This window comes from Schistocerca gregaria, chromosome 2 (genome assembly GCF_023897955.1).
Source record: "Schistocerca gregaria isolate iqSchGreg1 chromosome 2, iqSchGreg1.2, whole genome shotgun sequence".
NCBI classification, from domain to species: Eukaryota; Metazoa; Arthropoda; class Insecta; order Orthoptera; family Acrididae; genus Schistocerca; species Schistocerca gregaria.
Genome location: NC_064921.1, coordinates 216,175,338 through 217,328,770, shown reverse-complemented (window position 1 = coordinate 217,328,770; position 1,153,433 = coordinate 216,175,338). Strand labels below are relative to the sequence as shown.

General features: G+C 42.0%; 3 protein-coding genes and 1 non-coding gene across 9 annotated transcripts; 2 read left to right on the top strand and 2 right to left on the bottom strand.

Annotated features, from left to right (window-relative positions):
- Positions 1-120,826: 120,826 nt before the first annotated feature.
- On the bottom strand, positions 120,827-258,198 carry LOC126336712 (uncharacterized). The gene is made up of 5 exons (XM_050000686.1): positions 258,138-258,198; positions 185,579-185,780; positions 142,679-142,998; positions 136,250-136,460; positions 120,827-122,620 (listed from the first exon to the last, which is right to left on the bottom strand). Exons 1-5 carry the CDS (start codon positions 258,149-258,151, stop codon positions 122,342-122,344), a joined length of 1,026 nt encoding a protein of 341 aa, XP_049856643.1. The 5' UTR covers positions 258,152-258,198; the 3' UTR covers positions 120,827-122,341.
- Positions 258,199-313,535: 55,337 nt separating this feature from the next.
- On the top strand, positions 313,536-413,519 carry LOC126336710 (zinc finger protein 501-like). 2 transcript variants are annotated; one of them, XM_050000679.1, is made up of 7 exons: positions 313,536-313,677; positions 329,146-329,323; positions 339,807-339,933; positions 356,504-356,677; positions 381,033-381,259; positions 389,897-390,124; positions 411,794-413,519. In XM_050000679.1, the coding sequence occupies exons 3-7, from the start codon at positions 339,919-339,921 to the stop codon at positions 412,353-412,355; spliced, it is 1,206 nt and encodes a 401-aa protein (XP_049856636.1). In that variant the 5' UTR covers positions 313,536-313,677; positions 329,146-329,323; positions 339,807-339,918; the 3' UTR covers positions 412,356-413,519. The 2 variants fall into 2 exon arrangements, with proteins under 2 accessions (XP_049856636.1, XP_049856635.1); XM_050000678.1 differs by lacking the exon at positions 329,146-329,323 and having other exon boundaries at positions 313,541-313,677.
- Positions 413,520-452,207: 38,688 nt separating this feature from the next.
- Positions 452,208-971,106, bottom strand: LOC126336711 (lactosylceramide 4-alpha-galactosyltransferase-like). 5 transcript variants are annotated; one of them, XM_050000684.1, is made up of 7 exons: positions 970,994-971,105; positions 748,061-748,136; positions 671,841-671,896; positions 551,764-551,953; positions 523,739-524,058; positions 494,123-494,342; positions 452,208-454,882 (listed from the first exon to the last, which is right to left on the bottom strand). In XM_050000684.1, exons 3-7 carry the CDS (start codon positions 671,879-671,881, stop codon positions 454,817-454,819), a joined length of 837 nt encoding a protein of 278 aa, XP_049856641.1. In that variant the 5' UTR covers positions 671,882-671,896; positions 748,061-748,136; positions 970,994-971,105; the 3' UTR covers positions 452,208-454,816. The 5 variants fall into 5 exon arrangements, with proteins under 5 accessions (XP_049856641.1, XP_049856642.1, XP_049856637.1 ...); XM_050000680.1 differs by lacking the exon at positions 452,208-454,882 and adding an exon at positions 473,209-475,873 and having other exon boundaries at positions 970,994-971,085; XM_050000685.1 differs by lacking the exon at positions 748,061-748,136 and having other exon boundaries at positions 970,994-971,106.
- Positions 860,848-860,920, top strand: Trnaa-cgc (transfer RNA alanine (anticodon CGC)). Its single transcript has one exon. It is a non-coding gene; the product is annotated as a tRNA-Ala (tRNA).
- Positions 971,107-1,153,433: the final 182,327 nt, after the last annotated feature.

Here is a 1,153,433-nt window from a genome sequence, read left to right as displayed (position 1 = left end):
TCACAGCCATATAGAACAACAGGCTGGAACAGGGTTTTGTACAGTCGAATCCTGAACTGTCTGGAGAGATATTTGGACCGAAGCAGTTGTGCTAGGTTGTGGTAAGATCGGTTTCCTGCTTGTATTCTGTCATTGATCTCTGCTTCACATGACAAGTGCTCTGTGAAAAGTGCCCCTAGGTATTTGAATTTTTGCACTCTCTTGTAGAAAGGGTCCCCAACCCGAAGCGATTGTAGATGATCAGCAGTCTGACAAAACTAGGAAGTAACTTCTCATCCACCCTGTGTAAAGAACTGGAGCAGTCATACATATGGTCTCAAATCTGAATATCAATTTCAAACAAAATTTAAAAAAAGAATTATTATCTATTTATTGAGTTTTTCCTCTATACAAAGATTTTTCTCCAGCATAGCAAATACCCAGAAATTCTTACATCTTTTACATAAGATCTTAATTTATCTCATCAGGATGTCACTCCAGGTATTACGATCATGTATATTTTCTTCCTCTGCGCCAAGTCTTCTCATTGTTAATCCTGCATTTTGGAGCGAGGTAATCACACGGCGTTCTCTTCTCTTCTCTGGTTCCCATACCAGGATCATTTTCGGAATTCTAGCTTCCTTCATTCTTCTTACATGCACGTACCATTGCACCCTTCCACCCATCAAGTCTTTTATTCTTTTTCTTGCTGCCATTCTCTTTTCTAGAAATTCTTGCTGATCTTCTCCAGAAATCCATTTCTACTGCTTGCGGTTTTTTTTTTTTTTTTTTTTTTTTTCAGATTTGTAGTGCAAGTCCCCACTCCATACGTATCTACGCTCTCCGGAATCGATTTACATATGATTTTTTTGGTTCGGTTTATTTCGTTTCTGCTTCATAAGATTGAGTTGAGCATCCCAATGACTTTCTTCCACTGCTAATTCTTTCATTAATTTCTATTTCTAATTTTCCGTGCAATTCTAAAATGGATCCCAAGTAACAGAAGGTACTGACCTTCTTAATTTTCTTTCCCTCTATGTGCAACTCATCTACATCACTGCTAATTGGTTGCACATATAGTTTGCATCCTCCCCGTCTTATGCTATAACTACTTGATCATCGGCAAATAGTATATAAACTGCATCTTTAATTTGTATCCCCATCCCACTGCATTTACGAGACTATGTCTTAAGACTGATATCTATATAGGTTTTAAATAATGTTGGTGACATGGGGTAGCCTTGTAACAGATCCTTGCTTCTTCTAAATTTCGGTGAAAGTGTACTACCAATTTTCACTTCACATATGTTATCTTCACACATTTCTTGTATTATTTTCATTAAGGAATCCTTTATGAACGCCAAATGTAATACTCTCCTAAGTAGTTTTCTAGGGACAGTATCATATGCTTTTTCTAAATCTATGAAAATTAATTCCATGTTTTTTGGTACTCCCCATGTTTCTCTAAGATATGTCGTAATGTGAAAATATGGTCTACGCATTATCTACCATCTGTAAAGCCACATTGTTCTTCCTCGGTGTTAAAATTTATTTTCAGCTTATTTTTAATTAGTTTTCGAAAGATTCTCGTTAATATGTTTATAAGACAAACTCCGCGGTAGTTCGAGCAGCTTTTGCGATCCCCTTTCTTGGATACAGTATTAATATAGCCCAGCTTCATTATCTTACGAAAACATACTTGTTTACAATACGGGTGACTCCAAAGTACTTTAACGAAGATTCAAGTTATTGGTCTGAAAAAATGAGAATTCAGGATGCTTCAGACTGATAACGCATGCAGTTAACTGTCTGCTCCCGTGTTAAATCTTCCGTGTTTAGCAATATTGAGGCTCCAAATCCAGCGGAATAACGGCAGTGAATGAGAAAGTCGAAAACAAAAAGAAAAGAAGTTAACAATTTCACTTTAGTAGCGATATGGAAATGGGGGACAGGCTCAATTAATAAGCGCGAAAAGTGCCTGCTTTTAATATTTCCCGCCATCAATAACGCTGCAAAATTTTTGTGTATTCAATCAATACAGTTTTAATTTGAAACTGCTGCGTGGCGTGGCATGGTGTGGTGCGCCGAGGGCCCGCAGCAAAAAGGGGCGCATTGTGTCGGCAAAGCCGGCTGCGGACCTTTAATATCCCCGCCCTCTCGCAGGCCCATTTATCACGCGATTCAGTAGCAGCAACGCTAGCACGCCGTCGACACAACAGCGCGTGCTCGCAGCCGCCGGACATAAAAGCCGCTAACGCCCTGCATATTTAATCTGCCGAGCGACTTACTAGCGGATCAAATAGCCGCCGCAGGCCCAGTGCAGCATTAAGAGGCACTTGTGTTAAAGAGTTGCAAATCAAGTACATATTCAGACATGCAGAGAGTTTTTTTTATCTCTTTATTGTTATTTAAACACCTTTACAGAAGGTTGGCTGGTTGCAGCATACTACGCCGCTCTTCAGCCATAGGTTTGACAATGAAAATACAAAGAAGACACATAAGATACTGAACAAAGTGGCGGGCAAAAAACAGTAGATACAGAAACAAATAACACGAAGCCGTTCACACTCGACGAAAAACACACTAAAAAAAAAGAAACTGTCGGCACTGCGGACAAACACTGGCGACGTAGACGGTACAGGTGAACAAAGGAGCGTGACAGCGAAGAACACTAAACCACAAACACGATGGCACACACACGAGAAACTGATGGCGATGATCTCCAGCGCGCAAATGTCCACTTAACGTTTCCAAGTCTGGGGACCTGCCGAGAGGGGAAGAAGGGGGAAGGGGGGGGGGAGACGGAGAACAAAGATGCCAATGGCAGAGGAGATGGTAGGAGGAATGGAGGTAAGGGGGCAGGGGAAGTCCGGAGGAGGAGTGGGGAGAAAGGGAGGAGGGAGGGAAGGGGGAGAGAAGGGAGAGAGAGTGCCAAAGGAACAAACACCAGAAGAGGGAGGGAGGATCAAAGATGGTAGGAGGGGTAGATGGAGGGAAGGAGGGCAACATCAGGGAGGGGGAGCTGGCAGAAGCCACCTTGGGAGAGGGTATGGAGAGTAGAGAGATGGAGAGTAAGTGGGATGTGGAAATACAGGCGCGACAGCAGACGTGGGCGGGAGAGGATGGGAGAGACCAGTGGGTGAGGAGGATAGAGTTTACAGGAGGTGTAGAGGATCCATATCCGTTCGAGGAAAAGGAGGAGGTGGGGGAACGGAATAAGGTCGTACAGGATCTGCGTGGGGGAGGGGAGACAAATGCGATAGGCAAGGCGAAGAGCATGGCATTCTAGGATCTGAATGGATTTGTAAAAGGTAAGGGGAGCGGAGATCCAGGCAGGATGGGCATAGCAAAGGATAGGGCGAATGAGGGATTTATAGGTATGGAGGATGGTGGAGGGGTCCAGACCCCATGTACGGCCAGAAAGGAGCTTCAGGAGACAGATTCGGGAGTGTGCCTTGGCTTGGATTGGCCAAAGATGGGGAGTCCAGGAGAGGCGGCGCTCGAGGGTGACGCCAAGGCACTTAAGGGTGGGGGTGAGGGAGATAGGACGGCTTTGCAGAGAGTATACCAGTAACGCTTTTATTCCTCTGGAATTTTCCAGATATGGACGATCCGTCTTCACGTAGGCAACCAGTAACGAGAGCTGCATTTCGAAACTACTTACCCCCAGTAAAGATGTATAATATGACGACAAGCAGACGTAACTGACGACTGCGAGAAACGGTATAAGTGACGGGATACATCATTTTGAGATTTTGCACTGAAATAGTTCTATGTACTGCTACTAACACTTTGGGAAAGAATACAAGTCCCAGGCCATTCTGTTCAAAGTCTTTTCCAGAGATGGCACCTCAAGTATCTCCATCACAGAGGTATATAACCAACATGGAGAGGGCTCTGGTTGACAGCAACGAGCAACGCTGGCCGCCATTTTTTGTAATGTCAGGCACACAGAATATTTAAGTTGGACAGATGCAGAGGAGGAGGAAGAGATTAGTGTTCAACGTACCGTCGGCAACGAGGTCGTTAGGGACTGAGCACAAGCTCATATTACAGAAGGATGGAGAAGGAAAGCGGCCGTACCCTTTCAAAGGAACACTCCTGTCATTTGCCTTAAACGATTTAGGGAAATTACGGAAAATCTAAATCACAATGGCCTTACGTGCTTTTAAAGCGAACGACCGTCAAAGGAAGTTGTAACAGTGGGGAGGCTCTGCTGACCATTTTGTAGAAATAACGTCCCTTCACATTTTATCCTGGCCTGAGACTGGCTATCCAAATAGTACACAGGTATGCTTAAACGTTTTCTCTTATTTTTAACGTTTTATTTTTATTTTTATCCTTTTTTATTTTTACGACATTACAGCAGAAAATGATTAAGTATCTCGTCATATTTTATAAATTTTAATTTCTCAGTCCATTTCTTGTAAAAAAAAAAAGTCAGAGATTTCAAAAGATCTTACACTGAAGACCCAAAACAACTGGTACACCTGCGATCACGCAGAAATGCAGCAACACGACGTGGCATGAACTCGATTAATGTCTGAAGTAGTACTGGAGGGAAATGACAGCGTGAATCCAGCAGGGCTGTCCATAAATCCGTTAGATTACGAGAGGGTGGGGTCTCTTCTGAACAGCACGTTGAAATGCATCCCAGATATACTCAGTAATGTTCATGTCTGGGGAATTTGCTGGCCAACGGAAGTGTTTAAACTTAGAAGAGTGCTCCTGGAACCAATCTGCAGCAATTCTATACGTATGGGGTGTCGCATTGTCCTGCTGGTCCGTCGGAATGTACAATGGACATGATAGATCCAGGTGATCACACAGAATGCTTACGTACCTGTCACCTGTCCGAATCGTATCTAGACGTATCAGGGGTCCCTTGTCACTCCAACTGCACACGTTCCATACCGTTACAGAGCTTCCACCAGCTTTAACAGTCCCGTGCTGACATGCAGGGTCCGTGGATTCATGAGGCTGTCTCTATACCCGTACACATCCATCCGCTCAATACAATTTGAAGCGAGACTCGTTCGAGCAGGTAACATATTTCCAGTCATCAACAGAACAATGTCAGTGTTGACGGTCCAAGGTGAGGCGTAAGGCTTTGTATCATGCAGTCATCAACGGTATACGAGTGGGTCTTCGGCTCTGAAAGCCCATATCGATGATGTTTCGTTGAATGGTTCTCAAGCTGACACTTACTGATGGCCAGCAATGAAATCTGCAGCAATCTGGGGAAAGGTTGCGCTTCTGTCACGTTGAACGATACTCTTCAGTCGTCATTGGTTCCGCTCTTGCAGGATGTTTTACCGGCCGAAGCGATGTCGTAGACTTGATGTTTTACCGTATTTCTGATATTCACGATACGCTCGTCAAATGGTCGTACGGGAAATCCCCACTTCATCGCTACCTCCGGTTGCTGTGTCCCATCGCATGCTGATAAGCTGCCGTTGTAGAAGCAGTAACCGATATAACAACTGCACTAGACACTTGTTGTCTTACACGGGCGTTGCCAACCACAGCGCCTTATTCTGCCTGTGTACATATATCTGTATTTGAATATCGTTGTCTATACCGGTTTTCTTTGGTGCTTCAATGTAAATCCAACGAGTCATTACATATTCTTTTATTGTCTTTTAACCTTTCGTCTGGATATATCTCCAAGTGAATAGGATCTTCTGTGTGTGATTTTAGGTTTTCCTGTGTAGGAAAATCTTCAATGGTTCTCGGGTATTCAACCACGTGGAGTCATATTAAAGATGATCCATTTCGGTGCGATAACTTCTTACCATCTTCAGACGCTCCTGATGACTGGGTGAGATCTGCTGGGTTCTACTGCGGCTGTCGTCAAAAGCGGAGGAAGATGACAAGAAGTCGGCTTGCCGAAATATCGCACCTTTATACGATACCACCCGGCAGTGTGTCCGAGAACTATACAAGATTCAGAATGTTTTTTTATTTCAAATACAGTACTAGTGTTTTCTCCTTCAGCTTTTTATCAGAAATGTTGTTGCATTTTTTCACTTACTGCATAGTTTAGTTTCCTATGCCAGTCTCCGACAGCTTTGGTGGTCCTGTGTTACTGGTTAAGAATATTCCACATTTAAACTGGTAAGCTAGGATTTTCCATCCACGGATTGATAATACAGTCAGCGAATTTCATGGTCTTTTCTACACTGGGCATTTCCTCCATCCACGCTTGATCGACACTATTCGATGGAAGATCTGACTCTGCAGCACACATGCGGCTTAATAATAGGACTTTTTCTCAATCCCTGTATTCTTCCAGTAAGTCCAATTTTATCACATGCATCCTCAAAATTGCAACCTGACAGGGATGTTTCGGGGAACACTGTTTTCATAGCATTAACACCTTCACTGTTGAGTACGTCATAACACTGCGCAGATGCGTGTGCAGTCGGGACGCCCCATTCAGCTGTGTCAGCGGCGCCGGGCACGATTGGCAGTCACCGCTGCAGCATCTGTTCCTCTCACTTCACAGGCTTTTCTCTCCTTACTACTCTCACCAGTAACTCTTAAAATAAATTATACTTTGAATGTTTTCTTTATTGTTGATGTTCCCAGAACAAGATATCATTGCAAAAAAACACATTTCAGAAAGATTATTTCTCATACACACTGACAGGGAAAAAATTGCAAAACCAAGAAGCAGTTACGCGATGTAAACGGAAGTTATGTTTCTTCCTATGAAAGATTACGTCTCCAGAATGAGATTTTCACTCTGCAGCGGAGTGTGTGCTACTATGAAACTTCCTGGAAGATTAAAACTGTGTGCCGGACCGAGACTCGAACTCGGGACCTTTGCATTTGGCGGGCAAGTGCTCTACCATCTTTTTTCTTTTTTTTTTTCGTTGCAGTTCGTTGCATTTGGTGGTCTGGGCGGACGTCACAAGACATCCGTTCAAGTTGATCGTTGATTCCTTGACTCAGTTTTGTTATTACAGAGAGCACACAGTCTTCTGACCGAACACGCTGAACTACTGTGCCGGCTACCATCTGAGCTACCCAAGGACGACTAACGCTCCATCCTCACAGCCTTACGTCTGCCAGTATCTCGTCTTCTAACTTCCAAACTTAACAGAAGCTCTCCTGCAATCCATGCGCAACTAACAGTCCTGGAAGAAAGGATATTGCGGAGACATGGCTTAGTTCGCAGGAGACATTCTGTGAAGTTTGGAAGATAGAAGACGAGATACTGGCAGAAGTAATATACACTACTGGCCATTAAAATTGCTACACCAAGAAGAAATGCAGATGATAAACGAGTATTCACTGGACAAATATATTATACTAGAACTGACATGTCATTACATTTTCACGCAATTTGGGTGCATAGATCCTGAGGAATCAGTACACAGAGCAACCACCTCTGGCCGTAATAACGACCTTGATACGCCTGGGCATTGAGTGAAACAGAGCTCGGATGGCGTGTACAGGTACAGCTGCCCATGCAGCTTCAACACGATACCACAGTTCATCAAGAGTAGTGACTGCCGTATTGTGACGAGCCAGTTGCTCGGCCACCATTGACAAGATGTTTTCAGTTGGTGAGAGATCTGGAGAATGTGCTGGAAGGGCAGCAGTCGAAAATTTTCTGTATCCAGAAAGGCCTGCACAGGACCTGCAACATTCGGTTGTGCATTATCCTGCTGAAATGTAGGAGTTCGCAAGGATCGAATGAAGGGTAGAGCTACGGGTCGTAACACATCTGAAATGTAACGTCCACTGTTCAAAGTGCAGGCAGTGCGAACAAGAGGTGACCGAGACGTGTAACCAATGGCAGCCCATGCCAACACGCTGGGTGATACGCCAGTATGGCGACACCGAATTCACGCTTCCAATGTGCGTTCACCGCGATGTCGCCAAACACGGATGCGACCATCATGATGCTGTAAACAGAAACTGGATTCTTCCGAAAAAATGACGTTTTGCCATTCGTGCACCCAGGTTCGTCGTTAAGTACACCATCCCAGGCGCTCCTGTCTGTGATGAAGCGTCAAGGGTAACCGCAGCCATGGTCTCCGAGCTAATAGTTCATGCTGCTGCAAACGTCGTCGAACTATTCGTGCAGATGGTTGTTGTATGGCAAACGTCTCATCTGTTGACTCAGGGATCGAGACGTGGCTACACGATTCGTTACAACCATGCGGACAAGATGCCTGCCATCTCAACTGCTAGTGATACGAGGCCGTTGGGATCCAGCACGGCGTTCCGTATTACCCTCCTGAACCCACCGATTCCATATTCTGCTAACAGTCATTGAATCTCGACCAACGCGAGCAGAAATGTCGCGATTCGATAAACCGCAATCGCGATAGGTTACAATCCGACCTTTATCAAGGTCGGAAACGTGATGGTACAGATTTCTCCTCCTTACACGAGGCATCACAACAACGTTTCACCACGGAACGCCGGTCAACTGCTATTTGTGTATGAGAAATCGGTTGGAAACGTTCGCATGTCAGCACATTGTAGGTGTCGCCACCGGCGCCAACTTGTGCGAATGCTCTGAAAAGCTAATCATTTGCATATCACAGCATCTTCTTCCTGTCAGTTAAATTTCGCGTCTGTTGCACGTAATCTTCGTGGTGTAGCAATTTTAATGGCCAGTAGTGTATTTATATGGATATGGTGTCTAATCTTTCAGACATGTCCGAAAGAACAGACACCATTGATGAGCTGCTGCCGTCTAGAACGAAAGTAGAGTTATAGTAATCCCTTCAGCTGCTGACGAACGTTGATATATATCAACGAGGATAAGTGAAATTGTGTGCCCGGACCGAAACTCGAACTCGGGATCTTCTGTTTACATGGCAGACGTTCTATTGAACAGGGTTTTTAGTTCGTGGTTGCGCACAGTCACGAACACCCAGATTCCATAAACGGCGCCCAGCTGGGCAGCGACCCCCGGAGTCGATCCTTTAAACCCTGTTATGCCCGTATCGCTGCCGATCATGACCCTCGATCCCTTATATTTGTTCTCATGTTAGTGGTGAACCTATTTGTGCCCTTTTGGATTCTGGTAGCTCCTTTTCATTGTTGAGCTTGGAATGGTTTCTTGAATTTAGTCATCTTGCGAGACTTAGACAGGTCTCTTCTTCGGTGCATAGATGGGCTGCAAACGGGCATGTGTTGTCTCTGCATCGTTGGGTCCGAGGGAGTATCTCGGTTGGGGATTTCTCGTGCCCCTTGTCTTTGGCCTTGGTTAAGGAGCTGCCGGTCGATTTGATTTTGTGATGTGATTTTATCGGTAAAACTGGTCTTGTCTTGGATTATTCGGGGTACACCTTTTTCTTTAAGTTCGCTTCTGGTCAGAAATTTGGGTTCTGCGAGTGTACTAAACGTAAGGTGCATCGCGATGTGGGAATGCTGGCTGTCGGTACTAAGGTTAGTGAGTTTGATCTCACCCATCTTTCTTACCAGCAGGACTCTGAACTAAGGGGTTTGATGGAGAGGTTCCCAGAGCTTCTCTGTTATAGACTCGGGGTGCTAATGTTCTTGACTACCATATTCGTCTGTCTCACCTTATTACCGTCAAGGTTCTAGGCACGCAGTCCGGAACCGTGCGACTGCTACGGTCGCAGGTTCGAATCCTGCCTCGGGCATGGATGTGTGTGATGTCCGTAGGTTAGTTAGGTTTAAGCAGTTCTAAGTTCTAGGGGACTGATGACCACAGCAGTTGAGTCCCATAGTGCTCAGAGCCATTTTTTACCGTCAAGCAGGCCCCATATCGCCTCTCACCACCTAAGATGAAGATACTAAGGGAGAAGATCTCCAAAATGCTTGAGCAGGGAGTTATTAGGCCTTGTACATCCGCTTATGTCTCCCCTATATTCCTCGTCCCTAAGGATCAGGGGCGGGACTTTCGGCCTGTAGTTGACTACCATCGCCTAAATAAGAAGGTTGTCCTCGAATCGGTTCCCTTACCTGATCTTCATAACTCCTTTACTTGGTTTGCCAGGGCTAATTGGTTTACTGTGCTCGACCTGAATCAAGCCTATTATCAGATTCCCTTAGCCGAAGAATGTGAACACGTTACAGCGTTTGCACTGATTGGAATTTAATAGCGTCAACTTTGGTTTGTCTACTGGCGCAGCCGTTCTTACTCGTTTGCTGGATAATATTCTTGGAGACTTGAAGTTAGTCTGTGTTGACAATTACCGGGACGATTTGGTAATTTATAGTCGTACGTTTCAGGAGCATTTGGAACACTTCCAGCAAGTTTTTGCTAGGTTGCAGGTGGCTGGTTTGATCGTTAAACTCAATAAGGTGACATTAGCCAGGCAGCAGGTATCCTCCTCTTAGGACATTTAATATCAGGCGAGAGTATTCGCATCGATCAGGAGCGGACTAAGGCCTTGAGAGCCCTTCCGCCGCCCACTGATAAGAGAGGGATTGGAAAGTTCATAGGGATGGCGAGTTATTTTAGGCGTCTTGTCCCTAATTTTGCTCAGTTGGCGGCTCCTCTAAATGAACTGCGCCGAGAAGGGGTGCGTTTTGAGTGGCGACCTGCTCAAGAGGCCGCGTTTGAGCATATTAAGACGGCTGCAGCCAATCCTCCCGTTCTTGGAGTGCCCGATTTTAATCAGAAATTTATTGTCCAAACTGACGCATCTAATGTGGGAACTTCGGCAGTTCTCCAAGAGGAGTTCGAAGGTCAGAGGTATCCATTAGCACACGCGTCTCGTCGGTTAACCAGCGCCGAGCTTAAATATCCTGTTTACGAATGTGAGGCATTTGCCGTCTTGTTCACGCTGGATAAGCACCGGTTTTATCAAGAATATAGAGTATTTCAGCTAAAGACTGACAATAAGCATTTTGCGTAAAAGGGTGGGACATACCGAGGAGGTTAAAATTTGGCGGGCATTTAGGTACCTATAAGATCCTGGAGAAGATTAAGGAGCATCTGACTTGGCTGTCTATTGACCGACACCTTAGAGAAATGGTTTCTCGGTGTCTGTTGTGTCGTGTGGCCAAATCGAATAAAGCTCTTCAACAGGGGTTCCTTAGTTCTGAGCGTGAATCTTGCCCCATGGACAAAATCTATATTCATTATGTGGTGCCTTTACCTCGTACCAAAAGAGGCCGTCCGTATGTATTAGTTATAATTGACGCATTTTCGAGTTTTACTTGGCTTCTTCCGAGTTTGTAATGTGACTGCTGGCATCACCATTGCGCATTTAACTTACGTAATTAGTGTTTTTGGACCCCCGAAGCAAATCCTTAGTGATAATGCCCCGGCCTGTCTTTCGGCTCACTTCAAGGCCTTCTGTATTCAAAGCGTTGTTAAGCATGTAACTACCACTCCGTATTATCCGCAGAGGTCCTTTGCAGAAAGGGTCAATCGTAACCTTAAATCCGCACTGATTGTCTTTCATTAGAAGTTTCCTAGTAAGTGGGATTCTAGTCTGCCTTGGCTTAGCTTTGCCTTCAATACCGCCGGCCATGAGGCTTCGAAGGCTACTTCTTGATGTTCGCTTATCCTGTTAATTCCTACCTTTTGACCTTATGGAGGATTCAGGACCTAATTCCTGCGAAGATCACCCCTGAGGTTGTCAAGAGAAACTGAAGTCGTACGAGGCGCAATACTCTCAGGGCCCACAACGAAGAAGCTGGCCTTTCTAACTGTAATCGACGAGCCTTCAGTGATAAGCCGGGAGATCAGCTGAATGTCCATAATTTTTCCGGGAGAGAGGTGCTTGTTGGCAACCTTGGTAAGTTTACTCCCCATTTTCTGGTTCCGTATACGACAACATTGCCAGTAAGCAATACCGCGTCCACCTTAATCAAATTCCCCGTCCCCCCGGATATCTCCTTGAGAGGGGTAGGTTGAGCCGTGCTATTATATCTCTTTGGTGCTCTTTGTAGGTTTCCGTCCGCTGTTGAGGCCAGACCGTATCTTTTAGTTGACATTGTTGCCGTTGTTTGTCTTCTTCCTGGTTGTCTGGCGACACTTGGTTTCGCAGGCGGTGCCTGTCCGCTAGTAGCAGCAGCAAAAAAATTGTTCAAATGGCTCTGAGTACTATGGGACTCAACTGCTGTGGTCGTCAGTCCCCTAGAAGTTAGAACTACTTAAACCTAACTAACCTAAGGACATCACACACATCCATGCCCGAGGCAGGATTCGAACCTGCGAGCGTAGCAGTCGCACGGTTCCGGACTGCGCGCCTAGAACCGCGAGACCACCGCGGCCGGCGTAGCAGCAGCAGCAGTTATCGATATGTGGTAACTGAGGCCCTATCTTTGTGGCGACGTCGTGATTCTTCCGGGTCGAGTCAGTGGGCAGTTCGGTTGGGGACTCAGGAGGAGCCAGGTCTGCACAGTGCGAGAACACGCTGGGACCGCTGGCGGCGCTCATGGACTGCTGGATCAAAGGCCTGTGGTCACGAGGGTGCACGACCTCGTCGTAAACCGGACTCCGCAAGCTTTTAATGGAGTGCATTTGGATTCCAGTAGATAAACCTCCACCATTGTGAGATCATGCGAGTCTCCAGTGACTTGCGTTTGTGTTGCTGCTCGTAGTGTTGCCAAGGCAAAGAGCAGCGAGTGCTTTGGGAAGGCGGATATGGTAAGTTTTCCTGGACTTCTAATTACTATTTATTGATTTCAGTTTGTTACTATTTGCTAAGTTCAACCAGTGGTATTTTTGCTGCCTCCTGGCCGCTAACGCCCCATTTACCTGCCATGGGGATTAGTGTATGTAACAGCAGTGTACATTTCCTCGCCTTGCCTTTGCTGTCCGGTGTGGCGAGTAGTTTTGACAGCTTTCTTGATTGTAGGTTGGTTGGTTATTCTTCTACTCTGGTGATAGTGATTCCTTTCTCATTCCGTATTCTGCACATGGAGTCCAGACCGCCGGTTCCAGCTTTGGCGCATTTTTACATCCTTGCATTTGGTTTATTGCAAGTTAGGTAGCCTCAGCAAGATTATCGTTAGTCATTCGTTAGACTGCCACTAGCCTGAGTTACCATCTTGTGAAGTGAATGCAACTCTTGGCTTCCTCTCTCATCACCCGCGAAAGTGTTTTTGCCGGACCCACTAAGAGGTCAATTCCTGGTGCACCGTCTGGACTGGCCGTTGTGCTTTATTACTATATTTGCTGTTTTATTGTATCTTTCTAAAATTTTTATATAATTACCATTCTGGGCGTTACAGCAGGTTTAAATGATTCTGCTACCAAGTTTACCATCATTTTGTCTCACCCGTTTGGTGATCAGTTGCCTGTCTTTCTAAATTAACCTTTGCTATTGCATTGCTGTTTTGCAGTATGTTTGTTAACCTTTTATTATCGCCGTCCTTGGCGTTAAAGGCCCTCAGCCGTGACTATGGTTACTTGCCTTAAAATTCTAATTGAGTTCACATTGGCTTGTTTTTAAAACATTATTTGCTCTGTCTGTACTTTATGCTCATTTGGTAAATTGTAACGCACTCAAAGCACTTTTAATTACACGGTTGTTTATTCTTTCATTAATAACAAGTGATATCTTTATTTACTACTGAGTCTGGAACGACCGTTTTAAAATAAATGTGTGTAATAGCAAAAGGGAACCAATAGTTACTGATTACGGCCCCGTACACAATGGTAACCGAATTCTGCCTTCCCTTGGCTACCACGTTTCAGAGACAGCTCGCATACTGCGACAAAAAGCGAAGGAAATACGTAGCAGCTTAAGCCAACAGATCTGTAGCAACAAGAAAGGGACACCAGTTTCTGAGGAGCGTTCCCCTTCTGCGCTGGAAAAACGAGACGTCCAAGAAAAGCCAACAAAGAAAGCATCCACCCACCTCCAAGAAACAGCCTCTCTCCTGAAGATTCACTCGTCCCACACACGACGACAACGTCATCCAGCTGAGCAGACGAAAGCGATCGTAACAATGCGGATGAAGAAATGAAAGAAGTTTCCGAAACTAAAACAGACTATACGATAGCCCCAAAGGTGGCTGATTTCTTCAACGAAGACGTCTCCGTGAACGAACTTTCTAAAGAACAAGGACACACCACTGAAACGTTTGCTACCGGTGAATATTATTACAATGGGTTTTAAAGCTGACGCTTGCGAGACAAAATGGAAGAATGTTTTTTAAGTTTAATCAAGTAGAACGAACAATGTCAGACATACAAGCATACAAGACCGCTACAGCAAATCTTAATAAGATTCATAGTTCCTTTAAATTAAAGAAATTAAAAGATTTTATATATGCTTCTGACAGTGACATTCTCCTTTTACAAGAAGTGACTGACATTGAGCTTGGTCGTACCTGGCTTCAAAGCCATAACAAACCCAAGGCATGGAACGGAAATGGGCACAGCTCTGCTCACGAAGGCGGGCATAGTAGTCCAAGATATAGTAAAACTACCAAACAGTAAAGGCATAGAGGCCACAATAAACAAAATACGACTCATTACCGTGTATGCCCATTCAGGGTCCAGCAGCAGGCTTTAAAGAAGAAGTTGTCCCTCTATTTGGAACTCGATAAAAACACTTTATCCTCGGAGGACATTTTAACTGTGTTTTGCATGCCAAAGACCAAAACCCCAATTTCAAAAAATGTACTGAACTGGAACGTATAGCTACTGACTTACGACTAATAGACTCATGGAAGTATATGCACGGTATAGCCCCTGGCTCCACCCACACCTCAAGTCACTCGGCGAGCCGTCTAGACAGGACATAAGTAACGCACAATTTGAAACACCTCACTTTGCAGTCCGAAGTATGGCCTACCGCTTTTTCGGATCATGCTGCGTACATATGCACAATCAATCTGATAAAACAAGGGACCTGCCGAGGTAGTGGCTCATGGAAAGTCAACGTGTCCATCTGGAAGACCATGCTTGTCAGGAGGCATTTTACAAACTATGGAGAGGATTTGAAATCAATTTTAGCTGGAACAACTCCGGCATTGACTGGTGGCTGAAACATGCCAAACCTAAAATTAGGAGGTTTTTCATAAATTACTCAAAAGACAAAAACTTTTGGAACAAATCAACTATAGAATTCTACTTTCAGCGTCTAAGGGATTTGTACAAGTCCGATGCAACTGTTGTGAACAACTACGAAAGAATCAACAAAATTAAGGCAAAAATTTTGGCACTTCGGCGTCAAGAACTGGAAGGCTACCAAATAAGGTGGCGTGTCCAGAATATAGCACAGCACGAGGTCACTTCCATTTATCATGTCATTCGTGAAAGCAAAAGGGCGTCTCAAAAGATATTATTTGAAATAACAACTGATGATGGAAGGAAGCTGACGAAGCAAAGAGAGATTCAAGAGGCAATCGTACAGTATTTTGAATCCTTAATGTCTAGTCAACCAGTTGACGAACAGCTTCAAGACTAGTTAATGATCAACCTCCAAGGCAAAGTATGCCACGCGGAAGCACAAACTCTCATCTCGGAAGTGATTGAAGAAGATGTCGAAGAAGCTATACATAGAAGCATGAAAAATAAGGCTCCAGGAGCAGACGGAATTCCGGCAGAATTTTGTCGCAGATTCAGTGACCTCGTAAAAGCCAAGTTTTCTCTCATCTACAACAGACTACTAAACCCTGAAAATGACAACCCGAAAGAATTTAGTGAGGGACTCGTAGTGTTAGTGTCAAAAAATACCACAAAAAAGCGCTCTCAGTCCAATTACGCTTTTAAACGGCGATTACAAAATCTTTGGTCGCATCCTCTCTCGCAGGCTGAAAACCACAATGACCAGCGTCACCGGCCCTTATCAAACAAGTTTGGGCAAAGACAGGAAAATTCTCCAGACCCCTCTGTGATTCCAGGGACCTAATCTGAACGGCCGACGTTTGCCAAATAAAATGTGCACTCATCTCACTCGACTTTGATAAAGCCTTCGACACGGTTAATCATCGTTGTCTTCTTCGGACCATGAATGCAATGGGATTCCCAACTAAATTCATTGCAGTAGTAAGCAATGCATTAACAAACAACTCAGATTTGTCATCAATGGACCCATTAGCCGCCCGATTGAAGTCACCAGCTCTATTAGGCAAGGGTGTCCAATGTCAATGGCACTCTTCGCCATCGCCATCGAACACCTGCTTACCTCCATTATGACACATCTACAAGGACCACAAATACATGGAGAAAAGATAGAATGTAAGACGTGCGCTGCTGATGTTGATTTTCTAGTCGTGAATGGCACTGAAGTAGCGAGCGCACTACAAATAGTAACAAAATATGAACAGGCATCTGGTGCAAAACTTAATAGGAGAAAGTGGGACATTTTCAACGTAGTACAAATTCCGCCACCATCTGCGACTTTGTCTAAAAGCATCACATCTGCACTCGGACACTTTGTGAGCAGCGGATGTATTTTCAAAGTCAAATGTGACAATCTGATGCTCCCTACAAAATGTGGTGGGTTAAATCTCACCGATGTCAGAATAAAAGCGCACTCCTTGTACCTTTCTACCACATTCAAATAATGGAAAGAACCAAGTGGTACCCTCGCTGCACATTTGTTAAACGAAATAGCTCCTGCCGACATCAGTGCACCTATAAATATCCGACGCATACCCAACGGCTTATACCACTTGAAATACAGCTACATACAGACAAGGATCCCTGAATAAGACATCTTGAAAGTGAAAGAACTTTACAATAACTTGATGAAAGACAAACCCAGAAACGATGTAGAACAAAAGTATCCTTGTTATAACTGGGAAACAGTATGAGAAAATATCCACTGCCGGAACCTGTCAACGTATGTCAAATCGACCTCGTACTTTGCCGACAACAGGAAAATTACGCCCAACACTAAACTTCACTCTATTCGATTGGCAGAGTCACCGCTGTGTGCATTATGTAATATACCAGATATCGACGGTTCAATCCCGTCTCCGGCCATCCTGATTTAGGTTTTCCGTGATTTCCCTAAATCTTTTCAGGCAAATGCCGGGATGGTTCCTTTAAAAGGGCACGGCCGATTTCCTTCCCAATCCTTCCCTAACCCGAGCTTGTGCTCCGTCTCTAATGACCTCGTTGTCGACGGGACGTTAAACACTAACCACCACCACCACCACCAGATATCGAAGAGCATAGATTGACGAGTGACAGGGTAAAAGACATATGGCTCTACATAAGACAAAAGCTAGCGAGCGTCAGCAGAACCACGCCCAACGCCTCTACGCCTGTTGAATTTTTAAACCCTGACAGTATACCTTACCCTAAAACAAAACGAAACGCAGACAGTATACCTTACCCTAAAACAAAACGAAACGCAATCAACCGGTTGAAAGGCCAAACGCTGCATTACACCCTAACAAAGGAAACAAGCAATAGGGAGGACTTCTGGGTATACCTTACAAGTGAGCACCACAAGTTGACATGTACTAACAAACACAAAGAAAATTACGCAAATTTTTTAACTAAAACAATACTGTAAACAATAGAAGTGACTAATTTACATTACACAACCAAACATTTCGTACATGGACGAATGATTTTTGATTAAAGTTTGCACTTCATGTAGCAGGAAGAGGTTTTCCAACAGCAAGTAAACGGAGAAAATCACCACTATAGACCAGTTAAGCTCATGATTATATATTACTTTGTTTTGAGGGAAGCATACAACACTGTGATGAAACTGCCAAATACCTTTTATTTCGTTTCTTTCTTTCTTTCCTTCTTTTTCTTTTCACAGTAAGACATATGTTATGTTAATTATGTGTAATATCAAGCAGCAGAAGCCTACTTTACATCATTACCTTTGAGAAGAAGAAAATTTTACGTATCTTCAGTAATAAGTGTGCTTCTTTCCGTTTTTCCAACACTGAGAAAGAAATTTATAGATGCAGTTGCGTTTCCATAACAATTATGTGCATGTCTTCTCAATGGAATTTACATTTATTTTTATTCGAGCTATGTTGCAAACAAAATGCAACAGAACGGGCAAACTCAGTTTGCTGTTCAGAAGAAGCGCGTTTCCACATCATCAAGTTACATTCTCTCGCAGGAGAAGCAGGGCCGAGAAGGCAAGAAAAAGAAAATAAATAAGATAAAAAGATGGTAGTGCACTTGCCCGCGAAAGGCAAAGGTCCCGAGTTCGAGTCTCGGTCCTGCACACAGTTTTAATTTGCCAGGAAGTTTCAGATTACGTCAATTCAAATTTCGCTCCAGTCGCCTAAAAGTGGTCCCAGTGGCGTCACTATGAGGATAGAAATTAGGTTTGCTTTACACGCTGTAACTGTCGTGAGCGTTAGTCACCTTTGAGATTGGACGTGGTGGGTTGATGTTAGTCAAGAGTGCCTTTAAGGCGACAAAGAGTGCCGTTATCAACACCTCATTGAGTTTGAACGAGGTCATGTAACAGGGCTACGAGAAGCGGGATGTTCCTTGTGCGATATTGCAGAGAGACGTGGCAGGAGTGAAGCCATTGTACGTTATTGCTGGCTGCGGTAGTTACGGTCGCAAGAAGACCGGGCTCTGGACGGCCGTGCGGTTCTAGGCGCTGCAGTCTGGAACCGAGCTACCGCTACGGTGGCAAGTTCGAATCCTGCCTCAGGAATGGATGTCTGTGTTGTCCTTAGGTTAGTTAGGTTTAATTATTTCTACGTTCTAGGTGAATGATGACCTCAGAAGTTAAGTCGCATAGTGCTCAGAGCCATTTGAACCATTTTTCTGGACGGCCACGTGGCACTGCCGAGAGGGAAGACGATCGTTTTCGACGTGTGGCTCTGGCGTATCATACTGCTTCTGCAACAGCCACTTGAGCAACTGTTGACATCACAGTGACACAACGAAGTGTTGCAAATCGGTTACTTCAAGTACAGCTCTGAGTCAGGCTCCCTGTGCCAAGCACCCGGCTGGCTCCAAACCACCGTCATTTCCGACTACAGCGATGTCAAGCGAGAGCTCATTGGAGAGAAAGGTGGAGGTCTGTTTTGTTTTCTGAGGTAAGCTGGTTCTGCCTCGGTGCCAATGATGGCTAGGAGAAGACCAATTGAAGGCCTGCAACCAACCAACCTGTCTGCGTGCTAGACACACTGGACCTACACCTGGAGTTATAGTCGGGAACGCGATTTCATATGACAGCCAAAGCACTCTTGTGATTACCCCACCCACCCTTACAGCAAATTTGTACGTCAGTCTAGGTGACTCGACTTTTTGTACTGCCATTCATGAACTGCGTTCCAGGGAGTGTTTTCCAACAGGATAGCGGTCGTCCAACCACTGTTGTTGTAAGTAGACTGTTTAGGTTTTCTTATTGGTAACGCCATGTAGCGCTCTGTATGAAAATCACCGGCTGTGCTGTGTGCAGTCTGTGGCTGGTTTGCATTGTTGTCTGCCATTGTAGTGTTGGGCAGCGGCAGCTGGATGTGAAAAGCGCGTAGCGTTGGGCAGTTGGAGGTGAGCCGCCAGCAGTGGTGGACGTGGGGAGAGAGATGGCGGAGTTTTGAAATTTGTAAGAATGGATGTCATGAACTGATATATATATTATGACTATTAAGGTAAATACATTGTTTGTTCTCTACCAAAATCTTTCATTTGCTAACTACGCCTGTCGGTAGTTAGTGCCTTCAGTAGTTTGAATCTTTTATTTAGCTGGCAGTAGTGGCGCTCGCTGTATTGCAGTAGTTCGAGTAACCAAGATTTTTGTGAGCTAAGCGATTTGTGAAACGTATAGGTTAATGTTAGTCAGGGACATTTTTTTTGTAGAGATTTTTGAAAGTCAGATTGCGTTACGCTAGAAATATTGTGTGTCAGTTTAAGTACAATCATGTATAAATTTTTCTAAGGGGACGTTTCATATGGCGACTCTGCCAAGGGGTACACACTTACTTTGTGTACCATGTGTTTGGCAAGCACAAGGAGCCCTAGCTAATATGGTATTTGCTTATACAACTTTACATGTCGGTACCACATTTCTCTGACACATAAATTACACAGCTATCTGATCATTTAACTGAGAGAGACAAATATTTATCTTACTACATCAGTGACAGATGTTTACATAATTACACGGTTGGATAACTTCACACTTATGAAATTGTATTTTGTCTGTACTTTGTGAAATGTTCATAGTTTTTCGGAACCATTGTGATACTATGAGAGCTTTGAATGATGTATTTGGTATGGGATCATGGTTTTTAAAGTACGTTTGAGGCAGATGACACTTTTAACATTAGCAGAGAATTTTTTTTAGGTTTTAAAATGATTGGAGGAAACTACGACGATTTTGAGAGTTTACTGAGGTGTTATGATGTTATTATTACTATAACTATGTGTATTATGCTGTTGCGGTATGTTTATAATCAATAAGCTGATGCTATATGAGTTATTTGATTATGCTACGTATCTGTTATGATGAAATATTGAAGATGTGTTGACGAATAAGGTAAGGAATAATAAGTAGTGGTTAGGGACTCTGGTTTGTAAAAAATGTTGTTGGAAACCAAGAATCGTACTTTAATAGTTACGAAATGTATGTAAATGCGTGAATGTAGTGAATGTATTACAATGCCGACGAAAATTTTTTGGACACTGTTATATCAATAGGATTTTGTTTCTAGAGATGAATACCGCAAATTCTTGACCTGTGAAATTTTTTATATGAGACTGCCACTGTAGCGGAACCTGGTGTCGTAAATATTTCGGTAAGACAGTTAAGTGACCACTTGCACGTAATGCGTCGTGGGCACCCAGCTGCGGGACAGCCACCTGACAAAAGAAAGCCATTAGGTGAAAAAAGAGGCCTATTGACATTCCTTTGTAGAAAGCATCGCAAAAACGACAGGCTCATTACTTGGAGAGATACTTTCTTACATCTGCACACCTGATAATGACAAGCGTCTTTCTACGAGAGTTGAGAGAATTTAACTTATGAAATGTCACATGACTATTGAATGATATTTTTATGCTTTGCCTTTCATAGTTGCTTATTTCATTTGATATCTGGTTTCCAGCTGTGTTGCAGCATTGGTTTTATAAAATAAAATTAAATGCATTTGCTAATGTGAACACTTTCTGTCAACAGATCTATTAAATAATCATTTTATGATCCACGTTCTTCGAAAAAGGAGCACTTGGAAAGGAAAGAACAATAAAAAGGGATTAATAACAGTTACTGCATACTTAATTTTTTTTCAACTACTTGGTAATATCTTTTGTAGAATTAGTTTTGTGGTGCACCATTTTAATTACATAGACATTAATATGTGAATATACATTTCCCTAAACTGCATTCTTATCTTTAGTGTAATATTTTTTCTGCTTGAGCTTTGTCATGTTTAGATATAAGTTATTGCATTTGCTGCTGCTGTTTCCCAGGCATAGTGTTACTGAATTTCACTTTGTATTACTGTGTTAAGCCAGTTTTACTACTGGTTTAATTTTCTTGTTGCTACACATTGGCTCATATTAGTTGTAATGTTGCATTGCTTGGTATATTAGATTTCCTGTAGCTTGCTTTGCCAATTTCCATTTTTTTGTCATTGCTGTTTAGGTTAATTGTTTTGTGCTGCTGCGTTGCCTCGTCCCTTAGTTTAGCATCTGAGCTCAGTAGATTTAAGTTAGCTTAAGAGGGGGTGGACTATATTAGAAACTAACTATGATGAATTGGAGGAAATGCACTGAGAAGGTATAAGAAAATCGTTTGGCCAAAAAAAGTAGTGTACAGTGGAGAAATATTATTTTTGAAAGAGTATGTGAACAGAATACAGAAAGCATGCTTGGATAGGATTTTTTTTGGCTAGAGCTAATGTTGAAATAAGAGGGACGATCTATGGAATGAAGTTTTGGGTTGGACTGCAGTACCAAATGTTACACTGAAAACAAACCCTGTCCTTTCCTTTGGTTTATCCCACTATGTATTTATGGACCCTTGTGTATTTGTTTTCTTCCTGTCTCTGTGTACTGTTTCATAGAATTTTTTCTCTTCTAATTCTAAGCTACATTCACTACAATGAGGAATACTGTTATCCTCAAATATAATTTGCACTAATAACATGTTATTTACTTTGTAAAGATGTTTACACATTATTTATTCTGTTTTGTTCTAATGCTCATGTGTGAAGTTGATGTTTCAAAAGTTATTCTGATCTTTTATTTATGTACTTATATCCTAATTTTTGTAACACGGATGTATTTGTTATTTGGATTCTTTTGTAAAGCCTGTATTACTGCAAATGTTATCTGTACTATTATGTTCTTCAATGATATATTTTGTACCTTTGTTATTGTATTCTCATGTTGTAAAATTGTAATTGACACCAGTTCATCAGATTAAGTAACTTGTAAATTACATTTCACTGCACACATTTCTGTTGGTCATAGTATATGGACAATATGTGAGAAGTAGGGACTGATAGTGTTTGCACGTGTGTTAATAATTCAGCAAGGGACTGGATAACAGCATTTCTGGTTCTAAGGACATTTCAAAAAAAAATTGTGAGTGTACAAGTGGTGGTTTATGGACTTGCTATATTCTCAGCAAGACTCTTCGATGGTGATTGTGCACTGCACAGTTGCAACAGATGGCTGCTAGCCATTTCTACAAGGACTGCAGTGGGTCAGCACCTTTGATGACCCACCAATACCATTATTTCCACAAGGACTACAGTGGGTCTACACCTTTGATGACTCAACAATACCATTATTTCTACAAGGACTACACTGGGTCTGCACCTCTGGTGGCCCACCAATACCATAATCTCTAGTAGGGTCTGCTCTGAGATGACCAACCTACCAATATTTTTCAAAACTTCGACTGACTCTGCTATGGGTTTGCTCTGTTGTGGCCCATTACCTGTCTGCTTGTCAAGAGTCAGCACTGTCTTTCCGTCGGAAGGACAACACTACTTCTTCAAGACTGCATTGAAATCCACTACTTCCGTGTGCATTCCCTTTTGCTGCTCAAACATTGAGAAAAACACTGCAATTTTATTGTGATGAACGATCAGGACTGTCTTTATGGAATGTGAGAAAATTTTAGTTTTTGACCAACATTGTATTAGTAAGTGTGTACATTTGAGATCTTTATTACTGTAATTATGAAAAAAAAAATTCAAATCTGTATTGGCCAGTGCCCAAAACAATTTGTAAAATTTTTTGTGGGGAACGTGGGGGCTATGTAAGTAGGCTGTTTAGGTTTTCTTATTGGTAACGCCATGTAGCGCTCTGTATGAAAATCACCGGCTGTGCTGTGTGCAGTCTGTGGCTGGTTTGCATTGTTGTCTGCCATTGTAGTGTTGGGCAGCGGCAGCTGGATGTGAACAGCGCGTAGCGTTGGGCAGTTGGAGGTGAGCCGCCAGCAGTGGTGGACGTGGGGAGAGAGATGGCGGAGTTTTGAAATTTGTAAGAATGGATGTCATGAACTGATATATATATTATGACTATTAAGGTAAATACATTGTTTGTTCTCTATCAATATTGTGTGTCAGTTAAAGCACAATCATGTATAAATTTTTCCAAGGGGACGTTTCATTGTAACCCAAAATGCTCTACAGAGTGTCGACATGTGGCCTTTGCCTGTTGTCATCTGTTGCCTGTGCAACACAGTAAAAGCACATCTGCATGCTTACATTCAACATTCTGGCAGTTGCTCCGGTTATTTATGTACAAGGCGCACTTGGTTTATTCGCCTGGAAACCTACAAGGTGCATTCCACTGACCCCTGGTCACAGGAGAGCCTGTAAAGCCTGGTGTCAAGAATAGAATATATGGCCATTGGAACAGTGGTCTCAGGTTATGTTCACGGACGAGTCCAGGTATAATCTTAACAGTGATTCTCGCTGGGTTTTCATCTGGTGTGAACCAGATACCAACCCGTTAATGTAATTGAAAGGGAGCTGTATGGAGGTCGTGGTTTGGTGATGTGGGTTGGGATTATGATGGTGCACGTACACCCCTGCATGTCTTTGACAGAGGAACCGTAACAAGTCAGGTGTATCGGGACGTCATTTTGCACCAGTATGTCCTCCTTTTCAGGGGTGCAGTGGGTCCCACCTTCCTCGGATAATAACGCACGGTCCCACCGAGCTGCAGTCGGGGAGGAGTACCTTGGAACAGAAGATGTCAGGTGAATGGAGAGGCCTGCCTGTTCTCCATACCTAAACCCCATCGAGCACGTGTGGGATGCTCTCGGTTGACGTATCACTGCATGTCTCCAAAACCAACGATACTTCAGGAGCTCCTACAGGCACTGGTGGAAGAATGGGAGGCTATATCCCATCAGCTGCTCAACCACCTGATCCAAAGTATGCCAACCCGTTGCGCGGCCTGTGTACGTGTGCATGGTGATCAATCCCATATTGTGTCGGGGTACATGCGCAGGGCACGGTGGCGCTTTCTAGCACATGTGTTTCGGGTCGGTTTTCTCCACTTATCGCCAATACCGTGGTCTTGCAGATCTATGTCGTGTGTGTTCCCTATGTGCCTATGCTATTAGCGCCAGTTTTATGTAGTGACACGTTGTGTGGCACCACATTCTGCAGCTATCCTTAATTTATGAGCAAGAGTGTACTTGCAGGTCTGTGTTGTTTTAATGACGATTGAAGGTGCTCAGAAAGCGCCTTTCTTGAGTTTCAATGGATTTTCCTCTTCTGATTTAATGTTATGTCACTTAAAACTCTATGAGTGGCGCTGAGGTGACATTCGGTGATTGAAGAATTACTTCCGGTAGAACTTTGTAAGTAACTTGGAATTTTAGCACGCACATGTCTAGAGAGTAAAAAAGTTTTTTCTTTTTTCTATTCTATTCCAGTGTCTTCTGAAATTATTCTGTTGAGCTAGGTAACATATCACATCCGCTGCACCCATAGTCTTATGGTAATCGAGCACAAATTTTGGTTTAATTTGTTAGGGTTTAATTTGTTAGTATTATAAGGAACAATCTATAAGTTTCCGTTCGACGGCCGTACATTCCAGAATTGGTATGATTGTCAGGAAAAATCGCCTTGAGCATTGAGGCAATGATCGCACAACATAACCTTATGCTAAAATACTGTATCCTGCTCCGTGAAGAAGTCCGTAACTGCCTGCTGCACAGCCTCTATCGACAGGAATAGTCGACCCTTCAAGATCTTTATTAATGGACCGAAAGCGTGATAATCACATGGGGAGAGATCAGGACTACAGGACTTGTGCTCTAGTGACACCCATTTGCCCGTAATGGATAAGACACGCCCCGCAGGTCGATGGCGTCTTGTGTCGAACCGCTACCAACACGGAATTTAGAGCACCATCCCACGTTCTTCATTCTCCAGTAGATGTCTACCCCAGTGTTTACTCTTCGCCAGCCAAGAAAGGAATTGGATCTGGCTGGGCGCATCTGGCAGCAACGGCGCCGTAGCTTCCGCATTTACCACACGCACGCAGGAGTGACACGAATGCCACGCTAACCCGGTGCTTGTATATCAGCATCGAAGTAGCGCTGAGTAGCATGTACGTTGCAGCAGCACCGTCAGACCGAAACTTTTTGATCATCCCTTATAGTCTGGCATTCCATTTTCCCAGTTGATTTCATTTCAACTGTACTGCATGTCGTCAACATATACAGGCTGGGCGGTCCATCGTTAGTGACCGGGCCAAATATCTCACGAAATAAGCATCAAACGGAAAAACTACAAGGAACGAAACTCGTCTAGTTTGAAGGAGTAAACCAGATGGCGCTATTGTTGGCCCGCTAGATGGCGCTGCCATAGGTTAAACGGATATCAACTGCTTTTTTTTAAAAATAGGAACCCCCGTTTTTTATTACATATTCGTGTAGTACGTAAAGAAATATGAATCTTTTAGTTGGACCACTTTTTTCGTTTTTTGATAGATGGCGCTGTAATAGTCACAAACGCATAAATACGTGGTATCACGTAACTTTCCGCCAGTGCGGACGGTATTTGCGTCGTGGTCCACTACCCGTGTTAAAATGGACCGTTTACCGACTGCGGAAAAGGTCGATATCGCGTTGATGTATGGCTATCGTGATCAAAATGCCCAACGGGCGTATGCTATGTATGCTGCTCGGTATCTTGGACGACATCATCCAAGTGTCCGGACTGTTCGCCGGATAGTTACGTTATTTAAGTAAACAGGAAGTATTCAGCTACATGTGAAACGTGAACCACGACCTGCAACAAATGATGATGCCTAAGTAGGTGTTTTAGCTGATGCCGCGGCTAATCCTCACATCAGTAGCAGACAAACTGCGCAAGGATCGGAAATCTCAAAAACGTCGGTGTTGAGAATGCTACATCAACATCGATTGCGCCCGTACCATACTTCTGTGCACCAGGAATTGCATGGCGACGACTTTGAACGCCATGTACAGTTCTTACACTGGGCACAAGAGAAATTACGGGACAACATGATGGATGTCCGGCACATAGCTCGCGTGCGGTCGAAGCGGTATTGAATAGCATAATTCCTGAGATGTGGATTGGTCGTCGAACTCCCATACCATGGCCCGCACGTTCACCGGAACTGACGTCCCCGGATTTCTTTCTGTGGGGAAAGTTGAAGAATATTTGCTATTGTGATCCACCGTCAACGCCTGACAATATGCGTCAGCGCATTGTCCATGCATGTGCGAACATTACGGAAGGCGAACTACTCGCTGTTGCGACGAATATCGTTACACTTATTGCCAAATGCACTGAGGTTGACGGACATCATTTTAAGAATTTATGGCATTAATGTGGTATTTACAGGTAATCATGGTGTAACAACATGCGTTCTCAGAAATGATAAGTTCACAAAGGCACATGTATCGCAGTGGAACAACCGAAATAAAATGTTCAAACGTACCTACGTTCTGTATTTTTATTTAAAAAACCTACATGTTACCAACTGTTAGTCTAAAATTGTGAGCCATATGTTTGTGACTATTACAGCGCCATCTATCAAAAAGCGTAAAAAGTGCTCCAACTAAAACATTCATATTTCTTTACGTACTACACAATTGTGTAATAAAAAAATGTGGGTCCCTATTTTAAAAACGCAGTTGATATCCGTTTGACCTAAGGCAGCGGCATCTAGCGGGCCAGCCATATCGCCATCTGGTTTCCTCCTTCAAGCTAGACAAGTTTCGTTCTTTGTAGTTTTTCCGTTCACGCTTATTTCGTAAGATATTTGGCCTGGTCACGGTCAATTGACCACCCTGTATAAGTCTCTTTCGCGACGCCATTTCAAAGCCATCCTGTTGTCTGTTGACCAAAACACTATCTCTCTTTGCTGTTTAGTGTGAATTTCATGCGAACTGCTCATACTGCGTTTGTTCTTCATACATGCAAGCAGTAAAAGGAAGCTAGACTTGCGTGCTAAATGTCCACATATAGGCGAGGACTACCAAGTCATAATTTGCACCAGTACAAACTAAAACGTCAAATAAAAATTTCATTTCACAACCATGCAAAAGAAATGCCTCGGCGAATGCCCTCTTGTTTCCATACATCAACAGCATTCTGTTTTTGTTTTGCCCGAGGCGGGGCGCCAGCCACGGTTCCGCTCACCTATATTGTGGACTAGTTAAGCTATCCAGATTTTGACATATCGGTTTTCTAGGTACTCCATGAGTGTCAGCTTCCACCCTTCTTGAGGGGTCTGACGATTAACCGGTTTAAGTGGGTCCTCATCCATTCTTATAGCCGTTTTGTCACGTCTAAATTCGTGTTTAGTTTCTCTGAAAGCATATGTGGATACTTTCTCTAAGCATACGGATTTAACTTAATTCCTTGTTGATTTAAAACTACAATGTTGAGCTATTATTTATTTAAATCAAGCCGAAAGTTTCTGTTTTAAAGGCTTTGTTGGAAAACAGCTCATTTCCATCGTTATCTGAAAGTACGTTATGAAATTTGTACTGCACATTATTGGATACTGTGTGCTCATATTTTCCAGGGGCATTTGCATATTGGTAATGCAACAGTTCTACGTCATTGCTCCTGTCGAAATTGTTAATAATTTGTATTAAAAAATCTTATAATTTTTTAAGTAACGTCTTCCTTGGGGTAATGTCTCTGTTTATTACAGTGTATTTCTTACCTTACCGTGGTATTGGGTTGTCCACCGAACCTGCACAATATACTCGTCCATCCTTACACAACCCCCAATCCCTTACCTCATGGCTCATACCCATGTAATAGACCTAGATGCAAGACCTGTCCCATACATCCTCCTACCACCACCTACTCCAGTCCGGTCACTAACATAACCTATCCCATCAAAGGCAGGGCTACCTGTGAAGCTAAGCTGCAACCTCTGTGCTGCATTCTATGTAGGCATGACAAGTTGTCTATCCGCATGGACTACCACCGATCATCAGTGGCCAAGAAACAAGTGGACCACCCTGTAGCTAAACACACTGCTAAACATGATACCCCTCATCTCAATGACTGCTTCACAGCCTGTGCCATATGAATCCTTCCCACCAACACCAGCTTTTCTGAATTGCTCAGGTGGGTACTTTCCCTGCAATACATCCTACATTCCCGTAGCCCTCCTGCCTCAACCTTCGTTAGTCACTGTCCTCACCCATCCAGCCCCCTCCCTGTTCCCATTCCAACACTACACAGCGGTAATTTCACCGCCACACCCAGTCTTTTAATTTCTTTTATTTCTCTCCTTTCCACTACGTACCCCCTCCCCCCTCCGCACCTTCTCTCCTGCCCTCCGTCTAAACTGCAACACTTGACTGTCCGCCACTCCCACCATACTATCCCTCACTCTCCCCACCCCAGCCTCATCCTTACCCCCACCCAGTCGCCACTCCCATCCTGCACTGGTGCTGCTGTTCCCAGTGTGGTCTCAGCTCTCTGAGACTGCTGATGTGTGTACAAGTTACGTTTATGTGTGTGTGTGTGTGTGTGTGTGTGTGTGTGTGTGTGTGTAGGTGTGTCTACTGTTGACAAAGGCCTTAATGGCCGAAAGCTTTAATTCTGTGAATCTTTTTATTGTGCCTACCGCGACTCAGCATCTCTGCTATATTGTTAAATTCCATCCCGGATTTTCCATTGTTTGATTTTTCCCTTATATTAAATTTTATTACAAAGTTTATGAATTTTGTAATAAAAATTGATTCATGAATTATATGTATGTGTTAAACCAGTGAATGAAGCATTTTAACTCCCTTAGGCCCAATCCTTACCATAAAATCTTGCCGAAACTTAAGAGGTCGTAATTTCCCATTACAGAATCTACCAAAGGATCCTTGAAAAATAGGAGAACTTCGCCAATACAAATCATTTGGGACTGAATGTGTGCTGTTCTGTATTTCCCTTTCAGGTATGAGACAACTGAACTTATTTTGTACAGCCAATTATCTTCAGCAGGAACCTTGTTACTGCAAAAATGCAGCACTCGGGGTAAAAATAAATATCTGTTCCGAGACATTACTTCACCAATATTCGTAGTTTTGAGGAGAAGATCATTTGACCAGAATATTTCATCACTTAGTTCTTGCATAGGAAGTGTTATTCCCAGCAAGCAATATATTTCTGCCAAATACGTATCTTTCCAGACCTTCAAACAGCTTTTCTCAGAAAGAATAGTACTCTGAGTAGTGCAGTAACTATTAGTCTCGTCTACAATAATTGAAATTAATTCCTCTGCCTCCAATCTTTGAAAAAATTGCAGTGCACTAGAGTTTTCCGAAAGTGCAAAAGTCAACCTGAATGTGCTATATCAAAACCATGAATGATGGGATTCGGCTCCTTCCTGTACCACTGAAATGTCTCCATAAACTTGCCTTTCTTTACTCGAACACATCATCTTCATCTTCAGTATCGTTGTCAGTCGTATTGTAAGTAGTACTTCTGGCAGGCGAAGGTTTGTAGGCTTGTAATGAGAAAAATAGTTTTCCGTCCCCTGATATGTGGAAGGATGAGAATCAAGGGGCAGACGCTCCTCAGTTTCAGAAACAAAAGGAGACAATTTCCAAGTGCTCAGTATCTGTTTCATCGTCAGGCAGCATGCTCTTACATATTTTTAAACACAAAGAAACAACACAAAGCACGTCATGAAGCTGACAAATTGCCACTTCTGCCACCAGAGTCACAACGACGAAACACCAGTAATTCTATAAACTGCCCGGAGCTCTGCAAGCGACGTCGTTTACCAGGTCGCTAGCTTTTATTAAGAAAACATCGCAAGGTTTATCCCCAACATTAGCACTCCCGGCAGCATACGTACGTCATTAGCCCAGGAGGCACAATAACTGTGTAGGGATATATACGTCGCTAACAGTTAAAGGGATAACTGCAGCAATTTCAAAGTTTTGCATTGCACTTTTTAATGAGCACCCTGGAAGCTTATTTTTCAATGCAGAAAAAACTGAATAGCTACCAACCTTTTCCCTGCACACTGCGTGGTTCAAATTAAACTGATGTTGTTATGAGTGCTGCAGTGCGGGCTGTATATGTCGGTGGACGCTGAAGCAGCATGGGTATAATAGTACGAAGGTTGTCCAGAAAGTAAGCTCCGATTGGTCGCGAAATGGAAACCGCAGGGAAAATCCGGTAAAGCTTTGCACAGATGTGTTGGGCAGTGTCTCTAGTACGCCCGTCAATCATGTCGCGTCGCTCTTTTCAGTTTTGAGTGAACAGTGAACACACAACGATGCGTAGGGAATAGTGTTTCCCGCCAAGTATGAGGGCCTATTTAGAGATTTCACCTGTGCCAGTAGTTCCTTCTTCATGCCAATTCTCGGCCGCAACGTAGGGCAATGTAGACGCTCTTGCAGCGTTTCCGATGAGAAATGTTTGATCACCCACAATACAGTTCGTAATTGGCTCCCCCTGGGTCTCATCTCTGCTCACAAGAACCGCTGGCTGTGAAGACAAAATTTTTCCACTGACAACGAGCTGCAGACTAGCGCAGATAACTGGCCGAAAGCACAGGCGGCTGCTTTCTATAACGAGGATATTGGAATGTTGATACAACACTACGAGAAAACTCGAAGTTGGAGCGGCGATTATGTAGAGAAGTAGGTGTAGGGTGTACCTAACTGTTGCAAATAAAACGTTTATGGTTTTCACTGTGGTTTCCAAATCGCGACCGACCGAAACTTTCTTTCTGGTCAACCCTCGTATTAATACGTGAAAACGAAAATTGAAGTACCGATTTTTATTAGTAATGGTACAAGGAGGACAATGATCCTTATATAGTTCTTAAGGTACTTGCCATATATGTGCACAAAGAAAAAATAATGTGTGAATGTAGTGTTTAACATTCATAGCTCTGATGTTACATTCTGTACCTTGCATTAAAATCTCCACTACGTGAACATCGAAAACGGAAGGGCTACCAAACTCTCTCCTGCAAACCTATAAGGTACTATGGTAGAAATTACACACAAAACTAACATTTCTTAAATTGCAATCTAGGAGTTTTCATGTTTACATGGCTCATTTGCAGTAAAACATGCGTACCGGGCAGCTACAATGCGACAACTGCTAGGTCGATGATGTTTTCAGCGGTGAAAATCAACATGCAGTAGCAACGAAGTGCATAAAGAACGTTGTACCGAGTGGTTATAATGAAACTTTATCTATTTATCGCATTATAACACGGAAACTAATTACAGTACGAGTACCTAACTTGGTAGCATTAATGTCCAAAGTATGGGGTGCGTCACAGCGCCACCGTCCAATTCCAACTATAACCACCAGGTGCCGTGATCGATCATCGTGATTTATAGCTTCACACACCTGACCAGTCGCAGTGCCCTCGTTGATATGTCAACACGAACTTTGTCAAAAGGATCGGGGCGCTATTGGTGAAGCTCTGTTATCAAAACAACAGTAAGGCTGCAGCTGCACTTCGAGAAATCGTCGGCTGGAAGGATTACGGAAGGGTCTTCATTCTCCACCTTCTGGGCGGAGCATGATGAAATTTGAATCAACTGGGGACATGGGCGCCGCTCCGAAAAGGGGGCGATGACCGGTTGCACAGCAGGTGGTCGATTAAAACGTTGTTGCTATGGCAGATAACGCTGCGTGCAATTCCCGGTCATCAGGGATTGCGCATACTGTGGTCATGGCAGTTGAACATCCCGTGGTCCACTGTACGGAAGGTGCTTCGAACCATTCTCCAATACTATCTCTACAAAATCAATATCTTACAGCAGCTTGCACCAAAGCACAACGACTTGCTGACTTCGCTCTCCACGTTCTCGCAAGGACTGAAGTTGACGAGGGCTGGCGCTGGACCATTCTATGGACAGACGAAGCTTATTTTTCTCTGATGCGTGAGGTAAAAGAATAGAATTGCTGAGCGTGCGGATCTTCACCTCCAGTGTGCGTGAAGTTCCGCTGAATGCTGAACGTGTCAACATATGATGTGGCTACTTTCATCATTGGCCCACTCTTATTTGAACAGGTTGGCGCCGAAGGACCAAAGACGTGCAGTGTGACTGCCGGCGTTACTGCGATATGCTTCGCCAGTACGTCATACGCGCCCTGCAGTAGAAAGACGCATTGAACTCAATAGTTTTCATGCAAGATTTGGCCCCACCACACATCATTCGTGTTCACCTGTTTCTCCGAAATCTATTTGGAAACGATCGAATCATCAGCCGATGGTTTTCAAATGTATGGCCGGCATGATCACCTGATCTCACTTCCTGTGATTTCTGGTTGCGGTGCCACCTGAAGGACAAGGTTTACCAGGGGAGCATTCACAAATGTCCTGATCTGAAGCGCAGCATAGCAAGCGAGGTAGCCAGCATACCTACGGACATGTTCTTTTTGCAGAATACAGCCTTGCGCTTTCAGACGCTTCTGGGCATTGATGGGCGCTGAATGGAGCCCTTATTGTAGCAGTAATGGTGTGAGGTACCGTAGCAGCATATTAATTGAATTGATTCTGCATTATTTCTCTTCCTCATGTCCTTGACATTAATGCTACCAAGTTTGGTCGTCGTACGGTAATTAGTTTTCTTGTTAGAACGTGTTAAATAGCGAAAGTTTAATTATAACCAAACGGTATATTGGCATTATTATTGCTTTTGTGTAAGAGTAACTGTGTTGTTATTCGATGCCATTACCAGAAAATTTGAAGTAAGTTCCTAATTTTTAGTTTCTTCATTTTGAAAAACTACGACTTCCGACTTCCTTAGTATGCGGAAACTATATTTTTTAGGGTGTGCCTAGAAGGAGAAGGCCACCGGATCAGAGGGAAAGACGTAGTGCTAGACAGACACAATTTTCGCGTAGAGAAAGTAATAGCAATGTGGACATTCGTAATGAAAATGCATCTGTTTTATTTAACGATTGTAATTTTAACACGTAACCATCGAAAACTGAAGTACCGATTTTAAAATTAACTCTACAGGTAGCCATACGAAACTTATATAATTCGAGAGGAATTTGACCGTAGATGCCCATAAATGAAAAAAGTCGTGTATATCCATAGACAGTAGGACAGCTAAAGGAAGCCGACACACACACACACACACACACACACACACACACAAGTGCTCGCGCGCGCGCGTGCGTGCACACGCACAAGCACTTTGTCCCTGACATTGCTACCAACTTCCACCACTCCTAGCGATCGGGTGCTGCGGTAGAAACAACACACGAAAGTGAAGTTGCATTCTAAGGAAGTTAATGTTTAAATGTTGCAAAGAGTTCATTTGCAGCAACACATGCATACCGGACAGCTACAATGCCGCAACTGCAAGCCGTTAATATTGTCGACAGTGGAAAACGAAACACTGTAACGAAGCTGTCGTGACAATAAACGTTGTTCATTAGTTCCGTTTTTTCACTTATTTTGCTCAAAGTTTAAACGAAACCAAGTCTGTGGTCGTTTGCCGCCATCAACACAAAATTTAGAGAGTTCCTAATTTTCACTATCTTCGTTTTGAGTAGCTACAACTTATAATAAGTAAACTATATTTAGTTTACTCTCTGTCACGGGTCGGTCTGAAAAACGAAGAGCTAGAGAGACACAATTTTTGTGTAGAGGCAGTAATAGGAATAGAGCAGAGGCTGATAACGATAATTCTCTTGTCGTTCTGAAATATATATTTAAATGTGCACTGAACGTAATTACAAATAATATTGAGAACTATAACTGTGGTTTAATGAATTTACAGTGCATATTTTGTAATGCAAATCATTTCGCATCTGAGGTGACTTTACGCATTACAACGGCATCCACAATGTGTTGTCGTAAAGGAAATATTAATTTACCGCTATTAACATAAAATTTATTTTTCAGCACTGCGTATCAAAGATGACTCCCTTCAAATGATCGGACAATTAAAGAGAAATCAAAGAATTATTTCAAGAATACACGTAGCTACAACGTAGCATTTGCCACGCTTCACTTCTGCGGCGAAAATTTCATATTCTTCAAGATCCATGACATTTGCTATCACAGCTCATGTCCACTGACGCAACTGGTCGAATTTCGACTACAGGCGATACTAGCGTTCATTAATCGGTGCGCCAGCGGAGTATGCTGAAAAAAATTATAATTCAACTTTCTGTCACGAATTGAACGTACGGCGCTGTAAGCAGTCAAATGTAAAATATAAAGGGCGTTCAAAAAGAAACGAGCCGGAGGCATAATTACAGAAACCAATACCTGTATGTTAGAAGTTTTGACCCTGGCTGTTGAGGCACTTGTCCCACTGTGACACAATGGCTGCCTCATAAAATTCTGGGGTCTGCGATGTGAACCAGTTCCGCACGTACAGCTGGACGTCGTCGACCAAACGGGTGCAGGAAAGGTTATGCTGACGTTATTCTTTGACCAGATGGCCCCCTTCTGATTCACTTCCTGCAACACATTACAAAAGTGAATGCCCAGAGATACTCGGAAGCATTGACCACCCCTCGCCAAGCGATCAAATCAAAACGACCAGGCAATCTCGCCCCTGGGATCATTCTGCTCCAAGACAATGCAAAGCCTCTTACGCCGAACACAGTCGCGGCACTCCTGCAGAAATTCAAATGAGAGGTTCTCGGCCACCCTCCATACAGTCCGGACATCTCTCATGTGATTACGCCATTTTTGGTCCGCTTAGAAAGACTCTGAGGTGTAAACGATTCACCTCGGACGACGACCTCCAGCTGTACGTGTGGAACTGGTTAACATTGCAGCCCCGTCAATTTTATGAGAGAGCCATTCACAGCCTTGTGTCACAGTGGGACAAGTGTCTCAAAAGCCAGGATCAGTACTTTTAACATACAGGTATTGGCATCTGTAATTATGCCTCCGGCTCGTTTCGTTTTGAATGCCCCTTATATTTTCTGTTTTGAAGCCAGCATGTTTTTTGTCGCTTTGCGATGTGAGTTGATTTCGTTTGTGAAGTGACTGTTCATGTAGAGGGTTAAGAAAGTTGAAGTGTTCCGTACTAAACACAGTGGATATTGAGAACCGATCGTGCACTGCTGGTAAAGTGTTTTACCAGCAAGGCAGCAATAGTAATGTTGCACTGTGGGAATATCGCTGACAGAAATAGCTGCGAAGAGGCCCCATATCAACAAAAGGGCTAAGGAATATCATCAAGAAATCTGAAGGAACAGGTGAATTTGGAGGTGCAGCAGGGAGATGGAGGTCGCTCATTCCGATGGCAGCTGTTGATGAAGTTGCTGTAACTAGAGGCGCCCCCGCAGCAAGTGTCTCAAATTCCGCAGACAGTGCTCGAGCTCAGTCTCAGGAAATGTTTCTCACTTGTCAACAGTTCAAAAGAGTTTGCTACTCATTTTACACTATTATCCTTACAAGATTCATAATGTGCACCAAAAGAAGCTCCAAGATAGGCTACAACGCCGTGACTACGCCCTCCGATCTTTGGTACACATGGAAGTAGATGACATTTGGAAGGAAGAGCCACATTTTATGCTCCACTGTTCCGGGAATGCACAGAACTTCTCCGCTACTGGACTTAGATTATGTGACTATGTGGTGTGATTTCAGAAGCACTTTCTTTTTCGGTTCACTTTTATTTCAGATGACATCTCACGGGCCAGTTATGTTTGCAGCGACTTTTGCACGTTATTAAGGCCTCCATGTGCAATGCGCGACTCCAGTTCTGCAAGAACGTAAGTGTGTCCACATTACTACACTCCTGGAAATGGAAAAAAGAACACATTGACACCGGTGTGTCAGACCCACCATACTTGCTCCGGACACTGCGAGAGGGCTGTACAAGCAATGATCACACGCACGGCACAGCGGACACACCAGGAACCGCGGTGTTGCCGTGGCATACGGAGCTCCATCGCAGTCTTTAACACTGGTAGCATGCCGCGACAGCGTGGACGTGAACCGTATGTGCAGTTGACGGACTTTGAGCGAGGGCGTATAGTGGGCATGCGGGAGGCCGGGTGGACGTACCGCCGAATTGCTCAACACGTGGGGCGTGAGGTCTCCACAGTACATCGATGTTGTCGCCAGTGGTCGGTGGAAGGTGCACGTGCCCGTCGACCTGGGACCGGACCGCAGCGACGCACGGATGCACGCCAAGACCGTAGGATCTTACGCAGTGCCGTAGGGGACCGCACCGCCACTTCCCAGCAAATTAGGGACACTGTTGCTCCTGGGGTATCGGCGAGAACCATTCGCAACCGTCTCCACGAAGCTGGGTTACGGTCCCGCACACCGATAGGCCGTCTTCCGCTCACGCCCCAACATCGTGCAGCCTGCCTCCAGTGGTGTCGCGACAGGCGTGAATGGAGGGACGAATGGAGACGTGTCGTCTTCAGCGATGAGAGTCGCTTCTGCCTTGGTGCCAATGATGGTCGTATGCGTGTTTGGCGCCGTGCAGGTGAGCGCCACAATCAGCACTGCATACGACCGAGGCACACAGGGCCAACACCCGGCATCATGGTGTGGGGAGCGATCTCCTACACTGGCCGTACACGTCTGGTGATCGTCGAGGGGACACTGAATACTGCACGGTACATCCAAACCGTCATCTAACCCATCGTTCTACCATTCCTAGACCGGCAAGGAAACTTGCTGTTCCAACAGGACAATGCACGTCCACATGTATCCCGTGCCACCCAACGTGCTCTAGAAGGTGTAAGTCAACTACCCTGGCCAGCAAGATCTCCGGATCTGTCCCTCATTGAGCATGTTTGGGACTGGATGAAGCGTCGTCTCACGCGGTGTGCACGTCCAGCACGAACGCTGGTCCAACTGAGGCGCCAGGTGGAAATGGCATGGCAAGCCGTTCCACAGGACTACATCCAGCATCTCTACGATCGTCTCCATGGGAGAATAGCAGCCTGCATTGGTGCGAAAGGTGGATATACACTGTACTAGTGCCGACATTGTGCATGCGCTGTTGCCTGTGTCTATGTGCCTGTGGTTCTGTCAGTGTGATCATGTGATGTATCTGACCCCAGGAATGTGTCAATAAAGTTTCCCCTTCTTTGGACAATGAATTCACGGTGTTCTTATTTCAATTTCCAGGAGTGTATTTTCATGCAAGATGGGCCGGCACCACATGTCACTTGCCAAGTGAAAGATTTACTTAGAGAAACCCTCGGTAACGGCAGCGTAATCTCTAGACCATTTCAGGAAATGTAGTCTTTCAGATCACCCGACGTAACTCGATGTAACTTCTGACTGTGAAGATATCTGAAAAATCACTACTATCAGCGATCTATGCGGACTCTTCCTGATCTTAAGTATAGCATACGATGCCATATCGCTCTGACTGTACTGTGTATCCTGCCAGCAACTGTCGACCATACTGTGTTACAGTGGCAGCATTAGCGAAGTTGGGAGACGATACTGAAATCCTGCTGTATCTTCTGACAATATCCCAGCTAATGTGCCAGAAGCACAGTTATCATGTGTTTGATCGTTTCTCCCCTTTCCCTGAATCCACAATATATTCTGACTGATTAATGGTTCGAATGGCTCTGAGCACTAACCGACGTACCTTCTGAGGCCATCAGTCGCATAGAACTTAGAACTAATTAAACCTAACTAACCTAAGACATCACACACATCCATGCCCGAGGTAGGATTCGAACCTGCGAGTAGGGGTGGCTCGGCTCCAGACTCTAGCGCCTACAACCGCACGGCCACTACGGCCGGCTCTGACTGATTACAGGGCCATATTTTCACCTGGTGGCAGAAAGCGAAACTATTATATTTTCAGCATACTCCGCGAGCACACCGATTAAGGAACATACCTACGATATTTCAGTGTTATGTAATGTATACAAGACACACTGCAGCACTCGGAAGATTCAAATGGCTCTAATCACTATTGTACTTAACATCTGACGTCATCAGTCCCCTACACTTAGAACTACTTAAATCCAACTAACCTAAGGACATCACGTACGTCCATGCTCGAGGCAGGATTCGTACCTGCGACCATAGCAGCAGTGCGGTTCCGGACCGAAGCGCCTAGAACCTCTGCGTCACAGGGGCCGGCTCACTCGGAAGACGGGCAATTTAATTACAACTACGCAGTATTTTCATTTTTTTTCTGGTAGCAAAGAAAATAGAACAGAAAATACCTTTGTCTCTTCTTTTGTGCTTCCGTTGTGAACGTATATGCGTACACTTGTTTGAATTGTTTCAAAAAAAATGTTAAATGTCCCGTCCATACGGAAAGTTTCATTTGCGCAGAGGATTTTTTCAACTGCTTCACAACTGACCACCAGGACTCTTCTTTCAGGAACAGACACATCAACAATTACCTTCAGTTAATTTCAAATATCTTCACTCAGTTCAATCTCCAAACTAGTGCTAAGATTCTGAGTCATACAAATAACTTCGTTTTAGCTTTACCCAAATGCGTCTTGAAGTTCTCATAATTTGGCACATTTGTGACGAATCCAAACATTTTTCTTTAAAATCTTGAAATTTCTCTTTAAAAATTTACGAAACAGGAACTGTCTTTTCTTTGTGGACTCCTTTTCTGCAATTACGCATTCGTTTCTTAATCTTCATGTCTGCTTCGTCAGGTGGTCAATAATGTTGCTGTTGAGCCATGTTCTACCGTTTGCAACTTTTAAACCACCTTTGGCAAATGCTCTGGAACTCATTCGCATCTTGTTCATATACTCATCACGTTTTCTGTGCACCCAGTAGTGATAACCATCCTTGGGAAGTCACGTCTTCCCTATCGTTGTTGTAATTATTTCCATTACTCATAGTATATAGAACTGAAGTAGTTTAGGCCAGCGAAACTAGAGGGAATCGAAAGCTGTCAGCGACGGCACTGTCTCACTAACAATGGCAACACATCCGCTGGTGTTGAACGGCTGGCGTAAATCAGCAGTAGTGGGGGCGCTGGTCGGAAAACCCAGTGTTCAAAAGTAGCTGTCCGAAAGTCCACGGTACACGCGGCGCCTACAGCCACGATCGGAAAGCCCAAGTAGCTGGTCAGACAAATAACGGTAGCGACCCCTTGAGCTTACGTTGGTCGTTCTGAAGACGCGCCAAACGGGTATCCCAAAGAAAAACAGGGTCTCCTTCCCCAGAAGCGGGTCTGCGAACCGAATTTGAACGTAATTGTTTTCAATGGATACGCTATCTTGGGACTATTTTTCGCATTTGACTTCTAGATAAGACAAAATTGTGCGGACTTTCGACTACAGTAGTTTTTCAGCTCGGTTCTTTTATTCTGAGGTTTTTTTTTTTAATCATCAGTCTACTGACTGGTTTGATGCGGCCCGCCACGAATTCCTCCCCTGTGCTAACCTCTTCATCTCAGAGTAGCACTTGCAACCTACGTCCTCAATTATTTGCTTGACGTATTCCAATCTCTGTCATCCTCTACAGTTTTTGCCCTCTTCAGCTCCCTCTAGTACCATGGAAGTCATTCCCTCATGTCTTAGCAGATGTCCTATCATCCTGTCCCTTCTCCTTATCAGTGTTTTCCACATATTCCTTTCCTCTCCGATTCTGCGTAGAACCTCCTCATTCCTTACCTTATCAGTCCACCTAATTTTCAACATTCGTCTATAGCACCACATCTCAAATGCTTCGATTCTCTTCTGTTCCGGTTTTCCCACAGTCCATGTTTCACTACCATACAATGCTGTACTCCAGACGTACATCCTCAGAAATTTCTTCCTCAGAGTAAGGCCGGTATTTGATATTAGTAGACTTCTCTTGGCCAGAAATGCCTTTTTTGCCATAGCGAGTCTGCTTTTGATGTCCTCCTTGCTCCGTCCGTCATTGGTTATTTTACTGCCTACGTAGCAGAATTCCTTAACTTCATTGACTTCGTGACCATCAAACCTGATGTTAAGTTTTTCGCTGCTCTGATTTCTACTACTTCTCATTACCTTCGTCTTTCTCCGATTTACTCTCAAACCATACTGTGTACTCATTAGACTGTTCATTCCGTTCAGCAGATCATTTAATTCTTCTTCACTTTCACTCAGGATAGCAATGTCATCAGCGAATCGTATCATTGATATCCTTTCACCTTGTATTTTAATTCCACTCCTCAACCTTTCTTTTATTTTCAATCATTGCTTCCTCGATGTACAGATTGAAGAGTAGGGGCGAAAGGCTACAGCCTTGTCTTACACCCTTTTTAATACGAGCACTTCGTTCTTGATCATCCACTCTTATTATTCTCTCTTGGTTGTTGTACATATTGTATATGACCCGTCTCTCCCTATAGCTTACCCCTACTTAATTCTCGCACTTGTCAGCTCTTTCCGTCTTCGGAAAGAAAGAAAGAAAGAATTGTTCGACTCAGAATCGCCGGAAAAAGTATTATCACAGTCAAAATTGTCTATCAGATTTACCAGATCCCTAATTATGCATGTAATGCATCCGTATTTTCGATCATTTGGTTCGTCCTCTCTCTTATAGTCCGAATCTGCACATGAATTTTGAATTACTCAAATGTTTCGTATCTCTTCTTTGTCATGATGAACGAACGGTCATTGCGACTTCTCACGTGGGTGCGTGGGTGTGCTAGGAAAGTCGTTCCCAAGGTTTCAGGGACAAGGGCAGCGAAGATGTGTTCTGAATCAGTGGTTCTCAGTGTTCTTCAACTCAGCGCCTCCATGCTGCATTTGGATAATGACTTGCGCCAGTCTCAGCTGAATAGTAATTATAATAATAATAACTCTTAAGACAAATACATGAGTCATTGTCATTAGTGGCTCCCTCGATGCTGATCAGGGCCTATCTGGTTCGATTTTCATATTCATAAGTCTTACTTAAGTTGTTCTGGCCTCATTTGAAGTGATACAATATATTTCAGTAGTGATAACTGAAATATCAGTTTCGTGAAAGGTAACGGATTCAGCTGTCATGTATTATGTTACCAAAATATTAAAATTAAATTCGTTTCCATTTAGATTGCACGCAAGTAAAAGAACAGTCTTCAATGTAAAGCAAAATGCTCTCTCAGGTCTTCCTCCAGTGCTCTTTTTCTTTCAACTGCCAAGCAGTCAACGTTCCCTACCTAATAGGTGATGACATCCTTGTTGGGAACTGCTCATCTTAGCCTAATGACGCCTAAATGGTACAGAACTCTGATTTATCTAACAGCTCCAACCAGCCTTGCACGGGGAATACCTTGACAACTGTGGAGTAAGATGTTTTTCAGTCCTACCAAACAAGTTCGTTAATAACGTGCCATGAAGTACAATATTCCACTTCATACTTGGTTATATACTTTTATCTTTCACTTCACACTTATTTATAAACTTCTCCACTAAAAGAAGATTTGCAGTAGCGTTACAAAACGCAAAATATTTTACTAAGACCGTCCCCCATAAAAGTGCATTGAAGCATCTAGGACATAACATTTACAGGCTGAACACTTGTCTGGGGCACCTGCTGAATTGAAATTTCTCGTTATGAGAGTCCTGAAGGGCAATTTGTTTTAATTGTTAAAAACCATTCAAAATCCAAGCTCGCCCAAAATATTTCTTATGGAAGACAACCGGTTTCAGAACTCTTAGCTTTCATCTTCAAGTCTCTAAGAAAATCCAATACATGGAATATGTCTCACTTGACATAAAGGTTTTAGTTTGGTATTTTTTTAAAAAGGAAGAAGACAACGGAAGTGGACCTGTACATTTACATACCTTAAAGATTTTTTAAACATGTGAATTTTAAGCCGACCTCATGCACAAGAAGTCAAGCGGATAAAACTCAGCTTGTCACAAACGTTTGTCATCGCTAAAACATTTAGAAACACACAGTAACTTGTCCAAAAGGCAATATCCATATATATATTGCTCACAGATGCTTGCTGCATGATACAAATATGGTACACAATAGCACATCTGTTTACATCTTGACACATACTAAACAGTTCAAATCCAGTTATGTGGCGTTCACGGTACAACTGATGCACTGGCGTCCAAGGTACAACTGGATTTTGAATGCTTTTTGACCTGTTGAATTGTTTCACCACTAGCTACAGCTACTGTCTAGTCTCCTCCCCATGCTATACTGGGGGATATCAAGGCTCTCAGGTATCTATTGCCTGCCGAGATGCACCCCTCCCTACGTTCTGGGCCTCCCTGTATAGAGACTGAAAAGTACAAAACAGGAAATCAGTGCACGACCTCTAGAATGATAAGCTATGTACCAGTATTATCTGTTTTCTTCAAACGCTTCTTTTATAGAGTTGATATAAGTCAACTATTTTGTGGTAGAAACAGCAACTTCATTAACCAGGATATTTTAAACTGTAGATGTAGGACATATCGCCATTCAGAGGAATATACTTGATACATGTCGGAACTACTTTTGGCAGCTGATGCTGATATGGAAACTATCTTTTGCTTGTGTGCAAAGTTCACCACAGTTGAGGTAATACAGGACGGGTAAGTACTTCTAAAATATAATACTATTTCCAGTATACGCAAGGTTTTCATTAAAACTCAGATGATCGTGAATCTTACTTGAAATAAAACCCAGACGTGAGATCAATGTGGATATAACTCCCATATTGGGAATAACTTGCTGAAACGCGCCGGACTTGGACAAAAACAGAACTGGAGCAGTGACTCATCTAGAATGAAATGTTCACTCTGCCGCGGAGTGTGCACTGATATGAAACTTTCTGGCAAATTAAACCTTTATGCCGGACCGAGACTAGAACTTTGGACCTTTACCTTTCGCGGGCGAATGCTCTACCAACTGAGCTACCCAAGCACGACTCACGCCAGGAAGTTTCATATCAGCGCACACTCCGCTGTAGAGTGTAAATTTCATTCTAAAAACATCCCCCAGGGTGTGGCTAAGCCATGTCTCCGCAGTATCCATTCTTCCAGGAGTGCTACTTCAGCAAGGTTCGCAGGAGAGCTTGTGTGAAGTTTGGAAGGTAGGAGACAAGATACCGGAGGTATTAAAGCTGTGAGGACGGGGCGTGAATCGTGCTTGGATAGCTCAGTTGGTAGAGCACTTGCTGGTGAAAGGCAAAGGTCTAACTTTCGCGTCTCGGTCCCGCACACAGTTTTAATTTGCCAGGAAGTTTCAGTGATTCAGCTGTTTTCTATCTGTATTACTCAATTGTAGAAAGACGATAACAACATGACTGGTAAAACAGAAGAATCCCTGTACCTTAACTCTTATGCCCCTCTCTGTGTTATTCGCGGAGTCCTTTAAACCTCCTGTGGTCCTCCCAACATCTGTCTCTGTGAGGTCGCCTCTCTTCTGCATCCCACTTCCTCACTTACGCCGACGTATCTCATCGAAGCGACCCATCCGGTGGCAAACACCGACTTTACATCCGAACTCATCTGAGTTCCTTCTTATAATCCCGTTGAAAGTCTTGCATTTGTCTACAGTAGGCATTCACCCTCAGGTTTTTTTGTTCTGAGTATAAGACGTCCTGGACGACGCACAAAGGTTTAGTCAATCAGAATTAATTCTGTCCAGTCATACATTTGAAATTACACTAGGTATACTGGTGAATGTGCAACTACCCGACAGTATGGTAAGATGTCCAACGTCTTGAGGAAATTTATTTGAATAGAATTTGACTTCTTACCTTGTGTGCTCGATACTCGTGATGTCTAGTGCTAAGAAAGAGAATTTCGTTTTACACAAGAGTCAAACTTGGGGAATAGCGCCTGCTATATGAACGGTGATTATCCATCACACCATTCTTTTGATCTCCATTTCAGATTTCTGGGACTTAATTATCTAGAGAGCTGTGGATATGCAGATGTCTGATGATCTACGTAATTCTGATGACAGTTTCTACGTAGGTAATTCATACGTAGGTATTATTTTTAAAATAAGTGAATAATCATCTCGTTTTAGTAAAAAGGGCATCTTAGCGGCACATTCTTGAAACTTACATCTTAGCGTGGAAAACATACTTGTGTACGCATTTAGTAATTAATCTCTGTTGATCCATTGTGGACGCGGGACAAAATCTGATCAAACGTTTAACAAGGAAAATACCCAAACAGCCGTGCGATTTGAGAAGTTATTTTATTTTGACAACCAATTTTGGCAGTTCAATATGACACCTTCAGGTCCCAAATGCACATCATGTATAGACATCCAAACTTATCGACATTGGCACACTGGAGCCATCAGCATCTGGATACCATGAATTCGCATTTAGATTTTGCGGCAGTCGTATTATCGTGAATTCGTAATTAGAGTTTACGGCAGTCGTATGAGATCTTGACGCCATGCGTTATAAAAAAAGTTATCGTTAGTTGCTACATAGTTTCTCTGTAATCGCCGCTTAAGTTTCGAACAGAACTGTGCGGTCATCATCTATTACTGTAGTGAACGTCATTGTTCGTAACTGAATGCCTGGGAGACGTCGTGTGCTATGAGCGAATGAGCATCGCTGGCCCTGAGGAGGGCAGTCTCTGCCTATTGTTGTCAGCCACAAACAGTAGTGGCGTCTCCACAGAAACAGTTAATTAGTGGAACCGAGGATGTCCACGGAAGATAAGGCGCGACTGCTGATGCTGGGTGCCAAGGCGACCGTGTCTTTCGCGTTAAGTGTGGCGCTCGGATTCGCGCTGGACGCTCTGGAGAGGTAAGCAACAGCAAGCGGCGAAGCTACGTCTAGAGCGACGCCCAAATATTCGAGGTTGATAGTTTCTATTCTGTTTCGGACACAGTACTGGTTGGTTTCATCGAATGAAACAGCAATTTTACTGTTGTCAGTTGCTGTTTATTTATTTTCATAACTCGTTTCGGAAATTCAAACCTTCGTTAACAGGTGGATTTATATTGATTAATATAATAATTATGAGTTTCGATACGACTTTAGAGTAACGCGTAGCACTGTAGAAAAAAACAAATACTATTTCTGTACGTGGCTCAAAGTTTTGGGGAGGTCTTTGATTTAAAAGATAAACGAAAACATAAATGTAAAAGCAAAATAAAAAAAAAATATTTCCAGTGGTCATTCTCTCATTTCGTGGGTCACAGCTAGGTACGTGTCCACCCGTCAGCTTTAACCAGTGACTTCCTCTTTAACGTCATTAGTCTACGATGCAAAGGATTAAGTGGTCTGTTATTAAATTTTATCTATGGTTCCCTTAGTAACTGACGTAAACTATGCTGCTTACTATAAAAATGTCGCAATTTCCGGGAGTGTTGTCAGGCAGAAATCTGAGACGCTAGCTTAAATTGCTTAAATTTTCAGTTATATATATAATCTTGATTCTCAGAAATAACTGGTTACTTTTTTCCGAATGTGGAACGATTTCCGAGAGTAATATTAAGCAGGAACCTAAGAGGACAGCTATGTAGGTCAGTTACGGTTCACCATTCTACGGTTCGTTTTTTTAGTGATTTCTCGTTAACTGTGTATTGTTATTACTTTTGAAATTTATTTCGGTGGCTCTTGTCCCGTACTTGAACTGTAAAGGTCATGTCCGTTTGTCGATGCCCACGTTTGTTATTTTTCGCGTTTTTGCAGCAGCACAGAAAGTGATCAGAAAACGTTAAATCCTTGACGAAATCATTCACAGTCAATAAAGACCATTAAAAGTAACGGAACGTGGAATTGAGAATTAGACTGATGCCATGCATGACAATCCTGAAAGAACGCACAGTACACAGGTACTGCTTAGTACTCAAAGTAACGCCCGAAACAGGAATCCTGCAACAAACCAATGCACACACCTACTGCCACATACCGTTTAGTATAACATAAGAAAAGCCTTCAGTTCTGTTTTTTCCGAAAATAAGCCTCAACAAAATAACTTACGGAAATGCTTGTATGTGTTAAACATTGTTACGTTAAAATACTCAGTAAAAACACTTTTCATTAGTTAAAACAACGCTAATTCCATTCAAGTCAATCTATTTGTTTCAGATTAATTTCAATATCTTATTACCTTACAAAGGAAATTTTATCCTGACACTGAAAAACACCCGTTTATGGCAAAGAATAGCCTTTTAATTCCACAAACACTGCTTTCCTCTGAGCAATCTTTATAACGAGACGCTGAGAAATTGAAAACGGCTAAATAGATGGTGAAATGGGAAAGTGCGGTGAGAAGGGAGGTTATTTCAGAAACCATCTCGCGCAATTTTAACATCGCAATTGATGAGCAGAGAGGTGCTTTGTACTGTTGCGCGAGTTCATCTGTGGTCACTTCTATATTAAGTATCTACGCAACACCTGCTGAAGCGCAAAGTAATAACAATTAGCGAGTGTTTTGCATTTTCTCATTTGTTGATCATAACGGTATCTTTAGATACAGGGAAACAGTCTTATAGCATAATACAGGTTTACTTAACCTTCACATGTGACGCGTTTCACCTGTTCTAGGCATCACCAGACAATCTGCAGAAGCTACAAACTGGTATAATTATGAATTGCTATTAAAGACAATAATTAATAAATAAATTAAAAATAACAGAAGGAAGACAAACGTCGATTGGTCTCTGGAAAACAGGGTCACATTTATGTTTAAGGGAATCGTGAGGAGTATAAATTATAAAATATTGCACCGTAACTGAGCTTACCGATAAAACCTCTTGCTAATGGTGACCGAGGGGTCGAACGTAATTAATAGTCACATAGAACGTGGAAGTAACAGCCAGATAGCCGTAGTCGATGCTTCATTACCTCACCTATAAAATTCTTCCTACTCGTAACCGAGGCGTCCAACGTGATTAACAGTTCCAGAGAACTGGCGGGAAACAGTCAGATAGCCACTGTCAACGCTTCTTTACACCACCTATAACCAATACAAAAAAGGTAATGACAGTAGGAAAAAGCTACTAAGGCCTTTTATTTTATCTTTATTTACACGTCAAGTTCCGTTGGAACAAATTGCGGAGCAAATCTCCAAGGACTTGGAACATGTCAGTACATGAAATTACAACATAAAAGCAATAACGGATAAAAATAAAATGTTCATGAACAAGAAAAATGTTAATCTATAAGTTTAAGTAAACGCAATCAACAACAAAAAAAAAACAAGAATATTCTTAATTTTTCAAGAAACTTCTCGATGGAATAAAAGGAGTGACCCATGATGAAACTCTTCAGTTTCAATTTGAAAGCGCGTGGATTGCTGCTCAGATTTTTGAATTCGAGTGGTAGATTACTGAAAATGAATGTAGCAGTATTCTGCACACCTTTCTGCGCAAGAGTTAAGGAAGTCCGATCCAAATTCAGGTTTGATTTCTGTCAAGTGTGAACTGTATGAAAGCTGCTTATTCTTGGGAATGAGCTAATATTGTTAACACAAAATGTCAGTAAGGAATATATACACTCCTGGAAATGGAAAAAAGAACACATTGACACCGGTGTGTCAGACCCACCATACTTGCTCCGGACACTGCGAGAGGGCTGTACAAGCAATGATCACACGCACGGCACAGCGGACACACCAGCAACCGCGGTGTTGGCCGTCGAATGGCGCTAGTTGCGCAGCATTTGTGCACCGCCGCCGTCAGTGTCAGCCAGTTTGCCGTGGCATACGGTGCTCCATCGCAGTCTTTAACACTGGTAGCATGCCGCGACAGCGTGGATGTGAACGTATGTGCAACTGACGAACTTTGATCGAGGGCGTATAGTGGGCATGCGGGAGGCCGGGTGGACGTACCGCCGAACTGCTCAACATGTGGGGCGTGAGGTCTCCACACCACATCGATGTTGTCGCCAGTGGTCGGTGGAAGGTGCACGTGCCCGTCGACCTGGTACTGGACAGCAGCGACGCACGGATGCACGCCAAGACCGTAGGATCCTACGCAGTGCCGTAGGGGACCGCACCGCCACTTCCCAGCAAATTAGGGACACTGTTGCTCCTGGGGTATCGGCGAGGACCATTCGCAACAGTCTCTATGAAGCTGGGCTACGGTCTCGCACACCGTTAGGCCGTCTTCCGCTCACGCCCCAACATCGTGCAGCCTGCCTCCAGTGGTGTCGCGACAGGCGTGAATGGAGGGACGAATGGAGACGTGTCGTCTTCAGCGATGAGAGTCGCTTCTGCCTTGGTGCCAATGATGGTCGTATGCGTGTTTGGCGCCGTGCAGGTGAGCGCCAGAATCAGGACTGCATACGACCGAGGCACACAGGGCCAACACCCGGCATCATGGTGTGGGGAGCGATCTCCTACACTGGCCGTACACCTCTGGTGATCGTCGAGGGGACACTGAATAGTACACGGTACATCCAAACCGTCATCGAACCCATCGTTCTACCATTCCTAGACCGGCAAGGGAACTTGCTGTTCCAACAGGACAATGCACGTCCGCATGTATCCCGTGGCACCCAACGTGCTCTAGAAGGTGTAAGTCAACTACCCTGGCCAGCAAGATCTCCGGATCTGTCCCCCATTGAGCATGTTTAGGACTGGATGAAGCGTCGTCTCACGCGGTCTGCACGTCCAGCACGAACGCTGGTCCAACTGAGGCGCCAGGTGGAAATGGCATGGCAAGCCGTTCCACAGGACTACATCCAGCATCTCTATGATCGTCTCCATGGGAGAATAGCAGCCTGCATTGCTGCGAAAGGTGGATATACACTGTACTAGTGCCGACATTGTGCATGCTCTGTTGCCTGTGTCTATGTGCCTGTTGTTCTGTCAGTGTGACCATGTGATGTATCTGACCCCAGGAATGTGTCAATAAAGTTTCCCCTTCCTGGGACAATGAATTCACGGTGTTCTTATTTCAATTTCCAGGAGTGTATATTGAGAGGCCAATGTGAAAATAACAAGACTCATGAACAGGGGTCGACTTTCACCACTTATTGCCCGAACCACCCATTTCTAAGCCAAAAATATCCTTTTACGATGGGAAGGGTTACCCCAAAATACAATACCATATGACATAAGCGAATGAAAATAAGCCAGGTAGACTAATTTTCGTGTCGAACAATCACTCACTTCAGGTACAGTTCAAATAGTAAAAATGGCAGCATTAAGTCTTTGAACAAGATCCTGAACGTGGGCTTTCCACGACAGTTTACTATTTATCTGACCACCTAGAAATTTGAACTGTTCAGTTCCACTAATCATATGCCCAATCTGTAACATTAAAACGTAAGGTTTTGTTGAATTGTGTGTTAGAAACTGTATGAGCTGAGTCTTACTGTGATTTATCATTGGTTTATTTTCTACAAGCCATTAACTTAGGTCATGAACTGCACTATTGTAAACCTAGCCAATGTTGCATACAACATCCCTTATTACCAAGCTAATGTCATCAGCAAATAGAAATATTTTAGGGTTACCTGTAGTACTAGAAGGCAGATCAGTTATACAAATAAGGAACAGGAGTGGCCCTAACTCTGATACCTGGGGCACCCCCCACTTGACTGTACCCCACTCAGACTCCACATCACAGCCATTCTCAACATTGAGAATAATGACCTCTTGCTGTCCGTTACTACAGTAAGAGGTGAACCAATTGTGAGTTACTCCCCGTATTCCGTAATGGTCCAACTTCTGGAGCAATATTTTGTGATCAACACGGTAGTTAAATCAAAAGATATGCCTAGCTTTCGAAACCTTTCGTTTAACCCATCCAGTACCTCACAGAGAAAAGAAAAAATAGCCTTTTCAGTTGTTAACCGACTTCTAAAACCGAACTGTACATTTGACAGCAAATCGTGTGATATAAAATGATCATTTATCCTTAAGTACACGGCCTTTTCAATAACTTTAGCAAACACTGATGGCATAGAAATAGGTCTAAAATTGTCTACATTATCCCTTCCTCCCCTTTTATAAAGCGGCTTTACTACTGGGTACTTTAATCGTTCAGGAAACTGACCCTGCCTAAAGGAAAAGTTGCAAATATGGGTAAATACAGGGCTAACATGTGCAACACAGTATTCTGCTAGGAACTGCATCATATCCGTGAGAGTCCTTAGTCTTCATTGATTTGATTATTGACTCAATCTCCCCCTTGTCTGTATCACAGAGCAGTATTTCACACACCAATCTTGGAAAGATATGTGCCAACAAAGTTATATAATCTCCTGTAGAAACTAAATTTTTATTTAATTCACCATAAATGCTCAGAAAATGATTGTTAAATACTGTACATATATCTGATTTATCAGAAACATAAATATTTTTACTACGAAATGACTTTATAAGGTCGACCTTGTGTTGCTGACCAGGCACTTCCTTCACAACTGACCATATGATTTTATTTTTAACCTGTGTATTAGCTATTCTATTTCCATACCACATACCCTTTGCCTTCCTAATACCATTATTAAGCACCTTACAATACTCCATAATGAGATTTTCACTCTGCAGCGGAGTGTGCGCTGATATGAAACTTCCTGGCAGATTAAAACTGTGTGCCCGACCGAGACTCGAACTCGCGACCTTTGCCTTTCGCAGGCAAGTGCTCTACCAACTGAGTTACCGAAGCACGACTCACGGCCGGTACCCACAGCTTTACTTCTGCCAGTACCTCGTCTCCTACCTTCCAAACTTTACAGAAGCTCTCCTGCGAACCATACAGAACTAGCACTCCTGAAAGAAAGGATATTGCGGAGACATGGCTTAGCCACAGCCTGGGGGATGTTTCCAGAATGAGATTTTCACTATGCAGCGGAGTGTGCGCTGATATGAAACTTCCTGGCAGATTAAAACTGTGTGCCCGACCGAGACTCGAACTCGGGACCTTTGCATTTCGCCGGCAAGTGCTCTACCAACTGAGCTACCGAAGCACGACTCACGCCCTAAGTCTTAAATAAAACGTTCAATATATCTAAATCTACATGAATATTCTGCAAATCACGTTTACGTGCCTGGCAGAGGGTTCACAAACCACCTTAACAATAATTCTCTGTTATTCCAATCTCGTACAGCGCGCGGAAATAACGAACAGCTGTATATTCAGCGCGAGCTCTGATTTCCCTCATTTTATTGTGATGCTCATTCCTCCCAGTTAAGGTCGGCGTCAATAAAATATTTTCGCATTTGAAGCAGAAAGCTGCTGATTGAAATTTCGTGAGAAGATTCTGCTGCAACGAAAACACCTTCGTTTAAATGATGTCCACCTCAAAATCCTGTATCATTTCACTGACACTTACTCCCCTATTTCAGGATAATACAAAACGTGCTGCCCTTCTTTGAACTTTTTCGATGTACTCCGTCAGCTCTATGCGGTAAGGATCTCACACCGCGCAGCAGTACTCTAAAAGTGGACGGACAAGTTTAGTGTAGGCAGTCTCTTTAGCAGATCTGTTACATTTTCTAAGTGTCCTGTCAATAAAACGCAGTCTTTGGTTAGCCTTTCCCAAAATATTTTCTATGTGTTGCTTCCAATTTAAGTTGTTCATAATTGTAATTCCTAGGTATTTGGTTGAATTTACGGCCTTTAGATCTGACTGATTTTTCATGCAATCGAAATTAACGGATTCCTTTTAGCACTCATGTGGATGATCTCTTGCTTTTCGTTATTTAGGGACAATTGCCATTTTTTGCACCATACAGATACCTTTTCCAAATCGTTTTGCAATTTCTCTTGATCTTCTGATGAATTTACTAATCCATAAACGGTAGCATCATCTGCAAACAACCTAAGATGGCTGTTCAAATTGTCTCCCAAACAGTTTCTATAAATAAAGAACAGCAAAGCGCCTATAACACTACCTTGGGGAACGCAAGAAATCGCTTACGTTTTCCTCGATGACTTTCCGTCAGTTACTACGAAATGTGACCTCTCTGACAGTAAATCACGAATCCAGTCACATAAGTCAGACGATATTCCATAAGCACGCAATTTCACTACAAGTTGCTTGTGTGGAACAGTGTCAAATGCCTTGTGGAAAACTAGAAATACGGAATGAATTTGAATTCCGTTGTCAATAGCACTCAGCACTTCGTATGTGTAAAGAGTTAGTTGTGTTTCACAACAACAATATTTTCTAAATCCGTGTTGACTGTGTGTCAATAGACCGTTCTCTTCGAGGTAATGCTTAATGTCTGAATACAATATACGTATATTCCAAAATCCTGCTGCATATCGACGTTAATGATATGGGCTTGTTATTTAGTCGTTACTTATATATCGGTGTGACCTGTGCAACTTTCCAGACTTTAGGAACGGTCTTTCGTCGAGCGAACGATTGTGTATGATTCTTAAGTATCGATCTATTGTATCAGCATACTCTGAAAGGAACCTAACTGGTATACAGACTAGACCGGAAAACTTGCTTTTTCAAGTGATTTAAGTTGATTCGCTACTCCGAGGATATCTATTTCTGCTTAATTCATGTTTTCATCTGTTCTTGATTCGAATTCTGGAATATTTACTTTGTCCTCTTTGGCGAAAGAATTTTCGGAAGATCGTGTTTAGTAACTCCACTTCGGCAGCACTATCGTCGATAATATTTCCATTGGTATTGCGCAGAGATGGCATTGATTGTGTCTTGCCGCTAGCATACTTCATTTAAGCCCAGAATCTCTGTGGATTTTCTGCCAGGTTTCTAGATAAAGTTCCGTTGTGAAAACTACTATGAGCATCTCACATTGAAGACCGCGCTAAACTTCGAGCTCTTGTAAAAGACCGCCGGCCTTGGAGATTTTGCGTCTGTGTAAAGTTGGCATGATTTTTTTGTTGTTGTTGTTTCTGCTGTAGTGTTCTGCACGGTTTTGTGTAGCTAGGAGGATCATCTCCGACGTTTGTTAACTTATTTGGTATAAATCTGCCAATTTCTGCCGATACTGTATCTTTGAAATCAAGCAACATCTAGTCTCATTTACATTATTAATTTGGAAGGAGTGGAGATTGTCTCTCAGGAAGGTATCAAGTGAATTTTTATCTGCTTTTTTGAAAAGGTTTATTTTTCCTTTATTTTTGGATAATTTAGGGTTTACAAGCCAACGTCTTTGCAGCAGGGGTAACACCGGTTTCCGTCAGATCTCCGATGTTGCTGTCGGGCTTGGCTAGCACTTGGATGGGTGACCATTCGGTCTGCCGAGAGCTGTTGGCAAGCGGGGTACACTCAGCCCCTCTGAGGCAAATTGTGGCGCTAAGTGACTGAGAAGTAGCGGTTCCGGTCACGAAAACTGTCACGGCTGGAAGAGCACTGTGCCGACCATCCGCCCCTCCATATCCGCATCCAGTGACGCCCCTGGGCTGAGGATGACACGGCGGTCGGTCAGTACCGTTAGGGTTTTTCGAAGCCTGTTCGGACGGAGTTAGGGGTTACAATATTCAGTCTCGCTAAGACAACCCTGTTTTCATTAATCCCGGTATCCGTTTTGATGGTTGTTATTAGCTCAGGGGTATTTGTTGCTAAGAGGTCAAGTGTGTTTTCACATCCGTTTACTATTCGCGTATGCTCATGGACTAACTGCCCGAAATAATTTTCAGAGAACGCATTTAGCACAATTTTGGATGAAGTTTTATGCTTACCTACGGATTTAAACATATATTTTCGCCAACATATCGAGGGTAAACTAAAGTCACAACCAACTATACTTGAATGAGTCGGGTACACCTTTGAAATTAAACCCAAATTTTTTTGAACTTTTCAGCTATTGTAGCATCTGAATTGAGAGGAGGGTAAAAGGAACCAATCAGTATTTTATACCAGTTGCCAAGAATGACCTCTGTCCATTCTAACTCACAGAAACTATCTACTTCAATTTCGCGACAAGATAAACTACTTCTAACAGCAGCAAACACGCCACCGCCAACTGCGTGTAGCCTATCCTTTCGGAACAGCTTTAAGATCTTGGCGAAACTTTCGGCTGAATTTATCTCCGGCCTTAGCCAGCGTACAGTGCCTATAACGATTTGAGCATGAGTGCTTTCTATTAGCTCTTGGAGCTATGGTACTTTCTCAACACAGCTACGACTGTTATGCCGATGGTTCCTGTATCTACGTTCTTCCTGTGTTCGACCTGGACACTTTGAGATTGAAGCTCGGTACAGGCTTTTGTTGAAGTTTCGAGAACATACCTTCACCGAGAAGTCAAGCAGTACATTGCTCCCTCCTACATATATTTCGCGAAGAGACCGTGAGGATAAAAGCAGAGAGATTAGAGCCCACACAGAGGCATACCGACAATCCTTCTTTCCACGAACAATACGAGACTGGAATAGAAGGGAGAACCGATAGAGGTACTCAAGGTACCCTCCGCCACACACCGTCAGGTAGCTTGCAGAGTGTGTATGTAGATATAGAAGCCCTTTTTGTGTTCTCCCGAGACATTCTAACCTAAAAAACTGCCATTCCACGCCACACAGCCCTTCGTACCCGTGTAGCCGCCTCCTGCGTATAGTGGACTCCTGACATATTCAGCGAAACTCGAAACCCAACCAGCCTATGGCTCAAGTCGAGAAATCTGCAGCCTACACGTTGGCAGAACCGTCCGAGCCTCTGATTCAGACCTTCCGGTCGGCTCTGTGCCAGAGGTCCACAATCGGTCCTGTCGACAGTGCTGCAAATGGTCAGCTGTGCTTTCATCTTGCAAGCAAGACTGGTAGCCTTTACCAATTCTGTTAACCGCTCGAAACCAGAGAGAATCTCTTCTGATCCAAAATAACGCACATCATTACCGAGGTGAGCCACCACCTGCAGTTGGCATCACCCTGTGCTCTTCACGGAATCCGGGAGGACCCGTTCCACGTCTTGGATGACTCCAGCCAGTATGCACACGAAGTGCACATTGGTTTGATTCCTCTTATGGTCAGCCACGTCCCTAAAGTGCTCCATAACGCGCCTAACGTTGGACCTCCCAGCTATCAATAACCCCACCCTTTGTGACTGTCTGAATCTTGTAGGCTGAGAGGTTCCCTCTGAAACAGGACAGGCGACAGCATGTGGCTCAGGGACAGTGTTAGCCACAGACAGAACCCGGAACTTGTTTGACAGATTAACGGTGGAGGCTTTACGTGCAGCCACCTGGGGAGTCTTTCGCCACCTTCTACGCCCTGGGGTGACCATTAACTCGACCACAGGTGAGGGTTCAACCTCAGTGCGAGCAGTAAATGAGCTGGCCACCGGTGAGGCCCGATCACAGGACTCGGACGTGCTGGACGTCCGTTGGATCGCCACGGCCGGCCCACAAAAGTGGTGCCCATCCACTGCAGCCTCAAACTGTGTAACCAGCCATCACAGCCTGAAGCTGAGAGCGAAGTGTCACAAACTCGGCTCGCATCTGCACACAACACTCACAGTCCCTACCATAATAAAGACAGTAGAAAACTACACTAATCAGTAAAACGGACTCTCATCATGTATAGAGGAACTCTATTTTAGGCGCTGACGAAAACGCAGAAACTCTGTCCAATAAATCAGATTACACGCAGAGATTCAAAAACGTAACTACTGATGCACTCAGAAGAAACTAAATATTTCGCCCCTGTCTAGAAACTTGTAATATGTCACAAAATCGGTTTACCTTGCGACGCTAACAAAAACGCGAAAACTATGTCTATTAGGTATTAAAGTAACACGAATAATTTCAATAAACTAAACTATCAAAGCACATAGATGAAATTATACAATTGACTCCTGGTTTGGAACTAGTAAAAGTCACAAAATCTCATACTACCCTGTTGCTGTTTCTGTCTCGGCCGGCTGCTGCTGCCAAGGGTTAACCATCATTTAAAGATACGCATCATTATATGAAAAAAATGTTTGGTGTTTCTCACAGACTTGTTCATTATTTAGATTCGGAGATTTGAAAAATATATCCTAGGAAATTTTAAACTCTTCCAATATATTCAGTTTCTTGGTTTTGTTAGCCACGTGAAGGATTTTAAGTTTTTCTTTAATCTGGGGGCGATGGCCAGAATATTTGACGTGCTGGTCAAAGTTTTAGCGCACCAGCTTGTGAGCCTTTCCTCACTAGCGCTCCATGGGACCTTCACACTTGCTTGACGATCTAGTTGCCGACATGACAGCACGTGCTCACACTGTTGTAAACAGACCACATGTGTGTTCGTGGTGCGCTTTCTACATTGGTAACTTATCATCATTACTGTCAGTTTTCCGATGTAGAGTTGTTTATTGCTTCGTTGCTTCATATTTTTGCTAAAATTTTTAGCTGTTTCCTTATTCTTATTATTGTTCATTCGCACTTGAGGGTTTTTTTTCTGCTGACTGAATTTGCTTGTTTGCCTGATATATGCATCCCTTGCAGGTCTTAGTAGCTTTCTTTTTACTGCTGCCATTACCTTTTTTCTTGTTGCTTCTAGGTGACGGAAAGAAGCGTTGACAGTGGCTATCTGGATGTTTCCTGCCAGTTCTTTGGGACTCTTAATCACATTTTATGCCTCTGTTACGAGTGGGAAGAATTTTATCTGTGATGATGTAATGAAGGATTGACTATAGCTATCTGTTACCCCCCTGTTCCGTGGTACTTTTAATTACGTTCGACGTCTCGGTCACGATTAGGAAAAGTTTTTATCGGTAGGCTCAGTTATGGTGCAGTATTTTATGAGTTGTAATTTATACCCTTTACTGGCTCTTGAAACATAAATGTGGCCCTGTGCTCCATAGTGCGATCGACATTTGTCTTCCATCTGTTATTTTGAATTTACTCAAATATTGTCTTTAATAGCAATTTGTACTTAATACCCGTTCGTAATTTCCCCGGATTGTCTGATGATGCCTAGAACAGGCGCAAGACGTCACAGGTGAAGATTAAGTAGACTTATCTTGCGCAATCAAGACTGTTTTTTCTGTATTCAAAGCTCTATTACAGTTGCCGTTCCAGTGTCAACGCGGTAGATATCGCGTGGAGTGATTTTAATAATGGTATCTTGCGATCGCCATTGCCAGTGGTTTTCAAGACGACTAGACGGTTTTCGTTTTATTCGGTACACTTTCACGTGTGTCATGCCACAGGTTTTGCTTTAATTTCTCTCTTAAACGCAATGGTGGATACTCATTTCGTCAACACTTCCACAATAGAGCAAGCAGTCCTTCGCATATATTTCGAATTTTTCCAAATATGGTTTCGAAATGACTATTCTCGAGCGACTTCTCTTGGGACTCAACAAATGCATCTCTGGTTATGCACTAGTTCGTGCTATGTACTAGACCTATAAGGTGCTTATCATTTCGTGAATGGCATGAATCTTAGAGGGATTGTCCTCTGTACAAACCGTTTTATCGGCTATTTTCTTAGGAAATCTCTTTTCAGTGTCTGATGTCTTGCAAATGGTCTTCTATGCTATTTTTATTGGACCTTTCCCTTCAAGAAACCGCCAGCGAACGCCCCAGACGTTATAAGTCAGTGGTAATGTGACTAGAATTAAATTCATTTTTTCAGGTGTACTTGGACTTCAGTTCGGGTGAAGAGCCCCTGTTTTCCTCAGACCGTCTACACTGCCTCTAAACCTGTTATAAAAGAGTGTTTCTTCAGCTTCCGATACTACTTTCATTCATGTTAAACAAACTTCTAACTCTCACTACTTAAATACAGTCGCAAACGAACAACTGCTCTAAACGCCAGCAAAGATTACGGTTTCCAGTGTTACTGACAACAGAGACCAAATCTCAGTATTTCACAGAAATTCGAAGAATTATCAATTCGTCATCACACAGCGTCTCGTATGTGATGTTTCTGTGACAGTTAAATACGCCGTATATCTGAAGACATGGGCACCGGTTTAGGTGAGAGTGAGGCAAACTTGTTGTAAGTTATAAGGCTTCCTGTGCCATGTGTCTCCTTTCACAAAACACTACGGCGGCGAGATCTACGCTTGTAGTTTAGTCATTTATAGGAGACACAATAGCCCAGAACACATTTCGTATTCACTGTTACCACTTTTGTTCTACAGGTTTAATAGGATTTTATTGTTTCTTTAAAAAAAAGACCATATTCAAGGTTAAGCACATAGTGTACTTGGATGTTACTGATTTTCAGGCAATATTACGAGAGGTAATCTTACATCTAGCTTGTACCATTAACTCATCGTGTGTAAAGTCAGACAACTAAGAACTTACGGATGGTCGCCTGTGCTCTCTTTTATGATTTTCAATAATATTCTATTCACGTCGTCACATTAATATTTATTTTAATTATTTAGTCTATTGAATATTTTCATTTGTTTTTATAGCCAAATTACTGCTGTTTATTTTTCAGATGGCTGAGGGAGCACCGACCTGATCAGCAGTAAGCAAAATACGTTACTTGTTTTTACTCTAAGCGCCATTTCGCAAATACTGTGTTCTACGAGTAATGGTAACCACTGTGGCTGATTTTATTTAACCTAACATTTTGTGTCACTCCAACGGTGTGCAAGAAAACTCGAAATGGCTCTAAAAATTCATTTTGTGGCCCTTTTCCTTCACGTAATTTTTTGGGAAGGTCACCGAGACATCACAAGCTCTCCATATCGGCCTGTTGGTGGTTCGGTTATAGGTCGTTATTTTCATTTTCTTCATGCTTTATGTTCAGAGTGATTATTATCTATCAGCTATTGATCGTTGGATAGAGAATGAGGTAGTAGGTGTGGGGGACAGAGAGATACAAATCTGTCACCTTGCTGGAGCAACCATTCTGCTACATTCCCAAAAAACTTAAATCCATGTGCATGAATAACATTATTACTATACGTTATGTAACTAACTGTAGTTGTTTAAAAACAAAACTGTTGATTAAATTTGCATTTCTAATCTGATGTTTACCTACTGCTGGCTATTGCTCTACCATTTCCAAATGATAAGCGGGAGGTGTGGCTTCGCCATTTTACAAAATCAGACTCTTATGCTCCACATGAATGCCGATGAGGCCATATAGACTTACTTTTTTATGCTGTCAACGAGCAAAGGGCCAGGAAGGTGCCGAAGATGTTAACTGTATCATGAAGTGTTAACAGGTACAATACTATCAATTATGAGCTCATAAATCGGCTTCCGCTATTGCGCGGAGAAGCAACAGTGCACCGTAGATCTCTTTGACCGTAGCCTATCACAGATCCTAAGTTGTTTGAAGGGGTAAAGCTTACAATGTTAATATTCTAAGGGTGAAATTGTCATCGAGGTTACTAGTGGGCACAAACATTAGCCACCACTGACGTAGTGCTCTGGATTACACAACGGATGGTATTTTCGAAACTACGGTACTCTAAATAGAAATCGTTGAGTTATGCAAGGAAATTTACGACCTGCGAATGAGGCGTTATGACAGCGCCTCACAGCGAAAACGTTCGGTAAGCGGAGACAGGCTTTCAGCTGTCAGAGGTAGGAGGGACCTGTTGGCTGCAGAAGAAACTAGCAGCAGAGGCTACTCATTACCGTCCACCCTGTGGTCAGGGAAACGCAGCTAGGACTCAGTAGGGACAGAGCCCGACTTGAAACGAGACAGCTGTTGCCTTTTGATATCACTGCGTTCGAAGAAAGCGAGAACTGGTAGCCGTTAGTGGAGCTGATGAATGTGTTCACGTTTCACCCCGTGTTCCACAGCTCAAGATTGGCGGCAGCTACACGTGCTCCGCAAATGGGTCGTTTATAGAAACGTGCAGTCACCATCTGTTGACCTTCACGTTCGTGACATTTTTTTTATTTATAAAGGGTGTTCCGTAAGTCTTTCTCTGTTTATAAACATGCATAAGGCATAAAATATGACACCTACACATATACTTTACCTTGCAGTCCAAGTAACATATTCAAGTTTTTGTGTGCACATACAAATTAATAAATTTCGACTTGGTTCTCCTTTCGTTGTACGAAGGACATTCAGGCGACATTCCAATTCCACCCCTGTGTTGGTCAAAATTTCGTGAGGGATGGATGTTATGACGTTAGTAATTCTGTGCCATACTCCTGCGATGTCATTCACTGGTCGTTGGTAAACTTGGTACTTGATATGGTGCTATGTCCGGTGATCGCGATGACCCGATCCATCTACCCGGAAATGTTGTATCGAAATAGACACAAATATCTAAACCCCTCTCATGCCGCGTCTGTGTTGCAACATACAGCTTTCTTCAGGTGCTGTTGTACCCAATGGAACACCGACAAAATAAGTGTTGTTGTCAAAGAATTTCAATATAAATGCTTACGTGACAAATGATTCCGTATGTGTAAACATTATTTGGTTAATTACGCTAATTTACAAAAACTTAAATTTATCTATTGAACAGCGAACAGATGGTGCCATAGACATGTCAACTCACATGTGTACATAGTCAGTGCAGCAAACAGAGAACGAACAAGAGGAAAAAATATCTACACGTATAGCTTTAATGTTAACAGCACCAAATAGACAAATGTAACTTAACTGGCACCAACACGGCTATCGATACCGATAATATGAAGTTATGTTTCCCTCACAACACTTTTTTTTAATATTGAAGGAACTTAGGGGAAAAAGAAAGTCCTTCGGGTACCACATGGGTCCAACGAAGAATAAAAGAAAAATTCTACTGATGACTGACAAAAAAATCACCAACATCGTTTAGTAGATTTAGTCTAACATAATTATGCTCTCTTACTCATTCACTCCAAAATTCCAAAAATTCACATGAATGTTTAAAACCATACCTCACAAAACATACTACAATTCTTTCTTGAAGTCTAAAAGTCTACATTGCGGCTGCATAACACGAATCAAGAATATAACGGCAAGGGAAAAAAATGACAATAAAAGGACAAACATGAAATGGAAAACGAATATAATTCTCAGAGCGCTGATACACACAAATCGTGTATGTAAAATAATAGCAAAAGAACTCAATTTCTATAACAACATACTGGCGTTGCTAAAACGCCGTTCATACACTCACCAAAATTAGAAATAACAGCCTTTCGTCAGCACACATGCTTCACTACTGCACCAGTGCTCGACGTGTACAATGACCTTGATACACTTACGTATCGTGAAGGGATAGGGGTGATCGCTGCTCTGGATCACTTCTTCGGTGGTGCGACGCCACAGATGGCAGGTGCGCCGACTGCTGAACTGTACTGTAACACTTTACTCTACGTTACAGGAATGTGCTCCAACAGGCCATGAAAATCAAACTGCGCCATATAAGTGACTGTTCTTCCTTAAAGGCAAACGCAAAATTAATGGCATATAACCAGCTGTGGATACCTATACACCTGTAGACGTATAAAAAAATCACAGCGTAAAGATATTTATGCCTAAACTATGTACAAGGAGAGTCATGAGACTGATTTAATTGATACCACCGTCTAAAGCACATTATCCACTCGAAACATGCAAGGTTACGGAAAATAAACATTTCAGAGTGAAGCACACTTAGTTCCTGTATGACGTGGGCATAACAGTGCTGGTAAAACAAGACAAAATATAGTTTAATGATACATACACCTCAATATCAAACATTTTGCGTCACAGTACACAGAAGCATAATATACAAGACGCAAGCGAATTTGTTAACTGTCTTTGCTGCAAAAAAAAATTATCAGATTCATAACTTAAGCTCATATTATGCAGACCGAATCACCTGAAACTTGCACCGCAAACACTGCGAAAATGGGGAGTGCTATTGATGTGCGGTTTTCACAGGATGGATTGGTGGTCAGGGACTCGTATTGTTGATCAACCAACAGATTGTAGAAATACTTAGAAAATACACTCCTGGAAATTGAAATAAGAACACCGTGAATTCATTGTCCCAGGAAGGGGAAACTTTATTGACACATTCCTGGGGTCAGATACATCACATGATCACACTGACAGAACCACAGGCACATAGACACAGACAACAGAGCATGCACAATGTCGGCACTAGTACAGTGTATATCCACCTTTCGCAGCAATGCAGGCTGCTATTCTCCCATGGAGACGATCGTAGAGATGCTGGATGTAGTCCTGTGGAACGGCTTGCCATGCCATTTCCACCTGGCGCCTCAGTTGGACCAGCGTTCGTGCTGGACGTGCAGACCGCGTGAGACGACGCTTCTTCCAGTCCCAAACATGCTCAATGGGGGACAGATCCGGAGATCTTGCTGGCCAGGGTAGTTGACTTACACCTTCTAGAGCACGTTGGGTGGCACGGGATACATGCGGACGTGCATTGTCCTGTTGGAACAGCAAGTTCCCTTGCCGGGCTAGAAATGGCAGAACGATGGGTTCGATGACGGTTTGAATGTACCGTGCACTATTCAGTGTCCCCTCGACGATCACCAGAGGTGTACGGCCAGTGTAGGAGATCGCTCCCCACACCATGATGACGGGTGTTGGCCCTGTGTGCCTCGGTCGTATGCAGTCCTGATTGTGGCGCTCACCTGCACAGCGCCAAACACGCATACGACCATCATTGGCACCAAGGCAGAAGCGACTCTCATCGCTGAAGACGACACGTCTCCATTCGTCCCTCCATTCACGCCTGTCGCGACACCACTGGAGGCGGGCTGCACGATGTTGGGGCGGGAGCGGAAGACGGCCTAACGGTGTGCGTGACCGTAGCCCAGCTTCATGGAGACGGTTGCGAATGGTCCTCGCCGATACCCCAGGACCAACAGTGTCCCTAATTTGCTGGGAAGTAGGGGTGCGGTCCCCTACGGCACTGCGTAGGATCCTACGGTCTTGGCGTGCATCCGTGCGTCGCTGCGGTCCGGTCCCAGGTCGACGCGCACGTGCACCTTCCGCCGACCACTGGCGACAACATCGATGTACTGTGGAGACCTCACGCCCCACGTGTTGAGCAATTCGGCGGTACGTCCACCCGGCCTCCCGCATGCCCACTATACGCCCTCGCTCAAAGTCCGTCAACTGCACATACGGTTCACGTCCACGCTGTCGCGGCATGCTACCTGTGTTAAAGACTGCGATGGAGCTCCGTATGCCACGGCAAACTGGCTGACACTGACAGCGGCGGTGCACAAATGCTGCGCAGCTAGCGCCATTCGACGGCCAACACCGCGGTTGCTGGTGTGTCTGCTATGCCGTGCGTGTGATCATTGCTTGTACAGCCCTCTCGCAGTGTCCGGAGCAAGTATGGTGGGTCTGACACACCGGTGTCAATGTGTTCTTTTTTCCATTTCCAGGAGTGTACGTTTCTTGAATGGAACAATGCCTATTGACATTAAAAAACTAAAAGTATGGTAAATTATAATGATAGTGGTGTTTGTTGGGTGATTCTAGTGTGAGTCGTTTGCGAGTAATCGCATTTCGAAAAGTTTCTACACTGACACCTGTTTCTGCCATTCGGCCTGCGTAGTTGCTGGTAACATATTGTTATGTTTGCTTACTTTGTGTTTGTGTGTTCCTTGAGCGCATTCCGATCGCTAGTCAGTTAGTGTGTGACAGTCTACTCTAAGCATTAGGTCGTGAGTGGATGATGGGATTTACCAATTCGAAAAAAAGCCGACCTGCTCATAGTTTACCGAGAGAGTAAGAAGAGCGACCGCAGTTCGTTCTTGTGGAACGTATGCGGTAAGTTATCCCAACAAATGTCAACCACCTCGGCAGTCATTTATCAACCTCCTTAACCAGTTACGTTAAAGTGGTAGTGTAACATCCAGACAACGTAACAGAAGGAAACACGTGATGACAGAAGAGAGGGAAATTAATATTCTCTTAGCTGTTGCAATTGATACACACTTTAGGTCCCGCGCAATAGCACGAGGAAGTGGTGTTAGTCAGACAAGTGTCCCACACATTCTCCAGCAACATAGGTCCCATCCCTATCACATCTCTCTCTCTCTGTCAGGAGCTGCACCGAAACGATTGTTGAGAATCGTGTTAACTTCTCTACATGGGCATGAAAACAGGATACTCCAGATGTATTGCATATTTTTTTTAGTGATGAAGCAACATTTACTACTCATGGCCAGGTAAACCGCCTAGACATGCGCTGTTGGTATACAGTCCCCGTTGGCTTCGGAAAGTGGAGTGTCAGCGTCCATGGAGTGTAAACGTGTGTCGTGGGATAGTGAACCATCAGCTAATAGACAGAGCACTGAACACGCATAAGTATCGCAGACTCCTAACAGACCACCTTTCACGGATGCTAGAAGAAGTTCTTCTGCAAAGACTAGGAAGAACCCGTGGTATCAACATGATGGCTGTCCAGCACATAGAGCACGAAGTACCACAGCATATCTTCACGAATTGTTTCCAAATTGAATATTGTTGTATCCTGTCCGGCGCATTTCCAGGATTTTACGCCTGTAGACTTTTTTTCTTTTTGTATTGCTGCACCTTGCCCGGCACATTCCCCGGATTTGATGCCTGTAGACTTTTCCTATGGAGGAAGCTGAAAGACTCTGTTTACAAGGATATACCAACTACACCCGGTGATAAGCAACGATTTATTAATGTAACTTGCTCGGAGATCCCCGCTTAAATGGTAGCACGTCTGCAGCAGTTGGTCCATTCCACACTGGAAGCGTGTATTGCCGCTGCCGGTAACTAATTCAAACACAACTTGTGATGATCAACTGTCTCGTTACCGGTCAGAATCCACATAACGCGTGTAAACACTTGTGTTGTTGTTTAGTGTATTCTACCAGAGACATTGTACAAGTGTCGGTGTGGGAACTTTTCAAAATACGATACCTCATAAACGACCCCCACTAGAATCCGGCAACAAACTCCACTGACATTCTTATTTACCGTTCTTTTAGTTGGTTAATGTCAATAGGCATTGTTCCATTTAACAAACACGTGTGTGTTTGCACAAAAAATACAATTTCTAACTATTATTACAATATCTTGAATTTCTAACAGTACGAGGCCCTGACTACAATACATTCTGTTAAAACCGCACATCAATACTCCTTTCCATTTCCGCAATATTTACGGTGCAAGTTTCAAGTGAGTCACTCTACATGCAGGGTGAACCAGAACCGACATGTAACAGGTCAGCCTCAGTTGCAAATAGAAACCAAACTTTACCCAGGTTTCAGCAAAAATAATTTGGCCTTCTTCAGAATCGAGTGACACTAAACTAATATAGTTCATTAGTTTAATAGCCTTCTTCAGAAGCGAGTGACACTAACCTATAGTAGTTTAGTAGTTTAGTGTTACTCGCTTCTGAAGAAGGCCAAATTATCGTTGCTGAAACCTGGGTAAAGTTTGGTTTCTATTTGAAACTGAGACTGATGTGTTACATGTTCAATTATCACAGTTGTTGACAGGGCTGCACAATGTTAATAATTCTTGAACCAGAACGCCACTGACAAACTTTCAGAGATGGTAAAGGTCCAAAACAAGGAAGAACTTTCAAGTAAACATGGGCTCTAAGATATATACCTTAAGCACTATGAACCCTTGTTCATCTTCGCTACTGTAACACAAAACCACATCTACTGAACAAGTGTTCATAGCACTTAAGGTATGCATTTCAGAGCCCGTGTTTACTGGATGATATTTTGTTCTTTTGGTCCATACTACCTCCTCCCAAAATATGTAAAGCAAAGAGGTTACAGTAGAAGAGATCTGTTCCACAGAATCGAAGATGAAGAAATACTCATAGCTCTTAAGGTATGGATTATAGAGCCCTCGTTTAATACATATTTTATCTTAATTTCGTCTACAGTGCCTCCTCTGTAAGCTTGTCATTCAATATCTGTTTCACCCTGTGTAATTGAGGACATTATCTAACGTATAGAGGGGAAGTTCTGCCCATTAGTCATCATTATATGTCTTAATATTCTCAACAAGGTACTTTCCTTCGTATTTGATCAATTTTGACAGCGTCTAACTCCACCACTGTATTCTGATACAGCCGCGGCGGATGCTGTATTTGCTTTATAATCTCGCTAAGTCCGTTGTCTAGAATCTTCTCCCAACTGCTAACCACCTCTACTGTCGGAGGTCACACTATCGACAACAAATTATCCCAATAACTGTAATCAATAATAAGCTTTTTCTCCTTTTTCTGATTCAAAAAAATCCTTTTCTTCCCCCGAGATGATGTGAGATTTCCTCTCCTTAAGCGTAATGTGAACATCCTAAAGATTTGCTAAGGCCAGAAAAACTCCTCCTTTTTCCGGTTCACAGTCACATCTCTTTAGCCTCTGCAGTGCTTACATGACATATGGCCGGTTTGCCGACCGCTACGTGTTAGTCCTGATTCAACAAGTCACTTTTTATCTGCCTTAAGCAAACACTAGTTCCAGTTGAGAGTATTCGTGGATTGAAATAATTACGGGTGTGTTAATATTCTACAGGAAACACCTTATGACTATTTTCTTATATGTAACTTCTACTCGTATTTATCCACGTGTGATAACCTTTCTTCAACGAATTTCATTTCAGGTAGAGAGGAAACTGTTCGCCAGGTAACAGTGGTTAAAAAGTGAAATTTACTATCATCTCCAAACCAAGCAAGTTTTGATTTCGGCTTACAGTATAAGCATTATTTTCTTCTTAAATATTTGTTGCCTACATTTCTACCTGAAAATGAATATACTCAAATACATTAAATATCAGTCTCAACATTCATATGGTTTTCTCTTCTTTCTTGTTTCAGATTTTGAAGTTTTAGATAAAAGGGAGAGTTAAATTGAAACGTGTATAATTTTTGGAGCGGTCGACAATTAGATGGGCAATATAATTGCACTAATAAATAGTGAATCTACGTTCTATATAACCCTTGGTTGCTAGTGATCTAACTGAATTACGTACAAGACCAATAAACTCTATCGCAAGTCAACAAAAGAAAGGTAACAAGTTGATAATATTCATCTCGCACTAATCACTAGTAGGCAGAATATTTAAGACTTCATTTCGAATACTGGCTTGTTTGTTTCTTGTATTTGCAGAAAGCTGGACTATTTGAGCGTGATAAAGTTGCATTAGCTGCAGGTACTTCTTCAGCATGTTTATTAGAACAAGAAAATGTTATGTAAAAGCATGATTACGAAGGTAATGGAAAGAAAATCTGTCTCAGGCTCAGTGTCCACACGAAGATTGTATTTCATTACTAGTTTACGACTGCATACGAACTGCATTAAGTTCCACGTGGAGACAAAACTATGTAAAAAATTTCTAGCGTAGTTTACATTCTGCGGATTGCAAATATCTAAAAACCGATAGCGCTACATAATTACAATTTCTCTGTATCAATAATATTCTAATAAACGTTATTAACTGTGTTGTTCACCTTGGCCCTATTGCTTCATTGATTATTGTGAGAATCAGACTTCTGTTACTCAAGATGTGGTGTATCTTGTGGATGAATGACGATGGGCTGCCATGATTTTTTTCCACTATTAGCAAATACTGGTTGTCACTGAACATGAGTTGCATATCACTGACTACGGTGACTAATGACACTAGCATTTCAGTTGCACTTTTATCCATTCCAAAACTAGTTTGTCCAATGGGCAATATATTATGGTTCTCAGTCCAGCATTGTGTTTAATCATCCATGTCAACATGTTATTCACACATTGAAGAAGAGTGATAGGCCTGTATGACTATGTGCAGCTAGGCACCTTACCCATTTTATACAGGGTATAAAATGTTATTTATGCTGCATTTTGGAGTGTTTAGAAGGGATAAATGAAACGTGTTTTCATTTGACAAAAATGCCTCTGGTGCACCGTGTCCTTGCTAGAGGTCGGCACGTGAGTGCAGTGGTGGTAGTGGCTGGAGTCCAACGGTGCACCATCAGTAAAACATCCCAGGTTAAGAAGGTCTTTTATTCATGCCAAGTACAGAGATGGAAATATAACTGGAGAGTAGGTTGGTGAGCTCTTTCACGTAGTCAGCCACGGCCACTGGAGCGCGGCATCAGCGGTTGTCCACCACCAATGCAGCACATGCTGTTGGCAGCACATGCTGGGGTCAACGCAGCCAGAGAGTCCTGACACAAGGTGGCGTGTTGTCGGCGACAAAGCAGCCCTGGCTACTAGGCTGTTCCCGCAGTGACAGCATGCAGTGAGTGGGTGAGTCGTCAATACAAATGCGCCAAGTTGACTGCATACTGATTTTAGCTCAGACAGAGGCCTGCAGCTAATAGGGGAAAAGCCTTCGACGACGTATGGTTGCTTCATCCTGACTCTAGGCATACTCGTACTGTGCACACCTGTATACTACCATGCACAATGAGCATACGGAGACACTGATGCAGGCTGGCGTCTTCCCCATCGCCCGATTACTGAATGATTGTATTAGCATACTGAATATGCACTGGTGCTCTATAGCACCCGGCCATCGGACTCTTCTGCGCTTCCGTCCTTATGACGTCATTCTGCTGAATCGATATAAGGTGTTTCATTCCAACAGACTTGACCATCACGTAACCCGCCTCCTTCCTTCGAAAAGCCTGGTCTCTGGATTTTGACCTGTTTACATTTCTGGACAAAAATGATCTTGAAACATGTTTCATAGATTGACACAAAAATTAAATATTTGTGCTCCTCCTTATTCTAGTTTTGCGTAAACCACTTGGTTCATTGACTGTTCTCTTCTAAAATGTTGTTTTATAATGTTAACCCAGATTGTTAGTACCTGGTGCACTGTGAGCTTAACTGGTCAGGTAGTTTTACACCTAAAATAGATACAGGTTACGCAAAGTACAGCCAGAACCACAACCACATCAGAAACTGAGACACTCCGGGTCATGACTTCACTGAACTGCTTCTCATTTCTCTTGCTGTAAATGCTGAAGCACTTCCTCAACTTTCACAAGTCCTTTCTACAGAGTGACAATTATTGGACGGTATGAATCAAAATCGTCATAACTTCTGAACGGTTTTTTTAAGACGTCCAAACTGAACTGCGCAGTAGGTCGCGGAACATGATGGGAATTAGTTTGAGCACGCATGGTTTGGTTCAGCGACGGAGCCCCCTTTCATTTGGATGGGTTCGTCAATAAGCAAAACAGGCGCATTTGGGAGACTAAGAATACGCATTTCGCGATCGAGAAGTCTCTTCACCCTCAATGGGTGACTGTGTCTGTGCACTGTCCAGTCCCGGAATAATCGGTGTGATATTCCTTGATGGCACGGTGACTAGCGAACGGTACGTGAAGATTTTTGTAGATAATTTGACCCCTATCATCCAAAGTGATCCTGATGTCGACAGGATGTGGTTCATGCAAGGGGGTGCTCGGCCCCGTCGAAGCAGAAGTGTTTGATGTCCTGGAGGAGCACTTTGGGGATAGCATTCTGGCTCTGGGATACCGAGAGACCACTGGCATAGGCCTCGATTGATCACCACATTCACCGTATCTGAACATATGCCACTCCTTTTTGTGGGGCTATACTAAACACAAGGTGTGCAGCAATAACCCCAAAATCATTACTGAGCTGAAACCGGCAATTCAGTAGATCATCTACCCATCTTTGTTCCGGCACTTCAGTGGGTCATGCAGAATTTTGCTATTCGTCTGCCCCACATCATCGGCAATGATAGCCGGCATATTGAACGTGTTGTAACCTAAATCCGAATGTCTATAGTGATGTGTACATGCTGAATAAAGTGTGTGCACGCCTTAGTGTGTAAGAAATTTAGGTTTGTTGTCATTTAGTTCAATAATTGTAACCCTGTATGTAGCTATAAGTTCATCCCACGAATGGATAAAACTAGGTTTCAAGGCGTTGTTTAGGGAAGCTGTACTCCGGTTTTGTACCACCTCCGATGGTCTTTCTGGTCAGCAGAGCTAAGGCTGTGTCAGCTTCATTATAGTCGTCCCAGTGACAGTAGATCGAGGCAAAAAGTAGTTTCTGCTACATCAGGGGTTGTACCAGTAACCAAAAACCCACTACTTCGTAATCCCGGCCTCATCATTCCCTTTATCACTCTTCCTCGTAATAATTTTTAATCATTATTTCAGGTGTAAACATAGTAAATTCAATTCATATTGGCCCATTAAAAACTAGGGTGCGGCATCAGGAAATCCCTTTGGCATTTTACTTCATCTGGTTTCTCTAGTAGTAGTTCTATTTCAAATGCTTTCGTGTCAATCTGGACCATCATCGTTGTCCATACAGTCACTTTATACTTCTTGCATCGATGGCATCAACACGTGGCTTCCCGTTTCTTTGATGATGAGCATTACCTTCACTCTTTACCTGTGGGGATTTGCATGGAGCTTACCACTTTACTGGATGTGCATCAACGCTTGCAACTGAGCTGGTAAATGAAGTCGGTCTCTATTTATGCTAATTTTTGCTGTCACAACACGGCAGAATAACGACAAGCACTACTATGTCGCTGCCACTATGTGATGCATCTCCGCATGTAGGCCTTCCTGGAACTTCCGTAGGCCATTCAGGAACTTATCAGCAGTAGCAACGTAGGACTCGATTGCCCATGTACTGCTTGGTATACTGCCTCCGGTGATGCAGTTAATTCCTCCTAAAACATCCACTATGTTCTCCACTATTGATTGTACGTGTCTTGCCACTGTGAATCTAATATCCAATAGATTCAGTTGGGTCTGTTTCATACGAGGGTCGCTCCAAAAGAAATGCACACTATTTTTATAAAAATACAGTTTTCATTCTCCATGTGTGGAAGGTTTACAGTGTGTAGATCCATCCTTCCCGCTTGTTTTCAAACGTAGTTCAACCTGTTCCCGTGAGTGGTGCTGTCACAGCATGTCTTTAAGATGCCTGCTACACTTGACGTTCGTCAGAAGCAACGTGCTGTAATATAATTCCTGTGCTGTGAAAACGAGACTGTGGGAAACATCCACAAGAGGTTGAAAAAGGTGTTTGGAGATGCTGCTGTCGATCGCAGTACAGTTAGTCGGTGGGCAAGCAGTTTACGTGATGAAAGCAGGCGCGGCAATATTGAGGATTGTGCTCGCAGTGGCAGGCCTCGTACTGCACACACTCCAGACAATGTGCAGAGAGTTAATGAATTGCTGACTGCTGACAGACGCATCACAGTGAACGAATTGGTGACAGCTGAAAGACGCATCACAGTGAACGAATTGGTGACTGCTGACAGACGCATCACAGTGAACGAATTGTCACGCTACGTTGGGATAGGGGAAGGGAGTGTTTGCAGAATACTGAAAGTGTTGGCGTTAAAAAAGGCTTGTGCCAGGTGGGTTCCCAGGATGTTGACAGTGGCTCACAAAGAAGCAAGAGAAACGGTATGCAGCGAACTTTTGTAACAGTACGAGAATGATGGAGATGAATTTCTTGCAAGAATTGTGACAGGTGATGAAACATGGCTCCATCATTTCTCACCAGAGACGAAGATGTAATCAATGGAGTGGCATCATGCAAATTCACCCCCCAAAAAAATTAAAACCACATCTTCCGCTGGAAAAGTTATCGCTACAGTGTTTTTCGATTCCGAAGGACTCTTGTTTGTGGACATCATGCCAACGGAACCACCAGAAATTCTGATCCATATGTGAAGACACTGAAGAAAATTCAAGCTCGACTGAGTCGTGTTAGACCACATCGGTAAAAGCAGGATGTTATGCTGTTTCACGACAATGCACGGTCGCATGTCAATCAGAAATCTATGGAAGCGATCACAAAACTCGGATGGACAACACTGAAACACCCGCCTGACATTCCTGACTGGCTCCTTGTGACTATCCTCTCTTTGGGAAACTGAAAGACTCTCTTCGTGGAACAACGTTTGAAGATGATGACTCCCTTGTGCACGCTGCCAAACAGTGGCTCCAACAGGTCGGTCCAGAATTTTACCATGCGGGTATACAGGAGCTGGTTCCAAGATGGCGTAAGGCAGTTGAGAGGGATGGAAATTATGTGGAGAAATGAAAATATTGTTCATAAACGAGGTATCTACACACTGTAAAACTTTCAAATATGTAGAATAACAGATGTATTTTTTAAAAAAATGTGTGCATTTCTTTTGGAGTGACCCTCATATTTAAAGCCTGATTCACTGTGACTGTAGTTTTTTCAAATGTCCTGTTAGTTTTGCACTCAACGTCTACAACGTGAGCGTTTTTCTTTAATATGACCTGCTCCAGTTTTGTTAATTGTGTGGTATGCACTCCACAGCAACTCTACTCCTTTTTGCTATTTCTTACACTTGTCCCAAAATATCATTTCATTCCCAGTTACCGCCACTATCCGCTGTTCCAAATACTGACTTCAATAATTACCCGCCTTTGCCTAAGTATCACCAGTTTTGATACTTGGTACAATTGTTCCCTTAATCTTTTGTACGAGCGACGCAATCCTTGGTACTTTTGTCGTGTCTCCTCCAGTATTACCTTCTTCCCGGCCTCGAGCTGTGATTTACTGAGAATCACCTCTAGCCTCTGCACCTCATGCCTTACTTTTCACGCATTGTAAGTAACCTCAGTGTCCAATGATGGCTTGTTAGTATTGATTCCTTAGTGTGTCCACCAGTCCTCCCTTGAAGAGTTGCAGGAAAACCAGAATTACCACACACATCAAAATCGTCTTCGCTGGCAACGCCACCTTGAAGAAAGGAATCCAGATATTTCTCCCTCCCTCTCCCTAATAACGCGGATGCCTGAGGTCCATTCTCACACCACCAACAATAACACAACTCATCTTGTTACTCTGACATACCTCTGTTCCATTTATGCATTACACTATTTTAAAGGTAAATGCAGAGTTCCGCATTCTGACCCTAGAAGGATCAATCAGGCCTGACCGAACCCCAGTGTCATCTTCTGCCAGTGACGTCATCGGATTCAGTATGGAGGAGGCAAGTAGTCAGCACACCGCTCTTCTGGTCGCTATTCTTGATGTTGGAACCTCTACTGATCAGTAGAGTCAATTGGTTCAAATAGCTCTGAGCACTATGGGACTTAACATCTGTGGTCATCAGTCCCCTAGAACTTAGAAGTACTTAAACCTAACTAACCTAAGGACATCACACACATCCATGCCCGAGGCAGGATTCGAACCTGCGACCGTAGCAGTCGTGCGGTTCCGGACTGAGCGCCTAGAACCTGTAACGTTCCCTCTTTCTGTTTATTTAGGTTTGATTTGTTTGATTGTTATTCTTTATTTCTACACTCCTGGAAATTGAAATAAGAACACCGTGAATTCACTGTCCCAGGAAGGGGAAACTTTATTGACACATTCCTGGGGTCAGATACATCACATGATCACACTGACAGAACCACAGGCACATAGACACAGGCAACAGAGCATGCACAATGTCGGCACTAGTACAGTGTATATCCACCTTTCGCACCAATGCAGGCTGCTATTCTCCCATGGAGACGATCGTAGAGATGCTGGATGTAGTCCTGTGGAACGGCTTGCCATGCCATTTCCACCTGGCGCCTCAGTTGGACCAGCGTTCGTGCTGGACGTGCAGACCGCGTGAGACGACGCTTCATCCAGTCCCAAACATGCTCAATGGGGGACAGATCCGGAGATCTTGCTGGCCAGGGTAGGTGACTTACACCTTCTAGAGCACGTTGAATGGCACGGGATACATGCAGACGTGCAATGTCCTGTTGGAACAGCAAGTTCCCTTGCCGGTCTAGGAATGGTAGAACGATGGGTTCGATGACGGTTTGGATGTACCGTGCACTATTCAGTGTTCCCTCGACGATCACCAGAGGTGTACGGCCAGTGTATGAGATCGCTCCCCACACCATGATGCCGGGTGTTGGCCCTGTGTGCCTTGGTCGTATGCAGTCCTGATTGTGGCGCTCACCTGCACGGCGCCAAACACGCATACGACCATCATTGGCACCAAGGCAGAAACGACTCTCATCGCTGAAGACGACACGTCTCCATTCGTCCCTCCATTCACGCCTGTCGCGACACCACTGGAGGCGGGCTGCACGATGTTGGGGCGTGAGCGGAAGACGGCCTAACGGTGTGCGGGACCGTAGCCCAGCTTCATAAAGACGGTTGCGAATGGTCCTCGCCGATACCCCAGGAGCAACAGTGTCCCTAATTTGCTGGGAAGTGGCGGTGCGGTCCCCTACGGCACTGTGTAGGATCCTACGGTCTTGGCGTGCATCTGTGCGTCGCTGCGGTCCGGTCCCAGGTCGACGGGCACGTGCACTTTCCGCCGACCACTGGCGACAACGTCGATGTACTGTGTAGACCTCACGCCCCACGTGTTGAGCAATTCGGCGGTACGTCCACCCGGCCTCCCGCATGCACACTATACGCCCTCGCTCAAAGTCCGTCAACTGCACATACGGTTCACGTCCACGCTGTCGCGGCATGCTACCAGTGTTAAAGACTGCGATGGAGCTCCGTATGCCACGGCAATCTGGCTGACACTGACGGCGGCGGTGCACAAATGCTGCGCAGCTAGCGCCATTCGACGGCCAACACCGCGGTTCCTGGCGTGTCCGCTGTGCTGTGCGTGTGATCATTGCTTGTACAGCCGTGTCGCACTGTCCGGAGCAAGTATGGTGGGTCTGACACACCGGTGTCAATGTGTTCTTTTTTCCATTTCCAGGAGTGTATTATTCGGAATCTTTTTTTTTTATTAAATTGAGCCTGAAACTTACGTAATAAATACTTCGCGTGAAGTACGATTTGCAGCATAAACAAAAATTAATTTCGGAAATGTAATCCACTGAATATTAAAAGTAAAGCTTTTGAACAACGCGCGTGACTGACTAGATACATTCAGAGGGTACGTACATTCGCGTGCGAGTGGTTGCGGTCTGATGAGAAATTTTCATTGTGAAATAATTTCGTCGTAACACACTCGGAGATTGCGAACGTACATTCAGAGTAGAGGCACGTACGTTCTATCATTCCCCGTGGCCTGGGTAAAAGAATGGCAATTATTTAAATCTAAGAGTATTTCTTTTGCATCGGACTAGTATTTTTATAAGAAAAAGAAGATTGCAGGTTCTGAATGTCTCGGCAAAACGAATCGGAAGTAATTTTAGCGGCCACGAAAGGAAAGTAGAGAGCACAATCACGTACCTCTATTGTTGAGCAGCGCCGTTTTGAAGATCTTCGGTTCCATCTAAAACTCGCCTTCTCTGCTTAACATAAATACTCCATAGGCATGAGAATAAGGCTTGTTGTGCGATGAAAATAATATAAAACACATCTTGCGTCTTTTAACTCATTCATTTACCACACACACACACACTAGTAATTAGACAGTACGACATCCCACCAGCCCATCACAACAAAAAGTAGTCGTTCATACAAGAAATAAAAAACGAAGGGCGAAATTGTTCCTATGTCTCTCAAAGATAAAAAGTTACCAGATATTTCTCTGGTGTGTCACTGGAACAATTTTTCAGCACCTCTGCGATTAAATCACAATATTTTCAGTTCCTTTACAAACCGCGAGACCACGATCAGTCGCTCCTCACTTGGTCTCACTAGGCTGACTGCACCCTTTACCAGACTTGCCACCAACGAAAATTCCCTCCCAGTACCGGGAATAAAACCCACATGGCAGTGAGCCACGCTGACCACTCATCGACAGAGGCTGACATTATTAGCCCACCGGAACACACATGAAAATGAAAAGATTAAAATCTCCCTATATTAATAAAACAGAACAACCCCAACAAAATAAGAGAAACATATGAAACTAACACAATTTACCACAAAGCTTTATCACAAATTCTGTAAACCTCTTTGCTTATATGTGCAACCTGAGTGTATAATGTACTTTATGTACAGCCTGCGCATTAGGTTTTGATTCTTCCCTTCCATCCTTGCCCTCTGCTTTCTTTGCAGGAGTCTTTGGTAAAGCACCCAAAGTACCCGTAAATGGTCTAATGCACCCCATGGGGAAATTGGTGGTCAGCCTCAGAAATTTTAGCTTCATGTTTACTATCGATGACATTTCTATGACTTGGTACGACCCTCGATATCACATAACAAATTTGGCGTATAGGCCAAAGTTAACATTATCCACCGACCAACCCTGTATTCTGGCAACTTAACAAGCACTACACTGTCCCATTCCAGCGTCTGGAAATTCGCCATTTTCGCTCGCTTCCACATCTTCATAACTTTTCCGCAGAATTTCGCTTCGATTTTCTGTTTTGCCCTATTTTAGGTTTAATAGCTTCAAAAAGACATGGTATCTTCCTTCTGTTCACCACCTCATTTGAAGAGAGGCCAACGCTATTATGCATTTTCGAATTATTAGCAACTACGACACAGATTAGATAGAAGTCCAAGTCTATGTGGTAACTATTGACGTAAAAGCTAAAAAGATGGAAATATCCTGAACATACAATGTTATTTGGAGGCGACTAATCTACAGAGTATACACTGCGCCCTCTTTCGATTCATTGCAGGTAGTACCTCTTTCTGAAGTACTTTTCAACACTTTTTCCGAAAACTGCCATGAGCAGCTAATTCGACAGTCAGCACAAAATGGAAATATTTTAGACCTTGTAACTTAAAACTGGCCTGAGCGCATAGACGATGCCAGAGTAGTGACAGCTATTTATAATCATGATGTCATAATAGCGACGATCGGTACCAAAGTTAATAAACCCATGAAGACGGCTAAAAGGTTATTTTTGTCAGAAAGAGCAGATAGGCAGTTGTTAGCATCCCACTTAGACAATCAACAGACATCATTTAGTTCCAGTATGTTACACATAGAGGAATTGCTGTCAAATTTTAAACTGATTTTAAATCGTGGCATGGATATGCATCTGCCGACTAAATTGATGAAGGACGGAAGAGACCCACCGAGGTTTAACAATAAAATTCGTAAAATTCTGAGGGAGCAGAGACTTTTGTACTCTCGATTCGAAAAAGAACGCGCAGATCAGGTCAAGGAATATCTAGTAGAAATTTGTGGGCCGTAAAAAGATCGATGTGCGAAGTGTAAAACAACCACCACACGTTGGCAAATCATCCTGCTGAGAACCCGAGAAGTTTCTAGTCCAACGTAAAATCAATAACAACGGAAACCTTGAGTGCGAGGTCGCAAGTTTACTCTTTAATAAGGCTCATTTAAAAATGTGTTAACAATTATAACAGGAAAAATAGTAGCTGCTAATGAGTCACCATATTCAACAGGTGGGGACAGAAATATGTGTCTAGGAATTGCAGAGATTAACCTCCAATGGAATGTATGAATTATATTTCACAAAATGGACATCATTGACATTCAAGAAATGTTCAAAACAAGCCAATAATTTGCACCATGAAAGAATGGCGCGCCGCAGTCACAAAGGTCTGCAAATCAAGATCGAAGGTGAACTCGTTGGTATTACATACCGTACAGGATACTCAGCTACGTATCCACTCTTAAACAATGCATATGGGATCATGTTAGTGTAACGGGGTGATGAGGACTGATGGAACGTATTCCCACGCAACCGAATGCAGAACTGTTCGTCGTGCAGCTTATCGTGAAACAGGCGATTCTTCAGGGCATAGCTGCAGATACTGCGATAATATGTTTTATAGGAAAGAAAAAAACAAACGCCCAGAGGCTAAATTTGTCGAGTGGTTCCAGGTGGTATGACCTGCAATTTCACACATTTTTCAGGAGGGGTAGTATGCTCAAATGAGTATGATTCTTATATGCTGACCAAGAATCAAGAAAAAGCAAGTTATTTTGACCAGCTTCTCGCAGCACAATAAAGAGCTTTCGAGAAAATTTACCATCAAGATTAACAGTAGGCAAAACTGAATACGAATGCATTAAGGGATTGACGTTAGTTGATCTTGATGCAACTCTCTTGATACCTCTTATTACCAGGGTTATATTCATAGGCATTTCCTCTTCAAATCTCGATTCGTCGAAATTGAAAACAAAGTCCTTACTGAACGATATGATAAGTTTGTTTATCTCATCTACAAATTTTCGGGACGACTCCGCAGTTTGCTGTGCATTTGAAGCTTTGTTTGAAATTTCGTTATCCTACGCCTTCCATTTCTGTAGCACTGTCTGAGATTGTACAACCATACACTGCTTCCCTCCAAATCACTGTAATCTCTGTCGAGCGCAGCTTGATGCACGTAACGTAATAGATCATTATTATGCATATCCTATAAATTGTATCAAGCATCCTTGATCCCCTGTAATAAGCATCACTGACACAGAGGAGCAACTGCAAATTTTGAAAACAAGTAAGCTGACAGGTACAGATGGAATCCCAATTCGGTTTTAGAGAGAGTACTCTAAGGCATTAAGCCCTAACTTAGCTTCATTTCTCGCGAATCTCTCACCCAGCGCTGATTGCTGCTCATCGGCGTCGAAGTCTGGAATTTGTACGCCAATATGGCAACTGGACATCCCCTCAATGACGACGGATGGCTTTTTCAGATGCATCCCATTGAATGATCTCGTCATTCTAGAAAACATAACGGATCAACATAAATACAAACATCAAAAAAAGTTTTGCATCACCCCGGTTCCAAGAACTCCTGAGGATAAACGTTGACTGTGGATACTGTATCACAGACACAGTCCCCTTCACTGTTCAGAGACGTCACCAAACCCGCCAAAAGATGTAAACAACCATGCATGAGCAGCGCCTATTACATGGAGGGGTCCGACAGCCGATCAGTTCCAGTCATTTCACCAGGAAGGAGGTAGACGTCTCGTGTTGTCTGTAGTTCAACCATGCCTAGACGGTTAAAACCGCGGTTCGATCGCGTCCGCATTGTTACTCCGTGCCTTGATGGGCTCTCGACAAGGGAAGTGTCCAGGCGTCTCGGAGTGAACCAAAGCGATGTTGTTCGGACATGGAGGAGATAAAGAGAGACAGCAACTGTCGATGACATGCCTCGCTCAGCCCGCCCAAGGGCTACTACTGCAGTGGATGGCCGCTGCCTGCGGATTATGGCTCGGAGGGACCCTGACAGCAACGCCACCGTGTTGAATAATGCTTATCGTTTAGCCACAGGACGTCGTGTGACAACTCAAACTGTGCGCAATAGGCAGCATGATGCGAAACTTCACTCCCGACGCCCATCGCGAGATCCATCTTTGCAACCACGACAACTAGCAGCGCGGTACAGCTGGACCCAACAACATGCCAAATGGACCGCTCAGGTCTGGCATCACGTTCTATTCACCGATGAGTGTCGCATATGCCTTCAACCAGATAATCGTTGGAGACGTGTTTGGAGGCAACCCGCTCAGGCTGAACGCCTTAGACACACTGTCCAGCAAGTGCAGCAAGGTGGAGGTTCTCTGCTGTTTTGGGATGGCATTTGTGAGGTCGACGTACGCCGCAGGCGGTAATGCAAGGCGCCGTAACGCTTATACGTTACGTGAATGCCATCCTACGACGCGTATTGGCGAGGCATTCGTCTTCATAGACGACAGTTCGTGGCCCGTCGTGGACATTTTGTGAATGACTTCCTTCAGGATAACGACACTGCTCGATTAGAGTGGCCAACCTGTTCTCCAGACCTGAACCCTATCGAACATGACTGGGATACATTGAAAAGGGCTGTTTATGGACTATATGACCCACCAACCGCTCTGAGGTATCTACGCCGAATCGCCGTTCAGGAGTGGGACAATCTGGACCAACACTGCCTTGATGAATTTGTGCATGGTATGTCACGATGAATACAGGCATGCATCAATATAAGAGAACGTGCTACTGGGTATTTGAGGTACCGGTGTGTACAACAAGTCGGACCACCACCTCTGAAAGGTCTCGCTGCGTGGTAGTACAACATGCAGTGTGTAGTTTTCATGAGCAATGGAAATGATGTTTATATCGATCTACATTCCAATTTTCTGCTAAGGTTCCGGAACCCTCGGAATCGAGGTGACGCAATTTTTTTTTTTTTTGTGAGTGTATATATCTTTCCTTTGGGAACATGCATGTAGTTTGTATTTTCCTCTCCCCAATGGCATCTACCAGTATGACAACGCAACGTGTCACTCCCCTGGGCAGCAAACTCCTCGGATTTAACCCCAATCGAGAACCAGTGGAACCGTCTCTATGAGGCTGTTTTGCGCCATGGATCCTCATCTGAGACACCTAGCGCAACTAGCTTTAATACAGGAATCGGTATGGCTGCATATTCCTTTCAGCAGCTTCCAGAATCTCACTGATTCTCTTCCTGCACGCCTCCGCAGATAGAGGTGGTTATTCAGGTAATAATGTGACTGGATAGTGTACATAAATGATCTGACGGACAGGGTGAGGAGGAATTAGCGTTTTTTGCTGATGACGCTGAGGGTACGGAATGTGTTGTTAAGTGACTATAGGAAAATGCAAGGTGCGTTGGATAGAATTTCTAGTTGGTGTGACAAGTGGCATCTTGTTCTAAATCTAGGAAAATGTCAGGTAATGCAGACGGGTAGAAAATTCTATCCTTTAACGTTAGATTACTGAGTTACTAGTGTGCTTCTCAACACAGTAATGTTGATTAAATACCTAGGCGTAACGTCGCAAAGCAATATGAAACGGAATAAGAGCATAGGAACAGTATTAGGGAGGCCTGTTTATTAGAGGAATTCTAGGAAAGTGTAGTTCATCTATAAAGGATATCAGATATAGAAACCTAGTGCAACCCATTCTTGACTACTGCTTCAGTGTTTGGTATCCCTAACGGGTCAGATTTAAGGAAGACATCGAAACAGTTCAGAGGTGTGCTTCCATATTTCTTACCAGCATCTTTATTCTACCTGTGGTCTAGGGGTAGCGTTTCTGATTAGTAATCAAAATGTCCTCAGCCTACTGTTTGAATCCCGCCACTGCTTAAATTTTGATTAATAATCAGCACTGGTGACCGAAGACTTCCGGCATAAGAAGTTACCCTCATTCTGCCAACGGCCTTGTCAAAGAGGGCGGAGGAACGGACAGATTTTCAGAGCACACTCTTGTCCTAGGGATGGGAAATTACGCCAAAAGGCGGAAGAATCAGCAATGATCAGTGGCATGAGTATGCAAAAGGCAATGGAAACCACTGCATTAAAGACACATAAAGTGTATCTGCAGGACATGTGATCTGTAACTGAAAAAGTGTCGTGATGATCTCTCCATCGGCAAAAGATTCCGGAATAGTCCTCCATTTGCATCTCCGGGAGGGAACTGCCAATGGGAAGGTGAGCATGAGAAAAACATCGAATAATCAACGAAAGGATAACATTCTACGAGTCGGGACGTGGAATGTCATAAGCTTGAACGTAGTAGCGAAACTAGAAAATCTCAAAAAAGAAATACAAAGGCTCAATCCAGATATAGTAGGGGTCAGTGAAGTGAAATGGAGAGAAGACAAGGATTCCTGGTCAGATGAGTAATATCAACAGCAACAGAAAATGGTATAACGAGAGTAGGATTCTTTATGAACAGCAAAGAAGGGCAGAGAGTGTGTTACTGTGAACTCTTCAGTGATAGGGTTGTTGCTATCAGAATCGAGAGCAAACCAACACCGACAACGATAGTTCAGGTATACATGCCGACTTCGCAAGCTGAAGATGAAGAGATAGAGATAGTATATGAGGATATTAAAATGGTTCAAATGGCTCTGAGCACTATGGGACTTATCTTCTGAGGTAATCAGTCCCCTAGAACGTAGAACTACTTAAACCTAACTAACCTAAGGACATCACACACATCCATGCCCGAAACAGGATTCGAACCTGCGACCGTAGCGGTAGCGCGGTTCCAGACTGTAGCGCCCAGAACCGCTCGACCAGCCCGGCCGGCCTGGGGATATTAAAAGAGTAATAAAATAAATAAATGGAGTAGAAAATCCAATAGCCATGGGGGACTGCAAAGCAGTTGCAGGGGAAGAAGTAGAAGAAAATGTTACAAGAAAATATGGGCTTGGGATAAGGAATGAGAGAGAAGCAAGACTGTGTTCTGTAATAGATTTCAGCTAGTAATAGCGAATACTCTGTTCAAGAATCACAGGAGGAGGAGATATACTTGGAAAAGGCCGAGTGATACGGGAAGATTTCGGTTGGATTACAGATCAGTTGGATTGGTCAGACAGAGATTCCGAAATCAGATACTAGATTGTAAAGCGTATCCAGAAGCAGATATAGACTCAGAGCACAATATAGTAGTGATGAAGAGCAGGCTGAAGCTTAACACTTTACTCAAGAAGAATCAATACGCAAGTAAGTGGGATACGGAAGTACTAAGGAATGACGAGATACGCTTGAAGTTCACTAAGGCTATAGAACAGAGATAAGGAATAGTTCAGTAGGCAGTGCAGTTGAAGAGGAATGGACGTCTCTAAGAAAAAGGGCAATGACAGAAGATGGTCAGTGGATACTATTAACCAACTCATATACATCAAAAAGCAAAAGCAAAAATATGTTTACTGAATATCATGGGCCATAACAAGTCATTGGAAGGACAATTCCGGTAAATGTTGCTTGAGCTACCTTGGTTATGGAAGCAACCACCATACAAGCTGCATCAGTTTGCCTACGTTCTGACCACGACTAGCCCTTGCAACGTGTTTAGGATAATGCACAAGTGCTGTTCGAAGTCAACACAACAGAAGAACGTGTAAGCTTATCCAGCACCTGCACTTATTTTCAGGCATACATTTCTCGGAATGTTTTCATATTTTTATCGAAGAGATGAATTACCCTGCCATCGCTACGCCTAGCTCAACATGGCGGCGATAAGACCTCGCGACGTTTGCTCGCCCATTGAGACGGTGGTGCTGGATCAGCTCCAGAATGAGGTCGCACTGACGGTCGTGGTGGCCATAGTTGACGTTGGCTGACGGTTTGCACGAAGAGAGACGGTAGAGACATCCTCTTACGAAGCCTGGATCTGCCTCTGTCTAGCGGCTTATAGCGCTGACAAGCGCCCAGTGGCTCATTGGCTGGAACGGCCACAGTTCGACCCTCGGTCCATCAATGCTGTGGCTGGACCAACTGGCAGGTGATCCTGCCAGGATAAGAGTTGAATAGTGAAGGCCTCACAGCAGAAGTCCACACTACAATGGACGTCTACTTGATGGCTCGCCGTTCGATCACTGGCCTGATTATACGGCCAATTTGCACATCGTGCTACTAACTTTCCAGCACCTCGTCACAGAATGCAGCCGCCTCTTCTTACCGCAAATTCTCCACGCTGGGCTGCAATTCGTTGTCTGTGCCAAAATTCTGCCCTCATCGGCAGCCGTACATGTGAGCAAAGAGATGAAAATCAGACGGAATCAAGTCAGGGCTCTATAGTGGGCGACAAAGCACTTCCCATTGGAACCGCTGGAGGAGCTTCTTTGCTGCAGTAACAGTGTGCGGCCAAGAATTGTTTGATGACAACATCCCTTTTCGCTTGTTCTGACAATTCGCAGGAAATTTTCTTGATTGGCCTCATCCACTCGCTGGACAAGATCTGCAGTTGACACTCGCTTCCTTTCACGACCACTGCTTCATGAACATTTGTACATCCTGCTTCAAAATTCATGCACCACTGCTGTACTTCGCTGTCACTCATGACAGTTACGTTATGTGAACAGCATGAAATCAGATGGAAGCCCTCGGCATGAAGAAATCGAATGACAGCACGCACTTCATACTTGGCAGGCATCTTTACGTGCTCATTGTGCGTTCAGAACTGAAAAGCGGGACGTGACTCTCGCGATGAGAATACTATTGACACTGTGCAAGTTGTCTGCGCAAAGCTTCATTGAACTTTTATTGTTGTTTTAATTTCATGACCGATCGGACCTTGAAAGAAAAATAGCCCTCCTACAAGCACCAAAGCAGGTCTGTTGTGGTGTGGCCACTCCAGATGTCAACGTGACAGAATGCTGCGCCAGTGTGTTACGGCAAATGGCTCTTTTATTGCAATGAGCCCTCTTGCCTTTCGTTCGCACCAGTACACAACAAAAAGAAAAACCGTGCCCAGTAGTTGCGAGAAAGCACACACTAGACCCTTCTCCAAAAAAGATAGAAGAAGTGATCCATATAACTACCGTCTAACACCATTGGCATGCATCTGTTATACAGCCGAAGAGCATTACCTCCTCCACGCCGGTCTGCATGGATTCCGAAAAAGTCAGTCACACGTTATCCAACCTATAATGTCGAAAATGTGTTTCAAAATGTATGTCAGTCTTTAACATGCCAACGTTTATTTTGGGGTATTTAAAAGAACTTGTGACTAGATTGACAGTTTATTGGTATGGAGAGCACAACATTATATCTTGATTGAAGAATAATCGACAGATGTAGTAGTATCACGTCTATGTTAATGATCGGGTAGGCTACCTCTAAACACAAATAGTTTTACGCCCCGTCTTACCCACATTTCACCCCTTCTTTTGACGTCTCTGCACTGAACATCAGAATCGCGACACCCAGCGTTAAAACCAAGCAGTTGTCTTATGGTGGCCGAGGTAAGCCTTCCAGACACACAGCCGCTCATAATCGACACGAAAAGGCCTCAAGAGGTGGCATAGTGGGCGTCAATGAAATTACCCCTTCCCTTGGTGCGGTGATTCCCACACATTTCGCTGTCGAAAACGATCATTTGCAGCGCAATGAGCAACAGGACGAAGTAGTCGACGCCGTTTGATGCGTTACAGTAAATAATTTCAATGATCTCAGTGGAAAAACAGTAGATATGTTAACGTTGATCTTGTTTTGTCACATTAATGTGACCTTTTTAGCGTTGAATAGATCTTGAGATCTTGGGCATGTTGGAGTATGCTCGTTCATTTTTTAACAATAACCGTGAAGACATCGGTATAAACATTTTTTTTTTTAGAGAGAGAGAGAGACGGGGAAGTAGTTTAGCTGTTATTGGAGGCTGTAAAAGGAGGTAAGTGAATGCGCATTGATTTCTTGTTGGCGTGGATTGTGTAAAAACGGCCGCTAGCGCGGTACGTAAAAATTAAGCGTGTATAATTCTCACCATTTTCAAAAGCTTTAACCTGCCAATTTGAGGGTCAAAACATAAAAGCACTAATAGTTTTCTCCGGGTCAGCTCATCAGCTCTCCGCCTCCCGCGTACAGATCTAGAGCGAGACGGGCTATTTTTTCTTTTTTAGATCGTAAAACTAACCATAATCATGAAATATGGCACTATGAAATAACCCGTTCGTAGCTCCCTCGCAAATGTCAACCCCTTTCTTGTGCTGTGACAAACGATTCCATCAGTATCATCCTCAAATTGCAGGCGTACCTGATTTCCAAAATTATTAAACTACTTTTCTCTCAATAAGCAGCGACAGTTTTTTATCTCTGTCAGTAAACGCAAGGCACACAGATGGAGCTTTTACACGTTCAACACTGCTGCCACCTCCTGGGCGTTTCAAAGCTACTGTAACGATTTCGTGGGGCTACAAACACATTAAAGTGATCAGACCCCTTTTGAGCGTACAGTGGCCTCAATTTTTGCTCTAGTATACAGGGTAGAACCATTAGTGACCATTCAAAACCGTTCGTCTAATTTTGAACGTGATAGGAAGTAGCAAAGGGGTTTTGTGCAGCAAAGGATTCCTCTAAGTCTCCTAGTTCGGCAACACACTCTGTGTCACCCATGCACCTCTGCTGAGCACTTTAGAAATGAACCTGCCATGAACTTCGACACTGATTCAGCTCGTGCCTGATCTAACGCCGGGGAGTTATGCAACCCTTTCGACAACCCGTAGATGCGTCTGCCTACCTTCAGGCGCTAAAGCAGATAGGAGACTAAACTGGTGTCGAAGTTACCGAAAGGTACATTTTTAAAGTGTTCAACAAAGAATCGTAGGTGGTACCGAAGGCACTGCCGACCTAGTGGGACCCTTTTCCGTTTTATTTACGCACTTGATGAAACACATTGGCTACTTCGGAACGGTCCCTCGTGAGTAGGGCTGAAATGCCCATGGATTGGCAGCGATATCTAACGGTGTCAAGAACGTTGCCCTATTGCTCATCACACAGCAAAATGTCTTTTTAGACAACGAAATGTGTGGAAATCAACGGCCTAGGGGAAGGAATGATTTCACTGACGTCCTTAATGTTACCCCCTGAGGCCTTTTCGTATCGATTCTGAGCCGCGATGTGTCTGAAAGGTTTCTCTCGGCCACCCATAACAAAACCGCATGATTTCAACGCTGTGTTTCGCGATTCTGACCTCCATCAAGGGGTGAAATTTGAGTAAGAGGTGTGACACGCCCATAATAGAGTTGATCAGAATTTTTGTGCAATTTGGTGCCAATGTAACGTCATTAATCCACCTTAAAGCTCACATGAACTTTTGAACTGTGGCCCTTTTTCCATTCTTTCACATTCGTCGACACCTTGCTGCCTGAAGCGTCGTTGAGCTCGAGGATGAAGTCACAGAGCGCTAAGCTTTTGCACCATGACAGAGGAAGGTTGTAGACACTTAAGAGTCAAATTTCGAGCTTATGCGTCGGAATGGGAGACAGTTACTTCAGTTAGAAAAAGTGATCGTTTAATTTTGTTGGGTACTTTATTTATATTTTAATCTCAGCACAATTGCACTATAGCCTGGTAAAACTAGAGGCACCGCGCCGGCCCCTTCAACTTCCCATCCCGCCCCGCCTTTCATATGACTCTGTTTTGCGCAACAATCCTCCAGTTTTACCAGGCACTGAGCGCGCTATTGCTGCCAGGCCGGAAGCTGATAAGGAGCCAGCAGCGGAAGTTGCGGTTAGCGATAAGCGGTGTGTATATAAGTGGTGTGTCTGGAAAGACGGCGTCAGTCGTCGTGCAGCTGCTCGTGCAACTACATTGAAGGCTACAGAGATGCCGCGTTATTACACGAGGAGAAGGCGTTCGCTCCAGACAGGGTATAAAACTATCGACAACATTGTGATAAGCACCACTGCTGGTGTAAATGAACAATTGTTTTTGCATGGACCTTCAGTGATTTGTAGATGTGTTCTTAATTTCACTTTAGATAACAATGATGCCAATCAGCATGGTAATGGTTGGGTTACTGTGGCTATTTTACGCTATCCAGGGGATAAAGTGGACGAGTCTGTGAGTGTGTGGCTGAAAGGTGGTCTCAACTGTGCTAAGATTAAAATTACTGGTGATTTGACACATTATTTTAGAAACTGAAATAAAGATCCCTTCCTCATAACTATCCTTATTGCTTATCTAGGTGGGGAAGGGATCTTTATTTCAATTTCTATAATAACGTTTCAAATAACCAGTAATTTTAATCTTCGCACAGCTGAGACCACCTTTCACCCATACACAAACAGCCTCATACTCATTTACTTTACGATGATTCGTGGTCCTAAGCATCAACGGCATTATTTTGGACCATGACAGAGAAAGGTTGTAGTCACCTTCGAGCCAAATTTCAAGCTTACGCGTCGGAAAAGGAGACAATTACTTTGATTAGTAAAAGTTATCCATTAATTTTGTTGGGTAGTTTGTTTATAGTGAAGTACTCTGTGAAAAAGTCTCACAAATATCCAGGCAGAAATTGATAAAAATTTGTAATGATGATTTGGAATATGCAGGGCTTTGCCCCTGCATATTCGGCCACCACACTGACGGATATGCTTCGCGGGTGTGTCACACATCGGAAGGTTGTTTGTCAAAGAGTATCGGTGAGCTCTTTATCGCCAAGTCTCCCGCAGCCGAAAGAGCAGGGGGTGGAGGGGGGGGAGAAAAGGGGCGCAAGCGCGACGTAGAGAACGCGATAAACAGTGCTGCAGTCGCAGGCACCTATTTGCGTCCTCGTGGCCACGTGTCTACTTAACACCGCGCCCCTATTCCCCCGTTGGCGAGTGTTTTGATGGCCGTTCATCCCCTCTATGGCTAGTTCAGCTCCGGGCTACGGCCGATCGCTGGTCACTCTCGAGCGCATCGGACACTATGGATCACGAAGGCCGTTACTGCTGCTCGCCAATCGACATTGCCCACTCGCGCCTTCTCCAGGAACCCGGTTGCTGCTCACCGAAAGCTGCTCTCGAAGGCGCCACTTCCTCAGCTCATCGTCACTGCCGACGATCGTGGACTTCGCACAGTTGGCACCTGCTACACGCGGTCACAGAAGGACATTTGATTTGTGTCCTTGTGTGGACCTTCGTCCTTGGATTATCACAGAACGGAACTTCATTTTTATTCATGTGTGCGCCGTTGTCCCTGAAACTAAAAAGGTATGCAAATTCAGTTCACAGAGCGATTTCCTTTATTTCCATATGATCGGTTACTGGCCAGCTGCGCTATTACGAAAAATTATTTTATGATTGCAACTCGTGCAAATTACAAATGGTTTAAAAGCTTCAAGATTCTTAACAAATTGGTTATATCATAAATTTGTTCAAAATACTATCTCTTAAGAATCTTGAAGCTTTCCAAACTTAAATTTTAAATCATTAGTAATTTGCACAAGACTGTAATCATAAATTAATTTTTCGTAACAGATCGGAGACGCGCAGCTAGCCCGAACCCGGTTAAAACGAACGCGATCTCCTGGCATTTATCCCACATTCCGCCCCGCTTTTATTCCTACATTACATTATAGGCAGCAACAGTAGCCGGTAATCGGTAGCTTATTACGCGACTCGAGACGGTCACGTAATGTGGAAACGTGGAACGTTCAAGAAGCTTCCTATGCTGGAGCAGTGTGGCGCAACAGTTCGGACGGGGCGCCAAGCCGCATATCGCTCACAATTTGCTTTTGCAGATTACTATTAAATTTTAACTTCGAACCATACTGGTGGTCTTGCTTGTACTGAGAACAATCATTTAATAATTTAAACAACTTTATCGGTTTTATGAGAAAAGTTAGTTGTTTTAATTAAGGCGAACTTTTACTAGATGTTGAGATAAACCAATCAGAAGCGGAAGATATATGAACTAAATGTTAAAGAACATTGGGTGCAATAAAACTTTTCGCTGTGTGCTTGTTATTGCTCGCGTAACAACCAATAAATGAGATAAAATATGTTGCTACGAAAAGAGCCCTGAAATACTTTTTAGGGATGCTGTGATGTGACTTTCTTTGGATCATTAGTTTTCAACAAACAAAATATATTATGTTCTTTATATTCTGGATCTGGCTTTCTATAAAAGGAACATTGTTTCGTTGCTGTAACTCGCTATAAAGTTCAACAAATCTTCCTTACTTCACAGTTATTGAAAAGGTTACTAAAAATTATTTCGTTATCAATACTGATGTTACACTACGCAATCTTTGTTCAACATCAAAATTTTGCAGTGGATTTTTGTTAACAGTAAAACACCAATAAGTACCACGACTAACACGAGAACATGAAACTATCATCAGAGAAAATATGTTTTTACTATAATGTTTGCCAGACCAGAACTACGCACAGCAAGATTTCTTTTATGTCATGAAGGTAAATTATGTTTTTGTACTGTTAATAATATATCATCCGTAGCCCGCGTCCACCTGTAAAACACATCATAAAATCTGCTGCACTGCCTGCAATACCGAAAGCTGAAAGAAATAATTTTAGTTCACTATTACCTGTTCGCTTCTTTGCAGTATGATTGGTTTCATTTAATGCAGTTTGAATGTGCCATGGCAGTGGCTCGTTCGTTCGTAGCGCAGCTCTGCACCACGAATAATATTTAAATAGCTGAAAATGCCTTAAAAGTATGGGATAAAATACCAGGCAAGTAACTTTATTCAAAACATTTAGACAGATTAAATTCTTACACACCTTTAAAAATCAATGCCTAATCAATGTCCTTCTCTCAGTCTTGACAAAAGAATGCTACACAAGCATTTAATATAGCGTCACAGGCTCTACCTGCTCACGTGACTCCAAAAGACGACAGACAAATTAATACTCGGTCACTACTATTTGTACTCGTTGTAACATATGCTCATCTTTGTTTGATATTTAATAAGTATCGTCTGTGGCGGTTTCATTACTCGCCTACGCAGATATTATCTTTAAAGAAATCGGTACATAATTCTATACAAGTATAAAACATGACACATAATGATTTCTCTTTATTACCTAAAGTTTCACAATCATTGTCCACGCAATTACAATCTTCCAGTTCAGTTATTCTTTTCTCTTTTTTTGCCACATATAATATGTGTTTTGCCAGAAGACGTTACAAACTGTTATTCACGGTGTTCAGGCAATATTTCGAGTTTCAAAATTTACTTCTACTGGCTCTATAGGCCTGCAGACTGTTCGCGGCAAAGTATGAATGAATTTTTGGAAAGGCATTTGTGGCATCCTAAGTCAGTGTTCGTTCCTTTATTTCGGCATAGACGTAGTCTTGAATTTTATTTTGCACTGTTGTTCGTTCTTCTAGCATTCAATATAGAGACAACGAACTCGCGACCTGTTGAGAAAAAGAATCCAATGGGGACATCGATAACTACAAACGGCATCCACGAGACATCTATAGATGACTCCAGGTGAGAAAAAGCACCTCAAGATAATAAGTGAAGATACTAGGCGCAAATGAAGAACAGTGTCAGGGACTTTAATTTTATAGCATCCGTGTTATCTTCATGTAACCAAAAAGGTGAAATTCAGTGCCGGCTGGTGTAATGCGTTGGAGCGGAAGTCTGCATACCAATTTTCCGCAGTCTTCAGTATTCACTGAGCATATACCTTGAAGACCACCGGTCAGGTAATAGAAAGGCTAAATAATCTGCAATGCGCATCACTTTCCACTGCTTATTTTCACTTCGCTATTCTTTCACCGTGTTTGTGTTATAATGTGAAGACTGAATTTGGACACTTATTCATAACTAACGAACACTGTATGTCCATCAAGACGAATACGAACGGTTTTGATAAACAGGGTTTAAATTTTCAGAAACGCAAGATTTTCACTTCACAAAACGCTACCAATTCTACCGTTCGGAAGTAGACAGCAAAAAATTTTAAAAAAATCCTAGGAAACTAGCTCATTCCAGGATTACTTCCAAGAAGTGTACTCGTTCTTGATAATGCTTCACTTCACAATAAGGAGGAGAATTTATCACCTTCTTCTAGTTCGCTAGCAACTAAAACACACTCTTGACTCGCCAATAACCTCATACATTATGAGCCAGATCTTGGGAAATTTACGCCTTTGTCATAAGTAAGTTAAGGAGCACCAGCGTTCTCTTGTTTATTGCATTGACAAAAATTTGAAAGGAAAATGGATTTGTTTCTCTGGAATGCTACCCTTATCATCCAGACCTAAATCTCATAACAGTGACCTGGAATACTGCAAATGAAATTATCTATAGCCGAAATATGTAAATAATATTGCTCTAGGAGCCCAAATAGAAAACAATTCATGCTTTTACTGCTGTGACATTAGAAAGTGAAGGAAAGTGTAATGATACTTTAAAAGTATCTATTGAAGACGAGACGCTTTGGTGGGAGAGAGAATTGTGTATATAATAACTTACTGACATGGAGCCAAGCGGAGAGTGGTAGACAGATGATACGACTAATACAACTGGGGAACATAACTTCTCGGTGAAAGGTAGTTCTACACGCACTGCCACTGCCACATCTCGAGCAGATAAGGTAAGAAAATATACTCCTGCGCAGTGCCCTTGCGGAATTGACTGTGGCTCTTGAAGCGCTACCGATTCGGGGGCGCTACCGCTTTATACGATTTTAGCTAGGTATATACAGTGTCATGTCGGACATGTGACCTTCCTGTAGTGGTGGCTACCTAAATGGAAGGCGAGCAACGACCATTTTGTAACAACGGAATTCCACGAAGGCGACCGTCGGCAAGTCATGTTTGTGGTTATGCGCAGGTGGTACGTATCAACAAAAGGTGAATTTCAAGCAAAAATGGTTTGACAATAAAGTCCATACTCTTCTACCAGAAAACAGGCAAAGAAAAACGGTCTTCCACGAAAATAATAGACAGTAATAACAAGTTTTATCGTAATGCGCTCATTTTTGTTTTGACTTGAAGTGTAGTTTCGAAACGGATTTAGTAACTGATCTCCAATTTCATTTTTTCTACCAATAAGAGTTGTGATGCCACAGTTCGAATATGTTCGTCAGACATTTCCATAGGACGTTCGGTGGGTCACTAAGGAGCTGATAATCACAAGGATGAGACAAAATCTGTAAACATATTTAATTGCTCGGTATCTGAACCATTTTATGTCTATATGCTCACCAGGCCATTGTGTCACTGTAGCACTCGTTGATGCACTAAGATCCAGACAGTTTTTTCCTTTTCCTGCTGACTGTCAGAAGCTTCATTAAGACTAAAACCTCTGAGCATCTGGACTAGTACTAAAAGCATTTCTGCGCTGGCGGGACGGACTAGAGGGATCCTGGTCACACCCTCTGTTACAGAGCGCATGAGGCCACAGAGCCCAACTGGTTTTGGACCTACCACGTCCACCGGCTCTGTCAGGCGCTACGAAGGCTACAGCTGTTCTAATGGCGGTTTGATGGTCGTTTTCTCGAAGGTGAAAGCTTGATTCTGCTTGTCATCTCCATTAGTTTCAGCGCTTATGGTCGACTTAACAACTAAAATGTTAATTGAAACGTAACACAAATACGTACTAGCTGTGATGTCATTACTGACAATTTGCTTTATACATGCATACTGTGGTGTCACCGCCAGACACCACACTTTGCTAGGTGGTAGCCTTTAAATCGGCCGCGGTCCGTTAGTATACTTCGGACACACGTGCCGCCACTATCAATGATTGCAGACCGAGCGCCGCCACACGGCATGTCTAGAGAGACTTCCTAGCACTCGCCCCAGTTGTACAGCCGACTTTGCTAGCGATGGTTCACTGACTTCTAAGCTCTCATTTGCCGAGACGATAGTTAGCACACCCTTCAGCTACGTTATTTGCTACGACCTAGCAAGGCGCCCTTATCAGTTACCATTGATATTGTGAACCATGTACCATAAAGAGCGACGTTCACCATTAATGGATTAAAGTTAAGTATTCCACCAGCTACGTCCGTTTTTCTCAATTCGAATTCCCTTGTCATGTTCCAGACCTCACGCCAGCCTGCGTGAGCTTAGACGAGTGAATTTCGGCCTCCTTTTTGTAACCCTGTGTTGGCTCTCCTGCCAACCACAACACATACAATATACAAAATCATGTAATTATTTACTTTCTTAAGCGTATTGCATACTGGAAAGCTCATTCGCCAACTGTAGTCCTACAGAGAATAGGTTGCACCATTATAACCCCACACGTAATCTCCGACAAGTAAGGAATTGGTCAGCCGTATGGCAGTTGTACCGACACCAAAGAACCTCATATGCTACACAGGCTCTCCATCTTGGTTGTTGGATAACTTATTCATATGTTACCTGAATCTAATTCTCTGTTCGAACCAAACTTCTTTGTTAATGAAATGTTATAGAGAGGATTAACACTGACAGCATCGTTAATTATAGTTTAACAAAATCCATGGACTACATGCGACTTATTCAATGTAATTGACGAAATAAAAAGTATAAAATTGATCAAAGAAAAAGACAATGCAGACATCCAGAAATGAGACCGATACAAAGTGCGCTGTGGCTACGCGGTAGGTTGCCGAGCAGAATAAAAGGCTTTAGAAGTCCTCATGACCACGGGAAAGATAGACGCTGCATACAATAAATTTAAAGAGACCTTTGTAGAGAAGAGAAGTGGATGTATGATAGATGTATGAATATCAGAAACTCATAACACAAGCCAGTAGTAAACAAAGAAGGGAAATCTGAAAGGAGGATAGAATACGTATATAAAGGCTACACACTGGAAATAAACTTTTTAGCACCGGCAATTCTCTCTATAACATTACCACCGTTACTATACCAGTGCCACGGAGTTTGGAAATGGAGTAGAATGATCTTATAGGACGAGAAGACGAAGTGAGATGAGAGAGACAATAATATGATAGGAATTTGACAGGAACAGAAACACCTAAGATAGAACGAGGACAAAATTCCCTCAAAATTATTGAGATCCTTCGGAGAAAATACCAAGACAAAACTAGTCCACTTGGTATGCAAGATATATTATACAGGCGAAATACTGTCATACTTCACATAAAAACGTAATAATTTATATTCCTATGGACGTAGTTACCGGCATATGCAAATATTACGGAAGTAGCAACTCAATAAGCCATGGTTAAACGGTACTTACATGAATGATTCACAGAGAAATGAAAAAAATTTTAGAAGCTGAGCATTGGGATGATCAGTTTCGGTTCTGGAAAAATATAAAACACGCGACTTAGAAGATAGTTTCAGGGAAGGCTAACTTACGTTTCTCTATTTGTAGATTTTGAAAAAGTATTTGACTATGATGGATGGAACAAATTTTGAAATTCTGTTAGTAGCAGGGGTAATATAAAGGGATCGAAAAGTTATTAGTTATCAGCTAGTATAGAAACCAGACTGCAGTCGAAGGAAATTAAATGGAGGAGGGAGCAGTAGGAAGTTGGAGTGATTATTCAATCTACGCACTGAGCAAGTTAAGGAATGGCATTAATGTTAAGGGAGAAGAAATAAAAAATTTGCGGTTGGCCGATGACATCCTAAATCTGTCAGAAACTGCAAAAAGTTTGGAAGAGAGGTAGAATGGAATAGACTGCGTCTTGAAAAAAACCTGTAAGATGAACAATGACAAAAGTAAAATGATCGTAATGGATTGAAATCAAATTACATCGCCTGATGCTGAGGAAATTAAATTAGAAAATAGGACGCTAAAAGAAGTGATGGGTTTTGTCATTTACACAACAATATAAATGAAGATGGACGAAGTATAGAGGATAAAAAAAGTAAAGTGGAAACAGAAGTAAAAGCATTTGGGAAGAAGATAAACTTGCTGACAGGTAGTACAAATTCGGGTGTTAAAAAATCATTTTGCAAGGTATTTGTGTGGTTTGTAGCCTGGAATGTAAATGAAACGAAGACAACAAACAGTTCAAACAAGAAGAGGAAATGTGGTACTTCAGAAGAATGCTGACCGTTAGAGGGGTAGATCGGATTATGATGAGGTACTGCGTCAAAGTGGATGGAGAAGAAATTTTTTTCACAAGCAGACTAGAATGGATTCTGAGACATCAAGGTATCAATGATTTGTTTATGTAAGAGAGTGTTTGGTGTGAGGGGGGCAGGGGAAAAAATTTGAGGAAGACCAAGGCTTGAAAAGAATAAGAATGTCATAGTGGAAGTAGGTTGTAGTAGTTATTTAGAGGGTTGGGTTGGGTTGTTTGGAGGAAGAGACCAAACAGCTAGATCATCGGTCTCATCGAAGCAGGGAAAGAAGTCGGCCGTGCTCTTTCAAAGGGTCCATCCTGGCATTTGCCTGGAACGATTTCGGGAAAACACGGAAAAACTAAATCAGGATGATAGAACCGTCGTCCTCCCGAATGCGAGTCCAGTGTGCTAACCACTGCGCCACCTCGCTCGGTAGTAGTTATTTAGAAATGGAGGGGATACGCGGGGTGGATTAACTTGGAGAGCTGTATCAAACCATTCTTAGGATTGAAGTCTTCAAGAACAATAATATATCCACACTTCTATAACGAAGATTTTTGGCATCAGTCTTGTCGATGATTTGATGCTGCCACCACGATTTCCTGTCCTGCGCCAACCCTATCTTCTTAGATTATCAGCTGCACCGGAAGCTCTCAATTTTCTGATGCATTTAATCCAGTCTCTGACTCCCTGTACAGCGTATGCCCTCTACGGTTGTCTCTAGTAGCATGGAAATTTATTCTCTGACCTCTTAACATGTATCCAGTCATCCTGTCACTTCCTCTAATTGATCTCCTCCATGTGTTCCTTTTGTCGCCTATTACGTACAGAAACTACTCATTTCTTATCTTATCAGTCACTTAGTTTTTATGGTCCTTCTGTAAAACTACAAATAAAACTCCCTGTGTCCTTCTTTTCCTATTCCAGTGAAGATGTAATTGTTCGAAGGGCTTTCAATAAGCAACCAACAAATTTCTTTTTTTTCTGAAAGCAGGTTCGTTTTATTGGGGATTCCTACACACCTTATTATTCCCCACTCTTTTGGCTACAGAATCCAATTTTTAAACATAATCCCTATTCAATGCGACGGCCTTACGCCACCTTACAAGGAGGGCCTGCGTGCGCTCATGGTACGACTCCAGTGGTCGACGTCGGAGCGAACGTCTTGCTGCATCAATAACCTCACCATCATCCACATACTACTTCTCGGCATGGGTGTGTGTGTTTGTCCTTAGGATAAATTAGGTTAAGCAGTGTGTAAGCTTAGGGACTGATGACCTTAGCGGTTATGTCCCATAAGAATTTACGCACATTTTTTAAAAATTCTCGCAGGGTACAGACAGAGGTCGGAAGGTTCGAGATCCGGGCAGCAAGGTGGATGAAGAAAAACAATGCAGTGAAGCTTGAAACCTTCCCGTCTCCTCTATACCTCATTTGTTACGCAACCTTCCGTTCTACAATAACCTATGAAACCTTCCCTTAGGATTTCTATCTCGTGCTTAATAATAACAAATGAAATCTTCCCTTTGAAATTAATTCTCTTTCTCAACCTTCGCATGCAAATTTAAATGCTGCTTATTAAAAGTGATTTTCTGCTTATTTAGACGAAACATAGAATGTGTCGTCGTCGTGGCCTTCAGTCGTTACCTGCAATAACCTAAAACTATTACTTACCTTTTTTACTGTTACTATCTCGCCATCTGACTGCTACATCGAACTGCGACATGAATATACTTACTCTATTTTATTATACTCTGTTAGCTGCTGGTGGGCTGTCATAATAAGTGGCTGTATTTATTACCAAAGCTGACGTTATTCTTCAATAGCAAAGCTGACGTTATTCTTTAATAATTTTGACTGAAGTTACGTAATTTATAGTTAAACTTTTTCTAGACAACAATAAAATTTTGCAAAGGTTTACGTTGATGGTTTTTGGGATGGATTATAATCAGTAATGCAATATTACTGGGAAAAATTAATTATATTCTGAATGAAATGGTTTTACAAATGTTCAAATGGGACTTACTTTTTACAATAATCTTACAACTAGCATTGCGCAAACATACCTTCAGTAGTCTTGAGTTGCTCAAAAAAATAATTCAATACTATTAGTTCATATTATGATAATAGTTAGCTGATGTCTTAGTATATCCGTTTATAATCTCTTGTAAATCATAGCTGGTGGCTATCAGGGTCTATACAAGGGCGATGTACTTCAGGACAATATTATGGAAATGGAAGAGGATGTAGATGGAGATGAAATGGGAGATACGATACTGCGTGAAGAGTTTGACAAAGCACTGAAAGACACGAGTCGAAACAAGGCCCCGGGAGTAGACAACATTTCATTAGAACTACTGACGGCCTTGGGAGAGCCAGTCCTGACAAAACTCTGCCATCTGGTGAGCAAGATGTATGAGACAGGCGAAATACCCTCAGACTTCAAGAAGAATATAATAATCCCAATCCCAAAGAAAGCAGGTGTTGACAGATGTGAAAATTACCGAACAATTTGTTTAATAAGCCACAGCTGCAAAATACTAACACGAATTCTTTACAGACGAATGGAAAAACTAGTATAAGCCGACCTCGGGGAAGATCAGTTTGGATTCCGTAGAAATACTGGAACACGTGAGGCAATACTGACCTTACGACTTATCTTAGAAGAAAGATTAAGGAAAGGCAAACCTACGTTTCTAGCATTTGTAGACTTAGAGAAAGCTTGTGACAATGTTGACTGGAATACTCTCTTTCAAATTCTAAAGGTGGCAGGGGTAAAATACAGGGAGCGAAACGCTATTTACAATTTTTACAGAAACCAGATGGCAATTATAAGAGTCGAGGGGCATGAAAGGGAAGTAGTGCTTGGGAAGGGAGTGAGACAGGGTTATAGGCTCTCCCCGATGTTAATTAATCTGTATATTGAGCAAGCAGGAAAGGAAACAAAAGAAAAATTCGGAGTAGGTATTAAAATCCATGGAGAATAAATAAGAACTCTGAGGTTTCTGATGACGTTGTAATTCTGTCAGAGAGAGCAAAGGACCTGGAAGGGCAGTTGAACGGAATGGACAGTGTTTTGAAAGGAGGATATAAGATGAACACCAACAAAAGCAAAACGAGGATAATAGAATGTAGTCGAATTAGGTCGGATGATGCTGAGGGAATTAGATTAGGAAATGAGACACTTAAAGTAGTAAAGGAGTTTTGCTATTTGGGGAGCAAAATAACTGATGATGGTTGAAGTAGAGAGGATATAAAATGTAGACTGGCAATGGCAAGGAAAGCGTTTCTGGAGAAGAGAAATTTGCTAACATCGAGTATAGATTTAAGTGTCAGGAAGACTTTTCTGAAAGTATTTGTATGGAAGTGAAACATGGACGATAAATAGTTTGGACAAGAAGAGAATAGAAGCTTTCGAAATGTGATGCTACAGAAGAGTACAGAAGATTAAATGGGTAGATCACCTAACTAATGAGGAGGTATTGGATAGAATTGGGGAGAAGAGGAGTTTGTGGCACAACTTGACAAGAAGAAGGGACCGGTTGGTAGGACATGTTCTGAGGCATCGAGGGATCATAAATTTAGCACTGGAGGGCAGCGTGGAGGGTAAAAATCATAGAGGACGACCAAGAGATGAAGGATGTAGGTTTCAGTAAGCACTGGGAGATGAAGAAGCTTGCACAAGATAGAGTAGCATGGAGAGCTGCATCAAACCAGTCTCCGGACTGAAGACCACAACAACAACAAGTAACTTTTAACGTTAGTTGATGTTTTTCGATTCGTCTGCTAGTTACGATATTACGATAAAACAGGTTGAGAATCGTGGAGCACAAGAATAGTTAATTCTGGCCTCATGCGGACCGCAATCCCAATTTGACAGCCACTGCTCTAGCATATAAGACAATCCGCATGAGAATTATCAAGATGCAATTGTTAGAAGAAGCTGCTATGTTAAATAGCACTCTGCTTGAGCCTGAATGTGACTTGTTGTTAGTTGGTGATATTAATTTTAGTTTAATTCAATCTGATGACAGATGCAAAATGAGTTCCAAACTGATCTGAATGTTGTGTGTTTCCTGATTTGTGTAAATCACCAAGACATTCTTGGGTCAGAACAGTGCAGACAGGCGCACTTCTCTTCACTGTTGTACAGGATTCTCACTTAGCAACTTGTCACTCAATATAGTAATGCGTTCCTTACTACAGTTATTGTTTTAATTCCATAGCTCACCTGCATGACAAATCTTATCCTGTAGTATGCAACTAAAATGATGGTCACTTCACATGTTCTGTACGTTACAAATAGATAAATAATCAGTTCGTGGCCATGCATCTTTCAATGTCCTGCATGAACGTTCCCAAGAATATAAATACTTCCCATTGACAAATCACTTTGGAAGCATTACCTCGACAAGTTAGCACCTCTTAGCAAAACCTTAAAACAGCTGCCGGAAGCAGAGATGCTGGCTGCTGTTCAGTGTTTTGTAATAGTAAACACAAATTATGTTTACAATCTGAATGGTTCATTCTAAAACTTTTACACACGCCCTTTCACCTTTGGTAATCTTTCTTTTGGTAATTTTTTTGTGATGAGGGGCGTACAGTAAGTAACGCAACAAATTTTTTCGCCTAAATTCGGTTGAAAAAAATGCAGAATTTGTTGTGTTACATCGTGGAATATTCCCGCTTTAGCCCCCATAACCTCAGGAAGTTCCGACAGGTCGTAGCGCTATACATGGCCTTCAATATGGCATCTGTAACAGAGGTGCGATGCAAGCAGAGACCTGTCCTTGAGTTTCTTCCTGCAGAAAACCACAGCATCACAGGTATTCGAAGACGCTTGCAAATTTTCTACCTAAACGTGGCAGTGAACAAAAGCGCAGTGAGTCGTTGGGAGAGGCGTCCGTCGTCATCGCAATGAGGTAACGAGAACCTGTCCGGTCACCCGCTCGCCAGCCTGCTGTAAACAGATGCGACCTCATAAAATGGAAGAAACGACCTCAGCGTGTTCGTTGTCAAAAAAAAAAAAAAAAATGTGAAAGAACTTCTCCTGCTTCATGGCAACGAAATACCTCACACAAGTCTGCTCACCCGAAAGGAGCTCACAAAGCTTGTAAGACGTGTATATTTCTATTGTCTATTGTCAAACCACAATTTATGAAAAATGTTTATATTTTATTAATAGGATTAAGTAGGAATAATTAATATTTGTCATGTTGGAAATAATTGTGGTAGCAGGGAGTGTCTGCAGTATTGTATTGTTGTTTCTGCTTTCCCTTCTTTGCTCAGAATTGGGTTCCCATCTCACCTTTTGGTATTCATACAGGTGGCTCTCTTTTCTCCAAAGGTCTCTTTAATTTTCCTGTAGCCAGTTTCTATCTGGCCTCTAATGAGATAAGCACCTACATCCTTACATCTTAAGTTACTTAAGAATGTAGTTTTCCTGCTCAGCAATAAACAAAAATACTTACAGCGATAGAAATGTTATTTTCAAAATTACTTCTGGAAAAGGGTTTAGAATCTACACATCACCCAGATGTCAAAACGTCGTGCATCAATACTCGACTTCTATGACTACCTCCGTCCACATGCAATATCTGCCAAACCGAAACACGCAATTTAAAATTCTTATTCGCTTTATTGGACGATGGTAATATCAAAAACGTGGTTGATCATCGACAGCAATCACACAGTAATTCATTCGACGAAGGAGTAAGCTGCAGCCAACAGTTTCGAATGCTATAGGTTGGGTTATTTTGGGGGAGGAGTCCAGACCGTGAGGTCATCGGTCTCATCGGATTACGGAAGGTCAGAGAAAGAAGTTGGCCGTGCCCTTTCCAAGGAATCATCCCAGCACTTACCTGAAGAGGTTTAGGGAAATCACGGAAAACCTAAATGAGGATGGTCGGACGCGGGATTGAACCGTCGTCCTCCCGAATGCGAGTCTTGTGTGCTAGCCACTGCGCCTCCTCGCTCGGTCGAATGTTATGTATTTGCTCTTTATCGATCACGAATATACATTGTTTTTCATTTGTAACAGGTGCTAATGTTTAATAGCGTCTGAAAGAGATAACTTATAAACCAGTAAAGAATAAATACCATTTTCAGCTGTTGGCTGTACCTGACGCGTTCGTCGAATCAAAAATAATATAAAAAAACACCGTCCAAACAAACATTGAAGGCCCAACGGCACCGACTGGCCACCGTATCATCCTCAGTCCGGAGGCGTCACCAGATGCAGATACGGAGAGGCAAGAGGTTAGCACGCCGCTGTCCAGGTCGCAGTCTATTTTCGTGACCGATGCCGCTACTTCTTAATCAAGGAGCTCCTCCAATGGCCTTACAAGGTTTCAGCACGCCCCGCTTGCCAACAGCTCTCAGCATCCCCGGACGGTGACCCATGCAAGTGCTAGCCAAACCCAACAGCGCTTAACTTCGGTAATCTGACGGGAACAGGTGTTACCACTGCGGCAAGTCCGGTGGCTGAACTAAAAATGTAGAAATTGTGGTAGGCACGCGGAAAGTCGGACGGCCACCTCAGAGGTGAAGCTGTGTGATGAGGCAGATAGATATGTCATTGAAGGGTTGGGGAATGAGATACGACGGATGTTTTCTTGTTTTTCGTCCAGTGTTGACAACTCATGGGCTTGTGTGCATCGTACCTATCAGTTACTATGGTATAATCTTCAACCGGAAATAACATGGATTCGTGAATGCTCATTATAGTGACGGTCATCTTCAAACGTGGTACATATTTGTAGCAAGGAATATGAAACTAAATTAAGGCTGTTGTAATAGAACGCAATGAGAAAAAGAAAAACCACATTCAAAACACTCATATTGCATAACTTATTTAAATAAGTACAATTACAAGTATTAATCAATTAATCATCCAATCACACAGACAACACAACATTTCATCAGGCAGTTACAGTGTCACAGCTTTGGACTCGTGTGGGTGGCGGCAGCACGAATCAGAGAACAGGCGACCCGAATTGTTCCGAATGGTATGGTCTATGAGACGTGTATCCGTATATTTCACTTTGTAGCCAGAAGTATTCACTGCAGGCCAATGGCGTTTATGACCGGGAGTAGCCTAAAGTCTCGCATTGTGTGCTATGGTGTTTTGATCGCGGTGGGTGGGAGTCGGTTATTGAGGATGGCAAAAACTGTAATGCCAACGTAATTATAACGCGCTGCCAAGACAAATTGCGTGATGTAATCTCTGCCTAGAGTTTCCAGTTTGTGATACAACGAGGCCTTCGGCGCGTGGTAAAGTATCAACTCATTACAAAATGATTATATGGAACGAATGCACAAGAGCAATAAAAAAGTTTTGAAGCACTCGATACAGTATTATAAGATCTTCGGAAAAACGACAGATGAATGGGGGGAGTTTTATTGCTACTATAAGACGACTTTCGTCAAACATTACCGCTAATTCCAAACCCAACACCGTCAGATGAAATAAACGCAAGTTTAAAGAGATTAATACTTTGGGATAAGATTGAAAGTTATCTTTGAAGGAAAATATGAGTGCAAAAATTGACACGAGATCCAAAATCTCACATATTTGCCGAAAATTTTTTTATACTTGGATTTGTACTTACCCTCGCGATGTGTACTCTGATAAGTTTCAAGAATTACGCAATGTGGTAGAAGAAGAGGAACAACTTATTGGTAAAGTGTATCCATCGATAGAAAAGAACAACCGAAATAAAGACTGGTAGTGTGAGCGAACAATTTTAACACCAACGTATAACGTACTGCAAATCAGCAAATACAGAAGGTGATTTCAGGAGCAGAAACAATATATAAATCTATAGACACAAAATCGGATCAAGAAGAAAGAGCCAACTTTCCAAACGAATTTTTAAACTCGTTAAATCCATCCGATATGCCTCTTCATGCACTGAAACTGAAAATTAGATGACTAGTAATACCCAAGTTATGTAACGGCACAAGACTCACTGCCAAGAAGCTACTTCGCAGTATTATTGAAGCAATAACATTAACTGGTAAACAAAAAGGAAAAATCGATGTTCATATCAAGAATCTCACTGATCTCAACTCATTTGACATTTTCTTTAAAAAGATTACTATTTTCTGTGAAATTAGCTTATAGTATGACAATCAGTAATGCTCTGGGCCAACCATTTCACTACTGCGGACTTAATTTGAAGGAATGCTGTTTCTCAAAGGGTCAGCTGCACGCTGCGCTTTCACTTGTGGGCAAGCAGAAAATATTTATGTGTATGCGCTCATAACCTAATATCAAATATAGTATATATAAGAATGTAATTTAATATAAGTACTATATATGTAAGTTATTTGTCCGAATAAAAAAAAACGAATCGAAAAAGTCTATCACTGTTATTTCTTTTTTGTCCCCTATTACATTTATGAATCTACTGACAAAAAACTAAAACCCCAGAGAAGCGGGTTGTTATCAAGTAGTTAATAATAGGATCGGTATACATGTGGCTCGATGTGGTCAGCAAAAATGTTTGACGGCCCCTGGCATAGTGACTACGCTAGTATGAAACCACCAGGCATTTAATTAAGAACAAACATCGGCAGCTGCGAGCCACTGCATATAAAATTCACCCCAAGCTACATTCATTCACCGGCTTAATTTCTTCGCAAGTTCAAAGCATAAATTACAAATAATCTCGTCTCTTACCTATACGTTGCGAATAGCCCGCCTTAGTCCTCACAGGGGTAATAAGGGAACACTGACTATCGCCGTTATTCACTAGTGTGGTGGCATTCGAGCATCAGAGTGCAGGATGCAATAGATGGCGGTTCTAATATCGCTAGAGATGAAATTTTTACCTCTTCAGTGACAGAATTTTACGTCTAAAGCTAAATCTCTTGCAGAGTTGCTCATCTGTTTATGCCTACATTTTTCTCCTTCCGCCAAGATAATTTTTAGTTTTCTTTGAACACGCAATTTTTTCTGACTGCATTTCGGCAGCAAATTATTTTATATTTCCGTAGCAAATTATTTGTTATGTGCTTATTGCCACTGCTACATTTCAGTACTTTCGTCGTAGTTACAAGTACTTCATTACGGTTATAGATAGCAGGTAGACACTGATCGTTTGGAGGCCAAAAGTGCGTAACTGATTGCTAATTCGACGCGATTTGTCCATCCGCGTGTTACGGATACATTTTTTTTATAAAAATAGACTGTCATCGTAAGTTTATCATTATGTTTTACTTCATTTGTAGTAGTACTTTATAGCGTTTTTACCCTCGTCAGTTGAGTAAAACAGAAAAACATGAGAGAAATTAATGTTGAACACTATATTATGCCACATTACCTAAATCATTGTGACAATCCTCTGATAATTCGAAGAATGGCTGTAGAATCTTGTTAATTTGGAGTTAAAGACGCCGCAAATCCAAGTTTGTTTCTGGTGACTGTTTGATAAAGAGCTTAAAAGGTAAACATTCGAGAACACAAGATCAGAAGCTCTTTTGGTGGTACCAGAGGAGTGCCGTGGCAATATCTGATGCAGTCTTCTTGGTCGTTTTTCTTATACTGCGACCGCAAAGCGTCTCAGTTGTTGACAACAAAGGCCAACTGTGATGGACACACCTCTAGAAGCAGTTCGTAGAAGACAAAACCTTCTTTGTGCCACAAGATACGTAACATTATTCTTTTGGACTCTCACATGCCATTGACTGAGATGTTTTTTGTTAGCCCTCAACCCTTAAGTATTTGAAATGAGATTAACATAAAGGCGCCATAAATCGTCACCAGTTAAGATATTCGAAAGGTATATTCGATGAGACAGCTAATAACATTCGAACAAAAATGCACACATGGTCACTGACTGATTTTTGTTGCTTTGAATTAGAGTGATGGAAATCACTGTCTGACCATACTGATTTAGATCTGCCCAGATTTCACCAAGCTGCTTTAGGAAAATTCTGGAATGACCTTCTTGTCCACAGAACGTTAAACCCTAAATATCATACCTTCCTTTGCCCTCAACTTTTGAATTTTGCCTGTTGAATATGGCGAATGATTCACGTTAAATCGAAGCTTGAAATGACACAAATGTTATGAGGAATATCCTCATTCTATCACCTTTTCCATATCTGTCCTATCATTACAAAAAGATAACAAATTATTGCAAATATTAGACTTTCCCTGTTTGACACTCAGCTTTCTAACGCTTAAACAACAGTCTTCATAACCTTCAAAAATGCAGCATTTCGTATGTTGTGACGATACTGATTCGTCACATGTCGCCGTGCGACCTTTGATAGTTGCATTGTGTGTCGTGTTGGCCGAAAGTTCCTGAGCGGAGGGCAGAGCAGATGTAGGATAAAATCTGTGTTTGCTAAAATTTCCTGCTGGTGGGACGAAAGTCACATAGTCAGCCACATGTTTGAGGCTTCATGTGCTTGAATAGCGGCGTCTCGAGATGTTCTCAGAATTTTCCACATGGGCGGGCTAAGCCGCGTGAGACAGCCGGCCGAGAGGGCTGTTCTCTGGCCGCTTGTACGACTAGCTACCTTTCCGCTGCGTGCTGGGCTGTTCTTCTAGTGGCTCCTGAAGACCTTGAAAAACACAGTTGGGCGTTTCCTGGAAGCATATCAGAGGGTAAGCCACCGCCATATTTTCGCACACAGAGCAGGAAACGAGCGACTTTTCGCACAGTAAACGTGCGGCAAGTGAGGAAGAAGAGCGCCTCCTACTTTTAACTTTTGGTTGGTCTGCTGGAGTGATGTGGATGCAGGCTGGAAGACTAAGGAGGGCCTTCCCTGCAGGATGGTGTGGAGAAGGATATTCACGCTTGTCATGATAACAAACCCGGGTACTGGCTCTCTCCGTGTATGAGAGCAGAGGAAATTGAGTTGGAAAGGCGTCGGATAGCAGACAGGTTGCTGGGTGGTCTTGCCTGGCACCACCAAGCGACGTCGCTTTCGCAAAGGTTACAAGTGTTGTCCGGTCGAACCTGGCACTCCTTGTTGCTATTATGAGTAAATGTCACGACCGGGTTTGAGCTACTTGTAGTATGCGCAGCTCTCAACTTGTGGGTGCTCTCCGCAACTTGTGTTGTTGCTATTTGGTTCACAGTTTGTGTTACGAAGATATTGTTCTAAGCTTCGCCAATTTTGCTGCGTTTTTGACCTCTCGAGGCTTTGATAAGTTGTTTGGTCAAGACGTTAACGGTCTTCCAAACAGCTTTCACATGCCTTCTGCTTTCAAATGTTAATTCCGAAGTCAGTTTTTAATTAATTGGAATTCATCGTTGTTCTTCATGCTCAGTGATTTTAATTGGTTCAGAAAAGAACTTGTATTTGCCAACACTTGATGTGTGAATCAAAATAATCTGAATCAATAAATTCATATTCGTTTTAATCATTATTTTCATTCGAGCTGTCCTATATCTCCTTTGATGAGGCCACTGTCCCTCAATTTGAAACAAATGTAATCAAGTGGTTTTATATTTATGAATTGTGCGCTCACTGTTCGGCGTTCCAGACCTACACAGGTACCACTACCTGGAACATTACTGATTAACCAGTGGAAGGTAATTGCTGTTTACGGTTTATATAAATATTTTTATTACTGTTTCTTATTGATAAATTAAAATTGTCGTGATTCTTAACGTAACAGATGTATTGTTCTGCTTTTTCTGTAGCATTCCGTGGTGTGATAATTTCACAAGGTACTGATTTGCTGGTGGAATTAACCGTGCTCCGAGTTCGGGGATGTGGCAGGCAGATAGCACTAATTATTGCTGGACCCAAAGGTCTCACTCGCTCCACAGTTTAGCTTATTAGGAGTGAATTTGCTGGTAAATTTAACTGTCGTTTGGGCTCGCGAGTGTGGCAGGCAGACTGCATTGATCTCTGCTGAACCCCAAGCGACGCCAAACGCACAAATAAAAGACAAAAAAAACTAAGTGGGACTTCTAATGTCACCACAAGAACTATGCTAGAGCCTCAACCAAAGAATGACAGTTGATGAACACAATTGTAGCAACATGTATTTCAACACGACAATATAATGCTTCTTTAATTTTTTTTTTTTTTTTTTTTTTTTTTTTTTTTGCATGACCGGCCATCATCGGCAAAGAAGGGAAGTTGTTCAGGCGATCAGTTACTGCAAATAACAAAATTACTGTTGCTTCGTTATGCAAAAACGTTCACCAGGTGTTCAGATGGGTTAAAACACGCACAAGCGTTTAAACAGTTGAAGACCTCCTAAGTAGACGTTAAAAACAAAATAGAGCGAGATTTTCCCGCGTGTAGTTAAGTAGTGTTACAAAGAGATACAGTGAATCGGTGGGAGCTTTTTGTGACAGAATACATAAGACTAATGCTCAAACGTACGAATTCGGGGAGAATTACGACGAAAATAAGATTATATTGCAAGAAGCCGAACATAGGTCATTTCAGGCGTTCCTAAGGTGCTTATGACCAGTATCTCTAGACAGGTGTGGACTGGTATACCGAAAGACCAGTACGCTGCCGTCAAGTTAACTACAGTTTGAAGAAATTGATATATCAACAGGTGTACAGGACATTCGAGCAGTGTTTTCCACTGCTGTGAAGTGTTATAGGTGTGTATGATCATGGAATGTGCGGAGGGAGGTAGGCAGCCTCAACTGGGTAATAGTGATGCGGGTGGACTTCGTCAATGGGAATGTAGAGTAATGATGCGAACATGGAACTGGAAAGTGGACTAGGATTAAACACAAAAGGGAACCCCACGTTCGCGGAACGGAGTTCCCGTTACGGAAGTGGAATGAGGTAAAATAGGAATGGAGAGTGGCAGAAAACATAAGTTTTTGTTCAGTACAAAGACACATACGTCAATGGCAAGTCCGAACCTCGTAGATTGGAAGCAATTAAACTCACCATTCTGTATGTTGTGTGAGATGGGAGACAATGATGTCAAGTCAGTGTTATTAAATTTTCAACTTGATGCTCTGCAGTTTGAGAAGTGTGTGGAGGCAGTGCCTCAGGTGAGTCTGGTTACTATATGATCCTGGGGTCCACTTTCTGTTAAAACATAATGCCAAAACCGACCTTTGACAATCTACGCTGGAACAAAAAGGAACAACGTTGCAGCTAGGGGAAACTATCGCCAGTGGACTACTGTCACAAGTTTCGTCTATCGTAAGGGGTAACTCAGTTAAACTGCATATAAAAATACTAAGGCTTGATTGGAATGATATGGTGCCAGAGGGCACTGGGAAGACGCTTTGGGTAAGTATAGAATATCAGTTACCTGTTGATGTGTTGAGCACAATAGAGCCACTAGAAGAGTATAATGCACTGGATATATCACATTGTTTTATAAGAAGAAATATTCTACGGGCATAAGGGAGAGATAGCAGGAAAACTGTACCCGTGGATGTAGACAATTTTGGGGCCGATTTTGTAAAACTAACAAAGGGATTGTTAGTAGCGAATCTGGCCAAACTGGAGGAGGATGACTGGATCACGTCGGATATGGACCATGATCAAATGCAGGCTACCAGGAAAAATGCATTATGTTACAAGGTAGGGCATCTGGAAAGACTGAAAAGGGTGGAGACGGAGAAATTGCTCGTAGAGCTTGATGATTTATTTTATCCACGGAATTCACTGCCAGCAGCGCCCATAGCACAACACTGAATTCCAACAGAAAATGAGGCAACGGTATACCACAAACTGTATCATGTACCTCAGGATCTTACAACCACTTACGAAAGATTTCATTGACCAAGAGCTACGTGATGTGATAGTAGAGGAGAGCACTAGTCGATGTGGAGCAGCTATCACGGTCGTCTGTAACTATTGACATCTTATTAGTAAGACAGTAATCGATGCATACCCCAAAACCCTTATCACAGAGCCCAACGATCAATTTGGACACTGTCGGTACTTCTCTACCACCTACATAATGAGTGGATGCCATCAGCTACAAGTGCTGTACTTGACAATGCCTAGTGTATCTTGTCTTTTTTGTGATATAATTGTGTTCTTGAGTAATATGAGGGAGCTTCTACAAGGGTTGAGAGAGATTTTTAAAAGATTATGTGCCATGCATCTTACATTAAGAAGAGAAGAGTGTGTTTTTTCCTTGGAGGAAGTTGGGTACTTAGTTCATGTAATAAGTAAATAAGGACTAAGGACAAATCGAAGATTAGTACGTACAGTTCAGGATTTTCTACCTCCTAAGTCGGGGAAGGAGCTACAATCGATTTAGGTCTCTCCAATTATTACAGGAAATTTATGAATGGGTTCACAGATATTGGACAGCCACTCAAGCAACTACTGAAAGAAACCATGAAATTCGAGTGAATGAGGCAGGACTGAGACACCACCGGGAGGTTGAAAAAAGCTCTCAGAATGAGCTCAGTGCTGATTTTCCCAGTATATCAGAAGGAATTTGTGGTGTCACGTGACGCTTCAAGTCAGGCGTTGGGGTATGTTTCAAGTTGGGTGGTAAATGATGAAGAACATCCTGTGTCCTACACTTTGTGACAACTGAATAAGGCAGTAACAACTATTCCAGGAAAGAGAAGGAAATTCTCAGCTTCATACATAGAGTTATGTATTTTCAGTGCTATTTATATGGGAAAAAATTCAGACTACTGTCTGATTATGATCTGTAATGTGGTTATTGAGGTTGGATGTCTGTTCTAGCAGGATCACAATGTGTGTGTTGAGGCTGAGCTGCAGTTGGTTTCTCCAGAAAGCAGTGGTACAGGAACAGGGTGATGGCCTTGTTGACTAGCAAACAGCTGAAACTGCTGATGCCACTTGCAAGCTACACATAAAGCAGCTGTGGTTCAGCATGAGTGATGGCCTGTTATATGAGACAACTATTTAAGGGTCATGTATGGTGGCACAAGCTAACCTCAGGGATCAAATGTTAATGAGAACAGACCACAATATACTCTCTGGGCATGGAGGTAGAGGGCAACAAACTGGAGAGTGTCAGAACGGTGCTGGTGGAAAGGCAGGAATGGAAACATGGACCAATATGCAAAAAGTTGTATAAGTATGCACAGAGAGTAGACATGCATTAGAGCAAGTACCATTACAAATGGTACAAAAAGCAACAAAACCATTTGAAATGATGGGGATTGACGTCCTAGGTCCATTAAGTGGACACCAGTAGGAAATTGCTTTGTTTTAACCATTGCTGACCCGTTTTCACCATATGTAGAAATGATCACTGTCCCGAATCAACAAGCAGTTATAATGGTGCAGTCCATGGCCAACAACTGGTTCCTCAAATTGTATATACCTGGGATGGTAATCACAGCCACATTAACAAATTTCATGTTGGACTTGAAACAGTTGCGTCATTTACTGTGGATTCGAAATATAAGAGCAACAAACTGGAAACTAATGGTAAAATAGACCATGTGCATCATACATTTGGTAACATGCTGAGTTACTATTCAAACGCTCACCACAATGACTGTGGGTACATACCTGTCAGGGCAGCTTACAACTCGAGGGTTCACAGTGGTACTGGGCTATCCCATATTGAGCTGGTGTATAATACAAAGATTCCATGAACATTTGATCTGATTAGACCAAAGATTTGTAAGAATGGGGACCCAGTTCGCAATTTCGCCAAGACGGTAACAGAAATATTGAGGTGTATGCAGAAAGCAAGTACCAAAGCCCTAGAGCAGCAAGAGTAATGGGGAAGCACACAGGAAAGTCACTGCAGCATTGGGTAGGATAATGATTATTGTTGTCAAGTCCTTATAAAAAAAATGGCTCTGAGCACTATGTGACTTAACATCTATGGTCATCAGTCCCCTAGAACTTAGAACTACTTAAACCTAACTAACCTAAGGACATCACACAACACTCAGTCATCACGAGGCATCCCTGACCCCGCCGGGAATCGAACCTGGGAACCTGAGCGCGGGAAGCGAGAACGCTACCGCTCGACCACGAGCTGCGGACGAAGTCCTTATACCTGTAAGGGTGAAGCAAAGGTCATGACAAGGTACCAGGGGCCATACTAAGTGATAGAGACAATATCACCATTCAGTGTCAAGATCCACTTGCCAGCTAGAACAATGATAGTTCATGTCAGACACTTATAACATTTCAAGGTGCTTAAGATTCAATGCCATTTGGAAAAACATCCACAGTGAAGAGAAAGGACAAAAGGTGGGACAAAAGGTTGACCTTGAAGATTTTGTGCGATCTGTGTGAGAAATGTCGTACAGATTAAGGGTGAGTAAACGAGAAGTAATGCTGTGGTTATACTGTGTTATGTTGTAGTGTAATTACAAAGTTAGATAGACTGAAGATGCCGATGGAGTGATTATTGGAAGCAGCATGATACAATGAACAGGACGTGGAGAATTTATTTATGAGTGGCATGATAATGATAGTTTTTGTCTAGAGATTATGAGAAATAGAGGTGTAAGAAGAGAGTTGGGTGACAGCTGACATTTCCAAAGGGGGAAGAGAGAGTAATGGTGGCTCTCTATTCTCAAGTTGCTGTATACCAGGCAAAAGGATATAGTTTCCACTAGTCAACAGTGGGTGCTGAGAATTGTTTTCAATGTGTGGGAGTACATTGGAGGGTGTGTGGGAGTACATTGGAGGGTGTGTTAGCAGGATTGCAATTTCAAACGGAAAAAATGTGTATTCAAATAATTTTGATTTGATTGCCATAGATTTAACAAATCATACAAACGATTATGGGAGCAAATGCAACAAGCAATGGACGCGATGCCTCATACCTTGCAGCAACACAAAAGAGATTGGTTGGATCCTGATCCTGGGGGAAAGAAATTGAAAATAGTGTTCAGTACTGCAGATGAAATCGAAATTAGAGAGCTAAACAGTACTATAGAAAGAGTGAAGGAAATCCGGCAAACGGTAAAAAGCGGTGTTGGTGTGATATACCGTGAAGCTGACAAGAGTGGGCAAGGAGGTGCTGTACAATATGCGTGCATTACGGAAATTAACGACAGAGTAATGGCACACCTAAAGTCATCAGCTGACAATATGAATAGGGATCTAGGAATTATATAGATTCTAGTGGATGTATTGGACACAAGGGCCCAGTCGAAAGACTGGTACAATCATTGGCCAATAGTATTTGGGATGTACATGTGGTGATTGTGACTTTGAAAGAAACTGTTCAACATCCCATACACGGACATGTTAGACCAACACTCTTAGCACCAGAACAGTAACTGGTTGGGTTATGGAAAGCGCTAGAGTTGCTACTTGAGTTAAAGCTCTTTGCATAACCGGCAGTAGAAATTAGAATGGAACAAGTACGACCATGTGCGCTGATTCGATTCATGGTTGCGAGTGAGGACACATCATTCACACTTGCCCATTAAGGTGAGGGGCTCTGTGGAAGTGTGTACAGTTCAGGACAAGAGATATCATGCCAATATTGTATGATAAGGTAAGCATATGATAATGGCAGCGATGTAACTCGAGCACTGTCAGAGGGCAGGATTAAAACACGCCCGACTCAAGAAATCCAGATTGGCACAGGAATATGTGAAGTTCAGTTCACCTAGGCAAAACACATGTCAGAGTCGTGTGTGTGACGTCTTGGAGTTTCAATCTTACTTCTAACTAGTGGGGCTACACTGTATATATGCCATGTTGATATCTTAGAAGTGATAGCAAATTGCTATAAACTGCATAGACTCGTAGGGATGAATATACTGTTTTATTAATTAACTGGACACCCTGTAATGTAATGGGACCAACAGTCCACGTGACTTTCATTGCTGGAAGGAACCAGACTGAATATAACGCAGTCACATCTGTACTGGCCAGAGAAGCTGATGGGAGTTTTTTGGGCACAAAATTTGACCTGTCTCAGTAACACCTTGACACGAGACTTAATCCTCCTCCTGAACCAGCTTATAACGACCCAAGGAGGGCGTATTTGGAGGAGGAATTTCGTTGGAGCAGGTGATACAGCGCGTGCAGCGTTATCCAGAAAAACAACATCATCTCGTTGTGACCTTGAGTGTGTGGCACTCTAACAGCCTCCATCTGTCTGAGGTGGGCAGCCGTCCTTCCAGCTGACCCCCTGGTAACACAATCCTTAGTGAACTGGATCTCCAATTGTGTATGAGTGACGGATAATGGAAATGAAAGGCGTAAACATGGTTTTGTGTGTGGATACTGCAACATGAATAATGCAAACAAATTTATTGCCTTGCATTTTATGATGTTGTGAAGTACTATTATGTAGTGCATGTGGCCCGTGGTTATGATTAACCAACACATGGAGAGATTCCCAGGTAATGGTAGCTGTAGCGAGCTGTATTGAAAAATTTCATGGGGAACATCCTATCTGTTCTAAGTTTGAGTGGAAAATATAGTCGACTTGTTGTAAAGGACGACGTAGGACAATGATGGACAATTCAAATTTTTAGCCGAAGGCCTAACACCCAAGGAGGAATATTTGTAAATGTTTCACATTGTTGCCCAAGTGGACGCCACCGCCGGCGCTTGCCGTCCTCGCCACGCGTTGCAAGGGAGTGTGACTGCCACCTCCACCAAGACGCTGCGATTGTACTACTGTGAGTGTGAATAAAATGTTTCGACTTTTGATGCTGTTTGTCTAAGCTAACAACGGCCTGCTCTCTCTCCAACACCTACCACTTGAACCGAATGCCAAACAGGAGAGACCCTACATCCAGCGGCCACTGCACGAGCATTTTAATCCGATCACTTCCTTCTTGGTTTTCCATTCTTATTTTACCCTCTTGGTTCTTGTACATTTTATATACTACCAATCATTCCTTATTGTTTACTTCTACTAAGTGAGATGGTGCAGCGGTTAGCAAACAGACTCGCATTCGAGTCTGACCATCCAGATTTAGGTTTTCCCTGATTTCCCTAAATCGTTCCAGGCAAATGCCGGGATACTTGCTTTGTAAGGACACGGCCGATTTCCTTTCCTTTCCTATCCTTGGCACAATTCGAGCTTGTGCTCCATCTCTAATGACATCTATGTCTACGGTACGTTAAACCCAGCCTTACTTACTTACTCCAGTTTTTCTCAGAATTTCGTTCATCTTGCACCATTTTACTCTGTCAAAGGTTTTTTTCTAAGTGGATAAACCTATTGCAATATTTTGGATTTTCTTATTTCTTGCTTCCATTATCAACAGAAATTGTAGAATGGTCTAAGTGATGCCTTTACGTTTCTTATAATCAATCTGATCATCATGTAACAGATTCATGATTTTCTTTTCCATTCTCATGTATACTACTCGTCACCGGCTTGGATGCATGAGATGTTAAGTTGATTTTTCTCCCATTTATTCTTCCTTGCGATCTTCAGGTTTGTGTGGATGTATTTTTCCGAAAGTCTGATGGTATATCTCAAGTCTCATATATTCTACACATCAACTTGATTGGTGTAACTGTTTTGTTTATTTTTTGTGTATGAGAACTGGTTTCTTATTCTTTACTTTTGTGTGAGCCTGTGTTGTAAAGTGAATCTGAACAATGCAGATGGTACACTTACATAAACGCTATCTGATAAAAAGAGTGGCCGAATTCATCAGAAACTGTGCAGCCTTTATTGCAATTTATTTTTACCACAATCATTAAAAATTCTAAAACTGTACAAAAAAATATGCTATTCTGTGAAATTCCCTTCTGTTCAGTGCAGTTAACAGTGCTATATGCATGATTTCACAGAACGCGTCTTGCGATTCCAATACATGAAACTAATAGAGTAAGAACTCTGCATGAAATTACAAGCTGAATTTGTCTTGTGATTCCAACATGTGAAACTAATAGAGTAAGAACTCTGCATGAAATTACAAGCTGAACTTTGACATGACAACTGTACAAACTGCTTCTATTAAAATGCACTGTAAATTTACGTATGCAGACTAACTAAATAAAATTCCAGACATTAGATAGTACTCACCCGAATGCGACACTGTAGTGCAAGAAAATGAATAGCTGCATAAGAAATGAAATCTGAAGTTTACCTAACCTGACCCCCGAAGATAATTTTGAAAAACAGTGCGTCATTGTGAGCGTTGTTGCCGTCTCTTAACTGTGGTGTTAAGCTGTCACTAACAGATTTTGATGACCGACCTTGGGGCAACGGAAACACGGTACTGCTCGAAAGCGGTGAAAAATAAAATGCAGGGCAGCAGTGAACTAGCTTAAGAAAATAAAAAGATTCACCCAAGTGCAGTACATCGGGAAGCAGCCATGCTAACCACATCATGCTTTATGTTCTGAGAAATTGTGCTCTGCAACTTTCGAGACAAGATAGTGGCAGAAACTGAATTTATTTAAGGATATAGAAGAGACTAGCATTAAAAATATTTATTGTGAATTATGAAACTCATTTCTTAACAATTCAAAAGTTTTTGATTATACATTTCTTATTAAAATTACTCAGCCATTACTTTACTGAAGTATTAAAGGAGTAGCGAATTATAACTCTGAGGGAAAGCCTTGTGAGTAGGTAACTTTGCATTATCTCGTCTCGACAAACAAACTAACTGACCCGAACCAATAAATAAAAATCATATTGAAAATTTGCCTCTTTCAAACTCATCATAAATTATGCAGCGATAACATTACCTGACTACCTTCACACTTCCCAAATCAGTCTTCAAAAAATCTCACTTCCAAAAGCAACGTCCTCTACAATTACACATCTCTGTTCCGCTAGTCATCTCCAGACGCTTAGAAGTGTGACCAACACCCAACTCTCTAACTTACTTCTCACTGAATGCTATACAAGCAACAATGCTACTGACAGCCAACGATCACATTGCTTGTAGTCAGAACCTCTGTGGTGTAACGTATCGACTATTGAAGACCTCTGTCTGAAAAAAAGTACAAATATCACTTTCATTGAATAACAAAAATGAAAAAATGAGCTGGAAACCTTAAAATATTAGTTTGGTTGCCGATTTTGATAATTCCTAAGGCATGTTAGCTACATATCTATCCCTTCTGCCATATCTGACCGCACGTTTAATCGCTGACTCTAATATTGGCTTCTCTGTATCTTCCGTATAGACTCTCTTTTCTTCTTTTATCACGTCATCAAACAAGTCCTCCCTCTCGTAGATACCTCCAGTGTACTCGTACCATCAATCCGTCCTTACGCTACTCAACTCGGGTTTTACACTCTGGTTTCCACATGGAATGGAACCAAACTAAGGAGAAAATGTCGAAAATTTTAGGAAGTGTCACATAAGAGCCAGCCTAGTTTAATAGATATTGTTCTTTCAGCCATAGCTGACCTCTTGTCGACAGATGGCAACGTCCTCGAGGACCAAGTAGGCGCGTTCACTACTCAGCACCAGAGACGGCCTCGTCATACGTCAATCCGACCTTGAAAACCAGATAACTGGTTAGACGATATTATTGTGTTCCAAACATCGCTGATCTTTGCAGGTTTTTGTACCCTGGTAACTCTGCCTAGAAAGTGTTTGTACGTTCCATTAACGTATATTTCGTTCGTAGTGCATGTTTTAGAATGTGCTCAGACGACACATTTTAACCAAACCGAAAAGCACTTTTAACCTCTGTTGTTCTTACGCCAAAAACATGTGCCTAAGTAATCGATAATTTTAGGGTGAAATCTTCAAGGTAAAAAGTTAATCTTAACAGTTTATGTAATATTAGCTTACAGTCACCTTTCCTTTCTGGTGAGGTTTACCATATTAATAATAACGCAAGATATGCAAAAAAATCCACTCTGTACTCACTAACTGTGCAACTTGTAATTTTAGATGTTAAATGCTGCATAAGTAATTAGAAATATGAGTATTTGAGACAATTTCCAAAACTCACTCTATTAAGTTACCACACTTTCAGAGTGATACAGCAGTAAAAAAACACACAATAATATAAAGTCTTTTTAGTGTGGTGACTCAATATCCGAACTTAATAGTTCTGTTTTGGTATGTAAGACCAGAAAACAAGATAATTTGTCCACTTTGAGACACCCAAGTGCTGCAGCACTAACGTGACAAGACAAGATACAAACAGGATACAAACTTCTTGTCGCTGTAGAGACAGTAATCATCAGAGATAGTTTATTTCAGTTAAATATTTCAGAATAATTTACACGCTTATGTGATTGAGCAAGAGGTTTCAGTTGGTTCACTTTCATTTTTGTGCCTTTGGTCGTTCACGGTTTCACTAATTCTGAGGATAGAAGAAGAAATAAAACTGTGTGCTACATCTAACGTCTGGAACTTAATTGTACATTAGAGCAATTCACGCAGGTATCCCATTCAAAGACTATTTTAGTGTAAAAAGATTTAATAAACGAAATATGTAGCACAAGCACATAAATAACAATAAGTTTGACTTCAACATTCATAGGAACAACATAACATGTAGAAAAGCTTGTCGTGGTTTTCTAGTAACGTAGTTAATAATTATAAATGAGCAAATCGTTAGTGGATTAGTTTCCTTAGTACATATATAGAGAGAAAGTAACAATATTTATATTTTTTTGTTTTTCGTAACTTACTTTAATCTAAGTACATAGTAACTTTCGTAAAATAAAGGCAGTTTCACTAGATAATAACGGCTGAGATACGTAATTAAATAAAACATGAATGATTGTGAAACTTAATTAAATGCATATGACGTCAACGTTAAAAAAATCGCTAGCGTTTTTGTAAGACAGCAAATAACAACGGAGTCTAGCGCGAATTAGCTATTGCTTAATAATTTTAATATAACGAGCCTGCCGAGTTTCTGAAATTCTGAAGTGAACAACCTACAATTCCGAGTAACCTTCTGACTTTCTACACGCAGATTCGAATTCACTGATCTATTGACTTCCTAAACCGTAGTAGTGTCAAGTCTCACACGCAATCTGTCCGAAAAAAGGAAATGGGAGCACTACCACGTATTTTATTTAGCAAACCTTCTCTGGATTTTGCTCTAATTATTTATCGTAACACATAATACCAGTTATTTGCCTTCAGTCAATAATTTAGTTATGAATGAAACGAACACATTTTGGTTTCAGTCCAGATTTGTATCGTGAAACCCTTGAAGTTAGTGTAACTTGTTTACTGCTTCTTCTGAGGAAGCAAATTTAAGGAAGAGACAGTCTCCCATGAAACGCGGTCTGTGCAGGTAAGCAGAATCTACATCCGTCGTATTAGCCGTAGATAAACACTAAATTACGGACATTGGCTCACATTTTGCAGTAAGATTTGGTTGCTTGTAATTATTTCTCAGTTCCATCCATTATTTTTAGTAACGCTTTGCGCATAAGAACTTGGAAAGAAACACTTCATTTCTACCAGCCACGATTTTCCACCAGGAATGATTCCATTACGATTCTACTTTTAACAGTAAGGAATGCTGTTTCTGTATTTCTTTGCCATATGGTTCATTTAGTATCCACTATTTATCTTCCCTACAAGGAATGTAAAGAAACCGTGTACACAAATTTGTACAGTTGCTAGAGCAGATATTTGTGACGTGACACAAATGTGACAGGGACACTGTTTCCTTGCTAGGGGCCCTTGAAGAGTTTTACGAATGACTTCCTTTGCTTATTTCGTATGCAAGACGCTGACATTTAAATCCACTCTGAAGCACAATTACATCTTACTGATAGGAGGGTGAGTTTTTATTATTACTGGCAGTGACTACGTACCTGGATAAAAAAATCACGTCATTATTGTTTATATTATGTTGCGTTTACATGGGAGTTTCTCACGGCGTTTACGGGTTCTTGGTGGATTATTATGTTCTAACTGCGTTAGATTACCTGCACCTCATTTATGGAAAGGCACGATACAAGAGTCAAGCAGTCAGGCACCAGCATGCACAACGATTTCCAATGAAAAGGTTATATTTTAAATATTTGATGGCCATCTTCATGAAACAGGACGCCTTACATCCGACGGAAGGGAAACAGAAACACCTCGCATTGTGCGAGGAAGCTTCCGTTTGAGGAAGTTGTGTTTCCGCGAACTGAGGCCAACCTCAGCGCTAGAACACGATCCATAGCCAAGCAACTAAGTTTCTCCAAAGAAAACCTGTGAAATGTCCTGCACGAGATGGGGATGCATCTTTTCAAGTATCAGAAGATACTAGTCCTATCAGCTGATGACTTTCTCCGGGGTGTGGAATTCTGCCAATGGTATCTGCATCGATCTGTAAACATCATTGATTTACAAACGTTGTTTTGTCTACTGTCGAGACTGACTACACAAAGGACGAACTGTTCAACTGCCACTATATTATCATTTGGAGTTGGAAAATCCTAAAGCAACTCGTGTATTCCACCATCAACAGAGATTTTACATAAGTTTTTGGGCTAGTATTGTTCACGACCACCTGATTAGGCCATATCTTCAGCCTAGCACGCACAGCGGGGGACGTTACCGTATCTCTCTCCGTGAAGTACAACCAATATGTTGGAGAGTGCCCCGCTAACAGTCAGTTAACGATTATGGTTCCAGCATGACGAGATATCACCACACTTTGCCTTTGATGTCAAGAGAACATTTAGGCGATGTTTTCCCCAATTGTTGGATTGGGAGGGGTGGGCAAGTACCGTGGGCACCACGCTCCCCCAACCTCATTTCTATGGCTTTCTCTGTAAGCAGAGAGAAGGAGTGTTTGGCGTACGAGACACCAGTACACATTCCAGAAGAGCTGTTTATCCGTTTCGGTTACACTACGCGTATTATTCGTGAAACACTTGGTTGTTCTGATCGTGTCAGACAGTCATTAGCAACCAGATGCCAGTTGTGTATTAGTGTAAGAGGACTCCGTTTACAGCAACATATCTAAAACAATATTCATCACACGGCAGTTTCAACATCGTTTCTGCACTTCACTAGCTTCAAAACCCTTATGGACTCCAAGCTCCGAAACGGTGCACCTGTATCATTTTTGTTACATTAAAAGTGTTCCCTTTCATCTTCTCCAAACACTCTAAAATTTTGCATAGCTTACGTACTTCTTTTACACCATGTACTCGCTAGACTTAAACATCAAGAGTTTTGTTGACTTTAGATGTTAATCTAAGCGTCTTTATATAACTGAACTTGCCGCTGAGTGTCTTCTGCTGTTTAGCAGTTGGATGCATCTTTCAGTTTCATTTCTGAGATCAAACTGCTTTGCGACGTTAAGAATCTCATTATCATTACAATTTTATTTCTGAAAATTCTTCTAGCATATCCACGTGTTTAGAAGTACTATACACTTCTAGTAACTGCATTATGTAGATTACTTTTACTTATCGGCAATTAACGTTGCATTTTATACCAGTTACATCGTAGGTTTTAATGAAAGATAAATTTTCACGAGAGGACTTACGACATCAGGGCATTCTCTATTGCTATCCTTGTTGTATGATGACCAGTACGAACGAGAAGAGAATAGGAACTCTTGAAATATAGTGCTACAGATGGGTAATTTGGATAACTAATGAAGAGGCTCGAAATCGAATTAGGGAGAAATAATTTATGGCACATCTTCATTAGAAGAAGAGGTCAGCTGATACGACTCATTGGTGGTGTAGAGAAGTGTATGTTGGACGGGAGGGGAGAAGGAGGGGGTAGGGGAGGGTGAACATTATAGAGCTATGACCAAAACGTGACTACAGTAAGCATGTTCAAGTGAATGTAGATTGCAATAGTTATGCCGACATGAAGAAGTTTGTAATGGATAAACTAGCCCGAAGAGCTGAATAAAATCAGTCCCCAAGACAGCAACAACAACAAAAAAATGAAATAAGAATCAATACGTGGGTTTACAAGCCCTTTCCCTCCGAATACGAATCCAGTCTCTTAAACTTACTGAGTTCTCTTAACTGTTAGTCATATTTCTGCTCGCTGGAAACAAGTGATAATGCCGATTGTACCACTTGACCTGCTCCGTCGTCTTTTTCTTTCTCTTTTATGGTAAGTAACAGTTAGTGATATTTTTTTGATAATTCGTATCCAGAGCAAAAAATAAATTTAAGTCCGACATCGTTAACTTTTGTTGAATTGTCCTCCTCAGGTGTGTGTAACGTTATGCCGATAATGATCACGTTAGGCATGTCTATGTGCAACTGAATAAACTAATTTTATCATCGTTCCGCGTTTATTTCTTAAAATGCACCATCAGTGGCCTAAAATATAAGCTAATAAATAATAAAAAAAAATAAGTCAACACTATTTTGTTTTACGTATTAAACACTCTACTTCATGGGTAAAAGCCGTTCTGGCATTTTCTGACGTATTACTCTGTGATAGCAATCCAAAGTCTTTCACATTATCACTATTACGGCAATGAGAATATGAACATATATTTTATTCATCTTTTGTTCCGAATTTTGTTATTAAGTATTGAACGTTATTTCCAACCATTAAATGTTGCTGCCAGCTGTCGAGTGTGTGTTTGTGGTATCTGTGGTCTGTGTGTCGTGTATGTGTGTGTGTGTGTGTGTGTGTGTGTGTGTGTGTGTGTGTGTGTGTGTGTGTGAACTGGTATGTGCTTCCGTATAGTTAGATAGGTATGCATTTGACCCGTATTTTTAATTTTTTAATTTTTCGTTTTTTATTAGTTTTTCTTTAACACTTGTTTGTATACTGGGTGAACCACAACTCCACCAACAAACTTTCAGAGGTGGTAGAAGAACCAAAACAAGGAAAAAAAGTCTAGTAAACATAGGTTCTAAAATGTACGCCTTAAGATCCATGAGGACTTTGTTGTCTTTGATACTGTGAAATACATCTGTTCTACAGCGGCGCTCTTTGCTTTCAATTTTTTTGGTGGAGATAGTATTGACCAAACAAGTTAAAATTCATGCCCTAAGAGCTACTAGCACTTGTGCAGCAGAAGAGACGTATTTCGGAGTAGCGAAAATGAACAAGTGCTCATAGCTCTCAACGTATGGGCTTTACAGTCCATGTTTACTGGACACTTTTTTCTTGTTTTGGTCCATACTACCATCTCTAAAAGTTAGTCAGTGGAGATGGGGTTCACCCTGTGTATCTGAGGCCACTGAAATGTCTTTCAAGAAATAAAAGCGAAAGAGTAAGGAATGATAACACTGGTTTTACTCACACAGACCGACCTACAGTGACAATTACTAAGATAATACATTTAATTTATTTTTTTCAGGAGATTTGTAATTATTAAACTTACAGCCAGTGACAGTAAGTTGGAAAATTTCACGTTTAATTCCACCAGAAACAACTGGCGCAATGTGAAATAAATACAGACCCTTATAGTACCACAGTCAGGAAACGTCACTTTTTAAGACCATGAGTAAGAAACAGCAGTTTTAACCTTTCAAATGACCGTTAAATGTGTCCTATGTACAGAACTGTTGGCAGTGCTCTGTCTTAGAGATAGTGGACTGTGGTCCGACGCCTCGTCACCGTCGGCTTTTGGACGAATCATTCCCTGTGGAGCTGAAGAAGATTGAAGGACAATTCCACTGGCCAAGCCGACCGTAGGCCGAGTTGGGACTGGGAAACAGATCCTCGTTCATCTCGTGGTAAAAGCAGACGCCGTACGCGTCATGGACAAGCGAAAGCATGTCGTCAGCAAGGTCCTCCATGTACAGGTTCTGCCACAGGTCTACAGGTACCGGCAGAAGCAGCTCCCCGGGTAGTATCGAGATGCCTCTACAGTCCTCCACGCTGACATCGGTCTGCAACACAAAAACTCTCATCCCAGTGACCACACCACTAACGGTACTGGCGGAACAATACGATGGACACTATAAGAAATAATCACAAAAATATGTATAACGTGTTCATTTTATCTCAAACAACCTAAACAACTACTCTTTCAGAAACAAAATTAAAATGTATCAAGCAAATGTTGCTTAGCTATAAGTGGGACATTCACCAGTGTAATTGTCTTTATTTTAACTTCGTTCGTTACGAAGATCTGAACAACAATTAGTCATTTTTTAAATAGCATCCTATATTTTCGTTCAAGTAAACATGACGTCATTAAATATTTAACACAAAATTGACTTTGACTCTCCTCTATTAGCACATACTGCAGCTATCCAGGATAATGCAGCTCGTTCACTTACTGTATTGACAGTAAACAAATGGAAACATAAGGAAAACCCATACTGGTCATTCATCCAATCGTCTCCAGTTGAAGTGTTGTTTGCGTACAATTTACACCAACGAAGAGAAGATAAGAGCACTACTCATCTATTGAGAATCTAAGTTAGCAGAACAGCAATGATAGGTGTGCATTTTGCTCCTGCTTCCTTTTGTTTACTTGAATAGCACACTATTACGTTTTTGAACAGATTTTCAGATGATCCAGTGAATTACCCAACAAAAAAAGGAACTGTATTAAAAAAATGTGTCAGACATGCCTACAGAAAGAAGTAGTGGTCAAACCTAGAAAAAAAGTTACTATATCGATATTTCCGAAAACCATTACCTGTTGAGATATGCCCTAATTTGTCCCCTTATTTCCATCTGTCTGTTATGTAGAAGTATACTCTAAACTCAGTGTCGCAAGTGAATATCAGACATCGTGACACAGCCTTCAGCCCTTCTTAAACAACACGATGTCAGTAATGAACTGGTTAAGAAATGCATAAGTGTCAAGAGGGGTGCTTACCTGTATCTTGCTCAGGGTCTGTCCTCCATGGAAAAGAAAAAACGTTTGCAAGAACTGAGGTAGAAATACGAATCTAAAATAAGAACACTCAAGGACAACTGGTGACAACAAAAGTCCAAAGAATTTCAAAGTCTATGAGATTCCAGGGACTTGCGGAGTTTTGATGCTGGAAGAAAAAGGGATACATGGCTGCCGACAGTATGGTCGTCCTCACCAACGGACAGGACATCGTTAAGCTATGGAAAGAGCACTTCATCTCACTGTTAAACAGTAACTCTTCTACCGATGACGACTCCTTCGGCGCGAGGAGTGACTGCGTGGTTTGAGGCGCCTTGTCACGAACTGCGTGGCCCCTCCCGCGGGAGATTCGAGTCTTCCCTCGAGCATGGGAGTGTGTTGTTCTTAGCATAGATTAGTTTAAGTTAGTTTAAGTAGCGTGTAAGTCTATGGACCGATGACTTAAGCAGTTTGATCACTTAGGAATTCATACACATTTGAACATTTTTGAATGACTTCTTCAAACACGTCGCACAGTATCCAGTACAACCTTGGATGGCAGTTCCTGCGACATTTAATGAATTTAGCAAAGCCCTAGATACTACGAAACCGAGAATGGCATGCGTACTTGACAACATCCCTATGAAGATCATTAAAAATAGCGGCTTGCCTCTAAAGACGTTCTCCCTGTTCCTTCTAATGCGGGAAACTCGTAAGGAACTAGCTAACATGATGATCTTAACAACTGTCACCAACTTTAAAAAAGGCAACCGGAGCATCTACGGTAATTGCCGTGGTATGTGTCTGCTCTCCGTAGCTGGTAAAAGTTTTACTCGAATTCTTATGAATAGCCTCCGGACTCATTCCGAGGCTGTACTTCCCGAATCTCTGTGCGTATTTCATCCTTGATATGATCTTCTGTGCAAGACAATCAGGGTAGAAGGACAGGGACCAACACAAGCCTTTACTATTTGTGTTTTATGGCCTAGAGAAGGCTATGTGTAAGTTCTTACATTGTTTTGGCTGCCCTGGATACTTTGTTTGGATTATGCAAATTCTGCTTAATGACATGCCTGAGCGAATTCTATACCAGAATGAAAAATCTGATAAATCACCTATCACTAAAAGACTCAAACAAGGTTGTGTCCTCACGCTAACAATCGCACCTGTCCTCACGCTAACAATCGCACCAACGTTCATTGCCCTGAAACTTGCAGTCATGGTTTCTAAGACATCGTCTGTAAGCAATACAGATGTAGAAATTAAATACAGATTTTACAGAGGACTGTCTAATCAGTCTACATCCCATTCTAAAAGGTTCACAAGCCTGAAGTGCAGTATGCAGACGACTGCACTTCTCTCATTGATACGCCCGAACAGCTACAGCTATTTCTAAATTGTTTCTACAGTACATATGGACGGTTTGGCCTCATCAGTGTCCCAAAAAGAAAAGTATCAGCACATCCAGTTCTTGAAGCTGTCTTTCTGGATTTCAGTCTCTCTGTTTCTAGCACACCTTTGGAACAAGTAGACCACTTTGGCCATCTAGGAAATATATTATTAACTAACTGATTCTCGGAAAAGTATGTGGAGAACAAAATACTTGCTGTCCATTTGGCTTTTGGACGTGTGCTATAACGGATCTTTCTAAATAAAGATCTAACATTGTGCACCAGACTAATAGTGTATCGAGCAGTTATTTCTACCCTGTTCAGTGGTTGCAACAACATGTGGAAATAAGAAACAAAATGAGTTAAATCGTAGACCCACAGTACACTACACTTATATCCAAGAACACTGACTATGCTTACATGATGTTTACTGTTAACACGAAGCCTAACGTTTCATGATGATGATGTTACCTCACTAATCGCTCCTTGCTAACTAAAATCATTTCTTATCGATATATATATGCCGTCGTAGTAGATATACAAATTTATCCAATCGTTCAGTAAGGAATTTGTTTTCAACTCCGACCAATGTGGATTTGAAAATGAAATTCATATGAAAGAAACCCTGGAAATTAGAGGTACCAAGAGAGTTACATGAAGATCAACTAACATCAGTCCCTTAAGGAATACTTATACAGTTATTCCGACTGTTAATCTGCATGGTAAACTGGCTGAAAAGTTATTCATTGTGCTGCGAGAAGCTGAAGGTGCTCTGTCCCCTATGATTTTTTCTTGTGTACGTTATTTTGCAAGGGCAGTAGATAATAACTACGCGACAGCAATCAAGAGTGGGAAAATGGGCTAAGAGAACTACAACTATGGTATGAGTACTGCTTCTGTGCAATCTCTGGTCTGGTCTGGTCTGCGTATAAAAATTATATTCCTTTCGAGCAAAGTATCCCTTCTGAAAAGTATGTAACATGGCAGTTCATTCCACCTGGAATCACTGAACAAATTCAGCCTTTGGATGTTTGCTTTTCCGTGCCTGCAAAACATGTTGTCTCACTGTCTGCAGCCACCCTTAAAGGGTAGGCAGTTTCACGATAAGCTCAACGACAGACTGTATCGCATTCGGTCGCATGCCGTCACATTAGATCAGTTCTCATCACCCCGTTACACAAACGTTGTTCTATATGTATTCTTTAAGAGTAGATACCTAGCTGAACGTCCTGCATCGTTGGAACTCCAAAGAAGTTTGCCTTCGATCTTGATGGTGTGAGTCTTTAGGATGACTATGGCGCGCCTTTTTTCATTCGGAGTTTTTGGTGTAAACTAAGGGTTTGTTTTCATCATCTCTTAGATGTCGACGACGTCTATTATGTGAAGTGTAATACATACCTCCTACAGGAGTTTGACTCATTTTCTGCCGCTCTCCTCATGCACTTGGTGAGTCATTAGCAATTAATGTTTTTCCTGACATAATTGTTAATACAGCATTTTCCGACAAGCCTTATTAAAAAACTAAACTTGCGACCCCGCACTCAAAGGGTTCCTTGTAAGACAAAAGAAAAAGCGACGCTCCACGAACTAATTATCCTAATGGGTCGGAAATCGATAGATGTGACTTACTTGTACAGATGAACAAATTATTACAGAAAAAGAGCTTCACATACTGAACGAGTCATTAACGCCCTGGGCAACCTCTGACCCTTATGCAAGCAGTTATTCGGCTTGTCATTGATTATAGAGTTACTGGATGTCGTCCTGAGGGACATCGTGCCAAAATCTGTCCAAGTGGCGCGCTAGATCATCAGAATCCAGCGATGGACTGACGGCACTGCCCATAGTGCTTCAAACGTAGAGGGTAGAGGAAGGTGTGGCTTTTCACATAAAGACGATTGCGTGATTTTAAGAAGAGAAAGCTTGTGATGTCATGTGTTTGCCCTTGCCAAGTTGGGAAGCTGCACCACCACTTTCCCTCATCGTCAATGATATCTCAAGACTCAATAAAGTTTACGTACAAAGTATGCTAGAGTCGGCATAGAATACTACTCTAGAGTTTATGCCAAGAAGTACTGAGTAAATGTGTGTGAAATCTTATGGGACTTAATTGCTAAGGTTATCAGTCCCTAAGCTAACACACTATTTAACCTAAATTATCCTAAGGACAAACACACACGCCCAAGCCCGAGGGAGGACTCGAACCTCCGCCGGGACCAGCCGCACAGTCAATGACTGCAGCGCCCAGACCGCTCGGCTAATCTCGCGCGGCCTAAGAAGTACTGATTTATCACAATCACTACTCGCAGTTGACAAAGGTCGAGCCCGCATATTTTCAATCGTAAGTTCTTTACCTACCGTAGGTCAGGACTACAGACTTCTCATTGGCACGTAAGAGCTGTACACACCCGCCCCTGCAAATTTATCAATAAACTGACTTAGATCAGAAAAACATAATTCAAGGCACGAAAGAAGAAGAATTCCCAAAGTTCCCGCCTTCCCCCTTGCGGGAAAGGACTAAAAACTGAGGCGTGGCTTACTCCCAGCCATCTACAACGGATTAACCACCTTACACCTCATCTGTGGTAGTCTTAAGTGCACTGTAACATTAAGACAGGGTTTGTTTACAACGAAATCATCTAATTTTACGTGCTACACCAGCGTGACTGTATTACTCTTATCTCTGGAATTGTGCACGCAAAGAAATATAGAAAGAACAATTTATTTGTTTGCAAATAATGCGTTGTACGAGGTTTCTTGATTTTGTAGAAGCCATACAGATTCTGAAAGCTTCTCAAAACAAAACAAAATTATAATTTCCCACGTTACAATAGAATTCAATTTCTTACTGTTATTAGTCGGCGCTGGATACATGGTACACATTGCCTCTGTTTGTTCACGACTACGTTTTCATCGTTACATCGTACAAAACACTTTCATGAGAAAACAATTCATGGAAATGACTTTGCAGTGCTTTACAAGATGCGTAGCGGATCTTCTGTGTGGTCGAAAATAAAACACTGAAAGGGGCCGCTAAGTATAACTAGCGTACATGCGGCAAACTGTCTGTTAACAAACAACTTTCGACAACTTAACAGTGTATAAACTAACTGCCTCATGTATGCTAGCACTAGTCAGCAGCCTCTTCCAATGTATTACTTTCGACCATGCAAAAGATCTGTTACGCATTGTTTTGTAGGAAATACAATTTTGTAAAACATTATAAAGTTATTTCCGCGAATTGTTTACTGATAAAGAAGGCGGTGTCGTGTGGCGCCACGGCCTGGTGCACGTCTTTCAGCTGGACGCCTCTTCGGTGACTAGTGTCTGCTTAAAACCAACGAGAGCCGGTTTTGCCCAAACGGTCACCCATCCAGGTGGTAACGGCACACAACTTTGCTTAACTTTGATGATCGCGTGAAAACCTGTGTTACTAATTTGTCAACGCCGTTGGCTTCTTTACTGACGATAGTTTTAGACGATGTAATGATAAAAATATATTTGTGAAAAACAAATGCAGCATGTACCATGTATATAGCGCCACCTAGCTATTTAGTCCACTTAGCTTCCAATTCCTTGATAGCAGTCTGCACTGATCTCGTGATTGAGAATGTTGACGATATATATACTGAACAATTTTACATAACTGTCATAACACTGGTAAGCTAGAAAACCATACTACACTCATTACACTATGTCTCTAATCATTGATAAAATATAACACTTTTTCATATTTTTATACCAGTTTTGTCTTGTATTTTATACACTTTGTAAATGACGGAATGCTGAAACGTGTAATGTTATTTTGAAATTTATTTATGTATTTATTTCCTATTTTATTTTAGTCTGTCCGCCCACGTTAGGTGAGTGGTCAGCGCGGCGGTCTGTCGCGCCAAGGGGCCCGGGTTCGATTCCCGGCTGGGTGGGAAATTTTCTTCACTCATGGACTGGATGCTGTGTTGTCCTCATTATCATTTCATCATCATCAGTGGAAGGCAACGGGAAACCACCACTGGAATCACTTCCATATACGTCCATGTGGTGAACCTCTCTTACAAGGCTTCCCCCATGATAAGACCTGCCGTAAGGCAGGACACAAAGTTTACTTTTTTTTAGTCTTATCTATATAAAAAAACAGACCGAATGGTGGACACGGACTGTCATGAATGAAGCACATAACATTTTACATGATTTCAAAGATGTTAGTAGTAACTAAGCATAATGCTATTTAAGGGAAGATCTGCATAGAATAACTACATTAAAAAAAAATAATAGCAATAATAACTAAAGAAAAGTCTGAACACTATCATTTGGCGATTTGACGCACAGAAATCTGTTCGTCCGGAATCCAGAAGGTACACACTACTGGTCTTTAACACTATACAGCATTGGTAGATCACAAATTTTGTAATGAATATTCTGGACTACACTGCTACAACACTACACTACACAGCACTACACTACACTACTGTACGTGGTATTGGGACCAAGCTGGATCTCTCTTTTTTCTGGATGGTTAGCCCCCGGCGCGCTGAGGTGCAACTCAGGATTTACAGGGGCTGTGCTGCTGCGTCACCCAAGGTGTAGAGACTGCGAGATGGCTGTCAGGAAGTCCTTCCTGGCCCTCCGCGAGGCCCGTCTCCTCGCTGTTTTCAAAAGGTTATTGTAGGTGGGTGTTGTGCCTTGGCGCATCTCGTTATTATGACGTATGGCTTCTCCTTGACGGACTCTCACCTATGTAGGCTTGCAGTTCATAACCTGATATCTTCGCTGTAAGCGAGTTCTGTTTACGTCACCGTTTCTCATTCCTATTTATATTACAAATTGTTGCATTTCTAAATGCTTTCCTTTGCTGGTCTGTAACATCTTGTCCAACGGCACATTTCAAGACGATGTGATCCGGGGTATCAATTGCTCTACATTCACAAGTGTCTGTGGTGCACTGTTCCATTTTTAGTAATTAGTTGGGATACGGACCATCTCCAGACAGGTAGCGCATAGCTTTCTTGGTCGGAAGGAAATATGTCATTCTTGTTCTTTATTTCACGTCAGGAAAGAACTGGTAGGTTCTCCTAGCTGTTCCTGCCCTTTCCCAGATTTTTTTGCCATTCTCTCTTAATGTATGCCTTTATTTCCTTATTCGATAAGGCTCTTGTGCCCAGTATCTCATTATCTTATCATAACCGCGCTTTTTGAAACAATATTTTGCACCTGTCTTCCTTACTGCTAGATCTAGCGATAGCAAGCCTAATATCACTAGCAACGCCTCAGTCGGTGTTGTTCTATATGCGCTTGTGAGAAGCAGGAGTACAGTTGTTGCTATTTTATTTATGATTTTAATGCCTCTCTGGCAGACGATTTCTATATGTGCATTGAACTTATGCTTTCCGTCGATGTTAATTGCAAGGTACCTATATACTACTTTTCTTTTCACAAATAGGTTTCTGTGGGATTTTTATTCTTGAATATGTTCCTTTTAGTAATATATATAAACTGTCTTGTGCACTGCTATCGTTAGTATTCTACGCACCAGTTGCTTAGTCTTTCAAGAACTACCGTACAGTTTTCCTCTAATTTAACCCTTGTGTCAGCAGATACTATAATTAGCAGATCGTCTGCGTAGGCGATGCATCCTCTAGTGTTAGTTACACTCTGAAGCTGCTATGTGCTGTGACACTCCCTACTACAGCTTGTTGCGTGCTGTCACTCCTTGCGTTTATTGCACTTTCAACTTTTTCTGAATTTGATAGTATGTCCTTTAACTCTTTCTTGTCTGGAGGTAGGCATGCTGTCCGTTCCTTGTTTTCCTTTCTTCTTAGCCTCTTCTAGAAACCCCACTCTTTCTCTCCATTATTCTTACTAGTGGCCTTTGTATTGTCCATTTTGTTGTCGCCATTGTCTATATGGTTAGTCACGTTTTCCGTTTGTGTCGCTATGTCTCTTCTCGTTCTTCACTTTAGACCAAAAAATTTTGGCTCCTTATGCATCTCGCTTTCTCTTCAATGGAAGTTTCCGTTTCTTACAAAAATGACAGATAATCTTATAATCCATTTGATCAGTGGGCTCGAGTGTAATAGTTTTCTTCCTGGACGGTGTTTCACCTTCTTCGACTGCCGACATGATATTTGCACGTTTGTATTTACTCTGTGGCTCCCTGTAATGTTCACCACGGATTGCACAACGGTTCAGAATCCATTTCCGGTTCTTTGAATTTCCCGCTCCAGGAATAGTTGGTATGTCACGCAGTCTTTACCTCCTTGGCTGCATGATATCTTCCTTTTCGCACATGGAATGCACACTGGAGCTCGCTTAATATTTTTACAGTTCTCTTTTAGATTGTCACACTCTACATGAGAGCATGTCGGTTTATTTCCCTTTCAGTACTTAGCAAAGTGTTCATAGTCGTGGCAGTTATCGCATTTGGTGACTGGCTCGTAGTCCTTCACAGTAATTGATCGAAAGCCAATGTATATTCTTTTACGCGTAACCAATTGTGCTCTGACTTTTGGATTTACCTCCAGTAGCTAATTTACTCTCAGCTTCCTCCGTGGGTCTGTTTTAAACACGACTTTCGTTCCTTCTAAGAATTGTTTTCTATGTGTCGTTCCCTCCAAGTTCTGCTCGTACAGTGACTCAGTTAACTCACTTTCTGGCATGGTAACTGGGAAACCATACACTATCACTTTCAGCCTACGCTTCCTAGGTGGTTCGTATGTTATTTCTTTATTCAACTCCGAATTTCGTTTCAGTTTCCTGATTTCCTCTTCTATTTCTGCTTCAGTTATGACTACATTTCTTGCTGTCTTCATTTTCTTGATTCTTATCTTTTCTGTCTTCTAATCAATTGGTTCTGACTGACGTGTCCGTATTTCCTTTGCATCTTTCTTGTCCTGGGATTTGATGAATAATGTGCTACCTTGCTTAGCCTGTGTGGTCTTAGCCTTTGATTTTGTATCGACCGTCCCAGCGAATGGAGCAGTAGCTGCCGCACTAGCAAACGAACGATCCGACCTGTTTTTGTTTTATCAAAAAAAATGGTTCAAATGGCTCTGAGCAGTATGCGACTTAACTTCTGAGATCATCAGTCGCCTAGAGCTTAGAACTAACCAAACCTAACCAACCTAAGGACATCACATACGTCCATGCCCGAGGCAGGATTCGAAGCTGCGACCGCAGCGGTCACTCGGTTCCAGACTGTAGCGCCTAGAACCGCACGGCCACTCCAGCCGGTTTTTGTTTTATCCCTACGTCCGGCATTTTCTTTTTCTTATTGTTCTGTAGCCTCAGTCAGTTTTGCGTTTGATGTTGCCCAATGAGTAAGTTTGTACTTCAACTATAGTACTTTTAAGGCAGTAATGCGGTTACGTGGAATTCCTTATCAGTGTATTGTACTATGTCCTCATGGTCGTCCGACTACACGTTACTTGTTTCTGGGGGCTCGGAAGTTTTTGTGGAGGGCTTTGTTGCGCTCTTTGTGTCGCTTTTTATTCAAAAATGGCTGAAATGGCTCGGATGACTATGGGACTTAACATCTGAGGTCATCAGTCTCCTAGAACTTAGAACTACTTAAACCTAACTAACCTAAAGGCATCACACACATGCATGCCCGAGGCAGGATTCGAACCTGCGACCGTTGCGGTCGCGCGGTTCCAGACTGAAGCGCCTAGAACCGCTCGGCCACACGGCCGGCGCTTTTTGTCCCACCCATGTTTCATAATGTGCGCATGAGATACGCCTCCCTTGCTGTGTTGGTGCTCAGCTATACGTTCAGACGCCGCTGTTGCTAACGCAGTCGCTGACGTCACACGCCTCCTCCGCAGGTGAAGACTACGCCCCCGGTGGCAGACGGTACGATAGCTGGTGCCCGTGTCGCGGCGGATGTAAGCTGCGCACCACATGGCCTGAACGCTCACGCTACACAATCCGACACCTCGCGACGCGGCCCGGGCTCCGAAGAACGATTATTACACGCAGACGAATACACGAAGTGTATTTATACGTCTCTTATTATCACAGTAACATCCGAAGACAGCAATAGCTGACAAGTATGAGAATTATCGCACAATCAACTTAACAGCTCATGCATCCAACTTGTTTACAAAAATAATAAACAGAACAATGGAAAAGAAAACTGCGGATGCGCTAGATGACGATCCGTTTGGCTTTAAGAAAAGTAAAGGCACGAGAGAGGCAATTCTGACGTTACGGTTAATAATGGAAGCAAGGCTAAAGGTCGGCCGATGTGGCCGAGCGGTTGTAGGTGCTTCAGTTCTGAACCACGCTGCTGCTACGGTCGCAGGTTCGAATCCTGCCTCGGGCATGAATGTGTGTGATGTCCTTAGGTTAGTTAGGTTTAAGTAGTTCTAAGTTCTAGGAGACTGATGACCTCAGATGTTAAGTCCCATACTGCTCAGAGCCATTTGAACCTAGACTTAAGACAAATCAAGACACGTTCATAGGATTTGTCGACCTAGAAAAAGCGTTCGACAATGTACAATGGTGCAAGATGTTCGAAATTCTGAAAAAAAGTACGGGTAAGCTATAGGGAGGGAGGGGTCATATACAATATGTACAACAGCCAAGAGGGAATAATAAGAGTGCACGACCAAGAGCAAAGTGCTCGAATCAAAAAGGGTGTTAGACAAGGATGTAGCCTTTCACCCTTACTGTTCAATCTGTACACCGAGGAAGCAATAATGGAAATAAAAGAAAGGTTGAGGAGTGGAATTTAAATTCAGGGTGAAAGGATATCAATGATACGATTGGCTGATGACATTGCTATCCTGAGTGAAAGTGAAGAAGAATTACATGATCTGCTGAATGGAATGAACAGTCTAATGAGCACACAGTATGGACTGAGAGTAAATCGAAGAAAGACGATGGTAATGAGAAGTATTAAAAATGGAAACAGTAATAAACTTATTATCAAGATTGATGGTCACAAAGTAGATGAAGTTATAGAATTCTGCTACCTAGGCAATAAAATAACCAATGACGGACGGAGAGACATCACGAGCAGACTAGCTATGGCAAAAAAAGGCATTCCTGACCTACAGTAGTCTACTAACATCAAATATTAGCCTGAATCTGAGAAAGAAATTTCTGTGATTGTACGTCTGGAGTAAGCATGGTACTGAAACATGGACTGTGGGAAAACCGGAACAGAAGAGAATCGAAGCGTTTGAGATGTGGTGCTACAAACGAATGTTGAAAATCAGGTAGACTGATAAGGTAAGGAATGAGGAGGTTCTACGCAGAATCGGAGAGGAAAGGAATATGTGGCAAACACTGATAAGGTGAAGGGACAGAATGATAGGACATCTGTTAAGACATGAGGGAATGACTTTCATGGTACCACAGGGAGCTGTAGAGGACAAAAACTATAGAGGAAGACAGAGATCGGAATACATCCAGCAAATACACTACTGGCCATTAAAATTGCTGCACCACGAAGATGAAGTGCTACAGATGTGAAATTTAACCGACAGGAAGAAGATGCTGTGATATGCAAATGATTAGCTTTACAGAGCATTCACACAAGGTTCGTGCCAGTGGCGACACCCACAACGTGCTGACACGAGGAAAGTTTCCAACCGATTTCTCATACACAAACAGCAGTTGACCGGCGTTGCCTGGCGAAACGTTGTTGTGATGCCTCGTGTAAGGAGGAGAAATGCGTACCATCACGTTTCCGACTTTGATTAAGGTCTGATTGAGGCCTATCGCGATTGCGGTTTATCGTATCGCGACATTTCTGCTCGCGTTGGTTGAGATCCAATGACTGTTAGCAGAATATGGAATCGGTGGCTTCAGGAGAGTAATACGGAACGCCGTGCTGGATCCCAATGGCCTCGTATCACTAGCAGTCAAAATGACAGGCATCTTATCCGCATGGCTGTAACGGATCGTGCAGCCACGTCTCGATCCCTGAGTCAACACGTGGGGACGTTTGCAAGACAACAACCATCTGCACTAACAGTTCGACGACCATTTCAGCAGCATAGACTATCAGCCCGGAAACCGTGACTGCTGTTACCCTTGACGCTGCAGCACACACAGGAGCGCCTGCGATGGTGTACTCAAGGTCGAACCTGGGTGCACTAACAGCAAAACGTCATTTTTTCGGATGAATCCAGGTTCTGTTTACAGCATCATGATGGTCGCATCCGTGTTTGGCGATTCCGCGGTAAACGCACATTGGAAGCGTGTATTCGTCATCGCCATACTGGCGTATCACCCGGCGTGATGGTATGGGGTGCCATTGGTTACACGTCTCGGTCACCTCTTGTTCGCAATGACGGCACTTCGAACAGTGGACGTTACATTTCAAATGTGTTACGACCCGTGGCTCTACCCTTCATTAGATCCCTGCGAAACCGTACATTTCAGCAGGATAATGCACGACCGCATGTTGCTGGATGTTTCTGGATATAGAAAATGTTCGACTGCTGCCCTGGCCATCACATTCTCCAGATCTCTCACCAACTGAAAACGTCTGTTCAATGGTGGCCGAGCAACTGGCTCGTCACGATACGCGAGACACTACTCTTGATGAACTGTGATATCGTTTTGAAGCTACATGGGCAGCTGTACCTGTACACGCCATCCAAGCTCTGTTTGACTCAATGCCCAGGCGTCTCAAGGCCGTTATTACGGGCAGAGGTGGTTGTTCTGGGTACTGATTTGTCAGGATATATGCGCCCAAATTGCGTGAAAATGTAATCACATGTCAGTTATAGTATAATATATTTGGCCAATGAATACCCGTTAATCATCTGCATTTCCTCTTGGTGTAGCAATTTTACTGGCCAGTAGCGTAATTGATGACGTAGGTTGCAAATGCTACTCTGAGATGAACAGGTTAGCACAGGAGAGGAATTTGTGGCGGGCCGCATCAAACGATTCAGAAGACTGGAAAAAAAAGATCTGGACGGATTAGAGTCGCTCATGGCGAAACTGATGTCATTACATGCACTCGATAACCTAACGCGAACGTTAGTGGATTCCTTTTCCCAGCGCAACTACGTAATAGGAACGGAGCGGACAGTGACCCACTACCGACACGATGGCCATCTGGAGACGTTACTTTGGAGAGAAAAAAAGTGTGGTTTAAACACCATGAAATTATAAAAGTACAGCTTGTTTAGGATGTCGTGGTGCACGTGCCATAATACGATCCGCCGTAGCTGTCAAGTAAATGTGTTGACATTCGTAACAAGATGGAAAGTAAGTCTAAAGCAAATGAATCTGATATTTTCTCGTCTAATTGCCCACTTCGAACTCTCGCGAGCGTGACTCACCTGATCGAAGGCGCAGCGTTCGCTGAGCACGCTGGTGACCAGTGCGACGGCGCCGTCTGGAGCGCCGCCGTCGACGTGCAGACGCCGCACTATCTCGATGGCCACCTGCTGGCCGGGAGACAGCGGCGTCGCAGACAGGGACATGGCACGCAGCGACACCTCTTTCAGGCCCGCTGCCGCGATCCAGTCCTCCCCCAACCCCCAAAGCGGCCTGTAGCAATCACCATCAACAGTTATCCAAACACCAAGCAGTAGTCTCCATACCGGGGAGCATCACGTAAGACATGCACCGCAAATACTGTGGAAATGGAAACTGCTGTTGATGTGCGGTTTTCACATAACCTATGGGTAGTCAGAGGCTCCAACTGTTAGCCAATTAACATTGTAATTATACTTCTAAAGTATATTTTTTTGGAAACATACAATTTTTAATGGGATGATGCCTATTGTCATTAACAGACTAAAAGTAGAATAAATTAGAACTTCAGTGGTGATCGTTGCGGATTCTAGTGAGAGTCATTTGCGAGATACCGTGTTTTGAAAACTTTCCATACCGAAAATTGTTTGTGACATTACTCACTCGCTCATTTTGTGAAGCTCTTTTCTCTTCTCTCTTCTCGTGAACTGATCATTCAGGTTTTCTGAAATTGTAATCATTTCTTTGGTACTATTGTAAATTATATTTGCCTATTTTCGTCCCATTCGGATAATTTCTTCGTGATGGATCTTTTCTTTCTTAGAGTGTATTTATATCACAACAAGCAGGTATAAGTCACAGTATTCAGATGTATAATTCCATATAGCTCACATAGGTACATAGGTAAATGCAATAGTTAGCTGTAATACATTTTCACCAGTTGTAGAGTAATGGAGTAGAGGATAATGGAATGTAGTCGAATTAAGTCGGGTGATGCTGAGGGAATTAGATTAGGAAATGAGACACTTAAAGTAGTAAATGAGTTTTGCTATTTGGGGAGCAAAATAGCTGATGATGGTCGAAGTAGAGAGGATATAAAATGTAGACTGGCAATGGCAAGGAAAGCGTTTCTGAAGAAGAGAAATTTGTTAACATCGAGTATAGATCTAAGTGTCAGGAATTCGTTTCTGAAAGTATTTGTATGGCGTGTAGCCATGCATGGAAGTGAAACATGGATGATGAATAGTTGGGACAAGAAGAGAATAGAAGCTTTCGAAATGCGTTGCTACAGAAGAATACTGAAGATTAGATGGGTAGATCACATAACAAATGAGGAGGTATTGAATAGAATTGAGGAGAAAAGGAGTTTGTGGCACAAATTGACTAGAAGAAGGGATCGGTTGGTAAGACATGCTCTGAGACATCAAAGGATCACATATTTAGCATTGGAGGACAGCGTGGAGGGTAAAAATCGTAGAGGGAGACCAAGAGATGAATACACTAAACAGGTTCAGAAGGATGTAGGTTGCAGTAGGTACTGGGAGATGAAGAAGCTTGCACTGGATACAGTAGCATGGAGAGCTGCATCAAACCAGTATCAGGACTGAAGACCACAACAACAACAACGCAGAGTAGTGGATAACGGTTTCTTGGTATTTACTTTATTTTATTGTTACATCTGAATAAATTCGAAACTAGTCATATCATAAAAGTAAATGTACAACTTCGTCGATAAAATAAAAGATAAATTTTAAAACTGTGTTGTTATATTTTTTGATTCTTCATCTAACGTAAGTAAACAGGTCCTGTTTATTTTAACAGATTTTCTAGCTGAAAAATACCTAACACTAGTTACTGTGCATCCACATTCACTTTAAATGTCATAAATTTGTACTTTTCTGTTTCAGGACAGCATTAAAACACGTTGTACGAAATGAAATAATAAGAATGAGAGAAAGGAACTCCTAATGTTTAAATAAACCAATTTCCCATTAGTGTAAACACTATTACCTATAAAATTGAGAAACTTATAGTATCATCATCGGCTTCTTAAGAGTTCCTAACATTCGTCTGGTTCAAATGGCTCTGAGCACTATGTGACTTAACATCTGAGGTCATCAGTCCCCTAGAACGTAGAACTACTTAAACCTAACTAACCTGACTGAAGCGCATAGAACCGCTCGGGCAACCTTCTCCTCTCACTGAGTATATTTCCGTGGAAAATTTCCGTACCACCCCACGAAAACCACCTTATTACCAGAAAATAATGTGGCAGTTTCACCTCAAAAAAATTGTGTAAGGGTATTGTCCTAACTTTTTGCTTCAATAAGAATTGCATTTGTTTTAAATTATCTTGATGTGTTATTATGATCCCTTCCTATCATAAATTATATATTATTTATTCAACAAGGTGCTCGGTGTAAGGTACAAGCATCACGCTCCAATAAATGATGTTGCTGTTGTGGTCTTCAGTCCTGAGACTGGTTTGATGCACCTTTCCATGCTAATCTATGCTGTGCAAGCTCCTTCATCTCCCAGTACCTACTGCAACCTACATCCTTCTGAATCTGCTTATTGTATTCATCTCTTGGTCTCCCTCTACGATTTTTACCCTCCACGCTGCCCTCCAATGCTAAATTTGTGATCCCTTGATGCCTCAGGACATGTCCTACCAACCGATCCCTTCTTCTAGTCAAGTTGTGCCACAAACTTCTCTTCTCCACAATCCTATTCAATACCTCCTCATTAGTTACGTGATCTACCCATCTAATCTTCAGCATTCTTCTGTAGCAACGCATTTCGAAAGCTTCTATTCTCTTCTTGTACAAACTATTTATTGTCCATGTTTCACTTCCATACATGGCTACACTCCATACAAATACTTTCAGAAATGACTTGTTGACACTTAGATCTATACTCGATGTTTCTCTTCTTCAGAAACGCTTTCCTTGCCATTGCCAGTCTACATTTTATATCCTCTCTACTTCGACCATCATCAGTTATTTTGCTCCCCAAATAGCAAAACTCCTTTACTACTTTAAGTGTCTCATTTCCTAATCTAATTCCCTCAGCATCACCCGACTTAATTCGACTACATTCCATTATCCTCGTTTTGCTTTTGTTTCCTTTACTGCTTGCTCAATATACAGATTGAATAACATCGGGGAGAGGCTACAACCCTGTCTCACTCCCTTCCCAACCACTGCTTCCCTTTCATGCCACTCAACTCTTATAACTGCCATCTGGTTTCTGTACAAATTGTGAATAGCCTTTCGCTCCCTGTATTTTACCCCCGCCACCTTTATAATTTGAAAGAGAGTATTCCAGTCAACATTGTGAAAAGCTTTCTCTAAGTCTACAAATGCTAGAAGCGTAGGTTTGCCTTTCCTTAATCTTTCTTCTAATATAAGTCGTAAGGTCAGTATTGCCTCACGTGTTCCACACTGATCTTCCCCGAGGTCAGCGCCGGCCGCGTTGGCCGTGCGGTTCTAGGCGCTTCAGTCCGGAACCGCGGGATTGCTACTGTCGCAGGTTCGAATCCTGCCTCGGGCATGAATGTGTGTGATGTCCTTAGGTTAGTTAGGTTTAAGTAGTTCTAAGTTCTAGGGGACTGATGACCTAAGATGTTAAGTCCCATAATGCTCAGAGCCATTTGAACCCGAGGTCAGCTTCTATCAGTTTTTCCATTCGTCTGTAATTAATTCGAGTTAGTATTTTGCAGCTGTGACTTATTAAACTGATAGTTCGGTAATTTTCACATCTGTCAACACCTGCTTTTTTGGGGATTGGAATTATTAAATTCTTCTTGAAGAGTGGGGGTATTTCGGCTGTCTCGTACATCTTGCTCTCCAGATGGTAGAGTTTGTCAGGACTGGCTCTCCCAAGGCCGTCGGTAGTTCTAATGGAATGTTGTCTACTCCCGGGGCCTTGTTTCGACTCGTGTCTTTCAGTGCTCTGTCAAACTATTCAAGCAGTATCGTATCTCCCATTTCATCTTCATCTACATCTCTTTCCATTTCCATAATATTGTCCTCAAGTACATCGGCCTTGTATAGACCCTCTATATACTCCTTCCACCTTTCTGCTTTCCCTTCTTTGCTTAGAACTGGGTTTCCATCTGAGCTCTTGATGTTCATACAAGTGGTTCTCTTATCTCCAAAGGTCTCTTTAATTTTCCTGTAGGCAGTATCTATCTTACCCCTAGTGAGATAAGCCTCCACATCCTTACATTTGTCCTCTAGCCATGCCTCCTTAGCAATTTTGCACTTCCTGTCGATCTCGTTTTTGAGACGTTTGTATTCCTTTTTGCCTGCTTCATTTACTGCATTTTTATATTTTCTCCTTTCATCACTTAAATTCAATATTTCTACTGTTACCGAAGGATTTCTACTAGCCCTCGTCTTTTTACTGGGTGGGGGACTATTTTACCTCCGGAATATTTTACCCAAGAGGACGCCATCATCATTTAACCATACAGTAAAGCTGCATGCCCTCGGGAAAAATTACGGCTGTAGTTTCCCCTTGCTTTCAGCCGTTCGCAGTACCACAACAGCAAGGCCGTTTTGGTTAGTGTTACAAGACCAGATCAGTCAATCATCCAGACTGTTGCCCCTACAACTACTGAAAAGGCTGCTGCCCCTCTTCAGGAACCACACGTTTGCCTGGCCTCTCAACAGATACCCCTCCGTTGTGGTTGCATCTACGGTACGGCTATCTGTATCGTTCGGGCACGCAAGCCTCCCCACCACCGGCAAGGTCCATGGTTCATGGGGAGGCAATAAATGATAAGCATGATAATTACAGTAACATAACAATTACCATTGTGTAATTGGCAACGTAACCTCAGTAACGTCATCATCATCAATACCATTCATCATCACCATCACTAACAATTTTTAGTCTTGTTAAGACTGTTCTTTCTTCAAGGAACTCAGAATTGGCCTTTTTCATTTTTTATGTGTCTTTCAGTATGAGTTAATTTTTTTTTATTTTTCTGTCAGTGTCTAACAGTCTACTCCCTAATGCATTGTAAGAACTACCATAATTGTTTAAAAGTTTATCATTGACGCTACTCTGTCTTTTTCAGGTACGGTCCTTTAACTGCGTCGCTTAAACTGGAGAATAGTTTCTTTAGTTAACGTCATTGGACATATCTAAACTCAAGCTAAACACAAAATATTTAAAAACAATGACCTGTTACACGCATTTGTCCCCTAAATAATTTTGTTCTTGTCACCCATTGGAACTGAATGCTTCTTTTTGTTTTATTAAATACAGTTCACGGACTGTAAATCATCTTATGAGTCCGATATAACTATTTCGTTTTTCGCAAAGAGAAAGACCATCTTTCATAGCTATTTATTATACATCAGAGCCAAGCATTTTTTTTCGCTTATGAACAGTGTCATCAGCATAAAAGTTGAGTAATTCAACTGATAAAGGATATCCTTTAATGACAACTTGCTTTACATTCATTTGCTTCCGTTTTTGCCCATTTGCTTCCATTACAATGTTTCTTTGCGATGAAGACTGCTACAGCATTTGTTTGAACTGGTACTGAGACATAATCTTCTGATTATAGGTTGTGTTCCATAGTATGGTACAGAAATCCTCCGCAGAAATATACTCAGTTATACAGGGTGTTTCACAATTCATGTTACACGCTTCTAGAGGAGACTTGATCTCAAGTTTTGCATAGGAACCCGTGTCCAGAAACGTCATCCAACGACGCTACACAGTGTCAAAGTTATAGGCACCGGCGCCTGTAGATGTTTGTACATACAAGATGATTCCGTCATGATGTTGCACACTTTCATGGGTGGTGGCGACGGACAAATGTATGAACTTGAGTAAGGGTCCCTGGTTCGGAAACGAACGAATAGAAAGCTACAAGAGAAAAATCATTACAATACCTCTGATAGTGGAATTCATGTAACGGTACTGTGTTTGCTGATGAGTAAACGGTGGCGGTACTAGTGGTAAGTGGGTCTGATCGTGTAATATCATGATAAATTTTGTGGAAGTCTTTTATAATAGACCTGTAAAAGCAGCATATAGCAAGATTAACATCAGAGAGGAGAACTGAGTATTTGATTTAATACAGTGACAAAGTTAATGAAAGTATTTCACAATAGCCCTGCAAAAGCAGCGTATACCAAGACTAACAGCGAAGAGGAGAACTGAATACTTGAAGTAAATACGAAAAACATAAGAAATTTCCTGGCAGATTAAAACTGTGTGCCGGACCGAGACTCGAACTCGGGACCTTGCCTTTCGCGGGCAAGTGCTCTACCAGAAGTAAAGTTGTGAGGACGGGGCGTGAGTCGTGCTTGGGCAGCTCAGTTGGTAGAGCACTTGCATGCGAAAGGCAAAGGTCCCGAGTTCGAGTCTCGGTCCGGCACACAGTTTCAATCTGCCAGGAAGTTTCATATCAGAGCACACTCCGCTGCAGAGTGCAAATCTCATTCACGAAAAACATAAATTATGAAGAGATAAAAACATCAGTCACTCACCTTTGAATGATGTAGTCCAGGGTGAGGTAGATGCCACCATACTTCCAGAGTGTCACAAGACTCAGGACCTCCTTCGCGTGCTGTACAGAATACTCTGTACCAAAGAAGCGGTACAGTGTTAAGATGGACGGATCAAGATCAGTGTCCTTGAAGAAAAAATCTGTTGGAGCGTATATCGCCTTGGCGCCCTCGGGGACGGTGAAGCCTTCTGCAGGAGGCGCACACGTGTGGAGCACGTACACGTGGTACTCCGAGTTGTGGCGTATGGCAGACTCCACAGCGCACATTTGGAGAGTACCGAGGCCGAACCACGGCACTTCCTGTAACAAAATTGAAGAAGATGATGATGATGTTTGGTTTGTGGGGCGCTCAACTGCGCAGTCTTCAGCGCCCGCACGAAGTCCCAATTTTTGCACAGTCCATTTTCTTTTCACAATTCAATCTAGTCACTCTCACAAATGACGATGATGATGAAATGATGAGGACAACACAAATACCCAGTCCCTGAACAGAGAAAATCCCCAACCTGGCCGGGAATCGACCCCGGGAGCCCGTGATCCAGAGGCAGCAACGCTAGCCCCTAGACCACGAGCTGTAGACAAAATTGAAGATGTCTAAATCATTGACTGCGAGATAGAAAATAAAAAAACAACAGAAGAAGGGCGACTGGAACTGACGGGATGCATAGAATGTTCGAAAGAACTTGCTCCTTTTCCAGCAGCAGTCTACAGAAGGTCGCTGCAGAAACTAGGCTTTGCAAGTGATTGGAGAAATGCACAGGTTGTTCGCTTTTTTTTTGTGAGCTTCGTCGAACGTACAAAGGCATACAACTATACAACTACTAGCACAGAAACCCGGCGTTACCCAGGTATTTATTTATAGGTGTGTGTCCACGCAATATCCGAACTTGTCCTTAATGTTTACGACGTCAGATCTCCCAAGATAGTTGTCGTACAATTATATAATTTTGTAGGTACTCTCAGTGGGATATGTGGATACTGTGTGCGAAATTTACTGCGTACAGAGTTAGCAGTCATGCACGATGTGGCAGTTTTTCACGCATTTCATTGTTTACGACGTCGTACCTTGTGAACTACACTCATGCTCATATACACTCCTGGAAATTGAAATAAGAACACCGTGAATTCATTGTCCCAGGAAGGGGAAACTTTATTGACACATTCCTGGGGTCAGATACATCACATGATCACACTGACAGAACCACAGGCACATAGACACAGGCAAAAGAGCATCCACAATGTCGGCACTAGTACAGTGTATATCCACCTTTCGCAGCAATGCAGGCTGCTATTCTCCCATGGAGACGATCGTAGAGATGCTGGATGTAGTCCTGTGGAACGGCTTGCCATGCCATTTCCACCTGGCGCCTCAGTTGGACCAGCGTTCGTCCTGGACGTGCAGACCGCGTGAGACGACGCTTCATCCAGTCCAAAACATGCTCAATGGGGGACAGATCCGGAGATCTTGCTGGCCAGGGTAGTTGACTTACACCTTATAGAGCACGTTGGGTGGCACGGGATACATGCGGACGTGCATTGTCCTGTTGGAACAGCAAGTTCCCTTGCCGGTCTAGTAATGGTAGAACGATGGGTTCTATGACGGTTTGGATGTACCGTGCACTATTCAGTGTCCCCTCGACGATCACCAGAGGTATACGGCCAGTGTAGGAGGTCGCTCCCCACACCATGATGCCGGGTGTTGGCCCTGTGTGCCTCGGTCGTATGCAGTCCTGATTGTGGCGCTCACCTGCACGGCGCCAAACACGCATACGACCATCATTGGCACCAAGGCAGAAGCGACTCTCATCGCTGAAGACGACACGTCTCCATTTGTCCCTCCATTCACGCCTGTCGCGACACCACTGGAGGCGGGCTGCACGATGTTGGGGCGTGAGCGGAAGACGGCCTAACGGTGTGCGGGACCGTAGCCCAGCTTCATGGAGACGGTTGCGAATGGTCCTCACCGATACCCCAGGAGCAAAAGTGTCCCTAATTTGCCGGGAAGTGGCGGTGCGGTCCCCTACGGCACTGCGTAGGATCCTACGGTCTTGGCGTGCATCCGTGCGTCGCTGCGGTCCGGTCCCAGGTCGACGGGCACGTGCACCTTCCGCCGACCACTGGAGACAACATCGATATACTGTGGAGACCGCACGCCCCACGTGTTGAGAAATTCGGCGGTACGTCCACCCGGCCTCCCGCATGGCCACTATACACCCTCGCTCAAAGTCCGTCAACTGCACATACGGTTCACGCGGCATGCTACCAGTGTTAAAGACTGCGATGTAGCTCCGTATGCCACGGCAAACTGGCTGACACTGACGGCGGCGGTGCACAAATGCTGCGCAGATAGCGCCATTCGACGGCCAACACCGCGGTTCCTGGTGTGTCCGCTATGCCGTGCGTGTGATCATTGCTTGTACAGCCCTCTCGCAGTGTCCGGAGCAAGTATGGTGGGTCTGACACACCGGTGTCAAAGTGTTCTTTTTTGCATTTCCAGGAGTGTATTAAGGATAATTCTGATACATGGTGAAACAACGCTCTGGTCGGCGGTTTGCGGGTTTAAATCACCTCGGGGTATGACCATGCGGTGCTGTTGACTTGCGGTCGTCGCACGGTGGCGCCTGCAGCAGTCCACACACGCAGAGGTGTGTTGGTGCATGTCAGAGAACGGTGCAGCGAGTAAGTGCGCAGAAGTTATTAGACGTGCTAACGGTGACTGTGTGTTGAAAATGGCTCAAAGAACGCATATTTATGACGTTATGGGGGATATATTACTAGGGCGACTGTAGGCTGGTCAAACACAGCAGGTCGTAGCACGCGCCCTCCGTGTGCCACAAAGTGTGATTTCAAGATATGGCAACGATTCCAGCAGACAGGAAACGTGTCCAGGCGCTACAGTACGGGACGTCCACAGTGTACAACACCACAAAAAGACCGATATCTCAGCATCAGTGTCCGCAGACGGCCACAGAGTACTGCAGGTAGCCTTGCTCGCGACCTTACCGCAGCCAGTGGAACAGTTGTCTCCACACACACAGTCTACAGAGGACTCAACAAACATGGTTTATTCGCCCGGAGAACTGCAAGGTGCATTCCACTGACCCCTGGTCACAGGAGAGGCTGTAATGCCTGGTGTCAAGACCACAGTCGTGGTAATTGGAGCAGTGGTCCCAGGTTATGTTCACGGATGAGTCCAGGTATAGTCCGGGTTTTCATATAGCGTGAACCAGGAACTAGATACCAGCCCCTTAATGTCCTTGAAAGGGAGGTCATGGTTTGATGGTGTAGGGTGGGATTATGATTGGTGCACGTACTCTCCTGCACGTCTTTGACAGAGGAACTGTAACAAGTCATGTGTATGGGGACGTCATTTTACACCAGTATGTCCGCCTCTTCAGTGATGCAGTGGGTCCCACCTTCCTCTTGATGGATGATAACGCACGGCCCCAACGAGCTGCCATCTTGGAGGAGTACCTTTAAACAGAATATATCAGATGAATGGAGTTGCCTGCCTGTTCTCCAGACCTAAACCCCATCGAGGACGCCTGGGATGCTCTCGGTGGACTTATCGCTGCACATCTTCAAACCCCTAGGACAATTCAGGAGCTCCGACAGGCACTGTTGCAAGAATGGGAGGCTATACCCCAGCACCTGCTCGACCACCTGATCCAGAGTATGTCAATCCGTCGTGCGGCCTGTGTAGGTGTGCATGGCGATCATATCCCGTAATGATGTCGGGGAACATGCGCAGGAAACAGTGGAGTTTTGTAGCACTTCTGTTTCAAGACGGTTTTCTCAACTTATCACCAATACCGTGGACTTACAGATCTGTCTCGTGTGTGTTCCCTGTGTGCCTATACTATTAGCGCCAGTATGGTGTAGTGCCATATTGTGTGGCAGCACAGTCTACAATTATCCTTCATTTATGAGCATGAGTGTATGTGTCACACAATGATATAATTTTGCTCTTACATTCAGTGGTGTATGAGCATACTGCCTACAAAACGTGGTGCGAATACAGCTAGTAGCAAGGAAGTACTAAATTACAACGTCATACCTTATACAGTACTCTTACTACATGAACATCGGCAAAATGGTAAGCGATATACTTTTTTTTTTCCTTCCATCATTTCGTAGGGGTTGTCAGGGTGAAAAACTTTAGTAAATCCGTGAAATTACACTGCCGGAAAAAATTTGTACACCCTTGGAGAGGTTTCCAATTCACTGAAGATTTAATGGTGGAATAGTGCATATGAAGTACATGAAATTATTACATTTACAGATCAATAGCACCAGCGGTTATGAGGTACCAGCCAAAGACCCACGCTGCAGCGCCCGTTTTAATACGTGGGGTAGCCTCCATGGGCAGCAATTCAGGCGCTGACTCTGACATCCAGTGGACAGTACAGATGGCGAATGCTGTGCCATACCTGCTCGACCTGTTCACATTGTTGTGTAATATTTGTTGACTGATGATTCGGACGAGACATTTCTAGTTCCGTCGTAAGCCACACGTGCTCGATTAGAGGCAAGTCTAGAGATCGTGCGGGCCAGGGAAGTTGCTACACGTTTTGCAGAGCAGGTTGAGTTTCACGGATAGTGTGTGGGCGAGCATTATCTGGCTGGAACAACACATCACCTTCTTTGTCCAAGAACGGCGAAAGGACGTGCCTCACAACATTCTCCACATACCGAGCGCTGGTTAGAGTGCTATCCATAAACATCAAAGGTGCACGTGAGTAGTGGCTTGTTGCATCCCGGACCACACGTCCGAGGGTGGAACCAGTGGGTCTTCGATGAATGCTTTCTGCGAGACAGCGCTCAACAGGTCTACGTCGTACGCGTGAACGACCATCACTTGCGAGCAGGCAGAAACTGCTTTCAGCGCTCAAGATTACGGTGCGCCACTCCATGTTCCAACTGATCCTCGAACGGCACCAGTCTGGGCGTGCATGTCGATGCTGTGGCGTGAGTAGAGGGCGGACTAGAGATGTGCATTCCCATAGTCCCTCAGCTAGTAATAAAAAAAATTGATGTCTATGAATTCCCAAGTGACCAACTACTAAGGTCATCGGTCCCTAGACTTACACACTACGTAAACTAACTTTTAAACTAACTTATGCTAAGAACAAAACACACACCCATTCCCGATAGAGGACTCGAACCTCCGGAGGGAGGGGCCACACAAGCCGTCACATGGCGCCTCTAACCACGCGGGAACTCCGCTCGGCGGCTAATAATCAGTTCGCAACGGTTCGTGTTGACGTCTCTGGGCTCACAAGCCATCTTGTCTCTGCTGTCCGATCTGCCACTGCTGCCTTAAAATACGACGATTCTGGCGGGCGTCTATGCTGCGTGGACGTCCGTAGCCTGTGAGAATGTTCACACGTGACGACTGATACCAGCATCTTTGCACAACTGACTTCCAGCATGTGTGAAGTTCTCGAAAAGCACATCCCGCCACTCGGAAGGCCACAATTTGGCCCCTTTCATACTCGCTCAGTTGGCTGTATAGTCACGAGTGCGTCTCCGTGGTATGGTTGCCTGCTTGCCTCACGCATTTTCACCACACTCAGTCCCATGGCTTTGAGCATTCCGTATTGAAGGGTAGACACAGAAGTGTTCTGGTAGCTATGCCTCTACGCTGTCAATTGGCGGACGACGCTGAAACTGTTGTCAGTACATCTACTATCCCCCAGGGGGTATATGCCCTCATCAGGTCAAAATCGGCGCCCTCTGTCCAGGTGCATTATTTTTTTTTCTAGCAGTGTATGAGTAAAGTTTGTTGCAAGTCACTAAGTGCTGCCGGCCAGGGTGGCAGAGAGGTTCTAGGCACTTCAGTCTGAAACCGCGCGACAGCTACGGTCGCAGGTTCTAATCCTGCCTCGGGCATGGATGTGTGTGATGTCCTTAGGTTAGTTAGGTTTAAGTAGGTCTACGTTCTAGGCGACTGATGACCTCAGAAGTTAAGTCGAATAGTGCTCAGACCCATTTGAACCATTTTTTGAACAAACAACAAATGTTTGAAACTTATCTCACCCCGTCAGTTCACGAATCCAGAAGCTGCATGGGGCTGTATACAAGTGGTGCTGTTGTACAACGTGATGTTGCTAAATGCTCACAATCTGCGGGAAACGATTCCTGAGATAATAAGGCACAATAAAGGTCATATAGCCATATTGTCTTGCTTCCCAGTGACGAAAGTGTTGCTGGTTCGTCGCAAGGCCCCCACGGTGCTGGAATTACTTTTATCCATCCTAGTTACAGACGAGGCTACCTTTACGGGGGAATGGTACAGTTGACCTTCACAATACCCCGGTGGGGGTTCGAGGAATCCCCATGGTAAGGCGGCAGCGAACTGTCAGCCCCGGTTCAACCGGTTGTGGCCGCGGATTACTTGCGGCCGGTAATTAGGAGTGGCTGAATTTTAAATGGCATGAATAGCGACAGTTATGTAGAATGTTGCATGCAGTCATCTAACTACATGCTGGCGGGCCACGTGCCTTGGGCTAACACTGGTCTCATATTCTACAGTGCTCAGCACCTGTTCTACACTTACATTATACTCCGCGAGCCAACTAACGGTGAGTGGTGGAGGGTGCTAGTAGTACCACTAACTGATCCAACCATTCCCTGTTCCACTCGCAAATGGCGCGTGGGATGAATGATTGTCTGTAAGCCTCTGTATTAACTCTAATTTCTGAAATTCTAGCTTCGCGGTCGTTTTGCGAGATATATGTAATAGGTAATGGGCAAATTACTCTCTCGAAATTTCAATAGTAAGCCTCTCCGTGATGCACAACGCCTCTCTTTTAACGTCTGCCGTCGGTGCCATCGTAGGAGGCTCAGACAAAGAATGATGTCTCCTATTTATTTCTCCTTAAACAAGATTAATTTGACGACATTACCCAAAGCTTGGGCTCAAGTGCACTGCAGTAGTAACTTTTTGCTATATGCTAGATGCCATAACTGCAGTCGCTTGAAAAATGGCCGACACCGGTTTTCGTATCAGACAGAGGTAGTGCATTCATGAATGATTGAAAAATGGATACAATGATGCAACAGTGACTGTCAGCACTGTTAGGCGATGGGATCGTTGCCTTAACGAAGCTGAAGGGCAAACGGCTTTGGCTGACAAAACGCAGAGCGACATGCCGGTGATTGTAGTTACTCCACACAACATTCGGCGAGTCGATGACCTCATTCGTGGTGACCGCCGGGTGACAGCAGATCTTTTGCGTTGCATTACCCCCCTCAGCAAAAACAGTGTGATGACGATTATTCAGCTGCGATACTCAAAGGTCTGTGTAGCTTGGGTATCAAGAATGTTAAGTGACAAGAATAAAGATACAAGAAAAAGAATTGCTCACCAAAAAATGTGGCTGGAGACATGGGTTCATTATATTGAAATAGAATCAAGGAGGTAGCCAATGGAATAGCATCATCGCAACTCCCCGGAGAACAAAAAGTTCAGACCTCCGATAGGCAGGGAAAGGTACGACTATAGTATTCTAGTATGCAAAGTGAGTCATGGTGGTTGGTTTTTAGGAGCAGAGATGCACAGTAAATTCTGAGGTATTGTCAAAAGCCACAAACACACATTCATACGCGACGCTAAATCAAGCTCATCATGGGATTCTCTTTGAAGAGGAGGAGACTATGAGAATGTCCGTGCGTCAGCGGCTTCAGAAGTACGACCGTGCCTTTCACCGTACTGGAATACGTGCCTCTGTAAAAGATAAACCGCAACTGTTGGAATGGACGGACATTATATTCAAAAGTCATAAATTGGTCGTCATAGTTGTGGTTTCCATCCTATGCATTTCCATTTGAAATTCTTGAAAACATAAAAAAATTTTAAAGGTAAAGAGAAGGCGTTACTTTTTGACTGATCGTTGTACACGTAATGCACCACTACATAACATACGTCATGAGCAACCGCTGTACACATTACACCTCAGAAAGGACGAAAGGAAGTTTAGGGTTTAACATCCCGTCAATGACTACGGCACTCGAGACAGAGTACAAGTTCGGCTTGGAGAAGAATGCGGCAGAATATCCACCGTTTCCTTTTCAAAGGAACCGTTGCGGAATTTGCCTTAAGTGATGTGGAGAAGCTACTGGGAACCCACAAATGAGGTGTAGCAGACGTTAACTTGGCAACAGCAGGAAGAGGACTGGACAATGCGATGCCACCACGCAATTCAGCGCTGCCTCTGTGATGGCAGCACAAGAATATGAATGATTATTAATTCATGTGATAATATCTAGTGACGATTTTATGTAATTTTGACATTGATTTCTGCATTAAAATTTTTAAAATAATTACGAAATAGTATGTTATGTAATTTGAATAAACACAAAACGCATTACTCATACAAATAGCAAGCCTTTCTCTGCTTTTCCCTCCACTCCAGCTTTTTGTATATGACTACTGAATAACATTCTGCGTTCTCGTAATTATGTAATATTATTAACTAACGCCTTGACTTCGTGCTACCATCACTTTCATTGACATGTGGAAGTTGCTTAGCTCCTCATCTGAGAAGTTATTTTCTTTTAAATGGATACTTATGATTGAGTTTGTCACTAGTGTATCATTCAGCTTGGTAACCTAGTGTACGTAAATACCCTCTTTACTTTTTTCTAAAAAGGAGTTGAACATTGATTCTTTGTAATCGAAATCGATAATATCTGGGTAAACTTTGCGATCCGAGAACTGACACAGTGGTAGTATTCTTCACGACATAAAAATGACGAACTTTAGACAAAATCTGAAAAGGGGACCATCAGATATGTTAATCACGGATTTCGATAAGTCTATCTACACTCCTGGAAATGGAAAAAAGAACACATTGACACCGGTGTGTCAGACCCACCATACTTGCTCCGGACACTGCGAGAGGGCTGTACAAGCAATGATCACACGCACGGCACAGCGGACACACCAGGAACCGCGGTGTTGGCCGTCGAATGGCGCTAGCTGCGCAGCATTTGTGCACCGCCGCCGTCAGTGTCAGCCAGTTTGCCGTGGCATACGGAGCTCCATCGCAGTCTTTAACACTGGTAGCACGCCGCGACAGCGTGGACGTGAACCGCATGTGCAGTTGACGGACTTTGAGCGAGGGCGTATAGTGGCCATGCGGGAGGCCGGGTGGACGTACCGCCGAATTTCTCAACACGTGGGGCGTGAGGTCTCCACAGTACATCGATGTTGTCGCCAGTGGTCGGCGGAAGGTGCACGTGCCCGTCGACCTGGGACCGGACCGCAGCGACGCACGGATGCACGCCAAGACCGTAGGATCCTACGCAGTGCCGTAGGGGACCGCACCGCCACTTCCCAGCAAATTAGGGACACTGTTGCTCGTGGGGTATCGGCGAGGACCATTCGCAACCGTCTCCATGAAGCTGGGCTACGGTCCCGCACACCGTTAGGCCGTCTTCCGCTCACGCCGCAACATCGTGCAGCCCGCCTCCAGTGGTGTCGCGACAGGCGTGAATGGAGGGACGAATGGAGACGTGTCGTCTTCAGCGATGAGAGTCTCTTCTGCCTTGGTGCCAATGATGGTCGTATGCGTGTTTGGCGCCGTGCAGGTGAGCGCCACAATCAGGACTGCATACGACCGAGGCACACAGGGCCAACACCCGGCATCATGGTGTGGGGAGCGACCTCCTACACTGGCCGTACACCTCTGGTGATCGTCGAGGGGACACTGAATAGTACACGGTACATCCAAACCGTCATAGAACCCATCGTTCTACCATTCCTAGACCGGCAAGAGAACTTGCTGTTCCAACAGGACAATGAACGTGCGCATGTATCCCATGCCACCCAACGTGCTCTAGAAGGTGTAAGTCAACTACCCTGGCCAGCAAGATCTCCGGATCTGTTCCCCATTGAGCATGTTTGGGACTGGATGAAGCGTCGTCTCACGCGGTCTACACGTCCAGCACGAACGCTGGTCCAACTGAGGCGCCAGGTGGAAATGGCATGGCAAGCCGTTCCACAGGACTACATCCAGCATCTCTACGATCGTCTCCATGGGAGAATAGCAGCCTGCATTGCTGCGAAAGGTGGATATACACTGTACTAGTGCCGACATTGTGCATGTTCTGTTGCCTGTGTCTATGTGCCTGTGGTTCTGTCAGTGTGATCATGTGATGTATCTGACCCCAGGAATGTGTCAATAAAGTTTCCCCTTCCTGGGTCAATGAATTCACGGTGTTCTTATTTCAATTTCCAGGAGTGTAGTACAGGAATCTGTCCTGAATATCTAGGTAGTGGCTTTTAATCCAACGGCCTCTAGTTTCCGAGGAAATCGATGCTGAAGATTTACGCGTACTTCCTACATCCATAACGTCAGTTACGTTTCGACCAAGGGAGCGTAGCGCAGGGGCTATGATTGACGGCTACCACACTGGCAGTACGTATTTAAATCCTACCCAACAGTTTTTTTTAAGTTCCATTGTACAGAATATCATTAAATAGTATGTCATACAAAATTATTCAAAAGTAGTCGTTTCCGGCATAGTAATTCCATCAATAAATCAATCATTACAGCAAACGTCCTTAGGGGTGTATTCCGTTGGTTATAGAATAGAATCGTCTTACTCACTTTTGCTTGAATCGCTTGCTGTGCAGAAATCCGGATGGTATTTGTTGCAGAATCAACCGAAGCACAAATTCATAGAGCACCACGCACATGTAATGGACTGTCCTGCAGGCATATGGATTTTTCAGAAGCGATACTGGACACACACAGTTCATTTAAATCAAAAATATTGTTCTTTCTTCCATCAACTCTGATGGAAACCACACATATTTGAACATTGCTATGAGGGCAGGTGCACTAAACTCATGCGGAATTAAGGAAAGTATTTTTATGGAATCTTCCCTCGAAGTGTTTTATCCTTTAGACTTAAGCAAGTTCGAGCTTTTCGAATTTGTTCGTCAAAATTTTGACGTGTGCGTTAAACAGACATCAAAGGCCTAACAAAGTGCAAGGACATACTTCTCTTTCGTCTATAAAGGTTTGATGGTAAAGTGTCTGATTAGTCCGTCCTCCCCACAAATCAAGAAATTTTTCTTGTCCTACTGTAGCAAATTATTACGAGTTGTCACTGAAAGCGTGGCTTGCGTGGAGGCGGGAGGAGAACATATTTTGTTTCTCACGCTAGCACAGCTGACGCTGGCTGCTGGCCCGAGTGAGCGATGTACTTAATTAACACTGCGTGCAACACGTAACACACACTCTCCGTGAATCTGAAGAAGTACTATTAAATATTAAACGACTATTTTCATATTTAGTGCACCAAATCCTATGGATAGCACAACCACTTCTAAAATTTCAAACCAGTAACTTCAGCACTCTTGGAGATATAAATTTTTACCTAAAACACTTAATAATCGTCCTAGCATTGTGGAACAAACAAGAAGATAAGTTTATATAATTTAATTTCTGGAATTTTCATTACCACAGGTTTCTGGCGTAATAAAAAGCGTTTTGGAAAATTAATGTTTCATCGTATGTTGGTTGTGTGAGTGTTTTGGAGAGACTGAGAAAGTTAAGGGAGGATACACGTTAAGTGATAAAACGATATTTTATTAAAATCATGAAAACGTAAGCGTGATAAAGTAGTAGTGCAACAGGGGAATTTGTGATTTCTGTCCGAGTGAGCTTGATTTTGTAAAAGGCAGCCAGAAAGAGCGTTGAGTATTAAATTTATTAGTAATTTATTTTGTGGAAAGATATTGTATTTTATTTTTATCAAATTTTCCTTAGTTTGGGACTTACGAGATTTTTAGTCTATATTACTTGTGGTAATCTGATTGACTGGCATTAGAAATACTGCGAGTACACAAGTGCTCGAGATGATCTGATTGGCTGCTTAACAAACCAGCTAATAGGAATTTAGCATTTCCTGTGCGTTTGAATAGGGCTTTGTGCCTCATATCTATGAGTCGAGATAGTCGCTCGTAATCCATCTTCTGGTAAACACTTATGTTAAATCGCACTGATTAAATTTGTACCAAAATGAAGAAATTTTCGCGTTTGATCAGTACTCTTGACGTTGACAAAAAGCCACTATAGTTTTGTGAATTTTTGAAATTTTGAGCCTTGTGAGCGGTTTATTTAAGGAGATTTTCACGCGTGAACATTTTATGTCGTCCATAAACTCCGCGTGGCATGTTTCACGCAGATAACGAGACTTTAATACGCGCACTTCTTTACAGGAAACCTACTAAGCGACTGAATGTGTCATCTCGCACGTAGTCATACGTCAGCAACTGTTTAGGACGTTTAAAATGTCGGGTCAGACTAAATATCTTCTAGCTGCTTTTCGGTGTGAACTTGTAACAGAGACCGTCAGTTACCTTACACGACTGATGTCAGGGTATTAAATACGGACTTGATAGACATTTTCATTGTTTTAAAGGCAATAAACCAACTACAAGGAAATGTCTGACTTTTTTTTCAAACGACTCTTGCAAGAATCCCGAACGCTCGATAGTCTAACTTCCAGCTATTACCGATGGAATGGAGTTATGTGGCCTTTGCTTGGTAGATATTTCATCGAATTTTCGTCAATGCTGCATTTGTCGGCTAAACCAGTGTCTACCGTCGCAGAGTGAAGGGGCAAACAACCTGAAGCCTATCGATGTAGATGTACAATTTTTTGAAGGATAACTAGAGACTAACCCACCCAGCAGCACACATACGGGAGAATGGCAGATTTTTAAAAAATCTTCGTACATAATTTTCGTGAACGTCCTTGACTTCGTGCGGGACACAGTTATATTCTTTTTAAATTTGTGAATTAATTTGCCAACTCTTTCTTGAACAATCCTACCAAATTTCACGAATGGCATTTGCACGCATAAGAAAACACAAGACATTATCTTTCCTAATGCCGTCATAGCTTACTCTGCTGCGAAGGGATGGCTAATCTTGGTCAACTCTTTCTTCTACACAGGGACGGTTTTCGCAGCTTCGTACAGCATTTTCGTGAACCTCCATCACTTTGTGCAGGTCACAATTACTTTTTTTAATCTATTAGTTAATTTGTCAACTCTTTATTGAATAGTCCCACCAAATTTCCTGAATGGTTCCTGCGTACATGAGAAAACACAAGAGATTATTGTTCCTAATGCCATTTAGTATACTTTGCTATGAAGGAATCTTTAATCTTTTTCGATTCTTTTTTTCCTGCACAGCGACTGTTTTCGCTTCTTGGTGCGTAAGGAATCTGCTGTACGTCAATTGGTACTGGCAGCCGGTTGATCAGTAATAATTATACAACCGACGTCTTAACCTGGGATTCTTCTGCACCGGCTAATGCTTCGTCCATCGTTGCTAACCCTTTGGAGCTGACCAAATATTTGAACAAAGAACTACAGAGGTAATACACATATGAAGAAACTGTACTGTAATGCTTGATTTATTAATGAAATTAGTACGGCAGAAATGACCATTTTTTAATAATTTTGCATGGCACAATTTAATGATATTCTATACGATGAAATTGAAAGAAAAGGTACACGGGCAGGATCTGAACACGTACTTCCGCCATGGTAGCTGTAAACCGTATACGCTGCTCTATGTTTTCTTTGTCGAACGTAACTAACGTTATGGGTGTAGGAGCTACGAAAAATCTTTAATATCGATTTTCTCCGGAAATAGGGTCTATCCCATGAAAATCTGCGAGACAGATACTAGGGACAAGTCCTCTACAACATATCTTAGGCTCATTGAAACCCGTGATTAACAGGTCTGATGCTCCTTTGTATGGGGATTGCATTACAGATGGAAACAAAGGCAAATCCTTGAGACAAAGTCAAAGCAAGGGAAAGGACAGTAAGTCAGGAAAAGTTCTGTGAAACTGTAAACAATAAAGTACCTGTCGAGTTGTAAAATAAATAAAACTATGGAATTTTAATCACACCAAAACCCAGCTAATTGATCGTAGTCGTCTGTGCAGATGCTCATTCATTATGATGGCATCGAAACAGATCTGATAAATTAAAGCTTATGTAATAAGTCCCATATTATGAATTTGCTATATAGAAGACCAACATGCGGCTCCCAACTTCGATTGTCGATTGGACAGACATAAATAAAAATAAGTGAGCAAGGAATAGAAAAATTAATGGCAAAATTACTAAATAAACTCGACAAAAGAAACAGAACAAGACTTGATGGTATACCTTTTAGATTCCATCGTGAATATGTGGAAGAACTGGCCCTTCTCCGAGGCACTGCTTGTCTTCGACCTTTCAAAACAGTCTAGTGGCCGTCAATGATCGCCTGCAATAGCTTGCACTGTTCGTTCGCAAGAACGTTAATGTTTTAGCCGGCCGTGGTGGCCGAGCGTTTCTAGGGACTTCGGGCCGGAATTGCGTGACTGCTACGGTCGCAGATTCGAATCCTGCCTCGGGCATGGATGTGTGTGATGTTCTTAGGTTAGTTAGGTTCTAAGTTCTAGGGGACTGATGACCTCCGATGTCAAGTCCCATAGTGCTCAGAGCCATTTCGTAATTGTTTTATGTTCTACATATTAGTAGTAAGGTTGATTTAGAGTATCCCGACTTCTAGTGAGTCTTTGTTATAGTGCTACACTATTTAGAAAACGAAATACGGGACTTGGGAATAAGTGCTATAGTGGACTGAAGCCCTCACAGCTAACAGGATCCGTCACGCTGTTTTTAGTGGAGAGTCATTGTCAGGAGATAAAGTAGCATTGAGTATACACTGTTGACCATTAAAACTGCAGCGCCATGAAGGATAACAAAAAAACCGAACTTAACTTATGTGAGTATACTGTATTATATAACAGGAACAATACATTAAATCTGTAGATGATATGCGGTACGCGAGGCTGCAGATCTCCGTCCGCGATAATGGCTCTAACGAACGAGGATTGTTCAATAAGTAAAGCACGACATTTTTTTCTCAAACAATTTCGGTTGAAAAAATGCGGAATTTGTTGTGGGATATCATGGAATATAATCGTCCATCAGTTGGGATAATCGAAGGTGTGTGCCCGCTGCGTTCCTCGTCGTCTAACAGAAGACCATCTATGCGGCATTTCTCGCGCGTTACGAGTCTGATGGTGTCAATTTTTTGTCGAACATTGTAGCAGGCCACGAAGCATGTGTTCATCACTTCGAACTGCGCGTTTTTATTGCTCATAAAAACCAGACAGTGCATGTTTTACCACCATTCAGCGAGACCTTCAGAGGTTGTGGTCAAGATCTCTGTGCACATTGGTACCTCTAATACCCAGCAACACCTCCACTTGCATTGATACATGCCTGTATCCGTCGTGGCATACTATCTACAAATTCACCAAGGCACTGTTGGTCCAGATTGTCTCAGTCCTTTTACGGTGATTCTGCGTAGATCCCTCAGAGTGGTTGGTGGGTTACATCGTCCATAAACAGCCCTTTTGAATCTATCCCAGGCATGTTCGATAGGGTTCATGTCTGGACAATATGCTGGCACTCTAGTCGAACGACGTCGTTATCCGAAAGGATGTCATTCACAAGATGTGCGTGATGGGGAGCGAATTCTCGTCCATGAAGACGAATGCCTCGCCGGTATGCTGCCGGTATACTATCGGTCGGAAGATGCCATTCACGTATCGTACAGCCGTTACGACGCCTTCCATCACCACCAGCGGCGTCCGTCGGCTCCACATAATGCCACCCCAAAACAGCATCGAACCTCCACCTTACTGCACTCGCTGGACAGTGTGTCTAAGGCGTTCAGCCTGAGCGGGCTGTATCCAAACACATCTCCGCCGATTGTCTGGTTAAAGGCATATGCGACACTTATCAGTGAAGAGAACGTGATGCCAATCCTGAGCGGTCCATTCGGCAGCATGCTAGGCCCATCTGTACCGCGTTCCATGGTGTCGTGGTTGCAAAGATAGACCTCGCCATGGACGTTGTGAGTGAAGTTGCGCATCATGCAACCTATTGTGCACTGCACAGTTTGAATCGTAACACGACGTCCTGTGGCTGCACGAAAAGCATTATTCAACATGGTGGCGTTGCTGTCAGGGTTCCTGCAAGCCATAATCCGTAGGTAACGGTCATCCACTGCAGTAGTAGCCCTTGGGCGGTCTGAGCGAGTCATGTCATCGACAGTTCCAGTCACTCTGTATCTCCTCCAGGTCCGAACAATATCGCTTTGGTTCACTCCGAGACGCCTGGACACTTCCTTTCTTGGGAGCCCTTCCTGGCACAAAGTAACAATACGGGCACGATAGACCATCAGTAGTGACTGTCTAGTCATTGTTGAACTTCAGACAACAAGAGCCGTGTACCTCCTTCCTGTTGGAGTGACGGGAACTGATCGGCTGTCGGACCCCCCTCCGTCTAATAGGCGCTGCTCATGCAATGTTGTTTACATCTTTGGGCGGGTTTAGTGACATCTCTGAACAGTCAAAGGGACTGTGTCTGTGGTACAATATCTACAGTCAACGTCTATCTTCATGAGTTCTGGGAACCAGGATGATGCAAAACTTTTTGATTTGTGTATATTTCGATAAGGAACAAAAGGTCTTTGTAGTTAAATTGCAGGGTTAAGGAATATTTTGTTCGTGGTGCTGAAGTAAGGTGTTGTGTCGGTATCACAGACTGGAAACGTGTGCTGACAATCAACGCTGCTCTGTGTACGGATGACAGGCTCTGAGGTCTGCTTGAAAACACACAGATTCATTCGCAAGAATGACCGCTTGTGGCAACAACGGTGGCTTCCTTGTAAACATACTAGTTCAGTCGGGATAATAACCGCCTTGTGACAACAGTGAAAATGGAGCGGTTAACGTACGCTGAAATGGCTGACCTGCAAATGGTATATGTGTCTGTGAATGGAAATAGAAAAGCTCCAGTGAGACAGAATCGACAGCGCTCTCTCAACCAACGGGTTCCACAACACCAAACATTCGGACGTCTGCATCACCTGCTAAGTGAAACAGACGCTTCCCGTGCAGTTTCATCAGTGTGTGAGGTACTATGACAAACCCTCGCCAGTCGATACCCAACAAAGTACGTCAGACCGTTTTCAGAGTAAAGACACTTCGACTGTCAAAATGTTATTAGTAAATCGTCGAAGTATTCTTAAAAAAGTTCCCGGAGTCAGTACCCTCCCGGAAAGTTCTTACGCTGAAATTGTTCTTGGGACCGAGAGCTGGCTGAAACCCAAAATGGGAAGCTCTGAGATATTTAGCGAGTCATGGAACACATATCGGGAAGACAGACTGGAGGCTTCAGGAGGAGGGTGTTTATTGCAGTTGGCAAAAATATTGTCTATTGAAGTCCAAGTTGAGAGTGATAGTTGTGAGGTAATGGTAATGGGCGAGTCGTCGCGCCCTGAAAATATTCTTTTAAGTTCGGAGGAAGCAGTTGCCGCACGGGAGCGCGGACCGCTCGGCAGGCTCACCACGTGGTGCCAGATGCTGTCCGAAGAAAGAGGGGTCCAGCCGCGTGGCTGGGAATTCCATGGTGACGCTATGTTGATGGAGACATGCCGGGAGTCTAAAAGATGGCGGACTTAGTGAAACCTTAATGACCGACATTTCACAGTTGGTATAGAAATTAATAGTAGCCATATGAATCATAATACCTCAAAAAGAAATATGTACATTACTATATTTTGCACGAAGATTCTGATGGTGTAATCAGATTTTCAATATCTTTATTAGGGTAAAGTTTAGTATCTGATGGTAACTTATACAAGTAACGCCCAGCAACGAATTCCCAAAATATAAACGCTTCATCCTAGTTTGTCGATCGCTATGTTCTTAGAAAGCTATTAGTGTAAACCAAAATTGGTGTGAACTACAGGCATGTAACTTAAATAGTGCACGAGTTATTGGAGGTCAAAGTGGCCAATTACTATCGATCGCGTCAGACCATAAGTACTCCACAGTTACACGAAAAAACGGTAGGAGCATGCTTGTGAATATATTTATTTGTCTTTGTCTTGGTTTATATCCGATATATACTATTTATGAAGAAATTGGTTAAATATTCACTGTGTTTTAGAAAGCACAGAGACATTAGGCAACTAGCCTACCTGATGTTCTGTTCCTTTGACATATATTTATTTAATTTGTTTATGTATTTAATAATATGTGTTTATGATCTATCCGTAGGAATATTTATATAATTTCAAGTTATTTAAATGTAAATCCAGTATTTCGAATGTGTGTCATTAAGTTTGTGTGGATACGTAGGTTTGGAGACATGGAGGGAGCGCTCTAGCCAATCCCAGCGCTCGTGAATGGGGAGACTGGATGGAAGCGAGTTCGGGTGAAGAGTGCTGGGAGTACGGCACAGGTCACGGAAAGTGCTGACGTAAGGCGCGACGTACGGTCGCGAGAGGGACTTGCAGAGTGTGGATCGGTAGATAGAAATATTTCGTTGTGCTGCCTTTTGAACTTGTGAGATTTCCGTGGCTTCTACAGTGAAGACGTAGTGTGCGTTTAGGTGGATCATAACTAATTACGTGCAGTATGAATCTATTGTTTCCCTGTTATTCAACATATATTTCATTTAATTGCTGGACCATCGACACCAATAAGTGTTTTGCAGAAATATACCACACTCTTAAAAGTACTACTACTATCGTACTCATCATTTAAAGTCGTTAAGATTGTACCTGCAGATTTTATTTAATCGCAATCTTTCATTTATAAATTTATATGTTTCTTTCATAATTCGCAGTTGCCAAGTGATAGAAACCTTCGGTCATTCCATTCATGTGTGTATTCTTATCGTATACTGTGGACTCAGCAGTATTTGGCCTGTAATGCGGCAACTACGCATCGCAGCCATAGACAGCGAAACCAGCCAAAACTGTTAATATTTCAACTCCGAGTCGGAGGTTGCGTAGTTACTTTTGAAAGTCCGCATAGTGAAGTTGTCTGGACGCGTATAACAGGTCTAGGTGAAAGCAAGTTAATTGTTGAATGTTTTTACAGATCACCGGATTGTGCTATGACATTTCAAGAGTCATTGAAAGAATGTTTACGGTCAGTAGCGCGTAAATGTGTGAAATCCTAAGGGACTCAACTGCTAAGGTCATCAGTCCCTAAGCTTACACACTACTTAACCTAAATTATCCCAAGGACAAACACACACACCCATGCCCGAGGGAGGACTCGAACCTCCGCCGGGACCAGCCGCACAGTCCATGACTAGCGCGTAAGTACCCATGCATTACCAGCTGGAGACAACTTTAACCTACCGAGTACACATTTGGATGTCTATGCTTTCATTGCACGGGGTATAGACAGGTAGTCATACGAAGTACGTTTGAACAAGTCTTCTGTAAACTGTCTTCAGAAACTAGTACGGCAGGTCACACGCAATTGAAATGTCTTAGACCTTGTAGCTACAAACAGACCGTTCCTAATCGACAACATAACTAGAGAAAAGGGGCTTAATGAACATGATGTCATTATAGCAAATATTGTTACTGAAGTTAATAAATCGGTCAAGAAGGCTAGGAGAGCGTTTCTGCCAGAAACAGTAGGTAAGCAGTTCTTAGCATCTCACTTAGACAGTGAATTGACATCACTTACTTAGTTCCAGTTAGATGTACTTAAAGGAATTATGGGCAAACTTCAAGATAACTGTAAACCGTGGACTGGAGAATTATGTGCCTAGTAAGTTTATTAAGGAGGGAAAGCACCCACGATGGTTTAATAACGAGTTTCAGAAAATGCCAAGGAAACAGCGACTATTGCAGCCTCGATTCAAAAGAGAACGCGCAAATGACGACAAGCAAAGGTTAGCAGAGATTCGTGTGACTGTGAAAAGATTTGTGCGCGAAGCATACAGCTACTATCATCGTATTATCTTAGCAAAAAATCAGGCAGAGAATCCGAGAAAATTCTGGTCCTATCTAAAATCCCTAAGTGAGTCTAAGACTTCCGTTCAGTCACTCATTAACCAGTCTGGTGCGGTGGTAAAATGTAAGTTAATGCTGATGAGTAAAAAGATCAAACCTGTAATGTTCGGTTGCAGTGTCCTGCTTGACATTGTTTAAATATCTGGGCGTAATGTTGCAAAGCGATATGGGGTTGAACGAGCATGTGAGTTCTCAGATGTAGTAGGAAAGGCGAATGGTCGACTTCAGTTTATTGGGGGAATGTTAGCAAAGAGTGGTTCACCTGTAAAGGAGACCACATATAGGAGCTATTCTTGAGTATTGCTCAAGTGTTTGGAATCCGAACAGGATCTCATTAAAGAAAGACATCGAAGCAAGGTTTGTTACTGAGAGGCTTGAACAACAAGCGAATGTTATGGAGATGGTATACGCGAGCTCAGATGAGACTCACTAGAGGGAAGGCGACGTTCTTTTTTAGGAACATCATCCAGAAGCTGACTGCAGAACGATTCTGTTGCCTCCAACATACACTGCGCGTAAGGACCACGAAAATGAGTTACGAGAAACTAGGGCTCATACAGGGGCATAAAGATAGTCTTTTTCCCTCGTTCTGTTGCGAATGGAAAAGGAAAATATATGTCTGGTACTGGTAGAAGGTACCCTCTGCCACTTGCCGTACGGTAGATAGCGGAGTTTCGATGTGCACGTAGCTGTAGATATATGTTACACAAATTGGAATCGAACAGCAGGAATTTCCGAAATGGAAGACGAGATTCTGCGACACTCCATCTACAAGTACGCAACGTATTGCACACATCCTTGGCGTCAGACATATCCTTGTGTGGAATGTGTTCCATGACCAGTCGTTTCATCCTTTCCATCTTCATCGCGAGGTAGCACTAACACCTGGACATTTTCTCCAGTGCGTGAAATTCACCCAACTGTTTTTTACAACAGACTGCTCTACATCCCTTACTTCTTGCCAAGGTCCTGAACACCGACGAGGCTTTGTTTTCTACTGAATACTGTTTCAATATTCACATTTTTCATGTTTGGGCACATATGACTCCACGAGATTCTCTATCTCATGGTCATTCAGTGTTAGTGTGCGGGCAGACATTTTCGGTGACAGTTCATTGCACCATTCATTCTTCCATTCCGCCTCAACGGACGGAGATGGAATCTTCGTGGAACATGCATTGGCAGAACTGTTCGAGGATGTACCTCTGAATGTTGGACAAAAGATGTAATTCCATCATGATGGAGTTCCCACTCATTTCCGCAATTCTGTGAGGAATCATCCCAGAACCACCTTCGGTAATCGGTGGTTCGGCAGAGGTGTTCCTGGCCACACAGGTCACGTGACCCCACATGTCTGGGTTTCTTCCTCAGGATGCGTATGAAGCAGCTCTGCATGAATTCGTTGTGGAAACTTAAGAAGACCTCATCACTAGAATTTCCGTCTCAGTGAGGTACCACTGTGGACAAGCCAGGAATCTTTGAACGTACCTGGCAGTCAATGGTCCGGCGATGAACTGCGTGTATACAGGACAATGGTCGCGCTTTCTAGTAGTTCCTGTGAATGCCATTATTGTAATGAGCATTCTAAACTACTGTCTGTGTAAATCGTCCCAAGTAATCAAGAATTTTTGACAGGTACCAAATATACCATAACTTAATATATTTGTTTTGATGTGCTCTTAGACTTCAACGGTCGACAAGGCAACGTGGAGAAGGCGCTTCCTACAATGACTCGAAGAGCGGAGGCAGCAACCCTCTCTGCTGAGTTTTATTTAACAGAGAAGAAAAGGGGTGGTACGTCTCTTATGTCCTGGCCGGCATTCTACTTAGAAGAATGTACTCTGCTTTAAAACACAGTCCCCTAAGGTGGGGGTTATGGGATAGGCTGGTTACCCACCCATATAAAAAGACCATAACTCATAGGTGTCTACGGTATAAGCTGGATAGTCTCAAATTCAATGACAAGACCATGCTAAAGGAAAACATGTTGATGTTTAAGACATATTATGTGTAGGAACGTAGAATGTAAGAGGAGGTTTTAATACAAAGGAATTAGAGGTTATAGAAAACAGAAACGAGTAATTTCAATCGTTGATGTAATATCAGAAACAAGGAAGAAACAGAGGAGCAAAAGATTTAAATAATTATGCATTAATCGTACAAACGAAAAGAGCACCTAGTGAGGTAGGCATTTTTATTTATGAAAAATAGAAAAGAGAGATAGATTTTTACGACTACATAAATGAAAAGAAAGTAACTGCTACATTAAGAATTGACAGAAGATATTTATATATCATAGGAGTATCCGCACCTGAAAAAGGAAAACGCAGACATTATGAAATTTTTCATGAAGAGGTGCTAAAAAAGCAAATAAGTATAATAAAACTGACCATGTGTTAATATTAGGAGACTTAAATCCAAGTACTGGAAAGGTACCAATAGCAGATACAGTTAAGTACATTTGGTGACATGATTTTAAATGAAAATGGCAAGACATTTAGAGATTTTGCTACATTTAATCAGATAAAAATTGCAAATACCTTCTTCAGAAATAACTAAATACAATGGACCACAAGAGGCTCACGCTCAATAATTGACTATTTAATAGCTAATAAAAATATAAGCTCTCAAATTCGATGTACTCATGTGTTTACAGCTAATCATGTAGGCTCTGGTCACTTCCTAGTTACTTCTAAGAATTAAAATAAGGACGAGATGGAGGAAACAAACAAATGTAAAGGTAATACAAAGCCAAAATATGAAATATATAGAAATGAAATATGAACCTCATCTTCTGCAGGAAGAGAGCATGAGGAACTCATATCAACAAAAACATACACGAATTGCAAATGGTTGTAACTAGAGAAGAGTGGGAAAGATTAAAAACGGCTGTGTTGAAAATAGCTAATGAGATACTAGGAAAAAGTAAAGCATCAATGTGGAAAGGGGGTCTGAAAATACGGAATACAGTAATAACTAACAACATTAAAGAAAAACAAATCCTTATAACGGTTATTTACAAACACCAACAAATGAAGCCTGGGCATCATAGAAACAGAATAGGAATAGTAATTAAAACTTCCGGGCTAAGAGGCCGTGTTCCAATAGTAGAAATACTTCTCCCTGACGTTTCGTTGCCAGCTGCGGGCAACATCATCTGAGGTGAGTCTACGCCGGGCGTGAAAGCCTACACGCTAAGGATGGGAATAACAAAAAGAATTTAATAAAAAGATACCATAGTGAATCCTAGGAAAGATTAATTGCTAATATTGAAAATGACATTCACAGAAGACAGAATATACAGCTTAAACTTATGAAGCATATCACTAAGAGGGAGATAGATACTGCAAACATTAATATAACAACAGAAAATCGGTGGATACACAATCACAGAAATTTATGATACGATGACGACGGCGAAGAAGGTTATTCTATAAAAATTGGCAGTAACTCTGTAAACCAAATAGACATAAAAGAATCAAAAGCAGCCATAAATGTAACAAAATACAGAAAAGCTACTGGTCTAGATGGCATTAACACTGAATTAACCAAATATGGAGGAACCATATTAGAATTTTGCTTCCCTCATTTTCTAATGTGTATTGGAAAAATTGTACTGTGCCTGAAGAATGCAATAAGCTAAAGTAATTTCTCTTCTTAAAAAGGCAGTAGGGAAGACACAGAAAAGTATAGAAGACTGAATTTAGTAAATGCAGGATATGAAATGTATGGGAAAATTCCTAATCAAAGGACACAATGATAAGTATTCATTAGTTGATACATTTAACTCCTATTTGTCATTGTCTGTTCAATGAAGCCTATATCCCAAATATCACGCACTATTTTATAACATTGTTCGTAATTGAAACTTCTGCTACAGTTGTACAACATTTTTATTACAGAAATCTTACACAATCCTGTTTCGGAGCCTCAGCCTCATCTCAGGTGCAATGTAGACAACGATGAACATACCTAAAATCAGTTCAAAGTGTACATGTCCGTCTTTAGTTAAAAGGCAGCACATTTGCTGCGCATGGGTAGTCAGAGAGAGTACGAAAATGTGACCACGCTAAAACCACCTTTCCAAAGTGCATCACGTAATTCAACCATATGTTGCAAGCGTCGACGAGGGCCTAGAGTCGAAATAAACCAAAACAGACCCGGATTAGAGACTGTATGAGAAGCCAAGATCTACACAGTAAGAATAAAACTGAGCTATTGATTGCTACAGTCATGGAAGGTCAATCAGTGCCAATTTTCACAGCACTTTTTTTTAGCACTATGGGACTTAACTGCTGAAATCATCATTCCCCTAGGACTTAGAACTACTTAAACCTAACTAAACTAAGGACATCACATACATCCATGCCCAAGGCAGGATTCTAACCTGCGACCGTAGTGGTCGCGCAGTTCCAGGCTGTAGCGCCTAGAACCGCTCGGTCACAAAGGCCGGCTTGACAGCACTGCCATTGATAGTCAGCACAGAAACTGACATAATGTAACAAAAGAAAACACTATTCAAGTATCCATAACGAGTCAACTACATGTCTGAAAAACGACCCGACCATAATGTCTGCTGCTTATGAGTTACCCGTAGAAAGCTGCAATATGTCCCCCCTACTAACAGAACAGGGACAAAGTAATGTGACAACATACTGAAGTACGGTGTCTTTTCTGTTGTGGTACAGCGCCCGTAAAGATTCAATATTACAAGAGACAGGATTTTAGCTGCCTGCACGCAATGAGATAAATCAATGGTGAAAGCTGAAATTTTGTGCCGGACTGGGTTGCCTTAATCTAGGGTTCGCCGTGGCGTGTCAAACTTAACCGTAAAGATTCAATATTACAAGAGACAGGATTTTAGCTGCCTGCACGCAATGAGATAAATCAATGGTGAAAGCTGAAATTTTGTGCCGGACTGGGTTGCCTTAATCTAGGGTTCGCCGTGGCGTGTCAAACTTAACGCGTGCGGCGTTTGCGGGCCGCGGGCGTGTCAAGACCCGGCCTGTCATTCGGCTTTGTTCGGTCCTTCTCGGAAGTACCCGAAACAGCGCGAAATTTCGTTTAGCATTGCGGTGCGGCATTTTGCGGTCGGCACAACTCTCTGAGTTCGGCAAAATCGTGATGTCAGCGACCTGTTTATTCTTCGCTAGTTGTCCGTGGTATGAAGGACGTTCACAGATCCAGTGGCTGTTTGGACAAAAAGAGACCGTCTAGCAGTTTATTGTCACAGTCCTTTAAAATGAATGGGAATGACAGAAGAGAGGGATGAGAATTCTCAGTTCTCGTAAGCGACGGGTATTGCTCATTTGCTGCGAAACCAACATTATAGTACCATGCAGGAAGAATTTAGAGCCGGCCGTAGTGGCTGAGCGGTTCTAGGCGCTACAGTCTGGAACGGCGAGGCCGCTGCGGTCACAGGTTCGAATCCTGCCTCGGGCATGGATGTGTGTGGTGTCCTTAGTTAGGTTTAAGTAGTTCTAAGTTCTAGGGGACTGATGACCTCAGAAGTTAAGTCCCATGGTGCTCAGAGCCATTTGAACCATTTTTTAAAGAATTTAGACTTTTATATGACAATAAAAGAGCAAAAAATTACAACGACTTCAGACGGGATTCATTGTTCTGTACATCAAGTAGCACTTCGTGCTAAATTTGCAGATATGGAGCACTAGAAGAAATAGTTGGTACGAACAGTAAAATTTCTGAAGACGCACCCATTACTCCAATTTCAGTTGCAACAGCTTTCAATAGTAATGAACGAAGAGTGTTCAGACTTCATATATTATTGCAAAGTGCATTTGTTCAAATGGTTCAAATGGCTCTGAGCACTATGGGACTCAACTGCTGTGGTCATTAGTCCCCTAGAACTTAGAACTACTTAAACCTAACTAACCTAAGGACATCACACACATCCATGCCCGAGGCAGGATTCGAACCTGCGACCGTTGCAGTCGCACGGTTCCGGACTGCGCGCCTAGAACCGCGAGACCACCGCGGCCGGCGTGCATTTGTTAATTCAAGGGACGTGCCTGGAATGATTTTCGATTTAAATTTCGATGTTGTTGAATTTATTAAGGAAAAAGGAGTGCAGGAACGGAACTTAGAACATCCAGAATGTATAGCAGATTTTGCATTGTAAGTGGACTTGAATGTGCACTGCCCATGTAAGACATTTCAAGGTAACTTCTTTCCGATTTGATGGGGATGTATCTAAAAGTAAAACCGCGTTGTAGAAGGGACACATTATGACGAAGACGACCCTGCTCCTTAAGCTCCCTAGCTGTAAAGAAAACACAATGTTTGAAAAATTCATTCTGGTGTTGCAAGAATTACAACTAAAGTTTTATAAATGTTTCGAAGACACTGTCAGTCTCACATCTGGTTTCTACACCAGTTGACTTTTAAGTTAAAAGAGTCCCTGTGCATTTTCAGACGTAACTGATTTACCTACAAGTTAATACCAGTTTTAATTACAAATCTTTTTACGTTAAACTGTCCACGACGTCTACATTGCTTTTCGCAGGTAGATTTTCCAAGTCTCCATGACGAGGCTACGTAATTGCTACAATATTTCGATCGACATATTTGTGTGAAAGATCATTTTTCGATTTTGAAACTAAATAAATCACGAATACGTATTAACTTGAGTGTGAAACTTCGTGAAATTGTCTATGACTCAAGGTTTGACGAGAGTTTGCACCAGATAAAAATTGTAACATGTCTTCATTGCATTCAGCACTCCATCTTCAGGCCACGAGTGGCCTACCGGGACCATCTGACCGCCGTGTCATCCTCAGTGGAGAATATGGATAGGAGGGGCTTGGGGTCAGCACACCGCTCTCCCGTTCGTTATGATGGTATTCTTGACCGAAGCCGCTATTATTCGGTTGAGTAGCTCCCCAATTGGCATCGCGAGGCTGAGTGCACCCCGAAAACTGGCAACAGCGCACGGCAGCCTGGACGGTCACTCATCCAAGTGCCGACCACTTCCGCCAGCGCTTAATTTCGGTGATCTCACGGGAACCGATGTAGCCACTGCGCCAAGGCCGTTGCCCATGTCTTCATTGCGCTAAAAATAATTAACTAATTTATACTGGAAACTTGTTTTGTTTCTGATCTGCGTTGTTGGGAAACGTGAAACATAAGAACACGTCGTATGCATTATGAATGTATCCCCATTTAAATGCAGCGTGTTCGCAGTTTTCCCCTTTTCCCCCTCTTCGCGGCATGGTGGTGGACGAAGCGTGCCAGAGCGCCTTGGCACTCGGCTTAGGCTTGCCCACGACCCGAAATCGGATATGTCCGACTAAACGGACACCACATTTCAAATACAGTGTATACACCTTTCACCATTTATATGGGATGAACATTGATAAAACCAACAAACTACAGGGGCTGATTCCTGTTTGGAAATATAAGAAAAAGTGACTTATCAAAATGTATCCACAAATGGATGGTGTGTGTGTGTGCAACGACAACAAATCGTCCTAGAACTCAGTACAGAAGAGCATCGTATTCCTCGTTACAACAGATGTTTGAAATTGCCTCGATACGACTGCAGGTGATGGGGATAGTAGCCGTTGTCATTCGGGAGGCACATAAACGTATTTTGGCTTAGAACATGCTGGCAAGCCATTTCCCTGGAGCTTGTAATAGGGATAATCTCAATATCCTGTACAGCCTGGTCCTCCAAATCTGGTGCACACACAGGCCGCCGCCTCCCTTTACATTCGTCTGTCTGAAAGGGCCCATGATCACATAAGCATCCTAAAAAGGCTTGAAATGTTGGTATCCATGAGGTTACTTGTTTTGGTACAGCTGTGCTGTCTCTCGACCGTTTTCATTCGCATAGCCTTACACAAACACCATGTCAGCTTGTTCCCAACATGAATATTGCACCATTATGATGTTTACGTTACGCTGCGTCAATAACGCACCCTGCCGTACATAAAGAACACACACTCCATATGGTCAGTTCCGTCTCCAAAACTTATAAGTTTGTAACTGGAATTCCCTAACACCCTATATACAGGGAGGTCCATTGATCGTGGCCGAGCCAAACATCTCACGAAATCAGCATCAAACGAAAAAACTACAAAGAACGAAACTCGTCTAGCTTGAAGGGGGAAACCAGATGGCGCTATGGTTGGCCCGCTAGATGGCGCTGCCATAGGTCAAACGGATATCAGCTGCGTTTTTTTTCTTTAATAGGAACCCCTATCCAGAATGAGATTTTCACTCTGCAGCGGAGTGTGCGCTGATATGAAACTTCTTGGCAGATTAAAACTGTGTGCACGACCGAGACTCGAACTCGGGACCTTTGCCTTTCGCGGGCAAGTGCTCTACCAACTGAGCTACCGAAGCACGACTCACGCTCAGTACTCACAGCTTTACTTCTGCCAGTACCTCGTCTCCTACCTTCCAAACTTTACAGAAGCTCTCCTGCGAAACTTGCAGAACTAGCACTCCTGAAAGAAAGGATATTGCGGAGACATGGCTTAGCCACAGCCTGGGGGAGACGAGGTACTGGCAGAAGTAAAGATGTGAGTACCGGGCGTGAGTCGTGCTTCGGTAGCTCAGTTGGTGGAGCACTTGCCCGCGAAAGGCAAAGGTCCCGAGTTCGAGTCTCGGTCGGGCAAACAGTTTTAATCTGCCAGGAAGTTTCAGGAACCCCTATTTTTATTACGTACGTAAAGAAAAATGAATATTCCAGTTGGACCACTTTTTTCGCTTTGTGATAGATGGCGCTGTAATAGTCACAAACGTATAAGTACGTGGTATCACGTAACATTCCGCCAGTGCGGACGGTATTTGCTTCGTGATACATTACCCATGTTAAAATGGACCGTTTACCAATTGCGGAAAAGGTTGATATCGTGTTGATGTATGGCTATTGTGATCAAAATGCCCAACGGTCGTGTGCTATGTATGCTGCTCGGTATCCTGGACGACTTCATCCAAGTGTCCGGACCGTTCGCCGGATAGTTACGATATTTAAGAAAACAGGAAGTGTTCAGCCACATGTGAAACGTCAACCACGACCTACAACAAATGATGATGCCCAAGTAGGTGTTTTAGCTGCTGTCGCGGCTAATCCACACATCAGTAGCAGACAAATTGGGCGAGAATCGTGGATCTCAAAAACGTCGGTGTTGAGAATGCTCCATCAACATCGATTGCACCCGTACCATATTTCTATGTACCAGGAATTGCATGGCGACGACTTTGAACGTCGTGTACAGTTCTACCACTGGGCACAAGAGAAATTACGGGACGATGACAGATTTTTTGCACGCGTTCTATTTAGCGACGAAGCGTCAGTCATCAACAGCGGTAACCGGCAAAAATTCGTTACACGTATTTCCAAATGCATTGAGGTTGACGGACATCATTTTGAGCATTTATTGTATTAATGTGGCATTTACAGATAATCACGCTGTAACAGCTTGCGTTGTCAGAAATGATAAGTTCACGAAGGTACATGTATCACATTGGAACTACCGAAATAAAATGTTCAAACGTTCCTACCTTCTGTATTTTAATTTTAAAAAAACTACCTGTTACCAACTGTTCGTCTAAAATTGTGAACCATATGTTTGTGACTATTGCAGCGCCATCTACGACATAGCGAAAAAAGTGGTCCAACTCAAACATTCATATTTCTTTACGTACTACACGAATATGTAATAAAAAATGGGGGTTCCTATTTTAAAAAAATAAATATATATCCGTTTGACCTATGGTACCGCCATCTATCGGGCCAACCATAGCGCCACCTGGTTTCCCCCTTCAAGCTAGACAAGTTTCGTTCTTTGTAGTTTTTTCGTTTGACGCTTATTTATTGAGATATTTAGGCCTGGTCACGATCAATGGACCATCTTGTATATGCAAGGATGGCTCTAGGTACTTTCAGTGAGGACCCGTCATATTCTCTGAACCCCTGTGTGGCTTAGAAAACGCTACAAGTAGTGTAGCTAACAAAGGTGATGGACAGAGAGAGGGGTAGAGAGAGGGGGCAGGAGCAGGTACAGTGAGAGGTTAGAGGAGAAAGAGATGGACAAAAACAGAAGGAGGAGGAGAAGCATATTAGGACTTATATCCAATTCCCATACATAATATAAACGTGTGCTTTTCTTTTCTTTCTTTTCCTGTTAACCAGAGTGAACAACAGCAATGCGTGGCTGGAAACAGCTAGTTAGTAATATGTATTCTTGGATATACAGGGCGATTCAAAATCCCTGTTACATACTGCTACTAGCTATATAGGGGACTTAGCGTATGAGTTTTGCTAACGAACCCACGACTGTTAATGTACAGTTTGGATGTAAAATCAGTTTGATGATCGGACCACTTTCAAATTTCCTGGTTCATAGTATGCACACACAATGGTGCTATAGGAGCACATGGCATGGGCAGTGTTCCGAGTACTTGTCCTTGGATTCTCTTCTATCGACGAAGGATATCCTCTTCAAAGTCGAGAATGCACTGCATCAGCGGATACCACAGCTGACTCGCCTAGTTTCGACCGTACTGATTGCTAGCAGCAGTTGTTGTAGTCGGTCGAAGATGCTTCGTGAAGAGGTATTTACAACAGGGACTACTGACGGCGCCCACTTCTCAGTTACTGTGTGTAGCATGAAGTGGGAGCTGTGAAAGTAATCACATCTTCAAGCTTCTTTTAAATCCAAACGCTACTTTTCCAGACATGGATTCCCCGACATGAATATCGCACCATTCTGCTGTTTACATTACACTGCGTCAATCACGTCATACACAAAGAACACACACACCATGTGGCCATCCTCTACAATCTTGTAATAAGAATTTTGAATCACCCTTTATTTTCCCTACAGATCTGAGGCCAAGCAGCATCAAAAGGAAGAAGTTTTGTCGGTAAATTCTCGTGACAACTTGCCCCGACTCCAGGTTGGTTGTCACAGACATTGAGATTTTTGTCCTGGGTTATTTAGCTGGGAAAGAAAGAAATTATTTATTTAAAAAAAGGTGCATTAATAACAGAAAAATAAAATAGCTGTAAGGATGAAGGATACTCAAGACCAAATTAAATACTAAAGTAGTAATTTAGGTAACCATTGAAAAAATGTTCTATATTGGCTTAGTCACTTTCGAGAACACTCCCACGATTTTATCATATATAACTGTTATTTGGCCTTGGTGTGCATAATTAGCGAGCCCCCGTCTTACGTTCTACACACAGCATCCTTTGTTCCTTAGTTCATAGTTAGCAACAGTTCTATCTGGCCTAGGGTCTGAAGTAATGTACATATCGTCCATGTTGCTAATTTCATACAGATGAAAATTATTTCCTTCTAGAACTGTTGTCGAATTACAGGGAAAAGGTTCCACATTTCTTCGGTTGAAGCTACAAGTACATGCTAACCTAGTCGTCTCTAATTTTCTTACTGGAAGTTCTTTTAAAAGAAGTAGGGAACCTGTCCTCTTTGGCACACCCATTATCCTGCCAAGATTTAGGACACTTTACAAAATTTGCTTCATAAGGTTCGTAAGCCTAATATTTGATTTCTTTTTGCGTTAAACCGTAGAAAACATTGATTGCTTCAACAACGTACTGTTTTAATTCCTACTAGTCATATCAGAGAAAAAGTGACTACCATCCTCGAAATTTTTGTGGTGACCACCAGTCTCGAACATATCAGATAAAAACCACGATGTAAAAATAAACCCTGAGTCAAACGTTAATCTCGATACCGAACAACACATTTCAACTGTTGTAAAACGTAAATATTAGTTAGTGGGACATCGATACTTGGTGTGCAAACAGCTCGTAACTGAAACTTTCGCTCCTGTTGAACAAAATTGTCACGGTTGCTTCAGTGCTGTTATTTTAGCAGCTATTTATTTGAAGTCTATAAGCGTCTTGCATAGTGCGCAGGTTTGACATCAGATGTGATCTGTGGAATTTTCTATTCGTTCATTTTATTGGTTTTACCTCAGTTTTTTTATATTTTTTGGTGACTTTGGTCTTGGTGCATTATACTTTTTATGAGGTGCTCTCTCCCTAATAGAGGGTTTTAATAGATCTAAATTTCAAAACCACCCCCTGGAAGATAACCGTACTGAAGCTCTACTTTTTGCAAATAATATATACAGGGTGCTTCCGTAAGACGGTGCAAAAATGCTACAGGACATAGAGAATACTCCACTGAACAATTTTGGGATAGGGAATCTGAGATCGGAGAAGTCAGCTTAAGGAGATATGGAAGTGAACTTGTCTATCGCTTTGTCTAGCATTACTGTTTTCCAGCTTATTTACAACCAACATTACACGTACTGTGCTGTTTATTTACATGTACATTCTTTATTTTCCACAAGGAAACAGGGAGAACGAGCCTTATTACCTGGAAGTCATGATGCAGGTTTTGTTTACCTTACTCGTCCATGAGGTGACTCTGTTGTATCGTATTTACATTGTCCCATGATAGAACACGCTATGAGTCAACGACAAACCCATTCATTATTCAGTGCTATTCAGAGATGCACAGTACAGTAGAATGGAGCAGTACCGGTACAGTATTTCCTGGTCGCTGGATTGGAAGGGGAGGTCCCATTCCATGGCCTGAGAGGTCACATGACCTGAATCCCCCTTATGATTTCCCATGGCAATATCTAAAGTCACTTGTGTATGAGAGCCCAGTGGATTCGAAGTTGAAATTAGTTGCCAGAATTGTAGCTGCCTGTGATGTGACTTGAAACACACCAGGGATATTTGTCAGGGTGCGTCAGAATCTTGTTCGCCCACGTCATGCTTACATTGAGGTGGATGGTCGTCAGTTTCAGAACATTTTGTAAGATACAGTACAAATGGTACGTTCATTGTGTCTATGATGGTCTTTACAGTTAACTAATGAAGTAAAAAGAAAAGTACACAGTAATGTGATTTTATTCCTATTATCTCCTTAAGCTGGCTTCTCCGACCCCAAGTACCTATCTAAAACTGGTGAGTGGAGCAATCTCTATGTGCTGCTAAATTTTTTCACGCTCTTACGGTGACATCCTGTGCAGCGAATTGCGTCCGAACGTTTATTACAATCACTAGTAAAAAATTGAAATAAGTCGTTCGAGTACTTACTGAGGTTTTTGGCAACAACGTTTTCTCCTGTACATGTTAAATACATACTTTATATACATACTTTATATAATATATATACTGTATGTACATCCGAATGTTCATTAGTGTGTTGTGTAAAAACCTGAAGTAAACAAGGCAAGACCTTTTCGAGAGATTTTTGGTAACAAGGTGTCAGGCAGCTGTAGCCGACCGAGATATACGCAGCAACAGGGAAGTAACCGATTTTGTGACATTTACGAGTTCCTAACCAGGAGCGAATTTTATTATATCATCTGTGTGCTTTAATAGTGTAGTTCCTTGAGTTTATGCGTGTAAATTTAATATCTGATAGCCACAGTTCTCGCGTTTTCGTTTGCGTCGGAAAGTAAACCGATTTTGTAACATATTACAAGTTCGTAATCCGGGGCGAATTATTTAGTTTCACGCGAGTGCTTCGGTAGTTAGGTTTTTTAATATCTGCATATTATTGGATACAGTTCCTGCGTTTTCGTCAGGGTCTACACTAGAGTTGCGCAGCACGTGTCGATACTCCGTTAGCTGCATAGATTAGTTTTCCACGGTCTTTGGTATGGACAGGGACTGCGATTGTTGTGTGCCACTTCGCCCTCAGCTTCAGGCTGTGATGGCTTCGGTTACACAGCCTTAGGCTACAGTAGATGGGCACCACTGTTGCGGGCAAGCCGTGGGGATCCAACGGCCGTCCAGCACGTCCGAGTCCTCTGATCGGTCCTCACCGGTGGCCAGCCCAGTTGCTGCTCGCACTGAGGTTGACCTCTCACCTGGGGTCGAGTGGGAGGTCGCCCTGAGGCGAAGTAGGTTGTGAAAGACTTCCCAGGCTCAGGCACGTAAGGCCTCCCTCGATTGTCTGACAAAAAGGTTCCAGGTGCTGTCTGTGGCTGACACTGTTGCTGAGCCAGATACTGTCGCCTGTCCTGTTTCAGAGGAAACCACTCACACTGCAACATTCGAGCAATCACAGAGGGTGGGATTATTGGTAGTTGGGAGCTCAAACGTTAGGCGCGCTGTGGGGCTCCTTAGGGACTTGGTTGACAAGAAGGGAAAGAAAACCAACGTGAACTTCGTGTGCATACCTGGTGGAGACATTCCACATGTAGAAAGGGTCCTCCCAGATGCCATGAAGAGCACAGGGTGCAGCCATCTGCAGGTGGTTGCTCACGTCGGTACCAATGATGTGTGTCACTTTGGATCAGAAGATATCCACTGGCTAAGGGCGGCGAACAAAAGAGGTAAAGGATGCCAGACTTGCTTGCAAGATGAAAGCAAAGCTGACCATTTGCAGCATAGTCGACAGGACCGATTGCGGACCTCTGGTACAGAGCCGAGTGGAGGGTCTGAACCAGAGGCTCAGACAGTTCTGTGACCATGTAGGCTGCAGATTCCTCGATTTGAGCCAAAGGGTAGTTGGGTTTCGTATTCCGCTGAATAGGTGAGGTGTCCACTATACGCAGGAGGCGGCAACACGGGTAGCAGGGACTGTGAGGCGTGGACTGGGCGGTTTTTTTGGTTAGAGGGTGTCGCTAAAACACAAGGGCTTCAGTCACAAAGGGTGCAGGCCGAACACAGGAAGAGGGTAGATACAGGAACCATTGGTATAACAGTTGTAAATTGTCATAGCTGTGTTGGGAAAGTACCAGAGCTCCAAGAGCTAATAGAAAGCACTGATGCTCAAATCGTTATAGGCACTGAAAGCTGGCTAAAGCCCGATATAAGCTCAGCCGAAATTTTTGCGAAGAACCTAACGGTGTTCCGAAAGGATAGGCTAAACACAGTTGGCGGTGACGTGTGTGTGTGCGTTAGAAGTAGTTTAACTTGTGGCGAAATTCATGTAGGTACTTCTTGTGAGTTAGTATGGGCAGAGGTCATTGTTGGCAACCAGAATAAAATAATAATTGGATCCTTTTACCGACATCCCAATTCAGATGATACAGTTACTGAAAGGTTCAAAGAAAACCTGAGTTTTCATATGATTATAATGTATGGAAGTGAAACATGGACGATAAATAGTTTGGACAAGAAGAGAATAGAACCTTTCGAAATGTGGTGCTACAGAAGAATGTTGAATATTAGATGGGTAGATCACATAACTAATGAGGAAGTAGTGAATAGGATTGGGGAGAAGAGAAGTTTGTGGCACAACTTGACAAGAAGAAGGGATCGGTTGGTAGGACATGTTCTGAGGCATCAAGGGATCACCCATTTAGTATTGGAGGGCAACGTAGAGGGTAAAAATCGTAGATGGAGACCAAGAGATGACTAAGCAGATTCAGAAGGATGTGGGTTGCAGTGGGTTCCGGGAGATGAAGAAGCTTGCACAGGATAGAGTAGCATGGAGAGCTGCATCAAACCTGTCTCAGGACTGAAGACCATAACAACAACAACATAGCTGGTGGTGACTTTAATTTACCCTCCATATGTTGGCGAAAACATATGTTTAATTCCGGAGATACGCATAAAATATTTCCCTAAATTGTGCTAAACGCATTCTCAGAAAATTGTTTCGAGCAGTTAGTTCACGAGCCCACGCGAATAGTAAATGGTTCTGAAAACACACTTGACCTCTTAATAACAAACAATCCTAAGTTAATAAGGAGCATCAAAGACGATACAGGGAATAGTGAACACAGGGTTGTCGTAGCGAGATTGTATACTGTAATCCCCAAATCCTCGAAAAATAAGCCAAAAATATACCTATTCAAAAAAGCAGATAAAAATTCACTTGACGCCTTCCTGAGAGACAATCTCCACTCATTCCAAATTAATAATATAAATGTAGACCAGATGAGGCTTCAATTCAAAGAAATAGTATCTGCAGCAATTGAGAGATTTATACCTAATAAATTAACCTCCTTGGTACACAAAACGGGTTGGAACGCTGTTGCAGAAACAACGAAACACACATGCTAAATTTAAACACAAGCAAAATCCCCAAGTTTAGCCGTCATTCACAGAAGCTCGAAATTTAGCGCGGAGTTCAATGCGAGATGCTTATAACACGTTCCACAACGAGTCTTTGTCTCGAAACCTGGCAGAAAATCCAAAGATATTCTGGTCGTATGTGAAGTATGTTAGCGGCAAGAAACAATCAATGCCTTCTCTGCGCGATAGCAATGGAGATACTATCAAAGACAGTGCTGCCAAAGCAGAGTTACTAAACACAGCCTTCCGAAACGCCTTCACAAAAGAAGATGAAATAAATATTCCAGAATTCGAATCGAGAACAGCTGCCAACATGTGTAACGTAGAAGTAAATATCGTCGGAGTTGTGTAACAACTCAAATCACTTAATAAAAGCAAGTCTTCTGGTCCATACTGTAAACCAATTAGGTTCCTTTCGGAGTATGCTGATGCAGTAGCTCCACGCTTAACAATCATATATAACCGTTCACCCGATGAAAGACCCGTACCCAAAAACTGGAAAGTTGCACAGGTCACTCCAATATTCAAGAAAGGTAATAGCAATAATCCTCTAAATTAAAGGCCCATATCGTTAACGTCGATATGCAGCAGGATTTTAGAACAGAAATTGTGTTTAAACATTACGAATTACCTCAAAGAAAACGGTCTATTGACACACAGTCAACATGGGTTTAGAAAACATCGTTCTTGTGAAACACAACTAGCTCTTAATTCACATGAAGTCTTGAGTGCTATTGAGAAGTGATTTCAGATCGATTACTTATATCTGGATTTCTGGAAGGCGTTTGACACTGTATCACACAAGCGGCTTGTAGTGAAATTGCGTGCTTGTGAAATATCATCTTATTTCCTGTCAGAGAGGTCACAGTTCGTCGGAATTGACGGAAAGTCATCGAGTAAAACAGAAGTGTTTTCTGGCATTCGCCAAGGAAGTGTTATAGGTCCTCTGCTCTTCCTTATCTATATAAACAATTTGCGAGACAATCTGAGCAGCCGTCTTAGGTTGCTTGGAGATGACGCTGTCGTTTATCAACTGATAAAGTCAACAGAAGATCAAAAGAAATTTCAAAAAAATTTAGAAAAGATATCTGAATGGTGGAAAAATTGGCAGATGGCCCTAAATAACGAAAATTGTGAGGGCATCCGCATGAGGGCTAAAAAGGAATTCGTTATACTTCGGTTACACGATAAATCAGTCTAATCTAAAAGCCGTAAGTTCAATTAAATACCTAGCTATCACAATTATGAACAACTTAACTTGGAAGGTTCAAAAATGGCTCTGAGCACTATGGGACTCAACTGCTGTGGTCATCAGTCCCCTAGAACTTAGAACTACTTAAACCTAACTAACCTAAGGACATCACACACATCCATGCCCGAGGCAGGATTCGAACCCGCGACCGTAGCAGTCGCACGGTTCCGGACTGCACGCCTAGAACCGCGAGACCACCGCGGCCGGCTAAATTGGAAGGAACACATAGAAAATGTGGGAAAGGCTAACCAAAGACTGCGTTTTATTGGCAGGACACTTAGAAAATGTAACAGATCTACGAAGGAGACTGCCTACATAACGTTTGTCCGTCCTCTTTTAGAATACTGCTGCGCGGTGTGGGATCCTTACCAGATAGGGCTGACGGAGTACATCGAAAAAGTTCAAAGAAGGGCAGCACGTTTTGTAATATCGCGAAATATGGGAGAGAGTGTCACGGAAATGATACTGGATTTGGGCTGGACATCATTAAAAGAAAGGCGTTCTTATTGCAACGGAATCTTCTCACGGAATTCCAGTCACAAACTTTTGCCTCCGAATGCGAAAATATTTTTTTGACACCGATCTACATAGGGAGAAATTATCACCACGATAAAATAAGGGAAATCAGAGCTCTCACGGAAAGATATAGTTGCTCGATCTTTCCGCGCGCTATTACGACATTGGAACCCTCTGCCACGCACTTACGTGCGATTTGCAAATTATCCATGTAGATGCAGATGTAGATACACTACATATTTACTTATATATCAGATATATTTTGAAATACGGGTATGTAAAAATCCGCATGTATTAGAACGTAACGTCGAGTCCAAATTTCGAAGCAATCGGTAGAAAATTTTCGGAGGTTTAAGATTTTCCACACATGAACACTTACATTTTTGTTTATGTGGGTGTAAATGTTTGTTTGTTCAAAATCTTAAGTTTCAAAAAGTTCTTCAGCAATTGCTTCGAAATTTTGAGATAACAATGCATCCGACTACGCACATGTTTTTATACGCCTACTGGAGTGCCATATTGTATATAAATATGTATATAATACATAAAGGGGATAAATTGTTGGGAACAATCACATGTTCGTTAGTTCAAAATCTTAATTCTACGAAAGCTCTTCACCGATCTCTCTTAAATTTTCACTCAGCGTTGTACTGAATTACACACATGTTTCTTTATACCTACAAGAACGCCATATTATATTTATATATACATATATAACATTATTACTTATTATATCTCTAATAGATATAGTTATATACCATATGGCGCTCCAGTTGGAATATGAAACACGTGCATATCCGAATGCGACGTTGTGTCAAAATTTCGAAGGAATCGGTGAAGAACTTGCGAAGATTTAATATTTTGAATAAACGAAACTGAGATTTTTGTTAACGACGTATCCTCTTTATATACAATATACGCGTATTTATATATCACACGGCGCTCCAATATGTATACAGAAACACAATAATATTCGAATGCAACGTTGTGTCAAAACTTCAAAGCAATCAGTGAAGAACTTTCGGAGATACGCGATTTTGTAGAAACGAATATTTACATTTTTATTTTTTATACATTAGCTGAACCTGGCCACGCTTTGGTGTCGCTCGGTATGCTCAAACAGAAAAAAGAGAAAAGCTAAAGCACACGTTTCTAATATGTGTGGGTATTAGATATACATCCTAATCTCCTTCTCTCCCCTGTGTCTGTCCATCTCCCCCTACTCCTTCCTTTGTCCATCTCGTGCTCCTTCCCCCTCTGTCTGTCCATCACCTCCCACCCTCTCTCCGCCCATCACCTTCTCATCATCTCTCTGTCCATCTTCTCCTCCATTCACTCTCTCTCTCTCTCTCTCTCTCTCTCCTCTCTCTCTCTCTCTCTCTCTCTCTCTCTCTCTCTCTCTCTCCATTTAATCCTGCGCTCTCTCTCTGTGCATCTCTTACTTCTCTTTCCGTTGCCGATTTCCTTTCCTTCCACACCACAGTGCATCTTCTTTTCCCTCCTTCTCTCTGAAATTGTGCCTTGTTTATTGTTATTGTAATTTCAGATTTCGTAGTAGTATTCTAATAATAAGCCAATGAGCTGTAAACACAACTGCCTATTCGGCCACACCACTTTGCTGGTGTATATTTTATACAGGGTGGTCAGAAAATGTGTGAAATGCTTGTAGGGATGTTACAGGGCAGGTTGTACTGAGACATAAATGTTAAGAAAGAAATTCGATACGTTACTCCGTTCCCGAGTTATTTAGCATAGAATTTAGCCAATCTGGGCGTCGCGGGCTCACATTCGAGCGGCCTGTCAGAGGCGGTGTTGCCCAGCGAGTGCTTTGTCTCGTTAGCTGAAACTGGTTGGGTAACTTCAGTGCTAAATAACTCGGAATCGGCGCAACGTACCGAATTTTTTCTGTAACATTCTTATCTCAGTACAACCTGCCCTGCAACATCCCTACAAGCGTTTCAGACATTTTCTGGCCACACTGTATACAAATTTATATATTACAAAGTGGATAATCTATATGTGTCTAAACGTTTATTATTACAAAATTTGAAGTAAATTGGATAGGTGCATTTTGAGATGTTCGGTAACAATTTTTCCTTTTACGTACTACACACATATATTTATAAAGTATATGTATTAAAAATAAACATACCTTTAAGAGCTAGGTACCTAGAAACACGTCCATATTAGAATTCAACATTGTGCCAGAATGTCAAAGCAATCAATCAAGAACATTTGGAGACTAACGATTTTGAACAAATCAACATTTACATTTTATAACATTTCCCATTTTATTACATATATATTACATTTATACCAGATGTCGTTCCAGTAGGTACATATAACATTTGCATGTTCGAATGCAATGTTGCATCAAAATTTCAAAGCAATCCATAAAGAATTTTCGGAGATTTGAGATTCTGAAGAAACGGACATATACGTTTGTACATATATAGAAACTGTAAATGTCCCTAAGCGCAAATCTCTGAAAATTACCGAGCGAGGTGGCGCAGTGGTTAGCACACTGGACTCGCATTCGGGAGGACGACGGTTCAATCCCGTCTCCGGCCATCTTGATTTAGGTTTTCCGTGATTTCCCTAAATCGTTTCAGGCAAATGCCGGGATGGTTCCTTTGAAAGGGCACGGCCAATTTCCTTCCCTAACCCGAGCTTGCGCTCCGTCTCTAATGACCTCGTTGTCGACGGGACGTTAAACACTAACCACCACCACCACTGAAAATTTTTGACTAATTGCTTTGAAATTTGAATGTGTGTGTGTTTGTATATACAGGGTGGTCCATTGATAGTGATAGGGCCAAATATCTCACGAAATAAGCGTCAAACGAAAAAACTATAAAGAACGAAACTTGTCTAGCTTGAAGGGGGAAACCAGATGCCGCTATGGTTGGCCCGCTAAATGGCGCTGCCATAGGTGAAACGGATATCAACTGCGTTTTTTTTTTAAATAGGAATCTCCATTTTTGTTACATATTCGTGTAGCACGTAACGTAATATTAATGCTTTAGTTGGACCACTTTTTTCGCTTTGTGATAGATGACGCTGTAATAGTCACAAACGTTCATGTACGTGGAATCACGTAACATTCCGCAGTGCGGACGGTATTTGCATCTTGATACATTACCCGTGTTAAAATAGACCGTTTACCAACTGCAGAAAACGTCGATATCGTGTTGATGTATGGCTATTGTTATCAAAATGCCCAACGGGCGTGTGCTATGTATGCTGCTCGGTATCCTGGACGACATCATGCAAGTGTCCGGATCGTTCGCCGGAGAGTTACGTTATTTAAGGAAACAGGAAGTGTTCAGCCACATGTGAATCGTCAACCACGACCTTCAACAAATGATGATTCCCCAGTAGGTGTTTTAGCTGCTGTCGCGGCTAATTCACACATCAGTAGCAGACAAACTGCGCGGAATCGGGAGTCTCAAAAACGTCGGTGTTGAGAATGCTACATCAACATCGATCGCACCCGTACCATGTTTCTATGCACCAGTAATTGCATGGCGACGACTTTGAACGTCGTGTACAGTTCTGCCACTGGGCACAAGAGAAATTACGGGACGATGACAGATATTTTGCACGCGTCCTATTTAGCGACGAAGCGTCATTCACCAATAGCTGTAACGTAAACCGGCATAATATGCGCTATTGGGCTACGGAAAAGCCACGATGGCTGCGACAAGTGGAACATCAACGATCTTGGCTGGTTAATGTATGGTGCAGCATTATGAGTAATGGTTCAAATGGCTCTGAGCACTATGGGACTTAACTGCTGAGGTCATCAGTCCCCTAGAACTTAGAACTACTTAAACCTAACTAACCTAAGGACATCATACACATCCATGCCCGAGGCAGGATTCGGACCTGCGAGCGTAGCAGTCTCGCGGTTCCGGGCTGTAACGCCTAGAACCGCACGGCCACCGAGGCCGGCTGGCATTAGGAGAGGAAGGATAATTGGCCCCCATTTTATCGATGGCAATCTAAATGGTGCAATGTACGCTCATTTCCTACGTAATGATCTACCGATGTTACTACAAGATATTTCACTGCATGACAGAATGGCGATATACTTCCAACATGATGGATGTCCGGCACACAGCTCGCGTGCGGTTGAAGTGGCATTGAATAGCATATTTCATGACAGGTGGATTGGTCGTCGAAGCACCATACCATGAGCCTCACGCTCACCGGATCTGACGTACCCGGATTCCTTTCTGTGGGGCCGGCCAAAGTGGCCGTGCTGTTCTAGGCGCTGCAGTCTGGAACCGCGAGACCGCTACGGTATCAGGTTCGAATCCTGCCTCGGGCATGGATGTGTGTGATGTCCTTAGGTTAGTTAGGTTTAACTAGTTCTAAGTTCTATGGGACTAATGACCTTAGAAACATGGTTCAAATGGCTCTGAGCACTATGGGACTCAACTGCTGTGGTCATCAGTCCCCTAGAATTTAGAACTACTTAAACCTAACTAACGTAAGGACATCACACACATCCATGCCCGAGGCAGGATTCGAACCTGCGACCGTAGCAGTCGCACGGTTCCGGACTGCGCGCCTAGAACCGCGAGACCACCGCGGCCGGCAATTTCCTTAGAAGTTGAGTCCCATAGAGCTCAGAGCCATTTTCTTTCTGTGGGGAAAGTTGAAGGATATTTGCTGTCGTCATCCATCGACAACGCCTGACAACATGCGTCAGCGCATTGTCAATGCATGTGCGAACATTACTGAAGGCGAACTACTCGCCACCTATCACAAAGCGAAAAAAGTAGTCCAACTGAAACATTCATATTTCTTTACGCACTACACGAATATGTAATAAAAACGCAATTGATACGTGTTTGATCAATGGCAACCCCATCTAGTGGGCCAACCATAGCACCATCTGGTTTCCCCCTTCAAGCTAGACGAGTTTCGTTCTTTGTAGTTTTTCGTTTGACGCTTATTTCGTGAGATATTTGGCCCGGTCACGATCAATGGACCACCCTGTAAATATGTAATCTTTTATATATTTGTAATAGGGAAACATCCATTGGCTGATGTTCATGAACTATTCTGCAGTGTTGGGAAACATGGAAAAATCAACGCAAATTAGCTTGCCTACGGACATCGGAGGCGACGCACCTCGAAGATGCACGTGGGCTCTATGAAGAAGATGTTGGTGTCCCCACTGACTGGCCGCTGGGGGGCGCCACCCGAGTCGGATGTGTAGAGTGGCGGCAGCATCATGGGCTGCGCCCGTGAGTGGGACAGCTCGATCAGCATCAGCTCGGCCCACAGGACGACCGCCAGCAGCGCCAGCACCAGCACCACCCTCCAGAACACCCTGCGCAACAGGTGAGAGCGGCATTACATCTCGGCTGCAACAACGAACTCGATATCATTCATCGTATTCGATGTTTTACGAAAGCCTGCAACTGTCTCATTCATGCAAGTACATTACTCGGGTTTGCCGCCGGATCATATGGTGCATATCCCTCAATGCAGGGTGTATCAAAAAGAATCTTCCGATTTTAAAAGTCTCGTACAGATTCTCGTTTGAAGGACATGGTGATAGACATCCCTGGGGTTGTTAGAAGCAGCTAAATGGGCTGAAAATAAATAAATCGCCAGGTCATGATGGGATTCCAAATCGGTTCTACAGAGAGTACTCTACTGCGTTGGCTCCTAACTTAGCTTGCATTTATCGCTGGAATTGCCCAAGTCCATCGTAATGCACAATGACATGAATGGATGCAGGTGATGAGACAGGATGCTTGCGTACGTGTCACCTGTCAGAGTCGTCTGCGTCAGGGGTCCGGTACCACTCCAACTGCACACGCTCCACACCAACACAGAGCCAACCCCCTGCTGACATGCAGGACCATGAATTCATGAGGCTGTCTCCATACCTGTACACCTCCATCCACTCACCGAGCGAGGTGGCGCAGTGGTTAGACACTGGACTCGCATTCGGGAGGACGACGGTTCAATCCCACCTCCGGCCATCCTGATTTAGGTTTTCCGTGATTTCCCTAAATCGCTCCAGGCAAATGCCGGGATGGTTCCTCTCAAAGGGCACGGCCGACTTCCTTCCCCGTCCTTCCCTAATCCGATGAGACCGATAACCTCGCTGTCTGGTCTCCTTCCCCAAAACAACCCCCCTCTATCCGCTCGATACAATTTGAAACGATTCTCGTCCGACCACACAACATGTTTCCAGTCATTAATAGAACAGTGTCGGTGTTAATGGGCCCAGGCGAAGGGTGAAACTTTGTGTCGTGCAGGCTTCAAGGATACACGAGTGGGCCTTCAGCTCCGAAAGCCCATATCGATGATGTTCCGTTGAATGATTCGCACGCTAACACTTGTTGATGCCCCAGCATTGAAATCTGCAGCAATTTGAGGAAGGGCTGCACTTCCGTCACGTTGAACGATTCTCTTCATTCGTCGTTCGTCCTTTTCTTGCAGGATCTTTTTCTGGCCGCACTGATGTCGATCTGATGTTTTACCGGATTCCTGATATTCGCGGTACACTTGTGAAATGGTCATATGGGAAAATCCCCACTTCATCGCCACCTCGGAGATGTTGTGTCCCATCGCTCTTGTTCCGGCTATAACATCACGTTCAAACTTATTAAAATCTTGATAACCTGCTACTGTAGCAGCAGTAATCGATCTAACAACTGTGCCAGATGTTGTTGTCTCATATAGGCGTTGCCGACGGTTGCGCCGTATTCTTCCTGTTTACATATCTCTGTATCCGAATACGCATGCCTCTACCAGCTTCTTTGGCACTTCAGTGTAATTTTATTATGCAAGATGCGAATATATCCATAGCGTTATCTGAGGAGTGCCTGCTCCACATCCAGCTCTGGTTCTGTGAGCAGTGGTGCGTCTAGTTGATGTATATATCATTTCCTTTCCGCTTATCAATCGCAAGCAATAACGCGAAAAGTCTTCCCGTCGAGCGCCACTAGACTCATGCAATGATAAGAAATCTCTTACCTCAGGTCAGTGCCAGCAGACACAGGGCGTGAAATCCGTAAATTCATGATCAGTATATGGTAACAATCTGTATAATGTGATTCTTGAGTTTCTCCCGGCGTATTTGATAATCAAAATATCCACGGGTGTACTGCCGGTCTATAGTGTCCAACTGGCACAATATTTCGGTGATCAAACATGTCGCCATCATCGGGTGAACTGACGGACTGAGCTCCTGTGAACGTGCCGGCACGGAGATCCGTACGCTATGGCTGCTCAGGGGGAACTGGGTTCGGTCGCGGCGGCGGCCGATTTAAATACCCTCCGCTCCGCCAGAATCAGCCGAGGAAATACGTCGTGAAACTTGTCGTGCGTTGACGAAATCCAAGCCGATGAAGTCAAATATCAGCAGTAAAGAGAGGGCGGCCATTCGTGATCTGAGGGAACGCTCTGAAATTGTTGTCTTACCGGCTGACAAAGGCAATGCTACAGTTGTTGTCTCCCATAAGGACTACACTGATAAGATGCAGAGCCTGCTAAATGACGATTCCTACCGGAAGATCAGCGTTGACCCTACAAAGAAGGTGGAGAACAAGACGAGGGTTCTTCTCAAGGACGCAGATTTACCGGAGTGTGACGCTAAGAAATTGTTACCCCAAGGTCCGGTACCGCCTAGACTATATGGACTCCCGAAGGTTCACAAAGAGGGGGTACCATTACGCCCCATTGTCACCAACATCAGGGCACCTACATATTTGTTGGCCAAATACCTGACGGGAATATTAAGTCCTTATGTGGGTAAATGCCCTCATCACATCCGCAATTCCGTGCATTTTGTTAAACGCCTTGATAGCTTCAGGTTGGATGAGTCAGATATCATGGTGAGTTTTGACGTCGTTTCCTTGTTTACGAGGGTACCCCTGCGAGAGTCGCTAGAGTTGATTGGTCAGAGGTTTGACGAGAAAACCACTGAACTTTTTAGGCATGTCTTGACTTCCACGTATTTTCTTTTTAATGGAGAATACTACGAACAAACGGAGGGAGTCGCCATGGGTAGCCCACTCTCACCGGTGGTAGCGAATTTGTACATGGAGAACTTCGAGGAGGAAGCCCTGTCGTCATCCGAATGGAAACCTACTTGCTTTTTCCGTTACGTGGACGACACGTTCGTCATCTGGCCACACGGTATGGATAAACTCCTTGACTTCCTTACACATCTAAACTCCATACACCCCAACATCAAATTCACTATGGAGACAAACGGAGGGTAAATTACCTTTCCTTGACGTCTTGGTCAGGAGAAGGGCTGACGGCACCCTAGGTCATGGGGTGTATCGAAAGACAACACACACTGATCTGTATTTCCACGCAGACAGCTGCCACCAGCCAGTCGTTAAAAGTCCCCTGCAGTAGTACTAACCCATGCTTCTCTACAGCCATTCATAGTTGCGGAAGTGTTGCCTGTGCAGGATTGTTCCTCATAAATGTTCGATGGGATTCATGTCGGGCGATCTGGGTGGCCAAAACACTCACTTGAGTTATCCAGAATGTTCTTGAGACCAATAGCGAACAACTGTGGCCCAGTGACATGGCGCATTGTAATCCATAAAAATTCCATTGTGTTTTGGGAAGATGAAGTCCATGAATGACCGCAAATTGTCCCCAAGTGGCCGAACACAAACATTTCCAGTTAATGATGGGTTCAGTTGGAATAGAGGAGCCAGATCATTCCATGTAATCGCAGTCCTCACCATTATGGAACCACCACCAGCTTGCACACTGCCTTGTTGACAACTTGGGTCCATTACCTCCTGAGGTCTGCGCCACACTCGAACCCTTACTGACAGCTCTTACTTACTGAAAGCGGGGCTCATCTGACCAGGCCACGGTTTTCCAGGTCTAGGATTCAACCGATATGGTCACGAGCCCTGGATAGGCACCTGCAGCCGATGTCGTGCTGTTAGCAAAGGCAATCCCGTCGGTCGTCTGTTGTCATAGCCGCTACACGCAAAATTCCTCAGCATTGTCCTAAAGGATTTGCTTGTAGTACGTCCCACATCAATTTCTGAGGTTACTTCAAGAAGTGTTGCTTGTTTCTTACTACTGACAACTCTACGGAAACGCCATTGCTCTCGGTAGCTAAGTGAAGGCCATTCGCCACTACGTTGCCCATGGGGAGAGGTAATGCCTGAAATTTGGTATTCTCAGCACGCTCTTGATACTGTGGATCTCGGATTAAACTTCCTAACGATTTCCGAAATGGAATGTCCCATGCGTCTAGATCCAACTACCATTCGGCATTCAAAGTGTGTTAATTCTCATCGTGCGTCCATAAGCGCATCGGACACCTTTTCATATGAAAAACTTGAGTCCAGATGACTCCTCCGCCAATGCACTACCCGTTTATACCTTGTGTACCGAAACTACCACCATCTGCATATATACGTCCCAGTTATATATTACAAATAGCACTCTACTGTATTGACCCCTTACTTAGCTCGCTTTTAAAGTGAATCTTTCGCCCAGCACAAGGTCCCAGCGACTGCAAAAAAGCGCAGGTAATTCAATAAGTAGGGTAAGAGAACGGACTCGCAAAGTTACAGACCAATATCCTTAACTTTTATTTGCTGCAGAGTCCTTGAATATATTCTCAGTTCAGGTATAATAAACTTTACTGAGTCTGAGAAGATTACGTCCACCGAGTGAGGTGACGCAGTGGTTAGCACACTGGACTCGCATTCCGGAGGACGACGGTTCAATCCCTCGTCCGGTCATCCTGATTTAGGTTTTCCGTGATTTTCCTAAATCGCTCCAGGCAAATGCTGCGATGGTTCCTTTGGAAAGGCACGGCTGACTTCCTTACCCGTCCTTCCCTAATCCGATGAGACCGATGACCTCGCTGTCGCCGGCCGGTGTGACCGAGTGGTTTAGGCGCTTCAGTCTGGAACCGCGCGACCGCTAAGATCGCAGGTTCGAATCCTGCCTCGGGCATGGATGTGTGTGATGTCCTTAGGTTAGTTAGGTTTAAGTAGTTCTAAGTTCTAGGGGACTGATGACCTCAGATGTTAAGTCCTATAGTGCTCATTGCCAACCAACTTCGCTGTCTGGTCTTCTCCCCCAAAAACAACCCAACAACCCAAAATTACGTCTATACGAATCAGCATGGTTTTAAAAAAAAAACTCGCTTGCCCTTTACTTACGTGATATACTGAGAACTAAGGACGAAGGTCAGCAGGCAGAATCCATATTTCTAGATTTCCGGAAAGCATTTGACGCTGTGCCCCATTGCAGGCTCTTAACGAACGTACGAGCTTATGTAATAAGTTCACAGATATGTGAGTGGCTCGAAGACTTATTAAATAATAGAAACCAGTACGTTGTCTTCGACGGCGAGTGTTCACCAGAGACAAGGGTATCGTCAGGAGTGCCCCAGGGAAGTGTGATAGGGCTGCTGTAGTTCTCTATACACATAAATGATTTGGCGGATAGGGTGGGCAGCAATCTGCGGTTGTTTGCTGAGTATGCCATGGTTTACGATAAGGTGTCGAAATTGAGTGACTGTAGGAAGATACAAGACGAATTATACAAAATTTCCAGTCGGTGTGATAAATGGCAGTTAGCCCTAAATGTGGAAAAATTTATGTTAGTGGGGATCAGTTGGAAGATGAAACCTGCAATGTTCGGTTGCAGTATTGCCACTGTCCTGCATGACACAGTCAAGCTGTTTAAATATCTGGACGTACCGTTGTAGAGCAATATGAGGAGGAAGGAGCATGTGGGAACGATGGTAGGAAGGCGAATGGTTGATTTTGGTTTACCGGAAGAATGTTAGGGAAGAGTGTTTCACCTGTAAATCAGACGCATGTAGGACGTTGGTGCGACCTGTTCTTGAGTACTGCACGAGTGCTTGGGATCCATACCAGGTCGGATTGAAGGAAGACGAAGCAATTCGTAGGCAGGCTGCTAAGATTTGTTACCGATAGGTTCGTAAAACACGCAAGTGTTACGGGAATGCTGAAGACCTCAAATGGGAATCCCTGGAGAGAGGACGACATGCTTTTCGAGAAAAACGTTTGAGAAAATTTAGAGAACTGCCATCTGAAGCTGACTGCCGAACGATTCTACTGCCGCCAACATACATTGTGCGTAAGGACCACGAAAATACGATACGAGAAATTAGGGCTCATAGGGAAGGACACAGATAGTTCCATAAGACTGTAGCTATGAAAATTATAAGTCATTGATTATATTCATAAAACCACTGTATTTATTCAAAATGGTCTCCCCCTGAATGAATACACAGCTGAAATTGTTTTAAAGGTATGTGATCGGAGATTTTGAGGTGTTTTGAAACAGTCGCTGTGGTCCTGTTTTGGAATTGCACTTCACTTAGGACGGGCGTATAATTTTCTTGGATATCCTTAACTGCGTCGTAATGGTGTCATTTCATAGCCAACTTGAATCTGCGGTACAATCAGAAGTGGGCTGGGCCCAAATCCCACGAATGTGGCGTGTGACCCAGGACTGTGATCCATTTGCTGGCCAAAACGTCGCGCACGATATTCACAATGTGGGCTGGAGCTGTTGTCGTGAAGGGCTACCAGGTAGCTGCCTCTCGGTGTTTTGATTAAATTCGACGAATTCCTGCCCACAAACGCAAAACTTTACACAAAACTTGATGTAGCCTCTCTGCTCCGCCACCGTTTATCCGACGAATGTCAGACACGTACTATTACATTCACGACCAGCATTCCTGCTGATCTTTCGCAAGACTGTTATTGAAGCCTGAATGATCGTAACGCCACAACTCGCTACGAGATAGTATTGCAGTTTGGAATTTTACACAAGTAGTCCTAACGAAGCTGAAACACTTTGTGTAGTTCTGTTCCTGAGTAGTCTCACTCGAGTGTACAGGTGCGCGGATCACCGGCGTCTCGTGGGTGTCTTAAGTGCGTCGGTGAGACTGCTGCCTAATATAATGTTCAGGCGGGTGAGAAACGCTCTCCCTCCTCTGCGTTGCGATGTACATGAGGCACGTCGAAGAACCTTCAATCTTGTGCGGAATGCAGTAGCGAGCATAATACAGGGTTGGACAAATAAAAAGTGGCCCAGAATACAGAGTTCCATGCTACAAAGAAACAGAGCAGAGGAAAGGAAATACAGAAAATGTTGAAAGTGACCACCATTCATATCTTGGCACTTCTGGGCCCTGGTCAGCAAGTTGTTGACGGCGGGTCGTAGTTGGACTCCTCAAATTGCTGTAGTCTCATCCAGATGTTCTGTTGTTGCTCTTGAAGACTATGAGGGTTATTGCAGTATAACTTACCCTTGAGGGTTCCCCACTTAAAGTAATCATACACTGACTGATCAGATGACCTGGTTGGCCAGCTAGGGCCGTGACCAGACTGAGCTACGGTAACATATCTGCCACGTGTGAAGGTCTTGTAAATGTGTTCCACGGTTTGGCCGGCTGTATGGACAGTCGCTCCATCCTGTTGGAAGTAACGGTAGGTCTTTTCCTCCTCCATTAATGCTGCCAAAAATAGTTTCAAAATGTTGGCAATGTAACGCGCCAAAATAAGCGTCTGATGAAAGAAGATGGGACCAATAATGCGGCATGCACCTTCTGTTATGCAGTGGTGTTTTGTAGAAGTCGGACGGATACTCCGCTGCCCAGAACCTGTGATTCCGTAAGTGGACAGAACCACTCAGATGAAACCAGACTTCATTAGACGTAAAAAAACAGATCTATGTCCAAGCTATTCATTGTTACATCAGCGAACAGCCATTCACAAAACTGGAAGCGCTGAGGCGCATTTGCTGGCTTTAATGCATGAACAACAGACACGCGTTACGGATGCATCTGCAGGTCCTAGTAGAGTATTCATCCACATGATCGATGTGATACGCAGATCTCATGCGACAGGCGTCAGTTTCTGATGAACTGCAGTCACATTTTCTGGTGTGCTGGCACGTTTAGGAATGTTTTTTGAACTAAGCGTTGCATGGCACTCTTTGCTGGCACTATGACACCATTAGGGTCCTCAGCAAACAACTGACGCCGCGCGGGGTAGCAACGCGATCTTGGGCGCCTTGTCACGGTCCGCGAGGCTCCCTCCGTCGGAGGTTCGAGTCCTCCCTCGGGCATGGATGTGCGTATTGTCCTTCGCGTAAGTTAGTTTAAGTTATATTAAGTAGTGTGTAAGCTTAGGGACCGATGACATCAGCAGTTTGGTCCCGTAAGACCTTACCACAAATTTCCAGTTTTCAGACAAATGACCACACTGTTTCCACGACTCTGCTATCACGTAATTTTCCCCAATGTATAAGAACAGTTTTCTGCTTCGAAGTACAAATTTCGTCCAATGGTTTTGAATGAACCCTGGAGGTTCCACCCTGTGTATCAGAGAAACGATTGCGGTCATGCTACACTCTAAAAGGGGCGAAATAACATTCAATGGTGTTCTAGCCCGTGGTGTCCGTAGGGAGACGTTGAATGGTACGGGTGTGTCGGTAGTGGCAAACTTTGTCAAGAACGTCCTTCTGTTGCTCACTGCACTTTGCACTGTTCGTTTTCGAGGGCAAAATGTTTGGGAATCAATACCCAGGGGAAGGGATGGTTTGACTGACTCTCTTTATGCCATTTTCTGATGCCTTTTCGCGTCGATTCTGAGATAAGGTGCGTCTGAAATGGTTTCTCGGCGAGCGTGGTATCGACGTTAGGCGTCATTGTCCTGACTTCCATCACAGACATGTCAAACAATTGGGTGTAGTCTGGGTAAGAGGGGGTGTGACGACCTTCCCACCATGTGACACGTATACTTTAGTGTTGGGCTGAATTTCGGTGAAATTTGGCGCCAGTGTGACATATTAACCATCCTCACACCTCACATGAACATCTGAGCTCTGGCCCTCTTATCGCATGCGTCTTGCTGTCTGAAACATCACCGAGTCGGAGGGTGGCGTTTCAGGGCGCCACGTCTTTGCAGCATTACACAGGAAGATTGAACATACCTTTGAGCCCAATTTCAAATTTCTCAAAAAACGAGACTTTTATCCATTGTGGATGTGGAACACTGCGACTGTGGTGTGAAAAGGTTTTCAGAAATTACTGCAACCAGTCACCTTTTATGTAGATGTATTTTATTTAACCATGACCGGTTTCGAGCTGCCTAGCAACTCATCATCAGATGGTATATACATTCAGTGCTTTTTTTTACCCATTGTGTGGGTGGTTGAGTATCTGTGGAGATAAATCTTTCTGCAGGTATATATATCTCTTTTAGGAGGTATTCTTGAAACCATTGTTGTTCTTGTTTTTCACAATTTCACAAGTTAAAACTTTCTCTAGATGTATATTACTTTTATGAGGCACTGTTGGAAACATATATCTTGTTTTTCGTAATCATCACTGAACACACTTAGCCACAGATACGAATACAGGATTTACACATTATAAACAAGCCAAAGATTGCAATATTGCAATCTTTGGCTTGTTTACAATGTGTAAATCCTGTATTCGTATCTGTGGCAATCTTTGGCTTGTTTATAATGTGTAAATCCTGTATTCGTATCTGTGGCTAAGTGTGTTCAGCGATGATTACGAAAAACAAGATATATGTTTCCAACAGTGCCTCATAAAAGTAATATACATCTAGAGAAAGTTTTAACTTGTGAAATTGTGAAAAACAAGAACAACAATGGTTTCAAGAATACCTCCTAAAAGAGATATATATACCTGCAGAAAGATTTATCTCCACAGATACTCAACCACCCACACAATGGGTACAAAAAAGCACTGAATGTATATACCATCTGATGATGAGTTGCTACGCAGCTCGAAACCGGTCATGGTTAAATAAAATACATCTACATAAAAGGTGACTGGTTGCAGTAATTTCTGAAAACCTTCTCAAAAAACGTTCATGAAAAAGTGATCATTTAATTATGTTTCACAGTGTAGATGAAGATGTTCCAGGGACCTACTAACGATGTTGGTCTCACGTCACGTTACCCGAACTGCTCTATGTACATCTTAAATAACTACCGTCGGGAGACGTATTCTTGTCTGCCACTACCGGCAGAAATTCTGAGAACACTCGGGCTACCAGCCGCCAGTCAGCGTCTTTTTATCAGTCTGATTTTCTCCGCTCAGGGAGTGGGTGTTGTGTTGTCTCAACCATCATTTCATCCCCATCCGGCGCGCGGGTCACCCAGTGTGGCGTCGAATGTAATAAGACCTGCACCAAGGCGGTAGGACCTGTCCCGCAAGGGGCCTCCCGGCCAATGACGCCAAACGCCCATTTCCATTATCAGTCTGATGCATCTTTGAAGCTACAGCAGTTTATAAGGAAACTGCACAAATGAGGGTAACACTCACCCTCTAAAGGTTTCTTAAAAACTTAAATTATGTGTATAGATAATAATAATATTTTAGTGTGTTTGAACGGCATTGTGCAAGTCTTTCTATTAGATGGAACTTCGGCGACTTGTGCGTCCTTAACCTACCCCAGATATCCAACTGGGCAAAGGGGACCTACAGATTAATGTGGAATCCGGACTAGGTGTCGTTTCTGACGTCTCCTCACATCACTGAGAGGTGAAGGCTAGGTCAAAACGAAGACTGAAACATCCGTGGACCGATAAATATCCCATCCCATGATCTCTCTGTTTCCAGTCGCGCGCTTTCCTGCTTGAACACCAGGCCATATATAGGTGTGGATTAGTGCGTCTGAGAATATCAAAACATGTGACACATATGGCCATATCTTTCGATTACACTGAGTTAGGAGCTTAATTATTTATGTAGCCAAAGGACCATGTACCTTGGTACCTATTAATTTGAACCCCTACAGCTATACCCGTTCCTGAGGAAGAGCGGTCTTAACAGACGGGCACACAAACAGACGGACAGAAACTGAAAAAAAAATTATACGACATAATTGCAAATTAATAATTGTCATATTTCCCGCTTCACTTCTGCTGTGTCGTTCGAACAAGACACAGCCAGGGCAAAAGCACAACAGGCGCAAAGATGCGAGCTAGTGTGAGTGCCATAGACACTAGCCACTTGCGCGAGATCTACCAGCGCCACGGGACGCGCTGAGGACGTAGTTATCGAATTCGCCTTGGCCAATTCCCGGCCGAGTACAATCCGCCAATGACGGACGGGAACGGGCGGAAGCCTACTTGAAAGATAGTAGAGAACTTCTCGCCCACTTGGTTGTAGATCATCGTCCAGAGCTCACCTCATTTGTGTAACATTGTTACTAATTTGTGGGATTGTTGTAAAACCTTCGTTTTTGTATGCTGTTACCTGACTCTGGGGTACAGCTGTGTAACAGTGGCAAGGGGAAATTGTCTTAGCAGTGTACTGCGTCAGATGCCGTTTCCCGAGCTCACAAACTCGGCCTGTCGTAACAGCAGTGGCAACTCGGCCTCTACAGCAGTAGAGACGAAGACTTTACAAAAATTTCCACTGTGAAACGTTGCTTCCTGTCTAATTTTATGATTCTAGGTCAACACTAAAGAACTCTATTGGTTTTTATGAGGAGTTTGAGAGTATCAACATATGTGACATATATGGCCGTATCTTTTGATTGCATTGACTTAAGACCTTAAATTTCTTACAGCGCCAAAGGACCATAGATGTCAGTATGTGAGACACATACCAATTTGATATGTGTATCCGTTACTTAGAAAAGAGGGCCTTAACAGGCGGAGAGACAGACAGAAAGACAACAAACAGGAAAAAATAACTTTTTGTCGTGAAACAATTACAATTAACAGTTTTCGCATTTTTTCTTCTTTACTTACACCGTGAGATCTTGTTTCTTGCCAAATTTCGTGATTCTAGGTCAACGCGTAGTACCCTATATACACTCCTGGAAATGGAAAAAAGAACACATTGACACCGGTGTGTCAGACCCACCATACTTGCTCCGGACACTGCGAGAGGGCTGTACAAGCAATGGTCACACGCACGGCACAGCGGACACATCAGAAACCGCGGTGTTGGCCGTCGAATGGCGCTAGCTGCGCAGCATTTGTGCACCGCCGCCGTCAGTGTCAGCCAGTTTGCCGTGGCATACGGAGCTCCATCGCAGCCTTTAACACTGGTAGCATGCCGCGACTGCGTGGACATGAACCGTATGTGCAGTTGACGGACTTTGAGCGAGGGCGTACAGGGGGCATGCAGGAGGCCGGGTGGACGTACCGCCGAATTGCTCAACACGTGGGGCGTGAGATCTCCACAGTACATCGATATTGTCGCCAGTGGTCGGCGGAAGGTGCACGTGCCCGTCGACCTGGGACCGGACCGTAGCGACGCACGGATGCACGCCAAGACCGTAGGATCCTACGCAGTGCCGTAGGGGACCGCACCGCCACTTCCCAGCAAATTAGGGACACTGTTGCTCGTGGGGTATCGGCGAGGACCATTCGCAACCGTCTCCATGAAGCTGGGCTACGGTCCCGCACACCGTTAGGCCGTCTTCCGCTCACGCCCCAACATCGTGGAGCCCGCCTCCAGTGGTGTCGCGACAGGCGTGAATGGAGGGACGAATGGAGACGTGTCGTCTTCAGCGATGAGAGTCGCTTCTGCCTTGGTGCCAATGATGGTCGTATGCGTGTTTGGCGCCGTGCAGGTGAGCGCCACAATCAGGACAAGGCCAACACCCGGTATCATGGTGTGGGGAGCGATCTCCTACACTGGCCGTACACCTCTGGTGATCGTCGAGGGGACACTGAATAGTGCACGGTACATCCAAACCGTCATCGAACCCATCGTTCTACCATTCCTAGACCGGCAAGGGAACTTGCTGTTCCAACAGGACAATGCACATCCGCATGTATCCCGTGCCACCCAATGTGCTCTAGAAGGTGTAAGTCAACTACCCTGGCCAGCAAGATCTCCGGATCTGTCCCCCATTGAGCATGATTGGGACTGGATGAAGTGTCGTCTCACGCGGTCTGCACGTCCAGCACGAACGCTGGTCCAACTGAGGCGCCAGGTGGAAATGGCATGGCAAGCCGTTCCACAGGACTACATCCAGCATCTCTACGATCGTCTCCATGGGAGAATAGCAGCCTGCATTGCTGCGAAAGGTGGATATACACCTAGTGCCGACATTGTGCATGCTCTGTTGCCTGTGTCTATGTGCCTGTGGTTCTGTCAGTGTGATCATGTGATGTATCTGACCCCAGGAATGTGTCAATAAAGTTTCCCCTTCCTGGCACAATGAATTCACGGTGTTGTTATTTCAATTTCCAGGAGTGTATTTTGATGCGTGAGATAGAAATAATGCATTCGCAGTTGCGAATACTATTAGATTCCAGTTGCACTATTTATTAGTGACATATGAAAATTTGTGCCGAACCGGTAGTCGAACTCGGATTTTCCATTTCACGCGAGCGATCGTCTTAACCACTTCGGCTATCCGAGCACAGCTCCCAGGCCGACCGAACACGGTCCTCCAATGCAGGCTGTTAACGAAGGTTCGAGAAGACTAAATAAGTTCACAAGTATGTGAGTGGCTCAAAGATTCCTTAAATAATGTTGTCCTCCAAGGTGAGTGTTCATCAGAGACAAGGATATCGTCAGGAGTGCCCCAGGGAAGTGTGGTAAGACCGCTCTCGTTCTCTATATATATAAATAATTTGGCGGGCAGGGTGGACAGCAATGTGCGGTTGTTTTCTGATGATGCCGTAGTGCACGGTTAGGTGTCGAAGTTGAGTAACTGTAGGAAGATACAAGACGACTTAGGCAAAATTTCCAGTCGGTCTGATGAATGGCAGCTAGATATAAATGTGGAAAAATGTAAGTTAATGCGGATGAGTAGGGAGAGCAAACCTGTAATGTTCGGATACGGTATTACTTGTTCCTGCTTGACAAAGTCAAGTCGTTTCAATACGTGGTCGTAAGCGATGTGAGGGGAAACTGTGGTAGGGAAGGCAAATGGTTGATATGAGTTTATTAGGAGAATTTTTCGAAATAGTAGTTCAAAATATGTTTATATCTCTAAGTCAATGCAGCCAAGAGATACAGCCACCTATATAGTTCACCTATAAATGAGACTGGTTTGACCTATTCTTGTGAATTGCTCTAGTGTTTGGGATCCGTGCCAGATCAGACTGAAGGACTACATCGAAGCAATTCAGAGACGGATTGCTAGATTTGTTACCGGTACGTTCGAACAACACGTAAGAGTTACGAAGTTGCTTCGGGAACTCAAATGGGAATCCCTGGATAGAAGGCGACGTTCTTTTCGAGGAACGCTACTGAGAAAATTTAGAGAACCGTCATTTGAAGCTGTCGCCAACATACATCGCGAATAAGGACCACGAAGATAAGATAGGAGAAGTTAGGGCTCATACGGAGGTGTACAGACAGTCGTTTTTCCACCGCTCTATTTGGGAGTGGCAGAAGAGGGGAAATGACAAGTGGTGGTACAAGGCACCTTCCGCCACACACCTTACAGTGGCTTTCGGAGTATCTATGTAGATGTAGACGTAGATGAACCTACTTATGTCACTGAGTGTCCATGTTGTGCACTCGCACTCGTACAGCTGTTGTGTTTTCCGCACAGGGGGAGACTTATTTGTAACTTGGCAATATAGTGGAACTGTCCTTTTGATGTTATTTATGATATAGCTTCCTTTCTCGGTTATTCAGACATCATCTTCAGGCCTTATCTGAGGCTGAGGGGGTTAACTCCCATCGTATACACGATGCCAACAGTGGTCAACGTCTATGAACTGGTTTCCGTAGACTCTAACAGCAATGGTGTGTCCGCAAACCATCAACTCCTAATTGACTATATACAAAGGGAGTTCACTCTCTGAGGGTCAGTTAAGGACTCAAAATGGTGTTTTGAATTACCGAAACTGGTAACTATATAACAACAGGAAAAGGACGGCTGCAGGTGTTCCATTTTATTATGTAAGTAAATGACCAAAGTACCTCGAACCTTCAGTCAGAAGGATGGCCATACAAAAACTTATTTGTAACTGTCGCGGCCTGCCTAGTCATGTAATACTGTTTCGCAGTGTCTGTGTATTACGGTGTACGACGTAGTGTCCTACAGACAAGCATACATGTCTAAAGGACATTACGTAGTAGACCGTAAAACACACACAGTGCAAAATAGTATTTGATGAGTAAGTTTGCGGTTATCGAAATATATGACGTAAATGACTGTATCTCTTGGCTGCATTGACTTATAAACGTAATCTTCTTATCTTCGAACTTGATTATGAAACGTGAAACATATTTTGAACAGATCCATTTCACGCAGGAGGCGCCGAGGTAAAATTAAAAGTACACTGAGCCTGGAAATTTTATGTTATATGCCTCCAGTTTTACACATCCTCATTAAATGACCTTTTCCTTAATACATTAAGAAATGGTGTTTGTGCTTCTAACATTCTTGGTACCTAACCTGCTAAGATTGTTGTAAATAAATGTAAAGAATGTGGAATATCTAAGAATATATAACAATGGGAATCAGGGTGAGCGGTTCTATTAGAAACATATCTAGCAATAACTTTTCAGTTTCTTAGGAACTGTTGTCTGTTAGATCAAAAAACCTATAAATTGTTAATTACAGTTAAAACTAACACGGTAAACAGATAACTACGAAAACTGAGTATGTAGCATGGATAATACATTCTTTTGTGGTGATATAAGATTTTTACTGCTTTCGTTTTTAAAAAAATCTGAAAGCGAGCGAGCGTAACGTAGCATTAAGCGCATGTAAACCCGCTCTTGGTTAGCGAGCACAGCAAGGGGAAACTTCTAGAGGAGTGTAGCAAGACCGCAGTTCCTTCTGCTCATACTGTTGTGCTCTGATTTTTAAAAGATTTAAAGCAACCGCCTATTGGAAATACATAATACTCCTTTCATTTACAGACAGAAATCTGACTGCTTTTGATACTAATAGCCTTTCTATGCACCTCTTCACTCAATTATGCTTATTTTTAGGATAGTATTACAATATCTATCTTTCAGAGCACATAGATTCTCTCCTACAAAGAAATATTGCCTGGATATCCGATCTACGAAAGTTCTATCACTCTAGCTTCCAGATACTTTGAAAAACGTGCACGTGTTTAGAAAAGCAAATACTACTCTCACAAGTAGTGATAATACAGTCCTGATGCTTCCAAGATAGGCGTAATATGTAATTCCAATGCCACAGAAAAACAAATTGGTTCAAATGGCTCTGAGCACTATGCGACTTAACTTCTGAGGTCATCAGTCGCCTAGAACTTAGAACTAATTAAACCTAACTAACCTAAAGATACCACACACATCCATGCCTGAAACAGGATTCGAATCTGCGACCGTAGCGGTCGCTCGGTTCCAGACTGTAGCGCCTAGAACCGCACGACTACGCCGTCCGGCCGAAAAAAAAAACAAATTGAAAAAACTTTTTACTTGTAATGTTGAATGGAAATAAATACACAAACACATACATATGCTCAGCAAACGGAAAGAAATACGCCTGTTCAAAAAATGGTTCAAATGGCTCTGAGCACATTTGAGGTCATCAGTCCCCTAGAACTTAGAGCTACTTAAAACTAACGAACCTAAGGACATCACACACATCCATGCCCGAGGAAGGATTCAAACCTGCGACCATAGCAGTCGCGCGGTTCCAGACTGAAGCGCCTAGATCCGCTAGGCCACAGAGGCAGGCAAATATGCCTGTATATCTCGTACTTACACATTGCATAATGAGTGCTGTCTCGTAAAGACAATGACCAAAATAGCCTTTTGCTTACACTGAGGTGGCGAAAGTCGTGGGATAGAGATATGTACCTACCTGCCTACGCCTACATAGGTACTCCGCAAACCACCGTACGGTGTGTGGCGGAGTGTACCCTGTACCACTACCTGTCATTTCCCTTCCTGATCCACTCGCAACATGCAGAGCTTCCGAAGTAATCTCTAAAGATTCAGCTATCTGAAGTAATTCACCAAGACTAGCATCAGATTCAGCTAAAGCTTCTGTAGCGACTTCCCTGTCAGGGGTAAGGCACACAATGACATCTCGAATTAATGATTGTGCATAGGAGGTTAAATTGCACTTGCGTGCGAAACCATGCTGTCAGCAACTCTAACTATCCAAGTTATTGAAGCTATCGCGAACGTATCACTGTATACACACTAAGAACGACAGCCAGAAAGTGAGTGTCCAAAGCACGATCGATATCTGAATAGCAGCTAGACGAGAGTAATCTGAGCTCATGTGGCGTACTGAACAAGACTATCCATGTTGTTCATCACACTGATTAAACTGTAGTCTAGATACGTCTGCTGACCATAGTACTCGTTAACAGAGCATTGAGACCATTGAAAGACAAATCACTGGATCCTAGAGTGCTTTCAATTTTTGCACCACTTCATATAAACGACTACTAGAAGACAAAAGCGAAGTATTTTGCTGCATGCCAGAAATGTTAAACGCAGACGACAGATGTAGACTTCCCAGCTCTCCGTCTCGTCGAATGCAGCGAATGCTCGTGGGGGCATGGCCACGGCAAACATCTGACTTTTTTCCTGATGAGACACGAGCTAGAGAAGAGCGGCCTGCTGCTTTTTGTGCAGTTGCCCATGAGCCGAAAACTGTTGCTCTTGTAGCTGCTGTTGGAGTCACAGTTCCATAAACTTGAGGTTCATAACACAGGAACCAGAGGCGAAATCGGTGCCATAAATACTATATGGTAAGAATTCGTCGCTGTTAAAGTGACCGACCTGATAAGAACGCGTTATCCGTGGACAAAGCTGAGGTTGTCGTGAGCGAAGCACTGTTTAAATAACAAGAACTTCAGCCAGAAAGTCAGTGTCCAAAGGACGATAGATATCTCAATAGCATAAAGCAGCTAGACGGGATTGAACTGAGCTCATGTGTCGTGCTAAACAAGATTGGCCCGCAGTCGGTCGCTTACATAAAGCCCTTGTCTACGAGTTTTGTGACGCCAGTTCCTGCTATATCGCTGAGCAGCCATTTCGTCACTTGAAACACTTACGATATTTCGGTTACGTGCCACGTAACGTAGATCCAATAAGGAGCAAGAGCGCTCCCTACGTCACAAGCAGAAAGCGAGCAGCCATGTTGTATTTGCCGTGTTAAGTAGAAGCCCATATTCGGTGTGTTTTATGTTATACCTTACACCCTATGAACATACGCTGTTTCTAAGCGCTAGCACACTGGATGTCTCGAGAACGAATAGCTACTGATACTATTTGTTGTAATGAAATGATGGGAAACGTCATATAATTGGCTAAAGAATTATCGTATTTAATTGCTATCGCGTTAAAACCCGCGTGTTATGAAGTTGAGCCATTTTAAGGCAACGGTACATTGAACAGTGTCGAAAAACATAATTTTTTAAGTTTTGTTATAATTAAATATCAGTTAATAACATTTCGGCTATTAAAGCAGTTGATAATCGTAACACAAAATACAAGGTCGCTATTGTTCACCATTAGTGTAGTGTACTTGGTAAAGGCGCCAAAATACAGAATTGAGAGAGAATTTGTAGAGTGTTCGCGTCCTGGTAAAATGAATTTTTTCACTTTCGCGTTTTCTAAAAGGTTGTGAAATAATAGCAATAATTTCTGTAACATTTGTTGTTATGTAAATATAATTGCTCTCTTTGTCAGGAATGAATTTGTCCTTACTGTAGGGCATTTATTTTCGTTTTTCATCTTATTGCATATTCACGGATACTAATGTTTTTATTTACGTATATCACAGACAGAACAAAATAACTAGCTTAGGGACAAAAGAGGAAATGTGCGTTTTAACGGAGCTAACGAAGTAATTTTGCGAGATTCTATTTTCGTGAACAATCTGTATGGTTCGCGAACCACATGAAGCCGTCAACTGCCGCTGGAGGTCACTGAGATCGCAATATCGCGTTCCAACTTGTCCCAAGTTCCGACGGTGCTGTGACTCCTGACGCTGGGTATCCCATCTACGCGACGTCAACGTTAGCTGTCTCGTCCCCTGTAACGACGATTTAGCTTCGTGCTGGTACCGTGCAGCACCACGAGACCCGAGTTTGATGTCTCTAGTGCCGTCGCGAAGATGTTGACTGTAGTGCCTTAGATCCTCTATCGATGTCCTCCACTGGTGGTGATGTTAAAGCTGTTGAACAGTAATTTTCTTTCCACGTAATCTAAAAATCAAGATGACTTTCAAAGAAACCGTTTAATTAAACTTTCTGCATCACTTATGAAAAAGCTAAGACTGAGTTTCCGGCAATAGTTCCAAATCTACGTAATGCTTAACCTTTTTCATACAGAAGTTGTCACGCAAAATAAACTTAGTGTATTTTTACTGTTCTTTACCTTTTCTCACCAACACACCAAAAGAATCTAACTTGTCATCTGTTACCATGACATGCTATTACGACCTACACACATCAAAAAAAGTCGTAACACGTGGCTGCACGAAAAGCATTATTCAACATGGTGGCGTTGCTGTCAGGGCTCCCCCAAGCCATAATCCATAGGTAGCGGTCATCCATTGCAGTAGTAGCGCTTGGGAGGCCTGAGCGAGGCATGTCATCGACAGTTCTGTCTCTCTGTTATCTCCTCCATGTCCGAACAACATCGCTTTGGTTCACTCCGAGACTCCTGGACACTTCCCTTGTGTGACCCATTCCTGGCACAAAGTAACAATTCGGACGCGATCGAACCGCGGTATTGACCATCTAGGCATGGTTGAACTACAGACAACACGAGCCGTGTACCTCCTTCTTGTTGGAATGACTGGAACTGATCGGCTGTCTGACCCCATCCGTCTAATAGGCGCTGCTCATGCAGGTTCTTTACATATTTGGATGGGTTTAGTGGCATCCCTGAACAATCAAAGGGACTGTGTCTGTGACACAATATCCACAGTCAACGTCTGTCTTCAGGTGTTCTGGGAACCGGGGTGATGCAAAACTTTTTTTGATGAGTGTGTCATCAGCTGTTACTTGCTCTGTTTATAGTTATATAAAATTGTTTCAACGTACAACTGATGTAATATGCTGCTGCCTTTGGTTTTTACATCAAACATCAATAGATAAACAAGTGATATTGCTATAATGAGCACTACATTCGTTTCACGACCCAATATCATTAACAATCAGACTATATACAATGTGGCCGATAACATGTGTTTTTTGTTGTTGTTGTGTTCTTATGTCTGACTACTGCAACCTATATTCGTTTGAATCTGATTACTGTATTGATCTCTCGGTCTCCCTTTAGCATTTTTACTCCCTACACTCACCACTATTATCAGACTAACGATTCCTCCAAGCATCAGAATGTGTCCTCTGAATCGATTCCATCTTTTAGTCATGCCATAAATTTCGTTTTTCCCCCAGTATGACTCAGTACCTCCTCGCTTGTTACTCGATCTACTCATCTAATCTTCAGCATTCTTCTGTAACACCATATTTCAAAAACTGCTGTTTTCTTCTTTCTGAGCTTCGTTCATGTTTCACTTCCTACAAGCAGCCATTACAGCAAACACCTTCAGAAAAGATTTAGTGACACTTAAATTTATGTTAGATGTCTACGGATTCCTCTTTTTCAGAAATGCTTTTATTTCTATGCCCAGTGTGCATTCTATATCCTGTCTACTTCGGCTATCATCAGTTACTTTGGTGCCCAAATAGCTAAAGTCATTTGCGACTTTTAGCGTCTCTGTTATTAATTTAATTTCGTCATAATTCTCTGATTTTATTCGACTGTATTCAATTATCCTTCTTGTACTTTTGTCGATGTTTATCTTATAATCTCTTTTCATGACACTGCCCATTCCGTTCAGCTGGTCTTGCAAGTCCTTTGCTGTTTGTGACAGAAATACAATGTCGTCAGTAAACCCCAAAGACTGTTTTTCTTTACTGCTTGCTCGATGTACAGACTGAGTAACATCGGCGAAGGATATAACCCTATCCACGCCCTTCATAACGATTTCTTCCATTTCATGTCCTGTGACACTGTGTGGTTTCTCTGTCTGGTTTTGTGGCAGATAACATTTCTCTCCTATATTTTGTTCTTTCAAATTTTAAAAATTCGAAGGGTGTATTCTAGTCGACATTGTCAAACACTTTTTTCTAAATTAAAAATACTTTAAATGTAGGTTTTTATTTCCTCCGTTTATCCCCTACGATGAGCAGCAGTGTCAGTATTGCTTCGCGTGTTCTTATATTTCCCCGGAACTCTGACTAATCGTCCCCCAGGACTGCTTCACCAGTTTTTCCATTCTTCTGTAAATAATTCGTGTTAATACATTGCAGAAATGATTATTTAAACTGACTGTTCGGTAATAATTACACCTGTCATGTATAACGTTACCTGCTTTTCGTGACTCTTCATTTTCACTGCGCTTGTTTGTGCACCTGCCTCCGAATTATTTCTCGAAACTAGGAATATTTCACGTGATCTAACTGCTGTGCAAGAAGAAAAAACTACCGATATTATGAAAGGACACATCATAATAATACATCTACATTTACTTGGATACTCTGCAAAGTGCCTGACAGAGGGTTCATCGAACTACCTTCACAATAACTTTCTATTATTCCAATCTCGTACAGCGCGCGGAAAAACGAACACCTATATCTTCCGTGCGAGCTCTGATTTCCATTATTTTACTATGATGATCGTTTCTCCCTATGTAGGTCGGCGTCAACAGAATATTTTCGCATGCATAGGACAAATTTGATGATTGAAGCATTGTGGAAGAATCTGCCGCACCGAAAAACGCCTTTGTTTTAATGATGTCCACCCCAAAGACTGATCCGTTACAGTGACACTCTACCCTATTTCGCGATAATGCGAAACGTATTGCCCTTCTTTAAACTTTCTCAATATACTCCGTTAGTCCTATGTGGTAAGGATACCACACTGCGCAGCAGCATTTTAAAGGGGGATGGAAAAGCATAGTGTAGGCAGTCTCTTTAGAAGATATTTTACATTATCTAAGTGTACTGCCAATAAAGCGCAGCCTTTGGTTAGCCTTCCCCACAACAATTTCTGTGTGTTGCTTCCAATTTAAGTTGTTCATAATTGTAATTCCTAGTTATTTAGTTGAACTTATGGTCTTAGATTTGACTGATTATGGTGTAATAGAAGTTTAACGGATTCCTTGTAGCACTCATGTAGATGACCTTACACTTTTCGTCATTTAGGATCAATTGCGAATTTTTGCACCAGACGTATACATTTTCTAAATCGTTTTGCAATTTGTTTTGATCGTTTGATGACTTTACTAGTCGATAAACGACAGCATCAACTGCAAACAACTTTAGACGGCTGCTCAGATTGTCTCCTAAATTGTTTATAGAGATAAGAAACAGCAAAGGACCTATAACACTACCTTGTCGAACTCCAGATATCACTTGTGTTTTACTCTATGACTTTCCGTCAGTTACTATGAACTGAGACCTACCTGACAGGAAGTCACAAATCCAGTCACATAACTGAGATGATATTCCACAAGCACGCAATTTCACTACAAGCCGCTTTTGTGGTACAGTGTCAAAAGCCTCCCAGAAATCCAGGAATACGGAATCAATTAGAAATCCCTTGTCAATAGCACTCAACACTTCGTGTGAGTAAAGAGCCCGAGGCAGGATTCGAACCTGCGACCGTAGCAGTCGCGAGGTTCCGGACTGCGCGCCTAGAACCGCGAGACCACCGCGGCCGGCCTCTTAGGTTTAATTGGTGAAAAAATAGACGACTAAAAGCCTAGTTTGGTGTTCTGAGAACCATTTGGATGTGTTCACTACGTCAGTTGAAACTATGTTTACGTCTCATAATGGGTATTACATGCATATTTTACGTACATTTGTACTATAATTTTGAATCTCTGGGTCTCACAACGAATAATATAACGAAAAAAGTGTCGAAGTTCCCAGAGAATAACATCTTAAGAATGTATGGGAAAAAATTCGACGATCTGCCATGTAGAATAACTACAGAAGCGGCCATCCCCACAATTGGCGACTTTCGTACAAAAAATCGTGGTTTTTCGGGGTTTTCTCAGGCCCCACCCATGAACAAATGGTGATTTTATAGGACACAGAAGTCCCATCCTAGATGACACCTAATGCAAAAGAACGGACCGATGTGCTCAATTTGTGGTGGAAGTGTGAATTGTTTAAATTCTGACCCCGTGTAAGATAGCTACATTATGCCCGTTCTTCCGATAGGCCGAGGGCTATCCAAAATACTTGATCCCTTATCTCTGTGGTCAATAGAATCCGAGATATGACCCCCTGAAAAACTTCATTTTTGCGCGCAGCTTTTTGGAACACATTAGTATCACTCACTGTCATGCTCGGACCAATGAAAGAATATCCTCTTCACACTTTAGTCTCGTTCGAATTTGAAAAATGACCCTCTTAGCATATTCCTCTGAACGGAAAGTGGTAGCTAGGAATCCCAGTTTGGTGAATGTGTGGTCTCACTCACAGTCTGTTGTAGGGCTGTACCTGTTACACCTGGTCGAAGATGGTTGGAAAAAAAAACCTTAAAACTCTCAGACGCAGAGATAAGGTGTTTCAACAGTTGATTCAGAGATATATCTGATGGCCTGATTCGACTTGCAGGTGAAAATATACATTTCCAGTGTCAAGTGACGTCACCAGTTTGATTGTTGCAAAGCATGTGTGGGATGAACTATGGAGATAAAATGTAGACCTGCTACTAAGGATTCTTCCAAACCTCCACTCAGCCCTGTCTCAGAAATGCCATTGACTGCCATTATAACCTTTGAACTGCCTTGCAGAAAGGTTTTGTCTTCACGATGTACTGCAGCCTTTATGAGGGTGTATATGGACAAGGCTGCTAATTTTATTGTGTGTTTCCTATTTTGGTCGGATCAGAATCAGCCTACATGCCCTTCTTCAGCGGCCCTAAAGAAGATACACGTAATATATACAATACATAATTTTATATGCTGCAGGATGAGTTCGCCATTCTGCGTTATATTGCTCTCCACTTGCGCTTAAATTTTTGATGAGTCCTCACAGAATTTATGAACTTGTTTAAAATTTTTATTTACTGTTATAACAGGTTTTCAGTGTGTCGTCACTGTCTTACAGATGAGGGAGAGTGCTTTATATTACGAGCGATTTGTTTTCGTACCAAAGATATCGATGTTATAGATTCAAGCATGGAGGTATAACAAGGTGAGATGGCGCTACAGACCTACACGTTGATGCCCCAAAAAAATTAGCAAGTGGTTGCCTCTTGATCTTAATTTCTGTCGTATGCACAGAACAACTGTGTTAAACAGAAAAAGTTACACTACTTTCGTAAATAACACGGTATCAGGAAGCCATTTGCAGACGTTTTTCTAATCTTAATTGTATATTTGATTGAGTAATAAGACGTAGTTTATGTCGTTTTTGTTATGCGTATCGACTAACCAAGAGGAGAAGTATGTGTCGCTTCAGTGAGTTCACATAAGAATGAAATACAGTCCTTTGCGCTTTAGACTATAATCAGAATGATCAGTACACACGCAAACGACGCAGTCTGGCATTTTGGATCAAACCATTCCACCAGAAGCTAATGTTTGGATCAACTGACAAGGCAGACGTCGGCTTCAAGTTAGTGACGCAACGACAACTCCCTTATGCTATACCTCCATTGATTTAAGCGTGGAGGCATAATGAAGAGAGCTGTCATACGTCGCTAATTTGAACCTGATGTCTGCCATGTTAGTTGCCCCAAACATCAGCTTCTGATGGAAGTGTTTTGATCCAAAAGTACAGCATCCGTCTCTTACAGATGTACTGTTAATTTTGTTTATAGTCTACAGTGAAAAGGATCACATTTCGTTCCAAAGTGTACTCGTTCAAACGATATTTCCTTTTATATCTATAAATTTTAATTGTATTGTTTAATTTTAATGTAGTAATTTTATTTCTGTCATTTGACCTTACATTTCCTATCAGTCTGTGAGCTCTCTTGGTAAACATTGTCATAAGAAAAGACTGGAAACCGACCAAACATAGAAAAATATGTTCTCAGTATTTTCGGGAAGAGGACATAGACCGAACATCAGTTTTGTCAGTCCATATTAAGGAAATTGCTGGATTACGAAAGTAGGCTTTTCACCTCACATATTTCCCTTCTTTGTTATTCTGAACGTATAACAAACAGAAAGTTACACTGATGAGGTGAAATGCATATTATTACTGGATCAAATATGCATTTAAGACCAGGAAACATCTGAAAATTCCTTCATGAAGCTGTGTTATTCACAAAAGCACTGTAACATTATCTATTTAAAACGATTGTTGCGTGCAGACGACAGAAATTAGGAACAAGAAGCAATACAGTAGTCTGTTAACGTTATTGGACATCTAACGTGGCGGCGCCGACTTCAAAGCAACGTACAGTCTAAGTATGTAGCGCCATCTTCCTGTAGTATCCATCCCTGAGTTCTTGCGTGTTGTTTCTGTGACTCGGATAATGTGTGTTTCGTTTTATTTTGTTACTTTGGTCATTTAGATTATTAACAGTGAAAAATTCATAACCTAAGAGCTAACCTGACCTGAAAGTGGCCCTGGCTTTGCGTTCTTTAAATTTCGTATGAAAATTCCTATCCCTCTGGCCGATATATTTTACTCTTTTGATACGGAGCTTTTGTTCCATGGTAACAATGGGGCAAGGATGACCACGACTCTCTTCAGGCACTGATTGTTCATTTCAGTTCCATGTCATTGCCTCGTTGTATCCTCTTCCAATGCCTTCCAAATACTTCATTTTAGACCATCCTCTTCTTTTTTTTCCAGCACTTTCCCTTCAAGAATGACGAATCTTTTCTGCCTCATGACGTATCCAGTAAAATTTAATTTTTTTTGTTTTCCATTTCCTTTAATAATCTCCTCTCTTCGTTGACATCTCTCAAGACTTCTATGGCGGTTTTTCTTACCATTCGGCTCGTTCTTGTTATTTTCCCCCCTTCAAGTAGATTCCTTTCCAATTTATCCGTAGTCCATCTTTCACTTTCATAGAGCAGCGTATGCCATACGAACGATTTTGCAATTTGCATTCATATGTTTGTTGGTTAAAATGTTTTTCTTAGTCACAAACGTCTGATTTCCCAATGCTACCCTTCTCTTTTGTTCTCTGTAATTACACTACAGAGATAACAAAATTGCTTCACTTGCTCAGTTCTGATGTTATCAATTTTTAGTTTTAATTTCTCCTACATTTCCCCGAGTTACCATTACTTTTGTTTCCCGCTTGTTTACTTTTAATTTCGATAGATTAAGAATGACTGATAAGACTTGCAACATTCTATGCATTTCTTTTTGGGAGTTTGCCTCTATCACGATGTCATCAGTAAATCTAATACAATGTATCCTTTCCTGCAGAACTGCTGAAAACTATAGGTAATGACATGAAAGACCAATTATTCAGAATAATAAATGACTGCCACGAAAGAGGAATCATGCCAGAAGACTTCACACAATGGAGAACTATTATCTAAAATAGGAAAGGCAATTGACTGCATCAATTACAAAAATGGTTCAAATGGCTCTGAACACTCTGCGACTTAATTTCTGAGGTCATCAGTCGCCTAGAACTTAGAACTAATTAAACCTAACTAACCTAAGGACATCACACACATCCATGCCCGCGGCAGGATTCGAACCTGCGGCCGTAGCGGTCGCTCGGTTCCAGACTGTAGCGCGTAGAACCTCACTGCCACTTCGACCGGCCTGCATCGATTACAGAACGCTGTTATCGTCATGACATGTCTCCAAAATACGTATGAACATAGTCAAGAACAGAATAAAAAGAAAAATAGATAATTACAGAGTCATTCAAAACGATCTATACACTTTGAACTGTTTGTCAAAAATGTTTGTACTTAGGTGAACAACTCAAGAAGTTTTTGTTTGAGTGATCTCCAGCAACATGCCTGACAGACCAACAGCTTCTGGTGAACAGTCTTTTGCTGCATACACGACCGGTTTCGGAACACTTTAAAGTTTCATCAATGCTGTAAATAAAATCACTTAACCATCTGAGGTCATCCTCGCTCCAATGTTTTCATCTAACGGAAGGTCCGTGTCAAAGGACTGAAATATATTGGCCAGATGCATAAGAATTTTCATATGATATTTAAATAACATAGAGACCCGACCAATTTCAGGTCAGATTTGATAGCACATTTGATTAACAACCAGAATCAGTTGCAACGGGTTAGCGATAACTTAACTATCTTACACACTGCAGAGAAAGGTCAGATTCTCAATGTCCTGCATGAAACTGAAATCTTAAGAAGTCTCCATTCCCACCCTCTTAATAGTACTAATGAACGCACTGACCTCTATCATATAAATATTTTAGCCAGTTATGGCATTTTTCAGGCAAGTTAAGGTGTGTACGAATGATAATATTTTTCCTTTTTCTTAGCTGTACAGTTCTGTTCCCTCCTAATGTTGTGATGGTTCCGCCTCCTCCTGCTTTTGTTTCGCTCTTTTCTGGTTTAAACAGTTTACCAGTTGTGGTGAGCGTACTGTAAGACATTCGGTACACACACCATCAGATTATTTGACTTGTCGCTCTAACGAAGTAGGCGAGTGTCAGCAATATGTCTCGTGGTCTTATCGTGGCGTGTTTATCTTCTGCCATTAGGTCAGACAATAGAAATGCCACTTGCACGCTTAGAGTAGCTGATTGACGGTGACCAACTTTAAACAGAACTGGATTAATTTTCAAACACATTTATTAAAATAGTAACAAGCATAGAAATAACTTGGTTCTGGATGTTATTTACAATTGACAATCTGAAATTCCTTTGGTCTTGGTACGTTAATCTTATTCTCACACATCTCTGATACTTGGCAAAGTGTCTTTACATTTCTCTTCATGGCTATGTACAGGAATATGATAATCTTATTAGGCGCAGACTGAAACTTGTCTACAGACTAATGCAGACTAATGCAGACTGGTGCAGAAAAATGCAGACTAATGCAGACTCATGAATCGGAGGTCTGTACACATGTTATAATACCTCGAGCGTTCAGGTATCACTGCGCCAGTGTGATACGTGAGGAGAAAAGGTTCTACGTTAGCAGCAGTCTCATTGGATGCGAAACATATTAATACACGGATTGGTTGAAGCAGAATTTGGTCCGTCTCTAAGACAGCGCCATCTCGTAGTGCGGAGACGGACGAGCGCTGCGCCTGCGTTGTTGTGCTTAGCGTGGCGCGCTCTTGTGGGAAAGTTGTGTGCGCGCTGACTACACGGAACTATGTACACAACACCTATCACGTATCTGTTCCATACCACGCCTGTGTTATGGGGCGCATATTGAGTATCTGACCTTTATCTGCAATGTGTAAGTCGGTTAAGTTATCGCTAACCTACATCTGATTTTAGTTGCCATTCAAATGCGCTGTCAAACCTGACCTGAAATTCGCCCGGCCTTTGTGTTCTTTAAATCTTGTATGAAAATTCCTATCCCTCCGCCCAATATATTTTACCCTCTTCTGGCACGGAACTTTTGTTCCATGGTAACATTGGGGTAAGGATGGCAACAGATGGTTAAGCAATTTTATTTTTTTACAGCAGATGGTAGAACTTTAAGTCTTCTGAAACAGGTCGTCTATCCAATAAAAAAAGTTATTAATCAGCAACTGCTGTGGGGTTTCTTCATTTTACAAGATGCATAAAATATAATTAGCATAAATTTTGTTGTGCGTAGTTTGTGAGGTTATAGTTCCTGATGTAAAAATCTTTTTATGTGGGAAAAGATTTCTATGTCTTAGAGGATTTAAGACGTCTGCGTTTATCAGCTGCTTGAAAAATCGATATGTACTGTGATATGTCTGTCACTTCATAATCTATCAGCGCGCAGTACACACCTCCGGGGAAAAAACGTAGAGTGACAAACATATTACGGTGGCTATCGCTATTACACACAGCTGAAAAGGCAGATATCTCAACGTCCTTGAAGACATATAAAGTTTTACCCACATGACAAAAGAGCAGAATAATATTGCAAATAAAAGACCTTCGAAACAAGAATTTTATCGAAATTTCACAGATGTTGTCCTACATGAACATCTCGTCAAGAGATGAAATAACCTCATATACTACAAACAGTACACTTAACGTTAACTACATTTTATACAATTTACTTTTATGCTACTTGTATTTTATTTATTTATTAATAACCGACACAACCAAAGCAAGTAAACGAAACGAACACACAGATCACTCAAGTCACAGAAAAAATACACATGATCCTACAATAGAGATGTCCTTGACGACAAAATACATCGCTGGCAATGTAAGTCATTCTTCATCAGTAACACGCTGACCATATGTTAAAAACTAAATAAAATGTTGAAGTAAAATTTCATATATACCATGTGTTAACTTTGCAGAGAGCATTTTAATTCCAGTCATGCCTGCCCGATATGTCTGATGTACGGCAGCTAAGAATAATTACATATACGTATTCTTCTTCTTTTCATTCTGGCCGTCTGAGCTCTTTTTTTCCGTTCTTCATCTTTGTCCAGTGTTATTTGATTTTCATACTCTGCAGCTTTCTTCGCTCTTCTGTTCATGATGTTTTTGCCTTGGGTATAATTCTGCCCTGGAAGGCTGTAGCAGTCTTAGTTTCGTATCTGAAAGTTCCCTGGTCTAATTTCTGTTTCCTGTTTACCCATTCTTGCCAAATCCCTTTGTACCTCTTGGATCCGGGATATTACGTTTCACTTGTTTAGAAGGTACTTCAGTATCTTATACGACAAGTTCCTGTGGTCCGTTGTAACGATTTGTCTGAAGAATTAGTCTTTTGTTTCCTGATAGAGGCCGAAATCGTCTGTATCTGGGTATACAGTTACTGGTTCGCTCATCTTTTGTTTGAACTGTCTCTCGCTCTCCTTGATCTCAGCGTTCTCTGGAGAAAACTTTACTCCCCAAATTCTAGCCTCCTAAGTAATACCGTTCTCTCTGTTACACATAATACTTCGCCCGCATCAGGGGATTTTCTCTGCCTCGTGATAGCTGGGTGTTGTGTGTTGCCCTTAGGTTATTTAGGTTTAAGTAGTTCTAAGTTCTAGGGGACTGATGACCATAGATGTTAAGTCCCATAGTGCTCAGAGTCATTTGAACACATAACACTTCAGGGAGGGTTACTGTCTATATATTATTATTCCCATGTTACTATCTTTTGAAATATGTACCTACATCTTCACATGCATTTTGTGTATTATCATCATCGTTTCATGGCAAACATTTAGTGATTAAGTTTTACCTTGTTCTATAATTCCCCCCAACGTCCTTTCCGGGAAATATTACCTGATCATACTTAACTTTTGAATACTTGTATAAGGTGCTGCTTCACGTTAGAATGATAATCTGTGTTTCATTGTCTGTATCGTACAGTCGTAGTTGCGACACTATACACGTAATATTGATTAATACATGCTCTGAACACACTTCCGAATCCAAAATTTCTGATATCTGTGAAAAGGAAACTTTCTTGTCAATGCATTTTGCCAGTTTCGACTTGTGGCTGTGAGACGTAGAGCTTTAAGGCGAAAACTGAGGATTGTTCAGCGACCAGTTGAGAGGTATACGTTGGGGTTTACTAGGACAGACAGCGTAACAAACAGGTGGATTAGTGGAGATATTATAGTGGACTAATGGAATTGAAACGGATGCGAGAGAAATATGCAGGCAGGCGAATCGATGGTAGATGGAACAAGGAAGTTCATTACCGGATTCCAGGAGATTAGAAATGACCGAGACGGTCACTTAATGGAAGCTGCACAACATTAGAAAACTTGCGGGACCAACATGGATGCAGATAGTTCAAGGTCGTAATCCTTGGAAAAGTCTAGAGGAGGCCTTTGTCCAGCAGTGGGTATCAAAAGAATGATTATCATCATCAAGAACGTATTCTGGCTAGACATCCTTGCCCGTCCCGAAACCAAGCTATTTAAAACTGATCGCGCGATCTTTTTCGTGGTCATCCTGTTCTTCTTCTACCCTTGGGTCTGTACTCGTAGCTTTTCCCCAGGTACTGGCTTTGATTCATTCGTAGTAGACGGTCATGCCATTTCTTTCTCTACTGACAGAGCCTTTTTACTAACCCTGTGACTTGTAGGAGCTCCTCTCTCATCTCACTGTCCCTCTTGTGCTCTTTTAATTTACGCCCAGTCAATGGTCTTAAAAGACTCATTTCTGCTGCTATCTTAAGTAATTTGTTGCTCCAATTATTCTTAGGTCTTTTCATAGTCCTGGTCGTCATCGTAGTATCAGTCCGGCATTTATTTGCTTGGTTGTCAAGAGCAAGGTATTAAATTCCTCTATTACAGGTTACCGATCTGTAGCCAGCATAGCTAGGTAGTAGGGATGCCACCTTTATGCATCCTAGCGCACCTGTTTTTCTCCTAGGGCTGTATCCCTTAGCTGATTGCCTTCCCTCTCCAGATTTTGTTGGCAGTCCTTCCCTGTTCTTGATTAAGGTTTTCTCCCGTAAGGAGGGTCGGCCTCCCTAAGCCTGAGCCCTCTCTGCCATCGTACAGAACGGACTACTCTACTTCTGACTCCTGACCAAGAGACAAGTATGGCTTTGGTGGCCCTGAAAGTAACTTAGGCTCCCGCCAATCTAGCTCTCTGAGTCTTAACAGAGTACATAGATCTCCTCGCCTTCCTCAGAGGGGAAGGATAACAATGACATTCATTATTTATTGAGGGATACATCCTCCTGCCAATGTCATACGTTTACCATGATAAATCCGTACAATTTTGTGCCACTCATTATTTTTATCATTCTGTTAGGGTTTAAATGTTCCTCGAGTACGGAAACAAGAACCACTCTAAGCTGACGGAGGTGCTGTACTGCAAAAGAACTGGGAACACGTAGAGCATTATAAAACTCCTTGAGAATTTTCCTTGAACACTTTTAAATACCAAACTGTCACCCTGATGGCTGCTACGCGCACAGTATTACGGAAAGGTTATTGCGTGAACTTTTTATTGGATTAATGTTAGAGGAAGTTGCACGTAGCAAACAGACATAAACTCTGTCTTGCACAAAGAACACCTTTATGAGAGGGCTAGCTACGATTGCCTTCTTAGTGGTATTAACGTCTACAATTACATTCATATTCCACAAGCACCATTAGGTGTGACGTAGAGTATTACATGAACTGTTGCGATTTGCCCATTCCCTGTTCTAGTCGCAAATGGTGAGCGGGAAGAACGACTCAGCGCGCTCGAATCTCTCTGATTTTACCATCAAGGTCTTTTCGTGATATACGTGGAGGAAGTACCATGAGGACCTCGGCTGTGAACAGCGGTAAGAGACAATTAGTTATTTTGGGAAACTGCGTAGTCAAGTTTCAATAAAATATCATAAAACTAGACATTTCTAGTGCATCCACAGTAATCTACACTACTGGCAATTAAAATTGCTACACCACGAAGATGACGTGCTACAGACGCAAAATTTAACCGACAGGACGAAGATGCTGAGACATGCAAATGATTAGCTTTTCAGAGCATTAACACAAGGTTGGCGCCGGTGGCGACACCTACAACGTGCTGACATGAGGAAAGTTTCCAACTGATTTCTCATACACAAACAGCAGTTGACCGGCGTTGCCTGGTGAAACGTTGTTGTGATTCCTGGTGTAAGGAGGAGAAACGCGTACCATCACGTTTCTGACTTTGATAAAGGTCGGATTGTAGCCTATCGCTATTGCGGTTTATCGTATCGCGACATTGCTGCTCGTGTTGGTCGAGATCCAATGACTGTTAGCAGAATATGAAAACTGGGGGTTCAGGAGGGTAATACAGAACGCCGTGCTGGATCCCAACGACTTCGTATCACTAGCAGTCGAGATGACAGGCGTCTTATCCGCATGGCTGTAACGGATCGTGCAGCCACGTGTCGATCCCTGAGTCAACACATGGGGACGTTTGCAAGACAACAACCATCTGCACCAACAGTTCGACGACGTTTTCAGCAGCATAGACTATCAGCCCGGAAGCGTGACTGCGGTTACCCTTGACGCAGCAGCACAGACAGGAGCGCCTGCGATGGTGTACTCAAGGTCGAACCTGGGTGCACTAATGGCAAAACGTCATTTTTTCGGATGAATCCAGTTTCTGTTTACAGCATCATGATGGTCGTATCCGTGTTTGGCGACACCGCGGTGAACGCACATTGGAAGCGTATATTCGTCATCGCCATACTGGCGTATCACCCGGCGTGAAGGTATGGGGTGCCATTGATTACACGTCTCGGTCACCTCTTGTTCGCATTGACGGCTCTTTGAACAGTGGACGTTACATTTCAGATGTGTTACGACCCGTGGCTCTACCCTTCATTCGATCCCTACGAAACCCTACTTTTTTTTAAAAAAAATCTTATTTTATTCGCTTTTTTCGTTGTATCTGCTCGGGGTGGACGTCGTAAGACATCCGTTTAAGTTCGTTGATGATCGATTAACTCAGTTTTTTTATCACAGAGGGCACGTAGCCCTCTGACCGAATACGGACATTTCAGCAGGATAATGCACGACCGCATGTTGCAGGTCCTGTACAGGCCTGTCTGGATACTGAAAATGTTCGACTGCTGCCCTGGCCACCACATTCTCCAGATATCTCACCAACTGAAAACGTCTGTTCAATGGTGGCCGAGCAACTGGCTCGTCACAATACGCCGGTCACTACTTTTGATGAACTGTGGTATCGTGTTGAAGCTACATGGGCAGCTGTACCTGTACACGCCATCCAAGCTCTGTTTGACTCCATGCCTAGGCGTATCAAGGCCGTTACTACGGCCAGAGGTGGTTGTTCTGGGTTATGGCTTAGGATTGACTTACCACTGTTTACGTGATGGGCGAGTTAACGAAACATTGCTGTGAAACCTCTCAGACAAATTTGAAAGGTAGGAATTGTTTCAGTTTATGATACTACGATTTGCATTAAGAATTTCCGAAATAACGAAGCGTAACAGCGCCAGAAATTAATCTAAAATTCAGCACAATAAGATAGTAGTATTACTGCCACATTACTACAGCACGTAAAGGATATTAAGGATGATCCTTAACATTTCTCATTACTACCAACACATTGTCACTTAAATCCATGTAAATCATGGTAAGGGATGCAACTTAACATTGTTTACTTGCTTAAATATTCATTCAAAACCAACTGATTCACAACAACTTTTTGAGGCACATTTGCGTTCAAGAACGTATTTAGGACGTTATTTTGTCATAGGCCTAGTAATTCACATTATCCGCGGATTTGCAAAAATTTCTGAAAAACATTTTTCTGCGACGAATATCAAACACTTTACGACAACTGGCTGCCATGTATTTGGTACTTACCATTGTTAACAAGCAGACATCCTGACAAAACTGCCATTAATGATAATCCGAAATTTGAGACAGAACTGCATTTCTCGGTCTATCGTGGAACTGTCAACTAATATGAATAAAGCACCTCTCTCACCATGGTTAACATGCAATAACTCTGTTGCTCATGGAGTGTCCCTTAATATTGTTTACAGACAAGGTCTTCATATTTAACACCACAGCACATGTCGATGGACAACGCGGTTCTTGTAGCGTCTGCACTGGAGTTGGATGAGCATTTGCATTACGCTTTCTAAGGAATAATACTCAAGTACCAGTCCAATAAGAGTTTCGTAACTTATCCCTTTCGTGGTCAGATTAATAGTCTGGCGGTAAACCGCTTGAAACAGCAGACAAGTACACATATCTTGGGTGCGCCATTTCTAGCAATAAGAGGATACAAAAATCAACTTAGTTATACCATCAAGCTCGGAATCTACTTTAGAACGAACAAGCCCCCTTAAGATCAAAAGAGACTCTCCTTTCTTCATACCTTATCGCCATAATAATATACGGCTCAGAAACCTGCGCCGACCGCTGTGGACGAGTGGTTTTAGGCGCTTCAGTCCGGAACCACGCTGCTGCTTCGGTCGCAGGTTCGAATCCTGCCTCGAGCATGGATGTGTGTGATGTCCGTAGGTCAGTTAGATTTAACTAGTTCTAAGTCTAGGAGACAGATGACCTCACATTTTAAATCCCATAGTGCTTAGAGCGATCTGAACCATATAAACCAGAAATCCGCACAACGACCAGCCACACAGACACAAACAAAATGCGAGCCGCAGATATGAAGCTCTTACAAATAACTATGATCTAGAAAACTGGGAAAGATGAGATAAGAAATGAAAAAGAAGTGCGAGAAGAAGCAGTAGTGAAAGAAAAAGTGGCAAGAGCTCGTCTGCAGTGGTTTGACCAACTCAAACAAATGGACGAGAACAGATTGTTAACGAAGATGCGAGCATTTGAACTGGATCCCAATTATGTGAGTGGCCAGAAGACCTCTTAAGTAATGTTCGTTGTCGAGTGATCATCAGACACAAGGTTATCGTCAGGAGTGCCCCAGGGAAGTGTGAGAGAGCGCTGTTATTTTCTACATACATAAATGAACTGGGTGCGCATCAATCTGCGTTTGTTTGCTGATGGTGTTGTGGCGCATGGGAAAGTGTCGAAGTTCTGTGATTGTACGAGAATATAAGACGACTTAGACATGATTTCTAGTTCGTATGGTGAGTTGCAGCTAGTTCTAAATGTAGAAAAATTTGAGTTAAAGCACACGAATAGGAAAAACGAACACGTAACTTTGATATAGAGCATTAGTGGTCTCAAGTTTGACACAGTTAAGTCGGTTAAGTACCTGGGTGTAACGTTCCAAGGAGATATGAAGTGGAGCGAGATCGTGAAGACTGTGGGAGAGAGATTTTCGAAAAATGTGGTTCATCTGTAAAGGACACAGCACATAGGGTATTAGTGCGACTTATTATTGAGTACTGCTCGAGTAATTGGTATCCGTAACAGGTCAGATTAAAGAAAGACATCGAAATAATTCAGAGGAGGGCAGCTAGATTTGTTACCGGTAGGTTCGAACATCACGCAAGTATTACGGTGATGCTTCGGGAATACAAACGGCAATCCCTGGAGGAAAGGTGACATTATTTTCGAGAAACGCTACTGAGAAAATTTTGAGAATCAGCATTTGAAGCTGACTGCAGAACGATTCCACTGCTATCACATACATTTAGCGTTATGACCACGAAGATAAGATATCAGAAATTAGGGCTCATACGGACGCGTCTAGGTAGAAGTTTTTTCCTCGGTCTGTATGCGAGTGGAGCAGGAAAGGAAATGGCCAGTAGTGGTACAGCGTACCCTACACCACGCGCCATACGGTGGCTTGCGGAATATGAATTAAGATGTAGATGTGGAGGACGTAAATCAAAGACTACACCCAGATGTGATTGCAGAAGACCAATAGGAAGACCAAGAAAGAGATGGCTGGACCAAATGGAGGAGGATATAAGCCTAAGAGAAAAATGACACAAGTGTATAGCACTCATAAGCCACACCTGGGTAACCGGTGTGGAAAGTCGGTGGTTGTGTTCATTATTTCAATGAATCTCAATCTGGCATCTCTCTGCTACGATTAGTCTCATGTTGTCGGTCCACTTCCAATTGCGACCATCTGTTTAATGGTTTAATGCATCTATCTCTTTACTGTTTCCCGTATTTGGTCGACAATCGTGTAACCAAATAATAATATATCTTACCGCCATTAATGCTGAGTCTCAACTGATGATCCCTGCACAAAGCTTCCATCCTCTGTAGATCTTCCAGATTTTCGCTTCAATTTTCTGGCGTTGCGTCTTCTCTCTATAAACAGCGTCATCTGCGAAAAGCCTCATGGCGGCCCACACGTTATACGAGTGGAATATCATTCAGAGATAACGCTTAACAGTTGCATCCAGCTGAAATTCAAATTTCCTTTTGAGATATTAGATAAGCGTAACTGTATATATTACTACATCATAAATACCTGTTTCAGCGAAATTCCTAAGTTAAAAATTGGAAGACTGGGCAACGGTTTAGTTTCTCATCTTGTTCTTCAGCGTTTCTTAACAGCAAAGGTTATCCAGTCAAAGACTTTGAAATCACGGGGTGCCAAGAAGAAATGCGCAGGCTACAGTGTATATAAGTAAGCGCAGTGCCTGACTTATTAACACTGAATCGTACTTCTTAACAATACAGGCTCAGCGATTTCGTATTTATTCGCCAATACCGGGCTCTCGACTCTGAATAAATACTTCCTTCGTGGACGAGAATATACGTAACGTACAAGTGCATGTGGTGACACATGGATGAGGGCATACGAAAGTTTGGGTCTGACCGTAATTCGTTCACGGTTGGCCGAAGCGTTTAAGGTGACCGTTCGCGTAATGCAGCAAGTGCTCGTCCAGAACGTATCTTCACTGTTGCCATTCTAATATAGAGCCGTAGGTAGTTCATATTCATTGCTACGAATACATTTCCTGTACAATGTATTTAATGACGGGGAGCAGGACACCGTACATTCCTTTGACTGAAGAACATGAAAACATGTAGCAAATTGGCAATACTGTACGGGAAGAAATAATGTCAACTTCACACTTACATTAAACGTGCACCGGAGAGCGCGATCCACTCACCACGCCGTCACCAGGAACACTGTCCTAATCCTCATATATTCTACATCTACATACATACTCCGCTGGCCACCAAGCGGTGTGTGGCGGAGGGCACTACTCGTGCCAAAGTCATATTTCCCTCTCTGTTCTAGTCGCGGATAGCGCTAGAGAAAAACGACTGTCTGAACGTCTCAGTACGAGCTCTAATTTCCCTTATTTTTGAATGGTGGTCATTGCGCGATTTGAAAGTTGGTGTTAATAACATATGCTCTGCATCGTCGGCGAAGACCGGATTTTGGAATTTAGTGAGCAGCCCCGTCCGTTTAGCGCGTCGTCTATCTGCAAGCGTGTCCCACTTCAAACTTTCTATGAGATCTATAACGCTCTCACGATGGCTAAATGTACCAGTCACGAATTTTTTGACATTCTCAATCTCTTGAATCAGATCCAACTGGTAAGGGTCCCATAAAGACGAACAAACTCTAAGACTGGACAAACTAAAGTATTGTAAGCTATTTCCTTTGTTGAAGGACTGCATCGCTTCAGGATCTAGAGTTCGCCTTGCCCGTTACTTGTGTAATCTGATCATTCCATTTGAGATCATTTCGAGTAGTCACACCCAGATTCTTGACGGATGTTAACGCTTCTAAAGACTGGGCATTTATTTTGTACACGTCCATTAATGGGGATTTTCGCTTTGTTGTACGCCGCAGATAATACTTACTTACTAATATTGAGAGATAGCTGCCAGTGATTACACCACGCTTTTATTTTCTGCAAATCCTCATTGATTTTTTCACAACTTTCGTGTGATATTACTTTCCTGTAGACTATAGCATCATCGGCAAACAGTCTAATGTCGCTGTCAATACCATCAACCAGATCGTTTATGTAAATCGTGCAGACCTACTAGGCTGCCCTGCGGCACACCTAATGTTACGCTTGTTTCTGTTGAAGTATCCCCCTTCAGGAAGATATACTGCTCTCTGTCTGTTAGATAACTTTCTATCCATCCGTATATGTTATCGGATAGACTGTAAGCGCGCACTTTTTGGAGCAAGCGATACAGTGCGGAACTGATCGAACGCCTTTCGAAAGTCGAGGAATATGGCATCAACCTGGGAGCCGGTATCTAGAACCTGTTGCATATCATGTACAAAGAGGGCCAGCTGCCTCTTGCATGGCCGCTGTTTCCTAACTGCGCACGTACTAGTAGTGGTCAGGGTAGTTATTCTGCTTCTGTTCGTAGAGCCCTGGGAGTTTTCAGTTCAATCTTGTTCAAACTGACTTGTGACCGCCGTTGCCAGTGCATTTTACAGAGTGCGGTTTGGCGGATTAATTGCAAAAACAGCCAACGAAGTGCCAGGCGTTTGCGCAGCTGCGACGACGAGAAACAAAGTCATTGTTCTGTAACCAACACAAGTTTACAGGGTAAATTTTTGAACGCATTACGGTGGAAAATTTTCAAGACTTCGCGCGTTGTTCTGCTAGACATATCGCGAACGTTAAAAAGTAAGGTCCGTAGTTCCCGGTCACATCAGACCACAAACCAGTTTGAACGAGAATTAAATGAAATTTCTCTTCAAACAGAAGCAGAAAAACTACACTGATCACTGTTATTGCGTGCGCACATGCAGCTACCCGCACATCAACCAACTGCACAACTTATTCATGTTGGGGTTACGGAAAAAGGGAAAACAATTTGCTGATGTGAGGCACAAAGATAATAATGAATAAAAATGGGTCCCTACGCAATTCTTCTCCCAGCTCGAAAATACACACATCAAAAAAAGTTTTGCATCACCTCTGTTCCGAGAGTTCCGAAACATGTACAGAAAATTGGAATAGAGATCCACATAAACATCATTTCCGCCATAGTTATTGCTCACGAAAACCACACATTGCATGTTGTATGCGAGACCTTCAGAGATGGAGGTCAAGATTGCTGTACACACGGGTACCTCTAATACCCAGTAGCACGTCCTCTTGCATTGATGCATGCCTGTATTCGTCGAGGCATACTATCCACAATTCTTCAAGGCATTGTTGGTCCAGATTGTCCCACTCCGCAACGGTGATTCGGCGTAGATCCCTCACACTGGTTGGTGGGTCACGTCGTCCATAAACAGCCCTTTCCAGTTTATCCCAGGTATGTTCGATAGGGTTCATATTTGGAGAACATGTTGGCCACTCTAGTCGACCGATGTAGTTATCCTGAAAGAAGTCATTCACAAGAGGTGTTGTTGGGGGCGCGAGCTCTCGTCCATGAAGACGAATGCCTCGCCAATAAGCTCCCTATATGGTTGCACTATCGGTCGGAGGATGGCATTCACGTATCGTACAGTCGTTACGACGCTTCCATTACCACCAGTAGCGTACGTCGGCCCTACATGATGCCACCCCAAAAGAGCAGGGAAACTCCACCTTGCTGCACTCGCTGAACAGTGTGTCTAAGGCGTTCAGCCTGACCGGGTTGCCTGCAAACACATCTCGAACGATTGTCTGGTTGAAAGCACATGCGACACTCATTGGTGAAGACAACCTGATGCCGGTCCTAAGCGGTGCATTCGGCTTGTAGTTGGGCCAGTCTGCACCGCACTGCACGGATTCGCAGTTGCAAAGATGAACCTCTCCATGGACGTCGGGAGTGAAGTTGCGCATCATGCAGCCTATTGCGCACAGTTTGAGTCGTAACACGATGTCCTGTGACTAGACGAAAAGCATTATTCAACATGGTGGCGTTGCTGTAAGGGTTCCTCCGAGCCATATTCCGTAGGTAGCCTTCATCCACTGCAGTAATAGCCCTTGGGCGGCCTGAACGAGGCATGTCATCGACCGTTCCTGTCTCTCTGTTATCTCCTCCATGTCCGAATAATATCGCTTTGGTGCACTCCGAGACTCCTGGACATTTCCCTTGTTGAGAGCCATTCCTGGCACAAAGAAACAATGCGGACGCGATCGAACCGCGTTTCTGACCTAGGCATGGTTAAACTGCAGAAAACATCAGCCATGTACCTCCTTCCTAGCGGAATGACTTGAACTGATTGGCTGTTGGATCCCCTCCGTCTAATAGGCGCTGCTCATGCATGGTTGTTTACGTCTTTGGGGGAGTTCAGTGACATCCCTGAACAATCAAAGGGACTGTATTTGTGATACAATATCCACAGTCAACGTCTATCTTCAGGTGTTCTGGGATCCGGGGTGACGCAGAGCTTTTTTTGATGTGTGCATAATAACAAAAAAAATAGCAGGAGGCTGGTCTACTAGACTAACTCACAGTAAGGTAGGAACTACAAATGATAGTTACATGGAAGGATGCTGGAACAGACAGCTTTCAGTATGATAATTGATTACTAGTAATGATTACAAACAGACTTGCAACACTGTCACCTCTTCCTGCTACTTCGCAGACAAATTGTTGCTTAACTACAAAATTGCCTGTTTCGAACGTTCAGAATCGAAGCTCGCAGCCTACAGCAGGTGTTTCGATAGTGGCTTGTGTGAGTTTCTAATAGACAGTGTAACATTGTGATTGTCCTACCATTTTAAATCATTCACTAAACGAGCAGTCGCTCGGCAACAGCTACAGTTAGCAAATAACGTTGCGAGAATATAAAAAACAAACGTCTCTTGACGTGACGTGTTTATTGTGGAAGCCCTGTCAGAGATACAGTGAACTATTGACTTTGAAAGCAGCTGCGCGAAAGCCGGACAAAAGAAGAATATTTTTACACAATCTTTTGATGTACTAGATATTCTCGATGAACAGTTACACTCACTCTTCTGTCTCTGGTAATTTGTGCCGGACACGCATGTCTTGCCACCGTATTATTATTGTTTAAAAAATATTATTTTAGTGTAATGTGAAAGTGTCATACTGCATAACAGTAGATTTATATGAGAAGCTATATTGTGCGACGTGTATCTGGAAATGTCGAAGGATGTAAGTTCGTTATCTAGTGACTGCCATAAATTCAAAGTTAAATGGAAGTTGTTTATGGACTAATTACTTAGTATATAACCTATGTCTCTCATGACCATACGTACTTAATTTCCTTTTATGTTTCTGCAAAGTTTGATGGTTCACAGTCACGAATTGTTTCGTCGAAATCGGACGTAAGTTGCGTACGGCGAAATATTTTTCCCGCTCCTTATACTACTGGTAAATTTGTGATAAACTTCGGTCGCTTAGGAAATTCGTGTTGAGCTATCCAAAAACAATTATATTTTCAATAGCCATTTACCCTCTTCTGCAAAGCAACTTCCGACTGATCTGACGATTCAACAAGAAACAGCCGCACACAGTCGGCATATAATTCGTGACTAGTAAAGGTATTCAAAACCACTACAATAACTATTTATGTCAATTGGCCTAAAATACAATATATATCATTATGTGCTTTTTTCGGCAAATATATTTCCACCGCCAATTATAGCTGTAATTTAATGCACAAAAGTAAACGTATTGTTATAATAGATGGAAGGGCTAAAGATGAGTTACGAAAGTGCGGCAGTTTAATTCAAAATTCGTAGTTTGATCTCAAGCACTTGTGAAATGATGAGGCAATCTTCACAATATGGGAATGGCAATGAATTCAACTTTCTCTAGTACTATCGCCACAAACAAGCTATCGCCCAGGTAACGAATAAATAAAACAAATGAGAAAATAACAATGAGAGTTCGTTCTAGCCCTCAGCAGAAAAGTGTGTTAATGCGTCAAGACCTTGTTGAAGATCACGTCAAACAATTTATTCTTGATAATGAGGCAGTAAGATCTATTTCGCATCGATCAATATTATATTTTGTTTTAGTCGATACATAAATCACGCTTGGGAAGCTGGGAGAATAATCCACGAACGTCTGTTCTCCCGCAATGTCTGCAAGTTTGGCCTGCCACTAGATGTTTAATCAGATTTTGATGAGTATAATTATTTTTGAACAGCTGTTGAATGTATTTCAACGTTCAGGTGGTTTTTTATTCAACGAACTGTTGCTTATGGTAAACATGGATCCACTATTTTACTTTTGGGACTAAACGGTTGGTTCCCCTCTAAATACCGAATAGCCGCAAAATGCTGTCTCAATTTCCAAGTCAATTAATTCTGCGAGTAGGCTGAGTGCCTACTGGAACTGTGTTCGTCCCACTATGTAGTTGGCCGGCTAATCGCAAGACATGTGGCCCCATTGATACTGACGAATCCCAATGTAATGGGATTGGTCGGACGTAGTCGGACGTTGGTTGCTGCAGAAGTTCATAGCATTATTCCATAAGTTTAAAAATACAATAGATACACATAATAGTGACTTTAGTCATCAATAACATATTCTTCTTCACTGTTTACAACAGTCTGCCAACGCTGGGGTAACTATAGAAATCATGTGATTTTGAGGCGAAGAACTCGTAGAGCTATGTTCATACGAAAAGAGTTCCTTGAAAGTTGTTCGATAGAGAACGGGAAAGGTGAAAATCTGAGGGTGCAAGACTAGATGAATAAGGTGGGTGCTGAATGATTTCCGAACCCAACTCTTGTATAGACTTTTTAGTCAGTCCACTAGAATGCGGTTGGGCGTCATCGTGGAGTAGCATCAATTCAAGCAGTTTACCTGGTCGTTCTTCTTGGATTGTGTCTGGAAGACGTCTCAGATGCTGACAATAAGTGTCAACGGTGATGGTTACACCTCGGGGAAGCAATTTGTAGTACTCCAGACCGTCGTTGTTCTACCAGATGCATAACATTATCTTTTGTGGATACGCACAAGCCTTTGAACGGGGAGTTGCTGCTTGCCTTGGGCTCAACAATTGTTTCCTTTCCCTAGTGTTAGCATAAATACACCATATCTCGCCACCAGTAAGTACACAGAACAGAAATGGTCGGTGTTATTCATGAGCAAATTTATGCCGAGCAAGCAGAGATGGCCGTATGGCCAACCGCTGATTTTTGTGATTTTGGCTTAGCGCATGCGGTACCCACACACTCGATTTTTGAACCTTTCCCATTGTATGCAAATGTCACATAGTTGTGTAATGATCACATTTCATCACATTTGCCAGTTCTCGAGTGCTGTGACGTGGATCATTGTAGATCAATGTGTTTAAACATCTACATCATTAGCAGTTAGGACTGACGGAGTACATCGAAAAAGTTCAAAGAAGGGCAGCACGTTTTGTATTATCGTGAAATATGAGAGAGGTGTCACAGAAGTGATACAGGATTTGGGCTGGACATCATTAAAAGAAAGGCATTTTTCGTTGCGACGGAATCTTCTCATGAGATTCCGATCACCAACTTTCTCCTCCGTATGCGGAAATATTTTGTTGACACCGACCTACATAGGGAGAAACGATCACCACGATAAAATAAGGGAAATCATAGCTCGTATGGAAAAATATAGGTGTTTGTTCTTTCCGCGAGCTATACGAGATTGGAATAACAGAGAATTGTGAAGGTGGTTCGATGAACGCTCTGCCATGCACTTAAATGTGATTTGCAGAGTATCCACGTAGCTGTAGGTGTAGATGTAAAAACGATCTTCATCAGAACGCGAAGGTATTTCTGAAAATGGAGAGTCGCTAATGTGAAAACGATCCTGCTTAAACCCAGAAAACCATTTTATTGCCGTACACTATCTAATGATATTATCCCCAAACACGGGCACACATGTTTCTGGCTGCCTCAGCTGTTGTCACCCCTCTACTGAACGCCGATAGAAGAATATGTCGAAAATGTTCCGTTTTCTCCACTCGGCATTACATTTTCTAGCGTCCACAGTTCCATTCACTATCTCAAAATGACAAAATCACAATCTATATACTCAAGTAGCAACAGTGAGCTACAAAGAAAAATAAATGAAGATCTATAAAGAAACTCATAGCAACCGTGATACCAACATGCAAAACAAAAACGCTATGAGTTGATGTACCAACCTAATTGTGGCTGCAAGCAAGTGCCCGTTGTTGTTTGTAACTGGTGCGTTTCGCACTTAATTACCAACTACGTTTCCCTGTGAATGAGAACAGATTACTGTGAAATACGCAAGACAAAAGATATCAGCACCGTGACTTTCTTGAAAGTTGCAGAGGACATGACTGTGGAAGTTAAGTTGAAACGCTAATCATAACGCAGCAAAAAATATAATAATGTGTGACAGACTTACTGAATATTTTTTGCGTGACGTACAGTGTGCATTCAGTAAAACTATCTAAAAAATTCTAGAACTGTATTTAAAAACAAAATTGAGGAGAACTCTTTCAACCATACGTTCACATTATGTAACTATTATTCTCTAAAGTGTTGAAATCGTTTTCATTCGTGCACTTCCCATGAGCGGAAGTGCGTCATAAATTTATCTCGTATCGAATACGCATCACTGACTGCGCGGTTCTCGCAGGCAGATGAGGTAGCACGTCAATGCAGTTGCTGGTTCGCCCCCCTCATTGTCAGTTATTGCGTTGCGTAAACAGCATACACATTTGAGTATAACGTCAACATTATCAGGCTTACCAATTTCAATACCTTTCTGCCAAAATCTCCGTTTGTCATTATGCAAAATGCACATTCTGTCGCCGAGTCTTAGATAGACACCTGTTGTTGATAGTAGGTTGCTCTGGGCCAAGTTTTGGCACTAGATAAGCTCAGCTCGGATGTTACTCGGTTTTAATGGACGAGCCTCAGCGGTCTGCAATAGTCGTACGATTCTATAGACAACGTGTAGTCGGACAAATACGGCCCCAGAGGAAGTCCAGGCGTAATATCAGTAGTGAAATACGGAAAACTTTCTCCAAACACTTACAATAAAAACCGTACATAATTCAAACGCCATAACGTAAATATGTCAGGTCAGTTTACCACATCCAGTTCAAAAAATAACTTCTGTACCAGTTGTTGCCATATCATTGATCATGCCTCATACTGGTTTGTTGCAGTGCGTTCAGAGGAACTGCTCCTGCGAGTCACGTAGATTCTTTTCTGCATTTGCAACTTAAATGTTGTCCATGTCGAAGAGGTTTTGTTAGTGCCAGGACAGGTGGAATACAGAATTGATTTCAACCACAGATAACATAGGGAGAGGAGGATGATTCATGATTGACTGCACGTAGATAACTAGGTTATAAGCGGTGTAGCAGAAGTTGAGATAGGATGAAAAAGAAAATAAACTGTGTCCATATTAAGAAAAAATTACGACATTCGCCTGTGAAACCGGAGGATTACTAAATGTGAGATTCGTACTTCACTTCTCCCGAATACGAATGCAGTTCTTTCACCACAAAGTCACCTCGCTCTGTAATATCACCTGATTGATATGCACATAGGAAAGTCTTTGTAACTGCAACACGCACACGTACACACACACACACACGCGCGCGCGCGCGCGCGCAATTTGTTTTTTTGCTTTTGACAAAGATCTAGTGTTTCCGGGACTTTCCCTTTGGTCATCAGGTGGCAGATGGGCCTGGTAATCTCCTCTCAAATGTTCGCAGTTGAAATCCTGTGATCCCTACTCCCAGCCTACGGGTACATTTGGCTCAAAAGAACAGTCTGTTCTGCAGCGCATAGCTCATCTCTCAGGAGCAGGGAATGGAAGATGCTAACAACAACAAAAATGATACCACCGTTATTACCAGCGTTGTGTATCACAGGAAATTGTAACTCACTCGGTAATATCAACTGAAAGGGGCATGCTTACAAGAACCGTTTTTAAACTAAGTACAGTTTTTGATTAAAATTAAAAACAAAAACATATTACATGAAATCCTGTCCCTCGATTTAATTTTGAACCTAATTTCCACCTTTACGCATCTCAGAATTACTGTCTTCATTGACTGTGCTACCCGGAGGCAAGAAATCGACGAGCAGAGCATCATACCTGTCCCAAACCATATGCTTTTCGGGTTTAAATTTGTTTTCTAGAACTTACGTTTTTTTTAGAGATGTTTAATGCCACTCCAGTGAGACGTGAGCGATTGATGTTGCGCTTCTAGTGACAATTTGGCTTAAAAACTTATTCCCTTCGATATATCATCTCTAGAGGAACGTCATTTCAGTGACTAAACGGTTTTCCTTCTGCAACACATCAAATTTGGAGCACAGCGTGCGCACAACTTCCGGTACTGTAGCAGTTCTGTTACAGTTTCACATGTTGGTACATGAGGAAAGGCTCTGGATAATACATGGAATGTGCACTGTCTGTCTTCTCGAATCTTTTTATCAAATTCCTGCACCAGGTGATCAGAAACGCCGCACGGTCACTCACTTCCTTTTTCACTGGACACATTTGTGCAGCCATCATTAAATCCTCCACACCATTTTCTACCCACTGCAGCGCTCAACGCGTTTCACCTGCTGTCAGTGCGGCCCTTTTGTGCCAATGCTCCAACTCGATGCTGGACAAATAATTAACTAAAACTGAAATTTCCACTTTATTGAAATGAAGAAAAATCTGTTAAATACACTACTAGCCATTAAAATTGATACACCAAGAAGAAATGCAGATGATAAACGGGTATTCATTGGACAAATATATTATAGTAGAACTAACATGTGGTGACAATTTCACGCAGTTTGGGTGCATAGATCCTGAGAAATCGGTACCCAGAAAAACCAACTCTGGCCGTAGTAACGGCCTTGATACGCCTAGGCATGGAGTCAAACAGAGCATGGATGGCGTGTACAGGTACAGCTGCCCATGCAGCTTCAACACGATATCACAGTTCATCAAGAGTAGTGACCGGCGTATTGTGACTAGACAATTGCTCGGCCACCATTGACCTGACGTTTTCAATTGGTGAGATATCTGGAGAATGTGCTGGCCAGGGCAGCAGTCGAACATTTTCTATATCCAGAAAGGCCCGTACAGGACCTGCAACATGCGGTCGTGCATTATCCTGCTTAAATGTAGGGTTTCGCAGTGATCGAATGAGGGGTAGAGCCACGGATCGTAACACATCTGAAATGTAATGTCCATTGTTCAAAGTGCCGTCAATGCGAGCAAGAGGTGACCGAGACGTGTAACAAAAGTCACCCCGTACCATCACGCCGGGTGATACGCCAGTATGGCGATGACGAATACACGCTTCCAAAATTGCGTTCACCGCGACGTTACCAAACACGGATGCGACCATCATGATGCTGTAACCTGGATTCATCCGAAAACATAACATTTTGCCATTCGTGCACCCAGGTTCGTCGTTGAGTACACCATCGCAGGCGCTCCTGTCTGTGATGCAGCGTCGACGGTAAGCGCAGCCATGGTCTCCGAGCTGATAGTCCATGCTACTACAAACGTCGTCGAACTGATCGTGCAGATGGTTGTTGACTTTCAAACGTTCCCATCAGTTGACTCAGGGATCGAGACGTGGCTGCACGATCCGTTACAGCCATGCGGATAAGATGGCCGTCATCTCGACTGCTAGTGATACCAGGCCGTTGGGATCCAGCACGGCGTTCCGTATTATCCTCCTGAACCCCCCGATTCCATATTCTGTTAACAGTCATTGGATCTCGACCAACGCGACCAGCAATGCCGCGATACGATAAACCGCAATCGCCCTAGGCTACAATACGACCTTAATCAAAGTTGGAAACGTGATGGTACGCATTTCTCCTCCTTACACGAGGCATCACAACAACTTTGCACCAGGCAACGCCGGTCAACTGCTGTTTGTGTATGAGAATTCGGTTGGAAACTTTCCTCATTTCAGCATGTTCTAGGTGTCGCCATCGGCGCCAACCTTGTGTTAATGCTCTGAGAAGCTAATCATTTGCATGTCTCAACATCTTCTTCCTGTCGGTTAAATTTCGCGTCTGTAGCACGTCATCTTCGTGGTGTAGCAATTTTAATGGCCAGTAGTGTAATAATCAACGGATTCCGAATTATCGTCACCAAAATTATTTCTTTGGTTTATATACTGTAAGTGGGTTGCTTCTGTGTAGCGTTTTGCATTGGATCTCTGACTGCACTTTCTTTGTAAGAGACTCTGTGGCTGGTTGTACTCGTTGTTGGGAGTAAATCGCCAGTAGTGTTAGGCAGTTGGAAGTTAGTCGCCAGCATTGATGGAAGTACTGTTGGTGGTGAACAGCCAGCAGTGGTAGACGTTAAATGTGAGAAGTTAGCATTGGTGGAGGGTAGAGGTCTGATGTGTTAGCGTAGGCTAACGATCTGAAAGTATCCGACTTGGAGACTGAGAATTATTTATGATTATATATCTTTGTATTGGATGTCAATGACGATTTATATTCGTGTTTGAACTAGATGTCACATTATTAAGGTAAATAAATACATTATTTGGTATGCAACAAAATCTTTAATTTGCTAGCCCGAGTCTCGTGGTCGTGCGGTAGCCTTCATGCTTCCCACGCCCGGGTTCCCGGGTTCGATTCCCGCTGGGGTCAGGGATTTTCTCTGCCTCGTGATGGCTGGGTGTTGTGTGATGTCGTTATGTTTAAGTAGTTCTAGGGGACTGATGACCATAGACGTTAAGTCCCGTAGTGCTCAGAGCCATTTGAAGCATTTTTTTTCTTTCATTTGCTAAGCACATGGCTATTAGTAGTTAGTAGCTTTGACGCTCGCTGTATTGCAGTAGTTCGCATAATGAAGATATTTGTGAGATAAGTGCTTAATGAAATGTATAGGTTATTGTTAAGATTTCTTTTCAGTCAGGACTATTCTTTTGAATTAAAAAAGCTGCACCAACAAATATCTGAATACGAACTTTTCTATTCACTTTGAGGGATAACGAACTGGTTAGTTATCAGTTTTTAAGAAAATCAACTCGAATGCGCTGTGGATTAATCACCAAAAATGAATCTCTAGTATTACGCAGTAGGTGAGCGCTGATCAAACAAAGACTTTGCATTATATTTACTTTATGACGCCTTGATCACATTAATCACACATTTATCATATTTTCACTAAACGGAAAAAGCGCTGAATGTCTTACGTGCTGTAAGTCATGTCAGATACGGAGCCCAATCTGACATCATCCACATCTTATATTACGGACTGACACGCTCTGTAATGAATTACCGAAGTTTTCTGTTTGGAAATGCCTCATAAGACGTATTAAAAAAACTAAATGTAATTCAATTTCTGGATATTAGGCAGTGCCTAAGAGTAATCAAATCGTCACCAAATAATGCTCTTCTAAGAGAAGCCAAAGAAATGCCTCTTGACATCCGAAGAGAACTACACGTTAAATAGTTACTGCTTCAAAGATCGGCAGTGATTAATCATCCCGTCATACTTAAAAATAAGCCACTGACATTGGCAGAAAGAGGATACTCAGGAGAAGGCTTACGAACACCGCTGTTAGTAAAAGGCTTCAGACGCCTCAGAGGACCGAATGTTACCAGTGTTCAGTAACGAATATGGCACAACAGACTTGCCAACGTGAAGGTTTTTTATCTACCTGACAGAATGTGTCTAGAGTTCAGAGCCAACAGTCTGTAACAAATTAACTGGATATCAAATGGCCAGATTTTTTTTCATTTATATACCGACGGATTTAAAACAAATGAGGGATTTGGTTGTTCTTATTATTGCCCTAGGTTGCAGGTAACTGAAAAGCTTTGATTGCCATTATTAAGTAGTATTTACGCACTGCAGAAGTAACGTCAATTTAAAAAGAGATTAGATTTGGAACTGAAAAAGGAAACAAAAGATGAATTACGTCTGACTTTTAAAGTCTATCAGTATCTACAAGTGTCTTTCGATAACTTGTTGCTCTGTACATATGTTTCAAGTACCTGATAAGCCATCTCATCACTCTTCACTTGGCCTTCTAGTTATACTGGCTTTGCAGAAGACGAATACTTTCATATAAATGCCACTGATGTACACTCAAATTTAGATCGTCATGTTATGACTCTGGATTTCAGGCTACTTTCAGGAGAAACAAACATCAGCTTCCTCTCTTTTGTGAACGCTTTAAGCTGATGGCCATATTGCGAAGCATACTTTCATGTTTTCTAGTTTACCCACTGATGTGAGAGATAGCCTAGTTTTAAATCATTTCACCGTAGATAAAATGGTAGCTTTCCTGTTGGCAAGAGGGGTGCAGTTAGCCCTTGTGAGGCCCATTGAGGAATTTTTTTTTTTTTTTTTTTTCAGAAGCGCCAGTTCGGGTCACAAAAGCTGACAACGGCCGGGAGAGTGGTGTGCTGACCATATGCCCCTCGATATACGCGTCCAATGACTTTTATCATCTGAGGATGACACGGCTGTCGGTCGGTACTATTGGGCATTCACAAGCGTGTTTGGACGGAATAATATTCCGTTGACCTTTGAACTTATTCAGCCAACCATTTACTCGTATAAGAGGTCCTACACTTTAACGTGGACACTCTATCAAGGTGCAGCTCGGCGTTTTTCAAATTAATAAATCATTGCCAGAGATGAGGGTAGGAATAAATACACTTCTTCAGGACATGTCGACCCCGCGCCGCTCTCACTATTTGCCTCCTGTTCTTCTTTTTTCGCACCGCTCCCTTCCATCTAATGATACTCTGCAGTCTGAGATCACCTCACCTTTCCATCTGCTTGTTGGCCGTCCAGGCATACGGATAGTATACAAAACTGTGTCTACAAATTCAGCAGTAAGTCAACGATAGGTGAAGTGTGGTAGGAGAATGATGTCAACCATTCAGATCGGTAATCATGTGTAGTCTCATCTTAAAGAGTCAAAAGAAAGTGTTACTATAAAAAGTTTTGTCAATATACAGGTAACAGGAACAGAAATGTACGCGTATAAAAAACAGCACGATGCATCCACTTCACACCAGACGACATAAAAATTAAAAAATGGTAAAAGGGAACTATAAGCTAGAACTAGGGCAGTCGAGTAAGGAAACTTAGCCTATGTGTAGTCGATGAGAACACTAAAACTCAGCTAAATTAGGATTAATGCAGTGACTGGATCGTTAAAATGAAACTACGTAAACTTCATTAAATACATGGGGGTATCACTGTTAAGAGACTAAATACCATAATATATAAACATAACTGTTAGGCAAAAATGTCTAAAAGTCAACATGGCAGGATGCATAACAATAAAAATAAAAGATAAAAATGCAACTGAAACAAAGAGTACTGATATTATACAAAAGCACATCTAAAAATTAAACAATTGGACTACGACAGGTGAAGGGTGGTAAGAGAAAGATTGCAACTGTTGAAATCAGTAATCATGTATAGACTCCTCTTTAAGAGCCAAAACAAAGTCTTAGTATATAAATTTTGGTCAGGATTAAACTGCTGTACCTGAAATGAATAGCAGTGTAAACGAAAGAAACAGATCGGTGCATCCACACAGAATCAGACGTAATAAAAATTAGTGAGAAGTAAAAGGGGCTATAAACTTGAACTAGAGCAGGCGAGTAAAGAATCTTAGCCCGCGTATAGTAGATGAGAAAACTGAAACTCGGGTACAGTTGAATGAATTCAACGACTGAATCGTTAAAATGAAACAACATGTACTGTATTAAATACATTAGAGTATCAACAGACATTAACAAAGAGACCATCATCCTTTTCTACCATCATAAAAGATGTGTCTTTGATATCCTTGAAGAAACAGAAATTCTGTACAATCCGTAAGAGAATTCTGAGTTTATCTAAACGAACAAAATATACTTAAACACATGTTTATTCTAAATAACAATGAATTCTTCAAGTACTAAATCAGTGACACTTGTTTAACTGTTCGATGTTTCCATTCTTTAGTAACTCTAAATTGTTTTAATGTTGATACTGCCATGTATTTAATTTAGTTTATGTCATTTCATTTTAACGACTCAGTCGTGCGTTATCCTACTGAACCCGAATTTTGGTGTTCTCGTCTAATAGATGTATGGTGTTTCTTAACTCGTATGCCCAAGTTCTAGTTCATAGCTCCTTTTACTTCTCACAAATTTTTATTATGCCTGATGCTGTGTGGATGCGCCGTTCCTTTTTTATTTGTTTATACTGCTATTTCTGTTGTGTATATCAGTTTAATCCTGATTAAGCTTTCTGTACGAAAACATTCTGTTGCCTCTTGAAAATATGTCCAAACACGATTAACAATCTTAACGGTTGACATCACTCTCCAACAACATTTCACATCATCATCATTTCCTTAAGGCCCACTGCAATGCGTGGTCGGCCTTGTTACTATTGATTTGGCAGTGTTAGGTGCAAAGGGTGGTTTGATGCCCTTCCTGCCGCCAACCCAATTCCCACAGGATGGAATTAGTGTACCCCAGCTGTCTGCGTCTAGTGTAAGCCATGAAATAGGGTGAATGTTTTTCAGATATCTGCGATAAGTATAACTGACGCGGAAAGTGGGGACCAGCCAGGTATTCACCTATCAGTATGCGGAAAACAGCCTAAAAACCACATCCAGGATGGCTGGCGTACTGGCCCTCGCCTTCAGTCCGCCAGGCGCATTCGATTGAGGGCCAGGGCACCTACCCGGGTCCAGGAAGCAACGCATTAGTGCTCTCGGCTACCCTGGCGGGTCCCTAACACACTTCACATGTCGTTGTCTTATTGCTCAATTTTTAGATGTATTTTTGTATAATATCAGTAACCCTTGTTTTAGTTGCGTTTTTGTCTTTTATCATGCTCGTGGTCCCGCGGTAGAGTTTTCGCTTCCCGAGCACAGGGTCCCGAGTTCGATTCACGGCGGGGTCAGGGATTTTCAACTGCCCCGAGATGACTGCGTGTAGTTGTGTCGTCTTCATCATCATCATTCACCCGCATTACGGTCGGAGGAAGGCAACGGCAAACCACCTCCATTAGGACCTTGCCTAGTAAGGCGGTGCGGGTCTCCCGCATCGTTCCCCATGCTCTGTCAAGAAGCATTGGACTTCATTTACATCTTTTTATTATAATCCACTCTGTCACTTTGACTTTTAGGCATTTTCGCCGAACATCCATGTTTGCACGTTATTATACACTAAAGCGCCAAAGAGGCTGATATAAGCATGCGTTTTCAAATACAGAGATGTGGACAGGCGGAGGACAGCTCTGCGGTCGGAGACGCATATATAAGACAAAAACGTCTGGCGCGGTTGTTAGATCGGTCACAGCTGCTGCAATGGCGGGTTATCAAGATTTAATTGAGTTTGAACGTGTAGTTATAGTCGGTTCACGAGCGATGGGACACACATCCGCAGAAGCGATGAAGTGTGGATTTTCCCGTACGACCATTGGACGAATGTACCACGATTATCAGGAAACCGGTAAAAAATCAAATCTCTGACACGGCTGCGGCCGGAAAAAGATCCGGCAAGAACAGGACGAACGACGACTGAAGAGAATCGTTCAAAGTGGCGGAAGTGCAGCCCTTCCGCAGATTGCTGCAGATTTCAGTGCTGGGCCGAGAACAAGTGTCAGCACGCGAACCATTCAACGAAACGTCATCGACATGGGCTTTCTGAACCCTTGATGACTGCACGACACAAAGCTTTACGCCTCGCCTGTGCCCGTCAACACCGACTTTGGACTGTTGATGACTGGAAACAGTTTGCCTGGTCGGACGAGTCTCGTTTCAAATTGTATCGAGCGATGGACGTTTATGGGAACGAAGACAACCTCATGAATCCATGGATCCTGTATGTCAGCAGGGGACTGTTCAAGCTAGTCAAGGCTCTGTAATGGTGTGGGATGTGTGCAGTTGGAGTGATGTGGGACCCCTGATACGTCTAGATACGGCTCTGACACGTGACACGTTCGTAAGCATCCTGTCTGATCATCTGCATCCATTCTTGTCAATTGTGCATTCCGAAGCAATTTGGCAATTCCAGCAGGACATTGCGAACTCCACACGTCTAAAATTGCTACAGAGTGCCTCCAGGAACACTCTTCTGAGTTTAAACACTTCCACTGGCTGCCAAACTCCCCAGACGTGAACATTATTGAACACGTCTGGGATGCCTCGCAATGTGCTGTTCAGAAGTGATCTCCAGCCCCTCGTGCTCAAAACGTTGTATGCACAACTCTGCAGGATTGATGGTGTTCATTCCTTCCAGCACTGCTTTAGACAATAGTCGACTCCTGCTGCGTGCACGCGGGGACCCTACACGATATTAGGCAGGTGTACCAGTTTCTTTGGCTCTTCAGTGACAGTGCCCTTTTCCCGCACATTTTCTGTTATCTATTTCCGTTCGCCGCTTCATTGTCTGCTACGTCATTCGCTTCCGTCGCCGCGGTCAGCTGGTTCCCTGCCCGTCAGCGCCTGTCACCTCGGTGTCGCGCTGTCGAGGTGAACGCCGCAGTTGTTAGGTCCTACGCATGAGTGCGGCTACTTAGTTATTCATTTATTTTTAAGATTATCCTCTTCCAGATCACTCCCTCTATGTTAGCGTCTCTGTCCCAGTCCTATGCGTTTGTTTTACATGGGTGTGACCTCCCATCACTGAGTAGGCCGACCGCCACACATTTACGTCTCCATAATTAGGTGAGTACGCCATTTTTCACATCTTTACCTTTGGTTTTGGCATGTCATCTCCATAGCTCTTGTGCGATAGTAGCTTCTTCTCTTGTCTGCAGTTGGTGGCACCTGAACAGCAAGTCTCAGGCTTCGAAACGAGGTTGAATAATAATTAAGTAATTACTTGCATGCGGTCGGCCTCCATAGTGCAGCGATAGCGTTACCTCCTACCACGCAAGGGGGCATGGGTTCGATTCCCGCCAGGCGACTGGGTGGTGTATGTCACTGATCATCATTTTCATCTTCGCTGACACACAAGTCGCTGAAGTGGAGTCAACAAGACTTGCAACACGGCGGCCGAGCCCCGAAGGTGATATCACGGCATTTACATACAATCATTTCATTCACCGGCAAACGTATAGGATTATTAATTTTATCAATATGTTCCTCATTTGTGGACGGTGGCCTCATCAAACAATATGTGCATAATTTATGGATTACTGAGTGCACATTAACACTGCAGAATCGTAGGGAACTACAGAAGTGGAACCTGGATGTTACTGAGGGTTTCCAACGGAGCCTTATGCAACTACTGACTGTAACAGAGGTAAGGAAATAGCAGAAGACGAACGGTTAACCTTTAGAGATCCAACAGTGAAGGCAGCAGAAGCTCAAATGAGCAAAAAGAGAATGTCCAGAAGAAATCCTTGGACATGATGCACGAGAATCTAAATCTACTATAGCCTAAGTGCCGGCACCACAAAAATTTAGAAAGAAAGAAACTTTGTTGTAACGCTGTGGTATGGGCCATTACATAATCGTAAAACCCGTTATTGCTTTACATGGTCTTATTCTGCTGAAATGTTCAATGGACAGCAGATGTGAATTGGGTCAGCATTCCCCCTTCAAATACCACGCCCCCAAGGGCGGTTCTGTCAAAAGCGTAGTACCCCACGGGGAGAAAACCCTATTTCCCAGAAACTTTGCGCAGTGGCAGAGGAGCCAAAATAAGTGAACGCTTGTGTCGGTTAGTCCGTGGATACTCGACCGTTTCTGAGAAAACGACAGTCAAAGCTTTCGTCGTCATTCAGATGTCTTTTAGCGCTCAATACTCTCAACCCGCCTGCAGGCAAAATGGCCAATGTCACCGTCTCTTATTTTTGCATCCCGTTTTCGAAACCCGATAGTTGCTTTTATTTCATTCATTTATATATTTTTTTCATTTATCTACCCCTGTCTGTAGAAGATTTGTACACGAATGTTCTTATCAAGTTAGGGGATATAAGGACGTTATATTTACTGTAAAGTTACAACTGGAGTTCATAATAACAGTCGCTTATTTGTTATATAATTACTTGTTTATGTTAATTTGAGGGATTTTGACCTTTTTAAATTCTCTTATTCTTACATTACATTCTTAAGTCAGTTTTTATATAAATTCTTACATTTTATTCCTGTGTTTACTCTTCAGGTAGGTTTGTTGCGTTCTCTTGGATGATACTGATGGTGGAAACTTTCGAAACATAGAAATTCCGAACACCGCGAGTTTCGCACGAAGGCAGGTTTGCCACAGCGATATTTCTTTATATGACTCTCACTCGCGAAAGCAACGTCATTAATATTGCTAAAGATTTCGCGCGTTGGCAATAATTTCGCGGCAGACCACACATACCGGATGAATTTTACGAAAACTTGCGCCTGCAACTGAGTACGAATCAAGGTACACTACAGCAATTTCACCGAAAACAATTGCGAATAATTTTTCCATTCAATTATTGTTTTTCTTCTAATTCATTCACCAGATGTACAATTAGCAGGCGAATAAGGACAATGAATGGAAAAAATTAGAGTGGTGTTCTCCTAAGGACGTGGGTAGATAAATTAAAAACAAAAATAAAAAAATTATGATAATAATAGGGTATCGAACATGGGGCGCAAAAGCGTCAACCCGAGATGATAGCCACTGTGCTACGCTGCGGTTGAATTATTTATTCGCTAAAAGACACATAAAGTACGTCGAAAGCTTTTACGGTCCTTTTCTCAGAAAGCGCCGGAAATCTATCGATAATCCGAGACATATGTCCGCTTATTTTGACCCCTCTTTCACTGAGCGAAGTTCCTGGTAAATAGGGTTGTGGTACTTGTAACACTTCTAAAAGAGGGTCGATTAAATTTCAACTATCTGAAGACATATCACTCTCACAGAAAGCCTGTTTGCTCCACAACTAATGCCATGCAAAAAAAGAGCTATATTGTTTTTATTTCTGTCTCCGAGAGGCTCTTGGAGGAAAACTAACTGCAGATAGCTTTGTTCATTAACGAGATATTGCTGCAAACGCACAACGTATCTTAAGATCCATATCGTCTGACACATAGCTTACTGACAGGTGTCGTTTTAGCAAAGTCACGCGACCACCGAGGACCTTACAGCAAGAAATTAAAACCTCAACTAACTAAATTCGTTTTAAGAGAAAATAGCAATGTATTTTTTATAATCTCTTACCACGTAGTAATGCTCCATTATCTAATAATATTGACCCAATGAGTCAGAAATTTTTGATTTTAATCGTGTATTTCACGCAATAGGAAAACGCAGTATGACAACAACGCGAGTAAACAAGGAACTGCCAAACAAACAAAAAAGAAACAAAGATAAACATAATAGCAATAAGACGTGCCTACAGTCCAAAGCAGACGCTTTCTACACAGTCCCCCACCCCACCTCTTCTCCTGTCGTAGACCGGTGCTCCCAGAATGTGCGAATACTAATAACGTACTCGTTAGCTGCTCTTCGGCCCCCTGTGTTCCTTGTGGTCTTGTTTGCTACGATCAGGCTGCCACTGACGTTTCACCACCAGCCCCGCCACCGGTTTTACTCGAAGTGGCTGACCAGAGAAGTTGGTTGGCTTTACTCTTTCGTTTGACACCGTCAGCGGTTTGTATATATTATCTGCACTGTATGCTCATCACGCTTTAAAACTTTGAATGGCCAAGAGTATGTTGCTTGTAATGATGGGCGAATTCCATCAGTTCTTAACATTTTGTGAGTGCGCATTTAAGGTCTTTGTGTACAAAAATTCCTGTTATCCTTAGTGGGATGCTGGTAAATGTTGTGGTAAGGGCACATGGACTTTGATTTGCTGCAGCAAATAAGGCAGTACTGTCTGTAATGGTAGCAGATATGTTGAAAAAACACTGACGGTAGGAGTAATGTTTCTCCATAGATCATATTTGCCGTGGGTGCCCCAATGACTGGCTTACATACTGTCCGTGGGTCCAGTAAAACCAGCGCTGAGAAGCCGGCCATTGTAGCCGAGCGGTTCTAGGCGCATCAGTCCGGAACCACGCGGCTGCTACGGTCGCAGGTTCAAATCCTGCCTCGGGCATGGATGTGTGTGGTGTCCTTAGGTTGATTAGTTTTATGTAGTTCTAAGTCTAGGGGACTGATGACCTCAGATGTTAAGTCCCATAGTGCTTAGAGCCATTTGAACCAGCGCGGAGATCCAACTGTTTCCATGACACGTATACTGAGGTTACAAAAGTCATGGGATAGCGATATGAACATAAACAGATGGCGATGGTATCGCATATACAAGGTACAGAAGGGCGGTGCATTGGCGGAGCTGTCATTTGTGCTCAGGTGATTCGTGAGAAATGGTTTCCAACGTGATTATGGCTGCACTATAGAAATCAGCAGACCTTGAATGCGGAATAGTAGTTGGAGATAGAGGCGTTGTGCATTACATTCCGGAAATCGTAAGGGAATTCAGTATTCCGAGATCTACAGTATCACGAGTGCGCCTAGGATACCAATTTTCATTAATTACCTCTCACCACGGACAACGCAGTGAACGGTGGCCTTCACTTAACGACCGAGAGCAGCGGCGTATGCATAGAATTGTCAGTGGTAACTGACAAGCAACACTGCGTGAAATATCCGTCAAAATCAATGCGGGATATACGATGAACGTATTCGTTGGGACAGTACGGTGAAATCTAGTGTTAACATGCTGTGGCAGCGGACGGCCGACGCGAGTGCGTGCCTTTGCTAACGGCACGGCAAAGCCTGCAGTTCCTTTCCTGGGCTCGTAACCTTATCGGACTGGAAGTCTGTAGCCTGGGTCAGATGAGTCCCGAATTCAATTGGTAAGAGTTGTTGGTACGGTTTGAGTGTGTCGCAGACCTCAAGAAGCCAGGGCTTCAAGTTATCAACAAAGCGCTGTGCAAGCTGGTGATGGTTCCATATTGGTATGGACTGTGTTTACATGCAATGGACTTGGTTCTCTGATGCCACTCAGTCGATCATAGACTGGAAATGTTTATGGTTCAAATGGCTTTGAGCACTATGGGATTTAACTTCTGAGGTCATCAGTCCCCTAGAACTTAGAACTACTTATACCTAACTAACCTAAGGACATCACACACATCCAAGCCCGAGGCAGGATTCGAACGTGCGACCGTAGCGATCACACGGTTCCAGACTGTAGCGCCTAGAACCACTCGGCCACCCCGGCCGGCGAAATGTTTATGTTCAGGTATATGGAGACCATTTGCAGTCATTCATGGACTTCGTTTTCCCAACGGTGGTATTTTTATGGATGATAATGCCCCACGTCACTGGGCCACAACTGCTCGCGATTGGTTTGAAGAACATTCTGGACAATTCGGACGAGTGTCATGAATCCCATCGAACATTTATGGGACATAATCCAGAGGTGAGTTCGTGCACAAAATCCTGCACCGGCAACACTTTCACAATTACGGACAGCTATAAAGGCAGTATGGCTCAATATTTCTGCAGGGGACTTCCAGCGACTTTTTGAATCCATGCAACGTCGGGTTGCTGCACTATGCGGCGAAAAAGGAGGTCCGACTCGATATTAGGAGGTATCACGTGATTACTGTCACCTCAGTATATGTGCAGCTTTTAATGTTCTATGCCGGCACTCTACCATCCCGTTACTTTCCAGGTGGTATCATCGTGTATGGAGGTGCTGGAGACCGCACAACTGAGACAGCGCAATGAACATCGTCGATTGGAATTGCGTCCCTCATCCGTAGTCACGTGAGCTGGACAGACAAAACGGGTTTGTCCAGTCCGTTAAAAAAACGCGTCCCTACTGTTATCTCTGCCGATATGTCATTGATTGGAATCGTCTTTGCCCACCGAATGTACCTGTCAATCGCAGTAAATATATAGCGATATCATACTGATGGCAGTAGCGGAGCCACGATATTTATGTGGACGCGAGAGAAACGCCTTTTCTGTGGGAACTCTCCTACTGGATTGTGTAGATGTCTGATCACTTTGCACTGCTGGCATGCTATCCACGTTCTCGTCCATTGACGATAGTCTACCTTTCTACTGGAACTCACCGACCGCTACGGTCGCATGTTCGAATCCTGCCTCGGGCATGGATGTGTGTGATGTCCTTAGGTTAGTTAGGTTTAAGTCGTTCTCAGTTCTAGGGGACTGATGACCTCAAAAGTTAAGTCCCATAGTGCTCAAAACTTTTTTATCTTTGTACTGGGCCACACATAGCTACCCATCATCGGATTAATGCTTGCTTTTGCGCTAGGGTGAGTGAGGTTATGGATACTGTATAAAAAATGTTTTGCGCAGCAATTTTAGGCGCAAAAATACTGGTGTGGTCTAGAAACATCAAGACAGATAAGGTCCTCAACACCTAACGACTGCACTTTCTTAAGCTGCAGAGCGGTATAATAATAATATAAACATTCCTGGAGTTATCTGTCCTTAGTGTGCGCTGCACTGAGCTGTGTGTAATTAAAGATACAGGGGACGGTCCCAATTCTTTAAAAAAATGCGCTACCATGTTTTCTGTCTCTTTTGTATGTTATTGTAAACTGCCCAATAGATTCTAGCTAGCGAAATTGTCGTGGAGAACAGCCATCCTTGAGTTTGGATTGGTTCGTGGTCTGTATAAATTAATTGTAAATGGTCCGGCCTATACGTAAGGGCGCAAATGCCGCACTGCTTCATAAGTGGCTAACAGCTCTTCGTCGTATGTGCTCCACTTGGTCTGAGCCTCCGTGAGCTTGCGAGAGAAAAAAATCCAAGGCTTTACATCTGTTTCCGACATACTCGTGGAGAGCTGTGCCGATACACCGCTGGCTAGCAACTACCATTATCGCTAACGGCGCGACTCGGACTAGGTAGGACAACAGAACAGCTTTCTGTGCATGTGCTTTTTGCCCTTCCGATGGCACGCTGCATCTGCGCTGTCTGTGGCAGGGAATGCTGACACGTGGTGTCATTGCCTGAGAGTTCTGCTCTCAGCAGTGCCAGAATCTTTGCTACTCCTGATAGGTGTCATCCATAGAAGTTCACTATTCCAAGGAATCTTCGTAATTGCTGGAAATCCATTGGGCGTGGTATATCCTGAGTGACCTCGATCTCCTCCTTTAACGGACAACTGCCAGCTGCCGTAATTGTGTAAGGTGTCAGGCAAATCCAACACCTTACATGAAAACCCTGACATGATAAGCAAATCCAGTAGTATGTCACATAGCTCCGAATAAATCGTGACATTAAATTAACCAAAGTAATACGAGTAACGAGTGAGCAAATGGAATACCACAGACTAACACAAGAATGCCTAAATGCATGTCGTACCTTCCCACCGTGAGGCAGACGCAGTTCCGAGGGGAGAAACGAGGACAGAAGCCGAGAGCAGAACCGTGGGGAGGGGCTGGGCACCCACGCCGCGAGCCTACCTGTACAACTATACAACCCGCACGTTTTAGCGTCAGGCTTTTTCGCGTCTCAGGTATGTCAAGGACAACCCCCAACCCATGTTAAAAGCTAGAGCCCTCCAGAAAAGCAGTATAGATCTTACGATAACACAAAAAGGGCCACTACCACCCGCAAGTTTTAGCGTGAGACTTTTTCGCGTGTCTGTTACATTAGGATCACTCCCCAGCCCATGTTAAAAGATAGAGCCCTCCAGAAGAGCAGTATAGATCTCACGATAACGCTAAAAGGACCACACTAGTTGCAGGTTTCAGCGTGAGACTTTTTAGCGTCTCTGTTACGTTGCAAACTTTAAAAACATTGTCCCACCACGAAAAGTATAACGTTTCCCATTGGATAGACAGAATTTTTGTAGGCGGAGCGTAAGGTTAACATTGAGACCCTGATTGGTCAGATGAAAACACAGCCAGATAGCTTTTTTAAACTTCTTCGGTAAATTGTAGTAAGGAGAAGTTCGAGAGTTAATTCCGAGACGGCAGGCTGGATGGCTGCTGCGCCGGCCGCTGCCGCCCTGACGCTGCTTAGACACCGACAAGGTAATGAACTCACGCGATGCCGCATTTTTGAGCGCATAAGGCTTCACTCAGAACTGCAGAAGTCTCATCTGTTACACCCCTTTTTTCCGTAAAACTAATGGTGATCGTTAATTAAAACTCATGGTGTTCACATTTGCCACTTGAAGAACAGATCTGAAACGCGATGATTTTTCTTTTATATAGTTATTGAGAAGCAACATCAGCCACTGTAATTTACGACAAGTTAGATAAGTTATTAAAGATAATTGAGGGTCACTGTAGACCAACCATTTTGATAGTTTTCTCTTTTGTGAAACTTAAATTAAACCTAGATTATAGATGTGATATGGCATAGGTCATCCTTCGATCGCTTATAGAACTTGGAAACCCATTTAGGGAATATTCGTTCACATTTTTGTTGAACGCTGTTGGTTTTTACCATCCTGTATTAAAACATTTCCTTTTATCAATAGTGCAATTTATAAACGATGTTTTGTGATTAGAATAAATGTCCAATGGTAAACTTAACTGCTTTTTCGACGTTATTTTACCAGCTAACTAAAAATAGGAAAGCCTTAAACCCTTTCCACTATATTTAGTTAGAGCGACTCGGTCTAGGTGGGACAACAGAACAGCTTTCTGTGCATGTGCTTTTTGCCCTTCCGATGGCACGCTGCATCTGCGGTGTCCGTGGCAGGGGATGTTGACACGTGGTGTCATTGCCTGAGAGTTCTGCTCTCAGCAGTGCCAGAATCTTTGCTACTCCTGATAGGTGTCATCCATTGAAGTTCATTATTCCAAGGAATCTTCGTAATTGCTGGAAATCCATTGGGCGTGGTATGTCCTGAGTGACCTCGATCTCCTCCTTTAACGGACAACTGCCGGCTGCCGTAATTGTATGCCCGAGTAATGTTACCTGCTTCTGGTCCAGAACACATTTTGCTTCGTTTATCATTGGACCATATTTGCCCTTGATGCCAAACGCTGCTCTGAAGTGTTTCTCATGCAACAGTCAGCCACGCTGAAGGTCCTAGCTCTAGCTAACACATTTGCGAAACCTCTAATATTAGGGACAGGACAGCAGTCCAAGATGGCATGTGCGTTTAATGTGCGGTAATCTCCACAGCGCCTCCAGGACCATCTTTCTTTTTTTATTACGAAATGCGATGGTGAAGCGCTTTGGCTGTCAAGTCTGCGTATAACCCCAGTTTGGAGCATCTTTTTAATCTCTGCTTTTGCTCCAGCAAAAGGATCGGATGCATATCGCCATGGTTGGCCAGCTTCGATTTAATATGGACTACAGTGGTATACCGCAATTTACCTGGTTGGCGTCCGCCCCCGGTAGCTGAGTGGTCAGCGCGACAGAATGTCAGTCTTAAGGGCACGGGTTCGATTCCCGGCTGGGTCGGAGATTTTCTCCGCTCAGGGTCTGGGTGTTGTGTTGTTTTAATCATCATCATTTCGTCCCCATTGACGCGCAAGTCGCCGCAGTGGCGTCAAATCGAAAGACTTGCACCAGGCGAACGATCTACCAGCGGGGAGACCCTAGTCACACGACATTATTATACCTAGTTGGCCATCAACTTCCTTTCTGGTCTCCTGTGAGATGGAGCTACGGGTTGAAGAGAGAGTATTTGTAGCGCTTCCGCCTATAGTACCTGTAATGACTTCACTGTCCATCGCAATCGGCGTCGGACTGGTGTTTTATCTCCAGCCTTTGTTGACTAATAAAATCTTCTTCTGATATCGGTTCAGCCTCACTCGCGAGCACGAAATTTCGCCTGAACTTGCTGCTGAAACCAAGGTCTATCTGTGCCTCGCAATTACCGTACGTCATTACAGACGAATTGTTGACTGTCAGTTGATTGATGGGCGTGGCTGCCACTGCGATCTCGTCCTGGATGACTTGATGTGCTTGCGTCAGAACCCAAGTCGCTTAGATAGCAACGGTTTACTTTTTACCACATTTATATAACCGGTGCGATTATGTAACCAAGCATTATTGGCTCTTTGCGTATATATGGTCGAGCGGCCGTTAATGGAAATGGAGATGCCGTGTGGCTAGGGTAGACCGTTTGCCTGGTGCAAGTCTTTCGAGTTGACGCCAATTCGGCGACTTGCGTGTCGATGGGGTTGAAATGATGATGATAAGGACAGCACAACACCCAGTCCCTGAGCGGAGAAAATCTCCGACCCAGCAGGGAATCGAACACGGGCAGTTAGGCATAACACTCTGTCGCGTACACTACTCAGCTACCAGAGGCGGACGACCGTTAATTACTGGGTCAATCTTGAATAATGTGCCTTGATTAAATTTGGTTACGTGGTTGACATTGCTTCTCGAACCCGTGTCTTTTCCTTCATTTAAAACTAGGCACTCTCGTGGAATTCCGCAGCCTTCTGCACCCACTCCACTCCACTGAGGCCGTTTGTGTAAGCGCGTGCATCTAGTGGACTCAGCACCACAACGACGGCTTGTGTCGCTTTCTTTGCGCCATTTGATCATCTTCTTGCTTCTTCTGGAATGATGGACGCCTGTCTTTTCCGTTTTGTCTGGTGTAGACCCGTTTGTCAACTGTCAGCGCCGACAGCTGTTTCTGCGGCGCTTCTACTTGACATTGTAAACTTCTAAGCTGATCCTTGACGTCAGTTTGCTGCTCCCTCCGAATAGCGGCTGTCTCGCTCGAGATGCCGTCGTTGTCTACATGCGTCACTATCGAAGTGCTTGCTTGAGCTTTCACCTCGTACACATTGTCCGCTACTGCAAGTACAGAGCTGCTTACGCTTGTCCCACACGCCACCATGACGATTATTACTGATAATGGTAGCTGCGTCAATCATACGTGACGTAGTGTCACAGTAGATAATGCCTCTTCTCCAATGAAGCTTCTGAGGTGAAGCCAGAACTCCGATGCGCTCTGTCGCCGATAAGCTCACTCTGTATTACCTGCTTCATGCGTTGGTCTAAATATTTGCAGATTCGTGTGTCAAGCCTTTTCCACAAATGGAGATATCGTTGCTCTGAGGGCGCCTTCAATATAATATCCGAGATCATTTTTACCGCCGGAGCATCAAAGCTGTTGACAGCTAGAGCAAACTTTGTGCAGTTGCTGGTAACATCATTTTGCATAAATGCTAAGTCCATCGCGAACCGCAACTCATGCTTTTCCGGTACAAACTTAGGAATCCGCACCTTCGTGCGTTAGAAACTGCATTAGACACGTCGAGCGGACTGCTTGTCGCAATTTCCGGCCTGTCTCGTCGTTCCGGAGATCACAGCTCATGTCCTTTCGTGTCCCGATTTGAGCATGAAGATCGTGTATTTTCTTTTTCAGATATTCGTGCAGCTGTAACAGCTGCATCGTCGTCTGAAAACATTTGATGTTTTGTCGTAAAGTCACTGTTTGGCTTTGCACGTTTCCTGGGGTCTCTGCGGTCTTCAATATTCGTGGGATAACCAAACTGTAGAAATGATCCATTATTCAATAATGCTGATCCAATGAGTCAGCAGTATTTGTATAAATGTTTTATTCCACACAATTAAGCAAACGCACTTTGAACAAGAACGCAGGCAAACAAGGAACTGTGACACATAAAAGTAAAGAGTAAACGTAACAACGATAAGCTGTGTCTGCAGTCCAAACAACAATAAAATACACTTTGAATCTTTATCCGAAGTCGATTCTTTTCACAAGCTTTGGTTACAGTATGTTAATTTTTAAATCTGAAATACTGACTTTTGCATGAACATGAATATCAACTTCAGTCCTTTTTAAACATGAATTTATTCCAAGCGATGTCCATAAACTATGATGAACAGCTGCATGATTTGAATTCTTTTCATTTTTTAATATCACCAGTTAATTAAATCATACAACTGCTATGAAACGCCCCCTTAAAAAAATTATACATGACTGTGATTAAACTGACACACAATATTTTTAGCGCAACGGAATCTGACTTTCAATAATCCCTACAAAAGAATGGCCCTGACTAACATTAACCTATACCTTTCACAAATCACTTACCACACAAAAATCTTCGTTACTCAAACTACTGCAATACAGCGAGCCCCACTACTGCCAGCTAAATAAAAGATTCAAACTACTGAAGGCACTAACTACTGATAGGCATATTAGCAAATGAAAGATTTTGATAGAGAACAATGTGCTCCCTGCCGCCGTTGGATAAGCAGCTGCCAGCAGCAAGTCGTATACTCTTAGCTCACTTATTTGTTACATAGTTTAATTCTTAATTTCCTTGCGTGTTTTTGGTACTTCCATTGTTTAACTCATAAATTTCGGGCGTATTATACTATTTGAGAGTTGTAGCATCGCGTTTTAGTACCTGAGTAGTGTGTCGGCAGTGCGCAAGTAGCAGCATTACTGCATTTACTAGGCAATCTTGTATTTTAATAACCGTTTAAATTTTGTTTTTAATTGTTTGTGCTCTCTGTAGATTAGTTCAGACGTTCTTTGCACAACAGTTTTTAGCATGGATAGGGACTGCAACTGCTGAGTTCGGACGCAGGCTGAGTTGGCATCGCTTCGCTCCCAGCTTCAGGCAGTGTTGGCTTCGGTCACACAGCTTGAGGCTGTTGCCAATGGGCATCACTGTGGGGGTCCGGATGGGGGTTTGTCGGGGACGGCCAGCTCGTCCCACGCATCCCCCGATCGGACTACGACTGTGGCTGCCCGGGATACTACCCACATTGAGGCTGATCCCTCACCTGTGCTAGAGTGGGAGGTCGTCTCGAGGTGTGGCAGGGGGCGAAAGACATTCTGGAGGGCTGAACGGAAGGCCTTTCCAGTTTGTCTGACGAACCGGTTTCAGGATCTGTCTCAGGCTGATACTGATCTTCGGCCGGACATGGCTGCTTGTCCTGTTCCAGAGGTTGCCCCTCAGTCTGCAAGATCCGGGCGGTCGCAGAGGGTGGGCTTACTGATAGTTCGGAGCTTCAACGTCAGGCACGTAATGGGGCCCCTTAGGGATATGGGAGCAAGGCAGGGGAAGAAAACCAATCTGCACTCCGTGTGCTTACCGGGGAGAGTCATTCCAGATGTGGAAAGGGTTCTTCCGGATGCCATGAAGGGTACAGGGTGCACCCATCTGCAGGTGGTACCTTATGTCGGCACCAATGATGTGTGTCGCTATGGATCGGAGGAAATCCTCTCTGGGTTCCGGCGGCTGTCTGATTTGGTGAAGAATGCTAGTCTCGCTAGCGGGATGAAAGCAGAGCTCACCATCTGCAGCATCATCGACATGAATGACTGCGGACCTTTGGTACAGAGCCGAGTGGAGGGTCTGAATCAGAGGCTAAGACAGTTCTGCGACCGTGTGGGCTGCAGATTCCTCGACTTGCGCCATAGGGTGGTGGGGTTTCGGGTTCCGCTGAATAGGTCAGGAGTCCACTACACACAGGAGGCGGCTACACGAGTAGCAGGGGTTGTGTGGCGTGGACTGGGCGGTTTTTTAGGTTAGATGGCCTCGAGAAAGTACAGAAAGGGCAACAGCCTCGAAGGGTGCGGGGCAAAGTCAGGACATGCGGGGACCAAGCAGCAATCGGTATTGTAATTGTAAACTGTCGAAGCTGCACTGGTAAAGTACCGGAACTTCAAGCGCTGATAGAAAGAACCGAAGCTGAAATCGTTATAGGTACAGAAAGCTGGCTGAAGCCAGAGATAAATTCTGCCGAAATTTTTACAAATGTACAGACCGTGTTTAGAAAGGATAGATTGCATGCAACCGGTGGTAGCGTGTTTGTCACTGTTAGTAGTAGTTTATCCTGTAGTGAAGTAGAAGTGGATAGTTCCTGTGAATTATTATGGGTGGAGGTTACACTCAACAACCGAGTTAGGTTAATAATTGGCTCATTTTACCGACCTCCCGACTCAGCAGCATTAGTGGCAGAACAACTGAGAGAAAATTTGGAACACATTTCACATTAATTTTCTCAGCATGTTATAGTCTTAGGTGGATATTTCAATTTACCAGATATAGACTGGGACACTCAGATGTTTAGGACGGGTGGTAGGGACAGAGCATCGAGTGACATTGTACTGTGTGCACTATCCGAAATTTACCTCGAGCAATCAAACAGAGAACCGACTCGTGGAGATAACATCATGGATCTACTGATAACAAACAGACCCGAACTTTTCGACTCTGTAAGTGCAGAACAGGGAATCAGTGATCATAAGGCTGTTGCAGCATCCCTGGATATGGAAGTTAATAGGAATATAAAAAAGGGAGGAAGGTTTATCTGTTTAGCAAGAGTAATAGAAGGCAGATTTCAGACTACCTAACAGATCAAAACGAAATTTTCTGTTCCGACACTGACAATGTTGAGTGTTTATGGAAAAAGATCAAGGCAATCGTAAAATGCGTTTTAGACAGGTACTTGCCGAGTAAAACTGTGAGCGACGGGAAAAACCCACCGTGGTTCAACAACAAAGTTAGTAAACTACTGCGAAAGCAAAGAGAGCTTCACTCCAACTTTAAACGCAGCCAAAACCTCTCTGTTTGAGAGGTCAAAGTTAGCGTAAGGAGGGCTATGCGTGAAGCGTTCAGTGAATTCGGAAGTAAAATTCTATGTACCGACTTGCAGAAAATCCTAGGAAGTTCTGGTCTTACGTTAAATCAGTAAGTGGCTCGAAACAGTATATCCAGACCCTCCGGGATGATGATGGCATTGAAACAGAGGATGGCACGCCCAAAGCTGAAATACTGAACACCTTTTTCCAAAGCTGTTTCACAGAAGAAGATTGCACAAGTTCCTTCTCTAAATCCTCGCACAAACGAAAAAATGGCTGACATCGAAATAAGTGTCAAAGGAATAGAAAAGCTACTGGAATCACTCAATAGAGGCAAGTCCACTGGACCTGACGGGATACCAATTCGATTCTACACAGAGTATGCGAAAGAACTTGCCCCCCTTCTAACAGCCGTGTACCGCAAGCCTCTAGAGGAACGGAAGGTTCCAAATGATTGGAAAAGAGCACAGGTAGTCCCAGTCTTCAAGAAGGGTCATCGACAAATGCGCAAAACTATAGACCTATATCTCTGACGTCGATCTGTTGTAGAAATTTAGAACATGTTTTCTGCTCAAGTATCATGTCGTTTTTGGAAACCCAGAATCTACTCTGTAGGAATCAACATGGATTCCGGAAACAGCGATCGTGTGAGACCCAACTCGGTTTATTTGTTCATGAGACCCAGAAAATATTAGATACAGGCTCCCAGGTAGATGCAATTTTCCTTGACTTACGGAAGGCGTTCGATACAGTTCCGCACTGTCGCCTGATAAACAAAGTAAAAGCCTACGGAATATCATACCAGCTATGTGGCTGGATTGAAGAGTGTTTAGCAAACAGAACACAGCATGTTGTTATCAATGGAGATACTTCTGCAGACGTTAAAGTAACTTCTGGCGTGCCAGAGGGGAGTGTTATGGGACCATTGCTTTTCACAATATATATAAATTACCTAGTAGATAGTGTCGAAAGTTCCATGCGGCTTTTCGCGGATGATCCTGTAGTATACAGAGAAGTTGCAGCATTAGAAAATTGTAGCGAAATGCAGGAAGATCTGCAGTGGATAGGCACTTGGTGCAGGGAGTGACAACTGACTCTTAACACAGACAAATGTAATGTATTGCGAATACATAGAAAGAAGGATCATTTATTGCATGATTATATGATAGCGGAACAAACACTGGTAGCAGTTACTTCTGTAAAATATCTGGGAGTATGCGTGCGGAACGATTTGATGTGGAATGATCATATAAAATTAATTGTTGGTAAGGCGGGTACCTGGTTGAGATTCATTGGGAGAGTCCTTAGAAAATGTACTCCATCAACAAAGGAGGTGGCTTACAAAATACTCGTTCGACCTATACTTGAGAGTTGCTCATCAGTGTGGGATCCGTACCAGATCGGGTTGACGGAGGAGATAGAGAAGATCCAAAGAGGAGCGGCGCGTTTCGTCACTGGGTTATTTGGTAACCGTGATAGCGTTACGGAGATGGTCAGCAAACTCAAGTGGCAGACTCTGCAAGAGAGGGGCTCTGCATCGCGGTAGCTTGCTGGTTTCGAGAGAATGCGTTTCTGGATGAGGTATCAAATATATTGCTTCCCCCTACTTATACCCCCCGAGGAGATCACGAATGTAAAATCAGAGAGATTCGAGCGCTCACGGAGGCTTTAAGATAGTCGTTCTTCCCGCGAACCATACGCGACTGGAACAGAAAAGGCAGGTAATGACAGTGGCACGTAAAGTGCAGTCCACCACACACCGTTGGGTGACTTGCGGAGTATAAATGTAGATGTAGAATGTAGATGTAGATACCTTAATAGTATATATATATATATATATATATATATATATATATATATATATATATATATATATATCAGTTCATGATAGGGGACGTTTCATTGCAAAGTAAAATTTTATACAGTGAAATAATAAACTTGGGAAAGAGAAGTTATACCAGAAGAATAGAAAACAGCATCGATTAATCCAATCCACAAAAAAGAAGATAACCCTGAACCAAGAACCGTGCAAGAATTTCTCTCGTACCCTTAAAACAAAATTCTTTCAAAATCGTTGCAAAAGAGGCTGTAGAGCCAAATGGATAAGCGAAGAGCATTGTATCAAGAAGGGTTTGGAAAAGGAAGATCAAATTAGGAACAAAAGTTTTAATCTTAAATTTGTAATCAGTTTTAGAACGAACGCCAAAAGCATTTATATAAAATTTGTAAACCACAAAAAAGGCATATGATTCCACTGACAGAGCAACATTATACAACCCCTTAAGAGTTTGGAACAGACAACAAATCGGACGCAATCATAAAACGAACAAATAGCAAATTAATTTTTTTGATTAAATCTCCAAGTCTTCTAGGATCATAATTACTGTAAGACAAGGAAATGGGTCGTTCCGACTACTGTGGACAAGAACAGAAGAGGTAGGAGGAATTTTAAAAAATCATAATTGTGATAAAATGGGATAATCTGAGAATTTATTGTTTGTTATTTGCAGACGATTATGCCATCTTAGCTAAATCTAAAGAAGATGCAACAATGGAGATATATCTCCTACTGATTATAGAAGAATAAAAAGACTACAAAATTTAAATATCTACGTGAAATAATACAAATAAATGTCTTGGACAAGGAAGCTATTTTAGCAACGGCAAGGAAAATGAAAGTGCCTATATTAACAAAACATTTCTATAACAAGAAATTTTGATTCAGAAATGCAAAACACTGACGCTACAGCGCTGTCATTATAACAGAATGTCTTCATGCTTCAGAATTTCTTTTGTTAAACACAGCCAAACAATTAGATGAAATAGGAAACAAGGAAAGGAGAACAGTCAGAAAAATTTTGAGAGTGATAAATGACAATGGGAAATGGAAATTAAGAAGTAGTAAAAAAGTTATGAAAGAACAGAACAAACACTGGACACAGTAAGAAAGAGAAATATGTATTTTACGGACGCCGAAAGAGGCTAGATGAGAGAAAAACAATACAAAGACTTTTTAACTTTTTTTGGCAGAAACGTGAATCAGATAAGTTAAAACAGACATTAGGAAAATGGAAGTAATGGAGAAAGAAATAGGGAAAAGGCGCATGCTCGAAGTAAAAGTAAAAAGTTTCGAGGGCTACCTAGAGAAAATAAAGAAAAATACACGCTGAATATGGACAGGAAAAAGAAGAGACCGACATAGAGAAAGAACGAAAAACCGTCCACAGTAGGCCAAGCCAAAAAGAAAACACATAAATGCTGCATTATAGGTTTCTAAAATTGCTATAAAATTCTGTTTTTGTTAGTTGGTAAACAAAAATTTGCGCGGAAGGGGCTGCACCACAGATTTAAACTGGCGGTCCAAAGATCTTTTAACATGGCACGTCCTGTTCCCGCAGTCTTTGAGATTGGAGGTCACGTCCAGTAAATTTCTTAAGGTTGCCAGTTTGACGACTGGCTTAAGCGCTCACATCATCGCTAACTCTTAATTCAACGCATGCATATTCTCCGCCTAAGTCTCTTTCTGCCTATGTTTGAGGCTTTTTGCAAGTACGCCCACACCAACTCGCTAAGTTCTCTGACTCATTCTGACAGGAAATATGTTTCTCATGTTGTCACATGTTATCTGCACTTATGTACTCCCCGATGCACAGCTCGACAGACTGCGTTGAATCCAAGAGGCTTTCGACCACGAAGTACACGTAACAATGAGAAAAAAATGTGTGAAACGGGGATTTTGTTTCTGGGTGGCGTAAGTCGCTCACAACGGCGCTAGAATACTCTCTGATACTGCAGAAAATTTCTTGGGTTGTAGTCTTATTTCTCTATCATCAAGCCAGTGTCTACTGCGAATTCGCTAACCACGCGAAATTGTGTACCTGCCTGGTTCGTGGAACTCACCTGCCAGTGATCATTCCGGATGATAGCGACGGCCGCTGCAAACTGCCAAACTGTTGTCTACTTTCTTATCGCAAGAGCGATAAGCAAGATAGCGCAGGAGACAGCTGCAAAACGTAAAACAGAAAAGTGCCGAGATAATCAGCTGCACGCGCCATTTGAGACGGATTTGAAATGCTGTTTGTAAGAAATGTCGAACATATAGAGTGTACAGTGTTTTAATCTTCACGTCGAAAAAAATAGTCGCGTAATAATATTTCGTTTGTGCGCAGGTACATCTTTGTAGTTTTTGTACACATCGAAATCTCCGCGCGATATTACCTCAGTACGCCGTTAGAGGAAACAAATCAAGATGGCGCAGCCCATTGACAAAACTGGAGTACCGTGCGGTCATTCGTTAACTGCTTTTGAAGGGAAACCACGCTGCAACAATCTACGCATATTTGGTGAAAATGTACGGCAACAGTACAGTGCTGGGAAAAAGTAGTACACCCTTTTCGAGGTTTCCAATTCAGTCAACATTTACCGTTGCAAAAGTGCATGTGGAGTACATGAAGTGATTACATTTACAGATCAACCGCACAAGCGGTTCTGAAGTACCAAATGCCGACCCATGCTGAAACACCCGTAATAGTACATAGTGTACCTTCCACTATCGGAATGCGGGCGCTGACTTTGATATCCAGTCGATCGTGCAGATGGCGAATACTGTAATGTTATACCATGCCTACTCGACCTGTTCATGTACTTCTGTAACTGTTTTTGGCTGACGAGACGCATGAGTCACTTCTCGTACCATTAGACCCAATTCTCGATTGAAGACAAGCTCAGAGATTGTGCTGACCAGGGAAGTTGCCGCAGGTCTTGCAAAGCACATTGAGTGTCACGGGCAGTGGGTGGGTGACCATTGTCGTATTGGAACAACACATTACCTTCCTTTGCAAGAATGGGAAAAGAACGGGTCTAACAAGAGTCTGAACGTACCGAGCTCTGGTTAGCATTCCCTCCAGAAACGCCAAAGCTGAACGAGAGCTTATAGCTCATCGCACCCCAGACCATAAGGCCTGTGTTGGGGCCAGTGTATCCTGGACGAATGCACTCTACGAGTTCAACCAGGTCTGCGTCGTACGCGCAAACGACCATCACTTGTGTGTAGGCAGAATCTGCTTTCAAACGGGAAGACCAGGGCATACTATTCCACCTTCCAAGTCGAGCCGTGCACGTCGAAGCTATTGTGTGAATGGAAGACGGGCTAGAGGTGTGCTGATAACCGGTTCACAACAGTTAGTGTTGACACGTCTGGGTTCGCAAGCCCTCTTATCTGTGCTGTGGTACCTGTACGATCTGCCACTGCTGCCCTTACAATACTAAAAACCTGGCGGGCGTCTGTGCTGTGTGGACGTCCAGAATCTCGTCTGCGGGTGTGTGAATGTTCAAGTGATCACAGATACCAGCATCGTCGCGCAAGTGACGCAGCACGTCTCACTTGTGTGACTATTCTCCGAAAGGACCATCCTTCACTCGGAAGGCCACAATTTGACCCCTTTGAATCTCGCTCAGTTGACTGTAGTGTAACGAGTGCGTCTCCTTGGCCTGGTTGCCTGCTTCCTTCACACGTTTGCACCACGATGAGCGTTCTGGTTGCGAGCATTCCCTATTAAAGGTCTGGTAACTATGCCACTTCGTTATCTGTTGGCGGAGGGCGCTGAAACCATTATTAGTACATCTCCATCCCAGGTGGCACATCCGTCGTTGGAACCAAATCGAAGTCGTCTTTCCAGATGCACTATTTTTTTCCGTCAGTGTATGAAACAGTACTTCAGAGGCGCAGGCGTTTACAGCATGGTCAGACAAGTCTGAATGACGGATTGCGAAGTCGAAGACTCTCAGTGAAGAACCGAAGACTGCAAGAGAATTGAAGGCCGTATTGCTCGGTGACCAGCATATCAAAGCCAAGGTGACGGCGGAAAGAGTGAAGCCCGATCCTGAATAAATTTTTAGCACCTTACGCGATGTTTTGAACATGACAAAGCGTATCAGAAGCACTTATCTTCTTTGTAACGTATGGTATGTATGGCTCTTTCTTTTCCATTCAAGGATTCGAGACGAGCTGTAACACCATTATTGTCTCATCTAAACCTCCCCATGGATTAGGTGTTCAACTAAACTCATTCATGTTGTTCTTGCATGATTTCTAATGTTTTCTACTTACCTGCCTATACATTGTCGATTCTATCTTTCCTTGCGTCTTGATATCCAGAAGAGAACTCCCTTGGTCCATCACCAGCCCATTTGACTGCCTGTATCTCCTATACATTTCCTTACCATTTTCATTATAGTCATAACTGCATCTGTTACTCCGATCTGTTGCGTATTCCATTCGCTCGTTTCCCTGCGCCTCAGAGTAGTTTCCATCACGCATAGCTCCATTTCTCGTTGATTACACTCAGTTTTTGAATGGTTTTTCCGCTGAAAGTCTTTGCTTCACTATCATTAAGTCGAAATTTGGAACACACACTGTTTGCAGGGCTTCAGTTTCAGACATACCGTAATCTCACTTTCGAAAACTCGATAATGTTTATTAAAAGTCTTTCAGATCAGTTTTACTCCTTTACTTATTTCTTTTATTGTCTCTCCAATTTTTTTCAGTTGCTCTAAATTCAAAACTAGTCTACCAATTCTGAGATTCCATTGCTGAGTTTGTACAATTTTCTACTCGATGTGTTGTCTATAGATTACTTTAGTCTATTAGTCATTGTGTTCCAATCAGTAGCTGCTACCACGGCAACAACAGCAATATTGACCTTTTTTCGTGTACTATATGTTAATACTGACCATAAATTCTAATTCTGTAAAGGAAAAAACAGAGCATTTTAGGAACTCTAAATGAATTACTGTTACCGCTATTCTTCATCGAACATCATTATTTTATTCACTTACTAGCTGACAAACCCGGCGTTGCCTGGGTGTTCATTTTGCCCTTTTTTCTGTTAGAAACGGAAACAAAATATGAACTGTGTTTGTAGTGAAATATCGAAAAAAATTTATTTCAATGATTCGTGAAACCACCTTTGAAATTTTGAAACAGTTGTGCAAAGAAAAATGCGTAATGTACAAATGTATAAGCATTGTATCCAAATCAACAATCATAGCATGCAAAAACCAAACTGTCTACAGTATTTATTTAACTCAGAACTATTTCTAGCTACATCTTCAGAAGCTACGATGAACAGAGGTAGAAAAAACGAAGTAATAAAACTCAATGTCATGCATGATACGGCAATTTTTCACGCATCTCAGTGTTTATCGCATCATATCTGCTGGTCTTTGTGCCATGTACTGATATAATTTTGTAGGTACATTTAGCAGTATATGTAGATACTGTCTGCAACATTCGTTGCGAGTAGAGTTAGGAGCAAAGAAGTAATAGATTTAAACGTCATGCTCAGTTCTATAGTTTTTTTTTACGGCATCGCATTGTTTATGACGTCATATCTAATGAATTATGCATGGTACCGTGCTAAATTTTGTAGGTGCATTTAGTAACATATTTTTACACTGTCTGCGAAATGTATTGCGAATAGAGATAGTAGCACAAAGGTAATAAATTAAAATCTTGTGCATGAAGTGGCAGCTATTCACGTGTCACATTGTTGATGACGTTATATCTCCTGAATTATAATAGGTAGGTCTCCTTACTCCCGTTGCCTGACAGTAAGGAATATAAGTGTGGCTGAACTAGGTCGAGTGATTTCTAACGAGCTTGGAACACACACTCATACAACAGAGTTTCCATAATTAAAGTTCCAGTTTCAAAACGCCGTAGAAAGAGAACCACTGCTCAAAATATTACCAGATTTGAACAACGTATAATTGACTCACAGGCGAATGTCATGGAACAAAAAATTAACGAAAATTTTACAAATATATGGCGCTGTAAGCGTCTTAACGTAAATGCGGTCGGCTACAAACGACAGATGAATCGCAATGCAACGGGTGTGGTTCGAGTTGCACATTATTCAGTGTGCATGACTGGACAAGTTCGGCCGGCAGCATTTGTGGCAATGTTAGGTAACCCCATCCACCGCAGCAAGGTCGAACCACATTGGATGGGAAAAATCGGTTTTCAGTTGTCCCGAAGCAAAAAAATACGCAAAAAAGCAAAATGGCATCGATTTATAATTGTCGTGGGACTGGTGCAAGGCACCGGTTCCCGTGAGATCACCGAAGTTAAGCTCTGTCGGGCGTGGTCGGCACTTGGATGGGTGACCATCCAGGCCACCATGCGCTGTTGCCATTTTTTGGGGTGCACTCAGCCTCGTGATGCCAATTGAGAAGCTACTCGACCGAATAGTAGCAGCTTGGTCAATAATACCATCATAACGACCGGGAGAGCGGTGTGCTGACCCCATGTCCATCCTATCCGCATCCTTCTAGGAGGATGACACGGAGGTCGGATGGTCGCGATGGGCCACTTGTGGTCTTAGATAGAGTGGTGGTGGTGGTGGTGGTGTGGTACAAGGCATGTTCAAATTGCTGTCCACCGTTTTCTCCCACGAGTTGAAATCGAGAAACAGCATGTTTCACAACTGCACGGAATATCTCAGGGATCACGTTCAGAATGTCTCTGCGCAGTGCTTGCATTCAATTCAGCTACGTACGTAATTGGAACACTGAACACAACATCTTTCAGATAACCCACACCAGAAGTCACATGAATAAAGATCAAGTGATCTGGACGGCCAGGATGTAGGGAAATGACGGCTGAAAATTCTAGCATTTTCCAAATGCCTCTGCAGCAGCCGCTTCACTGGAAAAAAAAAAAAAACTTCGCCCCTACGATAAATGATGTCGTCAACCCGCACAACACAGTCATATTTGCAGAGTGTGGTGTCGGTTGATGTGCGTGCGAATTTTTCGTTGCCCGTATTCTGCAGTTCTATGTATTGACATGTCCTTGGAAATGTGTTTCGTTTGTTCACAGAATTTTCTATGGCCATTCATTATTCACTTCCATGCAAGCAAGGGATTGCAGAACAAACGTGTGTCTTGCTAGTAGGTTAGTAGGAAGAGACTCCTGAACATGGATGATTTTGAATGGATAATGGATAGCAGTGGAGAATGTTTCATAGGATTTTATGAAGCGTGCCCGCAGGAATGTCCAACGTTCGGACAATTCCCCATGCAGTGAATGTTTTCGCACCACCGCTCGACTCCTCCTGCAATGTTGCTACCACATCTTCGACAGACGTCGGATCCACTACTTTCCTCCCTCTGCCACGCACTTCAAAAGAGCTTTTATTTTCGACTTTTGTTATCATTTTCTCGAGACCCTAAGCAGACATGAACCAACGCTTTTTTTTTTTATACGCTTAAGTGTCCGGAACTTCTGCAAGGCTACTGGTGCACACTGTTCTCGTTAAAGAGCTGCACCAGCAGCGCGCTATCGGAGACAGTGATGTTGGACGTCTCGAACGTAAACTGAGGAACAGCTCTAAATTGTTGTAGCTGTGTTGTGAAAGTACCATAGATCCAAGCGCTAATAAAAAACACTACCGCTCAAATCGCATAATACAGTTGACGGTGGCATGTTCGTTGCTGTTAGAAGCAGTCTATCGTGTACGGAAACTGAAGTAGATAGCTCCTGTGAGTTAGTGTGGGTAGAGTTCATTCTTGGAACAAAAAGAATAAGTGGGTCGCTCTACTGTCCTCCCAACACAGATGATAGAATGGCTGAAAGGTTCAAAGAAAACTTGGCTCTAACTTCAAACATATACCCTACTCATACAATTATACTTGGTGGTGGCTTCAATTTACCCTCGAAATGTTAGCGAAAATACATGTTTAAATGCAAAGGTATTTTTAAACCTCATCCGAAAACGGATTCTCTGGAAATTATTTCGAGCAGCTAGTTCGTGAGCCCACTCGAAAAGCAAACGATTGTGAAAACACTCTTGACCTCTTAGCAACAAATAATACTGAGCTAATACCGAACATTAAAACGGCTACAGTGGTTAGTGAACACAGGGTTGTCGTACGAGACTCAATAACGTAACTCTCAAATCCTCTAAAAATAAATGAAAAATATATCTGTTCAAAAAAGCAGATAAAAATTTGCTTGACGCCTTCCTGAGAGACAATCTCCAGTCCTTCCAAATTAACAGTGTAAGTGTAGACCAGATATGGCTTGAATTCAAAGAAATAGTATCGCAATAGCTCCACCGAGCGAGGTGGGTCAGTCGTTAGCATACTGGACTCGCACTCGGAAAGACGACGGTTCAAACCCGCGTCCAGCCACCTTGATTTAGATTTTCCGTGTTTTCCCTAAATCACTTCCTTTGAAAGGGAACTGCCGACTTCCATCCCCATCCTTTCTTAATTCGATGGGACCGATGGCCTTGATGTTTGGTCCCCTCCCCCAAATCACCCAGCCAACCACGCAATAGCTCCATGCTTAACAATCATATACAACTGCTCGCTCGACGGAGATCTGTACCGAAATACTGGAAAGTTGCACTGCTCACACCAATATTCAAAGAAGGCTATAGGAGTAACCTACTAAATTACAGACCCATATCATTAACGTCGATAAGGAGCAGAATTTTGGAATGCATATTGGGTTCGAACATTATGAATTAATTCGAAGAGAACGGTTAATTGGCACACAGTCAACGCGGATATAAAAAACGGCATATTTTAAAAAACAACTGGCTCTTCACTCAAACGAAATGTTGAATTCTATCGATAAGGCATTTCAAATCGATTCCGAATGTCTAGATTTCCAGAAGGTTTTTGATGCCGTTACTCACAAGCGGCTTTTAATCATATTGCGTGCTTATGGAATATCATCTCAGTTATGATACTGGATTCGTGATTACCTGTCAGAGAGGACACAGTTCGTAGTAGTTGACGGGACGTCCAGTAAAACAGATGTGATTTCTGGCGTTCCCCAAGGTAGTGTTATAGCCCCTTTGCTGTTCCTCACCTATATAAACGATTCAGGAGACAACCTGAGCAGCCGTCTTAGTTGTTGGCTGATTATGTCGTTTATCGCCTAGAAAAGTCATCAGAAGATCAAAACAAATTGCAAAGTGATTTAGAAAAGATATATGTATGGTGCGGAAATTGGCAATTGATCGTAAATAACGAAAAGTGTGAGGTCGTCCACATGAGTGCTAAAACGAATCTGCCAAACTTCAGTTAAACGATAAATCAATCAAATCTAAAGGCCGTAAAGTCAACTAAGTATCTAGGAACTACAATTACAAACAACTTAAATTGGAAAGAACACGTATAAAACTTTCTGGGAAAGGCAAAACGAAAGACTGCGTTTTACTTGCGGAACAGTTAGAAGATGCAACAGATCTACTCAGGAGACTGCTTACACTACACATTTCTGTCCTCTTTTGGAGTATTGCTGTGTGGTTTGTTAATCTTACCAGACAGGATTAAGAGGAGTACATCGAAAAAGTTCAAGGAACGTCAGCACATTTTGTATTATTGGGAAATAGGGAAGAGTGTCACTGACAAGATACAAGGTTTGGAGTCGACTTCATTAAAACAATGGCGCTTCTCTTTGCGGTAGGATCTTCTCGCGAAATTTCGATCGCCAGCTTTCTCCTAAAATGCGAAAATATTTTGCTGACACCAACCTACGTAGGGAAAAACCACCACCATAATAAAATATGGAAAACCAGAACTCCCACGGAAAGATATAGGTGGTCTCTTTTTCTGCTCTCTGTTCGAGAGTGGGAAAACACAATTATTGTGAAGCTGGTTCGATAAACACTCTGCCAGGAACTTAACTGTGATTTGCAGAGTGTCCACGTAGATGTAGATGTAGATGCACATGCCAGCGTCACAAGTAGAAAAAGACGATATAGAGAGAGTGTATGATGGAACTGAATGGACAATTCACGATGTGAACAGATAATAATCCAATAATGCTGGAGCATTAGAACGCTATATAAGGCGTAGGAACAGAAGGAGTTAATGGAGAACATGGGCTCGGCAGTAGGAATGAGACAGAAGAAAACTCTATGGGATCTGCAATAAATTTCAGATAGTAACAGGAAATAGTTGTTCAGAAATTATGAGAAGAGCAGGTATACTCGGAAAAGGCAAAAAGATGCCGGTAGATGTCAGACGGATTGCATTATGATAAGACTGAATATAGATAGTAGATTTTAATACATACCTAGGACGAGATGTAGAATAAGATTACAATTTAGCAGTCTAAAATTCAAAAGAATAGTAAGGAACATTAGTTTTCGGTAGCAACAGAAGTAATGCAGATATGTGAGGCATTCAGATAACTTCCTTAAACATCTACCAATAAAAGTCGAAATTCAACAGTGGCAGGATCATGATTATATGTATTTTCATCCAGATGATTCGTGGGAAAGTCCTCACTAAACAACGTATACTACCTCTACACCGCTATATTAATTACAGATATGTCGGTTTAAACTTCGCCTTTTCAAATGCAACTATAGTGATTACAGATATTAGCATCACAGTACTGAAAGAGACAAATTCAATGACGTTTCACTCTTAAAATTGCGATTACTTGTTTCCGAGTAATTACAGTATTTATGACTTGGGGCTTATCTGTTTTGAACATGAAACCGATTTCTGTTTTCTGCGGAAGTTCATGATTTCATGCCCAAATAAGGAAATGCATGACATGAATAATAAGGAAGCAGGGAGTTGCTCTGCTGCGAAACCTATATAAAAGGGGCACACAGGAAACGTAGCTTTCATTGTATCTGCGTCGTTCACATATGGGCCGCTTAAAGCCCAAGTGGTGTACCTCCGGTTTCCCTTATTTTTTTAATAGGCTCGGGACCTTGTTCGCCGTGCGGCAGTCTCTTAACGGCGCAAATGGTATACTTCATAACTCGCGAAGCAACCTCATAGGTAGCAGCACAGGTTCGAATCCTGCCTCGGACATAGATGTGTGTGATGTCCTTAGGTTAGTTAGGTTTAAGTAGTTCTAAGTTCTAGGGGACTGATGACCACAAAAGTTAAGCCCCATAGTGCTCAGAGCCATTTGAACCATTTTTTGAACTGGTATAATTAGGAGTTACACCAATGTGACAGCTGTTGTTTCGAGTTTCTCAATTGGCTGTGGATGTTCGATTTTCTAACTATCCCAGTAGAAGGTTTCTACTTGTTTAATTGTTTGAATGGTGTTCAAAGTGATTCACCACGAGTTAAAGGGATAAGACAGCATCGGGGAACCAGTTATTTAGGATGATAATGGATCTAGCGAAGAATATTTTCCATCACACGCCGAGTATCCAGTGCTTAGTGTTTGTTATCGTCTCGTTACTTTGTTTCCTTACATCAAAATTAATATAGTTCATTGTGTATAAATAATAACATCTTGGATTCAACAGCTATAGGTACCAACAGCTATTAACCAAAATTCTAAAATGAGAAGCCCCCAAGAATAATACCAAAGCACAGATCTGTTTTAAACGATAATGTCACAAATAATTTTCATAATTTTACTATATTTACTAATAATGATTATTTCCTAGTAAGATGGGGTGGAAGCATGCATTAAAAAATTTGAAAATGAAGTCTCTGCTCAAAATACATTGTTATATGGCCTGATAAAACAGAAAACGCCACTACTTCAGCGGTCAATAAATGGCAGTAAAAATAAAAAAACTGAAACTAACATTTTTCGTGTGACTATTCATTTAAGAAATGAAATAATACGCAAAAATATTTCTTGCAAATATTCAAAATCTATGATTGTACAATGACCTAAGCCATAAGAAAGATAAAACTTACAGCTGAAGTTAAACGAGGTGAGGAAGTGAAGTTCCCGATAACAAACCTCCAGAGGAAAAAGTGATAATAGTACGTGACCACATAGCATCATTCCCTTTTTATTGGTCACACTAACCAGATTCCACTACCAAAATAGAAAATGTGTATATTCGACTGTTCTGTAGTTTGTACAAAGAACATATTGAAAATCAAGGAAATAAGCAAGTTGCAATTAACAATTATCATAGAACTTTTATTAACGATACGTTCTACATCTACATAGATACTCTGCAAGCCACTGCACGGTGCGTGGCGAAGGGTACCACGTACCACTACCAGTCCTTTCCTTTCCTGTTCCACTCGCAAATAGATCGAGGGAAAGACGACCGACTATATGCCTCTGTATGAGCCCTAATTTATCGAATCTAATTTTCGTGGTCCTTACGCGCAATATATGTTGGCAACAGTAGAATCGTTCGGCAGTGAGCTTTAAATGCCTGTTCTCTAAAGTTTCTCAACCGTGTTTCTCGAAAAGAACGTCGCCTTCCCAACAGGGATTCCCATTTGAGTTCATATATGAAGCACTTACATGTTGTTTGAACCTACCAGTAAGAAATATAGCAGCCCTCCTCTGAATTGCTTCGATGTTTTCCTTCATTCTGGCCTGGTACATATCCCAAACTCTCGAGTACTACTCAAGAACAGGTAGCACCAGTGTCCAAGGTGCCGTCTTCTTTACAGGTGGACAACTCTTCCCTATAATTCTCCCAATAAACCAAAGTCGATCATTCGCATTCGTTACCACATTTCTCATCTGCTAGTTCCATTTCATATCACTTTGCAGCGTTACGCCCTGATATATAAACGATTTGACTTTGTCAAGCATGACACTTCTAATACTGCAAAGAACTTGTCAGGTTTTTTCTTCCTGCTCATCTGCTGTCACTTACATTTTTCCACATTTAGAACTACCTGCCATTCATCACACCAACTAGAAATTTTGTCTACGTCGTCTTGTATCTTCCTCCAGTCACTCAACTTCGACACCTTATCGTACACAACAGCATCATCAGCGAACCGCTGCAGATTGTTGCCCACCCCGTCCGCCAAATCGCTTATGTATACAGAGAACAACAGCGGTCCTGTAACACTTTCCTGGAGCACTCTTGACGATACCCTTGTCTCTGATGAACATGCGCCACTGAGGACAACATACTGGGTTCTATTGCTTAATAACTCTTTTAGCAACTCATATACCTGTAAACATATTCCACATACTCGCACCTTCGTTAATAGTCTTCAATGGGACACTATGTCAAATGAAAACAAACACCCGTTAGCCCTTAGGCGTCACTGGATTCGGATACGGAAGGACATTTGTTCAGCACACCACTCTCCCAGCCGTTGTCAGTTTTCGTGACTGGTGCCCCTACTTCGCAGTCAGATAGCTCTCCAATTGGCTTCCCAAGAGCCAAGTGCACCCTGCTTGCCAACAGCACTCGGCAGACCTGAACGGTGACCCACCCAAGTGCGAGCCCAGCCCTACAGCGCTTAATTTCGAAGATCTGACTCGAACCATTGTTACCACTGCGGCAAGCCAATTGGCAGGATCTTAAATGCTTTCCAGAAATCTAGAAATATGGAATCTGTCGTTACCCCTCATTCAAGTTTGCAGTGTTTCATGTGAGACGAAGGCAAGCTGAGTCATGCAGGAGCGATGCTTTCTAAAACTGTGCTGATTCATGGACATAAACTTCTTAGTCTCAAGAAAGTTATTATATTGGAAATTAGAATACGTTAAAGGATTCTGCAGCAAACTGGAGACAGGGATATTGGTCTGTAATTTAGCCATCACATTAATGGAACTAGCTTTAAATGAAACGAAATTTTAGAGCAAAAATTCATTTCAACATCTACATCTATACTCTGCAAGCAATCGTGATGTATGTGGCAGAGGATACCTCCCATTGTACCAGTTATTAGGGTTTCTTCCTTTTCCATTCACGTATGGACCGTGGTAGAATGATTATTTGAATGCCTCTGTGTGTGCAGTAATTATTCTAATCTTATCCTCACAGTCCCTATGTGAGTGATAGGTAGAGAGGGTTGTAGCATATTCATAGAGTAATGATTGAAAACCGGTTCTCGAAACTTTGTTAACAGACATTCTTTGGATAGTTTAAATCTATCTTCAAGAATCTCCCAGTTCAGTTACTTCACTCTGTGACACTTTTCCATGAATTAAACACACCTGTGATCATTCCTACTGCCTTTCTTTGTACACATTCAGTATCTCATGTTAGTCCTATCTGGTATGGGTCATACACACATGAACAATATTCTAGAACTGGTCGCACGAGTGATTTGTAAGCAATCTCCTTTGTAGACTGATTGCACTTCCCCAATATTCTAACAATAAACCGACGTCTGCCAACTGCTTCACCCACGACTGAAGCTATGTCATCATTCCATTTCGTATCAACACAAAGTATTACAACAGGTATCTGTACGAGTTGGATGATTCCAACAGAGACTCATTGATATTACAGTCATAGGATACTACGTTTTTTTCGTTTTGTGAAGTGCAATATTTTACATTTCTGAACATTTAGAGCAAGTTGCCAGTCTCTGTACCACGTTTAGAACTTATCAAGATCTGACTGAATATTTATGCAGGTTCTCTCAGATAGTACTTCATTATACATAACTGTATCATCTGCAAAAAACCTGCTTTTACTTTTAATATCGTCTGCAAGGTCATTAATATACAACATGACTAGTAAGGGTCGCTGGAGCACACCTGAAGTTACTTTACATCTGACAATGACTCTCCATCCATTATAACATACTGTGTCTTCCCTTCCAAAATATCTTCAGTACAGTCTCAAATTCCACATGATACACCATATGATCATACTTTTGACAATAAGCGTAGATGCAGTACTGAGTAAAATGCTTTTCGGAAATCAAGAAACACTGCATCTATCTGGTTCCCTTGATTCAAGGCATTCAGTATGCCATGCGAGAAAAGTACGAGCTAGGTTTCACATGATCTATGTTTTTCGAAATGAGTGCCGCCTGGCATTGATGAGTTCATTTTGTTCAAGACACTTCATTATGTTTGAGTTCAGAATATGTTCTAAGATTCTGCAACAGATCTATGTCAAGGAGATTGGACGGTAGTTTTGTCGATCACTTTTACTTCTTGTTCACGGTTATTATTTGTGCCTTTTTCCAAGAGCTGGGCACGATTTTTTGTTCCATAGATCTACGATAGATTATAGTTAAAAGAGGGGCTAGCTGAGCCGCAAATTCAGTATCGAATCTGACAAGGATTCCATCGAGCACTGAAGCTTTGTTAAGTTTTAATGATTTCAGCTGTTTCTCAACACCACTGACACAAATACTTATTTCGTTCATCTTTTCAATGGTATGAGAATTACATTGGGGCAGTTCTCCTGGGTTTTCCTTTGTGAAGAAACTTTTGAAAACTAAGTTAATCGTTTCAGCTGTTGTTTTGCTACCTTCAGTTTCAGTCCCTGTTTCATTCGCTAGGGACTGGACACTAACTTTGGTGCCACTAACAGTCTTTACATATCACCAGAATTTCTTTGGGTTCTGTGAAAGATCACTTGACAGTATTCTGCTACGGTAGTCGTTGAAGACATAACGAATTGCTGTCTTGACAGCCAAATGAGTTTCATTCAGCATCTCTCTAACTATTTGTTTTATACGTATTATGCAGTAATCTCTGTTTCTTTAGAAGTTTCTCAAGAGTGACTGTATACCGTGGAGGATCCCTCCTATTATGATGAACTGTTCTACCAGGTACATATCTATCCAATGCATGGTCAACTATTCTTTTAAACTTGAGCCAGAGCTCCTACACATGCTCCTTCCACATGCTGAAAGTTTCAAGCTCCTCATTGAGATATGACATTACTGAGTTTTTATATAGTTTACTGAACACATAAATCTTTCTGGTTGTTTCAGTTGTCTTTTGTACTTAAGTAATCATTACCGCAACAACGGCATCGTGGTCACTGGTACCAGTTTCGATGAGGACATCCTCAAAGAGGTCAAGTCTATTTGTTGTCATTAGATTCTAAATACTTCTGTCATGAGTGTGGTTCCTAACTATCTGTTCTAGGTAGTTTTCAGGGAAGGCATTTAGTACAGTTGCATGGGATGTCTTATCACGCCCATCAGTAACAAAACTTTAATTTTCCCAATTAATTGTTGGTTGATTGAAGATTCCACCGATGATTACAGCCTGATTAGGGAACTCACATACAAGTGAACTGAGGTTTTCGCTAAGGCTTTCGGTCTGGTGGGCGATAGAAGGACCCAATTATCATTTTATGCCCACTCCTGATATTGAATCTTGCCCAAACAATCTCACATGAAGCTTCAGTTACCTTCTCCATGGATTTGAGTTTGTAGTCTAATGTGACAAATACACCACGTCCATTTCTCATTTCCCTATCCTTTTGATATACGCTTTTATTTTCCCAAAAATCACTGTGCTATCAATTCAACTTTCAAACAGCTTTCCGTACCTAGTATTATGTGAACTTCATTGCTTTTCATGAGCGCTTCAAACACTGGCACTTTGTTGCGAATGCTTCTGCATTGTATCACAATGATTTTAATACTCTCACCTGTGGAAGGCATTTCTTTCCTTCTTACAGTAATACTTCTAGGTTTCCTACAGCTACCGTTCGTTGTCTGTATTGGATGGACAGTCGCCTAATCTTAAAAACCCTTGTGTGCACCCCTCCACACGGCCAGCTACCTGAGCAACAGCCTGTGATGTAGAGTACGCACCTGATATATTTAGGGGGACCCTACAGTCCTCAATCCTATGGTGCAAGTCCAGGAAGTCGCAGCCAAACTTGTCACAGATCCTTCGAAGTCTCTGGTTCAGTCCTTTCACTCGACTCAGAGCCAAATGACTACGATCAGTTCTAAGGACAATGCTGCAAATTGTGAGCTTCATTGAAACTCCACACACAAGGCTGGACTTCTCAACATTCTCTGCCAGTGGCTGAAATGATCCAAGAATGATCTCAGAGCCCAGACAACAGGCGTCATTTGTTCTAATGTGCGCCACAAAGTACAGTGGGTTGCACCCTATTCCCTCAATGGCTGCCGGAATAGCCTCTTCAGTAGTTGAATGAGGCATCTGAAATATGACATCTATTCAAATTTCGCACCAGTCGCGTAACAGTGGTGCTGGTAGCGCCACTACGAGGATGCAAACAAGGTTCGTTTTAAACACACACATAATGGTCATGAGCATTAGTTGGATTTCAGATTGGACTTGGTGAGTTGATGGTAGTCAAGAGTGCATTTAAGTCGACAAAGACGCCATTATCAACATTTAGCCTGAACGAGGTAGTGCAGTAGGACCACGAGAAGCTCGATGCTCCTACTTCGATAATGCAGAAAGACTTGGCAGGGATGTAACCACTGTATATGAGGCATGCAACTGTGGTCACAGGTATGTACAGTCGCAAGAATTGGACAGTTACATGGCACTACAAAGAGTGAAGACTATAATGCTTGGTGTATGCTCTGGTGCATTGTACAGCATCTGCACCAGCAGTGTGAACAGCAACAGGCAGCACAATGCTACTTCTCATTATCTTCGTCTGTCTTCCATTTACTCTCAATTCATACTCTATACTCATTAGACTGTTCATTCCGTTGAGCAGATCATGTAATTCTTCTTCGCTTTCACTCAGGATAACAATTTCATCAGCGAATCGTATCATTGATATCCTTTCTCCTTGAATTTTAGTTCCACTCCTGAACCTTTCTTTTATTTCCATCATTGCTTATCTACAATTAATATTTGGGAGTAAGGATCAATGGATTCAAAGGAAATGGACATAGGCTATGGAACAGGAATTCAGGAGATGGAAACAACAAACACTGCTTCACATTTGGGACATGGAACGTTCGTGGTCTTAATAAACTAGCTGCAGCAGTGACTTTAATATCTGAACTAAAAACACGCAAGTCAGACACTGTAGCTCAACAGGAAGTTAGGCGGCTTGGAGAAGGGATACATATGGAGGCCAATTGTGCCATTTTTATGGGGGAGATGAAAAACATCATGGATTTAGTACTGTTTTTGCTGTTAAGAACAGGATTGTTAATCGGGTTAAGGAATTCCATCCCATTAACAAAGGCATGTCTTACATATCAATCAAACACCAGTGGTAAGTTATAACATTCATAAATGTCCATGCACCGACTGAAATTTCAACTGAGGATGAGAAAGACGAGTACTATGAAGAATTAGAGAGAGTAGTTAAAAGTATTCCAACAATTATCTTAGGGGACTTTAATGGAAAAATAGGTAAAGAGAATATGTTCATCCCCACAATAGGAAAACATAGCAGGCACTCGACCACAAACTAAAATGAATTTAAAATGATGAACTTCGCATTGTCAAAGAATATGAGAATTTGCTCAACGATGTTCCCTCACAAAGATATATACAAAGGTACATAGTGCTCTCCAGATGGCAGAAGAGTAAATCAGATTGACCATGTTTTGACAGATCAACGTTTCACTTCATTTATAAGAGATGTCAGAACGTACAGAGAAGCTGAAATTGGCTCAGATCATTTCCTAGTGGTAGGAAAGATGCAAATCAATATGATTTGCAATCAACAACCAAAAGTCACACCAAAACCAAATGTAGACATCGGACGACTGAAGGAATTGTCTGTTAAAAAGTATGGTACATGATTTAGTTAGTTAGTTATTTTTATGTTCCATGGAGTATTTTGCACAGTAAATTGTAATGATGTGGAACGATTCGTTGTACATTCAATTTGAAGATTGATTTGTAAATATAACTGTATGCTGAACATTTTTTAATATGCAGATGTTTGTTTGTAATTCCCACCAACAGCATTTTACATATTACAATAACAGAATTTTCTACACAATAGAAGGAGCTGTTAAGCAAAAACTTTTCCAGCTTGTTTTCAAATTTTACTTTGCTGTCTCTGAGACATTTTATGTTATTGAGTAAGCGATTAAAATTTTTTATTGCAGCATTGTGCAACCCCTTCTGTCCTAAACACAACCTTAATGTGCAGTAATGAATGTGATTTCTTATCCTGGCATTGTAATTATTTACATCATTGTTCCTTTTGAACTGCAGCGGATTATTTACAACAAACTTCATGAGGGTATAAAAATATTGTGAAACGCTAATCAGAATACCAAACATTTTAAATAGATGCCTCATACATGATCATGGGCGAGAACTACATATTAATCTTACAGCATTTTGTCTCTCTCCAAGATTTTCTGCCAATCTAAGTGCAAATGTGGCAGAACTAAGTTGTTTTATGAGCTCCAAAATGTGCTTTTCCAGGTTAAATTCTTATCAATATAGATACCTAAGAATTTGGGAGCTTCCATCCTCTTTATTATTTTCTCATATTGTGTTACACATATCACGTGTGTTGTACTCCTAGATATTCAGAACTGACTATGTTGTGTCTTTTCAAAACTGAGGCCGAATCCAGTCACAAAGAATGGTCAATGAACTTTAAGGATATGGTTTACCATTTCTTCTTTTTCTTACATTGATTGCAATACTAATGCCATATGCAAGAAGAACTAATTCTACTTATTGTACATTAGACAGAAGATCATTTACATACATGAGGAAGAATAGTGGGCTTAAGAATAAGCCTTGAAGAATGCCATACTTGGTTACTCCCCTGTTAGAATAATGCCTCCAGACTACATTGGCTGAATTAATAAGTACAACTTCCTGCATTCTTTTAGTTACTTGATAAATTATCCATTTGTTGGGTGTATCATCAGTCCCTCAAAACTTCAATTTACCTATGAGAATACTGTGACTTACACAATGATATGCCTTATGTACAAGCTGGAGTTATTTTGTTATTTATTGTTTGTAAAATATGGCGGGTGAACATGTAAATGGCACTCTCAGTAGAGCAACTCTTCTGAAATCCAAACTGTGGTTTGTTAAGGATATTATTGTTGCTCAGGTGAGATACTATTCTAGAATACATCACCTTCTCAGAACTTTGGAAAATGTTATCAGAAGTGAAACAGGTCAGTAGTTACTGACATCTTCCCTATCACCTTTCTTAAATAGGAGTTTAAATGTTTTTCATTAAATTTAATTGGTTTAAAGTAAGTTTAATTAGTTTAATTAAAAGTGTTTCAGAATACAGATATTTTTATTGTTCTTGAACTATGTGAATGTGTGGAAGCTGTCAAATCCATTCTCAAAACGGCCTGTAGAACCGAAAATTAATAGCCTAGAACTGAACCAATATCTTCTTAACATTCCCAATATTACATCTCAATATACAGTCATGCCAATTGATTTACAAAATTTGCAGCTCAATGACCATTTATTGTAGTATGTTGTCACCCACAGAGATTGATAAGTTGAAAGGTTCTAGAGACGACATCTGTTCCACCTTGAAATTACACTATTTTCTCTCATTTTTCAAGGTGAAAATGACATTTTCACATTCCAACTGCTGTATTTGTATCCATACATGATACATAGATGACCACACCTCCAGTAATACACTACAATCACTGTACCCTAATAAATGGACTGTAGCTCAGCACACTGTCATTGGTTTTGTTTGTCCAAGGACAATATGTACAATACTAACACAGCTGGGGAAGTGGGTGGCATTGTGATAAATTGGGGATGGCTGTCATCAAGGTGTAATAGAACCACATTTATATAATGTTAGTGAGAAAGGAAATAGTGTTCTAGCAACTGGCGATGAACTCCACTTTGAGTTCCTAATCAGTCCTTTTCTGTAGCTCACTAGGAGCTGAATGAATGACTGACAGAGAAAAGTTTTAGAATTCTGTTTTGGCAATGTGCTGTAAATGTTCACACCCACCCTGACTACAGAATAGCGCAGCATAAAGAAAAAGATATAATTTCCTGTGTTACACTAAATAAAACAGGATTATACTTTTTACTTAAAGAACAGATCAGTAGTGGGGCTACAGGGGTGCCACCCCACATTCCATTGTTGCCAGATGATTTCAAGATGGCAGCAATGACATCATACAAAATGGCTGCTTGTAGAATTGGCAACAGTGCATGACATCATCCAAGATGGCAGCAGTGACGTAATGCAATATGGCGGATTTTGGTGGGAAGATAGGTCAATTGGGCTACCTCCACCAACCTATGCAATACATCTAAGAAAATTGCGGGATTGAAAGGGCAATTCCACTAATCTAAGTTACCCGAACGCCACCTCATCCTAGGAAATGGTGGGGAGAGAACTCGACCTGTTCTGGACATGTCTTTTTTATTTTGCATCCACTATCTATTTAAACAATGTGATGCAGTACAGCCATCCAGTGGGTTCTCCACAAGGTCCAGACTCCAACTGACCTAGTGTCACAGTACCACCACCAGAGGGCACTGTCATCCGTTCCATGATGTAATCCAATATGGTCACTGTGACATCAGCTGATGACGTGAGTACTGATACCCAAGATGACGGAAAAAGTGTGTTCGCCATGAGGTTCGGACCTAGTACACAGTACCACCAACAGAGACCGCTCTCACCTGTGATGTAATCCAAGATGATGGTCCGGGGACGAGGGAAAATGCCGGACCAAATAGGAACCCATAATCCTGTCACATGTTAGATTTCAACCAGTAGGATGGCAGTATCTGATGATGTCATTGGAGGGGATGTAGGGGAGGCTCAGCAGCTCTAGGACCTCACTCTCGCTTGGTCAGTCAGCAACAACAGAAGAAGAAGAACTATGAAGCGTCAACTGCAGTCGTAATCCAACATGGCCTGCAGAACAGGAGGAAATGGAAAAGTATGTATCCCATACCACATCTATCTCTGTGGTTAGCAATATTACTATTATTATTCATTGTTTCCTCGTATTGGTCCATGTTTAATGCTTCCTCGTCTTTGTCCAGCTGTAGCCATTGACACATCCAAGCCAGCAAGGTCGAGCGCCAACATGCCAATCTCTGCTGTCACGTCTGGACATGTAGCAACCTCGGCTGCCATCCTGTCGAGACCTGCAGTTGCCTCTAGAGCTTTGGCAGTAACAACAATCTCCAGCGCATCTGAATCAGTAGTAGCCCCATGGAATCCTGTAGCGCACTGAGCCCACTTTCTGGAGCAGGACAAGGAGCTGCTGCTGTCTGTCCCGCTCATCAATTTGTTTGATGAGGACACATGATCTGACCCCCTCACACATGCTGTCAGTGGCAGTGTTAAACAACAAGATGGAGATCAATACTGGCCACCGACATATGACCCATCCCAGCAGAACATCCCTGTCATAGTGCAACCACAGAGTGCAGATGCTGTGGATAAGAAGACATCGAGTGCACCAATGCTTTTCATCTCCACATACAATTTAACTCATAGTGGATCAAAAGGTGTGAACATTGCTATAGAAGCGCTTCATGACTGGGGCCTGTATGCGAGAAATGTGTGAAATCGGGTGACAACTGTGTATATGTGAGACACGCCTCAGTTATGAAGTCATACAATCTGGATACTGCCATATGTCTTGCATTGGAGAGACTGAATCGTTGGCTGCCTAGCGTGGACTCTGCATACAATAACGTAAACTCCCTACGTGTGCATAGTGTAAATGTTGATGATCTTAAGCAGCACCTTTGTTTGCACATGAACGCTGAACCTAAAGAGAAACAGATTAAAACTGTGTGTGAAAAACCTGAATACTGTGAGGCATCTATTGACTTGAGTGAGATACGCACTAAATTAATTGCATCTCAGAAACCTTTATTTGGCAAATACTGTACAGGTATGAAGAAGAATATACATACAGATTGTAATGATATTCCTCAAATACTACACCCTTTGTATGATATTTAAATAAATAAATAATTGATGTAAATATACACTCTCACACAGTGTTTGCATTTTATTTCTTACCTCTCTCTTTACAGTCAAAGTATTACAATTATTAATATTTTTTTCAATGCTATATCAGTTATTCACATAATGAACGATTAAGTTACTCTTCATGGGTAAAATATATAGCTGTTTTGTCTGTGTAGTAAATATAGCTCAGTCGGTTAAATGATGGAACTATAGTGGCTACACATACTATTATTATCCTTTCCAGTGTATCATTTTATATTTGTTGACTACTTGTCTGTACCTAGGGTAGTTAGTATCATGGCAGGGTGGGTGAAACATCCCCATCACAAGGATTTTGTTGTCGATGACTGGTCCTGTGAAGATGCAAAAGAAGACCTAAAAAAGAACAAGAAGAATGAAATTCTCCTTCCTGATAATATACAAGCGATTATTGTAGGTCCATTCAATTGTGGGAAGACTAATGTCGTCATGACGCTACTAACACATGTAGATGGAGTCCGTTTTGAACATGTTTATGCATTCTCTATAACACTTTCAACCCAAGTATCAGCTATTGCAGGAGACATTTCACGGCGTATATGGCGTTACATACACGACATTCAGTGAAAGCGATGATATCCCTCTACCTGAAAAAGCAAAGCCAAACACTGTCTTCATATTTGACGACGTTGCTGTGGAAAACCAGGACCAAGTTCTAAAATATTTCGGTTTCGGTCGTCATAAGCGAGTTGATGTATTTTACCTAAGTCAAACATATTCCAGAATCCTGAAACAGTTGGTTAGGGATAATGCAAACCTCACTATAGTCTTCAAACAATACAATCTGGTTTTAAAACACAATTACCTGGCACGTCTCGGAACTGACATGTCGTTCAATGATTTTGTAAAGATATACGCTGATTGCTGGAATCATTCACAGTATTGGTTTCTCGTTATTGATGAAACAGGTGAGACTTTCAAGAGTTTTTGCATATATAGCACGGTAAGAGAGGTTATTACATCAGTATACACTGCATCCATGGACAAATTCGCGCGTATGTCTAGCTCTCAAACCGAGAGAATGGGTGTGCATAGACAGAACATTCGCCTGTACATGGATGCGAAAATTCAAGCTATTGTGCATAAAGTTGGAGGTATGCGCAAGGAACTAGAGACATATTACCAGACTCTTTTGAGAATGGTAAATGCGTCAAATGAGTTAGTTAATGAAGTCGGTAAGAAAGTAGCCGACTTAACTGAAAAGGTCGAGGCTATTGGGGGGAAAATAGATGTAGAGTTCCTTGCTGTTGAGAAGGGAGAGCAGGTACATAGTAAGAGGAAGAAGAAAATGACCGGATATATAAAGCCTGACGCTGCGGAGATGTCTGATTAGTATACACCGACATGTCGACGAAGCAGAAAGTGATTCAAGTGCAGAAAGCTGTTCGTGAGAAATTACGTTTGCTGATGTTGCGGCATATCGATCGACAGCAAACACTAAGAAAGACCTTTAAGCCGGTTACTGAATCTCTCCGACAGCTCTCAGAAAAAACAAAAACACACGAGAACGAGGGTGTTGTAAATGACGAATTCATTATCCGTCACACCCTGGTCAGACAGATAGAACACTCAGCGTTAGCAGGAGAAGACCATATATGTTGGGTATGCATCCTATAACCGTAACTGATGACACAATACAGATTGGTGACACGTGGTTTGAGAGAACACCCAGCTTAATGAATCTTATTTCCTTAAGACCTACCAAAAAACCTATAAATTAATCAGTTAATGATAGGGAAACATACCGTGAAACATTGAAAATGACTGGTGTACATAAGGTCACGAAAAGCCTAAGCAACAAGAAATATAAAACCATTATAAAACCAATACTTGAAGGCAAAAACAACAGAACCAGCAGCAGCGGTGATGGTATTGACATTGAGCATAAAGCAGTGAACAATCGAATCTTGCAGTATATATATTATGATGACACCAACGAGCTAATAGATCGACTACAGCTGGTCATGGCATCAGCATCTGTAGGTAATACAGCTCATTCGAATGAGGTTGTTTCAATAATCCTGGAGCTTGGAGAGGGTGGTATAATTGAATAATTATGGAGACAGTAAGAGGTGCCTCCGATTTTTTTTCTAATTAACTACTCACCCGAAATCGATGAAACTGGCTTTACTTCTCGACGTAATCACCCTGCAGACGTACACAACTTTCAAAACGCTGACGCCATTATTCCATGGCAGTGGCGAAGGCTTCTTTAGGAGTCTGTTTTGACCACTGGAAAATCGCCGAGGCAATAGCAGCACGGCTGGTGAATGTGCGGCCACAGAGAGTGTCTTTCATTGTTGGAAAAAGCCAAAAGTCACTAGGAGCCAGATCAGGTGAGTAGAGAACATGAGGAATCACTTCAAAGTTGTTATCACGAAGAAACTGTTGCGTAACGTTTGCTCGATGTGCGGGTGCGTTGTCTTGGTGTAACAGTACACGCGCAGCACCTCCCAGACGTTTTTGTTGCAGTGCAGGAAGTAATTTGTTCTTCAAAACATTTTTGTAGGATGCACCTGTTACCGTAGTGCCCTTTGGAACGCAATCGGTAAGGATTACGCCCTCGCTGTCCCAGAACATGGACACCATCATTTTTTCAGCACTGGCAGTTACCCGAAATTTTTTTGGTGGCGGTGAATCTGTGTGCCTCCATTGAGCTGACTGGCGCTTTCTTTCTGGATTGAAAAATGTCATCCACGTCTCATCCATTGTCTGAACTGACAAAAAGAAAGTCCCATTCATGCTGTCGTAGCGAGTCAACATTGCTTGGCAACATGCCACACGGGCAGCCATGTGGTCGTCCGTCAGCATTCGTGGCACCCACCTGGATGACACTTTTCGCATTTTGAGGTCGTCATGCAGGATTGTGTGCACAGAACCCACAGAAATGCCAACTCTGGAGGCGATCTATTCAACAGTCATTCGGTGATCCCCCAAAACAATTCTCTCCACTTTCTCGATCATGTCGTCATACCGGCTTGTGCGAGCCGGAGGTTGTTTCGGTTTGTTGTCACACGGTGTTCTGCCTTCATTAAACTGTCGCACCCACGAACGCACTTTCGACACATCCATAACTCCATCACCACATGCATCCTTCAACTGTCGATGAATTTCAATTGGTTTCACACCACGCAAATTCAGAAAACGAATGATTGCACGCTTTCAAGTAAGGAAGTCGTCGCCATTTTAAGTATTTAAAACAGTTCTCATTCTCGCCGCTGGCGGTAAAATTCCATCTGCCGTACGGTGCTGCCATCTCTGGGACGTATTGACAATGAACGCGGCCTCATTTTAAAACAATACGCATGTTTCTATCTCTTTCCAGTCGGGAGAAAAAAAATCGGAGGCCTTAGAACTTGAATGAACCTCGTAGTTCGAGAACAGCACAAACCAGCACCCTCATAGGCATGTTATGATTAAAGGGTTGGATGACTTATGGCAAGCTGATCTTGTAGATATGAGGGAATATTCACATGAGAATAATGGATTCAAATATATTTTAAAGGTTATTGATACATACTCCAAATTTGCCTGGGCATTACCTGTCAAAACAAAAGCGGGTAGAAACGTTGCGGATGTTTTTGAGCGTTTGCTACAGACATGTACGAACCGATGCCCAAGCAACCTCCAAACCGATCACAGTGGGGAGTTCTCCAGTAGGGATTTCAAGACCGTGATGGAGTGGTACGGAATACATCACTACTCAACATTCACACACCTGAAGGAGCGTCTGAAGAGAACAATAAAATGTCGAATGTGGATGCGTTTTAACCTTCGCGCCTCATACAAATGGACAGATATCCTTCCAGAAATAATTGCTCAGTATAATCGAACCAAACATACCACAATAAAAATGAGACCATTCGATGTTCGTGATAATGAACTCATGGATATGGTGTATTATCGCATTAAAATGTTGGATGCACGCAGACAGAAATTTAACGTAGGTGATTTGGTGCATATCTCAAAACACAAGAGGGCATTTGAGAAATCATACCTGTCTAACTGGTCATCTGAGATATTTACAGTTCCAAAGGTGCAAAGAACAAATCCTAGGACTTATATGTTGAAGGATAGTAAGGGTGAAGAAATTGCAGGCTGCTTCTACACAGAGGTGTTGCAGAAAACCTCGGAACAGGATGTTTTTCTCGTGGAGAGAGACATAAGACGTCGCGGAAATAAAACACTAGTCAAATTGCTTGGTTTCCCTGCTACACAAGACAGTTGGGTTGATGCCGATGATTTGCTATATAATGGGAACACATGGTCCGCAACCACCGCAGTAGCATAACATGCATGCTAGGAAACGCTAATGCGTTTCCTAGCATGGTATTCTAGAGAAACTGCCAGTGGAATTACACATCCCTGGGTATAACTACTGTGGACCTGGCACAAAGCTTCGGAAACACTTGGCATGAGGTGCTAAGGGGGTTAATCTGCTCGACGAAGCGTGTATGGAACACGACATTGTATACGCAGCAAATAAAGATCTATCAAGTCATCACATTACAGATAGGATTTTAGCTGATAAGGCTAAGGCGATACAGAGAAGAAAGGATATTGATATAGGTCAACGCATCGCAGCATTTTCGGTTGATAGAGCCATGCAAGGAAAAATTAAGTTGGGTTTAGGAGTGATGAATTTCAAGCGACTTATAATGTTGTGCGTTGAGCGCTAAAGAAGAAGAAGGACAAGGGAGGGGAGCAGAGCTGTTTGAAGAACTTTATCCTGCCAACGATGTATGCAGATAAAAATCTACTGATACAGAAAAATCTGGGAAGAAGAAGAAGAAGAAGAAGAAGAAGAAGAGAATCGGTTAAAGCATCTCGAGTTCTACCAATACCCAAGACATCTGGCGGTTTTATTCCATTTCTCATCCCGGCCCTCTCCGCGCTCTCGGCGATAGGTTCCCTCGCTGGTGGTGCTGCAGCTATCGCTCGAACGGTCAAGAACGTGTAAAACTCCCAAGCACAGTTAGAAGAGTCAGGAAGATATAACTGCATGATGTAATCTGCAGCCATTGGATGGGGACTGTACTTGAAACCGTACAGGAGAGGTCTTGGTCTATTCATTAATTTTTAAAAAAGCCCATTAGCGGTCCTACCAGATCGACCACTCACAAATACAGATCTTCTTAAGTTTGTTAGAGACAAAGTCATGATACATGGATACGGTGGTTTGCTTACGCGGGATACATTACCGAATACTACGTGGAAAACTGGTGAATGTGACATCGTGAATTTAGACGTTGCTGTAGGCCCCGGCACCCACCGGGTATCATAAGTTATGAAAAATGCGGATACTGTCTACTATTTCGACTCATTTGGTGACCTGCAACCGCCAGAAGAGTTACAGTGATACTTCACTCACAAAAGACATGTGTTCTACAGTTATCGACGCTATCAGGATTTTAATACACACCTCTGTGGACATCTATGCATCGTGTTTCTCTTGAGGTTCACAAAGAAGAAGAAGGAGGAGGAGCTTTAAACATTCCTTCATCAGTTGAGGTTTAGATGCAATGTCATGCGCTTTGACGTTAAAAGAACGATCATGTGTTTTGCATGCAAATTATTTCCCGCCAATTGATATGAGCATTGGTGAATCGAGTATTGCATTGATTGGACTGGAGACGTACAACAGCGTCCCAAATATCACTAAGACTAACAACAAACTGCATCTTGATATTAATGGTGAAAACCATGTAGTGGAAATAGAACTGGGTGCATATGATACCGACAATTTAAACTGAGTCTTTAAATAGTCTGGAAAAGGTATTGAACTATGTGCAAACATCAACACACTTGAATCTGAAATAAGGAGTACAAATGCAACGACTGAGTTAACCAGTAAAGTTCAATAGGGCGCCTGCTGGGTTTCAAAACAGGGCAGGTTTTGAAGAAGGATTCAAGTAAATTTTACATGTCAGATCAGACTGTGGACATACTTCCTGTCAGCAAAATCCGAGTCGAGTGTAACATTGCAACGAACTCCTATCTCATCGATAGTCTGATTTACACTCTTTACAGATCCTTCCCCTCAGTTTCAATGGGGTATAAGATTGTTGAGACCGATGCCAATGCAATATACCTTCCAGCAACAGCTCAGATATTGGACTATTTGGAGCAGCGTATCGTGGACAAGAATAATCAAGTTATTGACTTTCGTGGTGAGTAAATCATTGTACGATTACATCTAAGGCAGGATGGGAGTACGGCATAAAACAAGAGCACGCAATCCACAGCATGCCACTTCACTACCAAACAACAAAGTGATAGCTAATATGTGCGACCTATGAGTTTCTTAAATCAGCAGGCCTGAAACTGTGCAATGATGTCCTCACTCAATGTAACCAGTCCAGTAGAGTATGATGAGAGAATTATACATCAGGAATACTTGTCTCAGAAACCTGATGCTTCAACCACATTTAACAAGAACGATGAAATCAGCATTGTCATCCAGCACCAAGACGCACTCATGCTTTCATGAAAGATTTCATATATTTAGAGGGGTCATTCAAGAAAACCGACGGCAGCGATACAGTGAGATCCAAGCTGACACGTAATGCTTTAGAATTCCTATTTCAAGAGATACGCTATGAACTCAGTGGGTCTGAGATCGACCGTACACGCAATGTCGGCATAACATCAACGCTTAAAACATATGTCTCAATATCACCCACAGATTTGCATAGTTTAGAAAATGCGGGATGGTTCATACATGATCCAGAGAATATAACAGTTGCAAAGTACAATCGATTTACTGCATGCATACCTGTAAAAATGCTGTGGGGTACTTTGAGGACATGAGACAGATTATTAGAAACACTAAACAAGAACTCATTCTGGTACAGAGTCCGACAGATAATAATTCATACATTCAAGGAGCCCAAGAGGAGAATATGATCACAATGAGCAAGATAGTATGGAAAATGCCTCACATCAGTGCATCTGAGGAGAAGCGTTTGAAGCTTTTAAAAATTCCAGTATATTTCTGTCACTGACATTTTGCTCGTGGGAGATTTTCGAGTACCCAGTGTTACCGACTGCGAGGAGACAAACATGGGCTATTAAAACCTCTTCACAGATAGAGAGACCTAGATTCATCATACTTGCGTTTCAGACTGATAGAAGAGCTAATATGGCAAATGATTCCACCGTGTTCGACAAATGCAAGTTAACTAATGCCAAAGTCTACCTCAATTCAGAATGCTACCCATATGACAATTTATATCTGCAGTGAAATCAAAATGAATACAGTATAGCTTATGACATGTATGCAAGGTTTCATGCTTCTTACTATGAAATAGCTGAAGGAGAGGGAGAAGGGTGTCTACTCAGTCCACATAAATTCAAAGAGCTTTCACCAATCATCGTAATAGACTGCTCAAAACAGAACAAGATAATTAAGTTTGGACCTATAGATGTGCGAATAAAATTTGAATCATCAACAGATATCCCAGAACACTCTGCCACATATGCTCTAGTTCTACATGACCATGTGATCAACTACTGCCCGCTCACCAGTGTTGTGCAACAAGCTGCATGAATGAAGAGGTGCTGCATGATACCTAGAGCATTTCACAATGAGATCTCATGGTGTGAACATAATTGCGGATGCTCAGGGTTTCTATGATGGTGATCATAGACAATTCATATTTAAAGATGTTGCATTTGTAGGATACACACAAGATGCTGGTATAATAGAGACATTCTCAGCAAACACTGAATTACCAAGGTCTTTCAAGTATGTGAAGTGTGCTAAGACATGGAAGAGTGTAAACTGGTTAACACATTTCTATCAAGGAATTCAATGGGATGATCCTGGCATACCCTATAAAGATATGGTGACTGCGTTTAAATTATTCAATCAAACGGATACCATAGTCTACATGAAGGGGAAGGAGAAGATCTCGTGGATGCAACGAATCTTTAACTTTGCGGCTATTCAAGACCTGGAATTCTACGAGTGTCCTTCCGTCCATCGACTCCGCAACATGTATAAAAAAAGTGTAGCTGTATCTGCTTATGAAAATGTAAAATTAGTTTTAAGTTGGATGGATTCTTACCTCACAACCACTATGTTCTTTTTTTTCCATCCCTGTTCCCGATTTGACAACGTATAGTTTTTCCAACCAATGCTCGCATCTCGTGGTCGTGCGGTAGCGTTCTCGCTACCCACGCCTGGGTTTCCGGGTTCGATTCCAGGCGGGGTCAGAGATGTTCTCTGCCTCGTGATGGCTGGGTGTTGTGTGATGTCCTTAGGTTAGTTAGGTTTAAATAGTTCTAAGTTCTAGGGGACTGATGACCATAGATGTTAAGTCCCATAGTGCTCAGAGCCATTTGAACCATTTGTTTTTTTCAACCAAGTGCTACGTCTGTTCTTTTCTTCAAGTATAGGAGATATAATTTTAGACATGTCTGCTATATATCTTTGGAAGTGAACACGGTCACATGCCTCTTGCTCCCATAACCCAATTTGTGCTGTATGATAAGTGTAATTCCATGTAACTATTCCATATATTTTGTTATCTTCCATGTTAAACTTCACTTCCTTAATAGCACGCATCTCCAGCAAAACTAATGTCATTTGAGACATACAGAGTCTTTATATATACCGAGCGAGGTGGCGCAGTGATTAGCACACTGGACTCGCATTCGGGAGGACGACGGTTCAATCCCGAGTCTAGCCATCCTGATTTAGGTTTTCCGTGATTTTCCTAAATCACTCCAAGCAAATGCCGGGATGGTTCCTTTGAAATGGCACGGCTGACATTCTTCACGTCCTTCCCTAATCCAATGAGACCGATGACCTTGCAGTTTGGTCTCTTCCCCCAAACAACCCAACCCCAACCATATATATATATATAATGCAATAGGGATAGGGTTTTTGTAAACAACAACAAGAAAGATGTATGGTAACTAATTTTTTCCTTGCTTTATTCAGTTCATACAAATACAATATAGTATTATTGAGGTAAAATATAGTATTCTTGAAGTAAAATATAGTATTCTTGAGGTACAAATTGACTCTACTATTCCAATGAAGAAATACTTTTAACTTAAACGCTACAACAGTAACAGTGGCATGAATTTTTTTATAAATCTATACTAAAAACTAAAGTGGAGATAATTTCTTTACTACTACTACTACTACTGCTACTACTACAGCAAAATTCGACAGCCCCAGTAGCATAGCTTTTACAATAATTCTGATGGACTGCACACTCTTAGAATCTAATTTCAACAGTTCACAATAGCAAAGGTTTTTTTTTCTACAATAAGAATTCTGATGGACTGTGAGCTATACACATAGACTTAAAAACTATTCTGTCTTGGATGGCTAGTGGCAGGTGAAAAACTTAAAAGCTATTCTATTAAAAAAAGATGCACATGGTGCATAGATATATATTTTTACAGTATAGAAATACATTGTATATCAACAAATAAACAAATATATAATTTTTTCTATTTTTGGGTTTTTTAAAATATGTTTAATTAGACTATGATAAATGGGTCATACTACTACTCTGCAGACACTCTTTCTCTTCACATGCATGGTGTGCATATATAAAAATAAAATTTTATCCTTTTTTCCATTTTACCCTTTCATTTTCACACATTCTCTCTCTATGATACACGTGTACATAGTACACAAAAATATTACACTCATTCTTTCTCTCTCTCTCTCTCTCTCTCTCTCTCTATATATATATATATATATATATATATATATATATATAAAGTACACAAAAATATTTACACCACAATCACAATTAATTATACTATGATAAATGGGTCATACTACTACTCTGCAGACACTCTCTCTCTCCCCCTCACGATCGCCCTTTCTCTCGCTACAAGTGAGCAGTGTGAGTACGGGCGAGTTTCAATCCCATCATCACAAATGACCCTTTTGTTGTCATGAGGCGACAGGCTGATTTGAGGCTGTAGTACAATGTACACTTTGTGTCCTCCCAAAAGAATACTGGTCTTCCAAACCATATGCAGTGGCGGCGGTGCAGCACCGTGAACACAACTGCACAGGCACTGCAAATAGTCTTCAATTGAGAGGGCTCTTGATGCCATGCAACACACACTCTTAGCCCACCTCTGGGTGGTACCTTCCAATGTGCAATAGGCATACATTTTTGAGCATAGACATACAAATTCCACCATCAGCAATCCATTCGACTCGTCCTTCATAAAACTGATAACCTTCTTGTTCTGCGGGATAATAGCGTAAGGATTGTGGCTGCATATGAGGACATGTCGAATTCAATACTGTGGCACCTAATTACTTCATATGGCTTGCAGTTCGTCACTCAATAGATGTAGCTATCTGTATCCATATAAAGTAATTTAGGATCTGCGAAATGAGTTTTTGCAAACTCATAATGAAAGCTGTACATGTGGAGTTTGGATAGTTCTAGTATGCACATCCGCCCATAAATAAGTTTTGTAAACTCTACTGCAGTCTTTATCATCTTGACAGCAACAAAGTCCTTATTGAATATGATGACCCACTTAAAATTTGGTCTGGCAATGCATTTTCTTGCGCCGTAACTCCCATCTCATTTGGTTCTAATAAAAATTTCACCTCATGCCCTCAAATTCTCCATTGTTTTAGCGAAGATTGAATTATTTATTAATTTATAAAAATCTTTCTCAAAGTCACACATCGCAGAAGCTCTCTGTCTTGTATTCAAATCAATGTACTCCTTCAACCAGGGGGATTGCTTGAAGGAGATAGCCCAGGTGATTCTGACCAGCTCCATACACAAGCTGAGGCATTGCTCGAGGTTACGATGATGAATAAGATATCTCCGCTTACCCCCCTCCCCCCACATAGTCATCAGTTCTGGTGTACAGTCTCCTCACAGAACTAGTTGCTCTGGATACAGTGACCAATCGGTATGTGCATCATACAAACTAATAGGGCATGAGAGTTCTGCCTCTGCCACATACCCTACATCAGAATCAGCTGCCATACACCCCATGACTTTCCACCTAATCCCTTGCATTCTTATTCGGACACCCATTGGAACTCGCCAATCGGCAGTGATTGCTGCGTGGCATGCCCATATAAGTTATTCACGCCGAGGTACATTATATAACTCGAATCAAGGGATGCTTTGAACCTGTCACCCATTTGTGCGTTATTTACCTTCACATGCCTATGAACACAATGACAAAGTCCTTCATGGATCCCTCTCCCAAAGAAAAGAAGCACGTCTGGATCGGTGAATAATTCGATGCTGCACTTCGTTTTCTTGAGCGTTGTGTCCCAAGACAACCCAGGTGCCATGTAATAAAAGGTGGGATCCAGAGAATATGTGGTCATACATAGACTCTGGCACTTCTCGAAAACGTCCACAAGCAAGCGCACTTCTGTGTCCATGTAAAGCTGTGTGTACTCTCCTAAAGTGGAAATATTGAATTCCCACCAGACATTCACAACATGCTCATACTCTGCACCCATTATAGCAACACCTGTGAGGTTGCTGGAGAATGCAGTTATGTCAGGTAGCCCAGTTTCGTTGAGTTTCGCCATACTATCCACATACTCATATAGGAAAACCTCCTTCATAGTCGCAAGTTGAAAGTTTTCCTCGTCAGCAAATGCAGCTCGAGTGATATGCATATCCCCCTAAGGTAGAGTGTCAACGAGCTTCTGGAGTGGTGGCTGCATAAAACGTAGCATATCAAGAGAGCGGAGCATAATTCTTGACGTAATTTGTTTGGAGAAAGAAATATACTTCTCGACGCTCTCAAGTAGGACATTGGCCTGATCTTTCTCCAAACAGAGATCAGCCAGGTGCTCAACTAGAAAGTGAGCGTCATACCCACTTAAATTGTGGAAGAAAACTGGCATTTGTCTAGATGTCTGATGCTTCAAATTGCAGGCATTGTCAGCTGCGCCATGGAACTTCCCCATAAGATGACAGTGGTCCCTACGAGGTGTTTCCGCTTTTCTTTCTAATGGCAGCCTACAAATATGACAATCAATCGCGTTATTATACAAATCTTCATTCTCTTTCAATTTGCTCATGGGCATGTTGCAACTGTGAAGCATATAAACATCCCACGAAATTTTTCGAGCCCAGTAAGCAGCCAAACCGCAGGAATATCCCTGACGTAAGTTCTGTAGTGGTTAAGACTTGAATCATATGATGATACAATTTAGTACGCTGCTGCGTTTGGTATGTGTTTCTCTGTAAAGGTGGTATGTGAATTTGTAGGGTCACAGGAGCAAGGAGGTATTCAAAGTCAGTGTACACTACAAGTGGGCATTGCTCCTGGTGGTGAGCGTTCTTAAACGTTATGAATTTGTTGTCCTCAGTAGGCATAATAACATGCACCGGTTAATTGGAAGTGCAGTCTACTAGATACGTGGCTAATAACTTGTCTGATGAGAGAAGATTGAGATACTTTAAGCAAATATTATTTTTACACTTATAGTTATTCAATTGGATGTAAAGGACTCGGGACATGTCCTTGATCCAAACATAGTGATACTTGTCACCTTCAGAGAAGAGCAGCAGGCTTACACGCAGCTCATGCTCACTGGCAAATTTTGAGAAATGGAGGAGCCCAACGACTATATGCTTGTCTTGTTCATATGACTTACTTTTCTTGTCCAGCTCATAAACATGAACTGATATGCGCGTATTCCGGGCCTCAAATTTAGGTACGTCCTGGATCTTCATGGAGAACTCTATACCATCAAAGTTATAACACAAATTAATATTATCACCTACATAGTATGTACTGGGACGCTCAGGTGATCTCTGTAATTGTGCTTTCTTTCGCAAGCCAGGGTTTACCATGCAAAACAAACCTGATCCTTTCTATTTTCGACATTAATGCATGCCTGTTTATTAGCTATATCTTTAGGGAGCTTGATAGAGCTAGACCCTCCATTCACTGGATCGTAGACATGTATTTGGATGTCCAGGTGTGGAATTCTGCCGAGTGCCTAGCTGAGCCTTTCACTTCCATCTCTGAAAAAATATAGCACTCAAGGTGGATTTACGAAAACACTCAGTGATTGATGTGCCCCTCGCCATCACCCCATTTCCCCACCAAAGATAATGAATACTCGTCTCTCCAACACCAGACTCAACTTTGGGGTGGTGCGATAATTCAGTGCAAAGCACAGTACTGCATTTAATGGCGGTATACAGTGGATCATTGGCTACCTTGAGGAGCTCTGTTTCCATGACAGGAAGGCACATGGTGAGAAATCCAACAGGATCGCGGTACCCTCCTGCCGGGTTTTCGTTCCTGGTGAACGAGATGCGCTCCTCAAAGGCGTCGGCAATCACCGAGTACTGCAACTGCAGTATGGTATCACTGACCTGATGTCTTTCACTAAAACGACGGGAGAGGGAACTGCCACAAGGCACAGGATCTTCACTAATACTATAACTATAACTATTCGACGGAGTTGGTGGTGTGGATGGGCATGAGTGCTGTACCTCATGTGATGGTGAAGGAGGAGATGCTGATGATCAATCGAGCTGCTGTGAGAGGGTGGCCTGTGGAGGCCAGAGCGATGATGAAGTGACCAGGGTAGCGGCAGCTGCAGTGGTGCTGGCGGGGTGGGCTGCGGTGGCCACTTCCCAGAGAGAGCACCCTGGGACAGGGTTGCCTCAGGTGCGGCAGCCATGGCCGCTGTGGCGCGCGCTTCCCCCGCAGCGACTAGCGACCCACTTATAGGAGAGCATGCCTTTCTGGACGCCGCTTTGATGATAATGAGGATGGTTTAGCCGCCACCAGTATGCGCTCGATGCCGTGTTGAGATGTGATGGCTGTGAAGAACAAGTAGAGATAAAATAAATAATAAAAGCTAAGTACATTGTTTACCGCTGCTGGTGCGGTGAAAGAATGAATTACAACGATCACATGGTTATAAGCAGACTGAGTAATTACCTTTCTCGCTCTGGCTCCAGGACATAATTCATCAGGTGACTCCACCACAACGGCAAAAAAATCATAATAATTCTCATACAGGAGCGAGAGATACGATTGAACTTATCGGTCCTCGCCTAAACAAGTAAGATATATAAATGGATTTGTTAGAGAAAAAAACTTCCTATACTACTACTACTACTACTAGCACTACTATTAGAGATAGGTAATCCTTTTTTAAACTTACAAGTATGCTGCTTGGCCATCTCATTATTATTTGCTGGAGGCTGCTCCTGCCTCCAGCTGCCTGTCCAGTAAATCCAGATCATCTAGAGCCGTTCCTGTAAGAGGATGAGACATAATTTTAGTTATTTTGAATGCCTAGTTACACTGAAAAATCACACACATGGATATTTTTCTCTATACTTATGTGAGCGCTGTTAACGGTTATCTACAGGGGGGAGGGGGGGTGAAAACAATTATCTACTGCAGCATTGCTACGTCGAACATCCCCCAGCTCTTCCTCCACCTGATTCTGAATTTGTTTCAGATGATCTAGAAACAAAAAAAAAGATGAGTATGAAACAAGAAAAATTTTGAATTGCGAATACAGAAGAATTACAAATTAGAATGAAAATTATACTCACAAGGCAATTCCGACTGTACATAGAACATAGGAGGCTTGACTTCCAGAGCCTGTGGCAGTCCATCCCAAATCAGCGAATTGTACTATGACAAGGAGACAGAATTAATAAGGTGAATTTAGCATAAACATGAAAACTCACACTCAAAATAGAAATTATTTACTCGCTTGGGAATCCCGTATCCTGACTCTAAGTCTCTTCCCACTAGACTCTGAGATGTTGTTGTTGGAGTTAACTCTCTTCATCTTTGCAGTGATAAAAGAAATAGCGAACACACACATGAACAAACGAACGATGCGACAAACAATGGATAACTGAGAAAGACATATAGATGTGATGATGTAGTATCACATGATCTGAGCGTAAACCAATGGGTGTTGAACATCTGGGGAGGGGGGGGGTAGGGGGGTAGCTCACTAGCAGTCCTAGTGACTGAAAGCTGAACTAGCCAGATGCTTTCATAACATCAAGGAGAACTGAGTCTATGATAATTTTTCGATTTACAGCTAAAGAATTCATACTATGAGTGAAGATGCTATTTAGAATACGCACTGGATGATATTGAATTCAAACTTTGAATCTGAAGTCATTATGTGTATCTTACGAACTCATCTGAGGAGAATGCAATTAGATATAGTCTTGAGGAGCTCGCTCAAAGTCTGTGAGCTTAGTGATTTTTCGAATGTGAATGCTATATACATGTAATTCTAGGTTCCTGGTATTAAGACTAGTGTTTGTTAGATTTAGTTTAGCTTCATAAATGCTGAAGCAAATCTTTTAGAAAGTCTTGAGATGATAAAATGGAGAATTTTTTTTATCATTTAGGAACGGTGTACAGCTTAAAGATGACATTCTGGGCTATTTTGGTAAACAGCTTATGTTAGGGCATAAATGTTTCTTTGGAGAAATCAAGAAAGTGAACGTTAAGTATTTGTGGGACACTACACAAATTGTGAGAGTTCGACTTGATTCTTATTTTTTATATAGTGATGTGACTTGAGAACTTTGTTAGATGCACGATACGTCAGCTACAAATGACACTTGTTCCATTAGAATGGCTAGCATATTTCTAGAACACGATCTGTGATGTCATTATGCACTTGCAGGCTAGATGCTCTGTGGTCAGTACGCGCATGCAGATTAGACACTGTAATGTCAATATGCAGGCGCATGAACTATACATGCCAGACGTGTCCTGTTAGAATTGCTGGAGAGAAAAAGCAGTCGAACAGATGAGAGGGATGACAGCGCCCTCTGGTGGTGGTACTGTGTACTAGGTCAGTTGGAGTCTGGATCTCGTGGAGAACGCACTGGATGGCTGTACCGCATCAAATTGTTTAAATAAATTGTGCATGCAAAACAATAAAGACTTATGTCCAGCACAGGTCGAGTCCTCTCCCCAATATTTCCTAGAACGAGGTGGTGGTCGGGTGACTTAGGTTAGTAGAACTGCCCTTTCATTCCCGCCATTTTCTTAGGTTAGGAGAGATAGCCCAATTGACCTATCTTCCCTGCAAAATTCAAACTTCCCACCAATCCTTAGGAAGAGGTGGCGGTCGGATGACTTAGGTTAGTGGAGGTAGCCAAAGTGATCTATTTCCCCGCCATTTTCTTAGGTGTGCTGTATTGTCCTGATGGAATTTGAACTTCCCGGCATTTTCTGCCAGAGGGGGTTTAGGTTAGTGGAGGTAGCCCAATTGACCTATCTTCCCGCCAAAAACCACCATGTTACATGATGTCACAGCCACCATATTGGATGATGTTATGTGCTGTTGCCAAGTCTACATGCCGCCATCTTGGATGATGTCATCGCCACCATCTTGGATACATCTTGCAGCAATGCAATGTGGGGTGGACTCCTGTAGCCCAATTACTCAGACCTTGTCTCTATTTGTAATATTGTCTTCCAACCTAATTTCAGTGGATTCCTTTAGCTCATAGTCTCAGCAGTGAGAAACACAAATATTGTGTGAAAATGGCTGTGTGATCTGTCTGCAGACCTCACAAACATATCCTATTCCATAGATAGTGGACCAACAGAATACTGGCTGAATCATTAGAGTGTGATTTTAGCGTTCTTTCCTTAGACATTTCATCCAAACTCTGAATTGGTTCCTTCAGGAAAGGTCCAGTTATTTCTTTTACTTGCCTATGACAGAGCAGATGGATTCTCCATCAATTTTGATCTAGTCTCTGCATTAAGGATAGACACTAATTTATTGATGTCTGTATGTTAATGTAGATACTTCTCCTGATGCCAAATATCATTGGAAGTTTTAATGTAGTGTTTATAGTTTTTTATGTAGGTCAATAATATGTAGAAACGTAAACATAGAATTATATGTTGTTACCAGTCTGTCAGTTGCATATGGGGGACATTCAGGACCAATTTTCCACACAAGTCACTAATCATTTTTAGACACCATTCCCCCTTTCCCCTCATACACTTAACCAAATCTTGCACTTGGGTGAATCTGGGGCCCCTCTCACTTTGTCAACCCAAGCAGCCGCTACTAATAGTGGTATGTCCATACAGAAATCTTGCAGTTGTAGCATCTGTGGAGCCCCACTCAATGTTATGCCCAAGTGGCGGCTACTACAGTTCGAGTCACATTCGATAGTGCTAGAGTTTAGGTTCGTTCTGCACACCTACATCACGCGTTCTCTGATAGCCAATGAGCACTCAGTACCAAAGTTATTTAAAAATAGCGTTGATCACAGTCGATGTCAACTTTTGACTGGTCTCGTCCTTTTAATTATGGGCTATTTTCAGATTTTGCACTGTAATAACAAAAGAACAATGCAATGCACTGTAATAACAAAAGTAACAATGCTATGTGACCCTAACATCACATAGCATAAAAGTAACAATGCTATATTACATTCGTACTGAAACCAAATGTATGGTGTATTAATATGAAAGATCTACACGTCACCTTATTTATATTAGTCGTCAGTATTCATTATGAATAAATTGCAGTAGCTATGGTACTAACGATCTTATAGTGCTAATTATTTCATCCAGGCGACGCTATGGACGTCAGTAACGAATTACACTAGATTGTCATGGATTTTATGAAGCTGGCTGTAGCACAGGTTATGAACCATAAATGAATATAAACTCGTTTTTTGATTAGTTAAATTTAAAAGATAAATACTTAAAAATGAAGACTCAAATGGTATGTAACTCGTTCCCCATTGGCTGACGGGGATGCCTTAAGCTCTGGAGCGCCCTCTCCCTACCCTATGTAACTCGTGGCTGCTTAGCCATCTGCATCAGTTACAGTGACTGAGGCCTCCAAGCGGGTCAGGCGCCATCGCCGTCATCCAGATGGGTAGTAAAACATCTTTTTGATTACATGTTTACGACATTCGCTTCTATATGTAATATAGCACTCTTGCTTTTGTTATTACAGTGTAAACTCTGATAATGGCCCATAATTAAAAGTCCGAAAATGGTCAGAAGTTAACATCGACTGCGATCTAGGCTGTTTTTAAATAATTTTATCACAATAAGATCGCTGTTCTCCGACAATGTTATATGCAATTGTGAGCACTCTGTAGTGTTCTGAGCGCTCTGCTGTGAATGTCACACGCAGTGCAAGAATTAAATGGCATTATAGCGAATTTTTTGTGAATTTTAGTGAATTTTTATTCCAGTTGATGCGAGCTATCGCGGTGGTGATTTACAGGATACACGTTTTCATCAATTGCAAAGCACATATATGCACATGCCGCAACCGTTGCTTCGAACTGGCAACACTTCAGTCCGAATCCGTTTCTCGATCTGCGTGAATCGCCATCGTTCATGGAGTATAATGTATGTAAATCTTACAGTTGTAGCACCTCTGGCGCACTTCTCAGTTTGGCCCATCAGGTGGCCGCTACTGATTGCGATACATTCTGTATGGAAGTCTTATTTTATTGTAGCACCTCTGGCCAACCTCCCAGCTAAGCGCCTCAAGCTCCAGCTTCTGCTGCATTAGCCTTAAATTGGCCCTGCCTAACCACACAAACCCAAGTAAAGTAGAGATTACTATTGTCATTTATTTTTACCATAGCTAAGCCGTTTGCCAGTCATGACTGGACAGACTGCAACAGACTGGTCACAGTAGTTCCTACCACACTTGTCTGTACTCAATCTGCGGTTTTTAGAACCACCATTATTTTTAGAAACACTTCCGAGATCTGAAATGTATGAAAGGTCTATACCTCAAATCCAGCAGGGGGCAAATAAGCTCTTGCCCTCCCCTTCCCCTCCCACACCATTTAGACATCTATGAGTACATGCTAGAGCAATGGGAGGATTTTGATTTCTTTACACTGAAGGGAATGCTTTAGTTTTCAGCGTAAAGAAGTTGTTTCTTAAAGCTTCTTTGACACTACATCTTTTCAAGAAGCTTTTACCACAAATATCGCTGTCCACTGAACCTTTTCAAGTAGATTAAGGATACGATTTTAGGCATCTTTGCAACGTTGTCACTACTTGGAAATACTGTAATGTTACATTTTCCTTGGTAGGCTTACAATAAAATGTTAAACTAGTCTAGTCAGCTTGTACAGTCCCAGTTTCAACAGCATTATCAGTTTTAAAGCTTTAAGAAACGTTGGAGCGAAATTACTGAACTTTCCTCTCACATCCATAATGATTAGTTGGACCAAGACTTTTAATCCAATGTGCGAAATGATCCCTAGAGTGAATTGTGCTCATATCCCATGGTTATCGTTTACAGAGAAGCAGTTAATGAAACTATAGACATCTGTAATACTAATTCTATGTATTTTACATATAATTAGTTGCTGTGAACCCAGTGCATTGAACAATACTCAGGATGGCATTACAATATGGGGCTAAGCCAGGATTCAGAGCCATTACTCATACAGGAAACCAGTCACCAGTAACCCTGCACCAGCCATCAGGTAAATGATAATTAGGAGATCGTTCCATGCTGTGACAATATATAGTTCCATTACTAAGGAACAACAACCTGGTAGTGTTGGAGGTAATACTTAGTACAATAAGTAATGAGGAACAAAATATGTTTCTAAGCTTTATTTGTAACGTCAGATCAGTGATAGCTGGTTAATTGTAGAATCATTTGGAGGACTATTCTCCTAGGAATATGAATCTGATAGATCCAGAGTTTGACAGTATGTAGACAGCTAATAGTGGTATGTTGCAAATTAAACATTTTGTTTTACATATTAGATAGTAACAACAGCTGAGTAGTATAGGAGAACCAGTATTTTTTTTAGTGTGCTATTTTCCTTAAACGCACACACACACACACACACACACACACACACACACACATATATATATATATATATATATATATATATATATATATATATATATATATATATGTGTGTGTGTGTGTGTGTGTGTGTGTGTGTGTGTGTGTGTGTGTGTGTGTGTGTAAAGTAATCTAGAAGTAATTATCATAACTATCAGTTTGAGTAGAGAAGCATGAGCTATAATTTGTTATTAAGTTTACTTTACAGAAGCAGGTAGCAGTGGTTGCTTCTGCTGTTAATGTTTAACTTGACTCATTCAGGATTGATGAAACTTTGAAACATGAAGTGTGAATGAATGAATTGTAGGGAGACTATAGCACTGACATTCTGCTGTCTAAATATATGAAATGGAGAGATTCCTTAAAAATAAAAGTACCTTCTCACTAGCAAAAGAAAGTAATTTTTCCAGATAAAATAGCTTCTTTTTAGTAATCTTTTGTGACAGACAGAATTACAGGTGTTAATAAGGTAAAATTATTAGAGTTGATACTAAAAATTGCTAATAGATGTTCTTTGTGTATTGGTTCACAGTTGTAATATAATTTCTGAAGGCTAAACCATTTTTTATGTTAGAAGTTTCTAATTTGTATTGATTCAGTCTTTTAAAGTTTATTATTCGTCCATTTTTAGTGCATTCTTGTCATATTGCCAAGCATATCTTTGATCATTTTAGTGCATATCAATCTGTACTCAAGCAGTTATTATAACACCTTTGTTGCTTTACAGCCAAGTGCTTAACTGACTTTGGACAGTTCACAGTATGCTGTCCTCAAATAATTTATTTTTGTTATCACTGTCTTCCTGATTGCTGTGTGTGTAATATCATTATTTTTTCAGTCATTCATTCACACATGATGTTTCAATAAATCCAATTATGATAGAGAACCACCAGGGATGGGAACAAGTCAAGTTATACATAAACAGCAGTCAATGCTGGCTATTTGTGTAAAGTTGCAAATAACCTATTGTGACATTGATATATCTAAGAATTACTGTTAGACTACCTATCCACTGAAAGAAAGATTTATAAATCAGATACTTCATTGTATGGTGTATCCAGTAGGCAATTTAAAAATGATAAAGAGTAAGCTGAAGTTTAAGTGGATCATTAGGAAGAATCAGTTTGTAAGGAATTGGGATACTGAGATGTAGAGGAATGATGATCTCCTTTTGAAGTAATTTCAGACTGAATGTTCAACGAAAATTAATAACACAGAAAGAAATTCAGTTGAAGGGGCATGGAAACCCCCAAAATAGGCAAACACAGAATGAGCAGACAGGCATAGGTAGACAGATATATCTGTGAACAAATATAGGGTAACAAAAGAAATAAGCCAGTCAACTGGCAAAAGAGGGAACACAAAAATGTTCATGAACAGAAAGAGATACAGCGACATTAGTTCCTTGGGAGTCAAATCAGTCTGAAGTTGTGGGAAGCTAAAACCAAATGGCTGCAGAGAAAACCCGAAAAGGAAATGATCACTCTAGGAACAGAGTCAAAAAATAGAAAAGTCAAAATATCTTTCAGAGAATTTAAAATAATTAAGAGTGATAAAATAATTCCACTTTTAAATACAAAGCAGTGAGCAGATAGTTGGAAAGAATAACCTGAATGCGTTTAGGATAGGAAGGACGAATTGAGTAAAAATTTCGAAAATACAAGAGATCCAATATTAGAGTTAATGTCTGAGACAGCTTTGGAAGACTTACAATCAATTAATGTATAAGAGATATTTAACATTCTTTCAGAATTTCTACAATCATTGTTAGAAGTGGCGACAAAATACTTATTCAAGTTCTCTTCATTGTCTAGAATCTATGAGACGAGGAACATATCATTGGACATTCAGGAGCATATCATCCACATAAACCAGAAAAAAAGGTAAAATAAATGCAAAAACTACTGCACAATCAGCCTAACAGTTCATGCATCCAAGTTGCAGACAAAATGATATGTAGGAGAATGAAAGAGAAAATTGAGGCTCTGTTAGATGATGAGATTTGCCTTAAGAAAAGTAAACACACTGGAGAAGCGGTTCTGACATTATGCTTGTTAATGAAACTAAGACTTAGAAAACAATCAAGACACATTCATAGCAGCTGTTCACCTAGAGAAACTCTCTGACTACCTAAAATGCTTAAGCATGTTTGAAATTCTCGGAAAAATAGGATGATGATGATTGCAATATTTGGTTTGTGTAGCGCCCAGCTGCACAGTTATCAGTGCCCGTAAAAATTCCCAACCTTTACACAGCCTAGTCTCGCCATTTCACGAATGATGATGAAATGGTGAGGGCAACACATGCACTCAATCCCTGCGTGGAGAAAATTCCCTACCCAGCTGGGAATCAAACCCAGGAAAAATAGCTCTCAGGGATAGATAACACAGGCCATCATGTCGTGTCACATCATGTCACATCACTTAAAAAATTCCACAATGCATTTGAAATGCCGGCATTGACACAGGCCGTCAATGGAGTGTTACATCATATCATGTTAAGAGTTTTTGGGAAGAAAAAGTTCATGGTGTCGTCGTTTCTAAACATAAGAAGTTTGTTTTCACCATGCTCAGTCATGTGATAGTAGCAGATTTTGTGCATTTTCTTCTGAATCTGTATTTTATTATTATCCTTGTTTCTATGGCAAATTGTAAATGTTCCATGATAGCTTGAGTATTTTTTCCATTGAGTGTTCTCCCACATGCGAAATCAGATATCTGAAAGCGGAAAATTATTTAGGTTCTACAGTAACAGAATAGAGCTGATTCCCACACTACATATAAATACAAATATTAATTTGATCAACCAATTTAAAGTGAAAAAGTCAGTTGTAATGAAGAAGGAAATACAGCTGTGTATGGCATTACTGGTTATATGAAAATAACATAATGACTAAGGTATGTGTGATCTATTTATTTACTTATAGATATTATTTGGTGTGTATGTATGTATACTGGGTGGTCCATTGATCGTGACCAGGTCAAATATCTAACGAAATAACCGTCAAACGAAAAAACTACAAAGAACAAAACTTGTCTAGCTTGAAGGGGGAAACCAGATGGCGCTATGGTTGGCCCACTAGATGGCCCTGACATAGGTCAAACGGATATCAACTCCATGTTTTTAAATAGGAAACCCCATTTTATTCATTACATACGCGTGTAGTATGTAAATAAATATAAATGTTCCCTTGGACCACTTTTTTCGCTTTGTGATAGATGGCGCTGTAATAGTCACAAACATATGGCGCATGATTTTAGACGAACAGTTGGTAACAGGTATGTTTTTTAAATTAAAATACAGAATATAGGTATGCTTGAAGATTTTATTTCGGTTGTTTCAATGTGAAACATGTACCTTTGTGAACTTATCATTTCTGGGAACACATGCTGTTACAGGGTGATTACCTGTAAATACCACATTAATGCAATAAATGCTCAAAATGATGTCCATCGACCTCAGTGCATTTGGCAATATGTGTAACGATATTCCTCTCAACAGCGAGTATTTCGCCTCCCGTAGTGTTCGCACATGCATTCACAATGTGCTGATCCATGTTGTCAGGGGTTGTCAGGGGTTGTCAGAGGATCGCAATAGCAAATATCCTTCAACTTCCCCACAGAAAGAAATCTGGGGACGTGAGATCCGGTGAACATGCGGGCCATGGTATGGTGCTTCGATGACCAATCGACCTGTCATGAAATATGCTATTCAGTACCACGTCAACCGCATGCGAGCTATGTGCCAGACATCCATCATGTTGGAAGTACATCGCCATTCTGTCATGCAGTGAAACATCTTGTAGTATCATCAGTAGTACATTACGTAGGAAATCAGCATACATTGCACCATTTAGATTGCCATCGATAAAATGGGGCCCAATTATCCTTCCTCCCATAATGCTGCACCATACGTTAACCCACCGATGTCGCTGATGTTCCACTTGTCGCAGCCATCGTGGACTTTCCGTTGCCCAATAGTGCATATTATGCCGGTTTACCTTACCGCTATTGGTGTATTACGCTTCGTTGCTAAATAGAACGCGTGCAAAAAATCTGTCAGCGTCCCGTAATTTCTATCATGCCCAGTGGCAGAACTGACCACGACGTTCAAAGTCGTCGCCATGCAATTCCTGGAGCATAGAAATATGGTACTGGTAAAATCGATTAGCATTCTCAACACCGACGTTTCTGCGATTCTCGATTCTTGTGCAATTTGTCTGCTGCTGAAGTGCGGATTAGCCACGACAGCAGCTAAAACACCTACTTGGGCATCATCATTAGTTGCAGGTCATGGTTGACGTTTCACATATAGCTGAACATGTCATGTTACCTTAAATAACGTAACTATCCGGCGAACAGTCTGGACACTTGGATGATGTCGTCCAGGATACAGAGCAGCATACATAACACACGACCGTTGGGCATTTTGATAACAATAGCCATACATCAACACGATATCGACGTTTTCTGCAGTTGGTAAACGGGCTATTTTAACATGGGCAATGTATCACGAAGCAAATACTGTCCGCACTGGCGGAATGTTAGGCGATACCATGTACTTATACGTTTGTAACTATTACAGCGCCATCTATCACAAAGCGAAAAAAGTGGTCCAACTAAAACATTCAAATTTCTTGACGTACTACACGAATATGTAATAAAAATGGGGGTTCCCATTTAAAAAAAACGCTGTTGATATCCGTTTGACCTATGGCAGCGCCATCTAGTGGGCCAAGCATAGCGTCATCTGGTTTCCCCCTTCAAGCAAGTCGAATTTCGTTCTGTGTAGTTTTTTCGTTTGATGCTTATTTCTTGAGATATTTGGCCTGGTCACTATCAATGGACCACCCTGTATGTTTCTGCTAGCAAATAAATGCATATGTTTTGCTGTTTCACTTCTCAGCACTTTATCAAATTAATCTGATGAAGTGCGTACATTATGATGATTGCTTTGGCTAGTAATGAAAGTGACCACTGTTGGTTCCTCAATTCCAACATTATATGAGAGTGTTTCCCACCAGTAAAACGCCTGGCTGTATTGACATTTAGGACCAGAAACCAGCATCATATAACTAACGGTTTTACACCATATACAGCTGGCTGCATCAACAGATGAACAACTGATGTTGAACTCTATACTCGAGTGGAACATGATCGTATATTCGTAGCTATAACATTTATGTGCTTTTGCTCATTTTGATCTCTCAGTTATCCACATGCAGTAAACCAGTTTACATATATACTAAAACGGCTGAATGCTATCAAAGGAAAAAGTATGGTGCTAGTCACATTTCAGTTGTGCTTTGCCTCCAGAAAGAAAGCCTAGAACCACTCGGCCACACCATCCGGCAGTCTACAGACAAAATCTAAATTACTAGCATATGTAGGGGCGCATCTGTGTACATCACGACTTTCTGATAAAGACACTCAAATTTTTATTGCTTATGGACTAAGACTTTTTAGCAAACAACAGTAATACAATTAATGTTGTAAGTCACTGAAAAGGGTGGCCTATATGATTCAGCATGGTATTCGGTATTTACTGTAATAAGGTCTTTACTGGGGCAGAAAATAACTGTAATTTACACAGGGTAATTACTGTTGAGTGTCAAATGGCCTGAAAGTTTCGCCGTGGTTAGTTTTTGAAAGATTTTTTTGTTCTTTTGCAGAAAAATGAATTTCACTCACGAGTCCCACAATTTGAAACAGATTTCTATAAAGATCAGCTTGAAAATGAATGTTAATTATAATTATTTCCATACTAAACCTATACTTGTTCTCAGTATTGCGTATTAACTGTAATTATGTCCTTAACAGTTTCCACATTAAACCTATTCTTTTCATTGGTCAGTAAGGGACAATTCCATAAAATATGGGACATTTGGTCACCCTATGCTATATAAATCCTGAGTGTGTGTCTACCACGTAAATTTCAGATCTAGATGTATGACTAGCCATCTGACTGAGCCTGCTTATTAACTCCATCACTGAGATTTTAATGGAAAATCTAAATGGCATCAGGTTCGATTTTATTTAAAATATGAATGTTATGCAAAAAAACAATTAAGATTACCTATTATGCCTCTTTTCCTTCCCACATTAAATATGGGGTCACATTCTGAGGTAATTTGGTAGTACTTAAACGAGTTTTCGCATACAAAAAGGCGCCACTAGACTCATGAAGAATTAGAAACTCTTGTAAGCCCCTGTTTAAGAGTTTAGGTATTACTGTGTATTTACATTATGGAGACTGTTTCTTGCAAGTAACATAATGGACAATTAATAATAGACTGTTTAAACAGTGACAATCATCACCATACAAATGTTGTTGTTGTTATTGTTGTGATCTTCAGTACGAAAACTGGTTTGATGCAACTCTCTATGCTAGTCTATTCCATGCATACCTCTTAATTCAGAAATAACTATCTAACCTAACTTGTTTCAAACCTGCTTATAACTATCTAAGTTACATTGTTTCAAACCTGCTTACCATTTTCTTTTCTTTAATAGTTCTCAGCAGCTACTCTCAGATTGGTAGATCACACAGAGCCAGGTGTTTCCTGAAGCTGGGCGGGTATGGTCACCTGATGTCACTTTCCATTTCAAAATGTCAGCACATTCATAGGTTATACTGGCATGAGACACTCCCAACACTATGCTCCGACTTTTCTACCAGAAATGCTAACTTGTAACCTCACATTCACCATTTGGTACTGGGTTAAGTGAAATGAAATGCCACGAGGGACAGTATAAATATATGCTGACGTGATGTGACAGCAAGTGTGAGTTGGTCTTTAGAGATGGTGTATTGTTTGGACTGTTCAAGCTGCTTGTTGAAGATGCAATGATGGAAATAAAACAAAGGTCTAGGAGTAGGATTAAAACTCTGGATAAAATTATATCAAAGATAAGATTCTCTTGCGACATTCCTATCTGCAGCAAAAATGAGGAATCTGTACAGAAATTTTAACAGAAGAGGAAGTCATGGCATGCAGCATTAAACCAGTCCAAAGACTGATGCCCTCCCAACCCACCCACCAAAAAATCTAGTTTCAGACAACATATATATCTACAATGGAAATAAATTGTTCAGGATCTACATTCTCAAGTACAAAAACTCTGATAAATTATGTTCTTCTTCTAGTGTCTGTCCGTTTCGATTGTTGGTGACAATCAGAAACATATCACTTTTGCTTAATCTTAAAGTTTCCTCACTTGTGTATGATGACCATGTCCTTAAGTTTCTGAAAGAGGATATTTGTTTTCTTCTTTGTCCCCTTTTACCTTGTATCTTCCTTGAAGACTCTTCTGCAGCAGTTTATACATATTTCCATTTATTTATTTATAAATCCATCTCCAAGCATTTTTCATTAACTGATGTCATCTTTTTACCCACATTGAATAGCTGCATAATACATCATACACATTGAACATGTTGGAGGAATACAGTGGACACATGTAGTAATCATTAAATATAAATGCAACATGCTGAATGAAACAGTGTATCTGACAATACACATGCTGAGAAAAACATTTTAACAAATATAAATGACATAATATTGGTATTTGTTTATTGTCAAGTATAAATTCATTGTGACAATAAAGCACAACAGCATGACATAATAAACATATCCTCATTACATGAATTTTTCTGTGTTTAGGATTTCTATTTCTTTCTTCATTTTTCTGATAATGTCATTGTTAGTAGGTAGGGTAATTTTATTTGTCCATAACATCCTTAGCATTCTTCTGTGCAGCTACATCTCAAACATCTCAAGTCGTTTGCCCTTCATCTTTGTTGAAGTCCAGATTTCAGCTCCATAGAATAAGACAGGAAATTTGCAGCAATGTATTAATTATACTTTACAACTAGGGTAGGGATAGCATTAAGGAAAACACATGGAAGGTGGACTTGACAATGTTATCAGTACAATTTAAAAAATTGTTTATAGAATCTCAACTCTCACAGCCTTAGAAACTTGAACAGACTCTGCTTGTTAAAAACAAATTTTAACCATTTATACCATTAAGAGTACACCTTGAATCTAGAGGTATACTGTTCCCAAAAATCAGGAAAAGTCACACCAGCTGGGCGTGGCTGCAAGCAGTTTCCACAAACAATTTTAGCAACAAAATGAATTACAATGAAGGCAATTAAATGTACTAACAATTTCCAAGCTTTAGTAACAGTTACCTAATTGGTTAACACCCATCCAAATACACACAGAATCACAACCAACACCACTGATTGTGGTTGTTGGAATGCTGCTTAACAATGTGTAAGCCTTAATTTTTAAAAAATCCTTTAAACAACAAAATACACTATCCCTCAAAACAGAAAACTGTAAATATCTAAAATTTGAATATCAATCGCAACTGGTACACTACAACAAAACATTGAAAATGACCCTTAAATGAAAATACAGTTGCCCACAACGCAAGATAAGTTGGGAGTACAGGCAATTTAAATGTAACTCCCAACTGGCACAGACCAGCAAAAAGTTGAAAATGAGCTTTAATAAGTAAATTGTCCAAAATTCATAATAGGTTGAGTGAACATGCAGTTTAAATGTAACTCCCAACTGGTACAGTCCAGCAGAAATGTTGACAATGACCTTCAATAAACATACAGTTGCCCAAAATTCAAGGTAGTAGTAGTAGTAGTAGCAGTAGCAGTCGAGGTAGTTCTAAATATCTCTTTCAAAGGATATAGGACATGTCAAAGTGTTCACAAGTTTAGACCAATTTTAAATAAGCTAATTCGTATACACATATATTTACAGACTTCTAGTTAGAGACAATCATTAGATTTTACTCCTGGTATACAATACGTTTTTTACAAATAACGTATTAAATATTGTAACGCCACGCTGTTCACTCATATCTCCCTATCAGTCACTGTACACACTACATATACACGTTGTTCCACAACAGTTAACTCACTATGAAAACACACACACACGCACACACACACACACACACACACACACACACACACACACACACACACACACACACACACACACACACATTGGTGATCTCTGTGCCATTTTCTGTACCGCAACTTTCCATTTCCTATCCTGAAAAACTGAGTCAGCAGCCCTCCATAATGAGTGAGATGTTGAGCTCAGGAAGAGAATGAGGTATTAGTGCTGTGCTATCCATAGCTTGAGGGGAGAGTGTTTCTAGTAAGAAAAAAAGAAGTAAAAAAACATAAAGTGAAGATGTTATGTGGAATGCTGGATGTTTTATAACCATTATTATTATTTCTCTCTTACTTATCTCGGACGTTACGTCTGGTCAAAAGTAGAAAGTGACGCGGACCTTGATCAAGCGTGACTATCTTTTAACTGTATGATATATGTTATATTGCATTTAGGAACTTTCGGGTAATTGAACATGTATCAATAATTACGGATTTCTGTAGTTGTATATATAAGTTTGGATGTAGCTGTATTGCATTGATGTACTGGTGGATATTGTGTGGTATAACTCCTGTAGTTGATAGTATAATTGGTATAATGTCAACTTTATCCTGATGCCACATATCCTTGACTTCCTCAGCCAGTTGGATGTATTTTTCAATTTTTTCTCCTGTTTTCTTTTGTATATTTGTTGCATTGGGTATGGATATTTTGATTAGTTGTGTTAATTTCTTCTTTTTATTGGTGAGTATGAAGCCAGGTTTGTTGTGTCATGTTGTTTTATCTGTTATAATGGTTCTGTTCCAGTATAATTTGTAGTCATCATTCTCCAGTACATATTGTGGTGCATACTTGTATGTGGGAACATGTTCTTTTATAAGTTTATGTTGTAAGGCATGCTGTTGATGTATTATTTTTGCTACATTGTCATGTTTTCTGGGGTATTCTGTATTTGCTAGTATTGTACATCAACTTGTGATGTGATCTGCTGTTTCTATTTGTTGTTTGCAAACTCTGCATTTATCTGTTGTGGTATTGGGATCTTTAATAATATGCTTGCTGTAATATCTGGTGTTTATTGTTTGATCCTGTACTGCAATTATGAATCTTTCCATCTCACTGTATATATTGCCTTTTCTTAGCCATGTGTTGGATGCGTCTTGATCGATGTGTGTCTGTGTTAGACGACATGGGTGCTTGTCATGTAGTGTTTTCTTTTTCCAATTTACTTTCTTCGTATCTGTTGATGTTATGTGATCTAAAGGGTTGTAGAAGCGATTATGAAATTGCAGTGGTGTAGCCGATGTATTTATGTGAGTGATTGCTTTGTGTATTGTGCTAGTTTCTGCTTGTTCTAGAAAGAATTTGTCTACCTGTCCATAATGTAGGTTTTTTTATGTCGATAAATCCCCTTACTCCTTCCTTTCTGTTTAATGTGAATCTTTCTGTTGCTGAATGTATGTGATGTATTCTATATCTGTGGCATTGTGATCGTGTAAGTGTATTGAGTGCTTCTATGTCTGTGTTACTCCATTTCACTACTCCAAATGAGTAGGTCAATATTGGTATAGCGTAAGTATTTATAGCTTTTGTTTTGTTTCTTGCTGTCAATTCTGTTTTCAGTATTTTTGTTAGTCTTTGTATATATTTTTCTTTTAGTTCTTCTTTAATATTTATATTATCTATTCCTACCTTTTGTCTGTATCCTAGATATTTATAGGCATCTGTTTTTCAATCGCTTCTATGCAGTCGCTGTGGTTACCCAACATGTAATCTTCTTGTTTAGTGTGTTTTCCCTTGACTATGCTATTTTTGTTACATTTGTCTGTTCCAAAAGCCATATTTATATCACTGCTGAATACTTCTGTTGTCTTTAGTAATTGGTTGAGTTGTTGATTTGTTGCTGCCAGTAGTTTTAGATCATCCATGTATAGCAAATGTGTGATTTTGTGTGGGTATGTTCCAGTAATATTGTATCCATAATTTGTATTATTTAGCATGTTGGATAGTTGGTTCAGAGCAAGGCGGAACCAGAAAGGACTTAATGAGTCTCCTTGGTATATTCCATTCTTAATCTGTATTGGCTGTGATGTGATATTATTTGAATTTGTTTGGATATTAAGTGTAGTTTTCCAATTTTTCATTACTATGTTTAGGAATTGTATCAATTTAGGATCTACCTTGTATATTTCCAATATTTGTAGTAACCATGAGTGGGGTACACTATCAAAAGCTTTTCGGTAATCAGTGTATGCGTTGTGTAGCGACCTTTGTTTAGTTTTAGCTTGATATGTTACCTCTGCATCTATTATCAGTTGCTCTTTACATCCTCATGCTCCTTTGCAACAGCCTTTTTGTTCTTCATTTATAATTTTGTTCTGTGTTGTATGTGTCATTAATTTCTGTGTAATGACTGAAGTTAATATTTTGTATATTGTTGGTAGGCATGTTATGGGGCGGTATTTAGCTGGGTTTGCTGTGTATGCTTGATCTTTAGGTTTCATATAAGTTATTCCATGTGTAAGTGTATCAGGGAATGTGTATGGGTCTGCAATGTAACTGTTAAATAATTTAGTTAGATGTGAATGTGTTGAGGTGAACTTCTTTAGCCAGAAATTTGCTATTTTATCTTTTCCAGGGGCTTTCCAATTGCGAGTAGAATTAATTGCTTTGGTCACTTCATGTTGCAAAATTATCACTTCAAGCATTTGTGGTATCATCTTGTACGTGTCTGTTTCTGCTTCTATCCACAATGCATGCCTGTTATGTTGTACCGGGTTTGACCATATGTTTGCTCCAGAGGTGTTCCATGTCTGTTATGTTCGGTGGATTGTCTATTTTAATGTGTGTGTTATCTATTGTCTGGTAAAATTTCTTTTGGTTTGTGTTGAATGTTTGGTTTTGTTTCCTTCTGTTTTCACTTTTTTTGTATCTTCTAAGTCGTTTGGCCAATGCTTGTAATTTCTGCTTCTTTTCATCTAATAGCTCTATCGCGTCTTGTTGTGAGATTGTACCTAACCTTTTTCGTTTTTTCCTGACATTTGATGTCTTATAAATTGTGTTAGCTGTCCAATGTCTTTTCTCAGTTTTTCTAATCTGATCTGTAGCCTGTGTTGCCATGCTGGTTTTGTGGGTTATTATTATTATTATTATTATTATTATTATTATTACTTATCTACATAACTTTTTTTATCAAACACATATTCTGTTTTATCTAAGTAATCCCACAATATATAAACTGTATTGCATAACAGGTACATCTTAGCTGCCTTTTTAAATAAGAGTATTTTTTCAGTTTCTTTAATATCTTTTGGTAATTTACTGTACAGTTTTATTAACTGGTAGAAAATGCTGTTTTGAATTTTATGTTTATTTTTTTCTTGATAAATGTAGGTTTAGTCTATCTCTTGTTGCATTGCCATGGACACAGCTGTTTGTGCAGTAATTACCAATGTTATTTTTGATATGTACAACTAACTGGTAAATGTTTTCACATGGAGCAGTTAAAATCCCCAGTGTTTTGAACAGATGTTTACAATGAGCTCGACTAGTATTTTTGGTTATTATTCTCATGGCTCTTTTCTGGAATTTGGAAATTGCATTCATATTTTGTGTGTTTGTTCCTCAAAAAAGAATGCCATAGCTAAGAATTGAGTGTAGATATGAATAACATGTAACTAAAAGACACTCCATGTTACACACTGATGATAGGATTCTAAGAGCATAATTGATGACATTCTGTTTGCAAGTACCTTTGTGTGTTCACACCACTTCAACTGAGAATCAGTATTCATTCCTAGAAATTTTGCATTTGTTAAACAGCCCATAGAGGGACCATCTACATTTAATTTAACATTGGCATTTTTTCTCTTCAAACTGAAATTCATGGCATTAGTTTTCTTTATGTTCAATGTCATTTTGCTGCTTATTGACCAATCGTAACTTCCTTGAGAGTTTTATTTGCTTTCACAGTAAGGAGTATTCTTGTTTTCTCACTGACTATAATATTGCTGTCATCAGCGAAGAGAATTTTGTGGCTATGAATAACACTAGTGGGAAAGTCATTGATGTATATCAGGAACAGTATTGATCCTAATATGCTACCTTGTGGAACCCCTATATTAATCTATTTTGGTTCTGGTAAATATTTTACTAAATGTTTGGATCTATTTGAAGTAGGTGTTACCTCTACTCTTTGTATCCTATCTGCTAGGTATGATCGAAACCAGTCATTAGCTACCCCTCTGATTCCTAATGCTTCTAATTTATTTAATAGAATCTTGAAGTTGTATAAACCCTATGCATAGTTTCAGTACACACATTGGCACTTCATCTAAACCTACTGACCTTTTATTTTTTAGTTTTTCAACAGTTTTATTGACTTCATTCTCTGTGGTTGGAAGTAACATCATTGTATTTAATGCAACATTATATGCAAGTGTTTTATTTGTTTTGGTGAATTTTTGCTGTAACTTCTCTGCAATACTTGAAAGACTCTCGTTTACATAGTTTGCTAAGTGTTGTCAACCATTTATTACCTTATCCCCCACCCTTAGCAGTATTTTATTGTGCATTTGTTTGCCTCTCCCCATTTCCTTTTTTATAACATCCCAGACTGCTTTGCTTTTATTCTCAGCATTGTATAGTATTTTGTCATTAAATGACTTTTTTTGCTGAGAACTACAGCAGCTGACAATCACAGCCAACAAGGAATGAGCAGCCGAGATTCACAGTGAATGGAGTTAGCTAATGACAGTGGATCAATGTAAGGTTTGACAGTTTACATTGATAAGGAACAGACCTTAAACTTAATACAGTGAGAAGTAGTAATAAGAGTGCAAGGTTTCAATGAGTAGTTGAAGAGACACAGTGCGGAGGAACTTTGGTCTTGCCAAAGATGTCTTAAGCCTCCTGAGCTTATTAAGCTCACCAAACAGAGTGGACTTCTGGTTCCTGCTTCATCAATGGCCCTCCACCATGGCACAGATCAAACGATCAACTTAACTTGAGCCACCATGATGTGACTGGTAGAGAATGCCGGCCAGCCCAGACGCCATGCAATGACGGAAGTGCCGCTATGGTAAAAAGCAAGCACACTTCCGTTCTGGGCCCAGGGAACAGAACACGTCATCTGCCGCCTAAGCTACCCTGACAACACACATCAAAAGTGAACAGAAATATGCGCAAGTAAGGCTACACACAAGAATACATACAGAGTAAAAATATCTGAACTAATCGCACAAGCAATTGCCGATATAAGTTACAAGGTTAACACTCCGTAACATTACTATTATGCAGTAACTGAAACATAATCATGTACAAAGATTGAATTGCCTCCCACACATATTATGTTACAATTAATTTCATCTGTGGAACTTATAACAGGGAATGCTCATACACTTGCTTGACATATGGCCTGGAACACAATCTGCGATCAGTAACACTGACCGATGATATTGCGCTCAATCACTCGTAGGCGCGTTAATATAACAGATCAGTTCAACATAACACAGACGTGGACTTACAGTATCAAGTACTCAAAAATAAGTATTTCAGACAGGATGTTATTTTCTAGTGTCTGTCCAGGCGGTCATCAAGGTGCCGTAAAGTTTAAGCTTGAGGAGTACGCTAGGATCTTGCCGACCAGGTTACACCCGACGTCCATAGGTCTTCCAAGTCCCTGAAGAATAGTCTTTCACTTCAGTGATCGACCTCATTCATACACCACACTTCGTAAAAGAAATACTTTTTTATCTATTTATCGGCGGTGCTATGTTAATTTTTTGAAGAAAAGTATGAATTATTTATTTATTTGAATGAAATTGATACCAGAGTTAACAGAGCGATATTAAGTATATTATCTGAGACCGTTTAGAGATCAAAGTACTTGCGAAGATTGTGTGTTAGGGGGGCGCGTAAAGTGGTAATGTTTGAATGTTGTTTACGTTTTACTATCTGATGTTGATAGGATTATTAAACATCTCAGTGGATTGAATCGACAGTTATGAAAAGGTAATACCGCGAAAATCCATTTCTAAGTCTTTGTTAGGAATGACAGACTATATAGATGTGTTAAACTATAATTGTACGAGACGAAAATGTTACAGTGCAACAACCTGGCATTGCACAACGTACAGTTATCCCTATTGTTGGACTTTATTCCGATATATTTATACGTTTGCAATATTGGCAGTAACAAAAGATTGTGCCATGCACAGTGCCTCCAAAGTAAGAGTCTCATTTCTAAACTAACATCCCAAGGATGTTGAAATTGACGTTCTTCGTACTAGGCTATGTTTTTTGAAGTAAAAAAGGTTATTAATTTTAAAGATATCACAGGAAATAGACTTAAGTACTTGTCAGCTTTTACTTCTTGTATTGGCTGTCTCATACGAACGGCCGAAGAAAAATATTAGTTACGTTATTTTGGTTCTGTGGCATCCCGTGCAGGTATTGGACACTCCAGTAAAACACATAAATAAACTTTATGTATCTAAACCCGTAATAACATTAATATAAGAAATGACGTAAATACTTAATAATAGCAAATTGAGTTTGACATTAAATATGTGTGACAACATTAATGGAATAGTTTAAGGTAGTATAATTTAATTTTAGATTATTAAAGTTTCCCTTTATTTGCAGAGTTGTTAAGTTATAATAAATCCAGAAATAACTTGAGCCTTTTTTTCTCCAGTAGACTTCATTTCTTTAGAAATGAAACAGTCATTTGTTTGGATGGTGGTTGTATATTTGTGTTCCACTGTGAAGGACACTGTTCTGATTGGCTTAAGTCATGGTATAGGAGATATGAATGTTGTTGCAGTTACCAGCTCAGTGCTGTTTTTCTGAAAACTACTGAATGTTGAGAGGAGGAAGGGCTAATTTCTCTAAGTGCATTTCAGTAATGTCTGCTCGATGTTTCTTAGATTTATTTTAATTCGCATACCATAATGTTTAGTTAATTGCTGTTGACTGTTGTAGAGCTCTGATAAAGCTTTGGGATTTACTACTGTCCTTTTGCCTTATTGTTGTTAGTTGGTAGCCTATTTTCTGTACCATAAAAGCATCTCCATAAAGGGAGTAAAACATGTAGGCACTAACTCAAGAAAGTACAAAAGTGCAAGAGATAGAAGTAAAAAGATTGTCATTAATTCCATGTAATTTAGTGTCCTCTTTGTCTTTAGAAAGTCTTTTGCATAAACTTCAGTTATGGATTTACTGCTCATTTTTAAAGTTGAATTTTTAGTTTTTGCTTTAACTGGTAAGATTTTTTGAAGTAACTATATGCAAAATACAGTGGTATTTTTAGTTGCATGGTAACAGGAGGGGAATTAGGCTAATTTGAATGTGATAATTTATAAACACGTTGAAACCTCCTGGCAGATTAAGAGTGTGTGCCCGACCGAGACTCGAGCTCGGGACCTTTGCCTTTCGCGGGCAAGTGCTAAAGCTGTGAGTACCGGGTGTGAGTCATGCTTCGGTAGCTCAGATGGTAGAGCACTTGCCCTCGAAAGGCAAAGGTCCTGAGTTCGAGTCTCGGTCGGGCACACAGTTTTAATCAGCCAGGAAGTTTCATATCAGCACACCCTCCGCTGCAGAGTGAAAATCTCATTCTATAAACACGTTGATTCGATGTTAGTTTTTCACTTCCATTAGCACCCTGTTTTACACCTAACTTATACGGTTTTCCATCACTTCTATGTCTTGCTGATCTGAACTGATCTATTTGTTAGATGTTTAGATAATATATAGGCTACATTTATGTGCCAGTATGATCGGGAACGGGAAAAGAAACTTACTAGTTAGCAGCTTAGATATTTCAAATAAGCCTGACAGATTCTTATTTCAGGAGGGTGGCTGGTTGTGGTCACAGATTATATTTTCCTCTAGAGGAAAACTAGTATACATCCATGCTATTTGTGGGCAGAATTGTGCCTAAGGATTAATAAAGCAAATTCAGAAATAGTTAAGGATAGATGAAACATGAGTTGCAATATGTTTAAAATCAGGAAATGGGCGAGAGACCATAGAAGTTATAGTTCTGCTGTCTAGGAAGCAAGACTACTGAATCAGGACAAATTAATACAGGCAGAGAGATCATTACCTAATGTACTTTTCTTTTCATAAAGCACTAACTTGCAGTTGAGATATTTACACAGTATTTTATATAATTGAGGTTCGTGCTTTATAAAAACTGGAGAGAAATGAACTGAAATCATTTAAAATGCCATGCTATAGGAATAAACTAAAAAGACAGATGAAGTATGAAATTAAGAGATGTTGGATAGAACAGGTAGGGGAAATGAGTGTATAGAAAACCAGTTCTAGAAATGACAGGTTAGAGGGCTGTGCTAAGTAATTTAGAAGTTCTTAGCGTGTCATAAATCTCATTAATACTACTTGTCCCATATTATCTCTATCGTATTAAATGTCTACGCTATAGGCAATGATAGGTATAAGAGAAAGATTAGCATACAATAGAAGAAACTGACAGTTTCTAAGAAGTTGAAAGAATTACAACCATAAATTTCAGTAGAATGAAGAGAGTGCAGTCATGTACAAAATTAGACAGGTTTTGTAGAGAAGAAGGTGACACAGGATGGAACAATAAACTGATGGACCATGAAGAAGATAAAAGGGGAAAGGAATTGTCATGAGGACAAAATCCTATAGGTGGTTTTCAATATAGTGTGTGGCTTTATATGATGCTGTGAATGGTACAGCAGGTAGCTATGGTTTTTTATCACAAAGATGTATGGTTTGAGCAAACCCTGTGGTTAAGCCATTGAACTTATATTTGCAAGGCATGGATCTTTGTATTCAGTAATTTTTCACTGCATGAAGTTCTGTGCATATACACTCCTGGAAATGGAAAAAAGAACACATTGACACCGGTGTGTCAGACCCACCATACTTGCTCCGAACACTGCGAGAGGGCTGTACAAGCAATGATCACACACAGCGGACACACCAGGAACCGCGGTGTTGGCCGTCGAATGGCGCTAGCTGCGCAGCATTTGTGCACCGCCGCCGTCAGTGTCAGCCAGATTGCGGTGGCATACGGAGCTCCATCGCAGTCTTTAACACTGGTAGCATGCCGCGACAGAGTGGATGTGAACCGTACGTGCAGTTGACGGACTTTGAGCGAGGGCGTTTAGTGGGCATGCGGGAGGCCGGGTGGATGTACCGCCGAATTGCTCAACTCGTGGGGCGTGAGGTCTCCACAGTACATCGATGTTGTCGCCAGTGGTCGGCGGAAGGTACCCGTGCCCGTCGACCTGGGACCGGACCGCAGCGACGCACGGATGCACGCCATGACCGTAGGATCCTACGCAGTGCCGTAGGGGACCGCACCGCCACTTCCCAGCAAATTAGGGACACTGTTGCTCCTGGGGTATCGGCGAGGACCATTCGCAACCGTCTCCATGAAGCTGGGCTACGGTCCCGCACACCGTTAGGCCGTCTTCCGCTCACGGCCCAACATCGTGCAGCCCGCCTCCAGTGGTGTCGCGACAGGCGTGAATGGAGGGACGAATGGAGACGTGTCGTCTTCAGCGATGAGATCGCTTCTGCCTTGGTGCCAATGACGGTTGTATCCGTGTTTGGCGCCGTGCAGGTGAGCGCCACAATCAGGACGAGGCCAACACCCGGTATCATGGTGTGGGGAGCGATCTCCTACACTGGCCGTACACCTCTGGTGATCGTCGAGGGGACACTGAATAGTGCACGGTACATCCAAACCGTCATCGAACCCATCGTTCTACCATTCCTAGACCGGCAAGGGAACTTGCTATTCCAACAGGACAATGCACGTCCGCATGTATCCCGTGCCACCCAACGTGCTCTAGAAGGTGTAAGTCAACTACCCTGCCAGCAAGATCTCCGGATCTGTCCCCCATTGAGCATGTTTGGGACTGGATGAAGCGTCGTTTCACGCGGTCTGCACATCCAGCACTTACGCTGGTCCAACTGAGGCGCCAGGTGGAAATGGCATGGCAAGCCGTTCCACAGGACTACATCCAGCATCTCTACGATCGTCTCCATGGGAGAATAGCAGCCTGCATTGCTGCGAAAGGTGGATATACACTGTACTAGTGCCGACATTGTGCATGCTCTGTTGCCTGTGTCTATGTGCCTGTGGTTCTGTCAATGTGATCATGTGATGTATCTGACCCCAGGAATGTGTCAATAAAGTTTCCCCTTCCTGGGACAATGAATTCACGGTGTTCTTATTTCAATTTCCAGGAGTGTAGATCAATTCCTCATCCAATTGCAACTTTCAAGGCAATATACTAAAACTGCTTTATATTGTAAAATGGAAAGAACTTCTACAATAAATGACTGAGGGGGCATTTAAACACCTAAAAGTCTGCTGGTTCATACTTGTGGTTTTGTCCCTCAGAATCAGACTGGTTTCCTTCTCAAAAGGATTAATTAATGTTTATGACAACTTAAAATCCAAAAAAATGTGAGAGCCAGCCAGTTGATTCCTTCCTCCAGTCTTCCCCAACTGGGCTGACCATACGAGGTTTCTTATCTGTTCCAATTCGCTTAGTGTTCTACAAGCACTTCACCAGATGTATCCAGTAGACCAATTGATTCAGCCAATCCATGACTCCTTACAGTGGCTGCAACACCATGGCAAGGAGGTGATCTTTTGCTGGATACATTGCCACATCAGAATATGCGGAAACAACATGGCCAACAAAGCTGCCAATGAAGCATGTCGTGATGGTGTTGTCGATCAGTGTCCCATCCCATTGCACACTGCCATCTCATTTTCTGACAGGCACATCATGTGTCAGTGGGAGACTGCAATCACTCAAATAGACCACACAGGCATGGGCATGTCAGCCTCACCACTGGATCGAGGTTGTGCTTACCAGACTGCACATCGGACATAGCCCTTTAACACGTCTTCATCCACCATTCTGTTAAGTTCATGGTGTCACTTTCAGTTCAGCATATTTTGGCAATGTCTTTCTTATATACTGATATCAGGGCAGCCCTCAGTCCTGATGGAGAAGAGCCCATCATCCTCACCGATACTGATTCCAGTGTTACAAGAGTGGTGACATTTTCTGAACTATAAAGCATTATCCCAAAACTGCTGCGGAAAGGATGCAGACTTTAATGCATTATAAATTGCTATGCATGAGATTGGCATGCTGACTTTTTGTCGTGGAACTGATGACCATGATGTTGAGCGGCCCTCACATCTAATGGGTAGGATAAGCCTGTGATGGGACTGGGGTATGTGGTGCTGGGTGGGTGGATTGGGCAGGTCTTGCATTTGGGTCTTCCATGCAGGTACGATCTCTGTGGTAGGGGATTGTAGGTGGGAATTGCATAGGGGTGGATTAAGATGTTGCAGAGTTTGGGTGGGCAGCAGAACAGCACTTTGGGAGGGGTTGGATGTGTCTTGCGTGGGATGGCCCTCATTTCATGGCATGGTGATAGATGATCAAAGCCCTGGCTCCGTCATTCGAGTCCGGTGTGGCATTGGGTGACAAGGGGGGCAATTCTTTGTGGTTTGTTCGAGGGATGAATGTGAGGATCCAGTGTGTGTGGCGATATGGCACAGGAAATCTGTTTGTGAATTCGGTCTGGAGCATACTACCTGTCTGCTAAGGCCTTTGTGAGGCCCTCAGCATACCAGGCAAGGGAGTTATCATCACAGATGCATCTACCACAGGTGGCCAGGATGTATGGGATAGAATTTTCGGTATGGAAGGGGTGGCAACTGCCAAAGTGTAGGTATTTTTGGTGATTGGTGGGTTTGATGTGGACTGAGGTGTGTAGGTGGAGCCATCTGAGAGGAGGAGAGTGACATCTAGGAAGGTTCGGTCGATGGTTGGAGGAAGGTCAGATGAAGTGGATGAGAGAGAAGGTGTTGAGGTTGTGGGGGAATGAGAATAAAGTGCCCTGGCATTAGGTCTAGATAATGTCATCAATAAATGTGAACCAGACCAGGGGTTTGGAGTTTTGGGAAGCAAAGTCTGTTTCCTCTAGGTAACCCCCCCCCCCCCCCCTCCCGAATCCCCAATCGAAAAAGAAAAGAACTTAAATGTCAATTCTATTATAACAAGACAGTAGCGAGCCAGTGTACTGATTGAACTGTCTTCTGTTTCAAATGACTTCAAGAACAATATGGTTCTATTTTTAGCCTACCCTAACTGAAATTTGGGGTAGAAGTTTGTAATTGTATTCTCAATGTGGATTTTTTTTTCTTTTCTTTAGAATTTTGTTTCCTTATAATGTATTTTAGCAGTAATAGCAGGGCTGCATCACAAGCAGAAAACAGTGGATAGAGTATATGTGGGAATTGAATGGGTAGTTTAGTATGTAAAATTGGACAAGAAACTAAAAATCATGGAGGTGTGAATGCTATAGAAGAAGGAGGAGGAGGAAAGGCCTAGTAATGAAAGACTCTTTGCATTCTGCACGAAAAAATTTCTTCTTTTAATAGCAAATTCAAAATTTAGAAGAGGACGTAAGTTCCCAAAAGGCTCATGAGAGAGTACAGAGCCAAAAGTCATAAATTTAATTGAAACATTTTCATTACATAGGTTAACTTTATGTAGGGTATCAAATTAGCATCTTTAATCAACAATTATTCTAGCCACACTGATGTTAATGTAAAACATGTGTGTTCAGCAGTGAAGATCCCTGAAACTATCAATGAAACTTCTTAAGAGCATCTCTGTTTTTAATCCACTGTGGAAAATTCTATTATGTTAACTTCACAACTTTTTCATTAAAGTAATACATTCTACCTAATGATGTTATTTTAGGTACACCAATAACACAGAGAATGTTTTCCAAAGGCACAAGACAAGAATATTTCTTTTCAGAAAGATAAAAAGATAAAAAATAGTTCATTGTCTCCTCCTTCATCACAGACATTTCAGACGAAGGCGAAGTACCACCTGTCAACATATACAGCTGCTCCAAAAGAATATTGTTGAGGATGAGTACATGTCTACTGTGTGGCATTTTCATTGAATTGAAAAATCAAGGAAGGCTTTTCAGAAGAAGTTATTCATCTAATTTCTAAATAATTACAAGAAATTGGTTTCTAATGATGAAAATTCATGGTACCAGCTATTTTGTTGGTTGTCAAAGATCTCTTCTCAAGTTTCTTGTGTAGGAAATCTACATTGACTTTCCCTAAGGAGTGAAAAAACATTTGTCAGTATTAGCTTTGTAAAGATTTCATTGAATTGAAAAATCAAGGAAGGCTTTTCAGAAGAAGTTATTCGTCTAATTTCTAAATAATGACAAGAAAGTGGTTTCTAATGATGAAAATTCGTGGTACCAGCTATTTTGTGGGTTGTCGAAGATCTCTTCTCAAGTTTCTTGTGTAGGAAATCTACACTGACTTTCTCTAAGGAGTGAAAAAACATTTGTCAGTATTAACTTTGTAAAGATTGTAAACACCTGATGCAGTTGTTATCTGTGCATCATCCACTAGTTGAAGATTAGTTCTTCTTAGTATACATTTTATAGTTCCCCACAATCCATCAAACACAGATTTACCATGCCAAGTAGCAAAAAAGGAATGCTCAGCATCAATAGAAAAGTTGCTTTTGTGCTCACACAAATTTTTAAAGCCTTTTCTATTCTTATATTGAGCTGCACCCGCCCCGATAGCTGAATGGTCAGCATGATGGATTGCCGTCCTATGGGCCCAGGTTCAATTCCCGGCTGGGTCGGGGATTTTCTCCACTCAGGGACTGTCTTCATCATCATTCGCCCAATGTGGCGTCAAATGTAATAAGACCTGCACCAAGGCAGCTGGACCTGCCCTGCAAGGGGCCTCCCGGCCAATGACGCCAAATGCTCATTTCCATTGAGGTGCGCATCCATCAGTGGAATAATGCACTTTCTTCACTTGTAAGTAATGCTCTGCCAGCCAGTTCTTTCTGGACAGCATTTACAAATCCTACATCATGTTCCACATCATCACTTCTAAAGCAGTGGTTCACTATTACCAATTTTCTTTCTTCGTTTACCACACAAACATGCATGGGATGGATTGTACAGCTGCTACTTGTCAAGTGGTTCTCTGAATTTCACTTTGAGTTACAAAACTGCGGTTTTCAGCAAAGTCCATTAACAGAACTGCTTGTTCTGGGGTTAGATTTTCTTTCAGTTTTTTCAAAGATTTTGTCTGACACTTAGACACAAATGAGTGTGGTTTAAGTGCCTGTAATTTTGTTACCAACAAGTCTATGTATTCATCAAGAGTTGCAGACTGCTTTATCAATTCTGCCTGATGATCTCTGTTTATCTACTGGCTGAACTCAATTTCATCATCAGCGTCTTTGTAAGCTAATTTCTGTTTTAATAATTTTGACAATTTGTCAGCACAGTACAATTATAATAGTGATTAAGAATGCAGACGTAGTTTTCAAGTCACATACAACAAGAAATTTTATAAGTTCTTTGTACGTTTCTTCAGTGTGTTCCGCATCAAAAAGCAGTTTTACATTTTGGTGGGAAACCCCCCCCCCCACGCTCCCTCCCCCTCCCCTCCCCCCCCTCCCCTCCATACACACACACATCCTGAATGAGTGCTGGCACAAAATTTACAAAGACCAATTTGTTCATGTTTGGATTCCCCCATTTAAAACAACAGTACAGTTCTCTTAAGTTGCGAAGGATGAGTATTTTCTTGCATATACACATTCTTCTGAATGCTAACTTTCCTTTGCTCCTGGTAACATTTGAGAATATTCATCATTTTGCTATAAATCCGTGACAGTCTTTATCATTTTGTGAGCGCAATAGCCACCAGAAAGATCGCGGGCATCGCACATCGGCACGGCGCGGCACGGACGATAGTTGCCGCAAGTAGAGTCCCGTCCACCAGAGGGCACGCGAGAATTCAGATGTGACCTCTGCCAGCATGACAACAACTACTCAGGCAGCACGGGCCGTACCCAGTCAGTTAACATCGGGCATGCCTAGGACACAGTCCCGGTCTACGCTAAGTGAAGTGCAACGTAAGCATGAACAGTGTTACTACAGTGAGCAATAACTTTGCCCCATTTTAGGTATTGGAACTGATAAAATACCCATTTCTGTTTTCACTTTCCTTGCTTGTCCAACCACATACTCACTAACATTGAGTTCTCACATTGTTGGTTATTTTTGGTTTTTTTTTTTTTTTTTTTTTTTTTTTTTTTTTTTTTCAGGTACTCTCACATTAGCCACTTTTTCTTTCATTAACAGTATCATGACATCAAAATCATTGGCTTTCATAAGAATTTCATCATCAAATTTTTCTTCTCTGAGTCAAAATCTTTAATATTGCAATCTAATGCTCAGCACACTTTTCTTTCCAAAACGTGCTTCACTTTTTCTAGCTGCTTTTTGCCATGTGCAGCTCTGCTCTGATATGGAATGGAATGAAGTTTCAAGGGAAAGCATCCCGATTCATCTTAATTTTTATTTGCGTCTTCAGTACTTTGGCTTTCTAGTGCCAATTCGTGACATGTCACCTCGGTCATGTGCATCAGTTTCATTTCTACCACTGATGTCAGTGGTCTTATGACATTTGTGCACACTTTTGGCCTGGTTTTACGTATATTTTTTTACCACTTAATGTTTTAGACAAAGACAAGCAAACTGACATCAAAGATTTGTTAGTGATTTGCTTGGTGTGTTTTGAAAAAGGTCACACCAGGTTCTTTGTTTGATGACTCTCAAAAACATCTAAGTTAAAGTACCTGTGATGTTCACATACAGTAGGCACCTTCTTGATCTGGTGGAAAGCTTATATTGGATCGCATATCAAATCTTGTTTATCTTCACTTTTTACTAAGATATAGTTTGTCTAAGGACATGGCGTTTTTAGTAATTCTCCGATAGCGCTTGAATTCACATTTTCCATTGCAATTAACTGAACACTAGTTTACTTAAAACATATTTTATAGAAGTGGAATGATAGGGCCACACCACAAACAGATATGACCTGCCTCACAGAAAGACGAAGAGCAACTGAGGCCAAATAGACTAATTGTTGCTTGCCAGTTACTCTCAACAATGAACTTTAGCAACATTTGCATTGTTTTTATGCCTATAAATGTTTCAAGCAAGCTACTACTGTCTAAAAACATTTTTTATATCACTGTGAGCAGATGATTGGCTGAAAACATAAATCACATATATTATACTCTTTAAAAAGTTACTGAATTGAAAGGAAATAAATTTTCACTCTTACAGTTAATTTTCCTGGATAGAATGTGTGATACTTAAATATGCTAATTTGATACCTTTGCATCTGAGGCAGTGAGACATTGAGTGGATGAACTTACTTAAAATTATCCTTTTTCATCACAGCAAAAAGTATTTGACGTGTGTGTCAATTAACAGAATAACCATTAAAATTTAATTTTATTGGAAGGCTTATGACCTGGGGGGCAATTTAAGGCCAAAATCAGGTTCCTAGCAGGTTGGAGAAATGTGGTATAAGCATTATTCCACATCCTTGCAATTTTTCTGAAATCAAAAATTGACATACATTAATATTTATAAAACTTTTCTGTCTAACATTACTGCTTCAAAAACTGGATATCTGTTAATTACATACCTTACTTAACATCTGAAAAAAAAATCAAGTCAAAAGCTTAGTAAATGTCTGAGTTATAGGCATTTACGTAGATAAATACCATTTTGCACTGTCTTTCCTGCAGAGCCCAATTGTAAGAATAACACTGAATTTAAAATTCAATATAAAATAAAGTTGTAGCCTGGTACTATTTAAAAAAAAAAAAAAAAAAAAAAAAAAAAAATCGGGAGCTCCTATGTCATGATTATAAGCAAATGTGCAAATTTTTATGAAAGTTTGAGATGGAGGGTTACAAATCATTGGATTATTGCATGTTTTGGTGTGGAATGACCCAACATCCAATCAGCTTAACAACTCATGCTGATCAGAACAGTGTACAAAAGAATTGTTTGGTTAAATTAGTTTGGCTTTAAGAAAAAGACACCAGAGATGCAGTTGACAAGGAAGTAGACAGTTTTATAGGATTTGTACGGTGTGAAAAGTGTCTGACAATGTAAACTGGTGCAAAATGATTAAAATCCTCAGAACAAATAGATGCAGAAACAGAGAGACGTGTAGACTTTATATACTTACCAAGCGGGAAAGTGCTGGTTGATAGGCACAGTAAAAAAACACACAAACACACACACAAAATTTCGAGTTTTCGCAACCGGCAGTTGCTTCGTCAGGAAAGAGGGAAGGAGAGGGAAAGATGAAAGGATGTGGGTTTTAAGGGAGAGGGTAAGGAGTCATTCCAATCCTGGGAGCGGAAAGACTTACCTTAGGGGGAGAAAAGGATAGGTATACACTCGCACACACACACATATCCATCCACACATATACAGACACAAGCAGACACATTTAAAGGCACAGAGTTTGGGCAAAGATGTCAGTCGAGGCGGAAGTGCAGAGGCACAGATGATGTTGAATGATAGGTGAGGTATGAGTGGCGGCAACTTGAAATTAGCGGAGATTGAGGCCTGGTGGATAACGGGAAGAGAGGATATATTGAAGGGCAAGTTCCCATCTCCGGAGTTCGGATAGGTTGGTGTTAGTGGGAAGTATCCAGATAACCCGGACGGTGTAACACTGTGCCAATATGTGCTGGCTGTGCACCAAGGCATGTTAGGCCACAGGGTGATCATCATTACCAACAAACACTGTCTGCCTGTGTCCATTCATGCGAATGGACAGTTTGTTGCTGGTCATTCCCACATAGAAAGCGTCACAGTGTAGGCAGGTCAGTTGGTAAATCACGTGGGTGCTTTCACACGTGGCTCTGCCTTTGATCGTGCACACCTTCCGGGTTACAGGACTGGATTAGGTGGTGGTGGGAGGGTGCATGGGACAGGTTTTACACCGGGGCGGTTACAAGGGTAGGAGCCAGAGGGTAGGGAAGGTGGTTTGGGGATTTCATAGGGATGAACCAAGAGGTTACGAAGGTTAGGTGGACGGAGGAAAGACACTCTTGGTGGAGTGGGGAGGATTTCATGAAGGATGGATCTCATTTCGGGGCAGGATTTTAGGAAGTCGTATCCCTGCTGGAGAGCCACATTCAGAGTCTGATCCAGTCCTGGGAAGTATCCTGTCACAAGTGGGGCACTTTTGGGATTCTTCTGTGAGAGGTTCTGGGTTTGAGGGGATGAGGAAGTGGCTCTGGTTATTTGCTTCTGTACCAGGTCGGGAGGGTAGTTCCGGGATGCAAAAGCTGTTTTCAGGTTATTGGTATAATGGTTCAGGGATTCAGGACTGGAGCAGATTCGTTTGCCACGAATGCCTAGGCTGTAGGGAAGGGACCGTTTGATATGGAATGGGTGGCAGCTGTCATAATGGAGGTACTGTTGCTTGTTGGTGAGTTTGATGTGGACGGATGTGTGACTCTGGCCATTGGACAGATGGAGGTCAATGTCAAGGAAATTGGCATGGGATTTGGAGTAGGAGCAGGTGAAGCTGATGGAACCAAAGGAGTTGAGGTTGGAGAGGAAATTCTGGAGTTGCTCTTCACTGTCAGTCCAAATCATGTAGATGTCATCAATAAATCTGTACCAAACTTTGGGTTGGCAGGCTTGGGTAACCAAGAAGGCTTCCTCTAAGTGACCCATAAATAGGTTGGCATACGAGGGGCCCGTCCTGGTACCCATGGCTGTTCCCTTTAATTGTTGGTATGTCTGGCCTTCAAAAGTGAAGTAGTTGTGGGTCAGGATGAAGCTGGCTAAGGTGGTGAGGAAAGAGGTTTTAGGTAGGGTGGCAGGTGATCGGCGTGAAAGTAAGTGCTCCACTGCAGCGAGGCCCTGGACGTGCGGGATATTTGTGTATAGGGAAGTGGCATCAATGGTTGCAAGGATGGTTTCTTGGGGTAACAGACTGGGTAAGGATTCCAGGCGTTCGAGAAAGTGGTTGGTGTCTTTGACGAAGGATGGGAGACTGCATGTAATGGGTTGAAGGTGTTGATCTGCGTAGGCAGAGATACGTTCTGTGGGGGCTTGGTAACCAGCTACAATGGGGCGGCCAGGATGTTTGGATTTGTGAATTTTAGGAAGTAGGTAGAAGGTAGGAGTGCGAGGTGTCGGTGGGGTCAGGAGGTTGATGGAGTCAGGTGAAAGGTTTTGCAGGGGGCCTAAGGTTCTGAGAATTCCTTGAAGCTCCGCCTGGACATCAGGAATGGGATTACCTTGGCAAACTTTGTATGTAGAGTTGTCTGAAAGCTAACGCAGTCCCTCAGCCACATACTCCCGACGATCAAGTACCTCGGTCATGGAACCCTTGTCAGCCAGAAGAATGATGATGGATCGGTCAGCTTTCATATCACGGATAGCCTGGGCTTCTGCTGTGGTGCTGTTGGGAGTAGGATTAAGGTTTTTCAAGAAAGATTGAGAGGCAAGGCTGGAAGTGAGAAATTCCTGGAAGGTTTGGAGAGGGTGATTTTGAGGAAGAGGAGGTGGGTCCTGCTGTGATGGAGGACGGAACTGTTCCAGGCAGGGTTCAATTTGGATAGTGTCTTGGGGAGTTGGATCATTAGGAGTGGTATCAGAATTATTTTTCTTCATGGCAAAGTGATATTTCCAGCAGCGACTACGAGTGTAGGACAGTAAATCTTTGACAAAGACAGTTTGGTTGAATCTGGGAGTGGGGCTGAAGGTGAGGCCTTTGGATAGGACAGAGGTTTCGGATTGGGAGAGAGGTTTGGAGGAAAGGTTAACTTCTGAAATGGGGTGTTGTGGCTCCAGATTGTGTTGACTAGAATTTTGAGGTGTTGGGGGGGAGTGGAGCTGGAAGTGGGAGATTGAGTAGATGGGAGAGACTGGGTCTGTGTGCAATGAGAGGAGGTTGAAGTTTGTTGGAAATGTTGTGGAGGGTGAATGAGTTGCCTTTCCGGAGGTGGGAAACCTGGAGATTGGATAGTTTTTTGAGGTGGAGGGTGGCATGCTGTTCTAATTTGCGGTTGGCCTGTAGGAGGATGCTAGGAACAGCCGGTGTGGATGTGGGAGAGGAAAGATTGAGGACTTTGATTTGGGATAGGAGTTGACGGGTGTGTTCATTGGCCGAGTCGATGTATAGGTGAAGGATTAGGCGGGTGAGGGCTATGGATTGTGCAGTTTGGAACTGGTGTAAGGACTGATGGAAAGAAGGATTGCAGCCAGAGATGGGAACTTTAAGTGTGAGGCCTTTGGGGGTAATGCCAAATGTCAGACAAGCCTGAGTAAATAAAATATGGGAGCATAATCTGGCTTCGTCAGACAATTGTTAGCCTCATTTTCATAATCTGCCAGTACATAACCAGTCCTTTGAATACATTTACACACAGTTTTCGAAATTTTCCTGAATTTCCCCACCCTTTAACGTGTTTTGGAGACAACACAACTACCTAACCTTTGCACCCATTGTTGTTCACCAACCTAAGTTCAGCACAGGATCAACTTAGCTCATCTCAAACCAACACTTTTCGACTTTTTTCCACCTTCTAATACCATGTCAACCTCACAACATCCCCATTAAATTTTATTTACATTCCCTCCGCAAACATGCCTTCACCCTAGCCAGATTACGCTCCCATATTTTATTTACTCAGGCTTGTCTGACATTTGGCATTACCCCCAAATGCCTCACACTTAAAGTGTCAGATGCAAAGTGATCACTGTGAAGGACACACTCACACACCGCATACACATGTGAGACAGCATTATTAGCATCTGACAGTGTTTGAAAGGGATATCATAAACTGGTGGAATTGTGCAATTTCCAATTTTATCAGGGTTTTGGATGTGATAGTGTCAGGTGTTGGACTGTGTGGGAATGTGAGGGCAGCATACATATCATCCACTTCTGATCACCACAAAGGGGGATCATTGTACAGCGCACAAAGGATATTGTAACCTCTTCCTTCTGCATCTACCATCCACGGACAAGTAATGGACTGCATTTAACATTCTGCATCATCCCACACCACTGATTGGAGACTAACAGCAACCAGACTAGGGAATTATTGTCCCACAGGCTGTCATAACATTACAACACATATGTATGACTGTGTTTCCAGTGATAATGGGATTGGAAAGCACAGGTTGCTGATAAATGGCATCAAATTGTGTTGCTGCACGGCCACCAATGATCACTGCAAGTTTTGCTGTGACCCAGGGACAGGTCCCGCTTGTCCAGTGTTTTGGAACAGTGTTACATCATTGCACAGGAAGCCATTGGGTATGACCAGGTCATGGCTGGTAGTGATTGAGGGAACTCTGATGAGACAGTGGTACATCATGGACATCTTGCGAACTCATGTGTTACCTCTTATGTGACACTTTCATTGTACAATTTTTCAACATGATAGTTCTTATCCACGTATGGCATGAGTCTCTATGTACTTTCTGCTTGATGTTGGAGTACTCCCGTGGTCAACCAATCATCATATTTGTCCCAAATAGAATGTGTGTGGAATCAGCTTGGGCGTAAAGTCCATTCCAGTGCCAGTATTGAAGATATCAAGGACCAGTTACAGCAGTCGTGCATCAGCTTGGCTCAGGAGAGGATATAATGGCTTTGACACCTTTCCAGACCAGTTCATCGGTACATTTAGGGCAGAGGGGGTGCAGTGTCATACAGGTAAGTGTGCCCATGCTGCCAAATTCTTCACAAATTTGACTCTAGTTTGTGATCACTCTACTAACATCACCTACTCTCTAAACCCCTGAAGTTCTATTTTCTTTCTTCCTGCTTCCTGCCCTTCTGAGTGTATATTTTTATCGATGTTTTCATTCACGAAGTATAATTAAAGCATTGTCTTTTAAGATATTTATCAGAAGTGAGGTATTTTGACCTGCTTCAACTGAATCATATTAAGTTGCTTCAAAGATGAGCAGTGATCTCTTATCAGGCTTTTCAAGATCAGTTGATGGAAGGATTCCTCCACTAAACCTATTATGTTGTTGCAAGTAAGATGTGGTTCTGACTTCCAGTACATGTTACTAAAGTTGGGGATAATTTCTAAAAGATGAATCAAATATCAAAATTTGAAGCACCTAAAGAAAGATGATAAACTAAATGTGAGTAAAGATATTTGTATGTTATGGGACAGATAATTACAAGCAGTTTCACGTTGTGGCTGAAAGTGTCTTTTGTGTTATGTCAGAACAAACTTTTTATGTAGAAGTTGGGTTGTGACGAACAAAGCAATTATCATTTGAGGCATTTGATTTAGAATATATAGATAGGTTGAAATAGATACCTAATGTGTAAAAGCATAGCAAATTGAACAGAACTATATCACAATGATATAGAAGGATTTTTAGAGTACAGAAGACATAAGATATGAAGGAGTTCAAAGCAAAGCAGTAGGGAAGTTTAATTTTAAATGCGAACAGTTCAGGTTAGGCCTTTCGTGACTGTTATTGACATTACTGACACAACAAGTTTACTGTTACCAGTCACTGTTTATTTATCTCCACTGTATGAGAAACACTATCTAGAAGGAACATGCTGATGTAACTCATACTAATGCAAAACAGAATAACTACCCTGATACTAGAAGGAACTAGACAGTGCAAAAAATGTAGAAATTACAGATTGTAATTGGTCCATGCAGGACAGTGCACGGTACCAATATGTTCCAAAAAGCCATGCACAGAAGTACGATTTTTAAGGCACTTGTATCTTGAGTTCTGTTGGTCACAGAGAAAAGGGTCAAGGGTTCTGGATAGCCTTTGACCTAGCAAACATTTTTATGCTTTTCAGAAGAACAGGCATACTGTAGCTATCCTACAATACAGGGACAAAATTTAAATGTTACACACTTCCTTCAGCCCAGGAAAATTGAGCAAATTGGTTGGTTCTTGTACATTAGGTGTGATCTAGCGTGGACCTTAGGTGGCTTATAAAACCACCATTTGTTCACAGATGGTTCTAGAAAACCCCCAAAGAACCACAGCTTTTTGATGACCAATTCTAAAATTCATGGCAAATTTTCAAAACATTTACTATATGTTCTTAAGATGATGATCTTGGGGAATCTTGAAACCTTTTTTCTATGTCATTATCCATTACCTAGATCCAGAGGTTCAAAGTTATCGTACTTATGCATGTAAAGTAGCTGTGTGACATCTGGTCTGAGGCGTAAATGTTTTAATGTTTTGAATCTTCCTGGCAGATTAAAACTGTGTGCCCGACCAAGACTCGAACTCGGGACCTTTGCCTTTCGCGGGCAAGTGCTCTACCATCTGAGCTACCGGAGCACAACTCACGCCCGGTACTCACAGCTTTACTTGTGCCAGTATCTCGTCTCCTACCTTCCAAACTTTACAGAAGCTCTCCTGCGAACCATGCAGAACTAGTACTCCTGAAAGAAAGGATATTGCGGAGACATGGCTTAGCCACAGCCTGGGGGATGTTTCCAGAATGAGATTTTCACTCTGCAGCGGAGTGTGCACTGATATGAAACTTCCTGGCAGATTAAAACTGTGTGCCCGACCGAGGCTCGAACTCGGGACCTATGCCTTTCGCGGGCAAGTGCTCTACCATCTGAGCTACCAAAGCACGACTCACGCCCAGTACTCACAGCTTTACTTCTGCCCGTATCTCGTCTCCTACCTTCCAAACTTTACAGGGCGTGAGTCGTGCTTCAGTAGCTCAGATGGTAGAGCACTTGCCCGCGAAAGGCAAAGGTCCCGAGTTTGAGTCTCGGTCGGGCACACAGTTTTAATCTGCCAGGAAGTTTCATATCAGCGCACACTTTGCTGCAGAGTGAAAATCTCATTCTGTTTTAATGTTTTAACTGTCACAGTGAACACAAAGTGGGATTATTCTAAGCATTCTGAGGTTACCAAACTATAAATGATAATTAATTGAAACCCTCAGCTGCCAACAGGTGTTGTTGATATACCTCGATTTGGACAGCCGGAAATGTGTGCCTTGACCAGGACTCGAACCCGGGATCTCCTGCTTTCATGGCAAACACTCTATCCATCTGAGACACTGAGGACACAGATGGGTAGCGCGCGACTGCAGGGACTTATACCTTGCACGCTTCCCGTAAGACCCACATTCCTAACTGTCCACAATCTACATGTGTAATGCTCCTAACAGATATTTGCCCATCCACTCATTACTCACATCAACCAGGTGACAATTCCCGTAACAGTTCCCTTTAACTAGAAGAACAGATGCCATTGATGACCGTGCAGCTTCTCTTAGAATAAATGATAATTAATAACTCTCAGCTGCCGACAGGTGTTGCCATGCAAGCAGGAGATCCAAGGTTCGAGTCCCGGTAGAGGCGCACATTTTTGGCTGTCCCCATCGAGGTATGTCAACAACACCTGTTGACATTTCTTCATTTCTCCTCCTCTGGGTAACAACTCAGATTCACAAGATGTCCATGGCATCTTCCTCCACGAGGCTGTGACAGAGATGATGTGCTGATACTGGGGCGTGTGGTTTGAAGTGCTTGCAGTACAGGCAGCATTGCAGTCCACCATCCTTTGTCAACCCATATGGTAGGATGGGTGACATCGGTGCGAGCTCCATATCCATGTCAGGTCCAGGGCCTGATGGTGGTGGTGCCCCCACATTTGGTGGCCGAGGCAGAGAAGGTGACTCCAGTGTGGATGGCGGCTGCATCGATACTGGTTGCGATATTGGAGAAGCTGCACCAGGTTCATCCACCAGTCAAGGGGGCCCTTCATATATCGTGGCAGGGACCCAGCTGCATCATAAAATCCATCAAGTGACACAGACTGGTGTGGCGACATCAGTGTCCTGGTTGGGGATGTCCGGTCATCCACACACAGGTGCAATTGGTCATAATGATGTGCACAGAGGCCTTCCTCCTTACGGCCATAGCAGAGACGGCAGCTGTGGCATCTGGAGATAATGGTGGGAATCCATACTGGGTGACAACCAAACTCAAATGCCCAGACAGCCACCCCGGGCTGAAAACATGGCTGCATGGGTCAGCATCCCTGGCTGAGACACAGGAGCTTGCAGGAGTGTCCGGGTTGGCGCCTATGGAGCAGTCCGGCAGGGCTATTGTCGCTGAATGGTGTGAAGTGATAGGAACTGATAGGAGGACAGAAATTGATCCAAGGCAACGTCATACAGGGACCTAGCCACATATTTTTTCATTTAATTTTGAATCTTCTGACTAACATTTCGGTCTCACCGTTCGACTGCAGGTAGAAGGGCAGGGCAAAAATGTGGCGAATACCACAGGTGTTGCAGAAGTAGGCAGACTCCTGTGACATAAACTGAGGGCCGTTATCAGAGACCGGCATTGCTAGAAATCCTTCAGTAGAAAAAATTTTTGACAGAGCTGCTATGGTGACTAAGAGAATTCATCGTTACTAACGGCTCATGTTCAGTGATAAGATGGAATTCTAGCCCATACAGGAAAACATGAACGTTCATTAAGGCATAAACATTGGCGAGGGCTTCTTTCTCTATTTGTGAATATCTAATGCAATAGGCCGCTTAGTGCCATCAGAATATTTATGACCTAACACTGTCCGCAGGCCATGCTGGGACACATCTGTTGCTGACACTAAATGTTGACCCTGTTGATAGGTTATGAGGCAAGTTGCTGATTGTAACATAGACTTGAGTTTGGCAAACACCATTTCACACACCTGTAACCAATTGAAAGACGTCCCCTTATGCAACAAGACAGTTCCTTGACTGATGTAGGACATGGAAGAGCCACAATGACAGAGACATTCTGATGCTGAGGTTTGATACCAGCACTAGAGACCATGAACCCAAGATAAATGATAGAAGAAGTGACACTTTTCCAAATTGCTACAGTATGATCAAGCTAGTAGGTACAGCCATGCACAGACCTCATGAGTTCTTTGCGAAACTATTGAAAAATTGGCGGGGCACTAGCCATGCCAAATCGTAACATCTCTATCTGTAGATATTCACAGTAGTAGCATGTGAACATTCAACCAGTTTACTGTTTTTGGGATACTTATTTATAGGCGGAGTGTAATAATAATATGCCCTTTGTTATAGTTGCTTTTCTCAATGGATTTTCATATTTGTAGCAGTATCTTTGCTAGGGCGATACCTCGGTTGTGTCTGCTCTGCCTACATACTCTTGTTTCCACGTCATGTGCACACACTACCACCAGGCAGCATTCAATCTCACGGTGGGCAGTTGTCATAATGTTTTGGCTTATCAGTATCGACAATTTTATGTAACTTTACTTGAAACAAAGTCCATGTTAATAAACATCATCCCTTTTGAACTTTTGCTGCTTGATGGCCCTTGACAGTTGACAGAATGTTCCCTCAGATACAAAACCTGAAACACAAGGTAGCACTAGCTTCTTATTGAGTCAATTCTTACACCAAAAGAACACCAGAATGGATTCTTTCAGAGGACATACAAACTTAAAGGAAGCTTGTTTCAAATTATTTTATTGATTACAACTTCAACAGAAAGCATAAACTAGGCCTACCTACCATCAGTTTGATGTTGACACCTTATAACTTTTTTCAAGACACACCAACACTGACCATACTGCTAAAACTTGAGTGAATGCTACTGCTCACTCACTTCATGATTAGATTAGTGGAATAGATCTTGAAACTTCAGTAGTGAAATCCAATATACATTTCTATTTTTTTGAAGCTTGCTTCTTGATCAGATGCGATACCACTTTATAGTGAATCGTGTTATAAAAATTTATTTAACAGGAGCGTATCTGTTACATTACAATTCTTGTTCTCCCAGAGTACTAGCAGATAGTGTGGTAGTAAAGGACTGGACTGAGATCATACAAGGAGATGCCTGTCACAAGGAAGCATACAAGGAGATGCCTGTCACAAGGAAGAATCAGTAACCCATGTGTAATGAATAAAGCACTGATGCTGAAGTGGGCAGCAGTTCACATAATGGCCTTCTCACATCCTAGCATCTGTACCAAATCTGCATAGGCATACTGATTCACGTTATCTGAGGTTTTCCTGAGATGATTACATTGGCTACAGCGATTAGTTTGATTTCTTTTCCCTGTCTTTGATAGTAACAAATATTATCCAGTTTCATCCCCCAAGCTTCTGCTCTGCCTATAATGATAACAAAGGCAAGACTAACATACATGTACAGTAAGATTTAGTTAGTTTACACCATCTTGTTCTGTGGTGCAAAAAACTTAACGATGTGCAAATAATAGAGTATTTTGAGCAGAAATTGAATTTATTTTCCTTTGTGTGCCCGCACTACAGTTTTCCCAAGGGAAAGAAAAAGAACTATCCCTATACTATTTGATATGTATTCACAACATCTGTTGTTAGGTGAGCAGTTGTTGAACATTCCTCTGGTGATCCGTTAGACCTGCCATGGCAGTAGCAAGGTCAGTGAGATAGTGCAAGCTATTGTACACATCAAATAGCTGCTCCAAAAACATTGGAATTAGGCATGTGCTGTGGGTAGACTGAAAGGTAGCTGATGTAGCTAACCCGTCCACAAAAGGTACTACTAAAAGTGAAACTTTTTCGCTATGTGGGTTGGATATCAGCCAATCGCAAACCACCTGCATAATACCATAAGATTTCAATGCCTGTTAATGGATACTGCCCATGGTATTGTCGGATGCTTCGTATAAGCCGCCGAAGATATTGGGTAGCCTTAGATTGCAATTCAAATGGTGTATTGCAAGTTGAGAAATGGCCTGCCCTGTGGCCCCTATGATAAAGGCATCATGAATGTGTGTCTGAATACAAAATATACTTTTGATAGAACATAATTTTCATTATTTATGGCAGAAGTTACCAACTTACTTTCTGCATTTAGTCAATACCATAATGTCTTGAAATAAAATTGCCAGTCTTTTGAGCACTTGCCTAGTGATTTTTAGAAATGTCTTAATTTACAACCTGTATGATAATTTGTGCAGCCAACTGAGTGTGCACCTGTTATTTGGAGATCTGCTTCTCATTCAATAGTCATATGGATTGAGAGACACCAATGACATCAACCACATTCAGGCTTAGAAGTAAACCAAAGATGACAGGTAAAAGTTTATGCTGAACGAGAACTCAAAACCCTATTTCCTGCAAAACACAAATGGTGGCCTTGACCACCTTGGCTCTCCTGGCATGCTTCCCATCTGCTCCAAATTCACATCCTGTCATACGCATCCCATTCTCCTCGTGCTGACAATTCACTTTGATTCCTACAGGAGATGTAATGTACTTCCGCACTGACATAATTGTGAAAGCCATCAATGTCTCTCTCTCTCTCTCTCTCTCTCTCTCTCTCTCTCTCTCTCTCTCTATACACACACACACAGGGCAGGGTCAATGCAAAAGTCATGGCTATAATTTTTTGTCTCAAAAATGCTAAGGAAATAAAAACTTCCAAAATATGCAAATTGAAGATTAGTTCATACATATAGACATTACATGTAGGGAGATTTTTTTTTTTTTTTTTTTTGGGGGGGGGGGGGGGGGGGGGGAGGTGGCAGTGCCATAAGGATATAGCGTGGGAAGAAAGAGGAAACAAATTTTGTAATTTCAAACATGGTTTACTGTCAGTGGGAACAGTACATAATAGTACAGGGCAGGAACATGAACCCGTGTCCCTCAAAATAGTCTCCCAACAATTCCATCACATACCGCAGAAGACACTGAATACCTGAGGCCTCACCACAAGCGAATCATCGGATCTCATGTGTTACTGCTGTAGCAATGTCTTCACATGTTCCAAAGCAAATTCCATGCACTGGCTCTTTCAGTTTTGGTATGAAGTCATAATCGCAAGATGATAAGTCTGGTGAATATGGAGGATGCTCCAGTACTTCCCACCCCCACACATGAGTAGATTCTGTGCACGTGCTGCCTTATGGGCTTTCACGTTGTCCTGAAGAATTAATGCGTCATGCACACTTTTCTCCCAAATAGCCCATTGTAGTTTTCGTTGCAGGAAAGTGCGACAGTAGTACAATGCATTATCAGGTTGTCCATGTAGGACGAAATGGCACATAATCGCTTCTCTAATATCATAGACCATGATGAACATTAACTTGACAGATGAGGGATTGTAATGAAATTTCTGCCTGCATGGCAAACCTGAATGAAGCCATTCTGCAGACTGGCATTTCAGTTCTGGCTCATAGATCCTGGCCCAAATCAATCTGTGACTATTATTCTTGCAAGCATGTTGCCACCTTCCTTCTTGTAATGCACTAGGTGCCCACCACAAGTTTAATATTGTATCCACTTTTCCACTTCACTTAGTGCATGATCTGGTACCTCGCACCGCGGAGTTTGAATCCGCACCATACATAATGGACGTCGAAGACCCATAGAGGTCTCTGCACCATCGCGCTGTAAGCTGTGGCGGCGCGTGCCTCCTGGCCTGCTTTTAGTGTGAGGGTGCCACAGTGGAACACGTGGTTCCAGCGGCCAATAGCGTCGCTCCCGATAGCGTACTTAAGCGCCTGCCGCTCACTCAGCCAGCCAGTCTAATCTCGCGTACGTCTGTTGACACATCACCTAGCGTTAGACAGCTTCCTTACTTGTTCTGTGTACGAGTGGGCGTGTTTGTTAGGTTTCCTTGTGACACCGTTGTTCAATCTTGCTGTTGTTCGTTCTGTCCTTTGTTGGTTGTGTCTGTCCTCTCCCGTTGTGTTGTTCGCGGGCTTTCCATCATTTCTACCCCGTGACTGTCACGGTCGCAGTTACAACACATGAGGCACCCATTTTGCAGCAACTTTACACAGGTGTAGCACATTGAGAAAAATCCTGTAGATTGTTGTATTCTCAATACCAGTATTGCACTGTAATTCCTACAGCATCGTTCTTCAATCATTGGTTCATCTGAATACGAGCATAATTTATATGCATACTGACAGGCTGCCTGATAGGTGCATGTCGGGCATTGCAGCTCTACCACCCACAAATGCATCTACCCACCAAGCAACTGTTCAGTACAGTAGAGCAGCATTTCCTATCGCTTCCACAACCTCCTTGTGGCATTGTCATGCATTCCTTCCACGATTATCTGCAATCTTTACACAAGAGTGCTCGTCAAGCTGGGTAACATCCATCCTGAATAACTGCTAAACTCACACTGTGCTTTCTCTTCACACTTCGTTCTCCTGGAAGGGACTGCCCTCTAGCATCACATCATGTTACTGTGGTAGATTCTTAAGGAGACTTGTGATGCCATAGAATGAATGTAGTTTGTAATATCACTCGCCCCCCCCCCCCCCCCCCACCCAAAAAAAAATTAAAAAATAAAAATAAAAACAAAACAAACAAAAATTTGCAACCAGCTTTTGAGGCAGTTCCGTATACCAAAACAAAGAAACAAGCCTAGAAAACATGGGCTTCAAAATGCGCACCTTAAGATCTGTGAGCACTTGTTCATCTTCACTAATGTGAAACACATCTCTTGTACTGAAAATGTGGTCATAGCTCTTGGAAGGTATGTATTTTAGAGTCTACATTTTTTCTTGTTTTATTGTGAGGGACCGGACCCTAAGACTCGTTTGTGGTTTTCAAGGACACCCTGCATATATAATACTAGCTTAGCACCCACTTCTTTGCTCTCGTACACTGTATGGGGTACAGATTTTTTTTTATTTATTTATTTTTTTTAATTCTGTAGTCAAATTTTATGTTGTTCGCAAATTACAACACATTCTAATTAAGGCCATATAAGCATGGTCTACTCTGAATGTATTCTGACCAAAAAGTGATTCTGCTTGTAGGAGTTAAAGTCTTTGATAATCATGCCTTTTGCACTCTTGTGGTGATATTTCTGTAGAAACTTTCATATTTGTTTATATCTAACCAAGAAATGAAATAGCAGTTTCCATAAATTTAACTATTAAAATTTTTTAACATAATGAAGTATGTTCCTAAAATTTTCATCACATTAGGGGCTGAATTTCCAAAAAAAGTGCAACACATTTTTTTTATTTCTAATGGAGAAGCCAAATACAAATTTTCACAGATTTGGCTTCAAAAATGCTTTCACAATGAAATGTTTTTGTAAAACTTTTCACACCCTTAGGTATGAATTTCCAAAAAGAGTGAAACACTTTCCTTTTTTATTTCTAATAAACAGGCTAAATACAAATTTTCATAAAGGTTGTGTCAAAAATACTTGCCATAATGATTTTCATCCTCTATTTCACCACTTTAGGGGTTGATGTTTCCAAAAACACTGAAACAAATATTTTTCTTCTATTTTCTACTCAGAACTCCAGTATCAATTTTTATAGTTATAGCTTTAAAAATGTTTCAATAGTACTTTAATAATAATTTATTTTCAAAAAACTTTCATTCACTATTTTACCCCATTAGTGGTTGAAATTCCAGAAATACTGAAACATATGTTTGTTTATTTGTGACTGCGAAACCAAATACAAATTTTCATAGTTCTAGCTTCAAAATTGCTTTAGTAACGAGACATTTGGAAAAAAAACTTTCATACCCTGTTTCACCATCTTAGGGGTGACATTTCAAAAAATCCCTACCTAAAGTATAAGATCATTCAGTATAAGTTCAATACCCTCTCCAAATTTCGGGTTTCTGTCCTTAGCGGTTTAGACTGTGCGGTGATGAGTCACCAAATCTTATTCTGCAAATCTTTGTCATGTATACAAATTATATGAACTGATTGGTGCAGTGTTCGTGGTTGTGGCCTGCAGTATGTAGTATCCCAGAACAACTTTAAAATGAAATATATCAATCAGAAAACATTTCTATCTAAGTGTGAAGCTCCAAACCTCATAATACATTATATTAATAATAAAAAATGTGACGGGAACACCTTTTGTAATTTGTTTTCTTTTTAATCACTATATTTTCTGTAATATTGAAATCCTATTTTTTTTCTTTTTTCCTAGTCCTAGTTGTGGATATAAATGTTTCCCATATTCACTTAATTTTATGCATGACATGGACCCTTATTTATCTTTCTCATCTTATTACTTGTATTAGTGTTGTACAATACTTATTGTAAAATAGAATAAATCACACAAGTTTTCTTGTCATAACAATTACCGATTATTTTTTTGATATTTTATCAAGTCTGTACGTCATTGCTTTCTGGGATTATAATAAATTTTCTTTCTTGTAGATCAGGGAGGTCAAGCAGAACAAACCAGGGCACAGCAAATGGTATATGTGACCCTGGACCTCAAGTAAATGAACTAGGTGATAGAAATATCCCACAAATTAAAAGAGAAGAGATGTTCATCTCACAGGTAAGTTAAAGTTTTAATAATTTACATAACTGACATTTAATCAGAAACCTTTTTTCTTTAACTTTTAAAAAGTATTCTACATGTACATCTACATGGATACTCTGCAAATCACATTTAAGTACCTAGCAGAGGGTTCATCGAACCACCTTCACAATTCTCTATTATTTGAATCTTGTATAGCTCATGGAAAGAACAAATACCTAGATCTGTTTATCAGATATGTTTCACTTGCTTATAAAGCTTCACTACAGACAAGTACTTTCAGGAAACAGTCTCATTTTGTCTTCTTCACTTCTCCCATTGTCAGTTATAGCCCAAATAACCTGACTACTGATTAGATTTGATATGAATAGATAGATAAAAAAAAGCAGCCACAGCACACTGTTGCCCACATCGAAACCCGGCTTATAGTGTGAATTCACTCCTTATAGTAAAGCCAGTCAGTAGGAGGTCCTTTACTAGTTCTTAATTAGAAACTGTTTCTTCAGGACTTGATGCAAATATTTTGGGATTTGATCTCCAACACTCCGCATTGGAGGATTGTGTGTTGTGGTTTCGTCACCCTTCCCACACATCTTACACACGGGCTTTTTTTCTATACTCGTGTGTGTGTGTGTGTGTGTGTGTGTGTGTGTGTGTTTTTCTTAAAGTTCCCACAGCCTGTCATTAATGTTACCGTAAGTTTAGTCTGTTTCCTGTGTGATCCAAGAATTACAAAACTTTTTTTTAAATCGTGGCCTAGTCATTTATTTGACATACTGCCTTGTGATCTAGTTTCATAGTTTTGATTTAACCATTGCCTAAGTGATGGTTAGGACAGGTTCCAGTGCAAAAAACAGCTATGGCACCCATCCTGGACAGTGTATCAGCTTGTTCATTGCCACAGATTCCTGAGTGGCCATGTACTGACAGCAGACTCACCCTGTTGCTTTCTCTTAGTCTCACAGACTTCGGTGTTCTGCAATGATCTTTGATATTGGTGAAAGGGCTGATAAAAATATTAGAGCAGTGCTGTCTGAATAAATGTAAATGCTACAATCTCCGTACTGCCTATGCAAATTCTTCTCCGCACATACCCTGATAGTGGATATTTCCTCGTGGAGTACCATGGCCAGCTTCTCTAGAGAGACTGCACTCTATTCTAAGCTGTAACCCATGTAACTTGGACCTGGTACCTTCATCTGTTTTCAAACTGTTTGTAAACCAGGCTATGTCCCCTCCACTGTGTCATGGTTTGTTCTTCCACTGCTCCCTACCCCAATTGTTACATTGAAATGTTTATCGAAGCAGCTAGAAGTTATTTTATAGTCAACCAGCATTTCCCCAACCAGTCCTCTATGGGTCATTCCATGTCAGTTCAACCAATTTAAGAAAATGTTCCAGCTGATAGTCTCAGATTTGGCTGAAATTTAGCACACCAATGCTACCAAGTGTGGAACACTCGTGTACAAAATTTTACGTTCCCCTGCCAATTAGTTCCAGAATTATGGCTTGTGAAAGAAGGTGGCATGACCCGGAAATTGTAATGCGCATCTGGCAATCTATCTTCAGACCCAACTTCAGGACTTAATAATTTTGGAGCTATTCCGCACAGTCCAGTGAAATTTTTACAACCCAGTAACACTTAGGGAACACACTCTGTGAATCAAAACACCAATAACATATTTCTGAGGGAAAATAAAAAATGTAATACGTTAAAAGGTACATATTGTAGGTGCCCTCTATGTCAAATATAATTCACTCAAACGTCCACTGTATTTTGCTTTTTTTTCAAGACTTGTGTGATTCATGTGTGTCCATTGTTTATAAGAAACAAGTTCATCGTCATCCATAAGGAGTTCACCATACAGTTTGTTGTTCATGTGTTCTGCAAGATTTGCCTTACAAGGACACTTTTCACACCTGAGTATCATGCACTGGTAGGAACTGATGTCACACACTAGCATCTTCAGTGCACCTTTGTAATCCAGACCAGAATCCTTTATAGCAGCAAACATCAACTTAGCATTTTGATGGGTCTCACATACACTTACAGGCACAACACACTTAGGCCGAAGATTGAAAAAAGATGATAAACCTACTTTGGTATTGGGATACTTTTCCTTGAATTCTACATATAGTTCTGATATGTTGCATAGCAACAGTATTTTTTGCATCTGTTCACGTACCTTTCCCATTTTCACCATTAAATAGTTTTGTTTCCAGCGATTATTTGGCTGTAGTCATTATTTTCATAAAATTCCGACACTAGCACCTTTATTTCTGAACTCAATTGCTTATGCTGAGCCTGCTGAAGTTGTGAAAGCATTCCTTGGGTTGCTTTTATTTTCCTAGCTTGCTTTACCACAAATGTAGAAGCACTGAATTCCTTTGCAGTGTAGTCAGTAGACCAGCTGGTAGGTGCATGGGTAAGAATAGCTACTTTTTTCTGGCGTGTGGATATGGCACATTTTTCTTTCAAACCATGTACAATTTTGTCCAAATCAGAGCATTTATGGCATGATTTCTGTTCCTTTGGAGCAGATAGTTCTTCCTCTTCCACCATTAATCTGTCAGCTATTTTGTGTTTTAATCCCATTTGAGCTTCTTGTAGTTTTCTTGGGAGACAAACCAAGAGCAGTCACTGAAGTATTTGATTGTTCATCTGGTGTGGTTGTAGGTGGCTGATTCTCTTCGTCACTGTCATGTAATTTATCAGAATATTCTTCATTTTTTAGCAGTGTAACACACAAGTAACATAATTTTTGTCCTAGTTTCATGTTAAGCCCCATGCACTGATTAACTTTCAATACTGATTTTATATCAATTTCTCTGAGGCCACACTTCACTGTCTTCATTTGAATCCAAAACGGGTCAAAAGAACTTCTTTGTAGGAAAGAATACTTATCCAGAAACACTTTCATATGATGATAACAAACACTAAAGTTTCCTGGAACTGTACTTCTTGTGCCCACAGGGTGTATCCCGGATCTCCATGGTAACAAATCTTGGTCCGATTTATCCAGATCATACAGTACAAGTACAAAGCGAATGCCACATTTTGTTCCATATATTGTTTTATGGCATTCAGATGCTTGTGCTCTACCAATACTGCAACTTTTTTGAACAAAATCACCACTAGTATGCTCTTCTGCCTCCATACTGACTTTCCACAACAGTACTGACCAGTCTGAACTAGAAACTTAAAAACATGAGTAGCCTGTAATTGTTGCTTGTTTCCTTTGTTGTTCCTGCCTAACAATGACTCATTCTGTTCCTCAAAACTACCATTGTTTAACTTTCTGTTGCCTAATGGTTCCCAACAATTGGTGCAGCTTTATCTGAAACAAGCTGTCTGCATCATCACTATTACTTGCTAAATCGTGTTAAAAGAAACGTAACCAAATACATCTCTGTCAACTTCTATTGTACACAAATGCCTTGCAATAACAAGTTGAAATTTTGCCACATATTATATTATGGTCTACTTATGCAGTGTTTGAAATGTGACTTCAATATCACTCATCCCTTTTGTGCAACCACACTTAGAAAATCCATGTTTTTCAGGTAATTTTCCAAATTTTTGTATTTTCGTGTGTATGTAACTCTGTGTGACTGATATGGGCAAGATGAGTTCTGTGTGTGTTTAGGCCACATTATGCTTACCACAAAAAAATTTCCACCCTTTTTGAGTGAATTATATTTGGCTTAGAGGGCACCTACAGTATGTATCTTTTAACAAAATACATGTTTTTAGTCACATTTTGGAATTTTTTATTTTCCCTCAGAAATATGTTGTTGGTGTTTTGATTCATGGGGTGTGTTCTCTAAATGGATGTTACTGGGTTGTAAAAATTTCACTGGACTTCGTGCAATAGTTCCAAAGTTATTAAGACCTGAAGTTGGGTCTGAAGATAGATTTCCAGATGTGGGTTGCAATTTCTGGGTCGCACCACCTTCTTTCACAAGTCATATTTTTGGAACTAATTGTTGTTGTTGTTGTTGTTGTTGTTGTTGTGGTCTTCAGTCCTGAGACTGGTTTGATGCGGTTCTCCATGCTACTATATCCTGTGCAAGCTTCTTCATCTCCCAGTACCTACTGCAACCTACATTCTTCTGGACCTGCTTAGTGTATTCATCTCTTGGTCTCCCTCTACGATTTTTACCCTCCACGCTGCCCTCCAATATTAAATTGGTGATCCCTTGATGCCTCAGAACATGTCCTACCAACAGATTCCTTCTTCTGGTAAAGTTGTGCCACAAACTTCTCTTCTCCCCAATCCTATTCAATACTTCCTCATTAGTTATGTGATCTGCCCATCTAATCTTCGGCATTCTTCTGTAGTACCACATTTTGAAAGCTTCTATTCTCTTCTTGTCCAAGCTATTTATCGTCCATGTTTCACTTCCATACATGGCTACACTCCATACAAATACTTTCAGAAATGACTTCCTCACACTTAAATCAATACTCGATGTTAACAAATTTCTCTTCTTCAGAAACGGTTTCCTTGCCATTGCCAGTCTACATTTCATATCCTCTCTACTTCAACCATCATCAGTTATTTTGCTCCTCAAATAGCAAAACTCCTTTACTACTTTAAATGTCTCATTTCCTAATCTAATTCCTTCAGCATCACCCGACTTAATTCGACTACATTCCATTATCCTCGTTTTGCTTTTGTTGATGTTCATTTTATATCCTCCTTTCAAGACACTATCCATTCCGTTCAACTGCTCTTTCAAGTCCTTCAACTGCTCTTTCAAGTCCTTTGCTGTCTCTGACAGAATTACAATGTCATCGGCGAACCTCGAAGTTTTTATTTCTTCTCCATGTATTTTAATACCTACTCCAAATTTTTCTTTTGTTTCCTTTACTACTTGCTCAATATACAGATTGAATAACATCGGGGAGAGACTACAACCCTGTCTCACTCTCTTCCCAACCACTGCTTCCCTTTCATGCCCCTCGACTCTTATTAACTGCCACCTGGTTTCTGTACAAATTGTAAACAGCCTTTCGCTCCCTGTATTTTACCCCTGCCACCTTTAGAATTTGAAAGAGAGGATTCCAGTCAACATTGTCACAAGCTTTCTCTAAGTCTACAAATGCTAGAAAAGTAGGTTTGCCTTTCCTTAATCTTTCTTCTAAGATAAGTCGTAAGGTCAGTATTGCCTCACGTGTTCCAGTATTTCTACGGAATCCAAACTGATCTTCCCCGAGGTCGGCTTATACTAGTTTTTCCATTCGTCTGTAAAGAATTCGTGTTAGTATTTTGCAGCTGTGGCTTATTAAACAGATTGTTCGGTAATTTTCACATCTGTCAACACCTGCTTTCTTTGGGATTGGGATTATTATATTCTTCTTGAAGTCTGAGGGTATTTCGCCTGTTTCATACATCTTGCTCACCAGATGGTAGAGTTTTGTCAGGACTGGCTCTCCCAAGGCCCCCAGTAGTTCCAATGGAATGTTGTCTACTCCGGGGGCCTTGTTTCGACTCAGGTCTTTCAGTGCTCTGTCAAATTCTTCACTCAGTATCGTATCTTCCATTTCATCTTCATCTACATCCTCTTCCAATTCCATAATATTGTCCTCAAGTACATCGCCCTTGTATAGACCCTCTATATACTCCTTCCACCTTTCTGCTTTCCCTTCTTTGCTTAGAACTGGGTTTCCATCTGAGCTCTTGATGTTAATACAAGTTGTTCTCTTATCTCCAAAGGTGTCTCTAATTTTCATGTAGTCAGTATCTATCTTACCCCTAGTGAGATAAGCCTCTACATCCTTACATTTGTCCTCTAGCCATCCCTGCTTAGCCATTTTGCATTTCCTGTCGATCTCATTCTTGAGACGTTTGTATTCCTTTTTGCCTGCTTCATTTACTGTATTTTTATATTTTCTAATTGACAAGGGAAAATAATACTTTGTACATGATTGTTCCACACACGGTAGAATTAGTGTACTGAGTTTCAGTCAAATCTGAGACTATGAGCTGGAGCCCCTGGTTGAACTGACATGGAATAATCCCTATTTATCCTCCATTGATGGGGGATTCAGGATATCCTGAGGGTACCCAGTCATTTCCAGTTTTTACCCTACATGTCCCTTCTGCTGCCTGTATTTTAACCGACAGATGTAATAGGGATAATAGTTTTGCTTACTTGATTGCAAGGTTGTGTTTGGTAAGGACCCCCTGATGTTTTTCCCTTTGGCCTTTCCTTCTTCTAGGTTGAACAGTCTTCTTTGCAATTCCAGGTTATTGTTCCACCAAGGTACATTGCTGTCTGTGCACTTCTTGGTGATTTGGCAGTTTTCTAAATGAGAGGTCATAATGGCAGAAGTCACTGCATCTGATATTTACTGAAACCCTGCAGGATTCCTTATCAAAGTTCCGATTTCAGTTAAGTGTGAGTTAAGGTCTATCTTATGAGTCCCATTGTAGACCATTGTCTGTTTAACAGCCATTTCGATCTCAAACATAATATACATGTTGTCAGGTAAGAATGGCTCCAATTCCACATGCCATTTCTTGACATAGCTGTCCATTACAATGGACACAAAAGTTATGTCAGTTACTTCCTCCCTTCTTTCTTACCATCCTGAATGTTGCATCTCTGCCTCGGTTCAGAACTTATAGGTTGCTTTTGTGTAAAAATTCAAGTAGGTACTCACCACTGCTGTTGGTGTCGCTGTTGCTCCGCACCAGGTTGTGAGCATTGGCATCACAACCAACAAGCAGTTGTTTGTTGTGATGTGAGAAGCTGTCTACCAGTCTTATGACTTTGTGGGAAGTAGTAGTTCTATCCATGTATGGAAGGTACGCTGAGGCCAATTCAATTTCCCTCGCGCTTACTGTCTCGCGCAGTTCATCCTGATGCTCCCTGGAACAAAACTCAGCCATCAGGATAAATAAAATTCCATTGTTTTCATAAATGCATGTTCTGGAGTTCTTCAGGTTTACCCTAGTATAAATCACTACCTCCAGTTCCTCTGATACCTCAAACGTTGCCCTTATATAAATATGGTTCCTGGATCATGTTCACATCCACCTTCTGTCTTCCCAGAAGATGACATGGTGTGGCAGTTGCTCCTTTACTGTGTTGCAGGTTTATGTGCAAAACTTGCAGTCTCCATGTTACTGCCATGGCCAATTACATTGTGATTACCCTGATGGTTACCTGTGAGAACCCTATGTACAATCTCCGGTCATGTTCCTGCATTGTCCTCAGGGAGTTTTCACAAACTTCCTCCACAAGGGTTTGGCCATTCATTACAGCCTTTCAAGAGATTACCCTCCACTCCTCTGTTGTGACCTGCTGGTTCTTTGAACTTATTTTCTTGGACAGAGTCTTTTAAGGTTTTGATACCCAAAGAGGTTTTGGTACTTAAATTAATACCTTTGAAGCAGTCTTGAAGAGCTCAGCTGCTGTCTTGAACAGCAGCTTTGTCTCCTCCCACAGTGGTATCTTGGGCGCCCTCTCCTTCAGCCAATCCTCAGATCACATCCCCTCACAGACAAAGATAAAAGCATCTTTGTCTAGATAGACTATGCTGAATTCGGTTGCTGCACTAGTGTCCTGCCCCCACTCTTCCCAATTAGATCCACATGAAAATGCTCCATCTGCTGCAGGCCGATGTTGACCAATGGATATCCCTGTTGGTTAACTGCCATCCTAAGAACAGGGACTGCAATAATATAGGCTTGTTTTCCTACTCCCTGCCTCAACGTTTTCTAGCTGTGATCATCCTGAGAAACTGGAGTATTAGACTCTTCCATTGTTCTCTTGTTTCGTGTCTTGGAAGTGGAAGTGATCTGTTTATTACCCACTTCACTCTGAGACACTCTTTTTTTGGAAGTCTTTCGTTGAAGATCTTTTAGTTTGGGAAGTTTTCTCTTATGAACCCTAGACAAGGATTTAATCATCACCAGTTTCAGCATATCTGTGGCAGTTTCCACATCTTGCACTAGTCTGTTACATGATCCAGTTGCGGAAACAGTTTTCATGAGTTCCAACTTCAGTGTTTGTGGCCTCACGAGTCCCTCAGTTTTTGTTTTTTTCTTGTTCCATGTTCTCCACTTCGATCTCACAAGAACTATGGCTACATTCAGTCAACATCATGGAACCCCATACAGTGCAAGTCTAATTACTCAGGAAGGTCGTCCAATATTCTTGAGACTCTGTTAATGATATATGTCTCACATGCCTTGCACCCATTGGCATAGATTGCATCACACCTAGGATTGGGTATCTACATCTACATATATACTTCACAAGCCACTGTACTGTGCACGGCGGATGGTATCACATATCACTATTAGTCATTTCCTTTCCCGTTTCATTCACAGGTAGAGCGAGGGGAAAAAACAAATGTCTCTAAGGCTCTGTATGAGCATTAAATTTCTTCAGCTTATTTTTGTGGTCCTTATAGAAAATGTACATTGGTAGCAGCAAAATTGATCTGCAATCAGCCTCAAATGCCAGTTCTCTAAATTTGTGCAATAATGCCTCATAAAAAGAACATTGTTTTCCCTCCAGGGATTCCCATTTGAGTTCATGAAGCAAACAGTGATTCAGCGTAGATCCCTCAGAGTGGTTGGTGGGTCACGTCATCCATAAACAGCCCTTTTCAATCTATCCCAGGCATGTTTGATAGGGTTCGTGTCTGGAGAACATGCTGGTCACTCTAGTCGAGCGATGTTGATATCCTGAAGGAAGTCATTCACAAGATGTGCACAATGGGGGAGCAAATTGCTGTCCATGAAGATGAATGCCTCACCAATACTGTTGCACTATCACTCAGAGGATGGCAGTTGGTATCATACAGCCGTTACGATGCCTTCCTTGACCACCTGCAGCGTACGTCGGTCCCACATAATGCCACCCCAAAACAGCAGGGAACCTTCACCTTGCTGCACTCGCTGGACAGTGTGTCTGGGCTGCCTCCAAACACATCTCTGACTATTGTCTGGTTGAAGGCATATTCGACTCTGATCAGTGAAGAGAACGTGATGCCAATCCTGAGCAGTCCATTCAGCATGTTGTTGGGTGCATCTGTATGACTCTGCAAGGTTGCATGGACGTCTGGAGTGAAGTTGTGCATCATGCAGCCTGTTGCGCACAGTTTGAGTCATAACATGATGTCCTTGCTCTAGATTGAAAAACACCAGGGATAGGATACAACCATGTCTCATTCCCATCTCAAGTGCTCACTCCCATGACCTTAAACTCTCATAACTGCTATCTCGTTTTTGTTCAATTTGTAAATAACCTTTAGCTCTCTATATTTTATCCCTGCTACCTTCAGAATTTTGAAGAGCATGTTCTAGTTAACATTGTGAAAAGCTTTCTCTAAATCTACAAATGCCTCTCTTTAACTTAACTTTTAAGAGAAATCGTATGGTCAGCCATGCCTAATGTGACCCTACATTGCTCCGGAAACAAAACTGATCTTATCTGAAGTTGGTGGGTACTATAGTCCAATGAATATTACTTGATAGTTGAGACTTAACATGTTTGACCTGGTTTCCTCCAATCAGAGCACTCACCATCTTGCCCAGATTGTTTAGCATTGTCATACTACCACAACAATTAGTCAGATCACTTTCAGTTCCTTGTCCAGCTTTCTTTCATGATGTGTTTGGGTCCTGAATCCTAGGTCTGGATCTTCTATTTTGTATTTTATCACACATTGTAACCACACCAAAAACAACACATATTCATAACAATGCTAATGATATACACACATTTCATACACAGCGCTAAGCAAATGTTACTGGATCCTTTCCCCCAACACTTGATTCAGTGTCACATATACAGTTATTATAATCACAGAGATCAGCATACATTAGGTAAGCTTCATACAACATGCATGAAGTTGAGTTTTTGAAGGCTCAATTCATTGTAGCAGCTGGTTGACCAGAGTTGCAAATACAGTATAATGCCACAACACAGCATACTGAAGTAGCGCACTGGTCGGTGCATAAACTTGATTTGCAGAAGGTTGTAGGTTCGAATCTTGTTGAATGCATCAGACCTTATTTTTTTCTAAATCAGATCAAAAGACATTTTTATTCAATTACCTTTTTTAAACGTAATGCTATATTTCTAATACTTTCGTGTGTCATTTTCGTCATCATATTGTGTTTTTTATTTGCACTTTTCTTCCTATCATTGTTTATTTACTTGGACTCTGTCTGTGTTACCTAATATAATCTGCAACCAAGTGCCAAGGCGGACTTCTCATTGGTTAGTAATGCGGTACTTCATGTAGCCAGTGTGAGGATAGTTTCAGGTAACCAGTGATAGTGAGAAATTACAGTTTGCTTTAGCACTCAAACTTGAATTTTTCTGTCTTTAGTTTGCAGGTTGAGCTTAGCTTTAATTGCCATGCACAAAAGAGACATGATTTTAGTTCTGCCGTAAATTGTTGTCTGCTGTTTTCTCGAATACATTGTGCATCTCAAGGTTGTGGCTAGATTAGGAATTGAATTTAAATTTAGGGCTACAAAGGGCATTGTTGGCTGCAGTTCAGTCACTTAAAAGCAGCTGCTGACAGAGCATCTCGCATTCCCATCATACCTCATCTCGCATTCCCATCATACCTCGTGGGAGGCCACTTCCAACATTGCACAGAGATACACATTAACAGCATTTGTGAAGTGATCTGCCATGTTTTCATGTGTCACCTATGACCAAACAAGAGCCAGCAGCAACATTATAGTATCAAGTGACATCTTTCACCTGTCAAGTAATTTTAATTGGCCTAGAGTCATTCCATTTTGTGTGTATGATTAATGTTAGTATTTGCAGTGACAACTTCTTAAACAGATGTTTCAGTAATATTCATTCTTGTCACCATATACCTTCACAGGAATTGGAATTCTGATGGTCTTCATGAAGGCTGAAGGTATTTGGTCTGTCTCTTGAGAGTAATTATGTCATGGTATGTTCTCAAAAGGCTCTCAATAATTCTGAGATGTATGCTCAAGTGGATTAGTTTTGATTTAAATCTCTCAATGTTCTGTCACATTTTTCGTGCAGTATTATATCCCTCATCATATCTTCATCTACTTCCACTTTTAATAATAATGTCTTCATTAATTTCCTTTTTATAGCCCGTTATATATTCATTCTACCTTTCAGCCTTCCCTTCTTTGTTTAGTTCTATCTTGGCAAGTTAGTTCTTGATATTCATACAGCTGCTTATCTTTTCTCCAAATGTTTCTGTAATTTTTCTGTATGTGGCCTCAATCTTTTCATGTAAACTTCTATGCTTCATATGCTTCACTTTTCTCATATAATCTTTCCTGTTTTTTCAAGCTGTGCTTTTTGTCAACCTGGCTTTGTAGATGTCTTTTTTCTTTTGCCTCCTCCATTTGCGGCATTTTTTTATATGTATTCTCCTTTCGTCTGTTAAATCCCGTATACACACATTAAAAAAAATCACCCCGATTCCCAGAACTCCTGAAGATAGACATTGCCTGTGGATATTGTATAACAGACACAGTCCCTTTGACTGTTCAGAGATGTCACTAAACCCACCGAAAGATGTAAACAACCATGCACGAGCAGCACATATTAGGCAGAGGGGATCCAAAAGCCAACCAGATCCAGCCATCCCACCGGGAAGGAGGTACACGGCTCCTTTTGTCTGTACTTCAGCCATGCCTAGATGGCCAGTACAGTGGTTTAATCGCATCCACGTTGTTCCTTTGTGCCATGAAGGGCTCTGAATAATGGAAATTTTCAGGTGTCTCAGAGTGAACCAAAGCGATGTTGTTTTTGACATGGAGGAGATACATAGAGACAGGAACTGTTGAAGACATGCCTCGCTTAGGATGCTCAAGGGCTACTACTGCAGTGGATGACTGCTACCTACGGATTATGACTTCGAGGAACCCTGACAGCAACACCACCATGTTGAATAATGCTTCTCATGCAGCCGCAGGCCGTGTTACAGTTCAAACTGTATGCAGTAGGCTGCATAATGCGCAACTTCACTCGCAACATTCATGGTGAGATCCATATTTGCAACCAGGACAACATGCAGTATGGTACAGATGGGCCCAACAACGTGCCAAATGGACTGCTCAGGATTGGCATCACATTCTCTTCACTGATGAGTGTCGCATATGCCTTCAACGAGACAATCATTGGAGACCTGTTTGGAGTCAACCCAGTCAGGCTAAATGCCTTAGACACACTGTCCAACGAGTACAGCAAGGTAGAGGTTCCCTGCTGTTTTGGGGTGACATTATTTGGGGCTGATGTATGCCACTGGTGGTCATGGAAGGTGCCGTAACAGCTGTATGATACATGAATGCCATTCTCCAACCAATAGTGCAACCATATTGGCGATTCATTCGTCTTCAAGGACAACAATTCGCGCCCCGATTGTGCACATCTTGGAAATGACTACCTTCAGAATAATGACATTGCTCGACTAGAGTAGCCAGCATGTTCTCCAGACATGAACCCCACCGAACATGCCTGGGATAGATTGAAAAGGGCTGTTTATGGGCGACGTGACCCACCAACCACTCTGAGGGATCTATGCCAAATTGCCGTTAAGGAGTGGGACAATCTGGACCAACAGTGCCTTGATGAACTTGTGGATAGTATGTCATGACGAATACAGGCATGTATCAATGCAAGAGGACTTGCTGCTGGGTATTAGAGGTACCAGTGTGTACAGCAATCTGGACAACCACCTCTAAAGGTCTCGCTTTATGGTGATACAATGTGCAATGTATGGTTTTCACTAGCAATAAAAAGTGTGGAAATGATGTTTATGTTGGTCTCTTTTCCAATTTTCTGTACAGGTTCTGGAACTCTCTGAACCAAGTTGATACAATACTTTTTTTTTAATGTGTGTATTATGTGTCATCCAAGGATTTCTGCTGGGCCTCATCTCTTTGCCCATTTGATTCTTCACAGCCTTCACTATTTCATCTATCAAAGATCTCCTTCCATCTTCTACTTTACTGCTTTTCCCTATTTCAGTCACTAAGTCAAAGGCCAGGTCCCATCTCCTTAATACTCCATCTTTCCGCAATTTCTTTGATTGTTACCTGCAGCTCAAAGTCAATAAATTACTATCAGAATCCACCTCTCCACTGGAAGTAATTTTTAGTTTAAAATCTGGGTTTGAAATCTTTGTCTCACCATTATATAATTAATCTGAAAACCTCTGATGTCTCCAGGTCTCTTCCATGAATGTAGCATTCTTTAATAATTCTTAAACCAAGGGTTAGTAATGATCAAATTATACTCTGTGCAAAATCCTACCAGGCTGCTTTCTCTTTTGTTTCATTCCCCCAGTCCACATTCTCTGGGTAATGGGGACAAAAAAATTGAGGAGGAGGATCTGCACCCCCACCCTCAGATTTTAATTGACAATAAAAAAAATCTCAGTTTCAAGCCTAATTGTAACATTTGAAAATTTAAGATTATGCTTTGCCCCATAATAAGGGAGACAAGAAAAAGTGCTGGATATTTAAAAATTGGATCTCAAAGTTACGTTTTTCAAAATATATAATAGACATATTGTTTTGAAGCAAAATGTTAATGTAGTATGAAAAAGATCAGTTTTCAGAGAAGTAAAAGATTAACTTCAGTCATGACTCTTGTATTAATAAAAGATATCTTCAGAACTGTTAGTGATGCAAAGACTATCCAGACTATGTTAAAGGGAGAAAGTGTAACACGCAAACCAAATGAAAGTACAAAACAACACTTTAAACAGAAACATATTGCAGTTGCTAATGATGATCAAAAGACTTTTGACACAATTGTGAAGATACAAAAAAAGTGTGTAATAAAAATTACCCTGGCAGAGTATTCATGGTGTTTAAAGAAACAATTACATTAAACTTTATATTTGTTTACCTATGCCCAAAAGAGCCTAAAAAACTGCAAGAGTTAGTTTAAATACTACTCACTTGCTTTACACTCAATAGTGGTGTCACAGCGTTAACGTCAGTTCGCAATGTAACAACTAGTTTACACACCCACAGTGTTAGGTGTATGTTATATAGTTTGTGCTAAACAGATGATAAAATGTTATTGCATTGCTTCTGAAACAGTACTGGTTCAAAAAAATGACCAAACAAGAAATATTTTGTTGTCAAACTGCTAAAATAAACCAAACAACAAATTCTGTAATTTTAGCAGAGGCTTCTATAATAATAGCCTAGAATTCATGATAGTTATGGACAAATCATAATACTAGGTTGGTGCATAATTTTTAGTGTTTTTGTTTTGCGTGTTGATGTTTTAGTTGCTACGTGTTTATTTATCAGTTGTTATTTTTTTATTTGTAATTCGCTTTTGCTGTTCGAGTTTGCACGTTGTCATTTTGTCGTTAGGAGATAGTGCATGGAGCTGTGGGTGCTGGAAAATGGAGTGCCAAGTGGAGAAATCAAAACATTTACAATGTATTCTTCTGTTTGAGTCCAGTAGAGGGTTACAGCTGCAGAGGCAGCCAGAAACAGTGAAACCATGTATGGGGATAATGCCATTAGACAGAACACAGCAGGGAAATGGCTTTCTCATTTTAAGGAGGGACCATTTAAATGTATTACTCCACACTGATCGTTGTGCTTGAGAACTGACAAATGTGGTGAACTGTGATCATTCCACCATTGTGTGACATCTCCATGCAATGGAGAAGGTTCAAAGATCATGTGTACAGGTACTGCATGCCCTAAGGCAAAATCACAGAAACCAGTGGGTGGCCATATGTTCATCTGTACTGTTTCATCATCAGTTGTTCATGAACAACACTGACCATTCCTATCCTGCACCGGTGATGATTAACGGTGTCTTTATGCTAACATATGGAAAAGAAAAGAATGTTTGAGACCAAAGAAAGCAGAAACTCCCTGTAAAAAGACCTGTGTGCATCCACAAAAGATAATTAAAAAGAAAGAAATGGTTGAGCCCAAGCAAAGCAGCAATTCCCTGTACAAAGACTTGCGTGCATCTGCACAAGGTAATGTTATGTATCTAGCGGAACAGCAGCAGTGTGGTGTATTTCGAACTGCTTCTTCAAGGTGTAACCATAACTGCTGAAATCTTGTAAAAGTAGTCCAAGAACAATTGTCAGAAAGGTTGCTTGAAGTGAAGCTACTCCACAATAATGCATGCCCACGTTCTGGTAGACTGACAGGAAATGCTGTACAGGAGTTGGATTGGGAAGTCATTCTGCACCCACCTTATTCACCTGATCTTCAGATTTTTCACTTTCTGTTAAACAACCTTCAAGGAACTTCCATTTCGGATGCTCTGAATGTAGCTCGATAAGTTCTTTCCCTCAAAACTACACGATTTCTGCAGTTACCCCAGCATTAGCATGCAGTTGTAAAAAGTGAAGGATAATATATTATTGGTGACGAAAGTCACTGCTATGTATATCTGTCGTTTTTATCTTAATTTTGGAAAGTCGCTATGAACTTTTACACTGACCCAAACTTCACATATCCACATACAGTATAGTTGCATGTTCTTGGGAAACACAGTTTCCTCATACTTTCAGCTGTTCACAACAACAACAACAACATAGCAACGCCATGTTAAACTTCCATACAGCCATTTGTGTTGTTGAGCCATGCAAACGAGATGTACCAACAAAGTTTGTCAAATGTAATGTCACTTTTGAAGCAGTTCTGCATATCATGTCATGAAGAATTTGGACACTACTGGGAGTAATTATGCTGACAAAGCATTTGTTTTATTGGCTTTTGCACTGTGTTTAAAGAAGAAAAAGAAGAAGAAATACATAGAAGAAGAAAAAAGACACTCAAGGAATGGTTGAAGTTGAGAAATAAATGTACCCTTGAAAATCTGCTAAAGGAAATATTATACTCAGAACTTGATTATTACATGAGCTTTTTCTGAATGTACAGTCAAACTTTTAAGAACTTGTTAGAATTACTTCACACTCACATTGGAAAACGAGACATAGTTACATGAAAATGTGTTCTTTCTACTTGGTCCTCAAATGAAATTTATTAAAATACAACATGGGAACATATACATTGTCTGCAGAAGAATATGAGAGTTGTTATTTTTTTTTTTTTTTCCTTTTATTGGACTCCTACTTATATGTTGCGCATAGAATATTGATTTTTATCCTTAATGTCTTCCTACATAATATTTGGTTGGGAAAGACTCAACACCTCTGCTGTTTTATTAATCACCTGTGCCATTTTGGTTTTACCTTTCGTTGGCTTAGTTTTTTTTTGTCGCATCTGTGTTCACTTATTTCTCAACCTCAGATTATGACAGTCGTATGTTAGCTTATATCATGTTAGTAAAGCTTGATCCTTGCTGCCAGTAGGTTTTAATAGGTAGGTATTTCCACAAATATGTGCTGCTTGTGTATAGAGTCTTTTTTAAAAAAATATGTATTACTATGTCTTAACTCGCATGGGTGTTTCATTGTTTTTTGAAGTTGCATTTGTAGCTTGTGTCATACTATGTTGCAGTACTATCAAGAATGACTGTTAATTTATTTTTTCATAGATTTTCTGAGTACTGAGATATATAGTTCAGAATAATCTGGAAATCTCATTAATTTCCTCTACAGGATTGTGAGAGTAACCTCTCTGGTGAAGATAATGCCTCTGGATCAAGTGTGCCAGAAGAAGCTGAGTGTCGGACTTTGGTTTGTGGAGACTGTGGGAAAATTTTTTCACAAAGACACCTTCTTACTAGACACAAGAGAGAAGTACACCGTCCAAATCATAACCTTGTATGTAAGGTAAATAATCAAATTTTCTTTCTCTATCAATCTTCCTTCATATCAGAACAACAAAGAATGTTGATCCATATACTGTGCGTGCAGTAGTAAAAGATGCTTAAAATGAAAATAGGTTTTAGATCCCTAGTCACTTATCAAGTGTTAAGAGAATGACTGTTCAAATGTCTGTGTGCTTGCTGTAATTAATGTAATGTTGTCCTCACTGTCTCTCTGGGAGGGATAGTTACAGGATACTAGTATATTCCATGAGTCATCATCTAAAGCTCGTTCTTGAACATTTCTCAGTATAGTGTAATCAAACAATAGAAAATCCAGGATGGAATGTAACATTATCATGAAAAGGAAAGTTGCAACTCAGGCCAGTAAGGCCTTTGTCAAAAATAGACCCCTACCCCCCTACACACACACACACACACACCATTGTGGTTCACCTCTTCAATAAAAATTAATAAATGTGTATTTCCATCTGAATTAAGTCACAATTGTCAAGCCATATCACAAGAAGCATAAGATTGACAAAGCTGAAAACCACTGACCAGTCAGTTAAATTCAAATCTTAAGTATTTAAAAAAGTTATAGCACTGAGTTTAGAAAGTTATCATATCAAATAAAAATAACATCTTAAAAAAAGTGCCATATTTAAACAAGTAATTCAGTATTAATGAAATCAGGCAACAAAAAAAGGATGACATGTTTGTTCTTAGATCTGTCATGAGCATTAGATGTAATTTTTCATGAGGTTCTAGGTCCAACCCGGGACATATCTTTGAAATTATTAAAAAAATTTAACAATTTACTGAAACATTAAACTTTATTTATTCACTTGTATTTTTCACTAGTCATGACTTTTTTTTCCAGAATTGGTTTGCCTCCTTTAAGTAAATCGTAAAACTGATAACAAGGAAGTTCTGAATTAATTTTGAGACTTCAAAGAAATTGTATTCCTGTTGCAAGTTAACATTAAACACACATTTCGTTTTGTTCATTGCTGACTGATGAGGCTAAAAACCGAATAGAGATAAAATGATTAAAAATGTGTAGAAGAAGTACTTGACACCCAGATACAACATAAATACATTGCCACTATTGTGTATCTTAATGAATGAGTGAAACTGATAGTCATGCCTCCCCATTGATGACAGCACTTGCTCAAAGGTTGACTGAGAGGGACATGACCATAAAAGAATGTTTAAAAATACAATGTTGAACATGTAGGTCTAAAATTTAACGACATCCCCACCAGTTATTAAATTTTAAAACCCTAGATATTACCAAAAACATATGATAGCCCTATGCCATGGGATGTTGTGTCTGAAGATGGTACAGAAGTAAAATTGAGTGACACAACTGTCTTCCTTGGTGCAGTGTTAAACATCTGTCTTTGGAACATCACATCAGTCTTGTATGCCTAAATTTAAGAAAATCTGTTTATGTAGTGAGAACAGTGTCAGAAGTTATGAATTGTGATCAATGTAAATGGTACATTTCATACTAGTGTACCCATACCTCACATGTGGAATTTTAAGTAAGGATGTGTGCTATTGCCAAGCACATAAATATAGTATTAATCCTTCAATAAAAAACAGTTCGGATTTGTTGCAATCTCAAATATAATGTCTCATGCAAAGGGACATTAAAAAGATAGAAATTACTCATACTGCCATCGACATATATTTGTAAAATTGTACAACTAATTTTAAGATAAAAGCAGTCAAATAGTTTAAACAAAAATCAAAAAATTGAAAATCCAGGATGTATTGTAACAATATTATGAAAAGGAAAGTTGCTACTCACCATATAGCGGAAATACTGAGTCGCAGAGAGGCACAACAAAAATTGTTACAAATAGAGCTTTCAACCATTGGGGCCTTCGTCAAAACTAGACCCCCCCCCACCCACACACACACACACACACACACACACACACACACACACACACACACACACACACACGTGCAAATGCAACTCGAACACACATTACTGCAGTCTCAGACAACTTAGCAATCATTTCTACTTTATCCTTTCTTACTTGTCATTTGAGTACCTATCTATCTTTCCCTCTTTCCATATTCAGCTACTTCTATCGCAGAAGACCTTATTTTCCATTTTCCTTGGCTTCCGATAACCTACAACTTATTTCATATAAGTAGGCCGAAGAATCAGGCTGCACAAACACACATCAACACACACACAAAGATACCCTTAAACACAAACACAAAAATTACAAATTAGAAAACTGAAGCGATGTCAGAATTGCAAAGGGATGTAGGGGAATAAGGATAGATGTACATATGTACATCTGGGTAGATGCACACATTACATTGTTTTTATAAGCATCGTTTCTACATCATTCCATAATTCTCCCCCGCCCCCCCCCCCCCCCCTCGTCACTTCTTATATATACATACAGGTATACAAAGAAAGGAGGATAGCAATCAACCCATGGACCTAGAGAGACAGGAGCAGGAGAGCTGGGGTAGTATTATAAAACAGAGAAAAGCCAAATTGGAGTTAATCATGATAACCATTTGAGAAAAGTCAGGGTAGCAAATACTCTGATGAGTTGCAGAGTAGTGGGACTTGATCATTATGTATAGACATAGTATCTACTAAGAGTTGGTTAATACAGGTAGACATAGCATATGCTATGAGTTGAACAATTTGTGTAGGCATAGTATTTGCTTATATGATAGAAGTGAGCAGTGGAAGAGGACTCTAGAGTATTAGATGGAGTTTTAGAAAGTGAAGATGAGGTGTAAAATAGATTTCAACATTACCAGAAAACATTTAATTATAGTGTAAATAAAGATGTATACTAGGGCAATGAACCATGATGCCTACTCAGGAAGGATAAGAGGGGTGCAGATAGGCAGACCTAAGAAAGGCTGACCTATACTGTGCAGACAGAGGCACCAAGAAGGGGACTGACCTGTATCATAGGAGAATAGGAATTAAGAGGGGGCGTACCTACTGAAACGGAAGGAGGGAGTGCACTCATAGGGTCAACCCATATGTGAGTTATAGGTACTGTTCCTAAAGGGGAAAAGGACAGTATCATAACAGAAGTCACACGATTTATAGGACTTAGTCTGGTAAGTTTTAATTTTATGCATCACCAGCCTTTTATGTCTAAAAATGTCCACAAAAAAGGAACACTTTCATTTTACCCAGAATTGCTCCAAACTACAATAAGTAATGAATAAGTACATACTTAGGAAAGGTAGTTACGGAAAGTTGGAACAAGCAGTAGATTACTCATGGGTGAAGTACACCTGGAATTTATGATTGGAAAAAGAGTAGAAACAGAAAAAGTTGGTCCTCGTGATTTTTAGATATTGCAATAGCTAACTCCAACATGGATTGAAAGGTTCACATTTTGTAATTTTAGTAAAATGGAAAAAAGGAATGACCAGGCAATAAGAACAAGAGTATTTACAATTATTAATAGAAAAAGATGTATTGTTGAGAAATGAAGTGTTATCCTATGTGATATTAATTTACATGCTGATTGTGTATAAAATATCACGTGTTTGAGCTGAAGGAAGGGATATTTAGTGCTTTGAGAATATCCGTGTAAATTCAAGAACCACTCGTCCTTACACTATCTTGAACACACAATATTTTAAATATAAGTGTGAGAGTGGAAGCGTATTTACTGCGCCACCTGTTTCTGTGTGCAGGTTGGAAGTTTGTTATGAGAAGACTGTAAGAGTGGCAGTCCACTGGCGACGACAAATGTTTGCCGCTAGTAACTTACTTCATGTCTTAGCTCTGTACAAGGCAAGACATATGTGATGTCCATAAATCATTTGATTGTTAGATCAATGTTATTATAAATACGTTTAACAGAGTGTAATGTTTAATGACTACGTTGACTTGCAGAAATTGTTGTCTGTGAAAGTTGAAAATATATTATGATTGAACTGAACGTATTCATCGAGTACCCAATTATGTCAAGAATAGAGAAAAAGTCTAATTCATTCCAATAACCAGTGAAAATCGTCAGAGAAGAAGCTCTTGGGAGATCGATGTAGCTGAATACCCAGAGAAGAGGATTGGCTAGTCACATCACGTAAATCATCTGTAGAGAGTGAGGCGAGAAATGTGAATGCAATCCAGTTTTGCACCGCTTCTCGTGTCGTCAAAATGTTAGAACGCCTGTGTACTGTATCATTTGACAAACGAATCTTGCTTACTTTCATAGCTGCTTCATTTCCTAGCATCGTCATCACCATTTCTTTGCAAGCAGGCAGAAAAATGTGACTCACCTATAATATGAACTTTTACACTCTTGTGCTAATAGTTCAGAGGCTTGTTAGGAAGCGATCAGAGCTTTATCAGTAACAGACATAACACTTTTAAAAGAATTTGCTGTTAAGACAAACTCTCAAAATACCTTACGGGTTTATCTTGCAAATGTGAATGCATTGTTTTAAAATGTTTGCTCAGTTTACTAGGAAGCAGAGATTCATTTGGCATTTTATACACACACACTAAACGTAGTTGGAAAGGATAATCTTCACTTCCAGTCAAAGTGAAGCTATAGCTTAAGTATCTTCCATTGTAATTATGAGTAGGCCGCTGTTTTGCTTTTTTTAATTGCACTTAGCGTTTGTTCAATTCCAGAATTGGATTCTGCGATGGCATGTATAAAAGTATAGCTATCACACCTGACAGACAAGAATTAACTGGTTTTCAGAAAATCATTAAGTGGTTCTCTACAAATGGGCTCTCATTAAACTTTGACAAAACACAGTATATACAGTTCCACACAATAAATGGAATGACCCCATTAATAAATATAGACTTCAATCAGAAATCGGTAGCTAAGGTAGAATATTCAAAATTTCTAGGTGTATGCATTGATGAGGGGTTGAACTGGAAAAAACACACTGAGGATCTACTGAAACATTTGAGTTCAGCTACTTATACTATTAGGGTCATTGCAAATTTTGGCGATGTACATCTGCGTAAATTAGCTTACCACGCCTTTTTTTCATTCTCTGCTTTCGTATGACATCATATTCTGGGGTAATTCATCATTGATTAAAAGAATGTTCATTGCACAAAAGGATGTAATCAGAATAATTGCTGAGCTCATCCAAGATCATCCTGCAGACACTTATTTATAAACACTTATGAAATTTGTTATTAACAATCCAAACGAATTCAAAAGTAATAGCAGTGTACATGGCTACAACACTAGGAGAAAGGATGGTATTCACTACTCAAGGTTAAATCTAACTTTGGCTCGGAAGGGGGTAAATTATGCTGCCACAAAAGTCTTCGCTCACTTACCTTATAGCATCAAAAATCTGACAGATAGCCATATAGCATTTAAAAGGATATTAAAAGAATTTCTTAATGGCAACTCCTTCTACTCATTAGATGAATTTTTGGATATAGTAAGTGGGTAATTTCCCAACCCCCACAAAAAAGTTATTGAATGTCATATAATATTTTGTCTAATGTAATATGTTGTACAGACACCTTTTATTAACCTCACACGTTCCACATCATTACGAAGTGTTGTATTCATGATCTATGGATCAAGTACTAATCTAATCTAATAATCATGCATGTTTTTCAGAAATCTGTCTGTTTTATTCAGTTGTATTATGCATATGAGACTTACTTCTAGCACTTTCAAAATTAGCAGTATGTTGTACACAAAAATGTGCACAACAATGGAAATGTGTTTTCTTTCTGGGTCTGGATTCTTGTTCCTCCATGGGTTAACAGTGCTGCCAACAATAATTTTCAACTTCCATTAACCATGCTTCTGTCATGAAATAGTTGAATCACTGAACTGCACTGGAAATTACACTCGGAAGTAGCAAGGCTTCATGAACAATGACAGTCCATGTTCACATGTGCTACTCATCTGTAGCAAAGAAAATGAAATGAATTTTTTTTAGTCACAGACAGCTCAAGCGAATGTTATTTATAATCTTTTGACACACTGTTGCAGTACCTAACTTGGTCAAATGGGCAATAATAATAATAATAATAATAATATGCAATTCACTTCCTATGTGCTGTTGCAGCACTACTCGGAGTAAGGTGGAATAGATTCGCAATCACTGGGAACGACACGAAACCTTCTGATTCTGTGGACAAGTTGTGATCACATGTACAGTGCACAAGGTTTAATTTCAGCATGGCTACCATCATAAAAGAACATAGTCCATAGGCAGAACAACTGCAAAACTAAAGCCCAACACGATCATATAATATCCGTTAAGAGTTTCTGTCGGAAAAACCCTTCAGTCATCAAGTATGTTTTCACAGTTTTCCCCTGATTCTGAATGTATAGATCTGACCAGAAATCCATTAATGCTTGACAACCCTGTGGATTAACTCCATAATTATTTACAAACTTTAAGAACAATACAAGTGTCGTACCGTTTGGTTATGGAAAGAAGGCATGGAACGAGGTGAGCAAAAATAATTTGCATGGCGCCTACAGGGTGAAGGCTGGTGAGGGGGGGGGGGGGGGGGGGGGGATGGTTAGGAAAATTTCACAACCAATGCTAGTCATCCACGGATGCCTGTGCACCTGGTACTGACCAGTGACTAATACAGGTACACACAAAAGTAGAAAGGGATCGCTAAAAGCAAATTATTTCTATTAAAAATTGTGAAATTAAGGTATGGCTGTTGTAATGCAGTTCTAGTGCAAGGAATTAAAGAAAATGGCATTTGAGGCATTTATTAATTACGAATGGCCATGAAGCATTGTGTTTTAAGAAACTTACAATCCATGGTTGCATTCTTGGACTGCAAGTTTTTTTACAAAACATCAAATCGGTTGCTGTGTTGGCCACACCAAACTTTACCGTGAATATCAAGACTTACCAAGCGGGAAAGCGCCGGTATATAGGCTTTCCCGCTTGGTAAGACTTGGAATCTTTGTTTTTAATATATTTTTCCCATGTGGAATGTTTCTTTATATATGATGTCTGCTTGTTTCTGTATATATATATATATATATATATATATATATATATATATATATATATATATATATATATATGTGTGTGTGTGTGTGTGTGTGTGTGTGTGTGTGTGTGTGCGCACGCGCATGTATATACCTATCCTTTTTTCCCCCTAAGGTAAGTCTTTCCGCTCCCGGGATTGGAATGACTCCTTACCCTCTCCCTTAAAACCCACATCCTTTCGTCTTTCACTCTCCTTCCCTCTTTCCTGAAGAAGCAACCGCTGGTTGCGAAAGCTAGAAATTTTGTGTGTGTTTGTGTGTTATTTTATTGTGCCTGTCTACCGGCACTTTCCAGCTTGGTAAGTCTTGGAATCTTTGTTTTTTAATATATTTTTCCCATCTGAATAATTATTTTTCTCACCCCAATGCGAATTACATTTTTCCTGGAATTCCTTACACTTCTCAGTGGTGTAAGGGAGGACCTCGATGGGCCAGCAATGGCTTTATCATCACTCATTATTTTTGAAATACCTTTGTCCAGTTCCCACACAGGTGCTACTGATGGATAGCTAAGATTAGCAGCAGTGCAAGAGAGAAGACAGTCAGCATGAAACATTCCGAATGCTGTCAACACTACAAGGAGAATAAGCCACCTTATTTCCTTAACCAAACTGAACTATTCGACAAAACTGAAGGACTTGTTCCGTATTACACCTGTTGTCAAATGGATAAAATTGAGTAGCTATATTTTCTTTTATATTTGGACATATGTTTTTCCAAAATATTACAGGGTGCACCAGTGCTCCCTGGCAAACACTTTGAGAACCACTAAGAAGCTTAAATTTTTAGAGACCATAGACCTTGGTAAGTGATATAAATTTCAACTTTATAGGTCTATCCATTCCTGAGAAAAAGGTGTCTTAATAGATGGACAGAGAGACATACAGACAGACAACAGTGTGATCCTATAAGGATTCCGTTTTTACCGACAGAGGTACGGATCCCTACAAAATGGGAAGAACTGTTTTCGGAGCTGAGTTTGTATGGAGCCTCAGTGTGTGTGAATCCTGGCTGCACTTAACCAGATTTTCTTGTCAAGTGCTTAACACTTTGACATTATGAATTGGCAAACTATTTAGTTTTATTCTGTGGAAATGACACAATATTTGGTAAAGTCATATAATATTGTATCACTTAACAGTAAAACTAGTACAGTGAGGCATGCATAAAATTGGACAAACTCCTCCCCATTTCTGCTCAAATCTTACAATCTTGCACTAGTATTCTTGCTTTTTATTTGTTTTAGAAGCTCCTGTAGTAGTGGCTTCTACCTCTACCAGTCTTTCTTCCCCCCAGAGACTAGTTTGGAATATGTAGAGCAGAATGATTCTGACTACTTATTTTGCGACACAGTCTTTTTGCAACATTCACAAATTTTAATTGAAGACACTTCAGCTTTAGTTGGTCCATTCATAATAATAGCTGCTTTGGCATCCTCACCTGTTTTGGGTCCTCAGAAAGCACAGTAATGGCAGCTGTTAAGCAGGGGGCCAAGAAGATAATCAATTTATTAAATGCAGAATTGCAGGGACTGATTTTGTCATTCCAGGTAGACTTACTGAAGAGGAAACAGTGGAAATCGATGAGAGAGGAATACGAGGAAAAATAAATTCCTATTTCTGATGTAATGATAGAACACTGTTTTTTTATTAATTAAAACATTTTCTTAATTAAATGTTTGTTTACATTCTTCGTTTACACAGCTCCATAGCTTCTTAAAGAAATGATTCAATACAAATTTCTTTTCAGTGAAAAAAGAAGAGTAACATGTTTCAGTTTGAAATTTCGCAGGTTAAACAATTTGTGCACTTATTTGCCATAATATCTGACATATCTGAGTTCCAGAAAAAATCAGAATAATACGGAATTACACAAATTAGGTCAATTCTTAAAAAATTGGGAACAAATCCCCCACACACTACAGGTTGCGTATGGTAGTAACCATTTCTCATATTTTGTTCGTACCACAGATACATATGTTTGATGCTCCTTCAACTCTCATTACTGGGAAGTTTATTGTCGTTGTCATTAGGTGCCTCAAAATCTTCATCCCCTGTCTGTTTTATAAAATGATTCAAAACAAAACTGGCTATGATTACATTCGGGATTTTTGTTTGAGCATATGTTATTTTGTTTTGCAGAACTGTGAGTCACTTTTTATCTGTCCAAAACACCAGTTGGTTATGAGACTTTCCTTGGAGTGAGATGAGGCCCACTTCTCAAGTGTTTGTGGATTCTGAGATGGTGTCATTAACTGTGGTGCAATGCCATACCTTTCATCTACTAAAACTAAAGTATTGTGTTGTTTCTGTCTTAGGATCTGGCGTACATCATAGTTTCACCGTATCCTAGCATCATGTACAGACACAGGCCATGAAACATTGATACTAGCAAAGCCCATTCAATAAGGACAGAAGGTTTCATGATGGGTATGTGCATACAATTCAGGAACCCCCAATCCCCGCGGTGGTTCACAACTCCTACAAGCACTTGCTTGGCCAACCTGAGGCACTGGCCTTCATAGAGCTCTTTCCTTTTCTGTGCAGCAAGTCTATCCTTCTACTATTCTTTCTCCTCTACATTTCCACTGTATGGTCTCTTTGGTGCCAACATCACTTGGATTTGGTTTGTGATTTTGTATACTCATTTTCTTTCCTTCCAGCACTTTCTACAACTTTTCATTCTGAAGTGAATGGTCACCATTGTTGGATACAACCTGCTGTTTCTCTTCAAAATTTCACATTAGTGTGGATCATTTATGGGAGGGGGTGCTCTATCTTTGCACCTTTCCTTTCTGGTAAAAGTAGTACACCCAGCAAGGTAGCCATTCCACTTTGAAAAGTCAAGTACCTTCACAGTAATAGCCCTCTAACCACCCAGGGTTCACACTGTTGGTACCTGAACTGGAAACTCCCCACAAATACCTAAGAGTATGTGCCTGTCATGGGTGGGGCAAAGAGACTCTGGGCAACAGTTTGTGAGGTAACTGGCGGGCTGGTGCCCGGAAAGTATTCTAAGTTCGGAGATAGCGTGGCCAAACTTGGGGCCTCTTGGTGGGTCGCAGCCCGGCAGCCACCATGTGGTGCCGAAAGTTAGCTTAGCAGCCGCGTGACGCCGCACAATGGCCAGTCCAGCCATGTGGCTGGGAATTCCATGGTGACGCTGTGTTGATGGAGACATGCCGGGAGGGCCAAAGATGGCGGACTTCGTGAAACCTTAATGGCAGACATTTCACACTTCATATAGGAATTAACAGTAGCCAGATGAATCGTGATACCTCAAAAAGAAACATGTACATTACTATTATTTGCACAACAATTCTGATGGTGTAATCAGATTTTCAATATATTTATTAGTTAAAAGTTTAGTATCTGACTGTAAATTATACAAGTAACACCCAGCAAAGAAGTTCCGAAATCTAAACGGTTCATCTAACGTGTCTTTAGAAAGCTATTGGTGTAAACCTAAATTGGTATAAGCTACAGGCGTGTAACCTGAATAGTACTTGAGTTGTTGGAGGTCAAAATGGCCGATTAATATCTATCATGTCAGGCTATAAGCACTCCACAGTTACATGAAACAACGGTATCAGCATGCTTATAAATATATTTATATCCGATATATGCTATTCATGAAGAAATTGGTTAAATATTTACTGTGTTTTAAAAAGCACAGAGACATTAGGCTATTGGCCTACCTTATGTTCTATTCCTTTGATATATGTTTATATAATTTATTTATGTATCTAATAATGCGTGTTAGAGCATGTGTATGGTCCAGACATAGGAATATTTATTTAATTTAAAGTTATTTATTTATTTAATTTAAAGTTATTTAAATGTAAATCCAGTATTTGGTATGTGTTTCAATATGCTTGTGAGTGCACATTGGCTTGGAGACATGGAGCCTCTAGCCAATCACAGCCCTTGTTACTAAGAGAGAGAGACGTATGGAGGTTGGGGAGAAGCATCGTTTCCGGAGAAGAGGAGATGGGGGAGTTCTGGGCAGTGCGGCGCGGGGTAGGTCGCACAGGACATGGGAAGTGCTGGACACAACGGATGTGGCGTTGGCAGAAAAATTGGATAGTGGAGCAGTTTGCGCATGGTCGCGGAGGATGGAAATATTTTGGAGTGCTAGCCTGTGCTCTTGTGTTATTTCTGTGGCTTCTGCAGTGAAGTTGTAGTATACATTTAGAAGCAAATATCTCACAAGCTGTTTTGTTGTTCATAACTAATTACGTAAAGTAGGAATCTATTGTTTCCCTGTTATTCAACATATTTTATTTAATTGCTGGACCATCGACACTAATAAGTGTTTTGCGGAAATATACCGCATTCTCGAAAGTGCTTATACTGTTGTACTCATCATTTAAAGTCGTTAGGATAGTACCTGCAGATTTTATTTAATAGCAATCTTTCATTTATCTATTTATATGTTAGTTTCATAATTCGCAATTGCCAAGTGATAGAAACCTTCGACCATTCAATTCATGTGTGTATTCTTATCGTTTACTGTAGACACAGCAGTATTTGATCTGTAATGCAGCAACTACGTATCGCAGCACCTAGACAACGAAACCAGCTAAAACTTTCAATATTTCAATGTTGAGTCGGAGGGTATGTAGCTGAGGGCCACCACATCATCATTCAATTATTATTTTGATAGCCAGCAAGTTTAATGGCCAGGTAGTTGCTGCTGTGGTTGGGTGGCGTCCATGGGGAAAGCCCTCATTCAGAGTGGCGAGTGACTCGCAAATAAAGGGTATCAAACTTTCTTCCACTGGTGGCCATAGGGCTCCAACAATTTCTTCTGAATTGACTTTGCTATCTACTGCAGCTCTCAGCAGATGTGTTAACTTGTGTGATGCTTGCAGTGATGTCTCAAACATCTTTACTCATGGAGCATCAACAATGGCTTCCACTTTTCCACCGAAAAAACTGTCTGGACTTCTGGTAACATAAGGAGTTTCTTCCACCGTCCTTAGATCTTAGTCCTGTTGCTCTTACATTTGTCAAAACCACTAAATTCTGGGAGCCCACGCTCTATACAAAACTGTTGGTCCTCCCTCATACATTTTAATGTATTTGCCATCTGAATTATCAGATTATTTTAGCAGATACAGCACATACTGTAGATTACATTTTACTTTTTATTCATCGTTTCAATATGATGAAAGAAATATAATTTTCAACCAAGTAAGTGTCCTCCTCAAAGGGGAATGATCATTTGTAGCTATCCCTCTATTCCAGTCGATTAGCTCTTAGTATTACTGACTTCAACTTCATCCAGTAATTGACCATTTAAAGTTGTGATATGAGCACATATGACTTCAACTGTTTTGTGCCCTGAAGCAATAAAAACACAACCGTCTCTTCTGAAGAAAGACTTATTACAATGTGAATAGATATGACACCAAAATGCTTCCTCCCTGGCTGTGGCATGGGAGGAACATAGGGCTAAGAGACAAGGGAAAAAAATAGGCCCCCCCAATACTTAGTTTGCCTTAGGACTGGTAGAGATTTCTTTTTTGACTATGAAGCCTTTATTCATTTTTGTTCACCATGAGAACAAGTTTGAGGAAGTGACAGTGATTTCAAAAATGGAAAAATGTTTCATTTCATATTCAATCATCATCCTCTGCTCTGTTACAGGCACTGCTTGCCTGTGACAAACTGGGTGACATTCCTGTTACTTAATCCCCCCACCCAAAAAAAACAGTCTCAATATGGTACCTTCCACTGCAATTGACCAGTGCAAATTAAATCATCACACTTAAACTTTCATGGTCATGAAGATACAAAGCCAAGCCAGTTATTCTGAAAGGATAATATTGTGTGCCTCATTATTTTAAAATCAGTAGACCTGTCATCAATTTAACTCGCTCAGTTCTTATTAATATGAGTTAAACTGGTGAGTTAAAGTGTCAGTCAGGGATCAAAGGTTGATAGATTTGATTCTGGAGTCTTCATCTTGGTCTCTGAAGGCAACTCATTGCCTGAAAATGTCAAAGCCATAGTGTGTTGATGTGAAACGTATGTTTCCCATCCCATGCAGATACAAGCACATGTCTCCATATTGCAACACCAGTCCCATCTGTAGACATTGTGGACATCAATTCCACACAAACATCTTTATGCCGCCTGCCATCACTCACCCCACCCCACCCCACTTCTCCACCCCTTTCTGTGTCAGTTGCGGGGAGCATTTCTTCTGTTAACTAAACTGCTACAGTCTTCAAAGAGAAAATCCAAGATGATGATGACGACAACGACAACGTATGTTATGGCTGTGACAATGTCATCGTCTCTTGTGACTGTACCATCACCTTCCATGTTTTGTATGCCGGGTTCTCCGTTTGACTACACCCGCTAATCTGGTAGTTGGGGTCCTCCTCCTACTGCTTCTACCCAAACCATTTGGGATTGTTGACTCCCCACCTGCTGGGGATGTCAGTCCCCAACCTTGGCCAGAGAAGCAACGTCGTCCTTCGACATCTCTTAGCAGGAAGGGTTCCCTTGGGATGCTTCATTCCCAGGAATCTACTGAGACTAGATACCACCCAGTGACTGAAGGCGCCACAGAGTCTGGGTGACAGGACTTCACATTCCTCCTCCATCCCATAAACTGGGTAGACAAGCTCCTGCAGGCAACTAAATCATCTGAGGAGAAGGAGGACGAGAAGTAGTCCCCAAGAAGAAAGCAATTCTGGTGGCTGCTGGGCCCCTCATGTTTTGCCTCTGGAGCCGAGGTGGTGTTCCTGGTGACCCCTTTGCCTCCAGACCCCACACCCTACCCACCTTGCCTTAGAACCAATATATGTTGATGCCATATCCTTGCAACGCGTGGCAGCAGGTGGCCCTGGGGCATGACCTGCCTTCTTGGTCCCTTCATGTTGAAAGCGTGATCTTCCAGTGGAACTGCAGCATATATATATATTCCACCTGTCTGAAGTACGACGTCTCTTACGTTTTCAGGGTATATATGCAGACAAGAAAAAAAATCCCGGATTGCCCGGTTAAAAATACACTTTCTCCCGGGTGAAAAAATGCTTTTTCCGTGTTAAGTGACAGTATATTTCCTTCTCAATACTTTGAATTGTTATGGTTTTATACACGGGCGTAGAATTTCCCGGCACTTTAGAAAACGAAACTCAGGGGAAAAGACAGGTTTTGGAAACATCTTCCATGTGTAGCAACATGTCCGCTGCTGTTTTCGTATTACGAAAGTATACACTGAAATTCCACCAAACACTGCATGTTACTTTCCGAATCATTTGCGATGAGCTTTTGTACGCCAGTCTTAGCTCATGTCACGTGATCTCGCCAGCCGATGACAGCGGATGTTCAGAGCATAGTACACGTGATGTAGTCAGCCAACAGCAACATCACTGTTAAGTAGTATGAACGTGCACAAACAGGGAAAGTAACCAGTTTAAGCTAATATACATAGTGTAGCTACAAGAAAAGCAAAGCTTTCGCATATAATATTGGTCTCTAAGGTTAATAAACTGCAATAGAAGCTAAGCTTTCACACGTAATGTTGATATTTTTTGCGCATGTTACACTTTAAGATGTATCACACAAATGTGCCAGTAAAATTTTTAATAATGACATAAATGTCTGATCTTCAGGGTTCGAAATTCTTCTAAATGGCTTGTTTTCAAAAAGTTGATTTTTAAGCGAGAGTCAAACGCTCTGTGATTTTAATAAATTCATGGTACATTCTCGCACATAGTTCAACTTACGTAAAAGGATATTTTCTTTGAAAGTAACGCTTTTCAAACCACCATTCGCAATATTTTCCCGCGACCTGTTAGAAATAGGTTCCTTTCAGCAGTTGTCTGAGAGCGCAGATAACAGGCGACACATCGCTCATGCGCAGCTATCATGACGTAGAAAGCCCATTTTGAAGTACGTACTTGTAAAACACTGAAAAATCATACATTGTCATAAAAGAAACAAGACATCAGAGGATACTCCAAGAGCATCGGAATTTCATGAACCATACTAAAATGTGCACATTTAATGTGCATACTTAAAGTGCATATTCGTATGTACAGATTCCCAATGAAGTAGACCTCAACCTGATATTAAGCATTTAAGTGTGGTTTTCGAGATGTAAATTTTCTTGGAGCACCAGTACTGTATTATATCATGTTTGGTTCTTTATTATGGCATAATGCCATACGTGCTAGACTATGAAAACGTGCACTTGAAATGCAGCGAACAGTTGAAACTAGCCAGTACTGTGGAATTAAACATTTAGTTTCAAATACAGTGACTGCCTCTGCGGGAAAGGTTGATAAAAGTCAAATTTCTTATTACTTCCTTGTTCCGCAAGGCTATTAACGCTTGACTGTCAGAAAGGTGGAAATAAAATAAAATCTGAAACTAATGGCATAGGCTATTTTAGCCTTCCGTAATTATGTGAATGTATTTTCACTTGATAGCTCCCGGCGGCCACATATATCCGTTTTGTTTTCATTTGACGTGAGAGTAAACGAAGGGGAAACAGCAAAACCACTAAATGTAAACACGGGTCACGTGGAGACTACCCACTATAACTCAGACTGCTCTGCACATCAACCCCGATCTACGATATTTGCGAACTGCGTCAATACTAAAAAAAAAATTTAATTTTCAAAAAATATGTTCATCTTGTAGCGCATATATTTCTGAAACATGAAACAGCTGGACGGAGTGGTCGTGCGGTTCTAGGCGCTACAGTCTGGAACCGAGCGACCGCTACGGTCGCAGGTTCTAATCCTACCTCGGGCATGGATGTGTGTGATGTCCTTAGGTTAGTTAGATTTAATAAGTTCTAAGTTCTAGGCGACTGATGACCTCAGAAGTTAAGTCGCACAGTGCTCATAGCCATTTGAACAGAAAACAAATGTGTATGCGGAAATGTAAGACATGTTATTTGGTCTTAAGTGTGCCAAAGTGCAGTGCCACGCCTCTTCATAAATCATTCTTCTATACCACGTCACCGTATTTCGCTCTGTGGAATTGAAACGTGTATATTTTGTAATGGATGCCATCATATTATATTCAGGGCAGTGGAAATTGAAATGTCCTGTGGTGCCTCTCCTGTTCCCAGTCGGCCGGTTTGACAGCCTGCCCCTTTTTAAGAAAAAATCTCGCAATTAATAGCGTATGGGATTATTCCTAATCGAGAGAACAAGAACGCTTCAGAAAATTTGCACTCTTTATTGCCTATTAGCTAATAACTTACTGTTTTGTGTTGCATAAAATTAAGTATAGGATACATAAAACCAATAAAGACAAGATATAAGCAAGGAATTACACATTTCTTCAATCCTTGGCTCCTAATTTCTCTTTAATCTTGCTACAGCTTTACATGGCGTGCTTTCATTTCTGCTAAAGGATCTATTACCTCATCAAAGTTCGTCAAACGTTTTGCTACATGAAAAATCGAAATGTCGTTATCTAATACTGAAAAAGCTGTTAACACAAATAATACCCAAGGCTGGTGTGGTTTCTCGATCTGATTACGTCTATTTTGTCACTGTCTGCTAGATAAAACAAAACAGGCCTTTCTAATATTGCAGCAATTTTGTAACACACACACCAAATAAACGAGACTGTTTTGGCACAAATGGCCATTTTTATAACATAACAGAATATAATTCACGAAGTACCAATATCAAATGCCTACTACAAGCAAAAACCTTTATGTTAGGAAATAGTTTCACATTTCATTCACACGCACCAGTTTCTCTCAAGCACGAGATCGAAAAGTAGTATTACGAAATTTTTATACAAACTTGGAATCGCCTTATTCTTCCATAATTTGTGTGATGTCCCCGTTTGTTCTCCTTCCTCGTTCTAACAATCAATCTTGTCACCACCAATTCTGTAGCTATTCCTGCCACTATCAAAATTTGTTCGCTGCATTAACTTCACTAACCTTGTCAGAGTCACAGGTTTAGTTAGCCCGCGCTTATTTTCCGGTTTGGCGCTGTTACGTGTTCGTACAACACGTTTTCCGCGTTACTTCCGGAATAGAACTTATGTAACTGCTAGCCGGGGACTGTAAAACTGGTGCTTACTAGTTTAGCGACCTGGCCAAAAATTTTGTCAAAATTTCATTTTCTTGGATACACCGAGAAGAGAATACTTCATATTTCTCACCTGTTATTCTTGTCAGTCGTTTATTTCCATTCTGGTAGTCTGAATCTATGGATTTTGCTAGTAATTATAACAATGCTGATCATTCGCAAACCCAATCAACCACATAATCAGACAGCGATTGGCATTCATCCGTTCGGCTTTACTCCGCTCAGCTCTTATAGACCCGTCCCCTTTTGTCTGGGGAAAGTTTATTTCTAGATGCGACGAGGATTCTCCTGCAATAGACATCACGTACTCTATGCACGCATTCAAAAATCAACTTATGCTTCATTCAGAAATCAACTTAAAATGTGTTCAAAAATGTTCAAAAACCAACAGGGAATCGTTTCAAAATCATATGAATAATAGACAGACAAACGTGCGCTCTATGCTAGGCTCTTTGTCAAACTAGTTTTTTTTTTTTTTCTCAAGAATATGAATTTGGCGCCCCCTTTTCCCAGGTAGCACCTAGCTGCTTGCACAGCCAACAGCCACATTCATTTAGCCAGAAGCGGGAGAATCTACTATTCAAATGCGGCTCGGCTCAACTGCGCATGCGCGAGAGCCCGCTCGTAACTGTTAAAAGGAATTTAAGTTAAACAATTGTGACTTCACGCTCACCGAAGGCAATTTGTTGTTATGAAACATTGTATAGTCTTCCTAAAGCCTTTGACACATTTCGCTGTTGGCAGATTTTGAATGATCACTGTGTGTCGTTGTTGTAAATGGCGCATTTCCCTTGCAATTTAAGTTATTTTAGTTTTTTTCTCTCGTTTATGTTTCACTGTTGAAGTGTTATTCTGCAGTGGCGTGATACATTAATATCCTTTGTCAGAGTAATCGGTTCTTACCAGTCAAAATTACAAAAATGTAACTGAAAACTAAAACAATGAAAAATTCCCAAAATTCTAAAAAAAAATGCCCTGGTTTTTCCCGGTTTTCTTCCGGATGAAAATATTCCCGGGTTTTTCCCGGATCTCCCGGTTGTTCCGGGTTGTAAACACCCTTGTTTTCCGCTGCTTTTTTCATTGCCCTACAGGAAACTTGGTTCCTAGCAATGCGGACCCCACCCTCCATGGCTGTCAAGGCTATTTTAAGAATAAATAAATAAAAATATAAATGTTGTGTGACTAGGGCCTCCCGTCGGGTAGACCGTTTCCGGGGTTTAAATTTTTCGATCTGACCTCACTTCTGCGACTTGCGCGTCGATGGAGATGAAATGATGATGATTAGGACAACACAACACCCAGTCCCTGAGCGGAGAAAATCTCCGACCCAGCCGGGAATCGAACCCGGGCCATCAGGATTGACATTCTGTCACGCTGACCACTCAGTTACCAGGGGCGGACATTTTAAGAATTGTGATGACTATGAGTGTTGGGCTGTGTTTGTACGTATGTTCTGGACCCTGTCTGCAGCACACATATGCCACTCAATAAGACTTTGAAGGTTGTGTCTATCTGACTGAGGACATCCCTATAATTTACTGTGTGTAACGTGTATCCTGCTCCCAACAGTGAATTGTCCAAGAATGTGTTGCCAGCACTTTTTTCTGACCTCCTCCCATCCTTTCTAATTGTGGGTGACTGCAATGCCCACAGCACTGTGTGGGATGGGATTATGACCGCTGTCAAACACTTGCTCTCAGAACTTAGTATTTGACTTTCAGTTGTTTTGACTCTTCCTCAGCATCACACTCTTGGCTGTTGGCGCAGATGGGCTCTCAACAGAGCCGACTGTGATGCCTTCACCTCTGCTGTTGCCCTTAGCACCCTGTCACATGAAGATATTGATGTGTCCATCCAGAGCACAATTTCAGCCATTCTTTCTGTGGCTGACGTAGTAATCCTATATTCCTCAGGATCTCCCCTTCGGAAGCGAGTAGTTAGGTGGACCCCATAAATAGCTCTGGCCTCCAGAGATCGCAGTGGGCCCTCCAGTGGCATACGCACATCATGCCTGTAAATGACTCTGTGTCCGGGGACTGCCACCTCATAAAACAACAGAAACATGAATGCTGAGAACAATATGTTGCTACCTTCGGACGACATACCCTCCCTTCACAGGTTTGTGTGAGGATTCGATGTCTCTGTGGACACCAGTCCCCCACAGGTGTACCTTGTATCTCTCTGAATGGTTGTCTCTACACTGACCCACATGTTGTCACCAAACATTTTGCTTTGCATTAGGCTGGAGCCTCTATGACTGAGGATTATCAGCGGGAGAGTGAATTCACTCACCCTTCACTGTATGTCAGCTGAAGCCTGTAATTCTCCATTCAATGAGTGAGAATTCCTCAGTGCTCTAGCCCTTTGCTGTGACATGGCTCCAGGGCCAGACCATATCCACAACCAAATGCTGAAACAGTTATTGTTGGATTGCTAACATCACATCTGTGCCTCTTCAACAGTATGTGGAGTGAGGGTGAGTTCCCATCTCAATGGCAAGAAAGTGTGTCATGGTGGCACTGAAACCAGGTAAACATTCCCCCTCTTGAGATAGACTGCTATCAACCATTTAGTCTCACTACTATTCTCTGCAAGTTGTTAAAATGTATTGTAAGCAACAGGCTGTGTTGGTACCTTGAGCCTCAGGATCTTTTGGCTCTGCCCCATCTGCTATCCAGTCAGATTTGCCTGCCATCAACACCGCATCACTGTCTTCTTCAACACGAGAAAGACTTATGACACCACGTGGCATCACCACATCCTTTTTGTCTAGATTTGTGTGACCCACCATACTTCTTGGGTTCAAGGTGGTACTTACAGTAACCCCCCCCCCCCCCAATGTACTAAAGAATAGGTTTCCACAGCACTTAGAACTGCCTGTGCCCCTTGTTCTTGTGGCTATTAATGGTATAACTGCAGCTGTGTGGTCTACAGTGTCACCCTTCCTGATAATTTATGCATTTGCTGTTGGTCCTCAACTGTGGGTGTTGCCGAACACCAACTGGGGTGCTATATGAATGGCACAGTCGGTGCCCTGACCTATGACTTCCGGTTATCAGCTGCCAAGACATGCCTCATGCCCTCCTATTGCCATCTTACTGTTCATACACAACCAGACCACTATCTCGATGACAATCTTTGAATGTAGTGAAGTCTTATCACTATGGTCCAGATTAATACATACATACAGATTTTCGTTGCAATTAGTTTTCATTCTTTTTGTAGTTTCCTACATAAATCGTGGCATTTGGAGTCCAAAAATTTAACTTCAATTTTCCATATGACAGAGTTTAGTCCATATTTTTATATCAGAATTGCATAAATCCATATTTTCAATGCTACATTATACAGAACTGATCTTTTAAAAGTGTAACAGCATTGAAAAATTCATCAAATGACATTTCAAAGCGTGATTAAAAGTACAAGCTTTTGTGAAAGCACGTTTATAAACATGCTGTTATGAAATGTGGTACTTGTTTGTAGTAATGAACATGATATTAAATTAAGGCAGCTAAAATGCAATTTTTTCAATGGCAAAGGTCATTGGTACCGTCCACGTCCGTGAAATCTACCTGTCGAAACTAGGGTGCAAGAGCTAAGAAGTTTATAGATGGTACCTTATATGCCATGCCATCTTCATCATAGATATGTTACATGATTTCCATTCCTCCACATTTTCTGTTTTGCCACTCAGTTGTCTTTTGCATGGAACACACAACAATTACACCTTACAGTTAAGTGGGTGATTTTATGCTAGTGATGTGAATAAGAAGGCTTCAGCATTTATAAATGAGTGTTCCATTCAACACACAATGTCTGCCACGCACCTCCACAAGTAGTACATTAGCCATATGTATAACTTCATGTCTGTGTCATTCACTGTTGATAATGATGAGGTTAGCTGCTATGTGTCATTGTGTATTTTACACACCTATGGTCTTGCAAGTGTGTTATTTACGCATCTACATTCTTTCAAATATATGAGTCGCATATATCAGTCTGTGTGCATGTGTTTTTTTATATATGCATAAAATGCCGAAAGATGAGTAACTGTTGTGTTTAAAATTGCAAAAATATATTGAAGATTTCCCAAACCAGTCTTTGAGTACAGATTGTGAAGTACTGTTTTGTAATGCTTGTGAAGAATCCGTGTTGACTGAGGAACAGTTTCCAATATCACAGCACATGTCTACCACAAAACATAAGGTACGCATTACAAAGAAGAATAAATTCAAACAACATTTTTTTCTGATTTACAGCCAGTGGCTCACAAAGTTCTACCTTCTCGAAAGATATGTATTATGCCATGATTTGTGCTGATATACCTTTATTGAAATCAAATAACCCAGTGATTAAAAGCTTCCTAGAGAAGTATTCAGGCAAACGCATTCCTGATGAATCTACGCTTAGAAAAAACTGTCAGCAGCATTTACAAGGACTGTTTGGAGTTGATTCAAGACATACTTCAGGATGGCCTTATAAGGGTCGCATTAGACGAGACTATGGACAACCAAGGGCAGTACATTGGCATGTGAAGAACTTCATAAACGTAACTTCCAAACATTAACAAACCTCTTCAATGATGCTATTAGTATTTTATGGCCTAATGACGTAAAACATGACTAAGTTTTCTTGTTCGTTACCAATGTTGCTCCTTATATGGTTAAAGCTGGAGATGTCCTGAATGTGTTATATCCTAAAATGATCTGTGTAACCTGCTTGGTACACAAAATAAATAGATTAGCTGACTGCATAAGGTTAAATTACAAAATTGTTGATAGTCATCAGATGTAAAAAAATGTTTTTGAAAGCTCCCAGTAGGATCTCAAAATTTAAAGAGATGTATGCCAATATTATTTGCCACCAGAGCCACTACTGACATGTTGGGGTACATGGCTAGAAACAGTTGCATACTACATTGAGCATTTCAATGACATTAAAACAATTATTTTTCAGTTTGAAGATGAGTATGCTTGTATTTTGAATGCAAAAGAACTTTCTGAAAATGAAACTCTACAGAGTGATTTGCAATTATTGTTTTTTGTTGTGTTAGATTGACACCGGAAAGCCCTTCAGCATTTTTGAAAGACAGTGTAAAGATTATTGAAGGCATAAAAATGAAAATTAGTGAAGCAGATGGGTTGCTGAGTTATTAAAGCAAAATTTGAGCTATGTACTTGAGAAAAACAGAGCTTTTAATCTGCTCACAAAAATTAACATTGCACTGTGCGGAAGAATAGATGACCAACTTGATGCCCCATACTCACTTCCAGATTTGTGCAATTTAAATTTGCTCCAGTCACATCCTGCGACATTTAAAGATATTTCAGTCAGTAAAAAGTACCGTATCATTCAAAGAGAAATAGTATTAATTTTGAAAATTAAAAAAAATGTGATTATATATTGTAATAATACAAATAATGTCAGTGAGACTGTTTGTTTTTTGTATAACAAAGTGTGGTTTATTTGAAAATAGTACTTTTTTTTTGTCTGTCTATTTTTTCCATATTTTATATTTCTGAGTCATATTATATGTACATATTGTGTCATTTTTAATTCATATTTATCTGAACCCTAGTTATCATCATTTGGGACTGGTCTTCAATGTCTTGTAGACGTGACTTCCCCATCTTTGTCAACTTAAGCAAACACATTGTTCACCGCTAAATACTGTTCGCTGCGTCAGTAACACCAGCTGGAGCACAGACTGCTCTACATTTTTGCGATCCTACAAACCACGGATCTCGTCCCATCTTATCTATGGGAATGTGGCATATGGCTCCACACCGCCTTCAGCCCTGTAGATGTTGGATTCTATATATGGTTGTGGGATATGATTTTCAGTAGGTGCCCTTTGGACTAGCCCTGTGAACAGCCTTCTTTGGTCCCTTCCAAACAGATTGGATGCCAACAACTCCTGCTCAACTATGGAATACATGTTTTCTGTTTGTGTGAGCATCCAGACTGCTGTGGCCTTTTTCTTTGTAGAGAGATCCACCTCCCGCAACCGAGGCCCAGCACTGGAATTGAAGTTGCAGTTTGCACACAGGATTTCCGCTCTGAAGTCCTACTTCCACCATTGTTGCCTCTTGTTAGCAAGCAACTGCTCCTGGTGTGTACGCCTTCCTCGGATCTGTCTCTACCTCTCGTCGTGGCCAAAAGACCCTGTAGATCCCATGGTTTTTCACTGCCTGTTCCTGGCCATTCTTGATGTATTTCAGAGTTCAGATTGGTACTCAAATGGTACTGTGTGGTGTTTTACCTTGGGCAAGATATGTTCTATATTTTTAAACAGTGTTGTTCAGTATTTTTTTTTATTTTATTTACTTATTTTTAATATGTTCAGGCCTGATAAAAATTTTTCTGTTTTGTCAGTTGCCTTTATGCTATGCTCCTTTTAATCTGTCTTGTTGCTTTATGCCCATAACTGCTTTGGATATGATACAAGGTAGGCTTATAACAGAACGATACGAAATATTTTTTTTTTTTTACCACTTTAAAACTGTGTGCCAAATCAAGACTCGGTGGTTATTCCTTGCCTTTTTTGTGGGCTAGTGCTATTCTTGACTCACCTATCCATGCACAACAGGGGAACCATTTTCACAGATTTGGAATTGTGAAGGCAATGAATCATTACTACAGTAGATAGCTCAGTTAGTAAGAGCACTACCTGTGAAATGCCTGTTAGATGAAAACTGTTGGCTGGAACAAAATTTTATGTCATACATATTCCAGTGTAGAGTGAAAGATCAGTTCTGTGGTATGAAATGTACAGGTACCAGATAATTTTCTTGAGTCTTGGACCTACTGCATAAATACTGCTGAGGTTTGATTTTTCGCCATATACTGTAGGCATGTGATACCATAGTTGGAGGCTTACTTGTGTCCAGTGTTGTTTAATCACTCCTTGTTTTTGAAGTCCAGATTGTAGCAAACACATGCATAAGCTGTGTGGAAATTCAGAAAAACCTGGATACTTGGTCAGTAGTGCACTTGCCTGCAAAAGGCAAAGGTTCTGGTTCAAGTTCCAATCTGGCACACACTTATAACCTGCCCAGAAGTTTCAAATTAGTGCACATTCTGCAGCAGAGTGATATTTTTTCTAGATCCATCTTAATTTCCCATCCCTTTTCTCCCCAGTATCTTGGAACTGGTTACAATTTCTGTTTTGTATATTGTCTTCCACAAGAAAAATAATGGCATCACTTTCATGTTTTGTCTCACATGACTTTATAACTATGTGATTAATATTGATTAATATGTTTGTGATGTAGGAATGTGGCAAAAAAAGTAGCAGTAGTGGTGGACTGTATCATCACATGAAATCTCATTTACCACCAGCTTACGAATGTGCAGAATGTGGTAGAAAATTTGATAGGAAAAAGACACTTGCATCACATTGGCACAGACTACATGGTGACAGTACCCAAATTCAAAAAGAAGTTCATGTGAGACCTAAATCGCCTAAATGCAATACTGGTACTGATCAGGTGCTTTTAAAGTAAGTACCATAATGGAAATTATATTCAGTAAGAAGTGTTATAAATTTATGTTTAGTTCATACTTTTTAAGGTTTTTATTTTACCTAATATTTCAGTATGCATCTGGTACAGATGCTGATGGGGTCTCTTAAGATTTGTAGGATGTACACACTGTTGAGGGGGTTTTATTAGGTCCTAAGCTTCTGTAAAGTTTGGAAGGTAGGAGACGAGGTACTGGCAGAAGTTAAGCTGTGGGTACCGGGCGTGAGTCGTGCTTCGGTAGCTCAGATGGTAGAGCACTTGCCCGCGAAAGGCAAAGGTCCTGAGTTCGAGTCTCGGTCGGGCACACAGTTTTAATCTGCCAGGAAGTTACAAGAATGATGTGGGTTTCTGAATGCAGTTGTGTTAATACACTCAAAATATGTCGTGTCTTTGGATCCAAGACTACTCCGAATGCAAGATGACCTTCCTTTGTTATCAAGGGATTACAAAAAAAGGGATATAAATATACCACATTTATTTTGGAAACTTAAAAAGGTTCCTTACTCCATGTAACTGAAGGAGACAATAAAACTAATGATACACAGAAAATAAAATCAGTTACGTAGCTCACTCACTCAGATATAAATGCCGCTTAGTCATCCTCACTGGAATGGTCTGCAGAATATGCAGTTTCACTGTCATTGTCATGGTTATTGTGCACCATTTCCCACAGTAGATTGTCTTCATTCCCATAAAATACATTTGTTACATGGCAGTTCTTAAAGCTGTTCACAGTTCAAACATCATCTATGCATGTTCAACCAGTCTGGATCCATTCTGTAATCACAGATAGTGAAGGCTTCATCAACTGACAGGGATCAGGGCCTTGACCACCTTGAAGTAACCAATTGCTTTGCAGCTGCTTCAGATGGTTTTTAAATGGCTTATTGGTCAGCACATCTAACACTACTAGTTGCGAAGTCATACCTTCAGGAATGACGACAAGATCTGTGTTTAAATTCAGGATCTCTGCTTTCAGTGCTGGTGTCAGATGTCCCTTGCAAAAAGCAACAAGAGTCAGCATCCCACAGTTTGTTAGAAGAGCACCACCTGCTGCAGACAGTATGGAGGAAATCTGTAACCATCTCATTGGTCATCTATCCTTTTCCATTGCAACAAAATATGACACTGTCCAGCAACTTTTCCTTTTGGAATAGTTTTACGATTGAGGATGACGTAGGACCACATCTTCAAATGCACACATCATCATGGTGATTTGCAATTTCTCATTGCCGGTAGTGTGAACCAATACACTTCTGGCACCTTTCTCCTCAACTGTGTTACTCTATGGCATGTTGAAGTAAACAGGAGTCTCGTCAGTATTTCCAATTTAAGAGGTAAGTAATTCTTTCTCAGTCTTATAATGTCTCGCTGATACTCGAACTGCCCCAGATACAATGTTGGAAGACATTGAGCAAGGGATGTTGAGTGTCACAGCACAAGTTCATTGCGTTGCATCTTCCTTGTACACCACCCAGAGCTGGCTTTAAAGTGGACACCGTGCTCTTGTGGCAGTTCATGTGCTTTATTTCGTATATTGTGGGAGACTGCCATTCCTTCTTTAGGTTTCTTGGGCCCAGATATCATTAATTAAATTTCAGTATTTTCAAAATATTTACTGTGTGGGCTACTGAAAGCTTCTGTAGTTGACTTTGCAGTTTTCAGAAAACCTTTGTCCTTTTGCCACCTTGGATTGGCTTCTGTGACTCCATACCTCCTTGTGGGCACACAATAATTTTATTGCTTCTGGATGCCAAACAACCATGATTTTGAAGTATATGTCCCATTGAAAAATTTGGTGTTGAATCACATTGTTCCACACTACAATCCATTCCACACTTTACTACACAGTTTAGAAGTGGGATCTCCAAAGTTAAAAAACAAATGACAAAAAAAAATTGTCACAGCAAACCCTTCCTGCTATCACACAACAGTCCTCGAAGCATGCGCACTAGCTCATGGTTAAAGCAGAGAGTAGAGAGTTTCTAATAGGTAAAGAAAAGGAAAACTCCACATCATATGCTGTGAATGCAAGACACGCCCCAACTTCTGGGCATAGAATTATGGGAAAAAAGACCATCTTTGATTTGGAGATACATAGTATTCTTAGAACATGCGACCAAATGATGCAGTATAGTTACATGGCATGAAACTCGTATTTGGGAGGATGTCAGTTTCATCCTCATCTATCTAATCACATTTAGATTTCTGCAGTTATCTTAAATTAATAATCCCTTGAGGAAGAAATGACTGATTTCCTTGTCTATCTTTTCCCAATCAGAGCTTGCTTGTGCTCCACCTCGATTGACCGCACTATCATCAGTGTATTAAATCCTGATCTTTCTTTTTTCTTTTTGTAAAGCTTGAGCCCTTAGTGATAAGCAAGAGTTCTGAGCCAACTCCTCAGTTGGAAGAGTTTGGCAAGTTGCACTACCTGACTTACCTATGTCGTAAGCTTATTAGGCAACCAAATGGCCACTAAGTCTCCAGTGACCTGCATGGACTGTCATTTGACAAGGATGAAGTTTAACATCTCTGGCACCTGTGTGGAACTGCAATGAGTGACATCAGACAGATAATAAGCTGCAGATTGCTATCTGTTTATGCAATCCAATCTAATTGTTCGGTCTCCCCTCGTTTCTACCATTTTTGAACCAGTGTTCAGAACTAGTATTTTATTCCACCAATAGTGGGAAGATGTTCTAGTGCATTCAAACTTCTCGCTCCTCCCATTCTCTTTTGCTCCCAGAGCTCATTAGATATCACCAGGGCATTTAAAAATATCATAGGTACTTTCCATCCACTCCCAGAATTAAGATATTTTACATTACATGAACACTGTCTGAGCTTAGTTTTGTTTGGAGAAGGCTACCTTTTAATTGCATCCTAGAACATCTTCTCTCACTTGAAATCAGGTACAAGATGAAAGCAATGCAGCAGACTGTCCATGACTCCAAAAATTTTTGGAGGCGGCCAAGTATTTAGAAATGGACAGTAGTAGGCCTGTAAATGCTGCTGTATCAAGGAATGTTCAGGAAGATTTTTTGGCTACCTTGCTTAAACCAGATCTTACACAAGACATATGCAATATTATGTCAATAATAAGCAGAATTAAATTGACATTCCTAACATTACTATAAAAATAAAATGTGGATGAATAAATAAGTAATCAAACAATAGCTTTTGTAAATAGATTTTGATGAAAACATACTGTTGAAAACTGTATCCACTATTTTTGCTGTATAAATAACAACACACTTTAAAGAACATTAAATGTGAAAATTAACTCATTTTGCACAATTTAATGCTGTAAGACAGGATGTCTTCATTTTTTTAAAAATTGGCTTCACACAATTGGATTGTGCAGGAATCTGATTAAGCGGTTAATTTTATAATTATTATCTCTATTTATTTTTCAACTGTTTATTCTTGAAGGAAAAATTATTAACACTGCCCTGCAGGAAATCTCCTTATTATGACAATTGTTCACTTCTCTCATCTATTGTCGGTGTCAGGTACACCATGTGCTCTCTCAGTCCTTGCCCAAGTTCACAAAATTCTACATATATATACTCTTGCACATTATAGAACTCTTGCAGTGGTGAAGCTTGTTGCACGATTTTATCACAGCTGAATTCTTCAATATGCCTTTGAAAGTAGAAAGAAATCTCTAGTAGAAGTGCGTTTTTATCAATTCAACACTCCTACAACAGTGTCCAAAGCCCTTTGTTTCCACTCCTTGAGAAGTGAAGTTCATATGTTTCCAAATGAAAAAGACTTCTCACAAAAGACATGTTGTGTTAGTGCTAGCTTGTAACACTTTATTGAGGTTACCTCAAGGCAGAATGATTGTTGGACCTTACTTGTCAGGTTGGTTGATTGTGCTACCCAGTAATCCCACCTATACCACTAGGTTTATTTTTAATATAGTTAGCAGGAAAATGGTCAGAAGACCACATACCTGAGCAAACCTAAGAACTGGCAATTGTCAGCAGCACTGACCTCAGAGTGTGTGGGTTTCCTTGCATGTACGCAACCAGTACAGGAAGTGAAAGGACAGTTTATTAAATGGGAAGTGCTTAGTAACAAATTGACCATATATACATGAGTGTATATGAACATGACATGTATTTATTTATTCACTCATTCATTATATGTAGAGGGTGTTTCACAATTCCTGTTAGAGGCTTCACAAGCTGTAGAGTTGAATTAGTAGGTAAACCTCCCACTTCACAGTATGCACGCAGCAGGCATAATAAGCTGTGTACTCTACAGGGGCTACTCCACATGGAGACCATGCAGTTCATTCCAAAAGGTGTATCAGTAACACCTACTTTCATTCACACAATCCACAGACCCTGGTGTGAGTCCATGAGTTAACCGTCTTTGTTGTGAACATACCAGTTTCTTGCAGTTGTTGTTGCAGTCAGCTGAAAATTGCATGTGATGGATTAAGGTGATCCAGGGAACATTCTAAATATATGTGTTATGTAGCTCTACCATTATACACCATACCTGAAGTGGGAGACTTGAAAGTAATCCTATCTTTAGACTTATTTTATATGGTACATTTCTGGACTTACGGTCCTTGTTGTTGTTGTGGTTTTCAGTCCTGAGACTGGTTTGATGCAGCTCTCCATGCTACTCTATCCTGTGCAAGCTTCTTCATCTCCCAGTACCTACTGCAACCTACGTCCTTCTGAATCTGCTTACTGTATTCATCTCTTGGTCTCCCTCTACGATTTTTACCCTCCACGGTGCCCTCCAATACTAAATTGGTGATCCCTTGATGCCTCAGAACATGTCCTACCAACCGATCCCTCCTTCTGGTCAAGTTGTGCCACAAACTTCTCTTCTCCCCAAACCTATTCAATACTTCCTCATTAGTTATGTGATCTACCCATCTAACCTTCAGCATTCTTCTGTAGCACCACATTTCGAAAACTTCTATTCTCTTCTTGTCCAAACTATTTATCGTCCATGTTTCACTTCCATACATGGCTACACTCCATACAAATACTTTCAGAAGTGACTTCCTGACACTTAAATCTATACTCAATGTTAACAAATTTCTCTTTTTCAGAAACGCTTTCCTTGCCATTGCCAGTCTAAATTTTATATCCTCTTTACTTCGACCATCATCAGTTATTTTGCTCCCCAAATAGCAAAACTCCTTTACTACTTTAAATGTCTCATTTCCTAATCTAATTCCTTCAACATCACCCAACTTCATTCGACTACATTCCATTATCCTTGTATTGCTTTTGTTGATGTTCATTTTATATCCTCCTTTCAAGAAATTATCCATTCCGTTCAACTGCTCTTCCAAGTCCTTTGCCGTCTCTGACAGAATTACAATGTCGTCGGCGAACCTCGAAGTTTTTATTTCTTCTCCATGGATTTTAATACCTACTCCAAATTTTTCTTTTGTTTCCTTTACTGCTTGCTCAATATACAGATTGAATAACATCGGGGAGAGACTACAACCCTGTCTCACTCCCTTCCCAACCACTGCTTCCCTTTCGTATCCCTCGACTCTTATAACTCTGCCATCTGGTTTATGTACAAATTGTAAATAGCCTTTCGCTCCCTGTATTTTACTCCTGCCACCTTCAGAATTTGAAAGAGAGTATTCCAGTCAACATTGTCAAAAGCTTTCTCTAAGTCTACAAATGCTAGAAACGTAGGTTTGCCTTTCCTTAATCTTTCTTCTAAGATAAGTCGTAGGGTCAGTATTGCCTCACGTGTTCCAACATTTCTACGGAAGCCAAACTGATCTTCCCCGAGGTCAGCTTCTACTAGTTTTTCCATTCGTCTGTAAAGAATTCGTATTAGTATATTGCAGCTGTGACTTATTAAACTGATAGTTCGGTAATTTTCACATCTGTCAACACCTGCTTTCTTTGGGATTGGAATTATTATATTCTTCTTGAAGTCTGAGGGTATTTCGCCTGTCTCATACATCTTGCTCACCAGATGGTAGAGTTTTGTAAGGACTGGCTCTCCCGAGGCCGTCAGTAGTTCCAATGGAATGTTGTCTACTCTGGGGGCCTTGTTTCGACTCCCAATTCCATAATATTGTCCTCAAGTGTATCGCCCTTGTATAGACCCTCTATATACTCCTTCCACTTTTCTGCTTTATCTTCTTTGCTTAGAACTGCGTTTCCGTCCGAGCTCTTGATGTTCATACAAGTGGTTCTCCTATCTCCAAAGGTCTCTTTAATTTTCCTGTAGGCAGTATCTATCTTACCCCTAGTGAGATAAGCCTCTACATCCTTACATCTGTCCTATAGCCAACCCTGCTTAGACATTTTGCACTTCACTTCCGGTTGATCTCATTTTTGAGACGTCTGTATTCCTTTTTGCCTGCTTCATTTACTGCATTTTTATATTTTCTCCTTTCATCAATTAAATTCAATATTTCTTCTGTCACCCAAGGATTTCTACTAGCCCTTGACTTTTTACCTACTTGATCCTCTGCTGCCTTCACTACTTCATCCCTCAAAGCTACCCATTCTTCTTCTACTGTATTTCTTTCCCCCATTCCTGTCAATTGCTCCCTTATGCTCTCCCTGAAACTCTGCACAACCTCTGGTTCTTTCAGCTTATCCAGGTCCCATCTCCTTAAATTCCTACCCTTTTGCAGTTTCTTCAGTTATAACCTACAGGTCATAACCAATAGATTGTGGTCAGAGTCCACATCTGCCCCTGGAAATGTCTTACAATTTAAAACCTGGTTCCTAAATCTCTGTCTTACCAGTATATAATCTATCTGATACCTTTTAGTATCTCCAGGGTTCTTCCATGTATACAACCTTCTTTTATGATTCTTGAACCAAGTGTTAGCTATGATTAAGTTGTGCTCTGTGCAAAATTCTACCAGGCGGCTTCCTCTTTCATTTCTTTGCCCCAGTCCATATTCACCTACTACGTTTCCTTCTCTCCTTTTCCCTACTACCGAATTCCAGTCACCCATGACTATTAAATTTTCATCTCCCTTCACTATCTGAATAATTTCTTTTATTTGATCATACATTTCTTCAATTTCTTCGTCATCTGCAGAGCTAGTTGGCATATAAACTTGTACTACTGTAGTAGGTGTGGGCTTTGTATCTATCTTTGCCACAATAATGCGTTCATTATGCTGTTTGTAGTAGCTTACCCGCATTCCTATTTTCCTATTCATTATTAAAGCTACTCCTGCATTACCCCTATTTGATTTTGTGTTTATAACCCTGTAGTCACCTGACCAGAAGTCTTGTTCCTCCTGCCACCGAACTTCACTAATTCCCACTATATCTAATTTTAACCTATCCATTTCCCTTTTTTAAATTTTCTAACCTACCTGCCCGATTAAGGGATCTGACATTCCACGCTCCGATCCGTAGAACGCCAGTTTTCTTTCTCCTGATAACGATATCCTCTTGAGTAGTCCCCGCCCGGAGATCCGAATGGGTGACTATTTTACCTCTGGAATATTTTACCCAAGAGGACGCCATCATCATTTAATCATACAGTAAAGCTGCATGCCCTCGGGAAAGGTTACGGCTGTAGTTTCCCCTTGCTTTCAGCCGTTCACAGTACCAGCACAGCAAGGCCGTTTTGGTTAGTGTTACAAGGCCAGATCAGTCAATCGTCCAGACTGTTGCCCCTGCAACTACTGAAAAGGCTGCTGCCTCTCTTCAGGAACCACACGTTTGTCTGGCCTCTCAACAGATACCCCTCCGTTGTGGTTGCACCTACGGTATGGCTATCTGTATCGCTGAGGCACGCAAGCCTCCCCACCAACGGCAAGGTCCATGGTTCATGGGGGGAGGTTAGGGTCCTTATCAAAACTTTATCTACTGACAGCCATGTACAACTCTTAAGAAGCCTCTAATACAGAGAAAGGTGGCACTGTGGTTAACACATTAGACTCTCATTTGGGAGGACAACGGTTCTAACCCACATCCAGCCACCCTGATTTAGGTTTTCCATTAATTCCCTAAATCGCTTCAGGCAAATGCCAAGACGGTTTCTTTGAAAGGGCACAGTCAACTTCCTTCTCCATCCTTCCCTAATCCAATGGGATTGATAACCTCATTGTTTGATCCCAACCCCCAAATCAGTAAGCCAAGCATCTAATAGGAAATTTAAAATGTTAATCTTCCCCAACGTATCCCTCTCCTTCACTTTAATATATGCCTGTTAGCAATAATATACATTTTGTCTCCTAAAGGTAAAAATTGGCCAGCAGTTGTCTCTCGTAATTTATTAGTTCATGCTTAACACCCACTAACAAAATATTTTAATAGATCCACACCCAGTTGCCACCAATACTCACATTCATGTATACAAAGTTCACTATATATATATATGAAGGAGAACTGAATAGAAGTGATGAAAATAATGTTTGTTGTTTGGTTTTAATTTGAACAGCAGATGATGATTATTTGCAATACATTTGTGAAAATATATTATTCCTTTGCTTTTTTCTTGTAATTATATAGCCACATTTAAAAGTCAGTAAAATCCTGCCATTAAATTCTTCATAATTAAAACAGACTGATAAGTTTTCTCTGTATTATTTTGATTCATGACCTGTATGTGTTCATGGTAACCTGTTCTTCTTTCAGATGTTGTGATTGCGATAAGACTTATATGTCAGCAACAGGCCTAAGTAGACACCGTGCTACTGTTCACTTACAAAAATTTCCACATACTTGTATCACATGTGGGCAAGCCTTTACACAGAAATCATCCTTGTTGCGTCACCAAAAAGTACACACTAAAGTACGTCCATTCCAGTGTGGATATTGTGTTGCAGCCTTCAAAGATAAATGGCATCTTACACAGCATGAGAGGTATGTACTTTTTTGCACAACTGTACCTACCATCCAAGCAAAGTGACACTGTGGTAAGACTATGGGTTTGCATTCCTGAGAATAGCCGTATATAATCGTGTTTAGCGTCCAGATTGTTTTCCACGGTCTTCATAAATTGCTTAAAGCAAATATGTTGGAAAGGTTCATTTGTAAAGCACACGACACTTGTTCCCCACCTAATAACCTCATCTTCGACTAGACACTAAGCCCTAATCTTCCTTTCTGTAGACCTGCCAGTTTCTCTCAAATGGCTGTTCTTCAATGTAGTTACATTAACTGACATTAAACTGAAAATAATTAATATTGTGAATAGTTTTGCCCCAGCTGGGGCATATTTTTCATAAAGTCTTAAGATTAAGACCGATTTAATAGTGTTTGGGACGTGAGCAATGACAGCTTTAATTTGTCTCCTTGATACATTTTATCTTCTACAAGAGTAATATGGTTATTGTTTCTGAAAATACATTTCAGTAAACCATGATAGACTGCATTCTGTTTAGAGACTGTCAACTCTAACATCCAGTATTCTGTTGTGTAGAACATGGAAGAAAATACCAGGGTCTTGGATAATGGTTCCATCATAAAAATAATTTGCACCCACCAGTGCTTCTAAATGCTGAGTTGAGAATGGATTACTACATCGACTTCCATACTCAGCAAACCACTGTGAAGTGCATGCTCTGCCAGAGCATGCATAACTTTACCAAGTTATAACGGTGTTTTCCTGTTCCATTCATGTATGGATTATGGGAAGAATGATTACTTAAATGCCTATGTGTAAGCTGTAATTAGACTAATCTTGTCTCCATGATTCCTTGGGGTGTGATATGTATGAGAGTTTGTAGTATATTTCTAAGAGTCATCATTTAAAGCTGGCTTTCATGGGATAGTTTTCATGTATCATAAACTGTTTTTTCAGTTCAGGTCTTTCAGTATCTCTGCGATGCCCTCCCATGGGTCAAAGAAACCTGTGATCATTAATACTGTCTTTCTGCATATATGTTCAGCGTCCTCTTCTAACACCACTACACAACTATAGGGGGCAAATAATAATAGTTCAGAAATTGCTGTGTTTTTATTAAATCAGTATGTCTTTGTGCTTCTGTGAGAGATTGTAACATCAAATGCTACCATAGAATGAAAAACATTTTGTATAAATACTTGGCAGTGAGGCTTGAATAAACATTGCGTGGGTTTCCCATATGAGTTAATAACCTTACAACTTCGCTCACTTCATCTTCCTTCTGTTACTTACGTTAGGACCAGATTAGAACAAAAGATTTTACAGTCTTCGTTTAACCTTAAAAATCATAACATAACTTATTACAACTTCACTGGAAACCACTTTTACAAACTCACAACTAATTGTTCTTGCCACATCATCATCATCATTTAAGACTGATTATGCCTTTCAGCGTTCAGTCTGGAGCATAGTCCCCCTTATAAAATTCCTCCATGATCCCCTATTCAGTGCTAACATTGGTGCCTCTTCTGATATTAAGCCTTTTTTTTGTCATCAGTCTACTGACTGGTTTGATGCGGCCCGCCACAAATTCGTTTCCTGTGCTAACCTCTTCATCTCAGAGTAGCAGTTGCAACCTACGTCCTCAATTATTTGCTTCACGTATTCCAATCTCTGTTTTCCTCTACAGTGTTTGCCCTCTACAGTTCCCTCTAGTACCATGGAAGTCATTCCCTCATGCCTTAGCAGATGTCCTATCATCCTGTCCCTTCTCCTTATCAGTGTTTTCCACATATTCCTTTCCTCTCCGATTCTGCGTAGAACTTCCTCATTCCTTACCTTATCAGTCCACATAATTTTCAACATTCGTCTATAGCACCACATCTCAAATGCTTCGATTCTCTTCTGTTCCGGTTTTCCCCCAGTCCATGTTTCACTACCATACAATGCTGTACTCCAGACAAACATCCTCAGAAATTACTTCCTCAAATTAAGGCCGTTATTTGATATTAGTAGACTTCTCTTGGCCAGAAATGCCTTTTTTGCCATAGCGAGTATGCTTTTGATGTCTTCCTTGCTCCGTCCGTCATTGGTTATTTTACTGCCTAGGTAGCAGAATTCCTTAACTTCATTGACTTCGTGACCATCAATCCTGATGTTAAGTTTCTTGCTGTTCTCATTTCTACTACTTCTCATTACCTTCGTCTTTCTCCGATTTAATCTCAAACCATACTGTGTACTCATTAGACTGTTCATTCCGTTCAGCAGATCATTTAATTCTTCTTCACTTTCGCTCAGGATAGCAATGTCATCAGCGAATCGTATCATTGATATCCTTTCTCCTTGTATTTTAATTCCACTCCTGAACCTTTCTTTTATTTCCATCATTGCTTCCCGATGTACAGATTGAAGAGTAGGGGCGAAAGGCTACAGCCTTGTCTTACTCCCTTCTTAATACGAGCACTTCGTTCTTGATCGTCCACTCTTATTATTCCCTCTTGGTTGCTGTACATACTGTATATGACCCGTCTCTCCCTATAGCTTACCCCTACTTTTTTCAGTATCTCGAACAGCTTGCACCATTTTATATTGTCGAATGCTTTTTCCAGGTCGACAAATCCTATGAACGTGTCTTCATTTTTCATTAGCCTTGCTTCCATTATTAGCCGTAACGTCAGAATTGCCTCTCTCGTGCCTTTACTTTTGCTAAAGCCAAACCGATTGTCGCCTAGCGCATTCTCAATTTTCTTTTCCATTCTTCTGTATATTATTCTTGTAAGCAGCTTCGATGCATGAGCTGTTAAGCTGATTATGCGATAATTATCGCACTTGTCAGCTCTTGCCGTCTTCGGAATTGTGTGGATGATGCTTTTCTGAAAGTCAGATGGTATGTCGCCAGACTCATATATTCTACACACCAACGTGAATTCCAGAGGTAAAATAGTCCCCCATTCGGATCTCCGGGCGGGGACTACTCAGGAGGATGTCGTTATCAGGAGAAAGAAAACTGACGTTCTACGGATCGGAGCATGAAATGTCAGATCCCTTAATCGGGCAGGTAGGTTAGAAAATTTAAAAAGGGAAATGGATAGGTTAAAGTTAGATATAGTGGGAATTAGTGAAGTTCGGTGCAGGAGGAACAAGACTTCTGGTCAGGTGACTACAGGGTTATAAACACAAAATCAAATAGGGGTAATGCAGGAGGAGGTTTAATAATGAATAGGAAAATAGGAATGTGGGTAAGCTACTGCAAACAGCATAGTGAACGCATTATTGTGGCCAAGATAGATACAAAGCCCACACCTACTACAGTAGTACAAGTTTATATGCCAACTAGCTCTGCAGGTGACAAAGAAATTGAAGAAATGTATGATCAAATAAAAGAAATTATTCAGATAGTGAAGGGAGGCGAAAATTTAGTGGTCATATGAGACTGGAATTCGAGTGTAGGAAAAGGGTGAGAAGGAAACGTAGTACGTGAATATGGATTGGGGCTAAGAAATGAAAGAGGAAGCCGCCTGGTAGAATTTTGCACGGAGCACAACTTAATCATAGCTAACACTTGGTTTAAGAATCATGAAAGAAGGTTGTATACATGGAAGAACCCTGGAGATAGTAAAAGGTATCAGATAGATTATATAATGGTAAGACAGAGATTTAGGAACCAGGTTTTAAATTGTAAGACATTTCCAGGGGCAGATGTTGACTCTGACCACAAGCTATTGGTTATGACCTGTAGATTAAAACTGAAGAAACTGCAAAAGGTGGAATTTTAAGGAGATGGGACATGGATAAACTAAAAGAACCAGAGGTTGTACAGAGTTTCAGGGAGAGCATAAGGGAGCAATTGACAGGAATGGGGGAAAGAAATACAGTTGAAGAAGAATGGGTAGCTTTGAGGGATGAAGTAGTGAAGGCAGCAGAGGTAAAAAGACAAGGGCTAGTAGAAATCCTTGGGTAACAGAAGAAATATTGAATTTAATTGATGAAAGGAGAAAATATAAAAATGCAGTAAATGAAGCAGGCAAAAAGGAATACAGACGTCTCAAAAATGAGATTGACAGGAAGTGCAAAATGTCTAAGCAGGGATGGCTAGAGGACAAATGTAAGGATGTAGAGGCTTATCTCACTAGGGGTAAGATAGATACTGCCTACAGGAAAATTAAAGAGACCTTTGGAGATAGGAGAACCACTTGTATGAACATCAAGAGCTCGGACGGAAACGCAGTTCTAAGCAAAGAAGATAAAGCAGAAAAGTGGAAGGAGTATATAGAGGGTCTATACAAGGGCGATACACTTGAGGACAATATTATGGAATTGGGAGTCGAAACAAGGCCCCCAGAGTAGACAACATTCCATTGGAACTACTGACGGCCTCGGGAGAGCCAGTCCTTACAAAACTCTACCATCTGGTGAGCAAGATGTATGAGACAGGCGAAATACCCTCAGACTTCAAGAAGAATATAATAATTCCAATCCCAAAGAAAGCAGGTGTTGACAGATGTGAAAATTACCGAACTATCAGTTTAATAAGTCACAGCTGCAATATACTAATACGAATTCTTTACAGACGAATGGAAAAACTAGTAGAAGCTGACCTCGGGGAAGATCAGTTTGGCTTCCGTAGAAATGTTGGAACACGTGAGGCAATACTGACCCTACGACTTATCTTAGAAGAAAGATTAAGGAAAGGCAAACCTACGTTTCTAGCATTTGTAGACTTAGAGAAAGCTTTTGACAATGTTGACTGGAATACTCTCTTTCAAATTCTGAAGGTGGCAGGAGTAAAATACAGGGAGCGAAAGGCTATTTACAATTTGTACATAAACCAGATGGCAGAGTTATAAGAGTCGAGGGATACGAAAGGGAAGCAGTGGTTGGGAAGGGAGTGAGACAGGGTTGTAGTCTCTCCCCGATGTTATTCAATCTGTATATTGAGCAAGCAGTAAAGGAAACAAAAGAAAAATTTGGAGTAGGTATTAAAATCCATGGAGAAGAAATAAAAACTTCGAGGTTCGCCGACGACATTGTAATTCTGTCAGAGACGGCAAAGGACTTGGAAGAGCAGTTGAACGGAATGGATAATTTCTTGAAAGGAGGATATAAAATGAACATCAACAAAAGCAAAACGAGGATAATGGAATGTAGTCGAATTAAGTCGGGTGATGCTGAAGGAATTAGATTAGGAAATGAGACATTTAAAGTAGTAAAGGAGTTTTGATATTTGGGGAGCAAAATAACTGATGATGGTCGAAGTAGAGAGGATATAAAATGTAGGCTGGCAATGGCAAGGAAAGCATTTCTGAAGAAGAGAAATTTGTTAACATCGAGTATAGATTTAAGTGTCAGGAAGTCACTTCTGAAAGTATTTCTATGGAGTGTAGCCATGTATGGAAGTGAAACATGGACGATAAATATTTTGGACTAGAAGAGAATAGAAGCTTTCGAAATGTGGTGCTACAGAAGAATGCTGAAGATTAGATGGGTAGATCACATAACTAATAAGGAAATATTAAATAGGATTGGAAGTTTGTGGCACAACTTGACCAGAAGAAGGGATTGGTTGGTAGGACATGTTCTGAGGCATCAAGGGATTACCAATTTAGTATTGGAGGGCAGCGTAGAGGGTAAAAATCGTAGAAGGAGACAAAGAGATGAATACACTAAGCAGATTCAGTAGGATGTAGGTTGCAGTAGGTACTGGGAGATGAAGAAGCTTGCACAGGATATAGTAGCATGGAGAACCGCATCAAACCAGTCTCAGGACTGAAGACCACAAGAACAACAACAACGTGAATAGTCGTTTTGTTGCCACTTCCCGTAATGATTTTAGAAATTCTGATGGAATGTTATCCATGCCTTCTGCCTTATTTGACCGTAAGTCCTCCAAAGCTTTTTTTAATTCCGATTCTAATACTGGATCCCCTATCTCTTCTAAATCGACTCCTGTTTCTTCTTCTATCACATCAGACAAATCTTCACCCTCATAGAGGCTTCCAATGTATTCTTTCCACCTATCTGCTCTCTCCTCTGCATTTAACAGTGGAATTCCCGTTGCACTCTTAATGTTACCACCATTGCTTTTAATGTCACCAAAGGTTGTTTTGACTTTCCTGTATGCTGAGTCTGTCCTTCCGACAATCATATCTTTTTCGATGTCTTCACATTTTTCCTGCAGCCATTTCGTCTTAGCTTCCCTGCACTTCCTATTTATTTCATTCCTCAGCGACTTGTATTTCTGTATTCCTGGTTTTCCCGGAACATGTTTGTACTTCCTCCTTTCATCAATCAACTGTTACCCATGGTTTCTTTGCAGCTACCTTCTTTGTACCTATGTTTTCCTTCCCAACTTCTGTGATGGCCGTTTTTAGAGATGTCCATTCCTCTTCAACAGTACTGCCTACTGAGCTATTTCTTATTGCTGTATCTATAGAGTTGGAGAACTTCAAACGTATCTCGTCATTCCTTAGAACTTCCGTATCCCACTTCTTTGCGTATTGATTCTTCCTGACTAATGTCTTGAACTTCAACCTACTCTTCATCATCACTGTATTGTGATCCGAGTCTATATCTGCTCCTGGGTACGCCTTACAATCCAATATCTGATTTCGGAATCTCTGTCTGACCATGATGTAATCTAATTGAAATCTTCCCGTATCTCCCGGCCTTTTCCAAGTATACCTCCTCCTCTTCTGATTCTTGAACAGGGTATTTGCTATTACTAGTTGAAACTTGTTACAGAACTCAATTAGTCTTTCTCCTCTTTCATTCCTTGTCCCAAGCTCATACTCTCCTGTAACCTTTTCTTCTACTCCTACCCCTACAACTGCATTCCAGTCGCCCATGACTATTAGATTTTCGTCCCCCTTTACATACTGCATTACCCTTTCAATATCCTCATACACTTTCTCTATCTGTTCATCTTCAGTTTGCGATGTCAGCATGTATACCTGAACTATCGTTGTCGGTGTTGGTCTGCTGTCGATTCGGATTAGAACAACCCGGTCACTGAACTGTTCACAGTAGCAGACCCTCTGCCCTACCTTCCTATTCATAACGAATCCTACACCTGTTATACCATTTTCTGCTGCTGTTGATATTACCCGATACTCATCTGACCAGAAATCCTTGTCTTCCTTCCACTTCACTTCACTGACCCCTACTATATCTAGATTGAGCCTTTGCATTTCCCTTTTCAGATTTTCTAGTTTTCCTACCACGTTCAAGCTTCTTACATTCTATGCCCCAACTCGTAAAACATTATCCTTTCGTTGATTATTCAATCCTTTTCTCATGGTAACCTCCCCCTTGGCAGTCCCCTCCTGGAGATCCGAATGGGGGACTATTCCGGAATCCTTTGCCAATGGAGAGATCATCATGACACTTCTTCAACTACAGGCCACATGTCCTGTGGATACACGTTACATGTCTTTAATGCAGTGGTTTCAATTGCTTTCTGCATCCTCATGTCGTTGATCATTGCTGATACTTCCGCCTTTAGGGGCAATTTCCCACTCTTAGGACAAGAGTGCCCTGAACCTCTATCCGCTCCTCCGCCCTCTTTGACAAGGCCGTTGGCAGAATGAGCTGACTTCTTATGCCGGAAGTCTTCGGCCGCCAATGCTGATTATTTATCAAAATTTAGGCAGTGGCGGGGATCGAACCCGGGACCGAAGACATTTTGATTATGAATCAAAGACGCCACCCCTAGACCACGGGTTAAGCCTATTACTTCAAAATCATTCTTAACCGAATCCAGGTACCTTCTCCTTGGTCTGCCCCGACTCCTCCTACCCTCTACTGCTGAACCCATGAGTCTCCTGGGTAACCTTGCTCCTCCCATGCGTGTAACATGACCCCACGATCTAAGCCTGTTCGCCCTGACTGGTACATCTATAGAGTTCATTCCCAGTTTTGCTTTTATTTCCTCATTGTGGACACCCTCCTGCCATTGTTGCCATCTACTAGTACCTGCAATCATCCTAGCTACTTTCATATCCGTAACCTCAACCTTTTTGATAAGGTAACCTGAATCCACTGAGCTTTCGCTCCCATACAACAAAGTTGGTCGAAAGATTGAACGGTGCACAGATAACTTAGTCTTGGTACTGTCTTCCTTCTTGCAGAAGAGAGTAGATCGTAGCTGAGTGCTCACTGCATTAGCTTTGCTACACCTCGCTTCCAGTTCTTTCACTATGTTGCCATCCTGTGAGAATATGCATCCTAAGTACTTGACATTGTCCACCTTTTCTAACTTTGTTCCTCCTGTTTGGCACTCTTTCCCACTGACATTACTTTCATTTTGGAGATGCTAATCTTCATACCATAGTCCTTACATTTCTAATCTAGCTCTGAAATATTACTTTGCAAACTTTCAATCGAATCTGCCATCACAACTAAGTCATCCGCATATGCAAGACTGCTTATTTTGTGTTCACATATCTTAACATCACCCAGCCAGTTTATTGTTTTCAACATATGATCCATAAATAATATGAACAACAGTGGAGACAGGTTGCAGTCTTGCCTTACCCCTGAAACTACTCTGAACCATGAACTCAATTTACTGTCAACTCTAACTGCTGCCTGACTATCCATGTAAAGACCTTTAACTGCTCCCAAAAGTTTGGCTCCTATTCCATTATCTCATAGAACAGACAATAACTTCCTCCTAAGAACCCGGTCATATGCCTTTTCTAGATCTATAAAGCATAGATACAATTTCCTGTTCCACTCATAACACTTCTCCATTATTTGCTGTAAACTAAAGATCTGGTCCGGACAACCTCTAAGAGGCCTAAACCCACACTGATTTTCATCCAGTTGGTTCTCAACTAATACTCGCACTTTCCTTTCAACAATACCTGAGAAGATTTTACCCACAATGCTGATTAAAGAGATACCTCTGTAGTTGTTACAATCTTTTTGTTTCCATGTTTAAAGATTGGTGTGATTACTGCTTTTGTCCAGTCTGATGGAACCTGTCCCGACTCCCAGGCCATTTCAATTATCCTGTGTAGCCATTTAAGACCTGACATTCCACTGTATTTGATGAGTTCCAACTTAATTTCATCCTCCCCAGCTGCTTTATTGTACTGCAATCTATTGACCATTTTCTCCACTTCCTCAAATGTGATCCTATTTCCATCATCATTCCTATCCCATTGTCCCTCGAAACCTGAAACATTACTGATCGTATTTTCATCTACATTGAGAAACTCTTCAAAATATTCCCTCCATCTGCCCAAAGAATCCACAGGATTCACCAGCAGTTTTCCTGACCTGTCCAAAATACTTGTCATTTCCTTCTTACCTCCCTTTCAAAGACTGCTAATTACACTCCAGAATGGTTTTCCAGCAGCTTGACCCAAAGTCTCCAACCTGTTTCCAAAGTCTTCCCAAGATTTCTTCTTGGATGCTGCAATTTTCTGTTTGGCTTTGTTTCTTTCTTCAACATAACTTTCTCTGTCTACCTGAGTTCATGCCACTACCGACTATATTACAAAAAGGTTAGACTGCTGCTCACCTTATAGCAGAGGTGTCAAGTCACAGACAGGCACAACAAAAACCCTATTAACCCATAAGCTTCCGGCCAGAAGGCCTTCTTCTGAAACACACACACACACACACACACACACACACACACACACAAACACACACACACACACACACACACACACACACACAAAAACACTGTCTCTGGCTGCTGAGGCCAGTGGCCATGGCAGCAAGAGACAGTGGTCCTGTGTGCACACGCGCACGTGTGTGTGTGTGTGTGTGTGTGTTTGTGTGTGTGTGTGTGTGTGTGTCTGTGTTGCCTGTTTCAGAATAAGGCCTTCTGGCTGGAAGCTTACGTTTTTAGTAGTCTTCTTGTTGTGCATGTGTGTGATTCCTGCCCCATATGGTGAGTAGCAATCTACCCTTTCTGTAATATTGTTCATGCCACTTCTGTCTTATAAACAAACTATTACCTATTTTATAAAATATTGTTTACATGTTTACAAAATTGAACTTATAATTAAAAGTTGTTTCTGATAAAAGTTTGGGTAGATTATTGGGTTTTACCATAAGTAGAAATAAGTTTACGATTTACAGGCATGTGATAAAAATACATTCTCAGTTAGAAAATTAATAACTCACATTTTGTAAACAATTGCACCAGAATTATCTTGAATTATATATTTATTACTGAGGTTCACAGCACTATTTCATGTTAATAACATTACTTACACTCAGAATTATCACAATAAATAGTAATAAGCTTTGGTGACAAGCTGCTGACTAGCTATACTCACAGCTTTGTATCACCTTCTACACTAATCACAGGGATCACATTTTGAACCTGTCTGTTACACCACAACCTGTTAATCCTGTTTGGTACAGGCCCCACACACATGAGCAGTATTCTAGCTCATTTGTAGACGGATTGCACGTCCCTAGCATTTTGTCAATGATCTGAAATATTCCAACTGCTTTACTACAACTGAGCTTGCATGATCAATCTATTTCATATCCCTACTAAGTGTTACACCCAGGTATTAGTATGAGATAACAGATTCCAGTGGTAACTTATTTATATTGTATTCATAGAGTACTATGTTTATTCATCCTGTGAAGAATAAACTTTATGTTTCTGAACATTGAAAACAAAATGTCAATTTGTACACCACTTTGATTTCTTATCAAGATCTGACTGCATACTTAACACGGCTTTTTTTAGACAGTACTTTATTATGAATAACTACAAAAAGTATCTACTTACTATTAATGTTGTATGTAAGGTCATTAACATAAAACATGGACAGCAAGGGGCTCTAGCACACTATCTTGGTTCACACTTGAAGTCACTGTACATCTGTCAATGACTCCAACCAAGACAACATGTTGTGTCCTTCATATCAAGAAATCATCAGTCCACTGACAGATTTTACTTCATACCCCATCTGATCGTGATTTTCTGTAAGTAATGTACATGTTGTAGTGATTTAAATTATTTTGGAAGAAGTACTGTATCTGCCTGATAGCCTTGACCCATGGCTTTCAGTGCCAGACTGCCTTGATCCATTGCTTTCAGGATGTCATGTGAAAAGTTGTTTTCACACAATCAGTGTTTTAGGGAGTGTGGAGGTGGTCATTCTGTTTGAAATACCTTATTATGTTTGAGCTCAGAACATATTCTGAGATTCTACGAGAAGTTGCTGTTGGTGATGTCACACAACAGTTCTGTGGATCATTTCAGCTGCCCTTCTTTGTGGGTAGGTGTGACCTGTGCTTTCTTCCAACCATGGCACACCGTTTTTTGTTTCAAAAAATCTATAGTATTTATATCTAAAAACAAAGATGATGTAACTTACCAAATGAAAGCATTGGTATGTTGATAGAGACACAAACAAACACAAATACACACACAAAATTCAAGCTTTCACAACCCACAGTTGCTTCATCAGGAAAGAGGGAAGGAGAGGGAAAGACGAAAGGATGTGGGTTTTAAGGGAAAGGGTAAGGAGTCATTCCAATCCCGGGAGCGGAAAAGACTTACCTTAGGGGGAAAAAAGGACAGGTATACTCTCTCTCTCTCTCTCTCTCTCTCTCTCTCTCTCACACACACACACACACACACACACACACACACACACACACACACAGACATATCCATCTGCACATATACAGACACAAGCAGACATTTGTATGCTTTACATATGTCTGTTTTTGTTTGTACATGTGCGGATGGATACGTGTGTGTGTGTGTGCGCGAGTGTATACCTGTCCTTTTTCCCCCTAAGGTAAGTTTTTCCGCTCCCGGGATTGGAGTGACTCCTTACTCTTTCCCTTAAAACCCACATCCTTTCGTCTTTCCCTCTCCTTCCCTCTTTCCTGATGAAGCAACCGTGGGTTGCGAAAGCTTAAATTTGTGTGTGTGTGTGTGTGTGTGTGTGTGTGTGTGTGTGTGTGTGTTTGTTTGTGTCTCTCAAAATACCAACGCTTTCGTTTGGTAAGTTACATCATCTTAGTTTTTAGATATATTTTTCCCACGTGGAATGTTTCCCTCTATTATATTCAAATCTATAGTATTTGCTTCATTCAAATATACAAGTTTCTCAGGCAAGCAATTAGCATTTAATTCATTAGTTGTGCCAGAGTGTGTAAGAATTTAGTGTATTTATCCCATTGTGGTTCTACTTCCCAAATCTGATATCTAATTGCCCTAGATTTGGCCGCACTGTGCAGAGAATGTGAAATCCCGTAGAATGTCAAAAAAAATGTTCTCAGAGTCACTGTACTTAAACAATGGAAAATCCAGGATGGAATGTAACAATACCAGAGAAGGAAAGTTGCTACTCACCATACAGCAGAGACGCTGAGTCGCGATAGGCACAATAAAAAGATTCACACAATTAAAGCTTTCGGCCATTAGGGCCTTTGTCAGCAGTAGACACACACACACACACACACACACACACACACACACACGCAAACGCAACTTGCACACACATCTGCAGTCTCAGAGAGCTGAGAGCACACTGCGAACAGCAGCTCCAGTGCATGATGGGAGTGGCGACTGGGTGGGGGTAAGGAGGAGGCTGGGGCGGGGAGGGATAGTATGGTGGGACTAGCGGACAGTCAAGTGTTGCAGTTTAGATGGAGGGCAGGAGAGAAGGTGCGGAGGGGGGAGGGGGTACGTAGTGGAAAGGAGAGAAAATAAAAGACTGGGTGTGGTGATGAAATGACGGCTGTGTAGTGCTGGAATGGGAACAGGCAGGGGGATGGATGGGTGAGGACAGTGACTAACGTTAGACTGCAGATGTGTGTGCTGCTTGCGTTATGGGAGTGTGTGTGTATATGTGTCTACTGCTGACAAAGGCCTTAATGGCCGAAAGGTATAATTGTGTGAATCTTTTTGTTGTGCCTATCGCGACTAAGCTTCTCCACTGTATGGTGAGTAGCAACTTTCCTTCACTGGTATAGTCACTGTATTTATCTGCACCTATAATGAAGCGCAATTTAGCTTCAGGTATTATAACAGCAATATAGTTATATGGAAACTAAAATTATGTCATTTACAATAGTTCATAGAAGGCAAAGATGGTTATTATTATATTGCAAAGCAAGCTAAAAAAATATTTGATATGGTATTATCAGATAGAGATTACCATTAAAGATCCTTGGAGACAAGTTGATTCAAAGTAAATCTTTAAAAATAATTTTGGGTCACTGTTCATTATCTAGCAAAATGTTTTGTGGTGTGTTTGTTGCATATGAACGTTAGCAATGTCTTTTCAAAAGATATTGAGCCAGAACAAATACGGTCCCTAGTGATGCTTTGATATCACCGTGCTGAGAACCTGTATAGAAAGGACAATCTAAGTGATGCAGTAGCAAGCGTGGACTGGCTTAACTGTTTATGAAGTGTACCACTTTAGTCCTTACACAATCTTATTGAGGTTCTTTGTACCTGCCAGCATGTGGTTACATCAAACAAGGATCTGACAAAACTCATTGTGGCATTACACTGCCGTCGGAGAATTTAATGCAGATCATGCACTGTAGTCCTCAACTTGCACATGCCTCAAGGGATCATATCTGTGTGTGAGCATACATCCAGAACATTTGTTTATTCCAAATTCTGTTTGTGTGACACAGTTCAGCACTGCTTCTGAGTTGTTTTTTAACTTTGAACAGGAGTAAGGTGCTGCAATGATTTAGCACCATGTTCACTTTCAAGAGGAGTTTGGTTCCTGTCCCCTTCCAGCCATCCACATTTAGATTTCCAATCGCTCTCATTTAAGGCCAATTTTCTGGGTACCTTTGCCTTACACAAATTCCTGCTCTGTCTCTAATGACCACATTGTTGAAGAGACAGTTAACTATGATCTTCCTTTTCTACATCTGCACAGTTGGGTGGTGTAGTAAGTCTGGTAAATTTCCATGGAAGACGGGAACATTTTTGTTGCCCCTTCATGGTTGGTGAGCTCGATTATTCCAAGGACCAAATAAAAAATCAAACAATGTACAGTGTACAGTTCATTGTTGACAGCCATCTGAATTGGTCACTGTATCTCCTGCAATTGAAAATGGAGGAAACAATTTTATGCTGTTATTAAACATTTTCATTTGAAGGGTTAGACAGCCACACGTATCAAAACAGATTTGGACAAAGTTCATGCAGACTCAGCACCATCATTGAAGACCACTTACTTATGGATTAATGAATTTAAATGTGGTCAAACAAGCACTGAAGTCGAAGCACGCTCCGGTCATTGAGTTGAGGCCACCACAAAGTAAACTATTGACAGAATCGTTAATATGGTAATGCGAGACCGCCAAATAAAACTAGATAAACTGCTGAGACTGTAGACATCTCAACTGAATGAGTGCATAACATTCTGTCTGGAAAATTAGCTTTGAAGAAACTGTGTATGAGGTGGGAACCACTATTGCCCACAATCGACCAAAAGCTTGCCTGGCACAACATTTCAACACAACGTATGGCGATGTTTAATCAAATTCCGCAAGACTTTTCATGCTGATTTGTGACTTTTGATGAAACCTGGATCCATCATTATATGCTAGACTTAAAATGGCAGTCAAAGCAACAGACAGTGCACAGAACAAAGCAAAGGCCATTTTCTCAGTTGTTTTTTGGGATTCCTAAGGAGTAATCCTCGTAGATTACTTGGAAAAAGACGGGAACATAAATGAACCCTGTTATGCTTCATTGTTGGACTGTTTGAAACTTTCATGGCAAAAGTGCATGAATTCGGCTTTAAATTGGTTCCTCATCCACCCTATTCTCTGACTTAGCCCCAAGTGACTACATTTCCCACACTTGAAACTTTGGCTTGCTGGTAATAAATGTTCATAAAATGAGGAAATGGTAGTTGCATTCAATGATTATTTTGCAGAATTTGACAGAACCTATTTCCCTTGTGGAATGAAAAAGCTGGAGGATTGCTGGATCTTTTGTACATCCTTTAAAGGAAACTATTGAGAAGTAAGGTGAGTTGTTTATGAAAAAATAAAACAAACATGGTGCATGATGAAGGGTATGTTGTACCTCTGCTAAGTACACAAAATGTACATTGTGGCAATAGAATGATTCTGTAGTGAGCCACAAATGCAAGTTCTCTAAATTTTCTCAATACTGTTTCATGAAAAGAATGGCATCTTCACTCCAGGGAGCATTTACCTATCAATATGTGGAGGTTTCAGTCGCTCTTGTTACTACTTTCTGACCAAGTTCATCTGCCATTATACCAACTGAAGAACTGAAGAGCAAGTCAATTAGTAGTTAAACTTAACAGTTATGTGCTTGCCTTCAAACTCAAATGGCACTGAAGAGTTGTTAACATAATCTACTAAGCAACAGATTCAGGTACAGTCAAGTGTTAGACATCTTGAGGGACACTTTGTGACATTGTGGAATAAAAAATGGTAATCTCATATTGGGCAGATTGCTGATGCTATGGGAGTCTTTATGAACAGACCCTCTTCAGAAAACCTATGAGAATAATGAGTCACTCCAAGAACTTAACAGTTTTTGCATCACTGAAGCAGCTAAATTGTCTCAGTTTGTTCTGCAAATTCCGTTCAATTAAATGATGTTTAAACAGCCACTGAAGAAGACACCCCAAACAATGACACACCACTTCTAAACTCTTATCTCTAGTGATTAGCGACAAGATCGTGTGTTTCAACGTTGAGGAAGGACCATTGTATTTAAGTCCAGGAACACTAAACAATTTAAAACTCTCCTCTCCACAAGGAATTTGAAATGATTTGATTTAATGGTACTTTCGCAGGATTGTACAGTAGTATGTTGAAAAATCTGTGTACAATGTCCGCAAAACCTCCACATTTCTTTCAGTAAGGTTTGCTCCCATCAGCAGTAACCAGACTGATCGTGGGAGGTGTTTTTGTCCCATATACTAAAACCTGCTAAGAATTTATTGTCCCCAGAAGTTACCATAGCATTGCCATAATGAGTTAAATGGAACATTTTTTCACCTGATGATAAACTGCTGCTCAAGATGAACTATTACTGGGAGCTTACATGCTCCCACTGTGGCTTCATGACATCTAAATCTATGTTTGATAAGGTAATCATATGAAAAGTGGTCAATTAGTATACTTTCTCATACTAGCATCATCGGATATGAATTGTCTTATGATCTAAGGAAAGTATTCATAATCACTTGCTAACGTACCATTTTACAGCCAACTCCATGAGTGACAGTTGTAAGGACGCTTATTGTTTTACTAGGGTCTTTCCAAATTCAGCAGTACATCTAATTTGTGTATCATTCTCCGACCATCTGTCCTTGGAGTGTGTTTTAACACTTTTTTACCAAATCTGTTAAAAGGTTGTGTGTGTGTGTGTGTGTGTGTGTGTGTGTGTGTGTGTGTGTGTGTGTTTTGACATTCCTGAAGTACCCTATCAGTAATTTTGTCGATTAGTTTAGATGAGTTTTTCAAAGTTGCTCTTGGTTCCTTTACATCATATTATGGTTTCCAGTTTCTGATATACCCAATGGAGACGCTGACTGTAGCACTGGTTTCTAGACTCATTGGTTTCTGGACTTGCTGGAAAAGCATATTTTTGTCATTTTTCTGGTTCTTGGCAATTATACATTTGTTATGCACATTGTTGCATCATTGTGTTAAGCTCTGCTTCGCTTGATAATGAAATTGCTCAAGAGAAAAGTGGTATTAGTGTTGCTTTTGAAAAGTCTGCTATAGATGATTCTAGGAATTACATAGTGTTCAAGAAGAAAATTCGAAGAGTTGAGGTAATGAATGTTGAAGAGCCATTTAAGATTACAAGAGTTGTGAAAGCTGTTTAGAGTAAAGATTTCGATCACATTCAAGAAACTGCTGTTGGCTGAAGGTGTAGCATGTAAGCATTCATGTATAAGGCCCTTGGCTCAAAACCCACTTGTAGCAAGTTGTTTCCTTGTTCAACTTTTATTTAAAGTCTTTATCTACTGTCAAATGAGAATTTTGATTAGCAAATGAAAAATCATAATTTTTAATGGAAATGAAATCTTTTTATTTTTAAATATGAATTGCATAACAGTAAACTAAAATTTGATACAGACATGCAAAATTCCTTATTATTAAATGAAATAATCGTATACATCAAATGCACTGTTCAGCTCCAAGATGATAAGAAAAGGTATTTTAATTTCTGTTCAGTGTTTTGCATTCGTGTAGCATATTTTAATTTCTATTGAATATTTTCATGTGATTTGTACAGCAGAGTTGGTATGTGATGTGGCTGCTTTCATAAGTGGCCTTGCCTCTGGTGGTATAGGATAAATCTGTAGGACTGGACTACGGTCTCAGGTTTGAATCCTGCTTCGGGCATGGCTGTGTGTGATGTCCTTAGGTTAGTTAGGTTTAATTAGTTCTAAGTTCTAGGCGACTGTTGACCTCAGAAGTTAAGTCGCATAGTTCGGTTGGCAACAGAATGGCACTTCAGGAGGAGTGAGGAAGAACTTGGATAGGATGTCCTTCATTCCAGGGCATGATAAATAATCAGAGCCTTGGTGAAGGATATGGTTCAATTGCTCCAGTCTAGGTGATACTGGGTGCCCCTTTGTGGCTTGTTTTTGAAGTTGGTGGAAATTCAGAGGTGTGTGAGGAGATGGCATGGGGAAATCTGTTTGTGGTTTAAGCTAGGAGAGTACTGCTTGTTGTGAAGGCCTTCGTGCGTATAGCACATTGGGCAAGGGAATTCTTGTCATTGCAGATACTGTCTGTGGGTGTCTAGGCTGTATGGAAGTGATTTTTTGGTGTTCACGCGATTACAGCTGTCAAAATGTGACTACTGTTGATGGTTAGTGGGTTTAAAATGTACGTAGTTATGGATGGAGCCATCAGAGAGATTGAGGTCAATGTCCAGGAAGGTGGCACATTCGGTTCAAGAGAGCAACATCTTCAACCAATTGCCTAAACCTTGCCTCTTATAAAGAAAATACAACCACTTCCTCTCCCCAGTCTCCATCATCTCCACCCCTTCACCCCCAGAATTCCTAGTTGTCACTGTTGATGCCACCTCCGTATACACAGACCCCATGTCCATTCCAAGTGGAGTGGCACAGTGGTTAGCACACTGGACTCCTGTTCAGGAGGATGATGTTTCAAATCCCCATCCAGCTATCCAGACTTAGGTTTTCCATGAATTGCTGTAGGTAATGGCCAGGATGCCTCCTTCGAATGCACACTGCCAATTTCCTTCCACATCATTTCCTAATCTGAGCTTGTGCTCCATCTGATGATCTCATTGTCAATGGGACATTGACTTTTAATCTTCTCTTTCAACATCCCCATGACCATGCCACTGTTGAACACTACTTTTCCCAATGTCCTACAGACTCCGAACCCATTACCTCATTCCTCATACATCTTATGAACTATGTCCTCACACAAAATTACTACTTCTTTGAGGGAAATGTACATAAACAAATCAGTGGTTCAGCCATGGATGTCTGCATGGCACCTCCCTATGCCAGTCTTTTTATGGTCTGTCTAGAAGACTTTGATCTACCTGTGTGCTTAGTAGTTTAATTGGTAAATTTCTTTGTGTGTGTGTGTGTGTGTGTGTGTGTGTGTGTGTGTGTGTGTGTGTGTGTGTGTGTGTGTTGGGTGGGTGGGTGGACATGGCACCTCCCTATGCCAGTCTTTTTATGGTCTGTCTAGAAGACTTTGATCTACCTGTGTGCTTAGTAGTTTAATTGATAAATTTCTGTGTGTGTGTGTATGTGTGTGTGTGTGGGTGTGGGTGGGTGGGTGGGTGGGTGGGTGGGTGGGTGGGTGGGTGCACCTGCATTCGTGCGTGCGTGCCCACGCGTGTGCTTGCACGCACTTAGGAGGCACAGTTTTGCATTATAATAATTGCCTAGAGTAGAGTTCTGCTGACTTTGATATTCATTGGGGGGGGGGGGGGGGGTAGGAGTGCTTTTTTGGATGCAGATTGAGTTGGTGACACTTCGCTCACAACTGCAATCATTACTGGTTTCAGTCACATGGCTTGAGGCTGTTGCAAATGGGCACGCCTGAGGGAGGGGGGATATTGGGATCCAAGTGAGACCCAGCACCTCTCACATGTCCTCCATTCAGTGCATGACTGTGTCTGCCCCAGTTACAGTCTACACTGAGGCTCAGCCATCACCTGTGGTTGAGTAGGACAACGTTCCCATGTGTAGCAGGCAGAAAAAGACTTTCCCATGGGATGATCAAAAGGCCAACCAATTTTATCTGACAAACGTGTTCCAGGTGCCATCTGTGACTATAAAGTCTTGGGCCAGATGCAGTCAACTATTCTATTTAAGAGAAAGCCTCTCGGCCAGCAACATCCAGGCACTCATATAAGTGCTATTCCTGGTAGTTGGGATCTTCAATGGTAGGCTCACAAGAGGCCCTTTAGGAATACAGCTGCCAAGGAGGGAAGCACATTCAGTGTGCATATGAGAGGGAGTCATCTCAGATGAAGAATGGGCCCTTTCGGATACCATAAACAGCGGAGTCAGCCAACTCCAGGTATTGGCTCATGTTCATACTAATGATATTTGTCACTTTGAATCAGACGAGTTTCTCTCTGATTTCAGGTATCTACCTGAAATAGTAAAGACAGCCAGTCTTGCTTGCGATATGAAGACAGAACACACCATCACTAGCATCATCGATCTATTGTGCACCTATGGTACATAGCTAAGTGGAGGGTCTGAATCACAGGCTTTGATTGTTCTGCAACTGTATAAAGGATTGGTTTTCCAATTTGTCATTCAGGGTGTTTTAATATTTCATGCCACATTACATTTTCTTAACTTATCATGGTATAAACTACTTTTCAGTCTCACAGTTTAGCTCCACACCATTCATGTTAACTTATATAGTCTACAATATGTGTTAAACTTCTCTCTGCAGCCCATCCTTTCAACATTTAGTAATTTCACACTGAATAATCCATTTGGATTGTATGCTACAGTCCTTGTTCTACGCAGTAAAGGAAAAAAAATATGTCTTTGTACAGAAGCTGTTAATAAGTTATGCCCTCTTCCTCTCCTTCAGTGCAAATTCTTCTCAGCTGTTATTTGCTCCAGACCACCTTCGCACTAATAAATTTTTTGCCCTCTTTTCTTTTCTCTTTTTTCATGCTCTGAGGTCTACTTTCATCACAGTTTTGACTTATTAGTTTTCATCTTTCTGTTTTCATGTCATTTAAGAACTTAAAAAGGTTTGTTTTGTTAAGAGAAATGGCAGACAGGGTATAGGAAAAGGGTAATAAGTTGGGAATACTTATCCAGGTGTATTTGGAAATCAGACGCAAAATGTGTGCTGTAATACTGACAACAGCTGGTAATTTTGGTACTAGCATAAGATTAAATCTTCTGAGCTCTTAAATAATCATCATCATCTTCTTCTTCTTCTTCATTCAGAGGTTGTTGCACTCAGTGACCATAATTTTGATTTGTAAATAATAGATTTCAGCTGTCAGTTATCCTTTGAAATTTTTATTGGCAGATCTAGATTTTGGCTAGCAACTAGCCATTCTCAATGCACTATCCTTTTTTTGGTCAATGCATGTAATGCCCGTTGGTCTGGCTTTGTACACAGTTCATTGAATACTAATCCCCCCCCATGTGAACTGTGTATGAAGCCAGACCAACAGGCATTACATGAAACTTCCTGGCAGATTAAAACTGTGTGCCCGACCGAGACTAGAACACGCAAAGACCCAGACTTGCAGTAAATTTTACACATAATTTCAAATCTTTTTGAAACTTTCACACACTGACTTACTCGATGTAATGATGAAAGAGTAAAAAAAGTTGGTCACTTTCAACATTTTTGCTGTTTACACAGTAAAACTGTTGCATCTGGCAAGACTTTTTAATTACCTGTATACAACTAACTGTATTATGTAGATAGAGTGTCACAGTGTATTTTGCAGACAGTGTTCACATATAGTACTGAATATAAGTGCAAAGTTATGTTATTGTACAACTCCGTATTTCAGGAGATTGACATCAGAAACACTGAGATATGTGAAAAACTGTTGTATTGTGGATGACATTTCAATTTATTACTTCTTAGATACTAATTCTATTCACAACACACTTAGCACATGGTATCCACATATGCCACTGAATGTATGTACAAAATTATATCGCTGTACAGCACAGAGAGAGGGGGGAGTGGGAGATGGACAGAGAAAGGGAAGAGGAGGAGATGGACAGAGATGGGGGGCTGGAGGAGCTGGACAGGGGGGGGGGGGAGGGTGGCAGGAGGAGATGGACAGGGAGAGGGCAATGTAGGAAGGGGTGGCCACAGAGAGGGGCAGTGAAAGAGGAGGTGGCCAGAGATAGGAGAAAGATGAAGTGAAATAAATGCATACCGAGACAACAGTGGGTACACAGCTAGTTATAAATTTTATGAAATTTTATACTTCAAAAGTGTAATCAGTGTTACAGGAGAGAGAAATTGAATAGAGAGAAAACATTGAACCACAATGAAATACCATCCACTAATTGTATGTACAGATATTTGGCATTTAATCTTAACAGTACAGTGGACATTGCATCTTTTGCTCAGTGTTTTGTAAATGCCTGTGTACCATTATGATAAACCATTTTTAAGTAGCATTTTTTTGTGATTTGTCACATCAGGAAATCTTTCTGTTTCAGGATACACACTGGTGCTGTGCCGTATGTATGTACCATTTGTGATAAATCATTCAAACTTAAGACTGTACTAAGGGAACATATTCATGAAGAACATGGTCCTTCCAAAAGAAAGTGTCCCGAATGCAGTCATACTTGCAAGACATTTGATGCACTTGCTTCTCACTGGAAACAAAAACATGCCTCTGGGTGGGTCCATAAAAATTCTAGCGAAGGTCATTCAGTGCATAGTAATGAAGAAATTCCCAGTTTATCCGTAGAATGGAGAAATAACCATGCCATTAAGTGGGCAAATCCAAAAACTCGCAGAAAACGGGAAAGAATCAATATTGCTCTATTAGAAGCGTTGGCAGATTTATCATCACTTACAGAATATGAGGATAGAGTGAACAATGACAGTGAAGAATTAGCTGTGTGTAATAACAAATGTATTTCACAAATGGAATTACTTTCTCAAGGTATCCCTGGAAATTACTCTTCTCTGGATTTATCATCTTTGGCCAGCAGATCAGATGAGGAACTGCATGTGGCTTCAACAGATACGGTGAAAGTAGAAATAAATTAAAAGAAGACTGCATGTTTCTGGTGAGCACTGTAAAACATAAAACATGGACGATCGTGTATGCTTCTGGTGGGCATTGTAAAATGAAAAACATATGGATGCTCCAAAGGCAAAGAAAAATATGGTACTTAAACAGAATGAATTAGATAACATGTCAAGTATTTCTGAAGTATTCAGCGTGAAATACAACAACGCAGGTGGAAAGAAAAATTAACTGGGAAAAGAGCCATGAACATGGAAAATAAAACTGTTTCAGAAGAATATACAAATCATCAGCAAAAAAAGAAAAAGAAAATGGAACATAGCACAGGCTTGGAGAAGTTGAAGTCTGCCATTCTCACAAAAGTACTGCATGTGACACTCATTAACAGCTTGCCTGCAGAATAAAATAATGTTGCACAACTGCACAGAAACTAGTGAAAAAGCACCATTAAGTGAGGAATAAACACAGTAACAACTGATAGGTACTGGAAAAGTAGCAGTATGGATGCAAAGTATCAAGAAATAAAAGAATCACCAACTGGTTCAAATAAACTTGGACTTATGTGAAACACATTACTGAATAAACTACTTTATTTTCTTATGAGTAAGACAGGAGAGGATAGTGAAACAGGTCCCTTTTGAAAGTCAAACTGTGATAAAGAATATTTACCTGACTCAAAATTACAAAGTTTGTGGCAGTTAGTTGGTATGGGACACCTACCATATCAACAACCACTCAGAAAATGAGCTTGGTTATGCCTTCCATTCTGTTGACTGCTGTTGTATTGCTCTGCTAAGCAGAAGTGAAGAGAAAAGTGATAAGACTATTGCCATCCTCCTGAAAAAACAATGTACTGCACATTAACCAGCAGTGTGCGATTGTGTCTGGAATGAAAGGCCTACCTACTAATGCCGCAGACAAATTGTGTGCTCAGACAAATGTTAACCCTTTTTCAGGTGCATTTTTTTGCGATCCTATTAGAATTGTGATCAGCGGACTATATTTATTTTTTGATAATTTTATTTTTGTGATTTAGGACCAAAAACTATGGTGGTACATATATCATTACAGCACCTTTATGAGGTGTTAAAACAGTGGTTGCAAATGGATTTTCCTTTTGTGAGCTGTTATGTGTTCCTTTTGTGAGCTGTTATGTGTTGCCATTACATGTAAAAAATAATAAAGTTTTTATTTGATGTTTTCTTTTACTTTATTTAAAAAGTTTACTTACTGCAATATGAATAGAAACTTTATCACAACAATAATGGTATGATCTGATACAAGTCACAATAATGTATATTGCAGAAGTGAAGATTGTTGTAGCAGTTTTCATACATTTGGTGCATTGTACTACCACAAGACATCAGGCATAAACAGAGGTGGTAAGCCATATTCCAAAAAGCTTTGGGAAACCCATAAGGTGGTGGTAAGTACACTTCCGAAGGACCACAAACGACAGACTAATTTTGTGGTAAGTATACAGAAACTGCTTTGGTGGTAACCATACTTCCCAATAACCACTAGAACACTATTGTTTGGTGAGATATATACTTTCCACAGTCCTGAAGGCTATATTTTACAACAAACAAAAACTACAGCTGGTGCAGCAGAGTGCCACTAGATGCCAGGAGTGTACAGAAGTGGTAACACATATCCCTTAAACACTGTGAAGAAATACATTTAGTGGGAAATATATCCCCAACATCCCGCGAAAGGGTTAATTGACACAGACCCCTCCCGTGCTTGACTGCCAATCACAGTGCTATTTTGATTGAGGTATAACTAATGATGTTATGACTATGTGCTGTCCCTTCATCTACGAAAGTTTGATATAACAACAATATTACAAAAAGGATAGCATGCTGCTTGCCATAAAGAGGAGACACAACAGGCACAACAAAAGGACTGCTATACATTCAAGCCTTTTTGGCCAAAAGGCCTTCTTCTGAAGTAAAAAAACATGGTGTACAGCAATCTACAAATTTTCAGAATAATGTTATTCCATCCTGGGATTTCCATTACTTGATACAGTTTGACAGTGTATTGGTAATTTTGTGAGTATCCTCAGGTTCACATAATTTGCAAAAGAGTATGGTAACGAAAGGAAAATTCTTTCCTATGGTCGCAATCCCATATTGTCTTAAAATTCAGTTAGTGATTTTCTCAATCGTCCAGACAACCAGCAATGCTATTGAAGTAGGCAATCAACAAAATTAGTGAATTGCTGTGTTCCGCATTAGCAGTTATACTTAAAATTAACAGTTTCCAGTATCAATAAGCCATATGATTATTTCCCAGGTAATCTGATTGTAAACTTTTCATCAATCAAGAGCTTGTATTTCTTTCTGCCCTTGAAACACAAAGTTATTCTTTTATAAATACTCAAAATCTGAGTTTTTATAAAGTCAAAGATATACTTCTGACTCCTGTCACTTACCAAAATTAAACACCCTTTTCATATGCATCTAACAAGTTGGTAAAAATTTCATAAGAGACACAAGTGAAATAATCTTCTTCTTGGATATACATGTCTTATGTTTCATAAGACACTTTTGCTTGGTTTATTATGATCAATGTTAAGACACAACAACAGAAATATTATGAAAAGGGTAGATACCTACTCATTGTACAGATAACATACTGAGTTGCAGACAAGCACAAGAAAAAGATTGTTACACACTGAGCTTTTAGTCAAAACTTCTTTCAGAAAAGAAAACAAACACACAAAAACACAAGCAAGCACACCTCAAGCAGACATGACTGCTCTCTCTGGTCACTATAGCCGAATGCAATGACTACCAACCAGCTATCCACCAGGATCAAGAGCCATCACCAAACTGTGGCCAAGAGTGAAGAACACCAACCTGTGGCACAACATGCAGCTGAACATAATATGTTTGATTTCAATGGCTGCTTCACAAGCCAGGCCGTGTGGACCCTCCCCTCCACCACTTGCTTTTCTCAACTGCGCAGATAGGAGGTATACTTACAATACATTCTCCACTACCTGCCTGAACAGTTTGGTTTCAGCACCGAGCATTCCACTACCCAACAATTCCTGCAATTTGTAGAACAAGGAACAGAGTTCTTGGACATAGAGAAAGCATTTGACCACATCTAGCATGTTGGCCTAATCTATAAACTAGATCAGTAAGGTGCTCGGTTCATGTAATCTGGATCATTGACTCCTTCTTTACAGGATGCCAGTTCTTCATAAGGAATGGAGACTAGTCCATCCAGAGATAGCAGATTGAGGCAGGAGTCCTGAAATGCTTGGTTGTAGGTCCTGTCCTTTATACTATATACATAAATGACATTCCAAGGCAGATTGTTAGAGAGACTGCTATCTATGCCAGTGATACTGCCATATACAAAAGCAGTCACATCCTCCTCCATATACACCACCACCTACAACAACACCTCAACAAAGAAAATAAAAATCATTGGAAAATAATTACCAACCCCATGAAGTGCCAGGCAAACTATTTCAATCCCAAAATCAAGTTCCCTGATCATAACTCACCATTGACAACAGAGAATTGACATGGAGAAGCTCAATAATATACTTGGCCATGAAATAGATCGACACCTGATGTGGAACAGGCATCTCACCACCGCAGCAAACAAAGGCTGTGCACTTTTCTGTAGATTGTATCCCATCCTGAAAGGTGACGGATTAATCATACTGTGCAAACTCTTCCTCTGGTGCCAGCTCATATTTCTAGTCATCTTGTATGGCTCGGCGATGTGGTCTAAGGTGTCAGACAGAGCACTAACCAGGCTGCACTGTCTTCAGAACAAAGTTTTCCGTGTCATTTCAGGTGCTGGTAGATATGCCCACAACACACATGTAAGAGACTTTTTAGGCCAACTAACTATTTACAGTCTTATTCAGAACAAATCTACAAAATTTTACAAAACAACGCAAATTTCACCCCACTTTCTCATACAAAATTTAGGACATGAACCACCAGAAGTATCACACAGATGTCGAAAATTAACCCTTTTGCATCACTTTAGGGACCAATAACACACATACAAAAGATGAACACAAATTTACACACACTGAAAAAACACACACAATCCCAATCCCTCATCTTCATGAAATTCCCTAGCACATTCTGAAGTCACACAGGCAGAGCCCAGTGGCACTTCAAACACACACACACACACACACACACAAAAACAGAGCCTCATCATCACCACTTACAAAATTATCCCGATGTAGTTGCCCTCCATTGACCTGCTGTCGTCGACTTCCCTGACATAAGATACTGATGTCGTTATCTACTGTATATATCTACACATCAGATGGAGCAGACATATTCACTGTAATGGCAACTAAATTTCGGGTTGTAATAATAATTAATTTTGATTTTTTGCACAATCGATCACCCTTCATTTGGAGCTGCGTTTCCGAAGACAATACAGTTAATAGCATCTTTAGGTGTTATTTATTATTTCTACTTCATATTTCTGATGCTACGACTTATCTGCACTGTTTCTGATTTTGTATATTTCTGTCAGATTAGAAGTGAAATGTTAAGTAGCTATTAAGTCACAATTTACGCTTCATAATATTACATAATCGAACGTTCTGTCATCGAGAGATACAGTTTGCAGCTTGCCTATGATTATCATTGACTAATACACATGCTATTGTAGAAATCATTTTAGTGTCTTACTAACAACATTTAATAATAATTAAATGATCATGAATGATTGTGTTTTATATACAGAAAAAGGAGGGTTAATCCTAAGCTACTCACAGCAATTATGGCAGCTAAAATGTCTGTGATATTATAGTTCATCGCTGTGGTCCATTACTATACTTAGATACAGTCACTCAAACTTCATATACTTTTACTTTCACAAAGCTAAGTGCCAAATTCCATTCTTATATTCATTTTAACATCCCTTCATGCAGTGGTTATATTGGCCTCAGCTTACAGTAACATACTTTTCCCACACCCTCTACCCAACAGTTTCCCCCTGTCCTGTCACCTCCTCCTAATTCATGTTCTCTCACCTTCATTGTGCACAGCTCTCTGCCAAGGCACCCACTGATATTTTTCTCTTTCTCTGCTCCTCCTCTTTGGTGGTGGAGTGTTTGTGTCTGTCAGTAGTGGTTTATCTTGTAGTGAAGTCGAAGTAGATACTCCGTGCGAATTGGTATGGGTGGAGGTTATACTTAACAGCCAAGCTAAGTTAATAATTGGCTCCTTCTACCGACCCCCAGACTCCGATGATATAGTTGCTGAACAGTTCAGAAAAAATTTGAGTCTCATAACAAATAAATACCCCACTCATATGGTTATAGTTGGTGGGGACTTCAACCTTCCCTCGATATGTTGGCAAAAATACATGTTCAAAACTGGTGGTAGGCAAAAAACATCTTCAGAGATTGTCCTAAATGCTTTCTCCAAAAATTATTTCAAGCAGTTAGTCCACGGACCCACGCGAATTGTAAATGGTTGTGAAAACACACTTGACCCCTTAGCCACAAACAATCCAGAGCTAATAGAGAGCATCATGGCTGATACAGGGATTAGTGATAACAAGGTCGTTGTAGCTAGGCTAAATACCGTTTCTTCCAAATCCACCAGAAACAAACGCAAAATAATTTTATTTAAAAAAGCAGATAAAGTGTCACTAGAAGCCTTCCTAAGAGACAATCTCCATTCCTTCCGAACTGACTATGCAAATTTAGACGAGATGTGGCTCAAATTCAAAGATATAGTAGCAACAGCAATTGAGAGATTCATATCTCATAAATTGGTAAGAGATGGAACTGATCCCCCATGGTACACAAAACAGGTCCGAACGCTGTTGCAGAGGCAACAGAAAAAGCATGCGAAGTTCAGAAGAACGCAAAATCCCAAAGATTGGCTAAAATTTACAGACGCGCGAAATTTGGCACGGACTTCAATGCGAGATGCTTTTAATAGGTTGCACAACGAAGCATTGTCTCGAAATTTTGTAGAAAATCCAAAGAAATTCTGGTCGTATATAAAGTACATAAGCAGCAAGACGCAGTCAATACCTTCACTGCGCAGTGCCGATGGTACTGCTACCGACGACTGTGCCGCTAAAGCGGAGTTATTGAACGCAGTTTTCCAAAATTCCTTCACCAGGGAAGACGAATGGAATATTCCAGAATTCGAAACACAAACAGCTGCTAGCATGAGTTTCTTAGAAGTAGATACCTTAGGGGTTGCGAAGCAACTCAAATCGCTTGATACGGGCAAGTCTTCAGGTCCAGATTGTATACCGATTAGGTTCCTTTCAGATTACGCTGATACAATAGCTCCCTACTTAGCAATCATATACAACCGCTCACTCACCAATAGGTCTGTACCTACAGATTGGAAAATTGAGCAGGTTGCACCAGTGTTTAAGAAGGGTAGTAGGAGTAATCCATCTTACAACAAACCTATATCATTGACATTCGTTTGCAGTAGGGTTTTGGAGCATATACTGTAGTCAAACATTATGAATCACCTCGAAGGAAACGATCTATTGACATGTAATCAGCATGGTTTCAGAAAACATCGTTCTTGTGCAACGCATCTAGCTCTTTATTCCCACGAAGTAATGGCCGCTATCAACAGGGGATCTCAAGTTGATTCCGTATTTCTAGATTTCCGGAAAGCTTTTGACACCATTCCTCACAAGGGACTTCTAATCAAGCTGGAGGCCTATGGGGTACTGTCTCAGTTGTGCGACTGGATTCGTGATTTCCTGTCAGGAAGGTCGCAGTTCGTAGTAATAGACGGCAAATCATCGAGTGAAACTGAAGTGATATCAGGTGTTCCCCAGGGAAGCGTCCTGGTACCTCTGCTGTTCCTGATCTATATAAATGACCTGGGTGACAATCTCAGCATTTCTCTTAGGTTGTTCGCAAATGATTCTGTAATTTACTGTCTAGTAAAGTCATCCGAAGACCAGTATCAGTTGCAAAGTGATTTAGAAAAGATTGCTGTATGGTGTGGCAGGTGGCAGTTGGACGCTAAATAACAAAAAGTGTGAGGTGATCTGCATGAGTTCCAAAAGAAATCCGTTGGAATTCAATTACTCAATAAATAGTACAATTCTCAAGGCTGTCAATTCAGCTAAGTACCTGGGTGTTAAAGTTACGAACTACAGTTGGAAAGATCACATAGATAATATTGTGGGGAAGGCAAGCCAAAGGTTGCATTTCATTGGCAGCACACTTAGAAGATGCAACAAGTCCGCTAAAGAGACAGCTTACACTACACTCGTTCGTCCTCTGTTAGAATATTGCTGCACGGTGTGGGATCCTTACCAGGTGGGATTGACGGAGGACATCGAAAGGGTGCAAAAAAGGGGAAGCTCGTTTTGTATTATCACATACTAGGGGAGAGAGTGTGGCAGATATGACACGCGAGTTGGGATGGAAGTCATTAAAGCAAAGATGTTTTTCGTCACGGCGAGATCTATTTACGAAATTTACATAGGTAGGAATTATCATCAAAATAAAATAAGAGAAATCAGAGCTCGAACAGAAAGGTTTAGGTGTTCGTTTTTCCCATTCGCTGTTCGGGAGTGGAATGGTACAGAGATAGTAGATAGTGAGGCATGATTGTGGTTCGATGAACCCTCTGCCAAGCACTTAAATGTGAATTGCAGAGTGATCATGTAGATGTTGATAGCTCAAGTTGTAACAGTCATTTTGTTGTGGCTGTCTGTAACTCAACATTTTTTATGGTAGGCTGTAATCTATCCTTTTCATGGTATTGTGATATTCAGATACATTACATTGAATTTTATTTATTTCGTTATAAGATCATAATCACATCAGGAAGTGTGGTGTAGCTTTAGACTTCTTGTTGCAATGGATGGATGTTAATAACCTGGGTATTGCATTTGGCAATTTGTTAACTCGTGTCGTGCAAAGTATAGCCTTCAGCACTCACTAGATCATGATGATGTACATACAAAAAATAAAAAAAACAGAACACTCTCTTTCGCATTAAACAAAAAATTATGATAATAAACTCATTGGATTAATTATATACAGTGCTATAACATCATGCAGGTTGCAAAGTTCTCTGTGATACTGCACAACTTCTGCATCTGCTTCTTTTCAACGAATGTGGTCATAATTTATTGTGCCACACATAGTGATATTGTTTAAAGACTTTTGGTGACAGATACGATAATTCATGTAATATATCCTTTTTCTTCAGTTTACTTTTAAGTTTGACGATGATTATATCCATACCATTCACTTGTCTTCCTCCATTATCAGTGATCACTCAGTAAATGATTCTTTGTAAGTATTTTGTTCCGTTCCGTACTGTTTTTTCCATTGCACTTATGCTACTACAGTCAACAACATTTCATTGCCTCACTTACTGGCTGTGTGACACAGTTCAGTGTTGTTTTGAAGTACCTACTGAACTGTTACTTTATATATCATGATAAGCATAACCCAAATCTTGACAATGTTACCTGCTCATTTAGGATAAACATTCAGAAAGCTCATTTAAGATAAACATTCAGAAGCTGTGGAGCCATGTCATTGTGTTTGTAACCTTCTTACTTATTGCCATACAGTTCTGAATCAATTATTTCAATGAAACTTTATTTTCTCCACCATCCAACACTTTTCTTTGATACACTGCTGTGAGAGCACTTCTTAGGAATAGTCCCCTTCACTTCCTGTATTTTGTTCTGTTGTCTTCAACAAAATTTAAGATTTCTCCATTGGAATTGTCACTTTACTGTTTCACACATTTTTTCCACTAAAGCAGTTAGAGAATGTCTAACAGTTATTACATAAATTGTAAAAGAAATTCCTGAAGGGTAAAATGGTGATGTTATTGAGAAAAGTCGAACTGCCAGTAAGTGAGGCAAGGAAATGTTAAATAACAGTAACAACATAAAAATAATAGAACAAATAGCACAAAATATTAACTACTTACAGTGAACCATTTACTGGTGTAGAGAGAGATGTGAATGGTGCCCACCAAGCTTCAAGGAATTACTGTATTACATGAACTACAGGTAACTGTCAATGAAAGTCTTAAAAGATATTACCACGTGTGGCACAGTAAATTTTGGCCACATACTTGGTGAAGAAGCTGTACAATAACAGACAAAATGCATCTAACAAAAATATTTAAAAAGGAAACCAGATTTTTTACTAAGGCACAGTTTCAAAGTATAAAATGTGAAAAGAAAATATTTTATTATCAGTATTTGAAGTATTGAATCAGGAATTACTAAATGCGTGAATAAATATTGGAACCAAATTTTAGTGAAATTTATGTGAGTAAAACATCTGTAAACAAACAAAGAAGGTGAAGGTAACATCAATTATGAACATGTGACTTACAGTAATAATTAAACCACTTGTTCTGGTTTGTACTCTAGGGAAAAATTACTTAGCTAGCTGTGTAAGTTCAAATGACTTTTGAGCAACAAAAACAAGTAACAATACAAAAAAAAAAGCAATTCAGACATACATAAAATGTGGTGAAAGTGGCAGAAAGTAAAGTTATAAAGGCTCAAAAGTGTTGCATGTTTTAATGTTTCCAACATTTATTGTTACTGTTTAGTTACATAAATTGCTTTCTGGGTACTTGATTAAGTAAGAAAGAATCTTTTCAATTGTCACTTCCCATTATTGTCATAAAATTCAGTTCATGATTTTCTCCATCATCCAGACAACTAGTGATGCTGTTGAAATAGGACCTACTTCCTGTTTGAAAAGAAATTTGAGTATAATCAAGAACTACAAACATTGTTAGTAGTAGAGTCGTAGACTCACCTCAGATGATGTTGCCCGCAGCTGGCAACGAAACTATTGGACCATGGCCTCATAGCCCGGAAGTTTTAATTACTGAAGACACCGGCCGTGAAAGCCTACACTCTAGGATTGTTCGTTGACAGCAAAAGAGCCTCCAACAGTATCAATAGAAACTGTTTGTGTCAGATTATGAAATAATTCAGAATTCCACAAAAACCAACAAATACGCAGAAAATGTCAGTTTTCAGGCTGGAAATAAAAAATTTCATTACAGGTAGCTTTAGTGCCCATTGTAACATCAAATAGGGAGAATTATAACTAGTTCTCCACACCATCCTCTCAGAAAAAATAATCTTAAAGCTAAATAAAGTAACAAAAGTAAAAGATAAAATACAAATATTGCCTTACACTAATTCGTGGGAGACAATAAAAAAGAAATTAAACCTCACACAGGCATCTATTGAAGCACTCGCTAAAATGAGTTTTGGGGAAAGAAGGCAGTTATTCATATTTCCAAAAATTATATTTTGATAGTCCAAACTGGGATATTTGAACAAGTAAACAAATGTAAATATTGGAGAGATTTGTTCAACTTAGCAAAATAACTGATAGTCTCTTTCAATTTCCATTTGAAGCAATTTATACTTTTCTCTTCTTGCTCTGTCTCTGTGTTTTTCATTTCCTTTCTCAAATTATTCCTTTTTTTCTATTTGTTAATTTTCCCTTTTCTTATTGCTTCTTCATTTTCCAACTGATTTTAAGTCATTCTCTTATCATTTCTTCCTGCCATCTGTTGTCATTCTATGGTAACATTTCCTGCTGTCAAAAATATATAGTTTGTAATAGACATCTCTGTATCATGAAGCGTAGCGTCTGAAACCTGTGATTCGACGAGCAGTGTGCCAGGGTGTATACGATCCGGGAAAAACCCGGGATTTTTTTCATCCGGGAGAAAACCGGGATAATTTTAGAATTCCGGGAATTTTTCATTGTTTCAGTTTTCAGTTAAATTTTTGTAATTTTGACTGGTAAGAACCGATTCTCTAACAAAGGATATTACTGTATCCCGCCACTGCAGAATAATACTTCCAACAATAAAACATAAACGAGAGAAAAAACGATTGAAAAGGAAATGTGCCATATACAACGACACCAAGTGCTCATGCAAGCGTCTGCCAGTTGAATATGTGTCAAAGGCTTTAGGAAGACTGTGCAGTGCTTCATAACAAGAAATTGCTTCCAATGAGCATGAACTCGCAACTGTTTACATTCGATTTGTTTTGGCAGTTACGCGCGAGATCATGTGCATGCGCAGTTGAGTCACGTGTGAGTAGTAGATTCTCCCGCTTCTGGCTACAGGTATATGGCTGTTGGCTGTGCAATCAGTCGCAGCAAGCAGCTAGACGGGCGATCGGGAAAAAGGGGCGCCAAATTCATATTCTTGAGAAAAAAAAAAAAAAACTTGTTTCACAAAGCGCCTAGCATCCCTAGCACGTTTGTCTATCGATTATTCATATGATTTTGAAACGCTTCCCTGTTGGTTTTTGAACACATTTTAAGTTGATTTCTGGATAAATCACAAGTTGACTTGTGAATACATGCATAGTGTACTGATGTCTCTGTCAGGAGAATCTTCGTCGAATCTAGAAATAATGATTATATGGTTGATTAGGTTTGCGAATGATCAGCGTTGTTATAATTACTAGCGAAATCCATAGATTCAGACTACCAGAATAGAAATAAACGACTGACAGGAATAACAGGCGAGAACGATTACGTATTATCTTCTCGGTGTATCCAATAAAATGAAATTGACAGAAAATTTTTGGCCAGATTGCAACACTAGTTAGGACCACTAATACAGTCCCCGGCTAGCAGCCGGGTAAGTTCTATTCTGGAAGCTTTTTGCATGTAGTAGGCCTAATAGGCATTTGATATTGGTACTTCGTCGATTAAATCTTGTCGTGTTATAAAAATGGCCATTTGTGCCAAAACAGTCTCGTTTATTTGGTGTGTTACAAAATTGCTGCTATATTAGAAAGGCCTGTTTGGTTTTATGTAGCAGGCAGAGACAAAATAGATGTAATCAGATCGAGAAACCACACCAGTCTTGGGTATTATTTGTACTAACAGCATTTTCAGTATTAGATAACGACATTTCGATTTTTCGTGTAGCAAAACGTTTGACGAACTTTGATGAGGTAATAGATTCTTTCGCAGAAAGGAAAGCACGCCATGTGAAGCTGTAGCAAGATTAGAGAGAAAAAATGCTAGGAGCTAAGGTTTGAAGGAATGTGTAATTCCTTGCTTATCTCTTGTCAGTATTGGTTTTATATATCCTATATTTAATTTTATGTCACACAAAACAGCAAGTTATTAACTAATAGGCAATAAAGATTTCAGATTTTCTGAATAGTTCTTGTTCTCTCGATTACAAATAATCCTATCCGCTATTAAATGCGAGACTTTTTGTTAAAAAAAAAAAAAAAAAAGGCGGGGGGGAAGGCTGTCAAACCGGCTGACTGGGAACAGGAGAGGCACCACAGGGCATTTCAATTTCCACTCTCCTGAATACAGTTTGGACGTGCGGTAGAAAAATGCTTTATGAAGAGGCGTGGCACTGCACTTTGGCATATTTAAGACCAAATAATGTCTTACATTTCCTCGAATATATATGTTTTATGTTTCACACTTTTCAGAAAGATGTGCGCTACAAGATGAACATATTTTGAAAATTCGTTTTTTTAGTAATAATAATAATAATAATAATAAAAATTTTATTGTCATTCACCTGGTTACAGCAATAGACAAAGTCAAGAGCTTATATTTCTACATAAACTACTATATCGATGTAAATTGGTTTAAACATAAAATAGGTACACATTAGAATACGGTATTTTCATCTTTAAAAAATTCATCAATGGTGTAAAACGGATTGTTCACTAGTAGCTTGTATAATTTAGCTTTAAAAATATTTACAGGCAGTTCTTTAAAGTCAGCACTTAGTCTATTAAACATCCTTAGTCCGATAACTAGGTAGGAGTTCTGCGATTTTGATAATCTACGATATGGTACGTCTACAGATGTTCTTTTTCTAGTATTATGGCTATGAATATCATTTCTCAACACAAAATTAGAGACATTGTTTCTAATGTACAATAAAACATTGTAGATGAATAAGTTTATTACTGTAAGACACTGCAATTTAATAAACAGAGGTTTACAATGTTCTGTTTTATCAGAATCCGTTATTATTCTGATCACTTTCTTCTGTAAAAGTAAAATGTCATTTACATGACAGCTACTACCCCACAGTAAGATTCCATAAGAGGTGATGCTTCGGAAGAAGGCAAAATATGCTGATCTCACATAGTCATTGGGGACATGTCTTTTTAAATTTCTAATTAGATAAATGACTCTTGAAAGCTTAGCCAATATATTTTTAATGTGTGGTTCCCATGTTAATTTATTGTCAATAGTAACACCTAAAAATTTAACAGTTTCTAATTCTTGGTAATTGGGAATCTCTTTGAGGCTAAAGTAAAGTGTCTGGGTTTTGTTTCCATTTAGTAGGAAGCCGTTAGCTTTGAACCATAATGAGGACAGAGCAAGGGTATTTTCAGTCAGTGTTTTTAGTGTACCGAGATCAGAGCTTTTATGTAGAAAAGTTGTGTCATCAGCATACAATATTGTGTGAGAATTTACGAATAAGGGCAGGTCATTAATCATTAGTATAAACAGTAAAGGTCCAAGCACCGACCCTTGAGGCACTCCGTACCTAACATTAACCAAATTTGATTTCTCCCTACCAATTCACACAACTTGTTGACGGTTCCCTAGAAAAGACCTGAACATATTTATACTGTTGTCATCAAAACCATAGTAAACTAGCTTTTTCAGCACAGTGTCATGGTCTACACAGTCAAAGGCTCTGCTCAGGTCACAAAATGTAGCCTGGGCATAGTCCCTAGCCTCGAACACATCTAGGACTAATTTTACGAGGGAGTCCATTGCATCCGTTGTGGATTTACCTTTTCTAAATCGAAACTGTTTATCACTAATTATATTTAGTTTACCCAAGTAGACACTAACTTGCTCATACATAATTGTTTCTAAAATTTTAAAAAAAACTGGGGTTATGGATATAGGTCTGTAACTAGCGGGACAGTTCTTTTCCCCATTTTTATATATGGGCACAACTCTAGAAATTTTTAGTATGTCAGGGAACTTACTTTCAACTAGGCATTTGTTAACACAAAAGGTTAAAGGATAAATCACACAATCAATAACATATTTCAACAAATTAACTGACATATCATAGTAATCAACACTAACTGAAGGTTTGAAATTTTTTACAATTTTTAGGATATTATTTGGGCTCACTTCCGTGAAAGTGAAGGTGCTCGGGGGAAGCTTTTCAAAACAGCTGTCCATAATGCTAAGTGCATTTTCAGGGGGTTTGTTTATTGAACTACTAATTTCTTCAATGGACTGGATGCAATATTTATTAAATTCTTCTGGGGTAATGGCGATTTCCTCTTTGTATTTAGTGTGTGAAATGGAGTTTATTACACTCCACGCCTTTTTGCATTTATTGTTATATTTTTCAATGTTTACTATGTTATGCAGTTTCTTTGCTTCATTTATTGCCTTCCTATACTTGTATTTAGCTTTAGCATAGAGTTCTTTATGCAGTTCTGATTTACTGGATTTGTACAGACTAGAATACAGCATGACAGTATTTTTCAGTTGCCCTAACTGTGGAGTATACCATTCCTTCGTTTTCCTTTTCTTGTAATTACTACTAATATTCACTGTACATTTTTTCAGAGGGATGTTATTTTCAAATATATTTAAGAATACGGAGAAAAACTTGGTGAAAACAATATCACCTAAACAGTGTTGAAACCTATTAAAACGTGTGTCCCAACTGAAATAAGTGAGGGCATGTCTAAACCTATCCACCCTCTCTTTGCTCACTGGTCTTGTAATCACAATTTTAGAGTCTCGTTTAGTGCAGTCTGAAGTTACATTATTAAGACTAAGATATACTGCATCATGGTCTGACAAAGGGAAACCAATTACATCAGTGGACATACAAGTTCCCTTAATATTCGCAAATGTCATAGTTCCGGGGTTGATAGGCAAAGTAGTCTGAGTGTTTACATTTTGTGATTTTGCTGTTTCCTCTTCTTTTACTCTCACGTCAAATAAAAACAAACCGCACACTGAAGGCCGTGAGCTATCAAATGAATTAAAATACATTCACATAATTACGGAAGGCTGAAATATGTCATTAGTTGCGGATTTTATATTATTTCCCCTTTCTGACAGTCAATCATTAATCGCCTTGCGGAACAATGAAGTTATTTTTGTCTGTTTGCTAAAGAAATTTGACTTTTGTTAACCTTTTCCGCAGAAGCACTCAATGTATTTGAAACGAAATGTTCAATTCCAGAGTACTGGCTAGTTTCAACTGTTCGCTGCATTTCAAGTGCACGATTTCATTTCCTAGCACGTATTGTAACGTCCCCTTAGTAAAATTAATGAATTACTGTGTTGATAAACATCTTATGTTATTTGATTTTCAAACAGCTGAGCAAAACTGAAAGTACTCAGACATTCATTCAGTAAGTGACACACAATATTTTTAGCGCAACGCAATCTGACTTTCAGTAATCCCTACAAAAGAATGGCCTTGACTGACAAAAACCTATACCTTTCATGAATTCTTAACTCACAAAAATCCTCGTTACTCGAACTACTGCAATACAGCGAGCACCACTACTGCCAGCTAAATAAAAGATTCAAACTACTGAAGGCACTAACTACTGATAGGCATAGTTAGCAAATGAAAGATTTTGATAGAGAACAAACACTTTATTTACCTTAATAGTGTTCAAAAGTCATAATATATATAGCAGTTCATGACATCCAGTCTTACAAATTTACTGTCTCTGATGGACACACGTCCAGATCATCCGCTCTCAAAACTCCGCCATTTCTCTCCCCACATCCACCACTGCTGGCGGCTCACCTCCAACTGCGCAACGCTACGCGCTGTTAACATCCAGCTGCCCAACACTACAATAGCAAACAACAATGCAAACCAGCCACAGAGTGCACACAGCACAGCCAGTGATTTTCATACAGAGCGCTACATGGCGTTACCAATAAAAAAACCTAAACAGCCTACTTACATCCTACTTACAGTATGGCATTATGCCATAATAAAGAATCAGACATGATATAATACAGTACAGATGCTCCAAGAAAATTTACATCACGAAAACCACACTGAAAAACTTAATATCAGGTCGAGGCCTACTTCATTGGGAACGTGGACATACGAATGTGCCCTGTAAGTATGCACTTTAAATGTGCACATTTTAATATGGTTCACGAAATTCCGATGCTCTTGCAGTATCCTCTGATGTCTCGTTTCTTTTATGACATAATGTATGATCTTTCAATGTTTTACACGTACAACATACGGAATTCCTACATTATGATAGCTACCCAAGCACGGTATCACCTGTTATCTACGCTCTCTGGCGACTGTTGAAACGAGCCTATTTCTAACAGGTCGCGGGAAAATATTGCGAATAGTGGTTTGAAAAGCGTTACTTTCAAAGTAAATATCCTTTTACATAAGTTGAACTATGTGCGAGAAAGTGCCATGAATTTCTTAAATCACATTGCGTTTGACTCTCATTTAAAAATCAACTCTTAGATAACGAGCCATTTAGTAGTAATTTCGAACCCTGAAGATCAGACATTTATGTCATTATTAAAAATTTTACTGGCACATTTGTGTGATATATCTTAAAGTATAACACACGCAAGGAGATCAACAGTATATGCGAAAGCTTAGCTTCTCTTGCAGCTGAATACCAATAATATATGTGAAAGCTTTGCTTTTCTTGTAGCAACATTATGTATATTAGTTTAAACTATTAACTCTCCCTGTTTGTGTGTTTGTGCTACTTAACAGTGATGTTGCTATGCTATGCTCTGAATATCCGCTGTCATCGGCTGGCGAAATCACGTGACATGAGCTACGAATGGCTTACAAAAGCACATCGAAATCTCGATTTCAATGATTCGGAAAGTAAGGTGCAGTGTTTGGTGGAATTCCAATGTATACTTTCGCAATACGAAAATACACAGCGTACATGTTGCTGCACGTCAAAGATATTTCCAAAATGTGTCTTCTTCCCTGAGTTTCGTTTTCTAAAGTGCCCGGAAATTGTACGCCCTCATATAAAACCATAACCATCAAAGGATTGATAAAGGAAAATGTACTGTCAACCGGGGGAGAGAATATTTTTAACCGGGAAATACTGGAAAAAGACGGGCTTTTTTTTCTTTCCTTGTCCACGTATACACCCTGTGTGCTCTTCCTTGCCTTTCACTGTTGATCTGAAGCTTATATGCAATGATGGTGGAATACTAAAGATAGTCTGTAAACACAGAACTGTCAACATTCCATGAAGTACAGTAGTTGAGCACTGGCAATATACACTTTCTACACTACAGAGTAGGTAACAATGTGAAAGTGGCCATCAGATACTGACCTTTGTTGTCATCTGTCTGTCTGTGTTGCTGCTGCTTGTGAATACACTTTTTCTGCTTAATTTACTGCACTGCTGTGCTTATCTGGATGCTATCTTTTGCACTTGCAGATTACATCAAAGTAACACATCACCAATTGCAAGCTTCCTCTGTAACTGGCCCCATCGTAGGATTTAACTGTACACTTATTACGATGACAGTATTTTTTGTCTAACTAATGCTAATGATGCTGATTCTACTTTACAACACAATAACCTTCAGGCTCTTAGAAAATGTATAGCTCATGCAAATGTACTGCCATCTGGTTGTTATAGAATTACAGCCTTTAAACTGGACTTATGCAAACCTAGATTCCACTATAGTTTTTGTGTTACAAGCCCGCTGGTCATCTCTATCTTTCACATTCATGTTTTGCCATTCAACAACAGTGTCTAATGTTGTGGCACCCACTCAAAAGAATTTTAGAATCTCTCTGTCACTACTATACAACAATACCCCACTTAACTTTGAATTCACTTAAGTATATTCTGAACCAGGTCAAAATTTGCAAACCTAGACAAAAATTGTGATGAATCAGTTGTCATAAAACCTGTAATGAATATATCAAAGAATTTACTTTCATATCTGTTTTACCAGCACAGACTTGTCAAATTATGTTCAAACGAAGCAAATTAAAGGAATACAATGATTTCAGTACATCAAGAAACATTCTTTATATACTAAATGAAGGCCGTGTTGAAAACTTAGTGAATATTACTTATCCGTAAATATCAATTATGATCCTAAAATTTAAGACAATAGAGCACTAAATTTTTTGTGAAGCTTCCATCGCCTTGAATGTTCAAAGATGGCCAAGTGGAAAGAAAAGGGCGAAATGGATGCCTTACACTCATGAGGGTTGTTGACTACATTGGGGACAAGAATCACAAATATTTCCATACCATATAAGGAACTGAAGCCTGAAGGGGATAAATGATGATGAACTTTATAAAGGGAGTGTCCAAAACTAATGTGAACAATGGCCTGGTTGTTTCAAAGAAGAAAGTCAGGTGACAGCATTGCATGCCAAGAACTGCAAAGATCATAAAAGTCAGTAGACTAGCTGCAACATATTAAATGTATAAAATGTATTAATTACAGCTGGCGATAGGAGATTAGAATCAGATGGGGTCTGTAATAGGTATGTCTCTATTTAGGTAAGAACAGTTCTTGCTTTTAAGATTAGTATGCTACTGAAAGTGTCGTATATGCCAGGCATCTAGTCATTTCTGGAGCAACAAATCATGTCACATCACTTACAGCATTTTTTTACCGTCTTAGTTTCCAAATGCTTATCAGTATCACTGTTGTAATATTATTTCCCAAATAACCATTTTTAGAAAACTGTCCTGTAAATAAATTACGTAGAAGTAGAGTTAAAATTTGAGTTCAACAACTATACATGAAAAAAGTAAGGGGTAGCTGCAAACCTCAGTACCATGCAGATTTTTCCCCCCCTCAAGAGCTGTGGTGATATGCTGTGTGATACTACATTGTGCGTACTATTGTCATTGTTAGCTCTAAAGAAGAGCGCCCTTCAATAGCTCAACAACATTTTCAATCTTGATGTGCTAATCATAATCTCAACTATATGGTAAATTAACATATTTTGTTCAATATGTAACTGATAAAATGCTGGCCATTAAAAATGTGACGCCATGCAAGAAACTTCAAATTAGCATTGATATGCTTGGGTATGGAAATAAGCATTTCAGTGCAATTGTACAAAGAGGGTAGGTTTTACACCAACTACATTCTGCACATAAAAATGGATTACGTAGTAGGTTTCATGTTCAAAAACTGCATCTAAATGTTGGTTGGTTGAGAGATCATATTACGCGCTATGTAAGAAGAACAAAGTCCTACAACAAATGACAGAATTCAATAACAGCAGAATCATTCTCTATAGAAACTGCAGTGTACCATTCCACAACATTGCTAGTCGCCCATTCTCAAACCACGCACCTCGTTATTAACCATAACTAGTTGTACAACATTGTGCCAAAAGGCACGAATAACTTTGTAAGAGAAGTCAAACTGTGTGCAGCAAATACTACCACTGATAAGACAGCCTGTGAGAATAGCTGGCCACACACAAACAAATTTTCATGAGAAGCTAGAACCCTTGGCCAGTTCTGCAGGTATCTCAGACAGATCAGGCACATTGATCTGAGGTCTGTTATTTCCCACTAATGTGCAGGCCCTGCTCTTCAGATCTAGTCTCTCCGATTTGCGATTAGGCCAGATGCATTCTATTGTGACACATATCAGCATATTTTCATGATTTATCCACAGACTCTGGACTGCAGAGCATTCTCAACAGGCCAGAGGCCACAGGCAATGGATTTCAGGAATTGTGAATGTGTGTCATTACAAAAACATTGTACAGTGTGACGATAGGCATTTTATTTATTGTAGCACATCTTCGCATTTTAAAAGTAATTTATGTATGTGAGAGAGAGTTTGAATGACGCTACGAAGAAAACAGTGGCAGTCACTCGCAGTTTGTACGCTATATGCTCATATATTTCTCAAAAAGAAAAGTATGGACAACATTTTGTTGGTGCCCACTGTAGTGTTGGTTTATACAACTCAACCCTCCCCCCCCCCCCCCCCTCTCCTTTCATGATTCTTTCGGAATGCTTACAGCTTTCTGAGATTATTTCTGACCTTTATTGAATGCATTGTAAATCGACCATTGCAGCTAAAAGAAAATCTGTATTTATGCCATCAAATGCATTTCATTTTATTGAAACAAATTATCACCAGTGGTTTTTTCTTTCTACATCTAAAAACAGTTTGTTACCAAAGATGTTGATGCCACTTACAATAAGCTATGTTCTGTCTGATTTTCACTCACATCTGGAAACGCCGTCCATCTGCTTGCATATTTTTTAGGTAGTCCCTCGTTTGGTAATATTGTTTCCTGTACCGTAATTGCACTGACAGATTTAAAAAACAATTAATGATTATAAATTAGCTACAGACAATATAGTCATGCAAATGATTTTTTTTTTTTTTTTTTTTTTTTTCTCTAAAATTCCATTTAAAAGTGTATGGTTCAGTTTTACAACACTGTGCTCCACAGTTGGAATATCATCTACAAATGTTTCAACCACACCTTTATATGCCCTATTTCCTTTACATTCTTGTTCAAGCAGTGTTCAAGTGTCAATTTTCACAAACAATATATTTCACAGTGCCATTATCTAAGTTTTTGATGTGGTCACTGATCCAGCCTCTTCTTTATACTTACAGCAACTAAAACTTTCTGTCACCTGAAAACCACTCATCTATCAGTGGCATATTTTGAGTAACACCTACATTTCTCTTGTTGCCACATTTAAACTAGCTTCTTTTGGCAAAATAAAATCTAAATTGCACAAAGTCTCCTCATTATCATGCAAATCCAGTTGCAATTGTGGCAGAATCCTTAAATAGTTGTTTATTAAATGAGAAACTGAAGACAATCCAGGTCAAAAGTTAACAAAATTCACATTCTTGATATGCAAATGAATGTGTAATTTCTTCATTTATCTTGTTGCAAAGCCACACTAATTTTTGTATCATCAGTTACTGTAGACTTAAAAAAAGTACATAATTCCATTGTAAATGTCTGCAGTTACTTGTTTATCATTGCAGATAAGAAAGTTCCACATGTTTAGCAAAATATTCTCCTCATTCTGTGCCAACAATCTCTCATTTCAATACCTCAAACTGTTTGACACAAGAGGGACATTGTGAATATTTCATTCTCATGTGTGAGAATGCGCTATATACAATCTATTTTCTTGATATTGAAATTATATATTAATCTCCTTCGAAGAAAAATTCAATATATTAGCTAAATTTCATATGCAGGAATATATGGTCAAATATGCATCAAATGAAAATTCATAGCAACCCCTAGTTTTCATTGCAATGAATTTGAATTTCACACAGTACATTACTTACATGCAAAATATCACAATAGCTATGACCATTATTGAAACAGTATGTATATTATCATGAAGCTGACATACAAAGCTGTAACTAATTTAAAAACCAATTTTTTACCGAATAATTTCTTTAAAATCCTGTATGACATGTTCCAAGGTAGTTTCAAGGTCTGCATGTGTATGTATCTGGCTGTCAGGCTGGATCCCCAGTCCCGAGAATTGTGGGTATGGGCTCAAGGTCAGGCATCCACAAACCTCAAAGGCAGAAAATTGCAGGTATCCAACAATCCACCAGAAATATTCATGCTCCATTGGGAAAATTCGCTGATGTGTGTCCATATAATGTGATGGTAGGCTGCAATTTTAACTAGAGCCCTTGTATCTCACAAGTCTTTCCGTAACACTGGGGATATTCCCCTCTGACGCAATCCCTATTTGTCCACTCACCTGAGTTATAACTCGCCTTCGAATACACACAGCTCTTGCTTACTGCAGGAGCTTTGTCAGCAAAGAGTTTTCTGTCCTCAATCCTGCGGCAGCTCTTGTGGCATTCTGGTTGTAGATCATGGTGAAACGAGGCAAGGTGAAATTCAGTGCTGAGTGACTGAATGACTGGAGGTTTGAGGGCATCAAGGCCCACAAGATGCCATTTAAGAGAGAAAAATTCAAGGAAAGGAAAATAACCACTCTGGAGCTGGTATTTGAACCCAGGACTGACATTCAGTAGCATGTTTTGAGTAAGGTTGTCACCTGGCATTGCTCCATGTTTGTGTAGCCCCTCACAGTCTAAGGGTTTCTTAAACCAGTGGTAGAGTGTGTTTTTATTCTTGCCCAATGGTCTCTATACCTCCACTGACCCTAATGGGATTTTATTTTTGACTACTGTGTTGTTTTTGCCTTTCCATTTTGGTGATGTGTCATACCATTAAAAGGGTATTCCAATAACACTTTAAAATGTTAGCGAGGAGAACAGGAATGTCAGACAAGCTGGGAACCCTTTCCAGCAGGGTGGTACCACAAAGTGACCACCAGATTCTGGTATTCGTGACCTCCTCTTGTGCAGGCTGATGTAACTTATCCTTTCCTTTTCTTACGTCAGGTTTTGATGTTCATTATGGAAACTTGCCATTGGTTTTTTAGAGAAGAGGGAGAATCAGCAAGAGATGTTACTGCCTGGCATTCATGGCATTTTTGTTCCTCGAGACTGAAATTTTTGCTCTGCAGCAGAGTGCAAATTTCATTCTGGAAACATCCCCCAGGCTGTGGGTAAGTCATGTCTCTGCAATATCCTTGCTTCCAGGAGTTCTGCAAGGAGAGCTTCTGTGAAATTTGGAAGGTAGAAGATGAGGTACTGGTAGAATTAAAGCTGTGAGGACAGAGTGTGAGTTGTGCTTGGGTAGCTCAGTGGTAGAGCACTTGCCTGCAAAAGGCAAGTCTGGCACACAGTTTAAATCTGCCAGGAAGTTTTGTTTTTGTTCCTCTCAGTTCTTTAGTGGATGGGGTTGGTTTCATTAATCATTTTCTTCATTGCACATGTGCGCTCAAACCAGACATACCTACCTGTTGATGACACTGTTCCCCTGATAGTACAGGGTGGTTATAATTAAACATTCCCTATTTAACACATTATAACACAGAAAGTAATTACCGTACAAGTACCGAACTTGGTAGCACTAATGTCAAGGAGATGGGGAAGAGAAATAATGCAGAATCAGTTCAGTTGAAACACTTTTAATGTGCTTCTATGGCACATCATACCATTAGATACTGGTACAATTACTGCTACAAAATGGACTCAGTATGGTGGCCATCAGCGTCCAGAAGAGTCTGAAACCACAGGATTGCATTCTTAAAAGCAGAATGAAGCACCATTCTTAAAAGCAGAATGAAGCACATCCCTAGGTATGCTGGCTACCTTTCTTTATATGCTACACTTCAGATCAGCACATTTGTGAAAGCTCTCCTGATAAAACCTGCCCTTCAGGTAGCCCCACAACCAGAAATCACAGGGAGTGAGGTCAGGTGATTGTGCTGGCCAAGCATTTGGAAACGATAATTTCCAAATGTTTTTCGGAGAGGGTGATGAACTTCATAAGCAATGTGTGATGAGGTCCCATCTTGCATGAAAACTGTCGAGTTCAATGTGTCTCTCTCCTGTAGAGCAGGCATGACATGCTGGCAAAGTATAATGCAGCAAGTCTGGCCAGTCACACTGCACTTCTTTGGTCCTTGAGCACCAACTTGTTCAGAAAAGAATGGGCTAATGATGGACGTAGCCACAAAGCCTCAACATAGAGAGAAACTGTATGCACAATGAATGGAGGTGAAGATCCCCACATCGACAATTGTATGTGTCCACCTCACCCATCAGAGAAAAAAAAGCATAGTCTGTCCATAGGAAGGTCCAGGGACAGCCCTTGTCAAATTCAATCCTTGCAAGAAAGTGGAGAGCGAAGTCAACATGTCGCTGTGTGTCCTGTAGTGCAAGATGCTGTACAAGATAGATTTTGTACAGATACCATTTGAGAATGGTCTGAAGTACCTTCCATACAGTGGACATGGGATGTTCAACTGTTGTGACACAGCACCTGCACTGCCTGACAATCAGGAATTGTCTGCAGCATCATCAGCCATAGCAACAGCGATTTCATCAACCATCTGTGGTGCAATCGGTCATCAGCCTCTTACCAGAACGAGGCTCAGTTCTGCAGCTCCGCAGAACAGGTGGAGAAAGAGGACCCTTCCATAATCCTTTCAGCCAGCGATATACTTGAAGTGCAGCTGCAGAATTACTGATGTTTTGATAATAGAGCTTGACCAATAATGCCCTACTCCTTTTGACATGCCAACATGTACACTGCGATGGATCTGGTGTATGACACTATCAATCACGGTGACTGTACATGGCACTTGGTGACTGTAGTTGGAACTGGACAGTGGCGCTATGATGCATGGAAATCATGGACCCCATACTGTGGACATTTAGTTTGATTCACATACAGTAATTTGTTTCCATGTTATAATGTGTTAAATAGAGAAAGTTTAATTATAACCACCTGGTATAACACAGGTTATGACAGTATCTTATTGGGATATTTGATTGCCTTCAGGGCACTAGTACTTCTGGTTTATGCTCACTGTCATTTGGCAAGATAACTCAGCATGATGAAGATTATCCCTTGATGCTTTATGAGATCGTGGCAAATGGTGAATTGAGGCTCTCGCAGTTTATGGCCAGTTCGTCATCCTCTCAGCAACAGCAACCTGATGTTGCCTCACCCAATGCCGCCAACTTTGTGTCAGCTAACAGTTATATTTCTAATTCAAGTGTGCAGAACTATTATGGACTCTGCAGGCTGTAGAAAACTATGTGCTCTTTCTCTACTACAGGCAAGCAAACTGCTTTGTTTCTGATATTGTTCCCTAACAATGTGTAGGTAGTAACATGAAGTTTTGTCAGATGAAAACATTGTACTGCATCATTTATGGGTTAACTCTGCACTTCAGAAAAAATGTTCTCACAGATACTGAAGGGACATTCTGCGTGTGATTTCATTTGACAAGCACTTAAGAAGGTTGCTTGTGGGGAATTATGTGTGGAACTGTTGCCTTGGATAGAGGACAAAACATTGCTGAACACAATTACCATCTGTGATAAGTCAACATTTCACATCAGAGGCCCAGTAAACACCCACAACTGCAGAATATGGGGCGGTGCAAATCCACATGCAACACTGGAACATGTTCATGACAACCCCAAAATTAAGATGTTTTGTCCCCTTAGCAAATTGAAAGTTTACAGCCCTTTCTTCTTCGTGGAGAAAACTGTCACTGGTATTGTGCATCTGGATATGCTTGAAAACTTTCTAATTCCACAGATCAATGAGGTCGACCAAGATGGGATGGTTTTCCTACCAGCATTGTGTTGCACCACCACATTTCCTTACAGAAGTTCGAGGTTTGCTCAATAACTGCATTCCAGGTTGGAATGGCCATGAAGGGCCAATCACATGGCCACCTTGATCCCCAGACTTAACACCAGTCAATTTCTTTCTCTGAGGTTTCATTAAAGACAGTGTGTATGTTCCTCCCTACCAAAAAATTTAGCCAACCTGAAAAATCAAATAAACTGATTACAAGTAGAATGACATGTCACACTTTTATGTGAAACTTGGGGTTGTTTGCTACAAAGCGACACAACTAGTGATTCTTTAAGTTATCCCAATAAATTTCTGTAACATTCCAAAGTTGCAAAATACTTTTGGCTCAAGCTGTATAGTAAAAAATGTTGGTTTTGAATTGCTATTTCGTTGTATAGCATTGAAAATATGAACTTTGACCTCAGTTTTGCAAGAATTAGGGAGAGTAGCAAAAGTTGGAAACACGTGTGTCTTTATTTTTAATACAAAACACCCTTCCAGAACTTGATAAAAATCAGTGACCCCATGCCAGACCTTCCCATTGTCAGTGGTGTGCACAGTAACAACACTAAATCTGAGGAAGAAGGGGACACATGTCATCTTATCAGAACAATCCCAGTTCAGTGTCATGGATGTCCCGAGGAGAATGAACTTTGCTAGATTGCATTTGTCATTATTATGGGCAGCACCTGGCATAATGGAATGGCATTCCATTGGGTACACCACATGATCACCTGTTGTGTTTTGTGTAGTTGTTAATTTGGAGCAGTCACATTTTTGCCATGTCAACACTGCTGGTGGTGCCTAATCTTTGAAGAATGTGTGACACTATCTTCCAACAAGATAACCACAACTTCATGTTGCCCATACTCTCCTGTCCCACTTTGACACAGTTTGTGTTACACTGTTGCCCCTGTCAGCACATTTTCCATATCTTGTACCCGTCGAAAACCTCTGCTCATGGTTTCCCAAAAACTGATAAGCCACCACTTGAAGTTGATGAACCCTAGCACAGAGTGGAAACAGCGTGCAATGACATACACATATCTATCATCCAGTCTTAGTTGTATTCACAGCCCAGCATTTTTAGAATCATTGTTGCTGCCAGAGGTGGCAGTTCTGTGTACTAAATTTTTGCACACTGTATACCTCCAAATCACCCAAAATTTTTATCTTGTATTCTTCCTTCTGTAATGTGTACAAACAGTAAATAAAATTTCCTTATTTGCTATGCTTCCTGGTGTCAAGTTTTAATGTTTGCCTGTTTAATTATATTTTTGTCATTCAGTCTTTCCAGTTATAAAGAATTTTTGTATGCTATGAAGCATTGAGGCAGGGGGACAATATGGAACACAACCCTGGAAATTGATATCTGTTCATACAAGGACAATTTGCAAAAGTTCTCAGAACGAAACAGAAAAATGTACTTACACCCTGACACTTTTTTATTTTTCAGTGTAGTCTCCCTGTAGATTAATGCACTTGGACCAACAATGTTCCAGTGCCTTGATCCCATATCAAAACTGAGTTTCCTCCAGGCCTGCAAAATAGTTGTCAACTCTGGCTATCAATTCTTCTTTTGAAGTGAATCTTTGTCCACAAAAGAAAAACTTTCAGTTTTGGGAAGAGATGGAAGTCTGACAGAGCCATATCAGGTGAATAAGGCAGATGAGGCAACAATTCATATCTTTGTTTGCGTAATTTTGCCATGGCGACGGCACATGTGCAGGCGTGCATTGTCTTGACGGAATGTTACTTTCTTCCTTGTGAAACTTGGCATTTTATCGCATATCTTTTGTTGCAAATTGTCAAGGAAGTTAGCATGGTATTCTCCAGTAATTGTTTGCTCAGTGGGGAGGTAATATACAAACAGAATCCCCTTCGCATCCCAGAACACTGATGCCATGACCTTTCTCGCCTTTCTTTGGCAGTGGAGAATCAGCATGTTTTCACAGCTTTGACTGTTGCTTTGTCTCTGGGGTATAGTATTGCACCCAACTTTCATCTGTGGTCACAAATCAGCGCAAAAAATCTTGTTCATTTCTCCTAAAATGGCCCAAACATTGCTCATATGTTGATGCTCTTGCGTTTTTGATCCAGCACCAAAGGTTGCGGCACCCATCTTGCAGATAATTTTTCCATTTCTAATTCTTCAGTTAAAATGTGATATACCCTTTCAGATGACACCTGGCAAGTGTGAGCAATTTCATACACTTTCAATTGGTGATCCTCCATGACTGTTTTGTGCACTTTTGCAATGACTTCTGGAGCAGTGACACATCTTGGCCGACCACTGCATAGATCATCATCTAAGCTCTCCTGACCAAATTTAAATTCATTTGTCCACTTGGCAACAGTTGAACATGAAGGAGCAGAGCCTCCAGTGTGTTCTGGAAATTGGCATGAATGTCCTTTGCTTTCATACCTTTCTTTACAAAGTACTTAATCACTGTTCGAATCCTGATTTTTTTTCCATCTTCATACATCACTATGCATAAACAACAACACAACCACATCACTGCCACAGCTCTCTTCCAAGAGCACTGATGCGGCACGTGTTTAAAGGCAATAGTCCAATGAATATCACGTGAACAACTCATGCTAGTGCTGACCTCTTGTGGTGAGTCAGAGAACTTTTCAAACCACCCTTGTATTTTACTTTCTTCTTCTTTCATAATTCCTTCTTTGAAAGCACAGTGATAATGCACATGTGCATGCTTCCAGTGCCTGTAAACTCTTTAAAATGTAGTAAAAAAGGCACAAGATACTGTTATTGTGCAAAGAAGTTCAGCAACAAGCAATATTACATTTAGTGTCTATGTAAACTACCCTTTTCTGTCCAAAATATCTCACACACCAAAAACTACCTGAAGGGTCTAATAAGAGTTACAATATGATTGTGTTCCACAACACAGACTGAAGGTAGATACAGCAGCTTTCTTTACTAGTAGAGATTTACAACTGCACAGATTGTAGTGTAGGGACGTTGTGTGCATGTGCATTTTTACCAGCTTACTGTCCTTTCCACTGTACTACACAACAGCATTTTCCAAAAACTCTTCAGAACTTTCGATAGCCCCATGTGCTACCCCACCCCACCCCACAACCCCCTCCCTCACCCCAGGGGGCTCGCAACTCTTTGGCATGCTTGGCTACTAACAGGGTTCCAGCCATTGCAGCATCTGTTTCCTTCTGTGCTACATATCTATCCTCTTGCTCTTCTTTTTCCCCTCCCTTGGCAAACATGTCTGGGATGCTTTTGGAAATGTGAGCTGCATTTTCAGTAGCAGATATCAGAACAGTCTCTCCACTGTTTTTCATTCCTTCCCCATCTCTTCTCCTTCCTCCACTTTAGCATTTGAGGTTCCTCTTTTTCTTCTTCTTCCTGTGTGCACCTGAAGGCCAGCCCATGCATCTGACATGTAACAGGTGACTGAGTAATGTGCAATTCCCAGTCTCAGGGCAACAGGTAGGGTTCACACATACCCCCTGGTATAGGCCAGACCAAGGGAGGGATGATTGCCTGAGCTGCTACCTTCTCAAAGTGCTGATTGTTCCCTCTGTCAGGTGTTCAGATGGTGGGACGTGAGGTGCGAACAATCGCCTAACACGGGTGCCCCCCCTCCCCCCTCCCCACTGAGGGTGGCCACCAGTCTGAAGGAGCATACCATCTGAGATTCTGACAATAATGGGAGATTTTCTCGCAATGAGCCAATCATACTCTTCACAGTCAACACCTTCTAAATGTAAATGGAGTGAGGATAATGATTCAAAGACCCAGCCAACTGCACCACAGTTCTTCGTGGTTTCACGTACTGAAGAGTGGTGCTTCCGTCAAAGATCAAAGCAGGCAATGAGGTTATCACAGTCCAATGTACATCCCAAACCCGATGCACTGCTACCAGTGTCATCACACTTGAATGTCCTGTCAACAGCCAGCCAAATGCGTAACCTGTGCTAGGGATGCTCACAAGAGTGACTGTCCACCTCCTCCTCCCTGCTGTATCAATTACAATGGCAACCATGTCACCTCCTCCCAAGATTGTCCCACATATCTCAATGAGCAGAATGTCCAAAGGATCCAGGTAAAGGATAAAGTGCATTACCCAGTCGCTCGCAAGTTGTTGGATAGTTGGAAACCCTATATTCTTCCATCCGGCACTTACAGTACTGTTCTTGCTACATCTCACTCCATGGAGGACAAGACATGTAAACTCACATTCAGCACTGCTGTTGTAGAATTGCCCAGTGTCATGGTAGCATCCCCCATATCCTCCTCCAGCTATGCAACAAGCCACCAAATATTTGCCTCTTGGGGGAAAGTCACCTGCTACACTGCCAGCAGGCCGGAAAGGACAGAAGGAATACTCCCACAAAGACTTCTTCCGTCCCCCCAGCCAACAAACATCTGAGTCTTCCTCTGCCAACCAAAAAAGCTACAAGAAATCAAACAAAGGCAAAAAATCTTCTCCTTTGCCAACACAGAGAACCTCTTCAACCGTGTCACCATGTGGTACCCATACCCGGCCGACCTCCATGTCACTGGTGCACATCACCAATCATTTTTCATCTCTGAATTCTGCAGACTGACAGAAGGAGAATGCCAATGCCTCTGTAAATCTCATGGAGCAGGATCTTCAGCACCTCTGTGCCCTGTAGCAGTGAGTGTTCAAAGTCTGGCACTCGGCAGCCGCCGACGTGACACCCCTTCGTTTTTTCCCATCTTCCCTTTTTTTGCCATGACTCTCCAACAATGGAACATTTGCAGCCAACAATTCAACAAAGAGGACTTACAGCTGCTCTTGGAATTGCAGCGTTTACTTGTTCTCTGGCTCAAAATTGCACCCTCATGATCGCTTTGAGCTCTTACATTTCTTCACGGTCCACTTTGACCTTCCACCCAAGAACGACATTCCGTATCATGGAGGAGTCATGCTCCTTATTCAGGATGGCATTCATAGTCAACCCATTTCCCTGACTACCTGGCTTCAAACTGTTGCAGTCCACATTTTACTTCCTCACTTGACCTTTTCCCTTTGTACTGTTTACATCCCTTCATCATTCAGTGTCACCAGGGGACACGTCCTCAAGCTTATTGGGCAACTCACTCACCCCTTTCTGCTACTTGGTGACTTTAATGCACACCATTCCCTTTGAGGTTCTCCCAAAACTTGTCGAAGAGGTGCCCTCTTGACTGACCTTCTCAATTAACTTAACCTCTTCTGCCTTAACATAGGAGCAACTACATCCCTTTCAGATTCCACACACACTTATTCTCATTTGGACCTCTCCTTCTGCACTGCTTAGTTTGCTCATCGTCTCGAGTGGTCCATTCTTTCTTGCACATACTTGAGTGACCATTTCCTGTGTGCTATCCATCTGCTGACTCCTACCCCACCTATGTGCACACCCAAATGGCACCTTTCTAGGGCTAACTGGAGGCTTTACACCTCCATGGCGACCTTCAACGAACATTTCCCCAGTGTGATGATCATGTAGAGAGTCTTACAGACATTATCCTTACCACCACAGAACTTACCATTCCTCGCACTTCCTGTTTACTGTGCTGTGTCCCAGTCCCTTGGTGGACTGAGGCATGCCACGATGCAAGTTTTACAGTTTCACTCTTTGTTCCGTTGTGTGGACTAACCTCCAGTGACTCTCTGGGACCAAGGCCTGACTATAGCAAATGATGTTATCGTGGATCCTATTGCTATCTCCAATACCTTGGTCCGCTTTTTTCTGGAGATTTTGAGCTCCATCCACTATCACCCTGCCTTCCTGCATCAGAAACAAGCGGAGGAGGCTTGGGTGACAGCCTTCTCTTCTCAGAATCATGTGTGCTACAATGCTGTCTTTCCTATGAGGGATCTAGATCATGCTCTCACTTCATCCTGATCCTCCGCCCCATGGCCAGACGATGTTCACATTCAGATGTTGCAGAACCTTTCTCTTGAAAGCAAGCACTTTCTCCATCATATGAACAGTCGCATTTGGGCAGAGGGCATGTTCCCAGATGCTGGAATGAAGCCACTGTCACACCCATATCTAGGCCCAATAAGGATAAACACCTTGTTTCTCTCACCAGCTGTGTTTTCAAGGTGATGGAATGTATGATTCATGCTCAGCTGGTACAGTGGCTCAAGTCTCCCAATTTACTGACCACAGCACAGTGTAGATTTTGAGCACACCGTTCTGCAGTTGACCATCTTGTCACTTTGTCAACCATGTCATGAGTGGTTTTATGCAGAAATACCAGACTGTGGCCATGTTTTTTGATTTGGAGAAAGCCTATGACACCTGCTGTAGGGCTGGTATTCTCTATACTCTACACGGGAGGTTTCTGTGGCTGCATGCCCCATTTCCTTCAAGAATTTTTAAAAGATCGAGTTTTCGAGGTACATGTGAGTACTGCCTTGTTGGACACCTTTGTCCAGGAAAACGGTGTGCCTCAGGGTTCCGTCCTGAGTGTTGTCCTCTTTGCTATTGCCATTAACCCAATTATGGCCTGTCTCCCGCCGGTCATCTCCAGCCCCCTTTTTGTTGATGATTTTATGATCTATTGCAGTTATCCATGGACTTATCTCTTTGAGCAGCATCTTCAGCAATGTCTTGATCGTCTTTACTCCTGGAGCATTGACAATGGATGTCGCCTTTCCACAGACAAAACCGTTTGTATGAATTTCTGGTGCCACAATTGGTTTTTTCCACTGTCTTTACATCTTGGGCATGTTGCAATAGGAAACTTTCTTGGTCTTCCCTCATGTCTTAGCTGGCTGCCTGCTGTATGGGGTCCCTCAATGTACTACATGTCCTCAGTGGTACTTCCTGGGGAGTGGATCTGTCCACCCTCCTCCACTTGTACCAGTCCCTTGTCCATTCAAAACTAGACTAAGGGAGTTTTGTTTATGCATCTACACCTCTGTCCCTCTTACACCGCCCCAATACTATCCACCATTGTGGCATCTGCTTGGCCACTGCTGCCTTTTACACTAGCCTGACTGAGAGTCTGTATGCAGAAGCCGCTGAACTACCACTGTCATACTGCTGTGACTTTCTCCTCAGTAGTTACGCATGTCATTTGTCTTCCATGCCTGGCCACTCATCCTATGCCCCCTCCTTCAAAGGCTCCTTTGATCACCAGTATGATATGGATCCCTCTTCTCTGTCACCTCCTAGAGTTCACTTTTGGCTCTTGCTCCAGCATATTCATGCTACCTGCCACTTTCCTGATGGCTGTGGGCCCTTCACCACCTTGGCTTCATGCAGCAGTCTGCAGCCACGTTGGCCTTCATTTGTGTACTAAGGAACTTCTCCAGCCTTGCTCTATTGGTATAAGTTTTAGAACCTTCACACGGAACTTCACTTTTGTGTATACTGATGGCACTTGGACTGACTGTGGTGTCAACTATGACTTCGTCATTGGCGCTGATGATTTTTGGTATTGGCTTCTGGAACACTGCTCAGTATTTAAGCAGAGCTCTTCCCCCTGTATCAGGCCGCAAAGTACATCTGGAGACATAGGCTTTTAAATTGCGTCATCTGCTATGACTCTCTCGATGCCCATCAGAGCCCCTGTGTGCTGTACACCATCCACCCCTTAGTGCAGTGGGATCCAGGAAATCTGTCACTTGCTTATTCTTGATGGGGCCACTGTGATGTTTATATGGGTTCCTGGTCAAGTCAGTCTGACAGGAAATGAGGCCACTGACACTGCTGCGAAGTCTGCAGTGCTCATACCTTGGCTCGCTATTTCTTCCAGTCTCACCAATGACCCCTGTGTTGCTGTCTGTCAGCAGATGGTGTCACTTTGGCATCACCACTGGTCCTCATTTCATGGGAACAAGCTCCAGGGAATCAAGCCTCTCCCAGTAGCTTGGACAACATCCTCTTGGCCCTCTCACCATTAGATTATTTTACCTAGGTTGTGTACAAGTCATTGTCTTTTTAGCCATCGCCATTTGGTAAGTGGTGCTCTCCCGCCAGATTTTGCTCACTGCCCTCAATCTCTGATGGTTCATCATTTCCTGGCAGAATGCCCTTTTTAACCACTTACATTATCATTTATGATTGCTGTCTGATTAGCAGCTGTTTTAATGAATGACATGTGGGCTGTCAACCACATTTTACTTTTTATCCATCATAGCAGTATGGCTGAGGACATTTAATCTTTACTCTTTCTGGCATATTTTATGGATCTTTCACCAAGTCCCTGTTTTTAGCTGTCTTCCCTTCCATCAACATGTAGTTTTTTTTTTTTCCTTTCCTGTTCTATGGTTCTGATATGAGTGCCTACGTTTTCCAATTGTCCTAAAGAAAACAGTGTCATCTAGATTGAAAAGATACATAGTCCATTTAAGATATCAAAGCAGGTTGACCATATGCTCAAAGGTGTCTTGAGTGTTATGAAGTCTAAATGACATAACTTTGAACTCATAAAGCCTGTTACAGCTACAAAGGGAATCTTTTCCGGCTCAGTCTAGTCACTCTTGATTTGCCAGAAGCCTGCCTCTGTGTCCAATGTTGATAAGTGCTTTGCTTCTTGCAAGCGGTCTAGGGTGTCATCAATAGGCAGCAACTGATAAATGTCTTCCTTTGTGATTTTTTTCAGTCATTGGCAGTCAACGTGGAAGTGTCATGTGCCATCCTTTTTGAAAGGACCACAGGAGGTGACCAAGGACTCTCAGAAGGTTCAGTGATATCTTCTCCGTTTCCTCCAGAATTATGTGCCATTCAGCTGGCAATGCCCTGTAAAGGTGCTGGCTGGCAGATAATTCTTAGTGTCCATCCAGTGTTTTACCATTGAAAGTTTTTTTTCTGTCTTTCTTCCACTCTGGATATGAAAGCATTCATTCAAAAATTGTCACAAAATGGTTAACATTCATTGATACTGTTCATCAGTCAAGTGAGACCTTGTTAACAGTTTGTATTAGCTTTCTCCAATGCTTTATCCGTAGTGGTAGTGGAGCACTATTTTTCACTGATGGCACAGATACACCCATCCTGAATTGATTAGGATTTTTCAGCACATAGACCTCCAGGGATGAGTTGCCAATACTTGTGACCTGGAGCAACCTTTATTTGTGTTTCTTAGAATAGCTTTTGTTTATCCAGAGCTCTGTTGTACTGTTTCCTTTACTATGTGACACATGAAGAGGTGTGGTCTGGCAGTCTTACGTAATTGCTGTATGGCACATGTTCACAAATCTGTGCTTCTTTTGCCTGATTCTCTTCTGTTGTTCACTGATGTTCTGGCACCACCTGATGAATTCCTCGGTTTTTGTGACATGCTTTGCCAGAAGAGCTTGGTACATGTCTGCTATGACACTCTTCATCAAGTATGTGATTTTGCTGGCTTATGTCATATGTGGATTTATGATGTGGCTTAGGACCAAAATATTATTTACGTAAGACTGTCATTTCCCCATGATGGGTCCTGCTTTTAGATTACTGTTATGATAAGTGGGTTGACTGCAGATCGTCACAAAATATTTTCTTCAGTTGGATGTGAGATTTTTCCCATTTGATGAGCTTCTCTGTGATATTCTGTAACCATTGCTGGACTTTGCCATCCAAGTAAAAATACACATTTACGAAACACAGTATGTCATACCATTTGTTGTATTTGGCAACTCAGTCAAATGCTGATGTGCAGCTGACTTCTTGCTGTTTTAGAATTCATTGATTTCCTGAATGTACAGACCTTGGGGATAATTCACTGCTCATATTCCAGTTCCTGTCTGCATAGGCAACAGCTTTTACATTGCCTAATTGGAGCCATGGTGATGTAGATATTTTGAAGTATTCAGTGCCTCCATAAAACTCTGTCATCTCGTAATCACAATGAGGTCCAAATCTCAGAGAAGGATTGTTAATGAAGTACAACACTTAGCACTATAGTATATTTACTACAAATTCCAATGTACAAATGGAAAACAACTCAACTTCTGCATGGCATATGTTGCTATTTATTCAAACAGAGAATAGTCCAGAATACAGACGCAAAATAGCAAAGAGTTGGAAACGTGGAATATTGTCAAAGTTTCATTGCCTATGCCGAGAGCCAGGGTCAGTAGGTTAGCCAAGAGGTAAGAGGATTGCACATGTATCGGAATGTGTCATCACACAGGGGCAGTGGCCTGGTTACACACAACAGGCGAGAGAGAATTGCTTGGCACGCGGGTTTGTGTTAGACGGAGACTTTCGTAGAGTGTAAGACAGAGGTATAGCATCAGCTGTACTGCACTTCACAACTTCGCATAAGTCTGCCGTTAACAACACGTAACTCTGTCACAAGAACACCTAAGGGGTGAGTAGAACAGATAAATCAGCAGTATAAGTGGAACAAATGCGTTCATTACAAACGAGCATGATGCCAGGACGTCACTCGTGCCTCCTTTAAATATGCCAGCTTTGATAGCAACAAGATACTCGCAGTTAGACTTGCAGTGAGATGTGTACTGGGATGCTGCATAGCGCTCAGCTCGGTGATCGACATGTTAATCTTTATTAAGCAGATGTTGCAGTAAGGGCGGTCCATCCAGCAGCAGACGTGAGAGGACAGTACCAGCTCTGGTCCTCTCTGCTGTCGCTGTCAATCAACCCAGGATTAGCAGACATCGTGGCAGACTCGCTCGCCGCCAATGCTGACCACATCAGTAAGCTGTCGTCAAGATCGTGTGGGGCCTAGGCCCTGTGCATCCTCCGTCACAACCGGATGAGCCAACGACGCTGGGCGACTGCAGCCCGTTCCACCCGTCCACGGCGGCCGAGCCACCAGGAGGAGCAGGGGAGAAGATGGGGTGGGATAGAGTACACTCCACACTACGAGAAAGCCCCTCATGCCGACAGCACCGGGACTCCAACCCATAGCCTCCTGCGCGCAGCGGCCTGATGTCCATTGCTGGCCTGGCCGGCCAGCCAGACGCTGCCAGCCACGCATGGCCGAAGTAAGAGCGTTCCACCGCTATGTCACAGCATGCAGTGCTGGGCTAGCAAGACTGGTGTAGCCCGGAACTGGTGTCATCGCTCGAAGTCAGCGAGGACTCGGGGAAAGTCATTGATATCACCAAGCTCAGCCAGCCTTGGCCACATTGTACTCGGCAGGAATAAAGGTGTCATGAATTAATAATGTTTCTTTGGCGTTTCTGACCTGTCCACAGTCATTTCCTAGCGTCCTGTCAACTGGAGAGGTCATCGCTCGGCTTCCAGACCACTGTAGCCTACAACAGTCTTGAACTATCTTCTCCCAAATGTGACTCCTTTATGCTAACCACTGTGCCACCTCATTTGGTTGACAGTTGCATTTGAACTGGCAATCCGCAGTGCGCCAGCCAGTATTGCTAGTCATTACACATCATCACATGCAGCACAGTTCGCAGCAACGTCTCTGTCACTCCAACGCGGCAGCGATCCATGTTGCCACCTTTGCATTATACAAAACAAAAATGCAGTGTCATCCCAAGTCACACAGAGAATGTACTAACATCTAGTGTATCTGTCAGATCAACCACTATTCAGCACTCCCCATCACTGTCTGCCTTCAGCTGAGGCAGCGTCATTTGTTATAGTGGTTTGTGATGTCACCCTTATTATGTTAAACAAGCTAAATGTCAATGTGCAAGCCTTTTAACCCAAATAAACTTCTGTATGATTTCAAATTATCCTGAAGTAAACTTTTATCCAAAATTCAGTGAATGGAAAGAAAAACTGAAATTGCTCATAGATTGTCAGTTATGTTCACATGTAGATCATGGTTATCAGTCCAGGCACAGCACCATATGTTCCAAAAAGCCAGGGGTTAGTCCTTGGCCAAGCAGTCATTTGTATACCTACTTGAGAAACTGGCATAATGTAGCAATCCTTCAGTATAGAGACAAAATTTAAACATTATGTAGTACCCAAGCAAATTGTGCAAATTGGTTGGTTCTTTTTCATTAGGTGTGATGCAGGGTGGTCCTAGATGGCTTGTAAAATGACCATTTGTTCATGGGGGTTCATGAGAAAACTGAACAACAATTATTTTTTGGGTACCAAAAGAATCAGTTTTGGAGATGGCCACTTCTGTAACTTCTACTCACGGCACATTGTCGATATTTTTACCATATATTCTTAAGATGATGATCTTGGGAAACTGTGGAGATTTTTTGCTATGACTAACCATCACTGAGATTCAATATTACCAATCATATCTATGTAATATCCTTTCTGAGGCATGGATGTAGTTTTAACTATTGTAGTGAACACTTTCTAAGTGTTCTGGGGTCATTGAAAGTATTTTGAGGACACTAAGCTGTGTTTTCAGTAACCATTTTTTCACCAACCAAATTTTGATGTGCTGTCTCCACAGTCTCATTATGGACATTTCACACCTATATAGACTGTCCTGATCTGGAAGTGCCATCTGATGGTACAAGCACCTTACAAAAAAAAATGATTTTTGTCATAAAGAAATGCTTTGTACATACAAATCAAACACCAAACTTTTTGTTGCACTGTAGCTGTAGGTTAAACGTAGTCATGCATTTTCTGAAAAAGGGAACTTGCATTGGATGTGAGGCTATTTTGTTTTAACATTACATTATGTTGCTTATATGTGTCAAACTATAAAAATATGTTGAAGTACATACACAAACTGTCAAAACTTTACTGATCTACAGAATTCATTTTATATTAGCAGTACACCAGCTGAAAAAAAAAAAAACATGTCAGCACAAAAAGCCATATATGTTCGTCACTGAAAAACTGGCAGGAAAGTAGGAATGAGCTGCATCAATTCTCATTCAGCCTTCCTCACCAAAATTTTTGGCATCTGAACATTTGGGTGCTTATTTGTGTTCAAAGAGAGTAGCAGAGAAACAGTGATGGTAGGAAGTTCATTGTAGGAGTGAAAACCGTGAAGAAACCAAACCATCCCCAAGGACATGTGTGGAGAGGAAAGACAGCAGGCTATAAGTGATAAAGAGAGAGACAGTGACAATGGGAAACAAAGAATGGGACAAAGACAATGGCAGTGGGGCACAGTGAAATTAGGAAAGAAGGAGAGTGGTAAAGAAGAGTGAGAGAATGGATAAAGACGCTGATAGTGGGAGATCAACAGTATAAGGAAAAAGATTGCTACTTGCCATGAAGATGACATGTTGAGCCGTAGGCAGGCACAACAAAAAGACACTTGCACATTGGCCTTCTATCAAATCCTTTGTCAGAAAAAGAAACACAGAAACATTCATCCACACAAGTAGGCATACCTCACGTACACATGACTGCTATCTCCGGCAGCTCAGATCGGGATGTTGCATCTCGGTCCAAGCTGCCAGTGATAGCAGTCTTGCGTACATGAGGCCTGCCTGCTTGTGTGAATTAATGTTTGTATGTTACATTCTCTGACAAATGCTTTGGCTGAAAACTAATGTTTCTTTCCATTGGGCCTGCACGCAGTTTAACGTGTCATCCTTAAGGTGAGTAGCAATCTCCATTTTCTGTATGTAGTTAACACAGGGAAAGACACAGGATAAAGTGCCAACAGTGGAAGAGAGACATAGATAGACAGTGGTAGTGAGAGGGAGACGCTGAGTATGAAGGCTTCACTATGGAGAGAGATTGGTAAAAGGATTTTGAATGTTCTGTGTTTAAAACGTGCATATATGATAGCATACCAAAATTTTTTTGTAAGTAAGGTGGAATGAGGGTTGAGGCAAATGGTTCCCCACTTTTCTGTCAGAGTCTTTTAAAGAGTAGCATATTTGCTTTTTTTGTGCTCAGAAGGAGCATTTTTCAGTTGGTGATAGGCCGATCTCTGTAGGCTTTCATTGAGGAAATCTACATGCTCCAGAAATCTTATAATGATCACACTTTACAATGTTTCTGAGAGTGGAAATAAACATGTTATATGGTTCCACAATAGACTGGTGTCAGCAATTCATCACTATAATTATGTACATCTGCTCAACAACTCTTCACGAAAATTAAAAATTAATTTTTATTCAAGTTTTAATTAACATTAGTTAAATAACTTACGTAAAACTAGTTATCTGAGTCAAGGTATTTTGACCTCATGCTTTGACACAGATATCTCAGTTGTTTCAAAAGAAAATGAAAAAGAAATTGAGCAGCACTTACAGTGTCACTGTGAGTGAAATGTAGTTCTGTTTCACTAAATGTTATGCATTATTTCTAAAAATGAAACCAAGAGTGCAAACTTCAGTCACATGATGGCAGCTGATAGAGTGGAAATAAGTAACTTGAATGGTATAAAACTAGATTCATTATTTCAAGCAATTATGTTGTAGCAATAAGGGGCTGTTACATCACTACACAAAACTTTAGGTTATGATGATCAAAGTGTTTGCAATTGATCTTAGATCGTTAAAAATTGCAGAGAAGTCAATATAATTTATCACAGCCCTCATACTTAATGGTTCCAAGTACAGTAGTGGTCCAAGACACTTAAACAGGTTGCTTTAGGTCTCCAAGACATATGAGGGGCTGTAACAGAAATTTCTTGTTCACTGTTGGTTATACAGCTCATTTCATTTCATAAAGTTTAAAAATACATTACTTTCGATCAGAGAGCTACGCCTGTCTAGGAAAAAGAAAATGGGAGGAAGGAGATTAAAAAATTTGACATTTTAAAGTTTATTTATTTATTTATCTTAGGAATTTGCAAGTATGGCAGACAAATAAATTGTCCTTTTCTTTAGATTTTCACAAAATATGAGCCCTAAATACTGGTATCAGTGCACCAAAATCTATAAAATATAAATTCTGTAAGGCAGCATTACTTGATAGGAATGCTGTAACATTTTGTTTTAAATTGGCAACATTTTCTAGGATTCATACAAAATAGTCATACATGGCATTCTTTATTCCCTTAAAAGCAGACAAAATATAGAACACTTTCATTTTAAGAAGAGACTACAAATTGGCCTCCAGAATTACATATACAGTGCTTTCTCCAGTTGACTACATTTCTTTTCAGAATCATTAATTAACAACAATGAAAAATAAAAAGTTTTATTATCCTAACACCGCAGAATAATTCTCTGATGAAATTATATCAGTTCTTGTTTACAACCCCAGTTCAGTATCACTGTTAAGGTACTGCAATGTTTTCATTAGTAAATGGCACTTAAGTGTACAAAACAACTTGTCTTCCTGTCAGATGTTCTGTAAGACATATATTACATCACAGATTAACAAAAGAAGTAACTGATGCAAGTCGTTAAAAATGAAATTTTTGTAGGCCTACAAACAGGAATATCTGGGGCTCAAAGGTAATGGATCTGTATCAGTGGAGCACAAAGTGGGAAGAAAGATTTGAGGCTTAATAATTGTTAAACTGTAACATGCTTGTGTCTTGTAAAACATCCACCCTATCCTCATCTTCTGATACAGCTCCTGTCAGGTTTCAGAACTAGTTATGTACATGAATGGTTGTCTAGTGGATGACAGTTCTTGGTGAAAAGGTGCACATCATCAACTTTAAAATTAGTTAACCAAAGCTTTACTCCACACTGAATCAGGAAAATTGGCCACATATAGTAACAATGAAAGGGCCTACATAATAGGAAAGTTGCAGATAACACCAGCACTACACTTTCTTCTAGCAAATTCTAATATCAAATTACTTCACAATTGTAATTTTTTTGAGAAGGGAGATAAGCACTAAGGTTTAAATTCTGTTAACACAGTTAATGTCTCCAGGAAATTTGAGAACTATTATACCAGTAAAAATCATTTGCATACACAGCACTTCACTCTATATGTATACAACAAAAGCTAGTTGTAATTCCTTATTGAATTAATAACATCTTCACATTTAAAATGACAACCAGCCACTTAACATACCATTTTATCTCATCAATAAGCAAATCATAACAATGTGTAGTTAATCCACCTTATCAGACAGTAATGTAAGCACTGAAATTACCACAGAAAGTGGCATCAAATCAAACACCTTGTACAAGGATAGGAGATACATTTGATTTATGTATTTTTTTTATTGAAAGATGTACTTTTGTTAAAATTAGTGGCTATTTAGATGAAAACATGAGCCTTTTGAAATGTCCCACATTTCATTGGGGGGGGGGGGGGGGGGGGGGGGGGGGGGAACTAACTTCATAGGGAATCAATAAATCCCTCCTATTGCAGAAAAAAGAAAGTTAAAGTAATAATGTAGGCTTGTACTGTTTATGTGAAGCATCACATTTATAGTGTACAGTGCATACTGTTTGGCTTTTTTGTTCTTTTTTCCACTAAGTGATCATGACTATAAACATAAAGCTGCAATTTAAGGTAAGTCGTAGGACTGTTAAAAGGATACAACCTTATTAAATGTAAAACAATATGCTGTTGGTGTTTTTCTTTTTCTAAAAGACTGTTGTGCATGCTTATATTAATTTAAATACAATATTAAAGAAATTTCCAATGTGTTACAGCAAGTCAGTGAAAAAATTTACTTATTTAAAAAAATGTCGGTGGACTCTTTGAGAGAATAGTTCTAGCCCTGACAATAAATGTGACTCTCATATCTATTGTTGAAATGCTGTATGATATTTTAGAGGCTCTGCCCATTAGTCTTGATTTCTCAGAAATTCCAATCGTGACTTTTAGTGTATCCAAAAGCTGAAGAATCACAATTAACAATTTTTTTACAAGTGTTGCTACAATGAAAACGTGCTCTGCAACTGCTAAAAGTTTATGAAAATCAATCACAATTTCATGTTTTCTAATGTGGTTTTAATCATAGTGGACACTAAAATTTAAAATAAAATGACTGACCGAATCATCATATAAAAGTAAAGCCCTTATAAGGGTAAATTTGGTACTGGTATGGGAAAATAGTAACTTTTCATAGTTACTTGAAACTATCTTAGGAAATAATAAATATATTGAGCTTTGGCCATACTCTCATTGAAAATCCTTAAAAAATAAATTAAATAAATAACTAAAACCTACAGTTTATAAAGTACAAGTGTTTCTCAATGCTGTTCACATTCTTTGATTAACAGTCCAGTTTTTTTGTCACTTATCACAGCAAACATTTTCAGAAGCCATCAAGTGCACTTTCATAGGCATCAGGACAGTTCACACGTGCAATCTTGGCATAAGCAGAGTGAGGGAGTGTTTTGCGGCTGATTCTGCTTAGCTTGTTCCATACATGAACAGCATACGCTGTTTCCAGCTTGGCAAGTGTTGTGTTTGCATCCTCCTCTGAGAAGTACATCTGCCATGAGTTATAATGAACTGGGAAAAATAGTGCTGCTGGCAGCACACGAAAGCCACCACATCTGATGATATGCCTGAAAGCACTTACCTATTCTAAATGCCAGTTATTAACATTTAACACAGATTCTCTATCCACTGGAAATCAAATATTTAGGAAATCTTTTATTTTATTTCGTTCTTCTTACTACAGTTTTAATACACATACATTTGTTCATTGGTGACCTGTATGTTCAGTGCATAAATGCCAACCATAACAATTTACAGGGTGTTGCCCTGACTGTGTTAAAATAGGATAAAATAGAAACTGAAAATTCACTAACACACACACACACACAATCTTTTGCCTTGACACAGGAAGGTACCTAGAAGAAATACAGAGTTACTGATTTAATACAGTACTGCAAGCTGATTTGTTAGAGATATGTGCTTGCTTGTTCTTGGTAGAACAATATATGAGACATTCAGCCACACATTAATGCCATCACTCTGGTAAGTTAGGAAGAAAATTCAACAACATTGTGTTTTTAACATTGTATTCATTTCACTCACATCTAAAATAGAGCAGAGCTTCAGGGCTGGCTATGCGACTGGTTGTTGTCTGGTGAGTAATAAAACAAGATGCACTGAAAGTAAAGGGCAAAGTCTTTGCAGGAAAGTTAAGTGTGCTGTCGGCATGAGATAATGACAAATATTTGTCAGTGCTCTAGTTAAATTTCAGGTCGAGGTGCCCCTGCATCTCATCACAATGGCTGGAATAATATTTCTTCCATCATACACATATAGCTATTCATTACCTTTATCCCTCAACATACCATTTTTAAGTTCTTCTCGACAGTGACACTTTCACACATAAAATTAAAGCACAGTGAACAGGTTCACATGACCCATTTGTTGTTGTTATTGTGCTTTTTGCTAACTGCTAATTATGTTCCTTTAACTTAAAAGAATCCTAGTATCCAGAAAAATGAGACAATGTTCCTCTGTTTGCAAATGGAGGTATGTATTCAAAATGTGCTGGTTACCACATAGAGAAGGCAGTGAGTTGCCAGTAGTCACAATGAAAAGACTGCTGTAATATAATAATCTTTTGGCAAAGTCCTCTGTCTAAAATAAAAAAAACACATTCACACAGGCACAACTCACATACATGTGGCATTGTCTTCGTGCACTGGAGGCCAATGGCCCAAATCTTTTTAAGACAGGATCTCCAAAAATGTAGCTGCTGGTACACTGGACAACCATTCCACCTAAAATTTTTTTGATTCATACACTACATTTACAAGTGTTGAGCAAAACTGGCATTGCTGACAGAATAAAATTTTGTGTCGGACGGATATTCAAACCTGGATTTTTGCATTTATCATAATGGTGCACCATCTGACTCATCTAAGCACAATTCTTGATCGTAGTGAAAGATCCAGTCAGCCAGTATCACTGTTACTTTTCTTAACTGCAAATGGTTCTCCATCATACATTACTGGATTAGCATCCAAGAAAAAAAATTCGGTAGAAAATGACTCAGTGACACCCGAGAGGTTGGTTCCATAGTATTAGATGTCTAAAATTAGTCATCAATGTTTTAGGGTCTCACGATCTGCTCAACAGCAAAGGCCTTCAGGATTTCCACATTGTATCATTTTTCAAAAGGGCTGGAGAAAATAATCATAAACCTGTTACTGAAAATATCATCCTGGAGTTTCCTTTGAATGATTAATAGAGCCACAGATGTTTTTGACTAGGATTGTTAAAATTTGAAGTTTACCTTGACAGTTATGAAGCCAGTATCTTACCACTGCTGTAGTCTGCCCAGTACAGCTAATGAAATGTTATATTTTGAAAATATAGGGGCTGCAGGCAATTCATAAAAACTTTCCGTGTGAAAAACAACAGTTATGTCTGTACTACTTGCCTACACAAATCTCAATTGCATTGCTACTTTAAAATGGGATTTTTTAAAGTTAAAATGTTTTTTTTAAAAAAAAGTACAGCCTCTATAAGAATAATCCATATAACTGACCTCACTGTCATGTGATGCATGTCAATATCTAAATTGGTTCAAAATCTTGAGACTGAGACTAAGACATATCCCATTTTAATAGCAAGTAGTGTGTTTCCATTGTTTTTGTTGCTTTTGGTCCTCGTGATGTGTGAACACACACACACACACACACACACACACACACACACACACACACACACACACACACACACACACACACACACCGCTGTTCTCATTTAATAGGCCAAACTAATGTTTTATTTAACTTTTCACTATCGCCATCTATATAACAGTATAGTGTGAACTAAATTCACACCACTAAGCCCAAACCAAAATTCTGATAAATTGTAGAGGTTCCGGTTAATAAGGTACTCTCTTTCTTTAGTTTTCAATATGTGGAGATTTTCAGTTTCTTGCCTAATGTCTGCCAACAACCAGTCAAATCCCGAATTTAAAGCTCTCTTCTGAACCCCGAACATCAATGCATAGTTTATATTGAAATTAACTTTGCTTACAATATAGGAGGTGTGAATTTCACATTTCATCCCCTCAATACCCCAGTCTGTTCATAATACCAGGAAACCCTGAAATGACATGCTTGTTGCAGCACAGCATCTAGATTAAGCTGAAGATAACTTTAGCTTAAGTAATTTACAAGTTATGTAGAAATGTGTTGACCAGATCCAGAAGCTGCTGTTGTAAACATGTACACTACGATGGGTCTGGTGTATGACACTATGAATCACGATGACTGTACGGCACTTGGTGACTGTAGGTGGAACTGGACAGTGGCGCTATGATGCATGGAAATCATGGACCCCATACTGTGGACATTTAGTTTGATTCACATACAGTAATTTGTTTGCATGTTATAATGTGTTAAATAGAGAAAGTTTAATTATAACCACCTGGTATAACACAGGTTATGACAGTGTCTTATTGGGATATTTGATTGCCTTCAGGGCACTAGTACTTCGGATTCATGCTCACTGTCATTTGGCAAGATAACTCAGCGTGATGAAGATTATCCCTTGATGCTTGATGAGATCGTGGCAAATGGTGAATTGAGGCTCTCACAGTTTATGGCCAGTTCGTCATCCTCCCAGCAACAGCAACCTGATGTTGCCTCACCCAATGCCGCCAACTTTGTGTCAGCTAACAGTTATATTTCTAATTCAAGTGTGCAGAACTATTATGGACTCTGCAGGCTGTAGAAAACTATGTGCTCTTTCTCTACTACAAGCAAGCAAACTGCTTTGTTTCTGATATTGTTCCCTAACAATGTGTAGGTAGTAACATGAAGTTTTGTCAGATGAAAACATTGTACTGCATCATTTATGGGTTAACTCTGCACTTCAGAAAAAATGTTCTCACAGATACTGAAGGGACATTCACATCAGAGGCCCAGTAAACACCCACAACTGCAGAATATGGGGCGGTGCAAATCCACATGCAACCCTGGAACATGTTCATGACAATCCCAAAATTAAGGTGTTTTGTCCCCTTAGCAAATTGAAAGTTTACAGCCCTTTCTTCTTCATGGAGAAAACTGTCACTGGTATTGTGCATCTGGATATGCTTGAAAACTTTCTAATTCCACAGATCAATGAGGCCGACCAAGATGGGATGGTTTTCCTACCAGCATTGTGTTGCACCACCACATTTCCTTACAGAAGTTCGAGGTTTGCTCAATAACTGCTTTCCAGGTTGGAATGACCATGAAGGGCCAATCACATGGCCACCTTGATCCCCAGAGTTAATGCCAGTCAATTTCTTTCTCTGAGGTTTCATTAAAGACAGTGTGTATGTTCCTCCCTACCAAAAAATTTAGCCAACCTGAAAAATCAAATAAACTGATTACAAGTAGAATGACATGTCACACTTTTATGTGAAACTTGGGGTTGTTTGCTACAAAGCGACACAACTAGTGATTCTTTAAGTTATCCCAATAAATTTCTGTAACATTCCAAAGTTGCAAAATACTTTTTGGCTCAAGCTGTATAGTAAAAAATGTTGGTTTTGAATTGCTATTTCGTTGTATAGCATTGAAAATATGAACTTTGACCTCAGTTTTGCAAGAATTAGGGAGAGTAGCAAAAGTTGGAAACACGTGTGTCTTTATTTTTAATACAAAACACCCTTCCAGAACTTGATAAAAATCAGTGACCCCATGCCAGACCTTCCCATTGTCAGTGGTGTGCACAGTAACAACACTAAATCTGAGGAAGAAGGGGACACATGTCATCTTATCAGAACAATCCCAGTTCAGTGTCATGGATGTCCCGAGGAGAATGAACTTTGCTAGATTGCATTTGTCATTATTATGGGCAGCACCTGGCATAATGGAATGGCATTCCATTGGGTACACCACATGATCACCTGTTGTGTTTTGTGTAGTTGTTAATTTGGAGCAGTCACATTTTTGCCATGTCAACACTGCTGGTGGTGCCTAATCTTTGAAGAATGTGTGACACTATCTTCCAACAAGATAACCACAACTTCATGTTGCCCATACTCTCCTGTCCCACTTTGACACAGTTTGTGTTACACTGTTGCCCCTGTCAGCACATTTTCCATATCTTGTACCCGTCGAAAACCTCTGCTCATGGTTTCCCAAAAACTGATAAGCCACCACTTGAAGTTGATGAACCCTAGCACAGAATGGAAACAGCGTGCAATGACATACACATATCTGTCATCCAGTCTTAGTTGTATTCACAGCCCAGCATTTTTAGAATCATTGTTGCTGCCAGAGGTGGCAGTTCTGTGTACTAAATTTTTGCACACTGTATACCTCCAAATCACCCAAAATTTTTATCTTGTATTCTTCCTTCTGTAATGTGTACAAACAGTAAATAAAATTTCCTTATTTGCTATGCTTCCTGGTGTCAAGTTTTAATGTTTGCCTGTTTAATTATATTTTTGTCATTCAGTCTTTCCAGTTATAAAGAATTTTTGTATGCTATGAAGCATTGAGGCAGGGGGACAATATGGAACACAACCCTGGAAATTGATATCTGTTCATACAAGGATGATTTGCAAAAGTTCTCAGAACGAAACAGAAAAATGTACTTACACCCTGACACTTTTTTATTTTTCAGTGTAGTCTCCCTGTAGATTAATGCACTTGGTCCAACAATGTTCCAGTGCCTTGATCCCATCTCAAAACTGAGTTTCCTCCAGGCCTGCAAAATAGTTGTCAACTCTGGCTATCAATTCTTCTTTTGAAGTGAATCTTTGTCCACAAAAGAAAAACTTTCAGTTTTGGGAAGAGATGGAAGTCTGACAGAGCCATATCAGGTGAATAAGGCAGATGAGGCAACAATTCATATCTTTGTTTGCGTAATTTTGCCATGGCGACGGCACATGTGCAGGCGTGCATTGTCTTGACGGAATGTTACTTTCTTCCTTGTGAAACTTGGCATTTTATCGCATATCTTTTGTTGCAAATTGTCAAGGAAGTTAGCATGGTATTCTCCAGTAATTGTTTGCTCAGTGGGGAGATAATATACAAACAGAATCCCCTTCGCATCCCAGAACACTGATGCCATGACTTTTCTCGCCTTTCTTTGGCGGTGGAGAATCAGCATGTTTTCACAGCTTTGACTGTTGTTTTGTCGCTGGGGTATAGTATTGCACCCAACTTTCATCTGTGGTCACAAATCAGCGCAAAAAATCTTGTTCATTTCTCCTAAAATGGCCCAAACATTGCTCTGATATGTCGATGCTCTTGCGTTTTTGATACAGCACCAAAGGTTGTGGCACCCATCTTGCAGATAATTTTTCCATTTCTAATTCTTCAGTTAAAATGTGATATACCCTTTCAGATGACACCTGGCAAGTGTGAGCAATTTCATACACTTTCAATTGGTGATCCTCCATGACTGTTTTGTGCACTTTTGCAATGACTTCTGGAGCAGTGACACATCTTGGCCGACCACTGCATAGATCATCATCTAAGCTCTCCTGACCAAATTTAAATTCATTTGTCCACTTGGCAACAGTTGAACATGAAGGAGCAGAGCCTCCAGTGTGTTCTGGAAATTGGCATGAATGTCCTTTGCTTTCATACCTTTCTTTACAAAGTACTTAATCACTGTTCGAATCCTGATTTTTTTTCCATCTTCACACATCACTATGCATAAACAACAACACAACCACATCACTGCCACAGCTCTCTTCCAAGAGCACTGATGCGGCACGTGTTTAAAGGCAATAGTCCAATGAATATCACGTGAACAACTCATGCTAGTGCTGACCTCTTGTGGTGAGTCAGAGAACTTTTCAAACCACCCTTGTATTTTACTTTCTTCTTCTTTCATAATTCCTTCTTTGAAAGCACAGTGATAATGCACATGTGCATGCTTCCAGTGCCTGTAAACTCTTTAAAATGTAGTAAAAAAGGCACAAGATACTGAAATTGTGCAAAGAAGTTCAGCAACAAGCGTGATATTTCTTACTCACTATAAATTAAAATCATTTTAATACAGCAGCTTTCTTTACTAGTAGAGATTTACAACTGCACAGATTGTAGTGTAGGGACGTTGTGTGCATGTGCATTTTTACCAGCTTACTGTCCTTTGTACTGTACTACACAACAGTATTTTCCAAAAACTCTTCAGAACTTTCGATAGCCCCATGTGCCAACCCACCCCACCCCACCACCCCCTCCCTCACCCCAGGGGGCTCGCCAACTCTTTGGCATGCTTGACTACTAACAGACTTCCAGCCATTGCAGCATCTGTTTCCTTCTGTGCTGCATATCTATCCTCTTGCTCTTCTTTTTCCCCTCCCCTGGCAAACATGTCTGGGATGCTTTTGGAAATGTGAGCTGCATTTTCAGTAGCAGATTTCAGAACAGTCTCTCCACTGTTTTCATTCCTTCACCATCTCTTCTCCTTCCTCCACTTTAGCATTTGAGGTTCCTCTTTTTCTTCTTCTTCCTGTGTGCTCCTGAAGGCCTGCCCATGCATCTGACATGTAACAGGTGACTGAGTAATGTGCAATTCCCAGTCTCAGGGCAACAGGTAGTGTTCACACATACCTCCTGGCATAGGCCAGACCCAGGGAGGGATGATTGCCTGAGCTGCTACCTTCTCAAAGTGCTGATTGTTCCCTCTGTCAGGTGTTCAGATGGTGCGACGTGAGGTGTGAACAATCACCTAACACGGGTGCCCCCCCTCCCCCCTCCACGCTGAGGGTGGCCCCCAGTCGGAAGGAGCACACCATCTGAGATTCTGACAATAATGGGAGATTTTCTCGCAATGAGCCAATCATAATTTTCACAGTCAACACCTTCTAAATGTAAATGGAGTAAGGATAATGATTCAAAGACCCTGCCAACTGCACCACGGTTCCTCGTGGTTTCACGTACTGAAGAGTGGTGCTTCCGTCAAAGATCAAAGCAGGCAATGAGGTTATTACAGTCCAATGTACATCCCAAACCCAATGCACTGCTACCAGTGTCATCAGTACAACCACACTTGAATGTCCTGTCAACAGCCAGCCAAACGCATTTTAACCTGTGCTAGGGATGCTCACAAGAGTGTCTGTCCACCTCCTCCTCCCTGCTGTATCAATTACAATGGCAACCACGTCACCTCCTCCCAAGATTGTCCCACATATCTCAATGAGCAGAATGTCCAAAGGATCCAGGTAAAGGATAAAGTGCATTACCCAGTCGCTCGCAAGTTGTTGGATAGTTGGAAACCCTGTGTTCTTCCATACGGCACTTACAGTACTGTTCTTGCTACATCTCAGTCCATGTAGGACATGGCCATAAGACATGCAAACTCACATTCAGCACTGCTGTTGTAGAATCGTCCAATGTCGTCGTAGTATCCCCCATATCCTCCTTCAGCTAAGCAACAAGCCACCAAACTTTTGCCTCTTGGGGCAATGTCACCTGCTACACTGCCAGCAGGCCGGAAAGAACGGAAGGAATACTCCCACTAAGACTTCTTACATCCCCCCAGCCAACAAACATCTGAGTCTTCCTCTGCCAACCAAAAAAGCTACAAGAAATCAAACAAAGGCAAAAAATCTTCTCCTTTACCAACACAGAGAACCTCTTCAACCGTGTCACCATGTGGTACCCTTACCCGGACAACCTCCATGTCACTGGTGCTTATCACCAACCATTTTTCTTCTCTGGATTCTGCAGACTGACAGAAGGAGAATGCCAATGCCTCTGTAAATTTCATGGAGCAGGATCTTCAGCACCTCTGTGCCCTGTAGCAGTGAGTCTTCAAAGGCTGGCACTCGGCAGCCTCCAACGTGACACCCCTTGATTTTTTCCCTTCTTTCCTTTTTTTTGCCATCACTTTCCAACAATGGAACATTTGCAGCCAACAATTCAACAAAGAGGACTTACAGCTGCTCTTGGAATTGCAGCGTTTACTTGTTCTCTGGCTCAAAATTGCACCTTCATGACCGCTTTGAGCTCATACATTTCTTCACGATCCACTTTGACCTTCCACCCAAGAACAACATTCCGTATCATGGAGGAGTCATGCTCCTTATTCAGGATGGCATTCATAGTCAACCCATTTCCCTGACTACCTGGCTTCAAACTGTTGCAGTCCACATTTTACTTCCTCACTTGACCTTTTCCCTTTGTATTGTTTACATCCCTTCATCATTCAGTGTCACCAGGGGACACGTTCTCAAGCATATTGGGCAACTCACTCACCCCTTTCTGCTACTTGGTGACTTTAATGCACACCATTCCCTTTGGGGTTCTCCCAAAACTTGTCGAAGAGGTGCCCTCTTGACTGACCTTCTCAATTAACTTAACCTCTTCTGCCTTAACATAGGAGCAACTACATCCCTTTCAGATTCCACACACACTTATTCTCATTTGGACCTCTCCTTCTGCACAGCTCAGTTTGCTCATCGTCTCGAGTGGTCCATTCTCTCTTGCACATACTCGAGTGACCATTTCCTGTGTGCTATCGATTTGCTGACTCCTGCCCCACCTATGTGCACACCCAAATGGCACCTTTCTAAGGCTAACTGGAAGCTTTACACCTCCATGGCGACCTTCAACGAACATTTCCACAGTTGTGATGATCATGTAGAGAGTCTTACAGACATTATCCTTACCACCACAGAACTTACCATTCCTCGCACTTCCTGCTTACTGTGCTGTGTGCCAATCTCTTGGTGGACTGAGGAATGCCATGATGCAAGTTTTACAGTTTCACTCTTTGTTCCGTTGTGTGGACCAACCTCCAGTGACTCTCTGGGACCAAGGCCTGACTATAGCAAATGATGTTATCGTGGATCCTATTGCTGTCTCCAATACCTTGGTCCGCTTTTTTCTGGAGATTTTGAGCTCCATCCACTATCACCCTGCCTTCCTGCATCAGAAACAAGTGGAGGATGCTTGGGTGATAGCCTTCTCTTCTCAGAATCATGTGTGCTACAATGCTGCCTTTCCTATGAGGGATCTAGATCATGCTCTCACTTCATCCTGATCCTCTGCCCCCTGGGGCAGACAATGTTCACATTCAGATGTTGCAGAACCTTTCTCTTGCAAGCAAGCACTTTCTCCATCATATGAACAGTCGCATTTGGGCAGAGGGCATGTTCCCAGATGCTGGCATGAAGCCACTGTCACACCCATATCTAGGCCCAATAAGGATAAACACCTTGTTTCTCTCACCAGCTGTGTTTTCAAGGTGATGGAATGTATGATTCATGCTCAGCTGGTACAGTGGCTCAAGTCTCCCAATTTACTGACCACAGCACAGTGTAGATTTTGAGCACACCGTTCTGCAGTTGACCATCTTGTCACTTTGTCAACCCATGTTATGAATGGTTTTATGCAGAAATACCAGACTGTGGCCATGTTTTTTGATTTGGAGAAAGCCTATGACACCTGCTGTAGGGCTGGTATCCTCTATACTCTACACGGGGTTTATGTGGTTGCATGCCTCATTTCCTTCAAAAATTTTTAAAAGATTGAGTTTTCAAGGTACATGTGAGTACTGCCTTGTTGGACACCTTTATCCAGGAAAACAGTGTGCCTCAGGGTTCCATCCTGAGTGTTGTCCTCTTTGCTATTGCCATTAACCCTATCATGGCCTGTCTCCCGCCGGTCATCTCCAGCCCCCTTTTTGTTGATGATTTTATGATCTATTGCAGTTATCCATGGACTTATCTCTTTGAGCAGCATCTTCAGCAATGTCTTGATCGTCTTTACTCCTGGAGCATTGACAATGGATGTCGCCTTTCCACAGACAAAACCGTTTGTATGAATTTCTGGTGCCACAATTGGTTCTTTCCACTGTCTTTACATCTTGGGCATGTTGCAATAGGAAACTTTCTTGGTCTTCCCTCGTGTCTTACCTGGCTGCCTGCTGTATGGGGTCCCTCAATGTACTACATGTCCTCAGTGGTACTGCCTGGGGAGTGGATCTGTCCACCCTCCTCCACTTGTACCACTCCCTTGTCCATTCAAAACTAGACTAAGGGAGTTTTGTTTATGCATCTACACCTCTGTCCCTCTTACACCGCCCCAATACTATCCACCATTGTGGCATCTGCTTGGCCACTGCTGCCTTTTACACTAGCCTGACTGAGAGTCTGTATGCAGAAGCCGCTGAACTACCACTGTCATACTGCTGTGACTTTCTCCTCAGTAGTTACGCATGTCATTTGTCTTCCATGCCTGGCCACTCATCCTATGCCCCCTCCTTCAAAGGCTCCTTTGATCGCCAGTATGAGATGCATCCCTCTTCTCTGTCACCACCTAGAGTTCACTTTTGGCTCTTGCTCCAGCATATTCATGCTACCTGCCACTTTCCTGATGGCTGTGGGCCCTTCACCACCTTGGCTTCATGCAGCAGTCTGCATTCACGTTGGCCTTCATTTGCTTACTAAGGAAATTCTCCAGCCTTGCTCTATTGGTATAAGTTTTAGAACCTTCGCACAGAACTTCACTTTTGTGTATACTGATGGCACTTGGACTGACTGTGGTGTCGACTATGACTTCGTCATTGGCGCTGACGATTTTTGGTATTGGCTTCTGGAACACTGCTCAGTATTTAAGCAGAGCTCTTCCCCCTGCATCAGGCCACAAAGTACATCTGGAGACATAGGCTTTTAAATTGCGTCATCTGCTATGACTCTCTCGATGCCCATCAGAGCCCCTGTGTGCTGTACACCATCCACCCCTTAGTGCAGTGGAATCCAGGAAATCTGTCACTTGCTTATTCTTGATGGGGCCACTGTGATGTTTATATGGGTTCCTGGTCCAGTCAGTCTGACAGGAAACGAGGCCACTGACACTGCTGCGAAGGCTGCAGTGCTCATACCTTAGCCCGCTATTTCTTCCAGTCTCACCAATGACCCCTGTGTTGCTGTCTGTCAGCAGATGGTGTCACTTTGGCATCACCACTGGTCCTCCTTTCATGGGAACAAGCTCCAGGGAATCAAGCCTCTCCCAGTAGCTTGGGCAACATCCTCTTGGCCCTCTCGCCATGAGATTATTTTAGCTAGGTTGTGTACAAGTCATTGTCTTTTTAGCCATCGCCATTTGGTGAGTGGTGCTCTCCTGCCACTTTTTGCTCACTGCCCTCAATCTCAGAGATGGTTCGTCATTTCCTGGCAGAATGCCCTTTTTAACCACTTACATTATCATTTATGATTGCTGTCTGATTAGCAGCTGTTTTAATGAATGACATGTGGGCTGTCAACCACATTTTACTTTTTATCCATCATAGCAGTATGGCTGAGGACATTTAATCTTTACTCTTTCTGGCGTATTTTATGGATCTTTCACCAAGTCCCTGTTTTTAGCTGTCTTCCCTTCCATCAACATGTAGTTATTTTTAATTTTTTTTTTTTTTTTTTTTTCCTTTCCTGTTCTATGGTTCTGATATGAGTGCCTATGTTTTCCAATTGTCCTAAAGAAAACAGTGTCATCTAGATTGAAAAGATACATAGTCCATTTAAGATATCAAAGGAGGTTGACCATATGCTCAAAGGTGTCTTGAGTGTTATGAAGTCTAAATGACATAACTTTGAACTCATAAAGCCTGTCACAGCTACGAAGGGAATCTTTTCCGGCTCAGTCTAGTCACTCTTGATTTGCCAGAAGCCTGCCCTTGTGTCCAACGTTGAGAAGTGCTTTGCTTCTTGCAAGCGGTCTAGGGTGTCATCAATAGGCAGCAATTGATAAATATCTTCCTTTGTGATATTGTTCAGTCATTGGCAGTCAGCGCGGAAATGTCATGTGCCATCCTTTTTGCAAGGACCACAGGAGGTGACCAAGGACTCTCAGAAGGTTAATGTCCATCCAGTGCTTTACCATTGAAAGTTTTTTTTCTGTCTTTCTTCCACTCTGCATATGAAAGCATTCATTCAAAAATTGTCACAGAATGGTTAACATTCATTGATAATGTTCATCAGTCAAGTGAGACCTTGTTAACAGTTTGGTATTAGCTTCCTCCAATGCTTTATCCGTAGTGGTAGTGGAGCACTATTTTTCACTGATGCCACAGATACACCCATCCTGCATTGATTAGGATTTTTCAGCACATAGACCTCCAAGGATGAGTTGCCAATACTTGTGACAATTTGTAATCCAAAGTTATCTTTGATAACCTGCTGTGCTTGTTATCGGTGATGGTCCGTAGATGTCTTTTGTGAGCTCGAGTACCTTTTTTGCAGTTGACCAAGTATTCACATTTTAACAATGAAGCACTTCACCTTTATTTAGGAATTGTCATATTGGCTGATATTTGGTAGCAGTAGGTACATGGTCTACGACACATTAAATCTCCTAGCAGGTCATTTACCTGCTGGGAGATTTTATGCACAGTATCCTATACCCATTGCTGCCAAATATCAGCCAATCTGAAGATGCTCAAATAATGGTGAAATGCTTCATTGGGAAATAATAAAAATTTTTAGCACTGCAACCAAGACTGCTTGTTTCTTCATATAATGACTGGAACTCATCTTGTTGATGACAGCAGGATAACAATGTCTTCATTGGTAATCAACCACCTGGAGCAGCCTTTATTTGTGTTTCTTGGAATAGCTTTTGTTTATCCAGAGCTCTGTTGTACTGTTTCCTTTACTATGTGACATATGAAGAGGTGTGGTCTGGCAGTCTTACGTAATTGCTGTATGGCACATGTTCACAAATCTGTGCTTCTTTTGTCTGATTCTCTTCTGTTGCATTTCACTGATGTGCAGTTGCACCACCTGATGAATTCCTCGGTTTTTGTGACATGCTTTGCCAGAAGAGCTTGGTACATGTCTTCTACGACACTCTTCATCAAGTATGTGATTTTGCTGGCTTATGTCATATGTGGATTTATGATGTGGCATAGGACCAAAATATTATTTACATAAGACTGTCACTTCCCCATGATGGGTCCTGCTTTTAGATTACTGTTATGATAAGTGGGTTGACTGCAGATCGTCACAAAATATTTTCTTCAGTTGGATGTGAGATTTTTCCCATTTGATGATCTTCTCTGCGATATTCTGTAACCATTGCTGGACTTTACCATCCAAGTAAAAGTACACATTTACCAAACACAGTATGTCATACCATTTGTTGTATTTGGCAACTCAGTCAAATGCTGATGTGCAGCTGACTTCTTGCTGTTTTAGAATTCATTGATTTCCTGAATGTACAGACCTTGGGGATAATTCACTGCTCATATTCCAGTTCCTGTCTGCATAGGCAACAGCTTTTACAATGCCTAATTGGAGCCATGGTGATGTAGATATTTTGAAGTATTCAGTGCCTCCATAAAACTCTGTCATCTCGTAATCACAATGAGGTCCAAATCTCAGAGAAGGATTGTTAATGAAGTACAACACTTAGCACTATAGTATATTTACTACAAATTCCAATGTACAAATGGAAAACAACTCAACTTCTGCATGGCATATGTTGCTATTTATTCAAACAGAGAATAGTCCAGAATACAGACGCAAAATAGCAAAGAGTTGGAAACGTGGAATATTGTCAAAGTTTCATTGCCTATGCCGAGAGCCAGGGTCAGTAGGTTAGCCAAGAGGTAAGAGGATTGCACATGTATCGGAATGTGTCATCACACAGGGGCAGTGGCCTGGTTACACACAACAGGCGAGAGAGAATTGCTTGGCACGCGGGTTTGTGTTAGACGGAGACTTTCGTAGAGTGTAAGACAGAGGTATAGCATCAGCTGTACTGCACTTCACAACTTCGCATAAGTCTGCCGTTAACAACACGTAACTCTGTCACAAGAACACCTAAGGGGTGAGTAGAACAGATAAATCAGCAGTATAAGTGGAACAAATGCGTTCATTACAAACGAGCATGATGCCAGGACGTCACTCGTGCTTCCTTTAAATATGCCAGCTTTGATAGCAACAAGATACTCGCAGTTAGACTTGCAGTGAGATGTGTACTGGGATGCTGCATAGCGCTCAGCTCGGTGATCGACATGTTAATCTTTATTAAGCAGATGTTGCAGTAAGGGCGGTCCATCCAGCAGCAGACGTGAGAGGACAGTACCAGCTCTGGTCCTCTCTGCTGTCGCTGTCAATCAACCCAGGATTAGCAGACATCGTGGCAGACTCATTCGCCGCCAATGCTGACCACATCAGTAAGCTGTCGTCAAGATCGTGCAGGGCCTAGGCCCTGTGCATCCTCCGTCACAACCGGATGAGCCGACGACGCTGGGCGACTGCAGCCCGTTCCACCCGTCCACGGCGGCCGAGCCACCAGGAGGAGCAGGGGAGAAGATGGGGTGGGATAGAGTACACTCCACACTACGAGAAAGCCCCTCATGCCGACAGCACCGGGACTCCAACCCATAGCCTCCTGCGCGCAGCGGCCTGATGTCCATTGCTGGCCTGGCCGGCCAGCCAGACGCTGCCAGCCACGCATGGACGAAGTAAGAGCGTTCCACCGCTATGTCACAGCATGCAGCGCTGGGCTAGCAAGACTGGTGTAGCCCGGAACTGGTGTCATCGCTCGAAGTCAGCGAGGACTCGGGGAAAGTCATTGATATCACCAAGCTCAGCCAGCCTTGGCCACATTGTACTCGGCAGGAATAAAGGTGTCATGAATTAATAATGTTTCTTTGGCGTTTCTGACCTGTCCACAGTCATTTCCTAGCGTCCTGTCAACTGGAGAGGTCATCGCTCGGCTTCCAGACCACTGTAGCCTACAACAGTCTTGAACTATCTTCTCCCAAATGTGACTCCTTTATGCTAACCACTGTGCCACCTCATTTGGTTGACAGTTGCATTTGAACTGGCAATCCGCAGTGCGCCAGCCAGTATTGCTAGCCATTACACATCATCACATGCAGCACAGTTCGCAGCAACGTCTCTGTCACTCCAACGCGGCAGCGATCCATGTTGCCACCTTTGCATTATACAAAACAAAAATGCAGTGTCATCCCAAGTCACACAGAGAATGTACTAACATCTAGTGTATCTGTCAGATCAACCACTATTCAGCACTCCCCATCACTGTCTGCCTTCAGCTGAGGCAGCGTCATTTGTTATAGTGGTTTGTGATGTCACCCTTATTATGTTAAACAAGCTAAATGTCAATGTGCAAGCCTTTTAACCCAAATAAACTTCTGTATGATTTCAAATTATCCTGAAGTAAACTTTTATCCAAAATTCAGTGAATGGAAAGAAAAACTGAAATTGCTCATAGATTGTCAGTTATGTTTACATGTAGATCATGGTTATCAGTCCAGGCACAGCACCATATGTTCCAAAAAGCCAGGGGTTAGTCCTTGGCCAAGCAGTCATTTGTATACCTACTTGGGGAACTGGCATAATGTAACAATCCTTCAGTATAGAGACAAAATTTAAACATTATGTAGTACCCAGGCAAATTGTGCAAATTGGTTGGTTCTTTTTCATTAGGTGTGATGCAGGGTGGTCCTAGATGGCTTATAAAATGACCATTTGTTCATGGGGGTTCATGAGAAAACTGAACAACAATTATTTTTTGGGTACCAAAAGAATCAGTTTTGGAGATGGCCACTTCTGTAACTTCTACTCACGGCACATTGTCGATATTTTTACCATATATTCTTAAGATGATGATCTTGGGAAACTGTGGAGATTTTTTGCTATGACTAACCATCACTGAGATTCAATATTACCAATCATATCTATGTAATATCCTTTCTGAGGCATGGATGTAGTTTTAACTATTGTAGTGAACACTTTCTAAGTGTTCTGGGGTCATTGAAAGTATTTTGAGGACACTAAGCTGTGTTTTCAGTAACCATTTTTTCACCAACCAAATTTTGATGTGCTGTCTCCACAGTCTCATTATGGACATTTCACACCTATATAGACTGTCCTGATCTGGAAGTGCCATCTGATGGTACAAGTACCTTACAAAAAAAAATATGTTGAAGTACATACACAAACTGTCAAAACTTTACTGATCTACAGAATTCATTTTATATTAGCAGTACACCAGCTGAAAAAAAAAAAACATGTCAGCACAAAAAGCCATATATGTTCGTCACTGAAAAACTGGCAGGAAAGTAGGAATGAGCTGCATCAATTCTCATTCAGCCTTCCTCACCAAAATTTTTGGCATCTGAACATTTGGGTGCTTATTTGTGTTCAAAGAGAGTAGCAGAGAAACAGTGACGGTAGGAAGTTCATTGTAGGAGTGAAAACCGTGAAGAAACCAAACCATCCCCAAGGACATGTGTGGAGAGGAAAGACAGCAGGCTATAAGTGATAAAGAGAGAGACAGTGGCAATGGGAGACAAAGAATGGGACAAAGACAATGGCAGTGGGGCACAGTGAAATTAGGAAAGAAGGAGAGTGGTAAAGAAGAGTGAGAGAATGGATAAAGACGCTGATAGTGGGAGATCAACAGTATAAGGAAAAAGATTGCTACTTGCCATGAAGATGACATGTTGAGCCGTAGGCAGGCACAACAAAAAGACACTTGCACATTGGCCTTCTATCAAATCCTTTGTCAGAAAAAGAAACACAGAAACATTCATCCACACAAGTAGGCATACCTCACGTACACATGACTGCTATCTCCGGCAGCTCAGATCGGGATGTTGCATCTCGGTCCAAGCTGCCAGTGATAGCAGTCTTGCGTACATGAGGCCTGCCTGCTTGTGTGAATTAATGTTTGTATGTTACATTCTCTGACAAATGCTTTGGCTGAAAACTAATGTTTCTTTCCATTGGGCCTGCACGCAGTTTAACGTGTCATCCTTAAGGTGAGTAGCAATCTCCATTTTCTGTATGTAGTTAACATAGGGAAAGACACAGGATAAAGTGCCAACAGTGGAAGAGAGACATAGATAGACAGTGGTAGTGAGAGGGAGACGCTGAGTATGAAGGCTTCACTATGGAGAGAGATTGGTAAAAGGATTTTGAATGTTCTGTGTTTAAAACGTGCATATATGTAAGCATACCAAAATTTTTTTGTAAGTAAGGTGGAATGAGGGTTGAGGCAAATGGTTCCCCACTTTTCTGTCAGAGTCTTTTAAAGAGTAGCATATTTGCTTTTTTTGTGCTCAGAAGGAGCATTTTTCAGTTGGTGATAGGCCGATCTCTGTAGGCTTTCATTGAGGAAATCTACATGCTCCAGAAATCTTATAACGATCACACTTTACAATGTTTCTGAGAGTGGAAATAAACATGTTATATGGTTCCACAATAGACTGGTGTCAGCAATTCATCACTATAATTATGTACATCTGCTCAACAACTCTTCACGAAAATTAAAAATTAATTTTTATTCAAGTTTTAATTAACATTAGTTAAATAACTTACGTAAAACTAGTTATCTGAGTCAAGGTATTTTGACCTCATGCTTTGACACAGATATCTCAGTTGTTTCAAAAGAAAATGAAAAAGAAATTGAGCAGCACTTACAGTGTCACTGTGAGTGAAATGTAGTTCTGTTTCACTAAATGTTATGCATTATTTCTAAAAATGAAACTAAGAGTGCAAACTTCAGTCACATGATGGCAGCTGATAGAGTGGAAATAAGTAACTTGAATGGTATAAAACTAGATTCATTATTTCAAGCAATTATGTTGTAGCAATAAGGGGCTGTTACATCACTACACAAAACTTTAGGTTATGATGATCAAAGTGTTTGCAATTGATCTTAGATCGTTAAAAATTGCAGAGAAGTCAATATAATTTATCACAGCCCTCATACTTAATGGTTCCAAGTACAGTAGTGGTCCAAGACACTTAAACAGGTTGCTTTAGGTCTCCAAGACATATGAGGGGCTGTAACAGAAATTTCTTGTTCACTGTTGGTTATACAGCTCATTTCATTTCATAAAGTTTGAAAATACATTACTTTCGATCAGAGAGCTACGCCTGTCTAGGAAAAAGAAAATGGGAGGAAGGAGATTAAAAAATTTGACATTTTAAAGTTTATTTATTTATTTATCTTAGGAATTTGCAAGTATGGCAGACAAATAAATTGTCCTTTTCTTTAGATTTTCACAAAATATGAGCCCTAAATACTGGTATCAGTGCACCAAAATCTATAAAATATAAATTCTGTAAGGCAGCATTACTTGATAGGAATGCTGTAACATTTTGTTTTAAATTGGCAACATTTTCTAGGATTCATACAAAATAGTCATACATGGCATTCTTTATTCCCTTAAAAGCAGACAAAATATAGAACACTTTCATTTTAAGAAGAGACTACAAATTGGCCTCCAGAATTACATATACAGTGCTTTCTCCAGTTGACTACATTTCTTTTCAGAATCATTAATTAACAACAATGAAAAATAAAAAGTTTTATTATCCTAACACCGCAGAATAATTCTCTGATGAAATTATATCAGTTCTTGTTTACAACCCCAGTTCAGTATCACTGTTAAGGTACTGCAATGTTTTCATTAGTAAATGGCACTTAAGTGTACAAAACAACTTGTCTTCCTGTCAGATGTTCTGTAAGACATATATTACATCACAGATTAACAAAAGAAGTAACTGATGCAAGTCGTTAAAAATGAAATTTTTGTAGGCCTACAAACAGGAATATCTGGGGCTCAAAGGTAATGGATCTGTATCAGTGGAGCACAAAGTGGGAAGAAAGATTTGAGGCTTAATAATTGTTAAACTGTAACATGCTTGTGTCTTGTAAAACATCCACCCTATCCTCATCTTCTGATACAGGTCCTGTCAGGTTTCAGAACTAGTTATGTACATGAATGGTTGTCTAGTGGATGACAGTTCTTGGTGAAAAGGTGCACATCATCAACTTTAAAATTAGTTAACCAAAGCTTTACTCCACACTGAATCAGGAAAATTGGCCACATATAGTAACAATGAAAGGGCCTACATAATAGGAAAGTTGCAGATAACACCAGCACTACACTTTCTTCTAGCAAATTCTAATATCAAATTACTTCACAATTGTAATTTTTTTGAGAAGGGAGATAAGCACTAAGGTTTAAATTCTGTTAACACAGTTAATGTCTCCAGGAAATTTGAGAACTATTATACCAGTAAAAATCATTTGCATACACAGCACTTCACTCTATATGTATACAACAAAAGCTAGTTGTAATTCCTTATTGAATTAATAACATCTTCACATTTAAAATGACAACCAGCCACTTAACATACCATTTTATCTCATCAATAAGCAAATCATAACAATGTGTAGTTAATCCACCTTATCAGACAGTAATGTAAGCACTGAAATTACCACAGAAAGTGGCATCAAATCAAACACCTTGTACAAGGATAGGAGATACATTTGATTTATGTATTTTTTTTATTGAAAGATGTACTTTTGTTAAAATTAGTGGCTATTTAGATGAAAACATGAGCCTTTTGAAATGTCCCACATTTCATGGGGGGGGGGGGGGGGAACTAACTTCATAGGGAATCAATAAATCCCTCCTATTGCAGAAAAAAGAAAGTTAAAGTAATAATGTAGGCTTGTACTGTTTATGTGAAGCATCACATTTATAGTGTACAGTGCATACTGTTTGGCTTTTTTGTTCTTTTTTCCACTAAGTGATCATGACTATAAACATAAAGCTGCAATTTAAGGTAAGTCGTAGGACTGTTAAAAGGATACAACCTTATTAAATGTAAAACAATATGCTGTTGGTGTTTTTCTTTTTCTAAAAGACTGTTGTGCATGCTTATATTAATTTAAATACAATATTAAAGAAATTTCCAATGTGTTACAGCAAGTCAGTGAAAAAATTTACTTATTTAAAAAAATGTCGGTGGACTCTTTGAGAGAATAGTTCTAGCCCTGACAATAAATGTGACTCTCATATCTATTGTTGAAATGCTGTATGATATTTTAGAGGCTCTGCCCATTAGTCCTGATTTCTCAGAAATTCCAATCGTGACTTTTAGTGTATCCAAAAGCTGAAGAATCACAATTAACAATTTTTTTACAAGTGTTGCTACAATGAAAATGTGCTCTGCAACTGCTAAAAGTTTATGAAAATCAATCACAATTTCATGTTTTCTAATGTGGTTTTAATCATAGTGGACACTAAAATTTAAAATAAAATGACTGACCGAATCATCATATAAAAGTAAAGCCCTTATAAGGGTAAATTCGGTACTGGTATGGGAAAATAGTAACTTTTCATAGTTACTTGAAACTATCTTAGGAAATAATAAATATATTGAGCTTTGGCCATACTCTCATTGAAAATCCTTAAAAAATAAATTAAATAAATAACTAAAACCTACAGTTTATAAAGTACAAGTGTTTCTCAATGCTGTTCACATTCTTTGATTAACAGTCCAGTTTTTTTGTCACTTATCACAGCAAACATTTTCAGAAGCCATCAAGTGCACTTTCATAGGCATCAGGACAGTTCACACGTGCAATCTTGGCATAAGCAGAGTGAGGGAGTGTTTTGCGGCTGATTCTGCTTAGCTTGTTCCATACATGAACAGCATACGCTGTTTCCAGCTTGGCAAGTGTTGTGTTTGCATCCTCCTCTGAGAAGTACATCTGCCATGAGTTATAATGAACTGGGAAAAATAGTGCTGCTGGCAGCACACGAAAGCCACCACAATCTGCCATAGCCGCTGTCTGAGGGAAAAAAGAGTAATTGTAAAACAAAACCTCATTTTATTAAATCTCCCACCAAACTGTTACCTCTAAATTTTAAATAAATTATGTAATATTGGTTCTAGTGTTCTGAGTGAGAGTCATTTCTTTCCTTCACAATGCATGTGTTATTGTTGGTTCTGCTCTTCCAATATAAAAAAATTCTTCTTTTATTATTTCTATCTTTATCTTTTTTTTCATAATGCATTTTTCATATTATTCTCCAAAGTCTCAGGTTTGTGTGAATCTGTTTATCTCTCTTGACAGTCTGATGGATTTTCTATATATTCTCAGTGTACTTTCTAATAATTTCAATGACTGCTCTCTGTTAATATCTTTAGTGCCAGTATTTAATGAAAGCAAACAAGAAAGTCTGTATGCAAACAAAATATTTGGCTGTACAGTTTGAGTGAGATTTAAGGGAGAACAACCAAAATTTAATTTAATACTTTGTACAAGTTACCTTTAATGTTCTACAGTATACTGAGTCATCAGTGAGATTATGTGCATGCAGCCAAAAGTAGTAAGCACACTATTTCACTGTAGCACACTACATCTGATGATATGCCTGAAAGCACTTACCTATTCTAAATGCCAGTTATTAACATTTAACACAGATTCTCTATCCACTGGAAATCAAATATTTAGGAAATCTTTTATTTTATTTCGTTCTTCTTACTACAGTTTTAATACACATACATTTGTTCATTGGTGACCTGTATGTTCAGTGCATAAATGCCAACCATAACAATTTACAGGGTGTTGCCCTGACTGTGTTAAAATAGGATAAAATAGAAACTGAAAATTCACTAACACACACACACACACAATCTTTTGCCTTGACACAGGAAGGTACCTAGAAGAAATACAGAGTTACTGATTTAATACAGTACTGCAAGCTGATTTGTTAGAGATATGTGCTTGCTTGTTCTTGGTAGAACAATATATGAGACATTCAGCCACACATTAATGCCATCACTCTGGTAAGTTAGGAAGAAAATTCAACAACATTGTGTTTTTAACATTGTATTCATTTCACTCACATCTAAAATAGAGCAGAGCTTCAGGGCTGGCTATGCGACTGGTTGTTGTCTGGTGAGTAATAAAACAAGATGCACTGAAAGTAAAGGGCAAAGTCTTTGCAGGAAAGTTAAGTGTGCTGTCGGCATGAGATAATGACAAATATTTGTCAGTGCTCTAGTTAAATTTCAGGTCGAGGTGCCCCTGCATCTCATCACAATGGCTGGAATAATATTTCTTCCATCATACACATATAGCTATTCATTACCTTTATCCCTCAACATACCATTTTTAAGTTCTTCTCGACAGTGACACTTTCACACATAAAATTAAAGCACAGTGAACAGGTTCACATGACCCATTTGTTGTTGTTATTGTGCTTTTTGCTAACTGCTAATTATGTTCCTTTAACTTAAAAGAATCCTAGTATCCAGAAAAATGAGACAATGTTCCTCTGTTTGCAAATGGAGGTATGTATTCAAAATGTGCTGGTTACCACATAGAGAAGGCAGTGAGTTGCCAGTAGTCACAATGAAAAGACTGCTGTAATATAATAATCTTTTGGCAAAGTCCTCTGTCTAAAATAAAAAAAACACATTCACACAGGCACAACTCACATACATGTGGCATTGTCTTCGTGCACTGGAGGCCAATGGCCCAAATCTTTTTAAGACAGGATCTCCAAAAATGTAGCTGCTGGTACACTGGACAACCATTCCACCTAAAATTTTTTTGATTCATACACTACATTTACAAGTGTTGAGCAAAACTGGCATTGCTGACAGAATAAAATTTTGTGTCGGACGGATATTCAAACCTGGATTTTTGCATTTATCATAATGGTGCACCATCTGACTCATCTAAGCACAATTCTTGATCGTAGTGAAAGATCCAGTCAGCCAGTATCACTGTTACTTTTCTTAACTGCAAATGGTTCTCCATCATACATTACTGGATTAGCATCCAAGAAAAAAAATTCGGTAGAAAATGACTCAGTGACACCCGAGAGGTTGGCTCCATAGTATTAGATGTCTAAAATTAGTCATCAATGTTTTAGGGTCTCACGATCTGCTCACCAGCAAAGGCCTTCAGGAATTCCACATTGTATCATTTTTCAGAAAGGCTGGAGAAAATAATCATAAACCTATTACTGAAAATATCATCCTGGAGTTTCCTTTGAATGATTAATAGAGCCACAGATGTTTTTGACTAGGATTGTTAAAATTTTAAGTTTACTTTGACAGTTATGAAGCCAGTATTTTACCACTGCTGTAGTCTGCCCAGTACAACTGATGAAATGTTGTATTTTGAAAATATAGGGGCTGCAGGCAGTTCATAAAAACTTTCCGTGTGAAAAACAACAGTTATGTCTGTACTACTTGCCTACACACATCTCAATTGCATTGCGACTTTAAAATGGGTTATTTTAAAGTTAAAATGTTTTTTTTAAAAAAAAGTACAGTCTCTTTAAGAATAATCCATATAACTGACCTCACTGTCATGTGATGCATGTCAATATCTAAATTGGTTCAAAATCTTGAGACTGAGACTAAGACATATCCCATTTTCATAGCAAGTAGTGTGTTTCCATTGATTTTGTTGCTTTTGGTCCTCGTGATGTGTGAAGACACACACACACACACACACACACACACACACACACACACACACACTGCCAATATATAGGAGACAGCTGGATCAGCCAGTTCCAAGAATGCCGCTCAACACAATGTGATTGACTTTAATGACTACCTCACAGCCTGTGCCATCTGGATTCTTCCCTCCAACACCAGCTTCTCTGAAGTGCACAGGTAGGGACTCTCCTTACAGAATATCCTTTGTCCCTGTAACTCCCTTGACTTCAACCATCATTAGGACCTGTCCATCTGCCTGTCCTCTTCTCTGCTCCACACCCAGTGCTACACATGCCTTCTATCACGACAATGCACATACATAATCCTCACTCCCCACCCCCTGTTTCACACTAGTGTGAAGTTCGTTGCCAGTGACATGGTATGGATGTGAAAGATGCTTCATCCCCCTCACTCAGTTGCCTCTGAATGCTTCTGGTAAGAGGCCACTTGCATAACTAATTCTAAGAAGCATTGTCCAGCTAAAGCAATATCAGTCTTATCCCAGTGTGTTCCCTGTGCCTTTTTATGGTAAATTCGTCCAAATGAGAGCAGAAAAATAAATATAGTTAGATCTGAAACATCTACTATGGAAAAATATAGCTTTAACAAAGCCAGGGGTATTAAAGAAATTGCATTTAGTATCTTCCAACAAAACATCAGATGTGTCAGTAATGAAAAAGGACAAACTTGACTTTTACAGACAGGAAAATGAAAACATAGATGGAATTTCAGTAGACTTGTTGTGCATTTGTGAAAACCACTTGGAAATAACTGAAGTGGAAAAGATTCATCTTGATAAAATGGGCTGCGACAGGATGTTGCCTCATTTAACAGAGCAGATCTTGTTAACATCCTCTGAAAAAGAGAATGCCTCAGGCATGGCTAACAAATTTGGCTCATACTTGGCAACTTGCTTGTATACAACCTGAAATCGAAAGACTAAGATAGTCTGGCTCAACACCCCTCTGATTTTTGAGGAAACTACCCTTACATTTCTTGATGTGCAGTCAGCTCAAAACTGACGATATCAGTAGATAATTGAAAATGGAGCAGTTTTCATTGTCATAAATGAGGTTTTCAAATGTGTATTTTCCTAGAAATCAAGGAAAGAAACTATTAATACTGCCCTTTATGTATCCCTAGGATAAATACTAGTGAACAAAAGCACCAATGGCATAGCGACCAAGGCGGTTGACTAGGGTATGGAGAACCTGAGTTCAGTTTTCAAACAAAGTCTGCCCCCCCACCCCCACCCCCCTTTTTAATACCAAAAGAGGTCGGAATATGAGGGTTAATAAGATACATAAATCAATAGGTAATAATAACAAGGTAGGCACATAAATTCCTCAAACAACATTACTAATGAAAGAACTAAAATTTAAGCCTTGTTGTACGAAAACAATTCTGAATAAGACTGCTGTCAATCAGTCATGAGGGGTCACACCAGCCAACTGTGCAGACGGCACAGGACAGAATTTTATTTTGATGGTTCAAAATTGCAATGCTTTTTCTAGAAACCCAGAGGGAATTGCCCAACTGCACATATGCAATAATAATTCATAGCATGATTTGTCATCAACTGTAAGCACCAATTTATCAGGCAATGTTATCATATGACTGTTTAAATGTAAACCAAGTCTGTTTTTCACCGAATCTTTAGAAGGAACGATATAGTTACACAAATATTGTAGTAATTAGATTTTCTGGATGCCATGAGTATATTTACTTTGAGTGTTTATATGCCAAATACCATTCATGTTGTTGTGAGGACATGTAACAGAATGAGTGAAAGATCTATTGTAAGGCAATCTGGATTAAATTTTTAATTCTATACTAATCAAAGCCATTTGAGAAATTTATTTGCTTACCTTATTAACCCTCTTTCTACCTTATTTCATTCTGGAAAAATACATTTAACAAAAAAGTGACAGAATTCATTTGGGAATCAGACATGAGTTCTTCACTCCCCAGCCAAATGCCTCGGTCATTGCACCAGTGGCACTTTCATTCACGAGCATGTATCTTAAGGTTAAGTAATTTTTGTTCCTCAATTTCTAGAAAAATATTTGTTTGTGGACTCTCATAAATGATAATGAAAAATGGTCTATTTTCAATTATCTATTGAGCCCATCAATTTTGAGTCAGCTGAATGTACTGATCTTTAGGGGTGGGTTTTCTCAGAAACGGGGAGGTGTTGAGCCCAAATATTTTTGAGCCTTTTGTTTCAAATAGCACACAAACAGCCTGCCAAATATGAGCTGAATCAGCTGCCCATGGCTCAGGCCTTCCCCTTGTGGGAGTTAACTTTCATAAAGGAAACCCCACAGATAAAGCAACATAAGGCCTAATGTGAAGTGCCGGCAAATTTAGTCAAGAAAAATTATCCTGCTGGTATATTTTGTGACCTTTGATTGTGTGAATTATTAAATTAAACTTAGCAAAATTGAAGTGTTATGACATTAGTGGCACCCCTTTTGTATGGATGGAGCCTTAATTTGTAACAGAAAGCAGATGGTCTGTGTCACAGACTTGAAACTAATCTCAAGATGGGTGATATAACATGTGGGGGACTACAACAATTGGTATTGGGCTTATTTTTATTCTTAGCTTCCAGTGACTTAAAGGGCAGTTCAAAACTTTTATGTCTGTTGATGACACAAGCATACTAATCAAGGATACAAACTCAGGCTTACCAGACACAGCTTAGATGATAATTGAACTTTCCCCATATGGTTTACAAGTAATAGTTCATGCCTTAATTTCACTTTCAAACTAGCAAAAATTACCTGCTTCTACCAGAAGTAGAAGTTAAAGGCCATACATTGCTTGAAATATGCTGTGCAAAATTCCTAGTGATCCAGTTGGACAACAATTATAATGAAGTCAACACTATATAAATCAATCAAGAAGCTCAGTATAGTATGTTTTGCCCTTAGAAGATTTTCTCATTGTGTTACACTAAAGACAAGAATGTTGCCTTATTTTATGTATGTTTGCTCTCTGTTGTCATATGGAATTATCTTCTGAGGCAGTGCATCTAAAATAAACAAAGTGTTTATTCAGCAAAAGAGAGCACTAAGAATCTGCGTAAGAGAGATAACTGTACATCTAGAAGAAGCCTTTTAAAGATCTTGAAATTCTTACACTCACTTGCCATTATATAAGGGATAATCAAACGAAAATGAGACAGATGGGAAAAAGAAAGTAAAATGTGGCAGATCCATGTGTGGCCGAGGTTGTTCCAAGTATGCTGCAGCAGTTTCACTGGGAAGCTGTTACACAATCTGCACACAGTGCCGATATCTCCCCATGTGATTTCCATATTTTTACAAGCTCTGAAGAAAGATATTCAGGGCCATCAATTTCATTCAGATGAAGAGGTGCATGCCTGGGTACAATTATGGTTGCATAGCCAACCACAGACATTTATCCATGAAGGCACTGACTGTCTTGTCTGACAATGGGATAAAAGTATGAGCACTTGTGGAAATTATTTTTGAAATAATGTACAGTTTATTTAAATTTTTGCACCTGTTTATTTTCATTTGACTGTTCGTTATTTTTACTACTAAATAGTTCCTGTTACTGACAATAATTAGTTTTAACTGAACTGTGATCCCCATAGTCACAATACAAGATAAAAATAATTTTAACATAAACTTTGCCTCCTTGTCTGCACTGGAGAATGTAATTATGTACTATGGTGGAAAAATATGAACATACTTCCATCAAACATAAAGCAAGAAATTGAAAATCCCTCTTTAATCACTCTTTCTATAAATTATCTGGATTCATGGATTGGATACTACTCATCTTGTTCCAATGTCTTGAGCCTAAGAGACACGAGACAGGTACATAGACCATTGTAATAATTCATCATTTTAGGTGGCTTATTTCCTGACATGGTACAAGAAATATTTAAATACTGTGGCTTTTATTATTTACAGTCAAAATTCCTGCCAACACTAATCTTAAGAATTTTTCATTTCATCTTAGCAGCCATTATGAAGTTCTGGCCTAAATTGTTTTCTGCTTTATCTAATGACCGAATGCTTGAGTACCTAGCTGCTCTATATCTTATTATTAAAGTCAATCATGCTTCTTGGTGTGTTGTCTTTGAGTTCAATAGTGATTTGTCTTGTGGCTCACAAATTGTCTATTACAATCCATGTTATCAGCTATTTCACATAAGCAACATCTACATTGAGATCCAGGAGTGTTACTTTATTACTGGCAGGTTGTATACGATTAAAAAAATAATTTTTTCTGGAACATTTCAAGTCTATTAGAAATTTTAAAACTGATCAGTATTTATAAGAAGAATTTTTGTGATTGACTATCTATCACAGTATTTCATGCTTCTTCATTTTATCAGATGTATATAGTTCAATAACATTGATCAGTACAATGATACTGCATTTTTAATATCATATACAGATTAAGTTTCTCCATTTTACACACCTAAAGAAAATGGTGAATGGATGACAATTAAAGGAAGATGAATGTGGGCAAGCATTAAAACAAAGTGTTCAGAAACAGAAGTGCCGTTCTTCTAGAAAAGAAAAAGTTTCAATTCAAACAAAAAAGCAAAGCAGCATCAAATGAGATTTATAACAATGAAGACAATCAATTATTGACAAAATTATTTAATTGGATAGATAAAAAATCTACTCACCAAATGGTGGCAGAACACACACATATAAAAACATTGTAATTGGCAAGGTTTCGGATACATTAGCTCACTCTTCAGGCAGAAGGGTTGAAGGGGAAGGAAGAAGAGTGAAGGAAAAGGACTGGAGAGGTCTAGGAAAAGGGGTAGATTTTGAGAAAGTCAGCCTGAACTGCGGGACAGGGGAGACTTACCGTACAGAATGCGAAGGAAAGACTGATTGTTGGGGAATGCATCAGACAATATTCAAAAACCTGAGAGCATAAATATGGAAGACAGGGTAATACACAAGACAGAGATTGCTACTAAAACATCATGAATTAGTTAATAAGAATGATAAACTAAGTGCATTGTACGTAACAAACATGGGAGGTGGGGGTGGGGGGGGAGGGGGGCAGTGAAAAGTAGATGGAAAAGACAGTGAAAGATGTAGAAAACTAAAATGATGTGAAGCAAAGAGTAGTTACAATGAAGGAATGCTGAGACAGAAGAAAGTAACATAAATTAAGGCCAGGTTTCTGGCAAGAACCAAGTGCTAGTTCCCACCTGCAGAGTTCTGAAAAACTGGTGTCTGGGGGAAGAATCCAGAAGATGCATGTGGTGATACAGGTGCCATGATCACAAATGTCATGTTGTAGAGCATGCTCCACAAAAATATATTGCGAGTTGCCAGTATACACCATCCGCCTATGCCCATTCATCCTAATTGATAATTTGGTTGCAGTCACCAGTTTCTCAGAACTCCACAGTTGGAAACTATCACTAAACATGTCCTTAGTTCTCGCCACCCATCTGGCCTTAATTTATGTTAATTTCTTCTGTCTCAGCATTTCTTCATGGCAACTACTCTTTGCTTTACTCCGATTTAATTTTCTATATCTTTCATTGTCTTTTCTGTCTACTTTTAACCATCCCACTCCCACCTCTGTTATGTACAAAGCAGTTAGCTATTTATTCTTATTAACTCATGTACGATTTTTTAGTAGTAATATCTGTGGTGCTTATTACCCTGTCTTCCACATTTAAGCTCTCAGGTTTTCAAATCTTGTCCGATGCAGTCCCCAACAATCATTCTTTCCTTCTCATCTTGTACAGTAAGTCTCCCATGTTCTGTGTCTCTGGCTGACTTTCCCGAAATCTCCCCATTTTCCTAGTCCAGTCCTTTTCCTTCACCCTTCTTCCTTCCCTTCGACCCTTCCACCTGAAGAAGGAGCTAATGTCTCCAAAAGCTTGCCAATTGCAACATTATTTTATGTGTGTGTGTACTGCTGCCACTTGGTGAGTAGATTTTTTATCTATCCAATTAAATAATTTTGTCAATAATTGATTGTTTTCATTGTTGTGTTCATAGTTGCTAATAAGCCAACATGGCCATCATTCCCTCTTATTTAACACTCTTGTCCGTCTTTGTTGTTGTCTGTCTTGTTAAAAAAATGTGTGTGAATTACTAAGGGGCCAAACTAATGAGGTCATCGGTCCCTAGACTTACACACTACTTAAACTAACTTATGCTAAGGACAATACACACACTTTCTACTTTATCAGCTAATCTATCCGTTTATTTATCTGTATTATCAAGATGAATCAACAATTTGCCCCTATATCTTTTCTAATACTGATTTTCATGCTCGTGGACGGTTCCACTTTTAACTGCATATAAAAATTCCATTGCTATTTACGAATTTGCATACAACAATTTACAGTTCATTACACTGCATGGCCTTCTCCTGATCGTCTGTCGCCTATTTATTTGCAAATTTGACAGCTATTTTTTTCCACCATCCACTTTTTTGTTTATATGTCATTCTCTCACATTTTTGTGAATTTTTTTTTTTCAGCAAACCGATCTGATCGACTTTTATTGCCATCTCTCACATCACTTTACTTGCCAAGATAAGTAGTTTACATTTTCTACTATGACTTTCGCTTTCTGTTTACACAGTTTGTAAAATTTCATCTGTTTTCATGAATTATCGATTTTTTCCTTTCATCTTTTTTCATATCATATAGATTGCCCACTCATCCACTCATTACCTCTTGTTCTTTCCAAAGGATTTTTTCTTTTTTTGCCACTCTCACGATTTCTAATTCTTAAATAAATAAATAAATAAATAAATAAATAAATAAATTCCAAATGGTTCAAATGGCTCTGAGCACTATCGGACTTAACTTCTGAGGTCATCAGTCGCCTAGAACTTAGAACTAATAAAACCTAACTAACCTAAGGACACCACACACATCCATGCTCGAGGCAGGATTCAAACCTGCAACCGTAGCAGTCACGCGGGTCCAGACTGAAGCACCTAGAACTGCACGGCCACATCGGCCGGCCTCAATTCTCCAAACTGTCCTCTTTTGCCATGGTGAATCCCATCTCACAAAACATCCATTCTTTTTGGAAACATGCCTTTGCACTATCATAACTAAGGTCCCATATTCTGTTTCTTGAAACCTAATTGTCCCTTGGAGTTACTTCGAAAGGCATAACACTGGAAGTCCCTGTTTCTGGATGCAATCTTACCCCACTCCAGGCTCTTTTACAGGTTCAAATACAGCAATAAGTTGCTCTTACCTGGCTAACCTGTGACCTATATGCCTCATCAGCGAATTTCCACTCTACCAGACTTCTCTCCCTCTACAAAATCTTCTAGTTATCTGCTTCTCATGTTTCCTTGAATGTTATCATCCACCAAACCAACTTCGAACTGCAACAATGTGCCAGACTTCATCTCGAAAAGCTATCCCACCTTCTCGTAAACCATCTGAAAAGTGGTATTTCCCTTCCCATCCCTCTGCAGCTCCTTAAACAGCCACACCATCAACCACCACCCTTCTCCTGCAAACTGAGCTTGGCCAACTTTCTTAACACTCCACAGCCTTCACCACTGCCTCCCAGTACAAGAATAACCCATAATCCCAAGAACCAGTCACAACCGTATAGTGTCCTTAACCTGTCATCTAAAGCACTCTCCTCTCCTGAATTGTCTGCATTATCTAAAGGCCTCACTTTCAGCCCTAAACCTGCATTTGATAATGCTGCTTTGGTGAATGACCCGCTTTTCTTTACACGTAATATCCATTGGAAATATCACTTTGCAATCCAACCACATAACCTTTCTAGCAGCAAATCTGACATTGAACCCTGACTTTAACAGTTCAGACCATGATCCCAACCTGATCCACTGTGACTACCTCAAAATCATCCTTTACAAGCCTTCCAAGAATTCCTTAAATCCAGTATTTCTTCACAAGCCTTCCTCAGGTCCCTACAACATGACCCCAACCTGTCCTCTGCAGAACTCCAGGCTCTATGTTCCCCAAAAGCTGATGACACATCATTATCCTCCCAGCAGATAAAGGATTTATCATTGTAGTACTCGACCAAAAGGAGTATGTTAGTATGCCTACACCAGCTGTCTGACACCTCTACATACAGAGTCTGCCAACAAGATCCCATCCCTGTAATCCAAACTGACCTGCAGTCCCTCCCTTAAACATCAGGCCCCTCAGAAGGATTAACACCTCTATCCAAAGAACTTGTCACCTCATCCAAACCATGCACCCCCTCCCGTTAGCTTCTTCCTAAAATCCACAAACCCAATCATCCTGGTTGTCCTATAGTAGCTGGCTTCAAAGCATGCACTGACTGTACATATAGTTGTTCAACACCTGCAACTCATAGTACAAAGACTCCCCCCCACATCAAAGATACCAACCATTTCCCAGATTGTATGAAATCTGTGCCTGTTCCACTCCCACCACACACCTTGCTGGTCACCATTGATGCGACCTCCCTCTATACCAACATCCCCCACGTACATGGTCAGTTTGCTGCTGAACATTTCCTCAGTCAGCGTCCACCTGATCCCAAACCTATGACATCCTTCCTACTCACCTTAATCAACTATATACTTACCAACAACTACTTCACCTTTGAGAGGCAGACATACAAATAAATCAGGGGTATGGCCATGGCAACCAGGATGACTCCTTCCCTTGCCAACCTTTTCATAGGTCACTTGGAGGGGGCTTTCCTGGTATCTGTAAGTCTTCAGTCCTTGGTTTGGTTTAGATACATTGATGACATCTTTACTATATGGACTCATGGTGAGGCTGACCTGGTAAAATTCCTGGAATCTCTGAATACCTTCTCCCAATTAAATTTCACATGGTCCTATTCCGAATCCAATGCTACTCTCCTTCATGTTGATCTCATGCTCATGAAAGGGCAGCTACACACTTCTGTCCACATTAAACCTACAAACAAGAAACAGTACTTAGATTTTGACATCTGCCATCCTTTCCATGTCAAACGTTCCATCCCACACAGACTTGCATCCGAGGCAAACGTATCTGTTTGGATGCAACTCTTTACATCAATACATCACAATTCTCACCTCAGCTTTCACTGCACATAATTACTGCACCAGCCTAGTTAAAAAGCAGATTTCCCGGGCCATCACATCCAATCCTAGAACTGCTGATCCCTCTAAAAAACAGCTTTGGAGCACACCATTGGTGACTCAGTATTATCCTGGCCTGGAATATGTTAATCAGCTACTTCAACAAGGCCATGTCTTTCTAAAATCATGCCCTGAAGTGAGATCCATTCTGTCTGAAATTTTGACCACCACTCCTAGGATAGCTTGCCGTGTCCTTTAAATCTCTGCAACATCCTTGTCAGACCCTATGTTCCTTCTGCACCCATCTCCCTACCCTATGGCTTCTACGCTTGTGACCCTCCCCACTGCAAGACTTGCCCTATGCACCCTTCTACCACCAGTTATAATAGCCCTGTAACTGGCAAAACATATACTGCCAAAGGGAGAGCCACCTGCAAAACAACACGTCATACACCAGCTATTATGTGAACACTGTTCAGCCTTCTACATAAGCATGACTACCACCAAATTATCAATTAGGATGTATCGGCATAGGCGGAGTGTGTATACGGGCAACTCACAATATCCTGTTGCATGCTAAATAACATGACATTCGTGATCATGGTGCCTGTCTCATCACATGCGTCATCTGGATTCTTCCCCCAGACACTAGTTTCTCAGAACTCCACAGCTGGGAACTAGCACTACAATTTGTCCGTAGTTTTCGCCACCCACCTGGCTTAATTTATGTTAATTTCTTTCATCTCAACATTACTTCACCATAAGTGCTCTTTGCTTCACACCATTTTAGTTTTCTACATCTTTCATTGTCTTTTCCGTCTACTTTTCACTGCCCCCTCCCACCTCTGTTGTGTACAGTGCACTTAGCTTTTATTCTTATTAATGCATGCATGATGTTTTAGCAGCAATCTCTGTCTTGCTTATTACTCTGTCTTTCACATTTAAGCTCTCAATTTTTCAAATCTAGTCCGATGCAGTCCCCAACAATAAGTTTTTCCTATGCATCCCATACAGTAAGTCTCTCCTGACCCATGGTTCTGGGTGACTTTCCTGAAATCTACCCCTTTCCCTAGACCTCTCCAGTCCTTTTCCTTCACCCTTCTTCCTTCCCCTTCAACCCTTGCCTAAAGAATGAGCCAATGTCTCCTAAAGCTTGCCAATTACAACATTCTTTGATGTGTGTGTTCTGCCACCATTTGGTGAGTAGATTTTTTATCTATCCAATTAAATAATCAACTGTGATTTGAATAATAAACAATTATCTGAAATTATCAATGCAGAAACGAAGGAAACTATCTTCTGAAATAATACAGAAATTCATACCAAATTTTTCAAGATAAACACAAGGAGTAACAGGTAATATGTATGTTCTTCAAAGACGAAAATTGTATAATACAATGCGAAAAACCTGCTGATAGAAGAGGAACACCAACAATTTTACACACAGGATCTGCCGTGCATAAATCAACCACAGACATCAGCATAGATTTCAGTTCAGTATCAGAAAGGATCTCCCCAATGACCTTCAAATCAGGAAACATCAGATAAGCAACCATCATTATACATGCATTGACAAATGATCACAACAGAAAGAAACTACAGGAAGTCTAGGTCTTTTCGGAGGACCTGGAAGAAATAACAAACAAAATACCAGAAAGACATGTTAAAATTGTATTAGGAGACATCAGTGCACACCTAGGCAAAGATAAAAAACACAAGCAAATCACAGGCCCATACGTAGAACACAAACCCCAATCTATGAATGGGGGCATCTCATACATTATTGTAAAAATAATAACTTAAAAATTATGTCACCACAATTTCAAGTGCCAGGAAAAAAACTTGCATGATAAATGCTAAAAAAACATATGGGGAGAATTCCAGAAAGTTGTATATAGGTAAACATAACATACAAAAATACAAGAGAGATTTTGAACATTAGAATACATAAAGGATACTTGGATTCTGATCACCACTCGCCAAAAGTAAAGATAAGACCAATCGCAACAAACCAAAAGGGAAACAACCTCTAGAAACAACTACTGAAGAATAATGGAAAATTCCTTAAAAAATACTTTGGTAAACTCCTCAACTGCAAAACCTAAAGAAAAAATTCATCAAAGCAAAACCAAAACCAAATGCTGATTCGAAACAGCCTACAATCGCAGAGGTAGAGGAGATTTAAAAAAAAAAAGGACCAAAACATCACACTGAATATTCACAAAATTCTTGCAAAAATCTGGATTACAGAGAAAATCTGACAGGAATGGAAATTTTCATTGATCCACCGACTGCACAAAAAGGACAACAAGACATTCTAATAATTACTGGTTATTACTGGTCACTTACAAAATTCTTCCCAATGCATTACCCAACAGACTGGAACATGCTGATATAGAAATAGGTGAATACCCAGCAGGCTGCAAAAGGGGAAGGTCATAATTACATTTAACATATCTGGAACCTGAGAACACTCCTGAAAGTCAGGCAGGTGAGCAACACTGTGGTCCAATTGTGGACTTGAAGGAGGTGTACAACTCCACATACAGAAAGGAACACACAGAAAAACTAAGGAACCCATACAACAGACAGTGAATGTCTGTTGTATGAGTGCTGTAAGTGGAGTTTTAGGCCTTCTTAAAGTCCACAGTTTGGACTACAGTGTTCTTCATCTGCCTGATTTTTCAAGTGTGTTCACAGGTTCCAAATCTGTTCAGTTCAGACATTCAGTGTTTCTAGAGGTTGTTTCTAGAGTGTTTCTAGAGGTTGTCTGTTCTTTCAAAGCAGATATTTGAAGACTGATAACTGCTTATTGCTTATCCCTGAATATTCTTTAAAAGTTTCTCATGTTATTCCTTTTAAAGTCTTCCCTGATTTCATTTAGTTTACATCTGTTGTATACCCTTTACACTTTTTTTAATATCTTTAGAGGACTGTTTCATTTCTGGACTTAATGAAAATCCTGCCATGTTTCTGTTACTGTTAAACTTCTTCCATGCCTGAAATCTACATTCAGTGGTCTGATCTCAAGTTGTTTTCCACCATCTATGTTTGTGTTTTGTAGGAGTTTGACCCCAATGCCTTGCCTTCTTAACTGTCTTCAGCCCAAAGTGTCCAGTTTTGTGTTTTTTTTTTTATAAATTTCTTCAATAATTTTGCCTTTGTTTACTTTCAAGTATGGCAACAGCCTTGCCGCAGTGGTTACACCAGTTCCTGTGAGATCACTGAAGTTAAGCGCTGTCAGCCGTGATCGGCACTTGGATGGGTGATCATCCAGGCCGACATGCGCTGTTGCCATGTCTGTTGTATGAGTGCTGCAAGTGGAGTTTTAGGCCTTCTTAAAGTCCACAGTTTGGACTACAGTGTTCTTCATCTGACTGATTTTTCAAGTGTGTTCACAGGTTCCAAATCTGTTCAGTTCAGACACAGACACCATATTACATAAAAAGCCAAATCTCAACCATTTGACATACATATAGTGGTCAGATGAGGAAATGGGCTTTCACCACTTTCATTCAACATGCTGTTGGACATTATCAAACAATGGGAAGAAAATGTAAAAGGGACTCAGTTAAGAAGAACATGTGCAAACAAAAAAAAAGGCTAGAATTTGCAAATGACCTGCAGACAATACACAAAAGCACTGGAACACTTAAGTGAAGTCTGTGCCAGAACAGGTCTACAGATATCACATGAGGAAATTCAATACATGGAAAGGAAGAACACCACACAAGCCATGCACACAAAATACAGAAGTGTTAAAATAGTGGAAAAATTCAAATATCTAATGGAAAACAATCCCAACTTGAAATAATTAACATAGAGTAATGAAATTTTGAAAATACTTTGTCTATGTAACATACTTAAGTGATTAACATCACAAGTTCACATAATAATGTAAATGAGCTGTGACTTCCTGCGATGCTCATGGCAGGACAGTTTCTCAGTTGAAGTTACATGCTTTGTGGTGTCATGGTTGGCTAGAGCCCTCTATTTAAGAGGGCCATGGCTCACGATGTGAGATTCAGTTGAGGGCAGTGACGGAGACTCGGTCAGCAGCAGTGACAGAGGGAAGTCAGCGCATGGAGCATTTCGAGTAGTCAGTCAGCACTTGGTGAACTGTGAGGATGGACAGTGTTGACATTCTGGTGCCTGGGTGTGTTGGCAAGCGGAACTGGAGTGCGGAAGCAGTCATCGGTCAACTTAGGCTGTGTTTAAGAGTCGTATCTATCTTGAATCCTGAGGAGAATGCATGAGTTTACCCTGGCATGCATGTTAGCAGCAAGCTCTAGACTACCTTTAAATAGTGAGCCATTCTGTGGTGGAACTTTTGGATGTGATTGCTTCGTGTAGACACTTAGATTTTCACTCGTCGTTCCATAAACTATTTGCACTTGGGTCCAGGTTACTTGGTATTGCAAGACCATAAAACTGTGCTGTGCCCTGGTTTACTTGTATTTATCTCTACTTACAAGTCTGGCCGATATTCGACAATTCCTTTTTTATTATTATTGTGAATATGTTAAGTGGTCAATTTTTTGAGTCAAAGTTTAAGATTGTGTGCGGATTGTCTGGTCATTATCACCTTGAGCTAGACGTGGTTTATAAGTTTAACAAGTGAAATTTCATGTCATAGGAGATTGTTTAATGAACTACTGCTTTAACAGCAACTGCGGTTGTCACACTATAATGTTTAACATCTCTTCCTGCATATGGTGCTACCCAGTGCTTGGCTGTTGGTTTTAGTATTTTAGTGAACTGTATATTAATACTGGGTTTGTGTGTACTAGAAGCCATTATTGGTGTGCGTAGGCCCTCTTACCTGTTGTTGTCACTTGGGCACTCGAGCACAGAATTCAGACACGTGTCAATATGAATGGAAAACGTTGAGAATGTGCCGATTGCTATGTAGATTTTTCAAGCTATCATAACATCATGTTGCCAAATGTTATTTATGAGATCTTGCTATTTGAGCATTTTTGAAACCTGATAGTTTTTACAAATTGTTATTTTTCGTATTCACAAGGCCAGATAATTGACTTAATTTCACAACAAGTAAGCTCAGATCTGCAGTTATGTTGAAGTTATATTTGTGTAAAGTAATTTTTAGTAACTTAAAATTGGGCCATAAGGCGGTTTTTCTTTTAAAATTTATTTGAATTATTCTTATTGCTTTTAAACAGTTGAATAAACAGTTTAAATCATTGCAACTTGCAAATGCTAATTAATCAATGTGCTGTTACCAGTGAAAATAAAATTTTGTTTCCTCAAATGGGGTCAGCATTCCACTCCAGCAACACAAGTGCCCTGCTTACCATTCCTATACCTGAGTGTGGTTGCGATTTTCATGGGAGGACGATAGTAAGTACAGTTCACTGGTAACAGCGTAGTAACTAGTGTAACACCTGTATTCATTGAATTGTATTGCTTGTTCTTTGGATTATGGCTGTTGTGCTGTTTATTGTGTTACAGTATGGATTCCACAAGAGCCTATGTGCCCTGCTTAGCAATCCTTTACCTTACCAGTAAGTTTGAGAAAAACCATTGCAAGCTTCAAATGCTGGCACATGAATAACCAGTGTAACTGACAGATCTAAAATGGGCAGGTATCAGTCCAGAAATAATAACTGAAAGAGATAAATCCAGAAACAAAATCTGAGGTAAAAGAAAGGATGAAAACTGGGACTACAGAATGTTCTACAATATCACAACAACAGGATAATTTACAGGTCTCTGTAAACAGAGAATTGACAGACAGGAAATCTCAAAATCTTGTATCAAAAACAAAAAATTAAAAAGTAAGCAACATAATTCATGAAAATTCAACAAACATAAAAGTTAAATTTAGGGAAGAAAATTTTGAAATAACTAATGTTTTTGACACTGCTTTGCCACCTTACAATCAAACTGCCATCTTCCAACCTAAACTAGGCCTGAGACTATGTTTACAGATCAGTATTGCACCACAACTAACATTTCCTGTTTACATTTGTTGGCTCCACTAACTTTTGTTACTCCTGCTCAGTCACTTTTGAATGTAGCCTATATCTCAGACTACACTATAGATCAGTCTGTTGCCACAACCTATGTATTAAAAAGTACTTATGAAAAATATTTCCAGTGTTGTGTTCCCTCTCTTTTTGACATACTATATCATCATTATGTTACAGGATAAGGCTAACATCTGGTATCAGTAGGTTCGACCAATCAAACTAAAAAATGTGGTTTAATGGAGGAGTATGGTGCAGCAAATATACTGTTCAATTGTGATTTATAGAAAAGAAAGTATTCAAAATGTAGAATGAGGATAATAATTTAATTAATCTTTTATGAAGAAAAATGAACTATGTTTTATAATAGAAGTGATCACAAAAATACATCCTTTAAGGAAATTAGACAACAGAACTGATTTAAGAATTTTCACTGCAAAAAATATTCATGATAGACATGAAACAAGCACCAAAACAAGTCAACAAGGTAGGTCAGTACATTTACTTGTACTTACACTATCAGCATTGCATCGCTGCGCAAGGATGCGTGTAAGGAGAGCAGGTCCATTGTGTGTCCACTGTTCACCATCAAAGCAATCCCTTAGTGACTGCAGGCAAGCGGCAGCCACCTCAGGACCTGCACTGTCAGGCCGTGCAGACAAGGACAGTGCACAGTTGGCCACTGTTGCAGAGTCCTCAGCACCAGCCCAGTTCTCACCCAGTTCTGATAACTGCCTGTGGACCATAAAGCCCAAATCCATTATACACTGCTCATTAAACAAAAAGAGATATTGTATCCTAATGTTTCTAGTCCCATAAATTAGAACAGTTGTGAATCAAACTGAAATCATGAACAATGGTAGAAAAATGTTCCTGGTCAGATTCATACATTTGTAATGGCCCACTAATACCATCAGAAAGGAAGACATTCAAAGATGTACAATTGAGTCCAGGATTTGAAGTGGGGCCCAACTAGATTTACTTGTGATTTCGAGAGTTCATGTGCAAACCATTCATTTTCTAGCCATGCTTCTGCAGAACGCCACTGGCAGCCCAACTCCCAATTTTAAAGCTTGAATTAAGAAAATTCTGCAAATAGGAAGAAGGCTCAAGTGACTGGAGTTGGGTCAATCTTGTAATTCAATGACCTGTTTTTCAGAACTCTCACTATGTGGCAGCGCAGTCATAGAGGAATAGTTTTGCAAATGGCTGACCATTCATCTGCTAGCAGTGCTTCAGAGAATGATTTTAATGAAGTAAATGTGAATAGAAAACGAAATGAACAGGATTGGACTCAGAATAGAAGTATGTGAATTATGCAATTTAGTTTTATGTTTACTTATTCAGATCTGCATGATATTTATTCATAAGTTGTTTTACTGTTTACAGATTTTAACTCATAAAAAATCTGTATTTTATGTGTTGATGTTCATGTTAGCACTACTTTTCAGAATAGTGCAAAAAAAACTGTTTGAAAAATTATGAGATCACAATGGACAAGACGCAATTTTACCAGGCATGATTACACATGTGAAAATAAAACATAAATATCTTAAGTTGGAAGAAAGGAACCATCAAAGATCACATCTCCTTATTTATAAGGTATTTTCAGAAAAATACAGAAAAAAGTAATTTCATTTTTGTTTTGTAATTCACAAAAGACCCATTAAATATGTCATATGCAGGCGTCAATAACAAAATTTATTGCTTATATGGATGCATGGTGTCTGTTCATCAAGAAATGTCAAAGAGAACAGACACCACACATTCACCTAGCTGGGCAATGGATCAACCTTTTTCAGTGTGGATGCATAAATACATACAACCTCCTATTGGAATCTCAGAATAGCAAACCTGGAGTAAATGGACGGGGACTGTGGATGGGTGGCACTTGATGGGAAAGTGGATTGACCATGAGGAATTAGGGATATTCCGCACAGCTGTGATAACACTTTGGCCTGGATGGCACAGTGACTAATGCAGCTGCTTAGTAAACAGGAGATCCTGGGTCTGAGTCCCAGTCTGGTACACATTTTCCCTTGTCACCGCTGATTCTAAATACTGCCCCTATGCAACTGACAGCAGTAGTCCCCTCCCTTTTCTCCTGTTGATCAGGGAAACATAATAATAGATGTTGAGGAAAAGTAGAAGATTTTTCCTTACAGAGGGATTCATTATGTAAAATCAAAAGACAACATGAAAAGAAGATATTTATCTGCTGATTTGTCTCTTTCAAAAATGTATTGTACATTTTTGCAAATAAATGGTCAAGATAATTATGATGAAATTGTTGATTTAGGAAAAGTGAAATCTGAAGTAACATACAGGTTTTATGTAAAGTGTTTAGAGATCATTTTAATTATGCTTTTGGGAGCCCAAAAACATATATTTGTAGCTTTTGCAATCAAAAGAAGATCCAAATTCATGCATAGAAGAGTAAAGAGGTAAGAGATCAGCTTCAAAAAGATCTTGCAGCCCGTAAAACAATAGCTAAGGTAATTTAGTCCAGTTTTAAAAAAAAGTATGAAGAAAAGGCTGGGACTAGTGATGAAGCAGAAATATTGTGTTTTGATTTTGTGGTAAACATACCATTTCCTCATTTACCAATCCATGAAATATTTTATTTAAGACAACTGTGGCTGCATCTTCTTGGTATATACAGTGACACAACCAAATAATCTAAAACTTGTTTGTGGCCCGAAACAAAAGCAAAAACTGGGGGAAATGAGATAATCAGTTCCTTATACAAATATTTTAATTAAAAGCTGGATAAAAATGTCAAAATGTTGTAACTTTTCAGTGATGATGCTGCTGGGGAAAACAAAAACCATGCTATGGTTGCATTTCTCTCATCTTTAATGAAAAGAGAGAGATTTAAGAAGATAGTTCATACATTTTCTATAAGGGTACACCAGATTTTTCCCGCGATCTTTGTACATGCCTGCAGTTCCTGTAAACCCAACAAAACTGCAGAATTTAAGTAAAATAAGAATGCATTTAAGACAAGAAGAACATATGGAAACACTTCAGTTTGCAGAAAATGTAGAATGTGACAGCGAAGTGGAATAATATAATAAGATCACAAGTGGTTAAGTTCACAGAATCGCTCTGCTTTGAAAAATGTATCTGAGGATAAATACTGTGTGTAAAATGAAACTATAGGAGATTTGGATTACTTTATTAGTTGTTTAACATATTTATTTACAGCAACAACTTATTTTAATATCCCAGAAGTACTGTTATTTCAGGCAAATTTTCTTTTCCATATCAGATTCCAAGAAGGGCCCAAAAGTTTCATTTTTAATAATTCACTTAAACAAGTTTGAAATGCATTTTCGTGCTTCAAGTGTATATATGAATCAAAAATATTTGCTTAAAATAATTTTTCCACATTGTAATACTCAATTCTAAATTTTAAACAGTTTTTCTTGATTTCCCACAAAAATAGTCTTGTGGAATTGGGCCCCTCTTCAAATCCAACATTCAATTTATAATGAAGGAAAAACTACTTTACATCCCATACAGAGTGCTGATATACACCACCCATCCAAAACATTCAGAGACTGATTGTATGTCCAGTGTACAAGCAGTGTCAGCACAGTAAGTATGATGAAAGCTGGAACAGATAAATGTAAACAGCAGATGTGCATTCAACCAGTGAGCTGTGTGCAGGCAGAGTTTAGCAGTGGATGTGCAGCTGTAATGTTGTCAACACTGTCATGTCACAAATCTCAATGGAGCAACATCTCTAAGTGTTCAAGGCATTCCCTAGAATGTTTTGAAGAAGTAAAAAGTGTGTACAAATTTTGTTTGCACACAGAATAACTTCCTAACAAAAACAGAGCCCTTGAACATTTGCCATGACTTGAGTCAAATACAAAATGTGGAAAATTCTTTTCTGGAAAAACCGTCAGGTATGATGAAACTTATTGTTACCAATATGAATCTATGACAGAGTGCAGAAGTTCATATCAAGAGTCAATGCTTTGATAACATAACTGACATTCGAGCAAACATGACATGCAAGTTGAACAACATCCCAAAGAAGGACTTTCCTGACACATTGACATAAATTCACTGTGCATTGTTTTCAGTTGGGAGGAGACTATGTAGAACACCTGGAGATTTAATACTAACATCTTAACTTTTTTTAAATATTAATCCAATCCTAAGACTTTTTGAATTGACAGGTAATTTTACAAACATTATACAGAATACAGAAAAGAAGGCAATCAAAGCAACTGAGATAACAATGGCTCACTGCTGAACTCCAGAACATATTTTCAGTTGTAATACAGTAAATTTCATTTATACAGAAAAATTTTTATCAGTAAATCAGCATGGTTTAGGAAGCATTGCTCATGTAAAACTCAGCTTGCCCTTTTCTCATACAACATCCTGTAAACCATGGACACAGTGCCCCACCGCAGACTGTTAATGAAGGTACGAGCATACAGAATAGTTACCCCGATATGTGAGAGGCTCAAAGACCTCTTAAGTAACAGAATCCAGTACGTTGTCCTTAACAGTAAGTGTTTATCTAAGACAGGAGTATTGCGGGGAGTGGACCCAGGAAGTGTGAAAGGACTGCTCTTATTCTCTATGTATGTAAATTATCTGACAGATAGGGGGAATAGCAATGCATGCACATGATGCTGTGGAGTACAGGAAGGTGTGTGTCATCATCAAGTGACTGTTGGGGATACAAGATGAGTTATACAAAATTTCTAGTTGGTGTGACAAATAGCAGCTAGCTCTAAATGTGGAAAAATGTAACTTAATGAGTAGCAAAAACAATCCTAGCATTAGTAGTACACTGTTTGACACAGTAATGCCAATCAAACATCCAGGCGTAATGTTGCAAAGCAGTGTGAAATGGAACGAGCATGTAGTACGGAAGGTGAATGGTTGATTTTGGTTTACTGGAAGAATATTAAAAATGTGTGGTGCATCTCTAAATGAGACAATGTATACAATACTAGTGCAGCCTATTCTGGATTACAGATCAAGTGTTTGGGATACCCACCCAGTCAAATCAAAGGAAGACATCAAAGCTATTCAGAGGTAGGCTACCTTACTAGTAGGTTTGCTCAACATGCAAGTATTACAGAGATGCTTCAGGAACTCAAATGGGAATCCCTGGAAGGGAATACTATTGAGAAACTTTAGAGAACTAGCATCTGAAGCTGAATGCTGGACGATTCTAACAGCACCAACCTCCATTTCACATAAGGACCATGAAGATAGGGTGAAAGAAATTAGGGGTCATATGGAAGTATACAGGCAGTCATTTTTCACTCACTTTATTTGTGAGTAGAATTGGATAGGAAATGACTAGTAATCATACAAGGTTAACTCCACCACATGTCACAGCCTTGTGCAGTATGTAAGCAGATGCAGATGAAGCTAAAAAGATTCATGTAACTGTTAACATTAATGTATCATTTGGTACCGGAATATTCCCAACAAACCTAATATGAGTGTATGTTACCTGAAAACATGTGGAATTTTCCCAGTTAAGCAGCCAATTACACAATTACAAAATTAGTAGAAATGATTTTCACAGAGGAGTAGATAGGAAGTCTCTTACCAGGGAGGTGTTTCAGATCAACCTAAAGTAATATTCAGTACATTGCCTGCAGAAATGGAGAACATAAAAACATACAATAGAAAATCCAAGAGTTGTGAATTTCTGTGACTCAGCATCTCTGCTATATGGTGAGTAGCAACTACATTGTAACATAAAAACATTTCTTTAAGAAAGAAGAACAGACACTAATAAATAGTAGTATCTGTAGCATTGTAGAATACATATATTATTCACATTGGCACAGGTCTGCCACTTAGTTGAAGAATGTGTTTGATGCATTTACTATGCCTCTCATGTAAAGAGCATTGATGGTGTGGCATCTCAAAGAAATACATGAAAAGTGGGGTGGGGGCAGGTTTGGGGGGGGGGGGGGGGATGCGAGTGTTTGTGTGGATATAAAAGTGATGACATCTGTGGAGTATAGCATAAAAAGAGAGACCTGATCTGTTCATATCTAGATTACAGCTACAAGGCACCTGAAAACACACCTTAATATATTCTCAGAAGAACTAATACAATGCATTTCAGAAGCTGTGCATCACTACAACTAATGATGTTCTAATTAAAGCTGTAGAAATGCCCCTCTATATGTGAAGGGAATTACTAGCCAATAGTTAAAAAAAGCACTACTATTATTCAAAGGATACATTCACTAGATATGTATCATTCCTCTAACACGGAAGCACAGCATAAAATAAATGTTTAGAAAGGTGCATGAGCTGACTATGTTCCAGCCTCCAAAATTCTATGTGCTTAACTACTTAATCATGCAAAGACTCAATCAATTCAGTGGTACAAAATGATCAGAGCATTTAGCAGATTTATAATACAGGCAGAATGGCTTTGCCAGTTTTCCCCTCTCAACTGTGCTATATAAAACTGTCTCTTCCTATGAACACTAGAATTTTTACCGCAGAAACTGTGATCATGAAGAAGGCTCATGCTTATGGTATAAATTGGGATGACAAAATTGCAATTTTGACAGTTTTGAGCACCACTTTGAAAAACTTATAATTAGGACCAAATCTTAAGTCTACAATTGAAGAGTTATATATACAACATTATAGAGGTAATCAAGACAGCAAAAGCAAAAAAAGTGGTAATACTGTTTATGTGAATTAGTTAAGGCTCATACTGGTAAATAACACATTGTAATGGCTTGTTTAAAAATTCACAGTAATTCTAATCTTAACATTACACAACACTCATGCAATGTGTTGAGGAGGATTTTGTGTGTGCAGCAGGGCATGTTCAGTGAGTTAACATATACATGCAGAATGAATCAGGCTCAGAATTTGAACATCCCTGAGCCATTCCACTCAAAAACCACAGATAGAACTGAACATTCTAAATTGACCTGGAAGCTATAAGCCAAACATGAAAGAAAATTTGTAAGGACAAGCATGCAAACTATTTCTTTGTGTTCTTACATCAGTGGGTAAAAACAGAACCCTTATAGGATCACTTTATGTCCTTCTGTCTGTCTGTCCTATTGTTAAGACCTCTTTTCCTCAGGAACTGGTATAGGTATCAAGTAGAAATTTATGTCAAATACTAATGGCTACAATCCCTTGGTGATGGGGAAAATTTAAGCTTCTCAGCCAGTACAATCAAAAACTACAGTCAAGCATGTCACATATTTTGATACTTGCAAACTCATCATCAAAATCTATGGATGAACTGAATACATACATTTCAGCCCTGGTAATCTAGTGGTAAAGCACATGCTTAGAAACTGAGAGGTCACAGGATAGGTCTGTGGATTTTTCAGTCTTCCATTTAACCTAGTCTTCACCTCTCATCAGTGTGAGGAATCACCAGAAAAAACACATTGTTTGGATTCCATATTTAACTGTAGTTTCCCTTTCCCTGGTTGGATAACTGGGCTAGGATAAGGACATTAAATGACCAAAGTGGTTTCCACTGAACCACACAAAATTATCATCATCATTTATATTCATAACTAAGCTTGTACAGAACTGTTATGAGTATCAACCAACTTCAAATGGTGTCAGGTTTTTCAATGGACTTTTTCTGGCTTGCACTATGTTTTCTGATGTTTGGATTTATTTCTGGTGGTTTTCTACTCGTGTCTTCATTGTGTAGATGATATCAGAAAATGGCAAAAGGAAGTTTTATTTTGGCCACCCTGTATTATCTGACCATCCAAACTTACACCTAACTTGATTTAAGTATTTTTTTCAAGCCTGAAAAAATGAGCACTTCCTTAATTTGGAAATGACTAGAGCATGGGTTGTTCACCGTACACTTACTCGATCTAGGTGCCATCAACTCTTAATTCTGTGAGATCAGTCAACAAGAAATAGCTGATCTGCGTTATTTACTTCTCATGTGCTCTGATGTCAACCCGGGGTTAGCATGCCATTTTTGTGCAGGATTGAGAGGCAGCTGTAGTGAGGATGCAAGCCAGTGGCAGCACATTAAAACAGTACCAACAAGTCAATCACTTCATTACAACTCATGAAACTACACTTAGATGCCACATGGTGACAGTCAGGCCCCTCATAGCACGTGATGAATGCTGACAACTGCAGCAGCTAGTAGCACATGACCTAGTAATGCTTGCTGTGCTGTGCAAGTGCTGTTTGCTGTGCAGGAGACAACTGGAACACTTGCAAAGGGTGCCAACCTCCTGGTGGGAAGTTCCACCTCTGCGAGTGGTGGCGTGAGGTGCTGCAGCACCCACACCATTGTAGAAGGAAGGGTGGCCGTACCATCCCAGTTGCAACCTGCTGTCTCCTGGGCATAAGTTGTGCTACTGCTGGACCAGCCTAGAGTGGCCCACCAGTGAAGCAGCACTATGTCCTGGAAAGCAGACGTAGTGCTAGTAGGTGGTGTTATGATGGCAGCTGCCTAGGCTATGGTAGCTGCTTTCTGGCCCATGGTGCAGCAGTTCCCATCATAGTCCACTCATCATAGTCAGTCTGGCAGGCTGTGAATATCTCTGCTAAGAGAGTTAGTGGCTCATTTATTGTGCTGATGCACCACTTTTAGTTACATCTTAGACAACTTTTTTGTAGCTTGTCAGGGGAGGGGGGGCAGGGGGCAGGTGACAGGGAGAGGGGGGGTGGGAGAATCACTTGCATCCTGGGTTATTCTGTAAGACCACTGCCTTACTGCTGCACTGGTAGGCTCATGGTGCAGGGCTTGGTCTGTCTTGCAATACGAAAACAGCTCTGTCACTGTAATTGGCATGATGCCATCCTGCATTGCTGGCTGCTTGCAGTTTCTGCAATGCTGTATTCCAGTGCTTACACAGAACTGCTGAAAAATAGTGGGCAGTGCTGCAATACTATGATCCTCTGGAAGACCCAGGCCCCAGGTCTCTAACCTTGACTGGTTTGCAACCAAACTCAACATGCATCGACAAGAATGTACAAAGATTTATACTTCCTTAGTACTAGGCAGCTTGAACCACAAGATTCAAAGCCTGTGAATTTCCCATACAATGTATAGCTCATTAGATCATTCCTTACAAATACAAGATTACATCTTTGTTATAATAAATAATCAGGGACCTCAATATGTGGAAATGAAAATTTATAATAAGTTAAAAGGGAACAAGTTAATGCAGATGAATTTGGGTCCACTTAAAAGGAAGCTATATGAGCCACTGACACTGAATGTTATTACTCAGTGGATGAATTCATTCAGGATGAACTGTAAATTTGAGTTAGATCAATGTGTTACATATCCAAATAAATATCATTATAGTGTTATTATTTATTTTAGTGCTATCATTTATTAGTATAAAAGTAATTGTAGCTGAATTATAAATTTTTGATGTCTCCTGTACGCAAACCAAATGGATTGCAAAATGTACATCATGAGATGAATTAACTGCAATTCCATTCCAATAGCTTTTGTGAGAACAAACAACACAACTAGTATCCCAGTAGCCATGCCATCTTCACACATTTCTGCATGCCGCTTAACATCTTATCTCCCTTCCGAGGTCTTAATGACCTACTCAGTGGCCTTATACTTCTTAAATGATAGGAAATGCTTTCCTTACTATCACATACATTAAATCACACATAGAACAATTATCTTTCACTTTTCACTTTTCTCTTACAGCTAAGAATTGTGCTGAAAAACTCATTCCCTCTTAATAAATTATCTTGAACAAATCAGCTTTAACAATACCTGGTGTAATGGGGCATTATTAGACAAAGAGTATGACTCTACCCATATCTGAGATAAAAAAGTATGACAATTTTATGGATGTATTGTTCTACAAATCAAAGATGTATCAAACATAATGTAAACATAAGCCCAACTTACCCTTTGTGGAGTTTATACAGAGAAAATGAGTATGGTTATGATGCACACCACTGTAAAGACACAGGATTCATCTTAGGAACAAAAGTTGTACTGAAGTTGCAAAATAATTAATGGAAATAATTAGCATTGTTATTGATGAACATTTCATAAAATTTTAATATGAAAACTGTGATATTTTGAAGTAACTAATTGTATCAGGGACATTGTGATGATTTGTAAAGCTGAAATCCATGAAAGCATGTAACTGTTAATTGTAAGTTCAGTTATGTTAAATTTAAACAATATGTGATGTAACTTTTTAATTGTTGGAACTTACATAAGTAGCCTTGGTGATGATCAAATCGAGTTAGTGCTGTGCCAGTATTCCAGGAGTTAGTGCTGAGTTAGTATTGTGTCAGTCTTTTATCTATGTTGTCTGTTTTCATTACGTTATTTTTGGTGAACTCATCACAAGTTGCCTAACACTACATAAAACTGAACCCAGATGATATTTTAAGTGGAGGAACTGCATTAAACCTGAGTTACAGACCTCAGTCATATCTTTGGTAATCAGAATGTTAAGTAACTGAAATGCAGCCACAAAATCTGGTTTTGTTTTAGTATGATATTTGGAGATGGGACACATTTAAAAAAAGTCAGGATAGACTTATTAACAAATTTTGAGTTTCTGGTATCTATGTATCACAAAAAAAAAATTCAAACAAAATTCTAAATTGTGAATATGGACAGCACTGACAGCATAAATGACCAAAAATGAAACAAACAGATGAGCAAGGAATGCGGTGAACTACGTTTACATTTTTTTTCCATGCAGCTGAAAAAAAAGACAGTAGTTAGGTCATATGACCTGAGAATTTTTTGGTGTGTTAGGTGAAACTGTTTAATGTGGAAAGAAGAAATGAAGCAACTAAACAATGTGTAGGATTTAATTATGATTTTGTTGACAACAAAATAATTATATAAGGAAACAATCTAATAATCAAAATAAAGAATTATACAAAATCTTTAAACAATCATGGAATGTGCTAAATCAATCACTAGGTGAAAAAATTGAGACATTGACAAATGAACTAGTTAACAGTCCACAGAAAATAAACAATAAAACTGAGGCATCAAGTACTCAATTGAAGAGTCAAAAAGTCATTTAAGTGGTAAGATTGATATAATGAACAATCAAGTAAAAAATTTGATAACTTTCTTCAACAGTCTTTAGGTGGGGTTGCCAGTCTTCAGGTGCTACTGGAGCCACAAGGCACCATTTAGCTGAATTTATCTCAACAAAGGTGCATGGGTGTAACCAAGGGTGTTGCTGGATTGGCCATTTTATTCACCCATATGTCAATGTTACACCCTTCCGTGATCAAACCACAGAAAAGCACAATGTAGGAGAGCTAAAAAAGAATAAACGCCTTTTGCTTGTTTGGATCACATTCAAATTTTGTCAAATAGTTTTGAATGCCCCCAGTAGTTCCACCCTGTATACCAGAGCAAAAATTGTGGTAGCACTACACTCCAAAGAGGCCAGATCATGTTCATTAAGGTTGCAGCCCCACAATGTCCTTAGAATGGGGTTGAATTGTCTGGGGGCTGTCTGCAGCATTGAACATTGTTAAGAACATCATCCTGTTGCTCATTACACTGCAAACTGTGATTATCAACTGTGAAATGTATGGGAATCAATGCCCCAATGGAAGGGGTGGTTCCGTTGCTGCCCTTTATGCCACCTCCTGAGAGCTTTCCATGTCAATTATGAGCAGTGGTGTGTCTGAAATATTTTTCTTGGCCACCTGTGAGGAACTACATGATTTCAATGCTGGATATCTAGGTTCTGACTTCCATTGCAGATGCATTAAAAAAAAGGGGTGAGAGAGGGTGTGACGATCTTCCCATCAAGTGACATGTGGTGATGCTGGGCAGAATTGTGGTGAAATCTGGTGCCTATGTGACATCATTAACCCACCTTACACCTTACAGGAACTTTTGAGCTTTGGGCTATTTTTCACATGAGGCAACATCTTGCTGTTTGAAGTATCATTGACCCTTAGGGTGATATTGCAGGGTGCCATGCTTTTGCACCATTGCAGAGGAAGGTTGTAGGCACTTAGAAACCAAATTTCAAACTTAAGCATCACAATGCAAGACAATTATGTGGTTTCAAAACACTGATATTTTTTGTGCAATTCAACTGTTATAATGGAAGCATTGGTAAAGGTTATATGAAGACCATTTTCACACAAGTCAAAATCTACAAAAATCAGAATTTTCAGAAGACACATTCTATTGAATAACTTGAACAATATACACTGCTGATGTCTTACAAAATTATATTTTACAAATAATATCTGGATATGTAATAAAATGATGGAAATAAAAAAATGTGAAAGTCATAAATTTTTTCCAAAACTGAAAACCCACAGATTAATTATTTTGTTGTAGTAATGTTTGAGTTTATTTTAACCTACTGAACAAATAATTTAATAAATTTGTTTATTAAGGTAGTGTACTGCATTATTTTCACTGTCTTGTTCATCACAATACTCTAGGCCTTCCTGTAGAACTCTTGGGTTCTTCTAATGATGCTCTTAAAAATCTCTTTACTTTCTGTACATCATCACTTTTTTGACACTCAAATTGTTTCTAAGTTTTATTACAGCTGATTGTTTGATGTCCTTGAAACAATCTACATTAGGTTTCTTCACTTCAATAATGATCGGAGAGGAAAGATACGTTGTTTTGATTCTGCAGAGGGTTTGTTTTTTTATAAATAAGAACTCTGGTTTCAGAACATTTTAACGGTAGCTTCTCTTTCATTAAGCTGTTAGCACTTGTCTTCAAATCACAAATATGCATGTCCTTCCCTAAAACCATACACATATTATGGTTGCTCATAATCCCATGATAGTGTGATGGTAAGTTTACAGATTCAAGTTTTCTCAATTCCTTTTTAATGTTATCAGGTATCCTGCCAGGAGGCACATATGGCAAAGTTCTGCTTATTATGACAATAATGTGATAACTGTGCATCTCATATGACAATACTTGGCAAAAAGTATAAATAGTTTCCACTATATTATCATGTTCTATTAAAGTGCATTCATACAAGTATCAGACATCTGAACAAGTCACTTCACAATATGTAACTGGTGCTTTTATATAACATTTCGTGCATGTAAATGACATGGCACTACCTTCCACGCAGAAGTTATCAGTAGAATAAAAAGTTGAATCAGTCAACTTGTGTAAGTTGTTGCAATCAGGTAAAACTGTTCATCAGTCCATGTTTATGTAGAACAAACTAAAATATGTTGAATGTAGAGAACTAGTGTCAAGCTTTGGCGCTAACAGAATTAAATTCTAGGACTTCACTGTGCTTTACAGTGTGTACAAAATTCTTTACAGTATGTACAAAATTCAAGAGTATGCATATATCTCATATGGCTAAATGTATTAGTGACAACATGACAAAACTTGTTTTTTGCTGAACTACCTTCTCAAATAAGTTTGAAAAATATTCTCATAACTTACATACATGATTTACAATTATGAGACAAATTAAGTATAATTCCACAGCACTTTCAAATTTCCATGACAGAAGGTACTTGTAGACAGTAGAGATCCACTAAATTTTTTTTATCTTTTCACTAAATTATTTCATAATAACACTGCTTTTGCACAGCCTCTGAAAGTACAACCCTCCCCCTTCCCCCCACCAGCACCACATCTTTTCTACCTCAGAAACAGTTTTCTGGTTTCATTTCAGTTTGAAAAAGTCTCGATTCCTTCTTAAGCTCTGTTTTCTTTAATAGTATACACTTGCTACCAGAAATATGTAGCTGGTACAAAATATTAGTAAGAAACACCACTTTCTTCCAAAACAGTTTTCCACAAATTACTGTCCTACTATTTTCATTACCTTAAGATATGTTTTGTTATAAACTCATGAGATATAGTCAGGATACTTCGTTATACTACCATCAGATTCATGGTACACACAGTAGAAACCTTCATCTTGTTTCCAGGTACAATAACATACTACATGACACAACTGATTATCACAACACACCACAAGGAATAAAAGATCCTTAACACAAAGCAAACTCATCTTAATTATCATCTCCAAAATAATACAATGCAACCTACACATAATCAAAATCTTATCAAATCATGAAGAAAATCACTTCATTTCATCATCACAGCATTATAGACCTACCTCAACACCACATCATGATACTCATAGACAACTTATATTTCAACACAAATGCAAAACCTACCAAGTCCATGTTTTAAAATACTTGACCATTGTGTATCAGTTATCAAATCATAATCATCTAGCACATGTTCAATATGTCAGAACCTATTTTCCGTCATATTTCAAACAAACATTAATCCAAAAACTTCCTGGCAGATTAAAACTGTGTGCCCGACCGAGACTCGAACTCGAGACCTTTGCCTTTCGCGGGCAAGTGCTCTACCATCTGAGCTACCGAAGCACGACTCACGTCCGGTACTCACAGCTTTACTTCTGCCAGTATCCGTCACTTACCTTCCAAACTCAGATGGTAGAGCACTTGCCCACAAAAGGCAAATGTCCCGAGTTCGAGTCTCGGTCAGGCACACAGTTTTAATCTGCCAGGAAGTTTCATTCATATCAGTGCACACTCCGCTGCAGAGTGAAAATCTCATTATGGAAACATCCCCCAGGCTGTGGTTAAGCCATGTCTCCGCAATACCCTTTCTTTCAGGAGTGCTAGTTCTGCAAAGTTCGCAGGACAGCTTCTGTAAAGTTTGGAAAGTAGGTGACGGATACTGGCAGAAGTAAAGCTGTGAGTACCGGGCGTGAGTCATGCTTCAGTAGCTCAGATGGTAGAGCACTTATATAAGAACGTAGGCTTCCGCGGCCGGTGTCATAGTGATTAAAATTCTTCTGGGTAATATGCCGCGTCATTTCTAAAAAACTAACAACAATAATAAATTAAAACCGACGTTTCGGCCGAATTGCAACGGCCTTCCTCAGGGCACGACTGGTTTTGCATGGGGTAGGTGCTACTATTTATTACAGACTATCGATGTCTGACGTCACGGTTGTAGAATTTTAATTGGCCCTCTAAAATGATTGGCTAGTCATGACGTAAGGGAAGATGGAAGGAAAGGGGCTATTCGTGGATATCCATGTCGTCAACGATTGGTAGCTGACCGCCAATCAGCGTTCCGCTTCTGGTCGGCAAGTTTTCCTCCTGTTGTGCGCGGAAGTGGACTGACAGTTGCTCTACAGCTGTTTATGTAGATACGTCCGTGTCCCGTGTAGCTTCTGCCCCGCGGCCGCTCGCGGCCCGTTGGACTGGGATGGCCGGCAGCCAGGACGCTGGGAGTTTGTAGCCGTCTTCTCTATTGATGTTGTCAGGCTGCTTAATAATTTCGATCGCCTCCCGAATTTTGCGTTCTCGCATCCACGATTCTTTCGCCAGTACTCGTGCTTCCTGGAACCTGATAGGTTGTCCACAGTCACGGTGGTGTTCCGCTATCGCCGATTTATTGTGTTGTGTAGTCGTACGTAGCGTTCGTGTTCTGCTACTCGTAAGCTGATAGGTCTTCCTGTTTCTCCTATGTAGGCAGCTCCGCATTCACACCGTAGTTCGTAAACACCTGCAGTGTTCAGATGGTTGACTGCATCCTTGGTGGAACCTATCATTTCGTGGATCCTGTGACTGCTTCGAAAAATCGGTCTGAAACCTCGTCGGCGGAAGATGTTGCCTAGCCGTTCACTGACGCCTTTTACATATGGTAAGTGTACCATTGGAAGCTTCTCTTCTTTGCCTTCTTCTCGTGTTCTGCTCCCTTTAGTTTTAGCTACCTTTCTTATGATGTTGTCATCATATCCGTTGGCACGAAACGTGTTTTGTAGCTCCTTTAATTCTTCTTTGATATTATTTTCATCGCTTATCCGGTAGGCTCGGGCAGTTAACGTATGCAGAACAGAATACTTTTGAGCTGGGTGGTGGTGGCTCTCAGCGTGCAGGTACCGATTAGTGTGAGTTGGTTTCCGGTACACTTTGTGTCCCAGTTTACCTTCCGCAGCTCTATATACTTCCACATCCAGAAATGGCAAGGTACCATTGTTTTCAGTCTCATGTGTGAACTTTATATTTTTGTGCTGGCTATTTAAGTGCTGGAGGAAGTTTCCCAATTCCCAGTTGTTGGCTACGATATGTGGACGACACATTCGTTATCTGGCCTCACGGTGAAGCGGAATTGGGAAACTTCCTCCAGCACTTAATAGCCAGCACAAAAATATAAAGTTCACACATGAGACTGAAAACAATGGTACCTTGCCATTTCTGGATGTGGAAGTATATAGAGCTGCGGAAGGTAAACTGGGACACAAAGTGTACCGGAAACCAACTCACACTAATCGGTACCTGCACGCTGAGAGCCACCACCACCCAGCTCAAAAGTATTCTGTTCTGCATACGTTAACTGCCCGAGCCTACCGGATAAGCGATGAAAATAATATCAAAGAAGAATTAAAGGAGCTACAAAACACGTTTCGTGCCAACGGATATGATGACAACATCATAAGAAAGGTAGCTAAAACTAAAGGGAGCAGAACACGAGAAGAAGGCAAAGAAGAGAAGCTTCCAATGGTACACTTACCATATGTAAAAGGCGTCAGTGAACGGCTAGGCAACATCTTCCGCCGACGAGGTTTCAGACCGATTTTTCGAAGCAGTCACAGGATCCACGAAATGATAGGTTCCACCAAGGATGCAGTCAACCATCTGAACACTGCAGGTGTTTACGAACTACGGTGTGAATGCGGAGCTGCCTACATAGGAGAAACAGGAAGACCTATCAGCTTACGAGTAGCAGAACACGAACGCTATGTACGACTACAACAACACAATAAATCGGCGATAGCGGAACACCACCGTGACTGTGGACAACCGATCAGGTTCCAGGAAGCATGAGTACTGGCGAAAGAATCGTGGATGCGAGAACGCAAAATTCGGGAGGCGATCGAAATTATTAAGCAGCCTGACAACATCAACAGAGAAGACGGCTACAAACTCCCAGCGTCCTGGCTGCCGGCCATCCCAGTCCAACGGGCCGCGAGCGGCCGCGGGGCAGAAGCTACACGGGACACGGACGTATCTACATAAACAGCTGTAGAGCAACTGTCAGTCCACTTCCGCGCACAACAGGAGGAAAACTTGCCGACCAGAAGCGGAACGCTGATTGGCGGTCAGCTACCAATCGTTGACGACATGGATATCCACGAATAGCCCCTTTCCTTCCATCTTCCCTTACGTCATGACTAGCCAATCATTTTAGAGGGCCAATTAAAATTCTACAACCGTGACGTCAGACATCGATAGTCTGTAATAAATAGTAGCACCTACCCCATGCAAAACCAGTCGTGCCCTGAGGAAGGCCGTTGCAATTCGGCCGAAACGTCGGTTTTAATTTATTATTGTTGTTAGTTTTTTAGAAATGACGCGGCATATTACCCAGAAGAATTTTAATCACGGTAGAGCACTTGCCTGCGAAAGGCAAAGGTCCCGAGTTCGAGTCTCGGTCAGGCACACAGTTTTAATCTGCCAGGAAGTTTCATATCAGTGCACACTCCGCTGCAGAGTGAAAATCTCATTATGGAAACATCCCCCAGGCTGTGGCTAAGCCATGTCTCCGCAATATCCTTTCTTTCAGGAGTGCTAGTTCTGCAAGGTTCGCAGGAGAGCTTCTGTAAAGTTTGGAAGGTAGGTGACGGATACTGGCAGAAGTAAAGCTGTGAGTACCGGGCGTGAGTCGTGCTTCGGTAGCTCAGATGGTAGAGCACTTGCCCGCGAAAGGCAAAGGTCCCGAGTTCGAGTCTCGGTCAGGCACACAGTTTTAATCTGCCAGGAAGTTTCATATCAGCGCACACTCCGCTGCAGAGTGAAAATCTCATTCTGGAAACATCCCCCAGGCTGTGGCTAAGCCATGTCTCCGCAATATCCTTTCTTTCAGGAGTGCTAGTTCTGCAAGGTTCGCAGGAGAGCTTCTGTAAAGTTTGGTAGGTAGGTGACGGATACTGGCAGACGTAAAGCTGTGAGTACTGGGCGTGAGTCGTGCTTCGGTAGCTCAGATGGTAGAGCACTTGCCCGCGAAAGGCAAAGGTCCCGAGTTCGAGTCTCGGTCGGGCACACAGTTTTAATCTGCCAGGAAGTTTCATATCAGCGCACACTCCGCTACAGAGTGAAAATCTCATTCTGGAAACATTAATCCAGATCACACATAAAATTGCTGATATAAGTCATATTTCTCATCTGTTACTAGTTTTCAAAGATAACAATGTAGCCTGAAAAATAACATATTACTTATAAAGTGTTCATTATCTCCAATTCTGAAAAACTCATTCACAGAACTTGGCTTGTCGAATGCGATCTTTTGGACACTAGTGTTGAGTTAACGTGTAATGATATGAATGCAGTTGTTCATTGCACAACACTTCAATAACAAGTTTTTGAAATATATGCTGGAACTGCCTTGCAATTCATGGGTACTTTGGCAAGGTGTTTGGAGAACAATTTCACAACTCGTGTCCTGTACTTATGGAGTACATATAATCCTTGGACTATCTCTTCCGTTACTTATAGATGAAGATTACCAGTTTCTGAAAGATGTTGCTCGAGGCTACAAAAAACATTCAAGTTGGATTCTTGAGGATACTGTGCAGTATATGCAAGAGCAGCAGCAGCAGTAGCTTGGGCATCAGCTGCACACAGCACCAAAAGCATGTAGACGTGTTCATCATTAATGTAATCAGTTGGGAAGCTGCCCTGCAAGAACCTGACAAGACCTGTTATGTTTTTGCATTGCATGTTTAGTAGACATATGCACACAGTTGAATGAATCCCACTGACATGCATTAAGGCTATTGTCATATGGAAAAATGATGTCCTGCTTACAAACAGTGAGAATTAAGGAACCAACATCCAAAAAATAAAAAAAAGAGCCCGACAAGGATTTGAACCATATCTCCATGATAGATGGATGGATGGGTGTGGGTTTAATGTCCCAGCAGTCTACTCAATGAGCTGTGAGGACTGGTACAGGAGTGTTGGGTGATAAACTTTTCTCTGTACATTCCAAAGTGCTGCACAATATGATAGTATTGTAAGCTCCGTGTTTTCAAGCATGTGTTTTCAAAACACACCTGATCTGATTTTTCTAGATAAACTTTTGACTTGAATTTGGATGAGGAATAGCATGCCAACCTCCATGTGTGGCATTTTTTTCTTCACCCTGTATACATGAATAGGTATTATAATAACAGAAACATGAATGACATAACCGTATACTTGTACTGTTCCATAATACAATTATCTGAAACATTTAATTTTTAATTCTGTAATATTAGAAGCAGAAAAGCTTAACTGTTCATTGATCACATAGGATTGTATATATTTTTCTGTAGTTGTGCTCTGACTGAACTGTTGGTAATGTAGACTTTCTTTGAAAGACAAAGTATCTGAATGAAACTGAGGAGAAGTGGGACACTGAATGGCAACACTTCAAGGACAAGTTATGGTTGTTTTTGCAATTTTGTGAAGTGGAAGAAGGACACTCTCAGGGCATTTATCAAAGAAAAACATGTTTTAGTAATTTTCGTAAAATAAATAAATGTGTGTGTGTGTGTGTGTGTGTGTGTGTGTGTGTGTGTGTGTGTGTGTGTGTGTAGAGAGAGAGAGAGAGAGAGAGAGAGAGAGAGAGAGAGAGAGAGAGAGAGAGAGAGAGAGAGAGAGAGAGAGAGAGTGTAATAACTTCAAGTTGAACAAATATATTTCAAGGAAAACGCAATACATGAAAGTCACAGATCAAGTAAACAGAGTAAGACGTGTGTACACTTTAACAGTCAAATCATAACTGAGTCCAAGTCTAGCGGCCACAGGCTGGCTGGCCACTTAGGTGGCACTGCTGCTGCATGGCCGGCAGATAGTGCTGCATGTAGAGGATGCACGTAACAGCGCGGTGGCACTTTGAAAGATTGGCGAGTCACAACACTTTTCCCCCTTTGAATTTTTTGCACAGGTCTTGATGGAGGTGGCCTGTAGATTGCAAACATCCCTAGGTGTTGTTTGACTGGTCATAAAGTCTCAAGGAGGAGGCTTCCCGTATGGATGGGAGTGTCCCCGATGATAACGGGTCGAGATGACAGGAGACATGGGGGATGAATCTGCTCGGGCCCTGTGCACCAATCTCCCATTGCGGTAAGTCTGGTTGTTATAACAGGAGACATGGGCAATGTGTCCGCGTCCATAGGAGAAGGAGGCGAGTAGAGTTGCTCTGACAGATGACGGTCATCTGGTTCCTGCATGGGCACGTCTCCTGGTGGCGTCAGTTCTTGTGCTGGCACCGATATGATGGTGAGAGGATTGCGTTGTGAGTAATGAGAGATTCCCGTATCCCGAGTGTCAGGTAGAGCCAAAGGTGGTGTAGCAGCATCTGGAACAGGCGTTGCCAGCACACAAGGCTGAAGCTGGTCTGAATGACGCAGTGCAACACCCGTTTCCATCTGGGTTTCACACAGACGTTGGCCATAGTGTCGTAAGATGTGGCCCGGACTCCATTTTGAATGCGTGCCATATCCCCGTACCCATACAAGGTCGTCGGCAGTGAACCGGCCAAGCAAAGATACCCGCAGCCGTGAGGTGGAAGGCCGTAGAACATGAAGTAGCATGCTGGGCTGTCGACCATGTAAGAGCTCAGCCGGGCTGTGGTCGCCCATGGTGGGGGTGAAACGGTAAGAAGCCAGAAATTGGAGAAGTGCATCATCAGCAGAAGAAGTCAGGAGTTTCCTCATCTGAGCCTTAAATGTGCGGAACAGTCGTTCAGCCTCACTGTTGGACTGTGGATGCAATGAAGGGGCTGTGATATGCATGACGCCGTGATGGGAACAAAAATCTGCTAAATCGGAAAAGTCAAATTGTGGACCATTATCAGTAACAAGAGAAAATGCAAGCTAGAGCATTGGTGTTGATGCAGTGGTTGGCGATGTGCAATGGACAATGAAAGGAAAGTTAGAGTAGGCATCAATAACGAGAAGCCAACAAGTACCTAAAAAAGGTCCCGCGGAGTCAGCATGAATACGCTCCCAGGGCTTCTCAGGGGAAGGCCACGATGACAAAGATGACTTTGGGGCAGCGGCCAGTGACACACAAGGGCCGCAGGCAGCGACCATATGTGCGATTTCATAGTCGATGCTGGGCCAGTACACATGACAGCGCACCAGAGATTTTGTGCGAGAGACACCACAGTGCCCTTGGTGAAGGAGGCGCCAGACCAAAGTAAGCAAAGACACAGGTACCACAACACACGGTGAAGCATTTTCAGTGGAAAGAAGGATAACACCATCCCTAGCCATGAGGCAGTAACACAAAGTGTAGTAGCTCCGCAACAGATCAGAAGTCTTAGCAGACGGGTGAGGGTCTGTTCAGAACCTGTAGCAGCCGCCAGCCGGTCCCTGGTGATGGGAAACCCGTCCACAACCTGCTGCTCGGCAACATCCAGGTGGAAACACAGAAGTTCGTCCCTATCAAATGCGAGATCAGGACCCATGGGAAGGTGAGACAGTGCATCAGCATTCAGATGTTGAGCTGTTGGCCGGAAACGAATCTCATAATTGAAACGAAACAAGTAAAGATCCCAACGCTGGATGCGGCGTGCAGTCTTGTCAGGAAGTGACGTTGATGAACGAAACAAGGAAACGAAGTGATTTGTGATTCGTAACAAGATGAAATTTGGATCCATATAGAAAAACACCAAACTTATGAAGAGCATAAATAATGGCCAAAACTTCTTTTTCAATTTGAGAATACTTTTGTTGGGCATCCGTGAGTGTTTTGGAGGCATAAGCAATGGGTTGTTCAGAACCGTCAGAAAAACGGTGCACAAGGACTGCACCAACACCATATTGAGAGGTGTCCGTGGCAAGAACAAGATGTTGGCCAGGTCGATAAGTAGCCAGTCACGCAGCCTGTAGCAGCATAGTCTTCAATTTCTGGAAAGCCGCATCGCATGACGCGGACCAGTGAAAAGGCACATTTTTATGCAACAGGCGATGCAACTGCTGAGCCACCAAAGCAGCAGACGGTAAAAACTTGTGATAGTATGCTATTTTCCCCAAGGAGGCCTGCAGTTCCTTAACAGATGTAGGACGAGGAAGGGCATCGATCGCAGCGACAGTTTGCTGAAGTGGACTAATACCATCCCAAGAGAGTTGAAATTCCACGTACTTGACAGATGCCTAGAAAAAATTTGATTTCTGAAGATTACACTTAAGACCGGCAATCTGTAAGACATGAAAAAGTGTGCAGAGATTTTGAAGATGTTCATCAGTGGTGGATCCAGTGACAACAATTTTGTCCTGGTAATTTATACACCCAGGGACAGTGAGCAATAATTTCCAAGAATCGCTGAAAGAGAGCAGGGGTGCTGGCATACCCGAATGGCAATCGTTGGTATTGATAGAGGCCAAAAGGCATGTTAAGGACAAGAAACTGCCAGGAAGAAGTGTCAAGGGGAAGTCGATGATAAACTTTGGACAGGTCAAGCTTAGAAAAATACTGGCCTCCAGCAAGTTTAGTGAACAATTCTTTAGGTCGAGGCAAAGGGTAAGTGTTGATAAGGCATTGAGCATTTACAGTGGCTTTGAAATCGCCACAGAGACGAATATCACTATTTGGCTTAGCAAAGACAATGACAGGAGAGGACCACTCACTAGAAGTGACAGGAAGCAAGACCCCTGAAGCAGTGAGACGATCCAGCTCCCATTTGACCTGATCATGAAGGTCCACAGGAATGGGCCAAGCCCGAAAAAACTTAGGCCGAGCAGTGGGTTTGAGCATGATATGAGCTTCAAAGTCGTTTGCACAGCCTAACCCGGGAGAAGGTAGGAACGAAAATGTCATCTACAAGGAATCCAATTGAGCATAAGGAATAGCATCAGAGATGATATTGACAGAGTCATCTATGGAGAACCCAAAAACGTGAAAGGCATCAAAACCTAAAAGATTCTCCATGTTACTATGGTCGACCACAAATATGGGAACAGTGTGAACAACAGATTTGTAAGATACCTCAGCATCAATTTGTCCCAAGAGAGAAGTCTTCTGTTTATTGTAAGTCCGTAATTGCCTAGTTACAGGTGACAGGATTGGAGAACCCAAGTGAAGATACGCCTGAGAATTGATGATAGTGGCAGCAGAACCAGTATCCACCTGCAAGCCAACATCTTGACCAAGTATTTGGACAGTGAGGAATAACTTCCCTGAACGGGAAGAAGTACAGTTGACAGACAACACAGACTCAGAATCAGCTTCATGTTCATGAACATCATGTATGTGGTCGGATTTGCAAATGGATGACGCATGCCCCCTTTTTTTTTTTTTTGCATTTGTGACACACGGAACATTGTGGACAATCTTCTCGTGAATGTTTTGTAAAACACCACGGACATGAAGGAAGTTGACATTGGTTTTGCTGCAGTTTCTTAGAGGATTGTTTACGGTTAGGCCGAGGCTGCACTTGGGGGCGTACTGTGTCCACGGCGGTCAGCGGGGACACGCCACACGCTTCATCAACATCACACAGAGGTTGTATTTCCCCGACGTCGCCCCATGGCTCTATTTGCGCTCCAGCGGTGTGAGAGATTTTAAAAGACTGAGTGATGGATAGGACTTCATCTAGATTCGGATTTGCCAACTGAAGGGCACGTTGCCTAACTTCTTTGTCGGGCGCCGATTGGATAATAACATCCCGTACCATGGAATCGGCTTAGGATTCTTTGTGAACTTCAGTAACAAATTGACACTTCCTACTGAGGCTGTGGAGTTCAGCAGCCTAAGCACGATAGGATTGATTCAGTTGTTTCTGACAACGATAAAAGGCAACATGAGAGGCTACCACATGCGTTTGCTTTAGAAAATAGACAGACAGAAGTGAGCACATTTCAGCAAAGGACAAAGATGCAGGATCTTTCAAAGGAGCCATTTGCAAGAACAACCGGTACATTTGAGGTGAAATCCATGAAAGGAACAGAGACTTACATGTTTGTTTGTCCGTGACATGAAATGCCAAGAGTGCTGTTGAAGACATTTTTCATAATCAGACCAGTCTTCCGCCATCTCATCGTAAGGAGGAAAAGTAGGTAGAGACAACGATGAGAGACGCCCCGCATTTGATGCCGCGACAAAATCACAAATCGCATTTGTGAGAAGCGTTTGCTTCTATGAGACCTTGCAATAGTTGCTCTAAAGTAGCTATGGAAACGTGGGTCAATGATGGAAAGGAAAAATCACTACCTCGTTGCCAATTGTAATAACTTCAAGTTGAACAAATATATTTTAAGCAAGACGCAATACATAACAGTCACAAATCAAGTAAACAGAGTAAGACGTATGTACACTTGAACAGTCAAATCATAACTGAGTCACAACAGAGAGAGAGAGAGAGAGAGAGAGAGCAGTACTTTGTATAAAATTTCAATGAAATGTAAATAACAGAACTGAATTTGTCACTATTTTGGTTCACCAACAGATGCAGACACTGCAATCACTTTGTATAACAAACCTCCTACTCTGATGCATGCCTACCACGAAAAAGTTTCATCCTTACATGTGATACTTTTGGCGTGGGAGGGGGTATGTATTTTGTAGTAGAATGGAACAGCGTTAGATGAAGAATACTGTTTTCACTTATATCGGAGATTGTGATACTATCACACAATGGGAAGTTATATACATGTACAAGTTTAAACTGTAATATTACTTGCCTAGTGTTCTAAAGAAAACTAGTTGACTTCAGATGAAATTAAACTAATCCTGATACGTTTATGGAGATATTGCATTACAAATCAAAGATATGTCAAATATAATGTATACATAACCCAAATTATTCTTTGTGGAGTTTATACATAGAAGAGTAATAGTGATTACAACAGAGTGCACTGTAAAGACACAGAATTCATCTTAGGAACAAAAGTTATACTGCAACTGTAAAGTAATTAACAGAAATAATTAAGATTTTGTTACCGATGTACATATAATGAAATTTTAATATGAAAACATGTCATACTTCGACATAATATATGTGTCAGGGACATTGTAATCACCTTTAAAGCTAAAATCCATAACTGGTTCTATGGAAGCATGTAAATGTTAATTGTAAATTCAGTTATGTTCGATTTTAACAACATGTAATGTGACTATGAAATTGTTGGAACTTACATAAGCACCCAAACCAGTAGCCAAATTGTGTTACTATTGCATCTTCGTTGCAGGAGTTAGTATTGAGTTAGCACAGCATCACTCTTAGGTCAGTTTTTGGGCACTAACCCCATTTCAGTTTTATCTGTGTTGTGATACAGAAAACATATTTTAAAAGTATTTTGTGTGTTTTGACTACATTATATTTTTTGGTGAACTCATCACAAATTGTCTGACATTATGTAAAACCAAACCCAGATGATATTTTAAGTGAAGGAACTGCATTAAACTTGAATTACCAACCTCAGTCATATCTTCCACAACTAAGTTAAGTAACTGGAATGAAGCCCTTTAAGCTGGTTATGTTTTAAGAGTCTGACTCCCTCAAACTCTTGTGTTCAGCATCTGTTTTGTCTATCTAGTAGTTTTTTTAACTCGTTGTTTGAGAACATCATTCAGATCTTCATGCATGCAATAACAGATCCTCCTATGCTTCCCTAGGAAACATATTCCCACATCTATCCTCATATACGAATCACTTATGATACGAACACTTGCAGTACATTGATAGGTAATCCTCTTATCTCTCCTTTTGCACTGTTAATACATACTGGATTCTTCTTGAAATGCTCCATTTCCTGATATCCTTACTCCTCCAAAAAGAGCCTTCCTGGTGCCCAATGGCATGATATGATACAAATTAAGCCTCCATCATCTTGTTTGCAGAGTAATCAATTTATCCCTCATGATGAACGAACTCTGCAACAGCAATCCACTGATGACAGTTTCCCTTAGATAGAATTTTGTGTGTGTACATTTCAGCATGTGTCACTAAAGGTCAGTTCTGGCACAAGGTTTACTCCCAGGATTGTGCTGCTCCCTTCATCTACAACACACTCATCATGCACATCAGACTGTGCTTGCATTGTAAACACCTCGTGGCTTGCATAACCAGCTTGCTCTGCAAAACTTTGACCTAGTGCTCATGCTACTGTAATATTATGAACCTCAGGTATACACTTCTCAAAAGATTTTGCCTTGTTGTTCTGTTCATTAACTTCACAAACATGTCTCCCCTTCCTTTCCCTATGCCCACCCTGCTTCTGAGAAAAGAGTTGAATATTTATCATTCTTTTTCAGAACATCTGAGACACAACCACCAGCATCCACATCAACAATCTTGTGCATTCCTCATTGTATCTCCAATAACCTCACCATCTGCAGTTGCACTCTGCATGATGCAAAAATCAATGGCACACATACTCCCCTCTGGCTCTGACTTCACAACGGCTAGACAGCTCCCATTTTCACCCAATGAGATATCCATCTCTTGAATCATCCATGTTGTTATCCACACTCTTATTCACTCCCATACATGATACTTTCTCTCCATTACCACTTACATCATCATCCCACAACAAAACAGCAAAAACAAAATCAGAAGGACACTTAACTGATGCAATACCAAAATACATCTTACTGTAACTTAATTTGTCTGTTTGAGTGGCTGCCTGTAGTTACTACTTCACACACTAAAACAATGAATACTTCTTGACAGCCCTTAGCTTCACCTCTTGAATTGCTACACATTCTTAACTACATGTAGATATTACCTTATATATTCCTGGATAATGAGCCACACCCCCACAATTACGCATCTTCATCCATCGATGGCAATTGTAGGATTTTAGATACTGCTTCTGACACCAACTGAATGCAACGCAGGTGCAGGATTGGGCTGTGGCAATAGGTGATTGTGAGGATGCAAGTGCTGGCAGCTCATTCAAACAGTACCAATAAGGCAGTCATCACAATTCTTGAAGCTACACTCAGATGCTGTGAGGTGGCAGCCATAGCTCTTACAGCACATGGTGGGATAGGCATGTGTGGCACAGAGTCAGGTAGCATCCGGCCGGCAGGCTCTCACTTATGCATCCCAGAATGCTAACATCTGTAGCCAGCTAGCAGCAGGTGACCTAGTTACACATGCCACACTATGCAGGTGCTATCAGCAGTGCAGGAGACAACTGCAAAACCTGCACAAAATGTCGGCCTACCAGTGGGAAGTCCTGCCTATGAAAGTGATGGCACGAGCTGCCACAGTACCCACTTCGATGTTGATAGGAGGGCGACTGTACTGCCCGGGTCACAACCTGCTGCTCCTTGGGCAGGAGTTGAGCTGCTGCTGGGCAAGACTGGAGTGGCTCATCAGTGAAGCACCACAAAGACCCAGAAGGCAGACTTAATAATAGATGGCAACTAGCAACTGGCAGTGCTCATAGTGGCTATTTGCTGTCCTGTGGTGGACAGTGCCTAGTGTAGACCCCTCCTCATAGCTGGTCTGCCAGGCTGTGAATAGCTCTGTCACAGCATTTTGTTAGAGGTAGTGGTTCATTTGTAGTGCTGATGTGCTGCCTCTAGTCACTTCACTGACAACATTTCCATGGCCTGCCAATGAGGAAACCACTTGGCTCGTTTTGTAAGACTGCTGTGCAGGCAAGTTCGTGGTGCTGGGCCTAGCCTGTCTCACTATACAAAAACCACTCTGTTGTTGTAATTGGCTTGCCATCATCTTGTGCAGCTAGCTTCTTCCAGTTTCTGCAATGCTGTGCCACAGCTCGAACCCAAAGTGCAATGCAAGGAACTGTAAACCCAATAATAAAGAACAAAATGCAAGTACTGGTCAAGGTAATGCATGTTTTACACGTATTCCACACTACACTCAGGAATATGTAAATATCTACTTGATACAGGACTTCAATGTAATAGGTAGTAATATTTACTGGTATACTAAAATACATACTTCATGCATATACCAATGCTCCATCTCAGTCAGTACTTTGTATCAAGATGTCGTGCTCTTTGAAGGATACATAAACACTGTGACCTGTGTGACATGTTGCATTGTCCTGCTGGTAGATGTCATCATACTAAAGAAAAACAAACTGCACATAGTGGTGGACATGGTCCTCAAGGATAGATGCATATTTATGATGATACATTATTACTTCCTGAATCATGAGATTCAAAGCTACAAAAGCATTCCTCAGGCTATAAGACTCCTTCCTCCAGCCTCGAATCTCTGCTTTCAGATGTATCATGCCATAGACGTCAACAGCCATATGTCCAATGAAGCATAAAACATGATTAATCTAAAAAGGCTACCTGTCGCCACTCAGTGGGTGTCTGGTTGGGGCATTAGCATGCTAATTCTGGCCTTCAATGATCATGCCCTTCTGGATGATCACTCCATTTCCACATTACAATGACTGCATTGTTTTCCAAGACCCCTCCCCCCCTCGCCGAAATGCTTTATGTACCCCCCCACTGCTGGTGCTGCCATCTGTCATCTGTGAGTGGTTACTGCACATTGACATTGAACATAGGCGGTGGTCACATTAATGCAACTGGAAATCATATCACTTACAAATTCAGTTTAAATCTATAACTCACAAAAGGTTTTAACTTATTATCACTATCATTTTGACATAAGATTTTGGAGACACCCTGGACATTTCTTCAACAGTAGGTTACTTGTGCACAGCTCCAAGAGCTACCACACTTTGCTGTACAAGTTGTCTGATGTAATGATAAAGTATCTAGTGATGAGAAGCAGTGCAGTCTTTCAACAGACAATGAGCAGCAAACAAATCTACTATTAGGAGGACACTACCATGAAGAAAGCTTCACTTGAGTCCAGTAGAAAAACTGAACCAATAGCTCATATGTGATAATGTGCACAGTTTGTTATTTCAAATAGTTTATATCATGGATTTACATAAAAAGAACTTGTTATCACATACGAGGGCCATTCAATTAGTAATGCAACACATGTTTCTTTTCTGAAAGCAGGATGGTTGCATTCAGGGTTCTGAAACAACACATTATTTCACACTCTTTTGGCTACAAAACCCTATTTTTCAATGTAATCTCTGGCCGACATCAGAGCCAACATCTTGCTGAATCTATAATCCCCCATCATCCATGTACTGCTTCCCGTGGAGTGCTTCCTTCACTGGGCCAAACAGATGGAAGTTGGAAGGTGCGACATATGGGCTGTAGGTTGGATAAGGAAGAACAGTCCACTGAAATGTTGTGAGCGCTCTTGGTGCAAAGACTTGTGTGAGGCCCAGCATTGTCATGGAGATGGAGAAGTTCATTGAATTTTTTGGTGATGAACACACTGAATGAGAGTGTCTGCATGTTCCAATGTTTCAGGAGTCACAGCCACATGCAGCTGGCCAGCACACAAGAGATCAGACAGATGATGAGAGACACCTCAGCCAATGACTCACCATTTTCTTTTGTTCACTGCCAGGTCTCCATAGACATTCTGCAAGCACCTCTAAATATCTGCGATACTCTGGTTTTCCACCAAAAGAAACTACCGGTAGCTCTCTGCTTGGAACACACCTCCATTGCCTACGCCATTTTGAAGGGTACATAAAGTGCTGCAACCTATTGGAACTTAATGAAACGGTAGGGGCTGGTGTGGGAATATTCCACAATGTCCCACAACAAATTATGCATTTTTTCAACCAAAATGGTGGAGAGAAGAAAATGTGTTGCATTAGTTATTGAATACCCTTTGCAAAAAGATTGCTTTCTGGGCATTCTGTGATTTTATGTAGACTAGATGGATTTTGGAGTAAGGATTTCAGAGTAATCGTTTTTGAAATCATACTGGAGTGACAGTGATTGTGTTTAACAGACTAAACAACACTCATTCCACATTGCAACAAATTTTATCACTGGTATCAGTCAAAAATGACCACTTTCAGACCAGTACCTGAGTATATACACAACTTTTTTTTTCTTTATTGCTTGTATGTTAATTTGTAAGATGAACAGCTGTACCAAACATGGCCTAAAGTTAATTTCAGAATTACTGGTCTGAAGAGGTCACTTTTTACTAAAACCAGTTACATCAATTAATAAATTAATATTTGTTACAACTTGGACTGACCTTTTTATACGAGATAAGAGTAATTTACCTGAGTACAACAAAGTCGAGGTCCAGGTAGACACCGCCATATTTCCAGAGCGCCACCAGTCGCATGACGTCAGAGGCATGCTCTATTGGCCAGTGACTGGCAGCAAGAGCGCCTTGCTCTATGAGTGGCGTGTATAGTGGCGTGTCACTCAGGAATTCTGCCAGAGGCACATACACCGCTGTGGCACCCGCTGGCACCCAATGGACAGGGAGCGGTGTAACACACGTGTGCAGCACATAGATATGCCACCCAGGATGGTGCCGTGCTGCAGATTCCACAGCGCATGCTTGCCTCGGTCTCAGCCCAGACCACGACACATTCTGTAAAACGTAAGAAAAATGTGTGCCTAGAGCAAACACTTAAATATGTCGTTGAGAGCTATTTTTACTGTCTTCATTTTTCTTCCTTGCTCTGCAGATTAAGGGTTTTAAAATGTAAATTTGAAAATAGGCTTTATTAGGCTCAGTGCCGAGATTAAAAAGGGGGAGGGTACAAGGCAGTGGCGGATACAGAAAAACCTCAAGGAGGGGACGCTAGGTATGGGAAACAATTGTTACGTTATTAATAAAAATATTTTTACGAGTCTCGTAACAATATTTTTACTGAAAAATTGCTATGAACTACTATTATTAATACTTCACAATCAACTGATCACTCTCACTCTGAACTTCTCTTCACACTTGCACTTGCTACAAGTAGGACTTTTTACTTATTCATTCTTCAGTCTTAATATTTCTGCTTCTGAATGTAAACTAGCATCCTATTTGGCGAATAGTCCGAATTTATAACGCTACGTATCGAAGGTTCTCTGTACAAAAAAACAGCAGACTGTTCGCGACCTTTCTCAATCAAATATCAGACAGAATAACGCATCGAGATCACTGGAATGGCCGCGAGTTTTATCGGAGGTATGTGTTAGCTATCTGTGTGTCAGACTGAAACGTATAAAATACGCTGACGCGGGTGCTACATACGAAAGTACAACTATTCGATTCAGTCGAGTCGACTGACGAAAGAAACGAACGAATAGCGTGCGGACTGACTGGCGGAGGTGGTGCGGGTGGGAATGCGGCCCCCCGCGCGCCATATGTATTCGCCACTGGTACGGGGCATATCTCCGGTCGTGGGGGTGGGGTCTTCATACTTAGAAATGTGTTAGAAATTTTATAATCATGATGTTTAGTAAACGGATAATAGTGTATCAAATTGCAAGTTAAAAAAATGGCTCTGAGCACTATGGGACTTAACTTCTGAGGTCATCAGTCCCGTAGAACTTAGAACTACTTAAACCTAACTAACCTAAGGACATCAAACACATCCATGCCCGAGGCAGGATTCGAACCTGCGACCGTAGCGGTCGCTCGGTTCCAGACTGTAGCGCCTAGAACCGCTCGTCCACTCTGGCCGGCTGCAATTTAAAAATAATCTTTTCATCCACTTAAGAAAAATCAGCTTTATAGTCAGCCACTATATAAACCAGGGCCAGCCAAACGCTGCACTGTGTGCAGACGTGCGGAAGTGCTGCACATGTGCGCACGTGTGCGACAGCAAGTGACAGCGACATCTGTTATTAGACATGTGTCCTAAATGAACGGCGGCGGCTCCACTTCCCTCTTTATGTGGTACAAGCTAGAGCGCAACATACCCAGTCTCGTTTACTCTTGGTAACCGTAACCTTAACAGAGAAGTACTGAGAAATGGCAGGTACTGTGAAAAAGCAAAGGACGGGAGATCTATGTTCTCAGTCGTTTAAAAATGACTGGGAACTGCAATTCTTTTTTGTAGCCGTTGGTGAAAACTCACAGTGTTTGCTGTGCCGCCGAATAATAGGCGGCCATCGTAAGTTTTCAATTGAAAGACACTACAATACACATAACAAAGACGAGTGTAGTGTACTCAACAGTAAAGAACGGCAAGCAAAATTAAATGTCCTTAAGAAAATGGATGCGACACATCAACTCTATTATCATTTTTCATCACCAGTGATAAACGTGTTTGGATTTATTCCTCTCATAATTAAAAATTATTGTTTACTAACTGTGTATTAGTGCCTCATTCTGCTCCATGTTACATTATTATTAGGAAAGTTGGTCATTAAACCGATTCTTCCAATGTATACTTACATTTAGGTTTTTTTTTTTTTAATGTGTGTAGGGCTACGCTCAGCTGAAGTCGATGAAACATAACATATATCTAATTGTCGGTTATTATGCAGATTTCAGACGGAACTGGTGAAAAATATAGCAACAATGGTATTGAAATAACAGGTGATCATCGAGAGTTCTGCGGTTATCATTCTGTTAAGAGGTCAGTGAGACCGAAATTATGTGGGTGTAACTGAGGGCATCGAGAATTAGTTATAAGAAACCTTGCATTAGTTTAATGTTATTTGAAATCATGAATAAGGTTCGTTGGAAGTCGCTAAGTGCCCTCTTTCTTAAATACTAAATCAAAAAATTACGCGTATTTACGTGCCGTCAGTCAAGCTGCCTTAATACAAACCCACGGTTGCCGGCCGGTGTGGCCGTGCGGTTCTAGGCGCTTCAGTCTGGAACCGTGCGACCGCTACGGTCGCAGGTTCGAATCGTGCCTCGGGCATGGATGTGTGTGATGTCCTTAGGTTAGTTACGTTTAAGTAGTTCTAAGTTCTAGGGGATTGATGACCTCAGATGTTAAGTCCCCTAGTGCTCAGAGCCATTTTGAAACCCACGGTTGTTAACTGTATTACTTGTCTTACTGGGTTTAACTGTTAACATAAAAGTAGACGTCTCGATGAGTAGACTGCGACAGTATTTTAAATGTTTAATATGCGAAATACCTTCCCATGGTTGGCTTGCAAGCTGTGGAAAGAGCACTAGAATGCTCCGGTACAGAGTATCCCAGCAAGTGTATAAAGCCACATCTGTGCTAAGAAACTGCACTACATGAACGCTGACGGCTGCGGCGTGCACGCTATGACCCGGAAGTTGCACACGTGCAGGAGCACCGCACGAGTGCAGAATTTCTGGCCGGCCCTGATATAAATGCTACACGCAACATTCATTTGAAAATGACCATGCATTTATGATCACGATGGTTTTTTACTACTCTCTACTAAGTGCCTAGAGGCTACATGGAGAGGGAAAAATTACTGTTAATGGATGTATAGGCCATGATCTGTCATTGAAAAATCTTGCGGGTCTTTTTTTTAGTGAAATGAATTTACCCACCTGTCTTCCAGAAAAGAAAGGTAAGAAAAGCAAAGCCCGAAGAGGCAATCACTAACTGTTTCTTTATCCAAATACTTTCCACTCGTGGAGTAAATTAAGATGGCAAAGGAATGAGTAATCAACATGTTAAACATGGCTCTGGTGGACCTATAATTATGGTTGTTGAGCTTAAAAACACAGGTGAAAAGCCTAGCGCACGCGATTTTAGTGATGACTTTTGCGTAAGTGGCACTGAGAAAAAGTGATGATATGGATAGTAATGATGAGAAAATTACTGAGAAACGTAATGTTTCAAAAAGAATCGTGAAACCTTATGTGGTCATTTCCACTGTGTGATATCAGGTAGGTTGTTAACGATAGCTGTGGTTGTCACTCTTTCCCGGTTTATTGTACTCAAGAAAGCTGTATTTCATCATGCATTGGTGTTTCGTGTTTTGTGTGCTGATGTAACATGGCAGATGGATCCATGCCACATCTGTAAACAAAGTTATGGAGAGAATGTCTGAACGGTGGACAAGAAACCCGTGAAACCATCAACAGTAACGCATCCTTCTCTTATGATCTGTTTCTTGCAGTACTTGGATCATGTGCATTCTGTATGGTCGCAGTGCGGTTTTCTTCGCAGCCATCTGACATGTGCCACATGAATTGCTTGACTCGTGGCTCATTCGACGCAACGATTTCCTTGGAGAGCTCTCCAAGAGTCTTCGAACATTATCAATAACCAGTGCACTCAGTGATTGTTTATGTTTAGTACACCCGTTGTCTCCAGCTTTCTTACAATCGATAAAACTATTACCTTTCTTGGAACATCGCGCACACTGTATTCTCTCCGGAATGCTCATTGTGTTGTATCCAGTGTGTATTTTCCAGCACGATTTCACCTTAAAAACTCGCTCTCGAAGTGTGTACTACATGTTTCTGCCATCTAAAGACTGCGAAGAGTCGCTGATGTGTTCGTTATTACCACGCGGCCCGAACTACACACTCACGGATTTCACAAACTGGGACCGGCAAGGCTACGAACGAACTAATACGAGCCGAGCAAGCGCGGCGATATGCTGCACATAGTCCAGTCAAAGGGTGTTCAAATGATGGGAGTAGAGTGCATAGAATGTGCGAATATTTTTGATTTCAGGACCTTATTAGGAGTAGTTAGGAGGTAAACGTACTAAGTTCTCCCCGTCCCTGGGTGGCGAGCTAAAGGCGTGAAGAGGGAGGTGGGGGGGGGGGGGGGGTGGAGGCATAGAAAGGTCTTTTTTATTATTATTATTTTTCCGTTATATCTCGTAAACGGTGCACTGTAGAAACTAAGATTCCGGATAAAAATGAAAGCTTTTTTTTAAATTTCCCATAAAATTGTTTCAATAAATATTTGACTGATTCCCAACGTTTTTCTTGAAATATGTTACTGAAAATCGATGCTTTCCGAAAAAAACATTTTTACCTCGCTCTTTCAGTCAGACATTTGCTTCTAGTGCCTCCCACGACAGTTTTTCATAAAAATGGTCAAAGACGAAGCTGTAGAGCATTAAATGTCCAATTTCGGACACAGGGTGAGTCAGGAGGAACGGTACATGCTTTGAGGGGTGATAGTATTAGTGATTCTGAACAAAAAAACGTCATATGGACGTGTGCTCTATTGCGAATGGTTCCCGAGACAGAACACATTTAATATCACTTTTGTGTGTTTTTCTTGAATAACTCGAAAACCGCACCCTCCAGCGAAAACGTGTCGCAGTCCAAAATTAAACTATATTAAATTTCCTACGAAAAAGGTCCTATTCATTTTTTTTCTCTAGAACTAATGGTTTGTGGGAAGAGAGCGAGAGAAATGTTGAAAAACTCACTCGACGCGCATGCGCTGTAGCTTACGTAGTTTTTGTAGGCCAATTTGAGGTATTTTCCCGACTTGATAGACAGCAAGTACCCCATATCAAATTATTCGCCTCAACTTGCAACCTCAATATGCTACCATGATGAAGTTAGTTTCTCCTTTAGCGTGTTCACCTGGTTTTTCCACAGACTCAAAAGGTCCCTCCGTGTTTTGATAAACTTCACTATCGTTTTCAATAATCAAAGTTCTACTGTGCTATGGAACAGTTAATGGCAAGTGTGCAGTATCATTGGATGAAGAGAGTCAAAGTTAGATGCATCAGCAATATGTCCATTCTGCATTGACATGCCGTTCACTAGACGTGTCGATACTTGGTATCAGACGCACACCCACAATGAAGTACTGTACCCAACCAACATATCATGTGCCAGACGTAGGTGTGAGTTTTCTGATCTACAGCTAAGTCCTCGTTTCGTCGTTATGAAGAGGTGACCATACAGTCTTCCACAGTAATGATATTCGAAATGGATAAGGACTTGGTACTTCTTGATAAGATAATGGGCCGCCAACCATAATGTGTATCCACAGCTCAGGAACAGGGCTGACGCATAAAAATTATTCCTCACGACGATGTAACTCCCTCAAATAATGGATTCAGTTCAATCTTACAGCTCCTTATGTATGATGTTCACTAACTAGAGATATTTTATTTGGATAAAGATATTTTGAAAATACGTATTTTGCGTTTTGTATTCAAACACTTTTATTTGAAACCAGTTTGTATTTACATTTGAAAAAGAACAAAATTTAATTTAAATGCTTTTAGTAAACTATTTTGCACATCTCTGACCGTGGACAATTGCAGAAGTCCGTGAGACCTCTGCACTTGAAATTAGCAACACTGGCGGGGATGCACGTCACAGAACGTTACGGAATATGGCGAAACGAGTACAGTTGAGCATCGATGCTGGTGGAGGCGACTTCAGACGTTTGTAGTGGGGACTTTGTATGTACGTATGTACTCTCCCAATTGTGTATTATCATCTCCCACAATCCCATTATTGGTTCAAATCTTATGACTCATTAAAGTATTTCAGGTTTATATGAATCGCACAATATTTGAATTATTGTAGGATTTGTTACGCACTCTGTATGTGATTGCACTCTGGTCAGACAGCTTGTAGGTATTTTACACCTGTGAGCTTATATATGAGCTTTTATCTGACAAGGAGACCTTGTGGACTGACCTTGTCCGATGTCCTTTGTTATATTTGTAGAATTTGATAGTTTGCGACCAGGCATCTGTTTATTAAAACAGTGCGACAGAAAAAAAAACTCGAAAAGGTTGCCTAGAAATGACAATTTTCGAGCTCAAGTAAGTAAAAAGCATTCACAAAATGGGTGTAGGTAACTGTAATTTAATGAATAGCATAGAAGTTTCATACTGAAGGAAAGTCAAGTTGGATCCTGTTTTTCACACAATTTTTTATGTTTGTATTTTAAAGTCTATATTTTTTTGCCAAGTGTAAATTACAATAGACAAACACTAAATCATAAATTATATTTCATTTTCAATTTTGGGTCACACGAAACAAATAAAGATTTGATACAGACATCTGAAATGACACAAATATACATCAATAATACACCAGAAAGAATTTTCACTCTGCAGCAGCGTGTGTGCTGAAATGAAACTTCTTCGCCAAAAACAGAATTATTCTGCCAGGACGTTTTATAAATAATACTGGTGCACTTCGTATGCTCGTTTCTCCACAGAATAAAGAAAAGACAATCATGGGCTTTCGCAGTAAATAGAGGAGATATAGAATTCCCAGAAGAATGTAATTGCATTTGACCAGCAGTCCAACCTTTTGAATTGTTATGTACTAGAATCTACGATATGACTCCTCTGAGGGACGGCTGTCATGTTATTTGTTTGCTTTCCCACTTCCCTAACAGTGTCTCTCAAAGTTTTACACGATTAAATTAATTTGTTTCTGTAAACAGCATTCATTCTACCAAATATGTAAACGCGCCAATTTTTTGGTGGTTTACGTTTCTGTAAATTATCGTGCACACGACCATCACACTTTATGTAGCCTTTTATCTTCCAATCCTTGCTGATAACGTGATGTTTGAATTTCATTTTGCCACGATCGAGAACACCAGGTTTTGCTTCGGTTTCACTACTACCACAAAATGTTGACTCTGATAAATTCTAAGTGATGTGTAAATGATTTGACATCCACTGTTATTAGATCAAATGAAGACATTAGTCCTACGTCTTGTGGGCAATGGTATGTGACCATGTGTTGTATGGTATGGGGGCAGTGCCATGTTTGTCATCTGTCCTAATGAACGAAAGTCTACTTAAATATAGACAGTTTCAAGTATTCATTCACGATAAAAAAAAATGTACACATCCCTACATGTTCATGAGGGCTTTTAAAAATGTACTACACAGCTTATAGACTGATAAACAAAGAATTCTGCACTTCACAGACTTCATCCAAGAGGAAACTGCCCTTTGGGCCACTGAGACTGAAGAATTGGTAAGATTATGCTCAATTTGAATAGGCATTTTTGCCAAAGAATTGGTCTCAGTTTGTGCAGAAACGACTTAGAAAGGAGGATTTAATCCAGAGCCCTTTAACACCAGACAGGGTAGCTTCCGAAAATATTTTGAAAAATGTCTGGGTCAAACCTTTATTCAACTAGGTCACTCTCAGAATTTTAAAGGCCAAACGGCCAATGGATCTCCAGGATAAATTAGTACAAGTACCAAAAACCGACCTTCGTCACTTAATGTCAGTCTTGGATTCTCTTGTCTTATACAAGAGGATCCAAGAGTGAACAACCACAACGGTAGTGATGTGGCACAATCTTCTCCGACATACGAGGTGGAATCCAAAATTTTCGGAACTGGTGCTGCTATATGGAAAGTAGGAGTAGTAGATCTTTGCATCACTAGATGACGAGAGCTGCATATCTGATGAACCGGTGTGCGGCGTGGCACTCAGCTGGGAGGACATGTTGCATGTCCACAGAGATTTCTGTAATACTCTGTGTTTGGTGTGTGTCGATTTTACGACGGGTCAGTGAATAGAACAGCGCATGTGCATCAAATTCTGTGCGAATCTCTGCGAAAATGCTATGGAGACCCTTGAAATGATTAAACAAGTGTTTGAGGTACAGAGCATGAGCCATAAGCGCGTGTTTGAGTGGCTTGCTCGGTTCAGAGCCGGCCTTACAGACATCGAAGATGATACTCACGCTGGGAGACCCGTTAGCCGCACAAGGTGAGACATTTTTGCCAAACTTCAATAGCTGCTCTGTGTGGATCGACGTCGAACCATTGAAGGGCGAAGTGGGTATTGGTTATGAGACATGTCAACGAATGTGTCACTGCAGAATATGTGCCAAGGATCTTGTCTGCTGATCAGAAGGCACAGCGTGTTGAAGTGTGCACGGGCCTTCGTCAGACCGCATCTGATGATCCAACCTTCTTGTCACGGGTTATCACCGGCGACAAGAGCTGGATTTATGGTTATGACCCAGAGACAAAGCAGCAATCGTCCCATTAGAAGACCTCGGGCTCTTCAAGGCCCAAAAAAGTGAGACAGGTGAAGTGCAAAGTGAGCAGCATGATCATCGTTTTCCTTGATACCAAGGGAACTGTGCACAAAGAATTCGTCCCACCCAGCCAAACAGAGAATTCCGCTTACTACTATGACGTTTTGCGACGACTCCGTGAAAATGTGCGGCGACGACGGCCCGAAATCTGGCATCAAGGGAACTGGCCGCTGCATCACGACAACGCGCCCTGTCACACGTCCTTGCTCACCAGGACATTTTCGGCAGAAAACGACATGGCGGTTGTACCCCACCCACTGTACTCGACAGATTTGGTATCTTGCGACTTCGAGCTATTCTCAAAACTGAAACTCAAGTTGAAAGGCCTTCGGTTCGACACTAGAGAGGATTCAAGAAGCATCGCTGGCGGTGATAAAAACCCTCAAAGAATAGGACTTCCAGAAAACGTTTGACCAGTGGCAGAAGCGTTGGGACCGGTGTGTACATGTGGATGGGAACTACTTCGAGGGTGATGGTGACCATTAGTCCAAAAGTAAGGGTTTCGACAGATGGCAGCACCAATCCCGAAAATTTTGGGTAGCACCTCGTAGGTACAGTGGTACTATAACAGTGACCAATACATTATGTAATGCAACTGGGTTTACCTCCCACGCAAAATCCGGAGTACATACATCGTGGACTACGTGAGTTCAATAAAAGAAAGTGAGGTGACAGCCACTATTCGCCAGGATAGTACGGAAATGATCACTCGCCAGACCACCATAGTAACTGAAATAACTTCTGCAGCTGGGATTCTCCCATGGGAGGTTATGACAATAAAAGTTCAAATAAAACAATTTGTCTGTGTCAGTCACTTTTTTATTTTCTCCCACGAAGCCTTTCGAGAGTTTATACTCTCCCATCTTCAGTTGGGAAACAGCAGTAACTTGTTACATGTGTACCAGTTGGATGCAGCCTGACTGACACAGATAAATTGTTTTATTTGAACGATTATCGTCAAAATAATGGCAGTTTCCTAAAAGAAAATAGATCCACCATGGATGACGTAAGGTCAGGTCATGACAAACTGCAAACGCATAATCATAATAAAAGAAATAAAATGCACAAGGCACCATTACAAACTTGTACCATAAAAGGTGACTGGCAAACCCAACACGCAACAGTAAATACGACTGCATTGTCAGACGCCTCTCCAGTATGGTGTTGACAATGTAGACGCGGTCATGCTAAGCCCTCAAAGCTCACCATGGGCTGGCTGTGGGCAATGTAGAGAATCCAATAAATATACTATGTTACAACGATGACACAGATATCATGGATGAACTATCCACAGATCAGTTTAAATGCAGTAATAAGACTAAAGAGATTGTACAAGTTAGTATACATGCAATGGTAGGTGGTATACTGAGTAACACTGACTGATACAGTTGCTATGGTGCCACGTCAGTTATACAGTAAAATACGTGAGGTTACAAATGTACCTACATATCCTGTAGAGTCATGGCAGCTATTGATGTTAAATTACGATGTATCAAGATAAATTCACAGGTAGAAACAAGTTTAGGAAATGGAGTGACAAAATAATATTTCTTAATCACCAACGGATTAATAGTAGCCTGTATTTTGAGCACTGACTTGTTATGGGAGAAGGACGCAGTAATAGACATGTCTTTCTGTAAATGCTATTTGGACAATAGTAGCCAAAGGATTATAATAGAGCTGGTAAAGACAATAGTAGACCATGGCAAGTAATGCCAAGGGTTAAAAGTAAAGTTAACTGAAATCAAGACAGTACCCATCTGTAGCACGTATATACAAAGTAATAGGGTTGAAGGTATTGATAACCAGATAGTGGTCAGAGTAGCTGAGTGCACCAATAATAACTCATCGCAATGTTCTGGGTTAAAAAATATTTTTAAAGTATGTGTGCATATTCAGTAAGGAATATGGTATTATAAACGCTTACCAGCATCGTATGGAAATCCACTCATGAGATTTATGTTACAATATTTACTCCATCCCGTGATCTAAGACAGCAGCAATTAATAGCGGTCCGCAGCTCGTGGTCGTGCGGTAGCGTTCTCGCTTCCCGTGCCCGGGTTCCCGGGTTCGATTCCCGGCGGGGTCAGGGATTTTCTCTGCCTCGTGATGACTGGGTGTTGTGTGCTGTCCTTAGGTTAGTTACGTTTAAGTAGTTCTAAGTTCTAGGGGACTGATGACCATAGATGTTAAGTCCCATACTGCTCAGAGCCATTTGAATTAATAGCGAAATAAAACAGATTATAATATAATCTTCTATGCCACCATACTGCAGTCCACTGTCAGCTGTGGTGAAACCTGGCCGCAGTGTTCACTTGTTCTTAGATGTGAGGGTAATTAAAAAGATCATCATCCCTGAACAAACTTGTCTGGAGAATGAAGAAAAATTACACAAATTTATTGTGATTAAATTCCTCTCTATCACTGATTTACAAAATTCTTACTGGCAGGTAAGTCTCACCAAGGAGTCTAGGAAATACACTGCCTTTATTTACGATGGAAGAAGCTAGCAGTTCTGTGTACTGCTATTTAGCTTAAACGCGAGTTCAGGAGTATTTATAACTGCCTTAGATACTGTCTTAGGATCTGAACTCTCTGGCCAAATTACACTCCATGTTGATGGTATACTAATGGCCACTCATACCTGTGAAGAACATGTAGAAATGTTAGAAAAGACACTACACAAATTCTCAGAGGCCGTAACGACAGCGAATTTGCCAATGTCTACTAAATTTGTCAGGGAGAAGATTAAGTTTCTTCGTCCATAATTATCTCTACTGTAATAACACCTAACCCAGATACGATTAGTGGCCTCAAAAATTTTCTATAATCTCTTACTAAGAAACAGCTTAAAGCGTTCTTTGGCTTATGCTAATTTTGTACACAAACAGCTTTTAAACAGTGCAAACTCGCTAAATCTTTTGAAGAAAAATGAAATATGGGTCTGGACCAGTGAATGTGAGAATGATTTTGAGGCAATAAGAGACGCTCTAGTAAATTTCGACATTCTGCATCGTACTGATATGACTAGAGATTTCTCTTTAGTTACTGGTGTGTCATTTTCTATATTAGGAGCTTGGTTATTTTAGATCCATGAGCGAAAAGGAAAATGAGATATTCGAGTCAAAAGTTTTGCTAGTCGCCCCTTATCTGAATGCAAAGGCTCATACTCCGCCACTGAGTTAGAAACTTTAGCGATGATTAAGGCATTTAGAAAATCAAACAATTACATTTGTAAAAAGAACATTAAAGTCTGTTGTAACTATCAGGCGTTGAGCTTTCTTATGTGATGCAAAATACTATACTCATACTTCGTGTATTGGTCTTTATTTCTTCGGGAATATAATTTTGAGGTCATATACATGTCTGGAAGAGATAACATTGTAGCAGATTCACTGTCATGATTACCACAAGGCTTATCAGAATACACGAAACTAACTGAAGAACTGACTACTGAATAGCAAGACTGTAATGATAGCCAATGTTATTCAGACATGTGCAAGAACATGGCTGATTTATAGAACGCAGTCAGTCAAGAAGGTAAAGACATTCCTTTCACAAAATCTATTAGACAAACTGAAAAAGCTCTACACGATTCAGAATTATGTTCCATTCTATAGACAAATTCCTACGTCCAACATCTGGTATGACTGCATTCCTAGTGCATATGAAAAAGCATTAATCTGATGTACATGTACACAATGATTCGGGAGCATTATTGTGCATCTAAGTATACACAGAAGATTAGCTTATACTGTTATTTTGCAAATATGAGAAAACGAACACAACTGCTAAAAACCACCAATAAATCCCATCCCACAGAGTAACATCCGATTATACCAACACATCCACTTCATATAGTCCGTGTGGATATTGCTGGACCCCTCTTCTCTGTGAGAGCTGGACTTAAATACCTCGCAGCCATACACACCGAAGAGCCAAAGAAACTGGTACACCTGCATAATATCGTGTAGCGTCCCCGCAAGCACGCAGAAGTACCGCAACACGACGTGACATTGATTCGACTAATGTCTCAAGTAGTGCTGGAGGGAACTGACACCATGAATCCTGCAAGGCTGTCCAAAAATCGGTAAGAATACGAGGGGGTAGAGATCTCTTCTGAATGGGACGTTGGAAGACATCCCAGATATGCTCAATAATGTTCATGTCCGGGGAGTTTGGTGGCCAGTGGAAGTGTTTAAACTCAGAACAGTGTTCCTCGAACCACTCTGTAGCCGTTCAGGACGTGTGGGGTGTCGCATTGTCCTGCTGGAATTGCCCAAATCCGTCGGAATGCACAATGGACATGAATGGACGCAGGTGATCAGACAGGACGCTTACGTATGTGTCACCTGTCAGTGTCGTATCTAGACGTATCAGGGGTCCCATACCACTCCAACTGCACATGCCCCACACTATTGTAGCGCCCCCACCAGGTTGAACAGTCCCCTGCTGACATACAGGGTCCATGGATTCATGAGGTTATCTCCATACCCGTAACGTCCATCTGCTCGATACAATTTGGAACGACATTCGTCCGACCAGACAATATGTTTCCAGTCATCAACAGTCACATGTCAGTTTGATGGGCCCAGGTGAGGCATAAAGCTCTGTGTCGTGCAGTCATCAAGTGTACACGACTGGGCCATCGGCTTCGAAACCCCGTATCGATGATGTTTCGTTGATGGTTCGCACACTGACACTTGTTGAAGACCCAGCATTGAAATCTGCAGCAATTTGCAGAAGGATTACGCTTCTGTCACGTTGGCCGATTCTCTTCAGTCGCCGTTGATACCGTTCTTGCTGGATCTATTTCAGGCCGCACCGATGTCGGAGATCCGATGTTTTACCAGCTTCCGATAATCAAGGTACACTCGTGAAATGGTCATACGGGCAAATCCCCACTTCATCGCTGCCTCGTAAATGCTGTGCTCCATCGCTCGTGTGCCAACTATAACACCACGTTTAAAGTCACTTACATCATGATAACCTGCCATTGTAGCAGCAGTAACTGATGTAACATATGCGCCAGACGCTTATTGTCTTATATAGGTGCTGCCGTCCGCACCTTCGTATTCTGCCTGTTTACACATCTCTGTTTTTGAATATGCATGCCTATACCAGTTTCTTTGGCGCTTCAGTATGTGACAGATTCACCAATATGTTAACGCTTTCAGACCCTCGCCGGCCTTGGTGGCCGAACGGTTCTAGGCACTTCAGTTTGGCACCGCGAGACCGCTACGGTCGCAGGTTCGAATCCTGCCTCGGGTATGGATGTCGTTAGGTTATTTAGGTTTAAGTAGTTCTACGTTCTAGGGGACTGATGGCCTCAGATGTTAAGTACCATAGCGCTCAGAGCCATTTGAACCATTTCAGACCCTCTAGTTATAACTATGTATATTTTCTACTGTATCTTCGATGCAATGGAAGTACTTTTTCCCAATACAAAATCTGAGGTACAAGTTTGTGAACGTTCAACCATTTCATCATGCGCAAGAGCTGCCAACTGTTGGGCATCATTACGAAAATACCAGCACGTTAATGTAGCAGAGCGCAGCAGATCGTAACCATCAGTATATACAGATGCGGTTGGTTCGCTATATTCTATTATATAGTCGAATATTGTTATTGCTATTTTGCGCGATAATTGCTGAATGATCATGTTACTATTCATTACAGTAGAGAATGTTTCGTAATTACTTATTTTAGGCCTTAAAATGAAGCCAAGTATGTTTTGAAAACGGGTACATATTTTTGTATAAATTTTGCATCTAAAATAGTTAAAAAAATCACTTAACTTCATTACCATATAAAGAAAAATTTTCTTTCTTCTAGAAAAAATTCAGATCTGAAAGTGTTAAGTTATGCGCTGCTGAGTCTATACCAGCAGCTCCCATCATCAAGGGAATAGTAAACCATTACATTCCAACAACTGGCAAACGTGCGACGCTGTTGTCTGATAGCTCATCTAACTTTACCTGTGAAACATTTGACATGAACAACACATTAAATTAATCTCAGATTTCCATTCAGAAGGAAATCCTTGCAAACGTGTCTTTAGAGAGTTTAACAGATTCATCAGGACTTGCTCAGTATCATCAAACGAAACTGATCGAGATTTGGAATTCTTTGAAAAGGTGGTAAACACTCTTCCTCTGTATAACACACAATTAAACTACGAAAAGAGCACAGATGCCAGGCAACGAATTACATTTTTTTTAGAACTCACCCGAAGTCATTATTTCTGTGAAAGGGAAATTGTACGTGGCAACTTTCACGTCTACAGCATACTCCGTAAGCCACCTAACAGTATAAAGCGGAGGGTACTTTTGGTACCACTAACTGATTCCCCTTCCCTGTTCCAATCGCGAATGGCACTTGGGAAGAATGATTTCGGTAAGCCTCTGTATTCGCTCTAATTTCTCGAACGTTCTTGTCGTGGTCATTTCGGGAGATGAATGTGGGAGGAAGTAATACGTTGTCCGACTGTTCCCGAAATTCTCTCTAGAAATTTCCATGGTAAACGTCTCTGTGATGCACTAAACCTCTCTCTTGTAGCGTCTGCGACTGGAGTTTGTTGAGCATCTCTGTAACGCTCTCGCCTACTAAATGATCCCATGTGGAAGCCCGCCGCTCTTGGCTGGATCTTCTATCTCTTCTATCAATTCTGCTTAGTAAGGGTCCCAGATTGGTGAACAATGCTCAAGAATCGGTCGAACAAGTGCCTTGTAAACTACTTCCTTCATCGACGAATTACATTTCCTTAGAATATCCCTACGAATCTCAGTCTCGCGTCTGACTTTGCTACTGTCTGATTTATGTGGCCATTCCACTACAGGTCGCTCTGGCTATTTACGCCTAGAAATTTTTCGGGGGTATTGCTTCCAGAAATTTGTCAGCAATAGCGTAGTTGTATTGCTGCGGATTTCTTTGTCTAAATATGTGCAATATATCACATTCAGGATCAAGTGACAGAGCCTGCACCACTCATTAGTCCTCTCCAAGTCGTTCTGCAAGTCGATACTGTTCTCAGACGTTTCTACTTTCTTAAAGACAAAAGTATCATTTCCGAACACTCTTAAGAAGCTACCGACGCATTCTACAATATCATTTAAATATATCGTAGACAGTTAACGGTCCTAACACACTTCTTTGGGGTACTTCAGCATGTGCCTTTACCGAGCGAGGTGGTGCAGTGGTTAGCACACTGGACTCGGACGATGGTTCAATCCCGCGTCCGGCCGTACTGATTTACGTTTTCCGTGATTTCCCTAAATAGCGGCAAGCAAATGCCGGGATCGTTCCTCTGAAAGGACACGGCCGACTTCCTTCCCCGACCTTCCCTAATCCGATAAGACCAATGACCTCGCTGTTTGGTCTTTTCCCAGAAACAACCTAACAACCCAAGTGCCTTTACATCTGTCGATTTAGTTCTGTTAAAAACGACGCATTTAGTTCTATATGTAAGAAGTCGTGAATCCAGTTGCAAATCTGGTCCGATACTCCACAAGCTCGTATTTTAAGTACTGGACGATATCAACTGCATTGCTAAAGCGAAGGAACCCGAGAACCGATTCGTACAGGGCTATGGATCTCATAGAAGAACAGGACGAGCGGAGTTTCGTAAGATCTCTGTTTGTGGGATCCATGTTGATTTTTATATACGACAATTTCTTTCTCCAAAAAAACCATAATTATTGAGCAAAAACATGTACCACAATTTTACAACAGATTGATGTCAAAGAGGTAGGCCTATAATTATGCGCATAAGCCCTACAACTCTTCTTGAAACCGGGAATGACCTGAGCTTTTTTTCAGCCGCTAGGTACATCTAGTTGCTCCAGCAGTCTATGATAAAGTGCTGCTAGAAGGGAAGCAAGTTCTTTCGTGTAAGCTTTGTAGACTCTTATAGATGTCTCATCTGCTCCCGATGCCTTTCCACTAGAAGCGGTGTACACTAAAGCGCCAAAGACACTGGTATCGGCATCCGTATTCAAATACAGAGATACGGTGCTACAGTTGGCAGCGCCTATATAAGACAACAAGTGTCTGGCGCAGTTGTTATATAGGCTACTGCTGTTGCAACGGTACGTTATCAAGATTTAAGTGAGTTTGGACGTGGTGTTATAGCCGGCGCGCGAGCGATGGGACACAGCATCTCCGAGGCAGCGATGAAGAGGAGATTTTCCCGTACGACCATTTCGTGAGTGTATTGTGAATATTACTAATCCGGTAAAACATCAAATCTCCGACAATGCTGCGGCCGGAAAAAGACCCTGCAAGAATGGGACCAACGACGAGTGAAGAGAATCGTTCAACGCGTCAGAGGTGCAATACTTCCGCAGATTTCAATGCTGGGCCATCAACAAGTGTCAGCATGCGAACCATTCAACAAAACATCATCGATATGGGCTTTCGGAGCCGAAGACCTACTCGTGTACCCTTAACGACTGCATTACACAGAGCTTTACGCCTCGCCTGGGCCTGTCAGCACGGACATAGGACATGTTGCCTGGTCGGACGAGTCTCGTTTCAAATTGTATCGAGCGGATGGACGTGTACGTATGGAGACAACCTCATGGATCCATAGACCTTGCATGTCAGCTGCGGACTATTCAAGCTGGCTCTGTAATGGTGTGCGGTGTGTAAAGTTGAAGTGATATGGGACCCTGATACGTCCAGGTACACATAAGCATCCTGTCCGGTCACCTGCATCCATTCATGTCCATTGTGCTTTCCTATGGACTTGGGAAATTCCAGCAGGACAATGCGACACCTCACACGTCCAGAATTGCTACAGAGTGACTCCAGGCACACTCATCTGAGATTAAACACTTCCGCTGGCCACCAGAAATGAGCATCATTGAGCCTATCTGGGATGCCAGTCAACGTGCTATTCAGAAGAGATCTCCACCCCCTCGTACTCTTACGGATTCATGAACAGCCCTGCAGGATTCATGGTGTCAGTTCCCTCCAGCACAACTTCGGACATTAGTAGAGTCCATACCACGCCGTGTTGCGGTACTTCGGCGTGCTAGCGAGGACCCTACACGATATGAGGCAGATGTACCAGTTTCTTTGACCCTTCAGTGTAGTTGCATTTCTATTTCACCGCGGGATATCTCAGCATCTGCCACTTCGGCGTTCGTATGATGATTGAAAGGATGGACTGTGCTACGATCTGTTGCGCTGAGACAATTCCATAAGACAGAATTCAGTATTTTGGCCTTCCCTCTGTTATCTTCAGTTTCGGTGACAGTATTGTTATTGAGTGAATGGATAGAGGATTTCGAACCGCTTACTGATTTTATGTAAGAACAAAGCCTCTTAGGGTGTTTACTCAGATCTGTAGACAAAATTTTACTTTTAAAGTTGTCTAATAGCTCTCTTTACGCTCATTTTCGCTTCGTTCAGCTTTCGTTTGGTTGCCAAGTTTTGACTACTCTTGAATCTGTGATGAAGCTCTCTTTGTCTAGCAATCAGCATTGTAACATGGCTATTAAACCACGGTGGGTCTTTCCTATTCCTTACCACCTTGCTCCGAACGTAATTGTCCAAGGCATACTGAACAACAATGCTTTTAAATGTTTCCTATTTGTGTTCCACATCTTGGTCCCGAGCACCGAATATTTTATGCTGACCAGGTTCAAATAGTTAAGACTAAATCTATACAGTATGAATGATGTATGAAATATAAAAATATAAAATATTTATAGCAATGCATAGCAGCCACACATACCGTTAAACATGTGAGTACATGGTACGTGCTGATAATACTCAGATTGCCTCACGTATTTTTACAAGAACATACTGCCAGAAGAGGGCACTTTAGGTAGAGTACATAGTAAACCAGTGTCGCCAATATAAAAATTAAAATGCAGTACGCACTGTCTTTAGTTAAAATTTTTCTTTGGCTAAATGAACGTCTGACATTAAAAATACATGCTGATATACCATATGTGAAATTGGACTCATGACTGAAATCCATAAAAAGCACAAATACTAAACAATACAGCCCTTAGCCTGCTTAGGTAACATACAACCTTTTATGAATACCAGTATAAAACAAAAAAATCACAAAATCTTCTATCCTAAGAGATCAGTTAACACTGAACGTAATCATAATTCAATTAATAAAGTAGTGCCCCTTAACTAAAAATAGAAAATCTATAATCGATATTATATTAGAGTGTGGTATCGATGACGAATATGTGGTGGCTTGTCTGCATGACTTGCTTGTTTTCCTATGGCTGAGCTAGTGGAGGACGGCCCAGTCTCCTCGTCGCCGGCGGCCGGCACACTAGAGATGGGCAAAGTCTTTCATCACTGGGAACTAATTCACTGGCGTTGGTTTTTTTTTTTTGGGAACCGTTCATTTTTACTCGTTCACCATTCATTATGCTTGGTATACGGGTTCTTATGAAAAACTGTAAATTAGTAGCATAGGTGACTGAAGGATAGAAGGCGCCAAGAGGGTGCACTTGCCTCCCCTCTGGAGTACAGAATTTCCTCATTTCGGCAATTTTGATCTTATAGTTGCTGGTACTGCAGCTTTGAGTATTTAGAATTCATGTTCAAGAAATAAAATGGCTCATTAGTGAAGTACAGTCATTTGCCGTCCTTCGGTGTCCTATTTCCTTCCAATATTCGGAAGCAAAATGTTAATCTAGCACTCAAGATTGTTTATGAAAGAACAGTGGCTGCTTTAAAGGCCTTTTGGTGGCGTATTATGAATCTAAAACGTGCATATGAAGGCGAAAGATACAACAATCAGGACAAGCAACCCGCTAGGGTAAATAGTTCCTTGCAATTAGACCTTTTAAGGAGAACGCCATTATGGTTGAAAACCTAGAGTCAGAGCGTTGTTCCTAGCTACCAGTTTTTAAATCCTCAGACTTTCCAGACATAAACCAATGCTCTCGAGGCATTTTTAGTCTTGATTCCAAATGTATTTGAACATTACAAAATAGTTTACATAATGTTGAATAATTTTCGGAATGGCAGTTTGGAAGGTAGATTTAGCTTTTAGCGCCAACTCTGTAGTGCAAATTACTATGTAAGCTATGTGCAAATACTTGAGAGTGGAAAATAATTAAGATTCAAAGATAAGGTGCAGCTTAATTCTTTGAATAACAAAAAACCTCTGAGAGCTCTGCTGAGATGTTCTGTCACAACTGATAAATGAGTAAATGCTGGCAAATATCGTGTGGTGTCAAGGGAGCATTTTAAAATACCAATGATACCAGAAAGTTTTCTGGTTACGCTGTAAGGCACCCATATTTTCTTAAAAACAGTGAGATTTGCACCTTCTGGGTGCAGCTTGATAAGGAAGTTGAATTATCCATCCCAAACGACTTCATTCCAGAATGTGACCATGTAAATATGACATTTCCCACTGAGAATAGTGTTATTGTGACTTTTCTGACTACTCTGTCTCGGTTCATATTGAAAGGTGTACTGTATGTGTGTTCCAGTAGTTTCATGGTTGATTTACTTCAACTTTGTGTCTCGCACAAAATGTGTAGTCGAAATATGGAGGGCTGTGATCAACTTGAGAATAATTTAAGTGATGTTTGCAAATTCCAGGGAACTTTGAGAGGCCTGCAGCAAAATATCGATTTCCAGTCATGAAAGGTAATGATAAATAATCAAAACAAGAATGTTAATGACACTGCAATAGACAAATAGAGTGACACAGAGTTAAAAAAAAAACGAGGACAGCACAGAACATTTTATAGCAATTTTCAGTAAATGAATATTCACTTCTCCCACTTCTACTTTATGAAACTTTTGAACTAAAATTTTTGAAGAATTATGAGTAGTACCAAGAATACCCCAGTTGGTAACCAATCTACTCGTCAACAGACGGCAACCAGGAACTCGGATTCTGGATAACCTGGACTTACACGATCACAGAGAAAGTAGGAGCTCTCTGGCAAATATCCACACAAAACATTTACATTTCTTGGGTACTTCAACATAAGCACACTGATCCAACCAGGAAAACTGCAGAACCTAACATTAGAGCTTACCAAACAGAAGTTAATGACACTTGCCCTGCAGGAAACTCGCGTGACAGACGAAGACATAATGGGTTATGGAGACTACCGTATCTTCAAGAGCAAGACAGACGAAAGAGTCGCCAACGGTGCTCCTCTTCTTGGCATGGCCATCGGGGTACATAAGAAGATAATCAATCCAATTAGTGAAGTCAATACAATAAACAACAAGTTAATGACAATGCACTTACAGTGTGCAAACAAGAAATACGCCATGATCAATGTACATGCCCCCACAAACGGGGATAACGAAAAAAAACCCGTATCAACAGAGAAATTCTGGGCAACACTAGGCCGAGATCCCCAAAGGCGATATAAAAATTTGGTTAGGTGATTTCAACGCACAAACCGGCAGAGAAAAAGTCACCAAAGAACGGGGGGAAAGTTTCCGACGCACAAATATACAAACAGAAATGGCATGAGACTCCTTGAACTATGCCAGCAGAAGAACCTAAAGATCATGTCAACATCCCTAGGAAATCTTCACGAAAACAAAAACCATGGAGGTCACCAATACAAGAAATGGGAGAATTCCAAATAGATCATGTAGCGATTTCCTACCGAGTCCAGAAGGAGATTCATGACGTTCAAGTACACAGAGGTGCCAATAGTGATGTAGACCACTATCTCACTCGAATCAAGATAAAATTTACACCGAAGAAAATCCATCAGAAGACAACGCAAATAGAAAAGTTTGACGTAAAAAAGACCAAGAAATCCAACGTAAAACAGGAATGAGAAAAACAACCAGCAAACACATAGGAATAATTCCATAGAAAGATCATATGAAACGCAAAAGAACTAATACCACGGAAAAAAAACACTAAACACACTTGGTGGAGATTTAGAGTGTGAAGAGGCACCAGAAATACGCAAACAAGGTTTTCAGGACTACAATAGTAAAAAATCTCCAGAAAGCCTATGTTGTTTCAAAGAATCAAGAAAACAGGCTGCAAAACTTACTAGTCACACGAAGTAAAAATTACATGAAGAAGCAAATGGATGCTATAGAGATAAACTTTCGCAACTACAACACTAGAGAATTCTACAGGGTCTTCTCAAAGGAGATCTGTTAGTACACTCATCAAATCTTGTGCTTCAGAAAATCAGTTGGAAAACTAGCGCTAACCAAGGGAATTGTCAAGAACTGGCACGCTATTTCTCCGGTCTGCCCTGAACCTGTAACAAGATTTCCAGTGCAGAACTGTAACTCCACCCAACCAGAATCACTCTCACCAACATGTGCAGAGATCAACAAACACATACTTAAACTAAAAAACATCAGGACATCTGGTGAAGAGGGAATCACTGAAGAATTACTAAAGAACCTGGGACTTAAGTCACTACATGTGCTTAGGCCAATAATCTCTACCATCAGGCAAACAGAAAAACTTTCTTACGACTGGAATGATACACCTATCTATCCACTGCACAAGAAAGGATATAGAACGAATGTCAGAATTAAACATAACAAAATTAGACACAAAATACCGCAAAATAACAGAGTTGTACACTTCAAGTATGTACTACATCTACATCTACATCTACATCCATACACCGCCAGCCACCTGACGGTGTGTGGCGGAGGGTACTTTGAGTACTTCTATCGGTTCTCCCTTCTATTCCAGTCTCTTACTGTTCGTGGAAAGAAAGTTTGTCGGTATGCCTCTGTGTGGGCTGTAATCCCTCTGATTTTATCCTCATGGTCTCTTCGCGAGATATACGTAGGAGGGAGCAATATACTGCTTGACTCCTCGGTGAAGGTATGTTCTCGAAACTTCAACAAAATCCCGTACCCAGCTACTGAGCGTCTCCCCTGCAGAGTCTTCCACTGGAGTTTATGCATCATCTCCGTAACGCTTTCGCGATTACTAAATGATCCTGTAACGAAGCGCGCTGCTCTCCGTTGGATCTTCTTTATCTCTTCTATCAATCCTATTTGGTATCGATGGCACACTGGTGAGCAATATTCAAGCAATGGGCGAACACGTGTACTGTAACCTATTTCCTTTGTTTTGGGATTGCACTTCCTTAGGATTCTTCCAATGAATCTCAGTCTGGCATTTGCTTTACCGCCGATCAACTTTACATGATCAATCCATTTTAAATCACTCCTAATGCGTACTCCAAGATAATTTATGGAATTAACTACTTCCAGTTGCTGACCTGCTATATTGTAGCTAAATGATAAAGGATCTTTCTTTCTATGCATTCGCAGCACATTACACTTGTCTACATTGAGATTCAATTGCCATCCCCTGAACCATGCGTCAATTCGTTGCGGATCCTCCTGCATTTCGGTACAATTTTCCATTGTTCCAACCTCTCGATATACCACAGCATCATCCGCAGAAAGTCTCAGTGAACTTCCGATGTAATCCACAAGGTCATTCATGTATATTGTGAATATCAATGGTCCTACGACACTCCCCTGCGGCACACCTGAAATCATTCTTACTTCGGAAGACTTCTCTCCATTGAGAATGACAAAGTAAGAGTATATGGACTATCAGACCAATTGTGTGATTGGATTGAAGAGTTCCTAGATAAAAATGACACATTTGCGTTTATGAGCGTACCTAGAACAATGTACTATTGGTCTCCAGTGAAGGTTACTTCAGCAACAAAAGTAAGAACTTATAGAAAGTGTAACTGAAAGTAAGCCTATAAGCTATCTGATGAAAAGTATATGGACACCTATTAGTTTACATTACGAGGGTGGTTTGAAAAGTTCTCGGAATCACCACGAGAGGTCAGCGCTAGCGCGACGAGTTGTTCACATGATACTCATTGGACTGCTGCCTTTAAACACGTGCCACGTCAAGTGCTCTTGTAGTTGCTACCGCGTAGTGATTTGCGAAGATGGAAAAAAAAAATCGAGATTCGAGCAGTGATTTAGCACTTCGTAAAGAAATCTATGAAAACAAAAGACATTCATGCCGATTTCCACAATACACTGGGGGACTCTGCTCCTTCATATTCAACTGTTGCCAAGTGGACAAATGAATTTAAATTTGATCGAGAGAGCCTAGCTGATGATCCGCACAGTGGCAAAAGTGCACAACATGGTCATAAAGGATCGCCGATTGAAAGTGCGTGAAATTGCTCACGCTTGCCAGATGTCATCTGAAAGGGTCTATCACATTTTAACTGAAGAATTAGAAATGAAAAAAATCATCTGAAAGGTGGGTGCCGCGACTCTTGCAGTTGGATCAAAAACGCATGAGAATGGACATATCGGAACAATGTTTGGCCCGTTTTAGGAGAAATGAACAAGATTTTTTGCGGCGGTTTGTGACAACACCAGAGACAAAACAACAGTCAAAGCAGTGAAAACATGCTGATTCTCCGCCACCAAAGAAAGCAAAGACAATTCCTTCGGCGGGAAAGGTACTCAGTGTACTGGGATGCGAAGGGGATTCTGTTTCTAGCTTATCTCCCCAAGGGGCAAACAATTACTGGATAATACTATGCTAACCTCCTGGACAAACTGCAACAAAAGATACGCGAAGAAAGACCAGGTTTAGCAAGGAAGAAATTCATCTTCCATCAAGATAATGCGCGCCCGTACACATGAGCCGTCGCCATGGCCAAATTACACGAACTTAGGTATGAATTGTTGCCACACCCGCCTTATTCAACTGACATGGCTCCGTCAGACTTCCATCTCTTCCCAAAACTGAAAATTTTTCTTGGTGGACGAAGATTCATTTGAAACGAAGAACTGATGGCCAGAGTTGGCAACTATTTTACAGGCCTAGATGAAACTCATTTTCGTGATGGTACAAGGCACTGGAACATGGCTGCAACAAAGTGCATTAATCTACAAGGAGACTACATTGAAAAATAAAAAAAAGGGTTCAGTGATGTAAGTACTTCTTTTCTATTCCGTTCCGAGAACTTTTCAAACCACTCTCGTAATATGACGTCTGTCCGCCCTTCACCTTTGCGACGGTTTGAACTCTGCTGCGGGTACTTTCAAAGGGCTTTCAGTGCCTTTGCAGAAATGTCATACTATAACAATGCACCGATTTCCGCCAATATGTATGTCACGTCATTCTATTGGCCTGAGAAGGTAGAAACGATGGGGTCTGACGTGAAGTCGACTATCTAAGTCATCCCCAAGGTGCTCCATTGACAACAGTTCGAGACCCTGGGCAGGCCAGTCCATTTCAAGAATGTTATTGTCAACAAACCCTTGTCTCGCAGATGCTGCGTTATGACAGGATGCCTTGTCATGCTGATACGAACAATCACTGTCTACTAACAGTTCCTCTACAGTGCGCATTGCACAACGCTGTAAAGCGTGTTCAAATCCTTCCTTATTTAGCGATTTCTTAGGTGCAATAAATGGACCACAAATAGTGTGATTAATCACTCCAAATCAGTCACGTCTAGTCTTCCGCTGTCCAGTGACGTGGCTCTTTATACCATCTAAATCGTCGCTTAGCACTAACTGCTGAAAAGTTTGATTTAGGAGGAGCTGCTCGACTATTGTAACCTGTTATTTTTAACTCTGTAACCTGTTATTTTTAACTCCATCCGCAGAGTCATCGTGGTAGTTGGACTGCTTGTAGCACTTAAGACGAGCTCGCAAGTGATTTCTTCCGCTGACTGCATGCGATTTTTTTACAATCACCATTCACAATACGTGACGGTCTCTGTCCGTCAGTGCACGACGTCTTCATATTCTTGGTTTAAATGTGATTTGTTATTTCGAGTTTCTACGTTACAGTCACATCACAAGCAGTCGACGGGGGCAGCTTATAAGGTTTAATATGCCCCTGATGGATTTGTTGCTCAGGGGGCATCCAGTGACTAGTCTACGTTCGCAGCCACCGAGGTCTCCTGGTCGTCACCTATTGCTGCTACTGCGTCTTTACAGACAACACAATTCCCCAACTCCTTTTCTAATGGCGGGTCCGCCTCGCGTAATATCTAATGGGCAGTCCGCATTACATAGCAGCGTCCAGTTGTTTCTGGTCAAACAATGTGTATCAATTATAGTAAGGAAAAGAAAATGTATTTGACACCATAGCGAAAAGAAGATATTGCATTTAAACCATGAAGCCATGCAGGCAGTTGTATTTTTGGTTTTAGGGCCGTTAAAGACGACGACTGGATACAGAAAAAGGAATAAACAGAAGAGCAGATAGGAGCACGAGTGTTTTTGGAAAATTAAGTGGATTTCTCAAGGCCAAGCTTCCAAATTGAAGGACAGTTTATAGTCAGTGTGTGTTACCAACGATGATTTATTGTTGTGAAACTGGCATTTTCAGCGGAATAAAACGCCAGTGTTAGGAACTAAATTTTGAGAAATGAAAACAAAGAAACAGATCAGGAAACAGGCTGACGTGCAAAACGGTGATTACGACTGTATTCAAAATGAGTGGGAGTGAGGTTGCACATGCAGCCAGGGGAATGAAAAGTAGACGAAAGAAACTCTTTGCTGGAATCCAAAGAAGTACCGATACCATGATAATTGAAAATGGGTGCATGGCATTAGAATACACATGATGACAGAGCAACGCAGTTCTGAATCCTGTTAATAAGAGATCATAACCGAACTGTACACGGACAAGGCACGAGATATTGGACATAAGTGACGAAAGGAGACAATTTAAAAAACTGAATCATGCAAAAGGGAAAACAGAAATCTAAGAAATGAGTGAGGGAAGTGCAAAATGACAAAGTAAGAATGGTTAGGCGAGAAGTTAGGGGAGGGGATGTAGAAGCATGAATATCTAGAGGAGGACATGTGCTGAGGAAAATTATAGGAAACTTTCGAGAAAAGAAAAGCCGCTGTATGAACGTCAAGACCTCAGATTGCAAGAAAGAATTTAACAAAGAGGGAAAGGTGAAGTTATTGTTTAGTTTGGTTTGGTTTAGTTTAGTTGGATGGAAGGTGTATGTGGAAGGGCTGTACCAAGGGAAATGTAACTGAAGGCTGTATTATAGAAAGGAAGAGGACGCAATCGAAGATCTGTAGGGACATACGATGAATTTGACAAAGAGCATTAAAAAAACTAAATTGAAATAAGTTCCTTGGAATAGAGGAGATCAGGACATTACCTCACAATTACTGAGTTCCTTGCGAGAGTCATACAGAAAAAAAAGTACTCGACTTGGTAAGCAAGATATGACACAGGCTAAATATATCTTAACAGATAGGGTAAAGAACGGAAAACCGTTTACAGCATTTGCAGTTTTCCAGAGAGCTTTTGACAATGCAGACTGCAATATATTTTTTGAAATACTGTAAGTAGCAGGCATAAAATCCAGGGAGCGAAAGGTTAAAGAACATAAACATGACTGCAATTGTAATAGTCTAAAGACACGATAGGGTAGCAGTGGTTGAGAAGGGATTAAGACAGGGCTGTAGCTTATTCGCATTGTTATCAATCTGTACACTGAACAGACAGTAAAGGAAACAAAAGAAAATTTGGAGACAGAATTACATTCCACGGACAAGAAGTAAAAACTTTGGTATTTACCGAGGCACTTTAAATCTATCAGATACAATAATGGATTCGGAAAAGCAGACGAACGGAATAGACAGCGCCTTGAGAAGAGCAGTAATATCAACACCAATGAAAGTAAAACAAGGAGTATGGAATTAGGTGATACTGAAAGAATTACGTAGGGGGATCAGATGGTAATAGTAGTAGATGAGGTTTGCTATTTGGGCAGCAAAACAACTGACGATGGCTAAAGTACGGAGGAGGTAAAATGGAGTCTGGTGATAGCACGAGGAGCATTTCTGAAAAAAGAGGAATTTCTTAACATCTAATATCAGTTCCAGTGTCAGGAACTCTTTTTGAAAGGCATTTGTCTCCTGTGCAGCCTTGTGCAGAAGTCAAACGTGGACGATAAGCGTTTCAGACAAGAAAATAATCGAAGCTTTTGAAATGCAGTCATACAGAAGAATGCTGAAGATTGGACTTTTAGTTCAATTGACTGATAGGAAGGTACTGAATCGGATTGTTGATAAAAGTTATTTATGGCACAACTTGACTATAAGTAGGAATCAGTTGATAGGACACATTCTGATGCATGAAGGGGTCGTCAAAATTGTAATGGAGGGAAGTGTGGAGGGATGAATGCAGTACGCACGTTCAAATGGATATAGGTGGCAGTAGTTATTCGGAGAAGAACGGGCGTGACAAGGATAGAGTGGTTCAGGCAGAGTTCGGATTGAAGCCCACAACTACAACAAGTAGATTGTTGTGAAACGTATGCTCCTACTTTGCACACCTGCTACAGTGACACAAAGAGAGATCTGCTTACCTTGATGGCACAAGTGGTCTCTACGAAAATAATGTTGCGCGCTCCACGCCGGGGCATGAACGGTTCATCGATGAGTAACGGTGGAAGGATGACAACATCGGGAAGCTTGGGTGGAGCTGCCAGCCACGTGAAGAAACTCGTCACACTCAGCAGGAGGGCCGCCACCAGTCCGTACCTCTGCCATCGATACCTGCCAAAGAACGTAAACTAGTTGAAGCAGTACGTTCTCCATGTTTCATAGCAGTAGTACCTGTGCTTTGATCCATAGATTAGCTACAGTACTAGACCGAAACCGTGTTTCTCTGTGTTAATGAGTTGGTGGCTATCGTATAGGCTATTAAGCAGGAGTTCACAGCTCAATCACAAACCGCTCAGGGACAGTTTATAAGCACCCCGGTGACTTACACAGTTCGCGTTCTTATCCTTTTTTTTGGGGGTGGGGGGTGGGAGGGAACTTCTTCCTTCGTACTCTTGTGACCACAGGTTCCGTAGAACGCTAGTTGTCGTCGACTATGAACGGGACAACGAGGCCTGTGCACACTTTTCAGCCTGTCAGCGTGGCTCACACGATGATTTCAAGCTTTGACAGTGCACGTTGTCCCTTTCCATATATGTGGGGGTGTCTGTTCTTTCGGACATGTCCAAAAGAACAGACTCCATTTCTATCTTGCAGCCACTATGAATCAAAACACAAAAGAAAGATATTAGCTGCTAATGGGCACTGATTTACACACATCAAAAAGAGGTTTGCATCACCCCGGTTCCCAGAACTCATGAAGATAGACGATGACTGTGGATATTGTATCACAGACACTTCCTTTGTTCAGAGATGTCACTAAAACCGCCCAAACATGTAAACAACCATGCATGAGCAGCGCCTATCAGACGGAGGAGGTCCGACAGCCTATCATTCCACCAGGAAGGAGGGACACAGCTGGTGTTGTCTGTAGTTCAACCATGCCTGGGAGGTCAATACCGTGGTTCGATCGCGTCCGCATTGTTACTTTGTGCCAGGATGGGCTCTCAACAGAAGAAGTGTCCAGGCATCTCGGAGTGAACCGACGCGATGTTGTTCGGACATGGAGGAGATAAAGAGAGACAAGAACTGTCGAAGACATGTCTCGCTCAGGCCGCCCAAGGCTACCACTGCAGTGGACGATTGCTACCTATGGACTACGGCTCGGAGGAACACTGATAGCAACGCCATCGTGTTGAATAGTGCTTTTGGTGCAGCCACAAGACGTCGTGCTACGATTCAAACTGTGCGCAATAGGCTGAATAATGCGCAACTGAAGTCCCGACGTCCATGACGAGGTCCATCTTTGCAACCACGACACCATGAAGCGTGGTACAGATGGGCCCAACAACATGCCGAATGGACCGCTCAGGATTGGCTTCACATTCTCTTTACCGATGAGTGTTGCATATGCCTTCAACCAGACAATCGTCGGAGACGTGTTTGGAGACAATACGGTCAGTATTAGACACACTGTCCAGCGAGTGCAGCTAGGTGGAGGTTCCCTGATATTTTGGGGTGGCATTATGTGGGGCCGACGTGCGCCGCTGGTGGTCATGGAAGGCGCCTTAATGGCTGTACGATACGTGAATGCCATCCTCCGACCGATAGCGCATACATATCGGCAGCATATTGGCGCGGCATTCGTCTTCACTGACGACAATTCGCGCCCCCATCGTGGTCATCTTGTGAATGACTCCCTTCAGGATAACGACATCGCTCGACTAGAGTGGCCAGCATGTTCTCCAGACATGAACCCCATCGGACATGCGTGGCATAAATTGCAAAGGGCTGTTTACGGGCGACGTGATCCATCTACCATTCTGAGAGATCTACGCCTAATCGCCGTTGAGGAGTGAGACAATCTGGACTAACAGTGCCTTGATCAACTTGTGGATAGTATGCCATGACGAATACAGGCATGTATCAATGCAAGAGGACGTGCTACTGGGTATTACGTGTACCGGCGTGTACAGCAAACTGGACCAACACCTCAGAAGGCCTCGCTGTATTGTGGTACAACATGCAATGCGTTATTTTCATGAGCAATAAAAAGGGCGGAAATGACGTTTATGTTGATCTCTATTACAATTTTCTGCATAGGTTCCGGAACCGAGGTGATGCAAACCTTTTTTTTTTTTTTTTTTGATGCGTATATATCAACGGGGAAAGTTGAAAGTTCGTGCCAGACAGGAATTCAACCCTAGGTCTCCTTACTATGCTGATGCGTTGGTCACTACCCTCTGGACACACTGCACACACTACTCTAGCCTGCCTCCAGTCAGACCCAAATTCTCAACTTATCTACACACTACTGACGTAGTACCACCTCTTGTCCATTATCCTCATTACTCGCGGCATTTCGCCGGTTCCCATAAGAGTTTTGTGTTGGTGCGCATGTGCACTGAACGGACCTTTGCCCATCCTCGCCTTAATTATGTGTATATGGTGTCTGTTCTTTCGGACATGTCAGACACGTGACACCATTTTGATCCTGCAGGTACTATGAATAAAGACACAGAGGAATTAAAGACGTTAGCTGCCAGTGGGCAGCGCGATGAAAGCAGAGCTCACCATCTGCAGCATCGTCGACAGGACTGACTGCGAACCTTTGGTACAGAACCGAGTGGAGGGTCTGAATCAGAGGCCGAGACGGTTATGCGACCGTGTGGGCTGCAGATTCCTTGACTTGCGCCATAGGATGGTGGGGTTTCGGGTTCCGCTGGATAAGTCAGGGGTCCGCTACACCCAGCAGGCGCCTATACGGGTAGCAGGGGTTGTGCGGCGTGGACTGGGCGGTTTTTTAGGTTAGATGGCTTCGGGCAAGTACAGAAAGGGCAACAGCCTCAAAGGGTGCGGGGCAAAGTCAGGACATGCGGGGACCAAGCAGCAATTGGTATTGTAATTGTAAACAGTCGAAGCTGATCTGGTAAAGTACCGGAACTTCAAGCGCTGATAGAGAGCACCGAAGCTGAAATCGTTATAGGTACGGAAAGCTGGCTGAAGCCATAGGCATAAATGTCTGACATCGATCTGTTGTAGAATTTTAGAACATGATTTTTGCTCGCGTATCATATCATTTATGGAAACCCAGAATCTACTCTATAGGAATCAACATGGATTCCGGAAGCAACGATCGTGTGAGACCCAACTCGCTTTATTTGTTCATGAGACCCAGAAAATATTAGATGCAGGCTCCAGGTAGATGCCATTTTCCTTGACCTCCGGAAGGCGTTCGATACAGTTCCGCACTGTCGCCTGATAAACAAAGTAAGAGCCTACGGAATATCAGACCAGCTGTGTGCCTGGATTGAAGACTTTTTAGCAAACAGAACACAGCATGTTGTTCTCAATGGAGAGTCTACAGATGTTAAAGTAACCTCTGGCGTACCACAGGGGAGTATTATGGGACCATTGCTTTTCGTGACCTAGTAGATGGTGTCGGAAGTTCCATGCGGCTTTTCGCGAATGATGCTCTAGCATACAGAGAAGTTGCAGCAGTAGAAAATTGCAGCGAAATGCAGGAAGATATGCAGCGGATAGGCACTTGGTGCAGGGAGTGGCAGCTGACACTTAACACAGACAAATTTAATGTATTGCGAATACATAGAACGAAGGATCCTTTATTGTATGATTATATGATAGCGGAACAAACACTGGTAGCAGTTACTTCTGTAAAATATCTGTGAGTATGCGTACAGAACGATTTGAAGTGGAATGATCATATAAAATAATTGTTGGTAAAGCGGGTGTCCTTAGAAAATGTAGTCCATCAACAAAGGAGGTGGCTTACAAAACACTCGTTCGATCTATACTTGAGTATTGCTCATCAGTGTGGGATCCGTACCAGGTCGGGTTGACAGAGGAGATAGAGAAGATCCAAAGAAGAGCGGTGCGTTTCGTCACAGGGTTATTTGGTAAGCGTGATAGCATTACGGAGATGTTTAGCAAACTCAGGTGGCAGACTCTGCAAGAGAGGCGCTCTGCATCGCGGTGTAGCTTGCTGTCCAGGTTTCGAGTGGGTGCGTTTCTGGATGAAGTATCTAATATAGTGCATCCCCTTACTTACACCTCCTGAAAAGAGATCTCCATCCCATCGTATTCTTACGGATTTATGGGCAGCCCTGCAGGATTCATGGTGTCAGTCGCCCCCCCCCCCCCCCCAAGCACTACTTCTAAATTAGTCGAGTCCGTCCCACGTCGTGTTGAGGCACTTCAGCGTGCTCGCGGGGCAGGTGTATCAGTTTCTCTGGCTCGACAGTGTGTAAAACAGCTAAAATTGCTTACCTACAAACGGGCAAAAATCCTGTCTTGCTTATAAAAATTCAAATGACGTACAAAACAAGGGTACAAGAATGTTTACAAGGCTTTTTGTTTGCATACTTACGTAAAATTGTAAATATATTAGCAACTGAAATCTGGGCTTTTTGTTTGCATACTTACGTAAAATTGTAAATATGTGAGCAACTGAAATCTGTTACAGTGCAAATTAGCTATGTAATTTAGCATACAAATATATTTTCATTTTTATTACAAAATATAAGTTCTTGGATCATTGCTTATCCGGCCAAGTGCAAATATTTACAACATTAGATAAGAGTTAAATCTTCACAAATTAATTTACAGTTTCAGTACCACAACAGAACAAAGACTCTTGAGTCATCACTCAACCGGTGCACCTTCCTTTTTCAGACTACTTATGTGAAGTCAAGGATCACGCAAGACAACAATGGCAGGAAATGTGGAACGTTTCTCAACAGACAAAAGGCGGTTATTACGCAGTGCTACAACCTCGGATTCCTTCACAGCCGTGGTTCATGAGGACACATCTGGACCGATCCACGATTTCTACCATCGTAAGACTCCGCTTCAATCATGCCTCTTTCCCACAACATCTACATCGGATCAACGTTTACAGTTCACCAGCATGTGAGTGTGGTCCTGAGTCGGAAGCTGATGTCAACCACATCTTATTTATGTGCCCCAAATTTGACAGTGAACGGTTGGTCTTCCTGAAGACATTGCTTAGTATGGGCTACCATCTTCCTCAGTCAGCTTCTTCTCTTTTGTGTACTAAAGACGTCCGTCTGCATAAAGTGATAGTTAACTTCATCAAGAGTACTGGTTACAATCTGTAGGTTTTAATGGTGTACGTAAATTATAAATATGTCTTGCTGATGAAGATATTTCAGTATTGGTGTGAATTGTAAGCCAAGACACTTTTAACAGTTTTCCAATTCAATCCAATTTTTAAAACATTATGTACAAAACTGTAACAGTTAAGCTTTTTATTCTTGTAAATATACATTTCCGTACTTGTTTATTCAATTATGTGTACTTTGTCAATATGTGTTGCCGATGGCTAAATTGAGTACACACTCAAAGGCCAAATAAAAGAAAAAAAAGGCGGGGTAGTGCAAAAAAGGTGGAATATTAGATGAAGTTAAAATTTCATAAATGAAAGGTTGTCAGTAGTACAGATAATGAATGGTACAAGCAAGAACGGGATACTCTATGATTATATTTAATTTCGATCGAAGAACAGTTCGTCGTGAAGTCAAAAAAATCCGGTTACGGTTGCTCGTTGTCGGCTCGTTAATCGTAAATTTTGGGTTCGGCTGGTTACTGACGTAAAGTATAATTACTTTGAGCATATCCAAATTATTACCGTTAATTTCATTGTGCAATGTTGATAAACAATTTTTAGTGGAAACTAAATGGTCATTCTGTTCCCTTAAGTGGTATCCCGGGTCTTCCTGTTTGGCCGCTGTCGTAACATTCACAGGATCCACATTCGATCCGGCGTTGCAAAACTTATTTTTTGGGGCTTCCAACTTTCGTCGCAGAATCTGCCTTAGTTTGGTACTGATTCGGAAACCGACCCGTATATTGAATTTTTAGAACGTATATGCAATTTTATCTGATAATGGATCATGGTAACACAGTGGAACATGTCTAATGTTTTCCTCATTTGTTATCTTTCGCTTTTAGGTGTTGGATGAACCCAATAATAGTTAAAAGCCCTAGTATTTCTTTGATTATTGCAAGATGCACAGGAAATCCGATCAATACTGGGAGCATGGCGAAATTATAAGGGTTACTTCTCAATTTTGATGCAAGCTGTCGCTAACACAGATTACAACATACATCGCCGCAGACGAGGGAGCATACAGTAAGGAGAGCGACGGTGGTATTTTCTCCAAATCTAAACTTTCCACACACCTTGAAACTGGAGGACTACGCATTGAAAAAGTTTCCTTATTGCCTGGGTCAAATATTAAAGTTTAGCATGTTTGGGGATAAGTGTATCCTCTTAAAACATACCTAATGATTCTGTTTCCCGCGTCAGAACTTGGTTCGTCAATAACAATATTTAGTTAGGGAGTTACAAAGCCATGGCAAGTTACTGAGTGTACATCCGGTACCATGACGAGCAAGTAGCGAGTGCTCATGTACTGAGATCAATTGCGATTTGCTAATGCTATTGATAAATGTTTGCAGCTCTTACATAGTATTGTCATCAATAGAGAAAGTGAACAATAATATGTGCTTCATTACTAGAGCAACCACAAACTGAAAGCAGTGGAGCTCCGATTAGATTTGCTGCGCTAGATGAAAACAAACGCGTCTCAAGAGACGGTGTCACCAGAGAGAAATATGTAGCATATTTCGGTGAACACGACTCGAATGCTTGAGTACGTGTGTGTAATATATATTTCTTTATTCGATTAATTATTGCAAAACCTTTCTGTACTATTAACATCACATGCATCTATAAGGTGGTTATAATTAAACTTTCGCTACTTGAGAGGGCTCCCATGAAAAGGAGTGATCGTAGGAGAATGAAACTTTTTGGAAGCATTTGTAAGGACATGCAGAAGAGAACGAATAAACCACTGAAAGTAGCATTTTAATTTCCGTGTGAGAGGGTAACATTTGTTAATTCCGTGCTACGTTTACGTCCCAGGTTACAAACGTTGTTCATTGTGACGACCACCTGCGTCCATCAGAGCCTGGAATTGCGCAAGAGATACAATTTCACAACTGTTTGCAGCACTATTAGAATAATGCATCCCGGAATGTTCAGCTGTTGTGACATAGCTCGCGCACCTCTTGAAAATGGCACATTGCACTCAGGATTCTCCGTCAAGGCAACAGTAACTCCCTCAACAATCTGTGGCGCAATCGGCCGTTGGCCTCTACATATACATCTGCATCCATACTCCGCAAGCCGCCTGACGGTGTGTGGCGGAGGGTACCTTGAGTACCTCAATCGATTCTCCCTTCTATTCCAGTCTCGTATTGTTCGTGGAAAAAGAGATTGACGCTTTCGTGATTACTAAATGATCATCTAACGAAGCGCGCTGCTCTCCGTTGCAGCTTCTCTAACTCTTCTGCCAACCCTATCTGGTACGGATCCCACACCGGTGAGCAGTATTCAAGCAGTGGGCGAACAAGTGTACTGTAACCTACTTCCTTTGTTTTTGGACTGTATTTACTTAGGATTCTTCCAATGAATCTCAGTCTGGCATCTGCTTTACCGGTTATCAACTTTATATGGCCATTCCATTTTAAATGACTCCTAATGCCTACTCCAAGATAATTTATGGAATTAACTGCTTCCAGCTGCTGACCTGCTATATTGTAGCTAAATGATAAAAGATCTTTCTTTCTATGTACTCGCAGCACATTACACTTGTCTACATTGAGATTAAATTGCCAGTCCCTGCAGCATGCGTCAATTCGTTGCAGTCCTCCTGCATTTCTGCAACCTCTCGATATACTACAGCATCATCCGCAAAAAGCCTCAATGAACTTCCGATGTTATCCATAAGGTCATTTATATATATTGTGAATAGCAACGATCCTACGACACTCCCCTGCGGCACAGCTGAAATCACTCTTACTTCGGAAGACTTCTCTCCATTGACAATGACATGCTGCGTTCTATTGTCTAGGAACTCTTCAATCCAATCACACAATTTGTCTGAGTCCATATGCTCTTACTTTGTTCATTAAACGACCGTGGGAAATTGCATCAAACGCCTTGCGGAAGTCAAGAAACACGGCATCTACCTGGGAACCTGTGTCTATGGCCCTCTGAGTCTCGTGGACGAATAGCGCGAGCTGGGTTCCACACGATCGTCTTTTTCGAAACCCATGCTGATTCCTACAGAGTAGATTTCTAGTCTCCACAAAAGTCATTATACTCCAACATAATACGTGTTCCAAAATTCTACAACTGATTGACGTTAGAGATATAGGTCTATAGTTGTGTACATCTGTTCGACGTCCCTTCTTGAAAACCGGGATGATCTGTGCTCTTTTCCAATCTTCTGGATCGCTACGCTCTTCTAGAGACCTACGATACACCGCTGTAAGAAGGGGGGCAAGTTCCTTCGCGTACTCTGTGTAAAATCGAACTGGTATCCCATCAGGTCCAACTGCCTTTCCTCTTTTGAGCGGTTTTAATCGTTTTGTTATCCCTCTGTCATCTATTTCGATATCTACCATTTTGTCACCTGTGCGACAATCTAGAGAAGGAACTACAGTGCAGTGTTCCTCTGTGAAACAACTTTGGAAAAAGACATTTGACATTTAGTATCTCGGACTTTAGTCTGTCATCCTCTGTTTCAGTACCATTTTGGTCACAGAGTGTCTGGACATTTTGTTTTGATCCACCTACCTCTTTGACATAAGACCAAAATTTGTTAGGATTTTCTACCAAGTCAATACATAGAACTTCACTTTCTTATTCGTTGAACGCCTCCAGCATAGTCCTCCTCACACCACATTTCGCTTCATGTAATTTTTGTTTGTCTGCAAGGCTTTGGCTACGTTTATGTTTGCTGTGAAGTTCCCTTTGCTTCCGTAGCAGTTTTCTAACTCTAATGACCCTCTCCCAGGAGCGATTCCCAAATCGCCAGATAATTCGAACTTCCGAATCATGTTCTTCAGCCACGGAGCGGAAGGAGGGACTCTCCGCATTCGTTAAAAGGATCAATACTCACCTAGAGCAGCGGCACTATTGCTGTCGGTTTAATAAAACAGCTTTACGAGTAAAGCCCTGGTCACCTCGCCCAGACCCATGTTGCCCGTCCGCAACTGCAATGCACACTGATGCTTCAGTTTCGAAACTACGTCGCCGAACCAGTACTGGCGCCTAACGGCAAGTCGTGACGCTATCACTACTAACAACGCAAATAGTGCAACGCACAGCTTGAGCATCATTGCTATAAAGTTCGGTACCCATAAGGTAAATAGTTTTCGGTCTACACTTGCTGACGTAGCGGAAGTTTAATTATCCTGTGCCGGCCGTTGTGGCCGAGCGGTTCTAGGCGCTTCAGTCCGGAACCGTGGTGCTGCTACGGTCGCAGGTTCTAATCCTGCCTCGGGGATGAATGTGTGTGATGTCCTTAGGTTAGTTTAAGTAGTTCTAAGTCTAGGCGACTCATGACCTCAGATGTTAAGTCCCATAGTGCTAAGAGGCATCAGAACCATTTTAATTATCCTGTACTATAAAAGTGACTATACAGGGTGTTACAAAAAGGTACGGCAAAACTTTCAGGAAACATTCGTCACACACAAATAAAGAAAAGATGTTACGTGGACATGTGTCCGGAAACGCTTAATTTCCATGTAAGGGCTCATTTTAGTTTCGTCAGTATGTACTATACTTCCTCGATTCACCGCCAAATTGTAAATTTTCACAATCAACATGTGTGGGCTAGCGAGAATCCGCACGCAATTGTGCAATCACGCCATCAACACAGATTTTCTGTGAACGTTTGGGCAGGAATTGTTGGTGATGTCTTGATTGGGCCTCATGTTCTTCCACCTACGCTCAATGGAGCACGTTATCATGATTTCATGCGGGATACTCTGCCTGTGCTGCTAGACCATGTGCCTTTACAAGTACAACACAACATGTGGTTCATGCACGATGGAGCTCTTGCACATTTCAGTCGAAGTGTTCGTGCGCTTCTCAACAACAGATTCGGTGACCGATGGATTGGTAGAGGCGGACCAATTCCATGGCCTCCACACTCTCCTGACCTCAACCCTCTTGACTTTCATTTATGGGGGCATTTGAAAGCTCTTGTCTACACAACCCCGGTAACAAATGTAGAGACTCTTCGTGCTCCTATTGCGGACGGCTGTGATATAATACGCCATTCTCCAGGGCTGCATCAGCGCATCAGGGATTCCATGCGTCGGAGGGTGGATGCATGTTTCCTCGCTAACGGAGGACATTTTGAACATTTCCTGTAACAAAGTGTTTGAAGGCACGCTGGTACGTTCTGTTGCTGTGTGTTTCCATTCCACGATTAATGTGATTTGAAGAGAAGTAATAAAATGAGCTCTAACATGGAAAGTAAGCGTTTCCGGACACATGTCCACATACATATTTTCTTTCATTGTGTGTGAGGAATGTTTCCTGAAAGTTTGGCAGTACCTTTTTGTAACACCCTGTATACTTACTACTGCTGACACCCACTTCTTCTACAACTTTGAACTATAGTTTTCTTTGAGAACCACGAGAATGATACTTATCGTCTTTCGTACTGCACGGAGATGATTTGGAGCGAACTATAATAATCAATTTTACACACTCTACATCCTTGACGATTGTGGTTGCAGCAGCATGTGCAGACCAGATCGGGTTGACGGAAAAGATAGAGAAGATCCAACGAAGAGCGGCGCGTTTCGTCACAGGGTTATTTGGTAACCGTGATAGCGTTACGGAGATGTTTAACAAACTCAAGTGGCAAACTCTGCAAGAGAGGCGCTCTGCATCGCGGTGTAGCTTGCTCGCCAGGTTTCGAGAGGGTGCGTTTCTGGATGAGGTATCGAATATATTGCTTCCCCCTACTTATACCTCCCGAGGAGATCTCGAATGTAAAATGAGAGAGATTAGAGCGCGCACGGAGGCTTTCAGACAGTCGTTCTTCCCGCGAACCATACGAGACTGGAACAGGAAAGAGAGGTAATGACAGTGGCACGTAAAGTGCCCTCCGCCACACACCGTTGGGTGGCTTGCGGAGTATAAATGGTTCAAATGGCTCTGAGCACTATGGGACTTAACAGCTGTGGTCATCAGTCCCCTAGAACTTAGAACTACTTAAACCCAACTAACCTAAGGACATCACACACATCCATGCCCGAGGCCGGATTCGAACCTGCGACCGTAGCAATCGCACAGTTCCGGACTGCGTGCCTAGAACCGCGAGACCACCGCGGACGGCTGCGGAGTATAAATGTAGATGTAGATGTAGATGTACTGGCGACGAGCGACTACAAGCGACTATTGCCGTTCCATGCGAATAGGTCGCTAGTAGCCCACCGTTGCGTATAATCGCGTCGAATAGCCGCATGTAATGGACGATGTTCCGTAACATTGCTCGTACCGGTATCGATTCCGCGACTGCTCGCTTCCACCGGACGAGTAGCCTTACAGTTGTGTGCTGGATATGCTATCTTTTTTTTTTTTTTTTTCAAAAAAAAATGACAATGCTACTGTGAAGCTAACCAGAATTAAATTTCAAAAAGTTTTTCTTCATGCCTGTACAGAAGTCAGCCTGGCGCTGCAGTTACTCCAGGACCGATAAACAGTGCTAGGAGCAAGCGAGGTCGTGCAGCCGTAACTTCTGGCATTTCGTTTCGCATTGTCAGCCGCCTTCTGTGTTGATTCAGCCAGTCGCTTTATAACTGTGCCGACTGTCTCTGAGTGCTGGGCCACCAGCCTCTCAGGCAATCAATGGCATGGGCAATGGTCCTACATCTGCGGCGGCTTTACCTGAACAAGAGCAAAGTTGTTCTTTATTGCTCATTAACGATGACTTCAAAGAGAAGGTTTTGTATACACGGTCAGCCATTTCTTGACGCAAACCTAGGTAATTGTGACTATGACGTAGCAGCATCAATATGCCACACAGTTCGTTGGGCCAAATAACTGGAGCGTACGTAATCAGTCTTAACGCAAGCCAAACCCTAGGAAAACATGTGTACAAGCAGATTTTTGTCATTTAATAGTATGGCTTGGCTCTGAGCACTATGGGACTCAACTTCTGAGGTCATCAGTCCCCTAGAACATAGAACTACTTAGACCTAACAAACCTAAGGGCATCACACACATCCATGCCCGAGGCAGGATTCGAACCTGCGACCGTAGCGGTCGCGTCATACCAGACTGTAGCGCCTAGAACCGCTCGGCCACTCCGGCCGGCCATTTAATAGTAAAAACGAACAATAAGGCCGAACACGAATGTATCAATCACAAAATACGTATTTTCCGTTGCGTTTATAATATCTTTATCATAAAACTATTACAGTATTAATTTATCACGCAGCTTCTATGGTAACAACGAAATGTCATAATCAAAGCTGCTCCTGGCGATGGTACTGTCTGGGAAGGGGGCGGGGAAGTTGGTAAAAACCTGCAACAGTGGCTACCTCTCTCTTCCCAAATAGTGACAACAAGTGTAAGAACATCCTGATCATTTTTGGGGGGGGGGGGGGGGGCTTGGGAGGGGGGGTTGATTTGGGGGAGGAGACCAAACTGCTAGGTCATCGGCCTCATCGGATTAGGGAAGGAAGTCGGCCGCGCCCTTTCGAAGGAACCATCCCGGTATTTGCCTGGAGTGATGTAGGGAAATCACGGAAAACCTAAACCAGGACGGCCGGACGTGGGACTCCCGAATGCGAGTTCAGTGTCTAACCACAGCGCCACCTCGCTCAGTGTCCTGATCATTTGGCTTCACCTGAAGCCGAACCCACAATCCATGTAACTTCCATGACAAAGATGCCTACGAATGTTGTTGTGTATGGGTAAGCACTGATAAACTACTATCTCATATCTTCACGTCTGTACGCATGGAACTGTGATTGCACAGAGCTATGTACGAGGTGCGACAATAAAGTAATGAGACTGATGTGAAAAAAAAAATGTTGCTTACCGTTTTAGTCAAGTTTAGTGTTGTGTCCTTCAAAGTAGTTCCCTTCTGATTGCACACACTTTTTCCAGTGCTTCTGCCACTGATGGTAACATATCTGGAACTCATCTTCTGTAATATCCTCCAAGACCTTCGTCACAGCATTTTGGGCATCTTTTGTTGTCTGAAAAAGGTGTCCCTTGACCGCCGTTTTGACTTGGAAGTAGAGAAAAGTCGCGCGGAGCGATATCTGGTGAATAAGGTGGCTGTGGTAGTACTGACATTAGCCGGCCGCGGTGGCCGAGCGGTCCTAGGCGCTTCAGTCCGGAACCGCGCGACCGCTACGGTCGCAAATTCGAATCCTGCCTCGGGCATGGAAGTGAGTTCTGTTCTAGGGGACTGATGACCTCAGATGTTAAGTCCCATAGTGCTCAGAGCCATTTGAACCAGTACTGAAGTTTGTTTTGAAGTTAAAAATTGCTTTACTGACAGAGCAGTATGGGATGGCGCATTATCGTGATGCAGAATGCAATCTTTCTCATACCAAGATTTTCTGTTATTATTAGACGAACTGTTTCTCGATTGATGTTCAGTTCTTCTGCAATCATTTTCACGAATAATCTTCGATTAGATCTTACGAATTCACGCACCCTGGCCAAGTTGACGTCCGTCCGTGAGGTTGATGGTTGTCCACTTCGGTCTTCATCTTCAACATTCGTTCTGCCTTCACTAAACATTTGACGCCAACGAAAAACTTGAGCTCTTGACATAACCTCCTCTCCAAAAGCCTTCTGAAGCTTACCGGAAGTTGTAGTCGCATTTTCACCCAATTTAACGCAAAAAGAAATGACATACCGTTGCGCAATATTATGCGGTTCCATTTCAGTGACGAGAGACACAAACATGTGTTAAGTTATTACAGCACATCTCACGATTGAGCAGTTGCATCGATGTGCTGCTTGCACTAGAAGCAGCTTATAGACCGAGGTCAAAGGTATTGTGCCAACGCAAGCCTGCAGGGTTGCCACATCTTCCAAAGAAAATCAGTCTCATTACTTTACTGTCGCACCTCGTACATCTATCGTATCCTTTGGGCAAAATCCCTCCATGGTACAAAACTACATTAACATTTACATGAAATGCATTGGCAGTTATTATGGACAACCATCAGCTGTATAATGGAGTGACGACAGTGAAAATTTGTGCCAGACCAGGACTCAGACCCCCAATTTCCAGTTTATCGCGAGCGATCGTCTTACCATTAGGCTACCCGAACACGAATCACGGCCAGACCCAAATTTCCCTATGTCGTCAACCATGTGTCTACAACCTGTGCTCGTGCATCCATTGTGTATATTCCCGTACAGGGAGGATGTTTTACTGAAAACTCACTTACCTGTAATCGGCAGATAAATACGATATTACAGGGCCTGCGTTGCTCAGAAGTACGATGCAGTGTCCTTTCGGACGTGTACGGGAATATACACTACTGGCAATTAAAATTTCTACACCACGAGGATAACGTGCTACAGACGCGAATTTTAACCCACAGGAAGAAGATGTTGTGACATACAAATGATTAACTTTTCAGAGCATTCACACAAGGTTTGCGCCGGTGGCGACACCTACAATGTGCTCACATGAGGACAGTTTCCAACCGATTTCTCATACACAAACAGCAGTTGACCGGCGTTGCCTGGTGAAACGTTGTTGTGATGCCTCGTGTAAGGAGGAGAAATGCGTTCCATCACGTTTCCGACTTTGATAAAGGTCGGATTGTAGCCTATCACGATTGCGGTTTATCGCGACATTGCTGCTCGTTTGGTCGAGATCCAATGAATGTTAGCAGAATATGGAATCGGTGGGTTCAGGAGGGTAATACGGAACGCCGCGCTGGATCCCAACGGCCTCGTATCACTAGCAGTCGAGATGACAGGCATCTTATCCGCATGGCTGTAACGGATCGTGCAAATACGTATCGATCACTTAGTCAACAGATGGGGACGTTTGCAAGATAACAACCGTCTGCACGAACAGTTCGACGACGTTTGCAGCAGCATGGACTATCAGCTAGAAGACCATGGTTGCTCTTACCCTTGACGCTGCATCACAGACAGGTGCTCCTGCGACGGTGTACTCAACGACGAACCTGGGTGCACGAATGGCAAAACGTCATTTTTTCGGATGAATCCAAGTTCTGTTTACTGTATCCTGATGGTCGCATCCGTGTTTGAGGACATCGCGGTGAACGCACATTGGAAGCGTGAATTCGTCATCGCAATACTGGCGTATTACCCGGCGTAATGGTGTCGGGTGCCATTGGTTACACGTCTCGGTCACCTCTTGTCCACATTGACGGCACTTTGAACAGTGGACGTTACATTTCAGATGTGTTACCCACCCGTAGCTCTACCCTTCATTCGATCCCTGCGAAACCCCACATTTCAGCAGGATAGTGCACGACCGCATGTTGCAGGTCCTGTACGGGCCTTTTTGGATACAGAAAATGTTCGACTGCTGCCCTGGCCAGCACATTCTCCAGATCTCTTACCAATTGGAAACGTCTGGTCAATGGTGGCCGAGCAACTGACTCGTCACAATACGCTACTCACTACTCTTGATGAACGGTGGTATCGTGTTGAAGCTGCATGTACCTGTACACGCCATTCAAGCTCTGTTTCACTCAATGCCCAGGCGTATCATGGCCGTTATTACCGCCAGAGGTGGGTGTTATGGGTACTGATTTCTCAGGATCTATGCACCCAAATTGCGTGAAAATGTAATCACATGTCATTTCTATATAATACATTTGTCCAATGAATACCCGTTTATTATCATCTGCATTTCTTCTTGGGGTAGCAATTTTAATGGCCAGTAGTGTACATAATAGATGCACAAGTCCAGGTTGTAGACACATGGGTGACAACATATGGAAGTTTGGATCTGGCCGCGAACCGTGCTCGTATAGCCTAATGGTAAGACGTGATAAGGGAGAACTCCAGTTTCGTGTTACGGTCTGGCACAAGTTTTCATCATTGTAATTTCATTATTACAGCTGATGGTTGTACATGTTCGGAACTGCGCATACATTTCACGTAATTCTTAACGGCTGTAGAGGCCGCAGTACCGGTCCCTTCGGACATGCATGCTTGCATGTTCATGCATGTCCATCAATATCTGTCAGTCTAGTCACGCAAGTCAGTAGAAAGTGGAATAGGCGGCGAGTAGTGCTATTGGCCGTTCCTCCGTGCTCAATACTGCAAAACGGCGCAGGACGTTCTCCCACATGTTCTGTGCAAAGTCCCCGCAGATGTAGTCCGTTCAAACAGTTCTCGTAACGAATGGGATTCGTTCAGATCCTAACAGTCTTCCTATACAACTATGAATGGATGTGCGGATATTTTATCTACTTTAAATAATATTTCAGGATGCCATTACTGCTCATATTTTGACAATCACCGCCAAATAATTAACAATCACTCAGTTTTATACAATCAAGCTCTAAAAGTTACGGTAAACAAAGAGCATGGTTTGCACGATGACCAGAATCCCTAAAGCCGACAGAAGTGCGTAGCCTGCAACAGAAATCTCTAGTGCTCTTCGTGTAACTTTGGAACGGTTCGTACAATGATAATTACTTATCACTTGTTTCTTAATATGGATAGTTTACTGCGTAGCAGAGTTACGGTAGCAAAGCTTTAGTAATACTTAGGCTGCTCCTAGCACTTATTATGTCACAGGTAAGTTTTAGTAATTAATATTTGATATAGAAAAGTTCTTAGCTTAGTGTCTATATGTTGTTGGGTCACTCTTGTTCAGAATCGCCGAGTTAGTGTACTCATGACTCCTCCCGCCAAACTGATAGTCTCAGAACAATGAGGCGCTGCCAGCGTTCCAACTGTGATAACTGTTTTCCTACTCGCCACAGTAGCGATATGTATTGCTGCTTAAGAGGGCGAACTCGCAGTGACAGCGCCTTAAAATCCAACAAATAACATTGTAACACACGATATCATCACTATACTCAACATAGCACCGTGACTCATCGCCGCTAGGGATCTCAGCGCAGTACACCTTGACTGGAACTCGCGATTACGAAACCCTAAAGGCCAAAAACTACACGATCACTAACAAGCACAAAGCTCCATGACACTAGAGCCGCGACAGAGGCCAGACGTTATAGACATAGCCCTCATCAAGGGCATCACATGAACACTCAACATTGCAGCTGAGAACGTTGTGGTCTCTGACCATATGCCAGTAATACTGTACAAGGAAGAAACACAGCACGACACAGAACCACACCGGATACTAAACCACAAGCGCACTAAATAGGCTCTATACAAGGAAAAGCTTAACAGCAGTATCCCAGAAACATACGAAATTACTCACACAGCACAAGCTGATGAAGTTGTCGAAGCATTTACCACTGCGGTCCGGGACGAAATTGGTGACGCCGTTCCAGCTCTGACACCGCGATGACGCTCAACGGCCCTCCTACTCCAGGAAGTCCTGGGCTTTATCATAATAAGAAATCGTCTAAGTAGCCGGCCGCTATGACCGAGCGGTTCTAGGCGCTTCAGACCGGAACCGTGCTGCTGCTACGGCCGCAGGCTCGAATCCTGCTTGGAGACTGGATGTGTGTGGTGTCTTTAGGTTAGTAAGGTTTAAGTCTAGGGGGCTGATGACCTCAGATGTTAAGTCCCATAGTGCTCAGAGCCATTTCAACCATCTGAAACCGTCTCAGCAGACACCGGCAGCGCACCAGACGCCAGTTGTACACACTGCATGCTAACAGGCTCCAGGAATATTAAACGGGAAAAAATTCAAACATTTGAAACCACACAATGGGACAAAAATCTCGGTACACTGATACCACACGGCCAGTAGGGTGGAATTTAGCTCGACACTTTACCAGGGAGCGACAACCGCTCTGCGAGGACCAGACGTACCTGTATACTCCTCGGAGGAGAAAGTAGAACTAATGGCCGGAACTCTAGCAGGGTCTTTCATACAGAATTTGTCTCTCTCACATGGATCATTCACGCTTGAAACGGACCAGGAGGTTATAGGACCTGTAGCCCAGTCTGTGAGCGGCGAAATCAGACGTACCAGCTTACATTAAACCACGTAGGCTATTAAGCACTGCTCAGTTAGAAAAGCTCCTGGTCACGACGGCATTAAAAACCGTATACTCAAGGAGTTCACGGATAAAGTCAGGGAATCCTTAACACATCGCGAATGTCTCATACGACACCAGCACTTCCCTGTCTTTTGAAAGGCAGCCAAGATCCGGATGTCAAGAAAGCCAAGAGATCACTTGCTCCCAAAAAATTAATGAATTATCAGGCTGCTGAGCGCGCTCAGCAGTATTGTTCAGAGTGTGATTCTTAAACGACTCACTAGGCACTGCGTCAACAACGACACCCTGAGCCGGAGCAGTTCGGCTTCAGGAATCACCTCCTCCTCGTAGCGGAGCATATAAGAGAAGGCTACATCAGCTAAGCAGCGACGGCTGTGTTCCTGGACATCTAAAAAGCCTACAACGATCTCGGCGACGCTGGTTTCCACGGCGGACTCGTAGGCCTGATACTCCCCCATCTCACGAACAGATGTTTCAACACCGGCATTCAAGGCAAACAATCAACACGACGTGGTATTCTGGCCGCAACACCACAAGGCAGCGTCGTGGGGCCACTCTTGTTTAACTTCTACATAAGTGATATTCGAACAATACATAACACAATGGTTGCCAACTACGCAGATGGCACTGCCATCCCAGCGCAAGACTGGAAACCATCAAACATTAACTCACGACTACAGACAGCACCCAGAACCGTCGAGACTTGGTTAGAGAAATGGCGTATCAAGGCAAATGTCGACAAATGAAGGGATGTTCTGTTTACAAGCAGACCGAGACAACTGCAGGAACACCAGTACTGTAGAGAAATATACACTCACATCCAACACATTTCTGTGAAAAAGTCAGATACCTCGGTGTCTCGATGGATCGGAAAATCAAATGGGGAGACCACATACAACACGATGCCAATACAGTATAGCGGGGATCAAATAACAGTATCCTATGCTTAACAGACAAAGCACAGTTAATAGAAGGGTGTCGAGGTTCATGTACATGACACTTACCAGATCTCTGATGACGTTCGTAGCTCTAGTATGCGGTTACACGGCTCCAACACGTCATACAAAACACGGTGTTACGAATAATAACCAATGCCCCAAGATACACACCCACGGCGAATTTACATAATGAATACCTCCTCGATACTCTCTTGGAGGTATTCAAGAAACTTGCCACACGACTGTACTCTGGGAGGACTGTGATCATAACAACAGGTGAAAGTACGAGCGCTCAAAGACACTTCTTTGGGAAAATTAGCCACCTATGGAAGGATCAAATTAAGCACACAAACAACGCAATATCGGTGAACCCAAGTATCACAGCAAATCTGACTGGCACCGCCAGTTCTACATGGGCAGGGAAGTTGGACACACACGACACAAACTCCGCACGACTCTACACAACGAAAGGCCTATTTTGTAATCAATTGACCACTCATAAGACGACCTGGCATGTTACAGGTACGCAAGCGCTGCAGCTGGCCCAAGAGATTTCGTCGGGTCCAGCTAGAGTGGTAACACCTCTTCACTAACGCTTACCAACACCCAAGCATTAACTACCGCTACTGGCGCAAATCTGCATAGTATTACCTCTGCCCTTAAAAGCCGGTACCCTTCAGTCGCTTCCTGTCAACTATCTTCTCGATGGAACTATTTTAGTGGGTGAACGCACCCAGATGGCATGCTGTGACTCCTGTATTGGAATATTAACCATATTGCCGAGATGTCAGTAGAATTTTTGTATTGCTCATCATGCTAGTGCGGACGTAGGGGTGTCTCCACTTCTTGCTAAAAACGAGGGCAAGTTACTCATTCTAAGCGTAGCGATCAAATACAACGTTAGAATAATAAAATAATTTTTCTGCCAAAATAAGAGGAACTTCACATTATTATTCACATACTTACTTGCCATGATGAAATAGCTGACTGCAGATATAAGTTGTCTGTTAGATTTCCGTACCTGCATCCAATAAGGATGATTGAAATGCTCTCGACAGGATTTAATGTTTCGCAGTCGTTTCCTCCGTATCGTATCAACGCCGAGATCAGCGTTGCTAGGAGAACTGCAATTCATTTCCAATGGCACTAATCCCTGTCAGACGAACCATTCTGGCACTCGCGTTAAACTATTTAGGGAAACCACGGAAAATCCAACTTGGGTGCTGGGTCGGAAATGTCAAAGATTACCCTCTTGAATGTAAACCCAGGAGAATAGATATCCCATCACCTCATCCATATCTTGCCCATTGGTTGGAAACTATTGCCACAGGCTGAACATTTTAAGGCGCGTGCCGTCGTATTCGGGTGCATACAGGAGATTCCATGTCCTTAATCAGTGTAGCCACGTACTCTAAAAAAGGATCACTTTAACTGTGGCATACCGAAATAAGTTCAGTGATAGTAGGCAGAAGATTTCATAGCGAAGTTGTTTTGAAGTTTACAGCAAAGCCCAAATGGTGGAAGACAGTTCTCTTTCTGGTGGTAGCCAGTTCTATATTCTTGTGTTAGCCGCGGACACAGTGCAGAACACATTTGGTCTCGACGCGCTCAAAACTCACGCATTTCCACCTCCTGTACTTCTGTAATTCGGATTCCTACGGTACTGCTCGAAAATATGATAGTCTAGTATACGGAACTGTCTTTTGAAACCTGATATCGGTTGTGCTAAGAACGGTACAGCCGTCACAACGCAGAAACATTCTACTATTGCCATTTTCTGCGCTGGACAATACCACTCACATTAAGCGAGGACTTAACTACTAAACTCGAAAAGTTCAAACGCAACGCCACGCGGTTTTAGCCGAGCGGTCTCAGGCGCTGCAGTCATGGACTGTGCGGCTGGTCCCGGCGGAGGTTCGAGTCCTCCCTCGGGCTTGGATGTGTGTGTAAGCTTAGGGGCTGATGACCGTAGCAGTTCACCCCATAAGATTTCACACACATTTGAACATTATTATTTTTTTTTTCAAACGCGACGCAATCTAACGCCTACCACTGACATACTAAGCTTTTTGGCATGCAGACCAATCATTATGATTTTTGAGCAGGAACCATGTTTACTGAATGTTCTCTCAATCGGTCATAAACACCAAGAGGAAAACTTCCCGGCACCGGGCCTATTGTTTTCATCATTTCCATATCTACATTTCTAAGAGGGTAAGACTCACCATTTCCAGTTGTAGATTGCATATCTAAACCTTCCAGGAGCAAAAAATATGATTTTCAATATTTTCAAATAATTATTGAACGAATTTGAAATTTTGAAATACTGTCGTAATCTGTTTATTAAGAGGCATAATTTAACATCAATGGTCTAATACCAGCCTTAGAGTCAGAAACTGTGTATACGTCTTGACCAGCGTAACAATGGCGCGAAAATTACTCTGTAATATCTCTTTATATTCTACTAATTATCCCTGCACGATTCTATGAGTGAATTACGTTTCCTACTTGACCATCTACATACCCGCAGAGTCGATGCGCTAAATAGTACAGTACTATTACTATTCCATGAGCGCATAATTACTCTTTGTAATATTCTGTCTGGTATGTTGAGAGGACTTATAGAATCTTCTCCGTGCCGAATAGCCGCATTGAATAATTGTATATTTTGCTATCGAGATTACTGGAAGAAAGAGATTGAAAATATATTGTATGCTACTCAAGAAAAGCCATTACATCAAAGTTGTGTAAGGAATTTCATTATAGATGTATTCTCTAATTGGAAATTTGCACGGAGGTGTCATTTCGTTGGTAATCAGTAGGTAACTTCCAATGAATTGGAAACGAACCAGCAATTGTTAGACCCAAGAGCTCCATTATTTCATCGGATAATTAAACTCCATCAAAGCAAACTTTCCGCTTGGTCTGAGGTTTCCTGACGCAAGAAAACCAAGACATTTTATTTAAACAGGATTGCAAATCGCTTCGAATCATCGAGACTGCGGACAAGGAGAGTCATCGTCCGATTCTGATTAAACAAGTAAAGCTTAATTATAACTTTCTCGAGCGACTGTAATGACTGTGATATGGCTGCTTATGAATGAGATCATTAACAAAATACTAATAACTAACTTTCCTCCTCACCAGTAACCAGTATAATGACAATATTAATTAAAATTATAACTCGTATTACATTCATCCAATATTTGAGACTTAGCGACTTCAAACAAACTTAACACGATTTCAAACCTCCACAAAACAATGATTACTTTTTCGTCATTCATGCAGTAAAACTTGAGCACATGGCACGCCGTTTCAATTTATTACTTCTTTACCACTTGTAACGCTACCTCCTTCGTAGCGATGTGGGTTTTATTTTAATTTTCAAGTAAGAATGTGAAATATTAACGAAGGGTAGACGCATCACATAGACGACAACAAGAAAATAATGAAAGCAAATATACACTGAAAAGCCAAACAAACTAGTACATCTGCTTAATATACTGTAGTGTCTCCGCGAGCACGCAGAAGTGCCGCAACACGACGTGGCATGGACTCGACTAATGTCTGAAGTAGTGCTGGTGGGAACTGACAATGAATCCTGGGGGGCTGTCCATAAATCCGTAAGACCACGAAGGGGTGGAGATCTCTTCTGAACAGCACGTTGCAAGTTATCCCAGATATGCTCAATTATGTTAAAGTCTGGGGAGTTTGGTGGAACAGGAAGTGTTTAATATCAGAAGAGTGTTTCTGGAGCCATTCTGTAGCAATTCTGGAGGTGTGGAATGTCACATTGTCCTGCTGGTATTGCCCAAGTCCGTCGGAATGCACAATGGACATGAATGGATGCAGGTGATCAGACAGGATGCTTATGTGCTTGTCACCTGGCAGAGTCGTATCTAGACATATCAAGGGACCGATATCACTCCAACTGCACAAGCCCCATACCATTACAACATACCCACCATCATGAACAGTCCCCTGGTGACATGCAGGGCCCATGGATTCATGAGGTTGTCTCCATACCCGTAAGCATCCGTCCGCTCGATAAAACCTGAAATGACACTCGTTCGACCAGGCAACATGTGTCCAGTCATCAACAATCCAGTGTCTGTGTTGACGAGCCTAGGTGACGCGTAAGACTTTGTGTCGTGCTGTCATCAAGGGTGCATGAGTGGGCCTTCGGCTCAGAAACCCCGTACAGATCATGTTTCGTTGAGTGATTCGCACGCTGACACTTGTTGATGGCCCAGCATTGAAATCTGCAGCAATTTGGGGAAGGGGTACACTTACGTCACGCTGAACGATCTCTTCAGTCGTCGTTGGTCCCATTGTTGCAGGATCTTTTTCTGGTCGCAGTGATGTCTGAGATTTGATGTTTTGCCGCATTCCTGATATTCATAGTACACTCGTGAAATGGTCGTAAGGGAAAATCCCCACTACATCGCTAGCTCGGAGAGCTGTGTCCCACTGCTCGTGTGCCGACTGTAACACCACGTTCAAACTCACTTAAATTGTGATAACCTACCATTGTAGCAGCAATAATCGATCTAATAACTGCGCCAGACACTTGTCTTACACAGGTGTTACTGACCGGAATGCCGTATTCCGCCTGTTTACATATCTCTGTATTTGAATACGCATGTCTATACCAATTTCTTTGGCGCTTCAGTGTATTTACCCGTCTGACCCAGCATTTATGCGTTGAATGAAGAGCAATTTGTCTTGCTGCGTATCTCATTTTTGCTTTCATCAAAGGTCGAAATCGACGTTAGGAAACAGCAAGCTTGGTGACACAAAACTGTGTCATTGTTAAGTTTTAATGCAGGGAAATGATCTGCACTCAAATAATAATGATGATCGGATTTGGTTAAATGCTTGGATTGCACGCTCGTTTTACAAATATTGGAATGCATAAACAATAACACGCTTGTGGTGTGCGACAGTTGCGTCACCAAACCAACCACTTGCAATGTACGCATTTAAAACGCTGAAAAACAAACATTTTCACAGTGAATCTCTGAATTCTTAACTTTTAAACGCTCCAGCAAACGCATTTCAACAATCTCTGGACGCACTACAGAGTAATACTCTTCAAGCTTTTACCACTTGCATTACGGAGCAGAGGATAGATGGAGTATGAGTTACTATTCTTTGTACCATACGCGATAATTTTTTTAAATTTAGCTCTGAACTGTATTGAGGTGGTGGATATTTCGTGTTCTGTGATTACGAAATGGACTTAGTTTTGATGTATTTTTTATTGCAATTTAAGTTGTGATGTATCTTTTATTACAATTTAGTTTTATGATTTAACTATCATTCTCGTAACGCTCTCAATGCAAAATTTATTTGCATTTTATAAGAATATTTTCTATCTGTATTTTAACTGGATATCGTAGGACAACTTCCAGTTTATATAAGGTGTCCTTCTTTTCAATAGGCATTATTCAAAAAAAAAATTTCTGTCGTCTGCATCAGTTACAGTCGTTAGAATAGAACCCTTGTTAATAAATTATTCATTTAACTTTCGTTCTGTATTTCTGAGTATTTGATTAACTGGCAATTCTAGCCATAGCGCAGATTATTTGGCTGCAGGATCACAGCTACAGGTGAATATTTGCAGCGAATGAGTTGCGGGGCATAAAAGCAGAAGTGCATGGCTCGACGCTGTGACTACACCGAGCTGTTCATTGTGTGCATAGCCCAAGTGCCTAAAGCACGAGTAACCACACGTAAATAAAATGGCGTACCCAGGATCTGAACTAGAGGGGGGGGGGGGGGGGGCAGGTCATACTAGTCTCAGGAAACAAGGACTCGAGACAACATACAGCACTTCTTATTAAATAAAACAGTAAACCAGTGAAAAACTGCTTTTCGAGAAAACATGCACCATTTCTTATTAAATAAAACAGCAAACTATTGAAAAACTGCGAATATCTTCTAGGGGACGGGGGGGGGGGGGGGGGCAGCTGGGTACGCCCATGCGTAAATACGCAACTGATTTGCTCGTAATGGACACTGTTTGGAAGAGCAAACACACTTGCCGTAACCGTTACGTACGGCTCGGTTCCTCAGTGGCAACTATACGTAGTTCATGAGCGTGTTCACAGCTTGTATCACCCAATTGCTCAACGAAGTGGAGACCGATGGGGCGAAACTAGTACAGCGTGCTAAACCAACTTCGACCCCAGCAGCAGCAGGACAGGATGTTGGCGACAATGTCGCCAGTCCTTTCCTCCTCATCCGAGGTCCTCATCACGTGTAAACATCGTGCTTCCTCATATCTGCAGCGACACGACCTTTGGAACGTCGTTATAAATATAGTTTTCCAATTAATAGTTCCACCACGCTGTTAGTTTATATTCATTAAAAACTGTTGGCCAGTTTCGAGTATGTGATCATTTTCAAGAGTACAGTTGGATGTGGACACATCTTCCTCGTAAGTATCTAGGATGTTCCAAGACTAGAGGGCATAATTTGAGGTATGTAATCCAGATATGTCGACAGTAAAAGAAGTTAATTATAACATGTGTCCTGAAATGTACAGTTTCTGTGTTTGGTCACCAAAAAATAGCGATATTCACTGAAACATGTCTCTTCCCACAGGTAGTTGCCGTGGCAGAAGACGTTAAGGGAAGCGTCCGATTCCACTCGTTGACCCATGGCGCCATCAGTGTGGCAGAAACGCCTCCTTGCACCGTATACAAAATAATGACGATGTTGTCGCTACATGCCAACAAACGCTGACAAAAATACACAACTCGAACAATAAAATGAAACTAACGTGACAACCGCGAGAAAAAGGGAGTTTCAGGGCGGGACAAGCTAGATATATAACAATACGAAACACTGCACCATCCCAAAACAAATATTATAAAAATCTCAACTTAGGACATAACACTACAGCCACAAAACCAGCAGGAATCACACATTTCATTCGACCTGTGTAGTTTAAAACAAGCCCACAATACCAAATAACCAACATCTGAAATTCCGAAGAGCGAAATCGGACATTTCAATTTACCTGATAGCTCAAACGGAGCCCTTGAAACCTAAACACCAACACCTACAACTCCCAAAAGTGGAATAGGACAGTTCCCTTGTCCTGTGACCTCAAACGCAGCTCTCGATGCCTACTGGCAAACCACTAGTAAAAAAGTCACAAGCACAAACTTCACACTCCTATATAACTCATAAAACACCACCGAAACCAAACACACAACAATTCGAAAACCCCAAAACTCCCATATTCACTAGATCAGTTAAAACAACCGAAATACCGTAAATATAAAACAGACACAGCATCACAATTGCTATGGAATAAAACGAAAACAAAAATTACTAACAAAAGCCTCCGACAAAATCACTTAAGTTGGGCACACACACACACACACACACACACACACACACACAGACACACAACGACGAAAACTCAGGTAATCAGACATAACAAAAGCGTCAAATACATAAACAAGAGGGAAAAATCATAATAACTCACTGAAAACAAAGCAAACACTTCCAGATCCACGTTACATCACTGACTACCCAGGCAGATAAACCCACGTTACAACAGTGTTATCCAATATTCAAATGAACCCAATCCCGCACGTTGAGCCCAATCCGTCAACATCTACCACCTGAGGGCGCGAACTACAAACAATTGAAACACACTGCGTCATAGAGACGTCACACACCACAACACCGCTACGTCACAGGTCAAAGCAGACTGGTGAAATCGGACGTTTCCAATGACCCGGACAGTTAATTCCGAGACGATGCGTACAGTGAGTGTTGTGTCTGACGTTGGACATGCATATAAATCAGGAGCTGACAAAAGTGAGCCTGATTTACGGTATGGCGGACAGCAATGTCGCGCTGTCTTATCGTGTGTACCTGGAGAGGTACCCCATAGCGAAGGTGTCCAGGTCGGAAGACATTTGAAGGTCTGTATCGCCGTCTGCATACTCGTGGGAAGTTTACATCTGCTGGTTTGGTGAGGGGACGACCAAGATCTACAAGTCCAGGCGTAGAGAAGGAGATTTTGGCTTCTGTGCACACGACCCCTTCTAACAGCACACGAAGGTTAGCGTTGCAAGTGAATGTTGCTCATACGACGGTCTCGAAACAGTTGCGATAGCAGCAGTTGTATCCTCATCATTTGTAACGTGTATTCGCCCCATCACCGGCAGATTACCCTGTTGGAATTAGTTTCTACCAGTGGTTCTCGCAGCAGTGTGCTACAAATCTGCACTTCTTTGCCTTGGCATTATTCACAAATGAAACACACACCAGCTGGCATTACAAACTTTCATAGCCAGCATGCATGGGCATGTGAAGACCCATACGAATTTTTTTTATCTAATCACCAAGTGCCGTTCTCCCTCAACATGTCGGCCGGTATCGTTGGAGATCAGTGAGTTAGATCCCATGTATTTTGTAAACAGACTTACGGAGCAGGGATACACAAACTTCCTGGAAAGCACCCAACGTCAAATTTTGAAGAAACTCCGTTGATCTTTCATCAACAACCTCACATCCTGCGACGGATCGAATGTTTCCATATCGATAGATAAGTAGATGTGGCCCAATTGTCTGGCCTCCACTCTCACGTGATGTGAACCCTATCGATTACTATTTACGAGGGCATTTAAAACCATCGGTGTATTCGTCTCCAGTGCCTGACATGGAATTCCTTTTGAATCGAATAGTGGCTGGTTGTTGGCAAATACGCAAAACACCGGGAATTTCGGTTCGAGTTCGGAGAGCCGTGAGACATCGATGTGAGACCTGTATTCAAGTAGGACGTGGGCAATTTGGACGTCTTTTATGAAGGTAACTAACTACCTGTGGGAAGAGAAATATTCTGGTGAATATGACTTGGATTTGGAATTACATTTCTTACAATAATTCATTGATGACGAGATACAGTCCGAGAAGGTACATACCACGTACTACATACAGGGTATGTCTCAATTGGATTACGATGAGGAATAATTTTATTTATTGCATAAGACACGTATTGTAATAATTTTTACTACCTAGAACAAGAAATACGTATGTAAAATTATGCCCTCCAGTTTTGAAATAGCTTGTACAACAAAAATCACTCGCTATGCTCAAATACGATGACATGTTCGTCAATTCTGAGTTTGCATCAATTGACGACCATGCCATATTTATTTGTGTATGACGGATCGAGGCTATGGTGCCTCCTCCTCCTCTCGACGAAGTAACAAATGCCTTGTTAAGTGAAAATGGAAGACGTCCAGGATGACACCTGACTTAACAGACGGCTATCAACATTTCACTCTACACGTAATTCTTAAACTAAATTGCTACAGGCGTGTCGCCTGATAAGAATCGTGAGTATTTTCATACGTCTACAACTGTTAAGGTTTGCTTACATGTGTAAAATCAATCGTTCTGAAAGTTGCTAAAGACTTTCTGTTTGTAAAATGTTCTTTCATTAATTACTCCAGAATGAAGGAGTTTCGTTCATATGTTTACATGTTGTGGTCACCAGCCGAATAGACTATTCAACAAGTCAGGCAGCTCTTAGTCGAATACCACAGGGCTCCTTAAACCTGCACCCTACTTTATGCGGTTCAGAAACCCGGACTAAACATCATCGGCTATCTCTACGAAACGGCGTAAATTTTCTTTTGTATATATGTGCTGTATCTTGTATTCACCTTTCACTATTGCGTTTTTCAATGTCTAGAGTTATGCACTTTTTCTCATTTTTCTGAATTTTTCATTCCTTTTCTTAACTCAATAATCTTTAGCAGAACTCAAACCCATGAACGAGTACTGGCGAGAGAATCGTGGATGCGAGAACTCAAAATACGGGAGGCGATCGAAATTATTAAGCAGCCTGACAACATCGACAGAGAAGATGACAACAAACTCCCGGCGTCCTGGCTGCCGGCCACCCCAGTCCAACGGGCCGCGAGCGGTAGCGGGACAGAAGCTACACGGGACACGAACGTATCTGCACAAACAGATGTAGGGCAACTGTCAGTCGCCTGCCATGGTGGCCGAGCGGTTCTAGGTGCTACAGTCTGGAACCGCACGACCGCTACGGTCGCAGGTTCTAATCCTGCCTCGGGCATGGATGTGTGTGATGTCCTTAGGTTAGTAAGGTTTAAGTAGTTCTAAGTTCTAAAGGACTGATGACCACAGCAGTTGAGTCCCATAGTGCTCAGAGCCATTTTTTTCTTTTGAAATGTCAGTCCACTTCCGCGCACACCAGGAGGAAAGCTTGCCGACCTGAAGCCGAACGCTGATTGGCGGAAAGCTACCAATCGTTGACGACATGGACTTCCACGAATAGCCTCTTTCCTTCCATCTTCCCTTACGTCATGACTAGCGAATCATATTAGAGGGCCAATTAAAAGTTTTACAACAGTGACGTCGGACATCGATAGTCTGTAATAAATAGAAGCACCTATACCCATGCAAAGCCAGTCGTGCCCTGAGGAAGGCCGTTCCAAATCGGCTGAAACGTCGGTTTTAGTTTATTATTGTTGTTAGTTTTTAGCAATGATGCGGCATAATACTCAGAAGAATATTAATCACTATGACACCGGCCGCGGAAGCCTACGTGCTTATATCTTTACAAATTGTTCAGGGTGTTTCAATAAGAGTCACTCGATTTAACAAGACTTTATCTTATACATAAACGAAGATAGAGATCGGTCGCTCTGTGACCAAGCGGTCGGTTGACGGGGTTCTGGCTACTGTTGCCGGTGCAGCCCAAGCCGGCGCCGTGGGTTTTCAGGCAGAATGTCAGAGCGTGAAACGTGAGGGACAGTAAAACATTACGAGTATATCAGAGCGCTGGAGGCATCAAGCGCAACGAAGCTAGCGTTTCCCCTCCGACACGTTCCAAAGCTCACAGCGGTGTGCAGGAAAGTGAAAACCATCCGCTTTCAAGTGGCCCAAATGTTTGTTTCCCCATCACTTCATGGCCTGGCATAAAGCTACGCCGCACAGTGAACAGGCTTTAAGAGAATAATATTGTCACGTAGAGGAAGGTGTAAGTAGATAAATGACGAACACTAACTTCACTTAGAAGGTTTATTCAGCACTTGCACATACAAGAGCGCGGAGCGAACTGCCTCCGGCCGGAACACATTCGGTATGTATACAGCTAGAGAACATTCCAGTACAATGGTTCTTGCCATTTGTGGATACTTCTAGAATGTACTCGGACCGAAGATAGAAATCAAAATGTTCCTGTTCCGGTGAGTTTCGAACTCAGGACCCGCCATGCAACAATCTAGTTTTTTTTTAATCTCATTTTGTTCGTTTCACCTGCTCGGTGCGGACGTCGCAAGACACCCGTTTCAGTTCGTTGTTGATCCTATAACTCAGTTTTTTTTTTTTAATTACAGAGAGCAGCTAACTCTCTGACCGAACACCCGAACACGTTGAGTTACCGAGCCGGCAATATCATAACCACTACACTGCGCTTAGTCGGTTTCTTCTTCGAGAATATGACCTTCCAAGATTGTACCGTTATTTTCGCGGAACCATATGGTCGTCATGTGTGTGGTACAAGATGGCTTAGACAAACTTTCTAATTGGTTTGGTGTGATAAATGGCAACTAGTTCTAAATGTAGATAAATGTAAGTCAATGCAGATGAATTTAATAGTCGAATTAATCATTAGTAGTGTGTTGCTTGACACACCTACGGCGATTAAAAATCTAGGCGTAACATTGCAAAGCGATATTAAAAGGAATAAGCACGTAACGACGGTAACAGGGCAGGGGTCGACTTCCGTTTACTGGGGATGTGGGATTTAAGGAGGCCGCGTACAGAACACTAATGCAGCCCATTCATGAGTACTGCTCGTGTGTTTGGGATCCGCACCAGGTCGGATTAAAGCAAGACGCCGAAGCACTTCAGATGAGGGCTGCTACATTTCTTACCAGTAGGTTCGATCAACAAGCAAGTATTACGGAGATTCTTTGTTAACTCAAGTGGGCATCCCTGGAGGGATGGTGACGTTCTTTCCGAGGATCAACAGGGAGAAAATTCACAGAACCGACATTTGAAGCTGACCGCAGAACAATACTACTGCCGCCAACGTACAACTCGGGGAAAAACCGAATTACGGCTCGTGCGGGGGTATGCAGAAAGTCGTTTCTCCCTCGCTCACTTATTAAGGTACAAGGTACCCTTCGCCACGCACCATCCGGTGGCTTGCGGTGTATGTAAACATCTGTATATGTAGAACTAATGCGTTCGACAAATCAACATATGACTCCCCGAGAGAATAAGAGTCTGATATGTTAATGAATAACTAAAGCCTTAGCAGAAGTAAATGATGGTATTAAAATGATTCCCTAAAACGTGTGGCTGCAACTGAACAGGAACTGTTCATATTGTGAAATCTGTCGAGATCAACAATGTAAGAATGTACAGCGCCGAGCAAGGATTCCACTGCCAAAGACGATTTGACTTTCATGAGTCTGAGTAACCCATGTCATAGTTCTTTATTTTCCGAGTGTTCCCTATGACGAGTGGACGAATTTCAGAGTCTTTCTTCACGTATTAGTTGTGCGTTGACCTTTACTTTTACGTAAGATCCACTACAAGCAGACAATAAACTTTATTTCTTAAGGTCTAAGTTTGGGTCTGATGATGGCAGTAGCCGAAACATGTTTCCTGAAATAACGGTAAAGGCGATACCTCAGCGACTATGTCAGTGTTATTGCTCATAAACATTTCATATGTCTTATTTACACAGGTTAGCAGAAAATAATATACAAATTTTAGGAAGGTGTCCCCAAGGCAATAACAAAACGTTAGATACAGAAATATCCTCCAAATATGTTTGAAATATATTTTCGCATTTAACTACATTCTCGCGATGCTTATATTTCTGTTCAGTATTCATTTCCAAGTCCTTCAAAACAAAGTTCGTAATGACTGTCCCACTATTACAAGCATTTATGGCGCTTACTGAATCGCCTCGACGACACGTGTAAACAAATATCGCAGATTATTTATTACTGTAACATAAATCGATATGGATGAACGCCTAGTAATTCCCAACAAGGAAGCGCCCGCGGGGATAAGTCCTGTGAGCGATACGGTCATGCTACGAGTATACGCCTGCAACAGCTAATGTAAAACACCATCTCAAAGTCGTTAAACATTACAAAAGAAATGAGATGGCCCTCCATCGTGGTGTGAACTACATTACACTGTACGAGACAAATCGTAACTCGCTATTTTCATTTTTTTTTTTGAGCAGATTACACGAAACATTTATTTTTATTCATTATGTACTACGTGATTCATTCTGCTTCAGGACAGTGCTATGGGTGAGAAGCATACATCTCAGTGCCACACTTCTACATATTTTGTCAAGTTTCTGCACTTCTGCATTTTTTATCAAGCTTCTTTTTGGTGTTGAGTCGAGAGTAGTCTTTGTTCACATATCGTTTTGCGTCTCCTGGTGCATTCGTGATCAGTGAACTGGAAGAGTGACTATTGTTTAGCTTCTTTGTTATTGTTATTTTTATTGTCTTCAGATTTGTTTGAAGCAGCTCTCCACAGTAGTCTATCCTGTACACGCCTCTTCATTTCATTAACTACTGCGACCTACATCCATTTCAAACTGCTTACTTTATTGAAGCCGATTATTCCTCTACAGTCTATGAATCTGTATTATTCGATGCCACTGATTTTATTCGGCACTGTACGCTGCTGTAAATATTTTATGATACCTGATAATAGTCCGTGGCCTGAAACTGGTTGTGCAATAAAGAAATTTTTATCTCCAGCTCCTGACGGTGAATCATCACATCATGCAAATATTTAGGAGCTATCGGACGACATCTCCTTAAAATATAGATTAATATCTCACAAGATCATACTCCCGCAATTTCCGAGCTATTTTTGGGGACAGTAATCCTGAAAATCGCTTGGACCTGATGAAGCCCTGTGAAACACAGTTTATATGACTGCTATAAAATTTCATCATGCTTGTTGATTATCAGTATCCTGTAACCAAGAAGAAATTAAACGCTTTGTCACCAATATGACAAATCGCTTCCTTTGCCGAGGTGGTTAATTCACGTTAATGCAATAGTGACAGACCCCTGCAGCCGTCGGCGTTGATCCAGGCTCGTGCGGAGTAGTTCCGCTCTTAGGTACACGGTTCGAACCTCGAGGCGGCAATTCACTTTAATGCTTGGCACTGTGCAGTGGAGCAGATCGCCAGCGTTTCTTCGCGTGTCAAGACGCCACGTAGCGGCTATAACAGGCACTTCTTGTGAAGGTGAATGTGCTGTTCAGAACCACTTTCACTGTGGCAGCTGCAGTGGCTGGCAGTGACTAGCACTGCATTACACCTTGGCCTCTGCACCGCAAAGGCAAAACTCAGGTGCCACGTTGCCTTTTTACGCTTCGTTATCGATTACAATGATCATTCTACGATTAGCATGATCAGTAAACTTATGAATATCTCGACAAATTTCTATTTAAAACGCCCCGCCACTACAACTCCTAATGCAGTTGCTCTATAAAATCAACCAATAACATTTTTGATGGCCTTTGATGCTTTACCTCACCCAGATTATTTCACACTTGGAATCAATAATAAAGCTTCTCAGATATTATCGAGCTCTGTAAGGCATTAAGTAGGATGCCATAATTAGCATCTAACCTATCATTCCGGTATACATTTGTGTACGAAACTTATATATACGACAGTTACTTTCGCATAATGTGTCACTGCCAAGCAACTTAGGTAGATAAAACTTGGACCATACATAGAAGAAACTACTATGGTATAGTACAGAAGGTAACTTACAGATATGCGCAGTGAAACGTGCAGAAATGAGAAGGCACTGCGATTCATGATGGTCCCCCTCGACGTTACAAAAGGGCAGCAGGGTTCTTAATAGGGTATGAGATCCCAAAGGACAGCAATGTACGCTCTGCAACGTGCTCCCAAAATAGCCGGAAGGTTAGTAAGGGCCGGCCGGAGTGGCCGTGCGGTTCTAGGCGCTACAGTCTGGAGCCGAGCGACCGCTACGGTCGCAGGTTCGAATCTTGCCTGGGGCATGGGTGTGTGTGATGTCCTTAGGTTGTTGGTTTAATTAGTTCTAAGTTCTAGGCGACTGATGACCTCAAAAGTTAAGTCGCATACTTCTCAGAGCCATTTGAACCTTTTGGTTAGTAAGGAATTCTTCTGGTAGGGCGTTTCGTCCCCCACCACCGCCGTTAACAATTGCTGAATGGTCGTTGACCGTGGATGTCCTGCAATACGTCTCTCCGCAATGCTGGACGTTCCCCCATATAGCGAGAGGCGTGAACACACAATGCTTCCTGAAAGACTGTCGAACATGACCTTTTGGTGGTCCAGGTGTTATAGTGTGGGGAAGCATAAAGTTTCATGGGCGTTTTGACCTCCAAATCTTTGACACGGTACGCTCAGCAGTCGCCATTAACCCGCCAGGTTCGTTGAGAGCGCTAAAGCGCTGCTTGCTGGACTCAGGTAGGCGCGCCAGCCCCGGATCGAATCCGCTTGGCGGATTAACGACCATGGCCAGTGTACCAGCCAGCCTGCACTTGGTTTTTAGGCGGTTTTCCGCATCCCAGTAGGCGAATACTGGGCTGGTCCCTACGTCGTCCCACCTCAGTTACACGACTCGCAGACATCTGAACATGTCCACACTATTCCATGGATTACACTAGACGCAGCCAGCTGGGGTGCACTAATTCCGTCCCAGGGAGTATTAGGTGGTGGCTGGAAGAGCATCTGGCCACCTCTTTACATTAACCTTCCCAAATTCGTTACTACCCATGCCGACCCTGCGAAACCGCAGGATAAAGACATTAGCGAAAGAAAGAAGAAGACTCAACGGTCGCCATTACTGTGACACTGTACACGTTTTACATGAGCGTCGTTTCAAGTGTGCACAAGACCCCGACTTCATTTTTAAGATTCCGTACCTCAATCTGTAAAAACGGAACCCTTGCGTGATCACTTTGTTGTCCTTCTGTCTATCCTTTTTTTCTCAGGAACGGTTAGAGGCATCAAGTAAAATCTGTATCAAATACTGAACTCTGCAGTTCCCTGGCGGTGTAAAAAATTTAAGCTTCTAAGTCAATGCAGTCTAAATATACAGCCATTTATGCCACATATTCTGATACTTCCAAACTCACTCGTCAGAACCAATATACAAGCTATCTATATACATAATTAAGTTTGAACGGAACCCTCAACCCGCAAAGTCCCTTTCGGACTTTCCGTTTTTTTTTTTTTTTTTGCGAATGACAATGCGTGACCGCATCCCATAGCGTGTAATATCATATTTTAAAAGTGTCATTTCCGTTCGAGTAATTGCTTTTTTGTTTCAGTTACCTACTGTAGCAGTTCTTTCTGTCTATGGTCCAAATTTCACGAGTTGTTTTTCTCGTCAGTTCGTGCGAAGGTTATTGTCATCCTTGAGCTTTGCATGCCAGTGTATATTTCAATCTGAATTTAGGATGGTACTGCTGTTCACTTCCCGTTTCAGCCAGCTTAATGTTCTTAATCATATGTAGCCACTACCAGCGATACTAATTCCAGGACCTTACCACAGCCGTTCCTGCACTTTACTAATATCACATTAACAGTTTATCTTTATGATCTACAGAGACGAAGTTCTCGTATCTTTCCTCTCTCTCTCTCTCTTTCTCTCTATCTATCTATCTATACCCCCCCCCCCCCCTCCCCAAAGTAGCTATATACAGATACAGTGAAACGCCAAAGAAACTGGTAAAGGCAAGCATATTCAAATACAGAGATATGTAAATTGCCAGAATACGCCGCTACGGTCGGCAGAGCCTGAATAAGACAAAAAGTGTCTAGCGCAGGTTATCAAGATTTAAGTGAGTTTGAACATGGTGTTATACACTCCTGGAAATTGAAATAAGAACACCGTGAATTCATTGTCCCAGGAAGGGGCAACTTTATTGACACATTCCTGGAGTCAGATACATCACATGATTACACTGACAGAACCACAGGCACATAGACACAGGCAACAGAGCATGCACAATGTCGGCACTAGTACAGTGTATATCCACCTTTCGCAGCAATGCAGGCTGCTATTCTCCCATGGAGACGATCGTAGAGATGCTGAATGTAGTCCTGTGGAACGGCTTGCCATGCCATTTCCACCTGGCGCCCCAGTTGGACCAGCGTTCGTGCTGGACGTGCAGACCGCGTGAGACGACGCTTCATGCTCAATGGGGGACAGATCCGGAGATCTTGCTGGCCAGGGTAGTTGACTTACACCTTATAGAGCACGTTGGGTGGCACGGGATACATGCGGACGTGCATTGTCCTGTTGGAACAGCAAGTTGCGTTGCCGGTCTAGGAATGGTAGAACGATGGGTTCGATGACGGTTTGGATGTACCGTGCACTATTCAGTGTCCCCTCGACGATCACCAGAGGTGTACGGCCAGTGTAGGAGATCGCTCCCCACACCATGATGCCGGGTGTTGGCCCTGTGTGCCTCGATCGTATGCAGTCCTGATTGTGGCGCTCACCTGCACGGCGCCAAACACGCATACGACCATCATTGGCACCAAGGCAGAAGCGACTCTCATCGCTGAAGACGACACGTCTCCATTCGTCCCTCCATTCACGTCTGTCGCGACACCACTGGAGGCGGGCTGCACGATGTTGGGGCGTGAGCGGAAGACGGCCTAACGGTGTGCGGGACCGTAGCCCAGCTTCGTGGAGACGGTTGCGAATGGTCCTCGCCGATACCCCAGGAGCAACAGTGTCCAAAATTTGCTGGGAAGTGGCGGTGCGGTCCCCTACGGCACTGCGTAGGATCCTACGGTCTTGGCGTGCATCCGTGCGTCGCTGCGGTCCGGTCCCAGGTCGACGGGCACGTGCACCTTCCGCCGACCACTGGCAACAACATCGATGTACTGTGGAGATCGCACGCCCCACGTGTTGAGCAATTCGGCGGTACGTCCACCCGGCCTCCCGCATGCCCACTATACGCCCTCGCTCAAAGTCCGTCAACTGCACATACGGTTCACTTCCACGCTGTCGCGGCATGCTACCAGTGTTAAAGACTGCGATGGAGCTCCGTATGCCACGGCCAACTGGCTGACACTGAAGGCGGCGGTGCACAAATGCTGCGCAGCTAGCGCCATTCGACGGCCAACACCGCGGTTCCTGGTGTGTCCGCTGTGCCGTGAGTGTGATCATTGCTTGTACAGCCCTCTCGCAGTGTTCGGAGCAAGTATGGTGGGTCTGACACACTGGTGTCAATGTGTTCTTTTTTCCATTTCCAGGAGTGTAGTCGACGCACGAGCGATGGCACACAGCATCTCCGAGGTAGCGATGAAGTGGGAATTTTCCTGTACGACAATTTCACGAGGGTAGTGAATATCAAGAATCCGGTAAAACACCAAATTTCCGAAATCGCTGAGGCCGGAAAACGATCCTGCAAGAACGGGACCAACGAAGGCAAGAGAATCGTTCAACGAGACAGAAGCGCAACCCTTTCGCAAATTGATGCAAATTTCAGTCCTGGGACATTAACAAGTGTCAGTTTGCGAACCATTCAGCGAAACATCATCGATATGGGCTTTCGGAGGCGAAGGCCCACTCTTGTACCCTTGGTAACTGCACGACACGAAGCTTTACGCCTCGCCTGGACCCGTCAACACCGATATTGGTCTGTTGATGACTGGAAACATGTTGCCTGGTCGGAGGAGTCTCGCTTCAAATTGTACCGAGCGGATGGACGTCTAAGGGTATGCAGACAACCTCATGAATCCATAGACCCTGCACCGAGCGAGGTGGCGCAGTGGTTAGCGCACTGGACTCGCATTCGGGAGGTCGACGGTTCAATCGCGCGTCCGGCCATCCTGATTTAGGTTTTCCGTGATTTCCCTAGATCACTCCAGGCAAATGCCGGGATGGTTCCTTTGAAAGGGCACGGCCGACTTCCTTCCCCATCCTTTCCCAATCCGAGCTGTGCTCCGTCTCTAATGACCTCGTTGTCGACGGGACGTTAAACACCAATATCCTCCTCCTCCTCCATAGACCCTGCATGTCAGTAGCGGACTATTCAAGCTGATGGAGGACCTGTAATGGTGTTGGGGGTATGCAGTTGGAGTGATATGGGATCCCTGACAAGTCTAGATATGACTCTGACAGGTGACACGTACATATACTGTCTGATCACTTGCATCCATTCATGCCCACTGTGCGTTCCGACGGACTACTGCAATTCCAGCAGGACTATGCGACATCCCACAAGTCCAGAGTTGCTGCCGAGTGGATGCAGGAACACTCCTCTGAGTTTAAAGATTTCTGCTAGCCACCGAACTCCTCAAACATGAACGTTATTGAGCATATCTGGGATGCCTTTCAACGTGCTGTTCAGAAGAGATCTCCACTCTTACGTATTTGTGGACAGCCCTGCAGAATTCGTGGAGTCAATTTCCTCCAGCACTACTTCAGACATTAATAGGGTCCATGTCACGTCGTACTGCGGCACTTCTGCCTGCTCGCGGGGGTCCTACACGATATTAGGCAGGTGCACCAGGTTATTCTGCTCTTCAGTGGAAATTGCACTGTAGCTTTGATCAACAAACGAACTCTCTTTCCAAACAAATAATCTAAATTCCAGAAAATATGTTTAAAGGTCTAAAATTACTTGTATCAAAAAACAAAGTACAGAGAGAGATCACTGCGGTAAATGGAGTTTTAGCAACAACGAATTTCACTGAAGACAAAGTGAAGTGTATGACACTATACTCTTGTAGCGGCACGATCAGAAACAGTTACAACAAACTGATGCAGAGTGCTGCTGATGTGGGAGGAGGATGAAAGCACAGTTGCAAGTTTACATACGAGAACATTGTGACTGACAATATGGCTACAGAGTTAGTGATAGTTGTCTCTCCATGTCGCTTGATTGACGGCGAATGTGTTATATGCGGTACTTGCGGATGGAAATACAACCAGGGGGCTTTGGCAATCAATTAAGTGGGGCTATTGTCTCTGTAAGGACTAGCCATCACGAAGACAGACTGACCTCGCTGGGGATGCCCCAGAATAGTTAACACAAGGCACGGACTGAACGACGCATCGTTAAAGGACTAATTAGAAGTGTCGACGGTGATTTAAGTAGAACTTAACGGTAGAGCTAACGTCTTAAGAAAACTTCAGAATTACGTTCAAGCAATGGCCTAAGGAAGAAGATCACTGTTGCTCCGAGCATTAGGACAACAAATGGACAGTTCAGAAAACCATAGCAAATTCGTCAGCAACATGTACACACGAAACGTAAACGGACAGATATAAGAAAAAACAAGAAGCCGATATTTCGGGAAAGCCAATATTCTATGGTAAAATGTTCTGAAGTGCAATTTCATTCCATCCCGGGCGAAAGTACTAAATTTGCCACATATTCCAGCAGTTCACCAACCTGAAAACCTCTCGCTGAACAATGAATCGCCGGCCGGAGTGGTCGAGCGGTTCTAGGCGCTACAGTCTGGAACCGTGCAATTGCTACGCTCGCAGATTCGAATACTGCCTCGGGCATGGATGTATGTAATGTCCTTAGGTTAGTTAGGTTTAAGTAGTTCTAAGTTCTAGGGGACTGATGACCTCAGGAGTTAAGTCCCATGGTGCTCAGAGCCATTTGAACCTTTTTTTGAACAATGAACCGTACGACAATTATTTGGAAAGGAGCAAGGAATAATAATGACAACTATATGTATATAATAACAGTCATTTATTTAGTTGAATTTGTCTGTTTGTACTATCTGTAATCGTTTTATCGTAACATCCAAGAAACTGCATTCTTCCAAAAACTTCCTGTACTCGAAAATTAAGTGGCTTAAAACGTTGACTGCCACGTGAAGTTATAAAGCCGGGTTTTCAAGGGAGCAGAACTTTTGCCTCCACGTACTACATGATGCGGCCGGCGTACTGCTTTGTCCCCTCGGCAGTGGCAGGAGAATGAAGGTGTTTTCCGACAGAGCGCAATCCGTAGTGCGTCAGTGCTTTACGTGAGGTGCGACAGGCCAACTGAATCTCGACAAGTCTAGTGCGTTGTATGCTGCTTTCTAGTGAAGGAATTGCTGCCAGTCAGATAAAGTTCGTGTGCCTACAAAGTGAGCCAGAAAGCTACAAGTGCGTTTCAGTGCCGAGGAAGATAAAATGTTGATTAACACCGTGTCAAAAATATACTGGTATCTGCTTTCCTCTGCTTCGCGCATGTCTGCAGCAAATAATCCTATTCTTCAACGTCCATTATATGTTTGGCTATCAGCAGTGACTTTCAGTAGCTGCAAGTACTAAGCACTGGTCTCCGTCGGTAAACTCCTCCACTATTTTATCACTTTTGACAAATCGAGGGGTTTTCTTTTCTTTTCTCTCACGTAACCCAGCAACGCGGTCACGGGCGGCCATATCCACGGACAAGAGTGGGGGGGGGGGGGGGGCAGCTGGGAGGCTAGCTCTCAGGTTAAGAAAAAAATATAGCGTAGTCTAGTGTTTTTATTTCAAGAAAACTTTTTCATTTCGCCATTCGTCTTCCAGAATATTAAAAATACTCCATATTCTCCGGTCTTGCCCTCACCCCTCCTCGTACAAACTATCGTATTGGCACCCTTGAATACTGTATAGTAGAGTAGCACTTAAAAGTAACATTTTGTTTCGATACTCTTTCCAGGCAGCACGTGTGGAATGCATAGTTAACGGGCTTGATGTTTCATTTGTGGGAAAACACAAATTCGCAACGTGTTTAAGTTTTGGGTCCCTGTGGATGAAAACCGGCTTGTCCAGTTCCCGCGGCACAAAATTCCTGCTCGTAGGAAAACCTGTCTTAAGGAAATCCCTGTGAAGCCACGCGCGCTGCTTTCAAGGGCGCTGCTATAGCACAGCCAAGTGCACTTCTAAGATTGACATTTACTCGTGCACGTGTATAAACATACTAGGACCCCTTACGTTCCAACTCCTGTTTGTCTTGCGTATCGTTTGGCTCGCTAGAAAAGTTCTCTTCGAAATCGGCTTACGGTCGGGTATGCGTTTAGGTCACGACAAAGCAATACGAACATTGTACAATTGTTTGACGTGTATCTTCATTTAGTTATCTGCGATTCTTGGTCCAATGCAGACAAACATCTGTCTTCAGCCTTGAACGTGAAAATGTCAGTCGAAGAGTGTGAAAGAGTAGTACTGAAATAATTTGTGCTAAAAATCGGCGAAGATTGGTTGTGTTTCTGGAATCAAAGGCAGAGGAGGAACATATTGAAGAATGGCATGAACGAAGAAGTGATCAACGGAAGCTTTAATCTGACCTCTTGTGGTTAGAACTGAAATTTTGAGTATAATGTCAGATTAACAGGGATAAATTTCTCTAGGCCATTGCCGAACAAACTTACATGCCAGTTGGAAGGATACTCGCAGCGATTAAGCAACTGGACAGTGAAATACAAAATGAAATAAAACGACTTTTTGGGCTAGTTATATGGTTGGGGTTGGATAGACTATCATCTTTACTTTTATACTGGCCACATGATAGTGCATATATGCATACATTTCCGAAAACAACATGTCCAGAAACAGATCTGAAATATTATGATATGTTTTGCTGACAACAGAAAGAGTAACTGCTTTGTCCAAATACAACCACTTACAGACACTTTGGAAACGAATGTCAAAAAAATATTACAATCAACACGAGACACGCGTATATGTATTTATGAATTAATGATTCCGTTTCGTGGCCGTATTATATTTTGACAATATTTAAAACAAACTCTAAGAATTGAAATATTTAAGTTGCGCTGCAGACCTCATTACACGCATGTCCTTCTCGCGTATACAAGGGAATTCTGGAAAAGAAAAACTTTGCGCCCACTAACAACGTAATATCTCTTTGTAGAGATTGATTCGGTAATGGATACATATTGTATACCGATAACTGGTACACGAGTTTAGAATTGGCGGACAGATTAATCTCAAGAAATATTCATTTAATGGGAACATTATGTTCAAATCGACGGAAAAACTGCAACAATTGCTACTGAAAAAGTTGGAACGGAGAGAAATGCTTACTTTACTGGGCTACATGGAAGGAGCCTCCATGAAGGATTGTTGTATAGAGAATGCAACAAGGTGTACCCTGGAGTCGCTGAACTAGTGTCAACGGTTAATCCTTCAACTATCGCAATAGAGCATAAAACAGGAGTAGCCATTTTAAAGTGGAAAGATAAGCGGACAAATTACCTCTGTCAAGAAAACATTAATCGGAAATGGTGAATGTTGATAGCCAATCATTACATACTTGAAATCAGAAATTGTAGTTGACTATAACAGAGGAGATACGGCTGTTGACTTCCGAGACCAAATGAATGCGTATAGTAACTCACTACACTGGTCTATGAAATGTTTGTTTTAAACATTGTCTAAATATAATACGGCCACGAAACGGAATCAATAATTAATTCTCGTGTTGATTTTAATATTTGTTTGACATTCATTTCCTTTTTTTGTCATCATTCTGAATAGTTTGATGCGGCCCGGTACTATTTCCTCTCCTGTGCCAGCCTCTTGATCTCAGAGTAGCACTTGCAACCTACGTCCTCAATTATTTGCTTGACATATTCCAATCTCTGTCTTCCTCTACAGTTTTTGCCCTCTACAGCTGCCTCTAGTACCATGGAAGTCATTCCCTCATGTCTTAGCAGATGTCCTGTCATCCTGTCCCTTCTCCATATCAGTGTTTTCCACATATTCCTTTCCTCTCCGATTCTGCGTAGAACCTCCTCATTCCTTACCTTATCAGTCCACCTAATTTTCAACATTCGTCTGTAGCACCACATCTCAAATGCTTCGATTCTCTTCTGTTCCGTCTTTCCCACAGTCCAGTTTCACTACCATACAGTGCTGTATTCCAGGAGTGCGTTATCAGAAATTTTTCCTCCAACTAAAGTCTATGTTTGATACTAGTAGACTTCTCTTGGCCAGCAATGCACTTTTTGCCATTGCTAGTCTGCTTTTGATATCGTCCTTGCTCCATCCGTCATTGGTTATTTTACTGCCTAGGCAGCAGAATCCCTTAACTTCACCCACTCCGTCATCATCAATCCTGATGTTAAGTTTCTCGCTGTTCTCGTTTCTACTACTTCTCATTACCTTCGTCTTTCTTCGATTTACTCTCAATCCATACTGTATACTCATTAGACTGTTCATTCGGTTCAGCAGTTCATGTAATTCTTCTTCACTTTCACTCAGGACAGCAATGCCATCAGCGAATTGTGTCATTGATATCCTTTCACTTTGAATTTTATTTCCACTGCTGAACCTTTCTATATTTCTATCACTGCTTCTTCGATGAACAGATCGAACAGTAGAGGGAAAGACTAAATCCCTGTCTTGCACCCTTTTTAATCCGAGCACTGCTTTCTTGACCGTCCACTCTTATTATTCTCTCTTGGCTGTTGTACATATTGTGTATTACCCATCTGTCCCTATAGCTTACCTCTATTTTTCTCAGAATTTCGAACATCTTGTACTAATTTACAGTCGAAGGCTGTTTCCAGGTCGACAAATCGTATGAAAGAATCTTGACTTTTTTTTAGTCTTGCTTCCATTATGAACCGCGTCGGAATTGCCTCTTTCGTGCCTTTACCTTTTCTAAAACCAAACTGATCGTCATCTAGCACATCCTCAGTTTTCTTTTCCATTCTTTTCTATATTCTTCTTGACAGCAACTTGGATGCATGTGCTGTTAAGCTGACCGTGAGATCATTCTTGCACTTGTAAGCTCTTGCAGTCTTCGAAACTGAGTGGATGATTTTTTTCCGAAAGTCAGATTGTATGTTGACACACTCATACATTGTACACACCAACGTAAATAGTCGATTTGTTACCACTTCCCCCAATTATTTTGGAAATTCTGAGAGAATTTTATCAATCCCTTCTGCCTTATGTGATCTTAAGTCCTCCAAAGCTCTTTTAAATTCTGATTCTAATACTGGACCCCTGTCTCTTCTAAATCGACTCCTGTTTCCTCTTCTATCAGATCATACAAATCATTACCCCTCATAAAGGTTTTCAATGTATTCTTTCACCTATCCGCTCTTTCCTCTGCATTCAACAGTGGAATTCCCGTTGCACTCTTAATTTTATCACCCTTGCTTTTAATGTCGCGGAAGGCTGTTTTGACTTTCCTGTAGGCTGAGTCTCTCCTTCCGACAATCATTTCTTTTTCGAAGTCTGCGAATTTTTCCTCCAGCCATTTCGTCTCAGCTTTCCTGCACTTCCTACTCATTTCATTCCTCAACGACTTGTATTTCTGTATACCTGTGTTTCCAGAGTTTGGAAGGTAGGAGACGAGGTACTGGCAGAAGTAAAGCTGTGAGTATCGGACGTGAGTCGTGCTTCAGTAGCTCAGTTGGTAGAGCACTTGCCCGCGAAAGGCAAAGGTCCCGAGTTCGAGTCTCGGTCGGGCACACAGTTTTAATCTGCCAGGAAGTTTCATACCTGAGTTTCCCGGAACATTTTTGTACTTCCTCCTTTCATCAATCAATTGATGTATTTCTTTGTTACCCATGGTTTCTTCGGAGTTACCTTATTTGTACATATGTTTTCCTTCCCAACTTCTGTGATGGCCCTTTTTAGAGATGTCCATTCCTCTTCAACTGTACTGCGTACTGATCTAATCCTTATTGCTGTATCTACAGCCTTAGAGAACTTCAAGTGTATCTCGTCATTCTTTACGTATTGATTATTCCTGACTGATCTCCCAAACATCAGCTTACTCATCATCACTACTACATTGTTATTTGAGTCTATATCTGCACCTGGGTATGCCATACTTTCCAGTATTTGATTTAGTAGTCTCTGTCTGACCATGATGATATCTAGCCGAAATCTTCCCGTATTATCCGGCCTTTTCCAAGTATACCTCTTCCTCTTGTGATTTGTGAACTGATTATTCGCTATTACTAGCAAAAAGTTGTTACAGAACTCAATTAGTCTCTTCCCCTCTCTCATTCCTTGTCCCAAGCCCATATTCCCCTGTAGCATTTTCTTCTACTCCTTCCCCTACAACTGCATTCCAGTCTACCATGACTACTAGATTTTCGTCTCCCTTTACATACAGTACTACCCTTTCAATATCTTCATATACTTTCTCTATCTCTTCATCTTCAGCTTGCGACTTCGGCATATATACCTGAAACATCGTTGCCGGTGTAGGTTCTCTGTCAGTTCTGATAAGAACAATCCTATCACTGAACTGTTCACAGTAACACACTCTGTGCCCTGCCTTCCTATTCATTAGGAATCCTGTTCCCGTTATGCCATTTTCTGATGCTGTTGATATTACCCTACACCCTTCTGCCCAGAAATTCTTGTCTTCTTTCCATTTCACTTCCTTGATCGCTACTACATCCAGATTGAGCCTTCGCATTTCCCTTTTCAAGTTTCCTAGTTTCCCTACCACGTTCAAGCTTCTGACATTCCACACCTAGATTCGTAGAACGTTATTCTTTCGTTGATTATTCAGTCTTTTACTAATGGTCACCTCCCCTTGGCAGTCCCCTCCCGGAGATCCGAATGTGGCACTATTCCGGAATCTTTTGCCATTGGAGAGACATCATGACACTTTTCATTATTACAGGCCACATTTCCTGTAGATACAACTTACTTTCTATTTGAGCTCTTACCGAATACTTAAATTCACAAACTTTACATTTTATATAAAAACACCACCAAGAATAACCAAATTCCGGAAACAAATAGTCGTACACCTCACAAATTTCCGGGACGAAGAAGACATTTCATTTAGCAGTGCGAGGATGTTCTAAACTGTACTATGAAGAAAAGTGCCACAGTTTGGCAGAGAAACTGTTTGTATATTTATTGCGATTCGCTAAAAATCCGTTAAAATGCTGTCGTCGGAGATATTAAGTACATTAATGGAACGATTCCGTAATTTAAAAAAATAAGTAAATGTTAAATAGATAGTAAGTAATTATCTACCATAATAATGTTTAAAACAATGTCTTTGAAACAATGTAATTTTTTAGCTTTGTATTTAATTTTGCACTGCCAGTCGCTGGTGACCGACGCGCACCTAACGTGTTAACTTTTAAGTTTTATCCTTTCTCAGTTGTCAGTTACATTTCATTCCACTTAAAAACAGTAGTTCTTAGGTATAATATTTGCCAAACAGGATGATCTTCAACTGAACAACCTTACAGCTATTTGTTAAAAAGCTTTAGACATGATACACGATTTTTACGCATCACTAGTTGTGGCTGTTACGTCAGCTGAAATTCAATGGCAAACATTATAATCTTGCCTTATGTGATACTATTACAGAACTAACTGCAATAGTACCAGCTGAGAAATGCTCCTGTTAGAGAACAAAAAAGGCGAATATGCTCCTCTTTAAAAGACTGACAGAAAAGTGGGAAACCAGCTGCTTAAATCCTAATTACGCCTTCCTCACCAAAGAGTTTGGCACGCGAACATACTCGCGCTCTTTTAACACAGAACATTTTAAATGCTTTTATCCAGCCCTCTCTTTAGTGTAGCCTTCATACTCATCATTTTACTTTCATTGCCGCCGTGTTCATAGCCTGTGACGAAAAAACGCAAGAGATAGCGATATTCACACATACAGATGGGGGTAGTATCGCGTACACAAGGAATAAAAGGGAATTGCATTGGTGTAACTGTCAATGGTATTCAGATGATTCACTTGAAAAGATGTCTGACGTGATTACGGCCGCACAACGGGAATTAACACACACTGAACGCAGAATGATAGTTGGAGCTAGACGCATGAGACATTCCAATTCGGAAATTGTTGGGGAATTCAGTATTTCTAGATCCACAGTGTCAAGAGTGTGCCGAGAATATCAAATGTCAGGCATTACCACGGACAACGCAGTGGCGGACAGTCTTCACTTAACGACCGAGCTGCAGTTTTTGCATAGTGTTGTCAGTGCTAACAGACAGGCAGCATTGTGTGAATTAGCTGCAGATATCATTCTGGAACGTACGACGAACGTACCCGTTAGGACAGTGCGACGAAATCTGTCGTTAATGAGCTATGACAGCAGTAGATGGACGCCTTTGGTAACAGCACGAAATCGCCTGCAGCGCCTCCCCTGCGTTCGTGACCACATCGGTTGTACCCCAGACGACTGGAAAACCTTGGCCTAGTCAGATGAGTCCCGATTTCAATAGGTGGGAGCTGATGGGAGGTTTAGAGTGTGTCACAGACAGCGCGAAGCCATGGACCCAAGTTATCAACAAGGAACCGTGCAGGCTTGTGGTGGCTTCAGAATGGTGTGGGCTGTGTTTCCATGGAACGGACTGGGTTCTCTGGTCCAGCTGAACCGATCAGTGACTGGGAAAGGTGATTTTCAGTTACTTGGAGACCATTTGAAGCCATTCATGGACTTTATGTTCCCAAATAATGATGGAATTTTTTGATTGACAATGCGCCATGTGACTAGGCCATAAGTGGTCGCGAGTTGTTTGAGGAACGTCCTGGAAAATTCGAGCGAATGATTCGGTCATCCAGATTTTTTCCCGTTTAAGTTCGCCAATCTGGGGTGTCCAGACCACCCCCCCCCCCCCCCCCCCCCCGTCCAAGGTATGTATGGTCTCCTCTCTTCTCTCTCTCTTCTCATTTTAATTTCCACTCTCTCTCTTTCGCGCCCACTGCTACTGGCTCCAACCATCCAGCTCTCTCTCTCTCTCTCTCTCTCTCTCTCTCTCTCTCTCTCTCTCTTACTGTCACTGTCTATTACTATCCATCACTATCTCCTTTCTCTTTGGCTCCTACTGCTGTTGTCTTCATCCATCTCTCTTTCTGTGACACTTTCCCTCCCTCACCATCACTGCCTCCTCTCTCTTTCTCTTCCACTGGCACTGACTCCTCACTCTTCCACCGCCACTGTCTGTTTGCTACTCTCTTTAAGCACAAAAATGGTCGAATATGTCCGCATACATAAGTTTTTGTTGAGGAAGGAGGAATGTTGATTGAGGCAGCTGGTTATCCACTTTTATGTCATCAGAGCATATTCGCCTTTTTTGTGCTCTGTCAGGAGCATTTTACAGCAGGGTGTGCTGCTTAGTACAGTGACTCAGCTGACTCTACCTATGGGTTTATGCAACCCGCAACGCCTTCATAAATTTCTCATTCGTTACACTCAAACCATTAGTTCTACAGAAAAAAAAAATAACAGGACATTTTTGTAGGAAATTTAATGAAGTTAAATTTTGTACTGGATGCGTTTTTATCGACGGAGATGTCATCCTTCTACAGTACAGTTGTTGGTGTCTCGGAGCCCCGTGCAACAGTGGTTTGAGGAACATTATAGGGATGTCTCTGTGACCAAATTCGCCTGATGCAAAGCCTATGGAACACATCTGGATCCACCGGGCGCTGCCACTGCGTACGCAAATCAGCGTCTCGTTATTTACGCGAATTACAAGATCTGTGAGTAGACATCTAATACCACATATCTCCACAAACCCACCAACAAACTGTCGGATCACTGATAAGCAGTATCAGTGATTTATTTCGTTCCAAAGACGGATAAACAAACTATTAAGTAGGTGGTCATTAATGTTTTGCAGAATCAGTGTACGGCCCCAGTGAAATCGAGTGCAACGTTTTTATTTATTTATTTTTTGGTATAATAATTAGACAGTGTTAACAAAATTGTTTCGAAGGTCCTGTTGCTTACTACGAATGAAATTTGTCTTTACGAAAAGAAGATCATCTGTCGAAAGATACCAGTGATTGGCGTATTGCGAACTCCCTTTTATGTCAGACACAATCACATTCTATCACACAATTATAATTAATTTCGGCCTAAGCTGGCCATATTCAGATGCTGTTGTTTCCGTGCGGAATTTGGAGAACAAAAATTCACTATATGGGTTGCCATCGCAATGGACATTGTGTAACCTGGCGTATAGTCTCGTGACAAATTACTGGGTGCCTCAAAGTAATGTCTACACTCGTTGAAACTGTATTTATCTGTAACTAAAGCCGATAAAGATGAAAAATGTTGGTATCTTATGCATTATCATGTAACTCGAAGTGGTATATGCTGAAAATGACAACCTTCCACAGCAGTGAATTATCGACAAAACTTAGAACAAAGGACTTACCACTAATACTGTTTGGAACAGTATTGAGGGCTTACTCATTTTGTCTCTTAGATCATCCAGTGTTTGCAGTTTTGCGGCATACGCTGTGTCCCTGACAGTATCCCAAGGACAGAAGTGAACAAAGGTCAAGTCCGTCGATCGACCTGTATATTCCGAACCACTTCATCTTCGTCCTACCAATACCTAAGCTAAGGGCGACTGACAAATTCCCTTACATGAAGCTGAAAGTAAGGTGATGCCCCATCATCTTGAAAGTAATAAACTTCACTGACAAAAAGGTCGTTAAAACTTAAGAGTTACTACATGCAACATTTCTACATAAGGGGGACCTGAAACACTGCATCAACGCGTTCCTGATCTGTTGGACGTTTTTCTTCCGCTGCATCCGGCCTCTACATCATGCACCGTTCCCTTGACTTCCAACTTGTCTCGGAGTCCTCTAATTGTTAACAGTAAAGGTGGTGTTGTTCCAAATTCAACTCTTCCACGTAGGCGAATTCCATTCACATTCTCAGTTTTCCAGTCACAGTTTAGCACAGGCTTCCGTTTTACAAACGATAACGTCATGCTTATCTTCAGTTCTGCAATAAGTGGAAGTGTTGTTAAGTTTTTCACTACCTTCTGAATTATTAAACAAAAAAGAATTAATTATACCTGCTTTAATTAAAGAGAGAGAGCCACTTTCGAATAGTGCAAACACTATTTTGGTCATCTCGCATGTCTTGCGCGCTAATGCTGAGCACTCCCAACTCACTAAGAACACTTTCTAATGGTGCTCTGTGATTTTAGCCAGTTGTGAAGATTGCTACTGTAGTACGATGTATTTTTTCTTTTCTTTTCTCTGCGTTTTCATTGCACTTAGGAGACAGTTGCAATAGTATAGCTTTTGCTTTTCTGTTCCTAGATATGTCCAGTAACTGCCATTTATAAGACTGTTGTCCTTAATTTTTTCTGATGTGCACTTACATATTTATTAGCACGTAGTTTTAAACATTTCTATGAACATAATAGAAGAAAACTGTTACACTTAAGGGTTTGAACATTGTAATCTGTGTAACATTAGGCGAGGAAGATCGAGTTTCAGAAATGTATCGAGCGGTCGCTAGGCGAAAATTACAACACATATGTCAGGGGAGAAGTGAAGGGATGGGAGTGTCGCGTGGTTTACGAGAGGAGGTGGCGTTGTGTTCCCAGAAACAACTGTAGACTGTATTTTCCGGTGCATGATGTGAAGTGTTCCGGTCATACCGGGGAGTATGAAATTAAAATATAAGCGTGTTGCACTACTTCAAGTTGTTGACTTACATCTCTGAAGATGGATTTGAAAATGTAACCTTCAGACGGTGGAGTCATGTTTTCGTGAAATTGATTGTGTTTGCCGTGTCGAACGGACTGTGAACTTAGTGGACACACAAAAATCAGCTGATTGGCCGGCGCATGTCAACAGGGTTCGCGCGCTGACCGCCAGGAGCGCTTTGAGACGCATTCTCCGTGCTGCAGAGGGCGCTCCAGGAATTTAATAATTTTCTTTGCCTTCTTTAGTATTCCTGTTATTGCTACTGTTTCCATTACTTAGTTAACAAAAAACTGGTAATATTCGTCGCACTGGAAAGTTTCATAATGTTTTTCCTACTGCTATGTAAGCTTGAAATAAACATTTCGTCTAAATAAAGTGTTGGACAGAATAATACGTCGTACGTATCTTATTCTTGAGGCGGACAAGAACACGATAAGATGATTGCAATTACAACGCACACGACTTGCGACAGCGGTGACCCTGACGTCGCTCCACCATTATAACGTTGTTTGGTCTGTTCGAAAGCTTGTTTATGACGTTCGGTTTGAGAAATGCTGCCCAGACATGCCAAAGATTTATAGATTCCGTTTTGCGAGGCTTGCAGTGTTGTTTTGTATATCTTGATAATACACTCATCTTTTAGCGACCACAGAGAACACAAACAGCACCTGATTGAAGTATTTAAACGCCTTGACGAATACGGAGTAGTGTTGAACACCTGAAAGCGTGTTTTTGGCCAGACAGAGGTTATCTTTTTAGGCCACCGGTTTTCATCAAAGAGATCACTGCCATTGCCGGAGAAATAAGTGACTATACAGGGTGTACCTAAAGTCCGGGAACACTTCTAATTATTTATTGCACAAGAAATAAACATTATACAAATGTCATATATATTGCATTTTGAAGAGAAAAACGGAAAGTTATTTTTTTTAAATTACAAACATTCGATATGAGAACCATGAGTGATCAGGCAGACGTCAATACGGTAATCGAATTCTTGCCATACCCGTCCCAACACGGCATCGCGTTTCCCGTATTCTCTCCCGGCGTTCTGCTACATCACGTGGTAGAGGCGGTACATACACCAGATCTTTAATGTGTCCCCACAGAAAAAAGTCACACATAATGAGATCTGTTGATCGGGGAGGCAATTTCATGAAACAGCTGTCCCTTTCTGTAGTACGGCTGATCCAACTTGCCATGTTTGCGACTACAAGCAAATTACCAAATTCCGCTGTGGCAGTATACACGAAAAACAAAAAACAAAAAAAAACAACTTTCACGGTCTCTCTTCACAATGACAGATGTGTGAAAACTGTAGAATGTTTGGTTCTTGTGCAATAAATAATTGAAAGTGTTCCCGGACTTTATGTACGCCCTGTATGGGGTATTCCACGGCCAGAAACTGCTAAAGGACTGCGACGAGTCTTGGGAGTCCTTAATTTCTACCGACGTCACCTACCTCATGCGGCAGAAGTCCAAGAGCCTCTTACTGCAGCTTTAGTTGGTCCTATGGTTAAAGGCAAAACACCGGTATTGTTGACACAGTCGATGAAAAACGCATTCGAAGCGGCCAAGAAAAGTACAACAGACGCAACCTCCTTGCCATCCAGCTTTGGAAGCACCTCTCGCGCTGTAATACACTCCTGGAAATGGAAAAAAGAACACATTGACACCGGTGTGTCAGACCCACCATACTTGCTCCGGACACTGCGAGAGGGCTGTACAAGCAATGATCACACGCACGGCACAGCGGACACACCAGGAACCGCGGTGTTGGCCGTCGAATGGCGCTAGCTGCGCAGCATTTGTGCACCGCCGCCGTCAGTGTCAGCCAGTTTGCCGTGGCATACGGAGCTCCATCGCAGTCTTTAACACTGGTAGCATGCCGCGACAGCGTGGACGTGAACCGTATGTGCAGTTGACGGACTTTGAGCGAGGGCGTATAGTGGGCATGCGGGAGACCGGGTGGACGTACCGCCGAATTGCTCAACACGTGGGGCGTGAGGTCTCCACAGTACATCGATGTTGTCGCCAGTGGTCGGCTGAAGGTGCACGTGCCCGTCGGCCTGGGACCGGACCGCAGCGACGCACGGATGCACGCCAAGACCGTAGGATCTTACGCAGTGCCGTAGGGGACCGCACCGCCACTTCCCAGCAAATTAGGGACACTGTTGCTCCTGGGGTATCGGCGAGGACCATTCGCAACCGTCTCCATGAAGCTGGGCTACGGTCCCGCACACCGTTAGGCCGTCTTCCGCTCACGCCCCAACATCGTGCAGCCCGCCTCCAGTGGTGTCGCGACAGACGTGAATGGAGGGACGAATGGAGACGTGTCGTCTTCAGCGATGAGAGTCGCTTCTGCCTTGGTGCCAATGATGGTCGTATGCGTGTTTGGCGCCGTGCAGGTGAGCGCCACAATCAGGACTGCATACGACCGAGGCACACAGGGCCAACACCCGGCATCATGGTGTGGGGAGCGATCTCCTACACTGGCCGTACACCTCTGGTGATCGTCGGAGGACACTGAATAGTGCACGGTACATCCAAACCGTCATCGAATTCCTAGACCGGCAAGGGAACTTGCTGTTCCAACAGGACAATGCACGTCCACATGTATCCCGTGCCACCCAACGTGCTCTAGAAGGTGTAAGTCAACTACCCTGGCCAGCAAGATCTCCGGATCTGTCCCCCATTGAGCATGTTTGGGACTGGATGAAGCGTCGTCTCACGCGGTCTGCACGTCCAGCACGAACGCTGGTCCAACTGAGGCGCCAGGTGGAAATGGCATGGCAAGCCGTTCCACAGGACTACATCCAGCATCTCTACGATCGTCTCCATGGGAGAATAGCAGCCTGCATTGCTGCGAAAGGTGGATATACACTGTACTAGTGCCGACATTTTGCATGCTCTGTTGCCTGTGTCTATGTGCCTATGGTTCTATCAATGTGATCATGTGATGTATCTGACCCCAGGAATGTGTCAATAAAGTTTCCCCTTCCTGGGACAATGAATTCACGGTGTTCTTATTTCAATTTCCAGGAGTGTAGATGCTAGGCAGACGGCAATCGGTGCTGTCTTCCAACAATATGTAGACGGACAGACGGAGCCTGGCAGACTCTCGCATTCTTTTCACGAAAGCTATCTCCTGCGCAGAAACAATGGAGCGCATACAACCGCGAATTGTTGGCTATTTATGGGTCCGACATTTTTACAGAACATAAACCCCTCAGCTATACCTTTCGGCAAAATAATAACAAATGTTCTTCGAGACAATATAATCAACAGGAATTCATCGCGCAGTTCACTACTGATGTACGGCATATGTCGGGAATCGTCAATGTCGTTGCACACTGATATCCCGGGTGAGCAGTATCACGAAGAATGTAGATTTCGCACACCTAGCCCAAGTACAGGAGTCTGACCTAGAACTTCCAGATTGTTTACAAGATGCCACGTCTGGCCTTCAACTTCAGCCAATCGACGTTCCAGCTACAACTGCGTGAGGTTTCAACTGTGAACACTCGTCCGTTCGTTCCTACGACGCTACGGAAGCCAAGCCTTCGAAAGTCTACACAATTTATGTCACTCCAGTAGCTAGCCATTTTATTTTGAATAAAAAAGACTGTCGAGCATGGGCTCGCGCATGGGTACAGTGACAGCGCAGCAAGATTTCTCGCCATGTCTCTGCGTCAGTGAGCAAATTTCCGGACACAACAGCACGTTTGCCTATATTCATACTGATGTTGTAGGTCCGCTGCTCCCTTCAGAAGGACAACGTTACCTAGTGACAGTAATAGACCGATGCACGCGCTGGCCAGAAGCCATTCCGGTAGATAACATTTCTATTGAGACGCTAGCCAATACATTTGTGCCACACTGGATCGCCCATTTAGGTTGTCCGCTTCATATAACCACGGACAGAGGACGGCCATTCGAATCTGACCTATTTTCCCAACTAAGTAAATTTTTGCGGCGCATTGCTTCACACAACAAGTGTGCCAATAACGACATGATTGAACGCCGGCACCGATCGCTTGAAGCTGCCTCAGTGAGCTATGAATCACAATGGATCTCCGCCTTGCCACTGGTTTTGCGCGGCCTACGTAACAAGTATAAACTGGATGAACTGGTATATGGAGAAGTCCTACGGCTTCCCGGTGAATTCGTGGACCCACGTGCGATTTCGTTGGACGATGTTAATGCACCAGTATTTGTCGCCCGCCTCAGAGAAAGGCTGACGCAGATCCGACAGCGACAAGCATCGCACCATGGTACATCGAAAACATACGTACCCCGAGAGCGACGATCCTGTACATACGTAATGTTGCGAGTAGAGGGCGTCAAACTGCCACTCACACTGACACATATTGGTCCGCATCGTGTCGCCATTAGAAGTGACAAAATATTCGATATCATCGTCAACGGCAAGGTTAATACTGTTTCCATTGATAGCGTTAAACCAGCGTTCGTCCTAATACAGATTCACATCTGCAACGTAATCAGGCGAAACCTCCTCCCCCCCACCCCAACCTCCACCGGTACCACCGCCGGCTCCAACAGAACGGCAAACACGTTCCGGACGACGGTTACACTTCCCGTCACACTTCAGGGACGTCACTTCCGGCTTCATTCAAGGACGGCGCTTCGCTTTTCGGGAGGGGGCTGGTGTAGCGACGTCGGGCGTCAGCCGAAACAGATATCAGTTAATCAGCTGATCGGCCGGCGCCAAGTGTACAAGAGAATTATACGTCGTGCGTATCTTAATCTCGCTGCGGACAAGAACGCGATAACGAGATCACATGTACAACATACACAACTTGCGACAAGGTAAAAGCTGTCAGTTGGGAAGGGTAAAGACAGTTGTAGAAAGTCGTCCCCTTTCTATAATAGTGAAGTACAAGTAAAAAAAAATTAACTTCATGCCACGAACTACTATTTCACGCAACAATTATCTAAAAGCTACGGCTTTTGGACTGTGGAGCGACGTGTCTGCCAAGTGAACACCTTCCGATACACATCGCGGACTGACGTGTTACTCGCAGTAAACTAATGAGAACACTACAACGTTCGAACCGTCGGGAGAAATGATTAGTAAGCGCAGTGGCGTCGGTGAACATTGCCTGTCTTCTGCGTGTAGCACGTTTGATCTACATCGCCGACATCTGGTACTTCAGTCGATGAGAAGAGTGCGACTGTCGCAGTTTCGTTCTTCGTCTATAAACAAGTAGCCATTTCTAAGGGATCAAGTACAGTAACAAGTATTAAGGAGAATTTCATTACTGGTTTATGGACCATCGATGTGGGACGACGGTATGCAGAGTCCGACTTCATAAATGATAGGAAGCTCTTCTCTAGTGGACAAATGTCAGAAACAATTTCGTAGTAAACACATCATTTTGTTCTGATGTAATTACGTTTTCCTAGAGAGCAGAGTCTCAACTTTAGCTTTGATAAAGATAGAAGCTGAAGCAATGAACTGAAATCGGTGCCATAGCTGGGACTTGAACCCTGGCCTATTGCTTACTTGGCAACTGTGCTAACCACTACACCACCGTAGCACTGCGGATACCACCATCGCACTGTGCTATTCCAGTGTCGGAGTCTCAGGAAAACTTACAACTCAAGTTTGCGTTGCATTGGACGAGGATTTTCCGTGCAGCTATGGTAACTGAAATGCTATGGTGGTTAGCACACATGTCTAGTAAGTACGAAGGCTGGGTTCAAGGCCTGGCAGTGGCGCAAATTTTAATTCATCGTTTCAGCTTCTATTCTCAACGAGCTTCACTTTGCGTTTATGTTATGTTTAGCACTTCTCATTGTTCCTACCGTTGTCCAGTAACTAAAATCCCAAGCATTTGAAACAATACTCTCGGTGATTTCAAAAGCTCAAAACAAAATTAATTTCTTTTATTAAATTAATTCCCATAGCAAAGATTGTATTTTTGCGAATACTTTATCTTTTGACACTTCTTTCATTCTTGTACCATTTACGTGTACTACGTATCTACCTGCACCTGCACAAAATACAAACCTTTTCAGTTTTGTTTTCTTCTTCTCTTGCTACATACAAATGTGGTATTGTAGTGTTTGTGAGCTTTTCTCCCATCTTCGCATGTTTATGCAAAATGCATGTTGAATTTTGTGCTGTTTAATGCAATGCGCTAGTGAAATGCGTGCGTCGTATAACATCCACCACTAAGCTAGCAATTTCATTGGTATAGATAGCGTGAAAACTTTGAATCTGACAAATGCATGTTGTTCCACAGCATTTGTTTACATATCAGAATTCTTCGTACTCTGGTATTCCAGAGCTACTGTGGGGCTTGTGCTTATTTCTTAAGGGAATATTAGTACTACTCGCTCAAACAAAGTTGACACTCAAGTCTTTGGCAGATGGGAGCGACTGTAAATGGAAAATGCCTTAACAGTCGCTCCCATCAGCCACCGCGCCGAGTGTCAACTTTGCGCGAGCAATAATCGGGTCACTCCAAGCTGATGTAATAGTCAGTGAATTCTGAGAACATCAATGGACTGAAAAAACAGCCAACCAATAGCAAAATACAGGCTTATTAAACATTCACCATGGTTTCGACATCGTCTTCTTCAGAAGATATTGTAAGCTGAATCAAATATTATGTCTGATGTGGGAGCTTGTCTAGTACATGTGTGTGTGGTCCACTTTATCACTATTTAAAATACTTGATTTAAAAGTAGTAGTCTCTACTGTAGAGTTTTGTCTTAAAACATTTTAAAATACCACGCATTTGACAATGGATCGAGCTACTACTTGTAAATCTGAAGGAGGCAGTTTTAACACTGTCGAAACCATGGTAAACGTTTAATAAAGCTGTATTGTGCCCGCGCGGTTAGCCGTGCGGTCCCCGTCACGAATCCGCCCGGGGGATGGCTGTTTTCGAGGGGGGGGGGGGGGGAGGTCCACTGGGGGCCGAAGTAATCCTCGGTGCGGTGGGGGGGGGGGGGGGTGAGTGGACTGCTGTAGCCTGTTGTGTGTTGTGAACCACTGAGGGCTACGGCGGGGACAACGCCTCCCCGTCGTTTCTAGGTCCCCAGTTCCATACAACACAACCTGTACTGTGCAACTATTTGGCTGTTATTTCCAATCCATTGAAGCTCTTGCATGCACAGCTGCTGAAGCTCACCAATGTTTAAAATCTGAAAATTCTGAGAATAGTTAGAACTTATTGGTTTTAGTTATCCCAAAACTTACGTAAACGAGATCTTGTACACATTTCTTTAGGAACGTATCAAGTTTCCGTCACTTTTAATATATTTTGGGGTTAAATTCTGCTACAATTTAAAACACAAATTGTTTTTTTATTAAATTTTTCTATGAATACGGTCATTTCTGGTAGAAGTAATTCACGGAAGTTTCTTGTTTCGTTACACAATCGCTGAATACGATTCCCCGAAATTAATATTTGATCACAGTGTCAAAAAATTATCATCATCACCTACCAAGCCGACAAATACATTTTTCTGTTGTAGAGACACTTTCGCCTTCGCCACTAACTGTTCTGACTACAATTTTGTCTCTGGGTTAAAATCCTGATTGTTTACAGTCATAAGGACGACATACGTCCTTCAGGCTATATTTCACTGTTTCCAAACAAGGTTCTGAGATAACTTTCCGCGAGGGTCTTCCACTTCCAATAATAAACCAATAAACATGGCCCACTTAATTCATTTATAAGCAAACTTCAATCAGGATATTGAGTAAACTTTGATCCAGACAACTTCAACAACCTGTTGCTACAGTCTACTAGCAAGATACCACTACTTCTTCAGAAAGATCCTCGATTGGACGGCCGGAAGGAAGGAAGGAAGGAAACAAAGAAGTAAGGAAGATTAGGATTTAAGGTCCGTCGACGAGGACATTAAAGATGGAATACAAACGTCGGACTGCGAAAGGTAGTAAGAAATCGTTTCGGCATGGTCTCATGTGGATTCGAACTCCCCTTCCCCTCGCAATTAGCAACCACTGCGCCACCGCAATCGGTATCGGACGCACTGAACGTGGCGAATCTGCATGTTTGTACGATCTCGTTTTAACTCATCTATCCAGTATCAAAAAGAGTGATCGTGTAGAGTCACCTGCCATTCCCCCCTTCCCTCCCCTTCCCCAACTCTGCCCCAAGTATTTTCTTTATCTGAGCTGTAGTTCACTGTTACATGTGGCAACATTATCATCCAGGACAGTTGCCAACAAACAATTGGATGTTGCTCCCGAGCCTTCGAACAATATCTACAATAAAATCATTTTTGCCAAAATACGTGCCCCTTAATAATAGTTCTCATTATTTCGTACAAATTTTGATGTCGTATCCAGCCTTGTAAGAACCACCCCGGGTACGCGCGCCAAGCTCTCCATTGTATTGGCCCCTTGCGGAGTGCAGCGCCTTGATAAGTGCCGTGTAACAAAAGGTCTTTCACATGCCGAAAATCAATAACCAACAAGGCCTTCACTTCTTAAAGGGGAGGTCAACGAGGATCAGCCAACAGGTAAAAAAAAAAAAAAACCGCCACTTCTCATCATATCATGAACTATCACTGACCGTCTCTTAAGGAACTACGCAAGGTAGTGACTCCATGTGCAACTACACTCTGAAAATCTCCATAAATTTCAGACCAGAAGGTACAAGTTGTTGTGAGACGCATTAAGATTTTCCCATTTCTGTCCTCCAGTGCAAGAAGTGTGGGAAAAAACGGGTACTTATAAGCAATCTGCAGTTTTTAGTCCAAATTCTTCTTCCACAAACGCTACGTGACCATTGTTTAGAAAAATGAAGAACCTGTTTTGGTTACTTGCAGAACAAAACTTCTGAAAAATTTGTATATTTTTGCGACGTATTACCTGGCTTTCCTGAAGCGAATGGCTCTTCCGATTCTACAGCAATGCCTTTTTTCCTATACTCGCTGTTTATGTTACCACAACATGATATGGATCCTACCAGTGCTGGAAGTATCTATTGTAGGACAGAAAACGTTATTTCGTGTATACACACATCAAAAACTAGTGCATCACCTCGGTTCCGAGAGTTCCGGAACTTTTACAGAAAATAGTAATAGAGATCAACATAAACATTATTTCCGCCCTTTTTATTGCCCATTAAAACCAAACATTCCATGTTGTACCATCATACAGCGAGACCTTCAGGGGCGGTGGTCCAGATTGCTGTACACAGCGATACCTCTAATACCCAGTAGCACTCTTGCACTGATGCATGCCTGTATTCGTCGTGGCATACTACCTACAACTTCATCAAGGCAATGTTGGTCGAGATTGTCCCACTCCTCAAAGGCATTCGGCGTAGATCTTGGTCCAGATTATACCACTTCTCAACAGCGATTCGGCGTAGATCCCTCAGAGTGATTGGCGGGTCACGTCGTACATAAAGAGCCCTTTCCCATCTATCCCAGGCATGATCGATAGGGTTCATGTCTGGAGAACATGCTGACCACTCTAGTCGAGCGATGTCGATATACTGAAGGAGGTCATTCACAAGATGTGCACGATGGGGGCGCGAATTGTCGTCCATGAAGACGAATGCCTCGCCAATATGCTGCCGATGTGGTTGCACTATCGGTCGGAGGATGGCATTCACCTATGTACAGCGGTTACGGTGCCTTCCATGACCACCAGCGGCGTACGCCGGCCCCACATAATGCCACCCGTAAACAGCAGGGAGCTTCCACCTAGCTGCACTCGCTGGACAGTGTATCTAAGGCGTTCAGCCTGACCGGCTGCCTCCAAACAGGTCTCCGACGATTGTCTGGTTGAAGGCATATGCGACACTCATCGTTGAAGACAATGTGATCCCAATCCTGATCGCTCCATTCGGCATGTTGTTGGGTCCATCTGTACCGCGCTGCATGGTGTCATGGTTGTGAAGATGGATCTCGCCATGGGCATCGGGAGTGAAGTTGGGCATCATGCAGCCAATTGTGCACAGTTTGAATCGCAACACGACGTCTTGTGGCTGCACCAAAAGCATTATTCAACACGATGGCGTTGCTATCAGTATTCCTCCGAGCCGTAGTCCGTAGGTAGCAATCGTTCACTGCAGTGGTAGCCTTGGGCGGCCTGAGCGAGACATGTCTTCGACAGGTCTTGTCTCTCTTTATCTTCTCCATGTCCGAACAACATCGCGTCGGTTCACTCCGAGACGCCTGGACACTTCCCCTGTTGAGAGCTCATCCTGGCACAAAGTAACAATGCGGACGCGATCGAACCGCGATATTGACGTTGTAGGCGTGGCTGAACTACAGGCAACACGAGCCGTGTACCTCCTTCCTGGTGGAATGACTGGAACTGATCGGCTGTCGGACCCCCTCCGTCTAATAGGCGCTGTTCATGCTTAGTTCTTTACATCTTTGGGCGTGTTTAGTGACATCTCTGAACAGTCAAAGGGACTGTGTCTGTGATACAATATCCACTGTCAACGTCTACCTCCAGGAGTTCTGGGTGCTGGGGTGATGCAAAAGTTTTTTTATGTATGTATTTTAGTTTCCTAGTATCCTATGAAAGAATCTAAATCTTCTATTACTTCAGTTCTCGATGTACTTTACGATGTCGTTCCATCATATACTGGCATTCACAGTTACCATTAGCTACAATTGCTACACCACTGACCTAAGTTAAGACATAAATCCTGTAATCTAAGGCTATTTCAACTTTAGATTTAACACGTGTCCTATCATCTTGTCCCTTTTCTTGTCAGTGTTTTACACATGTTAATCTTTCGCCGATTCTACGGAGAAACTTGTTATGTCTTACCTTATCAGTCCAACTAATTTTCAACACTCTTTAATAGCACCATATCTCAAACGGTTCGATTTTTTCTGGTTTTCCACAGTCCAAGATTCACTTCCGCACAATCGCGTGCTCCAAACGTACTCTCAGAGATTTCTTCCTCAAATTAAGGCCAATGTTGGATACTAGTAGCGAATCAGTGAGATTCTGGAAGGTACGCACAGGGATGTTCGGTACACCCGACTCCAGAGCTGTTACCAGCTGCGCTAGCTTCCTCATTTGAAGATCGGTGGCGCGAACAGCCCGATCGAGGTGGTCCCACAGATTCTCAAAAATTTTTTAAATTGATCTGAGCGCTATGGGACTAAACATCTGAGGTCATCAGTCCCCTAAAACTACTTAAACCTAACCAACCTAATAACATCATACACATCCATGCCCGAGGCAGGATTCGAACCTGCGACCGTAGCAGTCACGTGGTTCCGGACTGAAGCGCCTAGAACCGCTCGTCGGCCACCGCGGCCGGCTCCACAGATACTCGATTGGGTTTGAATCCGGGCAATTTAGTGGCCAGGGGCGTACGGTAAACTCATCCTGATGCTCTTCGAACCATGCACGTTCACTGCCAAGCTGTGTGACACGTTGCATCGTCCTGTTGGTAGACGCCAATATGCCGAAGAAATACGTAATGAATGTACGGGTAGACATGGTCCCCCAGGATAGATACACACTGTTCTTATGTTGGTCCATTATGCCATCCAGAATGGCGAGGTCACGCAGGGACTGCCTTCTAACGGTTGTTGCACGGTGTTTGGTTTCAGACGTTTCAGGCCAATTGAGCATAAAAGGTGAATCACCGGAAAAGGCCAACCGTCCCCATGCAGTGCGCGCCTAGTTTCCAGTTGCAGTATTGGCCTGCAAAATCCAGCCATCGTCACCGATGAATACCATTCACCATGGGTGCACGAACCAGGTGCCAGCCGCAGAAGTGTATAAACAGCAACGTTCGTTGAAGGGTCGGTGAGGAGTCACTGTTGGTAGCCACTTGGTTCATCTGGGCGGTTAGCTGCTCAAAGAGTTGCGCGTCTATTCACTCGTACACACCTTCGCAGCCGTCGTTCACCCCTGTCATCTATGGGTAATCGTGCAACACAGTTGCCTCGGCGCCGGTTTTGGATAACGCCATTTTGTCATGCACGACATACTTTAACCACGGCGGCACGTGAACAGTTCACAAACGTAGCCGTTTCGGAAAAACCTTCCACATTTGACCCGAAAGACAAAAAACATGCCCTTCTGCACGTCAGATAAATCGATCCATTTACGACAACTGCACTGTTTTCCGCGTCCCCCGACACGCTTTATATAGCCTCCACTGCTAGTGGTGCCACCTGTCGTCACTGGGTGGTTACTGCACGTTGACATCAAATGGTGATCACATTAATGTGACTGGACCATGTATATGAGCAGCTTGCATCGATACTACTGGTTTGTTGTATCTTCACGTCTCCTGTAACATCTCTAGAATACTATGAAACGGCTGATGGCTCAGTGCAATCACTTGGGGCCATGTACCTGTTTACAGAACTAACAGTGCACCGAAAGGCAGCCATCATGAATTGATGTAGAGGTGGCCAGTTTTACCAACACAAGTAAGGGGCGTTCCGGTGAATGGGCGGTAGAATGGAAAAGCGAAACAAAGAATCGGGTCACGCCGATTTTAAAATAAGATGTGGCCTTTACGTTCGAATATTTATACCATGTATTTATTTTAGGACCACTTCGTATTTTTAAGTACCTCTTTATGAAGGGCTGAGCGTAGACAGCCAGATGATGATGCGTAGCTGTCGATTATATTCCTCACATTGGTGCGTTGTACACTACGTAACATGATCGATTATCTTTACAAGCGCTTCTCCATTGTTTAAGATGGATAGTATTAGACTGTTCATCAATTTTATGATCCTATAAACGTTAGTTTTTATTTTTGTTTATGCGCTACTATTAAAAGTTCGCCTTACAACAAGGACTTTTTGCGCTGATGACCACGCTGTTTAGCGCCCGAAAACCTCAAACCCCTCAACAAGGACTTCGGGTAGGTGAGAGCTCACAGTGCGAAAAATAAATAAATAAATAAATAAACATAAAATAAAATAAGAAATTGAAATGATCATATGGCATATGATAGGTAGAGTGATTGAAGTCTTTCACAGTTTTAATTTTGTATTATCTAACATGACTATAAAATGAAATGTAACTGAATGAATGTGCGACTTGCAATATTTACACTTTAGCATGCACTCTCACAGTCTTTATGTTAAAAGTGTGTCGTAGTCTCCTTCGACGCTGAAGAAGCAGGCTTCCGGAATACGTCTATAGCGCGCTCTGTTTCAGATGGCGACGAAGCCTGGTTGTGTGCACTGCTCCTTGCGCGATGACGTTTTGTGCGAGAAAGATGAAATGAAAGAAGGACCTAACACGAGTGGCGCTCAATAAGTAATATAACACATTTTTATTCTGAAAGCTAATTTGTTTTATTAACCACCTTACTATTCACCACTATTTTCATTACAGCATCCTACTTTTTATCATAAATCTCCGTTTAACGTGACCGCCTTACGCCACCTTACTGGGAGCGCCAGTATACCTGTATGCACCAATAACCTCCCCATCATCCACGCAATGCTTTGTGCGGAGTGCATCCTAATTGGGCCAAAGAGATGGAAGTCGGAAGGTGCGAGATCCTGGCTGTTTGCGCGACACTGTTGCGTTGATGACAAACGTCTCACTCAACGACTTGGCGCACTTTTGTTCACTGCCACCCCTCCGTAGACATTCTGCAAGCGCCTATGGATATCTGCGATGCTCTAGTTTTCCGCCTAAAGAAAACGACAGCTCTCTGCTTGGAATGCACCTCCGGTACAGACACCATTTTGGACGCTACATATAACGTCACCACCTATCTAAACTTTATAAAGTTCAAGGGACTGAAGCGGAATGTTCCACTAAGCCCCACGACAAACTTTTCATTTTTTTCGTGGCCAAGGAAAAAAAAGTGTGGTGCATTACATATTGTACGCCTCTCGTATTATTCGTTTTGGGTAGTAAATTATTATTTTTCCCGTTGCTCGAACAGCCCTCGGAAGTACTGCCGGTCCATAGTGTCAGCGCACATGACGATGGCGACATGTTTGATAGCCGAAATATTGTGCCCGTTGCACACTATGGACCGGCAGTACACCCGAGGACTGTTCAGGCAAGAAATACGCCGGTAGGAATTGAAGAATCACTTTTCTCACGTTGTTTGTCGGCACCTACTGTTGATGTACACAGCCTCACCGAGCGAGGTGGCGCAGTGGTTAGCACACTGGACTCGCGTTCGGGAGCACGGCGGTATAAACCCGCGTCCAGCCATCCTGATTTCACTAAATCGCTTCAGGCAAATGCCGGGATGGTTCCTTTGAAAGGACAAGGCGGACTTCCTTCCCTAATCCGATGGTGCCAATGACCACTCTGGTTGGTCCTCTCTCCCGAATCAACCAACCAAAACAGCCTGAGACAAACAGTGAAGTACCCGGAAGACACGATCGGAAGATAGTGTAACTTCGAACACATACACATCGTCGGTGGGAATGTAAATGATGAGAGGTGCAATTCTCTGACACAGGAATAACGGTCACCAGAGTGCATTAGTGTTGTTCGTGTTTAGTGTTGTTACCAGGACTGGTAGGGTACATAAGGGGCGTGAACAACGTCAGATATTGAATGATCAGTTTGAAAGATAAGTGTGTTGCAGAGTAGGATGGGACAGTGTTATCAGCACTCGACAGAGTTTGAAAGCGGCCTCACTGTGGGGTTTCTATTTGACCAGCTGGTCAAATCGTGTAATATCCAGATTTGTGGGCCATTCGAAAGTGACCTTGGTCGGATGGCCTGCATACTGTAAGGGCACGCATACTGTCAGATATGGTTCCAGTCGACCATATCTGGCCACCACAAGGAAGGGTCACCGTACTGTGCATTAAGCACAACGCAACCCCTTCACATCTGCACTTGCCATAGGAGAACAAATAATGGACTTCCTGTGACTTTCTATGGCACCTCAGAACATTGGTCGGAGACTAGCAGCAGCTGGTATAGGGAATCACCATCTCATATGTAGACTGTCAATAACACCAGAACATACCATCCACGCTTGCAGTTGTATCGCGACCGGAGAGCAAGGACTGCTAATGGATGTGTCGCTTTATGTTCAGCGATGAATCGTGGTTCTTCATTACCCCGGATGACCATCTTTGGTGGGTACAGCAGCGAAATGGGCAGAGGTCTCATTCTTCCAATGTTCTGGAGAAGCACAGTGGAATTGCTCCTGGCATCTTGGTGTGGGGAGCCATTAGGTATATACAACAGCTTTACGACACTCTTCATAAAACCCAGATGGGGTGCAACATTATACTGATAACTACGCTAATACTACGAAGTTATTTACGAATCTGACTGGATTTTGCAATCACTGACGTAACATCACATATCCTCTCGAACTGTTTCTCCTCCCCTTCTGGGTAAACGATTCTTTTTTTCAGGTAGTATACAAAAGAAGTACCGATACCTCAGCTCTGGCTAATCATGTCAGACACTTTATCAAATTAAACTACTTAATTTTTTTTTACTTGCAACACTCGCGTCGTTCTTGCATCCTCGATATTCTATCCCAGATGTTAATTTTATCAGTGCTGCTGGTAAAGCTTTAGGGATATATGGTTGTGGTCCACAAAACTCTTCTGTTCCTAACGTTTCGTCCATACCTGCACTGGTCATCTTCAGAGGCGTTGCTCCTCCGTTAAGTCTTGCCCACAGTCTGCAAGATTCAATGGAGGAGCAACGCCTCTGAAGATGACCAATATAGCTGTGGACGAAACGTTAGGAACAGAAGAATTTCGTGGATCACGGTCTTATATTCCGAAAGGTTTACTAACAGCAACGCCATCCTGTCGTGAAAGCCTTCATTCTTCCAATTTTATCAATACTTTTCCGGACACTCCCACGTCATTGATCGTCTATACCTTTGCTGCTACTGTTCGACCACACTGAGTTGGCCTTACTTCCCTCGGGTGCGTCCATCTGCGTCGCACGTCGGAACATCACGTGAACAGGATGCAGGGATTGACAGAATCAAAACAAAAACACACGCGCCTTTCACGTGATCGTCAGACACAGTGCAACATTCATCTGGATCCTTTTTTTAAAGCACTTTTAGGTGAAACAGCTGCATCAGAGGGGATCTTAATTCAGGGGAGAATTGAGACATTCGTTTACATACAGGGTGTCCCAAAAGGAATGGTCAATATTCAGAGATATGACAGTATCGATCATTCGAAGGAAAAGAAATGGAGTAAACAAACGCATACCTTAAAAGCTGTGAGACTTGTTTATCTTCACTACTGTGAAATATATATCTTCTACTTCACACGTGTTCATAGTTCTTAAGGCATGCATTTTAGAGTCCATGTTTACTGGACAATCTTTTCCTATTTCGATCCATACTACCTCCTCCCAAAACATGGAAAGCAAAGAGCTCGCAGTAGAGGACATTTATTTCTAGTATCGAAGAAGAAGAAGAAGAAGAAGGCCTCATAGCTCTTACTGTTCTGACCAGACGAAACTACTTTCATTCGGCCGTAAATATGGGTTCTTTGACTACTCTGGGAGAAGGCCCATCAAACTAGAACAAATGAAGTACTTGTTCACTTTATTACATTAATAAATAAAACACTTACGAGGGGCGTTCAATAAGTGAAGCACTACTTGTTTTGTTACTTCAAGGTGTCTTTATTCAGGGCTAGAGTACACCGTATTATTCTCCACCATATTGGCTACAAAATCGTATTTTCAACGCCATCTCCGTTCAGTGCGACGGTCTTACGCCACCTTACTTGGAGGGGCTGTATGCCCGCGTGGTACCACTCTATTGATCGACGTCGGAGCCAACGTCTTGCTGCATCAATAACCTCCCTATCACCCATGTACTGCTTCCCGTGGAGTGCATCCCTCGTAGGGGAACATATATGAAAGTCGGAAGGTGCGTGATCCGGGCTGTATGGTGGATGAGGAAGAGCAGTCAAATGAAGTTTTGTGAGCTCCACTCGTGTGCACAGACTTGCTTGAGGCCATGCGTTGTCATGGAGAAGGCGATGTCCGTTGTTAGCATTTTTGTGGGGACGAACACGCTCATGTTTCTCAGTCTTCATGAGGGTACCACTTTTAACTTCAGAGTTGATTGTTGCACCATGAAGGAGGACATCACACGAAATAAACACTTCAGTGTCCCAGTTGACCGTCGCCATGACTTTACTGGTTGACGGCGCGGCTGTCTACTTTTTCTTCGGAGGAGTGGATGTGTGGGCCACTCCATAGGTTGCCATTTTGCTTCTCGTTCAAAGCGATGAAACCTTGTTCAGTTCATGCATACAAGCCATACGGGGTGCAAAATCATACTGATAACTACGCTAATATTACCAAGTTCTTTATAAATTTGACTCGATTTTGCAATTACTGACATGACACCACACATATTCTCTAACTGTGAAGTTGTTCGACAAAAAATTGTGCCTTGTAACAGGCAAACAAATCCGCAAAGATGGTCCTCCGTTGCTCTGCTCTTTATGGTCTTGGGTGGCGAGGAAACCAGTAGACATACACCTTTGAATACCCCAACTCGTGAATGGGTGTGTCAGCGCTACCAACAGAGAAGTCCAGTTGTACAGCGATGTGTTTGATTGAGGTCTGTCGATCACCTTGAATGAGAATATTCGCACGTTCCAACACTGCAGGGGTCAGAGCTTTCGCGATCTGCTGGAATGCTGGAGATCGGAGAGGTCTGTGCAACCTCTGCTGCGATGATGACCGACGTCTCGGCCAAGGACCCACAGAGCCCCTTTCACTGCCAGGTCTCCGTAGACAGTCTACAAGCGCCTCTGAATGTCTGCGACGCTCTGATTTCCCGCCAACAGAAACGCAATGACGATTCCGTGCGTAAAACGCATCTCCGTTACAGACGCCACTTTGAAGACTACGTGTAGTTCCACCAACAATCAGAACTTCATAAAACTAAAGGGGCTGAAGCAGTAATATTCCACAACGTATCACAACATACTCTGCATTTTTTCAACCAAGATTGACCGAGTAAAAAAAAAAGTGTTGCATTAGTTATTGAACGGCCCTCCCGTACTTAACTTTGACACAGTTCTTTTGCCCAGGACTGCTTGATGATTTACAACTGTCATTTGATGCACTAAGTAACGTACTGTTCTCTTCAGGTACAATAGTCGACATTTACAACAATATTAGCTCACTGGTAACATAATAATTCGTTGGTCCTATACTATGATGTTGACTCCTTCGGATGAGTTTATGAACTGATCTGAGTTCTTGCTTGCTCGGCGTCATACTGACCTCAGTGAGTGCGCTGCAGTGTGGTCCAAGGGGAAAAATGACATTTCAGCATTACCAGATAGCGCTGTGTCCAGCGTCGAGCTAAGTGAACTTTCCTAGTGAAATGCATGCAAATCATGGTGCAAGCTCGAGGCAGTTGTTACATTCTGAAATGATTTAATTACGATGGAATCGACCCTTTGGACAATATCACTCATACCTTCAAATTATTGGCTTTAGCCCGACATCTGGCCTACGAATAACTTTGAAATTACTCATAACGTCCACGACTAGGTTATAAGTTCTACAGCTGTATTAAGCAGTTGCAAAAAATAATGGATGCTCTTCACAGACAATATTTTCCATTTATCAAAATACTGTAGAAAAATGGCATAGCGGCTATAACATGGCACGCCACTGACTGCAACAAGAAGATACACTACTTTAGCAAGTTCTCATGTAAAATACATAGCTCATATTTTCACGGAATTCAATGTAAATATTAGTTTTCGTATAACAAATACACAGTCATTCCAACTGCAAAAGAAACTAAAACAACACAGAAAAACTGGCAAATTATAGAGCTTATCAGATCAACTGCCAAAACTGCGACCATTTCTACATAGGTCAAAGTGGCGGAAATTTTGGAGTGAGGCTTAACGAACATCTTGCAGCCTTTGGCCTGCAACAAGCAAATAAAACGGCGGTAGCTGCCCATTTACTTGAAACTGGGCACACTGTTGACAGTATTGAAAATGACCTGGAGATCTTACATATACAAGACAAAAGCCGAAAACTGGACATCCCAGAATATTTAGAAATCTTCAGGCACAAAATCACGCAACCAAATCATACACGAAACGAAAAGATAGACAGCGAATAAGCTACACTTCTAAATACTGGCTTAAAGCATTGACTCTTTATTTTCAGTCTTCTTCTTACGGTTGTGGCGCTTTATGTACAAGAAAAATCAAGAAATTTCACCATGGGCCTCCAGTTAAGCAGTTTCGCACAAGATGCAGGTATTCCATAGAGCCGCAGTTTGTTTTTAATTGATCTCATTCATTCTGCATTAAATAAAGACATAATTTCTGTCAGGTACAACTGTTTCACCAGCTCAAAACGGAAAGCCACTTGTAAATATGTAAAACGCTGCCGGCCGCGGTGGTCTAGCGGTTCTAGGCGCTCAGTCCGAAGCCGCGCGACCGCTACGGTCGCAGGTTCGAATCCTGCCTCGGGCATGGATGTGTGTGACATCCTTAGGTTAGTTAGGTTTAAGTAGTTCTAAGTTCTAGGGGACTGATGACCATAGATGTTAAGTCCCATAGTGCTCAGAGCCGTTTGAACCATTATGTAAAACTTTGATGACGGAGTAGGTATTGGAAATAAAAAAAACGTACAAATGAGCATTGGACTTAATTATGTACGTACATCGAGGAGCAAAGTAACTGGTACACCTGCCTAATATCGTTAGGAGCCCTGCGAACGCGCATAAGTGCTGCAAGACGAAGTGGCGTGGACTCGACTAATGTCTGAAGTAGTGCTGAAGGGAATTGACTCCAAAAATCCTGGAGGGCTGTCCACAAATCCGTAAGAGTGCGAGGAGGTGGAGTTCTCTTCTGAACAGTACGTTGCAAGGCATCCCAGATATGCTCAATAATGTTAATGTCTGGGGAGATTGGTGGACAGTGGATGCGTTTAAACTCAGAATAGCACTCCTGGAGCTACTCCGTAGCAATTCTGGACGTGTGGGGTGTCGCATTGTCCTGCAGGAAATGCCAAAGTCCGTCGGAATGCACAAAGGACATGAATGGTTGCAGGTGATCAGCCAGGATGCTTACGTGTCACCTGTCAGGGCCGTATCAAGACGTATCATGGGTTCCATATCACTCCAACTGCACACGCCCAACACCATTACAGAGTTTCCATCAGCTTGAACAGTCCCCTACTGACATGCAGGGTCAATGAATTCATGAGGTTGTCTCCATACCCGTATACTTCCATCCGCTCGATACAATTTGTAACGAAACTCGTCCGAACAGGCAACATGTTTCCAGTCATCAAGAGACCAATGTCGGTGTTGATGGGTCCAGGTGAGGTGTAAAGTTTTGTGTCGTGTAGTCATCAAGGGTACACGAGTGGGCCTTCGGCTCCGAAATCCCATATCGATGACATTTCACTAAAAGGTACACACGCTGACACTTGATGTTCCAGCACTGAAATCTGCAGCAAATCGCGGAAGGGTTGCACGTGTGTCACGTTGAACGATTCTCTTCGGTCATCATTAGTCCCGTTCTTGCAGGATCTTTTTCCGGCCGCAGCGATGACGGATTTTTGATGTTTTACCGGATTCCTGATATCCACGGTACACTCGTGAAATAGGTCGTACGGAAAAATCCCCATTTTATCGCTACCTCGGAGACGCTGTGTCCCATCGCTCGCGCGCCGACTATAACAGCACGTTCAAACTCACTTAAATCTTGATAACCTTCCACCGTAGCAGCAGTAACCGATAAGAGCTGCACAAGACACTTGTTGTCTTATATAGCCGATGCCAACCGCAGCGTCGTATTGTGCCTGTTTACATATATCTGTATGTGAATACGCATGCCTATACCAATTTCTTTGGCGCTTCAATTTAGAGGCTTCATCTTTAGGTTTTTATGAGTGAGTTTGCGAGTATCAAAATATGACCTTACATCCACATGGATACTCTGCAAATCACACTTAAGTGCCTAGCAGAGGGTTCAATGAACCACTTTCACACTAACACTGTATTATTCCAATCTCGAACAGCGCGCGGAAGAAACGAACACTAATATATTTCCGCGCGATCATTGATTTCCTGTATTTTATTATGATAGTCGGTTCTCCCTATGTATGTCGGGATAGGTAAAATATTTTCGCATTCGGAGAAGAAAGTTGATGTTTGAAACTTCGCGAGAAGATTCCACTGCAACGACAAACGCCTTTCTTCCCCACAACATTTTCTATGTGTTGTTTCCAATTTAAGTTATTCCTAATTGTAATTCCTAGATATTTAGTTGAATTTACGGCCTTTTTACTTGACTGAGTTATCGTGTAACCCAAGTTTAACGGATTCTTTTTTGCACTCTTGTTGATGACTTCACACTTTTCATTCTTTAGTGTAAAAAAGGAAAAATGGCCCCAAGCACTATGGGAATTATCTGAGGTCATCAGTCCCCTAGACGTAGAACTACTTAAACCTAACTAACGTAAGGACATAACACACAACCATGCTCGAGGCAGGATTCGAACTTGCGACCGTAGCAGGCGCGCGGTTCCCTACTGAACTTTAGGGTCAGTTGTCAATTTTCGCAATATTTTGATTGCATTGCTTTCGAAGCTTAAATTTGTTTATCGTCAAGGGACTGTAGTGGTCAGTATGTGACATAAATTTCAAGTTAATGCCTCTAACCGTCCCTGAGAAAAAGGATCATGACAGACAGGCAGAAAGACGGTCAACAAAGTGATCCTATTAGGGTTCTATTTTTAGCGAGTGAGATACGGGATTCTAAAAATGGAAATATCGAAGCGCTAGCGATGGACCTTTTGCCACAAGATATTGACCTGATGATAAGGTCAGAGTGCTGCAGGGTTCATCGGAACGAACAAAATTCTCCAAGTAGCCAAAGATAGGAAATTCACAGTTCTGGAGCAATAGCCATAAAATGACAGCCAATCAGCGCAGATGTTTAGTCGGTAAGCGATATTTGTCAGTGTGTAGCAATGCAGTTTTGTCCATATCAGTAAACCGTATTACCTTAACAAATTAATGACGTTATGGTACTTTTAGCGCATCTGATTTAATAGTCAAGCTGTAGCCAGTTAACATCGCAGACAAACGGGCACAGTGTAGTTTACATCACGCGTTTGAAAAAACATTATGGCATTACAGGTCGATCAACGCTGGTGTATGGGTGAAAAGTTGATCTTGAGAGATCAACGGGCAAATAAAAGTCAAATTGAAAATGTAGCTACTTTGAGAAATTATCAAAATTCATGCCGGAGTGGTAGTTTTGCGACAAGGAGCATCACCGTAGTGTTATACGTACTTGGAAGAGTGCCGGCCGCGGTGGCCTCGCGGTTCTAGGCGCGCAGTCCGGAACCGTGCGACTGCTACGGTCGCAGGTTCGAATCCTGCCTCGGACATGGATGTGTGTGATGTCCTTAGGTTAGTTAGGTTTAAGTAGTTCTAAGTTCTAGAGGACTGATGACCACAGCAGTTGAGTCCCATAGTGCTCAGAGCAATTTGAACCATTTAACCACTTGGAAGAGTATGTAAATAAGAAACATCTATAAAGTGGGTTAGCACTGGCTGCGGTCTTCACCTTCACCAGCTATGGTTTTGATTGGTGGTTTTAAAATGTAACCGCGCAATAAAGGTATTCACACTGTTTGTGTAACCTCTCGTTAAGGACTTTTCCCATTTTCAAGTAGAACGAATGGCCGGTGATGGAATATTTTAACTTATTAAATTTAACTAACACGTGGGGTTTCATCTCAGCTATGAAACAATGCATGCTGTGCCAAGATATTGCGGCATGTTTTTTTGGTTGCTGTTTTCGCTTGCTTTTCTATGAATTCTTGAAAAACTGTCACTTCCCTTCGTGTTATAAAACGAGAGACAAATGCACAGTTGTTCTCTGGTTTGTTCAGTGATACACATTACAGCGTCACGCCGGATTTCAGCAGACGCGTTGAGGCAACTAGGTTCAACAAGCAAATACGAACCATGCACTGAGGACTAAAGTCATGGGATATCTCCTGATATGTTGCCGACTTCATGTTGGCCTGTGCAGTGCAAGCTGCTCGACATGTTATGCACTAAAGAGGTCGTTGGAAGTCCCGTGCAGAAATATTGAGCTATGCTGTCTCTATAGCCATACATAATTGCCGGTGCAGATTTTGTGCACGAACTGACGTCTAGATTATGTCCCAAAAATATGGCCCAGTGACATGGTGAATTTGTCAGCCTCCATGAATGGCTGCAAGTGATCTTCAAGTGGCCGAAAACAATCATTTCCAGTCAATGATCGATTAGTTGGACCAGAGGACCCAGTCCATTCCACGTAAACACAGCCCACACCATTATTGAGCCACCAGCAGCTTGCACAATGCCTTGTTGACAACTTGGATCCTTGACTTCGTCGGGTCTGCGCCACCTACCATCAGTTCTTAGCAACTGAAATCCGGACTCATCTAACCAGGCCACGGTTTTTCAGTCGCCTAGGGTCCAACCAACCTAGTCACGACCTCAGGGGAGGCACTGCGGGCGATGTCGTGCTATTACCAAAGGCTAAATTTCGCAACACTGTCCTAACGGATAAGTGCGTCGTACGTTCCACATTGATGTCAGTGGTTATTTCGCGCAGTGTTGTTTCCCTATTAGCACTGACAACTCTGCGAAAACGTAGCTGCTCTGGCCGTTAACTGAAGGCCGCCGGTCAGTGGGTAGTCCAATGTGAGAGTTCATACCCCAGATTTGGTATTTCGGCATACTCTTTACACTGTGGATCTCTTTACTGCATTCCCTAACGATTTCCGAAATGGAATGTTCCATGCGTCTAGCTCCATCTATCATTCCGCGCGCAATCTTAATCACATAATTGCCTTTTCACATGTATAACATAAATACAAAAGACAGCTCCACCAATGCATTGCCCGTTTATACGCCGAAGCGCCAAATAACTGGTAAAGGCATGTGCATTCATATACACAGATATGGAAACAGGCAGAATACGGCGCTGCGGTCGGCATCGCCTATATACAACGAGTATCTGGTGCAGTAGTTAGATCAGTTACTGCTGCTACAATGGAAGTTTATCAAGATTTACGTGAGCCTGAACGTAGTGTTATGGTCAGCTCACGATCGATGGGACACAGCATCTCCGAAATAACGACGAAGTGAGGATTTTCCATTTCACGAGTGTACCGTAAATATCAGGAATCCGGTAAAACATCGAATCTCCTACATCGCTTCAACTGGAAACAGATCCTGCAAAAACGGTACCAACGATGACTGAAGAGAATCATTCAGCATGACAGAAGTGCAACCCTTCCGCAGATTGATGCAGATTTCAATGCTGGAGCATCAACAAGTGTCAGCGTGTGAACCATTCAATGAAATATCATCGATATGCGCTTTCGGAACCGAAGGCCAACTCGTGTATCCTTGATGACTGCACGACACAAAACTTTACGCCTCGCCTGGACCCATCAACGCCGACATTGTACTGTTAATGACGGAAAACATGTTGCCTGATCGGACGAGTCTCGTTTCAAATTGTATCGAGCGGATGGACGTGTACGGGTATGGAGACAACCTCATGAATCCATGGATCATGCATGTCAGCAGGGGACTGTTCAAGCTGGTGAAAGCTCTGTAATGGTGTGGAACGTGTGCGGTTGGAGTGATATGGAGCCCCTGGTACGTCTAGATACGACTCTGAGAGGTGACACATACGTAAGCATCCTGTCTGATCACCTGCATCCATTCATGTCCATTGTGTATTCCGACCGACTTTGGCATTTCCAGCAGGACACTGCAAAACCCCACACGTCCAGAATTGCTACAGAGTGGTTCCAGGAAGACACTTCTGAGTATAGACACTTCCGCTGGCTACCAAACTCCCCAGACATAAACAATATCGTGCTTATCTTCAAAATGAGATACATTACATTTTTCAGATCAAATTTTCAGAACAGACAAATCTCAGAGGATCAGCTAGAATACTCGAAAGCCATTAAAACACGTTAATACACAGACATATGAAAATATGTTAAAACTTTACAGAATACCATCTTCAGAGATACTACAGCTACAAATGAAATTACAGTCAAATTCAAGGAGTAGTGTTTTCGATATGTATTCAATGTTTGCTCTCACTGAAAAGTGAAATAATGTTCTGCGAGACTTGGATACGTCATGAACTCAACTGCTGCACAAATATTTTACTCGCAACTTCGTACTTGCTGCAAAACAAAAGCAAATGAGCTTTGACCGATTCATGTTACAGCTATAATGTAGCGCTGCACTGACGTTTATTCTATACAGGTGAGACAAAAACTATCCATGTCCTACTGTCATCCTGAAAGTCGTTTCATGGTTAGTTTTCGCAATCTGTGGTCTCTAAACCGAGTATTGGTCAGAACGGTAGGTTGTACCTCCGTGTAGTGCCTTCCCCGAAAAAAATTAGACGTGATCTATTGTTCTTGCAACTCGTTCTCGATTCTCGAACCCAGACAGGTATAAAATTACTTATATAGTGAGTTAACATGAAGGCATAATCCTCTGTTGCCAAATGATCAGCCTTCTTATCATTGAAAAACAATCCAGCTGGAGGAACAGCCGCAACTGAGCATTATAGCAGAGGTTGAAAGGTTGTAAGGTTCTTCTTGTTTTCGAACGCTTAAACCACGACCTGTTTCGGCCGTGGTTTTAGCACTGGAAAATTTAAAGAAGCTTACAACTGAAGCGGCATTTTCAACCTCTGCTTCTTATCGTTGGTTATAGCACTGTCGTTTTTACCCGAGACAGCTACAATTGTCTGATTGCACTGCTACACTCTATTAGCTCCTATACTACATGAATAATGTTGTTCTCTGTCCAAGAGCGGCCATTTGATAGTTTGTAGGGGGAGCCAAACCGGAGTGTATGAACTATTTTTAATATTTTTTGAAGACGAAAGGCGCTTGTAAGTAGACATAATAAAGTTCCAGTTCCTACCCTGTTAAAAATCTGCGTAATACCGATCTTTAAATTAGTTTTTTGAAAGAAAAACGCCTAAATAGACCACTAAATTTTTTTCCTTTGCAAGAGAGCTTCGGGGAGGGGGTGCGGTCACCTTTGCCCCTGTCTCTTCGCCCTTGTCTCTGTCCCGGGCCAGTTCCTAGCTCCCAGACCTTTCACTACAAATATCGAGTCAGTTTTATTGCTACGATTTTCTTAATTTATTACTAGGATTCTTATATTATCGCAATGCTTCTGGTTGTAAATATAGAAGTTGTCGAGGAATCTCCAACAGTTTTCTTCTTGAAAAAAGTTACACCACAAGGCATGTCCTACATGACTTTCACCTTTTATTTTCGATCCGTCCGTGCAAAGTGGAAAACAGTCTGGCGACCTAATTTGCAGTGTTAACGAAAGATTGGATGTAACAGACCCTAAACTATTGTAATGTGTAAGAAGCGGAGGAACTTTTCAAGTCCTTGACATGGGAAAATGAAGAAGGGATAGGTGTTAATGGAACTTACCTGAACCTCTTTTGCTTTGCGGATGCTATGGCACAGATGGCTTCTAGCCCAGATAAACCTCAACAGCGAATGGAAAGATTCGCGGGAACAAGTTTGCAAGTAGGCTTGGCATGCAGTTACAATAATAATGATATAATGTGTAACCATCCCACTGAAAAAGTATTACAAATTAACAATGTAATTATAGAATAGGTTCATTAATTTTTGTATTTAACAGAATAGAGATAGCTATTGCATGCACAGAAAAAGAAACAGAAGTAAAAAATACATAGGGTGTTAGGGGTATAAGTGCTGATATTGTGATCATTGGTACCTTAATGCCTGTATGTATCCCCATCAGTGTGATAACTGTTTTTCTCTGCATTTCTTCCCATAAACACGTCACACAATGTATGCCTGATGTTATCTGCACAGACGTAACTGCACCAATTAGTTGACTACAACTGTCAGTTTAGACTAATCATTTTGTGTCCATACATCCACACTTCAACACCCAATCTGCTTCCCAAGGGAAAATAAGCTCCAATGGCTCCGCTCTAGAAACACATACTAGGATGTACTACCCAATCTAAAAACATACTACTCCTAATAACTATAATTATTGGTCTGAAAATGAAGTAAATACTGATGTAATGAAGTTCCCACACTGTCCTCGCTCTCCAATAAAAATCTCTCCACTTATAAGCCGAACATCCTGTATGAGTGATGTCTGTTCTTTCAAACGTGTGCAAAGGAACAGACGCCATTTTTGACTCAGTGCCCATATATGCACACGAAGAAAGAGAAAGACCTCAGCCGCAATCAGACAGTGAAATAAATCCAATGGCGACAGGTGAAAATTTGTGCCGAACCGGGATTTCAACCTTGATTTCCCGCTTTACGCTGTCGTTTTAACTGTTCGGCTACCAAATGGTTCTGAGCACTATGGGACTTAACATCTATGGTCATCAGTCCCCTAGAACTTAGAACTACTTAAACCTAACTAACCTAAGAACATCACACACATCCATGCCCGAGGCAGGATTCGAACCTGCGACCGTAGCGGTCACGCGGTTCCAGACTAAAGCGTCTAGAACCGCTCGGCCACACCGGCCGGCGGACGGCTAACAACGTACACTTTCCGTCCAACCCAAATTTTCAATTTGCTGCAAGCTGCATATGTAGCGTACACTGCCCATTATCCTAATTGCTTGCAGCTTGATCTGGTTCCCGCAAGAGATCGTATGTGGTGTGCATCCGCAATGACGGTATCATTGTTGACTGTTAATGATGACACCTTAGGTGCGGACGCACACCACATCCTATCTGAAACTTCCTGGCAGATTAAAACTATGTGCCAGACCGAGACTCGAACTCGGGACTTTGCCTTTCGCGGGCAAGTGCTCTACCAACTGAGTTACCCAAGCACGATTCACGACCCGTCCTCACAGCTTTAATTCTGCCAGTACTTCGTCTCCTACCTTCCAAACTTCACAGAAGCTCTTCTGCAAAATATGCAGAACTAGCACTCCTGGAATAAAAGATATTGCGGAAACGTGGCTTAGCCACAGGCCGAGCGATGTTTTCAGAGTGAGATTTTCACTCTGCAGCGGAGTGTGCGCCGATATAAAACTTCCTGACAGATTAAAACTGTGTGGAAGGTAGGAGACGAGGTACTGGCAGAATTAAAGCTGTGAGGACGGGTCGTAAGTCGCGCTTGGGTAGCTCAGTTGGTAAAGCACTTGCCCGCGAAAGGCAAAGGTCCCGAGTTCGAGTCTCGGTCTGGCACACAGTTTTAATCTTCCAGGAATTTTCATATCGGCGCACACTCCGCTGCAGAGTGAAAATCTCATTCTGGACACTTCCTATCTGTTGCAGGAACCAGATCAAGCTGCAAGCAATTATGATAACCGACAGCGGAGGCTACATATGTACTGTGCGAGAAGTTGGGAATTTGGATCGTATGAAAAGCGAACTCTGAAGGGCACGACGGTTAAGCCAACCGCTCAAGTAAAGCAGAAAATTTGGGTTCGAGTCTCGGACAGGCACAGATTAACGAATCATAATGTACCATTATACGTCACTTTATATCTTTATATCATCTACACCCTAAAAAGTTTTTGTGGAAAATAAGTTTGTTGTGGATACGACGGGACATTTATAACTAGTGTGTGTTATGAGTTCAGACTAATGGGAGCGAGATTTTTAACGAAAAATACTCAGAAACTGAGGGTTGTTAGGAGAATAATGGAGAAGTATATATTGGGAGTTAGATGAAGATATAGGAAAAATAAACACATGGATTAGGGACATACTGGAGTGGAAAAATAATTAGAATTGCAATGAAAATGAAACGGTTGCGGCGGACCATATAGCCAGGCGAGTGAATGATGAAACCAAAGAATTTCTTTGCTAGGTTCCAAGAGAGAAGGGAAGACCGACACGATGACGTAATTGAAGGCGAGTAGACAATGTCAAGAACCACGTAGGATCATCAAGCAGCTTATCTCTGAGGACTGCCATCTCATTTAGCCAAAAATGTGTTTTAAATGGTTGATGATTATGTTGATGACGATGATAACAGTGAGATCTACGAACTCTTCTGGCTAACTGTTGCAACTTCTTGAGTGAAGGAACAATGAGACGTGACATTGGCCACCGATCTGAATTTCTGTCAATTGTCTTTTGATTTCAGATGCGAGTTCAAATTAAAAACTTCTTACTTGCTGAGTACCGAGTGGAATGGTACAGAAGGCACGTTACTCGTGCTTAAGGGAAAGCAATGTTCAAATGTAAGTTACACAATACAGTTTTTTTTCTTTTTTTTAATCCAATCCAGTAAGTAGACTGTAGATGATAGCGTCCTCTATTTCTAGAAAATTTATCAAACGTTACACAGTTGAAGTCAGGGTGGAGCGGATATGTACGACAAGCAACAGTTTATGAATTGTTCTCTAAAAGAGTGAGATCCTATAGTTTTAATTAAATGACTGTTCTCATTCCTTGTAACGAAAATTAAAAACTGAGATCATAATGCGCTAGGATGTGAGCGCTGCCTGGTGGTGACAGGTGGGTGGGGCAGATATTCTGTGTGACGTCACATGACGAATCGCTCACTGGACATTACTTCCGCTCTGGCTTCCACGAAAGAAACGTGAGCTTCTGTTGTCTGAGGGCAACTGCGCGCTTTATCCTGTCACAGCTCTCCGCCTTGTATCCAAAGCATGAACAGTCGGTAAAATAGATCCTGTAGAGACCGCTCAATATTCTTGGAGAAATGTAAGCACGTGAGGGCCATAAACTTCACGTATTCATTGTGCAGGTACAATACTGTTGGACATAAACATATTCCAGAACGTCAGTTTTATACTGAAACACATGCAGTCACCAAGCGATGTAATGTTCACACCCCATAATATTTGACAAACTGTTCAAGATGTCTAACAAAGTTAAAATTATAAGAACTGAAGAGGCAGAGTTATTTTCTTAATAAACTGAAAGCGATTAGTTATTGGAACTTAACTATGAACTTAGTGGAATGATAGCGGATTTCATCTAATCAAGACTTTCGCGATCGGTTATCTCAATTATTGGTGAATATTTCGGTCTTAATGGTCGTGGTACATGGAACTTTTCGCTCTCAGCGTTTGCCCTGAGCTTCGTTGCATATCTTCAGAGGTTCTCCTAGTTCCGTTGAGTCTTATGGATTGACGGGTCGGGTGTAGGAGAGCGACACAAATACGCCAACTTTTTCACGATGTTTATGTCGCTCTAAGCTTCATTTGAAATCTTCAGTAGTTTTCTCAATCAGCTTCACTGTTTTCTTTGAATGTTTCTGAACTGTACGAGGAGACATGTAATGTCATTAGTCATAAGCTCTAAGCTTCATTGAAATCTTCAGTAGTTTTCTCAATCAGCTTCACTGTTTTCGCCGGCCGCTGTGGCCGAAAGGTTCCGGAACCGCGCTGCTGCAACGGTCGCAGGTTCGAATCCTGCCTCGGGCATGGATGTGTGTGATGTCCTTAGGTTGGTTAGGAGGAGGAGGAGACTAGTGTTTAACGACCCGTCGACAACGAGGTCATTAGAGACGGAGCGCAAGCTCGGATGAGGGAAGGATGGGGAAGGAAATCGGCCGTGCCCTTTCAAAGGAACCATCCCGGCATTTGCCTGAAGCGATTTAGAGAAATCACGGAAAACCTAAATCAGGATGGCCGGAGACGGGATTGAACCGTCGTCCTCCCGAATGCGAGTCCAGTGTGCTAACCACTGCGCCACTTCGCTCGGTAGGTTGGTTAGGTTTAAGTAGTTCTAAGTCTAGGCGACTGATGACCTCAGATGTTAAGTCCCATAGTGATTGGTGCCATTTAATTTTCACTGTTTTCTTTCAATCTTTCTGAACAGTACGTGGAGTTATGTAATGTCATTAACTGTGCATTACGATCACATGACAGGCATCCGTTCCTTTATCTTTCGCTTATAGTATGGATACATTATCTACGAGGGTCTTGAACAATGCGGGCAGGGAAGTGACTATCAGCGCCTCTAGATTTTTCATGTCAGATCCCTTCAAGAAATTTACGTTAAAATCTCTACAAATTAATAATCCCTTCTTTGCTTTGTATCTGACACAGCAAAATAAACCATCAAAATATTTCATGAAAATCCTCCAATTATTCAGTGGACACCTGTGTAATGTAACAACAACAACTTTTACATTTCCCAGTATTAACTCACAAGCGTACGTATCCTGAGATATACAGAATTTACTTCTTTCTTCATTTTTGTATTGTTTTTCAATGAATGTGGTTCAAAAAAATAGTTCAAATTGCTCTGAGCACTATGAGACTTAACATCTGTGGTACTCAATCCCCTAGAACTTAGAACTACTTAAACCTAACTGACCTAAGGACATCACACACATCCATGCCCGAGGCAGGATTCGAACCTGCGACCGTAGCGGTCACGCAGATCCAGACTGTAGCGCCTAGAACCGCATGGCCACACCGGCCGGCAATGAATGTGACAACTCCCCTTGATCCATAGTGGGTCTACATGAATTAACAACTAATTTATAACCACTCGCAATAAGAATTTCTATCCCTATGGTTATACGGTGTTCAGAAAGACATATTACTTCAGTTTCTTTCCAACCGCTAAGATCTTGGAAAAAAAGAAGAAGAAAAAAAGATAGACTGGCACATCATTTACTTAAATTTTTTCCCCGAGATATTCTGATGAAGTAAGTTGCTTTCATCTTTCCCTTCAGTATTTTCTAATTCACAAGCACTTTTACTCTCTGTGCGTTCTCCTTTGGAGAGAATACAGTTAGACGCCCTGTCATGTGTGCGCTCTGCATGTTATCGACACCTCCTAGTACAATAACTGAATCCTGCTTTGGAAGAGCGGATCAGTGTGGAAATCACTGTTTTCGTGCAAAATGGGCAACACCTCATGTCGCTCCTCCAGTGATAGTTGTGATTAGTGGAATCTTCCACGAATGTGTAATCTCCGGAGGTTTTCCAGATCCACGGCCTGCGAGGTCACCTTATCTAAACCCGTGTGACTCTTTTAGTTCTAAGGATATCTAAAATAATGCGTTTACCAGGGACACGTTCGGTCTATACCTGAAGGTCAGTGTAGAGGAATACATTGCTCAGTTTCCACCGGATCTGCTGCCAGCAACTGTTGATCACGTTTTAATGATGCTGCATCTCATCGACGTCTCCGGTGCTCATACTGAAAAAATTGTGTAAGCGGCGGTTAATAATAAAATCAACTTTATTTTTTTCTCACTTGTTGAACCTTCCATGCCAACCTCTGGATCGTAATCTGTTACGTACGGACATATTTCTATACGTCTTTCTTGCCTTCACACAACCAGATTCGCACCTGGTGGCCAAAACTGGAACAATTTTTTTTTTCATTAATCGGTTCCGCATCAAAGCATTAGCGTATCTACCAAGTTTCGCTGACATATGTGGTAATTACAGCCCACTCTAGACCTCTGTGAGTAACTGCACTTTAATATTAAACACCCAGTACCAGTTATGAGAACAGAGGTCATCGTGTGGTAATATACAACGGTGATCCGCGTCCAGTGTTGTCAGGCGCTCCACGTGCTGCTACACATTGCTCCTTGTTACACGAAGCACAAAACTATTCTCTTACAAACAAATATTCACATGTGATTTTTGCTACATTGTTATTCATTCGCGTATCCAACCATGTAGCGCACCTCATGCTAACTTCCAGTTTCATATGTTTTGCTTGCCGCTGCCATGTCGTGCGATTTTAACAGGCAGCAGTGTAGCAGTTACCAAACCACGTGGGACAATACAATCAGTTAGCCCCACAGTCGCTGCTGAATACACAACAGTTTAAACAAAAAATGACTAATGCACAAGAATTTTGCAGAAAAGCTTCTAACTAATGTCTTATGATGCTGGTAAATGCATGCATATACACATACTCGCACAGACACATAGATATAGCCTATAAATACACACAAATGCATACGTACGAAATAAGAACCATGCAGAGCATACAACGCTTCCCATATGCGACCTCGCAGCACCTCGTGAAGGGAGCGCCCTATTTGTGGCGCTGTGCAGAAAGTTGCCAAAGACGTCCGCCGACGCATTTAGCTGACCGCTTCAAGACCGCGCTATTTCTGTCTCTGGCGCCACAGTACCCGACGCCCATATAGCGGCGCCGAAAGCATGGCACAGCTTGAATTGAGGTGCACTCGTTCACTCCCCTAAGGGCAACTGCCAACTAACTGCAGACTTCACCCACTATAAGTATAAGACACATTTATTATTTGGTAGTGACAACGGTGGCAATGTTCTGTAACATCGGGTTGGTGCATAAATTCGTAGCACTTTTGTTTGGCATGATGGTTTTCCAGTTCATATGGGTTTGTTTATCTAGTGTCTAACAATACCACCATTTGCAAAGTAGGTTAGGAATCTGATTAATAATGTTGCTCACGCAGCATATGTTCGCTTTATTGGGCAACAGCAAAATTATTGACTGTGGATGGTATCGTCAGAATGGAAATAATGAAGTCACTGTAAAAAAGTCATTAATTTTGGCACTTATTTTGAATGGATTCCCACGTAGATTTCGTCGAAGTTGTTATGGCTCATCTTGTTGATTCTAGGGTGATTCTACTTTGACTGCTAGAAGGTCCAGATTTGTATTTTAGCAGTATCTGAAGACCTAACAAATGCGTTTTTCACGAAATTCTTAATGATCAAACAATCCCAGATCAGAACAATGGTATGGTAGAAATAATTTTTGACTTGGTGTTCACGATCCACATTTTTATTAAACTTCTTGTAAGGTCATATATACTTCTTCTTAATTATCACATCTACAAGAAAACAGTTTTGTATCAATCTTCATATATTTAATTTCCACTTTAACCAAACACAAGACTTGACTGTTCTTTTACAAAGCAAAATAACAACTTAGCTTCCGCAAAGTGAAACAAAGACTGCTCTGTGCGCATTTGCGTCAAAACAGTTACAAGTAAGTCAAAGATTATGACAGTCTCACAGAAATGAATACACACAAGAACCGTATCACTGTAATATATCGATACATCGGAGTACCTATACATTAATAAAACCAAATGTGGATATTGTCACAAAAATATGTCTGTTACTTCGCAGAAAAGTAGTACGATATTACTGGCATGGAGAGCTGGGGTTGGAGTGCCGTAATGGTCATGTAAATGAAGAACCATTACATGTGATATTTTTTATTCGTAGTTCACAGTTGCTATTTGAGTTTACAAATTCTCATTTTGTCATTTGTAGATAGCGAGTGGAGCTGTGGAAGCTACAAAATGGAGTGACAAGTGGAGGAATCGGAACATTTCCGACATGTTCTTCTGTCGGAGTTCAGTACACGGGTGAAAGCAGCAGAGACAACCAGAAACTAAAAATGGTTCAGATCGCTCAGAGTAGTATGGGACTTGACTTCTGAGGTCATCAGTTCCCTAGAACTTAGAACTATTTAAACTTAACTAACCTAAGGACATCACATACATCAATGCCCGAGGCAGGATTCGAACCTGCGACCGTAGCGGTCGCGCGGTTCCAGACTGTAGCGGCTAGAACCGCTCGGCAACCAGAACATTTGCGCCCTCTGTTGACATAATGGTACTGGACAGAGCGCGGCAAGAAAATGGCTTCCTCGTTTTTAGGAGGACTTTTTTTGACAGTAGTGACACTCCACGTTCAGGAAGACCTTCAGGGTTTGATGAATATCGTTAAAACGTATTAATCCACATGATACACGTCAGTGCACTCGAGAATTGGAGAACGAGATTTGCTGTGATCATTCATCAGCGGAAGATTCAGAAATCGGGTGTATGGGCACCGCATATTTTAAGCCAAAATTACAAGAATCAACGGGTCGCCATATGTCCATCTCTGCAAGCTCGCCGTCAGTTGGCTCGTGAACAACACAGAGCATACCTATCCTGTGTCGTTAATGGTGACGAGAAAAGGTGTCTGTAAGCTAACGTATGGAAAAGAAAAGCCTAAACAAAGCAGCAACTCCCGTACAAACACCCACAAAAGCTAATATTTTACATCTGGTGGACCTGCTGATATTTATTGTCAACAACTGAAACGTATTGCAGATGACATCCAAGAACAGCGACCCGGAAGATTGCGTGAAGTGACGTTATTCCACGATAACGACCGCTCGCATTCTGCTAGTCTGCCAATAAACACTTTACAGGAGTTGGGTTGCGAAGTCATTCCGCATCAGAATGGTTTCAGATAACATCGTTCTTGTGCTCTTTATTCGCACGTAGTAATGGCTACTATCTCAAGTTGATTCCGTATTTCTAATTTTCCGGAAAGCTTTTGACACCGTTCCTCACAAGCGACTTCTAATCAAGCTGCGGGCCTATGGGATATCGTCTCAGTTGTACGACTGGAATCGTGATTTCCTATCAGGAAGGTCGCAGTTCGTAGTGTAGACGGCAAATCATCGAGTAAAACTGAAGTGATATCAGGTGTTCCCCAGGGAAGCGTCCTGGGACCTCTGCTGTTCCTGATCTACATAAATGACCTGGATGACAATCTGAGCAGCTCTCTTAGGTTGTTCGCAGATGATGCTGTAATTTATCGTCTAGTAAGGTTATCCGAAGACCAGTATCAGTTGCAAAGCGATTTAGAAAAGATAGCTGTATTGTGTGGCAGGTGGCAGTTGACGCTAAATAACGAAAAGTGTGAGGTGATCCACATGAGTTCCAACAGAAATCCGTTGGAATTTAATTACACGATAAATAGTACAATTCTCAAGGCTGTCAATTCAACTAAGTACGTGGGTGTTAAAATTACGAACAACTTCAGTTGGAAAGACCACATAGATAATATTGTGAGGAAGGCGAGCCAAAGGTTGCGTTTCATTGGCAGGACACTTAGAAGATGCAATAAGTCCACTAAAGAGAGAGCTTACACTACACTCGTTCGTCCTCTGTTAGAATATTGCAGCGCGGTGTGGGATCCTTACCAGGTGGGATTGACGGAGGACATCGAAAGGGTGCAAAAAGGACAGCTCGTTTTGTGTTATCACGTAATAGGGGAGAGAGTGTGGCAGATGTGATACACGAGTTGAGATGGAAGTCATTAAAGCAAAGACGTTTTTCGTCGCGGCGAGATCTATTTACGAAATTTCAGTGACCAACTTTCTCTTCCGAATACGAAAATATTTTTTTCAGCTCAACCTACATAGGTAGGAATGATCATCAAAATAAAATAAGAGAAATCAGAGCTGGAACAGAAAGGTTTAGGTGTTCGTTTTTCACGCGCGCTGTTCGGGAGTGAAATGGTAGAGAGATAGTATGATTGTGGTTCGATGAACCCTCTGCTAAGCACTTAAATGTGAATTGCAGAGTAATGATTTAGATGTAGATCAATCTTATTCACCTAATCTTGCGCCTTCAGATTTTCACATTTTCCAACCTCTACCTAACAACCTGCAAGGAATTTCCTTTCCAGATGAAAATGTACTCCGAACATGGCTCGACAAGTTACTCGCCTCAAAAGCAGGTGATTTCTGCAGTCGCTGAATCGAAAAGTTACCCCAGCGTTGGCAGACTGTTGTAAACACTACAGGACAATATATTATTGTTGAAATGTACGGATGTAGAGGCTTATATCACTAGAGGTAAGATAGATACTGCCTACAGGAAAATTAAAGAGACCTTTGGAGAAAGGAGAACCACTTGCATGAATATCAAGAGCTTTGATGGAAACCCAGTTCTAAGCAAAGAAGGCAAAGCAGGAGTGGAAGGACTATATAGAGGGTCTATACAAGGGCGATGTACTTGAGGACAATATTATGGAAATGGACTAGGATGTAGATGAAGATGAAATGGGAGATACGATACTGCGTGAAGAGTTTGACAGAGTACTGAAAGACCTGAGTCTAAACAAGGCCCCCGGTGTAGACAACATTCCATTAGAACTACTGACAGCCTTGGGAGAACCAGTCCTGGCAAAACTCTATTATCTGGTGAGTAAGATGTACGAGACAGGCGAAATACCCTCAGACTTCAAGAAGAATATAATACACTCCTGGAAATGGAAAAAAGAACACATTGACACCGGTGTGTCAGACCCACCGTACTTGCTCCGGACACTGCGAGAGGGCTGTACAAGCAATGATCACACTCACGGCACAGCGGACACACCAGGAACCGCGGTGTTGGCCGTCGAATGGCGCTAGCTGCGCAGCATTTGTGCACCGCCTCCGTCAGTTTCAGCCAGTTTGCCGTGGCATGCGGAGCTCCATCGCAGTCTTTAACACTGGTAGCATGCCGCGACAGCGTGGACGTGAACCGTATGTGCAGTTGATGGACTTTGAGCGAGGGCGTATAGTGGGCATGCGGGAGGCCGGGTGGACGTACCGCCGAATTGCTCAACACGTGGGGCGTGAGGTCTCCACAGTACATCGATGTTGTCGCCAGTGGTCGGCGGAAGGTGCACGTGCCCGTCGACCAGGGACCGGACCGCAGCGACGCACGGATGCACGCCAAGACCGTAGGATCCTACGCAGTGCCGTAGGGGACCGCACCGCCACTTCCCAGCAAATTAGGGACACTGTTGCTCTTGGGGTATCGGCGAGGACCATTCGCAGCCGTCTCCATGAAGCTTGGCTACGGTCCCGCACACCGCTAGGCCGTCTTCCGCTCACGCCCCAACATCGTGCAGCCCGCCTCCAGTGGTGTCGCGACAGGCGTGAATGGAGGGACGAATGGAGACGTGTCGTCTTCAGCGATGAGAGTCGCTTCTGCCTTGGTGCCAATGATGGTTGTATGCGTGTTTGGCGCCGTGCAGGTGAGCGCCACAAACAGGACTGCATACGACCGAGGCACACAGGGCCAACACCCGGCATCATGGTGTGGGGAGCGATCTCCTACACTGGCCGTACACCTCTGGTGATCGTCGAGGGGACACTGAATAGTGCACGGTACATCCAAACCGTCGTCGAACCCATCGTTCTACCATTCCTAGACCGGCAAGGGAACTTGCTGTTCCAACAGGACAATGCACGTCCGCATGTATCCCGTGCCACCCAACGTGCTCTAGAAGGTGTAAGTCAACTACCCTGGCCAGCAAGATCTCCGGATCTGTCCCCCATTGAGCATGTTTGGCACTGGATGAAGCGTCGTCTCACGCGGTCTGCACGTCCAGCACGAACGCTGGTCCAACTGAGGCGCCAGGTGGAAATGGCATGGCAAGCCGTTCCACAGGACTACATCCAGCATCTCTACGATCGTCTCTATGGGAGGATAGCAGCGTGCATTGCTGCGAAAGGTGGATATACACTGTACTAGTGCCGACATTGTACATGCTCTGTTGCCTGTGTCTATGTGCCTGTGGTTCTGTCAGTGTGATCATGTGATGTATCTGACCCCAGGAATGTGTCAATAAAGTTTCCCCTTCCTGGGACAATGAATTCACGGTGTTCTTATTTCAATTTCCAGGAGTGCAATTCCAATCGCAAAAGAAGCAGGTGTTGACAGATGTGAAAATTACCGAACTATCAGTTTAATAAGTCGCAGCTGCAAAATACTAACGCGAATTCTTTACAGACGAATGGAAAAACTGATAGAAGCCGACCTCGGGGAAGATCAGTTTGGATTCCGTAGAAATGTCAGAACACGTGAGGCAATACTGACCCAACGACTTATCTTAGAAGAAAGATTAAGGAAAGGCAAACCTACGTTTCTAGCATTTGTAGACTTAGGGAAAGCTTTTGACAATGTTGATTGGATTACTCTCTTTCAAATTCTGAAGGTGACAGGGGTAAAATACAGGGAGCGAAAGGCTATTTACAATTTGTACAGGAACCAGATGGCAGTTATAAGAGTCGAAGGGTATGAAAGGGAAGCAGTGGTTGGGAAGGGAGTGAGACAGGGTTGTAACCTATCCCCGATGTTATTCAATCTGTATATTGAGCAAGCATTGAAGGAAACAAAAGAAAAATTCGGAATAGGTATTAAAATCCATGGAGAAGGAATAAAAACTTTGAGGTTCGCCGATGACACTGTAATTCTGTCAGAGACCGGAAAGGATTTGGAAGAGCAGTTGAACGGAATGGACAGTGTCTTGAAAGGAGGGTATAAAATGAACATCAACAAAAGCAAAACGAGGATAATGCAGTGTAGTCGAATTAAGTCGGGTAATGCTGGGGCAATTAGATTAGGAAATGAGACACTTAAAGCAGTACAGGAGTTTTGCTATTTGGGGAGCAAAATAACGGATGATGGTCGAAGTAGAGAGGATATAAAACGTAGACTGGTAATGGCAAGGAAATTGTTTCTGAAGAAGAAAAATTTGTTTACATCGGGTATAGATTTAAGTGTCAGGAAGTCGTTTCTGAAAGTATTTGTATGGGGTGTAGTTTTGTATGGAAGTGAAACATCGACGATAAATAGTTTAGACAAGAAGAGAATAGAAGCTTTCGAAATGTGGTGCTACAGAAGAATGCTGAAGATTAGATGGGTAGATCACATAACTAATGAGGAGGTATTGAATAGAACTGGGGAGAAGTGGAGCTTGTGGCACAACTTGACTAGGACAAGGGATCGGTTGGTAAGACATGTTCTGAGACATCGAGGGATCACCAATTTAGTATTGGAGGGCAGCGTTGAAGGTAAAAATCGAAGAGGGAGACCAAGAGTTGAATACACTAAGCAGATTCAGAAGGATGTAGGCTGCAGTAGGTACTGGGAGATGAAGAAGCTTGCACAGGATAGAGTAGCATGGAGAGCTGCATCAAACCAGTCTCAGGACTGAAGACCACAACAACAACAACAACAACAAAGTCTTGTTTATATATATCTGTTGCATTTATTACACTTACGCTACGAACTTATGCACTAATCTAATACACTCTAAGTCCTAGCATAATTACATTCTTTGATTAGAAAGAAGCTTGCTTCAGATGATCAAGAAGCATTCCCGAAACACTACTCGTGTACAACGGAGCTCTTACTTCTCACATATGGTATTTTGGAGTGCTGTCGACAAGGAATCTCAGGTTGACGAAATAGTTTTAGATTTCAAAAAAATGGTTCAAATGGTCCTGAGTACTATGGGATCTAACCTCCAAGGTCATCAGTCCCCTAGAACTTAGAACTACTTAAACCTAACTAACCTAAGGACATCACACATATCCATGCCCGAGGCAGGATTCGAACCTGCGACCGTAGCGGTCGCGCGGGTCCAGACTGTATCTTTTAGATTTCCACAAGGCTTTTGTGTACCTACATCTACATGAATACTCTGTAAATCAAACTGAAGTGTCTAACAGACCTGTTATTCCAATCTCGAACAGCACGCGGAAAAAATGAATACCGATATTTTTCCGTGTCAACTCTGATTTCTCTCATTTTATTATGATGGTCGTTTCTCCCTCTGTAGTTCGCTGTCAATAAAATATTTTCGCATTCGGAGGAAAAGTTGGCGATTGAAATTTTGTGAGAAAATTCTGCATCAAACAAAAACGCCTTTGTTTTAATGATGTCCACCCCAACTAGCGTATCATGTCAGTGACACTCTCTCCACTATTACGCAATAATACAATATGTGTTGCTCTTCTTTGAACTTTCTCGATGTACTCCGTCAGTCCTATCTGGTAAGGATCGCAGACCGCGCAGCTGTACTCCAAAAGAGGACGGACAAGAGTACTGTAGACAGTCTTCTTAGTAGGTCTGTTACATTTTCTAAGTGGCCTGTCAATAAATCACAATCTTTTGTTTGCCTTCCCAACAACATTTTAAATGTATTCCTTCTAATTTAAGTTGTTCGTAATTGTAATTCCTAGGTATTTAGTTGAATTTACGTCCTTTAGATTTGACTGATTTATCGTGTAACCGAAGTGTAACGGATTCCTTGTAGCACTTCTGTAGATGACTTCACACTTTTTGTTATTTAGGATCAATTGACAATTTTCGCACCGTACAGATATCTTTTCTAAATCGTTTTCTAATTTGTTTTAATCTTCTGATGACTGTTCTAGACGATAAACGGCAGCATCTTCTGCAAAGAACCTAAGACGGTTGCTCAGATTGCCTCCTAAATCGTTTACAGAGATGAGGAACAGCAGAGAGCCTAAAACACTATCGTGAGGTGCGCCAAAAATCACTTCCATTTTACTCGATGGCTTTCCGTCACTTACTACGAACTGTTAACTCACTGACAGGAAATCACGAATCGAGTCACATGACTGTGACGATATTCCATAAGCACGCAATTTCACTACAAGCCTCTTGTATGGTACAGTGTCAAAAACCTTCTGGAAATCTAGAAATATGTAATAGCGTGTCAATAGCGCTCAACACTTCGTGTGAGTAATGAGCTAGTTGTGTTTCACGAGAATGATGGTATCTAAATCCGTATTGGCTGTGTGTCAATAGACGTTTGTCATCGAGGTAATTTGTGACGTTCGAACACAGAATATGTTCGCAAATCCTACTACATATCGACGTTAATAACGTGGATGTGAAATTTAGTTGATTGCTTCTACTACCTTTCTTGAATACTGGTATGACCTGTGCAACTTCCCAGTCTTTGGGTACGGATCTCACGTCGAGCGATCGGTTGTGTAAGAATTAAGTATGCAGCCACTGCATGAGCATACTCTGAAAAGAACCTTAGTTGCTTCACTACTCCAAGGGTATCAATTTCTAAGTTACACATATTGGCAGCCGTTCTTAACTCGAATTCTGAATTATTTACTTCATCTTCTTTGGTGAAAGAATTTCTGAAGGCTGCGCTTAGTAAATCTGCTTTGGCAGCACTGTCATCAGTACTTCCGTTGCTATCACGCAGAGAAGGTGTTGATTGAGTCTTTCCGCAAGCACATTTTACATACGACGAGACCTAAGGAGTCGACTATAATCGTGATTTCCTGTCAGAAAAGTCACAATTCGTAGTAATTTATGACAAATCATCTACTAAAACAGAAGCGATATCTGGGGTTTCCCAAGGAAATGATGTAGGCCCTCTTCTGTCCTTAACTTATATAAATGAGAGAAGTCCTGTTATATTGTTATGCAGAGAATTCTGTCGTTTTCTGTCTAGTTTAGTCATCAGTAGAATTGCAAAGCGATTCAGACGTGATGTCTACATGTTGCATGACTCTCAACAATAAAATACGTGAAGCCCTCCACATGAGTTCTAAAACAAATACGTTAAATTTCGGTTACATATAAATAACACAAATTGAAAGGTCGTACATCTGAATGCCTAGGGATTAGAGTTACAAATAACTTAAACTGGAACTATCGCAGAGAAAATGTTACGCGAAGGTGAACCAAAGGCTACATTTTACTGGCAGAACGGAAGGTGCAACGAATGTACTAAAGAGACTGCCACACTACACTTACCCGTCCTCTTCTGGAGTATTGCTGTGCAATGTGGATAGGATTGACGGAGGACGTCGAAAAAGTTCAAAGAAGGGCAGTAAGTTTTGTGTTAAACGTAGTTGTGGAATAGAATGCCGCAGATATCATAAATGAGTTGGGATGGCAACCATTGAAACAAAGGCGTTTTTCATGGCGGCGATATATTTCTCAGGAAATTTCGGCTGCCAACTCTCTTCTTTGAGCGTCAAAATATTTTGTTGACTCCAACATACACATGGGGGAACGACCATCATAATAAACACAGAGCTTTAGATTTAGGTGTTCCTTTTTCCCAAGTGCTACTCGAGTTTGGAACGATCAAGAAATTGTCTGAAAATATCTCTGCTAACCGTCCGCCAAACAAATAAGTTTAAACTGAAAACTAATGAAATAGATGTAACATGGTGCAACATGGGGTGAGGAAAATAAAAGTGGCTCGGAGAAAAAGAGTTCAAAGGTACAAAGAAACACAGCGGAGGAAAGGAAATATAGAACGAACCTGACTCTATAGAAGACGTTGAAAGTGAACACCATTCATCTCTTGGCACTTTTGGACCCACGTCAGCAAGCTGCTGGAGCCGGATCGGAGCTGGACTGTTGGAATTAATGCAATCTCATCCGACATGTTCTGCTGCAGTTCTTGGAGACCATAAGGGTTGTTGCGATACACTTTAGACTTGAGGGCTCCCCGCACAAACCAGTCGCACACTGACAGATCAGTCACCTGGGTGGCCAGTGAAAGCTGCGACAAGACCAACCTCTTGTAACAACTCTGTCAGGCGTCAAGACTGTGTAAATGTGCCCCAAGTTTCGGCCAGCTTTATGGGCAGTTGCACCATCCTGTTGGAAGTAATTGTAATTCTCTTCCTACTCTGTTGATGCTGCCACAAATACATATCCAATCGAATCCACTTGTACGGGTCACTTTTACTTGCACGACTCTGCATATGTAGAAGGAAACCATAGAAGCACCGTGGCTGAGAAACTACCGGAGTGCACAACCTGATCAAAGATATCCGCTGATCAAAGATATCCGGGCGGCCTTATGTAATACGTAATTGACTACTAGATGATACGAGAGGCGGACGGACCAGTATAAAAGGAGGCAGGGCGTATTGTGTTGTCAGTACAGAGGCAGTAACAGCAGAATGAGGCGGTCAGGACAGCTCAGTGACTTCAAACGTGGATCAGTCATTGCCTGTCACCAGTGTAACAGATCCATCAGGGACATTTCAACCGTTCTCAAGCTACCCACGTCGCCTGTTGGCGATGCAGTTGTGAAGTGGAAACACGAAGGAAGAACCAATAGTCCAGATAGCATTGTAACTGTGCGCAGGGAATTACGAGGGTCGGTCAAAAAGTAATGCCTCCCTTTTTTTCTACTTAAAAAAATTAAGTTAAGTGAAAAATTTGAATTTGGCGCCATTCCTCAAACCTTCTTCTGCAATCCACTGCAGTAGTAACTTTCTGTGTCAACAGGTGGCAGCACAGCAGAAGTCTGTAAGATGGCCGACATCGATGTTCGTTTGAGACAGCGTTGTGTGATTGAATTCTTGAATGCAGAAGGTGAAACGCCCATACGCATTCATGAAAGACTGAAGAAGGTGTATGGCGTTGTGACAGTGGATGTCAGCACTGTGGATGTGACTGCAGATGAAGTGTGTCGCATTATTTCTCTTAGTAAAGGCAGTGTGATCACGATTGGGGTACTCAAAAGTTTGTGCACGGTGGGTTCCAAGAATGTTAACCGATCAGAATAAAGAGGCAAGGAAAACAATAGCCTCCCAACACTTGCAGCGCTTCCGTTTGGAGGGAGATGAGTTTCTGAAAAAAATTGTGACCGGGGACGAAACATGGGTGCATTTTTTTGAACCCGAATCAAAGAGGCAGTCAATGGAGTGGCGTCACACAAGCTCGCCGAGGAAGAAAAAATTCAAAACTGTGCGATCGGCAGGGAAAGTTATGGCAACAGTTTTCTGGGATACAGAGGGTGTGATTCTGGTTGATTTTTTGGAGCAGGGATGCACAATAAATTCTGTTCAATACGTCACAACCCTCAAAAAACTTAAAGCACGTCTTCAGCGAGTTCGCCCAACAAAATCAATGGCAGATTTTCTTCTTTTGCATGACAATGCAAGACCACACACCAGTCGTCACACCTCTGACGAGATTGTCAAAATTGGATGGGAAGTTTTGCCTCATCCCCCATACAGCCCTGACCTGGCACCATCAGACTTCCATCTGTTCGGGCCACTAAAAGAAGCTCATCGTGGGATTCATTTTGAAGATGAGGAGGCCGTCAAAACATCCGTGCGTCCATGGCTTAGGAAGCAGAGCTGTGATTTTTACCGTGTTGGGATACATGCCCTTGTTCAAAGATGGACCAAAACTGTAGAGATGGGCGGAGATTACATTGAAAAATGACAAAATGATCCTCAATGTTGTGGTTTTCAACCTATGTAATTGCATTTAAATTTCCTGACAATTAAACGTAGAAAAAAAATAGGAGGCATTACTTTTTGACTGACCCTCGTAAAATGGATGGGGTACAATGATCGAGCAGCTCCTCATAAGCAGACATTTGTGTAGTCAAGTCCGCAGCTCGTCGTCGTGCTGTAGCGTTCTCGCTTCCCGCGCCCGGGTTCCCGAATTCGATTCCCGGCGGGGTCAGGGATTTTCTCTGCCTCGTGATGACTGTGTGTTGTGTGATGTCCTTAGGTTAGTTAGGTTTAAGTAGTTCTAAGTTCTAGGGGACTGACGACCATAGATATTAAGTCGCATAGTGCTCACAGCCATTTGAACCATTTTTTGTGTAGTCAAAGATAAGCGGCGCTTGAGATGGTGTAAAGAGCGACACCCACGGATAGTGTGACTGTAAATGAGTGAATTGGAATGATGAATAACTCTGTGGCAATCCGATAGAAGTGTTTTGGTTTGGTGAATAGCTGGAGAATGTTACTTGCCATCATACCAGCAGAGAAGTATGGAGGAATTGGCGTGAGGGCATTTCCCTGTAGTTAGTGTGTGGTCCCCTTACTGCACTTAATAAAACGCTACTGTGGAAGGATATGAAGAAATTTAAAGCACTGTGTACTGCGTGCAATAGGGGAACAGTTCGTTGGCAATTACTATAACAGCATAATGCAACCTTTCATAAAGCAGCATCTGTGAGACAATGTTTTGCGGACAATATCATTCAGGAAATGGACGGAACTGGTCTGCCCAGAGTCTTACCTAACCCGAATGAAACAATTTGGCATGAGTTAGAACGTCGACTTCTATCCACACCACAGCCTTGGAATCACTATTTTCTCTGGTTACAGCTCTTGAGGAAGAACGGTCTGCCGTTCCTTTATAGGGATTTAGAAACCTCATCGAAAGTGCCCCCAGCAGAGTTCAAGGAGTCAAAAAGCGAACGGTGAACACTTCCCACATTCATGTCCACTAATATGTGTCCGGATACTTTTTATCATGTAGTGTAGAAATCCAAGATCTTGGTTTCAATGCGGGACTGATGACCGCAGAAGTTAAGTCCCATGGTGCTCAGAGCCATTTTTTGGTTTCAATCGTTAGTTTATACTGGAATTTTTTATCGCTTTCACATGTGGCAACGATTTGTTCGTGTAAAAAATCTCAGGTTGCATCGTGCTTCGGATCACACGTTAAACTATAGATCCACCTGCAACAGGTTAATTAAGTTAAGAACTTGGTTTTAATGTTTTTGATTAGTCTCCCCCCCCCCCCCCCCCCAACCCTCTCCATACACTTGAATACAACGCAACACAGAATATCCGTAAAGCATGTGAATCTATCAGGAAAGTCCTTTTCTGTGATGTTATTCAACTCGGGCGTCACCTGGCTTGAATGCCATTGTACGTCATCAAAGCGAATTTGTGCGCTTTGTCATTTTGGGGAAGGATCGTACTGGTAACAAAGAGTCTAGTCACCCATGACGATTTTTCTTTACAAAAGAATTGTCCGCGTTTTGGATTTTAACAAAGTGGCGGCACGGCTCCACGTGCTGTTGTTTTTGTTCGGGAGTCAAGGGAGGGGGGCAAACTATGCATAGACTTTTCTTCAAATCCCTCTGGAGAATACATTCAACATTTGATTTAGAAATTTTGCTCCACTGCGATCTGCAACACAATAACGTTGACACACTACGGCCACACGTCCACTATTTGACACTGTCTACTTCCAATTGATTGATCGAATGCACGTATATTACTTGCAGTTGTCAGTTTAAGTTGCCACCGTACATACTGCTTGCTCTTAAGTCGTTTATACGCCAAGAATAAAATCGGTCTTGGAACTTTTTAGAGGCACGGTGTTCTTCATTCAGTATGATCATGTCGCGCTCAATCCAGCTTTCAATTTGATGGCAACTTTGCTTAGACATATGTAAACAGTTAACATTCCATCTTCTTTGACTTACAGAACATGGTCATCACTGGACCACGCTGTCGACAGACAACTAAATTCAATCAGAAGGATTATAAGCGGAATCAGTAAAGCGAATGGATCAACGAATTTCTGATTGTGAAAGCCCAATGCGCTGTACACTTACACTGGACAGCTAACGTTTTATACTAACGAAGTTATCAGGTGTGCTCGGGATGTCACATTAGGACCGCTAATGTTGTGAAATCCATAAATGATTTATTAGATTCTTCGCTGACAACCACGCATGAGCAGCGTATATTAGAAGGAGGGAGGTCCGACATTCGATCAGTTCCAGTCATTCCATCAGGAAGGAGGTACACGACTCGGGTTGCCTGTAGTTCGATCATGTCAAGACGGTCAATACCGCGGTTCGATCGCTTCCACATTGTTACTTTGTGCCAGGAAGGGCTCTCAACAAGCGAAGTGTCCAGGCGTCTCGGAGTGAACCAAATCGATATTGTTCGGACACGGAGGAGATACATAGAGACAGGAACTGTCGATGACATGCTTCACTCAGGCCGCCCAAGGGCTTCTACTGCAGTGGATGACCGCTACCTTCGGATTATGGCTCGGCGGAAGCCTTATAGCAACGCCATCACGTTGAATAACGTTCTTCATGCAGTCACAGGACGTCGTGTTAAGACTCAAATTGTGCGCAATAGGCTGAATAATGCGCAACTTCACTTCCGACGTCCATGGCGAGGGCCATCTTTGCAACCACGACACCATGCAGCGCGGTACAGATGGACCCAACAACACGGCGAATGGACCACTCAGGATTAGCTTCACGTTCTCTTCACCGATGAGTGTCGCATATGCATTCAACCAAACAATCGTCGGAGACATGTTCGGAGGCAAACCGGTCAGGATGATAGCCTTAGACACACTGTCCGGCGAGTGCAGAAAGGTGGAGATTCTCTGCTGTTCTGGGGTGGCATTATGTGGGGCCGGCGTACGCCGCTGGTGGTCATGGAAGGCGCCGTAACGGCTGTACGATACGTGAATGCCAGCCGCCGACCGATCGTGCAACCGCATTGGCACCATATTGGCGTGGCATTCGTTTTCATGGACGACAATTCGCGCACCTCTCGTACACATCGTGTGAATTACATCGACATCTCTCGACTAGAGTGGTCAGCATGTTCTCCAGACATGAACCCTATCGAAAATGCCTGGGATAGATGGAAAAGGGCTGTTTATGGACGACGTGACCCACCAACCACTCTGAGGGATCCACGCAGAAATGCTGTTGAGAAGTGAGATAATTCGGACAAACATTGCCTTGATGAAGTTGTCGATAGTATGCCACGACGAATACAGGCATGCATCAATGCAAGAGGTCGTGCTGCTGGTTATTAGAGGTACGGGTGTGTACAGCAATCTGGACCACCACCTCTGAAACCCTTGCAGATGGTGGTGCAACATGCCATGTGTGGTTTTCATGAGCAATAAAAAGGGAGGAAATGATGTTTATGTTGATCTCTATTCCAATTTTCTGTACATGTTCCGGAACTCTCGGAACCGAGGTGATGCAACACTTTTTTTTATTTGCGTACATGTGACATCAGGCCTTAGAGTACTATTTAGTGTTTTGTCCTCTTTCTTGAATATTTGAAGAAAGGTAATTTGTTTCTCTGGAAACTATTAGGAAAACGTAGAGAACCAGTCTTCCAGATAGGCTGTAACACTTCTGCCTCCATCGTCCACTTCGCATATGGATCATAAGAACAGTGCAGTAGATAAGGTCGAAAGCGGGGGAACACTGAAATGTTTCATACAGAGAGGGAGTGCCTAACAGTGGCAGTAAGTAACCTACACCATGCTCTGTAATGAGGATCGCTCGAAGGGAGATGAGATATGAACGGCAATGAAACGTCTTCGTACACTAATAACAAGCCTTTCAGATACCTATTGACAACTGAATAAATTAATTAAGATTGACAGAACAATGCAATTTCAAAATGTACGGGTAATCAGTACATGTAGCCACGTCATTGCACTGTGAGGAATAAGGGGCCCGTATACTTCCCAAAGGTTGTCAAGATGTGTCTTTCACATATTATATTTACACTTACCACACACAGCGCTGTGTTCAGTATCATGAAGTATGTTGAACGCAACCAGAGATAAAAAATTTTTTTTATTAGAAATATTTAGTGGGGATGAAAGATATCAGCAGTTATTAAAGAAAAGACACTGAAAGCAGATGGAGGTAAATAGCAGAGCACCTTAATCTTGTGACTGTGGTAATATCAGTTTATAATAGTTTTGAGGTAATCATCATTTGTATGTTGAACCGTGAATTTAAAGAGAAAGATGAGGAAGCTTACGTTAACAAAGAGAGTAAGAACAAAGTTTACTGATCTAAAGAACATTAATTAATTAACGGAACTGAGATCAGATTCCTAACCCAGTATGTAAAATTCAACGGGAGTTAAATACAAAAGGACGTGGAAAGTTCTCCTATCTGTAAAACGTTCGATGAGCAGTAAACAGAAAATACAAATAAAACGATTTAATTACCGTTCAGAGCCTGTTTGACAACATTTTAGAAGCCGCTGGTTGCTAGAAAAAGTTTCTTGGATAGATCTTTGTAAATTAGGCTTTCTGCTTCTATTATTGTAAATAATTCGCCTTTACAGAACTGGGACAATGTTGAATGAGCTTGCTCCATGAGTAGCGAATAAGATCTTTGACTCTGTTTTAGCTGTGGTTGACGTGACAGTCAGTTTGGCAGCGCCGGACCATTATTGTTTGAGGCTTTGTAGCAAGCTGTTGCGTTTTTCAGAGATTGACATCTGTTTTGTGTGTGTGTGTGTGTGTGAGTGAGTGTGTGTGTGTGTGTAATCTGGGCGAAGCGACTTGGAATACTGTATTATGATGAAAATTCATCTATAATACTTTCTTGTTCTTTATGTTGATGGAGAAGATTTTAGCGTAATTTTGAAGGAAATCGTTGTCCCTCAGGAAACTAATAACTTTCAGGATAAGGTTTAATCTGATCTCTTTGTTTTTAATTATGTCACGAGCAACTCAACTAATTGAAATGCTTGTAGTTTCTTCGAAATGAGAGAATTTTGTAAGTGTTAGTCTTCTTATGTTGTGCAGTTCTTTTGTCAATAATCAGGGTGCGATTCCCCCAAAACGATTTACTTTAAAGTAAAACCCACCTCCGTGATTTATAGTAAGGTTTAGAACATTTTGTCGTGTGTACATTGCACCTTACGCCACACAATGTTGGTTCTGACCAGCAAAAATAAATACATTAACAGTGAGAAGTTTATTTTCCTTTAGCTGCTGCATCTGCTCGTTTGTATTTGTTTGCGAGAACGTCAGTACATCAGACACAAAACAGAATACTGAGCAACAGGTGAGTCACTTATATTTCAGGGCAGATCTCATCTTGCATTCCTGAGCAAACAGTGTGTAGTAGGTGTCGTGCTAGCATGCACATTAATTTGCAGTCAACAGTAGCCGGCCACTGTGGCCGAGCGGTTCTAGTCGCTTCAGTTCGGAACCGCGCGACTGCTGCGGTCACAGGTTCGAATCCTACCTCGGGCATGGATGTGTGTGATGTCCTAGGTTGTTAGGTTTAAGAGCTCAGAGCCTTTTTAACCAGTCAACATTACTGTTAATATCGAACAATTATTTTCATCTTAGTAGAACAGTAATTTATTTCTGTCGCTATTCCATGTCAAACAAATGGCTCAAATGGCTCTAAGCACTATGGGACTTAACATCTGAGGTCATCAGCCCCTTAGAACTACTTAAACCTAACTAACTTAAGGACATCACACACATTCATGCCCGAGGCAGAATTCCAACCTGCGATCGTAGCGGTCGCGCGGTTCGACATTGAAACGCCTAGAATGGCTCGGCCCCTCTTGCCGGCCACATGTCCAAACACTGCACTTCATGTCATTCAACGTTCATAATGTACTTTGCGGCTGAATTTTAGTTATATAATTTTCACTGAGCACGCAATTAGTTTCTTTTGGCATTTAATTAGATTTAGTTTCTTTATTTGAAGTTTTGCATTTCATGAATTTTATTTGACGACACTGTTCACATAGGACCAACTAACGGCCAGTTTTGTTCAGCAATTGGCAACGAAGCCTAAAGTACACGTTGCATGAGGAGATAGTTATTGGAATCAACATATTCACTTTTCTCACATACAAATTATTTTTTTATAGAAAGCTTACACATGACAAGAGTTTTACCAAAAATTAAAATTTATTAGCGTATCACATTCGTCATTAGAGCTCATTTTGAGATGTTATCAAGAAGCTGCCACATAATTCAAGAGCTGTTAGACCCGAGTACCGAGAGTTGTTACCTAAGATTGTGTTACAACTCCGTTCGTCCAATACCTTCATGTATGTTGTTTCTGTCAAAGACGGCGTTGTTATAACTACAATGGTTTTCTTTATTATAAAATAACATTTGCACCTGCCTGTCACTAGTTTTCTTTTTTCCTCGGAATGTGTGTCGCGAAATATATTCCACTTTTAAACGCGTTTTGTTGTACTATGATATATTTAAACGTGTTGTTTTGGATACGTGAACTGCTGCTCTATTCTGGTGAGGTTAATGACACGTAATTTTATAATTACTGGAGTAATGCTATTGATATGATTTTCTGTAATTTGCATTTACATAATTCAAATGAAGTTATTATAGGTTTTTACAAAGATATGAAACTTTTCATAATACTTCTATGTCACATAAAACAAAACCACAAGAAAAATTTTTCTGTATACTTCCTAAAATACTATAACTTCTGTATTATCCATCATAATAATCCATTCACCGAACCTTTCAGTTGCATCTTTTAAGTGATATCAGACTATAGGTCTTACACTGGCCTAACAGCTCTCAATGGTATACTGTAGTAACTAAGTAACTAAAATAGCTACGTGATACGCGGTAAACTAAATCGTATGCTAGACCACAGAAATATGACGTCTCTATTGATGGCACAGAGCAGAAGAGTAGAAGAAAAGAAATCGGTTTGTGTTTGTCAAATGTAATGAAATTGCCCTGGTGTAAATTACAAAGTAGTATTGTATATTACTAACTGACAAACTACTGACTTATGTTTCAGTTAGGTAAGACAGTTCTAACGACTCAATTCCAGTCCACTAGGGACTGGTTGTCGGAGAAGTAATAACTAAATTTGGATTTAAGTCAGAAGAGAAAATGTACGTGCTTTTTAAGAACGAGGCGACTGACCCCCGAGAGGGATGGGTACATTTCCCGCAAATCCGAGGGTAATGTGGTATTCGTGGATGCTTTCACTGTACGGATTATTCAGAGGGTTACCGTGACTGGTCGTGAACTTGCCAAATTTCGTGACCAGTAGTTTCCGCAAGACTTCCTAATCGAAGAGAGAGTTGTCATTAGCTGTAAAAGGAGCTGAACCAATGAGAAAGCTCGTGTATAAGAAACAAGCTCATCACTCTGCAGCCAATGCGCTAGTTGGCTATGAGACCTAACAGTTCACTAAAATTTCCAGTATTGTGTGCTAATGTAGTTTGAAAGTCAGACACTTGTGCAGGGTCAACGGGTCCTGGACGCATTGTTTCTAAGGCAGTTCCGAGTTCCCCAGGCGGACTTTATAGAGTTGGAGAGCGTGATTTTAAAGCAGGAGCTTCGCTATAGCATTGGCACATTAGTAGTTGAGTTTACAGTTATTTAGCCCGAGCTGGGTTTGGGATAGTGGGTCTGGGAAGTAATAGTTAACTGGAGAGTTATTGGACGAAGATTTATCAAACTGGGAATGTGACGTATCGGTTTCCGTCCAATTGAAATGTTTGATTTTCGTATGTAAGTGCGCGGCTGCAGCCTCTCTCCCAAAAACTTATTTCACTGAGACGCTGAGGACGTTGAAACTGCCAGCTGGAGATTAAACGGCGACTGTCGGCGGTGTATGATACAGCACAGTTGTGTAATTTGTAATTTCTCTACGTGCAAAAGGATTGCCAACACTGCAGTCACCAGTATAATCTGAATTCTTTTAGCCCAGTATCGCCGGTGAAAGCGAAGTTATCGATCGGTACCATAAAAAAACAACTCCACCCGAAAGCCCAACGGTACCGACCGGTCGCCGTGTTATCCTCAGCCCGTAGACGTCACTGGATTCAGATGTAGAAGGGCATGGGGTCAGCTCACCGCTCTCCCACCCGTATGTCAGTTTACGAAACCGGAGCTGCTACTTTTCAGTCAAGTAGCTCCTCAGTTTGCCTCACAAAGGCTGAGTGCACCCCGCTTGCCAACATCGCTCGGCAGACCGGATAGTACTCATCCAAGTGCTAGCCCAGCCCGACAGCGTTGAACCTCGGTGATCTGACGGGAACCGGTATTACCACTTCGGCAAGGCCGTTGGCTACCAGTACCATAAACCGTTTCAATTATGCAACAGTGGAACGAGTTCGCCATTAATTTTTCCTTCACCGATAGCGTTACAATATCGGCTTGCAAAAATCACTAGCGCCTGGACTCGGGACAGACGGGATACTGTGACTGCGAGCGACTACCACAGAGGATTTGATGACTGTTACACAATAATGATTTCGGTAATGTAATACATTGCTAGACCGATACTTTACATGTACGTAGCCCTGAGGCGCAATTATTAGTCAGTGGATGCTGACAAACAGTGTCAGTAGCTGAAGGACAGTAATACGTTCGGTACACAAACTAACCTATGCCACATTACCAGCATAGCCGGTAGAACGAAATTAAAGCTTTTTTGTGGGGACCTCAGATTTCTGGCTGGACTGATGCTGCCCCTGACGATTTTCTCTTCTGAGCCAAACTCTTCAGCTCAGAGCAGAACTCGCTGCCAACGTTCTTCATTATTTGTTGGATACATTCCAGTTTTTGTCTTCTCCTGAAATCTTTGCCGTCTACAGGTCCTTCTGGTATCATGCAAGTTATTCCCTGATGTGTTAACACATATCCTATCATCCTCTCTCTTATTCTTGTCAGAGGTCCTCATAATATCTTACTTTCCTGCGGAGAACCTACTCATTTCTATTCCACCAAATTTTCTAGGTCTTTCAGTAGCACAACATCTCAGAGGCTTCGATTCTCTTTTTCGATTTTCGCACAGTCTATGGTTCACTTCTACACGACATTGTGATCCAAACTTACATTCTGAAAACAAATTTTCTGCTCATTACGGCCCATGTTCGATGCTAGCAGTCTTCATTTGGCTAGGAACCCCCTCTTTACCTGAACTAACGCTTTTTACATCACTCATTCTATCTGTGTTATTGTGCTTCAAGGGCAACAGAATTCGTTCGTATCGTGGTCACCAATTTAGGTGTTAGCTTTATTCTTAATCTCATTTCTTCCAATCCTCATTACTTTCGTCTATCTTCGGTTTACTGTCAGTCCCCATTCTGTGCTCAGTAGACTTCATTCCATTCAACAAGTCCTGTAGTTGTTCTCGTTCTAACGGCGGAGAGAATGTCATTAGTGAGTCAGTCCCTGAATTTTAATCACAGTCCTGAACTTTTAATTCATTTTCGACATTGGTTCTACAATGTGTTGTGTGTAGGGGTGAAATACACGCTTTTTGATGCGATCACTTCATTTCTGAACGTTCATTCTTATTGTTCCACCTTGGGTCTAATACATATTGATGTAGTGGTGGACGAAAAATCACTTGAGACATTCGTAACGGCACTCTAGTGGATGCTAGCAAACCTAGATTTACTTCTGCACAGATTCTACAACACACACAAAATATTAAATAAGTTTATTAAAACTTGAACAGTCTGAAATAAGTTGGAAACAATCCATGTCCACAGGAATGTTTATGTATTTGTTACTGCGGCTGAACGCTATGACTTTCATTATTTGATACCATTGCAGAATGAGTATATTATCTCCCAAGGTGCAGTTGACTATAAGCTTCGATGCTGTTCTGACTTTTAATACTACGTAAGTACTCTTCCAGCAGCGATGGCATATCGAACCTCTTGAGGGCGTCTCTACACGGACAGATCTGATGTTTTACCGAATTCCTGATATTCATAGTACACTCGTGAAATGGTCGTACGGGAAAATGCCCCCTTCATCGCTGCCTCGGAGATGCTGTGTCCCATCGCTCGTAAACTAACGCCACGTTCAGACTCATATCTTGATAACCTGCCGTTGCAGCAGCAGTAACCGACCGAACAACTGCGTCAGACACTTGTCTTATATAGGCGTTGCCGACTGCAGCGCCGTATTCTGCCTGTTTACATATCTCTGTATTTGTTGCCTATACCAGTTTCTTTGGCTCTTCAGTATATATTACCCATAGTTAGTTATAGCTTACGTTTTTTTGTGAAAATTTCGAACATTTCTACCATTTTACATTGCTGAACGCTTCTTCAAGGTTGACAACATGCACTATGAACATGTGTTTCGTTATGTTTTGCTGATTACAGTGAGATATTTATCACAAATTGATCCGTGTGGAAAACGTCGTGAGGTGCAGTATAGCTTAAATCCAACTACCACATATTGTCACGCGCTGAGTACTTGGGTGATCACGTGAACGACCATTTGTCGTCTCCCATTCGCTGCCCGCAGGACGCCCTTGTTAAGAAAGAATTGAATTTACTGGTCTCTTATCGGCCAATAGTCGAGAACAGATGCTCCACAATAGATTGTGGCGTTATTTCTGACGATGAAGTCGCTCTGGGCAAGAATGTGCTCTGAGACAGTGCGACAGTGCGTTCTTATTCAAAATGGGTTGTGTCTAAGCATACCAGTGTATTTAACAAAGCGTAGTGGCACACATTACATCATGGCAATAAAAATATTGCGGTGCACCTGAAAAATATAGTATGATTCAGGGGATTTAGAGAATACTATGTCCTCATTAGAGTCACGATGTGTACGTTCAACAAACGGTGCGAATTCTTCTGCGAGAGGGACACAATTATTACACGCCGGCAGGCGAGTGCACAGAAATTTTGCGACATGTGCCTGGAATGAACACGTCCAGAAGTAATGTCCACGAAATCTGTCAGGCTACTACAGCCAATCCATATCACCAGGTTCAACACCTCAAAACAATTAGTTGGGGATTCTCTATCATCTGTAATATTTTGAACCTAAGGCGTCCAGGGAAGGGTGACAGATCACACAGATCATCACCATGTCACATGATCTTCACGACCATTTGTCGTCTCCCATTGTTGCTCGCTCGTGTGTTGACAAATTGCAGTGTTCGATCTCTGATCGTAATAAATTGCCAGGCAATCTGATGAATCCCAAGTGACAGATTGCCAGTCTTTCATAATACGGTTTTCTGGTTCCGACTCGTTTATCTAATTATTATTCGTGGCTGAGTATTAATAATTTAATTTCATTTTGCTATGTGCAGTTGCGTTAGAACTTCACGATAGAATATACGGTTACGGAAGGAACATGAAGCTCTCTCAAAAGTGAAGATAAAGCGGAGTTGTGGCCATTATTAAGAAGGGATAAATATCTAAAAACATTAATACCCTTCGATTTTACAGAGAGCCGTGTTTTGAAGCTTGTTTTGTGAAAGAAGAAATTCATGGGAAGTCACAATTTACTGTGCTCCTGCTGGCGAAATTTAGCAACTAGACGGGGTAATATTAAGATTGAGGTAATATTAAGAGTTGAATGTTTAGGGCATACCTGTTCTACAACCATACAGAGGTCCCATGTCATTTGATATATTCTAACTCTCCGTCACATAATTTACAACAAGAGTTACAGAAACCAGCAGTGCCGCTGTTGGTGGCATTTCTATAGTCACGTCCAAATTGCGAAACCAGTATGTAGATATTTCTAGTTAAACTACAAGACTAATAAAAGAAAACAGGAACAGTAGATTTTAAAATGCATACAGAACCGATAGGTGTACACAGATCACTTGGCGTCAATGAAAAATGTATCACTGGTAGCATTTAACCGTTTCTTCTGTCCTACACAAGACTCAACAACGCGTAATCATCAGGTAGTCAATGTGTCCTGTAACATATTTTACAGTTCCCAGAAAAAGTGCTGCAAAAAGTGTTAATTCTACTTATTATTATTATTTTATTTCTTTGGAATATTAGACGATGTGAAAAGAGATCAATAAGCGGTGCCGCTAAACATAGCATTTCATTTTCCTTAGCAGAAACACACGGTACAGTGCCATTCGAAATACTGGCTGAAACTTCACGCTAAATTTCGATATCACCAGCGATGTCGCTTATATGTGTTGGGGGGGGGGGGGGCAGTGTAGCAATGTTCAGAGACTTATAGTGTTGTTAATAATAATCAAATTGATAACTAAACATAAGGCATATTAATTCAAATTCAATAATGCTACGTTCGATTCCAGTTCATGTTAAGCTTTACATTCTATGAAAGACGTACGATCCTGATGACAGCAGTTGCTGAAACACCGTAATGAATGAAACTGTATTAAACGATCGAGACGACATTATTCATAAAAAAAAGTAATACGTACAGTTTGTGGAAGTAACGGTGACCCATAACTTACTAATCCTCTTAAAGCTACAGGTATGCAAACTCATTGCGTGAGAGGAGCGCACTGGGTGTGCGCTGGAGGAGCTCCTTGTGCTGTAAATCTGCAACCTGTATCAAGGTCTTTGTAAGTCACACTATAATTACTGCCGCGCCGCGCAGCATTTTAGTGGAAATGAGCGTTCGGCGTCATTGGCCGGGAGGCCCCTTACGGAGCAAGTCCGTCCGCCTTGGTGGAGGTCTTATTACATTCGACGCCACATTTGGTGAACTGCACGCCGGATGGCGATGAAATGATGATGAAGACAACACAACACCCAGTCCCTGCGCGGAGAAAATCCCCGACCCAGCCGAGAACCGAACCCGGGCCCCTTAGGACGGCAGTCCGTCACGCTGACCATTTTTTCCCCCTTAATTTTCATTTTGTTCGCTGTTGATCCTTGTGTTTGGTCGTTGCGGACGTCACGTAACATGTTCGTTGTTGATCCTTTCACTCAGTTTTTTATTACAGAGGCCAACCAGCTCTCTGACCGAACACGCTGAGCTACCGTGCCGGCTACCATTCAGCTATCGGGGTGGACAGCATTTTAGTGATAACTCGCAACACTGAAACACCGACTGAGTCCGCCTTCGGTAATTAAATGCTCAAAAGGAGATTTGAACCACACTCGTGAATTATTTACTTTCTGGTATTTTTCTCTTCTTTTGAAAAACTCATAAATCCCTTGCACAATACACTTTTGCTTGCAGGAAGACGCAGTGTAATAGAGATAAGAAATTTCTGTGTTCGGAGTTCGGCTCCACGTCCTAGATTTTTCGTCAAAACGTCGGGATAAAATCATAAAAAGTGTTTCATAATAATATGTAATTTAATTAACAATTTCTATTATACATTGGTTACACAGTGTAGTGTAATGGTTACATAATAAATAACAAGTGTAGGATGTTGCCTACCGCGGTAAGTCTGACAGGCCAGTAACTTGCACTGTTTTTGCATTTCTTCTTCCACTCTGCCTCCGTTCTCGCATTCGCTCGGCACCAGAAATTTTAGGCTTTCTGGATTCTTTTCGACCAGAGCTTTCCTGTGACTTACGTTTTCTATCAGTTCTGAGCATATTTACGAGTCATACGAGAGGACATCTTTCATTATTTTGTAATTTTCAATTTAATACCGATTTTCATTAATATTCCGGTGAATACTCCGCAAGCCACCATATGGTGCGTGGCGGAGGGTACGTCCTACCCCCGCTAGTCATTTCCTTTCCAGTTCCACTCGGCTGTCTATATGCCTCAGTACGAGCCCTATTTTTTTTAAATTTTATCTTCGTTGTTCTTATGCGAAATGTGTGTTAGCGCAGTCAAATCGTTCTGCAGTCAGCTTCAAATGTCGGTACTCTAAATTTTCTCAACAGAGTTTCACGAAAGGAACGACATCTTGTCAACATAGGTTCTCATTTGATTTTGGAAAGTACCTCCATACTACTTGCGTGTTGATCGATCGTACTAGTAACAAACCTACAGCCCGACTCTGAACTGCTTCGATGTCTTCATTTAATCTAGACCTGTTGCATATCCCAAACTCGCGAGCAGTACTCAAGAATGAGTCGCATAGGGTTCGTGTGCTGTCTCCTCTACAGGCGAACCACACTTTCGTAAAATTCTCCCAATAAATTGAAATCGACCATTCTCCTTCCCTACTACAATCCTTACATGCTCATCCCATTTCATATCGCTTTGCAGCGTTACGCCCAGATATTTAAACGACGGGGCTGTGTCAAGAAGCACAATAATAAGGCTGTATTCAAACGTTACAGGATTGTTTTTCCAACTCATCTGCATTAACCTACATTTTTTTACATTTAGAGGAACTGCCGACGCCAACTACAAATTTTGTCTGAGTTATCCTGCGCCCTCCTACAGCCACTCAACGTCAACACCTTACCGTACAGCACGACGTCATCAACAAACAGCCGCTGTTCATTTTGTCTATCAGATCATTATGTATGCAGAGAATAAAAGCGGTCTTGTCACGTTTCTCTGGGTTACTCCTGCCTATACCCTTGTCTCTTATGAACATTCGCAGTCCAGGATAACGCTCTGGGCTATTTTTCTTAAGAAGTCTTCGAGGGATTTACATATCTGTGAACGTAATCTGTATCCTCGGACCTTCACTAACGCCGTGTCCTACGTGAGCGACAGAAGCGAGCGACAGCGCGCGACAGCTTCAGGCGACAAAACACAACCACAGGTGTAGTTATGGAAGTGTCCTAAGTGAGCGACATCTATGTCGCTGCCTGTCTCCCGCTGCAACTGGCGACGTTTGAAATCAAACGTGTTTGAATATTGTCGCTGCAGCATGCGCGACACAGAGCAACAACCACGTGTATTCTTGGCAAAGCAGTGGAGCGGACGCGACAGCAGATGTGAATTACTTAACATCCGATTTTAAGAAAACTATTCGGTGAAAAAATTTGATTCTTCCGCAACCTATAGCTTGATATCCTTAAATGATAAAGGTCACAATTTATTTTCGTTATTCGTCATAGTTAGTGTGCTGCACGAAATTGAGTACATGGCTGCACAATATTTTTAAGAATTTGCAGAGGTAAAATCACATTGGGTAGACTTTCCGTATAGTTCATTTAAGGCCATACATTATTGCACATGAAATGTAACCAATATATCTAAATTGTATTTAAAGTTGAGGCCGGAATGATATCTCTTTTCATTCTTGAGATATTGGTTGCTATATCCGCGGACGGGTCGTTGGCGTCGCGTCCGAACCTTTCCTACACTTCGGGAATCAAGTGGTCGTAAAAAATCTTCGTATCTCATAAAAGGTTCAAGATATCGAAAAAATGATTTTTGTAGATGAGAGCACGCGGAAAGGACTACTTTATGATTAGCAATCGATACGTTTTTTAAACGTGTGAGCAGAGCGAAAACAAGACTCCCTATAACTTACACCACGAGGTTTGTCCAAATTGTCATAGGCAAACAAAGGGGGATAAACAGGTAAACGGTGTATAAAAGTGACCAGCATGAGGTCTAGTTTGGTATGAAAATATTTAACGGCTTGAAAGTAATCAGGGTAATGAGCGAAAACTTAATTAATAACCTGTGGAAAACTGAAATATTTCATGAAAAGCTACTGTAAATGGAGTGTCAAAAATGTCATCTGTTCAAGACCTAGCTATTTTGCACATAAAAAGATACATTGGTGTGGTATCTAAATGTCAAAAACGCTTCCTTCGAATCATGTACGTCAGGAAGGCAAACGAGGAGTCAGTGAGACCATGCTTTCTGAATGAAATTTGAAATTAAAAAATGGAAGAAATCACTCAAATATTTTATGAAATTATTTGTGTAAAAGAAATAAGTAGATAAGAGAAACGTTCTACGTGCCTTTGAATGATTCTCGAAATGATGAACAGAAAATGAGGTACAACAAACGTTTCCTTAATATTTTTTATTTCATGCTTTTAGACAAATCATTACACGAAACGTTTGACTTTCTTTTCAAAAAATTTGTAAGTTTTACTTTTAGAGACTGTTTAGGGAAATTTAAACGCTTGGCCTTAACACTGACTGCTGATGAATTACGTTCACAACATGAAATATCTGTAAAATTTCATGGTTCATTGTAATTTATTAAGAATTAAATGTGTGCGATATACTGCGATAGGTGTAAAGATCAAGTTCTTTAGCAAGACCTTAAAAATATACTTAGCGATGCAGTGTAAACAGTATACATAAAGCTTAGTATACAGAATCGTAATTGAGTCAGTAAAAATGTAACTCAGGACCTTATCCTCGCACATAATTACAAACTGTATACGCTACCCCTCCACCACCGCTGCTTATTGTCCATGCTTTTCATTCTTTGTGCTTATGTTCGTATTTAGCGCAGTTAGTTATGTAATAGTCATTCCTCCACATTTATTGGGTGTTAAAAGTTCTTGATCAAGTAAAAACACATTTTTATTTAATTTATTGATGAGATAGTCGAATGGTCCTCTGCTCATTCACGTGTATTCGAAGATCTTGTCTGGTGATTTTCGTAGTTGACGATACTTACGAAATTTTCCATGGAGATTCCTCCATTTGTAAATTTTATGCAGAGCATTCCTTTTCCCTTTGCTTTCTTAAATGAACCTAATTCTGTAGCCTTACTCTCCAGCTACTGTATTCTACAGGTTAAGGATGCCGTTTTGTAGAAACAGCTGGTTGGCTCTAAGCAGCAGTCTTGTAGCGAGACATTGTCGCTCGCACACAGGACACCCAAGGTTGTCGCCCAATGTTGCTGCTTTTCGCTGGAGTGTCGTGTATCCGGAAGTCGCTCACTGTCGTTCGCTTCTGTTGCTCATGTAGGACACGGCCTAACAGTCGGCAGTGTGGCGCTGTGTGAAACGCTTTCCGGAAATCTAGAACTATGGAATCGCCCTGTTGCCCTTCACCCTTGGTTTGCATGAATTATGTTAGTGTAGGTCAAGCTGAGTTTTGCACGAGTGATGATTTCTAAACCCAAGCTGATTTGTTGGCAGAAGCTTTTCCTTGTCAAGAAAGTTTGTTGTATTCGCAATCAGAATATTGTGAAGAATTTTGCAGTAAACCGCCTACACTGGTACGACGACGTCAGAGGCGAAACAAATACTACGCACGCACGTACAGACCATTGTGGGCTCAACTGCATACGCATTATAAGTCTCGTACCCATTAGCGATTCAAATCTGGTGGTATTTTGTCACACAACAAAGTTCGACTGAGAAGCGAATGTACGTTTTCACAATAAAAGTAAACCTGCATTCTTGGGCGGCTGAGCGCCCTGTGTTTCCGATCGTGAACAGGGCAATGCGGATTGGGTACACTGTAGAATCTGTCAATATACCTCGAAGATTCACTTAAAGCTCAGACCGTGCATGCAGAGACAGATCACGGTAAGAAGGGTTCTGAGCACGTGAAATTGGCCGCTGAATTGGCTTACACTACAGTGACATAATTCGGACGATCATCCACAATAGTGAGAGACAATACACTGAAGGTCTGTCACGTACTGGATGGCTGTGTCGACCTGGACTGTACGCAATGTCTCCCCACGATCAGTTTGGCCTTTAGGCTTCCATTATGAAAACTGTAAGAAATTATCGATGCTGTGGAAGCATAAGAGGTGGGTAAGGGAACATCTGGAATGGAACGTGGATCAACGGCGTCGGTTCCTCTTCATCGAGTGCAAAACTAGTCAGACGCATGATACTGGTGGTAGGCGACTTCGTAACAAAGGACGTCTCAAGCACGCAGTCGCCGGGTTTCAGCAAGAAAGTGTGTGAGTCATGTTTTAGGCCCATATCATACACAGTTTTCGGACAACTCTCCTCGTTTTCGAGGCCGATTTAGGGTTGTACATTACCGGATCAGGATATTCCAGCCTATTTTTCACTCCTAAGATCTCGGCGTCACGGTCGTCTTCCAAAACGATGATGCAGGAGCAGACTGCACACAGCTCGCGAACACACTACATTCAAGATCCAACAATCACGTGCGTTCATTAGCCGTGCTGCATCTGCTGACAAATTCTGTTGAGCATTCTTGCGGCCAGTTGGAACTTCCAGAGTAGCTTCGCAGGAAACCACCTTCGGCTGCTTTCACAGTGGCGACTTCGTCGTGGCGATTCAACCGCTTTGTTCAGTCTCTACAATGCGCGATTATTCGTGCGGTTGAGTTGCGCGGTTCAACCGCCGAGCACGCGACTGAACCGCGCGGCCGAAACTGAGTGGGGAGAACTGTCTGTGTGCTTGCCGAGCAAGTTACGAAATGTGTCTGAGGAGAAAATATTGCTTTTCGTTTTCGTTTTGTTGTTGAAAAGGAAGTACTGACGTCAACGAAACCACTGAATTTTCGCAGTTGAGGTGCAAAGATTTTACACATCTCATCCCAAGCAATACATTTTTCCATCTTGTCCTCTGCTGTTCCTGATCATACGAACGACACAGGAGACAATCTGATCAGCCCTCTTGGATTTTTTGTGTTTGATGCTGTCATTTGCCATCCTAAAGTCGTCAGATGTTCATAAAATGGTTCAAATGGCTCTGAGCACTATGGGACTTAACTTCTGAGGACATGAGTCCCCTAGAACTTAGAACTATTTAAACCTAACTAAATTAACTCCAAATAATTGAAACTGAAATCATCCACATGAGCACAAAAAGAAACCCGTCAGATGTCGTTTACACAAAAAAACACACAAATCTAAAGGCTGTAAATTCAACTCAGTACTTAGGGATTACAATTACGAATAAATTAAACTGACACGATCACGTGGATAATGTTGTAGGGAAAGTAAACAAAAGAATGTGCTTTATTGGCAGAACACTAAGAAAGTGCAACAGGTCTCTTAAATGCACTGCATACACCATGCTTGTCCACCCACATCTGGAGTATTCCTGAGCAGTGTAGGATCTGCGTCAGATAGGGTTGACGGAGGGTATCGAAAAAGTTCAAAGATGGGCAGCTCGTTTTGTATTATCGCGAAATAGGGGAGAGAGTTCCACGGACATGATATGTGAATTGGGGTGGCGTTCGCAGATAAGGCGAAGGGGGCGAAATGGGGGAATTTGTGGTAGTGGTTGGAACGACGCATGTCAGCATGTCTTAAACTGTGAGAGATAGTCCTCGCTGATTGGTGCTGCCGTCTGGTGCTCAGTTACACAAAAAAAAGGAGGCAGAAATCGGGAACCGTTACTTGCCACTCAGTGGGGCAAGAAGTGAGACTGTTGTTGTTGTTGTTGTGGTCATCAGTCCTGAGACCGTTTAAATGCAGCTCTCCATGTTACTCAATCCTGTGCAAGCTTCTTCATCTCCCAGTACCTACTGCAAACTACATCCTTCTGAATCTGCTTAGTGTATTCATCTCTTGGTCTCCCTCTACGATTTTTACCCTCCACGCTGCCCTCCAATACTAAATTTGTGATCCCTTGATACCTCAGAACATGTCCTACCAACCGGTCCCTTCTTCTAGTCAAGTAGTGTCGCAAACTCCTCTTCTCCTCAATTCTATTCAATACCTCCTCATTAGTTATGTGATCTACCCATATACTCTTCAGCATTCTTCTGTAGCACCACATTTCGAAAGCTTCTATTCTCTTCTTGTCTAAATTATTTATCGTCCTTCTTTCACTTCCATACATGGCTACACTCCATAAAAATACTTTCAGAAACGACTTCCTCACACTTAAATCTATACTCGATATTAACAAATTTCTCTCCTTCAGAAACGCTTTCCTTGCCATTGCCAGTCTACATTTTAAATCCTCTCTACTACGACCATCATCAGTTATTTTGCTCCCCAAATAGCAAAACTCCTCTACCACTTTAAGTGTCTTATTTCCTAATCTAATTCCCCCAGCATCACCCGATTTAATTCGACTACATTCCATTATCCTCGTTTTGCTTTTGTTGATGTTCATCTTATACCCTCCTTTCAAGACAATGTCCATTCCATTCAACTATTCTTCCAAGTCCTTTGCTCTCTCTGACAGAACTACAATGTCATCGGCAAACCTCAAAGTTTTTATTTCTTCTCCATGGATTTTAATACCTAGTCCGAATGTTTCTTTTGTTTCCTTTACTGCTTGCTCAATATACAGATTGAATAACATCGGGGAGAGGCTACAACCCTGTCTCACTCTCTTCCCAACCACTGCTTCCCTTTCATGTCCCTCGACTCTTATAACTGTCATCTGGTTTCTGTACAAATTGTAAATAGCCTTTCGCTCCGTGTATTTTACCCGAGCCACCTTCAGAATTTGAAAGAGAGTATTCCAGTCAACATTGTCAAAAGCTTTCTCTAAGTCTACAAATGCTAGAAACGTAGGTTTGCCTTTTCTTAATCTTTCTTCTAAGATAAGTCGTAAGGTCAGTATTGCCTCACGTGTTCCAACATTTCGACGGAATCCAAACCGATCTTCCACAAGGTCGGCTTCTACCAGTTTTTTTCCATTCGTCTGTAAAGAATTCGCGTTAGTATTTTGCAGCTGTGACTTATTAAACTGATAGTTCGATAATTTTCACATCTTTCAACGGCTGCTTTCTTTGGGATTGGAATTATTATATTATTCTTGAAGTCTGAGGGTATTTCGCCTGTCTCATACATTTTGCTCACCAGATGGTAGAGTTTTGTCAGGACTGGCTCTCCTAAGGCTGAGAGGGGTGAGACTATGTTTTGTGTTTGTTTCTTCTGTTATTGGATCTCTAGTTTCTAAGAGGTAAGCCATTTTCCTATTACGTTAAAATATAAGTTTTTGTTGTTATGCCCATCTCTGCACAATAGCACTCTCAGTTATACAGGGTGGACCATTGATCGTGACCGGGCCAAATATCTCACGAAGTAAGCGTCAAACGAAAAAACTACAAAGAACGAAACTTATCTAGCTTGAAGGGGGAAATCAGATAGCGCTATGGTTGGCCCGCTATATGGCGCTGCCATAGGCCAAACGCGTAAGTACGTGGTATCACGTAACATTCCGGCAATGCGGACGGTATTTGCTTCGTGATACATTACCCGTGTTAAAATGGACAGTTTACCTATTGCAGAAAAGGTCGATATCGTGTTGATGTATGGCTATTGTGATCAAAAAGCCCAACGGCCGTGTGCTATGTATGCTGCTCGGTATCCTGGACGACGACAGCCAAGTGTCCGAACCGTTCGCCGGATAGTAACTTTATTTAAGGAAACAGGAAGTGTTCAGCCACATGTGAAACGTCAACCACGACCTGCAACAAATGATGATGCGCAAGTAGGTGTCTTAGCTGCTGTCGCGGCTAATCCGCACATCAGTACCAGACAAATTGCGCGATAATCGGGAATCTAAAAAACGTCGGTGTTGAGATTGCTCCATCAACAACGACTGCAACCGTGCCAAATTTCCATGCACCAGGAATTGCATGGCAACGACTTTGAATGTCGTGTACAGTCCTGACACTGGGCACAAGAGAAATTACGGGACGATGACAAATTTTTTGAACGCGTTCTATTTAGCGACGAAGCATCATTCACCAACAGCGGTTACGTAAACCGGCATAATGACTATTACAGCGCCATCTATCACAAAGCGAAAAAAGTAGTCCAACTAAAACATTCATATTTCTTTACGTACTACACGAGTATGTAATAAAAATGAGGGTTCCTATTTTAAAAAACGCAGTTGATATCCGCTTGACCTATGGCAGCGGCATCTAGCGAGCCAACCATAGCGCCATCTGGTTTGCACCTTCAAGCTAGACGAGTTTCGTTCTTTGTAGTTTTTAAGTTTGATGCTTATTTCGTGAGATATTTGGCCCGGTCACTATCAATGGACCACCCTTAATAAGTATTATTTGTCTTAAGGGAAACACGAATGTGGAACGATAGTTTTATACAGGGTATTCAAAAAACGTGTCGAATGCCTTGAGAGATGGTAGTACTCATCGAAACAAGAAAAATAAGTCCAGTAAACATAGGTATGAAAATGCATACTTTCTGCTGTAAAAACGCACGTGTTAACAGCAGGTCTGCAACGTGGCGTCCATTCCTGAAAATGCACTCCTCTGCTTTCCTGCGTAAGGAATGAGGCAACTTTTTAAGGATACCCGGCTGTTGTACCTGCTGGCACGCATTGAATACGAGAACCTGAAGTGTCCGCACATCGTAAGTTTGCCGATACGCTGACTGAGAATCGCTGTTGATGCCATCTTTCCTGAATTGCTGGGGGATTTACATCTGCCCATACATGCTGGTTATGGAAATTCACAACACCGTCTCTCGTGAGCCCTGCCTCACCAGTAAATAAAATTATGGGTGTGATCAGTGGATCTATGACACATTTAGCTATTGACAGAGCCGCCGTCTGCCATGATGATCCTGTGGCCTTAGGGCCTGAACGAGCTGTAGAGGTAGTACCCACCCCAGATAAGAGATTGAGACACTCCTGCTGTTGTGACTTCTGAAATTTTCCCGGCGTATTCGTTCTTCTAATAATTTCCGGGTATGCAGCCGGATCGCTTCGACATTCTGCCACGATATTTCAGCCCAGAGACGTCCGGCCATCATCAGGCGACTGCACCTGGGCTCTTCAGTAGTTATGTACTCACCTGATAATGGCCGGACGTCTCTGGGCCGAAATATCGTGGCAGAATGTCGACGGGATCCGGATGCATACCCGGAAATTATTAGAAGAGCTCCTGCTGTTGCTAATTGTCGCACACTGATCGCAGGGGTTCCTTCCACTGAACGTAGCACAAGCTCCTCCATGTCAAGCGTGCTGACTGTGCTGAGCCTTCCACTGTCAGTCTTCCGAGATGCAAGGCTACCTGTCTCTGTCACATACTGGAAAAGTCTGCCCAACAGTTTATCAGAGTAGACTATGCACTGTGGATATTTTTCAGCGTAGAAGGCACGGGCTCGCTGGCTACGTCCATTTGCTAAACCATAGCAGAACATCATACCCACCATTTCACTTGTCGAGTATTAGGCTTCCATTGCTAACAAATGTTGGAAAAGAGAAAATGTAAATGGCACCATTTGTACAAGCAGCGCAATAGCAGTAAACATATAAGTCAATCCTTGGGAGAAGCTAAAACACCATGATATGTCTCCAGCGTTGATTGTATTGTACAATAAGGCACACAAACCCGACGAAAACTAACGTAGCCTACAACACGACTCGAACCACACAACTGACTGCAGCCCACCTAATGGTAGGTAGAATACTGTGACTCAGACATCATAATGCCCTGTCGACACGTTTGATGTAGCGCCAATGCAACGATCCGCAATCAAGGGTCGTCGCACAGCCCATCCTATAACATGTGCCTCTCTCGGAAAGTATGTCTTTACGGACCTATGTTTATTGGACTTACTTTTCTTGTTTCGATCAATTTTACCACCTCTCAAAGTATTTGACACCTTTTCCTGAACACCCTGTGTAAGCCACGACTGTTGGGGTAATTTCACGCACAGAGGCCAAGTGCATCATTTTACCCCGCTTCAGTTTGTCACTAATACAAGTAGGTAGCTAAATGCAATTTAATGAACGCATATTTAATAAGTCAAAATAACATAGTGAATCATTATTATCAGAATGGGTTCCTCTGTTTATATGAGGACGTACATCCGTAAAACAGAGAGAGCCTCTTGGACGGCGGGTGAATAAGAAATGCCGTCAGTGCTGTTCATAACGGAAATTCTGACAGAGCGCCACCCGACAAAGTAGGCTAGAGTATGTGGTGAATTTGACAAAGATAGCGATAAATGGTGCCGGTGTATTTCTTGTGCTTTTGATATCATTCTGAATAGAGTGCTTGCGACAGCCCTGAAAACTGTAACTGTGACTCCTGTCTGAAGAAGCATTAGTTGTTCTTCAGATCATGGACTGTGCGGCTGGTCCCAGCGGCGGTTCGAGTCCTCCCTCGGTCATGGGTGTGTGTGTTTGTCCTTAGGATAATTTAGGTTGTGTGTAAGCTTAGGGACTGATGACCTTAGCAGTTAAGTCCCATAAGATTTCACACACATTTGAACAATTCTGTTCTTCAGATATGCAAGAGACCAATCACTACAAACGCTTATACTCGAATCTTCTTTATTTTTGTCACTATTCTGTCATTATTGTTTCTATTGTATCTATTCCTTAGTTAACTAAGCTGATATTTTCCCTATTTCCCTTTTGTGAACTATGTTGTTCAGTGTTTTACTTAATAAAAGTAATATTCAAAATATATATTTTTTACTGTAAGAAGTGTGGAACTGAATACCTTATACCATTCCTTGCGCCAGTTTACCTCAGGTACTGGGTCATTTTACCCGGTATGTCAGGTAAAATGACACAGTGCGACGATGTTATAGCAACCAGTTTCTTTTCTAAAGCATGGAGTTGTACATTTATAGTTTTAAGATATGTTACACTAAACCAATGTGGCCAATGCTCTACGTAAATTGGAGCCTCTTGGTGTTATATAATAAAGATTATAATCAAAATCCCTTAGGTGCACAATCACCCCATTTTCCGATAACCGTTTCTCACTAGAGTAGAGTAAGGAACTAGTCATCTTCCACTTGCGAAGCCATTTTATTCTACCGTGATTGGGCGCTGTACTACTCCTGGCAAGCTAGATTAAGATGCCAGAAATTTTCTACGGATCTAATTAATATTTTGTAGAACTCACCCACGGCGCTGGTCAGGGATCAATCTCTTTACGGCAGCCATCCATGACGGAATTTTCTGGAAAGAAATTCACAAATCTTTAAATATTATCTAACGTTTTTTCGCTGTTTGAAACTTTTCTTTTGAATGTGCTACAGCTTGTCTTATCCCACACCCGCCCTCCTCCCTTCTTCCAGTTACAGCCACATATAGTAACTTAAAAGTTACATATGGAGAACTGCAATATTCAAAGTACCATCATCGACTGTAATACGCACAGTTCGTCATTAAAATTGTACGAATGTGAAATAGGAACGCCATCGGTATGATTTCAGGTCATGTATGGAAACTATTCAGGGAGGCATTACGTCACAGACATTCGGTATCTTCGAGTGTTAGCTCTCAGGATAGTATCCTGGTACCATTTTCAATAAAAAAATGCTCTTTCACACACACATATTGTCTGAACTGCATCCTTGTTGTTAACGTACGCAGTTTATAACATATACAATAAAAATTAAAGTCACACACGAGTGGGATGATTTTTTTTATTTGATGTGGAAAATGTGAGAATAATAAAATTTATTGGACTTGTCATCAGACAAAATACTTTCATCATTAACATTTTTGAAAGTAAAGTCCTGCGAAGGGAAGGAAGAGGATGGACCACGAAGAAATATTTGGAATAAATCGAGAAGAGAACAGGATGTGACAGTTACATGTAACAACGCATAGCTAATGACAGAAGAAAGTTGTTGGATCTACAAGGTTTTAGGCTTTAGGATATGTAATGTAAGAAATGTACTCTATTATTATAAAAAATAAATGAATTAGTCGTATTTTTACACATTGTAAAGAAAATATGAGAATTTTAAATATCTCCTTTGCATAACGACAGGCTTTTACAACACATATTACCGATCACTCCCTTATTCTGCTTCGTGACACTATGTACCCTCCCTCCAATTCACTACCCATCATTGTCGATTTATAAGCTTTTGCAGTACGAATTGATGTTGGTAATATGTGCATCCCGAAAGAAAGACTAGCAGACTTTGAGTGGTGCTGCTGGAATTTCTTTCCTGTTCACGAGTTAGATAAATTTATAGCCATATGATGTAACGATCAAAAAAATACTATCAGATAGTAAAGAACGATAGTGGAAGCAGACTGGTTACGCAGCTGGCAGGGTGCAGTAAGCCTCCGGTACGAGCAATCGCAAAGGGTGGTACATTAATAGTACTCTTCCATCGGTAGTTATGAGCCAGATAGAGTTATACATGAGCAGCTTGTGGAAAGGAAAAAGGAGACGCCAATAGCAGCGCTGGTTCACGTTCTACAGCTCATAAACATCATTTAAAGACACACAGCTCGTCAACATAATTTAAAGAAAAAGTATAAGTTTCCGCCAGCACTGTATCAGTGTATCAGAACGTGCCAAAGTGAAATTATTGGACCGCTGGAGTTGCTGGAAGGAGTTTCATAACAACCCAACTCTATCCTGAAGCAGCGAACTCGTAATAGGATACTTACCTGCTGCGAAAAACAAACGTTATTTTTTTTTTCAACATGAAGTTCTCAACAGTTCTCATTAGCGCAATTTGAAAAAATCTCGCCACTCTAAAATTCATTCAATTTAAGTATGCATAGTTTAACTTTCGAAAGTGGTATGTTATTTTAATTACTTGTAAGCATAAATCTTTTCCGTTCCTTCCTGTGCTGTGTTTATGAAAACAGTGTCGAATATGGGTTGTCTTGTTTGTCCCTGAGCGACAGTGGTTAGTATTGAAAAGTACTCGTAGGTAAACAAATTAAGTAAGGTACTTTTGGTTCCCAATAGACTAAAGCGAGGTGCTGATTGAAGTATATGTTAAATAAGGATAACCTTGTTCATGTCACAGTAATTAAATTTTCTGTGATAAAACATTGACCGAACAAAAAATTTAAAGAATCCAAAAGACATTGTTGGATGTTAATATTACTTCATAGAAGTACACATCATGAGCGAATATGTAAACGATTAGAGTTGCAATTCTCTCTGTCAGGCGGAACGACCACCAGAGTGCATTAGTGATATTCGTGTTTAGTGTCGTTCCCAGGCTCAAAATTCAAAATGGTTCAAATGGCTCTGAGCACTATGGGACTTAACATCTGAGGCCATCAGTCCCCTACAACTTGGAACTACTTAAACCCAACCAACCTAAGGACATCACACACATCCATGCCCGACGCAGGATTCGAACCTGCGACCGTAGTACTCGCGCGGTTCCGGACTGAAGCGCCTAGAACCGCTTGGCCACTGCTGCCGACTACCAGGCTCCGTAGGGTATATAAGAAGCATGAACAGCGTCAGATGAAGAGTGATCTTTGCGAAGGACAAAGAGACGCCGCGTACTCGAGTGAGATAGCATTATAAGCACCTCACAGAGTGAAAGGGGTTTCATGCTGGGTCTCGAAATAGCCGGATGGCCGAATCGTGCAGTGTCCATATTTGTGAGGCATTCAGATGTGAGACTGATCCGACCTCGGACTAAATGGGATCGTGAGTGAAGGTGTACTCATCAGCAAAGTTCTGGACAACTGTGTCTGGCCACTACAAGTGAGGATCACCGTATCAAGCTCCAAGCATATTGTGACCCCTGCCAGTCCGCTCCAGCCATCTGGGATCAAGTAATAGACTCCCTGCAACATTCTGTCATCCCGCACTCTGATCGGAGGCTAGCTGCAGCCGGACAAGGAAATTACTATCCCGTATATAGGCTGCCGTTAATACTTTAACACAAACGGCTGCATTTTAAGTGGTTCGAAAACCGGGGATGAATGGTGATGCGTAGTGTTTAGTGGTCAATCGCGGTTCTGCACTACTGCAGGTGACCATTTTACAAAAGGACAATGATGACACGTGTCTCTACGAACTGCATAATGTTGAGGTATTCCCGTGCTCAGCAAAATCCCCAGATCTGCCCCTATAGAACATGAGGGACCAGTTCGGTTGTTTAACTCTGTCCCAGTGCCAGTATTTAGGTTATCAAGGACTAGATGTAGGAGTTGTGGATCAGCTTGCCCCTGGAGAAGATACCACTGTTTTATGGCACCATTCCCAACCGAATCAGTGCAAGCATCTACGCCAGAGCGTTCGTAATGTCATACTCACCAGTGGGCTCATATTGGAAAGTTCTTTTTAAACTAGACTCGACACTGTAATCACCGAAACAACATCACATACCTTCTCAGCCTGTGAAGTCCATGTCAATTGTCCTGCGCTTCTGGATGCTTCACTTTTTTGGCAGTTAGTGCATATAATTAATTACAAGCCATAGTTCCAAGAAGTTCAAAAAGGACAGATCCACGAAAGTATATTACAATAAGGCGAGACAGTTCAGAATTTAAAGCAGTTCTCGAGCTGTTTGTGAATTAATGCTACTTTTTAATCAGTCTGTTTGAAACAACATTTGTCGTCACAAACTGGTGACCGTTTGCATCTCAGGCTACTGTGTAGCGAAACCGGCTCTGATAAGATTACCGAATTTTGACTGTGAATGTTCTTATTGATATCTTTCTCCCATGCTTTCTGAATCTCCAACATATTGATACATCATTGAAGACATAACAGTTTCTGACTAGTTGAGAAGGCATGTATACCGAGAGCTACTTTGGAAGTAGCAATGTGGCCCAGTAGTGATCCTGGCGATCTTGGCGTATGCCCATTTGAACGGCACAAAGCAGTCTAGTTTTTTCCTACTTGTGTTTTCTATTGGCCTTCAGCGAGCGACTGCTGCTGTTGCTTCCACATTTTTGCTATTGAAGAATGATTTCAAAATTTGCTTGCAAGTTGTTTACTGACGTCATTTTCATGCAACTGCTTACAAAAGAATGGTGTGATTGTGGCTTCCATTTCATTTTGGGAGCTTGTCGTAATATTTGCCACAAACTTTTTCAGATCTTTAGTGTGTCATTGCTTGTGTTCAGACTTAATGTTCATATTTCAGTGAGGTAGTTAGCTTTCGATGCACGTGATACAGAGTTAGGTTTTCGTTAATCCATACGAGTAGTAGGCGTGCTGAATATATCATACTCATGTTCATATAAATTTTCCAATGAATTTCTGATGTCTCTAGCAATTTTCTTTTTTCCATTATCTCTTATGTGATGACCCTGTACGCTGTGTGGAATATGTACAGACAACTGCATTCATTCTTGTATCAGTGATTGCTGTTTGAATCGCAATTATTACGAATTGAACCGAAGCTTCTATGATTTATTTACATTCCACTGTCACTGATGAATTCATGTTTAAAGCTACGACTACTAACATGGCATTGTATGCATTTTGCACTTTATGCTTTAAATATGAATTCCCATTCGTGTTATTCCTTTAGCAGATATGTTAGTCGGTGCGAGGTAACGCTTATCACACATAGCACTGAGACTTGTTCCGACTGAAAATTCCTCTTTAAATCTTTTCATCGATCGTTTAGTTACCCGCACACCCTATTTCTTTACATTTGTTAATAATTTATAATCTTGCAGGTTTTTGTTTCCTGGCGTAAATTGAGACACTGTTGTACGAAGATTTCTTGCAATAAATTTGCATGTAATTATCGTAATGCAGTTGTTGATGAGACAACCAACGATTTTATTTTACTGCTGCGTACTAGTCGCGCAGCAATTTGGTATACTCTCTGGATATGGGTCATTTATTTTCAAATAAATTCATATTTTTAAGTTCATTATCACTATTATCACTTTCCAAGTAATTCAGCACACTACTTTTCACTAGCAGACAACTTATAGATGCTTTCCTTTCAGAAATATTAAAATAATCAGTCATAGTTCACTTTAATTGTAACATAATTCATTCTGTCCTACTACTTCAAGACCAGAGGTTAATCTACTGTGATAGTTTTACATTGTATTTGCATTCAGTTATAATTTTACATTTCATGAAAAATATCTTCAATAAAATTTACTACGCGAACTTCACAATTTCAAATAATTTTATTGCACAATGTGATATACAAGTAATTGCCATGTAGTAAAACTAAAATACTCAGCTACCACAAAACACCGGGACTATTGCTGTACATCGTTGCATTTCGAAAACATGCGTATTTAGTTACTGTCACTCTCAATACACTTCCCTCTATTAACCTTACAACGCTCCAGGTGAATTTTCCATTGATGGAAACAGTGCAGGGAGTCTTCCTCCATCAGCTCCTTATTGACGCGTGCCGCTTTTTCTTTCACTGCTGCAACGGACTGATATCTTGTTCCCTTCAATGCAGTTTGATCTAGGAGCATAGATAAAAGTCACATGGTGCTAGGTCAGCCGAATATGGTGGGCGTTCTATCAATGGGATGCTGTAGGCCCTACGTCGCTAGAAACCTCTCAACAGACAATTCGGTATGAACCGTTGCGTTTTCTTCATGCAGAAACCATGGCTTCTTCTTCCAAAAAATGGTTCAAATGGCTCTGAGCACTATGGGACTTAACATCTGAGGTCATCAGTCCCCTAGAACTTAGAACTACTTAAACCTAACTAACCTAAGGACATCACACACATCCACGCCCGAGGCAGGATTCGAACCTGCGACTGTAGAGGTCACACGGTTCCAAACTGAAGCGCCTAGAACCACATGGCCACTCCGGCCGGCGCTTGTTCTTCCACAATTCGGGCTTTTTTTTCTTATTTTCTCACGGAGTTGAGCAAGAACCTCTAGGCAGTAATGTTCGTTTATAGTTTGGAATTCAGGAACCCAGGGAAGATACAAAATTCCATGAAAGTCGAAGACAACATTCATCATCGCTTTCAATAATAATTCGTTTGTTAAAGCTTTTTCGTTCTCGGTGGAGCCGGGCCATTCCAATGCTTTGATTGACGCTTAGAGTCTCGATCATAAGTGAAAAACCAAGATTTGTCATATGTTATCACTGTTACCAAGAAATACGGATCATTTTCAGTGGTATTCAAAGTATCAGTAAAAACATTTTCACGCGCTTCTTTTTGTTTCATGGTGAGAATTTTCGACATCTGTTTCTCACACCAGTAGAACCAGTATCTCATGTTAAATTGGTTACTTAAAAGTTGCCTTGCGCGTTCTTTGTCAATTCCTACAGTTTCAGCAATCGCTCGAATACTCAAGTGACGGTTAGATTGAATCATATTATCTACTTTTTCGATATTTTCATTCGTTTCTGACGTTGAAGAGAGTCCCAGACATGATTCATCTTCAACATGTTGTCAGCCATCTCAGAAACTCTTGAACCGCACCAAAACTGACATTCAGGATAAGCAGTCTTCGAGATACATTTATTTTAGTAAAGGTTTCACTAGCAATTTTTCCGCGTTTTATAAGAAGCTTTATGACAATTCGTTGCTCTATTAACAAACTTATCATTTTTCCGGAAAACAAAATAACATCTCTTGCACAAACGGAGGCCATGACCACACTTATTTGTCTACAGACACCTGAGATGCTACATTCGGCTGAGAAGGCTTCATGCTTCACAGGTGTCGGTCGTTCATCTTTGGCGCACGCGTACCTCCTCTGTGATAGCATTAGTCCCATTATCTTATAGCCACACCTCGTAAATGTGGAAGTAGCCTTGGCTACATGAAAACTTAATACAGCATGAACATTATAATTTTACGATTTTTTTTTCTCGTTACTATAAACAGTCAGCATAGAGGGTGTCGCGTAACCTAGAGCTGCTTCTTGCGGTAGACGACAGCTGATCAAGTGATAAGTTTATAATTTGATGGGAAATTCCCCTTGCGTCATGAGGAAATAGCCGTCAGCTCTTTGCTAACCTTTGCGTCGCTCAGGCAACAAAGAAAACACTAAACAAACATATTGTAAATTTTCATATTAAATTGTTACTGCTGCGAAAACCATTAACATGCATATGTAAGATATACTGGACGCCTTACGATATGCCGTGGAGGCGAAATAATTCCGCAGTCTAAATTCTACTATCACTACAGAGGTACCACTGCAATCATTACAAACTTCTTTCGGAATCGCAGCAGCAGAAACATTTTGTTGCATACTTCACAGGTTAGGAGGTAAGAGACGGTGCGGAGATTTCGAGAAGCCTTGCTGTTTACCATATAGTGTTTGACGTGATTGCTTTGAATCTTTATTCCTCCGGTTTTTTACAGGAAGCTTTAGCTTATCAGACGGAGCCGAGCATGCTCATTGCACATGATTCACCTGTAAGGTTGCTCGTATATACTAGACGTTCTCTGAGTCAGATTATGAAACTGCTGGAAGTAACTTTGATCACAAAATTAATTCAAGTATTCATTTGCGCCCACAATTTTTTCGTTGTACAAAGTAAGCACTAACTACTCTTCAATATGTTTTTCAAATATGTTCAAAGTGTGTTATGAATCAGTTCTTGGGTCAAAAATTTTAGCAGAACGGGCCACGCATTCAGGGAATTTTTTTTCCCAGATGAAATAGTTTCAGCTAATCAGAGCAATACACGAAAGAGTAGCTGACTTAACATATTTAACTCAAAAACGTGATGAGGTAACATGTAACGACTTGAGAGCTGGCAGAACTTGTTTTGGCATCAAAGTTACTGTAAAAGTCATGTTAGCAACTAGTATGCAAAAGCACAAAAAATATAAATTACGAAAATCTCACGATACCTTTGTAAAATAAGACAAACAAGTAGTAATGTTGCCGAAATATAATTGAAAAGGTATGCACGCTGTCGCAGCATCGGGATGCTGCAATTTTTTAGAGTTCAAGAACGTAAACATGAACGTGAACAATACGTTCCTGTCATTGTACAGCTGTCAGATTTAAAACTCCTAGTTTGTTTGGACCTTGTATGAGCTAGAAATAAGTTACTTTGGTCTGACCGGTCTGAAACAGAAACAATGATGGACGCAAGATACTGTACCTTTTACAATATACTCTATACAAATGCTCTCTACAAATACTCTATACAAATACTACGGACACTACAACCTGGCAGTGGGCGGCAGCAGAAACGAAAGAGGACTTGACCGCCTGAGGGACGAAGAGCGTTGCAGGGAACAAACAAGTTCCGCCTTCCTCTCCTAGGCCGACCAGTCCACACTTGTATTCTGTGCATGACTGACACACAGTGATAAAGATCACCGACTTAGAATCGTACACCTGACAGACCAGGATTAATCTCTTCAGCCATTCCAAAATTAGATGATTACTCGAATAATAATACATTTTTAACATAAAACGTTTTTAAATTGGACTAAAACGTATGAAACAGTCAGGGATGAACACAGCAATCAGTCACATATCAATCTCTATTTTATTCTAGATCTAGTTAGATTTCAGATGTACTATAGCTACGTTTTGTAACGAGTTATACAGACACAGAAAGCTTGTATAAGCACCTTTTATTAAAATTATCTTAAACTTCACAGTGAGATCTGAGATAGGGACAGTTTAAGGCCGTTTTAACAACGTGTACTTACACAAGCTTTCTGGGCTCTAAGACTCGCTACAAAAAGCACTAATGATGGCTACACTGTAGCTAAAATCTAGATAGATCTGCAATGAAATACAGATTGACCCATGGCTGACTGCTGTGTTCACCGTGATTATAATTATTTCAGTCACTGAACACAAGGGATCCTAATGGAAACCAATGTCAAGTATGAAATAATTTCTCCTAGTCCCATACAGGTTCCTAACCCACACAGATAGTTACGAAAATTTGATTTTTAATATCTATGAAAATACTTGTAAGATTTATAAAGAATAATGTGAAGTGCATGCAGTACATAACTGATGTATGAACACTTAACCTCCTAACTGTTATCTGTGGCATGCACCCATGTTTTTCGTTAAAAAACTTACAAATATTTTCGTAGCTACTAAAAATTAACAATTCAGGACTATATGTAGAGGTAAATCTTGAAACTTTCCTGGCGATATGTTGACATGTTCAAAATCGGGTATCTGCCAGTTGTTTGCGTCGTTCTGTCACAATATTTCGATAGTGTAACTCACTATCTTCATCAGGTGCTACCTGAGACTGATCTAAACCGAGGATCTGGTGCAGTAACACACTCACTATCTTCATCAGGTGCTACGTGAGACTGATGAAGATAGTGAGGTACACTATCAAAATATTGTGACAGAACGACGCAAACAACTGGCAGATACCCGATTTTGAACATGTCTATATGTACAGGGTTAGGAATCTGTGTGGGGCTTGCAGAACTTATTTCATAGCTTTTAGTCCAGTTTCAAAACGTGTCATATTTAAAATTTATTTTTATTTAAGTAACTATTTTCTGCTTTTTAGTTCTGCGTGTGTGAAGTTTCTCGATGGATTTCAAACATTTTTAGCCTATTATAAGAGAGATAAATAATTAATTTCAAGTTTGAAACTTTCTGGCAGATTAAAACTGTGTGCCGGACCGAGACTCGAACTCGGGACCTTTGCCTTTCGCTGGCAAGTGCTCTACCAACTTTTTTTTTTTTTTTTAATCTCAATTTGTTCGCTTTTGATCGTTGAATCTGCTCGGGGCGGACGTCGTAAAACATCCGTTTGAGTTCGTTGTTGATCGATAACTCAGTTTTTTTTATTACAGAGGGTAGCTAACCCTCTGACCGAACACGCTGAGCTACCGTGCCGGCTCCAACTGAGCTGTGGCTAAGCCATGTCTCCGCTATATCCTATCTTTCAGGAGTGCTAGTTCTGCAGGGTTCGCAGGAGAGCATCTGTAAAGTTTGGAAGGTAGGAGACGAGATACTGGCAGAAGTAAAGCTGTGAGGACGGGGCGTGAATCGTGCTTGGGTGGCTCAGATGGTTAGTCTGCCTTCGGCAGTGACACAGTGCGGACCGTGTTGCCTGCCGGCCGCGCTGTGGTGCGTGCGCCTGTTTGTTTACGCCGCAGCAGCTTCGCGTGTGCGGTGTTGTGAGTCTAGAACGAGATGGCACACTCGTACAGAAAAACGACCTGGAAGTTCAGTTTTGCGAACGACTATACACGACCAAAGGCACACGAGATCGAACGTTTCTTAAGAGAAGAGGTAAAAATTGATCCACAGGAAATCGTGGGAATCAATTTATCGATCGTTTCAAGCGTCGTCTATGTCAAGTTTGTTGACGAGGCTGCTTGCGAAAGACTTCTACAACGATCACCGAACGGGTATGGTTTCTGTCATGCCGACGGGAATGCTGGTGCGGTTACGGTCGATCACGCGGGAATGGGGATCCGCACTATACGAGTCTTAGAACTTCCGTTTGAGGTCCCGTCTGAACTTGTTACAGACGGCTTTCGACCATACGGTACAGTTCTATCCCATGTGGCCGAAAGATGGACGAGTTTTACCACGTACCCCGTTTTAAATGGGGTGAGGCAAATACGGATAGAACTGTGAAAGCACGTCCCCTCTTATTTGTACATAGGAGGTTGTCGAGCGATTATAATCTATGATGGGCAACCTCGCACTTGCTCGGGGTGCGGGAAAGAAGGTCACGTCCGCTCGGAATGCCTCCAGCGACGTTTAGTGCATACCCCACGGGATGACGTTCAGGCACCACAACAGATGACTGTCTTACCGTTGACCTTGTGGAAGCCCTGAGAGGCGACGTGACGCAGCTGCCCCCTACAGAGAACATGGACACCAACGGACTGGAACTCCGACCACTGGCTCCACCACAGCAGACACAGGACACCACACAAGAGGTGCAGCTGACGGCCGCTCCAGGCTCATCCGTGGTGGCTGCCAGTGCTTCCACCGAGAGCGTGATAGGCCAGGACCAAGACGGAGGATACGCAACCCAAACAGCCGATGCGGAAGCAAGGCAACGGAAACAGTGTTCACTGAAGAGAAGAAAGAAGCGTCGACTGACTTCTGCTGACGATAGCCATAGTCCCGAGCGGACAATGGACGACAACGACAGTATCGATCTGAGACCAGTGGATTCAACAGATACCGAGATGACGGTGCAGGTATTACACAGCGACGATAACTTGAATTCTCCTTCTGGTGACCGGAAGGCAGAAGTGGAGATGACAACTGTCCAACATCAGAGCGGCGACAACGTTGCCTCCCATCCTTCGACCAGTTCCGGAAATGTGCTGGGGGACTGGGCGCAAGAAATGGAGCAACAGGAACAGAAAGGAAATACGAACGCGACTATTGAGGATAGTCCTGGCCAGAGGCCGGGAGGGGTCGGGAAATGTTGAACAACTTAGTGTGGTGAGGAGCGCCGGGGGTGCAGATAGCCGCTTAATGACATCGCCCTACAACTGGTGAACACACGCCAGGCGTACCGCATTGCAAAGATAAACATTAATGGCATTCGGATACCACTTAAAATTCAACTGCTGAAAGTATGTTACGCGCTGTAGACGTGGATATTGTACTCATACAAGAAGTGCGTTTCACATCGCCGGCAGAGTTCTACGGCTACGAGGCACATTATTCAGTGCACGATGAAAGTGGATGCGGTGTGGCGGTTCTCACCAGGGAAGGAATAGGACTGGAGGACGTCATGTCTCTCCCTTCGGCACGTGGCATAGCGATCACTGTCGACGGCGTTCGTTTCATCAATTTATACGCGCCATCTGGCTCCACAAAACGAAGAGAAAGGGCGACCTTTTACACCGAAGAGATAGCACCGTTGTTCGCTGGACACTATGATAACTATATAGTGGGTGGCGACTTTAATTGTGTCGTCGACAAAAAGGACCAAGTACCTCATAATGTTCCAAGCATGGAACTGCGTACGTTGATTACCGAAATGGCGCTTCTGGATACCTGGAAACTGCAGTATGGCGACAGACCGGGTTATACGTTTGTAACGGGACACTCGGCGAGTAGACTTGATAGAGTGTATGTGACACGAGCTCTACGGACGGCGATACTGGATGCCGAAATCTGGACAGCGGCTTTTACGGATCATATGGCGTACGTCTGTACGATTGCACTAACGCGTCAGAAGATATGGCCGTTTAAGGGTCACTGGAAAATGAATTGTGCACTTTTACGTGACACTGCATGTCGCCGGTCGATAGAGGCGGCCTGAGGGACCTGCGTTCGCCGCCAACGAGCATGCATCTCGGTTCTCCAGTGGTGGATCAAATTCGCAAAACCAGCGTTACGGAGAACGCTGATACGATACGAGCAGGATAAATCGCAGTGGAACCGCACGACGGCTGATTTTTATTTTACAGCCCTGAGGGAGCTGATGACCCAACAACCATCGCCGGAAAGGCACACGGCCATGCGCAGGATAAAAGCCTAGTTATTACAGCTGACGAGACTAAGAATGGAAGGTATAATGGTCCGGGCGAGATTGGCGGACACAGTTACTGCCTAAACCCCCTCCATGCACCACGTAGTACGTGAAGGCCAACGACGACGCGCGACATTGATCAGGGAACTAATCTACACGATATGATCTCGGAAATGCCAGATAGAGGACCACCACTGGATGCCGAGACTTTCATCGCAGCGATAACAGAGGACGAGCTGACAGATGCAATTGCCAGGGGGGCTCCGAACAGGTCCCCAGGACAGGACGGCTTCCCAATTGAATTTTACCGCGCCTTTGCATACCTCATGGGACGGACCTGGATTCAGATGTACAGCGAACTCCTGTTACCGCAGACTGAGATACCTGCCGCATTCACGGAGGGTATCATCATCCCAATACCCAAACCACGCGGTGGCAGAAGACCAGAAGATTATAGACCACTCACTCTCAACGTACGGCGTTGGCATGGATACAGCGATGCGGGATGGCGGCAGAAAGCGTGCTTAATCTACAGAAATCACGCTGCATGAATGTCGGTCGAGGATTACAGCCGGGGGAGGAAGGCCCGCTCATGTTAGTTAAGACCATAAAATGTCTCGGTGTTACATTCCACACGGATGTGCAGCGGACAGCAGCGGACAACTACCGACGCATATTGAAGCTGATGCGGACAATGGTGCTGTTACAGAAATTAAGAGCGTAGGATATGATTCAGAGGGTGGCCTATGTTAACATATACCTAGCACCGAGACTCACTCACGTAGCGCATATCCTGCCTTTAACTCGCACAGTGGCACCACGGATACAAGCAACTTTCGGAACCTACGTGAGTGTGGGACACCCGTTTAAGATCCAATACACAACGCTTACGCTACCACCTGGAGAGAGTGGACTTAATCTAGTGAACGTATATGAAAAGGCACGGGCGTTATTCGTCAGTACGATTTTCCGACAGTGGCGCCGTCAATATCTCGGGTGCGCTGGCCGATGTACTAGCGCCCATTGCAATGCTGCCCCAGTCAATGTGGGACATATTTCACCGAAACTGTCATATTTCATTTTTTTTTTTTTTTTGAAGCTCAGCTATATCAGAGATTCCTTACCAATAACACGACTACGCGAGATGTATACCAACTCTTACTGCGCTTGTGCCCCAGGAATACACTGGAAAAGAAGTACCCAGACAAGAACTGGCGACAGATACGGCGCGTTATACGGAACGTTTACCTCCCAACGTCGGTACGCTCTACATGGTATGTGGTGGTAAATAGGAAGTTCGCAACGAATCAACGGCGACATGCGATTCATTTGGCAGACACTCCACTATGTTTACGCTGCGCAACATTGGGCACTGATGAACATGTAGCATGTAGTGCGACGGCTCCAGTGTGGCACTTGGCACAACAGATATTGGCGTTCCTGTTACGCTGCGCCCCTCACACAATTTCGACAGACACACTTTTTTTTCCCCAAGAATCTTATTTTCCGGTCCAAAATGCCAATGCAGTGACATGGGTACGGGGAATGGTGATGGGCTACGTGTACAACGAATCGGAGAAGGACAAACTTGATTTTTGGCTTTTTCTACTGGATGGACACACGAAGCTGCAACAGCATAAGAGATATGGTCAAGACTTCGCTAATTACTTGCGACTTACATTTACCGACCCGCCGGCCAGATGGGGTGTGACGGTTGAGAGATGAGATAGACGGAGAAGCCGAGATAGACATCGATCACACTTACGGACCCTTAGTTAATTTCGAGAAGACGACCCAGTCTTACACCAACGTCTGGAGAACGAGTCGACAGATGGCTCTCTTGCTCTATCGAACGTCGGGTCGTGAGCAGGTGTCGCCCCCGACACGAATTTCATTTCATTGCTACAGGACCATGTTTCTTTTGTATCTGTACTATCCGCAATGTCTTCCTGTCTTTCATATGGGCATTTTCAGTTTTCATCATTTCCTTAATTAATTAATTTTCTAATTAGCTACTATTTGTCAACATGTGGACATTGTAGACACAATATATGCGGTAGTACAACAAAATGTATGTCAGCAAAGGTGGTAAGTCTGACATTGGGGAAAAAAAGTTGGTAGAGCACTTGCCCGCGAAAGGCAAAGGTCCGGAGTTCGAATCTCGGTCCGGCACACAGTTTTAATCTGCCGGAAAGGTTCATATTGGCGCACACTCCGCTGCAGAGTGAAAATCTCATTCCAGACACATCCCATCTGTTGCAGGAACCAGATCAAGCTGCAAGCTTACGATAACCGACAGCGGAGGCTACATGTGTACTGTGCGAGAAGTTGAGAATTTGGATCGGATGAAAAGCGTGCTCTGATAGGCACGACGGTTAAGCCAACCGCTCACGTAAAGCAGAAAATTCGAGTTCGGGTCTCGGACAGGCACAGATTAACATTGATCGCAACTGGATTTGTTTCAATGCCCAATTGCGGATGAGATCTGAGATTCTCTTACGGCAGAAATAAAAAAAAAAATGTTCGTAAGGTTGAGGTATACTGATGTCATACCTACCTCCTAATAATACATCAATCTGTTAAACTTTTATTTTCCCAAAAAATGAAATTACGGTATCCCACCCTGGTGAGTTCAAAAACGTGCCGAAAGGCATGGAACTCGATCACAGCCTGTGGACAGCACTGCTACATCTACGGGTGTTGGCGACGCAACTGCAGCGCTGGTCACATAGCCACGCCGGTCTTGAAGCTAGCAGCGCAGTGGCCCACTCTCAATCGTGATTCCGCTGCGCTCTGGTATGGTTGTCGCTATGCATCGTTGTCTTGGTCACAGGATACGCTACAACTCAGGTTTCCGCTTGGGTTGTTGGACCTCTTCTTCTGCCGCGCCGTCCCCTCACCTACTGTTCGCATTGGGCGACTAGCTGTTGACGGCCTTGGCCGCTCGGCCAGTTTCTGCGAGTTCTCGATCCCGTTCCTGGTTTTCTCAGATTCCGGTCGCAGTGAAAGGTTAGTTGCGTCCCGTGGACGCCAAACACGTGAATTGCAGGAGCAATTGCAACAGCACCTCCAACATTCAGTGAGTCACTCCATCAGGAAATTCTGCTTTTGAAGGATCAGCTGCACATTCAGATTACCACCCCCCACCCCCTCCCCATACTGACAGAAGTTATTTCCCACGCAGACGGACCCCCCGCCCCCGCATTTTTAACTTTCAATGACGCCAAAGAGGACTGGGACACATATTTGTAATAACTGAAATACCACTTCGCCACCTTTCAGGCCCCTGATGATGCTCCCCAACACTCGCTGTTTCAGCCTTGAGGTTTCGTGGAGATGTTTCTCTTACTGAAGAAGTTGGCTCCCCTCTCGAATCCAGCTGCACGTACGCTACTGACCATTAAAATTGCTATACCACGAAGATGACGTGCTAAATATGTGAAATTTAACCGACAGGAAGAAGATGCGGTGATATGTAAATGCTTAGCTTTTCAGAGCATTCACACAAGGTTGGCGCCGGTGGCGACACCTACAACGTGCTGACATGAGGAAAGTTTCCAATCGATTTCTCACACACAAACAGCAGATGACCGGCGTTGCCTGGTGAAACGTTGTTGTGATGCCTCATGTAAGGAGGAGAAATGCGTACCATCACGTTTCCGACTATGATAAAGGTCGGATTGTAGCCTATAGCGATTGCGGTTTAGCGTATCGCGACATTGCTGCTCGTGTTGGTCAAGATCCAATGACAGTTAGCAAAATATGGAATCGGTGGGTTCAGGAGGGTAATACGGAACGCCGTGCTGGATCCCAACGTCCTCGCATCTCTAGCAGTCGAGATGACAGGCATCTTATCTGCATGGCTGTAACGGATCGTGCAGCCATGCCTCGATCCCTGAGTCAAAAGATGGGGACGTTTGCAAGACAACAACCATCTGCACGAACAGTTTGACGACGTTTGCAGCAGCATGGACTATCAGCTCGGAGACCATAGCTGCAGTTACCCTTGACGCTGCATTACAGACAAGAGCGCCTGCGATGGTGTACTCAACGACGAACCTGGGTGCACGAATGGCAAAACGTCATTTTTTCGGATGAATCCAAGTTCTGTTTACAGCATCATGATGGTCGCATTCGTGTTTGGCGACATCGCGGTGAACGCACATTGGAAGCGTGTATTCGTCATCGCCATACTGGCGTATCACCCGGCGTGATGGTACGGGTTGCCATTGGTTACACGTCTCGGCCACCTCTTGTTCGCATTGACGGCACTTTGAACAGTGGACGTTACGTTTCAGGTGTGTTACGACCCGTGGCTCTACGCTTCATTCGATCCCTGTGAAACCCTCTATTTCAGCAGGATAACGCACGACCTCATGTTGCAGGTCCTGTACGGGCCTTTCTGGATACAGGAAATGTTCGACTGCTGCCCTGGTCAGCACATTCGCCAGATCTCTCACCAATTGAAAACGTCTGGTCAATGTTGGCCGAGCAACTGGCTCGTCACAATACGCCATTCTCTACTCTTGATGAACGGTGGTAACGCGTTGAAGCTGCATGGGCCGCTGTACCTGTACACGCGATCCAAGCTCTGTTAGACTCAATGCCCAGACGTATCAAGGCCGTTTTACGGCCAGAGGTGGTTGTTGTGGGTACTGATTCCTCAGGATCTATGCACGCAAATTGCTTGAAAATGTAATCACATGTCAGTTCTAGTATAATATATTTGTCCAATGTATACCCGTTTATCATCTACATTTCTTCTTGGTGTAACAGTTTTAATGGCCAGCAGCGTACTTTTGAGGTGATGTGCTCGTTGCCTTTTGAATTATTATTCGCAACAGTTCCATGTGACTAGTCGCATAAGCAACCTCTCACGCTTTTGGGTGCCTGATTTGTAAGTTTGAGACGTAATTGCAGTTTCGCTTATGCGACCCAGCTTGCAAAACCTCATATGCAGCTCATCGATTCGAGATGTAGTGGTCCAACTGGCTCCGGATCCAGAAGTGTTCCGGCGTGACATCAAGCGGCGGCACATCGGTCATGAACGTTAGAGCAAAGAGGGCTGCGAGACGACGTCAGCCGATAGTACGCTGACCGACCCCTCTCTTGGACGACAAAGAGACAGGAGCGCCATCTACACGAAGAGGACGTAAGCGCCGCGCCGCCTGGCCGCGGCCCAGTGAAAGTCAGCCGACCTACGAGCTCTACAGCAGTGACTTACGAACTGTATTGTCACGCTTGTTTTAGGAGTTGTATACACTGAGGAGACTTCTTATTTGACTGTCGCCAATTGCTTGCGACACCCGATTGTAAATTACCAAACTATTGTCATTTATCTTACTAAGATAAAAATTCATGAATACGATTTGCTTGAATTGCTGTCTAGCGATCCAAGAAAGCAGGTTTCCTAGGCACCCTATATTAGACGAGTGGGCAAGACAGAACAAGAATTAGACACTGTCGTGCTCAAGATGGACGATATTTTGAAAATCGTGCACTCTTTCGAAACGGCGCAGGCAGCATATGAGCGCCTCATGATTCGGCCACAAGTAGCAGTGGATTCAGACGCCACATCATCTTCTAGGAGGGAGGGGGGGGGGGGGGGGGGGAGGGGTTTGTGGCACTCCCGTAACAAGCATTCTCAATGACGGCATCGCGATTCATCAATATCTGGCGTGTCAATGGCCTCTGAACAGCCGGCCACACCCTATTAATAGGTGTGGCGGTGACTTCTATCTTGTCTAGACTTCTTCGTAGCACTCCCTCATGTGAACTCTCCATATCGATTCGCGCACTGCCCCATAGTGGGAAAGATGGGCATATCTAAGCTAAGAGTTTCAAGACAATCAGATCCCTGTCCTCCACATGTGTCAAGGGATGGGGCACGAGCTACAAGCGATTCTTCACCAGGGAGATCCTTCCACTACCAAGTTGTTTATCATTCTTACAACTGTGTGTGGCCGGTTGGAGTAGCCGAGCGGTTCTAGGCGCTACAGTCTGGAACCGCGCGACCGCTTCAGTCGCAGGTTCGAATCCTGCCTCGGGCACGGATGTTTGTGATGTCCTTAGGTTAGTTAGGTTTAAGTAGTTTTAAACTCTAGGGGACTGATGACCTCAGAAGTTAAGTCCCATAGTGCTCAGCGCCACTTGAACCGTTTTCACAACTGTGGATTAGGATGTCCATTTCCAGGTGGACGCAGGATCTACCATTTGCTTGGCAATCCTACAAAATTATGCTCATCTGGGTTCCCCTACATAGGCCCCGTTCTCCCATACCTTCGTCACGTATAGTGACAGTTCAGTCCCCTTATGAGGTCAGTTCACATTTACAGCTGCCTACAAAAAGGCCACATAGGTGATAACACTATTTGTTATCAGTACACAGTCAAATGGCAAAATTTTTGATCTGGATACCTTCTTACTGCTTGGATTCTCCATCAGTGACAAGGTTCACGTCATTCTGACACAAAGTCCATCCTAGCTTGTACTAGCTATCTCAGTCACTTGATTGTCTTGGGCACTTTCCACCAAGGTCCCTTGCGCAACCTTTGCTACCTCAGTGTGATGCAGGGATTAAGTGCTGCTTACTGAAATATCAGTTTTTCAGGAGTTCGGGGCAAGTGGAATACATTGGATACTTGCTCAACAAAGAATGTATGCAGCCCACCGACTGCAATAGCACAGCTGTAGACTCTCTAATCCACCCCCAAAACTTACAGAAACGGCAGGTTATTTTAGGAAATGTGAATTATTATTCCAAGTTCCTCCTTGTACTGGCTGCAGAGAGACCTCTGCCTTGACATGTCTATCAGCACTCACCCCCCCTCCCCCCCCTTTAAAGCCAACTAGCACCACAGTGGCTCAGTATTCAGTCGTGATTCCACTGTGGTCTTATATTGTTGGCACCAAAGATGGTTGACTTGGTTACAGGTTTCGCTATACTTTAGATTTTCCATTTACATTACTCGTTGGATTTGTTGTTGTTCTGTGTCACCTCTGTTGTCTGTATTCCTCTGGTTGTTGTCCTCCTGTTTTCTCTTGACATATCACTGTTGATGGCCTTTGCCCAGTTTTGCTGGTTCTCACGTCATGCCCGGTCTTGTCAGATCCTGACCACAATAAAAATAAAGACTCAAACAAAATTAATTTTCTATGATCTTTTACAAGATTCGTCTTTCAGTTTTTTATTGTTGAAAATTATTGTAATGAGGAGCTGACAAGGATAAGGAATGAGCAAAAAAGCAGTTCAGGCTGGGCAATTGGCATGGATTCATCAGTAGTTGTTAGCTAAGTATCAGCAGGAGGACAACAACGAGAGGAGATCAGACGACGGAGATTTCGCTGCGGGATGAGGAAGTTCAGATGAGTAACGTAGGAGTGAAAACCTGAAGGTAAAGCGAACTGAGACCAAATCAATGGCGTATAATGAGAATGATACCATAGCACAGTAAATACACAACTGAAGGCAAAGCCACCATGTGGCTAGCTTTGTGTAGCAGCAAGTAATATCTGGCCAGCAAGGTGACTGTGGCCCTGTGGTGCCATGCACACTGACTGGAATGAATTCCGATTCAACCCTCACAGAGCAATAGTTGTGCAGGGAAGCGGAGAAATAAGGCATTACCAACCAATCCCCTCCCCCTTATGAAATCTATGTGGAGCAGACACACAAAAAGCGAATTATTTTGCATTGTCATCTAGTTCTGAGCTACGTTTAAAATTTCAAGTCTCTAAGTCATTGGGAACATAGGTTAAAATCAGTTACAAAACTTGCACTGAACAGACAGACAAGAAAGTGACCTAATAAAGCGGCTTAAAAAGAAAACAATGATCACTACACAAGCCATGTTTCAAGATGGCTGCTCAGTGTGATACGTAAGTCTATTTAGTCCAGAAAAATAAGTTATTTAATGGTAAGTAGTGTTTAATTTAAATTTATTTTAAAATTTACAATTGTACACCAGCCACAAGTCGCATATAGGTTTTTCTTTATTTTTACATATTTCATTCGACCAATGTGAGAATCTTCAGAAATGAAGTAGCTGTGGGGCACACATCACAAATATCTGGCTGTGCATTATGTCAGCATCATGCATAAATGACATGTATGATGGCAGTGCTATACAAAGCCCGACATTTGCAACATCATCCCCCCCCCATGAACTATGGACCTTGCCGTTGGTGGGGAGGCTTGCGTGCCTCAGCGATACAGATGGCCGTACCGTAGGTGCAACCACAACGGAGGGGTATCTGTTGAGAGGCCAGACAAACGTGTGGTTCCTGAAGAGGGGCAGCAGCCTTTTCAGTAGTTGCAGGGGCAACAGTCTGGATGATTGACTGATCTGGCCTTGCAACATTAACCAAAACGGCCTTGCTGTGCTGGTACTGCGAACGGCTGAAAGCAAGGGGAAACTACAGCCGTAATTTTTCCCGACGACATGCAGCTTTACTGTATGATTAAATGATGATGGCATCCTCTTGGGTAAAATAGTCCGGAGGTAAAATAGTCCCCCATTCGGATCTCCGGGCGGGGACTACTCAGGAGGATGCCGTTATCAGGAGAAAGAAAACTGGCGTTCTACGGATCGGAGCGTGGAATGTCAGATCCCTTAATCGGGCAGGTAGGTTAGAAAATTTAAAAAGGGAAATGGATAGGTTAAAGTTAGATATAGAGGGAATTAGTGAAGTTCGGTGGCAGGAGGAACAAGACTTCTGGTCAGGTGACTACAGGGTTATAAACACAAAATCAAATAGGGGTAATGCAGGAGTAGGTTTAATAATGAATAGGAAAATAGGAATGCGGGTAAGCTACTACAAACAGCATAGTGAACGCATTATTGTGGCCAAGATAGATACGAAGCCCACACCTACTACAGTAGTACAAGTTTATATGCCAACTAGCTCTGCAGATGACGAAGAAATTGAAGAAATGTACGATGAAATAAAAGAAATTATTCAGATAGTGAAGGGAGACGAAAATTTAATAGTAATGGGTGACTGGAATTCGAGTGTAGGAAAAGGGAGAGAAGGAAACATAGTAGGTGAATATGGATTGGGGCTAAGAAATGAAAGAGGAAGCCGCCTAGTAGAATTTTGTACAGAGCACAACTTAATCATAGGTAACACTTGGTTTAAGAATCATGAAAGAAGGTTGTATACGTGGAAGAACCCTGGAGATACTAAAAGGTATCAGATAGATTATATAATGGTAAGACAGAGATTTAGGAACCAGGTTTTAAGTTGTAAGACATTTCCAGGGGCAGATGTGGACTCTGATCACAATCTATTGGTTATGACCTGTAGATTAAAACTGAAGAAACTGCAAAAATGTGGGAAATTAAGGAGATGGGACCTGGATAAACTGAAAGAACCAGAGGTTGTACAGAGTTTCAGGGAGAGCATAAGGGAACAATTGACAGGAATAGGGGAAAGAAACACAGTAGAAGAAGAATGGGTAGCTCTGAGGGATGAAGTAGTGAAGGCAGCAGAGGATAAAGTAGGTAAAAAGACGAGGGCTGCTAGAAATCCTTGGGTAACAGAAGAAATATTGAATTTAATTGATGAAAGGAGAAAATATAAAAATGCAGTAAATGAAGCAGGCAAAAAGGAATACAAACGTCTCAAAAATGAGATCGACAGGAAGTGCAAAATGGCTAAACAGGGATGGCTAGAGGACAAATGTAAGGATGTAGAAGTTTATCTCACAAGGGGTAAGATAGATACTGCCTACAGGAAAATTAAAGAGACCTTTGGAGAGAAGAGAACCACGTGTATGAATATCAAGAGCTCAGATGGCAACCCAGTTCTAAGCAAAGAAGGGAAGGCAGAAAGGTGGAAGGAGTATATAGAAGGTTTATACAAGGGTGATGTACTTGAGGACAATATTATGGAAATGGAAGAGGATGTAGATGAAGACGAAATGGGAGATACGATACTGCGTGAAGAGTTTGACAGAGCACTGAAAGACCTGAGTCAAAACAAGGCCCCCGGAGTAGACAACATTCCATTAGAACTACTGACGGCCTTGGGAGAGCCAGTCATGACAAAACTCTACTAGCTGGTGAGCAAGATGTACGAGACAGGCGAAATACCCTCAGACTTCAAGAAGAATATAATAATTCCAATCCCAAAGAAAGCAGGTGCTGACAGATGTGAAAATTACCGAACTATCAGTTTAATAAGCCACAGCTGCAAAATACTAACGCGAATTCTTTACAGACGAATGGAAAAACTGGTAGATGCGGACCTCGGGGAGGATCAGTTTGGATTCCGTCGAAATGTTGGAACACGTGAGGCAATACTGACCTTACGACTTATCTTAGAAGAAAGATTAAGAAAAGGCAAACCTACGGTTCTAGCATTTGTAGACTTAGAGAAAGCTTTTGACAATGTTGACTGGAATACTCTTTTTCAAATTCTAAAGGTGGCAGGGGTAAAATACAGGGAGCGAAAGGCTATTTACAATTTGTACAGAAACCAGATGGCAGTCATAAGAGTCGAGGGGCATGAAAGGGAAGCAGTGGTTGGGAAAGGAGTGAGACAGGGTTGTAGCCTCTCCCCGATGTTATTCAATCTGTATATTGAGCAAGCAGTAAAGGAAACAAAAGAAAAATTTGGAGTAGGTATTAAAATTCATGGAGACGAAGTGAAAACCTTGAGGTTCGCCGATGACATTGTAATTCTGTCAGAGACGGCAAAGGACTTGGAAGAGCAGTTGAACGGAATGGACAGTGTCTTGAAAGGAGGATATAAGATGAACATCAACAAAAGCAAAACGAGGGTAATGGAATGTAGTCAAATTAAATCGGGTGATGCTGAGGGAATTAGATTAGGAAATGAGGCACTTAAAGTAGTAAAGGAGTTTTGCTATTTAGGAAGTAAAATAACTGATGATGGTCGAAGTAGAGAGGATATAAAATGTAGACTGGCAATGGCAAGGAAAGCATTTCTGAAGAAGAGAAATTTGTTAACATCGAATATAGATTTAAGTGTCAGGAAGGCATTTCTGAAAATATTTGTTTGGAGTGTAGCCATGTATGGAAGTGAAACATGGACGATAACTAGTTTGGACAAGAAGAGAATAGAAGCATTCGAAATGTGGTGCTACAGAAGAATACTGAAGATAAGGTGGATAGATCACGTAACTAATGAGGAGGTATTGAATAGGATTGGGGAGAAGAGAAGTTTGTGGCACAACTTGACTAAAAGAAGGAATCGATTGGTAGGACATGTTTTGAGGCATCAAGGGATCACAAATTTAGCATTGGAGGGCAGTGTGGAGGGTAAAAATCGTAGAGGGAGACCGAGAGATGAGTACACTAAGCAGATTCAGAAGGATGTAGGTTTTAGTAGGTACTGGGAGATGAAGCAGCTTGCACAGGATAGAGTAGCATGGAGAGCTGCATCAAACCAGTCTCAGGACTGAAGACAACAACAACAACAACATCTACGTCTACATCCATACTCCGCAAGCCACCTGACGGTGTGTGGTGGAGGGTACCCTGAGTACCTCTATCGGTTCTCCCTTCTATTCCAGTCTCGTATTGTACGTGGAAAGAAGGATTGTCGGTATGCCTCCGTGTGGGCTCCAATCTCTCTGATTTTATCCTCATGGTCTCTTCGTGAGATATACGTAGGAGGGATCAATATACTGCTTGACTCTTCGGTGAAGGTATGTTCTCGAAACTTTAACAAAAGCCCGTACCGAGCTACTGAGCGTCTCTCCTGCAGAGTCTTCCACTGGAGTTTATCTATCATCTCCGTAACGCTTTCGCAATTACTAAATGATCCTGTAACGAAGCGCGCTACTCTCCGTTGGATCTTCTCTATCTCTTCTATCAACCCTACCTGGTGCGGATCCCACACTGCTGAGCAGTATTCAAGCATTGGGCGAACAAGCGTACTGTAACCTACTTCCTTTGTTGTCGGATTGCATTTCCTTAGGATTCTTCCAATGAATCTCAGTCTGGCATCTGCTTTACCGACGATCAACTTTATATGATCATTCTATTTTAAATCACTCCTAATGCGTACTCCCAGATAATTTATGGAATTAACTGCTTCCAGTTGCTGACCTGCTATTTTTTAGCTAAATGATAAGGGACCTATCTTTCTATGTATTCGCATCACATTACACTTCTCTACATTGAGATTCAATTGCCATTCCGTGCACCATGCGTCAATTCGCTGCTGATCCTCCTGCATTTCAGTACAATTTTCCATTGTTGCAACCTCTCGATACACCACAGCATCATCTGCAAAAAGCCTCAGTGAACTTCCGATGTCATCCACCAGGTCATTTATGTATATTGTGAATAGCAACGGTCCTATGACACTCCCCTGCGGCACACCTGAAATCACTCTTACTTCGGAGGACTTCTCTCCATTGAGAATGACATGCTGCGTTCTGTTATCTAGGAACTCCTCAATCCAATCACATAATTGATCTGATAGTCCGTATGCTCTTACTTTGTTCATTAAACGACTGTGGGGAACTGTGTCAAACGCCTTGCGGAAGCCAAGAAACACGGCATCTACCTGTGAACCCCTGTCTAAGGCCCTCTGAGTCTCGTGGACGAATAGCGCGAGCTGGGTTTCACACGACCGTCTTTTTCGAAACCCATGCTGATTCCTACAGAGTAGATTTCTAGTCTCCAGAAAAGACATTATACTCGAACATAATACGTGTTCCAAAATTCTACAACTGATCGACGTTAGAGATATAGGTCTATAGTTCTGCACATCTGTTCGACGTCCCTTCTTGAAAACGGGGATGACCTGTGCCCTTTTCCAATCCTTTGGAACGCTTCGCCCTTCTAGAGACCTACGGTACACCGCTGCAAGAAGGGGGGCAAGTTCCTTCGCGTACTCTGTGTAAAATCGAACTGGTATCCCATCAGGACCAGCGGCCTTTCCTCTTTTGAGCGATTTTAATTGTTTCTCTATCCCTCTGTCGTCTGCTTCGATATCTACCATTTTGTCAGCTGTGCGACAATCTAGAGAAGGAACTACAGTGCAGTCTTCCTCTGTGAAACAGCTTTGGAAGAAGACATTTAGTATTTCAGCCTTTAGTCTGTCATCCTCTGTTTCAGTACCTTTTTGGTCACAGAGTGTCTGGACATTTTGTTTTGATCCACCTACCGCTTTGACATAGGACCAAAATTTCTTAGGGTTTTTGCCAAGTCAGTACATAGAACTTTACTTTCGAATTCATTGAAAGCCTCTCGCATAGCCCTCCTCACACTACATTTCGCTTCGCGTAATTTTTGTTTGTCTGCAAGGCTTTGGCTATGTTTATGTTTGCTGTGAAGTTCCCTTTGCTTCCGCAGCAGTTTTCTAACTCGGTTGTTGTACCACGGTGGCTCTTTCCCATCTCTTACGATCTTGCTTGGCACATACTCATGTAACGCATATTGTACCATGGTTTTGAACTTTGTCCACTGATCCTCAACACTATCTGCACTTGAGACAAAACTTTTGTGTTGAGCCGTCAGGTACTCTGTAATCTGCTTTTTGTCACTTTTGCTAAACAGAAAAATCTTCCTACCTTTCTTAATATTTCTATTTACGGCTGAAATCATCGATGCAGTAACCGCTTTATGATCGCTGATTCCCTGTTCTGCATTAACTGATTCAAATAGTTCGGGTCTGTTTGTCACCAGAAGGTCTAATATGTTATCGCCACGAGTCGGTTTTCTGTTTAACTGCTCAAGGTAGTTTTCAGATAAAGCACTTGAATCCTTCAGGAACGTAATTTTTGAAGATGCCTGCGTTGGTAGAGCGAAACATGTGTAAATAAAGAAAATTTATATGTGACTTGTGGTTGGTCTACAATTTTAATTTCTAATGGTAGCTGTTCCCCTGCACGCAAATGCCTGCACTTCCTAAGTTTATTTTGTTCTGTGTACTTGAGTTGGAAGAGGGAGGACAGTGTTCTGGGCCACCAGTATTTTCAGACTAAATGCAGAGGTAAATGATAGTGAACTTAGGGTCTGTATGTGGGGATTTTTCAAAAGAGGGCCATGTAGTGATAGCGGATGGATGGGAAACTGTTTGGATAGGGGCGGGGTATGCGACATAAGTGGGTACTTGGACAAGATCTCTCTCCAGACTCATGGCACGAAAGTAGACTTTGCCAGGCTGTCCTGGGGCATGGTTGCTGCACCTTGAAGGAGTCATGAGGCTGATTAATGTGGGCTTAGAGATGGTTGCCAACCTTGCTCTGATACCAGTTGGGTCTATCAATAAATGGGGTTTCACTAGGAACTGCCTGTACCTAAACAGGACTGGAAAGTAAAGATTGGTATAGCTGATACATGAAGTACAGGGAAGGATCTTTGACCAGGCATCGTCAAATAACTGTTGTCGTGGGTAGGAGAAGTAGGGTTTTTTTTAGTGTGGATCCTATCCAAAAGCTGCAGTCTGGAACCGCGAGACCGCTAAGGTCGCAGGTTCGACTCCTGCCTCGGGCATGGATGTGTGTGATGTCCTTAGGTTAGTTAGGTTTAACTAGTTCTAAGTTCTAGGGGACTAATGACCCCAGAAGTTGAGTCCCATAGTTCTCAGAGCCATTTGAACCATTTTGAACCTATCCAAAGAGTATCTCCAGTAGTTTAAAACATTCTGCAGTAATCACTGGCAAGGTAGATTCTAGCAAACCAAATCACAGTGTAAAAAAAAGGAAAGCATTTGAAAAATAAAGACAAGACATTTCACAGAAAATAAGTCTTCACCAAAACATGCGATAAATAAAAAATAAGATATAGCGATTTGAAACCGAGTTCCAATCTTGAAACTGCATCATGGTTTGTATTATTCAGCACTGGTGTAGAGACACAGGAATCCAACATGTAGCATTATTGTTATGTGAAAATACACACTCTAACTACTTCTACTTCAGAAGGTGGAGGGAACATCATGCCTTTATAATCAGGGAAAATCAGTTTAAATCAAGAAATAACCTTATAAATGTAAATGAAGATAAAATCTTGGAAATATCAGCGGCTGAATTATTAGAGGTTATCGTCACTGTGAAATAAATCATTTTGTGTGTATATCAATCACCCAGTGCTGATCAATAAATTCACAGAAGTTCTAGATAAAATTTCAAGTGCAAAAGTCATCATAATTTTGTGTGGAGATGTTAACATCATTATAAATGAAACTAACAGGACCCTCATTAAAATGCCTTGAAGTTTTATGATGTCCCTTTTGGCCAATACTGTAGCAAGAGGTATTACAGTGACCGCATAAATAACCGATCATGTGGCCACAAATAGAGGCAAGGAAGAGTGTTATGTAGCTGTAAAAGATCTGAGGCTCTCATTGTCAGACCGTTTCTGCAAAATAATAAAGTAACATTGGGTATGGAAAAATCTGTTAACTGTTAGCCTACAAAAAACACCTATAAATCATAAATCAAAATACAAGATTTTTGAAGAGAACCAGCAAACCAAATGTGGGATGAGGCGTAGAGACAAAGGAATGTAAATGCGAAATTCTATAATTTCTCAACATTATTTAAACTGAGCTTTGAAAAGAGATCTTCAAGGTACCCACATCAGTATTAATTTCTCACAAAACCCAGGTGGTAACAACAGTTATTAGGAAGACCTCTCAAACCCTTAACTACTTCGTTTCTATTAAAGAGAGCGGTAATGTGCTGGAGTTCTGAAATTACTATCATAGGTATACAAAGATGTATAGAAAGGTGCTAATTGCTGCAAAGAAATCATTTAATCACAAAATAATATACAATGCAGAGAATAAAAGAAAAGCAGTCTGGGATGCTATTAAAAAGGAAACAGGAAGAGACAAAGGCATAATAACACACTGATAATGGTGGGGATGAGATAACAAACAATCCTCATCACCTAGCAAATTATGTGAACGAACATTTTTCAAGTGCCACAGAGACATTACAACAAAAACTCCCAAAAACAAATATAATGCATATAAGTAACTATGCGCTGATTACAATGGTATTACTTCCAGCCACAGAGCATGAAGTCAGTAAAACTGTCCAACACCTAAAAAATAAGAAGTCAGTAGGCTTACAAAAAGTATGAATGAGTGTTCTGAAACAATGCAGACATAGCATATAAGCTCCCTTAACAAGCATAACAAGAGAGTCATTCACATCAAGGAAATTTACAGAGTATTTTAAACAGGCAAGCGATGAAAGAAAGGAAATTCAGAAGAAATAGAAAACTAGCCCCTCATGTCCCTGTTGTCATCATTCTAAAAAATAATGTTATCAGTTACCTACGAAAGATTAACGAATTGCTTCAATAAATATAACTGTCTAAGTGAATCACATTTTTATTTCCAAAATTGGTAGAAGTATGGAATCAAGTGATTCACAAAAGGGGCACTTGATACTATTGACAAGGTATGTGAGAGCCATACTTTTAGATCTTTCTAAGTCTTTTAATACTGTTGACCAGATGAGTACATGTTAAAAAAGCTAGAAGCATTATGAATAATAGGCACAGCTAAAATACTGTTTCAATCAGATAGGACACAAAGATTAGAGGTAACACACGCCTCAAATAAGTCTAAACCTTCACTAAAACGTTTACCAGAACCAAAAAAAGTTAATACAGAAGTTCCTCTGGAGCATGTTAGGACCAGTACTGTTCCTGATAAACATTAATGACTTTCGCAATAGAGTTAGTTATGAGGAGAAATTATCTTTGCTGATGACAGCAACATTATAGTCACTGAGAAACAACAACCTCCTTGCATCCTCCTTGCACAGAAAGCAAATAAGACTCTAAAAAAGTTTACACTTCATCAGCATGCATTAAAGTGACATTGAAACAGAGAAATCAAGCGTCATGAATTTCAGTTAGAAGAGGGAAAAAACACTGTTAAACCAATGGAAACCAAACATCGTCCTTATAGTTTGGACGTCAGCTGTTAGTTTGTGTAGTGTTACATTATGGAACAAAATGAATGTAGCGAGTGCACTGACTGGGAGTGAGTAATGAATGAAAAATGTAGCACTAGCCATTAACATTATTAAATAATTTTTTTCTAGACAGTATTAGACACCAGGGATAAACCAGATGGGTGGCACTGTGTCAAATAGATTAGGATTTTATTCGGGAGGATGAAGGCCCAAGTCTTCATCTGACCATCCCGATTTACGTTCTCCGTGGCTTCGCTAAATTACTTGAAGCAAATGTAGGATGGCTTCTACTACGATATTTTTGTTGTTATGAAGTTGTAATATCAAGACATGTTCAGTATCATTGTAAATGAATACTATGGCTGAATAAAACTACTGGTACTACTTAAAAACAAAACGTAGTAAACAAATCATTTGGTAGCGGCGCAGCGTAACTTCTTGCTGAGATTAGCAGTAGTGCAAACGAGGTAGTTCTGGGCCAACCTTTACGGGTACTTACCGCAACCGTAATACCAGAGTACATGCCCCAAAATTTACTTATAATGGCAAAAAAAGGCAAAGGCAGCAATAAGTTGAGGTAGCGAAATGATATTACAAACAATGAGAACACAGATACTTGAATTTATTTACTACGGAACTGACAGTCACATAATTGATGGAGTCGATGAAAATAACATTACACTAAAATTATCTGAACTGTTTTCAGAGTCACTGCGGAGGAAGAGCTTTATGGCTATGCGAAATTGTAATGTTCGTTATCTGTGCATGATGGGCAATGTCCGATTTCGTCGGTAGCTAGGTGGTGACGGCGGTGATATTGCAGTAGGTCCGATAAAGTTAACGTAAAACCTCTCAGCGAGCCTACAATCGATTTTTCGATGGTAACCTCATCCGTCGACTGCCGCTAAATAATGAGTGGTTCATATCTGTACTATAATAACATATCTCCTACACTGTGGCGGAGACACATGCAGGGCGCGCGACTGCCCCCCTCCCCCCCCCCCCCCCTTCGCTTTGCGCGGACATTGATTGTCCTATTGACGATATAATTATCCAACTTGGCAGGAAGAATAGGCGCATAGAATTCACCATTTAAGGAAGAGAACCTCAATTGTAACTTTTTTTATCGTAAGATGGCATTGTCTTGTATATGTTTACAATCATTTCAATAAAACTTTCTTAAACTTTGCATGTGACTGGATTATTTTTTGTTACGGTAAAAGTAAAGGTAGATAAAAATATCTTTAGTGTCCCCTCCTGGATGATTTTCTGTACCCGCCATTGCTCACACATGTTACAACTACTACTGTTAGGTTTGCGGTTTTTAAACTGTCCAGAATCACCCCAGTTCATGGAATATAAAGAGCAGTACGTCTGTTTTTGTAACGCATGTTACACTCACGAGATCATTATCTCGCGATTAACATCCACATTTAAGGGTTTTCCCAGGAGGAATGGTCAATATTGGGGGGGCGGGGTTTATGACAGGAACGATCATTCGAAGCAAAAAGGTTTATTAAACATGGGCTTTAAAATATATACCGTAAGGCTATGAGCACTTGTTAAGCAGAAGAGATGGGTTTCACACTATCGAAGATGAAGAAGTGCTCACAGCTCTTAAAGTATCCGATTTGGGCCCATGTTTACTAGGCTTTTTTGCTTTGAATGATTGTTCGTGTCATATCACTCAATACTGACCATTCCTCCTGCGACACCTATATATAGAACTGTTTAAGCTGTTTTGATCACTAATTTTAGTACCCGAGCGCGCGTGAAGCCACATTAGTTTGCAAAAGAAAATATAAAACGCGTCAGTTTTCCGCCACTCACGTCACATTATATCAGTCCATCCAAGCAGCAATCACTTTACACGCTTATACGCTGAAATCATAGCCTGTAGCATTTAATGAGGCTCAAACTACTTCAATCTATCTACCTTCACACAATGTTCACGATGAAGTCCATAAATTATTCGAAATTTAAATGTTCAGTTGTACGTGGAATGATTTTTATTCTGACACGACACAGACCTGCTACTATATCTGCGTTCACACGAACTCTCACATGCACGCTCACTCTGCTCAACTCTCGGCCCATCGATTTAGCACTCGGTCTTTCCCACTCGTATTGCAGATCCCTTTTAGTGCACGAATATTTATTACAAAATTTTAACTGAAACTGAAATATTGAACGCCCAAAAAGAAACACGTTAATAAGAAATAGATAGCATAATACAATGCAAATAATACGCAGATGTACCCTAACACTTCAAGAAGAATATAATAATTCCAATCCCAAAGAAAGCAGGTATAGACATATGTGAAAATTACCGAACTATCAGTTTAATAAGTCACAGCTGCAAAATACTAACACGAATTCTTTACACACGAATGTAAAAACTGGTAGAAGCCGACCTCGGGGAAGATCAGTTTGGATTCCGTAGAAATATTGGAACACGTGAGGCAATACTGACCTTTCGACTTATCTTAGAAGAAACATTAAGGAAAGGTACGTTTCTAGCATTTGTAGACTTAGAGAAAGCTTTTGACAACGTTGACTGGAATACTCTCTTTCATATTCTGAAGGTGGCAGGGGTAAAATACAGGGAGCGAAAGGCTATTTACAATTTGTACAGAAACCAGATGGCAGTTACAAGTGTCGAGGGGCGTGAAAGGGAAGAAGTGGTTGGGAAGAGAGTGACACAGGGTTGTAGCCCCTGCCCGATGTTATTCAATCTGTATATTGAGCAAGCATTGAAGGACACAAAAGAAAAATTCGGAGTAGGTATTAAAATCCACGGAGAAGAGATAAAAACTTTGAGGTTCGCCGATGACATTGTAATTCTGTCAGAGACAGCAAAGGACTTGGAAGAGAATTGGAGTGAGCATTGGGTTCTGCGCTTGTTGTCAACATTAAACCAGGATTGTGACGTGTTTTTCGGACTTTGGTGTGCGTTTGTGTGTTCCGCGGAGTTTGAAGTTTGTAATATCAAGAGTTTTTTTGTGTTTCACTGTTTGTTGATAGTGTAATAGCTGTGATGGGTTACTGTTGTGGCTGCGGATGCGAAGAAAAATATGTGAAAGGAGGGATAGTAACTTTTCATGGGTACATACCATGTAGCTCTACTTATAGTTACTATATTAGTAAGAGACACTATATATGTTCAAAAATTTCGGCGCTTTATAATTAAGGCTTGATTCTGTAGACCTATTTTTCTGCTATTTTATGATAGATATTACGGCTCGTAGAAAAGCTTGCCGCGCGGGATTAGCCGAGCGGTCTCAGGCGCTGCAGTCATGGACTGCGCGGTTGGTCCCGGCGGAGGTTCGAGTCCTCCCTCGGGCATGGGCGTGTGTGTTTGTCCTTAGGATAATTTAGGTTAAGCAGTGTGTAAGCTTAGGAACTGATGACCTTAGCAGTTAAGTGCCGTAAGATTTCACACACATTTGAACATTTTTCTACAAAAGCTTACAATCAATCGCTTCCTCTCGTAAATTTGCTAGTGGAACAGGAAAGGGAATGGTTAGTTGTTTCAGCAAATACTATCCTCCATGCATTTATCAGTGACTTGTCGATTATGTATATAGTTACTCAGTCTACTATTTATTTAATAAACTGGGAGCATGTACGTAAAATGCGTTAAATAAATACTTCAAATGTCACCAGTAAGAAAAGTTGTGCTTCAGGTCGCAAAAATACTCAAAAATAGCAGAAAAAAAGAACGAATTAGCAGGGATATAATCGCTAATGTGTGGCAAATTCGGTGTTTTTCGGACACTTGCAAAAGTACTAGCGTACTGTCAACTCTTTTTGCAAGACTGTCACTGCAAAAATGTACGTCAGGCTCTGTAATACTATAAAGTGCCGTATCATACCGAAAACTACCAAAACACGACTGCATCTGAACTGTGACACCTATCGCAAAGAAGCAGAATGCGATATCACTTGGCCTTATACGTTACGTAGCTGATTTATTCCCGGTATCAAATGAATACTGTTAAAATGTCTGCGCAACATATATAAATAATCCACCACACGTACGAAAAGAATCCGTCTGTACTAGGGATGTAGTGACATTCTAAATACACAGGGCGCTATACGGACAAACACACGACGTCCCGAGTACACGTGACCAGGCCGGCAATGTAAGTTGACAACACAAAATCTGTTCTGCGCATGTGAATGCTCACTCCAGAGGTATTTACTCTATGGAAACGACACAGGGTTTTGCACTATCCCAACCATGTCGTCCAAGCACTAACCAGGCGACCAATGAAAAATCAGAATGGGAGAGCCAATGGGAAAGCGCTATGTTTCACCAACGTACAAGCAAACTGAGTTCATTTCCTTATTGGAAGTATGTGATTTTTGTTGACCATCTAAAGCACTGCTGCTTCTTTGAAAATTTGTCTACCTATGTGTGAAAAATGTTTCCTCTGAAAATTATATTTATTTGGGTAGTTGTACTCGTTTGTGAAAATTATTTGTAATGTATTTTTCGTATTGTGGTTTTATACAGTGAACTCAGATAACCTAAGCGTGTATGAAGTGAAATCAAAAGATTATAGAACACTAGAATAGTTTCTGTCAGAAATGTTTAGTGTATTTTATACTGCAGTAGTAAAAGCAAGCCCTATAACGTGAATGCTATCAAATGGGCGCCAAATAAATTACATGACGTGCAGTTATTTTACACAAAGCACTATACAGAAAATCAGTATTTTTCGTCGTAATGTTCGATGCGGTTTTCACACGCTATTCTGTTACCAAATGCGGGCTTTAGTGACGGAAACTGGACCTCCTAAAAATGGTTCAAATGGCTCTGAGCACTATGGGACTTAACATCTATGGTCATCAGTCCCCTAGAACTTAAAACTACTTAAACCTAACTAACCTAAGAACATCACACACATCCATGCCCGAGGCAGGATTCGAACCTGCGGCCGTAGCAGTCGTGCGGTTCCGGACTGAGCGCCTTAACAGCGAGCCACCGCGACCGGCTGGACCTTCTAAAGTTGCTTAAACTGATCACCTTACTTTTTTACATTTAAAGTTTTCCTGTGGTAGTACACGTTCTTAGTCTCTTGCTGATTCCAAGTGGATAATAGGAACGGTTGCTCAACAAAGTGGTCTGTCTAAAATGACTAGAGCTATTGATGTCGTTCAAAAACAGGTGAATTGGAAGAAGGTCACTGAGGAGTTTCATGTTCTACAAACAACTCTTATGAGGGCGTCCAACAAGAAGAACAGTACACTTGAGGAAGAAGCAAAAACAAAAACAGCCAGACCTACACTTTTGGTTAAAGATCGTGAAGAAGTGCTGGTTGAGTACTGTCTCGCCATGGAAACTTCTTTCTTCATGCTTACTTGCAATGACTTGTGAAGAAAGCTATACAACTGGCAGAGAGAAATAACATTGAACAAACTCTCAAAGACGAAATTGCTGGAGAAAGGGGAGTAGTTCTTAAACGACTGTCAGAAATAAATCCTACAGGAATATGCTACAGCAGAGATCTTTCGTTCGGCAAAGAAAACAAATATAAATTCTACATCTTTCCTCCTATGAAAGTAGATTTAATACCGTCTTCTAATTTTATTTAGTGCTATTTTGAATATTTGTTCATGGGATTCGGCTTTTGCATCTATTTATGGAACTAAGTGTAAAGTTAAAAAAAATCATAATAACTTTTCGTTTACTTCCTATTACTAAAATGCAAATGTTGCATAACATTCTAAATATTACATGCTTTTAAAACATAATGTTTTACTCTTTTTTATTTGTTAAATAAGAACGAAATGGGGGACCACTTTTAGGCACTTTCCACACTAAATGTCATTGCTGCTCATTCACTCACAACAATTTAAAATGTAGCTTTAGGTTCCTGTCTAGCCACAACAATGAAAATCGCGATATAGTCGAAAAAGACCGTCAGATATTTGTGACATGTACTAATACAAAGATTTCTGGTCTCAGAATCCGTTAAAAATATGGGAAAAAAGCTTTTGCATACAACGAGCTGCAATTCTGCAGCGGGCCTGGGTGGCCGAGCGGTTCTAGGCGCTACAGTCTAGAACCGCGCGACCGCTACAGTCGCAGGTTCGAATCCTGCCTCGGGCATGGATGTGCGTCATGTCCTTACGTTAGATAGGTTTAAGTAGTTCTACGCTCTAGGGGACTGATGACCTCAGAATTTAAGTCCCATAGTGCTCAGAGATATTTTTTTTGCAATTCTGCATCCACAGACACGCATTTCCTTTTGAGTCATCAGTGTTCCGGCTGGTTTGATGGGCCCGCCACAAACTCCTCTCCTGTGCCAACCTCTTTATCTCAGAGTAGCACTTGCAAACTAAGTCCTCAACTATTTGCTGAATGTATTCCAATCTTTGTCTTCCACCACGGTTTTTGCCCTCTACAGCTCCCTTTAGTACCATGAAAATCATTCCCTCATGTCGTAACAGATGTATCATCCTGTCCCTTCTCCTTGTCATTGTTTTCCACATATTCCTTTCCTCTACGATTCTGCGCAGAACCTCCTCATTCCTTACCCTATCAGTCCACCTAAGTTTCAACATTCGTCTGTAGCACTTCATCTCAAATGCTTCGATTCTCTTCTGTTTCGATTTTCCCACAGTCCGTATTTCACTACCATACAATGCTCTGCTCCAAACGCACTTTCTCAGAAATTTCTTCTCCAAATTAAGGCCTATGTTTGATATACGAGATCTGAGGTGCCTTGCCACGGTTCGCGCGACGCCCCCGGACGGAGGTTAGAGTCCTCCCTCGGACATGAGTGTGTGTGTTTTCCTTAGCGTAAGTTAGTTTAAGCTAGCTTAAGTAGCTTGTAAGCCTAGATACCAATGACCTCAGCATTTTGGTCCCATAGGAACTTACAAATTTCCAAAAAAATTGATGCTAGCGGACTTCTCTTAGCCAGGATTGCCCTTTATGCCAGTGCTAGTCTGTTTTCGATGTCCTCCTTGCTCCGTACTTGTTATGCTGCCTAGGTAGCAGAATTCCTTAATTTCATCTACTTCGTGATCATCAATCCTGATGTTAAGAGTCTCGCTATTCTTATTTCTGCTACTTATTACTTTCGTTTTCCTTCGATTTACTCTCAGACCATATTGTGTACTCATTAGACTGTTCATTCCATTCAGCAGGTCATGCAATTCTTATTCATTTTCACTCAGGGTAGCAATGTCATCAGCCAATTGTGTCACTGATATCCTTTCATCGTGAATTTTAATTTCACTCCTGAACCTTTCTTTTATATCCATAACAGCAGACGGAAGAATAGGGGCAGTGTGTGTGTGTGTGTGTGTGTGTGTGTGTGTGTGTGTGTGTGTGTGTGTGTGTGTGTGTGTTTTTGACGATAGTTAGTGTAATCACTGGGTGTAAAAAAGAATTAGTGGTAGAAAAGACTAATGTAAAAGACTATCGTGAAAACGATCAGTAAGTTGTCATAGTTAATGGGTATGCAACTTATTTGTTGACAAACAAATTTTTAAACCTAGAGTCTTTAAAACTAAGAAATATTATTACTTTGTTCCAAAGTCTACATTGTAATACTATCGTCACTTCTATTTGATTCTGTTTCCAAACAATCTGATTTTAAATTTATGATGATACGTTAAAGGCTTATATCCATCATCACTTCCCTGTAAAGTTCCTTTCAGCATGCCACACTGACTGTGCCTATGCTACAGGTGGGATGTTGTCTGTTGCCTCATTGCCTATTACCTCATGCACAAGTGATTCACTGTATGTTATCTTGAATGTTTTGATTTTTTTTCACCCACATAGCCTTAAAACCCTTTTCCCAATTAATTCCATGGGGCTACATTGACAGTCACACGTGGGTAAGAGCAAAACTGTGAGATCCCATTTACGTGCAAGGAAGTCAAGCTTGTACGTTCTGTCACGTGACTTGTACAGCATAAATTAACTAGCTGCAGGAGATCGGCACGAATCTGGTATACACGGTGCTTATGACGTTTATTTTTAAGCTGGGGTAAAAAATCCTTTTTTCTGGAGTTTGTACTTGATCTTTTCTCCATAACAATTGAATTATAACTCGTAATGACCGACTTCGAAATAAGGTATGACAAGAATTGTGAATCACATCACGAAACTAACAGCATTTATTGCCGAATGGTAATCACTGCTGTTTTTCCTGCACGTTAATACAAGTTTCTTCTCAGAAATAAAACCAGAAGAAGAGTCAGCAGCCGGCCACGGGCCACAGTGGCCGAGCCGTTCTGGGCGCTTCAGTCCGGAACCGTGCGACTGCTACGGTCGCAGGTTCGAATCCTGTCCTTAGGTTAGTTAGGTTTAAGTAGTTCTAAGTTCTAGGGGACTGCTGACCTCAGATGTTAAGTCCCATAGTGCTCAGAGCCATTTGAACCAAGAGTCAGCATGTAGAATAATAATCCGAGAAGCTATCCCTATGAGAACTTTAAAACCACCGTACTGTCACTCATTTTCCAGCAGATCATCTTGGAATGATTCTAACTTACCCATGTTTCAATAAGATAATACATTGTTGAACTACCTCCTTCTCTTGTATCGTGAATCTTTATATGGGATATAGTTCATGCTGCACCTAGGTCATTACTTTGAACTAAAACCTCTCTTCTTAACATATCTGAGACTAACATCTTTTAAAATTCTTTAGCTTGAGGAAGCGCTTGCCATTGAATCCTGCATAACTGTAACACGTTTTGTTATGTTAGACATTCATCATTCACATGGAGCACTTCAAAACATCGTTATTAAAACTATCCGTTTGTGTTACAGATGCCTTGCGATTTCGATGCTTTCCAGGCGACACAAAACCAACTGTTTCTATAGCTCTGACAGTTTCCTTTACAATTCCCTTTGCAGTTCTCCTGCCTATACCACATGGTTCTGGGGTCGGTAGTTATGTTTTTCATTGTCAACAGTAGGAGACCGGCTTTTAAATTCACGTTTGGAAAAGTTATAAGTGCGGTAAATAATCCGCCTCGTCTGCTTGTGAAGCACTTTACATTTATTGCCGTTACCTGAATCTGAGCACTATGGGACTCACCTTCTTAGGTCATCAGTCCCCTAGAACTTAGAACTACTTAAAACCTAACTAACCTAAGGACATCACACACATCCATGCCCGAGGCAGGATTCGAAGCTGCGATCGTAGCGGTCTCGCGGTTACAGACTGTAGCACCTAGAACCGCACGGCCGAATCTTTGTTTTAATCGCACTGAAACATTTACAAAGACACACAATCACAGCTATACTGCAACAAGAAATTTAAAAGGAAACAAAAAACAATGATAGTGGAATGAATAATTCGATTGTCAGAAAGCGCGACAACAGTGCAGCATGTAGGAGCGAGATTATCACTCTAGCTGGAACTCTCTGCTAGCTGCTCGGAGGGAGAATGAATATTACTGGCCGCCAGTGGCTAATGGAGAAGGATGCGCAGACGGCTGAAAATTGGTCCGTCTTATTACATGACGTGAACCATAGCTAGCAGTATGGGCCGCCTCTAGCGATTGTGGTGATAGACTTTCGTCGTTGTATGGCTCAAGTATGTGGGCGTGTATTTAGATGTGGTTGTGACAGGCCTTCCATCCTGCCTTGATGGGCAGTACGTGGAGTTATGTATTGCTTAGTATTCTTGTGTATAACTGATGTGCTTCTAGTATTTTGTCGTCTTGTTTGAGTGTGGTTACTCATTCGTCGTACCTTGGCAGCATAGGACTGAATTCGTACTTTCTACTATCTGCAGTAAGAGTTGCTTTTGTACGGATCGGCAAACTGTTGCCTCCATGGTTTGCCATGTATGTAATGTGTGTATCATGAATTACTTGTTCTGATACGCATTGACTCCACTGGGAATGGTTTAGCAAACAATGCTTGGTTAGTGATTAGGAATAACTGTTGTTTGTTTGGTGAGCGAAGCGCATGTGGTAATAGTTTTTAATGTTCGACCAGTCTCATGCAATGCACCTGTGTGTGTGTGTGTGTCTGTGTGTGTGCTCGTGCGTGTGTGCATGTGTGTTGCCGGCAGGGCTTGGCACAACGTCTGCTCAAAACGTTTTCATTACTGGCAAGGTTACCTGCGTGCCATGCCATTCCTAACGGGGTAGTCACGTTTGCCATAATTGCAAAATGTTTGGAGGTTTAGCCCTCGGAAGTTTATTCCTGGTGATTAGAACGGTCAGTTGTATGCAGAGATCAAAGTCCCTCAATCCAACTGAAATCTTGTATTCTATTTCCATAATTGTGGTATCTGTATTCGAGTAGTGAGTTATGTGCAACGAAGTCAGCACAGTGTTCAGAGCCTACGCAGTGCGTTCCAGAAAAGGGAGTGTATTTGAATTGTTTCTGAATGTGAAATGTGAAATTACTGGCTAACCCTGGTCTTGTTTTACACTGAAGAGCCAAAGAAACTGGTACACATGCCTAATATCATGTAGGACCCGCAAGCACACAGAAGTGCCACAACACGACATGGCATCGACTCGACTAATGTGTAAAATAGTGCTGCAGGGAACTGACACCATCAATCCTGCAGGGATAAATCCGTATGAGTATCTCTTCTGAACAGCACGTTGCAAGGCATCCCAAATATGCTAAATAATGGACATTTCTGGGGAGTTTGGTAGCCAGCGGAGGTGTTTAAACTCAGAGTGTTTTCACGACGTGATTAGGAATAACTGTTGTTTGTATCGCATTGTCCTGCTGGGATTGCACAATGGACATGAACGGATGCAGGCGATCAAACAGGATGCTTACGTACGTGATGATGCTTTGTTGAATGGTTCGCACGCTGACACTTTTTGATAGCCCAGCATTTAAATCTGCAGAAACTTACGGAAGGCTTGCACTTCTACACCTTGATCGATTCTCTTCAGTCGTCGTTGGTCCCGTACTTGCAGGATCTTTTTCCGGTCGAATCGATGTCGGAGATTTGATGTTATACCGGATTCGTGATATTCACAGCACACTCGTGGAATGGTCGTACGGGAAAATTCCCACTTCATCGCTACCTTGGAGATACTGAGTCCCATTGCTCGTGCAGTGACTGTAACGCCACGTTCAAACTCACTTAAATCTTGATAACCTGCCATTGTAGCAGCAGTAACCGATCTAACAACTGCGCCAGACGCTCTGTCTTATACAGGCGTTTCGGACCGCAAGCCTACATCAGTTTCTTTGGCGCAGGTTAGAGTTAGTTTGCCGGCCGCCGGTGGCCGAAAGGTTCTAGCGCTACAGTCTGGAACCGCGCGACCGTTACGGTTGCAGGTTCGAATCCTGCCTCGGACATGGATGTGTGTGTTGTCCTTAGGTTAGTCAGGTTTAAGTAGTTCTACGTTCTAGCGGACTTATGACCTCAGCAGTTGAGTCCCATAGTGCTCAGAGCCATTTGAACCATTTTTGAGAGTTTGTTTCCTGCGGCAGGAATTGACAAGCTGTTGTAAGCGTGAGTGTGCTGTGAGTTTGGTTGGCGTATTTCTTCCACGTCTTTCAGGTATCAAAAAAATGGCTCTGAGCACTATGGGACTTAACATCTTAGGTCAACAGTCCCCTAGAACTCAGAACTACTTAAACCTAACTAACCTAAGGACATCACACACATCCATGCCCGAGGCAGGATTCGAACCTGCGACCGTAGAAGTCCCGCGGTTCCGGACTGAGCGCCTAGAACCGCGAGATCACCGCGGCCTGCTTTCAGGTATCACATGGTAGGGAACCGATTATAGATCCATTATGAGTGGTTACACAGTGATGTGTGATTAGACACAAATGTATCTTGTGCGTTTTGGTGGTCCAACTACGTGAAAGATTATTTTTGCATGTCATCCGAGAGCAACGACGAGAAAGCTTCACGTGTGGAATCTTGAGCAACTAAATTGAGATTGGACACACTACTGTGCGTTAGGTGGTCAGCATGTGTTGCCCGCATCTCGTGGTCGTGCGGTAACGTTCTCGCTTCCCGCGCCCGAGTTCCCGGGTTCGATTCCCAGCGGAGTCAGGGATTTTCTCTGCCTCGTTATGTCTGGGAGTTGTGTGTTGGCCTTAGGTTAGTTAGGTTTAAGTAGTTCTAAGTTCTAGGGGACTGATGACCATAGATGTTAAGTCCCATAGTGCTCAGAGCCATTTTTGTCAACATGTATTGTCGGACAACATGTGGTTTCTGAGAGCCGTGTCCCACACAGTACTAAATTTAATTGGTTGCGTTTTATCTATTTTTCGCTATAGTGTTGATTGGTTGTTGGACGAACCTGGGAGTGCTTAGTTCCGACGTCGTTTTGTGTTGCTCAGTATTTGCTTTCAGTATTCTAGTCGTAAATTTGATATTACCGGTCCGTTGGTCAGCGTGTTGCTTGAGCATTGCCGTTGTTTATTTTAGCTGGTTCTAAGAAGCAAGGTACTTGTTGGTTGTATTATGTGAACATTTGATATACTTGTCCATTCTGCTTATATTATGGGCGTGTGCATATTTGTTAAATTGTATTACGTTAGGAACAACGGAGGTGTATTCTTTGACGTCGTCGTTCACTTTTCTCCATGGGTCTCTGGAGCTGTTATCTGCAAAGTCCAAGCAGAATTGTTGTAATTCTTTCGCGATAAATTAGTCTAGAGTGCTAGTTACTAATAAAGCTAATGTCGTATGCTGGGATTTACTGTTAATTGATCAGGCTAATGCCTGTTTAGTTATAAAGGCGTCAGGACCCCAATATACACTGAAAACCTAGTTTAAGATACTGCTAATTCAATGACTTCAGTTACATTTTATCATAAGTGCCAACTGGCATAGTTATAAGTGACATTAAATTCAGTGAATTTGATAGGTGAGTGCAGCAGCTTAAGTAGCTGTTACTGCAGTTAAGAGAGCGGTGGCAACTCTGTCTACTAACATAAAGTACTTTTCAGTACTATCTGCGCACGTGGAAAAAAGTTAAGTACCATCTCTCAATTGTGAAGGCTATTTTTTGGAAAGGAAAGGCAAACCTACATTTCAGGCAGTTGTAGACTTAGAGAAAGCTTTTTTAACTGGAATACTCTTTCAAATTCTAAAGGTGGCAGCGGTAAAATACAGGGAGCGAAAAGCTATTTACAATTTGTACAGAAACTAGATGGCAGTTATAAGAGTCGAGGGGCATGAAAGGGAAGCAGCGGTTGGGAAAGGAGTGAGACAGGGTTGTAGCCTGTCCCTGATGTTATTCAATCTGTATATTGAGCAAGCATTAAAGGAAACAACAGAAAAATTCGGAGTAGGTATTAAAGTCCATGAAGAAGAAATAAAAACGTTGAGGTTCGCCGATGATACTGTAATTCTGTCAGAGACAGCAAAGGACTTGGAAGAGGTGTTGAATGGAATGGACAGTGTCTTGAAAGGAGGATATAAGATGAACATCAACAAAAGCAAAACGAAGATAATGGAAAGTGGTCGAATTAAGTCGGATGATGCTGAGGGAATTAGATTAGGAAATGAGACACTTAAAGTAGTAAAGGAGTTTTGCTATTTGGGGAGCAAGTCCATGAAGAAGAAATAAAAACGTTGAGGTTCGCCGATTATACTGTAATTCTGTCAGAGACAGCAAAGGACTCGGAAGAGGTGTTGAATGGAATGGACAGTGTCTTGAAAGGAGGATATAAGATGAACATCAACAAAAGCAAAACGAGGATAATGGAAAGTGGTCGAATTAAGTCGGATGATGCTGAGGGAATTAGATTAGGAAATGAGACACTTAAAGTAGTAAAGGAGTTTTGCTATTTGGGGAGCAAAATAACTGATGATGGTCGAAGTAGAGAGGATATAAAATGTAGACTGGCAAGGGAGAGGAAAGCGTTTCTGAAAAAGAGAAATTTGTTAAATCGGGTATAGATTTAAGTGTGAGGAAGTCGTTTCTGAAAGTATTTGTATGGAGTGTAGCCATGTATGGAAGTGAAACATGGACAATAAATAGTTTGGACAAGAAGAGAATAGAAGCTTTCGAACTGTGGTGCTACAGAAGAATGCTGAAGATTAGATGGGTAGATCACGTAACTAATGAGGAGGTATTGAATACAATTGGGGAGAAAAGGAGTTTGTGGCACAACTTGACAAGAAGAAGGGACCGGTTGGTAGGACATGTTCTGAGGCATCAAGGGATCACAAATTTAGCAATAGAGGGCAGCGTGGAGGGTAAAAATCGTAGAGGGAGACCAAGAGATGAATACACTAAGCAGATTCAGAAGGATGTAGGTTGCATTAAGTACTGGTAGATGAAGAAGCTTGCACAGGATAGAGTAGCATGGCGAGCTGCATCAAACCAGTCTCAGGACTGAAGACAACAACAACTACAACAACGACAGTTTTTGAACCATTATGCACGTTTTTTTACTGAATGCCATTCGGATTAGGTTTCAGGACCATGTTCTACTGAATGTTTTGGTGCGAATTTAAGTGTTGTAAGGCTATGGTCGTGTTGCTTGAAGATCAGGTTGCTTACTCAGATCTCAGTTTCAAGCAAAGTGTTTGCTTTTTCCGTTCATCCTTAACTCTCAGCATTTGAAGCACGCGCCGTCGTTGCTACCAGCGCCTTCTACACTACTGGCCATTAAAATTGCTACACCACGAAGATGAATTGCTACAGACGCGAAATCTAAACGATAGAAAGAAGATGCTGTGGTATGCAAATGATTAGCTTTTCAGAGCATTCACACAACGTTGGAGCCGGTGGCGATACCTTCAACGTGCTGACATGAGGAAAGTTTCCAAGCTATTTCTCATGCACAAACAGCAGTTGACCGGCGTTGCCTGGTGAAACGTCGTTGTGATGCCTCGCGTAAGGAGAAGAATTGAGTACCATCACGTTTCCGGCTTTGATAAAGGTCTGATTGTAGTCTATCGCCATTGTGGTTTATCGTATCGCGACATTGCGGCTCGCGTTGGTCAAGATCGAATGACTTTTAGCAGAATATGGAATCAGTGGGTTCAGGAGGGTAATACGGAACGCCGTGCTGGATCCCAACGGCCTCGTATCACTAGCATCACAGACAGGAGCGCCTGCGATGGTGTGTTCAACGACGAACCTGGGTGCACGAATGGCATAACGTCATTTTTTTCGAATGAATCCAGGTTCTGTTTACAGCATCATGACGGTCGCATCCATGTTTGGCGACATCGCGGTGAACACACGTCGGAAGCGTTTATTCGTCACCCGGCGTGATGGTATGCGGTGCCATTGGTTACACGTCTCGGTCACCTCTTGTTTGCATTGACGGCACTTTGAACAGTGGACGTTACATTGCAGATGTGTTACGACCCGTGGCTCTACGCTTCATTCGATCCCTGTGAAACCCTCTATTTCAGCAGGATAACGCACACCCTCATGTTGCAGGTCCTGTACGGGCCTTTCTGGATACAGAAAATGTTCGACTGCTGCCCTGGTCAGCACATTCGCCACATCTCTCACCAACTGAAAACGTCTGGTCAATGGGTCGAGCAACTGGCTCGTCACAATACGTCAGTCAGTACTCTTGATGAACTGTGGTATCGTGTTGAAGCTGCATGGGCTGCTGTACCTGTACACGCCATCCAAGCTGTGTTTGACTCAATGCCCATGATTATCAAGGCCTGTAATCACATGTCAGTTCTAGTATAATATATTTCTCCAATGAATACTCGTTTATCATCTGCATGTCTTGTTCATGTAGCAGTTTTAATGGCCAGTAGTGTAGATTGGCGTCGTCTGAAGATTCTGTTAATAAAATATGAGACTGAAAAATTAAATGAAAGATAAAAAATGTCAGCCCAACCACTCTCAGACGCAAGCAAACCAGAGCTCCACAGCCCAATCATGATGTTGCTGGCCTTTCCACTGACCTCGCAGTGCATGAAGTTTCACTTCCTCCTCTCTCTCAGGTACATAAATTTGTCCGAGAGTGAATATGGAAATCCCTTTGTTTAAGACAACACTGCCAAGATCCATTAAGAGCTATTCTCGAATCGTTGATATGTAAAAGAGCAAAATCTTTGAGTTGGGTTTGAGTTTAAGCTGGAGCACGTGAATTTCCACACAAAACCTGCAACAGCTTCACCGAATGTTACGTTCTTAGATTAACGTCTCTCCCTAAGAATTACGTGGTCTCTCTCAGGGCGTTCCCTTATAACTGAGTGGGCAGGTAAGTTCTCAGGCAGTACAGAGAAAGTGCGTACCAACCCCACGCATGGGAAAGTATTGTCAGAAGTCAGTCAGCGACAGTCCTACACAGCTTGGTGCCGAAATTTCTGAAAATGAAATAACGCCCCGGCCACACTCACAAAAGGTTATACCGCAGAGGCAATTGTCAGTAACGTCATTCGAGGGACTAAAACAAATAGACCTAAAGCGATAAATGTTGCTTGTGAACAAAAATAGCTCCAGAATTATGATAGCGCTTAGACTAAATAAATGATTTAGTAGCCCCTCCTGAGCGGCTTTCTTAGATTTTTGGAGATGAAGGTGTCGTTGACATTGAAGGAAAGTCATCAGAATATAAAAATGAATTGCAAAATGATTTAGACGAGATGCTGTGAAAAGTGGCAGTTGACCCTAAGCAAAAAAAGTGTGAAGCCCTTCACATAAATACTAAAAAATCTATTAATTTTGTGTTAGAAGGTAAACCATACAAATTAAAAAGTTGTCGATTCGGTTAAATAACTAGGTATTACAATTACGAACAACTTAAATTTGAAACATCAGACACAAAATATTGTGGGAAAGGCGAATCAGCAACTGCTTTTTATTGGTAGAGATCATAGAAGATGTAACAAATGTATTGAAGATACTGCCTGCTGTACACTTGTCCGCTTTCTAGAGCACTGCTGCGCAGTATGGAACCCTTACCAGATAGGATTGAGAAAGGATATCCTAAAGTTCAAAGTAAGGCACTTCGTTTGGTACTATCGCGTAATAGGAGAGAGTCACAGATAAGAGATACGACATAGATTTGGAGTGGCAGTCACTACAACAAAGACGTTTTTCGTTGTGGCGAGATCTTTTCACGTAATTTCAATCACGAAATTTCTCTTCCGACTGCAAAAATATTTTCGTGATACCCATCTATATAGGAAGAAATGGTTACCGCGATAAAATAATAAAAATCAAATATAACTACACACCCTCTGACTCAGCGTTTCAATATTAATAGTTTTGGCTGGTTTTGTTGTCTAGGGGCTGGGATACGTAGCTGCCGCATTACAGGCCAAATACTGATGAATAAACACATGAATCGAATGGTCAAAGGTTCCTATCACTCGGCAATTGCGAATTATGAATGTAACACATAAATTTATAAATGAAAGATTGCCATTAAATAAAATCTGCAGCTAATATCTTAACGACTTTAAATGATGAGCACGATAGTAGAAGTACTTTTGAGAATGCGGTATATGTATGCAAAACACTTATTGGTGTCGATGGTCCAGCATTTAAATAAAAGTTGAATAATAGGTAAACAATAGATTCCCACAGCACGTAATTAGATATGAACAACACAGCTCGCGAGATATTCACTTCTAAACGCACACTACGTCTTCACTGTAGAAGCCACGGAAATTTCACAAGTGCACAAGTCGGCACTCCAAAGTATCTCTATCCCCCGTGATCACGCGCAAACTGCCCCTCTGTCCAAGTCTTTCCGCCGACTGTGCTTCCGTCGCGCTGTTCTGTCCGCGTCTAGCACTCACTCCCGTGTCCTTGACGTACCGTGCAGAACTGCCTCCTCATTCACGAGCGCTGTGATTGGCTAGAGCGCTCGCGCCATGTCTTCATTCCGACGCACAGTCACATAATGAAACATATTCGAAATACTGGATTTACATTTAAATACTTGGAATTAAATAAATATTCCTACGGCTGGACCATAAACACGCTCTAACACACATTATTAAATACATAAACAATTAAATAAACATATATCAAAGAAAAGAAGCAAAAGGTAGGCCAGGAGTCTAAAGTCTCTGTGCTTTCTAAAACAAAGTAAATAACTGACCAGTTTCTTCATGAATAGCAAATATCGGCTATTAACAAAGACATAGATGAATCAATTATATTTATAAGCATGATGCTACCGTTTTCTCGTGTATCTATGGAGTGCTTATGGCCTGACGTGATCGATATTAATCGGCCACTTTGACCTTCAATAACTCATGTAATACTGAAGTTACATGCCTGTAATTCATACCAATTTAAGTTTACACTAATAGCTTTCTAAAGACATGTAGATCGACGAAATCTAATTAACCGTTTAGATTTTGGAAATTCGTTGCTGGGTGTTACTTCTATAATTTATTGTCGGATATTAAACTTTAAACTAATAAATATATTGAAAATCTGATTACACCATCAGAATCGTTGTGCAATCAATGGTAATGTACATGTTTCTTGTTGAGGTATAACGATTCATCTGTCTACTATTAATTTCTATACGAACTGTGTAATGTCTACCATTAAGGTTTCACGAAGTCCGCCATCTTTGTCACTCCCGGCGTGTCTCTTCCATTGTTACAAAGCACCATCCTCGTCACAGCGGAATTCCCAGCCACGCGGCTGGACCACGCGCTGGGGCTACCCCTCTCGTCCGGCTAACGTTTGCCACCACGTGTTTGCTGCCGAGCCCCGACTTTGACGAGCGTCCATTGTGGCCACGCCAACTAGAATATTTTCAGGGCGCCACAATTCGCCCGTTACCTCACAAGCTCTTGCGGAAACGTTTAGAAGTTCATTTTTCCCACATGGCAGTCGACAGTGGAACGTTGAAGATATAGTCTGAAAGTGGTTCTGCGAACCACTCTGTCAAACACAAGTGTGACCTGCAGTGCAGTCATCCGCGTGTAAATTTAAGAAAAGTGCGTGGTAGTAACACAATACTGAGCTTCTCAAACGGCTATGTCCAGCAACTTCTGCTATTTTTTGGAAATAAAAAGATCAGTAACGTGTATGTGTACCAAGTTTAGTTGAAATAACTGCAGTGAGATAGGAGATGCGAAAACACACACACACATATACGAGGCGCATGCAAAGTATACATGTAGTCCAAAATACGATTCGTTCGGCACTATTTCGAAATAAATCTACGAATTAGATACAGAAAATGGAATTAGCACAAGTTCATTCTTTTAACTAGTACCAAGCGAGAACAACTGAAGTGTAAGATCGAAAATGACTATTATCTATTACGTGCCAGATAATGATAAAAGTCTCGGAAGACGAATAAAATACAACGGCGAAAGATATTAGTGGCAACTTTCACAGCAGTAGAAGTCTTTCAAAGGAAAACTTTTCAGTTGCTGCCGTGCTATGCTAACGCCCGTTACGTAACTGGATGGGCGGTATTGGAGCCAGTGGCCAGCACGCCGCATTTCGAAACCAGAGCTGCTACGTCTCCTTCAAATAGCTCCTCAATTGGCCTCTTGAGTGAGTGGACCCCGTACCAGTCGGCCCACCAACGATAAATCCCTGGCAGTTGTTGGGCCAGCTTGCGTCCACTGACGGCTGTTCATCTCTACTGGACCGGCCAGGGTGTCCAAGCGGTTCTAGGCGCTACAGTCTGGAACCGCGCGACCGCTGCGGTCGCAGGTTCGATTCCTGCCTGGGGCATGGATGTGTGTGATGTCCTTAGTTAGGTTTAAGTAGTTCTAAGTTCTAGGGGACTGATGACCTCAGGCGTTAAGTCCCATAGTGCTTAGAGCCATTTTAACCATTTTTGTCGTCTCTGCTGGTATATTTGCCCAAAAATCAAGGAGGGCACAAAATGTCTTTAACAACGTCCAATGCCGCATTCTTTTTCTTCGCTTATTACCAGTTTTGTTCAAGAATTGAACACCTTCAGGTTTGTTAAAATAAATAAAGGTCATGCTAAGTTTAACTGAAGCTAAATTGTCTAATATACTGTATATAATATAATAATACCAAGCATGCGATACCACAGCGGCTGCGGAGCAATATTCATTTGTAAGTACTGTGGACAGCGTCCGAAATCACTAAGGTGGATGATGAAAAGTTCCAAAATTTGAAGAGATGTGGTAGTTCATTACCGACAGATGTGAAGGTAATTTCAGAAGAATCTCAAGGATGTGTGATAGGGCCGTTATAGTTTACAGTATACTTGAATAATCTACCGGACTACCTTTAAGTTCGCAGTCCATGTAGTCCTCTGTAATAAGGTAATAACACCAGAAGACTGTAGCAAATTGCAGGGAAAGGTTGAGAAGACCAACGATTACTGCACGGACTGACATTTTACCATAAACATAAATACGGGTAAATATATAGAATACTGCGCATAAATTGGTGCAGACATAGGATACTTTTCGATTACTATATTGACGAGACGTCTCTGGAACCAGTAATGATATAAAAATACCTAGGAGTAACCGTCGAGAGCGACCTAAAGTGGAATAGCCACATAAGACTAGTCGAACTAGCAGATTACAGGGTGAGATTCGCTGAGAGAAATCTGTGGCTTACAAACCACTTGTTCGGCGTTTCTCGTGAACCGTTCATCCGTCTGAAATTTTTAGCAGGTTGAATTAATAGGGGGAGAGAGAGAGGGGGGGGGGGGGGGGTGAGAGAGATCTCAGATCCAACGAAAAGCGGTATGTTTAATAATGGGATCGCTTAGTTACTGCGAGAACGTAAGGAGATGCTCAGCAAAACCGCTGGCAGACGCTACAAGGGAGGCGTTATGCAACACGAGTTGTCTGTTGAAATCAGAAAGCGTGCGTTCCAGGAATAGATGACAGCATGTTACTTTGCCGCACATACGCTCGTGTAATGACAAAAAAATCAGAAATTTGAATTAATACGTGATTTACCTACAATCACTGGCGAATGGAACATCAGAAGGAGGAAGTGATATTGATACCGGAAGTTCTCTCCGGTACACACTGCAGGGTGGCTTGCGAATAATTGCTGTAGATGTGGCACACACATGCAGTACATCCATATGGTAAAGTTGTTTGCTTAAAACAATACATTTGCAACGATACTGCTACGAACAATATACAAAGTTAAAATTGCAACAGAGGTAAATCCTCTAACACTATCGACCCGCCCCAGCTTCGCACGAGTAGCGTCAAGACGGCTTTTCTGGCGCAGTGGTAATTAATTGTATACGCGAACCTTTCTCCGGAACCAGTCTATTAGTGAAAACCGTGTCAGAATCCGTACAGTACTTCGTGAGATTACCCTTTACATGCTGTCAAAACACGGCGAGGGGCCTATATTTGAGATATGTGTATAGACTCCACCAGAGAGCGTTGATTCCCGCAATTAAAATTCGTCATCAGACTAGCCTATCGTAGCGGCTTAGTACAACAGATCACAATATGCATGATGATTGTACTTGTCTACAAAATGCCTTTATGAAGAGTAAAAAAATAATAGTCATGTGAAAAACTCGTATTGTTCATTGAGCTGGTTGTTGTGTTCTTTCACATTATGAGTGAATATGTCACGCTTCAAGGCCCTCTATTATGGTGAGGAAGCGACTTAGTTCATGTGCTGTTCTATAAATTTTTTGTTTTGTGCTTCACTGTATTCGGGTATGTACGGAACGCCATTTTATTATATGTGACAATGTGGTCCATACAGCAGGTAAGAATACCGGGCCCTCTTTTTTAACATGCTATTTACGTTAAGTGCAAGAAAATGAAAGATATAAGTGAAGAAGTAAAAGAAAGAATGGCAGCATCTTTGCCAAAAGTTAAAAATTGCGGAAGGTCTTACAAGAATTGAAGGAATACTTCTGGCAAGGGAGCAAAATATCACAAAGCAGCCACAACAAGGATGTCGGAGTTGGGAGTCCTATTTTTCACACAGGAGAACTCCTCTTTTGGGAAATATTCACGCTGAACGAAGAACAGGTTTCTGAAGCCAGAAGTTAACAGCAAAGCATTTCCCGTAAAAAAAATTTGGCCACGGTAAAAACGGAGAAGGTGATACTGGAAATTTATTGACATAGGACGACACTTTTAACTACTTTTCGAGAGTAATATAACATAGATTACAAACAGATATCCCATGTTTAATAAATCAAATGGTTCAAATGGTCTGAGCACTATGGGACTTAGAATCTGAGGTCATCAGTCCCCTAGAACTTAGAACTACTTAAACCTAACTAACCTAAGGACATCACACACATCCATGCCTGCCCGAAGCAGTATTCGAACCTGCGGCGGTAGAAGAGGCACATAAATGTAAGACTTTTAACGTTTAACTGTTATCGCCACAGTGCATTATTCACACACATAGACAACTGCCTTGTACCGAGTCCACGAGAAATTTATCCATGTATTATTAATGTGTTGAAAAAACAATCATGTCGCTATAAGATTGCCTCAGATGAGTATGACACGATGGGACTATATAAATAATGGCGGAAAATCCAAGTATGCAAGCACACAACACATTCTTAAATTTGCTCTGTAAACCGCTACCCCTACCAGCATAGGATGAACATAAGACACACGTGCGCTTTTTTTTATAACAAACTGAAAAAGATGAGGAGGAGATCGTGGCGCCATTCTCTCCGCAGTCATCAGCTGATCTGACGATAGCCGGTTGAGAGACCACTGCCGCCGCACCTGTCCCAGGAGCAAATACGAGTACTTTTGCGACCACTCGCTCTCTGCCTTTAAGACACAATAAACCACCTTCAACTACCGTCAGAATCACTCATTGTCGCTCCAGCTAACGGCCAAAGATTAAAGTCCTGCCGGCCGGAACTGGTCGACGCAGCTCACAAACCGTCAGAAGGAGCGCGCCTACACATCATAAACAATATCGCTAGTTAATATATACTATCATAAAATGTGGGCTACGGTGCTAGAGGTCTTATTGACCTAGGCATTATCGAGTTAGAGCCCATATACTGGATGGTATTTACTACTGGCCTGATTTGTGGCCGTTTCCCAGCCATGTAAACATACCGTTGCCGTAGCGACACACCGCGAGCAGTCCAGTATCAAGAACAGCTTCATTCAGTTCCTGTTCGGCACTGTAGTAACATGCCATGTAGAGACATACAACACTTTGATAGAATATGGCTTTACTTTTATCAGGTCATACACAAATTGGAGATGGTCAGTTTCTACGGGACCAAACTGCTAAGGTCATCGGTCCCTAGGCTCACACTACTTAATCTAACTTAAAGTAGCTTACGCTAAGGACAACACACATACCAATGCCCCAGGGAGGACTCGAACCTCCGACGGGGGGAAGCCGCGCGAACCGCGCAAGATGCCTCAGACCCTGCGGCTACCCCGCGCTGCGGTCATACACAGCAAGATGTTGCATATCGGTTACATAGCACTCAGAGTGGCGTGTCTAAGACGGGGAGTAAGTACAGAGAAACGGGAAATGCGAACGATAGACCTCGCACAGGCCGTCCTCGTACGACAACACCAATGCACGGGCCCGAAATCAGCTACCAGAAATATTGGAAATGACTTCTCCCCGGCAACAGGGATTCGTACGTCAGAACAAACAGTACGTAGAAGATTGCATCAGGGTGGTCTCCATACCAGAAGACCAATGAAAAGTTTTACACTCCGCCAACGGTACCTACGCAGTCTAAGCACCCGGGCTCTAGCACATCAATATTGGACCGTTGCAGAACGGAGTAATGTCATTTGTGCTGAAGACACCAGGATTGGATTGCAATCGGACACTAGACGTGTCAGGGCTTTGGAGAAGGGCTAGACGACACCGGGAACGCCGATACGTTTAGCAAGTCCATTCGTTTGCAGGTGGAAATGTAATGGTATGGGCGGCAATAATAATGGGACGGCAGATCTATCTAATTCCCATATACGGCACTTTGAAATGTCCCCGATACCTTGAAGAGGTCCTACAAGCGACTGAAAGGCCCTGCTGACGTGAAGTAGATGACAACTTCATGCTAGTCGATGACAATGCAAGACCGCACCGTACTCCAGCAGTGTCTCAGCATCTTCAAAGATGCAACGTCAATCGAATGCATTGGCTAGCAATCCCCTACACATGAATGCAATTTAGCATGCATGGAAAGTGTTGTAGGTGACCATTGCACAGCGTCCGAATCATCTGACAATAGTCAGAACCTCATTGAAGCTGCAATGAGGAGTGAGACCTCATACCTCAAGATAAACTTGGTCTCATTCAGGGCGCGCCTCGCAAAGAACTCAGATTTTTACTGTTTTTGTATTCAAGAGATGCACTTAGGAGCGAACCAGCTTTGTTTCGTAAAGACGTTTTTGTGACTAACCAAAATGTTCTTGTTTTCAAAATGAATTACGTTGATTTTGTTAAACCTTTCGCTTATAACTTCCGACTCGTTTGTTCCCGGCTTAGAAACCATTCCCTCAGTTAGATAGATTTGTCCTTCTTGCTCCAACATCCTAGAAAGTATAGAACTTCGTCACGGAATCACCCTGCGTATACATACATTTACAGTGGCCGGCGCCTATAACTCTGACGCTTTGTGGCGAAGTTGGGTGACGTTTCTGGTCATGAATTCGTATTCAAAATATTATGCATTCACTCGCCTCTACAAATCCTAGAAGATTGTAACGGCAATTTTCGAACAATATATAAATATATACAGGATGGTCCACTGATCCTGACCGGACCAAATATCTCACGAAATAGACGTCAAACGAAACTTGTCTAGCTTGAAGGGGGAAACCAGATGGCGCTATGGTTGGCACGCTAGATGGCTCTGCCATAGGTCAAACGGATATCAACTACGTTTTTTTTAAAAATAGGAACCCCCACTATGAATGGACCGCCCTGTATATATAGGACCTGAAAAACTACATCATAGGGCTCTCTATCATCTCCTTCAATCGTAGCCTAGTATTATTATGCTTGTAGCCTTATCTCAAATTTCAAAAGTATCTGAGATATTTATCAAAAATATACATCAAAGTCTCTGAATTTCATACAAATGATGAACTACGTTTGATTTACTGTCTTCCAAAACGTCGTTTATGGACTGGCTCATCAGTTACATAGGTAAATTGTATTCAAAGCTGAATACCATTCACTATGGAATATTGGATTATATAATATACTCCCTATAAATAATAAAAAATCTGTGGCTGCTTGAAAATGTTATTAATGAATTAGTTACACATAATATAACTGCGTAGGCTTCTGCGGCCAGAGTTAGTCGACATAAAAGTTTTCTGGTTAGGGTACCACGTCATAATGTGTAAAACTACAGCTGCCCGAGAAAAAGCAACGTTTCGGCTACAGCGGCCTTCTTCTGGGTCTACTGATGTGTTCTAGCTATCCAGGTTCCCTTATATTTTGTTGTACTGTTCACTATCTTTTTAAAATTATGACGTAATGGCATGTGAGTGAACAGAACAACAAACTATAAGGGACAGTGCATAGCTAGAACGCATCAGTAGATCCAGAAGAAGGCCGTCGCAACCGAGGCCGAAACGTTGGTTTCTCTCCAGCAGCAGTGGTTTTATAGTTATATATAGTTGTCAACCTGAGTTGTACTTTAAATAATATTCAGCAAACCCTGAAAAACGTGAAATAAAATCATCTGCTGTTTGGGTCCCAGTAGCTCATTGTCATCAACAGATAGCTGCACTTTTGAAAACGTGTGTTGTCCGATCTCTCTACCAAGAGTTTCTTCCTGTCAACAGCAGATTGCTGCACTTCTAAATTCAAGCATTGTTCGTTCTCTGTACAAGACACAACAGAGCTTAAATTAATTATTTTTCAAATCTATGATGCTTGTCAAATGTCACAATACCATTTCCAAGTATAAAATGACTGGAAAAATACGACTGACACACAAGTAATTGCAATGTCTATGTTGATTATCGTAACGTTTATCTCCACACGGACACATAATCGCTAAATTAATGGCTATAACTCTGAAGTAAGTACTCCAGTGCTAATTTCACGTCTAATAACAGTTGCCCACTTTCCATATCTAAGATGATTGTCAAGTGTAATAATATTCTAAAATGTTTGCAACAGTACTTTTCAGTGTAAACAGAATGTGATATTTACCTCAAGTATCATAATGTTAATTTCCACATACACACACTGTCGTCAAATGAGAGCCAAAAACTCTAAAGTAGGTTCTGTGATGCTATTTCCATAGTTAGTTACAAATAACAGTTGACATTTTATGCCTAAGGGATCACTGTTATAAAACTAACCTGACCGTGCTTACAACTGCAGAATATAGGCATTAGCTAAAAGATTATACTATGCAAACAAGCACACAATCAGAGTGACACCCTGAATGTAATTAACTAGGCGTTCTCTTAATGTAAGTCACTATACGCCCTCAAATTAAATATACCCACATTTAACTAGCTCACACACACCATCTTAAGAGGGATAAAGACAATGCATCATGTTATACCCTACAAAAATATGATCAATGGCGCTGATTGACAGTTACGGATATTACTAAAAATAACACATGCTACTGGAGCTCATCTACTATAACAACTTTTGCAGTCAGATTTTGTACTAAAGCTCTCTAAAAGTTTTACAGATTGTACCTCCTATAATCAAGTGTTAAATAACAGCATCATCTAATAAAATACACGACACACACAACATAGCTTAAAGATACCAAACACCATATCAGGAAGGAAGGAAGGAGAAAGGAAGAAGGTATCGATTTTAGGAAGGAAGGAGGTCTTTCATTACGATGAATTACTTGATCTGCAGAATGACATGCTGTGTTTCATCTCCCTCGTGAGTCAATCAAAGATAGTCACAGTGACATATGTGACATCTCCAAAAGAATGGCAGTGTCGATATCTCTAAAATAAGTAAAATTAATTATCAATTATTGTATTCAGGTAAGGTAACACAATTTCTAGCTCTATCGACCTACACTAAATAATACTGCTTTTAAAGTGTCTGTATAACCCATTAAAATACAAACAGCTTATGTGCTTCTCGTAAAATGCAAGGACTCTATTAAAATTCCAGTAAAAATAAAGTTGTGTTGTATGTAAGATTTCACAAACTTTGCAAGCACAGTAGGGAATCAAATTATCTCCACACCTAAATGTCTGTTTAACTTACATGAATTATAAGTCAGCAGATAACAGTAATATGATTGCATTAGATTTATCTAAATACGTAAATTGTTGCATCTGGAAACTTAGTCTCATTACTTTCTCATCTTGCCATTTAACGTGGGTTAAAAGTTTTAAAGATTTGTGGTAACTTTATAGGGAATATATCGCTGATGTAGATTGCACAATCTGATGCTACCTGTAGCTCGACATACGCAAGCAGCCCGTAGTGGCTTGCTTCCCACGTATTCTACTTTAAAGATTAATGACTAAAACTTTATATTTATTTTATACATGAGATGCCAATTTGAATATTTAATTTCCAATGAAGGCACTCACAGAAGTGTCGAAACCAGGTCAAAGGACTTAAATTTTGTGACCAAGGACTGTAACTACTTTAACTTTAATTTGTAAAGGTCGTTGACGATGCAGCCATGTTTCAAACTTCCATATTTCTATCTCATTTCTAATAATCCTACCCCATAAGTGTTTCAGGGTGATGAGTAATTACCGCAACCTGATGTACTTTTACATAACACACTATGGAAAACGCACTCGAAAGTGCAAATCATCTGCCGAGACGTGTTATGCAGGTGATATGCAGAAAATTGGAATAGACATCAACATAAACATTATTTCCGCCATTTTTATTGCCCATTAAAATCACACATTGCATCTTGTACCACCACACAGCGAGACCTTCAGAGGTGGTGGTCCAGATTGCTGTACACAGAGCTACCTCTAATACCCAGTAGCACGTCCTCTTGCATTGATGCATGCCTGTATTCGTCGTGGCATACTATCCACAAGTTCATCAAGGCACTGTTGGTCCAGATTGTCCCACTCCTCAACGGCGATTCGGTGTAGGTCCCTCAGAGTGGTTGGTGGGTCACGTCGCCCGTAAACAGCCCTTTGCAATTTATGCCAGGCATGTTCGATAGGGTTCATGTCTGGAGAACATGCCGGCCAGTCTAGTCGAGCGACGTCGTTATCCTGAAGGAAGTCATTCACAAGATGTGCACGATGGGGGCGCGAATTGTCGTCCATGAAGACGAATACCTCGCCAATATGTTGCCGATATGGTTGCTCCCTCGGTCGGAGGACGGCATTCACGTATCGTACAGCTATTACGAAGCCTTCCGTGACCACCAACGGCGTTCGCCGGCCCGACATAATGCCACCTTAAAACAGGGAACCACCACCTTGCTGCACTCGCTGGACAGTGTGTCTAAAGCGTTCAGCCTGACCGTGTTGCCTCTAAACACGACGATTGTCTGGTTGAAGGCATATGCGACAGTCGTCGTTGAAGAAAACGTGACGCCAATCCTGAGCGGTCCATTCGGCATGTTATTGGGCCTATCTGTACCGCACTGCATGGTGTCGTGGTTGCAAAGATGGACCTCGCCACGGACGTTGGGAGTGAAGCAGCGCATCATGCAGCCTATTGCGCACAGTTTTTCGTCGTAACACGACGTCCTGTGGATGCACGAAAAGCATTTTCAACATGGTGGCGTTAGTGTCGGGGTTCCTCCAAGCCATAATCCGTAGGCAGCGGTCATCCACTGAACTAATAGCCCTTGGGCGGCCTGAGCGAGGCATTTCATCGACAGTTCTTGTCTCTGTATGTATCACCTTCATGTCCGAACAACATCGCTTTGGTGCATTTCGAGACGCCTGAAAACTTCCCTGTTGAGAGCCTTTCCTGGCACAAATCGCACGCGATCGAACCGCGGCATTGACCGTCTAGGCATAATTGATATACAGACAATACGAGCCGTCTACCTCTTTTCTAGTGGTATGACTGAAACTGATCGGCTGTCCTGCCCCCTCCGTCTAATAGGCGCTGCGCATGCATGGTTTTTTACATCCTTGGGTAGGTTTAGTGACATCTTTGAACAGTCAAAGGGACTGTTTCTGTGATACTGTGGTCTCACGATTATTTTATAACATTCATATCTATTGGAGATGTCACATATGTCTCTTTTACTTTCTTTGGTTGTCTTGTGAATGTGTTTAAACATAACATGTCATTCTGCGTATGAAGTGACATATTCTCCTAAAAAAACATTCCTCCTACCTAAAACTGAACTCTTCTTCCTTCAAAAAATTGAATAACTTCTTACATCTTTCCTTCCTAAAACAGTGCTTGTTTGTCTTTCAGCTATGTTGTGTGTGTCGTGTATTTTTTATTAGATGGAGGTGTTATTTAACAGCTGATTGTAGGAAACACTGTCTAAAAAGCTATTAGAGAACCTTGGCACCATAGTTCCGATTGCAAACTTCGTCAAAACTAGTTATTGCATATAGTCTCCAGTATGAATGAGTCATTTGTAATGATAATTCAATACAACTGGTTATATTTTTGTTGTTTATAACATGATGCACTATGCTTATCCCTCCCAAAACGGTGCTTGAGAGTTATTTAAATAAGGAAATACTTGATTTGAGGGTGTAGAGTGACTTACATAAAAAAGAAGGCCTAAGTAATTACATTTAGACTAGCAGTCTCCTTGTGTCCTTGGTTGCTTAGTTTAGTATTTTAGTAACACCTATTTTCTGCAGTTGTAAGCCTAGTCAGGTTCCTTTTATAATGGTTGGTTCCTTAAGACTAACTTCGAAATGCCGAACGTAATTGGTAAGTATTTGACTATGGAAATTTCTTTGGAGAATTTACTTTAGAGGTTTTGGCACTAGTCTGAGGTCTGCGTGTGTGCATGAAGATATTAACATTACTTGATGCAAACATCTCACGCTCTTCACTTTCAGACATATTTTTGCAGACATTTTAAATATTGTGACACCTGACAGGCATCATGAATGTGGATGGAAATAGCATCGGATTGTTTACTTTGGAGTTGCAGCCATTAATTTGTAGAGTATTTGTGTATGTGAAAGTTAACATTTGATAAGCGACATAAACACTGCCTTTACTTGTGTTGCAGATGCATTTTTGCCGACATTTTATACTTGAAAAAGGTATTATGACATTCGAGAAGCATCATGTATGTGGAAAATAATTAATTTAGGGCTCTGTTGTATCTTAAACAAAATGTTGTTCTGGTTTTTATCAGTGCAGACATCTGTTGGTGATAGGGAGCAACTGAGACACTAAGCAGCAGCCGATTTTTATTCTGTAGTTTTCTGAGCTTTGCGGAATAGTGTTTAAAGTAAAACTCATGTTTAGCAATTATGTATTAATTACATTTTTAAGCAAATATTGATTTTTAATTTATGTAGAGCACATTATATACTCGTTTCAGTACGTCACAGTGGATGGTATATAGCTTCAAAAGAAATTTACAATTGTCGTTAGTGAATCAGTCCATAAACGATTGTTTGGAAGTAAGTAATACAAATAAAGGTTGTTATTCTTTTTCACAATGCACATAATTTGTCATATATTTTGATAAATATTTTGGATACTTTTGAGCACAGTCCGAATAGGGCTACAAAGCTGCAGTAATGCTAGGCTGTGGCTGGAGGAGAGGAGTGAGAGGCATGTGACAGGCTTTATTGCCCGAGAACAGTGGTGCACCCCGACAACTGGCCAAGAGCAACAATGCAGCAAAAAAAAGGGCAGCTCGTTTTGTATTATCGCGTTATAGGGGAGAGAGTGTGGCAGATATGATACACGAGTTGGGATGGAAGTCATTACAGCATAGACGTTTCTCGTCGCGGCGAGACCTTTTTACGAAATTTCAGTCACCAACTTTCTCTTCCGAATGCGAAAATATTTTGTTGAGCCCAACCTACATAGGTAGGAATGATCATCAAAATAAAATAAGAGAAATCAGAGCTCGAACAGAAAGGTTTAGGTGTTCGTTTTTCCCGCTCGCTGTTCAGGAGTGGAATAGTAGAGAGATAGTATGATTGTGGTTCGATGAACCCTCTGCCAAGCACTTAAATGTGAATTACGGAGTAGTCATGTAGATGTAGATGTAGATGCATGATGATGTCAACATGAAAGCCGCTGTCAGTAAAGTGGAAAGGACAGGGGAAAAGCTGGGGAGGTGGGTGCCCTTATCAGCAGTAATCTGGCAGCAGTGACCTTGAAAATAACCAGCACAGCTGCCTTAGTTGTAACTTGAAACAGGAAGTGTAACTCGATAGGTAGGTAGGTGGTTAATGTTTAACGTCCCGTCGACATTGAGATCATTAGAGAAGGAGCGTAAGCTCGGGTTAGGGAAGAATTGGGAAGGAAATCGGCCGTGCCCTTTCAAATGTAACTCGATACTCAAGATCAAAGTTATCTCATACTGGCTGTGCTACACTGCTTGTAAGGTAGGTAAATGACTTTAGGAAACATTCAAAACTAGTATGAGTGCTTCAAGATGAACACAGTAATGTACAGATAAGTCCAGCAGTGGATTTCAAATCTTCAGATCCAAAGCTAATAACTGTAAATCACGCATCATGATTTGGGGCAAAGCTTCAGTTTTAATTACTTTTGAAACCAGTAATATGAATACACATAAAACACAGACACTGGCTGCTTTTTCATTACATTTAAAGCAGCCATCCAGTCCTCATGTCTTCAGTTGTGAGATGATGATTCTGTAGGACACACTTGTTGGCGATTACGAACCCTGCTTTTGCCCCAAGACACATTCTGATACTGTTTTGTGGAATGCCTACGTCAGTGGTTGCACACGAGCAGCTTACCACATTCTACTATTATCCATCCACACAATCAGCAAAAAGCAACGAAAACTACACGGGGACTGAAATCGCTAGTTTTGAGTCGTAATGCTCCAAGAATGGCAAAATGGAACAGTTGCAAATTAGATTGGACATTCGCGGCCACCCCGAAGCCTTTCTTGTAATTGGAAAGGAAATCAGACAGCTATATGTGTCTTTGGTGGAAACAAAGGCATCATGCAAGTACAAACACAAGTCACTTGTTCCTTTCCTTGTAGGAGGTGAAAAACAGTACACACGCAGTGGCATTGTTCCTCATACACTTTTTAGTACTGAATACCCCCAACACAATGTACAAATCTTACAATTGGCACAAGACACGGAAGCAACATTACTGGTAGTTAAAAGATGCAATGAGGTATTAATTTTGCACTATAGTTGATAATCCAAGGTAATCCGATGTATCAGAATCTTCAAGTAATTTTCGCATTACTAGCCAGATGATGTGCTAAAAGTAAATGGCGAGACAGCTAGTAAACATCAGTTTTCTTTTTTTACATTTGGTCTGCTGTCTATGACGTGCCGTGTACACAGAATCGGATGTTTGCTGCGACATATTTTTTTTTTACATAAAGCTCAAAAAGTAAATATTAATTACAACTTTGAGAAGGAACTAAATAATAGCCAAACAACAAAATTCCTTTCACATAAATATTAGTGATATACTGATGAATACAGCCAGGAAAGATTTCATCTGCATCGAAGTACCGTGGAGCATCTTATTAAGCTTTGCTGGTGGCGTCGGTGAGCAGCAGCGTTGACTCTAAAGGCACCGAAAGTGTTCTGTATTCATCATGATCGTTATCCCTTGTCGTCCACAATGGGCTCAATAAGCTTGAAGCCACGTGACCTGGGTATTCACACGGCTGCCCTCATATCTGTGGAGTGTACCTCAAATGTTTCTGACAATAAACGAACGATGAGGTGATCCACTGTCTTGCAGAGAATACAAGTCATTTTTTGAGTACTGCGGTGAAAAAAGACTCTACATGAGCGCATTGATAGATTCCTAAGTCGTTTGTTGGTAGACTTATCAGCGACAGTATTTCATCCCACATAGACACCACTGCTTGAACGGCGGGCTATTGGCAAGTGTTACTGATGGTATCTATCGGTTTGACCCTAATATCGATGTGTATAAATGAGTATCTGATAGTGGTGTTTATGCGCCTACTGTAAAGTCTGCATGTTGTGAAGTGGTGCGAGCGGACTACATGTTTATGATGGCCTTCAATGCGATGATTCCTGACTAAGTCTGCTCACCAGTTGTTCTCCGTCAATCAATTACAGCTTTTTGTACTGTGGCCCCTCTATCGAATGTTTCAAACTGTGATCGTCAACATGTTGTTTCTCTCAGCAACTGACTCAGGATGCAGCACTTTCCCGTAATATGATGATATTAATAAAACTCTGGCTGCATGACCTCTGACCGTTGGTTACTTGATCGCTTCTTCCTAGCGAACAAATGTCGACATCGTGTGATGCAGCCATCTTGCGCCCGACTGTCACGCAGATGGCCAGTGCAATGCGACAACACCCCAATAATGGTACGTAGTACTTTCCTATTTGCCGTGGCGAAAGAAAACCCCCTCCCCACATTATATAGCAACTATAATCCAGTTTCTTATGCCATTTTATGCATTACTCAATATAATGACCTCCTCCATACCAATCAGCATGGAATCTGAAAACAACACTAATGCGAAACCAAACTTGTGATTTTGTCACCAGATGTCCAGCAAGACATGGAAATCAGGTGGAGGCAGTATTTATTTGCTTTCGAACTGCATTAGACTTCATACCACACTAACAGTTATTAACAAACTACTTTCATAAGGGACATCAAATACAATTTGTGATTCGATTGAGGGTTTCTTGGTAGGGAGGTCGCAACATGCTATCTTGGATGGAGTGTCATGTGCAGAAGTCAAAATAACTTCAGGTATGGCCCAGGGAAATATGTTAGATACGTTTGTCTACATTGTATATTAATGGAGTGGTAGACAATTTTAACAGAAACCTCAAACTTTTTGTAGGTGATGCAGTCGTCTGTAACTGTAACGAAGTACTGTCCGGAAAAATGCTCCATAAATATCGAGTCATATATTGATAAAATTTGAAAGCGTTACAAAGATTGGCAACATTGTTTTACATTCATAAATTGCGCGCTTTGTAAAATTCAAAAGAGCATTATCCTGTCTGGAATAAGTGGACTCTTATGAATATCTGAGTGTAGCGATTTGTAGGGGTATGAAATGGAACGATCACATAGTCTCAGTCATAACTATAGAGGCCGTCACGAAAATAGGCACCTAAAGGTCATCTCACCATCTTACAGCATTGCCAGTTAGTGGTTATTTCTAATGTCACTAAAAATTCTGAAAAAAATTATACATCTCTATTTTTAGTTTAGAATATAATGTAGTACTGTCTGAAAGAAAATTCTTGCCAGCTGCTAGGTTAAAAAGATTTAAAACAAACTAGCGATACAAGAAATTTTGAAGAAAAACAATATACTTCAACTTGTTGAAAAAACAGAACAACTAACATATTTTGACTGAAAAAAATACGAACATTCTGAAAGAGTGTAAAAGCAAGTGACACACATTGTATCACGAAAACATAGGAGTGTTTCGAGATACAAAACAAAATACCGTAAGAGATGTGAAACTGTCCCGCCCGTGAACGAAAACTGTCGCCCCTGATGAATTTTGATTCTGTTGGACCGAGAAACTTGTTAAGAAAATCATAAAATTAATTGTATCGTGTCACCTTTGAAAGCATTTTATTTGTGAGAGATCCGTTGCACCGCAGCGCCGGAGCACATGCATGCTGCCGCCAGGATTATGATTCCGACGGCTCGCCTTACTACCGAGAATATTCCCAACCTCACGAAATTTTTTTGGTTTTCAGTTCTTAACTGAACATTTGTCACTATAAGCAAATCCAAATCGCCGATATGTGCTGTGAAAAACTAAATGTATGTATTTTCAAGGCCAATATTTCTGTTAAAGTCGAGCAAAATATATTTGTGGGTATGGTTTTGTGATGCCTAAGTTTTATCGCCTCCCCGCATGAACCATGGACCTTGCCGTAGGTGGGGAGGCCTGCGTGCCTCAGAGATACAGATAGCTATACCGTAGGTGCAACCACAACGGAGGGGTATCTGTTGAGAGGCCAGACAAACGTGTGGTTCCTGAAGAGGGGCAGCAGCCTTTCCAGTAGTTGCAGGGGCCTTGTAACACAAACCAAAACGCCCTTGCTGTGCTGGTACTGTGAACGGCTGAAATCTAGGGGTAACTACAGCCGTAATTTTTCCCGAGGGCATACAGCTTTACTGTATGGTTAGATGATGATGGCGTCCTCTTGGGTAAAATATTCCGGAGGTAAAATAGTCCCCCATTCGCATCTCCGGGCGGGGACTACTCAAGAGGATGTCGTTATCAAGAGAAAGAAAACTGGCGTTCTACGGATCGGAGCGTGGAATGTCAGAGCCCTTAATCGGGCAGGCAGATTAGAAAATTTATAAAGGGAAATGGATAGGTTACAGTTAGATATAGTAGGAACTCGTGAAGTTCGGTGGCAGGAGGAGCAAGACTTCTGGGCAGGTGACTACAGGGTTATAAACACAAAATCAAATAAAGGTAATGCAGGAGTAGGTTTAATAATGAATAGGAAAATAGGAATGCGGGTAAGCAACTACAAACAGCATAGTGAACGCATTATTGTAGCCAAGATAGACACTAAGCCCCCGCCTACCACAGTAGGACAAGTTATATGCCAACTAGCTCCGCGGATGACGAAGAGATTGATGAAATGTAGTGAAGAGAGACGAAAGAAAATTTAATAGTCATGCGTGACTGGAACTTGACAGTGGGAAAAGGAAGAGAAGGAAACGTAATAGGTACAAATTTGCACATAGCATAAATTAATCGTAGCTAACACTTGGTTCAAGAATTATAAAACAAGGCTGTATACATGGAAGAAGCCTGGAGATACTGGAAGGTCTCAGATAGATTATATAATGGTAAGACAGAGATTCAGGAACCAGGTTTTAAATTGTAAGACATTTCCAGGGGCAGATGTGGACTCTGATCACAATCTATTGGTTATGAACTGCAGATTAAAACTGCAGAAACTGCAAAAAGGTGGAAATTTGAGGAGATGGGACCTGTATGAACTGAAAGAAAAAGAGGTTGTAGAGAGCTTCAGGGAGAGCATTAGGGAACGATTGACAAGAATGGGGGAAAGAAATACAATAGAAGAAGAATGGGTAGCTTTTAGAGATGAAATAGTGAAGGTAGCAGAGGATCAAACAGGTAAAAAGACGAGGGCTAATAGAAATTCTTGGGCAACAGAAGGGATTCTGAATTTAATTGATGGAAGGAGAAAATACAATAATGCAGTAAATGAAGCAGGCAAAAAGGAGTACAGACGTCTCAAAAATGATATCGACAGGAAGTGCAGAATGGCTAAGCAGAGATGGCTAGAGGACAAATGTAAGGATATAGAAACGCGTGTCACTAGGGGTAAGATAGATACTGCCTAAAGGAAAATTAGAGACCTTTGGAGAAAAGAGAGCCACTTGTATGAATATCAAGAGCTCAGATGGCAACCCAGTTCTAAGCAAAGAAGGGAAAGCAGAAAGGTGGAAGGAATATATAGAGGGTATATACAAGGGCGATGTTCTTGAGGACAATATTATAGAAATGGAAGTGAATGTAGATGAAGATGAAATAGGAGATATGATACTGCGTGAAGAGTTTGACAGAGTACTGAAAGACCTAAGTCGAAACAAGGCCCCGGGAGTAGACAACATTCCATTAGAACTACTGACGGCCTTGGGAGAGCCCTGACAAAACTCTACCATCTGGTGAGCAAGATGTATGAGACAGGCGAAATAGCCTCAGACTTCAAGAAGAATATAATAATTCCAATCCCAAAGGAAGCAGGTGTTGACAGATGTGAAAATTACCGAACTATCAGTTTAATAAGTCACAGCTGCAAAATATTAACGCGAATTCTTTACAGACGAATGGAAAAACTGGTAGAAGCCGACCTCGGGGAAGATCAGTTTGCATTCCGTACAAATGTCGGAACACGTGAGGCAATACTGACCCTACGACTTATCTTAGAAGAAAGATTAAGGAAAGGCAAACCTACGTTTCTAGCATTTGTAGACTTAGGGAAAGTTTTTGACAATGTTGATTGGACTACTCTCTTTCAAATTCTGAAGGTGGCAGGTGTAAAATACAGGGATCGAAAGGATATTTACAATTTGGCAGTTAGAAGAGTCGAGGGTAAGGGAAGCAGTGGTTGGGAAGGGAGTGAGACAGGGTTGTAGCTTATCCCCAATGTTATTCAATCTGTATATTGAGCACGCAGTAAAGGAAACGGAAGAAAAATTCGGAGTAGGAACTGAAATCCATGGAGAAGAAATAAAAATTTTGAGGTTCGCCGATGACATTGTAATTCCGTCAGAGACAGCAAAGGACCGGGAAGAGCAGATGAACGGAACGGACAGTGTCTTGAAAGGAGGATATAAGATGAACATCAACAAAAGCAAAACAATGATAATAGAATGTAGTCGAATTAAATCGGGTGACGCTACGGGAATCAGATTAGGAAATGAGACGCTGAAAGTAATAAATAAGTTTTGCTATTTGGGAAGCAAAATAACTGATTATGGTCGAAGTAGAGAGGATATAAAATGTAGACTGGCAATGGCAAGGAAAGTGTTTCGGAAGAAGAGAAATTTGTTAACATCGAGTATAGATTTAAGTGTCAGGAAGTCGTTTCTGAAAGTATTTGTATGGAGTGTAGCCATGTATGGAAGTGAAACGTGGACGATAAATAGTTTAGACAAGAAGAGAATAGTAGCTTTCGAAATGTGTTGCTACAGAAGAATGCTGAAGATTAGATGGGTAGGCCACGTAACTAACGAGGAGGTATTGAATAAAACTGGAGAGAAGAGAAATTTTTGGCACAACGTGACTAGAAGAAGGGATTGGTTGGAGGGCATATTGTGAGGGATCAAGGGATCACCAATTTAGTATTGGAGGGCAGCGTGGAGGGTAAAAATCGTAGAGGGAGACCAAGAGATGAATAAACTAAACAGATTCAGAAGGATGTAGGTTGCAGTAGGTACTGGGACATGATGAAGCTTGCACAGGATAGAGTAGCATGGAGAGCTGCATCAAATCTGTCACTGGACTGAAGACCACCACCACAACAACAAGTTTTATCGAAGTATACTACAAGACTATTGTCCCCAGCTTGCAGTAAATGCATTGTGCACAAAACTAAAAAAAAAAAGGTTCAAATGGCTCTGAGCACTATGGGATTCAACTGCTGTGGTCATCAGTCCCCTAGAACTTAGAACTACTTAAACCTAACTAACCTAAGGATATCACACACATCCATGCCCGAGGCAGGATTCTAACCTGCGACCGTAGCAGTCGCACGGTTCCGGACTGCGCGCCTGGAACCGAGAGACCACCGCGGCCGGCGTACACAAAACGTCGTTCTTTCTGCCGCCATGTCTCTCCATTTCACTGCAAATTTTCGTTCATTATATCAGGTTCCGAACGACAAACCAAGTGAGCAGAGAAGACAAACAACGAAGGTATCTGAGCCAGAATACTAAACTTTCCACCGACAACACTTTGTATTTTGCTTGTGTTGGATACTCTCTTGTGCAGTACTGTCTAAGAACGGTTCAACACGCAAACTTTTTGTCGCAATCGTCCAGTTACGTAGATTTCCTGTACCCCTTTCTTGGACAATCGAAAAAACATGCTAGCATCTACAGATTCTGCCGATGTTACTGCACTGTCTATCTGGAATACAGTCTATTTCGAAATATAAGAAGATTTTGTCGTCATTTAATAAACTATGGCAAAATTTATTATATTCCTGGTTTCTACACGTTGGCCAATAGGTAAAAATTTTCAGTGTATTCGATACGACAGTTTTAGATTTTCTGTCTTTACGCCTTTTACGCACGCCGACTGGAATAGCACTACACGTAGGCCCTTGCCCATATTTCGCTCGCTACCAAACATACGTCAATGCACTGCTCCACGGAAGACTGAAACCACACGTGAACACAAGATATCGCAGAGAAACACTAAACTTTCATCCGGCCCTGACCTTCAGCACTGTTGACAGTGTATATCTGGCAGTGTATATCAGTGTATATGGGGCGGGGGACCCATCTCAGGGCTTATAATCCATACAGCATAAGAATAAACCTGTCGCAAACACAAACGCAATGATGGGTCAGAATCTTTAGCACACGTACACTGGCGTTGTTACGCTCTTGGAAGTAGGTCTTACTTATGTTTTAGATCTTATTACTAAGTTATGTTAAATAGAACTTTAAGATATGTATTAACAGCCATCAACGTTTTTTCTTAATCACACTTTATCTATGTAGTTTTTATTTCAAAAAACGTGTACAGTCATTGCCTCTGCAGCGTTGTGCTCTGACTGTCGTGCTGATTATGCGCAAAATGAAAATGGCTGAGTCTGCTTTCTGCTCCGTAGTGAAACATGCACGTGGAACACGGTTAAAAAGTGCCGAGAAATAGGATGTTCTTAATGTTTTTCATCAATTTACGAAGATAATCGGCTTTGAAGTTTTCTCAGTGTTGTACATAATTCAGTTCCCAAACTCAGTTCCGTTTCAGCCGCGTTAGCGAGTGGCCGCTGTTAACTGCTGCGCTGCATTTCCGTGTTTACAGCACTGCACTTGTGCTTCGCCGAGTGCTGTCCGTCCGTTAATCTCCGTGTTTGTTCATATTCCTTGTGATCTGATCGCTCTTTCTGGTCTTGCTGCTGCTAATTGGAATTTCGGTTGTTTAACCGAAATTTCATCGCTGGTTTAACCATGGCTACAAACCTCAGGAAGAATACTCTGGTATTTGCTTTTGACAAGGAATCCCATCCTGTTCAGCCGACATCCCTGGAAAGAGATGACTGGATTACAGAGGTAATTGGTCTCAATTCTGAAACCGTCCATACCTGGCAACTGGATCAGGAAAAATACTGTGTTTTTGTCAAGTTAATCAGTACTGCAACTGTTGATGAAGTGTTGCGAAAGTGGGGTTGTGAAATAGATTTTGTGAACAGAAATGGTTGTGAAAGCAAGGTTTCCATCTATAGAGCGGCCATTCATTACAAAACCGTTCGTGTCTTGAATCTTCCCTTTGAAATTGAAAATGGTAAGATTAAGGAAGCTCTTTCAAACTACGGGGACTTCAAAACAGTTGCAAATGGAAGATGGTCGCCTCGCTTTAAACTGTAGTGTTTCAACGGGGTCCGCTGTACAGAGATGGACGTTAAGACGAATATTCCGTCTCATGTAACTGTTTGTGGGTATATGGCATAAATTGTTTATACAGGTCAGGAAGCTACATGTCATATATGTAACAAAACCGGCCACTTCAGACAGGAATGTCCGTGGCGAACTGTTGTTCTTAAAAGTAATTTGATACAGCGTCAGAAGCTTACCTTGAATGATCTGTTACCAAAGAATAGCCCGGATCAACTGGCTGAGGATGTTAACACAGCGAGCCAAGTTCGTGTCTCCCTTCACGATAACAGTCAATTTCCCCCGTTAACAACAAAGGGAAACTCTGTTCCCACCACTCGTGAAACTGAAATGAAACCGAAAAAACGACCTCTGGAGACACCTGATAGTTGTTCAGAGGACGATCTCACCTGTCCAACTCCCTCACTTCGCAAGCAAAAACAGTGCGATGAGGAGGCAGAGCAACTGGAAGGCCAAATGCGAATGAAAACTGATGAACAGAAAGATAATGCACATACGGTACCAGAAAATGAAAGTGGTGTAATCAGTATTAATTTGCAAGAAACAACAGGTGCAGTAGCCGATTGCAAAGATCAGCAGCTGTTTGTTAATAAACAAATTCAGAGAGAGGGTGCGAAACTGAAGTCTCCATTTGTTTCCCTCGATCAGGAAGTAAGTTATATTAATAAAGAACAAGGAAGTGGTGACCAAACTTAAATCACGGTCAACACCTCAGGACAGGCGCCGGCAACAGAAACTGCGGAAGTGTCTGCTGCTGCTGCTGCTGCTGCTGCTGCTGCTGCTCCAGAAGAGCCGAGTTGTAAAATACCGACGCAACCATATGAGAATGTAGCTCGTAACCATCGGAAGGGAAAATCCAGAAAGGGCGACCCAAGCCCAAAGACTGTTCGGTCCGAAACGGCCCTACACGAATCATTGGAGGAAAAATCAGAAAGTTTACCAGGAAATCAGTCTGCTTGCGGTACACGAGAAAAAATAAATCAGAAGTAGAAAAAAAAACGGGACAGTAACTAATACACTGATTCAAGTGTTATTCCATGTTCAGCCTTCCGAGCAAACTGTTATAGCTTAATTGAAACCTGAACCACGGGAAACTAAATTAGTTCATCAAATCAACAACATAGTGACAGCACAATGGCGCAATTTTATTCTGTCACCACTACAAAATAAATAAAATTACGTTCGGTTTGAAATTATCGGCGCTTAAGGAATTTTTGTACGAATACGCGACTGATATTGCCTGTCACAAGAAGTTCTAATTTCGGATTCAGTAATTCCCGGTTTTGTCAGTTACATAAATGTGTCTCCTGAAACAAGTGTTGGAACAGCTGTTTTGGTGAGGGAAGGGATTACAGTAAGCGGGGTGGAACGACTGGAATCTGGAAGGGGAATAGGACTAAGTATCTATGATGTGACTATCATCAACTTGTATGCCCCTTCAGGAAGATCTCACCGAGCTGACAGGGCACATTTCTTCAAAGATAGCCTGACATACTTGTTAAGCCAACTCCAAGACAGTTATTACTTGGAGGTGATTTTAATTATGTTTTAAATCGAAAAGATCAGTTACCAAATTATAATTTCTCAAGTGAACTAAAACAACTAGTTACTGGTTTAGAATTAAAGGATATATGGGAAACTAAATACCCCTCCACTATTGAGTTCACTTATGTCACGGCAGCTTCTAACAATCTTGAAACTTCCGTCACAAAGGTAGAAACCGTTCCTACGTTCTTTTCAGACCATTCAAGTGTCTTAGTGTGCATAAATCTAACAAGACAACCAGTTCCCCGGTTCAAGAATCAGTGGAATTTGAACACTTCCTTGTTAGTAAATCTTGATTTAGAAGACCTGATTAAAGGAACATGGGGAATATGTCTGAGCGCTAGTAGTAGATATGCCACTGCTATTGATTGGTGGGTTAAAATGGCGAAGCCAAAGTTGAGGAAGGTTCTTATTTAATACAGTGCACAGAGCGCAAGAGACATGAAATGCACTACAGAATTTTGCTATTCCATTCTGAGAGATCTGTATGATCAAGTCTCAGCAGGTTCCTCACTTCGGATGGCAGACATCAAAAAAGTCAAAGTGAATTTACTTAATGTCAAGAGAAGACAAATGGAAGGGTTGAAAATAAAATTGTAGGCAATTTCGGTATCAGAAGATGAAACTACTTTTTAGTGAAGCATACGAAAAACGGGAGACAGACTTTTATTGATGAAATTCGAACAAAACACGATACGATTCTCAGAACCCAGCAGGGTATCATGGACGAGATTTATCTCTATTACTGCGAGCTATATTCTGTACATGAAAGTAGTGACGCTTCCTTGGAAGAATTTCTTGACATCCTAGCCCCATAGCTGACAGAAGATTACAACGAAAATTTTCTCGAGGTTGTCAGTGAAGAGGACGCGTATGAGACTCTGTGCGCCTCACCACCAAAAACCCCCCTCCGTTACTGGCCAATAGTACGTACGAAAATCACGGACATTGTAAATGAAGTTATTCAGGGTAAAATGATTCCGGCTGAGTTTAAGGAGAGTAAAATTTTTCTGGTGCCAAAAAATAATGGAAACAAAGATTTAAATAATTTTCATCCAATTTCACTGCTGAATTCTGTTTACAAATTAATGGACAGAATAGTAAACAAGAGAATTTCATGCCTTCCAGACAAAATTATTAGTTAACATCAGAACTGCGCCCAAGGCAGAACCATTTTTCAAAATCTAGCAGAATTCAGGGATATCATTGCAATAACTTCTGTAGCAAACATAAAGTGTGTTTTACTGTTTTTAGATTTTTATAAAGCGTTCGATGTAGTAAATCATGAATATATTCTGCAGACATTGAAGAAAATAGGTTTCAACGATAAGGTCACATAGTTGATTAAGAACATAGCAACTGGAATAAACGCTAAAATAGCGGTGAATTGTCAATAATCGAGGCCGATGCAAATACAACGAGGTGTTCCTCAAGGAAGTCCTCTGTCCATGTCGCACTTCGCCATTTCGCTGGAACCTTTCCTCAGACATGTCCATGCTAGATTAAAAGGCTTAACGTCGTCAGGAATTAAAATATTTACAAGGGCCTATGCTGACGATATAGGGGTCATTATAAGGAATAAGGACGAGGTAACCACGCTAGCAACGGTGACTGATTCGTACTGTAGAGCATCTTGAGCCAATGCAAACGAAAAAAAAGTAAGATGTTAAATCTCAGAGGTTTTGATAATATCAGCGTCGAGTGGTCTAAATTAGAAAGACAACATAAAACACTTGGGATCACCCTGAAACGTCCCCTTAGAACAATAATATACAAGACTGTGCTTAAACTGAGACACAATATTTTTAGCGCAACGGAATCTGACTTTCAAAAATCCCTATGAAAGAATGGCCCTGACTAACAATAACCTCTACGTTTCACAAATCACTTACCTCACAAAAATCTTCGTTACTCAAGCTACTGCAATACAGCCAGCGCCACTACTGCCAGCTAAATAAAAGATTCAAACTACTGAAGGCACTAACTACTGATAGGCATAGTTAGCAAATGAAAGATTTTAATACAGAACAAACAATGTATTTACCTTAATAGTATATCAGTTCGTGACACCAATTCTTACAAATTTCAAAACTCCGCCATCTCTCTCCCCACGTCCACCACTGCTGGCGGCTCACCTACAACTGCGCAACGCTACGCGCTGTTAGCATCCAGCTGCCGCTGCCCAACACTACAATGGCAGACAACAATGCAAACCAGCCACAGACTGCACACAGCACAGCCAGTGATTTTCTTACAGAGCGCTACGTGGCGTTACCAATAAGAAAACGTAAAGAGCCTACTTACAACCCTGACAGCATACCCCATGAAGATGCCGGCTTTAAATTGGAAAGTTGCAGCAGATAAAGTGCAAGGAGCCATTATAGAGAATTTAACTCGATATATGAACCAAGTTCAAAGAACAAAGTATATCAACTCATGCATCCTTGTTAAAGCTTATTATACCGCCCAGCTGTTTCCAATACCGAGAATGATAGCGAGGAGAATAATGTCCAAAATCATCAACTTTTTGGGGAGAGGTGAAGTGTTCAGAGTACATGCTAAAGAAGCCATTTTAGATCCTAGAAATGGTGGACTACGATTAACTGATATAACGGATAAAGCCTTTCTATCAAAAGGCAAGTTAATGAAATGAGAGACTCGCTAGAAAGAATAGCCAGCCAACTTTTTGAGGTCATTAAACCTCGAAGCCTGCTTCCCCCGATTGACGTGCAGAATATCAACAGTCATTTACAGCAAGTGAGGATTTTCTATGTTGAGCTTAGTTATGTAAGTGTCGAACTCAGGCAGTCACGACACTTAATATCAAGAGCCATAATGCAGGAACGAAAGAAAAGCAAAGGAAGGAACAAAATAGAACGATAGTTTCCAAACATTGAGTGGACTGAGATTTGGAATAACATTGGTATTGATGTGCTCATGTCTAATACAAAAACGTCACGGTACAAGACAGTTAACAACATAGCACCAATGAAAGACTGTACGCAATCGGACTCTGTGAAACAAATTTATGTCAACAATTCCATCTAGTTGACACAATAATTCATAGATATACTTGCAGTGGTCACATGAATAGTTGGAAGTGGATCCGGGAGCAAATAGCTCAGATTACAAGGACATCCCCTGAGTATATAGCCATTGCTACACAGGACTGAAGCAGAGGCAAAAAATAACGCTGTGTACTGGTTGCGGGGAAATTTTGTTAATTACGTCCTTAACAAATTAAGATCCGACAACACCATAGCGTGTGTACCTTGAACTCTATTAGAAGGTATTCGAATCACAAGGAGAAGTTCGGTAATATGATAAAAATTATATTTGAAAGAATGGGTGTTCGTTAATATAAAAAAAAGAAGACTGTGTTGACAGTGACGTATCGTATTTACCTTAAGGATATTATTTAAAATTTTGCTGTATATTATTGGTGTGTGCTTTTTCAACTTCAGAGAGTAATTTTTGAAATTTTATAAGCTAATGTACAGAACTTATGTGACAGTCAGATTGTGTGTCTAATAGTGTCAAAACACAAAACATTAAAGCTGCATTATTGGTTTGTATCAGAAATCTGGAAATTGGCAGTTTTATGGAAATGTCCTTATCGATTGTTAAAACCATAAGATTAACATTCAACTAATGTCAGAAAGTGCAGTTGGAAGGCTAATCAGCTTTATAATATCTCCTTTCCGCTATTCTCAAGTATTTCAGAAATTGTCTAATATGATTATTAAATCGTTTTTACGTGCGGTGGGCATAAATCTTCCATGTTCTGTGTTTGGTGACTTCCATACATTTATGTGCAGTGCTCATAGCTAGTCTGACTAAGCTGAGAAGATTAAAGATCAGTTTTTACACTTAATCTGTCCCTCAGAGAGACGATTTCCTTGTGTACATTAATATAGAAAGTATCCCACCAACTTGTTGATATCCTTCATAAGTTACTCATAATTAGTCAGTAACAAAATCTTAATCATTTCATGTATAACCTGTGTACCTGGTTAGCATATGCACTTAATATGTATTTGGAATGTGTAACATGGTTTCTTTAATAAATGTTTTTATTAAAAAAAAAAACTTTGTATTGAAAGTGTAGCGCAGTCAGTAGGGTAACGGAATGTGATATAAATGTGGATGTTCGTGCGGTTGAAAACCCCACGGTACCATATTCTTTTTCTCGTTCAATTTGAAATACCTACATCTCGTAATTATAAAACTCATCACCATTTTTATGAATAATGTACAACTTCTTGTTTCTAATTACATATTGGACGCGAAATTCCTATTTCCATTTCAAATACAAATTCTTAATTATCGATGTTTTATGAAAGAATGCTCATAAAAGTCATTGAAATTAAGAAAACATAACAATTTAATTTTTAAAGCAAAATTGAAAAACCAAATCCTCTTTATTTGAACTATGTCCACCGTTTTATACCACAGAGGTAGATACGTATCGTAGAAACATGAAAAACAACAATTTTCACAGCATCGAACAAATCGTAGAAACGCTGCATTTTTTCGTTTGCTACTGTACCATTACAATATGAACCCAACAGAACTGATGTGGAACCAAGCTGCGGGATCTCGCCCGAGAAGTACTGGAACTGCCGAACGCTGGCGGGATATAGAACGGTCGTCATAAAAGAAGAGAAAATGCTCCACCTGGTTGACTTTGTGGATTCTGTTGTTGATAGGCTCGTTAACAACGTATCAGGAGACAGTTTCAGAACAGAAATGTATTTTTCTGTTTCGGATAAGGAAGGAGCTAAGGGATTACCAGACGACTGACTAAGTAATACCTTCAGTGGCTTCAATATTTAACTGTGCAGTGAAATCCTTCAATACTCTCTTACGTTACACACAGCTTATGCATCATTCTTGTTTTTAATTACGATAGTACGTTAGCTAAAAAACGATAACGTGCTGCGGTTTTCGTCTAGTCGTCTAAGAAGCGTATTGTGGGACATTTGCAGTGCATTATTTCATTCTGATTAAAAATTAAATGACATTCGAAGCTGTATTGCTCCTCTGCTCGTCTCTTTTTACGTGTGAACTGCAGCTGGCCACGCCACTGCAGGCTAGCTGTACCAGCTGAACGGACAGTGCTGTCATACTGGTGTGATACCCGGCCAAGCGCTTCTCGGAAATTAAGCAAAATCTACCTGACTATCTAGTTTCTTGGTGACCTTCAGGATGTCGCAGTAGTATTTTGTCTCAAAAGCAAAGACTTAGAAGATTCGTACGCTAAGTCACTAATATGACTACACACAGCAGATAGTCGCTCAGTACGCACGTAACATACAACGGCATTTTATTGACACCGGTCACGTTTCATCGCGTGGAAATCGGACTAAAATAGGTGCTTGTATTTTACGTTATTGTTGTCCTACGACAAATTGTTGGCTTTACGTACCGGAGATGGGCGTGGAAAAAAGCGCTGCAGCGATCTGCGCCGCAGCAGAACCACGTGTCCGCACAGCCGCGCCACACTAGAACACAGTACACAGCTCTCGTGGAAAGGTACGTACGTATTACGCAGTCAGCGCTCGGAGCAAAACAGCCGGCCACTGAGTCACAGGGAACTGCTCACAAAAGGAAAGCGTCCGCCGTAGCGAGAACTCAGCCAGCGTAGCAAGGAGAGAGTCGCTGCGCTGACAAGGCTAAGAAGAAAATCGTGCTTGTTACGAAGGGGACAACTCGAGAAACCAGCCGAGATAACACGAGTTTCCTACCTCCCCCACATTCCTCCATTTTTACAAGTTCTGGGAAAAATTGCTTTCGAAGTTCTATACTCGCAATGAAACTTGGCACTTCCGACGGTGCGTGTAAAGCCATGTTTCCACGTGTGGATACATTCGAATTCCATTGGCGTTTGCCGTATCACTGGAAGTTAAGCCGCGTTTCCACGTACAACTAAAGTGACGCCGCAGCATGTGACATGACAATCAATACGGCAATGGCGTTGTGTTTCTGTACGCTCTTGTCAAAATTTTGGTGGCACAGTTTTGAGTATGGCGTTATCTATGAGATTTAATCTTTTGATTGGTTGTCACAAATTAATTGGGTTCTAAACAGGAGATAAATTTTGGAAATTTGTAGTAAGGTTTTAGTAAGGTTTTATGGGACCAAACTGCTGAGGTCATCGATCCCCCAACCCACCCACGCCCGAGGGAGGACTCGAACATCTGGGCGGGGGGGGGGGGGGGGGGAGGGGCGAGGACCGTGACAAGGCGCCTCAGACCGCGTGGCGAAAGGGTGACAAATAGCATGATTAATGCACGCTCAACATGTAAGAACTGAAATATATTTACAGTCGAAATGAACACTCATCTTTCGTTATACAACTTCTTTGCTGTGACTGGTTCGTAGTGTAGGCACATTCATATATGTAGACAAAATCAGTGTAACACTTGCGCTGAAATAGACTGTAATACACTTCGGAGCACTCTTCAATAGAAGCTATTTCTCATAGCTCTGTTCATTCAGTACAAACTCTTGCCTGTAGCACTGTTCAGAACTCACAAACATATAAAAGGGCATAAAGATTAACATGAAAGAGTCTAAGTGATTGCCACGGTACTCTTATCGCTGCTTACTGTGGACTGAAATGTAGCTTGGTGTAGAACTGACCTCGTGTCGGTGTGACGGTCTCTTTCAAGACAGGCCGTTGATGGTGGCGCGCAGAACTTTTATGGGAGTGTCTTGCTACTTCCGTCTCATCGGTGTGGTGAGCGATGCTGCGATAGCAAGGAGCATCTTTGTGGCGTCGACAGCACTTACCAGCGCGACGGCTATCGACTACACTACAGTTCGGACGGATATTTGTGTTGCCATTCAGCTCATGGGTTACAACTGGGCCAAGAAGCCAGTAAGATGGAGAGATAGCATAAATGTTGGACTTGGAAGTCGATTTTGGGGGGAAATAACGCGGTAGCGCCAAACACGCGGTAGCGTTACAAAGGAAGCTTTGCTCGAAAACGAAGCGCCGTTCACTGAGCACTTTCAAATAACAAAAGTAAATGTGGAGTACTTGTTGAGCTGCATATCGAGATCCAGTAAGAAATTCGAAACTCACATTAGAGTGACATGTACGAGTTGTAACGTCCCAGTGCTGGCAAGACTCGTCACACATCGGGACACGCATGTCTGCGAAAGAAACACAAAATAATTAAAAATCAATGTATCACTGCAGATTCTGGACCTACAAGTAACGGCTCACTGACTGGTGCATATGTTATCCAATTATGTGTTTTATTTCCAAGTTACGCAAACATTAAACAAAAATTTTCCCCGGGTTAAAAATTCATAGACAACAGAGACTGTAATAGATTGCTGGCATACATACTCCATCAACAATAATGCGACCATTGCCTATGTTAGACGTTACTGCAATAACCACTCAAAGACGGCAGGTCGCACCACTAGCAGTGGAAGGTATATAATAACATAAAAAACAATTGCACCACCTTGGTTCCGAGAGTTCTGGTGTCTGACAGAAAATTGGAATAGAGATCAACATAAACATAATTTCTGCATTTTTATTGCTCATGAAAACTACACATTGTATCTTGTACCATCATACTGCGAGACCTTCAGAGGTGGTGGTCCAGACAGCTGTACACACTGTAAGAGGTCCATTACTAAGAAATTCATTGCTAGCGCACTCGAGCAGATGTAACTTCGATGGATTGCTCACGCGCTGCCTGCGATATGTAAGCTATAAGAGAGTCTCAGACCAAAGAGCAGTGTTGACTGCAGTAGGAACTGTGTAGCAGTTGTAGTAGTTGTTGCTAGTGAGGAGTCTGGTGTATCGTGTTTGCTGGGCCGGTCGTGTGGAGTGATGGCGGAGCCTGAGCGTTGTAGTATAAGGTAAAAGCAGCCTCGCGCATATGTAGTATTGTTATATCAAGTCCCATGTAAATGTGCCTAAAGAAATCTCTTAATAATAATCTTTCTGATAAAAAGTAACTTTTGACAATCATTCATTTCAATTTAAAGAATTTACTAATTTCTCCAATCCTTGGTCATCCCGATTATTGAAAAGAAAAATCAGTTGTTTCCTTATATACAGGACAAATCTATCGGCCAGTATTGCACTGAGCTGCGCCAGAAAAATTTCTTATAGGAGCAGATATATACGCGTTATCCGGCGACCTAATTGAGGTAAGATTTTTCAAATTATTCAGAATGAATTTTCAGGGCCAAGATGCAGCACTGCTGACGTCCAGAATTTACCAGTTTAAATTCACAGTCAATTATTGAAAAGTTATATGTGAGCGACAGTTTTATTGAGAGATTAGTCACATTATATTATTGGTAGGTTACGAAATTTTACTGTTGGGAGGTTTTGGAGTGTATCTGTTGGAAGGTTACGCTGAATGTGAATTATAAATAATTATATTTTTACTGTTGGGAGGTTACGGAAATTTTCTGTTGGGAGGTTACACTAAATGTGAATATTATTCATATTACTTTTATTGTGTGGAGGTTACACTTGTCAACAACCGGCCAGGGTCATATTTTCTTTGTGAATTTCTGAGAAGTAGTCATATATCTGCTCTTATTTACACTATTGTTAAAGGTGGTTTGCATCTGGCGCAAAGCATTTACTAATTTGTCACTCTTTCTTTCACAGATCATCGGCAATTTATTGCTCTTTGTTGTAACTGTATTTGTTCCATTTTTGCTTTGCCTTTGTTTGATTTTGTGCTTAACTTTGAGTTGCGAAAATGCCGCGAAAAGCTGCTAACAGTACAAAGCGATCCTTAATGAGTGAAAAAGCTGACTTGAATAATTTGACTGATAATACTAGCGACACTCAGTGTCTTGATGATAATCCTCCAGTTACAGACAATCAGTGCGGACCGACCACCAGTAATGATTCTAATCTAAATGATGAGCAAACAAATTCAAGTGTGTCCACAACGACAGTTGATGACGCAGCACTTTTCGTTACAATGAACGCTGTCCAGTTTGACACGCCTGATTTGCAAAATTTACGTAGCGAACAGATAATTGTTTTTAACAAAGGTGAACAATGTACTCAAAGTACGTCAGATTTGTTTGATTCCGATGTAGTGACCAACAGTGCACATCCAATTAGCAAACCTTTTCGTGAATCAGACAATGACCAAATGGTTAGACAAAACGTGACACTTGCAGATACACCATCACACAGCACAGAAAATAGAGTCGCTATTTTGGCATGAATCAAGTTATGGCATTATTGCTACAACTTAATGAAAATCTCAAACAACTTAATGAATCGAACAAACAACTTAATGAAAATTTGAATGAAAAACACGACAACCTTAATCAATCGAACAAACAACTTAATGAAAAACAAGACAACAATTTCAAACAGCTTAGTGAACAAATTACAGCCGTTGCCGTGCAATGTCATGATACTAAAGAACAATTACGCGAGGAAATTAAGGCTTGTGCTAGGAACAGTAGTGAAGAAATTAGATCTGTTGCACAAGAATTAAGTAATACGCAAGCAGCCACAACAAAATTACTTAGAGATGAAATTAGTGCAGTTGCTAAACAATGTTCAGAAAACGCAACACAGTTACGCGACGAGTTTAAATTAATGTCAGCAGAACTTTCACGCACACTGGATGCGAAAGTCGACAAGAAATTTGAACAACAAAACAGTCAAATCGACGAACGTTTTAATCATCACCTACAAAACAGTGAAACGCGTTACCGTAAATTTATACAGGGACAGAATAAAGTAAAGAAACAAGTCATGGAAACAATTACTGCACAGAGACAGGAAGATAAGCGTAAAATGTTTACGAAGGCAAACACATACGTAGACAACAATATTGCTACAGTATCAGACGAAATCAAACAGTTGAACACCGAATTGCATGATGAAATCTCCGATCTTAAAATAAAAACAGACACACACACATTAGACTTTCAGACAATGACCAACAGACTTGAAAAGTTGGAACTATACAAGATCCTGATGCCATTAAAGCAGACGCTAAGACTTTGAACAAAACCACATGTCAAAATACAAAAACAATTAATGCTTGTGACACTAAAAACGACGATCACGTAAAAGCACTGACTGAAAAATTTGATGAATTGGCCAATCGTATTGACGTTATCGAAAATAACAATGACATCACATCAGACGATACTTCACCAGTTTCGTTTAATCAAACACCCGAATTCCAAAATTTACATCAGACAGTCAGTGAGATAGGTTCGTCCAACAATACAATGCGTAGAAAATTGTCATCTTTACAGCAAGAAGCGACAGAAATAAAAAAAAAATTCAGCCTCTAACACGTCACCGCATATGCCACATTCTGAACATTTGTCACACTTACACGGCCAGTATAGGTTAGGTAATTTACAGAGAGTATGTGACTTAGATTCTGAACAGTCACAGACAAACAGATTATCATGCAATCCTGAACCTGTTCAGACATTCAGAGACGATAATTTTGGTTACAAGCACTTTCTATCCGTTAGGAAATTTAAGGTATTTAAAAATGACAGAACACAGATTCACCCTTTGGACTGGATACAACAATTTAGCATTGCCCTTCCACCAACTTGGCCAGTAACACACAGACTTGAATTTATTTGCAGTTTTATGGAAGGCGAACCGGCAACTCGTATGAGACCGATCGCGAGACAATGCTACTCGGTAGAAGAATTTCAGAATGCTTTTCTGTCAGTGTACTGGTCGAAGACGACACAGCCGGCCGGAGTGGCCGTGCGGTTCTGGGAGCTACAGTCTGGAACCGAGCGACCGCTACGGTCGCAGGTTCGAATCCTGCCTCGGGCATGGATGTGTGTGATGTCCTTAGGTTAGTTAGGTTTAATTAGTTCTAAGTTCTAGGCGACTGATGACCTGAGAAGTTAAGTCGTGTAGTGCTCAGAGCCATTTTTGAAGACGACACAGCGCGGAATCAAGGATCAATTAATTAGCCTACCGAATTATGAGAACTCAAATTTTCCCACTGTCACGCAAATTTTTGAACACATGGTACAGCAAAACCAATACGTAAGTGAGCCATACAGTGAATCAGCACTTATCCAATTATGTATTTCTAAATTGCCACGATCGTTAAGAGTATCAGTTTTAACAGGACAGCAGAAAGAAAATATTTCGGCATTTAGAGATCTGTTACAGCTTTTGGAAGTTCAGCAATCAGATTATTCTTTCATAAACAAAAATTTTTCACATCATAACCAAGGACAACAAGCATACAGTAATTACGACCAGCCACGCTATTTTAATAGCAAAGGTGATAAGACGCTCCAGGAATGACAACCACCAGAACTTAAATAACAGACAGAATTTTAATTATCAGTCTCGTCAGAATTATCAGCAACAGGAAACACATTTTGGTAACAATAGAGGTTTTTCCTCAAAACAACAACAAAACCAGCCCGTTAGCATACCTAACCAACAATGTAATGTGCAAGGTCAACCAATCTTTAATGTTTCGCCGCCTACACGTATAGCGTCGGCTCCACCAAATAGTAACGCACCCCAACAAGGAAATCAGTACGCACAGAAAACATCATTTCAATTCCTACCGCAACGCGCCTTATAGGAATAACTATCATGACAGACGTAAAAGTAATGAGCACAGATATCAGCGTACATTTAATAACAGTAGATATTTCCAGCAGAAGAATCATCCGCAACAACAAAGTATCATGAACGAACCAGACAGTCGATATCATCCCGAACCTATTACGTCAGGAAGAAATAACAACAGTACAAATAGTTGAAATGCCACAGCATCCTCCCGCAAATAACAGCACGTCAGAAAGAATTTGACTAGATATAGTGCACGTTGCATCTTCCAGCAACGCAAGCAATACTTTTGACACAGAGAATCTTGTTCACGAAAATGTTATTACTTTTGACGACATCCGAGACACTCTTTTGCATAAAAAACCAGTTATTCAAAAAACCATTTCCCACCCTGTCATTGAAGTAAAGATTGGATCATCCACATTTTCAGCAGTAATCGATTCTGGATCGCCTATGTCAGTTATAAATGAAGAAATCTTCAACGAATGTAACAAAGAGAATATTTATCCTACGTTACCATTTGTCAAAACTGAAGTAAAAGGAGCAGTATCTGGTAAAGGAGTAGATGTAAAGTTACAGACACACTTATCATTTTGTATTGCAGGTCATACGTTTCACTCAAATTTTTGGATTGTTCCCTTATTGACAACAGACGTTATTTTAGGTACGAGTTTTCTGATACAACACGACGCAATAATTGACTTTCAAAATTACTATTCAATGTTAAAGGATGAAAATGTACAACTGCCATTAGAATTTCAGCACTCTTTATCTGCAGAAGAACAAACAATTAATCGGACAGAGGTCATTTCTGCATCACGTAGCATAAACTGTCATTCCACATTGTTCACAGATACGTATGTTCACAACTACAATACACCAGACGAAGCCGACTATGACGTTATGCAAATGATTTCTGATAAAGTTAAAGAGAGCAGTGCAAATACAGACGACGAACGTACAGAGCTACCCAAAATTCTTTTACAGCAAGCTCCAGTTTTTGACAACATCCCTGGTACTATGTCCGGTTTCATGTATGAATTTCAAGTTAAACAGCACGACACATCTAAAGCCAAACATTACCCTATTCCTTATATTCACAGAGAACAAGTTAAGAAAGAATTACAAGCAATGCTAGACCAAGGAATTATTGAACCGGCAGTTACTCCGTACATAAACCCGCTCCATATTGTTAAGAGAAAGGATGGCTCACTTCGGCTCGTACTTGATTCGCGTCACATCAATGACATTATTATTAATGAACAGATCGCCCTCAAACACTAGAAGAACTTCTATAGAAATTTCATAGTACTGCTGTTTATTCTACATTAGATTTGAAATTAGGATTTTGGCAAATTCAGCTCCATCCGAACTGCAGAAAGTACACAGCTTTTCCCTGTTTTGGTGATTGTTATCAATTTTGCAAATTACCTTTCGGTTTAACAATTTCATCAGCAGCATTTATTCGCGGTTTGAATACTATACTTCCGACAGAACTTAAAGACAGAATCACTACATATGTAGACGACATCCTTATCGCAGAAGCTAAATGGTCTGAACACAATCTGATTCTTGAACAACTGTTGCAAACTTTTCGTGCACAAGTACTCACAATTAATCTTAGCAAATCACACTTTGGCAAGACTTCTATAAGATTTATTGGACATGTAATTTCAGCAGAAGGCATTGCGCCTGACCCGGAAAAACTTCAAGCTTTACGTGACATTACTGTTCCAACGACGAAGAAACAATTACGCAGCTTTCTGGGTTTAATTAACTTTTTCCGTAAATTTATTCATTACTCTGCTTTAGACACCCCTAGATTATGCCAATTGACGGGTAAAAACGCTATTTGGTTCTGGGATAGCCAAGCACAGTCTGAATTTGTCAATCTGAAACAAGCTTTGTTGAACGCACCAGTTTTATCACACCCAGATCCTACCAGAAATTTTTCCATTGCCACCGACAGTTCTAACACAGGTTTAGACGTACACATTTTTCAGGAAATTGAAGAAGGCGGTACTACAGTAATTAAAAGCATCGCCTTTGCAAGTCGCATTCTTGCAGCTGCTGAACGCAATTATTCTGTCACAGAACTTGAAACATTATGGGCATTTAAGAGATTTAGGCATTTTCTTTATGGAAGACATATGACCGTTTACACAGATCATAGAGCTATACAATTTTTACTTTCTGCAAAATTTACACACGACAGGTTAAGCAGATGGAAACTTTATTTACAGGAATTTAATTTTACAATTGTTCACATTCCTGGTACACAAAATGTTGTAGCAGACGCACTATCCCGTTCTCTCAGCAACAATCAGCAAGACATCGCAACCAACTTCTGCCAAGCAAATTTTAGCGTCATGTATATTCAACAAGTTGCATTCGAAAATTTTATTTCGGCATCATTACGAGACATAGCACAAGAGCAGAGCAAAGACAACCTGCGGAAAGAAATTAAACACCTTTGGCAAGATAAGAATAATGTTACCATTATACTGTACGCAATAATATTCTGTTTCGCCGCCCTCACCCTGACAGCAACAATTGGTTACTATGCATTCCTGACGAACTTGTTAACAAATTAATTTGGTATACTCATTTAAGTTACGCACATTATGGAGCCAGAAAATTTTTTCTTACACTGAGACAGAGCTGTTATTTTGCGAACATGGAGAAACGTATTCGACGAGTTTTAACGTCATGTAAAATCTGCCAGAAAGCTAAATCAGACACGACTTCACATATTCCTCCGTTACATCCCATTGTACCTGTTAAATTGAGACACATGGCCACTGTAGACATTTTTGACCGATTCCCAGATCTAATAGAGGTTTTTGTTACATCTTTGTCGCTGTTGAACTCACTTCGAAATTTGTTACCTTCACTCCGTTACGCAAAGCTACTGCTACAACTATTTCGAATGCATTTGTAAAAGATTTTTTATTTCATGTAGGGCATGTATTGAAAGTAATTTCTGACAATGGACCGCAATTTCGATCTGCTATATGGACACGTATGTTACGAGCTAGAAACATTTCTCCGATCTATATATCTAGGTATCACTCTTCTTCGAACCCTTCTGAACGACTGATGAAAGAAATTGGTAAACTGTGTAGAATATACTGCCATAAAAGACATATTATTGGGATACACACATGTAATTAACTCCATACCAAATGAATCCACTGTGCTATCTACGACTGTTATATTGAAAAATGTTGAACCACCTAACAAAATTAAAGTATTAGTATCCTTTCCTACATCTCGTCGACTACGCCACCATGAAATAATTGACATTGCACTCAACAACATCAAACGTGCCGCAGAGCGCCGGAGACGACAGCAGAAACAGGTTTGTACACGCCGTGACTTTCACATAGGACAGAAGATATTAACACGCACACATTATTTATCCAACAGAGGAAAGAGTAGATGCATTAAATTTGAGGTTCTATACGCAGGTCCATACAGAATTCGCAGCATTCCTCACCCCAATGTAGTACATGTTGAAACTTTGAGAACCAGAAAAAGCAAAGGCAATCACCATGTCTCCAATATTAAATCCTTTATTGAATGAACATACTTTCTGATATATCACATTGTAATGCCTTTTCCAGTTATTGATATGAACACTTACTGATGATTATCATATTTTTTCCTGGCAAGTGCCCGGCAAGGTAAGGTTAGCAGGTCGCTTTTCTTGTCATTATATATCAGACCGTGCACATTTTCGATTTTTTGTGTATGTATGATTGTTTTCCTATGGTAAGTAGAATTTTTCTCTGTATGCACTATGAAACCTTTAAGATGCAACGAACACTAGTTGACATTGACATTTTGCCTTATGATATCTCAACATCATGTCTATTTTACATTTATTGGTACTACATTATGATACTGTGTGTACATTTTTTGCACTTGAAAACTGTCTATGATTTTGACCCAATACGTTTTCTGTCATGCTATGCTGTATGCTTAATCATATCACTAAAAACAAGTTTTCATTTAATGAATATGTGATTTAAATGCAAGATATTAATCCTTAGTCATCATTTTCAGAAAGCGATACCATGAAAAAGTAATAAATTAAACAACCACAGTGGTTTACTATGAAATGGAAATTTTACCCTCAGAATGAAGGAAAGAAAATGTAATATCTGGTCATGAAGAGTAAATGGATCAGAATTAACAAGCATTAACCAGAATATACTATACACATCATATGATAGCAATCTTGACTAATTATTTTTCTTTCAGAATACAAGGCGATTGATGCAGACTGTCAGACAGAACTACAGATGTTAATTTTAGTGATGATATATGCTAGAAGTAATGAATGACAATGAATAGTTGTATGAAGTAAATGGTAATAATATGAATAATGAAGTGTCTATCTTTTGCAGATGATACTAAATGATGATGATAATATGAATAATGATTTTTTCTTTGCAGATGATGATAATGAGGAAGTTATGATAATATGAATAATGAAGTTTTTCTTTGCAGATGAGAACAATGATGTTTATATATTTACTATTAGTTAAGAGATGCTATGTAGTTATTTAAGTATTTGTTGCAGTTCCTTTTGACAGTATGTCTTATGTCGCATAGTATAATGACTGAATGTTTAGGGAAAGACAACTAGAGTACATACATATTAAGTACACGTTTCATTACCTGTTAATTCGAAGTTCACTACTTTTCAGCATAATATGCATTTCTTCTTTCAGCTCAGTAATCCATTTTGCATTTTTTCCAGGAGAAGCTTTTCATGATATTAATATGCTATAAACACTTAGTTATGAACCCTGTTCTAATACTTGTATTTTTTTACCCATTTGTGTGTATCATTTATGAATGTGATCACATGTACTCTACTTGTTTCATAACCTTCCTACAGCTGACTCATGATGAACGACGTTAATAGTCCTTATTTTCAGCAAGAAGTCAAATGCAAATATTCTCATGCCCCAGCAATTATCGATCCTAACGCAATGCATTGCTAGCACAATTTTTTTTATTATCAGTCTCACCTATTACTGGTATACAACTAAATAATGCTACCAGTTTAAGATATATTTCTAGTCCTAAATATAATGGAAATTTCTCAGATGTATTGAATTCACTATATCTATGTATTATTGGACTACAGACCTTGAGTAATACTTACAGTGTGTTACATTTTAAATATGTCCTATGTCACTTGAATGATGAGTTCTGAGTAATACTGAAAGATGTTTTGTAATAATGCATAAATGCTATGCCAATGATTACTGTAATGAGATGTATTATGAATGATGTTTTGTAACACTGCATAAATGCTATACCAATGATTACTGTAATATGATGACTTGCGCATAAATGCTGTGCCAGTAATTAACTCTTGTATTGAATGATGACCTCTGAATAATGCAAAAAAAAAAAAAAATGCTTTGTAAGTGAAAATGAAAATGCCACTGATTACTGTAATGAGATGACTTATTCATAAATGAATGCCAATAATTACTGCAATGAGATTAGTGTTTTGTAATACTCAGTACTAGCTACATGTTTAGTAACTGGCCAATGAATGCCACTGATTACTGTAATGACATTACTTATGATTCCAATGATTACTGTAATATGATGACTTATGCATAAATGCTATGCCAATAGTTAACTCTTGCTTTGAATGATGACTTCTGAATAATGCATAAAAATGCTTTGTAATGTCCAACGAACGCCAATAATTACTGTAATGAGATGTCTTATGATGCCAATGATTACTGTAACGAGATGACTTATGCATAAATTCAATGGCAATGATTACTGTTAACTGTAATGAGATGACTTATGATGCCAATAATTACTATAATTAGATGACTTATACATAAATGCTATGCCAATAATTAACTCATTTTGAATGGTAACTTCTGAATAATGCATAAAAAATGCTTTGTAACTGGCCAATCAGTGCCAATAATTACTCTGTTGAGATGATTTATGAATAATGGTCTGTAATACTCCATACATAGTACTTAAACGCTGTGTAAATAGCCAATGAATTCCAGTAATTATTCAGATCGGTTGTTACACTAGTGTAATTCTATGATGACTAGCATAAGACGTAATGTATCCTTCTCCTTCTGACCTAATTACTGGCAATTACTGCAATATCCGTATGTCCTGTCCATCTTCATGATCACGGAGAACTATATTTAGTTTTTGCACTAATTCGCTGTTGATGTGAGAGTATGGATTCTACAAGAACGTGGTGTTCACATATCAAGCTGTCCACCGCCTTGAACGATGGAGATGTCATTATGGTCCTACTGTTTGGTCTACCTAATGTACTACGAATACGATAAAATTGAATATTAATACAACATTTCAGTGTCTTGGCTACACTGATAAATACTTCAGGGGAGAGAACTTCAGAGTGTATCACTTGGTGTTGTGCTTCTGTAGAAACAATATGGACTTTCAATGCAGCTAGGTGCAACGTACAGTGCTTCAACCATGATGCAATCCTTCCCATTCCTTTCCTAGTTCTTATAAAACGGTAAAGACTTATACAGTGCGTTTTAATTCTTGTAAAACGATGGAGACATATACAGTGCGTGTGCACTTCATTTCATTTGTTAACAAGATCAGCTGTCCTAAATATGCAAAGGACTTCTACAGAGCGTGTGCACTTTATTTCACTCCTTGATATGTTTACTTGTTGTAAAATTGCTGAAGACTTATACAGTGCGTGTGCACATTATTTCATTTCTCAAAATGTTTAAATTCTTGTAAAATGTAGAGTTATACAGTACGTTTGTACTTTAGTTCATTTCTCAACTTGTTTAAATTCTTGTAAAATGGTAAACACTTATACAGTGTGTGTGCACTTTACTTCATTTGTTAATATATTTTGTACTCATTGCGTATATACTTTGTCATTGCTGAATATGTTTTGTACTCAGTGCATGTACACTCTATTTAATTTCTTAATATGTTCTGCAATTATCTGTAATGTAAATACTCTGTGACTGTAGACTTAGTAACTAAATACATTATAGAAAAATGTGTTGCTCATGGCATGTCCAATTGACTCACCAACGCTGCCAAATTTTTGCCCACCCCCCCTAGTGGAGGGTTACGTAAGAGGTCCATGATTAAGAAATTCGTTGTAGCGCACTCGAGCAGATGTAATTTCGATGGATTGCTCACGCGCTGCCTGCGATATGTAAGCTATAAGAGAGTCTCAGACCAAAGAGCAGTGTTGACTGCAGTAGGAACTGTGTAGTAGTTGTCACTAGCGAGGAGTCTGGTGTATCGTATTTGCTGGGCCGGTCGTGTGGAGTGATGGAGGAGCCTGAGCCTTGTAGTATAATTAAAAGCAGCCTCGCGCATATGTAGTATTGTTATATCAAGTCCCATGTAAATGTGCCTAAAGAAATCTCTTAATAATAATCTTTCTGATAAAAAGTAACTTTTGACAATCATTCATTTCAATTTAAAGAACTTACTAATTTCTCCGATCCTTGGTCATCCCGATTATTGAAAAGAAAAATCAGTTGTTTCCTTTTATACAGGACAAATCTATCGGCCAGTATTGCACTGAGCTGCGCCAGAAAAATTTCTTATAGGAGCAGATATATACGCGTTATCCGGCGACCTAATTGAGGTAAGATTTTTCAAATTATTCAGAATGAATTTTCAGGGCCAAGATGCAGCACTGCTGACGTCCAAAATTTACCAGTTTAAATTCACAGTCAATTATTGAAAGGTTATAAGTGAGCGACAGTTTTATTGAGAGATTAGTCACATTATATTATTGGTAGGTTACGAAATTTTACTGTTGGGAGGTTTTGGAGTGTATCTGTTGGAAGGTTACGCTGAATGTGAATTATAAATAATTATATTTTTACTGTTGGGAGGTTACGGAAATATTCTGTTGGGAGGTTACACTAAATGTGAATATTATTCGTATTATTTTTATTGTGGGGAGGTTACAACACCGGTACCTCTAATACCCAGTAGCACGTCCTCTTGCATTGATGCATGCCTGTATTCGTTGGCATACTATCCAAAAGTTCATCAAGGCACTGGTGGTCCAGATTGTCCCAGTCCTCAACGGCAGTCCGGCGTAGATCCCTCAGTGTGGTTGGTGGGTCACGTCGTCCTTAAAAAGCCCTTTTCAATCTATGCCAGACATATTCGATAGGGTTCATGTCTGGAGAACATGCTGGCCACTCTAGTCGAGCGACGTCGTTATCCTGAAGGATATCATTCACAAGACGTGCACAATTGGGGCGCGACTTGACGTCCATGAAGGCGAATGCCTCGACAATATGTTGCCGATATGGTTGCACTATCGGTCGGAGGATGGCATTCACGTGACGTACAGCCGTTACGGCGCCTTGAATGACCACCAACGGCGTTCGCCGGCCCGACATAATGGTACCGTAAAACATCAGGGAACCTCCACCTTGCTGCACTCGCTGGAAAGTGTGTCTAAAGCGTTCAGCCTGACAGGGTTGCCTCTAAACACGTCTCCGACGATTGTCTGGTTGAAGGCATATGCAAACAGTCGTCGGTGAAGAGAACGTGATGCCAATCCTAGATGGTCGATTCGGCATGTTGTTGGGCCCATCTGTACCGCGCTGCATGGTGTCGTGGTTGCAAAGATGGACCTCGCAATGGACGTGAAGCAGCGCATCATGTAGCTTTTCGTCGTAACACGACGTCCTGTGGATGCACGAAAAGCATTATTCAACATGGTGGGGTTGCTGTCAGGGTTCCTTCGAGCCATAATCCGTAGGTAGCGGTCATCCACTGCAGTAGTAGCCCTTGGGCGGCCTGAGCGAGGCATTTCATCGACAGTTCGTCTCTCTCTGTATCTCCTCCATTACCCAACAACACTGCTTTGTATCACCCCGAGACACTTGGCACTTTCTCTGATGAGAGCCCTTCCTGTAACAAAGTAACAATGTGGACGCGATCGAACCGTGCCATTGACCGTCTAGGGATGGTTGAACTACAGACAACACGAGCCGTGTACCCCCTTCCTGGCGGAATGGCTGGCTGGTGTAACCGAGCAGTTCTAGGCGCTACAGTCTGGAACTGCGAGACCGCTACGGTCGCAGGTTCGAGTCCTGCCTCGGGCATGGATGTGTGTGATGTCCTTAGGTTAGTTAGGTTTAAGTAGTTATAAGTTCTATGTGACAGATAACCTCAGAATTTAAGTCCCATAGCGCTCAGAGCCATTTGAACCTGGTGGAATGACTGAAACCTATCGGCTGTCGGGCCCCCTCCGTTTAACAGACGCTGCTCATGCATTGTTGTTTACATGTTTGAGCGGGTTTAGTGACATCTCCGATCAGTCAAAGGGACTGTGTCTGTGATGCAGTACCCATAGTCAACGTCTACCTTCAGGAGTTCTGAGAATCGTAGTGATGCAAAACTTTTTTTGATGTGTTTAATACATGTCGGAGGGACGCGGAAAACAGTGAAGTCTGTGTCGTAATGCGGAAACAGAGCAATTTAGATAAGGTCCTAAAGGGAGTGATTATTTACTTTCGGGCCAATGATGGAAGCATTCCCGACATGGATAAGTTTGTAAACTGGTCGCGAGCACTATAGTTTACATATATCACGCATGGAAAACGGTGCTGTTCAAAACCGGTGCCGAAGTTAATTGTTGTGCATCATGACGTACAGATGACAAGGGTGAACGACGGCAGCGGAGGTGTGTACAGTCAAATAGACATGCAGCTGATGAACAGCTGACTGCCCAGGTGAACCAACGGTCTACGAACAGCGTCTCCTCAACGACCTAGCAGCTAACTTCGCTGCTTACGAGCCTCCGTAGCAGGTGCTTTGTTCACTCGCCCATGCTCATTGCCGTTCATCGGCGACGAGGACTGGAATTTGCACGCCGAATACCGCGACTGGACGTCCATGGAATGGCGAGAGGTGGTCTCGTCAAACGAGTTATGCTCCGTCGGGCACATGGCCGTTGGCGTGTACGGCGTGAAACGGCTGAAAGCAAAGTCACTGCAACCAGGAGCGAGCGTTATGGTCTGGAGAATGTTTTCGTGGCATTACCTGGCCCAACTCGTCATTCTGGAGACAAAGTGGATCAACACAAGTATGTGTCTATCCTTGGGTATCACGTCCATCCCTATATGCAGTTTTTTTCCTCAACACGATTACATCTACCAGTGAGGCAATGGGATATGTCACCAGCTCGTAGCAGACGTGCGTGATTTAAAGAGCACCTGTATGAGTTTACCGTACTAGCATGGACATCAGTCTTCCCAGATTTAGATTTGCTGTGCAGTAGCGCTTTACAGCTGGCAAGTAATTGTGAAACTTCATTATAGATGGCCATCAGCTGTTTATTTTTAAGCTCCATGCTGACACCTTCGATCAGTAGACCATTATCAAGCCAAAGAAAAGTGTGAGCAGCTTGTCACTACAAAATCTGAAGTGAACAACTTCGATGTAGGGAGAAAACACATAGCTTCTGTTACAATAAATAATCTCCAAAAGACGCAGATATGTAGGAGACGCAAAGAGGACAACCACACATTTCAAACTCATACATATCTGTGTGTTTTGGGACTTGTCTGTTGTGACAGAAGCTATATTTTTGTACCTACGTCGAAGTTGATCACTTCAAATGTTGTAATAACAAGCTGGTTTCGCTTTGCTTCTGCTTGATGATGGTCTTCTAATCGAAACTGGTAGCATTGATCATAAAAATAAACAGCTGATGATCGAAACTTCCTGAAAGATTAAAACTGTGTACCGGACCGAGACTCGAACTAGGCACCTTTGCCTTTCACAGGACTGAAAACTTCATTCTGGAAGCTGATGGTTGTCTACAATGAAGGTTTCCCGGATTTAAACCCTGTAGAGAATCTGTGGGACCACGTCGATCGGGCTGATCGCGCCATAGGTCCTTAACCGAGAACCCTCATGCAGCTGACCACGACACGAGTCGGCATGGCTCCACATCCCTATCGTTACCCTCCTGAACCACACTGACACTCTTCCTGCACGTGTCGTTCTACAAAATGTGGTTTCTCAGGCTTTTGACAGGCGGCCATATTAATGTTACTAGACACTGTATTAAGGAACAGTATGATGGAATCCAAATTCGGATGTGATCATTTTGAGAGGATTTGATTATTTTATGAATAGCGGCAACTGTTAAGTGCAGACAAAAAAATTCAAACGGCTCTTGTTCTTGCTAGAGGAGACGCAATGCTAGAAAGACGACACTGGAGCCAAGGCAGGAGGCAAAACCCCTGCAGACAAAAGACGGTGTGTGTTCTCTAAGTCCCAGCAAGGAATCCTTCACCACTGTCCGTTCCAACAGCTGGTACTAGCCCTGTTTTTAAGGATGGAAGCACATCAGTGTGCGCACGTTCAGAAGCTATTAAACCACAAGGCGCAGCCGCGCCAGTCTCGCTTTTTCAACTTCTCTTACAATCAACGGTTGCAGCAAGACTACTCCGACCTGCATGCGCTCTCGGCAACGCCCTACATTGAGCGAAAGACTGGGAAATCGATCACGTATAGGCGCCGGCGTTCACTATCACCGGACGTGACTGTCACGAATTTGCATCAGACGACCACTCTCCGCCACGAGGTAAGCGTCATTGCAATCACCCCCACCGTTCCCCTCATATGTGATGTATGTTGATGTTACTCATTCGCCGAGATGCCTCTTCGTTTCGTCCTACTAGTTACATGACCGTTTTATATATGGAGTCAGGATCAAGTTACGCGCACACACACATAGGTTTATAAACTCCGATGAGCAATCAAATCACAGTGTGGGAAGTTTTTCACTCTTAGCCAACGAACGTAATGCAGGAACACCATCAACACCCTATCATCAGTGTTTCAATACGAACACATTGATTACATAATCAGTTGCAAAGTGCTGTTGCAGACAGTTGACCTTGGCCAAGATAAGCCGCCGTCACGTTTGCTACGGGCGCAGCTAGATCTACTTCACCGTCAGCACGCAACTACGTCGACTTAGAATACTATCTGCCGCAGCGCCAAGTCCGTTCATGAGCTCAACTCTCTCCGTAGTATGTTAGATTCAAGAAGACTAACATAAGTTAAGGTTTAATTTATAATATTAGAGGCTAAGATCGCTTGATGTGAAATAAGAAGGAGATCGGAAAGTAACGCACAGTAAATTTTTTCTACCCTGGTTACTGCATCCGGAATGTTGAAAAATGTTGAAATTTCACAGCGCTACAGTTTGAAGTTTGTGCTACAGTGAATGATTTTTTTGTGGAAAGATAAGGAATTAGGAAAGGAGATAAGCGATTTTACTGTCTATAATACTACATATTGTCACCAGTAAACTTTATTTTACAATTGTTGTTGCCTACTTTGGCCGAAATAAACATGTACTCCTCAGGGTTCAGCTTCTTCTTTCTTCTTGTAGATAAAACAAAGGGTTTATCTGGAACGACAGCACCATATGGGACCTTAGCTAGTATTCCTGAAGTCCCTGATATACTCCATGTCTTTCTCAATAGAATATTTGCATCAGGGAAATCTTTAATGCCACCGTAGTCTGCATGATTCCTCCATACAACAGCCAAAGTCAACCATGTACTGCCTCCAAAGGCCGCAGAAACGTCACATATGAAGTGCGATCTTGATCCACGAAAGACATTTGGACCACCAATGAGCTGCTGCTTATTGAATTGGCCAGCAAGGTCAACGTGTATTGCTTTCAAAAACTATTACACACACACAATGCGGCGCCAACGGCAACGATAATAACTTCGCCCAGGTACTGCAGAGGTACGTTAACACAAGTAAACGTTGCAAGCCAACACCCAGTGAAACCCTGGCCTAGAGTAATGCGTCCGCATTCGTCGACATCCGCAGGGCCAATGACGCCGCGTGCTGCGGCGCGTGTGACGTCAAACCCCAGCAGCCGCGGTCGGGGCCACCACTCGCTTCCGGTCTGCCAGCGCAGCCTGCGTATCAGCTTCCGGTCCGGCATTTTTAACTCGCGCATTGTTGTGTTAACGTGCCTCTGCAGTGCCTGGACGACGTAATTACCATCGCCGTTGGCGGCGCATTGTGCCTGTGTACAATAGTCTTTGAAAGCAATAGACATTGACGTTGCTGGCCAGTTCAATAAGCAGCAACTTGTTGGTGGTCTAAATGTCTTTCGTGGTTCAAATGGTTCAAATGGCTCTGAGCAGTATGCGACTTAACTTCTGAGGTCATCAGTCGCCTAGAACTTAGAACTAATTAAACCTAACTAACCTAAGGACATCACACACATCCATGCCCGAGGCAGGATTCGAACCTGCGACCGCAGCGGTCGCGCGGTTCCAGACTGTAGCGCCTAGAACCGCTCGGCTACCCTGGCCGGCTGTCTTTCGTGGACTGAGAATGCTAATCACATGTGATGCTTGTGCTTTCTTTGGATGCAGAACATGTCTGACTTTGGCTGTTGTACGGGGGAGCCATGCAGACTACGGTGGCCTTGAAGCTTTCCCTGATGGAAGTATGTTATCGTGGAAGACACGGAGTATATCAGAGACTTCAGGAATACTAGCTAAGGTCCCATATGGTACTGTCGTTACAGATAAGCGCTTTGTTTTGTCAACAAGAAGAAAGAAGGAACTGAACGCTGAAGGGTACCTGTTTATTTGGGCCAAAGTAGTGCTAAGTACTCGTCACCGTTCAGCTTCTTCCTTCTTCTTCTACATATACAAAAAAGGGCTTATCTGGAACGACAGTACTTGTGGCATTAAATATGGAGTTTGGTTGGTTTCTAAATGTTAATAACGACATTATAAATTTATGTTTAAATAAATTAACAATTACTTTCTTTTTTAAATTTATTGAAGTTCTCTCTCATCCTGCTACCAGGCATTTATCACCGATAATTCTCTTTCAGTAAATGGCGATATGAGATGAACAGAAAGCGTGTAAGATACAATTTTTAATTTATTTTGTGACTTAATCACTTGCTTTAATCATATAACGTCGAAGGTATTTTTTTGCAATGAATATTTGTCATTAGTCATTAATTGCCTTTGAAAAATTAGTTTCAGGGTGTGAATCATTCTTCCAGATATTCTATATGGCACTTAATTTATCCCGAGAATCAATTTTTATCCAGTCAAATGGTTTCTTTCTTTTCCACGCTACTGGGCGTTTCGGCACTTTGTTCCAATGTTCACAACTGAGTAAACACCATATACATTGGACGACAAAACTGAACTAATAGCCGGCCGCTGTGGCCGAAAGGTTCTAGCCGCTTCAGTCCGGAACCGCGCTGCTGCTACGGTCGCAGGTTCGAATCCTGCCTCAGGCATGGATGTGTGTGATGTCCTTAGGTTAGTTAGGTTTAAGTAGCTCTAAGTCTAGAGGACTGATGACCTCAGATGTTGAGTCCCAAACTGCTTAGAGCCATTGGAACCATTTTTGAACTAATAGAAGCAAATATCGGAATGACCGTAGCAGTGACGACTGATGTTAAGCAACAACAGAGACGAGTTAAGAATACTGTTTAAACACTGCCAAAACGACCGAATGTCTCCGCTCTGAACTGAATGCACCGGGGATCCGGGTGACTGTTTTCATTCGATTGCACCCACCGACTGATTTTACTCAAAAGAATCAATCAATATTTCAACCGACGCTTAAAACTACAACCGAATAAAGCGATTGTTACCCAACAACTGATTGAATCAGTTGTTTTCATCGTTTGTTCCTACTGGTGACAGACAGCTGGCGCGGCGAGCGTGAGTTTCCGTGCAAGACTCGTAGACACTAGAGCGCCATTTGTCGCACTGCTGTTACGACGAAGGAGGGCGTTCTACCAAATTTAAAAGACGGGGCAGATCGAAAATAAGATGGAGAATGTCTAGCTAGGATAATTTTAAGCTAATAGTCTTTTTATTAGCAATTTGCATTATTTAATGCCAAATGGACGGGATGCCGTAGCCAATGTTCTCATATTTTTCTGAAGATTTTCTTGTTTACTCTTACAACCAATTGAAATGAGATTGCCGAAATTTATTATCTTATATTTCATAGATTCTGAACAGTGGCGTGTTAAACTTTTGAAAACTATGTAAGTTCTTGGTTCCACATAAAGCTAAAAAAATTACAAAAGTTCGGGAACACCGTCAGATGTCACGTTAACAGAAAGGGTAAAACGGAAGCTGCAATACAAAATAATTTTTTATAACGGATTTAGAGAAAATTTTCCTTTGATTTCATCAAAAATTTGAATATTTCTTTTCTACCGAAGCAACTGTTCAAGTTTCAGCTTGGAACCATAATCGGTATCATCGGCACAGTATTATCTTCTTAGCTTCTTTCGTGCCCTTTAATTTCGAAAAATTTGCTTCATCATTTTGAAGTGGTTTCAGAATGAGATAGGGAGCTGTAATTAACAGTTTTTAATTTCAGATAGCGACTGGAAACGGTACAGTGCTAGCAATACTGTGGGTTACGTTCGATCCCAAAGAGAGGTACCGGCACTGAAAGCGTTATTTGTGTGTCACATCTTGAACAATATTCAGTGAATAGTCATTAAATAACTTCTAACAAAAATTTTGTTTCTGGCACATGATCAACGCTTTAAACGTGTGGCCATTTTTTGAAAGATGCTTGGAAGCAAGAGGGGAAGATAATGCAAAGATGTACTTCATACTAAGCTGACCATCAGTCCGCGATTTTTGTTTTTCAAGATAGTCACGATTTCTGTAGCTCTGTCTCGAATTTTTCCAAAACTAAGTCTGGGCACCTATTATGAAACTATTTACACCGAATTAGATATGTCACCTGAATCTGAATATGTTATTATTGGATTTTGTTAAGGTGGCTATGTGTCATAATGCACGAACGAAACTATGTTGTGTCGTGTGTTACGTTATATTGCATTATTTACGTTAGTTGCTTTTCTTCGTCATACTTCCATGCAAGAATGATTGCTCGTTCAAAGAAAAATTTCAAAAAGAACTTCCATTGTTCAGTGCCATTAATTCTTCGGACTCAAGAGGGAGGAGGTCTTCGCATACCATACAACTCAGCACACTCGTAGCTTCACAACTATGGATTGTACATAGAAGCTTCTTCAAGCAAGACTAGAGCCTAAATCTGCATGTGCACGTACAAAAACAGAGGCCGAACAGTGAATGTGTTAGCTCCTTATACTTCAGCTGTGCCGCGATGTGAATTAGAAAAAGTGACATTAATTCCACTTCTTATTTATGCACCTAACCGTAAAGAGATTCAGGTTTCTCCTCTCCTTATTACATATTTTGATTGCAAAAATGAGGTAAAGGCAAGAATATTAGAATTGAAATCAGTGCTTGAGAAACATCTACTATTGTGAGAGATTATTCAACAGAGTGCTCAGAGAAAATGGTCCGCAAGCTGTAGAAACTATGAAATCAATGTTAAACTTGTGTTGAATGTTTTCATATGCTATCGGATAGAGACATGCTGAAGAAGATTCTCAGCACCGATAAATACAATTTGTCTGCTCCTACTCCTTGATATTAGAAGGTGCAGGGTGTACATAAAGTCCGGGAACACTTTCGATTTTTCTTTCTTTTTTTTTTGCACAAGTACCAAACATTGTACAGATATCATACAGATGCCATTTAGAAGAGGTACCCAGAAAGTTTTTTTTCGTGTATACCGCCACAGTGTAGTTTGGTAATTTGCCGATAGTGAGCGCTAGTCGCAAATATGGCGAGTTCAGGTGTGGAGAGAGCTTTCTGTGTGTTGGAGTTAGACAAAAACAAGTTTGCTACAGCTGTTCAACGGAAGTTAACAACCAAGTACGCAAGAAGCAGCCAAAAAGGAAGGCCATTTACCACTGGCACAACAAATTCGTTACGACCCAGCAGAGAAGCGGACGTCCCAGTATGAGTGAAGTAAATGTGGAGCATGTACGAGAGACATTCGTAAAGAGTCCAAAGAAATCGGTGCGTCGTGCATCCCGTGAACTCGAAATGTTTGTTAAAAAACTTTCAGAGTTTCTCTTCAAAGGGCAATATGTATGACATCTGTACAATGTTCCGTTCTTGTGCAATAAATAATTGAGAGCGTTCCCGGACTTCATGTACACACTGTATAGTACATGGACATTCTGGAAGGATTTTGCAACTTTACTTACACAGAATGTTATTGAGAAGGCTTGCAATGAAGTGACAAAAGTCATGAGATAGCGACATCCACATATACAGATGTCGCTAGTATGCCTACACAAGGTACATAAGGGCATCGCTTTGGCCGAGCTGTCATCTGTACTCAGGTCATTTATGTGAAAAGGTTCTCGACGTGATTATGGTTGGGAGTTAAGATACTCTGAAACGCGGTTTGATAGTTGGAGCTAGAGCATGGAAGATTCTATTTCGGAAATCGTTAGGGAATTCAATATTCCGAGATCCACAGTGTCAAGAGTACGCCAAGAATCCAAATTTTAGTCCTTACCTCTGACCACAGACAAAACAAAATGGCCGACACCCGTCACGTAACGACAGAGAGCTCCGGCGTTTGCGTAGAGTTGTCGGTGTTAACAGACAAGCAAATCGTGAAGTAACTACAGAAATCAATGTTGGATGTACGACGAACGTATCCCTTAGGACACTGCGGCGAAATTTGGTGTCAATGGGCTAAGGCTGCCAAACGATGGACACGAGAGCCGCCGGCCGCTGTGGCCGAGCGGTTCTAGGCACTTCAGTCCGGAAACGTGCTGCTGCTACGGTCGCAGGTTCGAATCCTACCTCGTGCATGGATGTGTGCGATGTCCTTAGGTTAGTTAGGTTTAAGTAGTAAGACGGCTGTAGAGGCAGCATGGCTTATTGTTTCTGCAGGGGAGTTCCAACGACTTGTTGAGTCCATGCCACGTCAAGGTGCTGCGGCACGCCGAACAAACGGAGGTCCGACACGATATTAGAAGGTATCCATGACTTCCGTCAGTTCAGCGTACACAGGTAGTGGAGGAGTAACCTTGTGCAGTAAAATGCTGCAAGTTTCATCCCATTGTATTGTATTGTATTGTATGGAACTGGGGACCTAAAAACGACGGAGAGGCTTCGTCCCCGCCGTAGCCCTCAGTGGTTCACAACTCCACAACAGGCTACAGCAGTCCACTCACCCCACCGCTGCCCCACACCGAACCCAGGGTTATTGTGCGGTTCGGCCCCCAGTGGTCCCTCCGGGAAACGTCTCACACCAGACGAGTGTAACCCCAATGTTTGCGTGGTAGAGAAATTATCGTGTACGTGTACATGGAGAAAGTGTTCGCGCAGCAATCACCGACATAATGTAACTGAGGCGGAATAAGGGGAACCAGCCCGCATTCGCCGAGGCAGATGGAAAACCGCCTTAAAAAAACATCCACAGACTGGCCGGAACACCGGACCTTGACATTAATCCGCTGGGCGGATTCGTGCAGGGGACCGGAATGCAGTTCGTCCCAGACATTTACTTTCACTTTAACTCACACTTTAATTTTCTCTTTGGCTGAATATGACTGCCCATTGGTCATACAGCAAACATCCCATATGATGCCAGTTCCTCGCCACACATTCTACATATCTGGCGTCAGTTATAATTCATAATGCGTTCATTTCCTGGGACTGCGAGCAAAGCTCTCTCTCTCACTCGCTCGACTATAGGCTCAGAAACTCGATGACGACTTGGAGACTTGTAATGACGAATGCTACAATCAGTTTGAACGAAATTCTGGTACCAGGAGTAAATTGTAGGCCTACTAGGGGGTTCCTTATAGTGCTGGGTACGAAGTTGTTGACCCCTTGTACTTGTCTTTGTTTGTCCCATTCAAAACACGCAACGAGCACATCTAGATCCTTTTAAGTCTGCCATTTTGACTTACAACTTTCTGTTGTTCCTAGTAGCGGACTTGGGTTCTATAACACAATTTGAATAAAACTTTTACTACCATATGGTACATTAACTACATAATATTAAAGTTTCTGTCGTTCCTAATGGTGGAATTCGGTACTGCAACAATAAGAGAATGAAAGTATGTATTTTGGTACAAGATGCAACCTTAACTACTTATCTAAATCGTCTCAATAAAAGTCTATACATAAATGAAGTTGTAAAATCCTTCAAGTATCAGCCTATATAACTATGCAGGTTTCTGCGCTAGTCAGCTAATACATGTTTCCTCGATGCGGTTCCGCGTCAAATGGTAAAAAAAGAGACTATGCTGGAGAAACGGTTGCAGTGGCCAACTTCTGAGTCTACAGTAGACCCAGAAGAATGCCACTGCAAGCACGGCAGAAACATTCGCTTCTCCAAAATAAAAAAAATGGTTCTGAGCACTGTGGGACTTAACTGCTGAGGTCATCAGTCCCCTAGAACTTAGAACTACTTAAACCTAACTAACCTAAGGACATCACACACATCCATGCCCGAGGCATGATTCGAACCTGCGACCGTATCGGTCGAACAGTTTTAGGCGCTACGGTTCCAAACTGTAGCGCCTAGAACCGTTCGATCACTCCGGCCGGCATTCGCTACTCCAGCACGGTTTCTTTTATGTTATGACGCGGGATAACACACAGAAAACTTTTGTTTTAAATTAAAGTGTGAATTAATGTACATTTTGTAACAAATATAGTTATATTTTGTACGTATTACATTTAATTTTTATTTTTGCAATATCAAAATTTGTAAGACTTCGAGAATTTGGGTCTAGAAAGTATGGTCCCCTAGTTAAAGCATTTTTATACAGATTTAAGCTAATTAAAATTCGTGCAGTATTCATTCCAGGCCGTTCATCGTCAAGCTTCACCGATGCTTCTTCCGCCACAAGTACGCTCGGATCGCCTCTCTCGTGAGCCCAGCTGCTCTAGCCAATAGTTACGAGCAGCACCAGTCTACATCTACATGGCTAGTCTGCAATTCATACTTAAGTGCCCGGCAGAGGGTCCATCGAACCATTTTCATGCTATTTCTCTACCATTCCACTTTCGAATGGCGCGTGGGAAAAAGGAACACCTAAATCTTTCCGTTCGAGCTCTGATTTCTCTTATTTTATTATGATGATCATTTCTCCCTACGTGGGTGGGTGTCAACAAAATATTTTCGCAATCGGAAGAGAAAGTTGGTGATTGAATTTCGTAAATAGATCTCGCCGCAAAGAAAACCGCCTTTGTTTCAGTGACTGACACCTCAACTCGCGTATCATATCAGTGACACTCTGACCCCTATTGCGCGATAACACGAAACGAGCTGCCCTTCTTTGAACATTTTCGATGACCTCCGCCAATCCTACCTGTTAAAGATCCCACACCGAGCAGCAATATTCCAGCAGAGGACGGACAAGTGTAATGTAGGCTGTCTCTTTAGTGAGTTTGCCGCATCTTCTAAGTGTTCTGCCAACAAAGCGCAGTCTTTGTTGCGCCTTCCACACAGTATTACCTATGTGGTCTTTTCAACTTAAGTTGCTCGTAATTGTAATTACTAGGTACAAAGTCGAATTGACAGCCCTTAGATTTGTGCGATTTATCGCATACTAAAAATGTATCGGATTTCTTTTAGTACCCATGTGGATGACCTCGCACTTTTCTTTGTTTAGTGCCAATTGCCACTTTTCGCAGCAAACAGAAATTCTCTCTAGATCATTTTGTAATTGGAATTGGTCGTCTGATGATTTTACTAGACGGTAAATTACAACGTCATCTGCAAACAATTTAAGGGGGCTGCTCAGATATCACCTGAGGGCCTATGACAATACATTGCGGGACGCTAGATATCACTTCTGTTGTACTCGATGATTCACCGTCTATCACGTGAGAGGAAATCACTAATTCAGTCACACAACTGAGACGATACTCCACACGCACGGAATTTGATTAATAGTCGCTTGTGAGGAACGGTATCAAAAGCCTTCTAGAAATCTGGGAATATGAAATCGATCTGAGATCCCCTGTCGACAGTACTCATTATGTAAGTAGGCTGTTTAGGTTGTTATATTGGTAACGTCACGTAGCGCTCTGAGTGAAAACCACTGACTGTGCTGTGTGCAGTCCGTGGCTGGTTGGCATTGTTGAAAAATTCTCTATTGTTGGGCAGTTAGATGTGAACAGCGCGTAGTGTTGCGCAGTTGGAGGTGAGCCGCCAGCAATGGTGGATGTGGGGAGAAAGATGGCGGAGTTTTGAGAGCTGGCGATCTGGACGTGTGTCCGTCAGAAAAAAGAAATTTGTAAGACTGGATGTCATGAACTGATATATATATATATATATATATATATATATATATATATATATATATATATATATATATATATAATGACTTTTGAACACTATTACGGTAAATTAATTGTTTGTTCTCTATCAAAATCTTTCATTTGCTAAGTATGCCTATCAGTAGTTAGTGCCTTCAATAGTTAGAATCTCTTATTTAGCTGGCAGTAGTGGCGTTCGCTGTATTGCAATAGTTCCAGTAACAAAGATTCTCGTGAGGTAAGTGATTCACGAAAGTTATAGGTTATTGTTAGTCAGGGCCATTCTTTTGTAGGGATTATTGAAAGTCAGATTGCGTTGCGCTGAAAATATTGTGTCTTAGTTTAGTGTTGATCAGAATAAGTAAAGAGAGAAATTTCCAGAATGAGATTTTCACTCTGCAGCGGAGTGTGCGCTGATATGAAACTTCCTGCCAGATTAAAACTGTGTGCCCGACAGAGACTCGACCGCGGGACCTCTGCCTTTCGCGGGCAAGTGCTCTACCAACTGAGCTACCGAAGCACAACTCTCGTCCGGTACTCACAGCTTTAGTTCTTGCAGTATCCGTCTCCTACTTTCCAAACTTTACAGAAGCTCTTCTGCGAAACTTGCAGAACTAGCACTCGTGAAAGAAAGGATACTGCGGAGACATGGCTTAGCCACAGCCTGGGGGATGTTTCCAGAATGAGATTTTCACTCTGCAGCGGAGTGTGCGCTGATATGAAACTTCCTGGCAGATTAAAACTGTGTGCCCGACCGAGACTCGAACTCGGGACCTTTGCCTTTCGCGGGCAAGTTCTGCAGGAGTGCTAGTTCTGCAAGGTTCGCAGAAGAGCTTCTGTAAAGTTTGGAAGGTAGGAGACGGATACTGGCAGAACTAAAGCTGTGAGGACCGGCCGTGAGTCGTGCTTCAGTAGCTCAGTTAGTAGAGCAGTTGCCCGCGAAAGGCAAAGGTCCCGAGTTCGAGTCTCGGTCGGGCACACAGTTTTAATCTGCCAGGAAGTTTCAAAGAGAGAAATGTCTGAGTACGTTCAGTTCTGCTCAGCTGTTTAAAAATCAAATAACGTTATGGGTTTACCAGCACAGTCATTCATAAATTTTCCTAAGGGGACGTTTCAATTACTTCATGGGAATAAAGAGCTAGCTGTGTTGCACAAGAACGATATTTTCTGAATCCGTGTTGGCTATGTATCAATAAGTCATTTTCTTCAAGGTGATTCTGCTCCTGAGAGCAGCTGCCAAGGTCACGAGTAACGAGTGAGCTCGATGCGCGTACTGCCTACTTACCGCCTGTTATGTATCAGTAGGTCATTTTCTTCGAAGTGATTCTGCTCCTGAGAGGAGCTGCCAAGGTCACGAGTAACGAGTGAGCTGGATGCGCGTACTGCCTACTAACCGCCAGTGCACCATCTGGAGACTCTCGGTTAATGTGCACTTCGTGGTGCCTCCGCCGACGTAACGAGATGTTTGTTTGCGACAGCGGCGGGCAGTGCGGAAGAAAATGGGCCGATCAATGCAGCAGGGCGTCATCGCGGGGCTTGGGCCGTCGCCCAAGCAGCGCAGCGACGCCTGCCCCTGCCCACAGCCTCGGCGCCCAGCCGACGCCGCCTCTCCCACCACGAGCCAACGCCTGGCAGCGTAGACCGGCGCGTGGGCGCACCGCGACAAGGGGACGCCCTCCAGAGGACGGCACCGCGGCTCTGCCAAGGGGTTCCGTAATCAAGGAATCAGTGGAAATACGTCTTGCCGATAATCTTATAAATCGTGACAACGGCTTTCAACTGGATAAAAATTGGAATCCTGTTATTAAAATTATACATTCACAGCGGAACAGACAGCGTCATTCGATACTCAATGACTAGATGATCATTTACTTTCACCACCGAGGGCAGCACGTGCAACTCGGCTATGCCGCGCATGTCAGCACGTGCGCGAGAATCGGCATAAATACCGCGACTGCACCTGGGCTCTTCAGTAGTTGTGTACTCACCTGATGATGGACGGACGTCTCTGGGCCGAAATATCGTGGCAGAATGTCGACGGGATCCGGCTGCATACCCGGAAATTATTAGAAGGTTTAAGAACTGTTCGTCGTGCTCCTATCGTCCTCCTACTATAGTGCGCGTCATTTACGACGGCGGCGGAGTTTAGGTTCGTTCTGCATATCTGACATAACATACCACAGTCAGCCAATGAACAGAGAACGACGTTGCCAGAGCTCGCCGGCAGTGCAGAGCATGGACGAGTGTCTTCAGTTTTAGAAACGTTCAGTCATAAACAAAGTAATTGAACAAAAGCAATGTCTTGATAGCAGATTTTCTTTTATAGAAAGTTTGGATAAAGCATTCTTTATACCAATTGCTTCATATTCTATTAATTAATTAAACGAAACAAGCAAAAAGCCTCCTAATTCAGGCGATAACAAGGGAAAGTGAGTATCATTCTTATAAAAAGCTTTTTCGCAATAAAGAACAGAGGTAATTGTTTATTTCCTATTTTACTTCGACGAAACGTAATTCATAGACATACCAAGAGTGTTTGTCGGTATTTTGCTTTATATTTTAGAGAGGGAGGAGGTTGTTAGTGTTTATTTTCCCGTCGACAACGAGGTCATTAGAGACGGAGCGCAAGCTCGGGTTAGGGAAGGATTGGGAAGGAAATCGGCCGTGCCCTTTCAAAGGAATCATCCCGGCATTTGCCTGAAACGATTTAGGGAAATCACGGAAAACCTAAATCAGGATGGCCGGACACGGGATTGAACCGTCGTCCTCCGCGAGTCTAGTGTGCTAACCACTGCGCCACATATTTTAGAGTTCTGCAGGAAATATGCTCAATGACGAGCTGCATCACCGTAATGGTGAAGGTGTTTGGCTGATAAGCGAATGGTTCTGAGTTCATACCTTGTTCGGTGCTTAATATTTTCTTTATTTAAAAACAATATCGAAGTGTCTTACTTCATGAATTTTATTCGTTTGAACGTAATTTTTTGAAATTTCTACTGGTTCAAAAAATGGTTCAAATAGCTCTGAGCACTATGGGACTTAACTGCTGTGGTCATCAGTCCCCTAGAACTTAGAACTACTTAAACCTAACTAACCTAAGGACATCACACACATCCATGCCCGAGGCAGGATTCGAACCTGCGAACGCAGCAGTCGCGCGGTTCCGGACTGAGCGCCTTAACCGCTAGACCACCGCGGCCGGCGAAATTTCTACTGCTCTGTCTCTTCATTATAATCATAATAAGTTTTCGATTTTTCTAATTTTGGAGCCAAATAGTTTTTGTGAAATCGAATGATAAGTGTGTCATATCAGTCGGAACACCATGTGTCTCCACGGGCGAGCACTGCAGTGATGACAGAATCGCGCACAGAGCGCGGAATGCGGGGAGCACGGCTAGCAGCGAACGGGTTACTGCGGCCGTGGTGGCTTTACTTCATAAACTGCGCGCTCCCCCCCTAAACATAAGTTTGCGAACTATACTATTCTATGGCGCTGCTTCTCTTGGCGCGTGCAACTGGCAACGCAGCAATCTGCCGCGTCTGGGCGGGCACGCGCGAGCCGCCAAGATAAAAGAATTGAACTATAGCCGGAGAAGTCTTTCCTGCTGGCCTGTGTGGACGAGCGATTCTAGGCGCTTCAGTGTGGAACCGCGCGACCGCTACGGTCGCAGGTTCGAATCCTGCCTCGGACATGGATGTGTGTGGTGTCCTTAGGTTGGTTAGGTTTAAGTAGTTCTAAGTTCTAGGGGACTGATGACCTCAGATGTTAAGTCCCATAGTGCTAAGAGCCATTTGAAGACTTTCCCGCTGCCTGTTTGCCGTTGTCACAAAATCTTTTCTACAATGTTAATTCGTCCAAGCGGTATCAAAAGAAACTAGTACCTCAAGACAGACGTCTATGCTAACAAGCTTTGTGTGACAGCACAGCGCTCGGTTCACACAGCTGCCGTCGTCGCTCATGTTCAACAGTGGACTAGTAGTTGTTGTATCGCTACGGTATTCTAGGATATCAAAGATCCCCTAGCGGGAAGGGATGGGAGAAACAAACCGGTTAAAACCGATAACGGTATCTTACTTCTGAATAATCGGTATTTTTCGGTAACTGTTTGGCCTTGTTTATAAACTAAATACCAATTACCCTTACCAGTCGTGCTAAAATTTTACGTTTTTATATATAACTTTTTTTTTAAATCGTAAAATTTGTATTGTTTGAAATATTGCGTCATTACAGAAAATTCAAAAAGGAATCAGTGTTATTTTATTAACAATGCCGACAGAAACGAGCAACAAACACATGGCGTAAGAAACTGGTACAGCCCTGATGAGACAATGATGTCACTACTTATGTGGTGTGTCTCCTTCCGGACATGTCCGAAAGAACAGACTCATTTTGATTCCCCAGCCATTATGAATCAAGGTACAAAGAAATTAATGACACTAGCTTCCAGTGGGCACTGATATACACTGAAGAGCCAAAGAAACTGTTCCATCTGCCTAATATCGTGTACGGCCCCCGCGAGCAAGCAGAAGTGCCGCAACACGACGTGGCGTGGACTCGACTGTCTGAAGTAGTGCTGGAGGAAAAAAATGTTCAAATGTGTGTGAAATCTTGTGGGACTTAACTGCTAAGGCCATCAGTCCCTAAGCTTACACACTACTTAACCTAAAGTATCCTAAGGACAAACACACACACCCATGCCCGAGGGAGGACTCGAACCTCCGCCGGGTCCAGCCGCACAGTCTATGACTGCAGCGCCTGAGACCGCTCGGCTAATCCCGCGCGGCATTGTTGGAGGAAATTGATATCATGAGAATCCTGTTGGACTGTCCATAAAGACGTAAGAGTACGAGGGGGTGGATATCTCTTCTGAACATTACGTTGCAAGGCATCCCAGATATGCTCAATAATGTTCGTGTCTGGGGAGTTTGGTCGCCAGCGGAAGTGTTTCAAAAGAGTGTCCCTGGAGCCACTATGTAGCAAGCCTCGGCGTGCGGGGTGTCGCATTGTTCTGCAGGATTTGCCCAAGTAAGTCGGAATGCACTGTGGACATGAATGAATGCAGGTGATCAAACAGGATGCTTACGTAAGTGTCACCTGTCAGACTAGTATCTAGACGTATCGTGTGTACCATATCACTCGAACTGCACTTGAACCCACACCATTACAGTTCATCCACCACCTTGAACTGTCCTCTCCTGACATGCAGGATCAATGCATTCATGAGGTTGTCTCCACACCCGTACACGTCCGTCTGCTCGATGTAATTTGATACGAGACTCGTCCGATCAGGCAACATGTTTCCAGTCATCAACAGTCCAATGTTGGTGTTGACGAGCTCAGGTGAGGCGTAAAGCTTTGTGTCGTGCAGCCGTTGAGAGTACACGAGTGGGCTTTCGGCCCCATATCGATGATGTTTCGTTGAATGACTCGCGCGCAGACACTTGTTGATGGCCCAGCATTCATATCTGCAGCAATTTACGGAAGATTTGCATTTCTGTCGATTTGAACGATTCTCTTGTCGTTGGTCCCGTTGTTGTAGGATGTTATTTCGATCGCAGCAATGTCGGAAATCCGATGTTTTACTGAATTCATGATATTCACAGTACACCAGTGAAATGGTCGTATGGGAAAATCCCCACTTCACCGTTACCTCGGAGATGCTATGTCCCATCGTTCATGCGACGACTACAACACTATGTTCAAACTCATTTAAATCTTGCTAACCTGCCATTGTAGCAGCAGTAACCGAGCTAACAACTGCGCCAGGCACTTGTTGTCTTAGATAGGCGTTGCGACCGCAGCGCTGTATTTTGCTTGTTTTCATAGGCCTATCTGTGTATCAGAATACACATGCCTATACCAGTTTCTCTGGCGCTTCAGTGTAAATCAATGGGGCAAGTTTTGAAACTGAAATTATTGGAAACTAAAACAAATTTCCATTTTCAAGAGATATAAAATTGTTTAGACATTTATAAAACTCAGTTAATTTGGAAATATAACATCTTCCATGGTAAAAAACGACCTTACTGTTCCAAGGTACAAGACTGTACACGAGCGATGAAGTATCATTTAGCCGGTCATATGTCATAGAACTAGAGTTAAAAATATATAGAATTTTACTTGCCATAATAATCTGTAACTCAACAATTAACTATATATTCCAAATAGTTTGAAATTTTATACGGTACTTAAATGTGTAGAATTAGTTATATTTACAAATTCTGCACAAAACATTACCTCACGTGTAACAACAACCAAGACTGTAGAAAATTGTAGCAACTGCTTACGATGGTCACTAGTGAGCATTCCTTCATATTATTCTCACATTAGTAACTACGCTGAAGTGTCAAAGAAACTGGTAATGGCATGCGTATTCAAACACAGAGACATGTAAACAGGCAGAATATGGCGACCATATCGCGAGTGTAGCGTGAATATCAGTAATCGGGTAAAATACCAAATCTCCGACATCGCTGCGACCAGAAAAAGGTCCTGCACGTACGGGACCAACGACGACTGAAGAGAATCGTTCAACGTCACAGAAGTGCAACCATTCCGCACTCGTGTACCCTTGATGACTGCACGACACAAAGCTTTACGCCAGGCCTGGGCCCATCAACACCTACGCTGGACTGCTGATCAAAAAATGGTTCAAATGGCTCTGAGCACTATGGGACTTAACATCTGTGGTCATCAGTCCCCTAGAGCTTAGAACTACTTAAACCTCACTAACCTAAGAACATCACACACATCCATGCCCGAGGCACGATTCGAACCTGCGACCGTAGCAGTCACGCGGTTCCGGACTGAGCGCCTTAACCGCGGGACTGCTGATGATTGGAAACATGTTGCCTGGTCGGACGAGTCTGGTTTCAAATTGTATCCAGCGGATACACATGAACATGTGTAAGGTGTCAGGCAAATCCAACACCTTCCATGAAAACCCTGACATGCAAGCAAATCCAGTAGTATGTCACATAGCTCCGAATAAATCGTGACATTAAATTAACCAAAGTAATACTAGTAACGAGTGAGCAAATGGAATACCACAGACTAACACAAGAATGCCTAAATGCATATCATACCTTCCCAACGTGAGACAAACGCAGTTCCGAGGGGAGAAACGAGAACAAAAGCCGGGAGCAGAACCATGTTAAGTTAGAAGGCACTACGATAAGGGACGGACACTCACGTCGCCACCTAACCGTTAGGGCCACCCCCCAGCCCATGTTAAAAGCTAGAGCCTTAGCGTGAGACTTTTTCGCTTCTCTGTTACGACAGGAACCCCTCCCCCCCAGCCCATGTTAAAAGCTAGAGCCCTCCAGAAGAACAGTATAGATCTTACGATAACACAAAAAGGGCTACACCACCTGTAAGTTTTAGCGTGAGACTTTTTCGCGTCTCTGTTACGTTAGGACCACCCCCCAGCCCATGTTAAAAGATAGAGCCCTCCAGAAGAACAGTATAGATCTTAAGATAACGCTAAAAGGACCACACCAGCTGCAAGTTTTAGCGTGAGACTTTTTCGCGTCTCTGTTAAGTTGCAAACTTTAAATACATTGCCCCACCACGAAAAGTATAACGTTTCTCATTGGATAGACAGAATTTTTGTAGGCGGAGCTTAAGGTTAACATTGAGACCCTGATTGGTCAGATGAAAACACAACCAGATAGTTTGTTTTTAAACCAACTTCGGTAAATTGTAGTAATGAGAAGTTAGGAGAGAGTGAGCTCCGAGACGGCAAGGTGAGCGGAGCTGTGCTGCCCGCCGCCCCCTGACGAACACCGACAAGGTAATGAACGCACGCGATGCCGCATAACAGCGCATAAAGCTTCACTCAGAACTGCAGAAGTCTCACCTGTTACACCTCCTTTTTGCGTAATACTAGTGTCGATCGTCAATTAAAGCTCATGGTGTTTACATTTGCCACTTGAAGTAAAAATTTGAAACGCGATGACTTCTCTGTTATATAATAATTGGAAAGCCACATCAGCCACTGTAATTTACGACAAGTTAGATAAGTAATTAAAGATAATTGAGGGTCACTGTAGACCATTTTGATAGTTTTCTCTTTTGTGAAACTTAATTTAAACCTAGATTATAGATGTGATATGGCATAGGTCATCCTTCGATCCATTGTAGAACTTGGAAACCCATTCAGGGAATATTCGTTCACATTTTTGTTGAACACAGTTGGTTTTTACCATCCTGTGTTAAAACATTTCCTTTTATCAATAGTGCAAATTATAAACAATGTTTTGTGAGTAGAATAAAATTTCCAATGGTAAACTTAACTGGTTTTTCGACGTTATTTTACCAGTTAACTAAAAATAGGAAAGCCTTGAACCCCTTCCCCTAATTCTTTTACAGGGAGTGCAGTGGAGCTGACGCTGAAATCATTACGTGTTTGGTTATATCATCGCTAGTCTCACTGAACTCTTCTGAATTCTACATGTCATGTGTGGTCTGACGTCTCCTTACCAGCAACAGGTCCCAGGTTCAAACTAGCCAATTCCCTAAAAAACACGCTCAGAGCGTCGTTGCGCGCAAGTGGTAGGGAGACACGATATAGAACAAACAAAAACCACGCAGAATGTTAGACGGGCATGGAGACAACCTCATGAATCCGTGGACGCTGTGTGTTAGCAGGGGACTGTTCAAGCTGGTGGAGGCTCTACAGTGGTGTGGAGAGTGTGCAGTTGGATGATATGGGACCCCCGGTACGTTTAGATACGACTCTGACAGGTGACACGTATGCAAGCATCCTGTCTGATCACCTGCAGCCATTCATGTCCCTTGTGCATTCCGACGGACTCGGGCAATTCCAGCAGGACAATGCGACACGCCACACGTCCAGAATTTCTACAGAGTGGCTCAAGGAACACTCTTCTGAGTGCCCAGACATGAATATTATTGAACATATCTGGGATGGCTTGCAACGTGCTGTTCAGATGAGATCTCCACCACCTCGTACTCTTGCGGGTATATGGACTGCCCTGCAGGATTAATGATGTCGTTTCCCTCCAATATTACTTCCGACATTAGTCGAGTCCATGCCACGTCGTGTTGCAGCTCGCGGGGGCCCCTACGCAATATTAGGCAGATGTGCCAGTTTCTTTGGCTCTTCAGTGTATAAAAGCTGCTTGGATCTTCAGTGCATAAAAGCTGCCCACTGCTTATAAAATATCGGAAATGAGTAAATATTAGAAACTGATTCTTCGGTGTGACGCACTTTTCCCATATAACGTTGACTTTTTGCTGGCCGCGACCTTACTATTAAGCAAATCAGTGCTTATCATTCCCCTGAATGCCAAGTCGTCTGAAGTCACGAACATTAATTGAATGTAGTCCTATATTCTATCTAACTAGCAGACTTCAGATCGTCCGAGCAGGAACTGAAATATTGTAAATGCTTCCTTGTACCTTTCTCTTAGCGAATACACAAGGTTAATGACCACGCGAGGTGAGATGGCTTCCTAGTATGCACTCTGAGGAACGAAGTAAGTTGATTCCAAATCGGCATTTCTTACCAAAATGGAGCATACTGATGAACTTTAATAAACATTTAATACATATAAGAACTTAATGTTATGTTAGGAGAAAATTTTTTTCGTTGTTCAATGAGGATTAGGTTGACTAAGAAACGCTACATCTACTCGTACACAGAGGTTCAGACATTCACAGAATAACGAAAGATAAAATTCTCTGTTGGATCGCCAAAGCTGGCTTCTGAAAAGGAAAGGGAAATTTAATTGGTGTCACGAAGCATGAGGTGAAACGTGAACGAATAAAGAACAGGATCAGCAACACTTAAATCTGGTTACGCAAAAAATTTACTACTCACGAGAACCCCATAATGTTCCTGACAAATAACTTAGAAAATTGTGGAAAGTTCCTAGCACAAAAATCTGGACTAACAGCACCTAAAATCACCTCGCAAGTGCGCACAGAAGTGCCACGTCATACGCACCAGACAACAGCACAGCATTTGCCCAACTCTGCAGAAAAACAAGCCTGCCTACCCGCCGTGCACAGAAACCGAAAACACTTGGATGGATCGAATTGACCAATGGACGCGATGAATTTTCAGTGGTACCCCGCGTCTGCTCCAGTCAGAAGACAGGAGAAACAACGCCCTGTTCATCAGGCTGAATTCCATCAGGAATCGTTGTGCTCAACCATGTGACGTGATTACAATCAGCGATGAACACAACAAACAGTCACGTACTAAACCGTATCTTATTGCAAATTTAGAGTAGCTAGATTTCAGCTACAGTACAGTCATCATCAGAGATGAAAGGAATAAAAAGAATAGCAATCAGACGCTTGAATTGACTATATCAATAAGCATCTGGCAGTTGCTTACTGTATTTATTTCTCTACAATTTTTACCCCTACACTTGCTCCATTACCAAGCTGAGTAATGCTTGATGCCTCAGGAAGCTCCCTATCGCCCGATCCCTGGTTTTAGTAAAGTCATGTCACCAATCACTTCTTCTCCAGTTCGATTCAGTACCTTCTCATTAGTTATGCGCTCTACCCATCTAATTCTCAGCATTCTATCTAGCACCATATTTCAAAAGCTTCTATTCTCTCATTGCCTGGAATGTTTATCGTCCAAGTTCCATTTTTCACTTCCTTACAATGCTGTTTTTTGAATCTTTATTCTTGTGACCTATTGGTGTGGGCTGCCACGAATTCCTCGACTGTGTCAATCTTTTCATCTCAGAGTAGCACTTGCAAAGTAAGTCCTCCATTATTTGCTGAATGTATTCCAGTCTCTGTTTTCCTCTATAGTTTTTACCCTTTACAGCTCCCATTAGTACCATGTAAGTTATTCCCTGATGTCTTAGCATTTGTCCTATCATTCTGTCCCTTTTTCTTGTCAGTATTTTCCACATTTTCCTTTCTTATCAGATTCTGCACAGAACTTTTCATTCTTTACCTTATCAGTCCCCTTATTTTCAACATTCATCTGTAGCACCACATCTCCAATGTTTCGATTGTCTTCTGTTCCGGTTTTCCCACAGGCCATTTTTCACTAATATACATTGCCGTACTCCAAACGTACATTCTCAGATATTTATTCCTCAAATTAAGGCCTACGTTTGATACTAGTAGACTTATCTTGGCTAACAATACCCTTTTTGGCAGTGCTAGACCGCTTTTGATGTCCTCCTTGCTCCGTCTGTCATTGTTTATTTTGCTGCCTAGATACTACAATTACTTAATGTCATCTGATTCTTGACCATGTTAAGTTTCTCGCTGTTCACAGTTGTGCTATCTCTCATTATTTTCGTATTTCTTCGATTTATTCTCAGTCCGTATTCTGTACTCATTAGATGTTCGTTCCATTCAGAAGACCATGTAATTCTTCTTCAGTTTCACTCTGGTAGCGCCGGCTGTAGTGACCGAGCGGTTCTAGGCGCTTCAGTTCGGAATCGCGCAACTGCTACGGTCGCAGGTTCGAATCCTGCCTCGGGCATGGATGTGTGTGATGTACTTAGGTTAGTTAGGTTTAAGTAGTTCTGAGTTCTAGGGGACTGATGAGCTCAGATGTTAATTCCCATAGTGCTCATAGAAATTTTTTTCACTCAGGTAGCAATGTTATCAGCGAATCGTATCATTGATATTCTTTCACCGTGGATTTTAATTTCACTCTGAATATTTCTTATATTTCCATCACCGCTTCTTCGATGTACAGATTGAATAGTAGAGACGAAATATTACATTCCAGTCTTTCACCCTTTTTGATCCGAGCACTTCGTTCTTTGACTTCCACTCTTATTATTCCCTCTTTGCTCTTGTATCTGTTGTACATTAAGCGTCCCTCCCTACAGCTTACCGCTATTTTCCTCAGAATTTCGAACATCTCACACCATTTGACATTTTCGAACTCTTTTTCCAGGTCGACAAATCCCATAAACGTGTCTTCATGTTTTCTTTAGCCTTGTTTCCATCATCAACCGCGAAGTCAGAACTGCCTCTCTGTTGTCTTTACCTTTCCTAAACCCAAACTGATCGTCATCTAACACATCCTCCGTTTTATTTTTTATTCTTCTGTATATTATTCTTGTAAGCAACATGGATGCATGTGCTGATTGTGCGACAATCCTCACAACTGTCAGCTCTTGGCAATCTGCGGAATTATGTGGATGATGTTTCCCCGAAAGTCAGATGGTAAATCGACAGACTCCTATACGTTCTACACAGAAATGTGAATAGTCGTTTTCTTGCCACTTCTCCCAATGATTTTAGAAATTCTTATTGTATGTTATCTATCCTTTCTACCTTTCTTGATCTTAAGTTTCAATTTATTGCGAAACTCGATTAGTCTTTCTCCCCTCCTATTCGTAGTATCAAGCCCATATTCTCCCGTAATCCTTTCTTCTACTCTTTCCCCTACAACTGCATTCCAGTTCCCCATGACAATTAGATTTTCGTCTTCCTTTAAGTACTAAATTATCCGTTCAATATCCTCATTAACTTTCTCTATCTTTTTGTCTTCAGCTTGCGACGTCAGCATGGATACCTGAACTATTGTTGTCGGTGTTGGTTTGCTGTCGATTCAGATGAGAATAACCCTATCACTGAACTATTCACAGTAACACACTCCTGCCCTACCTTCCTATTACAACGAATCCTGCTCCCATTATACCATTTTCTGTTGCTGTTGATATTACCTTATACTCATCTCATCAGGAATCCTTGTCTTCTTTCCATTTCACTTCACTGACCACTACTATATCTAGATTGCGCCTTAGCATTTCCTTTGGCAGATTTTCTAGCTTCCCTACCACGTTCACGCTACTGGAAATCCTCGCCTTAGCTCGTAGAACATTATCCTTTCGTTGGTTATCCAATATTTTTCTCATGGTCACCTCCTTCTTGGCAGCCCGCTCCCGGAGATCCGAACGGGGAAGTATTCCGGAATCTTTTGCCAATGGAGAGATCGTCATAACACGTTTGCAATTACAGGCCACATGTCCTGTGGATACACATTATGTGTCTTTAATGCAACGGTTTCCGCTGCCTTCTGCATCCTCATGCCGTTAATCGTCGTTGATTCTTCCGCCTTTAGGGGCCGTCTCCTGCCCCATGGCGAAGAGAGTGCCATGAGCCTCTGTTTGCTCAGCCGCCCTCTTTGACAAGGCCGTTGTCAGAATGAGGGTGGCTTCTTATGCTGGCAGTCTTCGCTCGCCAATGCTGATTTTTATTCAGAAGCTAAGGGGTGGCTGTGTTTGATCCTGGGACCTAGGGCGTGTTCATGACTAATCAAAGACACAACCCCTAGACCACAAAGGTGTACTCCAGATAAATATTTCTATAAAAGATGTTTTCCCTTTTTCAGAATTGCTCCTCTTGCTATTGCCAGTTTGCATTTTACATGCTCTCTACTTCCGCCATCATCACTTACTTTGTTACTCAAATAGCTAAACTCATTTACTACTTTTAGTTGCTTATTTCCTAATGTAATTCTCTCAACGTTTCCAGATTTAATTCGGATACATTCCAATACTTTTGTTTTACTTGTGCCGGTGTTCGCATTCAAAACTCTAAGACGCCATCCATTCCGTTCAGCTGCTCTTTCAGGTCCTTTGCAGTCCCTGATAGAATTACTATATCATCGTCAATCCTCTAAATTTTTGTTTCTTCTCCCTAAAATTCAATTTCTACTCCTGAGTTACTGTTTGCTCGATGTACAGACTAAATAATATCGGGTAAATGCTAAGACCCTGTCTCACTACCTTCTCAGGTATTGTTTCCCTTTCGTGTCTTTCGACTCATAATTGCAGTATGGTTTCTGTACAAGCTATGAATAATGTTTTGCTCCAGGCGTTTCATCCTTGCTGCCTTTAAAGATTTAATGAGTATGGTCTAGTCAACATGTCGAAAGCTTTCTCTAAATCTACAGATACTGTGACCGTACGTTTGCCTTTCTTCAGCGTTCTAAGATAAAATGTAGGGTCAAATATTGTCTCACATGTTTCACAATTTCTCTGGAGCTAAAATTGATATTCTCCGAGGTCGGCTTCTTCTAGTTTTCCTGTTCTTCTGTAAATAAACTGTATTTATGTTTTGCAGCTATGACTTACTACCATATCTCCTATTTTATCTTCGCCTGTTTCCTCTTTCCTAATTTATTGCCACTACGCAGATCCTTTAAATTCCTTCTATTTTCCCTTCCTTGCTTAGTACTGGCTTCCTATCTGACCTTTTCGTATTCATCTACGAATATCAAGAGCTCAGATGGGATAAAACAAAGCAAGGAAGGCAAAGCTGAAGTGTGGAAGGAATGTAACATGGAAATTAATCGTTTCCGGGCGCGTGTCCACATAACATCTTTTCTTTATTTGTGTGTGAGGAATGTTTCCTGAAAGTTTGGCCGTACCTTTTTGTAACACCCTGTATAATCTAGAAACTTCCGATATCTGCAGTTATCTTCTACGAATACTGCCTTATTTTACGATTCTTAAACAGTTGGTTAAGATTCTACCAGCTGGCTTTTCATTTCATTCCAATTTCCTGTTCCATGTTATACTATTATTTTCCCTTATCTTTCTTTTCCTATTATGAAATTCCAGACGCTCATCACAATTACATTTTGGTCCCTCTTACCTATATCAATAATTCTCTTTATCTGATCAGACATTCTCTCAACCTCTTCATCTTCGGAGTGGATTTGTATACAAACTCGTACTACAGTAGCGGGTGTTGGCTTCACGTCTGTCTTGGTTACGATAATGTGTTCACTATGTTGTTCATAGTAAACGTTCTAAGTTCTTATTTTCTTATTCCTTTTTAGGCCTACTCCTGTATGACACCTGCGTTGATAACCTTGTAATTGCCTGACCAGAAGTTCTGTTCTTCTTGCCCCCAATTTTGCTGTATTAGGCATTACATCTAGTTTCAACCATCCATTTCGTATTAAATTCTCCAACCTATCTACCTTACTAAGGGCTCGAACATTCCACACTACGACCTGTAGATTGCCAGTTCTGACGACATCCTCCCGAATGGTCTCCACGCGGAGATCTGAGTAGGGAACTACTTTACCTCCGGAGTATTCTACTCAGGAGGATGGCATCATCATTCAGCCATACAACAGAACTTAATGCCTTCGGCGAAGAAAAATGTTTCAACCACCCGCCACACCAGCGTTACAACGCAATACTGGTTAATGTTACAAGATCATATCAATTATGCAGACTGTTGAACTTGCTGTTTCTGGAATCGTTGCTGCCCCTCTTCGGGAATCAAGGGTTAGGAAACATAATACTTAGGAACTAAAATACTTGCAATATTAATGTGTTGTCAGCCAGACAGAAACGTTGTGTTAACTGTACTGGGAAGTGGGGAAAACTTATTGATCGCTAATCAGCAGTGCCCTGGCAATGGCCCAATACAGTTGGCGAGATACGCCGAGGACGCCGCAGTAAAATACAGACCAGCTGACAATGCTTGCTGTGCGCTGGCATCTGATCCTCCACCCCCAGTACCCTCACCTCCTTCTCCATCACTGTCAAAAACATGCGCACTGGCGTCATTTTAGATACGCTGAAAAGTCTGACCACAGCACGAACATAAAGTTGTAACGGAACTGGAAACCTGAATTATTTTTTGTAGGAATCAACATGGATTCCGCAAACAAAAGATCAGGTGAAATCCATCACGCTCCAGTTACATAACTGGGACCGAGCGAGGTGGCGCAGTGCTTAGCGCACTGGACTCGCATTCGGGAGGACGACGGTTCAATCCCGTCTCCAGCCATCGTGATTTAGGTTTTCCGTGATTTCCCTAAATCGTTTCAGGCAAATGCCGGGAAGGTTCCTTTGAAAGGGCACGGCCGATTTCCTTCCCTAACCCGAGCTTGCGCTCCGTCTCTAATGACCCCGTTGTCGACGGGACGTTAAACACTAACCACCACCACCATAAATGGAATGCTTCCAGAATAATGCACACCTTTTGATATTATGGAATATAATATGAGAGCAAATTATTTTAATTTTCTAAGGAGCTAATCTCAGTATATGGATTGTAGAAATGGTATTTTAATGTAATTCTTTTTCCGAGAAACAATTCACATTCCAAAACAGAAATAAACACAATTTAATATTCACAAGATTTATTGTTTTTCCAAGTAATTCGTGTATGATTTTCCTTTTTTCTTTATTTTTGGTTTGTCTTATAATCCTCGGATGTTCGACATTTAACATAACTGGGTTCATTGCTAATAACTTTCACGAAACTATCTGTTTCATCACTTGGTTTTTTTAAGGATTTCTCCAATTAATTGCACCGCATTGTAACTCTCATTACTTTTCTTTAATTTCATTGTGGAGGCCCTGGGAGTAACACCATCTTCTGAACTCAAAGAACTTTGTGAAAGAGGTAGCTAATCAGGTATCACACACACTTGTTCTTCAGTACCCAGGTCCCCTATATAATTGTCATCTGGAAATTGTAAAATATTGCATTCACAAAATCGGTCTCTCGTGGACAGAGAGTGCTCTTTTGTATAATAAATGATATAGAGTATTGCTGATGAGACTCCAGTTACATTTATAACAAAGTCCCAGAATCATTTAGAAAACACTGAGTGAATAAAAATGTGTAGGTAGCCAGAGGCAAACTCTACCTGCTGCTCAACAGCTCACGACTGTACCCAATATGTTACGTGTTCTAAATGTAGCAGTGTCTAAGTTATATGTTACTTTTAAAGTCTGTGACTACAGGTGTCTTTATTTGGTATGTGACTATAATAAACCAGGCCAAAACCAAAGGGCTTTTGATAAATCATCAGGGTGCCGTAATACTGAGATGGCGTATTTTCGTAGCGCTCAAGTTATACTACGAGAAGTATTAAATACGAGAAAATTTTAACTAGGGATATGTAGTTTCCCGTCACTTTGAAATCGTGCCAAAAAACAGTGCAGTGTGATCGTGCTTTGAAACAGCTTATATTTACAATACGCACTTTATAAGATAAAAACCACCAAATACAGAGTTCAGACCCACAGGACGTGATTCCAGATGGCGTCTGGTAAGTTCTGTCTGTGACGTAAAACCGATGTTGCATCTCATTGGACACATACCTCAGACTTGGCAAATTCTTCGCAGCGTAGTGGAATATGAAGTTCCACCCTGTGACGTCACAAAACTCTACAACTTCTCGTCCACGTGTTCTTTCACACCTCATGAGAGGATGCCTTAAGACCCACATTTGGTTCATTTGTTGTTTTCACCTTCAAGCACTTTAATAACATCTATACAGGATGGTCAGGAACAGTCTGAATAAGTTGTAAGGGTGTTGCAGAGGAGATTGCGCTGAGAAATAACTGCTCAGACAAGAACTCGACGCGTTGCGCCGTTTGCTAGTTATTTAACATGGAAGTTAGCCAGTCAGGGCGTCGCGCGCACAAATTCAAACAGCCTGTCAGAGGCGGTGTCGCCGAACGTATTCTTTGTTTAGGTTTCTCAGACCGAAAAAACTTAGCTTTTGCTCACCTATCTTAGATTTATCACTTCCGAAAAAGGCACATTTTCATTGGCAACGAGAATTTCAACAAGCAGTAGCTCACGGACACATCTTTGCATTACAGCATTTTAGAGTGTGCAGGTGCTTGAATCTGCTCGCGCAACGACCTGATTAGCTGACATCAGTGCTAAGTAACTCGGAAGAGGTACAAAGTTTAGATTTTTTTCATAACGGTTATTTCTCAGCACAACCTCCACGGCAACACCCTTATCAGCTTTTCAGACTTATTCTGGCCACCCTATACATATAACGTATAAGCACCGTTGCCTACAACACGTTGTTAAAGTATTGCGTTTCAATTGCGTTCGTTGTACGAATTGAGTAACTGAGAAAAATAAATTTCAAAGTGCCGATTTGTCCGGAAAACTTTTAAGAATACATATCGTTTACTATTCAGGAGCGCGTTATTTGTTTCAGTAAGAAAAGATTGGTCCGAAGCAGCACTTGTAAGTCAGTTAATTTCTGAACCACGGGAGGCTCCATCGTGTGGATTCTACTAAACGACTTACTCACTAAGAACTAGTGCCGGATGTGCACTGTGTTGAAGAGCAGAACATTGGGTGGCTTTGTAGGCATTGCTTATGCTCACAATCTCACACAGCAGTACTGCATTTTGTGAAGGGTAATTGCTGGCCGCGGTGGTCTCGCGGTTCTAGGCGCTCAGTCCGAAACCGCGCGACTGCTACGGTCGCAGGTTCGAATCCTGCCTCGGGCATGGATGTGTGTGATGTCCTTAGGTTACTTAGGTTTAAGTAGTTCTAAGTTCTAGGGGACTGATGACATTAGAAGTTAAGTCCCGTAGTGCTCAGAGCCATTTGAACCTTTTTTGTGCAGGGTAATTCAAAACGAATATCACGATTACAAGCGGCTATAATTACTGCACAGCGGTACATCAATAAGAATTGTAATAGTGCAGAGAAGAATCCACAGATTACAATTATTAGCAAGATGGAGCTCCCCCACATAGGCGTATGAATGTTTGTGCACTTTTAAATCAACACCTCCAAGCCATTGGGTTGGTCCTATGGGACACGACGACACTGCTCTTGGATATCTACCTGACATGTATGGTTTTATTTTTAGGAGTTGTGCGAAGAAACACAACTACTTGATATTTGCGGGGTGCTAGACCATTTATCCATTAGGCAATTTCCAAGTGATACGACATTGCGACATAGGCTGCAACGCATATTCTGTAGAGTCGTGGCTGTTGAATATTGGCTTGTATCGTCTGCATATTGTACTGAAATTGCTTAACAGTTAGTGGTAGAAAAGCTTTCATCTTAGATGTGTATACAGAGTATAATATTGGACTGACGCGCGTTCATTAATAGAGGCCATATCACCGCTCAATCGAACGTATGCCACTCGGAGTGTAGCAGCCACTGGATACCTGTAATATATGTAGGGCCTCCCTGAAATTCCAGATTAAAATTTAGCCGTAATATTCCATGCGTCTCCTACGAGCCATTTCCTTTTCTGAAGCCACTTTGACTGCTAGGTAGTCAATAGATGGTGTTTTAATAATCTGTTCCACTGTTTTAATAATGCTGGAGCTTAGGGAAATTGGCCATCCAGAACAGGTGTCTCTGCGATCTCCTGTGCTGCAGAATGGACACAACGATTTGTGTGGTCCATATTGAGAGAGGTACCATAAAATATGATACAGTAACAGATGTAGCCTCTGATGGAAAATGAGCAGTCATAGGGTGTCAAATTTTGTCAATCCTGAGAGCGGTGTTAGCGGTTTGCTTGACTGCCAATTTTAGTTGCCTCATCTAATGGAGGTGCATAGAAAGTGAACCTCTAATGTGAGAGCAAATGTGGGCTGAAAGATGATGCAGTAATTCTAACCACAAAGCTACTTATCCAGCTTGTCTCCGATGTTCGGAGCATATTTCATTTTACTAAACTTTAACTTGCTGCAATACGAGGTGTGATTGGAAGTGATATGTGTGTTACTGGATCTACGAGTACAGTCTTGTTCCGTGCATATCCCTTCAACATGTTACCCAAGTAATTCCGCTGCGTGCTACTAGAGTAGAGTCAGTTTTGTGTTACTTTTCAATAACGTCATGTTTGCTTAAATACTATGCTGTGATACGTTTTTGAGTAGAGGAAATGGATTACTGAAAAAATATAGGGTGCTGTACCAAACAGATGAAGAGTCCGTCGTAAAGGTTCAAATGGTCCTGGGCACTATGGGACTTAACAGCTGAGGTCATCACCCGCCCAGAACTTAGAACTACGTAAACCTAACTAACCTAAGGACATCACACACATCCATGGTCGAGGCAGGATTCGAACCTGCGACCGTAGCTGTCGCGCGGTTCCAGACTGTAGCGCCTAGAAAGGCTCGGTCACTCCGGCCGGCCCGTCGTAAAGAACAGAGTTATAAGACAGGTAAATATGCTGGTTTGTCCTTATGCCTATCAATGCCGTCCTGTCGGATTACGAGTGGGATGAAAAATGTACAGCTAATGCTGTGTCACAGCCGAGATAAACTGGTAGGCCCTAATGCCAAACGCTATGACACTATGTCACGTGAAGCCCTATTAACGCGATTGCCACACGTAAAATTTTATCGGATAGGTGAAGCATGCAGATAGCTGGGGTCAAGAATGCGCATTTTCTGTCGCGTGTGTGCGACCTGGACAATAGTTATCGTTTACTGTTACGAATTTACCGAACTTACCTTTGTTGATGACATGTTCGCCTGCAGGAAAGACCTAGGTGAGCAGAGTAAGCTAAACGACTTCGGCGTCGCTGAGTGGCAGTACAAAGCTCAATCGGCGGAAGCCATCCGTTCACGAGACGCGTGATGTCATCCTTCTGAGATAGGTACTAAAGAATCACAATTGTCAAGGACGAAATCTGCGTAACAAGGCAGCAGGGACAGACAGGGTTGCTATATCTGTTGCGCGCACTCCCAATCATTCGGGATTCTGGTTTCACGAACGAGGTCGCCGCGGAGCAGATGGCGTGCGCTTTGAAATAAACAGTGGGCCTCGCGCACGCGAACAGTGAAAGGTGGCAGACCGGAGGGGGACGGCACACGCGACCGCTTCCTTCACTGTCGCAAGTGGGAGGAGCCTTCCGTCAGCTCGCACCTCAGCGGAACTGAGACGATCATTAGTTACAACGGCCCTGCGACATTAAACCATATTTTACCAGTCATAAACGGAACAATTACTTTCACACGTTACGCCAGCTTTTCGTAATATTCCCGAGAACGTCAGTTCATTTTTCTCTCCATTTTGGCGGTTGCTTGTACACTCCTCACTATGTGAAGCGGAAGGTACTTCCGGTACCACTATCTGAGTTCCCCTTCCGTGTTCCATACGCAAATGGAGTGACGGAAGAATGATTGTCGTAAACCTCGGTATTAGCGATTTATCGTTGTGACGTTTTCGGCAGATTTGTATGGTACGAAACAGTACGTTGTGTTTATTACTAACCCCACGTCCTTGTTTCGATCTTTTGCTGTTAAGTGTTCAATGGAATTATGGGGACAAAAATGGTTCAAATAGCTCTGAGCACTATGCGACTTAACTTCTGAGGTCATCAGTCGCCTAGAACTTAGAACTAATTAAACCTAACTAACCTAAGGACATCACACACATCCAAGCCCGAGGCAGGATTCGAACCTGCGACCGTAGCGGTCGCTCGGCTCCAGACTGTAGCGCCTAGAACCGCACGGCCACTCCGGCCGGCGGAATTATGGGAACACTTGTATCGACGTCGGTATGTTAAATCTATTTTGATATAGGTGGAACCTGTAGTCGTATTGCATGGCATGAGATCTTCGCTTTCAACGTGGGCAACAATTAAACTCATTCACCATCTATTGGCGGCGCTATGCCTTAAAGTACCAGATGAACACTCAGGAGGAAGTGAGTACCGGTGTCCCAGTGTTTTCTAGTCAAGTACGCTTATGGCAAATGTCATTTGTGGACGTTGTATTCAACCAAGTATATGCAGGTCAAGTTGCAAGGGGGTCTGATTAAAAACGCGCGTTGCTTCAGATGCCAAGGGTCTCTCCATGTCTTATCCACAGATTGTGGACACACTGACATCGTACGGATACCGCCAGTGCACTTTCAAGACGATCTCAGATGGGCGACTGGAGCCGCTGTGTCCGACCAGACTGTAATGAACATGTTACGAGAAAGGACCTTACGATCCAAATGTCTTGTTCGAGTATGCTGCTTGACATTACAATACAGGGCCCATGTGGCGGGTGTCAGCTTAGCTTGGTGAGTGCCTAGTTGAAATGAAATGAAATGTCGTGTGACGAGGGTAGACCGTTCGCCTGGTGCAAGTCTTTCGATTTGACGCCACTTCGGCGACTTGCGCGTCGATGGGGATGAAATGATGATGATTAGGACAACACAACACCCAGTCCCTGAGTGGAGAAAATCTCCGACCCAGCCGGGAATCGAATCCGGGCCCTTTGGATTGACAGTCTGTCACGCTGACCACTCAGCTACCGGGGTGGACAGTCCCTAGTTAAACCCAATCTCTCAGCCGGCCAGGGTGGCCGAGCGGTTCTAGGCGCTACAGTCTGGAACCACACGACCGCTATGGTCGCAGTTTCGAATCCTGCCTCGAGCCTGGATGTTTGTGATGCCCTTAGGTTAGTTAGGTTTAAATAGTTCTAAGTTCTAGGGTACTGATGACCTGAGAAGTAAAGTCCCATAGTGCTCAGAGCCATTTGAACCATTTGAACCAATCTTGCATATGTGGGATATGCCTGACAGACGTATTCGTGATCGTCCTGTTCCACTACAGACTCTCCAAGAACTCTTGTAGGATATCACTGAAGAGTGGGAATGGATACCACAGGACGACCCCCGTAGACGTATAAGGAGCATGCACGTCGTCTCAGACAGTGACAAATGCCCAAGCAAAATTTCTCAAAGTACAATGAAAAGCATCTACGATGACGGGACGAATAATTTTCAGTTAGTGTTATAAAAATAACAGAGAATGTAATGTTTGGTTGCATACTTAATGTGTGAAAGATAATGATATAATATCAAAACATATCCAGTTCTCAATTATTGCTCAACGGAGTATGACTTCTTATTTATTTTTATTTTACTCGTCAAGTCCCGTAGTACCAAATTGGGGAGCAAATCTCAAAGGTCATGGACGTGTCAGTACGTAAAATTACAATATAAAAGTAATAACAGATAAAAATAAATGTTTATGAACCCGAAAAAAGTACGTCCAGAAGTAAGCGCTATCAACAATACAATAAGAATCAACTTAAATTTTCAAGGAAATCTTCTACAGAATAGGAGGAGTGACCCATGAGGAAACTCTTCAGTTTCGATTTGAAAGCGCGTGGATAACTGCTAACATTTTTGAATTCGAGTGGTAGCCCAAAGTCATTTTCCACTAATGCTTTTGATCAGTGCAGTTTCAAGAGTTGTCAGTTGTAAACGAATTGATAGAATGCTGTCTGGGGTTATATTAAATAATTAGCCAGAAGTACTCTTAATTGAAGTCTAAAAAGCCAAAAAAATTCAAATGACGACACTCCAAGTCAAAACTTACACTCATCACTAACTCTTCAAAACTATTTTTAATGAACCATTGACTTTACCGTTGGTGAGGAGGCTTGCGTGCCTCAGCGATACAGACAGCCGTACCGTAGATGCAGCCACAACGGAGGGGTATCTGTTGAGAGGCCAGACAAACGTGTGGTTCCTGAAGAGGCAAAGCAGCTTTAATGTATGGTTAAATGATGATGGTGTCCTCTTGGGTAAAATATTCCGGAGGTAAAATAGTCTCCCATTCGGATCTCCGAGCGGGGACTACTTAAGAGGACGTTGTTATCAGGAGAAAGAAAACTGGCGTTCTACGGATCGGAGCGTGGAATGTCAGGTTGAATTCGATAGTAGGAAAAGGAAGCGAAGCAAAAGTAGTAGTTGAATATGAAATGGGGTAAGGAATGAAGATAGTGAAGGAGGACGAAAATTTAATAGTCATGGGGGACTGGAATTCGATAATAGGAAAAGAAAGCGAAGCAAAAGTAGTAGTTGGATATGGAATGAGGTAAGAAATGAAAGTTAGAATTTTGCACATAGCATAACTTAATCATAGCTAACACTTGGTTCAAGAATGAAAGAATGTATACGTGGAGGAGTCCTGGAGACACTGGAAGATTTTAGATAGATTATATAATGGTAAGACAGAGGTTTAGGAACCAGGTTAAGACATTTACAGGGGCAGATATGGGCTCTGACCACAATCTATTGGCTAGGAACTGTTGATGAAAACTGAAGAAACTGCAAAAAGTTATGAATTTAAGGAGATGGGACCTGAATAAACTGAATAAAACCAGAGGTTGTAGAGAGTCTCAGAGAGAGCATTAGGGAATGATTTACAAGAACGCGGGGAAGAAATACAGTAGAAGAAGAAGGGGTAGCTTTGAGAGATGAAATAGTGAAGGCAGCAGAGGATCAAGTAGGTAAAAAGACAAGAGCTAGTAGAAATCCTTGGATAACACAAGAGATATTGAATTTAATTGATGAAAGAAGAAAATATAAAAATGCAGTAAATGAAGCAGGCAAAAAGGAATACAGACGTCTCAAAAATGAGATCGATAGGAAGTGCAAAATGGCTAGAGGACAAATGTAAGGATGCAGAGGCATATATCATTGGGGTAAGATAGATATTGCCTATAGGAAAATAAAAAGACGTTTGGAGAAAAGAGAACCACTTGATATTCACACAAGAGCTCACATGGAAACCAAGTTCTGATCAAAGGCAAATCGGAAAGATGGAAGGAGTATATAGAGGGTCTGTACAGCGGCAATATTATGGAAATGGAAAAGGACGTAGATGAAAATTAAATAGGAGATATGATACTGCATAAAAATTTCACAGAGCATTAAAAGACCTAAGTCGAAACAAGGCCCCGGGAGTAGACAACATTCCATTAGAATTACTGATAGCCTTAGGAGAGCCACCCCTGACAAAAGTCTACCATCTGGCGAGCACGATGTATGAGACAGGCGAGATACCCTCAGACTTCAAGACGAATATAATAATTCCAATCCCAAAGGAAGAAGGTGTTGACAGATGTGAAAATTAGCGAACTATCAGTTTAATAAGTCGCGGCTGCGTAATACTAACGCGAATTCTTTACAGACAAATGGGAAAACTGGCAGAAGCCTTCCTCAGGGAAGATCAGTTACGATTCCGTAGAAATGTTGGAACCCGTGAGGCAATACTGACCCTACGACTTATCTTAGAAGATACATTATGAAAAGGCATACATACATTTATTTCTAGCATTTGTAGACTTAAAGAAAGTTTTGACAATGTTGACTGGAATATTCTCTTTCAAATTCTAAAGGTGGCAAGGGCCAAATACAGGGAGCGAAAGGCTATTTACAATTTGTATAGAAACCAGATGGCCGTCATAAGAGTCGAGAGGCACGAAAGGGAAGCGGTGCTCGGAAAGGGAGTGAGACAGGGTTGTAGCCTCTCCCCGATGTTATTCACTCGTATAATAAGCAAGCAGTAAAGGAAACAAAAGAAAAATTCGGAGTTGGAATTAGAATACTCGGAGATGATATAAAAACTTTGAGGTTTGCCGATGACATTGTGATTCTGTTAGAGACAGCAAAAAGGACGTGGAGGAGCACTTGAACGTAATGGACAGTGTCTTGAAAGGAGGGTATAAGATGAACATCAACAAAAGTAAAACGAGGATAATGGGATGTAGTCGAATTAAGTCGTGTGATGCTGAGGGAATTAGATTAGGAAATGAGACACTTAAAGTAGTAAAGGAGTTTTGCTATTTGGGGAGCAAAATAACTGATGATGGTCGAAGTAGAGAGGATATAAAATGTAGACTGGCAATGGAAAGGAAAGTGTTTCTTAAGAAGAGAAATCTGTTAATATCGAGTATTGATTTAAGTGTCAGGAAGTCGTTTCTGAAAGTATTTGTATGGAGTGTAGCCATGTATGGAAGTGAAACGTGGACGATACATAGTTTGGACAAGAAGAAAACAGAGGCTATCAAAATGTGAAGATACAGAAGAATGCTGAAGATTTTATGGATAGATCACAGAACTAATCAGGAGGTACTGAATAGAACTAGGAAGATGAGGAATTTGTGGCACAACTTGACTAGAAGAAGGGATCGGTTGGTAGGATACGTTGTGAGGCATCAATGGATCACCAATTTAGTATTGGAGGGCAGCGAGGAGGGTAAAAATCGTAGAGGGAGACCAAGAGGTAAATACACCAAGCACATTCAGAAGGATGTAGGCTGCAGTTGAGCTACATGGAGATGAAGAGGGCTGCAGACGATAGAGTAGCATGGAGAGCTGCATCAAACCAGTCTCAGGACTGAAGACCACAACAACAACAAGTGTCACTCCGGAATATTCCCCATGACAAGTAATGGAGCTCAGTTCAAGCAGAAAACCGGCAGTTGCGTGTTTTGACATGCTTCAACAGTTTTTCACCTTAAAGACTTGTTATGAAAGCAATTTGTAGTTAGCGATCAAAAACTTTTCGTCTGTAGGCTGTAAAGTGCAAGCTGTTACCCAATCAGGCAAAATCGCCGTGAGCATTGAGCAATCATCCCACCAATGCACCTGGTTGAAGATAAGCGTTTCGTATAACATCGTGTGCTGCCGAGTGAAGTAGTCTGTAACTGACTGCTGCACATCTTCGCCCGACTGTAATCGTCGACCCTTCAAGGCGATTTCTAAGGGACCGAAGGCGCGATAATCGCAACGGAAGAGATCAAGACTAGGTTGGGTCCTTCATGTCTCGCATTTGTCCGTGCTGGGTGAGGATGGCCTCCCAGATAGACCAGCGTCTTGCATGGGCTAAGAAAAGAATAGCAGCACCTTGGTCCTGTTTGGACGCATTTGGCAAGAGCGTCGCGATAAGTCACGTTTCCGCATTTATCGCACGCACGTCGGAAAGAATGCCACACTAATCCCTTCCTTTATTTTATTTAATGTATGGCTAGGGCCTCCCCTCGGGCAGACCGTTCGCCGGGTGCCGGTCTTTTAATTTGGCGTCACTTCGGCGACCTGCAGTTGATGGAGGATGAAATGATGATGTGGATAGCACAACACCCAGTCCCTGGGCGGAGAAAATTCCCCGACCCAGCCGGGAATCGAACCTGGGCTCAGAGGATTGACAATCCATCACGCTGACCATTCAGCTACCGGGGGGCGGACATCCCTACCATGCAGGTCGGTGCTTATAATATCGCATCGAAATCTCGCTACGTGTATATATGCTGCTCCAACGACCTCAAACGGAAATTTTTTGATCCCCCCTTGCATACAGTGTTTTTCTTATTACTCTTTCCTCTGAATTCATTACCTAATATAGTTCTTCCTATCATACTTCCACTTCTTACTTTCCGTCGACATTCAACTCACTTTCAGTAACAACAGTATTCACTATAACTTTGTTCCACTCAACTAGCTCCCCATCGTAATACACTTTTGCCCTTACTCTCGACTCTTGCCCACTCACGGCCAATACTCACACGCGGTCAGTTCGGAAAACTCACTTTGTCGACACGACAATGCCCAAAGAAATTCCATATCTTGAACTTGGCCGGTCGATCAATAATGCACCATTACATGTGAAATACTCCCAACACACATTTTACAGTGCTGTTAGCCCCGAGCGACGAGTATAGATGTGCTTTATCGTAGGGATCGATCACATTACCGAACAACATTGCAAGTCTTATTTCGAGCGGCATTTTGTTTGGCGTCCTTTGCGACGTGGAGCATTACTGGGTAGCGCGATCCTTCGAAGAGCGGAAATGGAAAACGTTGTAAGTGCCAAATCTAACATTTGTTAGGGGAATGAAAAAACAATGTATCTCATTTGTGATAACTGATTTGTATTCGAAAAATTGAAGAGGTATTCTGATACCACACAATTAATGCTGCTCACCGCACGAAGGCTAAAAACAGTAAGACTAATTAGAAAATAAATATTTTATTAGAAACGTTATAAGTGCCATATCAGAGAACTAACTAGCTCTAATTGCCAATAATAAAGTTTTTCGATGTCAATTCTTGCAGAGAAGAAAACAGCTAATAACAATAATATTTACTGACGCACATAGCGCCGTTATCTGTTTCGAAGTGTCAGATTCATCTTCAGATGGCTGTTCACGCTTATTACATTTGTTGTTGTTTACATTAGTCGTTGGCTGTTTTAGTAACAACTAATGTAATATAATCGTGAAAAGTAGCCCGAAGATGAACCTGCCGGTTCGCAACAGGTAAAGGGGCTATTTGTGTAAATAATTAGCAGTGGCTGGCTGGTTGCTGTATCCGTCTATGCAAAAATCTGTTTCCACTTTGTGCGCAGCCAGGTCTAAAAATGCCACTCTTCGACAATATATAGGCAGGAAGTTTTTCATCGAAGTTCCATTAATACTGAGGCACTACGTTTTATTTGTGGTAATGCAAGTTCAAAAAGAAAGCATTAGGGTTTTAACCAGTGGAACTGTAATCAACGAAACCCACTCCCCATATCTTTTGTTCTTTGGGGCCCGCAGCGCAAAATACGTCTTTTTAATGACATGGTTATTATGAATAATAGCCATCTACAGTGCTATGTAAATTGTTTTGATCAGGTGCCCTGTAAATACATAAATAAGCGATGATCTTAATGTAATGGTTTGTAAACTACGATCAGAAAAGCTATAAAACATCGTTAGGTGTTTTTACCTCACATGTAACATTGCTGCTGTCATGGCCTGTTATTTTATTTTATTTTATTTTTTTTTTTTTGAGTCTGTACTTTCTCCTACGCGAATCCTGGAGGTGTATATCTCATTTTAGTTGGTTTCTGTGTATCCTCCTTTTCTGATAGTTTGAATGACAATGGATCAGCGAAATTAACTGTTTACATAGTTACCGTTATAAATACGTGATGCGTGAAATTAAGTTGATTATTATTTTTATAGATTTGATTCTAATTACGTTTTTGCCTGGAGTTTGTTTTAGTTTTATTTGAGATTTTTACTTTACATTTTTAATTTTTTCGTAATTATTTTGTTATTGTCTATGATTTGTGTTGGTGTTATGTCTTCGCTTTATACTCTGCACATTGTTACCACTATTACTACGGATATGTATTATTCAGCGTCTCTGAGTTATTACTTCGCCTGTTTTCTTGCTTTATAATGTGAATAAAGTTTTCTATGTACTTTTTGTGCATTAGGTAGGTTAGTTTGTTCAGTAAATTTGTAGGGTTGCTGTATGCATGTGAATATATATCTCTGTTTCTTCAAGGATGTTCCTGAATGTTCCTTTCTGTGTAATATGGAGGATTTCTAGCGCTTCATTTACAGGTTTTACGTCGTGTTTTTTTGTCTTAAAATGTTGAAAAAATGTGGATGAGGTATCTTCACTTTCTCTGGGGTACTCTTTGCAGCTAATTTTGAAGTTTCTACCGGTCTGTTCTGTGTAGAATTTGTGGCATGTGTTGTTGTGCTTGGGGGTCAGTTCTAGTTTCCGATTCCACCCGTCCACTTTGGGCAATAACGTCATATCTAAGGCAAAGATGCTACATAGAAGCAATCTTTGAAAGCAACTGATCATCTTCACAAACAAACGAATGCAGCATACGATAAAATTACAATTACAGGTCACTTGATTATTACTTGGCAAGAATTATATCGAAAACAAGACAACGAAAATAAATATCAAAAAAAGATATATATATATATATATATATATATATATATATATATATAATTTATTTATGCATTTATTTTACCTGGCAAGATTAGGGCCTTCAGGCCCTCTCTTACACCTAACCAGGCATACTCAGATTGAACGAGATACAGTTTCTACAGAACATATATATGCATGGGATAAATTAATATCTTTAATTTATGCGAGTAAGAAAAGCGCAGATAAGCTTTAAAACTATTGCAGTATAGCGGGTGGTGAAGTCTTGATAATATAAACTAGCGTTAATATATAATAATTATTATTGAATCTAAAAGGACTACCGGGAAAGTGGAGACTTTAGGCAGGGAATAACTAAAATGTAGCACAACAACGGAAAATGAATTAAATGGTAACGTATATGGAACATAACAAAAACAATACCATGAAACGTGGGGATTCCGAAGTGGAATACCTGCAAGAGCAGACAGTATACTAGTATCGAAAAGAAAGTAACAAATATTGGAATCGGTAACTATCTTTAATCTATATACGTCAGTTCTAGTTGTCGATCCCAGTCATTTCAGCGTTCATTATTTAGATCGTTTTTCCGGCAGCACTGCGCACTGAAATATAATAGAGTTTTACCATTAGTAATTACTCTCTGAAGTACTGCGTAAAAGTAAAGAATACTGGAAGCGGTAACTGGAATTGACCTATATAGGTTAATTCGAGTTACCGATTCATGTCATTTCGCGGTTCGTTGTTTAGACCGTTTTTGTGACATGTGTGTACATTACAGTGTTAAAGGATTTCTACATATGGTATTACTTTCTTCACTACTAAGAAAAAGTAATTCAGAGATCACTAAGAACTCTAGAAATCCTACGAAAACAGGATTCACACACTTACTGGAAACACGACCAAAATTATGAACCATCGAATAATCACCTATATAAATCAATTCTCGTTACCGATTCCAACTACTCTATGGTTCACTATTTAGATCGGTTTTCCCGCATGTGTGTACACTTCAATGTAATACGAATTTCGCATTAGAATTGCTCTATTAACTGCAGCGAAAAAGTAACTAATATTTAAATCGGTAACTAGAATTATGTATATAGGTCAATCCCTGCTATTGATTCCAGTATTTGTTACTTTTGTGAGTTATCGGTTTTTGTGTAGTGGCTTTTCTTCAAGATTTCTGTGTCGGTATTACTATATTTCATGCGACTGTTTAAAAAAATAAAAACTATTATTCATTTCACTTTCCCACAGTTGTGCTACATTTCAGTTTCTCCTCGCCCACAGCCCTCACTTTCCCGCTTTACTACCATTACATTCAATAATCTGTTCTCTATGCTTTTCTTACTCGCATAAATTACGGCAATAATATATCCGTTATTTTCAGCTCGTTTCGATATAATTCGTGGCTAAGTAAATAATCACGTGAACTGTGATTGTAATTTTATCGTATACAACATTCGTTTGTTTACAAATATCATCCGTTGCTTTCAAGGACGATTGCTACTCTGTAGCATACTTGCCTCCTTACCTCTGGTACGACGTCATTGCTGAAAGCCTACGAGTGGAATCGGACACAAGAATTTATCCATCTTTGGGAATTTTCGAGCTGCCTTTGTAAATTTTGTGTTTGTGGCTGTGTGTGTTTTGATACGCAAAGGTGATGTCGGTTTTGTTGAACAATTCGTTAATTTTTTTCTAGATGTTTTCTAGATAAGATGAGGGTACGTATTTTTTCTTCTTTTTTGTTTTTTGTATGTTTACTGTTATTTCTTTATGTACATTGTGCCTTTCTGTTTGTGTTCTATTATAGTGTAATTGTTTTACAATTTTGGGGTCATAATCGTTTTGTTGGGCTATGTACTCTAAGATTTTTATTTCCTTCTGAATTGTTTCGTCTCCTAGTGGTAAATTTATTGATCTGTTAAGCATTGCGTTGATGCGTGCGAGTTTGTGGGCTTCTGGATGACATGAATCTGCACTGATAATACGGTGTGTTGTTGTAGGCTTTCTGTAAATTTCGAAGCAATGTCTGCTGTTAGTGTTTTTAATAGTTCGGTCGAGAAAGTTAATTGCCTCGTTAGTTTCGTGTTCTATGGTAAATTTCATTTTGGGGCATAACTGATTCAGTGCTTTATGTGTTGGTCCTTTAACACATTAATAGTTACCACTATTAAAGTTCCAACCCATATATGGGTCGGAACTTTAATTGGGGTAACTATTAATGTATAGCTCGTACAAAATAGGTACGTGTTTCAAAGTTTTACTGACCTTCAAAGTAGTCACCAGCATTATGTATAGCCCGTTGCCAGCGATGTGGAAGTCGTAGGATACACTTAGCAGTGCCAGTTGTGTTGACAATTCGAGCGGCGTGGTCTATTGCCCGACGAATTTGTAGCAGTTCTGAAGTGAATACCGTGAAGTGTTTCCTTCAGTTTAGAAACAGAGTTGAACTCATGAACGCTTAAGTCAGGGGAGTGCATTAGGTGGTACAGCACTTAGCAACTTCATCAGTCAAACAAATCAGTAACTTGCACTGTACGTGCTTGAGTATTTTCCTGCAAAATGACTGACAGGTCCTGCAGAAAGTTCACCATTTCTGTCTCTATGCTGTTCATTTATGGAACACAACCTACGACCATCTTAGAGTCAGATGTCATGACACTTTCTGCAGGAGCTGACCATCATTTTGCAGGACAATGCTAAAGCACGTACAGTGCAAACTGTTACTGATTTGTTTGACTGATGGGGTTGCTAAGTGTTATACCACCAACTATACTCCCATGACTTAAGCGTTCACGAGTTCAACTCAATTTCTAAACTGAAGGATACACTTCACGGCATTCACTTCAGAACTGCTACAAATTAGTCGGGCAATAGACCGGCCGCTAGAATTGTCAACACAACTGGCACTGCTAAGAGTATCGCCGGCCGAGGTGGCAGTGCGGTTCTAGGCGCTACAGTCTGGAGCCGAGCGACCGCTACGGACGCAGGTTCGAATCCAGCCACGGGCATGGATGTGTGTGATGGCCTTAGGTTAGTTAGGTTTACTTAGTTCTAAGTTCTAGGGGACTGATGACCACAGAAGTTAAGACCCATAGTGCTGAGAGCCTGCTAAGAGTATCCTACGACTTCCACATCGCTGGCAACGGGTTATACACAATGCTGGTGACTACTTTGAAGGTCAGTGAAACTTTGGAAAACCATTTTGTGCGATCGCTGTAAATAAATAGTTGCCACTATTAAAGTTCCAACCCTCGTATATATACATACACGCAACGCAAAATAAGAAAACAAAATACGCATCCACAACTTATCTAGAAAACTTATCGAACCAAATTAACGAATCATTCAACAAAACCGACATCGCCTTTGCATATGAAAACACACATAGACCCAAACACAAAATTCACAAAAGCAGCTCGAAATGCACAACAACCCCGGCATTAACAAAATTTCGTGTAACACATGCCACAAATTTTACATAGGACAGACAGATAGAAACTTCAAAAATTAGATATAAGGAGTACACCAGAGACAGTGTAAACAACCCATCCACATTTATTCAACATCTACAAACAGGAAAACAACGTAAAACCTGTAAACGAAGAGTTAGAAATCCTCCTTAATCCGGAGAAGGGAACATTCAGGAACATCCTTGAGGAAATAGAGATATATATTCACATGAATACAGCAACCCAACAAATTTACTTGCCGGACTAACCTACCTAAAGCACAAAAAGTACATAGAAAACTTTATTCACATTATAAAGCAAGAAAACGTGCAGAGCAATAACACAGAGACGCTAAATAATACCTATCCATAGTACCAGTGATAAAAACATGAAGAGTATAAAACAAAGACGTAACACCAACATAAATCATAGACAGAAACAAAATAATTATAAAAAAATTAAAAATATAAAATAAAAATCTAAAATAAAACTCCAGGCAAAAACGTAATTAGAATCAAAACTATATAGATAATAAAAAACAACTGAACTTCACACATCACGTATTTATAATGGTAACTATGTAAACATGTAATATAGGAGAAAGTAATGATTCTACTTTAAAAAAAAGAGAGGACATGACAGCAGCGATTTTAAATGTAAGGTAAAAACACCTAACGATGTTTTATAGTTTTTTTGATCGTAGTCACAGGCCATTACATTAAGATCATCGCTTACTCATGTATTTACAGAGCACCTGGGCTCACCATGAATGGTACAAAATCGAAACAATTTACAGAGCAGAGTAACTGTATATTATTCGTAATAATACTCCTCGTATCTTTCAAGTTTCGGAACTCCAGAGGGAAGCACAGCTTGGTGCAAAGAAGATGCACCACTTACCAACGCATGTTCGAAAGTCGTTCTCCACGGTTTGGCACCTGGATCAGATCTAGGAACATACAACACAGAACCCCGAACGCAATAGCTCTGAAAACTTGTTTTGTGTAGAAATGGTACGGTTTCGATTTCCAACCTTCTTTTGATCAAACGTATCATTTTAATTATTTAAAGAGGTTTGAGAAATAACTGCAACCACTCCTCTTCTGTGATGGTTCTATTTTTATTTTTCCGTGACTGGTTTCAAGTCACCTGGTGACTAGTCATTCCTCAGAGGTACCTAGCTGTTACAGTTTGTAGCACTCTGCGGGTTGTTGTGTAGTTGTCGCCAAGATAGAGAAAACCAAATAAGTAAGCACCGAATGGAGTGAGATATCAGGAAGTATTAAAAAGCTTATTACTAAAAACTTTGTACCATCGTTGAGTATCTACTGACTTGTAACCGCTCATCAGGAAACAAAAACTGAAACATGAAATGAGACTTGCTGAGATTACTTTTGAAAACTTTTATTCATCACAGCCTCAGTGTTCTACATCCATAATGGATAAAAGTTTTGAATTACTTACTCCACGACACAGATGGCGCAATTTCATGCCGTTTTGTTTGTTTACTGCCACATGAGGCAGTTGTCAATTTTGTATAATGGATTAATGTGCAACCATCGACCCGCCGCGAGTTCGCACAGGCAGCACTAAGCATCCTCCAGTCGGACGGCCTTAGCGCCAGTTTTCTGTGTCCAAAAATCTTCCTCGTGAAGCAGTCTGTCTATTCGTGAAAACCGTACCAAACTCCCTACAATAGTTTTTGAGGTAAGCCTTCACACAGACAAAAAACAACGCGTCCGGAATCGTCATTTACACTGAGGTGACAAAAGTCATGGGATACTTCCTAATATCATGTACGACCTTCTTTTCCCGACGTAGTGCACCAACTCGAGATGGCATGGGCTCAATAAGTCGTTGGAAGTCTCCTGCAGAAATACTGAATAATGCTGCCTCCATAGCCGTCCATAATTACGAAAGATTGTGTACACGAAATGAAATCCCGATTACGTCCCATAAATGTTCAATGGGATTCATGTTTGGCGATATAGGCGGCCAAAACCGCAAACAACTGTGGCCTGGTGATATGGCGCATGTCGTCCATAAAATTTCCATCGTTGCTACAGAAATTGAAGTTCATGGAGGCTGCAAATGGTCTCCAAGTAGTTGAATGTAAATATTTACGGTCAATGATCGTTCAGTTTTAGACCATAAGATCCAGTCCATTCTATGCAAACACAGGCCAAACCAGTTTGGTGCCTTGTTGAAAACATGAGAACGTGGTTTCGTGGGATCTGCGCCACACACTAATCCTACCATCAGTTCTTACCAACTGTAATCGGGACTCATCCGACCAGGCCACGGTTTTCCAGTCGACTAGGGTCCAACCGATTATCGTCATGAGGCCACGAGAAGCACCGAGCGAGGTGGCGCAGTGGTTTAGGTTTTCCGTGGTTTCCCTAAATCGCTTCAGGCAAATGCCTGGATGGTATCTTTGAAAGGGCACTGCCGACTTCCTTCCCCATCCTTCCCTAATCCCATGAGACCGATGACCTCGCTGTTTGGTCTCTTCCCCAAATAACCCAACCCCCCGGGAGAGGCACTGTAGGCGATGTCATGATAGTAGCAAAGGCAGTTGTGTCGGTAGTTTGCTGCCAAAGCCCATTAACTCCGAATTTCGTCACACTGTCCTAGCGAACAAGTTCGTCGTGCATCCCACATTGATTTCTGCGCCTATTTCAGGCGGTGTTGCTTGTCTGTTAGCAATGACAGCTCTATCCAAACGCCGCTGCTATCGGTCGTTAAGTGAAAGTCGCGGACCACTGCGTTGTCCGTGGTGAGAGGTAATGGCTGCAATTTGGTATTCTTGGCATAGTCTCGACACGGTCGATCTCGAGACATTGAACTCCCTAACAATTTTCGAAGTGGATTGTCCCATCGTCCAGCTCCAACAACCACTCCGCTTTCAAAGTCTGTTAATTTTCGTCGTGCGGATATAATCACGTATTAAACCTATTCTGATGAATTACCTGAGTAATAATGACAGCTCCATTAGTGCATTACCCTTTTATGTCGTGAGTACACAATAGCGCTGCCACCTGTAATGTGCATATCGCTATCCAACGACTTGGGTCAACTGAGTGTATAAGCGATAAGGTTGATTACAAGCAGTTCTGCCAATCATCGCTAGGTAGCGATTGCTTCGTTTTCACAGCGTTGGGGGGACTTGAATTCATCAAAGGTCCGACAGTTTTCACTTTAAATTCCGTCCCACGCCTCTCTCTGCTCATCTTCTCATCCCCCTCCCAGTCTCCTTACTGCTTCTACTCCCTCCCCTCTATGTCCATTTCTATCTGATTTTTCATTAGAGTATCGTGTAAAATTTTTTTAAGTAAATCCGTCACGATCTTTTTGAGATTTTCCCCGTTGTATATTACATATATTACAAAAATATATAGCGTATGTCCGTCGAAACGTTCTTTAGAGTTCCGTGTACAAATTTGTAGCTAAACGGTGAAGATCATTCGCAGTTTCTGGTAGCAACGTTTCCCCTTTGCGTATCACATACATATGTATAGCCGAAATTACTAACAAAAAAATCAATAAAATCGGACAAGCCGTTCGCAGGTAACGATCTTTCACGGCTGATTTTAATTTCCGAGTATTTTTCAAAAATTTCCTTTCATGGTCATTTTTTCCTGATAATAATCAACACACACACACACCAAATGGGTCTAGCCGTATTCGTACAAAAATTTCTGCATTTGTTCCTGAGATTCAAACGTTAATACAGACAGAAACAATGTCAGTGGCCTTTAATTTGTGTATGTATAGACAGTAGAAGATAACGTACAGATATTCATAATTTTTAAAAAAATACACGCTTAGCTTTTACGTTCAGTACTCTGCGGTTTATGAGGAAATCGAGGTCGAAAGGTGGACGATTCCCTACTGGCGCCGTAGTGTGTGATTTGCCCTGTTCTGTAAAATGCGCTACAGTCTGGAACCGCGCGACCGCTACGGACGCACGTTCGAATCCTGCCTCGGGCATGGATGTGTGTGATGTCCTTAGGTTAGTTAAGTTTAAGTAGTTCTAAGTTCTATGGGACTGATGACCTCAGTAGTTAAGTCCCATAGTGCTCAGAGCCATTTGAACCATTTTTTCTGTGAAATGTCCTTTTTTAACAAGACGGTAACAACACCTGGGCCCCTGGGGCAGGAGGATGCGGAATCCCATAGCACTTTATGTGAATGTAAGTCACTAAACATAAGGAACGAGTTAATGTTTCTCAAACCAAGTTCAAACTTTTTCCTTTTTGTTTTATAGTGGTAAAGATATTGTTTCTACAGAGAAAGAAACGTGTAAGCTGTGCGGGGCAATTAAAGTCCGACCCTTTAAGTGGACCTCAGATGTCTGGGGCGTCCAGAGTGACATCAGAGCGGAGAGCAGCGTGAATTAACCTTTCGTTGAGCGTAACAGCACGTGTGGTGACGTAACAACTGAAGGTGGTTGAGCTGGTACTTGGTATTTTATTTACTTATTGACTTTTGGTTTCATAACCATAGAACCAACACCAGTTGACGCATATCGGTAACAACAATCAGTTTTGACCGTTTTCTACTTTGTATGTCACTGAAGAAAATTTCGACTGCAGTCACGTCACACATTACAGTGAGCGAAATTTATGTTGCCCTTTAACACGTTGACTGCCACGAGGTCGCCGGCGGCACCAGCAGAGCCTCACAGCTCACGCCGTGTCATGGCCTGGTGGCAAAGCATCCGTCACTATGCGTGCGTCAATCGGCAATGCGGCGTGACCGTTCGGGGCCCTCTCTTCATGCGAGCGTACATTCTCGTGACCACCGCCGCCAACAACCATGTACAGTGGCCTACAATCCTGTCTAGTATTTCTGCAATATCGCAGACAGAATATCCTGCTTCTCGTAGCCCTATTACACGACCTCGTTCAAACTCAGTCAGGTGTTGATAACTGCGTCTTTGTCACCTTAAAGGCATTCTTGTCTAAGATAAACTCACGAAGTCCAGTCTTAAAGGTAACTAACGCTCACGACCGATACAGAGTGTACCAGGTGTAGAAGTATGAAAACAGAATTTCCCTATAGATGGTTCTAGCCGCCAGTAAAGAGCCCGTGAGATTGCGTCCGCAGCTTCCTGTAACGGCTGACGACGAATGTCAACTCACAATAATCCAAGTTCCATACACCGGTATCTGTTTCGAACCCGTAAACATGTCGAGCTTTGTGCCTGCGAACTACGATTTGCGAATAGCATAGGTTTTCTGGTATCATTTGAAGAAACCTGCTGCAGAATCGCATCGATTGCTTGTCGAAGCATACCCTTAGGAAAACACAGTGTTTCGAGCGGTTAAAAAATGTACAAGTTGTGATTTTGACGTGAGAAACGACGAGCGCGGGAAACAACCGAAGAAGTTCGAAGACAACGAATTTCAGGCGTTATTGGATAAAGGTGATAAACTCAACAGGAAATCGTGGAGCAACTGAATGTGACCCGGAAGGCCGTTTCTCTTCAGTTGAAAGCTATGAGAAAGGTGCAGAAAGTGGGGAAATGGGTTCCGCATGAACTGAATGACAGACAGAAAGAAACTCGAAAGGTCACTTGTGAAATGGTGCTCACCAGGTACAAAAGTAGGTCGTTTCTCCATCGAATAGTGACACGTAATGAAAAACGGATCTTGAGCATCGTAAATCATGGGTGAATTCAGGCAAAGCATCGACATCCAATGCAAGATCAAATCGCTTTGGAAAGAAGGCAATGAATGCTCCGTGTTTGGTGAGATCAGAAGAGTGTCATCTGTTATATGCTCACCAGGTACAAAAGTAGGTCGTTTCTCCATCGAATAGTGACAGGTAATGAAAAACGGATCTTGAGCGTCGTAAATCATGGGTGAATCCAGGCAAAGCATCGACATCCAATGCAAGACCAAATCGCTTTGGAAAGAAGGCAATGAATGCTCCGTGTTTGGCGAGATCAGAAGAGTGTCATCTGATATGAGCTGCTAAAACCTGGTGAAACCGTTAACACTCATTGTTACCAAAAGCAAATGATCGATTTAAACTGAGCATTGCGTGAAAAACGACCGGAATATGGAAAAAGGCAAAAATCATGTTGCTCCATGATAACGCCCCATTACACACGGCAAAACGGGTTAGGGAAACGATCGAAGCGTTTAGTTGGGAAATACTAGAACATGCGCCTTATTCTGCAGACTTGGCTCCGTCCAATTATCATCTGTTTGCATCACTGGGACACGTTCTCGCTGAACAACGCTTCAGTGATTATTAAAATGTACGAAAATGGCTCGCTTACTGGTTTGCTTCAAAAGAAGAACGGTTTTTTGGCGTGGCATTCATAGCCTGCTGGAGAGGTGGGAGAAATGTATAAATAGCCATAGAGATTATTTTGAATAAAATATTGTTTATCAGCTCCAAAACCGGCCGCGGTGGTCGAGCGGTTCTAGGTGCTTCAGTCTGGAACCGCGCGACCGCTATAGTCGCAATTTTGAATCCTGCCTCGGGCATGGACGTGAGTGATGTCCTTAGGATAGTTAGGTTTAAGTAGTTCTAAGTTCTAGGGGACTGATGACAGATGTTAAGTCCCATAGTGTTCAGAGCCATGTGAACCATCAGCTCCAAAAGAAGAGACGTGTAATTACTGCAACAAAATTCCGGTTTCATACTTCTACACCAGGTAATTTAAAGCAAACTTGATCTGAAACCTCATAGTGGCGCTAGTATCGCCACTTCTATGCGACTGGCCCGAAATTTGAACAGATCTCCCATATGTAGAAACACGCCTACCAATTTTCGTTTATGTCGCAAAATTCCTTCTTGGTGCTGCGATTTTTTTTCCGTCAATGTATTTGACAGCCATCGGCATTATTGCAATGCGCTCAGTGTGTTAAAGTGTCAGTCGGCGTCTCGCGTAACCAAGGCAGCCAAAATGTTTGGTGTTTCAAGAGCCACAATATCGTCATTCCTGCCACGTGTAAAGCAATGATACTTTTCTTGCTCTTGTATAGTAAACCTGCCCTTTCTATAGGCACATTTGTTACTAATTTAATGGTTTATTAAACAACAACTCACCCTTCAAACCACGACCAAACAATGAGTGGGAATATCTGTATGCAACACCATGAAACCCTATCCCAGGGAGTGTACGGAAAGTGGGGCACACAGAATGTGGATCGTCGCTGGGAAAGGAGTGGTGCGGGGGAAAGAATTTCCATCGTCTTGCTCAGCACTCACAAGACAGGTCCAGTTCCCACTTCTTAATTATCATCTACTGTGGCACAAATTACACACGGTAGGAACAACATTTCAAGAAAGCGCAGTGTAGAAACCTCGTAGCAATGAATGTGAAATTAAATTAAGCTTGTTGTAACACTTAGTTAAGAGAAATGCAGACCCCAGCTGCAATTAGGCATTGAATTAAATTCAATGGCGGTATGTGAAAATTTGTGCTAGGTCGGGATTCGAACCCGGATTTCCCGGTATAGTCGCCTTAACTGCATCGGCTGTCCGAATACGGTTCCTATCCAAACCAAATTTTCAGCTTGTCGAATACTTCACATGTAGTGTCCATCATCCATTATTCTCATTGTCGAATACATATCTGATACAACAAACCCAACACATTTACTAATGTAAAGGATGGTCCACTTAAACGTTTCAGCGCAAATATCTCTGGTACAACAGACACTGAAGAACAGCTGTACCAGGTATGACTGTATGACTGTAAGGCAGGGGCTCATAAAATTTGTGCTAGGTCGGGATTCGAACCCGGATTTCCCGGTATAGTCGCCTTAACTGCATCGGCTGTCCGAATACGGTTCCTATCCAAACCAAATTTTCAGCTTGTCGAATACTTCACATGTAGTGTCCATCATCCATTATTCTCATTGTCGAATACATATCTGATACAACAAACCCAACACATTTACTAATGTAAAGGATGGTCCACTTAAACGTTTCAGCGCAAATATCTCTGGTACAACAGACACTGAAGAACAGCTGTACCAGGTATGACTGTATGACTGTAAGGCAGGGGCTCATAAAAGTAAGACGTAAGCTAATACAAGTTTCAGCACAAACTTGTTTTCTTTTTTTAAATGGACACGTCGTATTATTTCTTACGCAATCGATAACATGAAAAATCACAGAAAGAATGGCGTTGGTTGCAACGCAGCACACAGTTAAATCCCGAGAAATTGCAAAGCGAATTTGACGCTTGAAATAGATGTAACAAGGCGCTGTTAGTAGTATATTTAAGCTGATTCTGACGCAAAGAGCATATAGATTAAAAATTCCAGGATATAAATGAAGATTTAATTTCGCCGTATACCCCGACCAAAAATTCATCTGTACCCGCAAAAAGAAATTTTCATTTAATTAAAAAATAAATGATTCAATTCAAATTTAATACTCAAAAATTAAATTAAAAAGTCTAAAATTCATTCAAATTCAATAACATGAAACGTACGATATTTTTTTAAATTTTTACCTCAATAAATAAAATGTGATCCAATAATTTTCTCTAATTTATCATTGTCTTGTGTAAAGATTGTAATATAGACTAATGATCTGGAAGAGTAATTTTAAATTTATCATCTAAAAGCAGTAAAAGTTTTTCACCTTATTTACAAAGGTCGTTCAAAAAATTTTGCACAGTCGTCTATTTTTGTATTTTTTGCAGGAGGAGAATGAAATTTTTTGTGAACATACCTGGAACATTTAGCTATACATTGAGGCTATTTAATGCCGCCTCCATCAGCTGTGACGCAACTTTCCATGATGTAAATCAACTTAGGTAAAATTCTGGGGATTGACTTTTACACCATTTCGCGACATAAGAAAGAGGTTAAAATCAGACGGAGCCAAGTCCGTACTGTTGGGAAGATGAGGAACAATTTTCTAACCCCTTTTCCTGATTTTCTCCTGCGTCATAAGGGCTGTGCGGGGTTTGGCACTGTCATGGTGTAGTCTGACGAGCTGACCCTGAAGCTGTGGCCGGAGGGTCTTGATGGCACGTCGCAGCTTGCCAGTGACTAACAGTTACGGTTCTGGTTAATTGTGGAGCCAGGTTCCAAAAGGTCAACGAAAATGACAACACACTGATCCCAGAAGAAGGAGGCCATCACCTTTCGGCCTGCTGTTCGTGAAAGTCTTGATTCCTTCTTCCGAGGGGAACCCGGATGACGAAACTCTATGGATTGGGTCTTGCTCTCAGGTTCGGACAAAAACAACCATGTTTCATCCTGGGGAATGACGCCGTCAAAACACTGTTTCCACTATACAGTAAAAGTCTTCATGAGACCCTCCCACACATTCTTCCTCATCGCTTTATTTCTCTAGTCAATAATCTAGGCACCCAACGTGCACAGATTTTTCTGTACTCTAGTGACTATAGCAGTGATACCACATTACCCAAAGACAAACGAGACATTTCAGCAAGCTGTCGTGTCGTCAAACACGGTCATTTTGAATGATTTGATCAACGGTCTCCTTTTTACATCACTCACTGCCGTCGATTGTCTACCGCATCGTGGATTGTCCAGCAGAGAGAAATCACCTTCTTTAAACCTCTGCAACCACCGCTGGATACTGCTGCGATCCACTGTGTCTTCCCCATAAACAGGGAGCAAATTCCTGTTAATCGATGTGGCGGAGACACCGCCGGTCTTGAAAAGGAAATCCATCACCGACCAGAATAAAGTTATTTGTGGGAACAAATCCTAATTCGTCAATGTCTATATTTGACGGTGGTATGGAGAACAACGTGCTCGATTGAGAAAAACAGTTTTATAGATTTCTTTAAAGTCAGTACCGCCATTAGAGTGTTGTTTATTTACAGTGTTACATTTATACTTACACAATCATGATTCCGGCTTCATAGTGCCATTATCAAGTACTCCAATGTGCTCGCACTTTCCATTGCTATTTAGAATGGCACTTACGAGGGTAAGCAAGCGGCACTACATTCGTAGTGTGCGGGTGGCTCGAGAATTTGGGTCTCACGGGAGGCATGCTAGGATAATCCATGCAGTTGCATGGCCACTGTGTCCGGATGTCACAGTGTTCATCGCACCTGCCAAGTCAGCACGAGACCAAGGCTCGAATCCCAGACCGGCACAAATTTTCACCTTTTCCCGTCGATTTAAATCAATGACCACACGCAGCCAATGTCCGTCAGTGTTTTATATCTTAAAAATAACTCGCAGCTTCAATATAAGAGTAATGTATAAAACTTGTCGTCTCTGTTGGAGTCTGCATTAACGATTTCCATAAAGTTTACAGGTAAAATTAAAATGGGCAGACAGAACGTAGTTTACAATTTTTCTCAGTCTTGATTATCGCCGGCCGCAGCGATCGAGCAGTTCTAGGCGCATCAGTTTAGAACCGCACGACCGCTACGGTCGCAGGTTCGAATCCTGCCTCGGGCATGGATGTGTGTGGTGTCCTTAGGTTAGTTAGGTTTTAGTAGTTCTAAGTTCTAGGGAACTGATGACCTCAGATGTTAAGTCCCATAGTGCTCAGAGCCATTTGAACTATTTTTTCTTGATTATTCGGAAGGTTTACTCGTCCACCAGTCAACTTTCGAGTATTCTTATTGCCCCAGTAGACAAACTGCAGATCATTATTAAGCACAATAGAGCAGATGATCCCTTACGCCCTCTGATAATTTAAACCACATAGTTGCAATTGGCACCGAGTACTGTTGATCACCTTTTAAATAGTGTTTGTTGGCACGCTTAGTCTTCTACAGTGGCAAAAAAATCAAATTCTGTAGTTATAAATACCAGGTTGCAGTCTGTCAATACCATCTTTTTCAGACGTTTATTGGAGCAATTTATAAAATCAACAAAAGGTTACCAATATCTGTTCACACCTGGGCTAGTGACATGGCATATAAATATATTTTGCTTGGAGCTGATCCATTTGAAACAGTCTATTCCAACTGTCTTATCGTTGTTCACTATCAGGTTTCAATTTCCTTGGTAGTCTCCCTGCACACAGAAGTCTTGGTTTGATGCTACGTCATCACACATGTCCATTTTGTTAAAAATCCCAGCTAAATCTTGCATTATACTCAGGTACATAGTTGTATACACGGAACTGCTGCAATATCCCAGGAAGCTCATCAGTTAGTACAATCATTTTAAAGTCAGCCAATTCCACTTGATAAGACACAACCTCAATTTTTTTAATATTTCCTCGAAATGGTTTCTAGCACTTGCTTGTCGATTTTTTTCCAATAAGCCTCACGCTGTTGTGTTATCGTTCTCGTACAGGAGAAACGGTGTTTCAACTTGAAGTCATGTCTTACAGAGATCAACTTTGAGAATTTACCACGCAAATAGTTATTATAAGAATCACATATTTTCTTTTTCAACTTTACAGACCCATCCTTCGCTATCATCCTTGGTAGTTCACTTGAACACAGTTTTAACCATATAACACTGCCTCATAGCTTTTCTGTGACGTGTGAAAGCTCATTTATATTATTCTCACTAAGGAGCGTTTCACATTCGATTGAACTTATGTTGCCAGTGTCGGAAATAATACCGTCAGGTAGTCTAATGTATTGAAACTCAATTTGAATATCGTCAGGGCTTTCCAATACTAACCACAAAGCACAGCGTTTGACTGTTGGTCTCTTCTTCCATCCTGATAGCTGCGGGATGTATAATGTTGACACTTTCCAGTGCTACAGAAAACTAATCAGTTGCACCTATAAAAGCTTCTTACATACCCGTGGACGTAAGGCATCATTATGTCACGTCCAGTTATGTCTTATAATTTGCTTGTACTTGCAATCCAATCTCTTAGAGATCCTCGTCCAATCCCAAAAGATGTCAACTGGCCGGCGTGTCATCCTCTGCCGTTCGGTGTCATGCGGATGTGATACGAAGGTGCGTGTGGTCAGCGCAAAGCTCTCAAGAATGTTCAAATGTGTGTGAAATCTTATGGGACTTAACTGTTAAGGTCATCAGTCCCTACGCTTACACACTACTTAACCTAAATTATCCTAAGGAAAAACGCACACACCCATCCCCGAGGGAGGACTCGAACCTCCGCCGGGACCAGCCGCACAGTCCATGATGGCAGCGCCTGAGACCGCTCGGTTAATCCCGCGCGCCCCAATGCTCTCATGAGAATGCAGTATGAAGGGGCACTTGGTATGCACACCGCTCTTCGGCTAGGTTGTCGACTTACCAGATCGTGGACACGCTGCTTCTCATTAAAGTAGCTCCTCAACTGGCGTCACGAAGCTGAATACACCCCATAATCCAATATGATCAATACATATAATTTCGGTTATGCGCCCTAAATTTAGAAGGGGTTTCCAGGAAAGTACTGCCAGCACATCTATGATCGCTATTGTATTTTGTTGATTTACCGTCATGTTCGATGTCACAAATCTTCATTGGTATCATGTCCACGATGGACTGTAGGATTTCGTAGACTATTTTGTGCCCGATGCTGGAGGTATGCAACAGGCGTGGACTTCTATACGGTTCGATGTCATCTACTACAGTATAGATGGATTTATGACACGTACGCGTACCTGCCAGCCTTAAAACCAAAATATTGGGAGATTTAGTTTTAAAAATCAGGAGGTGTGAATGATCAAAAATCGCGGCTCGTTTTCAGTATAATCCAGAGACAACTAATGTGAACCTTTCCCTATGACATCACAAAGCTATACGCCGGCTATAAAAACACAAATGAAAACATCAGAAATACTCAAAACGTTGATTAGTTTCATTTTTGTTTCGATGTATTTTGAAACATCGCTATCGCTATCACCTTTTATACAAATGTCACATCGGCAAAGTGTGCAAAATGCAAACAACCGACGTTTCCTAGATCCCATAAGGCACAAAGATTGTTCTGAATGTTGCTTCAAGAAAACAGAATTATATTTCATTGCCATAATTACAAACAGAACACCGAATAAAATTCTGCGAATACGACGAGAAAGATACACGTGTAATAACACCTTACACAAAATTACGCCATTCAGCTAACAAAACAACGCTGATAACCGCCCACTCTAAAGACTGATACCGATTTACTTAAGAAAATTGACAAAATGTAAACGTATGTCCAGAGCACAGCCGCCCGCTGTGGCAGAGCGGTTTAAGACACTGTTCAAAGTGCCGTCAATGCGAACAAGAGGTGACCGAGACGTGTAACCAAAGGCACCCCATACCATCACGCCGGGTGATACGCCAGTATGGTCATGACGAATACACACTTCCAATGTGCGTTCACCGCGATGTCGCCAAACACGGATGCGACCATCATGATGCTGTAAACACAACCTGGATTCATCCCAAAAACTGACGTTTTGACATTCGTGCACCCAGGTTCGTCGTTTATTACACCATCGCAGGCGCTCCTGTCTGTGATGCAGCGTCAAGGGTAACCACAGACATGGTCTCCGAATTGATAGTCCATGCTGCTGCAAACGTCGTCGAATTGTTCGTGCAGATGGTTGTTGTCTTGCGAACGTCCCCATCTGTTGACTCACGGATCGAGACGTGGCTGCACGATCCGTTACAGCCATGCGGATAAGATGCCTGTCATCTCGACTGTTAGTGATACGAGGCCGTTGGGATCCAGCACGGGTTCCGTATTACCCTCCTGAACCCACCGATTCCATATTCTGCTAACAGTCATTGGATCTCCACCAACGCGAGCAGCAATGTCGCGATACGATAAACCGCAATGGCGATAGGCTACAATCCAACCTTTATCAAAGTCGGAAACGTGATGGTACGCATTTCTCCTACTTACACGAGACATCACAACAACGTTTCACCAGGAAACGCCGGTCAACTGCTGTTTGTGTATGAGAAATCGGCTGGAAACTTTACTCATGTCAGCATGTTGTAGGTGTCGCCACCGGCGCCAACCTTGTATGAATGCTGTGAAAAGCTAATCATCTGCATATCACAGCATCTTCTTCCTGTCGGTTAAATTTTGCGTCTGTAGCAAGTCATCATCGAGGTGTAGCAATTTTAATGGCCAGTAGTGTACATCGATTAAAAAAGACGACAGAGCGAAGGGTATCCAACAGCTTACCAAGGAAACTGAAATTGTAGGTTTTCAAAAGAAATGTTCTATGTTTGACGATAGTTAGCTAAAGATGAAGACGAAGAGATAAAGAAAGTATATGAGGACACTGAAAGGGAATACAGTACGTAAAGGGAGATGAAAATCTAATACTCATGGGGAATTTGAATACAGTTGTAGGGGAAGGAGTAGAAAAAAGGTTACAGGAGAATATGAGCTTGGGACAAGGAAAGAGAGAGGAGAAAGACTAACTGAGTTTTGTAATAAATTTGAGCTAGTAACACACTAGTGAATACCCTGTTCAAGAATCACAAGAGGAGGAGGTATACTTGGAAAAGACAGGCATATACGGGAAATTTTCAATTAGATTACATAATGTTCAAACAGAGACTCAGATATCAGATACTGCATTGTAAACCATACCCAGAAGCAGATATAGACTCAGATCACAATATATTAGTGATGAAGAGTAGGCTAAACTTGTAAGAAGTTTGTCACGAAGAATCAATACACAAAGAAGTGAGATAGGGAGTACTAAGGAATGACGAGATACGCTTGACGTTCTCTAAAGCTATACATTCACTAATAGCGAATTGCTCAGCAGGCAGTACCGTTGAAGAGGAATGGACATCTCTAAAAAGGGCCATCATGGAAGATGGAAAGAAAAATATAGGTACAAAGAAGGTAACTGCGAAGAAACTATGGGTAACACAAAAAATACTTCAGTTGAGTGACGAAAGGATGAAGTACAAAATGGTTCAAGGAAACTCCGGAATTCAGAAACGAAATGGCTGCGTGAAAAATGTGAGGAAATCGAAAAAGAAATGATTGTCGGAAGGACAGGCTCAGCATACAGGAAACTCAAAACAACCTTCGGTGACATTAATAGCAAGGGTGCTAACATTAAAAGTGGAACGGGAATTCCACTGTTAAATACAGAGGAGAGAGCGGATAGGTAGAAAGAATACGTTGAAAGCCTCTATGAGGGGGAAGATTTGTCTTATGTGATAGAAGAAGAAATAGGAATCGATTTAGAAGAGATAAGGGATCCAGTTTCAGAATTTAAAACAGCTTTGAATGACCTAAGATCAAATAAGACAGAAGGGATAGATAACATTCATCAAAAGTTCTGAAATAATTGGAGGAGTTGCAACAAAACGACTATTCACGTTTGTGTGCAGGATGTATGATTCTGGCGACATACCCTCTGACTTTCGGAAAAATATGATCCCCACAATTCCGTAGACTGCAAGAGCTGACAAGTGCGAGAAGTATCGCACAGCCAGCTTAACAGCACATTCATCCAAGTTTCTGACAAGAATAATATACAGAAGAATGGGAAAGAAAATTGAGGATGTGGTACATGACGATCAGTTCGGCTTTAGAAAAGATAAAGGCACGAGTGAGGCAATTCTAACGTTGCGTTTTTTAATGGAAGCAAGACTAAAGAAAAATCAAGACTCGTTCATAGGATTTGTCGACCTGGAAAAGGCGTTCGACAATGTAAAATGGTGCAAGATGTTCGAAATTCGGAGAAAAATAAGCGTAAGTTATAGGGAGAGACGGGTAATATACAATGCGTACAAGAACCAAGAGGGAGTAATAAGATTGGACTATCAAGAAGGAAGTGCTCGGATTAAATGGGGTGTAAGCCAGGGATGTAGTCTTCCGCCCCTACTGCTCAATCTGCACATCGAGGAAGCACTCGTGGAAACAAAGCAAAGGTTCAGGAGTAGAATTAAAATTCAAGGTGTAATGATATCAATGATACAAATCGCTGATGACATTGGTAACCTGGGTGAAAGTGAACAAGAATTACATGATCTGATGTGTAGAATGAACAATATGAGTGCAGAATATGTATTGAGAGTAAATCGAAGAATGACGAAAGTAATGAGAAGCAGCAGAAAAGAGAACAGCGAAAAACTTAACATCCGGATTGACGGTCACGAAGTAGATGAAGTTAAAGGTTTCTGCTACCTACGCAGTAAAATAACCAATGACGGACGGAGCAAGGAGGAAATCAAAAGCAGACTAGTAATGGGAAAAAGGGCATTCCTATCCAAGACAAAGTACACTGTTTCCGCCCCGGGGGTACGGGGTGGCGGCAGGAACGGCCAAATCCGTTTGTAACAATGCCGACCCTGCCTACACTGCGGGATAAAGGCACAAGCAATGGGATGGATCTTTTTATAAGAGATGCTGGAAGTGGTGGCCAGGGGCATCCCGCCATCTTGACTTCGCGTGATGACGTTACCTACTACATGCTGCAATTCTGCAAACTTGATGTCAATTTCTCTAGTAATGCACCGTTCAAGATGGTCTACTGTGCAAGGATTGTCAGCATACACTTTTGATTGTAGAATGAAGACTTTCACGACCGGGTGACATGGCTGTTGATATACTTTCCGGGATGTGAGGTCATGGTCCAAGAACTTTTTCTGCTCCTTACGTTTCTTCCAGGACTGCGCTGGACTTCCTCAGAGTCGGTAAGACTCAGCGGAGCAGCGCCTCTGAGGAAGTCCAGCGCAGTCCTGGACGAAACGTAAGGAGCAGAAAAAGTTCTTGGACCACGACCTCACATCCCGGAAAGTATATCAACAGCCAGCATAAACTTTGCTTTTTAGTATGCCCCGAAAATAAAAATCACACGGTGTTACGTCCAGGGACCTTGGCGGCCATAGGTTTCAACAGACAAGTCCATCTTCAGGCAAAACGTTAGTTGGATGTATGAGCGGTTACTCCATCTCGTTGGAATAAAGCATCTGTTAATTGTACGTAGAAAGAGTAAAAAATGTCTATATATCTGGCGGTGTTTAAGTTGTAATGGAAAATTATAGGGCCAATAATGCTCATTCCAGACAATGCGCACCAAACACATATAGCCTCTAAGCGGAGAGGTTCTTCATGCAGAATATGTAGGTTGTCCTGGACAGGTATCTCCAATTCTGGGAGTTTTCATGACCTGACATATTAAACGAGACCTCATCTGACATGAAATACAGCAAAGGGTCCAGATCACCATTATAAATTAATGTTAAGAGCCAATTATAATAATGAACTCTTTTTTCCTTATCCTCAGATTTGAACTCTTGCAGCATTCTCTTAATCAGGCTTTCAATTTCATATCGTTTAGTACACGATGACACATTTTACGAGATACACCAACCTACTACAGTAACCTCTTTACCGACTTGTGGGGACGTCTCAATCTCCATGCGAATTCTGTCTACAGTTTCAGGGATCCTCACTGTCGGTCGCCTATTCCTCTGCACATTCTGAACGGTTCCTACAGCCCTCCATTTCTTGTACAGATCTTGAATAGAGATGGTCGAGGGGAGTTTCGTATCGGGACACATCGCTTGAGACATTTCTTTACATTCTTTGATGCAGTATATCCTTATGTAAAACTCCACAATATCAATTTGCTGTTCTAATACAGAATTCCGCATTTCTGTAACAACTCAAGAATACGAGCTTCTCACAACAGCAGACACACGAATATACAGCTTCACTCAACTTTCGGGTAAAATGCAGTGTAGCAAACTTTCGAGTCAGTTTTGCCACTTCATAAGCAATTCGACTGTAGATGATTAACCAGTATGTGACGCTTACCGGTTTTATGTGGGACACCCTCTTCAAGCGGTGTTGAACAATCACGCTCAATTTAAAACAGGTCTTGGTTCTGACACATCTGGTATACACAAATAGGGATAAAAGTCTTAAATATATACAGATTTAGATTTTGATCAGCACGTAACTACGTACTATACAACTTGAGTCATTCCTACTCACTCTTCAGCTAACACATCCCACTCAGTGATTAAGATGAAGGACGGCTTGATGCTCGTTAACTGTATGTCTTAATCAAATAATTTAGGGGTAGATGTTTAATAAATCACACTAAAACTGAACTGTTGGAAAATTTCCTCTCTGAGTAACATTTAATCAAAATCAGGGTAGACATTGTTATAATAAGTATATAAAATTGAAACGGCGGGAGTGGGTTTGGAAGTGGTTTTGAACTGAACCTAGAGAAAATTTTAAAAAATCCACCAAAACAATTTATGTAACAATTTTCAGATCCAATGTGGGACACGCACACAGTCAGAAAACATATGGTAAAAGAAACACAACTTTTGATAAATGTAATTAAATGTAATTAAAACAGGAGATCATTACATCTGCAATAAACTCAAATAGGAAACATTCATTGTTGTTGTTGTTGTTGTGGTCTTCAGTCCTGAGACTGGTTTGAGGCAGTTCTCCATGCTACTCTATCCTGTGCAAGCTTCTTCATCTCCCAGTACCTACTGCAACCTACATCCTTCTGAATCTGCTTAGTGTATTCATCTCTTGGTCTCCCTCTACGGTTTTTACCCTACACTGTGCCCTCCAATTCTAAATTGGTGATCCCTTGATGCCTCAGAACATGTCCTACCGACCGATCCCTTCTTCTGGTCAAGTTGTGCCACAAACTTCACTTCTCCCCAATCCTATTCAATACTTCCTCATTAGTTATGTGATCTACCCATCTAATCTTCAGCATTCTTCTGTAGCACCACATTTCGAAAGCTTCTATTCTCTTCTTGTCAAAACTATTTATCGTCCATGTTTCTCTTCCATACATGGCTACACTCCATACTTTCACAAATGACTTCCTGACACTTAAATCTATACTCGATCTTAACAAATTTCTCTTCTTCAGAAACGCTTTCCTTGCCATTGCCAGTCTACATTTTATATCCTCTCTACTTTGACCATCATCAGTTATTTTGCTCCCCAATAGCAGAACTCCTTTACTACATTAAGTGTCTCATTTCCTAATCTAATTCCCTCAGCATCACCCGACTTAATTCGACTACATTCCATTATCCTCGTTTTGCTTTTGTTGATGTTCATCTTAATCCTTCTTTCCAGACACTGTCCATTCCATTCAACTGCCCTTCCAAGTCCTTTGCTGTCTCTGACAGAATTACAATGTCATCGGCGAACCTCAAAGTTTTTATTTCTTCTCCATGGATTTTAATACCTACTCCGAATTTTTCTTTTGTTTCCTTTACTGCTTGCTCAATATACAGATTGAATAACATCGGGGAGAGGCTACAACCCTGTCTTACTCCCTTCCCATCCACTGCTTCCCTTTCATGTCCCTCGACTCTTATAGTTGCCACCTGGTTTCTGGACAAATTGTAAATACCCTTCCGCTCCCTGTATTTTACCCCTGCCACCTTTAGAATTTGAAAGAGAGTATTCCAGTCAACATTGTCAAAAGCTTTCTCTAAGTCCATAAATGCTAGAAACGTAGGTTTGCCCTTCCTTAATCTTTCTTCTAAGATAAGTCGTAAGGTTAGTATTGCCTCACGTGTTCCAGTATTTCTACGGAATCCAAACTGATCTTCCCCGAGGTCGGCTTCTACTAGTTTTTCCATTCGTCTGTAAAGAATTCGTGTTAGTATTTTGCAGCTGTGGCTTATTAAACTGATTGTTCTGTAATTTTCACATCTGTCAACACCTGCTTTCTTTGGGATTGGAATTAATATATTCTTCTTGAAGTCTGAGGGTATTTCGCCTGTCTCATACATCTTGCTCACCAGGTGGTAGAGTTTTGTCAGGACTGGCTCTCCCAAGGCCGTCAGTAGTTCTAGTGGAATGTTGTCTACTCCCTGGGCCTTGTTTCGTCTCCGGTCTTTCAGTACTTTGTCAAACTCTTCACGCAGTATCGTATCTCCCATTTCATCCTCATCTACATCCTCTTCCATTTCCATAATATTGTCCTCAAGAACATTGCCCCTGTATAGACGACCCTCTATATACTCCTTCCGCCTTTCTGCTTTCCCTTCTTTGGTTATAACTGGGTTTCCATCTGAGCTCTTGATATTCATACAAGTGGTTCTCTTTTCTCCAAAGGTGTCTTTAATTTTCCTGTAGGCAGTATCTATCTTACCCCTAGTGAGATAGGCCCCTACATCCTTATATTTGTCCTCTAGTCATCCCTGCTTAGCCATTTTGCACTTTCTGTCGATCTCATTTTTGAGACGTTTGTATTCCTTTTTGCCTGCTTCATTTACTGCATTTTTATATTTTCTCCTTTCATCAATTAATTTCAATATTTCTTCTGTTACCCAAGGATTTCTGCTAGCCCTCGTCTTTTTACCTACTTGATCCTCTGCTGCCTTCACTACTGCATCCCTCGAAGCTACCCATTCTTCTTCTACTGTATTTCTTTCTCCCATTCCTGCCAATTGTTCCCTTATGCTCTCCCTGAAACTCTGTACAACCTCAGGTTTTTTCAGTTTATGCAGGTCCCATCTCCTTAAATTCCCACCTTTTTGCAGTTTCTTCAGTTTTAATCTACCAATAGATTGTGGTCAGAGTCCACATCTGCCTCTGGAAATGTCTTACAATTTAAAACCTGGTTCCTGAATTTATGTTTTACCATTATATTATCCATCTGATACCTTTTAGTATCTCCAGGGTTCTTCCATGTATACAACCTTCTATCATTCATCTTCAAACATTCATAATTAAATGAATTTACTTTCAAATTACAGTGAACGATTGACGTCTGTGTGCATAAGGCTGATAGCAGAACAACTTTAAACTTATTTGTATTCTTCTAAAGAGTCTTTAGTCGAAAAGCTACAAAGGTTTACTAACGGCAGACAGCCAATTTCTTAACAAACAAGACCCTTATATTTTGGATGAATTCTCTTTGCGTACACCAAATAAACAGTGGAATGAACATACCAGAACAACCTTACTACTAGAGAATAGAACAGGCGAAAAAAGAAAGCAAATCTTAAAACATGATTCTAGTAGTTGAAATTAATTCGCAGTTACAAATTTGCCTTGAAAGAAAGCAACAATTTTGGTCTGACCGAAAACGGAACGGTCCAAAGCGTAATTCCAACAATTGTTGAAAATTTCAGTCTTTCTGTTAACCGCCTTTTCCAAAATAATTTCCAATCATGGCCTAAAGGCCTAATAGAATGCATTAGCGTTTTTATTTTGCATGACGGTATTCCGGTTATTATGTTTTTTTTAGCGATTGTCATTTTTTGTTTGTAGTTCACTGTTGCTATTTGAATTTACACATTATCATTTTTCATTTGGAGACAGTGAATGGAGCTGTGGACACTAGAAAATCGAGTGTTAAGTGGAGATATCGGAAGATTTGTGACATATTTGTCTGTTTGAGTTCCATAGAGGGGTGACAGCAGAGGAGGCAGTCAAAAGCATTTGTGCTGCATTAGGGGATAATGCCAGTGGACAGTGAACAGCAAGAAAATAGTTGTCTCGTTTTTAGGAGGATTGTTTTGATATTAGTGACTCTTCATGTTCAGAAATACCTTCGGGTTTGATGAAGGTCGTTTAAATGCATTAGTCCATAACGATCCACGTGAGTGTGCTCGAGAATTGGGAAATGTGGTGAAATGTGATCGTCCCACCACCGCACGATATTGCATGCAAGGGGGGAAGGTTCAAAAATCGAGTGTCTGGATGGCTCAAGCACTAAGGCAAAATCACAAAAATCAGCGGGTCGCCATATCTTTGGTTGCTCGTTATCAACTGGATACTGAACAACACCGAACCTTCCTATTCTCCATTGTTACTGATGACGAGAAACTGTCTTTACGCGAACATAAGGAAAAGAAAAGGAATAGTTGAGTCCAAAGGATGCAGCAACTCGCCGTACAAACATCTGCCTGCATCCACAGAAGATAATGTTATTGCTTCCGGTGTAACACCGATTTTCTTCCCCGAGGTGTGACATTGATTGTCAACAACTGAAACGGCTTGCAGACGCAATCCTAGAACGAGCACCAGGAAGACTGCCTCAAGTGATGCTGCTATACGGTGCCGCAGCCCGCTTCCCGCTAGACCAGTGGGTCCCGACTTTTCTTAGACCGTTACCTCTGAGTGCAATTAGACATTAGCTGCCCTACCCCCCTCCCCACCGCCCTTTCATCTGTTGCGCCCCTCCTTCCCCCACATTATCACCAACTTTAGCACCTAACTAAACTGTAGAACGAAATACTTTTCTTGCAACACTTTTATTTTTAAAATGATGAAAAATGAATGATATTTAGTTTGTGTGTGTGTGTGTGTGTGTGTGTGTGTGTGTGTGTGTGCGCGCGCGCGCGCTGTTATTGAGGGTAGACACTTGTTACGAAACATACTTCGCCTGCATAACACTTCTCCATTGCAGCACTTGCTTGACCTGTAAAATGCAACACCATTTAAAATCAACCAAATTAAAACGTGTGCACTACACTTACTGTTCGTAAATCACTTGATTGCTGCAATCCTTAGTTCTGAAGTGGCAGAAATTGGAAGACTTCAGGCTGTTAATGCTTCGTGTTTGACCACAGCCACTAATGTTATTAGTAACAACAGCAATAATAATAATAATAATGCTATGTACAGCTCTACAGTAACGTTTATATAGTTACTGTACGCCGTGCTGTCAATTAATTCATTTATCTGTTTCGAAGCGAGTAATGAAGCAAGTTCTGGAGAGCTGGCATGTAGTATGTACAACTTACAGAAGATATTTTCTTGAGATTTTTAACATTTAATACATATATGTCCCACTTTTATCATCACGATATACGGGACAACGCACGACATGTGTATTATGGGTGGACTACATGAGTAGCCTGTAACCTCCACCACATTAATACTACTAACAGAGGAAAATTAATCACTGATAACTTATATAAATCAATATTAGACTCTTGCAAAATTGTGATGGTAATAATGATCTTTTGAAAATAATTTAGTTTCGTGGCTGAAACAGAATCGAATCGTTTACTTTTTACACTCATAAAATTTAATTTTACCCCACAGGGGGTAATTACTTCAGGTTGGAAACCACTGAGCTGGCCTAACAAAAAACACTATACGGGAATTGGTTTGAGAATTCATTCCGCACCCACCTCATTCTGCACTCTCAGATTTTCACCTTTTGCGCTCTCTGTCGAACAACCTTCAAACTTCAAGGAACGTCTCTATCGGATGCAAATGTGGCCCGAACATGGCTCGACTAGTTCTTCGACACGAAACCACGTGATTTCTACAATAACTGAATCGAATAGTTACCCCAGAGTTGACAGACCTTTTTAAATAGTAGAGAAGAATATATTATTGATATCTAAAGTCTCTGTTTTGTCTATCTGTTGCGTTTATTAAACTGATCGCAAAACGTTACGAACATATGCCCCAGCTTAATAATATCGACGCTTACCGCCAGTACAGAAAGTGGGCGGAAGGAGACGACGGCTGTAGAGCAGTCACCACTTAATGCCTACAAAACTTCAAGTCCAAACAAGCAGAAGAGTGAAGTGGAATCACGGAATTGCTCACCATTACAATCCGTAGTTCTACAGTGAAGATGCAGTGCCGGCTGTCTTATAGAGTTCCACCCAACACCGTATTACAGTAGAGAGCACAGGGCAGGGCGGGCGGCTGGCAACACACGCGGTTCCGAGCGTCACGGCCACGGGAGGCCCACAGCCGTTATCAGCAAACCGCGGACAGCCGAGGTCCCCGCATCGCACTCGCGCTTACGCGTCCAGCTGACTCTCCACCGTACCGCCTACGCTGTTCTTAATACCCGTTCCTCAGCGGGCACCGCCGCCTGGGAACCCGGAAGTTCGTCCCGACAGAAGTGGCAAATTGCTCTAGCTATGAAGGATCGGTAGTGGAGGACAAGTCGCAAGGATTTCTAGAGCACGGCACAAAAATAAAATATTGGAAGTAAAATAGTCTCTGAAACTTCCTGGCACATTAAAACTGTGTGCTGGACCGAGACTCGAACTTCGGAACTTTGCCTTTCGCAGGCAAGTGCTCTACCGTCTGAGCCACCTGAGCACGACTGATACCCCGTCCTCACAGCTTTCTTTATGCCAGTATCTCGTCTCGTACCTTCCAAACTTCACAGAAGCTCTTCTGCCAACATTACAGACCTAGCACTCTTGAAATAAAGGTTATTGGGAAGACATGGCTTAGCCCCAGCCGGCGGAATGTTTCCAGAATGAGATTTTCTCTGTGCTGAGGAGTGTGGGCTGATATGAAACTTCCTGGAAGGTAGGAAACGAGATATTGGCAGAAGTAAAGCAGTGATTTCTCAAACTGGAGAATAATCAAGAATGGGGTGCCGCAAGGTTCGGTCTTGGGTCCTCTGCTGTTCTTAATATATATTAATGACTTGCCATTATATATTCACGAAGATGCAAAGCTGGTACTTTTTGCCGATGATACAAGTATAGCTATCACGCCCAACAGACAAGAATGAACTGGTGAAATTGTAAACGATGTTTTTGAGAAAATCATTAAGTGGTTCTCTGCAAATGAGCTGTCATTAAACTTTGACAAAACACAGTACATACAGTTCCACACAGTAAATGGAATAACACCATTAATATAGACTTCGATCAGAAATCGGTAGCTAAAGAAGAATATTGAAAATTTCTAGGTGTATGTATTGATGATGGGCTAAACTGGAAAAAAACACACTGAGGATCTGCTGAAACGTTTGAGATCAGCTACTTATGCTATTAGGATCACTGCAAATTTTGGCGATATACATCTCAGTAAATTAGCTTACCATGCCTTTCATTCTCTGCTTTCGTGTGGCATCATATTCTGGGGTAACTCATCATTGAGTAATATTGTGTTCATTGCACAAAAGCGTGTAATCAGAATAATTGCTGGAGCTCATCCAAGATCATCCTGCAGACACTTATTTAAAGAGCTAGAGATCTTCACTGTAGCCTCACAATATATATATATATATATATATATATATATATATATATATATATATATATATATATATATATATTCACTTATGAAATTTGTTATTAACAATCCGAACGAATTCAAGGTAATAGCAGTGTACATCGCTACAACACTTGGAGAAAGGATCATCTTCACTACTCAAGATTAAATCTAACTTTGCCTCAGAAAGGGGTAAATTATGCTGCCACAAAAGTCTTAGGTCACTTACCTAATAGCATCAAAAGTCTGACAGAGAGCCATTTAGCATTTAAAATGAAATTAAAAGAATTTCTTAATGGCAACTCCTTATACTCATTAGATGAATTTTTGGATATAGTAAGTGGGTAATTTCCCCAACCCCACCAAAAAAAATTAAAAATATTAAGTGTCATGTAATATTTAGTGTAATGCAATATCTTGTATAGACACCTTTTATTGACCTGACACGTTCTACATCATTACGAAATGTCGTATTCATGATCTATGGAACAAGTACTAATCTAATCTACTCTGAGGACAGGGCGTGTGTCGTGCATGGGGAGCTCATACGATAGAGCACTTGCCCGTGAAAGGCAAAGGTCCCAAGTTCGAGTCGCGGTCCGGCACACAGCCTTAATCTGCCAGGAAGTTTCATATCAGCGCACACTTCGCTGCAGAGTGAAAATCTCACTCTGAAAATGGTTTCTGTTGTGAGTGGCTGATAAACTGATGGCTTTGAAGAAGCCCAGGCTGGAATATGGGGTTAATAACAATAGGATCGCAACTGACCAATAAATGGTCATTTATTTTCTGGTTGACTAATTCAAAGCGTAAAACATATCAAAAGAAGATCATAATCGCAAAAGAATGCTGTTGCCTGTTACTCATTATACAATGCAGCTCGCACGTCATGAATTACACCTCAACACCTAGAAAATAAGCAAGATAAGTAAAAGGAAGGTTTCATCAAAGCAGGGACAAATGCATACTAGCATTCCACACACAGAGAAAAATAGAATCTATTATAGATATTACCATAAACCAAACTTAAACGTTTTCGGCCAGAGGACAATTACCTGTAGTTTTACCGCTCGGCCATATGTTCAGTAACTTACAAGGAAATTCCCAAATTCGGAAATACGAAATATATATACAGAGGTTTGGAACATAGGCCTATACAATGTAGATTAAACAGCGAACTTGAGTATACCAACAACTATTCGATTCAGCAGTGAACAAACAAATGCCGAACTCATTCCTCAGTAATCATTACCGGAAAGAATGTTTACCGAGAAGATGAATTTAATATTCAAAGCAAGCTAGAAATGATTAAATTGGGTTGAGAGCTCACGACGTGTCGAGAACGCACATGGTCTAACTCAGGCAAGAAACACAATGCAAAATACAGAACTTCCGAAAGATATTCGTATTATAAAAAATCATACTCACGCGGAGGATTATTACAAAGGCTACAGCAGAAGAAGATGGATTACCAGAGCTGGAGACACAGTACATCACGCCGGAAACACCTGGATACGTACACACAACATTACACACTAGAAGAAACACGAAACGCGCGAAATGAATTCAAATCGAAAGAATTATAAGACGGACATATGGAAAGTATTAGAAGAAATACTTCGGAGACAAGGTGGTATTTAAATATTTATTTTGAATTGATGACAGCTTTCAACAGTACTTTGCTGTCATTTTATTACCTGCAATACGAAATAGACATACAGTGCTTATGTAAACATATCTTCTATGTCAGTAGTAATGGAATACATAAGTGTAGTATTTTACGTGAAGGCAAATGTCTCATCTCTTTCAAAATTATACCATATGTTTTGACAATGTTGAAAAGTTAAATAGTTTGGAAATGCAAGCTCTACCAGCAGGTAGATCAAAACCAATCAGCATGTCGTTAATAAAAATTCTATTTACAATTGTGTTGCCATACAACTTGCGACCACACACATGCTCGTCTAGAGCTGTACAGAGTCGGCCCCTGTGACAGACAAGCTACTTCATGCGTCCGCTAGGTGGTGGCGTGGTAAAGGATGTTACTGTTTGCATTTTCATTAGATACATTATACAATTTGCTTATCTTATATTTGTGCAGTAATTAAAGTGGTCCAAATCTGAAGTTAGAAAATCGTAGACTTTTGTAAAGATTAAACAGTAGTAATAGCTGTAAAAATATGTGTTACGGCGTAACGTCAAGCGCCAACACGTCAGTCTAGAACAAGAGAGAAGAGGGGGCTGTGAAGACGTCAGCCAATTGCACGTTACCGACCGCTAATGGAAATGAGCGTACGGGATGGGGGCCCGGGAGGCCCCTCATTCGGGGAAGTTCTGCCGCCGAGGGCAAGTACTTATTGCATTCGGCGCCACATTGGGCGACTTGCGCTTCGGAGACGGGGATGAAATGACAAGGACAATACAACACCCAGGCCTTGAGTGGAGAAAATCTCCCGCCCCAGCCGGGAATCGAACCCGGGCCCCTTGGCGTGGCATTCCGCCTCGCTGACCACTCAGCTAACGCGACAGCAGGACATAACCGGCTCGCCCGACTAGTCGCGGCCCAGTTCTATAGCAGCGTCAAGACTAGCGACCATAATAGAAGGGTCAACTGTATTACTCCACTTGTATGAGGAATTGTTATACTAAAGAGATTTTTTATTTTGTCTGTCGCCCTTTGCTTGCGACACATCTGTTTAACACAAAGTATTGTCATTTTCTTTTCATAATAAACTCATTAATACGATTTGCTTGAGTGTTGTCTAGCGTTCCGAGAAAGCACGTTTCTCAGACACGCCACATTTGACGACTTCTTCTACAAAGGAGCAATATTGTCATTTAAGTAATACAATGACACAAAAATTTTATCCGGCAGTGTATATGTCATATTTATAGGATTTAATGAGCGAAAGTTGCATGGCAATCTCACTCGGGAAAGAAACGTCGTTAACATTGGATGTCGGCTCTAGGTGGCCGAACGGTTCTAGGCACTTCAGTCCGGAACCGCGCGACTGCTACGGTCGCAGGTTCGAATCCTGCCTCGGACATGGATGTGTGTGTTGTTCTTAGGTTGGTTAGGCTTAACTAGTTCTAAGTTCTAGGGGACTGATGACTTCAGATGTTAAGCCCCATAGTGCTCAGAACCATTTTTAACATTGGTGAAGATTTCCTGCATTGGCAATAATTGCGCGGAAAACCATGCATAGCGGATCACTTTTTCCAAAACTGGCGCTTGCAATTGATTATGAATCAAAATACACTACAATAATTTGACCGAAAACAATTTCAAATAATTTTCTCATTTTTCATAAGGCATACAATTAGCAGACGAATAAGGACAACGTTATATCAATGTATATTAGAAAACATTCATGTAGAAATCTTCAGACATGGGTGTATAAATGGCAGACGAACATAAAAGTAATAATCGGATTTCGAACACTGGGCGCATAATTAAGGAGCTGCGACGCTAACCACTGTGTCGCTATTTCATTTGAGATATCACGCAGTAAAAAGGACGTTCATCTGATGATATCACGCAGTTAAAGGCTCGTACTGTACCTGGAAAACACCTCGAACACTTTTACCATCGCTTTTGCAGAAACGGCCGAGTATCTACGGATAGTTCAAGACACGTGTTACCTTATTTCGACCCTCTCCCACTGAGCGAGGTTTCTGGGAAATCGGGTTATGGCACTTACTGTGTTCTCTCCGTAAGCTGCGGCAGATCAAAAGATCAAACTAAAGAAACAAAATTTTAATAAACATGATACCTCTCCCTAACTGCAATGATTTATAGGTCTACGGTATGATTTCCATTGGCTACGCCTCAAAGAAACACATTAGAACCTCACTCTAAACTGAGTCTTACATATTTCAATTTTCAAACTTGCACTAGTAGAGATGACCTAAAAGGACTTTCTCAGATACCGAAATCCCAGATTACTTAAGGTCCCCCCACGCTTCCTGACGAGGGTCCATAGGTAGTACCGGAAACGGCCAGAGAAAATATGCACCAGCTACCTGTCCCAACCTAAACAATAGCTATTGCCCAATGGAGACTAATGTTTCTTGGAGCCAGGCTGTCTCTACCCAACTCTACACTAAAGTTGGCTGAACTGCCACTACCGTCCTAGGAACAAGTGTTCGTGAAAACAGCATTTTGAAGCACCACACAGACACCCACACGCTTACTCTAGCATGCGAAAAAAGGAATAGGAAACAGAACGCATAAATATAGTATGAACACATAACAAACATGTTTATTAGAGTAGATAGACACTTAATAAACATATAGGTAGATTATACATAAAACATAAATCAGAACATCACTAGAGTTGAATATTGAAATGCCGCTGCGGCTGTCGAATGAATCAGTCTGCTGCTCATATTTCCCCTGATGAAAGCACAGACGTACTAATAATACGAGGTGGGAAGAAATACGGGAGAATCTAAGTCGGCACAAGAGAACAAATGGAACGGCTAACATGGAGACGTTTCAAGCTGAATTTCCAGATTCCTTAAACCTTTATGATAATTTCGTGAGACTGACGTGCATTTTACTGACCACCATTTATTGTCTAAATACGATGTACTGTCCGAAGTGGAAGCAGTTTTTCTCAGCTACAGGGTAGAATGCTGCTACGATTTAATTCGACAAGCTGAATATGTGTTTTAATATTTAAAATCAAATAAGTTCGCAGAAATCATTTATTAACTACATTCCTAAATGTTGTTATTGCTTAGCTTTAAGCTACCTTAGAATTTTGTTTTAAAATACTATTCAGAAAACTCTATATGAGGAACTAGAGTTTTGTTTTGTTTTAAATCTGTGGAGTTTGCCGGTACTACTTTTTTTAACGACTAAATAAGAAAGTATATGAACCAAGATATTAATCAGTATTAGTCGTAACCACTCCCGATCACGACTGGAGTCCATCATCAAAGATTTGTAGCGTGTTAATCAACATGCAACAGTGCAACACTTGAGCAACAACCACGCGGCAGCAAGGTTGCAAGTCACTGCTGCGTGCAGCACAAACAATACCACTTAAAAGGCGCTATCGTACTGCATTTTATTCGTAGCCTTAAGCCTTCCTCACGCGGGTCGAGTGACGTTGACGTGGACAGGACATCGACCTTACGACAGACTTTGCCGAAGGCACACGGCACAAGCTGGTTAACGTGATTTGCGCCCTCGGCGCCATCCAGGGGCCGTTCTCGGCTTATTTAGCTCGCAAACCACACAGTTTCTCTACGAAATTGGACGCGTGTAAAACAGCTGCTATTAGCGTCGAAGAAAAGCGGAGAAAATCGGAAGAATATTCTATACTCGTCGATGGCTTGCATAGCGAATTGCTGCTAGAGGAATCTACATAATGTTGTACAGCGATCCGAGATACATACGTTAACGCAATTGAATTTCCTTCCCATTTTCGGTTTTAAAATGAACATAGTTAAGTTATAGTCCCCACACTTCATCCCCCTTTCTCTCCCCTCCTTCTCGCCTCATTTTCCTTCTCCCTCGTCCCCCACCCCTGGTAGATCCTCACAGGTTTTTCATCACCAAGTGTGCTGCGTTAGTGTTGTGACCGGTGCGGTTCTACATTGTCATCAGTGACGTGGTTTTAATTGTGCGCTCGACCCATATTCAGTCCATGATTGTTCCGTGCTACACCGTCCAAGTGGCTATTTTAATCGTTCTGCGACTTTTTATGCTCTGGCCGTACTTTGCCAGGTGCTTTTTAATCTTTACAGTGTGTGTTTTTGTGAGAACAATACTTTTTAAGATTTTTACCTCCGTTTTCTTGTCTTATGTTCCGCCTTTTTTGTTTCTACGTTCCGCCATGTTTTCTTCTTTATTTTACATGTCATCCTGTCTACCTGCAATGTCTTTCGGCTGAAGAGCAACGCCTATGCTGATGCCAGCCCACCCCCGGTGGGGAATTGGAAATACAATAAAGAAAAAAAGGGTTATAGTGTCTAATCTCACTTGGCGCATGCATAATATTCATATTCTCGACGTTTCACTGACTACCAAGGCTATGCAATAACGTGCATCATCGCACAGGTTTCAAGACTGAGATTCATTTCGTAATTTCGTTTGAACGGAAGAGGAGATTATTTCGAAGTTGCTCACCATCACTGGAAAAGATATTTACCGGTAAGATACAAACATGAGCCAGTCCATAAAACCAAAGGCAGTAATATATATTTTACAGAAAGTTTCATAATAGCAAAATCTTCCAGTGTGTAACTTGTCTTTAGTTTCAGACATAGACTATCAGTCACAGATTTGTAGACACTAGGGAACATCCCCCTGAAAATACATTATTTATAGTAAGTGATATCGCTTCCCTCTACGAACCATGGACCTTGCCGTTGGTGGGGAGTCTTGCGTGCCTCAGGAACACAGATAGCCGTATCGTAGGTGCAACCAAAACGGAGGTATTTCTGTTGAGAGACCAGACAAAGGAGTGGTTTCTGAAGAGCGACAGCAACCTTTTCAGTAGTTGCAGGGGCAACGGTCTGGACGACTGACTGATCTGGCACTGTAACATCAACCAAAACGGTCTTGCTGTGTTGAGACTGCCAAAGGCTGAAAGCAAGGGGAAACTACAGACGTAATTTTTCCCGAGAGCGTACAGCTCTACTGTATGGTGACATCATGATGGCATCGCCTTGGACAAAAAATTCCGGACGTAAAGTAGTCCCCCATTCGGATCTCCGGGAGAGGACTACGCAGGAAGAGGTCGTTATCAGGAAAAACAAAACTGCCGTTCTACGGATCGGAGCGTCGAACGTCATATCTCTTAATCGGGCAGGTAGGTTAGAAAATTTAAAAAGGAAATGGATAGGACAAAGTTAGATATAGTAGGATTTAGTTAAGTTCATTGGCCAGTGGAACAGGACTTTTGGTGAGTTGAATACAGGGTTATTAATACAAAATCAAAAAGGAGTAATGCAGGAGTAGGTTTAATAATGAGTAACAAAAATAGAAAGGCGGATAAGCTCCTCTGAACGGCACAGTGAACGCATTATTGTAGCCAAGATAGACAAACCCCACACCCACAACAGTAGTACAAGTTCATATGCCAACTAGTTCCACAGATAAGGAGGAGATTGGGGAAATGTATGGTGAGATAAAAGAATTTATTCAGATAGTTAAGGAAGCCGAAAATTTAAAAGTCATGGCGGATGGAATTTTATGGTAGCGAAAGGAAGAGAAGGACAAGTAGAAGGCGAATAGGGAGTGGAGAAAGGAATGAAAGAGGAAGCCACCTGGCAGAATGTTGCACAGATCATAATTTAATCATGGGTAACACTTGGTTTAAGAATGATGAGGGAAGGGACCTGGAGACACCGGGAGATTTCATATTCTTTATATAATGGTAAGAAAGATATTTAGGAACCAGATTTTAAACTGTAAGACATTTCCAGGGGCGGATGTGGACTCTGACTAAAATTTATTTTTTATGAACTTTAGATTGAAGTCGAAGAAATTGCAGAAATGCAGGAATTTAAGGAGATGGCTTGGATAAACTGAAAGAACCAGTGGTAGCGGGTTTCAGAGGGAACATTACGGAACGATTGACAACAACAGGGGAAAAGATTGCAGTAGAAGAAGAATGGGTAGCTTTGGGGGATGATATAGTGAAGGTAGTAGAGAATCAAGTAGTTAAAAAGATGAGGGCTGGTAGAAATCCTTGAGTAACACAAGAGATACTGAATGTAACCGATGAAAGGAGAAAGTATAAAAACGCAATAAATGAAGCAGACGAAAGGGAATAGAAACGTTTAAAAAATGAGATCACCAGGAAGTGTAAAATGGCCAAGCAGGAATGGCTAGAGGACAAATGTAAAGGATGTAGAAGCATATATTACTAGACAGATACTGCCTACAAGAAAATTAAAGAGACTTTTGTAGAAAGAGAACCACTTGTGTGAATATCAAGAGTTCACATGTAAAACCAGTTCTAAGCAAAGGAGGGAAAGCACAAAGGTGGAAGGAGTATGCAGAGGGTCTATACAAGGGCGATGTACTTTAGGGCAACATTATGGAAATGGAAGAGGACGTAGAGGAAGATGATAAGTGAGGTACGATACTGCGTGAAGGATTAAACAAAGCACTGAAAGACTTAAGTCTAAACAAGGCTTCGGAAGTAGATAACCCGTTGGAGGTACTGCTAGCCTTGGGACAGCCAGTCTTGACAAAACTGTTCCGTCTGGTGTGCAAGATGTATTAGATAGGCGAAATACCCTCAGACTTCAAAAAGAATATAATAATCCCAATTCCAAAGAAAGCAGGTGCTGACATGTGTGAAAACTATCGAGATATGAGTTTAATATGTCACGAATGCAAAATACTAACACGAAACCTTCACAGAAGAATGGAAAAACTGATACAAATACAAGCTGACCTCCGGGGAGATCTGTTTGGATTCCGTAGAAATGTTGGAACGCATGAGGCCATACTGACCTTACGATTTACATTAGAAGATAGATTCAGGAAAGCCAAACCTACGTTTCTAGCATTTGTAGACTTAGAGAAAGCTTTTGACGATGTTGACTGGAATACTCTCTTTCAAGTTCTGAAGGTGTCAGTGGTAAAATACAGGGAGCGAAAGGCTATTTACAATTTGTACAGAAACCAGATGGCAGTTATAAGAGTCGAGGAGCACGAAAGGGAAGCAGTTGTTGGGAAGGGAGTGAGTCAGGATTGTAGCCTATCCCCGATGTTATTAAATCTGTATACTGATCAAGCAGTAAAGGGAACAAAAGAAAAATTTGTAGTAGGAATTAAAGAACAGGAAGAAGAAACAAAAGTTTTGAGGTTTGCAGATAATGTTGAAATTCTTCCGCAGACAGGGAAGGACTTGGACGAACAGTTGAACGGAATGGACAGAATCTTGAAAGAAGATTATAAGATGAACAGCAACAAAATCAAAGCGAGAATACTGGAATGTAGTCCAATTAAATCACGTGTTTCGGAAGGAATTAAATTAGAAAATGAGATACTTAAAAAAGTTTTGCTTTATGGGATGATGGTCGAAGTAGGGTGGATATAAAATGTAGACCAGCTATGGTAAAATAAGCGTTGCTGAACAAGAGAAATTTGTTAGCATCGAGTATAAATTTAATTGTCATGACATCCTTTCCGAAAGTATTTGTATGGTGTGTGGCCATGTATGGAAGTGAAACATGGACGATAGATAATTTAGATAAGACCATGTTTTTGAAATGTAGTGCTATAGAAGAATGCTGAAGATTAGATGGGTAGATCACGTAACTAACGACGAGGTATTGAATGTAATTGAGGAGAAGAGAAATTTGTGGTACAACCTAATTAAAAGAAGGGATCGGTTGGTAGGACACATCCTGACACATCAAGGAGTGTGTCAAAAACCGTAGAGGGAGACCAAGAGATGAATAAAGTAAGCAAATCCTGAGCAACGTAGGTTGCAGTAGTTACTCGGGGATGAAGAGGCTTGCACAGGATAGAGTAGCATGGAGAGCTGCATCAAACCAGTCTTTGGACTAAAGACCACAACAATAACAAGTAACATAGACTTTTGAGATAATAAGTCTACAAAATGTAGAAAACGAAAAATGAAAATCATTGGTAGGAGATTGACACGAACCTGTTATATTTCTCTTCACAACTCAGAGCCCTATCGCTACCAAATGCGCTACAGCTCCAACCTCGCGGTTGGGACTCCTTATGTGGCATACTATCTAGAAACTGTATCTACATGTGTCTTTATTTGACATTTAATATGCAAACTGTATCAAATAGACGCGTTTTTGATAGATCATCACTGTGCCGTAGCAGTGGAACGGTATTCAACTGTAGCACACAAGTTATAATACCAAAAACACATATGCCTTTGCCTACCTATGTGAAGTTTTCCGTAATTCAGTTATAACAAATCGCAGCTATAACGACGCGTTTTTGAGAGATCCTCAATTAGGTGATGCTTTGAAACAGCTTATATTCATACCACGTACTCTAAGAGAAAGAAAATCAGTTATTTACGAGGTTTAATGCCACACTATACAGCGGTTGCTATCTTCTGCTTGTAACGTGAAATGATGTCACTTCTCACTGGTCACGTCTGACTGCACGAGGTAAAAATCGATCGTCCCAAATTCTTTATTTCACACTCCGCAGAGCAGTGGAACGTGGAACCGAACGCTGTGATTTCACCAGTTCCTCGCCTACGGGCGTTTTCACGTCCCGTGAGAGGCCGGCGGCTTTTACGTGCCCGCAGATATCCCGTATCAACAAGTTTCCGTGTCCGCCAGTTCTGGACACCCATCGATTTGGCTAGTATGTCATTTAACTCGTTGACCTCCGCGAGTCTGCCGGCGGGTACAACAGAGGTCGTTCACTTCTGACGACGTGTGCCCGGCGGCGGCCACACGCTTTATTGGTAGTACTAGAACCGTCGGGAAACCTATATATCGATATATCGATATTTAATAATATTTCATTGTCGGCCGTCGATATATCTGAAAAGAAATTATAGATGCATCAACGGAAGATTTATTGACGTACCAGGTAAAAAAAGGTATCGGCTGCACATTGTAAATATACTGCCAGGTTTAGAGCTGTATATTTAAGCAGTGATTCATTATTAGATATTCTGTACATCAAGAAGCTAGTAGCCTGATTATCTCCATCAGACCAAGCATTGAAAGAATAACGATGAACGTTCACGTGTGTCGATAATCACTTTGCTAACAGTGCTATCTGCAGGTAAGTGGCAAAATGTGTCCAATGGGTCCGTCGTTCAGATTTGTCTGGAACACTTTATGTTGACCTAGAAGTTATAGTGTCAAAATTGAGTGATGAAGTTAAGCGTTGCGGTTCCTGTATTTCTGTAGGCAGCGCCACACGCCGAGTACCTGCTTTCTGCTCTTCGCTCAGGTCACGCGGAAGCCATCTAGCAGCAACTTTTCTCACATTTTACTTTCCAGTTATGATTCTGTAAAGTGAAGTGACAGACATTCTGGCCTCATATGCAATTTTCCCACGTGTTTTTCGTCGATCCTTTCTCAAAATTTCATTAACTATAACCTGAGAGGTGTTGTTTGTTGCAGTTGGTAGCCTTCCACTTCCTGATTTGTTCTCAGTGCTTACCCGACCTTCAAGGAAACCAGCGGACTAGCGTGATACTATGCTATGATCTATTACACTACTCGCACACACCTCTCTCAAAGCGTTGTAAATTTCCTCTCGGTTCTTTCCACGTAAGGATGTGACTTCGATGTAGGAATGCTGGCCGTCATGTGTAATCCGACCTGACTCGGTTTCAGCTTCCATTTTAAAACTGAATTCCTCACGACGCAGTCACGCGAACCAGGAAACATATACAACTGTCATGCCTAAACTCTCGCTAACAAGACATGAAATTCTATTTGATCACACAATCTTAACGGTCGCGCATGCGTCGTCTGCAGGACTTTTGAAGTAACCCTCGCATGCAGTCTCAAAACAGTTCACACAAACACAGTTCATGACCCGCACTCACAGATTCCCTGACCCGCACTCACAGATTCCCTGATCCCAAACTCACAGATTCCCTGCGACTAAGTGGACAAGTCATTCCTCTTTTCTCCTAGCAGTGCTAATACCGCAAGGGAAATTAAAGTAATCTAATGGTAGCTGAGAGGTATTGACAGAAATGCTCAGTAAATAGAGAATTTTCTCGCTGAAGACAAAGCTTCCAGGTTCAAGCCTTGGTGCAGCTCACAGTTTTAAGGGGAGTAGGACGTCAAACGGGCCGACTTGGAGCAGGAGAAACACCACTGAACATTTTAATGTCCACTGTCTATACTTTTACAAATAAATTCATAAAACTTTGTCAGTCCGCAGCTCGTGGTCGTGCGGTAGCGTTCTCACTTACCGTGCCCGGGTTCGATTCCCGGCGGGGTCAGGGATTTTCTCTGTCTCGTGATGACTGGGTGTTGTGTGATGTCCTTAGGCTCTAAGTTCTAGGGGACTGATGACCATAGATGTTAAGTCCCATAGTGCTCAGAGCCAGCCAAAACTTTGTCAGCACGACCAGGAAGGATTCAGAATTCACACACTTAGCACTGGAAGTTCGAAAACATAAGAAAGAATTTATTTTACATGTGAAATTTCTTCATTTTTTTTCACTTACTAATGGCAGTATTTGTTGCTGTAGGTACACTTTTCTTCATAAGTAAGAGAGGTTCTTCGATGAATTTTACACAGAATACGAACCATACTTAAAGGTGTATGAAACTCTAGAATTTTCCAGCTCTATTAAAAACTGTGGTAAAAATTGAGGTAATTAACTATAAAATTTGTGTTTTTTCTAAACATGAAGTTTAGAATATAACAGTTCATTCGTTTTTTCATAAATTAAATAAATTCTAGAGTTTCATACACCTGTGAGTATGGTATGTATGCTGTGCAGAATTCACCGAAAAATCCCTCTAACTTATGAAGAAAAGTGTACCTATAGCAACAAATGCAGCCATTAGTAAGTGAAAAAAGGATGAAATTTCGCGCGTAAAAAATTATTTTGCTATGTTTTCGAACTTCCACTGCAATGGGTGTGAATCCTGAATCCTTCCTGGCGATGCTGACAAAGTTTGATGAATTTATTTGTAAAAGTATAGACACTGGAAATTAAAATGTCCTGTGATGCCTCTCCTGCTCCAAGTCGGACCGTTTGACGTCCTACCCCCCTTAATCTGCCAGGAACTGGCACTAGCATACACGCCGCTGGAAGAAGAAAATAGATTTTATGAAGTCGGATAACAATTTTTTCGGCGTTATTTGGGTAGATGCTCTGTTGTATACCTTAGTCTTATAAACGAATTGTAACATGACAATGGACAGTAAAACATTGGGAAACCATTATCGAGATTAGTCATATTCAACATATTGTAGAATGTGAGAGATTTTTGTGTGTTTTAACTGGATCACTCCAAGGTAGCGGGCTTTTTTCTCCATTTTCTTCATTCGTCGTTCGCAGTTAAGTAGAAACACCAAGCGCGAAACTAAGACTGGTAAAGCCAGTTGTTGCCGCAGTACTCTACAGTTTACACAACTAACATGTAAAGAAAGAAGTATATTATCATATGGTTAAATTTACATTTCTTACTTAACTGTTACCAAGCCTGTAGAACGTGGTGTTTCTCTCTCTCACACACACACCAACGCGCGCGCGCGAGGCGATGTGTGCGAATTCACTGAGGCATTGTTCTTTGAACATGGTGGACAATGGAAGCTACGTCCTTCGGTCATGCGCCTTCTGTGTAACGGAAGCGCTAACGAAATGAGCTCCATGACAGGTTTCGTCGTCAGCTCTGCCTCCAGTGTAAGCGTTTCATTGTTGGTCTACATCGGTAGTCAACTATTTCTACTTTCTGTATACAGACAGAGTTTAAATATTTACCTGTCTTTCTGACTAAAGCATTTCGCTCTGCAATATGATTAAATTCCTTCTCTGATGTACAACCGTGTTTAAAATTTCTCCTTTTTCTCAGCGTCTCAGTTTGCTAATTTGTTTTCATGGCAAGTATCGTATTCAAAAAATCACTCAAGAAAAATATTATAAACTTTTCATCACAACATTTTCCATAGTTTTATGTTTTTAGTAAAGTAACTGTTTTACATAATACCGGAACTATAGTAGTAGAGTGGCAATCGGTCGCGAGTGGAAAAACAAACGATAACGTAGACAGCTCCCATCGGGCTGTCCAAGCCCCGCCACTCTCTCGCAGCCTCCGTCGATGATCTATGCTTCTATGAAAGCAGAACTGATACATTGTCATATGAATCGCCACTCGCTTCTGGAGTTGAGATTCCTAGTTGATCTCCGTGATGGATCGGGATTAGTCGCTGCTGCTCATTCCTGAGATGCATTCGTTGGGGGACATAACGGGAGGCATGAGGGCGTTGCACGTTGAAGAAAATGAGTGGCTGTTAACAAATTTAGAGGAGGTAGAGACTCATTGTGCCTTGAGAGAGAAGTGCGTCGGAGTTTTAAATGAGAGGACTGAAGTTTCTGAAGGACATTTCTGGGCATACTTAGTGATGTTCTGATTAACAGGCAGTCACCAACATATTTTATCCAGTGACACAGGATTTTTGCATCCTACTTCCGTTCAGACTGCATTTAAAGGTAGCTTTAAATTAGGATGGGCTATGAAGAGACAGGCATATCTCAAAGATTCTTTGACAAACAATAGTACCATTGATCTGATCATTAGTCTTAAAGTAAATATCATCGTTGCTAATTGTTGCCAGCGGCTTTCAGTTTGCAACTGTACCTCGGAACGATCGATGCACTGGCTTGCGATTTTTTTTCTTTTTCTTTTAAAGGTTTGAGTTCACTCTGCACATGTGCAGCATGTTTTTAAGTTGTGACATGACCTAAGAGCATAGTTTTTTTTAAAGGTAGGTTGTAACTCAGGAAGTCTGTAATCTTTATATGTATGTCTGTATAAGGAGGATTGTTTTACCTGGTTTCATTGTTTTTAGCACTTGAAAATGAGATAATGTTGTCCCGAAACATGTTATGGCAATAATCGCACGATTGACAATTGTGCTGAAGATCTTCAATATGGCTTGATTAACAGTTGTATGATGGCTTCACTTTAGTTATACATTGTCATTACCCCATTGTGTCTCTCTGTCACTCTCTCCCGCCCCACAGCCACAGTCAACATCGTTCTGTCCTTATACTATTGTCTCTTCTCACATTCACTGACTCTCTCTTATTCTTTATTACTGCTACCAATTCATTTATTCCAATCTACCGCTGCTGTCGATTCTCACTGTCATCATTATCTCTCTCTTCTTCGTTGTCATTGTCATGGACTCTGTCTCTCACCCATTTATACTTTCTCCACCTCTTTAGTCCCCTACCATTGGTACTGTCTCCTTTACTCCTTTGTTAGCACTGTCCTGTCATTGTAAACAATGTTTCACTACCACTGCATCTCTCACTTTTAATCGCACTGCCGTCGTCTCTTTCACCCTTCCTATAACGCAGCCACTGTCTATTATCATCTACTACAGTTGTTCCCAACCTGGAGGTAATTACCCGCTGAGGGACAAAATTGAATTTTATGAGGGGTAAAAACCAAACTATTCGATTCTGTTTCAGTAATGAAAATAATTTTTTTCAAAAGGCCATTACTATTATCACAATTTTGTAAGACTAATACTGATTACGTTGTTGTTGTGGTCTTCAGTCCTGAGACTGGTTTGATGCAACTCTCCATGCTACTCTATCCTGTGCAAGCTTCTTCATCTCCCAGTACCTACTGCAATCTACATCCTTCTGAATCTGCTTAGTATAGTCATCTCTTGGTCTCCCTCTACGATTTTTACTCTCCACGCTGCCCTCCAATACTAAATTGGTTATCCCTTGATGCCTCAGAGCATGTACTACCAACCGATCCCTTCTTCTAGTCAAGTTGTGCCACAAACTTCTCTTCTCCCCAATCCTATTCAATACTTCCTCATTAGTTATGTGATCTAATCTTCAGTATTCTTCTGTAGCACCACATTTCTAAAGCTTCTATTCTCTTCTTGTCCAAACTATTTATCGTCCATGTTTCACTTCCATACATGGCTATACTCGATACAAATGCTTTCAGAAATGACTTCCTACACTTAAATCTATACTCGATGTTAACCAATTTCTCTTCTTCAGAAACGCTTTCCTTGCCATTGCCAGTCTACATTTTATATCCTCTCTACTTCGACCATCATCACTTATTTTGCTCCCCAAATAGCAAAACTCCTTTACTACATTAAGTGTGTCATTTCTTAATCTAATTCCCTCAGCATCACTCGACTTAATTCGACTACATTCCATTATCCTCGTTTTGCTTTTGTTGATGCTCATCTTATATCCTCCTTCCAAGACACTACCCATTCCGTTCAACTGCTCTTCCAAGTCCTTTGCTGTCTCTGACAGAATTACGATGTCATCGGCGAACCTCAAAGTTTTTATTCCTTCTCCATGGATTTTAATACCTTCTCCGAATTTTTGTTTTGTTTCCTTCCATGCTTGCTCAATATACAGATTGGATAACATCGGGGAGAGGCTACAACCCTGTCTCACTCCATTCCCAACCACTGCTTCCCTTTCATGTCCCTCGACTCTTATAGTTGCCATCTGGTTTCTGTACAAATTGGAAATTGCCTTTCTCTCCCTGTATATTACCGCTGCCACCTTCAGAATTTGAAACAGAGTATTTCAGTCAACATTATCAAAGCTTCCTCTAAGTCTACAGATGCTAGAAACGTAGGTTTGCCCTTCCTTAATCTAGCTTCTAAGATAAGTCGTAGGGTCAGTATTGCCTGACGTGTTCCAACATTTCTACGGAATCCAAACTGATCTTCCCCGAGGCCGGCTTCCACTAGTTTTTACATTCGTCTGTAAAGAATTCGCGTTAGTATTTTGCAGCTGTGACTTATTAAACTGATAGTTCGGAAATTTTCACATCTCTCAACACCTGCTTTCTTTGGGATTCGAATTATTATATTCTTCTTGAAGTCTGAGGGTATTTCGCCTGTCTCATACATCTTGCTCACCAGATGGTAGAGTTTTGCCAGGACTGGCTCTCCCAAGACCGTCAGTAGTTCTAATGGAATGTTATCTACTCCCGCGGCCTTGTTTCGACTTAGGTCTTTCAGTGCTTCGTATCTCCCATTTCATCTTCACCTACATCCTCTTCCATTTCCATAATATTGTCCTCAAGTACACCGCCCTTGTATAGGCCCTCTATATACTCCTTCCACCTTTCTGCTTTCCCTTCTTTGCTTAGAACTGGGTTTCCATCTGAGCTCTTGATATTCAAGCAAGTAGCTCTCTTTCCTCCAAAGGTCTCTTTAATTTTCCTGAAGGCAGTATCTATCTTACCCCTAGTGAGATAAGCCTCTACATCCTTACATTTGTCCACTAGGCAACCCTGCTTAACCATTTTGGACTTCCTGTCGATCTCATTTTTGAGACGTTTGTATTCCTTTTTGCCTGTTTCACTTACTGCATTTTTATATTTTCTCCTTTCATCAATTAAATTCAATATTTCTTCTGTTACCCAAGGATTGCTACTAGCCCTCGTCTTTTTACCTACTTGATCCTCTGCTGCCTTCACTATTTCATCCCTCATAGCTACCCATTCCTCTTCTACTGTATTTCTTTCCGCCGTTCCTGTCAATTGTTCCCTTATGCTCTCCCTAAAACTTTGTACAACCTCAGGTTCTTTCAGTTTATCCAGGTCCCATCTCCTTAAATTCCCACCTTCTTGCAGTTTCTTCAGTTTTAATCTACAGGTCATAACCAATACATTGTGGTCAGCGTCCACATCTGCCCCTGGAAAAGCCCTACAATTTAAAACCTGGTTCCTAAATCTCTGTCTTACCATTATATAATCTATCTGGATCCTGTCAGTATCTCCAGGCTTCTTCCACGTATACAGCCTTCTTTTATGATTCTTGAACCAAGTGTTAACTGTGATAAAGTTGTGATCTGTGCAAAATTCTACCAGGCGGCGTCCTCTTTCATTTCTTAGCCCCAATCCATATTCACCTACTACGTTTCCTTCTCTCCCTTTTCGTACTACCGAATTCCAGTAACCCATGACTATTAAATTTTCGTCACCCTTCACTATCTGAATAGTTTCTTTTATTTCATCATAATTTCTTCAATTTCTTCGTAATCTGCAGAGCTAGTTGGCATATAAATTTGTACTACTGTAGGAGGTGTGGGCTTCGTATCTATCTTGGCCACAATAATGAGTTCACTATGCTGTTTGTAGTAGCTTACCCGCACTCCTATTTTCCTATTCATTATTACACCTACTCCTGCATGACCCCTATTTGATTTTGTGTTTATAACCCTGTAGTCATCTGACCAGAAGTCTTGTTCTTCCTGCCACCGAACTTCACTAATTCCCACTATATCTAACTTTAACCTACCTATTTCCCTTTTAAATTTTCTAACCTACCTGCCCGATTAAGGGATCTGACATTCCACGCTCCGATCCGCAGAACGCCAGTTTTCTTTCTCCTGATAACGACATCCTCTTGAGTAGTCCCCGCTCGGAGATCCGAATGGGGGACTATTTTACCTCCACAATATTTTACCCAAGAGGACGCCATCATCATTTAACCATACAGTAAAGCTGCATGCCCTCGGGAAAAATAACGGCCGTAGTATCCCCTTGCTTTCAGCCATTCGCAGTACCAGCACAGCAAGGCTGTTTTGGTTATTGTTACAAGGCCAGGTCAGTCAATCATCCAGACTGTTGCCCTTGCAACTACTGAAAAGGCTGCTGCCCCTCTTCAGGAACCACACGTTTGTCTGGCCTCTCAACAGATACCTCTCCGTTGTGGTTGCACCTACGGTACGGCTATCTGTATCGCTGAGGCGCGCAAGCCTCCCCACCAACGGCAAGGTCCGTGGTTATATAAGTTATCAATAATTAATTTTTTCAATTATCAGCGCAATGCGATGGAGATTACAGATTCCTCACATAGTCCAACCACAAAACACATACACTCCTGGAAATGGAAAAAAGAACACATTGACACCAGTGTGTCAAACCCACCATACTTGCTCCGGACACTGCGAGAGGGCTGCACAAGCAATGATCACACGCACGGCACAGCGGACACACCAGGAACCGCGGTGTTGGCCGTCGAATGGCGCTAGCTGCGCAGCATTTGTGCACCGCCGCCGTTAGTGTCAGCCAGTTTGCCGTGGCATACGGAGCTCCATCGCAGTCTTTAACACTGGTAGCATGCCGCGACAGCGTGGACGTGAACCGTATGTGCAGTTGACGGACTTTGAGCGAGGGCGTATAGTGGGCATGCGGGAGGCCGGGTGGACGTACCGCCGAATTGTTCAACACGTGGGGCGTGAAGTCTCCACAGTACATCGATGTTGTCGCCAGTGGTCGGCGGAAGGTGCACGTGCCCGTCGACTTGGGACTGGAGCGTAGCGACGCACGGATGCACGCCAAGACCGTAGGATCCTACGCAGTGCCGTAGGGGACCGCACCGCCACTTCCCAGAAAATTAGGGACACTGTTGCTCCTGGGGTATCGGCGAGGACCATTCGCAACCATCTCCATGAAGCTGGGCTACGGTCCCGCACACCGTTAGGCCGTCTTCCGCTCACGCCCCAACATCGTGCAGCCCGCCTCCAGTGGTGTCGCGACAGGCGTGAATGGAGAGACGAATGGAGACGTGTCGTCTTCAGCGATGAGAGCGATGATGGTCGTATGCGTGTTTGGCGCTGTGCAGGTGAGCGCCACAATCAGGACTACATACGACCGAGGCACACAGGGCCAACACCCGGCATCATGGTGTGGGGAGCGATCTCCTACACTGGCCGTACACCTCTGGTGATCGTCGAGGCGACACTGAATAGTGCACGGTACATCCAAACCGTCATCGAACCCATCGTTCTACCATTCCTAGACTGGCAAGGGAACTTGCTGTTCCAACAGGACAATGCACGTCCGCATGTATCCCGTGCCACCCAACGTGCTCTAGAAGGTGTAAGTCAACTACCCTGGCCAGCAAGATCTCCGGATCTGTCCCCCATTGATCATGTTTGGGACTGGATGAAGCGTCGTCTCACGCGGTCTGCACGTCCAGCACGAACGCTGGTCCAACTGAGGCGCCAGGTGGAAATGGCATGGCAAGCCGTTCCACAGGACTACATCGAGCATCTCTACGATCGTCTCCATGGGAGAATAGCAGCCTGCATTGCTGCGAAAGGTGGATATACACTGTACTAGTGCCGACATTGTGCATGCTCTGTTGCCTGTGTCTATGTGCCTGTGGTTCTGTCAGTGTGATCATGTGATGTATCTGACCCCAGGAATGTGTCAATAAAGTTTCCCCTTCCTGGGGCAATGAATTCTCGGTGTTCTTATTTCAATTTCCAGGAGTGTATGTTGTGCTTTGTCCCGCATATCGCTGGTAATTAAAGTGAGACATATATGTAACATGTGCTAAGTACCTCAAGAAAACATTTTGTCCAAGCTGTAGATAGTACCTGCAGTAGTTCAGGAATTGCTTCATTACTGGCTTCGAAACAGATAAATGAATTAATTGAGAGAATGACAGCGGTAGTTACATAAGGGCTACAATAGTGTTGTAGATAGTGTTATTATTATTATTATTTGTAGCTGTCAGACAGAAAACATTAACGGCCTGATGTCTACCAATTTCTGCCAATTCAGAAGTGAAGAGTGAAGCACTGAAGTAATTTACGATCAGTATGTACAGTGTACACAGGTTAACTTGTTTGATTTTAAGTGGGGTAGCAGTGTGCAGATCAAACAAGTGTCGCAATGGAGAGGAGTAATGCAGGGGAAGTATGTTTTGTAACAAGTGTCTACCCTCACTGTGGATAGTTAGCTTTCTTATCTGTGAAGGAGTTGTTAGTAGCACTTGTGCGATGGACCACGAATTCCTTCGTCATTCAGTAAAACACAAACACACACACACACACACACACACACACACACACACACACACACACACACTAGCGCAAACTAAAAATCATTCATCTGCTATCATTTTAAAAATAAAAGTGTCCCAAGAAAAGCCTTTCACACTAAAGTTTAGTTAGGTGTTAAAATTGATGATAAAGTGGGGGAGGAGTGGTGCGGAGTGGGGGAGGAGGCAACAGACGGTGGGGGGAGCTGAGAGGGGGAGAGCTGGGTTACTAACTAATATGTGTAATTGCATTCAGGTGTAATGTTCTAAGAAAGGTTGGGAACCGCTGGTCTAGGATTTATTACTTTTACGTCTCTCTCCCACTGCCACTATCTCCTCGTTTCTCAGCATAAAAAGCGCGAATACTTCCGCATACCAAACTTTTGGGAAAAATTTCAAAGGTGCTAAGTAAAGCAGAATGAGGTAGCTGTTACACCGATTTTTCAGTCATAGTCTTTTAAATATGAGCATATTCAACTTTTGTATGCTCCGATAGAAGAATTTTTCCGCCGATTTCCTTCTTATCCCTGCTACAGCAGGACATGTCACTCATATGAAAAGAACTGTAGGAGTCAGTAAAATTTTGATAGTTTACTTATGTGAAGCTGAAATAACGGAAAACTAATTTTACACTTCAGACAGGAGTTTACGTGCACAAAAGTATTTTATGTGCTTCAGTACAAGACCCTTGGGTTTCCGGAACCATTCTGATGATAACGGAGACACTTGACAGCATATTTCGCCGTGATACGTCGCTTTATAATTTACGTTTTCGCCTTACGTCAAATTTTAAGTGTGTATTTTATGTTTACAAGTACGGTAACTTGGAACCTCTGTATCTATGGAATGGGAAAGGTATCATGAAAATTTTCAGGGTTTTTTCAGATTCGGATCTTAGGAATGAACAGCAAAAATTACACCCATCTGCAGCGCGTAGCCGTACTGGAATCTGCTTTTGGAGTGTTCCTCGATAACGCATAAATATTTTTGAGAAGATGACATTCCTTGATAAGTGCGTAGAGAATATAAAGTTGCAATATGAGCAATTTGCTGCGGTTATTTATTATTTAGACTTTCCCTCATACCGGGTTTTACGTGAGTATTTTAGTGTAGAATTAGGGTAAATTCGCACCTCTGTATCTTGCAAACGGATAAAGATATTAAGAAAAATTTTAAAGTTATTCGAGAGCGCGATCTTGGAAAATAATTTCAGCCGTTAGTTGTGCATAGCCGTCTTCGAATCCCCGGCTCGGTTTTGGTTCGCAAAAATAGTAAAAAGCATGTTTTTTTGGGTTTTCTAAAGAACCGTCCATGAACTAATGGCGCATCTATAAGCCTCTGTAGACAACATCAAATACAAAAAGAGTCAACCGATGCGCTCCATTTTCCTAAGCAGGAATTAGTGTGTAATATTCATTTTTTGAGCTTGTGCTGTAGTATAGTGACATTAAGACGATCCTTCTGCTGATATACAAATGGTCCCTAACCTGACTGCTATCCAAAACACTTGACCCTACCATTCTATTACCAAAAGAATCCGATGTAAGAGCCACAGAAGAAACCTGTTTTAATGCGTGGCGTTTTGCAACATATTACGTAGCGCATGGAGTCGCATGCGTACCGATTTATCACGTGGCTTTTAGCTCTGGGAGTCTGAGAAGAGGTATTGTGTTGGACGTCGATACAGTTCTTTTCATTTAAGCAGTGAGGCTGCACCTTTAAGAGAAATGGAATCTGCCGGAAAAGAAAGAAATTGGGAAGGAATACAATGGGCCTTTTGTAAGGGAATAACACCGGCATTTCCATAATTTGAAAGTGGCAAAGCCATTTTCAAGGTTGATGGCTGGTGGATTCGATCCACGTTTTCCGAATCCAGGAATTCCTAGCTCAGCGGCTCAACACGTACAGTTGCCCGAAGTCAGAAGACGATTTGGAAAAACTGGTTGTTGTACTTTGTTTTAAAATAAAAGAAAATGCGTCGCAACAACGTAAGGAATTCTGATATTGCATATTGTTCCTTTAACTGTACATGTCTGGCCATTTGATAGCGCGTTGGATTCATGTAGTTCTTAAGATTTAATTGTGCGTGGAATTCCTGCCTTCTGTTATTATAGCATTACAGGAGCGTAAATAGATTTTAGACGATAAGGGGAGGGGGAGGGGCAGGGGGGGTGCAAGGCGCGGTCGGCTCAGACGAATTCAAGCAGACCGCTGAGAAAACTCTTTTAGAAACAGACGAAGTATAGACTGTGCTATCATCACATACCCCTTCCGCTCCACACAAACCCCTTCTCATTGTTCTTTATCGGAACTGGTTTTCATAACTGCCGGGGTGACGAAATCGGACGATATTTTGCCATTATAGCTCATAATGGTAGAATTTTGAACATTATTTTTAAATAAACGCAACCATCGATGTTTGCGCGATATTTTTGTTGATCAACGCGGTATTTGGGCGACACAGGCAAATCCAAGAGTAGTTTTACTTACTGATTTTAATGTAATGTTAGTTGTAATGTCGTTTACCGTTCCGCTGCCTTGTGAAATGTTGAATTATTGCAACCCCAAAATTCTGCCCACTTCCAAATAACGACTCCAGTACTAACATTAAGCAACTGTAGATACGCAATTAGGCTATTATAGCAGTGAGTACATATTTTTAAGTTATTTTAATGCTGTCGGTACACGGGGCGAGACAGTTAATGTTGACGTGCAAGAAGGCAGATATCCCACGTCAGGACACACAGCACCGTCGGCACACGCCACGATCTCCTTAACGTGCTATCCAGCTGCAGATGTCGACATTATTTGGCTCGCAAACCATGCAGTTTGTTCACGAAAATGGAACCGCGCAGAATTTCTACGTTAGCTCTATTACACCGAAGAGCCAAAGAAACTGGTGCACCTGCCCAATACAGTGTAGTGCACCAACGAGCACTCAGAAGTGCCGCAATGCGACGTGTCATGGACTCGACTAATGTCTGAAATAGTGCTGGAGGGAACTGGCACGGTGAATCTTGCAGGGCTGTCCATAAATACGAAAGAGTGCGAGGGACTGGAGATCTCTTCTGAACAGCACGTTGCAAGTCATCCCAGATATGCTCAATAATGCTCAAGTCTGGGGAGTTTGGTGGCCAGCGGAAGTGTTTAAACTCAGAAGAGTATTCCTAGAACCACTCTGTAGCAATTCTGTGTGGGGTGTCGCATTGAACTCTTGGAATTGCCCAAGTCCGTCGGAATGCACAATGGACATTAATGGTTGCATGTGACGGCAAGAGTTGACAAGTGCGAGAATTATCGCACAATCAGCTTAACAGCTCATGCATCGAAGCTGCTTACAAGAATAATATACAGAAGAATGGAAAAGAAAATTGAGAAAGCGCTAGGTGACGATCAGTTTGACTACAGGAAAAGTAAAGGCACGAGAGAGGCAATTCTGACGTTACGGCTAATAATGGAAGCAAGACTAAAGAAAAATCAAGACACGTTCATAGCATTTGTCGACCTGGAAAAAGCGTTCGACAATATAAAACGGTGCAAGCTGTTCGAGATACTGAAAAAAGTAGGGGTAAGCTATAAGGAGAGACGGGTCATATACAATATGTACAACAACCAAGAGGGAATAATAAGAGTGGACGATCAAAAACGAAGTGTTCGTATTAAGAAGGGTGTAAGACAAGGCTGTAGCCTTTCGCCCCAAACTCTTCAATCTGTACATCGAGGAAGCAATGATGGAAATAAAAGAAAGGTTCAGGAGTGGAATTAAAATACAAGGTGAAAGGATATCAATGATACGATTCGCTGATGACATTGTTATCCTGAGTGAAAGTGAAGAAGAATTAAATGATCTGCTGAACGGAATGGACAGTCTAATGAGTACACAGTATGGTTTGAGAGTAAATCGGAGAAAGACGAAGGGAATGAGAAGTAGTAGAAATGAAACAGCGAGAAACTTAACATCAGGATTGATGGTCACGAAGTCAATGAAGTTAAGGAATTCTGCTACCTAGGCAGTAAAATAACCAATGACGGACGGAGCTAGAAAGACATCAAAAGCAGACTCGCTATGGCAAAAAACGTATTTCTGGCCAAGAGAGGTCTACTAATATCAAATACCGGCCTTAATTTGAGGAAGAAATTTCTGAGGATGTACGTCTGGAGTAAAGCATTGTATGGTAGTGAAATATGGACTGTGGGAAAACCGGAACAGAAGAGAATCGAATCATTTGAGATGTGGTGCTATAGACGAATGTTGAAAATTAGGTGGACTGATAAGGTAAGGAATGAGGAGGTTCTACGCAGAATCGGAGAGGAAAGGAATATGTGGAAAACACTGATAAGGAGAAGGGACAGGATGATAGGACATCTGCTAAGACATGAGGGAATGACTTCCATGGTACTAGAGGGAACTGTAGAGGGCAAAAACTGTAGAGGAAGACAGAGATTGGAATACGTCAAGCAAATAATTGAGTACGTAGGTTGCAAGTGCTATTCTGAGATGAAGAGGTTAGCACAGGAAAGGAATTCATGGCGGGCTGCATCAAACCAGTCAGCAGACTGATAACAAAAACAAGTGATCAGACAGGGTCCTTACATACGTGTCACCTGTCAGAGTCATGTCTAGACTTGTCAGGGATCCCATATCACTCCAACTGCACAGTACCACAGCATTACAGAGCCTCCACCAGCTTTAACAGTCCCCTGCTGACATGCAGGGTCCATGCATAAATGAGGTTGTCTACAAACCCGTACACGTCCATCGGCTCGACACAATTTGAAACGAGGCTTGTCCGACCAGCCAACATGATTCTAGTCATCAACTGTCCAATGTCGGTGCTGAACTTGCTCAGGAGAGGCGTAAAGCACTGTGTCGTGCAGTCATCAACGGTACACAGTTGGGCCTTCGGCTCCGAAAGCCCATACAGATGATGTACCGTTGAAAGGTTCTCACGCTGACACTTGTTGATGGCCCAACATTAAATTCTGCAGCATTTTGCGGAAGGTTTGCATTTATGTGACGTTGAACGATTCTCTTCAGTTGTCGTTGGTTCCGTTGATGAAGGATCTTTTTCCGGTCGCAGCGATCTCGTAGATTTGATGTTTTACAGGATTCCTGATATTCACCGTACATTCTTACAACGGCCGTACGGGAAAAATCCACACTTTATGGCTATCTCGGAGATGTTCTGTCCCATCGCTCATGCACCGACTATAACACCACGTTCATACTCACTTATATCTTGATAACCTGCCATTGTAGCAGCAGTAACCGATCTAACAACTGCACCAGACACTTGGCTTATATAAGCATTGCCGACCGCAGCGCCGCATTCTGCCTGTTCACATGTCTCTATGTTTGAATAAGCATGCCTATACCAGTTCCTTTGGCGCTTCAGTGTAAAACGTGTAATTCGTTTCCTGGTCACACGCTAGTCGTGTTCTTCTGTCTGTGGTATACAGGAATATAGCCTTCAGCAACCCGAAACGTGTAATAAGACAAAAATGAAATATACGGGACCACTCAGGAGGGACAACACCTTAAGAAAGTTCACGAAAAACGAACAAACTCATGCTTGGCAGAGGGCACACTTATATTTACATAACATCAGATATTAGAGAAATTAATTCTGTTAATTTGATAGGAAACTCCCACAAGCTTTCAGAAAACATGAAGGTGGAAAAAAATTCTGGATACTGCTGGACGCTAACTCTGTCGATCTACAGGTCGGGACCGCATCGTGGTGCTTCAGCCAATCCGCTATGCCAATGGTCCGCCCTCCTTTATCTCGTATCTTATATTACAATGTTCTAAAAGTTTCAACTGCTGATGTGTTATTGGCATTTAATTAAAATAAATCCTAGTAAGAATGACACATTTTCATGAAACTTCATTCAATGGGTCGTTGCCTTAAAACGACTTCCTCTCATGACAAGCGAGTTACAACACGAAAATAACTAAAAACAAAAATTCTTCACCCACCAATGAGACATTTCCCGTCATTTTATTGAAACAAATCGTACGAATAAAGATTCGTTTTCGAGACATTCCACGTGCTGATGTTTAGAAACAGCATGTATTCATATGATTTAACGTATAACGTACAATCCACCGAATATGGGCTTCAAAAATGGTTCAAATGACTCTAAGCACTATGGGACTAAACCTAACTAAACTACAGACATCACAAACATCCATGCCCGAGGCAGGATTCGAACCTGCGACCGTAACAGCGGCGCGGTGCCGGACTGAAGCGGCTAGAACCGCTCGGCCACAGCGGCCGGCCAATATGCGCTTCTACTGAAAACGAGCACAGTCTTGCTTTCTGCTTGTGACTTAGAGAGCGTTCCCATTTCGTATTGGTTCTACTTTACGTGGCACATTGCCGAAATATCGCAGAACTAATTTTGTGTTTCACGTGACAAAATGGCTCCTCAACGAGAAATGGCAGGAAGTGACGGCGGAAAACTCGCAGAGCGCCAAATCAACCTTAGCTAACTCCTTCCGTGTGCTGACAGCTTAAAGCTAGTGAACGAATCAGAATCGGTTTTCCTCTTCTTTCTTGTGAAAATCTTATCCATAATTAGAAACTATAATAAAAGCACACAGTACAAAAACAATAAACGGCAGCACTTAACATTAAATTCAGTTGTAAGTACGAGCTGAAGTGATTAATGAAACAAGAAGTGAGCTCAAGTGAGGCCGACAATGTACAGTAGTTGTCAGTGTCAATGAAATTCACCAAGAGCTGTGTAATTTAAGATGTAATTTTGTTTTATTTTCAAGGCTACCAGTTGCAGCATTTTACTATGCCATCTTCAGGCCCCATATGCATCTCCTCAAATAAACGAAAATGTCAGACAGAGCCATAAATGTCTGGATGTAGTGAATTCAGCCGTTACACTAGTACTTCATTTGACGCGATCAAGTCATCGAAGTACTAGTGCAACGACTGAATTCACTACATCCAGACATTTATGGCTCTGTATGACATTTTCGTTTATTTGGAGCCTGAAGACGGCATAGTGAATGCTGAAAGTGGTGGCCTTCAAAATAAAATAAAAGAAACATGTTAAGTTACACGGCTCTCGGTGAATTTCATTGACATTGACAAGTACTTAACCAGCCGATTCCTTTATCCATAATGGACCAATAGAGACTGAATGTACAGTAGCTGGTCTTGGCTGAATTCGGGATGGGCTACAACCGATAGTACTATCGATGTCTCTAAAGTTTAAAACTATCGATGGGCTTGTTGACTATCGATAGTGCACACCCCGTTTTCGTCATATTATTGAAAACAAAACCGAGCGAGGTGGCGCAGTGGTTAGCGCACTGGACTCGCATTCGGGAGGACGACGGTTCAATCCCGTCTCCGGCCATCCTGATTTAGGTTTTCCGTGATTTCCCTAAATCGTTTCAGGCAAATGCCAGGATGGTTCCTTTGAAAGGGCACGGCCGATTTCCTTCCCAATCCTTCCCTAACCCGAGCTTGCGCTCCGTCTCTAATGACCTCGTTGTCGACGGGACGTTAAACACTAACCACCACCACACCTGAAAGCAAAAATACCTTCCAATTACACTACACTGCAGCTACATCATGTGTAATATCATTTAGATAATGAGGGGATTCGAATCCCCCAGCCTCCTTTGCCTAAGTCCTAGCGCTGTCGCAATACACATATTCGCTAGTGAAATTCATCATTAATAATCCATCACAATTTGAGAAGAACAGTGATGTACATACCTACAACATCACAGGAAAAAATGGCCTTTGTTACCCATTGTTAATGCTGTCAGTGGCTCAGAGAGGAGTTCAATATGCAGCAACAATAATTTTTGACCATTGCCCAATAATATAAAATGTCTGTCAGGTAGCGAAGCAAGTTGTGAGTCTAATTTAAAATCTCTTCGACTGTATTGTGTACATAGTTTCATATGTGTACCTAATCTTAAATATGTGTCCGCCTTCGCCGTTGAATGGCCAGTCTGCCTTCGGCAGCGGGGCTGTGCAGATGTGCTGTTTATGTCCCATCCGCAGAATAGCGAGTGCTCATTGTTGTTTACAACTCCGTTGCTGCTGGTTAAGAGTCAATTACAGCAGACATAACATGCAACACTCATACACACAAACCACTATAAAGGCCAATATCAAGCTGTTGAAAGTTTTGTACCTAACATTAAAATTGAGCCACAGTACATAATCGGTATCCACCTCTCTATCACGAGCAGTATCATGTAGATCAAGTCAGTCAGCAACGAGGTGTGCAACAAAAGCCAGTGTGCTAATGCAAACACTCTTAAATTCAAACACTCCGATGGCCTTATTGAAGCAGTCTATCGATAACACCGGACTCAGCTCCTGTATACTATGAGTCTCTGAACTCCCATTCAAAGTCCCACCTGACGTCATCACCGTGGCTTTCCAACCTTATGGCAAAGTGTAATCCACATGGCCAAAAATGGCCCACTTTCATAACATACCCAGTCCTTAATGGGGTATGATAGAGTAATACTGAGTTGACGAAACTCATGCTGTTCTATTGCATCATCGGCGACTGTAGGGCGATTATTATGTACGATGGACCGTCACATACTAGCTCCAGTTGTGGCCAAGAAAGAAACGTCAGGTCGCATGTCTATGACGACGTGGTCAAATCTCGAGATGTGAATCCGTGACTCCACCTACGATCTTGATACACCCCCTCAATTTTGCAGCACAAACGGCCACCCATCCGACGTCGGCCACACTCGTCCGATAGGCGCTCCCAATAGGGCGACATGATGGAGTCTGAAATACTGGACACATTCCCTGCGACTGCGCACCCTAGAAGACAATCAACGGCCGATCTTGTAGGAAAATACAGATGACAACATGGATATTTACGGACGGTGCCGATCGCTACCTACCTTCCTGACAGCAGAATGGACGGATACTGAAACACACGTCCGCAAACAGTGTTCCCTGCAAAGACCAAGACATGGCGAAATGTTCCGTCAGATGACTGCCTGCTGAGAACGTCTGAAAACGACTGTGGACAGTCTGACGATGGTGATTGCGATACAGAGGTCGCACTACCATCACACCCTGTAGAGGAACATACCGATTATGTGCCTCTGTAAGGCAGGATCGTATGGACCTACCTGCCGCAGATTACTCTCCTTTAGTGTCAGCGGAATCTGCTCCGAGAGTCGCAGCTGAGATATCCATCAAGAGACGATGGTATCCTACGGCGATTGGACGTTTGCACCACAGCAATGGAGTAGGTATGGAAAAACCAATCGCTCTAAATAGATGCCGGTACTTTAGCTCTGCATAACCAGTATTTTTCAGTGTTTGTTTGGTCTCATCAGACATCGTTTCGGACACGACATGAGGGATTACAGGCCATCACTGTTATTCCTTGCCACTGTCGGTAGCTGCGATGAGGCACCACGACGAGCCCACGCCACTTATGGTGATGCTGACGGCCAATACGGGCGAAATGGATAGACTTCAAACTTGTCGTGTTAAGACTAACAACATCAACACTATACGGATGTGCACTAAGTTATCCTTGCTTCAGGACATGCTGAACGCTGCTGCCATCGACAATAACCTTTCTCCGGCAAGTATACGTCGATGATTTCCCAGGCATGTACGGCTATGAAGCATGTGTGTCATTCGCCTCTCCCACAGGAAGCGGTGTCCCTATATTTCGATGGGAAGGAACAGTGGTAGACGAAATTCGCTCTGTCCCCAGAGCTCGAGGAATGGCAGTCACAGTGCTGTGTATAAGGCATATCAATATCAAGGCACCTTCTGGCACGAACAGACGTTCCTTGCGGGAGAAGTTGCGCCGGTTTTCCAAGGCCGCCACGATCGTTTAATATTCGGGCCTGACTTTAATTGCGTCATGGCACCCAAAGACCAGTTCCCGTACATAATACGTGCCCGGAACTCGGGACGCTAATCCGGGACCTGCAGATGGTGGACACTTGGGAATATCGTCACTGTTATCAACCTGGGTTCACACACTACGAGTCATTCTTCTAGTCGCACTGACCGGATTTATGTTTCACGCACTCTCGCTGCTGAGACACAGGATACAAAACTGTAGCCTGCCGCCGCCTTCTCGGAACACTTGGCTTAATGCCATCCTCTTCATGGGGAAGCCACACTCCGTGGAAGTTAAAGGTCGCTTACCTGTCTTACCGGAACTGCCGCCAAGCCATTGAGAACACCTGACAATCGTGTCAAAACCGCCTCCGTAAATATCCTCAGGTCGTTGAACTATGCCAAACCGGCCCTGCCCGAACGTTCATAAACTGGCCGAGACTGCGCATCTTGGCCCAGACATTCGCCTGATTTCTCATACAAGGTATTGTGGGGCTGTCTGTGGCGCCGTCTCCGAAACAACAAGCGGCGACTCACTGTGCTAAGGCCCAGATCATCGCTTACAGTCGACACCACCTAGAGGGGATGGTAGCCCGAGCGAGAACGCAGGATATGAAGTGAACTTCCATCTATGTTCCATGTACTTCGTGAACGTAAATGACGCCGAAGACCGCTTATACACTCAGTCGACACAGGATGGTAGCTGCCTCTCCTCACAACAACACGTAGCCACCGTGTTCCACGACCACTATTCTCAGCTTTATTCAGCTCTGATCCGACGGCTTTCGCAGACGTTTCTCAGACGCTTTACGGCTTTATTATCCTGGAAATGGAATAGGGATGGGAAAACTGACCAGCTGAAGCGGATACCGGTATTTTAGTTCTGAATAACCGATGGTATTTATATTTGTTTGGTCTCGGTTATAACAGGTTTTCATTATTTTTTACTAATAACCGGCTAAGAAAATCGAAATATCATTTAGCCATAGCAGCAATGCTAATATCTTTTCTTTTTTTAACTAAACCTTTTCTTAAGAAAAGGTTAACTTTCAGTAAAATTTGCATTGCTTTTAAATATTGCGATATTATAGAAAATCTGAAAAGCGATCAGAGCTACTTTAAGAAGAATAACAATGGAAACTGTTAACAAACACTGGTGTAAGAACTGGTACAGGTGTCTGTGATCATGTGGCGTGGCCTATTATACTTAGGTGACAGAACTCATGGAATATCTTCTAATATCGTGTCAGGTCTCCTTTTGCCCGGCGTAATGCAGCAACTCGACGTGGCATAGCAACTCGACGTGGCATGGACTCAACAAGTCGATGGAAGGCCCCTGCAGAAAAAGTGAGCCATGCTGCCTCTATAGCCGTCTGACCTTTCGATAATGTCGTATAACTATTCAGTGGGATTCATGTCGGGCAATCGGGTGGCCAAGCTATTCCCTCGAACTGTCCAGAATGTTCTTTAAGCCAATGGCGAAGTATTGTGGTCCAATGACTGGCGCAATAACATCTATAAAAATTCCACCGTTGTCTGGGAATATGAAGTGTATGAATGGCTGCAAATGGTCTCGAAGCATCCGAACATATACATTTACGGTCAATGATCCACGTAAACACAGCTCACAGCATTATGGAGCCACCACCAGCTTGCACAGTGCCTTGTTTGCAACATGGGTCCATTGCTTCGTGGCGTCTGCGCCGCACTCGAACCCCACCATCAGCTCTTACCAGCTGAAATCGTGATTCAGCTGACCATAAGTCTAGAATCCATCCGATTTGGCCACGAGCCCAGGAGAGTCGCTGCAGGCGATGTCATGCTGCTAGCAGAGGCACTCGAGTCGGTCGTCTGCTGCCATAGCCCATTAACGCCAAATTTAGCCGCACTTTCCTAACGAATACGTCAGCCGAATGTCCCAGTTTGATTTCTGCGGTTATTTCAAGCAGTGTTGATTTCTGTTAGCACTGACAACTCTACGCAAACGCCGTCGGCCATTGCGTTGTCCTTGGTAAGAGAGAATGCCCGAAATTTGGAATTCTCGGCACACTGTGGATCTGGGAATATTGAGTTATCTAACGATTTCCTTAATGGAACATCCCATGCGTCTAGCTCCAATTACCATTCCGCGTTCACAGTCTATTAATTTACATTTTGCGGCCATAACGACTATACAAAGCTTTTCACATGAGTCGCCCGAGTACAAATGACAGCTTCGCCAATGCATTGCCCTTTTATGCCTTGTGGGTGCGATACTAACGCCATCTGTATAAGTGCATATCGCTATTCCACGACTTTTGTCACATCAGTGCGTATCGAACACGTGTACATGCAGTGTACAAGCCCTGTCTTTTTCAGACTTAGCGCTACGTACACGCTAGGCCTTAAGCCATGTGATATCGCCTATCCAAATGTCACTAGGAAATGGCAACAACATTCAAACAGCGATCAGTGAATACCGTGATTTGATCGCATTGGCGAGGGTATGTGGTCTGACCGGCGCTTTGGCGTGAACTGATTTCAGTCAAGCCTTTGAAGGCGAAGCCCATTACTATTGGTAAGCGGTTCTCCAACAAATGCGATATCCGCGGCCATTTATCACTGTCAGGATGCGACATCTCCGTGCGCGAACTCGAAGCTGCTCGTCAATGGACGACCTAGCCCCCCCCCCCCCCCTCTACCCCTCTGGCACGACATCTCGATCGGCACGCCAAAGCTGCCCCCTGTCTACATTGCTCTATTCTGTGGCCCTCTGCCCACTATAATGCGGCCTGCGCCAGCGAGTAACGAGTATGTCGTTACGAGGTCACACCTTACGACGTAAAGCGTATTTGTACTGCGGACGTGGTGATTGCGATCCGAAACAGCATCACTGGCAACGCACTGGATTGGACAGCTACATATGGCACGGCCTCTGGCCGTCGTATTAGCGTCGCCAAAGCGGCGATGAATATCGGAGCCTGGCTGTCTGCTGACTGTGCTCCACACTCGCAAACTCCCCCTCCCCCTCCCCCACCCTCTCCCTACAGTTCAGGGAAACCAAGAAATGCCACGGCATTGATTTCACTGACGATGTACGATGCACCACTACTCACAACCAGCGACGACCTTTACAAAATGTCCAGATAGGGGCTGCTGCTGTCTACGAGTACTACGGCCACTGGGTATCCACCTTTTGGCGTCACGCATCATGCACATCGCCCAGATGCTATCTATACCGACAGCATTACCTCTTAGCCTTAATCATGTTTATGACAGGGCGGTCGCTCAGTTTGTAAGCGCATCAGTCAAACTATGGCACCGCCGTCCGAACAGTTTAACGGGTTTGTTATTAGAGGAATTGGCACCGCCCTGCCTAACGTCGCGTGTGACAATACATGTCCCCATGTCACTCTTCTACATAGGCGTCTTTTATCTAGACCTCAGTTACGTTCAACTCGCTCTACCAGCGAGTCGACTGGTGAAGGCATGGGCGGTGTATCGTGTCAAGCAGCGCGGACGACCAAACAACGCGGCGGAGAGGGAGCACCCGAACGCATGTTGGAACGAAGTGTAGCGGACGATTAACCATTTACGCTGGATACCGCCGTCATGTGATTTATTATGGTTAATAGCAATCAGATGAACAGATCGAGGCTACACGAGATTCACCACTGTGCACGGGCTCTGGAGACCAACACAATGATGACACCATCACGGTGCTTCGTAGGCAGTGAGGCGCATGGTGAAGCAAACGTTGGTGTGCTTTCTTCGAGTGAAACCAAACCATGTTGAATCTAAGATGCTGTTATTCCCGAATGAGATGTATTACTCCAGTACTAAAAGTAATGCTGTGACGTGGCTTCGCAGACACGCAGTGTATTATTTGCTTCAAAACGGCCCCAAGGGCACGTTGGACTTCTGGAACTACCTGCAATGTCTTCCGTAACCGAAAATATAGACACTATTTCTCCAGTTATTCATGGAGTGCATTTCAAGGTTCTCCACGCAGCTGAATCATCAGGGGCAGGAGATGTTAGAATTAAAAGACGATGATAGAGCAACGCACGATTCACGTGGGATGCACCTTGGTCAGTACTAAAAGTCATACCCGGATGATTAAACTATGAAGAGTTTCATCAAGACCATTTGCAGTGTGCTGCGGTATGTGCCCCCTTTTTATTTTTCGTCGTAACTCAGGATCCTCGACTGTTTTTGTTTGTAATCCAGCGCTCAATGCAGTGCGTTTTTCTTTCTTTTGCTGGGATTATAGCTGTATATTACATTTTGTCAGTCCCGTCCATATAGTCCTCCCCCAATTTGATACAACAAATTCGCTAGTCAGTTCCAGTCTTTTTTACGTCAAAAAGACAAAATTTGAGAATAAGAGGCGTATGTTTAATCTGATGCAGAAGACATTATTTTATGTTTGGAAGTGCTCTGTTTAAAGGCGATGAAGTCGGGCCGAGAAGGCACATATTGGCGATCGTAAGGCGGGGCTGTAAAATCGGAGATTTTGTCAACTCGAGGACAACATGGCTGTCCTCATCATTTCATCATGATCGAAAAGCAAGTCGCTGAAATGACGACTAATAAAAAAGACTTGCACCAGGCGGCCGACCGCCGCCAGATGAGATCTCCTGGCCAAAACTGCCACACTACCATTTCACTTGCTAAAAATGTGTACACCCATCGGCGGTGGTGAGTATCGAAGAAGACATTGATAAAGATAGTTTACACGGTATGATCGTATACTAAATAAAACTGTGCAGTAATTATAAAGGTCTTCAGACCTTCCCAGAGAGGTGTTGTCATCTTGGAAAATCGAGTTTTCTGCCGGTAATGCTCGTCGTACGTGCGAGGTACTTCGACAGCGTAGCTCGCAATCTTCGTCAGGCTCTGACTGAGGTTGAATCCAGAGTGGAATGGGTCCAATATTTATAACTACGTGGGGCTAGGTCCTCTGTCATCGGTCCACGTAGCGCCAGGTGGTAGCAACAACCGTACTATTTTCTATCTGTAGCTGTTGTGACTGCTGTGTATGTATTATTTGGCTGTTGTCAATAATATTGTTATCTAACGTTCTGTTCCATTTCCAAGTTGTGTTTGGCGTTTAATCTTCATAAGTACAGTCATTTAGGCTTTCCTGTGAACTATGCTGTTCTCACTTATGCCTTCTAAATGTCTCTGGACTTTGTTACTTGTTCTTTGAGCATTCATAATGACTAGCTTATATACCGGGTGATCAAAAAGTCAGTATAAATTTGAAAACTGAATAAATCACGGAATAATGTAGATAGAGAGGTACAAATTGACACACATGCTTGGAATGACATGAGGTTTTATTAGAACCAAAAAAATACAAATGTTCAAAAAATGTCCGACAGATGGCGCTTAATCTGATCAGAATAGCAATAATTAGCATAACAAAGTAAGGCAAAGCAAAGATTATGTTCTTTACAGGAAATGCTCAATATGTCCACCATCATTCCTCAACAATAGCTGTAGTCGAGGAATAATATTGTGAACAGCACTGTAAAGCATGACTGGAGTTATGGTGAGGCATAGGCTTCGGATGTTGTCTTTCTGCATCCCTGGAGATGTCGGTCGATCACGATACACTTGCGACTTCAGGTAACCCCAAAGCCAATAATTGCACGGACTGAGGTCTGGGGACCTGGGAGGCCAAGCATGAAGAAAGTAACGGCTGAGCACACGATCAACACCAAACGAAGCGCCTAGAAACATGGGGTGGAACGCCATCCTGCATAAACATCGTACGTTCCAGCAGGTGTTTATCAGCCAGGCTGGGGATGATGCGATTCTGTAACATATCGGCGTACCCCTCACCCATCACGGTAGTAGTTTTGCTGTCCAGCCCTATTTGTCGGACATTTTGTGACCTTTTTTTTTGTTCTAATAAAACCCCATGTCATTCCAAGCATGTGTGTCAGTTTTTACCTCTCTATCTACATTATTCCGTGATTTATTGCGTTTTCAAATTTATACTGACTTTTTGATCACCCGGTATAATCCGGGGTTGGGAAATGTAGACCTAGCGTTTATTTGTTTGTCTTCTCTTGTTGTCATCTCATCCACTCCTCTGGTGCTCGGCTCTAGCCTTCAGAGACTCAGAGCAAGGCGTAAAGTTTTTTTTTTTTTCTACCCGCTGTAGCGAGCCAAAATGTTTATTGGCTGCATTTCCCTCACACCACAGCAGCGTGTTCTAGAGCGGGGCCTAAAAGGGGCAGGTAGAATGTTACTCAACAATGTGGAGGTAGAGTCGAATTTGGGTTTATTAGGGGGTAGAGCGTTTTCATATGCCCGAGTGCTTTTCCACCTGACCTCTCGGACCGCAGTCGCCACGTTAGACGTCTATGGCGAGTCACGCCTAGATCCTTCCAGGTTCGCGACCAAGGGATGGCTCTCTCGTGATGCGAATAGGTAGTAAATCCGCTGGTTCCATTTTTTTTTTTCATTATGATTAAAGCCTGGATCTTCGCCGCGCTCATTTTGAGCCGCCACTTGGTGGGACAAGCTCAAAGCGTGTCACAAGTTTGATGTAGGCAACGTCTTACGATGTGTGCTCCCAAACTGCCCGCAAACACCTTATAACGCCAGATTATCTCTCAGGGTTTTTCGGAGTATCGGTGGTGTGTACTGGTGACTCCCGCGCTGTTTTCGTCGCGCTGTCGAGACTCCTCCATCGGCTCCGTCATGGAGGTACGATTTGAGCAGGGACACGTGTGACGCCCGCATCTCGTGGTCGTGCGGTAGCGTTCTCGCTTCCCACGCCCAGGTTCCCGGGTTTGATTCCCGGCGGGGTCAGGGATTTTCTCTGCCTCGTGATGGCTGGGTGTGATGTCCTTAGGTTAGTTAGGTTTAAGTAGTTCTAAGTTCTAGGGGACTGATGACCATAGAAGTTAAGTCCCATCGTGCTCAGAGCCATTTGAACCATTTGAACACGTGTGACACCGGTACTCCCTCGTCAAGAAGCTTGAACAGACACGCTGTCGAAGGCCTTCGGTATGTCTAATACCAATGCGCCAAGGCACTCACGACGGTCTAGTGCCCCTATGCCCTGCTCAACTAACCTAAGTAATTCTTGTTGTGTGGAGTGCACCCTCCGGAAACCTGACTGCTCGTCTGGTAAGAGGCCCCCCGTCGCAACATGTCTTCGCAACCGTTTGGAATACAAACCTTCGAACACTTTCGAATGTGGCGGCTGAAGGCTTATAGGCCGATAATCGTTCGCAAATCTGGAGTCCTTACCTGGTTTTGGGATGGCTACCATATCTATTTGCGAGAAAGGCGGGAAGCCGTTCCTCCTCACGTTGAATGTGGTTTTCGTCCACTATGTCGCCAATGGGCGTGAAATCCACCACGAACGCATCTGCCAAGGCGTTTTCTTTGGCATTCGGCTCACAGATGATCTCAAACCCGACTTGCAGTGACAAAATGCACAGTTTTTTACGTGAAAACTGTTTTATTATGCGCCAGGCACTATAATCAGCGGTTCTGAAGGGCGCGACCCTCCCCTCCCAGTCTCGATTCCTGTGGTTATCTACGGCAACCTTGATTTCACGGCGAAGGCGGTTAATACGCCTTTCTTCGTGGGATTTCGTGGTTTCCATAATGGCCTCCCGTATGTCGGGAGGAAGCTACTTACAAGGGAACCTCCCCATCGCACACCCCTCAGATTTAGTAATAAGTTGGCACAGTGGATAGGCCTTGAAAAACTGAACACAGATCAAGCGAGAAAACAGGAAGAAGTTGTGTGGAACGATGAAAAAAATAAGCAAAATATACAAACTGAGTAGTCCATGCGGAAGAAGGACGTGCCTCTCCAATGAGAACCGAAAACATTTTATCGCAAGGTCATAGGTCAACCGATTCCTCCACAAGAGAACACGTCTGATATATTCTATACAACACTGGTGAAGGCATGTGTGTCACATGACAAGAATATGTTGTCGACCCACCTAACTTGTACACTTGGCAAATGGGTAAAAAGATTCTTCTACCTTGCCCGATTTAGGTTTTCTTATAGATGTGATAATCACTCCCAAAAAAGTGATGAAAGCATAAGAGTTTGTCACATAAACTGCAACAAATGAATGCAACAGTTTCACAGTCGCGCAGTTTTCCCTGTGCTCTGTCAGATAATAAAAAACTAAACTTTTCTCTCGAAGGAAAACTTGAATCAAGGACCTCTCGTTCCGCAGCTGCTCACGCTAACCACGGGACCACGGCGCTCCTTAGCTCACACTATCCTTGATGTTGCCTATCTTCCGCACGGACTACTTACTTTGTATATTTAGAAGAGATAGAATCTGAATTTAAAAGAGCTTTGGAGGTCTTACGATCAAATAAGGCACAAGGGACAGATAACATTCCATCAGAATTTCTAAAATCATTAGGGGAAGTGGCAACAAAACGACTATTCACGTTGGTGTGTAGAATGTATGAGTCTGGCGACATACCATCTGACTTTCGGAAAAGCATCATCCACCCAATTCCGAAGACGGCAAGAGCTGACAAGTGGAGAATTATCGCACAATCAGCTTAACAGCTCATGCATCGAAGCTGCTTACAAGAATAATATATAGAAGAATTGAAAAGAAAATTTAGAATGCGCTAGGTGACGATCAGTTTGGCTTTAGGAAAAGTAAAGGCACGAGAGAGGCAATTCTGACGTTACGGCTAATAATGGAAGCAAGGCTAAAGAAAAATCAAGACACGTTCATAGCATTTGTCGACCTGGAAAAAGCGTTCGACAATATAAAATGGTGCAAGCTGTTCAAGATTCTGAAAAAAGTAGGGGTAAGCTATAGGGAGAGACGGGTCATATACAATATGTACAACAACCAAGAGGGAATAATAAGAGTGGACGATCAAGAACGAAGTGTTCGTATTAAGAAGGGAGTAGGACAAGGCTGTAGCCTTTCGCCCCTACTCTTCAATCTGTGCATCGAGGAAGCAATGATGGAAATAAAAGAAAGGTTCAGGAGTGGAATTAAAATACAAGGTGAAAGGATATCAATGATACGATTCGCTGATGACATTGCTATCCTGAGTGAAAGTGAAGAAGAATTAAATGATCTGCTGAACGGAATGAACAGTCTAATAAGTACACAGTATGGTTTGAGAGTAAATCGGAGAAAGACGAAGGTAATGAGAAGTAGTAGAAATGAAACAGCGAGAAACTTAACATCAGGATTGATGGTCACGAAGTCAATGAAGTTAAGGAATTCTGCTACCTCGGCAGTAAAATAACCAATGACGGACGGAGCAAGGAGGACATCAAAAGCAGACTCGCTATGGCAAAAAAGGCATTTCTGGCCGAGAGAAGTCTACTAATATCAAATACCGGCCTTAATTTGAGGAAGAAATTTCTGAGGATGTACGTCTGGAGTACAGCATTGTATGGTAGTGAAACATGGACTGCTTGAATACCGGAACAGAAGAGAGTCGAAGCATTTGAGATGTGGTGCTATAGACGAATGTTGAAAATTAGGTGGACTGTGGACTGATAAGGTAAGGAATGAGGAGGTTCTACGCAGAATCGGAGAGGAAAGGAATATGTGGAAAACACTGATAAGGAGAAGGGACAGGATGACTGGACATCTGCTAAGACATGAGGGAATGACTTCCATGGTACTAGAGGGAGCTGTAGAGGGCAAAAACTGTAGAGGAAGGCAGAGATTGGAATACGTCAAGCAAATAATTGAGGACGTAGGTTACAAGTGCTACTCTGAGATGAAGAGGTTAGCACAGGAAAGGAATTCGTGGCGGGCGGCATCAAACCAGTTAGTAGACTGATGACACAACTTCTTCCTGTTTTCTCGCTTGATCTGTGTTCAGTTTTTCAAGGCCTATCCACTGTGCTAACTTGTAACTAAATCTGAGGGGGGGGGGGGGGGGTGCGATAGGGAGGTTCCATAGTTAGAAACTTGTTGCGTAGTGGCCGCGTCAACAGCTTGCAGTGTAAGTTGGTCAAATACTGCAAGATCCTCGTCCACCTCGACTTCATCTATCTTACACATTGCAGTCAGTATCGGCTAGATACACTTTAAAGTTTTTCCAGTCAACAGCTCTTAGCTGGCGGCGGCGTTTTCTGTTGTGTTACGTTAAGTCGAGATCAAGTACTACTGGTAGATGGTCGGACGGTAGCGCAGTCCTGACATATCCGAAGTCTGGAGGCCTACGCCCTTTAGGATCGCGATGTCGAAGACACGGGCAGCCACGTCTGGGGCAGTGCGTCGGGTCACAGGGCCCATTTACTAACGCACTCTGTCGTTCGGCGGCACATAGCAGACTGCGTCCATTAGTACTTGTGACTCGCGAATTCGATTCGTAATCCAGAATGAGATTTTCACTCTGCAGCGGAATGTGCGCTAATATGAAACTTCCTGGCAGATTAAAATTGTGTGCCGGGTCGAGACTCGAACTCGGGACCTTTGCCTTTCGCGGGAAAGTGCTCTACCAACTGAGCCCGAGTTCGAGTCTCGGTCCGGCAACAGTTTTAATCTGCCAGGAAGTTTCCTATCAGCGCACACTCCGCCGCAGAGTGAAAATCTCATTCTGGATACATCCCCCAGGCTGTGGCTAAGCCATGTCTCCGCAATATCCTTTGTTTCAGGAGTGCTAGTTCTGCAAGGTTCGCAGGAGAGCTTCTGTTAAGTTTGGAAGGTAGGAGACGAGGTACTGGCAGAAGTAAAGCTGTGAGGCCGGGCGTGAGTCGTGCTTGGGTAGCTCAGTTGGTAGAGCACTTACCCGCAAAAGGCAAAGGTCCGAGTTGGAGTCTCGGTCCGGAACACAGTTTTAATATGCCAGGAAGTTTCGATTCCTAATGTTTCGCATCAAAGTCAGCGCCGATAAATACTCTGCTACGTACTGTTAACAGCTTTTCAATGTCACCTTGTAATAGTGATCTCCGCGGTTGTCTGTAGACTGATATAAAGGTGACATGACCTATGGACGGGCTGACTACCACACCGCTTGTTTCCAGTTGTTCGAACTGAGAAGCTATTTTACTGATGTCGCAACGTTCGCTTGACGTAAACGGCCGTGCCGCCTCCTGCCGTTCCGCGATCGTTACGGTAGGCATAAAAATTTGCTGCGCGTACGTTCACGCCAGGTTTGGGGAATGTGTCTGTTGACAGACGTCTATGGCCTCGTCTCGCAGAAACTGGCGATATTCGCCATCCTGAGTTTCAATGTCACTGGCGTTACACACACGAGCGGTTAAACCGCGTATCGCTGTGTTAGCCACATAAATTCCGGGTTTTTCCTACGGTTATCGCCTCTAGGGTCACCTTCATAGCAGCCACAATTTTGTGCGGGAGTCCCCGTATTAGTTGCCCCACTGAAGAAACCAGTGTTTTGACCTCGTCTGTGTTACTTGAAATTCTCTCTGCACTGGTTTGACTTCACGGAGGAGAGTTTTCAGTGCTTTTCAAAAATTTTCAAATGTGTGTGAAATCTAATCGGACTTAACTGCTAAGGTCATCAGTCCCTAAGCGTACACACTACTTAACCTAAATTATCCTAAGGACAAACACACACACCGATGCCCGAGACAGGACTCGAACCTCCGCCGGGACTAGCCACTCGGCTAATCCCGCGCGGCTTTCAGTGCTTTTGGCTCACTTTCCTTCGATTCCTGAACGACACGCTGCTGTCTTTGCGGCAGCGGTGCTCTGTCCGAGTTCTGCGCCTGCTAGGGGCGGCTGCGCAATATTTTCTGGCCGCTGACGTTCAAACTGCAGTTCGTTCCCGAAATGACAGTCCTCAGGTACTTGACTTGTTAGCAGAAATACCACAGTCAGTGCGCCCTGTGTTGGTTGAGGAGGGTTTTTTGCTCTGTCATCATTTCCGATGTTATTCCCCCTGAGTTTGGATGTTGCCTTCGTTGTAACTTTAGCAGGTCGAGTGCGGGATTCCAGGCGGCGACAAGCCGATACCCCGTGCCACTGTTTATAAGGTTCGGTGTGGCCTTTATTTCGATGGATTCCTTAATAATGCTATCCCAGTGTCTGGATGCCAGTGTCAGAATTTTGACGTCATCGCAATTCATAGAATGATTTAGTTGCAAAAAGTGTTCCGCTGGTGCTCATTACACCCAATGTCAACGGTTCTGGTGGTCTGGCTGATAAATAACATGCTGCACTGGCAGGGTATGTAGTAAACGCTTGTTTTCTGTATGTCCAGATCAACCTTTACACTCCCTAACAGAGCCTTAGTCTTGGTCTGTGGCAAAAAACGCTCTTGACATTATACCTGAGAAGAATATTGCCAAATTTGGTAAAATAACAACCTTCTTTGCTTCTTCTTGTACTTCTACTGACCTTTCCGGCGGAGAAGCAGAGCGCAATGCCCTCTGAATATCCCTAAAGAATATCCATTTCTGTAGAACATAAACTGCAGGTGTTCGATCTTCGTCAAGTTGTCTGGATCCGAAAGAGCTTGTACCTGGGGAACCAGAATTTTGATTACACCGTTATTCTGCGCCCGATGGTGACAGCTAATGGCTTGTAGGTAGAGATCGGTGTGAGTTTGTTTTCGGTAAATACAGTGACCGAAAGTGTTACCTGCGTTCTTCTGGACAAGAACACCTACGAATGGGAGTTGTCCGTTCTTCTCCATCTCCATTGTGAAATTTACGTTTTTATAAAGTTAATCTCGTACGCCCACAAACTCGTTTTCGTGGAAAACGTTTCTAAACGGAGAAGAAAGGCGTAATACAAAAAAAATTATCAAAAGGATAATGGCGGTTATACGCCGCAATGCCAGTGTATAAAGAGCCCCCAGTCACATGAATCATCTATGATCTGACGCTAGAAACAAATTAATTGTCAATATGGTAAAAGCAGAATTATGCATTCATTGTAATTTGAAGTTTCCAACGTCCAACAATTTTTACCAAAAAATTAAAGGTAACAGACTTCTGTTGATCGCCGTAATACCAATAATAAAAATAATTGTTAATGTTTATTAGGTTTTTTTACTGTGTCCCCCTTCAACTCAGCAACTTCTTTCACCAGGCAATGCTCGTTAATATTGTAAGTTCAGCCTAACAAGCCTAATTGACACACATGCTAGAAATGACATGGATTTTACTGAAACCAAAAAAGTGCTCTAGACGACGAAAAGATGGCGCTCCATATGATACAAAAGCAATAACTAGCAAAAGAATTGATTTTTAGCTAAGACGATGATGTTTATAACATACGCTCAACATGTCGGTAGTCATTCATCAGCAATACCTATAGTCGAGGGACAACGTCGTGAACACCACTGTACATCAGACCAGTAGGTATCGTGAGAAATCGCCGTCGGATGTTATCTTTTAGCATCCCTAATGATGTCGGACGACAGCGGTAGGCTTGCGCCTTCTGTAATTACACAACCAATAATCACACAGATTGAGGTCTGGGGACGTCGGAGGCCAATCATGACGGAAGCGGCGGCTCAGCAAGCGATCCTCACCAAACGATGTGCGCAATGGATCTTTCACACATGCAGAGCGCCACTCTACAAAAAAGTTGTACATTCCAGCAGTGGTTTATCAGCCAGGCTAGGCATGATGCGATTCTGTGACGTATCGGCGTACGTCGCGCTCGTCACGGTAGGGCGTTCTGAAAAGCAGCATGCCGCTGTTCAGCATCCTCTGGATGCCATTGTTAAAAAATGGTAAGGTCAGTGCGGCTGACCTGGCACTAATTAAAGAAGAATTGTCTCAATGGGCCCTTGCACAAGGGGTCCTGGGGGGAATGATAAAGGAATTAGAACAGGAAAACGTGCGACTTGAAAGACAGCAACTAGCCAAGTCTCTTGCAGCCGCCGCTTCGGTGCCGGTTAAACAACCTTCAGTAAAGGATACAATACCACAGGCCCCACATGGTCCATTAACCCTCACATGGTGTCTGAGACCCCAAGACACGTTTATCTACAAAGAAACAGTTTTAATTTGAATGAAGACTTCTTATCCTCCAGATATGCTTCTTGTGGACTTTTTATTATAACCGGGAAAATATTTATGTTTTTGTCACGGTTAGTAGTACAATAATTCTAAAATTTTGCAATGGAGTCAGAAAATACCCCAGATATACAGTACGTGATTTTCAATGGTATATTTCAACTTTACTACAAAAATAAAAATTTGCCAACAATATACCTTCTAAACCGAACTTTATATGTCCATTGTTCTAAAAAATTCATAGAAAATACCTACACGTGAACTGTTATGACAAATCCACGTGCACAAATTCACAAATTACATGAACACCTATAAACCATATTTTAAATACGCCAAAAATCACACAACTAAACGCGATGAGAAATAAATTACTATTATAAAAATGGTAGAAAGGAAACTATGACCTTCTTTACATATGAAGCAGAACTATCGTTTGTTTGTTTATGATTAATATGAATGTACAGTTCTATTCCGATGTTGATGAAATTTTGGACGTGGTTCCTTCAAGAGAAGAGAGAGATCAATATCTACATACGATTTCATAACATAACTTCAGATACACATGTAATATATAAAGGCGACAGATTGTTACCAAAAATCTCTAAAAGTTCTTGACCGATTTACTAAAATTTCTGCCCGATCCCCTAATGACGTACGCTAAATATTTTTAATACATCCAATATTTGCTTCAAATTTCCTGGCTGATTTACTCAAAATTTCAGCATTCAGACGAAACAGATAAGAAAATTAACGAATAATTAAATGCCCAACAAACGAAATACAGGGTGACTATAATTAAATTCAAACTTTCAAAACACTTTAGAAATAACACCACTGGTCAGAATGACGTCAAATTGCAACGGAATATTATCGGAGAAGGGGGAAAACGTACGGTAGAAGAAAGAAAAAGTGTGTAAATTGATGGCTCCGTATGTTTCAGAATACGTTAATGGAAACACCTGTCATGCTCACGACCCACTGAAGTTGGTATAAACACGCCGGGTACACGGCTTTTCCGCCTTTCGAGTCTGCGACGTTCGCCGTCATTGTCTCAATACAGTATCGTGCTCTGCTTGCAAAGCTGTATTACAAGAATGATGACTGTGCACACGTCGCTCTGCAGAAGTTCCGGACACTTAAGGGTTTGAAAAAAGGCGTTGGTCCGATGACTGTCGTGGGTCTGGAGAAAATGATTCGGAAATTCCAAAAGACGGGTTCTTTTGATGTGCAGCCTGGCAGAGGAAGGATACGAATTGATTCGACGTCAGTGGAAGCAGTGGCCACGGCAATGGAGGTTTACAGCATCATTTATCACAGGACCATATTTTTTCGAAGATACATGTGCTTCCGGCCCTGTTACCTGTACCTCAACTGGCAAGCACTGTGAGTGCCTTTTGCGTAACCACGTCATTCCGGCTCTCCAACAGCGCGGATGTGTGGATGGGATCATTTTTATGCAAGATGGCGCACCTCCGCACATTGCAAATCCAGTTAAGCAGCTGCTGAAACGCCATTTCGGAAAGGCTGCAATTATCATCCGCCATTTCCTACAGCCTGGTCGTCCCGATCAACTGGGCAGACGTGACAGGGAGTGGGGAAAGGCAGAGGAAGGGTATATAAAAGGACTCGGGGGGGGGGGGGGGACAACAGGATGGAAGGGGTGGGGGAACCTCGCCGCCTAAATACACGACAGGGTATGCCGCTATTGGCCGCTGGGACCACGTGCTCCACAGTGGCGCCCTCACGGAAGACTCGGGAGCGCGCGCAGCCACGGCTTACGGCGCGACTGCTGCAGAAACATCTAGTGGTCATCGAGTTCCATACTATCTGGCGCGGATTCGAAACCTGCAGCGCTCGGTATCAGACCTGGCACAGTCATGTGCAGGATGAGAAGGAAAGCCATTGCGGCCTTACGTCGCTGTGTTCGGCCGAACTCGGTTAGCTCTGCCAGTCTGTCTGTAGAGCAAGAAAGAAGAATCAACGATCGGTAATCTGGCAAGAAAGAATGATAAAGTTACAAGACTTTCCAATATAAACTTCGAGAAGTCCGTCTTGTGACCTGGGAGAAATTTGACAGTCAATGGCCACTGATCAGTGGGGGAAACACAAAAATGACCGGTACGGATGAGGGGTGGGGAGGAATGTCTACGACTTGGTAGGAAGCTGCTGAGCTATTGCTCCACTCCTTGCTACCAGACGACAGTCTGGAATAGGATACAGAACCACAGCGTGCTGTAAGAGAAAGGGTTTAGGAGGCATACCATAATGATAATCGGGTCCTCCCATTCTCAGAAGAAGAGGTAACAGCAAAAATCAGGACATTCAAAAGAGGGAGGACTACCAGATCTGACAATAGATACCATTCAGTACCTCAACCTTCGACTGGTCCTTGAGCTGACCAATTTATACAATGAGTGTCCCATGAAAGGATTATTTCTGAACATGTGGAGAAGGGCCGAATTGGTCATTACTGAAAAGGGAAAAGACAGAGATGCCACACATGTCATACAGACCTATTTGTCTGTTACACGTTATTGGCATATTATTCGGGAAGCTGCTATGTGGTAGACTGGAGGCCCATCAGTCCTTGTATGGGTGTAACGAACGAGAGGTAGTTTGGCTTTCGTGTGAGCTGCGCGACATCAGATTCGCTACAGTTCGCAGCCGACACATGCCTCTCGTCGACGTAGTATAAGTACATCGCAGGGATCATGGCGGACATCAGTGGTGTCTTTGACAACCTGTGTTGGCTCTCGCTCAGCTCCCGCTTGCGGAGGATGGAGAGCATGGGGCCTCTGTACGGCTGCCTGAGGAGCTACTGTCGTGAACGTGAGGTTCCGCTATCATCTACAAGTACAAATATCTGCAAAACCGTTATCAAAGTATGCTCTCAAGGCTTCGTGGTAGGTTCAGCTTTTTGGGAGGTATATATGGAGCCCTTGTTGGACAAGTTACAGCATTGGAGGTGGCAATATAGTTAGATGATCTCCTTCTCCTAGTAGGTGGCCATAGCCACCTAGAGATGGGGAATAAAGCCAGCCACGTCATAAGCATAGTATATGACTGCTGCAAGACAACGAAGATGTCACTCGCTCCAGATAAGTCAAGGTATATATTACTTAAAGGAAAATTAGCACGAAACGCGAATATCAAGTGGATAACACACCAATTTGACGGCAGTCGGAAGCCAAATATCTGGGGGTTATCCTCAACGAACGATGGAGTTGGGTGGCACGTAACAGTTCGGTAATGCAGATAGCTCTGAAGATAATAAACAAGTTAAAGAATACTGGTGGAAGCAGGTTTCATCTGTCGCCTTGTCAAGTTATATTGTAACAGCGCGCTTGCGTTGATTGTGGACTACGATACCAGCGTTTGGGCCCACAAACTTACTCGGATGAGGACTGCCGTGGCGATTGGTAGAGTTCAAACATGCAACCTTCCCAGATCCATTGGAAGATACCGTACGTTGCCTGTAACTGCTCTGCGTAAGTGATGGACCAATGACCATTGGACTTTACCGTACAGCAGCAAGTGGCCGTCTGTGGACTGTGAAACCAAAATTTAGACAAAGATGAAGACATACTAGGCAGGCGAGCAGATAATGGACAAGAAATTGAAACCACCACACTAGACCTCTGCAGGAATATTGGGAAGCAGAGGAGATGGGCGCACGTGAGGGACTGTTTGAAGATTAGACACCTGAGGTCGAGCAAAGGTTTAATGCATTTTCCAACCAGTCATGGATCCTGCCCTGCATACCTTTCTTGAATTATGAAGCTTAGTTATTTCATTTATGTAAGCGTTGTCTCACTTTCCTTCTTTCCAACTACCAACCTCAAGAACCAATTAACGGTGTTAAAGTAGCGCAGGGTAGCCACGTGGTAGCCACAGCACCTTGCCATGGTTCGCGCGGCTCCCTCCTTCGGAGGTTCGAGTACTCCCTCGGGCGTGGGTTTGTGTGTGTGTGTGTGTGTGTGTGTGTGAGTGTGTATTGTCCTTAGCGTAAGTTAGTTTAAATTAGATTACGTAGTGCGTAAGATTGTAATGTGTCAGGCAAATGCAACACCTTCCATGAAAACCCTGACATGATGAGCAAATCCACCAGTATATCACATAGCTCCGAATAAATCGTTACATTAAATTAACCAAAGTAATACGAGTAACGAGTGAGCAAATGGAATACCACAGACTAACACAAGAATGCCTAAATGCATGTCATACCTTCCCACCAAGAGACAGACGCAGTTCTAAGCGGAGAAACGAGAACAGAAGCCGAGAGCAGAACCGTATTAAGCTAGAAAGCCCTACGATAAGGGACGGACTGGACACCCACGTCGCCAGCTAACCACTAGGACAACGCCAGCTGCAAGTTTTAGCGTGAGACTTTATCACGTCTCTATTATGTCAAGGGCCACCACGAGATGAAAACACAGCCAGATAGTTTTTTTAAACCAACTTCGGTCAATTATAGTAAGGAAAAGTTGGGAGAAGTGAGTTAGTTCTGAGACGGCGAGCTGGATGGCTGTTGCGCCGGCCGCCGCCCCCTGACGAACACCGACAAGGTAATGAACGCACGCGATGCCGCATAACAGCGCATAAAGCATCACTCAGAACTGCAGAAGTCTCACCTGTTACACCTCCTTTTTGCGTAATACTAGTGACGATCGTCAATTAAAGCTCATGGTGTTTACATTTGCCACTTGCAGTAAAAATCTGAAACGCGATGATTTCTCTGTTATATAATAACTGAAAAGCCACATCAGCCACTGTTATTTACGACAAGTTAGATAAGTTATTAAAGATAATTGAGGGTCACTGTAGACCATTTTGATAGTTTTCTCTTTTGTGAAACTTAATTTAAACCTAGATTATAGATGTGATATGGAATAGGTCAGCCTTCGATCCATTGTAGAACTTGGAAACCTATTCAGGGAATATTCGTTCACATTTTTGTTGAACGCAGTTGGTTTTTATCATCCTGTATTAAAACACTTCCTTTTATCAATAGTGCAAATTATAAACAATGTTTTGTGAGTAGAATAAAATTTCCAGTGATAAACGTAACTGCTTTTTCGACGTTATTTTACCAGCTAACTAAAAATAGGAAAGCCTTGAACCCCTTCCACTAAATTTAGTTAGTATTAAGATTCTTTTACAGGGAGTGCAGTGGAGCTGATGCTGAAATCATTAAGTATCTGGTTATATCATCGCTAGTCTCACTGAACTCTTCTGAATTCTACATGTCATGTGTTGTCTGGCGTCTCCTTACCAGCAACAGGTCCCAGGTTCAAACTAGTCAATTCCCTAAAAAAAATACGCCAAGAGCGTCGTTGCGCAGAAGTGGTAGGGAGACACGATATAGAACAAACAGACACCACCCACAATGTTAGAAAATGGCGACCCTGCCAGGATGGTAATATATGATGATTGAGGGTCGACCACATGCCTAACTAGGTCAGAAAAATAACTGCTGAAAAATTTTCGTAGTGAAAAGTTTTTTTTTCTGAAGTTATACATAGTCGAAAACAGTAGCTGCAGCGATAGATAGTACGAAAGTATTCAATAGAGGCATTCTAGCAGAGACAATAGCATAATTAAGTTATGAATTTTAAAAATTGTTAGAACTAAGTTTTCTCTCCAATGCAAGCGCGCAGATGGCGGATACATCGTTGAAAAGTAGGTTCTGACCCAACAAGTAAGTGAACTGATTGTCAATTCGTGTGTGCAAAAAGTTTATGAAGCGCGTGAGATCGTATGAGCGCATGTTGACGCGAAGTAGGGCGCGAGAATTGCTTTTAAAACAGAAAATAAGGGATTCGGAAAGGTTAGCAATGGCAGATCGAGACCTTGACCGAATTGAGGTAGAGACCCGGCATGGAAATGGACAGAGAATAGAGGACAGTACAACAGACGATGCAGTATCGCGAGAAATAGGACATATAACGCACCATAACGAGGATAATGTACGTCAAGGCATAGAAAACGTAAGTCAGCATACGACAGAGGAGCAGGAAAGTAGTGAGACAGGCGATGAGGATTCTAACTTGCGTCTTGAATACGTAGAACCCATAGTACACGTAATCAGAGCTCCCTCACCACAGAGTACAAGGAATGCGAGCAGAAACGTGTCATAGCACAGTTCAATGCATTCGGTTGCAAACCAACAATTGGGCGAAAACACAGAGCGTAGGACGTCGGAAGAAAACGCAGAGTTATTACAATTAATGACGGAAACCATGACAAGACAAAATAAAGAAATTGCGAACCAAATTAAAATTCAGAATGCAGAAATGACGAAACAAAACGCAGAAACCACAAGACAAATGCGTGTGATTAAAGAACAAAACAAAAAAATTCAGTTACACCTATGTCATATTGAAGACGAGGCAAAAGAATCTCGAGAAGTGATAGGAAACTTAATAACAGGTCACAATCAATTGAGAACAGACATTGACAAGGTACAAGCGGACGTACAAACATTGCGTAATGATACATTACGTAACAACACCCAGGGAGAAGTCAAGAAACTACAGAAACAGATAAACGAAATTACTAGACAAGCAGCAGGTACAGCGCATGAAATTGTTTGTTACACAAACGTATCACAAAAGCAGCGCTGAAAAGATATGATAATCACATAGTCAAAATAGAAGCGCAAACGAAGCAACAATTTCAGAAATTGCGAGCAGAGTTGTTGCAAACCACTGAAGAGCGTAGTGAACAAGATCGAACAAGCACTGAGTCTGCAGCCACACCCGTATCTGTAACAGCACCGGAAAAACAAACAATTAACGAAGATATTGCGCATTTGCGATTCCAGTCACAGGCGGAAAGTAACATACGTGAAATCAGACAGCCTGCACAGCAACAAACACGTATCGAAATTCTTGATGAACAAAGGTAATCACAAACACATGCGGAACCACAAATGTATGTTTCAAGACAGTTTGGATCGTGCAATGAAGCAGCAAGGTTAGCCAGACAAGATACACAACCAATACGTGACAATGGAAAGCCAGGTCGCGAAGAGTGCAATGCATTCAGCTACACGTTCACAACCGACGGAAGAAAATTATTGCGTACCACTCCAACGATACTGCGCAAGGGTAGGCGAAAGTTACAGTGGACAATATCCAATGGATCTACCACAACCGGAAAGAACGACGGGAGAAATGATCAGAATCAAAAGTGGCGAAGAATCGCGAATTTCATGTGGAACTATGACGAAGTACGACAACAATCATTTCCTCACAGTCAGAAAATTTCAACACTTTCGAGAAGGAAACTCATTACATCCACGAACTTTTATTGATCAATTCCGAGTAAGATTACCAGAACACTGGACGCTAGCACACAAATTAGACTTTATATGTGCACACATGTCAGGAACAGTCGCAGAAACCATGCAGAATGTTGCAGCGACATGCCGATCGTACGAAGATTTCAGAGAGAATTTTCTCTCACGATACTGGTCCAGCGAAGCACAGAACAGAGTGAACTACGAATTATTCCAGAACTCCTATTTTGAAAATTCAGGAGAGAAGAGTCCCGTGAAATTTTTCGAACTAATGGCAAAGAAAAATCAATGCTTAGATGTACCACACAGTGACGGAGAGTTGATTAAAAAATGCGCGATGAAGCTACCATTGAAATACCAGCAATCATTAGTAGGTCACGGAGGCAATGACGTCGAAGCATTTAAAGGTATTCTAAGGGAACTAGAGTTCATATTTTTTGGAAGATGACGCAAGAAAAAGACGAAGCACACGTGAAAACGAAAGCAAAAAGCAGTGGAGTCCACAAGACACAGTACGAACCACGTGATAACTTCGCACCAAGAAACGACAATAGAGTTCACTAAAGAACCGGTTATGGATGTAGAAGAGAATATGGCAATAACTATAATTCACCCAGGAACGGCAACAACTATTACAGAGGGAATACCGACAACTGGAACGGGTACTGGAGAACTAATAGACCGACAAATTATCAACAAAGAAACCACTATCAACAAGCTGAACAAGAAAAGCGAATACAGATAGAAGAGGTGGAGGTAAGAACACCAAACCCCGATAAACGTTAGAATTGACAGCTAAGCGCCCATGCCAAAGAGAATGACGCACCGACCCAGGACAACTGCAGCACCTGGAAAAGAGAAGTAAAAATCTTATCAAGAGAAGAGAAGAAGGAAGAAACAAATCCGCAGGGACCAGATGAAAACGAAAACATGAAAATAACAATATCGCATTGGGACGAAATTAATTGGGGGAATACTGATGAGGGAGATGAATTACCAGAGGCATGCACAACGAATGTAGGAGGAAAGGACGAAATAATAAGTACTGAAGAGCTATTTGAGATGGAAACCAGGGAAAGCGAATTCAATGAGGATAATGCGCAGCCGACAGAAGTTGAAAATAAGTTACAAGTGGGCACACAACCCAACGTATATAATGAAGGAAGTTATGAAGCGATAATTAGAGCATTTAGACGCGATTATGTGGAAATAGCGACGAAGAAGCAGAAGATAGACGAGGATGAGGAAAAAGTAGAGGATGTAGAAGAAAGCGTAAAGGAATGAAAAAAAAGAGAAGAGGAAATGAAAGAGAGAGAAGTAGCAGTCGAAGATTATCCTACAGAAAGTTCGAATTCACAAGGGAAATTCCTAAAAAGACTCATGTATGATTCAGTGGAGGATTCGTTGATGCAAGAAGAAGAAGAAGAGAACCAACCCTTTCAAATTCAACCAATTGTGAAGGCCATGGTAAAGAATATCCCAGTCAATATTGTAATTGATAGCGGAAGTGAACTGACTGCGATCTCAGAAAATTTATTCATGCAGTGTAATGCCAATGAGGAATTGCCAGTTCTGAAAACACGTAAGATTAAAGTAAGAGGTCTATTAGAAACAATGCTGCGGAAGTTACGAGACAAACAAGGTTAACTCTTTCGTGCCAAGGTCAAAAGATCGAGGCCAAATTCGTGATTATAGCTAAACTAACTGTAGATTTGATTATAGGTGCAGATTTTTTAAATGAGAGACGAGCGATAATAGATATGGGGAAAGGTAGCGTAACATTCGGGAATGTCACACTTCTCTTTGAGCAAAAGCTAAAATTAGAAGAAATACCAGTTATAAAGAAACAATTAAGAATGACGCGAGATAAAGAAGATGAAGAATTAGAATGGTATGCACAAAAGAAGGAATCGCCTCAACTCATGTTAGAAGTCCATAAAGAAATCGACGAAAAATTGCAAGAAGTTCAAGGTATTTCGGAACACAGTAAAAGAGAATTAGAGGGTATTTTACGAGATAATGCAGAGGTAGTTTTACCTAAGACTGGCAGTATTAAACACTTTCAGTACAAGTTTGAAGTAAAACAGCACAAACCATTTAGAGTACCACCCTATACAATCCCATTAAGCTACAGGAATAAAGTATTCCAGGAGATATCTAGAATGTTAGATGACGATATTATTGAACCAGCTACCTCCACATATAACAGCCCACTCCATATTGTACAAAAACGAGATGGGAGCATCAGGTTAGTGCTTGATTCCAGACAGATCAAGACAATCATAATCACTGAGACAGATCGCCCAGAAAAATTAGAGGAATTGATACAAAACCTCCACGGTGCTAAGTTATTTTCATCAATTGCTTTACAGAGTAGTTTCTGGCAAATAGAATTGGCCCGAGAATGTAGAAAATTTACAGCATTTATTGTATTCGGTAGATGTTACCAGTTTAAACGATTGCCATTTGGTTTAAACATATCATCAACAGCGTTTATTAGGGGATTTAATACTATACTCAGTCCTGAAATTTTACAAAAAATTACTTGTTATGTTGATGATGTGATTATAGCAGAAACCTCTTGGGAACATCACAACGACACATTAAATCAGTTTTTACAGATCATGAAAGAGCATGGGGTCACAGTAAATATAACAAAATCCAAATTTGGAAGGCGAGAGGTCAAATTTCTAGGACACATAATTTCCGAGAAAGGGGTAATGCCCGACCCATAAAAACTAACGGCAATCAAAGAATTCTGTACTCCATATAATAAAAAAACTCTCAGAGGATTTCTAGGTCTCACCGAATTCTAAAAAAATTTATTTGGATCGACTCTCTCGCAACACCACGCCTATGAGCATTGACTTGAAAAAACACGTCATGGGTATGGGATCAACAAGCCAATGAAAAGTTTTTAAAAGTAAAAAACTCACTAACAACACCGATTTTAGCACATCCTGATCTAACACAAAATTTTTGTATGGCCACTGATAGCGCGAAAACAGGTTTAGGAGTTGTTCTATTCCAAGAATACGAACAGGCAGGGCTAAGATCATATAGAACAATTGCATTTGCCAGTCGGTTACTCACAAAAAGCGAGAAAAACTATTCAGTCACGGAGCTGGAAGCATTAGCCATTGTATGGAGCTTCCAACGTTTTAGATACTTCCTATTCGGAAGAAAAACATAAGTATACACTGGCCACAAAGCATTAGAATTTCTGTTAGCCGCCAAACTAACTCATGGGAGGTTAGCCAGATGGATGTTAATACTACAAGAATTTGACTTCACTATTACACACATACCAGGACCAGCGAATGTATTAGCAGATGCTTTATCACGATGTCCACATGGTGCATCCAATAACATAGGTTTGGAAGCAGCAGAAGACCAATTTACAATGTACTATATGAAACAAGTACCTTTCGAAAACTACATTACAACAGCATTGAAAAACATAGGCAAAGAACAGGACAAGGATCCCGAAATACTAGGAATCAAACACAAGTGGAGAAGTAAGGATTTTCCAGACATTCGACAATACTATCTCGTAAAAAACAATGTTTTATTTTTTAGACGAAATGTTGCAACGAATGAATGGTTAATTTATATCCCAGATGAACTAATTAATAAGTACATGTGGATACACATTTAAGTAATGGCCACTTTGGACAAAAGAAATGCTTTTTAAAAATAAAACAAACAAGCCATTTTCCTAATATGGAAAGACGAATTAGAACAGTATTAGTCAAATGCAAAAAATGTATGAGGGCTAAACACGTCACTTTCCAAACCAAACCATCTATGTTTCCAATAATCCCTAAAAGATTAAAACAAATAGCTGCAACAGATTTGATGGGGCCCCTCCCACGCACAAAAAATGGATATATTTTCATATTTGTCGTTTTGGAACTTACTTCTAAATATGTAACCTTGACACCATTAAAACGGGCAACAGGTCTTACTATAAGTAAAGCATTTAGACAAGATTTTCTCAGACAAGTAGGTCGAGTGGAACGAATAATTTCTGATAATGGCCCACAATACAAATCAATGCAGTGGCAAAACACGTTAAAACACACAAAATAAAACCCTTCTACATATCTAAGTACAAACCTAGCCTAAATCCAGCAGAACGATCTATGAAAGAGATAGGCACTTTATGCCAATTATATGCAGGCAAAAGACACAACACTTGGGATATATACCTTAAAGATTTTCAAGAAGTAATAAATGAAATCCCACATAGCACTACACTACTACCTCCAGTTACTGTACTTCAAAATATTGGACTCCCAAACATAACCAGAGACAATGTTAGATTTCCTGTTGTACCACATAGACAGCACAAACAAGTCATAGCAACAGCACTCTCCAACATCAGAAAGGCAGCCATTAAAAGAAAAGAAAGAAGAGATAGAACAGCAATTAAAAGAACATTCTCAGTAGGCCAGAAAGTATTTGTAAAAACACACCATCTCTCCAGCAAACAGAAACACAAAATACGTAAGTTTTACGCTCCATACAAAGGACCTCTCATAATTAGCCAAATTGCTCATGATAATGCTCTGGAACTAATGAACCCAAAAATAGGCAAAACCTTAGGACTTCACCATGTGGCTCATATCAAAAAGGTTGAAGATTAATTTTATTATTGGTAAATAATCAGCACAATATTTCGAGACTATGTTGCAGATAAGATCGTCAGGAGAAAGAAGAATGAAGAGAAAGGAAGGTGGGAAAAAGAAAGTAGTTTCAATAATAACACCAATAGTACCATAGATTAAAATGAAGGGATAAAGCATAGATAGTCTAACAGCATGAAATACTAAAATGCTATACACCACGACACTTACACAAAAATAAAAACGAATTTGAGGATTCTTGAGTAGATGTTAAGACTCCAAATATCTCAGAATTGTAACATCGAAAGGGCGCCGAAATTTGTAAAGCTTTTTAAGAAGGCGTAAAACAAGTAGGTACTAGACATATGTTAGATGATTATAAGTAAAACTTTTTGTAAGAACCATTGTAAAAACTCCAGCAAGGAAGAGATGCAACGACCCACAAGTTGCAACGCGAGAAATATCGAGAAAGGAAAGGACATAAGTAGAAAGACACGATTCATACAAGGCAGAAGCGCCAAGAGAAGGGAAAGGACAGCGAGACCAACCGAGGGCCCTTGTAGAGTGGGCAGTAAATCAGCCCGCTAGGCGGAACCCTGCAGAGACACGACAGGACACCGAACGCCAGAGGGTCTCCGACTGACCCCGCTCAGCAGAGAGAGCAAAAAACGGCCTGACGAGAAGACTGCTTGGGCAAGCCACCACTGGCAAAAAATATGTGTAAAAGTCACACTACTGTTATTAAACAACACGCTGATGCACGAAACTGAAGAAAACTTCCACAAAGTAAAAATGACACGCCCAAACAATTTATCAAACTGTTACTAGGAGAACTTCAAAGCGACTAGTTATCAATAAATATTTCCATATCCCACCCAGAGAAGAACCAAGAAGCAAGTAAGAAGCAGAGAAAAAGCAGGAAGAACAGAAGTTGAAGATTCACAAGATTGAGACCAAGAAAGAAGATGGGTGAAGAATAGACGACATACCTCCCCAAATCCCTATCCCATTGTAAACTAGTCGTCTGTGAAGTATTACAACGAAAAACAACCGCTTTCAACAACACATAACGATGACTTTCATGCATACAAAGCCAGTAAACCACGAGATTCTGCACTCACAGCTCCATTCCATTATGAGACCTCCACAACAGCAACACACACTTGCAAAGCCAACAAGGAACGACGAACGAAGCTGTACATCAAATACTTGCCCACATCCATCTCGCTCAAGTCCATCACCTTCGTGCAAAAACATTCGCCAACCTCATGCTTAAACATTCATAGGATTGTGTGAACGTGTGAAATCAAATTATGTGATGTAGGAACTGTGCAAAAGAAACGTGTGAAAAACTGAATAAGTTAAGCACTCCAGACAGCTAAGACTCTACAAAATAACAGTCATTTACTATGGACTTAAGTAAAAATAGACTTCCGATAAAAACAAGTCATTAGCTCTGAAATTGACAGTATATAAAGACCACAAAGTAAGGCATAATAAACGCTAAAAGTATATCCCATTTATTTCCTCCTCATAAAAATAAAAGAATAACTATATTTTACTTATTTTCTCCTTATAAAAACAAAGAATAAAAAATTATCTTGTAGGGTGTTTTCCCTTTTTTCAACATTTGTACCATTTGTTAGGATAATATCTCAATACTTGTGTATGTGTATTTCTTTGTCAAAGCAATTCTTGGAAATAGTTCTTATTTGTTAGTGTGACAATGTTGAAATGAGTGTCTAGAAACAAAAACATTTTACTTGTACATGATATTTAGAAAAGTGTTAGGAATAGATACTTAATTACTACATTTATAAAAAGAGTATTTCTAAGAAAATGGATGTGAAAGACTCCTCACTTTCGATAACAAACTACTTAAAAAACAAACTTCACACTTAAATAAATAAATAAAATAATTAAAAATTAATAATAGCATAAAAATATTCTTCTCTTGTCATTTTTAATTATAATGTGGAAGAATATAAAAATATAAATTAGTAATACAAACTAGCATAGAACAGAATAATGTGGCTGAACAGTACGCAACAAAATTTTGATAAATTAGAAAATTTTTGACTGGCTTAGACAACAATTCAATCATTGCCTAAATTCAGTGCAAAAATTAAGTTCGGAGGGTGGTGATGTGTAGGGTGTCAGGCAAATCCAACACCTTTCGTGAAAACCCTGACATGATAAGCAAATCCAGTAGTATGTCACATAGCTACGAATAAATCGTGACATTAAATTAACCAAAGTAATACGAGTAACGAGTGAGCAAATGGAATACCACAGACTAACACAAGAATGCCTAAATGCATGTCTACATCTACATCTACATCTACATCCATACTCCGCAAGCCACCTGACGGTGTGTGGTGGAGGGTACCCTGAGTACCTCTATCGGTTCTCCCTTCTATTCCAGTCTCGTATTGTACGTGGAAAGAAGGATTGTCGGTATGCTTCTGTGTGGGCTCTAATCTCTCTGATTTTATCCTCATGGTCTCTTCGCGAGATATACGTAGGAGGGAGCAATATACTGCTTGACTCTTCGGTGAAGGTATGTTCTCGAAACTTTAACAAAAGCCCGTACCGAGCTACTGAGCGTCTCTCCTGCAGAGTCTTCCACTGGAGTTTATCTATCATCTCCGTAACGCTTTCGCAATTACTAAATGATCCTGTAACGAAGCGCGCTGCTCTCCGTTGGATCTTCTCTATCTCTTCTATCAACCCTACCTGGTGCGGATCCCACACTGCTGAGCAGTATTCAAGCATTGGGCGAACAAGCGTACTGTAACCTACTTCCTTTGTTGTCGGATTGCATTTCCTTAGGATTCTTCCAATGAATCTCAGTCTGGCATCTGCTTTACCGACGATCAACTTTATATGATCATTCCATTTTAAATCACTCCTAATGAGTACTCCCAGATAATTTATGGAATTAACTGCTTCCAGTTGTTGACCTGCTATTTTGTAGCTAAATGATAAGGGACCTATCTTTCTATGTATTCGCATCACATTACACTTGTCTACATTGAGATTCAATTGCCATTCCGTGCACCATGCGTCAATTCGCTGCAGATCCTCCTGCATTTCAGTACAATTTTCCATTGTTGCAACCTCTCGATACACCACAGCATCATCTGCAAAAAGCCTCAGTGAGCTTCCGATGTCATCCACCAAGTCATTTATGTATATTGTGAATAGCAACGGTCCTATGACACTACCCTGCGGCACACCTGAAATCACTCTTACTTCGGAAGACTTCTCTCCATTGAGAATGACATGCTGCGTTCTGTTATCTAGGAACTCCTCAATCCAATCACACAGTTGATCTGATAGTCCGTATGCTCTTACTTTGCTCATTAAACGACTGTGGGGAACTGTGTCAAACGCCTTGCGGAAGTCAAGAAACACGGCATCTACCTGTGAACCCGTGTCTAAGGCCCTCTGAGTCTCGTGGACGAATAGCGCGAGCTGGGTTTCACGCGATCGTCTTTTTCGAAACCCATGCTGATTCCTACAGAGTAGATTTCTAGTCTCCAGAAAAGACATTATACTCGAACATAATACGTGTTCCAAAATTCTACAACTGATCGACGTTAGAGATATAGGTCTATAGTTCTGGACATCTGTTCGATGTCCCTTCTTGAAAACGGGGATGACCTGTGCCCTTTTCCAATCCTTTGGAACGCTTCGCTCTTCTAGAGACCTACCGTACACCGCTGCAAGAAGGGGGGCAAGTTCCTTCGCGTACTCTGTGTAAAATCGAACTGGTATTCCATCAGGATCATCGGCCTTTCCTCTTTTGAGCGATTTTAATTGTTTCTCTATCCCTCTGTCGTCTACTTCGATATCTACCATTTTGTCAACTGTGCGACAATCTAGAGAAGGAAGCTCAGTGCAGTCTTCCTCTGTGAAACAGCTTTGGAAGAAGACATTTAGTAATTCGGCCTTTAGTCTGTCATCCTCTGTTTCAGTACCATTTTGGTCACAGAGTGTCTGGACATTTTGTTTTGATCCACCTACCGCTTTGACATAGGAGCAAAATTTCTTAGGATTTTCTGCCAAGTCAGTACATAGAACTTTACTTTCGAATTCATTGAAAGCCTCTCGCATAGCCCTCCTCACACTGCATTTCGCTTCGCGTAATTTTTGTTTGTCTGCAAGGCTTTGGCTATGTTTATGTTTGCTGTGAAGTTCCCTTTGCTTCCGCAGCAGTTTTCTAACTCGGTTGTTGTACCACGGTGGCTCTTTCCCATCTCTTACGATCTTGCTTGGCACATACTCATCTAACGCATATTGTACCATGGTTTTGAACTTTGTCCACTGATCCTCAACACTATCTGCACTTGAGACAAAACTTTTGTGTTGAGCCGTCAGGTACTCTGTAATCTGCTTTTTGTCACTTTTGCTAAACAGAAAAATCTTCCCACCTTTTTTAATATTTCTATTTACGGCTGAAATCATCGATGCAGTAACCGCTTTATGATCGCTGATTCCCTGTTCTGCATTAATTGACTCAAATAGTTAGGGTCTGTTTGTCACCAGAAGGTCTAATATGATATCGCCACGAGTCGGTTTTCTGTTTAACTGCTCAAGGTAGTTTTCAGATAAAGCACTTAAAAATATTTCACTGGATTCTTTGTCCCTGCCACCCGTTATGAACGTTTGAGTCTCCCAGTCTATATCCGGCAAATTAAAATCTCCACCCAAAACTATAACATGGTGGGGAAATCTACTCGAAATATTTTCCAAATTATTCTTCAGGTGCTGAGCCACAACAGCTGCTGAGCCCGGGGGCCTATAGAGACATCCAATTACCATGTCTGAGCCTGCTTTAACCGTGACCTTCACCCAAATCATTTCACAATTCGAATCTCCGTCAATTTCCTTCGATACTATTGCACTTCTTATCGCTATAAACACGCCTGCCCCTTCACTGTCCAGCCTATCTCTGCGGTATACCTTCCCACTGTGAGACAGACGCAGTTCCGAGGAGAGTAACAAGAACACAAGCTGAGAGCAGAACCGTGCTAAGCTAGAAGGCCCTACGATAAGGGAAGGACTTTAGCGTGAGACTTTTTCACGTCTCAGGTACGTCAAGGATCACCCCCCAGCCCATGTTAAAAGCTAGAGCCCTCCAGAAAAACAGTATAGATCTTACGATAACACAAAAAGGGCCACACCACCCGCAAGTTTTGGCGTGAGACTTTTTCGCGGCTCTGTTACGGTAGGACCACCCCCCAGACCATGTTAAAAGATAGAGCCCTCCGGAAGAACAGTATAGATCTTACAATAACGCTAAAAAGACCACACCAGCTGCAAGTTTTAGCGTGAGACTTTTTCGCGTCTCTGTTGCGTTGCAAACTTTAAAAACATTGCCCCATCACGAAAAGTATAACATTTCTCATTGGATAAACAGAATTTTTGTAGGCCGAGCTTAAGGTAAAAGTTGAGACCCTGACTGGTCAGATGAAAACACAGCCAGATAGTTTTTTTTTTTAAACCAACTTCGGTAAATGGTAGTAAGGAGAAGTTAGTTAGTTCCGAGACAGCGAGCTGGATGGCTGCTGCGCCAGCCGCCGCCCCCTGACGAACACGAACAAGGTAATGAACGCACGCTATGCCGCATAACAGCGCATAAAGCTTCACTCAGAACTGCAGAAGTCTCATCTGTTACACCCCCTTTTTGCGTAATACTAGTGTCGATCGTCAATTAAAGCTCATGGTGTTCACATTTACCACTTGAAGTAAAAATCTGAAACGCGATGATTTTTCTGTTATATAGTTATTGAGAAGCCATATCAGCCACTGTAATTTACGACAAGTTAGGTAAGTAATTAAAGATAATTGAGGGTCACTGTAGACCATTTTGATAGTTTTCTATTTGTGAAACTTAATTTAATTAAACCTAGAATATAGATGTGATATGGCATAGGACATCCTTCGATCCAGTGTAGAATTTGGAAACCCATTCAGGGAATATTCGTTCACATTTTTGTTGAACGCAGTTGATTTTTACCATCCTGTATTAAAACACTTCCTTCTATCAATAGTCCAATTTATAAACAATGTTATGTGAGTAGAATAAAATTTCCAATGGTAAACTTAACTGCTTTTTCGACGTTATTTTACCAGCTAACTAAAAATAGGAAAGCCTTGAACCCCTTCCACTATTCTTTTACAGGGAGTGCAGCGGAGCTGACGCTGAAATCATTAAGTATTTGGTTATATCATCGCTAGTCTCACTGAACTCTTCTGAATTCTACATGTCATGTGTGGTCTGGCGTCTCCTTACCAGCAACAGGTCCCAGGTTCAAACCAGTCAATTCCCTAAAAAACACGCTCAGAGCGTCGTTGCGCGTAAGTGGTAGGGAGACACGATATAGAACAAACAGACACCACCCAGAATGTTAAATTGTCCCATAGGAACTTACTACAAATTTTGAATTTTTCGCTGTTAAATTTTAAAGTAAGCAATAAGCAACCAACTCCAGTTTCGATCCATTCGCTCGGTGGATCAATAAATGTTGATACTTATAGTATTAATCTGGTAGAACATTAGAAAATGTTTATAATGCGACAACTGCTTCTGAGAAAACGTCAAATTGGAATTGCATTTTGTAAAATTGAGCTAAAACAGCTCTAGCTCAAAATTTCGAGTTTGGAGTTGGTTCCGTATTGCATAACCACGTCTAAATTTAGAGCCCGATAATCATGTAAGGAAATGAGCTATATAGGTAGTAAATTAATGAAAAAATGGAAATTAAATGTCCAGGGCCATTAGTTGGCCGGTTTGTTGCGCTCTTTTTTCGCTTCAATAAAATCTCATGTCATTTCAGGCATGTGAGTCAAGTTTTACCTCTCTACCTACATTATTACGTGAATTAGTGCATTCTCAAACTTTTTACGGGCTCTCGGGTCACCCTACATTTTGCGTAAACGCGTAGGTGTCTGCGGGCAGTGTCAGCCTCATTAAAGTCCTTCTGGGTGTACTATCGGATCATCTTACCAAACTGTAGAATGATTTTTCACTCTGCATCGGAATAGGTGCTGATCTGAAACTTCCTGGTGGATTAAAACATTTGTTGGCAGATTAAAACTGTTTGTCAAACAGAGACTCAAACCTGCAATCATTGCTTTTTCGCGGGAAACTGTTTAATTGACTGAGCTATCCAAGCAGAACCAACGAACCACTGGAGAACTTTTGTGAAGTTCTAAAGGTAGAAGAGGAAGTATAGGCGGAAGCATAGCTGTGGTTCCGGGTCGCGAGTCGTGTTTAGATAGCTCAGTTGGTAGAACACTTGCCTACGAGCGACAGAAGCTCCAATTTCGAGACCCTATTCGGCACTCAATTTTAATCTGCCAGGAAGGTTCAGATCAGCACACACTCTGCTGCAGAATGAAAAATCATTCTGGAATCAATCACTCACACTGTGGTTAAGCCAAAGCGCCACAACATCCTTTCATCAAGGAATGCTTGTCGCACAAGGCTGCAGGAGAACTTCTGTGAAACTTGGAAGGCAGGAGACGAAGGAACGAGATGCTGACAGAGGTAAAGGTGTGTGGACGGGTAGGGAGACGTGCTCGAAGCGCTCATTCGATAGAGCACTTGCCTGCAAAAACCAAAGGACCCGAGTCCCTCTCTGATACGCAGTTTTCATCAGCCAGGAAGTTTCATAGCTTACAAAATAATTATATATATTACAGAAATAACCTACGTTCAGATGTGTTTGCAGTGGCCGTCCTCACGACGGACTGCATATATGTGCGCGACTGGAAACTAAGTAGCAATGATAAAACGCAGGAGGTTTCACAGTCTTTGCGTAGGCGTTCTTTAGAATTCGCCGACTCTGGGACGACAGGATTTCACCGAACTAGCAGGGTGAGCTAACTAGGTGTGCAGCACAAATTCTTTGAAACATCTTGTATGTCAAAACACAGAAAAAATCCTATAGCGGCCGCCACGAAAATAGGTACCACAAGGTCAGCTCACCGCGTTAGCATTGCCAATTAGTTAAAATTCCGAAAAAATATTAGACATCTCTGTTTGTAGTCTAGAATATAATGCAGTACTTTCTAAAAGAAAATTCTTGCCAGCTGCTGCGGAAGAAAAACTAACGTTACAAGAAATGCTGAGGACAAATAATTTCTTACGTCAACCTGTTGTTAAAAACAGAACTACTGACATATTTGGACTGAAAAAAATGAACATTCTGAAAGTTTATAGATGCATGTGGCATATATTTTATCGTGGCCAGCCGGTGTGGCCGAGCGGTTCTAGGCGCTACAGTCTGGAACCGCGCGACCGTTACGGTGGCAGGTTCGAATCCTGCCTCGGGCATGGATGTGTGTGATGTCCTTAGGTTAGTTAGGTTTAAGTAGCTCTAAGTTCTAGGGGACTGATGACCTCAGATGTTAAGACCCATAGTGCTCAGAGCCATTTGAACCATATTTTATAGTGAAAACATAAAAGTATTCAGACATAAAGTAAAATCCCCTGATAAGAAAACAATGATATTAATTTTGGTAACACCTGAGACATCACTACAGTACCGTGTCACGTATGAACGCATTTTATTTGCGAGAGACTCTGTGCACCACCAGGATTTTTTCCGACGGCAAGCCTTAATAAGACTGCCTCTGGAAATCTGTTTTATTTGAAGCTCTTAACTGAACCTTCTTCATTGCACCCACCTCCCAGCTGTCCGATATACGCTGTACGAAAGTAACTGTAGATACTCTCAGGCCACTATCTTCGTTGAGGCCGAGCAAAATACGAGGTTGAGTCAAATGAAAACTTTAAATCTGTAATCACAATCCGGTAAGTTGGTAAGCGTGCTACAAACAGCGTGCAGAATGGCCTGTAGGTGGCAGCATAGTGCAGATGCACACATAACGTCGCAGTATCAGTATAAAGTTGGCACCAGGGAAGAACACCGTTCTGTTATTCGTTTTTTTTTTTTTTTTTTTTTTTTTTTTTTTTTTTTTTTTTTTTTGCGTAGTGGAGGTGTGAAACCTATTGAAATTCATCGACGAATGAAGGTTCAGTACGGTGATGCATGTTTGTCACAGCAGCAAGTCTGCGAATGGAGTAGGAAGTTCGCAAATGGTGTGACTTCAGTGGAAGATGCTCCTCGTCCAGGTCAGGCACAACGAGATACGAGTCAACAGAACATTGCAGCAGTTGAAGCCATAGTGAAGGAAAACCCCCGAGTGACATTGAATGACATTGCAGCATGTTTACAGATAAGTCATGGGTCAGCACATTATGTGCTCCAGTTTCACAAAGTATCTGCAAGATGGGTGCCACGGCAGCTGACTCCTGAAATGAGACAACGGGTTGTTGATGCTTGGGAAGTGCTTCTTTGGCGCTTTGAACGAGGTGATGGCTTCCTTGCGACGAAACCTGGGTTCACTTACACCAACCGGAAACGAAGAGAGCGAGCAAGGAATGGCGCCATTCCTCATCACCAAAACCAAAGAACTTTCGAACAGAACAATCAGCACAGAAGTTTATGCTGACTATCTTTTGGTACAAAAAAGGCGTCATTTTGGAGCATTACGTGCCTAGAGGGACCACTGTCACCAGTGCATCATACACAGATCTCCTAAAAAATCATCTGCGGGCTGCAATCAAATCGAAGCGATGTGGATTGCTGTCAGCAGGTGTCCTTTTCCAACATGACAATGCAAGGCCCCACACTGCCAACACAACAGTTGCAACAATAACAGACCTGCATTTTGAGTGTCTTCCTCATCCACCATTCGCACCAGACCTTGCCCAAGTGATTTACATATGTATGGACCACTCAAAGACGCAATGGGAGGAAAGTAGTTCAGTTCTGATGCAGAGGTACGCCACGTGGTGCATGAGTGGGTGCACGGACTACCTAAAGAATTTTTTCCTAAGGAATTTATGCATTTGTAAACGCTGAAGGACTTGCATTGAGAGTGGGGGAGATTATGTTTAAAAGTGATACAGCTTTGTACCACTTCTGCACAATAAATAATGTTTAAAAAATATTTAAGGTTTTCATTTGACTCACCCTTGTACATTTGTGAATATCGTTTTGTAAAAACCAAGTTTTATCGAAGTAGACTACAAGACTGTTGTCCTCAGCAAGCGATAAGTGTATTGCACACAAAACGTATTCCTCGCAACTGCAATGTATGTGCATTCCATTAAAATTTTTCGTCCACCATTACATTTCCTGAATCAAAAGCCAAGTGAGCAGAGTAGACAAAGAACAGAGGACTCTAAGCCAGAATAATTTTTTCCACCGTAATCACACTGTATTTTACTAGCATTCAAATCATCTTATCAGTTGTGGTACCTAAGTACACTTCTAAGCACTAATCTTTTATCAAAATACATGCTCACACCTATTCTCCTGACGTTACTCCACTGTTAACATATAATGCAATCGATTCCGAAGTACCATAAGGTTTTGTTGTCATTATGTGAACTTGCACAAAGGTTATATCATTCTATGTTTCTTCGCTGTCAGCCAGTACATTTGATACGACAATTTTAGATTGTTTTCGAAACTCTTTACACCTCCTAATCAGGCTCTTGCTTCTGCGTTTCCATCACTACCAAACACAGGTCCACTCTCCGATCCACCGAAGACTGAAACCACATGTGAACACACGATATCGGAATCACAGCGCTTACCGCCTCCGGGCTGCAGGCAGCGGGTGTGACCACAACTCTAATAACAACGAAAACGAAGTAGATATTTTTTCTGGTATTTATACAGCATGAATGACAACAGGCTGACAAAACGGAAGTATAAGTATCAAAATTAATCAATCAAGTAAAAGCTGGTTCCGAAAAGTTAAGTTAGCAATACTCAACATAAAAGCAGAACAGCAGTAGAAGGAGAAGAGTTAGGCTGCGTTCACACTGCCGGCCGAGCCGGGCCGGGATGACGCTCGGCTCGTGCCTAGCCAGCCCAGGCCGACGTGTAGTGCATTCACATTGCGCTCCGTGCCGAACCGGGATGGCGAAATGGGGGAAACCCACTTCTCCGATTTTCATGTTTTAAAAATTCTTAGCGGTATATAAGGCTTCGCCACATCGTTTTATGAATTTATTTTTTCCTTAAAAGTGTTACTTACGTCGTGAAAAAAGAAAATGTCTACTTTTCGTTTTGTGTGATTTCTTAGTTTCGTAACGCTTCCCACCGATTTTGAAGAAAGTATGCGGCTAAAAAATCTGACTTTTGTACACGTGGTAGTGTAACATCTTAGCTTCGTATTGAATCATTTATCTTTCCATATTTCTCAACAGTCATTGTGAAATGATGCTATTTGTCAACGTTGTGCACTTGATTTACAAATCTTGTAGTGAAAAAGTTATGTAGCGGGTAGCGTACTGTTAGATACGTTTTAGACCATACATTGTTGGGAATGAAATATAGCTAAAAGTACTAAAAAGTTTTTGAAATGATAATGATACTGATAGCTGTCTCTGATCACAAGTAATGCGAGCTATTCAATGGCGTCAGTGCCGCGTCCGGAAGCCACGGAGTTCGCGCGGTTACAGTTTGGTTCAGTGTAGTCATATGATGCAGGGCAGAAAAAAACTAATTACTAGTGATTAGCGCAGACATTGTGTCGGTCCCTCGTATTATTTTAATGGTCTCATTGTCTAGACAAATCTAAATGTATAAGAATTTTTCCGTCGGCTACTGGACAATCATCTGCTATGCGTTAATAATTGGCCACACGTTGCATCACAAAAGACAAGCAATTATTTGTCATCAACATCCTACAATTAGTATAATGTACATTTCGTATTTCAAACTAAAAGATAACTGAAGCGCAATTCTGTAGTCTCATTGTCTACTTTGACAGAAAAAATAATGCAGAGTTAATGAAACTACTGTAGAGGGACACAGATGTGCGTTTCATTGTTCTTCATTGTTTTTTTTGTCTTCCTTGGCGGTCTGCGCTGCACTGTCAAGGTAATCCCCACTCTTTGGCTAAATGGCTGTTAGCTGCCGGAGGCCAAATAAATAAATTTAAAAAAATCCCCACCCTTCGACAGCTGACAAGCAAGTCAGTAGAAAACGCAACTGCAGTCAACAGTTTCTCGCCTTTAGCTAGTCTGTGCTGTAGTGTAGAACAATGTCTTCACTCTTATTGGTATGTGTTGACTATGCAGTAACTCGTCGAGTTTTGAAGTACAGAAGAACTAGGAGGTTATGGAATCATCCCATAAGTAGCGACAGACATTTAGGAGAGATTTTTTCTTTATATGAAGAACTTAAAAACTATACTGAAAATTTTTATTCATATTACAGAATGAATCATAATACATTTCATATGTGCTGCAGAACATTCAAGACAAAATTTCGAAACAGAACACAAATTTTCGCAGAAGTATAACAGCAGAAGAAAAATTGTGTATAGCGATAAGGTAAGATTCGTTAGTACACACTTTTTGGTTTGCAGTAGAACTTTGTACAGCATTCACTACCTACAATTAATTGTAGTCATGCTTTGGTATTTTAAATTTCACAAACGCTTACCTCTGAGGGGAAGAGAGTTTATGGGACACTTGAGAATCGTTAGGAAGTAATTAGCTTCGTCATTTTGGGTAATATCTTGCTGTGCCTTCAACGAAGAATAGCACAAATACTCTTTCAGAATTTTCCAACTTTTTTCTTCTTCTTTTTTCTTCATGATGCAGCGCTTGGCAGTGGTGATGGTTCATCATGTGGAGCCACTGATGACCTCACAGAATTCTTTTCATTACCTTGTAAGATAGACAGACTGATAGGCGAAGAGTTTTGAGATAATGCCCTTTGACTCAGTGGTTCTATTTCCACTGATAAGGAACTGCCACAGCATGACTATACAATTCATTGTCATCTGGTAGGGACACATTTCCGTCCCTCAGTGACACTCAATCAGTCTTCGTTTTCAAGTAAATGCGAACTATTCAGTGGCGGCAATGCCGCGATCGCTGACAAGCTATTATTGTAAATGCATGTAAATACTGTAGATTAAATAAATGAAATAAAAGTAATTTCGCATGTATCATTAAAGTAAACGTAATTTTTCCTCACTGATTATGAAATGTGAGGTAACATCTTAAAATAAAAGACGTCTGCAGTCACACTTGTGATGAAAGCACAGGGGAGGCGTGTGATGCGTGTACTGCACAAGCTGTAGTGCTGCTCCACAGGCTCGCGCCTGCGGTCGGCTCGCGCCGGCAATATTAAACACCCGGGATGTCGCCGGCTCGGCTCCGGGAGGCTCACGCCGTGTCGGCGCGGCCCGGCCGCCAGTATGAACACCGCAATTCAAAACCATGTGTTTGATATCAAAGCGGGCGGCGGTCCGGCCAGGCTCGGCTCGGTCCGGCCGGCAGTGTGAACGCAGCTAAGCTTTAAACGGAGAAGAGTTCCGGAGCAGTTAGAGGAGAGGTGCTAAATAGTCTGAAGAAAAGGAAACTGACGAAAGGATGAGATACTCGAAAAAATGGTTCAAATGGCTCTGAGCACCATGGGACTTAACTTCTGAGGTCATCAGTCCCCTACTTGAACCTAACTAACCTAAGGACATCACACATAGCCATGCCCGAGGCAGGATTCGAACCTGTGACCGTAGAGGTCGCGCGGTTCCAGACTGTAGTGCCTAGAACCGCTCGGCCACTCTGTCTGGCACTCGAAAAAAGAAAAGTGTTCCAGCTGGCCAAAGCAAGAAACACGATAGTAGGACAGGTGCTGATTTTTCCCCCTTTGTCTATTTTCTCTACCAGCGTTCAGGTTTATAACAGGACTTTACACTGAGGTGACAAAAACCATGGTATACCTCCTTATATCGTGTTGGACCTCCTCTGGACGGTGTAGTACAAAAAGTCTTTCTAAGCCCATTGTTACCTATAATCCGTCTTGATTGCAATTGTTTTTCTTTTTTTATTCACATGACCGGTTTCGGTTCATCCAGAACCATCTTCAGATCTAATATTTCGGTTACAAGAGTAACCTGTCCAAATGTGACGCAGCATGTGAAAGTTGCTGTATTTGCGCGGGTTACTCCTGTAACCGAAATATCAGATCTGAAGATGGTTCTGGATGAACCGAAACCGCTGATATGAATAAAAAAATTAAAAAAATTGCAATCAAGACGGATTATAAGTAACGTTGTACACTCACTGGTTGCTGCTATCCCATCAGTCATTATATCTGTTTTTGCAAATCTTTGTAAGTCTCCTGCAGAAATACTGAGGCATGCAGTCTCGGTAGCCGTACATAAATGAGACAGTGTTGCCAGTGCAGGATTTTGTGCACTGACTGATTCGATGGCATTCATGTCGGGCGATCTGGATGGTCAATCGTTCTCTCGAATTGTCCAGACTTTTCTTCAAAGCAATCGCAAACAATTGTGGTCCACTGACATGGCGCATTGTCATGCATAGAATTTCCATTGTTGTTTCGGAACCTGAAGTCCGCGAATGACTGCAAATGGTCTGCAAGCATCCGAACATAACCATTTTCACTCAGTGATCGGTTCAATTGGACAAGGGGACCCAGTTCATTCCACGTAAACACTGCCCACACCATTGTGAAGCCACCAGCAGGTGGCAGAATGACTTGTTGACAACCTGGGTACACTTCTTCGTGGAGTCTGCACCACACCCGATCTCTACCGTCAGCTCTTATTAACCGAAATCAGGACTCATCTTATCAGCTCACCGTTTTCCAGTCATCTAGTGTCCGACCGATATGGTCATGAGCCTAGGAGAGGCGCTGCAGGCAATGTAGTGCTTTTAGCAAAGGCATTCGCGTCGATCGTCTGTTGCTATAGACCCATGTGTCTAGCTCCAATTACCATCCTAAGTTGAAAGTCTGTTAATCCCCGTGGCGCGGTCATAATTACGTCGGAAACCATTTCAAATGAATCACTTGAGTGCAAAGGACAGCTCCGCCAGTGCACTGCCCTTCTGTTCCTTGTGTCGTACTACCGCCATCTGTGTATGTACATATCGCTAGAAGGTGAACATCAACAAAAGCAAAACGAGGATAATGGAATGTTGTCGAACTGAATCGGGTGATGCTGAGGGTATTAGATTAGTAAATGAGACGCTTAAAGTAGTAAATGAGTTTTGCTATTTGGGGAGCAAAATAACTGATGATGGTCGACGTAGAGAGGATATAAAATGTAGATTGACAATGACAAGGAAAGCGTTTCTGAAGAAGAGAAATTTGTTAACATAGAGTATAGATTTAAGCGTCAGGAAATCGTTTCTGAAAGTATTTGTATGGAGTGTGGCCACGTATGGAAGTGAAACGTGGACGATAAATAGTTTGGACCAGAAGAGAATAGAAGTTTTCAAAACATGGTGCTAGAGAAGATTGCTGAAGGTTAGATGGGTAGATCTCATAACTAACGAGGAGGTATTCAATAGAATTAGGGAGAAGAGAAATTTGTGGCACACCTTGGCTAGAAGAATGGATCGGTTGGTAGGACATGATCTGAGTCATGAAGGGATCACCAATTTAGTATTGGTGGGCAGCGTGGAGGGTAAAAATCGAAGAGGGAGACCAATAGATGAATACAATAAACAGATTCAGAAGGATGTAGGTTGCTGTAGGTACTGGGAAATGAAGAAGCTTGCACAGGGTAGAGTAGCATGGAGAGCTGCAACAAAGCAGTCTCTGGACTGAAGACCATAAAAACAACAACATCATGTCTGTCTCTTCAATGTAAAGAGCAGCTGTCAGGTGTTACAGACTTGTTTGTGTGGAGAAGAGTCCGACGAAAGTACGCACAATGGTGGGTTCCTCTTCCTCTGGCAGCTGTAGGAGCATGTGGGCGTTGCTTATCTCAGCGGGACAGGATGTGTCGCGGCCGGCCGGTAAACGCGGCAAGGCAGGATGCAGGGCCATCCGCTCCACTGCGACAAGACTGCCTCGGCCTACCTCAACTCACCTCACGTAAACGCGACATTTTCAGCCAGACAACATCACGGCTGTCAAAGTGACAGGACTGCTGTCAGGAACGCTAACCCGTACAGCAACCCAGACGCGCACGGATTACAACAACGCGTCGCCAGGTGGCGCCATATTGTATGTCCGTAAGTCGGGAAATGTGTTGGAAAACGCACAGACTGATCGCTGATCAAGCTGTATTTCCATGCCGTCCTGTGAATAACACTCGACAAATCCCTCGATTCGTTTCTTTGGGAATTAAGCGTGGTTTTATAGTTCTGATTCGTTTCGGTATGTCCACGTGGAGTATGAACCTCGTGTTAGAGTCTGTTGTTGTTCAGGGAGCACACTGAAAAATGACGTTTGCATTCTTATGAAGCAGGAATCTACGTAAATAAAATGTAAATGTTCGTGTGTTCAAAATCGTATACGAGGGTCATTCAATAATTAAAGGGACAAATTGGCCTCGAGAAAAAACTGTTAGTAGCACAAGTTCGGTACTTTTATGGCTTTAAGTTGGCATCACTGGGATGAGCCCTGATCAGCTGATGTATCAACATTGTTTTGTTTATAACCTCAAAAATACATTTCAAGATGGCGAGTCCGCTTGAAACATCCACATTAGTTGAAAAACGTTCTGTTATTCGGTTTTCACTTCCTGAAGGCAAGAAACCCGTGAATATATACTGAAGAATGCCGGAAGTTTACGGTGAAGGTTGTGTGAACCGTGCAAATTTTTACAAGTGGGTAGAGCAGTTCAAAAATGGTCGCGACTCAGTGACTGACGGAACAAGGTCGAGAGCGTGTAAAGAGCTAAAGGAACATGATCAAAGAGAAGGTGAGTCCTTCCTCAGCAAAATTTTAACTTGTGATGAAACTTTATGAGCCAGAATCAAAAAGACAAAGCATGGAGTGGACGCACACCAACTCGCCTGTTAGGAAAAAATTCAAAACCCAAGCATCAGCAGGAAAAGTCATGTTGACGGTGTTTTGGGATGCTGAAGGTCCAGCTTCTTGTGATTATCTCGAAGAGCAGCGTACAATGAACAACCAGTACTACTTGGGTTTGCTTTTAAACAAGGTGAAGCCAGCCATGAGAAAGAGGCTCAAATGGCTCTCAGCAGTATGGGACTTAACATCTGATGTCATCAATCCCCTAGAACTTAGAACTACTTAAACCTAATTAACCTAAGGACATCACACACATCCATGCCCAAGGCAGAATTCGAACCTGCGACCGTAGCGGTGGCGCGGTTTCAGATTGAAGCGCCTAGAACCGCTCGGCCACAACCGCCGGCCATGAGAGAGAGACATCGTCGGTTTCAGAGGAATGGTGTGATTCTCCACCAAGAAAACGCACGTCCTCATATTGTTCGACTAACCTGTGAAACCATCGAGAAAATGGGCTGGGCTGTACTGCCTCATCCCCATTACAGTCCTGATTTTAGCATCTAGTGATTTCCATTTGTTTGGTGCACTGAGAGAGGCATTACGTGGGAAGAGGTTCCAGAACTACGAGGACGTGAAAACGTTTGGGGTAAATTGGTTCAAACATCAAGATAAAGATTTCTTTTGCAGACGCAATAAAAAAGCTTGTAGCCCGTTGGAACAAGTGGATAAATGTTCGAGGGGATTATGTTGAAAAGTAGAAATAGTATTATTTTTTGAAAATACACGCTTTTTCTCCAGACCAATTATTCTCTTTGATTATTGAATGACCCTCGTATCTCCGAAAGTTCTTCTCCGATTGCTTTGAAATTTTGACACAACGTTGCATTCGATCGTGTTTTATATATCTACTGGAGCGCCATATTATATCAAAACGTATTTAATATAAAAAAGGGAAACGTTGTTACCAAAAATCTCGGAAGTTCTTGAACAATCAACTTCAAATTTTTACACATTAATAAACTTCAGGACAGACTTATGTTACGTACTATGAATAAATATAAAATGTAAATGTAGAAACAATACGTAATAGGAAACCATCGTTAGCAAACACGTGAAAATTTCTTGACCAATTTATTTCAAACTTTTACAGGACACGATATTATACGATTCACGAAAGACGGCAGCTCGCTCAGGTCGAGACACGGACGGGGAATTTACTGTTGCCGGTTCCAAGCGACAGTTGCGGTACACGATTACACGAGCTCTGCGGTCGAAGAAAGTTTGTATCACGCAAATTATGCCTGTTGTTTGATTATGTAGAATTTGTCGCTTACCACCACCATCAGCGATGACAACTCGAAACAAACGGAACGAAAATTCACTAAATAACTCGCTACGATTACGTTTTATGCTCGCACTGGCTATGACATTCACAGTAAAGCGCTCAGAACGCTACTGCGCGCTCATTGGCTGTCGGAGAATGCGTGACGTAGGTGGGCAGAAGAAGCCTGTACTCAACCGCCACCGTTTGTCACTCCATCTACACTCCTGGAAATGGAAAAAAGAACACATTGACACCGGTGTGTCAGACCCACCATACTTGCTCCGGACACTGCGAGAGGGCTGTACAAGCAATGATCACACGCACGGCACAGCGGATACACCAGGAACCGCGGTGTTGGCCGTCGAATGGCGCTAGCTGCGCAGCATTTGTGCACCGCCGCCGTCAGTGTCAGCCAGTTTGCCGTGGATAACGGAGCTCCATCACAGTCTTTAACACTGGTAGCATGCCGCGACAGCGTGGACGTGAACCGTATGTGAAGTTGACGGACTTTGAGCGAGGGCGTATAGTGGGCATGCGGGAGGCCGGGTGGACGTACCGCCGAATTGCTCAACACGTGGGGCGTGAGGCCTCCACAGTACATCGATGTTGTCGCCAGTGGTCGGCGGAAGGTGCATGTGCCCGTCGACCTGGGACCGGACCGCAGCGACGCACGGATGCACGCCAAGACCGTAGGAACCTACGCAGTGCCGTACGGGACCGCACCGCCACTTCCCAGCAAATTAGGGACACTTTGCTCCTGGGGTATCGGCGAGGACCATTCGCAACCGTCTCCATGAAGCTGGGCCACGGTCCCGCACACCGTTAGGCCGTCTTCCGCTCACGCCCCAACATCGTGCAGCCCGACTCCAGTGGTGTCGCGACAGGCGTGAATGGAGGGACGAATGGAGACGTGTCGTCTTCAGCGATGAGAGTCGCTTCTGCCTTGGTGCCAATGATGGTCGAATGCGTGTTTGGCGCCGTGCAGGTGAGCTCCACAATCAGGACTGCATACGACCGAGGCACACAGGGCCAACACCCGGCATCATGGTGTGGGGAGCGATCTCCTACACTGGCCGTACACCTCTGGTGATCGTCGAGGGGACACTGAATAGTGCACGGTACATCCAAACCGTCATCGAACCCATCGTTCTACCATTCCTAGACCGGCAAGGGAACTTGCTGTTCCAACAGGACAATGCACGTCCGCATGTATCGCGTGCCACCCGACGTGCTCTAGAAGGTGTAAGTCAACTACCCTGGCCAGTAAGATCTCCGGATCTGTCCCCCATTGAGCATGTTTGGGACTGGATGAAGCGTCGTCTCACGAGGTCTGCACGTCCAGCACGAACGCTGGTCCAACTGAGGCGCCAGGTGGAAATGGCATGGCAAGCCGTTCCACAGGACTACATCCAGCATCTCTACGATCGTCTCCATGGGAGAATAGCAGCCTGCATTGCTGCGAAAGGTGGATATACACTGTACTAGGACCGACATTGTGCATGCTCTGTTGCCTGTGTCTACGTGCCTGTGGTTCTGTCAGTGTGATCATGTGATGTATCTGACCCCAGGAATGTGTCAATAAAGTTTCCCCTTCCTGGGACAATGAATTCACGGTGTTCTTATTTCAATTTCCAGGAGTGTATAATAAACATTCGTACGGTCATAAGCTACATATTTTCTTAAACAACAATGTACAGGTTTCCTGTTGAAACCAACTGCGAAGAAGAAACCGCTGTGTTTTGCTCTGCTGTGAAAACGTGAGATTTTGTTTTCCTTCTCGCAGTCAGTTTTAATAACGATAGTAGGGCATATACATAATTAGAGAAAATTATTTCTTCCATGCATATTCTTTCTTATAACATAGATTTTTAAAGAAAAATTATATGCACACTAATGTGCTGTTTTGTTTTCTTCATCGCAGTCGGTTTTCACACAAAACTGAAAAGTTTGGATCAATGGCTTATCAGCTTACGATGGGGTACTATTGCGGAATGAATTTGCAATAATATAAGTAGGGCTGAAGACCTGATAGAGGAGGAAGAGTAGATGGACAGAGTAGAGGGAGATGAAATCATATAGAGGGGAGGAAGGAGGATATCTATATAGAGTGGAGCAGCGGGAGACATAGACATTCGACACGCATATAGTCGACGGCCATCCACAGCAATAAGAAACCTGCAGCTGCACCACATCTCCTATGGCGATAATGAAATGACAATAAACTAATTGATTGAATAATAGATGTTTTTAAAATTATGTTCAGTCTCTTCTTGGCTGCTGCATAACAAAGTTTGTTAGACGATTTTAACACGTGATGTGTTGCATATAATGTATATATCTTGTGAAATGTTTCTAAAATTAAGTAATAATCATTCAATTATGCATACTATCTTATGCGTCTATGAAATAGTTTGCTTCTGTTGTGCCTGTTGTGAAAATTTTAATCAACTGGTTACATATCGTGTGCTTATACGTAATTCAAGTACAGCTACTGCAGTGGGGACTATAATTATTGTATGTTAGTGAAACTTGGTAGATATCCTGATGCATTAAGGCGGAACCGATTTACGCTGGAAATCAATTTAGTTCCGTTTGTGGCCTCCAGGCACAAATCTGGCGCTGTACACTATTTGTATGACGGTATGACATCCACCCTGTCATTTGATAAGTTATAACGTGAGTGAATAGTATGGCTATCGCGAAGAGAGACCGTGAGCTGTTAGTGAAATTGTTACATGTGAACGGCAGCAACTACAGAGCTGCATTGAGAGAGTAACACCGTCCGAAAAGTCTGAGGAGCGACCAGATGCCATTAATTGGTTTAAAGAAGATGATAATGTAATTCGAAAACACGAGTGAGCTTGGTGTGGAATCCGGAATATGTTCAAATGTGTGTGAAATCTAGTGGGACTTAACTGCTAAGGTCATCAGTACCTAAGCTTACACACTACTTAGCCTAAATCATCCTAAGGACAACACACACACCCATGCCCAAGGGAGAACTAGAACCTCCGCCGCGACAAGCCACACAGTTCATGACTGCAGCGCCCTAGACCGCTCGGCTAATCCCGCGCGGCATCCGGAATAGGAAGGCGTCCTATTCCAGTGGAATTTATTGCTGTTGCTCTAACTGACCATTCAGAACGTGAAGCGGTTAGTGCCAGTGCTCGAGCAGTGGAACGACAACAGTCCATCCTATGGTCAACAGCACGGAAAGTTTGCAGTCTGGTACCTGTGCAGGATCCAGATGGTGCAGCATCTGAAACGCGAGCCACAACAGCGTTCTTCATTTGTTCTTCGGTTCCTGACACGGGTCGAAGTGGATGACATGTGGACGGGTAATATTCTATGAAGTGACGAGGCACATTTTACGCTACAGGATGCAGTGAATAAACATAGCTGATGAACTTACGGTTCTGTTAAACAAGCGCCGTTGCGTACAAAGAGCCATCGCATACGCCATATGTGACTGTGTGGTGTGGATTCACAAGCGCCTTTATTCTCGGTCCGTTCTTCTTTTAGAGACGGCCCAGATGGCCTGGTGTACCGTGACGTCCTCACATTATCGAGACCACCTCGTACAGAATGTGATGCCTGCTTTGGAAGAGTGCAATTGTGTGGAAAACACTGTTTTCACGCAATCTGGGAAAGCACTTCATGTCGCTCGCCCAGTAAAAGATCTCGTGATGCAGCCTTCCACGAATATGTTATCACCAAAGGTTTACCAGATGAATGACCTCCAGGATCACCTGATCTAAATCACGTGACTTTTGGCTTTGACGATACCTAAAAGAACGCATTTACCAGGGACACATTCGCTCTCCGACTGTTCTGAGGGCCAGCATACAGGAATACATTGCTCAGATTCCACCAGAACTCTTGTAAGTGTTGATCACGTCGTTTTACGGATGCAGTTTCTCGTCGACGCCTCTGGTGCTCATACTGAACAACTTGTGTAAGCGGTGGTTAACAATAAAATCAACATGCCTTCCTCACTTGTTTGACCTTTCCTGATAATGTCCCGTTTATAATCTCTCACATACTGAAACATTACTAGACCTCTTTCTTGCATGCATAGTGCCAGATCTGCATGCGATGACCAAAACTGGAACTAGTTTTTTTTCTAGCGTAAATCGGTTCCGCATTAGCGCGTTAGTATATCTACAAAGTTGCGCTGCCGTTCGATAATTACATCCCACACTGGACCTGAGTGGGTAGCTGCACTATAATTATAACTACTCGGTATTTAAGTCTTTAAATTATGAGAAATGCTGTAAGTTTGAAGTTATCTTTGCTTTTGAAATGCTACGCCATGATGCACTTACGGAACAGTGTTTTCTGTTTTAAAGAACGGAATATGTTTTAGATTGTATGTGGAAGAACGGAATATGTTTTAAATTTTATATGGATGAAACATTCATATTCCGATTACTAGACTGTAACCTGAGGTAATATGGGAAATTGAGCAGAAACCAGTGGGCCATCATTTTGGATAAGTGCTTGATGAAATATCGTTGTTGGTTGTTTTGGAGTGTTGCTGTGCGGTGTGCGATCCGCATCAGGTGGGACTGACGGGTGACATCGAAAAAGTACAAAGAAGAGCAGCTCGTTTTGTACTATCGCGAAATAGGAGAGATAGTGTCACAGACATGATATGAATTGGAGAGGCAATCATTAAAACAAAGGCATTTTTAGTTGCGACGGGATCTTCTCATGAAATTTCAATCACTAGTTTTCTCCTCCGATTGCGAAAACATTCCTGTTGGCATCCACCTACATAGGGAGAAATGGTCATCACGATAAAATAAGAGAAATCAGGGCTCGCACAGAAAAATTTAAGTGCTTCTTTTTCCCGCGTGCCTTTCGAGAGTGAAACGGTAGAGAGACAGTTTGAAGGTGGTTCATTGAACCCTCTGCCAGGCACTTTATTGTGAATAGCAGAGTAATCACGTAGATGTAGATGAGTGTACATTGATTCTGAATTTAAATGGCTACGGCACATATGTTCTAGTGAAGTCTATTGTTCAAATGGCTCTGAGCCCTATGGGACTTAACTTCTGAGGCCATCAGTCCCAATAGAATGCCCGTATAAACTGTAGTGTAATATTAGTATTTTATCTACCTTCTTCAGAAACTGTAGTTGCTGAAGATGATGGATAAAATACTAAACTTAACGTTAAGCCAGACGCAAAGAGCCATCTATCTGGACCAAGAAACACAATGAAGACTCTAAAGATCTCCAACCATATTAATTATAATAAGGAATGTATCACCAATAAGGTAATACCCATATATGTTTTCGCGTACATGAAAGTGCCTACAATTGTCATTATGAGAAGTAGACTGGGAAACTTGTGAAGTTCATAATTAATAACAGGATAAAATACTGATTCATGGAAAAAGATAAACTGAATATTAGAACTTAACAATAATCAAAATGGTTCAAATAGTTCTGAGGACTGTGGGACTTAACATCTGAGGTCATCAGTCCCCTAGAACTTAGAACTACTTAAACCTAACTAACCTAAGGACGTCGCACACAGTCATGCCCGAAGCAGGATTCGAACCTGCGACCGTAGCGGTCGCGCGGTTCCAGACTGTAGTGCCTAGAACCGCTCGGCCACTTCGGGCGGCGAAATCTATTATCGAGTGATCTAATTCTCCCTTATATAAATTACAGTAAGAGTTAAGTAAACCAGTAGTGGTGGTACTGATAACATTTGCAGAGATACATGAGATTCCAAAGCCATTGTTGTTCATGTAGTCTTCAGTCCGAAGACTGGTTTGATGCAGCTCTCCAATCCCATGCAAGCCTCTTCATCTCCGAACACCTACTGAAAATTACATTCTTCTGGATCTGCTTACTGGATTCATCTCTTGGTCCTGAATTCCTCTACGAATTTTAACACCCCCAAACTTCAGGCCAACACTAAACATTTGTTCTTTTTTGTGTCCACGGTACACGTAGCATCCTCTGCCAACATTACATCTCGAAGACATCAATGCGACTCTTATCACTACCTTTCACGGTTCAAGTCTCGCATCCGTATAAGAATACAGGAAACACCAATGCTTCTACCAAGCGCATCTTCGTTGTCTTTGATATTGCGCCAGATTCTGCCATATGTTAGTGATTTTGGCCATTGCGGCTCGGCAAAGAATGATTCGTTGTCTTATCTCTTTATCACACTTTCCTGTGCGATTGATCAGAGAGCCTAGATATACATAATCACTCACTATCTCCAGATTCCTTCAGCATCCTGTAAGATGGTTTTGATGGATGCCTTGGCGATTTATAACCATTAATTTGGTTTTTATTTTTCATGTTAATCTCTAGGCCAAGGTTTAGACTAATATCTTTCACTTTTGAGAGAAAATTACCGAGTTCTTACTCACTTCCTGCTATGAGTGAAGTATCATCAGCGAAGCGCAAATTGTTGATTTTCCTGCTGCCAATTGAAATCATGAACTACAAGACTAATAAATGTAAAAGAAATTGAAGGTTTTAACATGTGTTTGTGAAATAGACTAAAAAACGTTTACAATTAAGTTAGCCTCAATGAAAAATGTGATTTATTCTGTAACACAGCCTACAGTTCCCAAGAAAAGTATTCAAAAACAAGATTAATAAATTATAGTTCTGTCACTTGTTAAGTTAGTTTCTGCAAGTGTTAACGGACAAGCGCACATCAACTGCCACTGCTACCAAACGCAGCACATTATTTTGATTGGAGAGTTTAACGACGAAGTGTCGTTCGAAATACTGGTTGAAATTGCTAGGCAAATCGTTCTTGTCTGACGCGGTCGAAACAAACCGTTTTAAACGCAGGCGGTTTATGGCTCGTGTGAGCGGCTCTCAACGGCGTAAATACACTGTGCAGTAAATGTCGCGAGAACATACCTAGGATGTCTGGGTACGATATTTTCTGACTACAACTTTCAGCTTCGTGGTGTCACCCAGGCTGCAGAACATTTATGCTCTTCAGAGCGATCTACCACTTCTTCACCATGTACACTGACTGGAGTACTCGGGTTGTCTTCGACGTTGTCAGACATGGTTTCTTGAGGAGTCGAGTGTAAGCACACTGGACAAACTGTTATTCGTCCCCAGGATACAGTGTTAATGTAGTAGAAACCCGCTTCTAGCTCTGATGAAGGTAAGAAATTTCGTGTGGAGGAGAGTCCGCAATAATGTCCAGGTGCGCTGTACACAGTTGAAGCCATTCAGACTGGATCCCGCAACGCTATCAAACAGAGAGATGTTGACTGCTATGTTTCCTTCCCTTGTTCCAATGAGGCCCACACACTTTATATGGGGTGAAAATAGCGTGAATCAACCAGCCTTTCGAGGTGCGACAGAGAGCCTGAGTGTTCCTCAGAACAGGAACATAAGTTTTTGTACCCCTGTCAAGATGACTGTTGTCATCTTGGAAGACAGCGTACTCATCATGAAATTGAAGAAGAAAGAGAAGCGCTGGTCAAGAGAATGTTGAAATAAAATTTTTTATTCATGTATACAGTAACCTAAATGAGTGAGCGCAAGTTATCGGACGAAAACCAGTCACAAAACGTTTGATTTGATTAGATACGATTTTGGCAGGGAAGCTAAAACAGCTTTGGTCTAACCCGACACTGCCCGCACCAAAACCAAATTTATTGTGCAGTATCGCTCCCTATATAAACAGTAAAGCTAAATAGTAACCTTAAACAGTGCAAGGAGTCCCTTTAGCGGTTTTATATTAGACACCATTTCTTCAGATCTAGTTGTCCCGAAAATTCTGTCTCTTGCCCTCCAACGCAGTGCATTCGAAGATTAGGTGTGATGCAGTTTCTTCAGTCTCATCACAGATCCTACATTTCTTCCGTTATACCTACTATATGTAGGTGTTTCTTGATATTCCCATGGCCGGTCATCAGTCCAACCATGAGTTTAAACTCTTTCCTGTTCAAACCCAGGATTACAGAGCTTCTTTTAAAACATGGCTTTGGCATCATTACCTTACCATGTTTTTGTTTATAGACCTTGGTCCAGTATTCTGTCTGCTGTTTTCTAAGCCAGTTCCATAGTAATAGTTTGATCATAGCCATAGACAGGTTCCGGTCCGATGAATGGAGTCTTTCCCCCATCCTGGCCAACTTGTCGGCTTGTTCATTGCCACCGATCCCCGAAAGGCCAGGGACCCACATTAGGTTCACCCTATTACTTCCCCCGAGCTCCACCAGAGCCCTGCGACATTCTTCAACAATCTTAGAACTTGTTGCAGGAGCTGCCACACAGAACGTGTAAGACGTCGTGGTCTCCTGACCTTCATTGCTTACATATTCCGCCCTCACAATCATATTCTGCACATCAAGACGCTTAATTTGAACCCAAACTTGATAAGATAAAGTCAATGTTCTGTGAATTCATGTAAACGATATGGAAATAACAAGTAAGCGCACCGTGGTTGAAATACTCGAGGCTGGCGTACACACATACATTCCAGACACGACGGTCACAGGAGCTTTTAGTTCGAGAGAGGTAGACCACACACCAGGAGGCCGGTCGCTTCAGAGGACGACCCAGCCTATGTTGGCCGGTGACCGCTCTTGGAGCGGACAGCGTGGGCCTGAGTGAAAAGGGGGAACGACCCCGTGTTCGGCTTCAAAGCAAATTCCGCAACATTGTGTGGGAGCGCCAGCCTATGCATTCTTTACACATAGCATGCAGTTTCAGAGATTTTCGCAGGGAGACAGAAAACACCAAACGCCAATGCTACAGGTTTCCGGATTGGTCGCCTTCAACAAAACGTCATTCTCCCGTTTTAGAAGAGCAATGCTGATTAGCAGACGATATTTCTGACGCCTTGAGCTGAAGGAATAATGGAAGAGACTGAAAGATATACCCCATCATGTCTGGCGTGGAGAGGTCGTTCTGTTGTTGCTCTTGGAGTGAGGAACAAGTCTCTCCTCAGTACTTCACTGGGAGAGCACCTCTATCGAAAGCGAATCGAAGTGCTACTCTATATTGAGTCGTTGCGATTAAGCGTTGTTCACTGTGTTGGCCAACACACTTATAGAGCGGTGTGAACGGACAAAGTTATAGTTAATGCCTGCGAGCGAATTTTGAGTGGCATCGCGGTATGGCCAGGGACCCACACTAGGTTTACCCTATTACTTCCCCCTAGCTCCAACAGAGCCCTGTGACATTCTACAACAACCTTAGATCTTGCTGCAGGAGCTGCCACACAAAATGTTTACAGAACTACTCTGCCCTAACCTGGACTCTTCACAAACTACGGGATGGACTGACATGAACAATTCCTCCCGGGTTGGAAAATGAATGACGCTCACAAGGCAGGCGTGACAGTTGTGTTTGGTCTCTATCAGTTAGAATATTTACGAAGATTATTCTTACGCACTGTTAAAGGGTTGCGAGTAGTAAATATTTCTAGATTTTGTGAGATCAGAACGGAACTTATCAATCACTGGAATAACATGATGTTAGAAACAACTCCTCTCACAGCAGGTAAAATTGTTGTTTATTAAAACACAACAGGTTTCGCGGCTTCAAGCCGCATCATTAGGTCAACCTACGTGGGAAAAAGAGAAGTACAGTGTCACCACTTTTTGAAATGAGGAATGTCTAAAATATACTCATAGTGTTAAAGGGCCATGGGCATACCCATGCCCCTAGTCAGAAGTAAATATTCAGAGAATATCGTCAATATTATGGCGAGCGAAAGATAAAGGAGTGCCTCATACTTTAAAATTTGCCTGCATCTAAAAAGAAAGAAGAAAATATTTTATAGGCCGCAAACGATAATTAAAAAAAAAAAGAAAAAAAGAAAAAAAAGAGGCCGGACTAGCGGTAATGAATTTTAACTGCTAACATGATTAGTCGCAGCACACTCAAATTATAATGTGGACAGAACTAGGTGGCAGTGTCTTACTAGTATGACAGCAGGGTAGATCGGTGCAGGGCATGGCAAAAGCGGCCCGCACGAACGACAAAGAGATACTAGTTGTCTGGCGGAACGGAAGCTATCCATGTGGACAATGTGACGTCACAAAATGGCTCTGAGCACTATGGGACTTAACTTCTGAGGTTATCAGTCCCCTAGAACTCAGAACTACTTAAACCTAACTAACCAAAGGACATCCAGACTGTAGCGCCTAGAACCGCTCGTCCACTTAGGCCGGCTGTGACGTCACATACTTTTGGCTAGGAGCGCTGGGTCGCTATCTTTAAATGCGAGAATAGTACAGAATTTTATTACCTACTAGCATCTAATCACAAAAACAATCAAACTTAGCCATAATGCTATGGTGCTTTAATTCCAACTGGCTATTCAACGTGAACTGTGCGTTGCATTTCCACTTAATCTTATATATTCAATATATGGCCTTTTTTCTTTTCTATGAAGTGTTTTAAATTTTCTGAAGTACTTCGAGTAAGTGCGCTGTTAAAGCAGAGCGGGGATTATTTAAGTTAAGGTGTTCCTGAAATCTTATTCGAAAAGACTACCGGTTTGTCCTATATATTTCTTAGGGCCATCACTGCATGCAATGCAGTATACACCTTTCTTCATTATTTACCATAGCTTTTTCCTTGTGCCTGAGTTTTCTGCCTAGATCTGAAAATGAAAAATACGCTGAAATAATGTTTTTAGATTTCATATGCCTGCTAATTTTTTCGGATATTGCACTCAGATATGGTATTCTACAAAAAATAGAGCTTTCCTTTGTCTGCTGGTTTAAGCGTTATAAAATCTGTCTCTGATCCACTATGGTAAGGAAGATTTCTCTTTTTCAATATACTTCTATTAACTGCGTTAACGAATTCTGGATCGTAACCGTTTTGATACGCAATATACCGTATAACCTCATATTCAGCCACTTGAGCTTCTCTGGTAAGGGGCACTTCATACATGCGGTTTATCATGGCTCGGAATGCTGCGGATTTATATTTCATTGGGTGACATGATTGCTTGTGTATGAGAATATCTGTCGTGGTTGGCTTTCGGTAAATATAGAAGCCTATATTTCTTTTTTGAGTCTGTCCTTCCGGCAATTATTTCTTTTCAGATTTCTTCACATTTTTCACGCAGCCATTTCATCTTAACTTTCCTACACTTCCTAATTATTTCATTCCTCAGCGACTTTTGTTTCTGTATTCCTGAATTTATCTTTTTGTACTTACATTTTTGTACTTTCATCAACTAACTGACGTATTTCTTTTGTTACCCATAGTTTCTTCGCAGTTCTTTGTAACGGTGTTTTTGTTTCCGACTTGCCCTTTTTAGAGATGTTTATTCCTCTTCAACTATACTGCCTACTGAGCTGTTCCTTGTAGCTGTATTTATAGTCTTAGAGAACTTCAAGCGTATCTCGTAGTTCCTCAGTACTTCCGTGTCAAACTTCTTTGCGTATTGATTCTTCCTGAGTAAACTGTTAACTTAAGCCTACTCTTCGTGACTACTACATTGCCATCTGAGTCTGCTCCTCGGTACGCCTTACAATCCAATATTTGATTTCGGAATCTCTGTCTCACCATGATGTAATCTAACTGAAATGTTATCGTGTCACCCGGCCTTTTCCAAGTACACCTCCTCCTCTTGTGGTTCTTGAACAGAGTATTCGCTATTACCGAACTCAGTCTCTCTCCTCTCTCATTCCCTGTTCCAAGCCCATGTTCTACTGACACCATTTCTTCTACTTCTTACCGTAAAACTGCATTCCAGTCCCCATCACTGCTAGATTTTCATCTCCCTTTACATACAGTATTACCCCTTCAGAATCCTCATATACTGTACTTTCTTTTCATCTTCAGATTGCGACGTCGGGATGTATACCTGAACTACACTCCTGGAAATGGAAAAAAAGAACACATTGACACCGGTGTGTCAGACCAACCATACTTGCTCCGGACACTGCGAGAGGGCTGTACAAGCAATGATCACACGCACGGCACAGCGGACACACCAGGAACCGCGGTGTTGGCCGTCGAATGGCGCTAGCTGCGCAGCATTTGTGCACCGCCGCCGTTAGTGTCAGCCAGTTTGCCGTGGCATACGGAGCTCCATCGCAGTCTTTAACACTGGTAGCATGCCGCGACAGCGTGGACATGAACCGTATGTGCAGTTGACGGACTTTGAGCGAGGGCGTATAGTGGGCTTGCGGGAGGCCGGGTGGACGTACCGCCGAATTGCTCAACACGTGGGGCGTGAGGTCTCCACAGTACATCGATGTTGTCGCCAGTGGTCGGCGGAAGGTGCACGTGCCCGTCGACCTGGGACCGGACCGCAGCGACGCATGGATGCACGCCAAGACCGTAGGATCCTACGCAGTGCCGTAGGGGACCGCACCGCCACTTCCCAGCAAATTAGGGACACAGTTGCTCCTGGGGTATCGGCGAGGACCATTCGCAACCGTCTCCATGAAGCTGGGCTACGGTCCCGCACACCGTTAGGCCGTCTTCCGCTCACGCCCCAACATCGTGCAGCCCGACTCCAGTGGTGTCGCGACAGGCGTGAATGGAGGGACGAATGGAGACGTGTCGTCTTCAGCGATGAGAGTCGCTTCTGCCTTGGTGCCAATGATGGTCGTATGCGTGTTTGGCGCCGTGCAGGTGAGCGCCACAATCAGGACTGCATTCGACCGAGGCACACAGGACCAACACCCGGCATCATGGTGTGGGGAGCGATCTCCTACACTGGCCGTACACCTCTGGTGATCGTCGAGGGGACACTGAATAGTGCACGGTACATCCAAACCGTCATCGAACCCATCGTTCTACCATTCCTAGACCGGCAAGGGAACTTGCTGTTCCAACAGGACAATGCACGTCCGCATGTATCCCGTGCCACCCAACGTGCTCTAGAAGGTGTAAGTCAACTACCCTGGCCAGCTAGATCTTCGGATCTGTCCCCCATTGAGCATGTTTGGGACTGGATGAAGCGTCGTCTCACGCGGTCTGCACGTCCAGCACGAACGCTGGTCCAACTGAGGCGCCAGGTGGAAATGGCATGGCAAGCCGTTCCACAGGACTACACCCAGCATCTCTACGATCGTCTCCATGGGAGAATAGCAGCCTGCATTGCTGCGAATGGTGGATATACACTGTACTAGTGCCGACATTGTGCATGCTCTGTTGCCTGTGTCTATGTGCCTGTGGTTCTGTCAGTGTGATCATGTGATGTATCTGACCCCAGGAATGTGTCAATAAAGTTTCCCCTTCCTGGGACAATGAATTCACGGTGTTCTTATTTCAATTTCCAGGAGTGTATTTTTGTCGGTGTTGGTTTCCTGGCGATTCTGGTAATAACAACCCCTACCTTCCTACCCATTACGAATCCTACTCCTGTTGTACCATTTTCTGATGCTGTTGATATTAACCTAGACTTCCACGCCCCGGTTCGTAGAACATTATCGTTTCTTTTGTTATTCAATCTTTTCCTCATGGGCACCTCCCACTTGGCAGTCCCCTCCCGGATATACGAATGGGGGACTATTCCGGAATCTTTTGCCAATGGAGACATCATCATGACACTTTTTTCAATTACAGGCCTGTCCTGTGGATATACGTTACGTGTCATTAATGCAATGGTGTCCATTGCTTTCTGCAGGCTCATGCCGTTGATCATTGCTGATTCTTCCCCCTTTAGGGGCAGTTTCCCACCCGTAGGGCAAGAGTGCCCCGAACCTCTGTCCGCTCCTCCGCCATTTTTGACGAGGCTGTTGGCAGAATGAGGGTGACTTCTTACGCCGGAAGCCTTCGGCAGCGAATGCTGATTATTAATCAAAATTCAAGCAGCGGCGGTATTCGAAGGCGGGACAGAAGACGTTTTGATTATGAAGAAAAGACGCTATCCCTAGACCATAGGGTCTGTGCACATGGTCTATAGCGTTTTTACTTTTCATTTTTTTTTTTTTCAGCTTGGAAAATGTTTCCTTCAGCATGTAACATGGGTCAGTCTTGCAGCAGCCTGACGTAGAATCTTCGTTCCGTTCACTAATGTCACCAGAGACATTTCTGATCAGACGAGCAACCGCTACTTTCTTCCTAATCGCCGTTCAATCATTCATTAGAAAGATCTGGTTCTTTTTATCAGTTCAGGAGCACTACACACTACGTCATTTCTTGTAGACACATTGAACAGTCCGCATTGATACACCAAGAAATCGGGCATCTTCGAAACGGATTGGTCGTGGAAACGTCCAGACACGATACCTCCTTTCTGCCATTGTCACGTCACCACGTCGACCCATCTTACGGTATTGGTTCAATACAATTGACCGTCACTTACACACTACTATATTGTCATTACTTACGTCTGTAGTGGAGGATCAAAACTGTACACAGTCTACGGCTACCTCCAGTATGCTCTGTTAACGGACTGACGAATATTTGTTCAGTGATCTGACACTGTTATCGTCTTGCTGGTATGCAGGGCTTCTTCCAAAGAGTCGTCAGGGGCTTTTACTCTGCTGTTTTGGCAGAAATTGCAATTTAGCTTGAGCAGTGTGTAGGTTGTTCGCTTGATTTGGGGGAGTGGACCAAACAGCGAGGTCATCGGGTGCTTCGGACAAGGAATGGATGGTGTAGGAAATCGGCCGTGCCCTATACAGGAACCATCCCATCACTTGCCTGAAGCGATTTAGAGAGACCACGGAAAACCCAAGTCAGGGGGACAGGGTGCGAGTTTGAACCGTCGTCCTCCCGAATATCAGTCCAGTATGTTAACTACTGCGCTATCTCGGTCGGTGCAGAAGAAGACCATTAGATAAAGCACTCCAAAATTTGTCAACTATGATATTCGACTTGATTGTATGTGATAACAAGGTTAGCAAAAAACCGAGACTGTTATAATAAATTCTAACCTCCTTGCAAAATGCAAGAAATAACCACCACTCCAGCAGCGAAAAACGAAGTTCAGCACTGTCGTCTTGCGGTTGCCATATCTGTAATTGGGTTGGTGCATAAACTTAAGAAACACAACAGATACACATAATAGGGCCTTTAGTCATCAACAATATATTCTCCTTCAGTAGTCACGGTAGTTTGCCAACGCTGAGATAATTTTTCGATTCCGCAACTGCCCAAATCACGTGGTTTTAAGGCGAAGAATTAGTCGAGCCATATTCGGAGCGCATTTTATCTGGAAAGGATGTTACTTGAAGGTTGTTCGACAGAGAGCGGAAAAGGTGAAAATCTGAGGGCGCGAGATCAGGCGCATAAGGTAGGTGCGGAATAACTTCCCAACTCAATTCGTCTATAGTGTTTTTTGTCAGTCTGGCAGAATGTAGGCGGGAATTATCGTGGAGTAGCATCACTTCACTCAGTGTTTCTGCAAATTTTTTATGTTTATGACACTAGAGGTTCAGAACTAAAACAATTTCCTACCGCAGTTGAATACTATCCTCAGAAAGCCTCGTGAGAACAGACTACGAACTTTCCCACGTGCGTATATTATTCAAATGGGTTCACCCACGTCGCTACGGACAGCGTAGTTCTGTGGTACGATGCTAACCCGCCATACGGAGGGCCACGGTATTTTCAAACGTAGTTGATGAATATTTTAAAACATAGTCGCATGCTCTACAAGCATTTCCGTGAGCGAGAAATACATAAAGATTAAACAAAAACAGCGCTCGCGACTAGTAATTGCTGGATTGCTGGTTCGAGTCTAGTTGCAGTAATTACGTTTTTAGTTTTTTCCGTTCAGTTCGAATAAATGGTTCAAATGGCTCTGAGCACTATGGGACTTAACATCTGTAGTCATCAGTCCCCTAGAACTTAGAACTACTTAAACTTAACTAACCTAAGGACGTCACACACATCCATGCCCGAGGCAGGATTCGAACCTGCGACCGTAGCAGTCTCAGTTCGAATACCTACGTCACATAAATATATGCTAATTAACATATATTCAATCATAATTTTTATGAAAAATGCACGTCTTCTTGTTTATAATTACATATCACACACAAAACTCCAGTTTCCATTGCAGATATAAATCCAATAATCCAGATATAAATCCCTATTCCAGTTTTCATTGCAGCTATAAATCCCTAATCACCTTACCTTTATAAATAAGGTTATTTAAAAAATTAAAATTAATTTTTTTCCATTTCATGTACTCTTAGCTTAACGGAAATGCCCGTGGAACATGAACCTTTGTTAAATTTAGCACAACTGGAATCGAAGACCACCCATGTGGCAGCTGGGCACGCAGCCACGCAACCCATCAAAACAGTCAACTTCCTTCACGGTGTTTAACAATTTCGGGGAACTTTATTGTTCGTAGGGGATTTTTGAGACTTACATAGAAATACTTTGTGTATCTGATATTTTTTCTGAACTCCACGGGCCAATATATAAAAAAATTGCAGAACTCCGATTAGTGTGGGGTCTCTCTGTTAGTTTCCGACTTTTGGAAGAAAGTGTCCGTTTCTGTTCAAGACGTTAACTTGGTATGGCGTCAACTAGTAAACAAATATAATCTAAAAAGAGGAAAGCTATAGAGGAGTTGAGAACTTTTCAAGACAAGTGGACTGTAAACTATTTTTTTTTTTTTTTTGTGAAACATTAAACAATACCTATATGTCTGATAGGCAATGAATCTGTTTCCAAAAGATTATAACACCAAATGGCATTATGAGACTAAACACGCAGTATAGTTTGATAAGTGCAAGGGACAATTCCGACAAGACCAGGTAAACGGCTTAAAAAGAAAACTTTCTGCTCAACAGCAGATATTTAGAAGGGCGAATTCAGAGCTAACATGCTATGTGAAAGCGAGCTGTGCTGTAGCTCTGATACAGGAAGAAAGTCAAAGCCACATTCAGATGTCGAAATGGTTAAGAATACTTAGTTAGACATCGTCGTTGAAATAGTGTGTCCAGAAAAGAAAAATGATTTTTCAAAAACAACCCTGTCTCGTCCAACTATTACCAGACATTGGAGGACAAATTGAAGGCAATGTAAAAAAATCAGTGCATCTAAGCTCGTATTTTATTCACTATCTTTGGATGAATGCACAGATATGGAGGATACTGCCCAAGTCGTAGTCAGAGGTGTTGATGCCCATTTAAATCAAACAGAAGAGGAATTAGAGGCGTTGTATCACTTAAGGATACCACGAAGTCACGAAATTTGCTGGAAGCAGTTATATTGACATTAAGTCACTTTTCTTTAAAACTAACAACTTATCGGGGCTAACAACGGATGGTGCTCCAGCAATGGCTGGGAAACATGAAGGTTTAGTTTAATTCATTGAAAACGAAGCCCGCAGAGTTGGCAATATGTCGATGCTAAACTTTCTTTGCGTTATTCATTAAGAGAACTTATGTGCCAAGTCCCTCAAAATGGACCATGTCATGAAGGTAGTTGTCAAAACAATGAACTTTGATAATTCGAAAGGATTGAATCAATGTCAGCTCCAAGAATTTCTGAAGTCTTTGGATTCACAGTATGATAAAATTTTCAGAGATTATAACATTTCGTATTATGCAGACGTAAGATGGCTAACCCGTGCGAAAATTTTGAAAAGTATGATTTGAAGCAAGAAATACAATCATTCTTTGAAAGCAAGTCAGAAAAACTTCCAGTTCGAAAATACGGAATGGTTTCCGACTTTGCGTTCTTGCTCGGTTTAATTAGCCACCTGAATGATATTAATACTCGGCCCCGAAAAAAGATCAGCTGATTAATGTCGTGCGTGATCTTATTTCCGCATTCCAAATGAAACTTCGGCTTTGGGAACAACAGTTACGAATAAAAACTTCACACTTTTCCTATTATTGACAAAGCATTCGGTCGTCACACAGGTGGCAGGTATTAAATACGTTTCTTTGAAAGCTGACTTAAAAGAAACGTTGTCTGCTGTTTTCTGTTTTTGCTCCGCCATTCTCCGTTGACATGAGCTCATTATCGGGACATTTACAAATGCTAGTCTGCGAAATGCAATGTGATGCACAGTTAAAAGATAAATTTAATCAGATTGGTTTGGAAGAAATCTATAAAACATATTTGTATGAGAAGAAATATCAAGCGTTCTACAAACATGCTTTAAAAATTATTTCATTATTTGGAAACACGTGTGTGAACAGCTTTTTAATTGGATTAACTACATCAGATGGCAAATGAGAACACGAGTTACTGATGTTCATCTGGAAAACTCATTGCGTGTAGCAACAACTTTAGTTGACATCAACGGTGACTCACTTAGTTCAATCAAAGAGAGCCAGACATCCCACTAACATTGTATTAGATTAAAGTGCATAATAATTTAAAAAATACATTAATACTTCTTGCTTGTTTTGGTTCACAAGACAAAAATTGGTAATGCGGCCCGCGGGAAAATCGCCTCTCAAAAATTTGGCCCGCCCTGCCGATAAGGTTGGCCATCCATGGTTTACACGATCTTCATCAAACCCTGAAGGTCTTCCTTAACGTGCAGAGACACTAATGTTGAAACGATTGTCCTTAAAACGAGAAAATCATGTTCTTGCCGTACTCAGTCCAATGACATTATCCTCATTCCAGGCTCAAATGAGTCTGGCTGCCTCCGCTGTTGTCACCGGTCTCAAAGAGAACAAAACTGTATCTTGGAAATATTCCAATTCCTTTACGTGGCACTCGATTTTCTAGCGCCCACAGCTCAATTCACTACCTCCAAATGACAAAATAATATATAAACTGAAATAGAAACAGTGAACTAGAAATAAAAACTGACAATCACTAAATAAGCCAATAGCAACGAGAATATCAATACGCAAAACAAAAACGCTACGATCATGAGCACCAACCCACTATGTGCTGTAATCAAATGGTTCAAATGGCTCTGAGCACTATGGGACTTAACATCTGTGGTCATTAGCCCCCTAGAACTTAGAACTACTTAAACCTAACTAACCTAAGGTCATCAGACACATCCATGCCCGAGGCAGGATTCGAACCTGCGACCGTAGCAGTCACGTGGTTCCGGACTGAGCGCCTTTACCGCGAGATGTGCTGTAATCATCCGACGCCTTCTTCCAGTGGGCAAAGTCCATACATATTTACAAGTTCTTGCAACATGTGTCGTTTTCTTAATACCGGTTCGACAGCACGCTCAGTAGGTGGTAACATTGCAAAGATAATGACGACTGCTCACGTAGAGAAGCCGATAAAAATACTGTAAAGTAAGCAATAAGAAAAAAAAACTAAGAAATATAATGGTACTACAAACTGGAATACAAACTGAATAAACGTACGGGAAGTTTTTAAATTGTGCTTAGTATAGTTGCAACAAAATGTAGAAGTCTGCGAGGACAAGAGAAATGAGAATATCATCCACAACCCATAAGAGTGCATTACCCAGCCACAACTACAAGTATTATTGACGCCTGCTGATATAAAATTTTGTACACAACTTTAACGCGTTCAGTGCGACGGAGCTTAGACGGCACGATTGCCCATGACCTAAATTTTCATCTAGTGAGGTCGCACCTACTCATTAAGAACGTAGAGGCCGATATGATCACAATTTGGTACAATGTGGCTCCGCAAGTTACAGTCTTATGTGGTAATTAATTAAACACACTGTAAAATTTTCTGCAGACCATTTCTGAAATCGTGTTACAAGTTGTCATATGATGCATACTACTTGAAGTTAGTGATACAGGGTGGTCCATCTGAAGTTTCGGATGTGATTATCTCGAAAACTATACATCGGGTAAAAATAATGGGTAAGACAAGTTCGTAAGCTCAGAGGAGGACATCAAATGATACTACACGTGACCTCCAGCCCCCGCCCTCGTGGGTGGGGCGGGGAGCAACTTTTAAATCTTAAACGGAAACACCCATTTTTAGTGTAGTTTCGGATTCTCCATCAAAAAGTAATCAAATTTTGGCTGAACCATTTGTGTTCATTGTCAACGGGTCTATGAAATCTAGAAAAATTAAAATTGGGGATGAACTCCGATTTATTTATAATGATCCGAGAATGACGCATCAAATCGATACTAAACGTGCACCAATTCTTTCATTACGCCAAATTAAGGTATCTTTTAAACAAATGTATCCTACCCGCCACAGTTTTTGATGGAGGGAGGCGGAATGGTATTAAAATCCAGGAACAGCGACATGGACGTAGTAGAATAATGTTCACATGGGGTGCTTCATTAGTGTGAGTCCCCTTGCCTCTCACATGTTGGGGTGCTTCATTAGTGTGAGTCCCCTTGCCTCTCACAATTTGGGGTGCTTAATTAATGAAATTGGCCACGAAGAAATTGTTCCAAATTGTCGCCATTTTCTTCAATGCATAAAGTCAATCGTCTGCGAAAGTTGTCCACAGTTTTGAGCAGCACATCCCGTGGTATGACTGCAAACGCTCTGCGAATGCGTTGCTCGATATCGTTTCGGGTTGTGGGCTGCCCTTCATAAACAATATTTTTTAAATAATCCCACAAGAAAAGATCAGGAGATGTTAGGTCTGGTGAACGTGGAGGCCACTGAATTGGTCCGCGCGTCCTATCCACCGACCAGGGTACCGTAAATTTAAAGCGTTCCGCACACTTTTAGCATAATGGTGAGCTGCTCTGTCCTGTTGAAACCACATTCGTCGCCTAGTTTCTAAATGAACATCTTCCATTAGCTCCAACAAATCAGCTAGTAGAAGTTATAAGTAAGATTCCCCAGTAACATTTCGATCAAAAAATATATGGTCCTATCAAGTAACCATTTAAAATACCACACCGGACCATTAACGACGATTTGTGTTGTTTGTCAACGGGTCTGTGGCAGTGTGGATGGACAGGGCACCAGTAATGACAATCATGACGATTTAATTCGCCTTTGTTTTTGAGTGTGGCTTCATCGGTGAACATAACATAGGTAAAAAAATCATTTTCACCTCTTATTTCCAAGACCCATTGGCAGAAATGAATGCGTATTTGCATATCTTTCGGCGTTAGTACCTGTGTCAGTGTGATATGATCCACATGATACTTATGTGCCTTCATAATCCTCAAAACAGTTGATTTCGGTATTCCAGTTTGTGTCTCTGTTTGGGAAACGATCCGCATACAACTGCGCAGCTGCAGCGTAATTGTTATGGCATTCACCTAAAATTAACATCATATCAACAATCTCTGAAGGAGGATAATGAGCCATATGTCGCTAAAGAATAATTTACTTTCGTCAATTCATGTTTACGGTTCAGAATCTGAAAGCGAAGTGACGTCTGATAGCATTGTACCGACCTTTATACGGAGCCGTAGTTAGCAGTTTGGTCACGGTAGCGCCACAGTCGGGTGAGTAATGCAATTGTGAAGAGTTCCCTAACGAGATTTTAATACCATTCCGCCTCCCTCCATCAAACACTATGGCGGGTAGGATACATTTAGTAAAAAAACAAAAAAATAGCTTAATTTGGCGTAATGAAAGAACTGGTGCACATTTTGTATCGATTTGATGCATCCTTCTCGGACCATTCTATATAAATCAAAGTTCTTCCCCAGTTTTTATTTTTCTCGATTTCAGCGCCATCTGTCAATGGTTTAAAAAATGTTTCAAACAAAATTTGATTACTTTTTTATGGAGAATCCGAATCTACAATAAAAAATTGGTGTTTCCATTTAAGATTTAAAAATTGCTCCCCTCCTCACCGAAGGGAGCGGGGGCTGGAGGTCACGTGTAGTACCATTTGAGCTTACGAACTTGTCTTACCCACTATTTTTACCCGATGTATAGTTTTCTAGATAATCTCATCCAAAACTTCAGATGGACCACCCTGTATATTTCATTCATCACATGTACGCTAATTTACCGTAATATCAAATGATATTAACTCGCTACACTGCTTAACACGACGACGTGACAAAAATCATGGGATAACGATATGCACATATACAGATGGCGGTAGTATCGGTGTATACAAAGTATAAAAGAACAGTAAATTGGCGGCACTGTCATTTGTACGGAAATGATTATGTGCCTTGACAGACTTCGAGCGCGGGCTCGTAGTTGGAGCTAGACGCACGGTGCACTCCATTTCGGAAATTGTTAGGAAATTCAATATTCCGAGAACCGTTGTGTCAACAGTGTGCTAAGAATACCAAATTTCAATAATTATGTGTCATAACGGACAACGCAGAGGTCGACGATCATCACTTAACGACCGAGAGCAACGACGTTTGCAAAGAGTTGTCAGTACGAACAGACAAGCAACACTGAGTGAAATTAACAGTAGTAACCAATGTGGGACATACAACGAACGTATCCGTTAGACAGTGAGGCGAAATATAGCGTTAATGCGCTATGGCAGTAGGCGACCTCGCCTATAGCGTCTCTCTTGGACTCTTACGATGTCGGTTGGACCCTACGTGATTTGAAACCAGTGAGATCTGCTCTGATGAGTCTTGATTTTAGTTGGTAACCGCTGATGGTAGATTTCAAGTGTGGCACGTTATCAACAAGTCACTGTGCAAGCTGGTTGTAGCTCCATAATGGCGTGGGCTGTTTTTACATGGAATGGACTGGATACTCTGATCCAGCTGAACCGATCATTTATTGGTAATGGCTACTCGGAGACTATTTCCAGCCATTCAAGGACTTCATGTTCCCAAACAACGATGGAGTTTTTATGGATGAGAATATGCCACGTCACCGGACACAGTTGTTCACCATTGGTCTGAAGACCATTATGGACAGTTCGAGCGAATGATTTGGCCACGCAGATCGCCCGACATAAATCCCACCGAATGTTTATGAGACATAATCGAGAGGTCAGTTCGTGTACCAGCAACGCTTTCGCAATTACGGACGGCTGTAAAGGCAGCATGGCTCAATATCTCTGCAGAAGACTTCCAGTGAATGTTGGGAGCCCATGCCACATCGAGTTACTGAACTACGCTGAGGAGTTCCGACACGATGTTAAGAGGTATCCCATGAGTTGTCACCTCAGTCTATGATAATGGTTTCGTTTTGTACTTATAAATATGTATAAGAGGAAACTTCATAATTTCATTGATTTTACGCTGAACATTATTTATCATGTACCGTCTCCACAGACCAAGTTGACACTAGGCGCGATGGTTGCAACCGTATTCTCCCACTCCTCACCTGCATACACGAAGTAACTCAAATAAAGCCGGTTGCCGACGCGAGTTAGAAACCCGTCGATTCTGAATCTCCTCCTGTGAGGTTAAATAGGATTCCGCAGAAGTCGCTACTGCATGGTGACTCACCAGTAAATAGCTTGCTACGCGTTACCGACCAGTTGCCAGCGACTTCGCGTCCGCGTTGCCAAACGATCAAAGTTAATGTCGTCTCCTCGAAAACATCTCTTTATTGCGGAAAGGATAGATTGCCAGCCACCATACAGACGAGCAGACAGGCACAACGAACAAACTGCTGTATACTTAGCTCTCGACCAAAAGGTCATCTGAAGCAGGAAGCACACACATACATTCACAACTCATACACACATGACCATTGACTCTGCATTGCGGGACATCGGCCAGAGGCAGTGGTAATATGTGTGTGCGAGAGTTGTGCTTGTTTGCATGTGTGTGTTTTCTATTACTGAAGAAGGCATTTTCCAAAAGCTCGGCCGGCCGGGTTGGCAGAGCGGTTCTAGGCGCTTTAGTCCGGAAATACGCGACTGCTACGGTCGCAGGTTCGAATCCTACCTCGGGCATGGATGTGTGTGATGTCCTTAGGTTAGTTAGGTTTAAGCAGTTCTAAGTTTAGGGGACTGATGACATCAGATGTTAAGTCCCATAGTGCTTACAGCCATTTGAACCAAAAGCTGAAATGTATATTAGTCTTTTCGTTGCGCCTGTATGCAACTCATCGTCTCTATTGTACGGTAAACAGCAATCTATCCTTCTCATAGTATTATTGTTCCATCCTGGACTTCCCATTGTTTGAGACCTCTCTTTTGATTTAGTATGAAGATGATCGAGCAGGTTGTAAACACCAGCTTAGTAAGGGAAGTGGAAAAACAGTCTGCTTCATACAACTACAAGCTCCGCGGGTACTACAGAAGGGTTCTGAAAGAAAAAGCGTGGTGTGACGTGGAAAAGAATATCGTATGATGTAATGTACTGTACACCTAATGTTTAAAGCAAAATTACCGGTATGTCAACGTAAAAAGATATAAATCATAACGGGAGTATTATTTTGTGTGACTAGCTGCCGTTGTCGTACAAAATTAAATTTTCAAGCGTAACAGAAGAGTGAAAAGGCGACAAAAGCCGAATAGTGTAAACATCATGGTGTTGTGCAGAACATACTAATGTACATTTGAACAATTATTGAACTACATGACAAAAATGTAAATTAGTTGCAAACTATGGCGCGCGCACACACTTTGTTCAACATGTAAACGTCACTACGGATATTCGGATTTCGGTTATCAAATGTTCGATGTGCCTGCCATGATTGGCGATTATGTGCCGCAGACGAATAGTGAAATTCAGAATGACCTGCTCATGACCTGCTGAAGTGTCAGATCATCGGTGTTGTCGATGACCTCCTGAATGGCTGTTTTCAGTTCAGCAATGGTTTTCGGTTTATTGCTGTACACCTTATCTTTAATATAGCCCCACGTGTGTTCAGATCCGGAGAATATGGCGGCCAATCGAGGCCCATGCCAGTGGCCTCTGGGTACCCCAGAGCCAGTATGCGGTCCCCAAAGTGCTCCTCCAGGAAATGACACACTCTCCTCCTTCTATGGGGTCGAGCTCCGTCTTGCATGAACCACATCGTGTCGAAATCAGGATAACTTTGAATAATGGGGATGAAATCATATTCAAAAACCTTCAAGTACCGTTCCGTAGTCACTGTGCCATTAAGATTTATCGCACCGATACACAACAGAGTCAACCACTGAGGGTGAAGAGACTTCTCGATTTCAAAATGCGGATTCTCAGTCTCCAAAATGCGCCAATTTTGATTACTGACGAACCCATCCAAACGAAAGTGGGCTTTGTCGCTAAACCAAACCATTTTCGCATCAAAGTCCATTCTGTCAATTCTCTGGACAATAGTGCTGGCGAAACACAACCGCTGTTCCATGGCCCTGAGCTTAATGGCTGATGGGTTTGAATTTTGTATGTAAAGAGGTGCAGTCCTTCAACAACAATTTGTCGCAGTATCTCCCGGCTGATTCCGATCTGTTGTGCAGCTCGTCTGATCGATTTCCTGGAGCGGGTTTGAAACACAGCGCGTGCCTTCTCTATGTTTTCAGCCGTTTTCACCCTTTTCGGACGACGGGCATAGGCAACACTGTCATCACGAACACTACACGCTCTCCAAAATTTGCGAATCAAATTGTTGATTGCTAACACACTTGGGCCGGTCGTCTTCAGCTTGAACTCGGTTGCAAACTTCCTTTGTGTCGCAGTTGGGCTGTTATTGCCAGAATAGTAGGCCTCACAAGCGCTATACACCCAGGCACCACTGTACTTGACATTTTTACGTGCAAATGGCCAACAGCAAGGCGTGAGCTCAAGCGCATACTAGGTTCCTATCATAACCCGCGGCCAACCGGGCAGTTTGAACTGTTTCATTTCACATGGTTCAATAATTGTCTCCCTGTACATGTCCTGTGAATACGAACGTCATATCTTTAGTCGTTCAGAGTGTTTTTTTTTTTTCACATGAGTGCATATACTGTAACTTTTGTTGTCCCTTAGTATTCAGTGTTACCGCCGGCATAAAATGAGACAGTGTTTTCCTACGGCGTTCTTGTGTACAGGGGTTTTGTTTCAAATTAATTCCACTAAAAGGCCAAAATGAAATTACTGAAAATTTAAAAACAACATACCGCTGGCTTTCTAAGCTCGTGCAGCAGGCTTTGAATTTTAATACTGCTAGAACGTTCGAGTAGCAAAACTTATCGAAGTGATTCGTGAGGCCCATGTGCGACAGCTTGCAAAGATCTCGCCAGAACACCGATAGTACCTTATTACAGAAAAAAGCAAAATACTTCTTTCAAGAAATGTTACTTCATAGCAAAGAAACACAAACGTATTGCAGATATCTATGTGGAGAACCCCACTGTCGACATAGGCAGGTAACTGTCACGCAAGCCATTAGCTCCGGTCATGTTTGGTAATGAAATATTAGTCGACCACAATACAATTGCATCTGTAGGTGAGGACGCTTCGGTTGGCTTGTCGTGAGTTTTATCCCGATATTTCACGAGGACAGACTCGGCCACTTGGTAGTATTTGCATATATGACTTGAAATCACACACAGTGCGATGCGTTTTCCTCAAATCACCACTGTAGGTGTTTACTGTAATGTCACCTCCTGTTTCCGATCTCGGGCACGGGAAGCCATGTGCAATAATATCGTGGCCGGCTAGCTCTGGTAGACTTTTGTAAAATCAATTGTCCCGTCGAGGAACCGTTGCCATAACTGTGTTTGCAGTGTTCGACAATTTACTGGCTGACACTCGTGACAAGCATGCGATTATTTCCTTTCACAAATAGACATTTTGATTTTTGGCATTAATACTTTTTTCAGTACGCCGAAGTTTCTTTAGCAATTACAAACGAATGCAGATGAAAGGAACGTAGTCATTATGATCCGTGTGTCAATATCAAGCACGTTATCTACGTTTCTAATCTGAAATTCCGCATTACATTCTGTTTAATCAATTCAGTAGGCTAAGCGTATCAAATATAGGTGATGTAATTTGTTCACAACCTAAATACTCACGCTCCCACTAACTCGTGTTCACAGTGTCTGGTTCATATCATTTAAAACTCTTGCAGGAAACAAATATTTTCTCTGAACCGCTGAAGAGGCGGATTTATGATCCTTACCAAGCGCTTTGAAGTATGCGCGAATGCAGATATCCGAAATAATAATCACTCCGCACTTAAACGTTGCAGGGCAGTGTCACGAAGTGACTGTCGTCAATTGCCATGAGATGGAATCGATATTAAAAATTATAGTTTTCGGCCACTGTATTGGCTTCAGTGCGCAGAGTCTTGGAAAGTTTTGTTGTTAACACCTGCAAGATCCTTGTTCCTGTGTTTCCGCACAGCTACACGTTGCTTCCTTTTTCCGTTGTACCAGCAGCTGTTCTAATGTCTGAGTCATCCCCGCTTCCTTCGCAGTAATAGAGCTCAGAAAGCTATCTATGGATTCTTCTAGGGGATTCTACAACGTATACAATGAGATCTTCGAGTCTTGGCCTGACCCCGTTTGAGTATCACATACTGTCCGCGGAAACCAAGTTGACCCTGCGGGAGGTGGCTGGTGGGAGCAACCGTGAAGGCATTCCCATATAGACCTTCCGCACACCGAGTGGCTCAAGATGAACGTAATAGGCAGGCGATCTAAAACCCAAGTAGTTACTGACTGGCTGGCAACGCTGTTAAACACTCAGTGCAACTCTGAAATGGGAAACTTCAGTTGCTGTGTGCGGGCATGGAGGAGAGGGAATGCTATTTGTCGCACACTAACAGCTTTTGGTTACACTCGGCATGTCGAGAATAGATTCAAGGTCAGAGAAGACGAGGTTAACGACGAAATTTCTGGATTCATTTGTACATCCAAAGAAATTACTGTTAATAGAACGACTGAACAATACTACAGTGACGTGCGCTGTTGTTGACTTCTTCCGCCATAACAAAGCGTTACTTTTATTTTGAAAATGGAAAGGTATTGGAATTTATGTACATGCAAATGTGGTGATGGTGGTTTGTGCTCGTTAAGTTATTTGTATGTAAACACTGTGACTAACATTTTGGTCACCTCGGTTCAGCATTTGTCCTGTTGCCTAATAGGCACAGGATCCGCCATGGGCCCCGATAACTTGTTCCATGTGTGATGGAATTGACACGTATAAGGCGCGAATAGCATCCTGTGGTATAGCCATCCATGCTGAATTCACCTGGTTCCAAAGATCATCTGTGGTGGTTGGCACTGGGTCACAGTGCTGCACCTGTCGTTTCACTATATCCCACACATTTTCGATTGGCGACAAGTTTGGTGATCTGGCAGGACAGAGCGAAAGGCTGACATCCTGCGACATCTAGCAGACAAGTACTTGTTTAACAACATGTGGTCGTAAATTATGTTGCTGAAAAACGGCGTCTTGGGTGTTGTGTGATTTGTGGTTGTACCCAATAGCACCCTACACCATAAGGCCTTGAGCTGGTGCAGTATGTCTTATGCCAATTCAGTCACTGTGATGCCTCTCGCCCTGTCTGTGGAGAACCAATATGCGGATATCGTTTTCAAACAAACAGAACCTAGAATCGTCTGAAAACACTATCAGATGCTATTCCTCTCCCCCGTGACGTCAGTCCATACACCAATGCCGTTTAGCACGCTGCTGCACATTCGTCAAAGGCAGGCGGAGAAGTGGATCACGTGCATTTAACCCATTCTCTAAGAAACGCCGACGAACTGTCACCCCTGATGCATTACACTGTTGCAATGTTGCGCTAGAGCCGAGGACGACGCAGATCTGTCCTGCAATTCCGTTCGGATGAGGTATCGATCTTTTCGGGGTGTGGTCTGGGTGGTGCGACCTGACCCATTTCGTCGTGTTCTACAGCCTGCCGTGAACCATTCTGCACACATCCGTTGCACTACCCAAGCACTTCGTCCTACAAGAGCAGCAATTTTACGGATTTATGTCAATAATGCGCCCTCTCTGAAACTAAATTATTTGTCAGTAACATTCGCCCATACGTGTGCGATGCATCCTGCGTGTTTGTTCAGGTCACACTGATCCATTACCTTCTATTTAAAGCGACACCGAGGGGCGTATGTACATTTTACCGGTAGGTGGTGATGCGATATTGATGTTGACCTTGAACAGACAGGCCGACATTGTTCAAATGCTAATTACTTCTGCAGAATTACTAACATAGATGTCCAGTGAATATGAACGGCCTACCTCTAGTCGTTCAAGATGTTCCGTTTCTTTCTGAACATGAGTGTACTCGTCACGTTGAATAGCCGGCTTTCTCTTTCGCATACTGTAGCGCTAATATAACAGCGTTTAGGAACAGGAGCCGTTATCTAACTGGAATACTCATACAGCGAGAGTGCACAACCAAAAATAATGGTACTGTAACTCTGCAAGCCTGGCAAACGCAAACATCGCGACAGTGATATACTTTCTCTCAAGTACTAACATAGCTAGTGGCTGCAAATGTGTTACGGGATCAGATGGCATTTTAAACGCCTTTATGCTTCTAGGCGATACTGTCAGCCCATTCTTTGTGGAGTCAACCATTTCGGTATTACATTTCACACATTATACTAGTTACCTTGTGCTTGAGACCGGAACCACAGCGCACGTTACAAACGTTGTAACCATTATACTGTCCGCAGCTGCGTAGAGGGCTCGCGACAAGAATGCGTCTGTACCTCGTGACGGAATTTGCAGCACAACAGTACGCGCCGTTCTAAAGATATCGTTAATGTAACGTCAAACAACGAAGTACGCCGTAGAAAGGCTAACAATGAAGGCTTCCGTTAGGTTAATGCATTGTTGCTATAAACGTTTCATTCTTTTTCAAAATTCTCTTTTTCGGTATTACTACATGAACAAATATGATTGAGGCATGGATAGCGCCGTAAAGAAACCGAACTACTATTGTTCCCACTAGCTGGCGTTACGAGTGTAGTCTCTTGACAAAGCGTTGAAAAAGTAACAAGAAAGTTTTTGTTTGTTGGGATGTTCAAGATGTTTATTCATTACAACTGTGCAGCGTGCATTCAGAAGGAATTACGGAAAAGAACCGCCATGCAAACAAAACACTGTGCATTGGTATCGACAGCTTTCGGATAGTGGTTGTCTTTGTAAACAGATATGTACCGCCCCACCAAGTGTGCCATATGCAACTGTGGAGAGGACGAGAGAAAGTCTCGTACGCAAAGCCAAGAACTTCGAATACAGCAGCAAACTGTGCGGAAGGTTTTGCGACGGCGGTTGTATTTAAAAATGCGCAGTCTCAAATCGTGCAATAATTAAAACCAGGAGATAACCGCCGATGCCTTCAGTTTTCATTACAATTCAGTAAGCATGTCTTCTAGGTGAAGATTCCGCTTCCAAGTTGATACACCGGTCACTGTGACCGAGCGGCTCTAGGCGCTTCAGTCCTGAACTGCGCTGCTGCTACGGTCGCAGGTTCGAATCCTGCCTCGAGCATGGATGTATGTGATGTCCTTATGTTAGTTAGGTTTAATTACCTCAGATGTTAAGTCTCATAGTGCTCAGAGCCATTTGAACCAAGCTGATACTCAGAGAGGAAGCAGCATTCCATTCAACCAGAAGGGTTAAGACCGCTCGACACACATCGGTGACGCAACAGTGCCGTTACCAGAATGTCATCCCGCCGACATGTTTGAAGGTATTGTTCTAGAGAGAGTGAAAAGGTGTGACCGCAACAGTGAAAACCGTTCTAAACTATCTTACGTTGTATGATCTCTCCAATCTGTAATACTTGGACACAGAGCTGAGAAATACACTCTGGAATAAAATAGGGGCAGAAATAAAAACAAGTGGTTAGTACATACGAGTATATTTTTGATTTTACATCATCGAATACAACCAGCTATGTATATTATTACTGTTTGAAGATATTGGCTATAGGTATAACATTTCCTTTCCATATGCCCCGGCATCAGTACCAATATAGTTACAATGAGCGTCTGCAACTGGCAACAGAGTTACTGCGAATGTCTTTGAGTAATTACAGAATAATGATTAAGTGTCGAAGAAGTCTGAAGAGAAACGTGTTTCCCACACAAATCTCCTATAAGTGTAGGAAAAATGTCATCTTTTACAAAAAATCTCTTAATGATATCCTTCCACATTTCTTCCGTCGGAATGAGCATCAATTCGTCCATGATATTGCCTGTAATTGCAGGTTTTTCGTAAGATCTTGTGAATTGCACTATGCCCCATGCGACAGTTTTATTAAATCGTGTTTTGCGCATCTCCAGCAAACAGTAGGGATAAATATCTCGTTTTAGAGGAAAAAATGAGAATATAAAAACCTCAGGTCGCTAAAATAACTTTCTGTGTGTTGCAGGACCGTCGTATTAGCTAGATGCGGGTAATATTACACTGATAATCATTAGCTCCTTGGACTATACTAGTCTATTTTTCTTTTTTACATCCTTGAGGATAATGGTATTTTTCATTGTTACCGCCACTGTATGTCTTTGTCCTTTGAGATGCAGTGGTCAAATTGTACACAGCCGATTTTGTAGTTTTACAGGATCAGTAGGATTGCTTCAAGAGAGTTCACCTCCATTCTGTTCCTTTCATCAGCCCACTGAATATTCAAGATCGGAAATATTCGTTCTACATTGGCGTTATGGCTGTTATTTCAAACAAATACCGTGAAGTTATTAGCATCTCAGAGTACTGCTGAAGATGGTTCAAGCTTTTTTTCTTTTTTTTTTTTTAAAAAAAAAAGAGCTTCATCTACTTCTCATAACAATGCAAGGGTGCACCGTTTTCATCATTCCACTTGTGGACATTTCTTCAACGAAATTTGTCAATATCGCAAACTGATCAAACAGAATGTAGACATCGATTTCAATTTTTCCCTCTTCAAATAAGAATCTATCTCTTCAACACTTTCCTACTTTGGCATTCTGCCGCCACAATACCACTCAAAATAAATTGTTTCAGTGCACCGATATTGATACTATGAATAACTGTGATACTATGATTACTGTGAGACTGGTGGAGGTTAGAGAAATTAGCTAGTATGTATTAAGTTATCATGTCAAATTCCGTTTAATCGACGAAATCTCTAAAAGTACATTTAAAAACCGAATTCTGGGACCTGTGAGAGTCCCGAAACAATTTTTCGAGACACTGTTATGTTATGATGAAAAACCAGGACCGTCCTATTTTTTGCGTCGTTTCGTCACCATAGACTACTCGTACAAAAACATCTAAACAAAAATTGAACATAGAGTTGTAATGTCTATCAAATAGTTGCGTTTGATTAGGGGCGTATAATTATGAAATTAGATATTTTTCGAGACTCCGCAGGATTAAAATTAGCTATACCATTTTATCGATATTTTAATTAATATTAAAACACCATCGTTAACCTGAAACTAATTATCCGAATTAAGCTACGTCGACCTAATTCGACTAAGAGAGCTTCAAAAATAGGGTGAGCGGTGTTCACAGATCAAGCATGGCGGGATTAATTCATTACACCAGTGCAAATAAGAGTTGTGACTGACTTCTAAATTTCTACTAATCTTTGTCAGAATTTCTGAAAAGGAAAGTAACAACGAAAGCTTTAATCACAACACAACGATAATTAATAGAAGAAATATAAGTAAAATAAATCGAATGGTATGGAAAGAGACTGACGGTTTCAAACAATTTTATGTGGTAGCCGTTAAGTGTCCTACGTTTCATCAGAACCGACATCTTATTACGTGAAATTTTACGTTATGATGAACAAAGAGCTTTCTGTCTGAAGAATTAAGATGTAGATAGTGTGCCTACAGTCGATTTATGGTAAAAATGGCGCAGAATTCAACAGAATTATATCACACCATGAATTCTCAAACACGCAATATAAAATGCTATCCGAAGGCGGTAAAATGGTCTCAGTCTTCAAATGTTTCTTGTTATATCGTTTACTGCTTTCTTAAACATATGTGTATTTTCGCATTCTGCATTTTTTAACTAAAATCACATTTAAAAACCGATACTCATGGCTGCGACCTCGAGGTTAAGACGCAGCGACGCACAAGGTGGCCAGAGAGAGATCTGTTCATGATAATGACTCAGTTTCGGAGGACGGAAATATTAGAACCAGGGATTTTCAAGAGCAGCGTGAATAACATTAAGAAAAATCTAACTTGTCTCGGACACGAAACTAAACCCAATCTTAATATTAATGAGTTACTTTTTTTTGTTTCTGCTTGCTTGGTAAGAAACAAACTTCCTGTATCCTACAAAGACAAAGATAAAAGTTTTTGGTTGCCATTTTAGATAAATTAATTTCGTCCCCCATTTCTGTTTTTAATATTTTAGGAATGACATGACCTAACACCGTAAGGTTTGTTGAGATTGTTATGTGCTGGTTAATGGAGTTTCAACGAAACCGGTCGCACATTAAAAAAATAATTGCAGCTAATAATGCCATTTCTATAGTTCATCAGAACTGTGGAACATAATCAACATAAATGATTTTTAAATGGATTCTATCCTTGACATGCAGTTCTGGAAGGTCTGAAAAATACATTACTAGAGCTACCAGAATCTCTTCTCTGGATGCAAAACATTTTCCAACCACAAGATTCTTCAGATGTGGGATTCGAACGGTGCAAAAACCTAACGAATAATTCTGCTTGTTGCCCTAAATACCTCAGTTTCTCACAGCAACAAAACGCTTTACTTTCGGACGTATCGGCCTGATGAAGGACGTTTCTCTTTTGAAACTCATGCTTTTTTGGATTTGCATCTATTCGGCGTCCAATTAATACGACATACTTGAGCAAATCGCCCGTTACCATATCGAGCATTTTGCTGCCTTCCTCTGTGGTTGCAGTGTTCCCTTAGTCAAATACAAGCCAGATTATGTCAGCTGCCCTTTTCGTAAGTGCTGGAACTGGTATAAGCTGACACCCTTTGAGCTCCAGCTCTCAGCGAATTCCCGCCGGCGATGGTTTAAAGAAATTATGACCACACCGTCCTTCATTTTATCTGTTTGACAAAACGAATACAACTTTTGAAAAGAGTACAAACAAAAATATTTCAGAGATCTAATTAACATAGCTTTCGCTACTACGGAAGATGAACCAACAACAAAAACAACCAATCTTGAATCGAACTTTACGATAAATAATGCTCGGTTTCATTGCCCTATTTCAGTACAGAGATCTGAATATGTTCATAACAGATTAGGACTCATGACTATTGTAATTTGCAATCAAATGCTCTAATGTCGCATCTGATACAGCGTGTAATGTTGAAAGTACACGATACTAAAAGCAAGTAAATCTCAGTAAACATACTAGGTCTGCGAAAGAACCATTTGCGAAATGCTTCCGACTTTGTGGTTACCAATGGCTACTGGCTTAATTCTATGTAAACGTTATCCGAATTAGGAAAAGGTAATAATACTGTACTACATCAAGAAAAGTTATTCGAGATGCCTTGGTAGAAGTGCTGGTGTTCTGCATGAATACGACAACAGTTGCATCACTGCACTCATAGTTAAAGGAGTTCAAAGTGTTATCCGTGTACCCGGATGCAAGGCTGTACCCATCGCCACAACGAATTTCGAATCCTTTCTATGACGCCTGGATCATTTGGAAAGTCTTGAGAAGCCTCTGCTCCAATTTTTCAACCTTTTTAACTGTAATGGCGTACAGTACACTTTTAAGGTGGCTCCAAAGATAAATCCACGGAGTTTAAATCGGGCGATCTGTGATCTTTGAGGCCACGTACGGGTCCTCCTCGCCCAATCATCTTTGGCCATATCGACATGTTGGCTGTCAACTTTCCATAGCAGCAAAATGTGCCAGTGCCCCATCACGCATGTACATCATTCTCTGACGTTTCCCTGAGGGAACATCCTCAAACAAACCTGCAAGATGATGCCGCAGAAACCGGAAGTAATTTCGTCGAGTGTGTTTGGTAACATGTCTGACCCAATAAAACGATCACCTAGTACGCCTAACCACCTATTCAACGAGAAATCTCACCGATTTGTAGGCTTATGCACAGCATATGGTTTGGACCCTAGACTCCAAACGTGATAATTGCGATAATAAAACACATGATGATGAGTGAACCCTGCTTCATCAGTAAATGAAATGTTATTATCAAACGTAGGATTGCCTACAGCTTGTTGCATCCACTAACTGAACGTTAGTATAGGACCAAAGTCCCCATCAATAAGACACTGACCTCGCCGGAGGTGTCACGGATACATTTCATTGCGATACGTTATTCTCCCAAACACTACTGTAACTCATTCCAGGACTTCGTGTGGTATGTCTCCTTGCCGAAATTCGTGGAGAGTGTTCGACTGTTTCGAGCACATCTAAAGTACAGGTGTAATTCGTGCAGGCCTACTCTCTCCTGCAGGATGTGAAAAGCTGCCAGATTCTCGGAGGCGTTGATACACCCTTCTGTTGAAGTGCCATCTTGGCACAAACAAGCAACTTCCCATGAATTCTCGTTAGCCTTACCATGCGTGAAATGCATATCCGCATACTGCTTGTTACAGTTATATTCCATGTTACAACTGTTGCACTGCAAACAACTGAAATGAATGACTGTGTTCTCAGCACACTGTACTGTCTTATCATTTCCGTTTGCAACTGCTTGTCGAAAATGTAAACAAAGACCAGAGCACGAACCGGCATGCGGTGTTTGACACAGAAATTACTTCAATAATCGCTGGTAACTACAAAGTCACAGCGGGCCTATGTTTTTGAGACTTTTTTCCTTCTGTTATCCGTGCACATGAAGTGCGCGCGTTTACACCCTGTATTTATATTCCTACATCTAAAAAATTAACTCTAAGAAAGTAACGCAAATCTCGTCACTGGCTTGCGCACTTGTAGGTGTATGTGTTTGGGTATGTCTGTCTGTGTGTGTGTGAAAGAAATAGTTGGGGAAGAGAGAGAGAGAGAGATTTTATCGGGCCACTTCACATTCATGCGAAGAGAGTGAAATTTTTCCTTTGAACTGCTTTGTGAACGTACCTGTGTAACGAAATTATTTGTCTTTGAACAGACGTCTGCAGCTGTACATCTTTCCGCAGTAACCTGCAATTTGAAGTGTAGTTACACTTATGGGATCGTAACTGAACATTGCAATTCAGAAACTACCTTTCCGCTGTATCGCAATAACGTGACCTATTTCCACTGCTAGCAAACTACATACATGCCAGTTTTCATGACTGCTGAGAAGTACATACTCAAAGCCCCTGTGGTAGAAAACCACCTTTTCGTAAAAGGTATTCAGATCATAAGTGCGTGCCAGATAAGAGAGCGAAGGAACGCAATCTACTCCCTAACATGAAAACTACGGTGGACAGGGAATGTGTTGATGGAATCGATGAATGTATTCCTGGCCACAGTGAGAGAGTTGTACTAGATTGTGTACCGCGAATAACGGCCGTTTGTATGATACAAATAAATAGCACGCACAGCCGATGCGCATGTTGAATTCTCGAAGTTTTAAAGCGTATAACTTTACAAAAGCTCAGTGCGGGACATTTTGTGAATGTGGGCATGGACTGCGTGTCTCGGTTGCGCTGAAATTAGAAATGGAACGTAAATTATTAATGTGTTACTTTAAGTCCATATTTCTGACGTGAGTGACAGTTTTTTTTATTTATTCTGGGTTTTGATATAAAATTTCATAAAAATTTTCAATAGTTCCCATATTAAATTTTACATTGAGCATTGCACGTACCGTTTCAACATTAAGTGACGATTTTTCCCACGTCCACATGACATTCATCAACGAAATTACTCGTTCGGTAGGTGCGATCATCTCTGGTAAACAGGGTAGCTACTGGACGATGGCCAAAAAGTTTTTATGTGGTATTTGCCATTCATTAAGTTTTCGAACACCTCTAAGCACTATTGCTCCGTACTTGTCTTCATCTCTTCCCATTTCTTCAGAGTATCGTGATCCTCGTAATATGAGACGCAGCTTACTTCGTCGAATAAGTTACCTTCTGTTATTGTCGTTGTCGCCATAGGCATCTGTTGGTAAAACTAGTTATCAGCCATTGTTTTAGCTCGATCCTATTATGTGTCTCGAACTCAGGGTACTTATGAATATATTTCTATAGGTACTGCATGCAGCTCTGATAGAAGTTACGTACATGCTCCATAAAATAATTTCTGTCGATTTGCCCGCTCTCCGCGAGTTTTTTTTTTAACAATATTTCGTATGTTCAAAGTAATATACTCATTTGCTGAGCGGTTTGTGTACTTGTTTTTCACATCCACAAACAAGTGAGAAACTTCCTAATGCTAATTTTGTCTCCTTCCATAATTTTCACGATATCTTTAAGTAATGCAGCGTGAACACGTGCGATTTTCAGCCACAGCTGCGAGCATTCATTACAGAAGAATGCATGTAGTACGGCTGGACATTTTTCTTACGATAAAGTAAGCTTTCAGTGGTACATACATTAGCAAAATTCTCTCAAAAAATGGTTCAAATGGCTCTGAGCGCTATGGGACTTAACAGCTGAAGTCATCAGTCCCCTAGAACTTAGAACTACTTAAACCTAACTAACCTAAGAACATCACACACATCCATGCCCGAGCCAGGATTCGAACCTGCGACCGTAGCGGTCCCGCGGTTCCAGACTGACGCGCCTAGAACTGCACGGCCACACCGGCCGGCATGATTCTCTCAACTGCTTGCAAAAGTGGAAGTAATCATGTTTCACGATATCCCAAAATTCTTTTTTACTGCATCTCGGACTCTTCGCAAAAATATCTGATGACTTATACACGCACTGTGTGTTTATAAAAGTACGAATATATCTTCGTAACATTCGACATCCACTGTTAACAAATCTAGTTATGCTTGTATAGCGTTGTATGCATAGTGTGCTGCGCAACCCACACCAAATACACACATGAAAAAAAGTTTTGCATCATCTCGGTTCCGACAGTTCCGGAAACTGTACAGAAAATTGGAACAGAGATCAACATAAACACAATTTTCGCCACTTTTATCGCTCATTAAAACCACACATTCCACGTTGTACCACAATACAGAGAGATACCTTCAGAGGTGGTGGTCTAGACTGCTGTACACACCGATAGCACGTCCTCTTGCAATGATGCATGCTTGTATTCGTTGTGGCATACTATCCAGAACTTCATCAAAGCACTGTTGGTCCAGATTGTCCCATTCTTCAACGGCGATTCGGCGCAGATCACTCTGGCTAGTGGATCACGTCATCCATGAACAGCCCGTTTCAATCTATCCCAGGCATGTTCGATAAGTTTCATGTCTGGAGAACATGCTGGCCACTCTAGTCGAACGATGTCGTCATCCTGAAGGAAGTCACTCACAGGATGTGCATTATGAGCGCGCGAATTGTCTTCCATGGACACGAATGCCTCGCCAATATGCTGCCGATATGGTTGCACTGTCTGTCGGAGGGTGGCATTGAAGTGTCGTACAGCCGTTACGGTGCCTTCCATGACCACCAGCGGCGTACTTCCGCCCCACATAATGCCGCCCCAAATCAGGAGGGAACCTCTACCTTGCTACGGACGTTCAGCCTGACCGGGTTGCCTCCAATGGTTGATGGCATATGCGGCACTTGTCGGTGAAGAGATCGTGGTGTCAATCCTGAGGGGTCCATTCGGAATTTGTTGGGCCCATCTGTACCGCACTGCATGGTTGTCGTGGTTGCAAAGATGGACCTCGCCATGGACGTCGGGAGTAAAGTTGCGCATCATGCAGCCTATTGCGCACAGTTTTTCGTCTAACGCGACGTCCTGTATCTGCACGAAAAGCATTATTCAACATGGTGGCGTGGCTCTCAGGGTTCCATAATCTGTAGGTAGCGGTCATCGACTGCAGTAGTAGCCCTTGAGCGGCCTGAGTGAGGCATGTCATCGACAGTACCTGTCTCTCTGTATCTCCTCCATGTCCGAACAACATCGCTTTGGTTCAGTTCGAGACGCCTGGACACTTCCCTTGTTGAGAGCCCTTCCTGGCACGAAGTAACAATGCGGACACGATCGAACAGCGGTATTGGCTGTCTAGGCATGGTTGAACTACAGACAACACGAGCCGTGTACATCCTTCCTGGTGGAATGACTGAAATTGATCGGCCGTCGGAGCCCCTCCGTGTAATTGGCACTGCTCATGCATGGTTGTTTACATCTTTGGGTGAGTTTAGTGACATCTCTGAACGGTCAAAGGGACTGCATCTGTGATACCATACCCACAGTCAACGTCTATCTTCAGGCGTTCTGGGAATTGGGGTGATGGAAAACTTATTTTGATGTTTGTATTATTCTTCCTAAGTCGAAGTTCGAAGAAAACGTTACAGTGTCCTTCACGCTGAACTCCACCAAAATTTGTATTGGCTTTATGGCACAAATTCCAATCACTTTTTCTTTTAAGTGCTCACTTTTGAACAATGCCCATTAAAGAATCGTATATAATGGCTGCAGTTTCGACAGGTAAATTCAGGATATCTACTATTTTTACTTTAATTCCAGTTGTAGGATGAAAGTACCGAACTAGCAAATATTTTGACATCTTTATGGTTTGATACATCTGTATATATACAGGTAGCTGGGACATCATTAACTTCTGTCTTCAAGTTGTCTAAAAAATACGGTGGGATCACATTCTTTATAACTGCTTCGCAATTAAGTTTTCCACAGCGAAACTTCTTTTCAAATACTTTTTGAATCAATTTAGAAGTGCACTTTATCGATCTAAATCTGTGATTGTAAGTTACTGTGTGGAATGCCCATAGACCTTCGGCTCTTGCCAAGTTCCGGATTTTTCTTCACGGAAGTAAGTTGCCAATGATGGCGACGTACTTGCAGTGATCAGTGCTGTTTTACACTTGTCAGATGTCAAATACCTTTGTATATCTTGTTTGCTGCCGTGAACAACAGAAAACATCCCTTTACGTATATTGCACTTCAGAAGGTGTTTAACAGTTTTGTAAAAGAGAGAAGTCTTTTGCGCGAATTTACAACTTCGCTTTTTCGCAGTCGGCGACTTTGCTAAGCAGAACAACCAGATTACTTAAACTGAGCGAGACAGACAGATACAAATTAATCATGTCGGTGTCATCACGCGGACTGATTTACACTCCAAACAATCGCTTTGCATCGAACGTGTTTTTTTAGATCGCTATCAGCTTTATTGACCAAACAGCGTTCGCTATCTTTCTTATGCTTATTTCTTTGTATTACAACACCCTTAATAACTTGCCTCCACATCTCATGGGTAACAGACTAGCCGGCAAACTTTTTGCAGGAACTGAACTGCCGCTTTTTCGCCTTTCATAAAATATTCTTGTCCTATATTTCTTTCTCTTTTATCTATAATTGACAAAGGATGCTATTGAACATAGTCACACAGAGATTATGACATATGGAAGTAAGATGTGAATGGTGGAATGTGAAAATTACCGGAATGCGTGGCATGCGGGATGTATCAGGCGTTTTGCCAGACTTTTTCTGTTAATTATTCCAGTGCAGGATTACAAGAACCACTGCGGGACGATCCCGCACAATCCCGGACGGCTGGCCTTCTTATAGAAGCTACACTTTACACAAGAGCTTAAGTGCACAATTTCACCGCAACAGATTGCAGTGCATTTGGAGATAGATTTGTTATAACTAGCTGGCTCCTCGTCGGGACACTGAGATGGGGGTGTAGAAATGAAGTAAAAAATTTATTTAATACAACTACATTTTATTTAGAACGCAATTGTTGCGGCAGAAGTAGTTGCTACACTATATCTTTCTGAAGCTATCACCTATTGCAGCAAGTCTTTTTTTACCCTTTTACGTATTTGGAAACTCGATGCCAGTCACCTTGCAATTAAACTGGTAACGCAAGACTGATTCCACAGTCCCCAGCAGGAGTCGATTTCTTTAATCAGTCCACTGGGTCGATATCAGCGAAAATACTCTTTCCACGTTGGCGTTGTGTGCGAAAATAGAAAAGAAATACCCGTATAATCTTAGCAGTTGGCGTTTGCGTTCGTGATTTTCGGTCTCCTTAAGAAAGTAAATCCATCTTTCTTCAACGGGGTGTTTAGACTTCCGTTCTTCCGAGTCACGCAATCTTCACACCATTTTTAGTAATAGTGTTTTCAATCATCACCCAATCTGGGATTTCAGATAACGTCGCCCAATCAAATACTTGATATTTACAAAAAGAAACAGCCCACTTCTCTAAGTAATCAAATATTATGGTACACAAAGCCATGTCTTCCTCAAATTTCGAAACCAAATCAATTCTTGGTTAAGGTTCTCATTCTTTAATTCACCTTGGTTTGCATGCCAATAAAATTGACAGTTTTCCTTTCATTCACAGGTCTTTGGGCGTCGATTAATATATTTCTTATTTCAAATATCAAGACCTTATTCTTCTACATGTTTTTAAAATTTTTCAGAAATACCCAAGTTTGACTGCAGAAAAATGTGGTAAATTTCGCTGATCGAACTACTAAAAAATGTGAAATTATTTTAGGTGGCTTGTCTTCGACGTCAAAAATTGTTTTAATGGAATCTAAAACTTAAGAATTAACGACAACAATTTTATTTTTGAGTGTGATAGAAGAGTCTGATGATTGACATCAACAAAAAGCAGGATTTTTTCAGCTACTCTGTTCTTACCGTGTATACTGAAAAATTATTAAATATTTTCATGACAGTTATTTCAGTGTCGACAGTTAAGACTCCAGCAGCGCTTGACATGCTGTTGTGGAGAATACTGGCAGGGTATCCAATTCCTTCGACATTTTTTCCTAATTCTTTAATTTGGTAAACACATTTCACTGGCCGCGTCGATGAAGTCTTCGGAAATTGGTATTTTCTCCACAAAAAGCGATTAATTTATCTAATGGAATTTGCAATTGCCCTAAAGTGTCCAGACAAAACTTTGCAGTTGTGTCTGATGATTCGTTATTCAGCGAATCAAAATTCAACAGGTTCTGTTGGATCCCGTCAGTTTCAGTAAAGAATTGAACAACTAAAAGAAACATCTTTTCAGCCTTCTAGTTCGATGCGTCAGTGCCTATCCCCATAACTTTATAAGCTGTTGTTAGTTCTGCATCAGCAACGAGTAATTCTTCCGGGGTATCTTCTTTAATCATGCATGTAGAAATAGGCTTTGATGTCGATGCTACCGCGAATCTGTTTGTGTGATTCCTCGTAGAAATGTGATGCCTCACATTTGCCTTACCTTCGTGAGTTACTGAGATGAAACAGCTACAAATCTCACACAACGCTTCATGATCCGTATAGCTGCGCGGTCTAAGGGCGTCTTGTCACGGTACCCGCAGCAGCAGTTTTCTCCCATAAGACCTTACCACAAATTTCCAAAATTTCCTGATCCGTACGTCCTCTCTTCATCACTCCTTCGCACAATCACATGAAAAGTGATGCTTTAGGCATTTTCGCTAGCTATGATAAGACAATTTTTTAAACAGTAAACAGTCGACAATAACACTTTAGTCATCGAAGGACACGCCGCTAAACACTTCACACCCTATGAACCCGCAGTAAACACTTCGGACATTACTAACTTGCACTCGTTGTTCGTGTTCGTGTTACGTAATGTTCGTGTTACGTAGTTCGCCGCGAGGTGACATTTCTGTAACGTGTACAACGAGGCGGAGTCTCTGGGTCCCCTATGTTTAAACCAAGATTTAAGGCAAAAATCATTTGAAATTTTAATTTATGCTATATAACATTAATTTTTCCAATTATTTTATTTTATTGCTCTATTTATCACACAAAAACACATAATTTCGTGTGGTTCTTTTAAAATAGACTGTTAGATTACTGAATTTTACATTCTGAAAAATTATACAGTCTCTGTAGCAAATAAATTTCCAAATAAAACTAAATTCCAGTGTTTAAATTTGCGCATAAAAATTTCATCCGATAGGTACAAAAAGAAAGTCTGTCAAACTGATATTGCTTGCTGGGAACTACATTTTTATCACCACTCGGTGCACGGTCGATTTTAACAGACACTAAGTATTTCATTGAAGAAACAGATCCCCATCACAACTTTCCTGAAGTTCTTCCTCTGAATGAAACTTTTGTTCGACAACAGAACTGTGATTACTGGCTAATGAGGGACCGATGACCTATGCAGTTTGGTCCCTTTAATCTTTAACCCAACCAACTGGCTAATGTAAAATCCTCATCTTTTTCGTTTATTTCTTGACCAATATCACTGACACCTTCCCCCATAGGCCGACTAACAATTTCATCAAACTAGTGAAAGTTAATAATGACACATTCGTGCCAACGCATTTTGAGCTATACGGTACCGTACCGAAGATAACCGGTACGTAGTTCACGAGGCACGGCCTAAAAGACTCCAATACCTATCAGTAACATGTGTCAACAGAAGGCGATAACGCAACCGACAACAAGACATCGCAGGCTTGGCAATTTAAGGAGGGTAGGGGGAATATAGAAGACAATTTTCGCGCGGTCTGAGAGACCACACCTCGAGAGTTAAGGGGTAAAAAGTTCCAGCGCCGTACTGCTGGAGAAGTCTGATATCCTCTCGAATGATGACGCTAGATCAAGAATATGCTTGCATTGTCGATACAGGATACACAATATGTAACGCCATCTGTGAAACGACCTTGTCAACAAACGAGGTCTGTTCTAAAAATTCCGAAACCTTTCTCACAAAATTTTTCTACACTTACGTTTTACTTATTGTGAATTGTCTCCATCGAAATACTTTCCTCCACAGGAATAAAAGACTTCAGGCAAAACCCTGCAGATTTACAGGATCGTTTCTCTCGATGTAGTACTGAGTTACATAAAATTAAAATCTATTTAAAAAGTGATTCAGGGCTCTTTTTCTGAGTGTCAGCATCAAGCGTTATGAAAGGACGGTGTTTTTACTGGTCATCTGAAGATATTGCAAAGGCTGCAACTTCGCGTTGCCTATTGATACGCCCGCTAAACCCGCTGGGCAGAACAGGTAATTACGATTGTGGAAAGGGTCAAATACGATTGGGGTCAGCTTCTCCTTCTAATTGTAATTTACTGTAATTTAATAACACTTTTACAACCAAAGCGGCACATAGCCGGAGCATTACCGAATGCAACTCTTTCACGGCTGAAGGCCTCCAAACAATAAATCTTAACAAATCAGCAATATAAAAATGCAATTAAGATAACAATAAAATAATTTAGAAAACGTCACAGCAAGGTAGTTAGAACAGACATCTGCAAGGTGCAATACCAAAGGCTGAAGGCCATAACTAACTGTCCGCAGCTCGTGGTCGTGCGGTAGCGTTCTCGCTACCCGCGCCCGGGTTCGATTCCCGGCGGGGCAGGGATTTTCTCTGCCTCGTGATGACAGGGTGTTGTGTGATATCCTTAGGTTAGTTATGTTTAAGTAGTTCTAAGTTCTAGGGACTGATGACCTCAGATGTTAAGTCCCATAGTGCTCAGAGCCATTTGAACCATAATTAACTTTCAAAATTTTAGAATATATTAGTAGAGACTTTTAAAGGCAGAAGTCCAGAATGTTTAAAAACAAGAAATCTTAAAAATCAACAAGATAAAAATGCAGTTAAAACGCAAATAAAATAAATTAAAAACATATCATGGCTAAGTGGAAAGGCTCAAGGCAAAGCAGATAGAACAAATATATGCAAGGTCAATACCAATGGCTGAAGGCCACAATTAACTTTCAAAATTTTAAAATATATTACCATAATCTTTTAAAGGCAAAAGGCCGCAATGTTTAAGCTTGAAAGATAAATTTAAGAATTAATTTTGCAAAATTTTTAAGAAAAAATAAAAATAACCATAAGCCTTAAATTTTAAGTAGTTGAAAACAGATAATTAAACACCGGTGGCATCCAGAAGCCTCCAGAGAGGTCTCCCTTGTTCACTTAGGCGAGACAGGTGATGAGCCCAACTACAATTGATCCGTCGCAACCCAACGAGGGGACAGCCACGGACCGACCGACACAACGACTTGCTTCCCATCAATCAGTACATGAGAACTCAAACTCAAAAGGTTACAAACGTGATAATCCACAATGGACTATGTACTAGCAGTCAAAATTACACACCATGTTGGACAGCGACAACAGGTGAGGAAAGGACACTTCCTGAAATTATGTTGGTGGCAAGCGCAGGTAAACGGAACACTAACGGCCTCTAGGCAGAAAATTCCGCTGGTGCACTCGAATTAATTGCACCGCATGGCGGCTGAATTTCAGCAGTAGAAACACTCGGTGTTGCTCACAGGAAAACCTCCCCAACAGCAAACCACCGAAACGAACCACTACTACATGAATGGACGTGGCTTGGGTTGTTGAAACCCCTACTCAACTTTCACGTCCTGGGTCGGTGAACCACGAAGCTTTTAGCGATCGGACAGCTCCACACAAGCACCGACACTGCGCAGGGACTGCCAGCGGACCCAGTCGACTGCACCGCACGGAGATAACTTCCCTCATCCGCAACAACCGAAATCGGGAGTAGATGCGAGCGAGCCCCCCCCCCCCCCCCCCCACACACACACACACACACACACACAGCCGACTCATGAACAATCGGCGAACGGTTGGATCGTCGGTCGGTTGGACGACCGAAAGACCGTGGCCCGGCTCAAGTGATGCGTGGCGGCAATGGTCGGCCTAGCAATGTCGACGCAGACCTCACTGCTGCTCCACCCGACTGCACTAGTGCCGCATTGCACTGGCAGGTCCGGACGGCGCTCCAGACGCGTTCCGACTGACTGGCAGCCTGAACTCGCGACTCGAACTCCCGACGCGAACTGCCTCACGACAGACAAGACCGAGAAGTAACTGCAATCGAGCAAAGATACTACGAGAGGGGATGTATCGATTCACGCTGCTCACGGTCAGGCAAAGCAGCAACTCAGTGACAGCAGTAATTTAAATTAACGTAGTGAGGTGGACGTACGGTAAAAACAGGGTTAAAATAGATGATGGCGAGAACACGAGCCACGCACGACTCACCTATCTTATAAATCGTTATCTTTTGTCAGGAGTGTATTAAAATATACTCTTGCGAGTGAAGTTAAGTGTTTTTAAAACTCCAAGTTCTTAACAAAATTTGAAAAAGACGTTTTTCAGAGGTTTTATACTAAAATTTCACAAGCATAGAAAAAATGGTGAAACTAATATAAATCTTAATAATTATAACAGTAACAAATAAACTAAAACCTGGAAAATCTCGATTGCATTCATATTTGCGTATGAGTTAAATATGAGTGCGTCATGTGCGTATAAGCTATAATGCAGTGCGGGCGTTGCAGGAGGGTTCAAGTTGACGTCACAGCTTACAACCCGCGAGCGCGTGAACCCTACCGGGTATTCTAGTATCTGTGGTACTAATAATGCGAACGGTAACAGTGCATGCTTAATCCAACGAACAGTACAGTCAAAAACACCAGGAAAGCGGCATTGTTCACGTCGTCCATTAACATAGCTGAATTTGAGGATGCCCGTTTGAATTTTTTACAAACGGACCGCCAAATGGCGCTATTTAACTTGACTTGTTTCAGAATTTTTTTTTTGTTATTGTTACAACAATAAGAGATCAGAAATTAACCGAGTAGTTTGTTTATAATAATCTTTTAATTAATGTTGTGGAAAAACGAAATAGATGTCGCGGAAAAACGAAAATGACGCTAGAATTTTTTTTAATATTATCTACGATTTCGTAAGAGGCCAATCAATAAAAATGCCTAGACTCGCTTCGTTCAACTTTTGGTAATCAATCACTTCCGCTCACTCACCACAATACTGGCATCCTTAAAAATCTACAACACTACAGTGCCTTCAATTTTGTATATACTGTAAAAAGGATCTGTTCCCCTTCAATTCTACACATTGTGAATGAGACTCCGAAACAGACTTGTTCATTCGGTGTACCGGGTACGTAAGGAAATGCTAAAAAAGTCCGCCTAAAGAGATCCAAAATCAGCATAGAACTTCGTGTTTTAAGTTGAAAACAACGAAATTATTGCTTGTAATTTTGGTTACACTGAACATGTGACAGTTGTTTTACATGACCTAGGACGTTTATTATGCGGACACTTTAATGAGGCAGTTTTAGGTTGAGTGTGTTTTCAAGTATGGCTGCGCAAGATATCCCCATAGGTCGGGCTGAACTCCCATAACTGCTACACTGACAGCCTACGCAAGCAACTGCGCGATAATCGTCACCCAACGCTTTTTCGCTTTGCTTGGGATTGCAAGTTGATACTTTTTTTGCGTCACGGGATTTGATTAAACACCAGAAGGTATCGGCAACGACCCCCACTGTAACGTGTAAGTTCTGCCTTCGCAGAAGCACAGAGCACGTGTGTAGATTTCCAGCCCTGCAACAGTGCGAGGGGGCGTGACTTGTTTCCCCTCACGGATCTTATATAAAAAAAATAATTTAAAAAAACCTGTCGGGCTGTATAAGTGAGCATTTGTTTGCACACGCTGTCATTTGCCAAGTTTAGTGTTTGCCCTATAGTGGCTGTATGGCATACCACAGTTTACTTGTAAGTCATCTATCAATTAAGAATAAACAATTGAAAACGTTGTATCGTTCACCATGAGAATATCATCTGTCGCAGCACATGAAACAATTATTTGACGAATAAAGAAGTCAAATTAATGTCACGTTCCCTGTATTCATCTGATTTATCACCTTTTTTTTGTTTCCGTATGACAGCGATTTTTATCTCATTAAGATGCTCTCGAATCCTTTTAAGAAGTTCTAAAGTGCGAATATCAGAATGGAAACAATGTTTTTTTTCTGTGCCTTATCGCTGCGGAAAGTTTATGAGCCTTTCTTTTTCGGTGAAGCAACTATAACTGGTGTTTCTTATCTTGATGCTCTAGTTTAAGGCTCTTTTCCTCAACTGGAAGAAGCTGAGCCACAGAACTTTATTTGGCAGCAGGATGGTGCGCCTCCTCATTGGCATAACTCAGTGCCCGATTGGTTAAACGACGTTGTACCTTAATGCTGGATTTGCCGCAAGGGGCCGAATGACAGATCTTGTTTTGCCTGACCTCCATGTTCACACACGAGCTGACTCAACGCGACTTTTACATTTGGGGATTCATAGCGGATCTTGTATATGTGTCTCCGCTACCTGCCGAGCCACCTGACTTTCGAAACAGTTGCAAACATTATACAAGACCCGCAGATCAAGGTTTGGGAAGAACTCCCATACGACTCGATGTCAGACGAATGGTGATCACATTCAACACTTGTAAGAAAAGCTGTTTCAGCTGCTCTTACATTTAATGTATTATTTATAATTGTAAGTTGAATGTAATAAATTCTACAGAGCCTGTAGTTTTTGAAACGCCGTGCATTTTGTTGACTTCCACGTGCATAGGGAGAAGTGATCATCATAAAAAAAATAAGCGAAATCAGAGCTTGCACGGGAAGATTTAAGTGTTCGTTTTTCTCGCACGCCGTGGAACGGTAGAGAAGTATCTTAAAGCTGGTTCAATAAAGCCACTGCCAGGCACTTATTTGTGAATTGCATGGTAATCATGTAGATAGAGATGTGGTTGTTTCTTTTCCACCTCACTATCACATCACCATCAGTCGACTTGGACAGCCTTAGAAGCGTTGAAATACCCATGATAGATTGCTTACTAGTGCACGCGAAGTCAGTGAACTGTCGTGACCGACCCAGTGTACTGTTTACCTTCTTAGCTATTGCCAACACAATAGGTGACAACACTCCCAAGCCTCTGTTTATATCGGCGGATCCATCTCTCATGACATCTAGCGTCTAATTCCGATCACACACGGCTGACTGGATACTTTTTTTTTTAATTTATGGAACTTAACTGCTAAGGTCATTAGTCCCTATGCTTACACACTACTTAACCTAAATTATCCTAAGGACAAACACACACACCCATGCCCGAGGGAGGACTCGAACCTCCGCCAGGACCAGCCGCACAGGCCATGACTGCAGCGCCCCTGACCGCTCGGCTGATCACACGCGGCTGGACACTTTATTAAGTAGCGTATACTGAATTGCAGACTATTAGCGTAAATTATGTCATCATTATCTGTTCCATAATACCTAAGATACTAATATGTTGTAAAATTCACTTCCTGTACTACCTCACACGCACTAGTTACAATGTCGTACAATATCTCAAACTTTAATTTGATACACTGCAAACAAATTAGTGTATATAGAAATATTTCCTTTATGGTAGTTTCATGTTTTAACCAGCCCAGAGAATTATTCTAAAAATGTTAAATGAAACGAGTATTATGCTGACTTGGGTGGATTTTAGCTCATACTAGAACGAAACAAAGCAAGCAGTGCAGCAGGGATGTCTAGAACCATAGTTGTCCGTGTGCAGCTTTATAATATGGAGAGCCACAGTCTCTGAAAATCATTGTAAATTTAACTTGAATAAAACCGCAAACAACTGTTAAGTGACGATTTATTCACATCATCACTTAAAAGTAATTTGCCGTTTTACTCGAGTTAAATTTACCATGGTTTTCCGGCCTCATGATTAGTTGACGCCACATTACAAGTCATCTGTTCTGAATAGGTGTTGTGAATAATCGGCAATGCGACTGCCCCAACGAATGTATTAGTTACATATATGCGCTAACCATCGAGGTCATTGCAAACAATATAGCTGAAAAAATCAGAAATCCAATTTCCTTTAGTTTAACTGTTATTGTGAAGAAACTACGTACACATATTCAATACATTCTACACACTAATCGTGGCTTGTCAGCCTACTCTAGCTGTTTTTGCACTCTCAATAAGCTACTAAAATTCATAGGTATTATAATTATGTGCCCACTAAAATGTGAATTATGGAGAGAATTGTGCGGTTATTCTTTACAGATTGTTGGTAACTGTGAGGACAATAGTGACTAAAAGAACTGACTTTTAGCAGGCACTTCCAGGTAAATAAAGCTGCAAGTAATAGTTTCTGACAAAACTTTGTAGACTGTGTAGTCCTCGCGGTCGCGGTGGTTTTGAGCTTGACTGAATCGTATTCGTACATTTGGAGAGAGCTTCTGGTATTCTAGACTGGAATGAATTTTTTTCCATTGTTAGCCAATATAGTGTCAACAACGGGGATGAAACTGGAGTAAAGCACTGACAAGGAACCCCTTGAGTGCGAGGTCGAAATTTTAATCTTTAGTAAGGCTCATTTGAAAGCCTTGTGCTAACAATTATGACAGTATAAATATTAGTTGCTCATGACTCACCATTTCCATCAGATCAGGAGGGCGACAGAGAATGGATGTCCTGGAGGTGCAGAGATCAACCTTCTATGGGATGTATCTATTACAGTTCACAAAATGGACATCGTCGACATACAAGAAATTTTCAAAACAAACCATTAACCTCCAAAACAGCACTGAATGAAAAATGGCGCCACATAGTGACCACTAATGTTCACACCATCAAGATCGAAGGCGAACTCCTTGGGAGTTACAAAGCGCGTAGGATACTCAGCTCGGTATCGAGTCTTAAAGAAAGCATATAGCATCTTATTGGTGTAAATAAAGGGATGATGAGAACTGATGGAATATGCTGCCAAGCAAACGAAAGCGAAACAGTCTGTCGTGGGTCTTATTGCGAAACTGGCTATCCTTGAAGACGTAGCTGCAGAAAGTGCGATAATATGGTTTACAGCCACTGAAAAAACAAACTTCCAGAGGCAAAATTTGTCCAGTAGTTCCAGGTGGTATGAACTGCAGTGTCACACATTCAGGAGGGATAATTTGCTCTAAAGAAGTATGATTTTTATACACACACCACGAGTGAAATAAAAGCAAGATATTTTGATCAGCTATTGGCCAAAAGCAGTGCTCATACCATAGTTGTAGTTCTCGTACGCTCAATTTCCAGTCGTTGCTTTTTTTGACGTAAATATTCCCTACTGCCCTTGCAAGATCACGCACACGAGAATGAATCGTAGGCAGCTGGGCACCTCCAATTTTTCGCAGCACAATAAATAACTTTCTGGCCAATTTGCCATCCAGATTAACAGTCGGCATAATTGTATACGAATGAGTTAAGACATTGATTAGTTGTTCTTGATACTACTCTCGTGGTATCTCTAATTCCCAGAGTTTCTTTCACATGCATTTCCTTTTCAAATCCTGGTTGGTCGAAATTGAAAATTCCTTACTAAACGATGGGATATGTTAGTTTATCTCCTATACAAATTTTCGGGCTCGTTCCGCATTCTGCTGTGCATCGTGGCTTTGTTTGAAATTTCGTTATCTTACATCTTCCAGTTCTGTAGCACTGAAGTTATGCAGCCATTCACTGCTTCCCTTGAATCCACTGTAATCTATGTCGCTTGCAGTTTGATATACATAAGGTAGTAGGTCACTATCATGTGTACGAAGTAAACTATACGGAGCATCCTTGAAACGCGCAAACACCAGTTTTGTAACAAGTGCGCCTTGTCTTCCCTTGAATATCCGTAGTTTTTCTTATGCACTACTCGGTCATATTGCTGCGGACGTATAAGAAATATGTTCACAATTGTTTTTTTAATATGCTGCGGCTGACCTTCCATGTACGCAATAATGTGTAGTACCCACTACTTTGACAATGATTGGCCATTACTGCGTTTCACTGGAGATGGGATTTGTGGCTCCCTGTCCGAGAAGGATAATTAACTCTATGGCTCGACATCTGTTTAGTATCGCTTTCACTTGTTAAGCATGTATCGTCATCATTGTACTCTTCATGTACATTGTCCCCATATTCGAGCATGAACTGCACCACAAAGTCCACTGACTCATCCTTCAGAAACGCTAATATTTCATCTGCCACTTCTTTCTCTCTTTGCGAAATTCCTTGGGTTCCTTCAGTCGAAATACCAACTTCGGCAACTGCTGTTGTAAATGTAATGCAATGTTTACTTAGTTTATCGTTGCCATTGCTCTGTTCTGTATCAACACCACTAGCACTGTAGCACTGTCTTGGGTTACTCATCCACTAAGCATTTCAGCTATGCTCCTTAGCCTCATGCTGTGCTCACCATTGGATACCTCCAGCCCCGCCCACTGTTGCGATTAACAGACAATACCGTGGTTGCATTGTAGGCAATATGTGCGGCGTCGAATGCCATAAAAGTAATTGGTCTTTTATCAACTCGCGCTCGAAAGGTCCTTATGAGAAATCAAAGTCAGGAAATGAGTAATGCGCGGTTCTTCATTGTCACCGCTGGTAGTTCGTATATTGAAAAGCTAAGGAGGAAGGTAATGATTGCGATTTAGGTTTAGCATGAAGAGAATATCACCATGATACGATTTGCTACAGACATAGTTTCAATGAACTGAGTCGGGCGCTTAAAGAGATGCAACATAAATAAGTTAATGGACATATAATAGGCACATAAAGAAGAAAATGAAGTAACGGTGTGCGCTGAAGGTGGCTATTCTGAGGGCTAAGAAGTGGATGAATGTCACTATATCGGAAATACAATAGATAACGAACGAGGTCGCAAGAAAGATATTATGTCAAGGAGTGCACATCGTAAGAGGGCTACCCTCAAACGAAACAGCTATCAACCTGTAAAAAATATAAACCTTGAGACTAGAAAAACATTCATAAAAAGCTGTGTTTCAAGAGCAACTGTAGGGTTGTGAAGTGTGGCTGATGGAGAAGGCAAAATGTTACGATTACTAATGTGGTGTTCAGGGGGATGTTGTAGATCAGACGGATGCAGATGAAAAGCGTTCTGCAACTACTCATCGAGAAAAACGTATAATGGACACAAGGAAACAAAGAGAGAATGGTTGCAGAAACAAGTTGAAAGGGTGTTGGAGAGAAAGAACGGCTGGAGCAGGCTTAGATATAAATACGTAAGGCAAGTAGTGGTGTGGGATGCAGCCTTTAGGGTGAACCGAATACGTTGGCTCACAAGCGAGAAGGGTGAAGAGCTGCGCCAAATCTGTCTTCCGACTCATGATAAAGACAATTATTATGAACTTTCTGAATGGCAAAACCATTTTAAAAGTCGACTGTTGGCTGTCAAATTTTATTATACAGATTAATGTTATTGGGTCACGAATTACATTATTGACAGCTTCAGACTGTGGCGATTTTCAAATGCTTACAGTATCAAAAATAACAAGGTAAAATACTTTTTCTTGTATCGTTTCGCTTTGCATATTACACTTGCTGTCACGTGTGATGACGGTAAAAGTTTTACGTTCTTGCCTAACTGGTGTGGTAGGCATTTGAAAGAACGTGGAGTAATGTTAACATATGATACAAAAATCTCATCTGTATAAAACATCATACTGACATCCCACGTGGATCATTTAAAATGGTTTTAGCGTTCAGAAATAATGTCAAGGCCTGCTCATGAAAAATTCGCCGTTAGTATGTTTGCCTTACTGTATTTAGTAACCTTAAATAGATTACATAATTTGATAAACGTTTCCGTTCATTCATGTCATGTCATTATTAAAGCCACTATATTTTCCAAGTTGACCACTCGCGTCTACACGTTTTTGAACGATTGCCTGTTGCAGTCGCTGTAATTTTGTTAAACATTTCCTTTCTTTTTTTTCTTTTTCACAGCTGCAGAGTTGTATGTTGCGCATACGTTGTTAAAATGCAGCTATGTGGCCTTTCTCTAGTTCTTTTAATAGTATTTTCTCATCGTACATTCTAAGTAAGTACGTTTGGAGCACATCATAGGCTACAGGAAAATCGAAATAAAGAATCGAAGCGTTTAAGATGTGTTGCTACGGATGGATGTTGAAAATTAGGTATACTGACAAGAAATTAGGCGTTTCTCCGCAGAATCGGCGATCAGAGGAACGTGTGGAAAACAATGACAAGATGAAGGGACAGGGTGATACAATATGTGTTCAGACATTAGAGAGTAACTTACATGGCACGTGAGCGAGTTGTAGGGGGTAAAAACTGAAGAGGGACAGAGTTTGGGCTATAATTCAACAAACAGTCGAGGACGTTGGGATCAAGTACTATTCTGAGACAAAGTTAGCACAGGAGAGGCACAGAAGCCTAATGACCAAAACAACTACAGTTTTTGCCGCACGGGGTAGCCGCGCGGTCTTGGGCACATTGCCACGCTCCGCGCGGCTTCCACCCGTCGGATCGAGTCCTCCCTCGGGCATGGGTGCGTGAGTTGTCCTTAGCGTAAGTTAGTTTAATTTAGATTAAGTAGTGTGTAAGTTTAGGGACCGATGACCTCATCAGTTTGGTCCCTTAGGAACTTACCACAAATACAGTTTGTGATGTGAGGCAACATTAAAAACTTTCTTTACTGTTAAGTTGTGTGGCAAGGACAACCACAAACTGTATTGTGCACCAAGTGGGAAATAAAATATTGACGACGATTGCACTATGTTTTAAATTTTGTTAGCCGGCTGGAGTGGCTAAGCGGTTCTACGCGCTACAATCTGGAACCACGCGACCGCTACGGTCGAAGGTTCGAATCCTGCCTCGGGCATGGATGTACGTGATGTCCTTAGGTCAGTTATGTTTAAGTAGTTCTAAGTTTTAGGGGACTGATGACCTCAGAAGTTAAGTCCCATAGTGCTCAGAGCCATTTGAACCAACCAAATTGCGTTAAAATATGGAAATCTTACGGTGTGCTACCAGACCTCGGCAGACCCGACGGTCTCTGCCGTGCATACTCAGCGAGAAGTTCGCTGCCGCACAGGACACAGCCGATCCACACCAATTCATTGGGAGTGTTCCGCTCACTGCACCCGGCTTCCTACCACAACTTCAGAACCGGGCAGGGGGGAGGGGGGCCGTAGGAGGGCGAGAGGGGGGGGGGGCAGCTCATGATACTGCCACTAGTGACTGATAAGCAGTAAGGGTTACAAGGGAAGCCTGTAAAAACACAATACGTCGAGCTGCTGCGTAAGCGCAACCGGTTAAGGCGACAGTATTGCGATCGGCACGTAGTGGATGGAGGTCTTTTCATTTCTAATTTTCCGCTAAGGGCTTGTATCGCTACAACGAATCATTTTTCTTCGTAAAGGAACAGAAATAATAATAATAATAATAAATACAAATTTCTTTCGACAAGGCAGAATTCATAACTGACATTAAAGATGCTCCAAAATTCCTACCCACAAGATACGTTGGAATCAAAAGAGTAAATAAATGTACGTATTAGGGGAAATAATACATGAAACGGATTGGATAAAGAAGCAAATAAAAATAGTTCCAAGAAAATGGGTACGACTTATCAATTAACAAAGGGCATGTACAATAAAAATCGTTCTCAGTAAAACAAAAATACAATACTACTACACTACCGATTAAGCCAGAATGCATTTGTGCAGTAGAATATTACGTCCCCGACAAAAAAGAGAGAAATTTAAGAGTTGGAGGGAAAGGAAAGAAAGGTACTGTGCAACTTACTCGGTTCAAGGGAAGTTCCAAGTACTTGGATGGGAAGAAGCAATGAAGAAATCTTCACCTAAACTGATAAAACCGAAACTCCCAGGAAAAGGAGAATTTCATTTTATGGTCATTGGTACGAATGAACCCGGAAAGTTGGCTAAAAAAGTTTGACCATTTCGAGAAAAATTCCGAAATGAGAATCACTTGGTTCAGGGAAAATGTAAAAGTGCTTAGCAGAAATCATTGTTACGAAAGCAGAAATTCTAGACAGTCCATCTTTTCGAAACAAAACCAGGAAGCTCGCGGGTTTTCAGGAAAAGGTCAGAGAGTGTACCACTATATGGACAGATTAAAGAAGCAAAGAACTCTCAGAAAGAATGAAGAAATACTAGAATGCTCGAAAATTAGGAAAGACTACCTCGTGAGGAAGTTACTTTGCTTGATCCATAGATAGCCTAATCGAAAAAAGAATGACAATGACAGTAACAAAACAACATCGCGGAACATACATTGCGAGGTATAGTCAGGGTATAACAAGGCATTAAGGTTTCCGAACAGACGATGCTCTAGGAAGGCTGCAACTCTCGAGTTCAGTGAGAAGTCATGCCAAGATGAGCAAAATCGGTGCTCAGTTGGTATTTTACATTATCACTGCTAGCGCATTTGACTGTCTGCAAGATTTTTTCTTAAAGAGAAACAAAGTACTTGTGCTAATCATCTGTTATGCTTCGCCATTGCAGAGTAGGGTTTTTTTTCCTTTTGGCGTATTCAGGAGTGGGTTACTGGGTACGTCAGAACAGATACCAACAGAGGAACGATATTCCATCAACATACACACAGCCATGTTCTATATGTACTATTATGTTAATACGACGATTGATACTAAACGCCAGTCGGAGTGGCCGAGCGGTTCTAGGCGCTACAATCTGGAATCGCGCGACCGCTACGGTGACAGGTTCGAATCCTGCCTAGGGCATGGATGTGTGTGATGTCCTTAGGTTAGTTAGGTTTAAGTAGTTCTAAGTTCTAGGGGACTGATGACCATAGATGTTAAGTCCCATAGTGTTCAGAGCCATTTGAACCATTTTTTTGATACTAAACAGTAAGAGCACTAAAAATATGATGCCCCTACTAACAAAGGAAATACGTGACTTACGATAAGCAGTTACACATTTGAAATGAATTTTAATTCGTCAAATCAAGACCAGTTTGTGTCATCATCTTAAGTCTGACATTTAGCACAAACTTTTATTATTACTGGAGCGCACTTGGTCAAGAAACTTCCAAAACAAAAACAATTGGGCTAAGATCTACGATCTCACGATTTTACCCCCGAATAGGTTAGTCGAGTATGTTTTTCAAGCAAAGTGTGCACCTCACCATGAAAAAAATTTGTCGAATTAAAATCATCAGAAGATGAAGTGCTCCAAACCAGTCTAGTTCAACAAAACAGTTCAACGCATTCGACAGGATCAACTGTCATTCTCATCCTAAGCTAGCACAAAAGTGAATACTGTTTTCACACACAAATTTGCTTGGTTCATGGTCGTTTATGTACGAAAAGATGGACTTATCTTTTTCGGTTCCAAGTTGTCTTTCTGCACATGGTTCTTTTTCCTTATGAATCTTGTAAATGAGCTGACAGTCAGTAGGGTATTTGTTAGGGGTCTGCCGTTTGTTTTATGCCATGTGCAAGTTATTCCCTGTAATGCATAAATGGTTCGTTATGTAGAAACAGTACAGGAATCATCAGGTGGGAAAGCCAAGTATAATCAGTGACGAAGAACAATATTTTTAACGAACCGATTTTTTTCAAAGGCCCTCAGTGGCTCGTGCAACTTCAATATACGAGTACTTATGCGAAATCTTGGTGGCAGTGATAGTGAAACTGTCATGTTTCGGCAGAATAAAGTCTCAAATTTAATTTTCCAGGTTTCGTTTTCGCTTTTTGCCGTAAGTTGTGATTGAAAAATTTTCTTAACTGCTCTTATAACTTTACAAAATATACGGTACCATTTAAAACACTAAGTCGCGAAATAAAGTTGCCTGAGAATAAAGGTTATGAGGGTTAAACTTCAGCGCCCTTTTGCGTAGCGTCACTTGCCAAATACGATACGTTGTTTCCATATTGCAACCAGCTTTGGAGGTATGGGAATCACGATGGCAGGACTTCCTATGTATTTACTCCCACAGTCGAAAGTATGGCGGCAGTATTTTAGTTAATCATTCTACTACTAACCGGAGCAAGACACACCCACAAAATTTTAGTTTTTGTCTGAGTCAAATGATAATATTGTCACAGATACAAATACGAATGATCCCAATCCCCCAGTCATGGTCAATGCTTTCGGGAGCTTCCCTTGCTTATCAAGCGAATGCCGGAAGTGGAAATACTCTCACAAATACGTCCAGTTTAATATAATATAAATACAAAATAATTACAATTCTCCGGTTCCAAGCAAGGTTTTCAGGATTTTTCCCGGGGTCTTCAGGCAAACTCTGATTCTGCTCACAAACATTTGAGATTGAGAACTCGTCTGCCATAGTTTTACCCTACTGGGATATTTAGCTGGAAATAAAATCCTGCCTTAGTTCTATCAGCTCTAATGAGAAAATATATATATGTATTGCAAGTAGAAAAATGTACGGCGTACTTCCGCGTTATAGCTTGTATGTGTGTGTGTTTGTGTGCCTGATTGCAAGGCAATTAGACATAATTTTCACTACTGGCCACCAAAATTGCTACACCACGAAGATGACGTGTTACAGGCGCGAAATTTAACCGACAGGAAAAAGATGCTGTGATATGCAAATGATTAGCTTTTCAGAGCATTCACACAACGTTGGCGCCGGTGGTGACACCTACAACGTGCTGACACGAGGAAAGTTTCCAACCGATTACTCATACACAAACAGCAGTTGACCGGTGTTGCCTGGTGAAACGTTGTTGTGATGCCTCGTTAAGGAGGAGAATTGCGTACCATCACGTTACCGACTTCGATAAAGGTCGGACTGTAGCCTATCGCGATTGCGGTTTATCGTATCGCGACATTACTGCTCGCGTTGGTCGAGTTCCAGTGACTGTTAGCAGAATATCCAATCGGTGGGTTCAGGACGGTAATACGGAACGCCGTGCTGGATCCCAACGGCCTCGTATCACTAGCAGTGGAGATGACAGGCTTCTTATCCGCATGGCTGTAACGGATCGTGCAGCCATGTCTCGATCCCTGAGTCAACGGATGGGGACGTTTAAGGCAACAACCATCTGCACGAACAATTCGACGACGTTTGCAGCAGCATGGACTATCAGCTCGGAGACCATGGCTGCGGTTACCCTTGACGCTGCATCACAGACAGGAGGGCCTGCGATCGTGTACTCAACGACGAACCTAGGTGCACGAATGGCAAAACGTCATTTTGTCGGATGAATCCAGGTTCTGTTTGCAGCATCATGATGGCCGTATCCGTGTTTGGCGACATCGCGGTGAACGCACATTGGAAGCGTGTATTCGTCATCGCCATACTGGCGTATCACCCGGCGTGATGGTATGGGGTGCCATTGGTTACACTTCTCGGTCACCTCTTGTACGCACTGACGGCACTTTGAACAGTGGACGTTACATTTCAGGTGTGTTACGACCCGTGGGTCTACCCTTCATTCGATCCCTGCAAAACCCTACATTTCAGCAGGATAATGCACGACCGCATGTTACAGGTCCGGTATGGGCCTTTCTGGATACAGAAAATGTTCGACTGCTGCCCTGGCCAGCACGTTCTCCAGATCTCTCACCAACTGAAAACGTCTGGTCAATGGTGGCTGAGCAACTGGCTCGTCACAATACGCCATTCTCTACTCTTGATGAACGGTGGTATCGCGTTGAAGCTGCATGGGCAGCTGTACCTGTACACGCCATCCAAGCTCCGTTTGACTCAATGCCCAGGGGTATCAAGGCCGTTATTACGGCAGAGTTGGTTGTTCTGGGTACTGATTTCTCAGGCTCTATGCACCCAAATTGCGTGAAAATGTAATCACATGTCAGTTCTAGTATAATATATTTGTCCAATGAATACCCGTTTATCATCTGCATTTCTTGTTGGTTTAGCAATTTTAATGGCCAGTAATGTAGTGTAATTCTCATTTACTGTTCGGTCTCAGTTGCACAGTTTAATTATATTACATATTTTTTTAAATGTATAATATTTAAAGACACTTCATGCAGTTCTAGGTTTTCTACATAATTCCAAATTCTCTATTTATACATCCATTTTCGAAGCTTATGCTTTGATATTTTAACAAAACAATTCTTATACCTTTTCTTATTTTTATGTTTTCTGAGTAAGACCTTATGAATTTATTGTTTCAAACTGTCTCACTTTGACTATCTTAAGATACTAGGAAAAAAACTCAGTTTTCATTGCTTTATTCCGACTTTTGCAATCTACTATTTTATCCACCTTCCACAGTTTTAGGCAAGTGTCTCTGTTTTTTTTTTTTTTTTAACCGAAGAACTTCTCTTGTTAAACCCATAGCTTTCCCGCCACTATCCATTCCTCCCCCATCCCATCCTTTGCCTTCTTTGCCCACTCACAGTTCATCTCACTCCATTTTATAATTTAACTATTTTATGCCGTTCACATTTTACACACCCATACCTTCTATAATTTTAGCACGAACGCCCTTGTTAAACTCATGACATCCCCATCATACCTAACCTGCTTCTGCTCTCTTCTCCCTCAATCAACCTTGTTCCATTTTCTCTCATCCCCCTCCCTCACCCCCACCCTCCAACATACACCTATTTAAAACATTGACCGGAGTTGCAAAACACATTTGGCATAGTATGATATGTGGTTTTGTATAGACAAGCGGATTTCTGACGCAAGTAACTAGATAAGTTCTACTTTTATGTACAGTTGTTTTCTTTTCTACTTTTCTTTACCTTCTTTTCTTTACCTTCTGTAAAAAATTAGATGGTACATATTTAGTTTTATTTTGTTTTAGATCTGAAGATAATTCGGAGTGATCGAAATATGTAATCTCAGTGAAAATGTACAGCTTCGATGGAACTATAAACGCGAATTATCTTAAATTTAAACACAGTTGCTGAATCTCTCAAGACGATTTGTCGGCTGTAATGAGTTAGGCATAAAGCAGATGCTATATGGTGACAGAACATTTCAATATTTTAGTTATATAGGGCGACTTTCTGCCAACAAGGGAAGAGGTAAGTGACCTGGTAGAAGTTCAGGCTTGGTCGACATAAGGACTGTTAGACTTACTGAATGAGTAACCTACAACTTCGTGACAGCGACTGTCATAAAATGGTAGTTGGTCTGACGTTTCCTCCACTCGTGCTAATTACTTTCAAAGCGAAAGTGAAGCATATCGGGTAGTCAAACAGTGGTTCGAAGTGGATACTATAGCCCTTCCAATATTACTACAGGATTGACAAAGAGGACGGAAGTGGTATGGGAGGAGGGGGAGGGCGAAGCCAATGCAGCATATCCGGGCCACTTTTCACCAGTACCACGTTACTTGCAGCTACAGCACTCTCGAAGTTACCAAACCTTTACCTCACACCACAACACTTTTTGCTTGCAGTGGGCTTCAGTTGCGGCCAGCTTGCTGTTCTGTGTGTTTGTTGCGCCCTGTAAGTTTCTGTGTGTTCGTTTTTACAGTTGCAGAAGTTATTCTTTCGTTCGTTTTTACCGTTATTAGTTGTAAAATTTTGTACATGGCCGCACGTTCAGAGACCGTGAATAGTTACAACTGAAAGAAAAACAGCCCTCGGTCATTATTTTTAACGAATTAACCCGGTTTCAACACAGCTAGGAGTGTCTTCCTCAGAATTTAAATCAAAGAATGGTTTATATTGACCATGTTATAGAATATAGACGATTCTTTGATTTAAATTCTGAGGAAGACACTCCTAGCAGTGTTGAAACCGAGTTAATTAGTTAAAAATAGTGACCGAGGGCTGTTTTTCTTTCAATTGCTATTAGTTGTTTCGATTATTAGTTGTTTCCATTTTTCGCCTTTTCCGTTATTCGTTGTGTGGTACTGAACGATGTCAACGTGAAGTTCGGCCAAAATTGTAAGTGAAAAAGTTCGAGGTCGTTCTCTTGGCCAGGGGATTGGCATACAAGGTCAGTCAAGAGAAATGGTTTGACCGTTACGTGTCTACCTTGGAAATGAAAAACTTAGCAGTGGCCCGCTGCTCTCCGTTACGAAAGTGGTCAAAAAAACTGCTGCAGCTTTGAATATATATAACACTGTTGTGAAGATTGGGAAGGAAATGTTCGACAAAGAAAAGGAAGCAGAACAACCATCAAAACTTATCGCCTCTGGGGAAAAAACATCGTATGGATAAGCGGATTACCAATATCGATACGTTTGCAGAGGATGCTCTTCGTCGTCATACTTATGATTATTATCGCAGGAAGGAACATCCTACACTCAGGAAGCTGCTGATGACACTTAAAGAAACAGGACTTGTACAAGGCAGTCGCACATCCTTGCCCACAGCTTTACACAACCTTGGCTTTCACTATGGACATTTCTGTGGTTGTAAGTTATTGATGGAGAGGGAGGATATAGCTCCATGGCGACGCCAACTTTTAATGGACATCCTTAGCTATTAAATATCGAAGGAATGTTGTGGCTTGCCGAAACGTAGGACAATTCTGGGCACGTTTTCAAGAGAACGTGGACAACCAACACAGCTAATGGAACAATGGCAGTACTTTGTGGCAATTGGGGGGGGGGGGGGGGGGCTTGTTCTTCTTCGTGCAGCACCTTGCAAGGCTTTCTTTCAAACAGTCTCCTGCTTCTTAAATCAATGCAAACAGGAGATTATGATGAAGAAATGAACCACAGTTCAATTACAAAGTGATTCGAAGATTCACTTATACCAAACCTTCGAAAACCGTCAACAGTTGTTGTAGATAAAGCTCCTTACCATTCCTCCCATGGCAGACCGAAAGGGGAAACGAGAGATTGGCTTCAGCTTCATAACGTCTGTGAAAGTGGCGACCTTAAAAAGGTGTAGTTTATGGAAAAAAATATCTCTCCATAAATCGCAGTTCTCCCTATACGAAATCAACGAACCAGAGAAAAAGAAAAAAAAAGAAAAAAAATGAACGTGGACATATTGTCTTAGGCTACCACCTTCCCACTGCCATTTCACCCCAACAGAGTCAATAAAGGCCCAAATTAAAGGTAACTTTGCCAGGAATAATAATAAATTTACCCTCTTTGCCGTCGAAGCGCTCACAAGAGTAGTTGGTAAGAAAGTCACCCCTGATGATTGGAAGAAAGCCGCTAAGCAAACGCAGAGCATCATGGAAAGAGGTCTTTTGGAAAATTCAGTGGAAGAAATGATAATTTCATTAAATTACAACAGTCACAGTGATAGTCACAGTTCAAGAATGATATCACTGGAGTTTTTTCATTATCCCCGTACAAATGGAGCACAAGCGGATTCGGCTACATGTTTGGCGTTCGAAGTTTACGTATGTATAACAAATTTACATCGTCATTAGTTTTGAAATTTTATTAATACGGCTTTAATAACAACTAATTCCAAAGAACGTTTATCTCAGGAATTCAGTATGTATCACACTAAATTTATATTACTGTTTACAATATGACTGCTGTAGTACAGAGCCGCTGTCATTTGTATCGCTTTTGTTCTTAGTAATCAACAGAGATCGGTGTATGTAAGAAGCGTTTTTCCACCGTGATAGCCACGCTTAATCTTATTTTTTGCTGTGTTAGAATAAGTAGGTGGATCATTAAAAATAACTATTTCATTACAAACCTACAGCGATCTGTTCGCGAGCGGACCATTGCGCGTCATAGTTAACTCCAAATTATCTCGCGTTATAGATTTTTGACAGAGTTCTGGTTTCGAAAATATGAAAATATGTATTCTTAAGATTTTATTCCCACAATGTATTCACTTAACTTCAATAACAAAAAGGTTTCTCACATATTGAAAATTCGATAACATCGCGAGAAAATGCACTTTCGTAAACTCTTCTTGTATCATCTTAACAATTTGTTGTCGCAAATAAAATTAAAATCAAAGCATGGTGTACACATCGATGCAGTCAACGTATTAACAAAATGGATAATTCGCTTGTTTGCTCGAGTTGAATGAAATGTAAGATTTGGCGTGAGTTCCGTGCCGGACGTGGCGAATCTGTTACGAGTGTGCAAGTCCTCCTGCCGAAGTGTCAATCCATAAGAAATTTTGGACAGACTAGATGTCCCATCGTATAGAAAGATTAGCCCTAGAATTTAAGAGCTTAAGAAAAAAGTCTTCCTTTTTTTTCTTTTAAATTCGCCGCGCATTGTGGCGTCATAGCGACTGTCAGTTGTCAGCGTGAGAATGTAACCCTCACCTGTCAACTGCGCCAGCTGTGGGCGAACGTTGGCGGGAAAGCGCGCCGCGTCGTTCGGTGTTGGTGGGGACGGAGATAGTCGGCTGCGTTCACAACAGACATCGAGCGACTGCCCTGAGCGGCGGGACAGCGGCCCGCGGCCGCGGCAGGTTGGCGCCGACAGACACGCCCCTCTGCGCAAGGCTGCCAACCTACACACATGACCACACTGCGCGCAGTAGAACCAGCCATGCCGCGCAGTAGCAAAAAGATCCGCTCGACCGCGTCTGCCAGTCAGGACAGCGACTGAGGCGAGATCGTGATGAATTTGGTCCAGTGGTCGAATCACAGAGAGTAGCTCATGCCGTGACTTTAATGCAGATGCCACAATGTGGTGTTTATGACAAGTTGCTGGTCATGATTTGATATCCGTACAGGTGTGGAAAGGTGAAACCGCGGTGCGGCTACGAAACGAGCATCCGACTTGCTGCCCGGACCCTCCCTAAAGCCATCCTGACATGGGACGAGGCAGAAAACGTTGACGTGGACGCAGGCGGGAAGTCCGACCTCACGAGAGACAGCTCCGTCGGCATACGGGACTACCTGATTAACATGATTTGCGCTCTCTGCGCTCTCCAGCGGCCCTGGCGGCTTTATTTCGCTCGCGAACCACTCAGTTCCCTTACTAAAATGCATTAACTCTGTTAGCAATTGTCGAAGAAGTGCGGTGAAAATCGTGGAGAAGATTCTGGACTCATCGATTGCTTCAACAGCGAATTATTGGTACAGATAGATACATTACATAATCCTGTACGACGACCTGTACGAGAAGGTGTTATTAGTTAACTCAAATGCATTTTCATCCCATTTTCGGTTTTAAACTGGATACAATTAAGGTGCAGCGTCTAAAGTTAGTTTGCGCGTTTACGCTATCCATATTCTCGATGTTGCGTTCATCACCGACGCTCTGAAACAACGTACCTCTTTACAGAGATTTCAAGATCGAGATTCGTTGCGTAATTTCATTCGACTGGAAGAGGAGACTTTTTCGTAGCTGCTAATCATAGCTGAAAGAGATAATTTCATAATATCAAAATCTTCCAGTGTGTAACTTGTTTCCTTTCTAACATAGACTGAGAGTCACATAAAAAAATTGATAGCCACTGAGGAAACATTCCAGTACTTAGCCTTTGGAACAAGAATCGCAGCAAATACATTATTTACAATAAATAGCATCGATTTTTGAGATGTTTCTATTAAATGAATAAAGAGACTCAGAATTTTTTTGAGAACAATCGGTAAAAAAAGTTTGGAAGGAAATGGACAGGAATCTGCTACCCTTGTTCATACAGCTCACAGCAAGCAGGACTACACACTGTGTTACGGTTAAACATAGATACTGAGTCTCCGTATATGATATAGACTGTGTAAAGACTGTATCTACAAATATCATTATTTGATATTTACTCTGAAAACTGGACCACACAAACGCGCTTTCAATAGATCATCATTGAGCCGTAGCATTGAAACGGTGTACTTCCGTGGCTCACAAGTTATAACACTAAAAACATCAGCGACAGGTAGCCGTTAAGTACCGACAGGTACATACCTGTCATTTTACTATAACGAATCGTAGCTTAAACGACGCGCTTTCGATAGATTCTCAATTTGCTGATGCTCTGAAACAGCTTACACTCGTACTACATACTCTGTGAGACAAAAAAACACCAAATGCGATGTTTAACACCATAGCCATACAATATGCTGGCTGCTACGTTCTGCTTGTGATGTAAAACGACGTCACAACTCAGTGGCCATGTTCCTCTCTACGTGACAAAAATCTAACATGGCAGACCCTTTATTTCACCCTCAGCAGAGTAGTGGAACGTGGAATTCCGCGCTGTAACGTCACCAGTTTCTCGTCCACGTGTGTTTTCACGTCCCGTGAGAGGACGACTTAAAGCGTCGAATTCATCCCCCACTACAGCCGCTATTCGATCGTGTTTCGACAATCGCTGTCAGAGGGTAGCTCAACTCTACATAAATAGCACTGGACCACAGATGCAGTTAAGTATGTATATTTCCATGAAGACCCAAAAACCACTAACAGTGAAGCTCACAGATCGAACAAGATAAAAAGGCGCGGATACCAGAAAATTATTACTTGAATGGTAGACGACGCTCGGCCAGTCAAGGAAAACCATATATGTGAGTACTCAGAGGGCACAGAATGAAGAAGTAGACGTAATTGGGGGTAGGCGAGAGAGATACTGTCGTGGCACATTGCAGGAGATCGATGCAACAGCGACATGGAGGCGTCGGTGGTCGAGATGCGATCGTAATTACGAATGGCCACTGTAACTTCGAATGATCTGATTGTAGCAACTAGTAAACAAAAAGATAAGTGTTTCTCTTACTAGACGGGGTTGACAGCACTCAGTTAACTGCCTAAAACAGAGGCGGCCAAGATTGCGGCTCAGTGGCAGTACCCTGAACGAGTGCTATAGTACTCGGTCGGCTTCGCTGCACATTTCCCATCACAGCAATGCCATGCTGAGGAGGAGGAGGGACTAGAGTGGAAAATTGGCAACGCGCCGCATTTTAAGTGGCATTGCAGCCACTCTGCATACGACTTGGTTTTATATTTGGCATTTCGCAACAATGTGGGTTACAAACATAACAAATTTTTAGTATTATTTATTTTTGGCACGCTGAATACAGAAATTTTTACCTGTTACCAATTGTCAGCTTACGGACAGACGCAGACAATTTCACAGATTTTCCCACTCAAGCTGCCACTCAATCGCGGCGCCTGTTGTTTTATAATCGAAAAAAGGTCTTTCACACAAATACGTCGATCGAAATATTGCAGCACTTTTGCGACCTCATCACGGAGACATGAAAACTCTACCCGAGGAAAGGAATGCAGACGTCCTGGACAGTTTTAACATAGAAGGATTTGTCATTAAAACGGGAATTCTCTTGCAGGTCGATCAGTTACATCTACATGTGCACAGGGCCGCTTTCAACTGAAACGGCAATCGATCTCGAAAACAGCTCGAAACGAGATGTAAGATTGGCAGTGTCGTCAAAACGTTTAGGCTCAAATGGCTCTGAACACTATGGGACTTAACACATGAGGTCATCAGTCCCCTAGAACTTAGAACTACTTAAACCTAACCTAAGGACATCACACACATCCATGCCCAAGACAGGATTCGAGCCTACGACCGTAGTAGTCGCGCGGTTCCAGTCTGAAGCGCCTACAACCGCTCGGCCACACCGGCCGCCAAAACGTTTGGGAAATTGTCTTTGTAGTTCTTCCAAGGAGGCAATGAATTCTTCAGACATCGCGTTTCCTTTAACAGCAGTGAGCTTAGGGACTTGAACTGTCAACATGTTTCGCTTGTGTAATGCTAAATGCATCCCATCAAAACACACAGAAGTTGTTCCTCACCTTGCAATATCTTACTGACGGCAGTGTGCAGTCAAGTCCACCTAAAATACAAGGTATGCAATCCATTTCAGATGTTGTAATTTCCGTTCCTGCACTCCTTTTTTCTTCACAAACTCAACAACTCTTTCCAGGTATGCCCCTGGACTTAGCCAACGTGCTTTGCAGTAATACAGAGAGACTTTACACCAGGGATCCCCAAAGTAATTTGGACAAGTGACTCCTTTTCCAAAATGAACTGCTACCTCAGACCCCCATGGCCAAATCACCTACTTTTAAGATCAACCCCTTATTCATAATGGTCCGCTAACTTATACAGCTGCTATAGAGTGTTATTTTTCGTTCTGCCTTAGGTCAATAGAAGAAGACAGAGTGAGAATTAGCAATGCTTTAAGTTAGCAGACTATTATGAATAAGGGGCCCTATCCTCATTTTTTTCCTATTGATACAAAATACCTAGGTACTAAGGTACCAATTAAAAAACTTTTCACTTGGTTAAGTGAATAAAGTTGACTTCATTTTCTCATCAAAATTTAACAAAATAAAAAGACATACAATTCAGTAAATATCAAGTTGAATTTATAATGATTATTACAAATTAAGTACTTAAATAATCTTAATTAGGTAGGAAATTATATTTAAAAAAGTAGTAATTCGCAAAGAGAAAATAAAACATTCAGTGTGATGGATGAACCTGGTGACTATCTACCAATCTAGCTACATCCGGTTCAATATTGGTGAGTTGCAACCTTAAATCTCCACATTCGTTGATTTTCAAACGATCTCTTTGTTTCGTCAAAATGTTTGTTACCACACTGAAGCTTTTCTCAACTAGGTATGATGATGGAAAAGCGATAAGGTATTTTTCAGCAATGTTCCTCAAAGTAGGATATTGTGTTTCAATGTTGCGTTGCAACCAGAACCTCTCATGGCCTTGGTTGAACTTCTCCTTAAGCTCTTCGTCTGTGCTGATGATAATCAACTCTTCTTACATTATCACATTGGCTTCTTCTATGGCTGTGGTATTGTACGGATTTATTATCCATTAAGGAATTTGTAAATTTAAAAGATCCTCAAACCTCTCCGTAAAATCCTTATGTAACGCAAAATGTCATCATCTTGAAGCATTTCTGGTAATTTTGACAAATGCGGAAACTGCGAATATTCTTCTCTGCCTAAATTTTGTTTATAAAGGATTAGGTTACCCACAAAAATCGATATTATTGCTTTTGTTTTAATCAAGTTAAGATCGTCACCCTGCAGTTGCAAATTAACTTTGTTGAACATTGCAAAGATATCAGTCAAGTAATAAATATCTGTTTTGCAATTGTTCATATTTTCTTTCAGATTCAGATCTTTTTCTTGTAAAAACTCCAACACAGATTCAAAAATGGCTGAAAATCTTTCTAAGCAAGAGCGTCTTGATAGCCAGCGAACTTCAGTGCGCAGAAGTAATCGAGTAAAGACTTCGTCGTTTTCCTCACATAGCTGAGCAAATAACCGAGAGTTCAAAGAATTGCTTCGAATCTTGTTGATAGCATTTATTACATATTGTAAAGAGTTATGCAATCTAGGACTCAACTTTTTTGCTACTAAATGCTGTCTGTGAATCACACAGTGAACGACCAGTACATCAGGCAGTTGTCGCTTTAAGTGAGCTATAAAATCACGATGACGACCAACCATAGACGGTGCACCATCAGTCGCAACAGAAACAATGTTCTTCAATGGAATAACTTTGTCAGTAAAAAATGTTCCACGGCTTGAAAAATCGATTCTCCTCTCGTATCAGTCTCTAAATATGTAGCAAAAAGCAGTTCTTGGCACATATTTTCATCTTTGATAAATCGAACATATCCTAACAACAGAGCTTCGTTGCCGGGTAATGTAGACTCGTCCAACTGGAGAGAGAATCTGTTGGTCTGTAAGAACTTGCATAAAATGTTTTTCACATCGCGTCCCATCTCGTCTATGCGTCCTCTGAACGGTGTTATTGCTCAAAGGTATTATCTTTAAATATCATGTGCGAGTTTGTGCAATACATTGTTAAGGACCTCAGCAATGGCTGGTAAGATGAGCTGCTCTCCAATTGTGTGGGGTTTCCCCGACTTCGCTATTAGTAAAGATATATTAGAGGACGCTCGTAAACCATCATCGTCTTTAATAGATGATGACGCAAATATCGATCTTATGGATGGCCTTTTGTCTAGTTTTTCTTTAAGTGCTTGAAAAAGTGACAAGGGCTTACTTTTTTTTGTCAGCATGTACTCTTGATAAGTGGTCATCCATTTTTGAAAGCTTCATGGCATCGTTACTGAATACTTTCTCACATCTCTCCGCACGCAGACCAACTGTAGAACACCGTATTACCAGACGTCTGTGATAGTGTAGTGTTGTAGGAACTGAGACCATGGTGTATTCGAACTCTGAAAAGGCGGAGATGATACTCATCTATGGCGAGTGTCGACGAAATGCAGCTGAAGCCTGTAGGGTGTGTGCTGAACGGTACCCGGACAGAGAGCATCCAACGTGCCGCACATTGCAAAACATCTACCGCCAACTGTATGCAACAGGTATGGTCGTAGCACGCAAACGGGTCCGTAACAGGCCCGTCACAGGAGAAGCAGGTGCAGTTGGTGTGTTAGCTGCTGTTGCCATGAACCCACACATGATTACACGGGACATTGGGAGAACCGGTGGACTGAGTCTAAGTAGTGTCATGCGCATACTGCATCGTCACCGCTTTTACCCGTTTCATGTGTCGCTAAATCAGCAATTACATGGTGATGACTTTAATCATCGAGTGCAATTCTGTCAATGGGCATTAACAGAGAATGCGTTGCAGTTCTACCTGTTTACCGATGAAGCGGGTTTCACAAACCACGGGGCAGTGAATCTACGGAACATGCATTACTGGTCCGAGGACAATCCTCGCAGGCTCAGACAGGTAGAGCGACAGCGACCGTGGACTGTAAATGTATGGTGCGGAATCATTGGCGACCACCTCATTGGTCCCCACTTCATTGCAGGGGCCCAAACAGCTGCAACATACATCGCGTTTCTACAGAATGATCTGCCAACGTTGCTCGAAAATGTCCCACTGGAAACACGTCGACGTATGTGCCATCAGCATGATGGTGCACCTGCACATTCCGCAATTAACACTAGGCTGACCCTTGACAGGATGTTCGACGGGCGTTTCATAGGACGTGGAGGAAGCATAAATTGGCCAGCCCGTTCTCCTGATCTTACACCTCTGGACTTCTTTCTGTGGAGTACGTTAAAGGGGAATGTGTACCGTGATGTGCCTACAAACCCAGAGGATATGAAACAACGTATTGTGGCAGCCTGCGGCGACATTACACCAGATGTCTGCGGCGTGTACGACATTCATTACGCCAGAGACTGCAGTTGTGTGCAGCAAATGATGGCCACCACATTGAACATCTATTGGCCTGACATGTCGGGACACACTCTATTCCACTCCGTAATTGAAAACGGAAACTACCTCTGTACGTGTACCTCACCCCTCATGGTAATGTACATGTGCGTCAGTGAAAAAGACCAATAAAAAGGTGTTAGCATGTGGACGTAATGTGCTGTTCCAGTATCTTCTGTACCTAAGGTCCATCACCGTTCCCTTTGGATCCCTACGTAATTCGGTGCTCTCCGATACACACGATCGAACAGCGGAGGAGTGGTACTCAAGCGTCAACTTTAGGTTACAATATTTCCGGATGTAATTAACATTTTACAGTGCAACAAACGGCACTGATTACGTATTTGTTTATATGTCCAGATGTGCTAACAAAACTAACGGGCTTCCATTTAAAAAAACGTAGGTTTGTGTTAAAAACATACTTCCGTGCATTTTTTAATGTTTTGTATTAACCAATTACACTAGACCCTCTCCTCACGTTCGGTCTGTGGAATCGATTCGTCAGTATTTGATGTGGTTTACGAAATATATCCAGCGGTAATGTTAGATGACTCACCCTGTATATTGAGCATTCTCATCCCTCTTCTGTCACTCCCATTAATTTTTAAACAATTGCGATGGTAGATTACTAGCTCCCTCTTTTTGGGCAATCATCCACTGGACCTGTGAATGTCCTTCATAACACAAACAAATAGCGAACGGTAAACAGCGCTGACACCACGATTCTGCCGAACTGAAGAGAGTTGGGCCGACCGAAAAATGCCAAAAATGCTAAATGAAGTGTCGAACTGTGCCTAGAACTTTCAGCAAGGAACGTGAAACACGATACAAGAGGAGCCTTGGACCGCACTCTCAGCGAGCGTGAAGTTTGGCACACCGTGGCTTGAACGATAGCAAAATGTGATCTGAAGACTGACTGTACCAGCCACAGAAACGTGTCTCTGCGGAAGAACAACTTGGGTCCCACTGAGCTCTTAATGTAACGATTAGCCGGCCGGGGTGGCCAAGCGGTTCTAGGCGCTACAGTCTGGAACCGCGCGACTGCTTCGGTCTCAGGTTCGAATCCTGCCTCGGGCATGGATGTGTGTGATGTCCTTAGGTTAGTTAGGTTTAAGTAATTAAAAGTTCTAGGGGACTGATGATCTTAGAAGTTAAGTCCCATAGTGCTCAGAGCCATTTTTTTATGAAAGTTACTCGAGTCACAGGAGTTGAAGTAAACGGCCGATTGCGCAGAGGATACTATTTTTCGTAGGTAACCTAGCTCGGTGTTTGGTTATGTGAACATTTAATTCGTTATCAAACGAACCAGTTATAGTTTTGTAGTTGAAAGTGCTGTAACTGTTAAAAGTGCCTTGGGCAACGTTTGATTTTGTAAGAAATGACTGTCAAAGAAAGACAGTGATGTTAGGTATAATAATTGTTGCGCTCGATATTACGATCAGTCATCATTATAGTTATATTCACTTACGGAATTTTACTCTCTCTCACGTGATGTTAATTTTACCGTATTGACGAAGGTAATAGTTGTCTATAAATAAGATAAAATTGTTATGAGTCTGCAAGTCACTAGCCAACATACACACATCAAAAAAAGTTTTGCATCACCTCTGTTCCGAGAGTTCCGAAAACTGTACAGAAAATTGCAATAGAGATCAACATAAACTTCGTTTCCGCCCTTTTTATTGATCATGAAAACCACACATTGCATCTTGTACCCCTATGCAGTGAGACCTTCAGAGGTGGTGGTCCAGATTGCTGTACACACCGGTACCTCTAATACCCAGTAGTATTCGTCGTGGCATACTATCCACAGCTTCATCAAGGCATTGTCGGTCCAGATTGTCCCAATCCTCAACGGCGATTTGGCGTAGATACCCCAGAGTGGTCGGTGGGTCATGTTGTCCATAAACAGCTCTTTTCAATCCGTCCCAGGCATGTTCGATAAGGTTCATGTTTGGAGAACATGCTGGCCACTCTAGTCGAGCGATGTCGGTATCCTGAAGGAAGTCATTCACAAGATGTACATAATGAGAGCGCGAATTGTCGTCCATGAAGACGAATGCCTCGCCAATATGATGCCGATATGGCTGTACTATCGGTCTGAGGAAGGCATTCACGTATCGTGCAGCCGTTACGGCGCCTTCCATGACCACCAGCGGCGTACGTCGACCCACATAATGCCACTCCAAAACAGCAGGGAACCTCCACCTTGCTGCATTCGCTGGACAGTATTTCTAAAGCGTTCAGCCTGGCCGGATTGCCTGGTTGAAGGCACATGCGACACTCATCAGTGAAGAGAACGTGATGCCAATGCTGAGCGGTCCATTCGGCATGTAGTTGGGTGCATCTGTACCGCGCTGCATGGTGTCGTGGTTGCGAAGATGGACCTCGCTATGGACGTCGGGGGTGAAGTTGCGCATCATGCAGGCTATTGCGCAGAGTTTGAGTTGTAACACGACGTCCTGTGGCTGCAGGAAAAGCATTATTCAAAATGGTGGCGTTACTGTCAGGGTTCCTCCGAGCTGTAATCCGTAGGTAGTAGTCATCGACTGCAGTAGTAGCCCTTGGGCAGCCTGAGCGAGGCAAGTCATCGACAGTTCCTGTCCCTCTGTGTCTCCTCTATGTCCGAACAACATCGCGTCGGCACTCCGAGATGCCTGGACACTTCCCCTGTTGAGAGCCCTTCCTCGTACAAAGTAACAATGCGGACGCGATCGAATCGCGGCTATTGACCGTCTAGGCATGGCTGAACTACAGACAACACGAGCCGTGGACCTCCTTCCTGGTTGAATGAATGGTATTGATCGGCTGCCGGACCCCCTCCTTCTAATAGGCGCTGCTCCAGTATTGTTGTTTACATCTTTGGGCAGGTTTAGTGACATCTATGAACACTCAAAGGGACTGTGTCTGTGATACAATATGCACAGTGCACAGTCAGGAGTTCTGGGAGCCGGAGTGATGCAAAAGTTATTTTTATGTGTGTAATTGTCCGTCTTTAGCGCTATTTTTATTTTCGTAAAAATATAAGGCCTCCTTAATTCACTTGGACAAATGAATAAGGCGGCAGTATTTTTTCTTAAAGAATTTGAACATTATTCGCAACATTATTGTTAACAATAGTACCGACCTCTATGATTACTGACCACACTTCCGTTTTCTGTTTAAAGCAGCTTATTAGGTGTTGCAACTTTCGAAGAAGATTTCCAGTGGTGACAACGAGACATCTTTAGGTGACATGAGCTAAGCAGGTCTCTACTCAAAAAATTAGCGAACCACCAAGTGCAGACTTTTAGGATTTAGTCTCGCAGTTTTTCTGTTGCACCCCTCCGTGTGCAATTATTTGTCGTAAGGTACGACTTGCGGTGTCAGGGTATTCATATGCAGTAATGCATCGCAGCAGTAAAATCCCATAGCCTCTTTTTAATAAAAGACACAAGGAATCGTTACAACATGACCCAGCCATTTCATAGTTAGTTGTTTTCAATAGATCGCACAGATAGTGGTCTCTAAAATGTCAAATGAATTTAAATTGTAACTTTAAATTGAGGACAATACATTACGAAAGATTGTTGTATTACATGACTAAATGTAATTTTAAAAGAACATAAACGGCAATAGTTTAAGAGTTTCTGTGAAGATAGTCTTCAGGTGACTACAAAGGAGTTGCCCCTACAGAAAGTTAAACTCAGTACCATTATCTACAGTGCGTTTAATATTCTAACGTGGTCTGTCAAGTTGATGAATGCAGGTGAATATAACTCCTTCCTGTCCTAATGCTGACACTTTGAACTCTTCGTAGACGTTAGCTTTGGCCCTAATTATATATTAATGTCTATCACATTGTTTTAGGCAAGGTGTTTTTGGTAATGAAAAATGACATTAATGAATATGTAGACTGACTTAATTGTCAAAATACCAAGCTCTTGAAGAATGTTGCGCAGCATGTTCTAGAATCAACAGAGAACTCTAAAGTGTACTTGAGTTCTGAGACCCAACTTGAAGATGGCCATTTTGAACCATGGTGTCACTACTTCCATGAGTCAGCAACTAGTGGATGTGAAGCTTGTGGATTTTAGGCGCCCAGAAGCTGTTGGTGAGGAGGACAGACCAGTAAGAGGCGTTAAAGTACTGGAAGGTCTATAAACTCTCTCCGAACAGGTCTTGGAAGGGCCTACGGTAGCGACCGGCCGCCGCGTCAACCTCAGCCCACGGGCGTCACTGGATGCGGATATGGAGGGGCATGTGGTCAGCACACGGCTCTCCCGGCCGTATGTCAGTTTCCGAGACCGGAGCGGCTACTTCTCAATCAAGTAGCTACTCAGTTTGCCTCACAAGGGCTGAGTGCACCCTGCTTGCCAACAGCGCTCGGCAGACCGGATGGTCACCCATCCAAGTGCTAGCCCAGTCCCAAGCGCTTAACTTTGGTGATCAGATGGGAAACGGTGTTACTACTGCGGCTAGGCCGTTGGCACAGAGGGTCTATAAAGCGAAAAATAAATATGCACACAGCAAGACATAACGAAGTGAAACTTCAAGGTTGTAGATTATCATCACCTATTTTTAATCTGCGCTCTAAGAATACAATTAGAAAATGGAAATGTACTGATATGGGTCTTCGAGTTTTTCTAGCGTGTTGGATATTCTGCGATATTTCAGGATTGCAGTCCGATTATTTCCTAGTTTTATGTTTATCCGCTAAATATCTCCAGGTTTCCTTCCTCTTTCTCCCTATCGCAGTCTGTGTGGTTAAGACGAGCTGTTTGAGATTCGGCCCAGTGTAGAGCTCATTCCTATCAACCAAATACTAAGCAAGGTGGAAGTGAGACAGAAGAGGTTCCCAATTGAGAATATTGTGGAGAGAGATTTCCAGTTCCGTCATTTGTGTTATAACCAACTGAAACCTCTCTAGTGTCTTGATCGGACTTGGTTGTTGAGAGTAGAGTGAGGACGGGATGGTAGGAGCTATTTTTAAATTGTTTCTGGAATAGTGTGTCATAAATATGAAGGCCTCGTACGTGTATGTGTACAAGTGGGTAAAGTCGTTGACTTTCGTGACATGTACTATTTGGTACCGGCCAAATATATATTTTTCATATCACACTATTTGTTGGTACTTCGTATACATTTTGAGGAAAATAGATGCAAACTTTAGGGAGACAGGGTAACATACAGTATGTCGAAGAACACGAGAGGACACTAAGAATGGAACGCTAAGAACGATGTAGTCTTTCCCCCCCCTGCTGTTCAGTCGATACACAAAAAACGCAATGATGGGAATAAAAGAAAAATTCAAGAGTGGATTAAAACTCAGTATGAAAGGCTGTCGGTGATAAGATTCGCTGATAACATTGCTATATTCAGTGAAAGTAAAGAAGGAGAATTATAGGAATTGTTGATTGGAATGAACAGCCTAATGATCACATGCTACAGAATGAGAATAAACCGAAGAAAGACGAAAGTCTGATGAGTATCGGAAATAAGAATCGCAGTAAACCTAACATTAAATTTCAAAGAACGTACAGTTGGATCATAGCATTCTCTGTTAGTGAATCATGAGCTGTGAAAAACAAGAAGGAAGAGAACAAGCATTTGAGATGTGGTGCTACGGAAGGTTGTTGAAAATTAGGTGTTCTAATGAGATAAACATAGAGAAGCTTCTCCTAAGAATCGCCGAAGAAAGGAAAATGTGGAAAACACTGACAAGAAAAGGGATCTGGAAGTAAAGGATCATTGTACATTCTGCACCAAAACATTGAAATCATAATTTTTTTGGGATAGCGCTCCAGGAATTCTGACAGCATTGTGTTACTGCTCTGTGAAAGTCATCCCCAGCCAGTGCCCTGTCCCTCACACCCCTCCCCCACATGTCACAATTATCGTAGTGCCTGGTAGTGGTGTGCTAGCTCAATCCCCTACCTTTCAAGCAATTTTACTTCGATTGCGACAGTATCATCATTTTCTGTGTGTACTTTGAGAATGAAGAGGCTCCTATTGCTTTCGAGCAATATGTTCTCGAGTCTAGCTCAGTGCTCGAGTATTCTTTTACCCAAAAGTATCTGAATGATCTGACAGCGTCACACATATGTAACACACTTTCTGGGTGTAACATCAGTGTCTCATATGCTACAGACCGGCATAAGATTACATCAATACTCATAATTAATTTAGTGCTCCAAAGTATCTGTATGATTTATCAGTCATGAGCCGTAGCTCTCCATTCAAGGCCTTTGCTCTGTGGTGGGGGATCAGGTGCTTTCGTGAGAAGCATAGTTTAAAAAAAGGCATGATAAAATGCCTTGACGGTAAAAAATAATGACTTCATATCATAGCCTGTAAAATGTTAGTTGTGTGGAGTGAAACCAGGAAATTGGTAGTATTGGCTGTGCAATAAGGAAACTGATAGAATAGCAAACTTGAAAATTGGTAAGAACTGGCACTTCACTAGAATGTCAAATCTGGTAATCAGTAAACTGGCTGTATAATTGGTAAACTGGAGTCATAATTCTGTACATAAGCCACATAAGCTACAATTACACCACGATTACACTATAATTACACCACAATTACGGTACAATGACACCTCAATTATGCGGCAGGTGCACCATGTATACACCCTACATATGCTGTACATGCTGTGGTGTCGCCGCCAGACACCACACTTGCTAGGTGGCAGCCTTTAATTCGGCCGCGGTCCGTTAGTATACGTCGGACCCGCGTGTTGCCACTATCAGTGATTGCAGACCGAGCGCCGCCACACGGCAGGTCTAGAGACTTCCTAGCACTCGTCCCAGTTGTACAACCGACTTTGGTAGCGATGGTTCACTGGCAAAATACCCTCTCATTTGCCGAGACGATAGTTTAGCATCGCCTTCAGCTACGTCATTTTGCTACGACCTAGCAAGGCGCCATATTCAGATACCATCGATATTATGAATCATGTACCACCAAGAGCGACGTTCATCATTCATGTATTAAAGTTAAGTATTCCACCAGCTACGACCGATTTCTAATTTCTAGTTTCCTTGTCATGTTCCAGACCTCACGCCAGGCTGCGTGAGCTAAAACGCGTGCCTTTCGGCCTCCTCTAGTAACACGGTGTTGGCTCTCCTGCCAACCACAACATTGGCGACGAGGCACAACCACGTTCTTATCGATATTGCCCTGATTTACTTGTGTAACGGTTTCGCCACAATCTCCAGACGTACTGTCCGAATTTTATCGCTTACAGAATCAACAGACGCAGGCCTTACTGGATGCCCTTGGACAGCTCGTCCAGGGTCTACGTGAGATGCAAAACGATGCGGCAGCAGCCGCTTTACCGCTAAGGCACTCACAACAAGCTGTTGCACCAACTTTTCGACCTTTTGATGCTGCACTGGAAAGCTGGACAGAGTGGTCACGCCAATTTGGATTCCATCTCGCGGCCTACAGAATTCAAGGTAACGAACAGCAACCATTTTTGTTGTCTTCGGTCGGCGTACAAACGAACTGTGTGATAGTCAAATTATTTCCCCGACGCGACGTAGCAACTCTGTCCTACGACGAAATTTTGTCTGCATTAGATGCATATTTCAAAGAACCAGACAATGTAGTTGCGAAACGGTATACCTTCTTTCGTACAAAACGTACGGCAGGTCAGACTAATCGGGAGTGGGTTGCAACCTTGCAAGGCCTTACTAGGGATTGTGCTTTTGAGTGTCAATGTGGACTCCCTTATTCAGATACTATGGTACGTGATGCAATTGCACAGAACGTTTCTGATGTTCGTATAAGGGAACAGATTTAGAAACTAGTAAATCCCTCCCTTCAACAAGTGATGGACATATTGGATCGGCAGGACAGACTTGACTTTGCTCAGGAATCATTTGAAACTTCGCCAGCAGTGCGTCAGGTTAATCGGCCCGCCGGGCGAGCAGCACGGAACAGTAAACAGTCCTCGCGCCCGGCCGCGCTTCGCCGCCAAGCTCTCAGCCACGTGTGCCGCGCCGGCAAGCAAATGCAAGTGATCAAACCATGCCTGCGGTCTGCTACTAAAAATTCGCGTGAGAATTGCTCGTCACGCCAAGCTATTTGCTTTTATTGTAATAAAAAAGGACATGTTAAGAGTGTTTGCCAGAAAAAGCTCAGATCGAAAGCTCAAAACCGTTCCAGGCCCTTTGCTTCGCGCCGGAATCGGAATCGAACCAAGGATACTCAGGCTCGTGAAACTTCGCCCATGGATATTCATGCACTTCATTCCACTCCGCCCAGTGCCACTCTCTCTAACAGTGACTGTGTTCGTCCCAAAAATAGTGTGCGTTGACATCGCCGGAACTCTCGTCAAGTCGCAAGTGATGATGTACCAGTGTCAGTTCACGTTGCACAAGACAGACGCTCTTGTCGTCAGCAGGACAATAAACTTTTTGTAGACTTGGACATTAACGGCACAGTGATACCATTCCAGCTGGATACCGGAGCTGCAGTTTCACTGATCAATCAAGACACTTACAAACTGCTGGGCACACCTCCGTTGCGTGTCGCAAATGTTAAGTTAACTAGCTATTCAGGTCAAGAGATTCCTTTGTTAGGACAGTGCAGCCTTCTTGCAGCATACAAAGGGTTAACAAAACTTGTGTCATTTTACGTCCTTCGTTCTTCTTCTGCAGTGAACTTGATTGGTTTCGATTTATTTCAATTGTTTAACTTGTCTATAGTAAATCAGGTCAAATCAGTGAACCAGACGGTGCCTTCAGACAGTGTTTCTCGTCTATGTGAAGAATTTGCAGAGATTTTTGCACCGGGCCTCGGTTGCGCTAAGAACTATAAAGCACATTTGGAACTTAAAGTAAACGCGCAACCGAAATTTTTCAGAGCGCGCAATGTTTCCCACGCATTGTGTGATGAGGTCGCAAAAACATTACACGATTTGGAATCACAAGGTGTAATTGAACGTGTGCAGGCTTCTCTCTGGGCATCACCCTTAGTAATTTTGCCAAAACCTTCCGGACAGTTGAGACTTTGTGTGGACTTCAAGGCCACAGTGAATCCACAACTAGTGATTTCAACTTTTCCTTTACCTCGCCCGGAAGATCTTTTTGACAAACTGTGCCGGGTAAATATTTTTCGAAGTTGGACCTCGCAGAGGCCTACTTGCAGATACCGGTGGACAAAGAATCCCAGCGCGTTTTGGTGGTTAACACGTATCTTGGGTTGTATCAATTCGAACGACTGTCATTCGGGTGTGCATCCGCCCCTGCATTGTTTCAGCAATATCTACAAACTGTTTGTGCGTTGGTCCCTACTGCAGCAAATTATCTGGACGATATTGTGATCTCTGGAAAGACGGAAGAAGAACATTTGGCCAATCTCAGAACATTATTTCAGGTCTTGCGACAAAATGGTCGTCGCTTGTGGAAGGACAAATGTGTGTTATTTACTCGTTGAAATGTCCCCTTAGAACAATTGTACACGACTGTGCTTAAACTGACACACAATAGGTTTTAGCGCAACGCAATCTGACTTTCAATAATCGCTACAAAAGAATGGCCCTGACTAACATTAACCTATACCTTTCACAAATCACTTACCTCACAAAAAAATCTTCGTTACTCGAACTACTGCAATACAGCGAGCACCACTACTGCCAGCTAAATAAAAGATTCAAACTACTGAAGGCACTAACTACTGATAGGCATAGTTAGCGAATGAAAGATTTTAATAGAGTACAAACAATGTATTTACCTTAATAGTCATAATATATATATATCAGTTCATGACACCAATTCTTACAAATTTCAAAACTCCGCCATCTCTCTCCCCACGTCCACCACTGCTGGCGGCTCACCTCCAACTGTGCAACGCTACGCGTTGTTAGCATCCAGCTGCCGCTGCCCAACACTACAATGGCAGACAACAATGCAAACCAGCCACAGACTGCACACGGCACAGCCAGTGATTTTCATACAGAGCGCTATGTGGCGTTACCAATAAGAAAACCTAAACAGCCTACTTACATAGCCCCCATGCTCCCCACAAAAAATTTTACAAATTCTTTGGGCACTGGCCAATAATGATTTGATAAAATTTTCCATAATTACAATGACAAAGAAATGAAATGCACACACTTATCGATACAATGTTGGTCAAAAGCTAAAATTTTCTCACAGTCCATAAAGACAGTCCTGATCATTCATCAAAGTAAAATTGCAGTTTTTTTCTCAAAGTCTGAGTAGTAAAAGAAAATGCACACAGAAGTAGTGGATTCCATGCAGTCTTGAAGAAGTAGTGATGTCCTTTCAACGAAAGAAAGTGCTGACTCTCGACATGCAGACAGGTAATGGGCCACAGCAGAGTCAGTCGACGTTGAAGACTATCGATAGGTAGGTCATCACAGAGCAGACCCACTGTAGTCCTGGTAGCGATTACTATTGGTGGGCCACCAGAGGTGCAGACCCACTGTAGTCCTTGTAGAAATAATGGTATTGGTGGGTCATCAAAGGTGTAGACCCACTGTAGTCCTTGTAGAAATAATGGTATTGGTGAGTCATCAAAGGTGTAGACCCACTGTAGTCCTTGTAGAGATGGCCAGCAGCCATCTGTTGCGAAAGTGCAGGTGCACAATCACCCTCGAAGAGTCTTGCGATGTCCAATCACAAAGAATTTGTTTGAAATGTCCTTAGAACCAGCAATGCTGTTATCCAGTCCCTTGCTGAATTATTAACACACGTGCAAACACTATCAGTCCCTACTTCTCACATATTGTCCATATACTATGACCAACAGAAACGTGTGCAGTGAAATGTAATTTACAAGTTACTTAATTTGATGAACTGGTCTCAATTACAATTTTATAACATAAGAATACAATAACAAAGGCACAAAATATATCATTAAAGAACATAATAGTACAGATAACATTTGCAATAATACAGGCTTTACAAAAGAATCGAAATAACAAATACATCAGTGTTACAGGAATTATGACATAAGTACATACATAAAAGATCAGAATAATTATTGAAACATCAACTTCACACATTAGCATTAAAATAAAAGAGAATAAATAATGTCTAAACATCAGAAAAATTCTACAATGTAAATATTATTAGCTAAACACATAAAGACAGGAAGAACACAAATATATAAGAGTACACAAACACACAGCGGAATAATAGAAAGGGAAAGAACAGGGTTTGTTTTACTGCAGGATCTTGCAAACAAAACTTCCTTTACTTCTTGGAGATCTCCATTCGTTCTTCATTATTTCCCAAAAGTCCTATCTATACCTGCTTTCTGTACTTTTCTCATATAACCTCTCAGTGCATTTCTTCAAATTCATTGCAACTCATTCTCTAATATAGGCTACCCCCTCTTAAGCTAACTTAAATCTACTGAGCTCAGATGCTTAACTAAGGACGAGGCAATGCAGCAGCACAAAACAATTAATACAAACAGCAATGATAAAAAAATGGAAATTGGCAAAAAATGCAGCAATATTACAACTAATATAAGGCAATGCACAGCAAAGAAGAAAAATAAATCAGTAATAAAATTGGCTTAACCTAGTAATACAAAGTGACATTCAGTAGCACTATGCATGGCAAACAGCAGCAGCAAATGCTATAACTTATACCTAAACATGACAAAGCTGAAGCAGAAAAAATATTATAGTAAAAATGTTTAATACCTATGTCACATCTTAGCACTAGAGTGATGCATCACGGGAACATACGCTAGCAGATAAGTTACCAAATCGTAAAAAAAATATTTTTAGAATTCCTATGAAGGGAAATGTCTATTTGTGCTCTCTTTTCTACGAAAGTACATCATAAAATGATCCTTTACTGGGTCTGTAGACAGAAAATAGTTATATTAGTACATGTATTAAATTTTATTTTAACCAATGCTGCAGTGCAGCAAGAAACTAGATATTAAACAAAATAGGCAAAGCAAGGCGTGAAACGTCATCCGCTAGCCATAAGTCATTTCATAATGCAGTAAACAATCTTCCAACTAGCAAGACAATAGACATGAAATGTTTCTCATCATTTCATTTCAGTAAATATAATAAATTAAGAACTCCAAAGTGTAATCATATGTTTTCCAGTATGAGCGTGTCGTATTTGCGACGCTTTCTACAAAGAAATGTCAATAGCGAGGATAATGGCCCTTTTTTTTATCTGTGCCTCTGAAAGGCACACACTAATGGCTTTTTTCCCAGGCGACTGTCGCACAGCTGGGTGCCCACGACGCATTACGTGCAGGTGGCCACTTACCTTTCTTACTGAAAAATGTACGACAGCAGTTTCCGCTACAGTGACAGTCTCATATAAAAATATTTTCACAGGTTGAGAATTTGCGTTAGAAATCTGTAGAAACAAAATCCTTTAAATATAATAGTGTCCTAAAAATTTTCACCAGCATAGTGATACATTCACGCATATACACATATTTCATAACAGTTAAAGTACGATTCTCTGTTTCCAACATCCTTTTTCACAAACCAGAGTCCCTAACCACTACTCATTATTCCTTACTTTATTACACATATACATATTCGTTGACACTTCTTCAATATTTCATCATAATAAATAAGTAGCATAATCAAATTCCTCATATAGCATCAGCTTATTGATCATAAACATACCTCAGCAGCATAATACACATTGTCATCGTAATAACAACATCATAACACCTCAGTCAATTTCTCAAAATCGTCGTAGCTTCCTCCACTAATTTCAAAACCTAAAAAATTCTCTGCTCATGTAAAAAGTGTCATCTACCTCAAACATACTTTAAAAATCATGATCCAATACCAAATACATCATTCAAAGCTCTCATAGTATCATAACGGTTCCGAAAAAATATGAACTGTTCACAAAGTACAGACAAAATACAATTTCATAAGTGTGAAGTTATCCAACGGTGCAATTACGTAAACATCTGTCACTGATGTAGTAAAATAAATCTTTGTCTCTCTCAGTTAAATAACCAGATAGCTGTGTAATTTATGTGTTAGAGAAATATGGTACCGGTATGTAATGTTGTATAAGCAAATACCACATTAGCTAGGGCTCCTTGTGCTTGCCAAACACATGGTACACAAAGTAAGCGTGTACCCCCCTGAGGATTAATGTAATTATATCCTCAGATGTTACAGATTACAGCAATGGAATGAAATGTATCACGGAAAACCTTTGTATCATTGTATTTCAAATATCTTTAAAAATAAATGCTTTAAGTACAAAATTAGGCACTCAAATACGCGTACTGTAGCGCTAAACTGTGAGTCGTGTTGTAAGATAATCTCTGTGGAAGTGTCGTAGTTATCGTCCTCTGTAAGGAAAGTTCTGCTGAAGTCAATGTACTTACCTCATCATAAACGAAAATGAAATGCTTTTCGTATAGATATCGTAGTTATTACGTACCTTACCGTGATCAAGAAAGTACTATAATGTAACGTATTGTTGTGCTACGATAAAGGCTGTCTCATTGTAGCTATACCACAAAAGTTACTACTAAAACATGTTTTACTTTCCAGAATAATTCAGAAAAACTGTGCAGATATAAAACAGATACAGTGCAAAAGCAACATTGTAAATTGTCACTCATTAGTAGTGTCGTGATAAAATCGTATAGCTGTCACATAAACTAACCACTGAGTCATCTGGTATCTCACAGAAAGTACTTTAAATCCAGAATGTATTTTCAAGTAAACCAAAATGTTGCATTAAAATCTCATTAGCATTACTGGTAAATGTTCTAAGTATGTAAGCCTTATAGTCTTTACGTAATCGTGCAACTAACAAGTAAGAATGTACACACACAATAACACTGTGACGTCTGTTCACTATAACAATACATTCGTAATTTCTGTTTAAATAAGTTCTCTTGGTTCTTGACTGGATAATTAAATTCAAAACATTGTTGCATGTTAACAGTTTCGCAGTGTGACAAAGCGTACTAGAAATGTGAAGTGAAATGTTTTATAGCAAAGACAAAGTTAAAAAGCAGATTATATTTCAATAAACGGTTTTACATGTGAAATATGGCGCAATCCTTTGCTCCTCATAGTACTCAGAGTTTCAACTTGAACGCAATTATCATGCGGTAAACGTCGGTAAAGAATACTGGAATTTTGCTCAAGGTTAGCTTATGTTATTTTTCTCTGAGCCAGCCGGCGCACGCGGCTGCCTGCGGTGTGAGTCATTGTCTGTCTCTTTGTTGGCGCGCGCCGTTATTAGGATTAGGAGACCTAACTTCTACAAATTCACCTTGCCGAGAAGGCCCAGCTCTGTTTGAATCCCACCAGTTATGATGAAATTCTGGTCTGTCGTTATGATTATATCGTCTGTCGTCATGTAGGTAGTTCCTGTAGTTTCTTTCCTGTCGATTAAGTGGTGGAGAATTTCTCCCTGAATCGTAACTGCGCGTTGGACCGTTGCGTCTTAAGTTATTCTGTCTCCCTTGATAATAATTATTTTGGTTTCCATATTGTCTGTTTCTCTGATTGTCTCTGTAACAGTCATTACTACAGATATGCGATCTTTCTCTGTAACTATTATTACTCCGCCAGTGGTTGTCACATGGGTGGTGTCTGCTTTGGTCACGATTTGCGTTGTAAGAATAGACTTGTCATGTCTAGTTATTGTTTCTGTCGTCACGGAATTGTGACGGATGTGAACTGTAGTGATTGTTTTCCTGTTTTCGCATCCCGCGACTGTCTGTGTCAATTTCTAATTGTTGTAAGAGTCCCTGAAAAGCTTCAATGTCGTCTTTGCAACGCCCTGCCAAAATAATATTCCTTAAATGTTCAGGCAATTTCACTATGCAAATGCGGATGAGTTCTGAAGGGCTATATGGGTGTGAAAGATATTGGTTCTTATGCAACATGTCTTCAAAATATTTGACAAGACTGGAAAATTCAGATTGTTCAAAGTGTTTCATCATCATTATGCTATGTTTTACTCTGTCTTGTGTAGCTTGAGACCAATATGCTGAGAGGAAAGCATGATAAAATTCTCCTTCACTATGACAATCGTGAATGACCGATCGCATTCTTACAGCTGGTTCATTCTCCAAGTAGCCACACATAAATTCTAATCTGTGTTCTAATGACCAGTTGGGAGGAAAACAATGAGAGAATTGATGAAGCCACGCTTGTGGATGAATGTCGTTGCCAGAATTCTTAAATGTTTTGAATTTACGTGTAGTAATGAACAGCTTATAGTCAAAATCGTCATGTCGGCGAGTCGCATGTCGGTCATTGTTACGTCGTTCCGGCGGTTCCATCTCAAAACTCGGTGTACCTTGCCAATTTCTTTCATAATTTCCGAAGTGCCCTGTGTTATTATTTTGTGGCTGTTCCCTATTTCTATGTCCCTCTTCCTGTATTGGAGCGCGAGTGTCCTCTGAAATACGTAATTGTTGTATTACCTGTGTCAGCTGATCTTGTACTTCCCGGATTTCTCTTTGGTGTTGCGTACTAATTTGATTCAGACTTTGTTTGAATTTCCTCATTTGTTCGCACTCTTCTGTGTCATTAAAAACTACCGGTTTTGTGTCATTCAGATTATCATCTACCTTCGTAGATAAATTAGTGAACTGATCCGAAAGTTCGGCTACTTTCTCCGATAGTGAACACATTTCCTCAGTGTGTTTTTCTGAACCAAGTTTCAGAATGTCCATTTGTGTTGAAATCGAATCTCCTGTGTCCTTTAAGTTTTCCTGAGTTCTTGCAAGTTGCGTAACCGAATCAGTGGATGCAACTGAGTCCATTTTAGCTTGCAAGGTGTCGTGATTTTCACGAACAACAGTTTGCAATTCTTTTATGGCTGCTTCGTGATTCTGTATTGCGTTTTAATGCCGCGAAAAAATAGGTTGAAAATGCTCACAAATTTGTGTTTTTACGTCATTACAGACTTTTTGACATTTCGATTCGATTTTATGTAATTCAGTAGTTAAATCTTCACGTGTTTGTTCAAGCGTATGTTCCACTGAGTCTAACTTTTGAAGCTTTTGCTCCATTGCGTCTCACTTTTGCTGTGTTTGTCTCTGATTTTGTTCCATTGTGTCTAACTTTTGAAGATTTTGTTCCATTGTGTCTAACTTTTGAAGCTTTTGTCCCATTTGTTGCATTAATTGTAATAACAATGCACTGGTGCCTGAAACATGTTTCTTAGTGCTATTCGGCAATGCATTTGAACCGGCAATATTCGCAGTTTGAAAAACAGAAAATATGTCTTGACTTATTTGAGAAAGCGGTGAGGACGCAAAACCTGAATCTACAGTATTTGCAAGAATGTGTCCTGTCATTTCGGAATCCTGAGGCGAGCTGTTGCCGACTGATCGATCGATAATTGTTCCCTGTTCACTCCTTATTTCACTGTCTACACCATTGTTTGCAGTCCGCTCCATTTCCCTATGTACAATTACCAAATTACTACTTTGAACATTAGTTAATTCATTACTCGGTGGCGCTAACACACTGCTTTCGTCTTCACTGTAATTTCTCAGTTTACTTTGGAGCCTAGTGTTACGTTTTTCACACGCCATTATTGTCACAATATTTCACACGACAACACAGAAAAAAAAACAATTTGAAGAGCAAAAATAAGAGAATACATTAACATAGAAAATAATATCTAGTTAATTGCAAGCGCAGCTGCGAAATACTTGGTGCAACTCTACATGCATGCTACAACTGTTGTACTGTACAACAATGAAAGACTACAACTACAAAGGAGATTCTCTCTACAATTACGCGTTAGCAATAAACAAAATCTACATTAATTACACAAACTACAAGAAAAAATCAGAAGATTCCAGTGAGGTATCCTTGGCTAAGGGTCGACATATGAAATGTCCTCTTAGAACAATTTATACACGACTGTGCTTAAACTGACACACAATAGTTTTTAGCGCAACGCAATCTGACTTTCAATAATCCCTACAAAAGAATGGCCCTGACTAACATTAACCTATACCTTTCACAAATCACTTACCTCACAAAAAAATCTTCGTTACTCGAACTACTGCAATACAGCGAGCACCACTACTGCCAGCTAAATAAAAGATTCAAACTACTGAAGGCACTAACTACTGATAGGCGTAGTTAGCGAATGAAAGATTTTAATAGAGTACAAACAATGTATTTACCTTAATAGTCATAATATATATATATCAGTTCATGACACCAATTCTTACAAATTTCAAAACTCCGCCATCGCTCTCCCCACGTCCATCACTGCTGGCGGCTCACCTCCAACTGCGCAACGCTACGCGTTGTTAGCATCCAGCTGCCGCTGCCCAACACTACAATGGCAGACAACAATGCAAACCAGCCACAGACTGCACACGGCACAGCCAGTGATTTTCATACAGAGCGCTATGTGGCGTTACCAATAAGAAAACCTAAACAGCCTACTTACATCGTGACTTGCCATACGTGGGACATGTACTCAATGCCCAAGGCATAAATCCCAGTCCCACGCACCTTCGTGCCATACAAGACATGCCTTCGCCGCAGAATTTGAAGCAGCTACAGAGTGTGCTGGGAAAAATCAACTATTATCATAAATATGTTCCACACGCCTCTTCCATTTCAGCTCCGCTTCATCGCTTACGCCATAAGGTTCGTCTGGACGACGGAGTGCAAACGCGCCTTTCGCCAGTTCCAATCGGCGTTGCTTTCCAATACTTGCCTTACGCCATTCGATCCCCAGAAGCCCCTCTTGTTGATGGTGGATGCATCGGATTTCGGGATCGGTGCTGTGCTTGCGCACAAAGATGGATCGCACGATCGCCCTATTGCCTTTGCGTCCAAATTGCTCTCGCCTGCTCAAAGAAATTATTTACAGATCTAGAAAGGAGCATTGGCTCTTCTATTTGGTGTTACAAAGTTTCATGTTTTCTTGTATGGTCGTCACTTTACCAGACCACAAACCTTCGACATCGCTTTTTCATCCGACCAAGCCTGTACCTCCACGTACAGCGCTGAAATTCATTCGCTGGTCTATTTTCCTCTCGCAGTACCGCTACGATATCTTGTATCGGTCCACTGCTAAGCACGGAAACGCCGATGCGTTGTCCCGCTTGCCTGTTGCTCAGGATAAGGCATTCGATTCGTCCGATCTTGCTTGCATGTTCATTGATGCAGAAACAGATGACGTGGTCGAATCGTTTCCGATTGATTTTCGTCGTGTAGCTACAGCCACAGCTGCCGACCCTGTCCTTACTCCCGCTCTGCGCTATGTTGCTACGCAATGGCCCTTGTCAAGTCACGGATCGGGGACCCGTTGGTTCGCCGATTTTTTGCTCACAAGGAGAGACTTTTTGTATGATGTGATGTTTTGCTGTTGCGTTCTGGTAATGATCAGTCCAGGGTCGTGGTTCCACGTTCGTTACAGTCCTCTGTCTTACAGCTTCTCCACCAAGGACCTTGGGGTATAGTGAGAACGAAACAGCTTGCTCGTCAGCATTGTACTTGGTTCGGAATCGAGGCCGCGATTACGAATATGTGCTCTTCTTGCATGGTGTGTGCCGAACAACAATCAGCACCACCGCGGAAATTCTTTGCATGGCCAAAAGCCACTTCCCCTTGGCAACGCTTACACATCGATTTTGCTGGTCCATTCTGGAATGCTCGATGGTTGGTTGTGGTAGATTCATTCAGTAATTTTCACTTTGTTGTCCGGATGTCTTCCACGACGTCATCTGCCACCATCCAAGGGTTATCCGCTATCTTTTGCATTGTAGGTCTTCCACAGACTATTGTTTCCGACAATGGCCCACAATTCATGTCCGCAGAATTTCAATTATTCTGCAAGGCCAATGGTATTCAACATCTGACGTCCGCGCCGGTTTCGCCACAGTCAAACGGTGCCGCTGAACGATTGGTCAGGACTTTCAAGTCACAGATGTTGAAAGAGTCGCATTCTCGGGAGGACGCGTTATTACTCTTTTTGTCCTCGTATCGCTATCATCCCCGAGATGGTCGCTCGCCCGCTGAGTTGCTCCACGGTCATCATCATCGAATCTTGATGTCTTTGTTACATCCGTCGCATCAGGTTTCTGTGCAGCGGCAGACACCTGCTTTTGCTCCAAGCGACGTTGTCTACTGTCGCCACTATCGAGGTTCACGGCGTTGGCTCTAAGGGCGCATTCTTCGCTGCCTCGGCCGCGCTATGTATCTGGTTTTGGGGGCCTCTGGTGAGGTGCGTCGGCATCTCAATCAGCTGCGCCTCTGTCGTCGCACGGGATCTGCCGTTCGCCGTGTGCTTTCAGCGACGGTGCCGTCCGGTCAGCGCCCTGGGGACCCATCTACTGGCCCGTTACCGACGCTGCCTTCCATTTTGCCCCATGGCGACGCGCCGCAGCCACTGCCGCCGCCGCCTGTTCTCCCGCCGGCGACGCCAGCAGTGGACGCGTCACTGCAGCCACCGGGCGCCTCCCTGGATCACGCGCCGCCGATCGCTTCCCGTGATCAGTTGTCCTCCGACATGGAACTCTTGCCCGCTCCGGACCATATGTCGTCTTCGCCCGTCGGGTGCCCCGACCCGATGGAGGTCGACCCTTCGGTCCCTCCGGTCTCTCTACGGGCGCATACACCGCATGTTGGCGAGCACCCTGGAGCAGGTTTTCAAGCGTTTCCTAGCTCCTTGCGGTCCGAATGGCAGGGTGCGGGTGGCACAGCCTCGCCTGTTGTTAGGCTCCCCACCTCGTCGCATACGTCAACATGGGGTCCTCCCCATAGCGGGCGGAAGCCTTATGCCACAACCGTACGCCGATTTGAGGGGGAGAAACGTGGGGTGTCACCGCCAGACACCAGACTTGCTAGGTGGTAGCCTTTAAATCGGCCGCGGTCCGGTAGTATACGTCGGACCCGCGTGTCGCCACTATCAGTGATTGCAGACCGAGCGCCGCCACACGGCTGGTCTAGAGAGACTTCCTAGCACTCGGCCCAGTTGTACAAACGACTTTGGTAGCGATGGTTCACTCGCAAAATACCCTCTCATTTGCCGAGACGATAGTTTAGCATAGCCTTCAGCTACGTCATTTTGCTACGACCTAGCAAGGCGCCATATTCAATTACCATCGATATTGTGAATCATGTACCATCAAGAGAGACGTTCATCATTTATGGAGTTAAGCATTCCACCAGCTACGACCGATTTCTAATTTCTAATTTCCTTGTCATGTTCCAGACCTCACGCCAGCCTGCATGACGTCGTTGTCGACGGGACGATAAACACTAACCACCACCACAACCACCACAACACATGCATTGCACATAACGAGGTGCATTCAAGTTCTAAGGCCACCGATTTTTTTTCTAGGCCTCCGTTTTTTTTTCTCCGGACTGGAAACTGATAGAAACATGCGCATTGTTTTAAAATGAGGCCGTGTTCATTGTCAATATGTCCCAGAGATCGCAGCACCGTACGGAAGACGGAATTTTACCGCCAACGGCGATATTGAGAACTGTTTTAAATACTTAAAATGGCGACGTTTTCCTTACTTGAACAGCGTGCTATCATTTGTTTTCTGAATTTGCGTGGTGTGAAACCAATTGAAATTCATCGACAGTTGAAGGAGACATGTGGTGATGGAGTTATGGATGTGTCGAAAGTGCGTTCGTGGGTGCGACAGTTTAATGAAGGCAGAACATCATGTGACAACAAACCGAAACAACCTCGGGCTCGCACAAGCCTGTCTGACATGATCGAGAAAGTGGAGAGAATTGTTTTGGGGGATCGCCGAATGACTGTTGAACAGATCGCCTCCAGAGTTGGCATTTCTGTGGGTTCTGTGCACACAATCCTGCATGACGACCTGAAATTGCGAAAAGTGTCATCCAGGTGGGTGCCACGAATGCTGACGGATGACCACATGGCTTCCCGTGTGGCATGTTGCCAAGCAACGACGCGCAACGACAGCATGAATGGGACTTTCTTTTCGTCGGTTGTGACAATGGATGAGACGTGGATGCCATTTTTCAATCCAGAAACAAAGCGCCAGTCAGCTCAGTGGAAGCACACAGATTCAACGCCACCAAAAAAATTTCGGGTAACCGCCAGTCCTGAAAAAATGATGGGGGTCCATGTTCTGGGACAGCGAGGGCGTAATCCTTACCCATTGCGTTCCAAAGGCCACTACGGTAACAGGTGCATCCTACGAAAATGTTTTGAAGAACAAATTCCTTCCTGCACTGCAACAAAAACGTCCGGGAAGGGCTGCGCGTGTGCTGTTTCACCAAAACAACGCACCCGCGCATCGAGCTAACGTTACGCAACAGTTTCTTCGTGATAACAACTTTGAAGTGATTCCTCATGCTCCCTACTCACCTGACTTGGCTCCTAGTGACTTCTGGCTTTTTCCAACAATGAAAGACATTCTCCGTAGCCGTACATTCACCAGCCGTGCTGCTATTGCCTCAGCGATTTTCCAGTGGTCAAAACATACTCCTAAAGAAGCCTTCGCCGCTGCCATGGAACCATTGCGTCAGCGTTGTGAAAAATGTGTACGTCTGCAGGGCGATTACGTCGAGAATTAACGCCAGTTTCATCGATTTCGGGTGAGTAGTTAATTAGAAAAAAAAATGGAGGCCTTAGAACTTGAATGCACCTCGTACATTATACATACGCTGTACATAAACTGCAGTAAGATACTTGACATTATAAAAAATGACATCATAGCATAGTCCTTAAAAATACACTCCTGGAAATGGAAAAAAGAACACATTGACACCGGTGTGTCAGACCCACCATACTTGCTCCGGACACTGCGAGAGGGCTGTACAAGCAATAATCACACGCACGGCACAGCGGACACACACCAGGAACCACGGTGTTGGCCGTCGAATGGCGCTAGCTGCGCAGCATTTGTGCACCGCCGCCGTCAGTGTCAGCCAGTTTGCCGTGGCATACGGAGCTCCATCGCAGTCTTTAACACTGGTAGCATGCCGCGACAGCGTGGACGTGAACCGTATGTGCAGTTAACGGACTTTGAGCGAGGGCGTATAGTGGGCATGCGGGAGGCCGGGTGGACGTACCGCCGAATTGCTCAACATGTGGGGCGTGAGGTCTCCACAGTACATCGATGTTGTTGCCAGTGGTCGGCGGAAGGTGCACGTGCCCGTCGACCTGGGACCGGACCGCAGCGACGCACGGATGCACGCCAAGACCGTAGGATCCTACGCAGTGCCGTAGGGGACCGCACCGCCACTTCCCAGCAAATTAGGGACACTGTTGCTCCTGGGGTATCGGCGAGGACCATTCGCAACCGTCTCCATGAAGCTGGGCTACGGTCCCGCACACCGTTAGGCCGTCTTCCGCTCACGCCCCAACATCGTGCAGCCCGCCTCCAGTGGTGTCGCGACAGGCGTGAATGGAGGGACGAATGGAGACGTGTCGTCTTCAGCGATGAGAGTCGCTTCTGCCTTGGTGCCAATGATGGTAGTATGCGTGTTTGGCGCCGTGCAGGTGAGCGCCACAATCAGGACTGCATACGACCAAGGCACACAGGGCCAACACCCGGCATCATGGTGTGGGGAGCGATCTCCTACACTTGCCGTACACCTCTGGTGATCGTCGAGGGGACACTGAATAGTGCACGGTACATCCAAACCGTCATTGAACCCATCGTTCTACCATTCCTAGACCGGCAAGGGAACTTGCTGTTCCAACAGGACAATGCACGTCCGCATGTATCCCGTGCCACCCAACGTGCTCTAGAAGGTGTAAGTCAACTACCCTGGCCAGCAAGATCTCCGGATCTGCCCCCATTGAGGATGTTTGGGATTGGATGAAGCGTCGTCTCACGCGGTCTGCACGTCCAGCACGAACGCTGGTCCAGCTGAGGCGCCAGGTGGAAATGGCATGGCCAGCCGTTCCACAGGACTACATCCAGCATCTCTACGATCGTCTCCATGGGAGAATAGCAGCCTGCATTGCTGCGAAAGGTGGATATACACTGTACTAGTGCCGACATTGTGCATGCTCTGTTGCCTGTGTCTATGTGCCTGGGGTTCTGTCAGTGTGATCATGTGATGTATCTGACCCCAGGAATGTGTCAATAAAGTTTCCCCTTCCTGGGACAATGAATTCACGATGTTCTTATTTCAATTTCCAGGAGTGTAAATTGGCGCCAGTCCTGGGAACTGGTAAAAATGGCTGTAACATTGATAAATTGGTAGGACACCAAATCTGGAAATTGTCAATATTGGTAGGATATGCCAAAAAAGAAGATGTCCTAGTCAAAAAACTGGACACTATATGCAGATGTGTATCCGACTACTGACTAAAAGCGTCCATTCTTGCTGAAAAAGATGCATGCAGTGTAAATAATTAGCTGTACAATGTTACAGGAAATGTATGTCTTTATCCAACGTTACTTGAGCAAGAGCTAAACACAATGTCACAATGTAGCCATACTCAAAAGTATCTAAATAAGTTGAATTATTTATTAATCATGTGCGGTTTCTCTCAGCCAGTAGCTGTATGGATTCACTGCTCTCACGCAGTTAGCTCTGCATTCTATGTCTGTGCCCTATAGTGAGGGGATTTGTGTGAAAGTATTTGATATAAGATGTAAATTTTTCTTTGTTATCCGTTTATATGAGTTTTCATCATTTGCTGTAGTGAGAAGACCATTACCAGCAGAATTTTTTTTAAAATGGAGAGTGAGATATTTTGACACTGCTGTGTGTGTAACATCATAGCATATTCTGCAAAATGATGGTGAATATTGATGCAAGATTCTTCGACATTACGTTATGTGACGTCATGATAAATTCTGCTAACATGTTAGCCCTCTAGGAAGTTTTGTGTGTCTGTGTGTGTGTGTGTGTGACAGGGGGATATACCATCTAAAAAATTCTAGCCAACATTACCATAATTAATGACTGTCCTCTAGTTTCATATCCTAATCAACACATTTAGCAGCAGAATATTAACTATTTTCTGTAATTTCCTATAATTGTAGGTGATTTTTTACATAAATATCCACCCTAAGAACACAATCGTAATCTTTGGTACGGGAAAAATATTTTGCATCGGCTTCTGTGCGCGTATAGATTAAATATTTGACTGCATTCGTATTTATGAGAGTCTCAGCCTGTCTCTACACACACAAGCGTTTCTATCGAGTCAGTGATAACTGAAAGTATTGACTGTTATCTCAATATCGTGAAGCAATGTTATTTCGTAGATCTTAAGAAAAAGGAAGAACCTAGAACCTGCATGTCACACTTCTGTAGTTTTAATTATTTAACGAGGAAATCACGTCTGTCAACATTTCGGTTGATCTATTTCGTTTGTTACGCTTCAGTTTTCTAAACATTCATGGTGGTGTCTGTTTGTACTATATCGTGTCTCCCTACCACTTTCGCGCAACGACGCTCTGAGCGTGTTTTTGTGAGGGAATTAACTAGTTTGAACCTGGGACCTGTTGCTGGTAAGGAGACGCCAGACCACACATGACATGTAGAATTCAGAAGAGTTCAGTGAGACTAGCGATTATATAACCAAATACTAAATGATGTCAGCGTCAGCTCCACTGCACTCCCTGTAAAAGAATCTTAATACTAACTAAATTTAGTGGAAATGGTTCAAGGCTTTCCTATTTTTAGTTAGCTGGTAAAATAACGTCGAAAAAGCAGTTAAGTTTACCATTGGAAATTTTATTCTATTCTCAAAACATCGTTTATAAATTGCACTATTGATAAAAGGAAATGTTTTAATACAGGATGGTAAAAACCAACTGCGTTCAACACAAATGTGAACGAATATTCCCTGAATGGGTTTCCAAGTTCTACAATGGATCGAAGGATGACCTATGCCATATCACATCTATAATCTAGGTTTAAATTAAGTTTCACAAAAGAGAAAACTATCAAAATGGTCTACAGTGACCCTCAATTATCTTTAACTACTTATCTAACTTGCCGTAAATTACAGTGGCTGATGTGGCTTCTCAATAATTATATAACAGAAAAATCATCGCGTTTTAGATCTTTACTTCAAGTGGCAAATGTGAACACCATGAGCTTTAATTGACGATCGACACTAGTATTACGCAAAAAGGGGGTGTAACAGATGAGACTTCTGCAGTTCTGAGTGAAGCCTTATGCGCTCAAGAATGCGGCATCGCGTGCGTTCATTACCTTGTCGGTGTTTAAGCAGCGTCAGGGCGGCAGCGGCCGGCCTCCAGCCATCCAGCTCGCCGTCTCGGAACTAACTCTCCTTTTACTTCTCCTTACTACAATTTACCGAAGTTAGTTTAAAAAAACTATCTGGCTATGTTTTCATCTGACCAATCAGGGTCTCAATGTTAACCTTAAGCTCCGCCTACAAAAATTCTGTCTATCCAATGAGAAACGTTATACTTTTCGTGGTGGGGCAATGTTTTTTAAAGTTTGCAATGTAACAGAGACGCTAAAAAGTCTCACACTAAAACCTGCAGCTGGTGTGGTCCTTTTAGCGTTATCGTGAGATCTATACTGTTCTTCGGGAGGGCTCTAGCTTTTAACATGGGCTGGGGGTTGTCCTTGACGTACCTGAGACGCGAAACAGTCTCACGCTAAAACGTGCCGGTTGTGTAGTCGTACAGGTAGGCTCGCCGCGTGGGTGCCCAGCCCCTCCCTTATCGTAGGGCCTTCTAGCTTAACACGGTTCTGCTCTCGGCTTCTGGCCTCGTTTCTCCCCTCGGAACTGCGTCTGCCTCACGGTGGGAAGGTACGACATGCATTTAGACATTCTTGTGTTAGTCTGTGACAGCTTACACTACACTCGTTCGTCCTCTGTTAGAATATTGCTGCGCGGTGTGGGATCCTTACCAGGTGGGATTGACGGAGGACATCGAGAGGGTGCAAAGAAGGGCAGCTCGTTTTGTATTATCGATTTATAGGGGAGAGAGTGTGGCAGATATGATACACGAGTTGGGATGGAAGTCATTACAGCATAGACGTTTTTCGTCGCGGCGAGACCTTTTTACGAAATTTCAGTCACCAACTTTCTCTTCCGAATGCGAAAATATTTTGTTGAGCCCAACCTACATAGGTAGGAATGATCATCAAAATAAAATAAGAGAAATCAGAGCTCGAACAGAAAGGTTTAGGTGTTCGTTTTTCCCGCTTGCTGTTCGGGAGTGGAATAGTAGAGAGATAGTATGATTGTGGTTCGATGAACCCTCTGCCAAGCACTTAAATGTGAATTGCAGAGTAGTCATGTAGATGTAGATTCCATTTGCTCACTCGTTACTCGTATTACTTTGGTTAATTCAATGTCACGATTTATTCGGAGCTATGTGACATACTACTGGATTTGCTTATCATGTCAGGATTTTCATGTAAGGTGTTGGATTTGTCTGACACCTTACAGTTTACAATTACGGTTTTTACCCTACACATATGAAAAAGAAGATACTGTATTACTGCAGTGCGGGCACATGGATAGTGGTGTTAGCTTGTCCACATACCACCTTTGTCAAGCGTGACCAGCCATAAAAGTTGATGGAATAGACCAAAATGCAAGTATAAAAAAATTGGTAGGGTTAGCTGCCTGATGTTAAGGTAACGCATCTCCTTTTGAGTAATTGCATGGCTGCATTTAACACATTAGGAGCACTGCCTCCACTATGAAGAACAACAAACTTTTACAACCTCCCAAAGAGCTGATGCATTGCCTGTAAGCACTACAGAACATGACCACTGCCTGTCTTTTACATGCTCATGTAGTAAAGCAGTAACAACAGCGAAAAAGTGCTGCCTTGTATCTATTGAAGCATCATCTGAGGTGCCTTTTTATATGACATCACCTCCAGGTGAAGATTACTCTCCACCTAGGCAACATTATAGAACTCCAAAACAAACTGTCAATGGCAGAAGTTACCTTAGTATGCACTGACGGGAATGTGTAGCGATGCAGTGCAATTTCGTTTTGATAAGATGATATATAGAGGAGTAGATAATACAGATTCCATCATATTTATTGTAAATAAGTGTTACAGTGTTTGATTGTGCATAAACAGATTCAGCTGTATCATTGTCTTGCCTGTTTCACAAAGCCTGAAAGGTTACTCTTCGCATTTTAGAACTGTGTTCAAACAGCCGAAAATACCTAAAAAAAACGCTTCCACATGTTTGAATTCACTTAGCTCCAGCATAATGAAACATACAGAGAGCAAATTAGTAAAGTGCAACCTGCTCCATACGTGATTAAATTCCTAGGGAGGTTGCAACTATGAATAACCTTCAACCAACATTTTAGACGTTGTTGTCAGTTAAGAACTGTATATCAATGACACATCTGGAGCTCGGTCTATGTCGCAGCTAGCATGAGCAGGTCTGCATGTGAGCCCACCAGTAGAAGTTGTAAGAAAAACTGACAGTCTATAGAAAAGCATAGGGGGAGAGAGAGAGAGAGAGAGAGAGAGAGAGAGAGAGAGAGAGAGAGAGAGAGAGAGACTGTGCAACAGAAGAGCTGTAACTGTCAGCCTGTGGCAGTTAATATAGTGCAATCAATCTGTGATATAGGAGAGAGAATATCCACCCATATTCGTTATGTTTACATGTAAAGTGACGGAAGTATTTAAAAATTATTGCTATGAATAACTGAAGTTCGAATATTGTGCGCCACAGCATATACCTGAATGCGGAAGTGAAGTCAATGTATTTACAATTTGCTTCTCAAGCCTACTTGTGATACACAGAGTAACATAAAAGTTCTGTCTGCATATGTATCAAACAACAGAAAGCATAGCTGTAACGATAAACAAAACCTTCAAATAAACTGTATATGATCTGAAAATTAATATGAGGTCAATAACTGCTAAAGCACCTCAGGGATATACTGTCTGAATCAAACAGCCTTCGACACACTCCCTTTAAAAAAAAAAAAGAGACAACAACAATGTAGAATGATTTTTTCCCTCTTCACACTAGAGCACAGCATTACACCTGCTAGATGAGTGCTGTTAACAGTGGTGCCTCTGCATGTATCAAGCATCACAGGCACCGTGCATACATATACAGTGCGATCTGTTTACACGAACTACTTGAATGAGTCATAATATCTGAACCAATAATGGGACACAGCTGCAATTTTGGAGACGATTATACACTATTTGGAGGCAACGTACATATGTACATACACACATGAAATGTTGGAAGCGCCCTACATCAGCATCGATGCAAAGTTGTACTTGTTTACCCTGTTCAGCGATGTTCTGTGAAGCTTATGCTCGCCAGTTTTGCTTATTTCGTCAGGAATGTCCTCAAGGAGTTCTACAGTTCTCCGTGGTCTATTCTTCTACACTCCACTTTTAAGATAGCCCACAAGAAAAAATCCGTGAGGGGAAGATGGTTAGGTGAGGTGATTTCGAGGGCCACAATTTTTTTTTGTTGAGATTATTCGGTCACCAAAAAAACTGGTTATAAGTTGTATGGAAGTGTTGGACGTGTGACACGTTGGCCCCTCTTGTTGGGTATCTTGTCGTTGTTGTGGTCTTCAGTCGAAATACTGGTTTGCTGCAGCCCTCCATGATACTCTATCCTGTGCAACTCTCTTCATGTCCGAAAAGCTACTGCAGTCTACATCTTACTAAACCAGCTTACTGTATTCATCTCTAGGTCTCCCTCTACGATTTTTAGCCGCCACACCTCCCTTTAGCACTAAAATGGTGATTACCTGATCTCTCAGAATGTGTCCTACCAACCTATCCGTTCTTCTATCACGTTGTACCACAAATTTATTTTCTCCCCAATTCTAATCAGTATCTCCTGACTATTTACGTGATCTACCCATCTAATCTTCAGAATTCTTCTATGGCACCACATTTCAAAAGCTTCTATTCTCTTCTTGTCTAAACTATCATCCATCCATACATGGTTACACTCCATGCAAATACTTTCAGAAAAGACTTCCTGACACTTAAATCTATACCCAATGTTAACAAATTTCTCTTCTTCAGAAACGCTTTCCTTGCGATTTTATATCCTCTCTACTTTGGCCATCATCAGTTATTTTGCTCCCCAAATAGCAAAAACTCATCTACTACTTCAAGTGTCTCATTTCCTAACCTAATTTCCTCAGCATCACCTGATTTAATTCGATTACGTTCCAATATTCTCGTTTTGCTTTTGTTGATGTTCATTTTATATCCTCCTTTCAACACACTGTCCATTCCGTTCAACTGCTGTTCCAGGTTTCTGACAGAGGTACAATGCCATCTGCAAATCTCAAAGTTTTTATTTCTTCTCCGTGGATTTTAATTTCTGCTCCAAATTTTTCTTTTGTTTCCTTCACTGCTTCCTCAATATACAGATTGAATAACATCGGGGATAGGCTACAACCCAGCCTCACTCTCTTCACAACCAATACTTCCATTTCATGCCCCTCGACTCTTATAACTGCCATCTGGTTTCTGGACAAATTGTAAATTGCCTTTCGTTCCCTGTATTTTACCCCTGCCACCTTTAGAATTTGAAAGAGAGTATTCCAGTCAACATTCTCTAAGTCTACAAATGCTAGAAACGTAGGTTTGCCTTTCCGTAATCTATCTTCTAAGATAAGTCTTAGGGTCAGTATTGTCTCACGTGTTCCAAACATTTCTACGGAATCCAAACTGATCTTCCCTGACGTCACATTCTACCAGTCTTTCCATTCGTGTGTAAAGAATTTTGCAGCTCTGACTTATTAAATTGACATTTCGGTAATATTCAGGCCTGTCAACATCTGCTTTCTTTGGGATTGGAACTATTATATTCTTCTTGAAATCTGAATGTGGCAAACCAGATGGAAGAGTTTTGTCGTGGCTGGCTCTCCCTCGTCTATCAATAGGTCTGCCGGAATGTTGTTTACACGTGGGACCATGTTTCGACACAGGTCTTTCAGTACTCTGCCAAATTCTTCTCGCAATATCATGTCCCCCATCTCTTCTTCATCTACGTCCCCTCCCATTCTTCTAATATTGCCTGCAAGTTCATATCCGCTGTACATATCCTCTAAATACTCCTTCCACCTTTTACCTTTCCCTTCTTTGCTTAAAACCAGTTTTCCATCTGAGCTCTTGATATTTTTGCTATTGCTTCCCTTTTCTCCAAAGACCTCTTTAATTTTGCTACAGGCAGTATCTATCTTTCCCTTGCCAATATAAGCTTCTGTAATGGTTCAAATGGCTCTGAGCACTATGGGACTTAACTTCTGAGGTCATCAGCCCACTAAAACGTAGAACTACTTAAACCTAACTAACCTAAGGACATAACACACATTCATCCGAACCCGCTACCGTAGCGGTCGCGCGGTTCCAGACTGTAGCGCCTAGAACCGCTCGGCCACCTATGCTTCTGTATCCTTACATTTATCCTCTAGCCATTCCTGCGTAGCTATTTTCCACTTCCTGTCAATCTAATTTTCTTGGACATTTGCATTGCCTTTCGCCTGTTTCATTTTGTCCATTTTCATATTTTCTCCTTTCATCAATTAAATTCAATATCTTCAATGTTATCCAAGGATTTCTGCTAGGTCTTGTTCTTTTTACGTATTTCATACTCTGCTGCCTTGACTACTTCATCTCTTAAAGCCATCCATTCGTCTTCTACAGCATTCCTTTCGCCGGTTTTTGTCAGTCGTTGCCCAATGTTTACTCTAAAACTCGCAAGAACCTCTGGTTCTTTCAACCTATCCAGGTCTTATCTCCTTAATTTTCCACCTTTTTGCAATTTCTTTAGTTTCAATCCACATTTTATCACCAACAAATTGTGCTCAGAGTACACATCTGCCCCTGAAAAGTCTTGCAGTTCAAAATCTGGTACCGAAAAATCTGTCATACCATCATATAATCAAACCTTCTGGTGTCTCCATGTCTCTTCCACGTATACAACCTTTTTTCATGATTCTTAATCAACTTGCTAGCGATGATTAAACTATTCTCTGTGCAAAATTCTACCAGGCGGCTTCCTCTTTCATTCCTTTCCCTCATTTCGTATTCCTCTACAATTTTCCCTTCTCTTCCTTTCCCACCCCCTCTCCTTCTCTTCCTTTTCCAGCCCCCATCACTATTAAATTTTCATTTCCCTTAACTATCTGAATAATTTCTTCTATTTCATCATAAATTTCTTTCATTTCTTCATCACCTGCAGAGGTAGTTGGCATATAAACTTATATTACTGTGGTGGGTGTCGGTTTCGTGTCTATCTTGGCTGCGATAATGGGTTCACTATGCTATTCACAGGAGCTTATCTGCGTTCGTATTTTTTTATTCGTTGTTAAACCTACTCCTGTATTACCCGTATTTGATTTTGTATTTATAAGCCTGAATTCACCTGGCAAGAAGTCCCGTTCCTGCTGCAAACAAACTTCACAAATTCCCACTAAATCTGACTTCAGTCTAAACATTTCCGTTTTTAAATATCCAAAACAACCTACCCGATTAAGGAATCTAACATTCCATGCTCCGGTATGTAGAACGCCAGTTTCGTTTCTCCCGACGACGTGAGTAGTCCCCACCGAAGATTTTACCGCTGGAATGTGTTGAAAATGCCCGTATAAACTGTAGTGTAATATTAGTATTTTATCCACCTTCTTCAGAAACTGTAGTTGCTGAAGATGATGGATAAAATACTAAACTTAACGTTAAGCCAGACGCAAAGAGCCATCTATCTGGACCAAGAAACACTATGAAGACGCTAAAGATCTCCAACAATATTAATTATAATAAGGAATGTATCGCCAATAAGGTAATACCCAAATATGTTTTCGCGTACATGAAAGTGCCTACAATTGTCATTATGAGAAGTAGACTGGGAAACTTGTGAAGTTCATAATTAATAACAGGATAAAATACTGATTCATGGAAAAAGATAAACTGAGTATTACAACTTAACAATAATCAAAATGGTTCAAATAGTTCTGAGGACTGTGGGACTTAACATCTGAGCTCATCAGTCCCCTAGAACTTAGAACTACTTAAACCTAACTAACCTAAGGACGTCGCACACAGTCATGCCCGAAGCAGGATTCGAACCTGCGACCGTAGCGGTCTCGCGGTTCCAGACTGAAGCGCCTAGAACCACTCGGTCACATGCTGGCTATATGCACTATAGCATCATTAGTGTGCCTCAAACCAGTTAATACATTTAATTTCTGTTATACCATTGGATGCTGATTATTTCCATATATAAACTGCAGTATCTACACTTGCACCAAAGAAAATGCGGCCAACAATCCTGAAAGCTGATGCCACACACTACACTCCAAGCTTTTCACCATGCGGTGGTGTTTCGCCGAAAACAGAGGGTTTACACTAGCTCAGTATCTGTTGTTTTGGATGTTGGTGTAACCTGACAGATGGAACCATGTCTCACCTGTCAAGCAAGTTACATAGATAACGTCTGGACGATGAATAAGAAACCTCTGAAATCAATGACAGTAACGCATTCTTTTCTCATGATCTGTTTCTTGAAATGCTGCATGTGTGTGCACCCTGAATGGTCGCAATGCTGATTTCTTCGGAGCTCTCTGATATGTACCATATGAAATGCCAATTTCCTGGCTCAATCGAAGCAACGATTTTCTTAGAAAGTTCCCCGACCATCTTGATATTCAATAACCACTGCACTCACTGATGGTCTACGTTTGCCACCATCACTGTTTAGTACACAACTTTTCTCCACATTCCATACAATCATAAAATTGTTGTGTTTTTTGGAATATCGTGCACACTGATTTCTCTCTGGAATGTCCGTTGTGTCGTAACCAGTGAGTCTCTTCCAGTATGCTTTCACATTAAAAACCCGCTCTCGAAGTGTGTACTGAATGATTCTGTCAGCTAAAGACTGGGAACGAATCTCTAATTTGCTCTTTGTTGTCACGCAGCCCGAACCACACATCACAAATAAGATGCTACCGGCGGGGCTACGAACGAACACTAGTCGAGGAAGCGCGACGTTACACCGCATAAAGAGGACTTCATGCGTAGAAACAACAATCACCTTTCCAAAAACGGGCGGTTCTACTGATTCTCCCGGTGTTACCGATATCATTAAAACAACTTCCCCGTTTCTACGAGCTTTCGGAGGGAAATTATGACCCTTTGAAGCAGTTCAGATTTACTTTATGCATCATTCTGTTGTTTTCTCTACTCCACTGATTATCTGGTGGAGATTTAGTGCTTTGCAGATAACAGACTTCGTGGCTTGCACGAGGCGAACGCAGCGTCGTTGTTGTCAGCAATGCTCTCCCAAAATGAATGTAGTCGATAAGAGATGAGTGTTATTCGAATAAATTGCAATGAAGACAATCATCTGAATAAAGAGACCATTCAAACGAATTGATTCGCAAATAAATTATTGTCAGATATGGGGATTATTCGTCTCTGTGAATACAAATAATTGTCTGTTATTCATTATTCGGAGCTTTAATAACGAATGGCGTAGAATGTCACCTCATTTTGTTTGAGAATGTCACCTAATTTTGTTTGTTTATTTCTTGTACAGATCTACAACTAGTGTTTGCTCCCTTATCTCAGTGCAATTTCTATTTGCTAAATAAGTTATTAATGATTTTTACATTAGTGGGCCTCGGTGGCTCAGTGCATTAAGTTCCAGACTGTCAAGTCAAGTTGCACTGTGTTTCGGGGTACATGTTGAGCCATATGTCCCCTGTAACCTGCTGCGTAAGACGGATGAAAGGACAAGTGCACCTTACCTACAATAGAACAATGCGCAATAAAGCACTGCAGCGTTAAAGCAATCTTCGGGTTGATTACAGCTTTCCTTGCTTTACGGCTTAACAAATGAAACATAAAATCGCTTTGTAGGCGGAAGGCCGTTGCAGCTACACTACCGCCGCGGCCCGGTTCCGTTAACGCCACTCTTTACCCACTGGCACTGCGAACATGCGGAAGTATTCTACATCAGCAGCCAAAGGAACACTGCAGCAAACTACAGTCTGGAACCGCGCGACCGCTACGGTCGCAGGTTCGAATCCTGCCTCGGGCATGGATGTGTGTGATGTCCTTAGGTTAGTTAGGTTTAAGTAGTTCTAAGTTCTAGGGGACTGATGACCTCAAAAGTTAAGTCCCATAGTGCTCAGAGCCTTTTGAACCATTTTGAACTGCAGCAAACAGAACCTATACATTCCTCCACTATACGAAGATTGCCAACACCACAGAATATATATCTGATATAACTACGCATTTCGCTGTGTTTGTAGTGCTGCAAGATGAATGAACAAAGTAAGAGCTCAGTGGTTGCTAATGGCTGATATCAATGGACTTAAAATCTAAAATCTCAAACTGTTTATCAAATGCTGTTATATGTCCGAAGTTAGAAGATGGAGTAATTTTCTATGAGACTGGTCTGTGCAGTTCCACGGAGCTTCCGGACTGAAAATTTTCGGAAGAGACACTAGATTCGACTACATAAGAGCTCATAGCATTACAGCACAATGGCGATTTTTTTATGGAGAAAATGTCATGACATAGATGAGATATTTTTTCGCCTTCAACACCAGCCGCAACTATTGCAGCAACGTTGTACACACTTTAAAATATAAAATATTTCTCATGTATCGCTATTCATAACCAAGGGCAAGGGCGCCCGTACAATTGCCTGTAGGTAGTGTAACGAGGCTGTTTAGGTTTTAATGTTGGTAACACCACGTAGCGCTCTGTGTGAAAATCACTGACTGTGCTGTGTGCAGTCTGTGGCTGGTTGGACTCATTGTTGGAATATTTGCTTGTGTAGTTTTGGGCAGTTGGATGTGAACAGCACGTAGCGTTGGGCAGTTGGAGGTGAGCCGCCAGCAGTGGTGGATGTGGAGAGAGAGATGCCAGTGTTTTGAGAGATTAGTATAAGCGGACGATCTGGACGTGTGCCCGCCAGAAAAAGGATATTTGTGTTGATGATTGCCATGAATTGATAGCTATATATGACGACTTTTGAACATTACTAAGGTAAACACATTGTTCTCTATTAAATGGTTCTGAGCACTATGCGACTTAACTTCTGAGGTCATCAGTCGCCTAGAACTTAGAACTACTTAAGCCTAACTAACCTAAAGACATCACACACATCCAGGCCCGAGGCAGGATTCGAACCTGCGACCGTAGCGGTCGCACGGCTCCAGACTGTAGCGCCTAGAACGGCACGGTCACTCCGGCCGGCTGTTCTCTACCAAAATCTTTCATTTGCTAACTATGCCCATCAGTAGTTAGTGCCTTCAGTAGTTAGAATCTTATATTTAGCTGGCAGTATTGACGCTTGCTTTATTGCAGTAGTTCGAGTAATGAAGATTTTTGTGAGGTAAGTGATTCATGAAAGGTATTGGTTATTGTTAATCAAGGCCATTCTTTTGTATAGATTATTGAAATTCAGATTGAGTTGCGCTAAAACATTGTGTGTCACTTTAGTGATGATCAGAATAAGTTTACCAGCACAGTCATTCATAATTTTTCAAGGGGATGTTTTATAATTGGGGGGGGGGGGGGGGTTCTGCTGTAACTGGAGTTATGGAGTACTTTTAATATTTTGGAAGATGATGGCTACTTGTCATTGGCCATAAAGAAGTTACTGTTCCGGCTCTGTTAAAACCATACCGACTTTTAAATCATTTTCTTGAAGGAAAAACACTTAATAACTCGACATTTTTTTCCTTTTTCTGAGATGTAGCTGAGGGGGGGGGGGGGAGGCACCCCTTCCTTGCCCCTGAGTATGGGTACCCTTGCCTAGGGAGGCTTACAACGAACTACAGACATATAGCACCCAGAGAAATCGCATCAGAGTTTCAAATGATGTTACGTCTCAAAAGCAAAACTTATTTTTTTATTTTGAGCGTAATCTGAGAGGTGATGCTAACATGGAATCACAGCGAAGTCATCTGCAAAAAGCTAGAGCAAAATATAACATACCGCTACCCTCTTCGCGTGCGCAGAACATATTTTTGTTTACTGTGCCACAGCCCGCATCTCGTGGTCGAGCGGTAGCGTTCTCGCTTCCCACGCCCGGGTTCCCGGGTTCGATTCCCGGCGGGGTCAGGGATTTTCTCTGCCTCGTGATGGCTGTGTGTTGTGTGATGTCCTTAGGTTAGTTAGGTTTAAGTAGTTCTAAGTTCTAGGAGACTGATGACCATAGATGTTAAGTCTCATAGTGCTCAGAGCCATTTGAACCATTACTGTGCCACAATGGCAAACCTTCGAAAATCAAAGAAACTAATTGATGAGATGTTGGAAAAAAGAATTGTTCGGGAAACTGATTTAAAAGTATAAAGATTACATTGTTCCGTACTTGCAAAGAGTTGGAGCAATACACTGATGAGCCAAAACATTATGACTACTGCCTGTCGCAAGATCGTATACCTCCTGGTGGTGTTGCGGGCTCGTGACGCAGTGAGGAAAGAATGTAAGCGGAAGAGAGACGAATGGGCAGTCATTATAGCAAAGATACGGACCGCAAATGCGGAAATCCTCTGATATAAGAGGTGTTGATAAAGGGCACATTGTTAGGGCGCAGTGGTTGGCAACGAGAATCTCTGAAACGGTGAAGCATCTATGTAAGGGGCTTGAAGGATGGTGAAATAACGAGTAGGTCTCATCACAAAATGTACGGGTCGGAGGATCCCACGCTGTGTAATCATGGGTAGGCAGCGATCTGTGCCAGGCACGAGTGTACGTCGTTCAAAGGCCACTGCTGAACATGAAGCTCCACATCTCACGACACGTACGTGTTCCTGTGTTGACCCAACGACGTCGTCAGTTATGACTGCAGTGGGCACAGCATCACTGAGTTTTCACCGTGGACCAATAGAAAGGTGTCGCCTGTCGAATGAAACGCACTTCTTGTTACACCAGGTCGATGACTAGTCCTCACACGCCGTCATTCAGAGAGCAACTGCACGAAACATGCACCGCTCACGGGGTGCAGGCCGGTCAGGGGGGGATTACGCTGTGGGGTACGTTGAGTTTTGGGCTCCCATGGGGTCTGTGGTGGTAACCGAAGGCATCGTGACGGCAGTGAACTACGTGGATATTATTGCCGACCACCTGCATCGCTTCATGTTTGAAGTCTCCCCCATGGCGATGCCATTTTCTAGCAGGATAACTGTCCGTGTTGCAAGGTCAGAATCGTTTTAAGGGCATTGTAGTGAACTCACACTGATCTCTTGGCCAGAAAATGTGCCTGATCTGTGCTCACTGGAACACATATCGGGCGCCAGCTTCGTTTCCGTAAACCACCACCCCGTAATTTGCGGGAATTGATCGACCTGTGCGTAGACATCTAGTGTCACATACTTCTCGGATCCTGTCAATGACCTGTAGAATCCATGACATGAAGAATCTCTGTTGTACTGTGTTTTAAAAGTGGAACAACACGGTATTAAACAGACGGTGATAATGTTTTGGCTTATCATCATCCTCACACCGTTTTCCAACTTCAGTTTCCTGGGTGTGGTGTAAAAGTGCTCGCCGTCTCCTTCTTCTTCATACATGGTCTGTTCCAGGACAACTTCCCATTTGTGTGCCGGCTGAAGTGCCCGAGCGGTTCTAGGCGCTACAGTCTGGAACCGCGCGACCGCTACGGTCGCAGGTTCGAATCCTGCCTCGGGCATGAATGTGTGTGATGTCCTAAGGTTAGATAGGTTTAAGTAGTTCTAAGTTCTAGGGGACTTATGACCTCAGCAGTTAAGTCCGATAGTTCTCAGAGTTATTTGAACCCATTTGTGTCGTTTCTCCTCCACATCTGATCTTACAGTCTCTATCTAGTGTTTTCTTGTTCTTCCCAGTGGTCTTTTTCCTACGAGGTTGCGTTGGAACACTTTTTGGCAGGTCTTTCGCTGTTAATTCTCATTTTGTGCCCATACCACTGAAGCCTGTGTTTCCTTACCAAAATGGTTCAAATGGCTCTGAGCACTATAGGACTTAACATCTATGGTCATCAGTCCCCTAGAACTTAGAACTACGTAAACCTAACTAACCTAAGGACATCACACAACACCCAGTCATCATGTTTCCTTACCTCACAGGTAATAGGAACCTCAATACCAACTACTTTTCTATTCGCCTCATTCCTGATTTTGTTCTTTCTCTGTGTTTGATTAATAGAACTAATGAATCTCATTTCTGTTGCTTGAATTCTGCTGAGGTCTTTCTTTAGTAGGGTACATGTTTCTGAACCATATGTAAGTATTGGTAAGAAATAGGTGTGGTACATGGTCGCTTTCGCTTTTCCTGGTATTTGATCGTCCCAGAGAAGATGTCTGATTTGAGTGTAAAAACTGGATGCTTTCTGCGTCCTGCTTCATGCTTCATGCTTAATGGTATTCTCTTTTGAGATCATGCTTCCGAGTTATTTGAAATGGGAACCAGATTTTACTTTGACTTCTTCTAGAAATATATTTGAGCTTGTTCCTTGCCTGTTAAGGGTCATTTCTACTGTCTTTGTTTTACTTATTTTTATTCCGAAATTTTTTAATGTGTTTTTCCAATCATTAAGTTTCTTCTGTCCTTCAGCTTCTGTCTCTACCCCTACTATAAAACCATCAGCAAAAAGAGGGCATTTGGTTCGCTGTCTATTTTCTTGATAGATTTTGTGAGCTTGTCCATTACTATTACAAACAGGAGTGATCATAGGGCACTTCCTTGTAGGACACCTCTCTTCGCTTCAAACCGTTCTGACCGTCTGTTGCCTATCTGGACACAGCTGTAAGACTTTTAGTATAGCATCTTCACTTTATCAGTTAGGTGCTTTGGCACCTTTAGGTCTTTCAAACATTCCCATATGTTTTTCAGAGGAACACTATCATATGCTTTTTCAGTATCCATAAATACAACCACAAGATTTCCATAGCACCTCCGTCTTTTCCTGAATCCATGTTGTTCTTCGTCAAGCAAAGGTTTTACTATCTTTCTAAATCTCATTTCTATGATCTTTTCTAACAGCTTCAGGGTGTGTAACACCAGCGTGATGCCTCTGTAATTTCCACATTTTCGTCCATTGCCTCTTCTGAACAGAGGGATGATAGCTCCTTTACTCCAATCTTCTGGGATTTTGTCTTCTTCCCAAATCACTGATAATGCTCTGTACAGCCAATTTAAGCCTAATATCCCAGCGCCTTTATGATGCCTGAGCTGAAATCATCAAACCCTGTCGACTTTCCATCCCTCATGCTCTTTAGTGCTGTTTCTGCTTCATGTCATGTTAATGAGTGCCAGTCGATCTGGACTTAATTAATTATTCTTCAATCATTGATGATTGTCTTCTCCCTATCCCCATTTATCAGCGTGCTAATGTACTTTTTCATTTCATCCCTGATCCCTTTCTCTTTTCGTATTAAGCTACCTTCATCAGTTTCCAGTTCAAGGATATGTACAAATTCATTTCTCTTACTCTTTAATACTTTTTATTGTGATTTTCTACTTCCCTGACAATCTTCCTCTGTCCTTGTGGTAAATTCCTGCCAGCATTTTTATTTTTCTTCCTAGATCAGTCTTTTTACAGCTGGTTTCTACGATGTGAAAACATAGTCGTTATCATGATTAGGGGAAAGGAAACGCGGTAGCAAAGAACCTAATTGATTTCTATGGGCGAAACAACTTAGTCGTACAGGACACTTGATATCAGAACAGGGAAAGTCATAAAATAGCAAGATACACCTGGGATGGAAAGCTCAAGACTGTGATAGCCTTCGTCATCACTGACAGAAAAGCTGGTCAGTATGTTACAGATGTTAAAGTCGTACCCAGTGAGTGCCCGGGTAGCGACCACTGGCTATTAATTGCTGACCTAAAATATATTCAAGTGCCAATCTTAAACAAAAGAGAATGCCAAAGATTGGGACTTGCCTTTTGAAGGACATGGAAAAGAAAAGGAACTATGAAGCACGAATAACATGCAAATTACCCAAAACTGAGAAAGATGGAGTAGAATAAGAATGGTCTTTATTCAAAGAAACCTTTGTTAAAGAAGCCACGGACATCTGCAGAAAAATGAATGCCAAACCAAAAGAGAAGGATACAGGTTATTGGAATGATCGGGTGTAGACAGCAGTAAAAGATAGGGAGATACTGCAAAGAAAATTAGACCATGAAAAACAAAAAAAAAATGTTGATAGACGAAATGAATTAGCAATATTTTAGCTCATCGATTGTCTTTCAGATGTATTTATATGGTAACGCTTTTCATTTACAGATTACAAATAAATGATTTTATTCATGTAAACGAATAAATATTTTTATTCGTTAATCACGAATATTGAATAATATTTTTGTCTGTATTCGTTGTTCATCATTCGGATACGTCATGCCCAACTCTGCGTCCGTCCGATCTGAGCTATATCATTCTGGCCAAGTATTTTAAAAATATAGCTCTTCAATATAAATCATCATCTACTTATTCCAAAATATCTACAATTTTTGGGTGTGGAGGATAATCACACCAATCTGAAATTCCCGGAGGACATCGGCTCACTGACAGTAAACGTTGTCAGTATGCGAAAGTAATGGTTTGGATTATCCCAGTATGTTACTCTTCCTATGCAGTGACTGGCTTTTGGCTTTGACTGATAGTACCCCGGTAATCTTCTGCGTGAAAAAAAAAAAAAGAATTTTTCCTTAATACTGTCCTGAATACTGTTTCCGAGGCAAGCTATCGAGCTCGCAATCGGTATGCGCTGTGTGTACAAATCTTTGAACCCTTTCGTAGTCCCACTAAAGTAATATGCAGATTTGAGCGTTGGGAAATCTATATCTCATATCTGTCTAGCGCTATCATGTAGGGAAATTTTGGAAATTTGTGATAAGGTCTTATGGGGACCGAACTGTAGAGGTCATCGGTCCGTAAGCTTACACACTACTTAACCTAACTTAAACTAACTTACGCTAATGATAACACTCACACCCATGCCCGAGGGAGGACTCGAGCCGTGAAAGGACGCCTCAGATTGCACGGCTACCCCGCGCGGCCTATCAAGTAGCGAGATGTTTTTCGCAATTTGAGAAAAATAAACGAATAACGGGATGGGTATACAGGATATTTAAAAAAATTACAAACAGACATGGCACTTCGGGTATACGTCAAGGATCAGTAATCACATAGGAAGCAGGGGTCGCAAACGCCACGAGAGGACGCTACGGCCGCAAGAGGGCGTTGCTACACGGGCGGAGCGCGTGGAGACAGTCGACATTCACGCCGTGGAAGCTTTGTGAGTCACTTAATAGCTTCATGTACCGCAAAATGGTACATGCATTTGATTTATGGCGCAGCCAACTGCAACTGACGAGAAGCCGTGCGACTGTATGATGCGAAATATCCTGATAGAAAGATGCCGTGCCACACTTACTCGCCACCCTGCACCACCGATTGCGCGAAAGCGCCTCGTTCCATGTGCACAAGCTGGATGCTAATCACCAACGAACAACACGGGCAGTTGCGGCGGAAGGAAGTGTTCTCGAAAGGGTGCACGAACACCGTCAACAAATACGCGAGGTGTAGTATCCCGTGCTACTGATACCCCCAACCCTCTGTCTGGCGCATTGTACCCGACGAAGGACACCATCCGTTTCATTTCCATTACGTCCAAGAATTGAAACCGGACGACTACAACAAACGCATGGGATATCCGCAGCAATCCGCTGCAAACCGAAGCTTAACAGCGGGTGTCCTCTTCACCGATGATGCTGCGTTCTAACTCGAGGGTGTGATGAATGTTTACAACATCCATATGTGGGCCGATTTGAACCCACATGCTACACGTAGGTATGCCAACGCAAATTTACCCTTAATGTGTGGGCTGGCATCGTCGGAGACGGTTAAATTGGGCCGCACATTCTCTCGGACCGACTTCATAGTCGCACGTACCTCGTATTCCTGCGAGAGGTTCTGCTGGACATGTTGAATGACGCTTATTCGTCGCCGCATTCGATTTCAGCATTTTGAAGCCCCGCGCATTTGAGCAGACAAGCGAGGGCACATCTGCAGGCAGCCATTCCCAGCCGCTGGATTGGTCGTGCTAGGCCAGTCGCATGGGCATCACGGTCACCCAATCTGTCCCCAATCTATTTTTTTGCTGTGGGAGTATCTGCAGGGCCTTGCGCATGAAACATTCGTGATGTCACTCGAGGACCTAGTAGGCAGAATTATTGCTGCAGCAGGATGACTTCGAGATACACCAGATATCTTTGAGTGGGTGCACCGCTCAATGCTTTGTCGATATCAGGCGTGTCTCGATGCAGGTGGACAATACTGTTGTGGGCTTCCATTTGTAGCATGAGGCTAAATAACTGCAAAGCCATTTAGTAGCTCCAAATGGCCTTTGCGACCCCTGGTTCCTATGTGATTATTGGTCCTTGTTGTATGTCGATGTGCCATGCCTGTCTGTAAACGTTTTTTTGAATCGCCCTGCACACAAGGTTGTGCGTGATTGAACGGGGCAGCTTGTGTTTATTGGTGGCACAGTGCGTCTGTTTCATGAAAGTCAGATCAAAAGTCCACCTTCTCTATTCAAAAAATGTCTGAAGTAATTGATTGTGTTTTCTTAAACATCATAGACCGTGTGTGGAGGGGGGGCGCATGCACCGTGTACGGCACGTAGGCCTATACAGAACGTCGATTTGGAGCCTTGGAATCAGTTCTCAGCAGGACTGAACAGCAGCAGCGGTGGCGGCGTTCTCCTGAAGATGGCCAACAGATGCATCACCGAAATATTGAATCGAGTGCTTTTTATTATCCGGCAGGAAACCTGAAGAGACTTTCAAAATCGTAGACATTGCTTTGTAACATTATTACACACCTCAGTAATTCTACTGATTTATACACAATTTCTGTGTAGTGGTACGTATATGCCGGAGAAAACTTCGTGCAATGTAGAAAACATTGGTGTGTGATATGTCAAAGCCATATTGAAATGTTGTGTTGAAAACTTGGTGCGATATTTAATGTTTTTCACTGTCGGGAGTACGAATGTATTTCGGTACTGGCTTGTTATACTTTTTCCCATACTTGTCACCATGGTAAACTCAGTCTAAAATTACAAATTTAACTCTGAAAAAACTAGGTTCAAGTGAAAACATATTCGTGGGCACATGTATCCCACTTCACAGATTTTCAGAATTGGTCATCTTAAAGTATTTTAGTGAAAGTGTATTATTTATCACGAAGGAAGACAGTTTTTTTTTTCCTTTTATTTTTCAAATACATGCAAAATACACTCCTGGAAATGGAAAAAAGAACACATTGACACCGGTGTGTCAGACCCACCATACTCGCTCCGAACACTGCGAGAGGGCTGTACAAGCAATGATCACACGCACGGCACAGCGGACACACGAGGAACTGCGGTGTTGGCCGTCGAATGGCGCTAGCTGCACAGCATTTGTGCACCGCCGCCGTCAGTGACAGCCAGTTTGCCGTGGCATACGGAGCTCCATCGCAGTCTTTAACACTGGTAGCATGCCGCGACAGCGTGGACGTGAACCGTATGTGCAGTTGACGGACTTTGAGCGAGAGCGTATAGTGGGCATGCGGGAGGCCGGGTGGACGTACCGCCGAATTGCTCAACACGTGGGGCGTGAGGTCTCCACAGTACATCGATGTTGTCGCCAGTGGTCGGCGGAAGGTGCACGTGCCCGTCGACCTGGGACCGGACCGCAGCGACGCACGGATGCACGCCAAGACCGTAGGATCCTACGCAGTGCCGTAGGGGACCGCACCGCCACTTCCCACCAAATTAGGGACACTGTTGCTCCTGGGGTATCGGCGAGGACCATTCGCAACCGTCTCCATGAAGCTGGGCTACGGTCCCGCACACCGTTAGGCCGTCTTCCGCTCACGCCCCAACATCGTGCAGCCCGCCTCCAGTGGTGTCGCGACAGGCGTGAATGGAGGGACGAATGGAGACGTGTTGTCTTCAGCGATGAGAGTCGCTTCTGCCTTGGTGCCAATGATGGTCGTATGCGTGTTTGGCGCCGTGCAGGTGAGCGCCACAATCAGGACTGCATTCGACCGAGGCACACAGGACCAACACCCGGCATCATGGTGTGGGGAGCGATCTCCTACACTGGCCGTACACCTCTGGTGATCGTCGAGGGGACACTGAATAGTGCACGGTACATCCAAACAGTCGTCGAACCCATCGTTCTACCATTCCTAGACCGGCAAGGGAACTTGCTGTTCCAACAGGACAATGCACGTCCGCATGTATCGCGTGCCACCCAACGTGCTCTAGAAGGTGTAAGTCAACTACCCTGGCCAGCAAGATCTCCGGATCTGTCACCCATTGAGCATGTTTGGGACTGGATGAAGCGTCGTCTCACGCGGTCTGCACGTCCAGCACGAACGCTGGTCCAACTGAGGCGCCAGGTGGAAATGGCATGGCAAGCCGTTCCACAGGACTACATCCAGCATCTCTACGATCGTCTCCATGGGAGAATAGCAGCCTGCATTGCTGCGAAAGGTGGATATACATTGTACTAGTGCCGACATTGTGCATGCTCTGTTGCCTGTGTCTATGTGCCTGTGGTTCTGTCAGTGTGATCATGTGATGTATCTGACCCCAGGAATGTGTCAATAAAGTTTCCCCTTCCTGGGACAATGAATTCACGGTGTTCTTATTTCAATTTCCAGGAGTGTACATTTCGTGAAACTTTCTCAAATTTTTGGGATTTCACTATATTAAAGGAAATACAACACATGAAATTAATATATTTTAGCTTATTTATCTAAAACCTCCATTGTCCCATACTAGTAATCACAGTATCACTATTGATACACTCAGGCAATAATTTACTTTGAGCGGTACTTTGGCCAACAAGTAGTAAGTTGTATTATTCTAACAGAGCTATGAAACCGTCCGATTGTCGCGCCACTTACTCACACACTCATTGTCAGAACAGTGTAGTAGTTGAGGTTTTGTCATACAAGCTGCAATAGTTTTTTCTCATATTAATGTTATTATTGCTGCATTACTGTGAAACAGCCGGCCAGTGTGGCCGCGCGGTTCTAGGCGAGTCAGTTTGGAACCGTGAGACAGCTACGGTCGCAGGTTCGAATCCTGCCTCGGGCATGGATGTGTGTGATGTCCTTAGGTTAGTTAGGTTTAAGTAGCTCTAAGTTCTAGGGGACTGATGACCTAAGATGTTAAGTCCCATAGTGCTGAGAGCCATTTGAACCACACTGTGAAAGGCAATGCCGAAACGTGCCTGCAAGTTCAGTCACTGTTACTCCAAGGAATGGAATTTCATTAAGAAAGGTCGTTTTGATTATGAAGCAGAGTATTCCGTATGTAACTGTTTTATTAGTATAAGTCATGGTGGACGTTCCGACATAGTTGATCACATCAGGTCAAAGAAACACATTAACGAGCTGCTGTAAAACTCTACAAAATTATCTCAGTCAAGTGAAGAGACTAAAGTTCGAGCAGCCGAGCTTACACTAGCCTACCACACGGTAAAACGTCACCGAACTTATAGATCTAGTGATTGTACTAATAATCTTAACAGCATTATGTTTGAAACTCTCATTCTGGAAGCATTAAGTTCAATGATTCTTCCATTGCAAAAAAGTTTAGTTCAGCAAGATCTAAAGTGTCAGCCTTAGTGAAAGAAGTTATTGCTCGCCAGAGTGTAAAGGAAAGTCTTGAATACATCAAAAAGTCTTCTTTCTACGGGATATCCACTGATGCCAGCAATCATAAGGCTACTAAAATATTTCCGTTTGTTGTTCAGTTTTTCGATATTAATCAGGGAATTCAGACCAAACTTTTGAAGGTGAGTTACCTACCTAATGAAACATCTGACGAAATTTCAAGAGTTTGTACGAATACTATCGAAATGTTTGATCTTGAGAAAACTAAATGTGTGGCATTTTGTGGAGACAACACCAACACAAACTTTGGCGGTTTAAAAAGACAAGGCAAATGCAACGTATTTTCCAAATTAAAGGCAACATTGCATGAAAACATTGAAGGCATAGGGTGCCCTGCACATGTTTTACACAATAGCGTGCAGACATCTGCTGACAGTTTAAGCTGTGATGTTGAAACTATCGTCATGAAGGCATACTCATACTTTTACATATATACTGTTAGAACAGAGAGGCTTAAGGAGTTCTGTGATTATGTGTGAAGTGAATATATGAATGTAATGTGTCACTCGAAAACTCGCTGGTTATCACTGTTTCCAGCAGTTGAAAGAGTAATCCGTCTGTTTGAACCGTTAAAAGATGTTTTTCTTAAATGAAGACAAAGTCCCCAAAACATTGGTTCAGTTTTTCAGTAACACTTTAAGTGAACGTACTTATGGTTCATTCACAGTCAGCTTATCACTTTGCAGCATGGGATAAAGGAAATTGAGGGAAGTACGAAAAGTGAATAGAGGTAAATGATGTTTTGAAAAATACTTTGGAAACTGTTACTAAGAGGAGAGAACAGCAGTTCATTTCTTTTAATGTTAAATCTGTCCTTAAAAGAGCAGAAGTATCAGAAGCAGCGAAAGGAGTTTTAGAGAAGAAGTTAACAAGTTTTATGACGCTTGTGTAGAATATCTCAGCAAGGGGAGCGCCTCATATTTACCCTCATCGCCGGTGTTTGATTGGATGTTACTGAAGAGAGTGCCAAATTAGAAAAGTGTTGGAGAGAAAGTTTCTTATTTGAAGAGTAAGGAGACTGCAATCGATGATTCCATTCTCTTTGATCAGTTCGGCATGCTGACAAATTTAATTGATGAAAGTCTTCACAAGTGGAATAATGAAAACAAAAACCCCATTGGAATGTCATGAGAAGTGGGTGAGTTTTTTTAAAAGCCGTGACTGTCTTCAGCATTATTCTGAGTTGGTAGTAATTGCAAGGTATTTATTTGCAATCCCAGCCCATAATGCCAATGTTGAAAGAATATTTTCGTTCATGAATATCCAGTGGACTCATGAAAGAAACAGAATGGAGGTGGACTGTCTTGAAGCAATCATGCAGATACTGTACAACTGCAAAATGGATTGTGCCGAGTTTTATCACTGTGTCTCAAAGAACAAAGACATGATCAAGAAGGGTGGAGACAGTGAAAAATACCCTTTTCTCCACGGACAGTCAATTCCATCTACAAGTGCTCAGTAATATTAAAGCTCATGTTAATATTAATTGATTAAAAGTTGAATGGCTGTAAAATTTTGTAAAATCGTAATACATTTCTTTATTACTGTATAAGTTTATTAAATGTCATTAATTATACAGATAATCTAGATTATATCAATCTTTTGTATCCTCTTATTAGTTATAATAATCGGGTTAACAAAATGTATCAACAAAACATTAATATTTAAAATTAAGAAACCTGGGTACATGTGGAATGAGGTGTCCATTGGCACCAGGGTGAATGTGTCCCGGTTTTCACCGAAAATAATTTGGTCACCCTAGACTACGTGCATGCAGCTTTCTGCCACAACAGACGCTATCTTTCCAACAATCGAATCTTCAGAATTTCTGGATAATGCAAGTGCCTAAACCCTAATTACCACTGACTTAATAGTGGAGTGATGCAGTGATACGTAATTTAATATCGACGCCGATACTCTCCAACATCTTAACAGTTCTCGGGTATCCGACCTGGTAGCGTCGTAATTTCTCCACAATATTTCGGCAGACGTAGACACTGCCATCTTCAGGTGGTTCTTGACGAATGCTGTGCTGTTCCTCTCGGCGCCGTATATATACTAGCCGGTATCCCCTCCACCGTTCCTCTCTTGGTGTATTTGGTGCGGCCGGCGCGGCGGCTACTAGAAGTGATGTGGGAAGCGGTGCCTGGGTCTGAACTGGGGTCTGCAGTCTCCCTGCTGCCGCCGTCGCGGGCCGTCCTCGATCTCTGGGACCGCATCTTTCTCTCCAGGGTGAGTGCAGGGTTCCAAGCCTCTAAGTTGGAGGCCGCTGTCTTTATTAATTAGATCGTCTTGTAGTCGGATTTCGATAGCCTCTTTAGTAACGCAGTCCCAAAAGTAGGAGGATTGACACAATATTTTAGTTTTTTCATAGTCCATAGTATATGGCCAGTCTTTATACAATGGTTAGCGACGGCTGATTTAGTGGCCTGACGTAATTCGGTATAGCGCTTGTGTTCGCGGCACCTCTCTTCTACAGTGCGGACTGTCTCCCCAGTGTATGATTTTCCGCACGGACAGGGAATTTGATAAACGCCTGGTTTTCGAAGGCCTAGGTCATCTTTCACTGAACCCAGTAAAGTCAAGGTTTTTCCAGGGGGTCGGAATACACATTTCACATTGTGTTTCCCCAGGAAATACGCTGGGAAAACTTCAGATCGCGCTCTCCAACATCGTTTGAGTCTATGACTATATCCACAATCTGTGACAATTCCTGTTTTGTAAAAGTGTTAAATGCCCTTTGATTATGTTCATGGTGTAGCTATAGGTTATATAGCGTCTCTGTACCGATATATAATAATAGTAAGTTTTGCAAGTAAAGTGAGATATGGAAATACTGTAAAACAAACTCGTGTGTCTGTGAAAAGTGTAAAGACAGTGTTTTATACGAACAGTTAGGAAAATAAACTTTAAAAACAAAGACAATTATGATGTACTTGAAAAATAATCGATATCTTTGTACTGTGCAAGATTCCCTCGCTTCTAAACATATACTGTTATTACCCAGCTTAGACGCGAGTCCGTAGAGGGTGGTATATGTGACGTACAGTATAATTGGTCAGCATTTCCACCCTGAATTTGCGAGTGTAAGTCGGACCTTCCTTGATCCGCCTTGGTGAGTCGTGTCGTCGGATTTCCTCCTACCTGTGCGCGGTGCAGCTCTCGTAAATATTGTCCCGTGCAGATTCTTCATTGGCGCATTGGATGTCTCTGTCGGTGGAAGCTAATTATCTGAAATTGCTGTCGATCAACTTTGGGATATCTATTTACTCGAAATTAACATTCAGAATGTCATAATATCACTTTTATCCCTATTAGATCAATAATGAAACACTCATGTCACAAACTACTCGTAACCAAGAATATGGCTACCATCGAACAAGGCAGGAAGAGCTCTTAATGCCGACTGCCGACTTAAGCGCGCAGTCCATATCTCTTACTAGTTTCGTCACAGTTCGTGGATTTCCGATCAAGTTCGTACTTACTAAGATATGCACTTGTTAGGAACGGGTGTGAATTTTAACGACACAAAATTATGATAAATTGTTTAAAACATCCAGATGCTCCTAGTATTCATGTTATCATAAATGACTTTAATTATTAAATATATATAAACAGAATCAGTGACTTTGGCGCCAAGATGGCGGTACTTCCCGTCATGTATATTTCCCTGGCTGACGCTTGTGCTAAGGTCCAGCGCCGAGCACCACCCCACTACGCGCGATGTATGGTCGCTTCGTCATGTACTCACGCGTATGGCTTTCATAATGACTGTACAGTGTGTTGTAGGATAGAAAATTTTTGGTTCACACGAAGGCAAAAGTACTTATTTATGTGAATATTGCGTTACTGTATTCAACCGAGTGAAGAAAATTGTGTGCAGTTACTGTCAGACTTTTAATTATATATTGCCAGCTATGATCAAGTTAGACAAACAAGTAAAATCACAGGCTAGGCAAGCCATATCTGAACAAAGTACTGTTCATAATTTATAGGAAGATACTCACAGTGAGCCTCCAGTGCAGCCAAAGCGGAAGGCGCTAGTTCAGTAAAACCAATGTCGTTTATAGGTAGTAATATGATCGAGGATTCAAACGTAGTTACACCTACGAAATCGAATGTCACTCTGGGAAGACTGAACGAGCTCCATTTTTTTCTCCGGTTCCAGACCCATTTGCAGAATTGTTAACAAAGTTAGAAGAACGCGATAGCAAACGTGATAGGGTAAACTAAGTGAACGTCATTTGAAACAAGCTAAATGTGACGAAGCTTTGGTCACTAAAGTGCAAGCATAATTAGAGATAAAGTTAAATGAATGTGAGAAAAAAACTAGAGCAGAGTCTAAACGAAATAAAAGGTGAATTTACTGATCTTAAAAAAAAAGAAAAAGAAAACTGTAAAGATTTGACCCATATTAGTCAGTACAGTCAAAGCCAGTTATAGATTTAGCAAACAAAGCATAATGTAGTGAAAGAAGTAGTAGGGAGCGTTTTGAGAACCTTGGACTCGAAACGAAGAAAAGTGTGGAACAGCATTTGGCTAAACAGACAAAGAAAGCTGAAGGAGAGTTTAGTCAGAGGTTAGAAGCTAAAGGTAGAGAAATTACAGAACATCTAGAAACTGAACTAAAAAGAACAAGTAGTGAGCTCCTATATAACAATGCTGTTAACACGGAGTGTACTACATCTGAGCCGAGCTGCTCAGTAAATAAAGAAAATCTACTATATCACCTTGGAATAATAACAATACCGAGTGGAGACGGTGCCTACGGTATCGAACATATTACTAGAGGAAAACCTTATCAAACACGGGCCATTTCAATCCTATACAGATGAAAAGAGATCGATTCATCCTGTAGTTTCAGAAGAAGATTTAAGAACATACTGCCATATGCGTGAACAGAGAGACAGAAAATACGATCTATCATCTCTCATATGCAAGGCGAAGCAGCGTTATGGGCAACGCAAATTGCGGACAGTTGCAATACACAGGAAGAATTCGAAAAAGCATTTTTATCAAAATTTTGATCTTGTTGTATTCAAGAACGGTTGCGAAAACAAGTTTACAGAGGTGTACAGGGTGTCCCACTCAAACCTCCCTGATTTCAAAGGCCCAGGAAGAAAAAAACCACAGTAGATATGACAATGAAAAATGCACCACATTGTAGAGAATCTCAAAGAATTTATTTATTTATCATCAATACACCTCTACATGTGAACCATTTGCAGCACGCGGAATATCGAGTCTATACTCAATTTCTTGCCAATTTCTTTGTAACATTTCCTCTGTTATTGTTGCAATCGCATTAGTGATATGATGTCGCAACGTAGGAATATCGTCCACTTTGGTCGCATACACGTGGTCCTTCACGAATCCCCACAAGAAGAAATCAAGCGGCGTAATTTCAGATGAACGTGGTGGCCAGGCAACGGGTCCTCCGCGCCCGGTCCAACGACTGGGAAATTTCCTATCCAGGAACGTGCGAACCACCGTTGACCAATGAGGCGGAGCTCCATCTTGTTGAAAAATGATGCTGGGTTGCAAATGTTGTATCTGAAGGTACACAAACTGCTTCAACATGCCCACGTACACTGACCCATTCACTGTTTCTTCCGCAAAGAAAGACGGTCCAACAATCCTGCCGTGCATTAGTCCGCACCACACATTTAATTTAGAACTATCACGAACATGTTTAGCGACAAATGTGTATTTTGCGAACCCCAAATCCGAACATTATGCTTATTAACCCTTCCTGATAGATGAAAGGTTGCCTCATCTAACAATAAACATCTTTCCAGGAAGCTGGCATCCATATCGGTACGCTGCAGCATATCCGCAGCAAATAGTTATCAGTGTGGTTTGTCGTTCGTCGTCAGATGTTGTAGAATTTGCACTTTGTAAGAATCTGGTGAACTACACGATGCAATGCTGATCGAGGTACATCAAGTTGCCTAGATGCTTGACGAACTGACTTAACGTGGGCTTCTGTGAAACAGTTGTCTCATGTCTTCCACTGTCTCTTCTGAAACTCTTTAACGTGCACCGCCAGAATGTTTCAGAGCACTTCCTGTTGCCAGGAACTTCCTGCATCATTCCTTAATTGTTTTCACATCCGGTGGATCACATTTCCATACACGACGACAATTTCTTTGCACAGAAATCAACGATTTTGTTTCTACAAACCACACTACTGCTTGCAGGCACTGGTGTGGAGTGGCCATTTTCACTTCATGCGCCCATGCTGCACTCTGGCGACGATACTTGGCACTTCTGACGCGGTAATATAAATTCTTTGAGATACTCTACATTGTGGTGCATTTTTCACTCACGTATCTACTGTAGTTTTTCGCTCCTGGGAGGTTTGGGAGGTTTGAGTGGGACACCCTGTATGATCACAAACGCAGGGTACATTGAGAAAATACTTCGAGAGATATAGAAGAGGGATCCAGAAAAACGTAGACACTGTTTTATATTTAGTATCTTTGGAACAAAATGACGTATCATTGCAATTTTGCGTGGCAGCGTTGTCCAAAGTTTTATTAATAGATCTTGGCGTTTTCCAACAGATGACAGTGCAGCAATGAATGAAGTATAATTGTCGTTTGAGCTATGAAATACGGTATTCAAGTCGTACTGGAAATTAGAAAACACGATGAAGGTGCAACAGCAATGGCGCAATGTGTACGGAACTCAGCCACCAACACATACGATTGTTTATCGTATTTGGGATAGGTTTTAAGCCGACGGTACTGTTCAGGATGTGCAAAAGGACAGATCTGACCGACCAAAAACGTTAACAAGTCCAGCTTACAGTGCTGCTGTGTTCCAACGTTTTACTAGGTCACTTCAAAAATCCGTGAAGTAGAGTGCACGGGAATGTGGGGTATACCGATCAAGCGCGTGACGACTTCTGAAGGCTGAAAAGTGGAAAGTGTACATTCAAAGATCACTGCACGCTATAAACGAGGACGACCCAGATCGAATGATGGACTACTGTGAGTGGTTCAAGCATGCATCGCGAAGATCAACGGTTTGCAGTGATGATTGTCGTCTGGTCTGGCCAGGCAGAAACTCAAAACTGAACGGTACTGTGAACCGCCAAAATTGCGTGTACTGGACTCCTGAAAGTCCTCACTTTCAAGTGGACGACCATGTTAATCGACCAGGTGTTAATGTGTGGTGTGGTCTGTCATCTCGTGGTTTGACTGTCCCATTGTTCGTTGAAGGTATCGTAAATGGCGAGGTGTATTTTCATACATTGCAAATATCGATTTCACATGTCATCTGAGAGGTGTTTGCAAATGAAAGATTTTTATCTTCAACAAGATGGCGCTCCGCCTCACTACCACAGAGATGTCAAAGCCTACGTGGATGAAAATCAACTTGGATGATGGGTAGGTTGGAGAGGAGCGGTTGAGTAGCCATCAAAATCTCCAGATGTTACATCTCTTGAGTTCTACCTACCGGGCAGCGTGAAACATTTAAGTTCACCAACAGAAGCCAGCCACACTGAGCGAGCAAGCAGAAACCACAGAGGCGTCTGTGCGGCTATCACACCGGCACCACCGATAGCCGTAGTTTTGTCAGCAGTCCAGGAGCATCCAAGTTGTTTGGCTGTTAACACACAAAATAACCTTCCCACCGTGTAAGAATTGTAAGAATTGTAATGGTATGTGATTTTGTTCCATTAATATTGATTACCAAAGAGTGTCTACATTTTTCTGGATCCCTCTGTAAATAAGACTGGGATGGACTTACCTCAAATCACGATGTGATTCGGTTACTCAAAGCACGACTACCGAATAACATCAAAGAAACATTAACGGTCACCCACCCTTCAACAGGAAAGGTGAACGTGAGTACAGATTCAGCTCAGGCCTAAAAAGTAAAACGAAATGGAGACTGACTCGAAATTCTGAACAAGGTGGCTATCCCGGACACTTGCATCAGCATCAGGGATCGCCTCCGAACAATACAAATATGCATAATAACATTACCCATAATCCTACACATGGGCTAAACCCTAGTGCACCGCAATGGTCAAACACTAACCTGAGTGTGAGAATCGCAGATGTAACGGACAATATCCACCCCGAAAAGTCTCAGTCAAACGAGATTCGGCCACAATAACACCTCCGTTGTTGGCCGTGAAATGGCGTGCGAGCAACATCGATGGAGTATGTAATACCATTGTAGTGTTAACATACAGCGAAGGTATCGAATTGCAACAATAGCTGTTGAACGAACCTCGTTCTTGTCCACAGAAAGACAGTGAATTAGTGCAAGCCGTGTTCGAAGTAAGTGTTTGTGAAATACCTCTGAACCTGATAATACACTCCTGGAAATTGAAATAAGAACACCGTGAAATCATTGTACCAGGAAGGGGAAACTTTATTGACACATTCCTGGGGTCAGATACATCACATGATCACACTGACAGAACCAGAGGCACATAGACACAGGCAACAGACCATGCACAATGTCGGCACTAGTACAGTGTATATCCACCTTTCGCAGCAATGCAGGCTGCCATTCTCCCATGGAGACGATCGTAGAGATGCTGGATGTAGTCCTGTGTAACCGCTTGCCATGCCATTTCCACCTGGCGCCTTAGTTGGACCAGCGTTCGTGCTGGACGTGCAGACCGCGTGAGACAACGCTTCATCCAGTCCCAAACATGCTCAATGGGGGACGGATCAGGAGATCTTGCTGGCCACGGTAGTTGACTTACACCTTCTACAGCACGTTGGGTGGCACGGGATGCATGCGGACGTGCATTGTCCTGTTGGAACAGCAAGTTCCCTTGCCGGTCTAGGAATGGTAGAACGATGGGTTCGATGACGGTTTGGATGTACCGTACACTATTCAGTGTCCCCTCGACGATCACCAGAGGTGTACGGCCAGTGTAGGAGATCGCTCCCCACACCATGATGCCGGGTGTTGGCCCTGTGTGCCTCGGTCGTATGCAGTCCTGATTGTGGCGCTCACCTGCACGGCGCCAAACACGCATACGGCCATCATTGGCACCAAGGCAGAAGCGATTCTCATCGCTGAAGACGACACGTCTCCATTCGTCCCTCCATTCACGCGTGTCGCGACATCATCGGAGGCGGGCTGCACGATGTTGGGGCGTGAGCGGAAGACGGCCTAACGGTGTGCGGGACCGTAGCCCAGCTTCATGGGGACGGTTGCGAATGGTCCTCGCCGATACCCCAGGAGCAACAGTGTCCCTAATTTGCTGGGAAGTGGCGGTGCGGTCCCCCACGGCACTGCGTAGGATCCTACGGTCTTGGCGTGCATCCGTGCGTTGCTGCGGTCCGGTCCCAGGTCGACGGGCACGTGTACCTTTCGCCGACCACTGGCGACAACATCGATGTACTGTGGAGACCTCACGCCCCACGTATTGAGCAATTCGGTGGTACGTCCACCCGGCCTCCCGCATGCCCACTATACGCCCTCGCTCAAAGTCCGTCAACTGCTACCAGTGTTAAAGACTGCAATGGAGCTCCGTATGCCACGGCAAACTGGCTGACACTGACGGCGGCGGTGCACAAATGCTGCGCAGCTAGCGCCATTCGACGGCCAACACCGCGGTTCCTGGTGTGTCCGCTGTGCCGTGCGTGTGATCATCGCTTGTACAGCCCTCTCGCAGTGTCCGGATCAAGTATGGTGGGTCTGACACACCGGTGTCCATGTGTTCTTTTTTCCATTTCCAGGAGTGTTGATATGGGCGCTTCGGTTAATGTAATGAGCCCAAAGATCTTTAAGAGGATAAGTCAGGCCTAATAGCTACCAACATTGCCAGCAAAAATTGCAAGGTGACCGGTGTTATAGGCGCTCAATCACAAACCATTAAGCATCAGGTACTGGTGGAGGTTTTAATAGGACAGGAAGCAATGTTACGCACCTTTCTCGTAGCTAAAGGATTGGTGGTGGCCTGCATACTGAATTGAGACTTTTTCCGTTAGAGGAAAAGAAAAACCGACCTCTCTAATCATGAACTCATCTTTTTGAATGAAAATAGGAGGGTTTCACTGCCAGTGGTAAAGAAGAAAGACGTACATAGTAAATACTGTTAGACTATCAGGATAACGTGTAGGAGGCCACAAGTGCTGCAAATTTGCAATAACGTATATAATGGAGAATTCTGTTATGCAGTATAACCTCGTTTAGCGCGAACTCGCGTAAGACGAACTCGCGGTTAAAGAGAAGAAAATATTGTTCCCGCCAGTAATACATTAGTTACTATGGTACGTTTTATCCGTTAACACGAATTTCGATTAAGGCGAATTACGAACTCTGTTTCAGTTCCTAGCGTAATTAAATTTCACTGTAACACAAACTTCCGATCTTAGAGTTTTCTAAAGCGTATTTTTTCCGAAATGAATGTAGGTAATGTGGCTACAAAGCTAATTATACTTATTGTTGACTCGTTTTTGACGTATTGTAGGTCGGTAGCCGCGATTATCATCTCAACAATCAGCGTATGCTGTACATTGTAAGACATTCAATAATGTGTGCAGCAGTCTTTAGGAATGTACTCAGTGCCAGATTTGATAGGTATTCTGTTAGTCGTAGCCGTATCGAGTTGGAATATTGACTAAAAACTACAGTTACAACTGGTACCGTATCACGCGAAAATGGCAAAGAGGAAACAGACAGCTCTAAATGTACAGTTAAAACTTAAGATTCTAGATGAAGTGGATAGTGGTACTGAGAAAACAGCAATTGCAGAGCAGTTTGGAATACCTAAATCTACTTTATCTACGATCATTAAGAATCGAGAAAAAATTATTTATGCTGCGTCATCAGTTTCTGGAAACAAATCTTAACGACTTCGTACCGCCAAGTATGAAAACATCGAGACGTTACTGCTAGAATGATTCAGTCACATGCGTGCATCTAACATACCTCTAACTGGCCCTATGATTCAGTCAGAAGCAAATGATATTGCTAAAGATATGGGCATCGAAGACTTACGTTGTTCTGCCGGTTGGTTGCATCGGATCCAAAAGAGACATTCAATTTCATCTGTACAAATTTGTGCTGAAGCAAGTAAGTTGAAAGTGCGAACAGCTGGTTGCATGAATTCAACCGAGGGAAAAGTATGCCTCGTGTGATGTGTTTAACATGGATGAAACTGGATTTTTCTACAATCTTTTTCCAAATCCCACCCAGGGAATAAAAGGTGATAAGTGTCACGGTGGAGTACGTAACAAACAACGTGTGACTGTTGTACTGTGCTGTAATGCTGACGGCAGTGAGAAGTTTCGTCCCTGATTTATCGTTAATCCGAGAAACCACGTTGTTTTAAAAACATAAATATGGACCCTTTACCTTGCATCTACTCTCACCACAAGAAAGCTTGGATCGATGGTACATCATTTCGCAAGTGGCTTCTTCGTTTCAACAGTCGAATGGTTGCTCAAAATAGACATGTTCTTCTTACATTCGACAGATGTACTGCCCATAACGTTCATGATCTGAACCTATCCAACATAAAGGTTCATTTTTTTCCACTCAACGCTACAAGCCGCCTTCAGCCTGTGGACCAAGGCATAATCTCTCTCATAAAGGGAGCTTATCGTAAGCGAGTTGTAAAAGCTGCAATTCGTGCAGCTGAAAACAATAGTGCAACTCCAAATTGGAATCTGCTTGACCCGATAAAAGCAGCCTGCAACGCAGTATCGCCACATCATATAGGGAAGTGCTTTAACAGAGCTTGGAGACGTAGCAACACTGAAGATGTCCACGAGTTAGAAGATGCCACTTCACCTGATGAATGGACAGTTCTGCAGGACGTTGCGATTCCCTGGGATTAGTTTCGAAGAATTCATTAGTGTAGACGACGATGTTGCCGTATGTGCTTCTGTGGAATCGGATGTGCAAAAAGCTGTGAACGAGGTGTAAGAAGGGCCATCAAAAGAAAGTGAAAAGGAAGAGGATACAGATACCATTCCACCTACCTGACACGAGGTGTTTACAGCCTTGGACTGTTTAGAACGGTTCGCTTAAACATCCGACGTCACTGCTTGGTTTACGACGCTATCATTACAATTGATTGTCAAATTACAAAATTTTATCGTTCCCATAAACGTCAGCGAACCATGACCGAATTTTTTTCCAAGAAAGTAACGTACATACTTTGTGAGTACTTGGATATAGCAATCACTTTATAGTGTTGTAAGTCTACAATAACGTGATTGCAGGTGTAGTGTATTACACATTAGTGTACTGCTGTACAGGTATACTTATTAAAATTTGTGTTTTTCACTTAACACGAATTTTTTAACACGAACTCCTAATTTTTCGATCCCTTAGGATTCGTGTTAACGAAGTTTTACTGTATTTATAGGAAGGAAGACAATATTGCTGGTAGAAGTGAATCGATTTCCTCCTAGATGAGAAACTCGGTGTATTTGACCTCTGACCACCAATCATAGTGGAATCAGTTGTTAACTAAATATTTAAACGTATTTTCAGAAAACCTCTTGTTATCAAGGGGTATACGAACCATATTGAGATAATACGCTACGTACTCCTCTCATGGACCAAAAAGGAGTCTGTTACTAAAGAGATAACAAAAATGATACACTCCTGGAAATTGAAATAAGAACACCGTGAATTCATTGTCCCAGGAAGGGGAAACTTTATTGACACATTCCTGGGGTCAGATACATCACATGATCACACTGACAGAACCACAGGCACATAGACACAGGCAACAGAGCATGCACAATGTCGGCACTAGTACAGTGTATATCCACCAATGCAGGCTGCTATTCTCCCATGGAGACGATCGTAGAGATGCTGGATGTAGTCCTGTGGAACGGCTTGCCATGCCATTTCCACCTGGCGCCTCAGTTGGACCAGCGTTCGTGCTGGACGTGCAGGCCGCGTGAGACGACGCTTCATCCAGTCCCAAACATGCTCAATGGGGGACAGATCCGGAGATCTTGCTGGCCAGGGTAGTTGACTTACACCTTCTAGAGCACGTTGGGTGGCACGGGATACATGCGGACGTGCATTGTCCTGTTGAAACAGCAAGTTCCCTTGCCGGTCTAGGAATGGTAGAACGATGGGTTCGATGACGGTTTGGATGTACTGTGCACTATTCAGTGTCCCCTCGACGATCACCAGAAGTGTACGACCAGTGTAGGAGATCGCTCCCCACACCATGATGCCGGGTGTTGGCCCTGTGTGCCTCGGTCGTATGCAGCCCTGATTGTGGCGCTCACCTGCACGGCGCCACACACGCATACGACCATCATTGGCACCAAGGCAGAAGCGATTCTCATCGCTGAAGACGACACGTCTCCATTCGTCCCTCCATTCACGCCAGTCACGACACCACTGGAGGCGGGCTGCACGATTTTGGGGCGTGAGCGGAAGACGGCCTAACGGTGTGCGGGACCGTAGCCCAGCTTCATGGAGACGGTTGCGAATGGTCCTCGCCGATACCCCAGGAGCAACAGTGTCCCTAATTTGCTGGGAAGTGGCGGTAAGGTCCCCTACGGCACTGCGTAGGATCCTATGGTCTTGGCGTGCATCCGTGCGTCGCTGCGGTCCGGTCCCAGGTCGACGGGCACGTGCACCTTCCGCCGACCACTGGCGACAACATCGATGTACTGTGGAGACCTCGCGCCCCACGTGTTGAGCAATTCGGCGGTACGTCCACCCGGCCTCCTGCATGCCCACTATACGCCCTCGCTCAAAGTCCGTCAACTGCACATACAGTTCACGTCCACGCTGTCGCGGCATGCTACCAGTGTTAAAGACTGCGATGGAGCTCCGTACGCCACGGCAAACTGGCTGACACTGACGGCGGCAGTGCACAAATGTTGCGCAGCTAGCGCCTTTTGACGGCCAACAATGCGGTTCCTGGTGTGTCCGCTGTGCCGTGCGTGTGATCATTGCTTGTACAGCCCTCTCGCAGTGTCCGGAGCAAGTATGGTGGGTCTGACACACCGGTGTCAATGTGTTCTTTTTTCCATTTCCAGGAGTATAGAATGGGGAATTATCGAGCCGTTTTTGTGGATCCACCCTAAATCGTCAATATTACGTAAGAAGCTGCAATTGCCATGTGCAGGACCTTCCACGGTAATCACTATCCCACAAGTGCGTAGTTATTTACTAGCAGATGTATAAGGTAATAAAATCACAGGTTTATACCCATACAAAGATTTGAAGAAGTATTTACGATGATGACATGTACCTAGTAATTGCAAGTTGAAGGATGATACTTGCAAGTAATGTTATTTTGCTGAAACCTTATTTTGTCTAGTAATATGTGATGTTGTCAATATTTTTTAATAAACATATGTTAGTTACGCAGACAAGTCTGCACTGCCTTCTGTAGTGTACTACTGAATACTTAACTGAAGATTGTATACAGTTTGGAGAGACATGACTAAACAAGCTTTAAAGCGAGTAATTTTCTTAAAAATCAAATAACTTCAGTAATTAGATACATTTCTATTGCAATTTTTTGTGTTCCTGTAACAAATCTTTGTGGGTTATTTTGCATTTTATGTAATAATAGCAGAAAGTGGGATGACTAAAGCCAATAACTTATCAGAAAAAAACTTGATGAGAAGAATTAGTGCAGAAATGCACGATGAGTGTCTTCCATACTCTCACTTGAAGTATGGAAATCGTTTAGCTTTGATGTCCCACAGCTTCCTTGTTAAAGTCCTATTTATAGAAACATCTTCTGAAACCAAGGATCACCACGCGTGCTTTGATTTATCCGTAGGAATGTGCATTTTTGTCCTTGAAAAGGTAATCTCAAACGAGAAGTATTAACCATTTTCTTAAAATAACCTAAAAACGAAAGTCATACATGATTGTAAAGTTAGGCCGGAGTGTGTAAGGCAGGCCACAGCGATCCAGTGATTGATTATTTGGTAGTGTGACATAAAAGAACTAAATATTGAATACAACTGTTTTATAAACAGACCTGTATGCAGAAATTTGTTAATCAGTCTTTTATTATAAGACAGTGTATTAGTAGCTCAGAACCGTGTTGTGTGTGCTAACTGAGACAGTTGAAACGGTGGTTACTGAACATATAACGATATTTAACGTTTTCTGGGACAGAGTTAAAGACGACGTCGCCACGTCAATATGAGCACAATACAAGACCGTGGCAACCAAGGTATCAAATTTAAAGGTGCGAAACTACTGTGAAGTGGCATTACTTATAAGTACGGACAGTACATGACCAGTGCTTTTGGAACTGTTGCGAGTTTGGCGCAGTCAACATCAGCGCTCCTCGCCAACAGCAGACGTGGCGGTGTGAGCAGTTCAGGGTCACGGTGCTGAATATTTTCTCAAATTGAGAATGCAAACGAACGCTTAAAAGCAGACGGACCCTAAATGTGTACCTACTTCTGTATGAACTGTTCATTTGTGTGTTTATTTACACAAGAAATGCAAAAGTGCTGTCAAAAACTGCCAGATAAAATTACTACAGAATGTCAATATTCAAGGTTTATGGACCGCTGACACCCAAGCCAAATAAAAACTTCCAGAACTGGTCCTGTGCCAGACAATAATGCCGATAACGTTGGCGTCAGAGCTACTACCGAATGTAATGGTACATTCTGGGTTTATTTAATGCACGCATCTGACGGAGTTATGTTATCAGCAAAGCAGACAGTAGCTAAGGGTCCTGGATTCGATACCATGTTCCATCTGGGCGTATCCCATGCCAACTGCAGCACTCTCTCAACGACGCGGCGACACAAAAGCGGCCACGTCGGGCACCAGCTGCACGCGACGGAGAAGACTTCTCGCAAACGTCAGAATTTATCGTAAATGTTCTTACCCAAACCACCAGAAATAATTTGTATATAACAGAAACTACAAAGACTACTCAGACCAAACATAAATGCTAAAACTTGTAAAACTTTACAACAAGATTGTTTCTTCCTACAATGGTTATGTAAATACTGTACCAATATGTTCTGAATGCATACTTCATGTAAACTAGTTTAATAAGTCACAGCTGCAAAATACTAATGCGAATTATTTACAGACGAATGGAAAAACTGGTAGATGCGGACCTCGGGGAGGATCAGTTTGGATTCCGTAGAAATGTTGGAACCCGTGAGGCAATACTGACCTTACGACTTATCTTAAAAGGAAGATTAAGGAAAGGCAAACCTACGTTTCTAGCATTTGTAGACTTAGAGAAAGCTTTTGACAATGTTGACTGGAATACTCTCTTTCAAATTCTGAAGGTGGCAGGGGTAAAATACAGGGAGCGAAAGGCTATTTATAATTTGTACAGAAACCAGATGGCAGTTATTAGAGTCGAGGGGCATGAAAGGGAAGCAGTGGTTGGGAAAGGAGTGAGACAGGGTTGTAGCCTCTCCCCGATGTTATTCAATCTGTATACTGAGCAAGCAGTAAAGGAAACAAAAGAAAAATTTGGAGTAGGTATTAAAATTCATGGAGAAGAAGTGAAAACTTTGAGGTTCGCCGATGACATTGTAATTCTGTCAGAGACGGCAAAGGACTTGGAAGAGCAGTTGAACGAAATGGACAGTGTCTTGAAAGGAGGATATAAGATGAACATCAACAAAAGCAAAACGAGGATAATGGAATGTAGTCAAATTAAATCGGGTGATGCTGAGGGAATTAGATTAGGAAATGAGACACTTAAAGTAGTAAAGGAGTTTTGCTATTTAGGAAGTAAAATAACTGATGATAGTCGAAGTAGAGAGAATATAAAATGTAGACTGGCAATGGCAAGGAAAGCGTTTCTGAAGAAGAGAAATTTGTTAACATCGAATATAGATTTATGTATCAGGAAGTCTTTTCTGAAAGTATTTATATGGAGTGTAGCCATGTATGGAAGTGAAACATGGACGATAAGTAGTTTGGACAAGAAGAGAATAGAAGCTTTTGAAATGTGGCACTACAGAAGAATGCTGAAGATTAGATGGGTAGATCACGTAACTAATGAGGAGGTATTGAATTGGATTGGGGAGAAGAGAAGTTTGTGGCACAACTTGACTAGAAGAAGGGATCGGTTAGTAGGACATGTTTTGAGGCATCAAGGGATCACAAATTTAGCATTGGAGGGCAGCGTGGAGGGTAAAAATCGTAGAGGGAGACCAAGAGATGAATATACTAAGCAGATTCAGTAGGATGTAGGTTGCAATAGGTACTGGGAGATGAAGCAGCTTGCACAGGATAGAGTAGCATGGAGATCTGCATCAAACCAGTCTCAGGACTGAAGACAACAACAACAACATGTAATTATTAAATTATCAACATTATTCAAAGTAAAACGTAAAACAGACAGTAGTATGGGTATAGATGGGCACCGCCCTGGTTTTCTTGGGTTTCCCATTGACCTCCGCCGCAATGGGGGATTCATAGACCAATACATTGTTTCAAGCAAGCGAATAAAAATTTGTATCAATAAATCTAGCACCTAAGATGAAACTACAATAAATGTGTCGTCGAGCATCAATAATGAAATGTAAAACTTTGCAACGAAAGACTTTTAATGAATATAACAAATGAACTTAAATGAGTTTCATCGGGGATGCCAATAACAAACATCAAAGTGTGCCATTAGTATTCCAGAGGGCCATATAACGTCCCTTTTTTGCAAGTGAAGTGAGACGTAGAGAAACTATAAAAAACTCCTTCGGTTATGAAATGCATAAAGACAGAGTTTTATACGAACAATTACGATAATAATGCATCGTTTAAAAAGAAAGACAATAATGATGTTTTTGAAAAATAAACGATAACATTATACTGACAAGTGTTCATCTGCGGGCTTCAACCGATCTGTATATGTAAAGGTTCTCTCTCTGTCTCTCTCTCTCTCTCTCTCTCTCTCTCTCTGTCTGTCTGTCTGTCTGTGTGTGTGTGTGTGTGTGTGTGTGTGTGTGTGTGTGCGCGCGCGCGCGCGCGCGCGCGTTTGGTTGTCTTCCGAAGTACTACTATGTATACTGCTTATCCAGGTCTGTAATGTAATTTTCTGAGATGATGTAAAATAAAAAAAAAGTAAGTAAAAGTGTGAGATGAGTTTTATTTGTGGAAGTGTTAAACCTATGTCAATAATCCCAGTTTTCAGTATTATAGCATTGTTTGCAGTGGAGAGAAAACAGCTTCGCTGTGGAGTTGCAATCGACAACCACATTGCAGGCACATTATAAATTTACATTATTTTACAGGCGCGGTACTGTCAGCGGTCTTTATTTAATAATTTTTCTTCAAGCAAAGTTGCAGCCGTGGACCAGGCAGTTTAATGACGAATTTACCAGTCAGTTTAAGTTATTGCGTGGATTTAGTGCCTGGCCTATTCTACGTCCAAAGCAGGACAACTTTCGTTGAAAAGCGTGTTTATTATCGAGGATAATTATCAAGATGCATTTGGATGAGTTTTATTGTGTTCCTAAGATATCGATAGCAGTGGATTAGAGTTTTCATAGCGTTGCTAAAGTGTTTTTACTGTTTCATCAATTGCAGCAATATTACGCCACATACACACAATTTCACTGAAATACTAGTAGCTAGATTTAATTAATATAACAATAATAAACTGAAATATTAAGACATTTGCAAAGCATATATAAAACGCGTTTTAATCAGAGTACAGGCACATTAAAATCAAGTTCTAAATATGTAGCAAAATGTTTGTCATTTTAGTGGTTAAAGGTACAAATACTTGTAAGTATAGACGTACCACTTTTCAGTAGTTTAATTATTTTGTAATATCTTTGTACGTTGAGTCCTTTAAGTTAACCTCGATCAAGGGACAGTTCACACCCATATTAATAGCTCAAGTGTGCATATATTTGACTGTCTACGTTTAGTCCATTTCCTGCTGTTGTTAACAAGAACTCACTGTATTTGTGGCCAATGGTCTTTTTTATTATAAACTGTCTCACTGTCTCTAATTTTATTATGTTTTTAAGTTTCATATTGTTTTTGTTCTACGTTTTGACCCTATAATCATTTTCATAACAGTATTTACTTGTCACTTGCTGGCACAGTGAAGGAATTCACTGTATTGTTTGTTATGCAGCTTCAGTGCTTTACTGGAACTCTTCCTGTAAGGGATTCTTTTCTTGCTTTCCTTAAAAACTTATTACACTTCTCTCAAGAAAAAAAAACTAGAATCAAAGTACTTTACGATTATATTTATGAAGTTAACAGATTTTCCATCTACATTCCCTATTAGATAGACATATTATTCAAAATCTTCTCATATATCTTCTTTAAATACCCTAACTAAGGACATGTTTATTGTTCTTTTGATCAAATTTTTTACTGTAGTATCTGTGCATAATGGAACTGAACGTGTTCCTTTTATTGTTTAATTAAAGTGATCAGATAAAATTATTTGTTGAATATGAAAACAATATATCTCCTTCTTGGTACTGTTACTATATGGATTACGTTAAAGCTGGACAAGAAAAATTCCAGGTTTAAAAAACCATTATTGTCTGATACTAAATGAGCTCAAAATTCTTCACACATCGTAAATAAATTTAGATCTGCAAACTATTATTAACACTCTCTCCAACTGCTTTTTAATGCCTAATACGTTTCCATTATTTAGTTTTAAATACTGACATATATTAGCCTGTGTGTTTCAAAATCTAGTTCTTCCATACAGTATTATTTCAGGTCTAAGGCGTGGGAATTGATTCTACCATTTGTCGAACAATATGATTCAAGCTTATAATCTTTAATCATCATGGCGATGGCGATTAACGCTTTTTGGAAAACAACATCTTTTCCCTTGGATCTCAGACTGTCTTTGATATCGTATAAGGCTTGGCCGCAACTCGAATCATGCCTAGCATTGTCTCTAGCCTGGAATTCTATTGAAAATTTCTCGGATTTGATTTTTAGGTTCACTCCAGCTTGACCAGCATCTCCCGAAACTGTCATTTTGAAAAAAACTGCAATCGGCAGACATAAACTAAGCGCATTTTGCATTAAAATGTTGACTCCCGGTGATAAATATGTCCAGTTTTGGCATACAGTGATTATAGGTAGCACACCTGTTCGTGAGCTATTCCCATAATGCAAAAATTATCCTGTGACTGTTCGAGCCACACGGAAAAGAACCATTTCAGTCCAGTCGCGGACATTTTTTCGATTGCTATTGCCATCGTTACATTGACTTTTGTTAATTTCTAAAAAAAGATTCAACATCTGACAAGAGAAAAATCGTGAGATGCCCATGTTAAAGTGTCTCTTCAAAGGTATACACTGTTCATAATATTGCGAATTTATCGTGTGTGAAACCTTATGGGACTTAACTGCTAAGGTCATCAGTCCCTAAGCTTACACACTACTTAACCTAAATTATCCTGAGGACAAACACACACACCCATGCCCGAGGGGGGACTCGAACCTCCGCCGCGATCAGCCGCACAGCCCATGACTGCAGCGCCTTAGACCGCGCGAATTTATCGCTATATCTCATTTGTTAGGTTGTATCAAAATAGTTGAACTACATTGCACCTGGATGTAGGATGGAATAAGATTGTGGAATACTAGTCATCTAGGAAGTTCCAGCTTCAGATTATGAAGACAATCAATATTGTTTCATGAATGTTTGAATGATTAAAGAATGTGGTATACAAATCATTTCACGCTCATGGCTACTCTGAAAACATCAGAGGAAGGCTTCATATTCCTCCAGAGGTCTTTCTTAGACTTATTCATTTGAATCGGTACACTTCGACCACCTTGAAGCGATCCAAGAGATTTGAAGTTAACTATCTCATGACTATCGTGTGATGTGATATGTGTGTGTGTGTGTCAAATGAATAACTTTCTTCTGAAGAAACGTCAGTTACTTAACTCTTTTATTGCGCAGTTACATTTCACCAAAGAGTGCAATTACATTTCGTCAAAGAAACTGACAATCAGATTCATATGTACAATTCTGTTTAATATGGTAGTACTTATACACAAGACAATGTTGGGTTTTTCCGAAGGTAATGTGTCAGTTAATTGTTTCATGACGAATTAAGAGTCCAGTGGAAGTCTGGAGACAAATGTAGCGCCTCTCCTTAAGTCTTGTGTTTTCGCCGATACAGCAGTCCCATTTCACTGTTGGATAAGGGAGTTCGTACACCTCATTGTTACCATGAAGTCATTAACATTATGTCATTGTTCTCACGAACTGTTACTACTTTTTCTTTGAGTAATTTATGCGATCGTCGGAAGTCTCCACAGCACTTGAGGGCGACATCTGGCACACTGGAGTGGTCTCGTGATTGTTTCTTTTCTGTCGCACTGGTGAGTTCCATCCGTCCGTTTGTTGACCACTATCTAGCTCCATATCTGTCTTGGGGCAGATCTCTTCCCAGCTAAATCTTAAAAGATCGTCGTTTGTGGTGAGAAGGTAATTAGAGGATGTATTATATTGGTTTCCTGGAATATGTGGTCTCGAAACTTCATTTACAGCTTGGACTGGAGGTGTGGTCAAAAACTCTACACTTTCCAGCTCTTTTCCCAGCGAATCTTGGAACCGAGGACCAGTCTTTACCCGTGACTTTCCCACGACGGTACTACATCGTCTTTCATAAGGCTTGAGATCGCGGATAAAATCTGCTTCTCTTTCAAACGACGAGTTGCTCCTTGTAATACAAGATTCAGCATCGTCATATGAACCAGCTTTGCTCTGCCACCTGTCTGTTTCGTTAGTAACTGCTGTGTGACTATTACTTAAAGAATAGGGAAAATTGTAAAGCATATCCCACTGAGTAGGTTCCAGTACCAATTTGTTACTAAATTTCCCTATTGTAATATCATTATTAGGTGTGAACGAAGTTTCATTCGTCCTCTCCATAGTATTTGGAGACATTTCGTTCCTAGTTTCTTCATAGTATTGAGCATGTGGCATCATAACCCTCTCCTCAGGACTTGAAAACATGTAATGGACCTTGCACGAATCCACACCCATGTTCAGTTTAATGCGTTCCGCCTCAAGCTCTGTTGTATTGCCTTTGTTGGACGCAGATAAAATTTGTTTCTTGCTGTACACTGTAACTGGAGTGATTTCGTTCTTGACCTCCTCTTTGAGTTGTGGAAACCTATTATGGGCGCTTTTTGGGTTTGACATAGTGGTTTTAACCTGTGTTGTTTTAGGCTGCGGTGCGAAGTTGTGTAAGAAACAGGACCTCGCAGCTTCATTGTCAGTTTCCTCAGTGTCAGATTCGCTACCAGGAACGATGATAGGTCTGTATCCTGCACCCTGCGAAGATTCCTTTGTTCTCTCAGACAGGGTCTCTCCAAAAGCCTTCTCTTTACCGTCAACCAGATCTCTAGAGCTTTCTGGACACTGAGCCTGTACGCCCACCGTAACTTTTACAGCCGAAGTGCCAGTTTGAGCGACAGCGTCTCGGGTTGTCTTTCTAAGGCCTTTACAGGTCACGTTGTGTAGGGCATCGAAGTCAACTTCCTTACATTGAGTCTGTGGCAACTTGTCCCTTAAAGTACGCTTTTGATCGTCACTCTTACGTTTTTTAATTGACCCACCATGAGCATCATAATTCAGAATGATGCCTGGGTTTCCTGGAGTTGCCAGTCCTTCACTTTCCCTTTCCCGCGGTAAGTGTTCTGCCGATTTCCTAGGCGTCGTCTCCTCTATTGAGACACGGGAGTCTGATGAGGAACTGGACCATGGGTAAGAAGCGTGCTCCTGTGAAAACGCGTGACATCGTGGAGCAGTCAATAGTAACTCAGGCTCCGTGTCACTTTCGTCATCTGACATAAGCGACACGAGGCGGTCAAACCCCTCGATGACTTCCAACTGCCGCTGACGGTGCCGGTCTATCTTTAATGTCCCCGAACTCGTGGTGGGATTCTCAAACACGGGCGTCTCTTTCTTCGACGGAGGGTGCGTGGTGAGACTCTCACTACCGTGAGACTCTGGGGTCTCTTTCTTCGATGGAGGGTGCGTGGTGTGGCCTTCGCGATCGTCAGCTGTCTTCTGTGTGTCTTTCACTTTCTCTCCCACGTCGCCCACATGACCCTCTGCGCTGCGGCGACCACGTGCAGCACATATTACCAGCAGCAGCATCATCACAGCTGCACACGAGTATTCTGCCACCTCTGAGATTAGCTGCCACTCTCCTTCTCTCGTAACACATGTGATGAAACAAGATTAATTGTTAAATACGTAATCAACTGTACGTAAACCGACATACTAACTTACACACTATTAAAGAATGGCAGAACGGTATATTAAACGCTGCTGTAATGTGTACTAATTTACAGACAACCAGTTTCGGTCAAGTGATCATCTTCAAGTCACGAATCACCATTACATCAGGTTAAAGGAAGTTTCCTAGGTGTCAAATGCATAACTGAGGCGTTCCCTCGAATAACGACTTTAAGTCCATTTCTTACAAACACTGAATCTGTACTAACACGTCTTTCTGTAGACAATGTATTGCTACTCTCCGACAGATACAACACCTCCAGAAGCATATGGCTACCGTGCTGTATCTCGTCGTTGTTCCATAAACCGAAGAACCCACTGGAAGGGAACCAAATTCAGGAAGGGAAGTGGATGAAAGTGATCGTGTAGGAAAAGAGAAATTCGGGACAGTGTTATGTTTCGTCAAAAACTGGCAAGAAAATCAGTTCTAAGAAACCTGAAGTTAGTAATAAATGTGCGAAGGAAGGTTTTGGAAAAATAAACCCGAAAGATCAAAAAGAGATCCATGAAAAATTTTGGGTTATTAATGAAGAGGAGACGCAAAATAAATTCATTTTAAGGTAAACAGGAAAGGGAAGAATATCTAGGATATGTCCGGGAGAGCTGGGCCACTTTTTTCTTCAGCATAAAATGTTTGTGTTTCTAAACTTTTTTTGCTTCTGTGAGCATAATCTGTAGAGTGTAATATAAACGTAACAGCAATATATTATTGAGGCACTGCCACTTAAAATAAAAGAGATGTAATATAAGACATATGGACTAGTCTACTGGGAGAGACGGACGGTAAAAGAATGGTTATGAACGAAGAAAAGAGTCAATTAAAATTTCATATTTACGTTTGGTATACACTCCTGGAAATTGAAATAAGAACACCGTGAATTCATTGTCCCAGGAAGGGGAAACTTTATTGACACATTCCTGGGGTCAGATACATCACATGATCACACTGACAGAACCACAGGCTCATAGACACAGGCAACAGAGCATGCACAATGTCGGTACTAGTACAGTGTATATCGACCTTTCGCAGCAATGCAGGCTGCTATTCTCCCATGGAGACGATCGTAGAGATGCTGGATGTAGTCCTGTGGAACGGCTTGCCATGCCATTTCCACCTGGCGCCTCAGTTGGACCAGCGTTCGTGCTGGACGTGCAGACCGCGTGAGACGACGCTTCATCCAGTCCCAAACATGCTCAATGGGGGACAGATCCGGAGATCTTGCTGGCCAGGGTAGTTGACTTACACCTTCTAGAGCACGTTGGGTGGCACGGGATACATGCGGACGTGCATTGTCCTGTTGGAATAGCAAGTTCCCTTGCCGGTCTAGGAATGGTAGAACGATGGGTTCGATGACGGTTTGGATGTACCGTGCACTATTCAGTGTCCCCTCGACGATCACCAGAGGTGTACGGCCAGTATAGGAGATCGCTCCCCACACCATGATGCCGGGTGTTGGCCCTGTGTGCCTCGGTCGTATGTAGTCCTGATTGTGGCGCTCACCTGCACGGCGCCAAACACGCATACGAGCATCATTGGCACCAAGGCAGAAGCGACTCTCATCACTGAAGACGACACGTCTCCATTCGTCCCTCCATTCACGCCTGTCGCGACACCACTGGAGGCGGGCTGCACGATGTTGGGGCGTGAGCGGAAGACGGCCTAACGGTGTGCGGGACCGTAGCCCAGCTTCATGGAGACGGTTGCGAATGGTCCTCGCCGATACCCCAGGAGCAACAGTGTCCCTAATTTGCTGGGAAGTGGCGGTGCGGTCCCCTACGGCACTGCGTAGGATCCTACGGTCTTGGCGTGCATCCGTGCGTCGCTGCGGTCCGGTCCCAGGTCGACGGGCACGTGCACCTTCCGCCGACCACTGGCGACAACATCGATGTACTGTGGAGACCTCACGCCCCACGTGTTGAGCATTTCGGCGGTACGTCCACCCGGCCTCCCGCATGCCCACTATACGCCCTCGTCAACTGTACATACGGTTCACGTCCACGCTGTCGCGGCATGCTACCAGTGTTAAAGACTGCGATGGAGCTCCGTATGCCACCGCAGACTGGCTGACAGTGACGGCAGCGATACACAAATGCTGCACAGCTAGCGCCATTCGACGGCCAACACCGCGGTTCCTGGTGTGTCCGCTGTGCTGTGCGTGTGATCATTGCTTGTACAGCCCTCTCGCAGTGGGTCTGACACACCGGTGTCAATGTGTTCTTTTTTCCATTTCCAGGAGTGTATGTAGTAATGAATACAGAATTATACTATTAAATATTTTACTCTAAAAGAATTTCTTCAGTTTATGATAAATCTTGATTGAACATTGGATTTTTTTTTAAAGGAGATGTTGGTTCTGTTCAAGTATTATCTTGTTTTCTCTCAGCACAGCAACTACGCTTATTACCAAATGTTGACTATCATGAATATGCAACACACTGAATCTAATCGTAATTTTATTATTTTCGTAATAGATTTCACCACAGCCAACACAGTCATCCTCATCGCATTCATCAAAGTTATTTTGGTAATCTTCTCCAGTGTCACAGCCGATGAACATGGTGAGCTACTTGGAGCTTTTTCGGCCAGTTTTTCTCTGCACTAGTATTTCCTTTTTGTGCCTTTTCTCTGTTTCCTTTATTTTCTAACCCCTCTTTTTTTACTGTTTAAATATTTTAACAGAGTTTAGCCCTTAGGATACAGTTGCTGCCATCCTCTTTAAATTCGTGGTTTTATTAATAGAAGGAACAGGTGATATATCATCCGAAAGTTTTATATATGTTGGCTTAGGAGTAATCACTTTTGAGGTGGTAATCTTGAAAGTTTTAGACCGCAGCTCGTCTAGTGGCTAACTTGCTGCCTCTCAATCACGGGGTCTCTGGTTCGATTCCCAGCCGGATCAGGGATTTTCTCCGCCCGGGGACTGGGTGTTTGTGTTGTCCTCATCATCTCATCATCTTCGGGTAGTGGTAACACTTGAAATGGAAAGACTGGAACTTGTACGGGCGCTGTTAATAACGATGTTGAGCACCCCATAAACCAATATCATCATAATTTAGTAAGTTTTATATTTACCAGGAGTTTAGTCCAGACTCGTGTCAGTGAAGGAGTCTGACTTGTGCAGATAACTCTGCTCTTTTGATGTGCCTGGGATCAGCAGGTCTTGTGATCAGCTTTGAAGTGGCTGGTTGACCTATGTATGGGATTCTGCTCTTACAGTTGCTGGCACAGACATATCTTCTGACAAATAAGTATATACTGAGACTGCGGCTACCTTCAGTCGGATTATTGCACATGCCTTGAAGCTAAATTTAATTGTGCTCCATGTCTTTCACATTAAAACAAGTGCTGTATCTCTCCCAAATAACATTGATCCATCTCTCCCGGCTGTCTGAATGAGACGGACTACCCCGACTTTTATCTGTAGGCAGCGAACTCGGTGGTAATTTTAGGTTACTCTCATGCGTACACAGCTCTCAAACTCGCAATAAAAACCTACATCAGTATTGTGCAAACTAAGCGTTAGTGCCAAATTAATGTAGCTACACGATAAAACTTTTCTATATACCACAACAGAGAATGTGATTTTTCTTCAGAACACTACTGCGCCGTGTTTGTTCATAGAGGACCTTCTTCGCAAGTAGCGGGGACCGCTCTGCAGCTTCGCGTTTGTGAAGTACACAATTGATCACCCAGTGGTCCAGCTCTCCCGGAACTACCATATAATTGAGAGTTGGCAATACTCTCTTAGGATGTAAAGGTTGGCTACAGCGAGCATATACAAGCTCTGGAATCTAAGATATTGTTGTCGCGCCTCGCAGCACACGGATTATTTAGTGACAGTTTTGGAGGCCAGTGTAGGAGCCCGTCTGCTGTGGTGCGCAGGTGTGTTGGGCGAGGGTTCGTCGGTGAGCTGCCGTACTGCCGTGTCCGCCAGCAGCGACACAGGATTTGGTATTGAGTTGATATTTTTTATAATTTGCAGCGCGCTTATTAATTTAAAGAAAAGGGTTTGTGTATGTGCGCAGCAACAGACAGTAATTTTGATAATGATATGAATTGAATTCTTAAGGGGAAACCATTGCTAGATTAAATATTGATTTCTTTTGTAATTGTCAGGGAATTGTTTCACTATGTATTCAATTGAGAAGTATTTCAGTCTGTCTCAAGAGTTTGATTAATTTGTAATATTGCTATAATGCCACTGGAGACAGACTTACAAACGAAGCGATTGTTCAAAGAGCTTCTAGCGTTTTTTTAACTGAGTGAGAAAGAATCGCTTTTAGAATATAGTTTTTTGTTTGGGTTATCATTTATCGAGTTTAGATTTGACCAAACTCTTTCTCTTGAATTATATGTAGTTGTAGTAAGCAGCAGCTGCCGCAGCAACAGCAGCTGCCGCAGCAACAGCAGCAGCCGCCATATAGAACATGCATTGCACTTAGCATGAATAATAGGTTTTTTATGTTTTTGTTAAATAATGGAATGCAGGAGATCAAGCAGTGGCAGCAGCAACACCAAGTAAGTTATTTGTTGCGCACAGGACCAACAAAAAAATAAAGTTTTGGCGATCTCTGTAATAGTAAAGTTAACAAGAGTACAAGCACGAGATTTTCAGTAGAAAACACGAGATAAGAAGATAGAGCTCGCAACTTTCATAATATGTAATTAATCTAAGTCTGGTCGGAACCGTAGCTCTTCATGTATTTATCATATAAAACTCAGCAAAAAAGTACTGTAGTCTGCACATACCTATTCTAAAATGTTTTGTAAGTTACCGGGAGTTTTAAGGGCATTGAATGTTCGTGTTCTAACTGTAGAGTAAATACTAGAGGGCATAACGTAACAACAGAAGTATGGGAAACGGCCTGATCTTTCCAAATCATCGCATTATTGCTAAGGAAAATCTCAAACAACCCTGAGCTTAGAGTTGTAAAATTATTTAGATCTTGCCAAAATTATTTTCTCCATGAAAATGGCGCCGTACTCCAGATGAATAACAAAACTTGTCATAAATTTTTTAGAAATATCTGTCCATCCTCATTTTGAAAAACAAAACTGGCATCTGTGATTTATGCCGGGAATGTAAAGTTATATTTAGTGTCAACGCAGATGAATCTCGTAAAGAAGTATACGTACGACGGTAACCCCAAAAGCAAGGCCTCCTATTTTTTTATAAGTACAGAACTCTGTTTGTGCGGCAGTTGGTCACATTGTTATGAAGAGTGATTCACGCGCTGTGTGTAAACATGCGCACGCCACGCTTAGGCGCTCAGTCTCGGCTTGGCAGCAGTTGAGAATGGAGCTCCCCTTGGATGTTACCGCCAAGTGCGAATTGCTCGCAGTTATTCGGTTTTATGAGCGCAAAGGTCACTGCGCCGATTGAAAACCATCGCCAATTGACGGAAGTGTGTGGTGAGTCGTGCATGAATGTCAAAAATGTTCGTAAGTGGTGTAGAGAGTTTGCAGTTGGTCGGGCCGAAATTCACGACGAACAAAGGAACGGGAGTCCGTTAATTTCTGAGGAGACACTGTTGAAGGTTGAGCAAAGCATGTGTGAAGATCGGCGGATCATCCGGGATGATCTCTGCACGTTGGTTCCTGAGGTTTCCCGAAGCACCGCTCACAGAATTTTAACGGAAACATTGAACTACCGGAATGTGTGCGCAATATGGGTGCCACGCATGCTGACTTAAGACCACATGCGGCAACGAGTTAATGCTTCCCGCGCCTTTCTTCACCACCTGGCAGCCGAACAGGAGAACTTTCTGCACACTATTGACACGGATGACGAAACCTGGGCAAAAGCATCCTCCTTCGCCGAAGCCGCGGAACTTTCTGAACAGCATGGCGGCAAGCTGGTGTGACATGGGCATACAAAAACTGCCACAGCGTCTACAAAAATGCATCGACAGAAATGGTGGTTATGACGAAAAATAGCTTAAGTGTTCAAGCTGTAAACTGATTTAAACCATTGTAGAAATAAATAGGTCTAGGGACACTACTAGCCATTAAAATGGCTACACCAAGAAGAAATGCAGATGATAAACGGGTATTCATTGGACAAATATATTATACTAGAACTGACACGTGATTACATTCCCACGCAATTTGGGTGCATAGATCCTGAGAAATCAGTACCCACATCAACCACCTCTGGCCGTAATAACGGCCTTCATACGCCTGGGCATTGAGTCAAACAGAGCTTGGATGGTGTCTACAGGTAGAGCTGCCCATGCAGCTTCAATACGATACCACAGTTCATCAAAAGTAGTGACTGGCGTATTGTAACAAGCCAGTTCCTCGTCCACCATTTACCAGACGTTTTCAGTTGGTGAGAGATCTGGAGAATGTGCTGGCCAGGGCAACAGTCGAACATTTTCCGTATCCAGAAAGGCCCGTACAGGACCTGCAACATGCGGTCGTGCATTATCCTGCTGAAATGTAGGGTTTCACAGGGATCGAATGAAGGATAGAGCCACGGGTCGTAACACATCTGAAATGTAACGTCCACTATTCAAAGTGCCGTCAATGCGAACAAGAGGTGACCGAGACGTGTAACCACTGGAACCCCATACACGCTTCCAATGTGCGTTCGCCGCGATGTCGCCAAACACGGATGCGACCATCATGATGCTGTAAACTGAACCTGGATTCATGCGAAAAAATGACGTTTTGCCATTCGTGCACCCAGGTTCGTCATTGAGTACACCATCGCAGGCGCTCCTGTCTGTGATGCAGCGTCAAGGGTAACCACAGCCATGGTCTCCGAGCTGATGGTCCATGCTGCTGCAAACGTCGTCAAACTGTTCGTGCAGATGGTTGTTGTCTTGCAAACGTCCCCATCTGTTGATTCAGGGATCGAGACGTGGCTGCACGACCCGTTACAGCCATGCGGATAAGATGCCCGTCATCTTGACTGCTAGTGATACGAGGCCGTTGGGATCCAGCACGGCGTTCCGTATTACCCTCCTGAACCAACGATTCCGTATTCTGCTTACAGTCATTGGATCTCGACCAATGTGAGCAGCAATGTCACGATACGATAAACCACAATCGCGATAGGCTACAATCCGACCTTTATCAAAGTTGGAAACGTGATGGTACGCATTTCTCCTCCTTACACGAGGCATCACAACAACGTTTCACCAGGCAACGCCGGTCAACTGCTGTTTGTGTATGAGAAATCGGTTGGAAACTTTCTTCATGTCAGCAAGTTATAGGTGTCGGCACCGGTGCCAACCTTGTGTGAATGCTCTGAAGAGCTAATCATTGGCATATCACAACATCTTCTTCCTGTCGGTTAAATTTCGCGCCTTTAGCACGTCATCTTCGTGGTGTAGCATTTTTAGTGGCCAGTAGTGTACTTACAAAAAAAATAGGAGTCCTTACTTTTGGGATTACCCTCGTAAAACGTCATATATAACACAATACACTAAACTGAAGGAAAGGTATCTCAGATCGACGAAATCTGAAACCACATGTGCGTTAGTGCCCGAGTTTGACTAGGCACAGAGCTTGTCACTACCTGAAATGAGCAGTACTGCGCAATTCTGCAAGAGGCTGCCGTGGTTCTGTGTATTTAATGTTGACTGACAATAACCAATCAAGAAAATGTTGTTATTTTCTAGAAGGTGTAGAAGAAAGATTCAAATTCTGTTTCTTTCTTTCTATATTATTTCATAAGCAGTTAACTCCAGCATCCAAACAATATGAAGACCATTACACTTCTATCGTACTAGTGCAGAGGGCACAATAAAATACGAGTATTTTAAGATTTTGTACCTGGCTTTCAGAATCAAAAAAGTAAACCGTGGGACACGAGTTTTCAGTAAGGGAACACTCATACAGTTGACGCCACCGTAGCGTCGGCCTATATATAATCATTCTAGGGGATATTGAAACCATTGTGAACGTGTGCAATATATTATGCTCCTTCAGAGTTGTGGAAAGAATCAATCACCCTTTGAGTTGATGTAAAGAGTGGACTGGCCATTAAACGCTATGATCACCTGGAAGTTTGTTGACGTCGGGGCAAAGCGGGAAACGTCCATTCGAGAGAAAATTGTCATTAATCGTTACTCGTGTGAGACACTGACAGGGAATCCCTTGAGCGCGAGGTCGCAAAAGGCCAGATGTTACGGCATTCGACGCCCCACATCTTGACTGCCACGCAACCACAACATCAAGTGCTAATGGCAACAGAGGGCGGGACTGGAAGTATCCAACACTAAGCACAGTCTGAGGCTATGGAGCGTTGAAATGCTTAGTCGACAAGTAACTCACAACAGTGCTGCAGTGCTGTTGACACAACGCACAGCAATGGACACAATAAACGGAGCAAAGATTGCATTACGTCTACAGCAACAGCTGCCGGAGTTGAAATTTCGTTAGAAAGAAACCCAAGGAATTTCGCAGAGTAAGAAAGAAATGCACTCCTGGAAATTGAAATAAGAACACCGTGTATTCATTGTCCCAGGAAGGGGAAACTTTATTGACACATTCCTGGGGTCAGATACATCACATGATCACAGTGACAGAACCACAGGCACATAGACACAGGCAACAGAGCATGCACAATGTCGGCACTAGTACAGTGTATATCCACCTTTCGCAGCAATGCAGGCTGCTATTCTCCCATGGAGACGAAAGTAGAGATGCTGGATGTAGTCCTGTGGAACGGCTTGCCATGCCATTTCCACCTGGCGCCTCAGTTGGACCAGCGTTCGTGCTGGACGTGCAGACCGCGTGAGACGACGCTTCATCCAGTCCCAAACATGCTCAATGGGGGACAGATCCGGAGATCTTGCTAGCCAGGGTAGTTGGCTTACACCTTCTAGAGCACGTTGGGTGGCACGGGATACATGCGGACGTGCATTGTCCTGTTGGAACAGCAAGTTCCCTTGCCGGTCTAGGAATGGTAGAACGATCGGTTCGATGACGGTTTGGATGTACTGTGCACTATTCAGTGTCCCCTCGACGATCACCAGAGGTGTACGGCCAGTATAGGAGATCGCTCCCCACACCATGATGCCGGGTGTTGGCCCTGTGTGCCTCGGTCGTATGCAGTCCTGATTGTGGCGCTCACCTGCACGGCGCCAAACACGCATACGACCATCATTGGCACCAAGGCAGAAGCGACTCTCATCGCTCAAGACGACACGTCTCCATTCGTCCCTCCATTCACGCCTGTCGCGACACCACTGGAGGCGGGCTACACGATGTTGGGGCGTGAGCGGAAGACGGCCTAACGGTGTGCGGGACCGTAGCCCAGCTTCATGGAGACGGTTGCGAATGGTCCTCGCCGATACCCCAGGAGCAACAGTGTCCCTAATTTGCTGGGAAGTGGCGGTGCGGTCCCCCACGGCACTGCGTAGGATCCTACGGTCTTGGCGTGCATCCGTGCGTCGCTGCGGTTTGGTCCCAGGTCGACGGGCACGTGCACCTTCCGCCGACCACTGGCGACAACATCGATGTACTGTGGAGACCTCACGCCCCACGTGTTGAGCAATTCGGCGGTACGTCCACCCGGCCTTCCGCATGCCCACTATACGCCCTCGCTCAAAGTCCGTCAACTGCACATACGGTTCACGTCCACGCTGTCGCGGCATGCTACCAGAGTTAAAGACTGCGATGGAGCTCCGAATGCCACGGCAGACTGGCTGACACTGACGGCGGCGGTGCACAAATGCTGCGCAGCTAGCGCCATTCGACGGCCAACACCGCGGTTCCTGGTGTGTCCGCTGTGCCGTGCGTGTGATCATTGCTTGTACAGCCCTCTCGCAGTGACCGGAGCAAGTATGGTGGGTCTGACACACCTGTGTCAATGTGTTCTTTTTTCCATTTCCAGGAGTGTAGAAGACGAAATATTAGTATTTCTGCAAGATGGGTCAGTGGATCGTGTGGTGTCGTTTACACTCGACTGTGCGGACAAGATACACGTGGAGTAAAAGATAACGATACTTGCTTAACAAGTGAAAGTGACATTGAAAGAGGTGTCGAACCATGTACTTCATCATCTTTGTCGGGCAGAGAGCCACAAATCCTGTCTCCTGTGAAACGCAGTAAAGTGGCTACTAAATGTAATTACAAATAAAACACATGGAAGACCATCTACAGCATAGTAAAAAAAAGAAAAAAATGAAAATATTTCGAGAAAGTCCGCAGCTATACGACCCTGTAGTGCATAAGGAAAACTACAGATATTCAAGCGAGGACAATGCGCACTTGATACAAAAACGCGTTTGCGTGTTTCAAGGATACAATTTACAGGTTGTGCTTCATAGTGACCTACTAACTTATGCACATCAAAGTGCGCGCGACACAGCTTACAGTGACATTCATGCTTGCATAACTTTAAACAGTGCTAAAGAATTGGAAGACGTGAAATAACGCATTTTCAAAGAAAATCTCAAATTGACAATGCACAGCAAACTGCGGAATCGGCTCGAAAATTTGTAGATGAGGTAAACAAACTTATCCCATCGTTCAGTAAGGAATTTGCTTTTAAATAGACCAATCGTGATTTGAAGACGAAATGCACATAAAAGGAAGCCTGGAAATTAGTTCCACCAAGGTAAACAAACTTATCCCATCGTTCAGTAAGGAATTTGCTTTTAAATAGACCAATCGTGATTTGAAGACGAAATGCACATAAAAGGAAGCCTGGAAATTAGTTCCACCAAGGGAGTTGTATCAATATCAACTAACATCAACGCCTTAACGCATTTGTGTACAATTATACTGACTGTTAATTTGGATGGTAATTGGATGGAAAGTTATTTGTTGTGCTGCGAGAAGTAGAAGCTGCTCTACCTCCTACGATTCTTCCTCGTCTGGGTGGTGTCGCAAAGGCAGTAGGGAATATTTGCCTCACAGCAAGCAAGAGTGGGAATATGGACGTAGGAGAACAACAACTTAGGTATCAACACTGCTTTTAGCTAACTGCTGGTCAAAATACCTTGATTTTTCTTGATTCCTGGTCTGCGTTAAAAAAATCATACTCTTTTACAACAAACTATCCTTCCTTAAAAGTGTATCACATTGCAATTCATACCACGTAGAACACTGGACAAATTCAGCCTTTGAACTTTTATTTTTTTCTTCGCCTATTATCGCACTATCCACAGCTACGCTGAGAGGATCAGTTAGCCAGTTTCACAAGCTACACGACAGAGTATTTCGCATTCGGTTTCACGCCATCAAATTCCATCAGTTCTCATTATCCGGTTACACCAATATGATAATACATGCATTCCTTAACGAGTCGATACGTAACTGAACGTCACGCACGGTCTCTTAACTCCCAAGGAGTTTACCTTCGAACTTCACGGTGCAAACCTTTTTGATTACTGTGGCGTGCCATTTTTCATTCGGAGTTCACGGTGCAAGTTGATGGCTTGTTTTGAATCTCGACGATGTTCATATTGTGACATGTAATGCATACATGTAATACATACATCCCACAGTATATCTCTGCACCTTCCAGCCACTCATTTTCTGGTGAGGCAGTAGCAGCTAATGTCTTTCCTGTCATATCTGTTAACGCTACACTTTCAAGTGAGCCTTACTAAAGATTAAAATTTCTGTCTCGCACTGAAAGGGTTGCTTGTCGGTGTTTTGCTTCAGTTTCACGTAACAATTCCTTCTGTCCGTATTGTAGATTCTATACTGGTTAAGAATGGAAAACTTTTCATTCCAGTCTACGATGTCATAAGCTTTCTCCAAATGTACGAACACAGTTGACAGATACTGTGAAGCTCGAAACCACTGTGACCGCGAAGACGACGGAGTTTTATCACAAGTTTTATCACAAACCATTAATTTCTGCTTTCTTCACTTTATAAAACCCGCTAAAAAATCAGTTCTTTTACTCACTATTGTACTCACAGCTACAAACAATCTGTAAAGAATGACCGTAAAGGTCTCTCCATAATTCACTTTTTAATGGGTACATATTTATAATGCCTATGAATTTTAGTAATCTACTGAGAGTAAAAAACAGCTAGAGCAGGCTGAAGTGTAATACATACGGGGTCTGTTCAAAAAATTAAGGAACACTGATAATTTCGCAGCACTGGTGTGGTGGAGAAAAATGCGGTTAGCACCCGTGCAGACACCTGTGTTTAATGTGTAACTGCCGGAAGTTTCATTTTTGTATGTCTGTTAGTTCTTGTTCAGTGTTGTATTGAGTAGAACATTGTCCCACAGTTTGCGAATTTCGAGATGGTAGAGTTAGGGGAGCAACACGTCTGCATTAAATTTTGCGTCAGACTCAAGAAAATCTTTACAGAGACACACCAAGTGATGCAGGAAACTAACGTTTTGAGTGCTTAACTGTTCTCGATATTACGAATGATTCACACGGTTTAAAAACGGCAGCACGGAAGTTAAAGATGACCCTCGATCAAGATGCCCTTCCACGTCTAACGACGATGCTCATGTCAGAAACGTCAACAAAATTGTGCGTGCTAATCGAAGACTGACAGTCCGAGAGACTGCAGAACAATGTAACATTTCAGGTGAATCGTGTCCTGAAATCCTGGCACAGCATCTCGAAATGCATCGTGCAAGTTTTGTTCCACAGCTAGTGAGTCAACACCAGAAGATCTTCGCCCCGCAGTTTGTGAAGAGTTTCTGAATCGCACAAATGTTCCTTAAGAGGGTGATAACTGGGGATGAAACGTGGGTCTACAATTATGATGCTGAGACACGGGATCAGTCTTCACAGTAGTAGTAGGGACATGGGGCCTTCACCCCAATTCTGATATCAAATTGATATGCAAATTAATTAAATTGATCAATTAATTCCTCTCCCCCAAACATACCCACCACCACCCCCAACCACACCCAAACCTACCTCTGATGACGTCATGAGTTTTTCCCAGCATGCTCGTGCCCCCCCCCCCCCCCCCCCAGCTAAACCTATGCTATTGCAAGAGTTTCGAATTTTGGCGAGAATTTCGAATTTTTGTAAATTTCTTTGTCTCATGGCTGTGACAATGTCCCATGGGGATAGGTGGGAAAATAAAAAATGGCGGTACCCTTTCCGAGACTCGAACCCTGGTTCTACTGCATTGAAAACTCAAGAGCACCCTTCTAACGCAATTATAGCACCAGAGGAGCTTGGAATTGACGAGGAAATAAAAATTGTGATGTCCTTTCCGGGATTCGAACCCTGGTTCTATTGGATGGAAAGCTCATGTGCACTCTCAACACATGGAAACTGTCCAGATGCAGGAGAGGAAGGTTTGGTTAGTGTACATTATTTATTTTGAATGGGAAAATGAAGTAAAGGCAGGTACTAATTATGTAATTAATCATAAAGATTGGGCCTAGTTACACAACTACATGTGTAGCACTAGACAGCGATGGCCTGAAATTGCAAAACAGCTGAAAACGTGATGATACCATACAACCGGTGTTATCCTGCTCGGAAAAAATTTCGCAATACCACTCGAAACTAGTGATAGACACACTCAAACTCTACCCTTCACCTACAACCCGGCAGGAAAAAGGCAGGGGTGTAAGACACTATCTTTATTCTTTTTCGCTAAAAAATATGCTCAACTGATGAGATGCTAGTGTTGGATGGAGAGGACATTAAAAAGTGTATTACCTGTAAGCACACATCTGAGGACAGTATCTATCGTTGTTTGACGTCTGAATTCGCCTGCTCAAAAACCACCCAGCAGACCAGGTAGCCAAAGCCTATACATGATACCACAACTGATGAAAAAAATTCATCACACTTCTAATTACACTTCAAAACTGTCATGAAAAAACCAGCACTCGTAATGAAGGGGTCATAATGCAACACATTTTTGGGGAAAACTGTCGTCCCAAAAGACTACAGAGGGTCTGGTAGTTGAACGTGCGTTCTCATCGAAAGGCGTCCAGAAACTGCCTAACAATGAGGCCCACATACCTCCCCTCATGCCTCTCCTCCCTCCATCCATCCTTCCAGCTACGGAGAGGGGGGACACAGGCTTTTTCAAGCGGTCAACTGCTCTGCTTAACGCCTTGCAGCATGAGCTGTCCACTGTTCACTTTGAGACGACGGTCCTGCGTCAATACAGCTGCATGTATAGTCAACTAAACAATAGGAGATAAAAGGACAACTGCCTCAAGTGCAACCTGTTCATCTGAAATATAGCGACGCCTCCCACACACCACCTCCCTGGTCAGAGCGCGGCTGTGTTTGGCGACCACCCCCAGTAGACATGTCTCCCTTGCCCCCAGCAGCCTGCCATTCTGCTTTGGAGAACAATTTAACATCAACGCAACTCTTACTTTCCATATTTTAAATGTATTTCTCTGGAAGACTGAACCCCCTCTGGAACAACAACGAAATTCCGGAGAACGCTCCACATGGCTTCTTCAAAAGTCAGCTGCTTGGAAAACGGGAAGTCTTCCGCCCGAAGTAACCCCAGCCTCACACCACAATGTCTTCAGTACAACGTGGCCGGCAAGCACGTGTTATCGACCTCGACAAGTCCTACACATACAATACAGCTCGACGCCGGCATCCCTCGGAACAAAAACGCGATAATGAGGCCTATCCTGACTGTGCAACACATGCACAGACACAGACATAATGAAAACAGAGCAAACGCACTGCAGCTGTTGAGTATGTGGTTGGAGGTGACTGGCTGCATTCGAATGCAGTACTACTCTATGACGCCCGAACAGAAAACTTGTGCATTTGCGGTAGGTGTTGGCAACTCTACTACATTTAGAAGCAATTTTAAAAATACAGAACGAGAAGTGATATCATGATCGCATGGGTAAAATCGATAAAATTACAAAAAACGACGAAAAATACGTATAAATTGAAGGAAAATTGGCCGAAATGAGGGGAAATTGAGGGAGTACTAGCATGTCTTCTGGTTGGTGCAGAACAATGCTTGTACACTGCATCGGGAACTGGGAAAACAGTCGTTTTTTTTCGTCGAGGTAGCATTGTAGTAATATTGATACACTCGAGTTGACTGCTGTCTTTGATGCTTTCCTTCTAAACTTACTTGCATATGCGTTAAGGGATGACAGTTTGGATGGAGTGATTGGTTGAGATGTAGTTATAACGAGGTAGGATTTAATGGTAGATTGATGATGCATTCTGGAGAGAGAGGGACATGTTGCTGCACGTCATTTGACCATTTTTACAGTTGTTCTGGCGCGATGCATCAGTTGTGTGACACAAATCTGTTTTCAACTCCCATACAACTGCATGTTCTGCATGTGACTTAGAGCACTGTCTACTTCGATTGTTAATGGCAAATCTCTCGGTCATCAGATGACATCCATCTCAAATGTGATGAAACGTAATCATTCTGTTAAGACACATTTCTCTAGATGAATGAATATTTATGCGACGTACTCCATTCCCCTGCTGCATCTTGGGCATAAAATTGTGTCTTCAGTTTCATAACTACGGTGAGTTTAAGTTAGCGACAGGTGTTTGTGACATACTGCAACCACCGTGTATACATCTGCTTGACAGATGTCTTGTTTACGGAGCTAGTGGCGGAATGATGTGTAATTCCACATGTCAAAATGGTTCTGAGCACTATGGGACTTCTGAGGTCATCAGTCCCCTAGAACGTAGAACTACTTAAACCTAACTAACCCAAGGACATCACACACATCCATGCCCGAGGCAGGATTCGAACTTGCGACCGTAGCGATCGCGCGGTTCCAGACTGTAACGCCTAGAACCGCTCGGCCATCCCGGCCGACAATTCCACATGTCAGACAGCGCTGCTATGCGTTTGTCTCTTTCTTTGTAAAAGGCATTCTTTGTTGCTAACGATTAGTTTATATAGTATTGATGCTAGCCTAGTATAATTCCTGAACTGTGATCGTATGTGAACACTGGGAGCTATACAATTCTGGAAAGCTATATTGTACATGTATCACAAGGAATCGATGTTTTACGGAATCATTTTTTTCATTTTACAGTTTGTCACCATAGTTTATCGTAGAGAAAGCTCCAAGGAGAATGTCATGCGCTGGAAATACATTTCCTACATTGGGATAGTAACAGCATTCCATTCTACATGACTAATAGGTCGGAAACCTCAACGATCTAGCACTATAGCGTGTTTTAAGTGCAGACGCGTTTAGCCTTAGGAACGCCGGCCGCGGTGGTCTCGCGGTTCTAGGCGCGCAGTCCGGAACCGTGCGACTGCTACGGTCGCAGGTTCGAATCCTGCCTCGGGCATGGATGTGTGTGATGTCCTTAGGTTAGTTAGGTTTAAGTAGTTCTAAGTTCTAGGGGACTAATGACCACAGCAGTTGAGTCCCATAGTGCTCAGAGCCATTTGAACCATTTGAACCTTAGGAACGCATGTGTTCATGGTCTGTATTATCAATACCTTCTTGGTACTGACCCCAGACACTGTACTTTATTCATCATAAGAATAAACCTGATGTAAACATTATGCTATGTATTCTTCTGTGTTTGCTTTAATGTCATGGGATTTCGTTTCACCTGGAGCGGAAGCCAAGTTGTGACCATTACAGTCAGGTACAGTCATAAGGACACGTTTTATGCTGTGTTCGACGCACATAGGTTGAGCGATTACGTGCGGGACAACGGCTTTACTGGCGCATTAAACCGACGGTCCAACTAGCCTCCAATGATGTGAGCAGTTGTATTTCAGACGTAAAAAGATACAGGCAAAGAAACAATATAGCTCGGAATATCATTAAAATTTTAAAGGGAATGAAATAATGTTCGGCAAAACTGCAGCACTACCGCGAGCTTATTAGGTGACCAGACGGAAAGCATAAAATGCTCTCATTCTCAGTTGACGTAGTATTATAATCACAAAAACGAGTAATGAAAATTCCTCACTTAAACACAGCGTAATTTTTCAGAGCGAACCATGCGTGATGCAAAAGTATACTGCAGGGATTTCACCGTACTGTTGAATACTGAAGCCACTGAAGGTATTAATTACAGTCAGTTGTTTGGTAATCCCTTAGCTCCTTCCTTACCCGAATCCGAGAAAAACATTTCAGTTCTGGAAGTGTCATCTACTACGTTGATAACGAGCCTATCAACAACAGAATGCCGGCCGTGGTGGTCTCACGGTTCTAGGCGCGCAGTCCGGAACCGTGCGACTGCTATGGTCTCAGGTTCGAATCCTGCCTCGGGCATGGATGTGTGTGATGTCCGTAGGTTAGTTAGGTTTAAGTAGTTCTAAGTTCTAGGGGACTGATGACCACAGCAGTTGAGTCCCATAGTGCTCAGAGCCATTTGAACCATTTTTGAACAACAGAATCCACGAAGCCAACCAGGCGCCGCATTTTCTCTTCCTCATTTACGACAAGCCGTACTATGTCCCACCAGCGTTGGCCAGTGACATGTGAAAAGCTGCGTGCGTTAGTTCCAGTACGTCTGGAAGCTTAACAGTCTTGTTACTTCTCGGGCCAAATCCCGAAACTTGCCTTCAGATAAGTTCTGCTTGGTTCATATTGTAAAGGTAAAGTAGCAAATGTAAAAACGCAGCATTTGTTTGATGTGCTCGATGCCATGAAAAGGATTGGTTTTCATGTATCTACGATACTCATCTACCTCTGCGGTATAAAGTGATGAACATAGTCCAAATAACGGGGATGTGGTTTTCATTCTGCCTTATAAAATTAAATTGTTATGTTTTCTTAATTGAGGCAACTTTTATGAAGAGTCCTTCATAAAACATCGACAATTAAGAATTTGAATTTGAAATGAAAATAGGAATTTCGCGTCCATTATGTATTTAGAAACAAAAAGACGTGCATTACTTACAAAAATGATGAAAAGTTTTATAATTACGAGCTGTTGGTATTTCAAATCGAACGAGAAAAAAAAACGAAACTCTGAAAAACCGAACCAACGAATCATTAACTGGGTATAGTTAACATTCCACTACACTACCGAATGCTCTACACGTACGATGAGGTGGGGAAGGGGGGGGGGTACATACAGTCGCTGGGGAAACTTCAAAGTTGATTATATCTGTAAATTTATGAAAAACATTAAAAACTACCTATTTCTCGGCACTTTTTAACTGTATTTCACACGCGTGTTTCACTACGGAACGGAAAGCAGCCTCACCCATTTTCATAGTGCGCATTAACAGCGTGACAATCAGAGCACATCGCTGCAGAGGCTGTGACTGTTCACGATTTTTGAAATAAAAAGTACGTCTCTAAAGCGTGATTAAGAAAAACCTCTATGAATACCTTAAAGTTTCATTTAATGCAGCTTAGTAATAATATACGTAATACAAAATGGGATCTACTTCCAAGAGCGTAACAACACCAGTGTACGTGTGCTACGGCTTCTGACCAATCATCGCGTTTGTGTTTGTTTACATCAGGTTTATTCTAATGATGAACGGATTATAGAACAATACTTCAGAATTGATTGCGCAGTTAATTTACGTAAAATGCTTGGAACTCCGCCCGTCTGGACCTCCATCATACACAAAAACCATCAGTTTCTTGTTCTTATCAGTCTGTTATATCATCACAACGGCGGCGCGGAGGGGCCGCGCTGTCTGAAGCGTCGTATCACGGACTGCGCGGCCCCTCCCGCTGGAGGTTCGTGTCCTCCCTCGGGCATGTGTGTGTGTGTGTGTGTGTGTGTGTGTGTGTGTGTGTGTGTGTGTGTGTGTTGTTCTTAGTTTAAGTAGTGTGTAAGTCTAGGTACCGATGCCCTAAGCAGTTTGGTCCCTTAGTAATTCACACACATTTGAACATTTTGTAATTACTACAGTTTCTACCTACATGGCATGTACATCTACATGGATACTCTGCAAATCACATTTAAGTGCATGGGAGAGGCTTCATCGAACCACCTTCACAATTCTCTATTATTCCAATCTCGTATAGCGCGCGGGAAGAATGAACACCTATAGTTTTCCGTACGAGCTCTGATTTCCCTTATCGTATCTTGGTGATCGTTCCTCCCTATGTAAGTCGGTGTCAACAAAAAATTTTCGCATTCGGAGGAGAAAGTTGGTGGTTGGAATTTCGTGAGAAGATTCCGTCGCAACTAAAAACGCCTTTATTTTAATGATGTCCATCCCAAATGGTTCAAATGGCTCTGAGCACTATGGGACTTAACATCTGAGGTCATCAGTCCCCTAGAACTTAGAACTACTTAGACCTAACTAACCTAAGGGACATTACAAACATCCATAACCGAGGCAGGATTCGAACCTGCGACAGTAGCGGTCGTGCGGTTCCTGATTGAAGCGCCTAGAACCGCTCGGCCACTTCGGCCGGCTGTCCATCCCAAATCCTGTTTCATTTCTGTGACACTCTGTTTCGCGATAATACAAAACGTGCCGCCTTTCTTTGAACTTTTTCTATGTACTCAGTCAGACCTAGCTGGTAAGGATTCCACACTGCGCAATAGTATTCTAAAAGTGGACGGACAAGCGTAGTGTAGGCTGTCTCCTTAGTAGGTTTCATATCTACTATACACAGATTAGGGGGTGCTAACCTCTTCGACTTTCGCGCATCTGGTGGAATCTCGTGCTCTTGGACAGGTGCAGGACAGCAGTTACAGCCTCGGTTTGCACTGCTCCTTCGCGAAATGTGGAATGTAGCAGTCTACTTCTGGTCAACTGCAGATTAAATCAGTGCCTGCGCTGCAGGGAGCGTTGGACAAAGACAGTGCTAGGAGATCTTTAGGTCTCTTAATTTTATCCTAAGAATGCGAGAACGCATTGTGTCTCTCATCCACATAGAGAAAGATCTTAAATTACGCAATATGATCGAAGTGCTCAAGATATGTAGATCGCTTTAAGGTATACTTTGGTGTATATGTTCGAGAATTAACGATTAATGAACTGACTGCACAGTCATACATCTGCATTCGTAATAGTACTCGCAAAGTAGTGGAATGACTGTTTAGCAATGATACAGAAATTGGGAAACATTTTGCCACGTTATTGGTCGCTATTGACATTATGGTAAAATTGCTAAAATTGATCGCACTATCAACTCCGATGCTTATTATTGCAGTACATCGGCGGTGTCTTTTCCATTCCATGCATCCACTGGTATGCTGTTGATTACCACATAATGATTGACTGACATCGCTTGTTTGAGATGGAGAAACAGTGGCCGTCCGCGATGGCCGTGCGGTTCTGGCGCTGCAGTCCGGGACCACGGGGCTGCTACGGTCGCAGGTTTGAATCCTGCCTCGGGCATGGGTGTGTGTGATGTCCTTAGGTTAGTTAGGTTTAAGTAGTTCTAAGTTCTAGGGGACTTATGACCTAAGATGTTGAGTCCCATAGTGCTCAGAGCCATTTGAACCATTTGAGAAACAGTGATGGTGAAGGGGCAACACTATCTGGGGATGACCAGCACCGAAACAGTGATTGCGTACATGACTGCAATATGAGGATTCAATCGAAACGGAACACAGCGTATCCGCTATCCCATCACTGTGAATGATGAGTTTGAATCGTCATTCACCTTCGGTCAGCTTTTTGGAAACGCTCCGCAATGCCTCAAAACTCTTCCAGTTTCTTTACGTTGTGACTGTCTTTTATTCCAATCACCCAGTGTGAATGTTGTGGGGGCAGCAGTAACAACACGCGATGCCTCGTTTTCTGTTAGAGCCAGTGGATCAAAACGTGTTAATGTCAGTTAAGAACCTGACACAGACCTCGAAGCCGTGGTGGAAAAACCAAACATATGGCAGTGTACAAAGCGTGCTACAGCAGAAAAAGCAGAGTATCAAACAACAAAACAGGGGTCCTCTCTTGCGACTGGTAGTCTGTGGGATAAGGTCCTCTACAGTACATATGATTAAACTTTACACTCGTTTGTGCAAGCGACTTTGATCACTGGCTGCCTGCTCCAGTAGATCAATATGTTTAATAGGATCGCTGTATATGATCGATGCCGACACTCAGACACTATTTGTTTTCGATATGGAGAGATGCGGTAAAAATCTTACCGAGTTCTCCATTGGATAAAGTTAGCAGAGCTTTTAGAGTTCGTAATTTTTCTCTTTTGGATGGTACAGCGGTAAAAATCTTACCGAGTTCTCCATTGGATAAAGTTAGCAGAGCTTTTACAGTTCGTAATTTTTCTCTTTTGGATGGTACAGAATAACGATGACAGAATGTTTAGGGGATAGACGTGAATGGACCCTGAGGAACACAGATCTGTTATGGACAGATTGCAGTACCTGTATGACTCTGAGTCTTCTTAATTTTCCCGATAAGAAACACCACCATAACTGTTGGTACTGTATTTTATACTACCTCGTGTTAGCACTGAGCTCACACATCGTGCGCTGTTGGCGGAGCTACTGCAACATGCTCCCATTTCCACTGAGTGGTCAAAACACGGTCCTGTCGCACTAACTCAGCTCCCTGTGTTTCTACACAGGTTGCTTTCCCCGACTTCTGCTCTTTTCCGACTTAAACTGGAACGTTCACATGCGCAAAGCTCCAGGGATGGCGGAGCATAGTCTAAGGAGCGGTTACAAGATCTATTGGGACTACCTAAAACCATTGGAATTTAACTGTAACAGATAGGTTCGAAAAAGGTGACTCATTTCGAGTTATGAGAGTGTCATGAATATGATTCGCTAGTGGCTGTAATCATTAAAAGACTTCTCTGTAGGATCCAACGCAGGTATGAGGTTGAATAGAAAGATTGATTTCAAGTTGCAGACAGCATTTCTACTGGAAAACGTAACACTAGAGATCTGAAAAGCCAGTGTACATTTCTTACGATCTCAGTTAGCACACCATCTTTTGTATGTGATTATTCTCAACCAACCATCACCTGTAACCCAGTGGATATATTGCAGATGCTCAGACGTGGCGTCGAGACAGAATGCGTTACAAATACTGGAGAAATATCTAGCGGCGGCATGAGGGAGTTGCAAATATCGGCAGCATACCACATTCCTTAACCGAATCACTTCCGGAATTCGGTGATTTTATTACGAGCTTACACCGTCAGCAACTTGTAACCACGCTGTTGGTCTCTTAATACACTCTCCAGCGATCACTGTCTATATTCACTGTCGCGGTATTTGTATGGAAAAACCACTTCACTCAGATGTAATGCCATACCTCGATTTATATGACTTGTATAGTTTTTAACATGGATATCGTTAGTGGTACTTGTGAGCACCTGTAGAACAAAGACCACTTGTGGCAGTATCAAGGCAGTTGCGATTGTGTTTTTAACATCTGGCAGCTTGTAAGGCTATTACGCCTCTCTTGCCAAGACACAGTGGTACCACGCACAAGGAAGAAACTTATAAGACATGTCCACCCATCGGTATTTTCGCTCAGTATTGTTTCGCATCGCAAGCATTCAGTTATTGGTTTTGTTATGTTTAATAGTAGGGGGTGCGTGATAGATTCCCCTTGAGCAGCATGCTAATTAAGTATCTGGGTGTTCCAACATATACAAAGAAAATGAGTATGTCCTGTCATAAGGGAATGTATGGATTTGACGTGCAAAAATAAATGGTTCAAATGGCTCAGAGCTCTATGGGACTTAACTTCTGAGGTCGTCAGTCCCCTAGAACTTACAACTACTTAAATCTAACTAACCTAAGGACATCACACACATCCATGCCCAAGGCAGGATTCGAACCTGCGATCGTAGCGGTCGCGCGATTCCACGCTCTAGCGCCTAGAACCGCTCGTCCGCCCTGGCCGGCTGACGTGGAAAACTGCGATAGCCATAAAGGGAATGAAATATTCTTTTTTTAGACTGCTGATGAAGGAACAATAGAGTAGCCCTCTTGTATGATTAAATAGTTTGTTTTATATGGTCTTCTTCCAGTAAAGACGACAAAATTTTGTGCAGGTCTGCGAAAAGGAATTCGAGCTCTGGCCTCCAGCTCCAATGAAGCGATGCAGTATATGTAATAAGTTCTGGCGTAACCACAAACGCCAGAACACAGATGAAGAACACAAGAACAGAGAAGGCAGTGAGGCGACGTCAGCCAATAGCCCGCTGACAAGGACCACGCCCAGAGAGCCTGTATAGGGAGAGAGTGGCCAACCGGACGAACGGCGGCCATTTTTCTGCCAAACTGCGGGCGGGACTTTTGAATGGCCAGTAGTGCAGTAGTGGAGTGCACACTCACCAAATCAACAGCACAAGACAATATAGCGAAATTATTCGTTAGATGCCTTTGTTTGTAAGAATAATGGGTTATAATAATTTTCACACAGTCAATTTACAGGTCTGTTTTCAAATTTAACTATGTATGTTGCAAGTTGTTTTATATGTAGTAAAAAGCAAAAACGAATTACTTCGCATAGAGTACTTGGTTGGTTTCTACAAGGCTCCTGTTCGATTTATTTCAGCCCTGTTGACTGCGACTGCCCACTGCTTTCGTATTTCTTCATTCCGTGGAGATGCTAACATGCGAAATCCACCTTCGCCTCTACTGGGACAACCAAATGGTGTACAACCTGGCATTGTTTACGAACGTCTGCAGAATGAATTACAGATGTCAAAAACAATACTGTACAACTACTGACGTGTTTACTTCAAACATACAGGCTTACCGACTTCATAACGAAACACTTCATTATTTCAACTCGTATTTAAGATCGCAAACGCTAATTACGTACTAAAAACGATATACAAATAAATCGAACATGCATGCACAACGCATAACAAGTCTCTCAATAATTCAAATATCTTTTAATCGCTTCCAAGAGTCCTCTGAACTTCAATTCAACTCAAAAGCTCGGCGAACATAGGAAGCGCGAGGGACGTTTCACCCCATTTTTCTGCCAAAGCTAATCAACCAATCACAGGAAACTTCACCTATGGCCACTCTCTCTGACCACGCCACGACAGCAGCGACCTCTGCGAGAAGCTAATATATGTGCTCTTGCCAGTCTCGGCTGGAGAGTATTAGGACAGTAGCAGACCCGGCCTAGTAGGGAGTGCTACGATAGCAGTTAGTAGTGATCCACATCAATTGCTTGCATGGACACTGTCTATAGCAAAGAACATTACTTGTTTGTATGTCGCCCATCGCTTGCGACACCATTGTAAATTCAAACTTAAGTATTGTCAATCTTCTTATTCGTAATAAAAACTAATAATGCGATTTGCTTGAATTGCTGTATAGAATTCCGAGAGCGCAGCATCCCTTAGGCACCCTATAAGCGACGAATGGGCAGGACCCCAAATAATATGCTCCATGACAACATGCACACGGTAACCGTTTCTCGAAGTATTGGAAGAGGGAGGCGCGGTAAGGTCTTATGGGAGGTTCTATTACAAGGAGTGCTATAACTGTTTAAAGTTTGGATGCAGATAGTTCTCTCAAAACTACACCGATCTTGCTCATAAAACTAATAGGAACGCCTGTCTCTGTTTATTATTATCATCATCATCACGATTGCATGTTTAAAAAATAGTTGTTATTCCATACTTCAAAACCTCTAATTATTTAATAGACACCACTTGAATTGTACTCATTGTGGAATCTAGAAATGATAGTGTTTTTTTTTCGACATGTGAGTAGATTCCGTGAAACAGGTTGTGGTGATCAAATTGCTTCCAAAACTAGAACGCGAGACTCTGCTGCTGTACGACATAAACTATACAGACATGTGAGTAGAGGTGAGTTATGCATCAAAAATGTCAAATGGAAGCATGCAGTTGGTAATTGGTTTCGATGTAATGAAAGAGACGTGTGGTAAAGTCTTATAGGAGGTTCTATTACAAGAGAGACTCTCACGATTTGTTTAGTTAATGCCTGTACGATATACCATCGGAATGGTAAAACTAGAGCTACCATAGTGTACAAAACAGCTACATCCTCTTGTTGTTGCCATACGTAAAATGATTTTTTTTTTTTTTTTTTTTTTTTTTTTTGGCATGCGATCTAATGCATGAAAGATTGTATTCTCTAATTTTATTTCATGTGTCTGAAATGTTTGTAATACACACATGCTCATTGTGATTGGCAGTGGCGCACTTCACAAAATAATGAGATGAGATTTATACCCTACAGTTGAATGTAAAAAATATACCGATTTTGCTCATAACACTGAAAGAAAAAAGTCTGCGTTTATTTTCGTGGAAAGAGGACATTTATTGTAGTGCAACTGCGTGTTCCTTTCTTAATAGTTGCTTTATTATAGGAGTTGTATTGATGTTACATACAAATGCCCAGTGCTCGGAATAGCATGGCGGCCGAGTTCCCTAATAGATCACGCATGTCCCTTTAGACAAACAACCCACGCTCGGGATAGCCCTCATTTATCACGGTTTTGTTCTGAGGGATGCCAGCGTCACGTATGTGTAGCTTTTTTGAGCATCGAAAATGCTGACCAGGCAGCAGCGTCCACTCTGGGGCGCATTGTACTGAAGACTTTCAGATATGAGACTGCAGTCGTTTTAGGTCGAAGGCTTCCTGTTTTACAAGCAGCTGTTGTTCCAGAGGGGTCCACTCTTTCCGAGAAATACGTTTAACAGATTACAAGAAAGAGTTGCGTTGATATTAAATACAATTGTTCTCCATCGCAGAACAGTGCACTATTGTGGGCGAGGTCAGTATGTCTACTGAGGCTGTCCTCTGACTAGGAGTGATGTGTGGGAGCCGTGTCGCTATATTTTAGATGAACAAGTTCCACTTGAGGCAGCCATCGTTTTGTTTCCTATTGTTTAGTTGACATGCTATTGTGTTAACATAGGACTGTCGCCTCAAGACAGACAGCTGCCAGCTCGTGCTGTGAGGCGTTTGGTGGAGCAGCTGGCCATGTGAAAAAAATCTGTGTCCCCTCCCTCCCCTAGGTGGCAGGATGGATGGAGGGAGGGGAGGTATGAGTGGAAGTATGTGATCCTCGATTTTTGGCAGTTTGTGGACGCCTATCAACGAGAATGCATTTTCAACTAACGCCACCTCTTCAGTCTTTTGGAACGACAATTTTCCCCAGTACACGAGTTGCATTATGACCCCTTCATTACGAGTGCTGGTTTTTTCATGACAGTATTGCAGTGTAATTAGAAATGTGAAACATTTTTTCCTTCAGTTGTGGTAGAATGTATTGGCTTCGGCTACCTGGGCTGCACGGTGGCTTTTGAGCAGGCATCTGTAGTGAAATCTGTCAAACAACGATAGCTACTGTCCTCATCTGTATGCTTACAGGTAACACACTTTTTAAAGTCCTCTATGTTCAACTACATCTTCTTGTCAGTTGAACATATTTCCCGCCAAAAAGAATAAAGATATTACCTTACACCCCTGTCTCTTTCCCACCAGCTTGTATGTGAAAGATAGAGTTTGGGTGTGTGTAACTAGATTCGAGTGATATTGCGGAATGTTTTCCCAGCAGGATGACACCAGTTGTGTGGTATCTCAGTTTTAGATCTGTTTTACGATTTTAGGCAGTCCTCAGGTACTGCTATGCATATAGTTGCTTAAATGGGAATGATCTTCATGATTTATTATGTGATATCTTTACTTAATTTTCCTGTCCAATATAAATAAGGTATACTAACCTAACCTTCCTCTCTTGCATCTAGAAAGTTTCCATGTGCACATGAGCTTTCCATCCAGTAGAACCAGGGTACAAATCCCAAAATGGGCACCTCTATTTTTAATTTATATAATTTTTATTAAAAATGAAATTCCTCCAACTGCACTTAAGATTTTTTATTTGCTTCTCTAATAGTTTCGGCGTTGCGTCGATGCCATCTTCAGGCCCGTACATTTTGCTGAAATCCGTTGTGTGTGGCTCAGCTTAGAAGTCCGCGGATTGATCTCACCGCGGACTCTAGACTGAGCCACACACAACTGATTTCAGCAAAGTGTAGGGGCTGAAGATGGTATCGACGCAACGCCGAAACTAGTAGCGAAGTAAATAAAAAATCTTAAGTACAGTTGGAGGAATTTTATTTTTAATAAAAATTATGAAGTTAATACCTATCTTTACTTCATTTGCCTGTTCAAATTAAATAAAGTGCACTACCCTAACCTTCCTCTCTTGCATCTGGACAGTTTCAAATGGTTCAAATGGTCCTAAGCACTATGTGACAACATCTGACGTCATCAGTCCCCTAGACTCAGAACTACTTAAACCTAACTGACCTAAGTACATCACATACATCCATGCCCGAGGCAGGATTAGAGCCTGCGACCGTAGCAGCAGCGCGGTTCTGGACTGAAGCACCTAGAACCGCTCGCCCACAACAGCCGGCTGGACAGTTTCCATGTGTTGGGGGTGCACATGGACTTTCCAACCAGTAGAACCATAGCACGAATCTCGGAATGAGCACCGCCATTTTTATTTTTTCCGTCAATTCCAGGCGCCTCTGGTGGTATAATTGTGTTACGAAGGTGCACTTGGGCTTTCCATCCATCAGAACCACGGTTCAGGTGCTTGAAAGGGCACTGCCATTTTTAATTTCCCACCAATTCCAGTGCCTCTGGTGGTATAATTGTGTTAGCGGGGTGCACTTCGGCTTTTATGTCCAGGAGGATAGGACCGGGGTTCAAGTCCCGGAAAGGGTACCGCCATTTTTAATTTCCCGCCAATTCCCGCGTTGTGGTTGAACTGGGACGTTGGCACAGGCCTGAGACAAAGAAATTCCAGCCAAAATTCGAAATTCCCGCCAAAATTCGAAATTTTTGCCAACAGGGTGGGTTGGTGGCGGGAGAGAGAGAGGGGAGGTAGGGGCTGGCTGCCACGTGCAGGTTGAGAAAAATACATGACGTCTTCTGGGGGTGGGGGCGGGCGTGGGTGTATTTGGTGGAGCAGGTGGACTTGGTCGCACGGGGATTAACTGATGAGTTTAATTAATTTGCATAATAATTTGTTATAAAAATTGGGGCGAGAGCTCCATCTCCCTAGTACTCAACAATGTTCAGGAAAGGTTCTTCAAGTGCATAAAAGATCATCAGGTCAGTTCAAACGCCAAAGCGATGATGGTAGTTTTCTTGACTTTGAAGAATTAGTTCATGATGAATTTGTGTCACAGGGAAAAACTGTTAATCGATTATACTATCGGGTCTTGTTGCGGCGCCTGCGATAAAATGTGAGAAGGAAGCGGCCTGAAATGTGGCGAGACAATTCATGGATCTTGCATCGCGATAACGCACCCGCACAATCATCTATTTTTTTATTTATAAACTTGTAAACCCGTTGAAACAATGAATATCTGCAACGACAAAGGAGTTAAAAGAAAATTCTAAGACGTCGCTTCACGCGCTCCAGCAAGAGTCGTACCAAGACTGCTTCCGAAGTGGAAACGGCGTTGGGAGCGGTGTATTAATTGTGGGGGAGAGTATTTCGAAGGAGACTATGCACAATGATGAAAAGGTAAGCGTGGAAAAAAATTGTGGAAAAAGTTTCGCAATTTTCTGTACAGACCTCGTACATCCCACAGAAGGTTGATTTCTACACCTCCCGGACACTCACTCATTTTCTGTCGCCCTCCTGATGTACATTCTGAGTCATTAGCAGTTAGTATTTTTCCTCCCATAATTGTTAACACAACACTTCCAAATGAGCCTTGCTGAAGACTGAACTTGCGATCTCACACCCAAGGGGTTCCCTGCGATATACCATTATGGTCTATGGACCTAAGCGAGATTTTCTATCCATCAAAATGTCGGGCCACTGATTAAAATTGTATTTCGGTGAAGAGTTGTGTAAGTGGCAGAACTGCGTATTATAAGATGTACTGATTGAAATTATAATGTCACGTTGCGAGTGTATTACGATGCTTGAGACCATTGCAGAGGCATTTAACAAGAACAACAAGAACATGAACCACTGACGATGCCAGACGTTACGCCCTTGCTCGACGCCAAAAGAATAAAATACGAGGTCGTGCTGAAAAATAATGCCTCCGAATTTTTTATGCGAAAACTCTTAAAACTTTTTGAACAAAACAAAAGTTATTAACATGCTACGCTTTATGTGTCAGCATAGTCACCCTGGTGACGGACATACTTCTCCCAACGTGCGAGCAGTTTGTTGATACCGTCACCACAGAACGTTCGACTTTTTTGACGGAGTCACAGCCTCAGCTCTATTTGCATTGCTTCATCATTATCGAAAGGGAAGTCCTGGAAGGTGTTCTTTAAGTTTTGGAAACAAATGAAAATCGAATGGGGCCAAGTCGGGTCTGGATGGAAGATGATACCGTTTGAGTGAATATGTGAGATTATATCAAGAAGTTAATCGTGGGCGGCACCTCAAGCACTGTTATATTTTGCACTTGTAAGTTACGTAGTAAGGTATGCAAAGGAGCGTCTTTCGATATCAGATGTTGACATGGGTGTTTGAGTGTAAAATATTGCGGAAAGTAATAGTGGGAAAGTTGAGTGTAGTCCTGAAAAGGGACAGAGTCTACTTTTAGTGGTAGATATAAAAGTGGCAGAGCCGAATAGATTTTCTGTAATTTTTGTTTTACTTTGTTTGAATAGAAAGCCTAGGTTGGAGATGGTTAGAGAATCAATGGGATTTTATGATTTTACTATGACTCGACACCACGCCAACCAGCGTATTAAATCTGAAAATAATTAAGCAGTGGTCCAGCATGTTCGCATTAATTTTTGTACGTGCAGTTCAAAAGTATTTAAATTTCAGTGTGGTCAAGCAACATCAATAATTTATGACAATCAGAAGTGTATTCACTTTAAACTACAATTAATGTTTTTTTATTGTGTAAATTGGATAGAAATGTTTTTCTTTTTTTGTGCAAACCATTCAGATGCGTAATCGCCAGAGAAAAGAATAACACTCTGGCGGCTAGCGTTCCAAAATAGATACAGCTAATCAAAAGTCCAATTACATGTTATTCGAGTTAATCTATTCACCTTTTCCAGGAGAATTCAGCACTGTCGATATGTTTGATGGTTTTTCTAAGAGAACGCATTGTAATCAGTGTATCTCGTTATAGAAGTAATAATAAATCCGTGTGATTTGTCATCGCGGTATTTAGCGATTATGACTCGATGGTTGAATGCTTATTATAGTAGAATTTAAGGTTCTTTTAAACTATAATTTTAAACGGCTATGGTTATACTCGTCCTCCAGGGCGTGTCAGATGTTACCTTTTAAAAAAATATTCAGGGCAAAATATTACAAATGCTAGTGCCAAGTATTTAATATTAGTCATTTCTGCCATGTACGCAGATTAATACTATTCAGGAATCTGTCAATCACCATCGTGGAACAACGGGCGTAAAACGGCAGCCTATCTCCCGGCGGGGGTTCGAGTCCTCCCTCGGGCATGGGTGTGTGTGTGTTTGCCCTTAGGATAATTTAGGTTAAGTAGCGTGTAAGTTTAGGGACTGATGACCTTAGCAGGTAAGTCCCATAAGATTTCACACACATTTGAACATTTTTGGCAGCCTATCAGCGATGATCGTCGGAAGTTGTCAGAAACATGTCACGCTGCTCACAGTGTACTTGCGTGTTTCAAAGAGAACCAGGACGAGTTTGCCGCACTCCCCTCGCCTCCAAACAGCGTGGAGTTAAGCTCAGTCTAGGAGCTGTGGTACCACCTCGATCAGCTTATATGCACCATGGAGCCTCAACCGAGAAACCTATCACAGCCGGCTATGGCAATGGAGAATCTACGTACCTGTCGGTATCTTCCAGACTCTCACTGACACTCTCTCTGAACATCTTGCAGTGGTACGCGCTGTAGAATGTGGTTACTCAGGCTTTTGGCAGGTGATCACATTAGTGTGACTGGACAGTGTATGTAAGAGACGGCAGCTTATAGACAGGCTAATAGATTGTAGAAAGATGAAGGAGGACCTTAGCTAAAACCCCAAGGATAGCAAAATGCCCAAATGTGAAGAGAGTGAACCCTGTGCTATACCGAGGGAGAGGCGAGATAGGCCCGTGCTAAGGGCGAAAGCACAGAGGGGCCCAGAAACGAACTGAAATAAACACGAAATAAATACCCGTTAAGAATTAACCGGGATAAGTACGAGAGTCCTCGTACCAGTCGTTTTCTGTCTCCTGCCTACGAGAAGAAGGCTTTCCGGTGGCTCGTTACTGTAAACGCATGTTGTTCTCACAGTGTCATTTCTAATTATTAATAGCAACATTGTCATTAATTTAAATGGTACAGTAACTTGTACATTGACTGATTATCCTGTCATCCATTTTGACTATGTCCCACATACTTTTGATCTTATTATCTGCATTATTAATTTCTATCATGACATGCACATCTTGGATAGTTCAATGACTTCCCGTAAAACATTACAGTACATTTTGTAGAATGCATATAATGTAGAATCTTGAGTTATTCTGGTCTGTAAATTACCCTCTTCCTCTTTCAAGAGATTTTAATCCCTTTAGTTTTCCATGACTTAATTATTTTTTAATTGACATTTTGGATAACTTTTTAAGATACCTGTTTTCAAATATTGACAAACATTTACTGTGGAACATACTGATTCCCACATTAGCATCTCTTTCTTCATACACCCCATCTTATATCACATCTTTCAACTTACCCTTAAAACATAGTACCTTGTCCTCGTTAATAAGCCCCACTGCTTTATATGAACATGCCTCAGAGCTGTAAGTTGCTACATTGTTTATTTCCATAATTGTGCCTCATGTACAGCTAGTCCATTAACAACTGGGTGCACATTATTTGTTTCATTCTAAGCGCTGTCTATAAATTTTTATCTGTCGTAGTCCTGCTATCCTGTTGCCACACAAGCTGGAAGATTAAGTACTGGAATCAGTTTGTAACACCCAAAACATGATTCCAGGTCTATTTTACCATCAGTATCTTTTAAGAAATCGACTTTGATATCTCCACAAGCGACAAACTGTTTCTTTCTTCTTGTCTGTCAGGTGGCTCAATAATGCACCTTAGTTTTTCCCTAATAACTGGAAGTTTTCTAGAGGGTATCTGTAGCCTATCACAACTATTACAGAAGTATACTGCAGTGACATGCACATGCACATGCTTCTAGACTTTGATCTGTAAGAAAATTACTAGTTTCAATATTTTTTACTGAATAATCAACTTTTACATGTGTAGCAACTCCTACTTTTTCCATGTCAACTCTAGACGAGAATGATGCTGCTCTATAATCCCTGATATTCAACATTCTATCCCTGTGGTTACGAGCTGTTCTGAGACGCATAAAACATTCATCATTTCAGAATTTTTTTCCACATCTTCTAGGCATGCAAGAACGTCGTCTACCTTGTTTTCACCCACATAATTTCGATAAAACTAAGTTTACTTTCGTAGAAACTGTTACATATATTGTCGTCCAGTTCTGTTCTAACTGCTTTCAAGCCATTCTGTCTATAACATGATTCTAACCTAAAAAAATGTTCCCTTCTGACTCCAGTAATCACAGGGATTTTGCTTTGTGTGCTTGTGGCCCCCATTACACTTTTTTACGAGACGCTCAGCTACGTTGTCCTTTTTTGTCCTATTCTGTTGCAGGCCATGATTTGCGCATCCCCATTTCCCAAACTGCAGCAACAGGTAAGACGCAGTGTGCTCCTTGTTCCTACGATTGACAGCTGTGTTAACCCAAGGTTGGTCAAGGTGTTGCAAAATCCCCCCGATATCGCCCTGCCTTATGTCAGGCGACTGGAAGCTGTTGGAAATGAGTGTGTTGAGAGCGCTCCCAAGAATTGCGTGCCAGAGAATCAGATGGAGGGTAGTCCTCTCCTGTGAACTCCTCTATATTCTATAGGAAGTGCGGGATCTGTTACCACTCGTATATTTGAGTATAGCAGTGAATTTCAGTTTATTGATTACGATACTGAAGATAACAGTGCTAAGATGTTTGCAAAAGTGTATGGGAAAGTATATGTTCTTGTCACCACATCGTTGTCAAGCATGCCAGATATCTTCTTCGAATATACACATCCTATCCCTTGAATCAAGACATGTTTACATACATCGATACAGACGTATAAAGTAAACATCAAGGATAAAAATGTTTTGCTAAGTGTTCATTTGAGCTTATTCTTATAATTAGGAACCCTTTTCTCTCTCTCTCTCTCTCTCTCTCTCTCTCTCTCTCTCTCTCTCTCTCGGTATGTGTGTGTGTGTGTGTGTGTGTGTGTGTGTGTGTGTGTGTGTGTGCGTGCGTGCGTGCGCTCAACAGCGAAATTATCAGCGTATAGCGTTTCCTTCTATGTCGAATTAACAGCGCTTGCCTTAACCTTTTGACAGATCTAAAGACACTTTAGTGACGTGAAACTGCTAGAATATTTTAAACTACAGCCTTACCTCCAGCTCTTACTGTTTGCAATCGTGTACGGATAGTATGTATAGTTAACGGTGGCTTTTAAAAGTTTCGTTGTTATTATTGGTAACTGCCAACGCTAAGAAGCTAACTCCAACACTGGGACACTAAGTAGGGATCTCTAGCAGAGCATAACATGAAAGATTGAAAAGCTTCACAATATATCTTTAATTTCACCCTAAGGAACTCATTCTACCACAGACATTTCTAAGTTATTTCTGGCATAATTGAAATTCAAAGCGATATAGCTTCTTGATGTTTGCTCAACTTGAGAAACAAGTACACCAAAAATCATTTCATTTACGCCTTTTACATAAAATGGCACTTGCCACTAAACTGCAGCTTCATATTCATATTTGAAGCTGCTGACATAATAAGAATCATTTTTATGATCAAAATATTCGCCAAATATTGACAGAAAGTTGTTAATCACAAACGCATATAATATGCATTCTTTGTCGCTGAAATACTAAAAGCCATTTATTCGTAAGTATATGTCACAAAGCAGATACACAATGTCAGATCAACTAGTACCATCATTAAACTGCGAGAAGGCAGAGTATTTGTATAATGATCCACGAAACCCGATGAAATGTGCTCCTCAATTACGACAGTAATCGTTCATTCTTCCCAGTTACAGATATCGCAGACACTGAATTCTTAGGTTATCATCCCGACAGACTGCGAGTTCACTACCGTAAACTCGATTATAGCAATCTTTTACCCGAAAACATTTTGAAATAACTTGGTAATCATGCACTGCTTTATAAATTCTCAGAATCAACAACGAAATCTACGACAATATTACAGTTTACCCAACAATGTAAAGGAAGTGCAACCTTCAAGAGATCTGTCACACTAGACCAAAATTGTTCCATAAAAATAGTAGTGTAGATATTAGATAATAAAAGAGTACGGGATATTTAATTTTACAACACTAAATTATGCATCGCTCATTTACCTGTAATCGAAGAGTTGCTTGCGTATGATGTTATATTAGCTGAAAACATGCTCGACTATGCCGGTAACAATATCCTTAGAAATTTGTCCTTAATGTCACTTCCTAGGAATTGGTCCTGATGTCCAGAGTTCTAATATCTGTTCTTCGTGTCAGGTTGTCAACAGCTGAATGCTTTTAGTTATCTCTCGGTGTATTTACACGTAAGTCTTCACTAGTTCAGTCTACGAAAAACACTTTACTACACAGAAAACACATCTTTCACTCTACAGCTAATATTCGTGATATACTTATTTCTCTTACTTACAACCCATTTGGATGAACATCGTTCCATATTTAGTTTATTACGATTCACCGGCAGTATGTTGGTGATACTGTCATACACAACGACACGAACCAGTACTGGCTAACAAAACACTACCGTTTCTTTCTACTCCTCTTTAACAGCCTGCGATGTTCATCCACCGGTACTAGCAAGAGTACTACAACTACTAACTTCACAGAGGTTACCACTAACTATTAAATACCATTACAGTGTCTGGTAACATAAAATTTCCCCTACTACTACTGGTATTAAAACACACTGCCTAAAACCAGCATATTCCTGCAAATACTTTATTATTTTAATAACAAAGCAAAGGGGTAATCTTTTTATATTTTTGTGGGGTCCACAGCCTCAACGTATTACGAGAATGAAAACATGGTTGAAACAGGCTTCAATCCATTTATTATCCGTGCAATTGGCCAATTTCAACCGTGGGTTATTTTCAAGCACATATTTTAAGCTTCACGCTTCATTTCATGTTATACATCGCTGGCACATATGGACAGGTATCCACCGTATTTCTGCTAGTGTTTCTGTACGTATGTGGCACAAAAAGCTATATAACGTGTACATGATTACGTCCATTAGTAGACGTACATTTACGCACATGGCAGTTTACCACGGAGGAAAAAAAAGAAAGGAGTGTCATTGCGCCATAAAATTTGAACCTGACATTCGCCACCTTAAGGAGCCCAAAAGGTTAGGTTCACCGCATTCGTATCTCCATGGTTCACAGTGGTGATAAATCCTCGTGACGTCGCTCTACGTATCCGTGCCTAGTTTCGACCGTATTGGTAACTTTGATTATGGCCAGACGTTGTTGTTTCAGCAAAAATGCCAGCTTGCGTTGTTTACGTGTGTACTAATCGATCCGATTGTAATCTAAAGCTTAACGGAACCACAGTTTATACGTAAATGGAGCCGTTCAAGCAACATTTTCTTTTGTATACATGAATTACGGTTGCACTCTTATTTTATTGTACTGGTTTTATTTCCATTATTTGATTGTAGATTTGCCTTACATTACTCAACATCTCTTCTTTCCTGTGTTTTACACTTCCTTCCAAATTGCAAACGCTTCTACATCCGAACCACATTGTATCAGCGGTCTCGACCCCGCACTACACACGGCTATGTAACTGCGCTCATTGGTGAGGCAGCATCTCATGCCCTAAAATCCTTCTGCCGATAATTATTCATTGTTCACATTTCTTCCCTTTCTAAAAAAGATTCTGGCTAGAACAGCCGGAAATAGATGCCATGTGTGCATGAGCTTCGTGTATGAGTGTATGAACATGTATATGTGCTGTGCTTCCTCTCTGAAGAAGGCTTTGATTGAAAATTTGTGTGAACATTCTTTTCGTTGTACCTGCCTTGTGCTCAGCGTACGAGTAGCACTCTATCCGTTTCACAGTACAGTTATCACCTCATGAAGTTTGTTGTAAATAATCCTCTGCACTACAACAGGAACAATTATGTACATAATTAGAATACCAGAAGAATAAAATGACACTCATTACGCCACATTAAGGTTGTCTGTAGCACAGACAGGGGTTCACAATGCCGCAAGCAAAAGGTTTGATCTCTTACCCCATCGATATAAAATGCCTGATACACGGCAAAGAAAAATTTAAAACTAAACTGAAAACGTTTCTCTGTGATAACCCCTCCTATTCCGCGTAAGGTTACATATTACTGTAATGTGTAAATGGTGATGGATAGGAATTACTGACTAACGTATGTCTGCCTTTCCTTTAAAAATGTAAAAAATAATAAATGATCACCATTGAGTTATATTTACAAAATAGTACTGATGTCAGTATATGATGACTCGTTCCATATCATTATGATTTATCGTGCAAATGATACATGGATCATGAAACTAAATAACTAACTCTTGGTATATCACAAAGAATAGTATAGACTTAAATACTGTGAAAAGCTCAAAATGACATTCAAAAGTGCAGATGATCAAGTAAACGCACATTCCAATTATGCTATGTTTGGTTACTCCTACTGGGGGGGGGGGGGGGGGGGGGGGGAGAAATATGTCGGGAAAAGAAGCAAACATACACGTTAAAGTGAAATTTCCATTATAAAGGCGACTTAAGTGTGTGAGACCATTCCCTTAATCAAATTCACGCAACATTCCACAGCTCTGGAAGATGTTGAAAAAATTATATTGTTTTGATACCCTGTACGCTGCTATTATTGGTCACACATTGAATGACGCATCATAGCTAAGATTTGAAAGTGAGACTATAGGTACACTATGTAGTTCTGTTCTATGACATTTCAATAATCATTCACTTTGTTGACATGTCCAAGATACGATAACATGTCTTGCTTCTTTCGTCGCTGTACACGTATACGGGCTAGCAAAGAACACGTAGGTAAGTTTTCTGTAAACGTGAACACTAAAAACGTTGTGCATACGAATTGAAAGCTGAAAACTTAACGAACTAAAAGTAGTACCAGTAAGTAAGCAAGCAAGCATTGCTTTTGGAGGTCCATTTTCATTTGCTGTCTATACAAATATAGTAAAAGTGGGATAAAGTGCTTACAAAAGTATCCTTTTCACATCACATCCTTCTCTTCTTGGTTACTCGAAATATATCAAGAAAAAGACGTTACATTAACGAGGCCAAATGCGTCGGATTACTACAGCAAACACGCATTCAAGGACAGATAAAGTTCGAAACTGCCTTCCTTACACTATGTTGTTCATCTGAGCATTGTATTCTTTAATATTTAAAACATTTCGCGTGCGCGCGACAGAAATAATTGACAAGATGCATTCGCGAACAGTAGTCTGCTAATGTTTTCTGCTATTTTAGATGTCGGCAGGCCTGCGCACTTTGGTTTCGAAACAACGTACAGAGTAAGTCTATAGCGCATATGGTCTATGCTATAGCGCCATCTCCCTTATCATTTTCTTTTACCTCCATGTAATTTATATAGCTAAGTTTACTCTTAATAACATCTCTGAGTAAGTGTACTGTCATCCTTGGAGACTAAAGTGTTCTTTGAAAGACCAACAGTGAAGTACTATCTCTGATGAGACATTCAGTGTTTCGTATTCATCAAAATTGAATGTTCACTGTATAAAATTGTGGAAGTCCAAGTATCTTCGAACTGTACAAATGACAGGTATGTCCCGCATAATTTTTCTCAGCTGTTGTTGACTATCTGTGATCTGCATATTGTAGATGTTTATCTGCTTGGACAGGAAGTTTTGATACAGCCTCTTAATTTGTGTTTCATCCGTGTGCCTATGTGACAGGGCCCAAAGCTAATCCTATTTTTCATTGTAGGTAATAGGAAACACTCCTCATGTTATAAATAAGATACCATAGCTGTCGCTTATTTCTGTGTCAGTGTTTCAGTTGAGAGTTAGAAGCAAAGGCATGTTGTTTGAGACACTTACAAAAAGGAAACAGTGGAGGCGAAGTGCAGTGTCTGTCGGTCTTTCTCTGTCCTCTGAACAAAAAGGAACACCATCCTCGTGCAGAGATAAAAATTAAATTTGTGTTTTATGCATCACACCTGACAGTTACCAAAGTAAAACGAAGTGCTTCATTATTTTATTTGATACAAAGAAGCAATCAGCACCCAAAATACGTATGTCTCAAAATATGAAGAATTCTCTCTGCAAAGTGGATAATAGTAGTATCCCATTTGTTTAGATATCGAGTGACGTTGTCTGGGACTGATTGCGATTTGGTCGGTACCAAATTAAGCTCGTAGACAACGCTGTCGTTAGTGCGTCCAACAAATCATTAAATACGCTATTGCAGTGGCGTGCAGAACATTTAAGCGATGGGTTACGTCGCATAGCACGTTGATACACTTAACAATGTTTTGACGGTAACCTAAAAGATGTCAACGCTGGTCAATGTCATTCGACTTCTCTGTGTTCTGTCACATCAATCACCTAGCCGACAGTCCCTCATCAGAGAAACAATGTGTTAGTAAGATTTTCGGTAGCTCACTTTGCTAGATATAATGTTGTTTAGTTCTTTACAGAACATGTGTTACTTGACAAAAGGAACCGCAGATCCCACTGTAGTAGGGACTAAAGTGATCGTGTTACTAGCTAAGAACCGCCATGTTCTTCGTCAAAGCAGTGCGCATTGTTACCTCACAGTGCAAGCATGGAAAGTGGTCGTGGAAAATGGTTTCGCAGGCAGCCGCAACGACTCGCTGTTAACGTTATTTAATTGACTGACAATGAGAAAGAGGAACAGCGACAATGCTGATGAAAAATTTGACGCTATGTGACTGGAAAAATGTTAAAATTGAGGTAAGTCGATGGTGGGAAAATTACATCAGGAATGCTGAGCGGAGTGGGATTCAAGTACCGAAAGTCAAAGTGCACACAATCAACAGTCTACTGACGATATAGGTGTGTGTTACAATTTGTACGATATTATGAACATTATAAACAAATACCAACTTGGCGAAAACTCAGTTGTAGTTGCTCAGGAATTCAACTTCAAAGCTGTCGAAGAAAATCTCAGAAAAACTATTCTGCGATGTATTTCAGAAGGTGCCAAAGTGAAAGAGTCGTTATGAATGCGAACGAACGTAATATTTCAAAAAGGAAAGCTACATTGTTTTATGTAAAATGAAGCATCAAAATGAAAAGCCGTCCGCGATTTAATCGAACGAAACTTGAATTTATATACATTCTTATGTCTTTAGTTCGCTTTAACAAGTTTCCCGTTACCGCAGACAGCTACGGATGACTACTGCGATCGCCAACGTAATAACTGTAATTCGTTTTCGTCGTGTGATTATTTTTGTTTTTCTGTTCTGATTTTATTTTTTATGCAAACGAATCTCTGAAGCTTATAGCAAAAAATGAGGAGACAGATATAAGCCTGTTGCGAATCTACAAAGCAAACTCACACATGCACGTAATTGTGGAACGTGGAACACATCTTCAATACTGATTCGCAGTGTTATTGTTCGAACAGCTACAATTGGCGCAAGGGTAACTGACAACACAGCTCCTTTCACAGCTGTCTTTAGCTTAGTTATCCTTTTTTTTTTTAATTTATTGGCTTTCGGGACGTGCCAGCCATCTAAATAGTGGAATGTCACTTAAGAGGATACGAACGTAAGAACAATACAACTCCCTGTCCCCGTGCGGAGAAAATCCCCGACCCGGCCGTGATTCGAACCTAGGCTCCTTCGCTTGACAATCCGCATGTTGCTTTGTTCTTTTGATCCGAATGTATTACTGCTAGATGCCTGAAGTGGGCAGCAACTGGAGCCGAAGAGCTAATGGGCCGAAATTTCCTAATCCTCGAGTTCAGAATGAGGGAGCTCAGCTTTGAGTAAGCAAATGGTACAGTAGAGCATGGATTATCCGAAACAATTGAAGAGAGATGGTGTTCGAATGAACGATTTTTTTTAGATAACCAATCATTTACGAAAACGATACCAGATGGAAAATTTTTAAGCAGGTAATTTTTCAATGAAAAGCAATACAACTAGGTCATTCTGTATGATCTCACAAGGAGTGACAAGTAAGGTTCTTTTCAAAATATCGGTATAGGCTATCGATATGTTTCCAGAATATATATATATATATATATATATATATATATATATATATATATATATATATATATATATATATATATATATATGCGCGATATTTTCTTCAGCAGCCTGCTGATGTGGCCGAGCGGTTCTAGGCGCTTTAGTCTGGAATCGCGCGACCGCTACGGTCGCAGGTTCGAATCCTGCCTCGGGCATGGATGTGTGTGATGTCCTTAGGTTAGTTAGGTTTAAGTAGTTCTAAGTTTTAGGGGCCTGATGACCTCAGATGTTAAGTCCCATAGTACTCAGACCCATTTGAACCATTTCTTCACCAATTTACTGATATTCAGACGCCAAAATCTAGAGCCGATAGTTTATTTTATATTATATTTTCTTCGCAATTTTTGGTAAGTGTATGAAATTGTTTCATTGAAATTGTAGTACAACGTCATTTTACTTTCACTGTGTGAAAGAGTCTCACTACTCTTTGAACTTTCGTCACCTCCGGTCTTTCTTTGACTGTGTGAAGCAAGTATAGGTAGCCCAAAGAAGAAGTCCTATTGAACCGGAAGAGGGGGTGAGACTGCCCTCTGGCAACAAGAGACACTTGTCAAGTGAGTATAAGTTGCACTTGCCTGAAAATGTGTGTGTATTTTTGTCAAATTCAGAAGGTGGCCTGCTGTTGCCCGAAAGCTTAATTGTTCAGCAGTCTTTTTGTTGTCTCTGTCTATGACTCAACATCTCCACTATCGTCCATCCTAGATGAAAAGGATAGATTGCTACTCACCATAAAGATGACACGTTGCGTTGCAGACAGCCTTACTATGGAACTTTACAGTACTGTTGTAAGAGACATTGCCTCCAGTTGTCAGTGGAATATTTATGGACCACTATTGCATACTCTGTTCTGCTCTTAGCCTCCTCACAAATAAACCAATTCAATGATGCAAGTTGTACAGCGTTTATGCACACCGTCTTCAACAAGATTTCAGGACACACTTGGACGAGTTCTCTTCAGTGGCGTACTGGGTACAGAAAAAATGGTTCAAATGGCTCTGAGCAATACGAAAAATGGACAGCCCTTCTACCTTATGAAAGGGACAAAGAAAAACGATCTAGGCATACATGTGGCTGAAATGGCATGTAACTTCTACATATTTCAAATGTGTGTGAATTCGTAAGGGACCAAACAGCTGAGGTCGTCGGTCCATAGACTTACACACTACTTAAACTAACTTATACTAAGAACAATAGACACACCTTTGCCCAAGGGAGGACTTGAGCCTCCGGCAGGAGTGACCATGCAATCCCTGACAGGGCGCCCCAGACCACACGGGCACTCTGCACGGCTTCTACATATCCCTTTCATGACCGAATTATTTTTTGCTCAGTGTTTTAAATTTTTGTTTTGTATTTTGCTTATGGAATAGCTTCTAATCTGAAATGTATAAAAAGTATATGATTGCTACAACCATTTTTTTAATACTTCAAGTGGGACTTATATGTCCCATTGGTCATTAGGAGGGAGTATTGCATAGGTTTGAATAAAAACATAGCATAATAGAGAACATTTAATTTCAGCTGCAACTTTTACAAAAAATAATTTTTGTGACCAGTTCATACAAATACAACGGTTATATTTGCAAATTATGTTTGATGTTGATTTTACCAATGCTGATATCAGGAAAATTTATTTTCTATGCAATTTTTCGAAGCAGGGATGTGCATGTAGAGGAGCTTCACAGAGTATGGACTTCATGTTGGTTTGTACTCCCTTCTGCTTTGTCTTGCAGAACCTGCAGGTTTCCTTGTGTCTTAATGGGTAATATTTTCCAGCTTGAAGGCGAACTTCGTCTGGTACACTCTTCACACCCAGTTTGTTTCTTCTTATAAAATATTGTCTTCCTCTTTTGATTTCATGACCTGCTGTTAGTTGTCTGATAAGTGAAAGGCGAAAGGATAACTGGTTATGTCCTCCTCCACACTTACACTTCCACATTGTGAAACTGTTAACAACTGCCATGTCAATTACGAAAAAGAAAAGACAATGCCACCACTTTAGAGATTGCTTTCCAATTGCATATCTCTCACGCATCTGATCAAAGCGATCCACACCTTCCACAAATGTATTGTACTCTGCAACTGCTTTAGGACAGAAGACCTCTAATGAAGTACCATCTGTGTTTTTCCTATTGACTAAGGTTACATCTTTTGAGCTATGAGAAGTACTTAGAATTGTCACAGTCTTGTTCTCTTGCCATTTTATTGCTGAGACACATCCCTTTGTTTTGAATATAAACTGCTCCCATTGTACACTCCTGGAAATGGAAAAAAGAACACATTGACACCGGTGTGTCAGACCCACCATACTTGCTCTGGACACTGCGAGAGGACTGTACAAGCAATGATCACACGCACGGCACAGCGGATACACCAGGAACCGCGGTGTTGGCCGTCGAATGGCGCTAGCTGCGCAGCATTTGTGCACCGCCGCCGTCAGTGTCAGCCAGTTTGCCGTGGCATACGGAGCTCCATCGCAGTCTTTAACACTGGTAGCATGCCGCGACAGCGTGGACGTGAACCGTATGTGCAGTTGACGGACTTTGAGCGAGGGCGTATAGTGGGCATGCGGGAGGCCGGGTGGACGTACCGCCGAATTGCTCAACACGTGGGGCGTGAGGTCTCCACAGTACACCGATGTTGTCGCCAGTGGTCGGCGGAAGGTGCACGTGCCCGTCGACCTGGGACGAGACCGCAGCGATGCACGGATGCACGCCAAGACAGTAGGATCCTACGCAGTGCCGTAGGGGACCGCACCGCCACTTCCCAGCAAATTAGGGACACTGTTGCTCCTGGGGTATCGGCGAGGACCATTCGCAACCGTCTCCATGAAGCTGGGCTACGGTCCCGCACACCGTTAGGCCGTCTTCCGCTCACGCCCCAACATCGTGCAGCCCGCCTCCAGTGGTGTCGCGACAGGCATGAATGAAGGGACGAATGGAGACGTGTCGTCTTGAGCGATGAGAGTCGCTTCTGCCTTGGTGCCAATGATGGTCGTATGCGTGTTTGGCGCCGTGCAGGTGAGCGCCACAATCAGGACTGCATACGATCGAGGCACACAGGGCCAACACCCGGGATCATGGTGTGGGGAGCGATCTCCTACACTGGCCATACACCTCTGGTGATCGTCGAGGGGACACTGAATAGTGCACGGTACATCCAAACCGTCATCGAACCCATCGTTCTACCATTCCTAGACCAGCAAGAGAACTTGCTGTTCCAACAGGACAATGCACGTCCGCATGTATCCCGTGCCACCCAACGTGCTCTAGAAGGTGTAAGTCAACTACCCTGGCCAGCAAGATCTCCGGATCTGTCCCCCATTGAGCATGTTTGGGACTGGATGAAGCGTCGTCTCACGCGGTCTGCACGTCCAGCACGAAAGCTGGTCCAACTGAGGCGCCAGGTGGAAATAGCATAGCAAGCCGTTCCACAGGACTACATCCAGCATCTGTACGATCGTCTCCATGGGAGAATAGCAGCCTGCATTGCTGCGGAAGGTGGATATACACTGTACGAGTGCCGACATTGTGCATGCTCTGTTGCCTGTGTCTATGTGCCTGTGGTTCTGTCGTGTGATCATGTGATGTATCTGACCCCAGGAATGTGTCAATAAAGTTTCCCCTTCCTGGGACAATGAATTCACGGTGTTCTTATTTCAATTTCCAGGAGTGTAATTTGTCTTGTTTCTTCATCATACCAGGAAGTCCCTTGCTGTTTGTCCTCACTGTTCCAATTCCAAAAAGTTTTCTTTCATTTAGTGACTTCATCAGACTGTATGACATGAAGTTATCAAACAGAATTAGTTGGCGAGACTGTATGCATGACTCAGTAAGGTGGAGCACAACATTTTCTCACAAATTGAAAGATGAGTCTTGGGTGTCCTTCGTTCTGGTAAACATCTCCAACTAGGTTATGAAACCTGTTTTTGAATCAGCAAGACACCAAATTTTGTAAGCTTGTTTTACAGGTTTCATTGGAAGGTACTGATTTATAGAAGAACGCTCGTTGAATGGAACCATACTTTCATCAGTAGCCATGATACTTGATGGAGTGTATACTTCTTTGAAATTGTTATTGATAGCATCAATTATTGCGTGTAGTTTTTGTAGTCGGTCATAGGCCGCTTCACCTCTTGGTACTGCTGTAGGATTGTCATTGCAATGAATGTTTTCAGTCAGTTTTTTGAACCTGGTTTTACTCATTAGTTGAGATATTGTACTTATTCCTAAAAGGGAGTCGGTGGACCGATAATGACTCAGCCCAGGCAGCCTATGTATTCCCGTTAGAATGTGAATGGCAATAAAATATTTTACTTCTTCAACGTCGGTGTCTTTCCAATTGCAGCTGCCCTGTCTTATCCTCTAGTAATGTTGTCACATGTTGTAATTGCATAGGCGTTAGTCTCATCTTTGAACTTCCTTAAAGAATCATAATTTAAAAAAAATTATCTATTTCTGTATCATTTTGTCCAAAATCGAACTTTATACCTGCACTCCCATCAAGAGATGCTGATAAATTTTCAGAGTAAGTTATGTCGTTAGTCCACTCTGTTTCAGTTTCATTGGCATGTTTGGCCCCATTCTCTTGTTCTGAACACTCAGTAACTTCATTTGCAGTGTCATTGGTAATTTCGGCGATAGTTTCTTTCACTGCACACGCAACACCATTATTTTCTGTCACCTCCATTCTAGCACTGTCACCATTGTTGTGAGGACAGGGTGGGTCAGCCAGTTACTAGGCAGTGTAGTATCATTGATGTACTATCGGGTTCATCAAGATGGGTTAGTTCATCTGCAGCTTCATCATCACCTTCTTCCTCCGAAAATTCTTCATTATCAGGAAGTGAAAAGTAATACTCAAGAAATTCTTCATCTTTCAGATGTAACATTTCTCAAAAGAAAACGGAAATAAGGTCTGCAATTGGGCTAGCACACTGTATTCTGCAACATATTATTATTATTATTATTATTATTTTTAGTATTATTGTATGAATACTTTACCGAGCCAAGTGATGTAGCATCGCACAGAGAAAAGTCAAAATGTCGATTGTATAACGAAATTATAAGTAATATGTGGAACAGATACTTCCCACTGGCCATGTGACTGATATTTCATGCAGTCAAAAACTAAAAATTATTTACCAAATTACTGAAATACATTTTACACTGAAATTCCACGTAATGTTTACAAATAAATGATAAAAAGCACAATAAATACGGTTATTACGCTTACCTTGCTTATTTACAAAAGTAAAGTTGAAAAATATGCAAAAACTTTCACAGAAGCGATCAAACAAGTGCACTGCATCGAACAACGTCCTGCAAACTGCAGCTGTTTGGCGGGAAGAAGTCTGTAATGGTTTCAAGTAGGACCGAAGGCTTCCAGTAGATGGCAGCACACTACACACGTGGATTTCTGTCCCCTTGGTCGTGATGCACGAAAAAGTTTAACACATATGTCCCGCGGGTCATGAAAGGGACACTTACAACAGTCCACAGATCAATTTGAATACGCTAAAAAAAGAAGCTCAAAGAATTCCTGTACGAAATATTTTACATTGGAAATGTGGTGTAGAGCAAGAGTTTTTTTTTTTTTTTTTTTTTTTTTTTTTTTTTTTTTTTTTGAGTGCACAATGTTTCGACTTCTATCGCATTCAGTTGAGCTATTCCGCAAATACAGAATGAACCATTATAGATTAAGAAGGATTTTTGAAACTCGTTCTTTGATTTGCATGATGAATGGTGACTTTTGTCCTACTTTTAATTCTTTATTGTTGCATATCTTCTGCTGTAGCCGTTTTCTCTTCTCTACTGCGTGTTTTTGTTTTATGATCTATTTCAGCGACTTCGTGTCGTCTTAAGCATTGTGACTTCGTAAACGGTACAGTTTTTCAGATTTTGTCAGGTTGTTGTATATTTTTCAGTACTAAATGTGAAGAGAGTACAAAGGAACCATTAGGTAAAGAATTTATGGTGTCCTGAATGATTTGAATATACCTATCCCATTCTATGTGCTTTTTGCCACAGTACAGATTGCATAATTGTCCTATTTCTTTCATGATTCTTTCAGACGCGTTGCAGGAAGCATGGTACCACCAAATGAAGTTTGGTATAGTTTTTCAATGTATGTATCCACAGCATCGAATGAAGTTAAGGTCCATTGTCGAAGATACCTTTGTCGACATGTCCAACTTCTCTTAAAAAGTCTTGGTAAGTGCTATAGAAACAGTCCTCGCAGTCGCTTTGCGAAATATTGTAAGAGAGACAAATTTTGATGTGAATTCTGCTGTCACAAGAATGTACGATAAACCTTACCTATTCATTGGAACAGTCCATACAAGAACACTGCTACTAAATGCCGTAATTTAACTGAAATGAGGGGAAACACCTGGGCAATATATGAAGTGGCGGTTATTTTAGTTTTTTTACAAAGTTTACATTTGGTCTGAAGACTCGGATGCGTTTTCCATGTTAAGAATAGAGGATATATGACGAAGTATGTAGAAACATCGTGTGCATAACTAAGATGAATGTACCAGACTAACTTGCTGACCAAACCATGTGGAATGAAAACAAGCCACATATCGCTGTCAAACGTTTCAAACGTTTGAAGATAATGTTGATAACAATGCCTAACTGTCGGACTGTTTATGTCTTGCCCCAACTGCCTGATGTTCTCCCGTATGGGATCTTTATCTTGTTCTTTCGCAATGTCTTTTAAGGCAGATGAAAATTTTCGAAAGCAACCCGTTATATTCATAGAAAACTATAATTGGACTGACAGAATTCTGTGGAAGAGCCAATTTGTTAGCCAACAAGAGCTCGTTAAAAGATGTCAGCAACAATATGCTCTTTTCCAAGGATGTGTGTAACAGTGAAATGGATTCCTGTAAATTTAATGCCCATCTCCTCAAGCGACAATGAGAAAGTTTGTCAGTCATAAGAAATTATAACGTGCGGTGATGTGTCTATTTTTTATGTTTGCTAAATAAAAAATATCGAAATTTTGTAAAATCCCAAACGACAGCTAATGCTTTAAGCTCTGTGACTGAATAATTTCGTTCGTAAGTGGAAAGAACATGGCTGTCAACTGCGATGCTCTTAGCAACAATAATACCATTTTCCTCTATTTCTTGAAACACATGAACGCCGAGGGGTGTCTTGGAACTGTAACCCGCGATGCAAAAATCACGCGAAAGGTTCGAATGAGAATGTAAAGGTACGTTTAGTAAAGCCTGTTTTAATTTATCAAATTCTTTTTGCGTTTGTTCGTTCCAAAGTCAATTTGAATTTTCACCACTTAACTGACATAATTGTGAAGTGTCCAGACTTTCGTATAAATGAAACTGCCTAAAAAGCTTCTAACTCCACATTTAGTAGTAGGAACGAATGTCACGAATGGCCTTAAGTTGTATGCATAGGGTTCAGTACCAGAAGCTAAACTGCTATGACCTAAAAATTTAATAGACTATTTTCCAAACGCAGATTTGGTTCAGTTGACATTAAAGTGACCAGACGTCCCGATTTGACCGTGACAGTTCCGGGTTTTGGAGTCCTGTCCCCTGTCCCGACCTGGTTCAGCGGGGACACCTAAATGTTCCGGTTTTTATAAATCAAATCCAAATCTCGATCATGGGATGTTTCACCATGTAACTTACCACATTTTTAGCATTATAAAAGTGTTACACTTCATTTCCATATCATATCCCAAACCTAACATATCACATAGTATGCGTTTGTACGACGTGTCTGCTGACGCGTTTAAGTTCGAAACCTTCAATAATACTTGCGCTGAAGTTGGTATTACTGAGCTGGATTTCCGTAGCGGTAGCCCCTTCGCAATTGTTTTGCTGGCGTATTGTAGCGAGAACAGATTGTAAGCAGCTTCGCAATGCCCAGACATCAATGCGTTTCCAGTTCCAAACTACAGGAGAGGTACGTAACGTGTTCATAATTCAGTTTCATAAACAGTGTGGTTTCTCTGCTTTTAATTAACCCTCAACTACTACGGGTAGTCTCTCAGAGCGCAACAAATTTTTTCTATTGTGATATATGACACACCCATGCAAATCGAAGTGGGCTCTACCTATTGGATGTGATGCATGGGATGCCAGAACTCGTAAACTATTACTGCACTGTCTTTCCTTATTAACCGGCGACGCAAATAGAAGGGTGTTACAAGTGTAAAGTGAGTGTGTGTGTGTGTGTGTGTGTGTGTGTGTGTGTGTCAGTGGCATCATAACTTCCAAACGAAAGGTCCGATTTTTACGCAGTTTTCTTATTTGACAGCTGGTTTCATCAGAATGGTTCTAATGAAAATTTGTACAGCAGTTCAAATTTCACCAGCTAAATTTTAAGTAAAAAAGTTTTACGCTAGCTCCCCTGATAATGCGCTATATAATACGATTTATAAGAGCTACTCCTAGTTGCGTAGTGCACGTTGTAGAGCTTAAATTGCCTGTGAACTACGAGTTGTCTTGTACGAACGAACTGGCCACTGGCACCAACTGCGAGTTAACTCGTAGGAAACGAGTTTCTGCAAAAAGCGAGATACGGAAACATTCGTAACAAATATGTGTGATTTACAGGTTTTGGGCGTCAGGAATAGATATAGTTAGTCATCTGGACGTAGTGAAACAATTTTTATTTTCCCACTTGGAATACAGAAAGAAAACTGCACACAAAATTTCATACAAATATTTTAGTTTCAGATGAAAAATGTACGCTGTGTGTCGCTAATGGTAATGGAATTTTTTTTAAATTGTTAATATATCAAAAGCAGAGTTTCCCAAATTTTTTGTTCTGACCCAACTATTTTTTTTGCCTTCCCTTCCTGAACCACTGAATTTTATTTTTACTGTACAGTAGAAAATTTGAAAGGGCTACCGCTCCCACAGCTAGTTCTCTCGTGCTCGTGCCTTTCGACATCGATGCCAACACTTGAGATAATAACACAGTATTTGGCACAGAGGAGATACATTACTGGAAATGCGCGAGTTATGCGCGGGAAACGTTGTCAGCCCTGCTGCACTGCCCCTTCTCCGTCACAGCGCGCGTAGGTGAACTTTTTTAAAAAAAGTGATTTGGCATTACAGAGACAGTTTTTTCATACATAATACTGCTAAGTACCAAAGAAAATGAAATTAAATTCAAAGTGTTATTGTAACAACACTTTGCCAGGCAGCTATAGTGCAAAAATTGTTAGCTCTAATCAAGTAGACAACAATGAGAAAATGAGCACAGCTGATACCATTAACATTTCTAATGATGCTACCAAGACTCCAACAGCAATTACAGGAGGCAAAAAGCTCAAATTCGAGTTGGCTGCTAATGAAGCAAATTAAAACACTTTCTAAAGTCTACACAAATGATAATTACAGTTTCACTGTTATATCACCTAAGCTGTCTTCTATTAATGAGAAGTATGTAGCTGTTTATTTTTAACTATGTACTCCAAATTCAGTGCAAAAGACGTTATCTTTATCTTTAGAGCTCTTTCCACTTCCAATCGGTTGTAGAGGCTTATTTATTTCTTCGGGAACACAAATGTTGAAAACCCTGATCTACACCTATGTATCGAATATAAAGCCATTAGAAATTTCATCGCTTGTTCTGCTAAAGCGGGATCTCTTGACGACAGGATGTCCAAAAATCTGTCACACGACAGCACAGTTAACGAGTCTACATCTGAATCTGAAAAATTACAGCATTCGAAATTGACTGAAAATAGGTTTCTTAACCATATGGGGTTGTTGATTGAAGGAAAATATTATTTCCGATTAGTGCCCACTGTCCAGTCACAGCAAGTGCTCCTTGATAAGAGTTGCTGTATCGTGCGGAAATAAACCTGTCTTGTACTCTCTTTGAAATTCTCTTAGCTTTATGAGCCTCAGTGTTCAGGCAAAAGCGGGACGATCGTCAGTAAAGTAGTACCTTAACGAAGCGCAATTTCATCATTTACAAGAATGAGTACTACCTCTATGTAACATACAACTGTCATCTGATTTCCTGTAGAAAGTAATTTTTTTTAGTAACTTAATATTACTAATATGTAATTATTTAATAACGTACGTAATTGTACAAGGAGATATTTGTACTACCCGGTACCATATTTTCGTGTCTCGTTGCCGGGTTCTTCACAAATCAGACAAAAAACCACGAGATAACTGGTAAAAGGCGATTAACGGTAAGGTCACTTAATAAGTACAAGACGCACACAAATCATCTGGAAAATGTACTTTCTCCTTTTGCTCTATTTCTTTCAGAAGTAAGACGATATGATTGCGCATCGGAGCTGAACCTTCCACTCTTTACACCAGTTACGATACAGGCAGTAGGCACTATTTTCTCGTCAGTTATTGTTTTTAAAAAATATCGGAAACAGACGGGCTACAACTGAGATGACAAATCAAACTGTGTGAACGGTATAACATAGATTGTGGGAGCAGTTCACTCATTTTGGCCGTGGCTATCAACGTGTTAAAAAGATCTAAATTGAAGTCTTCGAGAAAGTATGTTTATCGCATATGACTGCCCAACGATTAAATATCTGTCTTTTGAAGTTGCTCGTTTCAACACTTACAAAGCAGAAAAAAGGAAATGAAAACCATGTATATTGTTTTACATAAAAAATAAATGAAAAGGAGGTCTGATAGACCCCTACGTAGTAATTGTGTTCCTATAGACATCCATAGATAGTAGACGGGTTAAATCAGATTTAAGCGAACAAACCCTCATCCACTGTAATTCATGTACTTTTAACAGGTATCCTTTCGTAATAAAAAGAGGTAGAATCGACCACGATGTTCGTGGTACGATATGTGGAGGAGTATTTTCTGTTTCTCATGGAGGGAAGTACGACAGAGTAGCACTTGAAAACGGCCAAACACAGGGCATCAGATACCAGTGTTGCATCTGCGAGAAGTTTAACAGACTTCTTTAGGCAAGTTGTTCCAAGTGACCACGAACCTGAACTAGCTGTTGCGGAAGGCACATGGGCCTTTCATTTAGTACAACACATGATACGTAAATTGGAGTGGCAATCATTAAATAAAGGCATTTTTCGTTGTGACGGAATCTTCTCATGACGTTTCAATCACCAGTTTTCTCCTCCGATTGCTCGCACAGAAAAATTTAAGTGCTTGTTTTCTCGCTCGCCGTTCGAGAGTGGAACTGTAGAGAGACAGCTTGAAGGTGAGTCATTTAACCCTCTGCCAGGCACTTCATTGTGAATAGCAGAGTAATCCCGTAGACGTAGAGTTGAATCATAGCTTTCGTTCAAGTGACTGTACGTCCAAACTCATCCAGAAGTGCTTCGAGTCTAAGTACACTTGCGGCCGTACAAAATGCGGAGCCATTGTTGTTAAAGAGCTTGTTCCACATTGTCGTGATGAATTGCAGCGAGAAATGTGCAAAGTGAACTGCGTTACTATTCTTTCTGATGCATCTAATCATGGAAACACAAAGCTCTTCCCTGTACTTGTTTGCCTCTTGAAGGCATATGTGTGAAAATTCTGCGGTTTAAAGAGAAACCTGGTGAAACTGCAGATATTGTTGAAACTATCTATGGGACCCCATTAAAGAATATAATTTGAATGACAAGCACTCTGCGGGGATAATACCAACATAAACTTTGGTGGACGGCCTCGAAGAGGGACAAACAATATTTTCCACAAATTAAAGGGATGGCTTGGACGTGACATCATTGGTGTAGGATGTGCAGCACGCAGTGCAAAATGCTGTAAAGACGGCTGCAGATTGTTTACCTTTCGACCTAGAGTGTGTCATTCACAAGATTTATTATTACATCAACGATATTGTGTGCGTGTAGAAAGCCTAGTCTACAAACAATTACTTGGATACAGCTGTACCAGATGGTTGGCCTTGATGCCAGCCGTTGAGAGAGTTTTATTAAGATTTTATGGACCACTAAAATCATATTTTTTGAGTGAAGAAAAATGCAATACTAAGGAACAATCTACGGAAATTTTTTGAAAACCCATGCTCTGGTGTCCTTATGTTTTTACATAACCAGGCGTCAACTTTTCATGGAGCAGTGTTGAAGACATAAGGCCAGCATCCTACATATTCAGAGGTTGGAGAAGCACTTCATGACTGAAAAGCGAATGACAGAAAAACGAAAAACCAGATTCGTGCCACACGTTATAAGAAGTGCTTTAAGCAAACTGATGGAGACAGTGTTATTAAGTTCGCTGAAACCATCTGTCAATTTTATGATAATTTTAATGCATTTTCAGACTTCAAATGGGTTCCTTTAAACGATGCACCTACATGGGCTAAGGTCCAAAAATGCCACCAGTCTCTCATAAACGTATTGCCAAACTGCATCATCGATAACAATTAATTATTTCAAGAGAATCTTAATATGCAGCAGTTTGTCATCCCTCAGAAAATAGACAAATGGAACGTAGAAAAACCTGACACTGTTGGGTGTTGCGCTTCGCATCGAAACAAATTCCTTATGAGAATGTTTCAGTGATTTTGGAATTAGCGTTGTCTCTTCCTGGTACAAATGCAGCAGTCGCGCATGTCTTTTTGATGAATGAGAAAACTCAAATGAAAATAAATACTTTGAAATAAATTCTGGCAGTTAAATCAAGCTGAAATACAGTTATTAGAATTTTATGATTTTCTGACCATAGAAGAAAGCAAATATTTGTTAAATAAAATTCATTCATCACAAAAATATGGGGGCATGAGTAACTGGATTTTTAAAAGTTGGATATAGTTATCTAAGCACATGTTTTTGTTAACTTTTAATATTTTGGTGCATCATTATTATATAGCAACTGTGAATGTGTCATTTTATATTACATTTCTTATATTGTAATTTGATGCCTGTTACTTATTTCAGTGCAAACTTTAAATAAAGTATAACAATTATAGAACACTGTTGTATTCCGAGTAGTGAGTAGTTTGTGTATAAAACTGGTTCCTAAGGGCGCCCACATCACAGTCTGCAGAGGGGGCTTCTGTGTCTATATATATGAACTTGATTCATGTGTATGCAGCCTATTTTTGTCCTTTGCCTGAAATCTGTGTGGGGGAGGGGGGATGCACGGTCGCCCTTGTTCACCTGTATCGGGCACCCTAGTTGGTCCCATCTTCGGCTTCCAAAAATATGGTCACTTTCTTAATCCCATCCCAGCTTTCGTCAGCAACAAGTATGTCGTCTACATGTAACGATTCTGTCCTTTACATTTGTTGGTAAAATGGAGTTCAAACTTCTGCCGAAAGCTGCATCTGAAATGTTAAGACCGGAAGGTAGTTCTCAAAATTGATAAATTCCGAAGCATAAAAAGGCTGCATATTTGCGACAATTAGGGTGCAATTCGATCTGCCGGAATCCTGATTTTAAATCGAGTGTGAAAGATGTGGTGACTCCATGAAGTTTTTGGAACATCTCATCTAATGTTTGCGGTTGCCTGTTTCTGTTACAGTGATGGCATCTAAAACAATTCTCCGAGAACCATCCTTTTTTGGAATAACGTGTAACGGAATGTTATAAGGGCTGTCTGCTGTTTCAATTGTGCATTGTTGGAGCGTAGACTGAGTTGCCAGTTTTACTTTGTTTCTGTAAATGAATGGGATGTTGTAATGCCTAGAACAGAAAATATTGTGGGATTAACTTGAAACCTTGTACGGTTTGAGAAATCTCGAAATTTGACTCTTCAATTTCATTAATAGGAAATTCTGCATCAGTGAAGAACAACGTCTACCAATTCGTGTTTTTTGTTGACCTGAAGACGGTAGCCTTTCAAATCCTGTTTCTCAATTGAAAAAATGTCTTCATAAAATACATTGTAACCGGCGTATCATTGTTTTGTGGCGAAATACATGAATTTTCTAAATCAGATACTGCTTTTGTCTGATTAAGAACACCAAGTCCAAGCATAATTGTTGTTGTTAGTGGTGAAACAATCCAGAAGCTTACAAAGAAAATGTAATCTTGTACAGTAAATTGTAAAGGTGTTTGTACGGTTTTACATCGATGCTTTTCCCCGAAACAGCCCCTCTAAAATTAGTTGTATATAATGGTGAATTAGGGCAAGTTTCAGCTGAATTACATTTATTGACTGTTACATCACTAATTACTGAACCTGGAGAAACTGAAACTAAAACTGATTTTAAGTAAGTTATCCTATTTTCATGCTGATGACTGGCTGAGAAATTTGTTTTTGAGGTTCTTTCTCTTCTAACAACGTGCCCCTGAGGTCTTCCAAACAAATTACATTTTCAGTAATGTCGGTGGATTTGGTAGTAGGGCCTTCATCGTGTAGTGTATGTGGGAATCTTCTGTCGTCTTTTCCTCTAGTCACTAGTCCGCCCCGGTAGCTGAGTGGTCAGCGCGACAGACTATCAATCCAAAGGGCCCGGGTTCGATTCCCGGCTGGGTCGGAGATTTTCTCCACTCAGGGACTGGGTGTTGTGTTGTCCTAATCATCATTTCATCCCCATCGACGCGCAAGTCGCCGAAGTGGCGTCAAATCGAAAGACTTGCACCAGGCGAACGGTCTACCCGACGGGAGGCCCTCGTCACACAACATTTCATTTCTCTAGTCACTGTTGTGCTGACTGTCGCGTCGCTGTGAAATAGGTTGTGAAACTTCAGCTATTAGTACAGATCGTCTCGGTTCTGCGATATTGAAATTATACTGTCGTGGGTGAAAATGACTGTCCGATTCATTTCTCCTGTTACCGTTATCAGTCATTTTCTCGGAAATCGCGTTTTTGTTGTGTGTTGTAATGACAGTTGTGATCGTATGGTTGCTGCCTATACATTTGCAAGTTGTTTTTCCGTTGTACCTAACGGAGATGTGGACAGTTATTCTGGGTTAAATGAACTCAACATCAATCTCACATCTTTTGACTCAATAAAATTTAATGAAACTTCAGCGACAGTTAAGCTTTCGATGAAGTCACGAAACTATAATCCCAGAATTACAAAAACTAAGTTTCACATGTATCATCTTTAAACAAAATTTCAAAACGTAATTCTTAAATACGTTTCCCTCACAATGAATGAAATCCTAAAAAAAATAAAAAAAATTAAAAGCAAAATGATTCCTGATCTGGACGTCTGACGAACAAAGAACGTTGCATTATGAAACCGCTGCCGGAAATAAAACATACTTAATCCATTCTTCACAAAGATAATAATAGCAAATAAATTTTCAAATGTGTGTGAAATCTTATGGGACTTAACTGCTACGGTCATCAGTCCCTAAGCTTGCACACTACTTAACCTAAATTATCCTAAGTATAAACACGCACACCCATGCACGACGGAGGACTCGGACCGCTACCGGGACCAGCCGCACAGTCCATGACTGCTGCGCCCCAGACCGCTCGGCTAATCCCGCGAGGCTAATAATAGCACCAATGTAAAAATCAATTCTTTTTCTCTTCACAATAAGTCTTGCATTAATACATAATAGATTCCCAAAAATCTCTATTGTTTGCTGCTCACTGCTTCTAACTCAAGTCCACTGTTCACATCTAACACCAGAACTCAGCTGTCTGTCTCCCCTGCTCTCTTCTCGTGATCAACAGATGAATCTGGCGCGCATCTGCGCAGAGCAAAGACCAACTCAAACCCGCCTCTGTGCAGCGCAGTTTCTCTGCCGAGGCTGCACGCGAAAATTTACAGACACACCTTTCATGGTCTGGGGTGCGATTTCGAATGACAGCAGGAGCATTCTCTTTGTTACTCCACGCACCCTGACTACAAATTTGTGCCTTAGTCTGGTGATTCAACTAGTTGTGCTGCCGTTCATGAACAGCATTGCAGGGGGTGTTTTCCGACAGGATTGCGCTCGTCCACATACCGCTCTTGTAATCCAACATGGTCTGCAGAGCGTCGACATCTTGCCTTGGTCTGCTCGGTCACCGGATCTGTTTCCAATCGAGCACATTTGGAACGACAACTCCAACGTCATCCACAAACAGCATTGACCGCTCCTTTACTGACCAACCAAGTGCAGTAGGCGTGTTACTTTATACCACAATACTGACATTCAGCACCTGTACAACACAATGCACGCACATTTATAGGCTTGCATCCAACATTATTAACGTACCAGCATTTTACATTTTCAGTGGCTTATCTGGCGGTTGGCCAACGGCCTTACCGCAGGGGTCAAATCAGTGAAGTTAAACGCTGTCGGGCTTGGCTAACACTTGGATGGGTGACCATCCGGTCTGCCGAACGCTGTTGGCAAGCGGCGTGCATTCACCCCTTGTGAGACAATTTGAAGAGCTACTTGACTGAGAAGTAGCGGCTCCGGTGACGAAAGATGAGAACGGCGGGAGAGCTGTATCTGACCACATGCCCCTGCACATCCGCATCCAGTGATAGCTATAGTCTGAGGATGACATGGCGGTCGATCAGTACAGTTAGTCTTCCGAGACCTGTTCGGTGGAGATTAGATAAGCTAGTATATCGTTGTTACATTAACTATGACCTTGTAATGTTAATCACGTAAATATGTCATCTAGACAAACGTATTCACGAAATTTTATTACTCTAAATTAATTATTTTTTAATGCAGTGATTTTTTCAGTTTGTGTATTTTGTCGAACAAATAAAATTATTTATAAATGTAGGTCAGGTCGATATGTAGGAGGATAAGAGTGGAGAAACTTCAGGATAAGGAAATCAGGCAAAAGCACATAACAGCGATCTCAGAAAGGTAGTCAATTACAGTCATTGGAAAAGGAATGGACAAGGTACAGGTACACAGTACTAGAAGTGGCTAAAGAATGTCTTGGAACAGTGGTGTGTAAAAGTAGGATGAAGCAAACAGCTTGGTGGAATGACACAGTCAAGGCATACTGTAAAAGGAAAAAGAAGGCGTATCAAAAATGGCTACATACTAGAACTCAGGTAGACAGAAAAAGTTATGTTGAATAAAGAAACAAAGCCAAACAGATAATTGCAGCACCCAAGAAGAAATCTTGGGAAGACTTTGGAAACAGATTGGAGACAGTGGGTCAAACTGCTGGAAAACCATTCTGGAGTGTAATTAGCAGTCTTCGAAAGGGAGGTAAGAAGGAAATGACAAGTATTTTGGACAGGTCAGGAAAACTGCTGGTAAATCCTGTGGATGCCTTGGGCCGATTGAGGAAATATTTTGAAGAGTTGCTCAATGTAGGTGAAAATACGATCAGTAATGTTTCAGATTTCGGGGTAGAATGGGATAGGAATGATGATGGATATAGAATTACATTTGAGAAAGTGGAGAAAATGGTCAATAGACTGCAGTGCAGTAAAGCAGCTGGGGTGGATGAAATTAAGTCGGACCTCATCAAATACAGCGGAATGTCAGGTCTTAAATGGCTACACAGGTTAATTGAAATGGCCTGGGAGTCGGGACAGGTTCCATCAGACTGGACAAAAGCAGTAATCACACCAATCTTTAAACATGGAAACAGAAAAGATTGTAACAACTTCAGAGGTATCTCATTAATCAGCGTTGTGGGTAAAGTCTTCCCACGTATTGTTGAAAGGAAAGTGCGAGTATTAGTTGAGAACCAATTGGATGAAAATCAGTGTGGGTTTAGGCCTCTTAGAGGTTGTCAGGACCAGATCTCTAGCTTACGGCAAATAATGGAGATGTGTTATGAGTGGAACAGCATAATTGTATCTATGCTTTATAGATCTAGAAAAGGCATATGACCGGGTTTCTAGGAGGAAGTTATTGTCTGTTCTACGAGATAATGGAATAGGAGCCAAACTTTTGCAAGCAATTAAAGGTCTTTACATGGATAGTCAGGCAGCAGTTAGAGTTGACGGTAAATTGAGTTCATGGTTCAGAGTAGTTTCAGGGGTAAGGCAAGGCTGCAACCTGTCTCCACTGTTGTTCATATTATTTATGGATCATATGTTGAAAACAATAGACAGGCTGGGTGAGATTAAGATGTGAACACAAAATAAGCAGTCCTGCATATGCGGATGACTTAGTTGTGATGGCAGATTCGATTGAAAGTTTGCAAAGTAATATTTCAGAGCTAGATCAGAAGTGTAAGGACTATGGTATGAAGATTAGCATCTCCAAACTGAAAGTAATGTCAGTGGGAAAGAGTGCCAAATAGGAGGAACAAAGTTAGAACAGGTGGACGGTTTCAAGTACTTAGGATGCATATTCTCACAGGATGGCAACATAGTGAAAGAACTGGAAGCAAGGTGTAGCAAAGCCAATGCAGTAAGCGCTCAGCTACGATCTACTCTCTTCTGCAAGAAGGAAGTCAGTACCAAGACTAAGTTATCTGTGCACCGTTCAACCTTTCGACCACCTTTGTTGTATGGGAGCGAAAGCTGGGTGGATTCAGGTTACCTTATCAACAAGGTTGAGGTTATAGATATGAAAGTAGCTAGGATTATTGCAGGTACTAGTAGATGGGAACAATGGCAGAAGGGTGTCCACAATGAGGAAATCAAAGAAAAATTGGGAATGAACTCTATAGATGTAGCAGTCAGGGCGAACATGCTTAGATGGTGGGGTCATGTTACACGCATGGGAGAAGCAAGGTTACTTAAGAGACTCATGGGTTCAGCAGTAGAGGGTAGGAGGAGTCGGGGCAGACCAAGGAGAAGGTACCTGGATTCGGTTAAGGATGATTTTGAAGTAATAGGTTTAACATCAGAAGAGGCGCCAATGTTAGCACTGAATAGGGGATCATGGAGGAATTTAAATGATGATGATGATGAATAAATGGGTTATCTTTTGAAATGTTTGGAGAACACTTTCCCAGGTCTTTCAGTTGTCAGGAGTGATGACAATTTGCCACACACTCTTTGGTAAGAACATCCATTATGAATTTTGCTTTGGTTATCTACAAAGTCTATTATCATTGCTTGTTCCTACATTTTGTTACTACATTTTTCACGAAAAGGGTAGTCGCTCATAGTCTCACTTCCATCTTTAAGGTGCTAAACTGCTGTCGCAACACGCGCTATTTAGGCGCTGACGTGCAAACGCAAATGACCACTCGAGAGATAAACTCAGTGCAGAAATGACGCGCCAGTGGCGCTGTTGTAGACTCACTTATAGTATGTAGTCAATACAGACAAGAAAGTCAATCGTATAAAAAGGCTTTATTGAAAACACGTCATTGTGATGTAGGTTTCCGAGTACGTTTCGAGTGGAGGAAGATAAGTATGCTGACAATGAAGTGAAGCAATTTGTGATGGTGGTGTTCAGGTGGGGATGGCGTGCACGGTGGGGCAGTCACCGTGCGCGTGGCGGGCGACGTGCCGGCGCTGCCCGGGGGCCTACAGCGTGGCGGGCCCCATTTGGGCGGCAGCTCTGGGCGGCTGCGAGTGGCTCGAGTCGTGGAAGCTGGGCCGTACGCTCGACGACGCCGTGCTCGACCTGGTGCGCCGCCTGGCCGACGCGCCGCTGCCGGACCCGCCGCCCATACTCAGAGCGCTGCTCGGCCACACGCTCGACGAGGTGAGCCAGTCCTCCCTTCGAGCCTAACCCTCCAATATTACAGGGTGTTGCAAAAAAGGTACGGCCAAACTTTCAGGAAACATTCCTCACACACAAAGAAAGAAAATATGTTATGTGGACATGTGTCTGGAAACGCTTACTTTCCATGTTAGAGCTCATTTCATTACTTCTCTTCAGATTACATTAATCATGGAATGGACACACACAGCAACAGAACGTACCAGCGTGACTTCAAACACTGTGTTACAGGAAATGTTAAAAATGTCCACCGTTAGCGAGGATACAGCCGTCCACAATACGAGCACGAAGAGAGTCTACATTTGGTACCGGGGTTGCGTAGACAAGAGCTTTCAAATGCCCCCATAAATGAAAGTCAAAAGGGTTGAGGTCAGGAGAGAGTGAAGACCACGGAATTGGTCCGCCTCTACCAATCCATCGGTCACCGAATCTGTTGTTGAGAAACGTACGAACAGTTCGACTGAAATGTGCAGGAGCTCCATCGTGCATGAACCACATGTGTCGTACTTGTAAAGGCACATGTTCTAGCACCACAGGTAGAATATCCCGTATAAAATCATGATAACGCGCTCCATTGAGCGTAGGTGGAAGAACATGGGGCCCAATCGAGACATCACTAACAATGCCTGCCCAAACGTTCACAGAAAATCTGTGTTGATGACGTGATTGCACAATTGAGTGAGGATTCTCGTCAGCCCACACATGTTGATGGTGAAAATTTACAATTTGATCACGTTGGAATGAAGCCTCATCCGTAAAGAGAACATTTGCACTGAAATGAAGATTGACACATTGTTGGATGAACCATTCGCAGAAGTGTACCCGTGGAGGCCAATCAGCTGCTGACAGTTCCTGCACACGCTGTAGATGGTACGGAAACAACTGGTTCTCCCGTAGCACTCTCCATACAATGACGTGGTCAACGTTGCCTTGTACAGCAGCAATTTCTCTGACGCTGCCATTAGGGTTATCGTCAAGTGCACGAAGAATTGCCTCGTCCATTGCAGGTGCCCTCGTCGTTCTAGGTCTTCCCCACTCGCGAGTCATGCTGGAATGTTCCGTGCTCCCTAAGACGCCGATCAATTGCTTCGAACGTGTTCCTGTCGGGACATCTTCGTTCTGGAAATCTGTCTCGATACAAACGTACCGAGCCACGGCTATTGCCCCGTGCTAATCCATACATCAAATGGGCATCTGCCAACTCCGCATTTGTAAACATTGCACTGAGTGCAAAACCACGTTCATGATTAGCATTATCCTGTTGATGCTACGTACTTATGTGCTTGATGCTACTACTGTAGAACAATGAGTCGCATGTCAACACAAGCACCGAAGTCAACATTATCTTCCTTCAATTGGGGCAACTGGAGGTGATCTAGGAAGTACAGTACATACTGACGAAACTAAAATGAGCTCTAACATGCAAATTAAGCGTTTCCGGACACATGTCCACATAACATCTTTTCTTTATTTGTGTGTGAGGAATGTTTCCTGAAAGTTTGGCCGTACCTTTTTGTAACACCCTGTATGCTGGGGAACTCAACAACAGCGATCAAAATGCGTAGATTGGATACAAAGTAGTAACAAGACTTACAATCCATACCAGACTTTATTCGTTCACCGCATTAAACTAAGAGTCAAAGAAACTGTACACCTGCCCAATATAGTGTAGGGCCCCCACAGCACGCAGAAGTGCCGCAACACGACTCTACTAATGTATGAATTAGTGCTGGAGGTAACTGACACCATGAATCCTGCAGGGCTGTCCATTAATTCGTAAGAGTGCGACGGGGTGGAGATCTCTTCTGAACAGCACGTTGCAAGGCATCCCAGATATGCTCAATATTGTTCATGTCTGCGAAGTTTGGTGGGCAGCGGAAATGTTTAAGGGGGGTAGGACGTCAAACGAACCGACTTGGAGCAGGAGAGGCACCACAGGACATTTTAATTTCCACTGTCTATACTTTTACAAACAAATTCATAAAACTTTGTCAGCATGACCAGGAAGGATTCAGAATTCACACTCATAGCAGTGGAAGTTCGAAAACATAACGAAATAATTTTTTTTTACATGTGAAAGTTCATCATTTTCTCCACTTACTAATGGCAGCATTTCTTGCTATAGGTACACCTTTCTTCATAAGTAAGAGAGATTCTTCGATGAATTGTGCACAGCATACAAACCATACTTAAAAGTGTATGAAACTATAGAATTTTAATATCTATTAAAACTGTGGTAAAAATTGGGGTAATTAACTACAACATTTGTGTTTTTCCTAAACATGAAGTTTAAAATATAACAGTTCATTCGTTTTTTCATAAATTAAATAAATTCTAGAGTTTCATACACCTGTGAGAATGATATGTACGATGTCCAAAATTCATCGACGAATCTCTAACTTATGAAGGAAAGTGTACCTATAGCAACAAATACTGCCATCAGTAAGTGGAAAAATGGTGAAATTTCATACGTAAAAAAATTAATTTTGTTATGTTTTCGAACTTCTCTTGCAATGAGTGTGAATCCTGAATCCTTCCTGGTGATGCTGACAAAGTTTTATGAATTTAGTTGTAGAAGTATAGACACTGGAAATTGAAATGTCCTGTGATGCCTCTCCTGCTCCAGGTCGGCCCGTTTTACGTCCTACCTCCCTTAAACTCAGAAGAGTGTTCCATTCTGTAACAACGCTGGACGTGTGGAGTGTCTCATTGTCCTGCTGGAATTGCCCAAATGCGCCTAATGCACAATGGACATGATTGGATGCAGGATGCTTTCATACGTCTCACCTGCCAGATTCGTATCTAGACGTAACTGGGTTCTCATATCACACTCGCCCCACACCATTACAGAGCCTCCACCAATTTGAACAGCCCCCTGCTGGCATGCAGGTTCCATGTATTCACGAGGTTGTCTCCGTACCTGTACACGTCTATCCGCTCGATACAATTTAAAGCGGGACTTGTCCGAATGCTTTGTTGTGACACTTTATCACCCACTCCTTTTGCTTTTAAATATTTCTAAGACATAGCATCAGTGTGTTATTTTAAGTTCTAGCTAATCTTTGCTGCTGCAGGTCCAAATTTGTTTGAAGTTTGTGTGTTTCTCGCTAGCAACATTGCTACTACAGTATTTTGTTACCTCAAATATTTCTTTTCATATGTCCATTATTATGAAATCTTCATAGTGATATAAAACTGTGTGCTAATGTTCCAGTAGTAATAATTTTTCTTTTTTCTGGTCTTAACTCGTTTCAGTACAGGTTCGGGATTATATTCTGGATTTGGAAATGTTATCGGATGTCCCCCCTGCCTCCCCTTCCCTTCATCCCACTTACCTGGAACGGCAGTTATGTACCCCTGTGTGTGTGTGTGTGTGTGTGTGTGTGTGTGTGTGTAGTATTATATCATTATCCAGGTGAAAGTGTGAGGACGTTTTTCGAAATGTTTGCGAATCATTTTGCTGAGGCGGTACGTGGGTAGCAGTTCGGTACTGACCCAGTCGGATGTGAGAAACCACTTTAAAACTACATCCAGGCTCACCGGCACATTAACGCACCGAGCCATTTCCATCACAGGCCGGAGCCCCTCCCCGAATCCCGGAAACCGGCGTGCTAACGCGTGTGGTTACCTGCGCGGACCTGATAATTAATAACCCTAACGATAATAATAGTAGTATGGCCAATAATTATAAATGTCCAACAGATGAGTTACAGACTTTTTTTCGTATTATCAACCATATTTGTTGACACAGTCGAAGGAAACAAGTCAGGCGAACAGATTCTAAGAATACTGTGAAGATGAAAGTGGTGCTGAAGGAGAAGACAAATATGGAGGCATTGAAAGAGACTAAGATGAATGAAGTGATGATTATCAAGTTGAAGAGGAAGTCGATTATTAAGCGATATTTTGGAAAAATAATATGAAGCTACACCCCTACAAACTATAGCAAAAGAGAATACTGCTAGAGCAGGACACTTGTGTTTGTCCCAGAGAAGGACGACAGAAAGAAATATGGAAAATGACAAATATATTTGCAACATACAAAGGGCTTTATGCACTCACTGCATGTAAATTATCATGTGAGTACTAATTTCACTAGTAAATCGGTTGTTATCAATAATTTTATAACAAATCATGAATTTCCGCAATTAGTTGGTGATTTTAATGACATGGGGTGGCCAAAGGTAGTGGTAACACTGCCATAACATGGACAGTGTGCGTCAAATAGCATGCTCGCTTTCAGTAGCATAGTAGATCAATGGAAGTAGTGCACCGAAGGCGATGGCTGTTTCAGTTAGCTGCACTGTGTACTGTCTGAAGATGAGGGAGGTCATTTCAAGCGCCATAACAGTGTGTTTAAGAGACACGGTCAACGAGCGTGGATCAACATTGATGTGGCACGTGGTCGAAGGGCAGAACAATATTTTCAGGGACTGCGTGAGGCATGCAGTGATGCAGCACTGTCAAATCGTTCGGTGGCGAGATGTGTGAAAGTGTTTCTGGGTGGCAGGAGTGGCATTAAACCTTCCCTCATTCGGGACGACTTCCTACGGTCTACATGCCAATTGCGTGAGCTCTTTGCCTCCCAGCAGGGTGTGCATCGCCAGTGGACTGGGTGTGAGTTAGCTACAGGGCTAGGTGTGTGCCAAAGAAGAGTGCTCCACATTTTGCACGACACTCTTGGGGTCTGCCATATTGCTGTGCGTCAGGTACCGCATGCAGTGACGGAGATGCTACAGTCGCATCGTTACGCATTTGCAAAGCAATTGCTCAGTCGCTACCGTAGGGAGGGTGAAGACTTCCTTGGAAGGATCGTCACTATGGGCGAAACCTGGCCTCAGTCGCATGAAAAAATGATTGAAGCGCCAGTCCAATGAATGAAAACGCGCTGCTAATCCTCTCCCACAGAACGTGTGCCGTGAACCAGCTGGAGCCAAAGCGATGGCTATTGTGGCTTAGGATACCAGTGGGATAACCTTGCATCACGCTGTACTACAGGGGCAGGAATTCACTTCAACTTACAACTGCAATTTCTCGCGATATAACATTCGTCCTGCACTGAGAAGAAAGTGGCGGCACTTTCTAGCAGTGAACCCCATCATCTTTCATTAAAAGCACTATACCACACGGCGAACCCCACGCTGGAGCTCCTGCGTTCTCGGGTGCGGAACATTCCACATGCTCCCCGAATGGAGGAACCTCTTCATTGCACGTGCTACAACACAAGAGAAGACATCACACGTGCTATAGGTCGGTCATTGCGAGACATCGACCGAGATGGACACGCTAACGATATACAACGCCTTCCATCTGTTTGGCGGAAGTTGATCAAGATGCGGGGCGATTATATTGAGGGCATATACATTGAAGCGCCAAAGAAACTGGTATAGGCATACGTATTCAAATACAGAGATATCGAAACAGGCAGAATACGGCGCTGCCGTCGGCAAGGCCTGTATAAAACGACAAGTGTCTGGCGCCGTTGTTACGGTTACTGCTACAATGGCACGTTACCAAGATTTAAGTGAGTTTGAACGTGGTGTTACAGTCGGCGCACGAGCGTTGGGAAACACCATCTCCGAGGTAGCGATGAAGTGGGCATTTTCCCGTACAACCACTTCATTGCTGCGGCCGGAAAAAGATCCTGCAAGAACAGTAGCAACGACTACTGAGGAGGATCGGTCAATGTGACAGAAGTGAGACCCTTCCGCGAATTGCTGCAGATTTCAGTGCTGGGCCATCAACATTTGTCACCGTGCGAACCATTCAACGAAACATCATCTAATATGGGCTTTCGGAGCCGAACGCCCACTCGTGTACCCTTGATGACCGCACGAAACAAAGCTTTACGCCTCGCCTGGGCCCGTCAGCACCGACATTGGACTGTTCATGACTGGTAACATGTTGCCTGGTCGAACGAGTCTCGTTTCAAGTTGTATAGAGTGGATGGACGTGTACTGGTATTGAAGACAACCTCTTGAATCTGTGGACCCCGTATGTCAGCAGGGGACTGTTCAAGCTGGTTGAGGGTCTAACGGTGTGGGCAGTGTGCAGTTGGAGTGATATGGGACCCCTGACATGTAGAGATACGAATCTGGCAGGCAACACGTACGAATGCATCCTGTCTGAACACATGCATTCATTCATGTCCATTGTGCATTGCGACGAACTTGGCCAATTGCAGCAGGAAAGTGCGACACCCCACGCGTCCAGAATTGCAACAGTGTGGCTCCAGGAACACTCTTCTGAGTTTAAACACTTCCGCTGGTGACCCAACTCCCCAGGCATGAATTTCAGACATTCAGACATTGGTCGAGTTCATTCCACGTCGTTTTGCGGTACTTCTGCGTGCTCGTGGGGGCCCTACACGACATTAGGCGGGTGTACCAGTTTCTTTGGCTCTTCAGTGTAGTAGCTTCGATCACAAAGAACCGATTTACTGTTGGGATGGTACAAATAGGAGACATCTTTGAATTCTGTAATTGGTGGCTAAAATAGTGCCAGAAATCATTACTTTCAGAACGGTCTATGGGAAGTAGAGTAAAAAGAGATAGAAACGAAACATTCCATGTAGGTAAGTGTATGGAGTTTCAATACGAAGAGGATCGTATAAGGAAAGAATTTTGTTGATGAACTGGCTGCTCATGACTAAGTTGTTCCTTGCTATCATCAATCATCCATGTGCTCCTGTTAATCCACAGGGATATATGGAATTAAATGGGAATAAACTAGCTGATATAAATAAATTGCAGCCATACGTACCAACAGAATATCGTGTCTTCTACAATGGACTAATAGCTCGAGAAGTTTTGTATCAAATACATGTGATACCATCTGTACAGAAACGTTAACGGTTGTTGCACCTCCAGCACTCATGTCAACTAGGCGCTCCAAGTGGCGGCTTATGTTGCTTGGGCATTCAACTGACCTTGAAATTAACATTATGCCATTAGCTATGATCCTGTATTCAAGACCTTTCTAATGTCCTTGAAAATTAGAGAGCAATATCAAAACAATTTATAGCTACCATTATAGCTCGTTAAATAAAAGCATTTTGAGTGTACAGCAAGATAATACCCCTTCTACATATTATAATTTAGCGGAAACCGCATTCGAAATCTGCAACTATTCTGGAAATTTTAGGGACTCCAAGTTAGTCCACACTGCATTTAGATTAATAAACAAAGGTTCTTAATTGTTTCAGAAACATTGTTTGTGAGGTTTCATATATAACTTAATTTTCAGGTGCTGCTTCGAGGACTTACAGCGCTATACAGCTTGCTTGGATGTGAAGATCAAGAGCAGCACCCAGGTATTTTCATTGTTTTCTTTATCTGTACATATTTTTTAAATTAATGTTGTTGGACTACAAAGCTTGGAAAACATGGAACATTATGTTTAATTCCCAGCAAATAATTACATTTCGCAATTACAGAATTTACTATTTCCATCGAATCCTTTCTCAGTGGAGTATATTTCGAGTGCACATTAGTAGGAGATACTTTCATCTACCAGATTAAAGCTTTCCTTTCCCACAATAGTTTTACAAATAGTGGAACTGAAATCAGATACTATTCTAGGTTCAGCACCCAAGGTGTAACAAAGATGGGCAACCGCAGCATGTCGCCCGTATTGGAGACTGTTAGAGTCCAAGTAGTAACAAAAAAACGGATGATTTATAAGAAACAACTATGCACATTTTTACTCAAAACATCCTTATTTTTAAATAATTCTCCATTGTATGAAATACATTTTTCTAATCGGTGAATTCATTGTTGGGAACATTTGTATACTCAACAGCAATGATTGACAGGTTCCCTTGGTTTTTTATTATACTTATGAGTCATAAAATCGGTTTCTTTACCTGTTTGTGTCAAAACGTGGCATGCTAAGTTGTCTGTCTGGGGAGGAGCATTGTCGTGGTAGGAAAAAAAAAGCCTCGTCTGCCAGAAACTACATTTTCCGTTTGGCAGACAATTACATGTCTTCTAAGCACATTTAAATTAAATCCAAGACAATCCAGTTGTTCCCACCATATGTTGAGAGGCCCTTCATAAGTCTTCAAGCACAAGTTAACGAATTTTCTTAGTATTTTCGTCTGTTTCGGCTGTTGATAGACGTCTAAAAGAAAGTGTTGTGGTTGGCAGGAGAGCCAACCGTATGGTTAAAGGAGGCCGATATGCACGCGTTTTAGCTCACGCAGCCTGGCGTGAGGTCTGGAACATAACAAGGGAATTAGAATTGAGAATAACGGACGTAGCTGGTGGAATACTTAACTTTAATCCATTCATGGAGAACGTCGCTCTTTATGGTACATGATTCACAATATCAATGGTACGGATACTGGAGCCTTGCAAGGTCGTAGCAAATAACGTAGCGGAAGGCTATGCTAACTATCGTCTCGGCAAATGAGAGCTTAGAAGTCAGTGAACCATCGCTAGCAAAGTCGGCTATACAACTGGGGCGAGTGCTAGGAAGTCTCTAGACCTGCCGTGTGGCGGCGCTCGGTCTGCAATCACTGATAGTGGCGACAGGCGGGTCCGACATATAATACCGGACCGCGGCCGATTTAAAGGCTACCACCTAGCAAGTGTGGGGTGTGGCGGTGACACCACATTCCTCCCCCGCAAATCGGCGTACGGTTATGGCAGAAGGCTTGCGCCCGCCGTGGGGAGGACCGCATGTTTACGTATGCGACGAGGTGGGGAGCCTAACAATAGGCGAGGCTGTGCCACCCGCTCCCTGCCATTCGGACCGCGGGGAGCTAGGAAACGCCTGAAAACTGATCCAGGGTGCACGTAGAAAGACAGGAGGGGCCGAAGGGTCGACCTTCATCGGGCGAAGACGACATATGGTCCGGAGCGGGCAAGAGTTCCATGTCGGATGACAACTGGTCACGGGAAGCGATCGGCGGTGCGTGACCCAGGGAGGCGCCCGGTGGCTGCAGCGACGCGTCCACTGTGGGCGTCACCGGCGGGACAACAGGCTGCGGCGGCGGCTGCGGCGGCGGTTGCGGCGGCTCGTCGCCATGGGGCAAAATGTAAGGCAGCGTCGGTAACACCTGGGACTGAGGCGAGCCAGTAGATGGGTCCCCAGGGCGCTGACCGGACGGCACCATCGCTGAAAGCAGACGGCGAGCGACAGATCCCGTGCGACGACAGAGACGCAGCTGATTGACATGCCGGCGCACCTCACCAGAGGCCCCCAAAATCAGATACATAGCGCGTGCGAGGCAGCGAAGAATGCGCCCTTCGAGCAAACGCCGTGAACCTCGGCAGTGGCGATAGTATACAACGTCGCCTGGAACAAAAGCGGGTGTCTGCCGCTGCACAGGAACCTGATGCAGCGGAGGTAGCAAAGACATCAAGGTTCGATGAGGGCGACCGTGGAGCAACTCAGCCGGCGAGCGACCATCTCGGGGCTGAGAGCGATACGAGGACAAAAAGAGCAATAACGCGTCCTCCCGAGAATGCGACTCTCAACTTCAACATCTGTGACTTGAAAGTCTTGACCAATCGTTCAGCAGCACCGTTTGACTGGCGTAAACGGCGCGGACGTCAGATGTTGAATACCATTAGCCTTGCAGAATGACAAATTCTGCGGACATGAATTGTGGGCTATTGTCGGAAACAATAGTCTGTGGAAGACCTTCAATGCAAAAAATAGCGGATAACGCTTGGATGGTGGCAGATGACGTGGATGACATCCGGACAACAAAAGGAAAATTACTGAATGAATCTGCCACAACCAACCATCGAGCATTCCAGAATGGACCAGCAAAATCGATGTGTAAGCATTGCCAAGGGGAAGTGGCTTTTGGCCATGCAAAGAATTTCCGCGGTGGTGCTGATTGATGTTCGGCACACACCATGCAAGAAGAGCACATATTCGTAATTGCGGCTTCGATTCCGAACCAAGTACAGTGCTGACTAGCAAGTTGTTTCCTTCTCACTATACCCCAATGACCATGGTGGTGAAGCTGTAAGACAGAGGAGTGTAACGAACGTGGGACCACGACCCTGTACTGATCATTATCAAAACGCGACAGCAAAACACCACGTCGTACAAAAAGTCTCTCCTTGTGAGCAAAAAATCGGCGAACCAGCGGGTCCCCGATCCGTGACTTTGACAAGGGCCATTGCGTAACAACATAGCGCAGAACGGGAGCAAGGACAGGGTCGGCAGCTGTGGCTGTAGCTACACGACGAAAATCAAAAGGAAACGATTCGACCAAGTCATCGGTTTCCGCATCAATCAACATGCAAGCAAGTTTGGAGGAATCGAATGCCCTATCCTCATCAACGGGCTAGCGGGACAACGCATCGGCGTTTCCGTGCTTAGCAGTGGACCGATACAAGATATCGTAGCGGTACTGCGAAACGAAAATAGACCAGCGAATGAATTTATGCGCTGTACGTGGAGGTACAGGCTTGGTCGGATGAAACAGCGATGTCAAACATTTGTGGTCTGTGATTATGGTAAAGTGACGACCATACAAGAAATCATGAAACTTTTTAACACCAAATACGAGAGCCAATGCTTCTTTCTCGATCTGTGAATAATTTCTTCGCGCAGACGAGAGCAATTTGGACGCAAAGGCAATAGGGCGATCGTGCGATCCATCTTTGTGCGCAAGCACAGCACCGATCCCGAAATCCGATGCATCCACCATCAACAAAAGCGGCTTCTGGGGATCGAATGGCGTAAGGCAAGTATTGGAAAGCAACGCCGATTTCAACTGGCGAAAGGTGCGTTCGCATTCCGTCGTCCAGACGAACGGAACACCCTTACGGCGTAAGCGATGAAGCGGAGCTGAAATGGAAGAGGCATGCGCAATATATTTATGATAATTGATTTTTCCCAGCACACTCTGTAGCTCCTTCAAATTCTGCGGCGAAGGCAAGTCTCTTATGGCACGGAGGTGCGTTGGACTGGGATGTATGGCTTGGGCATTGATTACATGTCCCAGGTATGGCAAGTCCCGAGCAAAAAACACACATTTGCCCTTCCGCAAGCGAAGACCATTTTGTCGCAAGACCTGAAATAATGTTCTGAGATTGGCCAAATGTTCTCCGTCCGCCTTTCCAGAGATCACAATATCGTCCAGATAATTAGCTGCAGTAGGGACTGACGCACAAACAGTTTGTATATATTGCTGAAACAATGCAGGGGCGGATGCACACCCGAATGGCAGTCGTTTGAATCGATACAACCCAAGATGCGTGTTAACCACCAAAACGCGCTGGGATTCTTCGTCCACCGGTATTTGCAAGTACGCATCTGCTAGGCCCAACTTCGAAAAATATTTACACAGGCACAGTTTGTCAAAGAGATCTTCCGGGCGAGGTAAAGGAAAAGTTGCAATCACTAGTTGTGGATTCACTGTTGCCTTGAAGTCCACACAAAGTCTCAATTTTCCGGAAGGTTTTGGCAAAGTTACTAAGGGTGATGCCCAGAGAGAAGCCTGCACACGTTCAATTACACCTTGTGATTCCAAATCGCGTATTGTTTTTGCGACCTAATCACGCAATGCGTGGGGAACATTGGGCGCTCTGAAAAATTTCGGTTGCGCGTTTACTTTCAGTTCCAAATGTGCTTTATAGTTCTTAGCGCAACCGAGGCCCGGTGCAAAAATGTCTGGTTCACTGATTTAACCTGATTTACTATAGACAAGTTAAACAACTGAAATAAATCGAAACCAAACAAGTTCACTGCAGAAGAACGAAGGACGTAAATTGACACAAGTTTTGTTTGCCCTTTGTATGTTGCAAGAAGGCTGCACTGTCCTAACACAAGGATACGTTGACCGGAATAGCTACGTAGCTTAACATTTGCGGCACGCAACGGAGGTGTGCCCAGCAGTTTGTAAGTGTCTTGATTGATCAGTGAAACTGCAGCTCCGGTATCCAGCTGGAATGGTATCACTGTGCCGTTAATGTCCAAGTCTACAAAAAGTTTATTGTCCTGCTGACGACAAGAGCGTCTGTCTTGTGCAACGTGAACTGACACTGGTACATCATCACTTGCGACTTGACGAGAGTTCCGGCGATGTCAACGCACACTATTTTTGGGACGAACACAGTCACTGTTAGAGAGAGTGGCACTGGGCGGAGTGGAATGAAGTGCATGAATATCCATGGGCGAAGTTTCACGAGCCTGAGTATCCTTGGTTCGATTCCGATTCCGGCGCGAAGCAAAGGGCCTGGAACTGTTTTGAGCTTTCGATCTGAGCTTTTTCTGGCAAACACTCTGAACATGTCCTTTTTTATTACTATAAAAGCAAATAGCTTGGCGTGACAGGCAATTCTCACGCGAATGTTTAGTAGCGCAACGTGGGCATGATTTTATCACTGCATTGGCTTGCCTGCGCGGCACACGTGGCTGAGAGCCTGGCGGCAGCGGCGCGGCCGGGCGCGAGGTCTGTTTACTGCTCCGTGCAGCTCGCAAAGTCAAGTGTGTCCTGCCGATCCAAAATGTCCATCACTTGGTGAAGGGAGGGATTGACTAGTTTTGAAAATCTGTTCCCTTATACGAACATCAGAAACGTTTTGTGCAATTGCATCACGTACCATAGTATCTGAATAAGAGAGTCCACATTGACACTCAAAAGCACAATCCCTAGTAAGGCCTTGCAAGGTTGCAACCCACTCCCGATTAGTCTGACATGCCGTACGTTTTGTACGAAAGAAGGTATACTTTTTCGCAACTACATTGACTGATTCTTTGAAATACGCATCTAATGCAGACAAAATTTCTTCGTAGGACAGAGTTGCTACGTCGCATTGGGGAAATAATTTGACTATCATACGGTACGTGATCACGCCGACCGACGATAATAAATAAGGCTGCCGCTCGTTACCTTGAATTCTGTAGGCAGCGAGATGGAATCCAAATTCGCGTGACCACTCCGTCCAGCTTTCCAGTGCAGCATCAAAACGTCGAAAAGTGGGTGCAACAGCGTGTTGTGGCTGCGTTAGCGGTGAAGCGGCTGCTGCCGCATCGTTTTGCATCGCACGTTGACCCTGGACGAGCTGTGCAAGGGCATCCAGTAAGGCTGCGTCTGCTGATTCTGCAAGAGATAAAATTCGGACAGTACATCTGGAGATTGTGGCGAAGACATTACACAAGGAAATCAGGGCAATTTAGGTAAGAACACTTACTCTCGTCGCCAATGTTGTGGTTGGCAGGAGAGCCAACTGTTTTCTTCTAAAGGAGGCCGATATGCACGCGTTTTAGCTCACGCAGGCTGGCGTGATGTCGGGAACATAACAAGGGAATTAGAATTGAGAATAACGGACGTAGCTGGTGGAATACTTAACTTTAATTCATTCATGGAGAACGTCGCTCTTTATGGTACATGATTCACAATATCAACAGTACGGATACTGGCGCCTTGCTAGCTCGTAGCAAATAACGTAGCTGAAGGCTATGCTAACTATCGTCTCGGCAAATGAGAGCTTAGAAGTCAGTGAACCATCGCTAGCAAAGTCGGCTATACAGCTGGGGCGAGTGCTAGGAAGTCTCTCTAGACCTGCCGTGTGGCGGCGCTCGGTCTGCAATCACTGATAGTGGCGACACGCGGGTCCGACATATACTACCGGACCGCGGCCGATTTAAAGGCTACCACCTAGCAAACGTGGTGTCTGGCGGTGACACCACAGAAAGTTTGTCATTAATCGACATTTTCCCATTTTTAAGCGTGAAAACTAATCGAACAGTTGAGTTTTTCCCATCGCATCCTCTTTGTAAGCTATTATGAACATCACAACAGTAGTGGGACAAAGCCAATACGAGCACAATTCTGTATTGTTGCCAAATTTCCTTCCACTTTCCCAGCCTGGTTCAAGATTGTAGTGCTAGATGTGGCAGCATCGCAATTTAATTATACAAAACAATCAATTTAATTATGCAAATTAGCCCTCGCCTCCCCCTCCCATCCTCCAACTGCCCTATTGGTGAGAATTTTGAATTTTGGTGCGAAATTAAAAAAAATAATGGATATTTCAAAATGGTGGAGTTTCTTTGTCCTAAGGCTGTGTTGACATCACACCCCCACTGTCTCCCCAGAAATTGGCAGGAAATTCAAATTTTGGTGAGAATTGGTTTTTCTCCACTCATGTGACCAGAATTGGTGACAGAAGTTCAGTCTATGCTGAGCTGTCTTTGTGGAAGCATCGTGATGTGTTCGATCAACAAAATGAATGTGAAGAACAGAGCGGCTTTTCTGTGCCTGTATTACATGTACACATTTGAGGGAGGACTGTAGCCATAGCTCACTATAGAGCAGATGGAAAACTATGATAATGGAAGAGTGTAGGAGATGGAAGCAGAAGAATTCTCTTCAGCAGATTGTGGCAGTGTAGAGGGATGCAGCAAAGATGCATCTTCAACTGATACGTGATTATGCACTTGTGAAAACTGTTGACATATTTCACATGAAGTATTCAATCTTCCAAAACGGAAGAGGCTGGCAGTTGATGCTAATTCGCTTCAGTGGAAGCATATTCATATAGGTAATATGTACAATTGAGGAGCATCACCTGCTCATCCCATCCATTTCCCCATCCACCAACCCATCCTCTCATCTCATCATCAGTCACTCATCATTCTTCATACTATGTGAAATGTGTTCTGGCAAAGAGCTGCTGGTGTCTTACCAGGAAAAGCTTAACAACTATATTGCCTATAGCCATACAGCGGAGGACTGTGTCCACAACCTCCTACATGCACAATGGAAAGGAGTTATATTGGATGAGTGCTCCAAGAAGAAGAAGAATACTGTCCAGTATATAATGGGTATGCAGTAGAAGGGTATCAGGATGCATTCTGCAAGTCATGAAGGCTGAGGCTGTTGTTATAACTACCTGCCACTTTTGAAATACACAGTCAGTTTTCCACCTCACAAGAGACAACTGCCTGTGACCCAGAGGACCAAGAAACTGGTCTATTTCACAATTTTGCCAACAGATGCGCTCGAAATGGGCAGCAGCCAGTAGGAACACAGCATCCAATCACATCAGGGATGTAGGGTGGATGCGACAGATCTGCAGCCTCAGTTGTAGTCGGTCAGCACGAATCACCAGCCGAAATCGTCCAGCACTGCCCAGCCACAGCAGCAGTACAATAGGAAGAAACTGCAAAAGAGTAAGTACCCCTTGCTTAACGTCTGTGTTTAATGTTGTGAGAAAATGAAGTCTCTGTGTTGCTAATACCGCTTGTAAGGGTTTTTCTTCTTTGTTCATCAGTGGATGCGGCATCATTCAGCCTGTCAGGACCTGCTGCAGCAACGTGCCCAAGCCTGTCAGGACCTGCAGAGTTGGCACCAACCATTGTGTCGGGATCCACAGCAGCACTCTGGGATCCTGTTGCGCACCTGGTCGGCTTTTTGGGGCAGGGCAATGAGCTGTTAATGTCTGTTGAAGACACTCACAGAAGTGCATTTGCATCCTAAACAGCATGATGCAGGTTGCTACTGGACCGTATAATACGCGCCATTGCAGAATATTCCAGTGCATAGAAAAAGTGATAATATAGTGGATTAGAAGATACTAATTATGCCTTGTGTTCCACTACTGTTCGCTTCAATGTATAGTTTAACTGCAAGTGGTTCAAAGCGGTTACATATTGGCATAGAGCATCTGCAGACAGAGCCTAGCATGTTGCGATAGAGGCTGCGAATACAGTTAAAAGTGTTTAAGTCCAGATTACAGAGGTGGAATGGGATGAACAGTGTCTTGCAAAAGCCTATGTCAAGCAATAATTGAGCACTGAATTTCAACCATCCCACCCTTCTCCAGAGATTTAGTGTGATCCTCTAACTCTGTCGATTACAACAGCTTATGATGATTCTGCACTCCATTTATCAACAGCTCTCCACCATTACAAACTTGTTCAGTCTACAGATGGTGCTGTCCATCATGTTTGAAAGACTGAACAGATGGCTACCTTGTATTAAAGCTGTGCCTAGGGACATTGCAGAGTATCTCCACATGAACAGTATGTATGTAGGCGATTTCTAACAGTGGGTTAATATGATACCAATATGGTGCACTAGGCACTCAAAAAGCTTCAATGAGCGGATCGTTAATGGCAAATATGTACTGGTATTGAGAACTTTTGAAAACTTCAAACGCCCTTCATCTGCCACACTTGTGTGTGGCATTCTCCAAATAATGATCTGATTTTCATCTTGAGCTCCTTGAATGTGTGAGTTGCTATCCATTTCACTCCGTGCCACAGTAATTTCCATTTTAGCATTCATAATTTGCTGCATGTCCTCAAAGCACCCAATAAACATTTTAGAGGTGTGTTTGCAGTAAATTAGTGGTTCTCTTTTTCTGTTCTGCCCACAGGCTCGTCTACGATCCATCCTGCATTTTCTAAATCATTCAAATCTGAGGGAGGGTGATGATGAGACATATGTTTTAAGGGTTGATACTATGCCTACATTATGTGTATAGTCAATCTCAGCCCCATTATGTTCATATCATATTTCCTGAAACAGGAATGCCAAAGCATTAAGTGTAAGCCAAATAAATGAAACTCTTGCATGGAAGAGGTAAAGCGTCTTGGTGCTAGATGACAACCCTAATTTCATCGTTCTTGTTAAATGATGTCGAAGCATAAGGTTTGTGCGAAAAGTATTCCTGGCAAATGATTCGCTCATCATATACCACTGTGTGAGATACATTGAGTGATGACGTAACGCGAGATTTCAATCCTACTGATTTTGAGAAACTCGTACTTCGCACATATTATCACCTAGCAGATCTGCTGTGCTGTGGACAATGTGTGCTAGTCTTATACCTTACGCCCATCCTGTCTGAGATGTAGTCACGCAATGATTTATTGACCACGAAAGTCAACAAGATGGTTACTCTGGACCACAATACGCAGCTCCAGGTAGTTCCACGTCTGAAATGTCATTGGGAGGTGTATAGCGCTAGTAGGAGTCTCAACAATCTTATATTCTATTCCAAATGAAGGGAAGAATCCGTAAATTGAATGAACTGAAATATGAGTTCATTGCAATGTTACATTCAACACGTGTTGTACTGACGGGAAGAATATTCATTGTCTGGTCAGATTTGTAAAATTTACTGGGATCCGTCTTCAAATCCTGTCCCTTTGTAAAATCCAGTAGTGGGCCTATTCAACCTTTCTGTCTGAAGTCATTCGATGCATTCACCGTCCTGATTTCAGGTGTAAAAGTACTAATGTTTGCATTGAGCTCAATCCCTTTTCCAGACTGTTTTAAAATTCCGTATGCACCAGGCTCAATTTCCTCAATTCCATTTTACCACTGATTTCCAGATGTAGTTTATTGTTAGCCTCTGTGGTATTTTGGACGTTGTTGTATGTCCCCAGTCCAATCAGCGAGATACTCCAATTCGCTCATAATAAACACGATCGTTCTTTTAAAGTCAAAGTGTATGACATTGCATCTAAACTTCAAATGGCGAATGGATGCTTAATTCTTGTCCTTATGTATCATTCGCAAAAGTCAGGAGGAACGTGGTGCGTAAATGGCCATGGAGAAACGTATTAAAGTCTTGGTAGCGCCGAGAATTGCAGAACTCATGTCTTCTGCTGGTGAAGTAACGTTGTAATTCTTGCGGAGGTTGTGTGTTGCCGCGTGGGTCGAAACAGTAGATGCTATTTTTTTTTTACGTATGCTACGCAGTGAGTTCCAGGACTTTCTGCTACATCCGGATTCACAATTCCGCATTCTCCTGATTTCCACATAGTGTTCGGTGATGTATTCTGCATAAACACACCCTGGATTCTCGGAATGTTGAATTTCCTCTTAACAAATTTTGGCAGATCTATATTTGTAAGCTCCCTGCCTGGCAGGAGTGCTAAGCGTTTTTAATGACGAGACCTAGTTCTTTCTCCTATGGTTTCAAGTAGGATCCTTTCCCGATAACTGCTGTCTCCGTCATGCGGTTATGTCTTCGTGCCTCCTGCAGTTGCTCTTGGGAGTTTTGTGCATTCTTGACTATCCTGGCAAAAGCTACAACACGTGCAGCCAGTGAACTCACCATCTTGAGACCAGCTAGGGCAGGGACGAGGAAGTGAATGATTCCACCTCATAACTTCGCTGAACTTCTTTACATCCAAGCCCAACTTAATTTTATCAAGCATGGCTTTTATCAACTGCAAATGTTGCAAACACATTGACCTATACCAATATCCCTTCTCGCATTTATTCCCTTAGCTTTACCGGCTAAAATTCGATCTGCAATGTGACGATCTTCTGCTGCGTAAGTGATGTCGTGTTTATACACGCTTCGTGAAGCGTTTTATCCCTTATCACGGCGTGTCAATGGTTTATGAAGTTTTGTTCCATGTCCAAAGTAGTTATATCCAGAAATGTGTTTATTCAACTGACAGTTTGTCGTGAATACCACCTCCTTCTTCTATTACACATTCTATGCTACTGTGGTGGTTGTGGTCTGCGTACACTGTTATATAGCACATCGCCAGGATCAACTCAGCTGTTTTATGATTAACTAATGCTCTATTCCCTCAAAGCTGTATGACCCTCTCTACGAGATACACATCTGGTTCCGAACTCTTCTGTGTAAAAGCAATCTGCGGCTTCAGTACCACTGCTGCCCTTTCAGAGGTAGGTTCTAGGATTCGTTCTTTGCACTTTAGAAAATGTGAATAAGCTGAGCAGTTTCGCACGTAAGGCTTCTCAAATGCTGTCTTGTATTTTGAAATAGATACTAAATCACCTACATTAAATTGCTGTTTTCGTGGACCTAAGACTTTAATACGATTGTACACTGTATCTAGACGTCTATTATCACAATCATCGATTGGTCTCATTTTTATTGTGCAATTATTTACGGTAGGAAATCGGTCCATTTGTGTGAGCCACGAAGAATGGCACACATCCACAGCTGAGATTTCATTGTCCTGTTCAAACGTTCCACGATACTCACCTTCAGGTGGGTGAATGTCGAGTAGTGATATATTCCATACTGCTCTATCACGGCCTTGAAATATCTATTGCCGGTTGCTGTGGCCGAGCGGTTCCAAGCGCATCAGTCCGGAACCGCGCTGCTGCTACGGTCGCAGATTCGAATCCTGCCTCGGGCATGGATGTGTGTGATCTCCTTAGGTTAGTTATGTTTAAGTAGTTCTACGTCTAGGGGACTGATGACCTCAGATGTTAAGTCCCGTAGTGCTTAAAGCCACTTGAACAATTTTTGAAGTATCTGTTGCAAAAACGCCACTGTGATCTGTTTGAAGGCTGTCTCGGCTTCGATTTATTCCCATCTGCAGCAGTCACTCAAACACTTGTGCGACGTCCTTCCCGTTTTTCGCACTGATGGGTAATGCCCAGGCAAATTGAGAATAAATATTAATGACCATTAAAATATATCTGAAGCCATTATTCACACATGAATATTCCTTCGAGTAGATATTATCTGCCTGCCACAGGTCATCCAAACCTTTAATCGCAACATATCTACGAGGGTATGTTGTGCATGTTAGTCAGTGCAGTTCTCAAACTACAGTCTCCATGCTTATTTCATGATACATCTCTCTCTAAGTTCAGAAATCACTGAAACAACTTCATTCGAATGGCCTGTATTACCAGTAGCAGCTGATGCCATGTGCAGTCGTAGCCAATATATTAGCTTATTGGGATCGTCATAATATATATATATATATATATATATATATATATATATATATATATATATATAGTGACTGGGCCAAATACCTCACGAAATAAGCATCAAACGAAAAAACTAAAAAGAACGAAACACGTCTAGCTTGAAGAGGGAAACCAGATGGCGCTATGGTTGGCCCGCTAGATGGCGCTGCCATAGGTCAAACGCATATCAACTGCGTTTTTTTAAGTAGTAACCCCCATTTTTGTTACATATTCGTACAGAACGTGAGGAAATATGAATGTTTTTGTTGGACCACTTTTTTCGCTTTGTGATACATGGCGCTGTAATAGTCACAAACGTATAAGTACGTGGCATCACGTAACATTCCGCCAGTGCGGACGGTATATGCTTCGTCATACATTACCCGTGCTAAAATGGACCGTTTACCAATTGCAGAGGAGGTCGATATCGTGTTGATGTATGGCTATTGTGATCAATATGCCCAACGGGCGTGTGCTATGTACGCTGCTCACTATCCTGGACGACATCATCCAAGTGTCCGGACCGTTCGCCGGATAGTTACGTTATTTAAGGAAACAGGAAATATTCAGCCACGACCTGCAACAAATGATGATGCCCCCTCTCTCAAAAACGTCGGTGTTGAGAATGCTACATCAACATCGATTGCACCCGTACCATATTTCTGTGTACCAGGAATTGCATGGCCACGACTTTGAACGTCGTGTACAGTTCTGCCACTGGGCACCACAGAAATTACGGGACAATGACAATTTTTTCCACGCTTTCTATTTTGCCACGAAGCGTCATTCACCAAGAGCGGTAACGTAAACAGGCATAATATGCACTATCGGGCAACGGAAAATCCACGATGGCTGCGACAAGACGAACATCAGCGGGCTTGGCGGGTTAATGTATGGTGCGACATTATGGGAGGGAGGATAATTGGCACCCATTTTGTCGATGGAAATCTAAATGGTGCAATGTATGCTGATTTCCTACGTAATGTTCTACCGATGTTATTACAAGTTTCACTGCATGACAGAATGGCGATGTACTTCCAACATGATGGATGTCCGGCACATAGCTCGCCTACGGTTAAAGCGGTATTGAATAGCATATTTCATGACAGGTGGAATCGTCGTCGAAGTATCATACCATGGCCCGCACGTTCACCGGATCTGACGTCCCCGGATTTCTTTCTGTGGGGAAAGTTGAAGGATATTTTCTATCGTGATCCACCGACAACGCCTGATAACATGCGACAGCGCATTGTCAATGCATGTGCGAACATTACGGAATTCGAACTACTCGCTGTTGAGAGGAATGTCGTTACACGTGTTTCCTCATTGAGGTTGACGGACATCATTTTGAACATTTATTGCATTAATGTGGTATTTACAGGTAATCACGCTGTAGCAGCATGCGTTCTCAGGAATGATAAGTTCACAAAGGTACATGTATTACATTGGAACATCCGAAATTAAATGTTCAAACGTACCTACGTTCTGTGTTTTAATTGAAAAAATCCTATGTGTTACCAACTATTCGTCTAAAATTGTGAGCCATGTGTGTGTGACTATTACAGCGCCATCTTTCACAAAGCGAAAAAAGTGGTCCAACTAAAACATTCATATATCTCTACGTACTTCACGAATATGTAATAAAAATTGGGGTTCCTATTTTTAAAAAAATCTGTTGATATCCATTTGACCTATGGCTGCGCCATCTGGCGGCCAACCATAGCGCCATGTTGTTTCCTCGTTTAAGCTAGACAAGTTTCGTTCTTTCTAGCTTTTTCGTTTGACGCTTATTTCGTGAGATATTTGGCCTGGTCACGATCACTGGACCACCGTATGTGCTACAGAAGTCGATTGCTCACTCTTTTGATGATGAATGTCATTACCATCACTGCTGCTAATGTTTTCACCATTCAGTATAGGTTTTATACTGGATTTGTTTTTCACATTGCTTCAGCTTTTCACATTCTTATGCAGATCAGCCAAATGCAATCTTTCATGACACATTTCCAGATCTTTAGGCGAATAATTTTCAGTTTTTGTGGGTCTTTGGAAAATAGGGTTGAGTAGACCAGGTGTTCTCTAACACTATTACAAATGTGTATCTTGTCCTCAGCTAAACGTATACGCTGCATGCCGAGCATGTATGTCTTTACTCTGCTGACACTGAATACTTTATCTGTCCTAGCATCACTGTAATGCTTAATGAAAACGGCACTGGCATCATCATAATTGCGTGATTCTGCTGAAAATCGACTGTGAGTTTCTGTAACCGGATTAAAGGTTTCTCTTGGTGTTTGCTCCCGCTTGAAATGCACTACCCTCACCAGCCATAATTTCTCTCGAACTGACTTCCATGCCTCGATGACTTTATGCTTCGTCGACATCTCATTGTACATAAATCAGACTTCTGTGTAGCGTGAGGTTTTATCAATCTACTCTTCTTCATCTTACGCCGTTCCCCCTTTTCAGTGTCCCCTTCTGAATAACACCTATTTTCCCTTCAGTTAAATCGTTTACTTTCATTTTTGTTGCATTAACCAGACCATTCAGTGTATTTTTCAGTCTTAGAAGGGTACGCCAATACGTCTCTAGTTCCTTACACACGCCTTCAACTTCACATTGGAGAGTTTGAACTTTAGCGTCCATATACAAGCGACTGTTTTGTCTGTGAACACCCATCCTATCAGACCGAGCGCCAAAAATGGATGCAGGTTTATGCATGGTTATGCGAATGCTGAAGTACTCACATCTTTCCATGGTTACATATAGCAACGCCAGGAAGTTCCGTCTGTACCATCCATTATTCGGATTTCTTGCTTTATCAATAAGAAGTAACCAATATTGTGAGTGATTTCGGCAATCTGCACATATCTTTACAGAATTATTGCATGACATATTGACCCTGTAAATGTGTTTTAAATTCAGAATCTTCTGTTTGAATTCTGTAATTAGGTTGCATTATCTCCCACCTGCTGTTTTGGGATTCTGGAATATGTCGTCGAATCTGGTCTTGGTTTTCCACAGCAACAACATCAAATGTGAACAACTAGAAACACCACTATCCATCATATTTGCATTCCAGACCAATAGAAGAGAGAATTTAGCAAATGATTCCACAGTATTTGTCAACAGTAATTTAACTAATACCAGAATCTACTTGAACTCCGAATTCTATCCCAATGACAGTTTACTACTACAGTAGGATATGAATGTATATAGTCTAGCATTTGACAAGTATGCAAGATTCCGTGCTTCTCACTATGAAGATGTTGCAGAGAGGGATGCCTACTCAGTCCACGAAGCTGAAGGACCTGGCACCAATCAATGTAACAGGCTGTTCTAAGCAGAATTAGGTAATTAAATCTGGACCAACAGATGTACGAGTCGGATTTGAACGCTCATCAAATTGCCAAGAACCCACAGCAGCGTATGCTCTAGTTCTGCATGGCCATGTTATTAGCTCTTATCCACTGACTGGTGTTATAAAGCGTGCTGTATAAATGACCAAGCGCTGTGTCATACCCAGAGCATTTCATAATGCCATCCTGGAGTGTGAACATTGCTGCTGACATTCAAGGTTTCTTTGATGATGAGCGCTGACAATTCATGTTTAAAGATGCATTCATAATATACACACACAAGATACTGGTATACTAAAGGCCATCTCAGCAAGCATTGAATCGCCAAGGCCTTTTAAGGATGTGAATTGTGCTGAAACATGGAGGAGTGCAAACAGATTTTTTCTATAGACACTACTTGGACGATCCTGGTGTACTTTATAAGGGTATTATGACGTCACTTCAAATATTCGAACATCCTAATACCATCATCTATGTCAAAGTCGAAGAGAACACATGGATACTTCCAATCTTCAAGTTTGCACCTACTCAAGACCAGGAATTCTACAGGTGTCCTGCTCTCCATCAGCTCAAAAAGAAGAAGATGATTGAAAATAGTGTTGTGCCTGCTTATGAAAATGTAAAATTACTTTTAAGGTGGTTAATGAAAATATATAAATTTTTTATCACACATTCTGTGCTTTTCTTTCTTTCTATCAAGCACCCTCTTAGATAGTATTTAGGTTTGCCCTGATCGTACTGCTGTAGCTTTGTTCAAGCACAGGTGATATAATTTCAGACATGTTTGCTATATGACATTGGAAGCAGACACGATCATGCGCAACCTGTTTCCAAAATGGGTGAAGTCCCATGCAACCATTACATATACTTTGTTTTCGTCCATCCTAAACAGCTCCTTTTTTTATTTATCTCCGTCCGCAACTCGTGGTCGTGCGGTAGCGTTCACGCTTCCCGCACCCGGGTTCCCGGGTTCGATTCCCGGCGGGGTCAGGGATTTTCTCTGCCTTGTGATGACTGGGTGATGTCCTTAGGTTAGTTAGGTTTAAGTAGTTCTAAGTTCTAGGGGGCTGATGACCATAGATGTTAAGTCCCATAGTGCTCAGAGCCATTTTATTTATTTCCTTCTCCTCTGCACTAATATTCAACTGTCCTCCACGATGTGTGCATTGCTACTAACACTACGTTCAAGGCGTAGTCTGTATAAATTTCAGTCAAGTGTAAATGTGACCATTCTGTAGAAAGAACACGTGCAATGCACATTGTAAGAAAAATATATATTTGCTTAATTATAAAACAATGATAAGGATTTTTTGTGAGATAACAACAACAAAGACATATGGGAACAAATTTCATTTGTTCATTTTCACAAATATAAACGTTACATTTGATTCACAGTTTCAGTGATGCAATTTTTTGTTACAATTTCAGTTATACAATTTGATTCACAATTTCAGTAGAGATACTTTAAATCCACGGTTACACTGTTTTTACAGTAGGCTAAAACTAATGCAGAAATACCTTTTTAACACTATTACTAGAATTTCAGCAGAGATACACTAAATCCACAATTCACCTAGCACTTTCACTATTTACAATTGATACAGTAGCACTATACGAGTGCATTTACAGCTTACAATTGACACAGTAGCTCTTTCACAGTTTTCGATGGACTGGGACTATATCCACAGCAAGAACTAATCTTATTGGTTGAGTAGCAGCGAGTGAAACTTAAAAACTAGCAACTATTTACAAATGCACAAGGTTGCTACTTTATCGTCTTTGGCACAAGGATGACGATTTTATTTTACATACATTAACACACACAGTCTGTATAAATATTTACAGGTGTGACACGTCCTTATAATCCTGCAGGACAGGACAGATAGTATAAATTGTGGAAAGGGACCAAAACAAGGGCTGTCAGTTACACTCAAACACTCAAACATACAACTTTATTATTTGATCAAACATTACAAGGTCCATAAAAAATTTATAAAAAAACCACACATCTTTAATCCTTGGGACTTAATTACTTTAATTTAAAAACGGCTGAAGGCTGAAGGTCTAACACTTAAAACTCCATAACATTATTTTTTTTAAATACCAAAGGCCTTACGTGAAACAGTTGTTTAATTTAGGCTGAAGGCCTTAAGAACAAACGAGTGAAACTCAAAATCGGCTGAACGCCGAAGACTCAAAAATTCAACAACATTAAAAATTTTAAAATGCCAAAGGGCTTACGAGAAAAAGTACTTTCAGCTAGGCTGAAAGCCTTAAGAGAAAAGCAACTCCAATTTAAAACAAAAATGGGCTAGAAGCCATACAAGTACAAACAACAAGAACAAATTTAAAAACATAGGGCAGTACACACAAGGGCGCTCAGATGTTCGAGGGTCGGGCTGGAATTCAAACACTAACGCTCGCTTAGGTGAGACAGGCAGTCGGCCCAACCATTTTCAGTCCGCTGGGAACCCAATGACAGACAGTCAACGGACCAATAATGAAGATCAGTTCTGCTCCACACTTGCACCAAAACTCAAACGATGCTAACAGCGGAGACTGGAACAACAACTAGAACTGATCACAGACAACCCATACGCGGTGGACAACCCAAATACACGTCGTCTAATCAGACGACCGATCAAACGGCCAAGCAAGGTCGTTACCACTCAAACGTGTGTGTCGGCAATCGTCGGCTGGGTGATGGCTATCCTGTCCTTCCTCGCTACTCCATGCCAACCGACCAATTCAGAGACAGTACACCGACAACCCTTAAATAACTTGTCAGTCAAACAACATAAGCCTCAAACAGTTTCAAGAACACTAGCACGAAGAACTAGACGATGCTAACGGCAGTGACTGTGCAATAACAAGGACGAATCACGAGTTGAGACACACACCGCCAACCCATAAGCGATCGGCGAGCAAATACACGTCGTCCGGTGAGACGACCAACCGACGATCAACCAAGACCGTCCCCACTGAAGCCATGAGTGCCGGCAGTGGTTGGGCGAATCATGGCCATCCGGACCTACCTGCTGCTCCACCCTGACCGAACTTCTGCCGCGTCCCAACTGTCCGACTGCCAGGTCCGAACCCCACTGCTGCGCGTTCCCACTTGTTGAAAGACACACGACGGCCAGGAAGTAATAGCAGTCCAGCAAAGACAATACGGCACGGCCTGTATCGATAAGAGCTGCTGCTGCCGCTCACGGGCAGGCAAGGCAGCAACTCAGTGACACCAGTAATTCAAAATTAACATAACGAGGCGGCAGCATGATAAAAACAGGGTGTTAAATAAGAGATGACAACGAACACGAGTCACACACGGTTCAAGGTGTATACGATACATTTGGTAAACGTATATATACATAGTTACACACAAACACACAAACACACACACACACACACACACACACACACACACAGAATAGTTACACTATGATGAACAGGTCATACCATTCCAGATACATACACTACTTACAGTATCCCCTCCCCTTCTCTCTCTCTCTCTCTCTGATGGAGTTCTCCACACCCCCACTGTCATCAAGTGAACAGAGTGACTACAACCTAGTTTCAGTCCTGTCATCACAAGTGACCCACTTATTGCAATGAGGGGACAGGCCAAATTTAGAATGCAGCACAGTGTACACCTCACGTGCTAGAGATCGAATACCGTTTTGCTGCACCATGCGCGGTGGATGCATTGGAGCACTGCACCGCCTACCACATAGGCACTGCAAATAATCTTCAATTCTGAGGTTCCTTGATGCCAAATGACGATCACCCTTTGCACGCCTCTGGGTGTCACTTTCCAATCTGCGATATGTAAATATCTTGGAATGTAGACCTACAAATTCCAGTATCGTAGACTGATAACCTTCTTGTTCTGCAGAACAATACTGTAAGGATTGTCGGCTGTGTTTTAGAACGTGTCGCATTCTTTACTGTAGTATCTCATTATTTCATATGGACCATAGTTCTTCACCCAACAGATGAAGCTCTCTGTATCGAATTGAAGAAACTTCGGACCCATGAAATTAGTTTTTGAAAACGTATAGTGGAAATCGGTACATGTGAAGTTTGAATGGGTCTCATATGCACGTTCCCATATACAAGGATTTGTGGACTGTACAGCAACCTTCGCCATGTTCTTATTGAGAATAGTAACCTGCTTAAAATTTGGTCTGGCTGTACTTTTCTGTGTGCCATAACGCCCATCCCATTCGGTTCTAATAAGAATTACAAATTGTTTTCTCAAAGTTTCCATTGTTTTGCAGAAAATTGCATTATTCATTCATTTAAATTTTTTTATCAAAGTCATATGTTACAGAAGTCCTCTTTGTGGTATTCAGATCAATGTACTCCCTCAACCAGGGGGGTTGATTGAAGATAGTGCGGGTGATTCTATCCAGCTTCGTCCTCAAACTGATATACTGCTGCCGGCCGCGGTGGTCTAGCGGTTCTAGGCGCTCAGTCAGGAACCGCACGACTGCTGCGGTCGCAGGTTCGAATCCTGCCTCGGGCATGGATGTGTGTGATGTCCTTAGGTTAGTTAGGTTTAAGTAGTTCTAAGTTCTAGGGGACTTATGACCTCAGATGTTGAGTCCCATAGCGCTCAGAGCCATTTGAACCATTTTCTGAAACACTGCTGGAGATTAGGATGGTGAATGATGTACCTCTGCTTATTCTTCAGCGTTGTCAGCAGCTTGAGAGGGGGGGGGGGGGGGGGGGGAGCTTCTTGTGGAACTAGTTTCTGTGGACATAGCGGCAAGTCACTTTCCACATCATGCAAAGTAATAATGATGTATGTGAGGGCTGCTTCAACACTATACTCTACATCAGAATCAGCCACAACACATAGGATTTCTCCACCTCGCATCCAGGCTCGGACAGTCATCGAAACTCGCCAATCAGCAGCAATTGTTACATGGCGTGCCCATGTAAGTTATACACGTGTAGGTACATATATGATATAACTAGAATCAAGGGATGCGACGAACCTCACACCATTCTGTGTATTATGCATCTTGGCGTGCCTATGTACATATTGGCAAAGTCCTGCATGGATCCCACTCTCAAAGGAAGGAAGCATATCAACATTTGTCAGTAGTTTGACGCTATGCTTCGTTTTCTTGTGCGTAATGTCCCTAGACAACCCAGGTGCCTTGTAATTAAAGGTGGGCTCCAGAGCATAGGTGGTTGTGCATACACTTCAGAAATTCTGAAATATGTCAGGAAGTAAAAAGTGGTTCAAATTGCTCTAAACACTATGGGACTTAACATATGAGGTCATGAGTCTCCTAGACTTAGAACCACTTATAACTATCTAACCTAAGGACATCACACACATCCATGCCTGAGGCAGGATTCGAACCTGTGACTGTAGCAGCCAGGTGGTTCTGAACTGAAGCGCCTAGAACCGCTTGGACACAGCTGCCGGCCCGCGTTTTCTCATTGGGGTATGCACCTTGAGTGATATACATGTCCTCTTGTGGCAGAGTCTCAACAGGTTTCTGTGGTGATGCATGCACAATACATAGTGAATCTAGGAAGCGGAGTCTAATTCCAGGCATCATTTGTTCAGAGAAGGAGATGTAATTCTCGACACTCGCAGGCAGGACACTGACCTGGGGCCCTATTCTGTATCTTTCCGCCATTTTGCCGATCGGGTCGGTAAGCGAGTGCACCGAACGGTCTTTTTTTCTCAATGGAGAGCCCCAATATTGTTCTGTAAGCATTTCGGAAGCGATGCCGAATGGTCCTAGCGAACCAATATGCTGTTGTCAGTTCTCCTCGCGCCAACCAATCAAATGCAATTTGCCTCAGATCCGCGCATGCGCAATGCAGCGCCACAGCGGCATGTACTCGAAGCCGCTAGCAGCCGACGTAAGCATGCTATTCTTCACAGTACCGTAAAGTGTGGTTAGAGCATGTAATACTGTTCAAATTTCGCTGACCACGTACTTCCATGAACAGATGATGACGATAGAATATTAACTGTGTTCTGGAAACTGTCATAAATGTCAGATTATGTCATTTTATTCTCAGCCACATTGACGTCTTGTTTTACATTTTACGTTATGGAATATGAGTTATCAATGGCGTGTAGTACCGCATTGTAAAAATACATCCATAGAAACACCCGAAAAATTCGTCATTTTTTCTGTTCTCTGTCGTTCCTATGTTGCTTCAAAATTCATGGAGGTATGTTCCGTCTATGCAAATAACTGAACCCGAAAAATTGTTTAAGTGGTTGTAACTCGCTCCTAGAGATTCAAATGATGAAGTAGCTTACTTTCCCTTATGATACACGAACAATTTGGTTCATAAAAACAAAATTAATAAAAAACGCCTTTTCGAGAGCGTGGGGTGAGTGCAGCTATCCAAGTTCGTTGTAATTTATAACATGCATCTGATGAATAAAATGCTTCATATATGGTGGTATAGTCTGAAAATATTGTGGCGGGAATCCTTCATCAGTGTCTACTGTTCTTAAGGATTCTCTGAAACTTGGTTGAAACCAAACATTTCTTCCGACGCTATCCGAATCGCTGGTTACTCTCTCCTAAGGGCAGATCGTGAAACACGACGCGGGGGTGGTGTGGGTGCCTATGTTCGCTCTGATCTGACACCTACTATACTATGCACATCGGATGCAAAGGGCGAAGGAGAAGCAGAGTTCTTGTTTTTCGAAATAGATACATCAAATCAGAAACTGCTAATTGGAGTAATCTATAAACCTCCAAACGTCGGTGCCATGTCCACCTTTCAGTCTGCCCTGTCCTCACTCGTGACACAGTATGAACACATAATCATTATGGGCGACACAAACATCGACTTACAGTTAAAATCTCCCTCTGCCGATAAACTAAGGCGACTGTTCCACTCCAATGATATGAGTTTAACACCGCTGGACCCAACTCATCACACGCCACACAGCCACACACTCATAGATATAATAGCAACAAAGCGACCAGATAAAATAATCCGCGCCAATCAGACATCCGCTCCGGGACTCTCTGCTCATGACGTAATATTCTTGAATTACTCAATGCATACTACCAAAGAAAAATCTCACCTGGTAACCTACAGAACCTTAAAAAATGTTAACCATGACGCCCTTCAAAAGGATTGCTCAGGCATCCCTTGGCATGATATAAGCAATGAACCGATTTTAGACGGAAAAATTCGGCAATTATGTCGCTAAATTATTGCACTGTATGATAAACATGCTCCTCAACGCACTGCCAAGGTAAAGAGGGCTCCCGCTCCGTGGCTCACCACTGCATTACGCCAGTTAATGAATAAACTTGATGCTGCACATAGGGCTTTCAAGCGTAACCCAACTCCCGAGGCGTACGAAGCTTATAGGAAACTACGAAACAGAACCAAGCAAAGCGTGAGGAATGCCAAAATCAGATATGCCCGCTCTGTCGTATGCGGCATATCAAAACCTGCTGCACTGTGGAAAAAGCTGCGCAGTTTCGGTACAGGGAAGCTAAGATCTGACGCTATTTATCAAGCGTCTGCAGAAGAATTAAACGATTTCTTCTCAACAGCTGTAAACTGCCACGCAGCGACAAATTACCAGCCCCAAGATATCAATCTCTTGAGAGACAAGACACCTGCACAGTACACAAGACAATTATGAGAATCTCTTCCGAGGCAGTAGGATATGATGGAGTGAGCATTGGCATGATTAAGAACGTCGTAGACACTATTATTCCAGTTATCACACACATCTTCAACCTGTCTCTTGTCAGTAGTACATATCCTACTGAGTGGAAGCAAAGTTTAATTCAGCCTATACCCAAGACTGACAACCCTAAGTCGCCAGGTGACTACAGGCCGATCAGCTTACTACCTGCAATACCTAAAGCCCTAGAATACATCGTCCATGTACAGCTGACGGATTACCTCAAAACTCATAACGTCCATGACGAATATCAGTCAGGCTTTCGAAAACACCATAGTACAGCAACTGCATTAATCAAAGTAACTGATGACATTAAACCTGCTATGGACAGACGTGAAGCTACTATCCTAACACTGCTTGACTTTAGCAAGGCTTTTGACACAGTTGACTTCGATATATTACTAATTAAAATGAAACAGCTGAATTTCTCAAACAGCGCAGTACACTGGCTCGACAGCTACCTCAAAAACAGAAGTCAACAAGTCATTTGTGGGTCGGAAAAGTCATCATGGAAAAGCGTGCGCTCTGGAGTTCCCCATGGCTCCGTCCTTGGTCCACTACTCTTCTCATTGTACATTAATGATATTTCTTCAGTGATTCACTCCTGCAACTACCATCTATATGCCGACGACATCCAACTGTACATAAGTGCAAGCCCCAAAAACATTGCTGGCGCAGTTGCGAGTATGAACGCAGATCTTTGCTCTGTTCTTCGATGGGCACAGAACCTAGGTCTGAAACCAAACCCCAAGAAATCCCAGGTCCTACTTACGTCTCATCCAAAGTTAATCAGCCGGTACTTTTGCGAAACAGTCCCTAAAATACTCCTCAGTGGTACCCAACTACCATACCAAAAAACAGTAAAAGACCTTGGAATAATCTTGGATGAACACCTAAACTGGGAAGAACAAACAGCCACAGCTTGCCGGAAATCGCTCTCCTCCCTACATTCAATTCAAAAATTTAGAAAAATATTTCCAACCCATGTTAAACAAAAATTAGTCCAAACACTAGTCCTGCCCAATCTTTACTACTGCGATGTAGTTCAACATGGCACAAATAGTGAAAATTCTAGATGCCTCGAGGTAGTGATGAATGCTTGCGTTAGATACGTGTGCAATATTCGGTTGTATGATCATATCAGTCCTTCATACTCCCAGCTAGGTTGGATACGCCCACATAAGGCACGCGATCTCCACACGATGTGCTTACTTCATCGATTTCTTAGCCACTGGTGCCCCCAATACCTATCTTCTCACATTAAACACCTATCATCATTCCACAATCGCAATACCAGGTTGGATACGTCTATCATCTTGGCTGTGCCTTTACATAACACAAAATCTTTCTCCGTGTCATTCTCCATCTCAACCATACGACTATGGAACGCGCTCCCCTGTGATCTGCGTCTTATCCAGAACTACTCAACATTCAAGAGGGAACTCAAAACTTACATATTAGGGACGGTATAGCCACCATTGTTGTGCCACTCCCATCTCTTTCTTTCTCCTCTCCATCACAGCTTCGAATTTTACCATTCTATTTCTCTTCCTCTAACCTATCTACCTCTTATACATTTCTTTCACCCCATTCTATCGTCTTATGTCTCTGCTCGATGAGAATAACTCACAAGCTGCAAGAACATAACGAGAAAATTCCCAACTAACAATGGGACTGACATTCACAAAAGAAAAGTATGTTTACTTTCATATACATAGTCACTATTATTATTATTATTATTATTATTATTATTATTATCATTATTATTATTATTATTGATTGTTATAATTATTTTTTTTGTTATAATTATCATTGTACTACTGTTATAATCTCTATTTTTTTCTTTAACATCAATACTGAATAATACGTTATATGTCCTTAATGTTATGTAGAAACTGTAACTCGTTCAATCTGAGTATTCCTGGTTAGGTAAAATAAATGCATAAATAAATAAGCCGTAAATGGTTAAAATTTTTGAAGGATTCCTCTATCGGGCTTCGCAAAATTCCTTTGCATTTTTACTTAAAAGTTTTAAACGCATTTCGATAGTTAATAAGTAAACCATTTGCGGAAAAAGCTGCGCGAAGTCACTAGTAATTTCAGCTAACACTCATGTGATATATGTAAGCAGAGCAGACTTTTTGAAATTTAATAATTTTTTAAACTCTTAATTACTCAAAAATAACAGGTATTTTGTGAGAATACTGACAGAAACATATTTTTAAGTGTTATAATCATTCACAATAACAAAAATACAAACCATATTTCTAACAACGGAAAATAGTCTATTATGAACTCACTTCCCACTCGGATGTGTCCTGGTGATTCTTCAGTAACACAATCACTAAATCAGCAGATAAAACCGCTCAATATTGTTTAAAATGACAAATTCTAGGCGTAAATAAACCACACCAAACCGAACAAGGGGGCTATACCGAAATCCAAAACCTCTCGGTACAGTTGTCGAAATATCGGCAGGAGACCGACAGGTCTCAGAAGCTTACAGAATAGGAACTTCAGATAAAGAACCGAAAATGACGTCACTAACGAGGCTAACGTATTGCACCGATCAGTATGAACGATACAGACTAGGTCCCCTGATCTTTCTCCATACTGAATTTATCCAAGTGCTAAAGAAGAAAGTGACCATCACACCCACTTAAATTATGGAAAATGACGGGTATGTGGTAACTGATACTTCAAATTGGATGCATTGTGAGCTGTGCCACAGAACTTAACCATAAGACAACAGTGATCTTCACGAGGAGCTTCCACGTTTCTATCTAATGGCAGCCAACAAATTTGTCAGTCAATTGTGCTATTGTACAAATCATCATTCTCCTTTGACTTGGTCATGGGGACTCTGTGGCTGCAAAACCCATCAACGTCCCATGAAAGTTTTTAGAGTTCAATGAGCAGCCGAATCGCAGGATTATCTCCAACAAATGATCTGTGGTGGTTTAGACTCGAATCAAACGAGCACACTAGCTGATAAGTAACAAAATATGGTAAATGTTCATTTGTGAAGGTTGTATGTGAAGCTGGAGGGAAGAGGCACTCAAAGTCAGCGTACAATACAAAGGGACATCACTCTTAGTGGTAAGTGTTCTTTAACTTTAAGAATTTATGCTTTTTGCTAAACATCTCGACACCTACCACACACTGGGCAGAGCAATCAACAAGATGTTTTGCTGATAACTCGCTAGTGAAGGCACTGAGACATCTGAAAGAAAAATGCTGCTTATGTCCATGTTTACTCAGTTGGGAGGAAAGGAGTAGTGATAAATCTTTGATCCAAACATAATGAAGATTGTCCCTCTGCAGAATAACAGCACCTTCACATGCAAATTACGCTGACCTACAGTTTTTGATAAATGGAGGGTATGACAACTTTGTGTGTGACTTTACTATCATCGTCATTTGGCTTGTTCTTCATCAGCTCATAAACATTATCTGAAGTACCCTCCTTCTTCCTCCCAAATTTGAGGATGTCCTGAAGTTTCATGGGGAACGCAACACCATCAAGGCTATAAAACCCACGACCATCAGTACGCTAACTGTATTCAGATGGACACTGCGGATCTTTCTCGTAATTTCTTTCACAAGCCAGGACAGACCATGCAAAACAAAAGGAATCAGTTTCATTTTTTACTTTAATACATGCCTGCTTAGTAGCTATATCAGGAAGCTTCATATAGCTAGACCCTCCATTTACAGCATCAAAGACGTGTGTGGAGGTCCAGGTGTAGTTCACAGCTAAGTGTTTTTCCTGAGCCTCTAACTTCTATCTCAGAAAACTGACACAGTACAGTTCTCACAGTGGAGTCTTTGTACCACTCAGCGATTGAAGTGCTCTGTGATATCACACCATTATCTCACCATGTATAGACAACACTTGTCTCCTCAACACCACCGTCCTCTTTGTGGGGTTGAGTGATCTCACAGCAGAGTGCTGCGCTACACTTAATGGCGGTATACCACTGATCACTTACGATTTTGAGGATCTCTGTTTCTACAACTGGAAGGCACACTTTAATAAATGTGACTGGCTTTTGGTACCCTTCCACCGGGTTCTTTGTTCAAGAAAACGAGATACACTCCTCAAAAGCATCCTCAGTTAGTGTCTAGTTTATTTGTGGCATGGCCTGATGTCCATCACTAATAGGATGGGGAAGGCAACGCCACTAGTCACAGGTTCTTCACTAACACTATCACTACTACTACAACTAGCTGGAGAGGTCCATCCAGTCAATGATGGTGTCAGGGATGATGGGGACAGGGGTATGTACTGAACCACTTGTGCGTTAAATCAGGGAGGGTGATCTACCTGTGGAGGAGGAGGAGGAGGAGGAGGAGGAAGACGATGAGGTGGAGCAGAAGGTCAGTGTAAGCAGCCTGGCTCTTGATGTTCCATGCCTGAAATGATAGCCTGAGGGGTGAGAGTTTGTTGTTCTTTCTGGCTGGTCCATGGACGCCAGAGCAGTTGTGTTGGGGTGGGTTGGGCAGCAGAGGCTGTGGCCTTGGCTTCCTGTGCAGCCACCAGCAAGGCCTTACATGGTGGTGTATCCCACTGTGGAGTGTGTTTGACACACACTGCATCCCTTGGTGTTTGAGCCACAGCAAGCGGAGGTGTCACCCCTGTGAAAGAATAACAGCAGTTTGGTATGATATTCCAAATACATATCGATGATTAGAGCAGTATAACCAGATTGGGTATAACCAAAAAATAATTACCCTTTTTATGCTGTGAGTCGATGGCATTAACAATTCATCAACATTATCATGAATTTGCTCCACCCACTCAGGTAAGTCCTCCTCCACTAAAAGGTCCAAGTCAAAATGCCTTCCTCAGAGGCTTTTCACCCTCACCAGAATTTCCATGGAGCCATCAATCCATGTCACTGAAGTCGTCTGAAATAAGATATTGATTATAAGAAACAACAGAAATAAAAAATTCGGCCCTGAAGTTACATACAGTGAGATATGGATTATACATAACTATGAAAAAAAGTTCATACCAGATGGAAGTGATCACTGCTTGGTGTGTACACTTACTGGATTCCCCTCTTGCACCATAGAAACATCTACAACAATGAAGAATGTATGTCTCATAGCACTGTAAATGATGAAAAGAAAAATTGTCTAACAACAGTATATTATAAATGTACTTATGTTCTTCATATCAGTGCCTTTCAGTCTCCAGCAGCCACTCAAGTTCGGTCAAATGCTGCTCTGATGAAGCAACAGCGAGATCAAATCTTTTATAAACACTTGTTACGAATTGAATACATCAAGAGATGTTTCCTCAACACATAAATTATCATACACACATAATATGGAGATGTACTTCCGTGATCGTACCACAACCTCCTCAGCTTTCCGCTGCTGTCGACTTTCAGCATTCAGCTGCGGCTCTAATGCTAGAACAACAATAGAAATGTCATAAGCACTTGATAGAATTGGAATACATTGAGAGATGTTTTCTGAACATATAAACTGTCACTCACAGAATTTGGAGAGGTACTTACATGGCTGCTTCTCAGCTTCGATCTGACTCTCTGGGTTGGCCAGCATTTCGGGTATGAATGGTGCAACAGCAAGAAAGAGAACTTTTGTAACCATTTGTTATGAAACTGAAGGACGATATCGAAAAATTTAAACACTTTGCTACGAAATTTTATAACTGTCGCAATCTGAGCTCGTGATTTTTATTATAAAACACACACACTTCAGTTGCTCCAATTTAGCTATTTCCCATCACCATTACCGCTGGCAATGCTGTTAGCTAAACTTTTCATCTTGTAACAAGCACATGAACTCAAATAGCCACATCCAAGGACACACTGATAATGGTTGCAGAGAGGTTGGGCTTTATATACTTTCAAGATCCATCATCTATGTAGCAGAGGAGCTATAGGAATTCAGAATGCCACACCGGCAAGTTAGGAAACACTTTCTTTTTGCTCAAGCAGGTTGGTGCACACTTGGTGCAGTTGAGTGAGAAAATAGAACATTGTTGTGAGGAGAAAGCTAGCTTTAAAAAAATTCTGGGACAAAAAGATGTAGGAAATTTTCGAAAACATCCTTTATTTGCTGGTAGGTGGCTGCATGTGGCTGGAAGACGCTATCTTTCGAAAACAAGTATTTTGTTCATTCTAGAGGATAAAGCAGGCACCCATTGCCATGCGCTTCAGAAACAGTAGCTCACATTCCAATCATCCACTGCTTCCTTTTCATCGTGGGCCAGCTTGGTGGGCTGTTTCGATGTATTACAGTCGCACAAGGCAGTTGTGGCTGGGCCTGGTCTGGGGTGGGAGGGTCGGGATGGGAGGATCCCATGGTTCCACTGCTGACTGCCAGTTACCATGTGAAGTGAAGTGGTGCATGTGATGCTGTGTGCATGGCTGCTCAGACAGCTACAGAACACCGTGTGGGTAACATCCCTCCACAACCATGCGCTCTGCTACACTTGAAAACAACATTACGAGCACTGTGTGTAGCAGCTTTAACTGCTGCTGCGTTAGCACCTGGCGATGCACAGTGGAGCAACCACAGTAGAGACTGTGATCAGAAGTTAATTAAACAAGAGTATCCCTGTTCTACGAAATGCGAGTTATCTCCTCTGTTCACCAATTTCCGTCCTCTGAATTTTTCGATTTCCACCATCGAGTCCTATTTTATAAACAATTTCCATCAGTAATTTCCATTTCATAACCAATCTCCATCAACAGTTTCTGTTACTGTTACATCCTCTGAACAGACAATAGAATCTTACCGCAAATATATATATATATGTTTTATAACTACTTACATTCCTACCCTGGAATTTTATGTGTCTGTAACAACGTTTTTGCAGGAAGTTCACAACATGAAAACAATAACCTGAGCATTTATACGTCTAACAGTTAGTAGTCGAGATATACATATGTGGGCTTGGAATGAAATAAGACATTCATTCACTGTGTGGATGACTCGTTTTCGTTGCTGGAGGGTACGACCAGATGACCAACTAAACATTTGTCTATATGAAGATGGTATCTGTTCTTTCAGACATATCCAAAAGATCAGATACCATCTGTGACCATGCAGCTCTCTTAGAATGAAATGATAAGTAAATTAAGACCCTAAGCTGTCGACAGGCGTTGATATACATCAATGGGGACAGTTGAAAATGTGTGTCTGGACTGGGACTCGAACCCGCGATCTCCTGCTTACATGGCAGACGCTCTATCCATCTGAGTCACTGAGGGCACAGAGGATAGTGCGACTGCAAGGGCACTACGAATGTAGTGTGTGGACATTAAGTTTGGAATGTGGGTCTCACAGGAAGGGTACAAGGGAAAAATCCTTGCAGTCGCACTATCCTCTGTACCCTCAGTGGCTCAGATGGATAGAGCATCTTCCATGTAATTAGGAGATCCAGTGTTCAAGTCCTGGTCAAAGCACAGATTTTCGACTGTCCCTGTTGATGTAAATCAACGCTTGTCGACAGCTTAGGGTCTTGAATAAAAATCTCTCGCTGTACATGCCGCGTCAATTCAGGATAAAACTCCAAGCTTTCGACCACTACCTCCATGATCGTCGTCAGGGCTAAAACTGACTGTCGTGAACTAGCGAGGCTCCCACTTTTATATGCAAAGGACGGCTTCTGATTGGCTGGAATACGTCATAGCAACAGCAGAGAAAAACTTCGCGCACTTTACCTCCTGATTCAAGGGCTGGCGCTGCAAGCAATGCGGGATAAGAACTACATCTATGGAAGTAGAGGGCACCACTTCACTACGCGCCATATCGCTGTTGCTATGACGTATTCCAGTCATGTTTGTGATGTATGTTGGTTTTTGGTTGTATTTGTGTGTATGATAATGAGTAATTTTCGTGAGTTTTAAACATGAGTTTGAATGAATGAAGTGTATTTAATTGTCTTCCACCGTGTTTTCATTACAAATTGACTGTGAGAATATTTGTTATTTTTGGACTAGCAGAAGATAGTTTTCGAAGTGGGGTATCACATAAATCTACTAGATTTTTGTATTCCCACCGAACAAACGACAAGTACTGTATTCTGTCACAAGCTGACAGCTAGCAAGCAAGGGTATTAGGAATGTTTCATGCTTTGGGTGACCCTGTGTAAGAAGGATATGGTTCACTACGTGTCTGTTATCGCTAAGGCATTTATTTTAGGCACAGTAGTTTGTACCAGTAAAATTTTCTTAAAAATACAACAGCATTATTCCTCATACATTATAAATATTCTGTGATTTTGTGTCGTTCATAAATGAGAAGTTTCGAATCAGTGTGATGAGAAACCTTACAGGGGAAAACTTTTAATCAGATCTGTTAAATAAACCTTTCTACCTCAGAAGCATGGTTGCTCTACTAGTAAATGGATTGTTGAACTAATTTCTTTGAAATTTCGCTAGTGAAAACTGCTCTAGGATTCTTGTGTTCGTCCTCCAGCTTGGATTTTCTTTGTAGAAACAGTGTTTTACTACATTATTTCTGTTGCCGTTGTTGACGCTTGTAAATGATACGTTTATAATTACTTACAGAAATACCAGGTATCTTAGCCCGCTGTAGTAACACGAACTGTGAAATCTATCGCAATGCGAAAACTACGTTTTACCCTCGTCACGAAATATACACTCCTGGAAATGGAAAAAAGAACACATTGACACCGGTGTGTCAGACCCACCATACTTGCTCCGGACACTGAGAGAGGGCTGTACAAGCAATGATCACACGCACGGCACAGCGGACACACCAGGAACCGCGGTGTTGGCCGTCGAATGGCGCTAGCTGCGCAGCATTTGTGCACCGCCGCCGTCAGTGTCAGCCAGTTTGCCGTGGCATACGGAGCTCCATCGCAGTCTTTAACACTGGTAGCATGCCGCGACAGCGTGGACGTGAACCGTATGTGCAGTTGACGGACTTTGAGCGAGGGCGTATAGTGGGCATGCGGGAGGCCGGGTGGACGTACCGCCGAATTGCTCAACACGTGGGGCGTGAGGTCTCCACAGTACATCGATGTTGTCGCCAGTGGTCGGCGGAAGGTGCACGTGCCCGTCGACCTGGGACTGGACCGCAGCGACGAAAGGATGCACGCCAAGACCGTAGGGTCCTACGCAGTGCCATAGGGGACCGCACCGCCACTTCCCAGCAAATTAGGGACACTGTTGCTCCTGGGGCATCGGCGAGGACCATTCGCAACCGTCTCCATGAAGCTGGGCTACGGTCCCGCACACCGTTAGGCCGTCTTCCGCTTACGCCCCAACATCGTGCAGCCCTCCTCCAGTGGTGTCGCGACAGGCGTGAATGGAGGGAAGGATGGAGACGTGTCGTCTTCAGCGATGAGAGTCGCTTCTGCCTTGGTGCCAATGATGGTTGTATGCGTGTTTGGCGCAGTGCAGGTGAGCGCCACAATCAGGACTGCATACGACCGAGGCACACAGGGCCAACACCCGGCATCATGGTGTGGGGAGCGATCTCCTACACTGGCCGTACACCTCTGGTGATCGTCGAGGGGACACTGAATAGTGTACGGTACATCCAAACTGTCATCGGACCCATCGTTCTACCATTCCTATACCGGCAAGAGAACTTGCTGTTCCAACAGGACAATGCACGTCCGCATGTATCCCGTGCCACCCAACGTGCTCTAGAAGGTGTAAGTCAACTACCCTGGCCAGCAAGATCTCCGGATCTGCCCCCATTGAGCATGTTTGGGATTGGATGAAGCGTCGTCTCACGCTGTCTGCACGTCCAGCACGAACGCTGGTCCAACTGAGGCGCCAGGTGGAAATGGCATGGCAATCCGTTCCACAGGACTACATCCAGCATCTCTACGATCGTCTCCATGGGAGAATAGCAGCCTGCATTGCTGCGAAAGGTGGATATACACTGTACTAGTGCCGACATTGTTCATGCTCTGTTGCCTGTGTCTATGTGCCTGTGGTTCTGTCAGTGTGATCATGTGATGTATCTGACCCCAGGAATGTGTCAATAAAGTTTCCCCTTCCTGGGACAATGAATTCACTGTGTTCTTATTTCAATTTTCAGGAGTGTATTTGCCACATATTTTGCATAATACTTTTATTACTGAGAATTCGAGAAATACAGTTTCAAACTACCTTAGCTACATGTGAGATAGGTGAGTTCGCTTCTTTTATAGACACGGCGAAATAGTCTGTGGCAGTCAACATATTCGCAGCAGCACGACATAGGCGTATTCAAGAGAGCGTATTTACCTCCCACCCGCTGGAATTTGGAGTACAGAGTTCTTTTACACATACACAAAAAAAGGAAAAGGAACGACGCACCCATGAAGGTATTATCCAAATGGGACGGAAATTGGTAGGGGAGTGTGATGTACATCTGCAGACACACAAATGATTACAAATTCAGTAAAACTGCATGATTTATTCAAGAGAAGCAGCTCTACAAACTGAGAACGTCAATAACGCATTGTTCCACCACTGACCTTACGCAAGCATTTGTTTGACTTGTCATTGATTGATAGAGTTGATGAATGTCCTCCTGTGTGAAATCGTGTCAACTTCTGTCCAACTGATGCTTTAGATCATCTAAATCCCATGCCTGTTGGTGGGCCTGCCCATAGTGCTTCTGACGTTCTCAATGTGAAAGAGTTCTAGCGATCTTGCTGGCAAATGTGGGGCTTGGCAAGCACGAAGACAAGCAGTAGAAATTATCGCTGTATGTGGGCGGGCATTTTACTGTGTAAATGAAAGTGCCAGATGGCTTGGCTTGAAGGGCAACAAAACAGAGCGTAGAATATCGTAGACGTACTACTGTGCTGTAAGGGTGCTGCAGATGACAACTAAAGAGGTTCTGCTATGAAATGAATGGCACCCCAGAACATCACTGCTGGTTGTGGGGTCATATGGCAGGTGGCTGTCAGGTTTGTATCCCAACGCTATCTAAGGAGTCTCCTGACCTGTCTTCACTGGCCAAGAGAGCCTGGAGTATCATCGACTGGAGCAGAACTGTCTTCAGTGATGAGTCCCACTTCAAACTGAGCCTGATGACCAGCAAAGATGTGTCTGGAGTCACATGCATGCGTGCGTGTGTGTGTGTGTGTGTGTGTGTGTGTGTAAATAAAGAAAGAGTTATATGAAAGTGTTGTTTCCACCCTGTAGTTCGAGTGCATGTAAAATATAGAACAGCTGAGTGGTCTACAGAGAAAAAACAATAAACACACTAATGTGTGTATGTATTAAGGTGCTACATATAAAAATATCTGCATTTATACCTGTTACACCCTGTGTGTAGATATCGCAAGCCAAATGGTGGGCGGTGGGGACAGGAGTCACGATGAAAATTATGACTGAAAATTGTGTCAAAAATATGGGAATGGTGAGAAACTCTGGGCTAAGGGAGCCTGTCAAGAAAAAGCGTAGAAAAAGGCAGCTTTGCTCCATGACAACATACAGTACATTCTGCACGGGACACAATCACACATGTTGCTTCTTTGTGCCATCCAATTTTGCCTCCCTCCCCTCCTTTCTCCTCACATGGCTTCTTCCCCTTTCCTCAGATGAAGAAAAATTGTGTGGCAGGCATGTCCAGAATGAAGATTCGTGACTTTTCAACGTGGAACATTTATTAAATAGCTAAAATGCTGACATTTACAACCATGTTCCCACTTAGTCATCAATCGTTGGGAAAAATTTCTCATATTGTAGAAGTCACTAAGTATCATGGCCGCAGCTTGGTTTTTACTGAAGCTATAATCGAGACTTAACAGTTAACGCTCGCAGTGCATAATGGGGAGTGTGGAAGGCTCTGTCCTGTGGCTGACTTGGTGGCTCATTATTGCGTACAGATGGCGGGAGCGACGGCGCTGCTGTGTCTGCCACGTGGCTGGCCGCACAGTACCAGCAGCTGGCTGATGACGAGAGGCGCCTGGGGGCAGACAACCCCAGCATACGAGAGCGCCAGGCCACGCTGAACCAGCTGTCGCAGCTGCTGAGCAGACACCAGAGCCTCCAGGACAGGGACGCAGGTATCTCAGTAAGGTGTGGCGCCGCTGGGATGTGGAAAATGCACTAACTGCTGAGAAATCAACACAAAACCTTAAAGTTGTATACTCATACCTATACTTTGCAAGCCTCTTTTCGGTGTTAGGGAGAGTTTACCGCCTTTTTGCTCCAAATTCGATTGGTCATGGGAAGATTCCAGATATGCTCGATTTCTCTGATTTTTGCGCATAAAGCAGTTTGGATCGTCATTATATTTACACTTATTATGACGTTGCAGCTACTGGTATTGCGATGTAATTCCATTGAACCTGCTGCCTTTTTTGTAAATCGGAATTCGCTTACGTCCAGTTCACTTCAAATCGATCGCTTCAGATGAAAACAGCTTTTTAATCTAAGGGTGTTTGAAAACTCTTCGCCAAAATTTCTGGAGTGGGTTCCTGATATAACAAGAAGAAAGACATTCTTGGAAATATGGGCTCCAAAATGCATATCTTAATAGCTGTGAACTTTTCTTCATCTCCTATACCGCCAAACCCATCTGTTCAACTGCCATCTCTTTACTTTCCATATTTCTGGAGGAAGCACTACGGACAAAAACAAGAACAAAGTTAAGTAAACATGGGCTCTAAAGTGCATACCTTAAGAGCGATGAGCACACATTTGAAAAGATCAAGTGCTCAGAGTTCTCAAGGTATGCATTTTACCATGCTACGTCCTCCCAATACATGGAAGGCAAAGACTTTGCAGTAGAACAGATTTGTTTCACAGTATCGAATATGAACAGATGCTCATAGCTCTTTAGGTATGCATTCTAGAGCCAATGTTTACTGGGCTTTTCGTCTCCTTGTTGTGTGAGGAATGCATTCCTGAAGTTTTGCCTTTGAATTTTGAAACACCCTGTGTAACTAAAATTCTACATAGTAAATGTTGATTCTGACAATGAGAACAGACACTTCCGGCCACTAAATACAATTGCTTGAGACGATCCGTCCGTTCCCATGTCGATCGTTTTTCTTGTATTTACTTTGAAAGATTTCTTCGTGTGGTTCTAGTCTCGAATTTCTCGTCTAGGAATTATCCCCTGATTTACCAAGACATATTGGAAATCACAACCATCTTCTTTTCACTGTAACATAGTAGATTTTGTGGGAGACTGCTTCCGTAAACTAATCCCGGAGATGAGGACACTAGTCACCTTAAGTTTGATACTTTTTAGAAAAGACCTTTGCGGCAATTGATGTGTTTCAATCGATGCAAGAAGTCCATACCTCGATTTTGATAAATAAGTTTAGTTAAAATACGATGTTTTACTTGTTAAAAGTTACGTGCCCACGCCCTGATAATTTACTGTGGAATGACAGTTGTTTATTATTAAATTATGTTAATTTTTCCGATTCCAGCTCTATGTTATCTAATTAATCCTTACATTACAATATAAATTACTTAAGATGTAGTCGTTAAGTGAGTTTTTAAAAATTTGGATTTTAGTTTTCTCTTTAATCTCCTTCAAAAATTTACTCTGTCATTTCATTCCCTTGCAGAACATGCTTTTTTCTGTTTTTTCTTTGTTTATTCTTCCTGTATGAAAGCTTAGCATCGCTCTTATTCTAGGATCAATAGTGTTTTTTGTGAGATACTTGCCAGTGTTCTTCTTTCTGTGCATAAGTGATTTGTTAATGCACTCAAATAGTGCAGTTGTCATCCCCAGCTCCTGAAACAGATTTTTTGAAGAGCTCAGTTATTATAAAAATTTGTTACTGTAATGGCCATTTTTTATCGATTGAAGGCTTTGTGCATGTGTCGTCTACGGGATCTTCTCAAAATATGATTCCATAGCTACAGGTAGAGTGCATGTACGAATAGTAAGTCACAACAAAACATTGTCTGTAGTACACATTGATGACAGGAATCTATGGACACAGCGTGCTACTGACATTTTCTTTACTGGTGAATTTGTATGTTCATTCCACTTCATGTGACTCTCAATATGGATTACTATAAAAAAATGTGTTTGCTGTACAATCTTTGAACTTGTCATCTATGTTTAATTTTACACAGTTAAGGAGAAATTCATCTTGTTTGTTTTCATTATGTTCAGTGCAACTTTATTGCATGCTGGACATTTTTAAACTTTAATGGTGTTTTATCTGTGGTTACAGTGTTGCTGTCATTAGTAAAAATAATTTTTCCCCACGTCTAACGTCACCTGGAAAGTCATTCATGTATATCAACAGCAACACTGGTTTCAAGATTCTGTCAGAGAGGGACTCCTCTCTTTATACACTTAGGATCTGATTACGTTTCACCAAAGAGTTACTTTATTTAAGGCCTGCGGTGCCTCTACTTTTTTTTGATAATATCAAAACCATTCATTGACGTTTCGTCTTATTCCTAATTATTCTAGTTATTTTAGTAAAGTTTTATGGTCAACAGCATCAAAGGCCAAGTGTGACATTCGAAAATGTAAATTATGGTTATGAGACTGCATCTGGTTTCATCCATGGTATTTTTCTTTATATTTATGTCTCAACACAACGTTATCATGTCACTGTGTACTGAAACTTCGTCCATACCCATAGTTACTTTATTAAAAACATGTTCCCATAGCCACTAGTTGACCAGTACACACAGAGATTGATCACTCTCTTTTGTACTTGTATCAGTTAGTTCAACAACTGATATTTCAAAATGTATGTCATCAATAACTGTGGTAAGTTCATAGCAGAGTTTAAACTGTGTTGCCTTTTTCTGTGTACATACTGGATCCTCCGCACTTTAAGGAAGTACTACGGAAACAGCATGTCTTACATGAAAATGAGGTTATACGACGGATTTCTGTTTCTCTACAACAGGGTTATATGATGAAATTTACTCTACAGTTTAAAGACTGGAGTTCAGTTTTCTGTATTTCAGTTTTGTTTATTGTATGTTTTGATGAAGGGTTGTTAGATCTCTAAGTATTCCAATGTTGCATGCCCTTGTGGAGTCTTTCTGAGTCTCTTGTCCAATAAGCAAGCCTTTTGCTGTAATGGAACCTGGCTCTTGTGAGCTGACCAGAGATCTTTATATACTAATGGGAAAATTTTTAAGCAGGGGTATCTGTTGCATTTACTTTGTCTAAAAGAGGCGTAGGCCTACTGTCAACGGCAGAAGGTATTTGACAATGTGTGGCCTGAGACTCATCCACTATCCACTCACGAATTAGCTCAGCCAACTTCCGCTTATCAGTCCTGTTCAGATATAGACCCTGCCATGTGAAGCCCCTCAGATTACTGTCTGAGCAAACAAAGCTATCACTCAGTGCAGTAGATGCTGGGAGGGACTCCATAACTGGGGAAACCTTTACAGTCACTCCAACAGCCACCACCACTCTTATCAGCCATCATGCCGAGTATCAGCTTTTTTAGCATCAACGGTATATTATGGTAAGACATAGACTTTGAAATAATATTTTAAACAGCAAAATATTTATTTTGGATGATGAGGACTCTTCCATAGTTTATTGGGTATGAATTACAGATTGAAACAAAAGAATTTGCAGAAAGGCAGGAAATTAAGGAGATGAGACGACAATGCACCGAAAGAATCACTGATTGTGATTGGGAGGCTTAGGCAAGGATTGACTGAAGCAAGTGAAGGACAAACAGTGGAGGAAGAGCGGGTACATTTTGAGACAGGGATTAGTGAAGGCAGCAGAGGCTCAATTAAGGAAAAAGAGTAGGCCTAGTAGAAATGTTTGTAACGTAGGATATGTTGAATTTAATTAACGAAAAGGGAGAATATGTAAATGCAACAAATGAATCTGGCAAAAGGGATAAAGATATCTAAAAGTGATATGGACAGTGTAAGTGTACCTCCTCCACTTATACTTAAGCTGCTGCGAAAATTCTGTTTATTTGTTTGTTATGATTTACTTTCAAGTCTGTGATCTACAAGCCTGGATTCGAAATCTAATAAAACCAGTTAACAAATTTAAACTTTTTATCTGCATCTGGTTTATAATTGGGTGGATTTACCTAATTTTGGGGCTCTGAATACGCCGATAAAGTCAATTTTTCTCCACGACGTCACATTTCCTAGATACATAGCAGCATAAAAAATGTTAATAGCGAAAATTGACACAATTATGTCAAACAAAAATAAGCATTCAAAACGTTTGTAATAAATACTATTTTATATGTATATATGGCCATGATACCTATAAAAGGTCCGAACTAGTTCAGAAGATATTTTCAGATATGTGATCGGAGGCTTTCCCGGCGTATGTGTTGTTGCCAGGGCTCTAGGGTGTCCAGCCGGATGCGATCGTTGAAGTCTCGCGCTATTTCGGTGAATAACCTTTCCGCCATCATCAGGTGGT

What these genes read in the sequence shown, in the direction of transcription:
- LOC126336711 (XM_050000681.1), bottom strand. Translation starts at nt 671,881, where the DNA reads ATGGCTGCCGTAAAGAGATTGATCCCTGACCAGCGCCGTGG. An exon ending in AGACCACTTGTGCCATCAAG is followed by an intron (nt 524,059 to 551,763) that starts GTAAGCAGATCT and finishes TACGTTTTACAG; the next exon opens with AATGTGTCGTGGTCTGGGCT. An exon ending in CTCGACTTTGTTGTACTCAG is followed by an intron (nt 494,343 to 523,738) that starts GTAAATTACTCT and finishes TATGGTCCACAG; the next exon opens with GCAGTTATCAGAACTGGGTG.
- LOC126336712 (XM_050000686.1), bottom strand. An exon ending in AGCCCACGTGCATCTTCGAG is followed by an intron (nt 142,999 to 185,578) that starts GTGCGTCGCCTC and finishes ATTTTGTTACAG; the next exon opens with GAAGTGCCGTGGTTCGGCCT. An exon ending in CTGGACTACATCATTCAAAG is followed by an intron (nt 136,461 to 142,678) that starts GTGAGTGACTGA and finishes TGATTGCTACAG; the next exon opens with GCCGCTTTGGGGGTTGGGGG.
- LOC126336710 (XM_050000678.1), top strand. An exon ending in AAGAGATGTTCATCTCACAG is followed by an intron (nt 339,934 to 356,503) that starts GTAAGTTAAAGT and finishes TTTCCTCTACAG; the next exon opens with GATTGTGAGAGTAACCTCTC. An exon ending in CATCTTACACAGCATGAGAG is followed by an intron (nt 390,125 to 411,793) that starts GTATGTACTTTT and finishes TTTCTGTTTCAG; the next exon opens with GATACACACTGGTGCTGTGC.